The sequence below is a fragment of the Nycticebus coucang genome, chromosome 15 (genome assembly GCF_027406575.1).
Source record: "Nycticebus coucang isolate mNycCou1 chromosome 15, mNycCou1.pri, whole genome shotgun sequence".
NCBI lineage: Eukaryota > Metazoa > Chordata > Mammalia > Primates > Lorisidae > Nycticebus > Nycticebus coucang.
The window spans coordinates 82,303,731-83,457,163 of record NC_069794.1 but is presented as its reverse complement, the minus strand read 5'-3'; the positions used below and the strand labels follow the sequence as shown (position 1 = coordinate 83,457,163).

The window sequence follows — 1,153,433 nt, the reverse complement described above, 5'->3', positions numbered from 1 at the left end:
GGAAACATTCTGGTGGACTCAGATATTTTTATCACTATAATACAAAAGGTCAAAAATGGCACAAAACCTAGGGCAGTCCTGACCCATAAGAATATTAATGGGAAAGTTAAAGTCCCACATAGGCAAAAAATGCAAAGACAATATAATGTGGCTTATTAAAGATTATTCAAAGAAAAAAGATCAAAGGGGACTAGGAAAGTGGGACTCCGCAAAGATTTTGTTTCTAATTTCTTCATCAACTGGCTAATCTTTGGTCAGAAAATGAAGACATACAACTATAAAACATTAGAATGGAGGAAAGGACACTCAAGATGAATGAAAAGATTTTAGAGATCACCCAACTGACCTTAGATATGAGAATTCCTTTTCCACAGTAGCTAATACATATATAATGGTATATAACAATATAACTACATTATAGTATATATAAAATATACATTATATACATTATGTTATATAATGAATATATAACAATATAAGTACGTTATACTAAGAGGTTAGTAACAGGGGCAATTGCCACTTATGTTTGAGGGACTGGTGTGTGTGTGTGTGGGGGGGTACATGGGAACTCTGTATAATCTGCTCAATTTTTCCGTGCTTCTAAACTTCTAAAACTGTTTTTAAAATAGTCTTTTAACAATAAATAAGTAAGAACAGCAATGGGTTATAACTCCTTGAACAAAAAGGAATCCATAAATTCATGCTGATAGTAAATAAATAAATTAGCAGGACTCTTCTTTATAAAAGGAGCTAGAAAACACTCTGACATTTAAAGAATCTGAACCATAAGGCAAAGTTTGATTAGGAGTAGGATATCTGGTTGGTCTCAAAGTATCACTTCACAGATTGCTTATTAGTTTCAAGGGGAAAAATATACTGTAGAAGAGCTGGACAATATCTTGATGGGATAATAAAGGTTATTATCGCCTTACAAAGAACAGACATACGTCTTGTGCCTCTGGAGTACTCTGAGAAGACCACAATCTCATTTATGTGATGTGAGGCTGCATTATTTGAATGTAGTCACGAGGAAAACAGGCAAAGGTCATAGTGGGAATTTGTATTTGAGGAAGATTCTAAGGGGGTGGATTGCTTTGGTAAACACTCTTGGTCATAAAGTTGTTAGTTAAATAATCAAATGTATATATATTCCGGATTGTGATTTTGTTATAAATTAAAACGTTACGATGTTGGGAGTGGGGAAGGATACATAACCATAGAAAGAATTACTTACATACGAGGAGATCAGCAGTCTCCCTTGTAGAGATCCAAAAGTATAAGGGGTGGGAGAGCCAAGCACGGTGCAGAGGCGGCAGGGAAGTAAAAGGGGCCCTCAATTGAGGATTACTAGATCGGTTTGTATTTATTTCTAAGTTAACAAACACATAGCACTTAGTTTTACCGGGCGCTCGCTTGTCACCTACTGACTCTTTTAATGGGAAAGTTCAGCAATTGGTTTACATTTCTAAAATCAGAGCAGCAACATGACACTAAACACGTTTTCTCATAAACTTTTTTTTTTTTTGAGACAGTCTCAAGCTGTCGCCCTCAGTAGAGTGATATAGTGTCACAGCTCACAGCAACCTCCAACTCTTGGGCTTAAGCGATTCTCTTGCCTCAGCCTCCCAAGGAGCTGGGACTACAGGCGCCCGCCACAACGCCTGGCTATTTTTCGGTTGTAGTTGTCATTGTTGTTTGGCAGGCCTGGGCTGGATTCGAACCCCCCAGCTCCGGTGTATGTGGTTGGCGCCCTCAGCTGCAGATCTGTTTTGCAGATCTGTTCTCTGGCCATGCCGAAGTGATTCTCTCCTTCCTTAGAAGAGCATGAGCCTAAAATTATGCCTCATGAAATAGCGCAGAAGCCAGGGCAAACTATAACACCAAAGGTTGAGAACCCTCTGAAAAATCAGCTGATTCGGGGGGGAAGGGGGGGAGTAGGAAGTTCAAGTTCCACCCAAAAAGTACGACGCACCGGTATAAGGCACGCTTCCTGTGTGAAGCTCGGACTTTACCTTACAAATGCAAGCAATGAAACCTAGTCCTTATGTACCCTAATATTAATCTGAAAAAAGAAAATCAGCTTTTTTCCAAAAAGCCGGAAAATCACATGCTGCAGCTTATGCATTTATTTCGCGGCGCCTGGTTTCCATGTTCTCTTTTCCTCTGGGGGTGAACACCAGACGAGGTCGCTACTTTTTTTAAGCCTAAATTACAGTTCTGTATATCTTCCTGGTTCCGGATCCAGAAAAATCGTTCCAGCCTGCTTTTGTTGTCCAATTAGTGCATATGCCACGCTGTGGATTCTGGGAGACCAAGTCTCCGTGCAGTCAGGTTTACCGCACCCGTGTGAACAGCGGACTTCAATTCCCACAATGCATGGCGCGACCGTCATTCCTGCCGGGGTTCACTGTGAGGTGGCCGCCATCTTGCGTACGGAGTGCGGCTTGTTACCTCGATCCTGACCGCTGGGCTTTTAGTTCTTACAGATCTCCGCTTTGTGGCTTTCCTTTCACCTTCAAGGTGTCCTTTTAGAAGAAGATTTTATTGGGAGGTCGATGCAGAGCTGTGGAGTAAAGTGAGTAGACACCTCGTTTTCAGTGAGGGTGGGGGTGGTGCCGTCGTTTTTCGGTGTCTTCCGTTAGCGACTCGGGTTGTCGCCGGTTTGGCTGGACCCCTCAGATTAGCTGTTCGCTCCGTGGAAGCTGGAGTGAACTTTTGAGCCTCAGAGACCTCCAGAATTCCTAGACGGGATCCGAACTTGTTTTCGTTGCGACGAAGAGACCAGGTAATGTCGTTTTGCCCAGGCAGCTCTCTTTGGAGGTCATGTGGCACCGCGCTGAGGTGGTTTTTAGGCCGTACTGTGTGAACGGAGCCCTCCTGCCTTTCTTTGGGACTTTTCTCACATATTTCGAAGGAGGAAATGAGTAGCTGAGAGTTGGCCGAGGAGAAGGGCTGGTACTCTTCCCAGAAGTATCTTTTTTTTTTTTTTTGCCCTACCCCCGCTCCCTCCCAGTCCAAATTGAGGTGCTACACCCATTAGGGAATCGCATTTACTGTAACTACTCACAGTTCATGTGGCTGGCTCCCTAACCACTGAAGTGCAGGCACCCGTAACTGGAAGTTTTACTCTCCTTTTAAATACAGAATTGTGTGTCTATATCATCAAATATACAGATTATTGATTCAATTTTCTGAGCTTAAATTTTTTTAAGCTTTCTAAATTCAGAAATCATTTAGATTAAAGATGAAAAAAAAATTTTTTATAAGGGTACTAATTTCAGTGAGATCCCTCCCATAAATCATTGTGTTATGACAGTACTTTATTTTTTTTTCCAGTGGCATCACAGCTCACAGCAACCTCAAACTCTTGGGCTTAAGCGATTCTCTTGCCTCAGCCTCCCAAGTAGCTGGGACTACAGGCTCCCACCACAATGCCAGGCTGTTTTATTCCTTGTGGTTGTCATTGTTGTTTCAGCTGGCCCACGCTGAGTTCAAACTCACCAGCCAACCCACTGAGCTACGGGCACTGTCCTATGACAGTACTTAATAGGTGGTTTTAAAATTACCTTTTGTAGCTCAGTGGTTAGGACACAGTGGTTGGTTTGCAGGGCTAAACAACAGCTGCAACAACAACAACAAAAATAGCTGAGCATTGTGGAGGGCGTCTTTAGTTCCAGCTACTTGGGAAGCTGAGGTGAGAGAATTGCTTAAGCCCAAGAGTTTGAGGTTGCTGTGAGCTGTGACGCCACGGTACTCTACTGAGGGACAACATAACAAGACTGTCACACACACAAATTACATTTTGACTCTAATATTTTGGGAAAATGTTACATTAGATGTTTATATCACAACTGTAAATGTCTTTTTCTAGTTTTTTTTTTTTTTTTGGCTGGGGCCAGGTTTCAACCCGCCACCTCCTACATATGGGGCCAGCATCCTACTCCTTTTAGCCACAGGTGCCGCCCTTTCTAGTTTCTTATTTGTGAAGAAACTTAGATTTTTAAAATACTAGCTAATAATTATATGATTTTCTTTTACTCCTCAGATGCCTTATGATGAAATTGAAGCTAAATTCTTGGGACCTAGAGAAGAAGTAACAAGTGAACCACGCTATAAAAAATTGAAGTCAACTGCAGAGGCTTACATTTTTCCTCATCATACTAGTGCTGACTTCCACAAAAACCAAGAGAAAACTGGAAATGGTTGGGTCCCTGTGAGCATCACTGACGTCAGAGGATGTAGTTCTTTTCAGGAGGAAAAAACCAAAACTACTGATTTACTGAGACCTTTACATGATGTAGTGCCTGCTAATAGATCAGATGTTGTTGCATCCATTGATTCACAAGTTTTACAGGTTGCAGGTCCTCCATTACTGTCCACAGATGATGGGATATATAGCACAAGTAAAGCATTTATAGGACCCATTTACAAACCCCCTGAGAAAAAGAAATGTAAAGAAAGGAGGAATAAGGCAGACGACCTCACTGGTATAAATGACAAAGGAGGACAAAAAGAGAAACAGAAACTTAAGAAATCAGAGATTGACGATGAATTATTCCAGTTTTACAAAGAAATTGAAGAGCTTGAGAATGAAAAAGAGGATTTGGAAAACAATTGTAAGGAACCCGAACTTCCTCAGGAACAATTTATGCCCTATTATCAGGGCCATAATAATGATCTTTTAAAATCTGATGAAGAAAAGAAAGAGCTTAGTAATGCTCTTCAGTTACATTGTGGTTATCAACAGAGCTTGGAGGATGACCCCAGCAAATATCCCTGTAATGGACAAGTAATAACTACATTTTGTGATTTTCCTTTTACTTCCTTCAGGCCTGAATGGCAGTCAATGCATCCTTTTATAGAACCCCATGGTCCTCCTCTCCCCAGTTTGAACTATCATTTAAATATTCAAAGATTTACTGCTCCACCGAATCCACCATTAAGTATTTTCCAAGCCCAAGATGACTGTCAAATGCAAAATGGATATTTTGTAGATAGTTGTAATGTTAACTGGAATTGTTTGACTTTTGATCAGAGCAGTGAGTATACTGACTATTGTGAGACTAGCAGTAGCATTCATCCCTCTAGAAATGACTGCAGTATGCAAGGTGGATATATGAGTAATGGTTTCTGTGAAATCAGAGAAGGATATTGGAAAGATCTTTCTATGGACAAACATAATGCAACAGACAGGTTTGTGAACCAGCATTTTCAAGAGGAAAAGTTAAATAAATTGCAGAAGATACTTATTCTTTTAAGAGGCTTGCCTGGTTCTGGGAAAACAACATTGTCTCGGTAAGTAAAGGATACCAAGTGAACACTTGGTAATTCATTATTTAAAAATCATAAGTAATATGTTTTTGTGACATGTTCATGAATATGTTCAGTGACATGTTTTCATGTTTCTAGTAGAAGGTTTTTAATTTGTTATACTTTAGCATCTTACAGTGTAAATATTTTAAAAGATTTTTTCTGATAAAAAAATCTGGGAGAATCTGTATATATAGTTATGTTTTTATTTTGCTGAGGGCTTTAAAAATAGGTGCACCATGATAGCGGTGAAGCAAATGCTACTTGAGAACCATGTTGGCCTTCCCCTTTGAGTTAGCTATTCAAGAATAGTTGGACGCAGGGTTAGAAGATTTGAGTTTTAACTTGTTTATTTTACTTCGTGACCTTGGGCAAGTTTTGCTGTCTGTTGACGGAATGAATGATATCTGATTTTTCTGGAATTATTTTAAAGATCAAATGAGATAACCCAAGGAAAGGAATTTTGAATGTATTAAGCATTATGCCATGTTCATACTATTGATTGGTAGAGGGAACTCTTTTTTTTTTTTTCTTTTGGTTTTTTAAAATGTGGGGAAGATGAAGTGAGCCTGAATGGAGTTACAAGTAGTGATGTTTTACCGTATTATAAAATTTTACAAATTCCTGTTTTTGTTTACATTTTAAAACAATATATAGGGTGGTGCCTGTGGCTCAGTGGGCAGGGCGCCGGCCCCACATACCGAGGGTGGCGGGTTCAAACCTGGCCTGGCCAAACTGCAACAACAATAAAAAAATAGCCGGGTATTGTGGCGGGTGCCTGTAGTCCCAGCTACTTGGGAGGCCGAGGCAAGGGAATTGCCTAAGCTCGGGAGTTGGAGGTTGCTGTGAGCTGTGTGACACTACAGTACTCTACAGTGGGCGATAAAGTGAAACTCTGTCTCTATTAAAAAAAAAAAAACAATATACCTTTGTGCAGTTGTGGAAATAGCATAAAGAAAGCAATACAGATTGTTTGCAGTTTATTTAGGATGATTCAAGATTTATGCCAGACACCCGTAGCAAAGTGTAACCAGCCACATACCCTAAGGCTGGTGGGTTCAAATCTGGCCTGGGCCAGCTAAACAATAATGACAACTGCAATAAAAAAAATAGCCAGGCGTTGTGGTGGGTGCCTGTAAATTCGTTCGCAAAGATGAAAAGCTACTTGGGAGGCTTAGGCAAAAGAATTGCTTATGTCCAAGAGTTTGAAGTTGCTGTGAGCTATGATGCTTCTGCACTCTACCAAGGGCGACATAGTAAAACTCTATCTCAAAAACAAACAAAAAAAATTTATGCTAGACAAGGAAAAAAGAAAACTCGATATTTTTGAGGGAGGATAAAAGAAAGTCCAAGGAAGCATTTTGCAGATGTTTTATATTTACTTGTAAGATGATCTAACAATCTAAATAAAGGTTTCTTCAGAAAAGAGAAATTAGTAAGCATTTCATATTGTATACCAAATCAGTATACTGAACCCTGTAAATGCATTAGTGTACACAGTTATAATTTAATAAAAACAAAAAAAATTAAAAGAGAACTTAGAGAAAGGTTTAATTTATGTTATAGACGTTTCCAGGCAGATTATAAATTTTGATCTTTGCAAACAAATTTAAATTTTGGTCTTTTCATTTTGATTCCTTTTACATTAATGGTTCGTAAAGGAGATGAAATTTTGACTCTTTAGAAATGATAGAAGTTGGCTTGGCGCCTGTGGCTCAAGTGGCTAAGGTACCAGCCACATACACTTGAGCTGGTGGGTTCGAATCCAGCTCGGGCCTGTCAAACAACAATGATGGCTGCAACCAAAAAATAGCCGGGCATTGTGGCGGGCACCTGTAGTCCCAGCTACTTGGGAGGTGGAGGCAAGAGAATCGCTTGAGCCCAGGAGTTGGAGGTTGCTGTGAGCTGTGATGCCACCACATTCTAACCAGGGCGACAGTTTGAAGCTCTGTCTCAAAAGAAAAAAGAAATGATGGAAGTTAAGAGTGAGATCTCACAAAAATGGATATTCTTCTAGATTTAGGATATAATATCAGAGAAAATAAAAAATTGAAACTTGGGAATTGACTAAAGGGGGGGTCTGCTAGTTAGGACCACTTGACTACAGTAAGTAAGAAGAAACAAAGAAAAAAATTTGGGACAACATATTGGAAAATGTTGAAAGTAAAGGTGATTAAAGTAGTAGTAATTCAATAGAATTTCAAGAAGACATAATTGTAGTGGGAGATGATAGAGGTTATTATATATGATATGTATGTTTGAGGAATAGATATCTGATACAAGAATGGAAATGATATGTAGTACCAACAAGTATCATTTGTATCGTGATTTACAGTTTACAGAGTATTTTCATATATAAAAATGAGGTGGGTTGTACAGTAGAACCTCTGTAAAGTTGGTTCTTTACTGTAACAAACTGGTCAACAGAAGGGACTAGGCCTACTGTACTGATACAAACCTGTGGTGCTTGAGATTAGGTCAATTTAGGGAGGTGGTCAACAATGGAGGTTCTACTATATTTTCACTTTATAAAAGGAGCAGAGGCTACAGGAATAAAAGTTCAGGTTAAGTGACTGAGAAGTTAGAAAAACTGGTAGGAGATCAGGTAAAGTGACTGAGAAGTTAGAAAAACTGGTAGGAGATCAGGTTAAGTGACTGAGAAGTTAGAAACAATAGTGGGTTTTCCCTATGCCTTCACTTTAATATCTATTGGATGGCCTATACCTGACTCCTGACTTCAGGGAGCTTGGTTAAACAAAGCAGGAGTACTTCTTTAGGTAAACTTTTGTTTTTTGTTTTTTGTTTTTTTTTTTGGAGACAAGCTCTTGGTTTGTTGCCAGTGATAAGCCAGAGTGCAGTGTAGTCTTCATATTTCAGTAGAAACTTAAATTCCTAGACTGGAGTAATCCACTGCCGTAGCCTCCCGAGTGGCTGGAACTACCACCGTGTATGGCTAATTTTTGTATTTTTATTTTTTCTTCCTTTGCTGTTCTTGAACCACTCTCAAGTGATCCTCTGGCCGTGGTCTCCCAAATTGTTAGTATTACAGGCATGAGCCATTGTATGTTGTCAATATTTTTTTAATGAAGATGGGGCTGGTTATTTGAATGAAGTGGGGAAAAAAGGTTAAAAATCAGTAAATCATAGCTATCGGCTATTTGGAGCACTAAATTAAAAGACAGCAATGTTTAGTTTTGATATTTGGTAGCGAGTATAGGATGTTGGATAAAGTTTGAATTCTTTTGGTATAGTGTTCAAGTTCCTTTCTTCATTTAGTCCTTGCCCACTTCTTCATCTTCATATCTTTCTGCACTTGAACTTATATGTGTCCTCCACTGCAGCAGATAGGCTTGTTCATCATTTTCAGGGCTCTTTTTACTTAAAGGTTTTCTTAAATGCCTCTTTTTGAGGCTTTGGTTTGTCATCTCAGTCCTCAGTAGTCCTTCTGAATTTAGGTAGTGTTTGCCTTTATCGTTCTTTGTATTTAGCATAAGCTATATAAGACAGCATTATTTTTTTCATTTAGTGATAATTGACATAAGCAAATTTGGTTGTAAGTGGATGAGGCTTAGTTGTTCCCCTTTCCCCACAACTCTGCTTCCAGGTTTTTTGTGTTTGTTTTTTTTTTTTTTTAAATGTCAGCATGTGTCATTTTATTTTATTTTTTTGGTTTTGGCCAGGGCCAGGTTTGAACCCGCCACCCCTGGTATATAGGGCTGGCACCCTACTCCTTGAGCCGCAGGCACTGTCATACTTCCAAGTTTTAATGAAAGTTAAGTCTTAGACTAAATTCTAACACAAGTACAGACTTTAAATAATTATAAGTATGCAGTACAAAACAGTTCATACAACCTTTGTAGATATTATGAAGTGTCAGTTCTCTGTCCTTTTAGGAACCTGACAACACCTTTATGAAAGGTTCATTTGAGGCAAAATTCAAGAATTTCCTAGAGGTAGAATTTTGTTACCTATGTAGTTGGGATCAGGCAAACAAAATCCTTTCACCAGTGGTTGGACACTGGATAGTTTAGGGATCAAGCCTTGAGTGTCCCTTGAGTAGACAATAGATTTTACTCTTATACCTTGATCATGTAAGGAGGGGGTAGGGATTTGAAATATTTAGTTAATCCACATTTCTTGTACACTGCTGATTTCACCAATCAGAGTGTATTTTCACAAGCCATTAATTTCATTATTATATTAGCAATAAGTCTGGAGTGGATTAGAGATAAAAAAGGTAGTTGATGGCCAGGTGCAGTGGCTCATGCCTATAATCCTAGCACTCTTGGAGGCCGATGCAGGGATTGCTTGAGTTCAGGAATTCAAGACCAGCCTACACAAGAGCTAGACCCTGTCTCTACTAGAAAATAGAAAAACTAGCTGATGTGGTGGTGCGTGCCTCTAGTCCCAGCTACTCAAGAGGCTGGGGCAAGAGTATCACTTCAACCCAAGAGTTTGAGGTCGCTGTGAGCTGTGATGCTAGGGCACTCTAGGCTGAAGTTAACAGAGTAAGACTCTGTTTCAGAATGTATGTGTGTATTATATACATGCCTGTATATACATACACACATGAAAAAAATAAAAATAGAAAAAATTAGCTGGACATGGGAGGCTGAGGCAGGATGTCTTGAACCTGGAAGTTTGAGGTTGCAGAGAGCTATACTGACAGCATAGCTCTCTAGTCTGGGTGACAGAGCCAGACTCTGTCTCAAAAAATAAAAATAAAAAAAACAGTTGAAGAACTTGTACTAACCTTTTATAGCCACTTTTGGAGAGTAGCCTTTGTGCTAAGCTAGCAAGACCCTGGGATATAATTTCTTGATCAGGGTAGCATAATTCATCTATGTGATTTCACACTGTCTGTGCTAAAGTATTTCAAGTTAAGTTACAGTCATTCTTGTAACATAAACTTTAAATCTAGTCATCTGGATTGTAAAGCAGAGACCTAAGTTTGGCAACTTTATAATTCCCAGCGGTTTGCTCAGTGCCCCTGTCATAGTAGTAATAGCTAAAAGGTTACACTTTAGGACTATCCTCAGAACAGGTAGATGTTAATTTCTCATTTTATAGATGAGGATTCAGAATGGTACAGTAAATTTATCACAGATTACATGTCTTATAAGTACTAGAACTAGAACTCTTTTGTGTGTGTGTGTGCCTGACAGTCTCATTCTATTGCCCCTGGCTACAGTGCTGTGGCGTCATCTTAGCTCACAGCAATTTCAAACTCTTGGCCTCAAGCAATTCTTTTGCTTCAGCCTGCTGAGTAGCTGTGAGTACAGGCACTTGCCATAATGCCCTGCCTTCCTATATGTAGAAACTGAATTTCACTTTGGCTCAGGCTAGACTGGAACACTTGAGCTCAAGCAGTCCACTCTCCATGGCCTCCTGGAGTGCTAGGATTACTAGTGTGAGCCACCATAGCTCAGCTCTAAAACTAAAACTTGAGAAGCTTGGGGCTACTCCCAACCTCACTATGGTTTTTAAAACTAAACTGCCTCTGCCCTGGTTAGTGCTCAAGATGTTTTTATTTACCACAAAAATAAGTAAGTGAGGTGTATTCCACATTGTATATCAAATCATCATATTGTACCCCATAAATATATACAGTTATGACCTAATAAAAATTAAGTTATAAAAAAGATGTTTTTATTGATGGCTCTGGGAGAGGCAGTTTTAATAGCTTGGTTGTAGTTTTGGTGTTTATGGGTAGGGCAACTCAATATTAAGATGTCACTTCTCCCTCTAATTGATTTATAAATTCAGTGAAAACTTTAATCAAAACCACAAAAGGATTTTTGTATGAAGTTGGATAAGCCAATTCTAAAGTTCATGTGGTATGTAAATGTAGAACAATTTAAAGGAGTGGGCCTTTAAAGAAGGAGATAAGACTTTCCCTACCAGCTGTTAAAAAGTATTTTAAAACTTGCTATAATTACTAAAGTTACTATATGTATAACTTTACAACATAATCAGCAGGTAAAAATGTTCAATAAATGGGAATAGGATATTTGACTGTCAATATGGAAAAAGGTATTTAAAACTCTATCTTACCCCAGCTCTCTCCTTCCCTCCCTAAAAAACAAAACATAACAAAACCCCTCTACCTTACATCATTCACAAAAATAACTTCTGGATAGATATAGGACTAAAAGTAAAAAAATGTAGAAAGAAATACAGAAATTTTTTGTGATTTCATGGAATGTGTAAAATAGTGGGGTCGTTCTTTCCAGCCAAGAAGTACAGAGTGAATTGGAGAAAACAGGGTTGTTTGTTTTATCTTTGTCTGTTTTTTAAAACTATTGTGGATATTTACTGTGGTAGGCTGAATAATGTCCCCCCGAAGAGGTCTATGTCTTAATCCCTAAAACCTGTGTGTATGATACCTAGCATAATAAAAGAGGCTTTGCAGATTTGATTAAGTTAAAGGTTTTGAGATGGGGTACTATCCTGTATTATCAGAGCAGGACCCATGTAAGCATCAGAGTCAGATGAATGTAAGGACTGAAAGAAGAGGTCAGAAAGAAAACAAAATGCTATACTGCTGGCTTTGAAGTTGGTAGAAAGGCCCACGAACCTAGGTGTGTAGCTAGCCTTACAGGAGTGTTCAGCCCTCTTTTTTCTGCTGAACGTTGGAAAATAAAACTTGTTTTAGGCCACACAGTAAAGACTCAAACACTAATGAAAGTGACTAAAAAAAAAGAAGAAAAAGGTCCGTGCATGTTTTTTATTATATCCGATACCACAGAGAACACTTCAGAAGCTGAAAGAGCAAGTAACACATTCTAGAGAACCTCCACATGGAACACAGGCCTGCATATATTTTGTCTGTAGTTCAGTCAAACTGATTTCATACAACTAATTTTCAGGACTATAAGATAAATTCCTGTTGTTTTCCACCAAGTTTGTGGTAATTTGCTATAGCAACCATAGACACTAATGAATGTATGACAGTTGGGGAAAGAAATTTTTTTTCCTCTCTCTACTTTTGGAGGAGGGAGATCTCAATTTAAATTCCAGAGGAAAAATACATTTCTTTATACAGGTCTCTTTATTCTTAATTCAAGGACTGTTTAGAGGGTGAAGTGCCCCAGTAAAGTAGTTTGGGGGTAGGGGTGTACAAAGATAGTATGGAGGTAAAGCTTTCAATGAAGTGTTAGTTTTTCTCAAATTTTTTTAAATCACTTTTAAATGTACATGGATATATTAAAGAAATTAGTGTGCAGTTTAACACATTAATTTCCATGTGAATTGTATTTAATTTATGCTAGTTTTGATCTCAAGGCTTTGTGAGGCATATATGACCTGTCTTGACCTCATAAAACACCCTGGCCCCAGGGAAAAATTTTTTTCATTCTAATGTGGCTATCATTGTGTTTAAAACCATGAAAATGACCTTTCTCTCTCTCTTTTTTTTCCTTCATTTTTATTTATCAATTTTTTTCTTTTTTGAGACAGTCTCACTACGTCACCCTCAGTAGAGTGCTGTGGCATTACAATTCACAGCAACCTCAAACTCTTGGGCTTAAGCGATTTCTTGCCTCAGCCTCCAGAGTAGCTAGGACTACGGGCTACAGGCACCCCCACAAGGCCTGGCTATTTTTTTGTTGTAGTTATCCTTGTTGTTTAGCTGGCCTGGGCTGGGTTCAAACCCGCCAGCTTTGATGTATGTGGCTGGCACCATAACCACTTTGCTACGGTGCCAAGCCTCTCTCTCTCTTTTTTTTTTTTTTTTGAGACAGAGTCTCACTCTGTTGCCCAGTCTAGTATGCCATGGCCTCAGTCTAGCTCACTGCAACCTTAAACTTCTGGGTTCAAGCAATCCTCTTACCTCAATCTCCCCAATAGCTGAGACTACAGGTGCCCACCACAACACTTGGCTAGTTTTTCTAGTTTTAGCAGAGATGGGGTCTGCTCTTGCTTAGGCTGGTCTCAAATTCATGAGCTCAAGTGAACCTCCTTCTTTAGCTTTCCAGAGTTCTAGGATTATAGGCTTGAGCCTTCATTCCTGAACAAAAATGAACTCTCTTATAGGCCTGTTTTGGGAAAAAAGATTCACTTATTCCTTCCTTAAATGAGAAATAACAAGCATAGAGTACATAGGTTATTTATGGTGATACAATATTACCCTAAAACTTTATAGTTTAAAGTATCATTTATTGCCTGTTTTCTGTAGGTGAGGAATCTAGATGTCATTAAGTTAGATGGATTCCACTAATCTGTCAGTGCTGTAATCAAGGTGTTGGCTAGGGGTGTTCTGGTCTCAGGGCTTGGCTTGGGGGAGGGTCTACATCTAAGGGCTCTCATGAGATTGTTGATAGGACTCAGTTCCTTGTGAACAACACTGGCCTTAGTTCCTTGCTCTGGAGGCCTCCCGCGGTCAGTACTTTTGCTAGTTGGGCCTCTCTCCATTAGTTAAGACTGCTCATTTCCAAAGTGAGATAGAAAACATGAAGGCCCAAGTCAGAGACAGAAGCCACTTTTTTTTCTTGCCGTCTCAGAAGTGACATCACCTGTGCCATATTCTATTCCTTAGAAACTAGTAACTAACTAAATTCAAGTACACTCCAGGGAAGGAAGGATAAGCTACAAGGGTATGATTACCAGAAGGCAAGGCTCATTGGTTTGAGGGTTAGGTATTTTGGGTCTCTCACCAGTGTATCTTTGTAACTGAGTTGGCCTAACTTCTGAAATTATTTTTCTTCCAAGATTTGTTTAATATCAAATTATCAGGGTTGTTCTGAGAAATAAATGAGTTCATAGATATATATAAAATGTTTGGAGCCAGACTGAGTGGCACATGCCTGTAGTCCTAGCTATTTGAGAGGCTGAGACAGGAGGATTGCTTGAGTCCAGGAGTTCATAATTAGCCTGTAAAAAACATAAGACTCCATCTATTAAAAAAAAAAGGGGGGGATTGGCATATAGTAGGTTCTCAAAAAGATAGCTTCGTTTTGAAATAATACAAATAAAGTGGTCACTGAGCCCAGTTCTGATTTTTCTTTTTCTAAATTAGATAGTAACCTACTCACAGTCTTAAATTTTGACATCCTGAGGATTCATTTTATTAACTGATTTGACCTGAGAGAGTTCTGATATAATCTGGCTATAAGAATTTTGAAAATACTAATGTTCTTAAGTAACTTACTTTTGGTTCATATGCTTAGTATGACATCAGATATTCCTAGATTCATATAGCTGTTTTTTTTTTGTTGTTGTTGTTGTTGCAGTTGCCACTGCTGTTTTAGCTTGCTGGGGTCAGGTTCGAACCCATCACCCTCGGTATGTGGGACCAGTGCTTCACCCACTGAGCCATAGGCCCCGCCCTATAGTTATTTTTTAAAGTCCCTAAAGCTTCATAGTTTGAGATAGTTCGGGGAATTTGAAAAAGATGCATGAACAGTCTGTCCTGTCAGAGAGGAAAAAGTCTTTCCAAGCTAATCTTATACACTAGTTATAATTTATGTATTTAAGAAGATATTCTTCATAGAGGTTTGTGTTTGATGTTGACCTGGTCTGATTATATATTGATAAACTGTCTCTTCCACATCATTTTTTTAATTTGAGACAATTTTAAATCATTTCTTGAATACAAAAACTATAATAGTCATGTAGTATAGCATTATTAACATGTTTTGTTTTGTTTTTTATAGATAGTCTTACTCTATTGCCCAGGCTAGATAGAGTACCATGGCGGCAGCCTTGCTTATGGCAACCTCAAACTCCTGGGTTCAGATGATCCTCCTGTCTCAGCCTCTCGAGAGCTAAAACTGAAGGCTCCTGCCACCCCCCAGCTAGTTTTTCTGTTTGTAGGAGAGACATAGTCTAGAATTCCTGAGCTCCAGGTATATTCCCACCCTGGTCTCTCAGAGTACTGGGATTATAGGCAGGAGCCACCGTGACCATTATTAACATCTTAAAAATCATCTGCTAGTAAAGTAATTGAGTGGGGAAGAAAAGGAAGCATCTGTTTAGGAAAGGTGATGTCTGAATTTCTGGTACTGTTGAATATAGTTAGGTATGTTGGATTAAGATCAAAATCTTGTTTTGGGTAATTGAGCTTTGCTTTAGAATGCATGTTCATATTCTAGGTTATCTATATAGGCAAATAAGAGGCCAAATATATTGCATGGGTATATTTTGGAAAAATCATCGCTGTTTAAAAAAGAAATCCAACTCCAATCTCCAGATGTAAACTTTCATTTGGTTTGTTTGAAGTAATTTGAACAATTTTTTAAGTGGAAATATTTATTTTAAATTGTTTTATTTTGATACATATGATTTTATTTTTGTTATAAAACATACTGTCTACTCTCCATATCTGTAGTTCCACATCTGTGGATATAACCAACCATGAAAATAATTGGACAAAAAAACAATTCCATCTATATTAAACATATATACAGCTTTTTTTTTTATCTTGTCCTTACTCCCTAAACAATACAGTTCAACTATTTACATAGCATTTACATTGTATTAGGTCTGTAAAGTATACAGGAAGATGTACATAGTTTACATGCAAACAGCCCTTTAATATATCTGAGACTTGAGCATCATTCTTTCTTTTTTTATTTTTTGAGACAGTCTCACTTTGTTGCCCAAGGCTATGGTGTCATGGCCTCAGCCTAGCTCATAGCAACCTCAAATTCATGAGTTCAAGTGATGCCTCAGCCTCCTGAATAGCTGGGACTGTAGGCACGCCCACCATAACACCTAGCTAATTTTTCTGGTTTTGGTAAAGATGGGTCTCATTCTTTTTTTTTTTTGAGGCAGAGTCTCACTATGTCATCTTCAGTAGAGTGGTGTCAAAGCTCACAGCAACCTCAAACTCTTGGGCTTAAGCGATTCTCTTGCCTCAGCCTCCCAAATAGCTGGGACTAGAGGCGCCCACCACAACACCTGGCTATTTTTTGTTGTTGTTGCTGTTGCAATTGTCATTGTCGTTTAGCTGGCCTGGGCTGGGTTCGAACCCACCAGCTCTGGTATATGTGGCTGGCACCCTAGCCACTGAGCTATAGGTGCCGAGCCAAGGGGTCTCCTTGTTTGGGTTGGTCTTGAACACCCTGTGCTCAAGTGAACCTTCCTCCTCCTGTGACCACCCATAGTGCTAGGATTACAGGCTTGAGCCACCACTCTGGGCCTTCATCATCATCTTTGGCTTTGGTATTTGAGGGTGGTCCTAGAATCAATTCCTCATGGATACCAAGGGATGCTGGTGTATGATTTTATTATAAGCTGAGGACATGTCATCTCTAATAGTTGAAATCCTCTTACTGCTTTTTTATTGAATCATCCCAGGCCAATATTCTTGTACATTTAATTCCTTCTACTATCTTCCATCCCTCCCCCATACCAAAATTATATGCTTAATGGTTAAGGAAGAGGAGGGAAACAAAATACATTGTTATTGTTGGAGCCAAATCATTACCTTCTGTGTTTTCCCTGTCTCAGCACACTCCCAATCTCTTTTATGAGTCATTGGTTAGGGGATTCAGTGATGTTTACAAGGGGAACAAGAGTTTACATTCAGTGATGTTTACAAGAGTTCCCCTTGTAAACATCACTGTTCCTTACAAATTTAAGTTGGTATCATATTTTGCTTTTTTTTTTTTTTCTGATACCATATTTTCAAAACAAAGCTTAGGCTGGACATGGTGACTCTTTCCTATAGTCCTAGTACTTTGGGAGGCCCAGATGGGAGGATTGCTTGAGATCAGGAGTTGGAGACCAGCTTGAACAAGAGTGATGTCCCATCTCTACAAAAAACAGAAAAATTAGTTGGGTGTGGTAGCACATGCCTGTAGTTCCTAGCTTCATTGGAGGCTGAGGCAGAAAGATTTCTTGAGTTCAGGAGTTTGAGGCTAGCCTGGGTGACAGAGTAAGAACCTATCTCAAGAAAAAAAAATTAAAAAGTAAGTTTTAGATGTGAGGCAGTATTTGAAAACTGAAAACTTTTTAAGGTGGTTCAGCTCTCGTGCTTTTCTGTTGGCTATCTTCTCTATATACTTGTAGGTAAGTATCAGAAATTGATTTAATAACCTTTCCTGTGTGGTTTATTCCTAATGATGCTAGATTTTATAAATGGCACTTTTATGATTTCTTTCATTAACAGAATTCTGCTTGGTCAGAGTCGTGATGGCATTGTGTTCAGCACTGATGACTATTTTCACCATCAAGATGGGTACAGGTATAATGTTAATCAACTTGGTGATGCCCATGACTGGAACCAGAACAGAGGTTTGTTTTAGGCCAAATCTCCTGGGATAGAATATTTGGCTATGAGTCAGAAGACCTAGGTTTTATTCTTGACTTAGCTTTTTACCAGTTAAATGACTTTTGTGAGCCATTTAAATAGCTTTCAGAGGCAATTTTGTTATCTGTAAGAGGTGATGATAATTATACTTGCCCTACCTGATCGGAGGTAGCTTGATCGGAGGTGTTGAAAAAGCAGAGAACTTTGTAAACTGTGAGTAGTATACCAGTACAAGGTGGCAAAATTATAGTTATGGGATATTTTGATAGGCTTTATTTTATATCTCATGAGTAAATTCAAATACTGTTATGTACCCCTAAAGTATTTCCTTGAGATTCATGCTGTTTTCCAACACTAATTGTAATGGCTATGAATATTAGAAGTTTTTCTCATTGGTGTTGCTCCACAAGAAACTTACTTAATACATTTTTTACAGGACATTGGGCTATTTCTGTTCATCATTAACAGGGTGCACATCTTAACCTGGGCTGCACATTTAAAGCACATAGGGACTTTTTAAGAAAAAAATTATGTCTGGACTTCAATCCCAGAGATTCTGGTTTAATTGATCAGAAGAGTGGCCTAAGCATTGTTTTTGTTTTGTTTTGTTTGGGGTTTTTTTGTTTTTTGAGACAGAGTCTCACTTTGTCACCCTTGGTAGAATGTCATGGCGTCACAGCTCACAGCAACCTCAGGCTCTTGGGCTTAAGTGATTCTCTTGCCTCAGCCTCCCAAGTAGCTGGGACTACAGGCTCCAGCCACAACACCTGGCTATTTTTTGGTTGCAGTTATCATTGTTGTTTAACTGGCCCGGGCCAGGTTCAAACCCACCAGCTCCTCCGTGTATATGGCTGGCACCATAATCACTGTGCTATGAGTACTGAGTCTTGAGCATTGTTTTGTTTGGTTGGTTGATTTTCTTTTTTCTTTTTTTTTCTTTTTTTGAGTGTTCTCTAGGTGGTTCTTAGGTGTAGTCAGAATTGAAACCTGTTGGTCTAGAACTCTGTAAATCTAGAAGAATTCTAGAGAATTCTCTAGAAATGTGTATACTATGTTATTTTTGAAAAGGTGAATGCATTGATAGTTAAACAAATAGCTTTTGGGTTTTTTTGGGGGGGGGGGGAGGGGTTTGAGTCAGAGCCTCAAGCTGTCTCCCTGGATAGAGTGCTGTGGCATCACAGCTTGCAGCAACCTCCAACTCCTGGGCTTAAGCAATTCTCTTGCCTCAGCCTCCCAAGTAGCTGTGACTACAGGCGCCCGCCACAACACTTGGCTATTTTTATTTATTTATTTATTTGGTTGTAGTTGTCATTGTTGTTTGGTAGGCCTGGGCTGGATTCAAACCCACTAGCTCTGGTGTATGTGGCTGGTGCCTTAGCATTGTTTTGTATTTGGTAGGCCTGGGCTGGATTCAAACCCACTACCTCTGGTGTATGTGGCTGGTGCCTTAGCATTGCACCGAGCCTATTGTGAAAAATTTTCAACCTAGATTAGAGAGAGCATAATGAATCTCATACACCAGCACCAGAATTATCAGTTATCAAGATTTTGATACATGAGTTCCTTTTTGTTTTTCTCTGTCTTTTTAATTTGCTAAGGTATTTTTAAAACAAATTCTATACATCATATGTTATACATTTCATATTAACCTTTTTACTTATTTACATTTCATTTAACTACAATGCCATTATTACACACTAAGAAAAAATCCCAGTTCCTTGGCATCATTGTAACCTAGCCTGTAATTGAATTCTCCCAATTGTCTTCAAAAGGGGAAACAAGATCCTCAAAATATGTTTTGTTTTATTTTCTGTTAATTATGTTAATCTAGTTAATTTTCCTTCTTTTAACCCTTATTAGCTTGTTTCAGACATGAGATCATTTGTCTTATAGAATGTTCTGTATCCTTTAGTGGTCTGCTTCCTGGTGGTAACAATTTAACTTGGTCCTCTTGGTCCTCCTGTATTTTCTGGAAGTGGAAATTTGCTCTAGAGGCTTGATTGTTCAACTTTTTTTTTTTTCTTGGCAGGCCCATATTCAGTTGTCTCAGTCTTAGTGAGTAGCTCCGCAGGAATGGCCTGCTCTATTATCAAGTTTCCTATTTATCCAACCATGAATTGTTTCCTACGTCAGTTATTCCATTAACAGTTGCAAAATGGTGATTTTTAGGTCTGTTATACCTTCCATGTTTAGTAGGTAAAATTCTTCTGTGATGAAGTATTACAGAATTTGCTCTCAATTAAAGCTACCAACTAAAGTTGTCCTAAAGTATATATATACAAGTATACATAAATGCTTTCTCTTTTAATTTTTAATTAGAGTAAGGAATATCAATGAGGTATGTGCTTTTTGTTTGTTTGTTTGTTTAGACAGAGTCTCATTCTGTTGCCACAGCAACCTCAAACTTTTGGACTCAAGTGATCCTCTTGCTTCAGCCTCCCATAGCTGGGACTACAGGTGCCCAGCTGAATGCCTGGCTAATTTTTCTGTTTTCTTTTTTTTTTTTAAGTGGAAATGGGGTCTCATTCTTGTTCAGGCTGGTCTTGAACTCCTGAGTACGAATGATCCTTCTGCCTTGGCCTCCCAGAGTGCTAGAATTATAGGCATGAGTCACTGTTCTTGGCCTCTTTGATGTTTTTAAAACGCCATTGGGCATTGTTACCCAAATCAAATAATGATAGTATTGTAATTCTAAAAATGTTTGGGATTATGTTTGGGCTAAAGGGAAAGAAAATTAGGTGATAAATGGAATAAATAAAAGACAGTGGACCAGAATCATTGTACCTTCGGTGGACCAGAAAGTTTGTGTAGGACATTTTTTCTCATTGCAATACTAGTGTAGAATATTTCATTGAAATGTTTATGGCATCTGATCTGAATTATGTTAATTATACTGTTGAATAGAATAATGGTGTCTGGATAAACTACTAGTTTTCTCTTCCTTTTTTTTTTTTAACATTTTATTTATTTATTTATTTTTGGCCGGGGCTGGGTTTGAACCCGCCACCTCCGGCATATGGGACCGGCACCCTACTCCTTGAGCCACAGGCGCCGCCCGTGTTTCTTTTTTTTTTCTTTTTTTTTTTTTTTTTTTTTTGAGACAGAGTTAAAAAAAACTCATCCTAGTTCATAGCAATCCCAAACCCCTGGCTTCAGGTGATCCTTCTGCCTCAGTCTCTCAAGTAGCTGAAATTACAGGCCCCAGCCACAATGCTTGGCTAATTTTTTGTATTTTTAGTAGAGACAGGCTTTCACTCTTGCTTAGACTGGTCTCAAAATCCTGAGCTCAAGGGATCTGCCTGTCTAGGCCTCCCAGAGTGCTAGCTAGAATTACAGGTGTGAGCTACGGTGCCCAAACCATTGGTTTTCTTATCAGTATAATAAAGATGGATGTTAATACCTTTAAATGCCAGGTACCATTCTGGGAAAATCTGTCTGCTCATGTTTATTATTAGAAGAATCTAAATTAATTTTAGAATACTTACAAATTGAAAACATCTCTAAGGTGTCATTCTTTCTTAAAGCATGATAGTTAATTTGTTTAAGAAAACTACTGTCATTATTTAGGTATTCAAACATTTTTACTTAGGAGCTCCATTCTTGTGGAGTATACTGGCTATAAAGAGGATGAAAAGAGGATACTCCCCTCCCCCATGCCTACAAATTAGATTTATTTGGTCATTAAGTTCCTTTTGTAGAACACAGCTCCTTGGATGTGTGAGCCTAACAGACATTTGGATAATTATTTCAGTACATTTTTTTTTTCTTTGCAGTTTTGGCCGGGGCCGGGCTTGAACCCCATAACCCCAGTATATGGGGCCAGCACCCTACTCCTTGAGCCATAGGTGCCGCCCATTTCAGTAATTTTTTTGAATGGAAGATTTGATTTCTGTGATTGGAGATAGAACAATGGGAGATGATAGCATCTTGATGCTAGGGCTAATGGATGATAATTTATTTGTGATCCAAATTCTAAATTTCTTTCAATATTCCCAAATATGTGTTCTGCCATAGTCATATTCTAACTGACCTTTAGAATTCTGTTTTAGACAGATGTATAAATGTTTTATTCTTTTGAACTTAGTGGTTTGAATTCTAAGTCCCAAGAAAATATCCTTATGTTTGCATTTTGCCTTTTAAATTTCATCAAATGTTCTTAATTTTAATCATTTTCTTGTCTTGTGTATATACACTGTTGTCATTAATACTGGCCCTCTGTGACAGTGATTCTCCTCTCATGGTAGAAAAGATGGCATTGGGATAAGGAGATGCAGTTTAGAAAAGTTCTTTTCTTCCTCATGTCCCAATTTGAGGAACATAGTCTCCACAAACTCAGTTTTCTGTGATATTTAGCTACTTGATCTATAAAGTTTTGATCATAAGTTATGATAAATCGATACTTTTTTAAATATAAGCGTTTCTCTTTTTTTTTGTAGAGACAGAGTCTCACTACTTTATGGCCCTCGGTAGAGTGCCTTGGCATCACACAGCTCACAGCAACCTCCAACTCCTGGGCTTAAGCGATTCTCCTGCCTCAGCCTCCCGAGTAGCTGGGACTACAGGCGCCCGCCACAACGCCTGGCTATTTTTTGGTTGCAGTTTGGCCGGGGCCGGGTTTGAACCCACCACCCTCGGTATATGGGGCCGGCGCCCTACCGACTGAGCCACAGGCGCCACCCAATATAAGCGTTTCTTATTTCAAAGGCATTATTTATTATTTGTACATTGTAGGAAATTAGAAAATACAGATAAACATGAAATGCAAATATTCCTACCACCTATAGATGGCTACTTTTATTATCTTAGTAAATCTTCCCAAATCTGTGTTTCCATCTAAATAAGATAATATTTAACTATTGTCATGTAACTTGCTGTTTTCATTTAATAATCTCCATCTTTCCACCTTAATAAGTTTTTACCCCTTCTCATACTCAGTCCATATTCAGAAGTAACTTGTTTCTTTATCTCCTATATTTCCTGCAAATGAATGTTAGCTACAGACCGAAGCTTTCCTGTAAATTTAATAAATGTCCCCAAAAGTCTTTTTCTGAAAACCAGCATCTATTCTGGAGAATATACCTGGAATGTGGTTATGTTTCTTTACTTCCCTGTTAACCTAGTGGAGGGTTTTGTTGTTACTGTTTTTTTAGTAGCAGTTAAAAAAGTGATTGCATAATTTTGGTTTTAAGTAGAGATGTAGTTTATTTCCCAATAATAAATGTTTAAAATTGTATTTTCTTTGTGTATTTTAACCTAATAATTCTGGGGTTTGTTTTTATTTTTTAAATTTATTTCTTATTTCAGCAAAACAAGCTATTGATCAGGGGAGATCTCCAGTTATAATAGACAACACTAATACACAAGCATGGGAAATGAAACCATACGTGGAAATGGTAAATATGAAATATGAGAGAGTTTTTATTTTTTATACTTTTCAGCTTTTTATGTTCTGAAATGTTGGCCAATTGATCTTAATTATTAAAACATTTGTCCTTGTTTTATACAGAAGTTTGTTGATTTGCTTAGTTTGTTAAAAATTATGAATGGTACTTATTAAGGAATAAGCTCATCTTACTAGTTTTGTCTGATCTTGAGAATCATAGTTGAAATTTGGTTAAGTAGTCTTACAATTTTTATAAACTATATTATTTTATAAAGTAACACTTTTTCTTGGTTGACCAAATTTGGGAGTATTGTCTAATGACATTTGTATCTGTCTGCCTTCTTTTTACTTTAAGAAGTATTCTCTGGGTTTTTGTCTTCTTCCTTTTCTTTGTGTAGGCCATAGGAAAAGGATACAGAGTAGAGTTTCATGAACCTGAAACTTGGTGGAAATTTGATCCTGAAGAATTAGAAAAGTAAGGCACTTCAATTTTTATTAAATTCTTATCTTTTCCCCCCCTTTGTGAATTCCTGCATCATTTTACAGTTTATTGAATGCTAGGTGCAAGGAACTCTGAAGGTGAAATTAGGACTTTTCCTTCTCGTTTTGGCCTAGCCAGCTCTCTAGTGCATTGTCCTTCCACCTTCTTCTCCTTCCCATTTTAGGCCCCATCAACTTTTTACCTTGTGCTTTCATCTTACTCCTTCATTTTCATCTTTGCAACTACAGGTCCATAATCCCATATCAAGATCCTTGAAATCAATGTGTTTTGAAATTTAGGTATTTTGAATTTTAGAAGGGTAATATAGTGCATATATACCAATTACTTGACATTTCTTCTAGAATTTGGGGCAGCCTGTCAATGGTCAAACATGTAAATATTTCTGCAGCATATCATGACTAGTTAGCTAAGTAGAAAGGAAAGATTCTTCCTATTCTAATGGTAATTCTGAGTAGGTTGCACTGCCAGATGAGTATAGATATAGTTAGGTTTTGCTGCCATATGAGTCAACAAAAACCTTAAATTTTCAGAGCTTATTAGACTTCAGAACTGGTGCTGAGAGATTGTGGACTTGTATTAATTTCAACTCTGCTCTCCCATTTGTGTTTACCTTTATGTTTTTCCCGACTGGCTTTTTTCTTTCCTTGCTTTCACTACCCCCCGCCTTTGGTACCAACTTTATTGAGATGTAATTTGCATATCTTACAATTCACCCATTAAAGTATAATTCATTGGTTTTCAGCATATTCAGAAGGTTGTGCAATCTCACACCCCCCTTTTTAAGGTAGCTTTTCACCTTGCACTCGGTTTGCCCTCTTCTAGCTTCAAGCTGTTATTCTGTGTATGGGGTCCAGCTAATTTTATTCTTTCCCTTTGCCTTTTCTTCCTTTGGCTACTTTCTTTCTTTCTCTTATTTGCATGCTGTAGTATGTCCATATACAGTTTGGTAAACTGATAAATTTATTAGTATTACTATCTGTATTATTTGCCAGCCTAGTTATGTGTGTGTGTATCACACCCAAGATGGAAGAGACAGTTTAAAAACTGATATTTGAGAGACTGTTGAAATTTATTACTTTCTTATTATAAGTTGACTTTACATTAAAAAGCCAGCTTAACTGATATCTGGCATACTTTGATTTTTGAAAAGAATTCAGTTATTAATTTTGACATCTTAGTGACTTAATCATATCCTGCAAATTTTCAACCTCAAATCTTTTTTTATTCTTCTATCTTTTTTGTTTTCTCTTGTATGTAAATACCAGATTTGAAAAGTAAACATTTCTCTGTGGCTTTTTCTGGGAAAAAATGAGTTAGCATTAGTACATCTAGAACTATAATGTTAAGTAAAATATGTTTCTGTATGTCTCTTATGTCTAAGTCAAGTTACAGAAAACTTTTGAGGGTAAAATAAGTTGTCAGAAGTTCTTTGAGGGTCAAGAATAAATTTTAAACCACTTTTTGTTGTCCTATAAACTTACATACAGAATAGTACATAAAATATAAATATACAACCTAACAAAGTTCTTACAAGACCAGTACACATTTAGCTATCACCCATGTCATGGGAACGTGATTAGCACCTCCGAAGCTCTTTGCCATTCCTCTTCCTAGTCACAGTTACCTTTCGTTCTCTAAAGATAACTACAGGTTTTCCTTGGTAATCATAATTACTTTCTTATTTTTTTTAGTTTTACTATGTCTTTTGCCTTAATATCATAGTTTAATTTGCCTTCTGTCAAATTTTTTATATATATAATTATATATAAAGAATATATAATTATAAAATTTGTATTCCTTTGTCTAGTTTGTTTCACTCAACATTATGTTTGTGAGAGATGTCTAAATTGTGTCTCTATAATATTGTATTAATATCTTAAAAATGTGAGACCTATCATAAAATAGCTTTTAAAAAAATAATAAATATTTTATGTGGATTTTTCTAAGTTCTAGAAGTCCACTAAATCCTTTAATTCTTAAAGTAGTATTTAATAATCTTTGATTTTTTTTAAATTATTAAATCATAGCTGTGTATATTAATGCGATCATGGGGATCTTTGATGTTTTTATTAAAAGATGGGGATATATTCTGCGGCACCTGTGGCTCACTGGGTAGGGTGCTGGCCCCATGTACCAAGGGTGGCAGGTTCGAGCCCAGCCTCTGCCAAACTGCAACAAAAAATAGCTGGGCATTGTGGTGGGCGTCTGTAGTCCCAGCTGCTTAGGAGGCTGAGGCAAGAGAATTGCCTAAGCTCAGGAGTTGGAGGTTGCTGTGAGCTGTGATGCCATGATACTCTACTGAGGGCAACAAAGTACGACTCTGTCTCTTTAAAAAAATAAGAAGAACAAAAAAGATGGGGATATAGTCAGCAGGTTCAGTGACTAGGTAGTTCTATGCGAAGAAGTTATAAATTAATTGCATTTTGCTGTGAGTTAGTGTCTTTAAACCTTCAAAAATATTGTCAAAAACTTAGAGATAGCCAATATAAGTATATATAAAATGTGGGTAAATGAAATACATACTTTAATGTTTATTTCAAAATATAATTTAGAATCTGTATACTATTCCTCTAAAATAGTTTATTCTGTAAACCTTTGCATTCTAAAGAAAAGATTTACAATCCTTTTCTTTTTTGGTAGGAGGAATAAACATGGTGTGTCTCGAAAGAAGATTGCTCAGATGTTGGATCGTTATGAATATCAAATGTCCATCTCTATTGTAATGAATTCAGTGGAACCATCACACAAAAGCACACAAAGACCTCTTCCTCCAGATGGGAGACAGAGGTGGGGTGGCTCTCTAGGCTCACATGATCAAGTTTATGTCACAAATAATCATTAAGTTGGTTATTTTCAACTAGCAACATTTGTTGTTTGCCCTTAAGAAAAATTAGTGAGCCTATCTTGAAGTTTAAATACTTTCAAATAACAAAGACCTACGTTGCCTCACAAAAGATGTTCCCAGCCAAGTTGTTTAAATTCTAAAGTGTAAATAAAAATTATATAAAATTGCATTTTAAATGTTTTTTATAATCTTTTGTTGTAATACTTTTGGTTGTTATGAAAACACCTGAGTAGAATAGTGGGTAGAAACTAGGATGATTTTCTATAATTGAATTTTAAACTAATTTTATCTATTTTGTAGATAATGTCAAACAGTTTTTTTACAGTTCATACCTAAATCTAACTTTTGATAAAACTTTAGTATTTTCCCTTCAGTATCTTAAATATATAAGAATACAGTACTAACTTATTATAGGGTACCTTAGTTGATGCCTCTGTTCATTATACAGGTAAAATTATATTTCAGCTAATTCATCTGTGTGTCAAAATTATTTTTAAGCTATAAGCAGCGTATCATGTATTTCAAACAGAATTCCCCAGCAGAGCTATACAGTAGGTATATCAATCACTTAGAGAGTTTTTTCTGTAGTATACATATTCATCATGTAATGCATACATATTCATCTTTCTTCTCAACCTGTCTCCCTACTCCATGCACTTGCAAGTTCTGGAAGAAATAAAGAGGCTCTGAGTCACTGCGTAGTTAGAAGAAGCTTCTAAGATGATTGTAATGTTTCACTTCTCTGTATTCAATTTTATGCCGTATAATTCTAATATAAAAATATTTTGGACGGTATCAGTCATAAGATTTGTCCTATGGAATATTCTATTCTTCTAGTACTAATTTTCCTGTAGTGCCAACTGCAGTTTTCTCACTGGATGGTTTGGATACTTTTCTCTATTAGATTGTGTTTCTTGCGATTAAAAAATTGAAATGGAATTCATTTCAGAAATGGAATTCGTCTTCAAACAGAGAACTTTACCTGAACTGTCCTAGAAAATCTTCCCCTTAGTATCACCACCTTTTTTGTTTTGTTTTGTTTTGTTTTGTTTTTTTAGACAGAATCTCATCCTGTGGCCCTGGGTAGAGTGCCGTGGCATTATCATACCTCACAGCAACCTCAACAAACTCCTGGGCTCAAGTGATCATCTTGCCTCCATTTTTCTATTTTTTTAGAAAAAAAATAGAGACAGAGTTAGTAGAGACAGTTTCTCCCTCTTCCTCAGGCTCGGCTCAAACTCCTGAGTTCAAGCAATCCACCTGCCTCGGCCTCCCGGAGTGTTAGGATTAAAGGTGTAAGCTACTGCGCCCAGCCTCTTTTACTTCCAGTGTTTTATGAAAAACATTTCTTTAATCTTTGCTTTCATTTACTCTTTTTTAGGAAAAAGACCTCAGCTAATTATAACACTGTTTAATCATTATGATTCTTCTTATCTTTTACATATGTATTTCACGGCCTTTAAACCTCTTAATCCAGCCTGTTGTGAATCCCATAATCTTTCGCTATTGTTTTAAAATCTTTTGCTGTTCTTTTCAACTTTAAATATGCTCTCATATCTTTATATTACTTTTTAAAGTTATGAGGCTTAAAACTAGCTTCAGTGCTCTCAACAAGGTCTTTGTTATACTGCCTTTAGTGAAATAAGAATATGATTTCATACTATTTAGTTCTCTTTACATTTGAATGAATTTACCTTACTTTATCCTGCTTAATGTGTGGATGTTTGTATATATTTGTTCATCCTAACCAAATCAGATGTAGAAATATGCTAACTCATGTTTTGTGTGTAAATGTATATTTATATATACTTATACACATTTTCATTTATGTTTTTATACTTTTATTTCACAGTAATACTTGTGGGCATTTGGCCTTGTGTTTTCAAGTATCTTATTATGTAAATAAGCACAGTTTGAAAATTATACAAAAGGATTTAATTTGGGGACAGATGAAACAACTCTTAGCTATATTGTGTGTCCTTTTCCCTCTGTCTTCATAAACGTCACTTAGGGGTAATAATAGTACTATAAATCTACAGTTCTGAATAACTTCTGATTAACCAAATTTATTTTGAGGAAGTAGAGGATTGACTTTGGGAGAAACAGATTATGAGGAAAATGTTCGTATTAAGTCTAAAATGAATTTCTAGCTTTGTTTCAGAATAATTTTCATCTAGTACTTCTGAATATTAAAAATAATTGAGAGATCATTAATCATTACCAGTTAATTTTTGAAAAGTATAGATGCTTATTGGAGCAAAGTAACATTCTGACTTTCAATTCTTTTCTAGGTAGAAACATAGTTAATAGTTTATCCAAGCATTGTAGCTAATTTAAATTTAATTTCTTTAACAATAATAGAATGGAGGAATGAATATGCAGTGAAAAATACCAAATTTACACTATTGCCTGGTGTTAAAAATCTATACAAGTGTGAAATTTACCCATTTTTCATCAAAAATTTTCTTGAGACAGCCTTTTTTGTTTTTAAGAGAGGAATCTCACTATGTTGCCCAGGCTGGACTTGAACTTATGGGATCAAGTGATCCCGTAAGTCTTAGTTCTACTTAGTCTCCTGAGTAGCTGAGACTTAAGGTGCCTGAACACCCGCCTCGCTAGATACAGTCTTAATGGAAACACACACATACTCTGCTACACTCCCTTGTAACCTAATCTCTGTTACAAAGAATACAGTGGGCATTAGTCATTGTATTTAACTAAAATGGAATACATCTTAGTACAGCTTCTAATTTGGTTCAGTAAAATTGTTTTATTAGAAGTTTTTTTATAGGTTTAATGTAAAAATTACTTTCCTTTTTGATAAATTTATAGTGTTCTATATTGTCTCAATCCTGTTACTAAAAATTCTTATATGGTAATTAAATCAAACTTTTGGTACTGGTTTTTAAATAATAATCTTTATTTTCAGTATTCGTCTTTCTAAAAGACAATATTGGCCAGGCGTGGTGGCTCATACCTGTATTCCAGCACTCTGGGAGGGCAACACTGGCAAATCACCTGAGCTCACAAGTTCTAGACCAGCCTGAGCTAGAGTGAGACCCTGCCTCTAAAAATAGCCAGGCGTTGTGACAGGCACCTGTTGTCCCAGCTACCAAGGAGGCTGAGGGAAGAGAATCATTTGAGCCTAGGAGTCTGAGGTTGCTGTGAGCTATGGTACCACAGCAGTCTACTGGGGGTGACCATGTGAGACTCTGTCTCAAAAATAAAGAGAATTTTAGCTTTTTTATATTTTTCTGTTTTAAAGTAAGACTACAAAAGATTGTGTTGTATTTTTTTGTCGTTGGAGTGATAAACTTAAGTATTTGAAGTTTGCACAGTTTGAAATCTGTATTTTTAATTAATACGGGTTCTGAAAATTTCAATTTTACATATAGACTTTTGAAAGTTTATGATTTCAAAGGTTACAAAATGTTTGTTTTGACTATACTCAACTTGTTTTTACTGCAGAGATGCCTGATTTTCTGAGACAGGTTATCTAAGTATTTATAGAGAAAATCTATCATATTTTATTTGGAAAATGTTGAAGAAATGATAGTTATGTTTTTTACTGCCTTGACAATATAGATTTTCCAGTATTTATTGAAGTTTAATATAGTGTTTTGATGTGAATGCGTTAACTTCTAAGGGCTAAAGTTGTGTTGTTGCTTTTTGGGGTTTTTATATCTATAACACCTTAGTCTGTAGATAGCAAAATATTAAGTTAGTTTTGCTACAGTAACCTTTAAGTAATTTGATGGCAAAATAAAGAGTAGGTTGAATTAATGGTTTTTAGAGTTAGGTTTTAAGGGCTAAACTTTATAAATAAAGTTTTTTTCCCCTTAAAACTATTAACTGGATCTTTGTAAATTTATTGGGTAGGAGAGATTGTATTAGGGATTAATGATATCCTATTTAATGGTGGTTTTTTCTCTTTACAAGTTAAATAAGATTGGCATACCAATTTTTACTTTATTATTTAAATTAAGTTACCATTAAAATAATTGGCTTTTGGGTGGCGCCTGTGGCTCAAGGAGTAGGGCGCCGGTCCCATATGCTGGAGGTGGAGGGTTCAAACCTAGCCCCGGCCAAAAAAAATAATAATAATAATTGGCTTTTTGTGTATGTATTTTCTTCTTACATTGTCCTTATGATGGTAAGAAGTAGTATTATGTTTATTGAAATAGATTCTGAAAAAGACATTAGTGATTGTCTTGTGCATCCTTTTTATTCCTTTACTTTGCAAAGCAGTGCTTATATTAATTGAATTTATTTAATAGAAAATGTCAAATGTTTAAAGCCTAAGAAATTTTCACTTTGTCATGGTTTGTAAATTTCAGAGCAAACTTTAAATGTAATTTTTAGAATTTAAATAAGTTTAAATTTAGATAATATTTAATAATTAAATATAATTATGATTGTCTGCATCTAAGTACTGAAAACTTATAAAGGAATGGTTACAATTTACACTCGATATCTTAATTTTTGTAATAGAATATACATGTATAAGCTATGATTTTTTTTTTTTTACTGTCTCCTATGGAAATTCTTTATATATTGTCACTGTCACATTATGCTTAGAAACAGAAAGAAGGAGCAGCACAAATAACTCTGAAAAGAAAAACTTAACAGTGATTAGTTATTTTCTTAATTCTAGAAGGTAAAGCTATAATGTGTTGGAAAGTTGGGGGGCTTTTTTGGAGACACACTCTTACTTATGTCCCAGGTAGAGTGCTGGTGCATCATAGCTCACAGCAACTTCAAACTCTTGGGCTCAAGCAGTCCTCTTGCCTCAGCCTCCTGAGTAGCTGGGACTACAGGTACCTACCACAACACCCGGCTATTTTTTTCAGTGAAGACAGGGTCTCTGTCTTGCTCAGGCTGATCTTGAACTTCTGAGCTCAAGTGATCCACCTGCCTTAGCCTCCCAAAGTACTAGGATTAGAGTGTGAGCCACTGTGTCTAGCCTATTGGAAAGTATTGACTTTTCATACATTTAATAGTAGTTTATTTTGATCATATAAGAAATAATCTTTTCCTTTCTTCCTGCCAAATTTTGCTATCTCAAAGATAACCATGACATATTCCAGGAATGATAATTATAATAATGACAAAATATCATACACTCCCAGTAAAGAATCTGTTAACTTCAGTAAGCTATCTTAGATTCCAGTAGGAAAAAAATAGATTGGTTTAGGTAGCATGGACATAGATATAGTCCCCTAATCTTAGAACTAGAGAGTGTTGGCCAGGCATAGTGGCTCACGCCTGTAATCCTAGCACTTTGGGAGGCCGAGGTGAGTGGATTACTTGAGCTCATGAGTTCGAGACTAGCCTGAGCAAGAGTGAGACCCCTGTCTCTACTAAAAATAGAAAAAAAACTGAGGCAAGAGGATCACTTGAGCCCAGGAGTTTGAGATTGCTGTAAACTATGACTCCACAGCACCCTACCCAGGGCGACAGCTTGAGACTCTGTCTCAAAAAAAAAAAAAAGAACTAGAGAGAGTCACATTAGCAAGCATTATACCTGCTTTGGTAAGTAACAAAAGTCTTCATGTAGGAGTGTTGGTTCAGTTTTTAATATTTACTTAAAAAAAAATTAAGAACTACCTTTTGTAACTTAATGGGAAGAATGAAAGATTTTGAGAGGAGCTACTGGGTTGTTTGCCTCTCAAGTTAGTAACTAAGGAAAAACAGAATGATCTGTTCATGCATGGTTAAAATTGTGTTCAAGTTCAGTAGAAATATACTTTATATTTGGATTATTTTCTTGTTTTCTAGTTTTAACTGTGCTTTCACATGGTACATGTAACATTAAAGATTTACCTGTGGGATTTGTTCTTCTTCAGCTAGTAATTATTATAATAATTGTACAACTTCCTTACTGTCTCTTCAGTTGTAATTCTGAACTCCTCAGTTGTTTGTTTTTTTGTTAGGGGGAGTTTTTTTTTTTTGGAGGCAGAGTCTCACTGTGTCACCTCTCAGTAGTAGTGTGCTGTGGCCTCAAACTCTTGGGCTTAAGTGATTCTCTTGCCTCAGCCTCACAAGTAGCTGGGACTATAGGCACCCGCCACAACGCCCACCTATTTTTTTGTTGTAATTGTCATTGTTTAGTAGGCCTGGGCTGGGTTTGAACCCACCAGCCTTGGTGTATGTGGCTGAGGCTGTAACCACTGTGCTACTTCGCCAAGCCTCTTCAGTTTTTTTTTTTTTTTTTTTTTTCATGAAAAAAATTACTTGGGAAGGAATTGTGGCTCTTCCTTTTCTGTTATACTTCTTTCATTTATCTTAGTCTTAGAAATCGTGTTTCTTTTTTTTTCATAGTCTTTTCCTATATACATGTTTTCTCTGTTTTCTTGAATTCATTTCCTGCTTAGCTATCTTCGTGTAACCTCATGACATTTTTAATGAAGATGAAGGGATGGTAACTGACAAAGTTAGAGATAATCTCTTTTTCCTTGCTTGAATTCTTTGTTCCTTGTGAACTTTAAGTTAAGCTTGTAGACCACTTGCTCTGTGGTGGATTAGGTAGAATTTGGATGTGAAAATGCTTGGAAAGATTTATAAAAATCTATCGTGTTAATCATTGGTGGGGAATCTCTAAACATGGCATAGACCTGTAACGTATGGATTTGGGTTTTTTCTTTTCTTTTTTTGAGACAGAACCTCACTCTGTCTTCCTGGGTAGAGGGCCGTGCATCTCACAGCAACCTCAAACTCTTGGGCTTAAGCAATCTTCATGCCTCAGCCTCTGGAGTAGCTGAGACTATAGGCGCTCATCATGGTGCCCGGCTAGCTTTTTCTAATTTTAGTAAAGTCTTGCTCTTGCTCAGGCTGATCTTGAGCTCTTGAGCTCAGGTGGTCTAACTGCCTTAGCCTACCAGAGTACTGGGATTATAGGCATGAGCCACTGTGCCTGGTCAAATGTATGGATTTGAGAGAAAACATTTTCTTTTGAGAATAACGTAATTATCATGATGATGGACTTAGTTGGAAAGGAGGAATTAGTAATTATCTTGTGTGTCTGAGTACTAGTTAGAAATTCACTAGTATGGAAAATTCTTTATTATGTCTTTATTGGAGATTGCCCTTAACTGAATAACTTTTGAAGGGAAGCTGATAGTTACTTTGAGTTCAACCTTTATAGGTAGTTCTTTATGTGCTTACAGTGTTCCTGCAACAAACAATAGGAATTTTATAGCAATGAGCCTTAATTTAATAATAATCATTTAAATAAGTGCTATTTATTTAATGTCTATCAGTGTTAGGCCCCAGTCTAAATGTGATTGTTACAGTCTCTAAATTTTCATAACAATTCTAAAAGATTTTGTAAAAAAGAAACAAAAATTTGAGTTAAGCAATTTGTTTGACATAATTTCTCTGGTAAGACGTGGAACTGGGATTCAAATGTAGGTCAGACATGCTTTCTTCACTGTGTCTCGTATTATCTTTAAACCTTGTAGTCATCTTTTTGAGTCTTGCTTTGTCGACCCTGGTAGAATGTAGTCATCATAGCTCGCAGCAACCTCATACTTGTGGAATTAAGCAATCCTCCTGCCTCAGACTCTGAATTACCTGGGACTACATGTGCATGCTACCATGCTCTGCTAATTTTTTCTCTTTTTGGTAGAGACGGGGTCTTGCTCTTGCTGGTCTTAAACTCTTGAATTTAATGGATCCTCCCACGTTGGCCTCCCAGAGTTCTAGGATTACCAGGCATGAGCCACCACACCCAGCCGTCTAGTTGTTTTTTTTTAAGGTGGGAAAGAAACTCTGGTGAAAAGTTGACTACATCATTATAGTACCTTTAATTTATAGGGTGATAAGGTTTATTGGCATATCAGTGTAGTTGAGTGAGGAAATCTGTAAGTGGCCATTTAGAATTCTATTTTTAAAAGTAAAGATTGAGGCTGAGTGCAGTGGCTCACACCTATAATCCTAGCACTCTGGGAGGCAAAGGCAGGAGAATCACCTGAGCTCAGGAGTTTGAGATCAGCCTGAGAAAAGTGAGACCCATCTCTACAAAAAATAGAAAAATTAGTCTGGTGTGTGGCCAGCACCTATAGTTCCAGCTATTTGGGAAGCTGAGGTAGGAGGATCATTTGAACCCAGGAGTTTTGAAGATTGAAAGAGAAGTTTATACCATTTAGTGTTTAAATGTTTTCTACAAATTTTACATTGGTGTAATTGATATTCATTTGGGGGCAACATTTTAAAAATTGAATTGTTTAATATATGCTGTTAAGCTTTAAGATTTAAAATTTTAATATTTTGTGACTTTAATTAGCTATTGAAATGTATAGTATTCAATAAATGGATTATTGAATTATGTACTTTTTTTTTTTTTTGAGACAGAGCCTCAAGCTATCACCCTGGGTAGAGTGCTGTGGCGTCACAGCTCACAACAAGCTCAAACTCTGGGGCTTAAGCGATTCTCTTGCTTCAGGCTCCTGAGTAGCTGGGACTACAGGCACCCACTACAACACCCAGCTATTTTTTGGTTGTAGTTGTCATTGATTGGCAGGTCCGGGTTGGATTTGAACCCGCTAGCTCTGGTGTATGTGGCTGGCGCCTTAGCCGCTTGAGCTATAGGCATTACCCTGTTTTTTTATTTTAATTTTCAGGCATTATGTCCTAAAATAGGTCAATACTGTTGTAAGTGGGTTTTACTTTTTTTCTATGTCCACTTATTACTTGTGTGCCTGTAATAGATGTTATGGAAATTACATCTATTTTCTGAATTCCTGAAGAGCTAAAGGCGTTTTTTCTTTGTAATAATTAGAAAGATACTTGGTTTTTATGACATTTTGAATTTTCCAAAATTAATTAAATTATATAGATTAGATTAAGTGAACAATAATGAATTTTTTCTATTGGATATTTGCTTTATTTTGTTTTACTTAAGCGGTTGAACTAGGTCTTATTTGATTTTTCTTATTCCTTAAGGATAGTTTGTGGTTTTTTCTTTATTGTTTCTGAATGTCAAACTAAAGGTGGAATTTTTGTTGGTAATAGGAAAGATTTCCTGAAAAACGAAAAGGCATTGGTTTCATGAACAGACTAAAATAGTTTTCACTTCAGGAAATTGGTAAGCAGTATATGACGATGTTGAGATTATAGGAATACAGTTCATTGTAACAATGAGCAAAGATATTATTAAAACATTTATTTAGAATTTAAATCGTAATATAGAAAATGTGATAGGCGCTATGGGCTAGACATTTTGAATTAATTAGTAAAAGCAGGGATCTTACTATCCTTGGTCACTGCTGTTCTTTGGAGCTTTATTCTTTAACAGGAAACAGTAACTGTTAAGACACAGTCTTCTCTCTAAAACAATCAACAACCTTTTGATATCAAAGAAGAGCAACTTTATTGGGCAGGTTACAATGCAGGTTGAATATACGTTATTTAAAATTCTTGAGACTTGAAAGGTTTGGATTTCAGGTTGTATTTGTTTTTGTTTTCTTAATTTTTGCAGCATACATACTGATTGAGCATCCCTAACCTGAAAATTTGAATGCTCCCCTGAGCATTTCCTTTGAGTGTCATGTCAGTGCTCAAAAAGTTTCAGATTCTGGAGCTTTTTGTATTAGGGATGATCAACCTGTACAGGTAACATGGAGAATGGAGCATGAATTAGTTGTGTTTAATACTTAACTAGGGGAGAGGATGTCCAGACCAGTAGCCCTTTAACTTGGTGTATCTGATGCTATATCAGAGCCTTTTGTTCCAGACTTTCCTTTTTCATTTATTTTAGTAATTCATATATTCATTCCTATGTTCCACATTTTAACCTCACCAGTAGTCCTTAGATTTGTGCTTTTATGATAAAGTATTAAATTCTGAAATACAGGTAAGTAGGGCAACATTGAGGCATTTGATTATCTACTTTTTAAAGTTTTAAGGTCATTTTGAGATTTTTTTTTTTTTTACAGCTTTTTGCCATAGAATAATCCCCAGACTATCTGAGAAAAATACTCTAGGTATTTTTCCTGATCTTAAAGTGGTCGAACAAAAAAATTCACAGTAATTTTTCAGAACCCTTCTAAAGAACTGTGATCCTGAGTGTAACTTAAAAAAAAAAAAAAAAAAACTGAGTGCTTGAATCTGTTTTCAGTTTGAACCTATCTTTTTTTTTTTTGCAGTTTTTGTCCGGGCCGGCACCCTACTTCTTTGAGCCACAGGCGCTGCCCCCAGTTTGAACTTATCTTTATTCATTAATAAAGAATGGTGGTACTGATACTCATGTTTACATAATTATACTTTATTTATTTGAAAAATAATATATATTGGATCATTTTACTCTTCAAGCTAAGTAATCTCAGTTTAACATTTTTTGTTTGTTTCCTTGTCTAACTTTGGACACTTTTCAAATGTCTGCAGAATGCTTTTAGTGGAAAGAACACATTATTGTTAGAGGCAGGCAGTTTACATTCTACCTACATTTGTATCTGTTCTCTTTATTAAGGGTGCAGCCCCCTCTGGTCCATACTCTGGACTACATCATCTCTTCTCAGGAAATGTTATATATTGTCAATATCCTTTCCCTCTGTAACATCCATTTTGCCTTCTTTCCTGAGTCCATCTGATCAACATTTACACTTGATACTGACCAAGTCAACTCATTTACTGTGTAATCAAATAAGATAAGCAGAGATTAATGAGTTTGACTTGTCTGAATTAATTAACTCAGACAAGCCAAACTTGTCAGAAGAGCTGTCTGTTCCCATAGTTTTTCTTCCTTATCGCTCACTAATAATATTCAACCCACTCCAGTTTTATGTAATGTCCCTACCATTCTTCTGAAATTGAATTTTAACTGAATAGTATTCCATGGTATATATACATACCACAGTTTGTTAATCCATTCCTGGGTTGGTGGGCATTTAGATTGTTCCACATCTTAGTGATTGTAGCTTGAGCTGCAGTAAACAGGAGGGCTCCCACTTGATGGGCACATTGTGCTCCCACTTGGTGGGCACATTGTAAGGGTATGTGGCACACCTCTTGGGTGCAGGACACAACTACATGAGGGACTCTACCTAAAAAACACAAACATTGTAACCTACTTTGTATCCTCACATTAAATACCTGATACTAAAAAAAAAAAAAGAAATTGAATTTTGAGGTCTCCAAAATGTTCCTCTGTATTGATGAGCATTAATCTCTACTTATCTTATTTGACTACACAGCTAGCATTTAACTTTTATCAGTTTTTTCTTAAAATCGTTTTCTTGGCTAACTTGACATTGTGGTTTTATTCATATCCCCATGGCTACTTCTCTGTATCCTTTGCTGTCTTCTTCTCTTGGGCTTTGAATTTTAGAGTTCCTTAAGGCTTTAATTCCAGAAAATCATCTTCTTTTTTTGAGACAAAGTCTCACTATGTCACCCTGAGTAGAATGCCGTGGCATCACAGCTCACAGCAACCTCTAACTCTTGGGCTTAAGCGATTCTCGTGCCTTAGCCTCCTGAGTTGCAGGGACTACAGGCACCTGCCACAATGCCCAGCTATCTTTTTGTTACAGTTGTCATCGTTGTTTGGCAGGCCTGGGTTGGGTTCCAACCCGACAGCTCCGGTGTATGTGGCCAGCGCCCTACCCACTGAGCTATAGGCTCCAAGCGAAAATCTTCTATTCTTAGTCTTAGCTTTTCCCATGTGGTATCATTTCTCATGTGAACACAGTAGTCTCCCCACTTTTATCTTTCCCACCCTATAATTTTACCCGCACAGCAACTAGAGTAGCCTATAATTAAAATTTTCAAAAAATACATAAATATCACTCCCTGCTTAAACTGTACATAATTTAATCTTTCTTTTCTTCTCTGTCTTATAACAGCCTTCATTTACTACAGTCCATCTGTACTGGGGTCTTTTTGTCTGTTCTACAGACATGCTAAGCTTGTCCTTACTTTAAATATTAGCTGTTCACTGTCCCTGTTGAGTGCTATTCTTTTCTACTCTTCCTATGCCTAGTGTTTTCTCAGCATCTAGGTCACACCTGAAGTGTTGCTACCATTGAGAGGCCTTCCCTGTCTAATACAATCTAAAGTAGCCTACCCCTGTTGAGCCGGAGGACCTTCCTTGACTAATACATTCTAAAGTAGAGGGACGGAGGGAGGGGGGTGGGGCCTTGGTGTGTGTCACACTTTATGGGGGCAGACATGATTGCAAGAGGGACTTTACCTAACAATTGCAATCAGTGTAACCTGGCTTATTGTACCCTCAATGAATCCCCAACAATAAAAAAATAAATAAATAAAAATAAAGTAGCCTACCCCTGTTACTGTATTACATTGTCCTGTTTGTTTTCATCACAGACTTGTGTTCTGAAGTTATTAATATTACTGATTTGTTGGCAGTGTGCCTGAACTTTTCTAAGAATATACGATCTGTGAGAATGTGTTTATTTTGTTCATAGCTATGTACACAAAACCTAAACCAGTGCCTTTAGTACTGTAGGAGATAATTAAATATTGGTTGAATGGTTTATTAGCAATATAGGCCTCCATATGTATTTTCTTCTTAAACCTCTCCTCTGAGCTCCAATTTATATACTTAATTATCTACCTGACATTTCCACTTTTAAACCTGAAATGTTCTTCCACTTGAACCTGTGATACCTATATCTCTCAGAGTCTTGAGGATTTCCAGGCATAGTAAATAGAGTCACCTTCCATCTCTTTCTATAAGCCAGAAACTTGGGAGTCTTCTTTGGTGTTCCTTTCCCCCTCACAATCAGTCCATCAAATGGGTTCTGTGGATTTTGCTCCTTGAGTATCTCTTGTATCTGTTTCTCCATTTTTGACTGCCATCATTCAATGGATTTTCACAAATGAGCATATCCATATAACTAAGTCCCCAGATCAAGAAACAGAACATTACCAGTACCTTAGAATTCCCTTGTGCCCTCTCTGTCAGAGTGATCTTTTTAAAGTGAAAATATATTCATGCTTAATACCTTTCAGTTGTTTGCCATTGCTCTTAGGATAAAAACCAAAAAAACAAAATGTGACATTAAAGACCCTGCATGTTGTCACTCTACCTTCTTAGCCAATCTCGTGTTTTATTACACTTTTCACTTTCTGTATTCAAGCCTTGCTGGCCACCTCTCAGTGTGCAACGCTGTTCCCTCTTCCTGAAACATTTCGAGTACACACACCCCTTCTATACTTATCCTTGAGTTGAGCTCTTCAAGGAAAATTTTTTTGGACATAGTAAGCTTGGTGAGGTCCAAAATACATCTTACATTCTTTTATGTATTTTTTCCTTATTCATTTGTATGTTGTTACTAATGTTTCTCTCTATTGTTTTTAAGCTCTATGAGCAGGGATTATACCTGTTTGTTCACCATTGCATGGTCATCAGCTGGCATGGTGGCTGGAAAAGAGTGGCATTCAGTATTCATACAGTAAGTGCTATAGTTCAGCTTGTTAGATGATTATGCCCTCCCTGCCATTCACATATTGAAGTCCGAACCTATCAAACCTAGAATGTGACTGTATTTGGAGATAAGACTGTTAAAGAGGTAATGAAGATAAAATGAAGTCATGTGGGTGGGCCATAATCCAGTATGAGTGGCGTGCCTACAAGAAGAGATTAGAACACTGATACAGAAAAGGATGACCAGGTGAAGACACTGGAGGAAGATGGCCATCTACAAGCCAAGGAGAGACGCTTTAGATGAAACCAACCCTGCTAACGCCTTGATCTTGGACTTCTAGAAGTGTGAGAAAATAAATTTCTGTTGCTTAAACCACCCAATCTGTGATACTTTGTTATGGCAACCCTAGTGAACTAATACAGATTTTGGTGCTGGAGAGCAGCATGCTGCTATGATCAATGTTTAAACAGGTGGACATGGCTTTAGAACTAGTAATGGGTAGATGTATGTAGGAAAAGCCTAGATTGCTTTGAAGAGTTTATTGGTAGAAATATGGATGTTGAAGGTGAATCTCGTTGAGGTTTAGAAGAAAAAGCTTTAGAGAAAGCCTCTGTTATCTTAGCATTCCATATATATCATCATGAACAAATATTGGTAGAATTAAGAATGTTAGAGGTATTTCTGGTAAGATCTCAAATGCAAATAAGGAATAATTATTGGAAAGCAGAGAAAAAGCAATTCCTATAATATGGCCAAGAACTTATTCAAATTGTGTTTTACTGTTTTGCCGAAAATAGATGAACTTGTAAGTTATAAACATGGATATTTAGCTGATATTCCTAAGCAAAGTATTAATAGTGTATCCTAGTTTCTTCTTGTTTCTGTAGTAAAATGCAAGAGGAGAGAGATAAATTGAAGAAGAAATTGTAAAGCCAAAAAGAACCAGAACTTGGAAGATTTGGAAAATTTTCAGTCTGTCTGTATTGCAAAAGATGAGGACACCTAGGTAAAAACATCAAGTTATTGCTGGACAACCATTTACTAAGAAGATGAAGGGTGTGTGTTTATGAATCCAGTCAGCCATCTCAGCAGAAACCATTTTAGCAAAAACTATCAAAAGCCAGAAATAGAGATGGGGTTATACCTAGCTGGGACTGAAGGGGACAGAGAAGGGACAGACAAAATTAACGAAGACTTTTAAATTTCCTAGGATTCTATAAAATGAGTTGGTAGAGCTTTCTGGTTGTGAACGTGTTATCCCTCAAGAAAAGGGAAGACTTGAAGGTGGTTCAGAGTTCAACAGGGCTGCCACTGCCACAACAGTTCTAGGGGGCCCAGGCCTGAGGGTTTGGGGGTTCGGGTAGGCTGCTTCCTGGGGCCGAGAGAGTGGGCTACCATAACTGGTGAGCTCTCAAGGTAGGGTTTCTACCTATTAGCCTGGAAGATGGAGCATGGAACCAAAGAGGACTATTTTTGAGCCTTAAAATCTAATGGAATTTGCCTTGCTAGGTTTTAGATCCTCCTTGGACCCATCACGACATTCTTCATTCTGATTTCTCCCTTTGTAATGGGAATGTTTATTCTATGCCTATCCTGCTGTTGTATTTTAGAAGCAGATAACTTGTCTAGTTTTATGGTTCACAGCTGAAGAATTTTGTCTCAGATTGAATCATCCCTAAAGTCCACCTGTACCTGATTTAAATGATATTTAGATGAGATTTTGGACTTGGAAGTTGATGCTAGGGGTGGGGTGGGGGTGCCCAGGACAGAGTGTTGTGCCCCTCCCGGTGCCATTCATGTGTAAAAGTCCTAACTCACATTACCTGAAATGTGACTGTATTTGGAGGTAGGGCCTTTAAAGAGGTGACTAAGATAAAGTGAAGTCATATGTGGGCCCTCATCCAATATGTCCTTAGAAGAAGAGGAGATTAGGACACAGACACAAAGGGAAGACTGTATGAAGACAGTGCCAAAAGATGGCCCTTCTACAAATTGAGGAGAGATGGCTTATAAGAGACCAACCCTGTTGACAACTTGAACTTGGACTTCTAGTTTCCAGAAGTGTGAGGAAATAAATATCTGTTGTTTAAGCCACCTAGTATATGGTACTTTGTCATGGGAGCCCTAGCAAATTAATACACAGCTCTTAAACTAGTTAAGTGAGAAGCACTTGTCTTTTCTTGTCCTCTACAGTTCTTTTATTTGTAAAATAAGGGCATTTGACTTAACCAATGTCTTTTTTAATCTTGCTCCTAATCAATCTTTATGTTCTTTTCCAAAACTTTCTAGAATTTTACATGTCTCTTAAAGTCCATCAGTGGATCCCAGGTTCAGAATTCTTAGACAAGATTATTTCTAAGAATGGTTTTACCTTTGTTTTTGTAGCTTACAATCTATAATTTGACTATTTCAGGTGGATAAATTGTGTGGAATTAATGATAGAATTAAATTGTATATCCTTTATACTGCTAGCTTTTGGCTGGACATGGTGACCACCTGTCATCACATTTGTAATCCCACCATTTTGGGAGTCTGAGGTGGGAGGATCGATTGAGGCTAAGGGTTCAAGATGACCTGGATAACTAGCAAGACCCCATTTCTAAAAAAAAAAAAAAAATTGAGTCTCAAGCTGTCACCCTGGGTAGAGTGCTATGGTATAACAGACAGCAACCTCATCTCTTGGGCTCAAGTGATTCTTTTGCGTCAGCCTCCCAAGTAGCTAGGACTACAGGCAACCGCCACAACGCCCGGCTATTTTAGAGATGAGGTCTCCCTGTAGCTCAGGCTGGTCTCAAACTCCTGAGCTTAGGCGATCTACCTGCCTCAGCCTCCCAGAGTGCTAGGATTATAGGAGTGAGCCACCATGCTCAGCCTCTACAAAAATTTTTTAAAATTATTCGGGCATGGTAGGGCAGGCCTAGAGTCCCAGCTTTTTAGGAGGTTCAGGCAGGAGGATCCCCTGAGCCCAGGAGTTTGAGCCTCCAGTGAACTATGATTATGTACTGTATGCTAGCCTGGCAGACAAAGTGAGACCCTGTCTTTTGAAAAAAAAATTTTTTAGGGCTGGTCCGAATGTAGTGAGTTGTCTCACTTGATGGTTCACAGTCAGTTACAGATTGAACTCCTTATTCTACTCTTTACCGTTTCTAACAACTGCACTTGATGACTAGTCAAAGAAAAAAGGAATTTTAGCTTTTAGACTTTAAGAAATTTTTTATTATGTAGACTTACATCGAACATTTATTGCACTGTTCTGTTTGCTAGTGGTGGAAATATAAGTAAATAAGCCTCCAACTCTTTTTTTTTTGAGTCAGAGTCTCACTATGTCACCCTGGGTAGAGTGCTATGGCATCATAGCTCACAGCAACCTCAAACTCTTGGGCTTAAGTGATTCTCTTACCTCTGCCTCCCAAGTAGCTGGGACTTCAGGCGCCTGCCACAGTGCCCCGTTATTTTTTGTTGCAGTTGTCATTGTTTAGCTGGCTGGAGCCGGGTTCGAACCTGCCACCCTCAGTGTATGTGGCTGGCACTTGTAACCACTGTGCTACAGGTGCCGGGCCAGCGTCCTACTCTTGAATGTGTAGCTTACTGAAGGGGAAGATGGTGGAAACCTGGTGGCTCTTGTATAGAACATAGACTAGTCTTACTTTGTGTAACTAAGATTTTTGAGTGCAAGAACTGTGTTTTCACTTTACATCCTCAGGTTTAACAGGTGTTTAGTGTTAAGTACCTATTAAACACTTGATGCATGAATAAATACCTTGAGAAATTATTTCTGCTACCTACTTTTTTTTTTAATCTTTCCTCTAGAAAAACCAAGAAAGCATATGCTACCTACGTTAAGAAGCAATGGAGAAGACTGGGCACAGTGGCTCATGCCTGTGATCCTAGTGCTCTGGGAGGCTGAGGCAGGTGGATTGCCTGATTCAGGAGTTTGAGACCAGCTTGAGCTAGAGTGAGACGGGGTCTCACTAAAAATAGCTAGCACTTTGGGAGGCTGAGGTGGTTGATTGCTTCAGCTCAGGAGTTCAAGACCAGCCTGAGCAAGTGCAAGACCCCATCTCTACTAAAAAATAGAAAAAACTAGCCGGGTATTCTGGTGAGTACCTATAGTTCCAGCTGCTCAGGAGGCTAAAGCAGGAAGATCTTTTGAGCTCAAGAGTTTCACGTTGCTGTGAGCCACAATTACGCCATGGCCCTCTACCTAGGGCAACAGACTTCAGACTCTTGTCTCAAAAAAAAAAAAAAGAAAAACCTAGAAATGCTGAGAGATCTGAAAGGATAGAGATTTTTGGTTGTTAAATTTATCAAAGACATACATGTTACTCATTAACAGATGGGTTAATCCATGGAATAGTTCAAAGCAATGTGTGATGGTGATGATACATGAGCCTTCTTTATCATGAATTATCGGCAAGATTTTATTACCTATCTTTTATGGACTATTGGTATGACCTGATCAAATTTGTATTTTTGTTTTTACTGATAAATTTGGTAGGATTAGTTTACAGAACAGTGTATTGGCCAGCCCTTATGAACACATTTCTTTAAAAGTGAAGTTTTTTAATACTGTTTTAATGTCAAGCTTAATGAAAGTTAATAAGCCTTTTTTCCTGTCTCTTTTTTTTTTTTAACAAGAGACATTTCCCCTCTTCCTTCCTACATATAAAATTCTGTGTAATGTTCATGTGACAGTGTATCATTAACCTATCTGTAGTTACGTGAACCTGTTAGGTAATTTACCTTGAGCTCCTATGAAATGATTCGTTCAAGATGGAAGTATCAATTTTAGTGAATGTCACTTTTTCATTTGTTATAGTAGCCAGAAATGTGACAGAGTTGTAAGATTTAGAAGATAGAAGGGAAGAAAGCACATATTGGAGGGTAAGAGAGGCAATTGATGATATCTTAAGATATTGTTACCACATTTGTTTATTTTTAAGAATGATAGTATTCTAAATTTTTAAAAACATGTTCTTGTCTTGACTCAGTCCCTCATTAGATTATTTTTTACTCTTAAACAGAAGAAGAAATTATTACATTTAGAAAATATACTTACATAAAAATAGTATGGCCAGGCACAATGGGTCACACTTTAATAATTCAAGCACTTTAAGAAGCTGAAATGGGAGGATCGCTTGAGGGCAGGAGTTGAAGACCAACCTGGGCAACATAGGGAGACTAGTTTAAAATTTAACCAAGTGCGGGGGCATGTGCTTGTCGTCTAGCTACTCAGGGTGAAGCAAGATTACTTCAGCCCAGGAATTCAAGGTGTAGTGAGCAATGACTGGGTCACTGCACTTCAATCTGAGTGCCAGAGTGAGACCTTGGCTCAAAAAGAAAAAATTTATTGATAGGCAGGATAAACAGCACTTAGCAGAGAAAGGAAATCAGAAAAAAGGGCAGCCCATGAGTTTTAATTAGTTAAATGGTCATTGAGACTTTCTAAGCAAGATATGGATAAGTTACTGTGGTATGAAATTGATGTGAAACTTTTAAGAAATGTGTGTTTAGTTAGAAGAATTCTCTTCTCCTGGGAAATAAGGTAGACCTGCTCAAGGCAAACAGCCTAAAGTAAGTCCCTAGAGTAAAGGTCAGGCTGGCATCATGCCCACGGCAGCCAGCAGTAAGAAGAGCTACAGTAGATCCTAATTGAAAATCTCAGAAAACACCAGTCAGCCAATATGGAATGAGGGTGTGGTAAAAGTAGGAGACAAGAAGAGTCAGGAGCCAGGAACTAAAATGGAACTGAGTAAGGTTAGGTGCTTGGAAGGATGTTACTAGGCCATCGCCATGAATGATGCTGGAATGTTTCAGGCTTTCTTCTAGCTATTAGCCGTATAGTTTGTTGGCGAGGGATGGACTGGTATTAAGGTACAAAATTGGGCTATAGGCTTTTTGTCTGCCTTCCCCGCCCTGAACAAGGGCTTTATCTTGATTGTCTTTGAACTATGTGGTGGTTTGTCTTGGGGGAGGGGGCTCAGATGGAAGGACTTAAGATTGGGAAAATTTCCACTATTTCCTATGACTTTTTATCCCAGATTGTCAGAGCTTGGACAAGGTATAGAGTAGAGATTGGAGTCCATGTATGTAGGCCAAGAATACTTTGAGGAAAATGGTAAGTATAAATTAGAATTGAGACTTGATGGGATTGACTTTTATTGGCCCAGATGAAGCTTTCTAGTATTTAGCATTTATGAGAACATGGGAAGCATGCTCTCATGCTTCTAAAATATATAGAGTAGAGTCTGGAAAACAAATTTTCCTCCTTGCTTTGCTTTGCCTAGTGTATATCAGAATGCTTCATAATTTTTTTCCCTAAGTATATTAAGTGTATTTTGACTCTTAGGTTCCTCTCAGGGGTCCTCAAACTTTTTAAACAGGGGGCCAGTTCACTGTCCCTCAGACCATTGGAGGGCCGGACTATAGTTTAAAAAAAAAAAAAAAGAACAAATTCCTATGCACACTGCACATACCTTATTTTGAAGTAAAAAAACAAAACAGGAACAAATCCAGTCACACAGCCTCATGTGGCCTGTGGAAGGACATAGTTTGAGGACCCCAGAGTTATGTAATTGAATTGCTTAGTGCAGTAGGAAAGTAACAGGTGGCAACTATAGTTACTGGAATGGAATGAGGTTTTCTTGTTGAAGGAAAATGGTTGAGAAATATGAACTGGTAGGAGAAGTAGTAGTAAAATTTTGTTGTCTGCATTGAGTATGTAGGGCAGTGCCTGTGGCTCAGGGAGTAGGGCACTGGCCCCCTGTACCAGAGGTGGTGGATTCAAACCCAGCCCCAGCCAAAAAAAAAAAGAAAAAAACTGCATTGAGTATGTAGCAGTGTAATTACTTTTCCACTGTTCTGTTAATGGATTGGTAGTCAGTGAGTAAAAAGTGGAGGGCCAGGTTCAGGGAAGGCTTCCTACAGGAGTTGATGCCTAAGTCTAGTCTAATGGTGGAATTTAGCAAGAGGGGAAAATCTGGGGAAGGGGCCTATAGGATAGCAACTGACTGATCAAAGACTCAAAGGCAGGAAACAGTAATATAATTTATTCATGCAGTAATATTTCTTGGCTGCCTGCTACGTGCCAGTCATTGTTCTAGGTAAGAGATACAGCAGTGAGCAAAATAAACAAAGCCCCTCTGCCTTCTTCTAGTCACTGTGGGGAAGCAGACCCTAAACTAGTTGACAAGTCAGTATATAATAGGTCACACGATGGCAAGTGCAGTGGGGAACAATAAAGCAGCATAAATGGGATGGGCAGGGTGGGGCTTAGGGGAATGGGTGCCACTTTTCCTGGGGTTATAACATTTGAGTAGAGGCTTGGGAGTGAGTGAATTAGCCCTGATGAGGTGGGTCTATGCTGGGTGTGGTCAAGGAATGGCAAGGAGTGCATTCGTCTGGAGCCATGTGAGCAGAGGGCAGAGGAGGAGCAGAAGGGGGGTCAAAGAAGAAGGAACCCGAAAATGTGAGACCTTGTAAATTACTGAAGGATTGTAGGTCTTTACTATGCTTAAGGTGGGAACCCAGTGGGAAGTTTTAAGCAGGGGTGGCATGATATGACTTATGTTTTAAGTTAACATTTAATTTAACTCTGGCTGTTCTCTTGAGATCACCTTTAGAAAGGCAGGGGTAGAAGCGGGAATTAGTTCAGTGGCTCTTGAAATAATCCAAGTAAGATGGTAGTGACTTAATCATAAGGCGGAGGTAGCAATAAGTGGTTAAAGCTAAAGACAGAACTTGCTGTATTTATCAAATGATGGGTATGAGAGAGAAAAATTGAGCCACAATTTACTGAAATGTAGTGTATTGTAGGAAGAGCGCATTTGGAAAGGAAAATAAAGTATTTAGTTTGAGATATGTTAAGTTTGAGATGCCTTCTCGACAGTGAAATGGAGATTTGAAATATGTAATGTGTTTAGAGTTCGAGGAAAGATTTTAGCTGGAAATACAAATTTTGATGAGGGAAAGCAGGCTTTTCATTGTTGGAACATAACATTTGGTGAATAATGAAAGTAGGTGGTAACTCTGGGCATCATTGCTTCTCAACCTTTTCCACTTAATGACACAGAAACAAAATTTGTAGAATATGCTAAAGTAGATGGGCTAAGCTACTCTTTCCAAGTCTATTGGTCCTAGGGCTTAAGAGCTCCAACTACCACAGCCTCCTTTTAGTGATCTGTCATCCATTTGCGATATTGCCAAGCACATTGGCTGGACTACTCTGCTCTAGAGAACTAGTGATTGGCCAGATTAAAAACTTGGAAATACTGGCTCAGTGCCTGTAGCTCAGCAGCTAGGGTGCCAGCCACATACACGGGAGCTGGCAGGTTCAAATACAGCCCAGGCCTGCCAAACAATAATAACAACTACGACAATAACAACAACAACAACAAAATAAAATAGCCGGGCCTTGTGGCAGGCACCTGTATTCCCAGATACTTGGGAGGCTGAAGCAAGAGAATCGTTTAAGCTGAAGAGTCCGAGGTTGCTGTGAGTGACAGCTTCAGACTCTGTCTCAAAAAAAACAAACTTGGAAATACCATGTTAATAAACTTGCAGATAATGGGAATCACCTGAGATTCCAGCGGAAGTATGACATAGTCACATTTGCTTTAGATAGACCGCTGTTCGTGGTCAAAAATTTCCAGTCCACACAATCTGATACTTGATAAAGTAGAATAAAGAAGTGAATTACTAAAAAATGTTAAAAATACCAGTCAAAAGGGCAGCGCCTGTGGCTCAGTGAGTAGGGTGCTGGCCCCATATACTGAGGGTGGTGGGTTCGAACCTGGCCCCAGCCAAACTGCAACAAAAAATAGCTGGGTGATGTGGCAGGCACCTGTAGTCCCACCTACTTGGGAGGATGAGGCAAGAGAATCGTCTAAGCCCAAGAGCTGGAGTTTGCTGTGAGGGTGACAAAGTGAGACTCTTGTCTCTCAAGAAAAAAAAAGTTAAAAAAAAATTTTTTTTTTTACTGAGGGTGACAAAGTTAGACTCTTGTTTCTTAAGAGACTCTGGTCTCTTAAAAAAAATTTTTTTTTTTTTAAGACAGGGTTTCACTTTATTGCCAGTTACAGAGTGCATTGGCATCATCTAACCATCAAACACCTGGGTTCAAGAGATCCTGCCTAAGCCTCCGGAGTAGCTGGAACTGTAGGCAAGTGCCACCACATCTCGCTAATTTTGGTATTTCTTGTAGAGACAAGAGTCTCACTATGTTGTTAAGGCTGACCTCAAGCGGTTCTTCCTCCTTGGCCTCTAACAGTGCTCGGATACAGGCATGAGCTGCCACGCCTGTCCTAAACTAAATATTTTGTTAATTCAACTGATAAAAGAAATTTCTCTCAAAGTTTTTTTAAAAACTTAATCTCCCTACTTATCTTGTGGATCAGTAGCAGATTTCATGGACTGGTATTGGGATGGACAACAGTCCACATTGATTTGTATGTACTCTTTACCCCAACCCCGCATAACCCTAGGTACCTTAACATGAGCTATCCTGTCAAGTCTTAGGCAAGGATAGTGAGAAGAAGCTGTCAGGTCAGAACCCATATTCTCAGAGTAGCTAACAGGTTTAAGATTTCTTATTTTGAACCTGTTTGTTGTTTGATTTTTTTTTTTTTTCTTTTGAGACAAGAGTCTTACTCTGTTGCCCAGGCTAGAGTACGCTGGCATCTGCCAAGCTCATGGCAACTTCAAACTCTTGAGTTCAAGAAGTCTTCCTGCCTCAGCCTCCTGAGTAGCCTGCCATGATGGCCGACTAGTTTTTTCTATTTTTAGTAGAGAGGGAGTTCTCATTCTTGGTCAGGTTGGTCTCAAACACCTGAACTCAAGCGATCCTCTCAACTTGGCCTCCCAGAGTGCTAGGATCACAGGTATGAACCACACCCAGCCTTATTTTTAACTTCATTTTTTTTTTTTTGAAACAGATTCATATTTATTATGTTGCCCTCAGTAGAGTGCCATGGCCTCATAGCTCACAGCAATATCAAACTCCTGGGCTTAAGTGATCCTTTTGCCTCCGTCTCCCAAGTAGCTGGGACTACGGGCACCCGCCACAATGCCCCGCTATTTTCTTGTTGCAGTTGTCATTGTTTAGCTGCCCCAGGCCAGGCTTGAACCCGCCAGCCTCAGTGCATGTGGCTGGTGCTCTAACCACTGTGCTACGGGTGCCTAGCCCTTATTTTTAACTCTTGAGTGAGAAATTATTACAAGATGGCTGTTGAACATGCAGTTGGAATTTGGTGGCATATGAGCTAAATGACCTACCCCGTGGCATAGTCAGCAAGTATTTGACTTTCTCAACAAGGCTAAGTCATCAAATGTGCTAAAAGGGCAGTTTAAAACCAGGGGTTACTTGGTTGCATATACCTTTTTGCAGAGGTATTATTTAAATTTAAATTGTATAATAGTTGGTTTGGTGGGCCAGACCACCAATGTTTGCCAGCTAGAACATTGCTTTTCCTGGCTGTCTCATTTTACTCCTGAGCAGGCTGCAGTTCTCACAAATAACCAAATGAAGGCAACTCTGGGGAATTAGTGGTGAGTAGTTACAGCTTTGGGGCCAAAAGGGCACTTGACATTTGCCTATTGAGGTGCCAGTGCCACTGTCATTGGTATCATATCTCTTGCTGAGTTCTAGGCCAGCTCTGACAGGGAGACATGAAAGAATAGGACTGGTTGATTGCTAGACTAGTTAGTGCTAGATCTGTGTCTGTCAAGATCCGCTTGGCAGGGGTCCTCAAACTATGGCCTGCGGGCCACATGAGGCGGTGTGATTGTATTTGTTCCCGTTTTGTTTTTTTACTTCAAAATAAGATATGTGCAGTATGCATAGGAATTTGTTCATAGTTGTTTTTTTTTTAAACTATAGTCTGGCCCTCCAGTAGTCTGAGGGACAGTGAACTGGCCTCCTGTTTAAAAAGTTTGAGGACCCCTGCTGAGTTTCCCCTGGTCTGAGTGGGGTAGGCAGGAAGTGCACAGGCTAGTCCTTGAGTGTCCCTAAAGGAAGCCAGGGGCAGTGTCTAGGAATAGAACTTTGAGGGGGTTGATTGGATGGGTACTAACCGGTCAGAATGGAGACTGGTTACTGTGCTGGAGAGGAGCCTGTGGACCCTTTTGGGTGTCAGTCGTTAACCTGTTAGTTGGTCATCTCATGGGGATGGTGAAGATGCTGGGCTGCAGGATTAGGAGGGTGCTCAGGGCACTATTTGCCGAATGGTAAAAAGAATTTAATAAACCCAGGCCACAAGAGTATTGGCTGAATATTCTTGAGTATGAAGAATCCTGTAGATTCTTGAGTATGTGGTATCCATAGCAGTTTGTATGTGCATAAGAAAGTTGAACAGTTTCTCCAGTTTTTTTCCTAATTCTTTCCTGAGATACAGAGTCCCACAGAGAATGTGAGGTGACAGTACCAAATAATAGGTGAGTGGCATCTCTCTCAGCTCTGCTAGTGACTGGAACTAGTAGGAAGTTAGAATTTATACCCTCAACCTTTCTTTCCTGAGTCCAGGGAGTAGAGTGAGGCCTTACTTATACATGTCAGTAGTTATATTTCTACATATGCTAGTTTTTAGGGACAAGTCTGAAAACTTGTGCAGAGGAAGTAGGAGCAAAGGGACTTGGTTGAGGTTCTGGCCAGACAGGTTAGTGATAAGGGTTAGATCTTGGAGACAATAGGTAGGGCAGGATGATCTTAGAGACCACAGGTAGGGCAGGATAGTTGGCTGATAAAAGGGCGGAAGGAATATTCAATCCAACATCTTTAGAAAACTTGAGAAACCAATTTCATTCATTGATTTCAAGGATAGGAATTTGGGAATCCTTAGAGGAAAGGAAAGAACAATCATAGAGGGAGAAAGATCCAGAACCATATAACAAACAGTACAGAGGATCTTTGGTGTATTTTTCAGCTACTCGTTGCTTCCCATCTGTTTAAAAGCACGGTCTTCAAACATTAAGGAGTATAGAGATGGTAGTGCCAATCTTTACATGGTTAAATTTTATGTAGAAAATTATTAGAAATTATGTAGAAAATGAGATAAATATTGTACTTGGAACCCTATGGGGGGTCCTTAGGAAACAAGAAAATAATCATTGGTAGTTATTCTAATGATATTATGAAGGAGAAAGAGAATGTTGTGGAGGCTTCAAGCAGTAAAATAAGCAGGGTGAGTTTGAGTACATTGGAGGCCCAATTGGCTAATTGTTTGGGATTGAAAAAGGTCAGAATACATTGTGTTCTAAGTATAGCAAAACAGCAACAAAGATAGTATAGTGAATAGAATACTGCAGTATCTATTCACTAACAAGAAAATAGGATCATTGTACTCATTATGCTGTCGTCTAGGATTCATATTGCATATAAAAATAATATCTTTATTGTCTCCTGTGAATACTGTGAATGTTAATGAGATGCTATTTGTGGTTACTTCAGATTCCACATACTTAACATATTATTGGTTTCTAATTGACAGTATTTAACATGCTAAAAGATGGGTTTTTAGGGGCTAAAATGGGACTCACAGGGTATCTCATTCTAACCTCATATTTTATAGCTGAGGGTGAAATAACCAGCTGCAGTCAGGGGAAGGACTAGGACTAGCATCCAGGACGCTGACTTTTCAGTCATTTCTATACCAAAAAGCTTCCCACTAAGTATTACAGTAATAGGAGCCGTAATGTTTAATACAGTAGAACCTCTGTAAGTTGACCTCCTAAGGGACTATAACGAAGTGGTCATCACACAGAGGTGGTCAACATAAGGAACTAGGCCTCCTGTACTACTGATACTTACCTGTGGTGCATGTCCAGTCTATGGAAATTAGGTCAACTTAAGGAGGTGGTCGTTGAAGGGAGGCGGTCAATTATGGAGGTTCTACTGTAGTTCATCAGTAAGTCTGAATCCTTGTGATTTTACCACTTTGGCTAGTCCAGAGAAATTCATGGAGATTCCAAGAATTTAACATATGTATTATGTGTATAACATATATATTAAAAATGGCATAAAACAAGATTACAAATAGGCTCAGTTTAATCACTTGGTTTTTGTACCCAATTCAGCAATTTATTATAATGCAAAACCTTGACAGATACCTTGCTGTAATTTTGGTATTGAGGGGTTGGGGGACTAATCTGGCTCAGCAGTACCCAGCATCATGAGTTTCTTCAGGTAGTCATAAAGAAACTAGAAGCCGTATAACATTTTGTCAACTATTTTGTTGAATGAATATGGCAATATCGGCCAATGATAAAAGTCTAAGGAAAATTGGATCATGCATCAATTTAAACCATGAATATATTGTACATAAGTATGATTTTCATTACTTTTACACAACTGAAACTCAACGCTTAATTGTTCTACATCTGCAGCACAATGATGCCCAGATAGATGGAGGAGTGAATAACTCAATCAAAGAAATCAAGCCTGAAAGACAACCAGAAAATGAGTTTGAACCATCTCTTTTAAAGAAAGGGAGGGGAAAGGAAAGAAAAGCCAAGCTCCATTGGAAGAATTACGTTGTCTGACTTCAAAGGCCATAGACTGGGACCCACCACAGATTCAGCATTTTAGAGAGTTTCTTTTTTGGAACTTAAAGGGAGACATAAAGCTACTGGTGAGATCCAGAAATATAGCCAGCCCATCAAAAAGATTACAGTTTCTGGATCACAACTCCACTGGCAATATATGTGCTAGTGCCTTCTTGAGAGGTGGTGTGTCATAAATCAACAAATGGACAACTGCAAGCGACAAAGGAAAGAAAGGCATAGGTGTACTCTGAAGCATGACTTAAAACCATGCTGTTACCTGTGACATAAGGATGAAAGAAGAAGTGGTTAGTATGATGAGCAGCTTTCACAAGTGGGAAGTGCTGTGAGCATTTCTTCTGGCAAAAAGAAACAGTCAAATATGAGTGACAGGTACACAGGACAGGCATCCCAACTGTGTAGTATGTAAGTAATCTGTTCTTGCATTGTCTTTTTGGACACACGAACTCAAATAGAAATTATATATATAATTGTCCCTTGGTATCTGAGGGGGAGTGCTTCTAGGACCCTTCCCAACACCAGAATCCACTAATGCTAAAGTTCTTTATATAAAATGGTATAGTATTTGCATATAACCTGTGCATTTCCATCCACTTGAAATCTTATTTAGATTATTAAATACATACCTAATACTATGTAAATGCTATGTAAATAGTCGATATACTATATTGTTAAAGTATATCATTATTTTTTTATTGTCGGGTTTTTTCCAAATATTTTCAATTCATAGTTGGTTGAATCCGAAGAAACAAGCTGTGGATATTGCCTGAGCTCACTGGTTTGAGACCAGCCTGAGCAAGAGTAAGACCCCATCTCTGAAAATAGCCGGGCATTATGGCAGGCACCTATAGTTCCAGCTACTGGGGAGGCTGAAGCTAGAGAATCGCTTGGGCCCGAGTTTGAGGTTGCTGTGAGCTATGTTGCCAGGGCACTCTACTGAGGGCAACAAAGTGAGACTATCTCAAAAAAAAAAAAAAGGAGCTATTTTCCAGTGAATGAATTTATTGTTGTTTATCAACAATAACTGTTGAGAGCCAACTGTATGAATAATTAAAGAATGATTTAAACAAATTAGTACAGAGGAATATAAAGCAAAAAAAAAAAAAACCTTTTTATTACCTTCTTCACATTCTACTTCTTAGACAGGGTTAACAGTTTGTTGTGCATTCTTCAAGCCCCTTTTGCGTTTGTGTGGGAAAAAAGAAATATATATACATGTATATATTAAATTTGTATATACATTTAGAACCTTGTGGTAAATGCATTTTCACACCTACAACAGATACAGGGACAGCTTACTTGCTTACTCAGTTGTCACTTATTTACAAACTTTATTTGGAAAATGACTTTAATCTCTTAAGTCTGGCTCGGCGCCTGTAGCTCAAGCGGCTAACGCACCAGCCACATACACCTGAGCTGGCGGGTTTGAATTCAGCCCGGGCCCGCCAAACAACAGTGATGAGGCTGCAACCAAAAAATAGCTGGGCATTGTGGCGGGCGCCTGTAGGCCAGCTACTTGGGAGGCAGAGGCAGGAGAATCTCTTGAGCCCAGGAATTGGAGGTTGCTGTGAGCTGTGATGCTACGGCACTCTACCCAGGGTGACAGCTTGAGGCTCTGTCTCAAAAAAAAAAAGAGAGAGAAAGAAAGTTTTCCGATTAGCTAAAGTAGACGTCACATGCTTTGCACACCCAGACCCTTATGCAATATCTTTTAAAGCCTCCACTTCTTGAGACAATTTATATTTTTTGTACAAAATTGTAATGAGGTTAGTTTAATGGTTTTTCCCCAACTGTTTTAGCAGTAGCATGTGGTGGTACTAAAAGTTTAGAAGAGTCTCAGAGAGAAGAATAAGAAATCCTAACACTCTGGGAGACTGATGTGGATAGATAGCCTGAGCATAGGAGTGGGAGCCCAGCCTGAGCAAGAGCAAAATCCTGTCTCTAAAAAAAAATAGTTGTGGCAGGCTCCTATAGTCCTAGCTCTTGTCTGAGGCAAGAGAATCACTTGAGTCCAAGAGTTTGAGGTTGCTGTGAGCTATGCTGTGTTCCTCTACTGAGAGGAACAAAGTGTCTCAAAAAAAGAAGAAGAAATTAGAAATAAGAAATGACACCCTGAAAACATTTGAGGAGACAAAACACTATAAAACACAAATAGAAGAACTAGAAAAGCTTAACTACACAGAACGATATGAAATAGAGCCAGTAAGTAACTCCAATACATTTGAAGTTATTTAAGGTATAACTCTTTGTAGCTTAGTATAGTAGTAGTAACTTATTTATAGTGACAATACATGGAAAGCAGAAATTGACATAGATATTTATTTTTAAAAATACTTAGGAGCTAGGGCCAGGCAGGCCTGGTGGTTCACACCTATAATCCTAGCACTCTGGGAGGCCGAGGCAGGTGAATTAATTGCCTGAGCTCACCGGTTTGAGACCAGCCTGAGCAAGAGTAAGACCCCATCTCTGAAAATAGCCAGGCATCGTATAGTTCCAGCTACTGGGGAGGCTGAAGCAAGAGAATCGCTTGAGCCCAAGAGTTTGAGGTTGCTGTGAGCTATGTTGCCAGGGCACTCTACCGAGGACAACAAAGTGAGACTATCTCAAAAAGGGGGGGGGGGCTATTTTCCAGTGAATGAATTTATTGTTCTGTATCAAATAGCTGAGTTGTGTATAATTTTTTAGTATTAAAAAATAAGGGAAGCCAGGCAAGGTGGCTCACACCTGTAATCTTAGCTCTGGGAGGCCAAGACTGGTGGATTGCCTGAGCTCACAGGTTCCAGACTAGTCGGAGCAAGAGAGACTCCATCTCTAAAAACAGCTGGGCATTGTGGTTGGTGCCTGTAGTCTTAGCTATTTGGAGTCTGAGGCCCAAAAGGATCAGACTTGAACCCAAGTGTTTGAGTTTGCTGTGAGCTGTGACGCCATGGCACTAAACCAAGGGTGAAAAAAGGAGATTCTGTCTCAAAAAAAAAAAAAGAAGGAGGGATGGAAAACATGCATACATTTTGTTAATTTTTGTCATTGCTTTCTATTTGCTTAAATGATAAGTTTCAAAATAAGGAAATCTGGTTTTGGAAATTTTTTGCTCTCATGTTTGAAGGGTTTAGAAATGTTGCTAAATTTATTTTATTTTATTTTTATTAAATCATAGCTGTGTACATTAATGCAATCATGGGGTACAATGTGCTGGTTTTATATACAATTTGAAATGTTTTCATCAAACTGGTTAACATAGCCTGCATGGCATTTTCTTGGTTATTGTGTTAAGACATTTATATTCTACACCTAGTAAATTTCACATGTACTCTTGTAAGATGCACCATAGGTGTGGTCCCACCAATTACCCTCCCTCCACCCATCCTGCCCCTTCCTCTCTCCACCCTCTCTCCTTTCCCCTTCTTCCTGGGCTATAATTGGGTTATAGCTTTCATAAGAAAGCTATAAATTGGTTTCATAGTAAGACTGAGTACATTGGATACTTTTTCTTCCATTCTTGAGATACTTTGCTAAGAAGAATATGTTCCAGCTCCATCCATGTAAACATGTAAGAGGAAAAGTCTCCATCTTTTTTTAAGGCTGTATAATATTCCATGGTATACATATACCACAATTTATTGATCCATTCATGGGTCAATGGGCACTTGGGCTTCTTCCATGACTTAGCAATTATGAATTGGGCTGCAGTAAACATTCTAGTACATATATCTTTGTTATAATGTAATTTTTGGTCTTCTGGGATATATACCTAGGAGAGGAATTGTAGAATCGAATGACGGGTCTATTGTGACTGTTTTTTGAATGTGTCAAAGATGTTGAGAGTTTGAAATGTGATAAATCAGGCTATCTTAATAGTGGCTGCTACTGATGTGATTTACCAAGAAGTAAATAAATTAATAATACCCTTTCATTGGCCATATGAAAGGGTGGTTGTAATATCCTTTTCAAACATAGTATATGAACAAACTTTCACTTTAATCATACTCACTTTTGGTAAGAATACAGATGCTGGGCCTAAAGACATTTGTTATATAGGAAAAGTCTTTTTTGTTTTTTTTTTTTGTGGTTTTTGGCCGAGGCTGGGTTTGAACCCACCACCTCCAACATATGGGACTAGCGCCCTATCCCTTTGAGCCACAGGCGCCGCCCGGAAAAGTTTTTTTTAATTGTCTTTATGTTTTGGGATGTTTAAAATAGCGTCTTTTGAAGTGCTAAATACACGGACGGTAGGGCTGATGTACATATGAGATCATGCACAGATACCAGCTCTCTCATTTCAGGCTTAGGACAAGAAGTAAAATTAAGCTACATGCCATTTTTCTTTTGCTATTGTTTTCAGAAAATCATTTTGTACTTAATTTATTGCTTTTCAAATTGTTAGGCCTTTTGGGGGGAGATACGAAAAGTCTTTTTTCTGAAGTAATACTTTGCAGTTTTTTTTCTGTTGTTGTTTTTTTTATGGAGTCAGAGTCTCACTTTGTTTCCGGTAGAGTGTCATGATGTCATAGCTCACAGCAATTTCCAACTCTCGGGCTTAAGGGATTCTCTTGCCTCAGCCTCCCGAGTAGCTGGGACTTCAGGTGCCCACCACAATGCCCGGCTTTTTTGTTGCAGTTGTCACTGCTGTTTTAGCTGGCCGGGGCTGGGTTTGAACGCGCCACCCTCGGTATATGGGGCTGGCGCCCCACCCACTGAGCTACAGGCGCTGCCAGTTTCCTTATTTTTGTTTTAAACTTAAGGTTTCATTTCATCTTGTATCTTTTCCTACTGATTATTGGCTTACCCACTTAGTGGCTTTGAAGTTTCTTTGGTATGACTAGTCCATCAAAAAACACTGTCAATAATTATTTCAAAGTAGTAGAATTTATTCTACATCTATAGACATCATTTCCCCCCTTGTATTTGTACTTTACTTAGTATAAAAGGAACAGAATGAGTCAGGTGATAGTAGTAATGTTGAAATCTGTGAATCTTTGTAATTCATCATGATAAATGAGGGAATAGTATTACATAGTTTTTAAGAAGCACATTTTACATTTCAGACTTCTACCACCTACCAGATGTATGAGGAAATTACTTAAATCTCTTTAATGTCTTCTATTTGTAAAAATGAGGTTGTTAGTAATGCCCATCTCATTTGAATGTTGTGTATATGTCAAATATGTATGGCAATATGATAAAGAACACTGATATGACTAATAACCAAGTAAGAAGAATCATTTGAGATTCCCAAAATAGGAAAAAAGCACTACCCTGCTCCCTTTCCCTGAAAAATCCCAGAACTGTGAATTTTTTGTATTTGAGTTATGTTCTGTTTTTTCAGATTCTGAGCCATTGACTTAAGAGTATAAGCCTCTTCAACAAGGAGGCATTAGTAGGTCTCACATGAGCCTATTGGAGAAAGTATTTTCCTGCTTACACAGGGTGAAAAAATGGGGATTTACTCTACTTACAAAGTTGAACATTACATTTCTTTCCATTTTTTGTAAGTCAAATAAACTCAGATAAAGACAACAGTTTCACTGCTCACCTGGCAATAAAGTTTTCATTCATTCAACAGCACCCAGAATGTCACAGGCACTGTCTTAGGTATTGAGGAGCATCTGGGAGTAAAAGACATCAAACTTCACAGCGGGAGAAGACAGGTAAATCTCATGGTGTACTGGAAGGTGGTTGAGTATTAACAAGAAATATAGTGCCTGGCCCAGGGTAAGCGTGTGTGTGGAGGGATGGAGGCCAGTGGTTGTAATTTTAAGTAAGAGAGTCAAGATGGATCTTACCTGAAAAGTTGACATTTGAGCACCTTAGTTGTCCTAATTTTGATTTGAAGGGAATTTTTAAGGGAAGTTTTTTTAAGTTTTAAGGGAATTATTGGAGAACATAAACCTTTTTAGCATTTATTATATGACACATAACAAAATTAATTCTATTTAGCTGTATGTTTTTCTTAGCAATAGGTATCTGTGAAGCATTATTATCAATGTATTGTGTTATTTCATAGCAGTGAAAGTGAGCTGCAATATTTTTTTTAAAAGGAGGGAATTGGCTAAATCTTGGTGATTAAGCTAGATTTATAGTAAAAGAGGGGGAACTTTTTGATAGAATTGTAGTTAATACATTAAAATAGTGAACTAGTGGGCGGCACCTGTGGCTCAGTTGGTAGGGCGCTGGCCCCATATACCGAGGGTGGCGGGTTCAAACCTGGCCCCGACTGAACTGCAACCAAAAAATAGCCGGGCGTTGTGGCGGGCGCCTGTAGTCCCAGCTACTCGGGAGGCTGAGACAAGAGAATCGCTTGAGCCCAGGAGTTGGAGGTTGCTGTGAGCTGTGTGAGGCCACGGCACTCTACCAAGGGCCATAAAATGAGACTCTATCTCTACAAAAAAAAAAAAAGTGAACTAGTTTGCCTTGTTAATCATGTCTTATATGCACCTACGGTGTGATCTTGTCATGGGGAGATAAAAAGGCTTTTCTATATTTAAAGCAATTATATTGAAGTGATGAGAATTTACTTGAGAAAATGTTAGAAGTTTTAGAAATTAACTAGTTCTATTAGGAAATTTAACTTTCAGGAAAATGGTGTTTCATTATCTAGTATGTTTTAGAGAAATATGCTGCTTTATCTCTTTCTATATTTTTTAAGGTTTGCCTAGGTGTGGGCATAATGAAACCATTACATGAGGACTGTTATTCTATTTTTCATAACTTTAAGGACTTTGCTATTATTATCACTGGCAGTAATAAACTTTAAAGCAGTACTATCTCAAAGTAAAATCTACACAGAAACAGAAAAATTCAATATACCATATTATAGTTTGAACTGGGATTACTCCTGTTCCTGACTGGTAAGTCACCAGATAATAAAGTCACCAAGTAAACTTTTTTCAAATGTGGGCTTTAAGAGTAATTGTTGAGTCCTAATAGCTACAACTGAATTTGCACACAGGCTTTTGTGTTACACAGTAAGTTCATGTTTGTTAATCAAAATTTATGTTCTATAAATCTATGATTGGACTTCTTATCCTAGAGTAGAGCTTAAATATGGAGAAAACTGGAAACACATTGGTTTGTATTTTTTCTTTGCTTTTTTAATTTATAACTGAAGAAAGTCTTAGGGGTGCATTTATTTCTCCATTACAGATGTAGTACATGTTCAGTATAGAAAATTCCGGACACATAGTCACAAAGAAATTGAGCCTGATAATTCACCACCATTAACATTTTGCATATTCCTATATTTGTAAACATACGTACATACATGTTTAAATATGTAGATATGCAAACACATGTATACCCTTTTAGAATTGTGGAATTACAACTTCAATTTGTAGTTTTAATAGCTGTATAGCACAGTGATTCAGAACATAAACTTTGGAATCAGACTTGGGTTGAAGCCTGGCTCCACACATTTATTAATTATGCGACGTGGACAAATTTCTGAGCCTCAATTTCTTTATCTGTTAGATGGGGATGATGTTAGTACATTTTCCTAGTTTGTTGTAGAATTAAATGTGATTTTATATATAACATAGCAAGTGTCTGCTCCATAGGACGTATGTGGGAAATATTAGTCATTATTATTCCTTTATATCTTAGGTTTCTTTATTTCAATATTTTGTGAGTGTTTTTATAAGCTCTGTCTTTCTTTTCTTTCTTTCTTTCTTTTTTTTTGTAGAGACAGAGTCTTACTTTGTCACCCTCAGTAGAGTGCTATGGCGTCACAGCTCACAGCAATCTCCAATTCCTGGGCTTAGGCGATTCTCTTGCCTCAGCATCCCGAGTAGCTGGGACTACAGGCACCCACCACAACGCCCAGCTATTTTTTGCTGCAGTTTGGCCAGGGCCGGGTTCAAACCCGCCACCCTCGGTATATGGGGCCGGCGCCTTACCGACTGAGCCACAGGCGCCGCCCTGTCTTTATTTTCTTGAATGATAAAGCTTACTGTATTAACTTAAATTTATCCTTAACTTTTAAAAATTTTTTTTTTTTTTTGAGACAGTCTTATTTTGTCTCCCTTAGTGAAGTGCCATGGTGCCATGGCTCACACCAACCTCAAACTCCTGGGCTCAAGTGATTCACTTGCCTCAGCCTCCCGAGTAGCTGGCACTATAGGCTCCCCCCATAATGGCAGCTATTTTTAGAGACAGGGGTCTCACTGTTGCTCAGGCTGGTCTCGAACCATGAGCTCAGGCAGTCCACCCATCTCTGCCTCCCATAGTGCTAGATTACAGGCATAGGCCACCGTGCCTGGTCTGTTGTTAATCTTTTTCATTACAACCATCCTAGTGGGTGTGAAGTGGTATCTCATTAGGGTTTTGATTTGTATTTCCTTGATGGCTAATGATGTTGACTATCTTTTTTATTATTATTTCAGGTTCATTGAGGGTACAAAGAATTAGGTTACACTCATTGCATTTGTTGCGTGCACATCCCCCAAGAAGTGTGCCACAATAACCCCCCACTCCCCACCTGCCTACCCTCTCTCAGCTCCCTTGTTCCCCTGCCCCCCACCTTGAATTGATTTGAGTTTTTCTCTTATGAGGGTATGTATGAGATTGTCTACTGGCTTCATATTAGAATTGAGTACGCTGGATTCTTCTCCATTCTTGTGATACTTTATTAAGAAGAATGTGTTATGTTGACCATATTTTAATGTACTTACTGACCATTTGTGTATTTTTTTTTTTTTTGAGACAAGAGTCTTACTTTGTTGCCCTTGGTACAGTGTCGTGGCATCATAGCTCATAGCAACCTCAAACTCTTGGGCTGAAGTGCTCCTCTTGTCTCAGCCTCTGCGTAGCTGGGACTACAGGCACCTGCCACAATGCTCAGCTATTTTTAGAGATGGCGTCTTGCTCTTGCTCAGGCTGGTCTCAATCCCATGAGCTCAGGCAATCCACTCGCCTCGGCCTCCCAGAGTACTAGGATTACAGGCGTGAGCCACCGTGCCTGGCTGCCTCAGATGCCTTTTTATTAAAGTTGTAAGAAATCTTAATTCTGGGTACAAGTTTCATGTCAGATATATTAATATAATTAGCAAATATTTTATTTAAATTTTTTAAATTTAATTTTATTAAATCATAGCTATGTACATTAATGCGATCATGGGACACCATACAATTTTTAAAAATTTTTATATCTGACCACTGACCCAGTAAAATTTGCAAATATTTTCTCCCATTTTTGGGTTTTCTTTTTACTTTCTTGATATCTCTTGAAGTACAGAAGCTTTAAATTTTGATTAAGTCTGATTTATCTATTTCTTCTTTGGTTGCTCGTGCTTTCGGTATCATATAAAAACCATTGCGTAGAGCCAGTGTTTCCTGGTCTGTCAGGAGACCTCTGGTGTCGCTGCCACTCTCACCATGGCTTGGGTCCAAACTGCACCACAACCTCTAGGGAGACGTGGGTCCTCAGAGCCACTTTAGCGTTGGACTTAGGGCTGCAGGCAGCTCTGCAGTGGCAGCAAGAGAATAGAACCTCTGGATGGACCTTTCCTGGGAAGTTTTGCTAATTTGCAGTAGCTGGACAATGTTCCTCATTAACATCTGTCAGCATAATCGTCACATAATTTCACTGTGGTGGCAGGGATTCAGCTCGGAATTATTTATAGAAAACACCTGGATCCCAGTCTTTCAACGGCTATAAGACAACAAGAAGTACCTGCTCTTGAGCCTAGTGGGCCTCTAAGAAAGATGTCCCTGCCCATCAGGATATACCACCAGGCATTCAGCTATGACGATGCTCTGAAGTACCCTACGCCCATGACTCCTCCTCCATCCCACATGGGCAGCATTCCCTGGAAGCCAGTGATTCCTCGCCAAGTTGGAAGGAGAGGCCAATGTATCCTCCTCTCCTATGACTCTGTCATCAGCCATTGACAGTACAGATAAGATCCCAGTGGTGAAGGCTAAAGCTACCCATGTCATCATGAATTCTTTGATCACGAAACAGACCCAGGAGAGCATTCAGCGTTTTGAACAACAGGCAGGGCTGAGAGATGCTGACTGCACACCCCACAAGGGCCTCACCACCGAGGAGAGCAAGTACCTTTGAGTGGCAGAAGCACTCCACAAACTAAAGCTACAGAGTAGAGAGATAACAAAAGAAAAGAAGCAGCCTGTGTCAGCCCAGTCCACCCCAAGCAGCACCCCTCATTCTTTACCCAAGCATAGGCCCAGAGGCTGGTTTACTTCTGGTTCTTCCACAGCTTTACCTGGCCCAAATCCTAGCACCATGGATTCTGGAAGTGGAGATAAGGACAGAAATCCATCAGATAAATGGAGCTTCTTTGGACCAAGATCCATCCAGAAGTACGATTCAGGAAGTTTTGCCACCCAGGCCTACCAAGGAGCCCAGAAACCCTCTGCAATGGAACTGATCCGAGCACAAGCCACTAGGATGGCTGAAGATCCAGCAACCTTCATGCCACCCAAGATTGGACATCCCAGTGATGGAAGGGATGAAACAACCCCCCCATAATAAGTCTCAAACCCCGTGACTTGAATGTGCTCACACCCACTGGCTTCTAAAGCTCTTTCTGTTCTAGGGATTCTAGAGCCCCTCTTCCCTTTTACCTTGGCTCTTACATAGGAAAGGTATATTTTTTAAAAAAATCTCTTCAACTAAGGCTACACCTGAAGACATAATTGGTTTTTGAGAAAAAGGAGTGCAGAGTTTGCCCTTGCTGTGTGGAAGAAGCCATTTTGTACTGCTTTAAAGTTAGGTTAAATCTCAGCACTTGTGCATGGGGACTTTGAGATCTATTTTTGTATTATTTACCCTAGACAAGACTGTGATCGTTGCTTACTGAGATAATGTTTGTGCTGCTCTAAAAACACAGGCTTCTTGATCCTTTTACCACTGTCAATGTGAGCAGTGACAGATCATGGCATAAAGATGCTCACTGACTGGTTCTGACAACTTTAGGCCTCTTGACTGCCAGTACTGTGTTCCAGCCTTGTCAGGTAGGTGGGCCTAACATCTGTTTGAGACCTGGGTACAGTTAAAAGCTAGACTTGGCAGGGATCTTTCTTTCCAGGCTGAAACTGGAGTCATCTTGCATTTTGGTACATCTAATAGACATTTCATGTAGTACCTTTTGGGCCAGTGCTATTGGAGGAATGTTTCTTTTTTTATGCCACAGAACAAACACTACTCTTGCATATGCTTTCTTATACTTTAATGTGAGATTAATTTCAATTTGGTTGAAAACTTTCTAAGGAAGAAAATTCAATCTACTGATTTGACAAATGGATGTTAAGATGGTAACTACAGTTAGTCTTGAGTTCATGTGAAAGTGGTATCACCTTATTTTGACTTCCTTGTTCATCATCAGGTCAGAGCCTAAAACTTTTTTGGGGGGGTGGTTAGAGATGGAAGAATTCAAAATTCTTTTTTTTTTTTTTTTTTTTTTGAGACAGAGTCTCACTTATTAACCCTTGGTAGAGTGCCGTGGTGTCACAGCTCACAGCAACCTCCAAATCCTTGGGCTTAGATTCTCTTGCCTCAGCCTCGCGAGTAGCTGGGATTACAGGTACCTGCCACAACACCTGGCTATTTTTTTGTTGCAGTTTGGCCAGGGCTGGGTTTGAACCCACCACCCGCGGTATATGGGGCCAGCACCCTACTCACTGAGCCACAGGCACCATCCAGAATTCAAAATTCTTTGTATGAAAGCATTTGTCACCAAAATGAGCCTCATACCTTTATGTAGTGTATACCTTACTGGGGAAAGGAAATAGGGAAACTGCCTTTTTATTTCTCCTCACTGTGTACATGTCCAGTCACTGTCTTGAACACTGTCTCACATTTGATTTGGATAGTATTTTATCAGTACATAAGGAACTGACCTTTCCATAGAGATGCCCTAGAGTCTCAAATTATCAGAACAATTAATTTATTTGTGTCTTTTGTCTCTTATTTTGACAATAAAAATCCTTATGACTTTAAAAAAAAGCCATTGCATAATGCAAGGTTGTGAGATTTACATCTATATATTCTAATAAGAGTTTTATGGTTTCAACTCTTATATTTAGGTTTTTTTTATTTCTTTTTTTTTTTTTTTTTTGTAGAGACAGAGTCTCACTGTACCGCCCTCGGGTAGAGTGCCGTGGCCTCACATGGCTCACAGCAACCTCTAACTCTTGGGCTTACGCGATTCTCTTGCCTCAGCCTCCCGAGCAGCTGGGACTACAGGCGCCCGCCACAACGCCCGGCTATATATTTAGGTTTTTGTTTTTTTTTTTTTGAGATGGAACCTCAAGCTGTCGCCCTGGGTAGAGCATCACAGCTCACAGCAACCTCCAACTCCTGGGTTCAAGCGATTTTCCTGCCTCCGCCTCCCAAGTAGCTGGGACTACAGGCATCTGCCACAACGCCTGGCTATTTTTTTGGTTGCAGCCATCATTGTTGTTTGGCGGGCCCGGGCTGGATTTGAACCCGCCAGCTCAGGTGTATGTGGCTGGTGCCTTAGCCGCTTGAGCCACAGGCGCCGAGCCTATATTTAGGTTTTTAATCCATTTCAAATTAAGTTTTGCATTTGGTATAACATAGGGTCCAACTCTGTTCTTTTGCATGTGCATATCCAGTTTTCCAGCATCATTTGAAAAGACTTCTTTTTTTTAATTACTTGTCAAAAATCAATTATCCATAAATATAAGGGTTTATTTCTGGACCCTGAGTTCTATTTCATTGACCTATATGCCCACCCTTATGCCAGTACCATACTGTCTTAATTCCTATAGCTTTATATGAATAGTATGTTTTGAAATAAAGAAGTATGAGTCTTCCAATTTTGTACTTTTTTAAGATTGTAATGGTTATTCTGGGTTCTTTGAATATCCATATGAATTTTAGGATTAGCCTACCAATTTCTGAAAAAAAGATAGCTCAGACTTTGATATCCTGTCAAAATGGAATCTAGTTCAGTTTAGGAAGTATTGCCATCTTAATAATACTGTATCTTCCACTTTATGAACATATTATTTATTTTCATTTATTTAGGTTTTCATTAATTTCTTTCAACAACATTTTGTAGTCTGTGAAAAATTAGCCAGGCATGGTAGTGCCTGTCTGTAGCCCTACATATTGCAGAAGCTAAGGTGAGAGGATCACTAGAGCCCAAGAGTTTGAGGTTGCAGTGAGCTATGATGCCACCACACTGTAGCTTGGGCAGTAGAGTGAGATTCTGTCTCAAAAAAACAAAAAAGAAACAGATTCTTATTGGTTTTTGTATATTGAACTTGTATCTTGAAATTTTGATGAACTAGTTTGGTTTTGTCTTTTAGTACATTGCTAACAATTTTCTATCTATAAGATCATGTTATCTGGAAATAAAGGTATTTTACTACTTTTTCTTCCAATATAGATTTTAAAATTTCCTGTGTGTCAGTGTTTTGGGTTTTTTGTTTTTTTTTTCTTTTGGGACAGAGCCTCAAGCTGTTGCCCTGGGTAGAGTGCTGTGGCATCACAGCTCACAGCAACCTCCAACTCCTGGGCTCAAGTGATTTTTCTGCCTCCGCCTCCCAAGTAGCTGGGACTATAGGCGCCCGCCACAATGCCTGGCCATTTTTTGGTTGCAGCCATCATTGTTGCTTGGCAGGCCTGGGCTAGATTCGAACCTGCCAGCTCAGGTGTATGTGGCTGGTGCCTTAGGCACTTGAACCACAGGCGCCGAGCAATGTTTTTTTGTTTTGTTTTGTTTTTGAGATAGAGTCTCACTTTGTTGCTCCAGGTTAGAGTGCTGTGGGGTTAGCCCAGCTCATAGCAACCCCAAGCTCCTGGGCTCAAGTGATCCTCCTGCCTCATCTTTCCAACTAGCTGGGACTGCAGGCATGTACCACAACACCTAGCTATTTTTTTCTGTGTGTTTTTTTTTTGAGGTCTTGCTCTTGCTCAGGCTGATGTTAAACTCTTGAGCTCAAGTAGTCCTCCTGCCTTGGCCTCCCAGGAGTGCTAGGATTACAGGTATGAGCCATGTGCCTGGCCTGGATTTTAAAAATTCTTTTTCTTGCCTAATTGCCCTGGCTAGAACCCTTAGTATAAAGTTGAGTAGGAATGGTAAGATTAAATATTCTTGTCTATTTTTCCATCCTCAGGGGTAAATATTTAGTCTTTCACCTTTGAATATGACAAATGTGAGGTTTTCATATGTATCTAATATCAGATTGAGGATTTTTCTTTCTGTTCCTAGTTTCTGTTTCCTAGGCTATATTATATGAGTTTTGAGTGTTAAACTAACCTTGCATTCCTGGAATAAATCCCACTTGGTCATTAAGCATAATTCTTTTTTTATGTTGCTAAATTTAGTCTGCTAGTATTTTGTTGTTGAGGTTTTTGTATCCACATTTATAAGAAGTAATTTGTTTGTAGCTTCTTTTTGTGATGTCTCTGGTTTGGGTATCAGAGTGATACTGGCCTCATCAAATGAATTAGGACATGTTCCATCCTCCTCTACTTTTAGAATTTATGAAGAATTAGTATTAATTCTTCTTTATATATTTCATAGAATTCATCAGTGAGGGCCTGGGCTTTTCTTTGTGGGAGGTTCTAAATATCTGTTAAAATCGAGTTTGCTTCCTTTTCTAATTGTTATTCATTTACTTTTTGTTTCCTTTTTGTGTGGGTACAAAATATATATTTTAATCTTATTTGACAGTAATAATTATGTCATACCATTTTTAAAAACAGATTAAAACAACAAATGAAGGCAGAAGGAAGAAAGGAAAGAAAAATCAATCACATTTACAATGAAATGTTTTTTGCAGTTAGCCTTATTTTAGAGCACTATATCAGTATGTCAGTTTTCTTTAACATAAAAAAATCTTATAACCATTCAGAAAACAATAATTTTATAGCTCACTCCTGTAATTCTAATACTTGATGGAGGATGGGGGTGGGGAGTGGTATTTCTTGAGACATGAGTTTAAGACCAGCCTGAGCAAGAGAAAGACTCTGTCTCTAAGAATAGAAAGATTAGCCAGGTGTGGTGGTACTATTTTATAAGTTGAAAATTCCCTGCATTTTAAGTATTCTTTGTCATTGTCATATATTTTGTTTCTTATGCTTTTTTTTTTTTTTTTTTGAGACAGAGTCTTTGTTGCCCTCAGTATAGACCCATGGCATCATAGCTCACAACAACCTCAAACTCTTGGGCTCAAGCGATTCTCTTTGCCTCATCCTCTCAAGTATCTGGGACTACAGGTGCCTGCCACACTGCCCACAATTTTTAGAGATAGGGTCTCGCTCTTGCTCAGGCTGGGCTTGAGCTCCTGAGCTCAGGCAATCCACCCGCCTCAGCCTCCCAGAGTGCTAGGATTACAGGCAAGAGAATCACTTAAGCCCAAGAGTTTGAGGTTGCTGTGAGCTGTGATGCCACAATACTGAGAGCAACATAGTGAGACTCTGTCTCAAACAAACATAAAAAGTAAGCCAATGGTGCCCATTTATTCACAGGCCAGCCACGCATATAGTTCAAAATCCTTGTTCCCTTGACACCCTGGAAGATCCATGCAGCAGCACTCTAAGAATTTTAATTATATATATTTACATGAGTACATATACACTTAAATTTTTAACTGTGGAATGCTGTAAAATTTATTACACAAAATGAAGGTAGTACGGGCTAGATTTGGGTCTATCTCCCAAGACTAGAATATGACAGGGTCACTAGCTACATTGAACTATAAAGTTACAGAGGCTGGTCCAGACTAAGGTATTTACAGATGAAGAATTTTAATAATAATCAAGGAAAGCTAAAGAAAAACCAGGAAAATTGGCTCGGAGTATAAAATTTGAGGTCAGAATTAAAGCCATGATGTTATAAGCCAAAAACAGGGGCTTGTCCCTTTTTGGATCTTGGATTACTTTCACTATCCAATGAAATAGTCCCTCTCCCAGGCGTATAGTCCCTCTCCTCATAATAGTGCTTGTAAAAATTACATACGTGTACATGCGCATACTATTTAATTGTGGAGAATTCACACGTCTGGAGTCTTGAATATCTATAAATGAACACTGGCAGTAAATTTGAGGTAGAGAGAAAGTGATTTGAGTTCAGAGACTAAGTAATGGGAATGAGTCCGAGCCCTCTTAATAAGGTGAGAGCCAGCAGGACGATGATCTCAGTCGGTGGAGTTTAGGAGCTAGGAGCCGCTGCAGGCAGACCCTGGGAAGCTATCCACGTGAGGATTTGTCAGCCATCTCTTCAATCAAAGCAGTTCTCTCCCCTTTTATCTGTTTATATATTGGGGTTCCATGTAAAATTTTGATCAGTAAATGGATTCTACTCATTCCAAAGATACTTAGATGAATTTTAAAAGCAGAACGCAATCTAAAAAGTGCCATCTTTTGTACTTTTGAGTTCTGTTAACTGTGTGATCTTGGAAAAACCATCCTTATGAGTTCTTCAGTCTGTAAAATGAAAATAATAGTACCAAGTTCTGAGTATTGAACAAGATGATGTGTATGAAATCAATTTAAAAGTTGTAAAGCATAATCTAAATGTTATTTTCATTTTCAGGTGTGACTTGAAGAAATGTAAAAATTTCCTAGTAAGGCAGCAACTCAGGTGAGATGAGAACTCCAAGTAATGCTATATTCTAGATCTAGTATTTGACTTTCAAAGATTTAAAAATATGTTTAAAAAATTCTGTTCACTACTGGAACAGACTTTTAAATATGATGCCATCCAACTACCTAGTAAGTGCTTGAATTCTCACTTGTCAAGTCCTGGTCAAGTGGACTTTTTATGTGGACTCTGATGTTACTTTCCTTCTGCCTGAATTTTGCTCTTTGCTTTAAATGAGGCTCTCTAGGTCAAACATCTGTTTTTGTTTGTTTGAAAATAAATATATTTTGCTTCTATCTGTGAACAGTATTTTCACTTAGATATGGGATACTAAGCTAACAATTATTTTCTCTGTCTCAAAAAAAAAATGAATATGCTATTATTTACAACTTTATCCCCCCCCCCGCCCCGAATACGATCTAGTCAAGGTTCACACATTGCATTTAGTTTTATTTATTTATTTATTTATTTATTTTTTTGAGACAGAGTCTCACTATGTTACCCTCCGTAGAGTGCTTTGGCATCATAGCTCACAGCAACCTTCAACTCTTGGGCTCAAGCAATTCTCTTGCCTTAGCTTCCCAAGTAGCTGGGAGTACAGACACCTACCACAAAGCCTGGCTATTTTTTTGTTGCAGTTGTCATTGTTGTTTAGCGGGCCCAGGCTGGGCTCGAACCTGCCAGCCCTGGGGTATGTGGCTGGTGCCATAACCCCTGAGCTACAGGCACCGGGCCTGCCTTTAGTTTTATTGTCTTTGGTCATTTGTTTTTTGTTTTTGTTTTTTTAATTTTGATAACATGTTCTTTTTAACCTAGTTTATTAAAGTCTGATTTCTTTTTTTTTTTTTTTTTTTTGTAGAGACAGAGTCTCACTGTACCGCCCTTGGTAGAGTGCCGTGGCGTCACACGGCTCACAGCAACCTCTAACTCTTGGGCCTACACGATTCTCTTGCCTCAGCCTCCCGAGCAGCCGGGACTACAGGCGCCCGCCACAACGCCCGGCTATTTTTTTGTTGCAGTTTGGCGGGGGCTGGGTTTGAACCCGCAACCCTCGGCATATGGGGCTGGTGCCCTACTCACTGAGCCACAGGCGCCGCCCGTAAAGTCTGATTTCAACATTTAATAATTTAAAATTATTAATGAGATATTTCACATACTTTATTATACTATCAATAACTCTTTGACATCTAGAGTGTATTTTACACTCCCAGCATGTCTCAATTCAGACTTTGAAGCACTTAATAGAATCTTCTTAACTTCTGAGTGACTGACTCTGGAAGGCCAAGGCAAGTGAATTGCTTTGAGCTCAGGAGTTCCAGACCAGCCTGAGCAAGAGCAAGACCCTGTCTCTATTAAAAATAGAAAAACTAACCAGGTGTAATGGTAGGCACTTGTAGTCCCAGCTACGGGGGAAGCTAAGGTAAGAATCGCTTGACCCCAACCAAGAGACTGAGGTTGCTATGGGCAGCAGTGAGACTCTGTCTCCATATAAAAAAAAAAAAAAGAAAGTCACATATTAATGACTACATTATTGGACAGTCCAGCTCTCAATTTTCAGGAATTGTTTCACTCTCTGAAAGGCAATGCTAGTGCAGAATGTTTTCACTTTTCATTGAAAGAGTCATAGACTCAGAGGCAGGAAACAAGCTCATCGCCCTGGCTCAGCCAGCTTCTTCTTACAGGTGGCTCTTTTCTGGAACTTGGTTTCTTCATCTGCAGAATGAAAACGTTGGAATCGGTCATCTCTGAGGCAGAGGTCCAGGCCAGGTGGCAGGTCTCTGACCGCTAGGGGGGAGCCCTTCAAGGGTTTGAGGTACCTTTGCCCTGGGCAGTGTCAGCAGGTGTTGAACATGCCTCTCCTAGAGGGTGGAGATGGCTCAGCCATTTAGACTTCCCTTGACTGTGAGGAAAGAAAAAGAACTGAAACTGTTTTTTATGCTTACCATGGCTTTATAGGTGACGAAAAATAACCAACTCAGCAAAATGAAGTGTTGCACTTTTATTAAACACTTGAGTCTGCAATACCAAATGAGTAAGAACCAAAAACAGGAATCTTCTTAACTCTTCTGAATGACTGACTCAGCATTATCCTGTGTTTTTTTAGACAGTGTTTCTTAGAACAATTTTAAATTTACATGCAGAAAAGTTGAATAGATAGTGCAGTGTTCCCATGTAACCCCCTATTGGTCTCTTTTTAAGCACCCCCTCCCCCTCCATTATATATGTGATGCTGTCCTGTTGAGACTTTGGGCCAGCTGTCTTGTAGAACAAGCACTTTCCTGCTTCCTGATGTTTTCCTCATCTAACATCTTCGTTTAGCCTGTGCATTTCTTGTAAAGTGGAAGTTAGGTCCAGAGGGTTGATTAAATTTAGATTAAACATTTTTGGCAAGGTTTGTTTGTTTGTTTTGGAGATAGAGTCTCACTCTGTCACCCAGGTTGGAGTGCTGTGGCATCATAGCTCACAGCAACCTCAAATGCTAGGTCTGAAGGGACCCTCTTGCCCCAGCCTCCCAAGTAGCTGAGTCTACAGCCGCCAGCCACAACGCCCAGCTGGTTTTTCTACTTTTAGTAGAGATGGGGGTCTCACTCTTACAAGGCTGTTCTCAAACTCCTAAGCTCAAGCAATCCTTCGCCTTGGCCTCCCAGAGTGCTAGGATTATAGGTGTGAGCCACCACACCTGGCCAAGAGTTTTTAATAGGTATTGTATTTTTATCCCTCATAAACATCCTTTTTTGAGGTTGTGCCCATCACTCCAGTATATTGAAAACACATTTGAACCCTCATTCTGTCATCTATTATCTATTCCTCATTACTTTCTCTCATTAAAAAATATGACAAAACACATCTTTACCTTTGTTCTTCATCTTACTGATGAAAATACTGAGAGAACAAAGGAGAGTATTAGTTCTTTGGCTGCCTTATCTTACAATGTGTGGGATACAGTCGCCCTCAGTATTTGTTAAATAAATTTTCACTGTTGACTTCTCTTTTTCTTGAAATTACTTCTTTCAGTTTATAAAATAGTCCTCTTTACATAGTCTCTTCCTATTTTAGTTTCTCTTTGTTTCTTTGGTTTCTTTTTGTACCACTTAACTCTTCAGTGTGTTTTTAATGTGCTGTTCTGTCCTCTCTTTTTCCCCTCTGTACTCAACCCTAAGGCTATTTCAAACATGATCTCAATCCCACTTCTTTATTGTTGTCTCCTATAACTTTTTCTTTAGCCCTTAATTCCTGCCTGCATGATGCCTGGCTAATTTTTTCTATATTTAGTAGAGCCACGTCTCACTTTTGCTCACAAAAGTGAGCCACCACACCTAGCCTCCAAAATCTCTTATTTGTTAATATTGGGGACTTTGTCAAAGAAGAAAATTAGCTAGCCTCAGGTGCAGGTCACTGCAATGCCTTGGGCTCCCAAGACTACCATGAGAACCATATGACTATGCAAATCCTGGTATCTTCTCTTCTTGGAGTCTTGGTGTAGTGAACAAATGGAACTTAAATGAAAGACCCCTTGATATTCACCCATTCCCATAGACTTTGGGTACTCCCATAAATCCCCAAAAAGCTAATCAATTATCACTGTTCTCTCCTTGAACAAAAATTCTTTTTGCTCCTAACATCAAAGAAGGAAATGGCCTGACACCCTAAGCCCAGTGTCCACATGCTTCTTGCCAAGCTTGAGAGTGATACCATCAGTCATCTTTGCCCCTATGAAAAGTGTTGGCAAAGCTTGAATTTTTCACATGTACATGGATGACTAAAGGTATATCTAGAAACATATACATGTATAGGCACAAACATAAATGTAGAAACATATACTGTACACATGTATATGTTTCTAGATATATGTAAATATATATAATATGGATATATATCTACAAATATATACAAAAATGTGAAATATTAAAACAAGGAAATGAAATCACCCTATCAGGTCTTGTTAGTGTGACTTCTTGTGAGTTGTAAGGTAATACTCCCCCTTTGTTTTGAGAGAGTTTCACTTTGTCACCCTCCGAAGAGTGCCGTGGCGCATCACAGCTCACAGCAACCTCAAACTCTTGGGCTTAAGTGATTCTCTTGCCTCAGCCTCCCAAGTAGCTGGGACTACAGGCACCCACCACAAGACCCGGCTATTTTTTGTCATTATAAATGACAATGACATATAGCTGTCATTGTTGTTTGGCAGTATGTTGTATGTGGCTGGCGCCTTAGCCACTTGAGCTACGGGTGCTGAGCCGGTTTTTATTTTTTCTGTATTTCTTGATTCTATCAAGCCATGTTAGCATCATGAAAAGAGTTGGAGGTATTGCTTCTTTTTCTTTTCTCTGGAAAAATTTGTGTAAGATTGCAATAAACAGTTTCTTGAATATTTGGTAGAATTTTTCTGAAAAGTCATCAGGATTTGGAGTTTCCTTAATTGGAAAGAAATTAACTTTTATTATTTTATTATTATAAGGCTGTTCAGACTTTCTGTTTCTTTTTGGTCAGTTTCCATAAGTTATATTTTGTGGCTATTTATATATTTCTTTTAAACTTATTGGTATAAAGTTGCTAACAGAATTATTCTTTTCAAATTTCTCTGGCTCTGTGATTATGCCACCTTTTTCTTTCCTAATACTAATTTACTTTTTTCCCCTTGATTAATCTTTTTTCTTTTCTTTTTTTTTTTTTTTTTGAGACAGACTCTCACTGTGTCACCCTCAGTAGATTGCTGTGGCATCACAGCTCACAGCAACCTCAAACTCTTGGCCTTAAGCGATTCTCTTGCCTCAGCCTCCCAAATAGCTGGGACTATAGACACCTATTCACTAATCTTTTCAAATAACTAACTTCCTGAAATGTTGATCCTGCATATAGTTTTTTTATTTTCTATTTCTTAAAAATATTTTTTGTTATTCCCTTCCTTCTACATTTTTGAGGTTTATTCTACTCTTTTCTAATTTTTTCAATTTTGAATTGAAAATTAACATTAATTTTTTGTCTCTCCTTTTTTATTGTGAATATTTGTGGCAAATATCTCTTTAAGTACCACTTTTTTTTTCTTTTTCTTGTTTTTTTTGAGACAGAGTCTTAAGCTGTCACCCTGGGTAGAGTGCCATAGCGAGATCATAGCTTACAGCAACCTCTAATTCTTGGGCTTAAGCGATCCTCTTGCCTCAGTTTTATTTTTTTTATTTTTTTTGTAGAGACAGGATCTCGCTCTGACTCAGGCTCGTTTTGAACCCATGAGTTCATGCAATCCACCCTCCTCGGCCTCCCAGAATGCTAGAATTACAGGCGTGAGCCACCACGCATGGCTTAATATTTTCATTATAATTTTTCTATTTACAAATTTTTAAATGTTTTAAAATTGTTTCTGAAAAATTTTTTATTCCTAATTTCAAATTTAACTACATTATGGCTATAGAATGTGGTCTCTATTTTAGTAATTCTTGAAAATTTGTGGAGACTAGCCTTGTTAATTTTTGTAAATATTACCTATGGGCTTGGAAGCAATGTGTTTTCTCCAGTTGTTGGATGCAGTGTTCCATATTTGTCCATTATACCAGTCATTAATTGTGCTATTTATAACTTCTATATCTTTATTTATTCATGTCATCACCTCTTTCTATCAAATATGGAGAAAAGTGTTATAATCTCTGATAAAAATTATGGATTTGTCAGTTTGTATATATATGACTACTTAGTTGGTTTTTTAGAAAAATGTTTCTCCTCCTCTAATCATTTGCAGTTCTCTTAAATAAATTCTATTTATGAAGAATTTTCCTAACTCTTTTTTCAAACTTTAGGTATACCTTGCAACATTCTCTCTTTACATTGTATCTTGGAAGTCTCCATGAAATTTATAAGATTGTTTTTGTTGTTAATACATAATAAAAATAAGAGCTACCATTTATGAAATACCCATCATTGTGCTAGGTGCTTTATCTATAATAAAAGTCATCTTTTCTAACATAATTGGGACAGGCAGCTGGTAGTTCACTGAAAAAGTTGATTGAAGAATCATTATGGAATGATAAATTACTTCAAATATTTCATTTGAGCTTAAAATACGTGCTTACATGTATTTTTTTATTCACCAGCATTTATGTATGATTCTGTTTGGTGTACTTTCCTTTCTTTTTTTTGAGACAGATCTCACTATGTTGGCCTTGGTAGAGTGCTGTGGTATCATAGCTCAAACTCTTGGGCTTAAGCGATTCTCTTGCCTCAGCCTCACAAGTAACTGGGACTACAGGGGCCCGCCACAATGCCCAACTGTTTTTTTTGTTAAAATTGTCATTGTTTCGCAGGCCTAGACTGGGTTCAAACCTGTCATCCCCATTGTATGTGGCTGGTGCCCTAACCACTGAGCTATGGGCATTGAACCTGGCGTAGTTTCTTTTTTCATGAGGTAACTGTATTTGTAATACAAGAATTTCTAGTTTCTATTGGTATAAATTGGAGCGGGAACCCAAAGATATCTCCAAAGCACTATGAGTGAAGAATCATAGGTCTTTTTTTTTTTTTTTTTTTTTTTTTTTTTTGTTTTATTTTTTTTCCACTCTCTATCTTCCTCCACTTGAGGCAGAACATGAATCTAATCATAGTAGTCCACAACAGAGTATGGTAGTATGGAATAATTAGAACCACAAGTTTCTGGCCAGGGTACCAAAAAGGGTGGAGGCAGAAAATGGAAAGTACCAGAGATTGCAGGGAGGAGGAACTCAGAAAAGCAATGCCACAAATTTGTTTATAAACCCAAGGCTTACTCTCAATTTGCACATATAATTTTTTAATATATATAGAGTCTCATTCTGTCACCCAGGGTAGAGTTCTCTGGCATCATAGTTCACAGCAACCTCAAACTCTTGGGCTCAAGTGGGCTCATCCTCCTGTCTCAGCCTCCTGAGTAGGTGGGACTACAGGTGCCTATCATAATGCCCAGCTAGTTTTTCTATTTTTAGTAGAGACAGGGTCTCACTCTTGCTCAGGATGGTCCTGAACTTCTGAGCTCAAGGAATCTACCCCAGAATCATAGGTCTTTATTATGATTTTTAACCAAATGTTGTAGTTATCCTGTCTGTACCTAATTTAATAATTATTTAGTGCTTTGTCTTTAGAGAGACAAACTACATAATTATAGTAACAATTATTACTGGTGTAAATAGATCTGGAAATGAACTCATCTGACTCCTTGTAACTATGCAGTTCTAAACACTAGAGAGCAGCCCTCCAGCATTTAGTGTGCCACTGGTATCAGAAGATATTGCACAGAGGCAATGGAGAGAATCAGTTGATCTCTTATGTCAATTACATGACATGTAATAGAGGTATGACATAGAGAGGTCATTTCAGAGCATCTATAATTAATAATCCTGACAATTCTGTAAGAAGGTCATACTATCCCCATTTTAGAGGGTAGACATGATTTCCCACCTCTGGCTTGTTACTGAGCCTGGGCTATTTCATTGCACAAAGCTGTGAGACCTTTCTTTTATAATATGCATGTGTTTTAATCTTAGATTTATATTCTCATTGCTCATGATCATGAATTAATATATACAATTCCACAGTGGGAAATACTGTTTCTCACCTCCTTATTTTTTTCATGAGGATTATTAGTTACCATACTTTTCCCCTCACTTTCTCCAGCTTTATCTGGATGTTTTCTCATCTTTCTCTTCAGGTCACAGTTCACTTGGCCAGATTAGCTTCTCCCTGAGCAAACACTCCCTTTCTGATTCTTAAGAGGTACACTCGGTCCCTACCTAGGAGCTAGATTCTGAGTTACCATCTAGCAAGCAAAATCTGATTCATCATAGATGTGTTAACATTTGTTCATTTATCTCCTCTTTTCTTTTCTAAAGCTAGCCCCTGCCTCTAACTCTACTGATTTCCTCTCCATTACTAACTTTTATATAATGATGTTTCTTTTCTTCTAATAGTGTCATTTATCCTAAATGAATCAGCACAAATGAGGTCAACTTTAATGAGCCTTATTAACACAGTTTTGATGAGCCTCCCACGGTTTATAGAAAGATGTTACTGAAGAGAAAGTTTCTGCTGATTAGCCACCTCAGATGCATACACATTCTTACTGAAGTCATCACCATCATCACCAAGTCTCTTATTTCCCAGGAACTTCTCAAATCACAGTTGTTGCTTTGTGTTTCCTTTCCAGAGGCCTGGCCCACTGTTTCTGGAGCAAGTGTGGTAGCTGTACAGAGCCTTGGTGGGACAGAACTGGTACCTGTCTCTGGCTCATTTCCTTGTGGAGTTAGTCTTTTGATTTTTGTAGCTCATAGCATTGTGTTGTATTTTCAGTTGGAATTCTAATCCTTAGGGACTCCCTTGATAAATTCTTGGCAAACTACCTTAATGTTTGTAAATTGCCTGATTTTCCAACTCTGATAGTTTATTTCTTAAGGCACCTAATTCTTTCAGGCTCCAATGTTCTCTTCTGCAGTCATGGTGGACTAATATCATTGGTAGGTTCCAATTGTTTGTTTCTCAAAGCCTTTCCCCAATTGTAATTCATTTAGAAAACAAAGGAACTCTTGAGGAATATTAGAGAAGCCCTCATTTTTTCCCCTTCTTCTTTTTTTTTTTTTTTTTGAGACAGAGTCTGACTATGTCACCCTCAGTAGACTGCTGTGGTGTTACAGCTCACAGCAACCTCAAACTCTTAGGCTAAAGCGATTCTCTTGCCTTAGCCTCCCAAGTAGCTAGGACTATAGGCATCCACCACAACACCCGGCTATTTTTTTGTTGTAGTTGTCACTGTTGTTTAGCTGGCCTGGGCCAGGTTCAAACCCACCAACCTGGGGTGTATGTGGCTGGCGCTGTAACCCCTGTGCTGTGGGCACCGAGCCATCTTTTTCCCTCTGCCTCCACTATAAGGACACATTAGTCTTTTTGTTCAGCCTCTGAGCTGAACTTTGAGACAGCTGATCTACCACTTCTCTCCCACATCTTGCATTTCAGTACTTGTATCTCAGTAAATAGCTGCTTTATTCCTTCAGTTAGTCAAACCAAAATGCTTGCACTCATACCTAATTCTTAATCTTTTCCTCATACCTCATATCCAATTTGTTTTCGAATCTTGCTTTCCTTTAAAAGAAAAATATCCAGAATGTGATCACTTCTTACTATCTTTACCCCACAATGAATGAATTAACTCTAGAAGGAGGCACTTGCACCCATCTATTAATATTTATCAAAGTGTGGACAATCTACTAGGGCCTTCCCACCGCTCATATGGAGCCTGGACATGAGGGTAGATCAGGGGCAGAGGTTCCTGCTCTAAAGTATCTCCTCTGTTGCTATTTCTTATTTGATTTCATCCAGAGAAAGAAAAAGAGGACAAGAGAAAAGTCTCAAGAACCATTAGGTTAATGATAATAGGTGTCAAAGCCTAAGCACTGCTCTTATTAAGAGGACTCAACCCTTGCCAGCCAAGCATCCCTCTGTTAATCCCTATGTGAGGGTTTAAAGATGAGAAGAGGAAGAAAAGACAGAGAAAGAAGTGTTTTATACAACTCTGTTTTGAAATTGAGAGACAGTTTTGCATAAACTGCACTTAAAAAATGTGGACCCTAGAGCCAGACCAAGTCTAAACTTGCCTCTAGCTGGGTGATACTGGGAAAATTCTTTAACTTCTCTGTATTTCAGTTGTCTTTGTGAGATGGGGTTAAAACTAGCTTTGTCCTTACTTCATATAGTTGTGAATATTAGGTGAGTTGGTATATGTAAAGCAATTAAACAATCCTAACAGTAAGTGTATGAGAAATATTATAGTTTTTAAAAGACAGTTTTCAAAGTATTGTAGGATGTGGACCTTAGTCTTTCAAATGGCATAGGGAGTTATAAACATATTGGTGGTGAGTCATATTCTAGTAATTCCATTTCCCTCTATTAAGGCTCTCTTTCATTGTATAGTAAAGAACTGTTTAGAGGACAGTGGCTACACATTAAGTGTATTCAGCTCCATACAAATCACCATGCTGGAGTGAGTCTTGAGTCTTTGGTGTATTGCCATTTAATTGAATAAATAAACCAACAACAAACTTCCTTCTTTTTCTCCTTGCTCTGCAATAGGATAGTTCACATCTGGGCAAAGGCAGGGGACTTTAGAGTGACATACTAGTCTGCAGCATGAATTTCAAAACTGACATTAACCTTGCACTTCAACTAGAGCTTTCACTGGAATCAGGTAGAACTGGCCATGAAAGAGAATTACCAACACAGATGGAATTCTTTACTTGATATCCTTTCTGTAGAGGTCCCATCACAGCTGGTTCCCCAATATTCAAGAATGTGAAAACAGGCACAGCAGCGGTTAAGTGACAAGGAACAGGGTGTTCAAGTGTCCTGTCCATTGAAAATTGCTCAGCAGCATGGGATGGAATAAACCAGGCCAGAGGCCAGGGGAAGTTTTAGTAAAGTTCTTTGTCCAATGCCCAACCAATCAACTGACCATTCTTTTTTCTCATCATCTCTGTCTTTTTTCATGTTCGTTTGCTTATTTGCTTTTCTGTTCCTCTGTTCTGGATTTTTTACTTTCAGCTATATCTGTTGTCTTTCCCCTGCTGCATTTTACTATGTCTCCATCAGTAATTTATCCAGTGTGAAATCTAGGATAACTAAAACTTTATATTTTAAATTAGAAAATTTCCTAAATACTGTTTTTCTCTTAGGATCAAATATTGTCAGGCAGTGCCTGTGGCTCACTGGGTGGGGCATTGGCCCCATATACCAAGGGTGGTGGGTTCAAACTCAGCCCCAGCCAAACTGCAACCAAAAAATAGCCGGGCGTTGTGGCGGGTGCCTATAGTCCCAGCTACTCAGGAGGCTGAGGTAAGAGAATCGCTTAAGTCCAGCAGTTGGAGGTTGCTGTGAGCTGTGTGACGTCATGACACTCTACTGAGGGTGACAAAATGAGACTCTGTCTCTACAAAAAAAACCCAAACATTGTTGTCAGTTAAGAAGAGCTGTGAGCTTGCAGTGTGCTGGATGAGAGTACTGTTGCTCACTGAGCTTTGTGAGATAGCATCCTTGGCCTCAGGGCCAAATGATAGTAACACATTGCCAGTTGTTTTGACCACCAGAACTGCCTTTACACATTTCCAAACACACAAGTAGTGGTGTAGCCTCTTGTTTAGAACAACTACTAGCTAGATAGTTATAAGCATATCACCAATTACTGGGCTCAAGTGTTCAATATTAGCCATTCTTTTTAATTTTTTAAAATCTAAGATATTAGAAAACCCAAGATATTTATTGATAGGTTTTGAATATGCAGTCATGTACCACATAACAATAATTTGATCAACAACTGACCACAAATGTAACAGCGGTCCCATAAGATTATAATCTGGCATTTTTACTGTACCTTTTCTATGTTTAAACATATTTAGATACACAAGTACTTACCATTGTATTGTAACTATCTACAGTATTCACTACAGTGACAGGTTTGTAGCCTGGGAGCAATAGGCCATACTATGTAGCCTAGGTGCGTAGTAGGATATACCATCTCGGTTTGTGTAAGTATGCTATATAATATTTGTACAACAATGAAATCATCTACTGACGCATTTCTCAGGATGTATTTCCATTGACGCGTGACTGTATATGAAGGTTTTTTTTTGTTAAGGAAAATATGGCGGGTGCCCAAAAAATGTATATAAATTTTGAGAGACGTTATCGGTGTTTTACTTTTAGAAGTTGAAGGTGCTGTGACTGGTCGGTCAAGTGTACCTAGACATGCTGAGCACATCCATTTTACCTTCAGTTCATGAACTTTGAGGGAATGATCAATTTTACTTCCAACAAGATCTCTTAAAATGTGAATACATTTTTGGCACTCTTGGTATTAGGAACTCACAAAATTATTGATTTATTAAATGATTGTGTGTATATTAGCTTTAACTTTCTCAAAGTTTACTCATTTTCAATTTGTATGATTAAAGCATCTTTTTTTTGAGATAGTCTCACTTTGTTGCCCTGGGTAGAGTGCCATGGCATCACAGCTCACAGCAACCTTAAACTCTTGGGCTCAAGCGATTCTCTTGCCTTAGCCTCCCCAGTAGCTGGGACTATAGGTGCTTGTCACAATGTCTGACTATTTTTAGAGACAGGGTCTCACTCTTACTGAGGCTGGTCTTGAACTCCTAAGCTCAGGCAGTCTACCTGTCTTCCAGAGTACTCAGATTATAGGTATGAGCCACCATGCCCAGCAAGCATCTCTTTTTAAAAGTGATTTTTTTCCTCCAAATCAAGTTTTGTTTTTTGTTTTTTTGTTTTTCTTTTTTTGAGACAGAACCTCAAGCTGTCGCCCTGCGTAGAGTACCATGGCATTACAGCTCATAGCAACCTCCAACTTCTGGGCTCAAGCGAGTCCGCTGCCTCCGCCTTCCAAATAGCTGGGACTACAGGCGCCCACCACAATGCCTGGCTATTTTTTGGTTGCAGCCGTCATTGTTGTTTGGCGGACCCAGGCTGGATTCAAACCCACCAACTCAGGTGCATGTGGCTGGCGCCTTAGCCGCTTTAGCCACAGGCGCAGAGCCCAAATCAAGTTGTTAATTCTTACTATCCTGACAGGTGCCACAATTTATACTTTAACAAAGGCACTTAAAATTAGCTAAATATCTAAGATGGGTATACATATAAAAGATATACTAATTAAGACCATTAAAAAAGTATTAGGTACCCTGCTCGGGAGGCTGAGGCAAGAGAATCGCGTAAGCCCAAGAGTTAAGAGGTTGCTGTGAGCCGTGTGACGCCACGGCACTCTACCCGAGGGCGGTACAGTGAGACTCTGTCTCTACAAAAAAAAAAAGTATTAGGTACCATAATTTGTACTTGGCCAGAACCTTTATATTCAGAAACGATTGTAGGTGGTGGCTGTAGCTCAGTGGGTAGGGCGCTGGCCATATACTCTGAGGCTGGTGGGTTTGAACCCAGCCCAGGCCAGCTAAAACAACAACTGCAAAAACAAGAAAAAATAGCCAGGCCTTGTGGCAGGTGCCTATAGTCCCAGCTACATGGGAGGCTAAGGCAAGAGAATGGCTTAAGCCCAAGAGTTGGAGGTTGCTGTGAGCTGTGACACCACGGCACTCTACCCAGGGTGACAGCTTGAGACTCTGTCTCAAAAAAAAAAAAAAAAGAGAGAGAAATGATGGTAAAATGAAAACCTTGGGCCAGGTGCAGTGCCTCATGCCTGTAATCCCAGCACTCTGGGAAGCCAAGGCAGGTGGATTGCTTGAGCAAGAGCAAGATCCTGTCTCTAAAAATAGCCAGGCATTGTGGCAGTCACCTGTAATCCCAGCTACTCAGGAGGCGGAGGCAAGAGAATCACCTGAGCCCAAGAGTTCGAGGTTGCTGTGAGCTATGATGTCACAGCATTGTACTGAGGGCAACAAAGTGGGACTTTGTCTCAAATAAATAAGCCTGTGGCTCAGAGAGTAGGGCGCCAGACCCATACGCCAACGGTGGTGGGTTCAAACCCAGCCCCAGCCAAACTGCAACAAAACAATAGTTGGGCGTCATGGCGGGCGCCTGTAGTCCCAGCTGCTGGGGAGGCTGAGGCAAGAGAATTGCGTAAGCCCAAGAGTTAGAGGTTGCTGTGAGCTGTGTGACGTCATGGCACTCTACTGAGGGCGGTAAAGTGAGACTCTGCCTCTACAAAAAAAAAAAACAAAAAAAACCCTAAGATTAAAAACTGTATACTATATACCCTGAGTGGTTTATATCTTACCAAACAAAAGCAGTCTTTCACTATTAATAGATTTAATGTCTCTGGTAGGTCGAAGAGAGATACACCTTGATATTTTGAATTAAAAAGTGATTTTTATTTTTTTAACTTTTTTTTTATTGTTAAATCATAGCTGTGTACATTAGTGCAATCGCCTGTACCCATTCTGAGATGCACCATAGATGTGGCCCCACCCATTACCCTCCCTCCACCAAAACTTCCCCCCTCCCTTCCCCTTCCTTGGCCCTTTCCCCATAGTCTTGTGCTATAGTTGGGTTATAGTCTTCATGTGAAAGCTATAATTTAGCTTCATAGTAGGGCTGAGTACATTGGATACTTTTTCTTCCATTCCTGAGATACTTTGCTAAGAAGAATATGTTCCAGCTCCATCCATGTAAACATGAAAGAGGTAAAGTCTCCATTTTTCCTTAAGGCTGCATAGTATTCCATGGTATACATGTACCACAATTTGCTAGTCCATTCGTGGGTCGATGGGCACTTGGGCTTCTTCCATGACTTAGCAATTATGAATTGGGCTGCAATAAACATTCTGGTACAGATGTCTTTGTTATATTGTGACTTTTGGTCTTCTGGGTATAAACCTAGTAAAGAAATTATAGGATCGAATGGCAGGTCTATTTTTAGGTCTCTAAGTATTCTCCAAACATCCTTCCAGAAGAAACGTATTAGTGGGCATTCTCACCAGCAGTGTAGAAGTGTGCCCTTTCCCCCACATCCACACCAACATTTCTGGTTTTGGGATTTTGTTATGTGGGCTACTCTTACTGGGGTTAGGTGATATCTCAAGAGTAGTTTTGATTTGCATTTTTCTGATGATTAAGGATGATGAGCTTTTTTTCATGTGTTTGTAGATCTTGCGTCGGTCTTCTTTAGAGAAGTTTCTCTTCAAGTCCCTTGCCCACCCTGAGATGGGGTCACGTGTTCTTTTCTTGTTAATACGTTTGAGTTCTCTGTGGATTCTGGTCATTAGACCTTTATCGGAGGTATAACCTACAAATATTTTCTCCCATTCTGAGGGCTGTCTGCTTGCTTTACTCACTATGTTCTTGGCTGTGCAGAAGCTTTTTAGTTTGATCAGGTCCCAGTAGTGTATTTTTGATACTGGTTGAATTGCCTGGGGAGTCCTCCTCATAAAATATTCACCCAGGCCGATTCCTTCAAGAGTTTTCCCTGCACTTTCTTCAAGTATTTTTATAGTTTCATGTCTTAAGTTTAAATCTTTTATCCATTGAGAGTCTATCTTAGTTAATGGTGAAAGGTGTGGGTCCAGTTTCAATCTTCTACAGGTTGCCAGCCAGTTTACCCAGCACCATTTGTTAAATAGGGAATCTTTTCCCCACTGAATGTTTTTAATTGGCTTGTCAAAGATCAAATAACGGTAAGTAGCTGGATTCATCTCTTGGTTCTCTATTCTGTTCCAGACATCTACTTCTCTGCTTTTGTGCCAGTACCAAGCTGTTTTGATCACTATGGATTTATAGTACAGTCTCAGGTCTGGTAGCATGATTCCTCCTGCTTTGTTTTTATTGCTCAGTAATGTTTTGGTTATTCAAGGTTTTTTTCTGATTCCATATAAAACAAAGTATTATTTTTTCAAGATCTTTAAAGTATGAAAATGGAGCTTTAATAGGAATTGCATTAAAATTATATATTGCTTTGGGCAGTATGGACATTTTAACAATGTTGATTCTTCCCAGCCATGAACATGGTATGTTTTTCCATCTGTTAACATCTTCGGCTATTTCTTTTCTTAGAGTTTCATAGTTCTCTTTGTAGAGATCTTTCACGTCCTTTGTTAGGTATACTCCCAAATATTTCATCTTCTTTGGCACTACTGTGAAAGGAATAGAGTCCTTGACTGTTTGTTCGGCTTGGTTATTGTTGGTATATATAAAGGCTACAGAGTTATGGGTGTTGATTTTGTAGCCTGAGACATTGCTATATTCCTTGATCACTTCTAAAAGTTTTGTAATAGAATCCCTAGTGTTTTCCAGATATACGATCATATCATCTGCTTAGAGTGAAAGTTTGATCTCTTCTGACCCTATGTGGATACCCTTGATCGCTTTTTCTTCCCTAATTGCAATGGCTAAAACTTCCATTACAATGTTAAAGAGCAATGGAGACAATGGGCAACCTTGCCTGGTTCCTGATCTAAGTGGAAATGATTTCAATTTAACTCCATTCAATACGATATTGGCTGTGGGTTTGCTGTAGATGGCCTCTATTCGTTTAAGAAATGTCCCTTCTATACCAATTTTCTTAAGTGCTCTGATCATGAAGGGATGCTGGATATTATCAAAAGCTTTTCTGCATCAATTGAAAGAATCATATGGTCTTTATTTTTAAGTTTGTTTATGTGTTGAATTACATTTATAGATTTACGTATATTGAACCAGCCTTGAGACCCTGGGATAAATCCAACTTGGTCATGGTGTATAATTTTTTTGATGTGTTGTTGGATTCTGTTTGTTAGGATCTTATTGAGTATTTTAGCATCAATATTCATTAGTGATATTGGTCTATAATTTTCTTTTCTTGTTGGGTCTTTCCCTGGTTTGGGGATCAAGGTGATGTTTGCTTCATAGAATGTGCTGGGTAATATTTTTTCTTTTTCTATATTTTGGAAGAGGTTTAGTAGTATAGGTACTAGTTCTTCTTTAAATGTTGGTAGAATTCTGACGTAAAGCCATCTGGTCCTGGGCTTTTCTTTTTAGGGAGATTTTGTAAAGTTGATGCTATTTCAGAACTTGATATAGGCCTGTTCAACATTTCCACTTCGTTCTGGCTAAGTCTTGGTAGGTGGTGTGCTTCCAGGTATTGGTCGATTTCTTTCAGATTTTCATATTTGTGAGAGTAGAGTTTCTTATAGTATTTGTTAAGGATTTTTTGAATTTCTGAGGGGGTCTGTTGTTATTTCATCATTACCATTTCTGATTGATGAAATTAGAGATTTTACTCTTTTTTTCCTGATTAGGTTGGCCAAAGGTTTATCTATTTTATTGATCTTTTCAAAAAACCAGCTTTTGGATTTATTGATCTGTTGTATAATTCTTTTGTTTTCAATTTCATTTAATTCTGCTCTGATTTTGGTTATTTCTTTTCTTCTGCTGGGTTTGGGGTTGAAGTGTTCTTCTTTCTCCAGTTGCTTGAGATGTTCCATTAAGTTATTGACTTCCTCTCTTTCCGTTTTCTTGAGGAAGGCTTGCAGTGCTATCAATTTCCCTCTTAGGACTGCCTTTGCAGTATCCCAGAAGTTCTGGTAATTCGTGTCTTGATTGTTGTTTTGTTCCAAAAATATGGTGATTTCCTTCTTAATCGTCTATAACCCATGTATCCTTCAGCATAAGGTTGTTTAGCTTCCATGTTTTTGTATGGATATGCAGGTTGCTGTTGTTATTTAGTTCAACTTTTATTCCATGATGGTCTGAGAAGATGCAAGGAATAATTTCTATTTTTTTAAATTTGCTGAGGTTAGATTTGTGGCCTAGGATGTGGTTGATTTTGGAGTATGTTCCGTGGGCTGATGAGAAGAACGTGTATTCAGTTTTTTTTGGATGAAATGTTCTGTAGATGTCTGTTAAGTCCAGATGTTGAATGGTTGAGTTTAAATCTAAAATTTTTTTGCTTAGCTTCTTTTTGGAGGATCTATCCAGGACTGCTAAAGGGGTGTTAAAATCTCCAACAACTATGGAAGTGGAGGAAATTGAGTTGCTCATGTCTGTTAGAGTTTCTCTTATAAATTGAGGTGTGTTGTGGTTGGGTGAATAAATATTAATAATTGAGATCTCATCATATTGAGTATTACCTTTAACAAATATGAAGTGTCCATCCTTATCCTTAATTATTTTGGTTGGTTTAAAGCCTATTGCATCTGCGAACAGGATTGCAAAGCCTGCTTTTTTCTGCTTTCCATTTGCCTGGAATATAGACGACCATCCCTTCACCTTGAGTCTATATCTGTCTTTTAATGTAAGATGCGATTCTTGGATGCAGCAGATATCTGGCTTGAGTTTTTGTATCCAGTCCGCCAACCTATGCCTCTTTAGAGGACAGTTTAAACCATTCACATTAATTGAGAGTATTGATAAGCCTTTCAAGAGACCGGTGGACATTTTTAATCCTAAAAAGTGATTTTTAAATACAGCACGAAGTACATGCACATTTTAGAATTTCTTGTACTAAAGAGTTTTAAATCTACACACGAAGACAATGTTATAGTTTGTTAATGCTATGCATATAATTGTAATAAATTTTTTTAATTCTTTTGTATTTCAGAGAAAGAGTTTTAAAGAAAACTGTACACAGTCTCAGCAAAACCAAACAGAAGAGAAACAGAAATCGAAACAAAAAGCAGAATACTCAGAGTAAAATTATGGAGGAAAACTCATTTAAAATCTTAAGTTATCTTACACCAGGTGATCAGGATCCATCTCAGAGTGAAGAGGAAGAGATCAGAAGAGAAGCAAAAGAGCGTCCTTTCACTGGTGGTCTACAAAATGAAGTGGGAGCTTCCGTGAATGGCCATAAAGAAAATCGATGGAAAACTGTAGATCCTGAAGACAGTTTTCCAAATGTTATTTCTAGAGTTGAGTTGGAGAGTACACCAAAGAATTACCTCCGTAAGGAAGGTGATGACTGGTTTCTAACAGTGTCATCAATGCCAAATAAATGCTCTGTTACTTGTCCAATATTGACTCAAAATCGTTCCTGTGACACAAGTGATGACTGCCCTGGCATGAAGGTAGCAAAGCATATTGGAAATAGGCATACCAGAGGATTAGGCATCCAGGACCTATTTGCTGAACCCCCTTTCTCTTTTATGAAGAAGAAAGAGGTGATAGGTAAAAGTCATCCAGATGAACCAATGCTGTGCCATCAACATGGATCCAGAACTTCAGATAAAGTTTTAATTGAGAAACAAAGACTACAAGAAACTAAAAACAGTGATTGGGCTTTTTTCACAGCCAGTTTATCTGATGAAGATTTACAGCTGGGCTCTGATAGTCAACCCTATTTTGCTGGCTGGCCTGAGGGACCTCATAAGTTTGCATGTGAACAGAGATCAAAGAAAGATAGATCATGTAAATTGGCCTGTCCTGATGGCAGGGAGCAATTGATTTCATTGATCTCCACTTCTGTAGGAACATCAGGATCAGGAAGCATTTCAGAAAGCATGATGGAGAAGCTACTGATAGAAAATGAAGATTTTTCACCTCCACCCGGAACTATAAATTCATTCATAGAAACAGAAACGTCTATCTTTAAAAGCTGCTTACCTCAACCAGATATGCCAGAGAGTGTCTTACAATCAACAAAGAATAAGAAACAGAGGCAGAAAAGCATTTTCAGCTTGGCACCAAACTTTAACTTACTGGGACAGAATCATACTAACGCAAAACAAAGGGAGGAACATGACGTGTTAATAGAAAACCATGGACTAAAAATTATTTTGGGAAATGAAAAAGATAGAATTTCAGAAATAAACAATGAAAGAGAGAATAAAAAACTTACGACCTTCCATCATCATCCATCATGGTTTTACTTTCATTTTACAGAAGTTCCCCCTCTATTTATTGGTGGGCAATTTTATTCTTATTGCCTGTCATTTAACAGACGAAGGCACGCTGCCTGTTTTTATAAAAATGCTGCTCCTTCTCTTGTGCTGCGCTGTATCTCTACCTTCTGGAAGGTGTCGTCTACAAGCAAGAAACCATGTTTGACTTTCAAACCTCAGATAAGAGTAGCTAACAAACTAGATGATGTAGGGTCTCTTTCTTCAGAAATTCTAAGTAACCAGCCTGATACTTTGTGCTCTATGAGGGCCACTTCTGATCTTCACTTTTTGAATGAAAGGTTTGATTTAAAGCTGAAGAGGTGGAAGGAACCTAAGTACTTACTGACTGAGGATAGCCAAGATTTAATAAACACTGACTCCATTTCCCTTGGGCTACCGTTATCACAAGGGTTTGCCTTTCAACTAGTAAAACTTTTTGGATCTCCAGGAGTTCCAATGGGTGAATTTTTTTTTTTTTTTCCAGAAAAAGATCTAGTGTAACAGAAGCAAGAAATTTTTGAGGTGTTGGTGTTTCTACCTGGTGTTGGTAATCTCATGTAGTTTATTGATTTCGTGGTGCTTCCCAGCAATTGAAGTGAGGCCTCATAGCAAATGGTACTTGACCTTCAAAGCCCCCACCCCTTGCCACCAATAGTCTCCTTAAAAGTCTTTGAGTATGTAGAAAAATTTAACTCTAATTTTCAAAGACACTGGGAAGAATGAAGGATGGGTCTGGCAAACTGATTATGTAACGGAGATGGGTGGCTTTTTTTTTCTTTTCTTTAAATCTTTCAACCTTTCCCATGTTTGGCACATGACTCTTTGCTTTCTCATTCACAGTTACCAAGTCTGAGGTGCACAACTAGTAAAGGAGGATGGCAAAGATTAAATGATGAAAAGATACCTGAAACAGTTGAATTTGTTTTTTAAAGGCACCTTGAGAAGGAAGTGGGAGAGATTAGGAGGGAATAGACTAGTTGACCACTTGTCTTATGTTTAATAAGATATTTGCAAATGAAAAATATCTTAAGATATTTGGAAATGAAAAATCTGCATGTGAATAAAACAAGACAAAATGTGATTTTTAAATATTCTGCATAAATTTCGTATCAATAATAAGCATATCTAAAATGCTAAATATCTTAAAGAAGATACAGAGCATATACCCCAGCCTTTTCTTATCTGTAATACGATAGCTGATACTTCCTGGTACTCTTCCTTGGAGACAGAAATTTTGACAAGAGTCTGAAGCTCTAGTTTCTGCAGTTCTCTCTTTTGCCCTTATCTGCCAGGGCTTTATATTCTATCTCAAAGCTTGTTTCCCTGAGTTTTTTTTTTTCACTTTGGCCCTAAACTTTTGATATTCCAGGTAAACTTGGTCCTAGCACTCAGACCAAGATTGCCTGAATCCCAGGGCCCAGGACTCATGGTTAATCACCCTGCTCCATGCCATCATGTTTATCATATTTATAAACTTTGTAAATAATCACATCTTAACCACTATAACTTTTTGTCTTCCTAGATTCAGGAAAGAAACATATTAATTTTTAAAAATTAAATTTGCTTTGGGGAATTTCAAATGGTAATCGAAGACATTTTAGAACAGGGATCTTAGTCCTTTTGCATATTCTAAAACTATATGCAAAACTTTTTGTGTTATATGTAGCTTATTTGGGAGTAAATCCATAGATTTTATTAACTTCTCAGATGGATCTGTGGCCCAAAATGATGAACAACCATTGCCTTAGATCACCGGAAAGCATGATGGTACGGTTGTGAAAAGACTCTAAATCCCTTACTGCCTGAACACACAATATCATGATAATCAGCAATGATCAAGTATCTGTTAATTAAACTTCACAAGGGTTTTTAAAGGAAATAGGCCTCATTCATCAGATAGCTCACCTTCTAAGTGGGGAGACAGGACTAACACAAAACAAAATTACTATACATAGAAAATCTAAATGACAAGCTTATGAATATTTTATGAGTGAGGTTAGCAGTGCTAAAAGGATTGTTGAAGAGAATATGGGGCTATGGTTTTGTCTGGGATACCTTCAATGTGGAAGTGGCTTGAAAGAAAAGCAGAGGGAAAGAATTTCCCATTTGGAAATGGCATTTGCTTACGAAGTGAAAAGAAGAACCCTATTCGGATCCTGTGACTGATTTGCTGGGCTGAAGTGTATTACCGGAATTTCCTCCTTCAGTAGGTTCTTGGTCTTGGAAATTGGAAGAATGAACTCACAGACCACAGATTAGTGGAAACATAGGATTTATTAGACAGAAAGGAATAGCGGAGTAAAAGCACCAGAGCTTCTGACAAAGGGAAAGACCCAAGTCCGAAGTCTCAAAGGACATGGGTCCTTTGCCTAGAGGTATACAGTAGTAGTCTTAAGAATTACTTTGGCCAGAACTTGGTAGGTGGAAAAACACTTTTTCAAAGTTAATGAGTAGATCAACAAATGAATGAATGCAGTCCCTCCCTCTAGGGGCAATGTTAAAAAAGAGCATATTAGGTCTTTCCAAGTTTTTGCTGCAGAGAAGGAATTAGGGTGTGTGCTCCCTATGCAAGGTGGAACCACCCAAAACCTTTCAGCCTGCTTTGTTCATGACCTTGCTAGAGCCCAGAGAGTTTGGCCTGGAAAGGGCAGCCTGTTTGTGCCTTGAGATGTGGGTCTGATTTCTTAGCTAACCTGGGCCTAGAGAATGGGGGTTGGGGGGATGGGGCCCTGTACCAAGTGGACACTTTGCGCCTTGTAAATAAGACAAAGCTCTCAAATGAATCCTAGTATTAGTAGCTCCGCAGACAGTGGGATTATATGGTAGGGCTATACATAGGCCTTCAAAAAAACCCAAACTATTCAAGGTACTAAGAACATGAATACAAGAAAAGTATTTTGTGTGCTTTGGTATGGCTAATATGCATATGTTAATATTTGGGCATTAATGTTCATGAGCATCTTAAATATTTGTGATGATTTTTCCCCAGGACACTCATGTAGAAGGAGCAATTTGCAAGAAGGCTAACTTGCTATAATGTTTCGTATGTGTCGCAGGAAAGAATGACAACCTAAATGCCTGTGACAGTACTGCTCAAAGCTAGTATATATGTGTTGATGTATATGTATTTACATTTATATGAAAATATGAACTATGATACATATAATTATTTTGAAGAGATAGGGTCTTGCTGTGTCACTCAGATTAGAGTGCACTGGCGAGGTCATATCTCACTGCAGTGTTGAATTTCTGGTCTCAATCGATCCTCCTGCCTCAGCCTCTCAAAGGTCTGAGATTATAGATATGAGGCGCTGTTCCATGCCACATACATATCATTTTGTGTATGTGTGTGTATATGCACACACACACATACGCTAAGAATTTTTATTGGGTCTGGATAATGTTTACTATTCAAGATCTGGGACAAACTCCTTTAGCCATCATGGAAATTTCTTCAAAACCAGACATTTCATGTTATAGTGGTACAGATGCTATATTTACATATCTTCACATTTAAGGTAAGAAACTATGACATTAGAGATGAAATTTTTTCCCATCTTTTTTAACAGAATCCTTGTTGCCTGATGACTACGTGGTTCCCCTTGATGGGAAGACACTGAAGATGATCTATTTGCAATGGAAAACATCAGTGGAGGTATATCTTTATAGCTTTCAAAGAAGGCCTTCTCCAGCTGGTTTCTTTAAAAATAAAATTGAAGTTTCCATCTTTATTCTCTTCACCCAAACCCTCCCCAGTCTCTGGAAACTATAGTTCTAGTCTCTACTTGGTAAGATCAACTTTTTAGATTCTACATAACAGTGAGATCGCACAATGTTTTGTCTGTGTCTGGCTTCAGTTAACGTAATTTCTTCCAGGCTTATCCATGTTGTTACAAAAGATAGGATTTAATTCTTATTTTTATGGCTGAATAGTATTCCATTATATAAGTTCTGATGTTCTATTGCACAGTATGGTGACTATAGTTAATAATATATATTTCAAAATAGCTCGAAGAGAGGATTTTAAATGTTCTGGCCACAAAGAAATACATTTGTAAGGTGATGGATATGCTGGTTACTCTGATTTTGAAAGACTTGGGGGCAGAACCCCCCCCCTCAGCCCGGAGCTCTGACCACCCCAATCAACCGTAAGAGTCGTCTCTTGATGCAAAAACGCAAGAGGATTTTTATTCCTGTATACGGGGGACTTGATTCACAACTCTTTTAGGAGCCGAGAAATCAAGTCCCCCACAGCAGTTTTTTACAAGCTTTTAAAGGCAAAAACTACAAAATGGGCGGGATAGAAGACATGCAGGGATTCTATCAAAGTAAGAGAGAATACACAAACCTGGGATTCTAAGTAGATAAGGAGAACTCTAATTCACTATTCAACTGTCTTAAGACAAGACTAACAGTCTTGTCTAACAGACTAACAATTTACTATTTACTTAATAGTAAATATTTGCTGAAGCTCCTGGGGCTATTTACTTAATAGTAAATATTTGCTGAAGCTCCTGGAACAGTTACAAAAGGTCACATTCCTAAGGTAGGGGGCGAGAAGTGGTCACATTCTCATGGTAATATTTTCTTTCAATTTGATCGTTACATAATGTACACATGTAGCAAAACATCACATTGTGTCCCATAAACATGTACAGTTGTTATAAGTAAATTAAAAACTATAGAATGGGGGCTGGGGACAGTGGCTCACACCTGTAATCCTTGCACTCTGGGAGGCCAAGGTTGGGTGGACTGCCAGGTTTGAGACCAGCCTAAGCAAGCAAGAGATCCGGTCTCTAAAAATAGCTGGGTGTTGGGGCGGCATCTGTGGCTCAGTGAGTAGGGCGCCGGCCCCATATACTGAGGGTGGCGGGTTCAAACCTGGCCCTGGCCAAACTGCAACAAAAAATAGCCGGGCATTGTGGTGGATGCCTGTAGTCCCAGCTACTGGGAGGCTGAGGCAAGAGAATCGCCTAAGCCCAAGAGTTTGAGGTTCCTGTGAGCTGTGATGTCACGGCACTCTATGGAGGGCGACTGAGTGAAACTCTGTCTCTAAAAAAAAAATAAAATAGCTGGGTGTTGTGGCAGGTGCCTGTAGTCCAGCTACTCCAGAAGCTGAGACAAGAGAATTGCTTGAGCCCAAGAGTTTGAGGCTGCTGTGAGCTGCGATGCTAGAGCACTCTACCAAGAGTCACAAGTAAGACTTTGTCTCAAAAACAAAAAACAAACAAACAAACAAACAAAAAAACTATGGAATGAAGAAAGTAAAACTGTAGAAGAGGGAAATGCTACATCCCTTCTATTAAATTAGAAAAATAATGTATGTAAATAGATAGATAATATAGACATGCTGTCTTTCAATCAGTTCCCAAGAGAGATTGCATTTAATTCCTGCGTGCAGTATTGTGTTGTGTATGCAGGACTGAGGCCCTCTATGGGTGACTGAGGAGCCCTTTAAGAGAGGTTTTTTTTTTGAGACAGAGTCTCAAGCTGTTGCCTTAGGGTACTGTGACATCATAGCTCACAGCAACCTCCAACTCTTGGGCTCAAGTGATCCTCTTGCCTCAGTTTTTCTGTTTTTAGTAGAGACAGGGGGTCTTGCTTTTTTGCTCAGGCAGGTCTTAAACTTGTAAGCTCAAGCAATCCACCCACCTCGGCCTCCCAGAGTGTTAGGATTACAGGTGTGAACCACCGCACCTGGCCTAGGAGAGGTTTTTATTCTTCATCACATCTTTTCTCCTAACTAGCCCTTAGTCTTATCCTGTTATGATAGAGTAACAGCTACAAAATATATTCATATTTACATGACTTGGAAGCATCTCATTACTGTGATCTGTTGATCTGCAGTGAATGAAAGACATGACTATTCTGAGAGCTGCTCATTTTCCAGGTGGCTGGGGGAGGAGAATGCCAATAGAAACTCTAGAAAAGCCAGTATTCTTCCTGATACGGGGGAGGCGGCTGGGCTTCTGTTCACTTTAGTTGGTAGTGACTTATATATGCCCAGAGGCAATGATAGGGTTATATTTTGAAATAAATTATGAAATCATAGTGTAGTGAAAATTTATAGGACTAATAGTTCAGGGTAGTAGGTATTTTTTAATTCTTCACATAAACACAGCTGTGAGAAAAGTAGACCCATTTTATGTGTCCATTTAGTAAAACCAAATACATTTTTCTCAACTTCTTATTCCTCCTTATTCTCCGTGGAGACCTTATTGCAACTTAGAACACACACTCCACATACATATACGGAGCAATACTTTAAATGATAAAATTAACATTTGTAGTGGTTATATGTCTTTTGCCATTTTAGGAATGTCCCCACGTGAGTAAAATGACAGTGCAAACTTAACTCCAATGCCAAATATTAATCATTATTTTATGTATTTTAATTATAATTTCTAGAAAAGACAGAAGAAGATTGGTTTAAAAAATGAGAATTCCTTGAATGGTAAGTACACTTTATTTTAGCGAAATTTTTATGATCAGAAGGAAGTAATATTGACATTAGTTGGTTGTATTAGTGCATATGAACCATGATTGAAGAGTAAAATATAAAAAATGTAGTTTGTTACCATAGCAACCTTGTATGCTATTGCACATGTGATGTTTTTATTTCCTTTAAGTGAAATACAAAAAAGCTTAGATTGTTGCTTCCAAATTTACTTTCCCACTTTATTGGTTAAAACATATTTTAGAGCATTCATTCTGTCAACACACAATTTGTGAGAAATTTCATTCCTTGGATTGGTATAAGATGAGGGCTAGGAGTATTATGGGTATAGATTATATTTAAATATTAAAAGATTCTCTATGAAAAGAGGTAAGACAAATAGAGAAACTAATATTTTATACACACACACACACATATATGTGTGTATACATATATGTGTGTGTGTGTGTTTTGTTTTGTTTTGGGTTTTGTTTTGTTTTTTTGAGACAGAGTCTCAGTATGCTGCTCTTGGTAGAGGGCCTTGTTGTCACAGCTGACAGCAACCTCCAGCTCTTGGGCTTAAGCGATTCTCTTGCCTCGGCCTCCCAAGTAGCTGGGACTGCAGGCAACTGTCACAAGGCCCTATTTTTTCTTGTCGTTGCAGTTGTCATTGTTGTTTTAGCAGGCCCAGGTCAGATTCAAACCTGCAACCCTTGGTACATGTGGCCAGCGCCATAACCACTGTGCTACAGGCACTGAGCCTTGTTTTTTTTGAGACAGAGTCTCACTTTGTTGCCCTTGGTAGAGTGCCGTAGCATCATAGCTCACGGCAACCTCAAACTGTTAGGATCAAGCAATTCTCTTGCCTCAGCCTCCCAAGTACCTGGGATTACAGGTGCCTGCCACAACGCCCAGCTATTTTTAGAGCGGAGGTCTTGCTCTGGCTTAGGCTGGTCTCAAACCTGTAAGCTCAGTCAATCTACCCGCCTTGGCCTCCCAAAGTACTAGGATTACAGGCATGAGCCACCATGCCCAGCCACTCATGTTATATTTTAAATTTGACATCAAGCTCACGTTAAAATAAACACATTGTACTTCATAAAAATGCCTAAATTATGAAATAAACACAGCTGCTATGATTTTAGTGTTACGCGTATCTGCATTTGATAAGAATTGAATGCATTGTACATTTACCATATTTTAACTCTTATTTCTAAGAGTATTCTGTGTTTCTATTTCTCAACTAGAAATACACATATACCCAATAAAGATATATTTTGCTTGTTTCAAACCTACTCTGTTGCAAGAAGAAGAAGAAACTAAAGATATGGAGTAGAGTTTAGAGATTTAGAAGAATCACTAGGAAATGTGAAATAAATGTGGCATAGAAAAATAATATATTAGGCTGCATGCAGTGGCTCACACCTGTAATCCCAGCACTCTGGGAGGCCGAGGCAGGTGGGTTGCCTGAGGTCACGGGTTTGAGACCAGCCGGAGCAAGAGTGAGACTCTATTTCTAAAAATAGCCGGGCGGGCACCTGTAGTCCCAGCTACTTGGAAGGCTGAGGCGGGAGGATCACTCTTGAGCCCAAGAGTTTGAGGTTGAAGTGAGCTATGACGCTACAGCACTCTACTGAGGGCGCAGAGTGAGACTTTATCTGAAAAAAAAAAACAAACCCACAAATATATTAATGAGTTGCCTCATGTCAGATATTGTTCTACATACTGAAGATATAGCTATGAAAAGTTACAGGGATTAAAAGTAGCCACAACATGTTGGGTGTGGACTTGGCAGAAAGAGCCTCTAGCCTGCCCTTGACTGAAGTTGTGTCACAGGGCATGGACGTTCCCCCGTGTTCCAGCCCCAATGTGCTGAGATACCAGTACAAGCAGCATGCAACAAGCGTGGATATATTCAGCTGTGGCCAATTCCAGAAGTCTTTTCTATCTGCTAAATTTGGATGTTTTGTGTCAAGGACACTATTGGGACTATAGTTTTGATTTTTATGTTGACTTTTGGCATGCATGCTGAACTGCCCTCTGTGAACCTGGTCTCATAAAGCATTCTGTCCCTAATTATTAATCTGTTCTTGTTAGGGAATTTTTTTTTTTTCGGGGGGACAGAGTTTCATGATGTCGCCCTCGGTAGAGTGACGTGGTGTCACAACTCACAGCAACCTCAAACTCTTAGGCTTAAGCGATTCTCTTGCCTCAGCCTCCCAAGTAGCTGGGACTTACAGGCGCCCTCCACAACGCCCATCTATTTTTGTTGTTGTTCTTGTCATTGTTATTTAGCAGGCCTGGGCTGAGTTCAAACCCACCAGCCCCAGCATATGTGGCCATTGCCCTAACCACTGAGCAGCAGGTGCCAAGCCACTTGTTAGGAAAGTTTATGAGTGTTGCAGCTCTACGCAGACTTTTTTTACAATTATATTGAGAAAGGACCTCCCTGTTTGGTGTTTTGCATAGTGTACTGACCAGTGGGTCTCAAGAGGTAAATAGAAATTTGGGATGAGGAAAATAGCAGGAGACTATGGGTGGCTTTGGGAAACACAAGGCCCTGTCTATTTCAAAATGCTCTCCCTGCTGGTTGCTGGGTATTTGATGGCACTCCTTTGTGGAAGTGGGGTGGAATTCTAGAAAGAGGATGGGTTCTACCCTTAAACTACTGATGACTGTGTGACCTTAAACAAATGGCCTTCTCATCTCATCCTTGCTGTTTCTTTACCTGTGAAAAATATAATACCAACCTGTCATAGGAATGTTAAATAAGGACTAAATGAAATAACTTGTACAAGGTACTTAGCATAGTGCCTGAAAAATAATAGGCTGTTAATAATGGTTAATTCCCTTACCCTAAATACCGTCTTGGTATTTAAAGAAAGTATTGAAAAGCATGGACTTTGAAATGCTCTCTGGCAAAATAGAAATTGTGTTCTATAGGAGAGGAACATATTGGCCTAGTAAACATGTTGACACATTTGCATGAATTAGTGCATTTATTAATTTTTTGTAACATAAATAGCTGAATCCTCAGGGAATAGGATGTAGAATGACTTTCAATTTGGGAACAGGAACTTTGGAATGTCAGAGGAATGGGCAATTGAATGAGGAAGGACCAGGCAGAGTGTGATCTGAGGGGAAAGGATAAAGTCCTAGATGCCAGGGGTATGGCATAGCTGGGGAAGCAAAGGTTGGGAACCTGAAAACAGACTCTGTTCATGTCACTGTTTTGTCTGGACTTGTCTGTGCTTGTGTTTGTTTGTAGTTGAGTTTTCCTGTCTTCCTGCTGCTGCTGAAGATCCTGATCATCTAGAAAAGTCAGAGTGCTGAGTGCCAACCCAAAGGATTCATTCTTTCCAGAGATCTACCCATTGGATACCAAAATTCATTTGGATAATCTGTCCAACCATTCTTGATAAGTTATCTGAATAATAAAATACTCAGCAAAAGAGGTAACAACTGGAACGTTTTATCATCTCATTTTGAAGACGTTTGCCATGATTTAATTTGTTCGCTAGAAGAAAACAAGGCATAGAAAACTTAAGTACCTTATTTTTAAAATTGCAGCAGGGTTAGAAGGGTAGGCCTTTATATCCAAGTATTGGTTTATGATCCTATTTATAGAATTCTGAAATCCAAAAAGTTCTGAAAACCAAAAGTTGTTTTTGTTTTGTTTCCAATCCTTTTATTGCAGTAAAAGATACAAATTAAAAATTACCATTTCAACCATTTTAAAGTGTATTATAAGTACACTTATAATGTGGTACCATCATCCATCTCCAGAACTCTTTTCATCTTGCAAAACTGCAATTCTGTACCTATTAAATAAATCCTCACTCTCCCTAACCCCTGGCAAACACTGTAGTTTGGCATCAAAACTAAGCTAGCAGTCAAACTTGATTGGAAAGATAATTTTACTCCTTACCCATCCCACTTGGTGTGTATTTATATATTTCACTGCAGAAACATTAATGTGTTAAATTATCAGGGGTTGCCTCTGTCCCCATTTGTAGTATAAGGTAATATGCAGTGTGTGTACTCGCACTGTATGACCTCCAACAAACACACACTTTCTGAGTTCTGAAACATATCTAACCCCCAGGAGTTCAGCGGGGATTGTGGGACCTGTAGTGTGCTAGGTTACTATTATCATTTTTTATTCTGTTTCAGTTTAGTTGTATTTAAGAAAATTAAAATATATGAAAATTGGTATTTGAAAATAGAAATAAACTGTAGGCTTGTTCCCAGAGACGGTGGTCCTCAGTATTTGTTGAACTCTGCAGGCTCCTAGAGCCTTGACAAACTAGGCTGACCTTTGGCCCAGGATGGGATGGTTTTAGGGCAGATCCAACTAGTATTAGGGTTTTAAGTACAGACAGCTGGGAAGGGAATGTGGCATCTGCCAAAGTCTTGCTGTCTTTTGGCCTTCAGCAGCAAAGCATTTATGGCTTTCCAGCAAATGTACCCAAGGACAGAATAAGAAATATCTAACAGTGGCTATGATTTAGGCAGGACCAGTTCTGGAACACTTCTATGCTGTGCTAATGCATACCAGCTGAATAGCCACATAGACTTGTACTGCGGGTCCAGAAGGCCCCTGGCTCTCTCCAGACCCTGCTTTAATGACCTTGCCCTAATTTCCAGAATGGAGCTTTAGAAAAATAGGTTTGTACTTCTCTTCCTCCCTCCTAGATTCCGTCCCCAAAGCTTATACCAAGTGTCCCTGTGCACAGTGGCAATTTAGGTGCTGTGGAAATAGAAGACACTGTCCTTGCCTTGGGGGAGAAGTCTGACCCCCAAAAGAGTGAGGAATGGAATGCTGGAGGCAGTGTGGGATAGAGTTGTCAAAATCAGACTTGCCCAGAGGACGTTTCTGTGTTGGCAGACTTCTCCAAGGTCACCAGAGTCCTGAGCATTTTTCCTGTCAATTCAGTCAAGCCAATATCCTCTTCATTATTTTTCTTCCCTTGCTCCCTTCCTCTAACCTCTTTCCATTTCCTAAAGCCTCCATGAGGCTTCTAGGGGAAGGATAAGGGAAGAGCCAAGAAGGGAGGCAGTAGGGGTAGGAAGGGCCAGGTCCTACCTCTGACTGCCTAAATTGTATATGTCCATCTGGAAGAGAGAGAGGCCTGAATCCAGCAGAAGGCAATGGAGGAACCAGGAGTCCATCATAGAGGACTAAAGCAGGCAAAGATAATTTTTTTTTTTTTGTCCTCTCAATTCACATAGCTCATTTATGAATAAGACATATTGATAAAGATGAATGATCAGTAAGATAAATAGGTAAAAATTGATAAATATGATATATATCAATATGAAAAATACGTATATAAGATAAATTTATATTTTTGAGTTAAAAATCAGGAAAAAGTTTTTGGTAGAGGAAGACAGAACATAGGATTAGAGAAAACTGGAATATTTTATTATGATATTTATGGCTACATAATAGTTTAAATTGTTCTATTATGTTAAAAGGTCTTTGGTTACATGGCTTTGGAAGCTTTGTCTTATTTTCAGATTTTCTGCCCTCTTGACATTCCTGGGCTAGAAATCTGGTGCTAATTTATTGTTAAACATTCCACATCCTGAGTTATTTGGAGCTGTAGGTGTAAAGATTAAATCCCTCGTTTCCACTAGTTCTTCTTTTGTACCTTCTTATTTTTCATATCTTGTTAAATAATAATAGTTAGAGAAACATTTGAATGTTTCTTCATTTTCCAGAAATGTTGATAAGATTAGTTTCTTCATATCCATTTAATGGTTTCTAGTGCAGCAAAGTGAGATTGTACTTACTTTGTTTATATTACTCCTTAGATGACATTGTCACTATCTTATCCAGTCTTCATTTTTATTTTTTTTTATTTATTTTTTTTTTTGTAGAGACAAAGTCTCACTGTACCGCCCTCGGGTAGAGTGCCGTGGCATCACACGGCTCACAGCAACCTCTAACTCTTGGGCTTACGCAATTCTCTTGCCTCAGCCTCCCGAGCAGCTGGGACTACAGGCGCTCGCCACAATGCCCGGCTATTTTTTCGTTGCAGTTTGGCCGGGGCTGGGTTTGAACCCGCCACCCTCGGCATATGGGGCCCGCGCCCTACTCACTGAGCCACAGGCGCTGCCCTATTTTTATTTTTTTTAATTAAGACAGAGTCTCACTTTGTCACCCTTGGTAGAGTGCCATTGCATCACAGCTCACAGCAATGTCAAACTCTTGGGTTCAAGCGATCTCTTGCCTCAGGCCCCCTAATAGCTGGGACCATAGGCACCCACCACAATACCCAGCTATTTTTTTGTTATTGTTTAGCAGGCCGCACCCAGTTCAAACCCACCAGCCCCAGAGGAGGTGGCTGGTATCCTAACCACTTAGCTAACCCTAACCATGGGCGCCCAGCCTAGTTTTCATTTTTTGTAAATCCCAAACTCAGTTCATTTACTGAGAAAGTAGTTTAGGTCCACAGTTATTAAGCACCTTCTGAATGTCAGGCATTGTGTTAGATCCTGAACTGATAAGGTTAAGAAAGACGCTATCCATTCCCTTAAATTTCCAGTCTACTGGGAAGCAATAGATAAGATACACAGTGAACTTTGTGTGTTTTAAGGAATAAATTGAGGATAATAGGCTTGCCGTCTGGTTAAACATTAATGAAAGGAAAGCAAAAGTGTTGTGGGTCACTTCCAGGCATCGGAAGCCATTTTCTTCTTGAAACTCTCCCTCCTGTGCTCCTGTACACCTCATGTTCTGTTTACCCTGCTAATCATCAGTGGTCCCTCCTCTGCTGGCTCCACTTCAGAGGCACAGTCCTGAAAGTCAGCGTCCTCAGGGCCCCCTCCTTAGCAGTCTGCTCTGTTCTCCATCTCCTCACAGGGAAGGATTTCCAGCACTCTGTCTCAGCTCAGCTGTCTCTTCTCAGCAGCATACTCCTGTTTCCCAACATTCATTAGGTAGCTCCACCTGCCACAGGCCCCTAACCTCAAAGCTTGCGTGTCTTCCTGCAGCCCTGTCTCAGGCTGCCTGGGACACCCTCTACAGAGAGAAATGGAAGTGGACAGAAATCTCATGCAGCACTGTCCAAGAGAAATATAATACAAGGCCAGCCACATATGTAATTTAAACTCTTTAGTAGCCAAATGAAAAATAAAGAAACCAGCTCGGCGCCATTTGCTCAGTGGTTAGGGCGTCAGCCACATACATGGAGGCTGGCGGGTTCCAACCCTGCCCGGGCCAGCTAAACAACGACAACTACAACAAAAAAAAAAGCCGGGCGTTGTGGCAGGCGCATGTAATCCCAGCCACTTGGGAGGATGAGGCAAGAGGATCTCTTAAGCCCAAGAGTTTGAGGTTGCTGTGAGCTGTGACGCGACAGCACTCTACCAAGGATGACATAGTGAGACTCCGTATTAAAAAAAAAGAAAGAAACCCTGTAATATTCTGAAATTAAAAAAAAAAAACAAGTGGAGTTAATTTTAATAATATTTTAATCCAATATATTATCATATAACATATATTATCATTTAACATGTAATCAATTAAACGTAGCTGGGAAAACGGAGGTGGCAGCCCCACATACCAGCCCCATCCCGCCTCAGGGTTCCTGCTGGTGCCCTGCACCCTACGAGAGGTCTCTTCTTTCTTTTCCTACTGAACTTCTGAAATTTGGTGTGTATTTTTGTGTGAATTTGGTGTGTACTAGGCACATTTCAAGTGCTCAACAGCCACATGTGACTAGTTGCTCTCATACTAGATAGCGCAGGTCTAGAATGGAAAAGGTAGTTTTTCAGGCTGGGCAAAAACATGCTTGTAAGGAGTAAGATGGGACACTTGGGGTGTAAGTGTCACTGTTTTTATGATTCATGTATATTTTCTGTTCTTTATGGTTTTCACCATATTAGAGAAGCCTTTGAAATTCCCTGGCCTCTCAGCAGCACTGAGAAGAATCGAGAATTCTCCTGGCGGGGAAGGGACATTCGAGAGAGAGCCTCACATCCTCCACCCTTCCCCTCCCACAGAGGGAAATCCCCAAGGGGAAGACGACTTCTCAGCATAGAGCCCTCCCCTAGCTGAATAGCCTCTTCCTAACGCTCATGGTGAAAGGGCTACGTTTTCTTTTAGAAAGAATTCACACCTTCACAATTCCTTTTCACAATTTTCATACCTTACCTGTCAGAAACAAAATTTATTTACATTAATTATTATAGTCAAAGCCACTGCACAGCCTGGGTTTTCCAGGATTTTGAATATTGTGTCTTTTGGTCTGGTTCAGAAAACAGGATCACTCTATCATGTTCCGGGTGCGAACTGTTGGAGAGTCACTATGGTGATCAACCAATGGGTGCTCGCTAGTTCCTGGAACTTGGAGCTAAGTCTGTGCATTTCTCTGCAGACCGTGCCCCGTAGATCCGAAAAGAGTTCTCAGGTCCCGGGTTCTTTTCAGATGGCATCAAAGCAGGCCATAAATTCATAATTCATCTGACTTTTAAGGGGTGCTTTTTCTAAGGAAGAAGAGATTTAAAGTTAAATAGAGACAACAAAGCTTTCTAAGAATGTTTTTGGCTGAGATACTGGCCCAGGGAGAGCAGTGTTAGCCCTTGGGACATCAGCCAGATGTTGCTGTTCACAAACTGGGGGAGACAGTGGCCTTTACTGTTGTTATTACAAATGCTGTTCACGTTCTTTAATCTTTAACTAAAATTATTTCATTTCAAGGTCTAGGCTGGGGTGGAGGAGGGCTGTGGTAGGAGGGCTGGCATCCAGAGCAACTACAGGGAAGTGTCCCGGAGTTCCATCGGGCCCCCTCCCTTCTCGAAGGGCGAAGGGCACCCCAGGAACCTGGAGTAGGCGCGGGGGAGTTGTGGGGGCTGCGTCACCCGCGTTTTCCCGGCTGTCAGTCTCCCAGCGCCCGCGGCTCTCCAGGTAGGGACGCCCCCTCCCAGGCAGCGCAGCTCGGGCGGGTGGGGAGGAGGGGCTGGGCTCCGAGCGCCCGCCCCTCCATCTATCACATGGCCGGAGAGTCACAAAAACAACAGCTTTGGCCAAGACCGAGACTTCAGGAAAGGGAACCCAGGGCCCTTGCAGCCAGCCCCCTCCCCATGGAGGACAGTTTTCTTGAATCCTTTGGGAGGCTGAGCCTCCAGCAGCAGCAGCAGCCGCCGCCGCCGCCGCCGCAGCAGCAGCAGCGGGCTGGGCCGCCGCCCCCGCGGGGGACACCTCCGCGCCGCTTTAGGAAACACCTCTACCTTCTGCGAGGCCTCCCGGGCTCCGGGAAAACCACACTGGCCAGGTAATGACAGCGGCCTGGGCGCCGGTGCGTGGGCCCCGGGCCACCACGCGCCCCGGCCGAGCGCGCCCCTGTCCAGAGCCGCTTCTGGGCGCCGCTCGCGCCCTCGCCGAGGGCGCCCGCCCGGCCGGCCCCAGCCCCGGCCCGGCCTCGCGGGGAGCCCGGCCGCCGCCCCGGGAGCCGTCGCTGCCCCTGGTCCCCAGGGCCGCGGGCGTGCGGAGAGGAGGGCGCTCGTCTTGTTTCCCGCTGCGCTGCCCCGGGAGCACGGACTCGGCACTGCGCCTAGCGCAAGCCCCAGATGGCACCGACCCCTTCCCCGGTCATGCTTGGCCTGGTGCCACCCGGCGAGGCAGCCTTCGCCGCCCCCAGCCCCGGGTCGGGTAGGCCCGCAGGGACTCTTCGGGAAAACCGGTGGTGACTGCAGAGAAAACCCCCGGGCCGCCGGCTAGCGCAAAGGCGGCTGCCACAGTGCGTCAACAGGCGTTTTAACTGGAGTGGATAGACTGGGGGTCCAGGGCTGGGGGCCAGGGTGGCAGTGGCCGTGGCCCGGAGCTTGCGGGCCCTCTTTGAAAATCTGGTGGATTCCGGCAGCCTGCGTTTCCTTTGGCAGCTGCGAAGACGCACAGGTGCACGAGGGAGGGGGGGCTGGCGGCGCCACCACCGACCGTCATTGACAGAGCCTCGCCACGAGCGCCCAAATTCGTTCACTTGCGAATTGCGTAAGCGGTCCTCCCACCCCCGTACCGAGTCAGCGGGAATTACGCAGGCTGCCAGCCTGCTGCCACCTTGCTAGGCCTGCCGCTCCAGCCTGAACTCCCAGCACTCCCCGCCTCGGACTTGAGGTCCCAGCCACGGTGAACTGCTTCTCCCTGTAAACCAAGCTGTTCCTCTCCTTGCCCTGGCCGCCGCCGGCCCGCCTTCCTGGCTTGACCTCCCACCTTGCTTTGCCCAGCTAGTTTTATTTACCTTTTAGGCCTGGGCAACTACACCACCCTGCCCCTCTTGGGGACTCCTTGGCTTCGTGTTCACACCAATGACTACGCTTAGTTTTGCTTCTTCTTATCTTCTTGTAAGTAGGGGCCATTTCTTATCCCGCCAAGCTCCTTGTCTGGCACACAGTAGCTGTTAAGTAGAGGAAGCGGTCCCTTGCCTTCAAAGAGCTTTCCATCGCATTGGAGACAGGAAGCCAGGGCTATAAGATAGGGCTTTGGATCTGCTGACGGATCAAGGTGGCCTGCAGTTGTGTGCCGATGTCAATGGTATTCAGTAATCTTAAGAGGAAAGGCTGAGTCATTTGGGTGTCAGGGAGCTGTGACAGCCCTGGTGAGGTACTGTCACTTTTAATTAGGATTCCTGGTGGATTTTTGGAGTAAGAGTCTTTAGCCAAAGAATATTGCTACATTTCCATGGATCACAGAGCTGGGTGATTCTGGAGTTTCCCTGGGTGCCCTTTCCTAAGCCACAAACACATTTCAATAGTCTCTCTCTGGGTCACTGGGAAGGTGGTAGACAGTGGTACCAGGGGAACCTTGGATCCAGCAGAACTTGGTTATCTGTGGTACAGTCATGGTGGGTCCATCTTTTACCAAATGGGTATTTTCTGAATGTCAAATCCTGTTTAATTTTACTTTTGCGTTGCTCATCTGTGGCCTTTCACACACTGAATGTTAAAAAAGGAAGTAAACATCTGTGGCCAGACTTTGATTCTGACTACCGGGAAGGGAAGCTGCCTCATACGAAACATCAGGGGTTTGGACTCAATTCCTCATCTGTAAAGCCAACGGGCTGCCTGGGTGGTCTTTAAGGTCCCTTCAGGCTCTAACATTCTACACTTTTAGGATTGTAATTCCTGATTGGCATTTGGCTAAGCAGAAGACAACGGATGAGAGACCAGCTTATTACAGGACATCTCTCTAGGGACGACTGCAGTGACCCTGGCCTGGGAGCCTGAAGATTGTGCCTTTAGATGTCCTTCATCACTAACTAGCTGGTGACTTTGGGCAATCTCGTAGCTTCTCTGGGCTTGATGTTCCTTAGATGTGACTACTGAGGACGATTAGATTAGAGGATTTATTGAAGATCCATCTTAATTCCCACTTGTCAGACTTAAAAATAGTATGTGCATATCAGTTAGGTGAAGAGCTCTGACCTTGGTGTCAGTTTATGGCTTCCTATTCAGGCTCCACCACTCATCAGTTTTGCTCTTCCCACAGCTCCTCTGTGCCTCCGTCACCTCTCTTACATGGGGAAGTCTGCTGTGTCTGCTGCAGAGGGTTGTTGTGAAGACTAAATGTGTGGGAGGACTGTTTAAACTCTGAAGTGTTGTATAAATTTTAAGAGGTATTAGTTACTGCATAAGCTGTTGATCAGCTGTGATAAATATTCAGTGTTCCAGGGGAGCAGCCTGGCTCTGAAGGGAAGATGGCAGCTGACTGAGCTCTCCTGTCATGCTAGGCACTGGCGGTTCTGGGAGCAGAGGAGCCTTGGCACACTTTGGAGCAGGTCGTGCATTTATATAAAAGTCTGGGAAGTAAGCAAGGAGATGGGCCCTGAGGGAATGGGGGGAGGAAGTCTCCGGTGTGTCCCTCAGGAACTGCCTTCCCCACTTTGGGGGGCGGGGTAGGGTGGGAGAGTAGAGAAGGGCAAATTGTTTAAAAGTGCACATGTATAAAAAAAAAAAACAGTAAAACTGTAAGGTTATTTATGTATTGTTGGATTCTTGGAAATTCATGTTTTCTTTATTATATGTATTTTCCAAATTTTCTATAATGAACATGTATTTCTTAGAATAATAAAACTTTTTTTCTTTAAAAATTGGAGAAAATTGCCTTTTACAGATGTGGGTTCATCTTTTTCTGCTTAACCTTTATTTCTCATTTGATTAAAGGACTAATAAAAATTTTTTTTGAAATTAGGATATGTCTTGTCTTCCAAGTCAATGGTAGATTTCTGTACTTTCCATCTGTATAGTTTCATAGTTTGAAGTGGCTAGAATGTGGGAAACATCAGTTAAAATTCTTTGACTTATTAAAAAGAAGTTTGAATTTTATTTGCTTTAAAAAAATTTAAGCACATCTAGTACTCAAAAATTAGTGTGCTCCCTCAATATGTTTTATCACCTCTATCTCATTTAGAAAACATTTTAAAAATAGGTTCTTACCATTGATGTGTAAGATCTATGTCCAGGAAGTAATTGGACAAGTGCATGAAGATAGAGGAATGTTCATCACAGTTTTTCGTATGACAAAAAATGTGAGCGACTTAACTGTACAAAAATAGAACTTTGGCTTATAAGTCATGCAGTTATTAATGGAAACAAGGATACCTAACATGCAAATATTACTCCCCCCCATTAAGTTAGAAAGCCTGTTACAAAGATACACATATATACACATCCCATTTTCTGTTCAAAGAAAGGGGTCTACATATATTCTTTTTTTTTTTTTATTGTTGGGGATTCATTGAGGGTACAATAAGCCAGGTTACACTGATTGCAATTGTTATGTAAAGTCCCTCTTGCAATCATGTCTTGTCCCCATAAAGTGTGACGCACACCAAGGCCCCACCCCCCTCCCTCCGTCCCTCTTTCTGCGGGTCTACATATATTCTAAGAAAAATATGTGAAAAGATAGATATCTATTGATAGTCGTTGACTTTAGATAGTGGGATTATGAACTTTTCCCCTCTTTTATTTTTCTGTGTATCACTTGTTTACTTTTTAAAGGTGAAAATAAAGGTAGTATTAAGTAAAACGTTTTGTTAAATGAAATGGCTAGAAAGACCCAGTTTTCACAACCAAGCTTTCATTACATAACTGTCATTTTATGCAAAGAAGTGTTTTCTTTCTCGGGGTTACTCCTCAGTTGGACATCCACTAAGAAACTCTTATCTATGGATTTTTAGTGACTTATTGTGATTCATTTTATTAGCTAGCATAGGTCACTTGGATCTTCAACACCTCAGATTGTTTTTCATTAAAATTTATCTACTATTCCGTTAATAAGTTTACTGTGACAATTTCAGCTACTGTGGTAAACAGTAAACTGGCTCTGTATGTGAAGCACTGTGGAATGTGTGTTCTACATAAACAGCAAGTATTTTTAATTATTAGTCACTAATCAACAGTAACGATGTTTATGAGTACTTAGGAGACTGATGCCACTTCCTAGGTGAGGCACATACCAAATAAGGCTAAGAGAGAGAACCTCCAGGAGATAACCAGTGGAAAGCAGCAATCTGTGCCCTGCTGTGGGTGAGTAAGGCAGCAGCTTGCGTGCTGCTGGGGTTCACGGCCAGGGGAGTGTGGTTGAGCAGAGAAGGAATAACATCACGCCAAAGGTGGGAAAGAGCTGGATGTTGTGCTTTTGGCGGCTGCGTGGTTGTGAGCGCAGTGGCTGGGTAAACCCAGGGCCAGAACATTAAAAACTAAACCGAGAATAGACAGCTTTTGTCAGAAGAAATAAGATTCCAATCCCAAGCCCCTTTGGCTCTCAGTAGAGGAGCCAGAATTATGTTTCCCCAGCTGCGCTGACGCACCTAGATCTGGACCTGTCCTTTCCTCCTACCTCAGTGAAAACCTCTGTGGACGAACCTGTGCTTTCCACTGTGTGTGTGTTAAGGTGTTGAGCAGTTTTAAGCATTTTTAAGTGTACAATTCAGTGGCATTAATTACATTCATGATGTGCTGCCACTACCACTATTTCAAAATTTTTTATTACTTCGTTCTGTGCCCATTAAGTAACAACTCCCATTTCTTCCTGCCCTTTCCCCTGGTAACCTCTGAGCTACTTTCTCTCTGCGTGTTTGCCTGCTCTCCATACTTCCTACTGTAGTTGTCCTCTTGTATCTGGCTAATTACAGTTTAGCTTATTGTTCTCAAGTTCAACCATGTCGTAGCACGTGACAGAACTTCATTGTTTTTATGGCTGAATGAAATACTCATGGGTATGCCACTAAAGTGAGCTCTCTAAATGAAATGAAGTGGCAAAAGCAGAATGTAGCCTTTCTTTTAAAAAAAAAAAAAAAAAAAAAATGGCGGGTGGCGCCTGTGGCTCAAGGAGTAGGGCGCCGGTCCCATATGCTGGAGGTGGCGGGTTCAAACCTAGCCCCGGCCAAAAACCACAAAAAAAAAAAAAAAAAAAAATGGCCTTATTTGGAAAATTAAAAGTTGCCAACCTTATGTCATTTCTTCAGAATTTTTTCAAATCTTTACATATCAATCAAAGCAAAGTGTGGGGACCTCATTCCAGTCCACATTGCATCCTTTGCAGTGTTCTGGTTTCTTTTGGCACCATTACAAATGGTTTGTATCAGGATTCCATTAGGCTCAAAGGAGGCTCACTGACAGCTGTCTTTCCTTCTTATTCATATCTGGATAACACAGAATTTTCCAACAAGGGAAATAACCTTTTCATTATTTTTTGTACTAGCCTTCCAAGGAAGTGAAAGGATGCTTTCCTAAAGTGATGCAGTGGTCAGACAGATGGGGAGGAGGGTATATTTTACAGACAAATCAACAGTGGAATGTGGGAATCAGCGAGAACAGGGGTCCAGTTAGGTTGACTTAGTAGTGAGTAGTCAGACCTCAAAGTGTACTCTTGCTCCACACTCTGCTCCACCAAGCTCCTGGCCAGTAGGCCTGAACCACAGTGCTTTTATTCATGGGGCCAGTGCTCTTATTAATAAAAGCAAGATCAAAGTAGAAAGTTTGTAGCATTGCAACTCTGTGACCATCAAAAGAGAGAATCAAAAGACAGGCGACATCTCAGATCTTTAGTCACTTAGGTCTACTTGGGAAATGACTCCTAGCTTTTCATATTTTTCATGATTTTCCTAAAGTAGGTCCTAAATCTCATGTCTCCACTGCTGAGAGTACTTGCAACCTCTTTCTGGAGCTTGGGCTGAATGAGGACTAGGATGCTTTATAAAAAAGAGGAAAAATATGCAATTCCGTATGTGTCTGTATTCACTCACTGGAGAAGTTGAGTGAGGAAAGGTTGCCCAACCATCGGAACAAATGGAAGAGCACCCCGCTGAACTGGGGCAATCAAATATTGCAGGTGTGAGTTATGATGTGAGGGGAGGAAGAAACGGATGAAGAAATAAAAGAATTGTTTTTTTCTTTTTTTTTTTTTTGTAGAGACAGAGTCTCACTTTATGGCCCTCAGTAGAGTGCCATGGCATCACACAGCAACCTCCAACTCCTGGGCTTAAGCGATTCTCTTGCCTCAGCCTCCCGAGTAGCTGGGACTACAGGCACCCACCACAACACCTAGCTATTTTTTGGTTGCAGTTCAGCTGGGGCCGGGTTTGAACCCGCCACCCTTGGTTTATGGGGCCGGTGCCTTACCGACTGAGCCACAGGCGCCGCCCTAAAAGAATATTTTCATAGGCCAAACTCAGGGTATGTTAAAAATTCCCTTAAGAGTTCATCTAGTCCAAGCTCAAGACAGTAAACTCCGAGAAGTTAAACATCTTGATTAAGGTCATAGGGATAAATTCCCCATAATCCTAATCCAGAGATTTTTCTTCAAGCCCAAAGGAAGTGTCCGTGGGGAGACACTGCCCTTGAAAGGGCAGTGAGGTTGGTTTCCATCTTTTGTGTAAAACACCTAAAGGCCCTATTCAGGGGCCTACTAATGTAGCCTGGATTTCAACTGTCAGGGTAAGGAAGCTCCATTTTATTGTTATTTGTCAATATTAATGATATGTTTCTCCTAATATAAAAAATACTACTGGGTGGTGCCCGTAGCTGAGTGGGTAGGGCACCAGCCACATACACCGAGGCTGGTGGGTTTGAATCTGGCCCAGGCCAGCTAAAACAACAATGACAACTGCAACAAAAGAAAAATAGCAGGACGTTGTGGCAGGCACCTGTGGTCCCAGCTACTTGGGAGGCTGAAGCAAGAGAATCGCTTAAGCCCAAGAGTTTGAGGTTGCTGTGAGCTGTGACGCCATAACACTCTACCCAGGGCTATAGATTGAGACTGTTTCAAAAAAACAAAACAAAATACTACTCACCAGGAAATTTATTTTCTTTATTAACATTGTCTATTGGGGGTAACGGGAGAAGAGGAGATTTAGATTTTTAAGTATTCATATTTATCCTGATTATGATGCACTGGAGAGAGATTTTGGAGTCAACTCCCAACTCCTAAGGGTATCCCAGGCCTCTTCCTCACCAGTTCACCTGAGAGGATGTCTCTAACTTAGTATAATGCCTTAGTTCCTTGGCATTTCAAGGAGCCTTTGTCTCTGTATGATGGCACCTGTCTAGAGCTGTTCAGACTAGATGAATCCACTAAGAAATTATTTTTAGCACTTCGAGTTATCTAAGATGCCTAGGTTCTCTGGAACCTAGGAAGTAATATACTAAAGAAAAGTGAGTCTAATTTCTAATTGTTCCTTCATAAGGCTCTTTGTCAGATCATGGGTATGGCTTGGGGAGAAGGCTGTCTTTTGTCAAGGTAAGAGTCTGGGAAAGGGGAAGGGAGAAATGGAGAAAGAAAAATAAGCATGTGCTCACTGGGTGCTGACCGTGTGCACTTTATAGACATTGGTTTATTGGATCTTCACAATAATCCCTGGATGTCATTTTTATTTTATAGATGAGGGCATTACGAACAGAGAATCACACATGTGACTCTGAAACCCCGGAGATTTCATAATAAGCAGAGTTGTCTTATGTCAGGGATGTTTATGGACAAACACGTCTCTGTCCACTTTTTGCAGTCAGTAGGGAGTCCTGTTGAAGTACAACTGTGTGGCGAGGGTCTCTCAGTGTTTTCTTCCCACACGTTCTGAGGGTCTGTTGAAGAAGAGGGTCTTAGAGGGCCTTTCTCTTGACCTACAGTAGGGTCTCTCACTGCTCTTTGCCTTGTACCTTGGCTTTTTTTTTCTTTCCAGCATTGGCACCACCTGACGTAACCTTATTTATTATCAGTTTCTTTTACTAGAACATAAGCTTCATGAGATATGATGTGAGTTCCATGAAATCAGGAACTGTATTTGGTCCCACTCCTAAAAGAAGGCCTGGCACGTAATAGGCCTGCACTAAACATCTGATGAGGGGGTTTGTTAATGAACAGTGATAGGAGAAGCCTCCTGAGAGATGGAAGCTTAGACGTCAGCATGGCCCTTGAGTAAAGATCACAACCAAAGAGGAGCTGATTCACATAAAGAGAAACGCAGAATGAATGGTGTGGAGAACAGATGAGAAAAAAGAAAAAGAAGGAATAGAGCCCCTCATTCCAAATCACAAGAAATGATTCCTATTTTTAACATGTGAAAATGTTTGCTGTGGCAGCTCCTTTACCTGACAGTTACACTAGGAAGGAATTTAAAAATTAGGATCAAAGATGCAGCTGCTTTCTCATTCAAGTACCAGTCAAAACAGAGCCCAAAGTGACAGTTTTCCTACACAGCTATAGTCTCTTCTGTCATCTGTCACTGATCTATGACATTTTTGGAAAAGATACTTTAAAAAGTTAGGACTGAGGTGGCTGTGCCTGGTTCCTTCCCAGTTCTGAGCATGATGAATTGACCAACCGAACACGACTGCAGGTGAAACCCGCTCTGTGGCCGGATTCTACTGAGGGGCGCTGTTCACGCGCAAGGCACTGAGGAATTTCTGATCCGTGGAGTAAGTGGGACCACATTGACCGATGAGAACAAGGGCCATCTGGGAGTCTGGCTTTGGATCTAATAAACATTCATCTACTTTGAAGGCATGTGAGGGGTAAAGGCAAGAGAGAGTAGGTGAGGAACGCTTCACTGGCGTCCCCTTACACTACTATGCCTTGGTGACACGTGAGGCTGGCAGTGATTGAGGTCTGACTCTCCAAGGGCAGGGCTCAGCCACAAAGGTCAGGCTGCATCAGACCTTGGGGGAGGCTGCCCAGGTCATCTGTAGCCTTGGCTCCTTCCCTGGTCTCAGGCTGCTGGGCCGTGGAACCGATTTCCTACCTCCCATTTTAAAGTCTTGGAGGAGAATTCCAGTGCCATGCAGAGAAAATTCAAGAAGAATCCTTCCACCTTATCTCCTTTAGGGGGTAAATTTGAAGTTTGGGTAAATTTTTCATTGTACAAAGATGAGTAAATAAAAAAGTTTACATAATTAGGGCAAGAGGGCGTCACATGGTGCAAGAATTTATTTTTGCCAAGAATTTATTGAGCATCTCCTGGGCCTTCATGGAACATTATATTCTAGCAGGGGAAAATTTTTTTCTGAAGGGAAAAAGCGATTTTAGGTGGCAACTGTTCTGTTTTCTCAGAAAACTGAAGGATTCCACTTGAGTTCAGTATCCCCCAGAACTGGCCACACATGCATAAGAGATAAGCATAATGAATGAAACTTGTTCATGACAGGGACAACTGCAGACAACCTAAATATCACTAGAGAAAAGCATAAATAAATGGGGTTTTTTTGATCAAGCATAACAGTTTAATATGGGGCCTTGCCAAGATTTTCATCCCACAGTACCACGCCATGGTCTTAATTTCTTCATCTGTAACGTGGGGGTTACTAACAGTACTAACCTCCCAGATCTCTTTGAGCATTACATGAGAAACATACAGCTGTCAGAATAGTGCTTAGCACTCATTAAGTGCTTAATGTTAGCTGTGTTTATTATTTTGCTGATAATGGAGGCGTATGTAGCAATTAAAAGGAATGCACTAAGTCTATATGTCAGCCTGAATATATCTAAAAAATGTAATGCTCCTTCATTTTTTAATTCAATAAATATTTACTGAGTGTCTACTGTGTTCCAGGCAGTGTTCTAGCCACTGAGAATCATCAGTGAACAAAACAAAGATCCTGCTCTTGAGGACCTTATGTGCCAGAGGTAGGGAAATGGATGTAAAATGTAAGGACATTGTGTGTTATGCTAAGAGGTGACAAGTGCTGTGGGAAAAAGACAGTGGAGCATAGCGAAGTGCTTGGATATGCCAGAGTTAAGGTGGGGGTTGGTTGAATTTTAAGCCAACAAAACAAAAATGACAAAATGTTAATGATTATGAGCTCCAGGTAGTGGGCATAATGTTATATTATTTCCATTGTCTTTATGCTTACATTTTTCCTTGAAAATTCCTCTTTATGACATGAAAAATAAAAGAAAATGATAAGGGGTAGCACCTGTGGCTCAAAGGAGTAGGGCAATAGCCCCATATGCCAGAGATGGCGGGTTCAAACCCAGCCCCAGCCAAAAACTGCAAAAAAATAAAAAAGAAAGAAAATGGATAAGGAGTCTGAAATATGAAGGACATAAATAAATAAGGCTAAGAAGCAGAACATTAAAAAGGAGCTAAGTGAAAAAATATATATTTAAAAGAACCTAAGGTAAATATGGAATTTTTTTTTTTTTTTTTTTTTTGAGACAGAGTCTCAAACTGTTACCCTGGGTAGAGTGCCGTGGTATCATAGTTCACAGCAACCTCCAACTCTTGGGCTCAAGCAAGCCTCTTGCCTCAGTTTTTCTATTTTTGGGAGAGAAGGTGGTCTTGCTTTTGCTCGGGCTGGTCTCAAACTCATGAGCTCAAGCAATCCTCCCACCTGGGCCTCGATTATAGGCATGAGCCACCTGGCCCAGCTAAATGTTGAAATCTTAAAGTCTCTTAGGAATAGTGAAGATCAGAATCACAATGCAAAAAATTAAACGGTTAACATAGAAGACATTTGTGAAAATAAATATAACCAGAATAAATATAACCAAAGCAACAATTACAGGTATAATAGAACATATTTTTGACTTGAAGACTTAGAAATGATAACAAATTCATTCCTAGACATATGCTGGGAAGACGGTTGCAAAAGCTGTTAATTAACTACCCTTCTTTCTTAACCGTATTTTGTTGGGGGTGACAATGTGTCACTGCAGTTTTCAAGGCTCTCTTGCCTCTTCCCTCTAAGTGGAACACAGATGTGCAGGCAGTGCTGCAGTGCTACCCGGTGTCCACTAGAAGGCCCCCTCAAGAATGGAAGGTGCCTGCTAAGAAAGATGGTAGCAGAAAGAGGGACGGAGGGAGAGGGGTGGGGCCTTGGTGTGTGTCACACTTTCTGGGGGCAAGACATGATTGCAAGAGGGACTTTACCTAATAATTGCAATCAGTGTAACCTGGCTTATTGTACCCTCAATGAATCCCCAACAATAAAAATTAAAAAAAAAAAAAAAAAAGAAAGAAAGATGGTAGAGGCTGGGTGTAGTGGCTCACACCTGTAGTCCCAGCCCTTTGGCAGGCAGAGGTGGGAGGATCCCTTGAACTCAGAAGTCTGAGACCAGCCTGAGCAAGAGCAAGACTGCATCTCTATTAAAAATAGAAAAATTAGCTGGTGGTGTGGTGGGAGCTTGTAGTCCCAGCTACTGGGAGGCTGAGGCAGGAGTTTGAGGTTGATGTGAGCTGGGCTGATGCCATGTACTGTAGCCTGGGCAACAGGGTGAGACTCTGTCTCAAAAAAAAAAAAGAAAAGAAAAGAAAGATGGTAGAGACTTTGCAGTCCATGTTGATCATGGAGTTGGGCTACCAGCCCTGAATTCTGCCTCTGGGGTTTTACACATGAGATACATATGTTGGTGTGAATGCCAATACTGCAGAGAGACAGCTTTGCAGCCTTTAGAAATAAACATGTCCTACATAAATAAATCTTAATTTTATTTAAGCCACTATTATCTGGTGTTTCTGCTTGATGCAGCTGAACCCACTTCCGACTGAAATGTATATTAGAAAAAGATGTGGAAAGAAGATTGTAACCTGGTAATTCTCATCCAGCCTAGTTGCTAGTGTGTGAAGACTCAGGTCCACAAGCGCTTACACCGTATGTAACACCTCGTGCCTCCGTCAGAGACCGGGGTGAAAATCTAGCAGCGCCACATTCAACCTGTGTAAACCCAAGCCAGTTATTTAAACTCTTAAAGTCCTAGTTTCTTTAATTATAAACCGGACAAAATATTACTCACTTCATAAAATTATCAAAAGGTTAAGGTGAGATAATATATGCCAATCTCTTTATTCAGTGCTTAGCACTCTTGGAAAAAAAGAAAATTTATTGAACAATCAACTTAGCCAATCATGAAGGGATCAAAGACAACAAGAAAGGTATGCCCTTTTATTTGCTATTGTTCAGAAAGGTCTCTCCAACAAAAATAAGACAAGAAAATTTAAAAGTATAAATGTTATAAAGCAAGGATTCTCAACTATTGAATATATCATGAAAATAAGGAAATATTGGAACAGATGATAATGAAGCACTTGCATAGCCAGCTTAGTGGAACAAAACAGTCCAATAAATGCCCAGTTATATGTGATCAGTTAGTATGTACTAAAAAGTGTTTTAAAATATAAGAAATACATGAATTAGTCAATCATTAGTTTTGGGATAACCAGGTTACTGTGTGGGAAAAAAGTTAAAATTTTAACCAATGCCATGAACCAACGTAAAATTTTTCATGGATGGAGGAAGAAAATATAATGGAAAATAGACATATTTTCATAATCCTGGGGGAGGAAAGTGTGTTCTAAATGTACAATCAAAGGCGTAAACAAAAAAATTTTTAAAAAAATTAAAAAATAAATAAAAGATGAATACATGTGATACAGATAGATAAGTTTCATTTTAGCTCTTTTCTTTTTTTTTTTTTTTGAGACAGAGTCTCACTATGTCCCCCTCGGTAGAGTGCTGTGGCGACACAGCTCACAGCAACCTCAAACTCTGGGGCTTTGGCGATTCTCTTGCCTCAGCCTCCCAAGTTGTTGGCACTACAGGTGCCCACCACAACACCCAGCTATTTTTTTGTTGTAGTTGTCATTGTTACTTAGCAGACCCAGGCTGGGTTCGAACACACCGTCTTTGGTGTATGTGGCCGGCACCGAGCCCAAAATTTGGACTTTTATATGTCAGAGATGATTATAAACAAAATTAAAAAGCATTTACTGAATGCAATTGAGGAAGTGACATTCAGTAAGAAAGCTAACACTCCCATTAAGCAGGCTTTCTTAACCAAAGGACATGAAAATGCAGTTCAGAAAAGAATATCTCTAAATGATCAACGTACATAGGAAAAATACTTACCTTGCTGGTAATCAAAGAAGCTGGGAACAAACCAAATGCCTAACCATGAAGACTGGGGAGGTAACGATGGTAAATCCATCTGAGTAAGTATGAGTATGCCATATCGTTCAAAAATTGACATGTCATAGAATATTTCATGATGTGGGAAATAATTTGCCATGAAAAAAGAGTGAAAATTTGTTATGTTCTATGTTGTGTCTGTCTTCATGTAACAAGAGATGAGCTAAAAGGCTAGGTGCAGTGGCTCATGCCTGTAATCCCAGCACTCTGGAGGCCGAGGCAGGTGGATTGACTGAGCTCAGGAGACCAGCCTGAGCAAGAGCGAGACTCCATCTCTAAGCAAATAGTTGAACTCTTTGGCGGGTGCCTGTTGTCCCAGCTACCAGGCAGGCTGAGTCAACAGAATCGGTTTGAGCCCAAGATTTTGAGGTTGCTTGAGCTATGATGCCACAGCACTCTACTGAGGGTGACAAAGTGAGACTCTGTTTCAAAAAAAAAAAAAAAGATGAGCTAAAATGAAACTATATCTATCTATATCTTGATCCTGGATCCAAAATGTTAATAATAATTATTTTTAGATGAGCAAATATGGGAACCTCCGATTTATTTATTTATTTTTGAGACAGAGTCTCACTTTGTTGCCCTGGGTAGAGTGCTGTGCCATCACAGCTCACAGCAACCTCCAACTCTTGGGCTTAAGTGATTCTCTTGCCTCAGCCTCCCGAGTAGCTGGGACTGTAGGTGCCCACCACAATGCCGGCTACTTTTAGAGACAGGGTCTTGTTCTGGCTCAGGCTGGTCTCTTAACTTGTGAGCTCAGGTGATCCACTCACCTCAGCCTCCCAGAGTACTGGGATTGATTACAGGTGTGAGCCACTGAACCAGGCTTTTAAAAATTTCTTCAATGGATATATATTTTGTTGCTAATCAGAAAGGAGAAATGATATTTTTGAAGTTTGTGTAGACAGACACATGAGCCATCTTGAAGAGGTAACTACTGGCCGATTTGGAACAATTTGAGCATAATAAGGAATACAATGGTAGAGATTAAAAAGGAGAGAAAGAAATCTCTTTTTCTTTTTTTCTGAGACAGAGCCTCAAGCTGTCACCCTGGGTAGAGTGCTGTGGCATCACAGCTCACAGCCTCCAATTCCTGGGCTTAAGCAATTCTCTTGCCTCAGCCTCCCAAGTAGCTAGGACCACAGGCGCCTGCCACAATGCCCAGCTATTTTTTGGTTGTAATTGTCAATGTTGTTTGGCAGGCCCGGGCTGGATTTGAACCCACCAGCTCTGGTGTATGTGGCTGGTACCTTAGCCACTTGAGCTACAGGCACTGAGCCCTCTTCTTCTTCTTTTTTTCTTTTTAATTGTTTTGTTTAAGATAGAGTCTCACTTTGTCACCCTGGGTAGAGTGCCAATTGCATCATAGCTCACAGCAAAGTCAAACTCTTGGGCTCAAGCTATCCTCTTGCCTCAGCCTCCCCTGTAGCTGGGACTACAGGGGCCCAAAACAATGCTTGGCTAATTTTTTTATTTTTATTTTATTTTATTATTTTATTTATTTATTTATTTTTTGAGACAGTCTCACTCTGTCACCCTGGGTACAGTACCGTGGCTTCATAGCTCACAGCAACCTCCAACTCTTGGGCTCAAGCTCAGTTTTTATATTTTTAGTAGAGACGAGGTCTTTCTCTGGTTCAGGCTGGTCTTGAACTTGTGAGCTCAGGCAATCCACCTGGTTTAGCCTCCGAGAGTGCTAGGATTCCAGGTGTGAGCCACCTTGCCCAGCTATTTTTCTATTTTAAGTAGAGAGAGGGTCTCACTCTAGATCAGGTTGGTCTCAAACTCCTGAGTTCAAGCAGTCCACCCACCTCAGCCTCTCGGAGTGCTAGGATTACAGGTGTGAGCTCCCATGCCCAGCCAAGAAATCTTTTCTTTGCAAGATGATGTCACCTAATAAATGTAGAGTAAATTACAGAATGAGAAAACCAAAATTTTCTTACTCTCAATGTAATCATTGATTCAGACAGTAGTCAGAGAAATAGATGTAAAGATCATTGAGGGAAAGGAGACCCAGTGGAGAGGTCTGGCTGACACCACATTTTAGTCAAATGATCAAACTTAGCATGATGGGACAGTCATCATGTGTAATCAGCAGTGCACAAACATCACCTTTGTACTTTCCTTCCAAAAAATGTTTAATCTAGGTTTAACCACAAGGAAATAATCAGACAAACCCAGAATGTAGAGTACTCTCAAATCAGCTAGAGAAGCAAAAGTGCATGAGGACAGCTGTAGATTTAAGGACACTAATGAGACATAATAACCAAATATACGTGTGTGTGTGTATATATTTGTGTGTGTGTATATATATATATTTGCGTGTGTATATGTGTGTGTCTTTCTCTCTCTGTCTCTCTCTCTCTACATGTATATATATATATATACTTTTTTTTTTTCCTTAAAGAGAAAGTTTAGAGCACTTCCAAAGAGAGTTGGAAGTGGGTCCCTCTCATGGAGGAGAAAAGGTGAGAGGAGAGCTCTGAAAGATTTCCAGGGAAATTAAAAAAAATTCAATTAAAAAAATATAACATTACCATTATGAAGTAATGTTGATTTTTCAGATGTGACAATGGGATTGTGGTTATGCAGAAGGTTGTTCTTATTCTTTTTTTTTGCAGTTTTTGGCCAGGGCTGGGTTTGAACTTGCCACCTTGGTTTGAACTTGCCACCTCTGGCATATGGGGCTAGCGCCCTACTCCTTTGAGCCACAGGCACCACCCAGTTGTTCTTATTCTTAAGAGATACTTGACAAAGAGTTTAGAAATAATGTATCATGATATCTGCAACTTACTTTCATGTGGGTTCCTCAAAAATATGTATCTGAGAGATATAAATAAACTGAAATGAAGCCTTTGGTGGCGAGATGAAGAGTAAGCTGTGTTCATTATGCTGTGTTTCAGCTCTTTTCTGTAGGTTTGTACATTTTCTAATTAAAAGATTGGGAGGGAAAGTTAAGATGGAAATAAAAAAGAGAGAAAACTATAGAATAAATGAGAGCAAAGGGATCTGGCAGTCAAATACAATGTGTGGATCTTGTTTGGCCTCTGATTCAAACAAACCAACTGTAAGAAAACATTTATGAGACAACCAGGGAAATGTGAGCACTAAGGAGATGCTGGTTGCATTGACTATGAAGTCTAGATGAAACAAGATTGGCCATATGATAATGGTCATGGGGACAGGAGGGTTGACTATATCATCTATTATTCTATCTACTTTTGCGTGTTTGAAATTTTTCATAATAAAAAATTTTGGATCAAGTTAAAATTGCATAGCAGTGTTGGACTTTGAGAGTGAGTGTGTTACTGGCTGAATAGATATCTAAATATCTCTTTTTGGTTACTGTTAAATAGTTACGCAAAAGAATAAGTTGTGAAATACAGATTAATAACTTAGTTTCTTTCATAGTAGTGATTTTAAGTGCATTTGAGGGGAAGGAGGTGGGAACGTGAAGGTATGTGGAAGTAATTGTCTTTCTATTTTTTCCCCTTTTCTTTCATTTTTCTTCTCTCAATTTCCCTAATGCATGAGGCTCCTGACCACCATAAGGAAAGATAGAGCTGGGCATTTTCCTCATCACTTCTGAAGCTGATGGAATGGTATTTATTGCTTCCACTTAAGTTTGAGAATCTCAAGATTGCCTACTTAATAAGTTCTTTATTTAGCTAGTAGAATTTTTATTGTCCCGCATATCCAATATGCTACTATGGCTGCCAGGGAGGGCTAATGTAACATTTAGGTGAAGATAAAATAAGATTATAAAGGAACCGGTCATTTAGGAAGATCATACAGATGCAAAAAAAAAAAAGAAAAGAAAAGAAAGAAAAACGGGAAAAAAAAGAAAGAAAAAAATCCATTGGAGTCTCGAAGGTGGAGAACACTCTTGCTTTTGTTTGGCTGTTTGTTAGGAAGACTGTTGAGCCCACAGTCAGGAGTCTTAGGAAATGAGAAGGTGGTCTCGCCCCATGGCGGTCCTGAACAACTTAAATTTTATTTTAAGATAAAATTTTGCAATCAAAAAGGGTAGTGGTTTTGTTTTGTTTTTGTTTTCTAGAAAGGAGTAGGATTCAAATAAGATACTTATGAATTGGACACTCATGCCTTAAAGTCTTTTTGAAGGAAACAATTAACATCCAATCAGTAAAATAAGCCATAAAGAGGGATTCAAGAACAGATGAGGATATGTGTGCAAAAAAAAAGTCAACTCTGAAAATGTTTAAAAAACCAAACCTATGAGTAGCAGACTAAATAGGTAAACAAAAGACCAGATTTAGAAGGGAAGTCACATCTGGGACCAAAAGAAAAAGAACATTGGAACCAGTTACCGTGATTGCTTAACTTCGTACACAGAAGATAAGAGAAATACATAATATGCTATTATTTAACCTCTGAACTTTTACTAACTCTATTAACTTTTACTATTTAGACTAAATATTGATGAAAATAATTTCAAAACTGTATAGTGTTCACAAATACAAAATATACATACCTGACAAAATACCTGAAAATGTATCTAGTGCTACCCTTAGATTTTTTTCCGCATGGTGTGTTTATAATTGTGCAGTGGCTCACACCTATAATCCCAGCACTCTGGGAGGCTGAGGCAGGCAGATTGCCTGAGCTTACGAGTTTGAGACCAGCCTGAGCTAGAGCGAGACCCCGTCTCTAAAAACTAGCCGGGTGTTGTGGCAGGCGCCTGTAGTCGCAGCTACTCTGGAGGCTGAGGCAAGAGGATCACTTGACCCAGAGAGTTTGAGGTTGCTGTGAGCTGTGACGCCACAGCACTCTACCGGGGGTGACAATGTGAGACTGTCTAAAAAAAAAAAAAAATTGTTTGCATTGGAAGTCAAAATTTAGATTTTTGATTTGGACTTTTCAGTTTATGTATCTTTAAAGGCAAATAATAAATGCTCATGTGGAAACTCTGAGCGTTTGTTCCACGGAAACCTCTTAGTTCTTCTACCTTCCTTTGTGTCACTTTCTGATCTGCAGTAGATTTAAAGTGGCTGCGTGTACTGTCAAGAAGCCAAAACTATTTTCCCACCCCTACGATGTGTGAGCGAGCAAAGTGGACTTCCAGGATAATGCGCTGGAAGCCTCGCTAGCAGCGTCCTTTTGTGCCCTGACACACTGCACCTGGGGAGGGGCCTGGGCCAGCTCCTCGAGCATGTGAGGTGCACAGATGCTGTGAGAGCCGCTCCTCTGGCTGAGTGAAGAAGGCCTGCTTGGCTGGTCTGTTCCCAAGCAGGATAGTCAGGTGGCACAGCTGGAGGGGTGACCCACACACGGATCTGTCCACTTTATCTGATCCCGTGGGATTTTGCTGACCGGCAAAATAAGTTCATTCCCTCTTCCACAGACTTCCCAGCACGTGAGAACAACCATCACCTTGTATCAAATTTACCTTCTGCTCTCTTCTTAAACATCCCACATTTCTTTGATGATCTTTGCTCCTCTGACGTGGTTTCCATGGTTTTCTGACCTTATGTTTACCTGGTCACTCTCCCGTGGACGAATTCCAGCTTCCTGAGTTTCTCTCCAAAATGTGTGGCCCTCAAAACGGAAAACAGTGTTTCAAAGACAATTTGCTTCTTTTAAAACTTAGTGCAGGGGTCCTCAAACTAAGGCCTGCGGGCCACATGTGGCCCGCCGAGGACACTGATCTGGCCCTCAGGGTGTTTTTGCCACCGCTGCCTGTCCTGCTGCAGTGTGCATGTGTGGAATGTGTGCGGCCCTCTCCGACTCCCCTCCTCTCAGTCTCCGGACTAACTGGTGCACACTTGCATCACTTGTTACCACTAGCAGTGACAAATACGAACCAGACGTTGACCATCTCATTAGCCAAAAGCAGGCCCATAGTTCCCATTGAAATACTGGTAAGTTTGTTGATTAACTTCTTCCCGTTTTGTTTTTTTAATTCAAAAAAAGATATGTGCAGTGTGCATAGGAATTTGTTCACAGTTTTGTTTTTTTTTTAAACTATAGTCTGGCCCTCCAACGGTCTGAGGGACAGTCTGGCCCCCTGTTTAAAAAGTTTAAAAACAAGGCGGCGCCTGTGGCTCAGTCGGTAAGGCGCCCGCCCCATATACCGAGGGTGGCGGGTTCAAGCCTGGCCCCGGCTTAACTGCAACCAAAAAATAGCCGGGTGTTGTGGCGGGCACCTATGGTCCCAGCTGCTTGGGAGGCTGAGGCAGGAGAATTGCTTAGGCCCAGGAGTTGGAGGTTGCTGTGAGCTGTGTGATGCCACGGCACTCTACCGAGGGCCATAAAGTGAGACTCTGTCTCTACAAAAAGAAAAAAAACAAAAAAAGTTTAAGAACACCTGCCTTAGTGTCTTGTTCTTGTTTTTCCCTAAAGTTCCGGCTCCTTAGAAGCCTCAAGTACTGGCTTCCTCCTACTTGCCATGCTCTTAACCTCTTCCCCAAGAGGCAGCAGTTTTCTCATCTCCCCAGGTTACCTCCCTAAGAACTTGCTGCTCCCTTAGTGGCGTCTTGCTACAGGGTGTGTGTCGGGGGGGTCTGGCTCCTTGGCGAGGCTGTGAATTCTTTGAAAGCAGCTACTTTATTGTGTAGCTTAACACTTCACAGAGCACTTGGCACATGTTAAGTGCTCAATAAATGTGTAATGGGTTGGATAATTAATATTCTTTGGGTATTAAAATATATTACCTTGTGGCCCACATTTTCTCACAAGGCTATCAAGAAAGGCTGTCGGATTCCTGTTTAAATCAAGATACGTTCTTTGAATTTCCCTGTTTACCACCGGAGTCCACTGAAGAAGAAAATGCATTATTTGTAATTACTTTTTCAATTATCCATCTTTGCTTCCTTCTTTATAAATGCCCATCAAGGCTTCTTAGGAAGTTTGACAGATATTTATATGTTTATTAACTGTTCTGGAATGTATATTTACTCATTTTAAAAAATTGAAGCTTTTTTTTTTTGAGACAGAGTCTTAGTTGCTTTCGGTTTGAGTGCTGTCGTGTCGTAGCTCACAGCAACTTCAAACTCCTGGGTTCAAATAATGCTCCTGCCTCAGCCTCCTGAGTAGTTGGAACTACAAGTACTGGATAGTTTTTCTATTTTTGGTAGAGATGCCGGGGTGGGGTGGGGGAGGTTTGTCTCTTGCTTAGGCTGGCCTCAAACTCCTGAGCTCAAGTGATACTCCTGACTCAGCCTCCGGGAGTACCAGGATTACAGGCCTGAGCTCCTGTGCCAGGCCCATTGTTAGTCTTATTAACAAAGTAACAGTACTTTTATTTTTTTATGCACTTATTTGTAAAGTGTCTTACAGGGTACATAGTGTTCTCCCAAGCTGTATCTCATTTGAACTTCACTGGAAGCTCCGTTTAGTAGGCAGGATTATCTGTTTTCCAGTTAGGGGAGCAGATGTTTAGGGAGATGGCGTCACACGCCTGGCTGGTGGAGGACTGAACCTGAGCCCGCCGGAGAAGCTCAGGTGCTCTCCCGTCAGTGGCTCCTGTGCTTTGTGCTCACTCTGTTCTTTCTGGATTAAGGATAATTCTTTTTTTTTTTTTTTTTGCAGTTTTTGGCCGGGGCTAGGTTTGAACCTGCCACCTCCGGTATATGGGGCCTGTGCCCTACTCACTGAGCCAGAGGTGCTGCCCTAAGGATAATTCTCAATGGAGAACAACCAACGAAAAAGAAGTTGAATAGCTTTGCTTTCTCTTTGCATTTCCTGCCCTCGTCATTCTCCATCCATTTTTTCCTCTAGCTCTTAAATATCTTCTTATTCTGAGCATGGTCCCTGTGACCATATTTTCTATTTGCCGGCTGAGTTTGTTTGGAAGTTATGGTTAAGCTGGTGGGGGCTGTGCAGGGATAAAGGAAAGAAACTCACGCTACTTGTGTTCGTTCCATGCTGACTTGGTGTTTGTCCATGTCATTAGATCTTTGTCGCGAGATGGATGACACTATTCCTCAATTTTTAGTAGATAAGCAAAGGAGGCTCAGAGATGGCCCCAGTTACTACTGAGCTTAATAGCCTCCTTTTGCCAAAAAATAGTACAAGGAAGGATTTCAAATGGAAACATTTTCTCTTTGAAGTTATTTTGTACAAAACTTAATATACTTTTTCATGTTTTGTTTTTGCTTTAAGAAGGGGTGGCTTTTTTTTTTTTTCTGTGAATTTTCATATTTAGGCCAAGAGTGGCAGTGGTTTGGGAAGCTGTGAGGGGAGCTGGTCTACCCCTTTCTTTACCCTTGTGCTTCTTCCCCATCTGGCTTAGGTCATTGTTAAAATGTTACCTGATACATACCCCCCCCCCCATCACATTTCAACTAGTTTCTCATGTGAGTCCCTTCAGATAACAGAGCACCAAGGAAATGGGACTCAGGCCAGGTAAGAGTTTAGGGGCCAAGGGAACGTTGCAGCATGAGGGCCTGGCCCCCAGGCGCAGGTCTCAGGAAGGCTGCGGTACCTCTGAGGGACTGGCCTGGGGACCCGTGACTAGGAGGAAGACAGTCACCAGCTCCCCCTCTTAGCCTCAGAGTTTTGTCTTGAGTCAGTTTTGGTCGCTGAAGAAGTCAGTGGCAGTGACCAGCACCTCTTAGGTTCAGGGACTGGCAACATAGAGCTGCCTCTCAGCCGTGTCCTACCTCCTGTTAGGGAGCGATGCCTTCGAGAAATAATAAGCATCTCCCTTTTTAAAGCGAATTTCAACAACCCATAACCTGGTGGTCTCAGAATTATAAACTGCTAAATGTTAGAGATGGAAGAAAATTGTTTCTACTGTGACTATGCATATAATTAAAAAAAAACGCTTTCATTTTTCTACTTTTCAGACAATTGCAACATGACTTTCCCAGGGCCTTGATTTTCAGCACGGATGATTTTTTCTTCAGGGAAGATGGTGCCTATGAGTTCAATCCTGACTTCCTGGAGGAAGCTCATGAATGGAACCAAAAAAGAGGTGAAAAATTCCTTTCCAAACTCCTGGGAAACCCTATTGTGTACACAGATAGTAGCTGCTGCAGAAAGACGAAGTTTTAGGGAAGGAGCTTAATCAAAAGTTCTGCCATTTCCCCCCCCAAACAGAATGCCAGACCATAACCTTCTTAGATTCCAGGAAAAAGAAAATTATTGATAATGGGTTCTGAAATAAGTGTCATTGAAGTTGTGTAATGAGGACATCCTGTAATGAACGTGAGACCATGTGGATTACCTCAGCCTTCTGACTGTTGCGTGTTGTTCACTGTTCTGTAACATTGTGTTGCAGCGAGGAAAGCAATGCGGAATGGCATATCCCCCATTATTATTGATAATACCAACCTCCACGCCTGGGAAATGAAGCCCTATGCAGTCATGGTAGGAAGAAGTATCATTCTGAATTTTCAGTTGTGGACATTTGTAAGAAAGTTGAATCATTTGTTCTTTCCTCTTTTTCTGATCTTCTGCGATTTCATATTTATTAACAGTGTGGATTCCAGGGAGCAGTAAAGGGGTTTTATTTTAGTGTTTCTTTGCTTTTCAGTTGCTAAAATTTGCTGAGATGCTAATCTCACCACAGGGCACAATTTCTAAATAGTCCTCGGTAAATGGTCTTGGGTCTGAATTCTTGATAGTTTTAATGTCTTTATTATTTTCTGTACAGAGGAGCACCCACTGAAACGTACTGAGAAATTCTGGACTAGATGACGCTACCAGTGCAGTTACAGGCTATGACAGGACAGGTCTGCCTTTGGTGAACGGGGTTTTCAGCTCTGTGGGCTGTTGCTGCCTAGTAGTAACAGGGCAACAGAATTTTTAAATTTCAAAACAGATTTAGGATTAACACTGTAACCCTGTTAGGACAGTAGAATACGGATATAAATGCACATATAACTCAGCTCTCCATCGTCGGAATAAGATGAATATAACAATGTATAAATTATTCTCTAATTTTGAAGTCTATTTGATCTTTTTTCAGACATATTTCACCACTTGTGATGTTTTCTTTCCCATCGGATATAAAAAGGAGAAAATATCCAGAACCATATAGGGGACTAGGAAGCAGACAGCTGACTGTCACACAGAATCCCTAACTGGCTAATTGTGAAGTGCCATTTCCCAAACTGGGCTCATATTTTTAGGTTTCTTTTTATATTTTGGGTCAAACAGCATAGCTACAGGTGTGCTTTTCTCTACTGATCAGTTCTACTTAACATCGAGGTTGTGGAACTTCAGTAAACATAAAAAAGAATGAGCAACAATTTTGTGGTTCATGTTTGAGAGTCCACTGTGGCAAGAAATGAACAGGAATGTGAACAGTTGAGTGAATTAAGGCGCAACTCCCAAACCATGAGTTAGGGATTAACTGGGAGTAGCTTAAGGGAAGTCATTTTCCTTTTTATTTTCTAGATATGTATAAACTTTTTTTAGCCTTCCACAGCTATTAATTAGACTTAGAATTCAGATGTTATGCTATTTGAATCCTTCCCTAATTATAAGGGCCCAGCTGAAGAACGAAGAGGAAATCTTTTTATGTAGGTCTTTGCAGTCTGTCTTTTATAACACAATAAACAGTAGTGATATGAGAAAGTTCAGATTTAGATAGAGTAGTAGTCAATTTATGAATGCGAAGAATATTTGTTTTGTTTTGAGACAGTCTCATTTTGTTGTCCTTGGTAGAGTGGAATGGCATCATAGCTCACAGCAACCTCGAACTCCTGGCTCAAGTGATTCTCTAGCCTCAGGCTCCCAAGTAGCCTGGACTAAAGGTGCCACGACGCCCAGCTATTGTTTTTGGAGACTGGGCCTTGCTCTTGCTCAGGCTAGTCTCAAACCTGTGAGCTCAGGCAATCCTCCTAGAGTGCTAGGATTACAGGCATGACCCACCCCTGGCCAGATAAAAATAGTATTTGGATATTGATATGGAATTTGCAGTTTTCTAAACTTGAGGAAATGGGGCATGGTGCCCCGAACAGAACAGTGTTGCACAGCAGGGAACACTAGTTTTTGGAGGGCAGATTGTGTGACTTATGTGGAAATCACCTTTATTCCACGAGCTCTGTCCTATGGCACTCTCACTTTCTGAAGTGAGACATGAGGAGTAGCTCAAGGCATCTGACAGAAATAAATCACGGGAATCATACAAGTGACTTGGAGGAACCCACGTCTGTTGCTCATACCTGTGTCCAGGACCTTTGAAACTAGTTGTCATCTTTTTTTAAAAAGATATCCAAAACAAAGCAACATTACAATTTTCCTACATACTAGATAAAATCAACCAAAATTTATCATTGGGAATCATAATACAATCTGAGAATGGTTAAGTACGGGAATGAACCAACTAAATTTTAAGGCATTGGATTACTGGTAAAACAAAAGGAATTTTAGAAAAGATTTGTAGTAAATGTTAAATGGCAGCATAAACATTCCCAAACATACATACTGTGTCTTCAATGTTTTATGTACTTTTGAAAAATCAGGCACTTGAAAATAACTATGAAGTTATATTCCGAGAACCTGACACTCGCTGGAAATTCAACGTTCAAGAGTTAGCAAGGTACTTCTTTGTTTTTCTAGTTCCTCATTTTGTATCCTGCTATTTTCAGGTATTTCAGAACGAACAAAAGAATCTTTTCAGGCTGGAAATGGACATGGTAGTTTTCAGGCCCAAAATGGTAATAATTGGAAATTGATAATTTTGGAATTATTAATGTGAAGACTTTGGTTTTGGGTCAGTTTTCTAATATGATGCTAAATGCTAAATCTTGCCTTGAACTTGGTCCTTTAAAAGGACGCATTTAACATTCTGCTAAAATGCTTCTTCATTAATAAACATGTAAGAGCGCTTCCTCTGCATGGGACTGCACATGTATGTCACTGGTGTTTTTGCATTTAAGCTGAATAAGGATTGTTAGATGTTGTGCGGTCAACGGTTCACTTCTGGTCTAGATGCTGCTTCTAATTTATAAAGCAATAAATGTCCAAAAACTAACTTGATTGGATGCATGGGTTCTGATATTCTCTGTGTTATTTGATAATGTTAATGACTTAACTGAGTGAGATCAGAATTTACTTGTTAGGAGTAAGGTTCATTTTACGGTTACAAGCAGAGTGTTTCCAAAGTGGGTGGGATAGGTGGGTCTATGGACGACCCCCATCAGAATCACCTGAGGTGGTGATTCCATCCTGTACCTGGAATCTCTTAAATATATCCCCAGAGGATTCTTGTGCCCACTAGAATTTAAGATTTTTTTTGTTTTTGTTTTGAGACAGTCTCATTATGTTGCTCTCAGTAGAGTGCTGTGGTGTCACAGCTCACAGCAACCTCAAACTCTTGGGCTTAACTGATTCTCTTGCCTCAGCCTCCCTAGCACAGGTGCCCGTCACAACACCCGGCTATTTTTTTGTTGCAGTTGTCATTGTTTAGCTGGCCGGGTTTGAGACCAGCCTTGCTATATGTGGCTGGTGCCGACCTAAGAATTTAAGATTGCTTTAAGGGCAGCTCCTGTGGCTCAGTGAGTAGGGCACCGGCCCCATATAGTGAGGGTGGCAGATTCGAACCCTGCCCGGGTCAAACTGCAACAAAAAAATAGCCAGGTGTTGTGGTGGGCGTCTGTAAGTCCCAGCTACTTGGGAGGCTGAGGCAAGATAATCACCTAAGCCCAAGAGCTGGAGGTATCTGTGAGCTGTGATGCCACGGCACTCTACCAAGGGTGGCAAAGTGAGACTCTGTCTCAAAAAAAAAAAAAAAAAAAAGATTGTTTTAATAAGCAGCTCTTAGAAGTACATGTTAAGGATTGATTGACATAGATGCATGTCTCATCAACAGGCAAATCTATGATTCTCTTTTATGTCTTGAAGCACATAATTAAGATTACCAGAAACAAAGCCTTTCTGAAGCTTCAGCTCCTTGCTAGCATCAGGGTGGTTTGGGTTGTGCAGGGCAGCAGGAGGAGCAGAGCCTGAAAGAGAACCCCATTGCAAGATGTGTGCTTTTGCCAGAGTTAAGTTTTGAGAACGGGGACTGCAATATCTATGCAACATGGGACTTGTAGAATACAAGTAACTCATTTTGATATCCTGCCTTAAATATTTGCATTTTTTTTTCCATGTAGAAGAAACATTCATGGAGTTCCAAGAGAAAAAATACTCCGAATGAAAGAACGGTATGAACATGATGTTACCTTTCACAGTGTTCTTCATGCAGAAAAACCAAGCAGAATGAACAGAAACCAGGACAGGAATAATGCATCACCTTCCAACAATGCAGGATACTGGAATACCTATTCAGAATTTCCAAACCGGAGGGCGCATGGCAGCTTCACAAGTGAGAGCTCCTTTAACAGAAGGGGTGGCTATCACCATGGATATTAGAGGCCTGTCTTACAGCCATCCAAAATTTTCCTAAATCAATTTTTACTTCAATTTTTGGTATTTATTTGTTGTTTAGTTGTTTTAGTCAGAGCTCTAATGCCTGTGTAAATAGTTGAACTCAAGTTTCTGAGCAGAAGTTATTATTATTCGTTATCTTCAACAAGCATTTGTTAAAGTGTTCCTATGTGCATGGTCTGATGCTGGGAATTCTGCAGATTTAATTAAACGGTTTCTTTCTCTAGGGAAAGAATTTGAAACCAAAACCTGAGAACATACCCAAGAAAATAATCAATTACATAGGTTCGTAAATGAAATGTTTATATTATATATATGCTTCAGTACCACTTTCTCAGAAATAATCTATTTTTTCAGGAAATTAATCTCCATCAGGAAAGTTGGAAAGGAGGGGGAGAAGCGGAGGGCAGGAAGTTGTTGTGCCATTGCTACTTTGTATCCACAGATGTTCAGATGTGTGACTCTAATGATGATGCCGATTTTCCTTCAGAATATGCTAGAAAGATTATCTAAGGGAACAATGTCCTTCAAAGTAGACACATTGGGAAATCATTCCTTTATTTTAATAATGTATCACTGTTAAAAATATCTGTGGGATCTTTAATAGCTATAGAGGTTATCAGGGAAAATCAGTGTCATTATTTAAAGTCATACCTTGTGTTTTAACTTCCACTTTATTCAACAGGATTGAACCTGAACAAATTTTGGCTGTTGTGCTCATTGTGTAAATAAAATAAACCTGCCTTCATAAAACACCAATTTTTAAGATGGATAATTAAGCAACTTCTAAAATTATGTCTATAAAAGCGTGCAATTAGTTGGCAGCTCAAATGTTTGGGAGTGCAAGGAATTAAGCACCTCCAGATGCAGGTCACACAGGGATATGTAAAAGCCAGGCTCATTACAAAATAAGCAGTTAATGTTTTATGTGGCATTATTTAAAACAAAGTTTTACTGTAACTCCAGAATGTCCCTTTTACACTGATAACCAAATTTATGAATCTACATTAAATCCCAACAGGTTGGAATTAGATTGATTCGGTGCGAGACCATGATGGACAGGGCCATGCAGGGCGTATGTGCTACTTCTTGTTGGCCAGCAGCTTTTTTTTAATGTTCTGTGAGGCATTCTTTTAAGTGTCCTCTATAATGGTGCTTTTATGGTTATTAAAAATTGTACACAGTATGGCATTTATATGGATTTGTCATTGCATTGTTTATGGTTTGACAATACAAGAATTATCTAAATCCCAAGGAATCTAACCATATAATCAGTTTTTCTGTACCATAAATAAGCTTATTTGCCAGTCTTCTTTGATAAATAGGAGGCATAAAGGTAAAGATAAAGCAACCTTACATTTTACTTGCTTATATAAATGTGATGTGTAAATTAGAAAGACCATTTTAATATTCCATCATTTGACACTATTGAAATCTACTGAACATCTTGATGACATTAACACTTTTAAAATTGGTATTTCTTTTTAAGTAACATTGTTTGGCTGACAAAAAATGGTAAAAGTGAACCAAGTTATCATAATTTTGCTAAATTCTATGTGTCCCATACATAATAACCTAATAAAAATTACCCACTTACTGATGCTATTTTCCAGACCCAGGTAATCCTGGGTATTTCAGCTAAAATGGTTATTGCATAACCAGCTCAATATGGATGGCTTGACTCATCTAGGTTACTAGAAGGGAGTGTCAGAGAGCCCAAAGCAGGAATTACCTTGACTCCATAGCAGTCAAAAGGGTCAGATTCAGGCCCTCCTGGTTTGGCTGGGATTTTGGTTCAGCTGGGCTAAGTGAATGACCACTATGGAGCAGTGGCTGTAGGTTATGGATCCACAGTCTTTACATAGCTCTACAGCAGCAGTTCTCAACATGTGGGTCGTGACCCACAGGAACTATGTTAAAGGGCCGTGGCATTAGGAAGGTTGAGAACCACTGCTCTAAAGAATAATTTCCTGGCCTTTTTAGTTTCCTACCTCTCTTTTCCTAGATGACACCTGGAATAGTGTGAAATAAAAATTGGTTAAATGCTGCCTAATTTACTTCTCCCATATAGAATGATCTACTTTTCCTCTCAATTCCCACAGCTCCTGATTTATGTAATTTTTTGGACATCCAACACCTAGCAAGTGTTTTATAGACACAGCAGGTTCTCATTAAATGATTCTTGAATAAATAACACAAACTGCTTTTACCATTTATCCCTTGTCATGTAATACATGTTGACTTTGTCATCAAGTCATCACTTTTGGGGGGATAATCTGCACTTGAGCTGCACACTTACTTCGTGTCACTTGGATATTTGTAATTTATAAAAAGTTGTGTGCATTAGACCTCTCTATAAAGGGTGGTCTAAATAAGAGTAAGAATGGAGGAGATAATTAGCAGTTTTTCCAAGGAGTACAAAAAGGTTATTATAAATGCTAATTCTATTCATCTGAGACTTAAAATTTCATTTCTTGTTCTACAGTGGATCACTGGGAGAATGATTAGTACAGAACACATTTTTTTTGTCTTTAATGTAAATTTTATTTTTAAATTTCCAAATATTAAAGGGTACAAATGTTTTAAGTTTCATGAATCACTTTTGTAATGCTTGAGTCCCAGCCAGGTATGGTATGTTTTTACTCCTTGCCACCTCCGGCCTCCCTCCTAGTTGATTTCCACTGAGTTTTACTTCCCTCTGTGCCAGCGGGTGTCAACCTGTGGGTCGCAACCCCTTTGTAACAATGAAAATACATGGAGGCATTAAAAAGGTTGAGAACCACTGCTCAGTGCACATGTGTGCTCACTGGTTAGTTCCAATTTAATAGTGAGTACATATGTTTGTTTTTTCCATTCTTGAGATGCTTCCCTTAGAATGGTCTCCAGTTCCATCCAGGGTGTTGTATTCTTTTATTTTATGGCTGAGTAATGGCCCATGGTATACATACACATTTTATTGATCTACTCACAGCAAACTGTTTATGAACACAACTTAAATCACATAAATAAGACTTGCAGAACACAAGTTAAAAAGAATAGCAAGGGCCATGCCCAGGGGCTCAAGCCTGTAATCTTAGCACTCTGGGAGGCCAAAGTGGGTGGACTGCTTGAGTTCAGGAATTCAAGACCAGCTTGAGGAAGAGAGAGACCCCATCTCTGCTAAAAACAAAAAAAACCAGCTGGGTGTCCTGGTGCATGCTTATAGTCCCAGCTACTTCGGAGGCTGAAGCGGGAGCATCTCTTAAGCCCAAGAGATTGAGGTTGCTGTGAGCTATGATGATGCAATAGCATTGTGCCCCTCCTCCCACTCCCCAGCATGGCCAAAAAAGGGGGCAGAATACACTATTATGTTAATGCTTTTCTAAAAAAGAATAAAATCATAGATAACAATTATGGAAGGAAAGAAGTGAATTTTTAAAAAGATTTATCTTTGGCTTTGAAGTATGTTTACAATTAGATTTGACGACACATTATATATAAATTTAAGAAATATTAAAACACCCGATTTAAGAAGGCCTCCATGCTGTTAGCTCTTAGAACTGCTATATCCCTTTTCTCTTTTAAAGTTAAGAAAGCAAAAGAAAATAACAAATCAGAGTATTGTCTTAAATTGAACTAATCTTTTGGCTTTGGGGGAGGCTTAACGGGGAGTATGTCTGGGTCTTATGACAAGTGCTAAAAATAAAGCAGGCAGAATCAGAATTTCAGAACTTCTCTGAAGTTTCAGTCTGGATGACCATTTTGTTAAAATTAACCGTATGAAATATTTTGATTTAAAGTATTTGAATTTTTAATTCAAATAATTTAATTTCAGAGATCACACTGAAATCATAAAAAGGAAGAGTTGCACTGAAGATTCTATTTTGCTTGCAGACAAGATGATTTAAAAATGTATAATCGGTCAAAAGAAAACAACACTTGTAATACCTCACTCATCCTAACTTTTGATCAGGATGAAACTAGAGCAGAAACAACACATACAGTAAGGAAAACTATTTTATAAGCAATTTATCCCTAAAAAAATCCCCTAAAATAGGAACTAAAAGAAATTACCTATGTTAGAATAACTGTACTAAGGCTTGGCGCCTGTAGCACAGTGGTTACGGCACCAGCCACATACACTGAGCCTGGCGAGTTTGAACCCAGCCGGGGCCTGCTAAACAACGACAACTGCAACAAAAAATAGCCGGGTGTTGTGGCGGGCGCCTGTAGTCCCAGCTACTTGGGAGGCTGAGGCAAGAGAATCGCTTAAGCCCAAGAGTTTGAGGTTGCTGTGAGCTGTGATGCCACAGCACTCTTCCGAGGGCCACATAGTGAGACTTGTCTCAAAAAAAAGAACAGTTGTACTAAGAAACTTCATTTCACTTAATGAATGACACAGCCTAAAAGAAGAATATTTTTATTTGTAAAATAATACTTGTGATGAAATCCAATCATGAAGATTTAAAGAAGATTTTTTCTTCATTAGTTAATAAATTTACAGTTTTAAGGGATATCACTGAAGTATGCCGATACAGAGTCAAAGACAAGACGTGTGATATACAAACACTTAGAAGTAAACTTGAAATTATTTCCTTGCTTTTTTTGTTATGCAACATAAATACCGATATGTAGTTGAAACTGTGTTTCTGTATAAACTGGAAAGGTTAAAAGTTAATTTATTGTCATTTTTGTTTTTGTCGCTTTTGCAATCTTTTAGATATGTTTTTTATTATACTTGTGTCCTGCATATTAGTCTCACAGTCTTTTGTACTGACTTGGGAATTCTTTGGTTCTTTGTTCAGGGAAGTAGTACAGTGCCTTTTCAGTCTCAGATAATCTTTTGAATCGGTGGTAGCAGTCCTAGTGGGTTCACTGATAGATACACATTGATTTTCTCCTGCTGAACTAGACAAAAGGGCTTGGGTACTTATCAATGCAAGTTCTTCATCAGCTATTAAATTACTTTCCAAAGGAGAAATTTCACTGAATTTTTTAGGTGAAGGCATCTGAGGAGAATTCAATTCTTTTTTCTTTATAGATGTTTCATGTTTGGTGCCAATACTCCGTGGTGGCTGAAATGCCTTCTGTGCCGCTGGAGAAACAAATGTACAAATGGGACTAACAGGCGGAGGTAAAGGCAGTCTACTCAAGAAATCCAAGGCTCTTCTCTTTTTGCAGCTTTTTGGATCGTCAATCTCTTTCTCCCCTTTACAACAAGACTTAGAAGTCATTCGGGCTGATACAGGAGTGGAAATAAGCTTCATTTTTGGCGTACAAAGTGATGAAGGGCTTTGATAATTTATCTCACTATTAGAAGAAGACATCTAATAAAAAAAATTAGAAGTACCCTATCATGATCGTGTATATAAGGCAAAATCAAATTAATTTTTCATTAAAATAGTTAAGTATATAAATGCTACATATATTCTTACTCCTCTAACTGCTAATAAGTTACATAATTTGAGAGATATTCATGTTATTCCCATTCCAGAAGGAAATTGTTTTGCATAAAAGGATTTAAAAATGACATAAAAAAATGAAGATAAATCACAGTGAAAGATTAAAAAAAGAAGGTAGCAATGTCACTTGTGTTTTAATCTTTTCTTTTTAATTATTAATAGGTTAAACAAAGATAAGCATTTTAAAGCCATTTTAAGAATATACCCTCTGGTTTATAATACCTACGTTTCTAACTTTGTGACCTAGACAATGCTTAATATCTCTCTGTACCACAGTCTCCTCTCTGTAAGATGAGACAATTATAGGAAGCACTCACTTAATGTCAATAAATTCTTGGAAACAGACTTTAAGTGAAATGATATATAGTAGGTTCTTGAATAATGTCATTTCCTTCAAAACTGCCTTTTTGTAACACTGATTAAAAAAAATTGGTTCCATTTTATGTAATTTCACTTAAAATCAGTTTCCAAGAACCTAAGGATAACATTAAGTGAAGACTTACTCAGCTTTTATCTCTTAGGGTTGTTATGAGGATTAAATGAGTTAATATAGATATACTCATCATTTAGTAGCTAGTTAAGAATCAGCCATTAGCCAATATCAAAGATTTTAGCTTAAATTGCATCTACTATGATTTAATGAGTTAAAACCAATATAGCTTAGAAACAGTTATAATCATATGGAACAGTTCTAGAAAAACAAAAAGGCAAAAAAGGCTTTTATTTTTTTATATATATATATATATATTTTTTTTTTTGCAGTTTTTTTTTGGCCAGGGCTGGGTTTGAACCCACCACCTCCGGCATATGGGGCTTTGAGCCACAGGCGCCGCCCAAAAAAGGCTTTTCAATCACATCTACTTGGGAGGCTAAAAATGAAAGCACCTGTTTTTAAAATTTGCCCCCGAAGACCTTTACATTCTTGCTTCAGTAAATAAGAAAAAATTTCCAATAACCTATACCCATAGGAATTGCATTAAATATCACAGTTTTTAATTAAGTGTAATTACATTTTACCATGTTTACTAGGTATACACCAGAATATGCTGTTGGCTCCATATATAATATTTATAATATTTCTCAAGTTTATATTAACTTACCAGAAACTTATTTCCTGTACCAAGGACTGTTTGAGCAGTGTGTGGCTCTGAAGTACAGTCTTTAGTTGGAGTGGACCACTTGGGATCACTTGCATTAAGCATATGGATAAGCTTGTTTTCTGCATCTTTGCAAAATATATCAATATTCTAAGAAAATAAATTTTAAAAGCTATTTTATAAATTGTAAACCCACATATTTATGTTTTCAGAAAGTTTTCTTTTAAAGCCAAAAATAATTCAGACCAAAAAAGAATGAGACACCCAAAATTTGACAGTAATTGTCAAACATGCCAGTATAAAAATGCAAAACCAACACTAGTGATATAGGGGAACGGAGTTGCTGCAGAGGGAGAGTGTGTATATGTGTATGAAAGAAAGAGAAATAGGAGATCTCCTCAGCCGTATACTTTAACCAGAAAGGTACCATTATAATACTTGATTGGGGTTGGAAGATTTGAACTCAAGTTCCAGCTTTATTTACTACCCAAAGCTAGAAAACACCTAACAGGTACAGAGTACACCTTAGGTTAGTAAAATGAGAGAATTGCCTCATTTACCTTGTCTATTCCGAGAATTAACTGAAATAATGTACAAGCTAAACTACATCAAACTGTTTAAGAAATCAAAACCGTTTAAATGCCAGGAATTTCATATGGTTTATCCTAATTTTTTTTTTTTTTTTAAGAGACAGAGCCTTATTACATTGCCCTCGGTAGAGTGCTGTAGCATCACAGCTCACAGTAACTTCAAACTCTTGGGCTTAAGCGATTCTCTTGCCTCAGCCCCCAAGTAGCTGGGACTCCAGGCGCCCGCCATAGCGCCCGGCTGTTTGTTGTTGTTGCAGTTGTCATTGTTGCTTTACCTGGCCCGGGCCAGGTTTGAACTGCCAGCCTGGTGTATGTGGCTGGCACCCCACCCACTGAGCTACGGATGCTGCCAGGTTTAATCTAATTCTTGACAGTATTTTGTAAAACTTTAAAAACAGTAATATTAGTAAACTGCCCCTGAACAGGTCTCAGAGAAAACCTGGTATATAAATAGTAGGTACCCTGGACGGGAGCCAAATAATGAATGCAACTCCCAAATAAAAACTAGGTAAGTGGCTCAGCACCCATAGCACATGTACACCGAAGGTGGCGGGTTCGAACCTGGCCTGGGCCAACCAAACAACTGCAACAAAAAAATAGCCAGGCATTGTGGCAGGCACCTGGAGTCCCAGCTACTTGGGAGGCTGAGGCAAGAGAATTGCTTAAGCCCAAGAATTTGAGAATTTGAGGTTGCTGTGAGCTGTGACACCACAGCACTCTACCGAGGCTGACATAGTGACTCTGTCTCAGAAAAACTAGGTAAGTAAGAGTATTACTCACTATACATATTGAGTCTTTAGGTAAATAAAATGCTAACAAACTTTCTTTATATAACTAGCTACTTTAATGTTTTAAAAATATAATTTACATAAAAGTTAAATAACACATACAGTAGAACCTCTGTAAGCTGACCACTCAAAGAACTTAACAAACTAGTTAACAAGTGGTCAACGTAAGGAACTAAGTCTTTTGTACATGATAGGTACATGTGTTGCACGTCCATCTATGAAAAATCAGGTCAACTTAAGGGAGTGGTCAATGTAAGAAAGGTGGTCAACAACGGAGATTCTCCTGTATTTCTAATGTTAAATTACAGTATAAGAAGTTTATTTTTCGTAGATTCTTCCTAGTTACCAATTCATAAAATCTAAAATCTTACTGGGAAGCAGCATTACATAGCAGTTAAGAGTTTAGGTTCTAGGCTTGGTGCCTGTAGCTCAGTGGGTAGGGCGCCAGGCCTGCCAAACAACGACAACTACAACCAAAAAATAGCTGGGCATTGTGGTGGGCACCTATAGTCCCAGCTACTTGGGAGGCTGAGGCAAGAGAATCACTTGAGCCCAGGAGTTTGAGGTTGCTGTGAGCTGTAACACCACAGCACTCTACTGAGGGCAACATAAGGAGACTCTGTTTCAAAAAGAAAAAAAAAAAAGAGTTCTGTATTCAGATGGCCTAAGTATGAATCCTATTTCTAGCAAGGTGGCATGTGACCTAAAGCAACCCATTTAATCTATCTGTTTCTCACTGACAAAATAGAAAAACAGTTCTCTACTTTTTAGTGATGTTGGAAAAATTAAATGAGACAGGCTTACAAGGCATAATATACAGTAAGCACTTAGTAAACATTAGCTAATATTATAATGTAATGCATATATAGATTTGAGCATAAAGTGCATAAATGATCTTGGGAAAATAATGTTAGTGCCTCCTATCTGAGGTTAATTCAAAGAGGTATAAACTGTTTAAGACACAGTTTAATATAAACTTAGTTAATCTATATATTAACTAATCACACTGCCAACTGCTACGATTCACAGATGACACGTATTTTTCTTGTTACCCATTTCCAGTTTGCCTACATGGCTTGTATCTCTGAACATCCTTCTCACAGTATATAATTATAATTTCTTTCAAATCATTCTTTTCTTCCTGGTTGCTGTCATTCCCCATCTCATGAGGTTGATAGACAATTTATAACCAAACTGTCCCTCATATACTATTTCAACTATGCAATTTGCACAAAAGCCACTTCCTTGATACTTGACTATTAAAAAGGAAAATATCAAAATGTGAGGTAATGCTAAAAAGTAATTTTACCTCAATAGTATTTTTCATTTTGTTGAATATCTCTTGAAAGTGGCTCTCTTTTGGATTGGCAGAAAACATGGAAAAGTCTCCAGCAAATAAAGTAGGAATTCCTGATTTGGATTCTGGTCGCCACAGGAGGTTACTTGCAGCAATTAACGCATGAAGTTTAATAATGTCTTCATTGAGATCTATCCAAAATTTTATTGCTAATAAATTATGACATTCATCTGACAAATAGACCAAAGGAGCAAGCCCTAGAATTAAAAAAAGAAAAAATTACTGTGTATGTGTTAGATACATTTAAAAATCCAAGGAAGCTCTAATAATGCCTATTTATTTTGGTATATTCTAATGGCAAAAAAAAAAAAAATCAAATAGACAGCTGAAGTTAGAGAAAGCTCACGATTTTCAAAATGACCGGTTGTTTATAGTGCAATAATTTTAATGCCGATATGACAACGTTTTGTTACTGAGGCTGCATGGAAACAGGTATATTCATACACTGCCGACAGAAATACAGATCCTTAAAGCCGTTCTGGAGAAAAATTTAACAATACTTACCAAAGCTACACACGCATTTACCTTTTCACCCAGCAATCCCACTTCTAGTACTCCATTCTGAAGACAGACCTCCAATAATAGTAAAATATATATGAACAAAGTTCATGAAAACACCTGTGAATGAGGTTGCTCACTGAAGCACTGTCTGTAATAAAATATTGAAGCAGCCTATATTAGCTCATTCATAGGAGAGTTCTTGGTAAACTGTGGTACCATACAGTGGTATACCATGAAGCTACACAAAAGAATGAGGAAGACCTCTATGAAATGATTTCCAGGACACAGTGTTAAGTGAAAAAGCAAGAACACACACGAAAAGGTTAGGGTATGTTCTCCTTTTCATAAGGAAGAAGGGGATATGAGAAAACACGTACGTATCTGTTCATTTAAGAGGAAAAGAAAGACAGGAGGGAAAAACCAGAAACTAAAAGGACAGAGTCTGGGTGCGGGGGGTGAGGAGGAAGTGACACTTTTCTGACTCCATCTTTTTGTACAGGTCTGTTTCTTAGAACCACAGTGATATGTCACATACTCAATAAACAAACCCACTCAGATATGAGGGAATCCAATATGGAATACAAATGTTTCCTAGCCTTGCTGAGAGGCTGTGGAAGCAATAATCCTCCGTAGTAGTGAGCACATATAGCAACCGGACCCTGGTTCTAAACACAATTCTTTACTAAAAAGGAACCAGTGTTCCTTGGAGAAATGGTTGATTCTTGAACAGAGGAAACACACAAGATGAACCTGCTGTGATGCCAAAAAGGAAGTACTAAACACACACACACACAAAAACAAAGTCTTTTTTTTTTTTTTTTTTGCAGTTTTTGGCTGGGGCTGGGTTTGAACCCGCCACCTCCGGCATATGGGGCTGGTGCCCTACTCCTTTGAGCCACAGGTGCAGCGCCCAAAACAAAGTCTTGTTGAAAGAACACAGGAATCAACCTGGAAAAGGTCCTAATGGCCAAAGCTAAAAACAATTTGAACAACAAAATAATGAAGGTATTTTAATGTAAATAATAAATGTTCTTAAGTCCATATTGGTATAAATAAGCAAATAAATACACTGGGGGGAAAGCAACAGCTTTTCCTTAAAGAATTCCAATTAATGTAAAATGAAAAAGAAATCATTAGGCAAATACTACAGTAATAAGTATTACAGACAAAATCAACTGAATGGATGCTAAAATTAATGGGTGAGAATATGAGATGAAATAGGATTTGCAGTCTCAAAGAATCTCACCTCAGATGGTATTAACTACAAAGGGAAAGGTTATATAAGAGAGAAACCTGGCAGATATCTTAATCAAGTGATCATGATTATCGTTACCATCACCATGAAATACCATCATTAATCCCTTGATACAATGTACAGAGGACACAACATCATTTCTGGAGGTAATCTTGTCAAAAATACATACCTTCCTCCTAGTAATGAGAAAAAAGACAAACCCAAACTGAGGGAAATGCTACAAAATAATTGATCATTCTACTGAAAAGTATCATGACCATGAAAAAAAGAAAAGACTAAAAAATTGTTTAAGATTGGCAGAGACTAAGAAGAAATAATGCCTGAATGAAATATGGCATCCTGGTTAGGAGACTAGAATAAAAAAGCAACAGGCTGGGCATGGTGGCTCATCCCTGTCATCTCACCACTTTAGGAAGCCAACGGCAGAGGACTGTTTGAGGGCAGGAGTTTGAGGTCAGCATGGGACAACAAAGTGAAACCACTTCTCTACAAAAAACTAAAAAATTAGCCAGGTATGATGCCAGTAGTCCCAGCTACTCAGTAAACTGAGATAGAAGGATTGCCTGAGCCTAGTTTGAGGCTGGCTGTAGTAAGCTATGATCAGTCTGGACACTGGAGTGAGACCTTGTCTTAAAAAAAAAAAAAAAAAAAAAAAAGGAAAGAAAGAAAAGTAGTGTGAAAAACTTTAAGCTCAAATAAATCTACAGTGTAGGCTATCATTATAACAACGTTAACTTCCTGATTCTAAGTGTATTAATACTATGGTCATTCAAAAAAATTTTTTTTCTTTTTCTTTTTTCGAGAGAGTCTCACTATGTTGCCCTTGGTAGAGTGCTGTGGTGTCACAGCTCACAGCTGAAACTCTTGGGTTTAAGCGATTCTCTTGCCTCAGCCTCCTGAGTAGCTGGGACTACAGGCGCTCACAACACCCAGTTATTTATTTATTTATTTATTTATTTATTGTAGAGACAGAGTCTCACTTTATGGCCCTTGGTAGAGTGCCATAGCCTCACCCAGCTCACAGCAACCTCCAACTCCTGGGCCCAAGTGATTCTCTTGCCTCAGCCTCCCGAGTAGCTGGGACTACAGTTATTTATTTATTTTTTTTGTACAGACAGAGTCTCACTTTATGGCCCTCGGTAGAGTGCCATGGCATCACACAGCTCACAGCAACCTCCAACTCCTGGGCTTAAGCGATTCTCTTGCCTCAGCCTCCCCAGTAGCTGGGACTACAGGCGCCTGCCACAACGCCCAGCTATTTTTTGGTTGCAGTTCAGCCGGGGCTGGGTTTGAACCCGCCATCCTCCATATATGGAGCCGGTGCCTTACCGACTGAGCCACAGGCGCCGCCCAACACCCAGTTATTTTTGGTTGCAGTTGTCATTTTTGTTTAATGGGCCAGGCTCAAACCCACCACCGAGCTATGGGTGCTGAGCCTCAAGCAAGATGTTAATAATAGGAGAAGCTGGGTAAAGAATATTTGGAAAGTGTATTATTTTGTAAATTTTTGAAGTTTTTGAATTAGTTCAAATGAAAAGTTATAAAGGGTCAGTGAATTAGGTATGACTGAGGCTAAGAAGGTGGGGCTGGTGTAGGCAACTGAGCATTCAAACCTATTACTGACAGTTTTTTTTTTTGTTTTGGTTACTCTGAGGATTACCTGTCCCTTGTAGACAATAGGGGTCTCAGAATGCCCACAGGACAAAAGTCCACGTGACGAGTGCTAAAACAGCCAAACCCACAAAATGCTACAAAAGCTGGAGGAAGAAAGGTCTCACCCAGAACGAAAGCATCTGCCTAGGAAGGTAACATTTGAGCTGAATAATGCCTCAAAAGAATTCATCAAGCAAGGGAGAAAAGAGAATTCTAGGGTAAGCGAAGGATATTTTTAAAAATGGGAAGCATTAAGTGCCATAGCACATCAGGAATATGAAATTGTACAGTTCAGGGCAGGCACAGTGGCTCATGTCTATAATCCCACACTTTGGGAGGCTGAGGTGGGTGGATCCCTTGAGCTCAGGAGTTGGAGACCAGCCTGAGCAAAAGCAAGACCCTGTCTTTAAAAATAGCCCAGAATTATAGTTGGCGCCTATAATCCCAGCTACTTGGGAGGCTGAGGATCACTTCAGCCCAAGAATTTGAGGTTGCTGTGAGCTATGACACCACAGCACTCTACCAAAGGTGACAGAGACTGTCTCAGAAAAAAAAAGAAACTGTATAAAGTTGAGTTGTGCAGGGTGGTGGCTTAAGGCAGGGAAGTTGGAAGCATTTTTTATGCAATATGAAGTTTAGGTTTCATTTTCCTTCTTTCTTTTTTTTTATAGTTGGGGATTCATTGAAGATACAAGAAACCAGATTACACTGATTGCATTTGTTAGGTATCGTCCCTCTTACAATTGTGCCTTGCCCCCAAAAGGATCACATACGGAGACCCCACCTAGGTTTCATTTTCTGTTTTTTTTTTTTTTTTGAGACAGAGTCTCACTTTGTTGCCCTCAGTAGAGTGCCGTGACATCACAGCTCACAGAAACCTCCAGCTGATGGACTTACACGATTCTCTTGCCTCAGCTTCCCAAGTGCTGGGACTACAGGCGCTCGCCACAATGCCCGGCTATTTCTTTGTTGCAGTTTGGCCAGGGCTGGTTTGAACCCGCCACCCTTGATATATGGGGCTGGAGCCCTACTTACTGAGCCACAGGTGCGGCCCCTAGGTTTCATTTTCTGAAGAACAGGGAGCCACCATAGATTTTAAGCTGGGAAGCGTCAAAATTAGATTTAGGTGTTAGATGACCATGACTTCTGGCTTAAGGTGGCACTTTAAAACTTCCTAATAAAATTTTCTTGGGCGGCGCCTGTGGCTCAGTCGGTAAGGCACCGGCCCCATATACCGAGGGTGGTGGGTTCAAACCTGGCCCTGGCTGAACTGCAACCAAAAAATATCTGGGCGTTGTGGCGGGCGCCTGTAGTCCCAGCTACTTGGGAGGCTGAGGCAAGAGAATCGCTGAAGCCCAGGAGTTGGAGGTTGCTGTGAGCTGTGTGATGCCACGGCACTCTACCGAGGGCCATAAAGTGAGACTCTTCTCTACAAAAAAAAAAAAAAATTCTCTCTAACACTTTCCATCAAATTAAAATAAAAGATTCACCAAAACCCTACAGAGAATATCTTGATGTAAAATTTAAAAGCTCATGATTAAGGAGACAGGTTGTAGATATTATCAAGCACAGCAAGGCTCAGAGTCTAATCCTCTTTCCAACCAAACTGGCAAAGTGACAATAATTTTGAGAATTCTATTATTCCTAAATCTAAGGAAAAGCAAACAGAATGGGTTTTACTTTCTTCTTCTGCTGAACAGAAAGAATGACAAAAAAATCACAGGAGAAAAAAAATCAGGAGACCAGGATTGGCTGATGGAAGTAAAGTTTCCAGGGTATTATAGGTTAAATCTGTCTCCTCAAAAGACATTGAAGTCCTAAGTCTTAGTACCTGTCAATGTGACCATACTTGGAAATACAGATGCTTAAGTTACATCCCAATAAAGCCATCACAAGTTAAAAATTTCGTAAGTTGAAAATACACTTAATACACCTGAGTCAATGAACATCACAGCTTAGCCCAGCCTACCTTACATGTGCTCGAACACTTACAATAGACTGTGGTTGGGCAAAGTCCTCTAATACAAGGCCTGTTTTATAATGAAAGTATTGAATATGTAATGTAATTTATTGCATGCTGTACTGAACCATGAGACAATAATTTAAGATTACTCACTTACCTGGGAAAAATCATCTAGAACCAGATATATATTCCAGGGATACAGAATGTATAATTGATAGAAATGCAAACATCCAGCCCTCATACAGCAATTAAGGGCAAAAACCAACAAATTGGTCTTGAGAAGTAGAGACCCAAGGATTATACCGGGTCTTGGCAGGCCTCCTCACCTTTTTTCTCGCACGTACCCTGCCTCACCACCATCACCTAATTTGGGACCATCAGAACTAATCCCATGTCATTCCCCACTAGAAGGGAAATCAGTCATCACTTGGTCTCCAGAAGACTTTGTATCTGGTCCTTTCTGATACACCTCCTTGGGCCCTCTGGAACTCAGTAAAACCTCTGTTCTCAACATGTCCTGCAGCTTTTCTCTCCACCGTCTGGTTGTAACTAAAGCTGGGCCCATGCTCCTGGAGGTGGGGACGGGGCACATGCCCTCTTCACTCTTCATTGCTGCTTCCCCTGCCCTAATAAAAACACTCAGCTTTGAACTGCAGGTTACCAGACTCTACCATTCGCTACTTCTCTTTGCTAAAGGCATCGACTAACCCCTGGACTTACTGACTCCCTTCCACTCCTTGAAGGTTTTAATTCATAACTATCATTCTGTCATCACTATGGCCATGTTTCTTGATTTCAGTATCCTCAAGGGTAATCCTTCCAACACCCTGGGTTCCCAAATTCTTTGTTTTCTTCTCCTTGAATGACTACATCCTCCATTTTCCATCAGTAACTTACTCCAATGAACATATACAAGACTTTATTTCTAGTAATTTTATCCCTCTAGAATCTTGATTTCAAAATATCTCATTCTTTTAACTATCACCTATGATCTTTCCAGGTCAGTCCCTCTAGAACCCTAACTCAAACAATCTTCCAGCTTCCCTGGGACCTACTTTTCTTTTTCTTTCTTTCCTTTTTTTTTTTTTTTTGGAGACAGAGTCTCATTATGTCGCCCTTGGTAGAGTGCTGTGGCATCACAGCTCACAGCAATCTCAAACTCCTGGGCTTAATTGATGCTCCCACCTCAGCCTCCCAAGTAGCTGGGACTACAGGCACCTGCCACAACACCAGACTATTTTTTGGTTGCAGCCGTCATTGTTGTTTAGCAGGCCGAGGGTGGGCTCGACCTGCCAGCCTCGGTGTATGTGGCAGGTGTCCTATCCAGTGTCCTACCCACTGAGCTAAGGTCACCGCCTACAGTCTATTTTTTATATCTGCTGTTTACTGATCTACATTCCATTAATGTCTCTTCTTTGTTCTGTGTTGTGTTTAAAGCCCAAGGTCAATTATCAAAATCTTTCTCTTACATATATCCCAAAATTCTTTGCCTTTCCTGCTTTGCATTATTCACCAGGCTAAAGTACAACCCCGTTTAAATCCCATTTTCCAGGCCAAGGAGGGTGGACTGCTTGAGCTCAGGCATTCAAGATCAGTCTGAGCAAGAGCTAGACCCCATCTCTAAAAATAAGTGGGCATTGTGACGGACGCCTATAGTCCCAGCAATTCGGGAGGCTAAGGCAAGAGGATCACTTGAGCTTGAGAATCTGAGGTTGCTGTGAGCTATGAAGCTATGAGGTAGCTTGGGCCACAAAGTGAGACTCTGTCTCAAAAATAAATATATAAATAAATAAATAAATCTCATTTCTAACTACTTAATTACCCACACCATCATAGCTGAACATGGTTAGAAAAATATCATATAAGCACAATACATTCACTTTATATTTATATTCATGAACATTAACCTCCCGTGGGTCCTGGCAGTCATGTTTTTAACTAGTCCATTCACTCTGCCAGTTTCTCATAGGATTCTTTCATGTCTTTCCTTTTTTCTCAAACCTTCAATAATTTTTCCTTCATTCTGACTCTCAACTGATGATTTTGTTCTCCATTTTGCTGAGGAAACAGAAGCGATCAGAAGAAGCCTGCTACAAGTTTCCACTTTGACATCAACTTTTATCTGTCACTCCTTTTTCCTCTGTGTCTAAGTATGAACGGTCTCTGCTGCTAAGGCCAACCTCGCCACACAGCCACTAGGTACCACCCCAGGCAGCTGTGACAGTCTCGTCTCTGGCTCCCATCTTCAACGCAATTGGGTCTTTCTCATCAACGCACAGCGTGTTCATCTGAAAAAACAAATACTCTCTTGATCCCAACTCCCCTTCCTGCTAAAACTTCATTTTTCTTTTTCTCCCTTAAACTAAACGGATTGTCTACAACCACTTTCTATAGTCCCGTCTCCGTTTCCTTTGCCCTCCTTTCATCAGTACTTCACTCCTCCTCATGCCGCTGCCCAGCCCAGGATGGAGTCTTAGTCCTCATCTCACTAGCCGTGTTATCAAATGGCATCTGACATACTTAATCACTCTCACCACTCTGTGATTCTTTTTAATCTTGGCTTTCACCATTCCTCACTCCTTTCATATTTCTCCCACCTGTTTCTTTTACTGGTTCTCTTGTATCTCCTCTTAGTCTCTGCCTGTTAACATCAAAGTGCTTGACTCAGGACTTGGATTTATTTTCTTCTCTATTCTCAGTCACAGTAACCTCATTTTGCCTCAAGGCTTTATTTATTTATTTTTTTCTTCAAGACAAAGTTTCACTATGTTGTCCTTGGTAGAGTGCCTAGTGCCATGGCATCACCGCTCACAGCAATCTGCAACTCTTGGGCTTAGGCAATTCTCTTGCCTCAGCCTCCCAAGTAGCTGGGACTATAGGCACCCGCCACAATGCTTGGCTATTTTTTGTTACAGTTCTCATTGTTGTTTTAGCTGGCCTGGGTCAGGATCAAACCCGCCACCCTCGGTGTATGTGGCTGTAACCACTGTGGTATGGGCGCCGAGCCAGCCTCATGGTTTTGAACATCATTTTTAAGTCGATGACTTACAAATTCATCTTCAAACCAGACCGTCCCCCTGAACAGACTCCCATGTATTCAGCTGTCAAGTAAACTTCTACGTCATGGTTAATAAGCATCTAAAGCTTAACTACCCCAAACTGAGCTCCCCACCTTTCCTCACATACCTGCTTTTCTTATGGTGGCAACTCCATTTTTCCTGATGCTTAGGCCACTCCACACTGTCCCTCTATCTTCAAAATACAAACAGAATCTGGCTAGATGCAGTGGTTGCCACCTGTAATTCTAGCACTTTGGAAGGTCGAGGTAGGAGGATTCCTTAAGCCCAGGAGTTCAGAGACCAGACTCAGCAAGAGTAGAGTAGAGACCCCATCTCTACTAAAAAATAGAAAAATTAGCCAGGTATTGTAGTAGGGGCCTGTAGTCCCAGCTACTCAGAAGGCTGAGCCAGGAGGATCACTTGATCAGGAGTTTGAGGTTCCTGTGAGCTAGGCTAGCACCATAGCACTCTAGCCTGGCAACAGAGTAAGACTGTCACAAACCATCTCCTCTCCCCACAAAACCAGAATCTGACTGCCTCTCACTAGTACCATTGCTTTTGTCTGTTTCATCATCTTTATTTTTGCCTAAATTCTTGTAATAGCCTCTAATTAGTGGTCCTCTACCTTTTTAGCACCATGGACCACTTTCATGGAAGAAGTTTTTCCATGGAGGGTGGTAGGGGCAGAGGCAGGGGGGTGCATTAGATCATCATAAGGAACACACAGGGTATGGGCAGAGCTCAGATGGGGATGTGAGCAGCTGTAAATATAGATAAAGCCTAGCTCACCCTGTCAGCACTTACATCCTGCTGTGCAGCCGGGGGAAATGGCTTCCCTCCCTTCTCTGTACTGTTATCCTCCTCCAGTCTATTCTCAACGCAACAGCCAGAGTGTTCTTGTGAACCTAAGTTGGACTGTGTCCCTCCTCTACTTGAAACCTTCCTGCGACTTCCCATCATTCTCATAGTAAAAGTTAAAGTCCACACAAGGACCCTTACACCACCTGGTCCTTCACTGCCTCTCCTTCTGGCTGTTACTGCTCAGTCTCTGGCCTCTGCCGATGTGTAAAGGCACCAAGCATCATCCTATGCTTGTAGCCTTTTTAACTGCCTGGAACATTCTTCCCAGATGTCCATATGCCTCAAATGTCAACGTTTAGAGAGGTCTTTCCTCACCTCTCTCTCTAAAATGACATCCTTCTTTCTTCCCCCTAACACCATCCCATCTTCCTTACTTTTTTCCCTTAGCACTAAGAAAACTGTACTACTTACTTGGTTTGTAATCTCCTTCTCCCACCATAACACACACTCCATGAGGGCAAGGATGCTTGTCTATTTTGTTCACTGCTATGTACCCAGCACTTAGAACACTACTTAGCACATAATAGTCACTCAACTGAATAACTAAATAAGTTACCTTCTCTCCATAATAACAATAAAATATGCAAAGACAGTCATCCAAATATGACCACGATGAAATAAAATAATATGGCAACAATGTGGCATATTAACATAATGAAAGATAAACCCACAAGGCATTAAAACACAACCAAACAAAACACAATTAAAAACAAGAAGAGCACAGCAAAAGACAAAGTGTAAAACAAGCAAGAAAATAAAATTCAACAAATAAAATTCTTAAATTCTTCACAACTGATTCATGCTATTAATAAAAACATTTACTGGCCGGGCACAGTGGCTCATGCTTGTAATCCCAGCACTTGGGAGAGGCCGAGGCGGGTAGATTGCCTGAGCTTATGAGTTTGAGACCAGCCTGAGCTAGAGCAAGACCGTGTCTCTAAAAAAAAAAAAAAAAAAAAAAAGAAAAGCTGGGCATTGTAGTGGCTTGAACCCAAGAGTTTGAAGTTGCTCTGAGCTAAAACGCCATGGCACTCTACCTAGGGTGACCAAGTGAGAAAAATAAATAAATAAAAATAAATAAATAATAAATAAAATCAAAGCTTGACTGTGACATGATAAATAGCTCTAGAAGATGAAAAGGAGTTTGGAGTATGAAAGAAATAAATTGAAAGGCTGGGCATAATAGCTCATGCCAGTAATTTTAGCACTCTGGGAGGCTGAGGTGGGTGGACTGCTTCAGCTCATGAGTTCAAGACCAGTCTGAGTAAAATCAAGACTTGTCTCTACTAAAAATAGAAAAATTGAGGTAAGAGGCTTGCTTCAGCCCAAGAATTGGAGGTTGCCATGAGCTATGATGCCACGGTGGCACTCTACCTCGGTCTCAAAAAAAAGAAATTGAGAACATCAATATATCATCACAATGCCTTTGATACATGATGCATTAGAAACAGCAAGAAATAAAATACCGCAGAAAATGAAATCATGGACATAAAAGACTGGATATGATGATGGTGAATAAAGATGGAAAAGACAAAGAAAAAAGCAGAGAAGGGATAAAATAAAAAACAAAAATAGTCTAACATAAAGCTCTTTGGCATTCTTAAAGTAGGGATTTCAAAAAATAAAACTCAAGATACACTCATAGACGTTATAAAATTCCCCTAAAATAAAGAAAGGACTATATCTACAGATTAAAAGACCATCCCATGTTCCAGGAGAACTGTATAGAGAACGCTTATATGAAAGACAGATTAATTTTGGACTTCAAAACATAAATCTTCAGGCATAAAAGAAAATCGCCTAAAATGGGAGAAAAAAATCAGGCCAGTCTGAGATCACTGAATGCCCAAAGAAAAGTTTCTACAAAGTTCTGAAGGAAGAGAGAGAAGTATGACCCAAGAATATTGTATCTAGCCAAGATAAAGTCTTAAAATTATGGCAGAAGGTACACATTTCAAACATGTGAGGACATCATGGAATATGGCATACTTGAATCCTTTTTGAAAAAATGGTAATTAACTTCAGACAAAAAGAGAAGGAAGGGAGAAACCACGGCACAGCAGTTGGTAAACAAGGAATTCCCTAAATATTTGAGACCCTATTCTGCACTACACACTGTTTTTTAAGAGCTGGGAATACCACAAAACCAAATCCTTGCCCTTACAGAGCTTATACTCTTCAACAGAGAGAATAAAACAGATAAATACAGATTATCAGGTACTAAAGAGTGCTATGGAGAAAAATGAAGCAGAGTAAAGAGAATAAAGAGGACTGTTATGAAGGTGGTCAGGCAAGGACTTCTTACAAAAAGGTTTCATTTAACAAGAGACCTGAAAGAGTCAAGAGAGCCAGCCATGTGGCTGTCTGGCAGAAAGTGTTTCTGGGAGAGGGGGCAGTGAGCATTTAGGCTCTGAGATTAGACAGCAAGGAATGTATTACTATGGCTGCAGTGGAATTGGAGGGCACGTGCAAGGAGATGAGGTTGAGGTGCCTGGCACACAATCTATAATCAATAAATGGAGCCCAGGTACAGTAGCTTACACTTGTAATTTCAGTACTTTAGGAGGCTGAGACAGGAGACTCACTTGAGCCAACGAATTCAAGACCAATCTAGGTAACATAGCCAGACATTACTTGTACAAAAAATTAAAAATTTAGCCAGGTGTGTGCAGTCCCAGCTACTTGGGAAGTTGAGACAGTAAGATTGCTTAAGCCCAGGAGTTGGAGGTTGCAGGGGGTTAGGACTGTACCACTGCATTCCATCCTGGATGACAGAGCAAGACTTCATTTCCTATAAATAAGTAAACAAATAAATAAATAAATGGAAGGCTTTGTGCTTAAAGTAGAAATCTAAGCTGGGCCTTGACATGGTTTTACAGATAAAATACATGGAAAGAGGAATGTGCTATGTCCTATTTAGGAATAAAATACAGATTAACTTAGCTAAGATGCTGGTAAGCAGTAAAAGCTGAAGGTGTTTGAGGTTTGAATTTCAGCTAACCGCACAGGTAGATTATATTTATTTTCCTCATAATTACTGATATGTTGCAAAAACTTTTTAGCAATTAAAAAAATTAAATAGCACAGAATGTGATGTAAATTGTTAGCTTGAAATAATGCAGAATTGCTTTTCATTAATAATCAGAGCTTGTAAAAAGAAACTTACTTTCAAATCCCTAGTTAGCAAATTTTCAGCTGGTAGCTCCAACTAATCACATGGAAGACAAATTATAAAAGGCAATGCTTTTCAAAAGAATCAATGAAATGCTACAATTAAAGACGCTGTGGGTTACCTGTTTTTTTCACAACAGAAACTACAACTCCTATTAGGTCCACCTCACAACAAGGTGGCTGAAAGTCTGGATCTAATAATCTGTTGAAGTGAAGGGGCTCCCTTGGCTGGTAAACTTGGAATAAGATTTCATCTGAAGCCTACAAAAAGCAAAACAAAACATTTAATACATGAAGAGTCTATAAGCTAATGTGTATTTGTCAAAAGTGAAATATTATTATGAAAAAAGGGAAGAAAAATTATAATTAAAGATTTGTACCGGTAGTTCCTGATACTGAGTTTTTTTTGTTGCTGCTAATTGGATGTTAGCTTTTTCAGATTTAATTTTAGATTTTGATGTTGCAAGATGATAGATTCTGTATCTCTTTCCCTCTGTTAACAGGGAATATAATTCTGTTGATGGACACCAGATACTCAATGTTACTGTTTAGAGAAGGATAAAAAAGATACAATGGGAAGAATTGATCATCATTAAAATTGTTATTTAAAAATAAATACAGATAATAAAGATCTAAGGATTATATTATCACTTTGTGGGCACTGATAGTCCATTTTGTTCCTCTGATATACACCAACTTTAAACTTTATCTAGCATTTGTAATCATTTCTAAGATTATTTTTAATTTAACAAGAGCAATAAAAACAAAACATGTACACACTGACCTGAATCTTTTTCTTTTTTTGCATAGCTTACGATACGCAACTTCCACACAGTTGTAACATCCCTTGATAAACCTTGTTCACCTTGTTCAGCAGATTTCATGGCCTTCCTGAATTCCAACTGGATCTGTGCTTGTTTCTTATCATTCAACATTTGCCTATGATTATTCAAGGCTCTTAACTGCTCTTCACTGAAATAACACTATGACCATTTAACACATTGGGATAGAAAGCGAACAAAAGACAATATTGGAATAAAAAACAAACAAAACAAAAAAGTCTCATTATTATAACTGGATCACTCTAAATGGGAATAAATACAACACAATCAAGTTCATCTTAAGGGAGTAGGTTAATGTACTCAGTTTATTACATAATATCCTCTGGTGTCTCAACCTATTTCCCTATGGCAAAAACAATCCCCTAATTTTAAAGGTACTCTAATAATCATAATTGCCACTACATACATCATATATGACTAACATTTAGATGCAGATGCTCATTATACTTGAGAAACAGATGTTATGTATGGTAAATTCATTAATCCATTTAATTTTCACAACAGTCCTATGAGGTGAGTACCATTATTGTTACATCATAGATGAGAAAACTAAGGCACAAAGAAAATAACTTCCACAGGCCACATAGGGAGAAGCTGGCTCAAGAACCTTCATTCTAAGCCCTTGTAGTACAATTTCATGAAATCACTGAAACAGGAGATACAATTTAAAACTGGCATGTACTACAAACATTTTTGTCTTTTTCTCTATACTTCTCTCCTACTCAGTTAAGCAAATTCCTGCCTGTACCTCTTGGGAATCTAAGACAGTGTTAACAAAAATAAATACATGAATAAATAAATAAAATAGGAAACAAAATCTAGACATATAACATGCTAGACTGCTACTGCCTCACACCTCATAATACTCTAATCTACACTGGGAAGAATATACAATCTCTGTACCCTGCAAAGGTCTTTCAAAAGAGGCAAATGATGTTTAAACATAATTTTTAACATTTTCCATTTACCACTGTCATTGAAAACAAATTCTAAGATGCCTATTTTAGAAATTGATGGTTATATTCCCAAGAACTATAATAACTTTACCTAAGTCAAATCTCATGGAATTATAAATCCTTAGAACTCTTAGAGATAACCTACTCTGAAGTTGTCCCTTGAGAGAAGGCGAGAATGAGGCAACAAATCACTTGTTCAGTTACAGAGTAGCAGGACCAGGTCTAAAATTTAGGCCTACAAACTTATTCAGCCTCCTTTGTTCCTCCTTATAATATTAGTAAATTCTATGAAGGAAGCCACACTGTAAGATAGAAACAAATAACTTTGTGGGAAAGCGTAATAAAGGCTTAACATACAGACTTTTGGGAAGAATACTCACAGGATTTAAAACTGGACTCACTTCTCAAAGGGAGAGTCCATGTTGCAACATTTGAGAATAGGAGGAAATTCTATTCAGAATAGCACTGCTGGCTTGGTGCCTATAGCTCAGTGGCTATACTTTCTCAAGTATAATGAGCATCTGCATCTCGCTAGCCATATGCACCAGAGCTGGCGGGTTCAAACCCACCCCAGGCCTACCAAACAACGACAACTACAACAGCAACAACAAAAATAGCTGTTGTTGCAGGTACCTGTAGTCCCAGCTACTTGGGAGGTTGAGGCAAGAGAATCGCTTAAGCTCAAGGGCTGGAGGTTGCTGTGAGCTATGACACCATGGCATTCTACCCAGGATGACATAGTGAGACTCTGTCTTAAAAAAAAAAAGACTAGCCCTGCTCACATTACTGATGAAGTACTGTTTATTTTGTAGTCCCACTCTTTAAGAAAGTTAATGCTATATTCACAAGGTTTATTAAATCAAATAAAATTAATCAATAAACAGTCCATAGTTTTAGTAAAATATTTCCTCCTTCTCCTTTCTATCTAGAAAACTAATCCTAGAATTTGCATTAAGGTGTTTATAAACTTAGTTTAGGACATAATTTATCTTAATACATGAAATAATATTCTAATAACTATAACTAACATTTATATGGAAATTTTATATATTAACCTAATTTGATCATAAAAAGATTTTATATCCACTTTATAGCCATTTTATTCCCATTTGCCTAATTAATACTGATAAATAGCAGAGCTATTTATGATTCTGAAGGCTATGCTATTTCTAACATAGTTTAATGCTTCGGAATCATTTGTGACTTAGTGCCTGAGGTCCCAGCTACTTGGGAGGCTGAGGCAAGATAATCGCTTAAGTCCAAGAGTTTGATGTTGTTGTGAGCTGTGACTCCATGGCACTCTGCCAAGGGCGACATAGAAACACTCTATCTCAGAAAAAAAGAAAGAAGCTCTAGGTAGAACCCGAGAAAGAGCTAAGAACATGGAAACTAAGCTAGTGCTTTGAAGATATTTGTTTTATCTTTAAACAAGTTTTGCCTATTTTTAAACTACATTTAATACATAAAATTCCTCCTGGAAAAAAACAAAACAAAAACCATATATACATAAATAAAAAATTTTATATATATCTATCTATATAAATAAAAAAATTCTTGACCCATTCCCATCCTCCACTTGGTAAAAACTGAAAATTACCACACTGGTTTGGAAAATCTCTGAGATCACCGAGGACCCCAGCAACGTACATGTCAACATTCTGCTTCCTGTAATGATCAGGGAGAGAATATACTTCCCACCTTAAAGGATGAAGATCAAAGTTCATTATCTGCCCTCTTCCTCTCTCACCTCAAGGTAACTTGGATCTGGTGCATTTTTCACTGCTTCATAAAGCTCTGCGCCGTCTTGCAGAGCATGGACTTGCTGTCTTGTTAGTGCACGGGATGCTGTATGTTGTTTTGTGGTGTTTTCTAGGGGGAAGAAAGGCATCACTAAATCAGCTAAACCAAAATGAAAAACAATCCTTAAATTGGAGAGGATCAAGCAAAAAATACCCAAAGAAGAACAATTAAAAAATGAACCATTTGGCTCGGCGCCTATAGCTCAGTGGCTGGAGTGCCAGCCATATACACAGGGGCTGGCGGGTTCGAACCCAGTCCAAGCCTGCTAAACAACAACGACAACTACAACAAAAAATATAGCCAGGTGTTGTGGCGGGCGCCTGTAGTCCCAGATACTTGGGAGGCTGAGGCAAGAGAATTGCTTAAACCCAAGAGTTGCTGTGAACTGTGACGTCACAGCACTCTACCGAGGGCAACATAGTGAGACTCTGTGTCAAAACAAACAAAAAACCCCGATTTATCTGCTAAGTTTTCTAAGAAAATTTAATATGGTCAAAGAAAAAGTCAGAGTTTACTGAGAGTAATTAGCATATTAAGTACAAGCATACTTGATTGATAAGCATTTCACTTTGCACAGCACCCAGTTGCATGTTTGTGGCATCCTGTGTCAAGCAAGCCTATTGCCACCCTTTCCCCAACAGGATATGCTCATTTTGTGTCCGTCACATGTTGGTAATTCTCATGAAATTTCAAACTATTTCATCCCTATGATAAAATCTGTTATGGTGATCTGTGATCAGTCATCTGTGATGTTACTGTTGTAACTGTTTTGAGGTGCCACAAGCAACGCCTATACTTGTATGAGATGGTAAACTTTAATAAATGTTTTGCGTGTTCTGACTCTTCCACCAGCTGGCCATTACCCCATGTCTTTCCCTCTCTGTGGGCATCCCTAGGCCCTGAGACACAATATTACAGTTAGGCCAATTAATAACCTTACAATGGCCTCTAAGTATTCAAGTGAAAGGAAGTGCCACACGTCTCCCCCTTTAAAATCAAGATACAAATGATTAAGTTTGGTGAGGAAAACATGTTGAAAGCTGAGACAGGGCAAATGCTGGGCCTCTTGTGCTAAGCAGTTAGCCAAATTATTAATGCAAAGGAAAAGTTCTTGAAGAAAATTAAAAGTGCTACTCCAGTGAATTAATGAATAATCAGAAAGCAAAACAGCCTTGTTACTGTTACAGAAAAAGTTTGAGTGGTCTGGATAGATCACACCAGTCACAACATTCCTTTATGCCCAACCCTAATCTAGAGTAAGGTCCTAAGTCTCTTCAATTCCATGAAGGCTGAGCAAGGCAAGAAAGCTGCAGGAGAAAAGTCTTAAGCTAGCAGAGGTTGGTTCCTGAGGCTTAAGGGAAGAAGGCATCTCTATAACATAAAAGTGCAGGTCAAGGCAGCAAGTGCTAATGGGAAGCTGCAGCAAATTATCCAGAAGATCTACCTAAGATCACTGATAAAGGCAGATTCACTAAACTACAGATAATTCAATGTAGATGAAACAGTCTCATATTGGAAGAAGATGCTATCGAGGATTTTTATAGTTAGAGAAGTCAATTCCTGGTTTCAAAGTTTCAAGGGACAAGCTGACTCTCTTGTTAGGGACTGGCAGCTGGTGACTGAAGTTGAAACAAATGCTCATTTACCATTCTAAAAATCCTAGGGCCCTTAAGAATTACGCTAAATCTGCCTATATTCTAGAAATGGAAAAATAAATCCTGGATGACAGCACATCTGTTTACAGCATGATTTACTGAATATTTTAAGAACACTGTTGAGAGCTATTGCTCAGACAAAAAAAAAAAAAAGATTTTTTTTCCAAAATACTACTGCAGCAAATGGATCATGGAGTAATTTCAATTTTTAACCTAGGATTTAAAAAATACAGCTTGTACGCCTATCGTGCCATAGACAGAGATTCCGCTCATGCATCTGGGCAAAGTAAATTAAAAATCATTCTAGATGCCATTAAGAACATTCATGATACATGGGAGGAGGTAAAAATATCAACATTAACAGGAATTTGGAAGAAGTTGACTCCAACCCTCCCAGATGACCTTAAGGGATCCAAGATGAAGTCACTGAAGATGCTGGGAAAGAGCAAGAGAACTAGAATCAGAAGTGGAGCTGAAGATAGGACTGAATTGCTGCAGTTTCATAATAAAACTTGAATGGATGAGAAGCTGATGCTCATAGATGAGCAAAGAAAGTGGTTTCTTAAGAAGAAATCTACTCTTGGAGAAGATGTTGTGAACATTGTTGAAAAACAAAGGGTTTAGAGAATTACATACAAAAATTCATAAAGCAGTGGCAGGGTTTGAGAGGACATGACTATTGTCAAAGTTCTACTTTGGGTAAAATGCTATAAAACACATCACATGCCACAGAGAAATCTTTCATAAAAGGAAGAGCAAATCCATGAAGCAATCTTCATTGTTGTCTTCATTTTAAAAATTGCCACAGGCACCTCAACCTTCAGCAACTACTATCTCCATCAGTCATGAGCTATCAACATCAAGGCAAAACCTTCCACCCACAAAAGATTACGAACTTGCTGAAGACTCAATCGTTAGCACTTTTTATTAAGTATTTTTTAATCAAGTTATGTGGTTTTTTTTGGCATAGTGCTATTGCACACTTAACAGACTGAAGTATAGTGTAAACATAACTTTAATATGCACAGGGAAACTGAACAATTTCTGTGACTTCCTGTCTTTGGACATTGGCTTTATTATAGTGGTCTGGAACCCAACTTGCAGTATCTCTGAGGTATGCCTGTAAATGAGTTCATGATTCACTCATTCACAAAAACACTATGAGCTAGTGATAATTTTAAGCAAAAAAAGTATGAGTCCAATCTTTCTGCAGATTTATATAGAATACTAAGTTAAATATTAAGTGAAAATTGGGAAATTCAGGGATATAGGAAATGCAGGAAAGCATGAGATCTTCAGCAACAAAAGTAAAGTAGAATAAACTTTTGTCCTTGAAACATTAAAAAAACTATGATTTTTCTTATTAAAATTGATGGCATAGACATAACAAGTGCTAGCTTAGGGGAAGATAATCTCGCAGTTCTCTCTCTTGTTGCTGTTCTTGCCCTAATACCAAAAAAAGGATACTCTAGACACTTTAGGACTAACGCTTAAGAGGCAATATACTTAAGGTTTCAGAAAAGTACTGTAAGTATATAAGGTTTTATTGCCTAATACAACTACGAATATGAAAACTCAGTGTGTTAAAAGAAGATGTGATAATTTGGTGTTAGTTAAATGCTTATCTGTGTATCAGGGTAATGATTTTTTTTTTTTTGTAGAGACAGAGTCTCACTTTATGGCCCTCGGTAGAGTGCCGTGGCCTCACACAGCTCACAGCAACCTCCAGCTCCTGGGCTTAAGCGATTCTCTTGCCTCAGCCTCCCGAGTAGCTGGGACTACAGGCGCCCGCCACAGCACCCAGCTATTTTTTTGTTGCAGTTTGGCTGGGGCTGGGTTTGAACCCGCCACCCTCGGCATATGGGGCCGGCGCCCTACTCAACTGAGCCACAGACGCCGCCCAAGGGTAATGATTTTTTTTTAATTAGAAAAAAATTCAGATTCACAACCAGAAAAATAATCTACTATTCAAAATAAAGACAATTCACTCAATTATAAACGTGAAATCGGAAGCCTCTGACACTTAGTTCTCATGCAAAAACAAAATATTTGTAACATACAACTCATTTTACCTTCATACTCTTCAAATTCTGCTTGAATTTTAGTAAATAAGGCTTCCAGTCTCTTTTGTTGGGCCTCTGCATATTTTGCTGCTTCCTTTTCTTCTTCTCTTTCATTGCGAAATATGTATAATCCAGATGATGTCTTCTCCATCCACTGTAATAATGTGTTACACACACACACACACAAAAGGTAAAGGAAGAACATTCTAATTAATTGTCTCAAAGGAAAGAAATATATGGTAACGTCAAGAATATACCATACCTGTATAGGATATGTTCTTTGAATAATTACATCAGCACAACCTACATTTCCTCCGTCACTGAAAAGTGACGACAAGCGCAGAGGAAAAGGTCTAGGGTCAGGAAAGAATCCAAGTTTGGTATACCAGCGTGCAGGCCGAGTACTATTAGCAGAAATCTGGACAAAGTAATGAATAAATTGATTTAGAAGTTAAATATACATTCAATTATATCTAGATTTCATAAGAGTTTTTATTCTTTTAAAGTTGTTTATGAAGATTAGAAAGAAAGTGAATATTTGAAAGAAAAACTGTATGAAAAGTGAAAATATTTTCAAAGCATAGTACTTCTTTTTTCTTTCTGAGACAGGGTCTTGCTCTGTAGCCCAGGCTGGAGAGCAGGGTACAATCATAGCTCGCTGCTGCCTCCAACACTTGGGCTCAAGCAATCCTCCTGCTTCAGCCTCCCACGTAGCTGGGACTGCACATGCATACCACCACACCTAATTTTTTTAAAAGTTTTTTTAGAGATGGGGTCTGGCTATGTTGCTCAGACTGGTCTTGAACTCCTGGGCTCAAGCAATCCTCTCATCTCAGCCTCCCCAAATAGTGGGATTATAGGGTGAGCCACCATACCTGGCCAAAATATATTTCTTAAAAGTACTGTTTATACTGCTAAGGTCTTAATACTATTTAAATATTTCTATTAGAAATAAATAAAAGGGACTTCAATTTAAACATGATGGATTAAAATAAACTTATTTACCTAGGCTTCCTCAAAAACCTACAAGACAAAGAACACTAAAGAGAATAGTAGATGATCTATCACCAAAATTTTGGAAGCTAAAGTCTGTTGGATAAGTAAATGACAAAGTAAATTCAGAATGACAATAGCTAGTAAAAATAGCAAACACACACAGAGCTCTTAATAGGTACCTGATAGGATGTTAAGACTGACATGTATTAACATTTAATCTTGGTGTGGTGGCTCACGCCTGTAATCCTAGCATTCTGGGAGGCCAAGGTGGGAGCATACCTTGAACTTAGGAATTTGAGACCAGCCTGAGCAAGAATGAGACCCTATTTCTATTAAAAGTAGAAAAACTAGTTGGGGGTCATGGCAGGCACCTGTAGTACCAACTACTAGGGAGGCTGAGGTGGAAGGTGACTGAACATAAGAGTTTGAAGTTGCTATGAGCTACGCTGAAGACACAGCATTCTAGCTTGGGCAACAGAGTAAGACTCTGTCTTAAAAACAAAAAATAAAACACATTTAATCTTCACAACCCCCAAGCCATATCCCCATTTAACTGAAGTATATGAGAAATTATATAACCTGACCAATGTTACTCAGCCACTAAACTTGTTGCAAAGATTCAATTTGAAACAAAATAACTGAAGGAAAACACTGAAATTAGAGGCAAGGGTACCTCTGAACACGGGAGAATAAGGTAGGGCTAAAAATAGGAGCAGTTGAAATTTTACACAAAGATAGTTAAGTGCCCAGATTTCTTCTCCTTTCCCTAGGTAGCTGTCCCTCTGTTACACTAAAATAAAATCCTTATGAGACTTTTTGAAGAGGCTGAATCACAAATTTCCCTTACTCTAAAAGAGGCAGCTAGAGTTGAGGTGAGATGCTATTATAAAAACAAAACCGAAATGAAAATCCTTATGCTGGAAATGAGTCTCTATTAATTTCCTTACTCTACTCAGGTCTCAGAACAGTCACTAATATTTGAGGGTCTCAAAATTAAAAGCTAAATTCCCCCTTATCACCCGATGAGCTAATAAGCCTCACCTAACACAGAGCTCATAATAAGCTCCTTGGTATCCCTCCTTTTTTTTTTTTGGTAGTTGAAATTTGAACGTATTGCTTTTTGTGATAGAGAATGTATACCATGGGAAACGATGGGGTAAGAGGAGGTTAGAAAGGACTTACAGGATGATTTGTGTCGGATAATTTGGGGAAGAGCTCAAGGAAGGGGGGCTTTGCTCTGGATTAGAGGCTGTCAGGAAGGGCCATAATCCCATGTTCTCTACTGAAGAGAAAATATTAGCCAATGGTCACCATTATGTTAAACGTCTAAACTGAAACCCAAAAGAAAAAACAGGTTCTCAAATGGAAAAAAAAAAATGCAGGAAGCAGAAAATACTAAAATAAACAGAACATTAATAGCTTTAGACAAATGAGAAGATATTGTATCTATGAAACAAGAACCGAATATGACCAAACATTTAGAGAATAATAAAAGTCTGTTGAAAATTGAAAATTAAGTGGTAAACACAAATTTACTTTAAGGATTAGAGAAAAAAATTAAGAACAATCCTACAAGTTGGAATAAAAAAAATGACAATAAAAAAGTATGAGAAACGATAAGAAAATTGGAGGACCACTCCAGGAGGCCTATCATACAAATATCAGGAGTCCCCCCACCTCATTGCACTAAATGAAAAAAATAGTAGAGAAAATAATGGAAGGGAGGAAATTATTAAAGAATGACTTAAAGAAATTTTTCTAGAACTCAATGAAGGACATGTGTTTCTACATTGAGTGATAGTGCACATCTCTTATCTAGGTCAATGATGAAAAAAAGAAAAAACAAGAAAAAAGACAGATACTACTACATTTTTACATTACTTAAAATATCAAAACAGGGGGCGTGCCTGTCGTTCAGTGGGGAGGGTGCCTGCCACATACACAGAGGCTGGCTGGTTCAAACCTGGCCAGCTAAACAATGACAACTGCAACCAAAAAGTAGCCAGGCACTGTGGCAGGCGCCTGTGGTCCCAGCTACTTGAGAGGCTGAGGCAAGAGAATTGCTTAAGCCCAAGAGTTTGAGGTTACTGTGAGCTGTGACATTACAGTACTCTACCCAGGGCGACATAATAAGACTGTCTCAAAAAACAAACAAAAAAAAATCAGTGGCACCTCTTGGCCCCATACATGGAGGGTGGCAGGTTCAAACCTGGCCCCCGGCCAAACTCAACAAAAAAATAGCCGGGCATTGTGGCTGGTGCCCGTGGTTCCAGCTACTGGGGAGGCTGAGGCAAGAAAATCACCTAAGCCCAAGAACTGAGAGTTACTGTGAGCTGTGATGCTGCGGCACTCTACCAAGGGCAATAAAGTGAGCCTGTCTCTTAAAAAAAAAAAAAAAAAAAAAAAAAATCAAAATAATGGAAATAAAACAATTTTTTTTTTTTTTTGGTAGAGACAGAGTCTCACTTTACTGCCCTTAGTAGAGTGCCATGGCGTCACACAGCTCACAGCAACCTCCAACTCCTGGGCTTAGGTGATTCTCTTGCCTCAGCCTCCTGAGTAGCTGGGACTATAGGCGCCCGCCACAACACCCGGCTATTTTTTTGTTGCAGTTTGGCCGGGGCTAAGTTTGAACCTGCCACCTTTGGTATGTGGGGTTGGCGCCCTACTCACTGAGCCACAGGCGACGCTGAAATAAAACAATCTTTAAAATGTCTTCAAAACAGGTCACATAATGAAGGACTAAGACTGAAAAATAGCAGTGAGCTTAGCAGGAACTATATTAGGCGCAAGAAGGTAAAAGGAAGTCTTAAAAACTGTGAAGGCGTTATTTTCAACCTAGAATTCTACATTCAGCCAACCTTACAACAAAACAACAAAAAGCGAAATGCTCCCTTTCTCAAGAAGCCTCTGAGAGTTGTGTGTCTTTAGAACTAGGGAGTAGTCTAGAAATATGTCACGAATCCAGGAAACAGTGCTTTTAACACAGAAAAGAGGTGAGAAGAATTTCCAGAATTAAGAGCTGTGCAGCATCTATTGAAAATAACTACTTCAGAATAGAGTAGGAGTAAGAAGAGCTGGGGGGGAGGGGGAGTTCCACATAGTGGTGGAGACTTTTGTAGCTCTGATGCAAGAATGAGTCGGTAATAAGGATATAGACAATTAAGAAAAACAACAAACAAGACAAATAGTAAACTCCCTGGGGAGCAGTAAGTTTTAAATAAAGGAAATTCAATCATAGCACATCAGGTGCTAATTAGCAAAAAGACATTCTTCTTAGCCATTTAATGTATGCACTGAAGACAGCCTTCACTAAAAATTACGCTACATTAGAATGGGGAGGATTGGGGAAGAGAAATATGTGCAATGTTGGTGTAAGAGAGCTAAATTCTCATCTTCCACAGCAGGAAGTTAACAGTTACTGTCTGCACTGAAGAGGAAAAGATGACATGGCAGGGGGAGTCAAGGAAAGGGCCAACAGGACTAAAAATGGCTGCCTGTTGGGAGCATGAAAAGGGAAGTGGGAGGCTGTGCTAGTGACTGCTTTCCTTTGGTCATATGCCTTACATTACTTGAGTTTTCCAATTATGCACATGTATTAATTTGATAAAAACAAAACAAAAAAATAACTTTGTTATTCTAAGCAATATAAAACGAAAGCCTATTAGCTTGATGAAATGTTTTTGGTAAAAAGCAATCCAATGTGGAGCTGACACCAAATAAAATATCTTTACCTTAAAAATGTTTAATTTATAAAATGATCTCTTTACAGTGATCCAGAATAACAGAAGTAAATTCTCTACAGGGTTACCTTATAAGTGAATTTGAAGATGCAGCATCATCAGTAGTTGCTGACAGCAATACTACAGACTATTAACATGGCAAAGTTCTTGTATGGAAGAAAGGTGTATTTTAGTGTTATATATTTGAGAACCGCTGAAGTCTAATTCTGTAATTACACTGGAATAGGAATCTGATCCAGTAAACAGGGTGCAGCCAAAGCTAACAATAAGAGCTACAGGTATCAAAACTGAACAGCTAGTATAAGGTCACTCTTGCTCTTTAATTGAAACTATTACTTAAACTTAAGAAACATCTCTGGCTCTCCCCAAAACAGCACAAAAAAACTTAATGATCTGAGAGTCTGCCTTTTTTTTTTGAGACACTTACTCTGTCACCCTCAGTAGGGTGCCATACTGTCATAGCTCACAGCAATTTCAAACTCCTGGACTTGAGCAATCCTCTTGTTTCAACCCCCGCCACCCCCGCCCCAGTAGCTAGGACTACAGGAGCCTGTCACAATGGCCAGCTAGTTTATTTTCTTTCTATTTTTAGTACAGATGGGGTCTCGCTCTTGCTCAGGCTGGTCTCGAACTCCTGAGCTCAAGCAGTCTATCCACTGCAGCCTCTCAGAATGCTAGAATTATAGGCGTGAGCCACCATGCCTGGTCAGATTCTGCTTCTTCTGTAAGAGTATCAGTACATTTTCAAGAAATGGAGCATCCTTAACAAAGTAAATTTAAAATTTTAAATGTAAAACCACTCTAGATTTTAACTCCATAAGTGACTGATTTTTACCAAAAGTAGACATTAATTTACCTTTAACATAAGAGACTCTGGGGCTTCAAAAGGTGTACAAGCTTCAGGAGAGCCCAGCAGTTCTGCTCCATGAATAATAATCTTCTGACCCACGCTCAGTCTGCCATTCTTTAAAAGAGCTAACAAGGGAGGGTCTAACAGGGCCTTGACAGCATACCACCCATCTGTAAGTTCAATAACGGACACTTTTTTGGTATCCCCATTATTAGTTTTACTGCTAGAAGTTTCAGATATATTTGCACTCAATGAAATTATATCTGAAACACACAGAACAAGTGTTTTTGCAGCTGTGTCATCCCTTTCCATTATCTTTTTTAAAGCTGATCTTCTGCTTCTGTCAATTTCCAAATCATATCTGCAAATGAATAGAAAAATGCATATTTTAGGAATTATGACTCTAGAATTCCATTATAAAAAAGTCACTGAATAAGTGAGAATAAAAATTAATCAAAACACAGAGAGAAAATTTAAAATTCTATAGCCAGTAATATATCAAATTTTATTATTATTAAAATATGAATTCCAAAAAGCCAAAAAACTGCAAAAATGCTTTATTAGCAATCCCTGAATAGTGGATTAAATCAGTAACTCATATGCTTCTCATATGCCAAGAGGTTAAGGAGGGGGTAGGGGAAGAGGTAAGCATGAGGTATATGTGTAATCTCTCTTAAGTGAGGGATGACAGAGAACAGCTCGGTACAGCATCAACAGTGGTGTGGGATGGCGAGTGTCACCAACAACTGGCTCATGCACCATCTTTGATGTGGAAGTCACAGACTGCACAGAAGCCTGAACTACACTGCAGTATATGACTACATAATGTTTTTGTTTTTTTCTTTTGAGAAGAGCCTCAAGCTGTCACCCTGGGTAGAGTGCTGTGGCATCACAGCCCACAGCAACCTCCTGGGCTCAAGTGTTTCTCCTGCCTCCGCCTCCCAAATAGCGGGACTATAGGCACCCGCCATAATGCCCATCTATTTTTTGGTTGCAGCCATCCTTGTTGTTTGGTGGACCAGGCTGGATTCGAACCGGCCAGCTCAGGTGTATGTGGCTGGTGCTTCAGCCGCTTGAGCCACAGGCACTGAGCCATGACTACATAATGTAATGCTTTAAACTTGCCTGTATTTTAGTTGAAGAAGCACCCTTTCTGGGCTTAGGCATCTATTAGCAAATTCCTTAGGAAAAGCAAATTCCATAGCTGCCAGCTTCCATATAATCCATCTATAGTGATTATAGACCCAAACTCTAGAAATAAGCTTTGGATCCACACCTGGGGTATCACACAGAGCCCTGAATAAAGGTAGAATAATATCATAAATAAATCATCACATAGGATGACACTGAGTTCAACAATGACACCTAGTCTCTGTACAAAAACTACGTTGTACATTCAATTAGTTTGTATGGGTTAATGTAAGATCTATAAGTAACATAATTTTAGAAAATTATTTAACATATACCAAAGTATCATACTTATAAAAACTCCACTTAACATAAAATTCAATGCAAAAACTTAAAAACACACACATACATACATACGCACACACACTCTCCCCTCTTAGAGCCTGGGAAGCTTTCCCTGGACAGTCCTATACTGTCCCCTTACCTTCTTCAGGTCATTTATTAAATGTCACTGACATGGTAAAGCCTTCCTGACTATTTTATTTAAACGCTGTACTTCTCCTCACCCAACTTTCTCTACCACCTTCCCAGCTTCATCTATCTTCACAGTACTTAACACTTTCTAACATACTATACAATTCACATGTTATTTTTAAAGCTTTTCTGTGTTTTCTATGCCCACTAGAATGTACGACTCACTAGGCAGGGATTTTTTTGTTTTGCTTTGTTATCCTTAGTACCCAGAATAGTACCTGGCACATAGTATTTGCTAAATGATCAAAAACAACTAATTATAAAAGCAACATACACACACGTATTTATTTTTGGAGAATGAGATCCTTAATTTAAAATAATTGTATTTTAGATTATTTTTCTTATTAAGGAGATTGTTTTTAGAAATGACACCTGAGAATGCCATTCTCTGGTCCTGATACTCTCCTTCATGCTGTCCCCTCTATCCCCAAATCTCTAATTCCTCCTCCTTTCTTATACTCACTCTTAGCACTAAGACAACTGAAATAAAAGAGAACTTCCACCCTCACCTCTACCCACCCACAGCATCCACATCCTTACACTTTGCCTTCTACCATTTGTGCACTAACTCCCCCCCCTTTCTACTTAAATCAAGGCCACTGACTGGGAAATATTTCCTACTCTCTATGCACAATCTCCACTAGCATAAAAATAATTTTTTTCTACCTTAAAACAAACAAGACCCTTTCGTTCTACTACCTCCAAGTAGTCCTTGTCTTTTCAGAAATTCCTGAAAGAACTATATTCTGTCTCCAACTCTTCAATCACCTTTTAATTGCTTTCTTTTTTTTTTTGCAGTTTTTGGCCAGGGCTGGGTTTGAACCTGCCTCCTCCGGCATATGGGGCCAGTGCCCTTTAATTGCTTTCTAATTGGCCTTTCACTCATTGATCTACTGAGCTATTTTTATTAAGCTTAGTAATGTCTTTTACAGTATTAAATCCAGTGCTCAATCTCAATTCTTACCTTATTTTAACCAATCAGCCGTGAATGCCATAGTTGGTCATTTTCTATTCCCTGGAATCCCATCTTCATGCAGCACCCCCCACCCCCATTCTCCTTGCATTTATTCTTTTCTAGTTGCTTTCTCAGTCTCTCCTGACTTCACATTTATATCTTAACTTTAAGTTTTATTCTCAAACTTATTTCTTTGGCTATACTTCATCTATGTGTAGACTTCTATATCCAACTCGTATCTCTACTTAGATGGATATCACATCGCCAACTTCAAATGTCCAAAACTGTACTATCAATTTCTTTTTTCCTTTTTTTGAGACAGAGTTTCACTATGCCAGCCCTTTGTAGAATGCCATGGTGTCACAGCTTACAGCAACCTCAAACTCTTAGGCTCAAGCAATTCTCTTGCCTCAGTCTCTCTAGTAGCTGGGACTACGGGCACCCACCACAACGCCTGGCTATTTTTTTGTTTGTTTAGCAGGCCTGGACTGGGTTTGAACCTACCAGCCCTGGTGTATGTGGCTGGTGCCCTAACCAGTGAGCTATGGGCGCACAGCCTGTACTATCAATTTCCCTTCCATTTTTGGTCTTCTCTTAATTCTGGTAGGGTTATTTATGTGGTAGCTGCATTCTTCCAGCCGCTAAGGACAAAATCTTCAGAGCCACTCTACTCTCCTCACTCACACTCTACTTGCAGTCCTTGAGCAAATCCTGATGGTGCCACCTTTAAAACATACCCAGATCCAACTGCTTCTCACCAACTCCATTGCCCCTGCCTGGTCCAAGCAACCATCTCTTACCCACATTACTGTAATAGCTGCTGCTGCTGCTTCTTTTTTTTTTTTTTTTTTTTTTTGAGACAGACACTTTATCACCCTTGGTAGAATGCTGTGGCATCATAGCTCACAGAAACCTCAAACTGTAGGGCTCAAATGATTCTCTTGCCTCAGCCTCTCAAGTAGCTAGGACTACTGGTGCCCACCACAATGCCCACTATTTTCAGAGACAGGGTCTCGCTCTGGCTGAGGCTGGTCTCGAACTCCTGAGTGCAAGTAATTCACCAGCCTCGGCCTCCCAGAGTACTGGGATTACAGGCGTGAGCCACCACGCCCAGTCTTAGTATAGCTTTTTAAGTGGTCTCTCTGCTTCTTACCCTCAGACCACTATCAATAAGTAGCCAGAATTTTTTTTTTTTAGATCATGTCACTCTATGTTTTAAACTTTCTGATGGTTTACTCAGAGTAAGAATTGTTACTCAAGAATAAAATCTAAGGCTCTTATGAAGGTCTCTGAGGTCTTCCCTTTCTATTCATATACTTGTACTCTTCTCCTGCCCACTACCCTCCACCTACAGTAACTTCTGTTCCTCAAACCTTTCAGGCATGGTCCCCTCTTAGAGCCTGGGAAGCTTTCCCTGAACAGTCCTATACTTGGTCCCTTTACCTTCTTCAGGTCATTTATTAAATGTCACTGACATGGTAAAGCCTTCCTGACCATTTTATTTAAACGCTGTACTTCTCCTCACCCAACTTTCTCTACCACCTTCCCAACTTCATCTATCTTCACAGTACTTAACACTTTCTAACGTACTATACAATTCACATGTTATTTTTAAAGCTTTTCTGTGTTTTCTATGCCCACTGGAATGTACGACTCATTAGCAGTGATTTTTTTGTTTTGTTATTCTTAGTACCCAGAATAGTACCTGGCACATAATAGGTAAACAATAGGTATTTCTTAAATGATCAAAAAACAACATAAGAGCAATGCTGTAACTTATGAAGCTGCCCACTGGACTACAGGATAATCATTCTTAACAACTGTACATTATGTGGTCTATGTAGTATAAAAAAATAATACAACCATTTTACCATACACTTCCTATTAGAACCTATAACAGATGTTTGTTATGTAAGACATGAGTAACAGGTAAATAATGTTTCTGTTTTCAAATACTCTAGAGGCTGGCCCAGCACCTGTAGCTCAGTGGCTAGGGCGCCAGCCACATACACGGGAGCTGGCTGGTTCGAACTCAGCCTGGGCCTGCCAAAATACTCTAGAAGCCGTGTATGTTGGCTCACGCCTATAGTCCTAGCACTCTGGGAGGCTGAGGTGAGTGGATTGCTTCAGCTCATGAGTTTGAGACCAGTCTGAGCAACAAGCGAGACCCTGTCTCTACTAAAAATAGAAAAACCCAGGCAAGAGGACCGCTTAAGCCCAAGAGTTGGAGATTGCTGTGAGCTATGATGCCATGGCCACTCTACCCAAGGTGACAGCTTGAGACTCCGTTCTCAAAAACAAACAAAAAAAACTCCATAAAAGTTTTACCACTTTCCCCAAACTGTTACTTCTGTTTAACTATTAGTGTTTATTTGTTAAACACGATATTTATATTTATTAAAATACAACAAAAAAGAATATGACATAAGTCTGTGTGTGGGGGGAGTCTGCTATATGGCCATTTAAATTTGACTTTTCTTTTTTTTTTTTTTTTTTTTGAGACAGTCTCAAGCTGTCACCATGGGTAGAGTGCCATGGTGTTGCAGCTCACAGCAACCTCAAACTCTTGGGCTTAAGTGATTCTCTTGCCTCAGACTCCCAAGTAGCTGGGACTACAGACGCCTGCCACGATGCCGGCTATTTTTTGTTACTGTTGTCACTATTGTTTAGCTAGCCCAGGCTGGGCTTGAACCTGCCAGCCTTGGTGTATGTGGCTGGCATTGTAACCCCTGTGCTATGGGCACTGAGCCAAATTCGACTTTTCTTATCAGCCTTTATTAGTAAATGTATAAGAAAAATGTCCCAATTTAAGAAAACCCTGCTTATTAAATTCCAAGAGAAACCTTATTCACTTTTAAAAAGATTTCAACAGAATGTTTACTGAGCCATAGTGTACTGATTTGATGTATTAAAAATTTAGTATCTAGCCAACGTTTTTTAGCTTAAAATATATCAAAGACACAAAAGAGAAACTTGGAGGAAGAGAGAAATGGTGGAATACATAAAGAGTTAATCTTTTTGCATACGGTACCTATAAAATTCTTCTTTCCCAGCCTTTCCATCATTGGAGGGTATCAGCCATCCACCATCGGCCAACTGTATTCCCTTTCCAGCCCATAAATACTCCTTAGCAAAATAATCCTGAATATGAAACTGAAAATACTCTGCGTTTTTGCTGTTAATTGTTATGCAATGTTTAGAAACACCATACATATACAGCTGTACAAAAACAGAAAAAAACTCATAATGAAAAGCAAATCAAAATGAACATGTTTCACAGAATAAAAACAATTATAACAAACCAAAACTAAATATACCAAAAATTTTTCATTTAAATACTAGAATATTCAATATAAAAATATTTAAATTATTTACTGAAAGCTAAAAATTTTAATGCACTATAAACGACAAATACATTTAAGAGTCTGCTGTACCCTTTTTACTCCCCCTATGTATATGCTTCTTGCTAAATCTGCCAAATCTACAGGGATAAAAATTACCAATGTTTTACTATATATCTTAAATTCAAAAATGTAGAAGGAAAATAACAGGGAAATGTTTAAGTATTTCCAGGAAAATGACCTCGGAGCTCAGATTTGTGGATGGCTCAGCCTACTTTTAAGGTACTTAACTTTTACCCCAGCATGCCTAACCCCAAATATCTTTTTCTTTGTTCAGAGTTTGACTTAGGCTCCTTGATTTGGAATTGTGACTCTTTTACTTGCTAGATACAAGCTTTAGGACTGTTACTTAACTTTTGCCATGGTTTAGTCCTCTTAATTTGCAAAATGATTGACAAAGTAATATACCTTTTTTTTGGAGTGGCTGTGAGGATTGAGTAAGATATAACCAATGCACGTAAAGTGCCTTGGACATAGAAAATCCCCAGTAGGCTGGGCATGGTAGTTCATACCTGTGAAGGACTCTCTACATAACATAGATGAAAAAAGTTGGTTCCATTTTGCAGTTATTTCACTTGAAACCAGTTTCCAAGAATCTTAATGATGACATTAATGAAGACTTGCCTAGCTTTTATCTCACAGGTTGTTATGAGGCTTAAATGAATTAATCTGTATTAAATCATATACAGACGAGGGTTAGTGACTCATACCTCTACTCCCAGCATTTCAGGAGGCTGAGGCTGGACAACTGTTTGAAGCCAGGAGCTTGAGACCAGACTGAACAACACAGTAAGACCCAATGTCTACAAAAACCAGAAAAAATAGCCAGGCCTGGTGGCATGTGCCTATACTCCCAGCTACTTGAGAGGATCACTTCAACCCATGAGTTTGAGGTTGCAGTGAGCTATGGTTGCACCACTGAACACTATAGTCCAGGTGACAGAATGAGACCCTATCTCAAAATAAAAAAGAAAGAGAAAAAGAAAAAATGCTTACTAAATGTTAGCTATTATAAATATTATTTTCACCTATTGCCTAAAATTATATCTAGATAGTAGCGGCTTAACGAGAATCCTCTTTTAAAAATGTAAATAGCTTATAATAAGTTTAAAAAAATCAGTTATTCACAATTGGATTTCAATGAGACTTCTTTCTTTTCATCTGACATACCTACTAAGAGCACTGACAGTAACAAAATGAGTAAGATTTGGAGAAGGAAGAAAAATAGTCATTTTGAAGCACAGATCACTTTGGAAGAATAAAGCAGGCCTAGAAGAAAGGGAGGCTGCCAATGCTGGCTAATTAGGAAGCATGATGATTTCATTCATTCATTCCTATGGTTTGTTCATTCTAGAAAGATTTATACATACTAGTTAATAAAATTTCACTTTTTTCTAAAAGCTATGAGCACTACAGACAGAAGAATACCTGTTTATGAGAACATGCAGCGGGAACTCGACCTCCTACTGCTGCTTTCAGAGAGATTCTAGGCAGAGAGGATGTTTTTGCAAGATATAGACTGCCTGGCTGTGGGGAGATATGATGCCTTTGTTTCTTTATAATCCGCATATCTTGTGTATCTCTGGCATTCTGAAGACTTGTAATTAAATCTGTTAAAGAACAAACAGCAAAAATAAAAGTGAATGTAAATTTAAAAAGCACACCTCTTACTTTGTAACATTTACGCATATCACTTTACTCTAATTTTACATACACAGAAAAAGGGAGCTCCTAACCCTTTTAAAACTTTATGGATGCGGCCTGGTGCCTGTAGCACAGGGGTAACCGCTGGCCCAGGCTAACAAAACAATAATAACAAAAATAGCTGGGTATTGTGGCAGGCGTCTGTAGTCCCAGCTACTTGGGAGGCTGAGGCAAGAGAATCACTTAAGCCCAAGAGTTCAAGGTTGCTGTGAGCTGTGATGCCACAGCACTCTACCAAGGGTGACATAGTAAAACTGTGTCTCAAAAAAAACTAAAACAAAAAAAACCTTTATAGATGCAAAGTTTCAACTTGTAAACTTGTATGAATAGTAGAAATAGGCTAGGCCCCCATAGCTCAGCGGCTCCAGCGCAAGCCACATAAACTGGACCTGGCGGGTTCCAACCCAGACCAGGCCTGCCAAAACAATGACAATTGCAACAAATAAATAGCCAGGTGTTATGGCGGGTGCCTGTAGTCCTAGCTACCTGGAGACTGAGGCAAGAAAATCTTCACTTGAGCCCAAAAGTTTGATGTTGCTGTGGGCTGTGACGCCATGGCACTCTACTGAGGGCAACATGATGAGACTCTGTCTCAAAAAAAAAAAAAAAAAAAAAAAGAAGAGTAGAAATATATTTATTGAGGAAGAAAAGAAAGTTCTTTCATATAATGGAACGCCAGTGAAATAACATAAGAGGATGGAGTTAGAAAATTTATTAAAAATAGCCGGGCGTTGTGGCGGGCGCCTGTAGTCCCAGCTACTCGGGAGGCTGAGGCAAGAGAATAGCTTAAGCCCAGGAGTTGGAGGTTGCTGTGAGCTGTGTGAGGCCATGGCACTCTACTGAGGGCCATAAAGTGAGACTCTGTCTCTACAAAAAAAAAAAAAAAAAAAAGAAAATTTATTAAATAACCAAACTAGCAGATGAATGTTTGATGAAGAACAAGGTATTTAGATTGTCTCAAACTATCTCCCCACAGATGACTCATTAAGCACAAAAAGAAAAAATGTCAGTGAAGAAACTTGGTAGACAGTACTTTTAACCGAGTAAGCAGAGGTAATATCTTCAAAACTGGCAAACTGACCCTGTGTGCTTCCTGATATGGTGCCTTGGAAAACATGCAACATTACTTTGGTATAATCTTGCCAAAAAACGTATACTATGAACATAATTTTTAGGAAACACCATGTAAACCCAGACTTTGGGCTATTCTGCAAAATAACTGGCCTTTAATCTTTAAAAAGGGTTATGGTAATGAAAAACAAGGAAAGGTTTAGGACCTGTTCTAAGAAGACTAAAAAATATGACAATAAATACAATCTTAGGCCTAAATTGGCTCCTGAACTTGGGAAAAATACCTAATAAAAACTAGATTATTGAGGCAATGGCTTAGGCTCTAACCTAGCACTCTGGGTGGAAAAGGCAGGTGGGATTGCTTGAGCTCAACAGTTCAAGATCAGCCTGACCAATGTACTCAATACTACTATGAAATCAATATATAGTCACATACACATGCATATGAATGGCAAAACATAACTATAGTCCAGAAAGTAGAAGGGAAGAGGAGAGAGAAGGGAAGGGAATCACACCTGTGGTGCTTATTACAGGGGTATTTGCAAAACTTGGTAAATGTAGAATATAAATGTTTTGGCACAGTAACTGAGATAACGCCGGAAAGGCTATGTTAACCACTGTGATAAAAATGTGTCAAATGGCTTATGAAGTGAGTGTATGATGCCCCATAATCATATCATTGTATACAGTTATGATTTAATAAAAAAATTAAAAAAAAAAAATAATAAAAAAAAAAAAGAGAGAAGGGAAGGGAGGGGGGATATGGGTAGAGGGAGAGCATTTGGGGGGATCTCACCTAATGTGTACAAAGTTATAATTTAATAAAAAATAATTTTAAAAAATAAAATAAAAATAAAAACAGTCTGGGATTGTGGCAGGTACCTGTAGTCCCAGCTACTTGGAGGCTAAGGCAAGAGGATTGCTTGAGCCCAAGAGTTTGAGGTTGCTATGAGCTATGACACCACGGCACTCTACTCAGGGCAACAAAGTGAGGCTGTCTCAAAAAAAAAAAAAAAAAAAAGAAAAAGAAAAAAACTAGATTATTGCATCAACTGATAAAATTTTAATATGGTCTATGGATAGTAGAAGTGCATTCAAGTTAAAATATATATATTAATTATTTCAATTTTTGATGAAAATTAGTAGTATGCTAAAAAATATATTCTGGTAACAGCTTTTCTCAAAACAAAAAAGTCCACAAATAGTCATCTCTGAAAGAAAAATGTTAGGATAATCTAATCTTTGGCTTTAGAGAATCAAGCATTAGAAAAGGTTCAGAAATTATAATAGAACCTCTACAAGCCGACCAACCAAGGGACCATAACAAACTGGTCAACATAAAGAACTAGGCTACTGTACTGACACATACATGTGGTGCATGTCCGGTCTATGAAAATCTGTAAACTTAAGGAGGTGGTCAATGTAGGGACGTGGTCAGCTATGGAAGTTCTACTTTTTTAAGTGCCATAAAAGGAGGAAACTCCCCCCCCCCCAGGACATTATTTAATAAGAGAAATATCTAACTGAAAGGCAAAAATACGTCACACAAATTGTCATACAATACCTAAAGGTTCTTCTTCACATTTTGCAAAATTTATAGTTGCTGCCTGATTAGAACTGTTTTGGTTAAGTTGGTGAATCTCACTGTTGTTATTATTTTCACTATCACCAGAGCCATGTTCATCTATGTTTTGTTTCTGTTTATTTTCTTCCACAATAGTATTGCTAGCACACTGGTTATCTCTGTGAAAATGTGATTTAGTTTTAAAAGGTGGGACAAAGATTTTGGTCGATTTGCCTGTAGAAATTGAGCGTCTCATTTCTTCACTTCTTGTAGTAGGAACTTTATAAAATGGCTGCCCCAAAACTGATAAATTGCTTGAAGAGTTTTCTGAAGTCAGGTGTTCATAAAAATGAGATTTAGACAGAAATTCTTGACCAGGTGCAGTAAAATTTGGATTCTGTATTCCTTGACGTTTTTTAGTTGTGCTACAATGGGTAGAAAATATTTAAATTTGATTATTAAGCAGTAGATATACACATCATATAAAAGTTTAGAATGTGCCTTTTTTTTTCTTTTATTGCAGACTCTCAATTGCCGCATGGCCATCCTATTCTGGCAACTGTTATTGCATCCATCAGTGTTGTCATTCCCAAACAATATCACACTTTTCAAGGCTAAGCTTTTTTCTCACATACTAATTCTTGGCCTTTGCCTTTACAACCTACTTCACATAATAAGACTCGATCAAACGTGAACCCTCCTCCCTGTGTCCCTCCTTACTCCCTCTATTTACTTCCTTTACCAGGGGAATATCTATGGCTCGTACCTTAACCTGAACTTTCTATCCCATCTGATAACTCAGTCTTCTCAGGAGCTCTCCTCTTTCAATTATTATTCCACCCTCTCCCTCCTCCCTCTTCTATCTGTTTATTCTTTTTAATGCCCCTTACATTTATCTTGAAAGCCTTGCACATTTTTTTTTTTTTTGAGACAGAGTCTCAGTTTATCACTCTCAGTAGAGTGCCATGGCATCATAACTCATAGCAACCTCAAACTCTTGGGCTCAAGTGATTCTCTGCCTCAGACTCCCAAGTAGCTGGGTCTACAGGCGCCTGCCACAATGCTTGGTTATTTTTTAGAGACACAGTCTTGCTCTTGCTCTGGCTGGTCTCAAACTCCTGAGCTCTGGCAATCCACTTGCCTCAGCCTCCCAGAGTGGTAGGATTATAAGCATGAGCCACCGTGCTCAGCCCCTTTGCATCTTTTAAACCCTTTTTTTTCTGAGTCTCATCTCTGCCTCACAATAATATTCATTGTTACCTAACCTCCATGGTCAACCTCCTTCAATAGGTAATCTATTTCCTGTCCCTTCAATAAGAAAATAAGACTAGCCATTTTCACTTTTTCAATTTTCCCTCGTGAACTCTCAAATCTCCCACTACTCTATAGAAATCGTCTCAGTAAAGTTGCTAATGACTTCCCAGATGTGTGCGTGTGTGCGTGCACGTGTATACACGCACACATCTGTGTAAGAACACACCCACACGTGCAAATTCATTCTGTTTAACCTTCCTGACAGTTACCATTTTCCTTCTTTTAAAATCTTCAACATCATTGTGCTACTATTTCTTTTGTTTCTTTTATGGGTTTTACTTCTTCCTGATCCTTAAAAATATTCATGTCTACAAAGTTTGATTTCTTCTCTAGAAACTTTCTCAGGCTGACATAAGTCATTTCCATTGCTTAAATTGTCACCCATATAGGGTGGCGCCTGTGGCTCAGTGAGTAGGGTGCTGGCCCCATATACCAAAGGCTGGCGGGTTCAAACCCAGCCCCGGCTGAACTGTAACCAAAAAATAGCCGGGCGTTGTGGCGGGTGCCTGTAGTCCCAGCTGCTTGGGAAACTGAGGCAGGAGAATCGCTGAAGCCCAAGAGCTAGAGGTTGCTGTGAGTCCTGTCACATCATGGCACTCTACTGAAGGCGGTAAAGTGAGACTGTGTCTTTACAAAAAAAAAAAAAAAATTATCGCCCATATAACAATAAAAACATCTTTTATCGGGTGGCGCCTGTGGCTCAGTGGGTAGGGCGCCAGCCCCATGTACTGAGGGTGGCGGGTTCAAGCCCAGCCCCGACCAAACTGCAACAAGAACAACAACAACAAAAATAGCTGGGTGTTGTGGCGGGCGCCTGTAGTCCCAGCTACTTAGGAGGCTGAGGCAAGAGAATCGCCTAAGCTCAGGAGTTGGAGGTTGCTGTGAGCTGTGTGACGCCATAGCACTCTGCTGAGGGTGATAAAGTGAGACTCTATCTCTATGAGAGAAAAAAAAAAATCCTTTATCCTCATGCTCAACTTTTCCTCAGGTATTGTCCCTACATTTAAACTGTATAAAACATCAGACACCTCTATCTTGCTATTTCATACATCTCAAACCCAACATGTCCAAAATTAAATCTATTGCCTTCAGTGGCTCATAGGCTCTTTTTGATAACTTGATACCTCGTTGAAAACCTCAGACTTCCCTTTGCCAGAATCTTGAACATATGGAAGTTAAAGTTACCCTAGAATTCATTTAGTTTATCCATGCATCTTGCCATCAAATATTCAATGAATTCCTACCTTTTTTTGGCTGGGGAATACAGTGCCAACCAAAAAAAAAAAAAAATCACAGCTTGTACACTCCAGTGGAAACAAACATGTCATCTGGCCTAGACACAAGTGTGCCTTGACCAGAAAGAGCAAGAGGAAGAAAGTGAAAAGCTAACACTAGACAGGGGGCCTAGTGGTCAGATCATGGAGCACCTGAAGACTATGTAAGGGCTTTTGGCTCTTACTCTGAGATGGGCGCCCACAAAATAGTTCGGAGTAAAGAAATGACATAGTGTGTTTTATGTTTAAAAGAATTCCTCTGGCTTTTTTGTTGAGAATTCACTGTGTATGGGGGGTGGGAGTTAAGTCAGAAGCAGGGAAACCAGTTCCATTCAAATAATCCTGACAGTTTATAATGATTTAATCCAAGGTGTCAGAGGTAAAGTGTTAAGAAGTGATTGAATTTTGGATATATTTTGAAAGCAGAGTTGCTAGACTTTCACTTTCGTTAGAAAATAGATTAGGGGCTCAGCGCCTGCAGCACAGTGGTTATGGTGCCAGCCACATATACCAAGGGTGGTGGGTTCGAACTGGCCTGGGCCAACTAAATAACTGCAACAAAAAAATAGCTGGGCGTTGTGGTGGGTGCCTGTAGTCCCTGCTACTTGGGAGGCTGAGGGAAGAGAATCATTTAAGCCTAAGACTTTGAGGTTGCTATGAGCTATGACGCCACGACACTCAACTGAGGCCGACATAGTGAGACTCTGTCTCAAAAAAAAAAAAAAGAAAAGAAAGAAAAAAAATAGATTAGGGTAAGGGACATATGGTTTGGAGATTTTAAAATTGAGATGCCTGTTAGTCATCCACATAAAAATGTTAGTTGGGTAGTAGGCTGAGTATGCTGTTTACAGAATAGACCTGGGGCTAAAGATCCTAATTTTGGAGCCGCCAGCAAATGGATAATATATAAAGCCATGGAGAGTGGATGTGACCACCAAAGAGGAAGGGTAGGTAGTGAAGAGAACTGGAGGTGAACCTAGAGGACTTGAATGTTTTGTGGTTAGTAGAAGAACCAGTAAAGGAGATACAACAGCTAATGGGATAGAAGGAGAAGTAAGAGATGTCCCAGAAGTCAGAGTAGAGAGGTGTTAAGACAGCAAAAGTGATTGTGTCAATGCTACTCCTAGGTTAACATGAGGATGGAGAGCTGACAAGATTTAGCAACATGGAGCTGGCTATCGGGAAGCAGAGGGACTGCAGTGTCCAAAGCTGCCTTGCACCGCTCCACTGCTTCTCTCCACGTACCCTGGTGCCACTGCTCTCCTTCCTCAGGCTGCTGCTTTTCCCTGGGTCTATGGAAGTGATGGAAGGACCTCTCAACCTGGCTCATCAACAGAGCAGACGGCAGAGCGTTAGCTATAGGAAAATACGAAGGGGCTATTTCTTGTCACAAAAAGGCTGCAGCTTATTTTTCCGAAGCCATGACACTGACACAGGTTAAGCAGGCTCAGTTATCACTGGAATTGCAAAGGGACAGCCACATGAAACAGCTTCTCCTCATTCAGGAGTGATGGAAAAAAAGGGTGAGGAAAGGTTGAAAGCTCAGCAGAACGCAGACAAGGATGTATCTACTCATCATCGGGCAGCTCATAAACCCTCTGCTGAGGACACAAGGGCCAGAGTCTCCTTCTTCCTCAGAAGTACAGCCCTTCCACAGAGACACCTGCCTGAAATTCACGGGATCTTCGACAGGAATCCAGATACACTGCTTTTTTTTTTTTTTTGGTTTTTGGCCGGGGCTGGGTTTGAACCCGCCACCTCTGGCATATGGGACCGGCGCCCTATTCCTTGAGCCACAGGCGCCGCCCTACACTGCTGTTTTTACTTGAAAAAAGAATCAGTCAACAGAGCCATGTATGAACATCTGGAAGTTAAAGTTACCCTAGAATTCATTTAGTTTATCCATGCATCTTAAACATTCAATGAATTCCTACCTTTTTTTGTTTGTTAACCCGGCACAATGGCTCACATCTATAATCCTAGCACTCTGGGAAGCCGAGTTCATGGGCTCAAATCCCCAAATCCCCAAAAGATGATAAAATAATTATAGAGAAGCAGGCAAGCAAAATCGCAGATTTAAAGAGACACGTGGAATTCCTTGTGGCTAAGAACGAAAGGCTAGGGAAAGAAAATAAACAATTAAGGGCTGAAAAGACCAGACTTCCAAAAGGTCTGAAAGAAAAGGAGTTGGAAGTAGATGCTGATTTTGTAGAAAAGTCAGAGTTATGGAGGTTGCCACCACCTTCAGAAACTGCTACAGCCTCTTCAACTTGGCAGAAGTTTACAGCAAATACCAGGAAAGCCAAGGACACTCTAATAACAAATATTCCTCCCTTGGATTTTCCATCTCTAGAACTTCCCCTTATGGATCTCTCTGACGATGTTTTGGAAGGACTTATGAATAATTAAAATGTAAGGTCACCTTTGTTAAGGTCACAGAAGAGGAAAATGTAAGGCCACAGATGAGTGAGAAGAAGAAATAATACAATGATACAGTTAATCCAGCAAAAAAAAAAAAAAAGTGGGGGGGAACCACATATAACAGTAATCCCAGAAATGCTTCATCATCTAGCATTCCATGGAAGAGGCATTGCCAGGACTTGGTAACAGCCACTGTGAAATATGTCGCATATCTGAGTCACTGACTTGAGCTAATAATTCTGACTCAGCTGATACTGAACTCTTGGAGGTTCACTTTCTCCTGATAAAAACCAAATGGCTACCTGGAATTATTTTTTCAAGCAACAATTATTTTTCTTATCTTCAGGGCTAAAATACGTAAAAGTATGCTATGTGTAATTAATCTATAATGCCATAAATGATAATGCAAAACCTACATAGTATGGTGGCCTGATGGGCTGCCTTGTATTTGAAACATGCTTTTTATTATGCATTGACTGTATGCATTTTGTCATGCACATTTTGTTTGCTTAAATAAGGTGTGTAACATACACACTTTTCTAGATGAAACTACATGTGCCGCACTTTGCACTACTCATAACATAACCTCAAGATTATCAGGAGAAATATTTAAATTTCCAATTTATGAAGAATCAAATTAGTTATGCTTTTTAAAACAAATTACCAGTTTACATAATTAATCAGTGTGCATTTTAAGTTCTCATTTGTTTACTGTGTAATGCATCATTTGAAAATAGCAAGGAAATGTCCTTTGTTTTTAATGGTGCATGAGTAGAGAAAAAAAGACTGACGTGGGTTCAGCAGCGCACTGGAAGAAATGAAGTGGAGATAATGGGCAGAGACAATTCCATTGTCTCTGGAGTTTTAAGGGGAGTAAAGCTGAGATTAGAGTGGTCAAGAAAGTCTCTTCTTAAGATGAGAGACTTATAGCAACTGCTTATGCTAATGGGAATAATCTAGTAGAGAGGAAAAAACTACAAATGCAGGAGAAAGAAGGGAAAATTGAAGCGACTGGTTTCCTTGTATAAGTGATTTACATGAGAACTAATGCACAAGAATGAATAAACCTTCAAAATTCTTTTGAAGTATAAACCCAAAATTCTTTTCACTGATCTCCTTTTTACCCTTTGGTTTTTAAATATGAAGAATACTGTGAGAATGAGGAGTTGATTTTGTAGGTTTATGTTCAAGATATCTATTTGAATCTACATGGAGATAATTTGCCAGTCTCAATCACCATCTAGCCAAACCTAACGAATTTATAACCTACTTATTTCCCTGCCCTTTATCTCCTCCGCTAGACCTTAACTTCCTTACTAATCTCCTTGTAACAGTTTGCTTTGGTCAATTTTTAAAACATAAATCTGCTGATGTTGTTCCTCCTTAGAAACTTCTCAAGGACAGCCTATCACCCTTCTAGGTTTCGACTCATCAGAAAGGATACACAGGAAGCTTCCTGTTTGGTTCTAATCTCCCTATTTCTTTTTGTTTCCTGCAGAGGTCTTTTCCCTCATCAAATCTCAATATTTAGAATGACCTCTTTAACCAAGCCTTCTTTACATTCTGATGTATTACTTTTCCCATTAAGTTTTCTGTCACATAATTCAGCTGCCAATTTTTCATTGTTTTCACATCACCCTGTTACTTCTATTTTAGAATTTACATCATGTTAAATAATTCTTGTTTCCATGCCTCATTTCTAGACTAGCAAAAATAGGAAATAATAAAAGCGTTTCTATTATTTATCTTTATAGCCATAAGCATAGTATACATTAGAGCAGATGCTTTAACAAATGTTTGTTAAGCTGGGCGCAGTGGCTCACACATATAATCCTAGCACTCTGGGAAGCCAAGCTCATGGGCTCAAGACCAGACTGAGCAAGAGCTATTTCTCTAAAAATAGCCGGATGTTGCGGCAGGCACCTGTAGTCCCAGCTCCTTGGGAGGCTGAAGCAAGAGAATCGCTTAAGGCCAAGAGTTTCAGTTGATGTGAACTGCGATGCAATGGCACTCTACCGAGGGTGACAAAGTGAGACTATTTAAAAATCAAAAAAAACAAATGTTTGTTAAATACATTAATCAGTATTTTCCCATTTCATATGTAAATTAATGTAATATACAGATAAATAACTAGGCATTTACTTATTTAATATTACAACTTGTTTTTGATAAAAAAGAAATGAAAACAAAAAGATCACCTGGCTTTCTATATTCAAAAGATATAAATTGCACACGAACTTTATAAACACCCTGCACATAAATGCAGCCTGCTAAATATAGTCCAGAAATACACTTCAATAACTTCAATAATTTTTATAAGTAGTTATCTTTTAAAAAGGTAACATTGAAACAATTTCTTTCTTTCTTTTTTTTTTTTTGTAGAGACAGAGTCTCACTGTACCGCCCTCGGGTGGAGTGCTGTGGCGTCACACAGCTCACAGCAACCTCCGACTGCTGGGCTTACGCGAGTCTCTTGCTTCAGTCTCCCGAGCAGCTGGGACTACAGGCGCGCGCCACAACGCCCGGCTATTTTTCTGTTGCAGTTTGGCCGGGGCTGGGTCCGAACCCGCCACCCTTGGCATATGGGGCCGGTGCCCTACTCACTGAGCCACAGGCGCCGCCCCACTGAAACAATTTCAATCAAATCTTTGGGCTTAAAAATTTATCAGCTAGAAAAGGTTTTGTAACTGCTTTCAACAACTTGAGATAGAAAATGTAGTTAGTTCTTTGTTAACTCCACTTTCACCTTACTACATATATTCACATGTTCCCTCTCACCTCTCCCCATCCCACCATGTTGTGTACCTGAGCCTATCAATATTCATCATTTACAGTATGGATAAGTGAACACTTTTTACAGTTAAGAGTGTTACACTGGTATGAAGTATAATAACATGTAGTATATTGTGATTGTATTTCCTTGCTTTCTCTTTAGGTAATACATTTTTTAAAAATCTGCTTAATTTTCTACATACTCATCATTTATTCACATCTAAACTCTCAGCTATATATATGTGTATATATATATATATAAAAACCTTTCATTCTATTCATAATGATTTTTTGTTTTTAAAAAAAATTTTCTTCTCTTTAAAAGGAGAAATAATAAAAGTGTTCCTATTAAGTTGTTTTCATTAGTTTTCGGTTTATTATAGTACTTTGGTTACTTTTTCTGATGTCTGGTAATTTCTGGATGTCTGTTTATATTTCAGAATGGAAGACCAAAAAGTTATTTGAAAGCCCTTGGTAAAAGACGGAACTCATTGATTGCAGGCTATACTGTAGATTGACTGGAAATTTCCAATAGTGAAAACTTGGTTGTCTACATTGTGAAAGCGAAATGGGGGTAAAAGGGCTTGACAGGAGATCCCTGACATTATGCATATATTAACTTATATCCCTGACATTATGCATATATTAACTTATATCCCTGACAGTATGCATATATTAATTTATTCCCCTTACTTCTGAGCACTTAATTCTTCCTTCAACTGTGCCTGGTATGTTCAACAAGAGGGCTCACCCCCATACTCTAGCTGGAGAGTGAGCCTTGTCTTTGGTAGAGTAGCAAGATGTAGTCGCCCAGCTTCACAGAGTGAAGGAGTGTATCTGTGTCTTAAACATACTTTTAACATTTTTTGGCTCCCTCCTCCATTAACACCCAATTGTGAAGACACGTAGAGGCACCACCTCCTGAGCTTTTGAGACTTTGCTATAAAATGGTTGGTTCTCTCCTGTCCCCACTACCAACTTTGAATTAGTTTTCTCTTGCACACTTCAAAAAATTTAATTACTGTGTTCTCTCTCATTTCTATTTTTTATGTATGTTTCTTCACTGTCACTTTGGTAAAATTTAAGAAGACAAAGAAGATGAGTATGTTTAATTCACCATCTTTACTAAGAAATTTCTTTCTTTTTTTTTTTTTTTTTTTTTTAGACACAGCCTCTAGCTGTCGCCCTGGGTCTCTAACTCCTAGGCTCAAGTGATTCTCCTGCCTCGGTCTCCCAAGTAGCTGGGACTACAGGCGCCCACCACAACACTGGCTATTTTTTGTTGCAGCCATCATTGTTGTTTGGCGGGCCCAGGCTGCATTTGAACCCACCAACTCAGGTGTATGTGGCTGGCGCCTTAGCCACTTGAGCCACAGGCGCCAAGCCTACCAAGAAGTTTCTTAATACATGAAACATTCAAGTACTGCTTTATTTTTATATTGTAGGCAAAGCCTCTCAGGGACCTCACTATTCTTTGGTTGCAAAGTGGCATATGCCTTTCTTGATTTAGGAATGGAGCTATAATTCTGGGATCTCCCTTCTCCTTACGTCCTCTATCTTTTCTTCCTCATTTATCACTTGGTTTTGGCTAGTTTCCTTAGAAAGTACATAAGAGATAATATTTATTTTAGTGCTTTGTATCTGAAAAGTGTTTACCTTCACACTTAATTCATATTTTGGTTAGTGCTAGGATTCTAGGTTAAAGTCATTTTCAGAATTTTGAAGGCCCTGCGCTGTATTATACATTGTAACTTCTAGATTCCATTGTGGATAAGGATACATGTATGACTGATGAGACTACCTGAAACCTGATTTTTACCTTCCTCTAATAAATTTAAGATTCTTTTCTGCTCTTACTATTCTAAAATTTCACAAGAATGTGTCTGACTGTGCCATTTTTATTCACGTATTCACCTAGCAGTTTCTTTTAATAGAGGAAACTCATGTCCTTCAGTACTCGTGAAACTTTAAAAATCACTTAAAAAAATTTGGTTCTTTGGCTTGGCACCTGTAGCTCAGTAGCTAGGGCACCAGCCACATACACCCGATCTGGAGGGTTAAAACACGGCTCAGGCCTGGCAAACAACAATGACAACTACAACAAAAAATAGCCAGGTGTTGTGGCAGGTACCTGTAGTCCTAGCTACTTGGGAGGTTGAGGCAAGAGAATTGTTTAAACTCAAGAGTTTGAGGTGGGTCTGAGTTGTGACGCCATGGTACTCTAACTGAGGGCGACATAAGTAAGAAAGACACTGTCTCCAAACACAAAAAAAAAAAAAAAATTCTGTTTTTCATTTTTCTTTCTTAAACTCTATATTTTCAGACACAAGACTGACTTTTTGAATTATCTTTTCATTGCTTATTTCATCTTTTTTATTTTGTTCTATATTCTGGGAGCTTTCATGATTTTTATCTGTTATTATTTAACTGAGTTAATTTATTTATGCCACCATATTTTTAATTTCTAAGAGCAATTTTTATAACTACCTGTTCTTATTTTAAGGCTGTAATATCTGTTACCTAAGCATACTAATATACATGTTTTTAAGCAATAGGGTGGAACTTATTGATGGAAAGATTGATAGAAAAACTGACAAACAAAAAAGAGGAGGAACAGAACCTCTGGCAGTAGAGGTGGTATTAATAAGTTTTTATAAAGTTTTCTTCTCCTTGCATAGTCTATTTCCTCTAAGTTCCTTTTTGCTTTGGTTTTTGTACTTGGGTGACTATCCTTCACAGGAGCTTTCTTCCAGTGACTAGGGGCCCTTGATTATCTATTTTTATTTAAAAATAAAGAACTAAATTGCTGATTGGAAGCTCTGAGCTTCACTGATGATTGGCTATGCTATTCCATTTGAGTACCACCAGGGGTCAGTATTTTTAGGTATTTTCTACTGAGCTGGTTATGTTCCCAAGAAAATCTTCCAGTCTTCTACCTCCCAGAGGGCCCAACTGCTAACATTTGGGGGCTAAGAGTGGGAAAGAGGCTAGGGAGTCTGAGTGCTTAATTCACAGATTTTTACTTAATCTTTGTTTTTAGTACTTCTCCCTCAAATGTGCCTGATGTCCCGTCCCTTCAGCCTATTCCCAATTCAGAATCTTTCTAATTCATCTTCTCCAAATAATAAATTGCTGGTTCTTAGGGAAGCAAGGAAACTGCCTATCTGCAGTGGGGAAGGGAAATATAGATGGTTAAAACAGATTTTCGACCAGTCTTCCTATATTGTACCTCGCCTTAAGAAGTACATGCTGCTGCTAATTTGAGTCTTTCTAAGGTTCTTAAGGAGAAAGTGGATAGCTTCTCTCCTTGCTCTAATGTCAGGGTTTAGCTTTTTTTTTTTTTTTTGAGACAGAGCCTCACTTTGTTACCCTTGGTTGAGGGCCGTGGCATCACAACTCACAGCAACCTCAAATTCTTGGGCTTAAGTGATTCTCTTCCCTCAGACTCCCAAGTAGTTGGGTCTACAGGTGCCTGCCACAATGACTGGCTATTTTTTGTGTAATAGTCATTGTTGTTTAGTAGGCCCAGGCTGGGTTGGAATCCGCCAGCCCCAGTGTATGTGACCGACACTCTAACCACTGAGCTACAGGTGCTGAGTTAGGTTTTAGTTTTCTGAGGCTTGCTAAGCCATTCATGTTTTTGGATTCCAAACTTTTGCTGTTTGTTTCTTCTGATCATTGTCCTTGGGAATTATACATTTAAAAAATCCTCTTAAGTAATTTTAGTAAGATTTAGGGATGGAGGAAAGATAAAAGAATATTTTTGACATTCGCTATGTTTTTGTTAGTTGATTTTGAGCAATCCTTAACTCCTCTCAACCTCACTATCTCATAAAATTGGATAAAATTTGTCTACTTTGCAAAGATGTCAGGAAACTTAAAAATGAAATAATACTAGGACCAGCAATACAAAATATTACCAAAGTACAGAATCATTTTATACTGATGCAGCATGTCCAATTTTGGTGCCATTATTTTTAGACATACTGATTTAAAAAACCAGCCTTTTCCTACACTACATATTAGTAGAATTTTAAGAAATTTAAACATATCTTACCAAAAGGGTCCACAGGTAATTGGCTCTAAATAAATGTGCTGCATAAACAATCTTCTATCTTTCATTGTACCTGAAGAAAATTATTTTATATTATATATTAATAAAAATCTAATGTTATTTTCTGTTTATTACATGTTACTGTAAATATTTACACAAAAATTTGAGTGACAGACTTTAAAATTTTCAATGCATATAAAGGATGCTCAGTAAATGATTCATAAATTGAAAACGGTTATACCAAATAACTCACAGTACAAACATACAAAAGAATTCAGTATAAATTTAATTGATGTTAAAAATCATAATTCAAAGGTTTTAGCTAATTGTCAATCAAATTAAAAACGTCTTATGAAGGTTTAGAAGCTAATCTTTACATATTACTCATTTTCAGTAAATAATTTATACCTATTAAATCTCAATAAATCCATTAGTAGGGAACTGGTTGAATTAAACTAGGATGCTTTGACAGAGCAACAAAATCAACTATGTAACCATAAAAAAAGAATGAGGATGGGCGGCACCTGTGGCTCAAAGGGGGTAGGGCGTCAGCCCCATATGCCAGAGATGGCGGGTTCAAACCCAGCCCTGGCCAAACACTGCAAAAAAAAAAAAAAAAAGAAGAGAGAATGAGGATGATCTCTGCACACTCATTAAGTAAATTCTTAAGTAAATAACAAGCAGCAAATACAGTGAAAATGGCATCTATACCATTATCTTTATAGTAAGAAAGGTAATACATATACATATATTTGCTTATTTTTATAAGAAGAAATCCTGAAACAATAAACCAAAAACTATAAACCATTACCTAGAGTTGTCAAGAGTGAGCAAGTGTTAGGAAAGGTAGTAAATAGTCTGGAGGAGATAGGAACAGAATCAAAACCTCTCTATAGTTTTGACAAATGAACTATTTTACTTATTTAAATCTAAACTTAAATAAGAAAAAGCAAATCCTAATATCAGAAACAGATGGAAATAAATGAATCTAATTGTCAAAAATGAATAAAATGAGAATTAAGGAAAACAAGTGACAATATTTGTTGCCGGTGGTAAAATTCAAGCTTTTAAATGAAAATTAGAAATTTGGGAAGTTTATATCTGGCTTGACAACTTTCTAATACTTAAACTTTCCAGATTAGATCAGTAATGACATGAAGAAAAATGACTATTAATACTGTATAAGATTATCGACTTTCGGTAGACATAACTGCATAACTCAGTGAATTAACATTTTCCAAGTGACCAACATATATTAAAATATTAAACTATCAATTTTAATTTCCAATATGGTAAACATCAATAGCTATAATCCACATAAACAAATGGTCTTTCGGACCCTGAATTTTAAGAGCATAAAGAAGTCATGAGAAAAATGTTGGAAAACCACTAATATAAGATACAGCAAATAATTTCAGCATCACAAAAATAATACTAGCAGCTATAAAACACCTAGCACACAAATCTTGATTTTTTAAATAAGTACTCAAAGATTAACCAATGTATAGTCAAAATAAAAACAAAAACACCCAAAACCCTTGAAGATGTTTCTACTTTCTTTTTTTTTAAGATACAATAAAAGGTTTTTTTATTCAAAGGTATAACTGGATAAGTAGATTTGTTTACAACCATTCTTGTGAAATACTTTTTAAAAAAATACGACCAACTTCTTTGCAAATAGCATACACATACCTCAACTATGCTGACTTAATTTTTGGTGGATAATGTACATGATTAGGCAGAAATAGGCAAGCTCACACTGGTAGATTAACTATCCAATAATCAATCAAAACTCCGTTTGTGGCCCCCCGCTACTTGATCAATTTCTGTTCCCACTTTGTCTTCTACCATCTTGTTGACTTCCTGAGCAACTCCCCTGTGACACTGTCTACCAGACCGGTCACCAGATTGACTACCTGATTGACCTGACCTGGCTGACCGGCCACTCCTCTGTCTGGAATTAGAAGATGTGTTTCCATCATAATATTCAATTTCAGGTAGTTTGGCTGGCACTGAGAGTACCCAGTCTGAATCATACCATTCTGCCTGTAACCTTTCTGACTCAGCTGTGGGAACATCAAAGCAAATACCCATATTTCCTTTTAGAAGGTACATTCTGGTAATCTGGGACACAGCATTACTACTCAGCTTTCTGTTAAGGTCTTTCCAAGCACAGCTGACATCCTGTATTTCCTCTAGGCTTTCCAAAGTTATGGTCACAAACCCCTTATCAGAGGTGATTAAAGATCGTGGTTCAAAGTCTGATGCACCAGAAATGTGGGCTAATGCTGCAGCTAATGCATCCACTGCCCCCTTCTCTTCTATCAGTCTCTGAGCTGATGGTTGGAAAAAATCAATAGCAGCATAAGAAACCGAAGCCAGAGACCTGATGGTATCCATGCTTTTAGACTTAACTAAATCCATTGTAGAAGGAATACCTACACGTTTAAAAGTAATTCCTGCTTTTTGTTCCACATATCTTGGTTGACCTCTTTTTCTTGGTTGATAAAAACATACAAATCCCTGTCTGGCCAGCTCTACCCGTGCATCCAAAGTGGTGGATAAAGGACTCAACATCCTGAGAACTTTGAATCACCAGGTCAACCTCAGGAATGTCCAAACCACAGGCAGCCACACTGGTTGCCACCAAAACTTTAAAACTACTTTCTCTGAAGCCTTTCAGCGTAATTTCTCTTTGTGATTGTGCAATGTCTCCATATAAACACTGGGCATTCTGTTTTATGTGTGGATTCATGGCCATTTCAGTTATATTCTTCGTAGTCTCACAGAAAATAATAGCCCTCCCTTCAGAACCACTTTAGACTTGAAGGACATCTCCAATAAATGCTGGCCTCTGAGACCAATGACACTTGGATGGCCAAATTTTCCACAGTAGTTGTAGCGTTTTGAGTTATTTTTCCAACAAGGTCAACTGGTTCATATCTTGATTTCATGTATTTTTTTTTGCAACTTTGTATATCTACTGTGGGCAAGTTGCAGAAAAAAGTAAAGTCTGAGGATTGTCTTCAGAATCAGTTTTGTAGGAATCATGAATAATATCTTCAACTTGCTCAGCAAAACCTAAATCTACATTTGATCCACTTCATCAAGAACAAGATGGTGCAGTTTAGAAAGATCCAATCAGCCGCTCTGCAAATGGTCTTTGATATGACCTGGGGTCTCACCCAAGATGTCAACACCATTTCGAATGTGATTAATTTGGCTTTGATATGATGTTCCACCATAAAAACATGCCACACTGAGCTTCCTAGTTATATCTTTGTAGTCTTTGGCTACTTGCTTTGCCAGTTCCCTTGTTGGAGCCAAAACAAGTACCTTTGGTGAGCGGCTTTTTTAAATTATTAATTTCTTTGGAGTCTGTCAATCAAGGGGATGGCAAAAGAGAATGTCTTTCCTATTCCTGTCCGTGCTTGAGCTATTAAATCTTTTCCTTTATATACAGGACCAAAGATCTTAACTTGAATAGGAAAGAGATGTTACCCCTCGACCTTTCAGAAGCTTTATAGTTTCTTCAGAAATAGGAAAATTTGAGAAGCCTCCTTCTTTCTGTTCAGTGTCTCCTCCAGTTTATTGTCATTTGATTTATGAGTGGAACTATCTAAGGATGATACTCGTTTTGATTTTTTTCATATTCATCAATATCTCCATTTGGTAGATTTTTTCTTCTTGACATATGAGATTTAGAGAATTCATCTGAAAGTCTATAAAATCCTTCTTCAGCGTCTCCATTTAGCTTCTCTTTCATTTTAGCGTTTTTGGGCTTGGGTGCATCCAAGTCATTCACAACACCATTTTCTCTTGTTTCTGATTTCTCATCTGAGTCATAATGGTGCCTTGATTTCCTTCTATCACTCTTTTGCCTCTCCTTCCCCTGACTCTCAGACTCCTCCAAGGGTGCTTCCAGCTCCATAATGTCCCCCCCAGAGGAGTTTCCCTGTCATTACTGACCACCACCGCTGCCACCTCCCTCCAGGCACAGTGGCCACAACCACCTACGGGCAGCGACGGCATGAAAGGAAGTGGGGGCAGGGCAGCCGCCTGGCCAGGGCCGTGCCAAGATATTTCTACTTTCAAATTGGAGATGATTTAAACATCAAGAAGAATGTTTTCTTTTTGTAAAGAAGTATATTATTTATAATGTTTTACCTATAAACTTTATACATATATTATAAAAATCCAAGAAATCAATTTTACTTAACAAATTATTCACTACCATTAACAGTAACTATTATACTAAATTGCTCCCTACTGTGAAAAACTATACTTAGAGAGGGAAAATTTTTTCCTTTTCCTTTTGAGGTAAAGCTATAGTTAAATCTCTAGTTGTTAAGAGAAAGCTCTTCTTTGTTGCAGATTAACAGCTAATAAATGGAAAAGGAATAACAATTTGAAAATCAGTTTTTCAACCTCCAAGTAAATAATTGATTCAGGCAAATATTTGTGACTTAAAGATTGCTGAATAATCTGGATATTCTCAAAGTACCAGAGTATCATCCCATAGATTAGTTGCTAATTGCAAATAGGACAATATACCATTTCAATGAAGTGATCTTGCAGTCAGCATCTTAACCAAGTCATCGCATCATTTGACATTTATGCTCCTGATATGATGACCATAAACATACACATACACAACTCTTCCATAAGGCATTCTTGCCAAAAATGCATAGCCTAATCCAATTCATGTGTTCTATCCAAATACAGAATAGAGCAAATTAAATGATAGCACATGGAGACAAATTCAAAACGTAGGACAGTCCACAAAATAACTGGGTTGGTACTTTGAAGTGTCAGTGTCACAGAAAATGAAATAAAAATCTTAAAAAAAAAGGCAAGAGGGGACTATGATAGATTAAACTGCATCAGACATTAGGAAATTTTCTTTGGTGATAATGCTCTGTGTTATACCTTTATTAAGTTGTCATTATGTCTGAAACTAACATTCAAAGGGTCCAAAAAAAATACACATATGCCTACACACACATCCACACACATAAACACATTTATATAGATATATTACCATGTGTACATAAGTCTAAATCTTAGATAAGAATCAGGAAAATAATAACAACTACTAAATAGAGATGGGGAATATGTAGACATTCATTATACCCTCTCAACTTTTCTGTGAAAACGTTCATAATAAAAAGAAGGTGTGAAAAATGGGAAACCAAAGCAGCCTGCCAGCATACTACTCCCAAGGAAAGAAGTGAAAGGCGCAAGCAGCTGCTTACATACAGATTACTCTTCTCTGAAGAGGCATTGTGAAATCACAGAGAAACAACATGGGATACTTACTGTGGATAAAAAAAAGCAATGGGGTGATAGATGCAATGAGATCAGAGAAAGCAAGAAGAACATTAGGACCAGAGAGAGTTGGAGCCTAGCACTTGCCCTGCTGGCACAGTGAAAACTGAACTGTAAGACAGTACCCACCACCCCCATAGCCCTTTGCTGGGTTGGACTGCAAAGGCACTGCACTAGATAAGTGTGGTGGGGACCAGACAGCAGCTAAAGCCATCCTGAGGTCTCCTAGCACTGTGCCAGGTCTGTACCAATCTGGGGAGGAGGCGGACTGTCTTGTAGCTTCCTTGAGCTGTACTCTGACTTGAAGCCAAGTACTTCTCTCCTATCCTATAGCACAAACAGACTCTGAACACAGTAATTGACTGGGGCGTAGTAGCCTCTGACCTGAGGGGCTTTGGACTGTTTCAGCAGGCCCAGGGTGGGGCATGGAAAACTGCAGTCTCTCCCTAGGCTGCTGGAACCTGCCTCTACCTGCCTGAATTGGCATCTGTAGGACCCCTGACCCTGTTGAACAGCCTGCCCTTACTCAGCCCCAAGTGCCTCCTGCCTGCTTGGTCCTGATCCTGCCCTCCAGGTGGGATCACCCCTGCCATCTGCAAAGCCCAGCTTTTGACTCAGAGATACTGCTCAGCAGCTCTGCTTCTGGATTCCCCCCGGTTCTGATGCTCTCATGCTAGCGTCATTACGATGGATATAATAGAACTTAAAGAAATGCCTAGTCATTCAGGGATTTTCAAAACATAGTAAAAAGTTTCAGCAACAGATTAAACCAAGAAGGAAGAATCTCGGAGCTTGAAGAAAAGGCTCTTGAGCTAACCCAATCATTTAAAGAGGCAGGGAAGAGAACAATAAAGGCAGAACAACCACTTAGAAAAGATGGAACTATTTGAAGTAAACAAACATACAAATTATAGGCAACCCTCAGGGAGAAGAAAGCACTAAAAGCACGGAAAATCTGAGGGAATTACTAAGAAAGACACCTAGTGTCACAAGAGAGCCAAATACGAGATGGTCATGCAACATCAGGAAGATTCATAGCAAACAAAACATCTCTAAGACACATAGTAATCAACATGGCCAAAGTCAAGAAAAAAACTCTACAAGCAACAACTGACCTGTAAGGAAACCCATTAAAATAACTGCAAACTTCTCAACAGAAAACTTACAAACCAGAAGGGAGTGGGATGCCGTCATCATCTTCTACACAGAACTACCAGCCTAGGATTTTTGTATCCTGCTAAATTAAGTTTCACGACAGTGCAGGCGACAGACCCAGCAGCATGGAAGAAACAGCATTATTCAGAAACCAGCAAGAATTTGGCATTTCTACTACTCTATTCTGTTCCTCCAGAATATTTATTTCATTTTTGTTACTTCTCTTTATTTCCAGTACATTATGGTACCTGACGCAGATCTGGACCCTCATCATGTCTCCAAAAATGATGCTTCAGAAAATGCTGCTGGAGTTGTCAAAAAGAACAAAGGGGAATGGGGGACGACGGCTGATTGGAGCCAATTCTCAATAGAAGCCCCAGTCTGGAGGGAGAGATAACGACCAGAAAGAACTCACCAAAGCTGCAGGAGGGGAGCCGAGCTGAGAGATGAGATAGATAATTGCTTGTCTTCCCTGCTGAGGCAAGCTTCTACTCCAAACAAACAATTTTCAGAGGTGGAGACAAGATGGCTGACCGAAGCCAGCTTTCCACAGAGGCTCCCGTCCAGAAGGAGAGTTAAAGGACAGAAATTTAGCAAGTAACCTGGTGGATTAGAGCTGCACCAAGAGACAAGGTTGAAGAACGCACATCAACCCCTCTGAGACGAGCTGCGAACCCAAGGATACAAACAAAAGGTACAAAATCCATCACCACGTGGACAGGAGTTCCCTCCCCCATGAGAACGGCTTGGAGTGCCCCACAAACAAACGAGCAAAGTTCAAAGCTCCTCCCACCACACTCCAAAGGACAGACCCTCTAAAAACTGGACCTACCTCCCCTACTAGGGTGCCATGGCATTCTCCTGCCAGGCATAAAACTGTATATAGTCTCTACCTGCAATTCTGAGCCCCCAACACACCCCTCCACTCTCACTCTGAGGTCTGCAGGCCTGTCCCCCAGGAGCCAGATTCTTGCGTGATTTCTTGAAGGGTGTGGACAGGGCCTGGACTGCAGCTGGTCAGTGCTGATTCTGAGGCACGGGAGTGAGGAGAGGACAGTCGTCTGTGTGGGAACCACGCTGGAGCGGCAGTGCCCCGAGGCGCAGAGCAGTAGCTGTTTTTGGCAACAGTAGGGCTCACCCCCCGAATATTCTGAAGCCTCACTCCATCTCCCTGGACAACCAGAGGAGGCTGGGTATCTTCTCAGATGGCAACCACCACTGAACAGATCTGGGACTGAAACACAGGCCCCGTGAGTAAAGGGTTTGTCTGAGGCGGTACTGGCCTGGATGGAACGCGGGGACTAGAAAACACATGTGTAGAGCCGGGAAAACTGCCAGGGTGAGGCTGACCCAGAGGACCGCTTTAATGAGCCTAAGATGCACCTGGCCCTCAAGGGATCATCAGCCTATAGACAAAGGAAGGCAGCAGGCTAGACCTGACAGATAAGCGTGATGTAAATACAAACCTGCAGGAGTAAAGACAGGGCCTGAGGCACAGGTTCTGGGAACTCAAAACAGCTTCTCTTCTGCAGGGGAATTTAGCAGGGACAGAAACAAATTCCCACAAAGTTGTTCTGTTCTGTCAGTAACAGGGGCGGGGCTGGAACTGAGTGAAAATGCCCCAGGCTCCATCAAGCACCCGAGGTTGTCAGGCCTCACCTCTCCCTACTGAATAGAGACAAAGAGCAGCAGCCTGGCTGAGCAGATATAGATTTCCTTGTGATTCAGACAGGTGCAAACCCCCTGAAGTATCTGCCCACTGGAGGCAACTAGGTCACAGCCCTGCAGGGCTATCAGTGACTGGGTGTGACAGAGGTGCAAGGTGGGAAAGGAGGCATCAACGTTCCCAGACTAATCTATTTGCTGAGTGGGTCCTCCTGACTTCACGGAACATTGGAGTAAGTCATATTTGAGTTGTCACAGACCCCTGCGATTCAGTTAACAGAGACCTTTTAAGCTCTCCCACCTGAGACAGGTGCTGACTGAGACAACTGATTTGGACCTTTTGAACTGAGCCAATCACCTGAGGACTATTCAGGTGGTACCCTGGGTGTGTGGCTGTAGGAAGGTTTGATTTTCCTTTTCCAATAGTTGCCTGTGGAGGGCGGGGGTGACTTAATTGCTGGTATTTCTCCACAACTGAGACTTCAAACCACAGTAACTGTTTCAATAGGGTTGAACAGAGACCAGCTAAAAACAAGACAAAACCACTTAGCCCCACCACACCAAAAAGGTCCCCAGTTTCTCAGGCCATAGCACTGTACAGGTCCCCGACAAAGCTCCAGGGAAAAACTCAAATGGTGTATAACAATCATGGGACAGAATCAGCGGAAAAACCCTGGTAAACATGAATAACCAGAATAGATCAACCCCTCCCCACAAAGAAAGATATGGCAGATGTAACTGAAGATCCCATTCATAAACAGCTGGCCGAGATGTCAGTAATCGAATTCAGAATTTATATTGCAAACGAGATGAATAAAATGGAGAAAAATTTGGAATTAGAAATTCGAAGAGCAATTCAAAAGTCAGAATTAGAAATTTGAGGAGAAATTCAAAAGTTGTCTCAACAATTTAACGAATTTAAAGACAAAACCACCAAAGATTTCGACACACTGAAGCAAGAATTTGCAGCTCTCAAAGATCTGAAAAATACAGTAGAATCCCTCAATAACAGAGTGGTGTAAGCAGAAGAAAGGATTTCTGACATTGAAGACAAAGCCTTTGAAAGCTCCCAAACCCTAAAAGAGGAAGAGAAATGGAGAGAAAAATGGATCATTCCCTCAGAGAGCTATGGGATAACTGGAAGAAGGCTAATATCTGCCTCATTGGAATCCCTGAAAGCGATGATGGGCCTCGCAAGGCACAGAGGCCCATCTCCATGAAATTACAAAAGAAAATTTTCCAGACATCCCAAGAGATTCTGAAATTCAGACAGCAGACAGTTTCAGAACCTGACCATGACTCAATCCCAATAAGACATCCCCCAGGCATACCATAATTAATGTCACTAAAGTTAATATGAAGGAGAAAATTTTGAAAGCAGCCAGACGTAAGAAATCCATTACCAATAGAGGGAAGAATATTAGAATGACTGCAGATCTCTCTGCTGAAACTTTCAAGCCAGAAGAGGGTGGTCATCGACTTTTAATCTCCTAAAACAAAATAACTTTCAAGTCTGGATCCTATATCCAGCTAAACTGAGTTTATTTATAATGGAGAAATTAAATACTTTAATGACATTCATATGTTGAAGAAATTTGCCATAACCAAACCAGCTCTTCAGGATATTCACACCTATCCTCCATAATGACCAGCCCAATCCTCTACCACAAAAGTAAACTCACTCAGAAATTTTTGATCAAACTCCAACTTCCATAATGGCGAAAGGATTAAAAATGTCCACTAGACTTTCGAGAAACTCGATACGCAAAATTTTACCAGACTTATCAATATTCTCCATTAATGTGAACAGCTTAAACTGTCCTCTAAAGAGGCACAGGTTAGCTGACTGGATACAAAAACTCAGGCCAGATATTTGTTGCATACAAGAGTCACATCTTACCTTAAAAGATAAATTAGAGACTCAGGGTGAAAGGACAGTCGTCCATATTTCAAGCAAATGGTAATCAGAAAAAAGCAGGTGTTGCAATTATATTTGCAGATACAATAGACTTTAAACCAACAAACGTAAGGAAGGGTAAAAATGGTCACTTCATATTTGTTAAGGGTAATACTCAATATGATGAGATTTCAATTATTAATATTTATGCACCCAACCAGAATGTGCCTCAATTTATACGAGAAACCTTAACAGACATGAGCAACTTGATTTCCTCCAGCTCCATAATAGTTGGAGATTTCAACACTGCTTTGGCAGTGTTAGATCAATCCTCCAATAAGAAACTGAGCAAAGAAATTTTAGATTTAAACCTAACTATCCAACTTTTGGATTTAGCAGACATCTACAGAACATTTCATCCGAACAAAACTGAATACACATACTTCTCATCAGCTCATGGAACATACTCCAAAATCGATCACATCTTCAGTCACAAGTCTAACCTCAGTAAATTTAAAAAAATAGAAATTATTCCTTGCATCTTCTCGGACCACCATGGAATAAAAGTTGAACTCAGTAACAACAGGAATCTGCATACTCATACAAAAACATGGAAGTTAAATAACCTTATGTTGAATGATACCTGGGTCAAAGATGAGATTACGTAGGAAAATGCCAAATCTCTGGAACAAAACGACAATGAAGACATGAATTATCAGAACCTCTGGGATACCGCAAAAGCAGTCTTAAGAGGGAAATTTATAGCACTGCAAGCCTTCCTCAAGAGAACGGAAAGAGACGAAGTTAACAACTTAATGGGACATCAAGCAAAGGGAAAAGGAAGAACATTCCAACCCCAAACCCAGTAGAAGAAAAGAAATAACCAAAATTAGAGCAGAATTAAATAAAATTGAAAACAAAAGAATTATACAATAGATCAATAAATCAAAAAGTTGGTCAATAAAATAGATAAACCTCTGGCTAACCTAATCAGAAAAGAAGAGTAAAATCTCTAGTTTCACCAATCAGAAACAACAAAGACGAAATAACAACAGACTCCTCAGAAATTCAAAAAATCCTTAATGAATATTACAAGATACTTTATTCTCAGAAATATGAAAATCTGAAGGAAACTGACCAATACTTGGAAGCATGTCACCTACCAAGACTCAGCCAGAATCATGCGGAAATATTGAACAGGCAAATATCAAGTTCTGAAATAGCATCAACCATACGATATCTCCCTAAAAAGAAAAGCCCGGGACTAGATGGCTTCAGGTCAGAATTCTACCAAACCTTTAAAGAGGAATTAGTACCTATATTACTCAACGTGTTTCAAAAGGTAGAAAAAGAAGGAAGACTACCCAACACGTTCTATGAAGCAACCATCACCCTGATCCCCAAACCAGGAAAAGACACAACAAGAAAAGAAAATTATAGACCAACATCACTAATGATTATAGATTCAAAAATATTCAACAAGATCCTAACAAACAGAATCCAGCAACACATCAAACAAATTATACACCATGACCAAGTCAGTTTTATCCCAAGGTCTCAAGGCTGGTTCAATATACGTAAATCTATAAGTATAATTTAGCACATAAACAAATTAAAAAAAAAAGACCGTATGATTCTCTCAATTGATGCAGAAAAAGCTTTTGATAATATCCAGCATCCCTTCATGAACAGAACACTTAAGAAAACTGGTATAGAAGGGACATTTCTTAAACTTATAGAGGCCATCTACAACAAACCACAGCCAATATTGTATTGAATAGAATTAAATTGAAATCATTTCCACTCAGACCAGGAACCAGACAAGGCTGCCCATTGTCTCCACTGCTCTTTAACATTGTAATGGAAGTTTTAGCCACCGCAATTAGGGAAGAAAAGGTGATCAAGGGTATCTATATAGGGTCAGAAGAGATCAAACTTTCGCTCTTCGCAGATGATATGATCGTATATCTGGAAAACACCAGGAATTCTACTACAAAACTCTTAGAAGTGATCAAGGAATACAGCAGCGTCTCAGGTTACAAAATCAACCATCATAAATCAGTAGCCTTTATATATACCAACAATAGTCAAGCTGAAAAAACAGTTAAGGACACTATTCTGTTCACAGTAGTGCCAAAGAAGATGAAATATTTGGGAGTTCATCTTACAAAGGACGTGAAAGATCTCTATAAAGAGAACTATGAAACTCTAAGAAAACAAATAGCTGAAAATGTTAACAAATGGAAAAACATACCATGCTCATGGCTGGGAAGAATCATCATTGTTAAAATGTCCATACTACCCATACATTGCATTATACAATGTTAATGCGATCTCTATTAAAGCTCCACTGTCATACTTTTAAGATCTTGAAAAAATAATACTTCGTTTTATATGGAATCAGAAAAAAACCTCAAATAGCCAAGACATTACTCAGAAATAAAAACAAAGCAGAAGCAATCACGCTATCTGACCTCAAACTATACTATAAATCGATAGTGATCAAAACAGCATGGTACTGGCACAAAAACAGAGATGTAGATGTCTGGAACAGAATAGAGAACCAACAGATGAGTCCAGCTACTGACCGTTATTTGATATTTGACAAGCCAATTAAAAACATTCAGTGGGGAAATGATTCCCTATTTAACAAATGGTGCTGGGTGAACTGGCTGGCAACCTGTAGAAGACTGAAACTGGACCCACACCTTTCACCATTAACTAAGATAGACTCTCACTGGATTAAAGAGTTAAAGTTAAGACAGAAACTATAAAAATACTAGAAGAGAGTACAGGGAAAACCCTTGAAGAAATCGGTCTGGGCGAGTATTTCATGAGGGGATCCCCTGGGAAACTGAAGCAGCTTTAAAAATACACTACTGGGACCTGATCAAACTAAAAAGCTTCTGCACAGCCAAGAACACAATAAATAAAGCAAGGAGACAACCCTCAGAATGGGAGGAGATATTTGTAGGTTATGTCTCTGACAAAGGTTTAATAACTAGAATCCACAGAGAACTCAAACGTATAAGCAAGAAAACAAGTGATCCCATTTCAGGCTGGGCAAGAGACTTGAAGAGAAACTTCTCCGAAGAAGACAGGCACACGGCTTACAGACATATGAAAAAATGCTCATCATCTTTAATCATCAGAGAAATGCAAATCAAAACTACCTTGAGATAACATCTAACTCCAGTAAGATTAGCCCATATTACAAAATCCCAAGACCAGAGATGTTGGTGTGGATGTGGAGAAAAGGGAACACTTCTACACTGCTGGTGAGAATGCAAATTAATACATTCCTTTTGGAAAGATGTTTGGAGAACACTTAGAGATCTAAAAATAGACCTGCCATTCAATCCTATAATTCCTCTACTAGGTATATACCCAGAAGACCAAAAATCACATTACAACAAAGATATTTGCACCAGAATGTTTATTGTAGCTCAATTCACAATTGCTAAGTCATGGAAAAAGCCCAAGTGCCCATTGATCCACGAATGGATTAATAAACTGTGGCATATGTACACCATGGAATATTATGCAGCCTTAAAGAAAGATGGAGACTTTACCTCGTTCATGTTTACGTGGATGGAGCTGGAACATATTCTTCTTAGTAAAGTATCTCAAGAATGCAAGAAAAGTATCCAATGTACTCAGCCCTACTATGAAACTAATTTGTGGCTTTCATATGAAAGCTATAACCCAGTTATAACTTAAGAACATGGAGAAGGTGGGGAGGTGGGGGGACGATGGCCGGAGGGAGGGTGATTGGTGGGATTACACCTGTGGTGCATCTTACAAGGGTATATGTTAAACTTAGTATATGTAGAATATAAATGTCTTAACGCAATAACTAAGAAAATGCCAGGAAGGCTATGTTAACCAGTGTGATGAAAATGTGTCAAACTGTTCATAAAACCAATGTATGATGTCCAGTGATTGCATTAATGTACACAACTATGATTTAATATAAAAAAAATTAAGTTTCACCTTTGATAGAGAAATTAAGTCTTTTTTCAGACAAGCAAATATTGAGGTAATTTGTTGTACGTATACGTGCCCTGCGGGAAATACTCAGATTTGCATTATACATAGATCAGCATAATAGACATCTACCAGTGCAAAATTACCCCAAAGGTAAAGTTCAGAACCCATACACCATAATAAGTCAAGAGGTAAAACAAAGCAATGATGTTCTATGGTTCTATGTGACAGGGTGAACAGAAATCCACCCCACGGCCAGGTGCGGTGGCTCACCTGTAATCCTAGCACTCTTGGAGGCTGCGGTAGGTGGATTACATGAGCTTAGGAGTTGGAGACCAGACTAAGTAAGAACGAGTCTCTGTTCCTCCTAAAAATAGAAAACCTAGCTGGGTGTGATAACACATGCCTGTAGTCTCAGCTACTTGGGAGGCTGAGGCAAGGAGCCCAGGAGTTTGTGGTTGCTGTGAGCTATGATGATGCCACAGCACTCTACCCAGGGCAACAGAATGAGACTCTGCCTCAAAAAAACAAAACAAAACAAAGCAAACAAACAAAAAAAAAAATCAAAAAGAAATCCACCACACTTACAAAGTGAATGGCTTGCATTCCTAACTTAAGAGACAGAAACTGGTTAAACAGATAAAAGAATACAAGTCAAGTATCTTCTGTCTCCAGGAAACACATCTAACCCACAAGGACTTATTCAGATTCAAGATGAAAGGATATAAAACAATATTTCATGCAAATGGAAACCTAAAGAAAGCTGTTATAGCCACTCTCATATCAGACAACATAGACTTCAGATCATAGTAAAGAAAGACAAAGATTATATAATGGCAAAAACAGCAATTCGACAAGACAACAGGAAAATCGTAAAAAGGTATGCACCTAACACAGGTGTGCCCAGATTCTTAAAGTAATCCTATTAGATCTAAACAAAATAATAATCAGGAGCAACATAACAGCCAGGTACATCCCACTGACAGAGCTATAAAGATCCTTCAAGAAGAAAACAAACAGAGGCATTGGACTTAATGGGACTCTAGAACAAATTGGCTTAAGCGATATTTAAAGAACATCCTATTCAAAAACTACTGAACAGACATTCTTTTCATCAGCACATGGAATATTCACTAAGATGGATCACATCTTAAGCTTCAAAACATGTCTCCAGAAATTAAAAAAAAACAAAACAAAACACAAAAAACAGAAATTATCTTCTCAGACCATAATGGAATAAAATTAGAAATCAATCCCAACAGAAGCAATCAATTCCATGGTCATGGAAATTAAACAACTCACTGCTGAAAGATTATTGGGTAAAGGAGGAAATTAAGATGGAAATCAAAAGATTCTTCAAACTAAATGACAAAGGGGACAAAAGTTATCAAAATCTGTGGGTTGATTCAGCAAAAGCAGTCCTAAGAGAAAAATTTATAGCCTTACATGCTTACATCAAAAAGATGGAAAGATCACAAATTAACAATCCAATGAATCGTCTCAAGGCATGAGAAAAGGAAGAGCAATCCAATCCCAAACCCAGCAGAAGAAAAGAAATAACAAAAGTCAGAGGATAACTAAATGAACAAAAGACTTATACAGAAGATTAATGAAAAAAAATTGGTTCTTTGAAAAGATAAACAAAATCAGTAGACCTTTCTCTACATTAACCAGAGATAGAAAAGGGCCCTAATAAGTTTAATCAGTAATGAAAAAGGAGATATTACAACTGATACCACAGAAATACCAACTATCATTTCTGAATACTATAAAAACCTCTAACTTGAAAATGTTGAAGAAATGGAAAAATATTAGAAGCACACAACCTCTCTAGGGTCTACCAGGAAGAAACAGAATTCCTAAACAGATACACATTGAGTAACAAATTCAAGCAACAATAAAAAGTCTTTCATTGAACATAAAAGTCTCAGACCAGATGGTTTTACAGCCAAATTTTATTAGACCTACAAAGAAAAACTAGTATCTGAGTTCCAGAGCAGACAAGCCTTGCGTGGTACAGTCCGGGCATGGACCGCAAGTGTAAGGAGAGGTCCACTGAAGATGGGAGCGATAAAGAGGACCTTGACTCCACGGAAGCCCTGGCCCGGATTCGGGACACCCCAGAAGACATTGTGCTGGAAGCACCGGCCAGTGGGCTGGCGTTTCATCCGGCCCACAACCTACTGGCTGCAGGGGACATGGATGGAGTGTTTGTCTTTTCCTACTCTTGCCAAGAGAGAGAAACCAAGGAGCTGTGGTCATCAGGTCACCATCTGAAGTCCTGCCGAGCTGTGGTCTTTTCTGAAGATGGGCAGAAACTTGTTACTGTCTCCAAGGACAAAGCCATCCATGTTCTAGATGTGGAGCAGGGCCAAATAGAAAGACGTATTTCCAAAGCTCATGGTGCCCCCATTAACAGTCTGTTGCTGGTGGATGAGAATATTTTGGCCACAGGGGACGATACAGGTTGTATCTGTCTATGGGACCAGCGGAAGGAGGGCCCCTTAATGGCTATGCAGCAGCATGAGGAATACATTGCAGACATGGCTTTGGATCCAGCCAAGAATTTGCTTTTGACAGCCAGTGGAGATGGCTGCCTTGGTGTCTTCAACATCAAGAGATGCCAGTTTGAGCTGCTCTCACAGCCTCAGTCTGGGGACCTGACCTCTGTCACCCTCATGTAATCTGGGAAGAAGGTCACCTGTGGCTCCAGTGAAGGTACCATCTACCTCTTCAAATGGAATGGCTTTCGGGCCACAAGTGATGGCTTTGCCCTGAGAGTTGAGTCCACTGACTGCATGGTTCCAGTCACTGAGAGTCTACTGTGTATTGGCTCTACCGATGGAATAATCAGGGCTGTGAACATCCTGCCAAACCAAGTGGTGGGCAGTGTGGGTCAGCATGCTGGGGAGCCTGTGGAAGAGCTGGCCCTTTCCCACTGTGGCCGCTTCCTGGCCAGTAGTGGCCATGACCAACGCCTCAAGTTTTGGGACTTGACCCAGCTGCGAACTGTGGTGGTGAATGGCTACCGTCAGCGCAAAAAAAAGGGAGGGCTGCTGTGTGCCCTGAGTAGCAAGGCTTGGAGCACTGATGACTTCTGTGTAGGACTGAGGGAAGAGGGAGAAGACACTGTGGCTTGGCAGGAAGATGAAGAGGAGAGTGAGGACACTGTGGCTTGGCAGGAAGATGAAGAGGGAGTGACTGAGGGTATGAACTGAATCTCAGGACAGGTTCTCACTGACTAAGAGTCTTGCTTGTTGGGCTGGTCCCAGAGAAGATGTGAATTTTAATACCCTTTTGTGCAGCACAAGATGATGGGCTCAGGACACTGATGTTAGGAAAGTACTTGTACTGTAGCAGTTAGTCTACCAGTGTTGGACAAACCCTATGCTTGGGCAAGACAGCACAGACACATGTGTGTACTAACCTGGTGTTTAATATAAATACAACCAGCATAGAAAAATTCAAAACTATACATGAGCCCAAACCGGAGTGCCAGTGGCAGGGACAAAGAGCAGAAGAATTTCTCACCCTTTGGCTCAGTCAGCCCCCCACACCCCCTAATTAAAAAGGACAAATTAAGAACATAAAGATTCATGCTAAAAAAAAACCAAAAAAAAAACTAGTATCTATGCTGTAGAAATTATTTCATAACATTAAGAAGGAAGGAATCCTTCCCAAATCGGTCTATGAAGCCAGTATCACCTTGATACCAAAACCAGGAAGGGACACAACAAAACAAGAAAACTACAGAGCAACATTCCTTGTGAATATAGATGCAGAAATTCTCAACAAAACTCTAGCAAACTAAATTAAGTAGCACATCAAAAAAAAAAAATAATAAAAATAACCTGCAGGGCATGGTGGCTTACCCACCATGATAGGGTAAGGTGGGTGAGGTGGGTGGATTGCCTGAGCTCACGAGTTTGAGACCAGCCTGAGCCAGAGTGAGCCCTCATCTCTAAACAGCCTGGAGTTGTGTATACACCTGTAGTCCCAGCTACTTGAAAGCTAAAGGGAGACAATCACTTAAGCCAGAGTTTGAGGTTGCTATGAGCTGTGAAGCCATGGCACTCTACCACGGGTAGCAGTGGGAGTCTGTCTCAAAAAACAAACAAACAAAAACAACAACAACAAAAAAAACACCATGATCTGGGCTTCATCCCAGGTATGCAAGGATGGTTCCACATACGTAAATTCATAAACAGAAGCAAAAACAAAGATAATATAACCATCTTTATAGATGCAAAAAAAAAGTTTTGATAAAATTCAGTGTTCTTTTATGATAAGATCCCTTAACAAAATAGGTATAGATGGAACATACCTCAAAATTATAAAAGACATATGACAATCCCACAGCCAACACTATACTCAACAGGGAAAAATTGAAAACATTCCTGCTTACATTTGGAACTAAACAAAGTTGCCCACTGTCAACACTTCATTCAACCTAGTGCTGGAAATCCTAGAGAGCCATCAGGCAGGCAGGAGAAAGGTATTCAGATAGGGAAGGGGAGGTTGAACTATCACTCTTTGCTGACGATAAAATCTTTATGCAGAAAACTTCAAAGATTCTGTCAAGAAACAGCTGGAATTCATAAATTCAGCAGAGTCTCAGGTTACAAAATCAATATGCACAAATCAGTAGCATTTCTATATACCAACAAAAGTAAAGCTAAGAATGAAATCAAAGACTCAATACCTTTCACAATAGCAACAAAGAAAATAAAATACCTAGAAATATATTTAACCAACAAGTCGAAAGATCGCTACAAAAAGAACTGTAAATAACTGGGGTAGGAAACTGCAGAGGATTAAACAAATCATGCTCACAGATTGGAAGAATAAACATTGTTAAAACATCTATACTACCTCCAGACCTGGCTCCACTCTTGGCTTCTCTTGTCCTCTTCTGCTCTTTTCCTGGTGTTCTTTTTTTCCCCTCGGTGGGATATGGGTAATAGAACAGCTGTGGGCTTTTGGGGACCTTTAACTTTTTTCTTTCATTTATAAAAACACTAAACATTCAATTCCAGAGAATCAAAAATCCCACCTTCCCACCGAACACTACTAAGGAGCATGTCTTCCGCTCCATTCCTTTTCTCTTTTTCTTTCTTGTTAACGCTTTTAAAAATAAATGAGTTTTGTATATAAATAAAGTTTTTAAAGTGTGAAAAAAATAAAATAAAAAAAATCTATACTACCCTAAGTGATTTACAGATTCAGTGCAATCCCCATATCAATGTCATTTCTCACAGATCTTAGAAGAAAAAAATTCTATACTTTGTATGGAACCAGAAAAGAGTCCAAATAGCCAAACCTTAAGCAAAAAGAACAAATCAAGAGGCATCGCATTTTTAGACTTTAAGCTATACTCCAAGGCTATAGTAAATAGAATAGCATAATACTGGCACAAAAACAGAAACGGACCAATGAATCAGATAAAAAACCATCCTCACACTGCCATCTGATCTTTGACAAAGACAAAAACATACTCTGGGGAAAAGAGTCCCAATTTAAGAAAGGGTGCTGGGAAAATTGAATAGCTACATGTAGAAGATCAAAATCAGATCTTTACCTCTCATCATTCACAAAAATTAATTCAAGATTCATAACAGATTTAAACCTAAAGCATGAAACTGTTAAGAATTCCAGAAGAAAATGTTGGAAAAACTCTTGTAGATATTGGCCTAGGCCCTGAAAAATTAACACATGGGACTTTATTAAGTTAAAAAGTTTCTGCACAGCCGAGGAAATAATCAATACAGCAAACAGACAGAATGGGAGAAAATGTTTGTATCCTATATATCATCAGATATGTAAAGGCTAATAACCAGAATCTGTGAAAATCCCAAGCAAATCAGCAAGAAAAAAATCAACCCCCTAAAAAAGCAGGAAAAGACATGAACAGAAGCTTTTCAAAAGAAGAAAAACTAATAGTCATATGAAAAAATGCTCAGAAGCTTTAATCATCAGGGAAATGCAAATCAAAACCACAGTGAGTTATCAGGTAACTCAAGTGCAAATGCCTTTTAACAAAGAGTCCCAAAACAAACAGATGCTGGCATGGATGTGGAGAGAAAGGAACACTTACACATTGTTGGTGGGATTACAACCCTTGTACACTGTTGGTAGGTGTGGAGATACCTCAAAGAACTAAAAGTAAACGTACCATTTGATCCAGGATATTTACCCAAAGGAAAAGAGTCATTTTATCAAAAAGACACTTGTACTAAAATGTTTATTGCAGCTAGGATGGTAGGGTAGAGGTGAAAGGAAATGATCAAATTCTTCATTGAAGGCAGAACCTATAGAACTTATTGATGGGTTCTGCCACCTGTGGAATCAACCCAAGTGCCCATCAGTACATGAGTGAATTAATAAAAAATGTGGTATATTTATACCATGAAATACTACTCAGCCATTAAAAAAAGGTGAACTAATGCCTGTTATGTGTATAATAACCTGGATGGAACTAGAGACCATTCTCATAAGTGAAGCATCACAAGAATGGAAAAACAAACACCACATATTCTATTAAATTGGAAATCATCAATCCAACATGCACATGCACATAGAGAAGTAAAACTCTACAGAAATCAAACAGGGGATAAGTAAAATCCCATTTAATGGATATAATGCATATTATCTACCCTGTTTCCCCGAAAATAAGACAGTGTCTTATTTTAAGGTGTGCTCCCAAAGATGCGCTAGGCCTTATTTTCAGGGGACGTCTTATCTTTCCTGTAAGTAGGTCTTATTTTCGGAGGATGTCTTATTTTCGGGGAAACAGGGTAGGTGATGGGCACACTTATTTTTTTTTTTTTTTTTTTTATTGTTGGGGATTCATTGAGGGTACAATAAGCCAGTTACACTGATTGCAATTGTTAGGTAAAGTCCCTCTTGCAATCATGTCTTGATGGGCACACTTATAACTTTGACTTGAACTATACAAAAGCAATTCATGTAGCCAAAACACGTGTGCCCCTGTAATAGTCTAAAGAAAAAAAGATCACCATGAATAAATGAAATACTTAAACAAAATAATAAAGTATGTGAGTGACCAAGTTAAAAATAAAAGTTAGAAGGAAAGAATCAATAACCGGCAAGTGGTAATGATTCCACTTGAAAAAAATTATTTGAAAAAAATAAAATGAGGTGATCAAATAAATACTGAATATTTACCGAATCAAAATAATTCCAAAAGGGGAGTTAAGATAATTTTAAGATAATGATTTTATGCAACATCAGCAGCACTGTTAGAATTAAATAAATGTTCTTCTATGTACTTCTCCCTGGACTATGTTGAAACCAATTCTTTTAAAAAGACAAGATTTGTGTACATATGTAATACTATTTAATACCATTTTTTCAATAGCTACAGTGTTGCATCTTAAGCAGATTCAAAAGATAGTTTATCAAGTAATAAATATAGTAAAAATTATCCTACAAATTACTTATATTCTCATAAAGAACAGAGATCATGGTTTTAGTTTAGTTTTTTTTTTTTTTTTTGAGACAGTCTCATATGTTACCCTTGATAGATTGCTGTAGCATCACAGCTCGCAGCAACCTCAAACTCTTGGGCTTAAGTGATTCTCTTGCCTCAGCCTCCCAAGTAGCTGGGACTACAGGCGCCTGCCAGAATGCCCGGCTATTTTTTTTGTTGCGGTTGTCATCGTTCTTTAGTTGGCCCAGGCCAGGTTCATACCCACCACCTCTGGTGCATGCGGCTAGCGCCATAACCACTGTGCTATGGGCATCAAGCCATGGTTTTAGTTTTTAACCCTGCTCAGAATTTCTGTGCATAATAAGGTTTAGTAAGCAAAGTTAGCAGAAAAACAGAATTAAGTGCAGTTTCCTGAATATTCAAATTATCCTGCTTTTGAGATAGCTTTCAAATTTCTATCATTAAATGGGAGATCAGTCAGAAAATTCCAAATCGTTTCCTCTTCTTGTGAGACTTACCCATGTTTCAGAACTAAGCCTTTACAGTTTAATGTAATTATTCCTCACTAACTGAACTCTTCCTATCCAAACTCAGAAACCAAACACGTAGTGAGCAATAGTTACATTTATTTTATTTTCAAAGATTCAATGATAAGAAGTTTGGATTTCAGCCTAAATAACATAAAAGCCAGGTAACATCATCTGACCAGGATGATGATTCTGGTTATAGTGGTGATAGCAGCCTGAAAGAAGGGCAAAGACAAAAGCTGGAGATCAGCTGGAAGCTAGGGTGGTAGGGTAGAGGTGAAAGGAAATGATCGAATTCTTCTTTGAAGGCAGAACCTATAGAACTTATTGATGGGTTCTGCCACCTGTGGCCCTCTGGATCCTTGAGTGCAGCCTTTTGACTAAATCCAAAACCTACAGAATAAATTCTTTTATGAAAAAGGGTGTAGTACAGAAAGATCAAGAACCATCTTGAAATCAGAAGGCCACAGGATCCACAGCTCTAGATGGAGTATAAGGAAACAAAAGAGTAATAAAATACATCAAGGTTTTGATGAGATCAACCAACAGAATGAGAAAGGAAAGGAAAGGCAAGAGAAAGAACAGGTTTGTCTGGGACAAGGATGGAATCATGAGTTCAGTAGCAGCTACAGTAACTCTGAGGTGCATATTAGAGATCCAAGTAGAGATGTATCAAGTAGCAAACCAATCAGTCTGGAATTCAGGGACAGGCTAAAGCTGCATATATAACTTTGGCAACTAATGAAGTTTAGGTAGAAAAGAGATCTAAAGTTTAGGGTTTTCACATGAAAGCTATAACCCAGTTACAACCTAAGAATAGGGGGAAGGGGAAAGGGAGGGGAGGGAGGGTGATTGGTGGGATTACACCAGCGGTGCATCTTACAAGGGTATATGCGAAACTTGGTAAACTTTCTGTGAAGCTAGTGAATGATGCCCCATGAATATATCAATGTACACAGCTATGATTTAATAAAAAAAAAAAAAAGAAAAGAGATCTAAAGACAGGGCGGCACCTGTGGCTCAGTCGGTAGGGCACCGGCCCCATATACCGAGGGTGGCAGGTTCAAACCCGGCCCCGGCCAAACTGCAACCAAAAAATAGCCGGGCGTTGTGGCAGGAGCCTGTAGTCCCAGCTACTCGGGAGGCTGAGGCAAGAGAATCGCTTAAGCCCAGGAGTTGCCGTGACCTGTGTGAGGCCACGGCACTCTACCGAGGGCCATAAAGTAAGACTCTGTCTCTACAAAAAAAAAGAAAGAAAAAAGAGATCTAAAGACAGAGTGCCTTGGGGCACTCCTATTTACCATGAGGAAAAAATGAGGAAGAAAAAGCTAATGAGAGGGAGAAGGAGTTGCCATCTACAAGGAGAACAAAGAGAGTGGTGGTCTGGAGAAGAGTGATCAACTATGTCAAATGTGGTTAAAACATGGAGTCAAATGAGGACTGAGAAATGCTCACTTGATTTGGCAACGTGGAGAGCACTGTAATTTAGCAAAGACTGATCTTGGTGGAATGCTGGGGGCTCAAAAGCCTATAAAATGCCAGATTTAAAATACTAGTATTTATTAAATTCTTATACCTTTTTAAAATAAAAAGGTCATTATTTTGTAATTACATTTTCCAATTACCTTGGCATCATATTAGATATTATGAAGGAAAAGTCCACTTATCAAACAAGGTAAGATATATTAAACCGCATCGTAAATTTCTTCCAATACACATATTCAAAATAACTGGGAAAAATAACTTTAAGATTATTACATATAGTTATCTATGAGAGGATACAAATAAAAAGAAAATTTTACCATCTGGAGTGCTTTTTGAAACCTTTAATGATTTTTCTTGATTTTCTACTATCCTGTCAAATTCATTTAACAAGTTTCTTTTGATTGAAGGTTCTCCTAAAGATAAATTTCCATACATGTTTTTGAAGAAAATATCAGTTTTACTTTTCAAAAGATTATTGTCCACTTTTTACAATAGTCCACTCTTAGAATATATTAATTGCCAAATTATAATAAAATATTAGTAATACATGTAGTAACACTTATTTAAAAATTCTAGAGGCTAACAGGGTAAGATTAAACCATAACTCAAGCTATGCATTTCTGTTTGTAAAACGTGACCTTTCTGGCTAGCATTTTGGGAGGCTGCGGTGAGTGAACTGCCTGAGCTCAGGGGTTAGAGACCAGGCTGAACAAGAGTGAGACCCTGTCTCTAAAAATAGCCAGGCGCCCACAGTCCCAGCTACTTGGGAGGGTGAGGCAAGAAGGATCAATTGAGCTCAAGAGTTTGAGATTGCTATGATGCCATGGCCCTCTACCAAGGGTGACAAAGTGAGATGTCTCAAAAAAAAAAAAAAAAAAGAAAAAAGAAAAAAAAAAAGAAAAGGGTGACAATTCTACTTTGAAAGAGAAAATGCATTTTTTAGTATCAATTTAATTTCTTTTTTTTTTTTAACCATTAAAAAATATCACTATTGGGCAGTGTCTTTTGCTCAAAGGAGTAGGGCGTCAGCCCCATATGCCCGAGGTGGCGGGTTCAAACCCAGCCCTGACCAGAAACTGCAAAAACAAAACAAAACAAAAAAACAAAAAACCAAAAACAACCCGCCCCCACAACGAAAACCACTATTTACTACTGTCTACGTATAAACAGATGTTACCAGATACCATAGATAAAGTACTTCTTAGTAACCCGGCACAAAATATGATTCTAGGCTTATTGGCAATAAAAAAAATTTAAATTTGTCAGCAGTAGGCATTAAACTCAAGGAGAACTTTGTTATACAGATCCTTGAATTAGAATAAAACCAAAGTTTTTAAAAAATTACCAAATTTCAAAAACATCAGTAATAGTAGTACCTGTTCTTTAAAAATTCTAGAGGCTAAGATTAAACCATAGTTACGCATTTCTGTGTCAATGCTGAGATATTTTTCTTTTTGGTGCTTTATTACAGGGAACAAATTTGTAGAATAAGTAAAAATGTCCATGCAGGGCTTTAACAATGTTAGATCATTATAAAGTGGTTTAATTGTTTAATAAGGACCGATACTGTTCAAATAACCAGAAGCTGTTAACTGATATACATATCAGAAATAAGGAAAACAAATAGTAACGCTGTTGAAAATATTTATAAACATGAATTTTTTTTTCTAGGTAGAAAGTCAAGCTATGTCATTATGCATATAAACAATGGGTTGCTATAAAGAAAGCTATTATTTTCTACAAAAGAATTATGAATATATTTAAGCGCACACACACTTCAAAATTTTACACTAAAGAATAGCAAAGAGTTTAAGTATTACAAACTTACCACTTGAACTCTACATAGTGACCTGGATAACACTTGATTAAGTACATCTGTATCAACCAAGATCACTTACTGGCAAAAGGCACCAATGGTAGAATAAATAGACAGGCTTCAGGGTCTTAATACTATGGAGGGACAGGGCACAAGTACTACTGATAACTCAAATATTCTATGAGTTTACAGGATTTTAAAAGGAGCTAAGTTATGTAAGATTATCCACTCAGAAGTTGCAGAGTTAGTTTTGGCATTTACTTTATTTAAAAATTATTTAAAATTATTTAAATATTTAAATAATTATTTAAAATTATTCCCAGAGACACTGACAGGAAAAACACATATATATCCAAGTAACCTAATACAGTCACGTAACAGCCATTACTGTGAAAGACAGACCACAAATACAATGGTGATCGCATAAGATTATGGTACAGAGTTTTTACTGTACCTTTCCTATGTTTAGATACACAAACACCATTATGCTACAATTGCCTACAGTATTCAGTACTATAACATGTTGTGCAACTTACAGAGTGTTAGGCCTAGGCCAAAGTAGAAAAATACCAGTTAATGCCTGGCAAATTTCTGGGCTGCAAGCTCTCAACAAAATGGAGTAAGTCTGGTTCACACCCAAGATACATGGGAAAGTACTCACTAACTTCTTTTTTTTTTTTTTTTTGTAGAGACAGAGTCTCACTTTATGGCCCTCGGTAGAGTGCCGTGGCCTCACACAGCTCACAGCAACCTCCAACTCCTGGGCTTAAGCGATTCTCTTGCCTCAGCCTCCCGAGTAGCTGGGACTACAGGCGCCCGCCACAACGCCCGGCTATTTTTTGTTTTGGTTGCAGTTTGGCCGGGGCCGGGTTTGAACCCGCCACCCTCGGTATGTGAGGCCGGCGCCCTACTGACCGAGCCACAGGCGCCGCCCCAGTACTCACTAACTTCTTGCTTGACCAACTCCCCTGAGAAATGGACAGGGAAGTACCACCTATCCCCTGTCTGACCTTTAAGACATACCAAGTGAAGAAAATATTAAAACAAAGAAGTATGATGTATGGCTAACTAACCACAAAATTGTGCTTCTGTGCAATGCTTGCTTGCTACCCTACCCAGATGCACCTGGACGGCCTGCAAGCTAACCAGGATGCAGACCAAGCCTTAAAAACCCAACCCCTTAAGCACTCGAGGCTGCTCTCAGAAACCCCATGTTGGGACACTGAGGCAGTCGCTGGCCGGCTCTTCAATAAAAGGACTCTGCTGTAAATTTGGCTTGTTTGGCAGTGTGGTCTTTGTGGACTCCTGGGCACAACAAGCATAGGAGCAACATGTAGCCCAGGTGTGTAGTATGCCCACCCAGGTTTGTGTAGGTACACTCTATGAGGTTGGCATAACGATAAAATCACTTAAGTGCACATTTCTCAGAACATATCCCTGTTGTTTAGCAACATATAACTGTAGTTGAACAAAGCTATTAGATATATTCTGAAAAGGCAGCTACAACATAACCAAAATAGCATTAAGATCCTGATACTACAGTATTTCCTAACAATACGGTTTTCAGAACAACTCCTAGATGAAAAATAGCCAATACGAATGCTGACTACTATGTGTATCAGGTTCAGTAGTCAGTGCTTGAGATAACAATATTTTGATCCTCATAATTACTCCATGGAGTAATTTCCCACACATGGGAGTGTCATGCATATCTTACAGATAAGGAAATTGAGGCTTAGCAAAGTAAGCAGTATAATTAAGTAGCATATGATACCAAATAAATGGTATAAAGAGACACCAACTTTTAAAGTTCATAAAAACCAGAGTCTGAACTTCTAATATATATGCAAAGTTAGTAAGCAAAATATATGCAAAACAGTTAATAAGTTAGCATTATGTAGATTTTGTTAAAATATGATGGTTCCACTTTTCCAGAGAAACTCAACCTTCACAGTAGTTTCTCAATTATAACGGTATTAATAATCTCTAAAAATGAATTAAGCATCCCTCAAAACATGACTTCTTGGTATACAGATGCGAGATACTAAGTCAAATCACAAGGCATATAAAAGCTACAAAAAAAAAAAAATACTTCCCTTACAACACTCTTATCACTAGTATACTAAGACTACTAAACATTTTAAAAATAGTGACGGGCAAACCAGTAAGTAAAAATAACCACTTACCAACTGAGACAAGGTCATCTCCTCTTCTTTTTCTAATTCGTGAATTTAACCAAACTGTTCCCTCATTTTCTTGGCATGTAAAATGAGTGTGTTCAGCATGACTTAGTGGTTCTGAATCTATCAGTTCACCATCTTCCATAAAAGCTTTGGCAATTTCCACTGCTTCTATTTCAAAGCAGTTTTCTGAATCTTTGTAATAAGTAGAAGAAACTTCTATATTTGTTTTCACAGGAATATCGGGAAAAGTTTCAGTTTTACCTATTCCCATTTTTATGTTTTTAGGTAAAGGTTGTTCTTTTCCCAAAACATGAATGTTCTCCACAAGTGATACTTTGGTTCCTAATACCAACTGTTGTTGGTCTTGCTTAAAATGTGACATATATGGAGGAACTTTAATAGAGTGATTATTCTCTGAAGAGTTACTTTCAATATTAAGGTTATTTAGTAATTTAAATTCTGTATTGTAGGCTTTTTTCATTTCTGAGTTCACAGAATATTCTGCAGTTCTCTTATCAATACAAGGAAGAGAAAGGAGTTTTGATATACCTGGTCTGGATGTAGTTGACTGCTGAAGAGTACAGTCAGTTTTGATTAAATCAAACTCCTCTAATAATCCCTTAACTTTGTGTAAGGCACTTTCTGAAACGGAAACCTGTTTTCCACTTGCTGTACTAAATCCAGAGAAAGCAGATGAATTTACCACATTACATGAAAACCCTTTTTGGGATATTAACTTTTGTGGGATATGCATCACTTTTTCTTCTCTTGTGAACTGGTCTGCATACACTTCATTACTTTTAAAGGATACTTTTGAAAAGTGTTGCTTGGCACTCTCTTCTATCTCAGAAAACACTTGTCTTGCCTGTTGTAATGAAGAATCTGATACCTGTATGGATTTTCCACTTGCTGTACTAAAAATCACAGAAGGATTTGTAGAAGAGATTAACTCAGGAAACTTTCTTGTATTACATAAACTTGAAGTTTTCAAACTAAAATCACAAGGTGATAGTGGAGAAGCTTTGTCCAATTCAAGCATACTTTGATCATGTAATATCTGCTTGTTTTGAATATCAGCAAAAATCTTATGCGAATGCATAGAACTTTCTTTATCTGTAGAGTCAGGAAGAATATCCTCTGAATCATCTAATGTCTTGAAATAATCTGCCACAATTCTTGTTTGGCAAGTGCTAGATTTACCCTTAGTGTTTGTCTGAATTACCTCACTGCAGTTGTCTGTAAATATCTCTTTTACTTTTTTAATTGTTTCTCGTGAAACGTGTACTATTTTACCACTGGCTGTGCTGAATGCAGGTGGCTCTACTTCAAAATTATTTGAATCAGATACAGACAATTTAAAGGCTGTGTTTTCATTTGTGCATAGTGAAGAGTTAGTCACAAGTTTCTGAATACAAGTATCTTTGTGTACAGTCTGTGGGTATACATTTGCTTCTTTTACAGTGGATGTTACTTCAGAAAAATTAGTATTTCTTCTATCTTCAATATTCTTCACCACTGGCTCAATACAAGAATCGGTATTATTTTTTGAGAGATATCCTGAATCATGAGAATAAAAATCAGAATGGTAGGAATAGTTAGACATGCTACTGAAACTTAAATAAGTTGTATCTTGTTTTTCAGGAAGATGATTTTTGCCATTTTCAGTTATAATACTGTCTGAACCACTTTCATGCGAAGGAATATCTACATAATTCTCAGGGTATTCCTTTACACATATAACTTTATTGGAATTTATTTCTTCTGGCTGATCACCCAATTCTCCTTCACTGAGCAATTTTTTTGCTTTAAACAGTGAAGCCTGACTCACAGAAATTTTTCTACCATGCCCTGTATAAAATGTTAAAGCTGAATTTTCAACAGCTGAATAGGAGGACTGGTTTGTGCAGCAAGTTGCAGAACTTTTTGCTGTTTCTTTTTCTACATTTTCATGTACTTTAACTTTCAAAGATACATTTGATGTATTGAGGTCTTCAGATTGTCTATAGAAATGATCACTTAAGGGCTTAGGTAGCACTGCAGTTGGATTAGAAATATGGTTTTCCATATCATCACCTAGAGAATTCATTTCTTCACATTTTGGGACAGTTGTTACTTCAACTGTCTCACATTCTAATACAAGCCCTTCTTTACATGTTCTTTCCTCCCTTTTATCCTTTTGGATCTTTGCTCCTTGACTGTTAAAACTGATTTCACTAATTTGTTCATTAAAAAGATTTCTCACTTTTTCCAAAGATTCTTTTGCAACTTTCACTTTTTTCCCACTAGCTGTATGAAAACTCAACAGGGTAGCTTGTTTGATCTTTTTGTTTCCACATTCAGGCTGTTGGTGGAGAATTGCTAATTGGTTTCGAGTACCAATTGAAATACTTTCCTTTAATATTTTGTTTTTAAATATGTCTGTTTCCTCACGACTTAAAATGTCTACTTTGTTCTTACTTAGGCCAGAAAGTAATTTAGAATTCAAGAAAAAGTTATTTAATTCTTCTTCTGTTTTAGGATCAAAGAAATTTACAACTTTATTTAATGACTCTTTGGAGACTTTGATATTTTTCCCACTTGCAGTCTGAAAAGATATATCAAAAATCTCAAAATCTTTTCTGTTTTGGTCCATTTGACTAGCATTTAATTGTTCTTTATTTGAAGTATCCACATAACATGTTTCTTCCGCTTTCACAATTTCCAAACAAGTTAAATCTGACAAACTTGCTTTCATTTGAGTGTTTCCCTCCTTCATAAACTGGCTAGGTAATTTAAAATATATGTTATGCTGATCAGTACATGGCAAGTCATTTGCATCTTTATGACTATAAACTGTATCATTTTTACTTGAGTCACTGCCATCAGATTCCCCCAAGTTACAAGTTTTTCTATTAGCAGCAACACATTTGTTATCATTTTCATCAATATTTCTCTTACAATTTTCAGTACTTTTTTCAACAAAAGTGCCAGTAGTCATTTCAATATTTTGTAATACTAGTTGGCATTTATTTTTCTCATTTAAATTTTTATTATTATGACTTTCTATCTTAAATGCTGAAACCATAGAATCGTTACATTTACCTGAAGAGAAACTTCTTTGATCTACTTCTGTAGATGTTTCCTCACTAATATTCTCAATATCACCACACAGTTTCACAGCTTTTTGCAGAGCTTCACTAGAAACACTCAGTTTTTTGCCAAGAGCAGAAGAAAAGCCTCTAAACTCCACTTCATTTTCACATGTTAAATAACCAGAAGCACTTTTGTTACAGTTGTTTTGCGACAAGCAAGTGAACTTTTGTTTAACTTCAACTGCACCTTCAAATTTCTTGCTGGTTTCTACCTGAGCCATAGATGAGGCATTAATTGTGACATTAAGATCAACATCTTTCCATTCCTCAGAAGTGGTATTTAAGAGATCCATCTGGTTTGCAGGCACATCAAATGTGTTACTCTGCATTACAAGGCTTGGTTTTCTAAACTGTGTAAATTCAAACTGACTTCCAGATTCTTCCAGTATGATAGAAAGTTCTGTAATTTCTGCCTTTTGGCTAGGTGTTAAATTATGGTTTGAATTAAAATTTTGCTTCGAAAATAACATCTCAGAAGGTATCTGATTATTTTCAGAATTAGAAACAAATGGACTATTCTGCACATACGCAGATACAGTGTTAATTGACTCTGAAACAAGCTTATGAAGTTCGCTCAGTTTCTTTTGATTACCTAACGTGAAGGCATTTACACTTTCAACACAAATTAAATTAGCAGGATACTGTTCTTCAATATCTTTGAAAAGCATTTTGCTTTTCTTAATGTTATGTTCAGAGAATTTGATTTCTTTATTTGAAGCTGTTCTGAAGCCATCTCCAAAATTGTGATTTGAAATTGGATTTAAGAGTCCTGCCTGCTTGTCCATGCAATCATTTTTGTTTGACTTTTTATCTATATCCAAGGAACTATCTGGTTTTAAGTCTTGATCTAGAGTCACTTTGAGATGCTGCTTTACACTGTTTCTGTTCTCCTCTGGAAAATCATAAACTATATCTGATGAGTTCAAATCTTTTGTAATCAACACTTGGGCTGCCTGTTTGTCACCTACGTCTGCATATACTACCACGGTAGAGTTCTTAAGAAGGGGTTCTTTCACACAACTAAGGTCTGCCTCAGGAAGTTCCTTAGTATTTCCTAAAATGGGATTATTCCTTTCATTAGTTACTTGACAGACAAAATTCTCATTGTCTTGAAAAAGTTCTTCAGAGTTTGGATCGACAGTTATTTTTGAAATTAAAGTAGTTTCTTCTAGGTCTTTTTGGATCATAGATAAATTTGTATTTTGGCTGAATTGTACCTTCACTGAAGGTGACGCTGTTATGTAATTTTCAGGGAGTAATTGCTCAATATTTTTAGAATTTTCATTTAAAAAACATACTTCTTGATTCTTTTCTGCAGGAATATTTTTGGTTAACTCAAAACCAACTTTACAATTTTTACATCTTTCTTTCTCTGACATTTTGTATAATTCTTTCTTGCAGGAAATCACAACAGATTCTGACAGAGGATCCTTGGAGGACAAAGTCAGAGTGCTGGTATTATCATGGTTATATAAAAGACTTTTCTGGGACTGAAAGTGCATACCACTACATTCGACTTCTGAATGATGTACTGCAGGGTGACATGCTGCAACCAAGACCTTTTCCTTCATGGCTGAAACATTTTCATTTTTTGAATCATTTTCATATTGTCTTTCCTGCTGGCATGACAGATAATCCATTTCAGAGGTTATAAATTGTTGCAGTTTTTCCTCCTTAATTTTTCCTTCTTTATAATCAAGATCTTGAGAGATTACAGTATTATTAGGAGAATTGCTTTTATTATGGTAACATTTCCTCAGAAGTGTCCCACAAGAGCTGGTTAAGGACAGAGCTGGTTCTTCAGAATCATTCTGTAAACAGTTCCTTTTGACAGAAGAATGCAATAAACCTAAAGATAAAAGCATAAAGTGATAAAGTTAAAAAAAAAATCACATCCACTTGTTTTCAATAAGTTAGAAAGGTAGTGTTTAAATCAAGAATTACATGAAAAACAAGGAATGTCAGACTTAAAAAAAAAAAAATCAGAGAATCTTAAATACTCTGTTTTGAAGTTATTACATTTTTAAGCTAAAAATAAATGGGACCTAAATAATTATTTGGCAATATATATCAACTCAATCCAAATCATCATCTAGTGAAGGAAGCAGTGAACTATCACAAATAAAACTAAAAGTGATTTTTTTTTTTTGAGACATGTCTTGCTCTGTTGTCCTTGTCCAAGTGAAATGGTGTCATCAAAGCTCACTGAACTTCTGGACCTCAAACTTCTGGGCTCAAAATGTCTTCCTGCCTCAGCCTCCCGAGTAGCTGGAACTGGGCTTTTTCTTTCTTTTTGTAGAAACAGGGTCTCACTCTTCTTGTTCAGGCTGGTCTCAAACTCCTGACCTCAATCCTTTCAAAGTGCTAAGATTACAGGCATGAGTCGTCGTGCTCAGCCTATTAAGTAATTTTTATTAGAAAATAAAATGGGAAAATATTCATTGCTAACATGAATATTGGAATAGTAGGGGACAAAAAAGCAAAAGTAGGAAAATAACCATTAGAAGCTCAGTGCCTGTGGCTCAACCAGCTAAGGCGCCAGCCATATACACCTGAGCTGGCGGGTTCAAATCCAGTCCAGGCCTGCCAAACAACAATGATGGCTGCAACCAAAAATATAGCCAGGCGTTGTGGTGGGCACCTGTAGTCCCAGCTACTGGAGGCAGGAGAAGCACATGAGCCCAGGAGTTAGAGGTTGCTGTGAGCTGTGATGTCACAGTGCTCTATCCAGCACAACAGCTTGAGGCTCAGTCTCGGAAAAAAAAAAAAAAATTAGAAAAGTAACCATTTCCTTTAGCTAATCCTTTCGTGTTAAAGGGAAAAAAAATTTTAAATACATGGAGGTCTATAGATGAAGGGCCCTGAAAATAACCTAATCTCAATTATAAAGGCATACAAGTTAAACTGCATTGTCCAGTTAGTTTCTTGACCTTCACTCTGCATTTTCTAACAAGTCAAAGTTCTTAATCACATTTAATAAGAGCTCACATGTATTAGATTTTATTGGCTTTAATTCTGACATACAGAGCATCATTTTTCTCTGAAAATTTAACTCAAACCTCAAACAATTCTCTACTTGAGTACCACCAACCCTCTATTCACTGAGCCATTATGTCCCACTAAAATCTTCTCTTAGGGAGATAATCAATTTTTAAACCGTATATCTCCTGATAGGTGAATTATTGCTAAAACAAAAAGCTAACTATGCATACTTTGGAGATCCAGAAACAGAGAAATAACTCTAAGCAATTTCTAAATTAAGAAAATTATGTAACAAAAAAATCATTATTTTAGAACAGGTTTAGTCAGCAACTAGTTTTTTTCTTTCATATGCTTTAGAGAAAGAACATAGTAAATAGCAACACATCTTTACAGAGTTGTACAATTTACATATAATATACTTTTAAAATTAAAGCAGGACTTAAGTAAACAAGCCCTTAATGTTTATGAATCAAAAGCTGTCTCAAGAGTGATCTATAAATATACAATGCAAATGATAGGTTTGAATGCAACAGGTTTGAGTGAAATGCCTAAACATTAACAAATATATTGTCCAAAATCAAATGGAGACTTTAACTAGAGAAAAACTGCAGAGGAATGTAATCACCATCCATAAAACTATATACACTATTTGCAAAATAAAAAAGGAGGGGGGATACCTGAATTGTCATTCGTAAAAGTAAGTGGTGCTTGAAAAACATTTGATTCAAATTGAGCTGAACAGTTACTTATTTCTGATTTTTGGTCTTTCCGTATTTTTTTTCCTTGATAAGATGTTTCATCATTTATAGCATAAACAAACTTTTTGGTTTTCTTTTTCAAAGTGGATATTAAGCCTGTATTCTTCAAAGGTACAGAAGTATGTGTGACAGTGGCTAACCTGCTTTCATTATCAATTGAACTCAGATATAAAGAATCCTCTTTCTGTGAGCAAATAGTGTATATTTCCAGGTTACTCTCAGAGGTTCCAGTTTCTTCTTTAACATTTGAATGAGCCATGCTACCCATGAAAACCGCACTGGAAGTCTCTTCAGATGATTCTCTTATCTTGAATATAGATTTATTGATATCCTGAAATAGAGAAGCTGTTGGAGGAGTTCCAGACATTGCATGCTTTACTGAAAGAATGGAGTCTTCATAAGAGTCAAGATGCTGCTGTTCATTTCCCTTATTTACCACTGTTTCCTCATTTAGTATCTTCTCTAGTTCTGGTATATTAGAAATACGTGGCAAAGAATTTTCTGAAGTAATAAAATTGGTACATTCTTTCTCTGTATCTACTAAGTTTTTTGCTGAGTTATTTTGGTCACAAGAAGAAATACATAGTGGGGATATTTTCTCCATCTGGGTTCCACTTAGACCTGAAAGGGTTAGATGAGACCATTCACTGGCACAAGACTCTACAACTTCCTTGGAGATTTTGTCACTTCCATTCCCAAAGGGCTTCTGCTTTGCTTCATTTGAATCTAACAGATCACCATCATTTGGTTTCATTTCAGAAGTAAATGAGTGTTTTTCAGCTTCTTCATATTCACCAGTTTTTGTTTCATGGAAAACTTTTTTCCTAGTATTGTCTGTTCTTACTTGCCTTAGATTTTCTGTTTTATATTTAGAAAAACATAATGAAAAACTATCTTCTTCAGAAGTATCTGCAACTGCTTCGTGTACTTCATCTTCTAGGATATTTGGCTCTGACTTTCCAAAGTATTCTTTACAGCTATTTACTTCAAATGAATTCCCTAAAATTTTTCCTAATCCTGTTAAAATTTAAAAAAGAACCACATTAATAACATTTATAATACAACCATAAAATTCTATTATTCTCATAACCTTCTCATACAGCATCTATGTTATATATTAAATAACATATTCAGCATTTAAAGTGTTATTATGAGGACTAGCTATTTTTGTGTTATCTTTCCTGAACATCTGATAAAGCCTGATTTGCCTTTTATTTACACTCCAATCGCTAATAATCTTTCTTTACCAACTTTACCCAATTAAAACTCATCTAATTGCACTATATATATCACAGAATTTAATACTCTAAGACCTATAAAACCAGATGTTCCAAACCAATTTTGCATTCCTACAACTGAGTAAAATCTAATTTCATGTATATACATATGTGTATAATACACAGAGCTATCCAATCCTACACATTTATATAAAAATATGCACTAAGAAAAATGCAATATTCTGATGCCTTAGTAGGTAAATTATGATATAGCTCAATCATTCTTATTTTCTAATTAGAAAAAAAGGACTTCCTATTTTGTTACTTGTCAATCTTACTGTTACCTGAAAATTTTGAGCAATAGGTTTTGTTTTGCATCACAATAATATATTGAATAGTATGTACATTCTTAGTATGATGTTTAAATATTATCTAAATCAAGTTTCTACTATCAATATCTCAGGATAAAACATTGCTTCAGTATTCAAGAAAGGAGAAGCAATGAGTTTTCTAAGAGAAGAGGAGCAATCTTTCAATGATGTCAATTAAAAACAGTAGTTGAACTCAACAAGACTTACCACAACTTCTAGCTTCTCTTTCATTTTTGTTTTCATGGTCTGTCACAGAAGAGATAAATCTATCATTTTCCTTCAGACTTTCATCATGGTTAGAAAAATAGCTTTTTAAAATCTGCAAAAGTTACAGTTTAAAATCACTAGTATAAAAAACTTTCAACACACACATAGTAGTCCCCCCTTCATCTGCAGTTTTACTTTCCAAGGTTTCAGTTACCTGTGATTAATCTAGGTTCAAAAATATTAAATCAAAAATTCCCAAAATAAATAATTCCTAACTTTTAAATCATATGTCGTTTGGAATAGTGTGATAAAATCTTGTAACATCTTGCTTTGTCCCACCTGGGATATGAATCAACCCTTTGTCCAGCATATCCACTCTGTATACACACACTACTGCCTTAGTAGCTATCTTTGTTATCAGATCTACTGTCACAGTATCAGGGTTTATGTTCAAATCACTCTTATTTTACTTGGTAATGGCTCCAAAATGCAAGAGTAATGATGCTGGCAATTCAAATATACCAAGGAAAAGCCATAAAGTGCTTCTTTTAAGTAAAAAGATTAAAGTTTTTAACTTAATTAAAGAAATCATATGCTAAAGTTGCTAAAGTCCGTGGTAAGAAAAGATCTCCTATCTGTGAAATTGTGAAGAAGGAAAAAGAAATTCATGCTAGTTTTGCTGCTGCACCTCAAACCACAAAAGTTATAGCCACATCGTGTGCTAAGTGTTAAGATAAAAAAGGCATTACATTTGTGAGTGGAAGGTGTAAACAGAAAGTGAGTTTTAACTGATGGCAACATGTGCACCAGAAAACACTGAGCCTAACAAGTATGACTTCAGCAAGGGATCTCCTGAAATAAACGACACTAAGCCATTGCAAGTAAGTGATGAGTACAGAGATTCAGAAATAGGTTTAAACTGAAAAATATAAAAATTACCAGAGAGGCTGCATTTGCTGATGAAGCAGTTGCCATCACATGAGTTTATCGTACAATAAGATATTTTGAGAGAAAATAAGCATGCACAGATTCATATGACTTAGTACATAGTATGTTGTTGTAATTGTTTTATATTAGTTATCATTAATTTTTTACTGTGCCTAATTCATAAATTAAACATCATAGGTATGCTGAGAAAAAAAACCATGTATATAGGGTTTGGTACTTTCTGAGGTTTCAAGCATTCCCTAGGGTTCTTGCAATGTATTTCCCATGAATATGAGGGGACTACTGTATAAAATGCAAACTTACTCCCAGAAAGACATAAGAGTATCATAGGAAGTCAAGGAAAAATCACATATAGGATCACATTTAGAGAGTCAAAAGCTTAGATAAATTATAAACTAGGGAATAAAAAATGCAAAACAAATACTTTATCAAGGAATTCCAAAATTATAAGCAATATATTATTATCAGTTTGTCATATTTACTTACAGCAGTAGTATCATTAGGAAATACAATTTCAGATGCATCTTCACTTCTGACTGTAAAATGAAAGTTAAATTTACTTGTACTATATTATAAATTAAAATAAATGCAAAAACTTACATTTTTAGTGAAATATCAAAAACCGCAAATACCATTTGATTAAACAACACATTTGAGAGGGAGGGTAGGGAGGGGGAAGAATGGGCAGAGGGAGGGTGATGGGTGGGATTACCACCTACAAGTACATCTTACAAGGGTACATGTGAAACTTAGTAAATATAGAATATATTAATATGTCTTAACACAATAACTAAGAAAATGCCAGGAAGGCTATGTTAACCAGTGTGATGAAAATGTGTCAAACTGTTTATAAAACCAATGTATGGTGCCCCATGATCTCATTAATGTACACAGCTATGATTTAATATTAATAAAAAATTTAAAAAAACACCAACACACTTGAAACAAAATGGATTGATGTTAAGTACCATAATTATAAAGGTCAATTAAAATAGTGAATAACTTACTAAGTGGTAAGAAATTATGGATTAGTGATTCTGACTTTATGACAGTACTGTCCATAATGACTTTGGAAAATCACACCAAGCTATTAAGGTCATGACTTAAGAGCTAAAGGTTAAAGCTTTTAGCATTTATTAATACAGCTTAAAAGCATACTGTATGTTAAATACTTCTTACTTTTCAAAATGGTTTTTAACCATATTATTTCATCAAAGCAACAATACAAGAAAGTTAAATTACTCCTAGCTAAGGGGAATCAAAATGGATTACTTTGTTAGAATAAAAACAAAATCCTGGCTTGGGAAAAAATTAAACTCAAGCTTTGAGTACAACCTACACTAATAAACACTTTGACTCCTTATACCCAAAGATTCATACAAGTAACAAAGTTTCACAAAACAAACTTAACCATGTGTAGGATTTTTGGAAAAAATATAGGACATCTTATTAAATTTTAATAATTTTAATTTTAGATAAACAATGAATTAATTCTGAGTCTAAGTATGTCCTATGAAATAACAAACTTAAAAATTATGTTTATCTAAAATTCAAATTTAACTAGATGCACTGTATTTTCACTTTCTAAACTTGGCAACCCTAGCTACATGTGATACATTGAAATTTTTCTATTCTTTTTATCGTATTTTTAAAAAGTCAATATGACTCACAAAATAAATTTCACAACTATTAGGGGGTCATGGATCTGCAATTTGAGAAACATGATCTCACCCAGTATCTTCAAAAAAAAGAGAACAATGTTGGTGATTATTTACTTTTTCCTCCATTATTATCCAATTTTCATGTTTTGCCCATAAATTGTGACGTTTGTTCAGATAAACTTCCAAATACTTGTTCTCAGTGCATTTAATACATTAATGACATTTCTTTAAATTTGTATGTTTATTGTTATAAGAGAAACTATGGTGAGCCTGCAGAGAGCTTACAGTCCAATGGATAAATTAAGCATTCCAGTTAATCCCACAGTGTGTAACTCAAGTGTACAATTTAAGACCTCAATTCGATACTTCTAGTAATACAGATGTGTAGAACAGACTTAAGTAGAAAGATCAAAAGCTTATTTAATGCTGCTTTAACGCCCAAAGTATCAATATGATTTGTAAAAAAATTCAGTTACATCAAATACTGGCTCTTAAATGCTTATATGTATAGGTAACTGAGCATCTGTAAAACTATTCTAGATTAATGATGAAGCAGTAAAATAAAATAATAATGCTTAACACCTACAGGATACAACTTAATGTATTTGTAATTTATCTCCATCTATACTAAATAGAATAAAATTATTCTGAATTGGTAACACACAGTATTATTTAAATATTTCTTTTTAACAGAAACATTAAAGATTACAATTTATCAATTGTAATCTACCTTTTCTTATATAATACATATTTGTTAGTATTACCTATGAGCACAGTAGAACTAAGGGTAGGTGGTGTGGCTAAAGAACTTGACCAAGACATATCAGGATCCACCTCAGCACCTAGACTTTCAGAAATATGTTTTTGTGTCTGACCCTACAAAGAAAAACAATATTTCAGAGAAATACACTGATAATTAAGAATATTTTTTCATTCAGTTTTTTCATTTATCATTACTAGATGCCAATGTGAGGCAGAACACTAGGTACAGATCTGTAAATCTCAGAGCAAAGGTACAATACCATTGTTAAATTCTCAAATATGACATCATAAAAATAACCAAGGTAGAGTATTTTACCTTCACAAACTTTGGTGTATGAAATAAACTCCCACATACCACTGGGGATAAAAGAGAGGAAAATTACTAAGTTTTATCTTTATTAACATTTCTAGTATTTTTTTTTTAACAAACCTCTGCAATTATTAGTTTATTAGTATCATCCAGGATTCAGATGTTCAGTATTCCTCCTGAAATTACATAAACAAATGCAAATGGAAAGAATCCAAGTCACAATTATGTAACAAAATAGCACTCCATCACAAAAGCATGTAAAATTACAAGAATGCTATTTTAAAATACTGACACTTTAAGAGAATGATAATCTCAAAAACCACAAAATTGGCTCAGCACCTGTAGCTCAGTGGTTAGAGCACCGGCCACGTACACCAGGACTGGCAGGTTCGAACCCAGCTGGGCCTGGTAAACAATGACAACTACAACAAAATAATAGCTGGGTGTTGTGGCGGGGGCCTACAGTCCCAGCCACTTGGGAGGCTGAGGCAAGAGAATCGCTTAAGCCCAAGAGTTTGAGGTTGCTGTGAGCTGTGACACCACAGCATTCTACTGAGGGTGAAATAGTGAGACTCTGTCTCAAAAAAAAAAAAAAACACCACAAAATTGCCAAACTGTTCCCTAAACTGCTAAGAAGATAACATGACTCTAACGAATGAGTGTGGGTTTTGTAAGGAAAAATTAAATTCAAATGAATTGAATAACTTGTATTAAGACGCAAAGTTTAAGCACCTTCTTTCCTCTTATCAATTTGATTTAAAAAGGAGCAAACCAAAGTACAAGAAAATATAACCTATTTTAAATGCGGTATTATTTTAAAGGGGGGCCCAATTACTTAAACATACTTAATGGAGAATCTGAAGTTTCCTGAGCTGTCCATATTTAGGTAAATGGGAAAAGACATTTACAGCCAGCACTTTCCTAGTCTTTGCTGGGTTTAACATCAACAAAAACTGCAATATGGCAGTCTTGTATTCTAAGCTCACACTTTTGGAATACATTCTCAGATCTTCTTTAATGTCGGGACTGCAAAATATAACTGCCATTACATGGTAATGGGAGTTTAAGAATAGAGTTCTCATGTAAAGATTAGAAAGCACTTTTCTATTAGTCCTTCAAAGACAGACTTTTCTAATAATCCCATGCTGTGAGTAGATTGCTTACTCTTCACTTTGTAAAATATAAGTGGACTAATGTGAAATTTGTCATCAACTTTGGAGTTTTAGTTATAGATGAAAACTATCTCAATTTAACTTTTATTACCCCCATCATGACATGCAGGGTACGGAAACAAAAGCTTTTTATCAGCTCATTATATGAAAAGATAATGTAATATTTCATGTGATCAATAATGAGCAAAAAGCAAAAGACTAGCTCCCTCAAGAAAAATTCAGAGCTATGAAAAGGACAAGAGAACTAATAAAAAAAAAAACGTCCAGTGCTCGCTTCAGCAGCAAATACACTAAAATTGGAACGATACAGAGAAGATTAGCATGGCCCCTGTGCAAGGATGACACGCAAATTCGTGAAGCGTTCCAAATAAATAATAAATAAAAAATGTATTTACTCGGAAGCATTCAGAATGTCAACAAAATAGGTGCAACTGTTTTTTTGCAATTACAGAGTGGTACTCAGTTAACAGAACAATTATTTCGTATAAGCTGCATCAGAGACAACTAAAGATAAAAAAACTACCATCCCCATATATATAACTAATTTGTGCTATGTGTGAACAAGAATGCGCTTTAAATTTTCATGCCAATTTACAACCCCCATACTAGGCAAGGTTAGTGGCTATTGAAAACACCACCAGGACAGGGTTACCTAAAGACACATTCTGTAGTGTGTTAACTATACAAAAAGACACCGTACAGTTTAAAAACAAATCCTACACAGCCTTAAAAAGAGTGCGTTGTGTACAGGGGGTTAAATGCTTCATAGATAAGAAAAAAACAAAAAAAAACAAAAAACTACGGGGCAGTGCCTATGGCTCAACGGAGTAGGGCGCCAGCCCCATATGCTGGAGGTGGCAGGTTCAAACCCAGCCTCAGCCAAAAACTGAAAAAAAAAAAACAAAAACAAACTACGCTAGAACCAACTTATTAATCATCATCATCTTCTTCCTCCTCCACCACCTCATCTTCCTTCCTTTACTTGCTTTTTTCAGTCTTGACACCTCCCTTTTTTGCTGTACCAGGCTTTCCTTTAGCTCGGTATGCAGCAATATCCTTTTCGTTTTTTTCCTTCAGCTTTGCAGCCTTCTTTTCATAAGGCTGCTTGTCATCCGCAGCAGTGTTATTCCACACCTCTCCCAGCTTCTTTCCAACATCACTAATGGATAGGCCAGAATGTTCTCCTTTGATTTTGGGGCAATTCTCAGAACAGAACAAAGAAAAGGCCAAAGGAGGCCTCTTGGGTGCATTGGGACCCTTGAACTTTGTTTCCCCTTTAGGAGGGATACAGGTTTTCATTTCTTTCATAATGGGCCTTGTCTGCCTTTGCCATTATCTTCAAATTTTCCTTTCTCTTTAGCAGACATGGTCTTCCAAGTCTCTGAGCTCTTCTTAGAAAACTCTCAGAGTTGACTGAAGCATCTAGGTGGTTCTTTTTGTGCTCCTCCCGACAAGTTTGCACAAAGAATGCATATGATGACATTTTGCCTCTCAGCTTCTTAAGATCTCCTTTGCCCATGTTTAGTTATTTTTCCTCAGTGAGGCAGAGTCACCCAGTACCCGTCCGGTTCTCACTTGCCTGGGCACTGTTTCTATGGAGCTCAATGTACTACAATGGCTCTGAGAGCAGAAGCCAGATGCCACATTTCTAGCATTCTAAGAATAAAAGAGCCTTGTTTAATCTTACCTGATTTTTCTCTTTGTGGTGTAACATGTGCATATTGTAGAACAGGACTAAAACAAACCAAAAAAATCCCTCAAATTATTTTAAAAATAACAATGGCAAAAACATACAAAACACTAATTTTTTAAAAAAGAATCACTTCAGTTGTTAGAATTATACTACTTTTAAATGTTTATATTACTTTTTCCAATGTAAATCTCTCTAAAGAATTAAGTAACCACGAAGCAATGTTTAACATGCTCAGAGAAAGCAATAAAGTACTCACAAATTTCAGCTGCTACAATTTGTGTATTTTAAACTTAAAAATTATGTAAAGTAAATCTACAAAAGCATCACGTTCTCTCCAAAGATTCAAAGGACACAAATAATCATCTAATTATGTGATATATATAACTATATATATGTGACACATACAAAAATTCAAGGACTTACTGCTTTCTCATCATTATTTTTGTTACTTAAAGACACAGAATATACAGAACACCAGCCAATTCAATATTACAAGAAAGACTACTTTTATGTTTTCTGATGTAAAAATTATTCTATTAAAGAACTCAATCTAAAAGATTTAAATAATACATGATTTTCCAACAGGCTCTCAGCTAAAATATTAGCATAAAAATTAAATTCATCTCATAAGACAAATATGTAGAGAAATGTTTCATCTAAATATTTTAATGTAATAGCTTCATCATACCTTTCACTAAGACAAGAACTTAGAAGTGGCCTGGTAACATCACCTGCTTGATCCATTTTAGCCTTTACTGTACGATGACTTTTATGCTTACTGCTGGCAATATTGTTTCCTGAAATAGTACATAATTCAGTGAGAATGTATAAAGTCTGGATTGATTATAAATTTTCACTCTTTGCAGCTATTTAAAAACAAAAAATCTCATCTATACTGGGAAAAAGAATGAATAGGGAAGTCAGTCTCAAAGGTTTTTCAGTTTGCTGATTCTCCCAGAAAGAGATGTCTTCCCCTTCCCAAACAACATTAAACATATAATATGCATAATAACCTTTGGGTGATCCAATTCAAGATATAACTTTAAACTCAGAGTTCATAATTTAGTAGGTGAAATTTAAAAAAAAACTGGAGGTTCGGTGCCTGTAACTCAACAGTTAGGGCACCGGTCACATGCACTGGGGCTGGAGGGTTCGAACCCCACCCAAGCCTGCTAAAAACAAACAAACAAAAAAAAAAACAGGTCTTGTGGCGGGTGCCTGTCATCCCAGCTATAAGGGAAGTTGAGGTAAGAGAATCGCTTGTGCCCAAGAGTTTGAGGTTGCTGTAAGCTCTAACACCACAGCACTCTAGTGAGGTCAACATAGTGAGACTTTGTCTCAAAAAAATAATAAAAAAATATTTTTAAAATTGTACACAAGTACAATGTGCTATGTTCTATTATTAAGTTATATGTAGTACCATGGAGGAAAAGAACAAGGGGAAAGACATTTACTGAAAGCCAATCAGTTACCAAATCTGATCATATTATTCTTCTGCCAAAAATCTTTAAAGATCTTATTTTTCAAGATAAAGATAAAACCCTTTAACAGAACTCTATAGTATCAAGCCCTTTCACAATTTGACTTAATTTTTATGATGCTATTCTATCACATTCTACTTTTTAGCCATATCCAACTATTCGCATGTCCTAAAAAGAATGCCCTTTTTAATTTCTAAGACTTTGTACAAGCTGTCTCTTTCTCTTTTTCCCTCTAGCCCTGGAGTATCTCTTTCAGGTTTCCATTTAGTAACTATTAACGCCTTTTCCAGAAAACTTAAGTGATCTCTGAGGTGAGAAACTTTATTCCTGTTTCTGGTATTAGACTTATGAGGTCCTTAAGTTAGAGATTTTGTCTTATCACTATATCCGTAGCAACTACAATAATTTCTAACATATTATAGTCACTCCACAAATACTGGCTGAATGAATAAATTAGCTATCAGTAGGGGAAGTGAGTTAGAGATAGCAGTACATATCTACATTTCTTTTTTTTTTTTTTTTCAGTATGTGGCTGGGGCTGGGTTTGAACCAGCCACCACTGGCATATGGGGCTGGCACCTTACTCTTTTGAGCCACAGGCGCCACCCAGTACATGTATTTCTATTCTTGTTGATCGTATCTACTTTCTAAGGGAATAATGCTTAGACATGGTTTCTAAAACTATAGGTGGCTCCCTCAATAACAAACCCAATTTAGGTTTTCCATATTCCTATTTTCTGTATTACAGTATGTTACATTTGACTCTCCAGGGCATAAAGTACTCAGGTGGTTCTGTGGGTTTGATGGCGACTATAAATTTGGCACCTGAGGCACATTTTACTTTCAGAAAAAATATACTTTAAAAAATAGTTGCAGGCTGGGATGGTTTGAGCTCAAGAGTTTGAAACCAGTCTGAGCAAGAGCGAGACCCCGTCTCTGAAAACACCTGGGTGTTGTGGTGGGCACCAATAGTTCCAGCTACTTGGGAGGCCGAGGCAAGAGAATCACTTGAGCCCAAAAGTTTGAGGTTGCTGTGAGACCTGACACCATGGCACCTTACTGGGGGCAAGAAAGTGAGAATCCTATCTCAAAATAAATAAATAAACAAACAAATAAATACATAAAAATAGTTGCCTTGAAAGATCCTATCATCTCTAACTTCGAGAGTCTTTGGGAAAACTTTAATTAAAGGTTATTTAAATAAAATGAAAACCAAACTAAAACTATTTGTAGAAGCATGGACAAAACGTCTCATTATATTCTCAATTCTCAAGTAACATGGAATAGACATAATCACTAATAACTCAAATGTATGTATAACTTTAAAAAAAACCAATTCAACAAAACATCCAAGCTTTTTCTCTAATGAGATTTTTAGTTAAAGATACCTATCATAAAGTAGCTAAACCACTATTTTGAAAGAAAAGGCACTTAAAAAAATAAAACGAATAATGACATACTACTATACATCTACTAGAATGGCTAAAGCTATTCTAAAAGAATACCAGGAACTTTCATTCACTGCCGGTGAGAATGCAAAATGGTACAGCTACTTTGAAAGACAGCTTGCAGTTTCTAATAAAATTTAAACGCACTCATATCATAATCCAATTATGCTCCATGGTATGAACCCAAATGAGTTGAAAACTTGTATCTACACAAAAACCTATACATGAATGTTTATAGCAGCTTTATTCATAGTCGCCAAAATTTGGAAGCAATCAAGATGTCCTTCAATAGAGGAACAGAAAAACTGTAGTACATCCATATGATGGAGTATTATTCATGTTAAAAAGAAATGAGTTATTAAGCCATGAAAAGACATGGAGGAACTTAAATGCATATTGCTAGGTGAAAAAAAACAGCCTAAAACAGCTATGTTCTGTATGATTCTAACTATATGACATTCTGGAACAGGTAATACTATTGAGAGAATAAAAAGATTAGTGGCTAATTAGGGCTCAGGAGGAGGGGAGGGTGAATAGGTGGAGCACAAGAGCTGTATAGCAAAACTATTCTGTATAATACTGTAATGATAGACACATGACATTATAATAATACATTTGTCAAAATCTTTAGGACTGTACAAAGGGTGAACCCTAATGTAAACTAAAGCCTTTAATATATCAATATTTGTTCAGCAATAAAAAGAAATCCAGCTGTAAAAAATAAAAAGTAAAAAAAAAAAGAACCAGGTGAAAATAAGTTTTTTCCAAATAAACATTTCCCAAATAATTTGAGGATTTTACAAGCAAGTTGAAGTATGGTAAAATAAAAGCATATGATTTCAGGCAATGAGAAGGGCTGCTGGAAAGCAGAAATAGCACATCTCATAGAACTTTAGAATTTAGGAAGGACTTAAAAATAATAATACATAAAAAAGTTTAAAACTGAACAAAGTTAAAAAACACAGCTTAAGTCTATCAGTCTTAGATTTCAATATTGAATTTAAGCAAACTTAAAAGCAAAAGGTCTCAACAGACTATAGTGAACAGAATTATTATGCACCATAGCCTTAAAAAAGTTAACTCCTGGGCGGCGCCTGTGGCTCAAAGGGGTAGGGCGCTGGTCCCATATGCTGGAGGTGGCAGGTTCATACCCAGCCATGGCCAAAAATCACACACACAAAATAATAATAATAATAAATAAATAAATAAAAATTTAACTCCTTTGTGGTGGGTTTGGAGTGGACTTATTATTATTAATTAATTATGATCCTTCCTTGATTATACACATACCAATTCCAGGGTATTAACCCCTGACTCTGGGTATGTCTTTCAAGATTTGGTAGATTTGGGACAAACTGCTTTTCCTAACCACACTAGACAGATGGCTGCTTGCTTTACATAGCACGCTCTTAAATTAAAAAATACCACCCAAATATATATTGTGTTTTTCTCCCTTACAAGACTGGAGTACCTAGAGGCCAAAGGGCTTTGCGTTTTCATTTCTTTCCTTAATGCTTCAAGTTGCCAGGCATAAAAATGCATCAAGTATTTGTTGAATGGATGATTTACTTTTCAGTATTTTCTTCTATATTTTCATCTGCTAAATATTCCCTAAGTGCTATCCTAGGCCTCATCATAATTAATTTTCTGACCACACGTAATGATTTTACCACTTTAAACAGGTTGAATTTTCTTTCTTTTTTTTTTGAGGCAGAGCCTCAAGTTGTCACCCTGGGTAGAGTGCCGTAGCATCAAAGCTCACAGCAACCTCCAACTTTTGGGCTCAAGCAATTCTCTTGCCTCTGCCTCCCAAGTAGCTGGGACTATAGGCACCCGCCAGAATGCCTGGCTATTTTTTTTTTTTTTTTTTTGGTTGCAGCCGTCATTGTTGTTTGGCAGGCTCGGGCTGGATCAAACCCACCAGCTCAGGTATATGTGGCTGGCGCCTTACCCGCTTGAGCCACAGGCGCCGAGCCAACAGGTTGAATTTTCTAATCTAAAAATCCAATATCTGAGATGTTCTAAAGTCTTAAGCTTTTTGAATGCCAACTCTTTTGAATGACTCTTCAAGGAATGGTCACTGGACAGGCACAGTGGCTCTTGCCTGTAATCCTAGCACTCTGAGAGGCCGATCTGGGTGGACTGCTTGAGTTCCAGGAGTTCAAGACAAGCCTGAGCAAGTGCAAGACCCCATCTCTACTAAAAATAGAAAAAAATATCCAGGCATAGTGGTGCATGCCTGTAGTCCTAGCTACTGAGGAGGCTGAGGCAAGAGGATTGCTTAAGCCCAAGAATAGTTTGTGAGCTAGAAAGTAAGACTCTGTCTCCAAAAAAAAAAAAAAGGAATGGTCACCAGAGCATTTCAATTTTGAGTTTTGGGGTTAGGAACACTCAACTGGTAAGTGTAACACAAATATTCAAAAATCTGAAAAAAATCCACAATCTGAAATAGTCTGGTCCCAATCATTTTGTAGAAAGGATATTTAACCTGTAAATAAAGTCGACTTCTGCAACTTCCTCTCCTATCTGTGTTCTTACAGTAGTTTTAGCTTTGTATTTCCAAAAGTTTGAGGGACATTTCCACCGTAACATTCCATTAACCGTCTCTGACAACAATTTGAAACTCAGCTAAATTATTTTCCATCCTTTCAACTTTTTCCTTCCCAAACCTTTTTCTCCAATTTCAATATGCTACCAATTTCTATAACTGTCACGACCATATTTTAACTCAGTCATGCTTTGTCATTTGTTCCTTTCTTTTGAATCCTCCATATCCAGATTACTAAAGGGTCCTGCAGTTATTACTTTCCATATCTGCTTTCACTACCACATGTATTACTACATATGTATGTAGTAACAGTTCGACTGCAATTTAAAATAGACAATTATTCTAAATGGCACATGAACTTTATGGACATCCTATATAATTCACGCTCTTTACTCCATCACCTGGATTACTACACATCTCCTAACCGATCTTCCTATCTTCACTCTTCCCTTTTCATAAAGATAATAAAAAACCTTTATCTCCAAAGACTGCTGCCAGATAATTAGGCTTCCTGAAGCAAAACTAATATTCATTCCATGAATACTTAACACTATATATACACCATTTGGTATGTAATAATATATAAGAGTATCTTTGGCCGGGCATGATGGCTCATGCTTGTAATCCTAGCACTCTGGGAGGCCAAGCTGGGTGGACTGCTTGAACTCAGGAATTCAAGACCAGCCTGAGCAAGAGTGACATCTTGTCTGTACTAAAAATAGAAAAACTAGCCAGGCATGAGGCAAGGGCCTGTAGTCCCAGCTACTCGGCAGAATGAGGCAAGAGGATTGCTTGAGCCCAAGAGTTTGAGGTTGCAGGGAGCTATGAGGCCAGGGCACTTTAGTCTGGGTAACAGAGTGACACTCTGTCTCAGAACAAAAAAAAAAAAAAGACAATCTTTGACCATTACCTATATTCCCTTTATATATGCATTTCCTAGTGCCATCTTTCAAAGTATGTATCATACTATAATTGCTGAACTTCTCCTTCACTAGAAGCTCAATGAAGATAGGGAATATTTCTCAAAAACAGAGATAAATCATCCAAGATCTGAAAGATGAATGAGTAAACTAGCTAAAATCAAAAGAACAAAGTAAGTGTAGGAAGAGGTAATAATACTTCTGAAAAGCCAGATCTTCAGTAGGAATGAATGATAAATAAAAGCTGGAGAGAATATGGTAAGATGATTTAATGCTAGACCAGGTCACAAAGGACCTTGTAAGCCAAAATTAAGTTCAGATTTTATCATGAGGACAAAGAGAGGTCATTAAGGTCTGATGCTGCAAGTAGCAGAATAAAATTTGCATATGCCTTCTCTGCTCAACAACCAATCAAATAAATTCCATTTCTTTAGCCTAGCATTCAATGCCCACCTTTAATCTGCTTTCCTTTTACCCTTGGTTGTCTACTGGTCCCTTTCAGACACAAAATACCCCAAACCAACTTGAATTACTTGCTGAGAAGTTATCAGTATTCCCTAAACAAATTACATATTCTTTGTCATGTTGTTCCCTCTGCCTAGAACATTATCACTCTACCACAATCTCTTATTTCTGAATCTAACCTATCCCTCAAGGTTCAATTCAAACAAATAATTACTTAACTCTCCCCAATATTATTTTCTCTTTTCAACTCTCATTGTACTTTCTTATATTTTTCTTTTGCACATATTACATTTAGCCTTACACTATACTTTACCTGTGTATTATTTAATCCCCTTACTAGAGAGCAATACTCTGAAGAAAGGGAACGTATGTTACTTACATCAAGTAGGTAATAAATATGTGAACAACTGAATGCATAATCTTACTATATAATTGCTTAGAAATAAATGTTACCCAGGCCAGGGAAACTGCTACCAAATCAACGTATTTATAGCATATTGATAAAAATATTCTTCTGTATCCTCCGTGATAGCCTGTAGAAATAGTTTAGTTTAACATGAAAAGAAGTTCTAGGTTTTTTAATATAGGACTTAATTCAGCAAATTGGGTGGCAAAATCTATCAACCAAAGGAAGAGAGGAAAAGGAACATTTATTAAGTACCTCACTTCATTATTCCAAACTTATTAGGTGTTATTTTCATCATCTCCATTTTTCGGCTGAGGAAAGTGAAGCCAAAAATATCAATTTGCTCAATGTCACACAGTTATTTAATAAAAGAGCTGATATTTTAATATACGTTTGTTTGAATCCCTAAGTTTGTGTTAGTATTCTTCCCTTAAATACCATATCACATTACTTACCCAAGTCTAATTTGCATTTATCTAATTCTTTTACAGCAGATTGGTACAGTGGCAAAGTCCGACGTTGTTCTTTGAATATTAGGGGAGTTGAAGGTTTAAATATTATGGGAGTTGAAGCCATCTGTCGATAAAAGGGTTTCCTTTGTGGTGTTTTAAATATGTGTGGTTCATAACTGCTGATTTTATATTCAGATTCTTCTGCAGGTTCAGAATTATAAGGTGTAGCTTCTGAAGAAAGTTCTTCAAACCAATTAAGGCTTATTGGTCCTAAATCTATAAGAAAAATAAAAAAATCTCACCTTAGTTTTAACCGATGACAAAAATTTATGAGCCAGTAGTTAAAAATCATAATAAGGAAAAGGATGTTTGAGATTTTGACTGTGGATTACTTTTGTTAAGGCATTATCACCTCAGCAAGATCATTAATCTTATGATCTTATGTATCTGTAGCAAGGTGTAACAATTCACAAGTTACAATACAGTCCTTACTTCTATTACCTTTTTATTTATTTTCCATCTTAATATTCACAATTCAGAATAAAAAAACATTCATAGTAAGAATGCATTTCATAGAGAAAATTCAAATAATTACGAAGACCACATTAGCCTTCACACATTAGTGTATATGGCAAATGTAAGAGTGTAAGAAACTTGCAGACTCATAAAAAAATGGTAAAAAAGATTCCCTTTTAAAGTGAAATGACAAAATTTCAATTATGATCTATGAATCTTATATAGTAGCAGTTTTCATGACTCATGAAGTTCAAAAGCTCTAGACTATTTTCATAATAACAGTACAGAATCATCTGCCTTCTTTATGATGTTGACATTTGTACCATGGTGCAAAGATAATTAAAACTGCTGGCACATTTCTATTAGTTAGGGCAGTGGCACCAAACTGTACTACTGTAGTAAGTTATTACATACCTTAACACCATGCCCTTACTAAGAAAAGCAGTAATTCAAGCTTAACTTAAGAATATCCTAACAAATAAAAGTAAATTTTATTAAAGCTCAAGACCCGAATACATCTTTTTAATATTCTGTGACAACATGAGAAATATTTATAAAGCACTTCTGCATGCTTACGTACAATAGTTGTCTAGAAAAGCACTCGTGTGATGAGCTGTGAGCAAAATTATAGCTACTGGAATGAAAAGCCATTTTTACTAAAAGAACAACTAGTAGACAAACTAAGTTAAACTTAGATAATTTGGTAGACATTTTCTCACAAATTAATGAACTTTTTACTACAAGGAAAACAACACAGTTTATTGCCAATGATAAAATGTGACCCTTCAAATTAAAATTAAAATTTCCAGTGGCTCCTAGTAGCTAACTTCTTCTCAATTCTAAAAAACCTTTCTAATAAAATCTGTGGTGAAATTAATGAACGTGATTTTTAAAAATACTGTTTAATGAAATGTGTGAATATTTGGAATATCCACATAATTCAGAACACCAATTATTTTGCCAACAATTACTGCATGATGTTACAATATGGAAAGATCTATTGATATGTCTTAGATCTCTGAAAGAGCTATACAAAGTATAAGAAAAACTAGTAATGAAAAATATCCATAAGTAACTGAAGACTATTAAAAATACATTCTTTTTTCAATTACCTAGCTATGTGGATTTTCTTCACATATTTCTACAAAAACAACATATTGCAACAGACTAAATGCAGACTGAGATGACAATCTAAAGTCAGATATTAAAGGGAACTGCAAAATAGTAAGAAAAAAAAAACCCTATTTCACTCTTCTTTTTTGTGGGATGAGTCTCACTACATTGCCCTTGGTAGAGTGCTGTGGCATCACAGCAACCTCCAACTCTTGGGCTTAAGCAATCCTCCTGCCTCAGCCTCCCAAGTAGCTGGGACTGCAGGCACCCACTACAATGCCCAGCTATTTTTTGCTGCAGCTGTCATTGTTGTTTAGCTGACCTGGGCTAGTATGGAACCTGCCACCCTGGGTGTACATAGCTGAAATAAATGGTACCCAGGCCAGGGAAATTGCTACCAAATCAAGATCACGTGCTACGGGCGCCGAGTCCACTCTTCTATTTTTTTGTTGAAAGTGTGTTGTTTTTTTTTTTCCTGCCAGCACCTACAGTTTAGTTGAAGATATTTGTATATTTTGCTGAAAACAGTAACTGCCTAAAGTCACAATAAAAATATATTATCTCTAGCAACCTTCCTAATGCCGCAACCCTTTAATACAGTTCCTGTGGGTCACCACCCACAGGTTGAGAACCACTGATCTATAGAGGCATGCAATGGGTTTATTTTTATTTTAAGTTCATTAATACGTTTAAGTTCTTAGTTTTAATTTTAATACACTAAGCTACATAAACAAGCTCTTTAGGGATATTCTTATTATTTTTAAGAGTGGAACAAGTACTAAGACCAAAATGTTCAACGACTGCCATAAAGCAACATTATCATCAATGTTTCTGATTTTTCGGTAGTACTTTAAAAACAATTCTTCCTACTGTTAACCAAGGGGCCAGACTCCACTTTATCTACTGGGGATTCTATATTCATCCTCTGGTTAACCTGTAAAAGATTATGTTCTTACCTGGATTTATGACTCCATAAGGAACAGTGTATGGTATAAATAAAACTGTGTGGTATTGTAGTCTTTCTTGGAAAACATGCATGTTTGTTTCAGAAAACATTTTCTCAATGTGATGTTTTTACCTAGTTATATAAAACTTTCCAATACCTGCTTTGTTGCATCGTGTCTTAAAAATTTCAAAGAAAGTTGGCCTCTCTTTGGATCCAACAGACATTTTTATTTACCATATCACTCAACTCTTGGGAAATAAGTTCTGCAAAAGAGAAGACCAAAATACACTTCATAGGGATACATTCCTTGTTAAGTGAATCAGAAGTAAAACTCCTTAGCGCTGGTAAGTCTGCTTAAAGTTACACGTTCTATCTCAGGCCCATCTTTTGGGATGATAACAGAAGTTTACCGGGAGGGTAGGCACATTCTATAATTGTGCTGTCCAATACAGTAGCCACTAGCCACACTGAGCACTTGAAACGTGCCTGGTGCGACTCAAAAGAATTTTAAATATTTCCTTTTAACTACTTAACTAGTCACGCGTGGCTAGTGGCTGCGCATTTATAGATGGTTCTTGCTGGAGACAAGTGCCATGTGATAATTCCCAATCAGGAAAGCCTCAGAATACAGCAATTACCTGGGGGTTCTGTGCGCGGAAGCTGTGAAACATTTTCCAAGGTAGCAGTATTCCCTTAAGTAAGTTACCGTGTTTCCAATTAAAGAAATTTCAGATCGGGACACCTGGCACAGCTAGAAGGCAATGAGGCAAATCCCGAGCGGCTGGCGGGGTCCAAAGGCCAGGACCGCAGCTGGGAAACTGAGTTCCAGGAAAAGGGGCGGGGCCCGAATCTGCTTGGCGGGAATTCGCCTACGGGACACGGACTTTTCTCTCAGGCAAGGACGGGGGTTAAAAGAGACAAAACAAGAAAGAAGCCAGCTCCGACCCAGTGCACAACAGGCGCTCCCCCGCCATCCTAGACGACCGGCACGGCAGGAGACACACCCGTTTCCACGCCGACCACCACTGACCCGTTCCAGAAGAGCAGCTCTCTTTTGCCTGGAGTAAACTGAGGGAAACCGCATCGGCACTTAAATCACCAATCCGACCCCTCGGGCTTCTCCTCGGCGGCCCTCCACATCAGGCCACCACCAAACCGCAGCGCCTGAGCAGCTGCGCCCACGCCGCCCAGTTTTAGACGCTCGCGCCAAAAGCCCGCTCTGGTCACGTGATGCTGTGACGTAACACGCAGGGTACGTACCGCCCGGAAGTCAGGCCGGCGTCCGCCCCGCTGCTACCTCTGCTTCTCAGCGTAGCGGAAGGGAATTCTTGTTAGATCCGGGGCATTTAGCCTCGGGCTGAAACAAAAGCTGGAGTTGGTGTGCGTGTTTTCTTCTTGATTCTTCAGAATGCGAGACGGCAGCTCTCCGTGTCTATTTTAAGTCCCACCTTCCTTTCTGCTCCAGCTCACGTTTGGGTTGGGTGGGTCCCCTCAGGACACGCCTTGGGACCTTTGAAAAGGTCTTGTTCTGACCTTAGAGACAGTGTTTCCTCAAGGCCTGTCCCCTAAAGTGGGCTGATCTTAAAAAAGCCTAAAATGGTGTGTGGTTGTGGACGGCTCCCTTCCTGACTGCACGATAGTGGGAAGGGCTATTTGAAGTTAGAGGCTCTTAGGACCTGGTCTTGGGAGCAGGTGTTCAAGACCTCTGAGCCAATTTCAACGCTTGGAAAACTCTGAAACCCCTCTTAACCTGCTCTTGTAGTGTTAGCTGCATCCCTCTGCAGGCTTCATTAGTCTTTTCAACATTTTTAGGGTTCCAGATGGCCATGTTGTATGACTGTCTTCCCCAAAAATTGACCTGTAAGACCTGTCCTTATCTCTGAATTCACAGGGTCTGTGACAGGCCTACCATAGGGTTAATTCGGGTTTGTTGTAAGAAAGACTTCAAATTGATTCAGGAGGCGAGGGCTGCTCATGGGCCTTGTTGCTTCTAGAAGGTGCTTGAGCACTAAACAGCCGAAACAACCTAGACTTAGAAAAAGGGTGGGCTCCATTTGTTTCCTTAGGTATCATTTCAATTGGATAATCAGTAATCTTTAGTTTAATGCAGATAGATTCCAAAGCTTTTGGAGGTCTAATTAAAAAAGAAACACAGGTCTGATCCTTGCTAATAAAACCTACCACTTACTGAACATTTTATGGATTGGGCATTCTGTTTTGTGCTTTCAAACAATATCATGCTTAATTGTACAGTAATTGTATAAGTTAGGGAAACTGACATAGTAGTTAAGTACCTGGTAACAAGGCCCAAGTTTGAATTGAAGTCATTTAACTGCATATACTTTACTGTGATTAAATCTGCATTTATCCTCTAAAGGGGGGAGGTGGAGTGTCTCACTAGGAGTAAACTAATGAGAACCCTTAGCACATCACACAACCCTCTGAAATATATTCTCTCTCACTGTATACGGCCCCCTTAGAACTTTATATTCCTTGCTCTCTTGGTGCCAGGGACTTATGAACTTTGCCATCAACTACTTTCTTCCTTACACTCTTCCCGTGTTGCTGCTCAAATAATTTACCGTTCGTATTCAATTTACTATATGCTTTACTTTTTATATATTAAATTTTTTAAAAATTAAAGTTGTATATACTTAATGTGTCCAATATATTTTGATGGACATGATTACCACCGTCAAACAGTTGACATCCATCTCTTCACAGTTACCTTTCTTTTGTGTGTGGTGAGAGAATAAATTTCTTAGCAAATTTGCAGTATAAAATACAGTATTAAGTGTAGTCATCTTGCTATATATTAGATCTCTAAACTTACTCATCCTGCATAACTAACTTTATACCCTCTGACCAGGAGCTCCCCATTTCTTCTTTCTTCCACTTCCCTGCAGCTCATAACTACTGTTATACTCACTGCTTCTATGTTATTTGACTTTTTTAGATTCCAGATATGAGATCATGTGGTATTTTTCTATCTAGCTTATTTCACTTATCATAATATCCTCCAGTTTTATCCATGTTATTGCAAATGTCAGGATCTCATTTTTAAGGCTGAATAATATTCCATTACATATATATTATATACACACACCCCCAATTTCTTTATCCATTCATTTGTCACCATACACTTAGGTTATTAACATAAGTTAACAGTTGCAAATAATGTTGTAATAAACAATGGAGTGCAGATAATCACTTCAGGATATTGAGTTCATATGCCTCTCCTCTGTATTTAATTTTTTTTTGAGTAACCTCTATACGTTGTTCTTAACAGCTGTACATTCCCATCAGCAACTAACAGGAAATAAATGAATGAATTGTGTGAAGCATATGTGTGAATGAGTCCTAAATGAAAAACAGCTTTGAAAAAAAGATTCAGGAACAGTGAATAGAAAAGGTAGGGAAAAACAATTCAGGAATCAGGTGGCAGTTAATGCTCCCTAGATGGGCAGATCCTCCCACCTTCAATTAGGGTAATGGATAACAGCAGCTCCCATTAGAATCTGAAATAAATGGAGATGCATGGAGAAATCTAAACCAACTTGATTAGGAGAAAGAAGGGGTGGATGAAGCTGGGAGGCAAAACAAGCACACAGACAAACTGCACTAGGATATTGGGCTGCGCCTGAGCACATGGTGAGCAGAACCCGGTGAGCTGATGGAGCGCTTCTTCCGTGTTCCCTGTGGGTTGTACCAGGGGTACGGGAACACGCTGCCTTTGGCCCAGCCAGGACTCTTAGGGCACAAACAGCCCGACTGGAGGCAAAATATGGGTCCCCCCACTTTTCTGGCTAGGCCAGGGCTACTGGTGCCCGCGAACGCCTCTGACTACTACGTGGACCCTTACAAGAGGGCACAGCTTAAGGCAATTCTCTCCCAGATGAACCCCAGCCTGAGCCCACGGCTTGGCAAGGCCAACACCAAGGAGGTGGGCGTGCAGGTGAGCCCGCGGGTGGACAAGTCCGTGCAGTGCTCGCTGGGGCCTCGCACCCTGCGCAGTCGCTCCCCCTGGGACGGCACCGGCCACAGGGAGCCCCTGCGGGCCTGCGGAGTCTATTCGCCCATGATCGGCTGCAGGGGCTTTGTCCGGCTGCGGGAAGATGGGGACAGCAAGGCGCATCAGGGCCCTGCAGAGGTCAGCCAGCAGCAGCTAGCGGCGCCAAAGTCAGGCGATGCCCAGCAGGAGGAGCCGGGACAGCAGGATGAGACCGGGGAGGACGGTACCCCGCGTCCTCAGGACAGGAAGAGCAGACAGGTACATGGAGACCCAGATGGCCGTCCGCTCCGGAAGCTCAACTTCCAGGTGGACTTTCTCTTTCCTAACCCCATCTCTTCTCTCTCTCGACTTGGTGCAAGAGAGGGAGTTCTGGAAAACATGTATTTTTATATTTTGTAAGGTTTTGCTAAAGTTTTGGGAAACCCTAACTAAGCTGGTGAAAATCCAAAGTCTGGTAACCCATTGCTGTTGGGAATGAGGAGACAGGGCTTCAAGTGTGTGAAACAGGAAATCAGACTTTCGTTTTGGGGAGATTGTGCTGGTAGCATTTGGAAAATGGCTTGGAAAAGTAATGAGAGATGGCAACAAGAAAAATCCCGGAGTGGTGTTTAAGAGAGGAGAAGCTAAAGTAATGCAGTAGCCTTAAGAATAGATTTGGGAGGGTACATAATTTTTTTTTTTTCTCATAAAGCCATAAGGAAGGAAAGGATCTGCCCCTCCTCCCACCCCCAAGATAATAAAAGACTTTTCTTCCCTGATTTTCAGTTTTTGGAACCAAAGTATGGCTATTTTCACTGTAAAGATTGTAAGACCAGGTGGGAGAGTGCTTTTGTGTGGTGTATTTCTGGAACTAATAAGGTAAGTAAAAGTAAGTGGTACGTGAAAGGAGAATGGGGTGGGCAAAGGTGTTAAATAGGAGAACTTATTTCCTGATAAGAGTTGATTGTGGAAACTCTTGTCTCACTCATCAATGAATGTTGGAATCTAACTGAATTGCGTTGTTTACACGAGTTTCTGACATATTTGACAAAGTGTCAGGTTACTTAGATGAACTTTTGGTCTTCTCTGCATTTGAACTTTCTGTAACCATTTTTTAGTTGGTGTATTTTCAACAGTTGGGGCCTCTGCTCTAGGAAATGTCCACTGCTTGTCCACAAGGTGGGGCAATAAGAGAAATAATTAGAGATTTACTTAGGCTCAGCCTAAGTCTTGTTTTCTCCCTCCCTAATTTGAGTTAATTTTCAACATACTAAGATTGGGAAAGACTGGTCATTGTTGTAGACGTTCATTTCAGAATGAAAACAGCAACCACAATGAGCAGCTTCTGTTTCCTTTTTCTTCGCCTGGGCACTTTATTTTGCACTGGTCTACCGGAGGCCTATTTCATTAACTTCTAAAGCATTTGAATTTTAGTCCCAGTGCTACTTGCTGTGTGTTTAGTCTGCTATGCAGCCTTGAAGAAAGATGGAGACTTTACCTCCTTCATGTTTACATGGATGGAGCTGGAACATATTCTTCTCAGTAGAGTGTCTCAAGAATGGAAGAAAAAATATCCAATGTATTCACCCCTACTATGAAACTAACTTAGGACCTTCACATGAAGCTATAACCAAGTTTCAACCTAAGAACAGGGGGAAGGGGGAAAGCGTGGGGAGGGAGGGGGGAGGTGGGTAGAGGGAGAGGGATTGAAAGGATCACACATGTGGTGCATCTTACAAATGTACATGTGAGCCTTGGCAAAAGTGGAATGTAAATATCTTGACAAAGTAACTAGGATAATGCCAGGAGGGCTATGTCAACTAATGAGATGAAAATGTGTCAAATATTCTATGAACCAAGTGTATGGTGCCCCATGGTCATATTGATGTACACAGCTATGATTTAATAAAAAAAAAAGAATAAATAAAAGGTTTGGGGAATAGAAAAAAAAAAATAAAGCACTGAAGAGTGGAAGGGCAAAGAGGCCTGCTAAGACTTGAATCAAAACTTAATTTTTGGACTAGCTATTTTCTAGACCCAGAAGGTGAACAGATTTTTAAAGTTAAAATTATTTCCCTTTTCTTGCTAGAAGAAAGACAATTTTTTTTTTAAATTAAATCATAGCTGTGTACATTAATGCGATCATGGGGCACCATACACTGGTTTTATAGACCGTTTGACATATTTTCTTTTTCTTTATATTTTTTATTAAATCATAGCTGTGTACATTAATGCGATCATGGGGCACCATACACTGGTTTTATAGACCATTTGACATATTTTCATCACACTGGTTAACATAGCCTTCCTGGCATTTTCTTAGTTATTATGTTAAGACATTTATATTCTACATTTACTAAGTTTCACATGTTAGAAGAAAGACAATTTCAAGGCACTAGTCTACACAGAACAAGACATAGAACTGTTATGGGAGAGGCTGGGGCAAGAAGATCCTTGAGCCCAGGAGTTTGAGGTTGCTATGAGATGTGATATCAGGATACTCTAACCTGGGGCAACAGAGTGAGACTCTGTCTTAAAAAAAAAAAAAAAAAAAGACATAAAACTCATTCTCAAGGAATTTATTTCATAGGAGAGATGGAGACAAAATGCAATTTGGCAATACCTGCTATGGTACCCATGGTAGGAAGTGGTAGGGAAGTAACACAGGATGAGGGTGATGGACCCTGAGGGAAGGCGAGGTTATTTTAAAGAATGCATAGGAGGAGCTCATCAAGTGAGGCAGAGAGGAAATGTGCATAGGAAATTGCGCAAAGCCTAGAAAGCATGATATTGATGGGTACAAGTAATTTAAAGTGGGGAAATACTTAAAATTGAAATGTACAAGGGCTATTAGACCAAGACAAATTGAGACTATAAAGGGTTTACCCCACACAGTAAAATGACAACTGTTTCTTCCCATAAGCATGGACTATGGTACTTTATGTATCTTATCAAGGAGTTGTCAGGACTACAGAAAAGTAAATAGTATCTCAATTTTAAAATTAGGTTTAAAGAGTAAGAAAGAATCACTGATCGCACTAGTAGAGTTTAAATCCTTGAAGGTAGAGGTTGGGTAAAAGCAAAGTACAGGTGAGGGAATGGATCATTTAGAAGCTGGGAACTTAAGAGAGGTATGTGTGTGTATAAAGCTTATTTTTAAAAACAAAAAACCCCACAAACACACAAAAACCAACCAACCAAATTTCTCTTTAGGTTTATTTCAAACAACTCTGTTGCAAATGCCAGAAGAGTTTTAACCCTTATCGAGTAGAAGCAATCCAATGTCAGGTAAGCATATAGCACGCTTGACAGTATTTAAACATGAAGCTGCTGTGATAAATGTTAGGATTTGATAGAATTGGATATTGGTATAGGTGTGTTAGATTTTCTATATATTTGAATTTTATGTTAAAGAAATCTAGTTTGCTTTCCTTGAGGACAGGGGGATTCACTATTTTACATGGTGTTTGTGTATGTGTGTGTTTCCTCAGACACCCTGTGTATGATTAGAGTGTAGTCATTTAATAGACAACTGCAATTAAGATTTTATTATGTGCTGAACTTTTGGCTAATGCTTTGCCTGAGGTATTTCCTGTGTCTAACTTTTGTGATAGTTATCTCTATTTCATAGATCAGAAACCTAAGTTCAATAAAATAACTTGTCCAAGGTTAGACTGATTAATATTAGAGCCATGATTGGATTCCATGGTGTTTGTCTTCAATGTCTATAGTCATAGACCTACATGAGATCCTTAACTTTAACCCCTAAGGTCTTTTGGGGGAGGTGGGGGGAGAGAATCTAAAACAGCTTGAAGGAAACCTGACTTTAAGCTTTTCAGAAAAGTATAGCATAGTTAATTTTTGTAACCAAGAGGGTTTTTTAAAGCCTAAATATTAAAAATATTTCTTTTTCTGTAATTAGTAGAAATAAATGATTTTATTTTTTGCAGGATATTTAAAAAACTAGTTTATATATGATTTATCCTCAGATTTTTTTAGTCTGACATTCTCACTTGTTTTGCATATGTTCATTTTAACTACCTATTAATTGGACTTAAATATTTTTTCTTACTATTTTTCTACACTCTTCTCCTTTTTCTTGTATTCACTTGAATTGACTTTTTAAAAATGTTATTCCATTTTTGCCTCTATCTTGGTAGTCATTCTTCAATGTTCTTCTGGTGGTTACCATAGAGATTACAACATGACCCGTTGACTTGTCAAAGTCTAAACAAATTATTAATCTTGCCTCTCCCTAACAATGCAGTAACTTTAGGGCACTATAATTCCGTATCACTTTTTATCACTTTACCCTATTTATTTGTTACTGTTGTATATTGTAATTTTACCTACATTTTAAACTTTATAAGGTATTTTATATAGTCAGTATTTAGTTCTAGCTATACATTTGCTCTTTTTGTTACTCTTAAATCTTTTATCTTGGGTCACTTTCTTTTGACTTGAACACACTTTAATATTTTCTATAGGACGGGTCTGTAGGTAACAGATTCTATTTGTCTATATATCTTTGGGAGATTTTTGCTGGCTATAGAACTTTAGGTTGGTAGTAGTTCTTTGTGCCTTTTAAGGGTCTTTCCTTAGTTCTATAAGTTGGCTGTTGGTCTTGTAGCATCTTTTGAAGGGATCTCTCTGCTTTTCCTAAATCAGCTTGCTTTTAAAATCTTTCTGTTTTGGTTTTCAGCAGTTTTACAATGATGTGACTAGTTATGGTTTCTTTGTATTTATCCTGCTTGGGGTTGATAATGTTTCCTGAATCTGTAGCTTGAAGATTTTCACTACTCAGAAATGAATGGTTGAAATATTATCAACCATTATTTTTTCAAATATTACTTCTCCTCCTATTCATTCTTTCAATTACTCATATCAGACCTTTTCTGCTTTTTCACTATATTTTCCATGCTTTTGTCTCTCCTAACTTTAAACTGGGCATCCCCTATTAAACCTTCTTCCATTTATTTTTCTAAAAAATTTTATTTTAAATTATGGTTACAAATAGTTGTATCTATTTCTGTTTCTCATACCAGCTCTTTTCAATCTGCTTTTAAACCCATCCATTGAGCTACACTGATTTCAGTTATTGTATTTTTCTGTTCCAGAATTTTGATTTCTTTAATAAAACACTCCTAGTTTTCTGCTGGAAGTACTAGTCTTATTTCCTTGTACATATTAAACATAAGTATTATAAAGTCTGTCAGATAATTCTTTTTCATAAAGATATTATGAGAATTAAATTAATATAGGCTGGGAGTGGTGGCTCATGCCTGTAATCCTCGCATTCTAGAAGGCTGAGGCAGATGAACTATCTGAGCTCACAAGTTCAAGACCAGCCTGAGCAAGAGGGAGATCCCATCTCTAAAAAAGAAAAATAGCCAGGCATTGTGGTGGGAACCTGTAGTCCTAGCTACTTGGGAAGTTGAGGCAAGAGAATCACTTGAGCCCAAGAATTTGAGGTTGCTGTGAGCTGTGACACCACGGCACTCTACTCAGGGCAACAAAGTGAGACTCTTGTCTAAAAGAAAAATTAATATCTATAAAGTGCTCAGAACAGCGCTAAGTACATATTAGACACCTGTGAGTATTAGCTGTTAGAATTTTCTTTTTTATTTATTTTTTTATTGTTGGGGATTCATTGAGGGTACAATAAGCCAGGTTATACTGATTGCATTTTGTAGGTAAAGTCCCTCTTGCAATAGAATTTTCTTATAAAGAGACATACATCTCAATGAGAGAGTAGAGGATATGAATACAGTATAAAGTTTGATAAGTCATAGTAAAGACTCCTGTTTGGAAAATGAAAATGCCTATTTTTATAATATAAAAAGGAAAGCTCGACTTACTGTGTATGGCTGTGGGACAGATTTAGAAAATAGAGCAGTGATTATCAATGTCAAAGACTGGCAGAGTTGAAAGGGTTGACAGAGTAAACCAGTGTCTATAGGATGTAATGTTTTATTTATTGGAAGGGGATAATGATTCAAAGGTGCTATTTCAGATCCCATTGGGCATGTCTGGAAAGAAAATTTAACTTTTTCTAGAATATACTTACCTTCTAGCTATAACCACCCCAAACATCTTCAGGCATGGCCCAGTGTGAGTGGGGGTAGTAGAGTAAAATCACCCTTGGTTGAGAGGCTCTGCTCTAGTCTTTTTAAATGTTCCCAATTAGATAATCAAATAATTTTATTCCAGCCCACTGTTTCTGACCTCATTCTGGCTACCAAGGTAAAAACCTACATGGTGAAGATACTCTACAAAACTTACCTGTAAAAACTTTTCTCTTGGCTCAGTGATATTCTCCTTCACATCTCTCGTCAGTCATCCCGAACAACTCGTGACACTTAATGGAATATGAGTAGTTCTGTAGAACTTGATCTTGGGCTTCTCACAGGACTCAGATGAGGATAAGGATATTAGGGATGGGGTAGTGGGGAGAAGTGTTTTCATTTGAGGATTACATTTGAAACGCTAATTTGATCATTTAGTGTCCAAAACTGTTCCTTGTTTTCTGAAGACCTGTTCAAAGTCTCGTTGTTCCTGTCCTCAAAAGAAAAGACACATTGATCTCAGGAGGCCTCATCGACAGGAACTGTGTGGTCGCTGCAAAGACAAGAGATTCTCCTGTGGCAATATTCACAGCTTTAAATACATCATGTGACAGGCAGCGTGGCTTGCACAGGACACCTGTGCTCTCCTTGTAACTGACTGTGCTGTCTTTCGTTTTTGTAACTTGGCTCTGACCTGGCATTGGAAAATGGACGTGACTTTTGTACTTTTTGTAGGTTGTATAACTGTTGTACAATGTGAACAGAATAAAATAAATGCAAGTGAACTAGACCATGAAGGCACATTAATCAGTGATCCCTGGGTGAAAACATCAATGTAGCATTGGAAATGGTAGATACTGTCAACAATGAAGAGGAGAAATACCCAATTGACAAACTCTTATAAGTTGGTAGCTCTTAGCACTGGGAATATAGAGGTGATGAAAGGGCAAGGTCCTTGTCCTCGAACATCCATAATGAGAGCAAATGCTGAAACAGCACTTAGTATGTGTCAGGCATTGTTGTAACCCATCACAGCAGCCATATCAAGTAGGAAATACCATGAACTATTAGTACCATACTATTTTTATAAACAAGGGGATGGAGACAGAGGTCAGAAGGTACAGCTAGGATGTGAATTCCCAGGTACACAAGGACTTGCTCTATGCTTTTAACTGCCGTTATGCATCCATATTTTTCAAATTCAGATTGTGCTAAGTGCCATGAAAGAAGCAGTAACCCTTTTAGATAGGGTGGCTGGGAAGACACAACATGGAATTGAGACCTTAGGATGAGGGGTGTTGGGAGAAGATGGTTTTGATTCAAGGGAGCAGAGCCAAGGGCCAGAGGGATGGGGGTGCACACCTGGCTACTTGGGAAATAGGAGCGTGCTGAGGCTAGTGTGGGGCATGAGGCTGAACAGGGTTTAGGTCACAAAGGGTTCTCAAGGCCACGATCAGGCATGTGACAGCAGATAAAGGGGTTTCAACAGAGCAGTGAGATCAGTGCTGTACATGAGCAAAATGATGGCCTGGACAAAGGTGGTGGCCAGTGGAGGGAGAGAGTCTATGGATTTAGGATAATTTTTGGAAACGTCCAGTGTTGGGGCCAGGCATGGTGGATCATGCCTGTAATCCTAGCACTTTGGAAGGCAGGTAGATTTCCTGAGCTCAGGAGTTTGAGACCAGTCTGAGCAAAGTGAGACCCCGTCTCTACTAAAAACAGAAAAACTAATCAGGCATTGTGGTGGGTGCCTGTGGTCCGAGCTATTTGAGAGGACTGCTTGTGCCCAAGAGTTTGAAGTTGCCATTGGCTAAGATGCTATAGCACTCTACCCTGGGTAACTGAGACTGTCAAAATAAAAAAAGGAGAAATGTATAGTGTTAGAGGTGGAGGATGGAGGAAATAAACAATGACTTTTATAAAGACAGAGTCTCACTTTATCACCCTGGGTAGAGTGCCGTGGCGTGACACAGCTCACAGTAACCTCCAATTCCTGGGCTTATGTGATTCTCTCGCCTCAGCCTCCAGAGTAGCTGGGACTACAGGCGCCCGCCACAACACCTGGCTATTTTTTTGTTGCAGTTTGGCCTGGGCCAGGTTTGAACCCGCCACCCTGGGTATATGGGGCCAGCACCCTACCTGCTGAGCTGACAGGCGCCACCCTAAACAATGACTTTTAGATTCTCTTGGATTTCTGCTTTGAGCTGTGGGAGTGGTTAGTTTTAAGAAGTATTTTATTTCTTCTCAAAAGTTATTACATTATAAAAATGAGAGGTATTCTAGTTAGGAGGCATGGTCTGAAGCTGGTTTACCTAACTTCAAATCATGGGTACAGTACTTGGGAGATGGATGACTATGCGCAAGTTATTTACTTTATCTCAGTTTACCCATCTGTAATGTGGGGATAACATGTTTCTGTTTCAACGGTAGAAGAACTAAAGGAGCTGATGCATGTTAGAATAAATAGTACTTGTGACCTTATGAAGACTCAGGACCTTTAGATACTCTCATTTTGGTGACGCCATTTAGGGATCCATATCCCTAAAACAGAGGAAGGCCTCTGTTTTCTTGTTATACTTGAGATATCCAAATGGAATCAAGGTGTCCAACTTTTTGGCTTCTCTGTGCCACACTGGAAGAAGCAGGGTTACCTTGGGCCACATGTTAAATAACAAACACTAAAGAAAGTTGACGAGCCAAAAAAAAAAAAAAAAAATGTCCATGCATAATTTTCGTGATATCTACCGTCACAGATAAGCAAAAATAGTACTCACATAATCTGCATGCAGCCCTTGGGCTGCAGGTTGGATTCCCCTGATTGTAGGCTGTTGGGTATATGCATCTGGAACTTAGGAGAGAAGTCAGGGCTAAACGGATTTGGAGATAACAGATAGTTTTTAAAGCCATGGGCCTAGATGGGGTCACCTGGGAGCAGGGTCCAGGACAGGGTCCTAAGGCATACCAGCATTTACAGCAATGATCCCTAAACTTGGATATACCAGGAGACATCTGAAGAACTTGTTAAATGAAGATTCTGATTCAATAGGTCTGGGGTCTCAGACTTGTGAATCTAAGAAGCCCCCAGATACTATCTGTATCCCAGATCCAACTTTTAGTAGCCAGAACTTACAGATCAGGCAAAAGAGGTCATCGAGGGGGATGATGTGATGAAAGTGAAGACAAGAAAGTATTTTGAGGAGGGAAGGTTGACTGAGTCAAATTCTCCTGGGAGGATGAGAAAAATGAAGACAGGCACCATCCATTTGATATGGAGGTGAGCGATGATCTTGAAAAAAGACCTATCAGTGGAATAATGGGTTTGGAGCCAGAGTACTATTGCTAGTGAATAGAAGTAATACTTTCTAGAAACTTTGCTGTTAGAAAGCAGAGAAACTAGTGATAACTACAACAGCCTTTTGGGGGTCGGGGTGGCAGGGAAGGGAGGTGCTGGGTATGTTCGCACACTAGTGGGAATCGTCTAGCAGAGAGACAGTGATGGCACAGCATGGAGAGTGGATCCCCCAGGAGAAAGCTGTGGAGAAGTCAGGAGAGGCAGGTGCAAAGCACCAGTGGAAATGATTAGCTCTCTCTCTTTTTTTTTTTTTTTTTTTTTTTTTTTGAGACAGAGTCTCACTTTGTCACCCTCTGTTGAGTGCTGTGGTGTCATAGCTTACAGCTACCTCAAACTCTTGGGCTCAAGCAATTCTTTTTCTTTTTATTAAATCACAGCTGTGTTCATTAAGGCAATCATGGGGAACCATACACTGGTTTTATAGACCATTTGACATATTTTATCACACTGGTTAACATAGCCTTCCTGGCATTTTCTTAGTTATTGTGTTATAACATTTATATTCTACATTTACTAAGTTTCACATGTACCCTTGTAAGATGCACCGTAGGTATAATCCCACCAATCACCCTCCCTCTGCCCATCCTCCCCCCTCCCTCCTCTCTCTCTCCCCCTTCCCCCATTCTTAGGTTATAACTGGGTTATAGCTTTCATATGAAAGCCATAAATTAGTTTCATAGTAGGGCTGAGTACATTGGATACTTTTTCTTCCATTCTTGTGATACTTTACTAAGAAGAATATGTTCCAGCTCCATCCATGTAAACATGAAAGAGGTAAAGTCTCCATCTTTCTTTAAGGCTGCATAATATTCCATGGTGTACATATACCACAATTTATTAATCCATTCGTGGATCGATGGGCACTTGGGCTTTTTCCATGACTTAGCAATTATGAATTGGGCTGCAATAAACATTCTGGTACAAATATCTTTGTTATAATGTGATTTTTGGTCTTCTGGGTATATACCTAGTAGAGGAATTATAAGATTGAATGGCAGGTCTATTTTTAGATCTCTAAGTATTCTCCAAACATCTTTCCAAAAGGCATGTATTAATTTGCATTCCCACCAGCAGTGTAGAAGTGTTCCCTTTTCTCCACATCCACGCCAACATGTCTGGTCTTGGGATACTGTGATATGGCCTAATCTTACTGGAGTTAGATGATATCTCAAAGTAGTTTTGATTTGCATTTCTCTGATGATTAAGGATGATGAGCATTTTTTCATATGTCTGTGGGCCGTGTGCCTGTCTTCTTCAGAGAAGTTTCTCTTCAAGTTCCTTGCCCAGCCTGCGATGGGATCACTTGTTCTTTTCTTGCTTATACGTTTGAGTTCTCTGTGGATTCTTGTTATTAAACCTTTGTCGGAGACATAACCTGCAAATATCTTCTCCCATTCTGAGGGCTGTCTGCTTGCTTTAATTTCTGTGTTCTTGGCTGTGCAGAAGCTTTTAGTTTGATCAAGTCCCAGTAGTGTATTTTTGAAGCTGCTTCAATTGCCCGGGGGGTCCTCCTCATAAAATATTCGCCCAGACCGATTTCTTCAAGAGTTTTCCCTCCACTCTCTTCTAGTATTTTTATGTTTCATGTCTTAAGTTTAAATCTTTAATCCAGTGAGAGTCTATCTTAGTTAATGGTGAAAGGTGTGGGTCCAGTTTCAGTCTTCTACAGGTTGCCAGCCAGTTCATCCAGCACCATTTGTTAAATAGGGAATCTTTTCCCCACTGAATGTTTTTAATTGGCTTGTCAAAGATCAAATAATGGTAAGTAGCTGGATTTATCTCTTGGTTCTCTATTCTGTTCCAGACATCTACCTCTCTGTTTTTGTGCCAGTACCATGCTGTTTTGATCACTATCGATTTATAGTATTGTCTGAGGTCAGGTAGCGTGGTTCCTCCTGCTTTGTTTTTATTTCTGAGTAATGTCTTGGCTATTCGAGGTTTTTTCTGATTCCATATAAAACGAAGTATTATTTTTTCAAGATATTTAAAGTATGACAGTGGAACTTTAATAGGGATTGCATTAAAGTTGTATATTGCTTTGGGTAGTATGGACATTTTAACAATGTTGATTCTTCCCAGCCATGAGCATGGTATGTTTTTCTATTTGTTAACATTTTCAGCTATTTCTTTTCTTAGAGTTTCATAGTTCTCTTTATAGAGATCTTTCACATCCTTTGTTAGATAAACTCCCAAATATTTTATCTTCTTTGGTACTACTGTGAATGGAATATAGTCCTTAACTGTTTTTTCAGCTTGACTATTGTTAGTATATATAAAGGCTATCAATTTATGAATGTTGATTTTGTAACCTGAGATGCTGCTGTATTCCTTGATCACTTCTAAGAGTTTTGTAGTAGAATCCCCAGTGTTTTCCAGATACACAATCATATCATCTGCATCAAGCAATTCTCTTGCCTCAGCCTCTCCAGTAGGTGGGACTACAGGTGCCTGCCGTAATGCCCAGCTATTTTTAGAGATGAGGTCTTGCTCTGGCTCAGGTTGGTCTCAAACCTGTGAGCTCAGGGCAATCCACCTGCCTCAGCCTCCCAAGTGAATGATTAGCTCTTAATTGGAGCAATGATGTTCCCCTTACTATAAGGGACAGAATGCCTGGACTATACAGCTAGTTAGATGAAAATGCTTTTATAGATTCAGTGGTGAAGACTAGACTGATTTGGTATCTCAATGAATTATGAAGCAAACTCATTAGCTGAGACTGGCAGGATGCTGAGGACAGGGCAACATATGAAAAAATTCTCTCATGTCTCAGGAAATTGAAATGATCAGGAAGACATAATTGTGTTAATATTAAGCATTGTCTGACAGTGTTGAGAACACGTTTTGAGATGTGGGTACATTGGAGCTTTGCTGGTGCCACTGGCAGGGTCGGTGCAGTTGCTCTCCAGTAATGCCGCCTTTGGGTGCTTCTGGTGAGGGTGTGGGAAGGGTGGATCTTAGGTTCAGCCAGGCTTGGGGTTTGACCTGCTGAGTGACACAGGGAGTAAGGCATCCCCTGAGAATGATAGCAAGGGAGGGATTCTGCTCGTCCATGGGATTTCACCATGTTCCTTAGAGGAGTGAAGTGAGTTGAGGGCCACAGACTATTATGCATGACGGGAGAAGAACTGTCAGGGGTGAGGAGTAGAGTAAAGTGGAACTGGAAGAATTTCTGAGTGGGCTGCAGGCTGAAGGCAGGATTGTGGAGCTGCTATGGATGGGATGTAACCAGGAGACTGAGTGGCTAAGGTGGAGCTGAGTGAAGATGCCTGGAGGTAACAATATTACAGAGAGGAAAAAGATTTTGTGTGGGTTGTCCCCAAACGTGTTGAAGTCCAAGAAGCTTGGGTGGAGAAGAGGCCGTGAGGTTTCAGTGACTAGGAGACAGGGAGCAGCAGGTCTTTGCCTCAGCAGTTCTCACCACAGCTGCAACTTACAATCACAGGGATGTGGGGTGGGGCATGGAACTTAAAATCATAGGAGGAGCAGAGGAGCTGCAGAAAGGCCCTCCCTTCTCGGTGTGATCTAAGAAATCTAGGGTGGGGCATGAATTACAGAGTTTTTAAAAAGCTTCCCTAAGAGTTTCAGTGCAGCCAGGGGTCGCAGCCATTGCTGTGGGTGACAGTGAAGGGGTTGAGGTGGGGGTGAGGTGGTGGGATGGGGTATATCTAGTAGAGCTGAGTGGCATGAATTTCAAAGTCTCTGGGCTTTTTGGAATAGAAATGAGGAAAGAAAGGTTGGAAATGGAAGAGTAGTGCAAGGGAGAATTTTTTTCTATCTCCTGATCTGGGGACTCTTGGAAGTTGAGACAGGTGGCTTAAGTTCTTGGACCCTTACTCTGAAGTTCAAATACAATATTGGTGCAAGAGTTTGGTGTTGAAAGCAGGGTTCTACGCTAGAGGAGTTAGTGACAGAGAAGGAAACATCGGCCAGGAAACTGATCTGTCAGTGATACAGTAAATTCTATCCACTCATTTCCTGTGGCCTCAAATAGGAAACAAAGCAACAAAAAGATCAATGACAGATTTGGGTAGAATCACTGCACAATGACTGGAGGGAGGTGCTCTTTGAGAAAAAGAGCAGTTTGCTGTGGCAAGTTTCTGCTAGGTCGAAGTGGGATGTTTTTTAAAATGCTTATTTGGGAAACTCTGTTCTAGACTTGACAGATTGGTCTTTAGAGGTGTCAACCTGAAGGAATCTGCATTTTTTTTTTTTTTTTTGAGACAGTCTTACTCTGTTGCCCTGGGTAGAGTGCTATGGCATCATAGCTCACAGCAACCTCAAACTCTTAGGTTCAAGCGATCCTCTTGCCTCAGCCTCCCAAGCTGCTGGGACTACAAGCACCTGCTACAGTGCCCACTAGTTTTTAGAGATGGGGTCTCACTCTGGCTTAGGCTGATCTTGAACCTGTGAGCTCAGGCACTCCACCCTCCTTGGCCTCCCAAGTGCTGGGATTATAGGTGTGAGCCATTGTGCCCAGCCTTAGTCTTTCTATTTAGTAGAGATGGGGTCTTGCTTTGCTCAGGCTGGTCTCGGACTCCTGAGTTCAGGCGATTCACCCACCTCGGCCTCCCAGAGTGCTGGGATTATAGGAGTGAGTCACCGCTCCTGGCCAGGAATCTGCATTTTTCACAAGCACTCTGGGGTGATTCTTAAGTTTGAGAGCCAAGAAAGCGGTGTTTCAATCTTGGCAGTGCGTAGAATCCCCTGAGAACCCTTAAACAGAACTAGAGTGTGAGCACAGCTTCAGACCAACTGAGTCAATTGGGAAGGAACCTGGGTATTGGGGGTTTAAGTTTCCTTCCTGACGTAATTTGCTGCTAAGATTTCAAATCCGTTGCCTGTGCTCTGAAGGAGAGAGAGAGAACCTTATTCCAACTGGCCAGGCTGGGCAAGTTTCTTTTTTCCCTCAGGGGCTTGATGAAATACCTAATCTTTAACCCAGATTTCTCTCAACAACAGATTGGCCTATCTACCCGATAACTCACCATCTTGCCGTGGGTGTTGTGTTCCTTCATTTATATTGCTATATGGGAATATGTGAGGCTGGGCAATTGAAGAATAGGTTTATTTGGCTCACAGTTGTGCAGGATGCCCAAGAATCATGGCATTGGCATCTGCTTCTGGTGAGGGCCGCAGGAAGCTTACATTCATGGTGGAAGGTGAGGAGGAGGGGGAGAGTGAAGGGAGTGCCAGGCTCTTTTTAACAGAATGGCACCAAGCCATTCTTGGGGGATCCACCCCCATGACCCAAACACCTCCTGCCAGGCCGTACCTCCAACATTGGGAATAAAGTTTCACATGAGATTTGGAGGGGCCAAATATCCTAACGACGTCAGATTTGTAAGGGGCATCCAAAGACTTACACCTTGATCTCCACCTCTCCAACATACACTTCCCCATCTTGGAAATGGTGACTCCATTCTTCAGTTCTTCGGCGTACACTTGGGAGTTCCTCACATTCCACGTGTGATTGGTGAGTGCTGTCAGCCCTGCCTCTGAAATAGTGCCACCACGAGCCCATTTCTAATCCCCTCCATCTCCACGGTGCTACCCACGCCACCAGCATCACGTTGCTGCAGCCTTCTCCCTGGTCTTCCTCCTCCTACCTCCGCGCACTTCTCATGTTTATGCTGCACACAGCCAGAGTGGTCCTTTAAAAATTTTTTTATTGTGGTAAAACACATAACAGGAAATGCCATTTTAAAGTACATAATTCATTGGCACTGAGTACATTCACAATGTTGTATAAGCACCACCACTGAACTTTTATTTCCAGAACGTTTTCATTATCTCAGAGTAATCTTTTTAAAACACAGGTCAAAGCATGTCGCTGCTTGGCCCTCTAAACATCCAGTGGCATCCCTTGGCTTAGCGAAGGACCAAGTCCCTCCTGTGGCCCAGGAACAGAACCTCTTCTGCTGTCCTCTCTCAACAGTCTCTTTACTCATCTGACTTGGTCAGCCTTCCCTGCTGTCCTGTCAACAAATAATTCTTCGGCTTCCCAGGATCTTTGTGCGTGGTTTTCCCTTGGCTGGAATGGCTCCCCCAGATCACCATGCTCTGCCCCAGATCACCTTCTTGGGTGCTAGCTGAGTAACAGCATTACTCTCCATCCCTGTTTTGTTCCTCATGGCACTTATCACCACCTGACAGGCAAGTACATCTTCCCTCACTGAAGGGTATGAGAGCCATGAGAACAAGGATGATACCTGTTTTGGTAACTGCAGTATCCTCTAAAACAGTGCCTAGCTCACAGCGGGTACACCATGAATATTTGCTGAATGAAGAAACTATCTCGGCTCATGGTAGGTATCAAATATTGATCCAAAGTAAATGCATTGAAAACTTTATTATTATTATTTTTTTTTTTTTGCAGTTTTTGGCCAGGGCTGGGTTTGAACCCACCACCTCCGGCATATGGGGCCAGCGCCCTACCCCTTTGAGCCACAGGCGCTGCCCCGCATTGAAAACTTTAAAAACCAGTTTTATTAAGATCTAATTCACACACCATAGGAGTTACCCTGGGACACTAATTTTTCTGTTATTAAGGAAGGTATTTGGAAGCAGGTGAAAGCTATTGAGGTAAGCAGCCTGGAGGGATTCTTTCTAGAATTCTGTCATTCACTGAAAAGATCAACATTTGTTAGGACTTGGAACCGGAAGAGCCTTTAACCTCACTCTGTCTGTGGACACTTGCATGTGTGATGCTGGCGGTTCACAACATGGTCCCAGCTGTGCTAGTACATTTGCTTAACGTCTCACCTATCGGTGGGAAGAAGACACATTCACGTGCTTCTAAACTGTACGGTGCTTTTTCTAAAACACTGTATTTGGAGACTATTAATTTTAATCATGTCTAAATAACACAGCACCTATCTAGATTGCTTTATTTTGCCAGTGGATATAAAGCATTACCGTGCTTGGGTGCTAGGAAGCATGGAGATAGGAGGAGGCACTTTATCACTGAACATCTATTAGATATTTACCTTATCCTTTAGTATCTCTACTCCTCTCTCCCCAGGGAAGGCAATTAAACCAAATGCTTCAATAACAGCTGCACAGCACAATAGCCAAGGTGGATCTAAACCCATTGCTGGAGGCCTGGTGGCTCACGTCTGTAATCCTACCACTCTGGGAGGCCCAGGCTGGTGGATCTCCTGAGCTTATGAGTTGCGAGACCAGGCTGAGCAAGAGCAAGACCCCGTCTCTAAAAAACAGCTGGGTGTTGTAGTGGGTGCCAGTAGCTACTTGGGAGGCCGAGACCAAGAGGGCAACCAAAGTGAGACTGTCTCAAAACAACAACAACAAAAACCATTGCTGGGCTCAGCTGGGCGGAGGTGCTTCCCTACACAATTTTTTCTACCTCCACTCAAGGGAGAGGAGGTGAAGAAACGGAGGAAGAGAAGAAAACCCTTCACATGAACCCATCTCTTTTTAAAAATAAAATTAAGAAGCAAGACAAACCCTACTACCTCCTGTGACCACAATTTAATATTTCGGATTCCAGTGTCCTAATTCAGCCCTAACTAATCAGATCTTTCTACCATGGATTCCAACAAAACTCTCTGAAAGTTGGCTGTTATAGTTACTCCTAGAAACCTTGATTTTATGAGGTATTGTTCAGAGAGGATGAGTTAGTTGTTTCCTTCAAATCATAGCAAATTATCTTTCAGGTAAGTTGAAAAAGTAAATCAGCAGAAGAATGTTTGCAGCAGTCCAGAAAATTATTAAGATCTATTAGTAGTTGTATCTGTGCTAACACACACAAAGAAGTCCTGGTTCACACTCCCTACTGCACAATCCTTTTAGGAAATTTCTGCTAATGATTCAGTCGTTGTACGCTAGAAAAGCAAGTTATATTTATTAGTCCAGGTAAAATACAAGTAAGAAGACAGTGTAATTTAGATTGTTGTATTGCTCTCTTTATTCCTGTTTCTCTAGTGGGATGGAGAGATAGGCATAGAGGAATTAAAACTCCTACTTTTTCCTGTTCATTAAAGACCTATTTCAAAATTTTAAGGATGACAACTTAATGATAGGTTAGGGAGATTTAGAGCTCTCACTCTTCTGATTTTTTTTCTTTGGTTCGTTACAGAAAGAACTGGTTGAAGGTCACAGTCTTTATTTGGTATCCACTTCCAGAGAGTATACTTACCTCCAGCTTCACAGGACCATGCACGGCACAGCCCCCATAGAATCCACGCGAATGGTGGCCCTTTGGGTTGTCACTGTGGCAACACACATGCAAACTTTAAATGTGTATCCAAGGCAAACACTTTCATTAGCTAGAAACTAGAAATAAAATTCATGGTCAACGTGTACTTTGTCTTTTTTTTTTTTTTTTTTTTTGTCTAAAGGAAGTTCTGAACAGAATCTCAGTCAAGATTACATCACAAAAACTTTAAATGTATTTACAGAGTGAATAAGTTACATAGATAAACTTTGAATATGTTGTCTGATGTGCAACAAGTTCACATGCATCCATTTAACACTTGACAGCATTAAGTTTAAGGGGGGGGGGACTTAAGAATGGCCCTTTACATATATATTACAAACAAATATGACATTTCTTAAGAAAGTGACAACTTGTGTTTTACCGTTATGATTCTACTTCCGGCTATCCAACTGGATATTAAAATATGCATGCGTGACAGGTGAAGAGATTTGGAATTTATATTGTGAATAATTTTTCTCTACAAAATGGCCAAGTTAATTAAAATTAACACTCATCCTTCTGTGGTATAAATATGCTCAAAAAAGCAACTTTCTAGTAAAAAGCAGCCAAGGTCCTTAAAAAGAGTCTATCTGGACCATTTTTGGTGCAAAGAGACCCAGGGCCTTCGGGAACAGTAGCCTAGCAACACAAGGAAGATACTTTATAGCAGCTCCTTTTAGATACAGTAATTGTATTCGAATTACAGTGTACATTAAATTGTAGTCCATTTACAATTCCCTTTTCATACATACAGGCTGTCAGCTTTTGACCATCTTACAATTTTCAGTGGCCAGCTTCATTCTGCCTGCCTCTCTCTATCCTCTGAAGAAAGGGAAAAGAAAAAAGAAAACGAAAAAAGGAAGACGAGGGAAAGAATGTACAAGTTTTAGAATATAAAATTTTCTTTTAGTGAAGAAAACATTGCACTTTTGCCAATCTAAAATTGTGTCTAGAAAGGAAGGTACTCTTCAGAGCAGTCAGCTTTGGTATGCAATGGAAGTCACCGCTTCAGTAGTGAGTTGCATATGCTGAATGAAATGATCACACGCCTGTGCCACACGGCGTGGCGGATGGAAGCTGTCCCAGGGCGTTCTAAGCTACCTTGGTTCTTATAGTATTGCTACAGGTTGGAAGTTCCGCCATCCTCTTTAGAAAAAGCCCTACAGGTAACAAGAGGGAGAACAGTCTGTCCAAGCCTTTTGAAGGCTGAGAAGACACTGAAGGACGTCGCCCCAGCATGGCAGCAGTGCCAGCCTGGAACCCATGGGGCCTGGGAGGCTCCTGTCAGAGACTAGTGCCAGAAACGCTGGAGTCTGGAAGGAAGGCAGTGAGGACTCGGTAACTCTGGGCCCTGCGGATCATGTCCCGGATCTCCATGTTCAGCTCCATCAGCTTGGTGCAGATCTCAGTGAGGCTCTGGTTGGACCCCACCAATGCGTAAGTACCCGTCTGTCCCAGAGTTTGGTGACGGAAATAAATATTCAGTAGTGTCTGGACTTCGTCATCAGAACTGCTTCCAAAGATGTCATTGGGCCATAGACTTCTGCAGTCAAAAAGAATAGCACAGATGAGAGGCACTGTTGGCCATAAAGTTGGGACGTTATGAGTCTTCATTAGTATAAGAATATTAGTTCATTTTTTTGAGACAGTCTCACTCTATCACCCTGGGTAGAGTGCTGTGGCACCATAGTTCACAGCAACCTCAAACTCTTGGGCTCAAGATCCTCTTGCCTCAACTTCCCAAGTAGCTGGGACTACAGGCATCCACCACGTCGCCTGGCTAGTTTTAGAGATGGGGTCTCACTCTTGCTCAGGTTGGTCTGGAATTCCTGAGCTCAAGCAGCCCACCTGCCTCCACCTTCCAGAGTGCTAGGATTGCAGGCGTGAGACACCACTAATGGCCAAGACCATTAGTTTATTTTTTTAAAAAGGCTTTGAGATAATTCTCATGCCATATAATTCACCCACTAAAGCATGCAATTGCGTGTGTTTTAGTATATTCAGAGTTGTGCAAACATCACATAAATTTAGAATGTTAGATACTGTTTTTAATGAAATGCCCAAAGTATAAAAATATCAGAATGGAATCTGATACTCTTAAACATTTATCCTAGTTGCTACAGCATCTTGGTTCCAATAAATGTGAATATAGTATCAAAACAGATGGACAACCCCCCCCAAAATATGTTTAAATGTTAATTAAAAATTATATCAAGGTATGCATTCAAAGCCTTCAGTATTCTGTCATTTTAGGGATGACAAATGACAAGAACCAACGCCAATACTCTATTGAGTCAGGGTCTCACTGTATCACCCAGGCTGGTCTTCTACTCCTGGCCTCAAGTGATTCTCCTGCCTCAGCCCCTCTAGTAGCTGGGATTACAGATGTGAGCCTGTTATCACCTTGCAGCACCAACACTTTCGATGTGTAAGTTCAGAAATCCGAGTGTTTCTGACTTGGTGCCAGTAAAGATCTGAGAAGAGACATATAAAGTATCTAAGCACGCCTCCTGTAGTGAGCTAGTCCCTGAAGGTGACAAAGTAACAACATTTTCTCTAACCACCTGTAAAAGAAATAGCAGAGTCACCTGCATTCCCTGATTTGCCGCAAAGCTTTGCCCAGTTCGTTGTTCTTCAGGCACTCCAGCATGGACTGGATGGCTGCTTCCGTGGACGTGAAGGATGGCTCAGACCACGCACCCTCTGCATAAAGAGGGTCCGCGGCGATGGCTGCTGTGGCTTCCTTCAGGTGTTTCTTTAGGTCACTCAGTTCCCTGGACATATTCAGCAGCTGTTAAAAAAAATTTTTTTTTTTAAAATACTGCGTTTAGGTAAAGAAGGAATTTTACATTCCAAAAGGAAAAAAATGGATCATATGGGTTTGATTTAAGCACAAGCTTAATTTAAATACATTGGTAAATTCAAACAGGACAGGTGACAGTGGACTCAATGATGTGTGTCAGGATTGAGGGTTGTGTGTGCATTGCATGGAGTAACTCTGAGCCAGCAGATGGGATCCTCTCCTTATATTAAAAAGTAAGACTTCATTTAAAAGGTAGAGGGAAAAGTAGAGTAGACCTGGTTGAAATGTTGATGCCGTAGTAAATACAATGGGAACACAGATGCGTTAACAGACTTTCATGCTTTAGTCTTCTCATCTGTGAGACTGAAGACATTACCTACCTCACCTCACAGAATAACCTCAAAGATTAAATGAAATAATGTATATAAAAGGCGTAGGACAGTTTTAGATAATGTGTAAGTGCTCAATAAATGTAATCCTGAGCATGAACTCTGTTTTAACAGCTAAGTTTTTCTCACTGTTCTATGCCGTGGAAAAAGACTGAAGACAATTTTGAAAAGGAGGAATATTAAAGTAAAATATTAGTATTAAGGCCACAGAGGTAAAAGATGTTTTCCCTGAAGGTTACTATACTCAAAGATCCAGAGTGTTAGAAAAGATTTAAATAAGAGAAACCCTGTATCACTTTTAAGTGCCCCAAAATGTGCTATGGAAGACAGCTGTTCTGCAATTTGATCTCAAGAGCATTTTTTTTTTTTATTTTATGAGACAGTCTCATTCTGTTGCCCTGGGTGGAGTGCCATGGCTTCAGAGCTCATAGCAACCTCAAACTCTTGGGCTGTGAGCAATCTTGCCTCAGCTTCCCGAATACCTGGGACTACAGGCATGCACCACTATGCCCTGCTAGTTTTTATTTGTTTATTTGGGGTTTTGTTTGTTTCGTTGGTTGTTTTTTTCTTGTTTCTATTTTTAGTAGAGATGGGGTCTCACTCTTGCTCAGGCAGGTCTCGAACTCCTGCGCTCAAGCAATCCTCCTGCCTCGGCCTCCCAGAGTGCTAGCATTACAGGCATTAGCCATCACACTCGGCCATCAAAAGCATTTTTAAAAGGCATAAAGTTAAAACGTTTTTTTCCTGGTGTATGGCAATTTGCTGAGTTGATGATGCCCATTTACTTTGGAAAGCTATTTACTGTTCCCCTTCATTCCTAGCTTTTGTACTCATGGTACAAACTATTAAGCAAAAGATACAAAGGACTATTTTTTCTTCACACAAATGTCTGTTAAATTCAACTACACCTACTGTAGATGAAGGTTGAAAATTTACTGAGATAATCTTTCAAAATAAGATACAAGAATATCTTGGTTTTGTATTTAATTTTAAGTTTTTAAGTCAGTTTTTCAATTATTTTAAACCTAGGTCAGTTTTTAACACTGTGTGTGTATTTAAATAGCACAGTGTCATACAGGCTTATCTCAGGGATGCTGTGGGTTTGGTCTGAGACTGCAGCAATAAAGTGAATATTCAAATGAAGTGAGTCACATGATTTTTCCAGTGTGTATAAAAGTTCTACTTATACTATATTGTAGTCTAAGTAGAATTATGTCCAAAAGGCAACGCATGTGACTTAACTAAAAAATACTTTATTGCTGGGCGGCGCCTGTGGCTCAGTGAGTAGGGCGCCAGCCCCATATGCCAAGGGTGGCGGGTTCAAACCCAGCCCCAGCCAAACTGCAATAAAAAAATAGCCGGGCGTTGTGGCGGGTGCCTGTAGTCCCAGCTACTCGGGAGGCTGAGGCAAGAGAATCGGGTAAGCCCAAGAGTTAGAGGTTGCTGTGAGCCGTGTGATGCCACGGCACTCTACCTGAGGGTGGTACAGTGAGACTCTGTATCTACAAAAAAAAAAAAAAAACTTTATTGCTAAAAATGCTAATGATCATCTATCTGAGTCCTCAGTGAGTCATAATCTTGCTGCTAGTGGAGGGAGAGCCTCGCCTTGAGGTCGACGGCTGGTGACTGGACTGGGGTGGTGGTGCCGACGGCTGGCACGGCTGTGGCAATTTCTTAAGCTGAGACAAGAATGACATTTGCCTCAAGGATTGACTCCTCCTCCTTTCACAGAAATATTTCTCTGTAGCATGTGGCGCTGTGTGGTAGCATGTCACTGACGGCAGAACTTCCTTCAGAACTGGAGTCCATCCTCTTAAACTCTGCCACTGCATTACTGTTAAGTTTATGTAAATCTCTAAATCTTTTGTTGTCATTTTAACAATGTTCACAGCATCTGCACTAGGAGTGGATTCCCCCTCAAGAAACCACTTTCTTTGCTGGGTCACAGAAGCGACTTCTCATTCATTCAGACTGTAGCAGGAGATGGCAGTAGTTCAGCCCCATCTTCAGGCTCCACTTGTAATCCTAGTTCTCTTACTACCTCCCTCACATCTTTAGAGACTTCCTCTGCTGAGAGCTTGGACCCCTCAAAGTCCCCCAAAGCCTTGCCCTTCTTCCAAACTCCCTCTCGAGGCTGTTATTTTCACCTCCTCTCATGAATCATGAATACTATTAATGGCATTTAGAATAGTGAATCCTTTCCCACACTTGATGATCCCTGGGCTGCAGAATGGTGGTTGTGTTAGCAGGTATGAAATCCCACATTAACCTCCTTGTACCTCTCCATCAGAGCTTTGGGTGTCTAGGTGTGTTGTTAATGAGCAGTAATATTTTCAAAGAAACCTTTTTTTCTGAGCATTACATCTCAGGTGGGCTTAAAATATTCAGTAAACCACACCGTAGATAGATGGGCTATCATCCAGGCTTTGATCCTTCATTTATAGAATGGTAGGTAGATTTAGCATAATTCTTAAGGTGCCTAGGAGTTTTCAAATGCTAAGTGAGCACTGACTTCAACTTCAAGTCACCAGCTTCTTGGCCCTGTAGTAGGAGAGTCCGGTTGTCCTTTTTTCTTTTGGCCTTTGAAACTTTGAAGAAAGGCATTGACTTCTCTCTTGCTAAGTCCTACAAGGCATCTTCCAGTAGAAGGTTGTTTCACCTACACTGAAACTCTGTTGTTGAGGTAGCCCCCTTCGTCCATGATCTCAGCTAGATCTTCTGTATAATTTCCTGCTGCTTCTCCATCAAGATTTTGCTTCACTTTGCACTTTTAGGGAGATGGCATCTTTTCTTAAACCCTGAGAAGAAACTTCTAGTAACTTAAGATTTTTCTTTTGCAGCTTCCTAACCTCTCTCAGCCTTCTTGGAATTAAAGTGAGTTGGGGCCTTGCCCTGGATCCGGCTTTGGCTTGGGGTGGGTTGTATCTTGATCTTCTATCCAGAACATTCAAACTTTCTCCATATCAGCAATTAGACAGTTTCTCCTTCTTACCATTCCTGTTGTTCACCAAAGTAGCACTTCTAATTTCTTCAAGAACTTTCCTTTGAATTCACAAATTGGCTGTTTGGCACAAGGGGTCGACCTTCTGGCCTCCCTCGGCTCTCAACATGCCTTCCTCACTAATCTGTCTTTTGATTTAAAGTGAGAGATATGTGACCTTTCCTTTCTCTAGAACATTTGGAGGCCATTATAGGGTTCTTAATTGGCCTACTTTCAATATTGTGTCTTGGGGACTAGGAAGGTTCAAGGAAAGGGAGAGAGACCCCAATGGCCAGCTAGTAGAGCTGTCAGAACATTTATAGATTAAGTTTATCTATAAATGGCATCATAGCTCACAGTCACCCCAGACTCCTTGAGGTATTGTGAGAACTACTAAAATGTGACTCAGAGGACATGAAGTGAGCAGATGCTTTTGGAAAAATGGCACCAAGAGGCTTGTTGGACACAAGGTTGTTACAAACCTTCACTTTGTAAAAAAACATAGTATCTGTAAAGTGTAATAAAATAAAATAACAAGAAAATGAGTTGTGTCTGTATATACAATATTTACAACTTACATATGATACTTAATACTTACCAAGACTTGCAATATTGAGAATCTCATTAGATTTAAAATAATTACACATATAATATACACATACATACACACGTATGCATGGTATCATAATTTGCCATTCTAAAGTCAATCTCCAGTTGCTTTTTTAAAATAGAAAATGACATGTGAGTTGGATTTGTGTGTCCTCTATGACAAAGATGACTCTAGGGATCCTGTTAGTTCTTGCTTAGAAGAAGAAGAAGAATAAACTTAACCTTGGTCATATGATAACAGGTAAATGTCAACTGTTCTCTCTTTTATCTGATAACTTCTAGTTCTATAGAGGAAAATTGGTTTGTGAAAAGCTCCTCACAAAAAAGTCTGATTCATGCCTCCCTTGAAATGAGCATTTGAAAATATCCTTAAAAGTTACACAGTTTCATACCCTTAAAAGTTACACAGTTTCGGGCGGCGCCTGTGGCTCGGTGAGCAGGGCGCCGGCCCCATATACCGAGGGTGGTGGGTTCAAACCCAGCCCCGGCCAAACTGCAACAAAAAAATAGCTGGGCGTTGTGGCGGGCGCCTGTGGTCCCAGCTACTCAGGAGGCTGAGGCAGGAGAATCGCCTAAGCCCAGGAGTTGGAGGTTGCTGTGAGCTGTGACGCCACGGCACACTACAGAGGGCAATAAAGTGAAACTCTGTCTCTACAAAAAAAAAAAAAAAAGTTACACAGTTTCTTTTCTTTTTTCAAAGCAAGTAGTAAATGGTAAAATGGTTGTCATTCTCTGTCTCTTGCGGCTTCCCCTTGTCTGTCCTCTCCTGAGACTGTGTGGTTCCCCAGACTTTATCCTCATGTCTCTGCTCTGGCTGGGATGGTTTCTGCTGGGACTTCTGCTTGTTCACAATCATGACCACACCTGTGTCTTTTGTCTAGACCTCTCTCCTGACCCCCAGATCCTAATATTTAACTACCTGCAAGAGGTCAGTCATTCTTAAGCCTGGTTCTGGGCCAGCAGGCAGGAAGCTTGATGTCTGGTTGTCCCTGTGCCTCAGTCTTTCCTTTTATAGGCCTGTCTCAGCTGTGGCGCCACAGTCACCGGGTTCATCTGAGCCGGAAACTGAGTGTCATCTCTGACTCTTCCCTCCCCTCATCAGCTGTATGTGTCTTCTGTCTTAACTGTGTCTCACATTCCTTCCTTCCTTCCTCCTCTCCATACCCAGCACTTCTGTCTTGGTGCAAACTCTCTTCTCCTGTCAGATTTCAGCAGCTTCATAAATGGTCTCCACGTCTCCAATCCGGCTGTAATCAAATGACAGCTGCCGTAGAGATCTAACTGAACTACTCCTGGGCGCAGTATCTCCATGATCTTGCGCCCTCCGTCTCTCCCCCGACAGGTCTTATTTCATCATTCCTTTTTGGCTTGCGTTTTTACATTCTGGCAATACTAAATTGCACGTGGTTCCTTTCTGTTTACCACCAGGCTTCTGGCCATGCAGTCTAATCAGAATGCTCCTGAGTAGCCCCTGCTTCACCTCCCCAAGACATCCTTTAGGAGTCTGCTAGGGCGACTTCCTCCTGAAACCTCTCCAGTTTCAACCTTTCTCACTTACAGAGAAATTAGGGGTTCATACTCTGTGCTCCCCTAATACTCAGTGCACACCACCTTCATTTCACTTACTACATCACAGTGGTATTTCTTCACTTGTAGAAAAGGTTTGGCTCGCTCAGCAGTGGTATGTTTAAATTATTTTACTTTCTAATTTATTATTATTATTTTTAAGACAGAGTGTCACTTTGCTGCCGTTGGTAGAGTGCCATGGCATCATAGCTCACAACCATCCCAGATTCCTAAGGTCAAGTGATTCTCCTGCCTCAGCCTCCCAAGTAGTTGGGATTACAGGTGCCTGCCACAATGCCCAGCTATTTTTAGAGATGGAGTCTTGCTTTGGTTCAGGCTGGTCTCGAACTCCTGAGCTCAGACAATCCACCCGCCTCGGCCTCCCAGAGTACTAGGATTGCAGGTGAGAGCCACCGCATCTGGCCTACTTCTATATTTAAAAGTATTAAAGCATCCTGATGCCAAGCAGGACAGGAAACTGAATGAACCAAACACACTGTAGATATTTCATTTTTATCTTGGTAAAATGGAAGTATGGCAAGTATGAAGAGCTAAATGCAAGGAAGAAAAACCACAATATGAGGTTATTCTTCAAATAATGATGCCCAGCCCCAGGGCCAGGATGGAGGGGATTCCAATGACGCATCTCGGGCATACACACAGGAGGGTGTGTGTTCTTGCTCTTACACTTGTCCTTAAATTTCGAGGCACCTCACTTTCCTGCCCTAGTCCTGACCATGCATTTAGAACTGAGAATAGAAATAAACATAAGACACATTTATTTCAGACTTGTGCTTGAGCAAAATAATTATGTGGGAATGAAGTCACTCGGGCGGTTATACATGGGATGGGTTTGGGAATGCGCGGACTCACCTCTGGCATGGAGCTAACTTCATGCACCTGGCCGATGAGCTTACAGTAGGACTGAAAAAGCAATAGCAGCTGGAAGTGTAGTTTATATAATCTCTGACACAGTTCCAATTGCTAAAGAGAGAATGTGCATGGGAAGAAATGGTTACTAAGGATCGTTCTTGCATAACCGGTAAAATTTCAGTGGAGACAAACACAGTTTCTTAAATTAAGGAAACGTAACTTGCCATTAGCATTCCAAATAAAATAGAAAAACAAAACCCAGTCAATAAATATCAGTGAGAAATCCACAGCATCATACAGAATATCATAGTCTATTATAATGGAAGATGACTAGAGAGTAGCAGCTAGAAAGGGACTGAGTGAATTACCAAATTTCCATTCTATTTGCCCATTAATACCTACAAACTATAGCTGAGTGGTTGTCTTTGTTTTTAGAGGCTATGAATTGTTTTTAAAAGCAAAGAATTCATTTTTATTAACAGTATTTTTGAAAGGGAAAACATTAAGTTGTTCTGGATGTTAAAGTTATAAATTCAGTAAACAGATCACTCTGGGACAACCTTGGCTTCCATTCGGGTGCAGACAGGCACCTTAAAGTCTGTGTAAACACAAGAGTCACACCATCCTTCACTGTACCAGTTTACTGATGAGGCTCCTACTTCATGCATAAGAAATATTTGGAACCCAAGAGATAAAAAGGGGCCAAAAATGCTTAGAGAAAAGGAGAAATTATGAAAACATTCAAAACTTTCTGTGGAAGGATATTAGAAAGTAATCATACAACACGGTCCTTGAGACCTCGTAGATACCTATGGAATGTAAAATGTTTTTATGATCTGGCTTATGTAAACACCACGAGGAGGAAAAATCATGAATAATTCCAGTGCAAATGATCATACCAGTCTTTGAACTGTGTCCTTTACACTTTGCCTATTTTATTCCAAGAATGAATTAGCTTGTAGGTAGTGGGTGAGAGTCTATGAAAGGAAAAGAATAACCTTCACTAGACAGAATTTCATGGCCAGCAGTCACCAGGGAAAGTGGGTTAAATGTGGTTAAACTAAACACTGTTCTGTTTTCCAGTGGAGCAGGATAAATAGGGCCTTTCTTTTACTAAGGATTATAAACAACTCAGGTCACAATTGAGAGCTTCTGAGGTGACTTAAAATTGTTCCTTCAAATTAGTTTAAGAATAGAAATCAAAATAATTTAGATTTTAGGAAAAACATCCTATTGATTATTATCAACAGACTTTTGACTAATTCTTAAAAGTTACTCAAATTTATGCTAAGACTATGCTGCATGAAATACCCCCCCAAATCCCCTTCCCTGCTTCTTAGGGGGAAAACAATTCTGCTTGGATTTATTGATCTCTCAATACTGGTAACCAGCCTAAGTTTAAAGAAACAGTTTCAATCACTGATGACCTCAAATGAGATATTTGGTTCTTTTAGTAAAACATTTTACAGTATGGTCATTTAAACTTTTCTTTATGGCATCCTTTTAAATACTGGTATAAAAGATAACTGCCAGAGACTTGCAAATAAATAAAAAGGTATTGTTTAAAAACAATGTTACCTTCACAATTTAGGGTGAAACCTAGCTATGAAAACTCCGACTTTCCGAAGTGCCAAATAATGGTAGTTATTACTTGAAATGTTCCGCTGACAGTATGAGAATTCATAGCAATGTAGGTTTCTACCTGGGGGGCGAAAGCAGCCCAGAATGCTATCAATAAACTACCACGTCTCAATCTACCAAATAAAATAAAATGAAATGAAAAAGGGGAAACATGCTAAGAGATACAATAGTAACGGTAAAAATAAGGTTTGTTATGGGTCCATGCCTAAATGGACAAAGAGTATGAAAGAAAGTTAACTTACTGCCAGAGATTCCATTTGCTACACAGCAAGCATGGCACAGGAAACAAAGGAAAGGAAAGAAAGTACAGGGTCAGTGTACGCATGCAACAGAAAGCACGGCCCTCTTCCAAGAGCAGAACCGTCAGCAGTATTAGCATTGCTCGCTCAAACTCCATCAATGGTTGCAAATGTTGTACCCATTCAACATGCACAGCATTCCAGTTAAAAACAAGCTCTAATGGGAAACATATCATTGAAAAAACTTAATTTTTAATCTTTCAGGCTCTCTGATTAGTTGGTTTAGATTTTGTCAGTCAAAGAGACTAGAAATCAAAACTTTTATTGCTTAAAGATTTTAGTGGTTGTGATGCACATAAGTATGTGAACATTGTAACACTGGGAGGCTGGATGACTAATTTGAAGAACTGTGGCCCCAAACAAATTACACCATTGCTTTACTCTAATTCAGGCAGAGTGTTTATTGTGTTTAGTTGCATATCTACTACACGACGATCATCCAATTGACATTGAATATAATTACTATCTAAGTGGCATTTTCTTTAGTTCAGCTGCCTTCCACATCAAGGATATTTTATAGCCCTGCTATAATTTGTAATCACAAAGGACTAAACATTATGTATAGAAGTAATTTTCTTACATTTTACTTTTATAATAATTTTTCTCCAACAGACAATTTCTTTCTTTTTTTTAGACAGAGTCTCACTATGTCGCCCTCGGTAGAGTGCCGTGGCATCACAGCTCACAGCAACCTCAAACAAATACCAGGTTGGGCTTAAGCGATTCTCTTGCCTCAGCCTCCCAAGTAGCTGAGACTACAGGTGCCTGCCACAATGCCTAGCTGTTTTTTGGTTATAGTTGTCATTGTTGTTTAGCAGGCCCAGGCTGGATTTGAACCTGCCAGCTCCGGTGTATGTGGCTGGCACCATAACCACTAAGCTACAGGTGCCGAGCCCCAACAGACAATTTCTAAAAGTAATTTAAAATTGATGGTTAGTCTAAAATAATATAAATTTGTAATATAAACTTGTAATATAAATTTTGATGTCCCCATATCATAACCATAGAATGGGTTTAAGGAAAGTTTGGGGATGTGGAAAGAGATAACCACAACTTGACAGAGTATTTTTCAATTTGACCATTCTTAATTATGGGTTAATGTAACTGGTTCTGAAGTTTCAAAATGTTTAAGGACTTACCTAACAGTTTCTAATCTTTGACCATAAAAAAACCCTAATTTTAAAGCTATCTCAAAAAATCTCTGGATTACCATCAGTTTAATATATTCTACTTTATTATAAGGTATAGTGCATAAGATCAACTGTCAAACTATTATTTATTGATATCTACAACTGTAATTAAAGGATCACCACCAACAATCCCCATCCTGTCTCCCAAGGGTCTCTTCTTCCCTCACTTATTGATAATATCTTGTGGGTCTGGCATATTGATGACTGTTGCGTTATGTTTACTGAGTGGTTTTTTGGACCTTGGCCATAAATATCTTTCAAAGTTTTAAAAGGTAAACACCTTTAAGCCTGTGCTGTAGATCGCACAGCTTGAGTATTTAGTATTTTTAAGAAAACTTTATGTCTAGAAGTTTCTACATCCAAATGTTTTTTTTTCTTTTTTTTTTCATCCAAATGTTATGTACTGAAATACAATGTCATATTAGATTGGCACACGGGGCCAGTTGAAGTGTATTTAGATGCAGAATCTGTACCGTGAAGACTTTTTGGACAACATCAAATACGACTGAAATGTTTAGTACGCGGTTTAGCAAGGAGCTGCTTCTAGCATGGAATTTATTTTTCAGAAGTGTGGAATGAAGCAATGCTAAGTGAATTTCAGGGTCTTGTGTGAAGAAAACAGCCGTCTTTTTATTGTTTTCCAAAACAAGGTTGTAATTCACGGTGGTCATTAAATCAGTTAAAGGAAAATCTCTGTTCAATACAGTGAAATGGTACAAAGGAATTTCATTGTCGATGAATCCCTCCCACTCAGCTCTCAGGGCATGAAATAATGTGTTTCTTGGGAGATGGCCAGCCCTGACAAATACCAGTTCCCGGTATCCTTCCTAAACTCTCCTTTTTAGGTAGGCTAGTTCAAGCTTCCTTGGTATTTATTATCTCAGAGTCCTTTTCTAGGCCACAGGCTGGGACCTAGTTTGCATTCAGAGTTCCAAAAAGATAGTGAAAAATTCCTTCCTAGGGGGATCATTTTATGGAAAATGTTAAAACATTTCTCCACCGTGCTCATGTTTTCCTGTTTCTAAGTTCTGAAAATAATCCCTTGAGAAGTCTTTATAAACTTACATGTGTTTCCATGACTTTAGGTTCTTTTGAACATGTGGGAATTTTTTTTTTAAGACATAGACTTTCACTGTATCACTCAGGCTGGAGTGCAGTGGCCTCATCACTACAGCCTCAAATTCTTGGGCTCAAGCAGCTGGGACTAGAGGCATGTACCACCACGTCTGGCTAATTTTTTAAATTTTATTGGAGAGATAGAATCTACTATGATATTGCCAATCTCCTAGCCTTAAGCAATATTCCTGCCTCAGCCTCCCAAAATGCTGGGATTACAGGCACAAGCCACCGTACCTAGCTGGGAATGTCAATGTTTTATATGGTCACAAGGATATTCGTCAAGTCCTATACCTGCTCTCCTGACGTGGATTGATTTATAAATTTGATTTAGAGGTATGTTTTCTCAAAATAAGAAAAAGAGATCAAAAAGTCAAGATGTTAAGAACTGATCATCAACAACTGAGGAAGGGGCAACTTAAAGTCTGAGAATAATCTACCTCACACTGATTAACAGTAGCATAGCCACACCTGGTTTCTCTGTATTCTCATACCGGTTCCTGACATAGCCAGTCAGGGAAAATCTAGGACATTTTTGACATGACAGAAGATGAATCACAGTGTACTATATTAGCTATTATTTGCATCATATTTAATCTCTGAAAGTCAAGGGTTTAAACTAAATGGGATAAAATTTAGGAAGCCTTATTGATAAGCCCTCTTAAGCAGGGAGGAACAGTATGTACCCAGCTATTGCTAAACTGCCTGGGTCTGGCACATGGATGACTATTTCTTTGATGAGTAGTTTTTTGGACCTTGGTCATAAATATCTTTCAGTGCTTAGAAAGATAAATACCTTCAAGCCTATGATACAGATTATACACCGTAAGGTATTTACATTTTTTTTTTTTTTTTAAGACAAAGGCTCACTCTGTTGCTCTGGGTAGAGTGCTATGGTGTCATAGCTCACAGCAACCTCGAATCCTGTGCTATAGTGATCCTCCTGTCTCAGCCTCCTGAGTAGCTGGGGACTGTAGGTGGGCACCACTGTACCAGTTAATTTTTCTATTTTAGTAGAGGCAGGATCTTACTCTTGCTCAGGCTGGTCTTGAACTCTTGAGCTCAAGCAATCCACTTGCCTCGTCCACCCACTGTGCTAGGATTACAGGCGTGAGCCACCATGCCTTGCCAGGTATTTACTATTATTTTTGAGGAATCTGTAAACTAACTCTGGACATTTCTTTAGCCAATATGGGAAAGAAGATTACTTATAGAAGAAAAACTGACTGTATCTGAAAGATGATGTTTAATGGATAACCACTTAACTGGAAAAAAGTCTCATCTTGTTCAGTGTATAAATTTTTCAACTTGTGTAAGAAGAGAGGTTACAGGCTTCTTGTTCATGGCTTATGTAGATAAGACAGTACAGACCTGAGAGGTTAGTGTCCAAAAAGACCCTACCTTGGAATGATGATTTGCAAGTAGTAAGATGAAATATAGTAGGGCTAAATGTAAATTATTATACTTGAGTCTAAAGAGTAGGTGTTCAGTAGTGTTCAGACATATCTTTTGAATTATTCCAGAAGACAACTTGACTAAAACTGGGAGATAGAGAAAATCACTTAATGAGGTGGAAGCACCCCAGCTTTTCAGGGGCCATCTCTGCAGAACTAGGAGGGTGAACTTGATAGGGCCAAGACTGAAGCTGGTGGCTGGAGAACCAGAAATGAGATGTCCAGAGACCCTGCACCACTAAACTACCTACTTATATCCATTCCAGAATGAATTCCACAAGAAACGGCGAGGACAATGGGAACCAACATCTTTAATTAGAAGTACTGCTTTTATTATTATTTTTTTTAAGACAAGCATGAAACAAAGCTTACTGAGGAAGAGAAAGACAGGCTTAGAGGGTAAGAAAGCTTACAAAGCAGGATTCATTCGCCATGGACAGCGAACCAGCCTCCGTTGTCAGTGCAATAGGCAAAGAGGCAGAAATGCTGGTTTTAAGTTACGAAGAGATTTCTCTCTGTGTTTGATATGTGCAGGCTGAGAAACACCACTTACCACTTTTCTACAAGAGTGAAGGTGATCTCATGAGAGACATGCAAATCTCACTCTTTGTTTTATGTTCTGTTTAGTCTGTGCTGGCCCTTATTGTAGAAGGACTAGTATTATAATGACCAAGAAGCTTAAGTTACTTACTAATCATGTCTGTCTTTTAAAAAAAAATGTCTTTCCCAAAAGATACTTCCCAAGTATTAGCAACACTTTTCTTGGAAACACGGTTCATTTTATTGTTTTGAACATATACTGGAAATCCTCCTTCAACTGTGAGTTCAGCAGACAGAGGCTTCTATATACACACAGAGGTGTTTCTCATGTATGCAAATAAAATAATGCTATTTACATCATTTTCTGAAATACACAACCCTCTGAAGCTTTCATTCCAAATTTTGGGGACTTGGGTATAGAGGAATACTTTTCTATTAGAAGAAAAACAACAGTCCAAGCACCATGATGCTTGGTGCCTGCCCCTTGCCTTCAAGGTTAAGACTCAGCGGGCAGTAGGGGTGATAGACAGTCCACATGGGGAAGTGATGGAATTAGCTCTAGAATTGAGCTCACTGCTGCCACTTAGGAAGGCAGGAACAGGGTTTCTAGAACTACTTATTTAGAGAAACTAGGAATCCTGTTTTGAGTATATGTGTGTATGTGAAAATTAAAATTTTTTAAAGTCAGGGTCAGTGAAAAAATCATGTGCAAGCTTAATAAAAAAGCATGCAAGCTGGCTCAGCGCCTGTAGCACAGTGGTTATAGCACTAGCCACATACACTGAAGTTGGCGGTTTCAAACCCAGGCCCAGCCAGCCAAACAACAATGGCAACTGCAACAAAAAATAGCCAGGTGTGGTTGTGGGTGCCTGTAGTCCCAGCTACTTGGGAGGCTGAGGCAAGAGAATCGCTTAAGCCCAGGAGTTTGAGGTTGCTGTGAGCTGTGATGCCACAGCACTCTACCGAGGGCCGACATAAAAAAAGCAAAGAAAGTGTATAAACTTTCTTCATTATTTTAATGCCTGTAACGTCAAATTCAGAATGGAAGAGAAATTGAAAAATAAATATTCAAACTCAGTGAAAGGTTATATTCTCCTCCACAAACAATTTCTCACTTAAATCACTTGTCAAGAATGACTAGAACTGACGACTGGCAAAGAGCAGACCATGCTGCGTATGGTTTGGGGATTGGGAAGATCTCATATGCCTCTCTGCACACCATCACTATCTCTGACAGACTGATACATCTAAATGTCCAAGAATTTACTTTGCTACGTTTAGTCAGGTAAATACTAATCCTTTCATAAAATGCCTACTTCTCTGAAAGAGAACACACAGGTGTAGTTTTACTTATATGTTCACTTTGCAATTTACATCGAGATACAGAGTCTGCAAGTTATAAGCTGACTCATCCTCATTCTACCTGTCCCTGGACCCAGGGTGAGAAGAAATAATTGGCAACATCAAATTATTCCAGAAGACAACTTGACTAAAACTGGGAGATGGAGAAAATCACTTGAAGGTAAGCACCTGAGGTCATTTGTTCGTGTTGCTTTGGGATGGAAGCCAAATGGTGGCGCTGCTCAGCAAAATAATATCTCTGCCAACTTTGGATATAAGATCTGGATATTTAGCTGGAGCAACACCCATCATTTCTCCTCAAGTCCAACCTTTAGCACATAAAGACTTCTTTCTCCCCAGTTAGCCCATTTCCAGCCTTGTCGAGTCATTCCCTGTGATGGGAACCGAAGCGACCTGATTTGTAAACACCCCTGAGGCCTAGCCATACTTCAAGTTCAGCAGTAATTCAGTCAAGGCTGGCAGAATTAGTGTGTGGTGTGAGCTGCATGCCCAGTGACTGTTCCAGGGTCTACTAACAAATTAAAACAATTTAATCAAGTATGCAGATGATTTAAAAAGTCACCCAGTCTTGCTTGCTTGACTTACTAGGATTGCCAACTTCTCTTGTTAGATGGCATACCATTTGCCTTCCAGACTAGCCTCAGACCCCAGAACTGTCACCTACACCGGATAGAAGCATCTTCTTCAGGACATCTGGTCATTGCCTGGGTTTACCAGTCACCATTGTGTCCATGAGGCATCTGGGAAAACTGTGAAATGCTTAGCTAATACCAACAACGGGGCCAGCGCCTGGTTGGTTTTGCAAAGATGTTGAAAAAAATCAGACTCAGAATTTGCCTTTCGGTCATTCTTTTCCTAACAAACCCCACTCTTCTCATTCCTGGGTGTTTAATATACCTTCCTAATGTATGAAGATTCCTAAACCATATTATACACTAAGACATATGCTGGAAATCATTCTCTAATGCTTTCCTAAGTGTATGTTTTGCCTCCAAAACTAAGTTAGAGAAGGTCATGAACAAATGAAGAGTATGGCCTTTAGAGTTTGACTCTCGGCTTCAGTTTTCTCATCTGCAAAATGGAAAAACTCTATTTCAAAGGATTGCTTTGAAAGGTCAAAGTAGATTAGATATGTACAGTACTTGAAAAAACTTACTTTCTTCTTTCCACTTTTGTACTCTCAAGCCTTTATTGGAATGGTAACAGAGTTGTCACAAATAAATGAACCACCAGACAAACACTATTTTCTTAATCCTTGGGTTTAGTAAAAATACAAGAGATGGGGAAAAACAAGGACTACAAAACAGAAGCAAAGAAAGATGGATGTGGATCAGGAAGAAATGAGTGAGAAGAAATAAGCAAACATAAGAGAGAAATTTTTGTTTGAGGAAGATGGAAAAGAACTGGGAACAAAAAGGAAAGCAACTAAACAAAGTAAAAAAACTTAATAGAAATAAACTACAAGCACAGTAGAAACATTTTAAAATGGGGATGTTTGAGAAATAGGAATTATTTAACTGGATTTTCTGGTCATCCTTAAGGTTAACCAGGAAGCTCTAAACAAAAACATATAGGCAGACACTAGGTCACCAATGAGATGGGTTCTGTAGGTTTGTTTTCAAGTTGAATTTGTATGTAAATTAGAACAGGTACATTTACCTATTACCTGTACCAGCTTCCATTCATAAGTGCAGTTGTACATCAGTTGGATGTTTGTAACTTGGGGACTGCCCGTAATAGATTTAATTTCAACCCTTGCTCCTAAAAATCTGCAATGTATTAATGAATTTTCTCAGTTAAGGTTTTATTATAGAGAATATAACAGAATTTGATGATTGAGGGTAAATGTTCAGATAACTAATTATTTTTATATACTATTATATAAACTGTATGTATATGAACAGGACTAAGTTTGTGCTACTTGTAAATTCTAACCTGGTAACTGTTTTCCGGACAGAATTTGTCTTAGTGGCAGAGTATAGTGGAGCCGTAAGTGCTATAAAAGCTGAAACCCAGGTAATATTTTATTTTACTTTTTCTGGGGTCTGGTAACAGCACAGGTTATTCAGTGAAAATGTGAGTCACAAATCATCAGAGGCAGCCCATCACGGATGTAGGAATGGAAGGAAATGCTGGAGTTCACTGAGATACTGAACTGCGCGTTGCTTATGAGAGATATTCAACTATGCATTGCTTATGAGAGAGACAGCATATAAAATCACTAAACACCTATTTTAAAATATATAAGTGAACTATTTATTTTATTATTGCTATTATTATTTTTTTTAGAGACAGAGCCCTCAGTAGAGTGCTGTGGCATCACAGCTCACAGCAACCTCCAACTCCTGGGCTTAGGTGATTCTCTTGCCTCAGCCTCCAGAGTAGCTGGGACTACAGGCACCTGCCACAGTGGTTGGCTATTTTTTGTTGCAGTTTGGTGGGGACTAGGTTCAAACCCGCCACCCTTGGTATATGGGGTCAGCACCCTACCCACTGAACCACAGGTGCTGCCCCCCCCAACTATTTATTTTTATATTTGCTTATGTTTCAGCCATGGTGCCTTGGGTAAGTCAAGCTTTGGTGTTTCTTCAGCTACAGAATGGGCTAATGCTACCAGTGGCCTGCTGCCCATCCAGACAGATCGAATAACTTAAGGGACATGAAGGTTCTCTGTAAACCATCAAGTGAAATATAAATGTGTGTATTCAAGGAAGGCAATGGTGCAAAAATACAAACCACACTCCAATACCCCATCTAGATATTTCTCAGCCTTGTAGTTTGCCTATTCAATCTCTGGTCCCTTTACAAAAATGCATCAAGGGGCTCACCAGGTGACTCTCAGGACCACAAACTTCATCCATAACAGTGACCAAATTGGAATTGAAACATTAGTATTCCGTTGAAAATTTTTACTCCAAACCTTTGAGCACAAACCAAATTTTATTTTGTTCTTTTTACATTAGTAAAGTACTGTTTCTAACACAGGAAGATGACTTTGGATTCTCTAGCGGGTATGAATCTAAAATGCTTCTCCAGTGGTTATGATGTAATTCCAAGTTAACACCTTCTCCACCCAGCCTGGGCAGCAGCCTCCCAACTTCCCTGATCCGCCCTTCCACTTTGATCTGTTTCCTCAGTAGACAGAGTGGGAGAGCCTTAATCTAATCGTCCAGTGGTACTACTTTTCAGTTCCTTCCCAGTGCTGTTAAATACCCAAGCCCTGCGTGATTTGGCTTCCAACTTCTCAGGTTCTTCTCAGCCTTTTTTCTATATGGCTTTCTGCACTCCCAGCCACAGGGCTCTCTTGGTTTCTTTGAAAGGCCAGGTTCTCCCTGCCTCAGGGCCTTTACACAGGCTCTCCATTCAACCCTGCTCCACTGGCCAACTCCAGGTCGTATCTTAGATCTCTGCCTTGATGACACTTCCAGGGAGGAGCCATTCCATAACCACCCTCCCCAACTGAGCCGGTGGCCTTGCTATGTACTTCCCTCTCCCTAACAGACCTTGTTGCGGTTTATGCCTGTTTGACTTTTTGATTACTATCTACTTCCCTGAAAAGATCAGAAGCTCCACAAAGGCAGAGAGCTTGTTGCTTATTATTATTAGTCTCATTCTATCACCCGGCTAGAGTACAATGGCATCAGCCTTGCTCACAGCAACCTCAAACTTCTGGGCTTAACATATCTTCCAGCCTCAGTTTCCCTAGTGGCTAGGACTACAGGTGCCTGTCACAAAGCCTGGCTAATTTTTCTGTTTTTAGTATAGAAGGGATTTTGCTCTAGTTCAAGCTGGTCTTGAACTCCTGATCTCAAGGGATCCTCCCACCTTGGTCTCCCAGAATGCTGGGATTACTGGCATGAGCCACTATGCCTGGCCTGCTGCTCATCATTATATCTTTGGGGGGGTCATAGAGATAGTAGGCCATACAGCATACTGACGAGGTATGTACTTAAAGCAATTCTAAATTAGGAAATCTGTTTTAGAGCTGAAAGGTCAAGAGAAACTCTCTTTACTGAAGGAACTAAGTGGTTCAGTGAAGAATTAATGAAATTTGGTTTTATGTTCTGAGTTACGAATGGATTTATTAGGGAATGATTAATATAGTTAGAGTATCCAGCAAAAATGTTACTTTAACCCATCCACTTTTTCCAAAAAGAAGAAAAATATCCCCAAATCCCATCAACACACAGTCATGCATGGCTTAAATGTAGTTCTGTCTTACTGTGTTGATTTATGTAAATACCCGCCATGACTCGTCCTGCCTCTCCCTTTCTCAAGTTCTACACTTCTAGGGTGGATAAAAACCAACACACAATGTCAGCACAGAAAAGATAAACCCTAAAAGGCTTTTATTACCTTTTCTTCTGAGTCCCCTGGTTGACAGGTGATGACTCCATCTCTTGATCCTCCTGCAAATGTTGCCTTACAATTTGCAAGCCACTGTCGAAAGAAAAAGATAGAGCCGTAAAGTCAGTAATGTCCCGAGAACATTTTTAACATACATTCTTTCAAGTAAAAATTAAGCTTCTGAAGACAGTAAAAGGACATTTTGCTATTATGACTTTTTGAAAAGAGTCATTTGGGGGGATTAAGTGAAATGACAGCATCTGTTTATATGGGTTCGGTGATGTCACTTCCATCACTCTAGGGTACAGTTTTTATCATACTATTTCTAATTTATGTATACATGAAAATGAACACACATACATATTCATATTTGTTGCTAGAAACCTTCCATACATTTGAGGTTAGGAGATAGGACCACACAGCTTGGTAATTCTGGTCAACACGACCTGACTTGCAGTTCACTGACTTGTCTGTTACGTTGAGATGGCTTCTGGGGGGCGAATCTTCACTAATGGCCCTGCTATTTAGAGTTTCTGCCCATCTTACACATCTGGGTAGTAACTGACACAAATGTGCAAAGGAACCTTTGAGCAGAAAACAATGAGTCTTGGAGAATTAAAATCCACACCTGACGTCAAGGGGTTGGGTTCATCAACTGGAATGAAAAAACGATTACTTTAGTGGTTTATGACTGAGAGGCTGGAAAACAATAACAGGTAAAAAGAGTCGCAGAAATAGAAGACAAAGAGAAGTGTTATGGGGAAACGTCAGAACTCTTGCCCTTGTAGGTCATGAAAGGATCACTAAGAACAGCAACAAAGCAACCAAAACCCAGGAACTTCACAATGAATGTCTTCTATATATATGGCCCTTTGCTAGGTAGTTTAACAGATACTGTTTCTATTTTTCGAGGCACTATTGTGTCACGGTAAAGAGCATGAACCTTTGAATCCTACACATCTGGGTTTCATTCTTGCACCTTCTAGCTAACAAAGGTAATAATAGTGACGCCCATGGCAGTTGTGAGCATTAAACGCTTTAGTCCAAGAGATTTAACTTTTACCAGGTTATCTGATACGTTGAAAGGACTCAGAAAATGGTAACTGCCACGACTATTACAACTCTTACATAACAATTCCATAAATTAGTTGTTATTACCACTAGCTGACAGATGATGCATCTGAGATGAGAGAAGGCAAGTAGCTTATCCAAGGTCACTAACCCTTAAGTAACTGAGCTGTGGTTTGAACCAAGTCCATCTTACCAGGAAATGTGTACTGTTTTTATAGTGCCTGACATGTCACAGGGAGTACTCAAGAGATACTACCACACGCAATTGTTCTTATTTTTTGAACCACTGAATTCTCTGGCCTTCCAATTGCGTATTTGTCAGAAAACAGGTGGTTTGCATGGATGGTTTTTACATCACTTCTGTCTGGAACATTTTGTGATCTAGATTGGGGTGTCCAACCTTTCGGCTTCTCTGGGCAACACTAGAAGGAGACGAATTGTCTCAAACCACTTATTAAATACACAAATACTAACAAAAGCTGATGAGAAAAAAAGAAAGAAAGAAAAGGTCCATGCATAATTTTCATGATATCCACCACCACAGATAAACAAAATTTCCTCGTCTAATAATCCTAATTATGCAGCAACCCATTCAGAGAATGTTTTAAAATCATCGAGCAGGTCCTAAGTTTGTGATTGCTCATATAGAAGATGTACACATCTAAGTAATGAAACATCATTTAAAAATATTTTTTATTATATAAGTTAAGTGGGCAACATAAAACTAAAGGGATATTTGGCATTGTATTTGAGAAACTAATGCATCAATATCTTGTTTGATATAAGTAGCTGCAATTCTCAGTGAGTTCTCAAGGTGCTCATCAGATATTTTGGTTCTAATTTTACTCTTAATGTGCTTCGTTCTTGAAAAGAGTTGCTTGCAAATATAGTTGCTGCCAAAAAAGTAACATTAAAAAGGCGTGATTGTCAAGTGAGAGATATTTGTCTCTGGGAAGACGAGGACCTGTAAGAGTCCAGTATAGACACGTGATCAAACTTTTCTATAAGTTGAACGTCAGATTGCAGCTCTATTCCATTTGAAAATTGGCAGGTAACATATTTATATCGACTGAAAATGGAGTTGCAAATGCACCAAAATATTTTTTTCTCAAAAATCTTGAAATCTGTTTTCAAATTCTTGTATCAAATTGAAAAGCAAATTCACAGTTCACAGGATTGTGTTTGGCCAACATGTCAAAATGCGTAGAATTGTTTGCTTTAATTTGAGTTTGCCATAATTTCATTTCATTTGGAATACTGTTATGATTTGAAACATTGTATTGATAAGTTGGTTTTTCCCTTCAAGATGCATGTTTCACTCATTTAAATGAGTGGTTAATGGCTAGAGTGCTGGCCACATGCACTGGTGATGGTGGATTCAAACCTGGCCTGGGCCTGCCAAACAACAATGACAACTATAACCAAAAAATAGCCGGGCGTTGTGGCAGGCGCCTGTAGTCCCAGCTACTTGGGAGGCTGAGGCAAGAGAATCACTTAAGCCCAAGAGTTTAAGGTTGCTGTGAGCTGTGACGCCATGGCACTCTACCAAGGGCGATATAATGAGACTCTGTCTCAAAAAAAAAAAAGTGGTTAAATGTTAATCTGTAAGCCAGTTTTCATTGTCAAGTTCTGGCAAAAATTTGGCTTTTGATACCATAAATGACTTGAAGCATTTGGCCTCAACTTATCCATCTTTTGAAAAGTAAATGATGTTGGTATAGTCACCGTCAATACTTTTAAGGAGTTCCTGGAATTGGTGAAGATTCAGTTCCTTGGTGCTTATGAAAGTCATAGTTTAATGATGATTTGCAAGAAGTTATCCATTTTTAAAGCTTTTGCATGTAAATTTTCTAGATGTACTGTGAAGTGATATTTCATCAAATGTGAGTTTTGGGTGGCAATTGCATTGTCTTCTATTAATTTTACAAGCCCTCTCTTTTATCTATCATCACTGGGGCACCATCAGTAACTATACCAGATATGTTGACAATGGACAGAGAGTATCGCTTTAACATATTTTTTACAGCTCTGCATAAATCTCTTGATTTAGTTGTGTCTTTTAATGGCACTAACGCCCTTTCTTCAGTGCCATGTTTGTCATCAGTACCTCTAACAAAAAGGCCACGTTGAGCCGTATTTATAGCATTAGTGCTGTCATCTACTGTCAAAACATAACATTTGAAATTAGCAACTTTATTCTCCAAACCCTTGGCTATAGCCTCATGAGAAAAGCTGATTTTAGAAATATCTCCCTTTTTATCAGGGCAAATTATAACTGCCATGTTTTCCATACATTTCTTAATAAACTCACCATCCAGTAAAACAGTTTTGATATTTTTGCTATTAAATATGCTACCACGTAGCTAGCTATTATAATAGAATCCCTCTGAAGTGTAACTTTTTTTTTTTTTTTTGAGACAGTCTCACTATGTCTCCCTCGGTAGAGTGCTGTGGCATCACAGCTCACAGCAACCTCAAACTCTTGGGCTTAAGCGATTCTCTTGCCTCAGCCTCACAAGTAGCTGGGACTACAGGTGCCCGCCACAACACGTGGCTATTTTTTTGTTGCAGTTGTCATTGTTGTTTAGCTGGCCTGGGTTGGGTTCGAACCCACCAGCCTTGGTGTATGTGGCCACTGTGCTACGGGCGCTGAGCCTGAATTGTAACTTTTACAACATTTTTTGTTGAGAAGACACTTTTTTCAGTTCTGCTATTTTGATCTTATGACACAATCCTTCATATGCATTGAATTTGGCAGCATGTTTCTGTACATAATCCCTTTTCAAATTATAATCTTTGAAAACTTGCAGAAAAATTCCCTACAGATTAAGCAGAATGGCATTCGGTGTGTTCCCACCTAATGGGCACAATGTAGGGGGGTATATGGCACACCTCCTGGGTGCAGGACACAATTACAACAGGGACCTTACCTAATAAATACAAACCTTGTAACCTAATCATTTGTACCCTCATATTAATCTGAAATTTAAAAAAAAGCAGAGTGCCTGACTACCCCATTTCCCTCTTATTTTAAGGTGTGCTCCCAAAGATGCGCTAGGTCTTATTTTCAGGGGACGTCTTATCTTTCCTGTAAATAGGTCTTATTTTCAGAGGATGTCTTATTTTCGGGGAAACAGGGTATTTGCCTGGGTAAAAAAGTAGTAATCTGTCTACTTTTCATTGAACAATCTTCCTTCATCAGAACTCATAAAAAGAAATTTTATGAGTTCTGATTTCTTTTTTTTTTTTTTTTTTCTTAGACTCTGTCTCACTTTATTGCCCTCAGTAGAGTGCCGTGGCATCACACAGCTCACAGCAACCTCAATTCCTGGGCTTAGGCGATTCTCTTGCCTCAGCCTCCCGAGTAGCTGGGACTACAGGCGCCTGCCACAACGCCCGGCTATTTTTTTGTTGCAGTTTGGCCAGGGCTGGGTTTGAACCCAGCACCCTCAGTATATGGGGCCGGTACACTACTCACTGAGCCACAGGTGCTGCCCAGAGTTCTAATTTCTTTTGAGACATGGTGGAAGCCATGCTGAAATTAAAAATATAATAATAGATAAGGGACTGTATTTACTTTTTTATAAAAATTAATTGATAGGAAAGTAGAAACCAAGATTTGGGCCCTTCCACATCTCGCTTGCCAAAGTGGGCAAGGCAGAGGCTGATTATAAAATGCAATCTGAGATGTGTGAGGTGCCACCAAGGTGTGGAAGTGCCTTAAAAGTCAAATACAAATCCTTAACTGACTTCTAAATTACATTAGGCACCTTAGTTGAAATATAATGGATAATTGCCGCCTCACCAAGTCACCAACAGCACATACAACCCCTGATGGTGTCAATTTGACCGTCTGTGCTTGGAAGGTAACACACTGGAAGCCATACACCACTGCAAAACTGAAGCCGCGTGTGTGTACAAAGAGTAAGAGCGTACGTGTATTTATCTTGCATGACATCGTGACACAACATTGTTGTCTGCAAAGTTCATACTCGAGAACTGCGCAAATGAGTTCCACCAAAAAGATCACAAAAAAATTCCCATGATGTTTTAAGTAAGCTTATGATTTTGCACTGGGCCGTATTCATAGCTGTGCTGGGCTGCATGCAGCTTGCAGGCCACGGGTTGGACACCCCTAACATAGATCTGTGAAGGGAAAGAAGAAGAAACAGCTAGGGACAAGAAAAACCATGAGGTTAAGAGAAAGCCCCAGGAGTGGGTTAGAAGAGGCAAGATCCACCCCAGCCAGTTCTGGGTGAGGCTAACGCTGGAAGGAAGTAACCCAATAATTTCACATCTCTGTTTCACTGATCAAGTGACATAGTAAGCAGATAATCATTTCTTCCAATTTCTTTGTTGGGGCATTCTGAGGCTCAAAAGCTGAAAAATTATTTTGTAGAGACCATTTTTAATATAATAAAAATTACATACAGTTCTACCACTATGAAATTGGAATTGTGATCCTTATCAGAGGGAAAAATGAAGTATGTTTTCTACTCTCTGAAGAAACTACCTTGGGTTAATCACAGCACCTCCCAGGGAGGCTGGGTTCATTTGATTTTAACTGAAAGCACACGCACAGAAACACAAAAGCTTACTGAGAGAGTGGCCTCTTTTCTGTTGTTGTAGGTATCCAAATATTCTTGCAGTTCTAGAACACTGAACTTGAGCTTGTCCAGAAGTCCACAAGAAAGGAGCTAAAGACAGGAAAATAATTTGTATTAAAACTACTGGAGAGAGACCAACATGAGCACATGGCTACACAGATAGGAGAAGTATATTCAGAAGTTATATAAAGGAGTAGAGTGTCACCCATTTTAATATGCTGTGAAATTTGGAATTTTCCTTCACTGTCGGCTGTAACTGCAACACCAGCTTGCTAATCCAAGCCTCCTATGAAACTGTTTTTTTCCCATATCAGTATAGGCAGACAACTCTTACCAAGTATTCTACAGATGCTCACATTAAGATATGGTATCCATTTATATGAATACTTGTGAAGACAGACCTCCAAAGGGACTTTCAAACTATTGCTTAACCTGTACCTTAAATCATCTAAGATAGAACAGTTTTTCATATTACATTCCTTACTGCAAGACAACAACGATCAGGTTCTTGGAATGACTGACCCTCTAGGCCCTAGAGTCTAGGGATTATTAGAATCAAAGCACGGGCTCATTGGATCTGAACCTGAGAAGCTATTGAGAATCTGTGACGGTTCTGTGACGTGACATGGGATGTGAAGAAAGGGAACACCACCTCTGCCCTCAGAGAGCTTATCAGTGTTGCAGGGTTATCGTCATAGTCATAAGGCCAATATTCAACTATTGGCCAGTGACTGTGTTCATTATTCTTTATACTCATCATTGCAGTTTGGGCTGGGCGAATCCAGAAGGCGGTGAGTGAGTCTCTGAGACTTGTGGTAGAAAAAATGATGAGAATTGTGCCCTGGAATTATGCGGCCAGGCTAGGCCAGCTCCAGGGGGCTAGCTGACCACACATGCACAGCTGTCCGAGCCAGCAGAGAGGGGTGTCAAGGATGCAGATGGAACACAAGGGTGGACCTTTCTCCAAATTCCCCGAGATGGCTTTGCTGCAGCGCGGGTTGGCAATGTAATTACTCTGCAGACCCAACGGCCTTTGGGAGTCACATCACAGCACAGTGCTGCCCACAACATTGAAGGCATCTTTAAAACAAACCACAACACAAGCATGCTACCATGAAGTTCTAAATACAATAAGTTGGGCAGGCTTTTAGTTGCCAGAGCAGGACTGGGATACTTACAGTTTCAGCATCCACGAAAAGTGTAGGGCATTCAGAGCAGGAGGTGAGCATCTGGGAAGAGCTGACAAATTTGGATCCAATTCCCCGGAGGTTATCACCAAGGTAACTGGCTGCATCACAAGTTAGGAAGCAGAACCTTTTCTGAATATTCTGCAAGGCAGAATAGTGAAGTAAAATTTGTAAAGGCCAAGTTTAACACAGGTATTAAAATATTTTTTGTGGGGGAGGGAAGGGAGAGCTTCTTTTTCAAAAAAATTTATTTGATTTTTTTATACTTGACAAAGAAAAATAGTATATAGTGTGTAAACATGTTTTGAAATACGTATACATTATGGAATGGCTACATTGAGCTAATAAACACGCATCTTCTCACACACCATTTATTTGTGGTGTAAACACTTAAAAATCTACTCTCAGCAATTTTCAAAAATATATTATTAATAGAAAAAACTTTTTTAATCTTTATTAAAATATCAAATGAGCATGGTTCCTATGGGACAGGGGTAGCGGAATGAATGTTTATGTTAAATCAACTAAGAAATCGTTTGGTGTGGCTGATGTTTAAATGACTTGCTTACAGCCACACAACTCGTAAGGGAATGAGTGAAGATGGGCTTGACTACAAAGTTCACTGTCCTTATGTAACTCCATAATGCCTCCTGAAAGTTATTATTCTTGGCTCGGCACCCGTAGTACAGTGGTTACGGCACTGGCCACATGCACCGAGGCTGGCAGATTCGAACCCAGCCCGGGCTGCAAAACAACAATGACAACTGCAACAAAAAAATAGCCAGTGTTGTGGCGGGTGCTACTCCCAGCTACTTGGGAGGCTGAGGCAAGAGAATTGCTTAAGCCCAAGTATTTGTGGTTGCTGTGAGCTGTGATGTCACAGCACTCTACCCAGGGCAACATAGTGAGACTCTGTCTCAAAAAAAAAAAAAAAAAAAGTTGCTCTTCTTCTCCTAATACCTGAGGAAAAAAAGTCATTATCGGGAAAAATCTGATCACTGCACCTATAGGCGTGCCAAAAGGAGGACAGTTTTGCCCCCTGAACTTCCAGCACACAATGCCTTTAACGAAAAAATGAAATATTTAACAAAAAAATAATTCTGGTCCTAACCATTGGCTCCCTCCAAAGAGATGTTATGCCTTTTGGGTTGTTAAACTGAATCCATGAAAAATATTATCTGTTTTATAAAGGGGAAGTTAGCATGTCCCCTAACAGCAGGCTTTTGTTTTTTTATAAATTACATTAGAAAAATGCCAACTACGTTGCATATTTTTTTACTGTATCTGAGAATCTTGCTAGTATACATAACACACACGTATCTCTACAGTGTTAGGTTGTTTTTTATGTGCAATTAAATAAATAACTCCAAATCAATAATGTAAAAGCTGAAAGGAACTTGAAATTCCACGTCTACCATGGCCCAGTGAGTTGAGTGGCAGAGCTGGACTAGGATTCACGCCCCCAAATAGTTTGGGATTCCTTCCAGGTTGCCTAAGCATAAGGTAAGCTCTCGGTTTATTTTTCATTCGATCTGTCAGGGAACTTCAGAGCCACATTTGGACAGGTGACATGTAGGGGACAGAAATTCAGTTGGGTCTTCTCCTGAATTCCGTATCATTTGGAGACACTGTGCGACAGATGATGATGATATCCCACCCATGAGGAACAACAAGAAAACACAGTAACTGAGATGGTTGGCAAGACACCATACTGGATCAACAGAAACCATTTTCTTGGATTTAAAACCAAATTCTTTTTGCAATTACCTGCCTCTTTCAAAATCCACCTGAACACTGGGAAGGGTGGCGTTCGTACTTTCAGGAAAATGTTGGAAAACATTAAACAGACATGGTGAGGAAATAACAAGTGGGTAGTGAAATGTATTTCATTTCCAGTGTATTTTATGGACACCCACTTTGCTTCTGGTATTACTCTCAATCACATAGTATTTGATGGGGGTTGAGAAAGTTCTTAAAGCTAAATGTAATATTAAAAAGTGAATAGGAGGTATATATTTAAAAAAAATTATTATTATTATTGCAGATAGCTCCACAGGTGATGTAACACAAGGATGAAAACGTAATTCAAACCCAACTGAGTCCCCACGGGGCTCATGCCCAGCCCCACCTGTCAGCTTGGGTTGCATTTCAGGTTTTAGTGCTTTCTTCTCTCCTTTCCACAACTGCTTTGCTCTCTGGACAGTGGTTGGTTGCAGTGAAAACCGAACTTAACTCTTCATTGGGGTGGTGAAAGGAGCATTTTAGAGTTGTCACCAGACAAAAAAGTGTCATCTCAGCTCCTCTTGGGAGAAGGGGCCGTCTGTCTACACAAAAGACACTGAATGCAACGTCTGAAGCCTTTTCACTCCTTTAGCCACAGCTTTACCATTTGGGAGTTAAGCACTGGTGGATAAGGTCTCTCTCCTGTGATCTGAGTGTCCCTCTCAGAAATGACTAGAGCGTTCTCAGGGGAGGTGGCCCAGAGCACTCATGCAGGGCTGCCCAGCTCTCCGGGGTGGGGAGGAGGGCACTGCTCCTGGGCTCTCCCCAGATGGACCAGACTCTGTGGAGGGGCCATGGCCATGAAGCACATGCCAGTGACCATGAGGAACAGCCAGTGCTGCCTGCCTGCCAGATGCACAGCCTGAGCTGTTTCTCCACATGAGCTGTCTCTGAAAAGATAAAACTCACAGATACTATTTTTACTTGTACAATGGAGGACACTGAGGCTTGGGAAATTTAAAGACTGTCCCCAAGTCAATCACTGACCAGAACTGGGATTTGAAACTCGGTAGGTTTAACTCCAAAGGCTATTCTGACCTCCCCATACTGTTTTCCACCCAGAAGCCATCATCCCATACAATGCTCTTCTCCCGCATCTCAGCTAGTGGGTTGCTGGGCACCACGGGGTGGAGGGTGAAGTTGGGGTCTCCTTTCTGCTTTCTTCATGTTACCTGCATACCTGGGAAGGTGGGAGAGGAAGTCAGACTGAGTGGTGGCTCCAGCTCTGGGCCATGTCTGACCTGCCACTTATTGGTAATGACCCTGCTGGTCTACTGGCATGTAATCAGAAGCTATACATTTAAGGTTTCCATTCATACTTCTTACATTTTCTGAGGACCTATTTTATGTTAGCAACTGTGTCAGTTGCTGGGAAATCAAGGTAAGCAAGGCACTGTTACCTGCCCTCTTCAAGGGAGACAGACATCTGAACAAGTGATTATAGTGAGACAAGCCTAACACACGGGAGTACAAGGATCCAAGGCAACAGGGTAAGGGAGAAACAACAGAAGGCGGCTTCGGTCACTGAAGTGATGCCCAAGCTGGGCTTTGACTGCAATTGAGAGTGGGAAGCAGGAACAAGGGGAGATGACTGTTTTAGGTAGAGGCATGGTGTTGCTCAGAGCAGTCAAATTAAGCCTGAATAATCCAGTAACTGTAATAAGAGAAAATGACTGCAACAGCCACACTTAAATTTATTATTAATCATTATTTAAAAATAGCTTTTAAAACAATATAAGGTACTTTTTTTCTGAATCTTTAACATTCAGTTCACCTCAAGTAGTGTCTGGTAGTTTGCTTTAAAAGTTTGCTTTAGCATTAAGCTGGCTTAATGCTAAAGTGTTGCTGGAATTCTTATCTTTCAGCAGCCAACTGTTTTCTGGTTGAAACCTCACACCTTCTCCAGTCCTAAATGAATCCCAGACATGACCTCAAAGTGTCCACTGAACTTTCTAGTCGGTTTCACTTAAAGAGTTGAGAGAGAGTCCAGCTAATAAGATGGCAAGTGAGAAACTATAGCTATCAGTACTATTGATGAATAATTCTCCACAAATGGATTATAAGAAGGGCCCCCACGCTCAAAAACAGTTTACTTTTACATTACTAAAATATTTATCTTCCTGAATTCGAAGTTATTTGAAGTACATGATTTTAATTTTGTTCAATTTTTTGCTAACTAGAATAACAGATTAATAAGTAACCTTAGAGAGGCAGTTGTTACACTGGACTGATTCTTAAGGGCTACTAAGTAGGTGGCACTTTCTCATACCATAAAAACAAATCTACAATGCACAGCAACCGTGCTACAAAGCCATTTATCTCAAAGCAGACCTGAGTTAAGGGACAGTTGACTACTAAAATGATATTTTAACATAATTTTACTTATGGGGTCTCCTAGTCTCCAAGATTTCTTAACTCACTTAAAAGGGACATTATTTTCATTTTGCACATTTTTTATTTTGAGGCAGAGTTTTACTCTGTCACCTTCAGTAGATTGCTGTGGCATCACAGATCACAGCAACCTCAAACTCTTGGGCTTAAGCAATTCTCTTACCCCATCCTCCCAAGTAGCTGGGACTACAGGCGCCTGCCACAACGCCCAGCTATTTTTTAGAGATGTGGGTCTCACTCTTGCTCAGGCTAGTCTTGAACTTGTGAGCTCAGGCAATCCACCCACCTCAGCCTCCCAAGAGCTGGCATTACTGGCATAAGCCACAGCGCCCAGGTATGTCTCAGACTCTTGAGTGGCTAGGACTAGAGGTGCCCACCACAATGCCTGGCTAATTTGTTAGTAGAGATGGGATCTCACACTTGCTTAGGCTGGTCTCAAACTCCTGAGCTCAAGCAATCCACCCACCATGGCCTCCCAGAGTGCTGGGATTACAGGTGTGAGCCACTGGGCCCAGTCTGTCATTTTGTACTTTAGAAATAATTCTTTTTCGTTTTCTTGCCTTTCCCTTCTGCCATGACTCTTCCTGCAGCTGATTACAGGCCCCCTTCCCTCAGTTGCACCAAATTACTGTCCCTATCTCATGACATAGTCAACAGAACTCAGCATCTACACAAGTTAACTAGATTCTAACTAGTCAGGCCATTCATTCATCCATTATTCGAGGCTATTCAAAATTGGAACTAGATAACTTCTTTCCTTTGTTCCCTTGTATTATCAGTGCTGTTTAATGATTTATTAAAAATAAGTTTAAAGAAAATGCTGAGGAAAAATAATTTCCATTATACGAGAACAGGAAATTGAAAGAAAGCATAAAGATGGAAATAAAAGACACTTAAAATCTCGTCACCCCTAAGAAGACACAATAAAACTCTCATATATAATTTTCATTATTTTATAAACATTTCAAGAAAAAGGAACACTACATACTGTATTTTTTAAATGATCTTTCTCTTAGTTCTAACTGTGGTAATCATGTTTCCACATCAACAAATCCTCTCCTACAACCTCATTCTCGTGGTTTCACAGCTATGTTACTCCCACCATTCCCATTTTCATAGTATCTTCTTCAACCTCAGCACCCAGCTCTGGGTGTTTCTTCATAATAAGGCATGTTCCTATCTTTTGCCGCCTCCCACCCCTTGCCAGTTACTTGATGAAATTTGGAGGGTAAAAGTTTACAGCAAGATGGATGGAGAACTAATGGGAATTCTCATGACCAACCAGCAATCAGAAGTCGCACTCCCTACACATACTTAATTCAGTACTCATTGTAAGTGTGTTATGGGGGTAACGAGCGAAATTTAAGGTGTCCGCACATGAGGCTTCCACAGAGAATGGAGTGTGCAAATGCCAGGCGTCTGCTGAGGGGCTGGAAGTCCACTGAAACCAACCTGCGCTTTGCTGGCCATGTGTGGTACTGCACCCCTCTGGAGGAGGGGATATTTATGACAATTTGCACAAAGACACTGCATAGACTGTGGGTGGGGCTGTGGTTTACACAGGAGAGGCAGCTGTTAGAGTGGCCTGATTCTTTTTTTTTAAGTTTTGGGCCGGGGCTGGGTATGAACCCACCACCTCCAGTATTTGGGGCCAAAGCCCTACTCCTTGAGCCACAGGTGCCGCCCAAGATTGGCCTGATTCTTAAGGGCTAACAAGTAGGAGGCATTTTCCCTTATCAAAAAGGAAATCTGCAATGCACAGTGATCCTGCTACACCACCAAGAATGGCCCTTTATCTCTGTTCAAAAGCAACTAAAAGGAGGAAGCAAGTATTGGCAGGTTAAGGAATTTATTGGATAGGGGCAGGAGAAGACAAAAGACAAAGAAGTCCAGGCACAAATAATGAAGAAGAAAGACAGATAAACAAAAGCCAGGATGGAGGACAGGTTTGGCAGAAGATATGCATTAGTGGGGTCACGGCTGTTTAGGACGGATGATGTCAACAAAGGCCCAAATGGCAGAAGTGAAGGAACTTCATGGTGGCCTAAATCCTTCAACTTGAACATCTTCACAATACCACCTTGAGAAGGTTGAGGAGATTAAGATTGGAAAAATGAAATTTTAAAGACAGAGAAAATTTCAGGGGTGTCTGCAGGAGAAAATAGTACAACCTCAGAACAAAACAACTCCTTCTTAAATGAGAAGCCACCATACCTTGAACAGGGAGGAGAACACGTGAAAGGTGTACACGGCGCAGGAGCCGTCTGCGTCGCACATGAGCTGGTTGATGTGGCTGCGCCAGGCCTCCTCAGCGTCGTCGCAGGCTGTGGGCTGGAAGGCGGCAAGGATGGCCGAGAAGAAGGGCGAGGGAGGCGGAGAGACTCCCCTGTCGCCTTCTCCGAAGCTGGAAGAAATGAAAACAACCATGTCAAGAAATGATGTCCTTCTCATCTTTTTACTGGGGTGCACAGATTCTAACCCTGAGTGTCGCACGATGAAGCAACCCTCTGCCCAGTCCTCCATCTGCGGTTGCTCTGGGGATTTGGCTTTTATTCAGAGGTCACTGAGATTCTTCTTCGATTCTAGGACAAAGAATTTTCATCTCCAGAATATCCATGATTCTTCCATTTCTGATCTCCTCTCTGCAGACTCCATACCTCTTTCTCAGAGGCTGTGGCCCTAGACAAAGCGAGTGTTAGTTCCTATGCTTTGGCACTTTCATTCCTCTTCATTTTTCCTTGCAAAAAATTATAATAAAAATCTGAATCTTCTAATTTTTCCTGTTGGGAGGGAGAATACTAATGGATGTATACACATAAATGCCCAGAAGACTGGGGTAGAGGGAGGAAAGGAAGGCAAAGAAGAGATTAGACAGTAAGAGAGAGATGTAGGAAGAAAGGAGAGACAAAGAATAAAACAGGAAAAGTCAAATTCTTCTCGAGGTATTAGCCTTTTCCTTTGACAGCGAGGTATTGCTCCCTGGGAGAGAAGGCCTTTGTCTACCCAGGTCAGAGCTTATACTCGGCTCTTATTGTTAACTTTCAGGAGAGTAATTTTAGGATCTTGACTTCCCCTGAAGTAACTCCGTAGCATTATTTGTGATTTATTCTAGATGCTGCATTAGTCTAACCCAGTGATTTTCAACTCGTGTGCCGCAGCACCTGGTGTGCCATGAGAGGATCTTAGGTATGCTGTGAAATTTTAAAAATCTAACTAATTAAATTATTTTCAAAAGAAGTTCAAAGCATGACAAGTATATTCTTTTCTCTTTTAACGCTTTTTTGGGGGGATGAATATATTTTAAGTGTGCCACAAAAATTTAACTATAGGTTCAAGTATGCCAAGAGATCAAAAACATTGAAAAACACCAGTGTAACCTATGGTGATAACTATTCCTCTTCACGTTTTTTTTTTTCTATTTGTATTTCTTACTAGTCTCAGAAATATCAACCCAGCTAAAAGACACCCACTTAAGAAAGAGTATTTTGGGGTAGAAAGAGCCTCTTGTTCTAGTCTTTTAACTCCAAATGGAAAGAACTTATTTCTAAGGCTTGGCAAACCTTGCTTCAAGCTTACAAGGTCTGGACCATGTCCTCAGACTCTTCTTTGGTTTTCACGTTCCTTTATGCCTTAGGCATCTTATCTTGGTTTTACAAGAGGCCCTGCAATGAAGCTGAGTGATTCTAACTCAGCTGAAGGACTCCATCAACTAGGATATCCTAGCAATGGGATAAGGGGGATGTTTAACTTTAGTGCAGATGCAATACAAATACAAAATGCCACTCGCACCACTCATTTCCCCCATGGGCCTGTTACCTTGCAAGTGTAAACTGGTCCAGTGCTCTGTTGCTTTTTTCCTCTGCCTCGGTCATGTCCAGGCTAAAGCTGTCACTGCATTCGAAAGTTGCTGGGAGTTCATTGATGGAACCAGAAAGATCATCTTCATGCCCAGTGGTGTCCTCCTCTTCCCGCGCAGCTTCCACCTGGAAAGTAAAAAGAGAAAAGAATCCCAGATGTCTAAGAATATATACAAGATAGTTTGTTCATTTGAAGAAAAAAATAAATAAAAGACTGAAATGCTGGCAGTGATAGAAATGGGGGCATTTATTTTCTAGCCATAATACAGTCAGTTTCTAGACTGGATTCAGGAATTCTTTGAAGTACTGTTATTATTTATCTTCTTTTCAGTCTTTTTCTGCAAGAGTCCCCATAGGGGCTCTCAGTCAGTTATCATATTTGACTCATGTTTGTGGGGTATAAATGCTAACCTTGGAAAAGACCCTGGGTTGAGCCTTCCCATTTTATAGATGAGGACACAATGTTCCACCTAGGACAGGGACTTGCCTAATATCAGGTTGAGAATCACAGTCAGAGCTGACACAAACAACATATTTGGATTGATTACTCCCTCCAGTGTACAACTCCAGCCCCTTGAAAGCAAGGCTCTTTGGAGTTAATTCTCCAGCACTGAACCCCTTTACCAATGGAAACTAGAGTGTACAATCATCAGTGCCTGACACAGCAGTTCCAGAGTCCTCTGCTGAGCCTGCGGGTTGCTAGACGTTTCCATGTTGGGACTCCCCTAAGGTCCATTTACACACATGCTTTACCCCTTGAAGATAACAGACAGGAGCGTCTGCTCTTACCCTGCTACAAAATGTGGAATAAGCAGTAAAACGAGAACTGGGCCAGGCAGAACTGGGACAATGAGAGGCAGGAAAGAGACTTAACAAGTAAAATGGAAAGAGGCTGGGCTTGGGCCTGGGCCGAGGGAAATCAGCGGAGGACTAATTGTTCTTTAGGAGAGGAAGGAAGGCAACTGTGTTACACATCAGAAGAGCAGAGGAAGAAAATACACCTATATGTTTCAGGGAGTCATTTTCTTAAAAACAAAACTCAAGGCAAAACAGAAGTGTATGTGAATTAGAGCTTTATCACTGGTTAACATCTGGCCGCTCACTTGGTATGTATTTAGTATTTTGAATCTAGAACTAATAGGGAAAATTAACAGGAAAGTTAAAGACATATTAAAGAAATGGGATATCTCATGTATTTGGAGGAATTTCTGGTAAATACCGAGTTTTAGAAGCTCATCTATATCTGCTTTCTCCTTCTTAAAACTATAGTGGTGCCAATGAGGCTGGCCATTGGTGACTGGTACAGGTTATAGTATACATAAGCTTACTCTATCAGGGAAAGGCAGAGTTCTGATAAAAGTTTCTTTACTTTTTCTAACATCACAGATACATCAAGCATTGCAGAAGCCCAGCTGATGTAAAAGACAGGAATAACACTTCAGAAAAGAGTGGCTATCCAACCTTCTTTGGTAGGATTAGATGATTTCTAATATTTAGGCTGTACTTTATCTGAGAAATAAATATATTTTAGCATTCAAAATGGAAAAATGGAGACAATTACTACATTAATTCTGAGAAGTATCAAATGATAATAACTTCACATATATTTTGTGATGTTTCTCCATGAAATTTAATTTCTTAATCTTAGGATTCTGGCATTTTAACCCAGACAAGTTTTTATTTTTATTTTTTTGCTAAAAAAGTACTTCGCTAATTCTAAGAATCCTAAACATAGTCCCCTTCTCATGGGTAATTTTAGAAATGATTCTTATTTAAGCTTCAGTATTTTTAGGTAATTGCAACTTGACGTTTGTCCTCAGCTTAAAGTACATAGATTTGTCTAGATTTCTGTTCTATTTTAGTAAACCATAAAAGAATACAAAATGGCCAACATTATATTTTTCCCTTAGAAATGTCAGAAGTCATACACTTTCATAAATATTTCTTCTATTTTACTTTCTCTTTCAAACTTTTACCTCCATAACCATGCTCAGGATAAAGAATGCTTTATTTTACCCCAACAACTATCCTAACCATAGATTAGTTTGGTATTTCTGCCATCGGGAAGTAAAATTTTATACTCATGGGCACAGATGTGGGCACAGCATGTGAACGGATAGCTTTATAGACAGGATATTTTCTGGGATATTTTAATTAAATAAACTTCAAATGAAATACACACTGTTAGAATTTTTAAAAAGCAAACTCTTTTCAATAAGAAGACCATGTCCATTAGTTACTTTTCTCCTCAGAGAGTCTAGCTTAGAAGAGTTTTGTGTGAATCTGGCATAGTAACTGTGATTGACACTAAAAATTCCAATAGTATGCCAAAAGGCAAGCTTTGAATCAATGTACAAATTGTATAATTGTTTCCTACATAGGAAAAAATGTCCCCAAATACATGCATCCACCCACACCTCAGCATATTGTTTTATAAAAGTCATGACAAAGAGCAGCAGTTTTCCAGTCACAGCAATCTCGACACACACCAATTTGTTTTGCCACCTATCAGCAGGGCTCAGGCAACATGTTTCCTTTCAAAAAGTCCTCAAATCAAATCTCTTTCAACCAAGAAGATGGCTGCTCAACTTCAAAACATGGGCTCTGATGCACAAACTTTAATTATTCAAAAAAAAGTGAGAAAGAAAAAAGATAAAGATAGTCCCTACACTTTTGACCCCGTAAGAATGCTCAGTAAATCAGAAGCGCTTTTTCTTTTTTAAGGAAACTACAATAATCGCCAAAATCTCTTTACCTTTGAACCCTCAGAAATCTGCAGATTATTCATGTCAGGCAAAGAAGCATCAAAGCTAGCCATTCGGGAGTTAAAGGAGTGAGGGTCAGCAGGGGTCGAGTCACAGGCTGAGCTGAGAAGTTCCATGTGATTGGTCTCCTCAGAGGGAGAGAGAGTCATGATCTGTTTAAAAAGAAAAGGAAATAAAAAATAGTATAAAGTTCCCATTCTTTAAAGCTCTAATTATTCCTTACTTTAAGAGTCCAAACCATTGTTCTCTAGTTGTTGGTTGATAGGTTTTATTTTTAACTTCTATTATTTCACTGTTACTGAAGCATATTGAAACATAGCAGGTGGTAAGCTAGTATTATGATGGCACAGACCTCTAAAACACCAGTACCTGTATTTTCAGTTACAAAACATCTGCTGTTATCTCCTGAAACTTTGGGGATCTGAGGAATTTTTTAAAAAGAGCCCACCATCATAAAAGTTATTTGGGAAAAATCTGGGCCTTCCAAGATTTGATGGCTTTCAAGGTACATCAGTATACCTGGCATTTGTTTTTATTTATAATCTACAGAGAAGAATTGGGCAGTTAAAATCCATTAGATACCACCTGACAGTTCAGATTTCAGTTTAACAGTTATGGAAAGTTTCTTTAGCTGGAACTGCAAACTACACTCCTGTATTAATTATAAAAAATAAGTCCCCGATTCCTAGAGTGGGAGAGCTGATACTTACAAGGTCTGAGTGCTCCAGGATCTGGCTGGCTGTGAGGTCCTCCTCCTCAGATGACTCATCGGAGTCCTCATGGTTCATTTTATTGAGGCTGGGAGTGCTTCCTGAAAGTTGGCGCTCCTCCAGAATCTGCATATCACACTTGTCCAGGCTGTCCAGAGAACGTCTGCGCACTCCCCAGTTGAAATTGTCCATACTCTCCCCCTGAAATCACACCATCGTCCATTTTTTATGCCCAAATCCTGCCGCACGTCCACCTTTACACATTCATTGGTCACAGCATAGAAACAGATATTGTCATCCTCAACTCTCAGACCCTTATCGACTTTGGTACCAAAACTTCTGCTTCCCTGATGCACGAAAAGTCAGAGGCAGAAATCCTTAGCACTTTTCTTTCGCATGTTGGGTAATTATTACTTTTTTACCAAGTTGGCTTTAATAAACCCTATAAATGATCTGGAATTAGAAAAATCTATAACAGACCAATAATATTAAACTTAAGAAGTGTCAGGCCTCCCTCCCACCACCAGTCTCCCTCCCTCCCTCATGGCTGGCCCTTGTTTAGTATTGTTTTCCGAGGGAGAAAAAGTAGGAGCTATGCTTGTAGTACATTCTGACATCCCCTGGGTATTAAGTAGAGAGTATGAGGTAAACATTCCAGCTTATTTCTGCCACAGTGGTTTTCACAGATAAAATGCAGAGTCAAAGACTGTCAAAAGCAGCTGGGCCAAGTCTGACGGATCATGCACTACGCAGAAGCCAGAGCAGCCATGGCTTCACTTTAGCTTTAGGTTCATCTTTAAATAATTGTCCCAACTTATGGGTGGCGCCTGTGGCTCAAGGAGTAGGGCGCCAGTCCCATATGCCGGAGGTGGCGGGTTCAAACCTAGCCCCGGCCAAAAAAAAAAAAAAAAAAATTGTCCCAACTTAGAGTTCATCTCCCGCATCCAGAATGAGCAACTCAGGACAAAGTATTGTTGCTGACTTGTACATTTTGATTTACTGAGGACTAGCTTAAGTGTTAAAGAAAACTTATAGTTGGATTCAGACTTTCTCTATAAACCATCAGATATTAAATAAGTTTATTTGACTGACATAACATTTTTTTTCTAGAAACTAGTATGGGTTTTACACTTCTCTCTGCTAAGAGTAAAGCAACAGAAATATTACCTAGTCCGCTGATAAGCAAATTTTTACCTAAACAAGTAGGTGATCTGAACAAAATCTAGCACAGAATATTTTCATTTATTGGTAATTTGAATCACTACTGATGGTCCACTGTAATAACTTTTTGATGAGTGAGCAGCATAATAAGACAAAAGATGCAAATAACTATTAAACTTGGTGAGCATTAAATTAATTAATTTTCCTCTGGTTTAAGGGTCTATTATTTCTACTTCCTAAGGAGACAAGCTTGCCATTTTCACAGATTTGTCATATAACAGAGGCTTGGGTTTTCTAAAGTCTGTTTTGGCTATTCATGGTGGAAGGCAACAGGTACAAACCCTACACAGTCTGGATATGATACAGAAATTGCTATCATTATTCATCGCTGTTCATATTTAAAATTGATCAGAGGGCTGTTTGATTATAAGGAGAAGGCAGACTCAGAATATGTTTTGGCTTCTATATTCTGTATCTGCACTTGCTGTTTTATCTGTATCTGCTGTGATAAATTACCACCAAATGTATTTTTTTTTTTTTTGGTGGAAAAAGGGGCTAACTATTGTGCTTGAATTTAAAAATATCTATTGCAGTGAGAAAATGAAAAAGAAATGTAGAAGAGACAAAAGTTCTGGGAAGAAAAGGAAAACCTAACATGTAAAGAAAGAAAAAAATAATACTATATAGAGTAAAAAAGAATGTGAAAATTACAGTGAAAAAAATACAAACATAGGTTCACAAAGCTAATTCTCTTGTACCAAACAAATGGATGGGTTGCATGAATTATCTTAGGCAACAATTCTGGAGGTCTCCCATACTGAATGTGAGACAGAAGTATAAGCCTGCAGAACGTTACAGACACCTCAGAGATGCTAAGCATCTAAGAGACTGCTGTACCAGGCCACTGAGATGGTTAATTTGGTGGCAGCTCTGGTGAAGACTTGAATCAATCAGGCATGAGAATAGGAAGAGAACAGGAAGGCAGGGAAAGCTTCCTGGCTTCTAAGTAAGCTTAGAGTAAGACCTGGCTGTCTAGAGGATGTGATTTCCACTAGAGGCAAAGGTGCTGTATTGATGTGCCCGGTGGTAGGGTTATAGTCTAGCCAAGTTAAAGCCCATGGTGACTAAAAGTCAACCAGGCAGCATGATACAGGAATAACCCTTATAAGAGAGTCCCCCTCCACCTTCCCTCTCCCCTAAATGCCAGATTTGTATTTTGTGTTACAAACAAAGTTAAAAGCCAGAACAGTGTTTTATTGCTATGCCAGATTTTCTATGTGTGAGACTACTCCAGACGGACAATCTGTATACGTCAGTTACCAGACTTATAAACCACTCAGGATTTATATTGAGATGGGGAAGGAATAATGATTGAACACTCTAGAAATGTTGGAAACACTATTCTTTGAAAAAACATTTTCATATTAGAACTCTGTCCAATGAGAACTGTTGAAGGAACTTGGGTGCACTATGGTCAAATATGTTCTCCAAAATGTAGCTACTTAGATCTAGTCTGATATACATAGATACAGCGTGATCATAAGTCAGTCTTTCCAGGAGGATCCTGTTTACTGCCCATTGTCTGGGCGTAATTATTATTAGTGTCTCCTTTTACTTGCAAAGGGCCCTGGTTTGGATGAAAACTTACATACTCTATAGAGATAACTTTTAATTCCTGGAAAACAAAATGATTGGATCAGAAGTATATAGGGTATATAATTAGATGCAGATTGTTGATTTCACTGCTAATAAGATAATTTAACATCAAAACCCATTCATTTGTACAACTTCCTAATTACAGACTGTAAGATTTCCATAAATCATATTTGAAAACTCATGCTCTCTCAAGAGATATAATCATGCAGCTTCCTAAACTAGACATGTAAAGTTTTTTTTTAAGTCTTGTGTTTCTATTTTAGAAAAAAATTTCATACTATAGCAGCCAAGAAAAATACCTCTTCTATCACACACATCTAAATGGATAAATGGAAATAGGCACGCAAATAAGCATACATGTACTAGAACGGAAGAAAAAGCAATTACGTTGTTATAAATCTGCAAAGATGCAAAACATCTACTGGCATATCTGAATTAAAAAGTAGTATCAACTTACCTGAAGTTCCTGGGTAGCAGATTGAATAGACAGAAAAACAAATAAAAGGTCTATTTAAAATGATTATATTAAAGATACTCAAGTGCGTCTGTCTTAGTTTTAACACAACAGCAACTAATAGTGCTAACAATATATACTTTTGTAGGTGTAACTTAAATAAAAAAGGTAAATATACACCAACCCCAATGGAAAAGGTCAGGCTTAAACATTAGAAGTGCCACCGCTTAGCAGTGAATGATGTAGCTGGGGTAACAAGTCATACGATTTTGGAAATAGCTATCCACTTCAGTGATAACTTTGGGTCTTCTCAACACTTTTGTTTTTTTGGAATGCCTAAATATTTTTTTGTGAGAAAACTGTTAAGTGTCATGGGAAAATGAATGAGGGTCATCAACTGGATAAAGGAAAGGTGATATCACCTGATCCTGCTCACAAAGTGAGGTGTTTGTGAACATGATCTGTTTACTGCCGATGTGCAATTAATAGCAAAGACACAACACTTTTTTCCCCTTTTTTGGAGACCGAGTCTCATGCAGTTGCTCCAGCTGGAGTGCAGTGGCAATGTCATAGCTCACAGCATCCTCAAACTCCTGGGCTCAAACAATCCTCTTGCCACAGACTCCCAAGTAGCTACAGGTATATGCCAGCCTGGGACCAGAAGAACTTCTGGATTTTTTTTCAGACTTTAGAATATTTGCATAACCATAATGAGATATCTTGGGGATGGGACCCAAGTTTAAACACAAAATTAATTTTTGTTTTGCCTACCCTTCATACGTATGTCCTGGAGATATATTTATATGGCATTTTAAACAATTTTGTGCATGAAACCAAGTTTTGACTGTGACCCACACATAAGATCAGTTGTGGAATTTTCTACTTATAGTGTCATGGTGGTGTTCAAAAGTTTTGGATTTTGGAGCTCTTAGGATCTCGAACTTTCAGATTAGGGATGCTAATTCTGTATTATTAAATCCATTTAATAGACAAAGAAGCAGAAACCAAGAGGAATTGCGTCCATGCCTAAGTTCCTATGGCTACATCAGTAGTGGAGTTGAAATTCAAACTTGGAGCTGCTAGATTCTGAATGTCCAAGCATCTTCACTCTTCCACTCTGTACATGTGTTAGAATCCCTTATTTTGATTTTATTGAAAAGCAGCAAAACATTCCCAAATGGTTTATTTTATTTGGATAAAATATACTCTCACCCCCTTAAGTTTCTTATAAAATCTTAATCCTAGAACATAAAATAATCAACCACTGTGATGTTTTAGCTGTTGGTTAGGACAATAGGGAGAAGTCAAGAAAGAAGGTCTATTATTCATTATTTCTTATCCCTAAAAAAATTAGTACAATGTTCATTTCTAAGTGATGGGCATGTCATGTTTTCCCCTTATTTTGATAGAAGTTAAATTTGTTAGTAGCTTTGACACTGTATCTGATCCCTCGCCTTACACCATTCCCGCTGGGTCACTTCACATAACATTTTTCTAGGGCTGACATGAGAAAATGATGCCTCTCTCGCTTCCTCAGTAGCCCCTCTTTGGTTTAACTTCCAGAGTGAAGCAGCCCAAGGTTGAATTCTAACTGAAAGTGAACGTTAGGTCAGAAGCCAGATAAGGGAGGTCATCTTTTGACATGAGCCGAACTCTGAGCTGGCTCAGAGACATTTTGAAAATATTCAAAACAGTTGTATTTTGCTTTACACATTTAAAACAACCTCACTGCATTTAGTGAATGCTTTTCCTATCACCAATGGTGGCTCATAGAAAACTGAGATACTTTTCTTTGGGTCTCTAACAACTCAAGGTGAAAATCAAGCTGGCACCTTAAGGAAGCCTTATGGTCAGTGCCTTTATACTCTTAAGGACTGGGTCTGCTAAATTTGTTTTCCAGGGAAGGAATCGTAGACGAACACATTGTTTATTCTGAGGATGTGATTCTCTCTTGCTGGCACAGACATCCAGGGTCATCAGTGGGTGAGAGAGGATGACCATGGAGAGCTCTTTGGCCTCAGCTGGATATAAACAGCAGCACGGACATCTTTTAGCATCATTTCCCAGTTTGAGGTTAGGTAAGGAGGTGTACATCCCTCCATTTTAATTATAGGATTGGCAGAAATCACTTGGGATATACACGTATTGTGCAGTCAGATATGAGCTGAGCAAAACCCAGGCCCCTTAACCAGGCATGTTTACCTGAGCCAATCTCACTTCAATGAATTGAGTTTTCGTCCCAAAGGCAACAGCAAAGACCACCTCTCAGCCAGAACACACAGCTCAAAGCTATTGAAATGAAGGTGACTGACAGGGTGATGCTCCTCCCTCCAATCTCTGTTTTCAAAAACTTGATTCATAGCTGAAAGCATTTTATTACTATGAGTATCATTCCAAGCCAATGAATCTGCATTTGCCCTGTTAAGACTTGAATTCAAAGAGGGACTTTACCTAACAATTGCAATCAGTGTAACCTGGCTTATTGTACCCTCAATGAATCCCCAACAATAAAAAAAAAAAAAAAAAGACTTGAATTCAGCTGCTCCAGGTACCTGGAACTTGCCACCAAAATAAAGCAGAGCAGAGAGCTCTCTTGTATTTTATCTCAAGGTTTAATGATTTCATCCAACAGCACAAAAATGCTGGATCCCTCCGGCTCTGGTCTCATATTGTAGCAGATAAGCTTTGAAGTACTTGAATTACAGCAGCTTCATGTTTGCAACAATTAAATGCTGAGCATATTTTACCCAGGTACCAGCGAACAGGCTCAGAACTAAAATGTTTTTGTGATTTTCTTTTTTTAAAGTTCACCTTTGGACTACACACACACACACACACACTCTCTCTCTCTGTCACACGCACACACACATGCACAGTCTTTGTGTGGTCATTAAAACTTAGCAATAACTTGGCAGCTTCTGCTATGGGCTCAGACAGGAAGGGTGTGTTAACTTTTCCCAAAGTTAAGCCTCTGTACTTTGAGTAAGTTGATTCAAAATAAAGTTTGCAGCTTTCCAAATTAAAGACCTTGTTACAAAAACTCATTATTTAGCAGGTAAAAAGAAACTGTTTCATTAGTTAAGGCAAAAGTTGAAGGGTCTATTTTTACAGAGACTATAACATACCTCTCCGTCCTCCAGCTCCACATCTAGGAAGTCAAAGTCTCTGAAGACTCTAAACTGCTGTTCACTGTTGGTGTCATCCATGTTCTCCTGTTCTCGGGCACCGTCCTCAGAAGACACCAAGCTCGTCTGGTGCTCAAGCAGATCCAAATCCCCACATGATGAAAAAATCACCTATGAATCAAAAGAGTCCTCTCCTGAGAGACTGTTCTTCCTTTGGTTGGTTGTGAGACAAAAAACTGCAATTGGCTCTTCACAGCACTGTATTTCCAGTACACACCTAATTCCTTAAGTGGGTATTTTTAGAATGTTCTTTTTCTTATTTATGTTGGACAGGTGCCTTCATTAAACTCGTTGCAAAGATGCAAGTCCGTGCACCAGGAAAATGTACAAGAGTCAAACTGCTGCTTCTTAATGAAGACTGGATGCTACATGCGCACGTGTGTGTGTGTGTGTGTGTGTGTGTGTGTGTAAAACTGATCATGGGTTCACAAAAGGGAACAGCCAAGAAAATGTTCCATGCTTCTGAACTGATGGAGGTTAGAAATTGTACACATTCACACACACACACCCCAAATACATAAAAATAACATTTTAAAAAGTACTATTGCTACCATGATACGTTGTTGTAGAATGAACTATGGGAGCAGATGATTTAATCCTTAGAGAGACAAAGCAGAAGCTGACAAGGAATAAGGAAGAGAAGCCAAAAAGTACAGTTACTTCTTCACTGAAAAGCAGTGGAGCCACCGTGCCCATAATTTATACTTAAATTCCTGTCCTGTTGACTTAAACAAAACATTCTTTACTTTAAAAATCTTAAGTAAGGGAATGTTTTCAAATTACCTTCTATGTTGAGGTTCTTTTCACCAAGCCATTTTAGTAGAACGTTGTAGAAATAATAAACTGCAAATGAACCTAAATGTTTTGCTATCAAGCCTCTACTGAACAGAGATTAATACTATATACAATTAATAGTATTCTTTATATAACCATTATAAAGTCTTCTTGAAAGGTAGGCAAATAGTTTAGAAGAATTTAAATACAATGAACATCTTTCAGAAGAAAAGAGTAATTGGATTGCAAGTGAATCTCTGCTTCTCTGTAGCCAGAGCGTGGACCTTGCGTCCTCATAAAATGGCTCGAAACATGCAGTTTGCAGAGCGCTTGCAAATGGGTATGAGCAATAAACAGCCTTGAAGACTAGTCAACTAGTCTGTGAAAGATGAGACACAAGAATTCTGATTTCCATAGCTAAATGCTTTTTCTTTCCTTCTTTTTTTTTTTGAGTCAGTCTCACGCTGTCGCCCTTGGTAGAGTGTCATGGCACCATCACAGCTCACAGCAACCTCAAACCCTTGGGCTTGAGCAATTCTCAGCCTCCTGAGTAGCTGGGACTATAGCCGTTAGCCACAATGCCCAGCTAGATTTTCTATTTTTAGCAGAGTCAGGGTCTTGCTCAGGCTGGTCTTGAACTCCTGAGCTCATGTAATCCACCTGCCTTGGCCTCCCAGAGTGCTAGGATTACAGGCGTGAGCCACCACGCCTGGCGAGTGCTGCTTCTCTTATTTGTAATATACTCCGGGTAAATTATGATTGTTAGCTGGAAAGGCCTCAGCACAGGGGCAGACAGTATGAATCTGAAGGAGAACATGCCGCCCACATGGTAATAAGGAATCGGCCTCGCTGGCTGTGATGTAGTGCAGAGGCAAAACACTCTTGTTTCTGTTGTGGGCTGTGTGGCTCTATCTGCTCTGTCCCCTCTGCCCTAACTCATGTCACAGAAGCAACTCCACTCCCTGATCAGTAACACTAAAAAGGAAACTTAAGTGGAGGCCCAGCTTTGCTGATGGCTGGCCGGGGTACTTTCCCAGATGATAACAGTTTGCACTTTTGCAAGTATTTACAAGCCTCTGCTATTTAACCTGCTCATGAGCTATGCTTGTAGATACACTTTGAAATTTCTAAAGTAGAGAGAATTTGTTTGCTAGTTCTTACTTTATTTTGCTATGTCTTTCTTGTAAATAATAAAGCTCCTGTGATATAGATGAAATAAATGTACTTGGTGAAATCAGCCTTTGACATTTTTATTGTTTTTGCTCTAATACACTCACACCCAAAATTTGAATTTTTCAAACTTTTAGAAAAGATTCAGAAGCTTACTTAGACTTTAATCATGCATTCATTCAAAATTCCAATGGCGATTTTTTTTTTTTTTTACTATAGTATCAGTAGAAGTTTATATGAGAAAAAAACATGATCTGTGAATAAAATAAGGAAATCACAGTAAGAAATGTGTGGGCAGAGAGTAAAATTACATCCAAAAAGAATGAGCATATATGTCATATGTGGTAGTTAGTACAGATTAGCATATATATTATAAATAAGTCTAGGCATATTTATTAAAAAAAAAGCAAGAAATGAAAAAACAATGAAAATGATTTGAGTATTCACAAACTGGAGAAAAGACAGGCAGCAAAATATTTCATGGTTTCTGAACTCAGTGAGATTAAAAACCACAGCACGGGGAGAACAACTTAGGGGTTCAATTAAGAAGAGATATCACACATTCCATTCCCAGGTGATTCCTCTGAACCATGTGACCAGAACAGACCAAACGCAAAAGAAAACCATACCAAAATAAGCTTGATACACGACAGAACTTACTGAGGGGTTTTTGCTTAATCCTACTTCTTGGCCACACAGAGAAAGGACGTGCACCAACTTCTCTTTTGTCCTCTTCTGGAAAAGAAACACAAGATAAGCTTTCACGATGGATTCCTGTGAACAAATGTGCCCTAATATTATAGCCGCTAGACACACAGGGCAGAGTGCTTAAAATGTGTTCAGTAAGAATTGAGATGAAAAAGACACAGAGACTTGATAGGGAAGAAGAAGGTAAAGTATCTCATTAATAATTGTAAAATATTGATAACATGTTGAAATAATAGCTTAGATATATTTGGTTAAGTAAAAAATGTTACTAAAATTAATTTTGCCAGGCCAAGTATGGTGGCTCACAACTATAATCCTGGGAACACTGGGAGGCCGAGGTGCGTGGACCTGGACTCCAGAGTGAGACTCTGCCTCTACTAAAAACAAAAAAATAGCCAGGCATTGTGGCAGGGTCTGAAGTGCCAGCTACTCGAGAGGCTAAGGCAAGAGGATCACCTGATAAGAGTTTGAGGTTGCTGTGAGCTATGATGCCACAGCACTCTACTCAGGGCGACAGAATTCTGTGTCTCCAAAAAAAAAAAAAAAATCTATATATATATAAAGTAATAACGTTGCCTGTTTCTTTTTTACTTTTTTTTTTTTTTTTGTAAAGACAGAGTCTCACCTTATCGCTCTCGGTAGAGTGCCGTGGCGTCACACGGCTCACAGCAACCTCCAAATCCTTGGGCTTAGGCGATTCTCTTGCCTCAGCCTCCCGAGCAGCTGGGACTACAGGCGCCCGCCACAACGCCCGGCTATTTTTGGTTGCAGTTTGGCCGGGGCTGGGTTTGAACCCGCCACCCTCGGCATATGGGGCCGGCGCCCTACTCACTGAGCCACAGGCACCGCCCTCTTTTTTACTTTTTTTAAAAAGTAGACTATTGGAAGATTTTAAAAGAGGCCACTATATGTTTCTACTGGCTAGTGGTGTTCTAAGTTATCCTGAGGAGTGTGTGTGTGTGAAAAGCAACCCTTAGGTTCTTCAGCGGATATCCATTACTTCCTCTGATAATCTTTTCTTGTACATTACAACCTTCAGTATTAGCAAGACTTTCCCTATACCTAAATTACATCTATTATGCTATAGCACAAGTCTATTTTCCTCAAATGGAGAATAGTTTTACTTTCTGCAGAATGAAATAATACAATTATTTTGTAAGCCATATCAAATCTTTCTCAACTTATTCTCCCGAAAGTTAAACGGATTCAATTCCTTGTGTTTTTCTTCATAAACCGTCTTTTCCAGCCCCTGAAGGAATGGCGATGCTTCTATAAACCATCACTTTTTAGAATGACAGATACAATAGGTGTCAGAATGATTTGTGAGTTGAGAATGAAAACAAAGAGTAAGCTGAGCCCAAAAAATGTTAATGTAGTTCAGAGATGGTCTTAAAGCAGTCTTCTGAATCTCTTTAAAACGATTTTTCTCCCCTTTTAATCTGATTTGTAACAGGGAAAGTACTAGGAGGCCAACAGCACTCTTAGATTTTACTTCTTAATGGAACTTGGTTCACTGCCTCCTTCTTTCCAAATTACAGCAGGGACAGAAAATATGGTGTCTATTCAAAATGAGAGGCAGGAGGACACTGCATGATGGCAAGAGATCTGCTAAACTATTTCCTCATGTCATAGAGGTCATTTTTACAATTCTAAGAAGGAATGACTGTGGAAGGACGTGGAATTGGACTGTACATTTTTTTTTTCTCTTTTCCAACAACTCAAATGAATACTCACTGAGAACCTGCTGTGTTCCAGCAGCCAAGATGCTGTGTGCTCCGTTCCCCTGACCCTCACCATGAAGGTGAGTCCTACTGGGCATGCAAACAAGAGTTGTTCCTGCCCAGCACCCTTTTTGCCTTCTGGTAACAGCAGTCCCTCTTTTTATCTTGGGAAAGGTTCCTCTCCCACTGAGTGGGGGTTTTGCTTCCTTCACGTGTCCTGAAAAACTTTTCTCTAGAATTGCTACAGATGTCAAAAGAGGGAAGGCCTCTGTCCTTCTGGAATCACCAAAGTCAAAGACCTTATAAATCCGGAGCTTCCAGAGGTCACTGGTACCCCCCCACCCCCCACAGAGAGAGCCTGGCTGGAAATGAAGTCAGAGTGCATGTGGGGTGGGGTGGGGGGACAGGGACGGAGACTTTGGGAGGGCACGGTGGGCACAGTGAGAAGGAGAGAGAAAGGCTAAGGATCTAGTTCTGGACATTTATGTATGAGCATCCAAGTGGGCTTGAAGCATGAGGCATGAGTTAATAAATTCCTTTTCCATGTAAGGTAATTTTTCAATCAGTTTTTGTCACAGGTCATTAAAAGACCCCTGAATAACGCAGGGGTTTTACTAGACAGTAGTTCCGACTGTATCAATACAGTGGCACAGTCACCATACAGCAAACACTGCCTGTCTGAATATGGTAGGGTGGGCTGTGATAACAACTACTGGGGACTGTGGCAGCACGCTGCCCTGGCTGTGTGTGGACACCACGAATGAAGTTCCTGCTCTGAAGACAGCAGGGTGTACAGCCCTATCGACCCTTTGGGTGTCCAAGTCGATAGAATTGGTTGTGAGAAATAAGGATGTGTTGTATGGAGGAGACAGGGGAATGGCAGAGAGGCAGGATTTCTTTAAATGCCTGCAGGGCTGCCGTGTGAAAGAGAGATCAGATTTTGTCTTTTAAGCCTTAAGAAAACCAGACCTCATGGGTAGAAGCAACAGAGAGTCAGGCTTCAACTCAACATAATGAGCTATTCCGAGAGAAAATGGATTCCCTTAAAATCCCGTTGAAGTGCTGAGACCAACAGCCACATGGGCAGTTGGGCTCAATGGGTCCCTAAACTCCCTTCCTGTGCCACAAATCTAGGATTATATACCTGAGAATACTGGGGCCTTTTCCAGCTTACAGGAACAAGGACATTGGAGTTGGAGCCGGAGGAAGTGGAGGATGCGCTCCGGGTGACAGCCATGGCTCTCGGCTTCCCATCACGCCCAGCAGAATTCTGCAGCTCATCGTACCGCCTCCCGATGATTGGCGTCTTGAGAAGAAAGAATACACATGTTCTTCTACCTCATAAATGGTTCTGTGGTGGATGGGACCACTCTCCCCCAAAACAACCAAGAATTGCTTATTTGATTAAAAATCAGATGAGAGAAGTTCAGTGTTAAAAGTAGATTCATTTTCCTCATGGGCAGGTAATAACATTTAGAAGCATTTTGCATCTTCAACTTTTTCCCACCCTCTTTAGTAGCAGAAAACAAACCCAACTGCTTATTCTTTAATATACTTTAGAAACCACTGATAAAGATTAGAAGCAAAATGCACAGTATTTCACTGTTTTAGCTTGAACAAATTTCTTAGAGCAAGAGACCAAAATTTCCTCCCTTCTTCCCAACCTTTAATCATCGATCTTTATATGCTCTCAATTTTTAAAAAAATGTATTTAAATTATTTATATCTTTTCAATTATTCAAATGAATGAGGTCAGGGTCAGGTACTTGGGCAATACTTGCGGAATTTCAATTCCTGGCTCGGTGTCTGTAGCTCAGCGGCTAGGGCGCCAGCCACATACACCGGATCTGACAGATTCAAACCCAGCCTGGGCCTGCCAAACAACAACTACAGCCAAAAAATAGCCGGGCGTTGTGGTGGGCGCCTGTAGTCCCAGCTACTTGCAAGGCTGATGCAAGAGAATTGCTTAAGCCCAAGAGTTTGAGGTTGCAGTGAGCTGTGATGCCACAGCACTCTGCCAAGGATGACATAGCGAGACTCTGTCTCAAAAAGAAAAAAAAAGAAATTTCGATTCCTGAGACCTCTGGGTAGGCAGCACTTTCCAAACTTTAGCCCCAACCAGGTTTCCTCCACAGATACCAGCTCAGGGGACTGACACCTGGGTGGTAATTCTATACCTGGCTGCTAAGGCTCATCATTCTGGAGCGGCTCAGGGGCTCCAGGTGTGAAGCTAACTGGCTACATGCTTTCTGTACGTCTCTGGAACAGAATAAACTCAAGTCTAAGAGTATAAAAAAATAGCTTTTCTATTTTTTTAGTAAGGTAAGTAAGGTAAGAAAAAAAGTAAGGTAAGAAAAAAAGTTAAACTAGTAAGGTAAGAAAAAAAGTTAAACTCGAACTAAGATCGAATTGATGTCTTAACTGTTTACAAACTAAATATACACGCAGACGCAGGAATCACAATGGCAGCAAAACATAGCTTATCCTGAATACTGAAATGATGAAAGATTAGTCAGAACTGTTGCATCAAAAACCCAACTTGATATAAGTTCTAGATATAATCAGATGTGATGATTTCTTAGCGAATATACTCATTCAGGAGTTTTGGAAATATTTATTAATGATCTATTATGCACCAGACACTGCCCCAGGCCCCGCTCATGAAGATGAACAGAATGTAGCTTCTGCTTTGGGAGTTTGTGGGTCACAGGGTTTGAGGCCTGAGAGCAAAGTTAATTTTTTTATACCTTCGACTTAAATAACTAGACCGGCTTCCCAAATGTTTGTTCATGAACCAGGGTAGATGACCACATTTAACCCTTTCTTTTCTTCTTTCTCTAGCTTAGGTCCCTGGTCCCTTTCTCCCTACCCTCTCATCCTGCTCTTTGAGACAAGAATTTAATTTTACTTGTTTACAGAGCAGTGTGGCTTCAGAAAGCAACCATGGAGGTGGATTCTGTATTCCTGCAAATGTCAGTGATTTGCTGGACTGGCTGTCATTTGGGGAGAAAGGTTGTGGATATAATGACATGATGTGATCATTGTCAGATAGAGGAAGGATGAGTGAGGGTCATGGTTTAAAATGCTTCTGATCATTCCACTTTTTTTTTTTTGTACAGACAGAGTCTCACTTTGTCACCCTCAGTAGAGTGCCGTGGCATCACAGCTCACAGCAACCTCCAATTCCTGAGTTCAGGTGATTCTCTTGCCTCAGCCTCCCAAGTAGCTGGGACTATAGGCGCCCGCCACAGTGCCCGGCTATTTTTTTGTTGCAGTTTGGCCAGGGCTGGGTTTGAACCCATCATCCTCGGCATACGGGGCCGGTGCCCTACCCACTGAGCCACAGGCACCACCCCTGATCATTCCACTTTTAACATCTTGAAAAAAAATCAGTCTTTTATATAACAGAGGCTAGTTTCTTTCTATTTTTAAAAGCTGCCAATTGAGAGCCCCAGTGAATATGACACTCGAGGTATTCTTTAAAAAGCAGAACCTAATTGAGGCCTTATAGCTCTTCATTTACTAGAAATGTGAAATAAGTCTAGTCTTCTCCAGGCAACTACTTTTGACTTTTGCCACCATAAATTTAAGCTAAAATTCACAGAAAACAATTGACCAAGCTAAGTACCTCTGAAATATCAAAGTGAAAGTCCAGTGTTTTTCCAGGCAATTCCTTAGAAGCACTAGTCCACACTCGATGTATTTCTATTTTTGAGAGGTCACTGTGCTGGTATGAAGGCAAAACGAGGCTGGCAGACCGAGAAACTACCAGCTTCAAGATATTCAAAGCTTCTCTCCAGTGAACACTCTGCAGGAAATAAAACATTCAAAGATTAAACATAATTTCATTTTTTTAAAGCTCACATATTGCTACTGAAGCTTCTTATGACCAGTCTGAATTCACTGACTTAGAACAGTGCAGGAGATTCTGTGATAAGAAAAAGGCAAATGACATAAAAAGGTAATTCGTATATAAAATGAGCTGCATTTAGTGAACAAGTAAATAAAAAAAAAAAGATCATTTTGTCCATATTCAAATAAATAAGAGTCTAAGCATACAAAGTAACCATTATTCCTAATGAGGCACCTCTTAATTTGGCAGGGAAATTCCTCAAAATCTTCCCCACCCCCAGTTTCCATCTGCCTGGTCCTCCTCCCAGTTTCCTGGTTCCCCAAGCTCTATTCGCTCCCAGGACACCCCGATATCTTCCTTCGGTTCTCTTTTTTCCTCACCTGTTGTCTTCCTGATTTCCTCACCCAGGAATCTGGAAGCCTCACCTCTTCTCTTTCCCTTCCTCCTGGCAATTCGTTCCCGCCTCTCCATTTCTGCTGGCACTGGTTCTGCTGAACACTTTCCTACCTTGCTCACACTATTTCAACGGTGCCTTAACTGGTACTGTGCTTGTACCTCTGTTTAAGTCCCTGGGATCTAGATAGAGTGATCTCTCTAGAAATCTTCAGACCAAGCCACTTCCCTGACTTAACTCCCTCAAGGGCTCCCTCCAGTGGAGGGGTAGAGTCCACACTCCTGGATCTCCGCCTGCAGGGGTCATCTGCCCCGGGTGGGTGACATGTGACAGCTGGAGTCCCTCTAACCAGGCAAGGTCTCTATCCTCTGTGACTTCATTCATTCTATTGCTTTATCCTAGAATGCCTTTCCTCTCCTGATGTGAATGGCCACATCAAATTCCTATTCTTCGTTTATTTAAGACTCTGTTTTACCATCTTTGTTTCTCTGACAATCCTAGTCAGACTAAAGTGCTTTCCCCATAGAAATCAGAAACACAGATGCACCAACTTGATAAAAATTGTTATTATTACTTTTTTGCCTAGGTTTCACTGCAAAGCACATGAAATAGAACATACTTTCTTTCCTATTAAATTCAGCACACAGGAGGTAGGTCATGGTCTGAAATTGAAATAAGCCACTATTCAAGGCAAGACATTGCATATCAGAGATGATCTCCAGGCCTAAGACACAATGGATGCCCTAATAAAACAACGAGATGGGGCATAGGGTAGTAGAAAGATGGGATTGGCCCCCATCTCCTGCGAGCAAAGTAAAGTGAAAAACGGTTCCGGAACCATCACTGCGTGTGGCACAAGTATTGGAACAGTATTGCTTGAAAAATGAAAAACTCATGCTTGGAAATAACTTTTAACAAGAAATAATTTTCTGTAAGTAATATGATTGGTGAAGTAAAAAGGAATGACCAAAATTTATACTGTGTGGCTCCGTCATTGAGTTTAAACCAGAAAGCACTTGCCCTTGAATTCTGTAATGCACTAACTACACTCCAGGAAGGAAATGGGGGGGGGGAGGGAGGCGAATAAAATTAGGAGAAAGAGGTGTTTCTGCTCTCGAGCTTGCCTTCTCCACATAAGCCCAGTGGCTCTGCACTGCCCCCACAGCCTGGGGCCCCCTTCCTCAGTCTGCAGTCCTGTTTCAAGTTAATTTACAGGCCTTCTAGAACTTGTTCTGGTCTGTTTGCCTTTTTGACATTTATTTTATTTTCATTCTTTGTCTTTTTTTTTTTTCTGGTAGTCTGGAGATGTTTCCTGGTGTTCACCAAGTGTCCTGCTGGGAAGGTTGCCTGGTACAATGAAACAAAAGCTCTGGCTTTGGAGCAAGGTGGACCTGGAGCCAAATCCCAACTCCACCCTTGACTAACTGAGGTCTTGAGGCCAGTCTCTTCATTAAAAAAAAAAAAGAAAAGAAAAAAAATTAAAGACTGCTTATTATGGAAATACTGAAATATGCACAGAAACAGAGAACTAGTGTAATGAATTCCCTTCCATTCTCCATCAACTAGTCACATCTTGTCATCTTGTTTTATTTATCCCCTCAACAGTTGCTTTTTTTTTTTTTTTTGGTTAGTGGAATATATTCAAGTACATTTATGTAAGTTCCTTAACCTTAGTTCCCTCAACTCTAAAGTGATGATTTTAACTTATAAATGACTCTTCACATTTTGAAGAGTCAAGTCTAGAACCTGGCACACTTATAAATGCCCTCTCCTTCCTCCTTCTCTGAAATTGGACACTGAAAATAAGACCCTTCCCCTGGCCTCCCAGACTGTGGCCTCACGAGGAAGAGATGCGTCCTTTGCAGGCATGGGAATGTGCCAAGCTCCTGTCCCACCTCTCTCCTCAGAGTACTGCTCAGGGTGTGGTCAGCAACCGCTCCTGACCTCCTGTGCTGTGTCAAGGAGTGAGTACACAGTCCAGCACCCAGAGAGCTTTGCTTCCCGGTGAGGCACAACCTCCTTCTTTCTGGAATGACTCACTGATTGCCCAGTGAAGCTATCCAAATACTTACTTGCACGTATTTTTCAATGGTCTTCAGAACTTCTACATTAAATTGTTTGACAGGCACTCCGGAAAGGTCCATGTAGCTGAGCAGACTGTGGATGACCTGGAGCAAAGGCTGCTGCACACTGGGGAGGCCTTTCTCCAGCAGCTGCGGGGGCAGAGCACAGCCGCAGTCAGTCACTCATACACCAGACCTTCCATGGAGGAACCCACCTCTCCCAATACCTTTATGATTGTGTAGTTTTTTAAGAGGGGAGAGAAAATCATAACTAGGAAGAAATGAAGATGTTATTAAAAGCTATTACGTGGGGAGGGATGAATACATGAATATAAAATTCACACAACAGAATATAAGGGAATAAAGCACAAAAGGGAAGTTTCAAACACCATAATTATCAAGAATTACAAATTCAAACAAAAGATACGGTCTATCTGTTGTCAAACTGGCAAAGACTAGAAATGGATAATATTCAGTGTTGATGAGGAGATGAAGAAATGGGTATTCTTCCCATCAGGGGAAATATAAATTGGATAATTTGGCAAAAACCTCATAAGAGCACTAAAGAGGTCTTTATGCTTCGAAATAGTAATTATACTTTTAAGAGTGTTTTCTAAACCAGAGACAGGTACTAAGATCTCTGTACAAGATTTCGCCATGGCATTATTCATAACAGCAAAAAACAAAACCATACTCAGAACAAGAAAGCTCTGTAAGCAGTTTAAATACTGAACACCAGGGAAATGCATATATAAGTTCAGAGTAAATTACATAATGAAATACCATGCAGTTAATGCCATGGCATTTTTTTTGCAGTTTTTGGCTGGGGCTGGGTTTGAACTTGCCACCTCCGGTAGATGGGGCTGGCGCCCTAACTCCTTTGAGCCACAGGTACTGCCCAATACAATGGCATTTTTAAAGATAAATAAAAGATATCAGATGATATTAAGTAAGAAACAAAGGATACACAATTTCTATGTGTTAATAATAGAAAATGCCAATATTGACGTCAATGGGAGTGTTATACAGAAACATCCTCGGAAAGAAATACAAATGTCTTAATAGTATTCCTATAATTTGCGGTAATTTTTCTTTTCTTTTTAAAAACTTCTCTGTACCTTTTATACTTTCTCTTATGAACATGCACTGCCTTTGTAGTCAGGAAAAAAAATCAAAAGGAAAGCAAACTAATGAGAAAATATAAATGACAGCTATCACAGTAAGTTCACTGTTCTAAATAAATAACTGACAGAAATGATTCTAAGCCTTAAAATTCCACATCGAAAGTGGTCAAAGGAAGTAACTGACTGGTTAATCCATGAAACAGTTACGTAAATCTGTGGGAAAATGTATATCTTCATTAGAAAAGAAATATATAATGAAAATAATTTGAAAGTATGAATAAAAAGCATTAAAGGTGAATATACATAATGATAAAATATTGCGGGGATATGAGAAAACAGTAATATTTATACCTTATTTTATAGTCCTGTAACTTGGGGAAGTCTTTGTGAAGACTAATAGCTCAGAAGAGTAGAACTACACAGCATATCCATGTATCCATGCAATCGGACTGGATAGTTCTACTTTGGGAAAGGTAGAGGCATTTGACATTATTTGATAAAACAGCAGCCATTGGATCGGCTGTCCCAGTACTTCTCTTGTGCTGAAGACTGTATATGTTTGCTTAGTAAATCTTGTAGGGACAGGTATGACCAGGTAATTATTAAAAGTCTCAAGGTGGCACTTATAAGAGGTCCTTTAAAATGTCAGTGATGTGGTTATAGAAAGAGCAAATGAATCCTGGGTTGTCAATTAAGCCCACATATTGCTGGTCAGGAGTGCAAGTCAAAAGCTTGCAGGATCAATTATAAATGTTGATGGATGGGACATCTACCCTCTGCTAGGTAGACAGTTTCAAGCTTGTGGACCCTTTGAGAAAATGGCTGATTTTTTTAACCTATCCGACATCTAGGTTGGTGACATTAACTAAAAGGAAAACTAGGACAGACTGTCCTCATGTCTTCTAACAGGTCCTAGAAACAGGCATGCATTTCCTGGAAGGAAAAGCCACATGAAAGTGCTAAAACAAGGTAGCTGTTTTAGCTGCTGCCAATTATTTGCTTCATAGACTTCGTGACCTTGTGCATTAACCTTGGGGACCAGAGATGCTAATGAAATATATTTCATCTCTTCCCAGCATGCTATGGAGTTCTAGCACCAAGGAACTCAGAAATCAGGGTGGGGGTTGTTACGAATGTGCTAGAAACACATTGTATGGTGACAAAAATACCACTCCTGTTTTAAAAATAAACAAAAAAGTGAAGACAAAAAGTTGATGTCAGAATGTAGGCATTCTTTGTTAAGTAGTTTGAACACAACAAGCACAGTGACTACCCAGAGTAATCACGATGCAATTGCTTCCTCTCTGCCACACACTGACAGGCATCAATGTAGAACACAGGTCTTTAAACTTTGGGGTAGGCTAGGTTTAGGTTCAAAGGTTGGCCCTGCTGTCTTAAAATGACGACAAATTACTTAACCTGGTTGAGCCTCAGATTCTTTATTATATGTATATGTATTATATGTGAAATATGTAGATATTATTATCTACATTACTGGGTTGTGAGGATTTAAATGATTTCCATTAGCATCTATAATAATATATAACGGGCACTCAGTAAAGGGAAGTTAAGAGTGTATTACCAGCTTGATATAAATATTTTACCCATGGAAGCTATGATACATTTTATCCTTAACTGAAAAGCTTACCTCTGCCAGGTAGGTGACCATATTCAAGGTAATGTCAGCATACGCTTCATGAAGGTATCGGCAAACCACATTGACCCACGTAGCACAGTCCCTTGTGTAGCTGTGCGTTTTATAAAGAGTCATAACGTGGGCAAGATTTGAAAGTTTGGGGTTCTTCTCTTCCAAACAAACCTTTTAATATAAGAAAATCAATTAGGGGCCTCTGTGCCTTTTCTTTGCTTCAACAACGGGGTCCCCTTCTCTTACCCTATAGACCTATCTTTCTCCTTGTCAATAAACTTTGTCTCATATTTGCCTTACTTTGGGCTGTCTATTCATTTTCCAACCAAGAGCACTCCAAGAAGTGAGGACGTAGGCACCCAACATTTTAGATTTACAAGAAGCAGCCGGTAGCCCCCAAAGTTGTGTACAGTTAGTTAATAAACCTTCCTTTTCTTGCTAAAAAAATAAATAAATAAATAAATATGGATATCATAACCCAAACAAGAAATAAATGTTAGCAATTTCACCGTAAGTTCTGGCAGTCTAGAAATTAGAATGATTTACTTTTTGGTAGCTACAGAAGTGCTTAGGTTGGCTAATGTAATTTTCACAAATTCTTTCCACCTGTTTTCTCAATAATGAAAGCAAATATGACAATTTCCATTAGCCACCCAAAGATGCACATTACTGGTGATATCACTCATTATTTCCAGTTTTTGAGAAAAGTATTGCCTTCTCTGGGCTTGATAATTTCTGTCTGACATTGTGCCTTCCTGACGGCTTGTACAGATCTGCCTGAAGTTTAGAACCATAACTCATACCTGAGCAATCCTTTCAGCTACATCCTTACAGAACTGATTGGGATTTTCGAAATGCTGAATCAGCTGGGGCAGAAGACACAAGACATTCAGTGGAAACCCTGGATTAGAGAAGATACAACAGAGTTAGCTGAATACAGGGTCTTTTAACTGTTAACTAGGGGAAGGAAAGTTTTAAAGATTTTATTCTGAGGTGATGCAAAAACAGTCTTTTGAAACAGTTGAAATATGATCTAATATAAAATCCAGAAAAAAGGTACCACAGTTTCACCAGTTACAAAGAAACACTGAAAGAGATTTGTAATTTTAAGATACAGTGGTTATATTGCTACGATCTGTGTGTGAATAAGGATGACTGGTCCAGATATTATCGGCACAAATTAAACTGAACCAAAGCACTAGTTTGAAATTTTTATTAAAAAACATACAGTAGAACCTCCATAGCTGACCACCTCCCTACATTGATAACCTCCTTAAGCTGATCTAATTTTCACAGACGGGACATGCACCACATGTACGCATCAGTACAGTACACCTTGTTCCTTATGGTGACCACCTCCATATGATGACTAGTTTGTTACAGTCCCTCGGGTGGTCAACTTAAAGAGGTTTTACTGTATTTTAGGAAAATTGATGTGAAAGGACATGGGCCAATCAATTTAGGTCTTAGTCATGTCATTGAGAAGACTCTTTATAATGAAGAGGAATGATTTAGTATGTCTGTGATAAACTCTGGCTTCGTGAAATGAATTCTGGGCCATATACTGTTATGTTAAAAATCTTGTTTGTTGATTGTGCTTAATGCAAAACAATAGGGAACCAAGAGAATTTTCAATAGGGGAAGAAAGGTACATAAAAATAAAAGATTTGAGAGGTAAGAAAAGAAGGGAAAGCACTTTTATAAGAGCAATTAAATAAATAAATAGTACCTGCAGTTTGATCTCAAAGGCATAAATAAATCACTGAAGTTTTACATATGAATTCTGCCCCTTTTCTGCTATTGTCTTCAAAATATCTTCTATAATATAATGAATACTTGCAGAGAATTTCAAGAAAAAAAAAATAAACTATTCCCAAAGGCCCATTTCTAAGCAGAATTGTTAAAACCAGTAAGTTCATATTAGCTCATTACACCAATGATGAGCACAGCCACCACCAAGAATTGTAAGAGAGTGAATGATGCTGGCTTTACCAATAGCTTGGGATGAATCCACCATGGGTATTTTGGACACCGGTGTCAGCAAACTGAAAAGGTGCAGGGTAAGGTCTGTGGTGGTGAGGGATGTGAAGCCTTTTAGCAGCAGCTGCTGCAACCCTGAGAAGTCGGCCCACTTGAGCTGCGCCTGGAGTTTCTCAAGTTTCTCTCGGTTCTCAGCTTTATCGAGCGGCATATGCGCCAGCAGTCTACTCAACAACCTTAAGGCCATGAGGTACTCAAACTCAAAATCAGACTCCATCAAGGCCACTGTGACCCAGAAGATGGTGGCCAGCAGGTTAGTGGGATGGTTTATGTGGGATGGGTCCGTGAGACTGTCTTTCAAGGAGGATGAGCTTCTGGTTTTTGAGGAGAGGCCTTGTTGGGTACAAGCCTGAATTCTGTCCAGGGTGGCACTTCGAGGTGGGTCAGAGGATCGGTCAACAACACCAAACTTCTTGGGCACAGAGAAGCTTCTTTGATGCCGGCTTCGTTCTGCAGTGGTGGTATTGCCACTGGCAGTTCCAGGATTCACGTTGAGTTGTCCTGTGCTCTTTCTGCTTGCTGTTAGTTTAGTGCTCGAGCTTAAATCTGGTGATGAAGAGCTGGGTATAAAAATATATAAGTTGAAAAGACTGTCAACATGCTTCAGTGAAAACCAGTCCTTTCAAGTCCTCTTGAGAAACATTAAAGGAGGGAAACCATTCTTTGGAAATACAACTCTATATTACTTTCTTTTTCCTTATCCTTAAACATACAAGCCAGGAAGCACAGACAAGAAACCCTTTACCAATAAAACAAAAACAAAACCCAATATTGACTTCCACTTATTGAAAGTGTAAAGAAATCAACAATTGGCCTTAAAGTTTGTTGATTGTTTTTGTTTGTTTGAATACGGGTAGGACTACTTATGAAATAAAATGTACCTGATAGGTGTAAACTTCAATAGTCTATTACGCGACCAATAAACAGAAGAGTTCTCTAGAAATTATGTTTTCTAGAAAGAAGTTAGTAAATATTCATGTCAAAAGACTTTTTTGGGTACTTATAAAAATTCATTAAAAATGATTTCTAAGTCTATTCATGCTGAAAAGATAAAACTTTCTTTCTTCCTTCTTTTCTTTTGGAGACAGAGTCTGACTTTGTCACCCCAGGTAGGGTGCCATGGCATCACAGCTCACAGCAACCTCAAAACTCTTGGGCTTAAGCGATTCTCTTGCCTCAGCCTCCCAAGTAGCTGGGACTACAGACACTTGCCTTAGTGGTCACCTAATTTTAGAAACAGGGTCTTGCTTTGGCTCAGGCTGATCTTGAACTCCTGAGCTCACGCCATCTACCAGCCTCGGCCTCCCAGAGTGCTAGGATTACAGATGTGAGCCACTGCACCCAGCCCCAGATAATACTTTTTATTAACATTCTTGCTAAATTAGTGCTGATTTAGATAAATCTGTAGGTTTACATCTGTAGGTATGTATGGTAAGTATGTATGATGTTAGTATTCACTCTGTAGTTACCTTTCCATAAACAATGTTTAACTCAAAAATGGAACAAGGCCCAGTGGGGTACAAGATAGTATTACTGATTTGATTTGAAGCAAGATGAGCTCAATTACACAGCAGAATATACAACTGTAAATGGTTTGAAATGGGTCATTAAGCATGGATAGGAGAACAACAAGGTGCCAAGGTAGTTAATTTCTTCTGGTAAAGTCAACATTTATTTCAACTGCTTTTATAGCAATGGTTCAGATGAGCTACAAATGCATTCATTTAAAGGATAATATTTAGTTTTAGTTTCTATTTACCAATGCAGTAAGTAGAATAACTATTACACAAAATCTGAAAAAATATTCCAAGACGTAAAAAAGAAAATTAAAAATCATTAATATTTGTATTATTTAGGGATAATATTTGGTGTCTATCTTCCTGACATTTAAAAATTCTTCTAAAACATGTGTGTGAATCTGTAGTAACTTCCTTTCTTTTTAACTTAAGAAAATATCATACATACTTTTTCAGCCCCTAAGTACATTTCGAAAATGAGATTTATTCTTTGTACTCTGCCCAAAGTCCAGAATCTCCCAAATAATCAGTACAGTATATCTGATTTTAAAATGTCATCAAGCTGATTCTCACCGGGATAACACAGTTAGGAGATCACTGTTCTTCAAGCAGTCGGACAAGTTATCCACAGCAGCCTCCAACGTAAGGAGTGCCTCCATCACATAACCCTGCCAAACAGGCAAAGACAGCATTTTGTCCTGCTTATCACCACTGTTAACTTCCTGAAGATAAATGTAATTCACGTAAACTTTATTCCAGTAATGTTAATATCATTGACATTTAGACATTCATTGCTGCTTTAATTTATGAAGTCTAAAAACAAATTTTAAGAACCACTTAGGAAATTTGGATGGCTTAGGAGTTAGCAGATAAGCATAAAGATTTTATTTCCCTAGGTCTGAGGGCTTCAACAGCTCGATTTCATTTGAAATCCAATGGGGACAGGGAGGCAAGCACTGCTCCCTGCTGAGGGGAGGAGGGCATTTCAAATACAGAATAGTGATATCCAAAAGCCAGAGACTGAGATGAGGTATAGAGAGTGCTGTGCATCTGTGGCGTTTTGGACAGCACTTCTGATGGCCAGAGGAGGAAAAGCAGGTAGAGTTTATTGGTATTTAGGCTTTTCTGAGAGGCAGAACATTTCTGATGGGAAAGAAGGGCTTGGCCTGAGAAGCAAAGCCTCTAATGCCCATGGCTTTCCATCTGCCCAGCTCCAGAATATCTGGGCTCTACCTATACGGTCTTCTGTGGCAAATACTCTCGCCATTCTGTCAGCTCTTCTCAGTCTACTGAAGGCTGACCACACAGGGAGGGGTGCTGCCCCATCCAGGTACAATGGGGATCCCTGCTCTGTGTGGGGAGACTGTATAACTGCATTCTAGGTGGGTGGCAAGAAGCCAAAATAATACAAAATAAACCCCTTACTGCCCACCAAATAAAACCACAAAACAACAAAGAAGGAGCCTCTAAGGACTTTCCAGTTGTTGGCTTACCAAAAGGAGGTAAGATCCATTATTAAATATACATAGTATTTAATTTTTAGAACAACACTTTTTGGAGTTATTTTGCAAATATAACAATCACTCCTTAAAATCTTTTTAATGAAAGGCTCAAAGAAGGTTAATTCTGATCATTGAAATAAGAAAGCTCCTCCTCCACAAGCCCAGTGGCCTCCCTCCCCTTCCATACCTGAATCTCATCTCCATGTTCTCCGATCACTTCTACCAGTCTTGAGAGAAGGTCAGATAAGGCGTGTGCTGACAGAGGTTGCTTGAGGGCCCTGAATATCTGGAAGGACCGACCTGCATAGTGCCTTGAAGAGCTTGCAAGGGCTGTCTGCAACGCAACTTCACTTAAGTGTTGCTCCAGGTGGAAACCTACGGCAAGAAGAGCCCGGGAAGAGGTCAGCCTCTCCTCTGCACACCCTGAAGCATCACAGTGACTTGTAAGTTTACAACAGGCCAACTGCACAGAGCTACCTTGCAGGGGGACTTATTTGAAAATCACCTGTTTTAAAATAAAATCAAATCGTAAATAAATCTTGGGGAGACACAATGTAGTAGAAAGAGGTAGAAGTTTCAGAACAGTGTTTTTCAACCTCTTTTATCTCATGGCACACTTGAACCTATAGTTAAACTTGCGTGGCACACTTAAAAATCATGGTGATCCAAAAAAAGATAAAAAAAGAATATACTTACTGTGCTTTGAACGTCTCTTAAAAATAATTTAATTAATGATCTTTAAATTTTCCATGGCACACCTAAGATCTTCTCATGGCACAGCAGTGTGCCACAGTACAGAGATTCACTGCTTTAGAACAAGATGGTCCTGGTTTTGAATGAGGGGCTTTTTAACTCTGGGAAACAAATTCATTCTTGGTGAGCCTGTTTCCTTATCTTTAACTTACATGTGATAACGTTTACCTCATAGAGTTGTTGGGAGAATTAAACAACTTCTGATGTGTCTAACCCAGTGTCTGACACATTAGGTATTATTATTTATTACCCTGCTATTTTTCTATATTATTCTTCTGTTCTACTTTTTTATGTAGAATACTTTCATTCCTTTTTTTACGTAAGAGAATTTGCTAGTGGCTCTACAATTCAAACACAACTAAGGACTGTGCCAAAGTCTTTGCTCTGTAAATACGCAGATATTGAAATGCAGACGCTGCAAAGAAAGCAGACATAATTTAAACTTTTGCCTGAATACTTATTCTTCTAATAGCATAAAGGTAACGTCAGCTTCAGAAAACCATCTGATCAGACGGGAATGAAAATATAAGACAAAGCTTATATTATATTAATATAATTCTGAATTCTGGGTCACTGAGCTGTACACTTGCTGTGCTTCTCTGCATGGAGAAAAACAGGCTATCAGAGTGAAAGGACTGAGTGCAAACAGTGATTTGGGCTGTCTCCATGATCCATAGGCTGTCACATGAAAGTGGAACAGAGGGGACAAATAGATTATATGAGAAACTGTTCCTGCAGAGAAAACAGAGGTGAACTTGAAAATAGACTTCAAACATATTCAGGGTGCCAATAAAGGATTAAATCCATATGGGCAGTTCATCATGTCCAAATGGATTGCCCTTCAAAATAATATATTTATTTTTCTTTCTTTTTTTATTATGGTTTTTAAAATATATTTATTTATTTTTTCATTTCAGATTAATGTGTGAGGGTAAAATTAGGTTACAATGTTTGCCTTTGTTAGGTAAAGTCCTTGTTGTAGTTGTGTGCCACACCCAGAAGGTGTGCCGTGTACTCTTACACTGTCCCCACTAGGTGGGAGCACACCCGTCCTCCTGCCTCCTCCTCCTCCCTACTCCAAAATGAATTGAATTGAGTTTTTCTCTTGTGTGGGGGTGTATTAGTTCATCCACAGGCTTCATATTAGTATTAAGTATATCGGACACCTGCTTTTCCATCCTTGCGATACTTTACTAAGAAGAATGTGTTTCAACTCCACTCCCCCAAAATATTTTATGTCTTTTTTATTATGTCACATTTTACTACTGAATCCATTTCGTATGTGAGGGTTAGGTCCCCTGGCAGTGACCAAACGCATATTTAAATCATAATGAACCTGAAGGCTAGGACTTTGCTAGTAGGACTATGGTTTCCACCTCTACAATGAATTATAATTTGGGAAAAGGAAAAGGCTTCCTTTTCTTTCCAGCCACATAGTGAATCTACACTTCTGGCCTTCCTTGCAGTTACATGTGACTGAATTCTGGCCTATAGAATGTGGGAAGCAGCACCAGACACCCCTTTCAAACGTGGTGGGTCCACTCATCCTGAGGAATCCTCCACTCACTCACTCTTTCTCCACCTGCTGGTGGATACAGGGGGTCTAGCAGAGGCCTCTGAGCTTAGGGGATGGCACAGCCACAGGCTAGAGGGACCGTGAAACACGTCATGGAAGGCCTACTGAACACCCACCTGAACTGTTATGTGATCTAGGAATAATCTTATCCTATGTCAACTCTCTGAGCTCTAAGGGTTGTTTGTTACAGCAGCTATCCCATCCTGACTAACACAAGTGAACACAAACCCGAAGAAATAGGAACACACTGTGTGTGTATAGTGAAAACAGGCTGAAAGCAGGGATGTACAAAAATCAGAATGAGTAAGAATAGCTTAATCAAGATGTGAAAAGACTTACATTTTAAGCAGCCTAAAGTATTGGCTGAGAATTCAATAAAAGGCATTCACATATTTTATCGTTTTTTATCAACTTCATATAATCAAAGGTTTGAGACAAATTAATGGTTCACATACAAATAGTAAATAATTTTGTTTTGGCTTGTGTTCAATTGTTAAGTGACTTTTGGGGTTTCAAACAAATTCCAACAGGGAAGTTCAAAACAAGAAATGGCAATTCCATTGCTAGAATGACTTCCTCATTTCAGTTGATCAGTATTTTGTGTTTCTTAGTAACATCCTCTGATAACGTAAAGAGATGTGGGTCATAGGAAGTGTTTCAAACTAGGAAATGTGCTAATTATTTCAGAAGCTAGAAAAGTGAGCTGGATTTAATATGGCCAGTCTGGTGCAAGGAAAAAGGTAGAGATGATCTTACAACATGTTGAAGAACCACATTTAAATTTCACACACGAATCAGTTCACGCCACGTTGGATCAGAAAGGAACTCAGCTGAGGCCAAACAATTAAGTATTATAAAGTATTAAACTATAGTCTAAATAGGACTCATTCACGCTGTGTTCAGAATTTTGAACAGTCATTTGTATAGGAATCGTTAGCCAACACTTTTGAAACCAAAAATATTTTATCACATATTCTTTTAAACAGTTTGAACATTTCAACCAGATGTGCAACCAGGCTATTTTTCATAGTTGAGTTGAGATTGATAAATTAATGAGATTTATGTCTCAAGACTTTCTTTAAAGGCAGCAGAACAGGGAAGTTGGGGAAATCATTTAATAGAACGTAATGAAAATATACATGGTATTAACTATCAGAAGCATCTGAAATAAGCTTTAAAATGCCCCTTCGAATATACTTATGCTGCAGTGGTAGAGCATCAGGGCCACATTACAAGGTGTGTAGTCATGTGAGTGAGTGAGCTCATAGACAAAAGCTGAAAGAGGCATTTGGGCAAACAGAATGAAGTACCTGATCTGGAATCTTTAAACACGGATACAACGTGCCGTAGAAAATTAGTGAGCTGTTCAGCACTCTTTGAATTTTGATTTTTAGGAGTGATGTCCTCATGGCACCAAAGTGGACCAAATGCCCTTAAACAAAACACAAAAAAAGTCAAAAAATAAAACTGTCATTTTTGCATTTTTAAAATCATGCACGCAGTTCTGACTCCAAAAGTACAATGTATTTTTTTTTAAATTTTGCTAATGGATCTGGGGGTATATTTCTGTTTTACAAAACCTACCAGCATACTCAAAACACATCTAGCTAATTTATAGAGGAATACTTTTTTTGTGTTTTAAATAAAATTTACTTACAAAATGAAAACTTCCCAATTTAGTGGAATAGCGCTTGGCATATTGTGTTTGTTAAATAAAGTGATATAAAATGCTAAATAAAATATAGATTTAGACACGGCCTCAGTTTTGACATTTTAGCATTTGTAGAGATAAGGTTTTGATCAGGATCACATCACTAAGTTGCCAATTATTGTAGAACCAACCTGGAGACGTTGCCTTTGTCATTTACTTGGTTTTCAGTAATAACAGCATGGAGCCAGCTAGGAGAATTTCAGAGGACAGCCCTTACCAATACATGATATCTACGGAGGAGGAGAGGTGGCAATACCTTTCCTCTGTCAAACCCTTCAGTGTCTGAAGAACCCCGGATGCACATGTCCTGTGGGAAAGGCGCCATCAGCCCCTCCCTGAGCATCCTGTACATTGAACCCTGCATTAAGCTGAAAACTACACAAAATAATCTGAATCATCACTTGTAAAAAGAAAACTCTTTTTGAATTGTTTTTCGTTAATCGATAGAAAGAAAAATCATGTGTGGGCGGCACCTGTGGCTCAGTTGGTAGGGCGCCGGCCCCATATACCGAGGGTGGCGGGTTCAAACCCGGCCCCGGCCAAACTGCAACGAAAAAATAGCCGGGCGTTGTGGCGGGTGCCTATAGTCCCAGCTACTCGGGAGGCTGAGGCAAGAGAATCGCTTAAGCCCAGGAGTTGGAGGTTGTTGTGAGCTGTGTGATGCCACAGCACTCTACCCGAGGACCATAAAGTGAGACTCTGTCTCTACAAAAAAAAAAGAAAAATCATGTGAAATATTAGATAACACATACACAGGCTAGATTTCCAGGACTTAACTCACTGAGGAAAGAGGGCACAACACCGGGTCACAGGGAAGCATACTGTCCTATGAATACCAGACCACAGGTGTTAGATACTCTGAAGCCTTACAAGCTAAACAGTTAATTAGCGAAAGCAGATGACCTGACAGAACAGGACCACTTGTAGTTTTTCTTGGTTGTGATTTAGTATTAGTTCTATTCCTCTCCTAGAATGCTTCCTATTGTTTCTGGTTTTTGCCTTCTCTTTGCAAATGGCTGTTTGGACCAGATGAGCAGACAATGGTCCCCTCTGCAGCTGCTCTGGGTCAATGAGCATGGCCAATACCCTTGGTTTCAAGAGTGATGTTCTTTGCCATCTCACAGAGCTCCCAGACCAGGTGGCTCTAACAGGTGATGAAGGTCACACTCCCTGTGGGGCATGACAGTCTCCTGCCTCCATCTGCTGCATCAATGTCATCCATGAAATCTCCCTACCCCATGATTGTCACATCAGTGGGATCTTAGGTATTTCTTCCATGTCTGGCTTTCACACAATATGTGCTAAATTGTACATATTAGCAGATGTAATTTAGAAGAGAAATAGGAATTTGTTAAAACTCCAGGATCACTTTTCCATCGGTTTGGTTTAAAGCCCTGGCATTTTTCCAGAAGGCCGACCTACAAAGGCCAGCGGGACTCCCTGCCCCTCATTACCTGGTCGTCAGAAACTCGATGAGCTTGTTGGCCTTCTCGTCTGTTTCAGCGGCTGTGTCCACATCTTCCACCTCCTGGGTCATCTGCGGGAGGTTCCCACTGCTGCCTCCCAGGCTGATGCTGGAGGAGGTGGAACTGGAACTCAGCCCAGAGTCTGGCACAGGCGATGACTGGTCCTCTCTCAGAAAGTCAAAGCCACCTGGTGAGAGAAGAAGGACAGGAGGGCTGTTCCAGGCAGGGTGCTTCTCAGCATGCTGGTCCTGAGGTGAGCACAGAGAAGTGTGCAGTTATTTCAGTTTGGTTCGATTTTGGCTATGGCTATGAAGGAACAAGACTGAGAGTTTTCCTCTGCTTTTGGAATCCGCTGCACTGCTGTGCCCACCAGTGTGTGTCTGGGATGGGAGGTCATCTGCTGCTTTCTATTCTGGTATTTTAGTCAGTGCTTGTTATAAAAGAAAGCGGTGTGTGTGTGTTGTGCATGTATGTGCATAGGCGAGGCCAAGGAACATTTCAACTTCTGACTGTGCTCAGTAAATTATTTCTGGGCATTAGATTACTTAAACCTGTGACATGATACCCCTTCTGTGGATAATAGCTACTTAATGGCTGGTGCCTAAGTTACACATAATATTTTTTGAGTAAATGTGCCCTGAAGATTTAATATTTTTATGCATATATTAATAATTTTAATGAAGTATGTTGCATGCTTTTCAAAGAAATATGGCATAAGGACAGACTATGTTTTTTCACTACGTATTATATTTGGTTGACATTCTGCATCTGGGTATGCCTCGGATTTGAAAATGTATACATGCCACCATCCCTCTCTCCCTACTTAATAGTCATAAAAAGCACCTGGTCCTGGTATGTCTGACAGTTACATTGAATTAGAAGTGAGGAGCCCTGGGTTTGAATGGCATCTCTGCCACTTACAGTGCAACCTCATAGAGTTTATATAATTCCCTCTCAGTTGCCTATTATAATAAAGTGAAGACAATAATTCACGGGTATTTAGCGTGAATTTGAAAGCAACTATAATTGAAACTGGGTACTCAATAAATACTTATAAAAAGGGGGACATTTCTCATACTCTTTCCCTGTGTGCTACAGAGTCAACCACTCTAGCTACGTATTTACTGTGTGTCTCGCCTGAGGATATTATGTGCATTTTGAGGGTTTAAATCTCCACTCTAAATCACTTCACACCACCTGAGTGACATAACAAATGCAAAACTGATGAATTCAGAGACACAAACTTAACAGACAGTAAATTTTGTCAGCCTAACTCCACATACTTAATGGAACAGACATTTATCTTTAGGATTTAGGATAGCCAAAACTTTTCAGTTTTATTAAGCATCTATGGTAAAAAGAATTGTGTCTCTAAGATGACATTGATAGGTTATTTCTAGTCATTTGTAGTTCAATTCAAAGTAAAGAGCTTCAACTGAGGTTAGTGGGCCTTAGGTCTCGTACCTAGCACTGTCTTGACTTCTAACAGACATTAACATTTTTCTTTAGAAAAGTAATACAAAATTACTTTTATATTAAAATATAAAATATACGATTATATTGTATAATCGTATATTTTATACAGCTCACGGCAACCTCAAATTCTTGGGCTCAAGTGATCTTCCTGCCTCAGCCTCCCAAGTAGCTGGGACTACAGGCTCCCGCCACAACACCTGGCTAGTTTTTGTTTTGTTTTTTTCTATTTTAGTAGAGATAGGGTCTTGCTCTTATTCAGGCAATCCACCCGCCTCGGCCTCCCAGAGTGCCAGGATCACAGGCAGGAGCTACCGTGCCCAGCCCATTTTAAGTTATTATAATGCTCTAGTCCTAAATGAAAATCACTGATTATCTCTTTGGAGAAAGTTTTCATGAACAGGCTTGACATGGCAGACTAATTTCTCTGATTCAGTCAATGCCTTCTGCTCCTATTTCTACGAAGAAATTCGTGGTTTCAAAACAGAAATGGCTTTTAACAGCTTCTCACTAATGGCGCCATCGAGGGAAAAGTCAGTCCTTCAGGGGCGGTAGAAGGTACACAGGTGACAGCCTGCCGGGACCTGCTTTCAGGCAGTGGGATGGTGGCTGGTTTTTGCATTCTCATCCTTCAGTGTTCTAGACAGATACTCTTCACCAATGGACATTTAAATTTTGGATACATCAATAGGAAAAAAATATTTAAAAAAATTTAATAATAAGGAAGGCTTTTGAGAGGCAAGTTCACATGAGGTAAAAAGGTGTGTATTCACTGAGCTGTTATTTATCCCTTGGAGAGTAGGAGGTACTAGCATGAGAGAAGTTAACTCAGGCTCCGTGGGCACCTTCGGTTCTCTTTCCACCTGTGACTGTGTCAGGCTGTCTGCCACTCCTTCCCTTGTTACCTGTGTAGAGATATTCAGGTTGGTAAGCTGGCTGAACAGTTAGCGTCTTAGCTTCACCCATTTCTCGAGTCTGCAGAAGCACAGAAGCAATGGAATGAAAATTGCTGTTGCAGGAGAGGGCGATCAAGAGGTGAAGAAGCAATTTTTTGCTGTGTTCAAAGACTTCAGGCCGGTAGTGGTCCAAACCTGGAACAAAACGGTGGAATCTCTCAGTATAAACAAACGTTAAGCTCGTTTAGATTCCGGGGATAGTAAAGATTCCAAGATACCCAGGAGGAACACGTTAAAAGAATGTTTAGTTTTCTTTGTTACTGTTTATGTTACCAACATAAAGAATTCGGGCTCAGCAAAAATAAAATGCTTTATTTCTTAAATGAAATATTCTTATAAAATGCTGATGAATGGAGTTCTCTTGACCTCTCGGTGGCATGTGACATGGTTAGCATTCCTCCCCTTCTTGAGATGTTCTCTTCCCTGGATATCCCTGTTACCGAAGGATTCTAATTTTATTCATCTGTAAATGAACTTCTCAGTCTCCCTGGTTGGTTTCCTCTCTCCATTTTTGGCTCTACAAAGGTCAGTGCTTGGCCCACTCTGTTCTGTGTTCTTTCTCTTTATGTCTCAACCAGGTCTCATGTCTTTAAATTTATCACCTCAGCTGAAGACCTTCAAAAAGGCCCAAGTTACTTCTGGTATCTTTACAGACGTGGTATTGGTGAGGTACCACTGTATTTATATCATAGAAATGGGACAATTTCAAATAACGACTGATCAACTGAAATTTTAGAGCAGATGTCACGAAAGTGTAATGAAAAAGAGAGAAGACCAAATATTTCAGAAATGAGGCAAGAAAGATTTCCACGTAAAAGGAAATCTCTATGGATTACTTCTGCATATTTTTATCCCTATTGGTTGGAATTGTTCTTAGAGCCAGCCTTACCTAGGAAGACAGCATGAAGTAATAATGGCAGATGAAGGGCCCAATCTTCTCTTACACTGTGATCAACCACCATCTCGGTCATAAAAATTACAGCAATATTGCACCTAATCAAAGAAATGATGAAATTAATGCAACTTCAGAAGAGGATGGAAGTATACTGCAAGATCATTAAATCACAATTAAACACAACTCTTAAGTCTTTTTGAAGAATTATGTAACACTCTTAATTCCAGGGAAATACAGGGTGTCCCAAAGGTCACCCGTAAAGTCACTGTAAGAAGGGAAAAGGTAGGCCCGGCGCCTGTAGCTCAAGCAGCTAAGGCACCAGCCACATACACCAGAGCTGGCGGGTTCGCATCCAGCCTGGGCCTGCCAAACAACAATGACAACTACAACCAAAAAATAGCCAGGCGTTGTTGGGGGCGCCTGTAGTCCCAGCTACTTGGGAGGCTGAGGCAAGAGAATTGCTTCAGCACAGAAGTTGGAGGTTGCTGTGAGCTGTGATGCCACAGCACTCTACCCAGGACAACAGCTTGAGCAGCTTGAGGCTCCGTCTCAAAAAAAAAAGGGAAAAGAGGAAATCATAGCTAAATGATCTTCATTTACAAAATATTCCTTATGGAATTTTAGAAAGAGGTGGCCAACACGTAGACAATATTTTGTAAATTTTTGCAAAATTTTATAATGACTATTTTGTAAATGAAGGTACATTTAGCTACAATTTTCCATTTATGCACGGTGACTTTATAGGTAACCTTTGGGACACCCTGTAGACTTTAACTTCTAATGTAGCCTAGAGCTCCATGAAACGCAAGTACATTGGTTGAGCAAATCTCATAATGGAGAGTCTAATAGTCCTGAGGAGTAAAAGTTGAGGAGTGAAGAGAAATTGAAATCAAGGTCCCTCTTTTCAGGTTGCTTACAGTTTAAAAAAGCATCACAGAATGCAATCTATATCAAGATTCTACCAAGGAGAAATTCAAAAGACCACAGGGCAGCTTTGCACATTGGTTAATATTTAGCCAAGCTCTACTAATATACCGGCAGCTGGCAGTCAAGTCAGGCACAGTCCCACTAATTTAAAAGGAATTTTCATTTGGAGGGACCTCGAATAGGTTTTCTTCTTCTTATATGTAGAAAAGTCCCATCAAAGCTACATGGTCATTTCCTTCTGCCTGTACATACTGCTCACCTGTGGAGTGGTCCCCGGGGAGTGATGGTCTCTGGGAGATAGTCAACCAGGGGGGCCCAGCATCCTCCAGTACAAGGCATTGGTAAGGGCTGGGGCTGCTTGGTCTCTGTAATAGTTAGCAACCAGCTTGTGTAGGGAGAAATTGGATCATCTATAGGGTGAGAAAGACAAGTGTGCTTTATTTTCGGGGAGAGGATATTTTTGTTTTCCCTACTTGGTATTTTTAGAAAGATTCGCAGAATGTGCACTTATAAAAATAACTTGCCAACCATTTCATTTGGTGAGTATGAATTACATGATCAAATGGGTTAGAATTACTTGTTTAGGTAATTACTTGATTAGTTGTTACTTGCTAACTGATTCATAGTTATTCGTTATAAAGCAAAGGAAAATACAGACACACACACAGAAAAACATTAAATTATGGGAATGCCCATTACTGTGAAAAAAAAACTTGCTCTTCTTCCAGTTTCCCCATCTCAGGAAAGCACAGTTCCATATATCCAGGGCACATCTTAATCATCTCTGGCTTCCCAGTCACATCCCACATCTAACTCACAATCAGGATGGTGCTGACGGTGATAGTACTGATATTAGGAGCTAGCACAGAGTGCTTACTTGATGCCAGGGATTGTTCTATGCATTTCAAATAGTAACAGCCTGATGATAACTACCTATTTTTACCACTATTTTGTAGAGAGGAAAGTGAGATTCAGTAACGTGCCATCGTCAGCACACTTGGTGAGCTCTGCCTCCAAAACATCTCCGGCATCTGACCATCTTTCCCCACGTCCATCACAATGTTCCTGGCCTACGCCACCACATTCTCTCACCTGGGCTACTACCAGAGCCCCTTACTGTCTCACTGCTTCTATCCTTGCCCCCATGCAGTCCACATGCCATGCAGTAGCCAGGGCATTGCTTTTAAATCAAAGTCAGTGATGTCTTTCTCTGCTCAACACTCCCCAGTGGCTCCCCCACAAATCCATGGGATGGCCTCTGAGGTCTTACAAGGTCCTCCCCCTGTACCTCTCCTGGCTTATCTCCTGTGACTTTCCCCTGGCTCACTCCACCCCAGTCACAGGCTTCCTTTGGGTCCATCCAGTCTCAGGGCCTTCACATCTGCTACTGCCTAGGGCTGGGACTCTCTTCCCAGACAGCTGCCTGGCTTAATCCTCCGCTTCGGTTCTCTGCCCAAATACCACTTTCACACAGCAGCTTTCCTTAACCCTGGGGCACAGAGCACTGAGTCACCAGCACTGCCTGCCCCCTGCCCAGGGTAAGTTCCAGGAGGGTGAGAACTTTCTCCATTTGGTTCACTTGGTGTGTTCCTACGACCTGCAATGGCGCCTGGCATACAGTAGAGGATTAATAAGTATTTGTTGAGTGAATGAACTCCATAACAGTATCTTTAAAGTGAGCACAACAACTGATTTCATGGAGTTATTTCTTATTATGCCATCAGTACAAGTCAGTGGCATTCAAGATAAGCAATCCCTCCCCGCCCCCCCCCCCCCACACCCAGTATGTGGCTTCAGTCAAGCAGGCTTAATTTTGGGATAAGTTGAATGGATTAGGAAGAAATATGTGTTATGCTGTCTTTAGGAAATTTCCCCCAAATATAGTTTTTCTTGGTTTTACTTCTGAAAGGTAGCAGAAGGTTGCTGACTTGATGCTGCTGGTCCTATGTAGAACGGTGGCCTTAACAGTTAGCACAGCTGGTGGGAGCGATGCTTTCCTGTTGTGACAATCGGGCTTCGAGCAAGGACAGGCACCAGACCCAAGAATACCCCACTTCTCCAGGGATGTGAGAAATTTTCAGTCAGTGAGGCCCGATTTCCCTCAGAGTGACTGTGGGCACTTTTTAATACACCAATAAATGCACGCCTGGCACCCTAGAATTCTATGCCATGAAGCTTGGCCACACAATTTTAGCCTGGAAAAAATTTAAAGCAGGTACACTAGTAACTTATCTCAGTTCTAACTCTCAGTAAATTGCCTGCAGAATGGCTTACTTTCAGCAAATTAACTATTGGAATAGCTGTCTAATAAAAGTTAGTTTCCAAATGTACCTCTAAGTAATTAGCTGCTCTTCAACAAAACTTGAAAGGGGAGTAACAAAGGGAGACTACCGAAGCATTAAAAGGAAAAAAACAACTTGCGAGATTTTGGTTAGGAAAGGATATTCTTTGTTTCAGTGATATTCTCAGATTATATCCAAACAGTAAAAATGTACCAAGGACAATGAAGGTCGTCTAAAATGCATTTTTTTTTTTTTTGGTTCTCAAATTTTGGGTCACCAAATATTTCCTTAATAACTTTTCCTGAACTAGCAACTCTTCATTTCTCTGGTACTGCTTTCTTCATCTCTACAATATGGTCCTTTCTAGAACTAATGGTCTGATGTCCTGAGATTCAACTGTTCAGAGTTTGGGTGGTTTAGTCCTCTGCTTGGACACACAAAAAGGAAGGAAAATACAAACAGCTTTATTCTACCTCTTATTGACAGTTCTAGGAAAAGTCTTCCATGGACACAGCTGAAACCTCAGGTAGAGCATGACCATTACATATGGATTGCAAACATTCCTTCCACTGGTATTTTGAACGGTGAATAATTGCCTGTCTATATATTTATAAGTAGGGCCAGGTTACCTGAAATGTGGCCTCATTATATCCACCTCACTCTTACCTGAATCTACACACTTCCATGAAAATAAAACAACTCAAAACAACAATCACAAAGGTTGGGCATGGTGGCTCATGCCTGTAATCCCAGCACTTCAGAGGCTGAGGTGAGTGGATTGCCTGAGCGTACAGGTTTGAGACTAGCCTGAGCAAGAGCAAGACCCCGTCTCTAAAAATAGCCGGGTGCCTATAGTCCCAGCTACTTGGGAGGCTGAGGCAAGACAATCACTTGTCTAAGAGTTTGCGGTTGCTATGAGCCGTGACGCCCTGGCACTCTACTGAGGGCAACAAAGAGACTGTCTCACAAACAAAACAAAACAAAACAAAAAAACAACCACTACAAAGGTCTATGCACTGACTCACAAAATGAACTTAATTCATGATCTATCACTATATTAGTAATTTCTGCCAAAATAGAAAAATATACCCCACCAGATAGTTCACTGATTTCCTTAGCACATTTAAATGTCACCGGGAACATTCTGTGGTTCCAGAATTCCTGTAACTCATGACCAGCTCATACTCCGTTATCTGCTCAGTGTCTACATCAGCTGCCTAGGACTTACAGAGAATCAATAATGTATTGGCTTTTTTGGTTTCCCAACTGCCAAAAGAAGTTCCTGTAACAAATCTATCTCCCAGGTTAGCAAGGTTTTCATTTGGCTACCGACACCATGCTGCTGAGGGATGCAACGTGAGAACTGATCCTATCCTGAGTGAACAGACTCACAAAGCTTCAAGGCTACATGCACTCCCAACATAGGCTGGACAACTGAACTGCAACGCATGTTTTCTAATGGGCCAAGGGCTTTCTAGCCTTTTCCCAACTGTCTCACCAATGAAAAATGCCAAGAATGTAAAATATGGCATTGGGTAGTAGTTTGAGTTTTTATAATATTGATTTGTCTATTGGTTGGCTTTTAATGTTTTTAAAAAATTCAGATTGGTATGAGGGTGCAAACGATCAGGTTACAACATTTATATTTCATTGGTCAGCTTTTCCAAAAACCTTTAAGATGCTAACTCTATGTTCATCTGCATTGTTGGATTAAATGGCTACTTAACATTTATAGATAGACCCTTTTTAGTAATTAGACCAAGGATAATAGAAATACTCATTTTCCATCTTCTGGCCATTTGCATTCCAAACGAAAGCCACCAGCCTGTCGATACTTACTTTTATCCTCATCATAGGATCCTCCCGAGCTATTGCTGTATCTTGACTCAAGGCGAGTGTGGGCTCTGATGACATTACTAAACCTTCAAATACAAGAACAACTGTCATGAAATATTGACATGTGTACATATGTGCTGTCACTCAGAGACAGATACCGTTACACAGAGGTTGATTTTTTTGGCTGCTACTTCCAATAATGCTTTTCTTGAAGGAATACTATAAAAATTGTACCCTAAATGTTTCTCTTTTTTAAAAAATATTTTTGTGAAGACCAGCCAGTGGTCATTCTTAAGCTCAAAGTTACAGGTTCAAACCTTGAAAAGATAAAAATCTTGAGACTAATCTTTCAATTGAACTAGAAAACGGTAACATTTGTTTTGGAAAGAAAAAGGGCATTAATACCAAATAATATGATTCCCTTATTCACATAGTCTGGCAAACAGTGGGTGGTCAATAAATGTTTATGGGGTGATTGAACAAATGAAAGCAGACAGAATTGGACATACACAAAGATAGTTTCATAACATATCTTGGACTTTACCTGGCTTTAAAGGTTCCCCTAAAATAGTCTGAGTGTGTTTAAAAGGTATGAATTGGTGTGCTGTAGGACCAAGGAGACTCTTTGTCTGGTCTCTCTTGTGGCTTATGAAGAGATAACCAAAAAAGAAAAAAAAAAAAACGGTTGATGTAGTTTCACATACATTATCTTATATGATCTTGCTCACTTGCCTTTCAGTTAAGCATTATTTTCCTTGTAATGATAACACTGAGGTTAAACCGCTTGTTGGGTGTCAACCACAGGGAGGTGGCAGTGTAGGCAACTTTCCACGCCATGCCGCCTCCCAGCATGGAACACATGGCTCTGAGGCTGAGGTTGCGCTCACTAGCTCTGGCCATTCTATTCAACATCTATTCACTTAGATGCTGGCCAAGGCCTTTACTTTCTTGGGGAACTTGTTCCCACAACTGCGAAACGGGAACGATAATAATACTTCATCTTTTATTTTTGAGAGGTTATTCTGGGGATCCAAAGTAATAATGGGAGAGTGTTTCCAAAACCACAAGACACTATCCAACTATACTAGAAAGCCTTGTCTCGGGGCCACCAAAGGCTTTCAAATCAATAGCATGAGTGTATTTATCATCATACCACCTACGTGGTAGAGGAACGGTTGGTTCAAGGGAACTGTAGGCAAAATGGCACATTCCTATTTATGTTATATAAAATGATACATGGTAGGTTTTATCTACTCAACTTGTATATAGCCAGAGAAGAGAAATGAGGTTATCTAGAAGTATCTAGAAAATTCAAGCCCAAAATAGATGTGTCTCCCTCCATTACTAAGTGAGTGTTGTGACTTAGAACAGTTTAACACTCCATATCCCTCTGGAACACTGGAAGATGCAGGGCTGTAGCCGTCCTCACCAATGTATAGAGAAAGCAAGGATTCAGGAAAAAGTAGCAGATGTGCCCCTAAGATACCCACCTTGTCCAGCTGTGTAACCTCAGAATATTGCGTCGATGATTTGGATTTGCTGAATTATAAAGCGTGATAGACTATGCTAACTCTGGCTTTATTCACTGAGATATTTGCAACAGTGTTTTTCTTCCTTCCTGATACAACCAATTTTTCCCCAGTCACTTGATACTTTGAATATTCACATCTTTGGGGCTATTACTTTGTGAATTTATAAAAATAGAGTATCTAGGACATCTGCTTAGTGGCACACAAATCAGGCCATGTACTCATCTAAATCAGACTGGTACTTAGGAAATTAGCAAAGCAACAAAACTTTGCCTTCTGAAGACATTTTAAAATCACATTTATGCTGATATGTCATTAAGCAAGGAAGAAAAGCAGGTAATGATGGAAAGCCACGTCTGGAGATGTCCATCAGGCAGAATGACCTGCGCCATTCCTGGCTACAAACCGTGATGAGTACCAGGTTTTAAATCATGCTCTAGAGGCCCCAGGAAGGGAAGAATGATAGAATGGATGGCAATTCTCTTTTCTTTTTTGAGATAGCTCTGAAGGGCTGATAGGTACAGTTGATAAGGCTGAATGAAAGGGAGGAGCAAGCCCCTTCCAGACTGTTCTCCTTGCTCCGAAGAAAATGAAACTCTAGTGCCACAGAGTATATGCTTGACAAAGAAAGAGTACAACACTGACTCTCAAGAGAAAAATCTGTTATTTACCTTTACTTTCCTGGGTTGAAAAACCTTATTTGGGGTCTGGTCTCTGTAAAGAGTTTCTCTCTAAGAGTTTCAAGGATTAAGTACATTGAAGACCCTTTTAACATCAAAGGTTCATGTCTTAAGAAACATGAAAATAGATCTGATAAGAGAAAATCTAGAAGGATAAACTGTTTCCCTAAGTTTCATCCTGCAGATTTAGCTCAAATTAATATTTAGGCAATTATATTAATAGTATATTAATAAATACTAATGTATATGAATACTATCAATTCAGATGGTATTAATCTCTACTTCTGTTTCAAACACAGATCCTCAAAATTTATATAGCTTTATTGCTTTAGCTCCCTCTGAAAAATCTTTTTGGGGCAGCACCTGTGGCTCAGTGGATAGGGTGCCGGCCCCAAATACGGAGGGTGGTGGGTTCAAACCCGGCCCTGGCCAAACTGCAACAAAAAAACAGCCGGGCATTGTGGTGGGCACCTGTAGTCCCAGCTACTCAGGAGGCTCAGGCAAGAGAATTACCTAAGCCCAGGAGCTGGGGGTTGCTGTGAGCTATGTGATGCCACGGCACTCTACTGAGGGTGATAAAGTGAGATTCTGTCTCCATAAAAAAAAAAAAAAGAAAAGAAAAAAAAAGAAAAATCCTTTTGTGGGACTATAAAGTTATAATGGTTTTTTTTTTTTAAGGGTTGATAGATTAGAAATACTTAAGCAGATTAATTCTACATATTTTAAAACAGCTACAAACTGCTATTTTAATAAAATCTACATTCATTTTGTTGTCTAATGAAAGAAACATGATCACTCTTAGAGTTTATGGGTGCTTTTTACTAGTAATTTCTGATGAATACTTTCTTTTAAAAAATACAGTGAGACTTATAAAATTTGCTATATTTCTTTTTTTTATTTTGGCTTTGGGGGCCTCAGAGATAGGTTAATAATAAGTGGAACTAGTCTGCCTCAGTTAGGACTTCTGACACAACCATCTTCCCCTGTTAGTAGTTTGGCTCTTGTTCTTACCCTTGATTTATTGATCTTTTATTATTATTATTGAGCCACATGGTTTGTTTGGCTTCTGTTGGTAGGAATGGTTATTACATATTACTAAAGCACAGTAATTTAGTTATGAAGAACATGGCATCAGGGAGGCTGCTTTGCCTGACTCCATGGTGCTTCCTGGAAACAACAATGTGTCCTGTGAGGACAGCCCCCGGGAGTTGGACAGCACAGCCGCCTGGGTGGTGTTTCTGGACAACACTGCCTCCGTAGACTCTGCCTATGAGGAATAAAAGGATCACTCAATCGCTGTCTTCTGTGATGGGCCAGTGAAGGGAGCGGGAAGCAGAGCCTGGCTGGTGTTCCGATGGCTTCCCCACCTGTGGGGCTGTGAAGTGTGTCCTAAATGCCTACGATGTGCGGCACGCTATGCTAATCACTAAGGATAGAAATATGTGTCAGAGGTATGTAGCGTCCGTTCTGTAGGAATTCAAATCTAGTGGTTGAGATGACAATGTGTGTAAGTACCTATAAACTGGCAAGCCAGGGACTAAAAGGAGGTGATAAGTAGATTGACGAGAAAGATGGGATTTTAGGCTAAGGCACAGTCTACTTTCAGAGAAAAGAAAAAAATTTAGTAGAGAAATAGTCTCGGTGGAATATAAGATCAATGGAATAGTGGCATCCATTGGGATGGAATATTCATATATGTATATTTGTGCATATACATGTGAATATGATCTATCAGTATATTTCTAGGCAGATATACTTGGTATAGAATCTGATGTGAATGAATATGAGATATACATAGATAGGTAGATAAATTGCTTCAGGCTTTCCAATGGCCAACAGAGATACAGTGACACAGCAGAAGAGCCAGAGCTAAATGAGAAAACATCTCTCAAAGATGCTTCTCTGATCTTGATATTATAGGGACAATTGTCTTCTTAAATTTAAAGCCTACAACTAAAAGTTTAAGCTTTTAGAATTCAGAATTCTGGTCCTCAAGAGGCCTTTGTAATGATTTGTTAATATATAAAAATCTATCATCTTTCTACCTCAAGTAAAATGCAGATGGGAAATCTGACTAAACAAGAAATGATCATAATGTTACACTCCATTCAGAAAGTAAAATACGTTCAGAGAAATGTGATTTTTACCATGAGGTGGTTTTACAAAAAAGAAAACACCAAATATTGATTACCAAACAAAAAAACAAAACAAAACAAAAAACATGCTAATTAACAACCTTGTCCTTTCAACAATGTGTGGAATATGAAAACCTTTATTCATTTCTCAGGAAAAAAGGCCTGTATTAGAGAACAATAAAGGACAGGGTCTATAATTCACGATCTGAATTCCCATCTGAAGGAAGTCCCTACAGACGGGCATCGCCTGAAGGCCACGCCGCTGCTCAGTGACGCAGTGAGGAATCTGGTAGGCGCCTGAATTAGAGAGCATGCCTTCAGAACTCACAGACAGAGGGCCCCACGTCAGGCAATCTTCCATTTCAGCCCCTCCTGTAATTCCAGCACACATGATGAAATCCGAGGACACTCACGAAGCATTCTGGGCTTCCTAGAGGGCATTTGGGCTAAGTGGATTAGTTTCTTTTTCTTTCCTTTCCTCTTTCCTTTCTCCTTCCTTCCTTCCTCCTTTCCTCCCTCCCTCCTTCCCTTCCTCTTTATTGCCCTTGGTAGAGTGCTGTGGCATCATAGCTCACAGCAACCTCAAACTCTTAGCCTCAAGTGATCCTCTTGTTTTCAGCCTTCCAAGTAGCTGGGACTATAGGTGCCTGCCACAGTGCCCAGCTATTAGAGATGGGGTCTTACTCTTGCTAAAGCTGGTCTCGAACCCACCAGCTCAAGCAATCCACCAGCCTCGGCCTCCCAGAGTGCTGGGATTATAGGGGTGAGCCACCACACCCGGGGTGTTAAAGATCTAATGTAAACATGCGAGGCTGATAACCTGTTCGTTTAGATAAGTACGTCATCACCCAGGGGCTACCATCCTCATAGCTACTCTTCATGCTATCCCAGGATGAACCAAGGGCTTGGATGAAAATTCCCTGCTCTTCATGTGTACACCTGATAGGAGTGTGTTGTTAAAGGCCTTACCGTTTCAAATGGCTGAGATTACAAATGACTTTTGGGGCACACACAATTTATTCAAACTAATAATAGTTTCATTATTTGATCCTTTAAAGTTTTCTCTAATTTAAATCTGTGAATGTCCCATCCTTGTTACTAATTTCTCAAGTAAAAGGGCTCCCTTATTACCTTTCAGTATAAAATGTTCAGCCAAAAGAGTTTCCAACACCGTGAGGGTCATCCTGATTTTTATTTTTTAATTTGAGTTCTTTTTCTCTCTCCTGGTGCATTTTATTTACTTATGAGAAGTTCACAGGCAGTGAGAAGGCAGGGATGTGGGCCACAGAAATATTATCATTAAAGATCTAATGTAAAGGGGATGGAGACTTCTTTAGCAGAAAAGATAGCGTTTCTGGTTAAACAAGACATGATAAAGCAAAAATAAAATAAGAGTGATAATGTTTCACAGAACTCACCTCAAGACATCAACTCCATCCCAAGGAAATTATTTAATAACCAGTTCTGAAAATTTCACGTGGCGATTCCCTCTAATTCCTGATGGTCTGTGCCCACAATTAAGGCCTGGGGTGCAGGGGATTTTGCCATTAGAACAACACACCTGTTTATCTTTCTCTCCTCTGACTTTGTGTGGGAAGAAGTGTTATCTTTAGGGATATCCAGAAGAGAGTTGGAAAGTGAGTCTGTGTTTCCAAAAACAGAGGATTTGGGGTATATGTATAATTTATGAAACCCCACAAACTCATACTGATGCCTTGGTAAAGACTACTGTTGAAAATTATAGAGAATATTATGTCAAATTTGTGCACCAACCTTTCGTCAGATTCTTTCAATACCTTGCTCTCTTCAGCATCTGGGAAATTGTCCTGGCCAGCAACCACTGTATTGCTGCTGGACGTGGTTCCTGCAGATAGTATTAGAAAAAAGCCACTTGACAAAAGATGTACATGGAGATGTCAAGCTCAAGTGATTCCAGGAAAGGATTTCTCATAAAACCCCATGTTTGAAAGATTTCTTACCTCTTCTGCACAATCTCAGACATTCTAAACAAACTTCCAAGTGCACACCACTAAAACGGGAAAATCCTAAACATTTGTTATGGTCAAACTAAATTCCTTAACTCTCTGTGAAATGAGGCTATGACATTCTTGAAACTTTTTCTTCCGGGCCATTTCAGTAATGAGGCCATTTATAGTGGTTGGCTCTGCTGTTGGCTGCATTAGTATTTCTGGGTCCAGTTATTAAACTAATGCTAGTGAGGCAAGTCCAAGTGCCCAGGGCTTCTGATTCCTGGGCTAATGCATCTCTGTAAGCGCACTGCTCTAGCAGCAGGGTGCAAGGCAAAAAGAGGGCGTCAGAGACTAGCGGAGGGGAGGAATTGGAAGGCAGACGTAATATTTGCTAAACTGAAGGGAAATGGCTTCAAGGGATTTGAGAAGGAAGGTATATATTTCATTAAACAATGTCAAGACACCAATTTATTAAGAATGATATTGTTTTTGAGGGGAATTTTGATCAACCCTGGAGAATATTAGCCCCAGGAATCCCACAGATACCAGAGGAAGGGTCGAGGAGTGAGATTCTTGAGTGACTGCAGTGTCCTGCCTAGGACTGACCTGAGGTAAAAAAGCTCGGTGGCAGAGGAGGAACAGGCCACTGATTCTTGGGCATCCTCATAAAATCATTTCCTTACTCTGGCAATGCCCTAAGTGTCCCAGTTAGCACTCCTTCAGCCATTTCTCTCTCTCTCTCTTTTTTTATTGAGACAGTCTCACTATGTCACCCTTGGTAGAGTGCTATGGTGTCCCAGCTCACAGCGACCTCAAACTCTTGGGCTTAAGTGAGTCTTTTGCCTCAGTCTCCCAAGTATCTGGGACTACAGGTGCCCACCACAATGCCTGGCTATTTTTTTAGAGATGGGATCTCGCTCTGGCTGGTGTCGAACCTGTAAGCTCAGGCAATCCACCCGCCTCAGTGTCCCAAGTGCTGGGATTATAGGCATGAGCCACCGCTTCCAGCTAAGACATCTCTTAACTGAATGTCTCTACAGGAATAAGAAAAAGTAACAAGCACACACTCATATCCTTTCAGGGATCTGTATAAAGCAAAGCCCAGGGACCCACGAGCGCATCTGCCCAGCTGCCCTTCTCCCTACCGGAGGCAGCGGCGGAGGCCTTGCTGCTGGCCGTGAGGCGGTAGAAGGGTGGATTGTCACAGTGCTGGACAATGGGGTTCACAGGCTCTGTCTGCTGTAGCTCGAAGAGAAGCTCTTCCATGGTTTGAATAGTGTTATTACGGCACAAGTATATGGCCACCTTTTTAATCTGAGAAGGGAAAATAAGGGATGTTTTCCAGAGCTTAGTCCACAAACATGCGAGGCTGATAACCTGTTCGTTTAGATACGTACGTCATCACCCAGGGGCTACCATCCTCATAGCTACTCTTCATGCTATCCCAGGATGAACCAAGGGCTTGGATGAAAATTCCCTGCTCTTCATGTGTACACCTGATAGGAGTGTGTTGTTAAAGGCCTTACCGTTTCAAATGGCTGAGATTACAAATGACTTTGGGGCACACACAATTTATTCAAACTAAAAACTTGCTATCTGAAGTCTTAGCTTCAGAAAAAAATTATTTATACACATCCTGGGGAAAAAATACTCTGCTAGTTATTTTTGTTTAAAAAGAGGAATCTAGTCCCCTGCTCTTCTCTTTTCCCCTAGAAACCAAAGACTTTTCACTGTTTCATGGTTTTATGTTTTTAAAATAACTCTGGATTAAAGCTCTGAGATATCCTAGGCCTCACAGGCCGTCAGTCCACCCTGAAGCCTGAGGGTGAGATTTATGTGGCTCAAAAGAGCAGGAAGGCATAAAACCGCTCACAAAAACAACCAGCAAAGAAATGCCAGATGAGTTCGGAGTTGTGAAAATGCCGTTGTTCTGGTGATCCCACCACCTTTAAATATCAACAGTGAACATCAGCCATGCAGGGACACATCTCTCTGCCTGCGTCTCTCCTCTACCACCTGAATTTGAAGAGAGAAACCTGGATATTCAGCGTTTCTATTTCTGTTTTAAGAGCATCGAGATGTAAACATGAAGAACTTTCATTAGTAATAATCTCATGCTTCACCGAGGGTCTCTTACATAATGAGTCTAATGTCTACAGAAGGCAGCTTTTGTGCCCATTAGAAACACAGCCACTTTCTACATTGATAGGTTTCTGTGTCCCAAGGCTCAGAGCAGGGAGCTGACAGAGGCATCACTAGCACATGTACCCTTTGTCTAGGGGCAGGAGGGAACTTTTATGTAACATTTGGACGAGCTCACGGGAGACAGAGTGACCAACATAACTAGGTGTCTCTATTTTAGGTGAAGCAAAGAGCACACGGGAGCCCCAGCAGGAACAATGACTCCCGAAGATGGGCGCGCCACTTACATAGGGCAGGAGAACGGTGTCACTGCTGACCCCGCAGAGGCTGATGAGGAACTGCAGAGTGATTCTCAGGTTGTTGCTCCATTTCTCGTTGTTGGCCAGCGCGTTCCACGCATTCTCCATCTCTGGTCCAGGAACTTCATCTCCATACTGGAGCAACGGAAATGAAAGCCGGCCCAGGAGACGCACGTGCAAAATGTAAGGGTACAAAAAGGACTGATTGAAAGCAGTTTTGAGGGTCACAGCCACCTCAAAATCGTAAGAAGGGGGAAACATGGCCATTCATCTGAAAGATGTCATCTTTCAGTAGAGAGCAATTTATAAAGTGCACATCAGCCATGCCCAATACCCATTCATGTGATATTTTTTTTATAAAATGTCAGGCTTTTCATTTTTATTATTATTTTAAAAATAATACGAAGTTTACCCTCATAACCTTTTTTTCTTTTTGTAGACAGAGTCTCACTTTGTGCCCTGGGTAGAGTGCTATGATGTCACAGCTCACAGCAACCTCAAACTCTTGGGCTCAAGCGATCCTCCTGCCTCAGCCTCCCAAGTAGACAGGCACCCACTGTCATGCTCAGCTGGTTTTTCTATTTTTAGTAGATATGGGGTTTCACTTTTGCTTAGGCTGGTCTTGAACTCCTGAGATCAAGTAATCCACCCGCCTCAGCCTCCCAGAGTGCTAGGATTACAGGCATGAGGCACTATGCCCGGCCACCATTGTTATTAAATGTGTACAGTTCAATGGCATTAAGTCTATTCACAAGGTTGTGATTTTATTTTATTTATTTATTTATTTATTTTGAGACAGAGTCTTAAGCTGTCACCCTGGGTAGAGTGCCATGACGTCACAGCTCACAGCAACCTCAAACTCTTAGGCTTAAGAGATCCTCTTGCCTCAGCCTCTCAAGTAGCTGGTACTACAGGCACCTGCCACAAAACCTGGCTATTTTTTGGTTATAGTTGTTATTGTTGTTTGGCAGGCCCAGGCTGGATTTGAACTCGCCAGCTCCGGTGTATGTGGCTGGCGCCACAGCCGCTTGAGCTACAGGCGCTGAGCCAAGGTTGTGATTTTAAATGGAAAAATGCCATTGTCCCCTGGCTTGCAGACCAGTGTTTGGTCAATCCAGGGTTTTCTCTGATGACAGAGCTGTGCTGAACGAGGCACCAAGTTTCCTCTGGGCTTACCTTGGCTGTCATGTACATCAGGTTATTCAGAACCAGTGATGTGGCTTCTGGGGAGCCCCAGCCATTCCCTTTCAGCCCGTGAGAAGCAGTTACTTCTCCTTCCCGGTCCTTCACTTCGTCCTCCGGGCTGCTGGGGCTGGACCCGGGGAGGAGGAGCCTGCTGTCCACCAGCTCGATGTTGTGCAGCCAGGGCAGCAGGTAGGCGAGCATGATCTGGCGCCCATTGGGGTGCGTCGTCGGGAACCGCTGGCTGACTTCTAAAGACAAGTGTCGCGATGAAGAGCAAGTGTTAATGCATTGAAATAAACCAAAATACAAACATCAACTTGCAGATCAAACACTGCCTTTCATTCCCACTGCCTTCCTATTTTCAAAAGGAGAACTTCCCAAAGCCACAGAAAGCATAAATCCAAGGCTTGCCCACAAGCCTCTCACTCTACGTCCGGTGCCCTTTTCAGGACAGAGGAATAGCACCGTGGGCCGGCCCAGATTCAGTGAAAGTGGAAGAAGGTGGAGTCCACCTAAGTTCAAATCCACTGCTAGGGAAGGGATATCTCAGAGCAGCGGGAAGGGCATGCTTCTCAGTGTCCTCATCTGTGTAATGGGGCTGATAGGGTAAAGATTAAAAGACATAATCGCTATGTATGCGTATGCTTAGCGCAGGGCTCACCATCCAGCAGGCTCTTAGAAATGGTGGTTAGAATTATTCTAACGATGATTATCTCTGCCTAACCCAATGCCTTACAAAGTGTATTCCATGAAACATTATTACTATTATTTTTTGAAACAGACTCTGACTCTGTTGCCCAGGCTAGAGTACCTTGCTGTCAGCCTTGCTCACAGCAATCTCAAACCCCTGGGCTCAAGTGATTCTCCTGCCTCAGCCTCCTGAGTAGCTGAGACTCCAGGTGCCTGCCACATGCCTGATTAATTTTTCTATTTATAGTAGAGATGGGGTCTCACTCTTCTTCAGGTCCGTTTCAAACTCAACTTAAGCAATCCTCTCACCTCAGCCTCCCAGAATGCTCGGATTACAGGTGTGAGCCACTACACCTGGCCAACATTTGTTGGTTTTGTTGTTGTTTAGGTAGAGGCGGGGGTCTTGCTTTTTCTTCAGGCTGGTGTTGAACTCATGAGCTCAAGCAGTCCACCTGCCTCTGCCTCCCTGACCAACATTTATTTTTAAAATGTGAGATGTAGACCTCCAAGAGGAATAAGCCCAGTTTATGGGGTCTATTTAAAAATTACTGAGCATAAAGAAAGTGCCTGCCAAGTGCTGCGCTTCCCTCTGTGAGATCTGTGAGTCACGGATCTGCGTATCTATGAGGACACAGCTCTGCGTCCAGCCCAGTCATTTCGCTAGTACGTTCTCAGACAGCATTGCTGCAGTGCCACTGCCAGCAGCATTTAATTTTACTATCTGAATAAGCTTTCCACAGATATAGAAGCACAGCTTTACGTATATGCAGTAGGCAGTGAAATAATCTCCTATTTCTCACATCTAGAGAAGAAAGAACTTTATCCTCAGGGAAATTAGAAAGCTTAGTTCATGCAGGTGCCACCACGACCTCACTTGGGGAGCTCCTGGCTGCTAAATGACAGAATCACACTGATGCCGGAATTATACCAACATGAGCTACTAAATTCCTGAAACAGCAACTTGCATTGATTTGGCCACAGGTATTTGGAGAAAACTTTGCTTGAGCTCAGGAGTTTGAGACCAGCCTGAGCCAAGAGTGAGATCTTGTTTCTACTAAAAATAGAAAAACTAGCTGAGAATCACAATGGGTGGCTGTAGTCTCAGCTACTTGGAAAGTTGAAGTAGGAGGATCGCTTTAGCCCAGGAGTTTGGAGGTTGCTATGAGCTACCATGGTGCCAGAGTGAGACTCTGTCAAAAACAAAAACACTACAGAGTTTTTTGTAGCAATGACCACCCACTAACTACTACATAATTGGCTTATCTATTATGTTAATTGCATTGGTCAGTTGGATATGATGTCTGAGAGGGTGGGGATGTCTGTCTGGGGTATTCCAAGCATCTAGGTTGCCATTAGACAGTAAATGTGTCTTTGAAAGAGAAAGAGAAAAAAAAAAAAAAAAAAAGCCACAGACACAAAAACAACCCCATATTCATTCTCCAGAAACCATTTAAATAAAATGTGAGCAATGTCAGTGGGACGCTTGATACCTTTTCTGGCTCCTATGGGAGGGACCTGAATAACTTGTCTGGCAACTTACAAGTAATCAGGTCACTGGAAATCACAGGCAATAAAAAATCTCACCACAAAATTTGTAATAGTAAAGGCAGTAAAAACAAGAGTTATATTATAACCTCCTAATTTTTCCAGGTTACTTTTTATAAAGTTATTCTTCATGAATCAAAATAGCCATTCTTGAAGAAAATGTAGGCTCAGGCAGCTTGCAATTCCTGAGCTGAGCATCTGATGTTCAGCTCACTGTTTTGTTTACCTCCTCTCTCCCAAATTAGGAGCCTCCCCCACTGGACTAGCTTGTCCCTCTCAGTTGATAAACATGCTCCAATCTCACTCATCCTTAAATACTCCTCCTCTGACTCTGAAGTCCACTGGAGCTCCAGCTTCCCTTTATTCTTTCTATCTCAGCCAGGCCACCACAATCTGGTTTCTACAGCTACCTCCCCAGGGAACTATCTACCATTGCCAACCCATCGTGAATGCCAGAGGGTCATTTTTAGGTGGCATCTTCCAGGACCTCTCTACTGCACTGGAGGCTGCGGAAGGTGCACTCTCGCCTGCTACATCCTGTTTTTCCTGAGGTTTCCATGAAATGGTATCCTGGGTGTTCTCTGCCCACTTCCTTCTGTGTCCCCTTGTTCTTCTGCAGCCCAGGATGCAAAAGTTGGCTATGCACATCATTTCTTTGGCTGTGTGCTCTCTCCATTCCTGCTCTCATCTCTGCCTGTGGCTCTGCCACCTCCTGTCCTTCTGTGAGTCTCAGGCTAGTCCAGGCCTGTCTGTACAGAGGCCAGCAAAGACCTACCCTCAATATCCCAGGCTGAGCGGCTGATCTCTGCCTCACCTGAAACCTTCCTCCCTGTATTGAGCATGTGTTCCTGTACGGGTGCAGGGTTATCACCACGGACCTCCCAGTACCACACCAGGCACTCTCTGTACGCGTTTCTGGCAGCCTTTGACTTCAGTCTCTCTCCTCCACTCTTACTAGGTCATCTTCATTCAGGCCCCGAGGATTTATCATTTACTCCTTGGACTTCTGACATTGTTTCTTTTCTTTCTTTCTTTTTCTTTCCTTTCTTTCCTTCCCTTCCTTCCTTCCTTCCCTTTCTTTCTTTCTTTTTTTTTTATTAAATCATAGCTGTGTACACTAATGTGATCATGGGATACCATACACTGGTTTTATAGACCGTTTGACATATCTGATACTGTTTCTTATCTTGTCTCCTCTTTCTAGGCTGGACGTTTTCTAATCCACCCTCCACATTGCAGCCAGTCTTTCTAAAATGCATTCTGATCTTGTCACTCTCTTTTCTTGTTTGAACCTCATCAAAGGCTTTCAGAATCCCATCCGCTTGGTTAGATGCCCTCCCTGATCACGAAGCTCTGAAGCGGGGTTCAATGAGCACATGTGGAAGGTCACTGGCCTCCAAACTCTTCAGAGTGCAACTCAAGGCCTGCCAAGGTGCGACTTCTGTCCCTCTCTCTGTCCATGGTCATTTTTAGCTTTCTACCCTCTCTGCATTGGCCTCTAGGTGATCCTCTGAATGTGTCATGCTCTTTTATCCTTCTAAGGCAATGCATATGGTATTTTCTTGTTGGTCATTTCCACCAACTACTTGTCTGTTCTGCATATTTTTACTTTTCTTTCAAACTGCAGTTCAGATATCAACTTCTCTGGGAAATCTTTCCTAATACTCCTGGCCCAATAGTTGATGACTCCCTCAGTATCTATTTCATACATTAAGCATATGTTTTAAAAATTGTACTTGCTGCTCTGTATCAAAATCACATGATTGGTCATCTTTCTCTGCTACTGGACTGTGAACTTCTGATGGGAGAGACTGTTTTACCACCTCCTGTATTCCTAGAACCCAAGCACAGTGCTTAGCACAAAGGCAGCACTCAAATCTTGGTTGAAGTGAATAAAAATAAATTTTTGTTTTTTGAGAAGAGAAGTGGTTTACTAGAATGGGTTTTCTTGGATGTCTCCACTGTTTAAGGTACTACACGAAGAGGTGACTAACTCTGCCTCAGGTGGGTGGGAAGTTCTGCACAGTAGAGGTGGAGTTTAAGTTAGATCTTAAGAATGGGTGAAGCTGGGGGAGGGAGCTGTCAGGGCCATTCCCAGCAAAGGGAACAGTAGGTACAGAAGCAAGGAGGAAATGAAATTAGAGTAGAGAATTCTTGGATGAAAAGGTAGAAAGCAAGTCTGGAAAAGGAGAATTGTTTTCCTTAGTTGAAGAGTTCCAGTTTTTTTCAGCACTGGCTTCAGAGGAAGACAGATCTAGACTTTTAATTCTGGCTTGGCTGGTCTTGAGCAAATAGTTTAACATCTCTAAGCCTTAGTTTCTCATCTATAAAATAAGGATGCTAGGGGTGGTGGTGATAATTCCACGTCAGGACTGGGCCAATTGCTTGGTATTCTTTGCCCAAGATAATCCTGAAACACCCTATGAGATAGTTTTTATTATTGCAGATGAAGAAATGGAGACTTGCCTGAGGTTAAACAGCTAAGAGAACGGCAGGGCCAGGGTCTGAACCCAGGCTGCTTGACTCCAGAGCATTTGTTGTAACCATTATACTACAACAGGGTTGTAGAGATTACATAATAAATCCAATACACGTGAAGTGCCAACACAGAGCCTGGCACCAATAAATGGAAGTCATTACTGTCAACAATTGTTTTAAGGATAATGGGTAGAGAAATTTTGATTTGAGAAGTATTGTACCTCACTGGATTTGCATAGTGAGTGCAAGTCGGATTGTGGTCAGGGAGGCAAAGGCGGGTCTGAGGAGAATCTGGACAAAGCAGTGTTGAAGATGAGAGCTCTGTGCTCCCTCCATTTCTGACCTCACCTGTGTCTGGGGCTCTAACCCTTTCTCATCTTTAAAAAATAAGTAAAAAGCTGGGCACAGTGGCTAACGCCTATAATCCTAGCACTCTGGGAGGCTGAGGTGGGCGGATTGCTTAAGCTCAGGAGTTCAAGATCTGACTGAGCAGCTGTGAGACCCTGTCTGTACTAAAAATAGAAAAACTAGCCAGGCATCCTGACAAGTGCCTTAGTCCCAGCTACTTGGGAGGCTGAGGCAAGAGGATCACTTGAGCTCAGGAGTTTGAAAGGCTGAAGCAAGAGGATCACGTGAGCTCAGGAGTTCGAGGTTCCTGTGAGTTAAGATGCCATGGCACTTTAGCTTGGGGCAGCAGCGTGAGACTCTGTCTCAAAAATTATTAAATAAATAAAACAAATTTCTTTTTATTCACTTCAAAAAGAGGACGAGTTCAAGAGACCAAAGTGCTACTACATGAGCTCAGGCAAGAAGTTAACTGACAAACGCAAGTATTTTAAAGTGGATTTTCACAAAAGATATTCATGAAGATTGATCATAAAGTGTGCCAAAAATCAAACTGTCAACAACTTTTCTATGTAGCAACATAGAATGCACAAAATACCACCACTACCAACAAACAACTCACAAAAGTTGTACACGTATGAGGGTGGCCAATTAAATTTGCAAACCCATATATATTTATATGGGTTCTACGAAGAACTTCTACGTAGTTCTCATCGTAGGAAAACGTGCTACTCAATACTGAGTATTACCATGGTCACTTTTGAGGTACTCCCCTTGGGAAGCTATGCACCAAAGCCTGCACCTAGTCCACCCTTCAAAGCAATTTTGGAACTTTATTTCTGGAATAGCCATCAGAGCTACAGTCACCAGATGGCCAGGGAAGTACTTTGAAGGTGACTATTATGATATTCAGCAAATGAGGCATATATCACTTTTTCCTAGAATGAGTTTGTGAACTTAATTGTCCGACCTCATTTGAATTATGTTATACTTCCCATATTTAGTTTCTTTGGGAAATTAATATCTTAGGGAAATTTACATATATAATATACGGAGAAGTATTAGTCTAAGTATCTTCTGCATCTGTCGTATCTATATACACGACACTATTTTACAGAAAAAATTTTTACATATTAAAGATATTTTATTATTGACCTTCATATGTAACTGGATTTAGCCCACAGCAATGCTGATCTAGAAATTCAGCATCACTAATTCTGACTCCAAAATCAAACTACAATTTGAAAAGAAAAGTTACTCATCACAGGAGAAATAACCACCTATGCCATTATTGACTACTGTGCGGTACCTGAGAAGAGAGGGAGAGTGAGCTCAGGGTACATCCTGGCCAGCTCACAGGACAGGAGGGCGAGTGACACACTGTAGAGGGGGGGCAGTGGCCCATGGGTCCCGTACAGAATACTGCCAGGTCTCTGTTCAGCAACTTTCTTTGAGTATACAAAAAGCTTTGCTTCAAGTATCTGTAAAGAGGTAGAAAAGTAAGGAATGGTATGTAGAACACGAGCTGGACATGTCAGGAGCATTTGTATTTAATAAAGATTAGAAGTAACCCAGCTACGGAATGCCTATTTTATTGTAATAGTATAGTACTAAAGGTAAAACATCAACTACTAGGTTTACAGATGAGTATATAATGGTTTTCTCACTCTTTATATCCACCAATGATATATAGAAATAAATGAAACCCTTTGATAAACAGCAATTTAGTGATCAACTGCCATTACTGTTTTCTGCACTCAAGGGTGAATGATGTTTTCTATGCCAGGAAATGATACGTGCCTGCATGAGCTGCATGGAGATTTCATAAATCTCTCTGTTGGTGTCAGAAGCCTTGAACAGAACAAGGTTTAACAATGTCACTATGTCAAAGGGATAGTTCCTAAAAAAAAAAAAAAATACAAATAAATCAACAGCAGGGTTTATAAGACAGCATGGCTGGTAATCCTGATAGATCATCACCTCTCACAATTCTAGATGCCACCCTGACCTCACTTGCAGACATTCCCACCCCCAGTCAGCCATTTGCCATTTTGTTTTTTTTTTTGGCCTTCTCCTTTTGCCATGTATCAGTAGAAGGTTAGCGTTGGGCAAATTGACATTATTATTTTTTAAAATTAAATGTTATAACCCCAGGATAAAGAAAACAAAAATCTATCTGATGCAAATAGATTTTAGTGAAAGCCAAATTACAAGTGAAAAGGACATAAGACAGTGTGCTAAACTTCTCAAAAGCTCGCTGAATTAACACTGTCATTTGATCCCCTAACTTTATTAAGTACCTGTTTTCAGGAAGAACATAAAGTACTGATGATACAAAGTTTGTGAGTCTGGTCTCTATCCTCAAGGAAGGCTTACAGTTTAGTTACAGAGACAACTGTATACAGTCTCCTCCTGATGAGTATTGTGGTAGGAATGTCCACAGAACCCACAAGAATCCTCATGAGGGATGTCAGATATGGGGTTAGGGAATGCTTTTCGGAGGAGGAAACAAGTAAAATGTTTCAAAGCACCAGGAGACATTGGCCAGGCCATAGAAAAGGTAGTGTGGGATATCCTAGGCAGAAAGAACAGCATTTTGAAAGATTATAAGAATGAAATAGCAAGACACCTTCTGTAAAAGGAATTTCCATGTAGTAGACTGAGTAAAAGAAATAAGTAGAGGAAAAGAAGGAGATGGGGCTAGGGTGGTGGGTAGGTTTGGAAGATGACCAGTCTGTGGTGTGGACTTCACCTTAAAAGTTCCAGAGAAGGACGACAGGATTTGCAGCAGGGGTGGGAGGCAGTGACAGTTGTTTCTCAAGAATCACTGGCCCCCCAACCTTGAATTTCTCAATAATTATAAGAAATAAGTTCCTTTTCTTTATAAATCACCCAACTCCAGGTAGTCTGCTACAAGGCGCAAGAAAAGGACTAAGATAATCACTCATCTAGAAAGGTACGTTCTACTACGAAGATACCCCATTTTACCAGAACTATGGTGAGCAAAGATAATGAAAATTGGTTAAATATACAAAAAAGTTGTCCATGTTTTACTTTTAATATTACTCAAATATTATTTAATGATGCTAGTGATACATGAATACCTTTTTCTTCTAAAATGATTCAAGCAACACACTTATTATTCAGTAGTTGTTGGAGGGAAAAGCTATGAAATAATACCCTCCATCTAACTCTGAAGATGGTTCACTTGCAAGGCTGGCAAGTTATTGCTGATTGTAGATGGGTGTGGAGAAGAAAATGTAGAAATATTCCATCTCCTTTCTCTCTTGCAAATGATATATTCCTACCCTGGCAGCAATCACTGTCAATATTTTGATATTTCGACTCTTTTCTAAGCATCTACACAAATATGTGTACCTAAATACCCCTCCCCCAATGCACGGGATTTTAAACATAAATGTAATTATACTACCTGCATGTATTATTTGCTGATTTTCTTTAACACTGAACTATGAAGTTCACTTCTTCATAGCTGCTGAGTATTTCACAGTATGGATTATAAATAACTGTTCTTACAGTGTATGCTGTGGTGCGCCACCTAGATTCTTCTTTCAGGATGAGGCACTTTATCCTCCATCTACAGTTGTTGGCAGCTTATATCTCTCAGTAAACTCCTGCCCTGGTAATTACCTTCAGTTAGAGAGTTCTGCTTAGGCCAAGGTCATGCCTGCTCTGCAGTAGCCCCTGTGGGACTGACCAAGGTTTCCTTTTCTCTGCCCAGTCCTACTTCCTTCATTTCTGCATAGATGATGATCCCAAGGGCACATTTTACTAGATTACCTGCACTCAAATCTCCACCTCAGAGTCTGTTTCCTGGGGTATGCAACGTTTAACATACATTGATAGACATTTAGCTTATTTTCAATTTTTCGCTATTATAGTGCCACAAACATCACATGTACAAGTATTTCTTCAGAAAAGACTCTTAGAGAGGTCATGTTGGGTCCAAGGGCACATTTAAAATTTTAGTAGATACTACTATATTGCCTTCCAAAACAGTTTGACTCCTTTGCACTCCAAAAATGATTACTTCTCTTGAACTTGTTTTAGGTGAATCCAGCATAAGTTTAGTATATCTGATGGGAAGTTCAGGAACTCCTCCCAGATGGTGGTGGTGATGATGGTGACAGTACGAATGATGATGAATGATAGATGACAAGTGATATAATGTGCTTACTTTGTGCCAGTTACCTGATTTGTCATCTAATCTTCACAACAAGCTCTAGAGAAGAAGGTAAGTATTTGCTTGAGGTCATGTAGAAGTGGTAGAGTCCAGAATATGGCTGAATCCAAGGAATTCAAGATTTTTGTTTTAAATAATTCAAGCATTTTCCTAAAGTACTCTCAGCCTCCCAGACAGCCTCTGGACAGTACATGTCATAGCCAGTGCCATCTTGAATTTCTATAAATTACAATGTCCAAAAACAGACCTTTCTGACTTGAGAAAGCAGAAAAGAAGCTCCCTTCTGTGCTCCATAGTAGCAGAGAAGCCTTACTTACATTTTCTGTCTTCTGACACAGGGATTTAACATATATATATATAAGAACACTGAAAAACATTGGGGATTTGAAGGCAGGAAAGAGGTAAACAAAGCCTCCCTCTTACACAGGCAGGGCCATGCACTTGACCATTCAACTTGTTGCTTAAGACTGAGCTATGAAATTCATGGGGAGCAATGCTGAAAGAAATAATAGATACAGAAAAGAAAAGCAACCCAGAGGAGGAAAAAATGAGAAATTTCAAAAACAGCAAAAGAGCACAAATAAAATATCTGTACTCAGATGTCTAAAATAGGCTTATAAATGGAATCTTATACCTTTCAGTATTTAATTATTCAACATAGGTAGAGGAACAGTAAAGTAAAGACAGTTGTGATTATACGGAATAGAAATCAAATGATAAAATAAACGTGGAAGGTAGATATGACTCAAAAAGTAAATAAGAAATATAATTAGAAGAGAGGAGATTTTGAAGAATTTGGGAAATTTCCACCAGCTCTGGGTTATTTAGAACTAAATGACAAAGCTCAGGATAGCTTTGAGGTATTCTGAAAAGGAACAGATCTTACTAGTCAATAGAGGGGATTATTTCACAGCTTTTCCCCTCCAACAACTAGTGAATAATTAAGTGCTTTTAGGGTGCTTCCTATGTGCTAGAATTTATACCAATTGGTTTTATTTAATCCTTGCCTAACCCTATCATCACTTTCATCCTACAAATGAGTAAGCATTTGTAGTAATTTGCTCATGAGCACATGGCTTGATTAGATGGAGACTATCTGTGAACTCACGGAAGAACCCAGGACAGTATATTTCCAGAGCCCAAATTCCCAAACTCTGTTCTCTGGAAATATTCCAGGGGGCTGACACAACCAAACAAAGCTAGTTATCACCAGTTAGGGAGTATGATTGAAATTTGTGAATTATAAGCTTCACGTGTCTTCCTTGTTAATAGATGGATAGTATTCCCTTAGAAATGGATATTTACTTTTAAAAATTCCAATCTGCTAGGATTTAAATTAGGAAAGACTTATACAAGGTTAAGGCAAAACAAGGATATGGCAACAAAACTCATGACCAAAAGTAAACTCAACAAAACTCTAATGCTTTAAAACAACTATTAAACATATTTCAACAGCATGTTGGAAGGTCAAAGTAAAAAATAATGCAATTTTTAATTATTTAATTAAATGTGAAGAGAATTCTGATGAATTAAGCTAGTGATTGGAAATGGCCTATATTTTTTTAATATACTTTTTACCTTGATTTATAAAGGTAAATGGAAAATCATTTAGTCTCTTTCTCAATTTCCTTATTTATTCCATATTAATCTCATTAGGAGTTGAAGGGAAAATGAAAAAGAACACGCACAGAAGCCCAATAATTATTTGAACTAAAGCTCACTGACTAGTAAGCAATTTATTTTTGTGCTAAATTATAGCAGTGAACTGAATTTAATAGCTTTTAATCAAGCATATTAGCATATTTTATGAAAAATTCCACAAAATTAATATTGTTAATTGTACCATCACTTTATACTTTTATATTCGTTGCTGACTTTTATACTGTGTCTGACTTTCTCTCTCCCAATATCATTGGAATCAGAGTATAGCATAGCGATATAGTTTTGACTAGAGACCAGTGAGTTCATGGTACACATGTGTGTGTTCACACACATGCACATGTACACACACACAGAGTCCTTTACTTCTGTAAAAGAAACTAAAACAAAGAATGTAGAGAGCCAATTTTTTCCTGTTGTCACTTAAGGTATATTGATGTATTTCCCATGCAAAAATGGCTAATTTCTTCTTTTAAAACTAAAGGTAGAAAATTTAAATCGGTAAAAGCATTAAAAAAAATCGATCTTTTAGGTGTTCTAGTATAAGTTATAAGTAGTTCCATAATAAATGAATCTGCTTATAAACTGTCATATTCCTCTAAAAATAAATCCAGCACAAATCACTCCTATTTGAAAAGGAGGTAATTATTTATTTTACAAGAAGGATTCTTTGCTTTAGAAAATGACTAGTGGAAGTTATCCAAGAGGTAACTTGTTTGAGAAATTTAAAAGATGATTTAGTCTGCATATGACTCTTCAGAAACACATTTCTTAAGCTAAGGTATTTACTTACGTGTTAGACACAAACTCACTGAAATCAAATGAAGCAAAAGCTAAAAACAACAGAATTGCTTTTGGAAAAGAAATGCTGTGAACATAATCACAGAGCTGAAGCATATCTGGAGGCCTGCTGGACTACGTAGGCTAGGAATTTATGGGGAAAGAGCAAATTTAAGCCAGAACCGAAACTTTAAATTCTGAACATGCTCTGTGGTGACAAATGGCAGAAGTGCTGACCACTCTCTGGACAGTTCCATGCCAGCCATGATCTTCCCTGGCATCATGCCCTTCCTTAGGAGTAGCTGAGTGTCAGCAATGTAAAAAGGCAGTATTTGTCTAAGAAACCAAAATAGTTTAGGAAGACACCCTAACGTATCTACTCGGAAGATAAAAGGTTTTATGACCCAGTATTTTTGTGACAGTATTGAAATGGAGACTATATTGCTAAATTCATAAAGCATTGACTTGTATTCCCTAAGGAAAACTACCTAGGTTTATTTGGAGAGATACTGTATGGTACTTTATGAAATGGCCGTGCAATGAAATATATTTGACTAGGATAATTCACTGAGAGAAGGGCAGCAAAGATGTAAAACTTTTATTACTGTTACTTTTTTCAATAAGGTTCAAGTCATAGATTCTAAATACATTTTTTTTTAAATCATAGGGTTGTGTGAACAAAACTTAATGTTTAGAATCTTCAAATATCTGAAAATTTAAAAAAACACTGGAGAATGATTTTTGCAACCATGTTCTTTTCTGTAACATCCTGTAGGTATGTTTTTTAGTAATGCTTACATCAAATAAAACTCACTGGAAAATCAAGACGGTTTAGGATGCTGTTATATTTATCTGCTATAACTTTTACGGAGATAAAAGTTTGTAATAAAAAGTCTAGTACTAAGATTACGGAAAATGAAAGCTTTAGGCATGAAATGTTACCTATTAATCTTTAGAAAAGAAAGATAAAAGTTTTACAAAGAAACTTGTCTTTGTAAACAGGATACTTAGATGTCTTCTAAAATACTGTTCTTATTTAGACCCTTAATAAGTTGGAATTTAAAACTAACTCACTTTAACTCCCTTAATTTAGTACAACATTTAATTAAAAAGTAAAGTTGACAGTCAATGTGAATCTTTTTTTTAAAGAAAACTTGAGCTGCATTGTCACATCTCATTCCTGACACCACCTGTCAGGGCCCAGGACCGTCCAGGTCTTGGGCCCAGCTAAACTAGGTTCCGGACGCGGACCGCTAAGTTACCTTGCTCAGGTCTCTTAGGTGCCTGAGGGCTATCTACTTTAGCTGGACAGAGGGAGAGTGTCTTAGAGAGAGTAAAGCAGTCTTCTTAGAAAGACAGATCTTAGTCTTTAGCAGAGATTGGTAATCTTCAGCAGAGAGACGCCGTGCTGGCGTTCTGCAGGCAGGAGAGGAGACAGAGTCAGAGGAAGCAGTCCATGATAGAATGTGCACGCTCCCAACTGCCTTCTCCTCCAGCCTAATATAAGGCTGATCTCGTGCCTCTTGACACCACAGGTGCAGAGACTGCCAATTCAACACTGCTCTCATCTCGCGAGCTCTCATGCTTGTTAGGAGAGCTAAATCCCTCTCCAGGCCCTTTCCACCAAGGTGTTCCATTATTGAGCTATACAGGTATTTCTTATAACTCTCTCTCCTCCTAGCCTTAGGCTATATGGGCTGCTACACTGCATTCTCTCCATTTTCCAATATACAACCTCTTTGGGGGATAGGTTATGCAATTGAAGGAATCTTCATTAGCCCTTTCATCTTAGCTGTGAAATTATTTCATTCAATAAATCATAACACTAAATAGCATCACTGAATGACTAATTTATGTAACAAGAGCAGTGGTTTTAAAAGCGTCATCTATAGAATCTGGGATATCACATTTTCTTCTGATTTTTTCCTTTCTAAAATTCTGAACATTAAAAAATTTTAGGCCACTTCCTGGGTTTGGTTTGATCTGAAGATGGGTGAAGAGCTTACAGTTCATCCTTGTCACAAACATTTCTAGACATTCCTTTAGTTCATTTAACGTATCTTCTTTGTCATTTTCAAATCCTGCTGTAACATAGCACTGTGAAGTTCCAGGGAATTAAAAAGAAGGGTGCTATAACAACAAATCATTTTCTTGACAAAATGAGAAAAATCAATAGAACTGTAAACTTCTAGACAGCCGTTTATCTGCTGAGGACTTCTGAGCCATTTTATATTCCCAAGTAATTTACGTGGTCAGATAATTCCAACACAATCGGCTCTCAAACATTGCTATTACAACTGCCACTGACCACTGCTTGCAGAAATTCATACCTGCTTCCACACACAGTTGCTATGGCTTTGAAGCATCCAGATGCAAGCTGGTAGGAACCCGTGTAGCATCGGTCAATTGCCCAGTTGAAAAGATTTATTTGATCAGGATTAAGTTCCAGTAGTAAGACAACAACTTCACAGCCAAGCTGATGAACCTGAACACAAAGAGCAAATCAGTATTATTCATATTTAATGAAAGAATCTACTTGAGAAAGACACAAGATCAAGCCTAGCCAACACGAATTGAGTAAAAGAAATTTTTGATTAATTTTTATGTCATTATTCTTTAAGAGGGTATAATGTTCAACTGAAAACCGAAGTGTACACACTAAATTTGACTCTATATAGATGTTATATAGGGTCCATTCATTCTCAATTTTTAACTCAGAAAACATGATGAAGACTTCATTCAGTATGTTTTCCTTTTGTGTTTAAAATCTTTCTGAAAAGTATGTGTATTTGGTTAAAAAACCTAATATAACCAAGAATATCCTCTATGTAAACAATGTCTTTCAAGGAAAAAATCAGAGGGAGTATGATTGTGAGGCTTAATTACTAAATATACGATGTGAAGCTTAGCTGCTGAGCTTTCAAAAAGTAATACAGCTTTAATATACTCTTCTTCACCAGAGACTTTTATATGAAAAATAATCATACTAGACAGAATTAATAAGACACTTAATCGGTAATTCCTGAAGCTACTGTCAAATACTGACAGTGAGTATGCACGTTTTTCCAGGAGAAGCCAGAATTTTCTATTCTTAGTTTTGCCAGAAGTTTTTTTCATAAATAAATGTAGAATTTCATCAAATTCTTTTTTTGCATCTGAGATGATCATATATTTCTTTTTAAGATTTTAGTAATATAACTAATATACTAATGAACTGACAGATACTTGAATATTAAACCAACCTTGAAGTCCTTGAATAAACTCAATTTCATAATGAATCATCTTTTTTACATATCACTGAATTCAGTTTTCTAGTATTTTGTTTAAAGTTTTTGCATCTATACTAATGAATGACATATTACCTTTTAATTTTCATTCTTTCTACATCATTTTCTAGTTTAATTATCAAGGTTATGTTGTTGGTCTCATAAATGTATTGGGGTGTATTTCCTCTTCATCTGTTTTCTTTTTAAGCATTTGTATTAAATCCATGCAATTTGTTCCTTAAAGTTTGGTAGACTTTATCAGTAAAGCAATCTAGTCCTAAAGTTTTGTTTCTTTAAGACTTTCAAGTTACTGATTCAATTTGTTTATTGCTTATTTGGCTATCCTACTCTTCTTTTTCTTCTTCTGTTGTGTTTTTCTAGGAATTTGTCTATTTTTTTAATTAATTTATTTTTTGTATTAAATCATAGCTGTGTACATTAGTGCAATCAAGGGGTACAATGTGCTGGTTTCATATACAATCTGAAATATTTTCATCAAACTGTTTAATATAGCCTTCATGGCATTTTCTTAGTTACTGTATGAAGACATTTGTATTCTGCATTTAGTAAGTTTTGCCTGTACCCATTCTAAGATGCACCGTAGGTGTGGCCCCAGCAGTTACCCTCCCTCCATTCCAACCTCCCCCCTCCCCTCCCCTCCCTTGGCCCTTTCCCAATATTCTTGTGCTATAGTTAGGTTAGGTTATAGCCTTCATATGAAAGCTATAAATTAGCTTCATAGTAGAGTTGAGTACATTGGATACTTTTCCTTCCATTCTTGATATACTTTGCTAAGAAGAATATATTCCAGCTCCATCCAAGTAAACATGAAAGAGGTAAAGTCTCCATCTTTCTTTAAGGCTGCATAATATTCCATGGTATACATGTACCACAATTTATTAATCCATTTGTGGGTCGAGGGGCACTTGGGCTTCTTTCATGACTTAGCAATTATAAATTGGGCTGCAATAAACATTCTGGTACAGATGTCTTTGTTATGTTGTGATTTTTGTTCTTCTGGGTATATACCTAGTAAAAGAATTATAGGATTGAATGGCAGGTCTATTTTTAGATCTCTAAGTATTCTCCAAACATCCTTCCAAAAGGAACGTATTAGTGTACATTCCCACCAGCAGTGTAGAAGTGTTCCCTTTTCTGCACATCCACACCAACATCTCTGGTTTTGGGATTTTGTTATGTGGGCTAATTTTACTGGAGTTAGGTGATATCTCAAAGTAGTTTTGATTTGCATTTCTCTGATGATTAAGGATGATGAGCATTTTTTCATGTGTCTGTAGGCCGTGCGCCTGTCTTCTTTAGAGAAGTTTCTCTTCAAGTCCTTTGTCCAGCCTGAGATGGGATCACTTGTTCTTTTCTTGCTAATACGTTTGAGTTTCTGTGGATTCTGGTTATTAAACCTTTGTCGGAGGTATAACCTGCAAATATTTTCTACCATTATCAGGGCTGTCTGTTTGCTGTACTTACTACGTTCTTGGCTGTGCAGAAGCTTTTTAGTTTGAGCAGGTCCCAGTAGTGTATATTTGATGCTGCTTCAATTGCCTGGGAGTCTTCCTCATAAAATATTCACCCAGGCTGATACCTTCAAGAGTTTTCCCTGTACTTTCTTCTAGTCTTTTTACAGTTTCATGTCTTAAGTTTAAATCTTTAATCCAGTGAGAGTCTATCTTAGTTAATGGTGAGATGTGTGGGTTCAGTTTCAGTCTTCTACAGGTCGACAGCCAGTTCACCCAGCACAAGTTGTTAAATAGGGAATCTTTTCCCCACTGAATGTTTTTAATTGGCTTGTCAAAGATCAAATAATGGTAAGTAGCTGGATTCATCTCTTGGTTCTCTATTCTGTTCCGGACATCTATCACTCTGTTTTTGTGCCAGTACCATGCTGTTTTGATCACTATCGATTTATAATATAGTCTGAGGTCTGGTAGGGTGATTCCTCCTGCTTTGTTTTTGTTTCTAAGTAATGTCTTGGCTATTCAAGTTTTTTTCTGATTCCATATAAAACAAAGCATTATTTTTTCAAGATCTTTAAAATATGACAGTGGAGCTTTAATAGGAATTGCATTAAAATTATATATTGCTTTGGGTAGACATGAACATGGTATGTTTTTCCATTTGTTAACATCCTCAGCTATTTCTTTTCTTAAAGTTTCATAGTTCTCTTTATAGAGATCTTTCACATCCTTTGTTAGGTATACTCCCAAATATTTCATCTTCTTTGGCACTACTGTGAAAGGAATAGAGTCCTTGAGTGTTTTTTTTTTTTTTTTTTTGGCTTGGCTATTGTTGGTATATATAAAGGCTACAGATTTATGAGTGTTGATTTTGTAGCCTGAGACATTGCTATATTCCTTGATCACTTCTAAAAGTTTTGTACTAGAATCCCTGGTGTTTTCCAGATATACAATCATATCGTCTGCAAAGAGTGAAAGTTTGATCTCTTCTGACCCTATGTGGATACCCTTGATCGCCTTTTCTTCCCTAATTGCAATGGCTAAAACTTCCATTACAATGTTAAAGAGCAATGGAGACAATGGGCAACCTTGCCTGGTTCCTGATCTAAGTGGAAATGATTTCAATTTAACTCCATTCAATACGATCTTGGCTGTGGGTTTTCTGTACATGGCCTCTATTAGTTTAAGAAATGTCCCTTTTATACCAATTTTCTTAAGTGTTCTTATCATGAAGGGATGCTGGATATTATCAAAAGCTTTTTCTGCATCAATTGAGAGAATCATATGGTCTTTATTTTGTAATTTGTTTATGTGCTGAATTACATTTATAGATTTACGTATATTGAACCAGCCTTGAGAACCTGGGATAAATCCCACTTGGTCATGGTGTATAATTTGTTTGATGTGTTGTTGGATTCTGTTTGTTAGGATCTTATTGAATATTTTTGCATCAATATTCATTAGTGATATTGGTCTATAATTTTCTTTTTTTGTTGGGTCTTTCTCTGGTATAGGGATCAAGGTGATGTTTGCTTCACAGAATGTGTTGGATAATATTCCTTCTTTTTCTATATTTTGGAAGAGGTTTAATAATATAGGTACTAGTTTTTCTTTAAGTTTGGTAGAATTCTGATGTGAAGCCATCTAGTCCCAGGCTTTTCTTTTTAGGGAGATTTTGTATAGTTAATGCTATTTCAGAACTTGATATAGACCTGTTCAATGTTTCCACTTCATTCTGGTTAAGTCTTGGTAGGTGGCGTGCTTCCAAGTATTGATCAATTTCCTTCAGATTTTTGTATTTCTGAGAGTAAAGTTTCTTGTAATATTCGTTAAGGATTTTTTGAATTTCTGAGGGGTCTGTTGTTATTTCGTCTTTACCATTCATCTGATTGATGAAATTAGAGATTTTACTCTTTTTCTCCTGGTTAGGTTAGCCAAAGGTTTATCTATTTTATTGACCTTTTCAAAAAACCAACTTTTGGATTTATTGATCTGTTGTATAATTCCTTTGTTTTCACTTTCATTTAATTCTGCTAATTTTGGTTATTTCTTTTCTTCTGCTGGGTTTGGGTTTGGAATGTTCTTCCTTCTCCAGTTGCTTGAGATGTCCCGTTAAGTTGTTAACTTCCTCTTTTTCCATTTTCCTGAGGAAGGCTTGCAGTGCTATATATTTCCCTCTTGGGACTGCCTTTGCAGTATCCCAGAGGTTCTGATAATTCATGTTTTCATTGTCGTTTTGTTCCAGAAAGTTGGTAATTTCCTTCTTAATCTCGTCTATGACCCATCTATCCTTCAGCACAAGGTTATTTAGCTTCCATGTTTTTGTATGAGTATACAGATTCCTGTTGTTATTGAGTTCAACTTTTACAAATTTTTTTTTTTGTTGTTGTTGTTTTTTTTTTTTTGTAGAGACAGAGTCTCACTGTACCGCCCTCGGGTAGAGTGCCGTGGCGTCACACGGCTCACAGCAACCTCTAACTCTTGGGCTTACGCGATTCTCTTGCCTCAGCCTCCTGAGCAGCTGGGACTACAGGCGCCTGCCACAACGCCCGGCTATTTTTTTGTTGCAGTTTGGCCGGGGCTGGGTTTGAACCTGCCACCCTTGACATATGGGGCCGGCGCCCTACTCACTGAGCCACAGGCGCCGCCCTGAGTTCAACTTTTATTCCATGATGGTCTGAGAAGATGCAAGGAATAATTTCTACTTTTTAAAATTTGCTGAGGTTAGACTTGAGACCTAGGATGTGATCGATTTTGGAGTATGTTCCGTGGGCTGATAAGAAGAATGTGTATTCAGTTCTGTTGGGATGAAATGTTCTGTAGATGTCTGCTAAATCCAAATGTTAGATGGTTAGGTTTAAATCCAAAATTTCTTTGTTCAGCTTCTTATTGGAGGATCTATCCAACACTGCCAAAGGAGTGTTGAAATCTCCGACTATTATGGAGCTGGAGGAAATCAAGTTTCTCATGTTTGTTAGGGTTTCTCTTATAAATTGAGGCACATTCTGGTTGGGTGCATTAAATCCAGATGTTGAATGGTTAAATTTAAATCTAAAATTTCTTTGCTTAGTTTCTTTTTGGAGGATCTATCCAACACTTCTAAAGGGGTGTTAAAGTCTCCGACTACTATGGAACTGGAGGAAATTAAGTTGCTCACGTCTGTTAGAGTTTCTCTTATAAATTGAGGCACATTAGGGTAGGTGCATAAATATTAATAATTGAAATCTCATCATATTGAGTATTATCTTTAACAAATATGAAGCGTCCAACCTTATCTTTCCTTATTTTAGTTGGTTTAAAGCCTATTGTATCTGCGAATAGGATTGCAACGCCTGCTTTTTACTGCTTTCCATTTTCCTGGAATATAGATGACCATCCCTTCACCTTGAGTCTATATTTATCTTTTAAGGTAAGATGAGATTCTTTTATGCAGCAGATATCTGGCCTGAGTTTTTGTATCCAGTCAGCCAACCTGTGCCTCTTTAGAGGACAATTTAAACCATTCACATTAATTGAGAATATTGATAAGCCTTTCAAAAGTCCGGTGGACATTTTTAATCCTTTTGTGACTGTGGAAGTTGGAATTTGATCAAAAGTTTCTGGGTGAGTTTACTTTTGTGGTGGAAGTTTATGCTGGTCTTTATGGAGGATAGGTCTGAGATTATCCTGGAGGGCTGGTTTAGTTATGGCAAATTTCTTCAACATGGGAATGTCATTAAAGTATTTAGTTTCTCCATCATAAAGGAAATTTAGTTTAGCTGGATACAGGATCCTGGGTTGAACGTTATTTTGTTTTAGGAGATTAAAAGTCAATGACCATCCTCTTCTAGCTTGAAAGTTTTCAGCAGAGAGATCTGCAGTTATTCTAATATTCTTCCCCTTGTAGGTGATGGTTTTCTTTCATCTGGCTGCTTTCAGAATTTTCTCCTTCATATTAACTTTCATGAAATTGATTATGATGTGTCTGGGGGATGTCTTATTCGGATTGAGTCGTGCTGGAGTTCTGAAACTGTCTGCTATCTGAATTTCAGAATCTCTTGGCATGTCTGGAAAGTTCTGTTTCATAATCTCATGGAGAGAAGACTCTGTGCCTTGTGAAGCTACTTCATTTTCGGGGATCCCTATAAGGTGAACATGGGTTTTCTTCGAATTATCCCAGAGCTCTCTAAGAGAATGATCTGTTTTTGCTCTCATTTCTCTTTCTTTTTGGAAGTTTGGGAGCATTCAAAAGCTTTGTCTTCAATGTCTGAAATCCTTTCTTCTACTTGCTCCATTCTGTATTCTACTGTATTTCTCAGATCTTTGAGGGATGTAACTTCTTGTGTCAATGTGTCAAAATCTGGTCATTTGGTCTTTGAATTCATTGAATTCTTGAGACATCGTTTGGATTACTGCTTGGAATTCTAATTCGATGTTATTTGCTATACAGATTTTGAATTCGGTTTCTGACATCTCATCCATTTATTTATGCATGGGATCTTGTACTGTGTCTGCCTTGTTGTTCTTTGGGGGAGTTGATCTACTCTGATTATTCATATTGCCTAGTTTTTCTGTTGATTCTGCCTCATGATTGTTTTTCCCCGTTGCCTCTGGCTAGCCTCAGAGTTCATGAGCTGTCTCTCCGAGATTAGACCCTGGCAGGATCACTATATTATTACTGGATCTTTGTAGGGAGTGACCCTGTGTAGCTCCTCTAGGACTGCCCCAGCCAGGGAGTGCTAGCTGTGGGAGCAGCTCAGGTGTGTGGCACACCCGGATCCAGCAATAGGGCGGGGGATGGTGCACACAGTTGTGTTAGAACCATGCGCCTGGTGACTTTGGCACAGAGATCCCAAGGCTCCAGCAGTCTCTGGTCAGGAGGAGGGCTCCACACATAGGCACAGAGGGCTCTGGAGGGAGGGTGCAGTTTGTGCAGTTACCAGAGTCCCTGGCTGGACGGGCAGGCCAGTGCGGAGGCAGGCAGGGTATGGGAGGGAGGATGTGGGTTGCGCAGTTCCTGGAATTCCTGGCCGGGTTGGGCGGAGGCCCGGTGGGTGCCTGGTGCAGGCGCAGGACCTTGCATTTATTGGCGGAGTCCCTGGCCAGGGTGGGCGTGGGGAGGCCCGGCAGGCACAGGGCGGGGTCCCTAGATCACATGGTTTCTGGCAGAGTCCCCTAGCAGGGGTGTCGCCAGTCACGAAGTCTCCTGTCCGGGGAGGCATGGCTCGCTGGGTTGTGCTGGTGCTGGTGGAGTCCGCTGGCAGGACCAGGCACAGCTCACTGGGTAGGGTAGGTGGCAGCAGAGTCCCCTTTCTGGGAAGGGCGCAGCTCGCTGGGTTGCGCAGGTGTCAGTGGAGTCCCCTGGCAGGTGCGGGCACGGCTCTCTGGGTTGCATGGGTGCCGACGCAGTCCCCTGTCCGGGGCTGGTGTGGCTTGCTGGGTCACGTGGGCTCCGGCAGAATCCCCTGGCAGGGGCGGGCGCTGGTGGAGTCCCGTGGCAGGGGCGGGCGCAGCTCGCTGGGTCACACAGGCATCGGCGGAGTCCTCTGGCAGTGGTGGGCGGGGGTTGCTGGGTTGCACAGGCACTGGCAGAATCCCCTGTCAGTGGTGGCATGGCTCGCTGGGTCGCGTGGGCACCGGCGGAGTCCCCTGGCAAGGGTTGGCAGGGGTTGCTGGGTTACGTGTGCGCTGGCAGAGTCCCCTGGCAGGGGCGGTGTGGCTCTCTGGGTTGCGCAGGACCGGCAGAGTCCCCTGGCAGGGGTGGGCAGGGTTCGCTGGGTCGCGCGGGCACTGGCAGAATCCCCTGGCAGGGTTGGGAGCGGCTCGCTGGGTCCGGGGGTGGTGGGTGCTGGGCGTGGCCCCCGGAGTCTCTTGCTGAGGGAGCACTTGGTCTTGCAGACAGGGAGTGGGGGGCACTGCTCAAGAACCTCCTCCCTCAGTGTCAGCAGGGGTTAGGCTTCTGGTTCATCAGGTAAGGGAGGAAGGGTGTATTGGAAGTTCAGAATGGCAGGGAAGACTTTAGTTCAGTTTTTCTGCCTATTGAGAGTGTTCAGAGTCCACCACAGGGTCCCTCTGAGGAAGTAGTCTCCATGTCCCACAGCATTCACCCACGGGGTGAGACAAGATGCCCACACTTCACCGTTCGTCTGTAGAAAACCCACAGGAGCAGACAAAGAGAAAAAGGAAAGGAGACAGAAGAACAAAGAGACCACAGCTTTCTTGGGGGAGGGGACGGACACTTTTCCTTTCAGATGAATTTTGTATCTGAAGCTTGGTTTCTTGAAGTTGCAGCTTGCCTCAGCAGAGGTGACCTGGCTGGGCTCCCAGTCTTCAGCTTTATTGGGCTGTCTTTAGACATTATCCTCCCTTTTGTATGGGAGCCTCTTTCGGAAGCTGCTTGCAGTCGGCCATCTTGCCCTTCCCCCTTTTCGAATTTGTCTATTTTATCTAGATTTTCAAATTTAGTGCCACAAAAATGTTCATATGTTCTCTTCAATTTTTATGTCTATAGCGTCTGTAGTGATGCATCCCCGTTACAGTTCTGATGTTAGGTACATGTGCCTCTCACTCTTTCTTGCTTATTGTCTCTGTCACTCTATCTTTCTCTGTTACTTGATTAGACTTGTCATAATTTATTAATTTTATTAGTCTTTTAACAAATTCAACTCTTGGCTTTGTTGAACATTACAATTTTTTTCTCTATTATTGATTTCTACTCTTATCTCTATTATTTCCTTCATTGTACTTTTTTGTGAGTTTGATATGCTATTGTTTTTGTAACTTCTTGTGATGGATGCTTAGGTCATTGATTATCAGCCATTTTTTTCTTTCTAATACATGCATGTATTTAAGGCCATACATTTCATTCTAAGCAAGGCTTTATTAATGGCCCACAAATTTAATAGGTAATATTTTCAGTATTCTTCAGTTAAAAATATTTTCCTGTTTCCATTGTTATTTATGCTTTGACTCACTGGTTACCTGGGGGTATACTTTTAAATATCTTTTTGTTATTTAATACTAGTGTAATGTTACTGTGATGAAAGAGCATAGTCTGCATCATTTCAACGAATTGAACTTTTTTGAGACTTGCTTTCTGGCACAATTTATGGTCAATTTTGGTGGATGTTACTATATTTTTTCATTCTGATGCATTGTAGTGTAACGTGAGCAACACGTAGACCTATGCTGTGTGGTTGACACATGAAGAGTTTGTGTTGTGAACATAGCTTATATGTCTCAGTGGCTCAACTGAGACAGGACACTAAAGACACTTAAAAACAACGTATTTTTGCCTAGTACTTACGCGTAAATCTTGACAAGCCAGAATGTTGTCAAGCCACTTATATAGGTAGCCATCTGGGGAAAGCCCCACATTGTCGAAGACAGGACCACAGCACAGTACTGCAGACATCGCCTAAGGAGGAAAACACAACACAGCATGAAAATACAACCCAAAATAATCTAATGGTTCTTAAAAGATTTTGTAAAACACAAAATCAGATTTATAAATGATGAAGGCCCTTTAAAAGCAGTTTTATTTCTCCAAGATTTCAAAGCATTCTTTAGTAGATTTAGTAAAAAATATCAGATTCAAATTTGGCTTTTTTTTTGTTTTTAAAGACAGAGCCTTATTCTATCGCTCATGCTAGAGTACAGGGGGAGTCTTCATAGCTTACTATAACCTGAAACTCCTGGGCTCAAGCAGTCATCCTGAATCAGCCTCCCTTGTAGCTGGGCCTACAGGCATACACCACCATGTCTGGCTTATTTTTATGGGTTTTTTTCGTACAGATGGGGTTTTTCTCTTACTCAGGTTGATCTCAACTTCTAGCCTCAAGAAATCTTTTGACCTTGGCCTCCCAAAGTGGTAGGATTACAGGCGTAAGCCATGGCATCTGGCCTTTGACTCTTTTTGTGAGTTAAAAACCATACATTTAGCTTTATGGACACATAACTTTATACCTATAAAAACTCTGTATAAGTATTCAAAATAAAGTAACCATTTCCCAATATTTAAAATAAACTTTCCTTCAATGATTTCCAGTGAATTCTGTTTATGGGATAAATATAGCTTTTCATATTTGGCTTTCTTGACAAAATATGATGAATATAATGAACTGACAAACTATGAAATATAGAAAAATAAGAAATTATGATCCTTAACAAAGGTAAAGTAAATTAAAAATATAAACTTTAGTTCCAATAAAGGCAGGGGAAGAAATCAAGAGAAAGTAAGAGAAGAGAATCTGGATCAAGTCTGTAATTGGCAGGTCCAACTGACTGCCTGGGCCATAGTTTATTATTTTTTTTATTTTTATTTTTTAAATGGATATAAAACTATTTATTGACCACTGTTCACTATTATTTACAATAAAAGTAAACAATATACAATTAGATAACATTCTGATTATTATGACTTTTTTTATGGCTTCTGCTCAACCAGTAACCCAAATACTGAAAAGTTTGAGTCTACATGTAAGGAATGAGTTGTGGTAAGGAAAAAACATGCACGTCAATAGTTTTAGATTACAGAGTTTGTTCACACATTTATGAAACTGCCAACATGGTTTAACCATCTTATTAGGTTTCTGTAAGCCAAGCATAGGAATGGATTACCACAAGAATCTTTAATGACCATTTAACTAAGTCTTATTCATTTACCTCATTAGAACACACCAGGATTTGTCTAGTTTCCTCATGTGAGTGGGTAGGTTATTGGTTATGATAAAGCTTTTCCTTTTAGAAATTTTGTAAACACAATTTTGCATTTATATGACTATACATACAGATTCTGACATGGCTGTTTTTAAATTATCCATTTAAACTGTCGAATTAAGAATCAACTATTTAATTTGAAACATTATGGCTTCAGGAAAATTTTCTATTATTAAATTGCTCAGAATGATGGTATTGCAGACACCTGGGCTTACCTGTGATTTTTGTTTTGGTGAATGTTTAAAAACAAAGAAAATAATTTACATATGAATGTCACGTATACACATACAGAAACAAATTAAAAAAAAAACAAACAAAACAACAACCCCAGAATGGTCCTTAGGCGAAGAGTTAAACACAAGTTCTTACTGAATAATGGCTATGGAAATTTCCCTTAGTATTTAGAAAAGCTGTTTTTCTAATGCAGAGGAAATAATATACCATGGTATCAAGTGTTTTTTTTTTTCTGATAAAGGAAGCAACTAGAGAAAGCTTTTATTTGTTCAAAGTAACCAGTGCTATTGATGCAAGCCCCCCCAATGACTCTCCCAGTACTACTTTCAAAATGAACATATCAAACTTGATTTATTAGAATGTAGTTATTTCTTCACACTCTCAAGACCCAGATTTTTTATATATATAAATATATATAAAAAGCAATGCAAACAATTATTGAGCTTCATCTTCTGGACAAGAATGCCAAGTTAGTCTCTCTTCATAAAAAGCAATAACAATTTGAGGACACTTCATGTTTGCTTCTTTTGCCAGCACCAAATCTGCTCATCTGAATCTTTCCACTTCATAAGAAATATTAATTCTCCGCTGCTGTCTGTGGCACCAATTATTCTTTCAGGATCAAGACCTCTGGCAAAGCCTCTTGGTTTGTCAGCAGCATCTCTTTTCTTCTTTGATTTGCTATCATCCGATTCACTGTCAGATAAAGATTTTCTTTTTGTACCATCCTTTTTCTTTACCAGCTTTTTGAGAATTAAGAAATGCTTCAATTAACTCTGGACAATCTAAATTTTCTTCAGGTTCCCAAGTATTATCAGCATCTGTAAATCCCTTCCACTTCAGGAAATACTCGTCGATCCAGAACTTTTTCCACCACAAATTCTTCAGGCTCTGCCTCTTCAACCTTTTTACTCTTTCCATTCTGCTTCTTCCCCATTTTTTGCAATGTAGTTTTATTGGAGGCCATTTTTTATTGCAGACTTGAAGAGCTATTATTCACCAGCTCCGAGCTGCTCCGGGTCGCGAGTCTGTGGCGTCTCCGGCCCTGCGCGCCTTAAGCTGGAGCCACATACCTGGGCCATAGTTTAAATTAGCTCCACTGACGGGAAGTCTGCCTGAGAGTCAGTAACTTACGATATGAACGACAGAGCAGATACACAGTTAATTTTCTAAAGGAAATTAAAGGTAAAGGAGTCCCGCTTCTGAAGATATTGAACAATTCTAGTAGGACAGAAATTTATATCTGCCAGTTTTCTAGGACAGAAGATGACTAGAAAGTGAACGAACCTCTCAGTAGATTTTGAACTTACACCCATTTTTCCTGATACCTATTTTTTCCCTTAGATTGAAAGTTAATTGACAAGGCAGCTATATAAGGGATAAATGAGGAAAAAAATATGGTTTTCATAGAGGAGAAACACTGGATAAAGTGAGAGCTTGAAAAAGTTTTGCATTTTAAAACTATGAGCCCAAATGCAATGTTTACACATTTACACACATTTTCTGTCTTTATGTGTGAATATTTTAGAATTTCTGAAGTCAGTTTAAATATTTATGTACATGTGTGCACCTGTTTTTTTGTATATATAATATTTTATTATATTATTTAGTGTTATTTATTTTAACTTTATTTTAAAAGCATGGTTGTCAGTTTAAGGAAGGAGACCAATGATCTGACAAAAGTCACTCTATGAGGGATATAATAGAGTGTCACCTACCTTTAATGCACAATACTGGTATCTTGTAATCTGATGGTTTCTGTCACTGTAACGATCCAGAGGAGTAAACATAATGCTGAAGGGTCCTGCCCACTGGCTAAACAAGATGAAAAGATGGTGCCTCAGGCTTTGCTGGGGGAAGAGAAATCTCCGATGATGAACTGGGGAGAAACACAGGAGTTAGTCCGTAAGACTGAATACAGTCTGTATCACTATCATCTATCATTCTTAAGTTTGAGGGAAGGAACAATTTCATTTCCTAACTCCTATTTTCTTTAGGTCATAAAATATGTATTTAAAAAGTGAAGTTAAATTTTCTTTTTCCGTGTGCACTCTTCCTCTCCTCACGGTGCAGTTAGCAGCACCTTGACTCAGAGTGGGGAACAGAGATGGGACCCACAGAGACTGTTTTCTAATCCACACCTAGGAAAACTACAACATTTCCCACTCAGCTGCTGCTTACATCTAAAATGCCACTGGTCTTTGGGAAGAACTCTAAAACACAGTATAGACTATTTCAAATATACACTTTAACTAAAGAGGCTGACTCATACCTTAGTGTCATCAAAGATGAGGAGGATTGGTAAGAAGGTTACTAACAGCAAAATAATGAGAAACAGAGACAGTGGTTGAGCTGAGTTCTGCCTTTTGGTAATTATGTCCCAAATTTGTAATTGGAACAATTTTTACAGCAAACTGTCCAGCTGTTTTATTTTCTATGCTTCTATTAGAATGAAAACATTTGATACGTATTTATGCTATGAAAGGTAATTGTATAAGGTAATGTTAAACTAAATGTAATATGTAGTAAGCTATATAGAAATCTATTCAATGTGTTGCTAGGGGAGAGTCAGAGAGCAGGAATATTGCTGACATTACTTGTTCACAGATTAGCACAGAGATAATGTGAAAATAATAAGCCTGTGTGACTGTTCCCTCTGAATTACTTCCTTCCTTATAAATATCACATAAGTGGGGCAGCACCCATAGCTCAGTGGGTAGGGTGCCGGCCACATATACTGAGGCTGGTGGGTTCGAACCTGGCCTGGGCCAGCTAAAATCAACAATGACAACTGCAACAAAAAAATAGCCGGGTGTTGTGGGGACACTTGTAGTCCCAGCTACTTGGGAGGCTGATGCAAGAGAATTGCTTAAGCCCAAGAGTTTGAGGTTGCTGTGAGCTGTGATGCCACAGCACTCTACTGAGGGTGATACAGTGAGACTGTCTCAAAAAAAAAAAAAATCACATAAGTTCATTTTCAGATGGGAACCAAAATAAAGAATAGAAATGACCGGCATAATGCCATATTTAATTCCTATTGTTCCCTTCCCAATTCTGGTGCATTGTAACAATCTGTTCTCAAGTGTATTCCCAAGTATCTTAAATAAATAATTACATCCAAGACCTGTATACAGGCCAGTGGGATTAAAAAGGAAAACACAATAATAAAATAAATAAACATGAAAAGTAACTTGCAGTGATGTATCATTATACCTGGAACACACTGAATCAAGTTGGCCACCATTGCACTAAAATGTGCCCGGATATCTTTAAGAATTTCAACTTCTTTGTCATTTTCTGCTTCGAGGAGCATGCGGGTCAAGTCTACGTATTCTAAGAACAAAGCTCCCAGGGCTAACGTATCACGTTCTAAAGCTCCATTTGTGCTGGAATACAGAAAGAGGTTAAACTTTTAGACGGTCAGTCTTTATGTCCAAGTGGTACATGCTTCGTGAAAAACAAGATTCACTGTCAGAAATCACACACCAAACTTGTTCCTAAACTATAGGCAGCATAAATAGAAGGAAAAAAGAAAAGGAAAAGCAAGCTTTTTTTTGACTCATCTTAGTAAATGATATCATATTTAAAAAAGAAAACAAAAGAGAGAGAAACACACACACACACAAAAGACCAGTTTGGTAAGGAGAGATCAACTCGGTAGAATTTTGACGCTACCTGTCACTTATTACACTAGCATCCGCCAAAAGTTCAAAAATTCGAAGTAGTTGTAGCCTCAACAAGTCTCGCCGTTCTCGGCGTTTCTTGTTCTGTGTAGAAAGAGGTGATATCACTTAAGAACACAGGCAAAGCAATATTTACTGTAAAAACTGTATGAAAGATAGGCCTAATTGAGTCCATTTCCATGCTCTAAGCATAAAAGACAACAGGTAGTTTTCTTTCTTCCAAATCCTTAGAGAAAATGCTTGCTATTACAGGCTGTAAGAGAAACAGATCGTAAGTGGGTCAATAAATATTTATTGGGAGGGCAGGTTGAGAACTAACCTGGTGCTCCCAGTACCTGCTGAAAGGCTCAACAATCTGAAACACATGAAAGGGACAGGGATGCTCATAATGCCCCCAGCCCTTGGTCCCAGAGGTAACACCATTCGTTTTCAAATTGCTCAATTTCTTCTATTTCTTGTGTCATAGCTACTATATGGGAAACTGATTTTTTCTTTTAGTCTTATTATTTTTATCCTAGTACATTGTAAGTTCATTCTTTTCAGAATTCACTTTGAGGAAGACAATGTTGAGGAAAATGCTTCCTATGCCAAATAAGACAAATTACATTCTTGGTCCTTCAACTCTTTTTGAATAACAAGCAAACAAACCAAACACTGAAATCATGTTGAACTCAAAGAAGAGGACAATGAGTTTTCATATACGTGACTATTTAAGTTGTTTTGCATTTGTACATTTAGGATATGAAATCCATAGAACTAAATTCTTAATACTAAAAATAATAAAAACAACAAAAGTTGAAATATTAAGTGTCATTATTAAAAAATGATTGAGTGTATTCTTTAGGGGAAACTATTTGGCTTGGTTGAAATTCACACCCTTGTCCAAGTAAATCAAGCGTCAGTGACTTAAATTTAAAATCTTACCTCTGGTCTTCGTTCCAGGGCTTCTTTCATTAATGGATGAAGTTCTTCTACCAATTCTCTATGGAGAAAAGAGGGCAGCATTTGAAATTTATTGTTATGGACGACAAACTGGTCACTAAAATCCTGTATATCCACTGAGTCCTAAATCATTTGCTTTTCTCACTTTGCTTATTCTAACATCAAAATCTCCACTGACCTCCTGATTTCCAAACTGTGGTTTGAACTGGAAACAGGTGATGGCCTATACTTCACGTTATTGGTTTTAGTTCCAGTGCTCTGCATATAACTTTGGTTCAATACATATTTATTGACTTGATTTTGATTTAATATTCTGGAAAAATCTATGGCAAAAAACCCTTTCTGAACAATGAAACAGTATTTTCCAAGTGTTTACTAAATTCAAAGCACTTTATTACAAACGATGGAACTGAAGATGAATAAAATTGAGAAATTGTACAGAAATTATCAGTCCAGTTAGAGGAAAACAAATGGGTGTAATTACTATGTAATACCTCTGGCATCTATGCTCAGGAGACTGACTTCTAGCTGATTTTATAAAGAAAGTCTTTTTGGATTTCAGAGCCAAATTTCTTTATCTGAGATATATGATAAATACCAGTATGGCAAGTACTAAAATAGTGAAGTTCTCATAGAAGTCTTTATCTTTTTTTTTAATTTTTATTTTTACATATACACGTGTTAATTAGGCTTCCATTTTTTTTTTGCCTTCACAAAATTAAAAAGACTTAAAATATAATAATGATAACAATGTTTAAGATAAGGATTAGAAACAAAAACCTTGTAAAGAATGAATGAACATGAATACATTCAGAAAAGAAATCAGACAATTGCTACATCGAAATATTAAGCAATAATAATAATGTAAAGAAAGTAACATTAACATTGTCAAATAAGAGTATGTCTACTATAGAATGCTTTGACTCTGAGATTCAGTATGGAGTCATCAGCTAATTTCTTCTTATTTTTTTTTTAAGTATCAGAAAATAGACAACTAATATTTATAAATAAAAGTAAAAGATGATTTCAAAAAACAGATCATGCTAAATCTTATAGACAATAGAAAAAGAAGAAATACATCAAAATCATTCTATTTGATCTGGGTACACCCGACATTAAAGTTGGAGAAAATACATTATAATAAAGGAAAAATTACAAACATATGTCACTTATAAATGAGGATACAATACCCTAAACAACATATTAACATGTTGAGTTAAAAATTAATATTTAAGTAATATACTTTGGTCAAAATTAAAACCAATTTATGTGAAGATTAGTCACTATTTTCTTTTTTTTTCTTCTTTTCCTCTCCCTCAGCCCCTCCCTCCTTCTCTGTCTGCTCTCCCCTTCCCCCATGCCCCACCATGTCATTAATTGTCTTCAAATCAAAACTGAGTACATAGGATTCATACTTCTCCACTCCTGTGATGCTTCACTAAGAATAATGTGTTCCACCTCCACCCAGGTTAGTACAAATGCTGAAAAATCTCCATTTTTATGGCTGAATAATATTCCATTGAGTACATATACCACAGCTTACTGATCCATTCCTGGGTTGAAGGACATTTAGGTTGTTTCCACATTTTGGCAATTGTAAATTGGGCTCTGATAAACAGCCTAGTACAGGTGTCTTTATAATAAAAGGTTTTTTTTCCTTCTGGATAAATGCCCAGTAATGGGATTGCAGGATCAAATGGGAGGTCTAGGTTGAGTTCTTTGAGGTTTCTCCATACTTCCTTCCAAAAAGGTTGTATTAGTTTGCAGTCCCACCAGCAGTGTAAAAGTGGTCCTTTCTCTCCACAACCACGCCAGCATTGGCAGTTTTGAAATTTTGTAATATAGGCCATTCTTGCTGGGGTTAGATAATATCTCAGGGTGGTTTTAATCTGCATTTCTCTAATAATTAGGATGATGAGCATTTTTTCATATGATTGCTGGCCATTTGTCTGTCATCTTTGGAGAAGATTCTATTCATCTCTCTTCCCCATTGATGTACGGGATTGTTGTTTTTTTTCTTGTGAATTAATTGAAGTTCTGTATAGATCCTGGTTATTAAGTGTTTGTCTGATTCAAAATATGCAAATATCTTTTCCCATTGGGTACGGTGTCAATTTGCTTTGGTTGTTGTCTCCTTGGATGTACAGAAGCATTTCAGTTTAATTAAATCCCATTTGTTTATTATTGCTGTTGTTGCTATTGCCATGGCAGTCTTCCTCTTAAAATCGTTCCACAGGCCAGTATTTTCCAGTATTTTTCCTATTCCTTCTTTGAGGATTTTTATTGTTTCATGCCTTAAATTTAAGTCCTTTATCCATCTTGAATCAATTTTTGTGAGTGGAGAAAGGTACGGGTCCAGCTTTTACATGTGGATATCCAATTCTCCCAGCACCATTTATTGAATAGGGAATCTTTTCCCCAGTGGACGCTCTTGTTTGGTTTATCGAAGATTAGGTGGTTGTAAGTCGTTGATTTCATTTCCTGGTTTTCTAGTTGATTCCAAATGTCTATATCTCTATTTTTGCGCCATACCATGCTGTCTTAACCACTATGGCCTTGTAATTGAGCCTAAAATCCGGTATGGTGATACTCCCGGCTTTGTTTTTATTACTAAGAACTGCCTTAACTACATGGGGTTTTTTCTGGTTCCACACAAAACACAGAATCATTTTTTGCAAGTCTTGAAGATAGGATGTTGGTATTTTAATGGGGATGGTTTTGAATCGGTAAATTGCTATGAGAAGCATAGCCATTTTAATAATGTTGATTCTTCCCAGCCATGAGCAGGGTATGTTCTTCCATCTGTTAAGGTCCTCTGCTATTTCCTTTCTTAAGGTTACATAATTTTCTTTATAGAGGTCCTTCACCTTTTTTGTTAGGTATATTCCTAAGTATTTCATTTTCTTTGGGGCTATGGTGAAGGGAGTTGAGTCCTAATTAACCTCTCATCTTGGCTGTTGTTGGCGTATACAAAAGCAACTGACTTGTGGACACTGATTTTATATCCTGAAACATTACTGTATTTTTTAATGACTTCCAAGAGTCTTGTGGTTGAGAAGTCTTTTATCTTGCATAGTAAAAATACATCTTTCTTTTCTTTCTTTCTTTTTTTTTTTTTTTTTTGAGACAGAGTCTCACTCTGTCCCCTGGGTAGCGTGCCATGGCATCATAGCTCACAGCAACTTTAAACTCTTGGCTCAAGAGATCCTCTTGCCTCAATTTTTCTATTTTTTTTTTTGTAGAGACAGAGTTTCACTTTACTGCCCTCGGTAGAGTGCCGTGGTGTCACACAGCTCACAGCAACCTCCAGCTCTTGGGCTTATGTGATTCTCTTGCCTCAGCCTCCCGAGCAGCTGGGACCACAGGTGCCCGCCACAATGCCCAGCTATTTTTTTTGTTGTTGTTGCAGTTCGGCCGGGGCTGGGTTTGAACCCACCACCCTCGGTATATGGGGCCGGCGCCCTACTCACTGAGCCACAGGTGCTGCCCCAATTTTTCTATTTTTTAGTAAAGACAGGGTCTCACTTTTGCTCAGGCTGGTCTTGAACTCCTGAGCTCAAGCAATCCCTTGCGTTGGCCTCTCAGAGTGCTAGGATTACAGGGTGAGACACTGCACCGAACCCTAAAAATATGTTCTAATCACATTAACACATACCTTATATTGCATATTCAGAGGGTGCCAAAAGTATACGTACTTTATGAAAGCAAAAACTATATTAAAATTGTAATACTCAATATATACTAATAACAAAAGATGAACACAAATCATGTTGAGCACCTCTTGTAATTGCAGAAGCCAAACGTGTCTTGAGTATTACGCAAAAAGTTCTTAGGTTCTTTGGGAAAGAGTCCTTGGGGATTTCAGGGATTCTTATTGTTATCTTCTTATCTATCCGCATGATGCTATGTCTTAACTAATTAACCAATGACTGGTAAAACACTGGTTAACTGCCACCTACTGGGGTCAGAACTCACTATTACTTTTTTTTAAGGATAAAATCTGACTCTAACCATGAAATAACCTAATAGGTCTTTCTCAATTGCCTTTAAAATGTTTTGCACATCTTTATTTTTCGAATAGGGTTACTCATAGACTGCTGCGAGTGTTCTCTTTTCTCACATGGAAAATTTCATTTAAGATTTTATTTCTCCTTTCAGATGTTTATTGCTTAGCTAACGTCATCAGAGGCAGCCCAAACTAACATTTTATGATACTTCTTTCAAAAGGCTCTGACAGCTTCAGACAGAGAGGCCATATGACTGCAGATATGAATAAAGAATACAGAAAGCCATGTATGCTGGTTCCATTAAGGCAGACATATCCTATGGAAAGATCAACTAACGGCACAGAACACTCTGGAAAATGTCTGTGTGTAAATGGCATGGCAGGCTGTTATTATTTTGGCATTGTAGCCTCCCATTGTGGACTGAGGATCGATGCTGAAATACCTTCATTTGTATTTATCTATCAAAAACAAAGCTTGCCAGCGAACTAAACTCTGAGAGGTAAAATCAAAGTTGCCACGACTAAAGGCGAAATGTGAGGTAGGTGCAAGGAATGCCTGTTACACACACACCAACCAAAGAAAGAACAAAGAGAACCACACAAAGCTTATAAACTCTCCAGGCACACGCCAACATGCAGACTCAAACTTGAGTGAAAAGGGGATCTACGAGGGGAGCCGCATATATGAATTTAGAACAACTCATTAAAACTACTGTACCTGAAAACGAGGGAATTTGTTCTTCCAAATCCTAAAACTAAGGACTCTGTGATCTCAATGCTCTCTAGTCTCATCAAAGGCACCAATTGCTTTAACAGAACGCCCACCGATGGTGTACCGATGGCCTGAAACAAGTTGATTAAAAGTGAAAAAGAGGTAACGTGGCAACCGATGGTTCCCCTCAGCAAATGGCGATTCCACATTGTAACGATTTCCAAGTACTGAACCACATCCCGAGGCACTGCCATCGTATCAGGGAAAAAAGAAAACCCCACAAATTTCATATAGCAAAACAAATGCATTTTTCACCTGGGACACAGATTCTAAACAAAATTTTGTATGAAACTCTTCTTTTTTAAACCATTTAAATCTATAAAACCATCTTCAACAAAATAATCAAGGTATGGTTGAAAGGTGAATATTTGGTGAGGAGGGAGAGAGATGTGGTGTGTAGGACACGAACCAAACCTCAAGGCATAAATAAACACAAGTCACTGTATGGTCTTAAGCACGTTTCTTAACTTATTTTTATCTTTGGTTCCCTACTTATCAGGGAAGAGCAATAAATTATTCACATAATCACTCAATGGAATTTAGAAATGTACAGGATGAAAATCTGATCCCATAATACTCCAGATGGCAGGCACAGTGCAATTTGCACTGTGAACTCTAGACAAACAAGCTAAAAAAAAACCTTACAGAATAATTCTTCTGAAGCATGTCACGTCACCTTGTTATCGTAGCTCACTGTACCATCGGGTGTGGTTGCCATTATCTCTGGAGTGGAAGCTCTTAGGTGTCCTGGGCTCATAATACTGGGTTTTGCAACTCCAAAACAAAGAATAAGGTAATTTCTCCACAAGGTAACATAGTTGTCTCCACTGCCGGCAGTGCTGGTTTTCTTGGCATTAATTGGGCTACTAGAAATATGGAGTGAAAAACAAGAGTGAAACTGAGTTCTGGATTTTAAATATCCCATATTAAATAAAGATCAGATCATAGGAAATGCTCTAATAGAGATAAACAACTGTCCATCAAGGATGTTGGTCAAAGCATATCCACATTGTCTGAGAAGTTGAGTAGGAGAAATTTAAGAAGAAATTATTCTTTCACCAAGAATAGTCTGAGATTACAGATTTAGACAATCATATTGATTATTAAGTTAAAAAAACCCTCAAGCTCTAGATAAAATCTTTTAAATATGATTTGACTTAATGTTAAGAATTCTCTGGGGGAAGTTCAGAAATCTGAGATGATCATCATACCCAATTCTTGCATAAAAGGAAAATTTAAGAGGCCAAATGGTAAGATAAGAAAAGCAGAGGAAAGCACATGGATCCCTTACTTTGGGTCCACCAGGGGCATCACTGACTGGAGCCGAGTGAAGGCGTAAGGCCAGGCGTAGCTGAGGGCTGTTGGGCAGTGTTTGGGCAAGTTCTCCTGCCGGAGGAAACTGAAGAGGCAGAGGACCCAGGGGTCTTTGACAGACTGTGCAAATATCCAGACATGGGAAGGGCTCTTCACGTCATAATGGCTATTGACCAGGACTGCGTTCCACTCCACCAGCCACTGAAGGTCCACGTTGTGGGTCAGCGGTAACGTTGCCTGCAGGTACAGAGGGGAGGTGGTGAATCAAAGGTGAACTGAAATTCTTCATCTTCACAGGCTCCGCCTGAGTGTTCTTTCTTGCAAAATGCTTTTCCTGACCACCCCTGCATGGGGCTGGCTTTGGATCTGGACACCCATCCTGCACCCACCTCATATGACCTTGGTGTGCAGTCACCAGTACTTCCTGTGCTACAGGATAAGCAGCTTAAGGGCAAAGTTTAAGGACTGGGTTCATGTTCTGGCTGGTTAAATGTCACATACCACTGCTCAGTACACAGAAGCTGTTCACAAAGTATCCGTTGAACAGACACATGGCATTAAAATAAACACATGATTTAAACTCAACCATGGATTTACCATTTTAAAATCCGGAGAAGTTATTCATCTCAAGATTCATAAATGTGTTTTTATCCCTGTAATTAGTACCTATTTAAGGTGTGATTTTCTTTATCTTTACTTAGTCTGAAATACCTTCCCTTTGATTTATAAAGATGGCTAAACACAATTCTTTTTAGAAAAACCATTCTACTGATGATTTTTGAGATAAGATACCTACTTATTCTTGCCCTCTGGTAGCAAGCCAAAATAATATATTTCAAAAGCTCTTGAAAGATAAATATTCATATTGATAAGTTCTTATATTTCATTTTATTTTAAGTCCAGGTAAATCAAAGCTCAGGGGACACCAATTTTCAAATAATCTGGCTGCCATGATGAGAGGAAATTGCCTTTATGTTTGCTAGGTGTCTAAAGTGACGCATTTTATCTGGGGGTACAAGCGTTACACCGGCAGCCTCAGTGGTTAATGGGGCACAAGGAGCAGACTGGGGCTGTAGAGCCTGAGAAATGAGGTTCCCAGACAGACGCTGCCCAAAGCCTGTGACCTGGTACAGACCATCCCAGCTCTGCCGTAATCTATGAGTTGGGAATCATGGCGCTCCTCTCACCTAATCTCTCAGGGAATTATGTGAGACAATAGCTGTAAAAACACCTGGCCCAAGGCACACACTGCTTCTCCCACTCCTATCCCCTCCTTTAAGCTTCTGTCTAAGTGTAGTATTGCTGACCTAGTTACTCCCTGCTCACGACTGTGACGCCAGGAAAGAGAATGAATGAACGTGCATGAACAAAATAGTGACATCTGTGGGCAACTCTGACATGTATATACAACAATTGAAGTTAACGATTTGATTCAGTCTGTCTCCCTAAATTAAAAAAAAAAAGAAAGAAAGAAAAAAAACACCACTCTACACTTAGAAATTCTCAAAGAAGCCGCTCTGCTTCCTCATAGGTCACTGTTAGGGTCTGCACTGTTATTATTCTGACTAGAAGCAAGAGGAGGGCTACTGAAAAGAGCAGTTCAAGCTCCGAGAAGGCCAGGGAAAGCACACAGATGTCTTTAGATGTTGTATTCATTTATAATTATCTGGCAGGCATCTGCATCAGGCATCAGTAATATGGATTCTGCAAGGAGTCCTGCCCTGCCCCCCTTCAGCTATTTCACTGAAACCATGCCAGGTCCTATTACTATACTTTTATTTTTTAAAAGTCAGATAACCAAAAGCAGTTTCAATTTCCCTTCTACTTGTTCAGGAAATTGAAAGCTGCCAATATGCTTTTTAAAAGGAAGAGTGTATTTGGGCAGCAGATAAAACTCTCCTGGATTCAGAGTCCAAACAAGGTCAAGTCTGGCTCTAACACTTTCATTCTATGGAATTGTGGACTGACCCCCTTCACGTTTCTCAGTTTTGATAACTGGGTCAAATAAGACAATACATGTGAAAGCATATTGCAGAACAGAAAGCAGCCACACAAACAGAAGTTACACAGCAAGTCTAAAGTAAAATATTAAGTCTTAAAAGTACAGTAAATAAGGCAAATTATTTGTTGTTAGGAACCTTGAGCAACTCTTCTTGAAATGCAGTTCGTAAAATATTATCTATGTTCCTAAGGCTCAAATTTTGTTTGAAATTTATCTGACTTTCTCCTAAGCTAGCATTTGAAAAACCAGTCTTATTTTTATAAGTACCTTTGGGTCACTTTATTAAGCTGACATAAAGGCCTGATTCTTCCACATACTGTGTGTGTGTGTGACTCTTTTTCGGATTGCTCCAGAGCATGTATCTAAAAGCCACCAGCAACTGGGATCAAATGTGTACTTACCGAATCCGAAACTGCTACATGAATAAAACTTTCAAGAATGGAAGAACTGAGGTGATCCATGACATCAATCATGGGCCTGTCGTCATCCTGTACAAAGGGGAGGTGATTACTTTCCATGGGAAAATGAATCCTCCCCACCGACCCCACCACCTCCATCTGGTTCATGAAGCAGAACAGCATGTGAGATGGTGATAAGGGTTTTCTCACAGAAGAGCGAGTGCCCAGATGGCGAAAGGCAGTGAGTAAAATTCCCTGTGGTTCTCAGCTCTGTCTTCCAAGTTTACTGGAAGATAATTAGAACTCCAGTTTCACATTGTACTGAAAAGACATACACCTGAATTTCCAAGACTTGCATGTGAGAGTCTAAATACTTCCCAGTAACACAGCTTGTTCACTAGAGGGTTCATGTTAATTTCAAGGAATGAAACCCCCATGAGGACATGCTATGTCATTTGAAGTCACAGGACTGCTAAATTAACTGATACATTGTTAACTCTGATGGAATTTTAGTTCTGCAGAAACTAAAGACTGACTATGTGTTCTTTGTGGTATTTAGGTGGTCTACAGCTATTTAGTAAAAGAAGCAAATTGGAAAGGTCAGAAGAGAGGGTTTCTTAGTGAAAATTCTTCTACATGAATAATATGTAAGTGAATATATACACAGTTGCTGTTATAAGAAACCTGGAAACATAAAATTACTTACTTACAAGCCTATGGGAAAGCCCAGGAATGTCTGTATTCATGCGTGAATAAGAATGGCTTAAGGAAAGTTGTGGCTTGTCAAAGAAAGCAACATATGAGAAATATCCCTAGCACAATCTGGCTGACTAGCAGTTAAGAATACGGGGTATGATAAGCAAATATATGGATATGGCTCTGACTTCTGGCTCTGTCATTTCCTAGCTATTGACTTGAGTGAAGTAAGGCATTTACTTCCCTAAACCTCAGCCTCAGTACCTGTCGATTGGGATAATAACAAACCCAAGTCTCAGGTTGTTATTAGGGTTAAATGAGATACTGTAAGGCAGCTAGGGCAGTGCCTGACACATATAGAGCATTATTATCCTTACTTTCATAATTAGAAACATAATGGAGGCTTGCTAAAACAGCACATGCCTCAGAGATTTACCAGGTGCCAGAGATGTGCCTCTGGAATGTCTCAGAAATCTACCTGAAGAATGTGAACAGAAAGGACGGTGATGAGCTTGAAAATATGGGTATTTTGTAAAAAAAAAAAAATGATTTAAAGGATGGACATGGGAAGTTGCAATTTTCTAAAGAAGCATGTGACATTAAAAGCTGTTGGTTTTTTTTCCCCTTTCATCTGCTAAGGGTTTGGCCCCCTGTGCCAGGAGGACACACACGGCAACCTCTGAACCAGGGTGCATAGCAGTTGACCAAGTGTGGGGGCTCAGCCGGAGGTGACCGTGCTTAGCAACTGGTTCCTTCTCCCATCTCAAGAGGACACCTTTCTTCTGATGCCATCCTTCTACCATCATCAATATTGAATAACTTTCAATTATCCAGACTATTTGGTACCTTGATCATTTTAAATGGGATGCTTATTTTTTTCAAGTTTATGATATCTTCTTAATTAGATGAGTGCTGGACCCTAGGAAGGCAACAATCCATAACCAAAGCTCACTTCTTATCAAAGCAACAACCCTTACAAGACCAGAAATTATCTTTTCTCAGAAAAGATGACTTATCTTGACTTATTTTGAGTAGATCCAGGATGCCGTTACATAACTACAATCCCAAAAATGAATCAAAAATGATGTATGGACACGATGTGTGACATAAAAGTGTATAAAGTAGTAATGCATTATTTGGAGTTTTTAGTGAAAATTTTAAAACAGTTGCAAGAAATGAATTGGAAAATTCAGAAGAATCATCCATACCTCAGGCTGACCCAGGGCAATAAATAAAGCTCGGATTTCCTTGAGTATTAAAACAGACAGTTTACGTGTGGCCACTTGGAAACTGCAGAGTAAAACCAGAGCAAACCCTTCTACAGCATGGAGCACGCTGCAGTGGGGACCTCGTTCCGACTGAGTTCTGTGGCTGGAGCCATTGGGAATTAGCTGTCGAGCAAAAAGAACAACATTCTATGTTAAGCAAAACATCCATGAAAGCAGAAGGATACTCTTTATATGTACATCTTTGGGATCATTTCACCTTGTAATATTAAAATGAATGACAATAGCTTAGAATCAGACAAGTCTGTGAATTCATTATTACTCATGAAATATCCTAGATCCCTTTTTGTTTTTCAGATCAGTTGTTGCCTTGGAATACCATCAGCCATCTGTTACCTCTGATGAAAAATAACTTTTCAAAGGCTGTTAATATTAATAAAAACAAAACTTTTTTCATCTCTAACCATAGGGGATTGCGCTATGTACACAATTAAAGTGACCTCAATTTGTTTTCACTTAAATTCTCCATAGACTTCTCTATAGACTATTAAATCAAATTTTCAAACATTGACTTTCTATCCAGACTTGCTTAGTTGTTTGCATGTTAGAGTATCATTTAGGTTTTGTACATTTTTGTGTTTGATTCTGAAATTTCCTAAACCACAACCAAATGAGTCTAAAGCAAAAGCAAGCCGGACAACAAGGCAGATTCTATGTTCCTTTCCTTTTTTCTTCTTTTTCTTTTTTTTTTTTGTAGAGACAGTCTCACTTTATGGCCCTCGGTAGAGTGCCATGATATCACACAGCTCACAGCAACTCCTGGGCTTAAGCGATTCTCTTGCCTCAGCCTCCCGAGTAGCTGGGACTACAGGCGCCCGCCACAACGCCCAGCTATTTTTTGGGTGCAGTTCAGCTGGGGCCGGGTTTGAACCCGCCACCCTTGGTATATGGGGCCAGCGCCCTACCTACTGAGCCACAGGCGCCGCCCAACAACAAATAACTTTTTTTTTTGCAGTTTTGGCCAGGGCTGGGTTTGAACCCGCCACCTCTGGCGTATGGGGCCAGCGCCCTACCCCTTTGAGCCACAGGTGCCGCCCTCCTTTTTTCTTCTTTAGAGGCACAGGCAATCCCTGTTTTTTTACCTATCTTCTGTGGGCATGTGGAGAACACAAAGAAGAAGCAAGGAGCTGAATGTCATCTCTGGGTTTGGCCCCTCTGGGATTCCAGCTGTTCCTCCACAGTCCCTAGATTCTCAGTTTTTACGCTCCTTTCCAGCCAGACTCCTTTCTCCATCTGTTCATGGCGAATGCCAAGTCACCAGTGCCCTGGTTCTCCTCTGAAAACTTCCTCAACACATGCTCCAAAATGTTACTGATTTTTCCTATTTAGGACCAAGGTGTGAAAGGACAAGGAAACCCCAGGAGTGCACCATCTTCTCTGTGGATACTGGACAAAGCAACCAGTACATTGCTGACTAAAGTTAACTTGTTTATATGCGGTGGCCATAAAGTTCATGTGCAATTTATTTTTTGTTTTTTATTTTTTGAGACGGAGTCTCACTTTGCTATCCTTGGTAGAGTGCCGTGGCGTCACAGCTCACAGTAACCTCAAATGCTTGGGCTTAAGCGATTCTCTTGCCTCCGCCTCCCAAGTAGCTGGGACTACAGGCGCCCACCACAATGCTCGGCTATTTTTGTTGTTGTTGTTGCAGTTGTCATTGTTTAGCAGGCCTGGGCTGGGCATGAGCCTGTCAGCCTCGGTGTACGTGGCAGGTGCCCTAGTCACTGAGCTATGGGTGCCAAGCCAAGTTTATGTACAATTTAAAATAGTGTGTAATTGCCACTATTATTGCCACCCTGTATATCCACATCCACCTCCATATCCATCTCTAGCCCTGACTCCCAGATCTATAATCGTTTGCTCTTACAAATAAATTTGAGATAATTCTCCAGAAAAAAAAAAAAATTCTATTCTGTAAACGACCTTGTTGATGTTAACAAATCTGACCCGAGAGATATTGTGCCCTGAGATGCCTGTTCACGATTTATGCCGCTGGAAGAACTAAGAACTAAGGGCTACCCTGAAGTAGGAAGATCCTTGGAAGTTGGAAGTGAGGACCACAGAGGCTCCCAGGGCTGCCATGTACTCACAGGTGAATACATAAAAGAACATCTATTGGCAGGGCGGGTGTGGGAATCACCTCTGTGTTCCTGATTTTGTTGGCTTGCTCGTAGACTTTTCCCTGCGTTTGTATGACCAGTTTCCACTGGGTGAGCAGCTGCAGCAGCAGCTTGAGGGAGGAGTCCAGGAGGGTGTGATGCATGTCGTTTACTTCTCGCAGCAGGAAGTTGGTAAAGCCAAACAGGACATCTTCTCTCCAGTCGGAGAAGTCAACAAGCAAACCCTGAAGAGAATTCTGTGCAATATGTCGCAGTTCATCATCCATATGAATAGAGAGTCTGTGGAGTGAACGAAGGACATACAATAACTTAGGAACTGTTCTTCTAGACCTACGAGGAACATACATAGCTCTGTTTCTACTTGTGTCTTACAAAATGGGTCTCTCTCACCTTTTGCTTAGTACTTGACTTAAATGACTATTTAAAAAAAAAAAACTTTTAATTTTAGATGTACTGAAGAGTTGCAAAGGTAACACAAAGAGTTTCCATATAGCTTTCACCCAGCTTATTTCTTTTCTTTTTTTTTTTTATTAAATCATAACTGTATACATTGATATGATCATGGGGCATCATACACTCGCTATCACCATTAACAGCTTATATAACCACAGTACATGTTCAAAACTAAGAACTTAATATTGGTACAACACTATTATCTAAACTACAGACTTTATGTGGAGTTCACACCAGTTTTTCTATTAATATCCTTTTCCTGTTTCAGAATGTAATCCAACGTACCTCACTGCATTTAACTGTACTGTCTATGAACACTTTTTAATACATTGCTAACTACACAGTAAATTAGTATCAAACCCCATTTTTAAGGAATTTGTATTCCAGAGAAGCTAAAGAACTCATCCAGATCCAGAAGTTCAGTCAAAATGAGCAATCAGAGTCAGACAAGTGGTCCTAAATTGATTTTGTTCCTCCGGCAATGTTTGGCAACATCTGAAGACATTTCAGCTGTACAAAATGAGGGACAGGCATCTCTTTTAGTGGGTGGAGGACAGGGATGTTGCTAAACCTTCCATAATGCACAGGACAATTTTCCATGACAAAGAACTATCTGGCCCCAGGTGTTGATAGTGCCAAGGTTAAGAAACTCCGAATTAGTCAACTAAAGAACTTCCGCATATTTGTGGTTTTTACCTAAAATATCATGATACTATATCAATGCCAACATTGGTAGGGAGCCTTGTAATTAACAAAATGCTCTTTAGATTTTTTTCATTCATTCATTTAATAAACAGATACAGTAGAATCTCCACAGTTGACCACCTCCCTACATGGACCACCTCCTTAAGCTGACCTAATTTTCATGAACCAGACATGCACCACGTGTACCTATCAGTACAGTAGGCCTCGTTCCTTATGTTGACCAGTTTGTTACAGTCCCCTGGGTGGTCAACTTTCAAAGGTTCTACTATACTTTTGAGACCCTCCTAAGAGTCAGGCGCTGTGCCCACTTTGTACAGTGTTAGGATACAGAGTTCAGAGTGGCTGGGTCACTGGGTGACGAGGAGAGGCGGGAGCAGTGCTGGAGAAGGAACAGACCACTCATTGAAGGGTCTTTGGGGTGCCCAGGGGGCAAGGGGTTCAGAGTGTGTGCTTGAATCAGAATGCCTGGATCAGTGGCTTGTCTCTGTCACTCATTAGCTATGTGACCTCAAGCTAGTTACTTAATCTCTCTAAGACTCAGATCCCTCATGGATTAAAGTGGGATACTAACTGTAACTGCATCCCTTAAACGTGTTGGGAGGTTCATTGAGATGGTCCACGCACCGTGTTTAGTACCACACTGAGCATGCAGTAAGCACTCAGTAAGTGTCAGCTATTATTAGAAGAAAGTGAACTTTATCCTGAAAGTTACAGGGGAAGAAACATAATTAGATTCACATTTGAGAAAAGAGAATCAGGCAAGAACAGGGAAGGTGCCTTGGAGAAGAAACCAGCTAAGGTCATTGCAAAGACATAAGCAACGAGTGTGAGGGCCTGATCCAAGGTAGAGAAGTATATAGTGAGGCAAGGACGGCTGGAGATCAAAGATCCAGGACTAGTTTCTACAACTCTGGAGCCTAGAGATGTTCAGTGTCACCGAAGAATGTGGATGAGCCAATAGGGGCTCCCACAAATAAAGCAGATGTTAGGTTTTATCCCCAAGAAGCAGCAGAAGAAATTATAGCCCAGAATGGTTAAGGAATTTGCTAAAAGTTACTTGGTTAATAAGGGAAAGAGGCAGGATTTAAGTTCTGGACTTCTAATCCTTAATCCTAAATATTCTCCACAAAACAAGTCTGGTTACAAGTTGTTCCAGTTATATACTTTGATGGTATTTCAAAACCTTGATGATAAAATTCCTTTCTTATTCCCTAAAACAGTGATTTTCTACTGGTGTACCACAGCACACTGGTGTGCCACAAGAGGATCTTAGGAGTGCTGCAAAAAATTTTAAAGATCATTAATCAAATTATTTTCAAAAGAAGTTCAAAGCACAGTAAGCATATTCTTTCTTTCAATCAACATAATTTAAGTGTGCCATGGAAGTTTAACTATAGATTCAAACGTGCTGTGAGATTAAAAAAAAAACAAAAACAAAGGTTGAAAAACACTGCTCTAAAGCATGAAGTATACCAATTGGTCCAAGTTTGACAATAATAAACCAGATCAAGAACTCTTAAGTTCACCGACTTACACTGAGCCAAGAGTTATAGTTCGTCTCAAAAACATGTAAAATCTGCAAAGATGCTGAGAAGGAAGATCTAAGCCGATTCTTCAGGAACATCCTACACAATTAAATCTATAGTTCTCAAGTAGGTGATAGTTGCTGAAGGAAAACATAGAGGCACTTAACCTGAGCTTCTAATCAAGGATTATCTAAGGCAGGAGTTTTCAAACTTTCTTTTTATTTAAATCAGCAGTCCATCCATTTTTTTTCCAACAAAATTTTATGCAGAGCTCTTTGATGGATAATTTTATGTGTCAATCTGGTTGGCCACGGTGTACAGATAAGTGACCAAACATTATTCTGGGTGTTTCTGGGAGGGTGTTTTTAGATGAGATTACCACTTAAATGGGCGGACTTTGAGTAGATCAGACTGCTCTCCACAATGTGAGTGGGCCTCATCTGATCAGTTGAAGGCATGACTAGAACAAAGGACCAAAAAGAAAATTTTCCAGCCTTTACATTTTGTCAGCAACCTTGGTTCTTCCTGGCTGTACAGCCCACTGCCTACAGATCCAAACGGGAAACTTGGCTCTCCCAGGCCGCCAGCCTTCTGGCCCACCATGCAGATTTTGGACTTGCCAGCCTCCATAATCACATGAGCTAATTCCTTTTCATAAATTTCTTTCTCTCTTCTATACATCCTTTTGTTTCTGTCTCTCTTTGGAAAACTCTGACAAATACATCTCCAATACATAATAAATACATAAAATCTGAGTTGCTCTGGTTAAAGCCGGGGTAAAAGGCCTGAAGCCCACCCATTTGGGGAGGAAATACCCCTTGACTCCTTAAGCAGCTTTGAGTCATTTTTGCAGTCTGTTGTTAGAAAACACTAGTTTGGGAAAAGCCTTTGCAGTCATTTCTCTAACTTATATTTATTATTCCTAGTTGCTGCATTTATTTCTGGCTATGGTCTTGAATGTCTTAGAAAACAAGCTTCCAGAGATAATAAACCACTGTTTTTAAGGCAGGTAATAGCAGAATAACCAGGAATTGCAGATGCTAACTGTTGCTAACTGATGGTAACAATAGTGGTCATTGTTATGGATTGCATTGAGTCCCCCACAGAATTTGAGTCCCCCACAGAATTTGTGTGCTGACTTTCTAAGCCCCAGCTCCTTAGAATATGACCTTATTTGATCAGTGAAGATGTAATTATTAATAGCTAGTTAGGGTGATGTCATACAGGACTGCAGTCGGCCCTTAATCTAGTGTGACAGGTGTCCTTATGAGAAGGAGACTTTTGTAGATAGAGAAGTGTACGGGGATAACACCACGCAAAAATAAAGGCAGAGATAAGGGCGGTGATTGCATAAGCCAAGGAATGCCAAAGATCACCAGCAAACCACAGGAGACTAGGCAAGAGGCTTGGACTATTCTCTCTCATACTCCTCAGAAGGAAGAGGCCCTGATGACACCTTTAGCTTGGGGCTTGCAGCCTCCACGGTTGTGAGAGGATTTCTGCTGCTTAAGTCACCCATTTTGTGGCACTTGTTACAGCAGCCCTAGTAAACAAATGCAGTTACAAAACTAGGCAGGGACCAAGAACAAAAGCCTTATCAGGGTCTATTTACATGAATGAAGCCTTTAAGTGAGGGCCGCTGGGCTTTCCAAATGAGATTAATTCTACTCTTCATTTAACGTTGCTCTCACACACAAGTTGCAGTCTAGAATCTATTTTAACTTTGAATCTACGATGCAGATTCATTTTAAGGACTCTGATAGCCCCAGAAAATGTAAGACCAGGGAGAGGAAGGGACTTCCAGAATAGAAAGCTCAGCTGATTATAAAAGCAGAATGCCTGCAGAAGACCAAGGCCCAGACTGTCAAGAAACTGAGACTAAGGAAAAATAACCCATTAAGACAAGTCTGTGGGCAGCAGGTGAGCAGGGGAGGGAGATGCTGAGAAGGCGGAGGCTCTCCTCCTCTGTGTTCGTTCCCTGAAGCGTGTGAATACACAGCTGCCTGGCAGACACAGTCACCATCTTTTTCACCCAGATCGCTCTTATTTTTACTTTTATCAGACTTTAATCAGATAATCACAGATTATCTTGTAATACACTTGAGATTTAGCACTATAAAACATAAAACCGGAAAAGAAGACTCAGAATTAAATGAGAAAGATGTCCAGCCACTCCAAGCATTCAGGATCCGCAGGGAAGCGGCCTGGAGCTGGCCCACAAACTTCCAAGTCCTATTAGGTCCCCTTGGAGACAGAAGTTCCCCCAACTCCCAGCTGGCCCAACCCCAGAGAGATACAGGACTGGAAAAGAAAGAACAGGTTTGACTGCAAAACAAACAGGCACAGAATGTGTGTGTGTGTGTGTGTGTGTGTGTGTGTAAACTGTCCTTTGGGAGAGTTTGGGGGCAGTAATGGAAAGAGAACAGAGACGCTTTAGTAGAAAGCAACTTGTGAAGGAGTTTGACTAGTTTGGGGAATGAAGGTAACATTTCCAAGAAGGTGACGTGGTTCTTAGAAGCCTAAGCTGGAGTCTCAGGCACCTGGTTACACACAAGGAAAACCACCGAGGGGTTTAACAGGCCTCCTCCGGGACACAGCAGTGAAACATGCTGAGGGAAACCAGTATTGCAACCCTGAGGGCAGCTGTCCTTCCCCAGTAGCTGGGATCCGCAGCCCAACGGGGCCTGGCGTGATTCTCATTGCTCAGGTCAGTGAGCACACGCGGCTGCGTTCTGTGCAGGCCGTGTGCACCGGGCACATGGTCCTGGGGCTCTGTCTGCTGTGATGGAGAGCAAGCAAGTGGTGGTGATCTCAAGGGCACGTGCTGCTTAGACAAGGGTGTTACTGAATAATGAAGGGCATGTCATAAAATGTGGAAAAAACAGAACTTGGATAAAGCCACCTTTTAATAGAAAGTGCTTTCATAAGGGCGAGCTGCAGATCCTGAAGGAGTCCGCTAGCTATCATAGCTTTTCATAATTTTGTTGTAAAAGGGGCACAAATGCAAAGGGGGTGATTTCAAATCCACAAACCATGTCCAGAAGAAAAGATTAACTAAAAGAAACATCCTCCTCTAAAGCATGGCAAGGTAAACAAAAGGTTGTTAGGAAGCAGTGTAGAACTTGCTCCCCAATGAGGGCAGCGGAGGAAGAAACGGTTCCACAGTGAGGCCCAGCGACTAGGATTTCCAGAAGGCAGGGGCTTGCCTATCACCACTCAAGCAGTTCGCTGGGTGTGCTGCAAATTTCTTCTTGGAGGGTATTAAAGAACAGACTCCCAGGGCGGTGCCTGTGGCTCAAGGAGTAGGGCACTGGTCCCATATGCCGGAGGTGGCAGGTTCAAACCCAGCCCTGGCCAAAAAAAAAAAAAAAAACAACAACAACAACACACACACACAAAAAGAACAGCCTCCCATCTATTCACTCTGCTTTGAACTGTGTCCCAATTAACAGAAAGAAATGTGGTTAAGGGAACTATTGAGGCAATATATACAACTGAGACAAGTTCTTTCTCAGCCCCTTGAAACAGCTAACCACCTCCCACAACACAGCTGCAAAGTGAAAGCAGAATAAATGTTTAGTGTTTTTGAGATACCAGAGAAGATTGTGGGATCTTGTATGCAATGCCTGAGAACTTCCCACAAGTTATAAGGTAACACTGCATAAAATAAGTTTCTTATTTTGCATGAAACAAATGACATGTGGCTTTAGGAATAGTCTATAAATTTGGGCAACCAGCTTTACCTTCCTGAAATCCAATATCCTTGTCTAAAAATAAGGATGAATATGTGCCCAGTTTACCTAACACAATGCATATGGCATGAATTATACAGCATGGTATATATTCTTCAAATGTGAAGAAACCTACCAAGACAACTTCTGCTAAGAACTCATGTGTGTTAGGCTCCATGCTACCATGCTAAGTGATTCATACACATGGAGCAATTCTCACAAACCTAGGAGGTAGGTTACCAGGTCAAATTTTTGAAAAGGGTGGGTATATATTAAACTGAAAATTTTTAGTACATAAGTGGTACTGGGAGAAGTGACAAAGGACAGGAGGCTGTGGACAGCTAGGGAAAAGGTCCTTCCTGTGGTCAGAGGGTAGAGCAGGAAATACCTGGGAGGGGAGTGAGAGAGAAAAGATAGCAACTGCCCCAGGAAGAAGTGAGCTCCTCCTTCTGTGCACAGAGTCCCTGGGACCCCAGGCATCCCTCAGGGCAGGCTCTGATGAGGATGGGAAGGAAGTACCTTCAGGGGTCTCACCAGGACATTGAGAAGGCCTGTGCAGCTTTCATGGAGCCCACACAGAAAGATCCCTCCCACTTGGCCGTTAGAGGGGGCTGACGTGTAGTAGCCTGGAGAAAGGGGTTTGCAAGCTTCGTCCTGTACACCATTCTCATGTTCAGCACACTAATCTGTCAGTCTGAGGCCTGGGTGTCTGTGGTATTTAGTCACTAACAGACAAGCTAGGAAGGGGGTCTGGGAGCATTATGTGGAACCCATCTTTGAAACTCCTTATAGGGAACTGAGCTGAGTGGGATGGGGAGCCTGCACGAACACTGTCTTATCTTACTAACTATGAAGAAAACCATGTTTTCAAGGAAAAAATGTGCCACGAATGTGACTGTGAAGTGTCTGAAATAAAAGGTCTCACCCTTCTCTGTCTAGACCATATATTTATTGGCTCAGGTCAGCTTACTCCAAACTCAACTGGACTACAGGTGTACAAAGTGGCTGAGGACTTCCCGTGTGGCACCTGAAACCCATGTGGATTGAATTAGGAGATGTGACTGGCTCCTTTTCTCCTAGGTTAATAGGACTCTGTGCGAGTTGCATGCTCCTTTTTTCCCCTTGAGGAGAACTGCTTCTGGCTTCCTTTGAAGCTTGAAAAAGGTCGTCCCTTCATGGGTATCCCATATCAGCCATTTTCTTGCTTTCTCCTTAAGACTTAAACTCTCAAGACATTTGTTCTGTTACCTCTTGAAAAACCAGCATCCACTGCTTCAGGGTTCGTAACAACATATATAATAATAAACAGGATGCACATAACAGCACCTGCGTTCCAACCCTGTCTGACAGGATTCCCTCCCAAGGTATCCGGCACCAGGGTCTGCAGATTCAGCAGCCCAGGAATGGGCTACTGAAGACGATTCCAGAGATAGGAGTCACCTACACAGACTTATAGCAGAACAGCATTAGTCTTTGCCAGAACACTGTCTGCCTCGAAAAACTTAGTATTTCAAAGGCCTCATGGTACGTAATCACCAATTAGACCTTTACTGAAGAAAGTGAACTTTCCTTCCACTTCAATTTAACTGATAGCCATCTTTTCCCTGCAGAGGCCTCTTCCCTCTGATGAACCGCACAGTGCCAAGGCCTCATGTCATTTAGCCCTTGCAACAGGCCCGGGAGGTAAGGCAGTCTCATTCCAATTTTACCATAATTCTGCCCAGGGAAAAAGATGGTCTGAGGGGCTAAATTGTTTGTCAAGAGCCCACAGGTGGTAAAATGGCAAAGCAGGAATCCAAGTTTCTAGATGAGTCTGTTTGTTCATTTCTTCCCATTCTGGCATCCTGCTCCTCCCTGTCTCTCAGACGCTGGGCTCTCCTCCTCTAAGGCTCACAGGGCCACGGAGAGAGCCCTTTCCACTCCACAACCTCCCTCTGGGGAAACCCGAGGGGCTGCCCCTGGCACGCTGCCCTCTCCGCTCTGGGCACGCAAACTGACGGGCTGCTCCTCGCATGTGTCCGGGTCACTCTAGCACCCGTCTTGCAGTTTCTCTTTATTCCCCAGCTCTGGCCTCATCCTGGGAGAAGCAGTGTTGGCGTAAGGGACCCTTACAGTCTTAGTCTTTTTTCCCCTGAGCCTTCTCCACCCCTCAAATCATCATGCTTGTTATTCTTTGGAAATCTACCTTTTGTTCCCCCTCCTTGGGTCTTCTCCTCACCCAGATCTGGAAACCCCTTTTAGACTGAAGGACCCAGTGATGCCATTTTGGGCCTTTTCATCATTTCAGGCTTTTGTCCTCCATTTTAAAAGCAACCCTGAAAATCCTTTGTTTCATTTCTTAGTAAACCACACCCCTCCCTATCTCCTGGGATGCGTCTCTATCTCCCGGAGTGTGTCAGCTCCCTCCCCTGCCTCACCCCCCCCCCCACCGCTCCCCCATTGTAAGATTGGCGGGACCCTATCAGCTTTGCTTCCCACACCCCTCACCCCATATCCCCCTCATAAAAACCCCACGCAGAGCGAGCACAGCGCTCTCGTTCCCAGCTGAGTCTGGGAAGGCCAACAGCCCTGGCAAGAGCCTGAATAAATGCCCTCATGTGATTTGCATGGGTATCGGGCTCTCTCATATGGTCATTGGGGATTCTGATTCTCGGGTGTAACAAGATCCAGGCTTGTTTTTTTCTTTTTCCCTCTGCTCCTGATGGATGAGCTCTCCATTCATGTTCTGGTTGCTGAGCCTCGAAAGACTGTCCTAACCATGGACTAGAAGCAAGAAGGACCCCTGGGCTGAAGGCTGCTGCTGACACAGAACAGGTTCTGGTGGCAGTGACGTTGGCAGCTACAGGGGGGGAAGGCTTTGGTCAGAGAGCACCAGTTCCTGAAATGGTGGTTTTCTGGTACAAGATCATCAGGAGACCTTCACACCCATCACCATCCTTGTGCTAGTGGCTCCAGGAGAAGGAAGAGTGGCTGGGTCCACAGGCAGATGCAGAGGAACAGGCTGGGCAGTAGGCCCTGAATGCTGCTCCTTGACGGCAAGAGGTGGTGTCCATGGAAGAGAGGCCCACGGTCACAGCAACTAGGAAGCATGGGGTTCCACCGTGACATGTAGTCATGGAGAGTAGGAGCTTGGGTGATGCATTTGGCTAGTGATGTACAGGGTGTCCTCAGAAGGTGAGAGCATGTGGGTGAACTCGGTTGTGCGTAATGCATCTTTCACTCAGCCAGTGTGAATATTTGTTATCCTTCTCCCAGCTTTCCTTTATTCTGCCACAGATTAAACCATCTAAATGGACATTTCTTTTTATTGTATTTTTCTCCTGCTTAAAACTCCATCACTCCAAATGTCTCCACAAGCATTTAAAATCAGCTGAAAACCTACTTCTCCAGTCTTTTTTTTTTTTAAACAGAGTCTCAAACTGTCCCCCTGGGTAGAGTACTGTGGCATCATAGCTCACAGCAACCTCTAACTTTTGGGCTCAAGCGATCCTCTTGCCTCAGTTTTTCTATTTTTAGTAGAGACGGGGTCTTGCTTCTGCTCAGGCTGGTCTCGAACTCGTGAGTTCAAGTAATCCACCCACCTCGGCCTCCCAGAGTGCTGGGATTAAGCATGAGCCACCACGCCCACCCATTTCTCCAGTCTTACTTCGTTCTATCTCTTTTCATCTTTGGGTTTGTAAACTCCTTTTTTTATCTTTTTCTCCAAATCAATGTTCTTCCCCATTCCATCCATCTAGGCAAATAAGTCACTTTTGATTTTTCAATTAAAAGCATATATAACTGCAAATGAGAGCTTCAGATCAAACTGAGATGAACAAGCTTGCTAAACTGTAATGAGATAGTTCACTCAAAAGAGAAATTTTAGGTTCTAGTTAGACTGCGCATTCTCTCAGTGGATGGGGAGGATGATAAACTTCAGATTTGGGGCTGCCGTCCGAAGAACTGGACTAAAATCCACTTAGGATCCTGTTACCTTCCTGGCTGGTCCCCTGAAGGCCTTTGGGCCTCCGATGAGCTTCAGATCTGAAAGCTCTTTTCCAGCTGGACCACCCATCTCTGTGTCTTCACTCACGCCACCCCCTTCACCCTCCTGAATTCAAATTCCACCTTCTCCTAGGAGTTATTTGCTGCCTCCTTTAGTCCAGGGTAATCTCTCTGCCCACTGAACTCGTGTACAGCACTTTTTGTGCCATTTACATGCACGATTACAGATTTTGGGCTGTTACTCACCTTATGCATTTATGTACTTGCTTCTAAACTGGATGTTAAAACTCCTGCCCATGAGTAAAAATAAACGATTTCTTTATTCCTGCCTGCCCCTATATGTATAATACCTAGAATAGGATCTCATTCAGTAAATATTTGCCGATTGTTATTGCTCATTTTATTTTTTCAGGAATCACGACAGGATTAAAGTCAATTTTGTTTGAATAACGTTCACTCTGGCTCTCACTCACCGAGCCAGCAAGTCAATGAGCTCCAGTTTGGACATCCCATCAGGAAGCAGCCGAGGAATTGCGGCAACACAGGTCCTGAAAAGGTCTATTTTTGGCTTTCGCTCACCCCTAGAATTTGAAGACAAAATTTAAACACAGGTCAAAAGGTTGTGAAAATTTAAAACAATTTTTGACAATATGGTGAACAAAGACTAGAAGCCATGCCTTCTGAAGCACAGGCTGGTGATGGCTTTGAATGATTTTCAAATGTTTTTGCCTTCTGCAGTTTGATCTGTTCTAATAAAACTTTAAATAATTTAAATGTAAGGCAGAGATATAAATATGAAAAGAAAAATGCTGCTATCAATAGTATTTTACCAGAGGCTTGGGTTCCATGGGGTTTGGTCTCTGTGGGCTGCATTTAAAACACTGGCATCACAGAAATGCCTTGAATGCATCAGCGTGAAGAAATGTAATCATCCTTTTAGTCAGCAGCATTTAAAAATGGGATTTTAATATGTAAAAGGAAGGGTACCTTTTACAAGTGTGACACCTGGAAGCTTCTCTCTCTGATGAGTTGTGCTTCTCTCAAGCCCTTGTCCCATCTTTAACAAATCAAATGCTCCTTACAATCGCCAAGATGTGGAAACAATCTAAGTGCCCATCAACCCAGGAATGGATTAACCAACTGTGGTATGTGTATACCCTGGAACACTATTCAGCCATAAAAAAATGGAGACTTTATATCTTTTGTATTAACCCGGATGGAGCTGGAACACATTCTTGTTAGTAAAGTATCACAATAATGGAAAAGCCAAGTATCCAATGTACTCAATACTAACATGAAGCCAGCAGATGATCTAATACATACCCACATAAAAGAAAAACTCAATTCAATCTAAGTTGGGGGGAAGGGGAAATGAGGGAGGAGGGAGAAGGTAGGGAGTAGGGGGACCGGTGTGCTCCCACTGAATGGGCCCGCTGTAAGGGTATATGGCATACCTCCTGGGTGTGGGACACAACTACAAGAGGGACTTCACCTAACAAATGCAAACACTGTAACCTAGTTGTTTGTACCCTTGTATTAATCTGAAATAAATTTAAAAAAAATTGGAAAGGGTTGAAAAAAAAAATCAAGTGCTTCCAAGATAAGTCTTTCATAGTAAGTAAAATCATGACGTGTATGTGTGTGGACCCATTTCTGACTTTTAAAATTATACTGATGGGCCTGATCCCTCTGGAGATTCCTCCTTTCTTTTTCATTACTGTCTTCAGAATATGAATGTTTAATGGTAATTAATGCCTTCCGTATTCTGTTGGAAAATGCAAAGGAGAAATGTATATTTTGTGATAAGTTATTTAAAGTTTTGGTTATTTTAATAGGTCACTATTTGACTTTTAACTTTAAAAGCTTTTTTTTTTTTGAGACAGTCTTGGTAGAGTACCATGGCATCACAGCTCACAGCAACCTCAAACTCTTGGGCTTCAGCAATTCTCTTGCCTCAGCCTCCAAAGTAGCTGGGACTACAGGCACCCGTCACAACGCCTATTTTTTGGTTGTAGTTGTCATTGTTGTTTAGCAGGCCCAGGCCGGGCTTGAACCTGTCTGCCTCAGGGTATGTGGCTGCCACCCTACTCACTGAGCTATGGGCACTGAGCCTTAACTTAAAAATCTTAATCTAAAGATCATAATAAAGCAGCCATTTTGCTTTAGGACAATACAAGCTTTTGTAAGCTTGTTAAGAATAAATACAAAACCGTTTATAGAAAAATAAAACACATGTATGTTAACTTCTAAAATACTCTGTTTTTATGGACAGTCATCAGACTAGTTTTTCTCCATTTTCACAGCCTTTTGCATGAGCTGTTTGAGGTCTCTGGAGGGGAGGTGTTGCACAGTGGTTTCTAATCAGTTGAAGTAAAGGGATGTTTTTAGATGATATTCCTGATAGCTGTACAGTATTGGAGCTCAGCCATCTCCCTAATTGTTCATCTGAAACACAGTGAGTAGTTTAAACAGTTCTGCTAGCTTGCTCACCAGATGTCTCAAACAGCTGGGATTATTTTTATATCTGTCGGAAAACGGATGACCTTGCCTGGCCTGAAGTGTAGGGCAAACTCTGCCAGACTTCCAAGATGATAAAGCGAGCCCAGATTAGAAACTAATTGCAGCATGATTTCGTCTCACTACTGCAGTCTTTGCTCTCTGGGATTTAAGGGAAGCACATGAATTCCTAAATAACACAATTAAGAAAATTTATTAACATGTTAAAATGATTATTTTTTATTTCTTCTCTCTCTCTTTTTTTTCTTTTTCTTTTGCTGGCATGAACCACAGAAGGGATGAAGAATTGAGCAACTTCAACGTTCAAGTTCCTACCCTAAGCAGGGCCTGGGAAAGCAGTGGACTGGCTTTAAATATCAACTCGGATGACTGTTTCCATTAGCGCTGTGTGGGCCTCCACCCTCTTCTAAATGCTTATATGATTCTAACATTTTTCCTTGTTTTTTTAGAAATGAGGCAATGAGATATTTTCCACTCAGGGATGTGCCTTAAAAAATGGAGCATGAAAAAAATTCCTAACCCTCCTTGGGGGTCTTAAGAAGGTTGAATAGGAAAATGCAAAAAAGAATCTTAGAAAAAGTTTGAAACATTGTTTAAAACACAAATAAAATATTGACATTTACATTTAAATACGTCTTTTTTAAAGTTTTAAATATATTATGTTCATCCTGAACCTATCTTATTAATAAGAGGTCTGTTGATTATAAATATAGGTTTCCTTAAAGTTCATCAATTTCTGTACTGTTTTTAAGGGAAGCCAAGTAAATGGCTGAAATTTCAAAAGCATTTCTCATATATTCATTGTAAGTTGAAAATGGCTTTAAGATAGTCAAGGCATATGAAATAATGAGGTTGAAGGTTTTTGAATAACCTGACGATTCGCAAGGTAAGAACTAGAGCTGTAGATAATATACTTAATGTTATTAACCTTGCTTAATCTCAATTCTGCTATTATTTTGGTTGAACAGTCTAAAGCAACACGATCTTCCTATCATTTAAATCAAATGACTGGAAAGCTGCAGAATAACATGTACTGTACAATTCCACTTCTGTAAAAAAGAAAAAAGAGGTCTAGAAAGGAATCACATTGAGCCAGAGAAGAGTTGCAGATTTCAAGTGAGGCTTTGAGGAGGTTTTCATTTTTATCCTTAGATACTATTAAATAATTCTGTATATTTGCCTTTGTTTTAATCATGAGCCTGTGATACCACCATCATAAAAATGCACACCTACAATGTGAACTTCTGTTTGTAGGTAACAATCTTCAGATTCATTTATAGGTAACGATCTTCAGATAAATTTTGGTATTTGGAGCTAGATATGCTGGGTGACAAAAGAAACTTTCCTAATTGTATTTTTGGAAGTTTGTGCCATAGCTGCCAAAGGTAACTTAATTCACAGTCCAATAACAAAGTTGAAACTTTCTTTCTTTCTTTTTTTTTTTTTTTTTTGTTGCAGTTGTCATTGTTGTTTAGCTGGCCCGGGCTGGGTTTGAACCTGCCAGCCTCGGTGTATGTGGCTGGTGCCATAACCCTTGTGCTATAGGCGCCAAGCCTCAAACTTTCTTAAAATATGGAATTATAACCTAATGCTAGTGCCTGCCAAAATTTATCAAACATAGCAAATACAAGTTCTAATTGCAAATTTAGATCTTTACATTTTGGCTAAGAGTATTTATTTCTATACTCATAACTACAAATGCTTTCTTTCTTTTTTTTTTGCAGTTTTTTTTTTTGGCCAGGGCTGGGTTTGAACCCACCACCTCCGGCATACGGGGCTGGCACCCTACTCTGTGGAGCTATTACAAATGCTTTCTTAAAATGCTTTTCTTAAATTTATGACACAGTTGCATAGAAGCTATTAAGTAGGAAATGTCATGATATTTATAAAGATATAATGTTTGTCAATTGGGGATGTCACTGTATTATGTAGGTTATGATAGAGTTTGGGAAGAAAATGTTAACTTCTGAAAAACACAGACCAGAGTGTTGCGGGCCCATTTTCTAACTTGCTAACCTAATGATACTTGGAGGTACAGCCCCAACAGATCAGTCATAGATATGACCTTATTTTTATAGCTAGTCAAATACTGCCAAAGTTGTTTATTTTACTATCCTTACTACTTTTCAGAACTCTTTTTCTAAGATGCTGAGAACAAAACACAGAGTAAGTGAGAAGACTCTCTCTGTGTTCTCTGGTTAACATTCACTGTACTCACGTGATCATGTCTTCAGGTTCTTTGTTTAACATCTGGACGTTCGTCAGCATCATACACCTTCCTACTTCTTTATCGAGGTGCCTTAAAATATTGTCCACAGCTTTTCGTACTTGAGGGTAATATAAGGACATGCCTAAAAAAAACACAAAAAACCATGCACTATAGTTATACTTTCAACTAGGTATACCGAAGGATTCCTGGTTTATTTATCCTCTCTGACACTTTTTTAGTGAGGACCCTATGAATCCAGAACTTCCTTGAGCATAAGAGCTGAGTGCCATTCAATCTCATCTGCATGGCTGCTGCACAGTGCCTTGTACTTAGTGGGTGTTCACCAAATAATCATTTAAACGCAATTAACAGGAACCCTAATACTCAATGGAAAATATTTTCAGGAAGAGTTCAAATAACAATAAAATGCAAAATTCTACTTTTTGAAAGTTTCTGGCTGGTATAAGAAAATTCACCATAAGCCAGGCATGGTGGCTCAAGCCTGTAATCCTAGTACTTTGGGAGGCCAAGGCAGGTGGATTGCTTGAGCTCAGGAGTTCAAGATTAGCCTGAGGAAGAGTGAGACCCCCACTTCTACTAAAAATAGAAAAACTAGGCTGGTGTTGTGGCAACCACCTGTGGTCCCAGCTACTTGGAAGGCTGACGCAAGAGGATTGCCTGAGCCCAAGAGTTTAAAGTCATTGTGAGCTATGACGCCACAGTCCTTTACCCAGGATAGCAGAGTAAGACTCTGTCTCAAAAAACAAACAAACAAGAAAGAAAATTCACCATCAACTATGATTATATGAATAAAGGATAATTCTCATTTTGGCTTCTGATTTTAAAAATCACACAATATTCTGTGAAAAATGTGTGGATTTTTATTTTAGCAAAATACTCAAAATAACTTCCTATCATTAATTTTAAATTGGAGGAAAAATGTGTTTAAGCTGTATTACTTTTACTGCTCTCATTAAATACTACATCAATGTACTATACTGGAAGACAAATAAATAATATAAAATACATACACATATGTAATACTAACGAAAAGTAAATAGTTTTGTATTTAAAATTCGTATTTTAATCAAATTATCAATGATTACTTCTCAAGCATTAAACCTTTTAAGCTCATTTAAATATTGCATAAGTGAAGATAAATATTTTAAAGCAAAAAGTTTCCTTATATGTTTCCCTCATGTTTTTAGAATCCAGGAACTATCTTAACAAAGTTAAGTAAATGTCTACATTTGGGTGCTTCATAAGAAATAAATTGAAAGAAACAAACATAAAAAATCATCTCTTTGGATTAAGATAGTTAAATTAAAAAGTAAAATATTATCATGTAATCTAAACCCACAATATATCCTGGCATGTTGTGGGGTTTGGCATGTTTAAAACAGAAATTAGACTAATCTTACTGAAAAAGAAAGAAGAAGATGAACTATAAAAATGAGTGAATGAATTATACACGGGATTATCTACCAAAGCACATAGATGTCTTGGAAATTTACTGAAAAATGTAGATACTCAATATGACCATAGATAAAAGTTTAACATTTACATGGCAAAATATTTACCAGGAAGTTCCAACAAGTGTAAAGGGCAGTAAAACAAAACACAGCATGAATCAATCAAAACAATTAGAGTCAGAATGTTTCACTGGCTACTTCTTTAAAGATTTTTTTTTTTTTTAAAGTGCATCTTACTAAAGATAAGCATCCATTAGTTATTTTAAGGGCTTAATAAGGATCAGTTCTTTTTTTTTATTTTATTTTATTTTTTATTTTTTTTTATTAAATCATAACTGTAGGATCAGTTCTAACATGTTTGAAACCTACCTATCATTTTGGCTTCCTCTTCAGTTAGCGTTTTACTCAAATATGTTTTCTTTACTCTCAAAGTGTTTCCCGAAGGCAGAACTGCTCCTGTAACTGGCATGGGAGGTTCCCCGTCCTTCTGTTGCAAGCTGTCAGCTATGACCAAGAACGCCCGTAAACCAATGTTCATTCTCTGTGACAGACAAGATGTTCATGACAAAAAGAAAGGACTAATTACTGTAGTGGAATTAAACCATAAGTCTTCCAGGGAAGTAAGGATTGGCTTGCATTTGGAATAGGCACAGGGTAGGCTGAACCTATGAAAATTAGGTTTCTGTCACTGTTTGTTGGTGCATCATAGGAAAACAACTGGGAAGATGTCACCAAACTTGGAGGGCATGTTAGAGATGGTCTTATACTACATTCTTTCGAGGGAATGCTGGGTATATCTCAAAGGGATAGGTGGTCATCCTCTGGAGCATTTGTAACTAAGCTAAATGGAGGTAAACAAAGGCTCCTTTGTCTCCTGGAAGGAGAGAGACAACGCATATGTTAATTGATGAATGGAGACACTCCAAATGCGAACCACAAAATGAACATCACACCTGCTCTGAATTGCAGATCTTAACTTTTCATTTACAAAAGCTAGCAAGTTTGAGAAGAAATTTCAAAAATTCAATGCCACCAAACCTATTATTGATGGGAACACATGGATGTATAAGAAGAAATGCCATTCTGGGCCAGATTGTTATCTTCCTTAAGCTCTGGCAAGTCCTGACAATGGCTCTGAAAGATGGCTCCTCCACAAGAGAGTTGTTCTCCTTAGCTTTAATTTTAAAAGGTCAGAAATTATCAAAACATTTGTACTTTGTTAGACACCCATGTGGAAACATTTACCCTGATATTTTCAAACCTCATGAAGCAATACGCTCCCAAAGTAAACTATTAAACTACTGCCTATGGAAGAGAATAATAACAAGTCCTAAGAATGATAATTTAGTTATAATTTATTGAGTCCCTAAAATGTATCCAGAACTACTCATTAACTTTCACCCTGAAAATAGCCAAGGAAGGAAGTGGTCCTATGTTCAGGTGAAGGTAGTTTCATTTTTCAGATTAGGAAACCGAGGTAAAGTGAGAAGCTATTCATCCAAATCTGATTTGCCTGATTTCCTATTTTGTGGAACCCTATTATACTTTATAACGTAGACTAATACAGACTTCTATTCGTTTTTAAACTAAAGCTTTAAAAAGATATGATATTTCAACCAGGATTTGACAAACAATTTCTCTGTCTCATTTACACCCAACTCAGTGTACCTTATGATTGAATAACCTTAAATAAGAGGCTTTCTCCATTTTCTGGAATGAGAGAGTATTAACTTAAAAAATTAACTGTATATCAAACCCAATTCATTTCCATTTTTTGGTTGTTCCTTCATGAAATTTTTTCTAGGCTTGTGTATTTTTATCAAGTCACAGCAATGTTTTGGGCAAGAAATTATGATGTCCAGTTCAGCAGATGCAAGAGCAATATAATAACTGTGGGTTAACATACAAGGTCAAGCCGTAATTATTTGCAGGTGGATTATTCAGTTTATGAATCATCTTTGCCTGTTCTCTAAGTTTTCCTTTCCTCTGGACAAAGTTAAGGAAAGAAGTAAGATGGGATATTTTAGAATACATTCTGAAGTTAATTTCAAAAATAATTTTTTTTTTTTTTTTTGTATTTTATGTAATTCTGCGTTACTTCCCCCTGTTTTCTGTTTGGCCTTAGGAAGTTACTTAACTTTTCCAGTCCAAATATCAACTTCCTTTCTGTGAAATGAAAATAGTAATACCTATAGCTCATAGGTATTAGGTGTAGGTATTATTATTTTCATTAAAGAAGAAGCCTGAAGTTTCTGCTGGCAAATATTTATTGTAAGCCAGATCTCTTATTATTTTTTTAAGAGATATAATTCGCATGTATTCAAAGTCAGTCCTTTTAGTTGTACAGTAGAGTTTTGAGAAGCATTTTCACAATCAAGATCCAAAATATTTCCATCATATCCTCAAATTCCCTCACGCCTCTTTGCAGTTAGGCTCCACCCTCAAACCGGCACCTAAGAACCTGTCTAATTTCTACCTGTGGCTTTCCTTTTTCTAGAATGTGGTACACATGGAATCAAACAGTACATAACTTTTTGTGTCTTCCTTCTTTCACTTAGCATAATGCTTTTGAGATGCTGTTGCATGCATCAGTGGTCTGTTCCTTTCCACTGATGAGTAGTAGTCCACTGTGTTGATGATTCATAGTTTGTTCAGCCATTCACCAGTTGTTGGACATGAGTTGCTTTCTTATTTTTAATGATTATGAATGAAGTTGCTGTAAGGGGGGAGGTTGGCGGAGGGAGGGTGATTGGTGGGATTACACCTGCGGTGCATCTTACAAGGGTACATGTGGAACTTAGTAAATGTGGAATGTAAATGTCTTAACACAATAACTAAGAACATGCCAGGAAGGCCATGTTAACCAGTGTGATGAAAATGTGTCAAACGGTCTATAAAACCAGTGTATGGTGCCCCATGATCTCATTAATATACACAGGTATGATTTAATAATAATAAAAAAAAGAAGTTGCTGTAAATATTTGTACAAACCTTCATGGATATGTGTTTTGCTTTCTCTTGGATAAACATCCTGGGGTGGAATTGTTGGCTCAGGTGGTGCTTTTTTCGAAAGTGGTTGTACCTTTTTGCATTCTCACTATAGTATGAGGTTGTAGTTGTTCTCTATCTTCGTTAGCACATCTTATTGTTGTTTTACCTTGTATTTTCTTTTTTTTTTTTATTGTTTGGGGTGCAGTGAGGGCACAAAGAATTAGGTTACACTGATTGTGTTAGGTAAAGTCCCTCTTGTAATTGTGTCCCAGCTCCAAGAGGTGTGCCATGCACTTTAACTCCTCCTCCCCCATCCTCTCTCCCCATTCTCCTACCCGCCACCTTGTACTAGATCTTCTACTGCCTGCATGTTAGAATTGAGCACCCTGGATTCATGTTTCTCCATTCTTGTGATGCTTTACTAAGACTAATGTATTTCAACTCCATCCAGGTTAATACAAAAGATGTAAAGTATCCATCTTTTATAATGGCTGAATAGTATTCCATGGCAGACATATACCACAGCTTGTTAATCCCTTCCTGGGTTGGTGGGCATTTAGGTTATTTCCACATTTTTGGTGTTTGTGAATTGATCTGAGGTATTAACTTGCTTTTACTTAATAAATAATAATGTTGAACTTTTTTTTTGAGAACCAGCCTCAAGCTGTTGCCCTGGGTAGAGTGCTGTGGCATCACAGCTCACAGCAACCTCCAACTCCTGGGCTTAAGTGATTCTCCTGTCTTAGCCTCCCAAGTAGCTGGGACTACAGGCGCCCGCCACAATGCCTGGCTATTTTTTGGTTGTAGTTGTCATTGTTTGGCAGGCCTGGGCTGGATTTGAACCTGCCAGCTCTGGTGTATGTGGCTGGTGCCTTAGCTGCTTGAGCTACAGGTGCTGAGCCAGATGTTGAACATTTTTCATGGGCTTATTGGCCATTGTACATGTTCTTTGGTGAAGATGCTGTTCATTTTGCCCATTTAAAAAATTGGATTTTTCTTTTTTTTAATTTGTAAAATTATTTATTTATTTATTTTAATTAAATCATGGCTGTGTACATCAATGCAATCATGGGGTACAATGTGCTATTTTTATATACAATTTGAAATGTTTCATCAAACTGGTTAACATAGCCTTCACGGGCTGCCACAACACCTGGCTATTTTTTGGTTGTAGTTGTCATTGGCAACTACAGGCCCAGGCTGGCCCAGGCTGGGTTTGAACCCAGCGAGCTCCGGTGTACGTGGCTGGCGCCCTAGCTGCTGAGCTACAGGTGCTGAGCCAAAAATAATTGGGTTATTTTCTTATTATTGAGTCATGACAGTTCTTTATAGATATGGATAGAAGTACTTTGTCAGATACATGTTTGTAAATATTTTCTCCTAGTCTATGGTTCTCCAGTTTATTAATAGTGTCTTAAATGCAGACTTTTTCATTATTGATACTGGTCAATTTATCAGCTTTTTCTTTTATAGTTTATGGTTTTTATGGCCTAGACATTTTTGCCTACTTGAAGTTCCCAAAGATTTTTCTCTTATGTTTTCTTCTGGAAGAATTAAAGCACTGGATTTTACATTTAGGTTCATGATCCACTTTGAATTAATTTTTGTTTACAGTGCAAATGAAGGGTTGAGGCTCATTATTTTGCTGGTGGATATCCAATTGTTCAGCACTCTGTATTGGAAAGACCATTTTTTATCCATTGAATTAACTTGGAACCATTGTTGAAAATCAATTAACCATATACACGTCAGTCTCTTTCTGGAGTATCTCTTCTGCTCAAATGATCTTCATATTTATCCTCTGCCATCACCACACTGCACTGATCACCATATAAATTTCTAGTAAGTCCTGAAATCAGGCCTTGCTAATCTAACTCAAGTCTTCTTTTTCAAAATTATGTTGGTTTTTCTAGTTTCTTTGGTTTTCTATAGAAATTTTAATAACACCTTGTTGATTTCTGAAGAGAGGGATTTTAATTGGGGTTATTATTGGAATCAGTTTAATGTACATAGATCAATATGAGAACAGTTAACCTCTTGATAACATTAAGGCTTTTAATCCATAGTGTTTATCTCCACTTATTTGGTTTCTCTAAACATTTTGTGTTTTCAGATAAAAACATTGCACATATTTTGTCAGCTTTATTGCTAAGTCTTTTGTTTTTCATTGCTACTATAAATTGTTCAATTTCTAATTGGGCACTACTAGAATATAGAAATATATTGATATAATAAATTTATCTTCTATCCTATAAACCTCCTAAAATCATTTATTAGATCTAGTAGGTTTTATTTAGATTCTTTGGAATTTTCTACACAGATAATTAGATTATCTCTGAATAAAGACAAGTTTATTTCATCCTTTCTAATCTATATTCCTTTTATTTCTTCTTCTTGCCTCCAGCACTGGGTTGGACCTCAAGTGTAACTTATTTTAAATTAAGGCAAAACTGAGAGAAACTGATGAGCAAGAAACTCTTCTTACAGATGAGCAAATTCTCATGATGATCAGGGTGTATATCAGATGTTATCTAGGTCTGAAGTAAAACACGACAATTAGCTGGAAACTACCTGACAGTTGAGTGATGGTGCAATATAAACTTTGTAGCAAGATAACCCCTTAGATCTCCAGGCCTTGTTGCAAAAGCTACTTCAAAAATATTTTCAAAGACCCAATATGGGTTTGATTCTTAAGAAACTGCACCTAGCAGTATATTTCACCGAGTGTGTGACATTTTCTTCATAGGCCAGTCTATCTTTATGTCTGCTTTTCAGTGGGGTTCTGAGTATTTCTGGGCTTATAATTACTGACTGATAAATAAATCCTTCCATAACCCTACAAGCTCAAGAGAAATGAAAGAAGATACTTATATATTTCCTCTTACTGGTAATGTTTTTTAAATCAAAATTCCAAGCCCTCTGTATAGAGAAGTTAATGAATTCATTATTATTAAATGAGTTTGGGAGAAGAACCAAGGATACATTTTATAAGCAGTGATAATGATAGTAGCTTTTAACGTGTCTTTTTTTAGACATGAACTCCAGTAACTCTGAGAATTAAGTGTTAAAGAGAATAGAGCCATGACTACAGAGAAATGAATAATATTTTCAGAACCACCCCAGGAAAAGAAGACTGTTGATTGTCCAGCCCTAGGCCCGTCCACTGGCTTGGCACTGGTTTTGTTCCCTCACACTGGCCTGCTGACCCTAGCTGCAGAGATTCCAAAAGCCTGTGGTATCGTCACATACCAGGCAGAAACTCCCATTTTTGGGCTTCTTGTGCTTTCCCAAGATATGTTAAAGCCTTAGTATCAAGAAGAGAACACAGGGTGTGGTGCCAAGGAGCACGGGAATGCCAGGGGTCCCTCTACTACCAAAAAGCTGCCCTGTTTTGAGCCTCTGGGCCCTGGGTCTCCTTCCTCACTAACAGAATATCAGAGAGATAGTTAAGAACTAGGTGTGTGTGTATAATATTTAATTTTTCAATTTTTCTCTTTTCCTTTTGCTCAAGTATTTGCAGTATACTTTTCCCAATATCACAAATATTCTGTAAGGTAAGCTAGAAAAGTGCTCTGCACATTTTGCTGCTGAAAAAGCTATCTGTCAAGGGAAAATGTCACATAGCTAGGAAAAGCAGCAGAGCCCACAGCAAGTGGCAAATCCAGCTCTGCAGACTTCTGGTCCAGGGTTCTTTGTAAAATTTCATAGGAATAGGGCTACAAAAAGGCAGCTTGCCAGGCATAGTTCTGTGGGCTGACAGTGATTTTCAAAGTTTGAAATTCTACGTGTTGTACATTTGCGTAGCCCGCATTGTACCACGTTGTGTCTGAAACCCACTATATCTGTGGGATCACAGAAACATGTATGTGCACGTTACAAATGTCGCTGTGTTTTAGTGTATTTATTATTACACGCATTTGTTCTTCCTTGTGTCATCATTTCCCAATACCAAACCTGCCAATCTGCATCCAATCAGGTATAAGTAAAAGCACTGACTTTTCTAAAATGAAACAACCTGACTTAGCACCAGCTTTTCTTTTTGGCAACAATTACTCTATTATACTAGAACAGAATACGGTAACACACTAACCTTTTATCTAACTATATTTCATTCTAAGTTTATCCAAAATTGTACTTCTGAAATTCCTTAATCTGACTTTGGACATGGACAGAAACAGACTTTTAGAAAAGAACATCCCCTGCCCCATTCTCCAAAATCGCAAAGCAAGATGTGGCTCTGTGAATACACAATCTGTTAAAAGTACGTAAAAGGATCATTCATACCTCTGGATTGAGGCTGAAAGCTTTTGCTGGTTTTCCCACACAAAGAAAATCAAAAATGATTTCTTTCATTGCAAAATCTAACCGTTCCTGTAGTGAAAACAAAACGAAGGCATTAACACAGAAATTCAGCATAAAATGGCTATTGTCATCGGGCGCACCAGACAGGAGGGAGGTGTGTTCTGCTCCGTTTTACGGATCTCAGGGAGCCCCGAAGGAAGACCATGCTCATCTGAACTGATGGTGAGGCTAATTCTGTTTTCATGTGATGTGTGGGGATGCCTTTTTAATATAAGTTATGTAATTAACCCCTAAAGCACAAAATGACTAATGACAAAAACCCCCCAAAATCAAAGAACCAAAATGCTTGGGGTGCTTGGTTTAAACAATCCAAACTCTTCCTACTTATACTGCAATTACTGGTAACTTCTTGAAACTTGGTTTAAAGTATATTTTTACAGATAATCACTCCAAAATGACAATGTTTTTTCTATTCTCTGACGTTAAAATCCTTGGCTCAAATGATTACAAGCAATTCCACAAGTAAGATGAATAATCTATACATAAGACATATGAAGGTTACTTAATAAAGAATATTTAAGACAGAGTCAAATAATTCAAGACTGTGGTTACTAAGATACAACAGGTTTACTACACACAACATTTTTGAACTAATCAAAGCACATTCTCAGCCACATTATAAATACACGTAGAAAAGTTACATTGATTGTTCCACGTGCAGAGCAAATAATGTTCTCTCCCTAAGAACAGATATTATGGAGGTATTTTACTGAAACAAATACAAATAGAGATACCTAACAGTCTGGGAAGTAACAAGAGAAACTTACATCTTTACATCAATATCAATTATTCCTCAACAGTACGTCATACCTATTACTTCTCTTTAACTACTCAATATTCTGAGGCATACTGGGCAAGGATTCTTCATCCCCATATTACAAACAAAGAACCTGACAAAAAAGATATGGTCTGACTTGTTTAATGCTGTAGAGCCGTATCACAGCAGAGGTTACTGCTCTGCTGGAAATTACGAGGAGGTAAACACAAAGTGTTTTAAAAAGTATAACTCTCAGGTCCCAATAGTAAATTACAAATTACAAACTATATTTAATACTCCTGGACAAGATTTTAAGTCAGTTAATACATGTAAAGTGCTTAGCAAAGAGTAAGTGCTTGGTATATTCTAACATTTCTATTCACTTCTTTTTCATAGGATGAAAGTTAGAACATTATTATTTACTCCCTCAAATTTCACTAAATTGTCTTCTTTTGATTTCCTCTAACCATCAGATCTTTTGCCTCCTTTTTACCTGAAGAATCCAGAGTAAAGAACCAGGAAAACACAGGGACAAAGACTCAAGAGATTTTTCTATACTAATTAATAGGCTTTGGGACTCACGTGAGCCACTTAAAAACTCTTGTTTCTGTTTATTCATCTGTCAGAGGCTGAAAATATTTGATGTACTCTTAGAACAATTTGTTTTGAAGAAAAAGAATAGGCTACATGTCAGGGTCAGATGTGATGGCTCACACCTGCAGTTCTAGCACTCTGGGAGGCCAAGGCGGGTGGATTGTCTGAGCTCAGGAGTTCGAGACTAGCCTGAGCAAGAGTGAGATCTCATCTCAAAAACTAGCCTTGGGTTGTGGCCAGTGCCTATAGTCTCAGCTACTTGGGAGGATGAGGCAAGAGGATCACCTGAGCCCAAGAGTTTGAGGTTGCTGAGACCGTGGCCCCATGGCACTCTACCCAGGGTGACAAAGTGAGACTCTGTCTCAAAAAAAAAAAAAAAAAAAAAAAGAAAAGACAAAGGCTATGTGTGAAAACAAGTAAAACCTTTCCGAAAAGTCTAAACATGTTAAGATGTTATTTTAAACTTTGCATCTTTTAGTTCTTCCTAAGAAGGAGACCTGCTGATTAAGAGCAATTAGAAGATTCCCACTGCCAGAAACTCCCCATTACCTGGGCAATGAACTGGATGATTTTCACAAAGATGTTCAGAGGCATATCCCTTGGCACCACACCGCGGGACCCTTTGGGGAAAAGTGTTGTGATGATGGTTATAAGTCGGCTGGAAGATAAGGGGGGAAAGAAAAAACAAGCAAGATTGGCTGAGCTCCAGTTCTTTAAGGGAGAATGGCAGACGTTTCATCTTATCTAAGTATCAGAGAGAATTCAGAAAAAGAAAACAAATCACCTCACCCCTTTCCATTAGTATAATTACTCTATGAAAACCTTTTCTGGAAAACTAAGAGCAGTGGGAAAATTGTAGCTGCTTCCTTTTCTAAACTGGCAAACACAACCTTGGAAGTGGAACTTGTTGATCCCGGTGGAGGCTGGGATTTTTGTGATGGGTGCCGAGCCAATGACTAAGGAAAGCCTGAATATATTCCTTGGGAAGTTGATCTTTTACAAACTATCAGTTTTGAATAGGTTCTAGCTGGGTTAGCATAGGCAACGATTAAAGAAGACACTCTCCACAGTGGCTGGGTGATGTGGTTACCATTAACACAAGTCAACTCCTTACCTCTGAGTAGCCGTGTTGCTTTCACATTTAATTCGAATCATGTAAACCCAAAGTAATCTGTAGAGAGATTCCAGTGCAACTCGAGCCATCTTAGGGTCTTTATTCTACAACAGAAATTAAGATGTAAGACAATAATGATATCAGGAGATGATTCTTCTCTGAATGCTTGGAAAAGGCAGGCCTGACATGGGTGACAGGGTGCCCACGAGGCACGTTGCATCATCTGGGCCTTACAGGGTATAGGTCTCTTGTTCCTCATGGGATAAATAAAACATGAGGAGGAATCCAAATGGTCAGGATGGTGGGCTAGAGTAATTCTGAGGGAAGCCATGTCATTTTCAACTTTGCCAAGGTTAGTACTCCAGACATTGTCTTCCCCCTCCAGCTCTAGGGAACCCTAATTCTGTAGCACCAACAGGATAATCAGTCTGTCATTTCCATTGTTGATTATGTCATTTTAAACACTGTCATATTTCTTTGATTTCCTAAGCCCTCCTCCTCATCCCATCTGATTACTCTCCTAATAGTAGTGTGTACTAGCTACTGTGCTACAACCTGGGTTAGGGAGGGATGTTCACAGTCCAGAACCTTCTCTAAGGAAGACAAATGAATAGCTGAAAACACATGAAAAAATGCTCCTGTCCCTAATCATCAGAGAAATGCAAATCAAAATCACCTTGAGATATCACCTAACTCCAATGAGAACAGCACACATCATAAAATCCCAAGGAATGGAAAAGCAAATATTCCAATGTTCTCCAATGAGAACAGCCACATCATAAAAATCCCAAAGCTCCAGATGCTGCTGTGGATGTGGAGAGAAGGGAACACTGAGACACTGTTAGTGAGACTGCAAACTAGTACAACCTCTTTGGAAACAATCATGAAGAATCCTCCATGAACTCAAAATAGACCTTCCATTTGATCCCACAATCCCACTACTAGGTATCTACCTAAAAGAAAAAAAAAAATCATTTTTATCATAAGGACATTTACACTAAAATGTTCATCACAGCTCAATTCACAGTTGCCAAGACGTGGAAGAAACCCAAGTGCCCATCAACATATGAATGGATTAATAAACTGTGATATATGTACACCAGGGAATACTAACCAGCCATTAAAAAGATGGAGACTTTCCATCTTTTGTATTAACCTAGTTAGAGTTGGAATTCATTCTTCTTAGTAAAGTATCACAAGAATGAAAAAGCAAATATCCAATGTATTCAATACTCATATGAAGCCAGTAGATGAACTAATATACACACACAGGAGAAAAAACTCAATTTAATTAAAACTGGGGGGAAGGAGAAGTGGGGAGAGGTAAAGAAGAAAGAAAGGGAATTGGTGCTCTCCCACCTAATGGGCACAATATAAGGATATCCCGTATGCCCCTGGGTGTGGGACACAACTACAAGAGGGACTCTACCTAACAAACGCAAACCTTGTAACCTAATGTTAATCTGAAAAAAAAAAAAACCAAGATGTTAACAACCCAGGGAGGATGGGAGATAGACAATAAACAGGCAAGTCTAAGGTGGTATGAAAAACTATAGGGACAGGAGCCAAAGAAGGGGAGGAAAGTCAGTCTACTGCAAACTTGAAATGAACTTTAAATCCATGCATGTACTCATTCATTCATTCAGCAAATATTGGAGGGACTATGCTGGGCTGCCATGGTGCATGGCCCTAGAAACTTTGAAAAGGGTAAGGAAATGGTGGGTGGGGGATATCTATAGGCAGGCACAACAGCACATGGAAGCTGGCAGCTGGTGAAGCTCATTTGAATGTTAGTGAAGGGGCCAGATGCAGTGGCTGGGGAGGCTTGAGAGGAAGGGGCCACTTGAAGGAGTTTCCATGAGGGAGCAGGCTTCTTATGACAGTGACAAGGTGCCACTGAGATCGGAGAGACCACAGAGGAAGTCTCACAGAGACAGGGAGACTAGCTACGGGCATCCGGCAGTAACAGATCGCCCAGCGAGGAGAGCGTGGGCCTCATCGTCTGTCAGATGATGTCACCTTCATTCCTCACTGCTGACTCTCACTCCATCCTTTCATCCAGTTTTGTATTATAGATTTTACCCACAAACCAGCTCTTGAACTTGACATCTTCTCCATTCCCACTTCTTTTGCTGCAGTTCAGGCTTGCAAGCACTGTCACCTGGATTGCTGCAGTCACCTCCCAACAGTCTTCCTAGTACAGTTCCCTCCCACTGTGCCATCTTATCCAATTATAATTCTTTCTACTTAGAAATCACAGATTGGGTGGTTTCCCTGATGCTGGTGGGATCAAGTCACCACTTCTTGGCAAGGCACAGCCGACCAGTCAAGAGCTGGCTCTATGCTACCTGTGCTGTCTCCCACGAGCTCCATAAACTCTAGCCAGGCCATGTTCATTCTACGTTCATGTTAGGAATGTGCTGCAATCCCCCCCCATCCACCTGTCCTTGAACCCTTCATTTCTCCGAGGTGAACCCTATTCCTTCTTTACAGTGGACAGTGGACTTGGATGTCCTCTCCTTCAAGCATCCTTCTCTGTTCCTCCCTGATGTCCTGAATCCCATCCCATTAAAACCAATTATTCCCTCCTGAGTATCCTCTACCCCGCATCCATATACCTCTAGCATAGCCCTTCAACTCTCTACAAATGGGGTCTTGTTTAAACATCAGCTGTAAACAGTGAGTTCTTTAAAAGAAAAAGACCTTATTTACCTCTGGTATCTATCAGAATTCCTGCCATTCTACAAGGGGATCAGTAAATGTTTGCTAACCAGTCTTTAAATATCAGTCTTAATCTTGTAAGTCTTTTTTACCCGTATGTTACTTCTCTTTTCCTAGTCACCTATTTATTTTGACACGATGGTTCTGTTTTTATCTTGGTGTAGACAATTTGTATACTAACTTTTATAGAATTCATAATTGTTTAGAAATTATCTGGGGAGAGTTTCCTTTAAACTGTTTATGAAATAAAGATGAACCACATAAATTCTACAGGAAAGACTACCATATTCTACAGGAAATACCATATCATTTTATTACTGAACTTTCATAATGTTCTTTAATATCCAATATGGCCTACATTCTACTATGCATTGTTCTTTAATTTTTTTAGGGTTTTCCTAGATATTCTTGCATCCTTATTCTTCCAAATAATCTTTACAAGTACATGTATAGTGCTGGGAAAAAAAAATATTGTAGCTTTTTAAAAATACATATTTATATATCAAGTTTTATTTATTTGTGTCTGTTAATATAACAGACATAATTTGTTCAATCTTTCAGTTACTTAAAGGGCCTTGAAATTAGTAAAGTTCCATTTAAAATATTTCATCATTCAAAAATTTCAGGAATGATAACTACTCTTTCCCCAATTGCTCCAAGTCAGCAAATAATTATGATGTACTTACATGGCGGTTAAAGGCAGACTCCACACACAGATTACTCAACCTTGCTCTGTAATTTACTAGTTGTGTGGTTAGTGAACCTTGGGGAAGCTCCTTAATCTCTCTGGGTCTGATTTTCCTTGTCTGTGAAATGCAGAGGATCATCCTCCCTCCCTCCTCTGAGTGTGCTGGGAATTAAATGAGTTCATGCATGTAGAGTATTTGGCATTGCACCTGCCTACAGTAGCATTATGTATGAAGTACCAGCGATCCCACAGCAAACACAGAGGGTGTAAGGCCCTACCTTTAGGGAGCTTCTGTTCTAGTGGAAATGTCTCCTTGTTTGTCAGTTTTCCTTTTTAGACTAAATATCAGTGTTTTAGGTTTGCACAGTGTATCATTTGAAATTTTCTCAAACACACTATCTCACCTTGTAAATCATGACAAGGAAGGGCAGGTATCATTTTAATTTCTCTGTGGATCTTAGTGACTCACAGTGGCATCTTCCGTTTTAACTTCAATTTCTTTTAAGAAATTTTTCCTGTCCCTCCCACTCACTTTTTTCAGTGCATCTTTCTGTGACTGACATTCTTTTACTCATTTTTTGCTCCCATAGAGGCTGAAGAGCAAAATGACTGACTTGGGTTTTAGTTTGTTTTGCCTGTAGATTACGCACTGGCAATTGGTTTCGGCGTTTTGAGATAATGGCATGATCACTGCAATTGCCTCCGAAACCAATTCCCTGGCCTTTCTTCCATGGTCTGCACAGTCAAATGATAGTCTTAAAATACAAACAGGATTGTTTGCTTCATTTAAAGTCCTTAAGTGGCTTCTACTCGCCTACTGAAAAATGTCTAAATTTCATGATGTGGTACATGAGGGGACTTTTGTGACCTCACTCTCCCCTACCATCTCCTGCCTCCGCCCGTGGTAGGTGCATCTCATACTTCGGCATCCCCCCGTAATTCTCTGAGTGCCTAGGATACCTGTAAAAACATATTGACATAGGTAGCTAAACAATTTTAGCAATCTACTGATCTTGTTATACTTTAATACCTTCTAGTTTTCTTTTCCTTTTCAGTGAAAGTCATTCAAGTAAATCTACTTTTTCTATTTCTTTGCATATCTTTTTGACATTTCTTTTTGATCTTTGAATCGATTTACTTTGATCATAATTCACACTTTTTCACTAAAGTTTAGGATAATCTCTAAAATTATCATACCAACAATTCATGGAGATTATTTTTCTATTGAACAGTCAGATAAATAAAGCATTCATGAAAAATAACACACTTGTCATCTGATCACTAATTTTTAGGCCTTGTTTATGTGCATTAGAATTTATACATTTCACTTTGAAATGTGCCCTTATTACAGATCTGAAACAAAGATAAAAGATTTCCTCTTCCTAGAACTCTGGGAGGCCGAGGCAGGAGAATCACTTGGGGGTCAGGAGCTTAAGACCAGCCTGAGCAAGAGTGAGACCATCTCTACAACTGTAACTTGGACTTTACCTAACAAATGCAAATAATGCAATCTAATCATACATACCCTTATATTATTCTGAAATTTAAAAATATATTTACTTCAAAAGAACTTAAAAAAAAAACCCTAAAACTCCCAAAATTCATTCACATACAAAAACCTAAATAAATCAACTCTAAATAAATTTTTTTAAAAAGTAGAAAAATTATCTGGGCATGGTGACACATACCTATAGTCCCAGCTACTTGGGAAGCTGATGTGGGAGGATTGCTTGAACTTAAGAGTTTGAGGTTGTAGTGACTTGTACTGATACCACTACACTCTACCCAGGTCTCAAAAAAAAATTTTTTTTTCTCAAGGTTATAGAAATGAGGTTAACAGTAAATCAGAATAACTACACCTTGAAAATTAATACAAAATAGCTAATTATATATATATTATATATAATATATATATTTTGTATTAATGTGCCCTTATTACAGATCTGAAACAAATATATATATATATATATATATATATATATATATATATATATATATATTCCCCTCCACCCCCTTGAGATAGGATTATGCTCTGTCACCCAGGGTGGAGTGCAGTGGTGCAATCAGAGCTCACTGCAGCCTTGAACTCCTGGGCTCAAGTGATCCTCCTGCCTCAGCCTCCTGAGTAACTGGAACTAAAGCTTTGTGTCTTTACATCTGGCTAATTTAATTTTTTGAAGAGACAAGGTCTCACTATGTTGCCCAGGATGGTCTTGAATACCTGGCCTCAAGCAATCCTCCTGTTTTGGCCTCCCAAAGTGCTAAAATTACAGGTCTGAGCTACCTAGTCTGACTTAACATACTATTTAAATTTTGTACTTACAGAAAGAATAGTAGTCATTTAAAAATAAATGATGCCATGTATTTTAATGCATTCAGGTAGTGATTGTGGGACTATCAAATCCTTAATATATTACTCTTTGTCTTCGCTTATAAAAAATCATTAATAAACTTACTACTATATGAAAAGTTAAAGAAAAGCACTCCTTAAACTCACTGAGATTTTTACATAGAAATATGTAAGTACTGAGGACAAGTTTTATCAACTGTATTTATAGCAACCACACTTGCTTTGAGATTTTACTGGAAATCAAAATACCTTGCCTGCAGCTCCCTTCCCTGCCCTCCCTGAATATATCATTCTCCATCCTAATATCCTATTTGATCTTCTTTATAGCAGTTATCACTATCTGAAGTTTTTTTTCCTCATGTATTTATCTATTTTCTCCACTAAATTACAAGTTCTAAAAGACTAAGGAGCATTTCTGTCTCATTCATTACTTATTCCCAGCCCTGAACCGTGCCTGGTAGATGACCTGTAAAGAATTGTTGCCCAGCTGACTGAATAAATAAATGAAAGCATTTCAGCCCTAGCACAAGTGGTGACTGAGACAAAGGAGAATCTTTTCTAATTGTGCACTTTGGTTTCAACAACTGTAAAACCAGGCTGTATCATGCATAAACTTCAGATGAAGTGCTGCTATTTGAGCAATTTTTTTAAGACTCACATAAATAACATCCATGAATGCACAGGGAGAGTGTGCCACAGGAGAATGACAATGCCATTCACCTGTGGCATTGTCATGACTTCTATGACAATGTATATATATACAAAGTCATGGCCATGTGGCTTATAATAGACCTCCAGTGAATGAAAACAATTGTTATTAATCATACAATAAATGTATCTCTTAACCTTCGAGGTTTCTTTATTGGTTTGTTTTGGTTTTTATAATTTAAGTCTCACTGATATGTTGTATTCATTTTTCTAAAAGATAAGAAATTTAAAAAATTCTCCCCATTTCATCTATTTTGAAGGATAATAAATTACTACATACCTATTATGAACATAGTAACTATTATATTTTAAAAGTACTGTTAATTAAATCATCTACTGGCTTCATATTAGTAATGAGTACATTGGATACTTGCTTTTCATTCTTGTGATACTTTACTAAGAATACATGCCCACAAAACAGAAAAACTCAATTCAAGATGGGGGGAAGGGGAAGGAAGGAGAGGTCATGGTGGGGAGGGAGGGAGATTGGTGTGCCCCCACCTAATGGGCACAATGTAAAGATGGATGGAACTCTTCCCTCGGTACGGAACACAACTATAAAAGAGACTCTACCCAACAAATGCAAACATTGTAACCTAACTGTACCCTCACATTAATCTGAAATAAAATAATAAGCAAATAAAGAAAAATAAAATAAAATTACTGTTAAATCATGTTCTCAAAGTAGATTTCCCTTAGTCAGAGTTAGGTGTGGTATGGCAGATGTGAAGGGAAGGCATCATTTTTTATAGCTCTGAATACGTTCAGATTCTGCCATGAAATATATGGAAAAAATTATTGGTCTCCAAGGACCATGAGTTCCTGCAGGATGTGAACGTCTTGGCGAGTAGGTGCTGTACATTTTTCACCACTTTACAATGGCATATTGCTAATAAATGGTTGACTAAGTTAATGAAGTATAAATATTAAAGAATTCAACTCCGTGCTTCCAAAGCAGCCTGCTTCTGAGAGACTGATGCTGAGGAGCGATCAGGGCACTGACACTTAGCTAGCGTTGTGTCGGAGAGGGTGTTTACTTTGATAGCAGGCAGCGTTTCTGCTGCTCACACACTTCTCCTGTCCTCTTGATGGCTCACCTCACCCCAACACATCAAAGGTGGCTACCAACGGTCAACTTGTGGGATTCAGACACCGGGTTTATTATGCTGAAGCACCCAGGGGAGGGCGCGGGAAGGGAGGGCAGGATGCCAAAGGTGTATGGGGGGGGGCTGGTTTAGTGGTCCCTTATGAACTGATAAGGGTGGTTCTAAATCCCATGAAATACTGAAACTATTCACAACAAAATACACTTCTGAAGCCTTACTAGCTTCCCTAGCCCCCTCAGGTGTTTCTTCCCTATTCAGGACTCAGGAGGAGGTTTGGAAAGCATTCTGCATATTAATGGCATTTTAAAATGGTCCCATTCAAATCCCTACTGGGTTTAGTTCCAAATATATGTGATACAATTTTATTCCATTTGTAACTCATCAAGGATCTTTTTATATCTTTTAGCCTGGGGGTAGTGAATTCCAACAGTTTATTACCCATAAAGTAAACTATCATTGTCTTCACTTTGCCTAAGAACTACCGCGTTCATGATTCACGGGGTCTGTGACCTGCACGAATCTCACAGGGACCTCTGCACCCCAAACTTTGACATCCCTCACCGTCTGCATCACACAATTTGAAACTTCATTACATATTCCCTGATGAAATCCTAAGCTCTTCACGGACAGGGACTCTATTCTACATCCAGTTTTCATGCAGCTGACTTGTTCCATTCTTCCTGCTGCCAGCACCTTCCCTGGCACCTCACAGCAACAAAAATCCTTGTTGAACTGAACTGAACTCTGGAGAGTGCTTCAGTCCCTCTATAAGCATTGACTCCATCTATTTCTTCTGATCTCGCTGCCTTTCTCTTTTAGAAATTCTAATGAATGCTTGACATGTTGGCATAGGGAAATCCTGATAGGATTCAGACCTGCTTCTCTGCGGGGCTGTTTGTAACCTTCTTAATCTATCTGGTGGGCTCTGACCAGGGCTGCAGGCAGGATTCTAACTTTGAAGCAATTAAGTTCCAAAGTAAGATGCTCTACCATGTTTCAAAACCAACTTTGGACAAAAACATTTTGGCCTTTTTCTCTATAGCAATAAATCATTATGCAATATATTATTTTAATTCTAATCAAAAATCAATCAGATATATTAAACATAAAATATACAGAAAACAGCATTATCAGCCTTCTCAATCATTTCCTTTTCTGTTTCAAACAAATGTAAAAGAAAAAACACACTTCAGTGGAACTAATAACTGGATTTAAAAGTAGACCAAATAACAAAAATGACGTTGGGCTGCGCATTAAGAGTTGTAGAGCAGATGGATAAATTCCCAAATGAAGGACCTGGACGCGGCCACTATATAACAGTTGATAACCTTGAAAATTATTTCACTTTTTGCAGGACCAAAAGGCTTAATTCTCTATCCACTCCTATTATATTTCATTGCCAATTTGAAGAAAATGAATGATTCTAATTTTGTATTTCACAATCAGTTTTTAGAGTCAGTTCAATCAGTGTTTAAACAGGTTTAATGTAGATTATTGTGTAATTAAGGCACATGCAAAATAATGTAATTAATCTTAACCACTTCGCCAAATTAAAGTGTCATAAAAGTAAAAAACAAAAAAGGCAATGTGTATAAGCACATAGAAGATTTTATAACTAATTATATTTTTAAAATTCTATAGCAACAAATATCCAATGCATAAAAGAAATGGAACCATATCCTTGGCTATACTCCCAGAAGCCTATAAACCGGCCTGAGAACCGCACTGTCAATTTTTAGAAAATATTGTTTTCAAGCCAACGAATACTAACTTTAAGGTTAGATAAGCAGTTGTTGAGGAAAACGTGCCACCTGTTCAGGAACAGCTGCTTCTGACTAACACAAAGCAGGCAGGTCACCAGGGGATACAGGGCCTGAGGAAAAAGAGATACGGTCACAGGATAATTAATCTTTCAACAAACCAGGTAACACCATTCTCTGCACCCACCACCTCACTGTCTCCCGCTGCAGCCATATGGGCCAGAAGAAACCGGACAATGTGTAGCACAGCCCGGTGGGCAAAAGGTGGAGTTGAACATTGTGTGAATGCTTCCTGATAATCCTGGGGGTGGAATTATCTAGAACTGTGCATAGTGTATAAGAATAAGTTCCACGTATAATAACGTGGAAATCTGATCCACTGTTTTAGTCTTTACTTTTGAATTTCAAAACAAACTCATCATCTTAGGTAACTATCTCAATCCCCAGAAACAAAAAAGGAACACACATTAATTTTGCAAATGTTATTGGCTTTTTTGCTCATAAACATCTGCTAGCTTATCTCTGTCTTAGAGGTAGGTGTATATATTTTCTTTTGCGTGCAACCTTCCTGTAATTAAGGAGGATTCCTAAAAGAAATGTTATTGCCTTGGTAAATGCCACCAAGACAAATTTAACCACAGGAGGAATTTGCTTACGACCAAATAAACAGAGGTGCTCCTGAGTTCTTCCTGCAGAACTGGGCCAGTTTCCCACAGCAACTAGCGAGGACAGAACAGCTTCTAGACAGTATCCCCAAAACATATACACAGAACCCAGATAGTATATACTTTCATGGCTCACAAAAATTGAGGTCAGTGAAGATTCAAATAAAAATGTAACTGGCTCACCTATTAATTTGAATTAGCAAGAAACAGTTGCCACAATTAGATTAAGTGCTCTATAGTTCATTAACTTGTTCGTGTTTTCAAATTAATTTTGTTTTAAATGGACTTACTTTGAACTACCACTACCACTGAGTGCAACTGTAATGCCAATCAGTAATCACATACACACAAAAAAAGCATGCAGTTAGTCATAATGACCACAGAATGCAGACAAAGGAGCAAATTTGCCACCATTACCCACAAAGCAACTCTAGAGTATCTGCTCAGTCAGTCATGGTGGGGACGCTCAGACTGTGGACACTAACATGAACCAGCCAGCAACCAGCCAGGCCAAAGCAACCTGCTTCCTCTGGACTTTCACAGTCATAGCTGGTGCTCATTCATAAACCAGAGGTTTATCTACCACAGAGGGTAAAAGGGGGTGGTAATTTAAGACTTCCCTATGTTGCTCTTCAAAGCCTTCCCAAGAATTATTTTTTGGGCCTTCAGAGAATCTCTTCTATGAGCAACTACCTATTTCCCAACTCTCTTTCCTGCCTGGTTCAATTTTGATTCTGAGTATCAGGATAGGAATTAGCCCATGCGGGCTCCTGGAGATCAAGAAGATAAATTGTTATAAACATCACTCTTCAGGTTGGAAAATATTCTCAGAAATTAAAACAAAAAATCAAGTTAAGCCAATCTTGGAAATGAACAATAGAATCCTTAGGATCACAAGGGTCATTGGACAGACACAGCCTAATGGCCTTCTACGAATGTGTCTCCGTCATGGTCAACACTAACTGTGAGCTCCAAAATTTCAAATGCTACCTCTTTTTGAAAGAGCCGTTGGTAATGCCTCCACCTGGGGAGCCTATGACCCTTGAATAGACTCCTGCCTTGGAGCTTAGTCTCTGCAGTTCTACTTGGGTTTTGGATTTTCTTGTAGTTACTAACCAAGGAGTGCTTCTTTCGAGAAGAAAGTTCCAACGTGGTGTCATACAGGCTTTCCACAAAATTTCTAAGGCAGGGAACATTTACTTCATTTTTAACAGCCTGAAATAGAGATGTATGTGAATATTATATTTAATGAAATTGCTGATTCTGTAATCCAATTTGTAGAAGATTTTAGAAATGAAAACGTAACTCACGGCAGCGACTGGAACAAGGATTTCAACAAAAAGCCCAGCCAAGGCATGCTTAATGTCTTTGTCTTTGACCTCGAGGAAATAATGTGCACATTCCTAGGACACAGAAAAAGAATTCAGAGAGGGAGAGAAGATTGAGATGAACATGTAAGGTATACGGAAACAAATTCCAGCAAAAAGCTCCTAATTCAATCACACATATCAATTCAGCATATTCCATAATCTTTTAAAAATCACTAGATTTAAACACTTATATTGAAATCTAAATGTTTGTAATGGCCTCAAGGACATTTTGCAAGGCTTTTTTTTTTTCACTCTTCTATTTCAAATAGCATACAAAGAGCTTCTCTAACCAGCAAACACACATTTATCCATTGAATTACCTATGGGTTCATTCAATCATTTACTTTTACTTCCAATAATTTTCTACTGATTACTTGCTGTGGGTGGGGAGGGGGACTGGGTCCTTGGTTAGCCCACCAACACAGATGCCCAGAAAGGTGAACGTAGGGCAAGAGGCAGAGGACATTAAACTTATTTTGGGCCCCATGCCTGACAGCCTCGGGCACAGAGCTGTTTACTTGTTCACCCTGACATTTTAGGCGTGTTTATTATTCAGATAGTTTCATAAGCAAGCCTAGAATGTTTCCATTCCAACCTCAGACAAGGAAGCTTTTGGAATAGCTCCTCAAGAAAGGATGCCATTGCCTGAGGACTATGGTCTACATAAGGGTATTCGTGGTGCCCAGGGTCTCACGCTGTACTTGGCCTGCCCAGAATTCTGCCTGATCCTTTCCCCTTCCTGGCCTTATTGGTAGTAACTTGTTGTGGTCTCTATCAGGTATTGTTGTCATTCAAGAGTCCAGGGCTACATGCATGTGATGATACATTGATGCTACATTAGCTATTACCCTTTATTTTTGGTTACCCTCGGGAAGGCAGCTAAAAACGGTTCCTAAAGTTTGGGGTTCCTTGGGTTCCTCGGCCCAAGATGGGAAATACCAGCATAGGAAATCAAGGCAGTTTTCCTATACAGAACAGGCAGCGACTGTTTCCTTTACAGTTCCCAGACGGTGGCCTTCTCCTTACTTTGCATATGTATGAAAATACTCGCATGTCTTCATTTAAGTACACAGATACATTAATTATTAATGAGTGGGACAAAAATAATAGAATTGTCCTGTCCTCACTACTGCACTTGCCTAGTCTTTTTTTTTTTTTTTTAAAGAATATTTAGCAGTTAGTTACTGAGTGCTTATCCTGTGCTCAGAATCCTAGGACTGCTCTCTAAGGTTAGTGCCATTCTTGCCACCTTGCAGATAAGATTAGCAAGGCCAGGAAGGGTGAAGTGTGACTGGCCAAGGTCACAGAGCTGGCCAATGTAGGGGCTTGAATTAAGTAAAACCCAAGAAGTTTGATACACAGCCTCTTTCTCCCTGCCTCTCTGAGTTACCAACGCCTAATTTACATACCGTGTACTCCACCCATGTAAAGTGTACAATTCACTGGCTCTTAGTGTATTCACAGCTGTATTTTCATGACCACCATCAAATTCAGAACTTTTTAATGGCCTCCCCCCAAAGCTCTGAACCCCTTAGCCATCACCTTCAACCTTCTGATCTCCCCCTCATTCCCAGCCCTAGAAACCACTCATTTACCTTCTGTCCCTAGGGACTTGCCTATTCTGGACATTTCCCATAACAGAATGTCCACATATAATAATAGAAGATGCGACCTTTTGTGTCTGGCTTCTTTCACTAAACATAATGTTTCAAAGTTCGTCCGTATTGTATGGACTTTTATGGCTGAATACTATTCCATTGTATGGACATACCACATTTTGTTTATTTGTTTATCATTTTATAGATATTTAAATTGTTTCCATTTTTAGCTACTATAAATAAGGCTGCTATGAATATCTGTGTTCAAGTTTTTGTGGAGACATATATTTTCATTTCTCCTGGGTATATGCCTAGAAGTGGAATTGCTAGGTAATGTAGTAATTTATGTAGCTATTTGAGGAACTGCCAGACTGTTTTCCAAAGTGGCTGTGGCATTTAACATTCATACCAGCAATGTGTGAGAGCTCCAATTTCTCTATATCCTCACCCATATTTGTTATCTGGCTTTGTGATTGTAGTTATCCTTGTGGGTGTAAACTGGTGTAGCCCATGTTTATAATACCTACATCTACACTTTCTAGTAAGATCATCACCAAATCTAATTCACAGCAGCATTAGAAAAATCCCCTCAGATACACAAGCTTCATACACTCTACGAGCTGCATATTCTGGTAAGTCCTCATTGGCAACAATTCTTTTGTTATATATCACGATGAACACAATAAATGTCAAATGCATACAGTTTGGTTGATTTTTTAAAATTAAAATTCCTTTTCATACTATGGGTAAAACAGCTTCCTTTATTATTTAAAGTTTTCATGCCTGTGAATGTTAATGTAGCCAACCCAATGCTATCCATTTACAAAAGTAAAAAAAAAAAAAGCTATATTTTATTTGGAAAACGATATGTACAGTGGGTGAAAAGGAAAAATATCAACAAATGAGAAACTCCAATGTACATTATACTCCAAAGATGATATGAAAGATTAAAAATAAAACTGTCTACCTGCAACTGTACTGGTCACAAGGCACTTCCTGCATTATTGAAGGTAGGATGTCTTTTCATATTGGCATGTAAATGGGTTTTCATAGTCTAGATCCATCATTGTGAGGATGGGAAGTGGTCATGTTGAAAGCCCCTGAGCTCTCCTGCCCAAGGTATTACCTGCATAAACTGAAGAGAGGCCTCGAAATCCTCCACTGGATACATTTTAATTCGAAAGAATTTCATCCCCATTATCAAGCTGATAATGCTTTGAACCACATATGGGCTCTGCTCTTTGTGCCGTAACTCTTTTAGCTCTGCCATAAATTTCTTCTTTACAGCAGGGAATCTAAGAAGAGAACATAAGTGATTTATCAAACAGTGGGCAGAAAAGGCACTGTAGGGAGGGCCTCCAGCACCCAGGAGTGACTGGGCACAGTGACAGGGGCTTCAAATCAGTTTACGTACAGTGACCGTCATTTTGCAAGGATCTGATGTTTGGGATTTGGCAAAGAATCCAATTTTCTTTTCCTTTTCCTCTCTTACTCTGTAAGATGTTTAATATCTCCTTCAGGATAGGGAGCGACCCAGGGTTATTCAGACCCTCTCAAGATGACCTATTTCTTAAGTTGAGAGTGATGAAAAGCCCTATTTCCTGGGTTTAGCCATTTCCAAAATAGCTGCAGGCCTCAAGGGCCTGAAACATCAAATTGTGAGCATATGAACAGTAACACACGAGGTCAGCAATCTCTGACAGTGACAGCATGTGATTTTTGGATTTGTATTCTAAATAATGCCAAGAAATATTCCTACACCTATTTCCAAAGTTTTCTATTGTTTCTTTTATGGTTTTAGCTTAATGATTATTGAAAAATAGATTTTTAGGCTAAAAAAATCCAGCATTAGGAAAATTAAAATTATCTATACGATAAAGGTGAATGGGCGATACTACATGTATGAGATTTTTTGATTTAGTAAATGCAAAACAAATAAACAAAAAAGACAGTCCCTAGCATCAAGGAAAGTATAGTGTTTTGAAAGTAAAAGAATACTAATTATAACCGCAATAATATTGTTATGCAGGCTTACAGCTAAGACAGAAAGTATTAGCAGATCTTCAAAATACCTAAGGGCGAAGGAATGTACACATAAAAATCGTTTAAACTACTTGAGAGATGGCTAGTTTAAAAACAAGCTCCTGCCCACTCCCTCCCCCACCAACACTCCAAAGAAAACAGTCTAAGATCTGTTGCATTTTGTTTTCTGAGACTATTAGCCTGAGGTTCCATGACAAATTAGAAGCAAGGCATGATTTGAAAGGGTAATTTGATAATACAAATTAAAGGTGAACAGAATCTGAGAAGTTTGAAAGTGCTCCTGACACCTCAAAGTAGAAATTTTAGGCCAGATAACATAGGCAGCAAACACATAGGCATTGTTTCACTGAATGGTAGTGCAGGGTGGGTGTGGTGGCTCACCCTGTAAACCTAGCACTCTGGGAGGCTGAGGTGGGAGGATCCCTTGCCAGGAGTTTGAGACCAGCCTCAGCAAAAGCAAGACACTGCCTCCACTAAAAATAGAAAAAATTAGCAGGGCATGGTAATGGACGCCTGTAGTCCCAGCTGCTCCAGGAGGGTGAGGCAGGAGGTTCACTTGAGCCCAGGAGTTTGAGGTTGCAGTGAGCTACAATGATGCCACTGCACTCCAGCTGGGGCAACAGAGCGAGACCCTGTCTAAGAAAAGGAAAGGGAACCACCCAGCTGATGGTTGGCAAGTGTGGTGTGAGGGGATTCTCAAGGGCTGGCAATTTTCTAGTTTTTGGCTTAGATGGGCAGTTTACAAAGTGTTCATTTTATAACAATTTGTTTAATTGTCTTATGCATTTTTCTTTTAGGTTTGCTACATGTATTTTTCAATAAAAAAGATTTTAGGAAGATAGTAGATCACAAAATAAAAATGGCTTTTAGAAGATTTAAGTATCTTATGAATGGATATTCTCTGATGGGTTATTAACGTAGTTAAGAATATTTCAGGGCATATTCCTGATCTGTGGTGGCATTTTGTGTTTTGCTACAAGATACCCGTTTCAAGATAGCACCCCAACTGACCCCTTTGGTATTTATTAAATGCTATTAAAATGCAGGGTAGCCACAAAGTTCGTGTGCAATTTAAATAGTTGATAGAAAATACTTGTTAATTTATAAGTAAAATCTCTTGGAGATTAATTGCAAAGTAATCTATTATTTTTTCAGATTAGGACATTCATAAAAATTAAAATGCAAACTTCATTAAGATATACAAAAATCTACTTAATGTCAGATAATATCTATTTGAGATTTTACAACCATACTCTTAAATATTTTGGAATGTAAATTCCAAACTTCGGAGTCACCATTCTTTTGTGTATTTTACAGAAAAAAAAAATTGATGGTGAAGAAGATGCTGAGAATGAGAAAGGAGGAAAAAGAAGTTTAAAAATCTAGGCATCTTATTGGTGGGACCACACCTACAGTGCATCTTACAAGGGTACATGTGAAACTTGCTAAATGTAGAATGTAAATGTCTGAACATAATAACTAAGAAAATGCCAGGAAGGCTATGTTAACCAGTGTGATGAAAATGTGTCAAACGGTCTATAAAACCAGTGTATGATGCCCCATGATTGCATTAATGTACACAGCTATGATTTAATAATAAATAAATTTATTAAATTTTTATTTAATAAATAAAAATAAAATTTTATTTAATAAATTTATTTAATAAATTTTTATTAATAAATCTAGGCATCTTCGAAGTAGTCATCACTGTTTTAATAAAATCTACCAGAGTTGGACAAAATGCTTTAACAAATTGAATTTTAACTTATTTGACTTTGAAAAAGTCAATACTATGTATGAATACCACTTACTAGCAAAAATTTTTTCTTTCATGATGGTATTTGTGCAGTATTACCACTAAACTAGTAAGATCAAAAATAGTGATCTTGCTAAAACTGAAATTTCAAAGTATATACTAGTCATAATGAGGAAAGTACTTCATAACATTACCACCAGGAACTAGATAAATAACTTAAAATTATGATCATTACATTACTCAACTTTACTTTAAAATATAATAATCGCTTTGTATCAGATAAGCATACACTGTCCAACCCTCACCCCCCTGGAATAAAGGAAGCAGTTGTTTTCTAAGACAATGATAAAATAATGGTCCTGGTGTACTTATGAGAAAGAAGTAATGAGATAACTTGTGGTATGACACGAGTGAGATTGCACCAACTATTAGTCAAGGTTAACTACACATTGACGGACTGGGAACACATCAAGGACTATATGAGTCTGTGATCACTCCAGGAGCAGACTGGCCAAAGGTTGGCAAGTGACAAGAAAGCACTGGGGCACTGTCCCAGCTGAGGCATTTCTTATACCCTATTATTGCAGAATTGGGACAAATATTGATGTCATGAAAATAAAAAAAAGCCACTGTTGGATCACCAACACCGGCTTGGGGGACTACAAATCTGACCTAAGATGGAAATTGCTACAACCTTGGAATACTGCTTAGTTATGACAACGTTCTCAACCCATTCACAAGCAGCTCAGAATCACGTGGCTATGGAAGGTCATTCGGCAGTAACCAATACCATCATGCATGATTCACAAAAACTAAGAAAAACACAAAAGCCATTTTTGGCATATTAAACTTTCCAAATAATAGAAGAAGAGAATTATGCGGGAATAATTACAAAGGAATTAAAAAGGAATATATGAAGATTTTCAGGGTTTGACAAATCAGCCAAAATACATATTCATACCTCGTTTTTTCCTAACCTATTATAGGAATGAAATAGATACACATGAATTAATTTGCCAGATAATTGTAGCTTTTCCATTCAAAATGTCAATACCTTTATTAGTCAATTGCAATGAAAATTTCCTCCAAAATGCATTATACCTTTTTTCTTAATGATTCATGAACCGCAATTATTTTAATAGGCTATAATAAAAATATAATACAGCCTCATGCAAAATGGCCCAGGTAAGTTTATTGTTGAATTCTTATGTACGCTTTGGCTGGTTTCTTTTCCTTCTGTTGCCCTCAGCTTTTGAGCTTGATATTATTTCTCAGTGGTGTCCATGAATCATTCTCTAGACATTACCTCTCTTTTCTAACACTGATGTGTTATGTGTTAGGAATAGTTAGATAAGTAGATAAATTTGATTTAAAATCAAGGTGTGTTTTTTTTTTTTTTTTTGGTGGGGGGAGGGTCTATTTCCTACATTCTTGTCTACGTTTTGGCTTTTACTAAGTGCTTGAAAAAAAATTTTGGTCTGGTTTTTTTTTTAATTTTTATAAAGTGTATATTTCAGTGCTACTACATTAGGAAATTCCAACTCTTGAACACAAAAATCTTTTTCTGAGGACCGCATTTCATAAGTCTCAGGGCATCATTGCTGCTTGAAGCAAGCCTCCTGGGGTGCATTTACATTATGTCTCTGGCTCATTTTCCTTAACTGAGGCATTCGGGATTTTGCCCAATTTGCTTCAGGGCTGGACAAAATGAAGCCGGGTAAGTAGGTGTGACATCACTTTTGGAAGAGGTATATTATTATTAATATTCTAACACTACTTTGTTCTAGCCTGCTAAGCAGTGCCATGGGGCCAGATAAATTTAGCAATGAGAATTTCCCCCCGGACTTGTTTCCATGACAGAGTCTGGGACGTTTTTAGCTCAGCTGAATTAAGTAAGGTCTATAGTAAAGGGGACATTTATTGGAATCTTCCCATTTATGGATGATATATTGTAACTACCCACTCACAGACCATAGAAAACAGAACTTTAAAAACTAATTTCTTTGAAATATTTTGAGAGAGAGGAAAGTAATTTGGTTAGCCCCTCGCTTTGGTGCCATATCCTGAAACCCATGGATCTGACCCACTAGCCATGTGAAAATGATAACTTGGTACCTGCCTTGGAAGAGCATTCTAGTTGGTGTGAGAGATGGGGCATACCTGGCAAAAAAGCCCTGGTTCCTTATCAGCTCACACCACCCATTCCTTAAGTTAGGGCCAGAAGGAGAGAGGAGGCACTCAGGTTCTATGGTAAAGGGTTCTGATGCTCACTTACTTGGCTTGTGCCAACACCCCGATGACTTCCGCATACAGGTCTGCCACGATGTGCATATTGCCAGTGTTAGGACCAAGGTACCTAAGTAAAGCATAATTAAGCAAGTGAGCAGTCCCTAGTCATTTGAAAACAGCAAATCATTGATTTAGTTGTTTTTTTTTTTTCATTGATTTAGTTTTAAGCCCCCAACTTGTTCAAACATGCTAAGGTGAGAAATCACCTTACCCTTCTTTGTATTTAAAGTGCTTGAAAGCCAAGTTAATAACATCATGTAGTAAACTGTCGATGACAGGATGAAGTGGAATCTGAAACAAAGAAGATGGCTCAGTAACAATACTTCCGATAACTATATACAACAATCAGCAGCAATCAATAAACATAATTCATATGACCCTGTATTTAGACATCATAAACAGTTCAATAAACTTAGGCAGTCAAAACTTCAGGTTTTAGAACAATAAATATTACCTAAAAGTAACAATAAGTTTATTACCTACCTGTTTCAAAACTTCTATTAATACTAAAGAAAAAATAAAATCAATGGCGAGGTCCCGTCTTTCCATCAAATAATCTCGCTGTTGTTCATCACTGTAAAATTTAAATATTCACATTAAATGGCACTGAAGTTATTGTCAGAGTGACATAATTCATCAAACAGCTAGGACTTCTCCCCAGTGAACTGCAAACTCATTTTACCATTACGAGACTGCAGGGGTAAATACACGCTAATGCTCTGCTATCAACGTGGCAAGTAGAGAAACATTAGATTTGGGCTGAGCATATTTGACTTCACTTCAAATTTAATTTTCAACCATGTTAACTTGAGTAGCTATTTGTGAGTTTATAACCTCATCTTGTGGACTTTTCCGAGGGAGCACCCAGGAATTCTATCGTCTTGTTAGCTGATAACACACTTGAGAAGGCTACCATACCAGAGGTGTACATGAAAAGGGTCTTGAGAAAGGAATTAAAGGAAATGGTAAGGAAACGAGAGGGTCACCAGCTGAAGCAGTACTGTAGGTGTGGAGAAGGGATGAGCATTGCTTTTCTTTTTTCTTTTCTCCCTCTCTGCCTTTCCTCTTATACTTTTGCCACTTAGAATTAGGGAAAGGAGGGAAGAAGAAGTGAAGAAGTGGTAGAAGAGAAGAAGAGTAAAAAGGCAGAAGGAAGAGGTCGGAGAGGCAAAGCAGTGTCATTCTGACCACAGGCTCGCTTGGAGCTGAAGAAAGAAAGACAAATGACATGACTGCTGGGCTTTTTGGCACAGAATAGTGGCTAAGAGCACCGTGACTCTGCTGTGGAATGGTACTGGCTTAAAATTATGCCTCTTCTACTTACCAGCAATCTCTCCAACTATAAAATGAGAATAACAATGGTACTTATATGACTGTTTGCGAAGGTAAAGCATGTCAAGTATTTAGTATAATCCCCCAAACATATAAGGGCTCAATATTCATATATTAAAATAAAACCAGTGAGGAAGGAAGATAGGATTTGGACTTGTCAGGAAGATAATTTCAAAATAAATCAAGACTATTTTAAATATGGAATGTTTTTCTCTTTAGTTAAGAGAGAATCAAAAGCAAGGAAAGTAATAGTTAAGATATACAAAAGAGTTTCTGGAGTGCTCTTTAACTTTGAGCAGGTCAAACAAAGACCAGTGGATGACAGAATGGGTTAAGAGGGGAAGGTGCATCTTCACCTTTCGGGGGAAATGTATCAACAGGCCAGGAACCCATTCATTCAGCATCATTTATGAACAGCCCTGCCAGGAAAGGATTGTAGTGGACAAAAGCATTTGTCTGAAGTCTTCTAAGACCCACTGGAAAGAGCTACTGATAGTTGAGGGAAGGGAAAATCTTTGCAGCTGTCTTATGAAGGAGGCATCCACAAGTCAGCCCTTATATAAGACCTGACAATTAAGTTTGTGAACTTGCCACCATGTGCTTATGCTGGTACCACTGTCCAAATAGTTCAGTAAGGTTTCATGACTTTGGTACATCAGGATCTTACAGCTGTGGTCACGTCAATGTGTGGCAGTGTTTTGATGAGTGGTGTTTATTATTGTTGATGTGTTTCTGTGTGCTGTTGTGAGAATGTGGGAACTTGAATTAGAGCAAAAAACAAATACTCATGAATTTATTGTTAAACTTGGCAAGAGTGGAAATGAAATCAGGAACTCGTTAGTCCAAGCTTATGGGGATAATGCTAATAAGAAAACAGGAGTGCATAAATGGATTAAACATTTTTCTGAGGGGAGAGAAAGCATCACTGATGAAGAGAAGACAGGGTGGCCAGCAACGAGCAGAACTGATGAAAATATTGCAAAAATCCATCAAATTGTGTGTCAAAATCGTCAGGTGACTGTGAGAAGCATAGTAGACCAAGTAAAAATGGATAGAGAAAGGTTATGAAAGTCTTAACTGAAAATCTTGGCCAACAACTCATGGCTCTTGCATCATGTTAATGCTCCACCTCACACAGCACTGTCTGGGAGGGAGTTTTTAGTCAGTAAATAAATAACTATATTGGAAGATCCTCCCTACTCACCTAATCTGGCTTCCAGTGACTTTTTTGTTTTACCCAATGATAAAGGAAATATTGAAAGGAAGACATTTTGATGACATTCAGGACATTAAGGATAATATGACAATAGCTTTGATGGCCATTTCAGAAAAAGAGTTCCAAAATTGTTTTAAAGGGTGTACTAGGCATGGGCATTGCTGCATAACTGCCCAAGGGAGTACTTTGCAGATGACTTTAGTGAAATTCAGCAGTGAGGTATGGAGTACCTTTTGTAGGAAGCGTTCGTGTACTTAACTGTCAGACCTCATATCCATAATATCACAGAATAAGGATGTAAGAGACCAGACGATTCAAGGGAAGGAGAAGTAAGAGTTAAGCTTTTAACGCTCTGTAACTGTAAGAAACACCTGTGACATAACAACCTTGGTGATAACCCCTTGGTGATAAGGGCATGGGGAAGAGATTCAGCTCTCCTTAATACGAGAGTACGAGAGCACAAGCATCAGTGCCTGGCTGTCTTCACACCTGTGGTGCAAACAGCCATGGGATCACTTCTATAAGTAGCTGCAGGAGAGGTTACTCTGGATTCATTCATTTCTCTCACGGACTCACTCACTCTAACTCTTTTCCTCCTTCTGCTTGGAGGGTGCCTACTCGGAGCCCTTCTACAAAGATTGCTAAGATTCACTCTCCTAATAAGACTGTTTTTCTCCCTCAAAGACTGTTTCTCTCTCCTACTAAGACAAATTGCCCTCCAGGACCTAAGGGAACTTGTTCCCGAGCAAGGTAGTACAGTGGTCTGCGTCCGGACAATTAGATAGGCCTGGGCCGGCGATCTGGTATCCTGGCCCGACATAAGGAAACCGGTAATTAGGAAGACCAAAGGGAGGGACAACGCCCAGAGTGGCCAGCAGTGGCTGAGAGCATGTTTGTTTTGGACGGCCAATAAGGATCTTCCAGAGTGGCAGAGGAGCCTGAGAAAGCAGCAGTCATTGGAAGAAAAAAAAAACTGGACCTAGGATTCCACTTTAGTTAGTAAGTCAATATACTTTCCCAATATTGAATTCAACTTTATTGCTGGTCTGAGGTCTAAGTGCCAGGAATCAAAAAGATTTGACAAAAAAAAAAAAAAAAAGATTTGACAGACTTTTTTTTGGTAGTCAAAATGTCGATAATTACACTAATCTAAGAAACTATAACCTAATGTATTTCTCTCACATTTGACTATTTTCAGTTGCTTATGCTGTCCCTAAAGTTCCTTTTGACTTTCTTCTGGTAACAGAAGCTCACAGCATGCTCTAGAGACCCTTGTCTTTTGGTTTTGTCCTAAGCACACATTCTCTTATTATAAACATTCCACTGGGACTAACATGCTACCAAGTCAAATTTTACTGTCCTGATTCGGTATTCAATCTCAGTAGTTATGCTGATCGCCAGAAAATAATCAGTGGAGCAATCTAAAAACTCTATCATTTTCAATCCATAAAGAGATCAATTCATGAAAAATCTAGTTTTAGTAACTAAATTCTGACAAAGCAGAGGAACAAAACTAGAATTCAATTAATTCAACTCAATAAAACTGCTCTGCTCCCCACCCCCAGGTAAGTTTTAACATCTGTTCATAAGCCAACATGTAAAAATAACAAAACTATCTCATTAACTTATTAATCATATGGCTTGAAGCATTTTCAGATATAGAATTAAAATTCAATAGGTTAAAAAATATTTAACCCATTAGCAGTGGGTGGGGTATAGAATTTCTTGTCGAGGTGAAGAAAATGTTCACTATCTAATAGAATTAGACAGTGGTGATGGTTACACCACCCAGCCAATATACTAACAAGGCTGAATTATATACTTTAAATGGGTGAATTCTGCAGTACATAAATTACCTATAAATTTAAAAATTTCTTTCTTCAACTAAAATATTATTCAATATGAAAAAGTTACTAATCTCCTCCTGCAAACAAAATGATTAAAAATGATTGACTCTTGCATAAATTCAAGCACATTATAAGATTATACATTACAAATTCGAATGAAATGTAATTTGGTAAAATTACAGGTCTTAAATTTCAAGAGAAGTCTACATTTAAAAAAAAACAGTATTTAGGACTGTCAAGAAAAGTGAGAAAGATAAACCACTCACAAAAAGAACTTAATGTCTGATTTTCTGAGTGATTAATTTTTCTTTAAAAGCATTTTGTAAAAGGAACATAATCCATGCATGTGGAGAAATCTAGCTGCTTTTACAATAATCTCTCTCTTTTTTTTTTTTTTTAAAGAAAAAGGTAAGTGTATTAAACTTTCCTATGTATTCACTGCCTTGCTACAGGTTGGTTTTCATTTGAAATTTTACATGTTTACCTAAAATACGGGAGACACACATTAATAAGAATCTTTTTTTTTTTTTGCAGTTTTGCCTGGGGCCAGGTTTGAACCCATCACCTCTGGTACATGGGGCTGGTGCCCCACTCCTTTGAGCCACAGGTGCCGCCCGAATGAGAATCTTAAGTTTGATGAGCAGCAAGTTCCATTTGTCAAGCCCACAGAGAAGGGACCACAAGTAAATAAACAGGATGCTCAGCTGGCAGGAGGAGTCAGCAGTGGTGTAAACTAACTTCTCCAATTTGCTCATGAAGAGACTGAGGTAGAGAGAGGTGGTGAGCTGCCCAAAGTCAGTGGACTAATTAGTGGCGGCACAACCCACTATAGCACAATGGGCGCTGAAGGTTACTGGAACAAGAACTAAAACATCTCGACCTGTCAGGCAAAGCCTGCAGCCAGCATTCTGCTTTGGGTGTGGACTGGACAGAAGAGGGCAGAGGAAGGAAGCTGGCAACAAGGCAACCTGTGGCCCTGACACCCTGTCCCCACAATGCTGAAATAAGTCTGTGTATGAACTTTCCACTGTGAGTGCTGGCAGTGACTTGGTGTCGCAAGTGGGTTCCCTGCAGCAGACAAGGGGCCCCTGCAGCACCTGCAAGCTACCTTCAGAAGAGTTACAAGGACCTAGATTCCCTATAACTCTTATTTTTATTAACATTTCTTTAAAAAAAAACAAAACAGCCCAAACCATAATTCTAACACAAAAGAAATGTACCTTTTTGATTTATTGCTTGTTCTTGGTCTGTATTCATGTGATTCATCCTCAATTCCGTTTTGCCTTTTATACCAGTCAAATAACGTACGCAGAATGGAAGGCAGGCAGTACTCGGAAAGGGAGCTCATTGAGCTGATGACCTACAGAGAGAGAGGCAGGAGGTTAAAAGGCTTTGGTGGCACTGCCAATTACTCAGAAACGTTTTATTTCGCAAATAACCCCAAGCACTCTTCACTACAAATTTTTCTTACTTATCACAGTTCTTTCTTTCATAACTTTTATGAGTATATTCCCCAGAGCCCACGTCGCTTAATGCTGACAGATGTTCCTCATATAATAAAAATTTTGTGGTTCAAGAATGTTAATTACTTTGACTCCCTTTCATTCTAGAAATCAAATGTTAATTGCATACAGGTTATGAAACTGCAAAGCAATTATGTTCTCACGTTTACTAACTAGAGTATCTTATACTTAAGTCCTCCAAAATACTTACATAAATATATTAATACAATTACATAAATTGTGTAGGTGAAATAAGCAAACACGTCCCCTCCAAATAACCTAAGTGGTAATAACAATGTATTTTTTGTTGTCGTTTTTTTTTTTTTTTTTTGCTAATCATTATTCATCCATTGACTTGAGGTATGCCCCAAATTAGACTCAAGATATGAATGGGCAGAAATAGCTTACACTGTATTAAAGGCAAATTTATTTCTTCTTCTTTAAACAACAAACATGCTTTTGATAGACTCATTAATCTAATTTTCTTTTTTTTAATTATTATTTTTTATTGTTGGGGATTCATAGAGTGTACAAGAAACCAGGTTACATTGATTGCAGTTGTTAGGTAAAGTCCCTCTTATAATTGTGTCCTGCCCCCAAAAGTTTATTCTAATTTTCTTATCTGGAAAGATTCCTGACCTTTTACTAATTACCACAAAAATATCAACCTTAATACATACCTTATGCCATCTGCAAATATTAACTCAAAATGTGTCAGAAGTCTAATATAAAACCTAAAGGTATAAAACGGCTGAAGAAAACATAGGAGAAAATATTTGTGATTTTTGGATTAGGCATTGCTATGACCCCAAAAGCAAAGCCCATGTCAAAATTTGATATACTGAAAGTCATCAGAATTAAATTTTGGTTTTAGAAAGATAATTGTTAACAAAGAGATAAAGGACAAGCTTCAGACTGGGAGAAAATATTTGCAGAACGCATATCTGATACCAGGCTTGTATCCAGACTATGTAAAACTACAATGAGATAGGTTTTAAGTATCTAGTTAACAAACCAAATAAGAAAATTGTGATACCCAGTACTAATGAGAAGTGACAACAAGGACATGTTCATACACTGCGACAGAAAGGTGTAATATATCTGGAAGGTAATCTGCAAATGCATACCAAGGACCTAGTAACGATCATTTTCAAGCAGGCCACTTTTAGAACTTATCTCAAATACATAATTAGAGCTGAGTAAGAAATGTTCAGGGCAGCATTATTTGAAGAAAAGGAAAAGGAAATAACCTACATATCTAACTGTATGTAAATGTTTAAAAGATGCGGAATGTACTGAAGACTATTCAACCATTACAAATCACATTTCAAAAATATTTAATAACACAATGGTCATAATAAGTAAAAAAGGAATGATGAATTATTTAATTGGTATGATCTCAGTTTGGTATAGACACTATATGAGTAAACAGAAAATAAGACCAAGAGGAAATAGAGTGCATATTTAAACCCAGGGTTTTCAGGAGAGACAAACCACTAGGAAGAGGGTCGGTGGGAGCTTCAGAAAAATGAAGGTAGGATTCTAGCTGGGTCTTCTGTCTGGCCTTTAGAAAGGACAGAACTTTGAGATGAGAACTAAGGTAAAAAAATAAGCAGAAACCTGAAGAAAGCAAGCCTATAGTAACGAAGGCACAAAATAACTGTTGATGATTATAATAATCAATGTGATGAAGGTTTTGGGTGACCTGAAAGCAGGAATATCTGCTGGGTAAGAGTTTGGTCTGCCAGCATGAAGGAACGTAATGTTGAACATTTTTCTTCTTTAGAAAATATTTTTGAGTAGGGTTATAAGCCCTCAGAAATGGGGAGGTTTAATGTAGCAGTGAGTGATGTGGAGGAGCGCGCGCGCGCACACACACACACACACACACACACTTACTTGAATTGCATGAGGTTCTTACAACGGCTTCACACATGTAGTGATCTCGGCCTAAGCCAAGAAGATGGCAGAGGAAGTGGAAATCCTTAGTTAACTTAAAATATTTCTGCAGTTAAGCAGGCCAGGCCTAACTTCCTTTTATAAAACTGGAAATGAAAGCAAAGGAGCTAAAGTGCTTCATGACAACAGGATTTTCCACCGTCACTTTTTAAAGCAGCCTGAAATTGAACATTACTTTATCCTCAGATTCGCCCTCTTCACAGTCTATTTCATGCTGTCTCTCCTATGATGATAGTTGCACATATACAAAATTAGATATTGTCTTTAATTATGGGTTACTTACCATAAGTTAAAAATAAATAGGCTATTTCATCCATTGCATTTGACCTGCCCAGTGAACCTAGTCAACGTTAATTTTTTTCATTGAAAAACAGTCTTATTATTTTAAGAAGGAGCCCTACTTTTCCTTACTCCAGTAACATCCACAGTTAAGATGACTCATTTTCCTGCTGTGGTGGTGGATATAAATAACAGAAGTAACTTTTTGGAAGAAGGATCATCATGGTGTGTCAAGGGAGTAATTTACTAATTCTTTCTAAAGTTACCCCGGCACAAGAAAGGGTATTTCCCTAAGTCACCGTCATCTAAAAATGTTTTGAATGAGGAAATGTAGGGGTTCCTTCCATAAAGGAAAAGGGGTCAAGATTCAGAGTATGACTATGGCTTAACTGTCTTAATTATTGCATGTGTAATAAAATCCCAAAGTACCTACTATTGTATTTCAGTAATTTAAAAGTATTTGTGCTACTCTGGAGGAGTCTAAGGGGGCATGATGACTAAATGTTAATGGATATCCTAGAAGGTTTCTTGGAATGGAAAAAAGATATCAGGGAAAAACAAATGAAATACAAATAAAGCCCAGTATAGAGTTTAGTTAACAATAACGTACCTATATTGGTTTCTTAATTGTGATGAATGTGCTACGGTAATGTAAGATGTTAGCAGTAGGGGAACCAGCAACTGTCTGGACTATCTTTCCAACTTTTTTGTAAATCCAAAGTTATTCTGAAATTAAAAGTTTATTAAAAAATACTTACATGGGATATTTACAAGGTCCATTATGCACTACATAATTTCTCTCTTCTTGAAAGAGGTAGAAACTACATAATATCTCTATCTATAAAAGAGATAGAAACTTATGTTTGGCTCCTAAACTATCTTGGGGTAGAACACACAATGTTCAGTTACTGCATTCAGGTGGAATCCCCATGCTCCCTACAGAATGTTTGGAGTGTTCATCAAATTTCTATAATACAGTTTTAAATTTCTTTTTCTGTCAATTAAAAAGTCTGAAATTTACTAAATGTAGAATACAGATGTCTTAACACAATAAGAAAATGCTGTAAAGGCTATGTTAACCTGTTTGATGAAAATATTTCAAATTGTATATAAAACTAGCACATGTACCCCATGATTGCATTAATGTACACAGTTATGATTTAATTAAAAAAAAAGTCACCCTGAAGCCATTCTTGGTACTAGATCTCCTGGGCACACTTTTCATGGCAAAACAGTGAGACCATCTCAGAAAGGATGAAAGGTCAGCCTGGGGTGTTTTTCCATCTTTCTGTGACTGCCCTTTCAAGCCCAGACTTTCAGGAAGGAAGGGTGGAATTTGCAAAGACCTGGCTCTCAAAGCTCAGGAAGGGAGGAAGGTCTAGCTGGCTTCTTGGTTACTCAACTCCTTCATTTACGGGAAGCAGAGCCAATGGTGAGATGAATTCTAGCTCTGTGCTGCTGCTCACAGGAGGCAGGCCCATTTACAAAGCTGTTCTTGTTGCGTTTAAATGATCATATTCTTCCACCACAGATGAGCTAGGTACTGGGGAGCATGAAGGGATGAAGTGCACAGAATTGCAGAATTATTTCATACTGATGTTTTCTATTTTGAGGGGGACAGAGAGGAATACTAAATGTACTTTGTAAATGCGTTAATGTTTACTTTGGCATTTCATGTATACATAGGCTAAAAGAGACTGTTATGCTGTAGTTAAGACATGAATTTCTCATAAGCATTTTGTTTTACTCACTAAATACAAAAAGGAAAACTTCACACATAAATTTTGAATAATTACTCAATGGAGTCATTCCATATTTTACAGTAATAAGGCTAACTTCTCATAAATGGTGCATTTAACAAATAACTTTAAAGTAACACCACTGATGGTCTGATTTCTCAAATTTCCCTGGTCAAGTAACTTTGGGGATCATGCTACTTACTGTGTAAGACCATGAAGTACTAGTATACTAAAGTAATTTTAAATACAATTTATTTCTCCTTGGTCACATATCAGATACTATTTCTAGATTATAATATTTGATGAATAATGGTACACAACGAAGATTTAAGCACAGTTTATTGTAAAACCTTAAAATTATTTAATATAAAATTCTATATATTACATACACCTTTTCTTGCCAATTAGGAAAAGATCAGTATTTGACTTTGATAAATTGATCCATTTTACAGAACACAGTGTTCCCCTGGAGAATGATTTAAGAAATTCTGACTAACATTAATATCAATCCAATGCCAGTTAATTTATTTTTTTACTCTTTAAGTGTTTACTAAAATTTATTTATTTTTAAGACAGAGTCTCACTTTGTTGCCCTTGGTAGAGTGCCATGGAGTCACAGCTCACAGCAACCTCAAACTCTTCTTTATTTTTTTTTTATTAAGTCAAATACACATAGATCATGAATACATTTATGCATATGTGGGGTACAATGTGATTTTTTTTATACAGTCTGACCTGGTTACATCAAACCAATCAACATAGCTTTTGCCTCATTTACTTGATTATTGTGTTAAGACATTTATGTTCTACACTTGACAGATTTGACTTGTACCCTTGCAATATGCCCCAGAGGTGTGGTCTCACCTTTTACCCTCCCTCTATCAAACCTCCCCCTTTCCTACTCCATTTCTCTCCTTCATCCTGGGCTATAGTTGTGATCTATCTTTCATAATAAAGTGTAAGTAAATATAAGTAGGTTTCATAGAAGTACTGAGTACACTGGATGCTTCTTCCTCCATTCTTGAGATACTTAGGAGAATATGTTCTAGGTCCCTGCATGTAAACATAAAAGAGGTAAAGGGTCTATCTTTTTTTAAGGCTGCATAGTATTCCATGCTATACATATACCACAATTTATTAATCCATTCATGGATCCATGGACACTTGGGCTTCTTCCATGACTTGGCTATTATGAATTGAGCTGCAATGAATAACCTGGTGCAAATATCTTTTTTGCAAAGTGATTTTTGGTTTTTTGGATATACTCCTAGTAGAGGAATTACAGGATCCAATAGCAGGTCAATTTTTAGATCCCTGAGTGTTCTCCAAACTTCTTTCCAAAAGGAACATATTAGCTTGCATTCCCACCAGCAGTGGAGAAGTGTTCCCTTTTCTCCATGTTCACACCAACATCTGTAGTTTTTGGATTTTCTTATGTGGGATACTCTTACTGGAGTTAGATGGTATCTCAAAGTAGTTTTGATTTGCATTTCTCTACAGTCTTGGAAAGAGTGCAGGAGAAACACTTGAAGAAATTGGCCTGGGAGAAAACTTTATGAGGAGGACCCCCAGGGCAATTGAAGCAATACCAAAAATACATTACTGGGATCTGATCAAAGTAAAAAGCTTCTGCACTGCCAAGAACACAGTTAAGTAAAGCAAGTAGACTGCCCTCAGAATGGGAGAGGATATTTGCAGGTTATGTTTCTGACAAAGGTCTGATAACCAGAATCCACAGAGAACTCAAACTTATTAATAAGAAAAGAACAAGTGATCCCATTTCACTATGGGCAAGAGACCCAAACAGAAGTTTCTCCGAAGAAGAAAGGTGCATGGTATACAGACACATGAGAAAAAGAAACCTCAAATTCTTGGGCTTAAGTGATTCTCTTGCCTCGGCCTCCCAAGTAGCTGGGACTACAGGCACTTATCACAATGCCCAGCTATTGTTTTTTTTGGAGACTACGTCTCACTCTAACTCAGGCTGAGAGCAAGAAATCCTGAGCTCAAGCAATCCACCTGCCTTGACCTCCTAGAGTGCTAGGATTACAGGAGTAAGCCACCACTCCCGGCCTTCATTTATATATTTTAAATAACCTTTCATGGAATTGTAGCATTAGAATAAAATTGTAACACTAGAATTTCATCTCCTTCCTTTTCAGGAAATTACTACTTCCCAAGGCGGTAAAATGTGATTTAAGCTCTGTGGTAGGTGTTTGGATGTATTTTACCATGTGTTTCCTGTCTTATAGATGACATTTTTAACATATTAAGAATCTAAAATGCCACCAAAAACCATAACATCTACAGAAAAACCGTAATAGAGTTTTCCTGGAATGTTTGAGCAAATTATCTGGAATTTATATGTGTGACACCAGTAAAAAATGTTAGGTCACACTGAATTGCAAATAGCTCCAAGTTAACGTTCTCAGAACTGACTGACCATTTGTATGCCATGTTTTCATAATTTCACTGGTGTATTTGGGCAATGGGGATGGATTTGGGTTCAAGCTGCAGTCTACCACTTATCAGCTGCCATGAGTATGGCCTGTCACCACTTCTCTGCATCTGTGTGCTCAGCTGTAAAATGGGACTAAGAACACTTCACTGGCATTTTATGATGACAAAATGAGATGCTGTAAAATATGGGGCACATACCAGACCTTAAAATATATATGTTGAGACATCAAATATGTGTTTCCTTCTTTCATTTCCAAATACGAAAACCGAAGCACAGACAAAAAAAAAAAAAAAAATGACAGTGGTGAGATCACAGGCTAAATTAATGGTAGAAGGAATAATAGGAAGTGATGAGAATTTTATTCAACAAAATGTCACTTTCTATGTATATTGCGGGACCAACAAAAAAGCCCCACCTATTCCTTAAGTAAGTGCAAACTCCAGGGGCCTCCATTAGAACCCTTCAGCTTAGTTTGTGTTACTAGGAGAAGTAAACTCGGTGTCTCTTGCCTGGCACCTTGCAAATGATTATGTCAGATGTTACCAAGCATTAGACCTACAAGGTAGTGAATATTTGGCTCCCTGAGTTTGCTACAGCCAACAGCTCACTCCAAAGCCAACAGGAAGGGACAGTAAGGATGGTAACTTGGAACTATTCTGAAACCAGAATTAATTAGTTGAATAAAACCAATGACTATAATGTCCAACACATCCACATGTTAGGCTCAGGAGTTTCTCAACCACTGAGAAAAGTGTAGAGCCCAAATAGAAACGAAAAATGAACACAACCGTTGGCAGAAAGTCTAAGTATCAAGCTCTTATACTTCATTCAAAGAAGGGTTCCGTAAAACACCAGCAGCTTCATAGGAGCTTGCCCTCCCCTTTCTCATCTAATTACCAGTTTATCTGTCCTCCTCCCTGCTGGTTGCTCAATCACTCATGCATTGGTGATGCTACCTCTGCCTGCTTCACTCCCAACTCTTTTCTTGATCCTTGAAATCTGATTTCTGCTCTTGCCACCCTACTGACACCTTTATCTGAAAGATGAGCAAAGACAAACTCAACAGCCAACCACTGGCCTCTTTGGCAGTCATTTCTCTTGAAGCCTTCTAAACCAACAGCACTATTTACCAGGTGCTCCTATGATGCTGCCCTGTCTTAGTTAGCGTCTCATACCTTCTCTTATGTTCTGCGTGATTCCTTATGAAATGCCAAAGCATAGTACATGAATTCACCTGTCACAGTAAGGATATGAATTCTATTTCTGATTCTGATTGTTCTAGCACAGGTTCCTTTGTGAAGCAATCATAATTTACCATGCAAAGACGAAATAACTTCCACTTACTGTATGAGGCTGTTTCAAGAGACAAAGATAGAGCAATACTCCAAATAGAAAAACAACACGCAGTGTACAATTGTGTCATTAGACACCACATACGCAAAAGTCTACAGCCAGGAGCAGAGAAAATCAACAAGAAAACATATACATGCAGCTGGAAGGTATGTGAAAAAATAAAGATTTAGTTACTACTTTATTCAGCAGCCAGAATGTCCACATCTGGGCATAAATGCATGTAGTGATTGTCACTAATAGGGAAGGGTTGCAAACTCCGTCAGGTAAGCAGCATTTTGGAGTGCTGCTTTTCTCTTTTTTAAATGGGTTAACTTGATATTTGAGCTGCATCTGATCACCACCTACCCAGGCTATGTTTTCATTAAGGAGTCTGGAATAAAATGCTGTATCCTTTATATTTAAAAAAGGACGTCTGTAAAATTTCATAATACAAGAAAATCACTTGGATCTGAGTGGTGAGCTCACCATGCCTTTCATTTGCTGTTCACTTTCTGCAGATCACACACAGGAAACCCATCACTAAGTTCAATAACTATGTGCTAGCACACTGTTTTTCTACGCAGGTGGGTAAGTGTTGCCAGTCCCTGTAACTTAGCTATGACAGCAAGTCTCTTAGCTGATGTGACTCGATTTACTATTAAAATGAACTCTACATTTTCCAAACGTCACCTATAAAGTCCCCATACATAGGGAAAATGAGAAATGGTACCTAAATGTACCTTTATGTATAAATATTTCACATTACAAAATATTCTCTACCTGTTGGCCACCTCTTTGTAAAATTTTGTAATGAATATTTTGTAAGTAAAAGTTTAGCTACAATTTCTCATTTTCCCTATGTATGGCAACTTTTTGGGGTGACTTTTCAGACACCACATACATGTCAACAAATAGTCACTGTAGCAAAAAGCTCTCAAAGCTGCTTCCAGTGAGCTCCTGTTCACCTCTAGTTCTTCCTAGTCTCACCTTCCACAATGTTCCCTTACCAGCTGCTTTAATGGGCCCATCCCTGCCCTGGAAAGCTGTCTTCCAAGGCTTCTCCCACTTTTTTGAACACCATTTTCCTGGCCATTCTTTTGTGGATCCTACCACCTGATCTAAAACTCTATCGGGTATTTTTCATTTACTCACTTTATTCTCTTCTAGCTTGACTCCCTCTTTAGTACCAATAATTCTTAGATTTGTTCTTTCAAGGTAATTTTATATATCTTTATTGTTTTTCATTCCTTTTTTTCTCCTCTGACTGTGTATTTTGAAATAGCCTATCTTCCAGCTCACTGATTCTTTCCTTTGCTGGATTCATTCTGCTATTTGAGAGCCTCTAATGACTTTTTTAGTTCAGCAAATATATTTCTCAGTTCCAATATTTTGGTTTGACTTTCTAACTTATTTTGATCTATGTTATATTTCTCTGGTAAATTTCTGAACTGGTTTTCTGTGCTATCTTGGAGATCATTAAGTTTCCTTAAAGTACTATTTTGAATTCTTGGTCAGACAGCTCATATACATTGTTGTCTTATTATGGTCAGTTACTGGATCTTGTTTTGCCCATTTGGGGAGATCATGGTTCCCTGTTTGCAGTTGTTTCTTGTGAGTATATGCTATGTCTTTGCCTTGAAGATTTAATTATTTATTATAGTCTTCTGTCTGGTTTATTTTGGATTTTATTGAATATGTTTACTTAGCAATTCTTTACAGCTAGGTCACCACCTCCTTTTGGCTTAAAGCCTACGTTTGCCTTGGCTCTAGTAAATGATGGGAACTCAGCCCTTCCCAAGTGGGGAAAGTTTCAGAGGGTGAATATCCTAGCAGTGTGGAAAAACTGGCTAGGGGTTTGTATCCAAGGACCTGTGGAACGAACCTCCTATGGTGTGGTGCTGCTGAACAGGTACTCTGGTTTGGCATCTCCCTTGGCCAAGTTATAAAGCAGAGTTTTGGGGAACGAGAATGGTAGTCCCATCCCCCCCCCTTGTCTCTACATGTCCTCAGGGATATTTATCACTTCAATTGATTTCTATAGGTTAAGGCAAGGACAAGTGCCCTCCCAGGGAACCCAGGACGATGAAGACGTTGATCTCCTTCGATCTCACTTTTTTCAGTGTAGAAACTGAAGTAAGGGGAAATTTTCCACATACTTGGTGCTGGGCAGAATAAGGTGGTATGGCTGATGTGGAGGTCCAATTCTCTTACTATCTTCTCAAAGTTTTTTCACTTCTCTGTGGCTCCAGGAAATGTATCATCTTCACATTTGAGTTCTAAGATACTTCAGGTGATAATCTTGGCACTGTATATTTGCTTTTGGTTTTCTATGAGGGGCAGTGAAACCAACTTGCTTCTCCACCTCCATTTTGAAACCAGAAGTTCTTTCTCTTTCTAATCCCTCAGCATTTGGTGAGTGACCATATAACTGAATGAGTCTCAGTTATTTCTTCTGAGATAGTTCACGCTCTGTGAAAATTCAGTATGTATAAAACTGATGTATGTATAGCCTTCTCTGCTGGAAGAGCTCCTAATCCACAGACAACAGCCCAGACTCCTCATCAAGGAGGAAGAGTGAGCTTTGTGATGGGCTCCACTCCACCTTTCGCCTTGATCCCCAGCCCCACCCCTGTGATATGCTCCTTTCACCTTCAACTTCTTTATCCATGAGGCCCCTCTGCATATCCTAACCCATCTTGTTCATCTGGATAGCAGGTGTCTTTTCAGTGTCACTCTCCTCAATTGCTTTCTGTGATACACTTATCCACCTTCCTGGCTGCATTAACTGCTTCCTTATAGGAGTTCCTAGAGCACTTGATCTTTGATAGCCTTTACATTGCAGAATTATTTATGTAATGTTAATTTATGATAATATTTATGAATTATTTACCCTTCCTTTTAGAGTTGAGAATTTCTTAAGGACAGGAACTATTATCTTATTAATTTTTGGAATTCCATTAATCCTTCCACAGATCCTAGTATGCTTCAGGCACTCATTGTTTCCTGAACTGAATGAAAATTGCTCCAAATGATGATTTAAAACTAGAGTTACCTTTTGTTTCTCTTTCACTCAACCGATATTGATTCTTCTTATATAATTGTCCTTATCATTATCCTTTCTTGTGAGTTTCACTGCATTCATTTTAGTTCAGACCCTTTTACCCTTTCCTTATCAATGTCCAGTTCCTGAAATGTTTCTAACCTTCAAGGGTTTCTCCATTGCCCCTTTCATGAACATTGTCTCCTCCAGGCTAACATCAAGTTGCCACTTTGATCCCTTTAATACTGGTTTGTATAGAATAAATCCCCAGGCATGGGCATTAAGATCATCCACAATCTGAACCCTTCCTATCTACGCAGGCTGATCTGGTTCCTAACACTCCTTGACTGCAGGAAAATTTTGTGTCTTGGTGGAAAACCACAGTGTACTCTCAAGGACTTACCTGACTCAGTCTTTGGGGGCTCTGCCCCTTTTAATGCTTATGAACTATTTAAAACTGTGTAAATGGTAGATAACCAATAACAATGCAAAGTAATTCTTCTCTATAGACACAGAAAAACTGTCTAGTGAAGGTAACATTTTCGCCCAAGTGAAAGAAGCCAGTTTTCCCTCTCATTGCACATTTATTTCAACATTCCTTATTTATATTTAAAACATGACTGTTTTATTTGGATTTTCTTCTCAATGAGTTGCAACACCCCTCGTTAATGAGTTAAATAGACTCTTTGGTATATGCTTATTTTCTATCTGTATTAGATATAATGTATGATTTTTGCTTGTTCTTTAAGATTATCCTTTGACAATACTTGCCTTCTGCCTCAAATAAACTGATGCATTTATCACTCCCCCAAAGATAACTTACAATGTCATTTTTCTGGGTAGGGCCTTTGTATAAACTATTCCTTTCTTCTTTAATTTCCTACCTTCTTCTCTCACCATCAACACCCAGCCAAAACTTACTGATTCTTTTGTTTTAAGTACCTGTTAAACTACATTCTCTTCTAGAAAGCTTTTTCTAGTGAAGCAGATGACCCTAAAGTGCCCATCTTCTGTCCTTGAAGTCTCATACTGTTTACTGTCTATATCTGACATGAGACACTTGGCATACACATGGGCCCATGTCCCAACTATTTGTGCAGTACCTTATCATCCTCTTCTGGGTCTGAAGTTCCTACAATATAGAATGCAATCCTGGGGGACCTGGGTTCCTGAGGACTACATTCTTATATCTTTGTCCCACACAGAGCTTTGGATGTGCATGTGCATGTACACACAATCAATCAATAAATGTTTGCTAAATCAAAGAACTGCATTATTAGGACAATTTTTCATTCATTTTACATGCCCTGACAATTAATTTAGCCATTTAAACAAAGTTAGTCGCAAGATACATCTTCAAAATGCTGGTGGAAATCTCCTCTACCATTATTAGTTCTTGTTACTGGTGTGACTGTCTCACTGGCAGGGACTGGAGGTTATAGCCCATGTGGCTCTGCACCACTCTTGCCTGCTCCTTGCAGGCCTCCCGGGCTCTCCAGGGCAGGGCAAAGCTTGTTCTCTGGGGCCCACACCACCTGGGCCTTCTCCATTAACTTACATCCTAGCCTGGGGTTATCATTTATCTGATTACGGTTTTATTTACTTCTCAGCAGACACTGTGTTTCATTCATGTTTATTTCCACAAGCTGGCATAATACTTGGTATGTGGCTGCCACATAGTAGGTGCCATGTAAACATGGGTAAAATTCAAGTTTATGAAACTTGTGAAAAGCAAAATTCTGGGAATGAAATGAGGTTAAATGAAGAGCTATTAAACCAATAATTAAGACTGTAAAAATATAAAAGAAAACTTAAGAAAATATGAAGATTTAGCCTCTTACTATATACACATATTTAAATTCAAACTTGAAAATTGGCAAATTCAAGGAGAATTTCACAGTGGGGAAAAAAGAGGTGTAAACTGTAAATTCTATTAGTTTTATTGGGTGTTTTAGCAAAATACCTAGTGGAGACAGGTAGTTGTTACTCAATACCCAATCTTACAGCTAGATGTGGTCATGTAAGTAAGATCTGGCTAGCTGGATATGAATAGAAATGGTATATACAGTTTTGGAGGATTTTTCTTTTCTTTTTTTATGATTTTTTTTTATTAAAGCATAGCTGTGTACATTAATGCAATCATGGGGTACAATGTGCTGGTTTTATATAGCATTTGAAATATTTTCATCAAACTGGTTAGAATAGCCTTCACTGCATTTTCTTAGTTATTATGTTAAGACATTTATATTCTACACTTAATAAATTTAACATGTACCCTTATAAAATGCACCGTAGGTGTGGTCCCACCAATTACCTTCCCTCCACCCATCCTCTCCCCTCCCCTCCTCTTTCTCCTTCTTCTTGGGCTATAGTTGAGTTATAGCTGAAAGCTATAAATTGGTTTCATTGTAGGGCTGAGTATATTGGAAACTTTTTCTTTCATTCTTGAGATACTCTGCTAAGAAGAATATGTTCCAGTTCCATCCATGTAAACATGAAAGAGGTAAAGTCTCCATCTTTTTTTAAGTCTGCATAATATTCCATGGTGTACATATACCACAATTTATTAATCCATTCAAGGGTCAATGGGCACTTTGGCTTCTTCCATGACTTAGCAATTATGAATTGGGCTGCAATAAACATTCTGGTGCAAATATCTTCATTATAAAGTGATTTTTGGTCTTCTGGATATATGCCTAGTAGAGGAATTGAAGGATCGAATGGCGGGTTTATTTTTAGATCCGTAAGTGATCTCCAAACATCTTTCCAAAAGGAACATATTAATTTGCATTCCCACCAGCAGTGCAGAAGTGTTCCCTTTTCTCCACATCCTGCCAACATCTCTGGTTTTTGGGATTTTGTGATGTGGGCTAATCTTCGAATTCAGATTTTGGATTTCAAATAAGGTTAATAGAATGGAGGTAAAGTTGGAATTAGAAATTCAAGGAGCATTTCAAAAGTTGTCTCAAGAATTCAATGAATTCAAAGACAAAATCACCAGCGATTTTGACACATTGAGACAAGAACTTGCAGCCCTCAAAGATCTGAGAAATACAGTAGAATCCCTTAGTAACAGAATGGAGCAGGCAGAAGAAAAGATTTCTGACATTGAAGACATTGAACACTCCCAAATGCTCAAAGAGGAAGAGAAGTGGAGACCAAAAATGGATCCTTCTCTTAGACAGCTCTGGGATAATTTGAAGAAAACTAATATTCACCTTATAGGAATTCCTGGAGGCAACGAGGTTGCTTCGAAAGGCCCAGATGCTCTATTGCATGAGATAATCAAGGAGAACTTCCCAGACAGGCCAAGAGATTCTGAAATTCAGATAGCAGACAGTTTCAGAACCCCAGCATGACTCAACCTGAATAAGGCATCTCCCAGACACATTATAATTAACTTTGCCAAAGTTAATATGAAGGAGAAAATTCTGCAAGCAGCCAGACGTAAGAAAACCATAACCTACAAGGGGAGGAATATTAGAATGACTGCAGATCTCTCTGCTGAAACCTTTCAAGCTAGAAGAGGGTGGTCATTGACTTTTAATCTCCTAAAACAAAATAATTTTCAACCCAGGATCCTGTATTCAGCAAAACTGTGTTTCATTTATGATGGAGAAATTAAATACTTTAATGACATTAACATGTTGAAGAAATTTGCCATAACTAAACCAGCTCTCTAGGATATTCTCAGATCTAGCCTCCATAATCACCAGCACAATCCTCTACCACCAAAGTAAACTCACTCGGAAACTTTTGATAAAATTCCAACTTCCACAGTGGTGAAAGGATTAAAAATGTCCATTGGACTTTCGAAAAACTCGATTTTTCTTTTAAATAATTCTTTTTCCATTTATTTTTCCTGCTTCCTGGAATACAGATGTAATGTCTGAGCTCCAGCAGCCATACCAGACCTTGGGAATATAAGCTTCTATATATAAGAAAGAAAAAAATACTATCTCCTGATAGTATTTCTTCAGAACTGATTTCTTCTATACTTCTTCAACATTAGTGAGAAATAAACTTTTGTCTTGTTCAGGAAGATTTTATTTCATTATTTGCAGCCAAACGTAATTATAAATGATGTAAGACCTTGGATCCTTTACCCCTTGAAAAATCCCACCTGAATTCTCATTAACCTAGTTTTCAGAACCATAACCAGGTTATGGAGTAAAAAGATCACAGCTTTTATAGTCAAAACATGTGGATTCCAGTCTTGGCTCCTTTTTTAGTCATATAATATTAGGCAACTGTTCTGAGACTCATTTTCACTACATGGAATATGGAGATGATGGTATCTTCTTCCTGGAATTGTTGGAAGAATTAAGTGATGTCAAGTGAGATATATGATAAGGGGATTGGAAGTATTACATGATTTTTTTTTACTTCCATTTATAGGAAGAGAAAAATGAATTATGGGCTGGTTAAGTGCAGGAGTAAACAGGGTTATCTAGGATTAGTACTGGGGGATAGCTCTTCATACCCTATAATTTATGTCAGTGACATTTAAGGGAAAAAAATTTATACAAATATCTTCTAAATAAGAACCAGTTGTGTGCTGTTCAAAAGATGTACTAAGACAGTGCCTATCCTATGGAAAGTACTAAATAAATGTTACTTCTACAATGACTACTATAGCTATGATTACAGCAATGGACTTTACACCACTCGAGGTGGCATCTCCAGTGTGTTCATTTCCCATAGAGAGACCTCTGTAGGAATCCAGATTAAAATCCTATTGTCTGGAATCAGAACAAGGGGCATTATATAATTTAAACATTTATACCAAAAGACTAAGGAGACCTTGATATATTCAAGGCCTTGCCAAAGGAATTGCAATTCTTATAATTTGTTGGTTGCAACAGTAGATAAACATTGCTTTAGTCTGTTTTGTGCTGCTGAGAGTTGGGTTGTTTATTAAAAAATTGCAAGTTCCCAAAGCAGCCGATGCTGGCATGAGTGCAGAGCGAAGGCAACACTCATGCACTGTTGGTGGGACTGCAAATTACTACAGCCTTTATGGAAAGAAGTATGGAGAGTCTCCAAAGAACTAAAAGTAAGCCTTGCATTTGATCCTGCAATCCCATTACTAAGTAACTCAAATGCCCTTCAACACATGAATGGATTAATAAACTGTGGTATATGTATACCATCAAATACTATTCATCCATGAAAAGGTGGAGATTTTATATCTTTGTAACAACCTGAATGGATTTGGAGAACACTCTCCTAAGCATCACAAGAATGGAAAAACAAGTATCACATATGTTCAATACTAAATGGAAATTAGTAGATTAATAATTTTATGCTCACTTGAGAGAAAAACTCCACTAAATTTAAGAAGAGGGGAGAGAGACAGAGTTCAAAAGTTCCCACCCAGAGGGATCAATGTGCAGGTATATGGCACACTTCCTGGGTGAAGGAAACAACTACAACTTGGACTTCACACTACAAATGCAAATAATGTAACCTAATTCTGTGTACCCTCATATTAATCTGAAAAAAAAAAAAAGAACAGAAATTTATTTCTTATAGTTCTAGAGGTTGGAAGTCCACACCAAATCACTAGCAGGTTCATTATCTGGTGAAGGTTCCTCTTCTTTTCCAAATGGCACTCCAGATGGCATATCCTTATAAGATGAAAGGGCAAAAAAAGATGAGAGCCCTCTGCCAAGCCCTTTGATAAAAGCATGTAGAGGCTGGGTGAGGTGGTTCATACCTGTAATCCTAGCACTTTGGGAGGCTGAAGTTGGTGGACTGCTTGATCTCAGAAATTTGAGATCAGCCTGAGCAAGAGCGAGACTCTATCTCTACTCAAAATAGAAAAACTAGCTGGTCATACATATAGTCACAGCTGAGGCAAGAAGATTACTCAAGCCCGAGAGTTTGAAGTTGCTGTGAGCTATGATGCTGCGGCCCTCTACCCAGGGTAACAGAGTGAGACTCTGTGTCAATAAATAAATAAACAAATAGTAAGGGCACCTAGTCCTATTTGTGAGGAAGCATCCCTCATGGCCTAATCATCTTTTCAGGGCCTACATCTTAATAGTATCCCATTGCCAACACCTGAGTTTGGGCAGGAACACATTGAAAACAGCATGCACTTTCAGTAGTTAGTTTGCTAACTTTTTTTCACAAATCCACAGGTGAACCAAATTTCTGTCAAGCTCCTCTAAGGCCTGGGAGTCTTGCAATATATTTAGAATAAGAAAAAACATTGTAGACCGTCTTCTATGCTGGTTCACATATGAGTTTATGATTTAACAATGAGAGGACAATCCTACGTGTTTTATTTGAAAGTTCTTAGTGACCATCTTGCTGTTGGTTCATTCCTAAAGTATCTTTAACATGTAGAGAGATGTTACAGGCCAGTGCTATTCAAGTTTTAATGTACAAATGAGTCCCACAGGGCTTGCTAAGACGCAGATGCAGTAGCTCTGGGACAAGACTAAGAGGCTGTATTTCTAATAAGATTCCAGGAGATGTGTCTGATGCAGATCTGTAGACAACACTTTGAGCTACAATGTTATAAGTAACACAGCTAATTAGGCATCAAAGTTTGGATTTAAATCCAGGTCTGTCGAATTCCAAAGACTATCTCTTTTCCACAACGTTGAAATTCAGAAAAAGAAAACGGAACAATAAATGAAAAATCATGCTTAAGACCAATTATTTGGGATAACTATTATTTGCAATGGTAAAATGTAGAAGAACTATTTTGCCAGAGAATAAAGAGGTACATTAAGCTAGAGAAAAATAACATTCTTTTTTTTTTTGAGGAAAAGACAGATAATTTAATAGGATAAAGAGACAAAGAACATATATCACAATGGAAACTAAAGAAAACAGATGACAAATATTTAGATTCTTAAAGAGAATACAAAGAGCCACAAGTTGCCACATCTCCATAATGGTGGTTCTAAACAACATGTACCATATTCCCTAAGGGTCTCTGACCACCCTAACACCTGCCAAATGCCAACAGCATCTGACAACATGACTAGAGAAGACAGCTAGATGCCGCAGAGCAATGAGGCCCATCCTCCATTTTGCCAGCATTCTAGAAAACAGCCAGCTCTGCCAGCAACAGAAAGCAAGCCCAGAGCCACACTGGACTTGGAAAGCTAATCATAATCATGAACGTGTGAGGTCTCCTCAAACAGCAGCTCATAAAATAGAAAATGGAGAATACTGTCTGTACAGTAAGGCATGATGTTTCTGGATCATACAAATCTGGACTTGTACAGCCAGAGATATTTCCACATTAAAGGCATTTTCAAAGCCCTACAGAAAGTGTACTCTCTCTGTGTTCTTCATTAGACCCTAAAAAACACCATATTAGATTGGACCATGGTACATCCAGCAGGATTTTGTATTTGACATTGGCAGCAACTGAGATTTTTGAAGAAAAACATGTTGTCCTCTTTGTCATTAACTGTAGAAGTTGAGAAAACATCACCAACACATCTCCAGCTTTCTCTGATGTCCTGGTACCTGCCATTCTTAAATGCTCCTAGGGCCTTCCTGAAGTTACTGAACTAGAATCTATATGATCCGTATTTCTTGTGTTTATTACTACTGTTTAGAGCTGGGTGTCCTTTTACTAGTCCTAACCTACTTTCAAAAGACTTTCTTTGTATTTATTCTGTCTTAAATTGTTTTGCCCATGAATTATTTTCTATGTTGGAATATATAATTCATATATAATATGAATTTCTCTGTTGAACGTACATGTTCGTGATAATTGGGGTGATTTCTCTCCCACAAGATTGTGAATTCTTGAAGATCCAAAACTTACCCTAGATTTTATGTGCCCAGTACCTATCACTGTGTCAAGCAAATAGTAGGCATTCAAAAATAATGTTGGATAAAAACAGGATAAGCTCCAGTGTAGAGATTTGATCATCATATAATAGTGTTTTTCAACCTTTTTTTTTTTTTTTTACCTCAGGGCACACTTGAATCTATAGTTAAACTTCCCTGCCACACTTAAATAATATTGATCAAAAAAAAAAAAAGTGATTAAAAAAAAGAATATCCTTACTTGTGCTTTGAACTTCTTCCTCTTTTTTTTTTGGCTGGGGCAGTTTTTGGCTGGGGCTGGGTTTGAACCCACCACCTCCAGCATATGGGGCCAGCAACCTACTCTTTTGAGTCACAGGCACCACCCTGTGCTTTGAACTTCTTTGGAAAATAATTTAATTAATAATCTTTTTCTTTTACCTTTTTTTTTTGGAGACAGAGTCTCTCTCTGTTGCCCTGGATAGAGTGCTATGGTATCATCTTAGCTTACAACAACCTCGAACTCCTGGGCTCAACCGATCCTCTTGCTTCAGCCTCCCAAGTAGGCACTCACCACAACACCTGGCTAATTTTTCTATTTTTAACACAGAGGTCTCAGTCTTGCTCAGGCTGGTCTCAAACTCTTGAGCTCATGCAATCCATCCAGCCTTGTCCTCCCAGAGTGTTAGGATTATAGGCATGAGCCACCATGCCTGGCCTTAATTAATGATCTTTAAAAATTTTTGCAGCACACCTAAGATCTTCTCATGGCACACCAGTTGAAAATCACTGACATATTATTTATTCAGATGAATCTCAAGTTTTTTAATGGAATTTCCTTTAAATATCTTTTCTTTTTTTTGTGTTACAATATTTACTCATAAATTAGAGTTCAGAGTATGCCATTATTATACAAATACAAAAATATTCATTTAAGGTTATTTGAGATTATTGTACTTAGAATTTTGATCTAAATTATCTTTTCTTATTTTCTTTAATTCTGTTATACAAAGATTTAAGAAACAGTTGATGTTCTAGTCATATTATCCAAACACTTCGTAGTTCTTTCTTATCAAATTGATAGACATTTACTGATCATCTACACATATAAACCACAACTGTGAATGCTATAGTTCTTAAGGCCACATAGCCATATGCTCTTTGAGCATCTTAGACTTGACTTTTGCTCCTTTTCAAATCAACATAAACCAGAATAAAGTTATATATCACATACTTGATCAAACTGGGGGTCTTCTCCACGTTGTAGAGATTTTGTCAATGGCTTTTCCTAGAAAGAAAAAGAATATATACAAGAATAACTGTTAGAGGCTCTTAAATATTATAAAAGTAATGCCATTATTTTTACACTTTTTCTTATTCATTTCTCCTTTTATGGAAGGGGGAGATGCCAGCTTTCAAATGAGTGGGAAATCCTCCCTTCCCTGTTCTGACCTTAATATGTAATGTTTGATAATAACCACCATGATTCTTGCTCTTCATATTAACAAATACCTCTTTGACCAAAACATTTAGAGTTGATGCTTAGGAAAACTCCAATTAAAACCACAATGAGACAGCACCTCCCACCTTATCAAAAAGACAAAAGATAATAAATGTTGGCAAGGATGTAGGAAAAAGTGAATCCTCGTACACTGTTGTTGGGAATGCAAACAGCCATTATAGGAAACAGTGTGGAGGTTCCTCAAAAATAAAGAAAGTATAACTATCATAGCAGGTATAGCATGGTGACTATAGTTAGTTCCACCACTGGATATTTATCCAAAGAAATAAGTAGGTTGATATCTTCTGCATGCCCGTGTTCATTAAAGCATTATTCATATCAATAATAACTAAAATATTGTCTGCAAACGAATAACAAAGAAAATGTGGTATATATATACATAATGAAATACTATTAGCCTTAAAAATGAATGAAATCGGAGGCGGAGAATGATGGCGGATGGGACGGATGTGTAGCCAACCTCTCCCAAGTCACCAGGTGAGAGGAAGGGGGGTCTGGACCTTCTCCCTGTGTTGATTATTGGTGTGGACAGCAGCTGGAGACATGCAACAAATTGGCAGATTGCTGTATATAAGGTGTAATTTAAAACCACGGACTCTGTTGTAGAGATTTTCCCTGCTTAGCCGCACTGGCTGGCCGGGCCCACCCTCACAGAGGACAGCATCTTACAATTCCTGGCAAAACCCAATTGATGAAAATTTATTCCTGAGCCAAGTTTAGCAACTCAAAAGGGGTCCCGCTGAGAGCCACAAGAGGCTATGCAACCCAATGGAAAACTGAAGGGAAGGGATCCTGCCCAGGAAACAGATATTTTGAATTGGTGAAATGGCGGACACCTTCCCCCAGAACAACAGGAGTGTTGTTGGACCTTCCTGGTGGAGAATATTGGTGTAGGCTGGCAGTTCAGGCTGTGTGGTGAACTGGTGGGTGGCTGGACTAAAAAGTCCAGATTTAAAAGTGAGACTCTGAGCCCCAAAAACTGAGGATAAGGTCTCTGTGCGCTGCAGCAATGGGAGCCGGCAGCAGCTAAAACCGGTGGCAGCCAGCAATTTCCCCCATAGCCGATTACAGTTGCCAGTTTACAGGAGAACGTGGGAGCACAGAGGAAAGATTCGTGAAGCGTGGACTCCTGCACCGAGTTGGGAGGTCGGATAGGAGTGCTGTCTGAAACAAAGCAGCTGAGGTTGGACAATAATTAGATAATAAACTATTACAGAAAATCCAAAATGGCGGTCGGCCAGGTAGGGTGGTTACGTGGTAACAGTGTAAACTGTGTACCAGGTATAAGCCTGGGAACCACTCACAGCGCCACCTGATGTCCAGAGAGTATATAGCATTATAAATATTTGTACAAAAGTTGATCCCTAGGTCATACATATACATGTGTATTTCTACATATTACAGGAATAATATTTTTGTGGTTGGTGCCTTTCTTTTTTTTTTTTTCTTTTCCTCATAATTTTCTTGGAGGAGCTATTGTTAATTTTTATTATTATTATATATTTTTTTATTTTTTCTATTTTTAATTTTTTCTTTCTTCTTTTTTAATGTTCTTATGAACACCACTTTTTATTCCTTTTTCCCTTCTCTCTTCCTCTTCTTCCCTTCTTATGGTATTTGAAAGTGCCTACATCAGATTTTTAGAGGATTTCTTGTTTGTTTGTTTGTTTTGTTTGTTTTCTACCTTTCTTTTTCAATTACTTTACGATTATCATTATTTTTATTGTAGTTTTTGTTGTTGTCTGTATGTCTATGAGTTTCTGATTGTTTGTGCATCTGTGGGCTTGTGTATCTGGTAGCCTTTTTATCTGTTTATTTGCTCATTTGGTCTCAATGAGTTTGGTGTTTTGCTAAATCCTCGGGTTGGCTATTTTCCCTAATTCCAACAATTGCTTTGGACCTTTTGAACTGAGCCAATCACCCGAGGACTATTCAAGTGGTGCCCTGGGTATGTGGTTGTAGGAAGGTTTGATTTTCCTTTTCCATTTGTTGCCGGTGGGGGGCAGGGTGACTTAATTGCTGGTATTTCTCCACAGCTGAGACTTCAACCCAGAGTAACTGTTTCACTAGGGTCAGACAGAGACCAACTGAAAACAAGACAGAACCACTTAGCCCCACCACACCAAACAGGTCCCCAGTTTCTCAGACCGTAGCACTGTACGGATCCTCAACAAAGCTCCAGGGGAAAAGTCAAACAGTATAAAATAATCATGGGGCGGAATCAGCAGAAAAACTCTGGTAACATGAATAACCAAAATACATCAACTCCCCCAAGGAAAGATATGGCAGATGTAACTGAAGATCCCATTCATAAACAGCTGACCGAGATGTCAGAAATTGAATTCAGAATCTGGATTCCAACAAGATTAATAGAATAGAGGAAAATTTGGAATTAGAAATTTGAAGAGCATTCAAAAGTCAGAATTAGAAATTCAAGGAGAAATTCAAAAGTTGTCTCAAGAATTTAACGAATTTAAAGACAAAACCACCAAAGATTTTGATGCACCGAAGCAAGAATTTGCAGCCCTTAAAGATCTGAAAAATACAGTAGAATCCCTCAGTTGTGTAACAGAGTGGAGCAAGCAGATGAAAGGATTTCTGACATTGAAGACACAGCTTTCAACGCTCCCAAACTCTCAAAGAGGAAGAGAAATGGAGAACAAAAACGAATCATTCTCTCAGAAAGCTCTGGGATAATTCGAAGAAGCTAATATCCCCCGTCATTGGAATCCCTGAAAGTGAGGAAGTGGTCTTGCAAGGCACTGAGGCCCTTCTCCATGAAATTATGAAAGAGAATTTTCCAGACATGCCAAGAGACTATGAAATTCAGATAGCAGACAGTTTCAGAACCCCAGCATGACTCAACCCGAATAAGACATCCCCCAGGCATATCATAATTAACTGCACTAAAGTTAATATGAAGGAGAAAATTTTGAAAGCAGCCAGATTTAAGAAATGCATTACCTACGAAGGGAAGAATATTAGAATGACTGCAGATCTCTCTGCTGAAACTTTTCAAGCCAGAAGAGGGTGGTCATCGACATTTAATCTCCTAAAGCAAAACAACTTTCAACTCCGGATCCTGTATCCAGCTAAACTGAGTTTCATTTATGATGGAGAAATTAAATGTCTTAATGACATTCATATGTTGAAGAAATTCTCCCTAACCAAACCAGCTCTTCAGGATATTCTCAGACCTATCCTCCATAATGACCAACCCAATCCTCTACCACAAAAGTAAACTCACTCAGAAACTTATGATCAAACTCCAACTTCCACAGTGGCAAAAGGATTAAAAATGTCCACTGGACTTTCGAAAAACTCGATACCCCAAATTTTACCAGACTTATCAATATTCTCCATTAATGTAAACGGCTTAAACTGTCCTCTAAAGAGGCACAGGTTAGCTGACTGGATATAAAAACTCAAGCCAGATATTTGCTGCATACTAGAGTCACATCTTACCTTAAAAGATAAATACAGACTCAGTGAAAGGATGGTCATCCACATTTCAGGCAAATGGTAATCAGAAAAAAGCAGGTATTGCAATTCTATTTGCAGACACAATAGGCTTTAAACCAACAAAACTAAGGAAGGATAAGAATGGTCACTTCCTATTTGTTAAGGGTAATACTCAATATGATGAGATTTCAATTAGTAATATCTGGCACCCAACCAGAATGCGCCTCAATTTATAAGAGAAACCCTAACAGACATGAGCAACTTGATTTCCTCCAGCTCCATAATAGTCGGAGATTTCAACACTTCTTTGGCAGTGTTGGATAGATACTTCAATAAGAAGCTGAGCAAAGAAATTTTGGATTTAAACCTAACCATCTAACATTTGGATTTAGCAGACATCTACAGAACATTTCATCCCAACAAAACTGAATACACACACTTCTCATCAGCTCACGGAAAATACTCCAAAATAGATCACATCTTAGGTCACAAGTCTAACCTCAGTAAATTTTAAAAACAGAAATTATTCCTTGCATCTTCTTAGACCACCATGGAATAAAAGTTGAACTCAGTAACAACAGGAATCTGGATACTTGTACAAAAACATGGAAGTTAAATAACCTTATGCTGAATGATAGCTGGGTTAGAGACAAGATTAAGAAAAAAATTGCCAAATTTCTGGAACAAAACGACAATGAAGACACAAATTATCAGAACCTCTGGGATACCCCAAAGGCAGTCCTAAGAGGGAAATTTATAGCACTGCAAGCCTTCCTCAAGTGTAAAAAAAAAGAGGAAGTTAACAACTTAATGAGACATCTCAGGCAACTAGAAAAGGAAGAATATTCCAACCCCAAACCCAGTAGAAGAAAAGAAATAACCAAAATTAGAGCAGAATTAAATGAAATTGAAAACAAAAGAATTATACAACAGATCAATAAATCAAAAAATTGGTTTTTTGAAAAGTTCAATAAAATAGATAAACCTCTGGCTAACGTAACCAGGAAAAAAAGAGTAAAATCTCTAATTTCATCAATCAGAAATGACAAAGATGAAATAACAACAGAGTCCTCAGAAATTAAAAAAATCCTTAATGAATATAACAAGAAACTTTATTCTCAGAAATATGAAAATATGAAGGAAATTGATGAATACTTGGAAGCACATCACCTTCCAAGACTTAGCCAGAATCAAGTGGAAATGTTGAACAGGTCAATATCAAGTTCTGAAATAGCATCAACCATATGAAATCTCCCTAAAAGCCCAGTACCAGATGGCTTCACTTCAGAATTCTACCAAACCTTTAAAGAGGAACTAGTATGTATATTACTCAACCTGTTCCAAAATGTAGAAAAAGAAGGAAGACTACCCAACACGTTCTATGAAGCAAACATCACCCTGATCCTCAAACCAGGAAAAGACCCAAGAAGAAAAGAAAATTATAGACCAATATCACTAATGAATATAGATGCAAAAATATTCAACAAGATCCTAACAAACAGAATCCAGCAACACACCAAACAAATTATACATCATGACCAAGTCGGTTTTATCCCAGGGTTTCAAGGCTGATTAACATATGTAAATCTATGTATAATTCAGCACATAAACAAATTAAAAAACAAGGACTATATGATTTTCTCAATTGATGCAGAAAAAGCTTTTGATAATATCCAGCATCCCTTCATGATCGGAACACTTAAGAAAACTGGTATAGAAGGGACATTTCTTAAACTGATAGAGGCCATCTACAGCAAACCCACAGCCAATATCGTATTGAATGGAGTTAAATTGAAATCATTTTCACTCAGACCAGGAACCAGGCAAGGATGCCCATTATCTCTACTACTCTTCAACATTGTAATGGAAATTTTCGCCATCACAATTAGGGAAGAAAAGGCGATCAAGGGTATCAATATAGGGTCAGAAGAGATCAAACTTTCACTCTTCGCAGATGATATGATTGTATATCTGGAAAACACCAGGGATTCTACTACAAAACTCTTAGAAGTGATCAAGGAATACAGCAGTGTCTCAGGTTACAAAATCAACATTCATAAATTGGTAGCCTTTATATATACCAACAATAGTCAAGCTGAAAAAACAGTTAAGACTCTTTTCCTTTCACGGTAGTGCCAAAGAAGATGAAATATTTGCTATGAAGCAAATATTATCCAACAAAGGATGTGAAAGATCTCTATAAAGAGAACTATGAAACTCTAAGAAAAGAAATACCTGAAAATGTTAACAAATGGAAAAACATACCATGCTCATGGCTGGGAAGAATCAACATTGTTAAAATGTCCATACTACCCAAAGCAATATACAATTTTAATGTAATCCCTATTAAAGCTCCACTGTCATACTTTAAATATCTTGAAAAAATAATACTTCGTTTTATATAGAATCAGAAAAAACCTCGAATAGCCAAGACATTACTCAGAAATAAAAACAAAGCAGGAGGAATCACGCTACCTGACCTCAGACAATACTATAAATCGATAGTGATCAAAACAGCATGGTACTGGCACAAAAACAGAGAAGTAGATGTCTGGAACAGAATAGAGAACCAAAAGATGAGTCCAGCTACTTACCGTTATTTGATATTTGACAAGCCAATTAAAAACATTCAGTGGGGAAAAGATTCCCTATTTAACAAATGGTGCTGGGTGAACTGGCTGGCAACCTGTAGAAGACTGAAACTGGACCCACACCTTTCACCATCAACTAAGATAGACTCTCACTGGATTAAAGATTTAAACTTAAGACATGAAACTATAAAAACACTAGACGAGAGTGCAGGGAAAACCGTTGAAGAAATTGGTCTGGGTGAGTATTTCATGAGGAGGACCCCCCGGGCAATTGAAGCAGCTTCAAAAATACACTACTGGAACTGATCAAACTAAAAAGCTTCTGCACAGCCAAGAACACAGTAAATAAAGCATGCAGACACCCCTCAGAATGGGAGAAGATATTTGCAGGTTATATCTCCGACAAAGGTTTAATAACCAGAATCCACAGAGAACTCAAACGTATAAGCAAGAAAAGAACAAGTGATCCCATCGCAGGCTGGGCAAGGGACTTGAAGAGAAACTTCTCTGAAGAAGACAGGTGCACGGCCTACAGACATATGAAAAAATGGTCATCATCTTTAATCATCAGAGAAATGCAAATCAAAACTACCTTGAGATACCATCTAACTCCAGTAAGATTAGCCCATATCACAAAATTCCAAGACCAGAGATGTTGGTGTGGATTTGGAGAAAAGGGAACACTTCTACACTGCTGGTGGGAATGCAAATTAATACATTCCTTTTGGAAAGATGTTTGGAGAACACGTAGAGATCTAAAGATAGATCTGCCATTCAATCCTATAATTCCTCTACTAGGCATATACCCAGAAGACCAAAAATCACATTATAACGAAGATGTTTGTACCAGAATGTTTATTGCAGCCCAATTCATAATTGCTAAGTCATGGAAAAAGCCCAAGTGCCCATTGATGCACGAATGGATTAATAAATTGTGGTACATGTACACCATGGAATATTATGCAGCCTTAAAAAAGATGGAGACTTTACCTCTTTTATGTTTACATGGATGGAGTTGGAACATATTCTTCTTAGTAAAGTTTCTCAAGAACGGAAGAAAAAGTATCCAATGTACTCAGCCCTACTATGAAACTAATTTATGGCTTTCATATGAAAGCTATAACTCAGTTATAACCTAAGAATATGGGGAAGGGGGAAAGGGAGGGGGAAAGTGGAGGTTGGCGGAGGGAGGGTGATTGGTGGGATTACACCTGTGGTGCATCTTACAATGGTACATGTGAAACTTACTAAACGTAGAATATAAATGTCTTAACACAATAACTAAGAAAATGCCAGGAAGGCTATGTTAACCAGGGTGATGAAAATGTGTCAAACTGTTTATAAAACCAGTGTATGGTGCCCCATGATTGCATTAATGTACACAACTATGATTTAATAATAATAAATAAATAAATAAATAAATAAACAAAAAAAGTGATGGAAATCCCGTTATTTGTGACAACATGGATGGGCCTGAAGGACATTATGTGAAGTGATATAACCCAGCACAGAAAGACAAATGTTGCATGATCTCACTTTTATGTGAAATCTAAAAAAGTTAAATTCACAGAATCAGAGAGTAGAATGCTAGTTACCAGGGAGCGGGGATTGGGAAGCGGGAATAGAAGATTTTGGTAAAAGGAAACAGTGTAAGTTAGAAAAGAAAAGTACGTTCTGGACTTCTATTGTATAGCATGGTGACTGTAGTTAACAATATTGTATTGTCCTGTTGTCTGAATGTATCCCCTCAAATTCATATGCTGAAAACTAACTCTCAAGGTGATGGTGTTATAATCACCTTTGGGAGGAGATTACATCACAGAACCGTCATGAGTGAGATGAGTACCCTTATTAATCAAGCCCTGGGAAGAGGCCCTTGTCTTCCCTTTCCAGCATGTGAAGACACAGAGAGAAGACACCATGTATGAGGAGAAGACCCTCACTGGACCCCAAATCTGCTGGTGCCTTGATCTTGGACTTTCCAGTCTCCAGAACTGTGAGCAATACATTTCTATCGTTTATGAGCCAGCTCATTTATGGTAATTTATTACAGCAGCCTGAATGGACTAACACATACTGTATACTTGAAAATTGCTAAGAAAGTATATTTTTAAACATTCTCACCACAAAAAAATCATCATGTGAGATGATGATAAATTAGTTTGATTTACTCATTATACCTATATCAAAACATGTTTTATACTACAAATATATAATTTTTGTCAGAATTTTTAAAAAGAATCTGATGGTGTTAAGTGGCTCTGTGTTTTCAATGGAAACCATATAATAAAAACCATTTAGAATTTATTTGAAAAATTTTAGTATTTATCTTGGGACTTGACAGATAATAAAAAGTTGAAAGTGACATGCTATTCTAAGTCCCTAGATTTGAAAACAAAATAAAGTCAATGTATTAGATTGGTATTGAGAGCCAGCCTACCAATCATACGTTTACTAGTTACAGCTGGTGAATTATGGGCAGGTGATTTGTCTTGCTTCACATCTAAGCCTCTGCAAAAGGTTGGTGAAAGGAGACAGTTTGTTTAAGTTACAAAAGAAAAGTATGTTCTGGACTTCTATTGTATAGCAATAAAATAGTCCAGGTAGTGACAAGGGTCTATAGTAATAACTCCCCCTGATCATTTCATCATTGGTTATATTAGGAAGCCTTAATTGACTTTCCAGCAGGACATTTTATAATCACTTACCCTTATTTGTATTTTGTTTTGCTGTTGATCCAAAATTTGGATTCAGGATTGAAACCATGCTAAAAATTATGTATCATAAAGGAATAAATTTTACTTTGGCCAGCGTAGGTGCTCTGGAAACATACTATGTCTATGTTCTTACATAGACCCTGTCATTGTGAGTCTAGTCACTTCTTCAATGTGTTTTTTTTGTGGGGTGTGTGTGACAAACATTCCCTCTCTAGTCCTAGGTAAAGTGCCTCCTGAGTAGCTAGGACTACAGGCACCTGCTATCACACCCAGCTAGTTTTTCTATTTTTAGTAGAGATGGGGTCTTACTCTTGCTCAGGTGATCCACCTGCTTTGGCCTCCCAGAGCGCTAGGATTGCAGGCTGAGCCACCACACCTGGCCCACTTCTTCAATCTTATCCTCCACTCACAAAGGTGATACGTATCCAGGACAGAAACAAGCCCCTATCCACATCCCATAGGGTCTTTGTTCTTGAAAAAATGCACCCAGAGATCTGAAGATTCACTAAGAGATTTATGAGTCAAATACTTTGTCTCATTGGCAAAATATACAGCTTCAAAATGTGTGTTCCTCTAAAATATAGAGAATACTGTGTTTTTATGGGTCAGTAAACATTTTTTTTCTTCAAAGTATACTATTTAGAACATACTCGTGGGGGAGTAGATACAAAAATATAGGTAAGAGGGTGTGCCTGTGGCTAAAAGGAGTAGGGCGCCAGCCCCATATACTGGAGGTGGTGGGTTCAAACCCGGCCCCGGCCAAAAACTGCAAAAAAGAAAAAGAAAAATATAGGTAAGAACAAAGAAGAATAATTAAGGAAGCAACACATTCAGCTGACTGTACAAGAAAAAACTCTAGCAATTAAATTGGAAAGGATTCCCTGTATATGCAAAGGTTATACGGTCATATAATGCCACCTGAAGTTCTTTGTAATATCAACCAAAATACAAATATGAAAATTAAAGATGTGAAAACAAGCGTTATCCGGTCCCACAAATATCCTTGGAACAAAGCCAGTCTTAACATTTTTATGCAATGTTCTATTGAGTCATCAATGCCTAAGGATTCCCACTGTGTCAAATGCTATCTGCTGGGTGGAACACGGAAGAGTGCGGGATTCCTGCCACAGGGAGGAGGGTCCGAGAGGGAAAAAGTAATCAACCAGTCCTTATGAATGTTACCTCTGTCCTTGTTCATTATTCAGACCTCAGCTCAATTATCACTTCCCCAGGGAAGCCATACTCTGCCCTATTCCCTCACACCACATCTGCCCTTCCCTGTTACAAGCCTGCAAATCTCCACATACTTTTCTTTTCAGGGCACTTTCCATAGCATGAAGTCACAGCACAGGGTAGACCCATGTCACTTGCACAATTATGCATTCTTAAGTGATGTGCTGAGCACCACCCCCACTAGGCAGCAAACCCCAGAAATACAGTGACCTCTAGCTGCTTCTCTCAACACCTAAAGTCACAGGGCACAGCACTGCTTGGTGCTGGCTACAGATTTGGCAAATTAATAAAGGCTCTAGGCCAGGAGTGTCCAGCTTTTTCAGATACGTGTATGAAGATTCCCATTTGTGTGTATGCATTTGTTTTGTTTTAAAAATTTTTTAATTTTTTTTACTATGACAAAATATACATAAGCATATAATCCAGCATTAAGTACATTCACAATGTTATTCAACCATTGTTATTTATGTTCTGTTCTGTTCTGTTAGTTTTTGAGATCAAGTTTCATTCTGTTGCCCTGGGTGCCCTGGCATCATAGCTCACAGCAACCTCATACTCTTGGGCTCAAGCGATCCTCTTGCCTCAGCCTCCTCAGTAGCTGGGCCTACAAGCATGGCCATAATGCCTGGCTAGTTTTCTTTCTCTTTTTTTTTTTTTTTAGTAGAGATGGCATCTTACTCCTGCTCAGGCTAGCCTTAAACTCCTGAACTCAAGGGATCCATCTGCCCTAGCCTCCCAGAGTGCTTAGATTTCAGGGATGAGCCACTGAACCCAGTCTGCTAAGACCCTCTCTCTGTCTTCATAATGCCAGGAATTTTCAAAAAGTTCTTGGCCACAAAACACACTCAGACCTCTACCATATAAGATACTAATTTCATTTTAGTATCTATTATTTAAAACCATAATGACAAAGAGCCAATACTATGGCTTCAGTGACACTTATAAATGGCTATATACCAGCGAAGCAGCAATACTTATATATACTAGAAAAATGAGAATGTATGAGAATACATACATACAGGAGATCATAAAACTCAGCCAAAAGATACTGCTCAGTAGACCTGTGGAGCTCTAGACGTTTGTAGTAAGTCCGTGGGAGCCCGTATGCAATCCCCTCTTAACATCACCTGAAAGAGGATCCTGCCACAGCGGGGCAAGGAGGGTGACCACGTCCACCCTCATTCCAAAGTTCCCATACCTGAAAGTGATTTTTTTCCCATTACAAATTGGGTGAGATGATAAACACAACAATTTATGCTTGGCATTAAACTTGGCATTTTCACAAACACATAAAGGTAATAATGTTATCGCAAGTCTCACTTTCTCTGGGAAGCAAATTTGATATAAGTTGGTGCAATACACTGAAGTCAAGTCCATTAGCCAAAAACCTGGGTTAAATGCCCCCAATAAAATAATACACTAAGTGTTCCTTCTGTATTTTCACATAATACGCTGCCTTAATCATATTCTTCGAAGACTTAGTTCAAATGTCACTCCTAAGACAGCCCCTCCCCAGTTTTCCTGGACAGAGTCACCTGCCAGTTGTCACATAGCACATTGTTTTGCACCTGTTCTTTTCAGCATTTCCACTACGTCGTAATGTATCTATCTCCTCTATACCCCAGCACATAGCTGGGAATTAGGGTTTGCTAGATGGCTTTCTAGATACATATCCACTTGGAAAGATGGCTTTGGGCACGTAGAATTAAGTTTACATTTTAACATTACCAAGATTATCTTTGCATCGGCATAGATTTTATCAGGATAAGGAGGCCTAGGAGTAGGCCTTGGGGAGACTATATCATGCTGGATAAAAAAGAAAAAGAAAAGGAAAGATGGTGTAGGGGAGGAGAGGAGGGAAGTCAAAGGGGGAAGGAAAAACTCTGAGGAAGCAAAGACAGAGGAGGAGGAGGAGGGGAGGAGGGAAGAGAGAAAGAGAAAATAAAGGAAGGATGGGGAAGAAAGGCAGGAGGAAAGGAAGAATGAAGAGAGAAAAAGAGAAGAAAGGCGAGAGGCAAGCTTGCTCCATCTGAGTACAGGGCAAAGATCAGGAAGGCTCAGCCCTGCCCAAGAAAAAAGACCTGCAGAGCTGTGGCTCTGCTGGAAGTTCCCAGTTGCATGGAATCCAAGGTCTGTACATTTGGAATATGCCGGTTCCCAAAGAGCATAAAATGAGTAGTAATGCAGAATTAACACGGAATAAACAATGGTTGTTTAACTGACAAGTTGAAACACTATGGCAAAGGGGCTCAAAATAATAGTGTCATTTGTCAAGTAAGAACAGAAAGACTTCATATACATTTAAGATTTATCTTTGTTCTGTCTTTTGGTTCAATTTTACTTATGTACTGAAGGTTCATGAATATATTCGTTTTGCAAAATAATTCTGAAAAACCACAACTTTGAGGTGATGGATCCCTAAGCCGTCTAAAGCTAGAAACCTTATATGGTGACTCGAGCTCTACCAGATGCTCCAGCTTACTGGGCGACAGTGAGCAAGAAAGGACCTAGGAAAACCCAAACACTGGGAGATTTGGCACTGAACATGAGTGGTGCTCAAAGCACAGTGAAAAGAAATGTAGGCTGGCACTGTGGCTCCCACCTGTAATCCTAGCACTCTGGGAGGCTGACATGGGTGGACTACCTGAGCACAGGAGTTTGAGACCAGCCTGAGCAAAACAAGACCCCCATCTCTACTAAAAACAGAAAAACTAGCTGGGTGTATGGCAGGTGCCTATAGTCCCAGCTACTGGGAAGGCTGAGGCAAGAGGATCACTTGACTAAAAGTTTGAGGTTGCTGTGAGCCATGACCCCATGGCACTCTGCCCAGGGCAACAGAGTGAGACTCTGTCTCAAAAAAGAAAAGAAAGAAAGAAAGAAAGAAGGAAACCTAGACAAGTCCCTTCTGATGGAAAAAGCCAGTATAAATAATCTTGATCAAACAAATAACTCAAACCTGAATCTGACCAAGCCTTTAGGTTTAAATACAGGGATCTGAAGAATCTGTTATATTATGCCACAAAGATGCAATCAGCAAAATCCAGAGTCACAAAAACTCAGCAGGAAAGAAAGATGTTTCTTCATTAAATTAAGTTTCAAGGAGGGAGACAAAGAGAGATGGAGGGGGATCCCGGTGATTTTCTACAAAGTCTATTGCAATATGTGGATCTTATTGAATCCTGATTCAAACAATTTTTTAAAAGAGAATATGATGTTCATGAGGTAATTGGCGCACTTACTAGACATTTCATAATGTTAAGGATTAGTATTATTAATAAAATTGTAGGTATAATAGTTTTGTTCAAAGAAGAATTTTTATTTCTTTAGAGATACACACTGAAATGCTCATTTAGAGATGAGATTATTAGGTTTCTATTATTTGCTTCAAATAATATTGGGGGGGTGCGAGGAGTAGACAGAGTGGTCATGAATTGATAATCTTTGAATCTGATCATGGTTCACGATACTGGTCTGTTTGCCTACATTTATGTTTGAAATGCTCCATAAAACCCCAATCAAATAAAAAGTAAAAATAGGAGGTCATGATGTATCGCTTGACAGTAAGAAGAAAAAGCTTGTAATATCTCTTTTAAAGATGGTATAAGCCATTCTCAATACTCATGTCAATAGTACCTATCCAGTGTTTTAACTGTTCCCGATGGAGGTGCAGAGGGATCCACTTTCCGTTTCTCCCCCTTAACAGATAGGATTTGGGTGGTGAACACCTCTCTTTGGTGTGAGTGAGGAGGTGCAGCTCTCAGTCTGCACTCTGGGCTTTTTCTTTGAGTTTTCTTTCCCTGAATTAAAGAGCTCACTGGATTTTCTCCTGTGATAAAGAATTCTGGGCTCAGAGCCCATAGCTCAGTGAGTAGCGTGTTGTCCACATACACCAAAGCTGGCGGGTTCCAGCCTAACCCAGTCCTGCTAAACACCAATGACAACTGCATACACCCCCCCCCACCCCCCGCCAAAAAAAATAACCAGGCATTGGCTGTAGTCCCAGCTACTTGGGAGGCTGAGGCAAGAGAATCGCTTAAGCCCAAGAGTTAGAGGTTGCTGTGAGCTGTGACATGGTATTCTACTGAGAGCAACATAGTGAGACTCTGTCTCAAAAAAAAAAAAAAGAAAAAGGATTCTGTAGGCGTTTCAGAATTTCTCTGGGGAAATAGTAAGATCCCTATTTGTGCTTCTCACACCTGGGGGTGGGTTCCAGACTTCCCCACCCTCCTCCTAACAAAGCAAAAAGACTCTAAAAGCTCTGTGTACACATCTTCCTAGAAAGGCCAGGGGAAACTATCAACTTCCACTTTAATTTTAATCAATGCCAGTGTGCACTCACTACATTTCCACTTCACAATCTTTTCACACCAGGTGCCTCTCCAATCTCGACTAGAAAAGAAAGATGGACATAAAGGATGGGCCGCAGGCAGTTATAAGTCTAGAGAGAGTCTCATGTATCACAGGATATTTTATATGAGGAATACAAGGGGCTGACAGCTGATAAATCACTTTGTGCCTAGGACGTTTTACCAGCACCCCCAAAATTCCAAGGGTGCCCCCCACATAGTGTAAGATTTCACTGATCAAGATAGATCCATATTATTACTGCCCTCCGATGCATTTCAATAAATGTGTTTAACTCAGCAGCGCTACTGGAGTTAATATAAGATTATTCAGTTGGTTAAATGTATCACCAACCTTGCCCGAGATTCTACTTTCATGTCTTTTAATTATTACAGCAGTTGGGTATAGCAGTTAAGTGCACAGGCTTTGAAATCTGAGAAGCCTGAATTTGAATCTTGGGTGCCTCACTTACAACATATGGACTTCACTTAACCTCTCTACGCTTCAGTTAACCTTTAGGCAAAGGGGGAAAATTATACTAACCTACATCACAGAACTGTAAGATGAATGCCATACAGTACTCAGCAACTGGCTGCCGCTAATTAGTGTTAAAATTCCTTTTAATATCATTAGAATTGGCATTAGAGAAGATTAAAATGTGTGCCCTCTTTCATAATGTTCAGAAGCTGAAACTCAGTTTTACATATTTTCCTGGGGCAGTGCATACCCCTGCTAACATTAATTAAAGCTTTAATTTCAGCTTCCTGGAAGCTTCCCAGTGTAACTAGAAATTTCTATTACAGAAAATAGGGAGGAAAAAACTATAAAGAGTAATTGCCCTTCTGTCTTAAAAAAAAAAAAGCCTAACATTATTACAATGGTTTTTATTCTTAATATGTAATTTAGTGGAAACCTTTTAATTTAATGGTGGGGTGGCTATAAAAACAACCAAAAAAAAAAAAAAAAAAAACATAGCAAAACAACCAACCACTGAACTTCCCAAACCTTGAAACTACAGTGTTTTTGATTAAAAGAACATGTTTATGCATAATCAGTCAAAGGCTTTGATACCAGCTGCAGTGAAATTTTATAATACAAATGTCTAGTCTGAGTAATTAACAAGAATTTCAGAACAGAATTACTGCAGTTAGACATTTTTTTTTTTTGAGACATTCTCCTTCTGTTGCCTTCAGTAGAGCGCTGTGACTGCATCATAGCTCACAGCAACCTCAAACTCTTAGGCTCAAGCGATCCTCCTGCCTCAGCCTCCCCAGTTACTGGGACCATAGGCAACAGCCACAATGCTCAGCTAGTTTTTCTATTTTTAGTAGAAATGGGATGTCACTCTTGCTCAGGCCAGTTTGCAACTCCTGAGCTCAGGCTATACACCCACCTTGGCCTCTCAGAGTGTTAGGATTACAGGCGTGAGTTCTTTCTTCTTCACCACAGTGTAGGGAGATACTGATAGGGAAAGTCCCCATTCCTGAGGTGATGGTGCCCTTCAGGGTGGAGCAGTGATTTTCTTTTATTTATTTATTTATTAAATCATAGCTGTGTACATTAGTATGATCAAGGGGCACCATACACTTCGTTCATAGACCGTTTGACACATTTTCATCACATTAGTTAACATAGCTTTCATGACATTTTCTTAGTTATTTTGCTAAGATCTTTACATTTCACATTTACTAGGATTCACATATACCCTTGTAAGATGCACCGCAGGTGTAATCCCATTAATCCCCCTCCCTCCACCTACCTCCCCCCAGGGGGGAGCAGTGATTTTCAATTGGTACACCGTGAGAGGATCTTAAGTGTGCCATGAAAAATTTTAAAGATCATTCATTAAATTATTTTTGAAAGAGGTTCAAAGCATAGTAAGTATATATATTTTTAACTCTTTTGTTGACCAAAATAATTTAAGTATGCCATGAGATAAAAAAAAGGTTGAAAAACACTGCAGTCGAGAGCTCACTACAGCATCAAGTCCAGAACCACCAGCACAGAGCAGTGGGTGGCCCTCCTTCAGTCTGAGCCAACGAATAGGGGATTAAAAATGTTTTCATGTCTGACATATTCTTCTCTTCAGATCTTATTTGTGCCAGCCTTGACTCAACTTTGGAAACAAATCTAAGGCGTGAGCCTGAGGACTCACAGTTCTGAATACTGACTGTTTTTCCCCAAACAACATCCCCAACGCGAGGGACGATCAGGGGCCCAGGGATGTGATTCATTTGGAAGACGTACTCTGGTCCTGCTGATTGTCTGAACGGATTGTTGAACTTCTGGCAGAAGACTGAGTTGCTTGATGCCTGCCTCAGTTTGTCCAGGTAAAAATGAACATCACCCTCAGGATACCCTGAGTAGGTTTCTAATAAGAGCTCATGAACAGTAATTTAAACTCTTAGAGATCTGAGGAAGAAGCATGCTTAGAAGAACTGCCAAAATCGTTTCTCCTTTGTTCTGTTTAGTGATTAAAATTATCTTAAAACGGTATATGCTTTTACCCAAAACATTGGAGAAAGAAGCCAAAAACAAGAAAATGATACAGAAAATATCTCAAACAAGTTAAAGGTATTAGCAGGTAAGATGCTGTCCATACCCCATGCTATGAAAAGTGAAGGGAGATACAAGTCTGGAAGTATACTGTGGCACATTTTTTTTGAAGTCAGATCTCTTGAGATAATCTAGTCCTATCTGAAATGGTTTTCCTCATTTCAGTGTAGCTTATTTCTTTGCCAAATTTAACAGTCCAAGTACAAATCCATTATTTGAACAGTGGAGGGGAAACTTCAATTAAATTTAGCTACAAAGTTAATCTTCATTTTAATTGAACAAAAGAGAGGTTATCATGGGCACCCTTCTTCTTTAAAAAAAAAAATACTACATCTGCTATCAAGAAATGTAAAATGCAACCTTTACGCCTTCGTTTCTGGGTCACATTCTATTTTGTTGGTGTTTTCAATTTTACTTGACTCAACACAGCTGTCTAACTGTGCAGGCTACGTTCACTCATCAGTCCTCAGCCTCTGCTCGCTCGTCAGCCAGCTCCTCACTTCACTGGTGTTCCACATCCGCTTTCTCCTGCCTTTCTCTTGGTGTCACCATGCTCCAGCCCTTTCATCTTGGTGCCTTCCTTGAGCACACTCCCGCCTCTGGCTGAGATTTCCTCTCTACCCCTCTTCTCATACCCAGTTCTCCAATGGACGGTCTACACTTCCTGTTTTCCTTTCCTCCCCCATTCTTGCATCAACTACCTGTAATCTGCCTTTTCCCTCACCCCTAAAAAGAGTCTCCCTAGAGACCCCAATAGTTTTTTATTTTTTGACAATCTCACTCTGTCACCTCAGTAGAGTGTCGTGGCGTCACAGCTCACAACAACCTCAAACTCCTGGGCTCAAGCAATTTGCTTGCCTCAGCCTCCTGAGTAGCTGGGACTACAGGTGCCCGCCACAACGCCCGGCTATTTTTAGAGACAGGGTCTCACTCTGGCTCAGGCTGGTCTCAAATCTGTAAGCTCAGGCATCCACCCCCACCTGGGCCTCCCAGAGTGCTGGGATGACAGGTGTGAGCCACCGTGCCCTGCCTGAGACTGAAAGCACGTGTAGAGAGAATAAGATGGAGTCTGTCAGGCTGGGGCAGACCTGACACAGGTCTGGTCACCTCCTGTTCTTCATTTTTACTGTTTTATAAATTTAACTCCTACCCTAATGATGCCTATCTTAATACTTTAGGAATTAACTTAATTGTAAATATTGTAATAGATTGTCACTGAGTTGTGCTGATTATTATTTAAAATAAGAGTTATTATGGTCTTTACTGTGAACCATTATGTATAAGAGGGATGGAGGGAGGGGGGTGGGGTCTTGGTGTGTGTCACACTTTATGGGGGCAAGACATGATTGCAAGAGGGACTTTACCTAACAATTGCAATCAGTGTAACCTGGCTTATTGTACCCTCAATGAATCCCCAACAATAAAAAAAAAAAAAATTTGTAATTTTGGAAAGGGAAGAACAGAACAGTCTTAAGAGAGACTACTCTCACTGTTCTCCAGAAGTTTGGTGGACCTATCCCTGTCTCTGTACATTGGCTGACAGTGACAGGCGGCTGGCCCCTCTGTCAGGTAACAAGACCCTAATTTTCTAAACAGCAAGTCTGGTGACCATTTTGCAGTATTTTTCTCTCTGGATCTTTCAGCTGCCATGAGACACTACTGGCCACTCCTTCACTTCTTTGCACTTCAATCACCCCACCTCCTATCTGCCCGCCTCCATCCTCTGTGTCCTTCTTAGGCTAGTCTTTCTCCTAAAATATTTGTATTCTCTAAAGCTGAATCATCTTGGGGAAGCCTACTAGAAGCTTCTAACCCTACCTCCCTTTAACCCATGTGATTACAAATTAGGAATTGAGTAGAAATTCCCCAAGTCGTCAAAAAATGTCACCTAAGGGAATATGATGTTTTAAGAACTTTTTAAAATTGTAATATACTAGATAATATATCTAAACAACAGCTAAAAATATCTTATAAGACATAAGTTATATTACTGTTGGCGTGACCCAGGGAAATAAAAAATTCTGGGAGTTAAAATCACCACAGTGCTACAGTAAAGATCGCTGCTGCTGAGAATTGTATTGATGACTTTCAGAAATGTCAAAAAACCAAATGTTGTGTGAAAATATAACAATATTACATCATAGTGATTGTAAAGAATGAGCCAGAACTACTTAGTATTATGCCATTATTACTGAATGTGTTTTTATTGGCATTTTCTATAAGTCTAAAACATAAAGATATAATTTCAGATGATGTTTGGTTTGTGTTAAAAAAAGATATCTTTGTAAATAGCAAAAAGAGCATATAACCAGAAAGACCTAGACAGAAAATACCTTAAGGAATAAGCTTTCCCTGGTTTTGCCTTCTCAAAAAAGGAAACTTCAATAATTTCCTCATAAGTCACCAGACATAAAAATGAAGTCCTTCCCAATGAATGAACCAAACTGGAGATTAGTAAACTGAAGTAAAAAGACCTTTGATATTTTTTATTACTTCATGATGCTTTCCCCATCATCTATTTGCTATGAGACTCAGTTGGACTTTTACCTCAGTAGTGTGTTAAATTTCATTTCATAGCTGAAAAATTCCTGTTTATGTTATTTATTTATTTACTTATTTATTTTTGAGACAGTCTTGCTCTGTCACCCTGGGTAGAATGCTGCAGTGTCACAGCTCAGAATAACCTCAAACTCTTGGGCTCAAGAGATCATCTTGCCTCAGCCTTGGAGTAGGTGGGACTACAGGCCACAACACCCAGCTAAAAAAGTCCTGTTTAGGAGTCACAAAAGAAATTTTTTTGTTGTTGTTGTTGAGACAGAGCCTCAAGCTGTCGCCCAAGTGCCGTGGCGGCACAGCTCACAGCAACCTCTAACTCCTGGGCTCAAGCGATTCTCTTGCCTCAGCCTCCCAAGGAGCTGGGACCACAGGTGCCTGGCTATTTTTTTTTTTTGGTTGTACTTGTCATTGTTGTTTGGCAGGCCCAGGCTGGATTCCAACCCACTAGCTCTGGTGTGTGTGGCTGGTGCCTTAGCCACTTGAGCTACAGGTGCTGAGTCCACAAAAGAAAATTTGAAACTATATGATTCCAAATATACTCATAATAAGAAAAACAAACTTTAAGTTGAACCATGCACAGAAAAAAAAGTGAATTCATGAACAATTTAAATATCACCTCGATTTTTCAAATCTTTCTTTTCTTTTCTTTTGAGACAGAATCTCTCTCTGTCGCCCTGGGTAGGGTACCCTGGAACCATAGCTCATAGCAACCTCAAACTCCTGGGTTCTAGCAATTTTTTTGCCTTAGCCTCCAGAGTATTTGGGACTATAGGCACCTGCTACAGTGCCCAGCTAGTTTTTCTATTTTTAGTAAAGACGCTGTCACTCTTGCTCAGGCTGGTCTTGAACCCCTGAGCTTAAGGTGATCCACCAGCCTTGGCTTCCCAGAGTGCTAGGATTGCAGGTGTGAGCCACCATGCCTGGCCTAAATAAAATCTTCCTACGATTATCTCTGGTTTTAGTCATCAATGATGTTTTGCTTCTGGGTTAGGGTGAGTTTTCAAGTTTCTGGTGAAATGTTTTGATAGATCATATAAGGGAGGTGGCAGGCTAAGCTACTTCAGTAAGAAACAGTTATTTTTAAAGTTATTTATTTATTTACAATTTGAAAATAAGCCAGTACGTTGTCAAGCGTGATATAAATATTCCCCATCTGACCAGTACTGTTTCTTAGTCTCCTTGCAGGACAGCATCGCTATGCTGTACAGGGAGCTAAATCTAGAAATTATTTTTATTTTCTTTATATTTTCCTTATTAGGTTTGTTGAAGCCACTGCAGCCTCTATTTAAAGAGGAGTTTGGCCAAAAAGACTAGCCAATTGTTCTTCTGGGAAACTGACTTGAAATCACAGGGCAGAGGGACATTCAGGCTGGTGTTTCTGCTATTTACACATTCTGAGTTAAGGGACATGTAACATTTGCTTAGTATGGGCGGACTGGAGTATATGGCAGTGCAGAAAAACCACCAACTTGCAAACCTGAGTACGATAAAATATTATAATAAAGTAGCACATTGTTGAGCTTACTGAATGGTTAGAAGGCTGTGAATATGATGAAATACCAGTTTATGAAGATCTACCATATAAACATTCAAACTTAGAGGCAGTCATTCTGTCCTTTAAGACAACTGGATTTCCCAATTCAAAAATTCCTTATACATTAAGACAGGTTCCAGATCAAAGGATCAGATAGCTTCAGATATAAGCCTGCAGTCAGGCATCTGAAAAGGTGAAACACAAGAGTATGGTTCAACGTTCAATCCCTATCTGGTCCAGAGGTGGAAAAAAGCTCTTTTGTACCCACCAGCAGAGTATATCTAGCCTTGTCTATTATCCGTCATCAGATACGGTCTAAATTCAGAAGAGGACGCTGGGGCGGATATGCACTTCACTTGCCAAAGGCCTTGCTTGCTCAGAGCCACAATCCAATTCATCAAAACTACTAGTTTGTTGGTGAGCAGTCCTTATCACAGCCCAGTGTCCTGCTTAACTTCAGGGCTAACTGAAGAGTTGTCCTGATGCCTGTTCTGTAACATCGGCACAGGAGGAGGTAGAAGCCTGAGAGATGGGGCTGAAGATCAAAAGTATGTCAACAACCATGACTGCCTGAACCTGGAACAAAATTAGCCTGCAGTGATGGTGTCAGTAGCTAATGGCTCAGGCTTTCGGTGTTTGTGCCAGCCTCTATGACTGATGCTCCTGCAGGTCTGCTCTTAAGGCATGACGTATCCCATAACAGAATCACTGATGTGTGATGCAACAGAATCTGGCATCCTGGACTTGTCAGACTTTTTACCCCAAGATGATATTTTGTGTTACTTCCAGTTTACTTTTGATCTTACTGTAAAACAGAAATTCCCTTCATTTGTTCCTTTCACGTCAACAAACCAGCTAGATCAGGTTCTGTTATTTTTAAGTCTCCATTGAGCATAACACACCACCTTCATGAATGATCACAGCTCGTCAGCTTACACCCCCTGCTCCAGACTCAGCACAGGAGTAAGGTCTAAAAGATCCTGCCTGCATCTGGTCCACCGTCCATTCTGTGAACAAAGGCTGTCAAGTCTTCAGCAATCCCCCAAATAAAAATCCCCATTATCACATCACTTTTCATCACAAAAAATATTTTTAAATTCCAGGGTGTCAGAGGATGATGAGACTCTCACTGTATCTGAGTCTCTGCTAAAGGGTGAGGTGAAAGTTAGGTGTATTGTCTTGCTTTTAAGTCAAGCAGATCTTTTCCAGATTTCAAAGTCCAAAGGGAATAAATTACTTTCTTCCTGAGTAACTCTCTGTCAAGAAAATTAGAATTTCTTCTTTTTCCCGTTGATGCTACAGCAGATCCAGATGGAATTCCTAGCCTGATCCCTGATTTAGCTCCTTGAAGGGACAATGGAAGATTAAATCAAGGTAGACCCACTAAGCCATGAATTATTAGAAGCAAGAGAAGCAAGAGTTAATAGTCCTTTTATTTCATTTGTTACATACACTAGAGCTAAAATTAGGCCTGGCTATTATTACTTTATGAATGAGAAAACAATGATGGATCATGTTTAAGTGACTTTGCCAGAAGTACAGGTTAGTGGCAAGGCTATGATAAAAAATCAAGTTTCCTGTATAACTGCCCAGTCATAGGAAGGAGGGTAGATAAGAGAGGCCAGCCTGAGAAGTGTGGTTGAAATTTTCTCAGCTTGCTTTACTTAGTTGAATACACTTTGGGCCACCTGGCCTCCCAGCAGGGCCTGGCACTATGGTGTTCCTACTTGTTCCTGAGACTCCCACTCTCAAGAACCAGAGAAATTTCTCCTTTGGGAGCCTTTGAAAAGCAAGGTAGGTGGACTCACTTTGAATCCCTCATGCTACTGCCTAGGTCTTCACAGTTCACACCTGAGTAAGCCTCAAGTATTTTGCTGAAAATACAATGAGATGACGAGAAAGGGCGTGACTTCTTTGAGTACTTCTATTTGCCTCCGTCACCTCTTAGAACACAGCACCCGGAGAGCCCAGACCAGGGCTGCTGGAAGTGGCTTTGGCTACACTTCTGTCAGTGCCAGGGCGGGAGTTCGGATCAGTCATCTGATAGTATTGATGACTGGCAAGGGCAGGCAGCCAACTGCCCCGTGCAAGCCTCCATTCTGTCAGGTGAACACAAACAGAGGAAGCCAGGCTGACTTCCAAGGAGATAAACCAGAAAACCGGGTTAGTTGATCGCAGCTCCCCAGGATGAGGAGGAGGCTGGTGACAAGGACAACTGAGTACTTTGTATGTGCTCGGGATTCTATCAGGCACCTCATACATCACCTCTAATCCACCCAACCCCTCTATGAACTAGGTATTGTTATGTCCATTTCGCAAAAGAGGAAAAAAAGGAGGTTGACTAGCTGGCCCAAGGTCACACAGCACTAAAAAGGTAGACTCTGAAGTCAAGTCCAGATGAAAAGTTTATCTCTTCTTGTCCATTCATCTACAGAAGGGATAGGAACTCTTAAATTGTGAAAAATTGGAGAAGGTCTTGTTTTTGGAAAAAGAGTTTACTGAGAAGGTAATTGCCTTTGACTACAATGACAGATGCTATATAAATGGATGGACGCGTAGATATTCTGAGGCTGTCTAGCTGCCGAGAGTCAGCTTGGCTCTCCACCTACTGCGGGGTGGAGGGGAGGACAGGTAACCATATCAATGAACAATGCGGTGTCCTTAGATGCCCCAGGCAGGAGGCTGGGCATCAAGATCACTTGCACTGAGCACTTTGTAGGTCATTCATCTTCCCAGTACAAGGACAAAACAAAATCCATTATTAACAGTTCAGAGGCTGGCAAAATGACCTTTGGAAACATACAGGTCCCACAGAGACATTCCCTTCAAGCTACTGTATTAATACCTCCTTCATATATTCACACATGCATGCATTCGAGAAATATTTACTGTCTGTCATATGTAAAGCACTCTCCTAAACGTGGGCCTACGGGATGTGTGCATGTGTACGTATGTGAGAAAAGATGCATCATTCACAGACACGGCCTCCTAGGAACTCCTCCAAGGAACCGACAGGCTAATATGGTGCTTCTTCAACTTAAAAAAATTTTCTTCTCTCTCATCATAAGAAATATATTTTACACCATGGCTTGTTATGCACACACAATTAAAAGTTTCATAAGACATTTACTCTTAAAACCTATAATATACTCTAATGCTTTGTAGTTTAGTCTATTCTAACTACTCTAATTCAATGACGGCAGAATGGGTTTTGTGAGAGAATGATACGGTGGTTCAGATAGAGCAGTGGTTCTCAACCTTCCTAATGCCACGACCCTTTAATACAGCTCCTTTTGGGGGTCACCATAACATGAGGAACTATATTAAAGGGTAGCGGCGTTAGGAAGGTTGAGAACCACTGAGATAGAGATTTACAGGTATGTAAGAGGGAGTGTCCACACAGGTATGGCTGTGTGCAGACAGCAGGGAAGAAATCAAGTAAAACCTTTTCAGATGATGAGGTATTTGAGTTAGGCCTTAAAAGAGGGGCAGGATGAGGAGCTGAGTGGCATTCCAGAGAGGGCTCAGCATGCAAAAATATGTCGCTGGAGAGAAACCTGGGTTCATAAACGGACCTAGTGGAAGTTAAGATAAGCTTTGGCCAAATCAAGGAGTGGAAAACTATGAAATGAAGAGTGTGAGCAAGAAATATAAGGGACAGGGTTGTGTTTAAAGAAATCTCACAGATGGGGATCAGAGGAGGAGGAATTGGTGACCACAGAATCCAGTCACATTACTGTCCTATAAGTAAGCAAATATAAGGGCAGAAAATTACCAAGCATTTTCCAGCAGACAAGAAAAGGATATGGCACAGAAGCCTACATCTCTGCCAAAAAATAACAAGGAAAATGAAAGTCCACTTTTTGTAAGAAATAACAATCCTAAGATTGGCTATATCTCTTTAGCTAAAGCATCCAGTGTGTCTACCTGGCTGTCAGCACCCAGCAGAATCCCTCACTCCGGGCACACAAGGAGGATTTGCTGATGATGAGAACGTATACTTTTCTTTTTCAATCTTTCTTACTTGGGGACGTTTTAGTTGCATCATAGAATGGAACAAAAATGTCTACTTCTAATTAAAAGAACGCTGTGACCTATGTGAGTTTTTCAGACCTCCCCAAGAAGAAAAGACCAACTCCACACAAGCAAATTCCAAGTTGAGGAAAGATAAAACAAGTTCAACCCCAACATTTTACTTCATAAATTCTTAAATATCAGTAAACTTTTCTTTTGAAAACATGGATGGCTCAAAAGATGTCAGGACCTAGACTTACGAGCATCTCTTTTAATTTTTATAAAGCTTCCCAGTTCCTCAGGAAAATTCACCAGGATACACAATTTCAGAGAGCCTCAGCTGGTCATTTGTGCACTTTCTTGGGCTGTGGGGCTGAAATGAATCTTCACCAGGCCTTCCCACTGCCTTCTGGAACACCCTAATATCCTCTGGAGCTGAGTGGCTTCTCTCCCTCCACCAGGTTAGGGTAGCCCAGCTGCCTCAGTACCTCTCAAGGAGCCAGAGGGTACCAAGGATCAGCTCTGTTCTGGGCAGTGGGAATCTGGAGGCTTGGCTGACTCCAGTTACAGGAGAGCCCTATGTCAGTTTTAGAAGTCAGCAATAGTATCTGTGATGATGTCTTTACATGAAGAAGAATATGCAAAGCCTGGGAATAAAGCGTGGAGGCCATTCAGACGGGGGTTCTGAGGATACCTGGCTTGAGTTAAAAATTGCCAGGACCTTGGGCAATTTTTTAACCCTTTCTGTACCAACGTTCCCCACCTGTAAATGTGATATCAATACTACCTACCTAAGGTCGTTGTGAAGATTAAAGGACATAATAAATTAAGCACAGTGCCTGGCACACAGTGAGTGAGTACACATAAATATTAGCTATTGTTAATTATAAGAGTACAAAAAACAAAAACATGAATGAATGGAAAAAAGGTATAGTACTATGAATATATTGGAATAACTTATTTATTCATTTTTTTAAGTGAGAAGATAGAGTTTGTTGACAGGGATAAAGACTGATAAGCATGATAAGCATAAGAGGGCAAATAAAGAGGGGGAACAGAACCTCTGGCAGCGGAGGGGGGAATCCAAGTAGGAAGCCCCTTATTGGAATGCTTTAAGCTGTAAAAACAAGAAACATTTCCCATAATTATAGAAATTCAATATACGAAAAGAATTTTTTTTTTTTTGCAGTTTTGGCCAGGGCCAGGCTCGAACCCACCACCCCTGGTATATGAGGCCAGCACCCTACTCCTTGAGCCACAGGTGCCGCCCATGAAAAGAATTTTATGAACAGAATGCACAACGCTAATCTCATAAAAACTTTAAAGCTCAAAGCTCATAACTTTCAGGTAAATATACTTAACAGACATTCCTGAATTTTGATTCCCATACCTTAAGTTGTGATTCCTACAAAGGTCATTTTTAACAGATCGTGTTGTATATCATCTGCTATACATTTTCAGAGACTTGTGGGCTCAATGAAATTGCACTTAATTATTTTAAGTTATGATTCTGCAAAGCAAACTTCTGCTTATCTTCTTAAGCCCAAATAACCCCGCAGAAGGCACAAAGGCGGGCTTCACAGAAACAGCTGCGTCACTCTGAATTCCTTTCCTTTTCTCTTATTGTGTGTGGCCCCTGCCAAGGTCAGAAGGCGAGTAATCTGAATCTACCACTGTCTCCCTTCCCTACTTTAAGAGATTGAGCACACTTTACAGCCCAGTTAGAGCAATTAATGTAAGGAGGAGCCAGGCCTGACTGAGGTTCCAGCAAGAGCATCTGCAAAGAAAGACAAGGACGGCCGAGGCCATCGTCTAAGGACAGACCTGAAGGTGAGTGAGTCAAAAATTTCCTGTCCTCCAACTGTCAGAAATTGAAGTGGTGTTTCTGAACGACTCACCAAAACACTTCACCTGACAATATAATACTGAGACCACATGTTCTCAAACTGAAAGTCTAGACAGCCACTTGAACAGGGATTTTTTTTCTCATTTACTTCAAAAACTGGACAAAAGATTTTCCCTAAAGTGTACATACAGGGTGGCCATAAAGTTCACATGCAATTTAAAATAGTTGACCTTATGTATTTTATGGACACCCTGTATGTAGTCTATGCATGCATATAGCAGAGGCTCTGAACACAATTTTTCTATGATTTATATGTTTTGTTAAATTATGCTTATTAGTCCTAAATGCAGCAGGCAGTGAAGCATGCTACTGAGCTGTATATGCTAAAGATTGTTTTAAAGTCCCTACATTCAATTTTTTCCCCTTAAATCAGGAAACCTATTATCTTTCAAAAAAAAGCCTTTACAAATTAAGAGAAAAGCAATCTATCCTCTGTCAGAGCAGTAAAGTCTAGTACATTTAGCATACAGGTACATTCAAGCTTTCTTTTCTTTCTTTCTTTTTTGAAGAGTCTTTCTCTGTCACCCAGGGGGCGAGGATCCCAGGCATGAGCCACCGCACCCGGCCCGCACACAGGTACATTTAAGAAGTAAGTTTCATGGCGTATACTCACCAGGGGTTCTGCCATAATGATCCGAATCTTGCGCTCAGCTTGAGTAGTGAAGTTGACAAACAGACTCTTGAGGACATATTCTCCTGGTTTGCTGTCTGGGTCCACACTGATAGGCAACATGGTTGGCGGCCCTTTCTCCCTGTGGGTGCCAGAAGCAGGTGGAACTGGAGGCTTGATGTAACCGTTACCAACTGGAGATGCTGAAAAACAGAATGGATATTCTTACTGGCTGAAAATAATGTCATAAATATTCAGATGGGCTATGTGACGCCATAAATATCGAGTCATGAATCATATGAAGAATGTCACACTTAATGTCATAACCCAACCTGATTCTTTAGAAATGGTGTCAGAAAGTAACGATTTTGATTACATTCTGTTTATTTGATGCCATATTTGATCACCTCAAAATTCTTTTGGTCACTATGTTAGATTATATTTACCTAAAGGAAGCTCATATTACAGCAGCTACATCTGATAGTATTTAGGATGTTTTTTGCTTCTTTTTTATCCTCTAGGGAAACAGCAGTCCCATTTAGAAATTGGGGAGAAGATGTACTTGGGGGAAAAGTGATTCCTTGCCCAGGTTTTTCTTCATGGTCCAGAGCTCTCAGTATTCTGTGCTTCATTTTAATGAAAAAAACTCTGGGTTCTTCCTTTCAGAAGTCTTCCAGAACAAATTTTCAGAGGCCTACCTGGCTCTTATTCCAGAAAGGGAATTATAGAGGATGGGAAAGAAAACATGAGGGCAACTTGAAAGATAAAAATCTTTTGAAAGATAAAAATCTCAGGCAGTGTCCGTTTATGCCCCTAAGATGTGGGTTTAACTTTTCACTCTTTTTTTTTTTTTTTTTGTAGAGACAGAGTTTCACTTTATCGCCCTCGGTAGAGTTCTGTGGCGTCACACAGCTCACAGAAACCTCCAACTCCTGGGCTTAGGCAATTCTCCTGCCTCAGCCTCCCGAGTAGCTGGGACTACAGGCGCCCGCCACAACGCCCGGCTATTTTTTTATTGCAGTTTGGCCGGGGCTGGGCCTGAACCCGCCACCCTCGGTACATGGGGCCGGCACCCCACTGACTGAGCCACAGGCGCCGCCCCTAACTTTTCACTCTTACTTGCCCTTTGCTTGAAGTTGCGATGCCCCTCCCCGCCCCCCTTCCTTTACAAAATGTAGGTTCCTTATTTGGACTAGATCTTGAGCAGAGGCAACTATGAAGGCTTTCAGGGAACGGCTTCCATTCAGAATGTGACAGTCAGACAACTCTGTTAATGAGATAGTTACTGGGAAAACATTTTTTAAAATTCATAAATGCAATTTCTTGTGTCTCTACTTTTTACAATACTTTGATACTTTGGCATGTTAAATTCTAGCATGCACCATCTCTTGCACCCAAGTACTCACAAGACAGTCAGTTATAAATATCCAATGAAAGAAATATAAGGTCAATGGGCCCAGAAGAGAGGCATTAGGAATGTTGAGAACAGAAGTATATAGAAAGCACATAGTAAAATGGAATTCAGTAGATCTGGGTGACTGGGTACAGAGATGAGGGGAAAAAGTCAAGAAAAAAATGGGTTTCCAGTTTGGATACTGGTTTGAATATCAAGGGAATTGTGGTCTTGTTGATAATAAAGGGAGAACAAAATTCTCCATGAAAACTGAATGTTCTTCTTATAATACAAATAAATTTCAGTCTTGTCTCACCTACTTTCTATCCCAAGCCAAATTCTGAAGAAGCCATATAAATGTTTTGTTTATTTTGTTGAATTACAAACATGTCCCCAATGTCATGTGATTTGCCCTCCTGTTTTCTTTCCCATCCTCTGTAATTCACTGAGCCTGACAGACAGTTGAGGGTCATTACATCTGATGGGTCTTTTCCATACTCAACCACCGTGAAGCTGTAAGAATATGGCCTCTCAAGTCATGCAAATGAAATAAAACATGTTGCATGTTATCGTCTTTCCTCTCCCTTCATTAACCACATCCTAGTCCAAGCCCTTGGAAAGCCATGGCTAGGTTATTATAACAGCCTCCTTGCAAACTTTATTTCATCTGCTTTATGTACCAAACTAATCTTTCTCTTGCACGGCTTTAATCATAACACTTTTCTGCTCGCAACTTTCAACACCTCTTGATCACCATTATCAAGCTCAGCACATGGCCCTTGGGCATCTTTCCTCCACCCCACGCCCAAGTTCCCTGGGTGCTCCAACTGCCCCATAGCACACCTGTCTCACTTCTACTTCCTTCTTCCTCTTCTGGGGCACCTGTCCATACTTTTCTGTCCATCTATTCCCCCTCTGTCTTCAGAGCCAATCCTGGTGTCCTCCCCATCATACCTTCCTCTCTCTACTGGGCAATCCTCAATGATTAGTTTGCATAATAAAAGTTAAACATTTAACCCAAATTGTTTGGTGTTTTGCTTTGACCTGTGCACCCCACATGACCTAAGAAAGACTAAAGTGATTACCATCTGGAGACCCGTGTTTTGCTTAGGGTTGGGTCTGTCATTGAACTGCATACTCTTCTAGCGAGATCCTCTGAAAGCTCCCAAGTAAGACCATAGCCTCCCAGGTGTAATACAGAGTTTTCTGCACCGACAATACTTAATAAATATCCTTAAGTACTAACTAAAAATGGCATCCGAATTGATTTACGTAGGTCTTAAAGTGATACACAGGGTGGAAGCTATGTGAGGAGAATCAGTATGACGAGAGTCTTTAAAGAACAGGGCACCACAGTCACAACGGAAGTGTCTTTAATTAAATGGTTCTGCATGCAGCTTCCTAAAAGGCACTATTTATTCTAAAGCGGCACATTCATAATCAAATGACGGAAATAAAGTCCTGGCCACTCCTCTGTGTGACCTCCTACTCTGTCAGTGCAGGCACTTTTGGAAATAGGACACCTCCCAAACTCCAGCTTAAAGCAGGCCATAATGTCTCAAGATATCTTCCTGATGTACCAAGAACACGATGCCACAGAACTGGAGACTGGACCATAAACCTAAAATGTCCACTTGGAGTACAACAGGATTTAATTCATTTCTAGATGACAGCAATAATTGGGTTGATGCAATTTATGCCATACTTGCAAGACAAGATCCATAATTGCATGACTCTGGGGCCCAGGAATCTTGACTATAGCAAGAGCACTTTCACGGGGTGACCTCCAACTGTCCTCCAGCAAAGATGCATTTTGAATTGACAACTGACATCCAGATACCAGAATCCTATCAGACAAACCTTCCATTTAAAAAGGCCAGCATGCCAACTCACTGCTATCTTAAGAAATATCGTTTACCCCTGGTTTAATGCCAGACATCTCTGTGAGTACAACGTATGTTTGAATAGTTCTAGTGAGCTGGAATGATCCTAGCCTGGCCAAGGCCTGTGCCAGAGAAGAAAAGGATTCAAGGGGTTGTCACCCATCACTCTGTGTTTCAAACACAGACCAGCCTGGGCAGACGGAGAAGCATGAAAGTTAAGGTGGTAACTGTCCATGAACTAGGTCCTCTCCCAAGTAAAGCTCTTCATCCTGCCATAATAAATTCATAGACAATCATAGCCTTTCGTCAGGATAATTTTCAAAAGTAAACGTCATGACATGGCGCTCTTCAGTACCTCCTCAGTTATTTGGTTACACTATGACCAGCAAATTCATGTTCTCTGATACTCCAAATTGAGTCACCATGCGCACACTAGTCTAACCCCTAGAACATTAGCATTAGAAACAAAACCACCAGAACCTCCCTCAGCACTTGCTTGCTCTTAAATTGACATAATTAAGATTATTTGTCCAGTTTTTAGGTTCACAATAGTCAGAAAACAGAAGGAGAAGGGTGTAACTTCTATGGGTAGAAACACTAGTAGCAAAAGAAGGAGAAAAGGGCCTTAGAGCTTAAAAAGGCAGTTGCCTAAATCCAAGTGGCTCACAGGCCGAGGAGCCCCTATTGCTCCATCCAGCATGTTGTCATCATTCAAAGGCACGATGATGAACCTGAATCCCACAGAAAGGTAAAAATACGGTGGAAAATAGAGCAATATAAATTTCCACTTCAAAAAGAGGAAACTAAAGAAACGTTTGCAGTAGAAAAGGGAAAAAATTGCCTGTAAGAATTTGGTCCTCAAGAATACAATCTATTTCTTCATGGGCCTAAGTTTTAAATAAAATTTATTTTTGATTGAAAAAAACAAAAACAGAACAAAACATGGATGCAGTAACGGCTACACTGAGGCCCCACACCTTTTCCAGTTTTGCAGATGCAGGCAGTGACTGAATCCGTTCCTCCCCATCTGGGGTGTCTTCCTTGCCTTTTACCCAGCCTCTCAAGCAAATCTGCCCACATTTCAGGGTCTAGCTCAATGGCCTGTCCGCTGGGGTCAGGGCCCTGCTTCCACTGGGCTCTACCTTCCAGCACCATCAGCTACCCACATCATCACCACCTTTCTCTGGAAATATGGATCCCCCACGATAAAAGGGTCCTGGCAGGTCCTTTTTTATCTTATCCCATCTAAATATTTGTCTTGAGGAAGCAAGGTTTAATTTGGTGTATTACAAACTTTTCCCATTTACATTTCCTGCATAAGATAATATTTTTTCTTTTTTAAAATTTTGTATTGCTGGGCACGGTGGCTCACACCAGCAATCCTAGCATTCTAGGAGGCTAAGGCGGGCAGATTGCTTGAGTTCAGGAGTTCAAGACTGGCCTGAGCAACAGTGAAACCCTGTCTCTACTAAAAATAGAAAAACTAGCCAGGTGTTGTAGAGGGTGTATGACTAGTTCTACTACCCAGGAAGCTGAGGTAAGAGGACTGCTTGAACCTTGGAGTTTGAGGTTGCTGTGAGCTATGATGCCACCACACTCTACCCAGGGCAACAGAGTGGGCTCCTGTCTCAAAAATAAATAATAAATAAATAAATAATTTTTTATTAATACATACTATTGTTACATATTTATGGGGCACATGTGATATTTTGTTACATGTGTAGGAAGTGCACTGCTTAAGTCAGGGATGTAGGATATCTATCACTTTGTGCATTTATCATTTCTCTGTGTTGGGAATATTTCAAGTTCTGCCTTCTAGCTATTTGTATATATGCAATGTGTTGTTGTTAACTGTAGTCACCCCACTCTGCTATTGAACCTTAGAACTCAGTCCTTGTATCTACCTGTATGTTTGTATCGATGAACTAACTTCTCTTCATTCTCATCCCCCACAAACAGATAAACCCTGTTTAATCTCTGGCAAATCATTTTACCCTCTGTCTCCATGAGATTAATTTTTTTTAGCTCCCACATATGAGTGAGGATATACAATATTGTCTTTACGTGCCTGGCTTATTTCAAGTAACATAATAACTTCCAGTTCCATCCATGTTGCTACAGAGGACAAGAGTTCACTCTTTTAAGGCCAAATAATGTTCCAGTGTGTATATATACCACATTTTCTTTATCCATTCATCTGTAGATGGACACTTAGATTATAATCATTTAAAACTCTTACGGCAATACCTGTTACATGTTAAATGCTCAATAAAACACTAGCTTTTCATGGCGCCTGCTGTTAAAATCTTAGATTACCCAAGAGAAAAATGTATTTCTGTTTTGCAATTGTACTTATTAAGTTATAATAATACTTCATACTTTTCTTACATTCAGCAGCTATTTCCATTTCTTCACTGTAAATAGTCTGTTCACATTCTTGGCCTATTATTTCTTGGATTTAATAATTTTCATATGTTTTATATGAACTCAATGTTATAAAGTTATTAAACCTTTTTCTGATGTCCCCCTCAAATCTTCTCCTCAGTTTGTGTTTATCTTCTAAGATTGCTTATGATGCTATCTCACAGAGAATTTTATTGTGGAAAAGCACACACAAAGTGTACTTCATCCATTTTAAAGAGTATAGTCCATGTAATGAATTTTTTTAGCTCCAGCTCCACCTGCCTTAATTCTTTTTTTGTCCTTCATCTTGTCTTTCTCTTTTCAAATTAACAGCTGAACTTCGCTACAACTCATTCAAACCAGGGCTCCTGGGGTGGGGTCTGAGGAGAAGTGGAGAAGAATGTTACTTTCACATATGAATCAGGTTTCTAATTATTGAATATTTTTGAAATTTGTCTTCTCTTTATATTTTCTCCTTGACATTTTAATCTTGGATTAAATATATTATACATTTTCTTCATTGCCTTCTTTTGTCTTAAATGGATTTTGTAGATGTTCTGTGATTATTTTTAATCCCAATTTTTTCCCTAACTGGGTCAAGCTGGATGATTTCAGGTGTTTTCCCTCTTTTACTGGGTGTCTATTTTTTATATCAAGCAAGGTCCATTCCTTAAATATGAGAGCTCTGTTTTACACTTTGGAGCCCATTCATTTCCTCTTTATTAGAGCTCTCTCTCACCAAAAATGATAATCTTTTGAACATGACTCTATTCCCTCCCCTCCCCCAATTTCATTGACTTAATAATCCTTAGGCTGTCTGCTCTTGGCTAGCTTAGATTTTCAGTACAATTTCTCTAAGTTACTAACATTTCCACGAATGACTCACTTCCTAATGGTACCACCAATGCTAACTCCTCCACAGCTTATACTTCACCTATATTTTTATTATGATACTAGAAAGAAAATGAGTTTCCTTATGTAGGAGTCACAGAGGCTAATAGCGGCAGTAGATGTTGCAAGAAAGCAATTGGTTTCTTGATCAGATTTTCAGAGAAGTGAAACCATCTCTCATTAGAAGCTATTGTTCATTTAACCATTATTTATTTCATAAGTGCATTGATTTCAGTCACTGTTCTAGGCATTGGGAAGACAGAGGCAAACCGGGCCCATGCTTCCTGCCCTAGAGGGGCGTACGCTAACATCATCAGCAGTGTCCATGTGCACACATGTGCGTGCGTGGGATACACTACATCAGAGCACAATTAAGTTCTCAAAAAAAGGGGGGGGGATTAAAAATCATAAGTAGCTAAGAGGAACCTGTTCTTCTGTATCTGCCCCAAAGTGTTCAGATGCTAGTTTGGAGCTGCTGCAGGGAGGAAGGGACGCCGCGTGTATTCTTGGTGTCTAAGAAAACAGGGACACATGTGGCTTGGGCAGGATCTACTTTCCAATCTGTCCTTTGGCTTGTCCCATACATATGTGTACGTCCGTTTGGGTAGACATGGGGATTTTCACCCACCTGTGAAGAGGATAAATCAAAATGCCCCATAAGCACATGGCTTCCCTGCCTTCTTCCTCAAAGTCCACTGATCCTTGGGAAAGAGAGACTTTTGCCTGCTTTTTCTCTAACTTGCCAAGACAGACAAGCACCGAGCCAGTTTTTCAAAACACTCAGTTCTTTTTCTGATGCTCCTATTACTGAAATCTGACCCCTAGCATTTGAAATAAAAAATGGTTTCCTATTTTTTCAAACATGTCTCTGAGATCATGTATGCTAGCCAACCATTCACAGTAGATACACTTACTACAAGGGTGGTCCAATTAAACAACTGCACTTCACAGAGATCTACGTCATTCTATCTTCCAACTAAGAAGTTCTCAATACCACCATTCTATCTTCCAACTAAGAAGTTCTCAATACCACATTCGTTTTGGGGGGTTCTGAAGGGAAACCCTATTAGTTTCCAAGAGCTGAGATGCTTCTTTAGGACCATGATTTTCCCCCATCCCTCTTTTCCCGTCAGACTTTGTTTACTGGCATTACAGGAACATTTCATCAAACATAACAAACCCAGAATGACGCAGCTTCTGTGAGAACATGTCACATGTGTATAGAACAATAATTAATTGTCCACTAATGCATTTATGAGGGTGCTTAAGAAATGCCATGTGAAAAGGTACTGCAAATACTCAAAATGACCAGAAATTCTGCAAGTCCTGTGAATTAGGATAAAAAGAAAAAACCCTCTTAACGTCACAGAAAGAATGATTGTCCTCTGAAGAATAGTATTGAGAAATAGAAAATGTTGGATTAAGAGAAACAAGTAGTTTGAGCAACAGAAAATGACTGCTTAACAAAGTGATGGATGATTCTTAAATAATTTTATATATTTTAAAGTATGTCAAGAAAATAGTATCAGGTGAGGAATACACCCAAATAATTTTTGCCTTGGAAGAAAAATATACCCAAAGCCATGCTTAATTGATTTCGGATGAATTAATTTTCATAAAATTTCCATAAAATTCTGATAATTCTGTAAAATATTCCTTCGATGTTAATGGATCACACACATTCCTTGCTTTCTCTTACATTATTTAGTTTTCCTGCAGTGCTCAGACAAAAGTGCTTTCAATTTTCAGGGTCCACAGGATATCTCCAGAATAATTGATACCTTTAATCCTTAAAATCATTCTAGAAGGCCAAATAATCTTCCTTTTACAGAAAAGACCAAGCAGGTTCAGAGAGGTTAAATGACTTATCCAAGGTCACCGTGGAATTAATTCAGGATCTCAACCGTGTCTGTTTGACGATCTATCTTGTGAACTTCTCATATCACCATGCCTTATTTTTTGTGTATTTACAACACTTACTATTTTATCATGGTAAGAACACTTAACATGAGATCTACTCTGTTAAAATTTTAAGTGCACAATCCATTACTGTTAACTATAGGTAAAACACTGTATAGCAGATCTCTAGAGCTCATTCATCCTGCTTAACTGGAACTTTATGCTTGTTGAGCAGCAACTCCCCATTTCCCTCTCCTCCCAGCCTCTGGCAACCACCGTTTTACTCTTGGGTTCTATCAATCTGCTTATTTTATACATGTTGTATAAGTTCACTCATGGAATATTTCTCCTTCTGTGACTGGTTTATTCCACTTAGCGTACGTCTTCAAGTTCACCTATGTTGCTGTATAGTGTAGAATTTCCTTCTTCAAGGTTGAATAATGTTCCACTGTATGTCTAAAGTCCTTTTCTTCATACGTCCATCATTTACTGATGTAGTGGAGCCAGACAAGATTCTCACAGACAAATTACCTGCCCCTGATGAAGATCAAACAAAATAAGTCCCCTTACCCACAGTTTTTACTCTGGCATGAAGTTAGTTGTAGGGTTTCAAGGAATGATGAAATAAATATAAATGTTGTGATTTGGAGAATGAAGTTTCCTATGGATTAGTTGAATGTTTTCTAGAAAGACTAATGTATCTACAGGCCAAGGTGTCCCTCACTTCAGGTTGTCCGTCCTCTTGAACTAAAATGCAACTTCTGGTCATTCGAGAGGTTGCAAGAAAGGTTGCAGAAAAAAACAATTGAGTGCTGAAGAACCATAAAAATAGATGAAATCTGATTAATGATATATACCTTGGAAAGGTCAAGACACCATCGTTTTCTACATATACTGATGCTGTAACCTTTGCCTGTTATCCCAACAAGGAGCAAGTGAGCTTGAAGGCACAGTTTCTCTGTTGACCTCCATCTGTGCCCTCTCAAAACCATTTTGTTTTTGTTCTCCCCAAGACTGAATACGTTGGAGAGAGTGAAGCAATTCAGTCAAGAGAAAGTTTGCACCAAGTATCTGCCCTATTCTCTTTTCTCTCTTCTTTCCCTTTCAGTATTTTGTCTGAGAGAAATGACAGTAACAGCTCAGTGACTTCCTTTATAAATGTCTGTCATCTGCTAAGATGTGATGACATGGACTCTCCCCTGATTTTCAAAGTAGGTACTGTCATCAGAGTCTGAAAGAACGTCTGCCAAGATCTGTGCGCAAAGGAAGATGAGGTTACATTGACATTTCAAGGTCCTTTCTCACCAAAAGGAGATTGAATAACCTGCTAGAGGCAGGATAATCCTGAATTTCAACTCCCCTTTTCTCCCCAGGAGAACTGACAAACTGCTCTCATTCCTTGCCCCTCCTTGACCCTCTTCCCATCCTTCTCTCATTGTCTTCCCCCACTTTCTCATTTTATGCAACAAAATCACATTAATTTGAACTTCACAAATTCCAATTGGCCTTGAATTTTTTAATATTAACTTTAGAAAAGACTTAACTTGCTGACTTACAAAGTGAATCACTGGTGCTCAGAATCTCTAGCACATCAGATTTACCTGGCAGGCTGGACTCCCACCCCTACCCCATTCAATGTCCAGTTGGGGGTCGGGCTGGGGAGTTTGCTGTTGGCCTGGGAGCACACTGACACCACTGATGTAAATAAACAGGAAAGCAAAACTGACAAAATTGTTTTTCCAATTCTATCTCCCCACAGCAAAACTCATACACTTTGTTAACTCCATCAAAGTGAACACTTTGTAGGCAAAATCCAATAAAAAGAAACTGGCCTGGGAGTGAAAGGTGGAAGTTCTAGCATGGCTCTCTGTGACCTTGGTGAAGGAACTTGTGCCAACTGGACTTTACTGTCTTTAACGTGCTATTCTTAAAGAGTCTAGACCTGATTATCCTTCCTAGCTCTAATGTTCTAGAACTGCATAAAAATAATGCACTGAAAATGCACAAAAACATGACTTGTTCAATTCTTCCACAATTCAAACAGCTACTAATTAATACTCACTTTCCCTTCAACTTAGATGAATTAGTGAGAGTCCACCAAATAACCCTGAACTTTCCACTTATACCTTCATTCTTCTCTGGTTCCATTTAAATTTTAAGACTGGAAAGTTCCCAAACTGCAGGTGGGCAATGAGGAACCCTGTTTTTACTTATACCTATAAATATTATGTACCAGGAGTCCACCTTTCACAAACCCTCTGCTAGGCCTAGTCCGTGTTCTGGACCATATTGTAGGCAGACACTAGGGAATGGTGGCATTTGACTTGGGTCTTCAAGGGTACACAGGATTCTAATAGGCAGGGATGAAAAGGTGCAACTTGGGCAAATGGAACAGCGCGGTAGGTACACAGAGCCATCTGTTAAGTGTCTCTCCTCCTTCCCTCTTCCTGCCATCTTCCGACCACCCATCCTTATCTTAGCATGTATGTTCAAACTCGGTCTTCACCAAGGAACTGTAGAGTCCTCAAAAGCAGGACTATGTCTTGTCTTTATTCTAAGCACTTAGCACAGTACCTAGCACAATTACTTAAATCACTGTACTTAGTTAATATTTATTGATTTGAACCCATCCAATTCCACAATACAGCATTTGTGTGCTTAAAAATATTTAAATAAGAATATATATAAAAATTAGTAACTTATTTAGTCTTACAAAAACATAAATCTCTAATTCTTGTTATTATTAGCAGTAAGGTCTTGAATGACAAGCCAATGAATGTAGGCTTTATTTGGAAGGCAAATTGGAGCCAGAGGGTTTCTAAGAAGAATGTTGATTGATGGCCTATACAGGATGGGATTTTAAGAAGGGCTCTTTTGGCTCGGCTCCTGTAGCGCAGTGGTTATGGCGCCAACCACATACACCAAGGCTGGCAGGTTCGAAACCCGTCCAGGCCAGCTAAACAACAATGACAATGGCAATGACAACAACAACAAAATAGCCGGGCTCTGTGGCAGGCGCTTGGGAGGCTGAGCCAAGAGAGTGGCTTGAGCCCAGGAGTTTGAGGTTGCTGTGAGCTGTGATGTTGCAGTACTCTACCGAAGGTGACATAATGAGACTCTGTCTCAAAACAAAAAAAAAAAAAAAAAAAGAAGGCTCTTTGAAAAGAGACCACAAATTACAAGATGACTGCACTTACCACAAGAGGACTAATGAAGGTGGAAACTGAGATGGTACCTATCAGAAAGGAAGATCCTACATGCATAAATGGATCTGAAATTCTATCACATCAGCCTTGACCCACAAGAAAACCTTCAAGATCCGTTTCCTGGTGAGATGTTCTAATGGTTAAAGTGTTGAAAAAGTATTTTCAGATTTTTGGCTATAGAAGCTTCCTCAAAATTCCCTACCTGTGGCAGGCCATTGGTCAGAGTTCTTGCATTGACACACTGAAAACTGTTGACTTACATATGTGGAAATGGCGAGGTGGTCTCCAGTCTCAGTAATAGGAGAGAAATGACTTTGGAGTGTGGTAAGGAGGGGACTGTATGCTGCCTTACGTCCCTTGGCATCAGGCTTTCAAAACATGAGCACTACTACGGAGTCACTTGAGACAACAGGATATAGGAACACATCAAATGTCACCACAGGAAGCAAAAGAGATCATCCAGAACCAGGTTCATTCTGGAAGAAAACTGTACCGATTTCTGTAAGTCTAGGGAAGAGATTAAAAATCGGTAGTATGACCACGGGAGACTTAAGAGACAAAGTAACCAAATGTGATGTGTGGACCTTATTGGAATCCTGATTTAGGCAAATCAATTGTTAAAAGACATATTTTATGACAATAAAAGAAATTTGAATATGGACTTAATATTGTGATTTCAAAAAATTATGGTCCATTTTACTGGGTATGTAAGAAAATAGTATTGTGGGTAAGTAAGAAAATATCCGTATTTCCTAGAATGCATACTGATTATAAGGGGTTTGATAAAATGATGTCTGTATTTGATTCAAAACACTTTAACAAAGAGAGAAAAAGTATAAATAAATCAAACATGACTAAATCTTAAAAACTGCAGAATCTGAGTTATGGCAATATGTTATATAATTTAATATTCTTTCTTCTTTTGTATTTGTCTGCAATATTTTGTAAAACACTTTTTAAAAACTAAGGATCACTTATAAAAAGTTACCCATATCTTATGACAGCAGCAATGAAGGCATGCTATATTAGAACCTCAATTTGAAACAAATGAATTATATAAAAAATAGAACACCATTTGTAATCCAGGTTTAAATACATAAGTTTGAGTGTTCAAGAGGATGTATGTGGGTTTTAATATGCTTCACCCTTCTGCATAACTGAGTGTTGGACCAAGTACTATCTCCAATCGTGGAGCATTTATATATATAACACACAGCAAGAATAATTGGGCTGGGATTTATATAGGCATCCTTTATTAGAGCCATGTTATAATATATTTAGGTTTTTTTGGGAAATTTTTTTTTGTTTTTTTTCAGTTTCTGGCCAGGGCTGGGCCACCTTTGGCATATGGGGCCGACACCCTACTCCTTTGAGCCACAGGCGCTGCCCTTTTTGGAAATATTTTTTCTTAAGACTGTGAGTACAAGCAGCTGATCAATTCATTAAATAACAAATTTTTTGCTGGAGGCCTAGTATGTGTAAGGCACTCTGCAAAGTTCTGTGGAGAATACAAAGATTGATTTAAAAAGATACTGTGAAATCCTTTTAAAAATTTAATACATGCAGCCACGAGGTACCACTAGGTTGAACAGCCAGAGGCTGATCAGTCAGGCTGAATGGCCAGTGGAAGAGGGCAGGGATTCAGGAGAGTGGCCATTCACTCTTTGTTCATTAGTTCACTCTATTTACTGAAGGCCCCCTCTACTCCAGGCACTGTGCTGTTGCTGAGGGAGCACGCAAGAGAGACAGGCATTCTGAAATAAACTTATTAATACACAGAAGTTCAATTGCAAAATAGGAAATGCTACAAAGGCTGCTACAAAACAGAATCCAGGGAGACCTGTCTGTGTTTGGGGGTAGGGGCAGGACTCTCTGGTCTGGAGACGCTGACGCCGACACCTAGCAGTGACTGGTGACAGAGACAGGGAAAGCTTCAAGGCAGATAAGTGGGGCATAAGAGCTGTAGGAATTATACCAGTGGGGAACAGAAGACATATGGTGGCTCCCTGGCTCTCTGACTGGGTCCGACTCGCCACTTCTCGGTCCGCCCCGGTAACAGTCTGCATGTCTTCTCTGTCAGCCTGAGCTCTGCCACGTCTGGACGTCCTATCCATGTGTTTTCCGTGTGTCTCGCCCATTACACTTAATCACCATGAGGGCAAGGAATTTGCTTTATTCTCACTTTGTAGCACAGTGGTAGGTTTAGTACCCAGCACTCCACAAATATACATTGTTTTAAGGATTAAGGAAGTGTTAGGATGTACAGATCTTGCACTGTCCCTGGCTTAGAAACCCTACAGTCAACCCAAGAGACACATCCGGACTGCTCAGGGAGCAGGACGACAGCCAAGCAGCACGCTCAGACCAAGACAGCACCAGCAGGCCTAGGAGCAGAACACCCTATCAAGGACGACAGCGTGTCATTGCAGTTGAGAACGTGACTCATGGTGTGTTGAGAACACCTGGTTAATGGAATCTTTAAAACAGAATTTGTCAAAGAGCAAGTAGTGCCCCATCACTGGATTATGAAACCAATTTAGTGACAAGTCTTACGTTGATGAAATAAAACAGAAAACAAGAGAAGAGAGCACAAGAGCAGAGCGATGGCATCCTGCACTGGGGTGGGGGGGGAGCAGGTTTCTCAGGGCTCTTGCTCCCAGTCCCCGTCTGCGTCTGCGGTTACGTCTGTGTGTTCATTCTGGGCACCACGTCGAGCTGTTTCTTACTATGGGTCACGGTCAAAAGATTCTGGGGGCTGAGGGGCCCACAGGCATTCCCGGACTGTTATCTGGGCAGTAGACTCAGGCCTGCCAGAAATGACAAACTGGCTTCATGAGCTGTTTTATTAGAACCTTAGTTAAGTCAGATATCAAGGGCAAGAGAAGAACACCAGTGGTGGTGTTGTTGAAGCTGAGTTGGTGTGTGCATTACACGAGGACCCGACAGTCAGGGACACCGAAGACTGTGCAGGCTGCACGTATGGAGACCTGCCACGGGGCAGTGCCAGCAGCGGCTGTATTTTGACAAATAAAGGTCACAGACCAAAGTTCCAACTATTCTTCTTAATGTTCCCCTTGGGTATTACATGATACAGGGAATCTAATCTTATACGTCTTTGTTAAGATAATATGCATTATACTGTAAAATGATATACCCATATAATATGCATTCTAATATAAAATATGTACACATTTATATATACAAGATAATACCCATATGTAATACAGATGTTATGCATATGCATTGTATAATGTACATATGATATATAACATATTATACATAAACCAATACACATTTCCAGCATCTATAGGCAGCAAAGAGCTCCCGGTGCAGTATATAAAACAGAAGCTCAAAGCATTAACTGAATAACCAAAACCTTTTTCAGTCTAGTTAGTGTTTGCTTTTATCAACACCAAGATATTTATTAAATTCCTGGCTGATATGGGCTTATCTATTTAGACACCAGCTCATTTAATTAAAAAGATTTTAGGTTTTATTAAACTGTTCAATAGTTATAAAATGTACAATGACTATGTAAAATTCACTTGATACAGGCCCATGAGAAGTTTAAATCTACCAGTTCACAGGACCAGATTAGTTGTTACTAATCCCTTATAAAAAGTAAAGTGTATATATTTTGAGCAAGAAAGGCAATGAATGAAAAAGTCGTCAAAATGATTATCAGACCGTGGGAGTGGTCTGTTCAAGAGAAAAACAGTCAGGGCCAGTAATGCCTCTGAGAGGTGCCACACATAAGCATTTGACCTGAGTTCTATCATGATGCAGTATTCATCCCAAATATTTATCCTAAACGATAAGTGTTATCATTTATCTTATGTACTTATTATTCATGTAAAAAAACTCTTAAGAGGAACAAAAAGTTTCCTAACATATTCTACTTTAAAAAACGACAAATGTTATGGGGTAAAATAATAACTGATAGAAATGATATGCCCAGAAACAGAATGCTACCTTATGTAAATTTCTAATAGTTTCATTAGACATACTACAGTGGGATAATTAACAAGTAATTCAATCTCCCCAATCTTTGATAAACAAAACGTTCCTCCCCTCTTAGATCAAGATGTTGTGCTTTTACCACATACAAATTAACTTTTCCTACCTTCACTGGATAAAAAGTTACCCAGTCAATATCCAAGACTCATGCAATTAACGCTGTGTCATGAATGTTTCCTCTCATTAATTTTTTTGGGACTGTTGTACAATGTTGCTTAAAAGGTAATGCTAGATTAATGAAACCACACTATGACTCTGATAAAGTAAAAGCCATGGCATGCAATCTGCACTCAGTGTTGGTTAACACATGGTGTCCTGTTTTTTAATCAATAAACAGAGAAACATTTTATTTTTTTAAGTGTTGGAGGAAGCTAAGCCAAAACCAAAGGGAAAATTGCTTTGGGCCTATTTTGCAACGCTTAAAACAAAACAAGTACGGGCATTTACATTAATATTTAGAAGAAATCAAGCATAAACCCTACCTCTGATATAATATTAAATATGATATTAACTCTTTTCCAAATACATACTAGCTATTTTTACAGATCAGCAACTTTAAAGCACAGTCATATCAAATCTTTTAGTGAAAGTTGAGCGGCTGGAAAAATTCCATTGCCTTACGGCTGCTTGTTCCATAGACTCACATACAAAAAAGACCATATCTTACCACTAAAATATGACAATCCCAAACCTAAGACCTAAAAGACCCCCTCCTGTCTTTAAACAGAGTCTTTATAAGTAAATCCCTAATGTCCCACCACTCCATCCAATAAAACCTTTAGGAGAATCCTCTCTCACATGGCATTTAATAACCCATTAGCCACTCCACACACATTTCATACCTACCAAGTCCTTTTATGAAGCTGATCACACAGGACCGTCTCCAACAAGCAGTTGTAATCTCCATGAGCCTGAACAGAAACCCAAACCAACGGTCTAGAATGGTACACTGACTATGTTCCAAAGCCAAAAAGCATAATGACGGGGTCCATGGTCCTATGGCTCATGGCCACCATAATGCCTCAGCCACCAGGTAGGGCTCCTTTTATAGTTTTGGCCCAAGGTGCTAAAGATCTACAGTAGAAGGCAAACTAAAACGGCCTTTCGTCCAGGGTAGACTGTTCATACCGATGGGACAATTTTTAGCTGCACAGTAAGACAGTGACCTAAAACTCGCAGAGTGCCCGTACGTCTATATTTATCCACGAGAACATACTATTGCTGACAGATTAGTGAAGCTGCTCAGAGCACTCCAGGAACATGAGCCCGACCCACACGGTTCATCACAAACAGTCCATGCATACCACGTCCACATGCTGCCCCACGGATCTGGCAGGGTGCTGTTGTGTTCCTGAGACAGGAGAAATGTGGGAGCAAAGATAACACAGGGTGTGTGATAGACTGCTGCTTTGGAAACCAGAGGCTCTTGGCCACTAGTACAAATAGCTTCACACAGCTTATATTCTTACAGACAAAACCAACAGCAGAGAATCCCCACTTGAAGCCAAGAGTCAGCAAGAAACCCTACACCCTTCAGGAAAACGGAACACTGAGCATCTGTTGACATAACTCGTAAAACAAGTGATTGGATTCAAATCCATCATGATATTATTTAAAAAGACACAGCCTAAACCGACTTCTGAAAAGCTCAACTTATCAAACTAAGAAGAAGCCACTATCAGAGAACCTTAAGTGCCTGACTTTCAAAAGAAAACAGATTCAGGAGAACGAAGAGATTGAGAAGGAAAATGCAAAGTTACTTAAAAACACAATAAAAGCGTGACTAATTGATCTTTCACTGGACATTATTTCTAACACAGGAATTCTAGGAAGTCAGTGAAAATCTATTTCTTCACAGCTGTGAAGAGCACAGAGAATTTTCTATTCTTGATTTACTCATAGTAATTGAAGGTCTTCTTTAGCACTATAGGTTGGAATTACAAAACAGCACGGAAAGAGAATTGAATGATAAGCTGAAACATTTCCCCGGGTGGGTGGGGGGGAATGTCCAAATTACTGAAATGAACACTTACAGTGATTCTGGTGAGCTAAACACTGGCAAAGATGTCACGCTGTGCCCCAGCATCCTACACATTTAGGGCTTAGAATGCCTTTTTAGAGTAGACGGAGGTGGATCTGTCTGGCATGTGGTTTACATTTTACTAAAAGGAATTAAAACAATTAAAAGACAACAGTGTGCCTATGCAGCACATCCATCTGTGTTTGGAGGGATAAGGGATCAGTCCTCCTCTTTCTGTTAATACAGCTCAATTGGACTCCAGACCCCACTAAAAAATTGCACTTTGTCAGCCTCAAGCCTCTAATGCTAGACCAACCTCTCAAAAGATGTTAACTGTCATTCAGTTAGCAGAACATTACTTAAATCAGCCTCATAGAGATATGGGGAAAAAAGTATTTACCATTTTTTTTCATTCTTTTTATAAATGCCAAACAACATTTAAGGGGAGTACAAGGGAAAAAAGTAGCTATCATTTATGGGGGCACTGAACTTGATTCAGACCCTATGTTAGGGACTCCAGGTATTATTTTATTATGATCTTGTAGTAATCTTATAAGGTAGGCATCATTTTCTTTTTTCTTTTTCTTTTTTGGAGACAGGATCTCACTCTGTCGCCCTGGTTAGAATGCCGTGGTATCACTGTAGCTCACAGCAACCTCAAACTCTTAGGCTCAAGCGAGATCCTCCTGCCTCAGCCTCCAAAGTAATTGGGAGCACAGGTGCCCACCATGATGCCCAGCTAGTTTTTCCATTTTTACTAGAGAAGGGGGTCTCATTTTTGCTTAGGACAGTCTTGAACTCCTGAGCTCAAGCAATCCGCCTACCTCAGCCTCCCCGAGTGCTAGAACTACAGGCTTGAGCCACTGCACCTGGCCAAGGTAGGCATTATTTTCATTTTAGAGTCAATGAAGAAGATTAAAAATGAGATTGCCCAAAGTCATTCAAATGCAAGTTTATCAGACTATATTTGTTAATTTTAGAATAATTTTAGTACTGTCCTTAATATGAATTAAGACAAACAATGGTAACCTTAGAGCATTTGTCTTAGTATACACTTAAGAGTTGTTCCCAAATAACCTATTTGTTTTTTAACCAGAAATTTTATATATCTGAAATCTGGCTGAATGCCAGGAAGTCAGTGATAATCTATTTCTTCACAGCTGTGAAGAGCACAAACAATTTTCTATTCTTGATTTACTCACAGTAATTGAAGGTCCCACAGTAATTTTGATGCCCTCCATCTCAACTGGCCCATCTCCGCTAAGAGCTGATTTTCCCTTACATTAACATAATTCTAACCATTTCCTCTCTGTTAGACCAAGATGTTGTGCTTTTACCACCTACAAATGTGAGATTAAAAGCAACAAATCATCAACAGGTGAAGATTCCTAAAGTTAACCATACTGACAGGTATTAAATACCTGCCAGCTGCCAGCTAATGGTGGCTAATGATAGAAAATTCAGTTTAAGTCATTTATTTTTTTTAAAGAGGGATCTGACAAAAGCCCAAAGTTTACTCAAAGCCCCCATGAAGACCCTATAAAATCTGAACCCTAGAAAGGCTAAAATCTGTCTTTGTAAAAAGTGATTCTCATGTTTCGCCACGTTTGGAAGCCACTGCTGCCCCTTGGGTATACTTAGTAATGAATGAATAAATAGAGGTCTAATAAATTGTCTCACCAGGCACAGGAATGCATAGAGGGGTTTGAAATAGTTGCCATCTTGAACAGAGCTATAGAGCAGGTTACTTTATATCTATAACTCAAAACGTAATGAATCAGGAAATAACCAAAAAATCTTGCAGTTTTCTTATGCTGTCCTTAATTTGTTTCTTACTTTTTAACAGCTTCAGAGGTTCCATTTCTCTGCCTCCAAATAAGTGTCGGAAAAATCTATGTACTTTCTACACAGAGACTAAGGTGAGTTCTCATCCCAACCCTAACTGGAACTTACATACAAGTCAAGCAAGCTTTTTTATCTAGGGTTTTTTTTTTTTTTGCAGTTTTTGGCCAGGGTCAGGTTTGAAACCCGCCACCTCTGGCATATGGGGCAGGCGCCCTACTCCTTTGAGCCACAGGTGCCGCCCTTTTATCTAGTTTTTAAACCCTCAGCAAATTGGATGCAAAAGATGCAAAAGCAAGATGTAAAAAAGGATCAATTGATAAAGTCTAAAAATGTACACATTTATCATAATGCGCAATTAACGACAACGAGGGCAGGCAGAGCCCTGGGTTAGAGTACACCTCCCGGAACCCCTCAACAATCCCTAAAGGGGGTTCAAATAGCTGGACAAAACAAAAAAGGGGTGTGTTCAAGATGACGCCCTCTCAGTTGTAAAAGATAAAAACTTCTGCAAGGTTTTCATATTTTCATTCCAAACACCTAAATACTTAATAAAAATTAACCTGACAGTGGGTGTCTAGTTTTGAGTGGCTTTTTCATTAGAATCTAGGCACCGTGAGAATGACGGTAAACAACTATTTGCATCTGAGAAAGGATCTTTGAAACTAAATTCTAAAGTTCTGACTTGTTCTTAAAACAGTAACCTTTTCTATGAAGTGTGTAAACTCTGATGAAATGGTTAATGCTGGGATCTCAGGGAGTTAGCTCATATTTTTTTAATCTGGTCATTAAGGAGGCAAATAGAATCCAACAATGTCTAAGGAACAGATACTCTGCATCTTAGGGAGCCATTCAGCTAAGTATCCCATATCCATTAACACTCAGTTTATGAATCACCTTTACTGGCTTTATTTAGAAGCAAATCTAAAAAAGAAATTTTTACGTGCACAGTAAGAGCACTGCGATCTGGGGGGCAATACGATAATTATTTTTTCTGTCAAGTTAAATTTTGCCTTTACAAGTGCAGCAGAGGAGCTGAGAGAAGGCACAGAAACCACACAGTCTTTGCCTCCTTCTCTACCGCCCTCTGCCCACAGTCCTGCTCTGCCCAAGGACCTTTGAGACTCAGGCCATCTCAAGTTTTTCTCCAAATTCCACCTTGAATTTGGGGTTGATGATATTTTTGAGAATTAAAAAATATGGCCCAAGAAAGGTGCCCCCTTCCAGGTCTCCCCTTCTGAAGTATCCAAAGCAGAGCATTAGGGACTCACCTGAACATAAATGAGGCAAAATATGGACTCTGTGGCAGCATGGACCTATAAGTCCATGTTCAAAGGACGGTTTCTGCTACTACCTAGCCGTGGGACCTTGGGCAAGTAACACAGCCTGACACTGAGACTATTCGTCTACAAAGATGGTGAAATCAGGTGCATACTATGAAAACACAGCAACCGTCCTGCAGCCTTTTAGAAGTAACTATACACTCTTCAGGCTAACCTGGAGAGCTTCATTCAAAGAACAGCTCATAAATCTAGCTGGCAGAATGACACGTGGGTGCTAGAAGTCATTACTAATGATTCTAATGCCTAAAAGTCTGAGACCTGACAAAACGATTAGGAATAATTCTACCTGTGCTAATCAAGTAGCTACTGGCCATGAATAGCTATTAAGCACTTGAAATTTGGCCAAGTGCAGCTGAGGAAATGAATTTTTATCCTTAATGAAATTAATTTAAATTCAAATTCAAAAACTGATACTTCATTCAGTTACTGAAAATATTTTAAGCATGTTCGGAGTGATATGCATATGTTAAGACTTACTTTTTCAAGTGCTGATTTTATTTAAATCTAAAAACAGGTCAAGTATTTTTAATAGGTTTCATTTTCAAATTTAGGTATGTTGATGGTGTAAAGTAAGGGTACCTCCTGGGTTTTGAGGAACTATTCCTCAAAAAAAGAATATAAAATGTTTTATTAATAGTTTTTAGGTTGATCACATGTCAGAATGATAATATTTTATTTCATTTTAATTTTGAGACAAAGTCTCACCTCTACAGCCCTGGGTAGAGTGCCATGGCATCACCATAGCTCACAGCAAACCTCAAACTCTTGGGCTCAACTGATCCTCCTGCCTCAGACTCCCAAGTAGCTGAGACTACAGGCGCCCATCAACTAGTTTTTCTATTTTTAGTATAGAAGGGGTCTCACTCTTGCTCAGGCAAGTGTCAAACTCCTGAACTTAAGCGATCTACCTGCCTGGGCCTCCCAGAGTGCTAGGATTATAGATGTGAGCCACTGTGCTCGGCCTGAAATGCTAATGTTTCAGATACTCTGAATTAGGAAAATAAATTATTAGAATTAATTTCAGATGCTTTTAAGCTCTTTTTAATGTGGCTACGAAGAAAACTTTGAATCATGTGTATGTCTGGCATTACATTTCCACAGGCACACTGTTTTAAACCAATTTCTGCTTTGTAAAGCCTGTACACACGAGGAACAATTTTTGCAGATAAACATGAGAAACTATTAAGAAAAAGCCACAGCGTTGTGTTTTTATGAATTAGTAACTGCATGTAGTCATATATGTAATCAATATATGATTAAAATGTTGATTTATTGGTTCAATAATATTTATTAATCCCTTCAAAAAGTTATCAGGCTGGGCAAAACTGGGAGGTGATTACCTTCAGCTCCACCCAATAGGAGAGAAAACTAAAGTAACTCATTTGAGATTGTGCACCCAGTAAACTCCAGGGAAAAGAACTAGAATACAGCTTTTCCAGGTGAGGAGTCTGTGCTCTTCCTGCTATATCAGCTTGCCTCCTAGAAGTTGAAAAACAAAAACACTATGAAAAGATGCTGATATTAAATACTTCCACACGCTACCCATAACTGTGCATATAAAGCCAAAAATGTGAAATTGATGAGGGGACAGATTTTTAACCATCTTAATCCTCCTTTAGCCCTAACTACACCATCCACGTTACAAGTGATCCCACTAGCTGCCGTGCTACTGACCTCATTCCTGCCGCTACCACGCAGACTCCCTCCTCGCCTGCTTCTTTGAGAACATCTCACACTTCTTTACAATTCACCATGGCTTCTGCTGCACCGTTGTTGTACATACTGGATTTTCGATGAATATGAGTTGCTTTGTTCCAATTTTTATTTTTTTTTAAACCATGTCTATGTGAACAGAAAAACTGTTCAAACAAACTGTATTGAAGAACTGTGACTTCCTAATACAAACCTGCATTAGCAAAACAGGCATAAGTGCAACGTTGACTTCCACCACTTCAGCGGAATCATTTCTGTATCATGTGCGCACAGGGCCATGGTCTCACGGAGTGAACGCCCACCTGAAAACTCAGGAGTCATTTGAGTGCTGGGGAAAACAAGCTCAATATTTAAGCAGAAAGTTAAACTGGCAAATGTTGGGATGTTTTTTTGTTGGGCTTCTTTTCATTCCAGTAGGTAGTTCTTCAACTCCCTTCCCTCTGCTCCTGCCAGCCATCCCACGGCTCCCTTCCTCGGCCGCTTCCTCTCCCAGCGACGCAATGTAAGCTTGACATGTCTTTTCCTTCAAGCCTGCCAACCCATCTTCTCCTTCAAAGTCCTTCTAAAAATCTCATTTGTACCACAAAGCCTCCCTTAAGCAAATAAAAGGGAAGCAGTTATTTTCCTCACCAGCTACATTCTGGGATGAAATAATCTTGAGCTCTGTAATCAGAAGCTAGAAATAATTAAATATGCATCCACCTGAAGGGAGTTGTATGGCTTCATCGCTTTTCAGTTTGAATTATTATCTCTGTTCTCAACCACACTGCTGTTAGTTTGTCTCTTTGAATTATCCTCATTAAGTTGCTTTTTCAGAATCTACTGACGTGCTGACATATCATGTTGACACATCTTCCTAAAATGCTGGATGCAGTGGAAATATAATTAAAGATTAATTTTAAGTCTCTCTTATTTAGCTATATGCATTCAGAGAATTGAGAGTGCACAAGATAGCTTATGTGTATGGTTCACAATCTATTTCACTGTCCGTTAGGCGCACTTGTGTCTTACTTTCTTAGGCGATGCCTTTACTTAAAATTGTTACCAGAGCACTCTGTGGTATTCTGAAGTAGTTGCAGTCATGACCTGGCAGCCCATAAAAGTCAGCAGCAATTTCCAAAAGCTTCCTCACATTAAGAGCTGGGAAGAGGCATTGGTACAATCTGATTCAACTGGCCAAATGGGATGGCGTTTGAACTGGCATAAAAACATGGAGAAATAAACTTTCATAAATTCACCAAAGGCTAGGAGAAACTGTCTCCTAGGGTGATGTATGCAGGTATACACAGGCTGGGAAAGCACACTGCTCTCCCTGGAGGGCAGAAAGAAAGGTGACATGACTGATAAAGCTTGTGCACCATAGTAGGACCAGAGTGTGGATAACTACAAATACAATAAAAGCAATGACAGACGTCATCTTCAACTTATTTCTTAAGAGGCGCTACCTTTGAAACCCTTCACGATGCTTTGGTTTTCTGCCAAAATTATCCCACATTTTTTGTCTGGGAGATTGTCACATGTAAAAAGTGGTTAGACAACTTACAAGAATTGATACCCCCAAACTATCCCAATGTAATCCAGCAAGGTAGCCAGCATCCATTAGATGCTTATTTGGCACTTATGTGTCTCAAGGTCATTTGGTCATTTAAAATTTATATTTCACTGAAAAACAAAACCTCTGCCAATGCATAATCTGGAAATATACACAAAATGAATGAATATAACAGGGGCTGCACACGGCAGCTGCAAAATTCCCTGCAAGAGATAACTCCACCATCACCTTTTACCCTCAACACAAATATTCTATTTAAAGAGTACATTTTCTATTCAGAATATAATTTCAAAACACTGTTCTTCAAATAATTGCTTCTCTCTCTATTTTTTAAAAAGCAGCTTGTATGAGCTACATAAGCATACATGTTTTTATCATAAATTAAACTGATGGATCCGAGGAAGATGCCAAATGCTGACAATTCCACTTCAGACAAGTGGCTTGAATCTGCTCCCTGCTCTTGAACTCCTCTGCTACTACTTGACTTTGAGTCCTTGTCATCTCTTTCCTGGGTCTTCCTCACAGTGGTTCCCCCTACCCCAGTTTTCAGTGAAGACTCCAGAATTTGCTGGGATGTGGTCATGTTGCTCCTTGGTTAAAAACCTACAGAGCTATCCTGGTACTTTCAGGACATGCCTAGACCCTTCGGCTGGTCCTTCGATGCTCTCCCTCATCAGATCCAACTTTGCCATGTGTCACTCTCCTCAGGGACCTTGGAATCTAGTTGTCACTCCCTTAACCACTCAGATGCTTTGCTACTTACCCAAAAGTGCTCCTGCTCTGCCCTCTGCCCTTTCACTTCTTCTCTGTAGCATTCTTCAAGTTCAAATGTTACAGCCTCTGTAGAACTATCCTCAGCCTCTTCCCTCCCTCTTAAAATGAGTCACTTCCTTCTCTGAGTGATTATTTAGGTCAGTATCCCTAGGTCCCAGCACAATGCCTGGCACAGGCAGAATATTTATTTAATCAGCATTTTTGTTCCCTCTGCAACTTCCTTACATCCCACTTTCATCAAAGTAGGCTATCTTTGACTGGGAAGCCCATAGCAGGCAAGAGCTAGGCCTCCTGGTCACGGAGTACCATCTACCACAGTGCTCCACATATGTAAGCATTTAATAATTGATAAGAAGGAAAGGGGAGGACTGTGATTCACTCTCAAGCACTTCCTGAAGCTTATCCAGGCATGCCCGTTTTGGGCTGCTGTTTGAGTATATGCACTTTAATCATCGTGATAAAATCTTTGGGTTCAGAATTTTTTTTTTTCTACTAAGGCATATCAGTTCCTCCAAATAAATATGAAACAGCAGCATACTTCACATGGGAAACTACCTTGATCGGTAAAGAATTAAATTAGCTCAGTAGATTTCACTGAACATGGTTTCCTTCCAATTTGGCAAAAAGTAGCTGGAAGGTTTAAAAGTAAAACTAAATTAAATCCTTGTAATGTAAATGACATTTAGGTAAATCTAGGGAAAAGTTACTATATTTATGAAGGACAACGCCTAACAGTACTGACGGATTTAAAAATAAACCAACCAACAAAATCTCTCTCTCAAAATATTTTCTCAGGTTGGCTGATCATTACACAAATAAAAAATGGTTTCACTCTAACTTCACTTAGAGTTTCGTGGACACATCTGCCTGGGGTTCCTTGATCATAATGGCATAATTTAGCTTAGTGAATCCAGTAAAACAAACAGAAAAGCAGGTGTGGGTTACAGAGGAAAAAGACTTTACAGGTGAGATTAGATGTTGAGTTCCCGCTTAAAGCAAAAGAAAGTTCTCAAAAGACAAACATTTTGTTATTGTTTGCTGGACACTAATCCACTAATGGGATAAATGCCCATAAACTTCCCATACCCACTCAAATAATTTTATGCACTCAGTCAACATTTAACATCATTAACAAGGACCAATGTGCCCCGAAATGTGCTGGACAGTATAAAAAGGAAGAGATAGTTGGCTCTTAGCCCAGGAGAGACTTAGACAAAGCACAGTTAACACAACAATGTTAACATTGCTACAACAGAAGTACGTACGTAGAAAAGGTAGGGAAGTGGATGTGGAAGATTTCACTCTGCAGGCTGCACTCACAGACAGGAGAGGAGTTTGGCCCAGGTACAGAAAGCTTGTGTTTCAGGTTTAATTCATGAGTGCTCACAGAAAATGTTGTAACTCTGGCAGATACCAAGCCTTGCTGCTACATTATCAGTCCCTATACAGAACTCGGAATAAGAAGGAAGGCATTTCACCTTGGACATTTTCAGATGGTTTATTTTCTGAAGTTCCAGAAACATACCTTCCAAACCAAATGTTCTCTCTACGGAGGGGTAAAGTTTAGATCACCACGTTGAGAAGTTGGTGAAAAAAAGACCCTGGGATTCATTGGTCCTTGGTCATATTGTCTTGGCAATGAGCAGACATGACAAAATCACTATCTCAGAGTAAATGAATGAAAAGAATGGCTACTATTTATTGAGCAATTATAGTAGTGAATATATTAAACATTTCATAATTATTAACTCAATTATGGCTCTCTGAAGAGATATACGTAGATATACATATTTACTTGTAGAGATACATACAATTATATAGATGATGCATTTAAAGGTGTATTTAAATGTATACTATATAACATACATATCACGTAGAATCTCTTTTTATTATATTAGTACTTTTATTCAGAATCAGAATTTAATTTCTTCAAGATCACAAAGCAAATATATGGTTGGGGCAAGTATATGTACAAAGTACATATCTGTAATGATTTCAAATCACATAGAAAAACTCTTGTTTGGTAAAAAGTAAATCAAACAAGACTAAATTCTTTCCATATTTTATATTACAATAAAAATTAATGAATCTAGTGTTTAAAAAAGTGGAAAAATGAAAAAAAGAGAGAGAGAAAATCAAAGTAAAACATCATGACTTCTCCACGTTGGGACAGGTCCCAGATTAAGACCCACAATTCCGTGTGGCTTTCCAGGATGGGTATTGAACTCTCCATACATGGAAACACAATGGAGAACTAGGTTTGCACAATGCGTCTTTCTTCTCTAAACCATGTGACCAGTGTTGCATCATTTTCCTCTCCAGCAGGGCTCAGTGAAGACTGTGATTCACTTCTGTTTTCAGCAAGAAAAAAAATAAAAGCAAATAACCCAAACAAGATAACTCTTGGTTGACTCCTCTGGACTTTGTTAACTTTCCACTTAAAGTGGAGGAGACGGAGGCTTGGGCTCTAGTTCTGGGCCTGTATAACTTTGGCATCCCCAGCAGCACAAGGCAAGGGTAGATCTTTTGGCACGAACTTAACACTGCTTGTAGAAAGCATTCCTACCTTCTCTGCCTTGTGTGGATCGATAGCAAGAAGCACATGAAAACACTGAGCTGAATAAATCAACTGAGTAGTCATCTTTCCGTATAAAACATAGGCCAGTCAGACACAGACTGAAATGGGGAGAGATGTCCTAGGAAAAGTATCAACAATTTATCTCTATCCTTTTCCCAGAGCCTAAAGAGCATTTTCACTCTCCTGGCCCAAGAAGTGACAGTCTCTTAGTCACTCCCTGAACAAGAGCCTTGTTTGGCAGAACAATATGATATTTAATGAGCTCATTGGGACAGTTTGATGGCTGTTGTTTTGTGTACGAGGGACACTTGAGAATTGTTGAGTGGGTTTTCCATCACTGGAGTGTGTGTTCTTCATGAGTAGTTATATCCTCTGCCTGAGCTCATTTAATATATTAACCAGAGAATTATACTTAGTTTTTGGTCTTGCTTAACTTTAGGTGAGTTTCTTCTCAATTTCTACACCATGATTTGTCCAATTGAGGCTGTTTAAATTGCACTAGCATAAAAATACAGAGTAATAGATGTCATTTCTTTCACCTTGAACTGTATTTGTAGCACTACAATGATACTCCCACCCCACCCCTGACCAAGGACTATCCCTAATACCCTGGGGATATCATCTGTATTTAGATTACAGACTATGAGTCAGGGATTGAGTCTGTGTCCACATCTCACAGAACTCCTAAAACCTACCAAAACTGATGGTTTGAATATGTATCTTCAGTGAAATTAATTCAGATGATGACTTCCTGTTCACCATATTTTAATTATTCACTGTGCTTGCACCCATCAACGCAAAAGCATTTTTCATGCAATCCCTGCCTATGTAAGCTAATGCACAATTATAGGAGTAAAGGGGAAGATCACCACGCAAAGCTGTGAGAAGGAACATACCATCCTGGAAAGGCGGTGACCCCAGGTGGCTGCAAAGGAGGACTTGTGAGGACTCCAGATGGGAGGTGAGAAAGGAAGACTGGAACCGGGCCCTGGCAGAGGGGACGGTGAAGATCCAGATGTGGGAGACATCATAGGGTGGAAACATAAGTTTTAGCAGTGATTTGGATGAACCACCGTGAAATTCGGCATTTACGACAAGGAAGCTGAGCCCAGTAGGGGGTCTTTTCTCCTCAGGCTGGTGAGAAAAAACTCCTACTTTAGAGCTGTGTATCAGTAACATAGGAAAAGAATAGGGAAAACCTGGCCATGGGGGCTAGTGGATGATATTAATCTACAAACAACGGTCACTCTTACCTATACACAACTAATACCTGGTGGGGTTGATTACTGGTCACATTTTCCCTCAATTATTGATTTATGTGGAGCTTCTTCACTTGACAATCTTGTTACAGCCAGGAACTTGGCTCATGTTCAACTTAAAATCATCTCAGGATATTAGAATTTTGTTTTATTTTTCAGCTACCTACACAAACTATGTCCAAAGGCTGGAAGCAGCAAGTTGATCAGGGTGGTAAAAGATGCATTTCTCTTCTTTTCAGAAAGAAAAACTTCCACAGAAGTTCCCCCAGCAAGTGAATCGCAGTTGCAAGCTTGCGTGGAAGGCCAAGCAAGTGAGCACCTGGCTATTTCAGGCATTCCGGTAGGAGACCAACAGTGGAGAAGGGGGTTGGGATGGCCCTTGTGGGCTTCCAACAAGAAGAGTCTCTGGATCCAGACCAGGTTAGATCTGTGCACCAATATGTACGAATGCACGCCCTTGGGTGAGTCTTACACTTATTCATTTGCCTTAGGTTTTTTCATCTACAACATGGTATTTGTTTCAACAGGATTTGATAACTCCCTATCTTTTTGAGTAGGCATCAGAGACAGAACATCAGGAAATGTCCCTTTCTCTAAAACTAGAGGCAAAGAGATACAAAATTTTTATTTGAGGTATTCTCAAAATGCTTTTCCACTGCTTTTTGACAAATACCACTGTGGTAACTTACTAGAGAGTGAATGTCAGTATAATTCTGCCTTTATCTGAGGCTCATCAATTTCACCTACTGTTACCCAGTATCTTTATCTTGCAAACAATGAGAAGCAGCATAGTTTAGTCTTCATCCTACAGAACAGGTTCTAATCCTAGTGTCATCACTTACACGTGGTCCCTTCATCTTTCCCCATGTATAAAACAGTATCATGGCCAAGATTAGAGGAAATGACTCACGCCAAGCATTTAACATAGCTCTTGACACTTTGTCAGAGCTTATAATTATCATCTACTAGTACCACCTTTCATGCAGTGTTATAATAGATGATCACTTATAAACAGTCATCTACTATGGTACAGTTTTTATTTTATGGAGTCACTATCGGTTGCCTACACTTCTTTCTTGGTAAAAGAATCTGTGTTGTTCAGGTCCACAGAAGGTGCACTTAGACCCACGCCAGGGTACAAATCATGACTTGTCTAAGCCAACTTGGCAATTCCATTCAACTTGGCCAGTGACTCGTCTAAAGGTACACAGGTGACACCATTCCCATCAGAGGGATGCAAGAGGAAGTTTCCTGGGGGATTCATCAAAAGCTTCTTGTTAGAAGAAAGCCTTGACCTGCACCTCCTTCCTTTTTGACGCATAAATGAAGCAAAGAGGTGGTCATCCGTGAACATACAACCCTAGTTAAAGACTGGACGGCCTGGGTCCTTGAGCTTCTAAACCCACCTGGAATCTCCCACATCTAGGCTGCGGGTTGGCCAAACTAATAAAAGTCTTTATTCTCTCAGTCTTTATAAGGTTATTCTTTATAGAAAAATCATCCTAAAAATGACAGAACATTTCAAATTACTAAGTGGCAACAGTGTGTTCTATGTGTTAACACTAACTGTGAACAGCTTGTTACTGAATGGTGAAACCAGAGGGATTTAGAAATGAAAGTCACTCATCTTCAGAATCCTACTTCAATCTTTTCCAATTGGTGTTTCCCCTCCTTCCCCCTACGTTTCTTTTTCTCTTATCTCTTTCTTTTCTTTTTTCTATCTCTGCCCTTCCTTAAAGTAGTTAACATTGTACAAAACATCTTTTGAATTTCAACTTCTCTACCTCTCAAAGAAAGTGGTAGTAAGGACTGATAGCTAACAAAACAGTTAACAGGAGAAAAGAAATAGAAGTTGAGAGAAAAGGAATTTGGGGATATTCACAATGCACTATACAGTAAAACTCCAGCTTCATCATTATACAATGTATCACGTAATGGAGTTCAACTTGCACCCCCTGAATCAATTAAAAAAATTTTAAACAGGAAAAAAACATAATAAAATATTCAATCTCATTCATAATTTTGATCTTTCTTAAAGTTCACTCATTTTAAATTCTTAGTTAAAAACAAAGTAGTTCAGGTTTTCAATCACCTTCAAAATCGATACCTCAATTGGCATGAACTAGGATCCAGTTTCCCATAATGATAAGCACCGGGCAGTTGTTAGTGAATGAATGCAAAATCAGCAGGCAAGACGCTACAATGTCTCTGATTTTCCCATTTTCTTGCAGCTGTGTTCAGTCAAATACAACAGAAAGGGGACAGGTTGTCTTGAGTCCTCCCCCTGCAAGAGAAACTGACAACAGGGCTGCGGCCACCACCAAAGCATGAGCACAGTGAAATACAACGTGGTGTGGCCTCAAAACCCCCTGAAGAGCTGAAATGCGCACTAGAAAAGTACAAGATTAATTTTAGGGGTGTTAACGTATACTACGAGTGATACTATATGCAATTGCAAGGCCTCATTTTTAGGGGAGATTTGTTAAAAATGTAATTTTCAGAAACTAAAAATTGAAAAGCAGACTTTAAAAAAACTTGCAATTTGTCTTATTTGTGGTCTGACTTGCAAATACTGAACTAACTGCTTACAACTGCTAAATCCATAAATGATCTATTCCCCTACGGCAACTTTTTTTTTTTTTTTTTAGTTTTTAAATTCCTTAATACTGTCATAGAACTTTCTGCCCACCTGTAGGCACTATGTTAAGGTGAATGATGGAACAAACTAAACAATGTATCAGACAGATTTTTTTAATAGCCTCTTGCATTCTTATGACCTTTTTTTTGAATTTCAACCTGGTTTTATTAAAATGTGTTATCTATCAAAACCTTAAGGGAGTGAGGCGGGCGAGGTGGCTCAAGCTTGTAACCCTAGCACTCTGGGAGGCTGAGGTGGTAGGATCACTTGAGCTCAGGAGTTCAAGACAAGTCCGAGCAAAAGCGAAAAGTGAGACCCGGTCTCTAATAAAATTAGAAAAAAATCAGCTGAAAATAGCTGTGCGTTATGGCGGGTACCCTCCAGCTATTCAAGAGGCTGAGACAGGAGTTTAAGGTCCCTTAAGCCCAGGCGTTTGAGGTTGCTGTGACTTAGGCTGACCCCGGGCACTCTAAGTGAAACTCCGTCTCATCCTCCCCCCAAAGAGTATCTTTTAGCTGTATGATCATGTGTTACAAAACCTGCAGAATGCCAGAAAATTCCATAAACACTATTATTTCACTTTGTAGAAAAAAAAATGCCCATCTTCAGACCAATACTACTTGCACTTCAGATTGGAGACAGCCTGTCCAAACTCACCGGGTTAGATATAGTCACTTTACTGTAAAAAGTACAATAGAAAGAACCTGATAGGCTTTTATTCCACTGTACTGAAAAGCATGCCAGTGCAAGAAGCTTACCAAGCTTGGAAAGCCAGGCTTAAGATCCAGTCTCTGTGTACCAGTCAAGTTCAATAATGTACAACTCTCCCTCCCTCGGTCCTAGCTGTGTAGGAGAAATAACCGACAAATATTCTGATGTTTACATAAACCTCAGATTTCGGCGGGAGGTTTCTAACCCTTTCACATTAATCAATAAGAAACAAAGCATCGAGTTTGTTCCCTTCATATAAGGAAGTCAGAGGAGGAGATGACCAAGGTCACACACAGAAAAATAACAGAAAACCAGGGAAGAAAAACCCAATCTTGTATGTGTACAGTTGAAGCATTTTATTGATTTGATTCTTACTTAATAAACCACTTTATTGATTGGCTGAATTCCTCCTGCATAAATGTAACATTCCAATGGAATTTTACTAAAGCATCGCCTTAGTTAATCTAATACCCTATCCTTTTTATGGCTGCCAAAACATATCCACCTGTTTAAGGCTAGATTTTAAAAAGTCAGGCTAGTGTTTCCAAAGCGTAGGAAAAAAAATTTTAATGTAAATTTAATTGTATATTTCCATAATTGTTGTCCATTAGCTGAGAAACTGTGAAATTTCAAAACTGTCTTCCACTGGTAAACTACTTTGCACTTGGCAATTGATTAAGAACAGCAGAAGCAGTCAGAGTTGTATATCAAATTAGAGTTGATAAAAGCACTTAATGTAGATATGAATGCATCCTTGAAAAAGATTTCAGCTCCCTTAAATTGACATGACAACAAATTCTTACAGCAGCATAAAAAGTATTAGCTGAAATGTTATGGCTTTGGCTTAAATTTCCATCTGCAGCTCATCAAATGACTAAACAGTAGAAAGGAATTAAACCAAATCAGACTCATTACAGAGTCTGATATGCTGGCAGAATATAAACTTTCACTGCTTAGCATCTGGAGTTGTGGGTGACTAACATTTAAATGCTGGTGCTTGTATGTTCTGTGAAAAAGAGGAAAGTGTAAGAATATAGGTGAGCTATCTGATCATTAAGTATAACCTACAAACATTTATAATTCATCTTCTCTCTCTCCCTCCCTTTCTCTCTGTTGATCTCTCTCTCTCTGACACACACACACCCCATTTCTCTTTAATCCCCCAAATAGTCTAACGAGTGAAAGAACCACTCAAAATGAAGGATCATTGCCTTTAAATGTTTGCAATGTGCAAATTCTGATTTAAACCTGGAAATCCTTTTCACATTTTTCTAACTTAAAGAATTCCTGCCTAAAACGCTTGCTGCTCCATATACTGATATCTGATCAAGTGTTCCAGGATAAATAGCTTACATTTCCTCTTCTCCTTTAGCCATCTGCTGGAAGGAATATTAGAAGGTGTTCTTACAGACAATCTCCTACAAACACCAGGTATCCAACTGTTCTCTGATGTCATGAAAGTATAAATCCATAAATTTAAAGTCAACACAATCTATCCGAGACATCCTTCCAGATAAAATTCTCCAAGTCCTACACTGTCTCTGAGACGTCACTGAATACACCTCTCCTGGTTTCCCTGAATACCTCTCCTCTCTGGAAGCTTCTGCATAAATATACCTGAATTCTGAATCCAACTAGGAAGGAAAGGAAGCTCTTGAGAGCCTCAATGGAGAAACCAGGTGTGACCCATTTACAAAGCTGCCACAATCTTATGCAAAGTTGATGTTCAATCAGTAGGTATCAAATAGCATTCGCCTTGCTTCTCTGACACTGTTGGGTAGCAAGGCATGTTGGAGCAATAACAAACAGAAATTAATGCTCAGGTAATAAGATTTTTAGTGTAATCCAGCATTGAAGGTCGATGTTCTTAGGGACGAGCGTACTCCCACTGCTCCTCCAACCCTGAGAGATAAAATCTTTCAGCTCAAAGACAGAGACAGCGTTCTCTTGTTCATGTAACCAACACTTCTATGATGGAGCAATATTTAAATGAATGTGATGAATGGGATCTATCAAATGAAAGAGATTAGTAAGAAAAAAATGAGGTTAAGCTGGGTACTATCTTGTTCCACAAATACCATTCATGTTTCCAGGAAGTGGTTGCTTGCTAAACCTTTTGCATTGAGGCAGAGTGCAAATAATAGGTGGTTCCCAGAAGGCATCTACATGGTGGAAAACCCTTACATGGTGGAAAATCATAAATTTTTAAATGTTAAAAATTTTTTTAAAGGTGACAAAGAGAAATGCTAAGGTACAAATAAATACAGAAAATCTTAATACATAGTTTTTTTTGGGGAAAACTTTTGGTGATAAATACCACACTATATATATTGTATTTTTAAAAGTCCTATTTAAAGGTAAAGACCATGGACTAAGATCATCATTTGTTCATTTAAGTCTAATCTGAAATCTCACAAAATATACCTACATGATGCCATATGGGTGTCTCTTAGCAAACAAACTGAACTTTGGAAGAATTAAGCCTTATCACCCTATACTAAGAGCATTTAAGTTAGTTTATTCACAATCAATCCATCTCACTCATCAAATGAAGCCATCTGCTGAGCAAACTATAAGTTACTAAATAAAATTGAAGATTTAGTACCAGCAACAATAAGTGACAAAAAGCTTATATATTGCCCTGTCCATCTATGCAGGCGTCCTCAAACTTTTTAAACAGGGGGCCAATTCACTGTCCCTCAGACCGTGGAGGGACTATAGCAGGAGGGCTGGACTATAGTTTAAAAAAACAAAAAAACTATGAACAAATTCCTAAGCACACTGCACATATCTTATTTTGAAGTAAAAAAAAAACAAAACGGGAACAAATACAATCACACCCCCTCATCTGGCCTGCGGGCAGCAGTTTGAGGACCCCTGCATGGAATAGCCTCCAACACAGTAAAATATCATTTATCATTAGCCCAAACTCATACCTGAGGCCATCTCATTCTGAATATTACATAAGCTCAAAAACACAGAACTTACTCATATAATCAAGACACAGGTAACCTATTCAGTTCCTTCAACTGTACCCAAAACTAACGAGTCATGGATATTAAAATGTTTTGGCACAGATGTCTTTTAAATAAAGAGAATATTTGCATGTTATATCAGTTGAAACATCTAAATATTGGCAACATTTTCTAATATCCTGAGCTGTTCCCAGATTATAAAATTATTCAGGTCATCGCTCCTTCTTTCTATTTCAGTTGTTACCAGTGCCTTCATCGAACAGCATGAAAAGAAGGCCAAGAAGTTGAAATTCAGTCATTTTTGTGCTACCCGTCCTGTCGATGCTTTTATGGCAGAGCAGGCCGCAGCCATCAGGTAAAATGAGACACCTGAATTATAGACAGGGTTCCATTATTCCTGGAAATACTTTCCCTGGTCTCACCGCTGAAGATAATTGGGAGTTTGCTCCTATTTTCTAAAGAGGAGAACAACACATCAGGGAAATCTCAGCAAGGCAAGCAAGCTACCATTCTAGAAGAGGCAATGATCACATGTATATCTTTCTTTACTTACAGGAGCCATTTAAATTATGTATTTTTATATACTTTTAAAATTAAGGGAAAAATCGACATACAACGCTCCTAACAGAAGAAATGTACCTGTTTACTATAATCCTATTTTGTGAGGGTGTGTAATCAAATGATCACAAAGCACAAAAATGCCTATGCAAACGTATTTATTATTAAGGTACTTAGGTCTTTCAAATAGGCGTATGCTAAGGGGATGGTGCTTTCTAGCACTGGTTTTAGAGAGAGAGAGAAAGAGAGAGAACGTAATCCAAAGGGAGGGAGGGTGGGGGGAGGCTAAGAACTGGCAGAGACATTAGCCAACAAAAATTGAAAGTACCTATAAAGAACTAAGTTCCCAACAGTGCTCTTGATCTTTCGGTCCTTTGGGGGATTAAAAAAACAATGCAATTATCAGTTGGATTCGGGGTACCAACTATCATCTTGGCTTTGAACAAATCACTTTCTCAATTCTCTTTTTTTTTCTCATCTGTAAAATATGGATAATACATAAACTCACAGGATTATTAGAAAATGTAAAAATAATAAACAGAGTGGTCACAGGGTCCTCTTTGCTTGGGAAAGTAGTCCTAGTTAACACCCAGTGTCCCAGAATAATTATTAACTTTCACTCTCAAAGTGTCCCAATTTGGATAATTTTGTGGTTGGCCTATATATAAATCACTATGCATAATATTTGATACAGAGTGACAGTCATTTAATTATTCAAGAACTGTTCATGCATTTATATGAAAAAAACAAAAACCTCTGATGTGTAATCATAAACCCAGGGGCAGACCTTTTCTATTTAGAAGAGCATGGATGTTGATCTGGGGGGTTTTGTCCTTACAGTTGTAAACTACTTAATCGGAAGTGACTCTGTGGCCTTAGAGAGGGGCATGTACCATCCAACACATCTAATGAGCTACAGACAGTGGAATAACTCTCCCACTGAGTGCCTAGAACAGTGCTGGGTACAGTGCCTAGAACAGCAGTTAAGTATGATTGCCCTTGAACTCTACCTCTCTGCTGGACTTAGGCAATTCAGTTAACCTTCTTAGTTTTCCACTTCTTTAAACTGACTTTACAAAGAAGTTAAAACTAACATTAGTGTTTTAATTTTCCTTAAAACTTTCTCAGAGGCTCCTTGAGATGCACCTACAACATAAATAGTCATCGATATTGTTCTGCAGGGAATAGCAGGTGCTTTCCATCCTCACATGTACAGGATTCTCTTTGGCGCCAGCGCCAACCCCATACTAACCAGCATTTCAGTGTTGAACATATACTGTCCATATCACCACAACTTAATTCATACAACATACTTGAAAAATGCTGGCTCTGTTTCTGCCAATTAATGCAGGTTGTTTAGAGCAACATTAAGACATTTTACACTACACATTAACCCTTCCTACTACAAAGAGATTGTTCAGTTCCCCAGAGCAGTTCATCTGTTAATGGAATTCTAAGTACCTGAAAGAGTTCATAGGCATTCACAAAGTTTCCCTCAATGGCATAGCAAGATTTGCCAAATGTTATAGGAAGGATGCACTGCCCTGGAGAGAGGGAAGAATTGAATGGATTTGGAATGTACCTTCATTTACTGGGCCCCAGGTTCACTGTACATCTTGGTGTGAACAGAAATACAAGGAAGCCCGTTAGAGCTTTGAGACTGGTGTAGGGACACACACCCAGTGTTACATAGTAATACAAAGCAAGCCCTTCTTTCCCAGGAAATAGCTTAGAACTATCCACTCTAAACTTTCTCTGTAGCCAACCAAATAGGGAAAGGTGACTTTCTATTGTTGAGAAAATTTCCAGCCCCACTCCCTGCTGCTAAAAGGTATGCACTTAGGGAAGGTAGGAATATTTCTTATACTAGCTGGGGTAAAAAAGAGGGTGGTGGGTGGCGCCTGTGGCTCAAAGGAGTAGGATGCCAGCCCCATAAGCTGGAGGTGGTGGGTTCAAACCCAGCCCTGGCCAAAAAAACTGCAAAAAATTTAAATAAATAAAAGAGGGTGGAGTTAAAAAGTAAATCTGGAAACAGAATGGCTCAAATTAAGCAACTAATTTTGACTTCTATTCATGTGGTTCCTCCTGTACAGATGTAGCAAGCATAACCTGCTCATAGAATAATCCCCTGAGAAAGAATCCCAAAGCTTAGAGAAGTAGCGTAAGTCTGATTTTAAGTGGGTTTGGAAGGGAGGGGAGCATTAGAATACACTAATATAATTTTGTCATTTATTGAACATTTACAGTCTGGTAGATATTAAGTACTTTACATATTAATACATCATTTTCTCCTATGAGGTACCCATTACATCTGCCCCCATTTAACAGATGAGGAAACTGAGACAGAGTAGTCAGTTAATTGCCCAAGGACATGCAAGAGCACAGGCTAGAGATCTGAATCAAAGCTGTCTGGCACTGCAACTGTGAATTCTATGTGAGGGCAGCCAGATTAGAAGGCTGCCATATATACAGGCATGGGCTTGGGAGCAAGTTAGCTAAACACAGAGAGATGTGTTTAAGCATGGTTGGACAGAAAAAACAACATGAAGATGGACCAGGAGCTCAAAGAAGATTCTGAGCGAAGGTCTGAACACTGAGAGGCAAGAGGGAGCCGGGGAGCAGCTCAGATTAAATGGAGAAGGCCATGTGATGGCCGTGGCCATGGCCATGAACACCATGGGACCATGGCTGCCAGCCTCACTGCACAGCCAGGGGAAGCCTGGGGAAGAGTGGTGAAGAACGACAGGACAGGTATCCAAGGGGACACGAAACCTTCTGCAATGAGGTCTACACAGGACATTTTATTTCCAGACATCAAGGCCTTTTTAATTCCTAGCTCCATTCAAATGAAAGGGCAGCCGGATGGAGTAGACGTGCCAGAAGAGACAAAAAGAACACTGAACAAAAGCCAACGTATCTCACCAGGTAGTGACTGATTTATTTAATTGGCTTGTTAATTCTTTGGAGGAGACCAAATACATATAAAATTACATTTTCCCCACAATGTGCCATACTTAAAAATAGATACTGGAAACCTTAACCTGGAAATGCTTTACAGGAATCATCTTTCCTCTCACAAACGCCTGTGAAGCAGTCAGCTGTAGTTATAGTTTGTTTTATTGCTTTTTAATTGTTGCACTTCTGTAAATAAGCACTACCATATAATTAGGAGGCTGATTCTCCATTCAGGTATGTGGGCGGGCACCCTCACCTCTCAAACCTGTGACACTAGGCATGCGCGTGCAAGGGCACAATTAGCTGCCTGCCCCTGGTGCATCCTCCCAGCCAAGGTTACTCTGAATGGGCTGAGCCCTAGGGCTTCTGTTTTCTACTTTGTCTTCTACAGACAGATTCCTTTCTCTCTTTGCTACTGAAAATATGTGAAACTTAGCAATGAGAGCTATGCTAGGCTTTAAGCAGGTTAGTGTTGTAACAAGCTTAAAGAAGATAAACATAAAGTACATTTCCTCTTCCTCTTTCAAGAAAGGACTGAAAACATTCTGACCTCCAAAGGAACACTGGCAAACCACTAACTTTAAATGAATGAATAAAGAAATTAATATACAGAGCAGTGCCTGTGTCTCAGTCACCTCTTACACCCCTTAGCCTGGCACATAGTAGATGTTCAGTAAATATTTGATGAATGAATTAGAAAAATTAAACATTGCATCATAGATACTCGCAAAGTCGAAATGAACATTTTCAAGTATTTCTTGATGTACATATGTGGGGAGATGGGACAGGAGCTTTGGAAGGATACTTGAAAATAGACAAGGGAGATTTTTAAAAGAAATCCGATTGGCCTCAGTATTGTCACAACACAATTTTCCAACTAGTGAGGCAATGACAAAAATTGATGGAAGAAAATAGTCTGGCTTTGGAATGATTGAGTGATGATTAAAAACCACATACTTATGACAAAGTCACAAGTGAGTTTTTTATTTTTGTTATTGGAAAACCGCACTATAAAGAACGCTGCACATCAAATTCTTTTCATTAATCAAAGAGTAGACAGACAAAGGAACATTCATCCCTGAGTGTAGCATATTAAACAAATAATGAATCCAAGTTAAATGATTTATGGCCATAACAAATAAAGGAATGCTGTTTGGACATCAGGATCACTCCCAAATGGCTTCCCACTTGTAGAAAGAAAACAGCTTCAGACAAGCCCCATAGAGTACACAGTGGTGCAAAATGACCAGGAAAAAATGGTTTCTAAAGATAACATTTAGAGATGCATATCCCTGAATACCTTAAGGCTGAAGGTACTTTGGTACTTCTCTCAAAGCAGTGAGAGCACAGGTTTTCCTGCCCAGGCTTTGTTTACCTAAAAGCAATCTTGTCACAGGTTGTTTGTGTAGGAGATAATTAACCACCAGCTTTGAGTATAGGTAGGTTAATTAGTATGCATATAATACAATTATCAAATTTTCTTGGAAAATTGTTTTAAAACAATTAAGAACCAACGTAATACCTGTCAGTCTTTTATCCAAAGCAAGTCCAAAGGCTGTCAGTGAAATGCAGAGGACTGTGTTTAAACTGTTCAGAAAATAAGGCATAGATCAAAACATAAACCGTGACATCACCTGAAGGCCTCATTTTAATTTGGTTTCAGATCTACAGTGGCCTAAAGGTTGTCTTTTTGAGATAGCATATGGTTAAAATCTTTATGTAGGTCAGAAATAGAATTTCAGAAGCCATCATATTCTGATATTCTAATCAATGAGTAAGGCCAAAAGCTCACTTGTCTATGTTTCAAAAAAAAAAGCATGTTATTTGAATTATAACGAACATCAGGATTTAGAAAAATTCAAATATTAAATACCATTCAGAACATTGTCTACATGGTCAAAGAAGAGATAAATACATCTGCAGATGCCTCTGTATACAAAAAAGGATGAGTCCTAGGTTTTGGACTATTAAGTACTTTTCTTAATGCAGACAATACCCTAATAAAACAATTCCAAAGTACACTGAAACCCGGCCACGCCCCTTTGATTAAATCACACTTCACAAAATATTTAGATAAAGCCTGAATAAATCAAATAAACATCGAGGCAGAAAATGCTGCCAGGAGTTTCCGATTCCTCGCTCCACCAGTCTGAAGGGCCATCTCACTTGAAAATTTAATCAAACAAAATCTACTGTAATTTCACTGCAGCCTCTGCACTTAAGGAAAGCTAGTTAAGTCTCTGACATTTTGATTTTTCACAGCAGATGGAAGCAAAAAAAAAAAAAAACTTCCTCAGCTCACAAACATATGTGTCCAGTTGAGATTTTATTTCTCAAACCTTACGCAACATCCAGCAAACAAACAAACAAAAAGGTTATTTTCCATTACTCACTATTACTCCAGGATTTCAGTAAATATTTGATACTGATTTCAAAGAAGCCTGAATCCTGCTGGCTGGCCATGTCTGCGGCATACAAAGGGGCTCCCAGGGCCGGAGCCGCCGGGGAGCAGGTACCGGGCGGAGACGCGCCTGTCACAGGCCGGCGATGCTAGGGAGGGTCAGCGGCGGAGAGGCCGGCTCTGCAGGTCCACCTCGGCGCGGGCAGCGAGTCCTCATCTAAAGGACACGGAGCAGCGGGAGAGAGATGCTCGGCCGCTCCTCCTCCGGGTCCAGGACTCGCTTCTTATTTGCTGGGCGCTGCTCTCGCTGCAGCCCTCCCAGGCGGCGGCCGCCGCTGCTTTCATTTCTGGGCTGCCATAACCAGCAAGGCCGTCCAGGTACGGTCCCGAGAGTGCCCACCTGGGCTGCGATCGGCTTTCTCGCGGCCGGCCTCCCGCACGGTGCAGGCGGCCGCGGGCCGAGCGCGGGGCCCGGAGCCCGGAGCCCGGAGCCCGGAGCGCCGCCCCAGCCCCTGCCCACCGTCTCAACCGGAGCCTCCGCCCGGGCTGGGGCAGGGATCTCCCAGCGTCTGCGGATCCTTTCTCTGCAGCGAGGCTTCCAGGGAGCAGCTTGGGTGCGCTCTGGCTGCGACTTCCCCTTGTGTCTGTCCCCGAAACACACACGACTGCAGCGCGCTGCGGTGAGCAGAGCCTTTGCGCCCCTGCGTCTGGTGGCAGCGACGTTTGTCAGCCTGGTCGCAGTCGGGAAGCTCGATTACAAGATGTTTACCTGCCTTCCCCCACCCCCAAACTTCCTTTCACAGGAATGGTTGTGCTTCCACCTACCAGAAATGCGGTCTTTTTTTAGGGGCACCTGTGCCCGAACGTGTGCTGCACCCAAAGGGGCTGTGCAAACCGCTTCGTCTGCTTGCTTTTGGAATGTCAGACTCCACGGTGGCTCTGTTTCTCGAACCTCTCATTTCTAAGAATTACCCGACCCAATAAAGCTTATTTTATTGGTATTTAAAGGATAAGAAGCAAAAGCATTAGATTCCTTGCTGTACAATGGTTTTACTTCGTGAATTCTTGATATCAGGTGTCCTGATTTGTTAGCTTTGTTTCAGGGTATCATTGGGGGACTGTTTGAGCAGGTGGGATTTGGCCAACTATCTCATAAAGCATGGGATCCTTCCCCCTCTCCAGTACATTTATGATTAATGTTTTCTAAAAGAATTAATAAACCATGTTAATAATTACGTAACATACACCCCAAATCAACACACAAATAGGACTTCCGAAATTAACAGTTCACTTGAAAAATGGAAGGGAAAGAGTACGGACATACTTTTATTTTTAAGACAAAGAATTTTACAATTTCAACACTGAATAGAACTTTTAGAGCTATGTTCTGAAATGCCCTAAGATACTTTGTCAATATAATGACCTTTTCAAACTCTTTATACTTACCCAAAAGGCAAGCCTTCAAGTACTCAGATTCCTAACTCCACTCACAGCACTTTATTCTGATGAAATATCTCATCAAAATACGGATTTCCTTTTAATTTACACACATATTAAGAGTTGATGAGCTAATTTCCTTTTATCACTTGTATTTTGAATGTATGGATTCTAGGTAAAAATAGGACCCAAAGATTTTACCTCAGAACAATTGTTACCTCTGAATACAAATTTATTTTATTTATTTATTTTTTGAGGCAGAGTCTCACTTTGTCACCCTTGGTAGAGTGCTGTGGCGTCACAGCTCACAGCAACCTCAAACTCTTGGGCTTCAGCAATTCTCTTGCCTCAGCCTCCCAAGTAGCTGGGACTACAGGTGCCCTCCACTATACCCAGCTAATTTGTTGTTGTTGTTGTTGTTGTCATTGTTGTTTGGCAGGCACTGGGCCAGCCCTGGGATATGTAGCTGGCACCCTAGCTGCTGAGCTATAGGTACCGAGCTGTGAATACAAAGTTAATACTCATGACCATTTGATCTGGTGCCTCTCCAGCCTTACAGGGTGATGAATAATCAGGGAGGCCACTCAGTGCCTTGGAATTGATGAAACAGGCTCTCAAGGCAGGAGTCCAAGTGGCACCAGCCCTTACTAACTTTGAGACCTGCAGCAAACTATAAATCTCACTAAGCTTGAGTTTCCTAATCTGCAAAGTGGGATAATAGTTGTACCCATTTCCTGTAGTTGCTGAAAAGAGTAAATGACATTAGATATGAAAAGCCCTCAGCACAGTGCACATAGTTAACACTTGATTACATTTTAGCTAAATCGATTTTTTATTATTAGGAAGCCTTAATGACACCAGGATAGAACTTTTTTTGGAAAAGTTAAATAGATTTTTGTACTATTTATGTGGTTTAGAAGGTGTATTACTTTTGAACAACAATGGTAACTGTTCAGGGGTAGCCAGTTGGAGACATTTAAAACCAACTGCAATGAGCAAACATAATATTCTGTGTTATCACTCAGACATTTAGGGCAGCACCTGTGGCTCAAAGGAGTAAAGCACCAGCCCCATATGGCGGAGGTGGCGGGTTCAAACCCAGCCCCGGCCAAAAACCACACACACACAAAAAGGGGAGAACTTAACTGGCTTTTCAAAGTCTTCTATGTTGGTATAAATATGGTAACTTGCTGAGAATGCCACTCATGGATATTTCAAATATTACATTCATAAAAATGTAAATGCTATTTAGAAAAGAATGTTTCAGTGGCATCTAGTTTTCCCTGTGAAGAGTGAATTAAGAACTAAAGGCCCAGTTTCTGTCTGTCAGAACTGACATCTTGGCCAGTGTATGCTTTTTTTTTTTTCTCATTTGAGTACCTTTAAAGAGAGCATATATTATAAAAGAATAGAAAAGGGCTTTTGTTTTGTGGAAAGGCTGCAAATCAAATATGACACCTGCTGCAAGCAAGGATAAAACATTTATCCTTTTGTCTCCTTTCTCTCTCTCTCTCAAAAAAAAAGAAAAGAAAATAACAGGCACCTGGACAGAGGTGCTTTAAAACACAACAGTAAAATCTGAATCTGTCTCTAGTTTGCTATGTGACCTCAGATGTCATTTAAGATGACCTAAAGCTATCTCATCTTTCATACCTTTAAAAACGAAGGCTCCTTCCTTAAAAATCGTAGGGGAACATACAATGAATCGTCCAGCAAGGAATTAGGCGTAGATGTTGGGCGCTGAATGAAAGGTAACAGCAATACAGGAAAAGTGGAAGAAGCCCTCAGGAAGTGACAGCAAAGAGTGGGGAAAAAGACACAAAGTAGCCTGAGAAAGTGGTGACAATTAATGACACTGACATTTGCTGAATGTTAATATCATATTAAAGTACATACTTTTATCAGAGTTAATCTTCACATCATACCTGTGAAATAAGTACTATTACTAGGCCCGTTTTACAAATTAAGGCTTAAAGAGACACAAAATAAGGTCCAAGTCATATAGCTCATAACATTTAGACCTACTAAATTTTTTAACTTGTGTCATTTATCATAACTTTGTATCTTTTTAAATCACAAGCAAGGTTACCAACTTCTTTAGGGAAAGTTCAGAAAGAGATGTGAAGACCCTCCTTACCACCAACAGAGGAGCTGCAGGTCCCCACTCTCCCAGCCTACTCATCGCCTGACTTCAGCCCAGGTGAGGAATCGTTCCCTATGGACTGAAGCCACAACCCAAAGTAATCTAGAGGAAAATGCCATTATTTTTCATATGAATTTGATTCATTGTACGGGCTGCACAGGCTGTGGTCTCTACAGGGCTGCCTGACCTAGAGTGGAGGTGAGGTAAGTGAGGATGGGAAGGGGTGGTAACAGTCTGGTTTGTGTCCAGCCTGCTGTGGGCCTGCATCACCTCTTTACAACAGGGAGCTAGTGGAGCTCAGAATAGATTTCCATCTTCACTCCAGACAAAGCGGTGCCTATTTTGTGATCAAGATACTATACAGGCTGGTGGTAGCCCTGAGTGGTCAGTGGGAATCAAGAGATCTGAATGTTTCAAGAAAAGGGTGAGCCACTGGTTACCTATGTCCCTGTGTCCCTGCTTGCTGTGTGGCCGAGTAGGAGAAGGGTGATAGATGGTGGGTAGATGGGAATTAACCTTCCCACCCCCACCTTGATTCCAATGATAACCATCTGTTCTATTTCTCCTTTCATAAGAGCTGTGTCTTAGTTTGGTATCCACCACAGCTCCTAGCACAGAGTAAGTCCTCATGCAATAAACATCTGTCTGTTGAGTGAATATATGGGTGAACAGGCTATCACGCCTGCCTAGCGTTATCGGCTGCCTGTGGGGGAAAAACATGCAACAGAAATGCCATCAGTTTGAGTTTTAATTCATACATAATTTATCCTTCTTTAGCAATTCAGGTAATTTTTTGAAGCTCAAATGTGTGGTATTCAAAAAAATGTGCAAACAAAGCTAGACAAACTGCCTGGGGGCGTGCCAACACCAAAAGCCATTACCTAACGATTTTAAAGCATCTGATTGAGTTGATTGGGTTAGGATTGGAGTCTGCCCTCTTTCCCTGTGTGGATGGGTGCACGTGGCACACACGTGTAATTACTGTCACCGAGTGCCATGTACATTCATGCCCAGAATGTGTTCAGCAGGGAGAAATGTTTCACTAGCAAGCATCCTAAACAAAGAAAAATTATTTAATGCAAGAAAAAAGTGCTTTATTAATTTTTGATCGGCACCTCCAAATGTATTACATTCCTATTATTTTATATTATATTTTAAGAACAGTTTGAATCAAATTAAGAGTCTCCTGGATCAAGATAGAAAGACAGCAACTATGATCAGTGGTGCCAGGTGAGGAAAAAAAGGTTTCTTTCTTTAAGCAGTAGAATAACAGGCCTTTTAGAGATAACAAAGTATAGTGTCAAGATAAATAAACTTTTCCTTTGACCTATTTTTGATGCAAAATTTAGGATGAACTATCCTTTTCTAAGCAAATATTAGAGAAAACATATGAAATGATGCCATACCATGTTTGTGTGGTAACCATCAAACACAATAATTGTTCCCTTAAAAATTCCAACCCACATACACACATCTTAACAAAAACAGATTCTGCAAATGTTGAAAACATTTATTCCACTAGTTCCACAGCAAATAATTCTTTTCAATGAATTCAAATACATAAATTTTTTTGAATACAACAGAACTTCATGAAAGAAGAGCTTATTGTTGCACAGATTCAGACATAAACAAGGACAATCATGTCCCTTAAAATTGTTTTCTTTTCTTTTCTTTTTTTTTTTTTTTTTGAGACAGAGTCTCACTGTATCACCCTAGGTAGAGTGCCCTGGTTGTCACAGGTCACAGCAACCTCAAACTCTTGGGCTTAAGGATTTTCTTGCCTCACCCTCCCAAGTAGCTGGGACTACAGGCACCTGCCACAACACCCAGCTATGTTTTCGTTGCAGTTGTTTAGTTGGACCAGGCCAAGTTCAAACCTGCCACCCTCGGTGTATGTGGCTGGCGCCGTAACCTCTGTGCTACGGGCGCTGAGCCTGTTTACATTTTTTTAAAAAATAGCAGAATTCATTTCTTTCTTCCCTGCTCAGTTTTCCTGCAAGGAATTTTACAAGGAACTGAGGGTCACAGCAAAAGAACTGAATATGAGTTTAGTGCAATGGGAAGCCAAAGGATTTGAGAAGGAGAAGACAATAAAAGCCACTGAGAAGTGGCAGCCGGGCGTGGGGTAGAGAAAGCCTGCAGTCCACCCCACCACTGCTGTACGCATGGACGGTGCCGTCCACGTGCCCACCGTCACCCAAAGCATTTTCGTAAGTCTAGAGTGGGGTAAGTGGATAGACATTTACTGAGTGCTTAACATTGAGGCATGGAGCTTTGAGGCTGTATTTCAAAGGACCCATTTAGACACAGCCAAACAGAGGGACACACCTGCTGGGCACCTCCCTAATACTGGCACTGAGACATCATTAGAATGAGCTGGGACAGGAGCTCAGTTAACCCGGGCCCCCACACAGATGAAAGGAAAATTGAGCCTCTCTCCCAACCCTGTCCTAGATGAGAATGGTGACTGCAGGAACAAATTGTCCATGGATATTAATTAGAAGGGAAGTGATTTTGTAGACCAGTATCATCACCTAGGATCTGTGTTGCTGGCAGTTGGCTATCATGTTGAATGGTTCATGGCCCCAGGTTCCTTGTCTATCAGCGTTTATCACACAGGTAGGCAGATGAAAACTGTTACCCAGTAAATCAACAGCAAGCAATGAACCCAGAATATTCAGTACAAAATGCCCCCAACTCCACAGTCGAGTAGGACAAGAGGGAGAGGGCCCTCGCATCCCAGAGGCCCCCACCCCTAACCACCTCTGCTGGCTGCCATCATAAGGTGGCCCTGCCAATAAGGCTGACGTTTTGTAAAGGTAAAGAAAGTCTAAGCATGTGCACACATGAAAAATATTATTAGTATCTTAGAGCTTCTAATATTCAGTTCCCAGGGTAAACCTCCATCTGAGTAGAGGTGTCTTAAAATCATCTCAAAAATGTACATAATTTAGGCATCTAATCAACCTCTCACAGTAGGACCTAAATATTTGGATATTATAAACCTAGAGCCTGAGCAAGGAGCTGCTGTGGTTCATATGCATTTTGCACACATGAAGACTTGATTTCAATTTCTTCAGAATAAAGGCATGGCACACTTAGTAATGTTGTATTTATAAACATGTATGCCAAAAGAAAATCCAGGAGGATTTCCACTACTACCACTGTTACCAGAATTTCTTTTTTCAGTAGGTCCTTGGTCTCAGGGATTAGAAGAATGAACCCATGGACCACAGATCAGTAGTACGATAGGATTTATTATACAGAAAAGAATACCAAAAAAGTACCAGAACTATGGCAGAGAGAAAGACCCAAGTCAAAAAATCTCTGCCTGGGTCCTTTGTCTAGCTAGAGGTGTATTATAGCCTTGAGAGTTACCTTTGGCCAGGAGTTGGTAGGTGGAAAAACACTCTCTCGAAGTGAATGGGCACAGTAATGAATGCATACAGTCCCTTCAGCTTGGGGTAAGGTGAATAAGTGGCATTTCCTTCATAAAATTGCCCGGGCCTAGGAAACTTACATGAAATGGCCCAGGCCTACAAACTGACACAAATTTGCCCACGCCTAAGAAATGGCGTGGGGGCGAGGCAGGGATGGTGTCTCTGCTCAGGCCTGAATGGGGGAACCTGTATCATGCAGCACCGGAAGTTGTGTGTGTGCCACGGAGGGCAGCTGCACACTGGTCGGTACTGTACTTTGAAATAAGGGGAAAGAAGAGGAGGTTGCAGCAGCAGGGCTGGCTGTGCCCTGGTCTCCCTCAACTTCCTAGGGACCGCGTGGTTTCGGCTGCACTTGCCCCGCTCCACCGCACTTGGTTCTCCAGCCCTCGCCTCCAAGGCCAGCGGCACCGACACCCCACCACCACCCAGGTGGCAACGCAGAGATGTAGAAGGCTCAGCAGGTCCTCCCAGCTAGGGCACCAACCGCCCTGTATCATCTACCACTTATGAAAGTACAAAATATTACTAAACATTTTACTATCCTGGGAGATGCCTGTGGCTCAAAGGGTTAGGGCGCTGGCCCCATATGCCAGAGGTGGTGAGTTCAAACCCAGCCCTGGCCAAAAACTGCAAAAAAAAAAAAAAAATTTACTATCCTATTTTCAAATACCACCAACCTCAGAAATTATTTATACTGAGATACAACAAATAGGTCCAATGTAACTAGCTACGATAGTAGCCACATATTAAGACGTGATTATTAAATATGAAATCTTTTCTGAAGAAGCAAAAACCTCAGCAGTTGCTTTATATATTACTATTTACCAAAAACACACAGATAGATGATTTATTTTTTTTTTTTGAGACACAGTCTTACTTTGTCACCCTGGGTAGAGTACTATGGTGTCATCATAGCTCACAGCAACCTTATCTCTTGGGCTCAGGTGATCTTTTTGTCTCAGCCTCCCAAGTAGCTGGGACTAGCAGGCACCCACCATGCACGGGAAGTTTTTCTGTTCTTAGTAAAGACGGGGTCTCACTCTTGCTCAGGCTGGTTTCAAACTCTTGAGGTCAGGCAATCCTCCTGCCTTGGCTCCCAGAGTGCTGGGATTACAAGTGTGAGCCACTGTGCCCAGCCTTGATAGGTGATTCTTGACAGAATAAAAAAAAAAAAATTATACAAATCGACACCACTTTGCCATTTAAAGGAAAACTAAGAAAATGCTGCTTCTTTGCATGAATGATAATCCAACAAACCAAACAAAAATCATTTTCATAGTAACAAAAATTACATTCCCTTTTAGGGCTAGAGTGAATATTCCCACCAATATCTCCAACTTCACATGCAAAAATAAATATTATAATTTAAGTTATAAGGGACCAATAAACGTTCCCCCAAAGGTACCATTTATTATACATAGTTATTGAAATTTATAATTTCTACATCAGTGAAGTTAGCAAAAATTCACAATTTTGATTAGTTTTGTAGGCATACTACTTAGATTTTACATTTCTTTTTCCTTCTAGGTATTAAAATTCTTTTCCTTGTAGGTATGATCACATGTTTAGTTACCTACCAACAAACTTTTAAGGACTGGACATCCGGAAACTCTTGATTCCACTTACTTTGACCCCGACTCCATGACTTTGAGCACATTATTTCTCCACTAAAGAAAGGAACACTGTTTCCCATCACCAAACTGCCTGGTCTATTAGAGCAGGCCGACCTTTGATTTTTCCATACTGTTAGGAGGAACCATGGCATGGGAAAAGCAGAACACTGGGTAACAAATTATTTTACGTCAGTCTTTGGCATACTTTATTTAACTTTTTGGCAACCTTCTCAGTTATTTTGACTAAGCTAGTGTCAAGAGGATCCATGAAAGCACACACTGGCTGACTGGCGGGGGAAGTTGACATGGGACCAAAAACTAATTAGAGCTTAGAAGGAGATAAATCAATATGAAAATGGTCAAGTCGTCTACTGTAAAATTAACAAGGAAATATCAAAGAGCTTTGTTCAGCTTAAAGGAAAACCAATAGAAACCACACAGGTTCTACAAACCAGGAATAAGTAACAGCCACAAGCCAGGTCACAATCACTGAGATTAAGGACAGTGTAACTGAGGAATTAAAGGAATGTACAGTATCACTTCATTTGGAACTTTAAAAAGAAGCGTCTGTCCTATGGAGCAGCTCAGAATTCACCTTGAAGTCTTCAAAATGACCATCTGTTTGTGGAGCTGTCTGCTACAGACCCCCAGCTCCCGCCTTCTACAAGACTGTGGTCTGAGCCTGACAATAGTGGAGCCACAGAAGCCCATTTATCACCTTCTCCACCCACAGACGTGGCTCAAGCACACAGTATTAGCAAATGTGACTGTGAAGGGGCAAGTATATTTTGGAGGATAGAGAAAGCCTTACAAGACTTGTTTTTAGAGAGAGTGGGAAATCACCACCCTGCTTTGACCAGACAGGCAGGGCTTTGTGTCGGAGGGTGGGGCTGTCAGAAACTGTCTAATGATGGAAGGCAGCAGCTCAGTGGGCTGGTGGGGAGAGCAGTTCCAACTGCAAAGCCCAGCTCAGGAGGCAGAAGTAAGGTGGGGAGTAATGATCTTTGCAGACCATCCGGGTGAGTGAGGTTACTCGGAGAAGCCCAGAGAACAGAGGTGGAGGCTCGGTATGCTGACCCTCACTGTTAGCCTTGGAGAAATCTAAGCTCACGGTCAGCTCAGCCCCACTCCACTGGGTACTGGCCCAGTGATCCAGTTACATGTTTGACCTATTTTTTTTTTTCTCATTTATAAGATACTCTTATCCTATCTGCCCTGTACATAAAGTTGTTTCATGATTTCAAAGGAGATTATGTAGATGAAAGGGCTTTGTACTCCCAGAGTGCTAGTATCAGATGCTCAGGGCTCCATCAGTTTAAGAATCACACAAACAAGAGGGTGGGTGGTCCCTTCTCAGCCCTTTACCCTTCCTGGTCCTTGTAACAGCCTGCTGGACTTTCAGTTTGAGGTTTAGGGACATGCCAGAGGCGTCCTGCTCTTTAAGTGGCCATTCACCAACTCTAGGAATGTGCTGGTGGTTTGCCTGGGTCTTGTCCAAATGCTACTCCGGCATCTCTGGATAAATACAGGATGGGTGGCAACTGTGGTGGATTACTACTCCACCCTACTTCAAGCCTTATTTTCCATCTCCTTGGCTCCCCAAGAGACTTCTCCCTTTTTCTTATCCTGTAAAGTTATTTTTAAATATTTACTCTGTCAATGAATTCTTACAGCCTTACCTTCATATATCACTTCTCACATATATAATTTAAATTTTGCGTTCATACAACAAGGGGTAGTGGAAGAGTATCGGAAAGGGTTGTGGATGTGGGCCTTCTGCTGGGCTCTAGGATACAAGACACAAGGTCCATGTCTCACTGATCGTTTCCCAGAAATCACAGGTACAATGTTTGTCCCCAAAGTTGTTGTTTGACTACTGAACAGCAGTGAATTGCAATCCTCATTCATGTTAAACACAGGCAATTAACACACATTCAAACATGATCTCAATTATCTATGTTTGAAAATATATCAGTTGTCATCCTCCGGAGTTAAATGAGCTCCTCCAAAGAAGGTGATACAATTTTCTCAGTTGCTGAAAGATCTTAACTTTTTGATAATCCTAGATAATTTTTTTTTAAAAAACAAGATTTTTTTTTAAAATGACACAGAATGGGAATGAATACATTAGATTGCATCATACACACAGTAAGGGTGAGTGCTGTTTCATGAAACTTCTGCACTCTCTCTGTGCATGTATATGTACACACACACAGGGGGATTCTGGGTTGCAATGTAAAGTGTATTTCTTATTTTGAGTCATGGCTTTAAAAGTTCATACATTGCTAGTAGGAATGCAAAATGATTTAGCTGCTATGGAAACAGATTTATGGTTCCTCAAAGAGTTAACATAAAATTGCCATATGATTCTGTAGTTCCGCCCTTAGATATAGACCCCAAAGAAATGAAAACAGGAGGGTGGCACCTGTGGCTCAAGGAGTAGGGCGCTGGTCCCATATGCTGGAGGTGGCGGGTTCAAACCCAGCCCCGGCCAAAAACCAAAAAAAAAAAAAGAAAGAAATGAAAACAGGAATTCAAACAAGTACATGTACAGGTGTGCGCACAGCATCGCTATTCACAGTAGCCGAAAGATGCAAACACCTCAATGTCCATCGCGGGATGAATGAACAAACAAAATGTGGTTGATAGGCAGGATACAATGTTGCTCAACTAAGAAACGGAATGAACTTTTGGTATATGCTGCAACACAGATGATCCTGAAAAACATCATGCTTTGTTAAAAAAAGTCAGACAGGAGGTGACGTATTTTAGCCTTCCATTTATAATAAATATCCAGAATCAGTGTGTCCATGTAGCCAGAACATGGGCTAGCTGTTGCCAGGGGCTGAAGGTAGGAGGAAATGAGGGGTATCTGAGCACCGATTAAGGCGTTAAGGGAAGACACAAAATATCCCTGAAGAGTCACTTTAAAATAGCTAATTTTATGTTGCTTCACCTTAATATATATATTGTAAGTTTGAACACCCTTGCTCCAGAAGGCTTATCACTAGAGCCCCTTCCCACTGGCGCTGACTCACTCTCGGCGCCGCTGCATCGCCACCTAGTGGTAGAGGTACCTTCCGTTTGGACTCCGTACTAAGACGTCAGGAGAGCCACTGTCACTATGCCACTGTCACATCCCAGTGACAGTGGTTAAGTCCATGCCTTAACTGGGATGTCTATTTCATGAGTGTCTAGATGGTGCACAGTGATAACCACCAGCCACCTTGAGCTTCAGGCAGGAAGGAAAAATGGTTTCCTGTCCCAGCCTTGAAATATTCCTCATAAGTCACTGAATCTTTCTGGGGTTGGTTTATCTGTCTATAAAATGGGAACAAAATTCCCTTTAGTTGGATCACTGTAAGGATTAAATAAGACAGCATAAGAAATGTACTGAACACAGGCAGATGCTCACACAGGGTGAATTCCCTTCTTATCCTTCTCCATGAGTCCTAAACAAGGTAACTCCTGCCTCCAAGAGGGCTCCCCCTTTTTCACACTGTTGTTGAGAGAAAGGAAAAGACTGTAGGAGTCTGCACAAAGCGGCAGGGATCTGGAGTAACTGTGCAAAGGAGGGGAGAGGGCACTGCAGAGAACATAGAGCAGAAACCCAGCACAATACAAAGTCAGGCGGCAAAGCAGCATCCAGGTCCCGGTGAGCGCCAGGTGTACAGCAGGGCTGGGAAGACAGGGCCAAAGAAAGGATCCAGCAGACAGTCTGTGATAGTTGTTGCCACAAATGCTGCCTGAAGGGGAGAGGCAGAAAGAGAGAGAGAGAGAGAGAGAAAGAAAGCCAAGAAGTACATAAAGCAAAATATCTGGATATTTTTGCAAGTGGTTTGTGTAAAGATTCCAACTTCCTAATGTGTTCTATACACATGGAATGGAAGGCTAACAGAATCATGAGATGTAGTTACAAACAACAACCAGGAAAGAGACACCAAAAACGAAATTGTGGGCTTTTCAAAGGACAAGGCCAAAGGGTATAAAGCAATTCAAAAAGCAAACATGAAATGAAAGAAGGTGCATGAAATTAATTTGAAATAAAATAGGGACTAAAATTATCGGAGCAAAAAGCACTTGCTCCCATGTCAAAATATTCAGGAGCTGTAGAAAATTCTATAAAGCGGTACCGTTTGGCATTGGAAAAACAGCAAGAGCAAATTCAAAATACCATTCTTCTGTCCTTCTAAGAACACTGAGGGGGTTAGTGGAGCAGGTGGTTAAGTAGGGAAGCTAGCTGCCCCAGAGGCCTTCCTTCCGATTCTGCCCCGCATTTCTGCCCTGGTCTACTCCTCAGCCTTCCCACTTACCTCCATCCGTCCTCAGGGAGGACCCTGCCTCCCACATGGCACTGGATAGAAGTGCCCCCACCTTTCTGCCACCAAAAGCACAAAGCCCCCTTTGCCCTTTTCTCCTGGCCCCATTTCACCTCCTTCTCAGGCACCTCACTCCATAGTTCTCTCCTGCTTCTTTAAAAAATTTTTCTTTTAACTCTATAATTTTGCGACAGATTACTCCCTTGCACCTTATTTTTTCTCTTTTGATGAGCTCTTTCCTGCCTTTATAGAAACACATCCAATACCTCTTTTCTTAAAAGCAAACAGTAAATGAAACAAAAACCTTCTTATCCTGCATCTTCTTCCAATTTCTACTGTATCTTCCTGAGTTCTCAATTATTGCTTAGTGTGTCAACACAGCTGCCTTTACACGCCGGCTTCAGTTCCTCTCCTGCACCCTGTCTCCCTTCAGCTCACGGAGGCTGACATCTAGGCTTCCATCCTGCTAAGGTGGCCAACAGCCTCCACCGAGCCAGCGGGCCCTCCTCAGTCCCTAACCTAAACGGCATCTCAACTGACCTGCTGGTCCACACCCTTCTTTTTGAAACTCTCTTTTCTTTGCTTCCATGACCTCATGCTTTCCTGGTGTTCCAGGTGGGGCACAGCTGGCCCCTGCCTCCCTCCACAGTCTCATCTTGTACTTTCTTTCCCTGCCATCTGGATCTCCACCTCCAGGCTGAACAGTGCTGTTCCACCAGCCTGGGGAACTTTCTCCCTTCTCCTCCCTTGGCCGAATCCTGTTTGTCTTTCCATCAGTCTAAGTATTAATTACTTCCTCAGAGAAGCCTTCCCTTGATCCCCTTATCTAAATCCAGAGCCACTACTAAAACGTTTATTGCCACAAATACTTTAACAGCACTTACCACAATTTGAAGTTTTGCATTTATTGTGTAGTTTCTAAAATGCTTTCTCCATGTTTGGACTGTCAACTTCACTAGGCAGATTTCATGGGTATTTTGGTCTCCATTTTACTCCTGTGCCCTGGGACACTGGGTGCATACAATAAACACTAGCACATGGTAGGGACTCTGTTCACATAAATACTGAATGGGCAGCTACGCAGGTCAAGGTACAATGAGCAAATCTCCCACCTAGTGGTGAGGAGTTCCTGGCTTTGCCCTGGCTGCTTCAGGCCGTTAGTGTTCTCCATGGAAAAGCTGTTAAATTTTTTTTCAGGCTCTCAGATATCTGTTTATTCTTTTTGGACTAAGGGAAGCATGATGAAGGGTAAGCTGGCAGCAGGGACCAGCAAAAGCCAAAGAAAGCAAACTGGAGAAAAACAGCCCAGATTTTCTCTGTGTTTGATTTCTCATTCCCTGACACACTCTCTAACTGTGTCGATTTGGATGGAGCTCTTTCCCTAGCAATGTGTTACACACCTGGAGACCACAGAAGCTCTACGTGTGGCAGGAGAGGCAATGCATGGGAGGTCCTTCGAAAGGGAAAGCAATCAGTAACTCTGAAGACAGAACCAAAATCTAGTGGGTCTGGGAGGGATGGATCTTAGAAGTCGCTGAGTCACATCTACCCACGATACAGATGACAACCTCTAGCCTAAGCTATAAATAAGATCTAAGGTCCTCATTGGTGGGAGAACTGGATGGACTGAAATCCAGTGCCTTTTGCATGCCCCCAAATGCCTGTTGGAGTAAAGAGCTGAGACATCAATCCCATGACTCTTGCATGTTAAAGAAGAGATTTCTCACTGGACCTATTTGACATGCTATTCAAAGCCATGTCTTCTGTCTGCTAGTGACTGCTTGCCTCAAAACCATGACATCTCTAATGAGATTCTGAAACTCTTTTTACTTGGGATAACTGGAGGTATTAAAAAGCCCCAGGACAGGGCGGCGTCTGTGGCTCAGTGGGTAAGGCGCCGGCCCCATATACCGAGGGTGGTGGGTTCAAACCCAGCCCTGGCTGAACTGCAACCAAAAAATAGCTGGGCGTTGTGGCGGGCGCTTGTAGTCCCAGCTACTTGGGAGGCTGAGGCAAGAGAATTGCTTAAGCCCAGGAGTTGGAGGTTGCTGTGAGCTGTGATGCCACAGCACTCTACAGAGGGCCATAAAGTGAGACTCTGTCTCTACAAAAAAAAAAAAAAAAAAAAAAAGCCCCAGGACAGCTGTCTAACTAGAACTGACTTACAATGTAAAAAATTTTGACCCTTATCCTTTACAACATTAAGAGCCCACTGAGTCGATGTTAATGAAGCTCGACAAATTCAGTGACATGCTGAGTTGTCTCAGCCTGACAACCCTCCCTCTTTATGGTTAGTTACTTAACTTTTTCTCCTCCTCACAGCTAACTTTTTAAAAAACTACCCACACATTTTCTAATTTACTGCCACTCTAGCTTGTTGGACACCGCCAATGTCCAAACCTCATGGAACCTTCTGGTCCTTACCTAGTTAGCTTCCTTATAGCATTTGGCATTATTAGTCACATAGTTTTGATACTTTCACTTTACTCGGGACCTGTGACATTAGTCTGCTCCGTTCTCTTCCCACCTCTGTAACTGGTGGGTCTCATGGCCTGAGGGGCTGCTTCTCTGCCCTTCTGTGCAATGCAAGAGTCCCTCAGATCCCCACATTCAGCTCCACTCCTTCTCATATGTAAATCTTGCCTGGGATGTTTCATCTAAACCTCTTATCTTCAGCCATTGCCTGACGTTTCCCAAATGACTTTTTCACTTCAGACCTCTCCGTGGAGGCCCACGCCCACATGTTGCCCCTTACTGTCCCTCTCTCTCCAGATCCTCCGCCGGTGCCTAAATGTGAGATCGCTGCTTTCCTTCTCCAGATCCTACCTTCTTCATTGCCTGAACGACACCACAACTTCCTAAGTCACTCAAGTGAGGAATCCATGAATCTCCTGCTCTCTCAAACTCTGTTGAGTCTGTGTCTTAAATGTTTCCTGCAACTCGTCTCATCTCCATTTCCACCATCATTGTCTTAATTAAAACACTTGCCATTTTTCATCTGGCTCAGTGGAATAGGCTTCTTATTGGTCTCTCAGCCCTCCATACTGCTGCCAGACGGTTCAGTCATTCTCTATTCAAGATAGAGCCCACCCTTTGGTTGCTGTCGTACAAGATCCCTTCACACTTCTCTAGCCTCATGTGAGCCTAAGCTTTAGCTCCTGGGAACTGTCTGCACGTCCCCCAAAGTCAGGCTTTCACCAACTCTTATGCCCTTCACTGTACATGCTGCTTTTGCTGCTTTTTCTTTTTTCTTAATTCTAGTTCTTACCCTCACCCGTGCTTCTGTGAAGTTCTGAATGACCCTCCCAGGCAAAGTGCAATGCTTTTCCTGTCCAGCACCATGGTGGCTTGCACCTGTAATCCTTGCACTCTGGGAAGCCGAGGTGGGTGGACCACCTGAGCTCAGGAGTTCAAGACCAGCCTGAGCAAAAGCAAGACTCAGTCTCTAAAACTAGCTGGGTGTTGTGGCAGGTGCCTGTAGTCCCAGCTACTCGGGAGCTGAGGCAAGAGAACCACTTGAACCCAAGAGTGTGAGGTTGCTGTGAGCTATGATGCCACAGCACTCTACTGGGATAGACAAAGTGAGACTCTGTTTCAAAATATTAAAAAAAGAAAAAAGTGCTCTTCCTCTGGGCTCCAGTAGCACTTGCATTTTTAGTTTACTTGTTTGCCTCCCCACTAAACTGTCAGCTCCTTGATGGCAGTGGAATTCCATGACCCTCATTTCTGAATTACTAGACCTATCATAGTGCCCGGCATGTAATAAACTCTGAAACATGCTGAATGCCAGCATGAGGTTTACTTCTGTGGGTATGATAGCACCCCTTTCAATACCTTCTGCTGTGCAGCTGCCAGGTGATTTTCTGTAGAAATCTACAGAAACGATAAAAATGAATAATCAGTTGTTTCATACAAACCAAAGGCTAAAAATCACGTGACAGTATGGAATACCTTGTTTTTATTAAAACATCCAATTCGAGAGATATAAATTCTAGAGATTAATTTCGAAATCCATTAATCACAAAATGTCCTTAAATGCCTTATGTTCAACCAGTAGAAAACAACCAGGCAGATGCAGGATATGACCCATGAAATCTTACACTCTCCAAACACGTGTCAGTAGCAAGGCTTCATGTCACTGGAACACGCTTACTTAGCTGATTGTCCACAACGGAGCAGCTCTAACCAAGAAAGACTCTGAGGCTTTCTTTAACAAAAAGGAGCTAATTAATCAATCCCCTTTCACATCTTGTGAAGGCCCACTATGTCTTTGAATTTCCCAGATGTAGAAAGTAAGGCATTCAAATAAAGATGGTTATGGTCAAACGATGCAATCAGACATCGTTCTTGCTTTTGCAAACTTTCCTCTAAGGACCCCCTGAGGTTGTGCAGGTGGCATTTCTGAGTGCCTAATCATCATGAGGCAGGTATGGTTTTATTCCTTTGCTCTGGGCGGCTGCTTTTCTAGAGCTCTGAGTCTGTGGCATCCTCCATGGTAACCGGCAGATCGGTGGACAGCTATGGCCCTGCTGGGATGCTGGACACTCGGGCTGCACACACAGGCCACGCTTGCCCTGCACAGTCACCTGCGCACACTGCAGCTGGCACAGGCTGCCTTCCGGGGCCTGACACACATAAATACTTGGAAGCATGAGAAGTGTTAGCTTTGTAACTGAAAAATTCTCAGATATAAGGTAAGGGTTTCTTCTCCTGTCACTGTAACCTCCTTACCTTGCTTTATTCTATTCAAAACATGTTTCACTCTCTGAATAACACATATTTACAATAGCCATAGTCTGTCTCCCACCCCCTCTAGGATATAAGATCTGCAAAGCAGGGGCTAAGACTGTTTTAGCCACTGCTGTAATTCTAATACCCAGAACAATGCTGGGCATGTCATAGGTGCTCAAGGATCATGCAACGAATAAATCTTGTTGCAATTTAACTTACTTTATCTCTATATATAATATAATGTGCCAAACTGGCATGTAAAATTGCAAACTAATGTCAGATAATATCTACATTAACTAGCGCTTATAACAGTACTTCTCTGCTCATGAACCTGGAGAAGGGATGGTCCATGCTAAATTAAAGGTCAGGTTTGACTGTCCCTGAAAACATTTCACTTTCTCTTCTGTTCTGCCAACATGGCCTCAGGGTGGGCAACCCTACCATGGGATGGCCAGGACTACTGTTTCTGTTAGATGATTGGTTCAATCCCCGTCCTCAGAATTTGATTAAACTCTCCTCACCCCAGCTAGGAAGAGAGTCAGTTCTGTGGACTGGCAGTTAAGAGATCTGGAGTACCTGTTACCCAAACAGTGGGTGCAAGGGCTGAGAACAAACATGGGAACTATCTGTCTGTGGGACGCCAGGCTGGAGCAGGGTGGCACGTGCCGAACTGGCCATTAAAGCCAAGGAAGCCCAAGGTAAGGAGCGAGAGAGGACACCCTAGGGCTGGTCTAGGGGACTGCTGGCCTTGCCTTTCACTGCCTCGGGTTTCTGCAGTGGGCCAGTGGAGGCAGGCCAGGTCCATTTAAGAGGAAAGGATGAACATTGCTTTTGAGCCTTGGCCCTGTAAAAAAGTGGGCTTTTTGTTTTGCAAATGGTCTTCTTGCCCATTAGGTTGAAAACAACTTCCATTTTCCCACATCACCAGTGAAACACTTTAAATGAATTTGACCTTTCAAGAATCATCAGGCAGACAACTTGAAAGTCCTTTTGTGATAAATGTGACAACAGCCAGAGGCCATTTAAGACTCAGGCTAGTGATATAGAAAAGATAGCAGTGAACAGCTTTAATCTTGTTAATATTTCTAATTAGAGTGCACTTTATATATGTTGGCTAGACCTTTAGCTATGTGTAGCTAATGGGTATTATTGCTAGTTCTATGTTCCGACCTATTAAATATTTTAATTAATGATTTGGAAGAAGCCAGAGGTGTCATACCTATCAGATTTGGGAATGAAGTGGGAGGGCTGTAACTATAACAAATGAAAGCCAGGATCTCTACTAAAAATGTTTGGGGTAGGGTAGAATAATTGGCCAGATATATTAAAAATAATATTTTCTTTCAGGATAAATGTCAAACTCTATTTTGGCCATTTTCCCTCCCCGACAAACTATCAAAATTAGGGTGCCTCTTTTATTACTTATGTGTCCATTCATTTCACAGCACATCTCACAATTTATAATTTTGTATTTTTTTTGTTTACTGGCTTATTGATGCCTTTGCTGGTTGATTTTAAACAATAAATAAGGCCGGGGCAAGTTCTACTTGGTTCCTTCTTGTATTTTCAGTGTCTGTGCCTCCACATGGCAGGTGCTCAGAACACATTTATTAAATGAATAACTGAACCAATGAATAAACTATGCAAAGGATGGAGGAAGACATGACTGAAAAAGAAGTCCTTTAAAGACTTGAGATTTCTCAGAGACTGCAAGCTCAGTGTTGGTCAACAATGCAGGGGCTATCAAAGGTAATCTAGATGTGGAGAACACAGGACAGGACCATCCTGTCTGATGCTTCCATGAAGTTGTCCTCCCACTTGCCTGGGTTCCAACTAAAGAGAGATGTGTGTTAGGGGCTGATTCCTGCCTGTATGTTGAAGCCTTAACTCTCAGTACTCAGAATGTAGTGCCATGGCATCACACAGCTCACAGCAGCCTCCAACTCTTGGGCTTAGGCGATTCCCTTGCCTCAGCCTCCCAAGTAGCTGGGACTACAGGCACCTGCCACAACATCCAGCTATTTTTTTGTTGTTGCAGTTTGGCCAGGGTCGGGTTTGAACCAGCCACCCTCAGTATATGGGGCCGGCGCCTTACACACTGAGCCACAGGTGCCGCCCTTAAATGAAATCTTTAGGGCAGACCCCTAATCCAATATTCCTGGTGTCTTCAGTAGATAAGGAGATTGGGATGGACACATACAGAGAAAAGACCACGTGAGGACCCAGGGATATAACAGCTGCCAAGGAGTGAGGTCTCAGAAGCAGCCAACCTTAGCAATATCCTGATCCTGGACTTCTAGTCTCCAGAATTGTGAACAAATAAATATCTATTGCTTAAGGGACCCGGTCTGTGGGATTAACTGATTAACCAACTAGGAGAGTTCAGTTTGAAAATGTGGTGATTTGAATGGGTGACAAAGACTTTCTTCAATCACCTAAATAATCATTATATGGAAGAAAATGTAAAGAAAAACTGTGCGACAAAAAGAGACGTCCGAAAATGGATCGAGCTCTAATTTACTTATTTACTGGAATTCATTGTTTACTGTGTGACTCCTCTGGCTGGATGTGTAAGCGCCGCATGCTCAGGCACACATTAGGTGTTCAGTAATTATGTTGAGTGGATTAATTTCCTCTGGAGATAATGAGTTTTCTGTCATGGGAGGTATTTAAGCAGAACGCTTCTGCTATGAGGAAGTTATTAAAAAGTCTCTTGCAGAGGGCACATGGTTAGACTACTTCTAGATTCTTTTTCAATGTTGAAATGTTCTTAACATTTTACTAGATTTTATTTCTACTAATGAACGATACATAGGTATTCCTCATAGATTTTAAACATTCGTTCTCAGCGAAGGATTGTAGTCAAAGTATCAGGGCCATACACTTACACTTTGCATTTCCTTAACCTGAACATATCATTCACCAATTGTACCTCCTAATACCTGATAAAAAATAACTTTTTAGTAATATTTACTATCCATTGTTTTCTGAAAGATAGCTCTAGCTCTTTTCAGGGTTTTCTTTTTTTACAGGAGATTTCTCCTCGTTCCATTTCTGTTTCTTATGTCTGTTTAATTTGGAGCATGAGCTCCAAGAGCACAAGACTGTGGAGTCTTAATAAATGTCTAATGATGAATAATTAATAATGTTAAAAATTATCATCACCTCCTCGTACTCCCAGGAGTAGTGGCAGATGGTGAATTCTGGCAGTGCCTAATTCTAGCTGTGCCTGTGGCTGCCCATAGATCTTTCAGGAAGCCAGCATTCAAAGAACAGAGTGAAACTCACAGGAATCTCATGAATTTTGCTGTTGTTTTTTCAAAGGTTCTTTTGGCACAGACTGTGGGCCAGCAGATGAGCCTGTATACTTTGTCACAGCAAGTTTAAAAAAAAAAAAAAAAAATCACCCCATGACCTTATAGTGATTTAAAAAGATAGGCCTGTCCTTGAATGCAAAAGAGTAAGGGGGACAGGGCACTCTCAGCTTCCACTCCCCTGAAGGTGAGTTCCCATTTCAAGGTCAAGATTTTAGGTTTTTCCCAAAGCTCAGAAATACTAAGTGTTACAATGTTCAGGTAATTGAAAAGCACAAACATTTTCGGTAAATACAGTTTCTGTTTCATAGTTCACTTGGGCAGATGTTTACCATTTGCCTGCTCCCACGAACTTTATTTCCAACTTGCTAGCAGGCTGCCACGTGCCAAGAGCAATACTACACCCGAGTCTACGATGGCTGTGTCTGCAACCCAGCACATGTCTAGGCTTGCAGTGCCTTTGTTGATATTCTAGCAGTGCCTCAAAATTATTTATTTTCCTGGGGAATATTGTCATGCCGAATGGAACCAAAGTCTATTAACCTTGGTCAGCAATCAGATGAAGAAACTTGGCTATGAAATAGCGATAAAAGTGAACATGTTTATCATCCCAGGAAGTACTCATCAATACTGTACTGGATAAATCCTAACCGTCAAGTTTCCCACCCAACTCCCACAGACCTGAATGTGAGCATGAAGGTTTGGGGGGAAACACATTGAAAACAAAGAGGCATTGCTATGAACAGAGTTAACCGTTTCATCTTTATCTTCTTCACTGAGCAGACACCTCTAGGTAGAGGCACTATGATACAAATGTTACTTAAGGGTCTGGGTTCTGAGCAATGTTCATTATTCTCAGTAGAATCCCAACTGTTGTATAAATCATTTTTAAAGGGGGACGTTAAAAAAAGCATTATGCTGGCACATTGTAAAGGATTGAGACAGCATTGGCATGGTAGAAACCTTACTACCTGGTCTGGATTCAGAGTATCTGTGTTCAAATCTAACCTCACCAATGAACCAAGTTGACGCCCTGAGCAAGTTCCTTAACTTCCCTGTACGTCAGCTCCTGCTCATATTGTAATAATATATATCACTTAGGACCGTAGTGAAGATGGAAAGAGATAGCACATGTGCCTAGCGTGTAATAGGCGTAATTATAATAATAGCACAATTATACTAATGATAGTGATTATTGCATGATTGCTATGTTCCAGCCACTACACTAAGCACTTTTCATGCATCATCTCACTTAATCCTCATAATAACTCTATGAACTTGGTATACTATCCCAATTTTATAGATAAAGAAACTGAAGTTTAGTGAAGCCAAGGTCATTCATAGCCAATATTTGCTTGCCTGATAAGATGTAGTTTTTATAAGCTTTAGCAGGTCCATGACTGAACCCAAACTGTACCTAACCTTAAAGGGTTGAATACCTTATTTTAATCCAATAAGAGACCTAACATCCATTAACTGCTTTCTATATGCCACACGATGGGCTATTTTACGGCTGTTATAACAATCCACAAGCCCATATTATTATGTGTGTTTATGGATGTGGTATTACCCCCATTTTAAAAAATTTTAGATTAGTATGAGGGTACAGATGATTGGATTACACGGTTTGCATCTGTAAGGTAGTCTAAGTTGTAGTTGTGTCCCTGACCCAGGAGGTGTGCCATGTACCCTCACAGGTGTACATGTGTTAGGTGAGGAACACCAACCCTTCCCTCTTTCCCTCTCCCCCCCCATTACTCCCATTGTAAAGAAGTTCATCAGACTTAAGTTATCGCGCAAGGTAGCATAGATGTAAGTGATTCGTGATTCCAACTCCAGCTTAGGTCAGCACATAGCCTTCCTTGAACTTTATGTCCTTATCTTTAGTAACATTAGTTAACTGATGATGACAATAAAGAATGATATAAAATTGATATTAATATAGATATAATAAATTATAAAATAACAAAAGATAACATTTTCTATGATCTAATGCTTGCTTAACGTGACTATTAAGCAACTAATTCAAAATCTAACCATGAACATTTCATTTTTACTGACGCAAATAAGTAAAATAAAAACAAAACCAAGCAACATCTGGAAAGAATATTAAAACACACACACACACACACACACACACACACACAAAACTAACAACAGGTCTTTCAAAGTAATTCTGGCCCAAAAAGAAATAAATCTTTCAGTGCCTTCGCTCTGTCAGCCAGCTTACCTTACTTTTTTCCTGGACAGGCAAACTCTTCCTCCTCCTTCTACGCCCATCACCCCTGGCCGCTTACCTGATGCCTGCCTTCCCCACCTAGCAGAGGTGTTAACTGCAAGCTCTAAACCTTCCTTAAGTTCTCTCTCGACCTACAATGTGGTCCACTTCACTGGTTCAAATTCTATCCTTCACTTCAGAGGGTGCCAAGTCCTACCATTCCGAAGCCTCTTGACTGTCTTGATTTCTCATCATAATCTCTTCCCAAACCCTCACTGTATTTATGGACGTGACTATACCACATGGCCCTTGGTTCTAGCTTCACTGGTTCCAGGTGGCCATCACTCCCACTAGATGACGCTGCCCTTAGGGATGGAGACTCTTCATTGATTTTCTGCATCCTGTTGTACCAAGAAGCTCTCAACAGTTTGACAGCAATGGAAGAGAATATTATTTTAAAGAAAAAAACAAAACAAAACAGAGTCTGCAATTGTGGCTAGCCATCTTTTTCCTACACATTATATTTAAGTGATATTAATAAAAAATTTATAAACAAAAATCAGCTGATCTAACTGTGCCCAGATCATTGGCTGTTTTCTAGGTTTGTGCAATCCAGTATCTAATAGCTTGATAATAATACCTTAACAATGAAGTTTGATAAAAGTGGTCTATGTTACTAATGAAAATAATATCTGTTCCTCTGAAAATAGAGCAGATGTTCATGAGTCTTTATCCCTTCAACTAATTTGTGCTTCCACCAAGCACAAATTAATTGCCTGATACTGTGTTGGACCCGCTGGATACAGTAAGATCTGGACTTGACCTTTAACAGGCTTACAATCTAGTAGCAAGTCAAATGGAGATTATTCAGTATGATGGCAGTTATAAACTAGGTTCGTATACTAATGACACTTTTGATAAAATAGAACCAGATCTTTACCAGGCATCCTCCAGTGTTCTACTATAACAGTGCTTTGAAATTTTGGAGGGGGCTTCCCTCATCCTTGCAATGAGAGAGGTGCTGCTGACATTCTGCCAGTGAGAAGCAGACCTGCTCAAAGCCCTGGAAGCAAGGAGCCCGCCTGCATAAGGAAAAACTGTCCCACAGCCCACTTGACTTTCAGAGGCTCCCTCTGACTTCCTTGTGGATGAAAAACTTGTTTATAATGATCTGCATCTGAAATCTGTTTTATATATAAAGAATATTTTCCCCCATTTAACATCTTTTAAATTGTCAAGGAATGCAATTAGTATGTAAGTTGAGGGAAAACTGCCCTGGGTTATGTTTGGAGGTTTAACAATTGATCATCCATTTGGGCTATTTTTGCCTAGCCCACACCCGCATCAGTCTGCCTGGGGCCAAGGGGCGGGGTGGGAGGCTGTGTAAGCACAGCATTTCTGTGAGGGTGCACATCCTACTTCTTCTGTGTGTCTCTCAGGTAATGGTGCTGGAGTCTGATACACAAAATTTATTTTATTTATTTATTTTTATTTTTTTGAGACAGAGTCTCGCTATGTTATCCTTGGTAGAATGCCGTGGCGTCACAGCTCACAGCAACCTCAAACTCTCGGGCTTAAGTGATTCTCTTGCCTCAGCCTCCCACGTTGCTGGGGCTACAGGTGCCCGCCACAACACCCAGGTAATTTTTTTGCTGCATTTGTCATTGTTGTTTAGCAGGCCTGGGCCGGGTTCGAACCCGGTGTATGTGGCCAGCGCCATAACCACTGAGCTATCGAAGCCAAGCCTGATGTATAAAATTTAAAGCAGTTTATCATAAATCGCTGTCCATACTTTTTTCTTTTTTCTTTTATTCTTCAGACAGGGATTTAAATATAGATTGTTTTTTATACACACACACACACATATATATGTGAGTTATACTATATTTGAATTGCACTTCAGGATAGTGAATGAGATATGATAAGATGTTATAAAAGGGGTAATTGTGTGTAATAGGTTGAACATCTTTATCTTTACTTCTAGGTTCTACAAAAAAACAAATACAAAGACAAAATACCTGAAGAAGTTATTATAGTCAAAAGAGGAGTCAGGGGCCAGGCGCAGTGGCTCACGCCTGTAATCCCAGCATTTGGGAGGACGAGGTGGGTGGATTGCCTGAGCTCACAGGTTGAAGACAAGCCTGAGCAAGAGCAAGACCCCATCTCTAAAAATAGGCAGGTACTGTGGCGGGCGCCTGGAGTCCCAGCTACTCGAGAGGCTGAGGCAAGAGGATCACTTAAGCCCAAGAGTTTGAGGTTGCTGTGAGCTATGACGTCACGTGAGCTATGACGTCACAGCACCCTCCCCAGGGTGACCAAGTGAAACTCTGTATCAAAAAAAAAGGAGTCAAGGAGGAAGAAGATAAAGTAATTTATACTAATAATACATACTTAGTGAACAACAGGAACCTGAAGAGGTGTAAAATATACTTTCCCTTCAAGACTTCTCAACATAATTGAATGTGCAAATACTATAATAGTTTCTGGGAAACTAGGAGAACCTCGACACTAAATCAACGGAACTTGGTAGAGAAGGTATACATGTTCCATCTGTCTCCCACAGGCACACCTGCTGATGGGCCACCGGGAAGATAGCTCATCTAGAGATGCAGTGCAGGCCGCAGCAAGGGGACATAGGTAGTACAAGGCAGTGACATTTAAGGGACTGATTCACGGAGAGGTGAAGAAAATAAGGGAACATCTGAAATGATTCATTTTACATCAATATCAAAATTAAAATCTTATATGTATATATACTCAGTAATAACTATAATATAGATTCATTTGGGGGCAGTTCTGCAGTCCTCTTTTCTAAGTCGTTTTACAATGAGTCTAAACAATTTGAAAGAGGAACTTTATATTTTATAAAAAGGATCTGCATGTTGGTAATTTCGAGGTACCTGATCTTAGACTTTATGATTAATATATAGGGAAATTTAAGCAGGAATTTGTTTCACAATGCAATTCACATAATTTTAATAAGGCTAAATAAGAACACACTGTCTAGGCTATAAAATCTGACAAATTAATAATGTGGACAAAATTACAGCTCAAATAGTTATTTTATTGGGAAGGAAAGGAAAATGCTGACCCATAAAAATGGTTCTTTGATGTGTCACCAGCTACAAAACTATTTTGTACACAAATTTAATCTTATTTTTGAAGTAGAGGATGTCTCTTTTTTGAATTACTAATAAAATTTGGATTTCTTCCTTAGAAAAGAAAAAAGAGAAAAAAGGGATTTGATTGAGTTTTATAAAGGTGATCTATGCCAGTTGGTTGCCACTTTTTATCTTTTTACTGCACAGATTTGTGCTGCTTCTAAGATCAAGAGCATCCTGGCCTGATGTCCACCTCTGAAGTGACACTTGCTGCTGCCTGTTTCCTCCAGAGGTCCCTCGACAAGTTTGATCTATGCAGCTAGGCCACTCTGGTCCTGGACCTTCCTTAACACTCGTGGACTTTCAGGGGACAAGATTTGATTTACTGTGTTCTCAAAGTGCTCTTGTAACTCAACTATGTAACCCACATTCTTGAATATTCTGGGAAGAAAAAAACAGCCTATAAGAGAGAGCTTTTATCATGCACAAATAAGGTAACTATTGAGGCCAGGAAGCATATTTTTCCCTGGCCTCTGCTCTTTAAAGAATTTATTCTACATGATCAAGAATTTATCTCAAAATCCTCCCATATACTAGGCTAAATAAAGATATCAGCAAAGACCTGGGACTAAAGATTCTCAATTAAAGGCTACCTTAGAGCCCAGCAAGATATATCATTGTTTTCAATGATATCCTCCCCCTTCCTCCACAGGAAACACAAAACTCAGAAAATATGTCAGGAAGCAAGATATTTTTAAGCTAGATATTTTTAAAAGAATCCCAAAGTAATTCTTTATCAGAATATAACATGGCAGTTTCAAGGAAAAATAGAATTTAGACCTCATCTATTTGTTAAAGCTGATTTATAAGCCATAACTACACTAACAGTCACATCTGGTATGAGATAATGTATTACAGTTTAATGAGCACATGGCTACACATTCTCTTGTTCAGATTCATAATATCCCTTAGGAGTTTTAAGTTGGGGAAAAATTAGACCTATTCTACTGAGTCAGGAAACTGAGGCATTGGATAATCAGTTCTGCCTTTGAAATAGTAGTAGAAAGAAAACACAGAAGTGAAAAGTCCATCTCACACAAATGAAGAGCCTCTCAGGCCCCTGGCCTGTGACATGTTCCCAGACGATGTCATAGGGACTTGGCGGTATAAGCACAGGGGAATGCACTCTTCCTGGAAAGCCCCAGAGTACCGGGGCTGGAGCTGTGGCCCAGCTGGGAGTCCCTTGTATGTTTCATCCTCGCCGTGTGACTGGGAAGGCCACCAGACCCAGCTTTCTGTAAAGTGCGGTACTCATCGAGACAGACAGCATCTATCTCAAAGGGTCATTGTGATTATAGGGTTACTGTGATTATAAAATAAACAAGTTAACAACGCCAGGGATCATTATTATTTCTTTGCAAGCACTGGAAAGCTCTCTCATCACCCAATGTATTTCTAATATGAAAACCTACTCGGGCCTATCATGGCTGAGCAGAAACAAGGCTCTCTGGGAAAAGAGTCTGATTATAAATTGGGTTAAAAAGGGATAGGTAGGGCGGTGCCTGTAGCTCAACAGAGTAGGCAGTGGCCCCATATGCTGGAGGTGGTGGGTTCAAACCCAGCCCCGGCCAAAAACTGCAAAAAAAAAAAAAGGGATAGCTATATGCAGAAATGATGGTGTATCACACAATGTTCCGGACATAGGCTGAGACTCACTGGCAAAGAGAAAGAGGTATTTGCCCAAAGAACACGTCACCACCACAGAGCAAGTTCCCGGATCCTACCCCCCTTGGATTTTTGAGGCATGCCTGCAAGTGACACTTTCTCACCCTTGATAAATTTTGATTCAGTCGCTGCATTAGCTGCTTGGGGAGACTTAAAACAAACCAACAAAAATTTGTTTTCCTATTATTTCCCCATATTCCAAAGCCCTTTTTTTTTTTTTTTTGTAGAGACAGAGTCTCACTCTATCACCCTTGGTAGAGTGCTGTTGTGTCACAGCTCACAGCAACCTCCAACTCCTGGACTTAGGCGATTCTCTTGCCTCAGCCTCCAAGTAGCTGGGACTACAGGTGCCCACGACAAGGCCTGGCTTTTTGTTGCAGTTTGGCCGGGGCCGGGTTCAAACCTGCCACCCTCGGTATATGGAGCTGGCGCCCTACCCACTGAGCCACAGGCGCCACCCCCAAAGCCCATTTTGGAGACAGCCATAAAAGATTGCAAACCTCAGCCTCTGGGATCAAGTCTTGAGATCAACTTTCTCATAAACCACAGTAATGACAAAAAACGTCACTTCATGTATAATTTACCTTGTACATTTTCCTGTAAATGCTAAAATATTGAAATATCCCACATAACATTAAGTTGTTGAAGCGTCAGTGATTTCTGGTCAGAGATTATGTGAATAAATAAAATCAACTTAGAAACTTGTGAAGTCTGTGTTTTCCATAGCACTGTGGGTTGTAAAGCTCTATGCAGTCACCAGTAAAGAATTTAGGTAATTAGGGTCTACAGCAGTGGTTCTCAACCTTCTAATGCTGAGGCCCTTTAATACAGTCCCTGTGGGTCATGACCCACAGGTTGAGAACCTCTGGTCTAGAGCTAAAAAGGCAGGTATGACCTGCATTCCCTCATGTAGGAGCTCACTGTATCACCACAGATCAAAAGGACACTTTCTAAGTCTGCATCCTACGTCTTGCAGGAGGAAGCTCTCTCTGGTAAGGGTTGTCTTTTATATTCTATCAGCACCAGCAGTAGAACTGGGCTCAAACCTGCAGGGTCCGGCCCCCTCCTGCCAGGTCCCTGACTGCTCGTGTGTTCGGCTGGGTGAGCAGCAACACTGACATTGATATAGGCCTCACAGAATTCCACTGCTGCCCCTTGGATCCTCAAAGTGGTTGTGACGTCAATGTCAGCATTTTAGGTTTTGCTTCGGCTCATACCATCCACCCCTGTCTTGAGGGTGCCAAACTGCACTGCTGAGGATGGCAGCGCACTAAAGCACTTCACTTTCCTGCCTCGCTAAAACAGTAACCCAGGCCACAGGGTTTGGGGAAGGAAGTACGAAACGTGACAAAGGCCTCTCAGGCCCTTGTCCTCCCACCCCCACTGCCTGCCTGAGCTGATGATAAAGCCTCTCCCAAAGCAAATGTGTGGCTCACACCTTTGGGACAGTCATATTCCTCGAGTTCGCTCCAGGCTTCTGACTCCCCCACGGAGAAGCAGCTGTGCATTCTGGAAACCACCACTCAGGGGAGTTGCACAGGTCTCCTAAAGAGCCAGCAGCAACAGAGGGAACAGCTCCAGCCAGGGAGCTTAACTTCTTTCAAGCTGTGTAAGTGACACCTAGTGGTGGCAATTAATAAAGCCCCCCCAAAGGAGAGGAAGGTTTGAAGTCATTGACCAGTGGTGGAGGTGAATTTCAAACTTCAGATCTGTCAGTCTGCTCTCATTCCACCTCTGTAAGACGTATCACTCTTTTTTTTTTCCCCCCTGAGACAGAGCCTCAAGTTGTTGCGCTGGGTAGAGTGCTGTGGCATCACAGCTCACAGCAACCTCCAACTCCTGGGCCCAAGCAATTCTCCTGCCTCCACCTCCCAAGTAGCTGGGACTACAGGTGCCTGCCACAATGCCAGTCTATTTTTCGGTTGCAGCCGTCATCATTGTTTCGAACCCGCCAGCTCAAGCATATGTGGCTGGCACCTTAGCCGCTTGAGCCACAGGTGCCGAGCCAAGAGATATCATTCCTAAAGGGCTTTATAGTTACAACGCATTTTCTTATACTTTATAACCTAGCGCCTAGCAATAATCCTGTAAGGTGATAGTGAGTACACAGGAAAATTTTAAAAAATCATAAAAAAAATCTTGATTCTTTTGCCTTCCCTTGACAAGAAATGACTCAGCAGGGAGAAATGGGAGAAATTATAAAATTCCTCCCCCAAAGACATCTCACCCTAGTCCCCAGACCCTTGAACATGATGAAAGATCACCCCAGGATCATGTTATATGGCAGAAATGACCTTTAAATAGGGAAATTATCTAGGTGATGGTATCTAATCACATGAGCTCTTAAAGGAGACAGGTTTCTCTGGATGGTGGCAGAAGAAGGGAACAGAGATATCCAAAGTCTCAGGAGGGTTTCAATGTGCTGTGGCCTTCTCCACATAAACTGGGGGACTGGGAAGAAGGAAGGCAGACAGCACCAGGAGATGTGCTGTGGACTGAATGCTTGTGTCCTTCTATTACTTACACTGAAATGCTAATCCCCAATGAGTTGGTATTTTGAAATGGAGTGTTTACGAGGTTATTAAGGTTAGATGAGGTCATGAGGGTGGGGTCCTGGTTGATAGATTAGTGCCCTTATAAGAAGAGACACCAGACAGTTTGTGCACACTTTCTCTGCCACGTAAGGACACAGCAGAAGGTGGCCATCTGCAGGCCAGCAGGAACACCCTCACCAGAACCCGACCATGCCGGCACCCTGATCATTAACTTCAAGCCCCCAGAACCATGAGAAAATAAATAAATGTCTGTTGTTAAAGTCACTCAGCCTGTAGTATTTTGTCAAGGCAGCTGAGCAGCCTAAGATGACAGCCAACAAGGAAATAGGGACCTCAGTCCTAAAACTGTAAGGATCTGGATTCAGCCAGCACCATGACGAAGCTGGAAAATGGAGTCTTCTCCAGAGCCTTCAGGTAAGAGCTGGCTTTGCCAAAACCTTGATTTTGGCCATGGGGGACCTTAAGCAGAGGATCAAGCATTTAACCCATGCTTGGATTCCTGACTCAAGGTAGCAGGTGGGTGTTGTTTTAAATCGCAAATTTTGTGACAATTTGTCATGCAAGACATGACATAAGAAAACTAATACAGATGTTTATCAAATTTTGAGATTATCCCAAAGTGGAAGTCCCAGAATTAGAGCTTCATCCTTTCAGTTACACGCAAACATACACACACTATCCTTTCACTTACAGACACACACACACACCCCTCATCTCATCCTGGTGCTAAATCCCACTCTGAGCTGTTTATCACATTTCCCCCCTTTCTGGTTATTACAGTGGCCACTCACCCACTTCCTGCTCACTCATTATCTTTATCTGCATTCTTATCTGGCTTCCCTTCTCCAGTCTCCCCACCCTTTTCTCTAATCCTAAGCAAGGCTGCCAAATTCAGTTTCTTAACATCGTGGTTCCTAACACTGTTTTCTGGAATGATGCTGACAGGAATGTAGTTCTCACCAGTTCAGGGTATTAAGAAAAAGCAAGTAAGGACAATGCAGTGAGTTATTTTCCCCCCATAAATCTAAATAGAGTGTGTGTGTGTGTGTGTGTGTGTGTGTGTGTGCGCCCTTCACAAACTTTTATTCTAACTTTCTCTGGTATGATGCTTTTTCTCTATGAAATGATGACTATGGATTGTAGGAGATTTCAGTCCAAATGTCCATGAATTCATTCCTGTTTGTGTGTGTCTTTGCATCGTGACTTAGTAGCTCCTTCTGTCAAGAGGAAAAAATCTTTTTATCCACCCCTTGAATCTGGGTTTGCTGGTGTTTCTTGCTTTGGCCAATGGAATATCAGCAAAGGCAAGATAAGGTCTTGATAAAGCCTTCTGCACTGGGATTTTCTCTCCTACTACTGGGAACAAGCCCTGTGTGGCCTCTTGAGATTTGAAACATATGGAGAGACATCCCAGCCATCCTAGCTGCCCAAACTGGGAGTTTCACACTTCTGAGTGGACAATTCTAAACTGTCTGGACCCAGGTGGGCAGGCCCAGACAAGAATGGCCCACAGGACCATATTTCTGTGCTGCTATAAGCCACTACATTTGGGGAGATTCCTTATACAGCAAGCTGATAGAACAATAGAAACTAGTTTGCACTAGTTTTATTTTTCTTCAATGTTCTTACTTAGAAAACTAAAAAAAGTCTTTGTTAAGTCCTTTTAATTTTCTAAACATGTAATTGGTCTAGGAAATTAACAAAAAATCTTGGAACACATGCATTAACCAACAGCTCCAAATATATCTTTGTCCTGTTCAAAAGGCTATGAAAACTGCTCCACAGAGGAACATCTATAGATTCTTCTGACTGATGAGTGATAGCAGGCTAAGGAAGGAGAGCAGGGGAGGGGCTAAGTGAATAAAGGTGTGTTGGACAGGAGTGGTTGGGGCAATAGGGTCTGAGGCAGGTGAAAGGGTCTTCTATCAAGACCATCAGGAAGCTGTCAGAAGTTAATTCAGCCAGATCTTTCTTGCCGCTTTCTGACCATTCCTATTCCTACCCACCCTGCTTTTTTAGGGTGGGAAACCCCTAATCTAATACTTAGCAGTTCTGGATACTACCAACCCAGAGGTTAGAGTCCTATTTACCTTATGGAGTGATGGTAGCTTGAACAATGTACACATGTGTGGAATCTGAAGCTATCCTCTGAGCAAACAGTGTGGTTGTCCTGTTACTTCATAGCGATTATAGAGCCGGCCAAGTGCATAGAAAGTACAATCTTTTAAAAGAACTAGTTTAACCATATTTTCATGATTTTAATTAGATCAAAATATTTTTCCTACAAGTTTTCAGTTCTACCACATTTGTACCAAATTTGAAATTGGTAGAAATGAGGAGGGATTTCTGCTTTCTGGAATATGGAGAATAGCCATATGGACTGACCTTTCTTGTGGAAACAACTCAAACATTCTGGATAAAATATTTAAAACATCTTTAATGCACTGATGCAATTAGTAGGAAAATAAATAATTTTGAGCCCTAAAACCTGAATGGATGAACTCAGAGTTACGCGCAGCTCTATAGCTGATTTTCTGTCTGGGAGCACCTATTTCCAGTACAGGAACTTTAGGTTTGATTTTTCAAGACCATATGGTGTGCAGGCAAAAAGCCTACACTAGAAATTGTACCCCCAGATGAGGAATAGTCTAATAAAAGTTCCTCTCTAGCATAAAGTTGAAATTGAAAGGGCAACACCTTCATTATAAGTGAATGAAAAATGACACCCATTCCTACCTTCACAGGGGAATGCAAAAAAGGAAAAGAAAAGGTAGAGTTTCAAATCTAGGCACTGAGCAGAGAGAAAAGGAATTATTGCTGAGAACTTGGATTTATAAATCAAACCTCATTTTAGTTCAGAGTTCAAATCCACGCTACTTAGGTAGCCCGAAATATCTCAGGTCCCAAATTTGATTTGGAATGATTCTTCTGGTTGTGCTCTTATGTAATGTTCCTGGTAGAAACAAATGCAAAATGTATCTATATGAACACATCTTTGTCCCAGGTTTGAAGAATTCCCACAAAGTTCCAAGGAAATAGTTCACAGGAAAAACAATAACTACCTAGCTAACTGGATAAATACACAAGGAAACAGGGCACCATAAGGAACAATTACTAGAAACAACAGACAGCAGAAATAGACCCCAAAAGATTCTGAATAGTGAAATTATTAGATACAGACTTCAAACTATATTTACCACGTTTAAATAAAAGATAAGTTTGAAAATATGTGCAAGAAATCAGAAATATTTTGAAAATCCAAATATATTAGAAAAAGAAATAAAATTCTAGAAATAGACATTTAATAATTGATATTATTCAACACAGCTGGAAGAAGAAAATATTAATGAGATTAACAGACAAGAAAGAAGGAAAATTCTAACATCTATTCAATTATAATTCTGAAAGAGTAGAATTGACATTTGACTTATTACTTGAGAACCCCCCAACTACGCTGCCAATTAAACTGAAGCACAGGAAATTTGTGCTGTGGGAAAAATGGAAAAAGAGAAGGACTGACCCTCAGTGTATAAATGGATACAAGATCGTTGTGACGGACTGAACAGAAATACTGCACCTTGGGGGCTCACTCATACATGGCTAGGAGTCATTTTTTGCCAGAGAGTAGTAGGTGTGGGAGTAACAAGAAAACAGGGTGAAGAGCTGAGCCTGACAGACCATCTCAGGCTTAAGGGTTAGAAGTGTAGAAATTACTCATACGTGTATCAATTCTTAAAATATGTCCTTAATCTTACCTATTAGGATAGGCACTATTAAAAAACTGGAAAATAAAAACTGCTGGGGAGGGTGTGCAGAAATTTGAACCCTTGCGCCTGAAGTAATAATGCAAAATGATGCAGCCTCTATGGAAAACAGCATGATGGTTCCTCAAAAAATTAAAAATAGAATTATTATATGTACAATCTAGTAATTCTACTTTTGGGTATATGCCCCAAAGAATCTAAAGTAGGTGCTTTAGAGAGTTATTTGTATCCCCATGTTCACGGCAACATTATACATAATAGCCAACAGGTGGAAACAACCCAAGTCTCCATTAACAGATGAATGGGTAAACAAAATGTGGTATATACCTACAATGGAATATTATTCATTCTTAAAAATAAAATAAATTCTGACACATGCTACAACATGAATAATGTCCTTGAGGACATTATGCTAAGAGAAATAAGCTGGTCACAAAAAGCAAATCCTGTATGGCTCCACCTCTATAAGGTATCTAGATTCAGCAAATTCATAGAGACAGAAAGTAGAATAGTGGTTGCCATGGACTAGAGGGTAGGGCTGAATGAGGAATTAGTGTTAAATGGGTATAGAGGTGCAGTTTTGCAAGATGAAAAGAGCTGTAGAGATTGTTTGCATAGCAATGTGTCTGTACTTACCAGTACTGAACTGTACACATAAAATAATTAAGATGATAAATTTTATGTTATCTGTATTTTACCACAGTACCACAAATTTAAAAATAATTAAGAATTGTCTTAAGAATAATAATAATAACTAATATTTAGTGAATGGTTACTGTGTGCTTGAGCTTTACCAGGCATGTTCCGATTTGAACTTCACACATGCTACAAGGAAAGTCCATCATCACATGGACATTATGGCTTCAGGACAGGGAGGCTTTGAGAGGTCAGCACTTTCTCCAGGCTATATGTCTAGTAATCGGAAGGACTAGGATTCAGATTCAGTCCTCCTGATTCCAAAGCTGGACTGTCTCAGAGAAATAGAAAATATACTGTAATTACTTTTAAGAAAAAGATACAATTGATGCTAGATTTGGAGTCAAAAGAAGTTGGGTTTGGATTCAACCAAGTCACTTACAATAAACATGGTTCTTAGTATATTACATAACCTTTCAGAATCTCAGGTTTTTCATTTGCAAATTGGCAACAGTAGTATAATCTGACTCCTATGCTTAGTTTGATAAATAAAACAATGCATATGAATGTGTAGCATGCTACACAAATTGACATCACTCTTATTATCATCTCTATAACTCTTGCATAATCCAAGATATTGGTAGATTTTTTTGTTAAAACTAGTAATATTTCAGAACAAACTCACAAGCCATCTTATGGAATTGGAAAAAGAAGAACAATCTAAGCCTAAACCCAGCAGAAGAAAAGAAATATCCAAAATTAAATCAGAGACTAATGAAATTGAAAACAAAAGAATCATTCAGAAAATTAATGAAAGAAGGAGTTGTTTTTTTGAAAAAATAAATAAAATAGATAAATCTTTGGCCAGACTAACTAGAAATAGAAAACTAAAATCTCTAGTGACCTCAATCAGAAATGATAAAGGGGAAATTACAACTGATGCCACAGAGATAACAAGAGATTATGTCTGAATATTACCAGAAACTCTATGCCCAGAAATTTGACAATGTGAAGGAAATGGATCAATATTTGGAATCACACCCTCTCCCTAGACTTAGCCAGGAAGAAATAGAGCTCCTGAACAGACCAATTTCAAGCACTGAGATCAAAGAAACAATAAAAAAGCTTCCAAAAAAAAAAAAAAATACCCTGGTCCAGATGGCTTCACACCAGAATTCTATTAAACCTTCAAGGAAGAGCTTATTCCTGTACTGCAGAAATTGTTCCAAAAAAATTGAGGAGGAAGGACTCTTCCCCCACATGTTCTACAAAGCAAACATCACCCTGATACCAAACCAGTAAAAGACCCAACTACAAAGGAGAATTTCAGACCAATTTCACTAATGAATATAGATACAAAAATTCTCAACAAATTCCTAGCCAATAGATTACAGCTTATCATCAAAAAAGTCATACTCCATGATGATAAGCAAGTCCAGCTTATCATCAAAAAAATCATACATCATGATCAAGTAGGTTTCATCCCAGGGATGCAAGGCTGGTTTAACATACCCACGTCCAAAAACAAAGACCATATGATCCTCACAATAGATGCAGAAAAAGCATTCAATAAAATCCAGCATCCTTTTCTAATTAGAACGCTGAAGAGTATAGGCATACGTGGAAGATTTCTGAAACTGATCAAAGCTATCTATGACAAACCCACAGCTAATATTTTACTGAATGGAGTAAAACTGAAAGCTTTTCCTCTTAGAACTGGAACCAGACAAGGTTGTCCTCTGTCACCATTACTATTCAATGTAGTGCTGGATGTTCTAGCCAATACAATTAGACAAGACAAGAAAATAAAGGGAATCCAAATGGGAGCAGAGGAGGTCAAAGTCTCCCTCTTTGCTGATGATATGATCTTATACTTAGAGAACCCCAAAGACTCAACCATAAGACTCCTGGAAGTCATAAAAAAATACAGTAATGTCTCAGGATATAAAATCAAGTCCATAAGTCAGTAGCCTTTGTATATACCAAGAACAATCAAGATGAGAAGCTAATTAAGGACACGACTCCCTTTACCATAGCTTTAAAGAAAATGAAATACCTAGGAATATACCTAACAAAGGAGGTGAAGGACCTCTATAAAGAAAATTATGAAATCCTAAGAAAGGAAATAGCAGAGGATATTAACAAATGGAAGAGCATACCATGCTCATGGATGGGAAGAATCAACATTGTTAAAATGTCTATACTTCCCAAAGCAATCTACCTATTCAAAGCCATTCCTATTAAAATACCAACAGAGTACTTTCGAGATTTGGAAAAAATGATTCTGCATTGTGTATGGAATTAAAAAAACCCCGTATAGTTAAGGCAGTTCTTAGTAATAAAAACAAAGCTGGGGGCATCACCATACCAGATTTTAGGCTGTATTACAAAGCCATAGTGGTCAATACAGCATAGTACTGGCACAAAAACCGAGACATATACATTTGGAATCGAATAGAAAACCAGGAAATGAAACTAACATCTTACAACCACCTAATCTTTGATAAACCAAACAAGAACATACCTTGGGGGAAAGACTCCCTATTCAATAAATGGTGCTGGGAGAACTGGACATCCATGTGTAAAAGACTGAAACTGGACCTTTCTCCACTCACAAAAATTGATTCAAGATGGATAAAGGACTGAAATTTAAGGCATGAAACAATAAAAATCCTCAAAGAAAGCATAGGAAAAACACTGGAAGATATTGGCCTGGGGAAAGACTCCACAAGAAGAATGCCATGGCAATTGCAACAATAAGCTTGATAACTAGGATATATAGAGAACTCAAATTAATTCACATGAAAAAAGCCAACAATCCCATATATCAATGGGCAAGAGACATGAATAGAACCTTCTCTAAAGAAGACAGAACATATGAAACAAACATATGAAAAATGTTCATCATCCCTAATTATTAGAGAAATGCAAATCAAAATCACCCTGAGATACCATCTTATCCTAGCGAAAATAGCCCACATTACAAAATCTCAAACCTGCAGATGCTGGTGTGGATGTGGAGAGAAGGGAACACTTTCACACTGCCTGTGGGACTGCAAACTAGTATAACCTTTTGGGAAGGAAGTATGGAGAACTCTCAAAGAACTCAAGCTAGACCTCCCATTTGATTCTGCAATCCCATTACTGGGCATCTACCCAGAAGGAAAAAAATCCTTTCATCATAAGGACACTTGCACTAGACTGTTTACCGCAGGTCAATTTACAATCGCCAAAATGTGGAAACGGCCTAAATGCCCACCAACCCAGGAATGGGTTAACAAGCTGTGGTATATGTACACCATGGAATACTATTCAGCCACAAAAAATGGGAGACTTTACAGCCTTTGTATTAACCTGGATGGAAGTGGAACACATTATTCTTTTTTTTTTATCTTTTTTTTTTTTTTTGTAGAGACAGAGTCTCTCTTTATAGCCCTCGGTAGAGTGCCGTGGCATCACACAGCTCACAGCAACCTCCAACTCCTGGGCTTAAGCGATTCTCTTGCCTCAGCCTCCCGAGTAGCTGGGACTACAGGCGCCCGCCACAAAGCCCGGCTATTTTTTTTTTTTTGGTTGCAGTTCAGCTGGGGCCGGGCTTGAACCTGCCACCCTCAGTACATGGGGCTGGCGCCCTACCGACTGAGCCACAGGCGCCGCCCGGAACACATTATTCTTAGTAAAGCATCACAAGAATGGAGAAGCATGAATCCTATGTACTCAATTTTGATATGAGTATAGTTAATGACAATTAATGACACAGTGGGGGTGGGGGAAGGGGAGAGTAGAGAGAGAAAGAAGGAGGGAGGGGTGGGGAAAGGAAGAGCAAAGAGAGGGAAAGAAGGAGGGAGGTGGGGTCTTGGTTTGTGCCATACCTTTTGGGGGGCAAGACACGATTGTAAGAGGGACTTTACCTAACAAATGCAATCAGTGTAACCTGGTTTCTTGTACACTCAATAAATCCCCAACAATAAATTAAAAAAAAAACTAGTAATATTCCAAATACTATAAAAGTAATAGAGGAGCAATTAGTACATAAAACACAACCCAATGCAGAAAACACAAGGTAAAAACTTTTAGCAGACTAATACACTTGGGTGGGAATTTTATTTGTTGTTCAAGCTAAGTCTGAGATTACAACATTCTTCCTTGTAAACTCTGGGGTCTGGTAAGACCAGCATAAATAGGCAAAGTTAAATTATAAACAGAATGCCATGGAGAAAGGGTAATTTACATTCTAGAACAGTGGTTCTCAACCTTCCTACTGCCGTGGCCCTTTAATACAGTTCCTCTGGGTTGCAACCCCCACATGTTGAGAACCGCTGTTCTAGAATGTACTTTATCTTGTCTGGTAAGTTTCCACCTCATCTTTTACCATTGTCCAGGTAACGAACCTAAAAGAAAGTATTATGCTCTTTTGATAAGCATATAAAACTTCAATATAAAAAAGAATTAAACCTTTGGAAACGAATTGAAGTCACAGCATAGAAATCATAGAATTTAAATTGAGACATACTTTATTATGCTTCAATTTTTTCAAAATAAATTATCTATTAAGCTACTCTAGTTGATGGAAGAATACTTGTATGTGACTAGGAGTACAGCATCTCCCCCTGTGATGTCTCTTTAGCAAATACAGTCACCTTTGCCCACCCAGGGTTTATCTCTTGGGAAATCAAAGTTCTGGTCTTTGTTTTTCTCATTTATTTTTGAACACAGTCCAAAGTATTGTTCTTCCCTCCTTGGGCACCTATGTTGTAAGAGAAAAAGAAATCATGTTCACAGGCCTATATCCAGACATTCTGAAGTCATGACCCATCTGCTGTTTATTGTCCTATTTTGGCCAAATCCCCTCTCCCATGACATGCTGTTTCAGATATTGTACACTTCCTAATTAGAGATGCAATGGACTGGAAAAGGGGATTTGAATGATCCCACTTCAGATTATGTAGGCTTTTTAGTCATTGTGGTCTATGAAAAAGGAGTAAGGCACCACAATGGCTGAGTAGGAATTATGTAGCAATATTCAATAGTTTAGGCAATCTGTGTCAATTGAGTTAAACACAAATAGGTCTTCAAAACATCTTTAAGTCACTTATGTTCTTGAGTCATTCTGTTTTAGTCCATTCAAGCTGCTACAACAAAATACCATACATTGGGTAGCTTATAAATAACAGAAATTTATTTCTCATAGTTCTGGAGGCTGGGAAGTCCAACCAACAAGGGACTGGCACACTCAGTATCCTGTGAGGGCCACTTTCTGGTTCTTAGATAGCTGCCTTTTGTTGTGTCCTCACATGGAAGAAAGGGTTTGGGACTTCTCTGGGGCTTCTTTTGGAAGGACACTAATCCCATTTATTAGGACTCTACCCTTATAACCTAATCATTTCCCAAACACCCCACCTCCAAGTACCATCACATAGGGGGTTAGGTTTCAACAAAAGAATGCTGCAGGGACACAAACATTTGGTCTATAACACCTTGTCAACAGAAGTAAATAAACATCCATAAAGTCAAATATATTTCACAATTGAAGGTAACCCTTCCTTTGGGGGGATCTTGTTCTCTTAGTTTTTTTCAGAGTTGCAGGGGTTTTTTGAGTCCATGGCTTCACCTTTGTACTACTTGAAACAAGCACAGGGCCTAGTGTATTTGTTGGGTAATGAACGAGTATATCAGGCCAAGAAGTGACAAAGTGATTAACAGATAAAATGCAAAATTAGATTTTTTCACTAAAAATATATATGTTATATGGTGTTGAAAGACACCATAATATATATTATGTGGTGTTGAAAGACAGATATATTTATGTGGTGTTGAAAGACACGATGCCCCCCGTTGTGAAGGGGTCCTGGGTGGTGGAATAGTAAAGAGTTAGGAAGAAGAGAGTACAATAGGTCTGCTGTCCAAAAGCTCTTCCTTCCCACACAGGGGACACATTAAAAATTGGAAAATAGTATGGAGATACCTCAAACAACTAAAAACTCCCAAATGATCCAGAAACTCCACTGCTGGGCATGTACCCCAAAGAAAGGAAATTAATATATTGAAGAAATAACTACATTACATGTTTATTGCAGCACTAAGCTCAATAGGCAAGGTGGAGAATCAACGTAATGGCCATCAACAGACAAATGGGTAAAGAAAATGTGGTACATAAATACAGCGGAATATTATTCAGCATAAAAAATGAAATTCTGTCATTAGGAGCAACATGGGTGGAACTGGAGGTCATTATGTTATGTGAAATACTCCAGGTATAAAAAGACAAAAAACTCATATTCTTACTCATATGCGGAAGCTAAAAACTCCATGGCGGTGGAGAGTAGAATGGTAGTAACCAGAGGTTGAGAAGTGGAGGGATGAAGAGAAGTTGGTTAAGAAGTACAAAAATACAATTAGATAGAAGAATTAAGTTTCAGGATTCACTAGTACAGTAACAAAATTGTAGTTAATAATTTATTGTATATTTCAAAGTAGCTAGGAGAGATTTGTAATGTTCCCAACACAAAGAAAAGATAAATGTTTGAGGTGACGGATCTGTCAATTCCCTTGATTTGATCCTTCACATTGTATAGAGGTATCAAAATATCACGTGTCCCCCAAGTTAATACAACTATTACATATCAATATACAGATGTAAAATATTAGATATTCCAAGCTAGCATTATCCCACTGCCACTAGGGAGCACACAAGGAAACAGCAATGGAACCAGACTGGCCGGAAGATGGCAACAAATGAGACTATGAGGAAAGATTTAGGGCTTCATTATAGAAATGAAATCGTTGTAGATTTTGTAGGTCTGTGGGGAGTGCAGAACCGTGAACGCTGTTTATAGGATTATAGTGTAACTATGCATTGCTTCTCAACATTTGAAGGTCCAGTAAATGCCACACTTTATTTTTTCCAATTAAGTCATAGGCAGCTCTAGTTCTTTGCTCAACATCTGTAGTCACTGGTCTTTGGTATTCCCTCTTCCCTTGGATTTGAGACCCCCAGAGGCTTTGATAGTTCTAAAAAGAGGGTTGCCAGTTTCTTGTTCCTGAGACCTCACCGCTAAGTTTCCTTTTTTTTTTTTTTTCAGTGGGGTGAAATGTGAAATTCACATACACAAAATTAACCATTTTTAAGTGAACAATTCCCCATAAGTCTTTGACCCCATCACCCCTCCTCATGCTGCTGTTGGGCGTGGACCAGCCGCTTTCTATTTGACATTGCTCCTCTGCATGGAAGTGAAATCTCACCTGCTCCAACTTCCTGCCTGGAAGAGGGAAGTGAAGTTCCCTGAGACAACTCTACCTCCTTTACCTAAAGCTGCCCTCAGTTTTTCTGTGCCTTACTCCCAAGGTCACAGCTGCAGTGCCTGCCTCTCAGGGGACCCAAGCCTGGTTCTCTCGGAGGTCCTGCCACACAGCCAGCTGGATCCAAGCACACTTGGGATTCACGTCTTCTGGAACCTGAAACTCTGTTCCCTTCCTGCCCAAGGGGATCAACAGTTAGGTTCTCCACTTATAATTTATTTTCAGCTATCATCTGTCAAATCCCAAATTTCAATCTATCTTTTCTTTGGACCGCTTATCAGAAAGAATATAAAGTGTTCAGGACTCTCCTCTCCTACCCACCCCCTCAAAAAAAAAACCCCACCTTTTTATAGTTCTTAGAAAGAACAGCCCATTGTTCTTGATAAATTACAAACTTTCCTCCTGAGTTAATCCATTCTCTTTATTCCATGGAAAGGACAGATGCCAAGACTCTGTGTCATATTAGAAATGAACAAATGCACATACATCACAGAACTCTCAATTGTTCAATTCACTAGCCAAGCCCAGTTTGCTCTACTAGTTCTATGGAAAAGTTTCAGATCATTTCTTGAGAGCATTTTGATAGGGAACACAGACACGTATTTGAATGGGATAATGGAAGCTTCATTAGAGAGAACAGTACACACTGGGTGACTGCAACTTGCCAAGAAGTAAGTGTCCAGTGTGTGCGGGTGTGTCCATTGAAAACTGACATTCTGTTAAATTCCTGGGGTAAAAAATAGAGGATACAGCACTCAGCATTTTATCTACATTCCATAAATACACAATAATAAGAGCACAGGGAAAGGCAAAAAGGAGTTTTTCCAGAATGCTATGCCAAGCACCTCTCTTTTACATTTCTGGTTAGAAGGCCAAGGGAAAACCAAGAATTTAAGTAAGGTGTTGCATTTCTTATTGGACAGATGGCATCTCACATGGTGCCTTCTAATTCACCTACAATTGGCAATCTCCCACAGGAACCACTAGCCTGAATTAAGGACCAAAAATAATTTACTCATAGGTTCACTGAAACATCTTTGAAGTGTTCCCTTTATACGGGACTATCTGGACAGTTTCGGGGAATTCTAGCTTCATTTTACCCTCATAAATTACTTGTTTAATATAATAAGTCAATCTTAGTACTGTGCCAATTAAGCATGTAGAAAAAAATCAGATGTGGAGCGTTCAAGAGGCACTTCATGCAGTGACAGAGAAAATGTTCCCTTCGGAGAGGGATGGATTAGTAAGTACCTGGCAGGGCAGGTAACTTCTGAGTCTGCCTTGGGAACGTAGCCCAGCACAGACTTGTAGGCATTCTCTGAATTCAATACTTGTTTGTTCAGGTGCTCTCTTTCACTGTGTGCACCCCATCTGGCCTTAAAGATCTTTTCTAGTTACTAAAAGAGCAACAAACCAGCCCTTTGTCTTCATTGGGTAACCTCTGAATCCTACTCTCCTCCATAGAATTCTCTATGTTTATTATCTTACAACACTTTTCCCCCCACAATGTTTGAACATTTTCCATGAGGTCAAAGATGGGGAAGGAACCCACATGGGAAAGAATCTCTTCAGTAGATCTCTTTTAAGTTTAATTTTTTAAAGAAAGTCTTTACCTTTCACTCTATAGCACATCTTTTATCTTGGTCTCAGTTTCATTTTAATAATTTGACCATCTTACATACTGATATTTCTCTTATTTTTTTTATCTCCTAAATAATTTATACATATAGCTATGTATACTACCACAAAATTCTTTTTATTTTCACTGGAGGCCAGCTACATCCAAGAGTATTCTTATATTTATGTATTGAAGCGTATGAGTTTAGCATGCTTGCTAATAATATTCATTTTTTTGTTTTTTTTTTAATTTTTTTAAGAAATTAGGTCTTTATCACCCACGTTGGCGTGTAATGGCATGGTCATAGCTTCCTGCTCACTGTAACCTTAAACTGCTGAGCTCAACCAATCCTCCCAAGTAGCTAGAACTTCAAGTGTGCATTACCACATCCAACTAAATTAAAACATTTTGGTTTTTTAGAGATAGGGTCTTACTATGTTGCCCAGGCTGGTCTTGAACTCCTGGAGTCCTGCTTAAATTTTGATATATCAATGGGAGCTTTAAAAATCTTTTTTAAAAAATCCCTTTTCTATTTTAAAAACAAAGCTTGGATATGAATGTCAGAAAGCTGAATACAAATTCCTTTTTACACTTTGTATTTCTGTTGTGATAAATTTAACCCTCGAAACAAAAGTTTCCCTTGCAGAACAGGCAGAGATTGAACATGAGGGAGTGCAAAAGAGAAAAGTACCTTTGTAACGATTATTCTTGTGCTGTATACGTGATGATTTGCAGATCGCTTCCCTCTTTTCTATTTCTACATTTATGGATTATGTTCTACATGCTGGGTACTTGGCTTTTTGCTAGGGACACATGACCTGGTTTGTGGCCTCACTGAGTCAGAGCCTGGACCTGCACTATCTGTTACAGGAGCCGCCATGTCACATGTGGCTATGGAGCTCTTAAGATGTGCTGCGTAAAACACAGATCAGATTTCAAAGACTAAGTATAGAAAAAGAATGTACACTCTGTCATTGATAATTTTGTACTGATTACATGTTAAAATATTAACATACTGGGTACATTGTGTTAAATAGAGTATTATAATTAAATCGCCTATTTCCTTTTTTTGAGACAGAGTTTCACTATGTCACCCTGGGTAGAGTACCATGCCGTCACTGCTCACGGCAACCTCAAACTCTTGGGCTTAAGCGATTCTCTTGCCTCAGCCTCCCGAGTAGGCTACAGGTGCCCACCACAACGCCCAGCTATTTTTTGGTTGTAGTTGTCATTGTTGTTTAGCTGGCCCGGGCTGGGTTTGAGCTGGCCACCCTCAGTGTACATGGCTGGCACCGTAAACACTGTGCTACGGGCACCGAGCCATAAATTGCCTATTTCCTTTTTTCTTGTGGCTATTAGAAATTTTAAATGACATTTGGGGTTCACATTTTATTTCTAACAGACAATGGTAGTCTGGGAATGAAAGGCGTATAAGGCTGTAAGAATAGTGACGGGCGGGGGGGTGCTAACAGCGGCTCTCAACCTGTGGGTTGCGACCCCTTTGTAAAAGTGAAAATACACTGTGGCCTTAGGAAGGTCGAGAACAACTGGGCTTGAAGGTCTCCCAGGAGCAGAGTGGGAGAGTCCCCATCTCAGCCTAAGTCAGACAGGGAGGGGGTGGGCAGCGAGTTGGCATTAACAGATATTCCATAGAGGGGGTGACACATGAGCTTAGTTTGGAAGAGTGCCTGGGGCAGGAGAAGGGACTGGGAAAAGGAAGGCCTTGCAGATGGGACAGCGCGTGCTATCTGCAGAGCTTGGGCACTTGGTATGTAGCAAGTATGCAATCTAAAATATGGAAGCTTTCACAGATACTGAGAGGAAGCAGAGGTTGGAGAATGAAGGGAACGGAAAGGAATTAGCTGGAGAGGAGACGGGAGAGGGGGAGAAACCAGACCATAATGTGCCAGCAGGTAGGGAGTTTGGGTTTTATCCTGTAGGTGTCAGAGAGATGAAAATTTAAAGAAGGGGAGGGTCAGATTTTCATATCGGAGGACTCGGCCTGGTGAATGATGAGTTAAAGGACACAAGATTGGAGGTAGGGAGATGAGTTTAGAGGGATTAAAAGGCTAGTATAAGTAAGAGACAGTAAAGAACACTCTGGCACTTTGAGATCAAGTTTTTATACCCCCATACCACAAATGAGCACCCCCAAAAAGCTGCAGATGTGGTCACGAAAATGCTGCCATTCATCTCGGAGAAATGACAACTAAGGGAAGTGGTAAATTCCAAAGAAAGGTGGAAAGCATGTTTTAGAAACTATGAAACTAAACATTTTATTCTTTGTTCACATTCTGGAACAAATTATAAAACAAGTAGCTTTTAAGCACTTTGAAAAGAAATTAGCATTCATTAGGAACCAATAGATATTCACTATATTAACCTCCTCTTTAGTAGAATTACCAGATTAAAAGGATCAAGGAAATGTAGCAAGGAATTTCACAAAACTCCTTTATTAAACTCTTACAGGAAAACTAAGAAAATACACCTGTTACTCAGGGGAATTCATAACCACACACGTGAGTGTCTATTATGCACCTTACACACAAAAGGCTCTCAGTAAATACTTATTTATTGAATGAATAAATGGATGATTAGCCATCACCAGTTTCCCCGGCAGTTTGTTCCCTATGCTATCTTCTAAGAGCAATGAGTTCATAGATTTATCACACATCACTCTGTAATTATTTTTTATGTGTCTGTCACTCCCACTAGAACATTTATAAAATCTTCCTGCCAGAGTCTTATTCATTTTTTGTCCCTATGGCCTAATGTTGTGCCTGAAATAAGATGGTGCTCAATTCATGTTTGTAAATTAAACAGAAAAAAATGAATAAATAGACTAGACAGACCCCAAACTGTGGAAGTTTGGGATTAAGTTACTACACTGTCTTTATAAACATGAATATGATAAAACTAACCCTCAAAAGGAAATATGGTCTTGAGCTGGATGAACATAATAAAGAATTCACTAGTCATTTTGGCAGTGGTTGGTGGTATGAAGTGACTGGTGTTACGTTTAAAAAGGAACCTTGAAAACTGAAGCCTAAGGTACTGAAAATAATGAAAAAAAAAATACTAAGAGATACTTAGGTTGAAAAGAGAAACTTAGAAGGACCAATTCACAAAGGCCTGTCACCAGGAGGAAAGACTCTGGACTTACTTTATATGGCTCAGGGCACAGACTCGGGTAATGGTACACACAGGTGAATTTGGTTACAGTATGGGGAAAAAGTTCTGACAATTAGAATTGCTCACTCGTGACGGGTTTTAAAGAAGGACGCTTCTTGTTTCTGAAAATTTCCAGAAGAGGTCAAAGAACCATTTAACAATTCAACAGATACATTGGGAGCATCCTGGATGGTATTCTTGGGTTGAAAGAAAGAACAACGGAGGCCGCCACCAGCTTCCTTCTAACACTCGGCTCCCACAGCACTATTCCTTCCAGAGCACGAGGCTGCCATTGCTCTCCATTCATACACTTCCCATGTCCATAACATTTCCATTACATGCACTCTCTACTCTATCTCAAATTGTTACTCACTTTTACTTTGACTAAGTTGTTTGGATTCAATTCATTCTATGCTGTGTTTAACTATTAATAGAAAAGTTAGCTTTCGGTGACTCTTTCATCTATTGATGTTGATTTGTGCAGATTTAAGAACAGCAGGTTCCTCCCTCCCCTATTTTAACCGTTAAACTACTTAGATAAATAGGTGTCTTCTCTTCAAAAAAAAAATATGGTATTTAATTGCCATCCTTCACCATACCGCCATCAAGATGTCTTTCTCCATTTTTCCTCTTCATGTCTAGCTGAAAACAAATTTCACATCTCCAGAATTACGCTCACCGGTTAGGGATTCCAATATAGCTCAGGAGTAGGCCATTAAGACCATTAAGTATAGATGAGTAAACCAACTCTAAACATAATTGGTTAAATGTTATATCTTTCATTTTTGTTATGTCTTTATTAGTAAGTTCATAACAGAGCACACTGGCTGCTGTGTGGTCCACGACACACTGTTGACCTCTAACAGGGCAGTGCTCACACAATGCATTCTTTTCCACTTTGCAACCCCAGTTCTACCTTGTGTAGCACTCAGAACATTGGAGGTGCTTAATATTTCTTGAATGAACCTATAAATAAATAAAATGGGCCTAGAAAGTAGGTCAATAACATGGTGGTAAGATTAAAACATCAGCAGTAGATGCGTGGTAGTTCAACTAGATGTCAAAAAGTTAATGTCAAGTTTGAACTATTATAAATATACAAAAAAATTATTCCAGAACAGTGATTTTCAAATGGTGTGCTGTGGCACACTGGTGTGCCTCGAACATTTTTAAAGGTCATTAATTGAATTATTTTTGTAAGAAGTTCAAAGCACATTTTTTAAACTCATTTTTTAGATCAACTTAAATTTAAGTGCACCTCGGAAGTTTAATTATGGCTTCAGGTGTGCCGTGAAATAAAAAATCTTGAAAAATACTGAAACAAAATGGCTTCTAGGGGAATAGAAGAGCAGGTTCCTCCCTCCCCAGCATAAATCCATGAAAGTAGCCTGTCTATGAAAAGCAAGGAGGTCAATCTGTGCCAGGCTTCCACAATATCTGGACCAGTACTAAAAGGAACAAAGTTAAATTTGGCTGTATTTAGAGAAGGATCTGCCATGGACACACTCTTCAGAGATGGACAAGAACTCACGGTCATCAAAGGAAGAGTCTCAGGTTATATATTCTACAACACTGCAGAAAACAGAAGCTTCCTAACCTTCAGATGAAGAAAACTGTGGACTGGTCTATGTCTTGCCCTATTTTGAGGCAAACCAGGATTAGGAGCCAGTTTCTGTTGCTTGGTCTAGATGCCACTTTAATTCCTTACCTGTCCTCCAACGAGAACCCTAATTACAACTCCTGCTTGATAAGGACCTTAGAAGTTCACCTTTCCCCTGGGTTCTAAGGACTAGATACACTTCTTGACCAACAGTTTCCTTAAGACTTCCAGAATCATCTTCTAGGATTATCCCCCCATGCAGTTCTTTCAACAAGCCCTTTGTTTTCCATCATAATAAATTTTCCTAAGCTTACATTCATCCCCAAAGTGATATAAAACGTATTTCTAAGTGTTTTCAAGTAGATAAATAGAACTGTCCAGTAGTATTTTTTTTTTAAATAAAAATAGTCTCAGTCATGGTTTGAAATTAAGTATAAACCTCAGTGCTAGGAGCAGGGAGTTGGCAGAGACTTTGCTGGTGGCTCTGGGCTTCTATACGGGGTAAATCCTGTATCATACAACTCTCGGGAGAAGCTTACTAGACAGTCTTGTGACTGCATCTGTGTATGGTTATGGGTAGTGAAGCCCTAGGATTGTGCTATCTCCCCTAATCTTACAACACCACATTTCATCAGGAAGAATTTTAAATTAATCAACTTTGTTCCTCATTTTGGTCAAAAGCCACTGTATACCTCAAGTTTACTGGCTGTTAAGCAAACAACATGCAGACGGCAGAAAAACATTAAGGACACCGGGAAACAGAAATATTACCTGACTCAGAGGATAGAGTCCCACACCAATGTCTCAAAGGCAAAATAACCCTGTTGGAATAGAATGTTTTCAGTGAAACTTAACTGGAATTTCTAGTTTCATCCTTCCAGCAATCAGTCAGTTTTAACTCCCTCAACCTACAAAGGAAATAAATTACTTACAATTCAAAACTTAGAACTGATCTTCAATAAGGAGTGGATAAGATGATAGAAGCATTGCCAAGAAAGAAACACAAAATGCCTCTTATTAAAGAAAAGAAGACAAACTTTTAAGGTAATTTGCTAGAACCTTTGTGTTCGCTTATTAAATGAATAGGGTACTTCATGATCATACGTGCCTTTTTTAGAACATACAGTCACTTTTGGAAAGATTTGCAAAAGAAGAAAAGAAAGGTGTTTTTATAATGAAATTGCTATAAAATATTTATGCAATATTATGCTAACATTTAGTTAATAGTATTATAAAAACTTGGGTCAAGTATTAAACACTTGTTAAATGGTGTCACAGTTCATCATAATCACCAAATCTCATAGTTCAAAGATAACTCAAGAAACAGGCTGGGGGCAGCTCACTCTGCCTCTAGATAGAGGCCATCATGTGTGCTGATAGAAAACATGGTCTTATTATTATGAATAGTCCCACTAAAATATTAAAACTGGTCTTGAAAGTACATGAGGTAATGGGTATGTTAGTTTGATTTAGCCATTCCACAATGTACGTGTATTGTACACATATATCAGAATATCATGTGCAATCCATAAATATATACAAATTTGTATTTGTCAATTAAAAAATGAGTTAATTGAAAAAAAAACCAACCCAAACAAGCTATGAAAGAATTAGCACAGGAAATGACTGGATTATAAAGTTCAAGCTTTTGTTTTCTGCAGTGTTGTAGAATATATAACATGAGTCTCTTTCTATTAAAATCACCCTGATATCCCTGAAATATAGTACACACTTTTTAATGTGTATTAGCTAGGTTTTTAAGAAAGGAAAAATTGGGCGGCGCCTGTGGCTCAGTGAGCAGGGCGCCGGCCCCAGACACTGAGGGTGGCAGGTTTGAACCCAGCCCCAGCCAAACTGCAACAACAACAACAACAACAACAAACAGCCAGGCCTGTTGTGGTAGGTGCCTATGGTCCCAGCTACTCAGGAGGCTGAGGTAAGAGAATCGCCTAAGCCCAAGAGCTGGAGTTTGCTTTGAGCTATGATGCCACAGCACTCTACCAAGGGCAACAAAGTGAGACTCTGTCTCTGAAAAAGAAAAAAAAAGAAGAAAGGAGAAATTATAGGGTTCCAGACATATCTCTGCAACTAAAAACCAGTGAGCACATTATGTGATGCTATGGCGACCCATGGAGAAGGGCTGGCAGCAATGACTGGCTTGGGGAGCTGGAGTTCCCAGGCTGACTAGAGACAGGAAATAAGGCCCTGGGCCCATGATGAGATATAGTGTTGTAGATATATAGGTATGTGGTTAAAAATACAAAAGGGCTTCAAAATATTCCTGGAAAATAGAATTAAAAGATAAAAATATAAACTTTATTTCTCAACATAAGCTCCATCACAGTCGAGATACTTCTGTAAGTGCTGATACTCTCCATTTAGACCATCCATAAAGAACTGGTTCTGGGAATTTAACCATGTAGTATTTTTACATTACCAACTAAAGAAAAATGGGTGCCCTTTAAAGATTATTTAAAATCAGGAAACAAAAGACGTCAGAAGGAGCCACATCAGAACTATAAGGAAAAAGAATAATAATATCCCATCGAACTGTCAAAAAACAGCACTTGTTTGATGAGAAGAATGAGCACATGCACTGCGGTGGTGAAGTTCCCTCCACAATTTTCTGCTCTGCTTTGACTAACTTTCTCAAAACACTCTTATAATAGACAGATATGTTATCATTCTTTGGCTTTCCATAAAGTCATCAAGCAAAATGCTTGAGGATCCCCCCAGATTGTCATCATGGCCTGTGTTCTTGACTGGTCTGTTTTTGCCTTAACTGGATCACTTCCAGCTCTTGGTAGCCATTGCTTTGATTGTGCTTTGTTTTCAAGATCATACTGGTGCAGCCTTGTTTCACCTCCTGTTCTAATTCTTCAAAGAAATGCTTCAAGATTTTGATCCCACTTGTTTAAAATTTTTGCTGAAAGCTCTGTTCCTGTCTGAAGCTGATCTGAGTGTCATAGTTTTGGCACCCATACAGTGGAAACTTTAATTTCAGTGAGAATTGTATAAACCAAACCAATTGAGATGTCTATGGTGTTGGCTATTGTTTGTGCTGTTAATTATTGGTCCTTTTCAATTAAGACATGAACAAGATGACTTATTTTCTTGCAAACTGTTGTGGAAGGTCTGCCACTGTGCACTACATATTCAACATTGCCTCATCCCACTTTAAACTGCTGATTTCTTTGGTGCATTGTCCTCATAAGCTTTCCATAAAGCACAGGCGATTTCACCATTCTTCCATCCAAGCTTCCTCATTAAATTTGATGTTTCTTCTTGCTTCAGTTTTAGCGGAATTCATGTTGTTCTGATATGGCCTTTCTCAAACTGATGTCTTACCCTTCTTAGTGCCTCAAACTAGATCCTGTTCAGACATGTCATAATAACTTAAAATGAGTTTATTTCAATTTCCATGAACTTTGGAATTCCCCTGTACAAAAACATTTCATAGGAATGAAATACACCAAAGTCAGAAGCCAATGATTGTCTCTTGAGAGAAGGAAAGGGGACGGGACGGAGATGGAAATTTAACTGTATAAGCAAGGTTTACTTTCTTAAAAATTAATAACTTTTATTTTGAGGATCAGTATATATAGGTGTCTGTTATAATATTTTTTATTCTTTTTGAATTGTTTTACAATTATCATATTTTTAATTTAAAGATAAAAGAAAAATCCATATGCATCACAAGTAAAATAAGGGGGTATATCTTAAGAGATAAAGGAAAAGGGACATTCTTGGGAGAATTCTTGGAAGAATCTAGGAAGCTGGTACATTGACCTGAGAATGAAAAGCTTGGCGATTTACCAATACCTGGAACCTGACAAGTTTTTCTAATCAATGCTCAAACTATATAAAATAGTGCTGTTTAGATAATGGAAGAGTATATGGAAGATGGGAAGGAAATGCTCTACAGGAGGCTCAACGCTGACAGCAGTCCTTGAATTTGCAATGACAATAGAATAAGGAGATATCTTTGAGCAGATCAGCATAGGGAGACTGGGAGTATTGTTGTTGTTACTGATGCTTTTTAAAAAATCCTCACCCATCATTTGCAGTATGTAACAGTATTTTACTGAGTTACACAGATACATGTTCACACACATACACACACACACACACACACACACCACCTAAATCACACACACACAAACACACAGCCTAAATGGAGTGTAATATCCCTAAAGCAAGGGATAAATTGGGATTCTAAGATTCCTTTTCAGCTGTAATTTCTGTTTTATGCCAAATTAATCTTCTAAAAAGATTTCCAGGAAGTGTTTGGAAGCCAAATAGGAGTTTCAAAATAAATTTTACATGTTCCAAAAAATGACAGGACCTACTAAAAGATAATACTTCAAAACCCCTATAGTATAAAATCTGTTTCTTATTAATGTGTTTAATAATAACCTACCCAGGGGTAAGAAAAAAAAGAAACCAATATGAAAAAATGAGACTACCCAACAAAGGGCCCTAAATGTCAACAAGTGCAAAAGGACTAATCAGATTTTGTAAGGAATTTCAGAAAACAATCAGACATGTTGGCTTTTTCCCTAATTTGTTCGTATTTTTCCTGCTACTCTTTTACTTTTGGGTAAGGTTATGTTTCCTATACACTTCCTTCCTATCTCTTACTTAAGACTCCATTGGGCCATAGTCATCTTTGGATGTCTCCCTATGAGAATACCTCTTACTAACCGCCACACACCTGAGCATTATGTAAGTTACCAGGCAGGAAAATCATCCTGCCCTCATTTTACATGAGGAAACTGAATCTATAAAAGGCTTTAATAAATCCTAAGTAAATACAAGCCCCAATATTTCTAATTCTAAAGCATATAATACTCTCTACTCTACTTACATCTTCATTTAACAAATAAATAGTCAGCACCCACTATGTGCCAAGGACTGTGCTAAGTGCTTGACGTGGGAAACACAAATAGAAATGACCCCTATTTCCCTCTAGGCAATGTAGATGTAGAATGGGCTCTGGAGCCACCTATGTCAGGAAGCACCAAGGACGCTGGTGGCGATTTTGTTTTTCTTTTTAAATTCCTGAGATGTTCAGTATAAAGTTTCCCAGGACCAAAACAAAGAACACAGGTTTTTAGTTCTGGGGCATGGCCTCTCTTCTACACAAAAGTTTCATGATGTACATGGCTCCCTTTTGACAATTTCTCTCTAACCTTCATCTGTGGATATGATGGACACTGGCTTTCTCCAGATTTGATCCTATATTATAATGTGATATAGATTATGGTTTCTTCCTCAGTCCATACTCTGGGCTATTAGATCTGGAGCATTTCCCCAAAAGCAGAACACCCAGTTAGCTAAGGACAACTCGAGGACCCCATCACAATGATTCTTTTCTCATACATAAAGCACTTTTATAAAACACAGATAGTGAATGTTTGGACCCCTGATTCCTTTACTATTAATAAGGAGTGTGGCTTTAATTTTGAAATTCCCTTTATGAAAGCTAAGGAAAAGTCACCAAAAAAACACCTCTCTATACACAAATATTTTCATCATAGTATTGTTAGAGACAAATATCGCAAAGTAGGTAATTGGCTACATATATTAACTGATGTGGAATATTATCACACATTAACTATTATGGTTATAAAATCAATGCAGGCAGGGCGCAGTGGCTCACACCTGTAATCCTAGCCCTCTGGGAGGCTGAGGTGGGTGGATTGCTTGAGAGACCAGCCTGAGCAAGAGACCCCATCTCTACTAAAAACTAGCGGGGTATGGTGGTACACACCTTTAGTCCCAGTGACTTGGAAGGCTGAGACAAGAGGATTGATAGAGTCAGGAGCTTGATGTTGCTATGAGTTATGATGATGCCACGACACTCTACCGAGGGCGACAAAGTGAGACTCAGTCTCAAATAAATAAATAAACACATAAATAAATAAATACAAAATAAAACAAAGACAAAATAGTTGCATATATGCATACACATGCAGAGGAGATAATATATTTTAAATGTGCAAAGAAATACTGAACAAAATATTTGCAGAGTTATTTTAAGAAACACGGGCAATTTTTTTCTTTTACTATAGTAGTAAAAGAAAGTTTTGCAGCTATTCTTCCAACCCTAACAATTTTGACATATTTTTATGAGTAGCAGCCACATAACTTCAAGTACAGCTTGAATATAAGGGGCCTAACAAATCTAAGGTTGAAATCTGTCTCCATAGTGCTGTCTTGGTTATTTTAACTCTTTGTGCATCCATTCTCTTGTCCGTAGAATGAGGAAAATAAAGATATCAACTTCATGGGATTGTCTGAAGAATTAGATGAGTGAAGGCCCCTAAAAAGCCAAGCACTGTGCCTAGAACATGGAAGGAAGTTGGTAGGAGTAGGCTACCATTCCAGTGTACACACATCAGTATGCCATTTGCAGACCAGGGCACAATCATTCATTCCTTTGTCCATTTATTTATTCAACACATGCTTATTGAGTCCCACCTAGGTGCCAGGCAATGTTCTAAAAGGCAAATGAGAAGGTATTTATCCTCAAGGAGCTCACAGTCCAATGGAACAGACAGGCAAGTGACTAAAATGTTATAACCAGAGTTGGCAAAGGATGTGCTTACAAAGAGATCCAACTTCGCCTGGACAGCAAGGCATCTTCCCAGAAGGGCTCACACCTAAATCCTAAGGAGACTTGGAATTAGTTAGGACAAGGAGGGCATGAGGAGGGTCAAAGTCTATTCTATCTAGTTGGGACAGCACGGAGGTGAGGAAAGGAACCTGAAGGTGGCAAGGGAGACCACAAAGGGAGAAGAAAATGGCATGCTGGTTTCTGTAGCTGCTCAGAGCTCAGTATGCCTTGAATGCAGAGATGAGCGTGGGAAGTCAGCAGCCACCTAGATGGGCGCCTGCCCCAATTACGTAAGGACTTCATGAGGCAATCTTATCACACGAGCCAGGGCTTTTAAGAGGTAAGTCTTTACTAGGCAAAATTATTATCTGTGTCTGTGCATGTCCGTGTGTCATCCCTTAGAAATGCAGCCGAATGCTGCTCTTGAGTCAAATCTCTGAATAATACAAAATCCCATGTTAAAATAGACCGAGGCATCACCCAGGGAATAATTGTGTCTTCCCGCTATCAGGAATTTGCTAAACAAAAATATCCCTGCATGCGTAAGGATGAATTATAATAAGCATTCCATCTAGGTTTCGTCATTTTTTTGGTAACAAAAAAGATGTGGTTGTTCCTTTCTCTATAGGAGGTGACATTTTGCTGACGTATGTGGCTACTTCACGAGATAAATGTGTCACAGGAAATGGATAAGGAGAAAAGAATTAGAGGCTGCTACTACTTGATATTTGTATAGCTTCTATTTTTCTTGAAAATAATTCAAAACATATAAAATAATCAAGTGTAGGACTGTGGAAAATTCCATCTCTTGGTGGTTTGGAAAAGTAAGGTATGAGTTAGAAGAAATATCCCAGGGTAAAATGCACCAACTGCTGACACCCCTCCTCAGCTGGAAGACTAGATCATCCCAACTTTGGAGCTTTTGCATTTTATAAGCAAATAGATTTTTCTCCTATCACAATGGAATATCTCAATACATAATTACTGTTTTTTAACATTTTATGCATAGATAGTAACTGTCATGTTGTTTCTTAAGGATTAGAAAAGTTGCCCTGATTGTTCTAAAGATAATATTATAAAAATAAGTTTAAAAATTGTCAGTTTTATTCTTCATGAACTATTACACTATGATTCGTTAAGTCAGATAAATGACAGTCCATATAAAATAGCAGTTGCTTAAAAACATACATTCTCTAGTATTGATAGCAATTTGAATCTTAGCCTAGGGAAACATAACTTTATAAAAAGGTCAGTGCCTTAAGGGAAAATTCTTTTTTCAATTTTCCTTTCATAATCTCTAAACATAACATTGAAACTGTCATCACAAATGCACACGTTTATTGACAAGGCTATAAATCTATCGAATTAGAGCCATTTAGAGAAGATTCTCACGCAATTTTTAAGAGGCCTCAGAGTTCATAATAAAGCATTGGCTTAAGAGCTAGGAGACAGGATTATTTTTATCACTTTGCTCCAAATTTACTGAAGAGCCTGGAGCCAACCAGTGTGCTAAAAGTGACCTTGCACACCACCCAATTTAAAGAGGATATTCTAGGAATCAGATGATAATTTTGGGATGCTTAGGACAGCTTGTTTGAGAAAGATAAATATAAATGCAAACAGTTCCTGATATAGAACCTGTCTAATGTGTATTACTACCAAAACACACGAGTTAAAAAAAACCCCAAAGATTAAAAAAATTATTTTGTGCTTTTCCTATTCTCTACTTCAAGCTAGTAGCATCACTGTCTATAAGGCCACATAATCTAGATACCCTGGTCAGAGTTAGATGCATGGGAAAGAAAGAAACCAATGCTTATTAGTTGTCTATTATCTACTAACTATCCTTTTTAATCTTTACAACCATCCGTTTTATAGGTGATGACACTGAGGTTCAGAAAAGCTAAGAAACTTATCTAAAATCACAAATAATGGAACCTACTCACTTATTCCTCAATTCCATATGTCCTCCATCTTCACACCCCCAGCCCATGCTTCCAACAGATTATTAAATCATAGAATTGCACCTCGGGATTCAAGCCCTTACCATCTCTCACCTACACTAACACGTGGTTTCTCTGGTTATAAAGTTTATTTTTTCTTGTACAAGAACATATAATTTTAAAAAACGATTTTAATTATTACATAAGTTATATATAGCACATAATAGTTATATATCTTTATAGGATAAGGGCATATAATCTTGAGTTATCTTTTTCTAAACACAAAACTGTTTACGCCATTCTCGTGTGTGCCTCTCTTCTTTCTGGGTTTATGAGTTACCTATGAACAAGGGTGACATCAGCAAGGTGGCAGACTAGAAAACTCTAGGCCCTTGTTTGCCCACAAAAGTACCAAATAAGCAATTATCAAATAGCTTTGTGTGAACTCTAGAAACAGTGAAGAAGCTGGAGCAACTGAGGGTCTAATCAAAACAAAGTCACACTTTTGAATCCTATTGTTTTGACATTTTGTCACTTTAACCCCATCCTCTCCCCAGCATCGCATGATATGCCACTCATTTCCAGCTTCCTCCCTCAGGAAAAAGGGGAAAGAGTGAGACTTTCTTGCCATGTTATGGCATATCTAGCAGCTGTGCAGGGGACTGGTTTCTGTTAAGCGTGACCAGGAACAAGGGAGGAACAGCAGCATAATGTGGCTATCAGTTGAAGGCCTCTAAAAGTTAACGGCAGGCCTGGTGGTTTGTGACAGCAGCAGGGAAATGGCACCTGTGGGCACTTGAGCACAGAAGATTATGGGCAAAGGAATACAATAGGACATGTGAGGCATTCAGAAGAAGCAGAGTGAGGCTCTCGGGGAAATTAAGACATTAGATGGGAGGTGGAGGTAGGAAGATCCTTGAGTTCAGGAGTTCAAGACCAGCCTGAGTAAGAGCAAGACCCCCCTCTACAAAACATAAAAAAATTAGTTGGGCATTGTAGTGGGTGTCTGAAGTCCTAGCCACTTAGGAAGTTCAGGTCGGAGGGTCACTTGAGCCCAGTTTGAAGTTGCTGTGAGCTAAGCTGATGCTATAGTGCTCTAGCCTGGGGCAACAAAGCGAAATTCTATTCTCCTTTCTCCCTCAAATAAAAACAATTTGTGTATAAAGGGTAATTGGAGGGAGGGAGGGGAAGCACATGACTGGGCCCAGGAAAGATATTCCCAGAAACATTCTGAGAAGACCCAGAAATGTTATGACAGGTGGATTAGTGGAAGTCTTCCCCTGCACAGAGCTAGTCGGCAAAAACCAAGAGAGAAAGCCGTTTTGTCAAATGCTCTATTTTATTTTATTTTCTTTCTTTTTTATTGAAAAAGAGTCTCATGCAGTCACCCTGGATAGGTGTTGTGGTATTGTAGTTCACAGCAACCTCAATCTCTTGGTTGCAGGTGATCCTCTTGCTTCAGCCTCATGAATAGGTGGGACGACAGAACTCCACCACAGTGCCAGGCTAGTTTTTTTTTTTTTTAGTAGAAATAGGGGTCTCCCTTTGCTTTATCTCCTGAGCTCAGGTGCTCCACCCACCTCAGCCTCCCAGAGTACTAGGACTGTAGGCATCAGCCACTGCACCTGGCCTCATCAACAGAAGATCACAAGGTATATGAAAAGTGGGAAACATGGCCTCTTTAAAGGAACAAAATAAATTTTAAGAAACAAACTCCAAAGAAACATAGCCTTGAACTCAATACTTTAAAATAGCTATCATTTTACAAATTAAAACTTTTTTTTAAAGAAATAGGGGTCCTCCTCTGTCCTCAGGCTGGTGTATAATAGTGTGATCATAGCTCACTGCAGCCTTGAACTCCTGGGCTCAAGGAAAGTGATTCTCCTGCCTTGGCTTCCTAAATAGCTGGGACCATGGGTGCCTGTCACCATGCCCAGTTATTTAAAAAAAAATTGTTTTATAGAGACGGGGTCTCATTATGTGGCTCAGGATGATCTGAAACTCCTGGCCTCAACCAATCCTCCACCTTGGCCTCCCAAAGTGCTGGGAGCCACTGTATCCAGCCCAACTGCCTCTAAATATGCTCTGTGAGCTAAAGGAGAACACAAAGAGGCAACTAAACAAAATCAGGAAAATAATCTATGAACAAAGAGCAAAAATTTATAACAGAACCAAATAGAAAGTCTAGAGCTAAAAAGAAAAAAAAAATTGAAAAATTTGCTAGAAGGATTCAATAGCAGATTTGAACATGCAGAAGAAAGAATGAACAACCTTGAGGATAGGTCATTTGAAATTAAGTCTGATTAACAAAAGAAAAACAATAATTAAGAAAAGTGAATAGAATAAAAGGAACTTAGGGAACACCATCAAATGGACTAATACATGCATTATGAGAGTTCCTGAAAGAGAACAGATAGAGATGGAGCAGAGAGGTTATTTGAAAAAATAATGGCTGAAAACTCCCCAAATTTGAGAAAGGATGTAGATATATAAATACAAGATTCTCAAAAAATTCTACACAGGCTAAGGCAAGAGGATCGTTCAAACCCAGAAGTTTAAGGTTCCTCTGAGCTATGACAACATGTTACCCTACTAAGGGTGACAAAGAGAGATTCTGTCTCAAAAATAAAAAAAATAATAATAAATAAAATAAAATAGTGTCCATGGCTTATATGCTTCTGGGTATATCCACACATTGATATATAATGTTAAGAATTTAAATATGAAAGTAACATAGGAAAAAATTATTGTAATGAGAAGCACAGTGTCTGCTGTTAGGTGTTGAAGGTTACCTAATTCTGAAGAGTTAGTGTAACTAAAGCATTCAGTACTCTTGCAGAACAACCTAACTAGGGTTCACTTTTCTGAATGATGGTTTAACTTCATAAAAGTGCAGTTACTGGCATTTCAGTTGGAAAGTTTCCAAAAATCCTTTTTGCAGGTAGAAATGATCTTGATGGTGGCCTGGGCCAAAAGACTTTTCCAGTTCACTGGAGTCACTCTTGGAAACCTTAGTTTGCATAAATAAAACTTCTAGAGACTAGGAATAAGAAAGGAAGATGAGGTGGATAAAACTAAAAGGGTTTATATGGTATTTTAATGAGGGCTACTTTGCTTTTGGCAGACAAACCTCAGCCTTTGGAAGAAGCTGTTGATGGGAACCAATTACAGATTAAATCCTTCTCTGAGCTGACTAGTGTTGCTGCAACAACAACAGATATTGTTTTGCATGAGCAGAAATGGTAACTCCAAACATAGCCAGACATAAGGAAATTGTGGCAAGAGTCCTTGGGAGAGGTCAGTAGAGAAAGTGTTCATAGATGAAGACCAAGGCACTCTCTCATTGTCAGAACACCGGAAGCACTACACTGGCCCAGTATATTTATATAAGAAACTTTCCAACTGAAATGCCAATAACTACAGTGGACCTTTATGTTTTTATCTCATTTCTTGTTCTCTGGTAAAGAGATAAGATTCCTATTTTACTGATAAAGAACTCAAGGGACAGAGTTCACACAATTAGTATTCTCTTGCTTCCTGGATCCAAAAGATGTTTTCTTTTTTATTGCTTCAAATTTTGTTGTTCTGAAAAAATTTACATAATTAAATTGTTCTTTTACAATTTACATAATTAAATATTGTATATGTATGTGTTTTGGAAGTCCTATCTGTTGCTACAACGACTCTCTCTTTCTCTTTTTTTTTTTGAGACAGAGCCTCAAGCTGTCACCCTGGGTAGAGTGCTGTTGCATCACAGCTCACAGCAACCTCTAACTCCTGGGCTCAAGCAATCCTTCTGCCTCCGCCTCCCACATAGCTGGGACTACAGGCACCTGCTACAACGCCCAGCTATTTTTTGGTTGCAGCTGTCATTGTTGTTTGGTGGCCTGGGCTGGATTTGAACCCACCAGCTCAGGTGTATGTGGCTGGTGCCTTAGCCGCTTGAGCCACAGGCGCCAAGCCAACTTTCTCTTTCTATATAATAAACATTGGATAAAATCTCCTTAAGGAACTAAATCAGGAAACAGATTAAACATTTAAGTGGTAGCACCATTTTTCTTTTTGCATTCTCTAGGAATAGTTAAAAGTCAACTAAGTAATTCCTTCTGAGTAGATAAACACAAATATGCTATCTGGAAAAAAATAATACACTAGAACTTTGGGGCTGTAACCATCTGCAATTAGCCTAGAAGATCTTTTTACAGATAAGCAAACTGACATCCAAAGAAGTGAAGCAACCTCGTTAGATGGTTTGGATGATAAAGTCTTTGGTCCTGGTGTAACTTCAACAACAGTGACTGCTTTACTAGGAGATAATATAGCTCATGCTATAAGCAATCCATCTCTAAAATGAAGAGATTTTAAAAAGAAAGTAAGACAGACTACTGTTTGATATTCATAAGTAATAATCAAGTCACCCAGAGCACATCCCAAGCCTGGAGAGGATGGCATAATGCCACCTGGGCTTAACAGAGGCACCACACCTCAAATGATTAATGTAGAAATACATATTTGATTACAAACATGGCAAGTCAGGAAGGCTAGACCTGCCAGGAATAGGTGTAGGAGGAACTGTTATTAAATATTTAAACACCGCTGATGTACAATAAGTATAATTGTGCCAAACACATAAAGTCCTTGCCCTAAGGAGTTTGCTGTCAGCTGTAAAGCTGGTTACTCCAGAGATATTTGTTATGTTGCTTCATTAGGCAAACAATCCATTCCATACATCAAAGCACTATCATTTCAATAAGTTTTCTTAGGGATAGAAAAATTTACACCTGATTTACACCAAAGTTATGTATACTTCTCACTATATATATATATATTTTTTTTTTTTTCAGAGACAGAGTCTCATTTTGTCACCCTTGGTAGAGTGCCGTGGCATCACAGCTCACAGAACCTCCAGCTCTTGGGCTTAGGCGATTCGCTTAGGTGCCCATTACAATGCCCGGCTATTTTTTCTGGTTGTTGTTGTTGTTGCAGTTTGGCCAGGGCTGGGCTTGAACCTGCCACCCTCGGTATATGGGCCCAGCGCCCTACTCACTGAGCCACAGGTGCTGCCCACTTGTCACTGTATCTTTGTTGAGTTCCTTGTCATCCTTTGGACCTCACTTGTCTATAGTGTTGCACAAGACCTAATTCTGCAGTAGCAGCACATAGGATGACACCAGCCAAAGTGAAATGCATTAGAAAGTTTTGATTTTGAAATCTGTGTTAAATAAGAAGAAAATGTCACATAATCATAGCCAATTACATATGTAGAAGCAAGATAAGCTAGGACGGAATATTGACTTGAAAACATGATGCAAGTTAATTGACACATGAAGAGCCAACTGCGCTTTACCCAGGATGCAGTCAAGGAGGGAGAGGGAAGTGGAAAAAGTGATGCTGCCTTTGGTGGAAAAAGATTTTCATTTAGTTGAAATGGTACATAGAGGATATTGTATTGAATTTCTTACATAAATCTGAGCAGGACTTAAAGTAGTTAATAATATAAGACAAAAATACTATTCAATAGGAACATATTAAAGCAAGAGTGAAATAACAAGAATCCAAATGATAAAGGATTTGGAGAGAAGAAACAAAATAAACTACTTTGACAGAAAACTAATTCTAAGGAAGACTGTTGATTCTTAGAAAATAATTTAACTCTGTACCTGTTACCGACAGCTAAGACAGAGCAGGTAGTTAAGACACACAGGTGAGCAAAGCATTTACTCATTCATTCCTAGGATTCATGATTTCTGAATTCAAAAGGCTTGGTGGCTGGGTGGGAGGTGATGACACCAACACCCAAGAATAGGGTTAAAAACCATGAGAGCTTCCTGTGCACAGACCTATGGAATGGAAGATCGAATACAACTAAATTATCTGGGCATAGGAATGTGAAGGACAGTGGGAGAGATAAGGAGACGTCTGAGCTTAGCCTTGAAATAGAACATAAGTCAGAGAGAAAAGCAAGGTGGGAAGACGGGGAGGCCTGTATGAGAGTGTGTGCTGAGAAGGTGACACGACGGCCAGACAACAGCCCATGTTTTGGTGTCTGGGGCAGTGTGCAGAGAAGGGTCAGGACAGGGGGACAAAGTTTCTTATTTGTTCATATATATATATGTATATAATTAGTATAGATATATATTTCTTGACACAATAGAACAAATATCTTTTTGGAAAGTGTACATCATGTTTTTGTAACACAAATAATTTAAAATGCATTTATATAGGGAATTTACTAATTCCTAGTATACATCATTTATACACTTAATAATAACCCTCTGATCATTTTCTGATTTTTGTATTAAATTATCTTTCAAAAGGGACATAGCTGTACTGTAAACTGGATTAACAAAAAGCTACTCCATTGAGTAACACTGTCCAAATTAATGTGAACTTAGCACAAACTGTGCTGGGTACTAAAAATATAATGTAGAACTCTGCTAACTCAAGGTGGTCTCACTCACGGATCCTTTAAGACCATCTTTTGTCATACATCACTGGCAGATTCTAAGTAAAGTTCTCTGGATTGTCCTTGAATAAGCTTTGTCCTGTATGTGTCTTAGCTAAATGGGTCACTGAGCTTGTTCATGTGATACAACCATCTTTCTAACAAGAGAAATCCTCTTAAGACAGGAGAAATATGAGTCTTAGCCCTAACTAATGAGTGTATCAAAGTTTTAACTGACAGAGCTTCCAACAGAGTGTGATCTTTGGGAAGTAAGATGGTCTGAACTGCAAGATGATGGGGGATCTTTAACCCCAATCATAGCACAGACTTCCCAGGGCTTTGTTCAGAATAGGTTTATTCTATACATAAAGAAGGGAAAACCAGGCGGCGTCTGTGGCTCAAAGGAGTAGGGCACCAGCCCCATATACCGGAGGTGGTGGGTTCAAACCCAGTCGCAGCCAAAAACTGCAAAAAAAAAAAAAAAAAAGGGAAAACCTGCTCTCTGAACTCTGAACTCCACTGTGTCCTAAAGAGGATGAGTCCTCTGAGAGAATGAGCTAAAGATCCTATCTAACAGAATCAAATCATGACTATTCATAGTATGCATTTGTAAGCCAACCCCAAACCTGATAAAACAGCATCAACATCTGAATTTTTAACAAGATTTGTAGGTGATACCCAATGACCACCACGGGCTTAAAGGATGTAATGTCAGACGGCCTTTTGGTTTAGATGAGTACTGATTGGTTTTGGATGTGAAATGAGAGGTGTGAGGAAGGGGTTGGTTGCAGGTGCTGGAAAGAGTAGAACTGCTCTATACAATAGAGGGAAGAGAAAGTGAGATTCTGGGGACACTGTGGTGGGACGGAATTTGAAAGGATACATGGGAAAAGAAATGGACAAAAGAGCCACCAAGATGGCCAGACGTTACGTTGAGACAAGCGTTGAGAAATCTGGAATGGGAGGGTGGCTGAGAGGGACCCCTGCTACTAAATCAAAGTCCTATGTACTCAATTCTGATATGAGGACAATTAATGACCTAGTACAGGGTGAGGGATGGGGGAAGAGGAGAGTAGAGAGAGGGAAGGAGGGAGGGGGTGAGGGTCACAGTGTGTGACACACCTTTTGGGTGCGGGACATAATTATAAGAGGGACTTTACTTAACAAATGCAATCAATGTAATCTGGTTCTTTGTACTCTCAATGAATCCCCAACAACAACAATAATAATAAAGTTGTTTGTGCTGAATGAATATCTAAATCCTGAATTCTCTTTGTCTTTCCAGATGTCAGGTGGAATCTGCTACACACACAGGCTTTTATGGTTGACTTTCTGTTTATAGAAATCAAGGCAAGAGGTTAAACTTCATTTCAGAATCCACACAGTACAGAATAGAAACAATACGAGAAGATAATAAAAAAGAATCCATTAATGCACAAAAAGAACAAACAAAACATTAGCAGGAGCAGGAGCTTAAGCACAAGGACACATGTCCCTGAAGTCACAAAAAATCTTCCAGTTGGTCTGGGCACAGTGGCTCACACCTATAAATCCCAGCACACTGGGAGGCCCACACAGAAGGATTGGAGGAATTCAGGACCGGCTTGGGCAACATAGTGAAACCCTGTCTCTATGCAAAAATAGAAAAATTTGCTAGGTGTGGTGGCAGATGCCCATAAACTTAGCTATTTGGCTGGGGAAAAAGGATCATTTGAGCCTAGGAGTTGGTGCCACCACACTCCAGCCTTCGCAGAAAAACAAAAACAAAAACAACTCAGGGTTGGGGTTGAGACTTTCCATAGGTATTGAATGGAAGCTTGATAAACTTTACTTAAATTTTAAAAGCAAAGTGTTCCCGACTTGGGAGCATTGGGTTTATGAAATCACATGATCTTCCTTTCCTTCCACTTTAAGCCAAAACAAAATAAAATGCTGATCTATATCTTTGAACTCCTGTACTCAGAAGAAATTAGCTTTTTATTTGTTTTTGAAATTTGCTTTGTTTTTAGATCTCCTAGAGATCTTTTCCCCAAGGCAATTATTATTCCTTACATCTCTCTTTAGAGGTATGGAACTTTCAGTTAGGTATCTTTTTAAACTGAGAGCCACATAAATTATCAGGGTGACATCCTTTTCAGGGACAAAATTAAGCCCTCCCCCAAATGAACATGGTATTCACTTTTCAATGGCAGGTGCAAGCCCACAGCTGTTCCATGACCATATTTAGGCCAAGTGCACTGTCTCCGTTTATTGCCCTTTAATCAAGAGGCTTATTAACTGATTTTTATTTTTTATTTTATTTTTTTTTTTTTTGAGACAGAATCTCACTATGTTGCCCTTGGTAGAGTGTTGTGGCATCACAGCTCAAAGCAACCTCAGACTCTTGGGCTTAAGTGATTCTCTTGCCTCAGCCTCCCAAGTAGCTGGGACTACAGGCGCCTGCTGCAATGCCCGGCTATTTTTGTTGTTGTTGTTGTTGTTGTTGTTGACATTGTTGTTTAGCTGGCCTGGGCCAGGTTTGAACCCGCCAGCCCCGGGGTATGTGGCCAGTGCCTTAACCACTGACCTATGGGCATCAAGCCCATTAACTGACTTTAAATTACGGGTTTGGCTGTGAACTGGGTGGGGAAAAAATGATACACTATTATTGTTTATTAAAATATATGGTTGTAAGGTTACTTTTGGTTGCAACTTTTTAAACATGAGATGGACTAAACTTCTTTTTGGTGAAAAGAGGACTTGAAACTGAGAAATTGTAAATTCTTACCTGGTTTCATTGTTTGCGCCCCTAACATTCACAGACCATTTTCCATATGCCTCAGTTTCCTCCTTATGATATGGGGATAGTAACAAAGCTCTGTCTATGAGGACTATGAGCATTCAGAAAGAACATATCCCTAAATGTTTTCCACACCGTGGAAGTGTCCACATACCGCCCTCGTTTTCTGGTGGATTGTATCTCTGAGAATCATGTTTCCTGTGTGTTGCCTTCAACCACAATTCCCTTTCTCTCAGTTGATGGCTGTTTTGTCAAAGAAAGACTTTTTGATCTCTTAAGGACAGACTGAAAACATAAAACCAGTTGAGGTTTCCTCTTTGCACACTAGATGAGGCTCACGGCTCAGTGTCTGCCAACTGTGGCTCATGTGCACTTCTTTTTTTTTTTTTTTGAGACACAGTCTCATTATGTCGCCCTCCGTACAGTGCTGTGGCATCACAGCTCACAGCAACCCCCAACTCTTGGGCTTCAGCAATTCTCTTGCTTCAGCCTCCCAAGTAGCTGGGACTACAGGTGCCTGCCATAAAGCCTGGCTATTTTTTGGTTGCAGTTGTCATTGTTAGTTAGCAGGCCCGGGCCGGACTCAAACTTGCTGGCTTCAGTGTATGCGGCCAGCACCCTACTCACCGAGCTATGGGCACCAAGCCTGATATGTACTTCTTAAAACTTCCAGCTCCCATCCACCCATCGGCCCTGCCCACCACAGTGTGTGGTGCACATGTGGACATGTGGGTGTTTAATGAACACAGGGGATGTATGGTCCGCTTGTCTCTGGGACCCATAGGAAGGTGTGGGTGTCAGTGTCTCCTCCCTTTTCACGCTAATAAAAATGACCCAGTGATTCTTAAACGAGGTTTCTGGGATGATCTCACAAAGGATGGTGTCATAGAACATTATGAGAACCAGTAGACCCTCGATGTAAACTGTCTGAAAGATCAGTATTTGTCTGTAAAATGATCCCATTGAGGCCAGGTCCGGTGACTCACGTCTGTAATCCCAGCATTCTGGGAGGCCCAGAGAGGTGGATTGCTTGAACTCAGGAGTTCAAGATCAGCCTGCGAAAGAGGCCCTGTCTACTAAAAATAGAAAAACTAGCCAGATGCCACGGCAGGAGCCTATACTCTCAGCTACTCAGGAGGCTGTGGCAAGAGGATCTCTTGAGCCCAAGAGTTTGAGGTTGCTGTGAGCTATGATGCCATAGCACTCTACCCAGGGTGACAGGGTGAGACTCTGTCTCAAAAAAATAATAACAATGACATTGAACTTGATGCTAAGATTTCTTTCAGATCCATAGTTTATTGATTCTTTGATTCCCCACTGTGCTTACCACCAAGTGAGTTATTTTCTCTAAGTTCCTCAGCAGCACAACCACCAACTTTTTGCAGCTTGAACTATGGATAAAAATAGTAAATCCCCAACACTCAAGAGCATATCTATACAACTAATAGAGAGGAGGGAAAATAAGAATGAAACTTTTGAGGAAATGCCAGAAGTTTTCCAAACTGCCACACAAATGTATTGTTGATTAAAACAACGATGACAACAACAAACTGAAATGGCTCATTACTGTCCAGACTTGGCAAGGTCTAAGCTTGAAGCATCCATATAACTTCTTTTAAAAAGTGGGGCGGCACCTGTGGCTCAGGTAGTAGGGCATCAGCCCCATAAGTAGAGGTGGTGGGTTCAAACCCAGCCCCGGCCAAAAACTGCAAAAAAAAAGTATGTAACTTTCCCTGCTTGCCCAATAACTAAATGAAGATATTTTGAAAGTGGAATTATCTGTCTCATCTAATCATATTCCTTAAAAGCTGAGTGGAGAAATGTTGCCACTTGGAGAAAATTCACGGCGTTTCAAATTTTATAACTCTGATTTAACGTCCTAAATTATAGCATAGTGCTATTATGCAGCATGTAAACAGATGTGATGCACCACGCCAGTCAGTAATGAGAGGCATGCAGCAGGGTGACACGCTGAGGTTGTAATCACAGACCACGGTAGATTAGGGGCTTATAAATACTAGGCTCTGGCTGGGGCACGGTCCCAGTCAGCTGATGAACGTGTATTTTGTGCACAACTTGTACATATGTACATATTAATCTATTTTCTAGTGTTTGCTAATCCCCAAACTTCCATATTTAAGCAAGGTAAAATAAATATGCTACTCTACTGCAGGTATAGCTCCTGGAAGAATGGGAGAGCAAGCAGTTTTGCACAGTTTTTCATCTCCTTCGACACATTTTATTTTCAGAGATAATGAAAGCAACATGCAATGCTGAACTTCTGTCCAAAAATCAAAATTCCATAGATTGGCAATGAATACCAACAAGCGCTAGATGCTATCGTGGTTTTAGAGAAATAAGAGGCAGGCTGCCCTAGGAAGGTCTTTGGAAGGGGAGCACACACTCCTACCGGCTTCCATTTCTCTCTCCCTTTTCCACAACACTGGCACATTCCCAGGAAACCTCCGAAGGGAGCACTTGGGCGGAGATACATAATTTGTGTTTGTTACTGTTTTTGGGGGAAGATGAAACAGAAACCTTCCTTTCTTGCCATCTCATTTCCTTTGATCTTATGTTAACTTATCATTATTTTCAATGTTCAGAAACTTTCAAAGAACCTTTTAAAGAGGGAACAATTACTTAACAAATAAGCCTGGACACTCCATTCATGCTTCCTTCCCTTTTGACCTCTAGGTGACATTCGAGGAGCGCCCCCATTTCCCACAGGCAAGCATCAACCCTTTCCTATCTGCAGGTTATTGATTATCTTGCCCTGTATCAATGAACTTTTCACAGTGAAAGCCACCTCATGTACTTGCGGCTGCAGGCGGTGCCTGTGGGTGCCACATGGTTGTGCTTTTTCCCTGTGTGTGTTTCCTGATATCTCTGCTAAGCCTTTACACGCATTTCTGAGGCCTTCTCTTTCCCTCCTTCCATATTCCCCATTGGTACAGACTTTGCATTTTCCTTTCAGGTTGTCTCTGAAAGAAATTACTCTCAGCCATTTCCCTTCATCCTGCACGTCTGTGTTTGTGCATGTGGGAGTGTCACGTGTGAAAAGCAGAAAGTGATTTACTGCCAATAAAACGGCTACTATCATTACTACAATATTAACTCAGACATGGTTAAGCATGTGATTTTCAGTCACTGACTTTCAGCTAAAGAACTGAACAGCTTGGGTACACTGGAAACAGCACAGCTCTTTCTAATTTAGCAGAAGTAAAGACAAAGTGCAAGGCCCGTAACTTAGGGATGTTTAAAAACTGCACTGCACTACATGATCTAAATGATTATGTAGTGATTTGTGGCATCCTTATTACAAGTAATTACAATTCAGCAGTATTTCCTTTAAGTTGTGCAGACTGCTATTTATTTTGGATAGATGTGATTCATTAACAAAAGACTACAGTTTACCTACCTCAGAATGATGGGGTTGTTGAGATGCACACAGTATCGTGGGTGGTATAGGTAAACTTTTCATCAATAAACATTTCTATAGTTTATATTACCATCTGTATCATTGACAGCTTTTACTTTAAGACAAAATGTTCCCCATCCTTCCAGTTTATCCTCTCCTCTCCTCTCTAACATGTATTGTTGCTATTTAAAAAGTCATGGTCCTCTCATGTTTTCACTCATATGTGGGAGCCAAAAACAACAACCAGTTTGAGCTCATGGAAGTAGAGAGTAGAATTGTATTTGAGGATGTGAAGGGTAGGAAGAAGGGGAAGGTGAGAAGAAGTTGGTTAATGGATACAAAATTGCAGCCAGATGGGAGAAGGGGGTTCTGGTGTTCTGCAGCAGTGGTCCCCAACCTTTTTGGCACCAGGGACAATTTTCATGGAAGACAATTTTTCCATGGACCAGGGTGGGGTTGGGGTAGGATGGTCTGGGAATGATTTATGCACATTACATTTCATCATACAGATCATCAGGCTTTAGATTCTCATAAGGAGCAGAGATGAAGCCTGGCTGACTGGCCCACCCCACACCTGCTGTGCAGCCTGGCTCCTAAGAGCTCATGCACTGGTACCATTCTGGGGCCCTGGGGTTGGAGACCCCAGTTCTACTGAGCTCCAGAATAAATGTGGTCAACTATAATTTATTGTATATTCTCAAAAAGCTATAAGTGAGGATTTATAAGCTCAGTGGTTAGGGCGCCAGCCACATACACTGGGGCTGGCAGGTTCAAACCCAGCCTGGGCCTGCTAAACAACAATGACGACAACAACAACAACAAAAATAGCCGGGTGTTGTGGCAGGCACCTATAGTCTCAGCTACTTGGGAGGCTGAGGCAAGAGAATCGTTTAAGCCTGAGAGTTTGATGTTGTTGTGAGCTGTGACGTCATAGCACTCTACAGAGGGCGACATAGTGAAACTCTGTCTCGAAATTAAGGGAAAAAAAAGCTATAAGTGAGGATTTTGAATGTTTGTAACACAAAGAAATGATAAACGTTTGAAGTGATAGAAATCTAATTACCCTGATTTGATCATGACACGTTGTGTCCACGTGTGGAAATATCACTCTGTGCCTCATAAATATGTACAATTATTACATATCAACTAACCTCTGTTGTGATCAGAGGTTAGCACAAAGAAAATGAGATGGGAAGTCTGGACCTCTGTAAAAGTTCTGGTTTTTACGAGAAGAGACCAGGAGGAAGTCTGTATATGATAGGGCTCAAATCTCAGGTTCTTCTGCCAAAAACACCCCAAGCTCTGCAGATGGTGGTGGCTGGGTGTATGCGCGTGTGGTAGGGGACTGGACTGCATGGGGCAGTGACAGAGGCCTGCCAGGCGTAGCTTGCTCCTACTTCCTACGTGTGAAACTTGGAATAATTTAGGCTCTTTCATGATCTTTTCCACTTTTAATAAGTCAGCTAGGGAATGGGGCAAACATCAGATGCACCTGGTGAAAATGTTCACAACGCAGTTAGAAGCCGGGGCCGAGTGTAGACTTACTAAATCACATCTGAGGGCCGGCGTTTGTGGGTTCTGACAAACATCCTCCACTAATTTAGATTTGCACAGTTGTTTGTAAACCAGTGGCCTGAGTTGGTAAGTTAATATTCCCTTAATTATGCTGGGGCTTGAAGATCTCAAAAGACTAGAACTCTTTCCTGAGTTGGGTCTTGAGGGGGGTCATTCAATTTATGACCCTTTTCTACCCAGTTGTTTTCTAGAGAGTAGAGAAGAGGGATAGATTACAAGAAGCAAACAAACCCTAAGGGGGAGGGCAATTAAAGCCCCCAGGATTTTCCTGCAGGAAAATGCTTCATTGCTAATTAGGGTTTCTGTACCAGATGACGTGGTGACAGTATTGCCATCAGCTGGTGCAACAGGGAAGCTTAAATATTGGTGCCAGAGACGCATTAACACCCACATGAATGCATTTTGCTCTTAGTAAAAAAATTAGATATAAAAGCAGAACACTGTTTGGGCAGCGCCTGTGGCTCAAAGGGGTAGGACGCCAGCCCCATATGCCGGAGGTGGCGGGTTCAAACCCAGCCCCAGCCAAAAACTGCAAAAAAAAAAAAAAAAAAAAAAGCAGAACACTGAATCAATATATTAACGAATGTTGAGTCTTTTGCATGCAATCAACATTCAATAAATAGTTTACATTTCTGTTGACTAGATACAGTCTTTCTCAAGTAACACCTTTCATTTAACCTTGGATACCTATTTTGATACTTACAATATAAAAAGAGTTTCTTGAAATTGTACTTTTTTACCCATAAAAATCAATTATTCTAAAACCCTATCTAGTATTAATTATTCATTATGATGTCTTTAGCCTTTCTTATATATCAGGGTGGGAGAGAAGTTACCTGACAGCTAAGGGAGCAGCATCAATAAATCTGATCCAAGGACAATCACCTTTGTGGTTCCTTCATTCATGTGCTTTGAACTCCAAGAACACTGACAATCAGTCATTCAGCAGAAAAGGATTAACTCCACTTAGGAGGGAAATTCAAAAATTAAAAGCATGACCGAAAAATACTCTGACCATCTTGTAATGTGAGCTTTTACATTCATGTCACTTAAAAATGTCCATTTTATCCTCATTTTGTAAATCTCTACTCTCAAATATATGTTCTTCTTATAAAGAAAGGATAAGAGTATTTAAATATTGAAGCAATGATTCTTTTTTTTTTTTTTTGCAGTTTTTGGCAGGGGCTGGGTTTGAAACTGCCACCTCTGGCATACGAGGCCGGCGCCCTACCCCTTTGAGCCTTTGAGCTACAGGCGCCGCCCGAAGCAATGATTCTTTAGGTAGCTACTTCCCCCAAATTATTTGAAAAGAAGAATGTTGGGAATGACCATTTCTTAATGTAACTGAATAACTGGATGATCATTTTCTTCCCATTTTTCAAAAGTATGTTATTTATACAGACCATTACAAGTGCTTAAAAAGTATTACTGAAGTGTATTGAATAAATATAAAATTACATAAATCGAAAAATATTTTCATGTTCTAAATATGAATATACTTAAGATACTAACTTAGGGATAGGGGAGAAAAATGTGTGGGAGCTTTTAGATCTGTAGCTGTGTGTAAGATTTAGAGCAATAAATGAAAACAAGGTACTTTTAGGCCAGACCTGTTTAAGTAACCTCTCAATATGATGATATGATAAGTCTTGAATTTAGAACTCTGTATTTTTTTCTGAAAAGGAGAAAAGCTTAAAAGTGAGCTATAAATCTAACATTTCTGTTTATGCCGGGCTCATTTTCAGATCCTATATAAAGGTAAAAACATGTCCCTTTGCTCATAAACCATACATATAAATATTACAGTATTGGCATTTTTGTTTTCCTTGAAAGTAACCAGATTACCACTAACAGCCTCATTAAGTTTGTTCTTGTTTCTTTTTGGAAAACAAAGCAAAATAAAAACTCCATCTCCCTTAATAAATGTGTCCAAAATATAAATTGCATTATTTAAGTAAACAGGCTACCTCAGTTTTGAGTGCATCAGAATGTTTGAATAAGAAATGCCATAAATATTGAATTTTAAATCAAAATGCATTGACTTTTAAGGTTTTAAGTCTAATCTCTCTTAATATATAAGTAGATTAATTTCAAGTAGTGAAATCGTTTACAACATTATACATAAGCTATTTTTAAATATCACAAGTGTAGGCCCCATTTTGGCTCACATTTGTAATTCTAGCACTCAGGGAAGCTGAGGCAGGTGGATCACCTGAGTTCAGGAGTTCAAGACCAGCCTGAGCAAGAGTGAGACCCCATCGCTACTAAAAATAGAAAAACTAGCTAGGCATTGTGGTGGGCACCAATAACCCTAGCAACTCAGGAAGCTGAGGCAAGAGGATCACTGGAGCCAGGAGTTTGAGGTTGCTGTGAGCTCTCTAGCCTGGGGCCACAAAGTAAGACTCTGTCTCATAAATGAAAAACAAATAAATAAATAACACAAGTAAACCCAATTATCTTTTAGGTTTTTGTTAAAGAAAAAAAGAAAAAGGATTGAATTTCCAAAAGCAAGTCATTTTTTTTTTTGAGACAGAGTCTCATTATGTCGCCCTCGGTAGAGTGCTGTGGTGTCACAGCTCACAGCAACCTCTAACTCTTGGGCTTAGGCGATTCTCTTGCCTCAGCCCCCCAAGTAGCTGAGAGTACAGGTGCCTGCCACAACACCCGGCTATTTCTTTGTTGCAGTTGTCAGTTTTGTTTAGCAGGCCCAGGCCGGTTACAAACCCACCTGCCTCAGGGTATGTGGCCAGCACTCTAACCACTGAGCTACAGGCACCGAGCCCAAAAGTAAGCCTTTAAACAAACAAAATAAGGCAGAGATATGTAAGTTTGTTAAACACAAAAATTGACGTTTCTAATACTGTACAATTTTCAGAGCCTCAATGACAATGCTCTTAAGTTTAATGATTCATTTAAAAAAAAATACATGATATTACATATGAGGTCAGACAAGGTCAGACAATTAAGTTCACGAATTCATCCCAGAAAAAGTGTTACCTATCTTATTACTAAATATCATAATGGTTACCAGATGGCGAAGGGGAGTACTTCAAAGGTGACCATAGTGATATTCAGTAATGAAGCATGTAGCAAATTTTTCAGTATGAGTTTGTGGATTTAATTGTCCAGTTTACAGAAGAGTCTCCATGTCATCCATTATTATGAGAATATTAAAATAAATGGGTCTTTTAGCAATGCCTCCTTATATAGAATTTACATTAGCAGAGGGTCTGATTAGCAACTCTGGATATCTTTCCAACCAAGAAAATTTGCAAGAGTTGGAGCTGCACCCACCACTCATCCATTAGAAGAAAAAGCACTAATTATGAAAAAAGAACTGAACCTGTAACAGAACACTAAAGTGTAAGAATAACATAGTCACCCTCAGTTGTGTATCATTTCATAGTCAGGCATTATCTCATCTGGGCTTAACACAGCTGGTGAAATTGACTTTTGCAACCCCATTTCACAGATGAGGAAACAGGTTCTGAGAGATCAAGCGGCTCATCCCAGGTTACATGTTTAGTAAATGGAGAATCAGAACCTGAACTCAGTTGTGATGTACATATTGACTTTGTGAAATCCTCGGGCTGAAGTTCCTTCATGAGAGGAGAGGTTCAAACTCTCTGAGGCTCCCTTGACTTTGTGCCCTGAGCGTGGCCTGCTCTCAAAGAGGCTGTTTAAAGAAGTTACGGGACTGGATAGGCAGGGAGGTGGCCAGCAGAGTGGTTGTAACCTACTTCCTCTCACTCGTCCGTCATCTTTCACCTCGCCTGACGACTTCACCAGCCCTTAAGCACCTACCATAGGCAAAACCCTGTGGTAGGTGTTGTGGGGAACACCACAGTGTAGGTGACATGGTCCCTGTCCTCACAAAGTGTAACTGCTGAGATCACTCAACCTGAGAGAACCGAGCACGTGCCAAGGAGCACTCTTCTCTTTTCTTTTTTATGAGACAGAGTCTCACTATGTTGCCCTCGGTAGAGTGCCATAACGTCACAGCTCACAGCAACCTCAAACTCTTGGGCTTAAGCGCTTCTCTTGCCTCAGCCTCCCAAGTAGCTGGGACTAGAGGTGCCCACCACCATGCCCAGCTGTTTATTTGTTGTTGTTGTAGTTGTCATTGTTGTTTTAGCAGGCGTGGGCTGGACTCGAACCTGCCAGCCTCCGTGTATGTGGCCAGCACCTTACTCACGGAGCTACAGGCACTGAGTCCCAAGGAGCACTCTTCATAGCACGTGTTTACAGAGGCCCTGCCCAAAGTCTCCAAGTCCCTTGAAGGGCCCACTGAAACATCATCAAATGCACCTGTCTGCAGGCATCTAGCATGACAGAATTCTAACAGACAACCCAACACTTAGAAAGCATGCCTAATTAGAGGGTGCCCTCCACTGCGCCTGTGGGGAAGCCTGGACCCCTGACTTCACAGTTTCCTTAGCAGTGGCATCTACTCCTGATGACCACCTTATGTTTCCAATAAAAACCTACATGCAATAAGAAAAGAGTAAAGCAGTTTTACTTTCAAAATGCTCAAAATACATTTAATCATAAAAATAACATGATTTCAAGTATGTATTATTTTTAGATTGGATATTTGACAGAACAGAAAACTTTCCTTTGGAATAAAACTTTGACTTAAAGACAAGGCAGGAGGCTGGACGACATGCTGGTGCGCCTGCCCTGTGAGTCCCTGCCAGGGTTTCCCACGCCTCTCGGCTAGGAAAGGTCCTCATCACACTTGTCCTCTGACTAAGCAACAGGGAAGTACCTGGAACCGCCTGTTTCCTCTGAGCAGATGACTCCTCACTTTTCACAACAGATGATTGTAGAATCAGTATGATATTTTAAGAACTAGCTGATTATACACACCAACTTGTTTGCTTAAGAGTGCTGAATGAACAACCCATTACCTGGGCCCCACTTTGTTCCAGTTGGAGGATAAGATGCTCATTTTAATGTGACATCCTTGTGGGTATAGTATGTGTTAGGACCACTTCTCTCTCTTCTTGATTTCTTTACCTGAGCCAGGACCCTGGCTAGGAACCCAGATGCTGGAGTTCTTCCAGAAGGAGAGACAAATCAGGCTGTCTGTTTGCTACAGAGGTACAGATTCTTAATGCCTGGACTCTCGAGACCCAAACTGTATGTTGAATCTCAGCCACAAAACTCACATTAACATTTCATGGTTGAGGCTTCTTTAAGGGAAGACAAAATGTTAGTTTTTGATGTTTTATATAAATATAGCTTTCAAGTCTGGGCACGATGGCCATAATCCTAGCAATTGTGAGGCCAAGGCAGGTGGACTGCCTGAGCTCACAGGTTGGACACCAGCCTGAGCCAGAGTGAGACCTCATCTCTAAAAGTAGCCAGGTGTTGTGGTGGGCACCTGTAGTTCCAGCTACTTGGGAGGCTGAAGCAAGAGAATCGCATAAGCCCAGGAGTTTGAGGTTGCTGTGAGCTGTGACGCCACGGAACTCTACCAAATGTGACAAAGTGAGACTCTGTCTCCAAAAAAAAAAAGAATATGAATATATATATATATATATATATATATATATATACACACACACATACACACACACAGCTTTCAAATGTATTGATTTTCTTTTTAAAGATTTACTACTTTGACCAAGGGGGTCATTCTTTCCTTTGTTCTAGAGGTATTTATTGAGTTCTACAACATGCAATGTGTCTTGGTAGGAAAATTCTCACCCTAGGTCAGAAACTGATTTTCTTCTCTCTTCTCAAGGCCTAGACTAGTTCCTGGCATCATCCTACTAGAATCCTAACATGTTTTTTAATGAATAAATAAATGACACACTTGGACAGCCATATTTACATTTTCTGCCCACCAGGAGTTCATATTGTGATTAAAAACCAGTATAAAATCTTTCCCCTTCTCAATTCCTATCTGCCAATTATCTCTTTCTTGGAGCTATAATCAGATAGGCTCTATAGCAGCGGTTCTCAACCTGTGGGTCGCGACCGACAGGAACTATATTAAAGGGATGCAGCATTAGGAAGGTTGAGAACCACTGCTCTGTAGGATTGGCACAGCTTCCCAGGAAATCAGTTAATTAAGCGCCAGACCAGACACCTACTTTGTGTAATTCTGTAATCCAAGACAACTGGGCCATTTAAGGAAGTAAATGAGATAGTCTCTGTTTTCAAAGATTTCTATACAAACAAAAAGTTAAGTGTGTAAGCAGTAGTAATGCTGAGGTGGTTGTCATAGAGGAGAACTAAAAGAGGCCAGAGGAAGAAGATTAGGTATTTACAGAAGATGGGTGGCTAAAACTGGGCTTTTAAGCCCAGGTGGAGAATGAACGACAGGGCACACATGCATGCAGGTGTGAGTGTGTGTGTGTCGGGAGACGAGGGAGAATGCCACGGGCAGAGTCTGGAAGAAAGCAAAGCATACAAGGCATGCCAAGAGTTAATTCCATGCAGTACAGTCTGGGTCAACCGAATGAACTGCATGCATGCTGTGTGCCTGCATTGTTATAGGTACTAGGGTTACAATGGCTACCAAGACTGATGCAGTCCCTGGTCACTGGCCACTGGGAGATACAGACAAGTAAACACACAGTGACAATACAGGGTGATAAGGGCTACGATAGAGAAAAGTCCAGGTGTTATGAGAAGGATGTAGAATGGACCCAACCCAGATATGGGATCAGGAACTGGAAAAAGGGATGTCAAGCTGAGCCCTACAGCCAAGGTGGAAATTAGTGAGGTGGAACTGGGCAGGTAGGGTGTACAGCACTCCCCTGGAAGTGCTCGTGTGAAGGGCCCTGGGGTCTGAGACGAGTTCGTGGGACCACAGGGCATGGAGTGGTGGGGAAGAGGCTGGGGATGGAAGCAGGGGCCAGACTTTACATGTCTTGTGCATCATTTCAAAAACTTTGGACTTTATCCTAAGAGCAGTAGTAACCGGAGAAATTTTCAACAAGAGAATAAAACAAACAGATTTGCATTTTAGATAAATAACTCTGCCGTGCGAGCTAACCCTGAAAGGAGAAATGGATGATATGAACAAAAGGGTAATATGGAGCTAGATTCCTGAAGGTTCAGCCCTAACACAAGAGCTAAATAAATATTTTGTGAATGAATGAATAAAGTGATCACCCAAACAATCATTCAGTGTAGGAACAAAAATGTGAAGCTTGAAGCAGAGGATAAAGTTGTCTATGTACACATAAGGGTCAGAGTGAAAGCTGACTGTAACGCTGGGTATCTTCAAGTCTTGCATCTCCTCGGACAAATGTTTACAGTTGATAGTGAAGTGGAGTGGGATAGAGTGGAAATAGCTTCAATGCTGGAGTTGAAAGAGTGAGGTCTGAGCTCTTGTTTTAACATTTATTAATTTTGACATGTGCCTCAGTTTCTCTGACCCTCAGGTTCCACATCTATTATGTCTACTCTTTATAAGCAACTACATAACCACATAAAATGGGAATGGTTATCGTAGTCTGTATACATTTCTGATTTCAGGTGGTGTGTATGGGTTGGTGGCCCAATGGTCTTTCTAAATCATCTACCGTAAAAAGTCGTTAGTATAACCCACATGACAGTGGAATCATGGTCTAGTTGACAGGGAATTTATAAACCAAGGAGCTAGGACTGCTCAAACTTTGAACAGGTAGCTCCTCAACTTGTTTACTGGAGACCCTGGTAGGAAGGCTGGGAGAGGGGTGAGAAGGGTCTGTTGTTCCTGCTGTCCCCAGGGGGAGCACGGAAGGCAGAAAAAAGCAGAAACAAATGACACAGTGGAAGGCCATGGGGACTTGGAGAATACACACAGGTGGTTAGGGACACTGTCTAGACTAGAACTCAGCTCCCCGAAGTTCAGTGCTCTTCTCACAACTCCACCTTGTCAAATTAAGCCAGTCACGTCTTAGAAGGCATGGCTTATGTAAGATCCAAACTAAGAGATCTTCTCACAATTTTGCGGCTGCAGCTAACGGCTAGGGACAGATGACCTTACAGAACGAGAGGGCAAAGAGGGAATCACGGCTGCAGGAGGGAGGTGTCCTCCTGATCTGGGTGTCTAGAAAGTGGACGAACCTACACAGGAGGGGCTGTGTCACTGGGGTGAATTAAAATGTACTTGAATCCAGACATGTTCAAAGAATAAAGAGAATAAAAAGCAAAAGGTATGGAACAGCTCTGGGAGAAGGTTCTGGAAGAAGTGCTAGTGAAACAACTCATTGGAAAGCACTTCTTGCCAGGCAGTTACAGGAAAACAAGGCAGGCTTGAGCTCCTGGGACCCTCAGGAGATCAAAGAGAACAGGCAGGAAGGACTGGGCTTTGTGAGACATACCTCAGACACTTAAACACTCCTCCTCCCAGCGTTTTTCCATAGCAGCTCCCTTTCCTTCCCCCCAAAACACCCACACACTGACACCCTCTGGCCAGTTCTAGACAGAACTTCCGTAGAGGAGAAGCTTCTCCTCTACGGAAGAGTTTGACATCAGGGCAACATGGCTGAACTAAAGAAATCTATTAAAACAACAGCTTCCTTAAGAAATGTAATTCCTAGTTTATGGCCTTGAGTCACATATCTCAAAATCATCTAGCTGTTTCCGAAAGCAGTATAAAGAGTCAGCTGTTAAGGAAGTCAATATAATTTTTATGAAGGAAAACGCAACTGAATTTTTTTTTTTTTTCGTTTTCTGTCTTCACAAAGGTAGCCCTCAGCAGTTGGGTCTGATCTATCCTCTAAAAAGAAGGTCCCAATCAATCGATCAATCAACCATAACAAACAGGACATTTCCACTTTTCCCTGGAAACTCCAATGCAAATAGTATTGAAACCAAGTTGGCTAAATAATTCATACTCTTCAGTGATCACTAGAGAGTTCAGTTAGGGTTCACAGTCACAAGCGTCTGGGGCAATCTCACATCTGTAACATCCGTAAACATCTGAGGCAGACATCAGAGTCTCCTATCAAGACTGAAATCCATGTGTCTCCCGAGCTCTAATACATTTCACCATCCTCACTGTTTTATTGAGCCCTGTACTACAAATGGTTTTAGGCTCTGGTGCAAGACAGGAATTTGAAGCATGCATTGGAGCATAATGGTGTTAATTTCCAGTGCACACAAACATCAACTTCACTCAACAAGCCAATAATCCTGCAAAAATAAAGAAAATACACCAGAGAGAGAAATGCAGCATGGAATTCCTCAGGATTGCAAGCAAAGCAATTCCACGGTCCTGCTGATGCCAGGGTAATAAAATAGATGCGTATTTACCAATCCTTAAAGAGGTTACAATTGAAAAAGAAAAGAAAAGAAAAGAAAGAGAGGGGGCTTTCAGTTCCAAGAATTATTCTAAGTTTTACATTCAAACATATTTATTTGGCTACTTAAAGCCCTCAAATGCAACCCAAGTTAATTTCAAATGAACATCTGATTGTAGCAAATGAAATACAGTCTGTGGGTATTTTGTTGTTTTGGTTTGATTTTGGTTTTGGTTTGGTTTTTTGTTTCAACCGGAAGACACAGATTTAAACAATCCCTACCTGGAAATATGGATGGTCTCTTCTTTGGGCGCCTCAGGTGAATGGGATCCAAGTTCTTAATGTTTCTTTGAAGTCTTCCTCTAATGTCATTTCCTATGAGTAGCTCAGGTGGCAGGCTGCTCCGTCTCGATGATTTATAATCATTTTGAGATGAATTTAGTTTGTTCTTCGTTCTGGAATATAAATTGCTGTCATCAACTGCCATTGTAGGAGACACATCAGAGACTCTGAACAAAAATCCAAAAAGCCAAACCCAGTGGCAGCCACTGCCACAGCTGCCACTGTGCCACCCGAGACTCGGATGTTCTCATGCTTTGCCCTGCACTTGTTTGGGAAGCTTAGCAAGTTGATAGGCGTGGACTTGAACAGGTGTAGAATTACTAAGTAGCCCCTCCTTTCTACAGTTAATAGCACAGGGGAGGAGAGATCAAAAAAAAAAAAAAATCATTAGGTGCAGAAGCCTGGGGAATTTGAGCAGATGTGACTCAGGGCCTGTGCTCTGGTGGATGGTAATAAAAGCAGTGCTATGGCTACTACATGAAATTTCTGCTTTATTGGTGCAATGCCATAAAGCAAACGCAACTTACTATTCAACAACGAAGGCCTACGCACACTACGAGCTTAATTTTTCTAATTATTACCCCAAATCTTAAGAGATTTTAAAAAGTGTGGAAGAAGCATTTTCACATTCCATTATACTTTTGTGCTTCAAACTACATTCATACACAGAACAAACATCCTTCTTTATTCAATTTCTTATTTGGCCGGCTGCCAGCTGGAAGTTAGCTGGAAGAGGGGGATGAGAGATGCTGGTGATGACCAGAAAGGAACCGGTTGTGGGTGTGCACCAGGCAGCAGTGCCGGGAAGCCTCTGTTGCACCTGACCCGCCCCTCCCATCCTGTGCCCCACCTGGCAGATGGCTTCTGCAGAAGTTCCCACTGTCCGGCCAGGGAGTCAGAGGTCTAGAAAACAAGTGTTAGCCATAGAAGTGACCTCCACTTACAAGTAAAAAGTGAATGTTTTTATCCTTGTTGGGATTCTGCCTGGCTTTCCACTAAAATGGCCAATGAGTTTGGTGGTCTGAGAAAAACCAGCATTTCCTCACTAAAGATTCCGACTTAACTTGTCACATATTTTCTTTTTCTCTCTTCCGGATTTTGCTTTTTTTGTGTCCTTTGTTCCCTTCCCCTTTGCTCTATTTATGTGGAAATGTTCTGTGCTCTTTTCTTTAACTGACTGTAGAGAAATCATAACTCTGTAATTTGTACTCCCTAGACATACCCCTGGGCTGTGTTCACCAGGAATTGAGCTCTCTCTCTCTCTGACACACATACACACACACACACACACACTCTCTGTGCTCTGTCGGGCTGCAGTGTGAGTCAAGAAGATAAAGAAGATGAGATCTGCCTTTTTTCTTCCAGTACCTGAGATCAGCAGATGCATTATGAAGGATTCAGGGGTTATATCAGAAATCACTGTTTACTTCTGATTTCCTAGATGCCAAGGAGGTTTTAAATTTAGGAGTTGAGTCTCTTTACCAAGTCGAGAACCCACTTCCACACTAATAGAAGTTTTATACTTTATTTTCCTTATGACTTTTCAGCAGCCCATCTCCAAACCACGAGAGATTTTTAAGAAGAAAAGCATTTTTAACCGGTATACCCAGATTAGAGTTGCCATTATAATCCAGCAATCATAGTTATATAATGGATTATTAAGTTATTTCTACTAATTCTGAGAATCACCTATTTCCCTTTCAGGACTTAGAACTACCTCATTAAATCAAAATGTACCATGAACTTCAAAACAATGAGTGTCTTTGTACAAAATCATTTTTAAAGGTCCAGTGAGACTGCTTGAATCTCACTTTATCTTAACAAAAAATCTTTTTTCCCTAGTTAAAAAAAATTAAAAGTACAGCATTTTTAGAAGTTTGACATAGTGATTTAATAGGGGAAAAATACATTTCCATAAACAAAACCTCAAAACAGTGTTTAATTCTCAAAAACACAGCAAGGTTGAGTCCTGGGGCATAAAAGATTGGATGCTTGGGGAGAATCAGGCAGTCAGAAAAGCAGAAACTCCAGCCATTCTGTGACTGCTTCTTTCCTGATTCACAGTATCACCTTGGGGCTAAACAAGAGCATACGTGAGAAAAATACAAGTCTCCAAGCAAAGGTGCTATTATCACTTATCACACAGAGTGTGCATCGGGTATGTCTGCACAGTGTGCACGCCTAATCTTGTTTTTGTCTTTAAGAGGCTGTCTGGAAGCACAGAGTTAAGTACACATGCAATCTGGAGTAGATTACAGTAATAGCTGTCATTTACTGCATACTTAAAACCAGCTATGTTCTGCGCTAAGCCTTTGGCCCACATTATCTTGCTGATTTCTCCTAATCACTCTATTTCATAGATGAACACAATGAGACAGTGAGTCAAAGATGTAGGAACTGGCGGAGAAAGATGTGATTATGACTCCAAAGCTCATATTCAAGACCACGTTTGTAACTACACTACCATAATGCATTGGTTAAACCTGTATGGTATCTAAAAGGAATTGAAAGCCTTTATTTTCCTGAAACAATTCTTGGTTTTAAGCAGATGATCCCTGCATCAGTTCTAAGATTGAGAAGTGATCTGCCTCACTTAACTTTGCCTGCCCTGAGTAACTAAGCTGTGGGCAGGTCTTTGAGTTCCATGAAATGAAAGTGGAAAAAACAGGAGAATTTAGATTTTTGCCAGAGTATGTCAGAAAGTAATTTGCTTTAATAATAAAGTATTCATGTTGAGGCTTTTCATATTAAATGCATTTTAAAGTATTACATTTTCCTGAGATTTAAATTATAATTAGGAAAAAAATCCCTCTACACTACTTTGGAGGTACCTTGAGTCCCCTTATCCTCTAATGACTAAGAAAGGGATATAGGGATTCCTGATAGGCCCAATTTAATCCATCTCCTAACTCATTTCCCCCTCATGTGGTAAGAATCCAGCTCATTTAATATACTTCCTTAACAGAGAAAGTGAGAACTTGAATTTTCTATTAAAATTCTAAGAGAAATATGAGGTGAGAAGATTGCCTGAGCTCACAGGTTCAAGAGCAGCCTGAGCCAGAGCAATTGTGGCCATTGTGGTGGGAGGAGCTACTAAAAACAGCTGGCCATTGTGGTGGGAGGAGCTACTTGGGAGGCTGAGGCAAGAGAATCGCTTAAGCCCAAGAGTTTGAGGTTGCTGTGAGCTGTGACGCCACGGCACTCTACCAAGGGCGATAAAGTAAGACTCTGTCTCAAAAAAAAAAAAATTTTAGGGAAATAGAAATAATTCTTATTGTTTCAGAAGTATTAAATCTGTGAACATAAATAAACTATCTCATAGTTCAAAATATTGAAATTGGTTGCAACATGAATAACAATCAACCCCTGAAGATTTAGCTTAGTTTGGTCTAACTGAGAATATTCATAAGGTTGTAATGTTAACTCCACCTCTCCCTCTTTATAGTAACAGCCAAAAGTAGAATTTCATTTGTTTTTCCAAACAATCAAAAGAATAATGACATTGGGTTCTGAGATAAGAGGAATATCAAAATTTATATTGATAAATTTTGAGCAATTAAGCAATTAAGCAATTATATTGAGCAATTAAGTAATTTTAAATAGATAACTGGACATTTTCTATTTAATAACCATTATGTTTTTAAGGTCTCCATTCTCTCATAACTTGTACATATTAACATCTTTTAAATTATCTTAATTTCTTATCTTGCAAGAAGTTGTGTATTTCATATTAAATGCTATCACCATCCTGTGAACATTTGATTCTTCCTAGTAGTGACACATCATCTTCTTTCTCTCAGTACGTTCAAATACTCCATGGAAAGATATTTCCTCATCATGTAGCTTTGATCTCTTTTTTAGTTTAATTTTTATTGTACATATTGTAGGTGTACGGCACTGTGTTTTTTAATTTTTATTTTTATTAAATCATAACTGTACATTGATGCATTTATGGGGTTCAGTATACTGATTTGATATACAATGTGAAATGCTTACATTGAACTGATTAACACATTTATCACAATTATAGTCTTTTCTTTTCTTTCTTTCTTTCTCTTATTTTATTTTATTTTTTTTGAGACAGAGCCTCAAGCTGTCACCCTGGGTAGAGTGCCATGGCCTCACAGATCACAGGAACCTCCAACTCCTGGGCTTAAGTGATTCTCTTGCCTCAGCCTCCCAAGTAGCTGGAACTACAGGCGCCTGCTGAACACGCAGCTATTTTTTCGTTGCAGTTGTCGTTTGGCAGGCCCGGGCCGGATTTGAACCCGCCAACTCTAGTATATGTGGCAGGCGCACAGCCTATACTCTTTTCTTAATAGTTTTAAAATGTACCATTGCATCATGCACGCTTTGATTTCCTTGTTGAGTTTTGGTAGCTTTTACATTTCATTCCCGCATGAGTTTGGGTTTTCTAGTGAGAGAGCGGCAATTGTATTGAGAACGTCAGAACTTTATAACTGTAAGCATCTTTCTCATTATCACCTTCCTAGAAATGATCCACCAAGAAGGCGTTAGGCCTGTTGGGAGTCACCAAAGTAGCTTCTGAATTTCAATCTGATCCAGCTTGTCCTGCATATCCTGCAAATATTTATTATTTATTACAGTCTTCATTCAGTTTTCAGCTGAGATGAACTATTATCCAGTCAGTGGGTTTGCCACTAGGAGAGAATAAGTGTAAAACGTCAGAGTGATAGATACCACCGAGCCAACAGCTAGACTGAGCTGTCCCTCCAAAAGGCCACCAGCCACCTCATGTCTTTGCTCAGTGTGGGTAACAAGGCCTGCAGTATTGCATATGGTGTGATTGGGTCTGAGGAAATCCTTTCGCAGTTCCTAAAAATGCAATGAAGCACTTACCTCACTGGGTCCCTACAGCAATGAATGCTAATGACCAGTTTTTCTTTTTCTCTTACAATTCTCTACTCCCTTGACTTCCACAACATTATCATCTCTCATTTTTCTTCCTGTATCTCAGGTCCTTCCTGCTCAGTTTCTTCGAGGGCTCCTTAAAAGCCTAATTTTCCTCCCTTCCTCTCTCTGGCAGGCCCATTTATTGATACTATGTGTCTGGCACCATGCTAACACCAAGATACCTACTCTAGAGAATCTCTTTATCTAAAATGAGAGTAGACCATACTAAACAAGTTATTGCAATACAGAGAAAAGTTATTGCAATACACACAGAAAGCTGCTCCGTCAACTCTTGCTGATAGGCAAGGGGATGGGAAGGGAAGGATTCTCGGAGGAAAAGCAGAGATTTCACAAGGTAGATGAGGTACCCTATGCAAAGGCACCAAGGTGTGACTTAGCATCAAATGTCCACAGAATGGCAAGTATAGCAATCCCACACCCACAACGGGCGGGGCTTTACATTATGCATAAGTACAGACTTTGGAAAAACAAGATCAGGCAATCTGAGGGAATAGGGAGCTGAAGGCAAAACAATGTGGTGGTGGGGTGTGTGTGTGTGTTTTAAATACCACCATAAATCAGACATCTGGAAGATACCTACTTAAAGAAAAAAGTATGTATTTAAAAAGAAAAAAAAAAACTGGCTTCAACTTTTAAGAACAAGTCGCTAATTCCCAACAAAATGTAAAAAGACATTTAAAAAATTCTGGCTCCAACAAGTAACCTCCTAAACCTTTATTTGTTCCAGAAACTGTGATACGGGGATTTGCTGAAGCAGACTCTAACAGTTTTTAATGTCATGCAGCCTGCACCTTTTTCAAAAGCTTCTGAACCAGTTCTTACTGGTATGAAATCTAAACTAACTTCATTTACACTTGCATTCTTCCTTGTTCAACTGTGCAAGTCTCAGCAAAATGCCAGTAACTGCCTGGCCTTTTCTCAAATTAAGGGAAGGCTTAAGGGCACATTTTTCTGGGCTTGTGTGGATCACTTTGGAGAGAAGGGACAACATAAACAAATCTCTCCATACTATTCCCAATGCATCCACATCACCTATGTGAGAAAGGGCTGATGGTTTTTCTTATTCTTCTGTTTAAGGGATTGAACTGAAATTTGCATTCATAAAGGAATTGAAGCTTTTGACATTTTTTATTTTATTTTTTTATTTACTTATTTATTTTTGAGACAGTGTCTCACTTTGTCGTCCTCAGTAGAGAGCTCACAGCAACCTCAAACTTTTGGGCTTAAGTGCTTGTCTTGCCTCAGCCTCCCAAGTAGCTGCCTGGACCTCTTTAGAGAAGAGGTCTCGCTCTTGCTCAGGCTGGTCTTCAACTCCTGAGCTCAGACAATCCACCTGCTTTGGCCTCGCAGAGTGCTAGGAATACAGGTGTGAGCCACCATGCCCAGCCCTTGTGACATTTTTTTAAATTCAAATACTAGACCAGTGTAACCTCAGAAATGGGGTTGCCAGAAGCAGGTTGGCCAGTGACTACTGTAACTGAGACGGCTGGTACATTTGCAGCTTCTCACCATCAGTCCTTCCCACCCACGGTTCCAACTTTCAGATGTACGCCATGTATGCTGATGAAATCTAAGTCCAAGCCTCACCCTGAGCTCCTCCACAGGGTTCTAGATCTCTATATTCTATTCATACTTACTTTTACCTGGTGGAAACTCAGCAGGTACAAAACTGGTCCCTCCAAACCTGCAGCTCCTGAATTTCTGAATTTTTTGATTTTACTTAAATGGCATGACCCAGTGACCCAAATCAGAACACTTGGAATTACTCTGTCCAAATCATGTCATTTTTACTCCTTAAACATCTTTTGATCTTCCCTGACCCTGTGGCACTGCCCCGGGGTACTAGTCATTATCTCCTCCCTGGGCTATTGCCTCAGGCTCCCAACAGGTCTGGCCACTGCTAGGCTTAATTCCTTCCACCTTCCACCTTTGACATGACATCTTGACCCTCATCACTTAACAAATTGGGTCTGGTCAGTCCATTTCCCTCTTAAAGATGTTGCTAAGACCTGTACAAAATAGATAATAAATAATAGCAAGTTGAGGAATGACATGTATTCACATAAATGTTAAGCAGTATTATTCTGGTGAATTAAATGGTACCTTTATAATTATAACACCATCTGTGTAAACTGCATCTGATTAGAGGGTGGTATTCCTGATAAAGATATTCCACAGAGTAAGAACAGGAAACTTTCTCGAGCTAAGAAAAGGCATTTATGAAAAACCTGCAGATGACATCATACTTGATGAAAGATGGAATGCTTTCCCTCTAAGATCAGGAATAAGGCAAGGACGTCTTCTCTCACCACCTCTATTCAACATGTACTGGAGGAGGTTTCTGGCACAGTCAGGCAAGAAAAGGGAATAAAGGACCTCCAAATTGCATGTAAAACTGTATTTGCAGATAAAATAATCATCCATGTATAAAATACATTGGAATCTACAAAAAAGAACTGTTAAGTGAGTTCAGTAAGGCTGTAGGATAAATGCATAAAAATAAATTGTATTTCTATAATAGCAATAAAAAACCAGAAATTAAAATTTTAAAAAATATCTTTTGCCTGCTTTTTAATGGGTGTGTTTTCTTCTTGCTAATTTGTTTGGGTTCTTTGTAGATTCTGGATAGTAGCCCTTTATCAAATGTACAGTTTGCAAATATTTGTCTGTAGTTTGTCTATTTTCTCTGTTGATTACTTCCTTTGCTGTGCAGAAGCTTTCTGATATAATTAACACTTACTTATTTTTCTTGTTGCTGTATTTGTCTTTGAAATAAAACAGAAAATAATGGAAAAAATAAAACACGAGAGAAAAAACAAATAAAAATTAAAAAACATAAAATATTACATATTTAGGGATAAATCTGATGAAAGATGCAGCAGATATGTACATTGAAAATTAAAATAATATTACTAAGAGGAATTAAAGAAACCTAAGTAACCTAAGCAAATAGAGAGACACGTTGATACTATGTTCATGGGTCAGAAGATTCAATATTGGTAAAATATCTTTCTAAATTCCCAAGCAGAATCCTAACAGGCCTTTTTTTGGTTGTAGAAACTGACAAACTGATATAAAAACTCATTTGGAAATGCAAGGTATCAAGAATAGCCAAAAAAACTTTGAAAAAGAAAAAAGTTGAAAGAGTAATACTACTGATCTCAAGACTTAACATAAAGCTACAATAAAGACAGTATGGTACTGGCATAAAGACAGAAGAAAAAATAGGGGAAGGAAATAGAGTCTAGAATGGCGCTATAAATAAATAGAAAACTGATTTCTGACAAAGGTCCCAAGAAAATTAAGTGTAGAAAAATTAGTGTTTTCAATAAATAATGGGAACAGTTAAATATCCATATGCAAAAATAAACTTGATCTATACCTCACAGGATATGCAAAAAAAGAAAAGGAAAAAAATAACTAAAATGGACCATAGATCTATAAAGTTTTTAGAAGAAAATGTGGGAGAAAACCTCTGATCCATAAAATGAAAATCAACAAACTGAACTTCAGACAAGGCTGCCCATTGTCTCCATTGCTTTTAACATTGTAATGGAAGTTTTAGCCACCGCAATTAGGGAAGAAAAGGCAATCAAGGGTATCCATATAGGGTCAGAAGAGATCAAACTTTTGCTCTTCGCAGATGATATGACTGTATATCTGGAAAACACTAGGGACTCTACTACAAAACTCTTAAAAGTGATCAAGGAATACAGCAGCGTCTCAGGTTACAAAATCAACATTCATAAATTGATAGCCTTTATATATACCAACAATAGTCAAGTTGAAAAAACAGTTAAGGACTCTATCCCATTCACACTAGTGCCAAAGAAGATGAAATATCTGGGAATTTATCTAACAAAGGACGTGAAAGATCTCTATAAAGAGAACTATGAAACTCTAAGAAAAGAAATAGCTGAAAACGTTAACAAATGGAAAAACATACCATGCTCATGGCTGGGAAGAATCAACATTGTTAAAATGTCCATACTACCCAAAGCAATATATAATTTCAACGCAATCCCTATTAAAGCTCCACTGTTGTACTTTAAAGATCTTGAAAAAACAATACTTCGTTTTATATGGAATCAGAAAAAGCCTCGAATAGCCAAGACATTACTCAGAAATAAAAACAAAGCAGGAGGAATTACGCTACCAGACCTTAGACTATACTACAAATCAATAGCATGATATTGGCACAAAAACAGAGAAGTAGATGTCTGGAACAGAATAGAGAACCAAGAGATGAATCCAGCTACTTAGCGTTATTTAATCTTTGACAAGCCAATTAAAAACATTCAGTGGGGAAAAGATTCCCTATTTAACAAATGGTGCTGGGTGAACTGGCTGGCAACCTGCAGAAGACTGAAACTGGACCCATACCTTTCACCATTAACTAAGATAGACTCTCACTGGATTAAAGATTTAAACTTAAGACATGAAACTATAAAAATACTAGAGGAGAATGCAGGGAAAACCCTTGAAGAAATCAGTCTGGGTGAGTATTTTATGAGGAGGACCCCCTGGGCAATTGAAGCAGCTTCAAAAATACACTACTGGGACTTGATCAAACTAAAAAGCTTCTGCACAGCCAAGAACACAGTAAGTAAAGCAAGCAAACAACCCTCAGAATGGGAGAAGATATTTGCAGGTTATGTCTCCGACAAAGGTTTAATAACCAGAATCCACAGAGAACACAAATGCATTAGCAAGAAAAGAACAAATGATCCCATCGCAGGCTGGGCAAGGGATTTGAAGAAAAACTTCTCTGAAGAAGAGAGGCACGCAGCCTTCAGGCATATGAAAAAATGGTCATCATCTTTAATCATCAGAGAAATGCAAATCAAAACTACTTTGAGATATCATCTAACTCCAGTGAGACTAGCCTATATCACAAAATCCCAAGACCAGAGATCTTGGCGTGGATGTGGAGAAAAGGGAACACTTTTGCACTGCTGGTGGGAATGCAAATTAATACATTCCTTTTGGAAAGAGATATGGAGAGCACTTAGAGATCTAAAAATAGATCTGCCATTCAATCCTGTAATCCCTCTACTGGGCATATACCCAGAAGACCAAAAATCACAGCATAACAAAGATATTTGTACCAGAATGTTTATTGCAGCCCTATTCATAATTGCTAAGTCATGGAAGAAGTTCAAGTGCCCATCGATCCACGAATGGATTAATAAATTGTGGTACATGTATACCATGGAATATTATGCAGCCTTAAAGAAAGATGGAGACTTTACCTCTTTCATGTTTACATGGATGGAGCTGGAACATATTCTTCTTCGTAAAGTATCTCAAGAATGGAAGAAAAAGTACCCAATGTACTCAGCCTTACTATGAAACTAATTTAGGGTTTTCACATGAAAGCTATAACCCAGTTACAACCTAAGAATAGGGGGAAGGGGGAAAGGGAGGGGAGAAAGGAGGGAGGTGGGTAGAGGGAAGGGAATTGGTGGGATTACACCAGCGGTGCATCTTACAAGGGTATATGTGAAACTTGGTAAATGTGGACTGTAAGTGTCTTGGCACAGTAACTGAGAGAATGCCAGGAAGGCTGTGTTAACCAGTGTGATGAAAGTGTGTCAGACGGTCTGTGAAGCTAGTGAATGATGCCCCATGATCATATCAATGTACACAGCTATGATTTAATAATAATAAAAAAATAGTATTCACATCATAGGGTTACTGTGAAGATTAAATGAACTAATATAAAAAAAAAACAAACTGAACTTTATCAAAGTTAAAATCTTCTCTTTGAAAGACACTGTGAAGAGACTATAAAGACACAGATTGCAAGAAAATATCTGCCAGGCATATATTTGGTAAAGAACTTGTATCCATTATAGATGAAGTAATATCACTATTCAATAATTAAGAGAGCAAAAAGGCTCGGCACCCGTGACACAATGGTTACAGCGCACCACATACACCAAAGTTGGCAGGTTCGAACCCAGCGGGGGCCAGCTAAGCAACAATGACAACTGCAACAAAAAAAAACAGCCGGGTGTTGTGGCAGGTGCATGTAGTCCCAGCTACTTGGGAGGCTGAGGCAGAAGAATCGCTTGAGCCCAAGAGTTAAAGGTTGCTATGAGCTGTGATGCCACAGCACTCTACTGAGGGCAACATAGTGAGACTCTGTCTCAAAAAAAAGAGAACAAGGCAGCGCCTGTAGCTCAAAGGAGCAGGCCCCATATGCCGGAGGTGGTGGGTACAAACCCAGCCCTGGACAAAAACTGCAGAAAAAAAAAGAGAACAAACAAGGAAATTAAAGAGATGGGCAAAATATGTGACCAGACACATCACCAAAATACAGAAGGCAAAAAAGTACATGAAAATGTGTTCAGCATTTCTTTAATTAGTCATTAAAGAAACACAAATTAAAACCACAGTGATATACGCTGCCTATCTATCAGAAGGGCTAAAATTAAAACTAAGTGTTTAGGAGTATGTGGATCATGCTAAGTGTTCAGGAGTATGTGGAAAAACTGGAATTTACATGTCGTGTTGGTAGGAATGGGAAATGGTAAAACCATTTTGGACAAAATTTGGTTTTTGTCAAAAATATAAACATACACATACCACACGATCTAGCCATTCCACTCTTAGATTCCTACTGAAGAGAAATGACGGCAAAGATTTATATTATGGTTATAACAGCTTTACTTATCATAGCCAAATACTGGGAACAAAATGTCCATTAACAAGTGAATGGATAAACTGTGGTATATATATACAATAGAATACTATTTAGCAATAAAAGCAATGCTACAGCATGGGTGAATCTCAAAATAATCAGACTGAGTGAAAGAAACCAGACCAAAAAGCTTGCATTTGGTATGATTCCATTTATATAAAATCTTAGAAAATGTAAACTAATCTACAGTGATAGAAACCAGATGGGTGATTGCCTGGTCATAGGGGTAGAGGGATGGGAGTTATGGGTTAGCAAGCAACTGGATGAAATGTTGAGGGGGTGGTGATGGATTTGCAGGTATATACTCATGTCATAACTAATCAAATTATATCATTTAAATATGAGCAGTTCATTATATGTCAATTATACCTAAATAAAACTTTTTTAAAAGGTAAAGCTATAATTGCCCAGTGCATTTGACCAAGAATTTGGAAATCTTCTGGGCTCCAGCTAACAAAATTCATAAGTAAAAGTGCAAATGATTCTGATTCTATCATCTGTGTCAAGAATGAACAAAAGATATACGTATGCGGAAGAGTTCTGTCTTTTTCACTTAAGACAAGGATTTTCTCATCCTGAACTGTTTTTGGGTTCTAATTCACACACTGTAAAACTTCAATGTCTGAAAGAACTCCTCCTTTGATATTCCAAGGTAACATGTTTGTTACACTGGGTAGCCCAGAGAAGGTACTTAATAAACATAAGAGAAAGAGGTAAGTAAATGAAAAAAATGAAGGCATTTTCTTTTTTTCTTTCTTTTTTTTGCAATTTTTGGCTGGGGCTGGGTTTGAACTTGCCACCTCTGGTATATGGGGCCAGTGCCGTACTCCTTTGAGCCACAGGGACACCCCCCTTCCCAAAACAAAGGCATTTTTTGACAGAAAGAGATTCCTACAAGGTACCAACAAAACGTGTGAAATCTTTTAGCCCAAGGAATTTCAAGATCAGAATAAACTTTGATTATCTCAGTCAGCTTTGTCACAGCCTTGCTAGACACCAAAGGGCTGGACAAAATAAACTAATCTGGAAATTCTCACGTTTTCTGACACTGCTTGGTCTTCAGACTCTTCTATCTTAAGTCTCCACATATACGTGAATACCCTCAACAGCTTTGAAGCTGGACCTCACCCTGCACAGACTGCCGAGGTGATACCACACACTGAACGAAACACGTCTGAAAAGTCCTAGCTATTTTAAACATCGAGGTAGCTCTATTTGGTTCAATTTCAGGTAAAGTCAGTGGAAAAACCTTTTAACTCATTGCCATTTAAATGTCAGCTTTACGTTATATGGTTAGCATTTTCAATTTACTTATGTACACAAGAGTAAAAATAAACTTTCTCAGAAACTGATATGAAGCAAACAAAAGGTCTGTAAGAATATGCATTTAAATATCATAATAAAAATTTGAATCTAACGGATAAAAAACTCTGCACCCAAATATATTGTTTTCCCAAACTTATTTAGAACACCTTTAAAAGAGGATTATGTACTAGGCCATGAAACAAATCTCAAAACATCAATTTATGTTGTCCTACTACATAAGACATCCTTGCATCACTATACAACAATATTGGAAATCAATATAAAATAATAGTAAAAAAAAAATCACCAAACCCATTCTCTCTTAATCTAATCCTGATAATAGTAATTTACTGTGCGTTTCCGCTGGTCAGGTCCTATGCTGAGCATTTCTTAGACAATACTTTATTTACCCTGATGAGTGTGGTACTAACATTTTCCAGAGGAGGAAATTCCTTCACCAGTTAAGGTAGGCCTTAATTTTCTACTTGAGTTTTCCTTGGCTCCTGTATCAGTTCAGATATCAGATCTCTCTTTGCTTCTATTTAATTTTTATAATATCTAAATAAAAAGGTGATTTATTTTATATCATAGTCTAGAAGCTAGGAAAAGCCCAAAGAGCAAAAACCAAACTTCATATAAGACATATCAGCATCTTTCCACCATCCATAAATTATTAACATAGATTTATATTATTGATTTGCAATGATTAGTTGAGAGATAGGATCTTAAGATAACTCTTGAAGCAGATTACTTTTGGCTTTTTGTACCGAATTCATACTTACCCTACTCATTTTACTAATACTAGTAGAAATTAGAATTTAAAGGAAGGCAGACATTTTCACAGCAGCCAAATCTCAAAAAAAATATGTATTTCAGGATATTTTTAGTTTTTTTTAAAATCCTCTCTTTTGATTACAAAGGAAATACATATTTGTTGCAGAATATTTGGAAAGCACAAAAAAGTAAAGGAGGCAGAAAACATTTTAGGACCTCAGCTATTAAGACAACCACGGTCAACATTTTGGCATATTTGCTTCCAGACTCTGCTTTGTCCTGCCACTCACCACCCACCCAGTTTCAACCTCTGCGCCTGTTCTCAGCCAGTGGAATGAATTCATGGATATGAATGGTGCCATGTGGCTGGGAGGAGCCACCCAAGTGAGATAAATGAGTGATGTCTGGTGTAAGGAAACAAGTGGTTGTAGATGGTGAAAACCGGGGTGACCATCTGTCCCCTTGGGCGATTGCTTCCCCAGACCCAGGGACTGTGGATCTGGAGGACTAAACATGCAAATTTGTCTCATCCTCTGATTTTTTAAAGAGAAACTTATAACCTGGATTACTCATGTTAAAATATCGTGATTTGTACATGTTGATTTTAAGTTTTTAAATACACTGTGTAGGCCAAAAAAAAAAAAAAAAAATGAAAATTGTGCACCAGTTGGGGTCCCTGGTTTCATTTCCTTCTTGGTATTCCATAGTCAGGCTTTTGTAAGACTTCTAGACTCAGTGCTTTACCCCATCGTTTTTGAACAGCCTATCTGCGAATGTCCTAGTCTCAGAAGGGCACCCAGATGAAAACTGTCTAGGTATGTCTACCAACAATCAACCTCTCTTACAGATTCGCTGTGCAAGGAAGCACGTCAAAGAACAAACCCTGCTTATCTTTGTTTATCTGGTATTTTCCAAACAGCTGAATATAGGGCTTCCTTTCCTCTTTTTTCCATGTAGCAACTATTAGAATCCTTCCACCCTGATACTTCCTAAACTTTGTTTTCTGCCTTAACACAAAAGCTGTAGCCCTAATGGCCAGGTGGGCCGCATGTCTGGCCATGGGAGGAGAAATCACAAGTTTTCTGGTGCACATTAAATTCCTGCACATTGCTCTCTCTAGGCCCCCATCTCTGCAAGGGAGGATAGGCCTTAAATGTGTACTCAACCACTGTTATGTGCTAAAGGTGTGCAGAGAAGTCATTTCATATAGTCTATATGAGGCTCAGGAGTCTGATACAAGCCAAATGAAGTGTCTTTATGATTTATAGAGATAAATAAATTAATTAACATATAAGGCTGGGCATGGTGGCTCATGCCTTTAATCCTAGCAGTCTGAGAGACTGAGACAGGTAAATAGCTTGAGCTCAGGAGTTCAAGACCAGCCTGAGCAAAAGTGAGACCCCATCTCTACTAAAAATAGAAAAACTAGCTGGGCGTTGTGGTGGGCACCTGTAGTCCTAGCTGCTTGGAAGGCCAAAGGAGGAGGATTGCTCAAGCCTCAGAGTTTCAGGTTGCTGTAAGCTATGATGCCACAGGCCATACAGTGAGACTCTGTCTCAAAAAAAAAAAAAAAAAAAATTAACATATGAACTTTTTGGCACACACCAACTATTTCAAGGGGGCAAATGAAGTCAAAACACGGTTTATATTTTTCTACAAATTGTCCTTAAAGGAAACAGAAAACAACTGAAAGTAAGTCAACAGTGTTCTCACTAAATCAGTAATTACTGTGTTAAACACAAACCTGTATTTTTCTTGTTGTTTAACAAGTTCCTCCACAAAGGATCAGCTATCACACCACCTAGATGAAACGCTACCCTATTAGGGAGGTCAGTTTTTTTCCAGCTATGATTGTTAGTGGTTTTATTTTGGTCCTTACAGAGACACAGGAGTTTGACTAGTAATTTAATAAAAATGATTTCTGTGGTTTTCCATTTTTTCCACAATAATTCCAAAATTCTGAAAATAATAGCTCTACTTGAGCTTTCATGTCTTTTGGTCAGAACTTTATTTTCTGCTTACTATTTATCTGAAGGACCAGGTTTAACTGTGGTTTTTCTAAATTCCCTTTTCTAAATTGAGAAATAACTCTTAAGAAGTTTATAGTAATAAGATATTTGAACTTTCTGAAAATTAAAGAATTTTGGAAAAGCTAGCATGGAATTCTCAATGTAGTTCAGATTTGAAATTAAAATATAATATTTACCAATTGTTACAAATGTTTATTCTTCTACCATTCCAGGAGAGGAACTGTAAGAAACCAACTTCTTTAAATCACTTAAAGTTTCTTGTATTGTTTGTGAGGTTGAAAGGTGATATACGCACACATCACACTATACAGATGTCCAAATGAACCTCTTTCCCTTAGAAAATGTCTAGGGAACATTTAACTTCACTTTAATATATCACAATGGCATTAGTAAATGTCCAGATCTAAAAAGAACTAGTATGTTGTACAGTTTTTTTTAACTTGTACAGTATGTCTATTTTATTATTTTTTTATTAAATCATAGCTGTGTACATAGATATGATCATGGGGGCATCATACACTAGCTTCATAGACCGTTTGACATATTTTCATCACAATAGTCAACATAGCCTTCCTGGCATTTTCTTAGTTATTGTGCCAAGACATTTACATTCCACATTTACTAAGTTTCACATATACCCTTGTAAGATGCACAACAGGTGTAATCCCACCAATCCCCCTCCCTCTACCCCCCTCCCTTTCCCCTTCCCCCTATTCTTAGGTTGTAACTGGGTTATAGCTTTCATGTGAAAACCCTAAATTAGTTTCATAGTAGGGCTGAGTACATTGGGTACTTTTTCTTCCATTCCTGAGATACTTTACTAAGAAGAATACTTAGTAGGGGAAAAACAAAACAGCTGGGCAAACACTCTAAACATATTGTTAGTGTGGTGATGAGGGGGATGTATGGACAGTGACTTTATCACAACAGATACCAGCCTCCTGGGGAGAATTCTCTCTTCTTTCCTCCGACCAAACAAGTTAGTCATTTGAGTCTTCTTTTCATATCCTGTAGCTGTCAAACACTCTTCCTTGACATGGATTCGAGCCTATAATTTTCTACACGCGCCACTCTTTTTTTTCTTTTCTGAGGAAGTGTGTGGCTTTTGGTTTATGTTGTTTTGTCTTCATTCCTTGCAAACACCTCTTCTGATGCATTACTTCACAAAGTACTTATTAGGCTGATTGTTAGCATACCTCCCCACACACATATATTTATATGTCAATCTATACTTATAAATCTGTATCTGTGTCTCAGCAGCTTTGAGCTTCACATAGGCATTGTTAATTGATGGAGAAAATTTAATCAACCTCTGGATTCTTGTTCTCGAGTACTGGCTGTGTGTTCTTCTAATACATACAATTCTTGTATCTATGTTACCATTTCATCCAACCACCTGAGAGACATTTCCATCTGGATACTCAGTGTCACCCAGAACTCAATGCAAAGGCCAACCAGAGAGAGGAACTTGCCACCCCAAACTTTTAGAGGAGATCTCAGGAGCTCTCTGCTACTTTTATTTTCTACAGACTCAGAGACAGAATTTACATACACTGAAATCTACCCTTTCCTACAGTTCCATGGGATTTGATAAATGCTTAGTCAAGTGACCACCACCACAACCTAAATAGTGGAAATTTGCATCATCCCCAAAGTTCCCAGGGCCCTCACCCCTCCTCGACCTGCTTCCTGTCCCCGCAGCTTTGCCTTTTCCAGAACTGTCATGTAATTGCAATCACACGGTAAACATGACCAGAACTGAAACAACGTAATGTCTAAATTGCTACCTGTCCTGCATTTTTTTGGCCACCTAAGTTTCTAATTTGGGAAATTACTCTAAATTCTCTCTTCTCACACGTACTGCTTGCCAGGTGCTGCCAATTTCACCTCCTACGTTTCATCACTTCCTCTCTTCCTGTCAACCTTGTCCTAACGCAGGTCTCCATTACTTCTCCATTATTGTATGCCTGGTTTCTTTTTTTCTTTTCTTTTTCAGACAGAGTCTCATTATTTCTCTCTCTGTAGAGTGCAATAAAATCACAGCTCACAGCAACCTCAAACTCTTGGGCTTAAGCAGTTCTCTTGTCTCAGCCTCCCAAGTAGCCGGGACTACAGGCACCCACCACAATGCCTGGCTACTTTTTGTTATTAAACAACAATTCTGTCATTGTTTAGCTGGCCCGGGCTGGGTTCAAACCCTCCAGCCTTGGTGTATGTGGCTGGGGCCGTAACCACTGTGCTACAGGTGCCGAGCCTATGCCTGGTTTCTGTAGCAGCTTTCTCTATGCCTCTAGTGCTCTGTCTTTCAAACTCCCGTAAATTTGGTGTCCACTGGTTCCACCTAAAAGGCCAATGGAGGCCGGGTGCGGTGGCTCACGCCTGTAATCCCAGCACTCTGGAAGGCTGAGGCAGGTGGATTACTTGAGCTTAGGAGTTCAAGACCAGTCTGAGTGACAGCGAGACCCTGTCTCCACTAAAAAAAATTTAGAAAAACGAGCCAAGCATAGTGGCACATACCAGTGGTCCCAGCTATTTGGGAGGCTAAGGAAAGAGCATTGCTTGAGCCTAAGAGTTTGTGGTTGCTGTGAGCTATGATGCCATAGCACTCTACCCAGGGCAGATTGAGATTCTGTCTATAAATAAATAAATAAAAATAAAAGGCCAACAGTAAGTTAATTCCTTTGCTTAAATTGTCTTAATGGCTCCCTATCGTCTACAGGTGGAAATGCAATGTTAGCTTCATTTCATTAGCTGGGTATGACCAAGCATTTACTCCATGACCTGGCACCACTTCACTTCTTTACAATCTTCTCTTATAAGTGGCTGTTCTGCAACTCAGCTGTATGTACTTAATATCCCCAAACACTCACCAGTCCCAGCTATTTCTCAGTCTATGCCTGAGTTCCTGTTGCCACTTCCTCCTGGAATCCTTCTCTAACCCTCTGCTCGGTCCTTAATTCCCTTCGCTTGCTCCCTGCACTGCAGGACACCTCTTCTGATTTCTCAGGCGCCGCTAAGAAACCATTTTGGCTCTCTGTAGCTGCCTCAGATAGCCCTCTGTGTGTACCTCACTCTGTACAACCACCTGCCACTGTCGTTGCTTACACTGTTTTATAATCATCTGCTTCTGTATCAGTCTCCTTTGCCGGCATATAACTCATTTCTTACTCATCTTTGTATGCGTAGTGCCAAGTAGACAGTAAGCATTCAGGAAATGTTTGCTGGCCTGTGGAACTGGAGGCGCATCCTCCTGAGCTGCTGGGACTGCCTTGTTGGGTGCAGTGAATTCTTGCAGGAGGCACCCAGGCTAGGATCAGGGAGAATTCTGTCTGCTGACTCCTTGCAAGTTCTACCAACAATTTGGGACTTACGAGTTATATTTTAATACCCACAAACACAAATACCTAACTAGTTGACCTTAGCAGAAGAAAGTAAGTTAGGAAAAAAAAAAAAAAAAGAAGAACAGAACCAACTGAAATAAATATTCAGGTAAAAAGCTGACATAGAAACATAAACACTTGATTCTAACCTTAGTAACAAATATCCAGGTTTTGTAAAAGAAATTGCAGGGTGCAGATTTACTTTAGCTTCCTTTTTGTCTAATTAGTAGCCAAACAATTGCTGATATGATTAGAAAGAACTTCTGAAAAGCAGCTTTATTTTCACCTGGTATATAAAACATCTTGTTAATGTTCTTGGCACTTTGTAGTGAAGGTGTTTCTGGTAGCAGGAGTTGGCCTGTGAAGTGCAAATAGCCCTGGGAACCTCACAATAGGTGGGTTCAGGTGCCTTAGAGCTATCCTAAAGATCAGATCAGAAACTCTGCAGAAAGCTCACACTGCCCGGAACTTGGTATTTGCTAAGTAAAAACAATTTCTTATTCCCTACCTTTGCAATTTCTAAAACAAATTGCATGGAAAAATTCTGGAACAAAAAACTCATGATGGGTCAGGAAATAGCTAGTTTTAAAGGTCTTACAGTGTTGTGATTTGACTTTTTAAAGACCGTTTATATAATATTTTTATATAAATAAAAATTAATGAAAGAATACACCACAAAACATACTGCAATCTCTTGGAATACAGCTGACAACACACCGCACAAAAGTACACAAGACACAATCCTAGAGCTTAAGGAATTTATCATCTACTGTAAAATGACTTTTGTCTGGCAGGTAGATGAGAGGATATAGAACCCGTGAAGTCAAAAGATCTGGGTTTGATTCCAGATACCAGCATTTATTAGCTGTGTGATCTAGGGTAAGTCAGCTAACCTTTCTGAATCTGTGTATCTTCATGTTTCAAGTAAGAATGATAACATCAGCTATGCAGAAAGTGGCTGCGGAGGAGTAAACAAAATACTTCTTGTGAACGAACTTGGATACAGAGCTTGGCCCCGAGTTGGCCTTAAGTAAGAGCCAGCTCTGAATCTTTATGAGTTGCCTTGAATTTTAGTGATTAACTTCAGGTGACAAGAGTAAAAAAAAAACTTCACGCAATGCAGAAAAACAGAAATAAAAATATATTGAGCACTATTTTCTACAAAATGTAGAAAGCCTAGAAAAGCAGAGACTTAAAAAGGGGGACGCAAAATTGTTGCCATTACAAAATATTCCTCACTTTATGTAAAGATGCTTCACGCCACGTTTTCCTGGGTTTCAGGCCCTCCTGTGTGTGTACGAATGTAGGTGTGTGTTTGTGTAAAATATATGTGTATGTATATGCAGGGATGTGAACGCATTTACACACCATCCTTTCATACGTTCATTATTTAAGAGATCATCAATATCCCAGGTTAACAATTTAACTATCACGCCAGTTAGGTAAGTAAAAAGAAAGAAAAACTCACTTTGGAATCTTTGTCTACACTACTCTTTTGTTTCCAGCCCCCATGCACCCCACTTTCTCGTTAATACGAGCCAGTGCAAGGAAAGAGGTTGGTCATGCGCAGCTGAGCTGTTTATGAACACAGCAGCTCTCACTCCATTGGTCCCTCTCTTCTGCTCCTGCTGCTAAGCCTATCAGCCCTGCTCTGAGAACTCTAATTCATGAAATTAGCCTCCCAAGGGGCTCTGGGGTGAAAAGGTAATTGGGTGGTGATGGAACAATGGCAGTGGGATGGAGGGGGCACAGTTCTCCACCGGAACCCCTAGTGGGAAGAGCAGGCCCAATATGGAGCTGGACAGCTGAAGAAATGTGCTAGTCCTTTAAGACAGATGCCCCGGACACGACCTGGATCAACAGGTTTATTTATGTGCTTTGTGTCAACACAAACTAACCTATGTTCCCGAGAAAGAAAGAACAGAGTCTGCTTCAAAAACACTTAGCTGTCTACTTTAAATCCTGGCCATTTCTGAAGGGTCTCCCAGCCTGTGGTGGTAGTTAGGTCGTATTTCCTACTAGAAATGATCTCGTACTTCATTCTCATGTCTTTTTTTTTTTTTTTTTTTGTTAAGAAGCCAAACAGAGTGGTGTAGCAGAAAAAGAGGAAAATTGTCTGATCCTTACTTTGGTTCTGCAACTAGCTAGCTATGAAACAAGACTTACAGCCTGTTTTCTTTCCAAATTTGTATGATAAGAGGTTTGAATTGCATGATTTTTTTTTTTTTTGAGACAGAGTCTCACTGTGCCACCCTCAGTAGAGTGCTGTACTGTCATAGCTCACAGCAACCTCAACCTCAAACTCTTGGGCTTAAGCAATTCTCTTGCCTCAGTCTCCGAAGTAATCTACAGGTGCCCGCCACAATGCCTGACTATTTTTTATTGCAGTTGTCATTGTTGTTTAGTTGGTCCAGACTGGGTTCGAACCCACCAGCCTAGGTGTATGTGGTTGGTGCTATAACCACTGTGCTACAGGCGCAGAGCCTGAATTGCATGATTTTGACTATTCTGCAAACATTTGGGATTCTATGAAACACAATTTTTAAATTTTTAAACCAAGATTTCTATTATTAAATTGTAGCAAATTAAGTGAATTAAATATGTGGTTTAAGATGACAGGGATCTAACAGAAATGTAAAGAAGGTGCTCTTATTATATGAAGAAAAATAAAGTAAAAAATAAAGTAAATAAAGTGGGGAAGATTTTAAAGATATAGAAACCAGAAATTAATTAATTAGAAAAATATAGAATGGATAAAGTTAAGAGTTGGCTCTTTAAAACGACAATAAAAGAGGCTGCGCTGCAACCCACAATCGGTGCCCGCCTGGACCTCTGGAAGAGCTGCGCTGTGACCCGCGACCAGCGAACGGCACCTGCCCAGACCCCATAAGAGCTGCACTGTGACCTGAGACATGCGATCAGCACCCGCCTGGACCCCGGTAAGAGCTGCGCTGCGACCCGTAACCTGCACCTGCCTGGCGCCGCAACTCGCACCCATGACCTGCACCCGCTGGGCCTTGGCACACCCTGACCAGGAACTCCAGGAGCCGCACAACCCCATGTCCTCCCTCCTGTACCCTCCCTGCCTCCACACAAGCCCGCTCGTCTGGCCAGGGACTCTGGTAGCCGCGTGCCCTCCGGAGCCCTTCCTGCCTGTGCGCGAAGCCCTTCTCTTGGCCAGAGACTACTGGAGCATTGGGCCCTCTGTGCCAAAGTCACTTGGTGCCAGGCACTCCCAGAACCATGTGCACCATCCCCCACCCTATCGCTGGATCCAGGTGTGTCACACTCTGGAGATGCTCCCACAACCAGAACACCCTGGCTGGGGCAGCCCCAGAGGTGCTACACCAGGGTCACTCCCTACAAAGATCCAGCAACAACAGAGTGATTCCCACTGGGGTCTAATCTTGGAGAGACACACCCCCAACTCTGAGGATGGCCAGAGGCAATGGTGAAAAACAATCATGAGGTGAAATCAACAGAAAAACTCTGGCAATATGAATAATCAGAGTAGATCAACTTCCCCAAGGAAGAATGGGGCAGACACAGCACAAGATCCCATGCACAAACAGCTGAGATGTCAGAAATCGAATTCAGAATCTGGGTAGCAAATAAGATCCAATTAGAATTCCAAACAGTAACCCAAAAGATGTCTCAAGAATTCAATGAATTCAAAGACCAAATGACCAAAGATTTTGACACCTTGAGACAAAATGTGTTGCAGCCCTCAAAGATCTGAGATACACAGTAGAATCCCTCAGTAACAGAATGGAGCAAGCAGAAAAAAGGATTTCTGACATTGAAGACAAAGCTTTCGAATGCTCCCAAACTCTCAAAGAGGAAGAGAAATGGAGTGCAAAAATAGATCACTCTCTCAGAGAGCTCTGGGATAATTTGAAGAAAACCAATATTCATCTTATAGGGATCCCCAAAAGCGATGAAGTGGCTTCACAAGGCACAGAGTCTCTTCTCCATATTATGAAAGACAACGTTCCAGACATGCCAAGAAATTCTAAAATTCAGATAGCAGACAGTTTCAGAACTCCAGCATGACTCAACCCAAATAAGACATCCCCCAGACACATCATAATCAATTTCACTAAAGTTAATATGAAGGAGAAAATTCTGAAAGCAGCCAGACGAAAGAAAACCATTATCTACAAGGGGAAGAATATTAGAATAACTGCAGATCTCTCTGCTGAAACCAATCAAGCTAGAAGAGGATGGTCATCGACTTTTAATCTCCTAAAACAAAATAACTTTCAACCCAGGATCCTGTACCCAGCTAAACTGAGTTTCATTTATGATGGAGAAATTAAATACTTTAATGACATTCCCATGTTGAAGAAATTTGCCATAACTAAACCAGCCCTCCAGGATATTCTCAGACCTATCCTCCATAAAGACCAGCATAATCCTTGACCACAAAAGTAAACCCACCAAGAAAATTTTGATCAAATTCCAACTTCCACAGTTGCAAAATAATTAAAAATGTCCACCGGACTCTCAAAAAGCTTATCAATATTCTCAATTAATGTGAATGGTTTAAACTGTCCTCTAAAGAGGCACAGGTTGGCTGACTGGATACAAAACCTCAAGCCAGATATCTACTGCATACAAGAATCGCATCTTACATTAAAAGACAAATATAGACTCAAGGTGAAGGGATGGTCATCTATACTCCAGGCAAATGGAAAGGAGAAAAAAAGCAGGCATTGCAATCCCATTCACAGACGCAATAGGCTTTAAACCAACTGAAATAAGGAAAGATAAGGATGGACACTTCATATTTGTTAAAGGTTATACTCAAAATGATGAAATTTCCATTATTAATATTTATGCACCCAACCAGAATGCACCTCAATTTACAAGAGAAACTCTAACAGACATGAGCAACTTGATTTCCTCCAGTTCCATAGTAAATGGAGATTTTAACGCCTCTTTAGCAGTCCTGGATAGATCCTCCAAAAAGAAGCTAAGCAAAGAAATTTTAGATTTAAAACTAACCATTTAACATCTGGACTTAATAGACATCTACAGAACATTACATCCCAACAAAACTGAATACACATTCTTCTCATCAGCCCACGGATCGTACTGCAAAATCGACCCCATCTAGGCCACAAATCTAACCTCAGCAAATTTAAAAATATAGAAATTATTCCTTGCATCTTCTCAGACCATCATGGAATAAAAGTTGAACTCAATAAAAACAGGAATCTGCATACCTATACAAAAACATGGAAGCTAAATAACCTTATGCTGAAGGATAGATGGGTTATAGATGAGATTAAGAAGGAAATCACAAATTTTTGGAACAAAACAACAATGAAGACACGAATTATCAGAACCTCTGGAATACTGCGAAGGCAGTCCTAAGAGGGAAATTTATAGCACTGCAAGCCCTCCTCAAGAAAACGGAAAGAAAGGAAGTTAATAACTTATTGGGCCATCTCAAGCAACTGGAGAAGGAAGAACATTCCAACCCAAACCTAGCACAAGAAAAGAAATAACCAAAATAACAGCAGAATTAAATGAAATTGAAAACAAAAGAATTATACAACAGATCAATAAAACCAAAAGTTGGTATTTTTAAATGATCAATAAAATAGATAAACCTTTTGCCAACCTAACCAGGAGAAAAAAGAGTAAAATTTCTAATTTCATCAATCAGAAATGGTAAAGATGAAATAATAACAGACCCCTCAGAAATTCAAAAAATCCTTAACAAACATTACAAGAAACTTTACTCTCAGAAATATGAAAATCTGAAAGAAAAAGACCAATACTTGGAAGTACGCCACCTACAAAGACTTAGACAGAACGAAGTGGAAATGTTGAACAGGCCTATATCAAGTTCTGAAATAGCATCAACTATACAAAATCTCCCTAAAAAGAAAAGCCCAGGACAGGACGGCTTCACGTCAGAATCCTACCAAACCTTTAAATAGGAACTAGTACCTATATTTCTAAACCTCTTCAAAATATAGAAAAAGAAGGAATACTACCCAACATATTCTACGAAGCAAACATCACCTTGATCCCTAAACCAGAGAAAGACCAACAAGGAAAGAAAATTATAGACCAATATCACTAATGAATATTGATGCAAAAATACTCAACAAGATCCTAACAAACAGAATCCAACAACACATCAAAAAAATTATACACCATGACCAAGTGGGATTTATCCCAGGCTCTCAAGGCTGGTTCAATATATGTAAATCTAAAAATGTAATTCAGCACATAAACAAACTAAAAAATAAAGATCATATAATTCTCTCAATTGATGCAGAAAAAGCTTTTGATAATATCCAGCATCTCTTCATGATCAGAACACTTAAGAAAATTGGTATACAAGGGACATTTCTTAAACTAATAGAGGCCATCTACAGCAAACCCACAGCCAATTTCATATTGAATGGAGTTAAATTGAAACCATTTCCACTTAGATCAGGAACCAGGCAAGGTTGCCCATTGTCTCCATTGCTCTTTAACATTGTAATGGAAGTTTTAGCCATTGCAAGTAGGGAAGAAAAGGCGATCAAGGGTATCCACATAGAGTCAGAAGAGATCAAACTTTCACTCTTTTCAGATGACATGACTGTATATCTGGAAAACACTAAGGATTCTACTACAAAACTTTTAGAAGTGATCAAGGAATACAGTAATGTCTCAGGCTACAAAATCAACACCCATAAATCTGTAGTCTTTATGTATACCAACAATAGCCAAGCCGAAAAAACAGTCAATGACTCTATTCCTTTCACAGTAGTGCCAAAGAAAATAAAATATTTGGGAGTTTATCTAACAAAGGACATGAAAGATCTCTATAAAGAGAACTATGAAACTTTAAGAAAAGAAACAGCTGAAGATGTTAACAAATGAAAAAACATACCATGCTCAAGGCTGGGAAGAATCAACATCGTTAAAATGTGTAGACTACCCAAAACAATATATAATTTTAATGCAATTCCTATTAAAGCCCCACTGTCATATTTTACAGATCTTGAATAAATAATACTTCATTTTATATGGAATCAGAAAAAACTTCGAATAGCCAAAACAGTACTCAGAAATAAAAACACAGCAGGAGGAATCCCGCTACCAGACCTGAGACTGTACTATAAATTGACAGTGATCAAAACAGCATGGTACTGGCACAAAAACAGAGATAGATGTCTGGAACAGAATAAAGAACCAAGAGACGAATCCAGCCACTTATTATTATTTGATCTTTGACAAGCCAATTAAAAACATTCAGTGGGGAAAAGATTCCCTATTTAACAAATGGTGGTGGGTGAACTGGCTGGCGATCTGTAAAAGACTGAAAGTGGACCCACACCTTTCACCATTAACTAAGATAGACTCTCACTAGCTAAAAGATTTAAACTTAAGACATGAAACTATAAAAATACTCGAAGAAAGTGCAGGGAAAACTCTTGAAGGAATCGGCCTGAGTGAATATTTTATGAGGAGGACTCCCCAGGCAATTGAAGCAGTATCAAAAATACACTACTGGGACCTGATCAAAGTAAAAAGCTTCTGCACAGCCAAGAACATAGTAAGTAAAGCAAGCAGACAGCCCTCAGAATGGGAGAAAATATTTGCAGGTTATACCTCCGATAAAGGTTTAATAACCAGAATCCACAGAGAACTTAGAAGTATTACCAAGAAAAGAACAAGTGATCCCATCTCAGGGTGGACAAAGGACTTGAAGAGAAACTTCTCTAAAGAAGAAAGACACATGATCTACAAACACATGAAAAAAAGTTCATCATCCTTAATCATCAGAGAAATGCAAATCAAAACTACTTTGAGATATCACCTAACCCCGGTAAGAGTAGCCCACATTACAAAATCCCAAAACCAGAGATGTTGGCGTGGATGCAGAGAAAAGGGCACACTTCTAAACTGCTGGTGGGAATGTACACTTATACATTCCTTTTGGAAGGATGTTTGGAAAAATATTTAGAGATCTAAAAATAGACCTGCCATTCGATCCTATAATTTCTTTACTAGGTATATACCCAGAAGACCAAAAATGACAATGTAACAAAGACATCTGTACCAGAATGTTGATTGCAGCCCAATTCATAATTGCTAAGTCATGGAAGAAGCCCAAGTGCCCATCCATCCACGAATGGACTAGCAAATTGTGGTACATGTATACCATGGAATATCATGCATCCTTAAAGAAAGATAGAGACTTTACCTCTTTCATGTTTACATGGATGGAGCTGGAACATATTCTTCTTAGCAAAGTATGTCAAGAATGGAAGAAAAATGTATCCAATGTACTCAGCCCTACTATGAAGCTAATTTATAGCTTTCATATGAAGGCTATAACCCACCTATAGCACAAGAATATGGGGAAAGGGCCAAGGGAGGGTAAAAGAGGGGGGAGGTTAGAGTGGAGGGAAGGTAATGGATAGGGCCACATCTACGGTGCATCCCAGAATGGGTACAGGCGAAACCTACTAAATCCAGAATACAAATGCCTACATACAATAACTAAGAAAATGCCATGAAGGCTATGTTGAACAGTTTGATGAGAATATTTCATTTTGTATATGAAACCAGCACATTGTACCCCTTGATTGCACTAATATACACAGCTATGATTTAACAATAAAAAAAACAAACAATAAAAGAGTAAAACTTCTGCCAATGGTAAAGATTAAGCCTGAGAGAAAGTACAAATACACTACTTTAGGAATGAAAAAGGAGGTGTAACCATAAATAAAGATGAAGAATAATATAAACACTTTGCTAGCAAATTTGAAAAAAATGCATTTTCACATTTTTTAAGGACAGAGGTCTTGCTGTATTGCTCAGGTTGGATTCTGAAGTTTTGGGCTCACGTGGTCCTCCGACCTGAGCTACCCCAGCAGCTGGAACTACAGGCATGGGTCACTATGCCTGGCTGAAAATTTTTAAGTAATAGATCTTATCGAAAGTTGCTACCTAAATAACTCAAGAAAAATGTTAGCATCCCAATACAAATAATTATGGAAAATACTGCAATGATGATTAAAAAATAAAACATAATTTCCACAAAGCCATGAGTATAAAATCATTTTATAAACAAATGTTAAGGAACAAATACTTCTTTATCACTGAAGTCATCCTGAGGAATAGAAAAGGATGGAAAGATTTCTAATTCACTTAACAAAACTCTCATATTCTTGATACAAAAAGCAGAAAAACACAGTGTCAGAAACAAACAAGCAAAGTTAAAAAACTTGTCTGATATCATATAGACACAGAAATCCTAAATAAGATGCGGATAAATCAAGTGTAAAGAGAATTCAGACCTAGTGAACAAACATTATTATTTATTTTTTTAACCTGAAAATATAAAAGATTCATAAAAATCTTTAAAACTTATTAGAGATTATATAAATTATAGTTATACAAATATACAGAGATCAATATCTATCTCACCTAGCAGCAAAAAAAAAAAAAAGAGAGACAATGTGAAGGACAAATAAATTCTATTTCCAACTATGATGAGAAATATTAAAAGTCTTAGACTGAACAAGAAATTCATGGAAACTATATAAGAAGATACTATAAAATGTTGCTGAGAGATGGAAAAATGGGCTTTAAAAATAGAGAAAATATCAGGCGGTGCCTGTGGCTTAAAGGAGTAGGGCACCGGCCCCACATGCTGGAGGTGGTGGGTTCAAACCCAGCCCCGGACAAAAACTGCAAAAAAAAAAAAAAAAAAGGAGAGAGAAAACATCTATATAAATTAGGTGGATTTCCAATAGGATTTTTTTCTGGGAACTTGATAAAATGATTCTAAAATAATCAGAGAAATCTGAATGACACTAGTTTAATCAAGGGATCAAAGTTAACATCACCCGTAGTGGCAGAAGGCAACATTCAGTTTGATATGATGTAAGGACACAACATTGCCAGGATGATATTCCTGCCAAAAACGCTGAAGATGAAGTTAATCACGAAGAGAACATTAGACAAACTCAGAATGAGGAACATTCTACAACTGACCTGCAGTCTTTTAAAATATCAAGGTCAAGACAGACAAAGAATGAAGACCTCCTGTTTCAAATAAAGTGGACTAAAGAGACTAAAGAAGTAAATATGATCCTGAATTAGACCCCCGACTTGGGTGGCTAACGGGAGGGTGGTGATGACAGGGGTGGTGATAAGACTATCCACAAAGCACATTGCAGCAATGGACAAAATTTCAATAGACTGTGGATAAGGGGATGAGGGTTTGGAGAGAGGGGAATGAGGGATTAGGGTTTGGGGAGAGGGGGATGGGGGTCACAGCTTACATGGCACACCTCTGGGAGGTGGGACACAATTACAAGAGGGACTTTACCTAACAACTGCAATCAGTATAACCTAATTCTTTGTACCCTTAATGAATCCCAAATAATAAATAAATAAATAAAAACAACTAAAGCAAAAAAAAAATTTTTTTTTCAATTTTTTTCTCATTCAGAAAATGTGCTATAGAAATAGAATAGCCTGGACCTTAGGAAATAAACATTTAAGTATTTAGGGTATATTTGCACTGCAGCTATATTTACAACTGACTCACAGCTAAAAAAAAAAAAAAAAAAAAAAAGTGGTGTGTGAGTGTGTGTGCGTGTATGTGTGCATGTTTCTGTGCAGAAAAACACGAAGGGAGGGAAAGGAAAAACAGGTGGAGACAATGTGACTGATAATGCAAATAGGGTAAAATGTAAATAACACAAATGGTGCATCTGGGAAAGGACATAGGAAGTTCTTTGTAACATTCTTCCAACTCATCCATAAGTTTGTGATTATATCAATATCAACATTTCGAATAATTACACATATGCAATATATACAAAATATGTGTACATATGTAATATATACGTAATATGAACAAATGTACAAGTAATGAGTGCTTATACTCTGAGGCATGAAAATATGCTTAATACCATAATAATTAAAACAACATGATAGCATAATCATTAAGAGTAACAAAATGGAATAGGAGGTCCAGAAAAAGTTGTAAGTACCAATAAGAATTCAGAATATGGTAAAGCTGAAACCCCAGATTCATAAGGAAAGTTAATCATGGGGTAGAGAAAGATTTCCAAAGTATGGCTAGGAGAGGAACTATAAAGATTGGTAGATTTGATCACGTACATTGAAAACTATGTACAGCATGGACGGAGTTGAAACACATTCTTCTTAGTAAAGTATCACAAGAATGGAGAAGCAAGAATTTAATGTACTCAATTCTAATATGAAGCCAGTAGATAATCTAATATACGCCCACATAAGAGAAAAGCTCAAATCAACTCAAGGTGGGAGCAGGACGAAGGACGAAGGAGGGGCATGGGTGTGTTCTCACTTAATCGGCACAATGTTAGGGTGGATGGCACACCTCTTGGGGACAGGACACAATTATAAGAGGGATTTTACCTAACAAATGCAAACACTATAACCTAATTCTTTGTACCCTCAACTATAAAACAAGAAAAAATATATATACAGCAATAAAATTACAATCAACAATGTTGAAAGACAAACATATTCACAACATAGGAAACGTTTCACAATATATATGACATAGTTATTATTCTTAAATTATAATAGTTAATGACACAGTTGTTAGTATTGTTCCTAAACAATAGTAGATGCTCAATATATAATATATTTATTTAATAAACTCCAAGAGAAAAGTAAGCTAAAGTCATGAACAAGTAATTCATCAGAAATGAATGAATAATAACCAACAAACATACAAAAATATCCTACCTTAATAATGACCAAAGAAATGCAATAAAACAGTGAGATTTTTTACTGGTTGGATTATCAAAGACACAGATACACATGTACTGGTATGGAAAGACGTTCACGAACGCCCTTCCTCTTTCCCTTGGCCAACTCATAGTTAGGTCACCTTTTCCAAAACCTCTCTGTGGTCATAGTCTCTCCTGGTATTTATCCTTCCTCTTATCACAATTTAAAATAATTATACCCGCAACTGATGTCACAGTTTAGGGTCCTCTGAAGCAAGGCCAGAGAAGAACTTGGGAGCAGAAGGTTTGTTTGGGAGGTGATCAGGAGAGACAGGAGTGAGGGATTGGGGGACAAGACAGGGAGGGGGAAGACACAAACAAAGGCTGATGGGGAGCAGGTTAAGTCGGTTGGCAGCGGGGCTCACTCCTGCTCATGTGTGCACTTCATATACGGGCTCCCGTCTCCCGTCTTCCGTTAAGTGTTAACGGGTTAAGTGTTGCTTCTGGGATGTGACTGTTTGAGCACATGAGCACATGAGGCATCGGGAAAGTTGAGGCCTGACGTGCAAAGGGGCAGTGTTCCCACAGTACGTACAGAGACTGGCCAGCTGGGGTGTGAGGCCAGGCATGCAGAGCGGTGGCTACTGATAGCTTTCAGGGATCCTGGCCCAAAGTAGTGCTTAATAAATATTTTGTAAATGAAAAACAGCTTACATAATATTATGTTTTATAAGATCCTGTTCTTTAGTTAAAAAAAAAAAAAGTATGTGTGCTACATCTGCAATAAATATAAGGACACATAAGACATGCAGTATTGGGGACGGCGCCTGTGGCTCAGTGAGTAGGGCACGGGCCCCATATACGGGAGGTGGCGGGTTCAAATCTAGTCCGGGCCAAAAACTGCAAAAAAAAAAAAAAAAAAAATACAGTATTGGGGAATTTACAAAAAGCGAATGAAATCGTGATGCCACTATTCTAGAAAGACGGCTTTATTGGCAACATCCGTCAATCAGTGCTAATAGTCGGAGAAGGTACTTTTGGGCCAGGCACTGCGCCGTGTGACTGTGTTCTCACAGCAATTCCGTGGCCACTTCTGGTCCCCCCTTTTTCATAGCTATGCTCTGTCCACAGAGATGCAAGGAGGCAGAGGCAGTGAGACGGGTTAGTTAGAAGGCAACGTGAGGCAGACGATGACCTGAGGCTGAGACAAGGACAATGCAGATACAGAGAATGGAACAGATAAGACAGAGATTTTATAATTAGAATACGCAGAACTAAATGACAGGCTTGGGAGTCCTTGGGGGGAAGCCACACTGTGAGAATGGGGGAGGTCAAAGTTATGACCTCAGGATTAGAATTTCTAGCTGGAGAGATGCATAATGATATTAAGTAAGGTAGGAGGAGGCAAAAGTTCAGGAATACAGAGATAACTTCTGTTTGCATGAAAACTTCTGTTTGACTTTGGGATACCTGAGAAACAAGACTTGCAAACATTAAGGAACGAGTCATGTGGGGTTTACTGCCCAGGAGAGAATCTGCCCTGTGGATTAGGTAGCCATCATCAGTGCACGCTGTCTAGATGATAGCTGAAACTAAAGAAAATAGAAGATTGCCCCAGAACAGGGCATCTAGAATACTAAGCTATGTTAAGGCAAACCAGAAGGGCAACTTTTCAATTAAAAGGAAAGATAGGCTCAGCGCTCGTATCACAGTGGTTATTACTGAGCCAGCCACATACATTGAGGCTGGTGGGCTCGAACCCGGTCTAGGCCAGCTTAAACAACAACATCAACAACAACAAAAAGCTGGGCATTGTGGCAGGTGCCTGTAGTTCCACCTACTTGGGAGGCTGAGGCAAGAGAATTGCTTAAGCCCAAGAGTTAGAGGTTGCTGTGAGCTGTGACACTGTGGCAGTCTACCAAGGGTGCCATAGTGAGACTCTGTCTCAAAAATAAAAAATAAATAAATAAAAGGAAAGAGAAAGAGCGGCAACTAGAATCAGAGAACTAGAGATAATATTATCTTGGGATTCAAAGAAGAGATTTTCGAGGAGGGCATTTTCAAGTAGCCAAAGAGTCAAATACTGTGTAGACTCACTGGGCATTGAGGTAACCTGGCCTTTGAACCAAGAGGGTTCCTCAAAGAATATTCCACTAAACTATAAGCCACATGAGGATAGAAAAGCATAGTGCTTGGTCTAAAGAGGTAGTCAGTGTTTAGTGAAATGCAGGAAGTAATGTGAGCTGCCTTGTAATAATGCCAGAATCTGAGCCACAAACTTATGTCAGCTGGTTGAAATAAAATCCCCCCTTTTGGTCCTTTCATTTAATAATAGCAGTGGTGAGAAACTTCTTCTCACTATTTGAAATGGTCTTTCTAATAATGTCTCCCCAGTCTTGTTTTTTTCTTCCTATTTCACTACTTTATGTTCAGAGGAAAGATGTTCTTCGTCTCAAACAGCTATGCCTCCCTGTGCCTAGTTAGTCGCAGTCTACACTGTGAAGAAAGACCAGGCCACATCACAAAGTCCCAAAACTGCAGATGCTGGCATGGATGTGGAGAGAAGGGAACACTTCCACACTGCTGGTGGGACTGCAAACTAATACAACCTTTATGGAAAGAAGTATGGAGAATCCTCAAGGAAAAAAGTTGACCTTTCGTTTGATCCTGCAATTCCATTACTAAGTATCCACCCAGATGAACAAATATCATTTTACAATAAAGAATTTGCACCAGAATGTTTATTGTAGCCCAATTCATAATTTCCAAGTCATAGAAGCAGCCCAAATGCCCAACAATCCATGAATGGATCAACAAATTGTGGTATATGTATACCATGGAATACTACTCAGCCATTAAAAAGATGGAGACTTTACATCTTTTATGTTTACCTGGATGGAGTTGGAGCATATTCTTCTTAGTAAAGTATCTCAAGAATGGGAGAAGTATCCAATGTACTCAATACTATTATGAAACAATATATAAACACTCACTCATACAAATGATAAAACACAAATACAATCTAGCAAGAGAGAGGGAAAAGCGGGGAGAGGGGAGGGAGATTGGTAGGAGGAGGGAGGGCATTTGGTGAGAAGTGCGTAATGTGTGTAATGCAAAGGTACATTTCAAAATAACTAAATTATAAATGTCTTACCACAAAAAATAAGTGAGGTGATGGTTATGCTAATCAGTTTGATTTAAGCATTCCACATTATATATCAGATCATGACACTGTACCCCATAAATGTATACAGTTATGATTTAATAAAAAAAAAAAAAAAAGATTGGGCCAGGCACAGTGGCTCACGCCTGTAATCCCAGCACTCTGAGAGGCTAAAGCAGGTAGATTGCTTGAGCTCAGAAGTTGGATACCAGCCTGAGCAAAACGAGACCCTGTCTCTACAGAAAATAGAAAAAGCCAGGCCTCATGGAGGGTGCCTATAGTCCCAGCTACTCAGGAGGCCAGGGCAAGAGGATCACTGAGCCAAGGAGTTTGAGGTTGCTGTGAGCTATGATTTCACAGCACTCTACGTAGGGTGACAGAGTGAGACTGTCGAAAGAAGGAAAGAAGGAAGGAAGGGAGGGAGGGAGGAAAAAGAAGGGAAGGGAGGAAAGATTGTTTAATTCGCTACATTTTAAGAGGATATGAGTACAAAAATATTAAAAATAATTTCACATAGAAACAAACACTATAGCTATTCTAAACTTATTCTTCCTTCTTCTAATGGGTCTGCTGTTCCTCCCAAGCAGACTGTGAAGCCTCTGGTAGTCAGTTTATTTTTTAAAATCTTCTGCCATATAAGTGGCTTAAATGTCTTGTGATTAAATGTCAAGCTTCTTTAAATTCAACTCGATGTTTTCAAAACTCTTATCAAATAATACGTGAAGTATGGATTAGATATTAAAAGACAGCTCATGTTGCCTAAGTCAAATAATCAGTAATTTAGATTTTTTAAAGAATTTTTTTTACATAGTGGTTTAACTTTTCTACTCATGTGAAGGTCATAGTAGATATCTTGCAAAAAGATCCCCAAAGCAATTTTTTCACCTATTGCCTACTATTTACAGGTGAATAAATGCATTTACCATTCAAAGAACCACTCAGAGGTGTCAATTAAGTACAAATTCATTCTCAGGAAGAAATGTATGACCACGAGAATTGGTCTGTGTGACGGGATCCTTCTTGGACACTTGCCATTTTCTCCAAGTCCATCTTGACGTATACCTGAGTTTGGAAAGTAGAGTTGACCACATTTCCGAAAACTGGAGTAGGGCTGTTCACCTTCTACAATTCAAATTCATAAAAACAATAGTTGCTGCTTACTCTGGGTTAGAAAAGCAGGAAATATATTTTTGTTATTTATTTATTTATTTTTTACAGTTTTTGGCTGGGGCCAGGTTTGAACCTGCCACCTCCAGTAAATGGGGCCGGCGCCCTACTCCTTTTGAGCCACAGGCACCACTGGAAATATATTTTTAGAAAACAAAACTATATAGTTAATGTGAAAAGCCTAGAAATGTCATGAAAGGGGAGGAATCTACATGTTTTCCCAAATGAGCTTTTACTGTTTAGAATTGTTTTTCACTTTTTCCATCTTCCAAAATTTTAATGCTATTCATCCCACGTAGAGGTTTGGCAATTCAGTTTGTAGCAAGATTCCAGTTGGCCCAATGTAGCATAGAGTGATGTGCTAAACTATTAAAAACAAACTGAAGAGGTCTTTGGAAAGAGGAACAAGGGATACAGTAGCAGGAAGGTTCATCTTTTAAAGAAAAAAGAATACATGAGGAAAATAACCCTCCTTAGCTCTAGCCTGTAATCTCAGTCATCTCTTAGTAGCTGCTGCTCTCTTCTTGGGTAAACTGCATAGTAGGCACAAACTCATCAAATGCTTTAGTGTAATGATCTGTACGATTTCTTTGAGAACTGTCTTACTTTCAAGATGGAACTGCTTTTCCACTAGGCAACCGGGGGTGGGGGGAGGCGGGGGGGAATCTCTGTATATACTTTTCACAATCTTTCTACTTTTTTGATGATGCTGTTTAGACTTGGGTTATGGCCTTCTTTCAAATATTTGGTGACAACAGTTTGCAAGGGACATAATACAAAGAATGAATGGCATTCAATTTGAATTCTAAATCCCTTTCACTTGCTGTCCAACGGTAGAAGCCACTTACTTTGCTCTTCAAACAGTAATTCCGTTCCTATCAGCTCGCATACTAGGAACAAACTAGCACATACTCAAGGACTTCCTTCTGCTCAGCAACCTGAGCAATGTCACTCCAACTCAATATGATTCAGGTCCAACGCCTACAATATTCCTTACAGCTCTATTCCAATATTAAATGGAAATGCCTGTGTGATGTCAGTCCTAAACCTTATAATTTACAGACTAGATTCTTGACCTTTAAAAAGAAAATTTCCCTAGAATAAACACATACTAAAATCAACAAGTATTTATTGAATGATTATTTTGTACAAGGAAATGTATTAATAAAAGTTCATTAAGAGGTAGGACCGGAAGACATGACATAAAGGTGTGAGCATTCAACAACAATCAAAAACTTAAATGACACTTCACAAGATGCAAGTGACAGACAGTTCAGTGTAAGTGTGGAAGAGCTATCATAAATCAATACATGATTCATTTTGAGAGGAATCACAGAGACAGTGGGTGCTATATGAGCTGAGAGTAAAACCTAATGACCATTCTGGGAAGGGCAGGAAAATATTAATGCAAAATGACTAATCAGCAATTGGATGCCAAAGAATGGATAGGATTTATATTGGCAGGGAAACGTGAAGGAAGCATTCTGGAAATGGCAATGGTGGAGGCTAAAGCTGAGCATTCTGGAAGTCGCAATGGCAGAGGTGAGAAAACCCTTCAGACCATACCAGCTGCGCACCCTCTACTCTCACTGTCTGCCTACCTGTTTCTGTTAGCGATGAAGAAAACAGTAAGTCTTTATTTAGCAAAAGACTCAATATTTTTTCATATAACTAGATATGCCAGAACTAAAATATGTTACTCCAAAATAGCAAGGTGCATAAAGTAACAAAACCACTGTCTGCCATTAAAGTTGCCTTAATTATAGCTACCAGTTGCTCCGTATAAGAAATAGGCATATTTAGAGCAATGAAAGTAGTCCAAATTCAGAGTGAGTTGGTAAATGTTGCCTATAATGTCTATTCACAAATACTATTCCTACCTCCACCTCTGCGAGACAGCATAATTTCCTGAAACCAAGAACAGGTTAGGTGTCAGCATGGTAGAAAGCCAACGATTCCTAAACTCATAGTATGTCTTGAAATTTTATGTATGTAAAAATCAGCAGAGGAACTTTTTAAAATGCAGATTCTTTTTTTCCCCCTGATACGTCTGGGGAGGGACCTGAGATTAATAATACATAGTATTTATTTTGATTATTTAATATGCCCCTCTTATATAGAGAAGCTCCAGGAGGGCAGGGATCTTTGTGTATTTCATTCATTGATGCATTCCAAGCACCTTAGAACGATGTCTGCTACATGTGAGGCACTAAGTCATCATGTGTTGAATGAGTAAATAGCCTTCCCCGCAAATCCCCACACCAAGTGGGTGGGGATGTCAATTCTGACTTCAGGGATTAGTCTTGCTAAAGGTAGGTCCAACGTTGCCAACTCTTGCTGCTAACTCTTTGAGATTGAGAAAGGTCTGCAGTGGAGGCAGAGGTGGCCAGGAGGCCAGAGGTGTGTTCCAGGTCATGTTTACAGTCACTGTCTTCCCCATGGGGCACAGCTCACCTTGGGCTCCGGCCTTCCCTTACCCAACACTAACGAGCATTAGGTTGGCTGTGGCATCAATTTCAGCCTCCTGTCCACCAGCTGTGCTGCTCCCTGGGTTGCTCAGGCCCGTATCCTTGTACCCTTCTGTCTCACCAAGCCTTCATCCAAATTCTGCTTTCTCCAAAACGCTGTGTTGTTTGGCTAAAGATCGGAATTCTCTTTTACGTTGGTGGTTGCCCTTCTAAGTTTTGGCAAAGTTGAAAGCGTTAGGCACTGACTTGGCCATCTAGCCCCCCATCACTCTGTTACCCTGTGACCTTCTAAAGACCATGAGCTTGGACCTACCACAAATGTTGCAAGGTTTTAAGCAACTGCATGAGTATCTGTAAGGCCTGTATGTTATATCTTCATAACTAAGGAGGCTGAGCTTCTTTCCATAACTAATTAAATTGTTTTCTGTATGTTTTAGGTTAATTTTCTTCTTCACCCAATTTTGTGTTAGTCTGTTCCTATATTTTATTGATTTATGGTTTTAAAAATACAGGGTGTCCAAAAGTTGTCTTATGTGTGGAAAATGGAAAATTATAGCTAAATATATTTTCATTTAAAAAATACGCATTACAAAATTTTACAAATACTAACAAAATATTTTCTACATGTTGGCCACCTCTTTTAAAAAATTTTTTTTAATTTAATTTTTTTTATTAAATCATAGCTGTGTACATTAATGTGATCACGGGGCACCATACACTGGTTTTATATACCATTTGACATATTTTCATCACAATGGTTAAGATAGCCTTCCTGGCATTTTCATAGTTATTGTGTTAAGACATTTAAATTCTACATTTAGTAAGTTTCACATGCTCTTTTTTAAAATTTTGTATGAATATTTTGTATTAGCTCACAAGTTCCCATTTTCTCTATGTATGGTGACTTTGGGGACATTCTGTATATTGTGGGCCACACACGGTGGTTCATGCCTATAATCCTACAACTCTGGGAGGCAGAGGCAAGAGGATCACTAGAGGCCAGGAGTTTGAGACCACCCTGAACAAGAGCAAGACTCTATTTCTACAAAAAATAGAAAAATTAGCTGGCATGGTGGGTCCTCACTTAAGTCCAGGTTACTTGGGAGGCTGAGGCAGGAACAAAGCTCGAGCCCAGGACTGGGGAGGTTGCAGTGAGCTACGATGGCGCCACTGCCCTCCAGCTGGGGTAACAGAGCGAAACTCTGTCTCAAAAAATATTGATGTGCTTTATATGTCTTGTCTGAGAAATCTTCCCGTAATATGAGACTTTGAAGATGTTTCCCTTATTTTTTTTCTTACCACTTAGTTTTTTAATCCATTTGGAATTTACTTTTGTACTTTTGTTTTTTTATATATGTATTTTTTTCATGTAGAAAACTAAACGTCCCAGCAACATTACTAAGTATTAATCATTTCCCCTACTTGATCTGCAGTGCCAACATCAAGTTCCATATATCAGCTTTCTGAGTATGTGTGAATATGTTGTGTTCTCTATTTGGTTTAGTCTATGTTTCCACCTCTGCACCAGTACTACTATGACTAAATTAGTGTAGCTTTAAAATAGATTTTGATATCTTACAGAGCAAGCTTCTCCAGAGAGGTCTTCAAATAGGCCTTAGGTATTTCTTTCTGGTGCTTTCTATATGAATTTTAGGATCAGCTTGTAAATTTCCACATTCTCACACACCCACGTGAAACCTACTTGGAGTTTCATTAGAATTTTATTGAGTTTTAAAATCAATTTGGTAAAAATTGACTTTGGTATTGAATTTTTCCACCTAAGAATGTGTGATCTTTCTCTCTTATTTACATCCTTTTATTGGTATGTCCCTCAGTAATATTTTCTGAAGTATATTTTTTAGTAATAATTTTCTCCATAAGGAGAAACAAGATGTTTGTGAATGATCTTACGTCTGAGAGTCTGGGGGCGCAGTTTCCCTAAGGCTTAGCTGCAGGCAATAGGTCTATGTATTTTTTCTTTTCCTTTTTCAGCTTCTTTAGGGAAGTGCAGGAATTGGGGTATCTTCTGGAGTCTGCCCAATTAATCTTTCAGGCAAGATTTGGTATTACTCTTCTCTCAGCCCATGGTCTTGTGGTTTTCCTCTGGTAAAGCTGGTGAGGGAGGCTTGCAAGGGCAGAGGAAGGGGCATCAATTATTTTTAGCAGGCCCATTATACCCAGATTTCATAATATTAGCCTCATGTTCAGACTAGAAAGTCAAAGAGATGAAATACCTTTCCCAAAGTTAAGAAGTGGTGCTCACTCAAACCCAAGCCTCCCTGACCCTGAATCCAGTACCTTAACATGATACCATGCTTTCCTTCCCCCAAACTGCTTCCCTAACCTCTGGCAATTAATTGAACCCAGGCCTCCACAGTGTGAACACAGGGATCTTCTGGCACCTGGAGGTTCCAGTGTTGATCTGGAAGCCCCGGCTAGAAACTGGGGAATCACATATTTCACCTTCAGGAGTCATTGAGTCTTTTGTGAGCTGCTCTCAAATCCATTCTCTGGCATCTCACAAGCACCTCCCACTCTGACAGCCTCCAGTGTCTCCGGCCTCCACCCCTGCCTATCATCTCATGGCAGGGTAATCCTTTTGTTACAAAAAACCCGATCTTAATCCCTGCTGTGCTCACAAACCTCCAATGCCTCCCTCTGCAGAGAGGCTGAAACTCACCTGCTTTCCTGACCTGTAAGGCCTCCGGAAAACCTCTTTAATGGCCTCACTCTCTGATTTCACTTCTGACTGTTTACTTCTCTATCCACTACAACCCCACCACCAGCCTCCTCCAGAACTTTTCCATCTTCCTAAATTGAAACTCTGTTACACACTAATTCCCCCGTTCCTTCCTCCTCCCAGCCCCAGGCAAGCACTATTCTCATCTCTGTGACTGTGACTAATTTAAGTACCTCACATGAGTGGGGTCGTGTAGTTTTTCTTTTTGTTTGTTTCTTTGCTTTGACTGGATTATTTTAGGTGGCACCATGTCCTCGAGATTCATCCATTTTGTATCATGTATCAGAATTCCCTTCTTTTTTAAGGCTGAATAATATTCCATTGTATGTATGCTGCATTTTGTTTATACATGTACTTGGCACTGGACATTTGGGTTGTTTCCATATGTTCTGTTGTTGATTGTGAATAATGCTGCTATTGTATTAAGTTTTAAAATGTGTTTCTTGTCTGTTTCTCTTCCCTTGAATGTTAAGTGTCAAAAGCACAGAGACTATTAGTATAGAACAGCATCTGCCTTCTGGTAGGAATAGGATGAGCCACGTGCAATGTCATGAGCCAAGTGTAACATCATAAGCAGAACAGTCATACTTGGTGAATGTGAAAAATTAATCCTTTGTCTCCCGATTCAATAGCTCCTCTCAGCCAGATGACTCTAGAAGGATACTATAGGATCTCCTTATCTTTAGTTTTGCAACTTTTCAACCCATTCCTCCTACTTCAGAGTGATCTTTCGAAACCATAGATATGATGATGACATTCTTCTTAAAAACATTCAGTGGCTCTCCTTTGTCCTTATATAAAAAATCAAAACTCCTTGCTGGGGCTTGCAAAGCCTTGGGTGACCTGGTCTGACTTACCTGCACGGCTTAGCTCTGGGCATCTCCACACAGGAGTCATAATCAGCTTCCTTTAGTTCCTGGAGTGTGGCGTGGTGGCTCAGGAGCTGTTACACATGTTGTTCCTTTTGCCTGCACCATCTCCTGCACTCTCTTGACCTGTTCCTGCTTCTCCCTTCGACTTTTTTTTTGGCCAGGGCCAGGTTTGAACCCACCACCTTGGGTATATGGGGCCAGAACCCTACTCCTTGAGCCACAGACACTGCCCCTCCCTTAGACTTTTATTTGAACATCACTCACAGGAAGAGACATTCGGAACGTGCAGAAAGTGAGTTAATTTAATCTACTGTGCTCACAGGAATTTCCCAGGTTTTTTGCCTTTGATCCCCTTAGATTGTAAGCTGCAAGAGGACAGGGATTATGTTTCTCTTATACACCTCTGAGTCTCTAGTGTTTATCATGGTACCTGGAACTTTCTAAGTAAAGTCTCAAAAAACACAAGCATACGGGCGGCGCCTGTGGCTCAGTGAGTAGGGCGCCGGCCCCATATACCGAGGGTGGTGGGTTCAAACCCGGCCCCGGCCAAACTGCAACCAAAAAATAGCCGGGCGTTGTGGCGGGTGCCTGTAGTCCCAGCTACTCGGGAGGCTGAGGCAAGAGAATCGCTTAAGCTTAGGAGTTGGAGGTTGCTGTGAGCTGTGTGAGGCCACAGCACTCTACCGAGGGCCATAAAGTGAGACTCTGTCTCTACAAAAAAAAAAAAAAAAAACAAACACAAGCATATCTATTATATTAACACAAAATTCAGTAATATTATGTTTTACAGATTAGAAATACTACGTATCAACCTAATGTTGTGTAGATATTCACATACAACCTGTTGGGACAAATATGACCCATCTGAGATCTTTGAAAAACATTTTTTAACCGAATTACCTAATGTCTACAAATGACAGGCCAAATGGAGCTCTGCCTTCTGTCCTTCGTGGCACTGTGAGACTCACTTCCACCAGGTGTCGCTCAAGTAGGTGGGGATCAATTAGTAATTATAATCAATGCTTCACGTAATTCATTAATTATTTTAAGCTGCTCAAGATTAATCCCACTGACATTATATCATGAAACAGGGGAAACCACAAAAAAGAATTGAAAGGAGAAAAGTAGATACAAAAAAGTTCTACAGACATTTTTTTTTTTCCCAGAGGCAGCCCGGAATTTGGAGAATTGGACCTTCTGCCAGCACACATTAGGGTGAAATAATTCAGGCCAGACTGTGTTGCCTGATCATAATGTAATAGTGGTGTTCAACTCTGTTAGCAGGTGTCAGAAGGATCCACAGAGGCAAACCTAGTTATGGTGTCCACATAAAGCAGAGGAGGGAGCCCCGACTCTGGAGACCAGCATCATATTGCTACCCCACATCTAGATTTATGTTCTTGTGGCCCACAGTGGGAAAAAAAAGAAGGAAGGGAAAGGAAATTAAAAAGGAAAAAGGGGAAAAGGAAAAGGAAAGGGAAAAGGAAAAGAAGTACAACCCTGCTATAGTTTCAGATCAACCTACTTTATAATAATTTTGCTTTATGATTTGGGGATTATACTGCTCTGTAACCCAAAATCCCTCTCTATTAATAGTAGGCATGAATTATAACTTTTTATACTAACAATAGATAAATCTGGGTTGATATTTATCAAGGTTTAGAATGTCTACCATCTCAGCTTATGATGCTCATCACTTGATGATGCTTATCTCCTCCTCAGGATAAAGACTGAACGATAGAGACTGGTTAAGTAAATTGCAGTGTTACCTGTGTGCATAGTGGAGATCTTCTCTGCCTCCTCACCCTGCAATGATGCAGTAGATCAGTGACTCAAATATGGGCATTCGGATATCTGCTATATGAAAATTCCAGAGCCATACCCTGGAAGTTCTGAATCTGTAGATCCAGACTGGGGCCTTGGAATCTGCATTTTAGCAAGCACTCCCCAGAGGGATTTTATGCAGCAAGTTTGTTGATAAAGATCATCACACAGAGACCAATATTATTAACATGAAAACGTGGAGATTACTAAACGAAAAAGCATGAGGCACAATATAGTGTTTATAGTATAATGTCATTGAAAAAATAGCTAGAGAGGGGGCGCCTGCAGGGACCCCAGGCAGCCACCACCGCTGGCCTGTTTGGTGTGTTAAGTGAAGAGTAGGACGGGGGCTGGGTGGCCAGAACCACAATCAGGGACACCTGTTCAGACCATAGGAAGCAGTATCTTGAAGAGGAATTGGACAGAGAGTCAATTCTTAGTAGAGCCAAAAGATGGAGAGTGAGAAACACAATAGGCTCCCGTCCAGAAGGAGAGTTGAAGGACAGAAATTTAGCAAGTAACCTGGTCGATTAGAGCTGCACCAAGAGAGAAGGTTGAAGAACACACATCAACCCTGCTGAGGCAAGCTGCGACCCCAAGGATACAAACAAAAGGTACAAAATCCATCACCAAGCGGACGGGAGTCCCCTCCCCCATGAGAATGGCTCGGAGTGCCCCATAAACAAATGAGCAGAGTTCCAAGGTCCTCCCACTACACTCCACAGGAGAGACCCTCTAAAAACTGGACCTACCACCCCTACTAGGGTGCCACGGCGTTCTCCTGCCGGGCATAAAACTGTATATATTCTCTATCTGCAATTCTAAGCACCCAGCACTCCCCTCCACTCTCACTCTGAGGTCTGGAGGCCTCTCCCCCAGGAGTCCAGATTCTTGGGTGATTTCTCGAGGGGTGTAGACAGGGCCTACACTGCAGCTGGTCAGTGCAGATTCTGTGGCACGGGAGTGAGGAGAGGACGGTCAGCTGGGAGAGAACCACGCTGCAGCAGCGGTGCCCCAAGGCACAGAGTAGCAGCCGTTTTTGGCAACAATAGGGCTCACCCCCGGATATTCCAAAGACACACCCCCGGTCTCCCTGGGCAACCAGAAGAGGCTGGGCATCTTCTCAGCTGGCAACCACCACGGAACAGATCTGGGACTGAAACGCTGGCCCCATGAGTAAAGGGTTTGTCTGAGGCGTTACCAGCCTGGGTGGAGTGTGGGGACTAGAAAACACATGCTCAGAGCCAGGAAATTCCCAGGGAGGGCTGACCCAGAGGACCACTTTACTGAGCCTAAGACACACCTGGCCCTCACGGGATCGTCAGCCTACAGACAAAGGAAGGCAGGAGGGTAGAACTGACACCTAACCATGCTGAGAATACAAACCTGCAGGAACAAAGACAGGGCCTGAGGTGCAGGTTCTGGGAACTCAAAACAGCTTCTTTTCTACAGGGGAATTTAGCAGGGACAGAAACAAATTCCTACAAAGTTGTTCTGTTCTGTCAGTAACATCAATCAGGGGCAGGGCTGGAACTGAGTGAACATCCCTCAGCCTCCATCAAGTGCCAGAGATTGTCAGGCCTCACCTCCCCCTGCTGGGTAGAGGCAGAGAGCAGCAGCCTGGCTGAGCAGACATAGATTTCCTTATGATTCATGCAGGTGCAAACCCCTGGAGTATCTGCTCACTGAAGGCAACTGGGTCACAGCCCTGCGGGGCTATCAGTGACTGGGTGTGACAGAGGTGCAAGGTGGGGAAGGAGGAATCAACCTTCCCAGACTAATCTATTTGCTGGGTGGGTCCTCTTGCTTCACGGAGCACCAGAGTAAGTAATATTTGAGTTCTCCCCAGACCCCTATGATCCTATTGGCAGAGACCTTTTAAACTCTCCCACTTGAGACAGGTGCTGACTGAGACAACTGATTTAGAACTTTTGAACTGAGCCAAGCGCCTGAGGACTATTCAAGTGGTGCCCTGGGTGTGTGGATGTAGGAAGGTTTGATTTTCCTTTTCCAATTGTTGCCGGTGGAGGGCGGGGGTGACTTAATTGCTGGTATTTCTCCACAGCTGAGACTTTAACCCAGAGTAACTGTTTCACTACAGTCGAACAGAGACCAGCTGAAAACAAGACAGAACCACTTAGCCCCACCACACCAAACAGGTCCCCGGTTTCTCAGGCCGTAGCACTGTACGGGTCCTTGACAAAGCTCCAGGGGAAAAGTCAAATGGTGAAAAATAATCATGGGGCAGAATCAGCGGAAAAACTCTGGTAACATGAATAACCAAAATACATCAACTCCCCCAAGGAAAGATATGGCAGATTTAACTGAAGATCCCATTCATAAACAGCTGGCCGAGATGTCAGAAATCGAATTCAGAATTTGGATTGCAAAAAAGATTTATAGAACGGAGGAAAATTTGAATTAGAAATTTGAGGAGATATTCAAAAGTTGTCTCAAGAATTTAACGAATTTAAAGACAAAAACACCAAAGATTTTAACGCACTGAAGCAAGAATTTGGAGCCCTCAAAGATCTGAAAAATACAGTAGAATCCCTCAGTAACAGAGTGGAGCAAGCAGAAGAAAGGATTTCTGACATTGAGGACAAAGCCTTTGAATGCTCCCAAACTCTAAAAGAAAAAGAGAAATGGAGAGCAAAAACAAATCATTGTCTCAGAGAGCTCTGGGATAATTCAAAGAAGGCTAATATCCGCCTCACTGGAATCCCTGAAAGTGATGAAGTGGCCTCGCAAGGCACAGAGGCCCTTCTCCATGAAATTATGAAAGAGAATTTTCCAGACATGCCAAGAGATTCTGAAATTCAGATAGCAGTTTCAGAACCCCAGCATGACTCAACCAGAATAAGATATCCCCCAGGCATATCATAATTAACTTCAATAAAGTTAATATGAAGGAGAAAATTCTGAAAGCAGCCAGACATAAGAAATCCATTACCCACAAAGGGAAGAATATTAGAATGACTGCAGATCTCTCTGCTGAAACTTTTCAAGCCAGAAGAGGGTGGTCATCGACTTTTAATCTCCTAAAGCAAAATTACTTTCAACCCCGGATCCTGTATCCAGCTAAACTGAGTTTCATTTATGATGGAGAAATTAAATACTTTAATGACATTCACATGTTGAAGAAATTTGCCATAACCAAACCAGCTCTTCAGGATATTCTCAGACCTATCCTCTATAATGACCACCCCAATCCTCTACCACAAAAGTAAACTCACTCAGAAACTTTTGATCAAACTCCAACTTCCACAGTGGCGAAAGGACTAAAAATGTCCACTGGACTTTCGAAAAACTCGATACCCCAAATTTTACCAGACTTATCAATATTCTCCATTAATGTGAACGGCTTAAACTGTCCTCTAAAGAGGCACAGGTTAGCTGACTGGATACAAAAACTCAGGCCAGATATTTGCTGCATGAAAGAGTCATATCTTACCTTAAAAGATAAATATAGACTGAGGGTGAAAGGATGGTCATCCATATTTCAGGCAAATGGTAATCAGAAAAAAGCAGGTGTTGCAATTCTATTTGCAGACACAATAGGCTTTAAAGCAACAAAAGGAAGGAAAGATAAGAATGGTCACTTCCTATTTGTTAAGGGTAATACTCAATATGATGAGATTTCAATTATTAATATCTATGCACCCAACCAGAATACACCTCAATTTACAAGAGAAACTCTAACAGACATGAGAAACTTGATTTCCTCCAGCTCCATAATAGTCAGAGATTTCAACACTCCTTTGGCAGTGTTGGATAGATCCTCCAGTAAGAAGCTGAGCAAAGAAATTTTGGATTTAAACCTAACCATCCAACATTTGCATTTAGCAGACATCTATAGAACATTTCATCCCCACAAAACTGAATACACATACTTCTCATCATCCCATGGAACACACTCCAAAATCGATCACATCTTAGGTCACAAGTCTAATCTCAGAAAATTTAAAGGAATAGAAATTATTCCTTGCATCTTCTCGGACCACCATGGAATAAAAGTTGAACTCAGTAACAACAGGAATCTGCATACTAACACAAAAACATGGAAGTTAAATAACCTTATGCTGAATGATAGCTGGGTCAGAGATGAGATTAAGAAAGAAACTGACAAATTTTTGGAACAAAACGACAATGAAGACACGAATTATCAGAACTTCTGGGATACTGCAAAGGCAGCCCTAAGAGGGAAATTTATAGCATTGCAAGCCTTCCTCAAGAGAACGGAAAAGAGGAGTTAACAACTTAATGGGACATCTCAAGCAACTGGAAAAGGAAGAACATTCCTAACCCAACCCAGTAGAAGAAAATAAATAACCAAAACTAGTGCAGAATTAAATGAAATTGAAAACAAAAGAATTATACAACAGATTGGGCGGCACCTGTGGCTCAGTCAGTAAGGCGCCGGCCCCATATACCGAGGGTGGCGGGTTCAAACCTGGCCCCGGCCAAACTGCAACCAAAAAATAGCCGGGCGTTGTGGCGGGCGCCTGTAGTCCCAGCTACTCGGGAGGCTGAGGCAAGAGAATTGCTTAAGCCCAGAAGTTGGAGGTTGCTGTGAGCTGTGTGAGGCCATGGCACTCTACCGAGGGCCATAAAGTGAGACTCTGTCTCTACAAAAAAAAAAAAAAAAAAGAATTATACAACAGATCAATAAATAAAAAAAATTGTTTTTTGAAAAGGTCAATAAAATAGATAAACCTTTGGCTAACCTAACCAGGAAATAAAGAGTAAAATCTCTAATTTCATCAATCAGAAACAAAAAAGACGAAATAACAACAGACTCCTTAGAACTTCAAAAAATCCTTAATGAATATTACAAGAAACTTTATTCTCAGAAATATGAAAACCTGAAGGAAATTGACCAGGTTTCCTAAGACTTAGCCAGAATGAAGTGGAAATGTTGAACAGGCCTATATCAAGTTCTGAAATAGCATCAACCATACAAAATTCTCCCTAAAAAAGAAAAGCCCGGGACCAGACCGCTTCACGTCAGAATTCTACCAAACCTTTAAAGAGGAACTAGTACCTATATTACTCAACCTGTTCCAAAATGTAGAAAAAGAAGGAATACTACCCAATACGTTCTATGAAGCAAACATCACCCTGATCCTAAAACCAGGGAAATACCCAACAAGAAAAGAAAATTATAGACCAATATCACTAATGAATATAGATGCAAAAATATTCAACAAGATCCTAACAAACAGAATCCAGCAACACATCAAACAAATTATACATCATGACCAAGTCGGTTTTCTCCCAGGGTCTTAAGGCTGGTTCAATATACGTAAATCTATACGTATAATTCAGCACATAAACAAATTAAAAAACAAAGACCATATGATTCTCTCAATTGATGCAGAAAAAGCTTTTGATAATATCCAGCATCGTTTCATGATCAGAACAGTTAAGAAAACTGGTATAGAAGGGACATTTCTTAAACTGATAGAGGCCATCTACAGCAAATCCACAGCCAATATCGCATTGAATGGAGTTAAATTGGAATCATTTCCACTCAGATCAGGAAACAGGCAAGGTTGCCCATTGTCTCCACTGCTCTTTAACACTGTAATGGAAGTTTTAGCCACTGTAATTAGGGAAGAAAAGGCGATCAAGGGTATCCATATAGGGTCAGAAGAGAACAAACTTTCACTCTTCACAGATGATATGATTGTATATCTGGAAAACCCCAGGGATTGTATATCTGGAAAACACTACAAAACTCTTGGAAGTGATCAAGGAATACAGCTGCATCTCAGTTTACAAAATCAACATTCATAAATGTAGCCCTTATATACACCAACAATAGTCAAACTGAAAATACAGTTAAGGACTCTATTCCATTCATAGTAGTGTCAAAGAAGATGAAATATTTGGGAGTTTATCTAACAAAGGACGTGTAAGATCTCTATAAAGAGAACTATGAAACTCTAAGAAAAGAAATACCTGAAAATGTTAACAAATGGAAAAACATACCATCCTCATGGCTGGGAAGAATCAACATTGTTAAAATGTCCATACTACCCAAAGCAATATACAATTTTAATGCAATCCCCATTAAAGCTCCACTGTCATACTTTAAAGATCTTGAAAAATAATACTTGAAAAAATAATACTTCATTTTATATGGAATCAGAAAATACCTTGAATAGGCAAGACATTACTCAGAAATAAAAACAAAGCAGGAGGAATCACACTACCAGACCTTAGACTATACTATAAATCCATAGTGATCAAAACAGCATGGTACTGGCACAAAAACAGAGAAGTAGATGTCTGGAACAGAACAGAGAACCAAGAGATGAATCCAGCTACTTAACATTATTTGATCTTTGAAAAGCCAATTAAAAACATTCAGTGGGGAAAAGATTCCCTATTTAATTAATGGTGCTGGGTGAACTGGCTGGCAACATGTAGAAGACTGAAAACGGACCCACACTTTTCACCATTAAATAAGATAGACTCTTACTGGATTAAAGATTTAAACTTAAGACATGAAACTATAAAAATACTAGAAGAGACTGCAGTGAAAACCCTTGAAGAAATCGGTCTGGGCGAGTATTTTATGAGGAGGACCCCCCGGGCTATTGAAGCAGCTTCAAAAATACACTGCAGGGACCTGATCAAACTAAAAAGCTTCTGCACAGCCAAGAACACAGTAAGTAAAGCAAGCAAACAACCCTCAGAATGGGAGAAGATATTTGCAGGTTATGTCTCCGACAAAGGTTTAATAACCAGAATCCACAGAGAACTCAAACGTATAAGCAAGAAAAGAACAAGTGATCCCATCGCAGGCTGGGCAAGGGACTTGAAGAGAAACTTCTCTGAAGAAGACAGGAGCGTGGCCTACAGACATATGAAAAAATGGTCATCATCTTTAATCATCAGAGAAATGCAAATCAAAACTACTTTGAAATATCATCTAACTCCGGTAAGATTAGCCCATATCACAAAATCCCAATACCAGAGATGTTGGTGTGGATGTGAAGAAAAGGGAATACTTCTACACTACTAGTGGGAATGCAAACTAATATATTCTTTTTGGAAAGATGTTTGGAGAACACTTAGAGATCTAAAAATAGATCTTCCATTCAATCCTATAATTCCTCTACTAGGTATATACCCAGAAGACCAAAAATCACATTATAACAAAGATATTTGTACCAGAATGTTTATTGCAGCTCAATTCATAATTGCTAAGTCATAGAAAAAGCCCAAGTGCCCATCGATCCATGAATGGATTAATAAATTGTGGTATATGTACACCATGGAATATTATGCAGCCTTAATGAAAGATGGAGACTTTACGTCTTTCATGTTGACATGGATGGAGCTGGAACATATTCTTCTTAGTAAAGTATCTCAAGAATGGAAGAAAAAGTATCCAATGTACTCAGCCCTACTATGAAACTAATTTATGGCTTTCACATGAAAGCTATAACCCAATTACAACCTAAGAATGGGGGAAGGAGGAAAAGGAGGGGAGGGATAGGGGAGGTGGGCGGAGGGAGGGTGATTGGTGGGATTACACCTGCGGTGCATCTTACAAGGGTATATGTGAAACTTGGTAAATGTAGAATGTAAATGTCTTAACACAATAACTAAGAAAATGCCAGGAAGGCTCTGTCAACCAGTGTGATGAAAATGTGTCAAACGGTCTGTAAAACCAGTGTATGGTGCCGCATGATCACACTAGCGTACACAGCTATGATTGAATAAAAAAAAAAAGAAAGAAAAGAAAATGTGTCAAACGGTCTATAAAACCAGTGTGGTGCCCCATGATCGCATTAATGTACACAGCTATGATTTAATCATAAAAAAAAAGAAAAAATAGGGCGGCGCCTGTGGCTCAGTCGGTAAGGCGCCGGCCCGATATGCCGAGGGTGGTGGGTTCAAACCCAGCCCCGGCCAAACTGCAACCAAAAAATAGCTGGGCGTTGTGGCGGGCGCCTGTAGTCCCAGCTACTCGGGAGGCTGAGGCAGGAGAATCGCTTGGCCCCAGGAGTTGGAGGTTGCTGTGAGCTGTATGAGGCCATGGCACTCTACCAAGGGCCATAAAGTGAAACTCTGTCTCTAAAAAAAAGAAAATACAGCTAGAGATGTAAGTAGATAGGCAGCAAGATAGATAAATATAGAGATGGAGAGGAAAAAAGGTTAGAGGGGCAGGTACCAAGGTGGTAATAGTAAATTGTTGCAGAATTATGGTGTTTTTCAAGTATATTTTTGCTTATATATATTTTCTAATTTTCTACAAGTATATTACTAAAAAGTAATTTTACTTGTAAAAGAAATGTTTATTGAGTTCTGAATGTGCACTGAGCATTAGGACTACAGAAATGGAATCCGGCCACAATTCCACCCTGAGAACGCTAGGCCCTGAGGGGGGACGGACAACCCAGTAAGACGTGTGGTGTTCCCCGTCTGCAGCGCTGTGGGGAGGCGGAGGAGTTGAGCCCTCACCTTCCTTAAGACTCCCCTGCTGTAGCAGGAACATTACAGCAGCACCTGCTCATCTGGCTGGAACAGGGCTGAGAAAGGCTGGAAAACACACCAGTCATAGCAGGTGTGGGGAATGTTTTACCATTTGAAAAACTGTCAGGATTTCTTTCTTCTGGTAAAAGAACCACCACTACAATAAACAAAACAAACTATAAACCCAAACCAAAAGAAAACAATAGAAAACCCCAAACCAAGCAAACCCACACTACAAAGAAATCACATGAAAACAATGGCCTTTCCAATTTTGGATGGGACCTCCCTGGAAAGACCGGGCAGAGCAGCTCGGTGCGCAGCGGCTGTGTGCTGCCGTCCCCCCTCCCTTTTTGCCCAGATGCTTTTTCTTCTGTCTCCTGTTTTCTGCCTAACTCAATACTCCCCCATTCTTCAAGCCCAGCTAGTAGTTAGCTCCACTCATCCCCCTGGCCTCCCCCAATCCTCCCATTCTATAGAATTTCCACCCTTTAAACACAGTACTTTACCTGATACACACTTGGAAAATCTCATCTGTTTGGTATGTGTTATTTATATCATGAGTTTTTTAAGTTGTCATGTGAATGTTTTATCTCCTAAAGTTGATTACCAGGTCGATGAGAGCACGGCCACTTCTGAGGGTTTTCCCTTGAAAGGCATTTCAAAAGCCACTGTCAGGCACATGCATTTTAGGCATACTATACATACTTTTCAGTAAATTATGTTGATCAAAAATACTTCAGACTTTTAAGAGAGTTAAACACTGTAAAATAAAACCTTCCTTATACATGTACTAAAATGCTTATGATTAAATGCCAGTTTAATTTTCCAACTATCCATAGTTAATTTTTTTCAGCACTACTACTTTATTAGGACACATTCATGTTTTATTTTAAATCCAACAATAGGCATATAGGGATAAAATGACCAAATTCTACATTTCTGAAAGTAAGCTTAGAAATAATTCATTTCCTCTGTATCTAGCAGAGTAGAACTACTAAACATTTTAACACACATGGCTTTCTCTTGAGAGAGGGCACAGTCATAATCTTGGAAAAATAAGAATGTGTTTTCTTTAACAAAAATAAAAGAGAAAAAAACTAAGAGAAGAACTATTGTTAGAATTTCTTTTTTTAAATTCAGCATGGGAAGAAAAGACTTGCTTTTGAGAAGACACTGATAAATAATAACAAATGTTGACTCTCATCATAAAGCTATATTGTGTAACTTCAAATAAATATGTCCAAGACATGGCATTGTATTATTTAAAAAGCTTTATTTTCTTTGTTAACGGCAGAATTAAAGGGACATAAGAGGCACATTACAACATTACTCCAGCGCCCTCTGGTGTCTATATCACAGCATGCCTTTTTTTTAGTTCATTATTGGCTGTTTCTATAGCTATTTGCAAAGGAACACTTTGGGACGCCCCTAATATGTTTGGAGGGGAATGCCTCATCAAAGAAAGCCAAATATTTGGATCTTACAACATCGTACCACCAGAATGTATTCTAATTATGTCTGTACACGCTGTTTACCTTGCTCTGGGAAGCTGGAGTAAAGGTGAGTTTAGTCAGTAAAGACGAGGGCTTGAAAAGGAAACCTCAGTAATCTTAGCCAATGCTTGTTTGTGGGAAATTTCCATGGGAAAGTCCAAGTCATCTGATGAAAGCTGAATGTTTAGTGGATACCTGCCATTATTAACCCTGCTTTATTAAACAGAAGTTGAATAAACAAGATGAGTGAAGTTTCACTGCTAGAAGGAGAGATGTTGGCACCCTTCTCTTTTGTGGATCAGAAATGCAATTATTACCCTTTAAAACATCATGTTTAGGAGTCACCTAACCTGAAATATTAAAATAAATTAACTGCAACTTGATAAACTAAAACAATGGATACAAGTATGCGAATTATAACTAGGCACAGACAAACAAACAAATCCACCCTGGAGGAAATATACCCCACGTCATACAATTTGTACTGAAGCAGTAGAATTATATGGCCATTTTTTCTTCTGTAATTTTGGCCATGATAAGAAACTACTTTTATAAAGAAGAAAAAAATTTAAGAAATAAAAATTCTAATAAGAAAATATGGTTGCCTGGGTCTTCCTGAAGATATATGGAAAGAAAATTAGGGCAAGGAGAGGAAATATTTTTGTTTCCAAATACATCTAGTTGGTTAACTTTATAAATCCAACTTTTTAACTTATGAAAACGTCCTCTACTGCCTTTTGACTCTCTAGTCCCTATCGAATCCCGAATCCCAAGTGCTAGAAGTAGCTGTCCTACCCTTTTATTGCCACAGCTGAGAAGTTGACGATTTATGAAGTCCAGTTCATCTGGTTAGCCACAGGAAGGGTGGGGCTCAAAACAGAGAAAAACTACCCAGTAGCCTCTGAAATTGTGAAATGAGAAAGGAAGACCAGGGAACTGGTTAAAGACCATGGAATACAGCTAGAGATAAAACTATTTTCAACGCTAAATCTCCAAAGGATAAATCAGAACAAGAAAGGTTTTATTCTTCTCAAAGGAAACTTTGTAATTATTGTCTTAAGAGTGTCACATGGTTGGAATGCCATAAATAGTGCTTCAATGACAAAAAAATACAAAGTTCTTTATCCCTGAATCAATGGGGTTGGCTTCAGAAATATCCTTAGGGAAGGGGTGTAGCTTAGCTCAGAGCCAGATAAACCTATGCAGATGGAGCTAATTCTGCCTGAGGAAGAATCCCGCTACTGGTCCTGCTGTACTTCCCATTTCATTTTGCATCAGTAAAAAGAAGGAAAGAATGAAAAGAGAATTGGTATATCCGCTGGGGAGGTTCTTAGTACTCCAAGAACTTTCCATTTTCTGCCAGAACTTACTTAGAGTTTGGAGTATGGTTTCACCACATGAACAAGGACCCAGCAGGGATAAGGTCACAAGGATCATGTCACCAAGCAGCATTAACTTTCCTTGCATCTAATGAGAAATTTATCAGATTTACAGTGTCATCATGTTTCTGCTTTATACAGGCCTTGTTCACAAATGCAGAAGAGTCTTCAATGAATTGAATCTATCAGCTGATGGTTAAATTTAAATTTTGTTTTTTGATCAGTCCTTAAGAAATTTAGCTAGATTAGTCAGGACCCTGCTATGAAATAAAATAGAAAATGTCATCAGTTTCCCACTTAGCAGATGTCCCTGTTGCTTACATTGGTTCATTTATTTGTTTAAAAAAAACGTGGTGGTGCCCGTAGCTCAGTGGGTAGGGGTACCTGTCACATACACGAAAGCTGGGGTTCGAATCCGGCCTGGGGCAGCTAAACAACAATGATAACTGCAACCAAAAAAATAGCCAGGCGCTGTGGCGGGCCCCTGTAGTCCCAGCTACTCAGGAGGCTGAGGCAAGAGAATCGCTTAAGCACAAGAATTTGAGGTTGCTGTGAGCTGTGATACCACAGCTCTCTACTGAGGGCAACATAGTGAGACTCTGTCTCAAAAAAAAAAAAAAAAAAAGGAAAAGAAAAAACATGGGCAGTGCCTGTGGCTCAGTGGGTAGGGGGGTTCCCAGATACGGAGGGTGGGGGGTTTCGAACCCGGCCCTGGCCGTCTAAAACAGCAGTGGCAACTGCAACAAAAATAGCTGGGCATTGTGGTGGGCACCTGTAGTCCCAGCTACTTGGAAGGCTGAGCTGACAGAATCGCTTAAGCCCAAGAGTTTGAGGTTGCTGTGAGCTGTGACGCCACAGCCGTCTACCGAGGGCTACACAGTGAGACTGTGTCTCAAAAAAAACAAAAAAGAAAGAAAACATTTTCTGAGCACTATCACCTACTATGTGCATTATTCCAAGTACTGAATTTATTGTGGTCAATAAAACCAACAAGACCACAGCCCTTATAATGCCTATAGTATAGTTATGTGTGTGCATGCATATATAAAAAGGAAAAGTTAATAGATAAATAAGAAAATGTCCAATGTAAAACCAATACATCACAGAGAATCGAAATGGAGCCACATGACAGAGACTGCTTTGGGTGTCAGGGAGGGATCTCTGAGGAGTAAATTAGGCTGAGACATAAAAGTTAAAAAGGATCCCAGCCCTGCACAGATAAGGGGTAAGATCTTCTAGCCCTGAAATGGCACATGAGAGGGCCCTGTGATAGAAACACGCTTGGTGTATCAGAGAAACAAAAAGTAAACCAGTATAGTTGGGTGTAGAAAAAAGGAAAAATGATGCAAAATGATACTGTTGCTGAAATTTCTCTCTATGCAAAGTCCTTGATCTTGCGGGTTAGAAAAATGAAACCACAGACCACAGTGATAAGTGAAAGGACAGAATTGATTGACAGAGAAAGAAATCAATAAGGGAGAGAAAGGTCAACAGAACCTCTGGTGGGGGGGGAGCAAATGGGAAGCCCCCATGGGCCTTTTGTTTAGGGTGCACATAGTGCCTGTGAGCAGGGGTCTGGGGGAATGCAAGTTTGGAGCTTGTCACAATAGGCCAGGGGCCTTACAGAAAACAGTTAGCAAATGACTGTATTAGCAAATGAATGCAGTCCTTCTAGTCCCTGTCCCCAGTGAGGCAGCAGGTGTAAGCTTTCCTCTCCAGGAGGGACTGTCCACGTGAAATACTGATCAGGCTGCTTTTCTCTGACCCTGCTTGAGTCCAGAGAATGTGGTCTGGAAAAGGCCTGTTTGCCTAGAAAATGGGGGACGGGGGGTTTCCTGTCCACCTCTGAACAAGGGAACTCTATTATCAATACTGGAGAACTAGGCAGGGTCCAGATGATGTAGGAGCTTCTATAAACCAGGTGGAGAGTCGAGATGGGATGCCCTGGGAATTGTAAATTGGGGAGGAGAGTGTGAGACAATATCGTTTATGATTTTAAAAGATCGGTGTGGCTGCCAGGTGAAGAACTGACTGAAAGGAGACAAGAATAGGAGCAGGGAAGACAAAACTGGGTGTTTTTTTAGTGTCAGAGACAAGGGTGACTGGGGGGGAGTGTGGATAACTGAAGCAGAAAGGGATAGATGGATGGGCACCTGTCTGGGAGGCAGGCTTCATAGAATGGATTGAACGTGGAGCGTGAAGGTAAGAAAATAATCAAGGATAAGCTGTAGATATTTGGGGGGGGGTGTCTGGATGTTGGATACTGCTGCTATCTGCAGAAATGGGAAAACTGGGGGAGGAAAAGGTATGTGATGGAGAATCAATCACATGAAGCCACATGAAGCCGGAGATGCCTCTGAGACCTCCAAGCAGCAGCATTTAGGACATGAAGTGAATTTTCTGGAGAGATGCCAGAGATATAGACCTGGGTTTTAATAGCACATGGGACTGAAGGAGGTGCCACCACAGAGTGTGTAGATAATGAAGAGGAGGGAGCTTGGGGCACTCAGCTTTTAGTGGTTTAGGCAAAGGAGGAAGAACCAGCAGAGAAGACAGAAAGAAGCGGCCAGTTAAAGGATGAGGACATGAGAATATGGTCTCCACAGAACACGTGAACTAAGCCCTCAGCTACCAGGAGATGTAGATAGGACTTAAGATATGAGGAGCTGGGAGCTGGGAAGTACACGGAACAGAGGGGGGAGTCTGCACAAAGGCAGAGCAACAGAAATAACAGTCAAACACCTTGAGCACCCCAAAGTGCGGCCTTTATGTGCACAATCTCCCTTTTCTAAAGTTGAAAATACTTTATTTACTGCATAGCTCATGTCTTCTCTTATTTCTATAAACAACTACCTTAAACATGCAATTAGATATTTCCAACGGTATAAGCAGATGTTGTAACAGACACTGAAAACTGGCTCCATCAACAATAGTCTTTGCTTTTCACTTTCCTATTTTTTCTTATTTTATTCAAAATCAAGGGCATTTGATACAACCCCCCCCCAAAAAAAGAGGTACAATTAAAATCAATTCTTTTTTTTTTTTTTTTACCATTTTTAGAAAATATTTTTTCCTGATAAGAAATTTAAATTCAGGAGGCGGAGCAAGATGGCGGCCGAGTAACAGCTTCCTTGCATCAGGGCACCGTGAGTCTGGGGAGATAGGACTCCAGGCATCTCTGGCTGGTGGGATCTGCCTATCATCACCCCTGTGAGGATACAGGGAGTCAGCGAGACACTTCTGGACCCCAAGAGGAGGACTAAAACAGTGGAAAAACGGCAAGTGGTCGCGTGTGTTCAATCCATCTAAACCCGCCCGCAACTTCCACAGGCACGAGAACTTAAAGAGCAAGAGGAAGTGAAAGGAAAATTAGGGCAAGGAAACAGATAAAAGAAATCACTCATGAGGAAGAATCAGCAGAAAACTCCAGGCAACATGAAGAACCAGTCCAGAACAACCCCGCCAAGGGACCATGAGGTAGCTACTGCAGATGATTCCACCTATAAAGAAATGTTAGGAATGACAGAAAGGGAATTTAGAATACACATGTTGAAAACAATGAAAGAAATGATGGAAACAATGAAGGAAACTGCTAATAAAGTACAAAATAACCAAAAGGAAATCCAAAAACATAATCAACATAATCAAATAAGAGATGAACGATATGAAGAATATAAAAAGGATATAGCAGAGCTGAAGGAACTGAAACAGTCAATTAGGGAACTTAAAGATGCAATGGAAAGTATCAGCAACCGGTTAGACCATGCAGAAGAAAGAATTTCAGAGGTAGAAGACAAAGTTTTTGAGATAACTCAGATAGTAAAAGAGGCAGAAAAGAAGAGAGAGAAAGCAGAACGTTCACTGTCAGAATTATGGGACTTTATGAAGCGTTCCAACATACGAGTTATAGGAATTCCAGAAGGGGAAAAAGAATGCCCCAGAGGAATAGAAGCCATACTAGAGAATATTATAAAAGAAAATTTCCCAAATATCACCAAAGATTCTGACACACTGCTTTCAGAGGGCTATCAGACCTCAGGTTGCCTCAACTCTACCCGAGCTTCTCCAAGACACATTGTGATGAACCTGTCCAAAGTCAAGACAAAAGAAAAGATTCTGCAAGCTGCCAGGAGTAAGCGCCAGTTGACCTACAGGGGCAAATCCATCAGAGTGACCGCAGACTTCTCTAATGAAACTTTCCAAGCAAGAAGACAATGGTCATCTACCTTTAATCTACTTAAACAGAACAATTTCCAACCCAGAATTCTGTACCCTGCTAAGCTAAGCTTCAAAACTGACAGAGAAATCAAATCATTTACGGATATACAAACATTGAGGAAATTTGCCACAACAAGACCAGCTCTACAGGAAATACTTCAACCTGTTCTGTACACTGACCACCACAATGGTTCAGCAGCAAAGTAAGAACTCAGAAATTAAAGGACAGAACCTAACCTACACACTGATGCAAAAGATAAAACTAAGCAATGGACTCTCACAAAATAAGATGAATAGAATACTACCACACTTATCAATTATCTCAATAAATGTTAATTCCCCACTGAAGAGACATAGATTGGCTGACTGGATTAAAAAACACAAGCCATCCATTTGCTGTCTGCAAGAAACACACCTGGCTTCAAAAGACAAATTAAAGCTCCGAGTAATCGGTTGGAAGACAATTTTTCACGCAAATGGAATTCAGAAGAAAAGAGGAGTTGCAATCTTATTTTCAGATACATGTGCATTTAAAGCAACTACAGTCAAAAAAGACAAAGATGGTCACTTTATATTGGTCAAGGGAAAAATACAACAAGAAGACATTTCAATTCTAAATATTTATGCACCCAATTTAAATGCTCCCAGATTCTTGAAACAGACCTTACTCAGTCTGAGCAATATGATATCTGATAATAGCATAATAACAGGGGACTTTAACACTCCTCTTACAGAGATGGACAGATCCTCTAAACAGAAATTAAACAAAGATATAAGAGATTTAAAGGACACCCTAGAACAACTGTGCTTGATAGACGCATATAGAACACTCCACCCCAAAGATAAAAAATATACATTCTTCTCATCACCCCACGGAACATTCTCCAAAATTGATCATACCCTGGGACACAAAACAAATATCAACAGAATCAAAAGAATTGAAATTTTACCTTGTATCTTCTCAGACCATAAGGCACTAAAGGTGGAACTCAACTCTAACAAAAATGCTCAACCCCACCCAAAGGCATGGAAATTAAACAATCTTCTGTTGAATAACAGATGGGTGCAGGAAGAAATAAAACAGGAAATCATTAACTTCCTTGAGCATAACAACAATGAAGACACAAGCTACCAAAACCTGTGAGACACTGCAAAAGCAGTTTTGAGAGGAAAATTCATCACTTTAGATGCCTACATTCGAAAAACAGAAAGAGAGCATATCAACAATCTCACAAGAGATCTTATGGAATTGGAAAAAGAAGAATAATCTAACCCTAAACTCGGTAGGAGAAAAGAAATCTCCAAAATCAAATCAGAGATCAATGAAATTGAAAACAAAAGAATCATTCAGAAAATTAATAAAACAAAGAGTTGTTTTTTTGAAAAAATAAATAAAATAGATAAACCATTGGCCAGACTAACTAGAAATAGAAAAGTAAAATCTCTAGTAACCTCAATCAGAAACGATAAAGGGGAAATAACAACTGATCCCACAGAGATACAAGAGATCATCTCTGAATACTACCAGAAACTCTATGCATAGGAATTTGACAATGTGAAGGAAATGGATCAATATTTGGAATCACACCCTCTCCCTAGACTCAGCCAGGAAGAAATACAGCTCCTGAACAGACCAATTTCAAGCACTGAGATCAAAGAAACAATAAAAAATCTTCCAACCAAAAAATGCCCTGGTCCAGATGGCTTCACTCCAGAATTCTATCAAACCTTCAAGGAAGAGCTTATTCCTGTACTGCAGAAATTATTCCAAAAAATTGAGGAAGAAGGAATCTTCCCCAACACATTCTATGAAGCAAACATCACCCTGATACCAAAACCAGGAAAAGACCCAAACAAAAAGGAGAATTTCAGACCAATCTCACTCATGAATATAGATGCAAAAATTCTCAACAAAATCCTAGCCAACAGATTACAGCTCATCATTAAAAAAGTCATTCATCATGATCAAGTAGGCTTCATCCCAGGGATACAAGGCTGGTTTAACATACGCAAGTCCATAAACGTTATCCACCATGTTAACAGAGGCAAAAATAAAGATCACATGATCCTCTCAATAGATGCAGAAAAAGCATTTGATAAAATCCAGCATCCTTTTCTAATTAGAACACTGAAGAGTATAGGCATAGGTGGCACATTTCTAAAACTGATTGAAGCTATCTATGACAAACCCACAGCCAATATTTTACTGAATGGACTAAAACTGAAAGCTTTTCCTCTTAGAACTGGAACCAGACAAGGTTGTCCTCTGTCACCTTTACTATTCAACATAGTGCTGGAAGTTCTCGCCAATACAATTAGGCAAGACAAGGAAATAAAGGGAATCCAAATGGGAGCAGAGGAGGTCAAACTCTCCCTCTTTGCTGACGATATGATCTTATACTTAGAGAACCCCAAAGACTCAACCACAAGACTCCTAGAAGTCATCAAAAAATACAGTAATGTTTCAGGATATAAAATCAATGTCCACAAGTCAGTAGCCTTTGTATACACCAATAACAGTCAAGATGAGAAGTTAATTAAGGACACAACTCCCTTCACCATAGTTTCAAAGAAAATGAAATACCTAGGAATATACCTAACGAAGGAGGTGAAGGACCTCTATAAAGAAAACTATGAAATCCTCAGAAAGGAAATAGCAGAGGATATTAACAAATGGAAGAACATACCATGCTCATGGATGGGAAGAATCAACATTGTTAAAATGTCTATACTTCCCAAAGCAATCTACCTATACAATGCCATTCCTATCAAAATACCAACATCATACTTTCAAGATTTGGAAAAAATTATTCTGCATTTTGTATCGACCCGGAAAAAAACCCATATAGCTAAGGCAGTTCTTAGGAATAAAAATAAAGCTGGGGGCATCAGCATACCAGATTTTAGTCTGTACTACAAAGCCATAGTGGTCAAGACAGCATGGTACTGGCACAAAAACAGAGACATAGACACTCGGAATCGAATTGAAAAACATGAAATGAAACTAACATCTTACAACCACCTAATCTTCGATAAACCAAACAAGAACATACCTTGGGGGAAAGACTCCCTATTCAATAAATGGTGTTGGGAGAACTGGATGTCTACATGTAGAAGACTGAAACTGGACCCACACCTTTTCCCACCCCAAAAATTGATTCAAGATGGATAAAGGACTTAAATTTAAGGCATGAAACAATAAAAATCCTCCAAGAAAGCATAGGAAAAACACTGGAAGATATTGGCCTGGGGAAAGACTTCATGAAGAAGACTGCCATGGCAATTGCAACAACAACAAAAATAAACAAATGGGACTTCATTAAACTGAAAAGCTTCTGTACAGCTAAGGAGACAATAACCAAAGCAAAGAGACAACCTACACAATGGGAAAGGATATTTGCATATTTTCAATCAGACAAAAGCTTGATAACTAGGATCTACAGAGAACTCAAATTAATCCACATGAAAAAAGCCAACAATCCCTTATATCATTGGGCAAGAGACATGAATAGAACTTTCTCTAAAGACCACAGACGAATGGCTAACAAACCCATGAAAAAATGTTCATCATCTCTATATATTAGAGAAATGCAAATCAAAACAACCCTGAGATATCATCTAACCCCAGTGAGAATGGCCCACATCACAAAATCTCAAAACTGCAGATGCTGGCGTGGATGTGGAAAGAAGGGAACACTTTTACACTGCTGGTGGGACTGCAAACTAGTACAACCTTTCTGGAAGGAAGTATGGAGAAACCTCAAAGCACTCAACCTAGACCTCCATTTCACCCTGCAATCCCATTACTGGGCATCTACCCAGAAGGAAAAAAATCCTTTTATCATAAGGACACTTGTACTAGACTGTTTATTGCAGCTCAATTTATAATCGCCAAAATATGGAAACAGCCTAAATGCCCACCAACCCAGGAATGGATTAACAAGCTGTGGTATATGTATACCATGGAATACTATTCAGCCATTAAAAAAAATGGAGACTGTGCATCCTTCGTATTAACCTGGATGGAAGTGGAAGACATTATTCTTAGTAAAGCATCACAAGAATGGAGAAGCATGAATCCCATGTACTCAATTTTGATATGAGGACAATTAATGACAATTAAGGTTATGGGGGGGGAGCAGAAAGAGGAACGGAGGGAGGGGGGTGGGGCCTTGGTGTGTGTCACACTTTAAGGGGGCAAGACATGATTGCAAGAGGGACTTTACCTAACAATTGCAATCAGTGTAACCTGGCTTATTGTACACTCAATGAATCCCCAACAATAAAAAAAAAAAATTGAAAAAAAAAGAAAAAATGGAGACTTTACATCCTTCGTATTAACCTGGATGGAAGTGGAAGACATTATTCTTAGTGAAGCATCACAAGAATGGAGAAGCATGAATCCCATGTACTCAATTTTGATATGAGGACAATTAATGACAATTAAGGTTATGGGGGGGAAGCAGAAAGAGGAACGGAGGGAGGGGGGTGGGGCCTTGGTGTGTGTCACACTTTAAGGGGGCAAGACATGATTGCAAGAGGGACTTTACCTAACAATTGCAATCAGTGTAACCTGGCTTATTGTACACTCAATGAATCCCCAACAATAAAAAAAAAAAATTGAAAAAAAAAGAAAAAATGGAGACTTTACATCCTTCGTATTAACCTAGATGGAAGTGGAAGACTTTATTCTTAGTAAAGCATCACAAGAATGGAGAAGCATGAATCCTATGTACTCAATTTTGATATGAGGACAATTAATGACAATTAAGGTTATTGGGAGGGGAAAGCAGAAAGAGGGACGGAGGGAGGGAGGTGGGGCCTTGGTGTGTGTCACACTTTCTGGGGGCAAGACATGATTGCAAGAGGGACTTTACCTAACAATTGCAATCAGTGTAACCTGGCTTATTGTACCCTTAATGAATCCCCAACAATAAAAAAAAAAAAAAAGAAAGAAATTTAAATCCATTCGTTCAAATAAAGTTTGGTGATTATCTCTGGGTTTCGATGATTCCAATGACAAATCATCCCCATTTTACTACAGAAAACAGGGCCAACTTTGTGCAGCCTTGCAATTGAATCTTAGTGATGGAAAAGGTATTGGTGTCCCATCTCAAAATTCTTATTCTTTCTATTTTTATTTAAACAATTGTCTTAAGAGGTTGGAAAATCTCCCCATTTCAAAGCTAAGGAAACTTCCATTTGCAGAGCCACTGAGCAGAGTTGCTGTGGTAGCTTCCTTTCTGCCTTCTGAACAGGAGGACTTACAGGCTGCCACACTTACTTCCCTCTGGGATAGCTTAGCCGTGAGTTGTGGTTGTTATTATTGCTATTGTGACGATTTAAATTTTACCACGGTAGCCACATTCCTAAGTGCCTAATCTAGTTTCCAAATAGCAATACATCGATTCTCTGTTTCCAGTGGGGAGAGAGGAGAGCAACCTTTCTACCCACTATATTCACATGGAGCTGCCAGATCTGAGTTAAAAACAATAAAGAGATGAAAATTCAGTTTGTGAAGGAGAAATGAAGTTAGTTAATAGACCTGTTCTTAGTGGAAAGGATTAAAAACCTGATACCTGGCTAAGAAATTAATCAGAAGACATTCCAATTCTTGTTTATTTGTTTTTATATTACACTTCTTTTGAAACCTTACTCTAAAAGCTGCCTTTACTTTTTACAATATATTACAATCGCATCATTCGGCAAGTAAGCGTAGGATAAAATCATCTGTATCCTGGATTTCCTCATCTGGCATTTTCTTTTCTTTTTTTTTTGTAGAGGCAGAGTCTCACTTTATGGCCCTTGGTAGAGTGCCACACACAGCTCACAGCAACCTCCAACTCCTGGGCTTAGGTGATTCTCTTGCCTCAGCCTCCCGAGTAGCTGGGACTACAGGTGTCCGCCACAACACCCGGCTATTTTTTTGTTGCAGTTTGGCCGGGGCTGGGCTTGAACCCGCCACCCTCGGTATAAGGGGCCAGCGCCCTACCCACTGAGCCACAGGCGCCGCCCCTCATCTGGCATTTTCTACCACTGCCAGAAACTTCATAGAACTGATGTTCTGGATAGTCCTTGAGGCGACAGAAGATCCCAAAAGCAAAAATGATAATACCTTACCTTTACAGAGAGCTTTACAGTTTACAAAATAGGTGCACACACATGGTTTTGTTGAACACTCAGACCCACTTAGTGAGGTGGCTCTGAGAGGATGGGGCACATACCAGAGGTCACAGAATCAGTAAGGCCTAGTGCGGGAATTCACAGCCAGACTTGCAGACTTGGGCTCGACTCCTTTTTCCACCACTGCAACTCTGTAGCATCCGGAAGATAAACTGTGCAAAAAGTTTCATGCTTGGTTTATTTCATTTCATGCTAGTTGTTTGACAAAGGGGCAATCGGGTTTGAGGCTTGGCGGTACAGCTTTCTCCTGCTCGTGTGTGACTGTGTGGGGTCCACTTCTCTTTCTGCTTCACTGTCCTCATCTGCAAAGTGAAGGGTGTGGACTAAAGACTCTCACAGCTCACAGAATTCTGAAATTGCATTAAACAGATCACAGGAATGACTAAAATATCCTATTTTCCTGCTATGCTTGTTGTACACCTTATATTTTTCCATGTGTTTGGGGGACGCAGTAATTTCACTCACACTGAGTCATGCACTCTAGTTCAGCTTTAAAGTGAGAGCTTATTAAATTATTAATTTGGATGTTCTTTGGGAAATTATAAGCATCTTTGCTTCCCACTAGACTATCAGCTTCTGAAAGACATTATTTTCTCTGTAATTCCCTATTCAGTGATCGAGTATCAATTAAGCATTTAATGTACATCTGGGAACCTAGACACAATTATAAAAACATAATTCAAATTTGATTCACAAAGAGTTTATAAAAAATAAAATTAATTTAATTCATTTACTAAAAATCACTGAAAAGCTGAATGGGAGTGATAGGCTGTAAGGACTAGGTAGTTAGAGAGCAAATTAATACACACAAGTTAGGTCTACTCACGCTTACCACTGTCACGAGGAAAATGGAAAAGAAAAAGGGCTCTCCAGTGGCAGCCTCTTTCTCAGTTTTCCTAATTATAATAGCGTGAGCAGGTGATTTTCTACCCATTTCATCTGTATGAATTTCCAGGATAATATAGGAAGTTACTCAAGGGCAAAGCTCATTTTCTTTTGTAAATAATAAACTAAAAGGATGAAACTGATTTTTCTATATAGCTTAGAATATGTGCACATATTTTGTAAACTTTTCATTCTTAGAATGAAAAGCAAGGTCAAGTGAGATTTCTACTAACCAATGCTAAGAACAGCATTTTTGAATGCTTTTAGACAGAAGGAGTCTAAAGATGCTGGTGAGGGAGGGGCACTGGTTGGGATGAGGTTCAGGGGATAGACGGACTAGTTCAATGGGCCGTTCTCTCTTGATTTGCAGTTCTGATCAAACAAACATTTCTGGAACAGCAGGCACGGGCAGACACTGGAATGGGAGAGGGTGAGGATGACGGAGATGAGACTCTGTGAGCTGAGAGCCTTTGCTTCCGGCTTCCACCAGGCTGATGCATTTGGCTGAGGCACTCCCAGTATCACAGAGGCCCTCAGGACCAGCACAAGCTGGGGACAATCTGTCAGGTGGAACAGACAGAACTTCCTTTGCACGACACTAACAGGTTCTAAAATAATGACTGTGGCTTTGTTTGTGCCATATGAAACCAAATTTTCCTAACAGCCCACTTAATAATGCCTATTTTAGGAAAAAAGTTTTTATCTACTTATGCCACTGCAAGAAACAAATTTCTCCAATATGTAATCATCCGTGAATATTTATAGCCCAGTTACTTAGTATGAGATGCTCAGAAGAAAAGCCTTTGAAAGCCACTTTGGAGTTGAGGCTTCTTTGTACCAAGCAAACAGGAAAAATATCAAGTGAGGAGCAATAATGAAATTATTACCTGATGCATCTACAGAAATCAAACTCTTTAAGAACAGACATAATAACAATTACTGTAGTTGTTAGAACTGTTTTGAGCCTGGATCTAGTTTAAAGTTAAAGGAGATTAGACGTCTATAGCCCCCGGTGGGTATATGGGACGGAACTTTATGAATCAAAGGAAAAGACCACACCCCCGCCTTGGTAAGGGAGGGTCCAGGGTTGCCCCAAGAGGCCCCTGTCACTGGAACTAAGACTCTCAGATGCTGCATTCTGATTTTATTCTTGCCCCTAAAGATAGATTTTGCTGTGTGAATGAGAAGTCATGGCTCTGGGCCCACATGTTAAGAGAAAATGTCTCTCTCCTCGGCTTCAGTTCACAAATGACCCAAAGGAAGACCTAGTTTGGTCTGATCTGAGTTGGAATCAATGACTATGACTCAGAAGAAGTAGGATATGACTGGGAGGGTAAGGCATCCCTCCCTCCCACTAGAGCCGAATGACCTGAAGACTTTGAGAGGAAGGTGACGGACAATGTGGGAAGATAAAACAGGAACTAACCACTGCAGCTATCACTTGTGAGGTTCTATGAGGGCCCTGGGGCTTATGTGTATTGTTTTGGTTAATTATTCCAACAACCATGTGATATAGGTTTTATTATACACAGTTCATAGATTACAAAAGGGTTAACTAGCTTTCCAGGTGTTATACAACTAGATAAAAGTGTGCTTGAAATTTTGGACCCAGCTGGATCTGATTGAGCCTAATTCTTTCTTTTCATAAAGTCTTGTGGGTTTAAAAAAAAGGAGGGGGGCTCTTATGTTGTCTTCATCTAGATTTAGCAAGGATAGAAAATATGTGGCATATATATGTACACTTCCAACTTCTGCACCCACGTAGACATTACTAAATGATCACAGACCCAGAATTTTCAGCATACTTCAATCATAAGAGACTGGCACACAGTTGAAACCTGAGTGTAACAAGTGTAGCTCAAACACCATCTGTATTGTCTTGTTTGTTCTGAGCAGATTCACTTTCTTTAACTACCCTGTTTTTCCGAAAATAAGACATCCTCCGAAAATAAGACCTACTTACAGGAAAGATAAGACGTCCCCTGAAAATAAGACCTAGCGCATCTTTGGGAGCACACCTTAAAATAAAACACTGTCCTATTTTTGGGGAAACAGGGTACCTACCCAAACCTAGTTACCTTTCTGCAATTTTTGAGCATTAGATTACTTAATGTTTTAGGGAGAAACAAAGGAACTATTAATACCCTTTACTTAAATGTGCAAAACTACAGGTAATGGCAATACTTTATTTTGAAAAGCATATAATGATGTGCCTTTGATGGTATTTGCTGACATTTAGAATTAAACTAATGTGCCTGAATAAAATGGAATTTTAAGAGAGACTTGGTGTATAAACTAGGTCAAGGCTGAAATTTTACTTGGTTTCTCGTATCCATTGAGCCAAAATGAGTTGTTCATTAGAGAAAATATGGAACTATGGTTAAGGCAGAGAGGTAAGAATGGAATTAAAGAAGAAAAGGAAAGGGATAAGAATACCACCCCCTAAGGAAAGGCACCCTTTCAAGCTTTAATGACATACAGGCAATTTCGTTTGAGCACAAAGTCTGAAAAACAATAACAACCACCACCACCACAACAAAAAACCACCAATAGTTTAAGGCTATTAAACCAATAAAGATTATTAAGATTTTAAAATACCACCTGAACCAAGATTAGCATTAGTTTCCTTATATGGACTTGAGTCTGATAGATATATTTACTTAACTACAAATATAAATTCTGTGTCACATGACCAGGGTTTTAAAATAGATCAGGAAAAACTGAGGAAGTAGGTAAAAATAAACGTAAAGAAATCAGGACTTGAGCCTGCTGTATACGTTTATTTAATCATAAATTCTGTGCCACATAACCAGGGTTTTAAAATAAATCAGGAAAACCCAAGGAAATAGGCAAAATAAGTGTAAGAAAATCTACTCACCTCTTCTTTTGGTCAACTTTGATCTATTTTTAATGGAAACCTATTTTGCTACCAAAATCATGTTTCTATTTGATACAGATCAATTTTTATATCCCCCAGAGTTATAATGTGAAGTTCGACAGGGAGGTGGGAAGTAAATATGAGGAATACAGTTTTTATAAGTCAAACAGAATACAGATTTTTCACAAACTCTTTCCAATACTCACATATCAGGACCACGTAAGTAACAAATACCTACCAATTCAACTCCTTTATAATTTTATCATGAATTGCTTCCCCTGAATAATACAATGTATTTGTCTCTAGAAGCCTCTAAGCTTCATTTATTTGGCAAGTATACCTCTTATTAACAAAAAAATTGCACATGCACCAGGACAGCCTTCTTGGTGCTCCATTCTTTCTTTCCCTTCTTTTTCCAGACTGCTTACATTTGCTGTGCTTTTAACACTTTGATAGAATCAGATGCACCTGCCCAAATAGGCCTGGCCTGCCCAGGAAGGGTCAGACTCATGTCCCTCCCAGGAAATAGGAATGCCGCCAATTGTGGCCCTCCCTGACCCTTTAAATCCCCATCCACTATAACCCATGGGTGGAATTCCTTTCTTGATTTCGCCCCATCTGCATCCAGGTGAAATAAGGACCACATTATTTCTACAGAATGGGGATTCCATTTTCCTTTGTTTCACACCTTGGAATAATCTTTTATCCTTGGGTCCAGAACCTTTCACTCTTCCCTTTCATCATTATTACTGTATCCTCACTCATAACTCCCTAGCTGAAATGCATACATCCTAGGTGACATGATTTTGAAAGAGAATGGAATGATCCCAAGAATTATACCAGAATCCAGATATCAAAAAAGACAGGACAAAGAAGATGTGATTATGAAGAGAGAACCAGAGAGATGGCAGCAGAAGGACCTGGACTGGCTTGAAGATGGGGAAGGGAGTCAAGGAAAGTGGGTACCCTCTAAAACTACAGTCCCAAACCCTGGGCTACAGACCAGTACCAGTCAGTGGTCTCGTAGAAACCAGGCCACACAGCAGGAAGTGAGCAGCTGGTGAACAAGTGAAGCTTCGTCTGTATTTACAGCTGCTCCCCACTGCTCACATCACCGCCTGAGCTGAGCCCCCCATCAGATCAGTGGCAACAATAGATTCTTATAGGTGCATGAACCATACTCTGTAAACTGCATATGTGAGGGATCTAGGTTGCAGGCTCCTTATAAGAATCTGATGTCTGATGATCTGAGGTAGAGATGTGATGCACCTGAATCGTCCCCAAACCACCATCTGTGGAAATAAAAACTGTCTTTCATAAAACTGATCTCTGGTGCCAAAAAGGTTGGGGAACCACTGACTAGAAGTTGGAATAAGTGAGAAAATACTTATTTTCCCCCGAGTCTCCAGAAAGGAATCCTCAATGTTAGCTCTGAGTGAGATCTGTGTTAGTTCGACTTCTGCTGTACAGAGCTGTAAGAAAATTTGTGTTCTTTTAAGCCACTGAGATTGTAGGAAATGAATATATCTTCTCTGTGATGATACCATTACCCTCCCCCTCCACACATCTCGTGTTTGGTCGTGGAAAGTTAAACACGAAATCAAATCTCACGATAACTCCATGCATTACAGAGTGGCATTAAGAACAAAGCTCTCCTAAACAAAACCCTAAAGATGGGATTGTAAAGAATCTTTATAGTATACTCATCTTCTCGCTTCTGTAGTTAATAACTATTTCTTACTCCTTTGTTAAAGGCCTCTAAGGAACTTGCTATTATTGTCCATCACAAATGTATCTCACATCCTTCATTTCACTGGTCCATTCCATCTGGTCAGCTTGGTCATGGTCCTTCCTGTCTGTCCTCCTGCACTGTCACCCATGGGTCCCTGTTCCTGAGTCACGTCCTTCCTGCTGGGGGCCTAATGTGGCCCCACACAAACACTGCTTCCTCTTCCTCCTCCCATCCCTCTCCCCTCAACTAAGACAAAGGATACAAAGGACCTAGTTAGCCCCACCCCTGAAGAAATTCACACCAAAGTACCCCAACTCACCAAAACTCTCTAGGAAAGAGGTGGAATTTGCCCACCCGATACAGCCCCACATAAAAAGGGTCTCTAATTGTCCTTCCCCCACAGCCTGGCACAGACATCATCCTTGCACTGCCTAGGTGAGTTGCAGTCCCCTTCAAGAAACCTGACCTGGATTTCTCCACTCTGGTCTCCTATCTGGGGGCCACTGTTTCCATCTGTCACTTCCTTGATGCCAACCGACCTGCCTCATTCACAGTTTAAGCCAGCACTCTCATCAGGAAGTGGTCCAACCAACCATTTGCACAGGAAGATGCCTATGCTCAAGAAACTAGTGAAATCAGGAGAGGAGCGGCACTGAGGTGAGTCGAGCCATCCTGCTGAGAAGGGCCGCCTCTGGAGCACCAGAACGCTCCTTTTCCTCTCGTCACAGTGTCTTCTGAGTTTTACAGGCCATTTGAGTTTAAAATTGGTTGCATCTGAGCCATCTCTCTGGTGCTGCAAACTCCCTGAGGAACTGAGAGGGACTTTATCTTTCTTAGAATCATTTCTGTATTGCATCACTTACAGAGCCTTCCTAGATTTGATTTCGTGTTTAAGCCTTCCATAGCCTTTAACTTATTAAAACTCTTAATAAGTTCCATCACAGTAGCCTATAAGACAATGGCGATTTTTTTTTTAAGATCGCACAGGCAGGCTGCCTGGCTTAAAATCCCAGATCTGTCGCTTATTCTCAGTGTGAACTTTGGATAAATTACTTAATCCTCCCATACTTTCATCTGCCTGTAGAAAATGACTGGACCCACCTCAAGCATTTCTTGCAGATGGGACAAACTAATATAGTAAAGCCATCATGCTTGCATTAGAATTTTCTCAAAGATCTTTCCTCAAGAGCAGGCAGGATCTTATCTCAGTGGGGACAGGGGTGGGCAAAGTGTGGGCTTTGACCCAGGTTATATGGGTTTAATGGCAACGTGTCTACTCCCTAGCTGGGTGGCCTTGGGCGAGTTAACAACTCTGGGCCCATTTTCTGTAAAATAATAGGAGCTCTTTCAATATGTAGTTTGAGCACCAAGTGGCATAACTCACATAAAGAGCTACTGGTAGTATCTGACACATGAGTAAATACTTATATACATGAGTTTTAATTAGGCTTCAACAAACTCCTGGCACGTGACCGGCACAAGTAGGATGGGATGAAGAGAGGTCAGTCTGGGGTCCCCTAGTCTGGCACAAGCACTTGCACTGTGAGGACAGTGTGAGTCACCCACAGCACCACAAGAAGCTGCGATGGGATCTGACAGAGCATCATTAATTCATTCCCAACCTTCCGGCCTCCACATTTGGCAGGTGCCCCCACCTTTCAACCCTGGGTGGCTTCACACCCCAGGCTGTGAGTTCTTCCATATGCCCTGGCAACTGAATTCCAACCTCCTCTCCACACGCGGCTCCTTCAGGCACTGTCAATTCGAGTCAGTCACCCAGCAACCCAGAAGGACCTTCTCCTTGCAGCCAGGGTGCCATCTGCTCTCTCGGCCCCTCACTCCAGAGCAGCCCTCTGCCACAGACACCTTCCCTGCTGCTCTCCACACCAGCTTGTTAGGGGAAGCCAGAAAAATGTTATTGTCCTTTAAAGGACGTGATGTGCTAAAAGCACAGTTCATGTTACTGCTCAGGGATAGGGCTGACAACCAAGTTGTATGCTAAATATAAGGCAAAAGACTAAAGACGCTAGACACCCAGAGAAAATGAGCTGACTCACCTGTGGTTTGCAGGGAGTTTATGGCAGCGCCCAGTGGGTGCTGGGCAATGGATCTGCAGAGTGAGTGATGAAGAGAGTGTCGACCATGTCAACAAAAAGGAGCCCTCCTCTGTGCAATAATGTAAAGAGGTTTATTCTGAGCCAAGTTTAAGGACCACAACCCAGAGCTACACCCAAGAAACCTTGAGCAAGTAGACTTATGGCGGTGGGGTTACAGTTTGGTTTATACATTTCAGGGAGACGGGAATTACATGTAAAGTTATAAATCAACACAAGGAAGATACACATTGGTTTGGTCTGAAAAGGTGGGATAGCTCAAAGAAGGAGGGCTTACAGGTTATAAGTGGGTTTAAAGATTCTTTAGCTGAGAATTGGCTGAAAGAGTTAGGCTTTGTTTAACTAATGCTAAAATATGGGTCTGTAAATCAGAGACAAACTACCAGACTTCTGCCCAGGCCCAAGTGGTCTGTTATGTATACTGAGGACTTGTGGTGTGTCTTGGATAGCTTGGAAAAGTCCCAAAGACGTTTCTGAGAAGGCAGGGGCAGTCTGCTGAGGCATGTCTGATCTCCTTTCTCACAGCTAGCAATTCAGTTTTAGGGGATACCTTTGCTTAAGAGGGGGGTGTCCAGTTAGCCGCTGGGGATGGGGGAGCCTTAAGATGTTCTTTTGGTTCACAGCATGTATTAAAATATTTTTTGAATGTTAAGTGCCAGTTTCCCTATTTCTGATCTTAATGCCTGAATACATTTTCATTTGTCACATACAAAATGGATTAGAAGACAGAATTCTGTACAAGGATAAACTGACAATGCATAACTTTCCACTTCCAACATCTTACCATTTTCTTTACTGTCTGATCTCAAGCTAGACTGTTGGTCTAACAACCTTCTCTCTCTCTCTTCCCCCTCTCTTCCCCTTTATTTCTCCTTCTCTCTTTCTATAACATAAAATAAATTTATAGTTTTATATCCTAATCTTGGCCTAGAGAAATTCTTTTCTCATCTTGCACAACGCACCTACTGAGTTTTCCACCTACCAAAGGGTCCTCACAAGGGGAAAGCAAGAAGGTCAGAGTCAGAGATGAAGCCCTGGCTGTGAAGGGAGAGGCCGGAGTGTATGAGGCCAGCAGCCAAGGAATGCAGGCAGCCTTGAGAAGCTGGAAAACGCAAGAGGAGAAGTCTCCCTTAGAGGGATTCCAGGAGGAACACAGCCGTGCTGATCCACTGTAGACCTCTGACCTCCAGAACTAGAAAAGCTTAAATCTGTGTTGTTTGAAGCCACTAAGTTTACGGTAATTTATTAGAGCAGCCAGAGGAGAAAACTGATACACTCAAGGGCAGAATATACAAGGCACTGTGTACTGTTTGTCCAAAGCAAAACATAAATAAAACAATAGAAGTGAAAATAATATGTAATATTAAGCAGCACCTAATCCATGTAGCATCGCAAATAAATTAAAAGCAATGATAGCTAGGTTAAGATTTAAACTTTCCAATATTCAACATTAGTTTTCAGGTAATTTTTAAAAACTATGTCTGAACAGGTATAAAATAGTGAGGTAGAAGAAATAAGACCTAATGTTTGATAGATCAATCGGGTGACCATAGTTAACATCAATCTACTGCACATTTCAAAACAGCTAGAAGATAATTCCAATGTTCCCAACATAAAGATAGATATCTAAGGTAAAGGATGTTCCAATTACTCTGGTTTGATCTTTACACATTATAAGAATGTACTTATTGTATCTAATTACCACATGTACTTGTAAAATATGCATATTTATTAGATATAGGGGTAAGAAAAAACATTAATGTATTAAAAAAAACTAAGTCTGATCTCAAGATCCAGCATTTTCTTTCTTTCTTTTTTTTTTTTTTTTTGGAGAGTCCCACTATGTTGCCTTCAGTAGAGTGCGGCGGCGTCACAGCTAACAGCAACCTCAAACTCTTGGGTTTAAGCCCAAGTAGCCCAAATAACTGGGACTACAGGTGCCTGCCACAACACCCGGCTGTTTTTTTTTTTTTTGTTGTTGTTGTTGTCATTGTTTGTTGTCATTGTTGTTTAGCAGGCCCTGGCTAGGTTCAAACCCACCAGCCTTGTTGCATACGGCCGGTGCCCTAACCACTGTGCTAAAGGTGCTGAGCCTGGATCCAGCATTTTTAATGCTACTATTTTTCCACTTCTTACGAGTTACTTCCCTTTATTTTTCTTTATTCACATCATTCTCCGTCTATTCACAAGGTCAAGTTTGTGGTCCAAAATTATCTCTTTTTCTTGTCTCTGAGCCATGCTCCGTTGGGAGAAAGCTCTGTTGTGGCTTTCAGCTCCCAGAAGTCTCATGGGGATAGTTAAGCAGCTATGAAGGCTGCTTCATGCTGAGGGCAGAGTCGCTGTTTTCACGGTGGGAAAACAGCTTTTACTCCCAGGGCTCCTCAGCGAGCCATCAGACAGTCCTGCGGACTCCTCTGGCAGGGTCCCCTTTCCTCCTAAGTCACAGAGTGGAGCCTCCACAGCCCCCAGCAGTAGAGACAAGGACCAGGGGTTGCAAGCCTCACTCTGTGGACGGCATCTGTTTGGATGTCTGCCCTCTGAATAAAGAGGTTTTTTCAGAACTGAGGGTCCTGAGGGCTAGAGATGAGGGAAAGGCTCTCCCAGCAACAAGACTGTAACTCCGCTTGTTAAACGTAATTCTAAGAGGTTGGTTATCTTCTGATTTTCTTCCAGTTAAAGTTATATGAAGGCATCCTTTCTCCACAGAACCCCACTAAAACATTGACTGAGGCAAACACAAAACCTTCTCCCTAACTTGAAGACCCTTTTCTCCTGCCTGTTCTTCAAAGCACCAAATCTTTTTCTATTTATTTATTTATTAAATCACAGCTGTGTACATTGATATGATCATGGGGCATCATTCACTAGCTTCACAGACCGTCTGACACACTTTCATCACACTGGTTAACACAGCCTTCCTGGCATTCTCTCAGTTACTGTGCCAAGACCCTTACATTCCACATTTACCAAGTTTCACATATACCCTTGTAAGATGCACCGCTGGTGTAATCCCACCAATCCCCTTCCCTCTACCCACCTCCCCCCTCCCTCCCCTCCCTTTCCCCCTTCCCCCTATTCTTAGGTTGTAAAGCACCAAATCTTTAAAAATGTTTCACTGACTGCTCCAGGTCAGAAAGATCACTCCCACTCCTGAACAACTCTAATGTTTGTTTTCTCAAGTTTGTCAACTTAAAAGCCTTAAGTAACTGGGCAAGGTGGCTCACGCCTGTAATCCGAGAATTTTGGGAGGCCTAGGTGGAAGGATTGCTTGAATCCAGGAGTTTGAGATCAGGGTGAGCAACATAGCAAAACCTCGTCTCTACAAAAAATAAAAATAAGAAATTTAGCTGGGCATGTGCCTGTAGTATCAGCCACTCAGGAGGCTGACGTGGTGATCCCTTGAGCCCAGTAGCTCAGGGTTACAGTGAGCTACAAGCAGGTCACTGCACTCCAGTAAGGGCAATAGAGTGAGAGCATGTCTCTATATAAAAATAAAATAAAATAAAAACACAATGAAACAGTAAGGAGCAATGCTACTGCAAATACAGCACTAGTAATAAAATCAAAATATGCAACTATACTGGTTTGTGCATTTTATTGGAATTTAAGGTAAAATAGCTGCTATGGCTGAGATGCCCATAGAAAGGATGTCTTCAAATACTGAAAAGATCAATACTAGTTTCCTAATCTGAATACATGCTTCAGAACAATGCAAAAATGAGAAAGAGGGCAAAGAATAAAATACATTCTATACGAATTTCTCAAACAAACTATCAAGAGACCCTAAGTATTTACCGACCCCCACAAAGATGTCCATGACAACTCAATCCCAAGTCTACCACCCCCTGAATTGTCTGACCTTTTGAACAGTTGTAGTAAAACACAGTAAGGATGATAAAGGTTAAAACTGAGTATAATATTATGTCATATGAAATGCAATTTCATATGGGGGAAAGCTTAATCAGTACAATAATAATATACATAATTCATGATGGTAAATGGCCAATTAAAATATAATGCGTTATTCATTATCTGAAAAAACACTGGGAATTAAGATTTCATAGAGAAATGCAAATTCCTATTGCATTGATTTTCTTAGAAAATCAAGGTGAATGTACCCTCATTTTCTTTGTTTCCCTGAAAACATAATTTGTGGTAACTTTGAATATTCCTTGAAATGAGCATTTGTAAATATAAATACCAGCACAATGTATCACTTCACTTAAATATCTTTGGAGGTGTTTTCATTTTCCACTCAAGCTTACAGTACTTTTTTGTATCTATTAAAGCCCTTAATTTGCTTCACTGTGATTTTTTTTTGTTTGTTTTTTTGTAGAGACAGAGTCTCACTGTACTGCCCTCGGTAGAGTGCCATGACGTCACACGGCTCAACAGCAACCTCTAACTCCGGGCTTACGCGATTCTCTTGCCTCAGCCTCCCAAGTAGCTGGGACTACAGGCGCCCGCCACAACGCCCGGCTATTTTTTGGTTGCAGTTTGGCCGGGGCTGGGTTTGAACCTGCCACCCTGGGCCGGCGCCCTACTTACTGAGCCACAGGCGCTGCCCTTCACTGTGATTTTTTAATCCACGTGTCTTTTTCCTCTTCCTCCTAAGCCAGCTCCTAGAGGATGAGTTTGCCAAGTTTCTCAAGGATGTATTTTATTCATCCTTTATGTAATTACTCACTAAATTCAAGAGTCTTATATTCTAAGCCCAATGTCCTCAGCCCTAAGCCAGTGCTTAGCTTACAATAGATGCTTAATAAAAGTTCATTGAACAAGTGGATATTTCTTACCATGAAAATCTTAAGAAGAAATGGAAAGATTTGGATAGACCAATATTGTCAAAAAATATTCAACAGGGACTTTACCTAACAAATGCAATCAGTGTAACCTGGCTTATTGTACCCTCAATGAATCCCCAACAATAAAAAATAAATAAATAAATAAAATAAAATAAAAACAAGTGTAAATGTTTCAAAACATTTTATCTAATACGATGTAATAACCCAGGGGTGTAGTGGGAAATGCCCCATAATATCATCACAAGGCACTGAAGATGTGCAGTTAGAATTCATCTCTGCTGCTCTAAAGATGTCAAATTGTGCACCGACTGTCTCACGTAGTTCAATTAAGTCTCTTTGACTTCCTTCCCCAGATCTCTCATAAACCTTACCTTGTTTTTTAAAATTTCACTAATTCCAATACCTGATTATTCAGGCTGTGAGAGCCTTACTGAGCTCACATCCTTCCCCCTGACCCCTTCCCAGGGCTGCTCAGGGCTGATCAGCAGCATTACTGATACTGGGTAACACTCATAGGCCCAGCTTCAGACATCCTAATAACGTAGGACGCGTCTAATTGTGTTGTTCTGACATCTCTATAAGAATGTACCTTTCTCACGAGAAGTCATTCGGTGTCTAATTTTCACGACTACGAAGTGAAAATCATTCAGCAGGTACCATGGGCCGGGCATGAACCCTGGGCACAGGCACTTGCTTAGTGGGAATATTAACCTTTTAATTGCAGTCTCTGTTTCTTTTCTGAGCTGATCAGACTATCTCGAGTAACCATTAGGCCTTTTATCTGAGGTGCTCAGAGTATAATTATCTCTCCTGACAAGAGAGCCCATTAATGACATTAAGTGGCCCTTTTGCTGACATCCATGAAAGAAAAAAAACTTAGAAACAGGATGAATGTCTTTATGTCCATATCACTTTTTCCCAACAGTCACAGACATAACATAATAAATGAGGCTTTACATAGGAAAACACCAGCAGCCTGACCTTGTATATAATTTTCCCCTCATGCAATGAAAAGTAACAACTGCAATATGTATAATTTTGAATTACATTTATTTGAAAAGAGAAGTAAACATCTTTTAAATTATTTCTTTCAATATTGCACAAATTGCAATTATTTTAAACATAGTGTTTAAAATAAATTCTTGCTTTTATATAGTCTTCCTCTCTCAAAAGCTAAATGACTGATAACAGCAGAAGTATGATCTCAAAATCAATACTGAAAAGCAGAAAATAATTGCTAGCTATTAGTTTCTTACCCTTCCTATAAAGTTTCAGATAAATAAGGGAAGGAGGAAAAAAAATATTTTCAGAATCAGCTGACATATAGAATAATTGAAGGCCCAAGAAACCTAATATCAATGTATCCGTTTCAGATTAGGATTTAGAAACGTGGTGCAACATTGCCAGTGAATTTTATAAGATAAAGTACAAGTGGAGCCAGGCTGGTGAATAATTGATATGTGCCTAAGATTAGAAAAGCTAATTCACAGGCTGTTCCAATGTGGTAGGCACTAGTAAGTCTCAAACCAGCAAGGAAGAGGCCTGACAACATGTCGCACAATTTTAGACCTCTGTGCTATTAATCACAGAGAACCATGTCATAGATAGTGAAAAGGCAGAACAGCCTTATATGTTAAATTCTGAGGGTTATATGATATAGTTACCTAGGCAATAAAAAGATAATAAAAAGTCAGTGACGTGGTGTTCTGGCTACAGAGCATTTCCACGTGTGCTTCTCACTGGATACTCAGCTGCTTTGTAAGATCCTGAAACAGTGTTTTTTCAACCTTCTTTTTATTTCACAGGACACTTGAACCTATAGTTAAACTTCCATGGCATACTTAAATTATGTCCATAGCTCAGTGGTTAGGGCACGGTCACATACACCGGGGCTGACAGGTTGGAACCTGGCCCCAGCCAGCTAAACAACAATGACAACTACAACAACAGAAAAATAGCCAGGCATTGTGGGGGGCGCCTGTAGTCCCAGCTACTTGGGAGGCTGAGGCAAGAGAATCACCTAAGCCCAAGAGATGGAGGTTGCTGTGAGCTATGGCGCCACTCTACGGAGGGCAACATAATGAGACTCTGTCTCAAAAAAAAAGAGAGAGAGTTAAAAGACAAGCTTATACTTCCAGTGCTTTGATCTTCTTTTGAAAATAATTTAACTAATGGTTTTTAATCTTTAAAAATTTTCCCAGCACATTAGTGTGCCATGACACTCTGGTTGGAAATCACTGCCCTAAGGAGCGGGCAGAAGTCAGGGTAGTTATCAGCCTGAAGTCACCTGGCTGGTGCAGGGCACAGGACCCAAGCCACCTTCTGCCTTCACCTCAAAATAAGACCCTCTTAAATTAATTTGCTTTGGGGATGTTTTCACGTCCATCTTCATTGTTAGATAAACAATATTTCTGATGCATTAAAAACACAAAGCCTACATCTCCCATCCCCAGCTAAACAAACGTCTGTTCAATTCCATGAGCAAAGGTACAGAAAGTGTCTTAAAACTGTACTGTCTGCCTTTTTATATTTTGTGCAGATCAGGAGGCTTGATAAGAAATCCAGGTCATGCTTGCATCTGGGCACCGTGAGTCTGGGGAGATAGGACTCCAGGCATCTCTGGCTGCTGGGATCTGCCTATCATGGAAAAATGGCCAGTGGTCGCGTGTGTTCAATGCGTCTAAACCTGCCCGCAACTTCCACAGGCACGAGAACTTAAAGAGCAAGAGGAAGTGAAAGGAAAATTAGGGCAAGGAAACAGATAAAAGAAATCACTCATGAGGAAGAATCAGCAGAAAACTCCAGGCAACATGAAGAACCAGTCCAGAACAACCCCGCCAAGGGACCATGAGGTAGCTACTGCAGAGGATTCCACCTATAAAGAAATGTTAGGAATGACAGAAAGGGAATTTAGAATACATATGTTGAAAACAATGAAGGAAATGATGGAACCAATGAAGGAAACTGCTAATAAAGTGGAAAATAACTAAAAGGAAATCCAAAAACAGAATCAAATAAGAGATGAACGATATGAAGAATACAAAAAGGATATAGCAGAGCTGAAGGAACTGAAACAGTCAATTAGGGAACTTAAAGATGCAATGGAAAGTATCAGCAACCCGTTAGACCATGCAGAAGAAAGAATTTCAGAGGTAGAAGACAAAGTTCTTGAGATAACTCAGATAGTAAAAGAGGCAGAAAAGAAGAGAGAGAAAGCAGAACGTTCACTGTCAGAATTATGGGACTTTATGAAGCGTTCCAACATACGAGTTATAGGAATTCCACAAGGGGAAGAAGAATGCCCCAGAGGAATGGAAGCCATACTAGAGAATATTATAAAAGAAAATTTCCCAAATATCACCAAAGATTCTGACACACTGCTTTCAGAGGGCTATCGGACCCCAGGTCACCTCAACTCTAACCGAGCTTCTCCAAGACACATTGTGATGAACCTGTCCAAAGTCAAGACAAAAGAAAAGATTCTGCAAGCTGCCAGGAGTAAGCGCCACTTGACCTACAGGGGCAAATCCATCAGAGTGACAGCAGACTTTTCTAATGAAACTTTCCAAGCAAGAAGACAATGGTCATCTACCTTTAATCTACTTAAACAGAACAATTTCCAGCCCAGAATTTTGTACCCTGCTAAGCTAAGCTTCAAAACTGATGGAGAAATCAAATCATTTATGGATATACAAACATTGAGGAAATTCACCACAACAAGACCAGCTCTACAGGAAATACTTCAACCTGTTCTGCACACTGACCACCACAATGGATCAGCAGCAAAGTAAGAACTCAGAAATTAAAGGACAGAACCAAACCTCCACACTGATGCAAAAGATAAAACTAAGCAATGGACTCTCACAAAATAAGATGAATAGAATACTACCACACTTATCAATTATCTCAATAAATGTTAATGGCTTGAATTCCCCACTGAAGAGACATAGATTGGCTGACTGGATTAAAAAACACAAGCCATCCATTTGCTGTCTGCAAGAAACACACCTGGCTTCAAAAGACAAATTAAAGCTCCGAGTAATCGGTTGGAAGACAATTTTTCACGCAAATGGAATTCAGAAGAAAAGAGGAGTTGCAATCTTATTTTCAGATACATGTGGATTTAAAGCAACTAAAGTCAAAAAAGACAAAGATGGTCACTTTATATTGGTCAAGGGAAAAATACAACAAGAAGACGTTTCAATTCTAAATATTTATGCACCCAATTTAAATGCTCCCAGATTCTTAAAACAGACCTTACTCAGTCTGAGCAATATGATATCTGATAATACCATCATAACAGGGGACTTTAACACTCCTCTTACAGAGCTGGACAGATCCTCTAAACAGAAATTAAACAAAGATATAAGAGATTTAAAGGAGACCCTAGAACAACTGTGCTTGATAGATGCATATAGAACACTCCACCCCAAAGATAAAGAATATACATTCTTCTCATCACCCCATGGAACATTCTCCAAAATTGATCATATCCTGGGACACAAAACAAATATCAACAGAATCAAAAGAATTGAAATTTTACCTTGTATCTTCTCAGACCATACGGCACTAAAGGTGGAACTCAACTCTAACAAAAATGCTCGACCCTACCGAAAGGCATGGGAATTAAACAATCTTCTGTTGAATAACAGATGGGTGCAGGAAGAAATAAAACAGGAAATCATTAACTTCCTTGAGCATAACAACAATGAAGACACAAACTACCAAAACCTGTGGGATACTGCAAAAGCAGTTTTGAGAGGAAAATTCATCGCTTTAGATGCCTACATTCGAAAAACAGAAAGAGAGCGCATCAACAATCTCACAAGAGATCTTATGGAATTGGAAAAAGAAGAACAATCTAAGCCTAAACTCAGTAGAAGAAAAGAAATATCCAAAATCAAATCAGAGATCAATGAAATTGAAAACAAAAGAATTATTCAGAAAATTAAGGAAACAAGGAGTTGGTTTTTTGAAAAAATAAATAAAATAGATAAACCATTGGCCAGACTAACGAGAAACAGAAAAGTAAAATCTCTAGTAACCTCAATCAGAAATGATAAAGGGGAAATAACAACTGATCCCACAGAGATACAAGAGATCATCTCTGAATACTACCAGAAACTCTATGCCCAGAAATTTGACAATGTGAAGGAAATGGATCAATATTTGGAATCACACCCTCTCCCTAGACTCAGCCAGGAAGAAATAGAGCTCCTAAACAGACCAATTTCAAGCACGGAGATCAAAGAAACAATAAAAAATCTTCCAACCAAAAAATGCCCCGGTCCAGATGGCTTCACTCCAGAATTCTATCAAACCTTCAAGGAAGAGCTTATTCCTGTACTGCACAAATTATTCCAAAAAATTGAGGAAGAAGGAATCTTCCCCAACACATTCTATGAAGCAAACATCACCCTGATACCAAAACCAGGAAACGACCCAAACAAAAAGGAGAATTTCAGACCCATCTCACTCATGAATATAGATGCAAAAATTCTCAACAAAATCCTAGCCAATACATTACAGCTTATCATCAAAAAAGTCATTCATCATGATCAAGTAGGCTTCGTCCCAGGGTTGCAAGGCTGGTTTAACATATGCAAGTCCATAAACGTTATCCACCATATTAACAGAGGTAAAAATAAAGATCACATGATCCTCTCAATAGATGCAGAAAAAGCATTTGATAAAATCCAGCATCCTTTTCTAATTAGAACACTGAAGAGTATAGGCATAGGTGGCACATTTCTAAAACTGATTGAAGCTATCTATGACAAACCCACAGCCAATATTTTACTGAATGGAGTAAAACTCAAAGCTTTTCCTCTTAGAACTGGAACCACACAAGGTTGTCCTCTGTCACCTTTACTATTCAACATAGTGCTGGAAGTTCTAGCCAATACAATTAGACAAGACAAGGAAATAAAGGAATCCAAATGGGAGCAGAGGAGGTCAAACTCTCCCTCTTTGCTGATGACATGGATGTCATACTTAGAGAACCCCAAAGACTCAACCACAAGACTCCTAGAAGTCATCAAAAAATACAGTAATGTTTCAGGATATAAAATCAATGTCCACAAGTCAGTAGCCTTTGTATATACCAAGAACAGTCAAGATGAGAAGCTAATTAAGGACACAACTCCCTTCACCATAGTTTCAAAGAAAATGAAATACCTAGGAATATACCTAACGAAGGAGGTGAAGGACCTCTATAAAGAAAACTATGAAATCCAGAAAGGAAATAGCAGAGGATATTAACAAATGGAAGAACATACCATGCTCATGGATGGGAAGAATCAACATTGTTAAAATGTCTATACTTCCCAAAGCAATCTACCTATTCAATGCCATTCCTATCAAAATACCAACATCGTACTTTCAAGATTTGGAAAAAATGATTCTGTGTTTTGTATGGAACCAGCAAAAACCCCATATAGCTAAGGCAGTTCTTAGGAATAAAAATAAAGCTGGGGGCATCAGCATACCAGATTTTAGTCTGTACTACAAAGCCATAGTGCTCAAGACAGCATGGTACTGGCACAAAAACAGAGACATAGACACTTGGAATCGAATTGAAAACCAAGAAATGAAACTAACATCCTACAACCACCTAATCTTCGATAAACCAAACAAGAACATACCTTGGGGGAAAGACTCCCTATTCAGTAAATGGTGTTGGGAGAACTGGATGTCTACATGTAAAAGACTGAAACTGGACCCACACCTTTCCCCACTCACAAAAATTGATTCAAGATGGATAAAGGACTTAAATTTAAGGCATGAAACAATAAAAATCCTCCAAGAAAGCATAGGAAAAACACTGGAAGATATTGGCCTGGGGAAAGACTTCATGAAGAAGACTGTCATGGCAATTGCAACAACAACAAAAATAAACAAATGGGACTTCATTAAACTGAAAAGCTTCTGTACAGCTAAGGAGACAATAACCAAAGCAAAGAGACAACCTACACAATGGGAAAGGATATTTGCATATTTTCAATCAGACAAAAGCTTGATAACTAGGATCTATAGAGAACTCAAATTAATCCACATGAAAAAAGCCAACAATCCCATAGACCAATGGGCAAGAGACATGAATAGAACTTTCTCTAAAGATGACAGAGGAATGGCTAACAAACACATGAAAAAGTGTTCATCATCTCTATATATTAGAGAAATGCAAATCAAAACAACCCTGAGATATCATCTAACCCCAGTGAGAATGGCCCACATCACAAAATCTCAAAACTGCAGATGCTGGCGTGGATGTGGAGAGAAGGGAACACTTTTACACTGCTGGTGGGACTGCAAACTAGTACAACCTTTCTGGAAGGAAGTATGGAGAAACCTCAAAGCACTCAAGCTAGACCTCCCATTTGATCCTGCAATCCCATTACTGGGCATCTACCCAGAAGGAAAAGAATCCTTTTATCATAAGGACACTTGTACTAGACTGTTTATTGCAGCTCAATTTACAATCGCCAAAATGTGGAAACAGCCTAAATGCCCACCAACCCAGGAATGGATTAACAAGCTGTGGTATATGTATACCATGGAATACTATCCAGCCATTAAAAAAAATGGAGACTGTACATCCTTCGTATTAACCTGGATGGAAGTGGAAGACATTATTCTTAGTAAAGCATCACAAGAATGGAGAAGCATGAATCTTATGTACTCAATTTTGATAGGAGGACAATTAATGACAATTAAGGTTATGGGGGGAGGAAAAGCAGAAAGAGGGACGGAGGGAGGGGGTGGGGCCTTGGTGTGTGTCACACTTTCTGGGGGCAAGACATGATTGCAAGAGGGACTTTACCTAACAATTGCAATCAGTGTAACCTGGCTTATTGTACCCTCAATGAATCCTCAACAATAAAAAAAAAAAAAATAAGAAATCCAGGTCATGGCTCAGTGGGTGGAGCTCAGTGGCTAGGGCACCAGCCCCACACACCGGAGTTGGTGGGTTCAAATCCAGCCCGCGTCTGCCAAACAACGATAACTACAACCAAAAAAAAAAAAAACAAAAAATAGCTGGGCACCTGTAGTCCCAGCTACTTGGGAGGCTGAGGCAAGAGAATCACTTAAGGCCAAGAGTTTGAGGTTGCTGTGAGCTGTGATGTCACAGCACTCTACCGAGGGCAACATAGTGAGACTCTGTCTCAAAAAAAAGAAAAGAAATCCAGGTCATAAGAGATTCCTCTTCGCCAGCCTCTATCTGTTGGACTATGCTGTTTGTCATACTGTCATTTGGGACATGAAACATGCTGAGTAACCAAGGACAAGCACCTGGAGGATTAGCAATGCATATCTAACCTAAAGTACAGCCACTAGCCTGAGGATTAGAAAGCTCCATAGCTTTTATGCCAAGTATCTATTAATATTTAAGCACAAAGGAAAGGGCTGGAAACCTAGCACTGTTGTGTTCCTTTTCATTTACCCTCCTTTCAACTCTAAGTTCTGTCTTAAGGAAATGAATTGCTCTACCTGATAGGGATGTTCTCTGCATGTGCAGGCACTGACCTGCAGGCTGGCACCAAAGAGAAGCCTCCTGGCCTCTCATTCATGCGTGTCACCAACAGCTGGCAGCAGGCACATGCCCGAGTGCCTGGTGAAGCCTCCTGGCCTCTCATTTATGCGTGCCACCAGCAGCTGGCAGCAGGCACATGCCCGAGTGCCTGGTGCTTTGTAGGAGTCGAACTGCTTCCTCGTGTCATAAACATTTAAAGGTTTGTTCACTGGTACCACGGAACTGCTACCGTCCACTGTGCCCCCAAATAAGGAAGTCAGTGAAAATGGCCACTCTGCAACATTCCTAAGCATTTTTAAGGCCTCTCCCAATCGCCCAGCCTCCAGTAATATGTAGGCAGAGGAATACCTGCAAAACTCACTGGGTAGCGTGACATTCCAAAGCACCAGCACGCATCAGGCACTGTTACAGGCATGTACTTTGAACAGCAGAAATACCACATTAAATTCAGCAGCATTTAAAAATAGCATATTAGGAATTATATAGGAATTAATAGGAATTATTTTTAATATGATGTTCAAGTGGGAACGTGAAATGCCATTTATCTAGTGTCTGCTTATCACTATTTCTGGTTTTCCTCTCGGTCATCTTGCAAGAATGGAAAACCACTGGCTCGAAGGAAAGAAAAATGCATCTGGAAGGTAGAAAAGGAAGCAGGATCCCATGAGCCGCAGGAGTTGTGATGGAGGAGGCGCAGCAGGGCCATGCGAGCCCCAGCTGAAGCTTTCAGCCTTGGCTTGGTTGTGGCCCCCGAGACAAGCTTTCTACCCACAGACACATACAAGTGCCTGATCTGTGTGTGTGCAGGGCTGACTCACAGAAACACAGGCTCACATAAACATACAACTGATGCAAAAGCTTCATAAAATAACACTCGGCCTTACCAAGTGTATTTTTTCTATTCTCTATTTCATACTTTTCTATTCTGTTTTATTCTACCAACTCGATTTCTATGTCATTAAAAATGATGATACCCTACTAGTTTTTTATAATCCACCTTGTAGAAAACAGTGCTCATCAGTATCTAGTTTCTACTTATTTGATAAAACCTGGATGCTAAGGGTTAGATTATGGCCTTGTTCCTTGTCTGGAAGAAAGGTTTTACACATTAAAAGTCTTTTATATATAATCATCCTCAGAATCCATAAGGAATTTGTTTTAGGACCCTTTCGGATACCCAAACCTATGACAATTCAAGTCCCTTATAAAATGGTGTAGTATTTGCATATAACTTACACATCCTTCCACATACTAAATCATCTCTAGATTACCGATAATACCCAATACAGTGGAAATGCTGTGTAAATAGTTGTTATACTGTATTGTTTAGGGAATAATGGACAGGAAAAAAATATGCACATTTCAATATAAATGAAATCATCCTTTAAAAAAGATATTTCTACTTGCAGTCGGTTGTCAATGGATGTAGAACTCATGGATATGAAGGCTGACTCTACATGAAAATATTTAAAAATATTTTTCTGCAAATATTTACAATAAGGAATTTATACCAATGATAAATAATTTTCTAAATGAAAAGAGATGAATGGAAATAAAAAGTTAACATACTTGGAAGAAAATTGTGGGACTCGGTGACTATAAGATTTCCCCCTTCTTTTATAAGCAAAGAGATAATAGTTTATCTCAAGATGAGCAGAGGAGGCGCAGTCCCTCCCACGTCTTGACATTTGGCACTTACTGTGCCCATGTGCCTTTCTCCTATATCCAGTAGCACCCACTAGTTTACTGGGAGGCAGAGACTTTTTCAAGTAAGTGATCTGAATCCTAGTCCTTTCCCCTTAAAGGGATAGGGATACGTTGAAAGAGAAAGCATACCATGACCACGTCTAGACAGAAGAGGTGCCTGAGAGAGGAATGTCCCTGAGGGGACAAGGAGACCAGGCCAGTGGAACTGCCTCTGCACCCGGGGCTTGGCTCTCAAAGGCTTATTGGTGTAGTCCATGCAATGGCTTATTTTATACCCTGTTCCAAGGCAGATAGCAGGATGATACTCTCAGACGGTGGGGATGAAATGAGATAGCCACACCCCTAGAGCCCTTGAGACAGAACGCAACACTCAGGAAGGCATCTCTGTTCTTGCCCCCTCAGGAACCACTGCAGCCTGGTCTGGAACCAACTGGCAGGACCTGGTCTGGAGACAGTGCCAGTAAACTGTCACTGGCAATCAACAGTGGCCTTATTAGGCCACTTCTATTTAGTCTTCTTCAGCAAGTGGCAAGACCATACCTCTGTCTTCAGCCATGGCAGTAATGGAGCGCCAGGCCCAGTGGGGTTGTGTGGTTCTGCCATAACCTCATCCCATAACCTCATCTCCATGGGTGTATAGTGCAAGAGCAAGAACTTTATCACTCAAGGGGCCTGACTGGGGACTTCTTCATCACCAGCATTTTCTAGCAAATATAATATGGAAGGAATCACATCATTTTCCCTTGAGGGCAGCAGTATGTGGCTCTGCACCAAGATGCAGGGACAATATTACAGATTTGCTAGAATGTTGGCTATGCTAATGGAGGGAGGCAGGGTGGGGCCAGCAGTATCTAGGCCAGCTGTGGGTTTTGCTCCCTACAGACAGCCTGGATATACAGACTGACCTCAGGACAGGCACCAGCATCTTTACTGAAGGCAACTTACTGAAATCATCAGGACGGATGCTGGTGTTTGTGCGATGACCAGATGTCCTGTTTAGGGCTGTGCTTTGAGGAGCAGGGGTGACATTGCTTGTTCCAGTGAACCTGGACACTGTAGTTTCTTTCCTTCTTTACATTTATTGGTTAATGTGTATGCATAATTGTGAACAAAACTCTGTGTTGTTCACAGAGCAGTACAGCTCAGACCACTGATTATGAAATGGTTAAAAGAGAAAAACAGAAAAATCTTGAGCAATACATCCAGAAAGATGTTTGAAGGTAGGATGTGGGAGATATTATAGAGTTGGGCTCATCCTCAAGACAGATCTCATCTTCCAAAAACTAGATCAGGATATGAACTTCAACCCCTCCTCATTTCTCACAGCCCAAGAAACAAGATTCCAGAAAAGCAGCCTTGGGAGAGACAGAGAAACGGAGACAAGACAGAAACAGGGACAGAAAAAGGGAGAAAGGAGTGGGCATTTCTTGTGTAATGAACAGCTGCAGCAGACGTCTTGCAGAAGGTTTTGAAATCCATGTGGTGTATAAACTGATGCAATACAAGAACTTCAGTTAATGACAATTAGATCCTTTAAAGTTTGAAGCAACGTGTGAGAGAGAAGCAACTCTGTAGCCTGCTGTAAAGGATCCAAGGGAGCATTAACTCCCAGAGACCCACAGCAAAGGACCAGAAAGTCTAAGCCATAGGCAAGGAGAGACCTGAGCAGATGGGGATGTTGATGACGGCCAGGGGGAGACCGGGTAAGGTGAACTAGCATGTCTGATTTGACTACAGGACGCAGGCTTTCTTGGCTAGATCTTTTCTTTTCCTTAGGAAATCAGAGCTAAAGAACCACAGGAAGTTTTACGGATTCCCAAATTCTTAGCAAGGTGCAGGTGTTCAGAGGGGGCAGAGTTGATGGGAGACACCCTGGATTCTCCTTGTCTGCAGGTGCTATACAACACACAGGGTGCTGCAGAGAACACTCCTAGGAACGAGAAAACTGACTCTATGCCTCACCTGAACAGGAAGCGTGAACCCTTTACACAGGTGACAGTAAGATGTTAAAATTAGCAAGCACAATAAACAGATGCAGATAAGGTGCTGGGAGAATTTGGAAGAAGGACAAATGATTTCTGGCTGGAGGTGGAAGCAGAAAGAATTTTGAGGCCAGAGGTTTTAGGCCCAAGAAAGGACAGTGCAAAGGCTAAAAGCCTGAGCTGTGGAGGAAGAGCTTGGATCTGGGCCTTGCCTTCTAGTCTACGGCTTTGTGGTCTCAGGCAATTCCTTACTTCTTGGAACTTTAGTTTCTGCAGTTGGTAAACATGTCCAGGGTTATAGGCGCCGATCTCCCAGTTGAAGACAGAGCCTTGCATGTGGTAAACATGCTGTATTAATGTTAGCTGCTATTACTGCTATGACTGAGGAGGCCTGTGCTGAACCCAGTCTCAGAGGCTGAGGATGATTTTGGTTTGTGGGATGGGGGCAGGGCTGTGACAGGGAAATCTCCCGACAAAGCCATTGTAGGAAAGGGTGGGTGATATCCTTCTCCCTCCTCTCTCCCCTTGACCCTCCCTGTTGAAGCAAATGTGACGCTATGTATGGTTGGAAGGAAAAATCCGAGTGTCCTTAAACGAGCCCATGGCAGGTTGCTCCTCCCGCCTGCCTGTGTGAGTGAAGGTGAGGGGGTGAGGGGTGAAGAGAAAAGGCCTGGCACACTCTACTCTTTGAGCACACGGGCAGGCCAGTCTTTAGCTGCCCTACTGTGTCTGGGCAGATCAGTCAACCAAGTCCCACAATGCAAAATGCAAACTGTAACACATACTCTACTTTATCTTTGGGCTCAAGCAGGAAATAAGTGTTTGTTTGCATGGGGGCTCCTTTAAATGAACAGGCCTATATCAAGTTCTGAAATAGCATCAACTATACAAAATCTCCCTAAAAAGATAAGCCCAGGACCAGATGGCTTTACGTCAAACCTTTAAAGAAGAACTAGTACCTATGTTACTAAACCTCTTCCAAAATATAGAAAAAGAAGGAATACTACCCAACACATTCTACAAAGCAAACATCACCTTGATCCCCAAACCAGGGAAAGACCCAACAAGAAAAGAAAATTATAGACCAATATCACTAATAAATATTGATGCAAAAATACTCAATAAGATCCTAACAAACAGAATCCAACAACACATCAAAAAAATTATACACCAGGACCAAGTGGGATTTATCCCAGGGTCTCAAGGCTGGTTCAATATACATAAATCTACAAATGTAATTCAGCACATAAATAAACTAAAAAATAAGGACCATATGATTCTCTCAATTGATGCAGAAAAAGCTTTTGAGAATATCCAGCATCCCTTCATGATCAGAACACTTAAGAAAATTGGTATAGAAGGGACATTTCTTAAACTAATAGAGGCCATCTACAGCAAACCCACAGCCAATATCGTATTAAATGAAGTTAAATTGAAATCATTTCCACTTAGATCAGGAACCAGGCAAGGTTGCCCATTGTTTCCATTGCTCTTTAACATTGTAATGGAAGTTTTAGCCATTGCAATTAGGGAAGAAAAGGTGATCAAGGGTATCCACGTAGGGTCAGAAGAGATCAAAAAAAAAAAAAAAAAAAAGAAGAGATCAAACTTTCACTCTTCGCAGATGATATGATCGTATATCTGGAAAACACTAGGGGTTCTACTACAAAACTTTTAGAAGTGATCAAGGAATACAGCAATGTCTCAGGCTACAAAATCAACACCCATAAATCTGTAGCCTTCATATATACCAACAATAACCAAGCCGAAAAACAGTCAAGGACTCTATTCCTTTCACAGTAGTGCCAAAGAAGATGAAATATTTGGGAGTATACCTAACAAAGGACATGAAAGATCTCTACAAAGAGAACTATGAAACTTTAAGAAAAGAAATAGCTGAAGATGTTAACAAATGGAAAACATACCATGCTCATGGCTGGGAAGAATCAACATTGTTAAAATGTCTATACTACCCAAAGCAATATATAATTTTAATGCAATTCCTATTAAAGCTCCATTGTCATATTTTAAAGATGTTAAAAAAATAATACTTCGTTTTATATGGAATCAGAAAAAACCTCGAATAGCCAAAACATTACTCAGAAATAAAAACACAGCAGGAGGAATCACGCTACCAGACCTGAGACTGTACTATAAATCCATAGTGATCAAAACAGCATGGTATTGGCACAAAAACAGAGAAGTAGATGTCTGGAACAGAATAGAGAACCAAGGGATGAATTCAGCTACTTACTGTTATTTGATCTTTGACAAGCCAATTAAAAACATTCAGTGGGGAAAAGATTCCCTATTTAACAAATGGTGCTGGGTGAACTGGCTGGCGATCTGTAAAAGACTGAAAGTGGACCCACACCTTTCACCATCAACTAAGATAGACTCTCACTGGATAAAAGATTTAAACTTAAGACATGAAACTATAAAAATACTTGAAGAAAGTGCAGGGAAAACTCTTGAAGGAATCGGTCTGGGTGAATATCTTATGAGGAGAACTCCCCAGGCAATTAAAGCAGTATCAAAAATACACTACTGGGACCTGATCAAAGTAAAAAGCTTCTGCACAGCCAAGAACATAGTAAGTAAAGCAAGCAGACAGTCCTCAGAATGGGAGAAAATATTTGCAAGTTATACCTCCGATAAAGGTTTAATAACCAGAATCCACAGAGAACTCAAACGTATTAGCAAGACAAGAACACGTGATCCCATCTCAGGGTGGGCAAGGAACTTGAAGAGAAACTTCTCTAAAGAAGACAGACACACGATCTACAAACACATGAAAAAAAGCTCATCATCCTTAATCATCAGAGAAATGCAAATCAAAACTACTTTGAGATATCATCTAACTCCAGTAAGAGTAGCCCACATAACAAAATCCCAAAACCAGAGATGTTGGCATGGATGTGGAGAAAAGGGCACACTTCTACGCTGCTGGTGGGAATGCCCACTAATACGTTCCTTCTGGAAGGATGTTTGGAGAATACTTAGAGACCTAAAAGTAGACCTGCCATTCGATCCTATTAATTTCTTCACTAGGTTTATACCCAGAAGACCAAAAATCACAATATAACAAAGACATCTGTACCAGAATGTTTATTGCAGCCCAATTCATAATTGCTAAGTCATGGAAGAAGCCCAAGTGCCCATCGACCCACGAATGGACTAGCAAATTGTGGTACATGTATACCATGGAATATTATGCAGCCTTAAAGAAAGATGGAGACTTTACCTCTTTAATGTTTACATGGATGGAGCTGGAACATATTCTTCTCAGCAAAGTATCTCAGGAATGGAAGAAAAAGTATCCAATGTACTCAGCCCTACTATGAAGCTAAATTATAGCTTTCAAATGAAGGCTATAACCCAAAAATAGCACTATAAGGAAAGGGCCAAGGAAGGGGAAGGGAGGGGGGAGGTTAGAGTGGAGGGAGGGTAATGGGTAGGGCCACACCTACGGTGCGTCTTCGAATGGATGCAGGTGAAATTTACTAAAGGCAGAATACAAATGTCTACATATAATAACTAAGAAAATGCCATGAAGACTACATTGAACAGTTTGATGAGAATGCTTCGGATTGTATATGAAACCAGCACATTGTACCCCTTGATTGCACTAATGTACACAGCTATGATTTAACAATAAAAAAAAAAATCACTCCCCCCACCCCCCCAAAAAAAAGAGCTGTAAGATAAAAAAAAAAAAAAAGAATTAGTAGCTCAGGCTAGGCACAGTGGCTGACACCTATAATTCTAGCACTCTGGGAGGCCAAGGAGGGTGAATAGCCTTAGCTTAGGACTTCAAGACCAGCCTGAGTAAGAGCAAGATCCTGTCTCAAAAAAAAAAGAAAAAGAGCCAGGCATTGTGGTGGACACCTGTAGTCCCAGCTACTTGGGAGGCTGAGGCAAGAGGATAACTTGAGCCCAAGAGTTTGAGGTTGCTGTGAGCTATGACACAATGGCACACAACCCCGGGGTGACTGAGTGAGACTCTGTCCCAAAAAAAGAAAAAGAAAAAGAAAAAAAGAAATTGTAGCCTAAACTCAACAAATTTGATGTAAAATATTAATAAAAAAATAATAAAAAAAATAAATGTACACGTCATGACTCTGTAATGTTGGGATCTGACCAGGGAGGGCTCACTTTCTCCCTCCAAAAAGCAACAGGCTTAGAACAAGCGAGTTCAAAAAGCAGGAGTCCCTTACATTCCAGAATCATGAGTCTTTCAGCCAAGTTACAGTTTCAAACTTTTCGAAGGTTCAACAAGGTAACTGGTCCAATGGCCGTCAACCCGCAGGGTCTGCAATGGTGAGGTTAGGACTATGTAGCTCGAATTCAGCCTACACAGATATGTTATCTGTTTCTGAAGAATGAGTGGTGTCAAGTTAAAAAAGTTAAATACACAGTTCCTTTCTTTTTCTCTGCTTTCCCCTCACAAAATGGGTTTAGTCAGGGGTGTCCAACCTTTGTTTTTCTCTTTTCAAATTCCCTACACCACAGGTAAGCAAAAAATGTCCTCACAAAATCAGCATGCAGCCCACAGGCCACAGGATGGACACCCCTGGTCTACATAATAAATAAAGCAAGTGGCAAGTGGGAGTATTTTATGGAGACTTCGAAAACTTGTGGTTTAATTCAATTCAATTCAATTCATATTTACTGGTTGTACATTATGGGTGCTTAGGCCAATGCACAGAGTTCTGCCAGGGATACAAAAGTTCCTATGATAGTCTCTGATCTTTTGTGTTTTACAATCTATTTGCAGAGACAAAAAAACTAAAAACATAAATTATTAAAGCCCAGTGATAAACAGCTCGAACTCTGGAGTCAAATGTAACTGTATGGTATTGTGCAAACCCCTTAATCTTTCTGTGCCTCAGTTTCTCGATCTACAGACAAATAAAGTTGTTTTACCTCATGAAGTTGTCACGTCATAGGGATGAACTGAGTCAACATGGTACAGAGGACAGAGCCTGGCAAGGAGCATGAGTTACTAATTATTGTTTTTCCATTACCAAGAGGATTCCGTTTTGACACCTCAGCCTGGCAGACACAGCCATTCTGCAGCCTCATCTCCATTCTTCCCCAGCAGATACATGAGTGCCCATTACATCAGACCACCACAGATGTTTTTCTTTCCTTCCCTTGAAGCAACATGGCCTTAGAGGCCGGCAGCCCTGGGTGCACATCACAGTCCTACAACCTCTGGATAACATTTTTACCATAACTAAAGTGTACTACACAAAATGTTTGTTGTCCCAAGCTCACAGAGACTTGTGTGACATTCACCTTTGTGCCCCAGAGTAGCTAAACAGGAGATCTGCTCGGGGAAGGAAGAAAGGAAGGGAGGGAGGGAGGGAGGGAGGGAGGGAAGGAAGGAAGGGAGGGAGGGAGGGAAGGAAGGAAGGAAGGGTTTTGCTAGCAGAAGGGACATTATAGAGAGGTGAAAACCGGGTGTGAGGGGACAATCTGGTTGACGTGTGTAAGGGAGTTTGACAAGAAAGCTATTGAGAATCCTGGATGCTGGATGAGGTTCAGAATTCCAAACTGGGGTCATGGAGAGTCAGAGAAGGCTTCTGAACAGGAAAAATGTACAAAGAAAACTGAAATTGCTTATAGTCCTGCCATCCAGAGATAACTGTTTCTAACATACTACTGAATGCATTTAATCCTTTTCAGGGCACACACGTCTATTTAACAATACTGGTTCTATTGTTACACATTTACACAAGGGCACATACTACAATTTGCACAATTTACACTAAACACATTTTAATAAATATTCCCATTTTAATAGTCTTTAAGCTCCATTTTTAATGGCAGCATTCACATCATTACTAATGAACCATCATGTGTATAAATAATTCTGTATTGCTGTTCCTTTGGACCATCTTCCATTTTTCACTACTGTAAATAATTCTGTGTGAACATCCTTACATGAAAATCTTTATAGGCATTTCTAATTATGTTCCAAGGACAGATTTCTATAAGTACAATTACTTATACTTTTACACATTTAAAGCTTGGCACTGTTACTAAATACATAACTTTCCAAAAGGCTCTCTCACCTTATAATTCTCCCAGCAGTATATAAATGTGTCCCTGCAACTTGGCCAGTATTGAGAGCTATTTTATTTTTTAAAAGCCCATTTAGTAAGTAGGGACTGTCTTAAGTTTTAATTTCTTTAAATACTAAAAAGAAAGACTCTTTCACATTAGCCACTTTGTAAAGAACAACCATCTCGCTAATCATGTCCCTTATACATAATTTTATTAAGATGGTAATATTTTAAAAATTGATTTGAAAGGTTTATTTATATATTAACGCTTTGTCATATTTCTTGCAAATATTGTTCTAATTTGTGTTTACATTTTATATTTTTGATATGCAGAAACTGTATGCAGTCACAATTATCAATGCAGTCAAATGTATCGATTTTTCTTTTGCAATGTTTTCATTGCTTTGATGCTTCAAAGTCTTTCCCCAAACTAACTGAGATATGGCTATCATATATAGTTTCTTTTTGATTTTTATGTTTTTATTTTTTACATTCAATTCTTTTAATCAACCTTGAAGTTATTTGATAGGACTTAATGAGAAGAAACTATTTGTCACAAGCAACTTGTAAAACATTGAGCTGAGTTCATTTTTAAAACATGAGAGTGGATAAGGTGGGCTGGGCATCTATGATTTAGGACTAGCATAGAATCTTGTTTGCTTTCTTGGTGTCAAGGTAATGTCCTCTTAACAATAAGACTTAATATAATTTGTGGCAGAAACTGAGTCTTACTTTCCTAACAAAGCAAAGCTCTAGAGGAGGGAAATATTAAACGCTTGTATCTTCATCTCTAATTATTGAAATCTGGTTATTCTGAACAAAAGATATTCACACAGCTACTGAGCCAGGAAGTTACTGAAGATGCTGTGCTGTGAGGGAGGTAAGGAGGAGGGGTGCCACCTTCTGACACTAGATATCCAATTGCACACGGATTCTCTTCCACCTCACTTTACTCTGAGAGGATGTAAGGAAGAATTTGACCCCGAGGGCATCTCAGCACACAGAGGTGATGATCAAATAAAATCACCATCATCGTAAAGATAACAAAAAAGGGAAACAAACTTGCTCAGACTTAGGTGAACTTTTATATTCAGTTGATCGTTTTAAATGAACTGGGAATGATTTTGCTGGGGCATCAGTTCAACAAGCTCTTGCATATTTGCTACATTACCCTACATTACTAAAATGTGTTGTTGTTGTTTTTTTATGCCAGTGATACATTAATTCCCCAGAATATAATAAATTTGGCCCAGCTTAATCTAGGACATATATTTTCCTCATACATATTTCATGTTGTCATCTTAACCTTACTGGCCAGTTGGTTCCAGAAGACAGGACTGGACATGCAGAGGAACTGAGGTGCTAAGGACCAAGTGACCTCACAAGATCTGGGTCTATGGGTTCCTAGCTCCAAGGCCGTCCTTTACCAAGGTGTGACCTCAGAAATACACACACACACACACACACACACACACACGCATTATAAATAGCCTGGGGGTAGTTTCAAAAGCTCCAGAGTACAACACTGTAGTCTTGTGTAAGTCATTTAACCTTATAGGTTTTCAAAAAAGCATTTTTTGAAACATAATTAAAAAGCATCTTTAATTATGGTAAAACATACATACCCATAAAATTGCCACTTTTAAACATACATTTTGGCACATTCATATTGTTGTTGAGCCACTGCCACCATCCATCCACAGAACGCTTATCATTTTGCAAAACTGAAACTCTGTACCCGTGAAACAGTAACTCCCCATTCCCTCTCTCCTTAGCCCCTGGCCACCAACATTCTAATACCCATTTCTATGAATTTGCTCTAGGAACCTAATATAAGTAGAACTACATAATACTTGACCTTTCACTGCTGGTTTATTTCACTCGGCATGTTTTTAAGATTCATCCATGTTGTACCATATATCAGAATTTTATTTTATTTTTTTTTGAGACAGAGTCTTACTAGATTGCCCTCAGTAGAGCACCATGGCATCATAGCTCACAGTGACCTCAAACTCTTGGGCTTTAAGCGATTCTCTTGCCTCGGCCTCCCAAGCAGCTGGGACTGCAGGAGCCCCACCTGGCTATTTTTTTGTTGTAGTTGTCATTGTGGTTTATCAGGCCCAGGTTAGGATCAAACCCGCCAGCCCTGGTGTAAGTGGCCAGCGCCCTAACCACTGAACTACGGGTGCTGAGCCCAGAATTTTCTTCCTTTAAGGCTAAATAATACTCCATCAAATGTACGTACCACGCTTTGTTTATGCATTCATCCGTCAGTGGATGCTTGGGTTACTTCCACTCTGGCTTCCTGTGAATAATGTTTCTATAAAGACGGGTGCACAACTATCTCTTTGTGTCCTCGCTTTCACTTCTTTTGGGCATATACCCAGAAGTGGAAATTGCTGGATCATATGATAGTTCAATTTTTAGCTTTTTGAGGAACTTCCAAACTGTTTTCCGCAGCAGCTGTGTACCATTAACATTCCCACGACAAGGGTTCCAACTTCTCCACATCCTCGCTAATGCTTCCTTCTGGGTTTTAAGTTGTCTGTTTACCTAAGTATTCAGTCTGGTGCTGAGAATGCAGTGGGGAACAAGATAGGTTCTGCCTGCCCTCTGGAAGCCTGCCTCTGACATGGAATGGGGATGGCTGTGAAGAGAGGATGGGCTGCCCGGAGCTAGAGCAACAAGGGCTTCATCCCAGAGCCTTCCCACTGTAGGTGGCAGAGGCGGCCACCGAGTAGATTCTAGCGTGAAACACATCCATAAACTTAAAAATATATTCAAACACATGTGTTTGTGAAAAAAGGATCCTTTGTTACCCTTCACCAAATCTAACACAGCATGTTGGATGAGTCTGAGATCCTTATATGGCTTAAAATTTGAAATGCTGGGAACAGAGACCATAATTAGCAACCTAAGGCCAGCCCGGTAGGATGGTTTGAAAGTTTTGAATTAGTTGCCAACACTTAAATATGGAGACATTTTCTTTCTTTTTTTCTTCTTCTTCTTCTTTTTTTTTGAGAAAGAGTCTCAGTTGCCCTGGGTATAGTGCCCATGGCGGCATAGTTCACAGCAACCTGAGATGCTTCAGCTCAGGAGATCCTATTGCCTCAGACTCCCAAGTAGCTGGGACTACAGGTGCCCACCACAATGCCTGGCTAGTTTTTTTCTATTTTTAGTTAGAGGCCTTGCTTTGCTCAGGCTGGTCTCAAACTCCTGAGCTCAGGCGATCCATAGCCGTGGCCTCCCAGAGTGTTAAGATTATAGGCATGAGCCACTGTACCTGGCCAAGAAATTTTCTACAGGAGTCTGGATTTCTGGCTTCAGAAAGTCTAGAAGCTTTAGGGCTGAGTGGGAACTGGCTGGGCAGAGAACAGCTCTGCCCACATAGAAAGTCACTGTAGGCGCAGGTGGCTGCTTTCATTCATTTTTCTTGTCTTCTTGGCCTTGTAAGAGATTGCTCTGGAGCTGTGCAGCCCAGTGTGTTAGCTGCCAGCCATGAGGCTGCTGAACACAAGAAATGTGACTAATCTAATCTGAATCGAAAGGTGCTGTATGTATAAAATACACAACAGACTGCAAAGACTCAAGTTTTTAAAGCCCAGTAGTATTTTTTATATTGATTATATGCTACAATGACAATATTTTGCATTCTCTGGATTAAAGAAAATGTATTATTAAAATAAATTTACCCATTGCTTTTTACTTGTTTTAATGTGTCTACTGGAAATTTTAAAATTACATATATGGCTCATATTATATTTCTATGGGTACTGCTGTTTTAGAGCTGCTTCTAGGATACAGTATCTGGAAATTTCTCTCCATAAGAAATGAGCATTTGAATTATGTCATTAATTTCTTCTTATAATGCATAACCACATACCCCACTTATTAAGCAAGGAAACAATCTCAAGGGGGAAACTGGTCATTTAGATAAATTGCAAGTCACATAAAATATGACTTCATAGATCTTACATCATTTTTAGACACATTTATTCCTGGCTAGTGGATATACTAAAATAATATACCTAAACATTGCTCTGAAACTTTACTACTGCTGCAAATTTAATTCCTATTTTTGGTTAAGGAGTAACCTAAAGTACTTGGTAAGTGACAATGTAAGTTTCCATATTTGTGCATGTCACTTACTGCACTTGATAATGAAACCTCAGCCATTCACGTAAATCCTCTTCACTATTCTTTTTGCTAAAAGCTTAATGAATGCTAGCATAATTAACATTTCAAAGTGGCCATGAGTCTATGATTTTATTGGATAAATTACTTTTTTAAAGTATTCTAACATAATTAAATAAGGGAATCACTATTAATTTCCAGCAAGTTTTGGGCAAAAGGCTATAAGCCAAGAACAAAGGAATCATCCTAATTGGTCTTTTGCATGTGTGTGTATGTGGCAAAGACAACCACCTAAATTGCTACTATTTTCCTAGCAAATGAGATGTATTAAAATTAAGTGAGATTCTAAGTCATAGATGTGTAAGATGAATATGAAATCTGGTAATTACACAAATTGGCACTCTTTTTTTTTTTTTTTTTTTTTTTTATCAATGTAACTGTTAGAGAAATTCCTGGGGGTGACATCCAACTTCACTGGAACACTACACCTGTCCATCTTTCTCTGTCTCCTTTTCTTCTCCCTCCTTTCTCTCTTCTGCTTACCTCTTTCTTCTCTTATTTTATGCACTCCCAAACCTCCAAATTTCTTGTAATTTGACCTGGTTTTATAAGGAATATTGTCTTTTATGACCTAAATAGCCTGATGCCATGGGTTCCAGGTCCATAAATTATTTCTTCCACATAGGACTGACATTCAAGCGGAGATGACAAAGTATGAAATCTCCAGTGTGCACATCAATGCCTCATTCCACTGTGTACGCAGCTCTCGTTGGAGTCTTTTCCATTTTGGTCCCAGAACACCAAATGGGTAAGAGGACATATGAAATGATGGCCAGCTGCCTTAGCAGAAATTTCATGCAGTATTGAAAGAGAGAACACGACCCATCAGCTTATTATAGGCTGGGGAAGTCTTTATTATTATAAAACTCCATCGTTATGCCAAGATAAAAGTGTGTGATAAAAATGGTGTGGAAGGATATACATTGTTAACACATCCCCAGACATTTAAAAAACTATTTCAACTCTTTGTCTCCTGAGATAATTTTTTCTAAAATATATAGGCTACAGTCTAGTTTTGCCAATGTAGCTTCTGTTTCTGCTTAATTGCCTAACTCCATTCACTGACATTTTATAGGGGCACTTAGAACTCAGTGTATCTCATAGACTAAAGCAAGGCATTAGAGAATCACAACTAACATAGCAGGAGTGATGAAACAGCAAGACCGCTCAGGGCAGGAACTGTGGGAGCCTTCCTCTGCGTGGTAATAAGAATAACGTGTATGGGCGGCGCCTGTGGCTCAAGGAGTAGGGCGCCGGTCCCATATGCCGGAGGTGGTGGGTTCAAACCCAGCCCCGGCCAAAAAAAAAAAATAAATAAATAAATAAAAAAGAATAACGTGTATGTCTCACTGACTAGAAGAGAAGTATTTTAGACGCCTCTAAGAACCCAAACGCCTGCTGAGTTCCAGCTTAGAAGATAGCATTACATTCTTTTTTGAACATAAGCATCAGAAGAGCCAATTATTTTCTGAAATGTGAAGCTGGAACACAAACACAAGCAAACCTTTGGTCTTTCTTTTTAAAATAATCTATGTTCACAGCTGCTTCCTCCTACCTGACACTCAGGAAAGATTCTTAGAATTTCTACCTAAAAGTCTATTTGGTTTTCATTTATGCCAGCATAAGCTCACTACGTGAGAACATCCAGGATTTAGGTTCAGCAGGTACCTCTGCTGACAATACTATCAGGAAGTGGTTATTATTAAGTCTTAACTTTATTAATCCTGACCCACGGCAACTACTAACTCTAGTCAGACATTACACGAACACACAAAGTACAGTAAAACAGCACTGATTAGACTAGCAGGAGATATGCATGGGTCTGGAAAAGTACAAATTACTAAAATACGAATAAATTGTATACACAGAGTCTCTACAAGTCCAGGAAATGTCTAGCGTCCTGTAGTGCTTGAGAGAACTGTTCTAGTGCCCACAGAAGCGGGCTTGCAAGAATCATGCTTAGCATAGTGAGCTCAAAGTGTTGCTCAGGAAACATCTGTTAAATAAAGGAATGAAAATTCCTAAGCAACTTAGAAAGAGGTTTGGTACTCAACAAAGCACAGTATCCAAGTTCACATCCTCAGTCCACTTCCTTAGACACATGACCTTGGTTAGTCACTTAAACCCCAAGTCTTGGATATCTTATTGGTAAAATACAGATAATATCATCTACTTCAGAGGCTACCTGTGAACATTAAGTTATATAACGTATAGGGGGTGCCTAGAACTTAGAGGCACTCACTCTACATGCCTAGTGCTCCTTACTGCTCATACTATTTATTTCTTTTGTTTTAAATATAGAAATTAGGGACTATGCCAAGATCTCACTTAAATAATCGTTAACTTCAAATAGTACATGAATTAATAAGATTTCAATGCATCAATAATAACAAAACAACTCAAAGGCTAATTATATCAAACACTTCATATAACTTTAAATATTCTTATATTTAAAGTCATGTTTGAAGGTAATATTTAATTTGAAGGTCATATTTACAAATAACTCACTGCATCCACACCATGTACCTTTATTCGCCTATGTATACTGTATTTTTTAATTTAGAAGAAAATCTAGATTTTCTCGGTGAATAGGTACAGATTCAGAAATAGCCATTCTAATACATTCCTATCATGGATAAATCCTGATGCACATGAATATTGAGATCTCAAAGCTCATGTCCCACTTAGACATGGTGTTTTTTCTTATGAAATACATTTCATGTCCTTGATGACCTGAAAATTTAATTCTGAACACATCAAATTTGAGCCCATGAACTCATACAGAAATCACATTTCAATGTTAGAAATGTTAGCAATGCTAACAAAGTTGGAAACGCTAATGTCAGGATAGCTGTTTGGTCCTGGAGTTTTACGATGTCTACCCCCTAACATGGCCCGAGGCCAATAATTAATTTCACATGCCAAAAACATCACTGGAAGAGCTTTCCGTGACCTTTATTTATTTTAAAGAAAAATTGTTAAAGAAAAGGCAAAAACATGTTTTAATAAATAAGCTCAGGCATTGTCTACCCTGAATTGGCTCTTACCTACATACTCCTTGAGCCCAGGGACATAGATCACTATTTACAATTTCTGTGTTATGCAAGAATGCATTTGAAAAGCAGAGAAGCACTGTGAGAATGATTTCCAGCTGTCCGAGATACATACACGTACATACCTATATGTGTTAACACTCACGGATCAACAAAACACACATGCTCTCACTCCATTCTCTGTACATATTTTTTGAAAGGGCTATCTAGTTATCTATCTACTTATGACCTATAATGTATGTATCTCATAGGCAGTCAAAGAGAGTTCTTTTGAAATAGACATTGTGTAATAAATATTGTGTATACACATGATTAGGTCTCCTTATAGGTTGAGCATTGAGTTTCAGGGTTAGCTATCACGACATCAGGATCCCAGATTCCTCTTCCACTCTGGTCCACATTCGAGGGTAATGCTAGGGCTCTTTATCTGACTTAGTTTCAAGTTTCCACTACATCTCAATTACATTTGTTACTCAATCTGCAGCCAATTAAACTACACATAAGCTAAAGGTATGGGTACATTTGGAAATATGTCCAGTCATCCCTCAATCGTGGTCATGATTTTGACACATTATACTTTGAAAACGGTCATGGCCATACGCAGACTATTTAGCATAGATAAGAGACTGCAATGTAAACAAGTTATCAAACTGAATTTGAATGCCCCTTATAATATCTCATATCGAACAATTGTTAAAATGTATTTCAGAAAACATTTACAAAAAAAAAAAAGGCTAGTGTCATACAAATGTTGCTCTAGTTTTATTAGGTGCATGACTTAGCATTTTCAAAGGAGGGTATATGTGGCATTTGTTGACATTTCACTTAAAGCCTAGATTTGAACAGCAGATCAAGAACTATGCCTTTGATTAAGTAATAAATGCAAACTATTTAAAAACAGTCAGGGTTGATGCCTAAAATAGGATTTTTCCATTTAACTGGCAACAAAAGGTCCCTGTAGACTTGCCTATACTGGCAAGGGAAAAATGAGTCTATTTCAGGGCTAAAATTTCAACTGGGCTCTTATTCTGCCAACACCCTGAATTTTCTAGTATGCCATGAAGAGCAGAACATTTTTAAACTCACTCAACAATTTATTTATAGAGTAAGAAAAGGGGAAAAGATATTATTTCTTCATTTCAATTCCAAGGATTGGATCAAAATCTGTTGGTTACTATTTAATATATCTTAAATTCTATTAATAGGAAGCAACTAGGGCTAAGTATCTCAAAACTGAACTAGAAGTCACAGGCTCACACACACACAAAATGTGCATCTATTATACTCAGCTTGGACAGATAACTAATGTTACAAAATCATTAATGCCCTGACATATATCAGAGAACACCAAGTAATTACATAAAAAGACCGTAAAGTGCAAGAAATGCCTTATAATGTTTTATGTCATCAATTAAGAATGTTCCTTTCTCAAACTAATTTTCATAAAAGCCTCTTTTGACCCACTAGCTAGTCCTGTTAACACTCATTTTTCCCCTCCCCTTCAATAGAAACCTGTGACATGTTCTGTAATAATCACCATTTTTTCTTCTGATACATTACTAAATTTTTAGATAAAAAGTTTTTCCTTTCTTTACCTTTATTTTTCTTAATTAAAGTCAGTGTCTGACTTCTTGTGAACAGTGCTAACTGCCTCTATTCTACCCTTATCCTCATCAAAGTATGGGTGGGTTTTTCTCACTGAGACTTTCCTCGAGCTTGAATCTCTCTCCTGAAGTTTTCTCAATGGCACTGCCCAAACCAGCTCACTAATCTTTCCAACTGCATCTTCAAGGCAAATCATTTATAAACTTAAACTCATTAAAAGGGTCATATTTCAGATCCCAAGGGAACCAAATGGAGCGCCAGAATCTACTCTGGTGGGCTGTTCTCTAAGGGAATCAAAACACAAAGTGAGCATAACCCAACACAAACATCCTACCTGGAACGCAGACGGAGCATCCGTTTCAAAAGCTTCTTGGGGAAGTCCAGGTTGTAGGATTTCAGTGAACACTAAAAGATGTTCTGAACCCTCCGACTTCACTTGCGAGTTTAGTGTAGACATAGCCTTAAAGACTTTGCTCCTTCTTGCTTGTGCAAATTTTTAAAAAATAAATTGGACTGCTGGTCTATTACCTGCCTTTTTTAATTGATTATATGTACTCAAATTCTATCACCCACCCTATGTTTCTAGGTCCCCAGTTCTCCCATCCAGTGCAGATCTCTTCATCCTCTCTGGAAACTTGGTCTCCGTTATCTCTGCAGCCTCCTCTCTGAGGCGGCTCATCCACAATTGAAATGTAACTTGACCAAGATTGCTGTCTACAACTTACCAGGACTCTCCCCTGAGGCTGCTCAGTCCTGTCATCTGACTCTCTCCTTTTCAGCATCTTCTTCTAACTCCACCCTCATTGATTTGCCCCTTCTGGACACATAGGCTCAATCATATTGAAGATGTATTTTCATGGAAGGTTCCACAACATTCTTTAAAAACTTGTCCTTCCTCTGGGACCTATACAAAAAAGAGGGGTCTCACTTTTCTGATTCCTTAGGGTCACATTAGAACCACCCTAGGGATACAAAGGCAGTGCAACTCCATGTTGAATTGACTTTTCCAGTCTTTGGTTGATTAATTCATGTCACTGCCTAATTAGCTTGAATGCAGATGGAGAATGCAGACTTGAACACAGACGGGACACTCGATTCTGCAGTAGAAACGAAGCAATCTGTGCCTCGTGTTTTACATTTGGTAATTTGTAAATACGACTGATGCTATCAAGTAGTATTCTACCACACGATGTTTAAGCCCTTTGGCAAAGATATTCCAAAGAAGTGACATCTCCAGAGGTAAAGAGAGGTTCCAGCACCCCAAGAGGTGGTTCCATCATGAGTAAAACAGGCAGAATATGCACAAAATTTGGACATTACACCTTTTAATAATCCTAATGTTCCTATTCTTGCTGAGATCTGGAGACAATCTGGCATTCCAGGAAAATTTAGAGAAAGGGATGGGATAATTTTGTGTGATTGTGTGTGTGTGTGTGTGTGTGTGTGTGTGTGTGTGAACCTAGGTCAGGAGTAGGCTGGCAATTTAAAAAAAGAGAAACAAGTTAATGACTAAATCATAGAAACCTGATTCTTATTTCCCGAATTGTGAATTCACTTTGAACGTGTAGTAAGAGCCGGGTTTACTTTAGATTCTTCTAGTCTTTGTATCCTTGAGGAAATCATCAAGTGTGGTAAGAATCTTAGAATTCATTACAACCCTCTTGTTTTATGATCCCGAAAGGAGAAACACTTCAGGCAACTCCCTCTCCATGGCCACCAAGCTGGGCAGGAGGAGCAACATGGTCAGAAGGTAGGCTCCCTCCACTGCCCTGTGAGTCCTCTACAGCCAAACCTGGAGCCACCTCCTTTTCTGAGTTACGACATTTCTGCCTTCTCTTTCTATTCTAGGTTTGAATCAGTGAGGCCCTCTCACAGTTGAAGCCTTAGATTTCCGGGTGGAGGGTCTTGTCTGTTTTCTTGTTAGATCTGGTACCTTTCCTGGCTCATGAAAAATGAAGGTGGATACACCCAGACGCTTGGCATGGCTTGGAAAGAGGCAATCTGATGTCTTTTAGTTTATTCTTAAAGCTCACATACACAGAGGGCTTTATAGACTAGAATTTTGTTGCAGTTGTTTTTCTCATTATCTATTTTACTTTTTGTTTCATACCACCTTCCTGAACTATTTAAACCAGCTCTTCTCTTTAATCTGCACACATCCGTAGCACCCCCATCTGGGGACATCTCCTAGTCAGCATACAATTTGATAAGAGTCTCGTCACTTCCATCACAGCTCACTCACAATATCCAGGATTGATTTAATCATCTTGTTTCTTAATCCCAAACTGGAAATAACCCCCTTATTTCTTTCACTGAAGCTAGCTCACTTCCCCTTCAACATTAACATTACTGGCCTGAGCAGAATCATTTAGAGCAGGTTAATTTCTTCTTCATCCCCCCACCCCCACCCCCGAGAGAACTGCGGAGCTTCCATCTGTACTTCTATCACCTAAAATATCCATTTCCAGGCTAGGCGCTAGCCACCTACACTGGAACTGGCGGCTTTGAATCCAGCCCAAGCCTGCCAAACAACAATGACAACTACAACCAAAAAACAGCCAGGCGTTGTGGCGGGTACCTGTAGTCCCAGCCACTTGGGAGGCTGAGGCAAGAAAATCACTTAAACACAAGAGTTTGAGGCTGCTGTGAGCTGTGATGCCATGGAACTCTATCGAGGATGACAAAGTGAGACTCTGTCTCAAAAAAAAATCCATTTCCATTTCATTCAGTCATTTACATTCTTTCTCTCTTTATTTTTTTTGAGACAGAGACGTCTCACTCTTATTTTTTTTGAGACAGAGACGTCTCACTCTTTCACCCTGGGTATACTGCCCTTGCATCAGCCTAGCTCACAGCAACCACAGCCTCCTGGGCTCAAGCAATCCCCCTGCCTCCACCTCTCGAGTAGCTGGGACTACAGTCAGGCACCTGCCACACCATCTGGCTCATTTTTCTGTCTTTAGTAGAGACAAGTTCTCACTCTTGCTCAGACTGGTCTTGAACTCCTGAGCTCAAGGGATCCTCTCCCCTTAGCCTCCCACAGTGCTCAGACTACAGGCGTGAGCCACTGCGCCTGGCCTCACGCAGCACTTCCCCTTGTGCATCACACTGACCTTCTCAGTTTAGTTTCAAGGCTTTGCATTTATTCCTCATTTATTAATCACCTCTCATTTGACTCACAGTCACACTATCCCAAAGCTGCTGTCCATATTCCTTTCCATTGTTAACAGTCTATGGTTTTATTGGGATTAAGTTTCTGCTTTGCTGGTGATGTTGGCCTTTTGGGGAGGCGTTTGCTTTTCACTAGCTTACTTCAGTGCCTCCTGCACAATTTTTACGAGATAAACAATCTCAGTTGTGTGGGGAGTAACTTCTAAGCCATCACTATAGAAACAGAAATAAAATTAACATGGGTATGTTGATGGCTGGAATATGACCTCAGCCAGAGGGGGCCTTATTGTACAGGACGGGGAGAGGTGTGGCTACGTAGGCTTCTGGATCTGCCTTCCCACTGTCCCATCTTGGCATGTAATACAGCCCCTGGGTGCCGTGTCCCACATGCAGTAGGCCCTCAGTTGATATGTGCTGCTGCTTGCTGTGGTAAGTATCTCAGAACAAATCCCTAACACCACCTCCCCACCCCAAGCAAACTGACCTCCCTCCCTTAAGCCCTCACTGAAACGTGTTTGAGACTCCACTATTATGCTTGTAATATTTGTAGGCAGGGTTTCCCTACCCAACCATGAGCAACCTGGGTGTCTGATTCCTATTTGGATGTCCATAGTTGGGGTTATCAATTGATTAGCAAATAAGACCTCCACTGCTTCCCTGAAAGGTCTCCTTTACTCTCAACTCCAGCCCTCAACATACAACTCCCATTTTGTAATATGGACTTTGTCAGTAAATACACACTGTGGCAAACAACGGGGAAATCAGTCACCCAGGGCTTACATTTTCACGGGTGCAATGTACTTTAGAGGTTTGTGCCACATACCCAGCATGATTATAGAATGTTGGGAGCATTGCCTAGTGTAGCAGTTGGCCTGGGAAGGGGCAGAAAGGAAGTCTGCAAACTAAAGCAGGAATTCTTTCTTCTACCTCCAATTGCAGGTGTCTGATTGGCCTATGGATGGCGTAGAGGGAAGCACAGCTGCTGGCGGGGTCCAGTGGTACACCCCTGAGCACCCCAGCTCTTCAACAGCCCCACTAAGGCTGGCCTCTTTAAGAAAGATGAGACTCCAGAAAGGAAGGAAAAGGTCAAAAAGTATGTTGCTCTGCTGAGGGGAAAATCCAAAATAAATGTCAACATCTGGACTTTGCTTCAATTGATCAAATAGCGCTAGAGAGGTTGCTTTTTCACTCCCCTGTCCATCTCGGCACACCCTGACCTCATCCCCAAATTCACTCTTAACTTTTCTTTTTTTTTATTAAATCATAAACACATAGATCCTGTATACATTAATGCATTTATGGGGTACAATGTGCTGATTTCATATAGAATTAGGAACATTTACCACTGGTTAATGTATACCTCATTTCATTTACTTGATTATTGTGTTGAGACATTTATACTCTGTACTTAATAGATCCGACATTGACTCTTAACTTTTCTACACCGCTTCTACTCATCTATCTAGGAATTTGACTTTCCCAGTGTACTGTTGACGTACGGCAGGCTGCCTTTTTATCCCTTGCCCAGTGTCTGATCTTCTGGGAGGTCGGGGAATGTTTGTTGAATGAACAAAGGCTGAGTAGGCACCAGGACAACAGCCAACGTGTAAAGAGAAGTTCTAGTGTGCCACGCTTTATAAATATTCACACACTAAATCCTCATAACGTGGACACTTCCCTCTTCCCTGTTTTATGAATGAGGAGGCCGAGGCATGGACAAGGTAAATAGCCGGCTCCAGCTCACACAATCCAGCCAGTCTGGCTCCATGTTCTTAACTATGCTGCCTCACTGTTTTGCTATTTTAAGTAAAAATAATAAGTCTTTAAAGAAAAATGCTCCCACCTTTAGACAAAAAACAAAGAAATACATGTTCCATGGTGGAAGGTGAAGAAATATATACAGATACTAAAAGTAACAGGGTTTTAGAGAATTTCTATGACAACACGTAGAAAAAAATATTGGTGGCACACTTGAAATAGCCCAATCTGCAGACTTCCTTTGAACCTTTTTTAAATCAGATTTTATTATTTCCTTTTATTGTCCAGACTCTAAATTTTAAAATGTAATTTATAATGTTTAAATATTTAAATTTTTTGCCTTATTATCATGGATCAGCACATACCTCAACAGTGTATACAAACATAGTTATAAATATAGCTTCGCAATTTCAGGATACTTAAACCTATAATGTAAAATATCAAATAGTTTATGCTTTAATGTCATATTTTTGAAGGCTATATAGCTAAGCACATTCGTTTATTTTGTCTGAATACAGTGACTTTAAATTAACTCATTCTTCCCCTACAGGCATTATTTCACCTATGCATAAGGAAACACACTGTCTCTTATATCACTATATCTAAACTTGGAAAAATACTATTATTTCTGTATTTCAAAAAAATTAAATAAAAGAATGGCTTTCAAACTTCTTTCACCAAGATTCATGGTAAGAAATATATATTATCATAATTTAGTATCTGCATAGGTATATACATGTTTACATGTATTTTTTTTTTGCAAAGTATCTAACCTTATAATACATGATACACTTTGATATTTTTCATTTAGTCTATTTAACTTTTTAAAAATAGCTGGCCTTGCCTCACTAAATTGATTTTCTGATTCACTGATGGGTCATTAATGGTTCATGATCTGTAGTTTTGCAAGACTGAAAATCTAGTGGGCTCCATTATTCACAAGTTCCTTTGATCCTGGAAACCCTGGGTCAATCTCTTATTGGCAGGCCACCAGTAAGAGAAGCTTACTGGTCATAAGGAGTTAATTTTTTATGTCAGCCCATAAAAAACCATGGCCTCAGGCAGCCAAAAGAGATACCACATCAGTGTGGGGTGCGCTTACCTCACTATCTAGGGATAACAGCTTCCTGATTAATAGCTTTACAAATTATTCATTAAAACTTGGCCTTGCAAAGTTAGTTGTTGGTCTAATTATTGCTGCTAGATTTCCTGTTTACACTGAACTCAATGTGTTAAGTTATTATCTTCATGGAAAAGTACTTAGATAAGGAAAAAAAGGTGAATTAAAGCAAGAAACCACATCCCTAGCATCATTTCCTTGGGTGCTTCAGTAAAGAATTCATGAACACCCCAAGAACTCAACTACAAAGCTCTTGGAAGTGCTCAAGAAATAGAGTAATGTCTCGGGATACAAAATCAATGTCCACAAATCAGTAGCCTTCATGTATGCCAATAATAGTCAAACTGAGAATCAAATTAAAGACATAATACCCTTCATAGCAGCTCCGGAGAAACGAAATACCTAGGAATATATCTAACAAAGGATGTGAAGGATCTTTGTAAAGAGAACAATGAAAGCCTGAGAAAAGAAACAGCAGAAGACATTCACAAATGGAAGAACAAATACTATGCTCATGGCTGGAAAGAATCACGTTGATAAACTGTCCATAATACCCAAAGCAGATTAATGTAATCCCCATCAAAGTACCATCATCACACTTTGAAGAACTTGAAAAAAAACTAGTACTTTGTTTCACATGGAATCAGAAAAAACCTGAATAACCAATGCAATTTTAAGAAATAAAAATGGGGCGGCACCTGTGGCTCAGTCGGTAAGGCGCCGGCCCCATATACGGAAGGTGGCAGGTTCAAACCTGGCCCTGGCTGAACTGCAACAACAAAAAAATAAATAAATAAAGAATAAGGAAAAAAAAATAAAAATGAATCTTCAGGCATCACGTTACTAGACTTTAGGTTATACTACAAGTCTATAGTGATCAAAACACTGTGGTACTGGTACAAAAACAGAGATAATAGATCTGTGGAAAAGAATAGAGAATCTAGAGATGAACCCAGCCATATATCGCCAGCTGATCTTTAGTAAACCAAAGATAAGCATGCACCACAGAAAATAATCCCTATTTAATAAATGATGCTGGGAGAGCTGGTTAGCCACATGTAGGAGGCTAAAACTGGACCTGCACTTCTCACCACTGACAAAATTAACTCTCACTGGCTAAAGATTTAAATTTACGACATGAAACAATAAAAATTCTAGATGAAAGTGTGGGAAAAACGCTTGACAAAATTGGCCTGGGAAACGACTTTATGAAGATCCCGTTGGCAATTACAACACCAAAAATAAATAAATGGGACATGATCAAGCTAAAAAGCTTCTGCACAGCTAAGGGTACCACAGCTATAGCAACAGACAGCGTTTGGAATGGGAGAAGGTATTTGCATACTATGAATCCGACAAAGGGCTAATAACTAGAATCTGCACAGAACTCAAATTAATCAACAAGAAAAGACAAAACGACCCCATGTCTATGTGGACAAGAGACTTGAACAAAAGCTTCTCTTAAGATGGCAGATGACTGGCCAACAAACACAAGAAAAAATGCTCATTATCCCTACTCATCAGAGAAATGCAAATCAAAACCACTCTGAGTTATCACCTAACTCCAGTGAGATTAGCCTATATCACAAAATCCCAAATCTGTAGACGCTGGCCTGGATGTGGAGAGAAGGGAACACTTTGGGACTAGGGGTGGGACTGCAAACTAATACAACCTCTATGGAAAGAAGTACGGTGAATTCTCAAATTCCAATCAAAAACCTTCCATTTGATCCTGCAATCCCATTACTAGATATCTACCCAGAAGAAAAAAAAATCATTTACCACAAGTACATTTGCACTATGTTTATTGCAGCTTAATTCACAATTACCAAGACTTGGAATCAACCCAAGTGCCCATCAACCCATGAATGGATTAATAGACTACGGTATACGTATACCATGGAGTACTAATCAACCATAGGATGGAGATTGTAAATGTTTTGTGTTTACCTGAATGGAGCTGAAACACACTCTTCTTGGTAAAGTACCACTAGAATAAAAAAATAATAATAAAAAAAAAGGAAAGAAAAGAGAAGTCTGGGTTTAGTGGCTCACACCCATAATCCTAGCACTCTGGGAGGCCAAGGTGGGTGGATTGCTTGAGTTCAGGAGTTCAAGATCCGCCTGAGTACCCTGTCTCTACTAAAAATATAAAAATTAGCCATGAGGGATGGTGAGGGCCTAGAGTCCCAGCTAGTTGGGAGGCTAAGGCAAGAGGATTGCTTGAACCCAGAAGTTTTAGGTTTCTATGTGCTGTGACACCACAGCACTTTACCCAGAGTGACAGAGTGAGACTCTGTCTCAAAAAAGGGGAAAAGAAAAAGAATGCAATGTACTCAATACTGATATGAAACCAATATATAAATAACTACATACTCACAAGAAAGAAAAACATAAGTATAATCTGGCATGGGGGAAGGGAGAGAAGGGAGAGAGGAGTGATTGGCGGAATCTCACCTAATGTGCACAATGTGAGGGTATTCGGCACGTCTCCAAGTGAAAGGCTCAACTACAACTTGAACTTTGTCTTAGAAATGAAAACAGTGTAACCTAAATATTCATACCCTCATATCAATCTGAAATTACAAAAAAAAGAAACCCAATGTAACTTAATCATTGATACCCTCATATTAATCTGAAATTAAAAAAAAAAAAAGAATTCATGAACACAACATTATTGCAGAGAAGACTAGGAGATGGCTGGAACACTTAAGTGACCAAAACCCAAAACCATCTAATAGTAAATGGTCCAGAAGTTTGACACAGTGCAATTAGTTCACACTGGTTTCTCCCAATCCCCACCAACACTGCAGCCCACTGGTCACTTAGGATCTTTTCAGTCAGAGTTTTTTGTTTTTTTTTTTTTTTTTTGAGACAGTCTCACCATGTTGCCCTGGGCAGAGTGCTGTGGCATCATAGCTCACAGCAACCTCAAACGCTTGGGCTTAAGCAATTCTCTTGCCTCAGCCTTCCAAGTAGCTGGGACCACAGGCGCCTGCCACAACACCCGGCTATTTTGTTGTTGTTGTCATTGTTGTTTAAGCAGGCTGTGGCTGGGTTCAAACCTGCCAGCCCGGCGTCTGTGGCTGGCGCCCTAACCACTGAGCTATGGGTGCCGAGCCAGTTAGAGATATTTTAAATGAATACTTTCTAAACTAAAGTATTCATTCCTAAACTAAGGTAGGTAGAGGTAAAACATTCCCCGCAGTGTACTGATACACATTTTTTCCTTGCATAATCCTATTTTTGCCTCTAATCATGCAGATATATATATCTGATCCAATTAAATTGGCTACTACAGGCACATTTATATTCTTAATTTTAGAGTTAAGAAAAGCTACAGTCAGCAAGAAATTTTTCTTGGAAGGATTTCTCTCCTTCTACTACTCTTGGGAGGATTATTTTGCAAAGAGGCCACCCATTTCTAAGCAGGCTATGTGGCTTCACCTAAGATGAAGTGCAGCTTCTCAGCTGACGCCAAATAGCCTTTCCTAAACCACCAGAGTGTTGAGTACACAATTTAGGTTGGTTCAGGGATTTCCACCCTAGGGTCATGTGTTGCACCCATTTAAATCATGAATTAGTACTAATAAGTACCAATCCCCAGTCTTAACGCCATATCATATATTTATATGTAACCGGCCAAGGAAGTTCTGTGCTACCCCAGAGAGGTGCAGAGCTTGATTTTCTTTGTTTCGAACACAATTAGCCCCTACTTAAGTTCATTCCTAAAAACAGGAAAACAGCTTTGCATCTTATGCAAGTGAGTACTAATTATATATGATATATCTTGTTTATTCTTTTATTGTTTCTTCCAAGTTTAGCTTCTGTCTTCCATGGCCTTGAGCTATTTAAGGGCTGGAGTTTTGTCTTGCATTTCTCTTGTATCATTTCCTACCTGCTTTTATTTATTTATTTATTTATTTTTGTAAAGACAGAGTCTCACTTTATCACCCCTGGTACATTGCCGTGGCATCACACAGCTCACAGCAACCTCCAACTCCTGGGCTCAGGCGATTCTCTTGCCTCAGCCTCCCAAGTAGCTGGGACCACAGGCGCCTGCCACAACGCCCAGCTATTTTTTGTTGCAGTTTGGCCAGGGCCGGGTTTGAACCCGCCACCCTTGGCATATGGGGCCAGCACCCTACCCACTGAGCCACAGGTGCCTCCCTTACCTGCTTTTATTTTGCCTCCCTCAGACAAGGGCACATCCCTGGCTCCTAGGCCCTAGTAAGCTGATTTCTGGGCCTACTGTGCCCAGTGGAGAAGTGAGTGGATTCTAGGATGGGAACAGTTTCTAAGAGAGTAGCCTTGAGGTCCAAGGAAACTTATACTTTTCTAGAAGTACATATCTGCATGAAAGTTGCTTCTGCTCCACTGTAAAGTCTTAGAAAACCTTGTCTGTAAGCACCAGGCCAGAGTCTGCATATGGGAAAGTATCTAACGCAAATTACTTTTGGAGATGAGAAAACTATAAGTTTTAAAAATTATTTTTAGTAAACAGGATGTTATTTTGGCGAAGTTAATTTCTAAAAACCTTAGGATTTGATGTTGATGTAAACACAAAACCAACTTTATAGCACTATAAGGCCTTCTAATCCTCATGCTTTCAGTGGCTGGAGAAATATTTTTTGGCACAGGACACTACACTAAGAAGCTTCGCTTCAGACATTCAGGGAAGAAGCATTTACTTGTCACATGGGTTCAAAATACAACGCTACTGTGAGCTCAATAATTACTGTGTAAACGCTACACGAAAACCTGTAACACAATTAACTGGTGTAACAGTGGAATATACTCCAAATGGTAAATTCTGGAAACCATTTAATTTTAATTTTCTGACACTCATATTCAAATAAATTTTCTTCATTGAGCAAGAAGACAATAAACCACACAAATATAGCCCATGTGGGGGCAGAGAAAATGAGTCTCACATTTTCCCCGGTGCCTGGATTTAAATATTATATTTCTAATTATAGAGTCATAGGCAGGACTGTTTTAGGCTGGAATGAAAAATTAGTGAGAAAAGATCATTTCCTGGATAAAACCAAGTCAGATCATTTTCTAATGTGTTATTGCTCTTTCCTTCTTTTTTTTCTATGAAGACATAAAATGTAGATGCCTTTTAGTTTAATGATACAAGTTTCTAAGTAATCAAACTAGAAATGCAGAGACATAATACATGGCCCAATGTTGACCAGCCAGGCTGGTCTAGCTGATTATAGCATCTTCCTTGGGTAAATTCTGAATCATCAGCATGCCACTTAAACATACCCCCCAAACCATGCTCTGAGGTTCCTCCCCGCTCATTGTAGATCTTAGTAAGACGTTACAATCACACGTCCTGTGTGATGGAATCGTCATCCTCATCAATGGAGCAGAAGTGGTGTTCTCTGACTGCTTTTCTCTGGCTAACAATCATGACACCGGAGTATTCACATCCTCTTTCTGACCTATTGATTATCTACTTCATCTCAATGGCTTATCTAGATTACTCAGGCTCCATCTGGACCAGCTAAATCAGCAGTTCTCAACCTGTGGGTTGCGACCCACAGGAACTGTATTAAAGGGTCGCAGCATTAGGAAGGTTGAGAACCACTGATCTAAGTGGTAGTGTGATGAGGCTCTCACTTCCCAACCCAGAGCCTTGGGGGGTTTTTTTCCATTTGGTCCCCAAAGGGAAGAAGAGATGGTCTCTCCCAGGGGAAGCTGCGGCCTGGCAAGAGGTGCACAAGGGAAGGCAGCTTCTCATACTTGTTACAGAGAGATTTTCGAACTGCTTTATTGTTGGAATCTACTAAATTTTGGTCTGTATGATGCACATTTTTTGCCCAAATTTTTGAAGGTAAAATAAGGATGTGCATTACAGGTGGGCAGTACTAATTCCATATTTATAAGTGGTTTTAATTCTCGTATTTAAAAGTGTACCTCTAGAGAGTAGTAACAGTATCCACATGCAAAACAACACCCTGGAATACAGTAAGTCATCGGTTTCGTCAAACTTATGACGAACTTGCAACAAATGCAATTCTGGCCAAAAAAGACCAATGTAGCCGGGCGCGGTGGCTCACGCCTGTAAGTGAGACCCCGACTCACGAAAAAAATGGAAAAACCCAGCCGGGCGCCGCAGCGAGCACCTATAATCCCAGCGGCTTCTGGAGGCTGAGGCAGCAGGGTGCTTGCAGCCTGAGTCTGAGGTTGCTGTGAGCTACCACGCCCACTGCCCTCTGCTCAGGGGCAAGGGTGGGACCCTGTCTCAACAACAACAACAAAAAAAGTAAAGAAATAAAAAATAAGCAACAAAATAAAATAAAAAAGCCAAAATAAAAATAAAATAAACGAAAAAAAAAGACTAATGTATTTCTCTTCATATGCTACAGGTGGGAGCTAGCAATCTACCTGCTATTTTTACCAAAAATTATTGGAAAATCCCTTAGGAAGATTTTTTTTCCCCTGAAAATTTGGGCCAAAAATGTGGGCACACGTTATACATAGCAAAATACACTATGTTGTTGTTTTCGACTTTTTCTGAATGACATTTGCTTTAAACGTATTCAGATCCAAGGCATTTTAAAGCATTCAGTTCAGAAACAACTTAAAAATAATAAAGCCAAGCCCCCCACCCCCACCCCCGTGCATGACCATCCCCAGCTGAGAGACCAAATGGCCTCAGATAGGAGCATAGCTAAATTAGTTATGCATTTCTGGCTTTATTTTCATAAAAAGCCAGCTACGCGTTCCACACAGCTTGGGCACTTCACATACTCTCTTGTTTACCCCTGACAACGACCCTGTGAAGTAAGCGTTACAATCTCTGTTTTATAAATAAGTTAACAAAGCTCTTACACGCCATGTCCTAGCCAAGCTACTGGGGTTGAGATTAGTTACCAAGCCTGGGAGCAAAGGCCTGGGATGATGTGATCTTGGTTGTACGGTGCCTGGATGAGTTCCTCCCTTTTCACTGCAATCTACCAGACCTCATCATTGCGAGGCCCAGGCTCTCCAAAAGGGTGGGCAGTTAGGAGCAGTGCCGTACTGCATGGCTCAGCTGTCTTCAAAATTGGCCCCCAAATCAAATGCTTGTGCTGGTGGCCACTATCTGCAGGGTCTGCCTCTCCTCACCCATTCTCAAATTTGGTCGAAACGAGCAGAGATTTTGCACAGTAAACCCCAGGGACACTTCACTGTGAAGCAAGAGAGGCGGCAGAAGTGCTTCCTTGATAAAAACACCAGGAAAACTGAACTTGTTAAACTCCCGATTGATGTATAACCAAACTAACTGATAGTTGTATAGGAAAACAAACATATTAATAAATTAACCTAAAAAGGAAAAGGATGATAGTAAACTATCCTGTGAATTTGATTAATAGAGAAAGCCAAGTAAATATTTCTATCCAGAATGTCTTGGGGACCTAAATTATCTGGTTTAAATATGCAGAGAAATCAGTTTTGTTGAACAACTGCCGTATCACCAAGTAGCAGGCATTCAAAGAGGAAAAAACACAAAAAGGCTATGAACAACTCTAGTCTGGAACTGAAAAAAGAAAAAATAAATAAATGCTTCTCTTTTAAACCGCTGCAATAACCAGACTTTTCTACATAACTTAAACATGTTTTTATAGAATCAAATAGCATCTAATTAGCTATTTCTAACCCCTGTCACCACAACTATATAGAGCCAGGGGTCCTCAAACTTTTTAAACAGGGGGCCAGTTCACTGTCCCTCAGACTGTTAAAGAGGGCCAGACTATAGTTTAAAAAAAAAACTATGAACAAATTCCTATGCACACTGCACATATCTTATTTTGAAGTAAAAAAAACAAAACAGGAACAAATACAATCACACCACCTCATGTGGCCTGCGGGCCACAGTTTGAAGACCCCTGATTAAGCAAACTGTGGATGTTTACTTTCTTGCACACTAACATGTACCCACTCATTAAGAAATAAAATTATAAGAGGTTTAATAAAATACAAAGCTACTGTCTTTATTCCATGAAAGAATCAGTTAATTGAAAATAAATAAATTGTTCTCAGATTGTTAAGAATAACTATGAAAGATTATTTCTGTCGATACTTACATTAAGATATATCTCTGTATATACATATAAAGCAAGTCCTCAGGTGTGTGTGGCTAGTTCCTTACACCTGGGAAACACGTAATTCTAAATGTATTTAAATCTCTCTCTACTACTGAAACTTACATTTACATGCAGAGTGATGTGAGCTCATCAAAATTCCCATTTTATTTCTTTTTAGGCTCCTACTAATACCAGTATTTTGTTACTCATATTATTGACAATCTTCAGTATACAACATAAATTAAGCCACGATTTTTGAACAAGGTATAATTAGTAGATCTGACTTCAAGTAAAGCAGTGTAAGGGACTTTGTCCAAAACTTGAAAATAGTAAGATGTATTTTAGAAATTTACCAATTTCATTATAATGAACCAGAAGTTAGCCTTTCATGCTTTCAGAAGAATTAAAACCAGTGTCATTGTCCCAAATTCAATGTTATCAATACTCTCTCACCACTTTTTTTTAAAGCGTAGCATTTTTAAAGTTCCCTAGAAAGGTGCAAAGCCACCCAGGTAACTGTAGGAAATAGCTGGTATCTTAAAGGATCCCATGGCGGGTATGAAAAGTAACCATGACAATCTGTGGAGGAAAAAGGTCTATAAAAATCAGAGAGAATAAGAAAGTACACACATCTGGGGCACCTTAGCTTAATGACAAACGGTTCCACATACATAGGTTTACAGCCCCAGAGGGCACATTACCACGTTCACACAGATGGCCCAAACCATCCAGAAAAGAGAAAATTCACTCCAGCACTCTGCTCCAGCAGACAGAGGATGTCTTCATTTTAGAAAGATTCCTAACAAAATGGGAATTTAAGTCACCTGGAAAATAACCTATCTGGACTATATTCCCCCATAATGATGGATAAATGAGGCTTTATTGTCCTTGTGAAATGATACATGATAGACAAAATATATATATAATATGTCTTTAAAGATAAAAGCGCAGACTCTTCCAAAAAACACACTAAGCTACTGCTGATACAAAGAAAAAGCTCTATTTGTAAACAACAGACTCTGTTAGGCACTTAAGCAGTGATGTTTTAGGATCAACTGCAGGATAATTAAATTAGCCTCTGCCATTCATCACTTTCCTTGGCTTCGGTTGGTCAATCCTAGGTGAAGATCTTTGTGAACCACGTTACCTTATTTAATAATGTGTTCAAGAAAAATAGAGACCACCTTGCAAAGCCTTGAAAAGGAGTAGATCCATCCACAAAAATCCAGAAACTTCATTCAAGTTCACACATAAAACTCTTGAGTAGACCTGAAAGGTCAAAAGGTTAACAGAAGGGATTTTAGCCAGCCAAATAGTGCAAAAAGCACTTAGACTCTCCCTTCTAAAACGAAGTGGAGCTTTCTCTATAATCCTGACACTGAGACCAATGTAATACTTCCCAAAATAAGAAGCTCATATTTTAATTTCTTTTTCCTCTTTGTCTATTAGGTCAATTCATCCAACTGTGTGACACAGAAGGATAATACTCACACTCTCAGACCTAACAGCATATGAAACAGGAGTTGATTATGATTTGATTTCCTTTTGATTTATATTACTGCAGGCCAGTCATTTAAAACAACAAAAAAATTTTTTTATATTAAATCATAGCTGTGTACATTAAAAAACAAAATTTTTTTTATTGTTTCAGGTTAACTGAGGGTATAAACAGTTAGGTTAAAATGTTTGCATTTGTGAGGTAAAGTCCCTCTTATAATTGTGTCCTGCCCCACAGAGGTGTGCCATCTACCCTCACATTGTGCCCAGGAAGTGGGACACACCCGTCCCCCTCTTTCCTCTCCGCTCCCCGCTCCCTCATTCCTCCACCCCCCACCTTGATTTGAGTTTTCTCTCTTAGGATGGTTAAGAATGGAGTAAGAACAATGTGTTCCACCCCAATCCAGGGTCATACAAAAGATGTAAAGTCTCCATCTTTGTACGGATGAATAGTATTCCACGGTATACGTATACCACAGCTTCTTAATCCATTCCTGGGTTGGTGGGCATTTGAGTTGTTTCCACATTTTGCAGGCCAGTCACTTTTAAAAAGGATATTCTGCTTAGTTTATTTATGTCATTTAAGCACATGCTCTTTCCAAACACCAAACGCTCTAGAGGAATTTATATCCTGAGGGGAAAACTAAATGTAATCAATTCTCCTTGCATTTATGACCCAAAGGAACATAGATTTTAAAAATTTCTGTGTTGGGCGGCGCCTGTGGCTCAGTGAGTAGGGCGCCGGCCCCATATGCCGAGGGTGGTGGGTTCAAACCCAGCCCCTGCCGAACTGCAACCAAAAAATAGCCGGGCGTTGTGGCGGGCGCCTGTAGTCCCAGCTGCTCGGGAGGCTGAGGCAAGAGAATCGCGTAAGCCCAAGAGTTAGAGGTTGCTGTGAGCCGTGTGATGCCACGGCACTCTACCCGAGGGCGGTACAGTGAGACTCTGTCTCTACAAAAAAAAAAAAAAAAAATTTCTGTGTTTATATATTGCAGAATTTTAGAATAATTGAAGTATTTTGGACCTACAGCTCTTCAGAACTACAACCAAAGTTGTAGGAATTTTATTCCCCCTGAAGCCAAAATCATAAAGACTTTTTAATAAAAGTTAGATGGTAGCTCACAGTTCAGCATCTTCTCAGAGCCTTCAGCCCATGCTGGGAGTGGCCAGTATCACCTTCCATACTGTTCAGCCTTACCAGAGCACTCTCCCTTTAATTTTTTGATTTCTTGGATTCACTGAGTGCCGAGGAAATTAAAAGGTTTGGTTTTAAAATGTTGCATCTCCCCCAGTATCTAGACACAGGGGTTAGGGGAACCACATCAAATTTCCTCCCTTCCAGGAGCAATTTGTATAAAACAAACTTATCATCAGTAAAGAAAAGACTATTTTAAAGAGGAAAATCCCTAAAACTTGTAGTTCTTAAGCACTTTGAGTCATGGATTCCTTTGAGAACTGAGTAAAGATATAGATTGTCTTCAGAAGAAAGAAAAGGAAGGAAGGACAGATGGGGGAGAGGGAAAGGAAAAAGAGAAAAGAAAAGGAAAGAAAAGAAAAGAGCACAGACACTTTGCCCATGTTTGACGATGATTTCCAGGGAGAAATCACTCATGCCTTGAATCTCAACCAGGACCCAGATACAATCAATAGTGCTGTGGCCATTTCCCTCAGGCCCTTGTTAGCTTTGAATTGCATTTCTCATTTCCTAGTCCAGGGTCCAGCTGGCAACAGTCCAGTGCTGGGTTAGTGGGCCTGGGGCTCTCTGTCGGGTGATGGATGAGAGGATGGCCCAGATTCTGGGCTCTTCCTCTCTCTGACTCCTAGTCAATGGTCTTCAGCATTCAGCCCTGGCTGAAAGCTCTGGGGGCTGTGCCAGATTTGACTGTCTCCTACCAAATGGAGGTAATTCGCATAATTTCTTTTCAACACTTCCAGTATTCCTTTCCAGGGCTAAGGACACAATTCAATAAGAAATCAAGTCCTTTGGTTTCTGCAAAAAAATGCAATTAAAAGTGCATATTATAATGTGTTTGTGCCCTATTGACATTCCTGATAAATACCTCAAATGTTTAACAAACACTGAGAAGCTGAAAACACCAAAAAGGCACTCATCCGATTTGTGCTAGCCTCTAAGTGCTGGCAAACGTCAGTGTCTGGGAAAGCTTTTAATGTTATTGATAGCTTATTCAAATAGACCGGAGCAGTCCCACAGGACCCAAATCACCACCACTGCTGAAGAACAAGGCACTTATAAAGCCAAGATGGGCAGAACACGCTCAGAAATAAGTGCTTTGCAATGCCTGAATCGGAGTGGCCCTTCTTAGCATCTCTGATGTGACCAGAGGGTAGTAACCCTTTCTTAGCCTCGAAATCCAAAGCAAAGAATGACTTCCTTTCAGGGGGTGGGGAAGGGGGACAAACAAACAAAGAGAACTCTTTTAAACAGGCAGTGCTGTAAGGACACTTACAAGAGTTGTGATGGTCACAGAGAAGGACGTGATGGTTGTAAAGGTTTTTTCAGATAAATCTGATGTTGTCACCAAGAGGACAAAACTATGAGAGGAACAGGGAAAGGCATCCATTGTACACAGGTGAAGGAGAGGGAGGGGGAAGAGAAACGGAGACATGGAAAAAAGAGTGAGTCTGGCAACCAAGACTTCAAGGTGGGGGAGGAAGAGAAGGGTGGAAAGAGGGCTAGGAGGTGAAGCAGCTGCCCCAGGCACAGCTGGTAAGTTAGTCCATGGCTCGGTGCTCCACAATAGGGAAGGCAAGAGAATAAAAATTTCAGAGACCAGGAATGGAATGAGCCACGATGATACCACTGTACCCTCATCTGGACGACAGATACCCTGTCTCCAAAAAAAAAAAAGCTGGGTATTGTGGCAGGTGCCTACAGTCCCAGCTACTTGGGAGGCTGAGGCAAGAGAATTGCTTAAGCCCAAGAGTTTGAGGTTGCTGTGAGCTGTGACGCCACAGCACTCTACCGACGGCAACATAGTAAAACTCTGTCTCAAAAAAAAAAAAAAAAAGGTATATAGGAGGCTAGAGAAAGATGACTCTGATTGATTTAAAAATGTGTATATGTACACACGCACACACACACAATTTTAAAATCAATCAGAGTCATCTTTCTCTAGCCTCCCATATATTTTCTCTACCTATATGTATATACATACTACATACATATACACATATGTATTTTTGTTTTTATTTTTGCAAAAGGTTGGGAGTAGGATGGAGGCAGACTGAGGAAAGCAGAGGTCAAAGGAGTAGAAAAACAAAAAGAGCCTTAATGAGCTGAAACATGTTTGAAGAGCTTTGGTGGACTTCTGGAAAACCCTGGCAACAAAAAAGCAAGATACGTGTTCTTGGGTAGTATGTTTGGATGGACAGCAAGAAGGAACAGTATGTGACTCTATGGGAATACAACACCTAGCTTTGCATTCCTCACACTCAGTACAGTCATGGAAATTTTGGAGGCTGACATGGGGGTTTCAGAGGTTAGTCTGCTTGTATCTTTGGCAACCAAATTTTGGCTACCTCATTGCTCATTAGGCTCTGAGTCAGGGGCTGATTAGGGGGAAATAAAAAGGGGAGAGGAGAAAACTCTCAAATCAGTTCATTTGTGAGTGGCTCCAATTGAAAGACTGATAGAGAGATTTAAACTATCATGTAGCTTGGTTATTATCCATGGGTTTCAATTATCTTTGGCATCTTGGCTCCCAAGAGAAGCGATAATTGAGAGCCAGCTGCAGAAATGGAATTATAAGAACCAGGAGGGTGTCAGCATTCCGAATGGCCGTTTTTACGGGCAGCTGGCCTTGGTTTTGAGGCCAGTTGGTAGAGCTGCGTGTCTCCTGCCATTCATCTATCAGAAGATGCAAGGCAGAAAAAAACCCATTGCGCTTTCACGTCAGAACCACCAGGATAACTCAGAGACCCCTTGTAGGTCATGAAAATAGTGGGAGGTGTATGATGACACCAATACTGACCAGACGCACGAGTCCAGATGTAAAACTCTCACTTAGTTTTCAAGCTTTGGTGTCCTGAAAACTCCATGGGGCAAGGAGTATGTCACATATAGACATGGATAAAGTCTTTAGCTTTGGGGCTCAGTAAAGCCTTTTCCAGGGTCTCAAAACACAAGAACCAAGGTCTGATCATTTCGGTCTATCTAAAAAATCTATGTGATGATTTACTATCATGGAAAGATATTTGATATAAATTGTTCTATGCAAAAAACACTGCTTACAAAACAGTATATAAGATGATTCCATTTTTGTAAATAATATACTCACATCTATATGTGAAAAAGAGAAATCTGGGAAGAAATATTCAAAAATGCAAATGATATTTATATTGAGGAGGAAGGATTATGAAAGGCTTTTATTTGCTTACCTAAGTCCTTGAATTTTATGATATTGAACACATATTGCTTGCGTAATAAAAATATATATCTAAAATACATTGACATTAAAAATGTATTTTAAAAAGTATTTTAAAATGTGTTAATCAGGTGTCATGCACCCACAGTGTTGGACCTCTGAGAATAAAAAGAGCAATTTGATAGCTGTTTTCTAGTGGCTGTCCGGGATTCCTTTAAAGAAAGGTCAGCACAGTCCAGATGTAGGCCTCGCTGGCTACGATATATTGGCAAGAATGTATAAGATCTTGCAGTCTATACTTAAACACCCTCTTTCTATTTAGTCAGTGCCTCAACAGTAAGCTAGAGGTGGCCTGTGGTTTTCTTCTTCCTGGAGAACATACATATCCAGGACTCAAAGGACAGCAAATATGGACAGTTCCCCAATCTTGGCGCCAGACTATCGAGGGGAAACGTTCTGCGTGATCTGCTTTTGGTGGATTTAACTCCACTGTTCTGCTGAGTGGGTGCAACCTCCTGCAAAGAATAGAGCTGCTCTGTGCCCGGCCCCTCCGTTCTAAAGTGCTTCTTTTTCCATTTCTGCTTCCCACTCATCTAGTCATCTCAGGTAAGGACGAAAAGACAGGTCCCGGCGGAGAAGACAGGGCTCTGCTGAGCTCAGAGAGCCAGGAAAAAAGGCACTGCAGACGTGTGATGGGGAACGGCTAGGATGGAATGGCTGTATAGAGGGCACAGTCGGGCTAAATCTGGGAGAGAAAAAAATGCTTGTGACTTTCACCAGACTGTTACATTATAGTCACTGCCAGAAGCAACAGAAGCACCAATAACACTATACCATTAGTGTGCTAGATACTTATACAAAATACCTTGCAAACTCACAACCAATCTGCCCAGTAGAAATGAAGGGCCCCATGTTACACACACGGAAGCCAAAGCAGAGAGAAGCAGAGCATTTGAATGTCCTGGGCATTTAATACAGCTCTTAAATGCTCCATCTGAGGACACTCTGGATTCTTCCGCCAGCTTCTTCACTGGCTAGCAGGGTGACTTTGGGAAAAACATTTAATTCTTTAACCTCTCTGTTCTTCAGTTTCCTAATCTGTGAAAAAGAGACAGTAACAGGGTCTACCCCATGGGGGCTATTTGGGGAGAGTAAATGATAGAAGGAGAGAAGGTAAAGTCCTCCGGGGTACCAACCACACAGCCTCCAACAGTCGCTGATTCTCTCCTCATTCTGTGGATGAGGGCACAGCAAGTCCAGATCCGCCAGAGCCAAAGATCTTCTCATTCCAAAAACATACTCAATAAAATGTAGTCCTGACTCCATACACTTGCTGGCCCCTATTAAGGTAATCGTGATGGGGAGGGGGGACAGGGAGGGGGAGTCATTCACCATTTCCATGCAATACTCATAGAGTTTTCACCTCCAGCTCTGACACAGCATAAAAAAACGCTGAAGTGAAAATTTCTTGGAATCGAGACCAAATTTCAAAACCTTCAATACTGTTTTGGATAAATGTGTTTTTAAGAGATATGACTAAGGTAGAGACAATGTGTTACTAGCATTGGTGAATGTCCAAACTGACGTCTTTTGTTGAATTTGTTTCTACCATCTGGAAAGACATCAAAGTAAAAGAAGAAAATCCTGGTAGTTAATTCTGTCTTAAATTGTATCTAAATAAAGGTCCCACAATTTACCTTCTTAGTGGTGGTTCAAAGATTGTTATTTTTGTTTAACTAATTTGACAAATGAAAAAAATCAGCAGACACAGAATTCCAACTTTCTAAATCACTTCTGATCATTGTCAGAGCATAAGCTACACCGTTACGAGGTGGCAATTAGTCTGTAAGTTTTATACTCTGGACCTATCATATGGTGATCTACCATTTATAGTTCCACTTCCTAAATGTCTGCTCATTTCCCTCAACCACCGAGGACTAGAATCTGAATACTCATGCCACATATCCCATATTCTTACCCAATTCATTGCATAGATAAGTTAGAAAACTTAGGTAACTTTTCACCAGCCATGTTCTTTCTTATTTGGTCCCCTTGTCATTTAGAATTATCTTATTACATTTCATTACTTATATACTTCTCAGTATTCTTTGTTCCAATGCATGTTTCTTTTGTTATATTCATGAATATTCAGAAAAATCTTGATTGCCTTCCTAACTTGGATAAATACATTACTTTGCTTGTTTTGTTTCATTCTTCTCCTTCCCCCAATATTTAATACTATGGCCTATCTTAAATATATTATACTATTTGGTTATGACCAAAACATATTATTCTTTTTCTTAGTGTTTTTTCTTTTTCAAACTGTTATTCTATTGGTCTAGCAACTCTTACTGAGTAATTGATCTTTTCTTCAAGGCTTATTTGTTATGTTTTAAACTAAGTTCACTAAATAATCAAAATACGGAATTTCTATACTATTCTCTTTAATCTGCCAAGTTTTCAATACAGTATCATAGAAATTTAGTAATGGTCATTTGTAATAGATATTTTAACTTGTTAAGGCAAGTTTACCTTTATGACTTCAATTTGTTTTTAAAAAAGCAGTTTTGGTGTTCTTGAATCTTCTTTCTAAATGATTTAACTAGCAGATTAGAAAGTATTTTGTGAACACTTTTATTGGCGATTAATAGAAATTAATTGCACCAGAAAAGGGTAGGAATTCCTCTGTAAACCAGCCAACCAGTTATTTTTTAATTCAACCAACATTTATTAAGCTCCTACCATTTGCAAGCACTTTGTGAGATTTTAGGGCTATAAAGACAAGCTCTTCCCACCCTACCCCCAAATGAGTGCAATTCAAATTCACAAAGGTTTAAGCTAAAACAGAATGCAAATACAGCACTTGGAACAGCTCCTTGAAGGCTGTTTCCTACCTGTACCCCACCATTATGAGGTTGTACTTACAAATATCAACGTGAAGAAGAGGCCCCAGAAAGGCAAGAACTTGTATTTCTGCAGAGTGTCTCATTTGGCTGAAAACTTCATTTTTACATGGGCCTTATTTGTGTATGGAACCAAAAGTCAAAAAGCCCCAGAAGCCAGACAGAAAAATGTCTCTTAGGTTACGAGACATGCTTCACTGATGTGCATAAAGCCAAAGACTGTCCAGACAAACATCAAACTCAGGTCAGCAACATAAGACAGACAGAAATCCTTTCACTGGCCAGTTTAGGCTAGCACTGCCACGTTAGTTAAAAGAGTTATGAGGGTAGTTTGGAAATACAATGGGGGAGCAGCTGAGCTCCAACCAGACATTCCTACAATTTCCATCCACATGGATTAGCCCCTATACCACACAAAGCAAAGGAGTATAAAGTGACAAGGTAAAAGTAGTTGTGAGCAGAGGAGAATCTAGGAGTATTCACTGTGAAGGAATTGCCTTTCTTAGATTGTTAGATGGACCCGTTTTGTGTTTTCATTACTGTTTCTTCATGTGCATGGTCAAGATTCACAGCAAAGTCATGGCACTTTAAAGGCACTATATGTATAATCATTAACCAACCACATAAAGAAAAGTCATGGGGCGGACCATAGCAAAAAGTAATTTAATTTACTTAGCAGTAAGCCCTAACACACCCACACTCCCGCCATTCATCATTACAAGTAAAATAATGTCCTGAGTCTAACCCCATCCATCCCTCTCATTGTCACCCTCCCAGAGTTAAACAGGCACATTTTAAACATGTTGCTACCATGTATTCTGTTAATTGCCTTCATGTAACTCTGGAAAAAAAAGCAGATGTGTGTAAATGTATTATTTGATCACCTGATTCAGACTAACACACAGTCCAGAAGAAAAGTATATCTCCTGGTATTTTGAGTAACTCACATTTAGGAGCCTACTCCTGAGCACAAAATTTGACACACAATATTCACTTTGCAACTTCAATTTTACTCCAAGAAACATCCCTTTTAGGAGCTGCATGTGACTTTCATGTTCCCTGATTTTTATTGACATTACAAATCCACGCTGAATAAGGAATTACCCTAGACATATAATTATCTTATAGTCTTAAGACCTTTCAACTAGGATGTATTTGCTTGTGGATTCCCTAATGCTTTTAAAAGACTTAAGTGTTTTGCCTCCTTTTCATTCTGGATGGTTCAAACTTCCACCTGAGGATGTATACTTTTTGTATAGTTTCTCATTTTTGTCTTTTCCTCAAGATAAACACTGCATGCCTGACTACAGTATCCATGAAGGATGGAGTGTTAGCATGGTTGGACCATCTAGCACCACGGCTCAGATTGATTAATGTTTACTGAGTGAGCACCAGGTGTCAGACCCTCAGCTAGGTCTTTCTGCCTATTTGGTTGAACACCCCTTGTGTACATGGGAACTAATTCATTAGCTGACCATTTAAAAACATCTTCATGCATTAACCATGAATTTTACTTTCTGCATTCTGATGTTTTTTTGACATCTTGAGGCCTTGCTGACCTGGAGGGACTGCCCTTCCCAGGGTTAGGGACGGCCTGGAGATAGTAAAGGTCTCCTGCAAGCACACCACATGCACAGCAACTTTACTGGGCTCTCAAACTCTGGGCCACCACTCCCCTCCCTAGTCACGGGAGGGCCAGGTCCCAGACAACTAGGAATAGCCCTGACAATTCAGAGGCCGCTGAAATTATTCATAGTAGCCAATCTTAAACCTGCTTATACCGCCTTGTTCATTCCTTCCCTTGGAAACTACAGTAAGGTTCTTGCCACATTTTCCCTGGCTGCCCTGGCCTTCTGCTTGACCCTTGGCTGGTGCTTCCTCATGTGGCCCCATGTGGCATGATGTGCAGGGACTCTAGTCTCTCGGGGACTGTGAGAAGAAGAAATTTCTTCCCCATTACAGTCATTTCTGTGTCTGTGTGTCTTACGATACCAGATTAAAACAAAACCTGGGTACCATTAAAGCATCCCACATAATCAGAGAGTTGGCAGCTGAGACTGTTTTGTCTTTCTTTCATCTCACCCTCTGTGTTCAGTAAACAAGTTTTTTTTTTTCTTTTGCCATTTATATTGCCTTGTTTGGCTCATGTTTTAACAATACTTAATAAAAACAATTATATGTGAGTTCCTTCAGTAGCCAACAACAAAAAATTTAATTGATAATAATTATTTTCAGCTACATGAAAGAACCAGCCCTGGGCTATCTGTCCCCCCACAGCACCCACCTCCAGGCCACATTGCTTGTTCTGTATGTGGGGACTGGCAGTCATTAGGCTCTGCCCACATCAATTCTCCCACCCTGAGCTAGCAGCCTGAGACCCACCCGTGACCTCAGTTTGTCAGATACGTGTCCAGAGGTCTCCTGTTTCATTGACTGGAAGCTGGGTGTGCTTTGCAGGTGTTCCTGCTGCAATGGGAGTCTGGGGTTAGCTGGGCGATGCTAATTCACTTCCGAGCATCGGGAAGGCGAAGCTTGTTACCTTGCCATTCCTTCTGCTGGTGTCTTCATCTAGCTTCCTGTCCTTGGTCGAAAAGTGCACTTTGCTCCAGCAGACAGATGGAGATCCATACTGCCCAGCAAAGTTTCCTTCTGTCTTTTTTTGGGGGGTAGGGGTGGGGCGGGAGGGAGGAATCTTATTTTAACAACAACAAAAAATCAAAATATAAAAGCTGTCCCTTTCTGAGATTAAAAACTGGACTTACTCTAAGGTAAGGTACTTAAGTAGCTAGGGATCCTCTTGTCCAGGTAAGGTCCTCAGCATGAGTTTGTTTCAGAGGTGCCTACTGAAGGAAAAAGCGGTTACCTGTTACTCCTGGTATGTATTAAATGTACAATAGGACAAGCATGTGAAATTGGAGGAGTTCCACTAATTAATGATTTTGGGTCGTACAATGGAACCAAGATACAATTGTTAAATATTTTTTTTAATGGACAAAGATCAACAAAAGCTACAATGGAATGCTTCTCTCCTGAGCTAGTTTTGTAATGGCATCAAATATATTAAATAGGACGCTGTAAATCCAATCAAGGACTTAATGCTGGCCATTGAGATGATAATTCTAAGAATATGTGTTCTAACCAGCAGGAGGGTAGTGAGCTACTCAATGTGTCTTTATGCCTTCCATGGGGGATATTCATTCACTATTTCTACAAATATATATCAAGCAGATTTATTAAGTGCCACAGACTGTCCTAAGTAGAGAACGACACAGAAAAAGTTCTTGCCCTCCTGCAGCTCACAATCCAACAAAATATATGACTGTATGAGTGAACGGGTGGACGAATGTACAAACCAGGTAAGCAGGTTAGAGGTCACGAAAATAAGTGAGCACAGATTAGTATATTTTGTTCATAAGTTTTTTTCACATTTTAATATCCTTAACATCAGGATGTGTCTTAATATCTACATATTAACACTGCTGACAACTTAGCCATATTTTTGGCATAAATATGTCATATTCTTGCAATGTGCATAAACTTGGTCACAGCTACTTATTTTGTTTTCACTTCTATTGTTACGGGCATTGTTAGCAACGTGAGTGTTCTGTTTAAGTTGCCATTTAAATGGTTTTCAAAAAGATTACACTCTAATTTGACACTGCAAGGAGACATTACTGTCTATGCATGAAGGCCCCAAAACAGAGCAGCAAGGCATAAATGTTATACTACTAAAGGAAACATTTGTCTTTGGCATTTCACTTGCAGAGCAAAATCTACATGCTTTACTAGACTGAAGAAAGAAAGACACAAGTTAATGAAGCTTTGTTACAATTTGTAACTGAGATTCAGGCAAATAGATTGCCCCAAGCAACACTACCAAAGGAATTGGCAGGAAGAAACACCAAAACCATGGAAGAGATGAAGGAAACTTGAAAGCAACGAGAGACTAGAGTGACCTACTCAGGCATTGCCAGGAAAGACCGTCACTAAGGTGGTATGTCATCACAAAATTGGCAGCAGTTTTCTTCTTGTACGGCATAAAAATAATGCTGTCTTAAAAACTGATGGCATTTTAGATTTGATGAAATGTAGAAATAAGGATGGATTGCTAGTTAGTGAGAAGTTCCAGAAGGAGAATAGAATGCAGAAGAGAAGTTTGTTGATTCTGGAGAGTTTTGAGTTCCTGACATATTTGCACACACACAACTTTAGATAAACTATGATTTCAATAATTCGGTATGGTTTTGCAGATCACTAGTCATTTAAAGATGTCTATTCACTCATTCCCTACAATGTGGTTGGCATTATCTTCCATTCTAATACAAGAGTGTGACGATGAACAAACCTCATATTCCACTTTCCTAACTTCAGTTAGTGCTGTTTCAATTTTTGGTAGTTTAGAAATACTAGAGTGGAGACGTAGAGGCTATACAGGATGACCATAAAGTTTGTGTGCAATTTATAACAGTATGCAATTTTAAATTGCTCATGAACTTTATGGCTGCCCTGTATTCTAAACTCAGACCTTAACATTCTACAGAGGATGGAGTAACATAATTGGAAATGAAGGTCCATCTGAATTCCCAAAGCATGCATACAGGGTTTTGAGATTTTTAGCACTGGAGTAACATGTGTAAAATGCCAACGATAAGGACATGTTTCCAGGCAGCATATGGTCACAGCTCAAAAACGCATTTATTTCTCTTTAAGCTTAGTACTGCAAATAATTTTTAAACCAGAGAGAGTTGAAAACCATACCAAGGAAGAAGACATACACACATCCCTCGGGGAATTATAAAGCAATAGCTATAGATTATAATAGACAAAATTTTTTAAGGCACAGCTTCAAAATTTACTGTGTCACAACCGTGATATCAATTTTTTAGACCATTCAGGCAAGTTAACAACTGCCCTAATGTAAAAGTGAGTATCAAATCAGGAATAAGTGTGCAGCCACATCTATCACCAAAACAACAGGTAAAAGGATTTCTATATGGTGAACATATATTTTAATAGTACTGACAATAGGCTGTTCCACATATGTGGGATTTCTCATTATGAAGAAGGCCTAATTCTATTCCTAGGACCCCACATCAATTTCCTTTCTGGTCTTCAGCAGAGAACTCAGGGATTCCCTAGACTGATACCACTTGCCCTGACACTTCATTTCAGGCGTTCCTTTTAGTAGGCTGGCCTGTGTCAGATATTTTCTGACAGTTGGTACAGGAAGACGAGTGTGCTGGCATGAACACTGCAGGGAATGTGTTTCTGCCAACTGGTAGGATCTACTTCCATGGCAGAGCTAAAATAGACTTGGAAGACTAAGCGGGTAGAGACTGCTCCTTAAGTGCCAGTGAGGGAAACTCCTGGTTACCTGTCTTCTGGGGCCAGTTCACCTGAACGGGTGAAGGGAGTTTACATATGTCAGTAAAAAATATGTGTAAGACACCTAGTAATGTGTCTAGCACATAGAACCTGCTCAATGCACATGGATATTTCATTAAATGTTTAAGTGTTTTTTACAAATATGATGTTTTCTGGCTTGGAGTAAATCATATGGACCAGAACAAATGTCTTTGGCTAAAGTGTTTTAAGGGTATTACGAACTTGTTTTACAGTATGCATGTGTCTGGATAAGAAAAGAAAAAAGTACATGCGAGAATCCACATGTGTGACCAGAAAGCTGTCAGACAGATGAGAATTAAACAGAATTTCACTTACATTTGTGGGGAATCTGCTAATCGCAAGACCATCCACATCTAAGTGTTACCACCTCTAACGTGCACTGCTTTATAATAGCTGTATTCCCACAATCTAGTATAAAACTCAACTTTTAATCATCTATTTCTCTGCATTAGAAGACATGTTGTGAAGCAAATAATCCCCAGGTAATCCATTTTGAATGGAATGTTGAAACTTTCTCCTTCCAAAGGAATAGCTGTGTTCTGTATTCCTTTTTCCCACCTCTCCTCCTAAGAGGTGGGCCGTACCTACCCACTTTAGTTTGTTCCACAGTACTCTCCCCAACATTCTGGGAAAGCCAGTTGAAAGCGTGTGGCAATAAGAAAATATTAAAGAACTGACAGAATCAATCATTGGCACTTTGGACACACTGGAGTACCAAGATCTTTAATTAAAAGGTCAGGTAGATCTAAATTTCTGAAGCTCTTACAGCCGAGGTGTCTATCGGTACAGCCCACTTTCCCGGGAAAGAACAAGGACCGTTGACTACCTGGGGCACTGTTTTCAAGCAAAAGCCACAAGGTGGGGACTGTGGATGCCGTCCCCAGAAAGCTCCCTCCCCAGGGTGGATGCCCACAGAGGAATTTTTCTCGAGGGAGGAAGATCCTGGGTCAGAAAGTGTGCCCAGAGTCAGCGAACGGGCACAGAGGGCGGCAGGGGCTGCTCGGGGACCACTGACTCTGGATGCTCGAGTCTCGGCATCAAACTTTCTCCTGGAACAAAACCTCTTTCACACCACATGGAGGCAGGAGGAGGATGGAGCCCGGAGACAGCCCTCCTCCCCCCACCCGCTTCCTCAGACGGCGCGGCCCCGCCCCACCCAGTCCCCGGCGCGGGCGCTGCGAGTCCCCGGGGCGCGCGGACGGACAGGGCTGGGTACCTTAGGAAGAGGCCGGGGCGCCGGCGCCCAGGGAGACCTGCAGCATCGCCCGGACGCCTCCACCGTCGGCGCCACCGCCGGAGGCTACTGCGCTGCGCCAAGCTTCGGAAACGCGGGCACCCGGCGCCGCCACCGACGCCGCCCGCGCCGCTCGCGCTCCCCGCGCCGCGCTCCGCTCGCTGCGCCCGGCCTCGGCTGCCCGGCGACCGCCACTGTCAAGCGGAGCCCCGCCCCCTGCGCGCCCGGCGAGCCGCGGACCCCCGGGACGCGCCGCCGCAGCCATTGGCCACGGGAGTCGTAGGCCCCGCCCCTTCCCGCCGCGCCCCGCCCACGCCGGAGGCGCGCGTTGCCGGCGCCTCTCCTGGGGCTCCGCGGGAGGGCGGGGTCCCGGGCTGGGCGAGGCCTCCCCCAGGCACCAGCGCGCTGGGCCTCCGCTCCCGGGCGCCGCGGTTTCACTCTGTGCTCTGCTGGTCCAGAGATAAAAACATGGTTAAAAAGAGAAGAAAAAGAAAACATCTTCCGGGCCCTGCGTGAGGAGGGCAGTGGTCTCGGCAGCTCTGGTGTGAAATCTACTTCTGTAGAGACATTTATTACGGAAGCCCGGGAAAGGCTGTCTAGGGTGGAGTGTGGGAATTACAGCCAAAGGTGGTTGGTTGGTTGGTTTTTGCTTTTACTTGTTTGTTTTTTTAATCTGAAGGTGTCAGGTTAAAAACACATTTTATTGACTTCATTTTAGGAAGAAACTAAACCCATTTGAAAGAACTTGTCCAAGGTTATGGAGCTACTTGGAGGTTGGTTCCATACTTAGGTGCTAAATCAACGCTGCCTCGTATTTTCTTTCTTTCCAAGTCATGCGAAGAGATGCATTCTAATATGTAAGAAATTAATTTTAAAAATCCATGGAGATAGAAAGTTCATTGGTGGTTGCTAGGGAGAGGGGTAACTGGTGGGTGATTGCTAATGGGTAGGGCTTTCTTTTTAGGGTGATGAGAATCTTCTGTATTTTGTTACAGGTGATGCACAACTGTGAACATTACAGAAACTACTGAATTGTACACTTTATTTTTTTATCATTATTATTTTTTTTTAAAGACAGAGTCTCACTTTATCGCCCTCGGTAGAGTGCTGAGGCGTCACAGCTCACAGCAACCTCCAGCTCCTGAGCTTAGGAATTCTCTTGCCTCAGCGTATCGAGTAGCTGGGACTATATGCACCTGCTACAACGCCCGGCTATTTTTTGTTTGTAGTTTTGGCCAGGACCAGGTTCGAACCCACCACCCTAGGTATATAGGGCCAATGCCCTACCCACTGAGCCACAGGCACCGCCCTGAATTGTACCTTTTAAATTGGTGAATTCTGTGGTGAATAGTATCTCAATAAAGCTTGTTAAAGTGCAATGAGAAGGATAGTGATGTGGGAAAATCCACGTAAGACATTATTTGGAATATGGCACAGTTGTGTGTTTTGTAGGCAGATACTATGATTTGCATGCTAGCACTATCCATTGAACAAACTGTCCAACTTTATCAAGTTAACTGTGACATGGGTGCAAAGATTGATAACGCAGGGTCTGCCTGCACAGAGTTCTCACTCTGTGGAAGGGTCAGTCTATAATATAATAAGGTAAGTGTTGTTACTCTGGGGAGGTAATTAACGGCCAGGTTTAGGTCACTAAGACAGAAGGAAGGACCTGGGTGCAATCATGGAGGGGCTGGAATGTGTGCAATGCCTTAGCAGTGGCTGAGGTAGCTGACTGTGGAGAGTGTGGCAGGAAGTCAAGCTGGACAGTTCCTCACAGGACAAAGAAATATGGACTAGAGCTCAGTTCAAGGGGGTCTGACTGGACTGGGTGTGGTGGCTCACACCTGTAATCCTAGAGCTCTGGGACGCTGAGGTGGGAGGATGGCTTGAGCTTAGGAGTTCAAGATGAACCAGAGCAAGAGGCAGACCCACCCATCTCTACTAAAAATGGAAAATTTAGCTGGGCATGGTGGCTGGTGGAAGCCTGTAGTCTTAGCTACTCGGGAGGCTGAAGCAAGAGGATCCATTGAGCCCAGGAGTTTGGAGTTGCAGTGAGCTATGATAACACTACTGCATTCTACCCAGAGCAGGAGTGAGACTTTGTAAGAAAAGAAGAAGAAGGCAGACTAATTAGGAAGTAAATTCTGTATGCCTTCCCATCCCTGGTGCAGTGTGTGATTTTGGTGAATGGTCTTAATCTAAACTCATTTCACCATCCTGTAAGAGAACAATAGTAATACCAACTTTGTTTCTACCTTTTTATTATTAGCATATTAGCAGTTTGTATGCATTCTCTCCTTAGTTAAAGGGGGTTGTCTTCAAGGCTTTTAGGCTTCTAAGTGATGGATATGGGATGAAACTCAATCTTATGACTCTGAATCTCTTATTCTCAACATTGTCAGTCTTTTGAGTTGTGAAGCTTCCTTAGAAATGCAAATAACTTGTGAGCTATAAAGCTCTCTAAGTAATAGCAAGTGAAACTTGTTTTTACTCAGGGAGCCTATCTGCTATTTGATTGGGAAGTAGAAATATGTGTTTTACAGGCCCGAGGAAGAAACTTAGCTACTGATCTGCACAGCAAAATCCAGGATTCCAGCATTTATAAAAAAGTGACTCTCCAATTTAAAAACCAGAATCTACACCATAAAATGTAAGCAAGTCTTCTCAAAAACATTGAAACATTCAAAATCAAAACCCTTATTCAGACCTTTACATTCCAAGGGAAAAATAGTAACAGTGCAAAAGTCCATTATAATGTCATCCTTTATGACCCGGCTTCTTCATGTTACTATTGGAACAATACAAGTTGTGACTTAATATGCTATGCCCAAAATTGTAATAAAGAACAGCATTAATATGTTCAAAACATGAAGTTGATTTTCATTTTAGTCAACAATTTTCAGCTTTTATGAAAAACAAGGTGGTATATAAATTTCAATGGTGAGATTTTAGGAATAGTTGTCTCTAACTTTACCGATGTAACTTATGAGCCGTCAATCAACAACTCTATGGATGTTTAAATATAAAGGTGTAAATCCTAAGAGCTTTGTTAAAAATTTAAAAATTTTATTTGTTGAATGAAACTGATGAGGTATGGAAAACATGTCAACATTTATGGAGAATATTTTGGACGAAGTTCTGCCTGATCTATCTATCATCAAACTATAAATGGCTGCTCTAGTAGGTCCTGTGCAATCTCTATTTGTAAATTAACTAAGTCAGACCACAGCTAGTGAACAATTTCAGCACCATTAAGTTACTGAAAATGGAATTGTTATACCACTAGGAAATATAATGGCTGGAAATTCAAATGTCAAGGTCAAAGTATAATTTGAAAGACACCAAATTTCTGGAGAAAAATCCTTTTTAATAGTATTTTCAAATTAGCTTTACAATAGTAGTGTGTAAACGACTTAAAATTGTATGCAGTCTGGGCATATCAAATATACAATGATATTTCAGTGAAATTGAAGCCCTAGTCCCAACTCTAGCACTATGAAGAAATTATACAACTCCACTTAAAATTAAGGTCTCAAAATAAATAAATAAAAACTGGAATCTCCTATTTTTATTGTCCGTGTACAATTTTCAGCATAGTGACAACACTTCTCTTTTCTCCATTTATCCTTCCATCCCTCATGGGATTATAAATACCTTTTGAAGGCAGGTACAGGTTGAGCATCCTTAATACAAAAATTCAAAATCTGTAATGCTCCAAATTTGAAGCTTTTTGAGCACTGACATAATGCCACACATGAAAAGTTCTACTCCTGGGCGGCGCCTGTGGCTCAGTGGGTAAGGCGCCGGCCCCATATACCGAGGGTGGAGGGTTCAAACCCAGCCCCGGCCAAACTGCAACCAAAAAATAGCCGGGCGTTGTGGCGGGCGCCTGTAGTCCCAGCTACTCGGGAGGCTGAGGCAAGAGAATCGCTTAAGCCCAGGAGTTGGAGGTTGCTGTGAGCTGTGTGAGGCCACGGCACTCTACCGAGGGCCATAAAGTGAGACTCTGTCTCTACAAAAAAAAAAAAGAAAAGTTCTACTCCTGACCTTACATTAGGGGGGTGACAGTCAAAACACAGGTGCACAACAGGGTATTCAGTGTCCCTAAGGGGAAAATAAAGACCCTGCAAGCCCCTTTGAGTTGTGATGTGTTTTCATCACACACCCAGATTTTCCCGGGTAAGCATACACACAGAAGGTAATGAAATGTGCTTATGTGCTTTTGCAGGCTACATGCCCCACATTTGGACAAAACCCGCATGCATTGCCCACTATTTTTTTTTTTTTTTGCTTATTCTCTGCTCTGTGGTGTACAGATATTGCTAAAAATGTCAAAAAGGCCTACAGATACCTCTACTGGTAACAATGTTAAGAAAAAGAGGAAGCATTTATGTTTATCTGTAGCACCCAAAGTCAAACTGTTAGAGAAACTGGACACCGATATAACTGTGGAATGTCTTACATAAGAGGGTGGTGTTAGCAGGACCACCATAGAGGGCCTGAAGAAACAGAAGGATACACTGTGAAAGTTCTGTGCTGAAAGTGATGAACAGGAGTTAATGAAAAGTAGAAAAAAATACAAACATCACATGTACCCAGTGCTAAATTCAAGCTAGTAGATTAACACCTACATGCTCACAACAAGAGAAAAAAAAACTCAATGAAATTCAGGAAAGGCGTATGGGTAAATTCCCAACCAACAGGGACATTGCACGGGTATATGGCACAGTACCTGTGTGTAGGACACACAGGCAGATGGGGGGAGTTTAGCCTTCAAGAAGGGGATATGGGTAAATTAATGCAAACTGTGGAAACTATTTGTACCCCCACATTAATCTGAAATTTGAAAAAAAAAAAAAAAACTAGACAGGGCATAAAGCTAAAGATGAAGATCTTGACCACGTGTTTAAAGGTTAGATGTGTTAGTGAACAGGTGCCACTTAATGGCATACTGATCCTGAAACAATCAGAGTTCTATTGTGATAAACTGAAAATTGAAGGAAACTGTAAATATTCAACAGTCTGGTTGGTTGCAGAAATTCAAGAAAAGACACAGCATTGAGTGTATAAAGATTTGTGGTGATAAATGATCTGCTGATCATGAAACAGCAGAGAAATTTATTGATGAGTTTGCTAAGGTCATCGCTGATGACAATCTGATACCACAACAAGTCTACAAGGAGGACGAAACATCTCTGTTCTGATGTTATTGCACAAGAAAGACCCTGACTGCAGCTGATGAGACAGCTCTTACGGGAATTAGGGATGCCAAGGACAGACAACTGGCTGGGAAGATCTGATGCAGCAGTCACCTGTAAGTGTAAACTTGCTACGATAGGCAAAAGCTTCCACCTTACTGTTTTTAAGGAGTGAATTTCTTACTAGTCCATTATAGCGCTTAAAAAAGACGTAGATCACCAGGGACATATTTTCTGTTTGGTCTCACAAGAGGCTTGTATTAGAGTAGGAAATTTGGACTAAATGATGACTCCAAGATTTTGTTATTCCTTTTTTTTTTTTTTATTGTTGGGGATTCATTGAGGGTACAATAAGCCATTTCCCCCCAAATGTGATTTCATTAATTTGGCTACGTGACCAGGGTATCCTTAGATCAATGAATAATAAATGTAAAAACATTTTCTTGAGCATCATACTAGCAGCAGTGAATAAAGGCGGGAGTGTGGAAGGTTTTCAGAAGGAGTGTGACATGAAAGGTGCTGTGTGTGCTGTTGCCAGGGCAAGGGACACTGTGACTAAAGACACAGCTGTGCATGCCCGGCCTGCCATTACACTCAGTGCTGGCGATGCATAAGGGGGTGACTCTGAAGGACTTCAGATGTCATGTGTGAAAAAAAGTCTGACCTTTTTACAGATGCAAGACCTTTGAATCCATCCATAAGCTGGAAGAAATAGATATTGAAGACGTTTTTAACATATATAATGAGGCTCAAGTTCTGTTCATTCATTGACCAATGCTGAGATAGCTGAAATGGTGCTGAGTCAAGGTACTTGTGATAACACTGACAGTGAAGACAACATTGTTAACACTGCAGAAAAAGTGCCCAGAGACGACATGTTGAAAATATGGGATGGGCTTATTTATTGAAGGAGGAAAGCAAGAAATCATGTCTGTTGTAACATTAAAGACAAACTTCTGAGACCAAACTGTTGTCCATCAGGCAGATGACTTCTGGAGAAATATTTTTAAAAGCCATTCATCAGAATTCATCTCTGCTCATCTCTGGAGGACCCACTTCCTGGTCTCTCAACTACTTTTCACTTAAAACAGCAACAACAACAAAAATCCAATGTTCAGTAACCTTCTAACCAAATCATGGAATTGTAGGTGGAGACTGAAAACTTGGCACTGTTTAATAGCAGTACGAGTATTCTGGTGATGCACCTTTCCTGCTTTCTTATATACCCTGATCACATTATTTTTTTCACTATAGTAATAGCTATGTCATATATTTTTTACTGCTACATACTTGTGTGTGAGCTCGGCGCCCTAGCACAGTGGTTATGGCACTGGTCATTGTGCCAGCTACATGTACCAAGGCCAGGGGGTTTGAGCCCGGCCTGGGCCAGCTAAACAACGATGACAACTGCAACAAGAAAATAGTTCCAGCTACTTGGGAGGCTGAGGCAGGAGAACCACTTAAGCCCAAGAGTTTGAGGTTGCTGTGAGCTGTGACGCCACAGCACTCTACCCAGGGCAACATAGTGAGACTCATCTAAAAAAAAAAAAAAAAAAAAGGCTCTCTGGTCCTCTCCTTTGTCAGACAGCCACTTCTTCTAGTGCAGCGCCAGCACCATCCCAGAGGCACCTCGGTGAAAGAGGTTGGAATAAACGGCTTTGGTCATATTGGGCTCCTGGTCACCAGGGCTGCTTTTAACTCTGGCAAAGTGGATATTGTCACCATCAATGACCCCTTCATTGACCTCAACTACATGGTCTACATGTTCCAGTATGATTCCACCCATGGCAAATTCCATGACACAGTCCAGGCTGAGAATGGGAAGGTTGTCATCAATGGAAATCCCATAACCATCTTCCAGGAGTGAGATCCCACCAAAATCAAATGGGGTGAGGCAGGCGCAGAGTATGTTGTGGAGTCCACTGGTGTCTTCACCACCATGGAGAAGGCTGGGGCTCACCTAAAGGGGGGTGCCAAAAGGGTCATCATCTCTGCCCCCTCTGCTGATGCCCCCATGTTTGTGATGGGTGTGAACCATGAAAAGTACGAAAACAGCCTCAGCGTTGTCAGCAATGCCTCCTGCACCACCACCTGCTTAGCCCCGTTGGCTAAGGTCATCCATGACAACTTTGGCATCATGGAGGGATTCATGACCACTGTTCATGCCATCACTGCCACCCAGAAGACTGTGGATGGCCCCTCTGGGAAGTTGTGGCGTGATGGCCGCGGGGCTCTCCAGAACATCATCCCTGCCTCAACTGGTGCAGCCAAGGCTGTGGGCCAGGTCATCCCTGAGCTGAATGGGAAGCTCACTGGCATGGCCTTCCATGTCCCCACTGCCAATGTGTCGGTCGTGGATCTCACCTGCCATCTGGAGAAGGCTGCCAAATACGATGATATCAAGAAGGTGGTGAAGCAGGCATCAGAGGGTCCCCGTAAGGGCATCCTGGGTTACACCAAGCACCAGGTCATCTCCTCTGACTTCAACGGTGACACCCATTCTTCCACCTTTGACCACCACTTTGTCAAACTCATTGCCTGTTATGATAATGAATTTGGCTACAGCAATAGAGTGGTGGATCTTGTGGTCCACATGGCCTCTAAAGCGTAAGAACCCCCAGACCACCAGCCCCAGCCAGAGCACGAGAGAAAGAGAAAGGCCCTTATCTGCGGGGGTGCCCCTGCCTACTCAGTCCCCCACCTCACTGAGAATCTCCCCTCGACACAGTTTCCACACCAGACCCCCTAAAGAATGAGAGGGGCCTAGGGAGCCTCACCTTGTCATGTAACATCAATAAAGTTCCCCGAATTCAGACAAAAATAATAATAATAAATAAATACTTATGTGCAATTTAGTGTAAAAAAAAATAATGAGTGCTTATCAGCAGCATATAGATTCAGAGCCAGGAGTTGATAGTGATGCCAAACAACCACAGATTGTTCCACAGATTGGGTGGCTAAGGTAGTGACACCTTTGCTTTCTGATGGTTCAGTGTACACAAGTTTGTTTCTTGCACGTAATTACTTAAAAATATTATATAAAATTGCCTTCAGGCTATGTGCATAAGGTGTATATGAATCACAAATGAATTTCATGTTTAGATGTTGAGTCCCATCCTCAAGATATTATATATATATATGTAAATATACCCAAATGTGAAAAGAATCCATAAAATCCCAAACATTTCTGGTCCCAGGCATTTTAGATGAGGGATACTCAGCTGTTTTGTTACTGTCCTTACTTTCCCTCCTTCCGCTTGTGTTCATAGCCCTATTCTTACCCCTCTTCACCAACTTAGGACCTTGAAGAATATTTGTTAAATGTCCATTTTATTATCAGAGGGGAATTTCTTTCCAATCCTAAACTTGAGTTTATGAAACTTGGGTATTACTTGGACCACATAGCATCTGTGCTCTAGGACGTTCAGATGTATTTGCAAGAACATTAGAGGATGACCTTAACATCATCCATACTTTGAGCTGTGAATTGAACATCTGAAATGTAGAAGTCAGTCTCAATCTACCCCCCAAATATTAATATTTTAACAGTAAATATGCTGAATACTTGAGAACAGAAAGATTTTAATATTTATTATAAAAATTTAAATTCCCAAAGAGATAATTTACTAGTGATTTTAAAAATGTTTGAAATCTTTTTTCTAAATCTTCATTTTTCTCCCTCCCCCCTCTTTTCAGTTCCTTTTTTTTTTTTCTTTCACAGGATTCTGATATCTAATTAACACCTCAGTCTTATAGTTTTCTTTTCTGTGAATTTCTGGGCAGAAGTCTAGGGAATTCAAAAGAATGGGGAGGTGCTACCATCCCCAGAGTCTAAGGCCTGGAGAAAAGCATCAGAAAGGCTGCAGCTATTCCTCTCCTAGGAGCAGGTGTTGTCCCTCCCTAAGGACTTATTATGGGTTGGAAGAAATGAGATAATGAAAATAAATAAGCTACTCTGTGAATGTTATCAAATATGATCAGCACCAGGCAGAAAGAGCTCCGAGTGAGTAAGAATTATTCACTGATAGAAGCAAAAGCACATGAACATTACAGTTTTATAAATATATTCAGGAGAAACTAATTTGAACAAAAGCACCGACCTAATTGGGCCACACATGATAGGGTGTGGGGAATAGGCCACACATTATAGGCCACACATGATAGGGGAAGTGTAAAGTGTGTTGCTGGGTTGGCTCAGCTGGCTGTCAGCTCTCAACTCTGCCCCGCTAGTCCTGGCATTGTAGTCTTTTCAAGCAGGCTTCCTCCTTTCCAAGGTCACGGGACAGAGAGTCATAGAGACAGTGGTCTACTTTCCCTTTGGATGCTCGTGAGGCCTGCTGCTAAGAGTGAAAAGCTACCCCGTTTCCCCGAAAATAAGACATGCTCCAAAAATAAGACCTACTTACAGGAAAGCTAAGATGTCCCCTGAAAATAAGACCTAGCACATCTTTGGGCGCACACCTCAAAGTAAGACACTGTCTTATTTTCGGGGAAACAGGGTAGTAACGGATAGGACTGGGGAGGAATCAAAATGCTCCCCTGCTTAGCTGTCTGCAGGCCCCGCTAGCCTGAGGTTCCTTGCCATTCTAGGACAATCGATTTACCTTATGACTGAATTCCAGGAAAGGAACCATAGCAGCAGATAAAGACCACAAAAAAATGGTAACCTGATGAAAAAGAATCATCTGTCCTGTAGTGTAAAGTATGAAAGCTAGGAAGTTAAAAAAAAAAAATACAACTGCACACACTCTCTTTAAAAAGTTAGTAGTGTGCAGCTATTCCCTGGCTGAAGCAAGAACACCTAATTCTATCTGGGATGTCTGGGAAGACATTGTGGTTGAGGTAGATTTGGAGCTGACCATGGAAGGATGACTGTGCATCAACATCTGAGAATGAAAGGGGAGGAAGGAACTTTCCCTGTGGCACAAGGAAAGTGATAGGGTGTAAAAATGTATATGAATTTCAAGAAAAGCAAGCTGACTTGATGTGGATGAAGTGTGGATGGGGAATTGAAAGATGAGCTTGAAATACAGTTGACTCTTGAACAACACAGGCTTGAACTGCATGAGTCCACTTACATGTGGATTTTTTTTCCAACCAAATGGGATGGAAAATACAGTATTCATGTGACCATAAACTTGAACGTAAGGAGGGCTGACTTTCTTATATGCAGGTTCTGCAAAGTATGCCCAGATCTTGGTGTATATTGAGGTGCTAGAACTAATCCCCCACATATACCGAGGGCTGACTGTATATTCTTCTGTTAACCTAAACGGCTTATACTATCTCTGTGTTTCTATATTTCCATGTCCCCATCAACCCCAGGAAAATAGATATATACTTAAGAGAGAAAAGAAATAGTCTTGATGTATTTTAGTAGTTACCATAGAGAATCAGAAACAATTTTTCATATTATGTGAAGAGAAAATCAAGCATGATATGTAATTATTCAGAATCAACCACTAAAAAGGCTCTTAAGCAGAATAAAGAAGAATAGTTGTCCCAGAGAAGCTACTGTTTTGACATTCATCGAGGGGACAACCAAAAATTTAGACTAAGATTATAGCCTTTGCTTAAGCTGATGTTCGCAATTCTAGTAACCTTAAATGATAATAAAATAAAAGAAAACCCAATGGATGTGTGTGTAAGGGAGAGTGATGTAAAATCATTATCCATTTTTTTTTTTTTTTTTGTAGAGACAGAGTCTCACTGTACCGCCCTCGGGTAGAGGGCCATGGCGTCACATGGCTCACAGCAACCTCTAACTCTTGGGCCTATGCGATTCTCTTGCCTCAGCCTCCCGAGCAGCTGGGACTACAGGCGCCCGCCACAACGCCCGGCTATTTTTTGGTTGCAGTTTGGCCGGGGCTGGGTTTGAACCCGCCACCCTCGGCATATGGGGCTGGCGCCCTACTCACTGAGCCACAGGCGCCGCCCCATTATCCTTTTTTTTAATAGATGACTTGAGGCTAAACTTTTCTCAAAAATGAAATTTAATTAATCCTTTTTTTTATTTCTTAAGCTTCTCTTTCTTTTTGCTTATTTAGTAGATTAGTTGAAATGGTTCTATTACTTTTTTCTTCTTCTGTCTCTTGGCCCGTACGAATTATACTTCGTGTCAGTGGGAGTGGCTGAGAAGGATGTCACCAGGGAGTTGATCTCTGAAGAATCCTAAAGAGTGCCCCAGGGAGCTGGAAAGAAAAAAGGTGAAACCTAGTTTTCTAAAGCAAAAAGGAATCATTTCTATAAAATAAGACTGATGAGTTTGACTGTGATTCTGAGTTAGGGTCTAGACCAGGTTATTCAAAGTCTGGATGTGAGTACCTAATGGAAAGAAGGACCACCAGAATCCAGCAGAGTTAGGTAAGAATAAGTCATGTCAGGTCATACAGAAATTTATTAGACTAGTGATATGCAGGAGAGAATGCTTATGGTTCCCCAACAAACACTCCCCATCTTCTTTTTATTAAAAAAATCCCTTGAGTTTTAGTTGGGTACGTGATAGCTTAGTTGGAAACCCACCACATTCTAGACCACGCTGTGGCTGGGTCTGGCCAAGAGGATGGAAGCAGGAACAATCCTGTCTTGGGATTTCTTGCCTTGACTCCTCCCCCGCCTTTCTGCAGGCTGGTGGTGGGGAGGAAACTTCAACCAAGTCATGAGAACAATACCCAGGGGATGGTGGAGCAAAAGCACAGAGGGTCCCTGAATCCCTGGATGCCGTCGGAAAGAAAACCCACCTGTCACCCTCCATCTTACTAAAGAGAAGTAAGCCCCTATTTTGTCTGAGCCACTTAATTTTTAACTCTCCATGTGATAGCAGTGTAGGTTCTACATGGTAGGAGAAACAATAAAATATGTAAACTTTAGTAAGTCATTTGCTTAGGTCTCCTATGATGTACTGCTATACAAAACGTAGAAATGTGTACAAGGCAATTATGTCATTTTGTAGCTGCAAGAATAACCTTGCTCAAATTGGCCTGATTAACCTGGAGTTGCAAACTATAGGCATTAGGTGAAATTTAGCTTTGCAGACATTTTGTTTTTAGTGCAGAGTGCTGGGGAAAAAATTTTTTTTTATCATTTGATTTTTAGGACAGTAAGTACTCTCTAACTCACTGCAGTTCGCAAGGTCTTACTCCTGCTTCTGTATATTTAAGTTCCCTGCTTGGCACCCGAAAGCCTTTGAATTAGCAACCTCACTTACTTAGGGTAGTAGGTGATGCAGCTCTTCCAAAGACCCCAAATAATACTGTGCCTTAAAGATGAAAGAGGTTTCTTTCTCTCTGACCTGAGAGTGGAAGATGGGGATTCTCAGTAAGCAAGTAGTTCCACCCCAAATGGTCACACAGGGGCTCGGGTTCCTTCCAACAAGTTGCTCCCTCATCTTCAGGTGGTTTTGTGTGATTGAGGATGGGTCACAGTGAGTCCCAGCCACTCTGCTGTCAGGGAAGGAAAAACAAACAAGCTCACGTGGAAGGAGGCATGCACTCATTTTAAATGTACGGTGTGGTGAGTGTTGATGAATGTGTACACCTGTTTGAGTACCACCCCAATCAAGATCTAAAATTTCGAGTTTAGGTTGTAAGCTTCTTTTTCTTTCTTTCCTTTTTACAGTCAAGGTCTTGCTCTGTCATCTAGGCTAGAGTATAGTGGCATGATCATAGCTCACTAAAACCTTGAATGCTCGGGCCCAAACACTCCTCCTGCCTCAACCTCCTGAGTAGCTAGGACTACAGCTGTGCCACCTTGCTTAGCTAATTTTTAATATTTTTTGAAAGATGCAGTTTTGCTATGTTGCCCAGGCTAGTATTGAACTTCTGGACTTAAGAAATCCTTCCACCTTGGCCTTCCAAAGTGCTGGGATTATAAGCAGGAGCCACTGTGACAGGCCAGCTTCTTTTTTTTTTTTAAATTACAGTACAACCTCTGTAAGTTGACCACTCAAGGAACCAATGGAGGTGGTCAACATAAGGAACTAGGGCTACTGTGCTGACACATACATGTGGTGCATGTCCCATTTATGAGAATTAGGTCAACTAAGGAGGTGGTCCATGTAGGGAGGTGGTCAACTATCGAGGTTCTGCTATAGTTTTAATGAAGTAGCTATTTTGATGAAGATATTTGTCTTTGAACTTCTGGATAGCATTAAGTCAAGAGGAATAAGAATCATGTTGGGTAACATGATAGCAAACCAAAAGCGTCTTAAGAATCCAGAGACATGAGGTAAATTTAATTTAGTAGAGTTAAGTATAAGCCTTCCACTTGAATTAAAAAATCAACCTCAAAAGGTAAAGAAAACCACACAAAAGAAACATGTAGCTTAATAAATTATAGACGGGAGCACTCTTGTAACTACCACTTGGCCATCAAATCAAGAACAGAACCTTTCTAGCCACCTGGGAAGCCCTTCTATGTCCCTGTTGCAATCACAACTCCTTCGCATCTGCCTTAAGTAACTACTGGCCGAAATTTCACAGTCATCACTTCCTCCCTTTCTTTATAGTTCTATCCCCTAAATGTTCATCCTTAGATGCCATGATTGAGTCTTACCCATTTTATAATTTGATAGGTTTCTTTTAGTGTCCAGATTTCTCTTCTATCCTTTTATTTTCTTTACAATTTTACTGTTGCAGAACTGGTGCTGTTTGAACAATGGGAATTCCCACTGTCTGAGTTTTGTTGACTGCAAAATATTCATTGTGCAGCTTAATGATTGCCTCTGTCCTTGTTATTTCCTGCAAACTGGTAGGTGGACTCAGACAGAGAGTTGCTCAGACTCAGGTTTGATTCCTCTTGCAAAGCGGTGGCAGTGTTTATTCAGCAGGAAGCATGTATTATCTGTTTGTTTCTCTTTTTTGTGGTTTCAGGCACTACTGACTAGTAGTGCCTAGATCTACTACTATAATTCGTTAAGGGTTGCAAAATAGTGATATTCAATTTTTGTCATTGCTGTTTTATTTCTTACTTGCATTACTTTTAAGATAGCATGCCTTCTTTAATGTACTATTTGATTATACAATGGTACAATTCCTATTTTAATTAAGGCAAAATGAATACTTACATTATTCCTTTATTTACCGGTTGTTTAAGATAATGGTTTTTCTAATATCTTCCAAAGGCGACCAGTTTCTTGGATAGCATTATAAAGTCATGAATGCTTAATAAGTGAAGAGTTATTGAGTCCCCACGATCACCCTCCTTTCTGACACCAAACACAATGTTTGGGGGTCTCCAAGCCTACCCTCATTTCTGATGCCAATTGCAAGTCTGCAAACCACAAGGAACTCTCTGAAATCTGTTTTACTAACAGATGTGGTGTTTTCCAGCATAATAATCTGGAAGAGCTCGCGAGTAAAATAAGCCAAGGGAAGAAGCACATGGATCAGAGTCCAAGTAAGTTCTATGTGCAGACCTTCGATTTGTTTTTTTCTTTTAATTTTTTTTTTTTTTTTTTGAGACAGAGTCTCCGTCTGTCACCCTGGGTAGAATACCATGGTGTCATAGCTCACAGCAACCTCAAATTCTGGGCTCAAGCAATCCTCTTGCCTCAGCCTCCCAACTGGCTGGGACTATAGGGGTGTATCACCACATTGACCAATTTTTCTATTTTTAGTAGAGTCGGGGTCTCACTCCCACTCAGGCTAGTCTTGAACTCCATGTCCCTTGGCCAGACTTTTGATGTGTCCTCTCTTCGTGGACACAATTCTTTAACGGAATTAGTGGCTTTCTAAGAAGAAAGCAATCTCTGGTTTCACAGATGGACTGTGGTGCTTCTGACAACCAGAGATCGTTTTCTTCTTAGAAAGCCACTAATTCCGTTAAACTAACCTCACCCCTACTGACCTCCCCAAATACGGTCATACTGAGGGTTAGGACTTCACTATATCAATTTCAGGGGGACATAAATACTCAGTTCCATAACATGGGGTATATAGATGGGCCATGGGGGAATTGTCAACTCCCTAAAAATTTAAATTTAAAAATGTATACAGATGTATTTGTATGGAAGAGTTTTTGTTCTCATAGAAATCCAAAAGTTATTATTGACCCACATTTTTAAAACCACTTTCATAATTGTGAGCTCCTTGAAAAAAAGAGAGCAGATCTTATGGCCCCTTTCAATGTGTGAATACACAAAGCAATTCATTTCTCTTTTTTAGGAGATATAAAGACAAGAAGTATAAAAGATATAAACTTTCTCTATTACTGTTTTATATGATCTTCATGGAAATGTGAGTTTGTGGAACAACTGTTGAGTATATTTATTGGGTGAAGCCAGAACCAGCTGTAGGGAATATGAAAATTGATAGGAATGGTAGTGCTGACAATAACATGCAGTGTGTAGGTGGACAAGTGGAAATCTTGTAGGCAAGTTAAGGACAAGACTTTCTGCCATCATTTTACCTTAAAAAAACTCCAATTGCCAGGCTGTCTTGGACTATATATTATGCTATATATAAAGCAATTTCTTTACTTTTCTTTCAAAAGAGGCTATTCTAGTGATAAAATAAAACGAGAGGTGCACCAACTTTAAGGATTAATACAATCCTAGGACAAGTTTGCAGCAGAGGAGAAGCATTTTTGGCAGATTTGAGCCATCTTAGCTAGGTTTGCAGATGGGCTTCTCTTCTCTAACTAGAACTTTTCTGTTTTCATTAGGTTAAAAGATAGCGTGTGCTGGAAGAACCATGTCTATACCATATCCTAAAGAACAACCGCAGCATTTTCAGCTCTAGGGAGGTTCCTGAAGCTCCTATGTTCTACACCCACGGCCCTCAGTATGATTCAGAACTAGACCTTTTTGAATTTTAAAAGCTGTCAGAAATTAATACACAGGAACATTAAAAATAGATAGACCAAACTCTGGAGCTCTGCTGATAAAAATTATACATCTGCAGTCTGGGTGGTTCATGACGAGATTGGCCCAAAACAAAGGCCTGCAGAGGTGACCGTCATCCTCCCATGAATCCTTGGTGTGCTAAGTTTCAATGGCATGCTTATCCCTTAGCAATTTACGGTTGCAAAATCAGGTTAAATTAAACTCAATAGCCACACTGAAGATGGATGGGTAAAATGCAGTGTGAGGGGTATACATACACAACAGGAGGGAGAACTATCCTGCTTGGGATCGAGGAGTTGAAAATTTGCAGTTATGTGAGTTGGGGTGGTCGTAGCACCACTGGGGAAAGCTGATTTTGGTTTCCTTCTTACACACAGCCCCTCCTCTGCTACCTGGCAGGCCCAGGGCAATCTGGCAGTGGCTTCTCAGTGCCTCGAAAGTTACTTTAAGGAGGTAGCAGCCCATGCCTGGGGCTTGCCTACAGGTATGAGACCTTGTGTATTTCTTGTGATACATGGACATTTTTTCTGTGGGCTAGGTACCCATATTTCTAAATGATGTATTTCTGTAATTGTCTTTTCAAACCACACCTACCAAGTTCTATAGTTAAAGGCTGTATTTTTTCGTTAAAGCTTCAAATTTGAGGTCATAATTAAATGACCACTAAAATATAATAAATTATAAATGGATAATTTTGAGGAGTATGGTAAAAACATACCCAAATTACAGGTTTTAAAATGCCAAAGAATCAGCAAAGTATTTATAATTTTGAAGAATTTGGAAATATTGAACAATTAATTGTTATAAATAAATACTAATGACATTTTCAATACATCTTTGCTTAGAAAAACAAATTAGTTTTAGATTCAACTATAGACTAAAGATGGCGCTGTAAAGAGCGGTGAATCAGCTGTAGCCTGATTTGTCATTTTGTCGCAAACCAGATTAATGTATTAATTAGTTTAATCATAATCTATTCATATATCAGACCAGCAATTTAAAATCTTAAAGTAATATATAATTATACACTAATATTTTTCCAAAATGGAGTCTTAATTTCTTTAAAAAGAAGAAATTACTCCTTACAATCAAATCATGCAGACAGAATTGAAAATATAGTTCTGATTTTGACAGAGCATGTATGCCTTTGATTTTTCTAGAAAATGAGCTGTGCATGCTTCTAGAATGAATAATGGTCAAGTATGCATTTAAAATCCTTTCAGGTATTGATTTTTGAATTATTTTTCAGAATCTATTATAGCTGTGCTAACAAACATAAGAGCAGACATCTCTGTAGTATTCAGCAATAGCTGGTGGATCAGCTATTACAGAAATAATGTACTTCATTTAACATCAGCAATAGATGTACTTAGACATTTGGATTTAGGATACTTGATTAAAAGGAAAAGACATGGAAATATTTCTATTTTACATGGTAGGAAATTAAACTTTTCTGTGTCAGTTATTAGAAAAGAGAAACTAAATCACAGATCAGTTTAATTTTTTTTTTTTTTTTTTGAGGTAGGGTCTCACTGCATCACCCAAGCTCCAGTGCAATGGAGCCATCATAGCTCACTGCAGCCTCAAACTCCTGGGCTCAGGTCATCCTCTTGCTTTAGCCTCTTGAGTTGCTAGAACTACAGGCATGAATCACCACATTTGGCTAATTTTCAAAATGTTTTATAGAGATAGAGTCTCACTACGTTGCCCAGGCTGATCTTGAACTCCTGGGCTCATGCAATTCTGCCACAGTGGCCTCACAAAGTGCTGGGATTACAGGCATGAATCACCTGGCCTTTTTAATAGTAGCCATTAGGTACAGTGACATAGTTGAATTTTTCTTAACGATGCTGTTTCTTGATTAGAATAAAATTAAGATTTTAAGGAAAAAAGATCATTAAAAGCCATAAAACATTATTCTTCATCTCATAAAAGTTGAATTGTTAGTTAAAACTTATTAAAAACTTGAATTACTTTTTTATTGCAGTTGATTATTAGTTTTGACAAACACATATTGAATGAAAGTTAATAGTAGAAACTCAAGTTATTGTTCTTTTTTTCTTTCTTTCTTAAGACAGGGTCTCACTCTGTTGCCCAGACAAGAGTGCAGTGGTATGATCATAGCTCATAGCAGCCTCGAACTCCTGGTCTCTAGCAATCCTTCTGCCTCAGCCTCCCAAGTAGCTGGGACTACAGGCACATACCACAACACCTGGCTAATTTTTCTATTTTTTATAAAGGTAGAGTCTTACTCTGTTGCCCAGGCTGGTTTTGAACTGCTGGCCTCAAGCAATCCACCTGTCTTGGCCTCCCAAAGTGCTGGGATTACAGGCAGGAGTCACTATACCTACTCTTATTTTTGTCTTTCTGTGTCTTGCAATTTTTTTTTTTTATTTTGAGACAGAGTCTCACTATGTTGCCCTTGATTGAGTACTGTGGTGTCACAGCTCACAGCAACCTAAAACTCTTGTGCTTAAGTGATTCACTTGCCTCAGCCTCCCAAGTAGCTGGGACTACAGGCACCCACCATAATGCCCAGCTATTTTGTTGTTGTGGTCATTGTTGCTTAGCAGGCCTGGGCCAGGTTTGAACCTGCCAGTCTTGGTGTTTGTGGCTGACACCCTAACCACTGAGCCATGGGCGCCAAACCTTGTCATTTTAATGTTGTTTTCTTTGTACAGCTAAAATTCAATGAACAAGTCTTTTAGAAATGAAGTTCATTATAACAAATTTGTCTAGATTTCAAACATATACATATATACTAATCATACAAAGCACAGCTACCTGTGTACGTTAACGACATAAAAAATACCTCTTTGAATCTTATTTATGTGTTACAGCTAAGTGGGAGGCAGGCATGAAGATTATTCTGGAAAGTTGTTAAGATCTGTCTCTTTAGTCCTTAATCCTTTCATTTTCCACTCTATTTCACTGAGTGAATGAATAAGTGTTGCTTTTAGTTATTTTGGATAGTCGGGACTTTGTGGGAACGTCAGATTGACATGGGCCTTACATTTGCTAATTTATAAGAATAAAAGTGGTGGGGGAGGAAGGCATCCTTGCTCATGGTGATTTTTATGTCACAGGTTCCTTGGGATCTGGGTTCCTTGAGATCTGGGCTCCCCACGTGCGTGTGAAGACCCAAAAAACAAGTGGCGAATCTGTGTTTGTTGAACTCCTTACTGGTGCCCTTCCACTCCCTGTTTACGGCCTCTCCTTCTGCCTTTCCTCACTCCTAGAGCCCCTCTCTCCTCCCTGCCGCCCTGTCCTCTTTGCTGGGTTTCGGCCCTTCCCCACCTGTCTAAATGGCTGGTGTACTTCTCACAAGAGACTGCTGCCTAATGTCTCTGCAGGTCAGCCTCCAACAGCATCACTCTTTCACACAGCTTTAACCTCAGGAAATGTAGAACTGAGGGAGTCAAAAAGCTGCGTGATGTTTTCTTTTAAATCAAAGTCCAAATACTGTAAATGTCTTCAAGTATTTACACTTACTACTTAACTTTTGGGGTGGTATTCAGCACTTATGCGCGCAATTGTTACCAGTCTTTTGGTGTTTTTTCTTTTGTTGTTGTTGTTTGTTTGTTTTCATTTTACTCATTTTATTTTTTGAGACAGATTCTTACTCTGTTGCCCTCCAGGCTAGAGTGCCACGGAATCACAGATCACAGCAACCTCAAATTCGTGGGCTCAAGGGATCCTCCTGCCTCAGACTGCCCAATAGCTGGGACCTCCAGGTGGCTGCCACATTGCCCAGCTAATTTTTCTATTTTTAGTAGAGGCAAGGTATCTTGCTCTTGCTCAGGCTGGTCTTGTATTCCTGAACTCAAGCAATCCACTCACTGTGGCCTCGCAGAGTGCCGGGATTACAGGAGTAGGTCACTGCACCTGGCCAAGTTACTTTTTCAGCACTGCTAGGTCACAGGCAATCATCACTGACAGACACCAAGATTCTGTCTGTTCTAAAGCTAAGCATGTAGGATTAAACCAATGGGAAGTAAAGGAACCAAAAGGCTTTTAGCCTGATAGCATCAATGTTCAAGGAAACTAGTAGGTGAGGACCTCCACTTCAGAAGATTAGGGATGGGAGGAATCTCCCCAGGGGGAAGGTGGCCTTTCTGGCCAGCTCTTTCTTTCTATAGTAGTTATCTCTGCTGCCACACCCAGCTTGCAGTCTGGCCCTCCTCAGCTGTCAAGACCGTGAGAATCACTAATAGCAAAAATGGTTCCCATGAACCATGCATCTTTAGGGGGTTATTATTAACAGGTGCATATTATATGTTGTCTGGGTGTTATTAGTAACAGGCACATGTTATACGTTATCCCCACCCAGTCTCTTCCTGTAAGACTAGTTAGCTTCTGGATTAGCTAGTTGCTCTTTAAATCCTGAGAGCATGGGAACTTGCTCCCTATTGGGGTAGGTCGTGGGTGGGGAAGGATTATACATCCTAGATTGGGGTTGTAGACGAAATAAAGGTATGGGGTCAAAGAAGACCAAGATTGGATGAGGAGTTCTCAAAGCCAAGGGAATGGGAGGAAAGAAAACATTGGGATTGGAAGAGCCTAAGGGGAGAAAAAAACAGATAAACAGGGAAGAGACGAGATACTTTGCCTTTGCATTTTTCTTTCAGTTTAGCTTAAACCTCATTCTATATTCTACCAAATTGATCCTCATCTGCTCTCGTTATCATTTATTAATATTTTTGGAATAGAATAAATTTCATTTATTTATTTAGTATTTCAAAAGATTGATTTATTTATGTATTTATTATTTCAAAAGATTCTAGGGGTACCAATGTTTTTGGTTACATGTATTGATTTTGTTATGCTTGGGTCAGGGTTGAAGGTGTGCTGTCACCCAGATCGTGTTCATTATACCTGCTAGATAGGTTTTCACCCACCCCTACGATCCCTCCTCAGCTTGATTTCCACTGAGTTTTACTTCCCTTTGTGCACAGGTGTGTTCATTGATTAGTTCCAATATAATAACGCGTTCATGTGGTGTTCTTTTTCCATACTTTAGATACTTCACTTTGGACAATGATCTCTAGTTCCATCCAAATTGTTGCAAAAGGCTTTAATGCATCTTTCCTCATGGCTGAGTAGTATTCCATGGTATACATATACCACATTTTGTTAATCTGTTCATGAATTGATGGCAACTTGGGCTGATTCCACATCTTTGAGATTATGACTTGTGCTGCAATAAACATTTGTGTGCAGGTATCTTTTTGGTAAAATGACCTCCTTTCCTTTGGGTAAATGCCCAGTAGTGAGATTCCTGGGTCAAATGGTAAGTCTACTTTTAGTTCTTGGGGAAATCTCCATACTGTTTCCGACAAAGGACGTACTAATTTGCAGTCCACCGTCCATGTGTTAAGTGTTCCTTTCTCTCAGCATCTATAGTTTTTGGACTTTTTAATAAAAGCCATTTTAGCTGGGGTAAGGTGATGTCTTCATTATGGTTTTAATTTACATTTCTCGGATTAGTGATGTTGAGCATTTTTCCATATGTTTATTGGCTATTTGTCTATCTTCTTTTGTAAAGCTTCTGTTTATTTCTTTTTTTTTTTTTTTGTAGAGACAGAGTCTCACTTTACGGCCCTCGGTAGAGTGCCGTGGCCTCACACAGCTCACAGCAACCTCCAACTCCTGGGCTTAAGCGATTCTCCTGCCTCAGCCTCCCGAGTAGCTGGGACTACAGGCGCCCACCACAACGCCCGGCTATTTTTTGGTTGCAGTTTGGCCGGGGCCAGGTTTGAACCCGCCACCCTCGGTATATGGGGCCGGCGCCTTACTGACTGAGCCACAGGCGCAGCCCGCTTCTGTTTATTTCTTTTGACCACTATTTACTGGGGTTGTTTGTCTTTTTCTTGATGATTTTCTTGAGTTCTTTGTAGATTCTAGTTATTAGCCCTTATGGGATATATAGCTTGCAAGCATTTTCTTCTCTTCTGTCTTCTGTTCTCTTCTGCCTATTTGATTTGTTGATTATTTCCTTAGCTGTGCAGAAGCTTTTTTATTTAGTCAAGTCCTACTTATTTATTTATTTATTTATTGCTTGGAGTCTTCTTCATAAATTCTTTGCCTAGGCCAATATCTAGAAAAAATTTTCCAACATTTTCTTCTAGAGTTCTTATGGTTTAATGCCTTACATGTAATGTCTTTTATCCATCGTGAATTAATTTTTGTGAGTGGTGAGAGATATAGATCCTGTTTAATGAAACATGTGGCAGGTGGCTATCCAATTTCCCCAGCATCATTTACTGAATATGGCTTCTTTACTCTAGTGTCTATTGTAGTTTGCTTTGTCAAAGACCAGTTGGCTGTATGTGGACGGTTTTATATCTGAGTTCTCTGCTCTGTTCCTTTGGTTTATGTCTCTATGTTTTGTGCTGTTTTGGTTATCTAGCCTTATAGTATAGTTTGAAATCTAGTAATGTGATGCCTTCAGATTTGTTCTTTTTGCTTAAGATTGCTTTGGCTATTTGGGCTCTTTTCTGGTTCCTGAAGCATAAAATTATTTTTTTCTAGGTCCGTGAAATGTGACATTGATTTTTTGATGGGAATTGCATTGAATCTGTAAATCACTTTGGGTAGTAAGGGCATTTTTAACCATGTTGATTCTACTGATCCATGACCATAATACATTTTTCCTTTTGTTTATGTCACCGGCAATGTCTTTCCTCGGGTGTTTTTGCATTTCTTTTTGTAGAGATCTTTCACTTCCTTGGTTAGGTATATTTTGAGGTATTTTATTTTCTTTGTAGCTATTGTGAGTGATATTGAGTCTTTGATTTGACTCTTGCCAATATACACTATATTAGTGTATAGGAAAGAATATTACTGGTTTGTGTACATCGGTGTTGTAACCCAAGACTTTGATGAATTTATTGATCAATTTCAGGAGTCACTTGATAGAGTCTTCTGGGTTTTGTAACTACCCTGTTTCCCCGAAAATAAGACAGTGTCTTATATTAAGGTGTGCTCCCAAAGATGCCGCTAGGTCTTATTTTCAGGGGACGCCTTATCTTTCCTGTGAGTAGGTCTTATTTTCGGAGGATGTCTTATTTTGGGGAAAACCGGGTATAAGACCATATTATCACCTGGAATAGAATAAATTTTAAAAGATCATTTATTCATACTTGTTGTCTTACTTTAATGGAGCAGGACCACTTTCTTCTTCTTCTTTTGAAATTCAAAGACAAAATTTATTGAAGATCTGAAAAACAATTCCTAAAAGATCAACTTTTCCAGAAAACTAGCTATACAACGCATTGCGTTTATCAGGTTAAAATGTGCATTAGACACAAATACAAAAGCCACGAAACAAGCCACCATTCTTCAACAATTTAAGCAAAGATAAAATGCCTATGGAACAAAATAGATGATTTGCAAAGGATGAGCTCTTTACTTTAAACGCCATTAAAAAAGAAAAAAGGATCACAAATGGGTGAGTGTGCTGAGTATACACTGACTTGAACCTTTGGCAGTAGGAGCCAGATCATTTTGTCATATAGCATTAACACGTATTATAAAAGTGCCTAGTGTCAAGGGACTAGAACCACCAGCATTCAAAAGCAGCTTGGTCACCTAGGCAGTAAAACCCTCTACAGCATGTCTCTCTGTTGTCCATCACTGAACACACTGGTAGCAACTTTGAAATGAAAAAAAAAAAAGTAAGAAAGAAAAAAGGAGCTATAACCCCTTTTATTTTCTCTGTTTAAAAACAAACAGAAAACAAACATCAATTCTGGTATACACTAATATTTTCAAAGTACATCTTTTGGACAAGAGAAAGACTAAGAACAAAAATGTGCTTACAGAGATCCAAACACATATGAGTGAAAGCATCTCTCACGCAGCTTTCCTGGTACTCAGCAGGAGCCACTTCGTGATAGCTGGCCCTAAATAAAGTTGCAGAATTCCTTGCCAGGTACTTTAGGAAATTATGAAGATAGTTCAGTAATAAATCAAGGCTCTTCTCATCCAAAGGTGTATAGGCCAACATTGCTCCAATTCATACAAATAATCTCAGTAGATGTGGTGCTCCACAGACTTGGGACATGGGTACGTCAGGGTGACCTGCAAGAATTTCAGCCAACTGCGGTCTCTCAAATTTGTAGAGAAGCTGAGTGCCCAACATTACATTGAAGTATTCTTTTATCACTGCCACAACTTCATTAACAGCATACTCCTTATTAACTGTGTTTCCATGAGATTTTTTATAATTTGCATAATCCTCCACATTTTTCTTAGCAGGAAGATAAAAGAACTGTTTTTTGTCTGGTAATGAAGTCCCAGTCATCAACAACATCCCATGGTTTTAGCTCTTCAGGAATCTTTAACTTCAACTCTGTTTATGAATGTTTCTTCATTTTCAACTGTAGGATCTACCTGGGCCCTTTTCTTCTGCGGACGTTCACTGGTACTGCCACCGTCTCCATTTCCAGGTGTTTTCTGCTTGTTCTTTTTTGTTTTCACTTCCACATTTTTTTGTTGTAGACCAGGTCTTCTTTCCTGGGAAAGCCCCTCTCATCCCTTCTGCATACTTCCTAATCTGGTCTTTGAAGTTCTGGCTGTTTCTGCAGATTGGTGTCCACATATTTGAGTACTCTGCTGCTTGGAAACCCGTTCATCCCAATCTTTATTGCAACCACTGTAATGTATAAAATATTTCACTTGTTTGTCCTTTATGACAACCTTTAAATTTTATTTTATTTTATTTTATTTTTGAGACAGAGCCTCAAGCTGTCACCCTGGATAGAGTGCCATGGCATCACAGCTCACAGCAATCTCCAACTCCTGGGCTCAAGTGATTCTCCTGCCTCCACCTCCCAAGTAGCTGGGACTACAGGCGCCCACCACAACATCCTGCTATGTTTTGGTTGTAGCCATCATTGTTGTTTGGCGGGCCTGTGCTGGATTCGAACCTGCCAGCTCAGGTGTATGTGGCTGGCGCTTTAGCCGCTTGAGCCACAGACTCTGAGCCAATAGTGAGTTTTTAAACAGGACATGCTTTGTCTTCATCCATTCTAGAAAAAGGCTAAATAAAAGAACATTTCCCTTAGTAAATTGTAAGTATTTTTGCAAAGGAGTACTTTTCATGAATCTAGGGAGTAACTGAAATTTTATTTGCAATTTTTAATTAATAACATTATTTTTAGTAAATTAGATGTGAAAAGCTCAAAGTCTCTGAAGGTTGCCAAAGGTATAGAGGCCCTTATAATTTTTTTTTTTTTTTTTGTAGAGACAGAGTCTCACTGTACCGCCCTCGGGTAGAGTTCCGTGGCGTCACACGGCTCACAGCAACCTCTAACTCTTGGGCTTACGCGATTCTCTTGCCTCAGCCTCCCGAGCAGCTGGGACTACAGGCGCCCGCCACAACGCCCAGCTATTTTTTTTGTTGTTGTTGCAGTTTGGCCGGGGCTGGGTTTGAACCCGCCACCCTCGGCATATGGGGCTGGCGCCCTACTGACTGAGCCACAGGCGTCGCCCCTTATAATATTTCTTAATTTTTCTTTTATTGCAATTTACCAGTAAGTGAACTGTTATATAGATTTGAGACTATTTTTCTCAGAGAGAAAGAGAGAGAGAAATCTTCCTGACTCAGCCTTCTGAGTAGCTGGGATTATGGGTGTCCGCTACCAAGCCCAGCTAATTTTTCTATTTTTTGTAGAGACAGGTCCCGCTCTTGCTCAGGCTGGTCTCAAACTCCTGGTCTCAAGCAATCCTCCTGCCTCAACCTCCCCAAATGCTAGGATTATAAGTGTTAGCCACCATACTCAGCCAGAAATTAAAAAAAAAAATTGCAGACAATTTTGACATTTCTTTTGAATTTTTTATTTTTGACATCTTTTTATGAACCTTTGAGACTTATATTCTCAGCCAAATGTGAAAATAGCCCAGAGAAATATTTTTCAAGAGTGATCTGAATGATTTAATGCCAGGAAGTATGGGTTTAAGCAATAGGCAAAGAAAAACAAAACAAACTCTAAACTCTACTAATAATAAATCATCTGAAGTCTTGCACTCTGTAGAGTGCCTTCCCACGACACATATTATCACATCATTAAGCTCTGTGAGATTGATGGGGAAGCAGTTTTCTTCTTACAGGCATTTCAGGTTCAAAGACAGTAAGAGGCTTGTTCAAGACCACTCTGCCTCTCTGTGGCTCATTTGGGACTTGACTTAGGTTTCTTGGTGCCCAGGGTGAGATTTGTGTTCCATTTCTACCCTAGGTCTGGCAACCTTATATTTTTCATGGTATATCTCAGGTATCTCCCGAAAGCAGACTGAGACAGAGTTTAGGATTCTGAGAGCATTAGGAAGTGCCTTTAGGATCAATGCCTGTGGCAGGGAAAGGAAGGAAGCAGATCAGACAGAGGAAGAAGAGCTGGGATGCAGGACAGCAGCTGAGGCCAGTGCCATTGGGAGCTCTGGACCAGAGATGGCCCATCCGAGATGTCATGCATTGGTCTTTCCAGGGCTGAAATGGCTGGGTCTACTTCAATCGCAGGATGCCAGGTGGCCTTGGAAGGGCATGACCTCGGGTGAGGTGGTTCTCTGCAGATGAGGGTGATCCCTGAAAGGGCTGGTTGACAGTTGAAGGCTGCAGACTGCACTCCCAGCGAATGGAACACGTCCATCCTTGAAGGGCCATGCAGTGGGTAGCGTATCGTCACAGCCACCCCAAAGAAGAGGTGGGGTTGTGACTTATTCTGCTTAGCTTCAAAAAGAGAAAAAAGAAAAATCTCAATTAGAAGCTTCTGAGAATGCTTACAGATCATGGCCATACAGTAACAGAAAATTCTAAGCCCACATTCCGCAGATCTCACCGCTATCGTCTCAGCTTTGTTTGCCTATATTCCAAAAGGAAAGAAGTTAAGCCTTGCACAGGTATTAAAGAAAAATCAGAAGGGAAAGTTTTTATGCTCAACATAGCTCACCGCCAAGAGCTTAGGGCCTGATTCCATCGCCCAAGAGCCGTGCTCCTCAGACCTAGCGTGCATACCAGTCAGCAGGGGATCTTGTGCAAATACAAGCCCCACGTCTATGAATCTGGGGTGTGATACAAGAGCTTGCATTTTATCAAGCTGTCAGGGGCTGCTGCTGCTGGTCTTCTGACCACACTTTGAATAGCAAAACCTCCCAAACTGCTCATCCTGACTCAGTCCTCTTTATTTTGCTTCTACTCCCCAAGCCAGGGTAAGAAATTTATTCTCTCAAAGTTGTGGAGGCTAGAAGTCTGAAGTCATCATGTTGGCAGCGCCATGCTCTTCATGCTCTGAAAGCCTGCAGGGAAGGATCCTTTCTCACTTCTCCCAGCTTCTGGTAGCCCCAGGCATTCCTTGGCTTGTGGCAACATCACTCAAAACTCTGCTTCCATCTTCACACGACTGTCTTCCCTGTGTGTCTGTGTCCAAATTTTTCTCTTCTTATACCAGTCTTTGGATTAAGGACTTAACCTAATGAACTCAACTTAACTTGATTACATCTACAATGATCTACAGGCATCAGGGGTTAAGACTTCTAGATATATCTTTTGGGGGCGGCACATTTCAGCACCTAGAATCCACCATGGTTGTAGGATACGACAAGCAATTTAAACATTTAGAAAACATTAGGAGCAAATCAATTCAATACTAAGGTGAATTTGATACTCACTTAATTTGTAAAATTCTTGAAGATAATGCTGCGAATGAAACTGGCAAACTCAAACCCTGGACAGAATGATCAGTTTCATTAGTTCCGTCAGGCTGGACACCTGCTTGTATGTAGGTCACTAGAAAACTTTTGAGACAGACTGTATTGTGGTCCATTATTTGACTTCCAAGGAACACATTTGACAGCGTTCTTTCTGTTTTACCCATCTGAATTTCAACTTGCTCTGCGTATCACTGTTGTTGGGAGGGTTTCATTTGCTTCTGTCTGTGAGGATTTTACATCTCTTGATTTTTGTGTTTCTCAAATCTTTTGTAAGGAGCCAAGTATGGTATACCAGAGCAGTTTTTCTGAGAGTCGGCCTGATAGATCCTCTGTCTGGTAGTTTTCCTGCAATAGATCCTGAGATCAGATAAAAGTGAGAGAAGTGCAGTCAGTATCTCTTCCTGGGGACTCGTGGCACACATTGGATTTTTAGGAACACAGACTTTTAAGATGATATATTTAATTTTGTTTCATTCTTTTTCTCCCCGAAACAACTTGCCTCCGGCCTTGTTTTCTCATAACACCCATTTATATCCCTACTTAAGCACTTTCAGATATGCTAATCGAGACTCTGAGAAACTGCCCACACCTCTGACTTTGGGCCTTTTTACTGTGCCTTTAGCACTGTGTTTCAGTTCCATTAGTGAGCACATCTCCTTCAACCCAAACTTCTCAGGGGCAGGGATCATTTCCCGCTTATCTTTATGTCTCTCGTGTTCAGCTCTGTGTTGGTCACATAAAAAAAAAAAAAAAATCCCTTCCTGAATGAATGAACTGATGCTTTCTGAATGAATGAACAGATTTGGAAAGAACCAAACTGCTGCACAGCAGCAGAGAAATGGTTAAATTAATTAGGATTAACACTTCAATGGGAAATTATGCATACCTATCTAGAAATATAACAATTATGAAAACTGTGTAACCCATGTACAAAATTTACAATATAACAAAAGAAAAACAGCACAATACCATTAGATGTATGCTAAATTTATAATTTAAAAAATCACACATGTGCACATTAAGGGCAAGAAATTAATAAAATAAAAAGTCATTCTATTAATATTAAGATAGGGGAATTTCAGGTGATTTTTATTCCTTTATTTTAAATGTCTTTCAATATTGCCATAATCTAGTTTGTGCAATACTGATTACCTTGGTAAAAAGAAAAGAAAACAGACCTCCAGTTTTTCCCAGCGCCACAGTTGGCTTGAGAGAGAGCCTAGTGGTCCCATAGCCCCGTGGGACCTCCAAGCTGCCAGGCCAAGCCAGTCAGCTCCCATAATTTCCAGGAAAGCTACACTTTACTTTTCAAAGCCACCTGCAGGAAAAACACCATCCCTTTTGGTAGAGGCTATTTTAAAATTGTTGATCTTTACATTGTATCTTCAATAGTTACTGACTCAAAACCTTCAATATTTACTGATTCAAATGTTCAATTTATTAATTCGAAGTTGCTTTGAGCTCATAAAATTTTGTTTCTTTTGGTATTCTTGTTAATTTATCACAAGATGTTTGTGTCCTTTAGCAGGTATTTATTTCACTATGATTACACAACTTCAATATGTGACAGCTTTCTAGGAGCTCCTGGTGGGTATAGATCAGGAGCCCATCCCGGGATGCTGTGGTTGGATGAAAACGCAGATTCCCTCCTCTCCTGTATGTGCTTTGCTAGTGGTTTAATTACATTCTGGCATTTTTGCTAGAGAAAGATTGCTTATATTTTGGTCGATGTTCTAAATTCTCCAGTGTGCTTCAATTCCAATACTTGTATCAAAATGTAGTATGCGATCATCACTCTTTTTCTTTGAATCTCCTCTCTTCTCTTACACATTTTGAAACAAATTCTGCCAAAGAAAAAACTGTTGTTTTCTCAGCCACCAGGAGTCCCTGAACTCAAGGGTCTATTCCTTGACGCGTGCTATTCTCTGAGCAGATTTTTCTCCCTCCTGTGAGTCACAATCAAGGGTGTGGCTTTACCTCCTGTGTTCAGCATCAGGTTGAAGGACATCAGACAGAGTCTTTCTTTTAAGGAAGTCTGGTTTCACTACAGATTACACAAAAGGTGCTCTATAGAGTAAATCGAAATTTGTAAAACAATCTCATCAGAATCTCAGTGTCTTCCTCAGGTAGAGTTCTTAAGGGTATGATTTCTCATCTTATAATCTGAGAAAGATTAGACACTTTCTAATGTGGCTTTACGTACAATTCCATGGGAAGGTAGAGAGTGATGGCTATTGGGAAATATATGGATATACATATGTCTGTCCCTATAAGGGAATCTTCCTGTCCTGAGTAGCATCATTTTGGCCATTTGATGTCCTTAAGTTGTTCTGGAGAATTGCGTTGTGATTTCAGGTGCTAAGGATTGACATGTTTTACTCATTTATTTATTCACTCAGTGGATAATTCTTGACTACCTACTACTACGTTTTAGGCCCTATTCTAGACACCCATTTATCCATCAGAACTTAATTCTGAAATGAACTATTTCTGAAACCTTTTGTATTTCTTTTTGCTTTATCCTTTCTTTTTTCTTTTCTTTCTTTTCTTTTTTTTATTGTTGGGGATTCATTGAGGGTACAATAAGCCAGGTTACACTGATTGCATTTGTTAGGTAAAGTCCCTCTTGCAATCATGTCTTGCCCCCAGAAGGTGTGGCACACACTAAGGCCCCACCCCATTGGTGGTTCAGTGGTAGAATTCTTGCTTTATCCTTTCTATCGTACCCTGACACTAATCTTTTCTTGACGAAGTAGGATTTGAGTCACTATGGTAGAGTGTAGGGTCACAGTGTTAAGAGTCAAGAGAACCAGATTATAGGGCAGGGTGCAGTGGCTCACACCTGTAATCTCAGCACTTTGGGAGGTTTAGGCAGGTGGATTGCTTGACCACAGGAGTTCGAGACCAGGCTGAGGAAGAGTGAAACACCATCTGTAAAAATACCTGGGCATTGTGGTGGACACCTGTAGTCCCAGCTACTTGGGAGGCTGAAGCAAGAGAATCACTTAAGCCCAAGAGTTTGAGGTTGCTGTGAGCTGTGATGCCAGGGCACTCTACCAAGGGTAACAAAGTGCGACTCTGTCTCAAAAAACAAACAAAGAACAGAACTAGAATATAGCTTCAGTTTTATGAAAAATAATTTGTGGTATGCTATGTATTTCTCTGCAGGTTATTTTATGTAAAAATTCCATGTAATCTGTAGACGGCTATACACATTTAAAGCACACATTATACACAGTCATTGTAATAGGGGGTCATTACACACACATATCTACAGTATTGACTAAAGTATATGGAGTTATTCGCCCTTATGCTGAATGAACCCAGATTTCAGGACTTTTAACATTTGTACATATTTGTGCATGGAGCAGGGTTGGGTAAATTGTGGATGGGAGGACTGGAGGAGACTCTCTGCTCTTACAAATTTACCTGGAGAGTGAATTTTCATACTATTTTCCTTCTGTTTTCAGAAAGACTTGTAGGGAGATGCTTTCTTGCATAAAATTTGGTCATGTTAAAGAAAAACCTATAATTTCAAAGTTTTCCCTTTTGTTTTGTGCAGCTAACCTGTAGAGGCTTTGGAAAGAAGTCCCTTTGTTTAGCAAAGCATTCATAGTTTGGATTTACAAAGGTAGGCTTAAACTTGGTTTAAGGCCAGGGTGAAGAACAAAACTATTCTGCAGAAAATAGTAACAGGATTTTGGAAATAGGAGACTGGCAGAGTAGGGAAAGTGTGTATGTGTGTGTTTGTGTGTGTACACCTGTGTGTGTGTGTGTAAGAAAAAACTCCAGGTGGAAACGATGTAGGCCTAAGGTGAGGTGGAAATGGCTAAAGGAACTTTTAGAATATACTTTATTTAAGTATGTCACTGAGCTGTAATCCTCCATTATTCTCAATTATCAGCACAAATCTACCATAAACAGGAGCTCTGTGTTTGTAATGATATGGGGAGTTGAGGGACAATGCTGCCTCCCCCAAACCTTCCTCTGCTGTGCTGGCGTGTTGGCGAAAGCAGCATATTGAGGGAGGCCTGGAGACCTGTGGTCCAGATAGTCAAGACTAGCGGATGCCCAGAGCTAAGCGTGAGGGGAGAAGGAAAGAGGCTCACAGCACAGGAACTGATTTATCCGATTGTAAATCCCCTAAAATGGAAAAGATTTCTGGACATTCTCTACCTAGGGTGAGGGCTTGAGCCACTTACATTTTAATTTTAAAAGATGCTACGACTAGAAACCTTTATGAACTAATATAATAGATAACAGAAAACCTTATGAACTAATATAACAGATAACAATGTACACAATGGAAAAATTAAACAGATAAATCATATTTGTCACATTTGCCTTACGTCTTTCTGTTTTTAGAACAATTGTTAAAGACGCAAATTAATAAAAAACAATTTTCTTTTCTTTCTCTTTTCCCAGGGGTAAGTCCTTTCTACTCCTTTCTTGAAATAGGAGTACTGTCATGCACCAAGTAACATTTTGGTCAACAGTAGAGGGCACATAACGTAATGCTCTCATAGGTTTACAAGGCGTTCTTTTACTTTTTTTTTTTTTTTTTTACCATTTTCATGTTTAGATACACAAATACTCATCACTGTGTTACAGTCCTCAGGACACTAACAGGATGTGCAGGTTTGTAGTGATGATTTGCAATGAGTTATACCATTTAGGTTTCTGTAAGTACACTGCACCGTGTTCGCATGATGACAAAAATTTGCCTCACTGTGCATTTCTCAGAGTCCATCCCCAGTGTTAAGTGACATGTGACTGGATATTATTCCCATGTATCGGCTATATCTGGGACATGTTGTTTTGTGTATTTTAAAATTTTATACTATGACATACATAATCTTTCATAACTTAATTTTTAATCAATATTATGTTCTTGACATTTATCTATTTTGATACATTAGATTGTTTTCACCTGTTGTATGTAAAATTGATTGAATGAGCCACAGTTTATTTATCCATTCTCCCGCGACAGTTAGGTTATTTCTGCTTTTGTGCTATTACGAACGGTGTGACATTAAGTATTTCTTAAACACTTACCCGTGCACATATGCAGGAATTCCTCTAGGAGGAACATCTACAAGTTGAATTGCTGGGTTCTCCTAGATACCCTAAAACTGTGATCCCCACTCCTGGGCTGCAGACTAGTACCTGCCTGTTAGGAACTGGGCCACACGGCAGGAGGTGAGTGGGGGCAGCAGGCGAAGCTTCATCTGGATTTAATAGCCGCTCCCCATTGCTCCCATCACTGTCTCAGCTGTCAGATCAGCACCAGCATCAGATGCTTATAGGAGTGTAAGCCTTACTGTAAACTGCACAGGTGAGGGATCTAGGCTGTGCCCGCCCTTTGAGAATCTAATCTCACCCTCACTTCAGTGGAAAAGTTGTCTTCCATGAAGTTGGTTCCTGGTGCCTAAAAAGGTTAGGGACTGCACCCTAAAACACCAGAAGCTGAGGCAAGGCTTAAGTGCTAATGCTTTACTAGGAAGGCAGTTGTCTAATGCTTTATTAGGAAGGCAGTGAGGCTGAGGAGAGCAGGAAGTGAGAGGCAGGCAGGCTGAGAAGCAAGTGGGTGGGCAGGGTACCCACTCGGCTACATGGGGTGCCTTTGGACAGGCTGTAAGGAAAAATGTTCCCAATAAAAGTCCATTGGAGGAGGACTGAAAGAAGAAATGGATCTGCTGTCTCTCATTTTTCTGCTCTTTCTTATGGACAAACTTAATTTCAGGGGAGTAAAATCACCTTGCATGTTCGGATTGCTGCATCAGCCCCTGCAGTAGCTGTTGAACATGCCAGATTCCACACCTGTCCTTGCTCCCCCACCTCTCACTCTCCAAGTAGGAAGGGAGAGGAAGAGCCAAAGACCTCTTGTCCTAGCTGGTCAGTGTCAGGGGTAGAACTTCCTAAGTTGCCATGGATTTGGCTGTGGTGAAAGCATCTGAATTGTATAGTGCAGGAGAAATTGGGAGGCACCCATGAGTATCCAGCAGGCCATGCCTGTTAGGCAAATGCTCACCCTTACTAAATAGTGCCCAAGTGTTCTCAAAGTGGTGGGGAAAATTTATACTCCCTCCCAACAGTGCAAAAGATTTTACTATACTACATCTTTGAAACTTGGTGCATTAGGACTTACTTTTAATAATCTAATGGTATAAACCAGCATTTCGTCTTTGTGTTACTTTGCATTTGTGTGATTAATGATGTTATTAAGCAGTTTTGTGTTTTTTATATTTATTGGCTATTTGGTTTTCTTCTTCTATGCATTATGTTTCAAATCTTTTGTCCTTTTAAAAAAAGTTGGCATGTTTGGGTGGCGCCTGTGGCTCAAGGAGTAGGGCACCGGTCCCATATGCCGGAGGTGGCAGGTTCAAACCCAGCCCCGGCCAAAAAAAAGCACAAAAAAAAAAAGTTGGCATGTTTACCTTATTCCTGTCAATTTATGGGTGCTCCTGTTATTTCTGAATACTATATATTTGTAATTTACTTGAGTTATAAAGACCTTTTCCCAGGCTGTAACCTGGTTTTTTTCTCTTTACATGGTGGGAGTTTTTCCAGTCATGCAGAAGTTTTATGTTAGTGTAACCAAGCAAATCAATACCTTTTTTTAGGGTATATAACACTGTATCTTAAGACACATATTCCTACTTTATTTAATAAAATTATTCTATTTTTTGTATTTATTCTATACATCTTACAGTTTTGCTTTTCATATTTAGTTTTTTAACCTAGAATTTATTCTAATGTATTACATGAGATAAAAATTTTATTTAATTTTTAATTTTTCCTATATGACTCAGAGCCATGTATTAATTAGTCTTTTCTTTTCCTATTGATTTCTCCTCCAGTATGAATGTGAAAAGTTCCAAAAGTAGAGGAAAGTTCTAAACAAAATTTGCAGTAAACCCCTGTATGTATACCACCTGGATTTTATTGTTAACATTTACTGTACTTGCTCTATCAAATATCTATTTACCATCCATCAATTCTTTCTGTTTTTCATGCATTTAAAATTAAAATTCATGCATCAGAACATTTTCTGATTTTTTAATATTACACATGTAGTATGCATGTGTAAACTATAATCCAATATGGTTTATATTTTTTTCTTTTCAGGTAAAATTTATACACAATCAAAGGTATAAATCCTAAGTCTACATTTTCTGAGTTTTGATAAATGCACACCCTTCTGTAATCCAAACTTTTATCAAGATTAGAAGGCTAGCATCAATGCAGAAAGTTTCCTCCTATCCCTTCTCAGTCAATACTCACATAATTTACTGAGAAATAAAATTGTAAAACTTCATAAAAACTATAAAAATCTTGCCTAGGTTTATTAGTCCTGTAGGGATTTTCCAAGTTCCTTTAATCTGATGTCTTTCACAAACTTTGGGAAAATTTTGGTCATTATTTGTCCAAAAGATTTTTTCCTCCATTTTCTCTCTCTCTTTTCCTTTAACAACTCCAGTTACACACATAGAAGCTCTTTTGATATTGTTCCTCTTCCTGAGGCTCTGTCCATGGTTTTCATTCTTTTTTCTATCTTTTCTTTATGCTGCATAATTTTTATCAGTCTATCTTCAAGGGTGCTAACTCTCCATTCTGCTATAGATTCACCCAGTATAATCGATTTGTATGTGTTAGGCTGAAAAGTGGCCCCCCAGAAGATATCTACGTCAAATGCCTGGAATCTGTGACTATTGCCTTATTTTGAAAAAAACAAACAAAAAAACACCAAAACACCAACACAGTCATTTCAGATACAAGTTAAGGATCTTAATCATCCAGGATTGTCTGGGTGGGCCTTAAGGACAAGCCTCTTTGTAAGAAACACACAGAGGAGATTTGCCAGACAGAATAGGAGGAGGCAATTGGATTAGGAGTGAAACACAGTCAGGAAATACCAACATTACCCAAAGCTGGCAGAGATAGTAAAGGTACTCTTTTCAAGATCTCCAGAGGGAATGTGGGCTTGCCAATACTTCAATATCAAGACTTCTGGCCTCCAGAAGTGAAAGAATAAATTTCTTTTCTTTTAGCTAGTCAGTTAGTGATAATTGTCATAACAACTACAGGAAAGTAATACACTGTACTTTTTAGTTCTAGAATGTCCATTTTTTTTTTTTTTTTGCAGTTTTTGGCTGGGGATGGGTTTGAACCTGCCACCTCCAGTATATGGGGCCGGCGCCCTACTCCTTTGAGCCACAGGTGCAACCCCTTTTGGTTTTGTTTATTTTAGTTTATAATAGCTTCTATGTCTCTATGAAGTTTTTTTATATTTTCATTCATTATCAACATAGTTTCTTTTATGTCAAGGGTAGTTATAATAGCTTCTTTAAAATGTTTGTCTGATAATTTCAACATCTGAATCACCAGAGAGTTAGTTTCCTTTGATTTTTGTTTTTTTTTCCAGAGAATGAGTCACATTTTACTTGGTCTTTAAGTGTAGAATTATTTTGGGTTGTATCCCAAACATTTGAATGTGATGTTATGGAGATTCTGTGTTCTGTTTTATTGGTTTAAAGTTATTGATTCGAAAAAGTTAGAGTCCATCTGCAAATGCTAGATTTGATAGTATCTACTCAGCTATTACTTTTTATATTGATTTTTAGTGCTGTATGTTCTATACCAAGGTCCTCTACATGTGTAGATCTGTCTTGGGCCCTCTATGCTAAGCCAATGGATTATTCATCAGGTCTTTCATTATTACCACATTGTTTTATCATTTGCATAATTCTTTATATCTAATAAAATAATTTCTCCTTAATTTTTCTCATGATTACATTTGCCACTCTTGACTCCTTGGTATTCCATATAAATTAGAGTCAGCCTTTCAAATTCGATAAAAATCTTAGTTGGAATTTTAATTGGAGTTAGATCTTTTATGGCTTCCAATGAAGTTTTAATTTCTACCATAGGGTCTTGCATACCAGTGCAATTTCTACTTTATTGTGATTTGCTGCTCTTATTAATATGTTCTCTTTTTTATTGTTGGGGATTCATTAAGGGTACAAGAAACCAGGTTACACTGATTGCATTTGTTAGGTAAGGTCCCTGTTACAATTATGACTTTAGTAATTAAATTTTCAATTTGATTTTACATATAGATCTTATGCCTTGTTAATACTAATAGTTTGTAGATTTTCTTAAACTTTTTTTATGGAGATAATTACACGGCCAATGAATAACAAAAGTTTTGTTCCTTTCTTTTACTTTCTTTTTGTGAGACAGAAACTAGAGTTGCACAGGCTAGAGTGCCTTGGCATCATAGCTCACAGCAACCTCAAATTCCTAGGCTCAAGCATTCCACCCACCTTGGGCCTCCCAGAGTGCTAGGATTACAGGCTTGAGCCAGTGTGCCCAACTTCTTTCACTTATGTTTAAATCTTCATGTGTTATTCTTCCTTCCTTATTGCGTGGTCTAGGACATTCAGCACAACTTTGTTTTTTTGTTTTTGTTTGTTTGTTTTTTTTATTGTTGGGGATTCATTGAGGATACAATAAGCCAGGTTACACTGATTGCAATTGTTAGGTAAAGTCCCTCTTACAATCATGTCTTGCCCCCATAAAGTGTGACACACACCAAGGCTCCACCCCCCTCCCTCCGTCCCTCTTTCTGCTTCCCCCCCCATAACCTTAATTGTCATTAATTGTCCTCATATCAAAATTGAGTACATAGGATTCATGCTTCTCCATTCTTGTGATGCTTTACTAAGAATAATGTCTTCCACTTCCATCCAGGTTAATACGAAGGATGTAAAGTCTCTATTTTTTTTAATAGCTGACTAGTATTCCATGTTATACATAAACCGCAGCTTGTTAATCCATTCCTGGGTTGGTGGGCATTTAGTCTGTTTCCACATTTTGGCGATTGTAAATTGAGCTGCAATAAACAGTCTAGTACAAGTGTCCTTATGATAAAAGGACTTTTTTCCTTCTGGGTAGATGCCCAGTAATGGGATTGCATGATCAAATGGGAGGTCTAGCTTGAGTGCTTTGAGGTTTCTCCATACTTCAACTTTGAATAGAGGTGATGATATCAAGCCTTCTGAACTTCTAATATATCATCAATTATACTATTTTTTAAAATATCCCCTCACCATGCCAAGAAAGCTGTTTCTATGTATACTTTGTTTATATATCCACCTTATAAATACATGCTAAATTTTATCATTTGCTTTTTCTGCAATTATGTGGATAATCATATGATTTTTTAAAATATACCATGGTGGTATATTACTTTGATACATTTTATAAAAAGAACTAATTTGGGGTATAGGATCTACTTGGTTAGATACTTTAAAATAAAATATATGGTTGATTTTGGTTTGTTGATATATTTAGAATTTTTGCATCTATGTATTTAAGTAAGATTGACTTGTAATTTTTCTTTCTTGTTCTTGTTTTATTTTGGTAATAAGAGTCTACAGGTAAAAAATATAAATTGGTAAAGTTGCTTGTGGAACTTTATATATTTTATATTTTCTAAAACAGTATATTTAAGATTGGAATCAGCCGATACTTGAAATTTGTTGAAACTTTCCTAAAAACCTCTCTGAGGCTTAAGGGTTTTGTTTGTTCTGAAATGTTTTGTGGGTAGATTTTAACCTATTGATTCATTTGTTTCATGATAGTTATATAGTAGTTATTATTAATTAAAGCTATCATGTTAACTATGTCTTCTTGAGTGTGTTTTGAAAGGTCGTGTTGTTCACACTGTTCTGTGTTGCTGAGTTCAACATATTTTCCTATTTCCATCATGATTTTATCTTTGACTCATAATTTATTTATAAGTCAAATTTCCAAAATGTATATGGGTTGTTGAGTTATTTTTGTTATTGATTTTTAATTTATATTGTGCTGGTCAGCATTATACTGTTTTTTAAATATTTAATCCATCTTTTTTTGTAGACGGCTATTTTGTAATTGTTCCATATATGCTTCAAAAAGATTCTTCCTTTAATTTGGGGATTGCATGGTTTTATACATTTCTAATAAATCAGATCTTTTAAACTGTGTTGTTCAAATTTATACCCTTCTTAAATTTTTGTTAGCTTTAGCTTCCTGCTACATAAAAAATGATAAAATCTCCCATTAGGTTGAAGATTTGTCCTTTTTCCTTATAATTCTGAAATTTTTTATTTATATGTTTTAAAGTTATAATGTTAGCCAAATACGCATTCAGAACTCTTCTGTGTTCAGGGCAAATTTATTTTATTGCTATATGGTGACTTTTTTTTCCCTTAAAATACCTTTTGCTTTAATATGTACTTTTAATTGATATTAATATTGTTTACCAGCTTTCTTTGGTTTGTATTTACCTGGAAAACATTATTAGTGATCACAGGTTTATTTGGATTGATTTTTACTTAGTATAGTCTCTTTTGCTATTTTTTTCCCTCTACTTTTCCTCCCTCCCTCCCTTTTCCCTTCACTCCCTTCTTTTGTATTTTGATTGGTCTTTTTTCTCACTTTTGGTTTGAAGTTCTACATCTTATTTCTATTATTTTAGTAGCTGCCCTTTGCATAAATTTTAATAGGCAAATATATTTTAACAAATCTAAACTTTCACAGGATTCATATTCTTTTCCAAACAATGCAACTTTTTTTTTTGAGACAGAGTCTCACTATGTTGCCCTGGGTAGAGTGTTGTGGTGTCATAGCTCACAGCAACCTCAAACTGTTGGGCTTAAGCGATTCTCTTGCCTCAGCCTCCCAAGTAGCTGGGACTACAGGCACCTGCCACAACGCCCAGCTATTTTTTTTTGTTGTTGTTGTTGTCATTGTTGTTTAGCAGGCCGGGGCTGGGTTCAAACCTGCCAGCCCTGGTGTCTGTGGCTGGCGCCCTAACCACTGAACTATGGGCGCCAAGCCCAATGCAGACATCTTTAAAGATTTAAATATGAAAATTCTTTTCTATCATAAAATCCATTTTATTCAACTTGTTAGTTCAAAGTTGTTTTCATTTCTTAGTCATCAGAAAATATATTTTTATCATTTTATATAAACAAATATTTCAACGTATATAATTCCTTTGCTTATCACTGTGTCTTGAGTACCTCATTTTCTTTTGAGCATAATTTTCTTCTTCACTAAGTATATTCTTTAGTGGTCCTTTCAGGATAGTTCAGGTAAATTTTCTCTATCTTAGGTTATATGAAAATGCTTTTCCTTCACTCTTTTGTTAAATAAGAGTTTAGCTGAATGAAGAATTCCAGGTTAGCAGCTACAATCTTCCAGTAATCTGATATTATCCTGTGCTTTCTAACTTCTGGTTTTGTTGCTGAATTCATCTGTCAGTTTCATCGTGTGTGCGTATATTTTTTTTCTCTTTCTGATTGCTTTTCTTTATCTTTGGTATTCTTCAGTTTCATTACAGCATGTTTAGGTATGAATTTAATTTTGCTTATCTTGTTTAGGACTCGTTATGATTCTAGATACGAGAATTCATTTGTTAATTCTGAAACATTCTGAGTCATTATTTCTTTGAATATTATTTCCCTTTCACTCTTTCTATGTTTTTCATCTGAGACTTCTTTGAAATATACATTTGACCTTCACGTTCTATCCTCTGTGACTTCTAAATCTCCATCATACTTTTTGTGTCTTTATCCCTTTTTCTCTATTCCACGTTTTCTTCATGTCTAACACCTAGTTTAATAACTTTCTCTTCAGCTGTATATAATATGCTTTTTAAACTATCCACTGAGTTTTCAATGTTAGTAGACACTCTTTTCATTTAAGACGTTCTTTTCCCTCTAGATTTATTAAAAGTATGATCAATAGCAGCAACGAAATGAGATTATCTTTAAGGTGTGCAATGTAATATTCTGGCATACATATGTATTATAAAATTATTACCACAATCAAAATAATTAACATATCCATCATCTCACATAGTGCCCTTCGAGTCCTCTGGATCATCTATCCATTGTGGAAAGTGAGGTATTGAAGTTTCCCATTATTATATTATTGTATTTCTGTCTATTTCACCCTTCAGTTGTGACTGTATCAGGATCTCTGCAATGTATGAAATTTATAAGATTATAACACATCTATTATTTATTTGAATAATAATGAGTTTCAGACAATGTGTTGGAATTTATAGTTGTTCACTCAAACCTTTCAGTAATTATGTAAAGTAGGTACTTCCCCCATTTTTATAAATAAATAAACTAAGAAGAAATTGTGGCATCGGGTTATTCTACTCAAATGTCATTCACTGAAGACCTCCTTTGCCATTTCTCCTTCTCTGGCAATAACTCTTCCACTTTCCTGATTTATTTTTTTTCTGTAGAACTTCTCATTCTTTAGCGCATTATAAATTTTGCTAATTTTCCTTTATTATTGTCTCTGCTTCCAAGAATGTAAGCTCTATTAAGACAGGTTTATGTGTTTACTCCTGTATTTCTATCACTCAGAATATTACCTGCAAATGGGCACTCAATAAATATTTGTGAGTAAATGAATTGTTCAAATAAGATGCGCTGTGCTTTTTCCTATATACCATTCTACTTTAAAATTTTAATTTATGAACCTGTGACAACTATTTGTCTTTAGTTCTTTAAAGTACATTAAAAAATAATTGATTTATTCTTTTAGCTTAGCAATGTTCTAAGTAGGTGAAGTTACCAAATAAATAAATTCCAATACAGAGATAGTGAGGTGGTTCTGTGTCTGCAAAAGCATGCATTTGTGAATAAATAATATTTGACTTCAGCAAGTTAAATGCTATGTGAAAACATAAGGCAATATATAAAGTGATGTATATGTACCACTGTTTTGTGGCAACTGTCAAGCAACTGCAGGCTGAGATCATAAAAATGATGTAAGCCGGCTGCTTCTCACATGCTAACATAAGTGTCCATTTTATGCCAAAACTTAAGGTGGGAGATCTAAATATGCACTAATGTGAGGAGACTAGTCTATGATCTGTAGTTACGATGATTGTGTGTTAATCGTTCCAGTTTCTACATTCCTAGATTTTGCTAGGTATAGGCCACCTGATTTTTAAGTGGTAATTACTGTTGTACTTTTGTAAGTGCCATGCCTTAGAAAAGCTTCATCGTCTGAGGTTTGCTCAGTATCTTTTCACTCAGCCCTGGAAGAAGTGGATTTTTGAACACAGGTGTCCCTTGTGTTAATTCTTCCTGCAAGGTGTTCAGTATCCCAGGGAAACTGAGAATTGAATGTTCCTCGCAATCTGTATGAATTTTTAGGTGACTGACACTTGGACCTTCAGCGTGTGGTTTTTATCCACATAATAAATAGGTCTTACCAGGAAGGGAATCACACACCTATCTGTTTGTGTGATATGATCATAAGGAAACTCACGTACAGAGAAGGGAAGATATGTAAGATCTTTGTCTAGGGTCATGTAAACTGTTGATGGCTAATCTGGAACCACAGCTCCAGCTCCCCGACTTTTAGCCCATGGTTCCCCCCGCAAATGTGTGTTAACTATTGCTAGAAAGGGTATAGCTTCCATTACAAAATCTTTACTGAGGCAAACACTCCAGCACCACAAATTCAGAAAATTGCTAAACTGGTAAACGTGTTATTGCATCCTGGGTGGGCCAGAAATAATTTCTTCTTGTATGAAAACTTGTTAGGAGCTTATAATTCAAAATAGTTATGAGTTTACTCAAAGCCTAGAGCTAAGAAGTGTCTGTGGGCTACAGACAACAGAATATTCCTATCCCTGGGTAGCAATTTTGTATCTTAGACTTGTTCCTTATTTCTTTGTTTGTAATTTGTTACTCCATGTGTGGCATGTGGAGAAATACCCAGATGAGGATTCCAGTGAAAGATACTGAGTAACAGGTTTCATCCTATTAGAAGTATTTCTGCAGGACTTTGAAGTCTTCTATTGAAAATCCTTTTTAAAGAATAGTCTAATTTTATTTCATTTTCTTGGTTCAGAAATAAACATTGTCATTATTAAATATGCGTCTTCCATCTTGAATAAATAGGATGTTAGAAAACTGACATATAAACAAATTAAGTATAAAAACAGATAAATAGAGATCTTTGTAATCATTCTCCCTTTCTTATTTACCAGGGTGAGAGAATTAAAAAATACAAATACTGTCTTTAATTAATATTGTGTTTCTTGGGTAAAGTTGTCTGAGGCAACTTTATATATGGCCATTTATGCTAAAGTGCAAAAACTAAAAGTAAATATGTGTCATATGTATTCCTGGTTAATTTTGGAAGATAGATTTCCATCAGGCCTCCTTGGAGCATTGATAAAATAATAGACCAGGCATGATAGATGATGTTTTACTATTTCTCATTTCTATCGTGTGCCTTCTCTGGATCTCTGCATTGCTCACTACCTGAGGATGTTAAAAAGCATAGCAAAGAATCACCTGGGGTGAGATAAATTCTAAAAAAAATGAAGTATGAGCAGGTATGTAGCAAATCACCAAGCATGGACTTGATCTGGCACCAGAGTCATCCTTAAGAGGTAAACGTCGGGGCGACGGGTCTGCTTTTGTGGCTTCATGATGTTACAGAGACCAGGGAAGTGGAGCTGTGGATCTGGGGTATGTGGCTAAGTGGGGAAAGGTGATAACGGCGACCTATGTCTGAGGCTCTAATATCTGTAATTTCACCTACAGCACCTGACGGTGAAGAGGCTATTTCAGCAACTGCAATGGACATAAACTATTTTGACGCAGAAAAGAAATAAGCCTTGAGAATAAAACAAAGCTAGGTAAACAAGTTTAACTGTGTCTAAGGCAGATTAAGTACGTACTGTTTGTACATTTCTCTCAGGCTCTGTAATTACTTTTTAGGGTATCTTTTCTTCTCTCTTTCAAGATGTGCTGCCAGTTACAAACAAATGCAAAGTTAGGACAGGGAGCAGGTGGGTGACTGGCCCTCATCCTCTCCTACTCAGAGATGGTACAGTCTATGGTCTCTTAAATTCTAGAGCAGTATTTCATTGATGTGGATATTGTCGTGGAAAACAGTTCGTGATTGCAGGTATGACCACATAGAAATACTGAGTTTAGAAAACAGATTTGACCTAACACAAAAGATCTCGCTGAATCTAGATAAAAGACTATTATTTACCAAAGCCATACACATTTCTAATGGTTTTCTATCCGTAGAGAAATGCAGAATAACACTGTAAATCAATAAGCTATTGGATTTCAACTTTATGCTACCTGTTGGCATGGTGCTGACCGGTGTAGATACACTGCCTCCATCTCCCCAGGCTGCTGCCGCCTCCCCGGAAGCACTTGGCCTTAGGCTTCCCCTCAGGCCCACTGCTCACCGTGGCCAAGTGGACTTTCACAAGTAACAGTTCTCAAATGCTTGGTTCATGGACCGTGGAAGAGGCTTTTCAAGTATGAGAGATATACTGAGGGGCACTAGGCTCGAGGTCTATCCCTTATATGTGCTCCTGATGTTACTGGTGAAAGACATTTTAATAAAATGTCAGTGAATCTAGAAAACAAATTCGGAAGTGATTCATCATGTTGAAGAGGTAAGTAAGATGGGGAACAGTTTGAAGCCCTAAGGAAAAGGGAAGCCTAGTGAATGGGCTAAAATATTATTCCTAGAAGTCTACTGAAAAGACTCTACTTACTTGAGAAGTATCTTACTTGATCAAAATGAAGGAACTTGTGTTGTGTATCTGTTCCACAGTGAGTAATAACAAGTAAATTACCATTATGGCTGTGACCCGTAAACTCTGAGTTTCTTTTTCTCCTGGAAACTATTGGATAAAAGGCCATGTGTGCCATTTAATACATAACAGATGATGATAAGGTGTTTTTAGTCAACTATTTGCATTTTATGTCATTAAAGGAACTGAGAATGAAATGAACAGTGACAAACTAAGTTACTGCCTCATGCTGTGGAAAAGGGGGAAGAAAAAGAAAAATGTTAGATGTATCTTGTGAACTAAAATGCTGTGTTTCCCGGCTATATTCTTTATCAGGAGAAACATACTGAACAGCCAATAAAACCTACCCACGATCTTTGTTAAGCTTAAATAATAATGGACAAATGCAAAATATAATTTTATTTACCTGATTCTTTTTTCACATATAAACTTTCAATATTAAAAAATGTCTAGGACATCACAAGCATGTGCGTTTTTCCTTTTCGAAAAAAAAAAAAAAAAAAACAACACACACAACACAAAAACCCCAAACTCACTTGCCTTTTTGTTATAAACTATGGGAACGTATCAGAGTAAGATGGTTCCAGATCAAACCATCCTTCTTGAATTCCCTTTAATATCTCTTATCTGTCTATTCTATGAAAGTAGAACTTGCCAGCAACAGGGTTACTGCTCTAGAGAAATTACACTTTAAAAAAATATTGAAGGATAGTTTTGGGCAGTAGAGGTACCCAATTTTCCTTTGTGCTGTGGGAAACCTTAAGAAAAATACCTTCTGACATTAAATAAAAGCCAAAAAGATAAATGGTACTGGACTTCCACAGTGTGCCTCTCTGGCCAGAGGTTAGACGTGGTATCCTTGAATGCAGTTTTGTCTTCAAAGTGGTTACTCTACTGGGGAGAATACAGGCGCCTGCCACAATGCCTGGTTATTTTTTTTGTTGCAGTTGTCAAGGTTGTTACTCTACTCTCTTTCTGTTCCATTTCTTCTCTGATCTGAGTGAGTGAACATTTCAGAAATCCTTCGCTGCCGATTCAGCAGGACATTGAGGGTTTAATTTGATATTGAAAAAGGGAAGGGATGTTAGATTTACGTTATTATGGCCACACTGAAGTAAGGTGTCATGAATGTTTATTTTATGGACAGTTCAGCTGGATGTAAAAGCAGCCAACCTGTGGGCATCCATGGGTGGCTTGATGATGTTGGCTGAGGAGAGATTAACAGCATCCCGCCCACTACACTTCGATTCATTTGCACATATCAGGCCTGTAGTGGGGAGGTGAAGAACCCTTTGGTGCAGTGTTCAGCTCAGGTGGTAACAGTACAGCTGCTATTAGAACGCAAGGCCAGGAGCCATTCTGCTGAGCTCTCTGGGCAGAAAGGTTTGCTGTTGGTGAGGATGAAAAAGCACTGCAGATGTCGTCTTCCAAAAGCTGTCCCTTGTTTTAGGTAGTCCATTGAAAGTCCAGTGACCCAAAGCCATTCCTAGGAAACAGGTTTCATCATACTGTCCCTGAGAGTTATTTTGTTCCACACTCCAAGTTTAAGTGAAGACGAATCGTCTGTCCACACGATGGATATAGATAAACTTTTTTTTTTAATTGTGAAAATTGATTTCCTCCGATGTTTGTACAGCAGTTGTTTCAACTTGTCCTTAAAAAAGCTGGTTGTAAGAGTGTAGAGGATGGGATTCAAAGCACTGTTTACTGGAAGAAAAAAAATCACTATCCAAGAAGTGATTGTACCTGGAGAAGAAAACACAGTGTGGGGGAGAAAACAAAAATTGAAGTTTCAAATGGACAGGAAAGGCAAACAACTCTTTGCAGTCAATGTTCTTTATGAGAGTACGTGTAAGTTTTCTGTCGCCTTATTGAAAATCTCTTTGTTGGAAGAGCACAGGACTACGGATTCAAGACCTGATCATTAACATGTGCTGAGTTGCAGTAACTAATTTGTAGGTTGTTGTGAGACCAAATAAGAGGAACTATGTGAAAATACCTGTGTAAACTATAAATTGCTATGTAATATATTTTTCTTTTTTTAAAATTTCCTTCTTTTATAAGAAATAAGAAAATGAGAAAATAATTCTTAATCAATAGAACAGCATTAAGGAAACTTTTGGTCCAAGAGTCAACCCTGAACTTGGTGTAACTGCGTCCAGGCCTGGAGGATTATGTGCCATCCTGGTGTTTCTTCCACCCTATTGCCCTAGTAAAGGTGTGAAGAGCAGACAGAAACACATCCTCCAAACTCGATGACATCCTCCTGCACACAGACTTACAAATGCTAATAATCAGGGAAAGAGGCCACAAAAAGTTCTTTTGGAGGAGAAATGTGGAATGGTGACTCCTTCCTGAGTGTATTGTTTGTTGATTAGAGTGAAATGTGTTTTTCTCCTTTAAACGCAGTCTGCTAGTGGGCGCAGTGGCTCCTGCCTGTAATCCTAGCGCTCTGGGAGGCCGAGGCCAGTGGATTGCTTGAGCTCAGTAGTCTGAGACCAGCCTGAGCAAGAGCGAGACCCCGCCTCTACTAAAGATAGAAAAATTAGCGGGGCACGGTAGCAGGCACCTATAGTCCCAACTACCCAGGAATCTGAGGCAAGGGGATCGCTTGAGCTCAGGAGTCGGAGCTGCTGTTAGCTATGATGACCACGCTCCACCCAGGGCGACAGAGTGAGCTTGACAATAGCGACAAATAAGTAAAGAAACGCAGCCTGTGGTCAGACACGCCTTGTCTGGGTGAGCACAGTTGGATAACAGGATCCTAAGACCTCGCCTGCCCTCTGCAGAAGCAGGCTGAGCACAGCCGGCTCTGCTGACCCCCCTGTTCAGCACTGAGCCCTGCGGTTCTCAAAGCCCACCTCACCATGCTGCCTCCTCCCACACCCTCACAATTGCAAAGAACTTCCAGCTCCACCGAAAAGCTGGAGGGAAAGGCCAAAGATACTTCCTGTCCCTGTCCTCTCCCCTCTCCACCCTGTCCAGCTGTAAGGCTCTTATCTGTTACCAGTTACTTTGTTCTCTCTTTCTGTTCCATTTCTTCTCTGATCTGACCTGACCTCTGCTCTTTCTTCCTTTCATCTCTCCCTTTCCTTGGCATGTATTTGCCTTCCTCTTTCTCCATCCCCTGTTTTCTCCTCCTCATTTTTTTTTTAACTGAAAAGAATAGAATAGAAAAAAAATCTGTTTTATCCTATCTAGGCTTACTAAATAGTTTTATATTATTTTTTAAATGAGGTAGTTTGAAGAGTTTATGATTAAAGAAAGACACCGTGAGTTGCCTTTTGTCTGTCGTGACCCCAAAGGGAATTGTGATCATTCATCCCACCTCATCCTCATAGAAAACAATGCCTGATAGTCTCTGCTTGTAATTAAGCAAAGACAAACAGTCTAAGTTCCACATGTCAGTTCCCCTCTGAGATTGCCCTTTCACTCTGTAATTTGAGAAAGAAGGGCTAAAACTGGCTTATCTTCTGGGTGACCCCATGTACTATCAGATGACTGTGACCAGTAGGCCCCAGAGTTCTTGGAAGGCAGGGATGGGGATTAGGTCAATGAGTGCTTATTTCCCATAACACCATGGAAGCTGTTAAGTGCAATAAAGGCTTTTCTGTTAGGTCCACCGAAGTGTTCAAGATAAATCTTGAAGTATTCAACTATAAATGTAAAGAAAGTCTGGGGCACGGCCCAGTAAGGTTTCCACACAGTATTTTTTCCTGTTTTAGTTTCCCTCATTGAGGTGTTAAGTTTATCGTAATCTGAAGTGTCTTAGCCTCTCTGAGGGTGACGGTGATTTCTGCTGCTATCAGATACTCGTGATCACCAGACAGTTGATTCTAAACCGCCCTCCTTTACGGGCTGAATCATGTTGCCTCAAATTCATGTGTTGAATCCTGCTGCCCAGTACCTCAGGATGTGACTGTGCTGATAGACAGGGCCCTTAAAGAAGTGACTAAGCTAAACTGAAGTCCCCAGGCTGGGCCCTTTCCAGTCCAACTGTTGTCCTTATGAGAAAAGGAGATTTGGACACAGGAAGAAGCCCCAGAGATGCACACAGAGGCAAGGCCAGGTGAGGACACAGTGAATTAAAGGCTATCTACATGATGATTTGAGAGGCTCCGGAAGAAACCACACCTGGTCACACTTTGCTTCAACTTCTAGCCTCCATATCTATGAGAAAATACATTTTTGTGGTACTTTGTTATAGCAGCTCTACCTACCAAATCAATATGGAAAGAGAAAAGACTCAAGGAATTAACAGATTCACAGAATATTAACACTGGAAAGAGTTTGAGAGGCCATTTAGACACAGTCTCAGTGAGGTGAGGCCCCTCCATGGGTCACTGGCTGGGTTGGGAGAGGAACTTGGGAGTCCCTCTGACCTATGCCACGTCCCTCTTCCAGCACACAAGGCTGCCTCTCCTCATATCCCAGATACACGATGGCCTAGGTTTGGGGGGGCAGATGTGTACACAGGAGTGGGGGGGCCCAGAGTGGGGGCAGATGGGTACACAGACCACCCTCCATTTTGCTACTCTTGGGCCAGTTCAGATTCATCAATTAAAAAGACATTTATTGGCGGCGCCTGTAGCTCAGTGGGTACACCAAGGCTGGTGAGTTCGAACACCAAGGTTGGTGAGTTCGAACCTGGCTCAGGCCAGCTAAAACAACAATGACAATTGAAACAACAAAAAAAATAGCTGGGCGTTGTGGCAGGCGCCTGTAGTCCCAGTTACTTGGGAGGCTGAGGCAAGAGAATCGCTTAAGCCCAAGAGTTTGAGGTTGCTGTGAGCTGTGATGCTACGGCACTCTACTGAGGGCAACAGCTTGAGACTCTGTCTCAAAATGAATGAATAAATAAATAAATGAACAAAACATTTATTAAATAACACGATATGAAAAGTACTGTGGAAAATGCAATGGTGAATAAGACATGATTCTCTCTTCCCGAAACTTACAATCTGAAGGGATCAGGGGATGCATTCAGAACTAAGGCCACGGGCAGTGCCTGTGGCTCAAAGGAGTAGGGCGCCAGCCCCATATGCCGGAGGTGGTGGGTTCAAACCCAGCCCTAGCCAAAAAAAATAAAAATAAAAATAACTAAGGCCACTATGAGAAGTTCACATGAGGCGAATAAGCAACTGATTTGGATGGAAGTGGGGTGAGGAGAAGTCAGGAGAGGCCTTGTGGTAGAGGGAGGGTTTGGGCTGAGCAGTAAAGGAGGAGATGGGGTGTTTAGTAGGCTGAGCTCTTAGAGGTTTGAAAGTATAATGCAGAGGGAGCAGAAGGTTCTACTTTCAGCAAAGACTGATGTCTTATCATAAAAGTAAAGAAAAAATTGCCCAGTCATTTGAACTGGCCTGGATTACAGAATGTACAAGGGTGGGGTGGGAGGTAAAAAAAATATTAAAATGCTAATCCCTGCATTTGGACTTTATTCTTCAAGCAGTGAAGGTTAATGGACATTTTAGTACTGTTGAATTTGAAATGTTAGCATGTAAAAATTGAGATGTCCAGGCAGGAGTAATAGATGGGAGACTGTTCATCAAGTGAACATCTGTGCCGTTAATATTTAATTCACTCTGCTTTTCAAGTACAACCAGCTCTCCCCTGAGTGATCACCCACAAATCCTTTTGACATCTGCTCTCACCACCCAGTGAAGATTCCCAAATACTCAGTCCCAATCTCCCTTCTGACTTTCACTTCTCCATCTCAGATGGCCCGTGGGACGTCTATACCTGTGGACATGAAACTGTGAATGTAGCCGATGTTTTGCAGCAAGGCCTCAGGGCCTTGTGTACAAGCCAGCAGGACGTAGGCTGTTACAGCTGTTTGTCATTTGTGTGTTTGTTGTCACTCTTTCATAAGGGCTTTTGATGAGCCAGGCACCCTGCTTGGTACCAGGGTGCCAGGATGAATAAGGTACAATTGCTGTTCTGGATCAAGTCCCCAAGTCGATTTGCAGTCAGCCAAAATAGTGAGTCAAAGATGATCCCAAATTCTGCTTCACTGAGAGTTGGGCTAACCCCTGCATGGTAGCTACTACATAGCTCTAGATCCTAGAAAGGGCTTCACGCAAAATTCTACTAAGGAAAGCTGGTTTTCTCCAGTTGAAAGTAGGGGTGTGTGTTGGGAACTTGGCCTTTTGGGGGAGACACTTCCATGGGACATCCAGCGCTCCACACAGCCCCAGGTGACATTTCATGGCCAGGCCCCTGGAATAGTTTGGTGGTTCTAATCAGCCAGGTATGTGCACATCAGAATCACAGGGGGAGCTCTGGCAAAATCCCCATCCATAGGCCTCAGCTTCTAGAGACTAAATCCAGAAACCTGGGTGGAACCTGGGCATGTATCAGATAGATTTTAATGTGAATCCTCCTGATTAAGAACCACTATCTAGCAAGGTAGAAGCAGGACATGCAGACTCCTGTTTTTTATTATTCCTGGCTGGATTGCACCACTACCCAGTTTCTATTTTAGAATATTGATAATCAAACACCAGAGGAAATAATAACGCTTTGTATTGAAGCCATAGGTATATATGGAGGGAGAATTTCTGGTGAAAGGCACCATACTAGATGGTGGCCTCCTCAAAATAAGTGCATAGGAAGGGACAGTGTACTCAAGAATGATAGAAGAGACTGACCTGGTATTTCCACCCGGAAGAGGGAAAGGATTTTAACTACAAATACAGGAATCCAGCAGATGGCATCAGAGAACACTATAAAAAAGAAACGATTTGCAATAGCCACCTCTCTTCCAAGGTGATTTCTCACTTCCGCGGTCTGCAAGGCGGTTTTTTGAATGGAACAGAACATAGTAATGTAGGAAAACACAATGATGAGAAAAGCCAGCAAGTTCACACCTGTTGGGAAAAGCGCACCTTTTAACATCTCAGGCATTCAAGTCAACAGTAAAAATATCATGGCCCAGGTTGAGTATCCCCTCTTTGATGTGCTTAAAACCAGAAGTGTTTCAGATTTCAATTTTTTTCAGATTTTGGAATATTGGCATATACATAATGAGATATCTTGGGAATGGGACTCAAGTCTAAACATAAATGAATGAGGGTGATTTTGTTTAATATTTTTAATAATTTTGTGCATGAAACAACGTTTGTATACACTGAACCATCAGAAGGCAGAGGCATCAGGTTTAGAATTTTCTACTTGTGGCCTCGTTGTAAGTGCTCAGGAAGTTCCGGATTTTGGACCATTTTGAATTTTGGATTTTCAAATTAGGAATGCTCAACCTGCACTCAGATGTTAAATATGGTGCTTCTTACACTGACAGTCTGAAGAAGCTTTACTTTTTTTTGGTATAAACCCAGTGGTATTTGGCTAAAAGGCCAAGTTCAAGGAAATAAAATAAGGGAATTAGGTTAGCCAGATTAATAATAGATTACAAACATAAAAACACTTTCTGGAGAATTACAGACCTCTAAAATTTAGATCTTGACATATCATGAAGGAAACTAGGTTTGTTAAAGTATGAAAAAAACGATTTTCATTTTTAGCTCTATGCAAATTCAAATCTTGTGGGGTTCCTAAAATCATATACATGTCTTAAAAAATAAATACGGGCGGCGTCTGTGGCTCAGTGAGTAGGGCACCGGCCCCATATGCCGAGGGTGGCCAAACTGCAACAAAAAAAGTAGCCGGGTGTTGTGGCGGGCGCCTGTAGTCCCAGATGCTCGGGAGGCTGAGGCAAGAGAATCATGTAAGCCCAAGAGCTGGAGGTTGCTGTGAGCCGTTTGACGCCACGGCACTCTACCAAGGGCAGTAAAGTGAGACTCTGTCTCTACAAAAAAAAAAATAAATAAATACAACCCCCTTTCCTCATCTTATAAATATGAATAAGATAACTTTGGAATTTATCATGAGCATTGCGTCAGAAACACTGTTCCTCATGTCTTTTTGTCTTAAATAGGAATAATGTATAGACCAAAAATGCATTTTCATTTTTCTACAGGTTTCTTATAGTAATTTAAACTACTATGCCTCAGAACCCTCTATACTCATTTTTGAAAAGAAAAGAGAAACAAGGAAAAAGTTTAAAATACAACTATCTAAATTATTTTGGGGGGACCAAATATATTTACAAGGTTCTTACTCAACATCAGTATCTGCTTTAATGCTGATTTCTTAGTCCCTTGGATTGCTTTATTTTTGCTATAACAAAAACCTTAAGAGTGATTGTCTGATTCCTCACAGGGTGCATATAATTTGCATATAATTTGAAAGTAGTTTGTATGTAAGGTGGGTGAAGTCTAGGGAAAAATCCTTTAAATTCAAGATGATCTGTGATTTTTATCCAAAACATTTTGCATTCTATGGAATCTCACTATATAGCCATAGGATTTTATAGAGCTAATTTGTCTTATTAGACCTCTGGTCAGAAAGTTTAGTTAAGCACACAATAAAATCACCCTGTTAGAAGATGCTCCTCTGGCCTAAATTCTAAAAACAGACTTACAGAAAGGATCAAAATTGTATGTTCTAATTGTACTGTAGTAATTAAGATGTTAGCGATTGGGGAAACTGGGTGATGTGTGCACAGAAACTTGTACTATTCTTGCAACTTTTCTCTAAAAATTAAAGTATTCTCAAATTGAAAATCAATTTTAAAATCGTATATTGTCATAATCTTCAAATAGAAAAAAGTTGTATTTTATTTAGAGCTCTAGGACTCCTCTCACAGGCAAATAGATGATGATGATAGTGTTTGTGTGTGAGTGTGGGTGTGTGTATTTCCATCTCTTTTTCTATCTGGAATACATATCTCAGGCACTTAACCCCCTCAGGCTGATCTCCACAGCATCACTGTGAGATCCACCACCCTGAGCATCGTTAGCCTTCACCTCACTCTGTCCCCTGGCTTTGGGCCTCTGGATGCGCCATGTCTTTTCCTGGAACACAGCCCTCCCCCCACCTCCTCTGCCTTCATTTGACTAATGCCTCCTCATCTTGGCTTCAATTTGGATTCATTTCTTCTGGGAAGGCTTCCTTGGTTTAGACCTCCTAGAACATTCTGTGCTCTTCTGTGGTGGCCTTTATCAGCCTGTCATGTAAGGGCATGTTGACTTGTCTGCCTCCCCCACTGTGGTCTGCAAGGTCTGTGAGGGCTGGGTCTGTTGTATATCCCCAGGACCCAGGATAGTGCACAGCCTAGTGTGTGTGTGTGTGTGTGTGTGTGGTGGGGGGTCTCTATTTTTAAGTGTGCCTATGCTAGAAGCAATGAAGAACTGAGCCATGAGGAAAGACAAAGAGCCATATACAATACCCTACGAGTGACATATCTGTGAACGGAGAGCTACCAAACAGGGTCGTGAGTGAGTAGTAGTATTCAAATGGTGCAAATACAATGTTTTGTTTTTCAGAACAGGAAGAGAAGGAATAGATGGTGAACAACTTGGAACAATTAAAGACTATTTCATGATGAATTTTAAGTGACTTATTTGAACTTGAACTTGGGAGGCACTGCAGGTCTCCGAGCAGAGGTGTAGACAGTCCTTTTGATACTCAGGGAGATTATAAATGAGAGGAGGAGGAGGGCCCAAGAGGTCAAAAGACGAGTAAGGACTAACATAATAACTCAGGGTTGAGGTAGGAAGGTTTTAAACCAAGACAAAAGCAGCTGGTAGACACTGGGAGGAACAGGAAACAGAGGCAAATTTTGATGAAAACCACATAATGAAAAAGAAAGGACGAGAGATCCAGTGGACTAGCTGGGTGAGGAGAGACAGGAAGGGTAGTCAAAGTGGTAATAGTGCCCTAGTTAAAGAGAACAGTCTTAATTTTAGCAGGATGGTTACATATTAGAAAATAGAAAAATAGTTTTTAATTTTAAAGAGTTAAACTGTCATTCATTTGTCTGAGATTGTAGGGTCTTCTTTAGGAATAGGAGGAATTAAAAAAACTGAAAAGGAAAGAGTTTTATTAAGCATCTTTACATTGCTGACTTTAGAACTACGTTTGACAAAGACAATAAATCTCCCTGGTTATTTCCATTCAGATATCTCCTGGTAGTGAGTTTCCAGAACTTTTAAATTATTTCTTTAACTCAAAACTAGATTGAAAAAAGAAAAAAAGATTTCAAATAACTTTGTAGGATGACAGGACTAGTCACCCAACTAGAATTCTTTCAGCTCATAGTCATACGTACAAACATGAAGTCCAAGGATCTTACGGGTAATAAAAAGGCCGTCCAGAGATCCTGAAAGTATGTCTTTGTTTTCCACACTAAATCTCTATAATAAAATTTTTTAATAAAAACTTCAAAAAGTACAATAGCAAGAACTTTCATTTGAACCGGGCAAATCCAACTTTGCTGCAATTTACGGTATTTCTATCGAAATTATGTTTTTCCAGGAAACGAAAGATATCATTTACCTAGGAAAATTCCAAGAGAATACCCTTTGCCTCCAATATCTTCTGTTTGGTCATAATAGAGTGGGAAGCATACTCCATTTTTCCCATAAAAGTTTCCAAAATAATCCTCATTCCAAAATGGAATTATAGCTATTAAAAATCCTGCCATCCAGATGCAAATGAGGATGAGGGAGGTCTGCCATTTCCCAGGCCGAATGTTACTGAAGGGGAAGACAATGACCAAGAACTTCTCCAAGGTCAAGTAGGTCAGCAAGAGGACGGAGACCTCGGCAGACAGCATGGCCAGGAACCCCAGGAGGCGGCATTGCAGACTCTCCATCCACAGCAAGGCGTACTTCTGATACTGGCCTCGGTATTTTATGTCGAAAAAGCCAACGAAGAACAAATAAACTCCCATGAGGCAGTCAGCACCTGTGGAACAATCAATGAGGGGTATGTTGATAGTTTCCAGCATCTTCCATGTCAGCTTCAGGTTTCTGACTAAGTCTATTTCTAGCATTTTAGTTTTCTGATTGGGTCTGTTTCCTCCATCCATCCTGTGTTAAACGAACTAACGTAAACACCTACTAGACTACCAATGGCTTCAAAATCTATACTATTTCCATAGTTCCACGCTGTGTCTTTGTTTTATGGTTTAAAAAAGTGGGAAGGGGAATTTTCCAGAGGTAGCTGGGATGGGGTGGGGAGAGGGCTGTTTTTTAAAATAGTAAACATGCTATTTACGTAATTAATAAAGGTTATTATCTGGGCTTGAGAAGCATAGGTGTAATTGTGATTGAAATCAACAAGCTTAGCTTTATAACCCACAGAACTTTCTCCATAATTAATCACTTTACGCATCAGCTCCTGCTACCCCATTTCTAAGATATAACCCCCAAGAATAGTTCTGGTAAAGTCCTAAAATAGAACCACAAGGGCCAACAGGTTTATGTTCAGAAGAGAAAATTTGCCCAGTATGTATAATTCATATCAAATGCCATTTGTTGAAAGCCAGCATAGAACACAGCTCACTCATGGAAGATATCCTAAATCTGTTTTCATAGGAAACATACTTACAACAAAGGATTTTGATGGACATAGCGTGAGTTGTATTTTCAGCTTTAATGAAAGATCTCATGCCAATGACAAAAAGATTTCCAAAGCAGGTAATGAAAGCTATAACCCAGACAAATATTCTGAGGATATTGTTAGCCAAGAGGTCCTCAAATGAAGAAATGCCGTCAGTCAAGGGCATACATACTCGGACGTGGGGAGCATAGGAGCAGTATCGAAAGTTTTTGAAATAACTAAAGTCAAAGGGAAAAGAAGAGTCATTTCATAGCAATGATACAGAACCTGCAGTTGCAATCCTCTCGGGGCTGCAACTCTATGCTAGGTACAGTTGAGGGGCTTCCCTGGCTTCATTTATTCTGGTTTAGTAGTGTTTACATAATGGGAAAGTGTTTTGTTACATATTAGGCAGTGTCCTTTTAAAGAAGGGGACAAAGAAATTCAGTGGCTTGGCTGAGGAGGGTAGGGGAGGACATGAAAGTTTGAAATGTCAGAGATTGTATTTTTTTTTTCATGTCACATTAGATTATTCTGCAAGGTATTATAAAAAGTAGATTATCATTGTTCAATTGATCTCTCAAACACATTCAGGGACTTGGGTTGGCATGTAGAGAGCCTCCTGTAGCTCAGCTGAGACGTTTCTGCCTTGTCCTGAGTTCTAAGTCCTGAAGTTTGCTCACTTCAACTCTCTCTTTCTCCTTGGCCTGGGAAGGAAGGGAAGGTCTCTGAGACCAGGAAAAGTTAGTCTCACTGGGGCTGGGGAAGTGGAGCAGCCGCCTTAAACACGCATTTTTTTCTTTTTTTTTTTTTTATTGTTGGGGATTCATTGAGGGTACAATACGCATTTTTTGTCTTATCAGGGTCTGGAAAGACTTAAACAATTTCAGAGGGAAATATAGGTTTGTTTGTGGTCAATGTAGTTATGATCTGGGCATGGGGAATCCTGAAATATTGGAATCGGCAAGGTCATTTATCTTATTGTTATCCCATAAACCCGTGTGTTTGGAATTTTCTTTCAAAAAACTCATTCTATTTTTATTCTTTTATTACCTCTTTCAGTTCATTTCTCTGTTCTTTCCTCTCGGTCCAATCCATTTTTTTCTGTCATCTTCCAATTCAGTTTTTAGACCAAAACGTTAAACAAAGCTTTACTTTGCCACCACATCAAGGCCTTGTATGATGGAGACTCGGCTGCTCGAGTCGCCTCACCTCCTGCCTTGAACCCTTACCCTACCCGGACACTCTGGCCTTCTAATCCTCAGACAGCCAGACTCCAGCCTTTGTCAGAACCTCGCCTTTGTTTTCCCCTCTGCCGGGAAGGTTCTTCTCCTAGTGTTGCCGGGGCTGCTCCCTCTCTCCATTCAGATCTGTTCACATGTCTGTCACCTCACTCTGACTTCCATTTAAGCCACCTTCGTCCTCCTTCCATCCTCATCTCGCTGACCTTATCTCTCCGGCACTTACTCATTTACTCTCTGGTTCTTAAAGCTAAATGGAAGCTCCTTGGCACAGACACTCTGGCTCTTGTTCCTCACTGTGTCTCCAGCATCTACAACAGCGCCTGGCACATGCAGGGATTCAACAAATACTTCCTGGATCATTAAGTGCTGAGTGTGTCAGGTAGAGAAATAGGAGGCAAGCCCCACCCTCAATTAGCTGGCAGTCGGCTTCCTAATAACCTAGCATCCAATGAAAGGAACTTGACCTCTAACTCTCTTACTTTCTTCTCCTTCCCTGGAGTCCCTGGTACACACAAGACGTTTGACCTCTTGGTTCCTTAAGGATTCTATTACATCCTCTGTCTTCAGATAGAGCCACCAAGGGTCTCTCAGTGGTTCAACCTCCCTCCCACTGGCCTGTGGGATGGAAGGGACAGGGGGGATGAGGTGCAGGTGTTCCAATAAGTGAAGGGCAAGGAGAGTGCAAGAAGGATATGTAGGTCACTCATGAGGAAAGTAACTAAGCTGATGTGTTTCTGTTCATTGTTGGGCATTTCCTGACCTTGACCTGATGTCTACATTTAAAAGAGCACCTTTTCCATCAGGTTCTGAAAAGGTTGAGTTTCTCTATGCTAAGAAGACCTCACATTCTTCCTGGAACAAGGAGATGATAGGCTTATTAAATATTTAGCTAATGGTGCCTCAGAAAAAGAAATGAACAAAATCACGCAGCTATGCATCCAATCCTGTCTTTTAGTAATCACACCTGCTGCACAGACATAAGCGAAATGTTCTCCCAAAAGAGCACCTTCATTCAACCTCATTCACCTGTTGGACCAAACTTGTAACCTCACATTGAAGCCTCCCTATTTTTGTGGATGACAATGGTTAATCTTTCGAAATCATGAATACAGAGATTACACAGTTGATAAAGAAATGATCATGTTATAAACACATATATTAACACAACTTACATAAGTGCACTTTAGCCAAATATATTAAAGTGACTTATCAAAAACTATTATAAAGATTAGTTACCTCTTTGTAGTGCACTTAGTAACAGTAACAACACCTGGAATTTATATAGCACCTTTCTTCCTAAGGGCTCAAATCTTAGAGAAGCCGACTGCTCATTCATGTGAAGTGAATTATGTTTCCAGGTCGCCTGAGTACCACTTAGCCAGGGACTTCATCTTGTGTAATGTGTGGCATTCTGGTACCCTGATCTCTTATTGGACCTCAATTGGATAAACATCGTGTTTCCAGGGAGAAGGGTCATTCATATCGGCACATCATAATATTGAACTCTATTTGAACAGGGACCAAAGGTGACAAAATTAAAAAGCTCTCAATAAAAACTTTTGTTGCATATAAACACATTGCAGTGATACATTAGACAGTTTACATGAGAACATTTGAAACATTTCACCATGTTTCCTACTCCATTCTTTATACATACATACATGTGAGAAAGATTCTTCATGGGCTGAAACATTTGTGTGTTTATATATGGAATCTCTATCCTTTCCAGGTCTCTGGAAAATAGGGACAATGGGTTTAATGTTTTTTAAGAAAAAATATTTTAATAATTGCATTCTTGTCACATCTGAAATATAACAATTCCTGAATCACATGTTCTCAATTCAAAATAGGATAAAAAATTTCCAGTACAGTATCTTAGAAAATTGCCATTTTAATTTTTTTCACCCGTGAGTTGGAGCTGATTTTTTTTTTTTTTTTTAATTGTGAGACATACACTCACTTGGTTGTCCTCAGTAGAGTGCCTGTGGGATGACAGCTCACAATTAAAAAGCAATCTCAAGTTCCTGGGCTCAAGTGATTCTCTTGTCTTAGCCTCTCAAGTAGCTGGGACTATAGGCACCCCCAACAATGCCCGGCTATTTTTAGAGACAGGGTCTTGCTCTTGCTCAGGCTGGTCTCAAACTCCTGAGCTCAAGTGATCCACCTGCCTCGGCCTCCCAGAGTGCTGGGATTACAGATGTGAGCCACTGCGCCCAGCCGGTTGGAGCTGATTTTTGCCACTTCACATGCAGAATTACACTCTACTAGAACAGGTTCATTCATTTCTTTCATTTCAAAAAGGCAGTGATGATTTGTGTGATCACGAAATTGGCTCTGTTGTTTGATTTTCAAAACAATGCCAGGATAGTTAAAGGGTTTTGTTCAGGAGATGATATTGCTAATCTGAAAGCATCCTGAAATGAGTTTGGTGAGAACCTGGATTGATTATATACTATTTATTTTTTTAGACAGGGTCTTCTCTGTTGCCCAGGTTAGAGTGCAGTGGCATCATCAGAGCTCACTGCAACTTTAAACTCCTGAGTTCATGCATTCTTCTTGCCTCAGCATCCCAAGTAACTGAGTTAATGGAGCAAGCCATTAACTTTGGCTAAGTTTTGTGGACACAGGGTCTTGCTAGTGCCCAAGCTGGTATTGAACTCCTGGCCTCATGAGATCTTTCTGCTACCTTGGCTTCCCAAAGCGATAGGATTACACGAGTAAGCCACTCCTCCCAGTACAGAATTTAAATTTAAATCAGACTTTCTGTCTGATGTGCTTATAGGATGGGAAACCATGGAGGTAGCAAGAGGAGCTGTAATTCAGGACAATCAGACAGCGGTGGAAAGCATAATTTTTTTTTTTGTTTCCTCCAGGCCTCATAAAATGGCCTCAGAGGGCTCAAATCATCACTTCCATACTCTTAGTTTACCCGGAAGCTTTATAAATGTGGATATTTTGAAGTGTGAATTAAGAGCTTCTATGTTCTCAGGGCAACAGATGGAGAGGGGACAATCTAAAAAGACAGAAGCCTTTTGCTTTCAATTTTCATTTTTAAAAATGTCTTATTCTCACTTGGTTTCTCTTTGGCTAATAGGAATCAGAGTTTATCAACATGGTTATGAGTTTTCCTTTTGTCAATAAGTCTTACCAGTCACTATGAAAGTTCTGAGATACACAAAAATCAAGAAATGTGAAAGCCACAGCTATGGAGATGAATGCAACCCTCCCAGCAACACTGATAAGCCGAGCAAGTTGAAATCTGAACAGGTGAATCAGAAAGGACGCAGTTGACTGTGTTTCCTGGACGTGAAATGATGGACCATAACAGTCTCCAAACTTTCATAGTGACCCACGTAGTCTATTGCTGAATTGTCACATGGCCTCTCTGGCAGGAAGCTCTCAGTCCTTTTTTAAGGTTTTCCCCTCTTTTTTCTTTTATGCTCTAGCTCTATCCTAGACTCATCACAGCTTTAGCTTTATGTAGATTGTGTGTTTGTCTGACCAATCCTCTACAGAGTCCTAAAGAACAGAGGCCACTCTCTCCTGACCATGTTAAGTTGGTAGCCATAAAGGTTTGTGAAATAAATGTATAAATAAATCTTATGTGGAAAGAAGCAAAGACAGAAAAGTATGGAGTACATAGTTACTACTTTGACTTTCAGGGATTATTGTGGGGCCTTGATATTCTGGCTTTCAGAGATGTGTGCTATGGTGAGTGAAAGGAAGAGTCATGTCCACATCCTGAAGTCTGTTCTTCTATTTAAAAATGATAGGTTATTTATATTTTGAGGTTTTTAATATTCTAGTTTCCTGGGAGCAAGGACTAAGCCTTTTTTACCAGTGGATGTCCACTCGTATCTGTTGCAAGAGAGCACCTAAATCTTGCATTAATTTCCTATTGAAAATAAAAATGATACTAAGAATTGGCCTTTGGAATTAAATGAAGAAATGCTTCAGGTTTGTGCTGAAGCACAAATAATATGTGCTCTGTATTGCAAACAAACACACTTTAGCCAGCAATAGCTAAACATGGGAAAGGAAACATGAGGTTCAAAGGATAAGTGGTCGAATTCTTGACACCACTGAAACATAATGGTGTTGAAATATTAAAACACTATGCAACATCAATTGTCCAAATGTTCATAGTTGTGGGATAATTTTTTCTACACTTCATGAAAACTGAAAAGCATGGGTAGCGCCTGTGGCTGTAGGGCGCCGGCCCCATTTGCTGGAGGTGGTGGGTTCAAGCCCAGCCCCGGCCCAAAACTGCAAAAAACCCCAAAAAACAAAAAACCCTGAAAAGCATATACTGTAGACAGATATCAAATAGGTTCTATAAGAAAGGGGAAAGGAAAAAGCAGGCAAGTGTTACATAATTTGTTTTTACCAACCTTTTAGTCACAAAACTATTGAAAAATGTAATTCTTTGCGAAAACTGTAGGATGAGATTTTGCCATATGAATCCAGTTTTCGAGAAGGAGCTATGGCCTCTTCCAACATAGAAATGGGCTTTGCATGTTGAATGGTAGAGAATGAGACTTGTTTGTCAATTCAGCACGTACTTGATGGTAACAATGACATTCGTAACAGTCTGAGAAAGCAAGCTCTGCGTGTGAAATACTCACTTAAAAATAAATGCGTCTCTAAGCAAAGTACTTCCACTAATAGTATAATCAGCATAATTATAATAGTTCACTTACAGAGACTGAAGTTGTTTAAGACTTTCAAACTGGTTCTTGTGGAGATACAAAAGAGGATTGGACGACAGGTTCCTTTTTTTTTTTTTTTAACCATTAGAAGGAAGGGGGGAAAAAGCAGGAGGGTGTTATTAGTTTGAAAGCTCAAGATGTTACCATTTAAATCTGATTATGGCGAGTAATCTGATTATGGTGAGAACTTACAGTTTTTGTAGAAGCTTCAGGTCTTTAAAAAGGTGGGGTGGTAGCTCCGTTATCATATTGCTAGACAGATCCCTGTTGGTGACAGTAAAAATCCAAAGCAATTATTTTGGAAATAAATGACATATTTACTACTCCTCACAATTATCATCATCCCATTTGACGTAACAGAAAATGTGAATATAATTTAACCAACCTGGTAACTTGTTACGCAACAAGGCCATCTGTCAGCCAAATGGGTATGCTTTCCGTCACTTACAGACATGAGACTTTGTGCTCATCCAATTCCTGTCTGGAATTTCCTCTCTCCCCTCTCCAATGCATTTTCAACCTGGCTTTAGTATCTACATTGACTAATTTCCTCTGTTTTAGGTACTCTTTGTACCACCTCAACCGTTCATACTTCTGTGATTCCAGCTTGCTTCATTCATATTATGATCTCTTGTTTAATCCAACTAAGCCTTTTGAGGTCAACTCTTATGTCTTGTATTTATTTTGCACTTCAACTAAGATCGTGTTGGCCACGTAGTATCTGCCCAGACACTCTTGAACAAGCAAGTTCACACATTTTTAATATACCCTTATATAGGGATGTTTTTGCAGAAGACATTGAGAGTTGAACACAGTCTTGTTTGTCCTGGGTTGCTCCCTAAACCACTAGAGAGAAATAATCTCTGCATTTAAGAGGCTATGGAAAACTTATCTACTCCCAAACACACACATATATAAAATTGCCCAAAGAAAATAGTAGAGAAACTAGTGGTAAGCCAAATCCATGTTAAGCCCACTGTCCGACTTGCATGTGCTTTGGACCTTAGGATAATGCTGGTTTTCTTAATTGTTTTGCTAATATCCAATAGTCTACAGGATTTTGATTGCTACTAGTGGAAAAGCAGTCTCACTAGTCACGTAAATTTATAATCTTAGAAAAAGCAATCATATTTTCCTAGTAGACAATGCTACTTACAGTTCTCCTAAATTTTTTAATGAAGAAAATGTCTTCTCTGGAACAAAATCAATTTGATTTCTAGGCAGAAACCTGTAAGACATGGTGAGAATCAGCACGTGGGTTCGCGTCTGCTGTAGCAACCAATTCTCCTTGGGAGGTGCCACTGATCTGGCATAATTTAATAACCCTGCTTTGAAGTCTCCAAGGCGTCTTTCAGTGTAGAACCTAAGATAGGAGTTTCTCAGCAAGGACAACCCCACGTTCTATCCAGGAAATGAGCCATTTGAGGTGCTGGGTGTGGTCTGGGAAGCTGCATTTTTTGGTTTGGATTCTGATTATTTTAGAACACGTCTCTTTCTAATTTTCCTTTTTGGTTCTTTTTTCCAATCACCCATCCGATCGACAAACATTGTAGAGTGCTCACTACATGTGGAAAACTATAATTAAAACAAAACCGAAACACTTGTATTGAAGTTTCCCAGGATCAATGTCCCGATTGATCCATCTGCCTTCCTTCACCCCCACCCCCCCAAATATCATAATCAGCAGCCACAATCACCAGTCAGAATATATTAGGTTTTTTTAGTTTTAGCACAAATTTATATATATTTTTCTTTAGAGAGCAAGACATCCAGTGATAAAAGTGACTGGCAATAATAGCTAATTGTTGTATAGCTGAACACTTTCCACATATGTTATGTTATTTCATTGGCAACTGTGGGGTTAGAAAACTGAACTGCCAGGAACCATTTCGGCTGAGAAGATCACAGAACTAATGACTGCCCTTAAAACAGGGAGGGGGGCTGGCATCCTGATGGTGGGCAACTTAAGGTCACCCCCAACAACAAAAATCAATACATCAACGTGGGCATTTCTAGTATTGCAGTTTCAGACCAGCGCAGTAAACAAAACACTACGTAAGTTTTTTTGTCAATGTTTTTTAATTTCCAAATCTCTTGGGTTTCCACTCATTTCCTTGCATACTTACAGCACTGTGAGGGAATCGCATGACAGAAAGGTGGAATTCGTAAGATGTTTTATCCGATTGCCTTCTAAATCCCTGAAAGTCATGGAAGAAAACTATTTTTAATATTTTTGTACAAATAGTATGTTTAGACGCAGGGGCAAGAGACCTGCAGAGTCAAGGCCACACGCGGACTTCCGGATCCCCAAGTGTGGCCCCTCGACTGAATCCAAACTTCACAGATTTCGTCAAAAGGCCAAATTCAAGGATCTGGAAGGCCACATGTGATTCTAAACTTTAGACATACTTTTTGTTTTTGTTGAGTCAGAATTTCACTATGTCGCCCTTGATAGAGTACTGTGGCGTCACAGCTCACAGCAACCTCAAACTCTTGGGCTTAGGTGATTCTCTTGCCTCAGCCTCCCAAGTAGCTGGGACTACAGGCACTCACCACAATGCCCTGGATATTTTTTTTTTTTTTGTAGTTGTCATTGTTGTTTAGCAGTCCCGGGACAGGTTCAAACCCACCAGCTCCTGTGTATATGGCTGGAGCCCTAACTGCTGAGCTATGGGTACCAAGCCAAGAGATATTTTTTTCTTGATACAATAGTTCTGAACTGTGACCTCACATATTGCAAGTGGGTGCCTTTTCTGTGCTGAACAGGCCACTATTCGTTACATATTGCCCAGCTCCATCATAAACTCCCGTCTACCAGGCTTTGACAGTGTCAGTGTGGTCTGTGCACATCACACAGCCTTCCTGCAGGGTCGATGTCATCGCCCCCACTTTTCATAAAAGAAATCTGAGGCTCTTGGAGATTTGTTTCTGGCCACACAGCTTGTAAGTGGTAGAATTGCCCTAACACAGATCTGTTAGAATCTAAAGCCTTGAAACTTAACTCCTGTGTCCATGGATTTATCAGTCATTATATTCTCACATTCTCCCCAGCATCAGGTAGATATTTGTGTCTCTATTTTTGCTGTAAGAGAAACTCAGGCCAAAGTTATCCTGCACGTACTGAACACCAGAGTCAGGATAGGAAATCTGTGTGATGCCAAAACACAGGTTCTTTCTACAGAAGCCCCAAGAACTCTAATGCCGAGTGTGCTCGGATTGTCAGAGAACAGGGATACGGCTTAGTGCCACATGGAATTTGCTAGAAATGTAGATTCTTGCCTCAGACCTAGTGAATCAGAAACTCTAGTACTGAGTCCAGCTGTCTGTGTGTAAGCAAGTCCTACTGCTGTCAATGAGGCAGGCTGATGGTGGAGAAGCGTGGGTGGGGACAGCGCATCCTGCCAGGTGATTCCCTAGGAGAAGGGCACCACACCTGCTTGAGTAATGCCCTGTGGAACACTATGACATTCTCGCTTTGAGTAGTGCAGGGCAACAAGAAAAATCAACTTTTCTGCCAAGTCTCCTAACTTTTCTTTACCGTCATCTTCCTACAATCTTCCCCCACTATTTTTCTGCTCCTGAATTTTTCTTGCAGTCATGCTAAAATTGTCAACCCCTTTGTCGTTTCCCTTTAAATCCTATTTTAAAGGCATCTTGGAAATTCTTATGGGAGCCCTGTCTGTATTTTTTTCACTCAATATAGTGTGATTAAAAATAATAAACGCTGTACTTTTCTTAAGTCCAAATACAGTTAAGTAGAATGGAAAAAAAACCACATTTTTTTTTTCTTTTCCTGGCACATAGTAGAACTTCAATCATATTTTAAAAAAAAACATTTTTTTCATGTTTTCACAAGTATGACACTTTGGAGTTATGAGAGTAATGGTTGAACTTGATAGCAAGTGGGGGAGAGGGAGAAGCCTTTCCAGGGTGGGTTTTCTCCTGCCTTCAAGCTGGAGCAATTTGGGCCTGACTCCTCAGCTTTTTATCCTCTGCATTTAAAGGCCCTTTTTCATTTGTGATCAGGCCCTCTTGCTAACTGCATTTTCAGTGGGTGTCTGTTTTCCCCACTAGTGTTTGTGGGAACCTACAGTGAAAATGAGAATCTCAGGAGCCAGGGGCTCTGACGCCATTTCCTCATCTCCTCCTGGTTGTTTGTGCACATTTTGGGGAGGGAGAGAAGGTGGGGACCCTGATACCATTCTGCTATCTTTCCTGTTCATTTCCACTGTGGACATATATACAGTTGTTTAGTTTCTAAGTACCTTCTTTTCACCTGTTAATGAGTTTCAGTCTATGGTTTTCAGCTCATTATTTCCATTTTTAATAGCGGCACACTCATGTGGGACTTCTATTGCTTTAAAAGCTCTTAATAACAGACAGATATATAAATAAATACATAAAAATAAAATTCAGTAAATAAACACATCACCCTCTAATAGTGCTATAAGAAGAAATTTTGAGGTTATTTCAGAGAGAATCAAAAGCCAAGATACTACACTTTTATCATCTTATGGCTATAGAGTTGTCTGATTTGATCATGGAAAGAATTCTGAGGGTGATACAATCAGGATTGTCATGGGGCAGAAATCCAATGGCCAACCCTGGTTGCTGCAGGAGGCCCTGAAGGTGCATGTAATGAAGTAGTGTGGGTAGTGGTGGTGAAGTCAAGATGTAACCTAAATGAATGTTTTAAACAGGTGTTGGTTATAAGCTAACAAGGAGTAGAAATGGTTTAGTACATGCAGCTAGCAAAAGTTCATTAAGCACCCATCACATGCTGGTCCTTGTCCTCGTAATGTTAGAGTAGCAAATCCTTTGACAGGTTTCTGCCCTCACAAAACTTACAGAACAATATGTGAGAGACAAGCAAGCAACCCAACGATTACATGATGCAACCCAATGATTACATGATGCAACCCAACGATTACATGATGCAATCCAACGATTACATAATGCAACCCAATGATAATATGATGCAACCCAACGATTACATGATGCAACCCAACGATTACATGATGCAATCCAACGATTACATGATGCAACCCAATTATTACATGATGCAACCCAACGATTACATGATGCAATCCAATGATTACATGATGCAACCCAATGATTACATGATGCAACCCAATGATTACACGATGCAACCCAATGATTACATGATGCAACCCAATGATTACATGATGTAAGCCAATTATAATATGAGGCAACCCAACAATTACATGATGCAACCCAACGATTACATGATGCAATCCAATGATAATATGATGCAACCCAACGATTACATGTTGCAACTCAACGATTACATGATGCAACCCAATGATTACGTGATGCAACCCAATGATTACATGATGCTGTTATCCTGATATAGGTGTGAGGTGTAGAAATCTGGTGCAGGGTGGATGTAAGGGGAGGACAAAGGCAGCTGCTGAAACTGGCTGGTGTGTCAGGAATAGCTTTCTGAAGGTGACGTTTAGATTGATTTTTGAAGGAAATGAAGTTAGCCAAGAGAAGCTAAGGGAGATAGACTTTTTGAGTTCAAGAAACAGTATATTTTAGGGAACTGATTGTAGGAACACTAATTTTATGCATCTAGAAGAAAGAGGTGTGCAGAGGAGGAGCAGGGAAAGAGACTAGAGGGGTCCTTGAGGAGAAAGACTGAACTTTACTTTCACACCTTTGGGAACTCTGAAAGGATTTTTAAACTGGGGAAATATGATCAGATTTTGGTTTTGGAGGTAAGTTCTAGATGGACTTTTAAGGTAATCTTGAATTAACTTTGGGGCTAGTCTCCCTGACCTGCGCAAATAACAAATTAAATCCTAAACGAATACTCACATCCAGTTGAGTTGAGGCATTTGCGTACACATCTGCTTGGGAAGGGCTTCTAAATAGTTGTTAACCATAGACCTTTACATAAAGAAAATATTATTAGAAACAAAAATGATGTGCCACTTTAAAGACAGTATTTTTATTATTCTACAATTTGATAATTTGTATGCTAAAATCAATCTATCAGGTGAAGAATTTGTACATAACTTCTCCTTCAAAATGCTCTTTAAATATATGTATGGCCAGTATTAGGGAACAGATGTTGTCAAAGAAACCGAATATATCCTGGTAATAAATGTTATATAGTTTAATTTTATGAGATGAAACAAAAGTACATTTTGAGTAATAATTTTTAAGTTTATGGCAATTTCCCTTGTAAACTTCACATATGTAACCATTTCCAGTGCCATACATCAAAAGTTAGTTTCTTCCTATGGGAGTCATTAATCATTTATAACATTAAAGGACCTCTTTGGAAACTGCATTGAATCTAAGAAGTGATGGGAATAATTTAGGGAAAGAAAATAACTCATGAGCATGTTAAACTGCATGATTAATTTATGATTCTGTGGTTCCTTTTGACAAATTGAAAAATAATGATGCTATATGATCAACTATAAAGGAACATAATAATCCCCTATTGATAAATCATTCCAGTGTATTAATAGACAGTGAAAATATGATTACGAGAATAGCTCTCTTGGTAGGACAAAGATTTTGGAATTTTCGTGACTCTTGCTGGGCAAAGGCACATTTTCCTTTGCTGAAGATGGAGGTGGAGCTGACCTCCTGGGATGTTCTAATAAATATAAATGTAGTTAGGATATAAAAATGAATACTAACTTTGGTCAACCACTGCAAATAAAAACATGCCTTCAGGACTAAAGGAAATTAAAGGGGGTTAAAAAAACCAACTAGTGGGCTTAAAATATACATTATAGCTGTTCCATGGCTGAGCCATGGCAAAGAAATAGTGATAGTAACTGTGGCTGGAAATACAGGAGAGGTTTCAACTAATAACAACTTTAGTAGACTTGATTTCTTTTAAAGCTCTTTTTGTAAGCTAGTGTTAGATATAGCTGGAATTTATAGACCAATGTATTGAAAGGTTGATGAATACTTACAGGAAAAACAAGGAATTTAAGCCAGTAAATAACCGCTGTGAAATTCTGGTGATCGGATTGTCATCTAGAATTCTGACAAAACACATCAAAGAACATCCCTCAAATAGAGATATTTGTCAAATAAAACCAGGAAAAAGAATAAAAGGCTCCTGATAACCCTTCTTCCCCACAACACCTACTCCTTTCTGTCCTTCCACATGTGGCTCAGGTGTCTCTTCCCTGAGAGTGTTTCCTTCCTCCTGTAGTTGGAGCAACTCTTACCCTCAAATTCCTACAAATCTCATCCCAGCACTTATTGAATTGGGTCCTCATTGTTTACTTTCTCCTTCCACATCTATCTCCCCCTGGATGGGTCCCTGGATCCAGCACCACAAGTGGCACATAACTGAATGTGGGCTCCACAAATGCTCTGACCTACTGATTAACTGAATAAAGAATGAATGAAAATAAAATTGTTAAGAAATCATAGGTGGCTCTTTGGTCTCACAGTGCTTGCATGATGTATTCAGTAAGGTCTGTACAAATGAATGAATTGCTGCCAAAACATTCATAAGGAGCTTTGTAGGTCAAACACTGAGAATATCCATATAATCCAAGCCATTGTTTTTCACTGTGTTTTGGTAGAAGAAATTAGACTGAGGGGAAATAGGTCTTCTTTCTTGTTATTATTTGCTATGTGATATAATCTTTATAACGTTCTCTACAAAGGAATTTTAATAATTTAGAGATGAGAAAATAGAGGCCCAGGAAGATTAAGCATGGGGCCAGGCACACACAAGGGGCTGGAGGAAACTGAAACCTTGGATTTTTTCAGTAGACCAGGCCAACTCGCAGAAAATGAGCAAGAACACAGAGAAACTTTTAACTGCCTTTGCTTATTTTTCCAATGAAAGCACAGACATCTGATGCGAGACTCCTTGGAATGGAGCTGGTGGCTCAGCTTGGGAAGTGGTGAAATACCATGAGCTACCATGTTTCTTGCATTGTTTTCTGATGCTCTAGAAATCAGAACAAATTCTTAAGTTGCTCACTCTGTAGGTCAGTGGTTTTTAATGGTTTTTAATGGAGCACAGTTTTTCCTCCCAGGGAACATTTGGTAATGTCTGGAGACATTCTCAGTTGTAACAACTCTTCAGGTGGACCACTGGCTTCTAGTGAGTAGAGGTCACGGTTGGCACCAAATGTCCTACCATGCACTGGACAGACCCTTTCCCGACACCTCCCTCGAGCCAAGAATTCTGTTAGCCAAAATGTCAATGTGCTGAGATTGAGGAAACCTGCTCTGGGTGAACACTGGATGGATGGGTTAGCAAGCTCATGCTGGGCTCACAAGGCCACCTGGAAAAACACGGCCAGCTTCCTTTCATGCAACTACCACTAGACATGACACTATGCATGTCATTGTCTGAATTGCTTTGGTAAAGTCCTGCAGAGTATGTGCAATCAGATAATTAAGTATAATAAACAAGACACATCAATAAAAGAAAACTATATGAGCGCTGTTGTGCACCATTAAGACTATGATCCTTTATGGGGGAATTAAAAACTAGAATACTTACAGCCATCTTAGCTGATGTAAGTCTTTGAACACTCCAGGTCTGAGAGTCGTAATGCAGTTGTGGTTGAGATATCTACAAACAGCATGGGTGAGTCAATTAGGTAAGCTCAATGCTCCGTTTTCATCATATATAATTAGAATATGAACCACCTGATGATTATAAAGTATGGACATTGAAGGCACTCTGCTGGATGAACACAAAAATCAAGGGGTGGCCAGGAGCACAGATAGCCCCAAGTCCAGTGTGCATAACAGCAGGGCCAGGGTAAGGGAAGGGCTGAAAATGATGTTCTGGGAAATTACATTTCATATATATCAGAGCATAAAAGTATAACAACTGACTATGTGGAATAATTTTTGCTTTTGTCCTTTTTGGTTACATCCTGAGTAGACTCAAAAAGGCTAATTTTATTGCCTTATATTGTGGCAGTGACCCAAGCTGGAGAAGACAGGGTTAAGGAGAGCCTTTCCATTGTCTTCTTGCAAAAGTAGGACTCTTTTGTCCTACTTTCAGGATACTGAAGAGTATCACTCTTTCAGTCTGATGACTAATATAAGTACCTTGTGATAACCTATTCCTCCCTTTTCCCTATAACTAAGTCAGCCCTTGAAAAAGTATCGTTCTTCCCTTTTAGTCTTAACTTAAAATTATGCCCATGAGATAATAATAAAGAGGCTACTCACAACATTTGCAGATTATATAATCCAAAAAATGCTTCCCTGGATATGTGTCTAATGCAATTATGCTGAAGAAATCTGGTAGGAATAAGAAGAGTCAGGTGATTATGGTTTATGAACTTTAGTAGGGTGTTGAAGGTGCTCTCCACTCTCCTAACCTGAAGACAATTGTGAAATTGGCTTATAAAGTACAGGATACTATTCTCATGCTGGAGGATAGAAATGCAGTTGGTTGGAGACAGCTATGAATTAGGCAACGGATGCCGCCCTCATGGTACCCATGCACTGCATCTCAGTGTGGTGTGTTTGGGGGAGGAGCTGGTTCTGCTCATGCAAACTGGAACCATGGCAGCTGTTTTATTCTGACCAGCAGGAGCTGCCGGCCAGGTGAGACCAGCCAGCCTCTCACTACTGAGCTTCCTTTCTCTTTCAGAGTTGTACCTTTAACTCCTCATGTCTTTTCATTCTATTCCACAAAGGAGGGGTCAAGGTTTATTCTTTTCTATTTCAAGTTGCAAAGCGAGAGGCACAAGGGGAATTGGTGACATGTTCAAGGTTCCCAAGACCATGAATAGTTGAACTGGAGTGCGTAGGCCAACTTCCACCTACAGGAGCATTATTCACTTAACATCCACAGCAAATTACAATATAGTGTTGATTCAATAATAGCCCTGGCAGGACTATATAAGTAAAGAATTTCCATTTCCTGTCTTCATTATACAACAAGAGGCTAGCCCTGAATGCCTACTTTCTAAAGGCTGTCAGGGCATGCAATATCTACACTGATCGTAACTAATTACTACATAGTCTCATTGTCTTTTGAATGGTTTCCATTTTTTAATTTTGATTTGAAGTAATTCCTAAATATTACACAGTTCTTCTTCTTCTTCTTCTTCTTCCTCTTCCTCTCCTCGTCCTCCTCCTCTTCCTCTTCTTCTTCTTCTTTTTTTTTTTTTTTGAAGCAGTGTCATACTCTGCATCCCAGGCTAGAGTACAGTGGTGTGATCATAGCTCAATGGAACCTCAAACTCCTGGGCTTGAGTGATGCCCCTGCCTCAATCTCCCAAGTAGCTGGAACTACAGACATGCACCAACACACTTGGGTAATTTTTGAAATCTTCGATAGAGATAGGGTTTCACTATTTTGCTTACACTGATCTAGAACTCCTAACTCCAAGCAGTCCTCTTGCCTTAGCCTCCCAAAGTGCTGGGATTCCAGGTGTGAGCCACCACACCCAGCCACAACAGGGTATTAATTGCAAAATTATTGGTTGAACACATGCTCATTCTGTACCTGGCAGTAATTTTGAATTTTGTTATACTATATTTTTCCCTAATAGAGCTTCCCCACTTCTGCCTTTTGGGGTCATGAAGCATTACAGGAGTACCAGTGCAGTGAATCCTTAAAACATCAAGGTAGTCAGGGAAAGCCAATATTGCCTTCTGGTCATCAGCAAACCTAATGTTTCACCCCAAGTTCTATACAAATATTCTCCGTGTACCACCAGGTGGAAAGGGTTGGTACTGCATGTCACATGCCTTACACTGTAGTGAGACACAAAACAGCCGTCTTAATCCTACAAAGTAAACTTGAAACCTAGTGTGACCTTGGGCCATCCTAACCCCCAACCCCTGTACCATGTCTGTGGCAAGATGTGTCACAGTGTATCATAAATTCTGCTTTTGGTTTAAGGTTCTGCTATGAATAGGATGAACACACATAGATTGATATCTGTGTTAGTATTTTCAGAGCCCTTGGATGGATGTAATAAAAGTTAAGATGGTGAATTACATTACAGCAGCAAATGAAAATAGAACAAGAACATAACACTCTAATGTGGGTGTATTGAAATTCCTCTTAAATATAAAATTCACTACTTAACTAGTCTGATTTTCATTTTATTCAAGATGATTAATTCAAGACAGCAATACACATTTTAACTACATGTCGTCACATCTGAAAGAGACAGGTGCAGGTGCAAATTGTAACTATGACTGTATTGTAAGTCAAAGGAAAGAAAGAGTAAAACCAACAATCTGTACAACTCATTGGACATTTACCATCTATTTACCTTCACTGACATTAATTAAGACTCAAACTCCTTGAATAATAAAGAGTCTCTAGTCTTCTGTTTAATTGGCTGGCTTCTACCTCATAGAGAACTTGGGTTTCAAGTCCCATGTTTTAAACTTAAGTGGCTGAACTTAAACTCCATCCTCTAGTATTTGCTGTTTTCTTTGCAGAATAGTAGGTTGGAGAATGTGAGGGGAAATTTGAAAACATGACAGTTTGGCAAGTGGTAACCTCTTTTTAGAGCTAAGATATGAAGCCCATTTAATATAGTTTATGCTGAATGGCTTTCTAAGAATAACTTACTAGTTCATGAATTCCTGCTGTTTCAGCTGTCAGGATTTTGAAAGCAGAAACGCCAGGAATTTATGTACCTGAAACTAAAGCAAATAAATGCTTTAATGACATGCATGTTTATAGGCTATTTTAAAATGTGACATTTTGTATTCAAGAGCCAGGCAGACACCTTGAATCACATTTTCTTGCTAATGATCACATTTAACAAGAACCAGAATAGAAAGGAATTCCTGATTTATATAAGGTTTATGTTACAACCAGGAGGACTGCTGTTGGTTCCCATGGTAGCAGTGATAAAGTATTATAGTCAATCCCATAAACTGTATTTATTTCTCTGAAAGGTCATCTGAAATTACCTCCCCCCACCTCAAATTTAGAAAGGCCTGACATTTTAAAAGAGTATTGATATAAATAAACTGATCAATAGTAAAAGTATTCAGGGCAATTGAACAACATTTATTTGTCTGACAATTAAAATTTAATTTTGATTTAAGAATTTATTTTTCTGGATGCCTAAACAACTCCACTGTGAATATTTAGAGAATTCCAGACCAGAGACTTACTTGATATCAAATTGGATGACTTCATGGCATACACCCCAATACAATTGAAAGATGCAGATTCTCTTTATCAGCTCAATAGATCTAAAACACATATTTGTGAGTGTATTTTCTCTGTTCAAACAGAATAAAATCCAGATGCCTTAGCTGGCATTCAATGTCCACACAATCATGATGTGATGGCCTTGGCAGCATATTCTCCATCATCTCTTGTGAGAATCTTTTTCTTTAGGCAAATTGCACACTTGCTCCCTTCTCCACAAACTTTGAGTGTCTCTGCTCATGTTTTTTTCTCCCCACTGGAGAGAAAAAATACATTTCTCCCCAATGTATCAGTCCTACCACCCGTTCATTTAACAAATACTCATTGATGCTCACTGGGCCCTTACTATATGTGCTATAGCCTATGCTACAATGTACTAGGAGAGAACCCCAGGGGATATCCAACTTAGAAGAAGGGTATGATGTTCAGTATTTCCTTCAATTTAAGGATGAAAGTGAGGGTCATTAAAATGGAATTATAGCTGACCTAAGTCAAGTCAATAGTTGACTATTGACCTAAGTCAATTCAGACAATAAAGAATACTGTAGTCAATAAAAGTATATTTCTATATATATATAAAAGCCTGAAAATTTTAAGAAAAAGTCTCAGCTTCCTCTTGGGACCTGCTGTATAATGTTGTGGGATAATACAGGGTGTCCCTAAAGTTCGTAGCCACGCTGTAAAAAAGAAGAAACAACTTATTTCTAAAGTCCTAGTTTGTTTTCCTGTCTTCTCAGTAAAAGAGATGGTCTCAGGACTGAAGTGAACAAAAAGCCAACAGGGAAAGGGCTAGGAAGGCCCGAGATGATACAATGTGTTCCATGAAAGCTCTCTTTATGGACAATTTCTCCCAGGAACTGAGACATGCCAAAAAATGAGAATATCAAACCATGATCAATAGTTGAGAAATCTGCAAAAAAGATGAGCAGCCAGAAAGTTAAAGCTAGGGACGGAGACAAGATGGCTGACTGAAGCCAGCTTTCCACAGAGGCTCCTGTCCAGGAGGAGAGTTAAAAGACAGAAATTTAGCAAGTAACCTGGTGGATTAGAGCTGCACCAAGAGACAAGGTTGACGAACGCACATCAACCCCGCTGAGGTGAGCTGCAACCCCAAGGATACAAACAAAAGGTACAAAATCCATTACCAAGCGGACGGGAGTCCCCTCCCCCATAAGAATGGCTTGGAGTGCCCCACAAATAAACGAGCGGAGTTCAAAGGTCCTCCCACTACACTCCATGGGAGAGACTCTCTATAAATTGGACCTGCCTCTCCTACTAGGGTGCTACAGTGTTCTCCTGCCAGGCATAAAACTGTATAAAACTGTATATATTCTCTATCTGCAATTCTGAGCTCCCAGCACTCCCCTCCACTCTCACTCTGAGGTCTAGAGGCCCGTCCCCCAGGAGTCCAGATTCTTGGGTGATTTCTCGAGGGGTGTGGACAGGGGCTAAACTGCAGCTGGTCAGTGCTGACTCTGTGGCACGTGAGTGAGGAGAGGATGGTCGGCTGAGAGGGTACCACACTGGAGCGGCGATGCCCCGAGGCACACAGCAGCAGCCGTCTTTTGGCAACAATAGGGCTCACTGATGGATATTCCGAAGCCACACCTGCTGTCTGCCTGGGCAACCAGAGGAGGCCAGGCATCTACTCAGGTGGCAACCACCACGGAACAGATCTGGGATGGAAACACAGGCCCCGTGAGTAAAGGGTTTGCCTGAGTCAGTACCGGCCTGGGTAGAGCATGGGGACTAGAAACGCACATGCAGAGCCAGGAAGTTCCCAGGGAGGGGCTTACCCAGAGGACCGCTTTACTGAGCCTAAGACGCACCCGGCCCTCAGGGGATCATCAGCCTATAGACAAAGGAAGACAGGAGGCTAGAACTGACAGCTAACCGAACACAAATCTGCAGGGCCTGAGGCGCAAGCTCTGGGAACTCAAAACAGCTTCTCTTCTGCAGGGGAATTTAGCAGGGACAGAAACAAATTCCTGCAAAGTTGTTCTGTTCTGTTCTGTCAGTAACAGCAATCGGGGCGGGGCTGGAACTAAGTGAACACCCCCAAGACTCCATCAAGCACCCAAGGTTGTCAGGCCTCACCTCCCCCTGCTAGATAGAGGCAAAGTGCAGCAGCCTGGCTGAGCAGAAATAGGTTTCCTTGTGATTCAGGCAGGTGCAAACCCCTGAAGTATCTGTTCACTACAGGCAACTGGGGCACAGCCCTGCGGGGCTATCAGTGACTGGGTGTGACAGAGGTGCAAGGTAGGAAGGAGGCATCAACCTTCCCAGACTGATCTATTTGCTGTCAAATAGATCAGTCAGGGTGGCTCCTGACTCCATGGAGCACCGGAGCAATATCTGAGTAGTCACCAGATATCTACTTCATATCTGAGTAGTCACCAGACACCTGTGATCCAGTTGCCAGAGACCTTTTAAACTCTCCTACCTGAGACAGGTGCTGACTGAGACAATTGATTTGGACCTTTTGAACTGAGCCAATCACCTGAGGACTATTCAAGTGGTGCCCTGGGTGTGTGGTTGTAGGAAGGTTTGATTTTCCTTTTTCAATTGTTGCCTGTGGGGGGTGGGGTGACATAATTGCTGGTATTTCTCCACAGCTGAGACTTCAATCCAGAGTAACGGTTTCATTCGGGTCAAACAGAAACCAGCTGAAAAAAGACAGAACCACTAAGCCCCACCACACCAAACAGGGCCCCAGTTTCTCAGGCCATAGCGTGGTAAGGGTCCTCAACAAAACTCCAGGGGAAAAATCGAACGGTGTAGAAGAATCATGGGGTGGAATCAGTGGAAAAACTCTGGTAACATGAATAACTGGAATAGATCAACCCCCCCCTAAAGGAAAGATATGGCAGATGTAACTGAAGATCCCATTCAAAAACAGCTAGCTGAGATGTCAGAAATTGAATTCAGAATTTGGATTGCAAACAAGATTAATGGAGGAAAATTTGGAATTAGAAATTCAAAGAGCAATTCAAAAGTCAGAATTAGAAATTCGAAGAGAAATTCAAAAGTTGTCTCAAGAGTTTAATGAATTTAAAGACAAAACCACCAAAGATTTTGACGCACTGAAGCAAGAATTTGCAGCCCTCAAAGATCTGAAAAATATAATAGAATCCCTCAGTAACAGAGTGGAGCAAGCAGAAGAAAGGATTTCTGACATTGAAGACAAAGCCTTTGAACGCTCCCAAACTCTCAAAGAGGAAGAGAAATGGAGAGCAAAAATGGATCATTCTCTGAGACAGCTCTGGGATAATGAGAAGAAGGCTAATATCTGCCTCATTGGAATCCCTGAAAGTGATGAAGTGGCCTCGCAAGGCACAGAGGCCCTTCTCCATGAAATTATGAAAGAGAATTTTCCAGACATGCCAAGAGATTCTGAAATTCAGATAGCAGAACCCCAGCATGACTCAATCTGAATAAGACATCCCCCAGGCATATCATAACTAACTTCACTAAAGTTAATATGAAGGAGAAAATTCTGAAAGCAGCCAGATGGAAGAAATCCATTATCTACAAAGGGAAGAATATTAGAAAGACTGCAGATCTCTCTGCTGAAACTTTTCAAGCCAGAAGAGGGTGGTCATCGACTTTTAATCTCCTAAAGCAAAATAACTTTCAACCCTGGGTCCTGTATCCAGCTAAACTGAGTTTCATTTATGATGGAGAAATTAAATACTTTAATGACATTCATATGTTGAAGAAATTTGCCATAACCAAACCAGCTCTTCAGGTTATTCTCAGACCTATCCTCCATAATGACCAGCCTAATCCTATACCACAAAAGTAAACTCGCTCAGAAACTTTTGATCAAACTCCAACTTCCACAGTGGTGAAAGGATTAAAAATGTCCACTGGACTTTTAAAAAACTTGATACCCAAAATTTTATCAGATTTATCAATATTGTCCATTAATGTGAATGGCTTAAACTGTCCTCTAAAGAGGCACAGGTTAGCTGACTGGATACAAAAACTTAGGCCAGATATTTGCTGCACACAAGAGTCACATCTGACCTTAAAAGATAAATATAGACTGAGGGTGAAAGGATGGTCGTCCATATTTCAGGCAAATGGCAATCAGAAAAAAGCAGGTGTTGCAATTCTATTTGAAGATACAATTGGCTTTAAACCAAAAAAAGTAAGGAAAGATAAGAATGGTGACTTTATATTTGTTAAGGGTAATACTCAATATGATGACATTTCAATTATTAATATCTATGCATCCAACCAGAATGCACCTCAATTTATAACAGAAACTCTAACAGACATGAGCAACTTGATTTCCTCCAGCTCCATAATAGTCAGAGATTTCAACACTCCTTTGGCAGTGTTGGATTGATCATCCAATAAGAAGCTGAGCAAGGAAATTTTGGATTTAAACCTAACCATCCAACATTTGGATTTAGCGGACATCTACAGAACATTTCATCCCAACAAAACTGAATACACCTACTTCTCAAAAGCCCACGGAACATACTCCAAAATCGATCACATCTTAGGTCACAAGTCTAACCTCAGTAAATTTAAAGGAATAGAAATTATTCCTTGCAGCTTCTCGGACCACCAAAGTTGAACTCAGTAACAACAGGAATCTGCATACTCATACAAAAACATGGAAGTTAAATAACCTTATGCTGAATGATAGCTGGGTCAGAGATGCGATTAAGAAAGAAACTGCCAAATTTTTGGAACAAAACGACAATGAAGACATGAATTATCAGAACCTCTGGGATACCGCAAAGGCAGTCCTAAGAGGGAAATTTATAGCACTGCAAGCCTTCGTCAAGAGAACGGAATGAGAGGAAGTTAACAACTTAATGGTACATCTCAAGCAACTGGAAATGGAAGAACATTCCAACCCCAAACCCAGTAGAAGAAAAGAAATAACAAAAATTAGAGCAGAATTAAATGAAATTGAAAACAAAAGAATTATACCACAGATCAATAAATCAAAAAGTTGGTTTTTTGAAAAGGTCAATAACATAGATAAACCTTTGGCTAACCTAACCAGGAAAAAAAGAGTAAAATCTCTAATCTCATCAATCAGAAACAACAAAGACAAAATAACAACAGTCTCCCCAGAAATTGAAAAAAGTCCTTAATGAATACTTCAAGAAACTTTATTCCCAGAAATATGAAAATCTGAAGGAAATTGACCAATACTTGGAAGCACATCACCTTCCAAGACTTAGCCAACATTTCAAGTGGAAATGTTGAACAGGCCCATATCAAGTTCTGAAATAGCATCAACCATACAAAATCTCCCTTAAAAGAAAAGCCTGGGACCAGATGGCTTCACATCAGAATTCTACCAAACTTTTAAAGAGGAAGTAGTACCTATATTACTCAACCTGTTCCAAAATGTAGAAAAAGAAGGAAGACTACCCAACACGTTCTATGAAGCAAACATCACCCTGATCCCCAAAACAGGAAAAGACCCAACAAAAAAGGGAAATTATAGACCAATATCACTAATGAATATACATGCAAAAATATTCAGCAAAATCCTAACAGACAGAATCCAGCAACACATCAAACAAATTATACATCATGACCAAGTCGGTTTTATCCCACAGTCTCAAGGCTGATTCAAAATACATCAATCTATAAGTATAATTCAGCTCATAAACAAATTAAAAACCAAAGATCACATGATTCTCTCAATTGATGCAGAAAAAGCTTTTGATATTATCTAGCATCCCTTCATGATCAGAACACTTAAGAAAACTGGTATAGAAGAGACATTTCTTAAACTGATAGAGGCCATCTACAGCAAACCCACAGCCAATATCATATTGAATGGAGTTAAATTGAAATCATTTCCACTCAGATCAGGAACCAGACAAGGCTGCCCCTTGTCTCCACTGCTCAACATTGTAACGGAAGTTTCAGCCACCGCAATTAGGGAAGAAAAGGTGATCAAGGGTATCCATATAGGGTCAGAAGAGATCAAACTTTCGCTCTTCACAGATGATATGATTGTATTTCTGGAAAACACCAGGAATTCTACTACAAAACTCTTAGAAGTGATCAAGGAATACAGCAGCGTTTCAGGTTACAAAATCAACATTCATAGATCGGTAGCCTTTGTATATACCAACAATAGTCAAGCTGAAAAAATAGTTAAGGACTCTATTCCATTCACAGTAGTGCCAAAGAAGATGAAATATTTGGGAGTTTATCTAACAAAGGACGTGAAAGATCTCCATACAGAGAACTATGAAACTCTAAGAAAAGAAATAGCTGAAAATGTTAACAAATGGAAAAACATCCCACGCTCATGGCTGGGAAGAATCAACATTGTTAAAAGTCCATACTACCCAAAGCAATATACAATTTTAATGTAATCCTTATTAAAGCTCCACTGTCATACTTTAAAGATATTGAAAAAATAATACTTTGTTTTATATGCAATCAGAAAAAAACCTCGAATAGCAAGACATTACTCAGAAATAAAAACAAAGCAGGAGGAATCATGCTATCAGACCTCAGACTATAGTCTAAATTGATAGTGATCAAAACAGCATGGTATTGGCACAAAAACAGAGAAGTAGATGTCTGGAACAGAATAGAGAACCAAGAGATGAATCCAGCTACTTACCATTATTTGATCTTTGACAAGCCAATTAAAAATATTCAGTGGGGAAAAGATTCCCTGTTTAACAAATGGTGCTGGGTGAACTGGCTGGCAACCTGTAGAAGACTGAAAACTGGACCCACACCTTTCACCATTAACTAAGATAGACTCTCACTGGACTAAAGATTTAAACTTAAGACACAAAACTATAAAAATACTAGAAGAGAGTGCAGGTAAAACCCTTGAAGAAATCAGTCTGGCAAGTATTTTTTGAGGAGGATCCTCTGGGCAATTGAAGCAGCTTCAAAAATACACTACTGGGACCTGATCAAACTAAAAAGCTTCAGCACAGCCAAGAACACAGTAAGTAAAGCAAGCAGACAGCCCTCAGAATGGGAGAAGATATTTGCAGGTTATGTTTCTGAGAAAGGTTTAATAACCCGAATCCACAGAGAACTCAAACGTATAAGCAAGAAAAGAACAAGTGATCCCATTGCAGGCTAAGCAAGGAACTTGAAGAGAAACTTCTCTGAAGAAGACAGGTGCACGGCCTACAGACATATGAAAAAATGGTCATCATCTTTAATCATCAGAGAAATGCAAATCAAAACTACTTTGAGATATCATCTAACTCCAGTAAGATTAGCCCATATCACAAAATCCCAAGACCAGAGATGTTGGCATGGATGTGGAGAAAAGGGAACACTTCTACACTTCTGGTGGGAATGCAAATTAATACATTCCTTTTGGAAAGATGTTTGGAGAATACTTAGAGAACTAAAAATAGATCTGCCATTTAATCCTATAATTCCTCTACTAGGTATATACCCAGAAGACCAAAAATCACATTATAACAAAGATATTTGTACCAGATGTTTATTGCAGCCCAATTCGTAATTGCTAATTCATAGAAAAAGCCCAAGTGCCCATTGATCCCCTAATGGATTAATAAATTGTGGTATATGTATGCCATGGAATATTATGCAGCCTTAAATAATGATGGAGACTTTACCTCTTTCATGTTTACATGGATAGCGCTGGAACATATTCTTCTTAGTAAAGTATCTCAAGAATGGAAGAAAAAGTATCCAATGTACTCAGCCCTACTATGAAACTAATTTACGGCTTTCACATGAAATCTATAACCCAGTTATAACCTAAGAATAGGGGGAAGGGAGAAAGGGAGGGGCGGGAGTTGGGAGTTGGGAGGTGGGTGGAGGGAGGGTGATTGGTGGGATTACACCTGCGGTGCATCTTACAAGGGTACATGTGAAACTTAGTAAATGTAGAATGTAAATGTCTTAACACAATAACTAAGAAAATGCCAGGAAGGCTATGTTAACCAGTGTGATGAAAATGTGTCAGTCTATAAAAGCAGTATTTGGTTCCCCATAATCGCACTAATGCACACAGCTATGATTTAATAATAATAATAATAAAAAAAACCCAGAAAGTTAAAGCTGGTCAACAGCTTGAGTTTTCAAAGCAGTGAAGAAGTAGGTTTCGCAGGCTATAGCTCAGTGAGCTCAATGCTGGCCTTGGGAAGGTCATAGAGGTCTTAGGACCCTGCTTTGTGAACACTTCAAAGAGAAAGTGAAGGACGGTTCACAAAAAAATGGGACAAGCCAAGCCAGCTTCATCTCTTCTTTGAGAGACGGGCCAAGCAAAGCTGTGTGAAAGGTATTGTCGTGTCTATCAGGCCTCGAGCAAATGGTTTTATGATATTTTTTTACAGACAGAAAGAAAATGATACACATACTTCTCTGAAAGATAATGATGAGAGAATACGGACAGGCAATTTGGTGCTGTCCTCTTTTGAATTTTACTCCATGACTTGGGTGGAGATGGTTCATCTTATTTGCAAATGACAGAAATCTCGGAGGAATTGTGAAAAGAGGATACAAAAAGATGTTCACGTTCTGATAAGCAAAGCTGAATCTAACAGGACGAAATGGACTAGGAGTACATTGAAGGACCCACAAGTACCTCTCAAGGGCCAAGTGCACTAGGGCTGAACACACATCACTAAGTGGGTCATACACAGGGCACAGTGTTAGGAATTGTCAGAGCAGCAGCACTAAGACTGAAGTATGAAGCGCTCCCCAAAAGAGCAGCGTAACATTAAGACACATGCAGTTCAGAAGAAAAAGGATGCTTATTCCACCTGGTTGCCCCAATCACATCGCAGTGATACAATTATTTTTATTTTAGATAATACAACTGAAGGCACACACAGTTGAACATATGCCGATTAGTATGACCAGAATGTTGAACAGATTTGAAACCATGTCGTCTAGGGAAGAATTTAAAGGACAAATAGTTCTTGAAGAAGAGATTGTGGTAAGGTGGCAGGTAGTGGCATCTAACTTTATTACGTATCTGTAGACTTACACAGAAGACAGATTAGATGTGTTCTGATTCATCTCATGGGGTAAATCCTATGCTATATAGCTTTAGAGATACTTTGAGCAGTAGTAATACAGGCAAAATTTATCAGCACATTGCTTGGAATTCCATTTCCCCAGCACCTCCCAAACCCCTTTCTGAATTCTTCTTCTCCATAGCCCTCATTGCCATCTAACACATTAGATTTTATTTTAAATTCGTTTGACTGTCTTTCTCCATTGGAAATTAAGCTCCACAAGGAAAGAGCTTTTTATATGTGCTGTTTACTTTCATAGCCTTGATTTCTGGCATTGTGTGGTTATCTGTAAATATTTGTTGAAAGAATGAATGAACATGTGGGTTTGCCAGCTTCCGCCAGCTCCTGCTGTCTGCTGTTAAGAATTCTAGTTGACGCCCATCTGGTTTCTCCATTCCCCTAACACATTCTGTGTTAGGTTTGGTTTTTTCCCTGATTATTTGAGCTGTTGTATGCATAACTGGGAAACAAAAGGTGAGATTAGATGGTCAGGAATAACAAGAAGTGGGGCCAGGGAAGATTTTTCTGGGAGTTTTGGGAAGAGTGGCAGGAGGATCTGAGAAGTGTGAATAAAGGGCACGGGCAGGAAAGGAGATTTTAGGAAGGATTGCTGAGCTTATGAGCTGTGTTAAGATATTTCAGCAGTGCTTGTAAAGAACTTGAGTTATTTTCAAATGAAAGTTTAATTACTGGGTGATTTCCTTGATGGTAACAATATTCTGAGACTGAACCATGTGGAGAAGCTTCCAAGGGAGCACAGTCAGAAGATTTGGGTTGGAAGCCAAGCTCTAACTTTAAATAGCCAACTAAACTGATGTAGCCTTGCCAATGCCTCAGAGCGACTGGGCCCTCTCTTCCCTAAGAGTGGGTTTCTTTCTTTCTTTCTTTCTTTCTTCCTTCCTTCCTTCCTTCCTTCTTTCCTTCCTTCCTTCCTTCCTCACTCTCTCTCTCTCTCTTTCTTTCTTTTCTCTCTCTCTCTTTCTTTCTTTTTGAGACAGAGTATCACTATGTCACCCTTGATAGAGTGCCATGGCATCACAGCTCAGAGCAATCTCAAACTCTTGGCTTAAGCGATTCTCTTGCCTCAGTCTCCCAAGTAGCTGGAACTACAGGTGCCCGCCACAATGCCCAGCTGTTTTTTGTTGTAGTTGTCATTGTTCTTTTAGCAGGCCCAGGCCAGTTTTGAACCCACCAGCCCTGATGTACGTGGCCGTCACCCTAACCACTGAACTACGTGTACTGAGCTGGGTTTCATCCTTCTTGAAAGGGAGCTAATGGTGCCTGTCCCATCATGCAGACATTTTTTTTGAGACAAAAATCTCAAGCTGTTGCCCTGAGTAGAGTGCTGTGGCAGCATAGTTCACAGCAACCTCCAACTCTTGGGTTCAAGTAATCCTTCTTGCCTCAGTTTTTCTATTTTTAGTAGAGATGAAGTCTTGCTTTTTGCTCAGGCTGGTCTTGAACCTTTCAGCTCAAGCAATCCACCCACCTTTGCCTCCCAGAGTGCTAGAATAATAGACATAAACTACTGAGCCAGGTCCCACATCACAGACTTTTAGGATCAAAGTCCAAGTGAAAATTCCAAGTATTAGAATTCTTTGTGAACTTTAAACATGTATCTATGAATGCAAGGCTTGTGTTTTATCCTCCATTGCTGTATCTTGCATATAACAGACACTTAGTGAATGTTTATTAATGTGAGTTTCATAACCTCTTCTCTACGTGTCCCTAGAAAGCATCAAACAGCAGGTTACGTGGGGAGAACCCTCACTGGGTGACATTCAGGTGCCTAAATTTTCTCAGAGTAGAATTAAACATTTACTTGGAGGAGTTGCTGGCTGATCTTGACAATAAAGGTTATTCTCCATCCTTTTTCCTTAGGAAAATTTGGGACCTGAGCTATCAAATCCCATATTCTTCCCTTTGGTGGGCTAGCAGGCGCTGTGAGAAGGGAGCATTGGCTTAGAACAAAGCTGTACATCAGTAGACCAGGAAAGAACTTGGCATGAGAAATCTAAATCTCTCCCACTTGGTCTTTTTGGTAACCCTTCTGCTCCCCCGAAGTTGGCTTTTCCCAAATTAGGGGCCAAAGGCTATTAAAGAGAATTGTACATGAGGCAGGATGGTATGTGTTTATAGCAGTTAAATGCTAGAACAATTTATTTCCATGTCTGAGTTACTCATTATGGTTAAGCAAACATGGTCTTGGACACCAGAAGACTCGGGTTCTAAATCTGGCTCTTCCACCAACTAGTTGTAAATCTGTGATAACAATCACAGACTTTAGTTCCCTTGGCTATAATAAGATCTAATTAAAAATTCTTAGACGTCTATGACTTTGTATAAAAGAATAAGTAAGAATCTTTCCCCTTTCTTTCTGCCAGTGCTATTTTACTTTTCCTCCCTTGAGCATTATTTGGGCACTGCCAAGGACAATATTGATTCACAGAATGAACTTGTTGTGATTTGAAGCATTTCCAGGAAGACTGGAAGCAATGTAGTTAGGGTTTTCTCTCTAGAGGAGTCTGGACGCCCAGAGGTAATGGGTAGCCAGTTACTCCAGTGTGACAGTGACAAGAAGACCACATTCTCTAGGCTGGAGCAGCAGGTCTGACTGCAGCCAGGATTTATAGAGGCGATAATCAAATCTGTATTCGCACAAGATCCTACCCAGAGGGCTTCCGTCAGTGACTTCCTGTGGTGTTTGAGGGAATCTGTACATAAATTCATGAACTTAGAAATCATGATAGTGTTTCACACCAAATGTGTTTGTTCGGTATCAGTAAAAATGCAGATCATTTTTATCCCTGGATTTTTCACAAATTTCACATTTCTAGAAAGTTTCTCCTGTATGCTGGATGTTGAAGGATAAAACAATGAGATGATGGTACTGCCAGGGGGCTTTCCAGCATTATCTCGCTGGTTTTGTTATCTAATAATCGTCTTAACTGGTGTAGCCTCTCCAGTGCCCCAGAATGACTGGGCCCAGAGGGACTGACAGACATTAACCCAACTTACAGAAGGTTGATGTATGAACCTGACCATTTTCAATTTATTAATCTGAATAGGAGGTATTCTGTTCCACTGGTGAGAGCCCTCCTAGTCCCTATTCAATGCAAGTTTTCAAATGCTTTGGTATGAAGAAGTTGTTAAGTTAAATTTATCATCATAAGGTTACTTGGTAAGTAGGGAATCAAAGCAAAGGGATACAGACAGCACTGGAAGAAAGTTTGAGAATGTTGCTGAGGTTGTTGATCCTCCTGGCCTCCATTCCTGGCCTCCAACATAGATCATCTCTAGGGAGATATATTTCCCAGATTCTGGTTTTCTGTCAGATAATGCTGGAAGCATACAGACCCCTTCTTTCTCCGCAACACTATTTCTTATCTGTTGCCCGTGACTTATTTACTGACATTTTCTTTCTTCAAGTATGCTAAAGTCACTGATTATCCTGATAACTGTACTTTTACTCTTAATACCTTGGGAGACAGTCTTTATCCTATCATTATGTGTTTTAAAGGATCTGATTGTTCTGCTTATGTTATCACTCCTTTTCCAAGTTAAAAAGTACAGCTAGTGCTACTGAGTCATTTCCAAATAATCTTGAGGAAAAGCATACAACTATGTATTTTCCCACTGAGATATTTTTATCTCAACTCCAAGTTAACACTCTGAAAAGGTTTAAACAAAAGCAGTCCAGCTAGTTTAAATTATGAGGTGAAAAGTTAATGTACTTTTAAATGCTTTATTTTCTAATATTAATTACATTTAGAAACATAAATGTAATGATAAAGATAACAAATTTGATATTTCATTGCATAATTAGATCAAAAAATTCTTAAACTGAACATTGTCAAAGATTTCCCCATAAATAATACACTATTAATGGCTACTTACATCTTTTTAAGTTTTGAGTATTTGATGAAAACTTTATCTGGAAGACTGTGGATTTTGTTTTTCTTAAGAGACCTAAAATAACATGTAAAGTGAACTTCATTATGGATTTTTATGGGCAACCAAACTCTTCTCTAGAGCTACATGCTTGGGAGGAGAATATTTGATGATGTTCCATGGTAGTTAACACACACTTGAATATGGCAATAACTAAAAACTTTTCATGGGAGAATGAAAAATTTATAAAGCAAAATTAAAGTAGTTTGCAAATATTTGACAAGTGTAGCCAATTAGTATAAGAGACAAGAAAGTCCATGGTGATTTAACTTTTTCTTTTACTCTCTGGTTAAATTAATAAAACACAACAAATGAAGCCAAAAAACAGCCGAAGATCCTAACCAGCTCGTTCATGTTCAATGACATGACTACAAATGCTTGAGGCTCTTGTTAATAAAAACTTTATGCAAAGTATCGAAAAGTTTGCTTGCTATGGCCCAGTTAGCCTCATGGATCTTTTATACCTTTAGAGTCTTGGATAAATTACTCACATTAAAAATGAGGTAGAATAATCAAGGTGTTCTTTTTTTGTTTTAACATTTCAGCACAGGCTCTTTAGTGACAATACATAAACCAGAAAGTAACTGAAAATAAAAACTTTAGACCACAGACATTGCGAGCTAGCTGGTCACTGTTTCACTGAGCTAATGTAACAAAGAGCATTTAAAACATACCCCCCTCCCCCACTGGATGGGAAGCATGCAGAATTCTGTTATAAATAAAATAATTTCTATTATTTTGTTAATATACAAGCAACACTATCAGGTTTTCATGTGACTTTAGGGACAAATGCTATCAAGAATGGAGTTCAACTCACAGTAATGTCACATTGCTGGACATCGTGGGCACAGACTTTAAGTCAGCGTTCACACATTCCAATTCAGTCCCTGTGCACTCACAGTGTTGTGGGTACTGGTTTAGAACTAGGGGGACAAAAAGAATAAGATTTTGTTTAAAAAACGCATTTTTAAAATTAGGACTTTGTCTAAAATAACTGACATTGTTCTCTTTTCATTGAATGTATAAAATTGACATCTGTTAAAGATATTTATTAAGCCCATTTGAAAGACAATTAATAATAATAATAATAATCTTGTGATCAAATATAGACTAATGTGGTGTCTAGTTTCTGGTAGTCGTCTTAGAGGTATTTAACAGGGGATTGGAAAGGAATGTGAAATAGCATAAAATCATACAGTGAAGCAAAATTACTTCTCCTCAGTGAAAAACATAAGGTGATTAAGTAAATCTTAATGGACAGGACCCAGTCAACTAAATTCAGTTCAATTCAATTCAATTCAATTCCATGGCACAGAGTAAGTTGCTCAATAAATGCTTGTTGATTCAAATCAGATTCAGTGTTGCCCCCTGTCAGACCTCTCTGAGCTCCGTGAGAAGAGTGGAAGGCAGTTTCTGCCCCAGCTGCTATCAAACCTTATTAAAACCCAGGTAGTTGGGCGGCGCCTGTGGCTCAAAGGGGTAGAAGGCTGGTCCCATATGCTGGAGGTGGCAGGTTCAAACCCAGCACCGGCCAAAAAAAAACTGTGCAAAAACCCAGGTAGTCACGTAGCCTCTCATTTTGGTTCTTTGTTTTCCATTACTGTGAAGTTGTAGAAAAGTTATAAAGCTGAGAAAACCAAAGATCTATCTGTATGAAGCATTCAGAAAAAGAAAAAGGCTTTGGAAATCTCTCTGAAGAAATTTACATAATTAAGATAATGGCAAATAAAAGAATGAGAAATCTATGGAGAAACCAGGCTGAGTTAACCCCCGGGTCAATCGCTGTGTGTGTGAGTGTGTGTGCAAAGAGGAGAGAAAGAGAGAGAGACAGCACACACAAATCTTTCTGGGATATTTGTTCTGGTGGAGCTAAGAAATTGAGAGTTGTTTTCAAATTCACGTTTTTTATTTTGACATAATTGTAAGTTCTTGGCACTTGCCCTACTTCTTTTATATCACTTTAATTCAGATGTTATTTTAAAAATGAAATTCAGTAAATTTTAATAGTAAAGCCAACAAACATTTATTGAGTACCAATTTCACGCAAAAGATGCTCTTATGACATAAAGTTTTGGAGTATATTTTATGTTGTCTATATGTATAAGTTAATCAGTGAACTCCCTAAAAATAACCTTCGTATGCTCACTTTGATGTTCATTGACATAACCATCATCGAAATAGCAGTTATGTTGTTAGATTAAAAGCCTGTTGTTGGAAACTTACTACCAATGAAAGAATTTCATGTAGTCAAGCTGGGCGTGTTGCTGAAAGCAGAAACATGGGCATAACTATTCACCCACCCTCACCCCCAAGTCATCACACCCTCGAGTTCTGTGGATTCTTCTGAAGTGCCTCCTGTGTCTCTCTCTACGCCACGCTTCCCAGTGGCATTGCAGTGAATATAGCAATCAGTTATCTCTTTCATCATTCTTTCTCCTCCATCTGAGCTTGATGGATCATTTGGGCTGATTGTTCTCGGTCGTGGGAGGCTACCCTGGACATTGTAGTATGTTTGCAGCATCCCTAGCCTCTGCTCTCTAGATGCCAGCAGCAATCCGACTCCCTCCATCTGGGCAACCAAAAATGTCTCCAGGCACAGTCAAATGGTCTTGGGGGTCAGGGTTGTCTTTGCTGAGACCTGGCGCTCTAATCCAGTCTTTTCAGTACTGATGGAAGAACCTTCCTCATACACATTTCTAATCATGTGCTTTTCCCTCTTTATCAACAAAATGAAATAAAAACCCAAACCAAACCAAACAAGCAAAGAAGCCCACACCTTTGTTGATTGCACCTTGTGTAGTGGGCAGTGACCTCCACAATGGGGTATGTGGTTCAGGAAGAAAATACTTGAACTTCTGGTGATGTTGATGTTTAATCATCCTTTTTAATTTCTAATTACCATAATATACTTGTGTATAACAAACTAGATGATAAGTGGTAATTATTAACTGGTATTAACTGGCATGCAATACTGCCAGTGCGGTTTTAATATAATAACACATACATTCAATTAACATATGGGCATTTATATAAACATATTAACATATGTATACAATTGCACGTTCACCTACATAATTCTCTCTCTATATACAAAACACAATTACACATGAACACGATTCTATCTACAGGATACAGGACACCCTCCAAAGTGTATACCCAAAACCCTTCCTAGGCTGGCCCCAGCCCTCTCTTTTGGCTCTGCCCCGCGCCCCTGCACACGGAGACGCTGTGAGAGGCACTGGGCAGCCTGCTTTGCACCGTCCTACACCAGCGCTTTGCAGACCTGGCTCCCTGCCATCCTGTCACCCCCCTATCCCTCCCTCCATCCACAGACTTCAGAGTCCACCTCAAATGCCATCCCCTCTGGGGAGCTACCTGATCCCTGGTGGAGTCAGAACTCACGTTGCATCTCTCTGCAAACAGGGACCTGTCTATCCTAACAGTGTGAGGTGTTTGTGGGTTGAAGCCTTGTCTGAGTCATCATCAAGCTCTCGGTGCCTGAGAAGGGCTGGAAAGTGTGGGGCTCAGTATCTTTCTTGGAAAAAGTAATTAAAGGGACCAAAACCTTTTCCATTTGTCACAATTATTCAGTATTCGTATTCTTGTGATTATAGACGAAAATACAACCATAACATGAATAGAGATGGTTGTTTTCTTCTATCTTTTCAGTCCCACAGGCTGACAGCACACTGGTTAGCCAGCGAAAACGCATTGAACTGATATTGAAATTCCAAAGGGAACTTATCACACTACCCATATAAATCCATGCACTACCAGTCATGTTTTTTGCAAAGCTGACACTGGTCCTTGAGCCAATTTCACTTACAGCATTCCTGTGTTAATGCCACATCGTTAGCATTTCCATGGACTGTGCCAAATATGGTCGCCCATCCACTAGTGTCACCTGTGAAGCAATGATTGACATGTGTCCGTCATTCTAGAAAGCAAACGCCATATTACAAAGTGAAATTTGATAATAAAAGTAAATTAAAAATTAGTTTAATGATTGATAGTTTAAATACATAAATAGTAAGGGAGAAAAGGTAGGCAGGCATCTGTGGGGTTTCTCTCTCTTTTACAGAGAAATATCTCAAAATGTATGTATCAAAATATATGATGCGGGGGGTGGTGCCTGTGGCTCAGAGGCATAGGGTGCCAGTCCCATATGCCGGAGGTGGCGGGTTTAAACCCAGCTCTGGCCACAAAAAAAAAAAAAAAATATATATATATATATATATGATGCAAATATGTAATTACTTCATATAAATATAAATGTCTTAAAAATTACTTATTTCTAATACTGACATTTTAAATGTTTGACCTTAATTTTGAAGACCTCAGAAGAAAATACGTATAATCCAAATTTTACGTTTGTCTTGTGTATACCCCTACATAAATATATGTTGATACATACTTGAATAGATATATTGAGTTCTAATAAAAGTTATGTTACCTGATCATTTTTAATGAAGCAAAAAATGAAGTTCTTTTTAATAAAGGCTTTTGATTCTTGTTGAGAAACAACATTTCCTCAATCTGTCATATGTTAGCATCAATTTGACATATATAAATATGATTTATTTGTCAAATTTTCTTATCTATTTTGTGATAAATTATATTTTTTAAAAAGGAGGCCTGATTTTGAAGTAGTGTCACTTTAACACATGCTATTAAATTATAAAATATGCATTATAACATATGATACTGAAGTTCACCTGAAGAGATAAGTAAATTTAAATAATTGCTCACAAGCGTCTTTGATTCCTGACATCTTTAACTGATATCTGTTTCTTATTAATATCCTCAATGATTTTACTGCTATCCCCCCTCACATGCATTATTTAATTTGGGTTCAGAACATCCTTGTGAGGTACTTAAACACTCATGGTCTCTGATTCTCCTGTAGCAAAGACAAAAACCAGTGAATTTAAGTAACTTGGCCATTGGGGTCCAGAGAGCCACCCCCTAAACTGAACATGGATTTCCTGCCTCCAAAGACAGGTTCAGGGAAAGGATAAGGCGGTCTACTAGTGCAGTTGTGCAGAGATGCACCCTGGGTGCTGGGGCAGCACACAGAAACCACACCCGTTCTGGACCAGTGACTGATACAGGCTCAGGGTGAATTGCGTTCTGAAGGATGAGTAGGAGTGATCTATGGGACGTATGGGAAAAGGCTGTTTCTGTCAGAAAGAAGTGTGCCTCAGTACTGGGCAGCAGGACAGTGGATTCTAGAGAGAGATGCTTGGTATTGCTGAAGTTTGTTGCCCCACTATGATCACTTTGATGCATAGCTGGGCAGTGCCAAAGAGAGGTACCTCTGCCTGGCAGACGACCCATGGGATTCTTTCAGATTCAGGTCTGGGTTCTGAATCACATCATGTTTTTCATTCAGCCTTAGGGCCTTTGCACTGGCTATTTCCTTTGCTTGAAATTCTGTTCCTCCAGAATGCTTGGTGCTTCCTTTCTTTTTTCTCTATTTAGTACTTAACCCAAATATTATTATCTTAAAAAGTTTTCTCTGGTTACATCCTTAAAATATCCCTCCCTCTAAGTTACATTCTATCTCCTATCCTGCTTTATTTTCTCGAGGATACTTTCCACTCTCTGAGACCAATTCAGTTGAGTACAGGTTTATTATTTTCTTAGTTCACAATCTTGTGCAGTTCACAATCTTGTCTACCTCAAGCCCACTGTGTCCCAGTGATTTGAAACTCCCAGCCCAAAGTGGCACTCGGTATTGGTCTGCTCATCAACTAATTCTCAAGGCGGGCCCATTAATACTTTATGGCTATTCTTGTAGCAGAACTAAATTAACAGCCATAAGGAAGCCCCTTAAAATTAAAATGAGTGCCCAAGTGGATTTTAAAATATAATTTCAATTTTAATAAAATATAATATTTTATAAATACTGAATCTCTGATTCTAGCAATGTGCATATATGAATATTCATGTCATTATCTCAAATAAACTGAGAGTAATTATGTTCATTACAAAAAGAGCCCCTATAGAACACCAAGTCAGGACTCCAAGTTCATTCCATAAGGTCATTAACCAACTGGCCCCCAGGTTTTAGGAGGTCATGAAGCCGGGAGGCAGCATGGTGCAAACACAGTGGGGCACTCACCACAGTTCTCCTCGTCGGCCCCGTTCCCACAGTCGTCCTCACCGTCGCAGTGAAAAGCTCGGGGTAAGCACTTGGTGAGATTCCCACAGGGAAAATATCCTTTTTGGCACAAAGGAATGATCATACTACCTTCAGTCAGTGCAAAATCTATGTGAAAGAAGGGAGGAAAACCACACATAAGAGAAACAAAGCTTTAACATAGCCAAGACCTATCCACGTTATCCTATTTAATTGTCTGGTGTTTGCCTGGTGTTATGCTTAGCATACAATTTGTTTTGAGCAATATTTTTAATGATAACATTTCGAACAACTATGATCTCCCCTAACACCAGCTACACCAAGAATGGAATCAAGGTTCATTTTGAATTCGCTTCAGCAAGGTAACAGTAAACAAAACCAAATGTGTTGTTCTGTTTTTTGTAGGAAGTCAAAGGAGTTATCCACCCTTGGAAACAGGAAGGTGAAACCAAAAGCTAATAGGATCCAATAGAAAAGTTTATTTACTTATTAATTTTTTACAAGACAGCTTTGAGGTAACATAATAAAAATGCATGTGCAGAAGGAAACTTTAAGTGTGAGAGAGAAACCCAGACCCACATTAGAACCAGGGGAGATAATTCTGAGCAGTAGTATTCAACACTCATTGGGTTTATGGCGCGCCAGGCACTTTGATATTGGTTATCTCAGTTAATCCTTTGACCAGCTCTGGTTTGAGCCATTTATCCTTCATGTGTCAGAGTTAGGGAAGTTAAATATCTCGCCTGTGGTGGTTCATTTGAAAGTGACACAGGCTGGGTTTGAATCATCCCTCTGACTCTATCCTCATTGTGCTGTGAGGATATCTATCAGATCAGGAACCTGAATTTCAAGGATCCTAAGTCCTCAATGCGGATCAATTAGAGGTAATCTTCTTACCCAGGGTAGGTAAGAAAAGCCCAATGAGGCTTGAAAACTGCTGGGTTGAATGGGAGTAAAGAAAGCAAACATAATTAACATTTACAAAAGTGCTATATCTATGGGTGGCCTGACCAAAACAATTCCAGAAATTTATATGTAAGAGACATTCTTTCAATTTTGAGAGAGTACTTTCTAGAAAAGAAAGAGATACGGTTGTAAATTTGGCAAGTAAAGTTATGGAAATTATGTATTTCTTAAAAAAGAATTGAGGTTGAAATATCACAGAAAGATGGAGTGTATAAACACAGCAACAGCTATGTTTTATCATGATTTATTGAAGGGAGCAAGGGATAGTGGCAAAATATTCCTAACTACATCACTGAAGGTTGGCATGACCACCAGGAATTTCCTTGGGTCCATGAAATGGATGATTTATTTTTTAACATAACAGAAGGACAGACAACAAACTTCCATGGAGTATCATCCACCTTGCGCTGAGTATTTCCTAGTTACTTTATTTAATATCAATGCCAACTATGTACAGCTGGTATTATCACCTCCAAATAAAGATGAGGAAATGACTTCTACTCCGGGTTTGGTGGAAATGTCCTTGTAAGGTCTGGGCCCTCAAGTAAATGCTGCCTTGTAGAAAGATGTCTCTCCTCAAACCCCCCAGGAGACTCTCCTAACACAGGTGAGATCTGCTAGCCCATCATTTAGCAAATGATGCCATTTGTTAAAGGGCAAAAGTTTGTTTGGGCACTAAAGCTAAGGCTCAATGACAAGTGCATGTTGCGTTTTTAGTGACATCATCAGAGAGGATAAGTGGATAATTCCAGCTTTGGCAGTTGAGTCACTGTGACTGTGGATGCCTGGGCAGCGTGCAGGCAGAGCGTCCAGCCGGCTCGGGGCAGCCTGGGCGGGAGGTGCCAGCTCCTGACCCTGTCGCTTCACGCATTCCCCATCTTCTTTGGAGGAGGAAGCCCTGGGCCGTGGCTTTGGGTGTTTTTTATCCACGGCTTTTTTGTCCTTATGAAAGCGAAAGTTATTTTCTCTGCTCTAGCTGCCGTGGCGGAGGAAAGATTTCCCATCAGTAGCGAGGCCTAAGACCAGTCGGGCGTGACTATTTTAGGAAGATCCCTGTGCAGCCGCCTGCTGCCAGGGCTGGCGTGCAAAGTCTGTTCACCCAGCAGAGGCTGAGTCATAGATTTTAATACCTCGTAACTTCTCACTTGTGAAGATTTCTATGGAAGGCAAATTGGTGCATCTTAAAATGGGTACTGGCGAAACTTACTAAATGCAGAATACTAATGTCTACATACAATAACTAAGAAAATGCCATGAAGGCTACGTTGAACGGTTTGATGAGAATATTTCAGATTGTGTATGAAACCAGCACATTGTGCCCCTGGATTGCACTGATGTACACAGCTATGATTTAACAATAAAAAAAAAAATTAAAAAACCCCCAAACCAAAACCACAAAAAACAAAAACAAAAAAAAAAACTAGCAGTCCTCCTGTATTTGGAACATGAACGGGTGAGTCAATACATCCTTGTGGTGTGGCTCTGAATTTTTTCTGAGACAGTAACTCACAATTAGAAATACATTTTGTATCATAATACAGCATAAACCCGGAGACACCCACACTCCCACATCGACCCCCCACGGGCCCCCCACACCCTACACATACAACCACCATGTCCACGTACTCCGGCACATACACACCCAGGCGTACTCCAGCAGGCACACCCATGGGTACTCCGGCACGCACACACCAGCGTGTACACCGGCAGGCGTACACCGCACGTACTCCAGCACATACCTACTCTGCTGCATGCACACCCACACATACTCATACACCACCACCCCCACATTCGCCCACTCACCCCACACATACCCACGTCTATATCCACACAGTGAAAATGAAACTTCTTGAAATATTGCTTGTCTTTTACCATGTAGGATGCACTCTGATCATCGCTATTCTGTCTCATTCACCTGAAAAGGGACCACAAGCCACTAACTTGCTATCCTGATGCCTTAATGGATGTGACCCACTATTTGAAAACATTTGTTGGTGATAAAGCACTCCAGAGACCATCAGACCTGGAGTAGCATTCTCTCTGCCACTCACTAGCTGTGTGACTCCCAGCAAGCTACTCGACCTGTTAAAACTCTGTTTCTTTGTATTTAAAATAGAATTAATGACAGTGTCTGCCTCACGCGTAGGTTTTGGAGACGAGACAAGCAAACACTTGTGAAGGGCTGGGAGCCCCGGCTCACTGTGAGCCTGGGTTAATGTCGGCGTGTAGGAAAGTAGAACTTTAAGAAGGAAGCTCTGTGTAAAACGGAAGCTTGCTGTGTCTTAGCATTTCAGGAGTTTTTAATGTGACTTCTATGAAAGGCATAAAAGGAACTATCATCTAAACTTCCTCTACCGCATATTATTCTACTTTCCTTGGTTCTTAATTTGATGTTAATGGCAACTGGGTATGGTTGGTATTATTAACTTCAAATAAAGCTGAGGACATGACTTCTACTCTGGTTTTTGGGAAAATGTTCTTGTGAGGTCTGGGCCTTCCAAGTTAGAGCTGCCTCGTAGGATGGTTTTTATTTTTCAGCAGCTTCAGATCTCTTTTGGAAGCTGACAGAGGGTTGTAAATGACAAACAAGCAAAGAAAATGTCCTTGCAACCTCTAAACAATTATATTTCTTTAATGTTTAGAAGACATTGAAGGGGGACCTGTGTAGGGCAGACAAGAATGAGGGACAGGAAAACGGCTGCTGGTGAGACGGAACACCAGGAGGGCCACAGCCTCACGTCTTGTACAATCAACATGCCACAGTCCCTGAGAGGGGGAAATGGACCCTTACATGGTAAACTTTACAACAACGTATACATGGGTGAGAGGTCATCTGAAAACTAGTGGCACCCTGGAAATAAGTCAACTGGAAAATGTGCCTTCCTCTACCACATATGTTGGGAGCAAGTGTGGTGACTGGTACAATAGCCAAAGTAAGAATCCTTGCTTTGATGGGTACAAGATAGAATCCTTACTTGGCATATAGAAAGAGCCAATCAGGAAAAGAGAACATGTGGGAGGCTATATAAGCCCCTAGACAGAGGAGTTATGTATGGTGGAAACCCCTTTGGAACCCCTTCCGTTGTAGTGGAAGCTTTCCCATCTGCTTTTCTTTGACCTATAATAAAATCTTTCGCTTTTGTTTACTTACGATCTGTGAATTCATTCTTTGATTCCCGAGACCAAGGATCTGGTGAGAAAAGTCTGCTATTAACCTGATTAAGCATTTTGTTGAAGGGAATTTTGCAACTGAAAGCTGAGGCTGTGGGAGTAAGATCTTTTAAAGGTGGTATCTTGTGCTTCCTTCTGGGAATTTTTTTTTTTTTTTTTGAGACAGAATCTTAACTTTGTCACCCATGGTAGAGTGCCATGGTGTCATAGCTCACAGCAACCTCAAACTCTTGGGCAATTCTCTTACCTCAGCCTCTCAAGTAGCCGGGACTACAGGTGCCTGACACAATGCTCAGCTATTTTTAGAGATGGGGGTCTCGCTCTTGCTCAGGCTGGTTTTGAACCTATGAGCTCAGGCCATCCACCACCTCGGCCTCCCAGGATTCCCTAGGATTCCAGGCGTAAGACACTGCAGCTGGCCTTCCTTCTGGGATTTTTCATGAAGCTAACCATAAATTCTTGGAGGGTTGGACCCAACCAAATGCCCATCTAACGGGTGTGGACTCTTCACTTAAAGGCAGAAGCAGAGAGTCAACTGCCACAAATAAGGAGGATCCAGATCATTTCCTGCTCCCTAGAAAAATAATTGAGTTGTACCTACCAGGTATGGGCCAAAAAAGAGTAAGGGAAGTACTGACCATGTGTGAACAGAATCTGCCAATTGCATTTCTCACAATTGTTCATTTTCCACCCCAGGTAAATGTCTTCCAGAAGATGTATCAAAATATAACTTTTATGTGGAGGGAAACTAAATAAGTAAAATATATTCCCTACGCTTTGCTCTCTGTGCCTTAAGTCCTTATTGTCTAACTTAGTGTCTCCTTTGGTGTTCAATAATTTTTTAAATGAATAAATTAATGAGTCATTTAGGAATTGAAAAAAGGAATAGAAGGAAGAGTCCTTTTCAAAATTTAAGCTTCCCAAAGGGGCAGGCTCATGTCGTTGCTCTGATGACAAAATACCGTTTGGTTTTCCACGCACTTCATTTATCATTCTGCTCTGTCATTATAAAATTAAAAAAAATAATTAAGACTCCCTGCTATATAGGCACATCCCGAAAAAGAATCCCTAGCTGTATGTAGATAGCACAGAGTCTGCTGTCTGTCCTCCCTGCCATCTGTGGAAGTGGAGACAGTTTTTATGGAAACTTGGGGATAGTAACACTGGAGGGTGCCTTCATGGCGGCAATGCTGATGGCTTCTGCAGCAGTTTCCGTGGGACTCCTGCCAAGCACGCAGCTGAGGGTGGAACATACGGGAGGGAATTGCTCAGTAATAGTCCTTCCGCTGTCTTCTGGTCAATATTCTGGACATGTCTATGAAAGGGGATTTTAAAATGACTTTTGTTAGCCTATTGAAGCCAATTGGACTGCTGCCCAAAGATATTTCTTGCTTCCTTCCAACACTTACCCTGGGTTATTGGGAAACAACAGGTGAGAACGATCTTTACATTCCTCAGTCTAAGAATTTGATAGAGTTCCTCTTTGCTTTCTCTGGTTCTCTGCCAATGCTAGTCTTACACGAAGCTGAGAAAAAAAAGTCTGTGTCCCCTTAATCTGGTGTTCTGGCTGAGACCTCCTACACTGACGCCAGAGATGAGACTCTGTGGGTCTCATGGGGGAGGACTGGGACTGACCAAGGAGGCCACTTCCCAGGGTGCACCACTCCTGGGGGGTCCAACTCAATTCAGATGACATGTCACGGAGGAAGGCCGTGGTGCTGCTGACTAGAAATCTCCAAGGAAGCCTGTACCATTGACCCTGAAGAGCCAGCTAACTGCAGCACCAGAAGAAACATTCATTTGACCTGCAGGAAATGTAAACTATGCACCAGGCTTTGATGTCAGTCAACAAGACAGACAAACGCCCATTCCTGCCTGGCCTTCAGATGCTGGGATCTTTGAGGGGGCAGCAACACCATTCTGGGCAGCTCCCATGAGGGCAAAGATGACTCCGGCTCCATTTCCAGGTCCACCCAAGTGGAAGCCCCCCTACTTCTGGGAAGAGCTTGAGTGTCACTGAAAGCACACCTGTGTGAGGTAGACATTTTATTATTTGATGGAAACAAGGAAAATATTTCTAAAAAGACTTTTATATGAAGGCAGATGGAGATAAGTTGGCCTCTTGGTTGTGTATGTGTGTTTTTTTTAAAACTTGTAAATCTTAACATTTTGCTGCTACTGTTTCGGCCTCCCTGCCCTGACAGTATTGCTGGGCCATAACACTCAGTATGCACAGGATTCTGATCTGGTTTCATTCACACATTCACTCCCATCATCTTCCCATTTTGGAGGTTCCTGCCTTAGCTGAATTTCTCTGAACCCCTATTTTCTGTTATGTTTTTCTGGATCAAACCCACCACTTATGCTGGTGAAAGCTCCTTGGAACTCTATATGTAGATTTTTTGCAGAAAATTTCTCCCTCTTCTGATGATTGACAGATGTGGGGACGTGATGCCTAAGCTTGTGGAACAGAGTGTAGTAAGCACAATACGTTTTATTTTAAATTGGTTAAAAAAAGAAAAAAGAGAGAGAATTTCAAATTGCCAACCTCATTCATTCTCAGCAGGATGGATTTTAGTCCCACATCCCCCTTGCTTGGGTGACTTTTCTATGGGTCACAAACTGAGTTCTATGGCCCTTGATGCATTATAAGAGATTGAAGGAAACAAGGAAGACGTCTCTGAAAAAGTATTTCTTCTGCTGAAGAGTAAACTGCCTAAACTTTTAAAGATGCATTCTTTTAGGTTAAAATCTTACGTTTTAGGCTCGGTGCCCATAGCACAGTGGTTACAGCACCAGCCACATACACAGAGGCTGTCAGGTTCGAACCCGGCCTGGGCCAGCTAAACAATAATGACAACTGCAATTAAAAAATAGCTGGGAATTGTAGTGGCCACCTGTCGTCCCAGCTACGTGGGAGGCTGAGGCAAGAGAATCGCTTAAGCCCAAGAGTTTGAGGTTGCTGTGAGCTGTGATGTCACAGCACTCTACTGAGGGTGACATAATGAGACACTGTCTCAAAAAAAAATCTTATCTTTTAGTATATAAATATCCATCTTATTCTGCATGGTTAGAGAGACTACCTTCTTCCTAAAACCTGCCTGAGGATGGTGAACTCAGAGTGTGGACAAAAGGTGGGTGGGTGAAGGGAAGAAGATTGTGGAAGGGTGACTGTGGAGCAGACAGACTAGGTAAACCCTAATGGAACTTGGCCCAGAAAACCTGGAATGGAGAGAAAGTGATACCTTTATTTATTCTTTATTTATTGGCTTTTCTCTTCTAATCCCTGTCTGATCCATTGACTGCTCTGCCTCCAGGAACTCTCACTATTCCTGAGGTTTTCCAAGACTCCCCTGACCCTATGCACACAAGCAGAGGCTCACAGATTTGTGCAGACTCACAGCTGCTTGTCAACACAGCTTCACTCTCCTTGTTTTGCTCTTCTTTCCAAAGGAGGTGGGGCAGGAGTTGTCAGAGAACCCCCCCCACCCCACCCCCACACACACATTCACACTCACTGGTTCCAGAGACCCTCATGGGTCTTGGGAGTCTGGAAGCTTGTCCGGGAGCCTGCATGGCCTGGATTTCCCTAACCCAATCTCTGTAGAGTGATTGGGGTAGGACTTGGGATGTATGGGAGGGCAGCTTGGCTCTAGAAGGTTCAGGAGCCTCATCCCAGTCTTGAGGCAGATAATTATAAACATTTAGAGCTGAGTAAAATCCTAGAAGAAGCTGGTTGGAATTGGTCCACTTCAGACTTTCTTTCACCATGGTTGAGGCCCAATCCCAGACGGGCCCAATCTGAGCTCATGCCAAACGGAGGCTCCTTCCAACAGACCCTACACAGGTCCCCTCCAGCCATGGTGTAGGGAGCCAGAGTAGAAAATGTTACCCTGAAGACAAAGCTTCCATCGACTTAAACTTTTTTTTCAACTTAAATTTTTTTTAATTAAAAAATTATTTTATTTCATTTTATTTTGTGAGTCAGTCTCTCTCTGTCACCCAGGCTAGAGTATAGTGGCATAGTCATAGCTCACTGCAACCTCAAACTCCTGGGCTCCAGCAATCCTCCTTCCTTAGCCTCCCAAGTAACTAGGACTACAAATGCACACTAATTTTTTGTAGAGACAGGGTGTGTTACCCAGGCTGGTCTTGAACTCCTGGCTTCAAGCAATCTCCTGCCTTAGTCTCTCAAAGTGCTGGGATTACACCCAGACTCAATTTACAAATTTACCTATGTCCAAAACTGCCACATGTGTCAGGCAGGACAAACCTTGCACAAGTGTGGGGCACTGTTCATAGACGCTGCTCATGCAGAGCCTAATGGAGACTGCACAGTCCTATACCAAGGCCTCAGACGCTTCTTTAAGGATGGACAAAGGATGAAGGTGTTCCTTCTCGTCCACGGAAAAGCCTTCCATCTATGTCCTGTACTCCACTTGACCTCATTTTCTCAGACTCATTTTTCATTAATAATTTCTTTTCTTTCCTATATTGGCAACATCTCTTTCTCTCTTCTGTATTTGTTAACAGTAATCTTATTCAATCAGCTCTCCTAACAAAACAATCAAATAAACCCATCTGCCAAGCTGAGTCCCTAGGTAACTAACCACGCATCTCTCAGAAGTACCATAGAGTCGATGCCCTTTCATTCTGAAACCCAGAGCTTCCAGTCTTGGCCTTGCTTCTGCAGTGAAATTCTTCTCACCAGAATCATGAGCACCCTTTTGGTTACTAAATCTAACGTGTATTTTTTGGTCCTTTTCCTACATGGTTTCCTGCAGCATTTGGCTCATTTGAGCGTGTTCACCGGGTTGGAAGGTTTCTTCCTACGTCTTTGTGCTGTCTCACCGCCCTCGTTTACTTCCTCCTCATTTCCTAACAGTTTCTTTCTCCCTCTTCATGTCAATCCCCCGAATGTCACTGAGAGGGATTTCTCTGTTTTGCATTTCTTAGACCAATAAAAGGAATCTAGGAATTTAGAAGGATCTGCAAAAACTTGCTAATATTTTAGTTTGTCAAATAAGGATATGTTTAAAATTCTCCCCTAAATTGCCATTTACTTTAATATTGATTTATAAAAAACATAGTGAAGCATTAGAGAGAACATATCGACAGGAAGAAAAGACAATCCTTTCAAAGGAATACATGTAGCTTTATGAAAAACTCGCTAGCTGATGTATGCGCTTGGTCTGCTGAGACTTTTCTTCCTGACAGCACTGGTCTGGAACAGTGTTTGGAACCATGTGTGAGAAAATGGGATCTGGCAGTGGAACCAGAATTCTTCAGGGAGGCGAGCCCTCTGCTCTCTGACTCGGAAATATTTCTTCCCAGTTTTGCCACTTGTCTTTAACTTTGCTCAGGAGAGGCTCCAGAGATGAAATGGAGCCTTATGGCTCAGATCCTGACTTTAAAATAATTATACACCCATGTACAATACAGACAAGAGCTATCTGGAAAGTATCCAGCCATTCATAATAAATACTATTTTCATAGTACATGGCTGGATACTTTCTGGACAGCCCTTGCACGTTTAAAGAAACTTGACTTATATCCCCCAAATGGATGAAAATAAAAAAAACTATGCAAAATAAAAATAGAAGGCAACTCATTTGATTTAACTAAGGGTATCTATAAAAACACACAGCATATAATATACTCAATAGTGAGTTTTTGGAGGCTTTCCCTTTGGCATCAGCCACGGGACAATGACGTCCACTGTTACTGTATCTATTCAATATTATACTGAAGGATTTAGCCAATGCAGTTCATCAAGGAAAGTAAATCAATGGTATAAATACTGGGAGAGAAGAAATAAAACGGTAATTATTCATCACTGGTATGACTATGACCATAAAAATATCCAAAATAATAAATTATTAGTGTTAATGAGTTTAGCAAGGCTTCTGCAAAGTTAGTTGTAGTTTTGTATATCAGCCACAAACAATTAGAAAGTGAGATGCTTGGAAACACACCATTTGCTGTACCATCTACAGTGCTATATATTCAGGCATAAACCTAGCAAAAAATGTACACAATATTTATGTAAAAAGGATGGAGGCTTTAAATCTTTTGCATTAAACTGGATGGAAGTGGAACACTTCCATCTTCTTAGTAAAGCATCACAAGAATGGAGAAGCAAGAATCCTATATACTCAATTCTGATATGAGGACAACTGATGACCTACTACACGGAGGAGGATGGGGGAAGGGTAAGGAAGGGATGGGGAAGGAGGGTTGAGGGGGTCACGGGTGTGACACGCCTCTTGGGGATGGGACACAATTACAGGAAGGACTTTACCTAACAAATGCAATCAGTGTAACCTGGTTCTTTGTACCCTCAATGAATCCCCAACAATTAAAAAAAAAAAGTATATACTATTATTGAGAGACAAAAAAGACCTAAATAAATGAAAGACTAAATATTTTAAAGATGTTAATTCTTCCCCCAAATTGATCTAGACTAAAGCAATCTCAATTAGAATCCTAGGGGTTATGGAGAAGTGGATTCTCACAGCAACCCGAAATGCAAAAGGACATGAAGAGCCAGGGCAGCCTGAGGAGGAAGACAAGGTGAGGGGACCTGTTACCTGTGCAGCAAGACTCCCTATATTGGCACGAGAATTCAAGCAGCGTGTTACTGGTGCAAAGACGAATAGAATAGAATATAAAGTTTGGGAAAAGACAGACCCATGACAGAGTAGTGTGGGGAGGTGATAGTCGATTCCAGGTGGATACGAAAGATGAAAAAATAGGGTGTCTGAAGAATAATGTAAGAGAAAATCTTTGTGACCATGGCATAGAGATCTTCAGAAGAATATAAAAAAGAAAAACCAAACAAAAGCACTAAACATGAAAGAAAAGATATCTAAATTAGAATATATTAAAATCTAGAACTTCTGTTTTTTAGAAAAGGTAAACACTAAGAGAGTGTAGAGGCAAGCTGCAGAGGAGGAGATATTTGCAAAGGGCCTGTAATTAGAACACACACAGACATCCTACAAATCAATAGGGAAAAGATGACAAGTAGAAAAATGGGCAAGAGACTTGAACAGGTCCTGAATGAAAGAGTACATGCAAACGGCTAAAAACATCTGAAAAGGTATTACATCTCATTTATAATCAGGGAAATACAAATTAAAACCATAACAAGATGCCATTACAGATTACTAGAATGGGTATAATTTAAAAATTAAAAAAAAACAAACCCAATATTATACCATTTGGTGAAGACGTGAAGCTATCCACTGGTGGGAATGCTAATTGGAGCAGCTGCTTTGCAAAGCCGGTTGTGGTCCTCTACTCAACCTGAAGCTTTGCAAACCCTATGAGTCAGCAGTTTTACTTCTAGGTACAAGCCCATTGAAACACATGGACATATGGCTCCAAGAGACTCATACCAGAAGGTTCACAGAGGCATTATTCACAGTAGCCCCAGACTGGAGACAATGCAAAATGTCCTTGAAAATTAAAATGGTTAAAGTTGTATTCATGTTCCTCAAGGAAAAGATATAGTCTTGAAGATGAAAAACTAATGCCTGCAAAGTGATTTCAGATCAGGTACAACCAGCGGATAGTTCTCCATTACTTTTTACAATTAGCTTGTATTTAGTTAGGAAAACATTTCTGGCATTCCTGATTTTAAAATAATCAGATACTGAAATTTTAACATATGCTTTTCTGAATCTTTTCCTCCTTTCCCACTTCCTCTTTGATATTCAACTCAGAAGTCATTTCTGTGAAAACCTTACTGACACCTTCCAAGACCACAGTAGAATACAAAATTTCTCTAATCCGACCCCAACCATCTTGCATATTACTGTATTGTAGCATTTATGGCTCTTTAATAATTATAGATTTTTTCTTTTTTTTCCCACAGTTCATTGTATCCCATCTAATGGAAATAAATTTATTTTATAAATTTTGATTTTCCCAGTGGCTAGAAAAGTTCTCAGTTCTTAGCATGCAGCAGATGCCTCAAAAATTGTTGTCTAAATTTAATTAAAATTTTCAGGAATAGCAATGTTGATTGTATAAGTGAGCCGAAAGTCCATGTCAGAAGCTTAGGCCACACTTGGACATATACCTGTTGACCATGACGTCAATGTGTGCTAAGTGCATGTAGAAGCTTTATACTCATTTTCCTTTTTTTCATTTGTCTCACATCAGTACATCAGGTTTGTTTTTTTTTTTTTTTTTAATATTGACATTTTTGCTTGAAGCCAGCTACTATGGAAGAGGAGAGGTGGCTAGGCCTCTCCTAATTTTCCAGGGAACTCTATGTAGGTTTGGGTAGCATGACTCACATTAGTATGACAACCAGGTCATAGCATGGCACATTTCATAATACTTTATTCTTTAAAAAACTTATAATTCACATGCATAATGGGCAAAAATAACATAGCATTTGTGAAGCCCTCTTCTCTTAGGAAGGGTAACTTATTTTTCCAAGTAGATTATTTTAGCTTTACTTATTACAGTAAGAGCAGCAATTTAAAATGGGAAACAAGAAATAGCCATGAAGGAAATGGCTTCAAATAAGGGAACAGGGTTTTCCAGTAGCATTCAGCATAGATTAGTATCTTTTTCCTGCCTATAAGGAAGTTTACATAAAGACCATCATCTCACCCTCAGATAGAATTTGAGGCATTAAAGGAATATTTTTTTGCAGTGGCCCTCAAGGCAGAATGGATAAGAATCTATAACTTTTAAATTTCTTATATATCATAAATTACCATAAAAGGAAATTAGGAGTAGAGATATCCACAGTAATAAATATACAGTTTTTAGCAGATGTGGTTGAAATAGAATGTCCTAGGCAAAGCATGACTCAGAGAGAGACAGAGAGACAGGCAATGATCAGTACAATGTCCACTGGCTGATGGATAATGACAAATGGACAATGAAAGCTGTGTAATAAATGACTGAATCAGAAGAGATTCTTCCCTGGCTGTTTGTGTTATGGGTTTATTAATTTACCCTAAAGGCAGGAGTGGTAATTAACATTAAGACTGATCTATAGGTAAATTTGCACAATAATAATAGTTTGGGAATTATACTATCCATAAAGTATCTGTATACTGATTATTAAACAATGTAGGTTTGGCAAGTTCTTTGCCAAATACTTAATTTTCTCCTATAGCCCCCAAATTTAAAACACCTTTTCTTTTTTTTTTTTTTTTGTAGAGACAGAGTCTCACTGTACCGCCCTTGGTAGAGTGCTGTGGCATCACACGGCTCACAGCAACCTCTAATTCTTGGGCTTACGCGATTCTCTTGCCTCAGCCTCCCAAGCAGCTGTGACTACAGGCGCCCACCACAACGCCTGGCTATTTTTTTGTTGCAGTTTGTCCAGGGCTGGGTTTGAACCCGCCACCCTCGGCATATGGGGCCGGCGCCCTACTCACTGAGCCACAGGTGCCGCCCTAAAACACCTTTTCAAGTAGAATTAATGTGTTAAAAAATCCAGATGAACTCACCTAGCAGTCCGGGTACACATAAAGAATATAACAACAACAAAAATGCCTCTGTGTATTTTGATATGCTAACTACAATACCAGTTTTTCCAGAGGTGTGATCTCTGGAGTGCCTAAGGTCATCAAATCACCTGGGGGCTTCCTAATGGCAGAGTCCCCGCCTTAGACCTAAGGAATCTTCAGGGGCTAAATTTCTGGGACCTGTTTCTTTAATGTCATTACAAATGGTTCTTAGAATCTTGATAATTGTAGATAAAGTGAGAGGTTATTTGCCAAAGGCCAAACTCCAGTAAGAATCTGGGCTGTGCCCTGAACATGGGTCTGCTGACCCCAAATCACACATGGTTATTCTGCTGCCTCTCCTATCCTCAGCTCTTACCGTCTGGTTACCACTTTATTTTCTGAGTCAACATCTCTGAAGGATATGCCCACCCACCTCTAATCTCTGAGAAAGCGCCGTCTGAAGGGAAAAGCCACCTTCTTTACTGAACTTCTGGATCAGGATCATCTACTGTGAGCAAATCCTCAGTATCCTCTTCCCGCATATTCTCTTCCACAGACAAAGAAAAAATTGATACTACATTTTTTTTTCATGAAAACATTTAGGATGTAGGAGAGAAAAGTCTCCATAGAACATGACTAGAGAAGTAAAAGACTGTTTTGACAGGAGCTCAAGTCACTGGGTCTGCAGGGAGCTGGATAGAAGGAGAATTAGAGTTGGGTTTGGTGCAGCCCCATGGGAAGGGGCTGGGATCTGCGTGAAGCAGAGCACTGGGACCAAGCCCCTGACAGTGGATGCGGGATGGACCAGCTTGGGGTTAGTATGGATCAGTATCACTTTAGCAGAGACACATTGGAGATACACGATGCCAAATTTATAACTTCTTTAATTTTAGAAAGTTAATACAATGCATAATGCTACAAATTATATAACATTTCCAACTAGGTCTGGGGCAAAATCCTTCTAGCCAATTCCGACCAGATTCTGTAGACAAAAGTGATCAACTTCTCAGTTTTTCAGAGCTTTCTGAATTTCAGAATTGTAGACAAATCACTGTGGACCTAGAAAAAGGGAGCAGCCAGTATTGAAATGTTAAGGTACAATACTGTTTGGTTGTGTTGGGCACGTGTTACAGCAATCTGAGCAATGGATTTGTGACCTGGGCCAGGAGATGACAGGGACGGAAACAAATAAGAGGAAGGGGGTGAGGGTCCAAAAAGGGGAGACAAGGAAGATTCGGCAAATGCCTGGAGGAAAAGTGCAGCAAAGAAAGGAGGTGATTGGAGGTGAGGCGTGCTTGAGGGAAGGCAAATTGAAGGATTGTATATTCTAGAGGGGACCAAAAAAGAGATAGGAATGATCAGGATGGAGAAGATGGGGGAATCAGAGCCTGGGCTGTAGCAAAACAAAGGCAGCGCTGGAGAAGGTGACAGCTCAGAGGGGAAGATTTCCAAGGCAGGGAAACCATGCAGAGGAAGAAGGGAATGGGAAGGTGAGATGGAGATAAACATGGAGGGGGGAGAAAATACCAGGACAGCCAAGGGGGGGAGGAGCTGGGGGAGAGGAGGAGAAAGACATGAACAGACAGAGAGGAAGGGGGCCAAGGCGGAAGAACAGAGCGGAAGGAGAAGGCTGGAATTGCACCACACACCTTGAATGTATTTTAAAGGTTTGTTCTCACTTGTTATTAAGCGAATTTTTCAATTGCAATTCTTACATGGTTTTAAAACATTCAAAAGTCTGTTTACCACGAGTTCCAAATTAATTGTTTTATTTTGGGGTTGGGGACACTTTCCTGGTAGCAACATTGAAGCTTCAGCACAAACCGTTTTTTAAGTACAGGCTGAATACATACACGTACAGGGGTGAGAAATTGATGCAAGATGAATAAAGCGTACGAGACAAGACTTTTAAAAAAAAGATAAGTATGCCTCTAATTCTACAATTGTTTCTCACGTAAAACAGGAACATTCATTTTTCTTGATGAACATTAATTTGTGTATTTACCAAATAAGTAAATCAAACCATTTTGGTTTCTCAACTATTACAGATACATACTCCTAGAAGCTCTGTGCAACTATCTTTGTGTAACTATTTATACAAAATCAGTCTTTGCGAATTGAATTTTATTTTGGGTTTCTATTTTCCAGGATTAAAGTGGGTCATTTCTCCATATCAACTTAGTGGAGAGCAGCACCCCAATTTCATCCTAAAATTCAAGTGGTGGTCAATTTTGTCACTTCAAGTAAGAGGCCTTAAAACTATTTTATTACATCTGGTCACATTTTTCCGCAGTAAGATGAATACATGAGTAAACATCTGTTGTCTGATGTATTTACTTGGTGAAGATAAAGAATCTCTCAAAGTTTTAACCCCTGGGGTCGGATCTTATCCCCTCTCCCTCAGAGCAGGCTCCGTTCAGCCCTCGAGCAGGCGAGCCCTTAGCATGACCGGCCTGAAATGTAATTGATTTTCACAGCTGCCTGCAGCAGGGACGTACAGGTGTGAAATTAAAATGCAGTTGGAAAACCTTTTCTCAAATGGCAGTCAAGTTAAGCTAACACCCTTACAAAAGGACCGTCGAAGTCGTGCCTTGAACTTGGCCGTTAGGGGGCAGTCAAGTACTGCTCACCTCGAAACGCCGCTCAGGCACGGCTTCTAACGACCGCACTTTTTGGAAGTTAAACTAATTATTAAAATAAGTAACAACTGGTAGCTCTCAAGTAGCATCCTCAACACTTCGTGCTTTTAATTTCATGTTTAAGCCCATATTAATATACGTAGTCAATAAATTAATGATAAAATGTATGTAAAAATAGTAAGACATGTTACCTGTGGTTGTGTATTAGAGTTTGCAGCTTAATACAGACCTTAGGCACTCCAGGGTGATAATAGCCAGAAGAGACAAGGCAATCTTATAATTTCTAACTTTTCATTTGCTGTATTTGGCCTAAGAATCTATCACAAATAATTACTTAAATTTAAAAAGCTATCTTTACCCTTACGTTATTCTAAATGACCTTTGTTTAGTTACTATAAAGAGCCTTACTATTTTAACTGTCTATAATTTTATTGTGAAAAAGAAAGTTTTTAAATTATATGACAAATGCTTATTATTTTTATAGATAGGAGTCAAATATTAATGTATTGATCAATGTCTTTGAAAATAAATTATTTCAAACTTGAAGATTTAAATTAGCAGCCAAAAGTAATGTAAAATTAGAGAGTAAAAATGGGGACGAATAATGAGCTGATAAACATTTAGTAGGTTAGTACCAAAGATTTTAAATAGGCATTTACTTAGAAATAAAAATCAAACAAAAATTATCTCTTTGGAATTTCTTTTCTTTTTAGTTTAAAGGATGCCACTACAAATGGTAAATCATAAAACTTTTTTAAAGTAATGGATGTTTTCAAATTTTAGAATAGGTTTAAGAAAAATCAATGAAACGCATTTTCATGAGTAAAAGCACTGATACAGTGAAATTGGTTAATTATAGTTACAGTCCTGTACATTAAAGAATTTTTTTAAGGGCACAAATGACCTCTATGACACATCTTAATTTCAAGAACCTACTTTGTAACTATTCTTAAAAATCTTATAAAACTGAACATTCCAAATATAAATGGACATGAACTTCTGAGGTAAGACCCTAAATGAGGGACATGGACTGCTTCCCACCACTGTATTGCAGGCAAGGTGAGTTCACAAAGAGTTTCCCTGGCTTTTCACGTAAAAGAGATGAAAATACAAAATAAAAATTATGCTGTGTGTATGAGGGTAACATTTTAAAATAATTTGAAATGTCTTAGTATCATTTTAAATTCAAAATGAAATTTGACAGTTTAAAAATCTTTATCTTTTATTTGTTAGCAGTTTTAAAATAAAAATGTGACTGACTTGAAAATGAACAGTTTGCCTGAAATTAGGATTTCCACAAATTAAAAACAAAAAGAAAATTACCTAAGGGGATGTACTTTTGTAGATTTTTTATAACTTTATTGTAGACAGATTTACTGTTAGGGAGAAATACTGTTTTTTAAATTAGTGTGTGACTTTGGAAATCTCAGTCTAACTGTATTTAACAATGAAGCATAGTTACTAACAATTATATAAATATTATGGACATATTTCAACAGAATGAAATTTCACAAAACACAATTGTAATTTATTCATTTGTCATACCACTTTTTTTACTTGTCATAACTCTTAAATAGTAAAAGACTTCATTGTAATTGATATAGTCAACAGTATTTTTAAAACGTATCTTATCTGCAGCCTTAATAACAAAGAAAGACATGTTTCCACGAAATTTTTGTTGCCTCTAAAAATCAAGAGGCTGTATGGGACCTTAGCAATTAATATAATGACAAGGACAAGGCACATTCGATCTGCTTTTCAAACAGTGCAATGAATCTACTACAAACACGGTGGAACGAAACAGAAATTTTGTATTCTTTGGGAATTGCAATTTTAAAGCAAGAAAGCAGCAGCCTTACCTTTGACATCTATCAGAACGAGGAAGTGAAGTAGAAGGAACATTGCAATCAATCTGAGGCTGAAGAGATGCTTAATACCAGGAAAATAACAACAGGTTTGCAGCGTGGCGTTATTAGATGCGTCCTCCTCGTACCTCAGAAGGAGTTCTGATCTAGTAACTTCGGTGCCTCCCATGTGTCTGAGCATGCTCACAGCTGGACCTTCACTGGCACGAGGGGAGACGGACTCTTGTCACCATGCAGCCTGCCTTTTTTGTTCTTTCTTTTCTGTCTCATTTTATGTTATATCTGCAGTTGTGGTCCTCACCATTAATTCATTCCTGTAAGACGACCATTGGTAGAGAAGAAACATTTTCTAATCACTTAAAATGTGTTATCCTCAAAGCACATAACCAATCTGCTCTTCTTTAAATCCAGACATATATATTTACATAGAAGTTCCTAAATATAAAGAGGTATAGATTTACACGGAGCAGGCTAGGAAATGCTTCACATGTTGCATATTTTCATGCAATAAGCAAAAGACAAAAAGCTACTTACGGACAGATGCACGAACAACACCCGCCTCTGCTCGAATCCACTGAAATGTTTTCAAATGAGACCTAGAAAGATAACCATGAAAATATATGGCCTTGTGTTAAATAATTATTTATTGCGGAGTATTTACACACTATTTTGAACTTCACCCTCATAACCATATTATTTGTCTTGAAGTGGATAATTTTATTCTTGGTTTCAGTTCTGTGCTGCATGTCTATTAGAAACTGTTCATTATAATTTAGTTCTTACTAGCCTGGAAGCAGCTTCCTAAATAGTATGGTTAATACACAAAGTCTAGAAAGGGTCTTTTGGTTCTAGGATTCTGTGGGTCCGAGTATAAACATAAAGACTTTTCCAAAAAGACATTGTAGAATTTCCTCGTCTGAGTATATATTTTACTAACTGGTAACTGTGTAGAAAACAGTTTGTAGCCCAGATTTGGACAGAGGATTTTGTACCTGAAAGATACCAATTCTGTTATACGTTCTTATTAACTGTGTTTGAACAACACTGTTTGAAAAACTATCTTGCGATCGTCATCCCAAATCATAAAAGATGCAGGTGTTGTGGTTCTTTCTTTGATTCCAACTTTGATGGAATAAGGATTCAAACGGAATTTGAAATAAAAATATTTTATTTATCACATGATTTAGTTCTGTCCTCTTTTCAGAAGTGAGTTAAATTCCCTTAGACACCTTCCAGATACATTTAGATGTTTTCTCATCTGATCTTTCAAACCAAAAGCAACAAAGAAAATAAAGTGAATGACGAAAAAATAATACTTCAAGATCCTTTCTAACATTTTCAAGCATCTTTTCTTCCTTAACTAATCTCCAGGTCTTTTTAGATAAAAATCGCCCCTTTATTCACTTAAAAAATTCAGAAATAATTAGTTTTGCTTATATTTTGTGTTCTGCTGCCAAGATGATGGATGCTAGTTTCTGTTACTGAAATGCTGAACATGAATTTTTAGGTGCAGTTAATTACCATGAATTGTCCATCACAGCTCATGCAGTTTAAATATATTTTTCATGAAAATGCAGTTTTTGGAGAGAGAAGAAATGTCAAGATTTTAAAGAACTCAGCTTAGACTTCATGAATATTAAGCCTTAGCAATAGATTTAAATTGCTAAAAACCTGACCCATTATCCCTCCCTGTTTGGTTTTTCAATGTTAATCTTTGAAATATTAACACAAAAGTTCAGAACTCAATAATTATAAATAATGGTTAAGAAGATCTTTGACTCGTTGAATTTTAAAGGTGGAAAGTGCAAGTATTGAAATTCCATTTCAGTTAATATGTTTTAACTTTCATTTTGGCTGAAATGTACACAGGGATATATTGTATATGTTTAAATAAGGGTGAATGAATTTACTCTCTTCTTAGAGACACGGTTGGTCAGGAGGCTCCAGAGATGTCTTACGCAGAGCTGAAATGGCAGACTTATGCAAACAGATCCATCCCTGGATGTGAACTCAAAATTGCACACATGATTTTATTGATCTTTGCCTCAATGAACTCACTTCTTTATTTCAATCTTCTGTGGGTAGCACCCATACTTTTGGCAATAATACTGTAAAACCTCATATAACTATGTATGTTGTGTGACTACATAACACAATTCAATATAATTCTGGCTAATTCAAAGGTGGTTATTACTAAAAGTACTAATGAACTAGTTTTTGTGTGTGCAGGGAAGGAGCAGGCATTCTAATAGTTTCTACTGTAATCTTCACGTGCATCTTAGAAGCCATTGTCAAATACAAAGTGTTTAAATCAAGAACATAATTTATTTTAATATGGCCAGAAAACCCTGATTTTCAGACATTTTCAGAATTGTGTGATGGTTTTTATATAGCTATAATTTGCTATCTTGCCAAATTCACATTTTCAATCAAGATATTTACTAAATACCAGCTATAATTAATGATAATAGAGCCTTGTAAATACCTCTCACTTCCACAGATAGTCATTTATTCACAAAACCTGATTCATTAGCAGTTTAATCTCACTTTCTGTTTTGTAGAAAAAGGACCTTCAATGAATGGGATGGTCAATGAATAAATTTTATTAATAGATAAGATTTTTCTTCAAAAAGGTAAATTGTAGAATAACAATATTGGAATTTCAAGCTCATGATAGCAGACCAACAATGGCAGTGTTCACTTGAATAGTCTCTTTATCATAAATCAGGTAGTAAAACCTTAGCAATTCGGCCATACTAAGTTATGTGATTATAAGTATTTATGATTATAATTCTAGGTTAGCCTTTACATATGAGTTTGTAGCATTAAGTCATCACTCAATAAGATTGATATTTTGAGTAACCCTTTTAGCAGTAGTAAGAGATTTATTTGTACCCTGTAGGCTAGGCAGAACAAACTGAACTGAATCCCATGATCATATCAGCATAGTATGTCCATCAATTTAACAAACAAGTCCTGGCATCGGATCCATTCTGATCAAGAAAGTAGAAGTTAATCCATTCCTGGGTTGGTGGACATTTAGGCTGTTTCCACATTTTAGCGATTGTAAATTGAGCTGCAATAAACAGTCTAGTACAAGTGTCCTTATGATAAAAGGATTTTTTTCCTTCTGGGTAGATGCCCAGTAATGGGATTGCAGGATAAAATGGGAGGTCTAGCTTGAGTGCTTTGAGGTTTTTCCATACTTCCTTCCAGAAAGGTTGTACAAGCTGTGGTATATGTATACCATGGAATACTATTCAGCTATTTAAAAAAATGGAGACTTTACATCCTTTGTATTAACCTGGATGGAAGTGGAAGACATTATTCTTAGTAAAGCATCACAAGAATGGAGAAGCATGAATCCTATGTACTCAATTTTGATATGAGGACAATTAATGACAATTAAGGTCATGGCAGGGAAGGAAAAGCAGAGAGAGGGAAGGAGGGAGAGGGGTGGGGCCTTGGTGTGTGCCACACCTTCTGGGAGCAAGACATGATTGCAAGAGGGACTTTACCTAACAAATGCAATCAGTGTAACCTGGCTTATTGTACCCTCAATGAATCCCCAACAATAAAAAAAAAAAAAAAGTAGAAGTTAAGTGTTCTAATTCTGATGTACTATTTTTAAAATAGTTTAAGTCATGCTCCATTATTCTGGGAATTTCAACTCTTGGCAAGTTCAGCTATTAGGAGCATAGTCACAAACTCCGAGTAAAAACTACCATGGGGACATGCACTGCTGACGGCACAGTTGAATAGACTCTGAAAGGACTTCTTGCTTGAGAATAATATAATAGCTCCTGCATAGTTTTTGCTGCATTTCTGGAGTCTTCAAAATGGGAAGCATCAGTCTAAAGGAAAAACACAAGACAAAGCAAAAACCAAATACTGAAAGTGCAATGGAGCATAGTAAACAAATAAATGTAAAAGGCAAGTTTGCCTTGCAAACAAATGCAGATATCAGCACTGCACCTTTCACGCCAAGCCTCAAGTCGGTGGCAAAGTCTGAGAGCTGAGCCTGAGCCTCCTAAGAAGAGCAAATTGAAGATTAGGAAAGGCGGTGCTCCTTAGCACCACTGCAAAAGAAATATAAACCCTGTAAATGAAATATCCTCAATTTAGACCCCTGGATTTTACCCAGGTTAACATCAACCAACGCTTAGCTCATTATCAAAGCTCAGCCAACCACACATGGGTGAAAGTCAAAAGAAACAAAAGCAATAGATTTAGAACCCCAAGCGCTTCAAATGTTGAAATTATAAGTTATGAAAGACAAAATACGTAAAGAAACACTGAAAACATGAGAATGAGTAAGAAATTAGAAACCATCAAAAAAAAATAAGAAACCATCAATAAGAAATCAAAAATTTTCAGAAATGAACAATATATTTTTAGAACTTAAAAACTCAATGAGTAGGCTAAATAGCTGTCAAGACATAGTTGAGAAAGTAAATTGCAAATTAGAATAAAGGGGAGAAGAAATTACCCAGAAGTATAGATTAAAAAAAAAAAAAAAAAGAGATTGGAAGAAAAGCGTGAAAAGTTTCAATAGATAATTATTAGAGTCCCTATAGCAGAGACTAGTGAGAATGAAGAGGAGAAAATATCTGAGGAGATAATGACTGATAATTTTCTAGAACTAATAAAATACAAGAATTTTTAGATATTTTTCTGCCTAGTAGAACAACTTCTACTAGGCAGAAAAAATAAAAATAAATCCAGATCGGAGGCGGAGCAAGATGGCAGCCGATAACAGCTTCCTTGCATCTGGGCACCGTGAGTCTGGGGAGATAGGACTCCAGGCATCTCTGGCTGGTGGGATCTGCCTATCATCACCCCTGAGAGGATACAGGGAGTCAGCGAGAGACTTCTGGACCCCAAGAGGAGGACTAAAACAGTGTAAAACTGGCAAGTGGTCGCATGTGTTCAATCCATCTAAACCCGCCCGCAACTTCCACAGGCATGAGAACTTAAAGAGCAAGAGGAAGTGAAAGGAAAATTAGGGCAAGGAAACAGATAAAAGAAATCACCCATGAGGAAGAATCAGCAGAAAACTCCAGGCAACATGAAGAACCACTCCAGAACAACCCTGCCAAGGGACCATGAGGTAGCTACTGCAGAGGATTCCACCTATACAGAAATGTTAGGAATGACAGAAAGGGAATTTAGAATACACATGTTGAAAAGAATGAAAGAAATGATGGAAACAATGAAGGAAATTGCTAATAAAGTGGAAAATAACCAAAAGGAAATCCAAAAACAGAATCAAATCAGAGATGAACGATATGAAGAATATAAAAAGGATATAGCAGAGCTGAAGGAAATGAAACAGTCAATCAGGGAACTTAAAGATGCAATGGAAAGTATCAGCAACAGGTTAAACCATGCAGAAGAAAGAATTTCAGAGGTAGAAGACAAAGTTTTTGAGATAACTCAGATAGTAAAAGAGGCAGAAAAGAAGAGAGAGAAAGCAGAACGTTCCCTGTCAGAATTATGGGACTTTATGAAGCTTTCCAACATACGAGTTATAGGAATTCCAGAAGGGGAAGAAGAATGCCCCAGAGGAATGGAAGCTATACTAGAGAATATTATAAAAGAAAATTTCCCAAATATCACCAAAGATTCTGACACACTGCTTTCAGAGGGCTATTGGACCCCAGGTCGCCTCAACTCTAAGCGAGCTTCTCCAAGACACATTGTGATGAACCTGTCCAAAGTCAAGACAAAAGAAAAGATTCTGCAACCTGCCAGGAGTAAGTGCCAGTTGACCTACAGGGGCAAATCCATCAGAGTGACCACAGACTTCTCTAATGAAACTTTCCAAGCAAGAAGACAATGGTCCTCTACCTTTAATCTACTTACACAGAACAATTTCCAGCCCAGAATTCTGTACCCCGCTAAGCTAAGCTTCAAAATTGATGGAGAAATCAAATCATTTACGGACATACAAACATTGAGGAAATTCGCCACAACAAGACCAGCTCTACAGGAAATACTTCAACCTGTTCTGCACACTGACCACCACAATGGATCAGCAGCAAAGTAAGAACTCAGAAATTAAAGGACAGAACCAAACCTCCACACTGATGCAAAAGATAAAACTAAGCAATGGACTCTCACCAAATAAGACGAATAGAATACTACCACACTTATCAATTATCTCAATAAATGTTAATGGCTTGAATTCCCCACTGAAGAGACATAGATTGGTTGACTGGATTAAAAAACACAAGCCATCCATTTGCTGTCTGCAAGAAACACACCTGGCTTCAAAAGACAAATTAAAGCTCTGAGTCAAGGGTTGGAAGACAATTTTTCAGGCAAATGGAATTCAGAAGAAAAGAGGAGTTGCAATCTTATTTTCAGATACATGTGGATTTAAAGCAACTAAAGTCAAAAAAGACAAAGATGGTCACTTTATATTGGTCAAGGGAAAAATACAACAAGAAGACATTTCAATTCTAAATATCTATGCACCCAATTTAAATGCTCCCAGATTCTTGAAACAGACCTTACTCAGTCTGAGCAATATGATATCTGATAATACCATACTAACAGGGGACCTTAACACTCCTCTTACAGAGCTGGACAGATCCTCTAAACAGAAATTAAACAAGGATATAAGAGACTTAAATGAGACCCTAGAACAACTGTGCTTGATAGACGCATATAGAACACTCCATCCCAAAGATAAAGAATATACATTCTTCTCATCACCCCATGGAACATTCTCCAAAATTGATCATATCCTGGGACACAAAACAAATATCAACAGAATCAAAAGAATTGAAATTTTACCTTGTATCTTCTCAGACCATAAGGCACTAAAGGTGGAACTCAACTCTAACAAAAATGCTCGACCCCACCCAAAGGCACGGAAACTAAACAATCTTCTGTTGAATAACAGATGGGTGAAGGAAGAAATAAAACAGGAAATCATTAACTTCCTTGAGCATAACAACAATGAAGACACAAGCTACCAAAACCTGTGGGATACTGCAAAAGCAGTTTTGAGAGGAAAATTCATCGCTTGAGATGCCTACATTCGAAAAACAGAAAGACAGCACATCAACAATCTCACAAGAGATCTTATGGAATTGGAAAAAGAAGAACAATCTAAGCCTAAACTCAGTAGAAGAAAAGAAATCTCCAAAATCAAATCAGAGATCAATGAAATTGAAAACAAAAGAATCATTCAGAAAATAAATGAAACAAGGAGTTGGTTTTTTGAAAAAATAAATAACATAGATAAACCATTGGCCAGACTAACGAGGAATAGAAAAGTAAAATCTCTAGTAACCTCAATCAGAAATGATAAAGGGGAAATAATAACTGATCCCACAGAGATACAAGAGATCATTTCTGAATACCACCAGAAACTCTATGCCCAGAAATTTGACAATGTGAAAGAAATGGATCAATATTTGGAATCACATCCTCTCCCTAGACTCAGCCAGGAAGAAATAGAGCTCCTGAACAGACCAATTTCAAGCACTGAGATCAAAGAAACAATAAAAAATCTTCCAACCAAAAAATGCCCTGGTCCAGATGGCTTCACTCCAGAATTCTATCAAACCTTCAAGGAAGAGCTTATTCCTGTACTGCAGAAATTATTCCAAAAAATTGAGGAAGAAGGAATCTTCCCCAACACATTCTATGAAGCAAACATCACCCTGATACCAAAACCAGGAAAAGACCCAAACAAAAAGGAGAATTTCAGACCAATCTCACTCATGAACATAGACGCAAAAATTCTCAACAAAATCCTAGCCAATAGATTACAGCTTATCATCAAAAAAGTCATTCATCATGATCAAGTAGGCTTCATCCCAGGGATGCAAGGCTGGTTTAACATACGCAAGTCTATAAATGTTATCCACCATATTAACAGAGGCAAAAATAAAGATCACATGATCCTCTCAATAGATGCAGAAAAAGGATTTGATAAAATCCAGCATCCTTTTCTAATTAGAACACTGGAGAGTATAGGCATAGGTGGCACATTTCTAAAACTGATTGAAGCTATCTATGACAAACCCATAGCCAATATTTTTCTGAATGGAGTAAAACTGAATGCTTTTCCTCTTAGAACTGGAACCAGACAAGGTTGTCCTCTGTCACCTTTACTATTCAACGTAGTGCTGGAAGTTCTAGCCAATACAATTAGGCAAGACAAGGAAATAAAGGGAATCCAAATGGGAGCAGAGGAGGTCAAACTCTCCCTCTTTGCTGACGACATGATCTTATACTTAGAGAACCCCAAAGACTCAACCACAAGACTCCTAGAAGTCATAAAAAAATACAGTAATGTTTCAGGATATAAAATCAATGTCCACAAGTCAGTAGCCTTTGTGTACACCAATAACAGTCAAGATGAGAAGCTAATTAAGGACACAACTCCCTTCACCGTAGTCTCAAAGAAAATGAAATACCTAGGAATATACCTAACGAAGGAGGTGAAGGACCTCTATAAAGAAAACTATGAAATCCTCAGAAAGGAAATAGCAGAGGATATTAGCAAATGGAAGAACATACCATGTTCATGGATGGGAAGAATCAACATTGTTAAAATGTCTATACTTCCCAAAGCAATCTACCTATTCAATGCCATTCCTATCAAAATACCAACATCGTACTTTCAAGATTTGGAAAAAATGATTCTGCGTTTTGTATGGAACTGGAAAAAACCCCGTATAGCTAAGGCAGTTCTCTGTAACAAAAATAAAACTGGGGGCATCAGCATAGCAGATTTTAGTCTGTACTACAAAGCCATAGTGGTCAAGACAGCATGGTACTGGCACAAAAACAGAGACATAGACACTTGGAATCGAATTGAAAACCAAGAAATGAAACTAACATTTTACAACCACCTAATCTTTGATAAACCAAACAAGAACATACCTTGAGGGAAAGACTCCCTATTCAATAAATGGTGTTGGGAGAACTGGATGTCTACATGTAAAAGACTGAAACTGGACCCACACCTTTCCCCACTCACAAAAATTGATTCAAGATGGATAAAGGACTTAAACTTAAGGCATGAAACAATAAAAATCCTTAAAGAAAGCATAGGCAAAGCACTGGAAGATATTGGCCTGGGGAAAGACTTCATGAAGAAGACTGCCATGGCAATTGCAACAGCAACAAAAATAAACAAATGGGACTTCATTAAACTGAAAAGCTTCTGTACAGCTAAGGAGACAATAACCAAAGCAAAGAGACAACCTACACAATGGGAAAGGATATTTACATATTTTGAATCAGACAAAAGCTTGATAACTAGGATCTATAGAGAACTCAAATTAATCCACATGAAAAAAGCCAACAATCCCTTACATCAATGGGCAAGAGACATGAATAGAACTTTCTCTAAAGACGACAGACGAATGGCTAACAAACACATGAAAAAATGTTTATCATCTCTATATATTAGAGAAATGCAAATCAAAACAACCCTGAGATATCATCTAACCCCAGTGAGAATGGCCCACATCACAAAATCTCAAAACTGCAGATGCTGGCGTGGATGTGGAGAGAAGGGAACACTTTTACACTGCTGGTGGGACTGCAAACTAGTACAACCTTTCTGGAAGGAAGTATGGAGAAACCTCAAAGCACTTAAGCTAGACCTCCCATTCGATCCTGCAATCTCATTACTGGGCATCTACCCAGAAGGAAAGAAATCCTTTTATCATAAGGACACTTGTACTAGACTGTTGATTGCAGCTCAATTTACAATCGCCAAAATGTGGAAACAGCCTAAATGCCCACCAACCCAGGAATGGATTAACAAGCTGTGGTATATGTATACCATGGAATACTATTCAGCCATTAAAAAAAATGGAGACTTACATCCTTCGTATTAACCTGGATGGACGTGGAAGACATTATTCTTAGTAAAGCATCAAAAGAATGGAGAAGCATGAATCCTATGTACTCAATTTTGATATGAGGACAATTAATGACAATTATGGTTATGGGGGGGAAACAGAAAGAGGGAAGGAGGGAGGGGGGTGGGGCCTTGGTGTGTGTCACACTTTATGGGGGCAAGTCATGATTGCAAGAGAGACGTTACCTAACAATTTCAATCAGTGTAACCTGGCTTATTGTACCCTCAATGAATCCCCAACAATAAAAAAAAAAAATAAATCCAGATCTGGACATTTTGTTTTGAAATTGCATAATATGAAAGATGCAGAGAAGGCTTGGAAAAAAAAAAAAAAAAAGAAAGGAAAGACAGATTGCCTGCAAAGGGAAAATTAGAATGCTAGCAGACTTGTCAACAACAGCAATGGAAGCCAAAATAAGAGCAGGGATACTCAAAGTGCTGAGAGACGACAACTGACAACTGAAAATTGTGTACCTAGCAAATCGTTTTTCAAAGGGGAAAATAAAGTCAGGTACAAGATACACTAAAAAGTTAAGTGAGAACCAAGATGAACGATGCAGACAAGGAGTTTGATGGCATTTCAAGAAAGGGAACAATCTGTCTGAATTGTGAAAGTCATTGGGTGAAGCTCGAGCTCTGTCCACCAGGACCGATGGATTTAGAGATTAAGAGGTAGTGTCAGCTAATAATCTCCAGTGATTATTAAGAAACATCCACGGTGCTCGGCACCCCCAGCACAGCGGTTACGGCGCCAGCCACATACAGCGAGGCTGGTGGGTTCGAACCCAGCCCGGACCAGCTAAACAACAATGACAACTGCAACAAAAAATAACTGGGCGTTGTGGCAGGCACCTGTGGTCCCAGCTACTTGGGAGGCTGAGGCAAGAGAATCACTTAAGCCCAAGAGTTTGAGGTTGCTGTGAGCTGTGACGCCACAGCACTCTACCGAGGGCAACATAGGGGGACTCTGTCTGAAAAAAGAAAAAGAAAAAGAAAAAGAAAAAGAAACATCCATGTAAGCCTGTAGGGACACGGAAGTAAAGCAGATTCTTGCACCTATGTGAAACTGAGAAAATCCTGCCCACACATACATGGCTAGACCCAAAACAGGGTAGATACTCAAAAAATTGTATCACACAAATTATGCTACAATAGATTAGTGTTCCCAGTTATTGCACTCCCTGTAAGAGGATGACACACCCCTTCATTTTTCAGAGCGACTCGGCAGGACTCCTCAGTAGGTACTGTATACTTCTCTGTCCCATCGAGTTTTGCCTTGGCCATGAGACTTGTTTCCTACCCACTGAATGTGACTAGATGTGATATACGCCACTTTCCAGCGCAGGCCTTAAGTGCGCTCTTGTGGTACATGGAAAACAGTCCAGCCAGGCCCAGAAGAGATACGGAAACCACACACTCACAGACCAGGCGCTCATCTTTACTGTTGTCAAAGCCATTAAGACTTTGACCTTATTGTTGCTGTTGTGATTCCCACAGCAAAACCTAACTCAGACAGATAGACCTGGAAATCATCAGTCTAATCCTTGATTTTACAAGGCAAAAACTGAGGTGATTGGCCTACAGACATATGTTATGAATATTAAATAAATTAATACATAAATTCAATTTTTCTTTATGGAGCTTTTCTTTTGGGGGAATGTGTTCTATATTATATACTCTTCCCAAGTTTCTTAGAGTGAATTATTCAAAGATTACTTTTAGAGCTGGCATTCCTGTTGTTCTTCACAAAGTGATTCTCGAACATCAGCTAAGTTCTTTTGTTTTCTGAAATTCTGAGTAATATAATTGAACTTTAATCCATACTTAAATAATAGGTGCTATTTTCTGGGGCATATGGTATGTAAGTGCCTTAATTTTAAAGCTTCAGGTATCATAATAGATTAGAATTTTATTGGGTAGCTGTTTTAATCTTCAAGTGTGTGTACTGAATTTATCCAGAATGAACGAACCTTTATTTATGGGTAATAATCTTTGATTTAGAGTGAAAAGTCACAAATCTTTTTTTTTTGACAGAGACTCACTTTGTTACCTTTGGTAGAGTTCTGTGGTGTCATAGCTCACAGCAACCTCAAACTCTTGGGCTCAAGCCATTCTCTTGCCTCAGCTTCCGGAGTAGCTACAGGCGCCCGCCACAACACCTGGCTATTTAAGAGTTGGGAACCGGGAAGAGATGTGAGATTATATTGGAGGTAGAATTGGTAGGATAATGACATGGGAGGAAGAGAGAGAGAAGCTCAGGAGATTCTTCAGTTCTCTGGGTTGAGCCAGTGGATGACAGACCTAGGAAGAGGAGGGTCTGATCGGGAATGATGTTGAGTATTTCCATGTGCTGAGTCTAAGAGGCCTGGGGGAGATGCAGAGAGCAAAGCTCAGGCAGCAGGTGAAAATCAAAGGCAGGAGGCAGGAAGGAGGCAGGCTGGGGAAACAAGGAATTTCACTTAGAAAGATAGTTGCCTAACATAGTTTAAGAATAAAGGGACTGAAAAGTTAAAGAAGAATAGAATCTAAATTTTAAAATCACTTAGTTGTTATATGGCAGGAGATATTCATTAGGAGCCTTATTTAAGAGTTATTGAGATTCTAATGCATTCAAGGTACTAGGGCTACATACAACTAACATGGGATTACTATCTAATGAGCATTTAGAATGTGACCAGCATACATAGGCTTCCTTTGGCGAAACACAGTGAAAAGCTGAGAAAAGGGCCAGCCGTGATGGCTCACACCTGTAATGCTAAGCACTCTGGGAGGCTGAGGCCAGAGGATCACCTGAGCAAGGCTACAATGGCATGTGAAAAGGGAAGAAAGTGCAGATTGCTATGTGTATAAATATATAGCTATATATCTATATACTATATCTATATATATATATATATATAGAGAGAGAGAGAGAGAGAGAGAGAGATATTAAAAAAAATTGTGGGCCAGGCACAGTGGCTCACACCTGTAATCCTAGCACTCTGGGAGGCTGAGGCAGGTGGAATGATTGAGCTCAGAAGTTCGAGACCAACCTGAACAAGAGCAAGATCCCATCTCTTAAATAGCCAGGTGTTGTGGCAGGCACCTGTAGTCCCAGCTACTCTGGAAGCTGAGGCAAGAGAATGGCTTGAGCCCAAGAGTTTGAGATTGCAGTGAGCTATGACACCACAGAACTCTACCAAAGGTTACAAAGTGAGTCTCTGTCTCAAAACAAACAAAAAAAGATTTCTTTTCACTCTAAATCAAAGATTATTACTCATAAATAAAGGTTCATTCATTCAGGATAAATTCAATACATACACTTGAAGATTTAAACAGCTACGCAATAAAGTTCTAACCTAATGATACCCGAAGCTTTAAAATGAAGGCACTTAGATGCCATGATACATATGCCCCAGAAAATAGGACCTGTTATGCAAGTATGGATTGAAGTTCAATTATATTACTCAGAATTTCAGAAAAACAAAAGAACTTAGCTGATGTTCGAGAATCACTTTGTGAAGAATGACAGGAATGCCAGCTCTAAAAGTAACCTTTGAATAATTCACTCTAAGAAACTTGGGAAGAGTATATAACATAGAACACATTCCCCTGGAAGAAAAGCTCCCTAAAGTAAAATTGAATTTATGTATTAATTTATTTAATATTCATAACATATGCCTGTAGGCCAATCACTTCAGTTTTTGCCTTGTAAAATCAAGGATTAGACTGATGATTTCCAGATCTATCTGTGATGAGAGAGGGAGAGAGAAAGAAAGAAATATATATGAATATTTTCCTCCTGGAATTCCCCTTATTGCTTCCTGAGCAACAGCGAGACCCTGTCTCTAGTAAAAATAGAAAAAATTAGCCAGGTGTGGTGGCCGGTGCCTGTAGTTTCAGTTATTCAAGAGGCCGAGGCGGGAAGATCCCTTGAGCCCAGAAGTATAAGATTGCTTACAGGAAGTTATATAAACAATCATGTGCCAAAAATGAACTAGATCCTTCAATATAAATGCTATGAATTTCAGAATGGGTATTCAAAGGATGCAAAGCTAACAAATGAATGGGGAAAACATTAAACTCTGTGAAAATATTGACATGTCTTTGTATTTTCATGGGATATTTGGTTGTTAATTTCAATAAAACTGATGAGGCCAAGTAACTAGACTTTTTCAAGCAGCCGGCCAAGGAAAGGCTGAACTCTCTATTGCTTCACAGAGCTGTGTCAGAGGCAGGTGCTTACGCAGATGGTTTCTCTAAGCCTGTATTTGAGGAGTCCCCTGAGGTCTGGTAAGGACCCAGAGATCACCAAGAGATTCAGCAAGGCAGCTGAGTGAGGCTGGGGTACTGGTGCCAGTAGTGGCCTGAAGGTTATATAGATATGTCTGCAGCACATCTGGTTGCCTCGAATCTGGTTGCCACTGTAGCCTGCAGACACCGCCTCCTGTTCCAAATCTCTCCATGTTTGTTTGACTACATTTAACATATCTTGTTCACATTACATTGCATTTATTACTTACATACATGCATGTCCCATAACAGAATGACTTAGAGTGGGAGAGGAAGGGGACCCGCCATCATAGACACGAGCCTAACCACATGTATTTGATATTCGGAAACATTTCATTGTTTCGGCTTATTTTTCTAAACTGTTCTATTTTATGCATTCACATCTTAAGTGTTGGCATTGATTTTTCATGGTCATTGCCAGACTTTGTGTAAGACTGTGGAAGTAATAAGGGGAATTCCAGGTGGAAAAATATACATATATTTATAGTAGAATATTTTTTTCTTCTCTGTTCAGGAAACATTGGAGAGTGAGAATTTTTTCTCTCCCAAGAGCATGCTAATAATAATTACGGTTTTCATTCATCTCATGCTTAGTAGTATTATTCTTCTATTTGAAGTGATTAATAGCCAGTTACTTGCCAGGCACAGTGGCTCATGCCTATAGTCCCAGCACATGGGAGGCCGAGGTGGGTGGATTTCCAGAGCTCACAGGGTTGAGACAGGCCTGAGCCAGAGTGAGACCTCATCTCTAAAAATAGCTGGGCGTTGTGGTGGGCGCCTGTCATCCCAGCTACTTCGAAGGCTGAGACAAGAGGATTGCTTAAGCCTGAGAGTTTGAGGTTGCTGTGAGCTGTGAGGCCACAACACTCTGCCCAGGGTGACAAAGCAAGACTCCGTCTCAAAAACAAAAAGCCAGTTACTTAGGAAGTCATACAGCCTTATCAACAACCATATCAGGCAGGATCGTATGCAGATATTGTTAACAGAACAACAATCCATGGCTCAGCAGTAAATATCAGTTTTCCCAGGAATGTCTTGGCCCTGTTTATTGAGGAAGGTCGAAGCCTACATCATCAAAAATTACTGTTACATTTATGTGACCTGGGTGCTTAAGAAGTATTTCCTTTCTTTTTTTTTTTCTTTTTTTTTTTTTTATTGTTGGGGATTCATTGAGGGTACAATAAGCCAGTTACACTGATTGCAATTGTTAGGTAAAGTCCCTCTTGCAATCATGTCTTGCCCCCATAAAGTGTGACACACACTAAGGCCCCACCCTCCTCCCTCCATCCCTCTTTCTGCTTCCCCCCCCCATAAACTTAATTGTCATTAATTGTCCTCATATCAAGATTGAGTACATAGGATTCATGCTTCTCCATTTTTGTGATGCTTCACTAAGAATAATGTCTTCCACTTCCATCCAGGTTAATACGAAGGATGTAAAGTCTCCATTTTTTTTAATAGCTGAATAGTATTCCATGGTATACATATACCACAGCTTGTTAATCCATTCCTGGGTTGGTGGGCATTTAGGCTGTTTCCACATTTTGGCAATGGTAAATTGAGCTGCCATAAACAGTCTAGTACAAGTGTCCTTATGATAAAAGGATTTTTTTCCTTCTGGGTAGATGCCCAGTAATGGGATTGCAGTATCGAATGGGAGGTCTAGGTTGAGTGCTTTGAGGTTTCTCCATACGTCCTTCCAGAAAGGTTGTACTAGTTTGCAGTCCCACCAGCAGTGTAAAAGTGTTCCCTTCTCTCCACATCCACGCCAGCATCTGCAGTTTTGAGATTTTGTGATGTGGGCCATTCTCACTGGGGTTAGATGATATCTCAGGGTTGTTTTGATTTGCATTTCTCTAATATATAGAGATGATGAACATTTTTTCATATGTTTGTTAGCCATTCGTCTGTCATCTTTAGAGAAAGTTCTATTCATGTCTCTTGCCCATTGATATAAGGGATTGTTGGCTTTTTTCATGTGGATTAATTTGAGTTCTCTATAGATCCTGGTTATCAAGCTTTTGTCTGATTGAAAATATGCAAATATCCTTTCCCATTGTGTAGGTTGTCTCTTTGCTTTGGTTATTGTGTCCTTAGCTGTACAGAAGCTTTTCAGTTTAATGAAGTCCCATTTGTTTATTTTTGATGTTGTTGCAATTGCCATGGCAGTCTTCTTCATGAAGTCTTCCCCCAGGCCAATATCTTCCAGTGTTTTGCCTATGCTTTCTTGGAGGATTTTTATTGTTTCATGCCTTAAATTTAAGTCCTTTATCCATCTTGAATCAATTTTTGTGAGTGGGGAAAGGTGTGGGTCCAGTTTCAGTCTTTTACATGTAGACATCCAGTTCTCCCAACACCATTTATTGAATAGGGAGTCTTTCCCCCAAGGTAAGTTCTTGTTTGGTTTATCAAAGATTAGGTGGTTGTAAGATGTTAGTTTCATTTCTTGGTGTTCAATTCGATTCCAAGTGTCTATGTCTCTGTTTTTGTGCCAGTACCATGCTGTCTTGACCACTATGGCTTTGTAGTACAGACTAAAATCTGTTATGCTGACGCCCCCAGCTTTATTTTTGTTACTAAGAACTGCCTTAGCTATACGGGTTTTTTTCCGGTTCCATACAAAACGCAGAATCATTTTTTCCAAATCTTGAAAGTACGATGTAGGTACTTTGATAGGAATGGCATTGAATAGGTAGATAGCTTTGGGAAGTATAGACATTTTAACAATGTTGATTCTTCCCATCCATGAGCATGGTATGTTCTTCCATTTGTTAATATCCTCTGCTATTTCCTTTCTGAGGATTTCATAGTTTTCTTTATAAAGGTCCTTCACCTCCTTCGTTAGGTATATTCCTAGGTATTTCATTTTCTTTGAAACTATGGTGAAGGGAGTTGTGTCCTTAATTAGCTTCTCATCTTGACTGTTATTGGTGTATACAAAGGCTACTGACTTGTGGACATTGATAGAAGTATTTCCTTTCTAAGACACTTTACTCTAGCAGACTTTTCTGTCATGTCCTTATTCTTATGTTGTTCAGTTTTACCTTGGGTTATTTGCCATTGAAATGTTTCGAAAACAAATCTCTTGAGGAAAATATATTAAGGATTGCTTGAAATCAGAATGTTTGTAACTATTACCATGTGTGGTAATAGATGAAACCACTGGTCCATAGAGCAGATGTATATAGGAATACTCCTCAAAAACCGAAACAGTAAATGCAAGTCTGGTTTCTAATAAAACAGAGAATTTTGATCTATAAGACTTTCCTAGGATAAACCTTCTGGATCCTAGATGAGGTTGTGATTTGAACTGAATACTTTGTAAAGCAGTAGCTTTCTAGAAGAGAATTTTAACTGGTAGCTCAGTGGTTAGGGTGCAGCATTCAATGTAAACAAAAATGTTATATGCAATAATGGAGATATATACATTGCTTATATAAAACAAAAATCATCAGTGTTATGTATATATTAGAATAAATTTTAGCTCTTACATTTAATTAAGTCTATAATTAATTTTGAGTTACTTTTTTGTTTATGGTATTTCTTGCACGTGGCTCTCCACTCCCTCCAGAAACAGCTATTGAAAAGATTATCATTTCCCTGTTAACAAGAATTATCCTGAAAACTCCAATAAAAATGAGTTGACTACATATTCGTGGGTCTGTTTCTGGACTTTCTATTCTGTTCTATTGACTTACAGTGTATCCTTTTGCCAATACCACACTGTCTTGATTACTGTAGTTTTGTAGTAAGTCTTCAAGTCAAATTCTTCAACTTTGCTCTTTTTCAGAGCTGGTTGGACTATTCTAATTGGTTTGCATTTCCACAGAGAGAAGCCTGTCAGTTTCTACATTTGCTGAAATTATAACTTGGGTGTGTAGAATCTACAAATAAATGTGGGGAAAATTTATGTTAATAATATAATGTCTTCTGATTCATAAACATGATATCCATGGCTATTTATTTAGGTTTTCTTTGATTTCTTTCAGCAATGTTTTATAGTTAGCAGGGTACAGAGCTTATACATATTTGGCTAAAATTATTCTTAAGCCCTTCATCCTGTTACAGTAAGTTATATTTTTTAAATAAAATTTTATTTCCAATTTTTGTTTCTGGCATGCATACGGAAATACCATTGCTTTTGGGTATTGTCTTCATATACAGAAAATTTGCTAAGTGTACTTCCTAATTCTCGTAGCTTTTTTGTTGTTGTTAGGGTGTGGTGAGGATTAAACCAGGTCATGCCGGTAAAGCCCTTAGCCGCTTTTACTGTAACCACTCTCTTATTTTATTTATTTATTTATTTTTATTAAATCATAGCTGTGTACATTAATGCAATTATGGGGTACAATGTGCTGGTTTTATATACAATTTGACATACTTACATAAAACTGGTTAACATAGTCTCCACCTCATTTTCTTAGTTATTGTGTTAAGACATTTGTATTGTGTACTTAGCAGATTTAACATGTACCCTTGTAAAATGCACCATAGGTGTGGACCCACCTTCTCGGAGCTTTTTTGTTGACTACTCAGAACTTTCTCTTTGGATCATCAGTCAGTGAAGACAGTGATACTCTCTTTTCCACTCTGTACACCTTTTGTATGTTTTTCTCAACTTATTGCAGACGCTAAGACCATCAGTACAACACTGAATAGAGAGCTGGGAGTAGACATCCTTGCCTGTTCCTGATCTTAAGGGGAAGCATTTAGTCTTTAACTATTAAGTATGATGTCCATTTGTTTGTAGATGCCTTTGGACGTTTCCTTAGCAAACTTAGAATAGAAGGAAACTTCTACTTCTTCTTATTTTTTACATCATGAGTGGGTGTTAAATTTTGTCACCTGTCTTTTATGTATCTGTTTTAATTATCTCATGCTTTGGTCTCACCAGCTAAATTTTTTTCATAGACTATCTTGGTTTTTCCCTCAAAGCTGGCAGTTTGTTTTAAATTTTAAATATTGGTGCTTTAAAGATGATATTTCACTGTCCTCTTTCTTTTATTGTTTTCAGCGAGAAGTCTTTGGTCATTTGTATCTTTGTACAGGTATTTAATCCCTCAAATTCTTTTTCTTTTCTTTTTTTTTTTTTTTGAGGCAGAGTCTCATATTGTTGCCCTCAGTAGAATGCTGTGGCGTCACAGCTCACAGCAACCTCAAACTCTTGGACTCAGCAATTATTTTGCCTCAGCCTCCCAAGCTGGGACTACAAGCGCCCACCACAACACCCGGCTATTTTTTTGTTGTAGTTGTCATTGTCGTTAGCAGGCCTGGGCTGGATTCGAACCTGCCAGCTCTGGTGTATGTGGGTGGCACCCTAACCACTGAGCTATAGGCACTGAGCCCTCAAGTTCTTTTCCCTCACCATTGGTTTTAAGCAATTTGATGATAATGTGCAGTTTTAAAAAATGTATTTTATACCTGGAATTTTAAGTATAAAATTCCTTAGATCAGTGGCTGTATAGTTCTTATTAAATTTGTAAAATTACAGCATTTTTTCCTTCACATGTATTGACTTCAGGAGTTCTAAAACTTGTAGGTAGAAAGAAAAAGTGAGAACAGCACAATCAAAATTCCAAAGGGCAGGAGACATTTAGAAGACTGGCTGCAAGACTGGAGAATGGGCGCACTTTAGGTTTACGGAGAAGGAACTGAATATGTTAGATGGTAGATACCGAAGAGGACTTTGTTGCATCAAGCCTTTGGATCTGACGCACTAGATGGCAAGAGGCCATTTGTGGCCCTTGAGTAAGAGAAGAACCGGAAGCCAGGGAAACTGCATTTCAGTAAGATTGATCAGGCAGAGGGACAGAAGATGGAGGACAGTAAGGAGAAAGATACCAGAGGGCGGGAGACCAACGTGCAAAAGTTAAAATCACTTCCGTATCTCACACCAAACACAAGAATCAACTCCAAATGGAGTAGAGATCTAAAAGTAAAAGGTGAAACCATACAAGTACAGTCCTCCCCCAGTGTCCACAGGGCATTGCTTCTAGGACCTCCCCACCCCCCTCACCCCCAACGCTGTGGACAACATGATCCACAGATGCTCAAGTCCTTTGTATAAAATAGCATAGCATAGGGCGGTGCCTGTGGCTCAAAGGAGTAGGGGGCCAGCCCCATATGCTGGAGGTGGCGGGTTCAAACCCAGCCCCGGCCAAAAACTGCAAAAAAAAAAAAAATAAATAAAATAAAAAAATAGCATAGCATTTGTATAAACATGCCCACACTCTCCTGTGTGCAGTTACGCATCTCTTAACAAATGGGGACACTTCCTGAGAACTGCTTTGTTAACTGGTTCTGTGTGAGCATCACAGAGTGTTCTGACTCAGACCCAGAGAGCAGAACCCAGGCGGCCTGGTACGGCCTGTTGCTCCCAGGCTGCTCCCTGTACAGCATGTGACTGTGCTGAACACATAGGTGGTTGTGACACCATGGTAAGTATTTGTGTGTTTACACATAGAAAAGGAACAGTAAAAACACAATATTACGATCTTATGGGACCACTGTCTTTGTTGTTAACTGAGATATTGTTATGCACGAGCGTACTTTAAATAACCTCTGGATTCCTTATAATACTGAATACAATGTAAGTGCTATATAAACAGTCATGGTAGGGCATCACTTCCTAATTTGTGTTATTTTTATTGTTGCATTATTTTTTTTATTTTTATTTTTACTTATTTATTTATTTTTTATTTCAGGTTAATGTGAGGGTACAAACCATTAAGTTACAATATCTGCATTTGTTAGGTAGAGTCCCTGTTGTAGCTGTGTCCCACACTTGAGTGGGTTTTGATCTATGGTTGGTTGTATCCTCAGAGGCTATCCCCTTAGATATAAATAGCCAGCTGTACTAGAAGAAAATACGGATGAATTTCTCTTTAGCCTTTGTGTAGGGAAAGACTTTCTTAACTATGGTTCAAACTTCAGAGATAATCAAAGCAAAATTTAATGAGTTTCAAACCGAAAGTGACTAAATTAGCTGGGTGGATTAGTTATCTGTTCTTGCAAAAATTACCACAGACTAGCAGCACAGGACAGCACCCATTTATTATCTTACAGTTCCTGTGGGTCAGAAGTGGAGGCACTCTTAGACTGGGTCCTCTCTCAAGGTCTCGCAAGGCTCTAATATAAGTACTGTATTTTTATCTGGTGACTTGACTGGGGAAGAACGTTCTTCCAGGCTCACTCGGGTTGTTGGCAGAATTGATTTCCTTGCAGGAGTGAGGATCTTGGCCTCTTCCTGCTCCTGCCTCCAGCTTCCAGAGACTGCCTTCAGCTCCCAGGGCCCGCTCTCGGTTTCCAGGGGCTGCCCCCCACTGTCTCTTCACCAAGCCAGCAGATGAAAAATCTCTACATTATATTTGCTAGTAGACAGTGTCTTATAGAAGGCAACATAAGCATTTGGGTGACTCCCTGTCATCTTTGCTGTATTCTGTTGATTAGAAGAAAGTCACTGGTCCCACCTCTACTCAGAAAGGACTTCACAAGGCATGAACGTGACGAGGCAGGGCTCACGTCCTAAACTCTGCACAATGAAATGGGCTATTTTGGAGCTCTTTTTCTGGAATGGCCACCAGAGCTGTGAACTCATCCTGGGATGAACTCACATCCTCATTCACTCAGGATGTGAACTCATCCTGGGAAAAGTGCTTTGCAGGGTGGAGTCGCCTCTGGTGCCAGTGCACAGCTTCCCGAGGGGAGTTCTTTGAAGGTGAATGTAGTGATATTCAGCAGTGAGCTATGTGGCACTTTTTCTAGGATGAGATCATAAACTTAACTGTCCAACCTTGTATGTTTTCTGGCATCAAGTGAAGATGGAACTTGACCACAAAATGAAACCTATTTTACAAGGAAAATGAGTGACATTTTTTTCCTACCTCAGTTGTTGTGACCATTACATACAGGCACTCCCTGAGGTACAAACATCTGACTTAGGAATAACTCACACTTACGAATGGAGGCTATTACAGATAATAGGTAAATGTACCTGTTCCAACTTACATACAAATTCAACTTAAGAACAAACCCACAGAACCTATCTCATTCATAGCCGGGGACAGCCTGTGCATACCTAGTACAGCTGCTTCCTCTTGGGGACCCTCACCATGCCGTTAGTTTATTTCCTGCTGGAACACTGAATAACGTGCAGGTTATCTGCCAAATTTCTTGAGCCTCAGTTTTGTTTATTTACTGTGGTTCTTCTAGAATGAAGAGGGACCGTTCTGTGGTTCTGAAGCAGAATTTACATGTTTTATTAGAAATAGGGGATGGCAAACTGCAATGGCAGAGTACACTGCTGGCCCCTCACGTGTCTGCGTTCATCTCTCAATCCATGTACTTTCTTCCTTCCCCTCTCTGATGACTAACCCTTTGTATCAGTTAGATTTTGGTTTTCCTGATGAAGCTCCCAAGCAACAGTGTCAAAGAAAATTATATCATTTTTTCACATAAAACAATTGAGGAAGGATAGCTGTCTGAGGCTGTCCTGTTAGCTCCAGTATGTCAACGAAGATTCGTGTTACAGAAATAAAAAGAGAGAGCCTTTCATTCTAGGTGGCCGTGGCCATGTGCCTAATTCAAAGGCAGAGCTGAGTGACTAAGAAGAAATGAGATAAGGGTGTTGTGATGGTCAACTTGAAATGCTCTTCATTCGCTTTCAGGCCTTGGGAAATCCTTTTGGGGATGCTTTTGTGATTTTTTGAGTTGTTTTAGCACTCTATTCAATAACAAAGACTGGGTATGCTTCATTATTTCATCCTGAATTCTTAACATAGCCTTTGTCAGAAAAAGATGAATACGATATGGAATCAGGTGAATAGAACCACTGCCTCCACTTCCTCTCCAGCTCTCTTGTGTTGCTGGAAATTACAGTCCCTGAAGTTAGAATGAATGTTTCTAAGGAAGGAAGGGGTTACTGTGTTAATGAATTCACCTTGTTTTCTTGCAAGAGGGACTTGGTGATCTAGGGGGCTGACAGCTGTGAAAGAGGGGCTGCACATGAGATGGCGTTGTCTTCCTAGTTCACTCCCACCCTTTCACGTGCGGTCCAACTGCACTCTGGTTGCTGAAATTCTTCCCATGGATGTTGACCCATATTTCTAGCACTCAGAGCTCTTGCAGCTTTGTGCCTCATTCTTGTTTTTATGAGTATTTTTTTTTTTTGGCCGGGGCTGGGTTTGAACCCGCCACCTCCGGCATATGGGACCGGCGCCCTACCCGCTGAGCCAAAGGCGCCGCCCGTTTTTATGAGTATTTTAAAGAGAAGATTGCAGGAGGCAAGTCAGGACTCACTGACTGGGTTTCTGTTTTATTACTGAGATCTTACATGAAGGAATTTCAGTGGGAATTGCTTTGTCCAAAAATATTTCCAAAGCCCCAAATTATTAATGTATAACAGAATATTGAAATAATTGCCTTCTTGACAACAGCATCTGTAAATTTCTTTCCATTGATTTTCATTATAAACCAAAAATGTCTTTCTTTGAAAACCGTTTAGCCCTAAGACATCAGGAAAAACATGTTCTATGAAACAGTAAAGCCTTCAAAACAATTTATATAAAGAAAAAATTTTGCAGTTTCAGTTAAATAATTTCAAAAAATGCAAATAGGATCTGGGAAATTTATGCTTAATTCTTTTTCATCATTTTAATTTAAAGGTCTAAATGATAAATAAATTTACTGAACAAAGTTGCTAAATAAGAAAATTATAGCTTTATAAAACCTTTCCTCTAACCTTCTAAGCAAAGATATATTTCATATTTCTTGCTTTGCTTTTTTTCCAGACCCGTTTTCTGGCCCTTTCTGGAAAGCACTGGTATCAGAGAACTACTAAGAGACGGGGAGAGAGGGAAAGGAAGGGAGGGAGGAAGACAGTTCTAGTTCTTAAAGGATTAAGAGAGAAAAACAATGTTAACAATCCAGAAAATCCTGGTGATTGAATAAATCAGAAAGTCTTATATGTCACAATAAACACGGAGGATCTGATGCCTTTTCAGAGTCTGTCTTTAGCTAGGAATAATATTGAACTAGTTCTGCAATTTAAAAACTCTTTGCTCACTAATTTTAATGAATTGAGTCTTTGCTAAAATTTATAACAGGCACCTATTATATATTTCATCTGTAATTGAGCACTTTTCATTTAATGAACCTTTTAGAAATATAAATAGGTTGGCAAGCCATACAAAAGTAATCCTTGATTACCTTCATTTATTTTCCAGTACATAAAACTTAGAACTCAGGACGTGACTACATACTGCAGAATATTTGCTGGATCAATGTCTCAAATTTCTTTGCGTTGGGCAAACCTTCAGCCCATAGGTGAAATTTGGCCCTCAGCCCTAGTTCTTCTGACTCTTGAGAATATTCCCTATATGAGTGTGGTCCTGGCAAGAGCTTCTGCAGGCCCCGCTATGATTTTATTGCTTATTAAATTTTAGGAAACATTTGTGAGGGTTTAATGAAGTGTCATGGAGAACCGCGAACTGCAGATTTTAGCTCAATAAAATGTTGAAGGGTAGAGGGCTTAGTCTACCAGATCGTCCAGGTGATAACACCTTACACATCATGCCTAAGGGAACCCAGGTTAACCCAGACCTCCTCTAGTTCAGAAACCACTGGGCTGTTCCTTTCCATCCCTCCCTTCCTCCTCCTCCTCCTTTTTCTTCTTTTTAGCACTGTGTTGGGCACAGAGGAAACCCATAACCAACGTTTGCTGGTTAATCTCCTAATCTCTTTTTCTTTTCATGGACATTCTGTGTGTTTCTCTTCACTCCCCGTTTCCTTTCTTCTCATTCCCTTTCTCCCTCCCTGTTTCTCTCATGGAAATGAATACCAGATAAGACTCAAATAGTTTTGGTTTTATAAAAGAACTAAAAATTCTCTCCTAGAAGGAATCTTAGGCTTCACGTCATCTATGAGTACCTTGATAAATTTAACATTTTATAGCTCTCAGAGAAAAAAAGAGAAGCTTATTTGATTACCTTGACTTATGTCTGTCTTTACAATTATAAGCCCTTCATAGAAAAAAAACTTTTCATTCTTTATAATTTCTTGAAGAGCTAAATATCATTAGTATCAAAGTTCCTAAAAGATTTTAACATAGCAGCATTGAAGTAAGCAAAACTCTCACTTTGTTTTTCTCCACTCTTCCTTGCCTTGAAAGAGTTTAAGGACTAAGCATATTTAGTCCTTTTTGTTTTTAACTCTCAAAAAGAGAGAGACATTCTAAGAAAATACTATCCTGATCCCAAGCACAACCGTATTATATAAATCAAGAACAGATACTTAATTACTATTAGAAAAATGTATTATCTTAGAATATTCCTTCTTTGAGGTGTTTTCACTGGAGGTCACATCCTACTTGAGATGGCATGTTTTCACAACAGAGAGCACTGGGATTCCCTTGGGATTATCATTGCAAATGGTGTATAAAGTTGGTGAAAAAGCAGAGGCAGCAAGGCCTAGAAGGCCAGTTTTTGAAATATGTCCCCGTGTATGTAACTCATAAAGAAATCAGGGTAAAATAATACGACATCAAAATGGGCAGGTTGCAGAGGGCAATCTGAGGGTCCCTGACTTCTAAAGGGCTGGGAGGAGCTCTGCAAGCCCTCTGAAGCTGCTCTCTTTCTCCAAATGCCAGAAACAAAGCTGGACTCCACTTCCTCCCTGAGGAGAGATTGGTGATCCGTACAGAAGAGGCATGGCTGAGAAATGAGAGCCGGCGCCGGGAAGACCACTCACTGGAGAACAAACCTGGGGGCAGAATGTTCCATGCAGGCGTTCATGTGGGTCTAGGTGACAGCAAATGTAGAACAGACGCAACTAGAGCTGGACGAGAATACAGCAGATGAGTAACGTGGAAGTGCTCCGAGTTGGCTCACCAATGTGTTACAGACTTGGAAATGGAGAAGTAGCCATTCCAGCTGCCCAGACCAGCACGTCATAGAACAAGAGGGTGGCAGCCAGTTGTAAAGGAAGAAAGAAGCCTGAGTGGGAACAGGAGAGGCGTCTTCCTGAGCCAGGGCCTGAGTGACCATCAGAGGGGACATCTGGAAACTTTTTAGACTCCTACCCTGCTCTCTCATTTCAGTTTCTGGTCTCACAGGGGTAAAGAGGCTCTGGCGGGAAAGCTTGAGAAACCCGGACTGATGTGGTCAGCTCAGGGAACATTACCCCCAGGGACACCAGAATTTCTTCTTCAGTAGGTCCTCAGTCTAGGGGATTTGAGAAATGAATCCATGGACCATAGACCAGTGGGAAGACAGAATTTATTTTACAGAAAAGAATACAGAAAAAAAGCACCAAAGCTCCTGGCAGAGGGAAGGGCTTAAGTCAGAAAATTTCCTCTCTGCCTGGGTTCTCTACATGGGTGTTATGTAACAAATGAATATACTCCCTTCCCTAGGGGCAAGATGAATTAATGCATTACTGAATGGATACACTCCCTTCTCTAGGGGCAAGATGAATTAATGCATTAATGAACGGACAAAATTCATTCATGAAATTGTCCGGGCCTAGGAAACTTACATAAAATTGACCAGGCCTGGAAATTCTGGCTTCCTTGCTCAGCCATGAGTGCAAGGGGAGGGAGACAGAGGCTGAGTGGAGACACCACTGCCCTCCCTGAGTTGGCAACCTGGACCCTTCTGCCCTCCTCCCCCCCGCCCCCAAAACCAGCTGGTTCCCAAGCCTGCTGCCACCCACCAACACTCCCAGCACAGAGACTGCCGCTTCCCTCAGCTCAGGCTGTGCTGACTGGACCCACACACCCAGTATCACCAGGGCTAGTTTTTCACAGGCAGAATGGCCCATCTGTGTTTTACTAAACAAAATGCAGTTTTCTCTCTGAGTGATTCCCACAATAACTCTTAAACCTTCCTCGCCCCACCCTCAACTCCCAATCCATCTAGCTATATTTCCTTTTCTGTGTATTTTCTGCTTAGGTTCTTTGCTCCTTTATCTACTGATGTCTTAACGTTGCTCTTATTGGTTAATGCTCTCATTTTCCTCATTTAAAGATTCCCGGATTAAGAAAAAAGTCATGATTAGCAGATGTTCTCTCCACAATAAAGTACTATTTCATAGTTCCTGGGGAAAATTACTTTCTTCTAGAAGAATCAATAAATCTTTCAAACATTATTACATATATGGCTTCAAGCTACAAAGCAGAATTCAAATCTGATTTTATATGTCAGAAGAAATTTCCCGTAATTGTGTTTATTTATCTCTGGTTTATTGTGGCAATCAACATTGTATCTTTACTCACATAAAATACCATGATAGTTAACATCTGAACTCTACTAGACAAAACAAAACCTTTGCTTTAATTATTAGGCATGTATTTCTTCATTTAACTTTGAGTCTTATTCTGAATAATTTGACAATCATCTAGTTCTAGATACTTAAGTTACTAAACTCATACACTCAGCAGTGTCTTTAAGGAGGTTACTTTATCTTGCTGGTTATTATGTCTCAGATGCAAAGAGGTAGATTTTTAGAATATATACAATTTAAGGTTGTATGCTCTATGTTTTCTGTAAAAGTATGAGCAGCCACATAGCTAGGTCCAGGGTCCTTAAACTACGGCCCACAGGCCACATGAAGTGGTGTGATTGTATTTGTTCCCGTTTTGTTTTTTTACTTCAAAATAAGATATGTGCTGTGTGCATAGGAATTTGTTCATAGGTTTTTTTGTTTTTTGTTTTTTTAAACTATAGTCCGGCCTTCCAACAGTCTGAGGGACAGTGAACTGGCCCCCTGTTTAAAAAGTTTGAGGACCCCTGGATAAACTAATAATAAATGCCCAACTTTTCATCATCATTTCTCCAGGCCTCCCCACAATGTATGCAAAGGTGATCATTTGAGAAAAAGTATGTGGTGGTTGAGTTTGGGTGATGACTGGATTAAGGGATCTCAGAAAGCTGGTACAGCATTATGTATTCCCAGCGCTTCAATGAGCATGGAGCCCATCCCTGTTCTACTGAAAGGGAACAGGAGGTTTGGTGTTAGAGTGACCAGGTGGCTTCAGGTGTGTCTGTGACGGCATTTCTGGAGGAGACTGGGGTAAGAGTTGATGGAGTAAGAGAAGAAAAATCTGTTCTGAATGTGGACAGGCGCCATCCATACGGCTGGGCATCTGAAGGAACAGAAAGGTGGACGAAGGGAAATTCTCACCACCTCTCCTCTGGAGCTGGAACACTGTTTCTCTCCTGCCTTGGGACATCAGAACTCCAAGTTCTCTTTCCTTTAGACTCCACAACTCGCACCAGCTGCCCTGAGGGCTCTCGGGCCTTCAGCCTTACTCTATTGCACTGTGTCCTTCTTTGGTTCTGAGGCCCTTGGATTGGATGGAGCCACGTCACTAGTTTTCCTGGTACTCTGGGTTGCCTCTAGCCTATTATGGGACTTCTCAGCCTCTATGACTAAGTGAGTCAATTCCCTTAATAAATCCCTTTTCATCTGTCTCACTCTTGGGTTACTACTCTAAAGAAGCAAGAAACTTAGTGATTCTGCATGTGATACCTTTGAACACTTTTTGGAAAATGTACCTAATATTGTTGGACAAAATGATGACAGAACAGAATGAGCTCAGGAATTTTAATTCCTGGCCCCAGCTTCACATACATAACCTAAAAGCTTCTAGTGCTGGGAAGGAGAGTCTTCTCTCCTATAACTACAGGGCTGAAATTGCTGAAAATCAGACACAAGTCCTTGTCATGTAATTGGTTGAATTTACAACACAAGGTGACCTCTCAACCTCGCAGGGTATCTACTATTAAAGTAATAGCTTTGGCTGGGACAGAATGGGGTTCTGCAAGATGGGAAAGGGACATGTGGGAAGATTCTGATGACGCTGAGAACATTGAGCTCCTCAATATGCATCCAGTAGAGACCATTTGAGGAAAGGAGAAATGCTTTATAGAGAAAAAAGAACAAAGAAAAAAGATTCAAGCATGCAGCAAAGAGGCAGATTGTAAAGAATTGATGAAAAATCAAAATAAATATAAATATTTAGATATATTTTATAGATAAAAATAAGTCAAAATAAAGGTTGTCATGTCAAGAAGTTGAAGATAAAGTTAGAGATATCCTATGTCATTAAATTCCTGTGATGAACATTGGGTTTCTAAAGAGTACACTGATAGCCTATCGTGGGCCTCTACTGAGAATAAGCAGACTACACATGTGTTAAATCACATAAGAAGCCCTAACTCTGTCTCCACATGGGGCTTCATGAATTCCAGCCCAAGTCTGGGGAAGCTGTCTCACCCTGACATGCATGTCTGGGCAGAAGTCACGCTGCCTTGGTGCTCTGTGTGCGGCTCTCTGGCAGAGAGCCTGCCAAAATATAGCACATTTCTTACTTATCAAACCTTTCAACTCTTTGTGTAGGGGAGAAAAAGTACTACCTTTCTCTCCTTCATCACAATGTTCATGGCTGAGGCCTTATAATAAAAGACAGACTCACTAGAGAAAAGAGTAGAAATATATTTAGTGTGTGTTAAGTGACACAGGAGCCTTCGGAAATAAAGACCCAAAGAAACAGTGAAACCTGTGTATTTTGATGGAAAGTTTGGTGAAGTCTTATGCTAAGTTTGATAATAAGGTTTACAGTTATGGAGAAGTGTGACTGGACAAAGGGGTATCATCTGATAGAAATCAACAAAGATGCGGGGGGACTTAGCAAAGCCTGTGAATTCATATTCTTCTTGGCGTCTCTGAATCTTTAAGGATAAGGTCATTCCTTTCCTCAGGTAAGGGAAGGTACCTCTGAAATTAAGGGCATGTGATCTGCTTCAGAGGAAAAGATAGGGGATGGTGAGAATGACCCTCCACCTTCTGCTGTTATCTCAAATGCCAAGGTGCCATATTTAGGAAAAAGATCCTAAGTCCCATTACTTGTTTCCACTGATTCATATGGAAATAATTCATAAAAACTGAGTGGACCTTACAATGTGTCTGAAGTACCTTTGAGGTGCTGGAAAGAGAGCAACAAATATTAAGGACACAGATGGTATTTTCAGGTTTTCTTTCATTTTGGAGGCTAATACACTGAAAGGGAAAAGAAGATGAATTTGATAGAAGAACTAAAAACTTGTTTACATGGAAACAGGTTTGGTTTTCTAGATTATGGCTAAAACTTTCAAAACGATGGATTTTTAATGAGGGACAGAATACTTCCTGTGAAGACCAAGAAAAAAGACATTTTTCTTTCTCTTATTCAAATTTTCAAAGTTAATTATCTGTTTAAAAATTCTCTTTTATCAGGTGGTGCCTGTGGCTCAAAGGAGTAGGGTGCCGGCCCCATATGCCGGAGGTGGTGGGTTCAAACCCAGCCCTGGCCAAAAACTGCAAAAAAAAAAAAAATTATCTTTTATCAATATGGGTGTAATGAATAAAAATGCTTTTCTAAGCCTTGCTTTCTAGACCTGACCAGAACTTGGCTCCTCTAATTGAGTCCCTATCATGGTTCCTTCCTAAGGTCTACTTCTTATGGCTCTGAGGAGGATGAGTGGAATAATGGGAAGCTTTACAGAGCTGTGATGAAAGGAGGCCTGTCTCAGGAGTCTGACGGTAGGGGTTCAAATTCTTTCACTTCCTAATGACAAGAATTTGCATTTATTCAACCTCTCTACACCTCAAATTCTTCATCTGCAAAATTAGGATAATAGTACTTGGCTTTAAAAAATATTGACTCCAGGCTTGGGGCCCATAGCACAGTGGTCATGGTGCTAGCCACATACATGGAGGGTGGCAGGTTCGAACCAGGCCCGGGCCAGCTAAACAACTGCAACAAAAAAATAACCAGGCGTTGTGGTGGGCGCCTATAGTCCCAGCTACTTGGGAGGCTGAGGCAAGAGAATCACTTAAACTCAAGAGTTGGAGGTTGCTGTGAGCTGTGCTCCACGGCACTCTACTGAGGGGGACATGGTAAAACTCTGTTTCAAAAAAAAAAAAAAAAAATTGACTCCATACCCAGAATAAGATGAGTTCAAATTCCTTCTCAATACATAAGAGCTTCTTTATAGTTTTGCTGCAAACTAGTCACTCCACGCTCCAACAACTTCCCAAGGCACTTTATTTTCTAATCCTACCAAGCATCTCGCCTCTTCACGGCAAGACAGGTCCCTGAGTAACTGGAATCCACTGGACAAAGCAACTCTTAACTGACATCTTTCCCCCATTTCTTCCTGCCTGCTGAATTCCTTCTTATCCTTATCCTCTCAAAAATCCCCAGTCCTTCTCTGACTTCTCTGCTTCCTAGGAAAGCATAAGCCCTTCTTTGAGCTCACAATGAGCTCTAAATTTCCAACTCTCTAGCAGCTATCACTCTGTTTTGTATCTTTTGTGATATAACATGTAATAAGTATCTTAAGGGAAAATCATGTTTAATTTTCCTTTGTATACCTTGTCGGTAATAGTAACTGGTACACAATAGCCTATCACTTAGGTTGAGTAAATTGAATTCTTTCAAATGTGTTTTTAATACATTTAAAAATATTGAACTTAATTCCACAAGTACCCAATAATCTTACATAAAAACCTTATATAAGAGTTTATACAGCCAGGTGTGGTGGCCTATACCTGTAATCCAAGCACTTGGGAGGCTGAGATGGGTGGATTTCCTGAGCTCATGAGTTCGAGACCAGTCTGAGCCAGAGCCAGACCCTGTCTCTAAAAAATAGCAGAGCAGGGTGGTGCCTGTGGCTCAGGGAGTGGGGTGCCAGCCCCATATATTGGAGGTGGCAGGTTCAAACCTGGCCCTGGCCAAGAACTGAAAAAAAAAAAAAAATAGTCGAGCATTGTGGTGGGTACCTGTAGTCCCAGCTACTTGGGAGGCTAAGGCAAAAGAATTGCTTGAGCCCAAGAGTTTGAGGTTGCTGTAAGCTGTGATGCCAGAGCACTCTACAGAAGGCAACAAAGTGAGACTCTGTCTCAAAACAAACAAACAAACAAACAAACAAGAGTTTATACAGTAGCTCAAATTGATAATGAATAAAGAGGCTGAATCTTCTCACTATCCCATTAATGTTCAATTCTGTAACTTGAGGCTGACTAAGTCTAATTGAGCCCATTAAAGAAGAAACATAAATAGCCATTAAGTATACTTTTAAAAGTTTATATGAATTAAAAAGCAAAGAATTTAAAATACGTGTATAAAAAAGGACATAAAAATGAAATAAGTAAAACATTTTTAAAAAGATACACGGTGGAGATGACGATGTTACAAAACACAAACTGCAGGAGGAGCAGGGGTCCACATTCCTATAAAACAAACGGTAAAATGCACCAGAAGTCTTAAAAACCTCCGCATCCTCCCTGAGTTGTCAGCATCTAAGAGTGTCTCACAGGGAAATAAATAGAAATGTAGACCAGATTTTGGGCACACAGAGTTCAGCCTAGCATAGGTTATAATAATAAATGTTGGAAACAAAACATTCAGCAACACAGGATGAATTAAGCAAATTATAGACTATCCATAAAAAAACCCAGTCAGGTAGCCACTTAAAACTATGGATCCCAAGAGTGTTTGAATGTGTTAAGAAATGTTGAGGATTTAAAGCATATCATCACTTTGAGAACAAAGTTGATGACAGGGAAGCTGTCATCACATTACAGGACTTTTTATTGGATGACAGATCACGGATGCCTTTTTCCCCCTTCATTGTTATGTTTTTCTGCCTAAGTTTTCTAACAAACATGTTTTATAAAGTAATTGTGCTTATCAGAGCACTTGCGATCGCAGCCTGAAGTGATTTCTTCTGTAGGTGGCTCCCTTAGCATCTTGTCTTTCAGAGTATCTCTCAGGCGAGGTCTCCCTGACTTTTAAGCTGAACTTGTAAGGATCAGAAAGAGTTAGGTAGGCAAGAAAGGGAAAGGAGATTCCAGGCAGAGGAAGTAAATGGTAAAGGCTCAGGGGCTGGAACCCCTCAACGAGAGATGGGTCTGCTGGAACTACAGAGGAAGACGTGGGATATGGGTCTGAAACAGACAAGAAGGGCCCAGAGAGACGGGCACTGAGGTCCCCTCTGTGGATGACGTAAACCTGTTCCTCATGAGGAGTCAGTGGATTTTAAGCAGAGAAGTGGCGTGATTAGCTTTGTCCCAATCAGCTGCATCACTGGCGGTGCCTGTTCGTGCTGGACACACAGCAGGTGTTCAGTAACTGCTCTGAGCAAGTAAGTGAAAACGAGAGGGATGAGGCTAGAGGCGGGGAGGCAGTACCAGGGCCGTAGTAGCTACCTGCACATCGGGTGATGGCGGCCTGAGCAAAGAGAACAGCTGCTGTATTGAGGTAACGAGATGGGTTAGGAGGAAATTCAGGACTTCTGATTTCCAGTCCAGCATGTAAAAAGCCATTTTTATATTTGAACAAACAAACAAAAATTTCTGAGCAAACAGAAAATGAACAGATGTTCTTAGATCCGTCAGAGAACTACAGTCTTGGCCAAACCAATGTCCTAACACCAAACAGATAGACAGGCATATGCAGAGAATTGTCAGCTGTCACAGCAGAAGCCCAAGAGCAAAGCCTACAGGAGCCAGTGGTGGGGTAGGAAAACACAAACTTTAATTTACATGCTGCTAGAGACGAGTCAGAGTGGACAAGACCGAGAGTTAAAAACTCCAGGAGGACCTAGTATTAGCACAGCCCCCACACTTTTATGCCTTTCACCCTCAGGAACCCTACCTTGTCCTTTGAAGATCAGAGAAAAATCCTTTTGTGCTTCTGGCAGGAGAAGGAGGAGGTAGCCGTCTTTAAAACATACCCAGAGCATTCTGTTCTTTTTTTTTTTTTGGCTGGGGCTGGGTTTGAACCCACCACCTCCGGCATATGGGACTGGCGCCCTACTCCTTGAGCCACAGGCACCGCCCGAGCATTCTGTTCTTAATTATATTTGCCCCCCGAGAGAAATTATGCAAGAAGAGAGTGAGGTAAAATATATAGTTTGAAAGAAAAGAATCCCCAACCCCAAATTCTGCACCCAGTGAAATTATCCTTCAAGGTGAAGAAGAAGGAAATTTTGGAGCCTGATGAAGTTGAGGAGGATTTGGTTATGGGACGACGTGGTAAGTAAGCAGGAAAGTTTTATGATAATTTTCTCTCTGCTTAACCTACTGAGTATGTTAACCACAGGGAGAAGGGACTTATGGTGGAGGTTTTGGACATGCTGAATCGAAGGTGCTTGAAGACATCCACAGAGAAGAGAGCAGGGTTTGAGCCGGAGCTATAGGTGTGTGCATCATAGGTATTGGTGTCAGTGGGTTTGGTTTCATCACCCAGGGAGAGTAGATTAATTGAAAAGGAAGGAACAGAGGGTAGAATCCTGAGGAGTAACAACATTTGAGAGTCTATCAGTTAAGGCTGCATTTGGTTGAAATGGAAAACTTGAATTGTGCCTTAAACAAATAGGATTTTATTCTTCTCACGTAGCAAAAAGTCTTGACTGGGATATTGAGTTGGTGCAGAAATCTCTTTAACTTGTGTTTTGCTTTAGCTTCTAGTAATAGGTTTCTGGGGTGATCACCGCCATCATGTATGCGTTCTAGCAGGAGGAAGGGGATAGGAGAAAATATCAGGAAAGCAACGTTTTGCAGGGAACCTCACAGCCTTCTGCACAAGCCTCTCTGGTAAGAACCTTCTTCACTTGAACTTTACCTTAGAATTGAAAACAATGTAACCTAAAAATTTGTACCCTCATATTCATCTAAAATAAAAAAAAGAACCTTCTCAATGGCCTGGCCTAGCTGGAAAATAGCAAGGGAGAAGGATGTCCGGAAGGAGGGTCGATTAGCTAATCAGTAGTGTCTGCTACAGGTGGTTAAGCAAGAAAAAAAGAGGATCTGGAGGAAAATATTGAGAAAATAGGTAAACCAGACATGAGAGGGGTTGTCTAGATAACAAAGAAGGAAAACGTTTCAAACATCCTAAGTGTAGATCTTTAAAAAAATGAAATAATGGATGTGAATTAGCTTGATTTAAGCATCTCTTTATATACATATATGCACATATGTCAAAACACAACATACACTACAAATATGTATAATTTTTACTTATCAATTATACCTTACTAAAGCTGGCCCAGAAAGAGTCATGAAATCTTAATCCCATCAAATGTGTCATAGAATTCCAGAGAAATCAGAACAGACACCCAGTAATAAAGAGGCCAGGAGAGACGAGGCAGTGGGGCAACAGGGACATAGGAGGGCTACTCTTGGTTCTTGCTTTTGCCTTATTTGTTATTTACAAATGCACATATGTAACATATACAGAAGAACCTCTGTAAGTTGACCACCCAAGGGAGTGTAACAAAATGGTGGACATATAGAGGTGTCAACATGAGGCCTACTGTACTGATACGTAGTGAATGTTGGGTCTATGAAAATTAGGTCCACTTAAGGAGGTGATCCATGTAGGGAGGTGGTCAACTATGGAGTTTCTAGTGTGCATGTATATATGGTCACCAGATGGCCAAGGGGGGTGCTTTGAAGGTGACTGTAGTGATATTCAGCGAGGCCAACAGCTCTGATGGCCATTCCAGAAAAAGAGTTATAAAATTTCTTTGAAGCATGTCCTAGGAGCTGGCATCTGTGCTAGCTTTTCGGGGGAGTACTTTGAAAGTGACCACAGTGATATTTAGCAATAACGTATGTCACACTTTTTCTAGGATGAGTTTGCAAATTTAATTGTCCAACCTCATACATATGTCATGAAACATAGCGACCACCCACCACCAACTGGAGAACAGAACAGGACCAATATCATTTCATCTACCTGATGCTGAGGACCACTCTTTCAACAAAGTTTGATTCTAAAGGACGGAATAAGGTAAGTGACGCAGGCCAGAGGAGGAAGAAGCCATTTTAGGAGAAACATACCTGGCAGCATTGCAATGCTGGTGCTATAGTTTGAATGTGTTGCCCAGTTTTATGTATTGGAAACTTAATCCCCAAATTTGTATGTTCACTGGAGGTGGGCCCCTTACGATCCTTTACAATGTAATTAGGATTAGAGAGGTTATCAGGCTGGGCCCCATTGTGGGACTGGCAGCTTTATAAGAAGAGGAAGCCAGGCCTGAGCTGACATGGACACGTGTGCTCCCCTGCCATGTGGTACCCTCTACCACGTTATGAAGCAGCAAGAAGGCCCTGGCTGGGCATCAGCACCAGGCTCTTGGACTTCCCAATCTCCAGAACTGTAAGTAATACATTTCTTTTCTTTATAGATTATGCAACAGCAGGAAATAGACTAAGACAGCCCATCTATCGGATCTAGGATTAAAAAAAAAAAAAAAGAAAAAGAAAAAGAAAAAGAAACAAGGCCTCTGGCTAGTTTTGCCGACTGTGTGTTTCTGAAGGAGGAGCAGTTAGCACTTCTTTTTCTCCTCTGGGGCAAATCAGGAAGTACCTGGGTAACACTGGGGAGAGGGATTTAGGCCAAGGCCCCCTTATTGTTTGGAGCAGTACACAGGTGAAACATCATTCCTGAGAGGCTGTAGGAGAGGCTCACAGTGCTCAGCCTGGGACAAGCTGCACAGTGGTAAGGACTTAAGCCAAATAGCTGCTTCGAGTCTCCCCCACAGGAAATCACTGTCCTCCAGTTTTCCTGAATGTAGCAGATAAGGAAATGTCACCCCTGTATAAACAAGAATTGTATTAGGAACAAAGATTATCAAAAACAGAAACCAGGCAGGTCCTGACAATGTTTCCCCATGTTTGTCTCCGCTTCATGGCTCTCGTGACCACGATATGTTCCCCCCTCTGTTCTCTGGACTGAACGTAGGAAAACATACTGTTCTTTTAAGCTTTTCTCCCTAACCAGGAATAACGTCATTTAAATTACACGATGGCAAAAACTACAAAAAATACACAAAATGAAAACACAATAATACCTCTCAAATTAACAGGGTAAAATAGAGAAATATTTAATTTCCGAATATAAATTGTACGGAACGTCGGAAGCACCAACTTTAGGCTGCATGGGAATAATCTGGGTTTCTCCTACACTCTGCCAGCTCTGTCCTTGCCTAATAACAAATGTTTATGTAGCATTTATTATGTGCCAGAAGTGGGCTAATTGCTTCAAATGGATTATCTTCTCATTTGGTTTCCATACCATGTTCATGAGGTGACTGTTAATAATAGTACCCTAAAGGTTTCAGTGGATGAAGTCTCTAAGGCTTAGAGAGGTTGAATGAATAACTTGCCTGAGTTTATAAGATGAGTCACTGGCAGGGATGGGATGGGGCAGGGGGGACACCGTACTCAAGTAGGCCAGGCTACCTTGGATGTGTCTGCGTCTCAGTTGCCAAAGATCTGCTCTGTAGCTTCTCAGATGGTGCTTCACTCTCACCATAAGGTCTCTATTCTTAGAGACCAGCCTATCCCCTCCTCCGATTGATGAACTGTAGGCTTTAACTTTATATCTCTCTTGTGAACTAAAATCTCCAGCATTAAACTCAATTCTCTGGCTGAGGTCTGGCCTGTGCCTAGGAAGGGGTGGGAGTGTCTATTACTTTCCTTGAGGTGAACGTAAATACATACATTTCATGTTATAATGCAGGACTACTTTTGTATATTTCCTTCTTTCTTTTTTTAACTTGGTCAGTTTCTAGAGTCTTTATTATGTTGCGCTGTTTTGTCTCCCGTACAACATCGCACTGTATTAGTTAACCCAGTGTTTTTAGTTTCGCTTGTTTTTTGAACAGAGATTCAAAAGTATTTCCCCTAAAATCCTGACTTGCTATTCCTTTTTAAAATGATGTATTTATGTTTTTTACTTCAGATTAATATGAGGGTATAAATGATTAGGTTACACTGCTTGCCTGTCTAAGGTAAAGTTCAGGTTGTTGTTGAGCCCCTTCACCCAGGATAAAATTTAGCAAGAATAGATATAACATTCTTCACTTGGATTTAAAGACAAATCTGTGATGGAAGTACCGGACAGAGAATGCTGAATTAACAGAAATAACTAGACATTTGTGTTTTTCCCTTGTGTGGGCACAATTTTCCAGTTATTTCTGTTCATTCAACATTCTCCATCCTGTACTTATATCACAGATTGGTCTTAAAACCTACGTGAAGAATTATATATTTATTCTTGGTAAAATTTGTCTTGTTTCAGCCCATTGTTACATCTTTACCAACATCTTTTTATCCAACACATTAATTTTTGCCTACAACTTTCTTCCATCTGTGAATCTGATAAACTGGGTTTGTGTTTCCTTTTTTTTTTTTTTTCCAGTTTTTGGCCAAGGCTGGGTTTGAACCCACCACCTCTGGCATATGGGGCTGGCGCCCTACCCCTTTGAGCCACAGGTGCCTCCCTGGGCTTGTGTTTCTTTATGAACTCATTCATAAAAAAAAATCAAAGAGACAGACCCAAGAACAGAGTTTTGTAGCCTTTCAAATCATTTTTTTTTTTTTTTTTTTTGCTACAGACCCTTGGAATAATGCTGGAATTATTTTAATTTAATCACATGGGAATACACCTAATAATAGTATCATGCCTCAATATTAAAAAATATGCTAATGAATATTTTAAAGACACTGTTGTCAAGCAGCCCAGTTTTATTGCAGATATAATGTTCTCAATTAACAAACTCAGGAAAACAAAAAATACAGTTGTACTTTCATGAAATATATTCTCTATCTTTCTCTACCATAGCACCGAATAACAATATTATTAATCTGGCTCAGCACCTGTAGCTCAAGTGGCTAAGTCACCAGCCACATACACCAGAGCTGGTGGGTTGGAATCCAACCCAGGCCTGCCAAACAATGACAACTGCAACCAAAAGATAGCTGGGTGTTGTGGAAGGTGCCTGTAGGAGGCTGAGGCAAGAGAGTCACTTAAGCCTTGGAGTTTGAGGTTGCTGTGAGCTGTGATGCCACAGCACTCTACCCAGGGTGACAGTTTGAGGCTCTGTCTCAAAAAACAAAAAACAAACAAACAAACAAAAAAAAGATATTATTAATCTATTAATCTAGATGAGTCCAGGTAAAGAAAGCCAATCCTATGTCTATCTGATAGCCTCTATTTCTCTTGGTAACATACAAGTTCTGACAATTAAGCTTGTGAACTTGTCACTGTGTGGCAGCACTGTACAAACAATTGGGTAAGGTTTCATAACCTTGGTATATCAGTGTTTCATGTCAACACGTGGCAGTGTCTTGCTGAGTGGCATTCATTATTATTGTTGCATGTTTTGTGAGCCATCACAAGAATGTTGGAACTTAGAGTAATGAACAAACATTAAATTTCTTGTTAAACTTGGCAAGAGTGGATGTGAATTCAGGGACATGTTAGTCTAAGTTTATGGAGTTAATGCCATGAAGAAAACGGCAGTGTACAAATGTATTAAATGTTTTTCTGAAGGGAGAGAAAATGTCACTGATGAAGGGAGCTCAGGGTGGCCAGTAATAAACAGAACTGATGAAAACATTACAAACATTTGTTGAATTGTGCATCAAAATCATCAGCTGACTATGAAAAACATCACAAACCAAGTAAACATTGACAAAGAAAGGGGAGAATCTTAACTGAAAAACTTGGCACGAGAAAGGTGTGCCTTTTGCATCACAACAACACACCAGCACACCTAACACTGTCTGTGAGGGAGTTTTTAGCCAGTAAACAAAAAACTGTGTGGGAACACACTGCCTACTCACCTGATCTGGCCCCCAATGACTTTTTTCTTTACCCAAAGATAAAGGAAATACTGAAAGGAAGGCATTTTGATGACATTCAAGACATCAAGGGTAATACAACCACAGCTCTGATAACCATTCCAGAAAAAGAGTTCCGAAACTGCTTTGAAGGTTGGACTAGACACTGGTATCAGTGCACAGCTTCCCAAGGGGACTACTTCGAAGGTGACCATAGTGATTTCAGCAATGAAGTATGTAGCACTTTTTCTAGGATGAGCTCATGAGCTTAATTGCCAGACCTCTCATAAATCAATGTCACAGGTGAGAGCAAAGACGGCAGAGACAGGTGTGAGTGCGCTTGGTGAACAGAGTTGATCAGAGAGAAGGTAGGACATTGTCATTTTGGAGAGAAGATGAGTAAATGTATCCGAGGATTGCATGTATTTAAGTATTCAAAGATTGCCAGATTGTGTGTATTCATGAATGTAAAGAGAAGTGAGTCTGCTTAATGGTGTATTTGCCCTGGTGTTGTGCAGGTGGGAAGCAGGTATCTTGTGAGGCTTCAGCAGGGTTTTGGCTTTGCAAAGCCGATGAAGGGAGGGAGAGAGGAAAGAGCGAAGAGGCTGCGTCTACGATCATGGTCCATGGTATCTATGATGTGTTAGAGTGGCACAAGGGTACCAGGAGAAGGTTGGGAGTAGAAATCAGTCCAGTCTTGGTATGTCCTAAGATTTCTAGAGTGGCACTACAGGGGAAGAAAAGGATGTGAAGAGACAGGGTTTTTTAAGATTCCAGTTGTGCTGCTGAGGTGTGGGGCAGGGACCGGTCATGAGAAGCAAAGAGCCTGAGGCTTTGAGATACCCAATGCTGAAACAATTTTCTGTGTGGATACTGAGGTTGTTGAGAATGAGGGCAGGAGGGGAGGGGGATGAAAGGGTCTCAAGTGGGGGTGGGGGTGGGTAGAGAGGAAGAGGGAGCTCAGCTGATAAAGTTATCTGTAAATGAGAGGGAGCGGGAAGGGAGGGACCAGAGATGACAAGAACAAAGAGGGGTGGAGAGGGGCCGAGTCTGAGGCTGGAACCTCATATGATCCCCAGGGGTTAGCAACAACTGGGTGATGGAGGCCAACAACGGGGGACAGAATGTTCATCTGGGTGCTCTTCTGTTTGCTCCTTTGTTGGGTACTGCCGTATGGTGTGGGGTGGGCTACAAACACAGAGCTAAAAGTGAAACAAAGCAAAACTCACCCTTTTCTACTTTCTGAGGAGCACCCTGTGTTAATTATGTTACAATATGCTTAACATACTCCCTCTGGCAATGTCCAACATTTGGAGAACAAAGAAATTAAGAAACTCTAAAGCTGGTAGCAGATAATCAGTGAGAAACACTAATAGCTCAACTGTTTCTTTGAAAGTTGAAGGAGTTTCATCCCAGGCAGATTAACCAGGTTTTGCCTGAAGACTATTAAAAAAAAAATTCAACAACAAAGCCAACAAACAAAGAAAACCACCTAAACTACTAATAGAAGCAGAGCTGTAATTGGATTCACTATTGAAACATAAAATTTTGATAAAATGGAAATTCTCGGTGAAATTATTCCAGATCGTTTGTTTTAACACAACTGAATGATATTCTTAAGGTTTTAAGTTTGCTTTTTTCCCCCATAATGTCTTAGAATGATGAACGCAGTTTGATGTCTGATTACATAAAATGAAATGTACAGCAAACACATAAAAGAAACGTGTAAGATAATGCTACATTTTATAATGTATTTTGAATAAGTTTTTCCACTAATTAATTGAAAATGGAGAAAATAGAATTACATAACACAGAACTGGTTAAATCCAGGAGTAATGTAATAACATACATAATCTCTCTTCTGTCATCTATAAATGGCACATCTTTTCTATCACGTGTTTAAATGCCAGCCACCAGCCAACCCAAACCCACCTCATTTATGAAATCTACTGGGGCTTCCCCTGGTCTCCTGATCTTTTTCTCTTCTGACATCCTGCAACATTTTCATTCAACAAAATATCATCAATCATCTGTTATGTACCAAGTACTGTGTCAAGCATTGGAGTAATAGGGTAAGAATAAGACTTATTAAAAAAGAAATAGTAAAAGCAGCAATAAAAATGACTAGTTCTTTTTTTTTTTTTTTAATTTTTTTTATTAAATCATAACTGTATACAATGATATGATTATGGGGCATCATACACTCACTTCATAAACCATTTGACACATTTTTATCACAGTGGTTAACATAGCCTTTCCGGCGTTATCTCAGTTACTGTGCCAAAACATTTACATTCTACATTTACCAAGTTTCGCAAATACCCCTGTAATATGCACCACAGGTGTGATCCCACCGATTCCCCTCCCTCTACCCACCCCACCCCCTTTCCCACTTCCCCCTATTGTTAAGTTGTAGCTGGGTTATAGCTTTCATGTGAGAGTCACAAATTAGTTTCATAGTAGGGCTGTGTACATTGGGTATTTTTTCTTCCATTCTTGGGATACTTTACTAAGAAGAATATGTTCCAGCTCCATCCATGTAAACATGAAAGAGGTAAAGTCTCCATCTTTCTTTAAGGCTGCATAGTATTCCATGGTATACGTATACCACAATTTATTAATCCATTCGTGGATCGATGGACACTTGGGCTTTTTCCATGACTTAGCTATTATGAATTGGGCTGCAATAAACATTCTGGTACAAATATCTTTGTTATGTTGTGATTTTTGGTCTTCTGGGTATATGCCCAGCAGAGGAATTACAGGATTGAATGGCAGATCTATTTTTAGATCTCTGAGTGTTCTCCATATATCTTTCCAAAAGGAATGTATTAATTTGCATTCCCACCAGCAGTGCAGAAGTGTTCCCTTTTCTCCGCATCCACGCCAGCATCTCTGGTCTTGAGATTTTGTGATATAGGCTAGTCTCATTGGAGTTAGATGATATCTCAAAGTAGTTTTGATTTGCATTTCTCTGATGATTAAAGATGATGAGCATTTTTTCATATGTCTGAAGGCCTTGCGCCTGTCTTCTTCAGAGAAGTTTCTCTTCAAATCCCTTGCCCAGCCTGCGATGGGATCCCTTGTTTTTTTCTTGCTGATGCGTTTGAGTTCTCTGTGGATTCTGGTTATTAAACCTTTGTCAGAGTTATACCCTGCAAATATCTTCTCCCATTCTGAGGGCTGTCTGCTTGCTCTGCTTACTGTGTTCTTAGCTGTGCAGAAGCTTTTTAGTTTGATCAAGTCCCAGTAGTGTATTTTTGAAGCTGCTTCAATTGCCCGGGGGGTTCTCCTCATGAAATACTCACCCAGACCAATTTCTTCAAGGGTTTTCCCTGCATTCTCCTCTAGTATTTTTATAGTTTCATGTCTTAAGTTTAAATCTTTGATCCAGTGAGAGTCTATCTTAGTTAATGGTGAAAGGTGTGGGTCCAATTTCAGTCTTCTGCAGGTTGCCAGCCAGTTCACCCAGCACCATTTGTTAAATAGGGTATCTTTTCCCCACTGAATGTTTTTAATTGGCTTGTCAAAAATCAAATAGCGGTAAGTAGCTGGATTCATCTCTTGGTTCTCTATTCTGTTCCAGATATCTACTTCTCTGTTTTTGTGCCAATACCATGCTGTTTTGATCACTATCGATTTGTAGTAAAGTCTGAGGTCTGGTAGTGTGATTCCTCCTGTTTTGTTTTTATTTCTGAGTAATGTCTTGGCTATTCGAGGTTTTTTCTGATTCCATATAAAACGAAGTAATGTTTTTTCAAGATCTTTAAAATATGACAGTGGAGCTTTAATAGGGAGTGCGTTGAAATTATATATTGCTTTGGGTAGTATGGACATTTTGATAATGTTGATTCTTCCTAGCCATGAGCATGGTATGTTTTTCCATTTGTTAACATTTTCAGCTATTTCTTTTCTTAGAGTTTCATAGTTCTCTTTATAGAGATCTTTCACGTCTTTTGTTAGGTAAATTCCCAAATATTTCATCTTCTTTGGCACTACTGTGAATGGGATAGAGTCCTTAACTGCTTTTTCAATTTGACTGTTGTTGGTGTATATAAAGGCTACCGATTTATGAATGTTGATTTTGTAACCTGAGACGCTGCTGTATTCCTTGATCACTTCTAGGAGTTTTGTAGTAGAGTCCCTAGTGTTTTCCAGATACACAATCATATCATCTGCGAAGAGCGAGAGTTTGATCTCTTCTGACCCTATGTGGATACCCTTGATCGCCTTTTCTTCCCTAATTGCGGTGGCTAAAACTTCCATTACAATGTTGAAAAGCAATGGAGACAATGGGCAGCCTTGTCTGGTTCCTGATCTGAGTGGAAATGATTCCAATTTAACTCCATTCAATATGATATTGGCTGTGGGTTTGCTGTAGATAGCCTCTATCAGTTTAAGAAAAGTCCCTTCTAGACCAATTTTCTTGAGTGTTCTGATCATGAAGGGATACTGGATATTATCAAAAGCTTTTTCTGCATCAATTGAGAGAATCATATGGTCTTTGTTTTTTAATTTATTTATGTGCTGAATTACATTTATAGATTTACGTATATTGAACCAGCCTTGAGACCCTGGGATAAAACCAACTTGGTCATGATGTATAATTTGTTTGATGTGTTGTTGGATTCTGTTTGTTAGGATCTTGTTGAATATTTTTGCATCTATATTCATTAGTGATATTGGTCTATAATTTTCTTTTCTTGTTGGGTCTTTTCCTGGTTTGGGGATCAGGGTGATGTTTGCTTCATAGAACGTGTTGGGTAGTCTTCCTTCTTTTTCTACATTTTGGAACAGGTTGAGTAATATAGGTACTAATTCCTCTTTAAAGGTTTGGTAGAATTCTGACGTGAAACCATCTGGTCCCGGGCTTTTCTTTTTAGGGAGGTTTTGTATAGTTGATGCTATTTCTGAACTTGATATGGGTCTGTTCAACATTTCCACTTGATTCTGGTTAAGTCTTGGAAGGTGGCGTGCTTCCAAGTATTGGTCTATTTCCTTCAGATTTTCATATTTCTGAGAATAAAGTTTCTTGTAATATTCATTAAGGATTTTTTGGATTTCTGATGAGTCTGTGGTTATTTCATCTTTGTTGTTTCTGATTGATGATGTTAGAGATTTTATTCTTTTTTTCCTGATTAGGTTGGCCAGAGGTTTATCTATTTTATTGACCTTTTCAAAAAACCAGCTTTTTGATTTATTGATCTGTTGTATTATTCTTTTGTTTTCAATTTCATTTAATTCTGCTCTAATTTTGGTTATTTCTTTTCTTCTACTGGGTTTGGGGTTGGAATGTTCTTCCTTTTGCAGTTGCGTGAGATGTCCCATTAAGTTGTTAACTTCCTCTCTTTCCGTTCTCTTGAGGAAGCCTTGCAGTGCTATAAATTTCCCTCTTAGAACTGCCTTTGCAGTGTCCCAGAGGTTCTGATAGTTTGTGTCTTCATTGTCATTTTGTTCCAAAAAATTGGTGATTTCTTTCTTAATCTCATCTCTGACCCAGCTATCATTCAGCATAAGGTTATTTAACTTCCATGTTTTTGTATGGGTATGCAGATTCCTGTTGTTACTCAATTCAAGTTTTATTCCATGATGGTCCGAGAAGATGCATGGAATAATTTCTATTCCTTTAAATTTACTGAGGTTAGACTTGTGACCTAAAATGTGATCAATTTTGGAGTAAGTTCCGTGGGCTGATGAGAAGAATGTGTATTCAGTTTTGTTGGGATGAAATGTTCTGTAGATGTCTGCTAAATCTAAATATTGGATGGTTAGGTTTAAATCTAAGATTTCTTTGCTCAGCTTCTTTCTGGAGGATCGATCCAACACTGCCAAGGGAGTGTTGAAATCTCCAACGATTATGGAGCTGGAGGAAATCAAGTTACTCATGTCTGTTAGAGTTTCTCTTATAAATTGAGGTGCATTCTGGTTGGGTGCATAGATATTAATAATTGAGATCTCGTCATATTGAGTATTACCCTTAACAAATATGAAGTGACCATTCTTGTCCTTCCTTACTTTTGATGGTTTAAAGCCTACTGTATCTGCAAATAAAATTGCAACACCTGCTTTTTTCTGATTACCATTTGCCTGAAATATGGATGACCATCCTTTCACCCTGAGTCTGTATTTGTCTTTTAAGTTGAGATGTGACTCTTGTATGCAACAAATATCTGGCTTGAGTTTTTGTATCCAGTCAGCTAACCTATGCCTCTTTAGAGGACAGTTTAAGCCATTCACATTGATGGAGAGTATTGATAAGTCTGGTGGAATTTTGGGTATCGAGTTTTTCAAAGGTCCAGTGGACATTTTTAATCCTTTCGCCAGTGTGGAAGTTGGAGTTTGATCCGAAGATTCTGAGTGAGTTTACTTTTGTGGTATAGGATTGGGTTGGTCATTGTGGAGGATAGGTCTGAGAACATCCTGAAGAGCTGGTTTACTTATGGCAAATTTTTTCAACATATGAATGTCATTGAAGTATTTAATTTCTCCATCATAGATGAAACTCAGTTTAGCTGGATACAAGATCCTGGGTTGAAAGTTTTTTTGCTTTAGGAGATTAAAAGTTGATGACCAGCCTCTTCTTGCTTGAAAAGTTTCAGCAGAGAGATCTGCAGTTATTCTAATATTCTTACCTTTGTACGTTATAGTTTTCTTTCGCCGGGCTGCTTTGAGAATCTTCTCTTTCATGTTAACTTTAGTGAAGCTAATTATGATATGTCTGGGAGATGGCTTATTGGGGTTGAATCGTGCTGGGGTTCTGAAGCTGTCTGCTATCTGAATTTCAGATTCTCTAGGCATGTCTGGAAAATTTTCTTTCATAATTTCATGTAGAAGGGCCTCTGTGTCTTTGGCAGCTACTTCATCAGTCTCCGAAATTCCTATAACTCTTATGTTGTTTTTTTTCGAATTATCTGAGAGCTCTCTGAGTGAGTGATCCGTTTTTGCTCTCCATTTCTCTTCCTCTTTGAGAGATTGGGAGCGTTCGAAGACTTTATCTTCAATGTCAGAAATCCTTTCTTCTGCTTGCTCCATTCTGTTACTGAGGGATTCTACTGTATTTTTCATATCTTTGAGGGCTGTAAGTTCTTGTTTCAGTGTGTCTAAGTCTTTGGTGGTTTTGTCTTTAAATTCGTTAAATTCTTGAGACAATTTTTGAATTTCTCCTTGAATTCCTAATTCCATTTTATTAATCTTGTCTGCAAACCAAATTCTGAATTCGACTTCTGACATCTCAGCCAGTTGTTTATGAATGGGATCTTCAATCACATCTGCCGTATCTTTTCTTGGGGGGGTTGATCTATTCTGGTTATTCATGTTACCAGAGTTTTTCTGCTGATTCCGCCCCATGGTTTACTCCCTTTGGTTTTTCCCCTCGGGTTTTATCGAGGGCCCGTACAGTGTTGTGGCCTGAGAAACTGGGGCCCTGTCTGGTGTGGTGGAGCAAAGTGGTTCTGTCTTGTTTTCAGCTGGTTTCTGTTCGATCCTATTGCAACTTCTACTCTGGCTTGAAGTCTCAGCTGTGTGGAAAAATCAGCAATTAAGTCACCCCGCCTGCCCACCTCTGGCCCCAGTTGGAAAAGGAGAATCAAACCTTCCTACAATCGCACACCCAGGGCACCGCCTGAAGAGTCCTCAGTCTATTAGCCCAGTTCAAAAGGTCCGAATCAACTGTCTCAATCGGCACTTGTCTCGGGTGGAAGGGTTCAAGAGGTCTCTGGGAACTGGATCACAGGGGCCTGGTGACTCCTCTGACACGGCTCACCCCAGTGCGGCGTGGAGTCAGGAGGAGCCACCCAGCAAACAGAGCAGTCTGGGAAGGTTGACGTCTCCTTCCCCACTTTGCCCCTCCGTCGGACCCAGTCACTGGTATCTCTGCAGATGGCTAACCCAGTTGCCTGCAGTGAACAGACACTCCAGGGGTTTGCACCTGCCTGAATCGCAAGGAAGTCTGCCAGGCCCCCGCAGACTGCCGCTATCTAGCAGGAGGAGATGGGGCCTGACATCTTTGAGTGTTCGATGCAGGTGATGGGAAGGAGGTGTTCACTCAGGCTTAGCCCCGTCCCTGATGCATGTTGCTAACAGAACAGAACAGAACAGACAACTTTGTGAGGTTCTGTCTCTGTTCTTGTCGTCGCCTACAGGAGACGGGCTGTTTTGAGTTCAAACGTCTTTGCTGCTGGAGAATTGCGTCTGAACACCTCTCTGGGTCGGCCCCGCCCTGGAGGCTTCCGGGTTTGTGAGCCGTGTCACCGGTGGCCTCCTCTGGTTGCCCAGGGAGACAGGGGGTGTGGCCTCAGAATATCCAGAAGTGAGCGTTCTGCCGTTAAAGAAAAAACGGCTGTTGATCTACCTCCAGGGAACTGCTGCTCTGGTGTGGGCACTCAGGCGACCCTTTTCTCCTCTGTCCCCCGCCCCAGAGTCAGCACTGAGCGGCCGCAGTTTGTGCTGGGTCCACACCCCTTAAGAGATCCCCCAAGAATCAGAACTCTTGGGGGATGTGCCCCCAGACCCCGATTGGGAGTGGGGCGGGGGGAAGCTAGAGTTTCATTCAGTTTCACGCAATACTACGGTCCGGGGAGGGCTCCTGCACTGCACCGCAGGGAAGTGCCGCCAAGGCTTGATTTCCCCTCAGCAGAGTGCCCTCTCCTCGCTCACGTGTCCCAGAGTCAGCGCTGACCTGACGCAGCTCAGGCACTGTGCACTCCCCTCGAGAAATCACCCAAGGAGCCGAACTCCTGGGGGATAGGCCCTCAGACCCCGAGTGAGAGTAGGGGTTCTCAGCTCTCAGCGGGTAGGCCAGAGTCTGATTCAGTCTTGGGCCCCGTATGCCTGGGGAGGGTTGCTGCACTGCACCGCAGGGAAGTGCCGCGAGGCGTGACTCCCCCTCAGCCCGGTGCCCTCTCCTCACTCGGCGCGCCTCAGAGTCAATGCTGACCAGTCGCAACTCGGGGACTGTCCACTCCCCTTGAGAAATCACCCAAGGATCCGAACTCCTGGGGGATAGGCCCTCAGACCCCGAGTGAGGGTAGGGGCTCTCAGCTCTCAGCGGGGAGGCCAGAGTCTGATTCAGTCTTGGGCCCCGTATGCCTGGGGAGGGTTGCTGCACTGCACCGCAGGGAAGTGCCGCGAGGCGTGACTCCCCCTCAGCCCGGTGCCCTCTCCTCACTCGGCGCGCCTCAGAGTCAATGCTGACCATTCGCAACTCGGGGACTGTCCACTCCCCTTGAGAAATCACCCAAGGATCCGAACTCCTGGGGGATAGGCCCTCAGACCCCGAGTGAGAGTAGGGGCTCTCAGCTCTCAGCGGGGAGGCCAGAGTCTGATTCAGTCTTGGGCCCCGTATGCCCGGGGAGGGTTGCTGCACTGCACCGCAGGGAAGTGCCGCGAGGCGTGACTCCCCCTCAGCCCGGTGCCCTCTCCTCACTCGGCGCGCCTCAGAGTCAATGCTGACCAGTCGCACTCAAGGGGACTGTCCACTCCCCTTGAGAAATCACCCAAGGATCCGAAGTCCTGGGGGACAGGCCTCCAGACCTCAGTGGGCAGGAGGGGAGCGCCGGGGATTCAGGGTTGCCGGCAGAGGATTCCCAAAGTTTTATTCAGCCCTATGTCCGGCAGGAGAACGCCACGGCACCCCAGTAGGGGAGGTAGGTCCAGTTTTTAGAAGGTCTCTCCCGTGGAGAGACCGTGGAAATTAAAGGGCTCTAATTTCTGCCCGCTTGTTCAATTTCTGCCCGCTTGTTCAATTATGGGGCTCTAGAGCCGGTCTCATGGGGGAGGGGGACTCCCGTCCGCTTGGTGGTGGATTTTGTACCTTTTGTTTGCGTCCTTGTGATCACAACTTGCCTCAGCGGTGTTGATGTGCGTTCTTCAGCCTTCTCTCTTGGTGAGGCTCAAGTCCACCAGGATACTTACTAAATTCCTGTCCCTTAACTCTCCTTCTGGACGGGAGCCTTTGTTGAAAGCTGGCTTCAGTCCGCCATCTTGTCTCCCCCTCCAATGACTAGTTCTTATTTGCTAAAAATTATTATTTATTTTATTTATTTATTTTTTTTTTGTAGAGACAGAGTCTCACTTTATAGCCCTCGGTAGAGTGCTGTGGCATCACACGGCTCACAGCAACCTCCAACTCCTGGACTTCAGCGATTCTCTTGCCTCAGCCTCCCGAGCAGCTGGGACTACAGGCGCCCGCCACAACGCCCGGCTATTTTTTGGTTGCAGTTAAGCCGGGGCCGGGTTTGAACCCGCCACCCTCGGTATATGGGGCCGGCACCTTACCGACTGAACCACAGGCACCGCCCATTTGCTAAAAATTATTAAGTGCTTTGCATTTTCTAACTCTTTTTCCTCCCTCCCTCTCTCCGTTCCTTCCTCCCTTCCTTCCTTCCTTTCTTTTTCTTCCTTTCTTCTTTCTCTTTTTCTCTTTCTTTTCCTTTCTTTCTTTCCCACCCTCCCTCCTTCTTCCCTCCTTCCCTTCCTCCCTCCCTCCCTTCTTTCCTTCAATGGAGTTTTGGTCTGTCACGCAGGCCAGAGTGCAGTGGCATCATCACAGCTCACAATTACCTCAAATTCCTGAGCTCAAGCTATTTTCCAGCCTCAGCCTCCCGAGTAGCTAAGACTGCAGATATGGGCAATCACTCCCGGTTAGTAACTGTTAGATTTCTCACAACAACATTAGGAGGGGAACACCATTATTATTTCCCTTCTAGAGATGAGAAAGCAGAGACACAGAAAACAGGTTAAATCACTTACTAAATACCACAGGGCCTAGTAAGTGGTAGAGTTGGATTCAAAACCTTCTATCCTCAATTCTAAAGCTCTTAACCACCTAAGTTATTCAACTGCCTTGTGTTTCAATTTTTTCTTCTCCGAAACAAACAAACAACTCCTAATATTGTACATTTGTTCCTTTTAATTTATAGTGTTATGAGATTCAGATAAGGAAATAGATTTGGACATATTTTAAAAATTAAAACTATTGGAGTAAGGCAAAATATTATTTACTATAATAGCGTCTATGAGTTGTTTTATATGGACTAACTCAGTCAATTTTTAAAACAACTTTGTGATAGCTCTTAAGATCACTCTTATTTTTTATGATTGTGAAATTGACATACAGAAAGTTCACACCCCTGTTAAGGATTCCAATCCAGAAATTCTGACTCCAAAAGTCATAACATTCTGCTGCCATATTTCTGAACTTCTTTTTGTGGACAGTGCAACAGGCTGGGCTGGGCTGGGTGTCCATGCTGGCAGACGTGGGCACTGCTGAAGTTAGGATGAACTGCACCAAGGAAGAGGCTGTTCCTTCCCTGGCCTCAGAGTCAGTCTGGGCCCCGAGGCCATTGTGGTGAGCTCTGCACATGGCGTTGAGTACCTCCCCATTCCCTTCTAGCAAAATGACTGGATGGCAGAGGTCCGCCCGCCAGGTAGCTTCCACTGAGTAAGCTACTGTCTCTCACAAGGTGTCCATAGCTACAAGCAGCATCCCTTTAACTAAAAGCACATCCCACCTTTTTCTTGGGAAATGCTTAGTGCATATGGCTCCTGTAATTCCCGTTTACCTCAGTGCAAACATTTCTTGGGAATGCAGTCTAATGCCTCCAGAAAAATTCTTTTCCATTATCTATGCCTTGGAGAAAAGCCTTTCTTTAAATTGAACTACGTGGCTGGGCATGGTGGTTTATGCTTATAATCCTAGCACTCTGGGAGGCAGAGGCTGGTGAATCACCTGAGCTCTGGAATTAAAGACCAGCTTGAGCAAGAGGGAGACCCCTTCTCTACCAAAAAAGAAAAGAAAGAAAGAGAAAAAGAAAAACTAGCCAGGGAGAGAGAGAGAGAAAGAGAAAGGAAGAGAGGAGGGAGGGAGGGAGGGAAAACTAGCCAGGCATTGTGGTAGGTACCTGTAGTCCCAGCTACTTGGGAAGCTGAGATAAGACATCACTTGAGCCCAGTAGTTTGAGGTTGCTGTGAGCTATGACACCAAGGGACTCTACCCAGGGTGACAGAATGAGACTTTGAACAAAAAAAGGGAAAAAATATTTAACAACATGTGTAACTTGCTTAAATCGAATGTTTTTGCACTGGTTCAAGATGTGCTCTCTCCTTCTCTTAATAAATCTGGGTTTGGTTTAGTAGCCACACACCAGGCTGCTCTGGCCAAAAATCTCCTTCTCTGATTACTCACTTGGGGAGCTTAGGGGGTGGGGAAGGGGTTACTTACCAGTGTGGCAGCAGACCACCCTCCTTCACAATGCGTTACATTCCTGTAGTGCAGAATCAAATTGCCATTAGCAAGTTTAATGTTCTGAACGTGGCAATAAGACTGGTTTAATTTTGCTGGCACATCATTTTCCTAAATTATTTGATATCAGGACTCTTTGTAAGAATAGAGTATCTGTTAACTCACTGCAGAGCTAGTGTTATATGGGAACACATTTTGGGAAATTTTGGCAAGCAGATGTATAATTGAAATTATAATCAGGTGCTAACCGAACAGACCATCTTCTTTAGGTTCAAACCTCTAGAAAAATAAGATTAAAACTACCTCCCAATAGATTCCATTAACTTTGTTTTAAATAGTTTATACAGGGGGGAAAACATTGCAGAGAGCACTCGATGCAAATTCTGAATTATTAAAATGTAAAATCTTGGTGGTTCAAGAGAGGAAGATATTCTATTAATACAAACTGTACTTTTTATATGATAATTCATTTAGTCACTCCTCAGGCTCTATAAAAATGAAGAGATCTTAGAAATCATCTGGATCAACTGATTTCAGAAAGGAGAAATCCAAGGCCCAGAGCAATGAAAGATTGTGCCCCTGTTCACACAGCCGGTTGGCAAGAGGGAGTGAGAGTCCAGGATTCTGTAGTTTTAATTCCATAGTTCCATTCTCATTTAACAGTTTGATTACAACTGAAAACTTGAGCATAAAGGACAAATTTTCTAAACCACATAGAAATATATGTGATTTATGTTCTGAATTTCAGCAGGTATAATGGAACTTGCATTTTTGCTCCACTCTCTTTCTTATGTTACTTATCTTGAAAGTTGCATATGAGAGGTTCTTTCTAGATATCTCAAAATATCTTTAAAACACTACGAGCAAGAAAATTCAGACATTAATGGCAGAAATACCATTCCTGTATGAACCAAAGTTTATCCTCCATGAAGATATTAACAAAGACCACTGATGACATTTGAAGCCCACTCAGTCTCTGTTTCATATAAATATGAAAAATATTCTTTGAGGAGGTGACTCACAGGTTTGATTACATTGAATATCTGCTAATCAAATTGTATTTCAACAAAAATGCTGACATACAATATAAAAATTCATTGCCCTAAACATGGCCTATAAAATCTGAAATAAAACTTTACCTCACTTTTGATTACACAACTCTTTTACTTTCTTTATTTTGATACAAGTGAAAAGAACATTAAATTTTTTCTTATTTATTAAGTACTAAATATATTAAACTACCATTTTCTTTGATTATTCATCACATTAAAAATCTTTCTATACAAGTATTTCATAGGAAATACAACAAAAGACACCAATAAACAAATGGAAATCACCGGTGTTTATCAGCAGGGCATGAAGAGAGCCTTTCTAAGTATTGAGTTGTGTTTTTTACTGTAAAAGTGAAATAGTACCTACTCTATCAACTTCTTCATTAAGACAATTTGGAAGGAGTTCATATGTAAATTGTTATCAAAAGAAAGGGCTTCCTTCAGTTTACATAAACTCAAAGAAATCAGAACAAATTTCCTGTTTTCCATATAGCGGAAATAATTTAAAGTAGGAATTTCCTAAAGTGAAATAATTTCCTTAGATATTTGAGAATTTTTGTGCACTGATCTAAGATTTTGTAATTAATTTTTAAGTCATTCTTCTGTCTACCAATGTAATATTTTTTACTGGAAAATGATTCCCAAGAATTTTCAGAATTAAATTAGTTTCTCTAATTAACTGAGAACCTCTAGAAAAACTGCCTTAAATTTCTGGAAGTCTGTTTCCACTTCCAACTTCTGCTTGGGTATAGTGGGGCCTGAGTGGGTGGGATGTCTCACTCTTTCTGTCCTGAGCGTTCTTTGGAATGTGACACATCTTTGTCTTTTATTCTGTGGTTTCATAGCTACAGATAAGTCCCACTAACTCTCCCATCATGTTTATATTTGCAATTATGTTGATTGGCTGGTTGTGTTAGGGGCAGAGAAGCAGGCCACTGCCTGAATCATTCATGTATTTTTAAAATTCAAATTATCAAGATTGAGTATGACCTAGGTATTCTTCATAGGCATCAGAGATGTGATATAAGATATAAGACGCTCTAGGAGATAATAGTATAATGGGGCAGATATATATGTAATTATCAACTAGCATGCTAACCGTCATGTTGAGAGCACATGCACAGCTGGCCTGGTCGGTTTGGGTCCTGAGTGACCTTTATCTCCCGTCCCCCATTCTTACTGTTTTGTAAATTTGGCTTCCACCCCGAGGGATGCCTATCTTGGGTAGTTGAGGTAGATTGATGTGGTAGGTTAACTTTTAAATTGGAATGTTGTAATAGGTCATTGAGTCATGCTAATTATTATTTGGAATAGGGGTTGGTGTGGTCTTTGCTTTGAACGTTCACGTATAAAAATGTGATTTTGGAAATGACAGAACAGAACAGTCTTAGGGAGACTACTCTCTCTATTCTCCAGAGTCTCTGACTTCTGACAAAATTTGGTGGACCGATGCCCATCTCTGCATATTTGCTGATGGTGACAGATAGCTGGACCCTCTGCATCTGGTAACAACATTATGGATCATGTTAAATACTTTAGGAGAATGTGGGAAAGGTACCTAACCCAAGTTTAAGGTTGGGCAAGGACAAATGACAAGCAAGAATAACACAGGTGATGAGGGAGGGGCAGGAGTATTTTAATACTAGCCACAATATAAGCCAAGGCCAAGGTGTGTGTCCCTCAGGCCCAGCTTGGCTGGGTTTCAAATGTGCACAAGAGCAGCAGGAGACAAGCCCAGGAGCTGAGCGGGGTGCGTGCTCAGGAACCTTATAGATCTGGCTTTGTGAACAGGCAAAGAGAAATCCATAAAGGATTTAGGCCAGGAACAACACGTCACAGTGATATTTTAGAAAGTGAACCGGCAGCAATGTCGTGGACACATTCTGAGGAGTCCAGGATTTAGGCAGATGCTATGGGGTGGATGTGGTTTGTCCCTTCCAAAACTCATGTTAAAATCTGGTCTATAATGTGATGGTGTTGAGAAGTGGTAGGACCTTTAATATGTGTTTGGGTCATGGAGGCCTCTGCCCTTGAGAAGGGAGTAACACCATCCTTGCAGAAGTGAGGCAGTTATTATATGAGGGGCTTAGTTACCGTGAGACCAGGTCCTTATCAAAGCGAACTTGGCTTCCTTAGCTTTCTCTTGCTTCCTCTGGCGACGTGGTACCTTCTACCTTGTTATGAAGCAGCATAAGGCCCTCACCAGATGTTGGCTCTATGGTCTAGGACTTCTCAGCCTCCAGAACTACAAGCCAGAATAAACTTCTGTCGTTTGTAAGTTACCCAGTCTGCGATATTCTGTTACAGAAATAGAAAAGACACTAAGACAGCAGGCAAGTCAGTTAAGGGACAGTTACACTGATCCCAGAAACAAAGGACAGTGTGTTGAACCAAATGGCATTGCCACATCAGTGAGGCCCATGACCTTGTCATCGCATGATAATTAAACCCTGGAGACATAGTGAGAGCAGGAAGCGAGAATGAAGCTACTTGTATTATTTCCACGAAACTTGGAAATGATGTTTGCATAAAACCGGGCATTTACTTGTCTGATACTTTCTCTATCTTGTTCTCAGACAGAAATCTCAAAAACACAAGACGGAGAGCCTTGTGGGCTTTACATGAAAGCCCAATTTAAAAGTTCTGACTTAAGGCTTAGAAAACTAACTGAGGCCAGTTCTGTGACACACAGCAGCATAGGAGAATCTGGAGAGTGTTAGCCTCAACACCAAGCTCTGAGGCCAATTCTTAATCCCATTAAACCCCTTAAATCAATAAAAAGAGATAGTTGCTTTCTGAAATGGAAAGCTTCTGAACTCAAAAGTGCATCGTCCAGGTACCAAGTGTTTGCCTTGGCTCTGGATCCCGTCCCTTAAGACCACTAGGTGACACTGTGCAACATGGTCATTGCATTCAGCTATTGTCTCTCACAGGCTGGAAAATGAACCCAGCTTCATATCCACCCACATCAAATTACTTTTATAAGGAAAGATACTAGCTTCTCAATCACTTCCCCCAATTCAGTTATTTTCCACTTAGTGGAATAATAGCTAGATTTTTAAAAAGGTGTATGATAAAGGATGATTTTTTTAAGGGAAAATTGAATCAGTCTTAGAATATAGGTACTTAAAAATTAAGTGTTTTTGTTAGACTGGAAATTTGTTTAGCAGGTTTCTTTAGCAGAGGAACACCCAAAAGCAATAATACCCGTCCCATCGCCAACAAGAAAAGAACAAAGAAAACAAAAATATCAAACAGTTTTTTCTACTAACACTGTCTTTTAACTTTGCACATTGGGTTTGCTACATTTTCTTTGTTTTTTCCTGGTCGTAGAAGACACAGTCTTCTCATGGGAGGAAAATGATTTTCCTTTCACCACTAGGACCCTTTCTTTTGCTTAAAAAGTTCTACTCTTTCAAATAGTCAGGTATTTACCCGTTTCTTTATTTATTCATTTTATACATACCCTCAAGACTTTTTAGTTGCATTGGTGTTTTGATGAAGATATTTTATATTTTAATAGAAAATAGGTATTTCTGTGTTTTCTCTCTTGAAAGAAACATATAGCTTATAACGTCTTTATAAGGCTTGTTTTTCATGCTGTCTTGTCTTTCTGGATATCTGATGAAGCAAACACATTTCTATTATTTAATTTGTCTCATTACATACATACCTGTAGGCACATTTTCATTTTCAATGACGTCAGCAGCCTGAACTTCTGTTTTCATCAGGGTAATGGTTACTTGCTACCACCTCTTGTTAAGCGCCCACTGAACTCAGATTTTTATTTTTACTGTAAAATGTACATCCTTCCTCTGATTTAGCATTAAACCAGCCAGGTATCCTTAGGTTATTTTCCCTTGCAATTTCTCCTTTAGATAAGATTGCATTCCTTGCCTTATTATAATAATTAAGGGATTTTGTTTTATGGGACAATAGAACTAGAGGGTTATTTCCCCCACCTCATCTTGCTCTGGCTATTAAAAAATAGAGCTATGAATCCATACCCCAAACCCAGCTTCATATGAACCACATACAAAAGACTGGAACACTGGGGTTGGTCTTCATCTCCACTACACTCGGGGGTTCCACATGGGCATCACACACCTGTCAGTGGACTGTGGAGTTGGCGTGGATTCCTCTGCTGCTCCACCCAGGGCGTCCTTCTTCGTGTCAGTAACCGTCACAGCAATCTCCATTCAACCCACCTTGCAAAGGGAATCTAGTTACAGAATAGTTCGCTTCCAGCTGGGTTTCTTGGATTCTTTTTTTTTTTTTAATTTAATTTTTATTAAATCATAACTACACACATTTATGGGGTACAATGTGATGATCTGATATACAATGTGGAATGCTTAAATCAAACTGATTACCATAACCTCACTTACTTATTTTTTGTGGTAAGACATTTATAATATACTCTTAGTTGTTTTGAAATGTGCTCTTGCATTGTGCACATTAGGTGAGATCCCACCAAATACCCTCCCTTCACCCATCCTCCCTCCAGCCCTCCACTCTCCCTCCTCTCCCCTCCTTCTTTCCAGACTAAATTTGTATTTTATCATTCGTATGAATGTGTAAGAGATTATATATTGGTTTCATAATAGTATTGAGTACATTGGATACTTTTTCTCCCCTTCTTGAGATACTTTACTAACAATAATATGTTCCAGCACCATGTGTTTAGTCTCTATCTTTTTTTATGTCTGCATAGTATTCCATGGTATACATATACTAAAATTTGTTAATCTGTTCATGGGTTGATGGGCATTTGGGTTGCTTCTACAACTTGGAAATTATGAATTGGGCTGCAATAAATACTCTGGTGCAAATGTCTTTGTGATAAAATGATTTTTGTTCATCTGGGTAGATGTCTAGTAATGGAATTGCAGGATTGAATGGTAGATCAACTTTTAGTTCCTTGAGAATTCTCCATACTTCTTTCCAAAAAGGCATATTAGTTTGCAGTCTCACCAGCAGTGTAGAAGTGTTCCCTTCTTTCCACATCCATGCCAACATCCATAGTTTTGGGATTTTGTGATGTGGGCTAATCTTACTGGAGTTAGGTGATATCTCAAAGTGGTTTTGATTTGCATTTCTCTGATGAGTAAAGATGATGAGCATTTTTTCATGTGTTTGTAGGCCATGCACCTGTCTTCATCAGAAAAGTTTCTCTTCAAGTCTCTTGCCCATATAGAAATGGGGTTGTTTGTTCTTTTCTCTTGATTAGTTTGAGTTCTCTGTGGATTCTAGTTATCAGACCTTTGTCAGAAGCATAACCTGCAAAAATCTTCTCCCATTCTGAAGGTTGTCTGTGCTCTTGGCTGTGCAAAAGCTTTTTATTTTGATCACATCCTAGTAATGTATTTTTGGTGTTGCTTCAATTGCCCAGGGAGTCCTCCTCATGAAATGTTCTCTCAGGCCGATTTCTTCAAGTGTTTTCCCTGCACTCTCTTCTAGTATTTTTATAGTTTCATATCTGGAGTTTAAATCTTTTATCCAGTGAGAATCAATTTTTGTTAATGGTGAAAGGTGGGGGTTCAGTTTCAGTCTTCTACAGGTCACCAGCCAGTTTACCCAGCACCATTTGTTAAATAGGGAGTCTTTCTCCCCACTGAATGTTTTTGATTGGCTTATCAAAGATCAAATGATGATAAGCAGCTGAGTTCATCTCTTGGTTCTCTATTCTGTTCCATACATCTACCTCTCTGTTTTTGTGCCAGTACCATGCTGTTTTGATCACTATGGATTTATAGTGTAACCTGAAGTCTAATAATGTGATGCCTCCCAATTTGTTTTTATTTCTAAGTAATGTATTGGCTATTTGAGTTTTTTTCTGAGTCCATATAAAACAAAAGTACCATTTTTTTCAAGTTCTTTAAAGTATGATGTTGGTGCTTTGATAGGAATTGTATTAAATCTGTAGATTGCTTTGGGTAGTATGGACATTTTAACAATGTTGATTCTTCCCAGCCATGAGCATGGTATGTTTTTCCATTTGTTAACATATTCAGCTATTTATTTTCTCAGGGTTCCATAGTTCTCATCCTTTGTTAGATAACTTCCCAGATATTTCATCTTCTTTGGTGCTACTGTAAAAGGAATAGAGTTCTTGACTATATTTAAAGCTTGATCATTGTTGGTATGTATAAAAGCTTCTTATCTGTAAGTATTGATTTTGTATCCTCTACACTGCTATATTCCTTGATCACTTCTAAGAGCTTTGTAGTTGAGTCCATGGTGTATTCCAGGAGTAAGATCATGTCATCCCTGAAGAGTGAGAGTTTGACCTCCTCTGAATACCCTTGATCCCCATTTGACCTCCATTTGAATACTCTTGATCCTCTTCTCTTACCTGATTGCTATGACTGGGACTTCCAATACTATGTTGAATAGCAGTGGTAACAATGGGCATCCTTGTGTAGTTCCATATCTGAGTGAAAATGTTTTTAATTTTACTCCTTTCAATATGATATTGGCTGTGGGTTTTCTGCAGATGACCTCTATCATTTTAAGAAATGTTCCATCTAAGCCTATTTTGTTAAGTGTTCTGATCATGAAAGGATGCTGGATATTACCAAAGGCTTTTTCTGCATCAATTGATAGACTCATATGGTTTTTAAAATTTTATTTATGTGGTATATTATATTTATAGATTTGCATATGTAGAACCAACCTTGTAACCATGGGATAAAACCAACTTGATCGTGGTGCATAATTTTTTGGATGTGTCATTGAATTCTGTTTCTAGGATCTTATTGAATATTTTTACATCAATATTCATTAATGATATTGGTCTACAGTTTTCTTTCTTTGTTGGGTCCTTTCCTGGTTTGGGGATCAAGGTGATATTTGCTTTGTAGAATGTGTTGGGGAGGATTTCTTCATTTTCTATATTTTGGAAAAGGTTGTGTAATGTAGGTACCGGTTCCTCTTAGAAGATTTGGTAGATTTCTGATGTGAAGCCATATGGTTCTGGACTTTTCTTTTTGGGAGATTTTGTACAGATGATGCTATTTCAGTGCTTGGTATAGGTGTATTCAAAATTTCTAATTCTTTCTGGTCAAGTCTAGGAAGGTGGTGTGCTTCCAGGTATTCATCCATTTCTTCTGGATTTTCATATTTCTGAGAAGAGCTTTTCGTTGTAATCATTAAGGAGTTTTTGAATTTCTGTGGCATCTGTTGCTATTTCCTCTTAATTGTTTCTGATTGACATTATTAGAGATTTTACTTTCTGTATCTGGTGAGGCCAGCCACAGGTTTATCAATTTTATTAATTTTTTCAAAGATCCAACTTTTTGTTTCATTGACTTTCTGAATGATTGTTTTGTTTTCAATTTCACATAATTCTGCTCTAATTTTGGTTATTTCTTTTTTTCTGCTTGGTTTGAGGTTGGATTGTTCTTCCTTTTCCAGTTGCTTCAAATGACCCATTAGGTTGTTGATTTTCTCTCTTTCTGTTTTCTCGATGAAAGCTTCTAATGCTATAAATTTCCCTCTTAGGAATGCTTTTGCTGAATTCTACAGATTTTGATAATTTGTGTGTTCATTATCATTTTGTTCCAAAAATTTGATGCTTTCTTTCTTAATGTCATCTTTGACCCAGGTATCATTCAGCCTAAAGTTATTTAGTTTCCATGACTTTGTTTGAGTATGAAGATTTCTGTTGCTGTTGAGTTCAACTTTTATTCCATGACGGTCTGAGAAGATAAAAGGAATAATTTCTATTATTTTAAATTTGCTGAGGTTAGACTTGTGTCCTAAGATATGATCAAATTTGGAGGATGATTGTGGGCTGATGAGAAGAATGTGTATTTAGTTTTGTTAGGATGAAATATTTTGTAGATGTCTGTTAAGTCCATTTGTTCTAGGTCAAGTTTAAGTTCATTATTTCTTTGTTTAGTTTATTCTTGGAGGATCTATCCAGAACTGACAAAGGGGTGTTAAAATCTCCAACTATTATTATAGTGTAGGACGATATCAAGTTGTTCATATCTGTTAGAGTTTGCTTTATAAATTGAGGAGCATTCTGGTAGGGTACATGAATGTTAATTATCAAAATCTCTTCATGTTAGGTGTTTCCCTTGACAAATATGTAGTGTCCATTCTTGTCTTTCCTTATCTTTGTTGGTTCAAATCCTATTGTATATGCAAATAAGATTTCAACCTCTGCTTTTTACTGATTTCTATTTGCCTGTTTTATAGATGTCCATCCCTTTACCCTGTATCTGTTTTTTTTTTTATCCTTTGAAGTAAGATGTGTCTCTTGTAGGCAAGAGATACCTGACCTGAGTTTTTGTATCCAGTCAGCCAACCTGTTCTTCTTTAGAGGAGAATTTAAACCATTCACCTTAATTGTGAATTGATAGGTATGGTAGTGTTTTGGCTGTCATGTTTTTCAAAGGTCTGGTACTTATTTTTAATCTTTTCACCACTGTGGAAGTTAGGTTTTATTTATTTACTAGATAAATAAATACTTTATAATGATTTATCTAATAAATAGATTATTTATTTATTAGATAAATTCTAAGTGAGTTTACTTTGGTACTAGACCACTGTGCTGGTCAGTATGGAAAATGGATCTGAGTATTTCCTGGAGAGCTGGTTTAGTTATGGCAAATTTCCTCACCATGTGTGTGTCAGTAAAGTATTTGATTTTTCCATCACAAATGAAACTCAGTTTACATGAATACAGGATCCTGGCATGAAAATTGTTCTGTTTTAGAAATTGAAGGTCGATGACCATCCTCTTCTGGCTTGAAAAATTTCCACTGAAAGATCTGCAGTCATTCTAATATTTCTTCCTTTGTAGGTAATGCTTTTCTTAAGTCTGGTTGCTTGCAGGATTTTCTGCTACATATTAACATTGGCAAAGGTAATTACAATGTGTCTAAGAGATGGTTTATTTGGATTGAGTTTTGCTAGGGTTCTGAAACTGTCTACTATCTGAATTTCTACATCTCTTGCAATGCTTATGAAATTCTCCTCCATAATATCTTGCAGTGGAGCATCTGTGCCTTTAGGACCATCCTCTTCTTCAGGAATTCCTATAAGTCAGATGATTGATCTTTTAGAATGGTTCCACAACTCTCTCAGAGAATGTTTTGTTCTTGTTTTCTATTTTTCTACCTCTTTGGATGCTTGGGATTGTTAAAAAGCCTCGTCTTCAATTTCTGGGGTCCTTTCTTTTGCCTGTTCAACTCTGTTAGTGAAGGATTCTAGTGTATTTCAAAGCTCCTTGAATAACTTTTTCACTTCCTTGAGCTCTACTATCTTTTTTTCTCATTATGTCCATATCCTTGGTAATTTTATCTTTGAATTCATTAATTTCTTGAGACAACTTTTGAACTATTCTTTGGATTTCTATTTGCATCTTTTTCTCCATTCTATTCATCTTATTTGCCATCCGTATTCCGAATTCTATTTCTGACATTTCAGCCATTTGTCTATGAATGGTATCTTCTGTTATATCTCCTTTGTTAGTCCTTGGTGGAGTTGATCTACTCTGATTATTCTTCCACTGGTTCTGCCCCATGAGTATTTTATGCAATTTGACAATGAAAATTGTTAGGGTGAGATTGAATTGGGGGCCCCAGGAAGTGGAGTTAACTAGCCCTTTACCAATGAGCTGGGGCTTGTGATTTTCCCCCTATAGCCTTAGAAAGGTCCCTTTACGAACTACAACCAGAGACTCTGAGGACCTCCTTGGTGAGACAGCACAAGTTGGCTCCATCTTGAAGTCATCCAGCCTTTACCTAATTCTAATGAGTCATGGTATTAGGCTAAAATCTCAGCTGGGGAGAGATAAAAGCAACTGTGGTGTCCTGTTCCCCACCAGCAACAGCTGGAGCAGGAGAATTGGTCCTTTCCTGCTACAAAACAATTGCCACTCAACTTTAGAGGGTCCCTGGGTAGAAAGCCCAGGTTGAGAATTCTTTTATTTTTTTTTTTAATTTTTTTTTTTTATTGGGGAGTCATTGAGGGTACAAAAAAACCAGGTTACATAGATTCCATTTGTTAGGTAAAGTCCCTCTTATAATTGTGTCCTGCCCTCAAAAGGTGTGTCACACACCATGACCCCTCAGCCCCCTTCCTCCTTCCCTCTCTCTGGTCTCCCCTTCCCACTTCAGGTTGAGAGAGCTAATCAGATTGTCCTGGGCAATATAATCACTGCTCAACAGGGAGAGTTCAAAGGGTCTCCAGTGGCTTGATAGTGGAAATCCACAAGTAGTTCCATCCTGCAAACCCAAGGGGATGGAGCCTGAACCCCTCTGGTGAGCCACCGAGTCAGAAAAGATGGCACACCAAAGTCAGAACAAGGGTGTCAGCGCTTCTGACTGCTGAGCATTGTTGCAGTGCATCTGTCTGTCCTGTGTGTCCCTTTCTTCCCATGCCCCCCAGATTCATTTGAGTCTCTGTTTCCACCCTCTGCTGTCCAGTGGCCCATACAATGCCCAGGCCTCTCAGGAAATTGCCAAACATTCTGGGCTCTGCAGGGGGCAGAACTTCAGACCCCTAGGTGAGGGGGGAAGGGTGGACTGGGAGTTTAGAAGTGTGGGGAAAATATTTGTTCAATTTTACATCAGGAAGGTTGATTTCTAGGCTCACAAGTGGGACCTACTTGGAGAAGGAGGCCCAGTGTTTAGTGGTACTCTCCCCTGGGGTATAATGAGACGTCTTTTGTTCCCAGCTCACTTTCAGAGAGTCCACAGGGAGTCTCCTGCTTGGGGAAGGGGTCTCTTATCGTCTTGACAATGGGCTTTGTACCTGGAATTTGTTTTCTTGGATCCTCTTTCTTGGAGTCACAGCTTGCCTCAGCAGAGATGATGTGCACTTACTTATCTTCTTTCTTAGCTCAGCTCCCCACTTTCAGCTTCTCTGAGTTCAGTATCTTTCCCTCTGGACAGGAGCCTCTGGTGAAAGCTGCCTCTAGTTGGCCATCTTCCTTCAACTTTCCCTGTTTCCTAGGTTCTTGGTATTCTCTTTTTTTCCCAAGTCTCCTGCCCCAAAGAGAGCTCCATGCTCTTAACATTGGCTTTTCTGTATTTCCCAAAGACTTATGCACATTAACTCATTTGATCTTAAGTATAACCAGATAAAACATTTCTATATTTGAGAAACTTGCAAACAAACAAAAGGAATTAAAATACCTCAGTTATAATTTTAATATTTATTATATTTTCAAATAATATTTTAGATCTACTGGGTTAAAGTAGATTATTAAAATTAATTTCCCCTCTTTTGCTTTCATTTTTTAAATGTGGCTAATAGAAAATTTAAAATTTCGTACATAATACTTTCTTATTGGGCAGTGCTAATCAAGACCATTTGCACCTAGCTATATAATCACAATTTACATTTTCATCTTTCTTCATTTAAAGATGATAAATTCTTCTTAAGAAAGTAAGATAAGACAATGTACCTATATCACATCTCTTTCAGACTTAAATATAGACAAGATGGAAGATTTGAAAGATGCTAAAAGGTTAATTTAATTTAAAATATCTCCACAAACAATCTGCATGGATTTTCTACTTTAGAGTCATTCCTCTGGAATAATGCATCCAAGAGCTGTCATTAAAATGAAAGTGTCTTTGCTATGAGTCATTATAGCGTAATAGTAAAAATCACTTAGTTAAATACCCTTCATCAGTCATCCAACCTGGAATTCTGGATAAGCTAACTAATAGTGTCTGTGAGCAAGTGGGGCTTGCTGTCAGATTCTCTAGTTAGTAAAAACCACAGCTAGTTCTTTGATGTCAGGTGGGATTCTTGCAGGGCTCCATGTTAAAGAAGGGCTGCTGGCTGAGGTCCTTGGTTGAGTGGAGTCTCTGGCTGGCTTCTGAAGCCAGGAAATGCCCTTTACATGGATCCATGAGCTTCTCTGTTTGAGCTGAATTGCAGGCTGTGCTCTCTTCCTGAGTGGTGTCAACTGTTGGGCTCTGCAATTGGTTGGGAAGGCAGGCTGGGCTCCACAAATGTTCCAGCTCATGTGGGTCCCCAGATTGTGCATTCTGGCTGGCTGAGACCACTGGCTGCATTCTGTGTCTAGGCAAGTTTTCAGACTAAGCTCCACAAACAGATCCTTAAGCTGTACTCTGCAGCTGGACAGGGTCACTGGCTGGGTTGTCCATCCTGGTGAGGCTTCCAGCTTTACTTTGTGGTTGGTAGAGGTCACTAGCAACCCCCTAGGTTGGGTTGGGCCACAGTTTGTGATCTATGATTAGGAGGGCCAGGTAGCTGTGCACCAGTGTTGGATGAGGTTTTTGGCCAGGTTCTCTGGTTGGGCAGTGCCAGAAGCTATGCTTTGAAATAAAATTGGATTATCCTCATGCCTTCATGCCTAGATGGTGCCTTAGGCATGGGTCTCCAGAATTATACTAGACTTCTGGCTAGGGAACCAAGCCAGACAGAACTGCCAACTGGGCTTCCTGGCTGGACAGAACCACTGGATCAACTCCATAGGTGAGTGAAGTCACTGGCATGTCTCCCTGGTCAGGCACTGATGCTGGCAGGAACATGGTGCCATCCCCAGGATCTGTGCATTAGTCATTGGGATCCATGCCCTATTCTTTTGTTTTTAGTTGACTCCAGGTTATTTAGCCCTGTAGTTTCTCTCAGAATTCTCCATGAGGTGAGAAAGAAATTGACTTCTTATAAAGTGCCCTTGAATGCTGGGGAAGTTTGAAGTCTGTCTTGGACTCTGCTTTCACACCGATGAAATCATAAGCCCAGGGTAACTCTATCATCGTGGTACTGTTCCAGCCTGTAGGAAAAGTAGGATGCTCAAGGTTAAACCACTCCTCTTACCCTTCTAAGGCATCTTTTATACGTTTTTTGGTTCAAGGGGGGTGTCTCAGCCACTTTAACCAAGGTGTCCTTGTCTGTGCATGGTTGACAGTTGGACTAAAGCTGGGGACTTCCTATTTTACTACCATGTTACTGACATTATTCTCCTTTTGTTAATAGAAATGAAATAAAAAATTTTTTAAAAAATACATGTGAAGCCTGTACTGAAAATTGATCAATAAAAATGCTTAGAGATAGTGTGGTATCTATTTACACAACTTTTGTTATTAAAGTTATCTTTGTTTATGTGTTACTTTTGTAATTAATTCAGATATTGGGGAGATATTTCTTTATTAAAAAAGTTTATTTATTAAACTTTCATTATAGAGTAGTTTTAGGTTTATAGAATTATTTCCACGATAATGCAATGAGTGTTCATACCCTACACCAAATTTCTCTTAATAATAATATCTTCTGTTACTGTGGTATATTTGTCACATTTAATTAATCAGTGTTGATACATAATTATTAACTAAAGTTCATAATTTATTCAGATTTACTCAATGTTTTTCTAATTTCATTTTTCTGTTTCAGGATTTCATCTTCAATATCATATTTATTTATTTGCTGTGTCTCCTTTGGCACCTTTGGTTGTGATAATTTCTTACACTCTCTTTGTTTTTGATAGCCTGGACAATTTTGAGAATCTCTAACCAGGTATTTTGAAGACAGTACTCAATTGGCATTTTTCATATTTTTTTCACGATTAGAAATGTGTTCATGTGTTTGGGGAAAGTGACTTCAGTAAAATGTCAGAGTGGGAACAATCATTTTTACTCTTCCACACAGAAAACCAACTAACAACTATCTAGTGGTAATATTATCACCTGATATCACAAAACACAAAACTGAGGCCACAATGATCACTCCATTCAGTGAAGATCTTTTTACAAAATGCATTTAAAACACATTTAGATTCTGTTTTCATGTTCTAAATTCTCCCCTCTAATTTTCTATGTGAATTTTAAAAAATTTGCATGTATTAAGGTTTGCTTTTTGTTTTTTAAAAATATTTGGGGCTTGACAAATGCTTAATGTTTTGTATTCACTATTACAGTATAACAAAGAACTACTAGGAAAACATTTCCTGTGCTTCACTTATTCATCCTTCCATACTGATGGAAACCCCTGTAAATTATTAATCTGTTTGCCATCTGTAGTTTTTCCCTTTCCAGAACATTATATGATTGAAATCATAAAGTATATAGATTTATTAGACTACCTTCCTTGGATGGCACCTGTGGCTCAGTCGGTAAGGCGCCGGCCCCATATATCGAGGGTGGCAGGTTCAAACCCGGCCCTGGCCAAACTGCAACCAAAAAATAGCCGGGCGTTGTGGCAGGCACCTGTAGTCCCAACTACTTGGGAGGCTGAGGCAAGAGAATCGCTTAAGCCCAGGAGTTGGAGGTTGCTGTGAGCTGTGTGAGGCCACGGCACTCTACCAAGGGCCATAAAGTGAGACTCTGTCTCTACAAAAAAAAATTAATAAATAAATAGACTACCTTCCTTAACACAAATATATGTGTTTAATATTTAGCCTTTTTGTGGCTTGATAGAAAATTTATTATTGCTGACTAGTATTCCACCATTTCATTTATTCATTTGACAGTTGCAGAATATAGTGCTTGCTTTCAGTTTTTGGCAATCCTGAATAAAGTTGTTATCAACTGTCATGTACAGGTTTCTGTTTGGGTTTAAGTTTTCATTTCAGTTGGATAAATACCTAGAAGTGTAATTACTGGATCATATGATAATATTATGTTTAGCTTTATAAGAAACTGTCAAATTGTCTTACATTTTGCATTGTCCCCAGCAATTTATGAGAGTTCCTGTTGCTCCATGTTCTTGCCAAAAGTTGGTATTTGCAGGTTATTTGTTTTTTTTTTTTGTTTGTTTGTTTTTTTGCTTTTAGTTACTCTAGTAGGTGTATAATTGATTTCATTGTTGTTTTAATTTATAATACAGTTCTCTAATGGCAATTACCCTGAGCCTCTTTCCATATATTTACTTACCACCTGTATGTTCTCTTTAGTAAAATATTTGTTTAGATATTTTGCCAACTTTTAAACTGATGATGTAGTTTGTAGATATAAATCCTTTCTCAGATAAGTTTTTGAAAATATTTAATTTTTTAAAATATTTTTCCAAGTTTATGTTTTGTATTTTAATTCTCTCAACAGTTTCTTTCACAGAGCAGAAGATTTTAATTTTAATAAGCCAATGTGTCCTTTTTTTCCCTTTTGTTGGTCATGCAATTAGTGTTGTACTTAAAACCTTCCCCAATTTCCAGCCCAGAATTCTGTATCCTGCTATGGTTAAGCTTTAAAATTGATGGAGAAATCAAATCTTTTCTGATATTCAAAGATTGAGGAAATCTGCCACAATAAGACTAGCTCTACAGGGAATACTTCAATCTGTTCTACAAACTGATCATCAACATGGACTACCAGCAAAATAAGCACCCAGAAATTAAAGGACAGAACATAGCTTCCACAATGATGCAAAAGACAAAACTAAGCAATAGACTTTCACAAAATAAGATGAATAGAATGCTACCACACTTATCAATTATCTCAACAAATGTTAATGGCTAGAATTCCCCACTGAAGAGGTATAGATTGGCTGATTGGATTAAAAAACACAAGCCATCCATTTGCTGTCTTGAGGAAACACACATAGCCTCAAAAGACAAATTAACACTCAGAGTTAAGGGTTGGAAGACAATTTTTCAGGCAAACAATTCAGAAGCAAAGAGGGGTTGCAATCTTATTTTCAGATACATGTGGTTTTAAAGCAACTAAAGTAAAAAAAAGACAAAGATGGTCCTTTCATATTGGTCAAGGGAAAAATACAAAAAGAAGACTTATTTTCCCCCTTTTTATTGCAGTTGTCATTGCTGTTTTAGTTGGTTGGGGCCAGGTTCAAATTGACCACCCTCAGTATATGGGACCAGCACCCTACCCACTGAGCCACAGGAGCCACCCAAAAAGACATTTCAATTCTAAATATTTATGCACCCAACTTAAATGCTCCCAGATTTTTGCAATAGACATTAATTAATCAGAGAGATATGCTATCCTATAACAACATAATAACAGGGGATTTAACACTCCACTTACAGAGCTGGACAGAAATTAAACAAAGATTTAAGGGACTTCAATGAGACCCTAGAACAACTGTGCTTGATAGATGTATATAGAACACTCCATTCCAAAGCTAAAGACTATACGTTGTTCTCATTGGCCCAGGGAACATTCTCCAAAATTGATTGTCTCCTAGGACACAAAACAAACCTCAACAGAATCAAAATAATTGAAATTTTACATTGTATCTTCTCAGACCACAAGGCACTAAAGGTGGAACTCAACTCCAACAAAAATGTTCAACCTCATACATAGGCATGGAAATTAAACAACCTTATGCTGAATGATAGTTGGGTGTGGGAAGAAATAAAAGAAGAAATCATTAACTTCCTTGAGCATAACAACAATGAAGACACAAGCTACCAAAACCTGTGGGATACAGCAAAAGCAGTCCTGAGAGGAAAATTTATTGCTTCAGATGCCTACATCCAAAAACCAGAAAGACAGTGCATCAACCTCACAAGCCATCTTATGGAATTGGAAAAAGAAGAACAATCTAAGCCTAAACCCAGCAGAAGAAAAGAAATATCCAAAATTAAATCAGAGATTAATGAAATTAAAAACAAAACAATCATTCAGAAAATTAATGAAACAAGGAGTTGGTTTTTTGAAAAAATAAATAAAATAGATAAACCATTGGCCAGACTAATGAGAAATAGAAAAGTAAAATCTCTAGTAACCTCAATCAGAAATGATAAAGGGGAAATAACAACTGATCCCACAGAGATACAAGAAATTATCTGTGAATACTACCAGAAACTGTATGCCCAGAAATTTGACAATGTGAAGGAAATGAATCAATATTTGGAATCACACCCTTTCCCTAGACTTACCCAGGAAGAAATAGATTTCTTTAACAGAACAATTTCAAGCACTGAGATCAAAGAAACAATAAAAAATCTTCCCCGCCGCCCCCCCCAAAAAATGCCCTGGTTCAGATGGCTTCACACCAGAATTCTATCAAACCTTCAAAGAAGAGTTTATTCCCATACTGCAGAAATTATTCCAAAAAATTAAGGAGGAAGGAATCTTCCCTAATGTGTTCTTTGAAGCAAACATTACCTTGATACAAAAACCAGGAAAAGACCCAACAAAAAAGGAGAACCTCAGACCAGTTTCACTAATGAATATAGATGCAAAAATTCTCAATAAAATCCTAGCCAATAGATTATAGCTTATCATCAAAAAAGTCAGACATCGTGATCAAGTAGGTTTCATCCCAGGGATGCAAGGCTGGTTTAACAGATGCAAGTCCATAAATGTTATTCAACATATCAACAGAAACAAAAACAAAGACCATATGATGCTTTCAATAGATGCAGAAAAAGCATTTTATAAAATCCAGCATCCTTTTCTAATTAGAACACTGAAGAGTATAGGCACAGCTGGCACATTTCTTAAATTGATCAAAGCTATCTGTGACAAACCCACAGCTAGTATTTTACTGAATGGAGTAAAACTGAAAGCTTTTCCAATTAGAACTGGAACCAGACAAGTTTGTCCTCTGTCGCCATTAGTATTCAACATAGTGCTGGAAGTTCTAGCCAATACAATTAGGCAAGACAAGGAAATAAAGGGCAACCAAATGGGAGCAGAGGAGGTAAAACTTTCCAACTTTGCTGACAATATGATGCTGCACTTAGAGAACCCCAAAGACTCAACCATAAGACTCTTGGAAGTCATCAAAAAATACAGTAATGTCTCAGTATATAAAATCAATGTTCACAAGTCAGTAGCCTTTGTATATGCCAATAACAGCCAAGATGAGAGGCTAATTAAGGGCACAACTCCCTTCACCATAGCTTCAAAGAAAATGAAATACCTAGGAGTATACCTAACAAAAGAGGTGAAGGACCTTTATAAAGAAAATTATAAAACCCTAAGAAAGGAAATAGCAGAGGATATTAACAAATGGAAGAACATACCATGCTCATGGCTGGGAAGAATCAACATTGTCAAAATGTCTATACTTCCCAAAGCAATCTAGTGATTCAATTTCATCCCTATTAAAATACCAACATCGTACTTTCAAGACTTGGAAAAAGTGACTCTTCATTTTGTATGTAACCAGAAAAAAAAAACCTATATAGCTAAGGCAGTTCTTAGTAATAAAAACAAAGCCAGAGGCATCAGCATACCAAATTTTAGGCTGTACTACAAGGCCATAGTGGTCAAGACAGCATGGTACTGGCACAAAAATAGAGACAGACATTTGGAATAGAATAGAAAACCAGGAAATGAAACTAACATCTTACAATCACCTAATCTGCGATAAACCAAACAAGAACATACAATGGGGAAAAGACTCCCTGTTCAATAAATAGTGCTGGGAGAACTGGATAGCCACATATAAAAGACTGAAACTGGACCCGCACCTTTCTCCACCCACAAAAATTGATTCAAGATGGATAAAGGACTTAAATTTAAGGCATAAAACAATAAAAAATCCTCAAAGAAAGCATAGGAAAAACCCTGGAAGATATCAGCCTGGGGAAAGACATTATGAAGACTTCCCTGACAATTGCAACAACAACAAAATAAACAAATGGGACTTAATTAAACTGAAAAGCTGTACAGCCAAGGAGACAACCAAAGCAAATAGGCAACCTACACAATGAGAAAGGATATTTGCGTATTTTGAATCAGACTAAAGCTTGATAACTAGGATCTATGGAGAACTCAAATTAATTCACATGAAAAAAAGCCAACAATTCCACATATCAATGGGCAAAAGACATGAATAGAACCTTCTCTAAAGAAGACAGGCGAATGGTTAACAAACATGAAAAAATGCTCATGATCCCTAATTATTAGAGAAATGCAAATCAAAACCACCCTGAGATATCATCTAACCCCAGAGAGAATGGCCCCCATCACAAAAATCTCAAAATTGCAGATACTGGCGTGGATGTGGAGAGAAGGGAACACTTTTACACTACTGGTGGGACTGCAAACTAATATAACCTTTTTGGAAGGAATTATGGAGAACCCTCAAAGAACTCAAGCTAGACCTCCCATTTGATCCTGCAATCCCATTACTAGGCATCTACCCAGAAGGAAAAAAATCCTTTTATCATAAGGACACTTGGCACTAGACTGTAAATCGCAGCTCAATTTACAATCATTAAAATGTGGAAACAGCCTAAATGACCACCAACCCAGAAATGGATTAACAAGCTTTGGTATATATGTGTCATGGAATACTAGTCAGCCATTAAAAAAGAGACTTTACATCCTTTGTATTAACCTGGATGGAAGTGGAACGCATTATTCTTAGTAAAGCATCACAAGAATGGAGAAGCATGAATCCTATGTCTTCGATTTTGATATGAGGACAATTAATGACAGTTAATGACACGGTGGGGAGTGGGGAGAGGGGAGAGCAGAGAGAGAGAGAAGGAGGGAGGGGGTGGGGAGAGGAAGAGCAGAGAGAGGGAAGGAGGGAGGGGGTGGGGCCTTGGTGTGTGCCACACTTTTGGGGGGCAAGACACAATTGCAAGAGGGACTTTGCCTAACAAATGCAATCAGTGTCACCCGGTTTCTTGTACCCTCAATGAATCCCCAACAATAACAATAATAAAAAAAATGAGAAAGAGGCAAAAAAAAAAAAAATCCAAAAACCTCCTTCCCAAACCCAATCCCAGGGGTACGTAGATTTTTCTCATTTTTTCTATTTTCTTCAATAAGTTTTATAGTTTTGATTTTACATCTAGGTCTATCACCCATTTGGGACTCATCTTTTTGTAAGGCATATGATTTATGCTTATGTTACTTCATTTATTTTTTTGCATATTGACATCCAAGTGTTCCAGCGTAATTTGTTGAAAGGACTTTCCTTTCTCTTTTGGATAGTCTTCTCAAAGTTCATCTCAATCCTTTGTCAGAGAATGTTGACTGTATTTGTGTGAGTTTATTTCTGATCATTCTGTTCTGTTACATTCACCCATATATCCATGTGTCTGCTCTCTCACCAATACCAGTGTTTTGATTACCATTGCCTAAAAGTTAAGTCTTAAGACTGCATAGTGTATGTTTTCAAACTTTGCTCTTCTTCAGTATTGTTTTTGTTGCTTTAGAGCTTTTGCCTTTGTATATAAATGTGAGAATCAGTTTATAAATATCTTTAAAAAGGAGGTTTCTGTGATTTTAGTTGGGATTGCACAGAATCTAAAGATCAAGGTGGAAAGAATATTAACAATAATGGATCTTTGAATACTTGAACATAAAATTTCCCTCCATTTATTTAGATGTAACTTGATTTTGGTAAATCAGTATTTTGCAATTGTGCAAAATTATGCATAGAGATCTCATGCCTACTCTGTTAGAATTGTACCAAATATTTCATTATGGGGATTTAATTATAAGTGTTTGTTTTTGATTTTAAATTCCACTTGTTCCTTGGCTGTATGTAGGAAAGTAGTTGACATGTATTCTGTGGCCTCACCATACATTCGTCACTTGGTATCTGTGGCAGAATGGTTTCAGGATCCCCTGCAGATACCGAAACCCATGGAAGCTGTCTTTATATAAAGTGACATAAAGAGACATATACCTGCTCACATCCTCTTGTATACTCTAAATCACCTCTAGATTACTTGTTTAATATTTAATACAATGTAAAAGCGATGTAAAAAGTTGTTACACTACAGTGTTTAGGGAACATGACAAGGAAAAATCTTTTGTTCATGTTCAGTACAGACACAGCCATCTGGTATTTTTTAGATTTTCAATCTGCAGTTGGTTGAATCCACAGATGCAGAGCCCACAGATATGAAGAGCCAACTGTACTTGCGTATTAGAATTTTTCAAAAATGTCTTTGGAATTTTATAGATAGGCAATACAGTCATTTGTAACTACAGACAGTTTTATTTCTTCCTTTCCAATTTGTATACAGAATGTATATCTCTTTATTGTCTTAGTTTTCTAGCTAGGTTTTTTAGTACAAGGCTAAATAACAGAGGGTTCCCCAAAGTGTATACACATCACATTTTAAGAAAAGAAAATTCGATATCAAAATGGTAATACTCAGTACATACCCAATAATGTGTGTTATCTTGCATATTGTATCTTATATCTCTTATAATTGCAGAAGTCAAACATGACTTGAATATTACAATTTTGATACCATTTTTTCCTTGATACATTTCCAAGTATATACATTTTGGGGCACCCTCCGTAGAAACAGTGATAAAGGCCATTCTTGCCCTGTTCCCAGTCTTAGGGAAAAGTATTTAGTTTCTTGTCATTAAGTATGAAAGTTGAAGGCTTTTATAGACATTCTTTATCCCAAATGGAGCTGAATGCCCCTTTTTAGACAATTTGTGCCTTTTTTCTCTCTCTGACAATACCTTTGCATTGATTAGAACCAGATTTTGTATAAATAATAATGTCTCTATAGAAGAGGGTCACAGAGAGGGCTTCGTAATGTACATTGCATTTTTCTAGCTGTAGTCCTGGTTTGGAACTTCCCGGGAAAGGTATTCACTACTAATCCTTGGCAATTGAATCTTACTGGATTTCCGAATAGCTAGTCTATCTGAGAAAAAAAAAATCACTCCCATGGAGGATAAGAAAACATGAAGAGTGGGGTGTGCATCTAACTTACTAAGTCATAAAAATATTTGATCAGAAAATGTGAAAATACTGTGAAGGGAAAACATAAAGAAGTGGTAAGAAATGCTTAAATTCTCTGTCTGGAGTGAAATTGTGTTGTCAATTTATAACTCGAAGACTGAGGGAAGGATCATTCTGCAAAGTAATTTTTTTTCTTTTTTACTTTGGCATTTCCTTCTTGGCACAAAGCACAAGACCTTGCCATTTTATTCCTCTTATGAACAAATGTTTCTTAACTCTTATGCTGGGTGGAATAATGTCTTTCCTTCCTAAATTCATGTCCACCAGAACTTTAAACTGTGAATAGTCTTTGCAGATGAAATTAAAGTGGATCTAGAGTGCTTTTTAAATCCAAGATGAGTGGTGTTCTTATAAGAGGAAGGAAATCTGGACACAGTTTCTGGAGAAGGCCAGTGAAGATGGATGTAGATGTTGGACTCTTGCATTTTCAAGCCAAGGAATGTCAAGGTTTGCCAGCAACCACCAGAAGCTGGAAGAGGCAAGGAAATCTACTTCCGGAGAACCTTCAGAGAAAGCATAGCCCTGCCAACTTGAGTTAGGACTGCTGGCCTGCAGGACTGGAACAGAGTAAGTTTCTGCTGTTTTCAGCCACCCACCTAGTGGTATTTTGTTATGGCAGTGCTAGGAAACTATACGGCCCCTGATATATACATTACATAGTGCAGTGCTCAAAGCATAAGAAATTTTAGAAGAATAATTGTTTTGTATGACTTTGGCCATATCTCCAGAATGCCAACATATTCAGATGAAAAGGAAAACTCATTTGGTTTAGGGATTGTTTAAAAACTAGCCAAGATAGGGACTATTGCTTCAATAGGAAAAGATTGATTGACATTTTCACTTTTCATCAGGCTCCAGAGGAAATGATTCAGCAAGTTTGCTGAGTCTTCCATGACATCCAACTCTGTTCTTGTTGGACCAAGCACCATGTTTTTCTGATAGTTGGTTGACTGAAAAGAGTGTTTCTGAAACTTCTCTGAATGATAAAAATTACCTGAGCTACCAATGAATGGAATTTCCAGGGAATCTAAATGTTAAACTGGTACCCATTAAGTAGCAGTAGCAAATTTTAATCAATTAATTTAAATATCCTAGGTTCATATAACCCAGAGATTTCCCAGAAAACACAAAATCTATTTAGATGCATTTTATTTAATTTATTCTTGTATCTGACAAGCATTTATTGAGCACTTACTATAGACAGGCCTGAGTAGAATATTGAGTCTACTACATGCTAGATTCATGGTGTAGAGCAACTTATTTAACCCTGTTGGATGTCTGATTTGTTATGTATAAAAGTGTGATAATGTGGAACATTATATAAATGGCAAGGTACTGTAATGAGAAAATTGGATGTGTGCACAGGTAGTTGCAAGAGCAAGCTTGACAATGCTAACAGAAAAATAAGAAATACCAGAGATGTAAACTAGGAATTCAGTGTATTTTTTTGTTCTTACTGAATGAAAAATATACTTTAAGCAAATTGCTCTCCAAATGCTCTTTGTTCAGAAATAGAAGGTCTAGGGCTTTTTCCATAGAGAGCATTTCCTATCAGCAAGATCAATGAAAGGCTGAACCAGCTACATTGATAAATGCACAGTCTCTAGGAGATAATAAGTTTCTTTCGTACCTAAAAAAGAAATAATGTGAAGTTATTAAAAATGTGGAAACAAATTTCAAAAATAGTTTCTATTTGCAGAAATAATACGGTAGAGAAAAAAATGAGCAAAAAGACAAGAAGGGAAACACACCAGATCAATTCCTTGAAATCAAATGTACATTTCTCTTATAGACCAAGGAAAAGAGCTAGAATGTCTCATTTTTGTCATCAAATGATGTATAGTGTGGGAAAGCTGTGACTACAGTACAGTAAAGATGTTAACAATTTAAATAAAACAATAATTGTACATCTATTTCTCTTTCTCCCTCTGCTGGATATTGCTGAGATTCATTCCAGATCTGGTTCATGTAACGCTTGACTTCTCTAATGCTAGAAATCAGGAGATGCCCACCTCCTATTTTGTAATAGACATTTACCCCCGCACCCCATTTATCTGGCATATGAACCTCTCTCTTCTTATGTTTGAAAATTTTCTACCTTTTAAGACTTGATGGCAAGAAGATTAACTTACTCATATGGAAGCTGAACACTCCAGCTGTGCACTTTTTGCCTTTCTAGTCTGAGCACGGGCACATGAGCTAGTACTGATTCACCAATCAGAAGCAGCAGCCTTAGATCTTGAATCAGGTGCTAGACAGATGAAGAGGCAGGGGCCAGAGAGAATTTGTTCTGGGGACAGGAAGTGGCAGCAGCCACAGCAACATTGGATTTCTAGGTGCTGGGGGCAGTGGGACAGCTGTGGCGTCTCTTGTCCATTGCTGCAGCCAATGGAGATCAGACTCATGTTCTCACTGAACAGTCTCTTCTTAGAAGAAGGGAAGAAGGGGAAAGGGTGATGTTGATTGCTCCTACTTTTCCTTGCTTGCACCCATTTTCTAAGCCTGGTTCTCTAGTTGGCTGAAAACTCTTCATTATCTGTTTAACAACTTTTTTCCTTCCTCTTCCCCTTTTCTTTCCAGAATCAGGAGACAGAAACTTAACAGATACAAAAATGGTTGTAGGCAGCAGACTTCAAAGAAATCAGGCAATCTGAAATTGATTGTCTGATCTGGTGGGGAACTGATTAGAATATTACCAGAGTTCATAAGGAATAAAGAGTTGATGACAGGGCTTTTGGACACTACTGTAGAAGAGTGTGAAGGGCCTGAAGAAGTCTCCCCTACATAGATAGCATGCATAGGGGAGCATATTTGGCTTTTTCCAGTTGGTCCTAAATTAAGAGCAGGAGCAAGAATTAGGGGAGCCATCAGTCTGAGTACATGGACTGGTTGCTGTAGATGGTGGATCAAAGTTCTATTTTTATTCCCAAATATTCAGCTATTTGGGGGTTAAAACCAGGGACTTTATGTGACTGTGCTAAAAACAAACAAAAAACTGAACAACAATATGCAGTGATAATAATAAACCCTCTTAACTGTTGTAGTCATTAGGCTAAGACAAATAAAACCTAAAAATTTTACATACTGCAAAATTATAAATTTATTACCAGGTCACTTATGTAAAAGTAAAAAGCATTGATGGAGGAGTGAGGACCCATGAACTAGAACAGAATGTAAAGGAGGGAGTCTTAGATACCTCAACCTCTGATTATCCTCCCTTGTCAGCCAAAATATGGGCCCTCATTTATTGATGAGGCAACTACCCTTTTTGAAGAATAATGATACCCTGAAAGGCAAAGCAAACATGTGTTGTGCTTCTTTTACCTCCATTATCAATAACTACAGGTATATATCAACATGGTATAGAGAATCTATTACAAAATTTAACCCAGGAGAAGAAGTCTTATATAACTATACGTTTTGGTAAAGCATGAGGAATATGTTTTAAACATATTTGGAGATGTCAGACTTAGGAGAAAAGAATGTAATTTTAGATTTGATTCATCATGCTAACTTAAGCTTCTTGCTGGCCTTGGTGGTGCCTTAATGATCTAAAAGTTGATAGGACTGATGAGGTGGGCAGCTCACAAACCACAAATGGGATCTGTGCACTTCCAAAACCAGCTGAGCAGGTGGACAGAGAGGCCAACTGGAATCACCAGGATGGTCATAGCTATTTAGCTAATTCCCAAACCCAAGTCATTTCAAAGACCCAGAATATCAAAGAGAAGACCAGGTATCACTGAGAAATAACTGTGTACTGAAATCACATGTACATATTAATACAGGGGCTCTCATTCTGACACCCTCCAAATTGACCTGCGCTCCTTCATCAACTCAATTCTTACAACCTCACAGGGAATTCTCAATAACCAGCTAACTGGAAGAAAAATTAGCCTTAATTTTTGAAGACTTCACATGATATATGAACTCCAGAAAATGATTTCTGTAGCAGTAAGCCCAACTAGGGTGATACCACAGCACAGTAAAAAATAAAAATCCTCCCAGTCGATAATATGCCAAAGCATTTTGCCTAAAAGGAGAGTTTACTTAAGGATCTACCACAAAGCACTGATTATTTGTAATAGTTCTTTGAGGAAATTGGAACATGGAATGGATCAGAAGCCAGGTGACAAGGATGCTTGGAGAAGAGTTACACAGATGGAGTGTTTAAAAAGGATAAAGTGTAAGAGGTCGTGTTCCATTGTTCCATATGGTTCTCTTCCTAAAACTCTCAAGTCTGGAAGATGCTCTTAATGAGGAAGGCAAAGCGGCTTCAAAGTACATTTCCTAATCTCTCTAGTGCTTTCGCAATAGATCCCTGAACAAAGGGGATGTGATGGTGGGAACGGAAGTTTTACATGGGCTCAGCATTTTCCCTTTGATTTAAAGAATATTTCCACCAGGCAACACAGTAGTAACTCCGTGGACTTAGAAGCTGAGGCTGCCATCTCATTGTTTTAGGCTCTTCTCACCAATGGACAAATGGGCAACAAAAAAGAGATGTATGGGGTTTTGGTGTTAGTTGTAGTGATTGTTCCTTACTGTCAAGAGGGAATAGAGTTGTTATTTTTAATGGAACAGATGGAAGGTTGAATGGAAGTCCAGAGAATGCCCTATGTTACCTCCTGTTCTATTAAGTTAAGTAGTAAAAATTAGTGGGTTTCTGAAAACAACCCAATCTATGTAGAATGCCTGGGGCTCAGAGATTTTACATGATGAGGTCACTGTGCATAGTGATGAATCCCAAGTAGCTGAGGTTTTGGCCAAACACAATGGAGAAAATGGAACTGCTAAAATAGAGGAATGAAGTCACAGTAAACAAATATGGCCTTGCGGTCAGAGCAGAAATGAGGACTGTTGCATCTACATAATTTTTTTCTTGCTGAAGCACTTACATATTCATATATCTGAATTTCTTATCTTCTTATTTCTACTTTTTTTTACACTACTATTTTATAAAAGCAGTGTTGGTGATTTTAACTTTAGTCTGTTGGTTATAAAATATCAAGATGGTAACATGGCAGAATTAGTAGGAAAATGGACATCACCCAGAGTTCTAGGACTTGGAGCTAAATTTATTAGCCAATTGTATGTTAAGTTGTCTTATTTTGGAGAAGAGGGGAGGCACATTTGGGTGGTAGGGAAGACAGTTGACTTGATTGAAATCAAAGCATCTCTTGCTTCCTTTGTTTTTGCCACAACACAATCCACATATGATGTTGGATGTCCAAAGAGAGTGCTACCCATGGATATTTAGTGATCATCGTTTTTGGATGCCTGCTGTCCCTTCCCCCATTTGGGAAATGCCCAGACATACCTATTACTGGCAGGCAGAACCTTCTTCCTTCTACATATGCTAAAGTATCAAGTACTTTATGTCCCTGACTCTCTTCCTTCTAGGAAGAGTGTGTGTATCTTAGGCACCTCTAATCAGAAACACCTCCCTAGACTGCAAATTGGGAGCTTGTGATTCAATAAGGAAGAGCTACAGGGAGTCCTTTGTGAGGGAGGGGTGGGCAGCACAGCAGTGAGAGAAGCATGGTGGGTCCATCCAGGGTCCATGGTGGAGCCGCAGCAGTGTCAGCAGGGGCATCCGGTTTGGTGATAGTGACTGGAGTGTCCTTACCGTATTCATCTCTTGCAAGAGATTAGCTGTGGGCTGGCCACTAGTTAGTATCACTTTATCCATTTGCTAAGTTCTTCAGTCCTTCAGGGACTCTCATTCCTGTTTTGCCCCAGTGCAGGTTTTACCACGATCCCTGACTGACACAGCCCCCTCATTCACCCACAGGCTCTGTTCTCATTTCTCCCTTTCTGTCTTTTACCATTTCATTATAAATTAACCCCTGACAGTAATGACCTAAACTCATATTTACTTCACTGCCTTAAGGACTCCGACTAAAAGACACTAACGCTGACATGGCATTGGGTGGATGCGGGTCTGTGTTAGGCCAGCACATACAACAGTGATAACAGCAGGGACAAAACCTTGCTGCCGACCCCTGCAGTAGAAACTTTCTCATCAATAGATCCACAACCTCATGTGATGAATCCCTGCTCCATGCGATGAACTCATATAGCTCAAATCAAACTAATATTTCAATAAGCTCTCATCTTTTTCCATAATTATAAAGTCAGAACATCAAAGGAAGTGATTTTCAGAAAGGGCAGAAGTAATTTTATTATCTCTTAGAAGAACTATGTGGAATGAGAGGTAGATGAGCTGGGTGTTCTGGAGCAGCTACAGCTTTGTGACCAATTAAGAGATGATTTTGGAGTTATGTGTATTGAGCAAGGCTTGGCTTGGTTACGTGTGTGACTCCTGTTCTACCTGAACTGTTCAAGATAAATCAGAGTTTTCTGACGTCATGATTCAGCTTTGTGTGGGAGAGAAGATGGAAGACAGAGCATGTGCCAATCCATAAACTGAGAGTTCAAAGTCAAAGGCCCAGGTTCCATTCCCATCCAGCCGGGACAAATCCCCTCACCTTGCTAGGACTTTTTTTTTTTTTTTAAAGCAATGTAGCTTCTGTACCTTTCAGAAGTTCCAATCTCTTAGAGTCTTGATTGATAATTCAATAAAAGAACTGGAATTACCCTTCTTTCACAGTGATGTGACAAAGACTGAGAAAACACCTGGGTTCAAAACCCACACGTAACTCTCAACATGAGATACTTCTCACAATTACCTTTGTCTAGTCTCCAAAGTCAATGTAATCTGAAGTGTTTGGTTCCATTCATTGCATTCTTCATTTGTATGCATGATATTCTTTAAAAGGCCAATATTGCCAATGTTCTCGTTACCAGGGATATCTAGAGCCCGGGAGTTCTGACCTCAATTTAAGGACCTATATCTTGGTTTAGACTAGAGCCAGGCCCATGTTGGGAAAGCAGCTGTTTTTACGTGTTCATTTTTTTTCACACAACAAGCTTAAAATATTGAGGAAAATCACTATATTTTTAAACTCATATAAAATTTCTTCCCTTCTCAGATATTTCCATACATTTATCTTAAAATGGGGAGTGTGTACTTAATTCCCCTGTCTAGTTCTGTTACTCACTGACGCATTTATAATCCCTGAGAGCCTCGTCTTCACTTACTTTTAATTTTTTTTAAAAGTTACTTACTTAGAGTTACATAGTAGTAACTCTATTCACTGGAATAGTTAACCTGGAATTTAGATCTATTATATGTTCTTCAGTAATTCCTTGCATTTTAAAAAGGCAATGATTGTTTAAAAAAACTACTCAACAATTTTTTACAATAAATACATTCATACAACCACATTACAGAAATCAAATGATACATAACCACAAAGAATAAGAAGGGAAATTTTCTCTTTCCTTCTCACTATTCCCATTACCTTCCAGAGAAATGATTACTTGTAACAGTTCAGCGTGTATGAAGGCAGACCACTTTCAGGTACTGACGTACTGTATGTACGTATACAAATGCATATGTTTCATTTTTATGTTGATTTTGTAGAGAGAAACCAGATAGTGTATATATACCTTTTTATAATTTGCATTTCCACTTCATGATATACTTTGTAAAGCTTTTCAAGTAACTATGCAAATCTACCACATAACTTTCAGATAAATAGATAATATTCCATTACAACTATTCAATGAGTCACATAACAATTATATTTGTGGATATTTGTGTTGTTTCCAGTGTTCAAGCTCCTGTGAAAATGCTTCCAGAGATTGTATTTGTTTGTGCTTCCTTAGGAACATAAATATTTATCTCAGAGACAAGGAAATGAATAAGTCGGTTGCAAAATGTACTTATTACAAAAGACTAGAGTTTTGGGGGCAGGATATTAACTTTAGAAGTAGATATTCAAAACATCTCTGGGAGTCAGGGTGTAGAGGCCAGACTCCCTCCTGGCTTCATTGGAGAATTACTCTGATGGTCGAAGTTCCCTTCAAATCCTGATCAGAAGTGTTTAAAGGCCAAACTCAGCTCTAGCTCTCTAAGGGAACTCTCTGTGGCATCAATCCCACCACCAAAAGTAGTTGTATGGTAATTGACTAGATTGTATGTACCTCCAAATTCAGGGAGTTGGGATAGCTCTGTGTCTACTGTTCTTAGCAATTTCTGTTTCTGGAATGCCCCATCGATTGAACCGTAGAGACAGAGTGACTTCGAGTGCATTTGACCAGGAGTTTCATTCCTCTTGTTGGAGGTGAGAACGATTAGTAACATCTGATTTCGAACCCCAGCTGCATTGTCACTTTGGTCATCAATATATGGACATAAAGCAGTCAAGTACAAACGTGCTGGTTAGGGAGGAAGTGTGGTTTAGAGAGTAGGGCACAAACTCTGTGCTAGACGGGTCTGGGTCTGCCTCTGAGAACTCCTTCTGTTAGCTGAGAAACTCTAAGCAGATTATTCACTTTTGCCCTAGGTGATCTGTGTAATGGAAATACCATTAGCTAAGGACAACACAAGACCTGAAGAATGCCTATCATATACTAAATTGTCTTGAGAAGAGGAATATCCAAAATAAGCAAAAGTGAAATACATCAACTACTTAGGTTGTTGTCTGGAGTAAGATGGTGTATCCATATGATTTAGCTGATATCAGGCAAGGCACGTCATGTTTCTAAATCTGTTTCTTCATCTGTAAAAGGCTTCAATGATCTTAGACTTTCCATTATAGATAAGTAAAGGTAGGACTTCCTTAGGACACCTCTACCCATCCTTTTTTTTATTTTATCATCTCAACTTGAGTTATATTTTCAATAATATTGAGGATTTTGTTTATAATATTTACCTAATGTGCTTTGAATCATAATATTTCCCTCTTAGGTGCATTTAAATATTTAAAAACTGTATGTTAAATTTTAATAATGTTTAATTTGATTCTTTCCAATCAGAATATCTCTTCCTGCAAATATCTGTTGCACTATCCTGACCACTGACTCAGAAATGATTTTACTTGTGTATTAATAAAAATGAGTCACTAACAGACTCCTGGCAATTTATAATGGAGCAAGGATACTGGAGAAGGGAAGGAAGGTTTGTGTCTTTCCTGGAGCTGTGTTAAAAAGCTTCGTCTGGGGAGACTTTCATGGTCTCGATCCAAAGCAAGATTCAAGTGAAACTTTCTTGTGAGGGAAGAACACTGACACCGGGGATCTCTCTGAGCCATCATGTGGAGGTTTAGCTTCTGTATCAAACCCAACATTACAATGATGCCTTATATGCTGATGTTCATAGTACAGTCTCAAGGTATTCACAGATGCTGTCAATTCATTCCTCATCAATCTAATCCACTCCCTTAGCGCTCATCTAGTTTGTCACCCAGCAAGTGTCAGGGCTGCTGGAAGCTAGTAATGGTAGTATCACTACCTACCAGAGTGGTATTTACCACTATCTTTTTAATTTTTATTTTATTTTATTTTTTCATTAAATCATAGCTGTGTACAATAATGCAATCATGAGGTACAATGTGCTGGTTCCAGCCATATACAGTCTGAAATATTTTCACTGAACTGGTTAACATAGCCTTCATGGCATTTTCTTAATTATTGTGTTCAAACCCTAATACTCTACATGTAGTCTTATCAGAACACAAAGTTAAGTCTTCCCTGTTGTTGCAGAGAGCCTGGAGGTGGAGCTTATCTCTAAATCTTCAGATGAAATATTTGGGAATTTATCTAACAAAGAACGTGAAAGATCCTCCTCATGGGTGGCGCCTGTGGCTCAGTGAGTAGGGCGCTGGCCCCATATGCCGAGGGTGGCGGGTTCAAACCCAGCCCCGGCCAAACTGCAATAAAAAAATACCCTGGCATTGTGGCGGGTGCCTGTGGTCCCAGCTAATCGGGAGGCTGAGGCAGGAGAATCGCCTAAGCCCAGGAGTTGGAGCTTGCTGTGAGCCGTGTGACGCCACGGCACTCTATCGGAGGGCAATAAAGTGAAACTCTGTCTCTACAAAAAAAAATATTTGCCCGGATTGATTTCTACAAGAGTTTTCCCTTCACTTTCTTCTAGTATTTTTATGGTTTCATGTCTTAAGTTTAAATCTTTAATCCAGTGAGAGTCTATCTTAATGGTGAAAGGTGTGGGTCCAGTTTCAGTCTTCTACAGGTTCCCAGCCAGTTCACCCAGCACCATTTGTTAAATAGGGAATATTTTCCCCACTGAATGTTTTTATTGGCTTATCAAAGATCAAATAACAGTAAGTAGCTGGATTCATCTCTTGGTTCTCTATTCTGTTCCAGACATCTACTTCTCTGTTTTTTTGTGCCAGTACCATGCTGTTTTGATCACTGTCAATTTATAGTATAGTCTGAGGTCTGATAGCGTGATTCCTCCTGCTTTGTTTTTATTTCTGAGTAATGTCTTGGCTATTTGAGTTCTTTTCTGATTCCATATAAAATGAAGTATTATTTTTCAAGATCTTTAAAGTATGACAGTGGAGCTTTAATAGGGATTGCATTAAAATTGTATATTGCTTTGGGTAGTATGGACATTTTAACAATGTTGATTCTTCCAAGCCATGAGCATGGTATGTTTTTCCATTTGTTAACATTTTCAGCTATTTCTTTTCTTAGAGTTTCATAGTTGTCTTTATAGAGATCTTTCACGTTCTTTGTTAGATAAATTCCCAAATATTTCATCTTCTTTGGCACTACTGTGAATGGAATAGAGTCCTTAACTGTTTTTTCAGCTTTACTATTGTTGGTATATGAACCAATTTATGAATGTTGATTTTGTAACCTGAGACAATGCTGTATTCCTTGATCACATCTAAGAGTTTTGTAGTAGAATCCCTGGTATTTTCTTGGTATACTATCATATCATCTGCGAAGAGTGAAAGTTTGATCTCTTCTGACCCTATGTGGATACCCTTGATCGCCTTTTCTTCCCTAATTGTGGTGGCTAAAACTTCCATTACAATGTTAAAGAGCAATGGAGACAATGGGCAGCTTTGTCTGGTTCCTGATCTGGGTGGAAATGATTTCAATTTACTCCATTCAATACAATATTGGCTGTGGGTTTGCTGTAGATGGCCTCTATCGGTTTAAGAAATGTCCCTTCTATACCAATTTTCTTAAGTGTTCTGATCATGAAGGGATGCTGGATATTATCAAAAGCTTTTTCTGCATCAATTGAGAGAATCATATGGTCTTTGTTTTTTAATTTGTTTATGTGCTGAATTATACTTATAGATTTACGTATATTGAACCAGCCTTGAGACCCTTGGATAAAACCAACTTGGTCATAATGTATAATTTGCACCTGTCTCAGGTGGGAGAGTTTAAAAGGTCTCTGGCAACTAGATTGCAGGGGTCTGCTGACAACTCAACTCTAATATGACTTGCTCCGGTGCTCTGTGAGGTCAGGAGGACCCACCAAACAAATAGATTAGTCTGTGAAGGTTGATGCCTCCTTCCCCACCTTGCACCTCTGTCACACCCAGTCACTGATAACTCCACAGGGCTGTGACACAGTTGCCTCCGATGAGAAGATACTCCAGGGGTTTGCACCTGCCTGAATCACAAGGAGATCTATGTCTCCTCAGCCGGGCCACTGCTATCTGCCACTATCCGGCAGGGAGACGTGAGGCCTGACAACTCTGGGTGCTTAATGGAGGCTGGGGCTGTTCACTCAGTTCCAGCCCCACCCCTGACTGATGTTACTGACAGAACAGAACTACTTTGTGAAATTTGTTACTATCCCAGCCAAATTCCCCTGCAGAAGAGAAGCTGTTTTGAGTTCCCAGAACCTGCGCCTCAGGCCCTGTCTTTGCAGCTGCCTGGTAGTTTGTATTTGCACCACGGTTAACTATCAGTTCTAGCCTCCTGCCCTCCTTTGTCTAGACTGATGATCCCCTGGGGGTTGGGTGCATCTTAGGCTCAGTAAAGCAGTCCTTTGGATCAGCCCCACCCTGTGAATCTGCCGGCACTGCACGTGCGTTTTCTAGTCCCCACGCTCCACCCAGGCCAGTACAGCCTCAGGCAAACCCTTTACTCACGGGGCCTGAGTTTCCATCCCAGGTCTTTTCTGCCAGTGGCTGCCACCAGAGAAGATGCCTGGCCTCCTCTGGTTGCACAGAGAGACAGGGAGTGTGACTCCAGAACATTCAGGGGTGAGCCTTATTGTTGCCAAAAATGGCTGCTGTTCTGTGCCTTGGAGCACCACTGCTCCGGTGTGGTTCCCTCTCAGCTGACTGTCCTCTCCTCACTCCCATGCCACAGAATTAGCACTGGCTATTAGCAGTCCATGCCCTGTCCGCACCTCTCAAGATAATACCTAAGAATCTGGACTCCTGGGGGCAGGCTTCCAGACCTCAGACTGAGAGTGGAGGAGAATGCTGGGAGCTCAGAATTGCAGGAAGAGAATATACACAGTTTTATACAGTTTTATGCATGGCAGGAGAGCACCATGGCACCCTTGTAGGGGTAGGGGAAGTAGGTCCAGTTTTTAGAGGGTCTCTCCTGTGGGATATAATGGGAGGACTTTTGAACTCTGCTTGTTTGTTTATGGGGTACTCCAAGCCATTCTCATGGGGGAGGGGACTCTCATCTGCTTGGCGATGGATTATGTATCTTTTGTTTGTATCCTTGGGGTTGAAGCTCGCCTCAGCAGGGTTGATGTGCCTTCTTCAGCCTTCTCTCTTGGCGCAGGTCTAATCCGCCAGGTTACTTGCTAAATTTCTATCCTTTAATTCTCCTTCTGGACGGGAGCCTCTGTAGAAAGCTGGCTTCAGTCTGCCATCTTGTCTCTGTCCCCTCTTTTTTTCTTACATTGTTATTTTTGAAATCATGTTTTTGTTTTGCTTTGTTTTTATTTTTATTGATACATAGTAATCATATATATATTTGTGGCATTTTGATACATGCATACAATGTATCATGACCAAGTCAGGGTCATTGGGATAGCCATCTGATCAGGATCCCCCACTCTTAAAAATTGGGGTGAAATTTATATAACATAAAATGAACTATGTTTAAAATGAACAAATCAGTGGTATTTAGTACAGTCATAGGATTGTGCAAGTACCACCTTGTCCCAAAACATTTTTTATCACCCCAATCTAAAATCTGATACCTTTTAAGTAGCTTTTTCTGTCCCCTAAGCTTCTGGCAATCACTGATCTGCTTTCTGTCTTTATGAATTTGCATATTCTGAGTTTTTCACAGACATGGGAATTATATGCAGTGACTTTTTGTGCCTGACTTCTTTTACTTAGCATAATTTTTTTGACTTTCACTCACATGGTAGCATGTATCAGGACTTCACTTCCTCCTATGGCTAAATAGTATTCATATATATATATATATATATATATACACACCACAATTTGTTTATCCATTCATCTGTTTGGATATTTGTGCTGTTTCCACTTATGCTTACTGTAAATAAGGCTATTATGAACATTTGTATACAAGTATTTTTCTGAGTGCCTGTTTTCATTTCTTTGAGGTATGTGGCTTTTCATAGGAGGTGCATCATTTTACATTCCCACTAGCAATCTGTGAGGGTTCTAATTTCCCAACATCCTCCCTAATACTTGTTTTATTTTTCTTGATATTATAGCCATTCCAAATGATGATTCAATATAGCTGATGGAGCAGAAGACACCAGAAATTTCTCACCTAAACAGCATTGCACTAGTAGAATCCATCTGGTTCCATTTGGGAACTCTGGGGTCTATTGAAAGTTTCAACTTACAGGGGTAAAGCTTGCCCAGTAAACTGAAGTTAATTTTGGTCAATTTCAACAGTGACAATGCATCCCCACTCCCAAGCCCTGTGGCAGGAAGCTATAAACAGCTTCAAGGGAAAAATTGCATGCAACTTGGGGGAAGCAGAGTGGACAAAAAGGATACTGCCCTCAAATACTAAGGATTTGTATTCTGATCACTGATTGTTACCTCATAATGAAGGTGCAAACATGGGAGTGGACAGTCATTATTGCATTCCCACCCATCTTTATTATTGCATATCCTTCCTCTTCAACTAAACAGCTTCCAGGAGATTTAAAGGGCAGTGTGTTCCCACCCACTTTCGATTTTTCCTTTTAAGAACCAGGCATTTAAAGACTAAAACATGATAAAGCAACCATATGTATAAGGGGAGTTAGAAAGTCACTGCACATTTCCAGGGAAAGGCACAGGATCAGAAATGACCTGAAAGATCTTAAGTTTTAACCTCAAGGTGATCCCCAACACAGACAATTCATAATACTTCAGAAACAAAACAAACAAAAAAACAAACCCCATGGAAGCAGGAAAATCTGATTTACAGACTTACTTCATTATTAAATGCAAATGTCCAATTCTTAACAAAAAAAGCAGAAGACATATAAAAAAGCAGGAATGTAAGGCACATTCAAAGGGAAAAATTAAGAAATAGAAACAATCCTGAAGAAAGACCAGATAACAGATCTAGAAGTCAAAGATTTTTTTAACATATAAATGTGTTTATTAGGTTTCCACTTTTTGCCTTCACAAAATTAAAAAGGCTTAAATTTTAACAACAATAACAATGTTTAAGATAAGGACTAGAAACAAAAACCTCGTTAAGAACAAACAAAGATAAATACATTCAGAAAAGAAATCAGGGGATTGCTGCATCGAAATATTAAACAATAATAATAATGCAAAGAAAGTAGCATTCACATTGTCAAATAAGAGTATGTCTATTATAGAATGCTTTGACTCTGAGGTTCAGTATGGAGTCATCAGTTAACTTCTTCTCATTATATATTTTTTCCAAAGTCTCAAAAAATAATCAACTAATATTTATAAATAAAAGCAAAAGATAATTTCAAAAAACAGATAATGCCAAATCTTATAGACAATAGAAAAAATAAATACTTTAAAATTATTCTACTTAATCTGGATACACCTGCTATTAAAATCAGAGAAAATATATTATTAAAAAGGGGAAATTACCGACATATTTTATGTATAAATGAGGATACAATATTCCAAACAACATATTACCAGGTTGAATTAAAAATTAATGTTGAAGCAATGCACCTTGGTCAAAATTAAATCCAATTCATGTGAGAATTAATCACTATTTTCTCTATTTGAAAATATAAAGAAAAGAAAATACAAGACTTTTAAAGAAACTATCTTACAGGCATTTAAAAAAACTAAAGGAAGACACATAGAAAGTAAAGAAGACAATGCATTACAAAATGAATCAATGAAAAGAGAAAAACTAAAAAGAAACCAAAGCAATTCTGGGGCTGAAAACACAATAATTTGAAAAATTCACTAGAAAGACTCAAAGGGAGATTTCTACAAGCAGAAGAAGGAATAAGAGAACTTGAAGATAGTAAAAGTGAAATAATCACTTTTTTTTTTTTTGAGGAACAGAAAGAAAAAATATTAAGGAAAAATGAATAAAGCCTAAGCAATCCATGGGGCACCCATAAACATTATGGGAGTCCCAGAAGGAGAAAATAGAGAGGAAGGGGAACAGAGGTTGTTTGAAGAAAGAATAATGGAAAGTCCTCACAATTGATTTATATACAAGAAGCTCAGTGAATCCTAAGTAGGAAAACTCAAAGAGATTCTACCAAAATCTTTTAAAATCAAACTGTTGAAAGACTAAGAATCTTAAAAGCAGTGAGAGAGTATCAACTTGCAACACACTCAAGATTGCAACACACTCAATTCTCAAGATTTTCAGAAGATTTCTCATCAGTAATTTTGGAGGCCAGAAGGCTAGGGGCTGATAAAGTGCTAAAAGAAAAATAACTACTAACTACAAGTACTATAACTGACAAAACTATCCAATGAGGAAGAAATTAATACAGTACTGGATTAATGAAAGCTCATGGAGCTCATTACTATTAGACTTCCCTGTAAAGAACTCCAAAGAGAATCCTGTAGATGAAAATAAAAGCAACCAGACAGTACCTTAAAGCTACTATTATTGTAAAGTCAGTTATTAACATTGATTTTTCTTTTCTACATGATTTAAGAGACTAATGCATTTAAAAAAAAACAACTATTAGTGTAAATTATTGTAACTGTTTTGTAACTACAAATTTTGTTTTCTACATAAAATTTAACACATGAAATGCACAAAAAGAACAGAAATATTCTATGATGTTGGACACACAACATACAATGAGTAATCATGTGACATCAATAACTGAAAAGGGATGGAGTTGAAACAATGCAGGGGCAGAATTTTTGTATGTTTTTGAAGTTAAGTTGGTATAAATTCAAGTTAGAACATTATAATTTCCATAATAACCACACACACACACAAAAATAGCTATAAGGGTGGCACCTATGGCTTAAAGGAGTAGGGCGCCGGCCCATATGTGGGAGGTGGTGGGTTCAAACCTAGCCTCAGCCAAAAACTGCAAAAAAAAAAAGCTATAGAATGCTGGTGTTCCACCCCGGGGGCAGGGTCCATTAAGACCTGTGGGTATGGTGGCAACCAACTGAAGAAATATAAAGTTAGTAACGAGGAGAGACAAAAAGATAAGACACACAGAATAGACTTTTCAAAGGCGGGAGCACAGGGAACACTGTCTGCTCATGGGGTTCTGATAGTGGCCCTAAGTGTCAGTTCCACTCAGCTTTTATTGAGGTTATTTGCTCATTATCACAGAGGGTAAGCTGAGGAAGGGAACAAAGACACCAGCAGTTTCTCTGAGTGAGTCAGCTCTTATTGTTTATAATAATTAACTTTAAGGGTCTGAGCAGTCTTGAGAATCCAGAACCTTGTGTTGGAACAGCCTCCTATCTGTGGTCATACACACAGATTCCCAGGGGGGTGTTAATACGCACTAGTTCACTGTGGAGTAAAATGCCACTGGCGTCAATCTCCTCTGAAGAATTGGTGGCAGAGAGGAATTTTCCTCTCATCACCACCACAGAGGATCTTCCTCTGCAATAAGGGATATAAGCCCTCTTACCCATATTTCAGGGCTTGAGCTGTTCTTGATCTCTTCTCCAGCCATAATACAAATCTCCACAATGGGTATTTGCTTTGACTGTTAACTAGGCAGGAAGCGGCCCGGTTAATGTTTCTTGCTAGGCCTTGCACACAGCTTCCTCTGTAGCCATTATTCCTTCAAAGTGCTTACAGAGCCAGCAGGGGAGTTAGTAAGCTATATCCTCAACAGGCCAGGCTTCTAGGAAAAGCAGGAAACTTTCTCATATAAGAAATTTAGCAGCACTGGTTTAAAGGTAAACTAGCTGACTTTCCTTTGTTCTGCCTCACTTAGCTTACTTTTTTACTTTCCACTTTTTCTAGGGGTGTTTGCCCTTGCCAAAAAATGGCGTCTTCGGTCCCCATTCTGCCTCCAATAGAATATAGAAAGGGAAATGAGAAGAGAATTAAAATGTTTCACAACGGAAAGTTAACTAAAACATAAAAGAAGGCAGCAGTGCAAGAAATAAGGAGTGAAAACTGTAAGGCTAACAGAAAACAAATAACAAAATGACAGATGTGCCTCCTTATCAGTAATTACTTTAAAGGTAAATGAATTAAATTTTCTAATTATAAGATAAAAATTGGCAAAATGGATAAATAAAATCATCTAACTATGTGCTGTCTATAAGAGACTTACTTTTAGATCCAAAGACACAAGTAGGTTGAGAGTGAAAGGATGAAAAATAATAGGCTAATAGTAATAAAAAAGGTAGCAGGATTAGTGATACTAAATTGGATAAAATAGACTTTACATTAAAAACATATAAGAGACAAAGAAGGACACTGTGTATTAACAAATGTTTCCATATGTCAAGAAGATATAACAATCATAAATATTTATACAACTAATAGATGGTTAAAATATATGAAGCCAAAATTGACAGAATTAAAGGTCAAAAATGGAATACTCCTGATTCATTCTTTGAGGGCTGAATTATCCTGATACCAAAGCCAGTAAAAGACACTAAAAGAAAACAACACTATAGACCAGAATCTCTTCTGAGCATTGATGCAAAAATCCTCAAAAACAAAATCAAAACCTCTAGCAAACCAAACTCATATTAAAAAATTTTTCCGTTATGACCCAGTGGGATTTATCTCATGAATGCAGATAGTTAACATTCAAAAATAGCCCCAGGCAGCATGGGTCAGGCCTGTGATTCTAGTATTTTGGGAAGCTGAGGCAGGAGGATCACTTGAGGCTGAGAGTTTGAGATCAGCATGAGCCCCATAGCAAGAACCTATCTCTACAGAAAATACAAAAATTAGCTGGGCCTGGTGGTGCATGCCTGTAGTTCAGTTACTCTGAAGACTAAGACAAAAGGATCACTTGAGCTCAGGAATTTGAGACTACAGGGAGCTATAATTGGGCTGCTGCACTCTATCCCAAGTGACAGAGGAAGATCCTGTCTCAAAATAAAAAATAATTTAACAAACATATAGAATGTAGCACTACATTAAACCAATGAGCACTACATTAAACCAATGAGGGAAAAAGCACACAGTCATTTCAACTGATGCAGAAAAAGCATTTGACAAAATTCATGATTAAAAAAAAAACGGTCAACAAACTAGGAATAGAAATAAATTTTAACACAATAAAAGCTAAATGTGATAAACCCCACTACAAACAACATACTCAATGGTGAAAAACTGAAAAATTTCCCTTTAATATCAGGAACAAGGCAAGGATGTTTGCTTTCATTGTTTTTATTCAACATAGTACTGGAAGTTCTAGCCAGAGCAACTAGGCAAGAAAAAAATAAGTAAATAAAAGGCACCCAAATTGGAAAGGAATAGTAAAGTTATTTTTGTTCACAGAAGGAATGATTTTTTATGTAAAATCCTTAAAGATGCCAAAAAAGAATCATTAGAACTGATAAATAAATTCTGCAAAAACAGCAGGATAAAAGTCAACATAAGACAATGCATTGCATCTCTCTTTCTGTCCTCCTCCTCCTCCTCCTTTTCTTCTTCTCCCTCCCTCTTCTTCTTTGAAACAGAGTCTCACTCTGTCACGCTGGGTAGAGTGCTATGGCATCATCATAGCTCACAGGAACCTCAAACTCTTAGCCTAAAGCAATCTGCTTGCCCCAGTCTCTTGAATAGCTGAGGCTGTAGTCATCCACTAAATGCCTGTCTAGTTTTTTTATAACAGTATCACATAAAGACAGATATACTGACTAAGGAGTATAGGGTAGAGAGTCCAGACTAAGGCGTATAGGGTAGAGAGTTCAGACATAAACCTTATATATATGGTCAAATGATGTTCTGCAAGGATATCAAAACCATTAAATGGGGAAAATTGTTTTCTTTTCAACAAACGGTGCTGGGAAAACTGGATATCTACGTGCAAAAGAACAAAGCTTGGATGTTGCCCTACACAACATAAAAAGTTTAGCTGAAAATGAATCAAATATCCAAATGTAAAAAATAAAACTATGTAACTTTTAAAATGGAACTCATAGAATGGTGGTTACCAGGACATGGAGGTTGGGGGTATGAACTGGTGAAATGTTGGTCAAAGGATACACATTTTCAGTTTTCAAAGCATCATGTTGTATGCCCATGAATATATAAAATTTGTATTTGTCAATTAAAAAGAATCTTAGAAGAAAGCACAGGGCAAATGCTTCCCACCATTGGGTTTGGCAATGATAGTTTGGCTATAACATCACAATCACAGTCAAGAAAAGAAAATACAAACAGATTTGACTTCATAAAGATTAAAAACTTACATGTAATCAGAAGGCATTATCAATAATGTAAAAAGTCAATCTACTGAAAAGGAAAAAATATTTTCAAATCATATTTTTGATAAGAGATTAAAATTTGGAATTTAAAGAGAACTCCTACACCTTCTCAGCATAAAAACTATCAACCAAATTAAAAAATGAACAAAATTCTTCAATAGATATTTATCCAAAGAATGTATATAAATAGCCAATAAACATACAAAAAGGTGCTCAATATCACTAATCATTAGGGAAGCACAAATCAAAACTATAGTGAGATATCATCTCACATCCATTAGGATGGTGGCTACCAAAGTGGGGAAAAAACAGAAAATAACAAGTGCTGGTAAGGATGTGAAGAAAATTGGAATGCTTCTGTACTGTTTGCAGAATGTAAAATGGTGTGGCCACTTTGAAAAATAGTCTGGTGGTTCCTTAAAAAATTAGAAATATAATTGCCACACAATCTAGCAATTCCATTTCTAGGTAATTACATACCCAAAGGAGTTGATTGAAAGTAGAGTCTCAGAGACATATTTGTATAAACATATACCCATGTTTATAGTAGTATTATTCACAATAGCTAAAAGATAGAAGCAACTCGTGTCCATTGATAAATGAAGGGATACATAAAATGTGGTATAATCTGCAATGGAATATTACTCAACTTTAAAAAAGGAAATTTTCGTACATGCTACAAACATAGATGAACTACAAGTATATTACACGTTAAGTGAAATAAGCCAGTCACAAAAAGACAAATACAATATGATTCCACGTACTTGAGATACCTAGAGTAGTCAAATTCACAGAAACATAGGCTAGAATACTAGTTGCCTCTCTAATGAATAGAGAGTTTTAGTTTTGGAAGATGTTAAGAGTTCTGGAGATGGATGGTGATGATGGTTGCAAAATAATATGAATAGTGCTTAATATATGGTCATTCAATATGAAACCAAGTTTAGTTTATATTATCTCAAACAAGAAGCAGTATAATTAATCAAAGTATGTGCCTAACTACCAACACAGTGTTGCCATCTTGAAAGCGACTTCTTGATTAAGCGCCATTGTTTGTATGACATGTGGTCCAGTATTGTCTCGCAAGAGGATTGGCTTGTTTCTATTGGTCAATCTCAGCTGCTTACTTGCGAGCATCCTCTTTATTTTGTCCACTTGGGTTGCAGTAATTGATTGCAGCTTTCATGAAGCTGCAGTGGGTAATATCCCTGGATTACCAAATAGACACCATTAGCCTTTTAATGATTATTTGGTTTTTGACTGCATTTCAGCATTTCATCTTTATCCAACAATTGTGCTGAACATTTGTGGTTGTCAAAAAGAATATTTTTTCATCACACATAATAATTGAGTACAAAGATGGTTTTATTTCATGACAACAAAAAAGGGCAAGCTTTGAGATAATTCCTCTTTTGATGATCATTTAATTCATGTGAAATTCCTTTAGCCATCCTCTTTACTTTGCTAATTTGTTTCAAATGGTCCTATATTGTTGGAATAGTATCATCTAACCTTGCTCCTCATTCACACATAGGTTGAAATGGATTCACTTCCATTATAGCTTTCAGCTCATTATTATCCATCTTCATCTCAGATTGCCCACATGGTTCAATTTCAAGTTTAAAATCAACAGAATAGGGTGGCACCGGTGGCTCACTGAGTAGGGCACTGGCCCTATGTGCTGAGGGTGGTGGGTTCGAACCTGGCCCCAGCCAAACTGCAAAAAAAAAAAGCCAGGTGTTGTTGTGGGCACCTGTAATCCCAGCTACTTGGGAGGCTGAGGCAAGAGAATCACCTAAACCCAAGAGCTGAAGGTTGCTTGCTGTGAGCTGTGACACCACACCCCTCTACCGAGGGCAACAAAGTGAGACTTTGTCTCTAAACAAACAAACAAACACCAGAATAGAACTTCTCAAGCTACAGACATCCTGTCTATTCATTAGTCACATCCTTCCCAAACACTTTGTTGGTGTATCGCTTTGTCTGCTCTTCATTCGTTCCAGGTCAGAACTCATATTCACAAATAACACAAATTTTTGACTTATCCATGGTTTCACAAGCATTGCTTTAAAAAAAAAAACTTCGAAATATAATCACAAGCCAAAATGTGCATGTGAAAGAATGAGGATGTACCTTCATAATAAAAATGAAACAAGAAGTGTCAAAGTGAAGTGTCAGAGATAACAACTGTCAAACTTAGGACTTAAGGAAATTGGACACTTCATACTTGATAAGCTAAATACAGTTGAATGGTATATTTAACATAGTTAAGTGGTAAATTTTATGTTGTATTTTACCATAATAAAAGATAAGAAAAATTTACATGTCTTCTTTCTTTCAGTGATTATGTTTTTGGTTTCATGTCTGAGAATCCATTGCTAAATTCAAGATCATGAAGATTTACTCCTATGCCTTTTTCTAATATTTTTATAGTTTCAGCTCTTTTTAAAATTTCAAATTAATGTGAGGGTATAAACAATTAGGTAACAATGTTTGCATTTGCTAGGTAGAGTCCCTGTTAATAGTTGTGCCCCACACCCCACAGGTGTGCCTACGCCCTTATATTGTGCCCATTAAGTGGAAACATACCACTCCCCCTCCCTCTTCCAAACTACCCTCTCACTTATTCCCCCTACCCCCAACTTGAATGGAATTGAGTTTTCCTCTTATGTGGGCATGAATTAGATCATCTAAGAGCTTCATATTAGTATTGAGTATAGCTTTAGCTCTTATATTTAGGTATCAACACATTTTGAGTTAACTTTTGTGTGTAGTGTGAGGTAGGAGTTCAAACTTTTTCTTTTGGCATGTGGATGTCCCAGCACTATTTACTGACCAAATCACTATTAAAAATATTTTTGCACTCTTTTTATACTCCTGCATTGAAATTTACAGAGGTAATTTTTCAGAGTGTATATTTTCATTAATGCCAATCTAATGACCTAATTGTATGAGAACCAAAGGTACTTTCTAATCAGATAGCATATATTTCAATATATAAATACTCAGGCACCACCAAACTGGAAGATAAAGTGCTCATATGCTTGTGTCTAAACATAGAATGACTGCAGACAAGAACTCAAAATTGCCATTAGTGTATTATTTTCCGAAACAAACAACCCTTGATTAGAAAAACAAAGAACAATCTTTCCTTGATTTATACTGCAGTTAAATTCAATGAATTATAACCCCATGCAAAAAAAAAAAAAAAAAAAAAAACTACACTGTTTCCATGTAAAACAGAGTTAGCTTAAGTATCTAAAGACTATGAAAAAGCTTTTCACTTCCACTAGTGTCCATCTTGGTGACTACACATCTGAGAGTGGTGTGAAATGTAGTACAATTGATAACTCATCATTGTTCCTCTTGTAGCATCTCTGGTGAATTTTACTAAATATTTGTGATATTCACCATCCCATCACTCACAAAAACAAAAACATACCCACTCATTTTCATACACCGTCATGATGTGTTGGCTGACATGGTGTTGCCAAGATTCTCTACTCTAAAATCATTACTTTTCCATTTGTCATTAATAAATATTTGAGGGATTCATAGAGGGCAAGATGGCGGCTGAGTAACAGCTTCCCTGCATCTGGGCACTGTGAGTCTGGGAGATAAGACTCCAGGCATCTCTGGCTGGTGGGATCTGCCTATAATCATCCCTTTGAGGATACAGGGAGTCAGCGAGAGACTTCTGGACCACAAGAGAAGGACAAAAACAGTGGAAAATAGGCAAGCGGTCGTGTGTGTTTGATCGGTCTAATCCTGCCAGCAGCTGCACGGGAACTTAAAGAGCAAGAGGAAGTGAAAGGAAAATTAGGGCAAGGAAACAGATAAAAGAAATCACTCATGAGGAAGAATCAGCAGAAAACTCCTGGCAACATAAACAACCAGTTCAGAGCAACCCCTCCAAAGGACCATGAGGTAGCTACTGCAGAGGATTCCACCTATAAAGAAATGTTAGGAATGACAGAAAGGGAATTTAGCATACATATGATGAAAACAATGAAGGAAATGATGGAAACAATGAAGGAAACTGCTAATAAAGTGGAAACTAACCAAAAGGAAATCCAAAAACAGAATCAAATAAGAGATGAATGATACGAAGAATATAGAAAGGATGTAGGGGAGCTGAAGGAACTGAAGCAGTCAATTAGGGAACTTAAAGATGCAATGGAAAGTATCAGCAACAGGTTAGACCATGCAGAAGAAAGAATTTCAGAAGTAGGGGACAAAGTTCTTGAGATAACTCAGATAGTAAAAGAGGCAGAAAAGAGAGAGAAAGCAGAATGTTCGCTGTCAGAATTATAGGACTTTATGAAGTATTCCAACATACGAGTTATAGGAATCCCAGAAGGGGAAGAAGAATGCCCCAGAGGAATGGAAGCCCTACTAGAGAATATTATAAATGAAAATTTCCCAAATATCACCAAAGATTCTGACACACTGCTTTCAGAGGGATATCAGATCTCAGGTCACCTCAACTCTAACCGAGCTTCTCCAAGACACATTGTGATAAACCTGTCCAAAGTCAGGACAAAAGAAAAGATTCTACAGGCTGCCAAAAGTAAGTGCCAGTTGACCTACAGGGTCAAATCCATCAGAGTGACTTCAGACCTCTCTAATGAAACTTTCCAAGCAAGAAGACAATGGTCATCTACCTTTAATCTACTTAAACAGAAGAATTAACAGCCCAGAATTCTGTATCCTGCTAAGCTAAGCTTTAAAATTGATGGAGAAATCAAATCATTTACGGATATACAAACATTGAGGAAATTCACCACAACAAGACCAGCTCTGCAGGAAATACTTCAACCTGTTCTACATACTGACTATCACAAGGGATCAGCAGCAAAGTAAGAACTCAGACATTAAAGGACAGAACCTAACCTCCACACTGATGTAAAAGATAAAACTAAGCAATGGATTCTTACAAAATAAGATGAATAGAATACTACCACACTTATCAATTATCTCAATAAATGTTAATGCCTTGAATTCCCCACTGAAGAGACATAGATTGGCTGACTGGATTAAAAAACACAAGCCATCCATTTGCTGTCTGCAAGAAACACACCTGGCTTCAAAAGACAAATTAAAACTCCAAGTCAAGGGTTGGAAGACAAATTTTCAGGCAAATGGAATTCAGAAGAAAAGAGGAGTTGCAATCTTATTTTCAGATACATGTGAATTTAAAGCAACTAAAGTCAAAAAAGACAAAGATGGTCACTTTATATTGGTCAAGGGAAAAATACAATAAGAAGAGGTTCAATTCTAAATATTTATGCACCCAATTTAAATGCTCCCAGATTCTTGAAACAGACCTTACTCAGTCTGACCAATATGATATCCAATAATACCATAATAACAGGGGACTTTAACACTCCTCTTACAGAGCTGGACAGATCCTCTAAACAGAAATTAAACAAAGATACAAGAGATTTAAATGAGACCCTAGAACAACTGTGCTTGATAGATGCATATATAACACTCCATCCCAAAGATAAAGAATATATATTCTTCTCATCAACCCATGGAACATTTGGCAAAATTGATCATATCCTGGGACACAAAACAAATATCAACAGAATAAAAAGAATTGAAATTTTACCTTATATCTTCTAAGACCATAAGGCACTAAAGGTGGAACTCAACTCTCACACAAAGGCATGGAAATTGATCTTCTGTTGGATAACAGATGGGTGCAGAAAGAAATAAAAAAGGAAATCATTAACTTCCTTGAGCATAACAACAATGAAGACACAAGCTACCAAAACCTGTGGGATACTGCAAAAGCAGTTTTGAGAGGAAAATTTATTGCTTTCGATGCCTTCATTCGAAAAACAGAAAGAGAGTGCATCAACAAATTCACAAGTGATCTTATGGAGTTGGAAAAAGAAGAACAATCTAAGCCTAAACTGAGAAGAAAAGAAATATCCAAAATGAAATCAGAGATCAATATTTAAATTGAAAACAAAAGAATCATTCAGAAAATTAATAAAACAAGGAGTTGGTTTTTTGAAAAAATAAATAGATAAACCATTGACCAGACTAATGAGAAATAGAAAAGTAAAATCTCTAGTAACCTCAATCAGAAATGATAAAGGGGAAATAACAACGGATCCCACAGAGATACAAGAGATCATCTCTGAATACTACCAGAAACTCTATGCCAAGAAATTTGACAATGTGAAGGAAATGGATCAATATTTGGAATCACACCCTCTCCCTAGACTTAGCCAGGAAGTAATAGAGCTGATAAGAACAATTTCGAGCACTGAGATTAAGGAAACAATAAAAAATCTTCCAACCAAAAAATGTCCTGGTCCAGATGGTTTCAAACCAGAATTCTATCAAACCTTCAAGGAAGAGCTTATTCCTGCACTGCAGAAATTATTCCAAAAAATTAAGGAAGAAGGAATCTTCCCCCAACACATTCTATGAAGCAAACATCACCCTGATACCAAAACCAGGAAAAGACCCAAACAAAAAGGAGAATTTCAGACCAATCTCACTCATGAATATAGATGCAAAGTTCTCAAAAAAATCCTAGCTGATAGATTACAGCTTATCATCAAAAAAGTCATACATCATGATCAAGTAGATTTCATCCCAGGGATTCAAGGCTGGTTTAACACACGTAAGTCTATAAACGTTATCCACCATATTAACAGAGGCAAAAATAAAGATCATATGATCCTTCCAATAGATGAAGAAAAAGCATTTGATAAAATCCAGCATCCTTTTCTAATTAGAACACTGAAGAGTATAGACATAGGTGGCACATTTCTAAAACTGATTGAAGCTATCTATGAAAAACCCACAGCTAATATTTTACTGAATATTTTTCAGTAAAACTGAAAGCTTTCCTCTTAGAACTGGAACCAGACAAGGTTTTCCTCTGTCACCTTTAGTATTCAACATCATGCTAGAAGTTCTAGCCAATACAATTAGACAAGACAAGGAAATAAAGGGAATCCAAATGGGAGCAGAGGAGGTCAAACTCTCCCTCTTTGCTGACGACATGATCTTATACTTAGAGAATCCGAAAGACTCAACCACAAGACTCCTAGAAGTCATCAAAAAATACAGTAATGTCTCAGGATATAAAATCAATGTCCACAAGTCAGTAGCCTTTGTATACGCCAATAACAGTGAAGATGAGAAGCTAATTAAGGACACAACTCCCTTCACCATAGTTTCAAAGAAAATGAAATACCTAGGAATATACCTAATGAAGAAGGTGAAGGACCTCTATAAAGAAAATTATAAAACCCTAAGAAAGGAAATCGCAGAGGATATTAACAAATGGAAGAACATACCATGCTCATGGATGGGAAGAATCAACATTGTTAAAATGTCTATACTTCCCAAAGCAATCTAATTATTCTATGCCATTCCTATTAAAATACCAATATTGTACTTTCAAGATTTGGAAAAAATGATTCTGCGTTTTGTATGGAACCAGAAAAAACCCTGTATAGCTAAGGCAGTTCTTAGTAATAAAAATAAAGCTGGGTCATCAGCATACTAGATTTTAGGCTGTTCTACAAAGCCATAGTGGTCAAGAAAGCATGGTACTGGAACAAAAAATAGAGACATAGATACTTGGAATCAAATAGAAAACCAAGAAATGAACTAACATCTCACAACTACCTAATCTTCGATAAATCAAACAAGAACATACCTTGGGGGAAAGACTCCCTATTCAATAAATGGTGTTGGGAGAACTGGATATCCACATGTAAAAGACTGAAACTGGACCCACACCTTTCCCCACTCACAAAAATTGATTCAAGATGGAAAAAGGACATAAATTTAAGGCATGAAACAATAAAAATTCTCAAAGACAGTGTAGGAAAAACACTGGAAGATATTGGCCTGGGGAAAGACTTCATGAAGAAGACTGCCATGGCAATTGCAACAACAACAATAATAAACAAATGGGACTTCATTAAACTGAAAAACTTCTGTACAGATAAGGAGACAATAACCAAAGCAAATAGACAACCTACACAATGGAAAAGGATATTTGCATATTTTGAATCAGACAAAAGCTTGATAACTAGGATCTATAGAGAATTCAAATTAATCCACATGAAAAAAGCCAACAATCCCATATATCAATGGGCAAGAGACATGAATAGAAACTTCTCTAAAGATGACAGACGAATGGCTAACAAACATATGAAAAAATGTTCATCATCCCTATCTATTAGAGAAATGCAAATCAAAACCATCCTGAGATACCATCTAACCCCAGCAAGAATGGCCCACATCACAAAATCTCAAAACTGCAGATGCTGGCATGGATGTGGAAAGAAGGGAACACTTTTACACTGCTGGTGGGACTGCAAACTAGTACAACCTTTCTGGAAGGAAGTATGGAGAAACCTCAAAGCAATCAAGCTAGACCTCCCATTTGATCTTGCAATCCCATTACTGGGCATCTACCCAGAAGGAAAAAAATCCTTTTATCATAAGGACACTTGTACTAGACTGTTTATTGCAGCACAATTTACAATCGCCAAAATGTGGAAACAGCCTAAATGCCCACCAACCCAGGAATGGATTAACAAGCTGTGGTATATGTATACCATGGAATAACATTCAGCTATTAAAAAAATGGAGACTTTACATCCTTCGTATTAACCTGGATGGAAGTGGAAGACATTCTTCTTAGTAAGGCATCATAAGAATGGAGAAACATGAATCCTATGTACTCAATTTTGATATGAGGACAATTAACGACAATTAAGGTCATGGTGGGGGGTGGGAAGGAAAAGCAGAGAGAGGGAAGGAAGGAAGCATGTGGGGCCTTGGTGACACCTTCTGGGGGGCAAGACATAATTGCAAGAGGGACTTTAACTAACAAATGCAATCAGTGTAACCTGGCTTAGTGTACCCTCAATGAATCCCCAACAATAAAATAAATAAATAAAGAAATATTTGAGGGGTAATACACTAACACTATGCAAATATTGTTTCTTGTTAAACTTTGGCCACTAAATTCAGTACCCATTAGCATATCTTGCCTGTAGTAATTATTTCTGTAGTGTTCTAATGATGATTTTTCTAGATCCATCATTCTTTATACACTTAGTTGCTGGAATGCATCTTAAAGGAAGAGTTGTCTTTTCCCTCTTCTACTCAATTTGTATTTATATTCATTTGATTCATGGACATTCATGTTCTTGTTTGGGTTTTAATCAGTACTACTATTATTTATTTTATTGCTCGACTTGTTCCAGAGGCACAGAGAGCTCTTTCATGCTGGCTGCTCTGTTCCTTTGACATGACACACCCCAATTATCTTTTCTTGGTACATTCTTATTTTCTGGAACCACAAGATTATCCAGGTTTATTTTGTATCTTCCCTCTGTCAGCACTGGAATCAATCACTTCTCCATGGCACCCTAGTTCCTTTTGTTGAAGTATCATATTTAGAAACCAAGAGCTGGGCACTACTTGTACAGTGTGCTACCAGAATGTCACTGCTTTTTTACTGTCTCTGCAGACATGGCTTTGGAATGAACATATGAGTACTAAACCACGTGTATACATAAGTCTACATCCATCCATCCATAATTTACTAAAACATGTGTTTACATTGATACCTTCACAGAGTTTGTAACTTTTTTCTCTGATAGTGAGAAATCTGACTCTCATGATCCACAATAGACTTAATTATTTGTTTAACCTTAGATACATGTAATTTAATAATTGCTCACTCATACCTAAAAGAGGACACTTAAATTAACTCCTATTCTTAGAGTTTGTTAAAGTTTATGAAATAACTATAGATCACAGCACTGAAGGGAGTGGATAATTTTTCCTATTTTATAGATAACCAAGGGTCAAAAGGTTAAGTAACTTTTCTAAGATTAGAAATAGAGGCCTGATTCCAAAACTTGTGTTCTTTCCTATAAACTAAATAGGAAATATAAATAGTAAAGCCCCAGTGTATAAAACTAATAAAATTAGAACTGCCCTCACTGAGGCAGGGGAAGATGCCTTCCCGAGGATGGTGCTGGACCCACTGAGAAATCCCATACTCCTGAGAAGGGACACTAAGAAAGGGGCCCTAAGTCTGGAGGGCCCACAAGAATGTGAGTATGAAGTAACCTAGGTAACCAACAACCAGTAGAAAGAGACAATAATCAATGACCAGTAGAAAAGGCCAATAATGCCTGGAGGTGCAGAGAGGCCAATGAAAGAGTTGCAACCAATTTCAAATGGCGAGAAAGAGGATATTTACACCTCTGCACAGCCTCTGTCTCCATCTCTCTCACCTCTGCTCCTTCACGAGAGGGACCCACTTCCAGCTCTCTTTGGAAGTGCACTAAACTTTCTCTTTGTTCTTCCTGAATAAAATTCTCTTTGTTACCTGACACTGGTGCAGGTTACCTTTGCTCTCTCTTCACGATGCCTGTGCGGCTCCAGTTTTATTTTCTGTTTCCATTCATTTTTGCTTTCAATTACCTCTTGGCCTCAGCTGAACCTTCTAGATCAGCTGAATAATCAAACCAGGTCAACTAGGTTAAGGGAACCAGGATCCCCAACCTCCAACAGTGTCTATGTTGTTCTACTTCTGATACAACTCATTTTCTTAGAATAACTCTTAAGTCCAGGCAATAGTAACCCATGATTACAAAAATGAAGTGAAATTAACAAAATAACAAAATGACAGTGGCTTTAACCCCCAACCCCCAATTACCAACCAAGTAAAAATTTAGAACGACCCTGCTAAAAATGCCATCTCTAATTACTCTCAAGGCTAGGTTCCAACTCTTTCTCTTTGACCTATTGACATCTGGGGCTGGAAGCTCTGTCTGGGCCCAAGGTCTCACAAAATCCCTCTTGAGCAATATCACATTGTGTCTGCCCTTCTCTGTTCACCCATTACCTGGAATTTCCCCAAGTCTCATGAAAGTTTTTTAGTCCTTATCACTTTACTCATAAAATTTCAAACCCAGGGGAACTGGCTATTTTGGGGTAGACAACAGATTTTCTTACTCAAATTAAGCACCCCAGTGTCCTTCTATTTACAAAAGCAAAGCTCCTATACCAATGCAAACAATACTGATAGAGGGTGGGAGGTGAAGGGGAGAGAAATGTGGCTTAGACAGCAGCCTTAAAATTATTATGGAAATACCTAGGGGATCAAAGCCAGTCCAGAGGAAGAGACGTTGAAGAAATCCACAAGATCTTCAGCTACCATATGTGTGCTTGCCCGAAATTAATCCTTCCTCAACAACTCTGTGGTGAGACGCACCTCCTCTCCCTTCTTCCTTTCACAATTGCCCTACTTCAAGCTTATGCATACCTTTCACCTGACCGAATCTTAATACAATGCATTAATTTCACTGAGGTGTATAAAAATCTTAAGGCTTCCAAACAATAGGATAATTGAAAACATTGATTTTTTTTGTCTTGGGAAAATAAATGATTCTACTGGCTAAGTAATGAATCATTTTGCAAAGCCCGTAGGTTTACAATTCTTTGCTTTCAACAAAATTGAAAGAGAACCTAATAAAATTATCAACTGATACATCATGAACTAATTTTAAAAACATCGTATTATGGAAATTATCAAGTATACACAAAGGTAGTGAGAAGTGTATAATGAATTCCTATACTACTATCATTCGGCTTCAAAAATAATCGATTCTTTCACTTTTGCAAAAATATTTGATACTAGAGCTGTATGAATTTTGGCATATATTTAGAAAGAATTCAAAGAACTGTCATTACTATTTTTTAAAAAAATTCTCTCCCATTTTTTCATTTTTATAACAGTATTTCTTGGTGTTTACATCTATAAAAAATGAGAAATACAAGTGATGCTAAATTATTTCTTATTTCAGTATTATAACAATACATGGAGACAAGACATGAATTAATTAAAAATAGAAGGGCCCAGCAATCTAATTAAATGTGGATTCAGAATAAAGTTTTACTTTTTATGGTTAATAATAGTTTGTCAAGTTAGTAATGTATTTATGTTCTGTAATCAGAGATTTACTTGTGGTTGCCATAAGCAAGTAGTATTTTTTCTTTCTTTCTTTCTTTTTTTTTAAATATGGAACGCTTCACGAATTTGCATGTCATCCTTGCGCAGGGGCCCTGCTAATCTTCTCTGTATCGTTCCAATTTTAGTATATGTGCTGCCGAAGCAAGCATGGTATTTTTTCTTTATTAAGAGATAGGGTCTTACTCTGTTGCCCAGGGTGATCTTCCCACCTCAGCCTCCCAAATAGCTGGGGGTACCGGTGTGACCACCATGCCATGCTAAGTTTTTTATCTTTTTGTAGAGATGGGGATCTCTCTTTGTTGCCCAGGTGGTCTCAACCTCCTGCCCTCAAGTGATCCTCAGCCTCCCTGAGCACTGGGATAAGAAGTGTGAGGCACTGTGTCAGGGTCATGTACTCTTTAAATCACAACTTTTAAAAATGTTATCTTTATACTATCTTTTCCTGCAGAGAAGTTTGATGAGGCAATTATTAAAATGTTTTTAGTCATAAATTATATTTCATTAAAAAGTATGTAGAAAAAATGGAATGAAAACATGAGATCAAATAGCAAAGAGAGCAATACGAAATTTCTGTTAAATATTGCTGATGTATTTTTTTAAATTGAACATAATGACATCAAATGGCTATGACAGTTTATATACATGTAACAGAGGACTATGACAGGGATGTAACTGCTTTAGTTTAAAACATCAATTTTTTTTTCTTTTTGAGAGTCTCACTCTAGAGTGCTGTAGCATCACAGCTCACAGCAATCTCAAACTCTTGGGCTTAAGCGAGTCTCTTATTTCAGCCTCCCAAGTAGCTGGGACTACAGGTGCCTGCCACAATGCCCAGCTTTTTTTTTTATTGTTGTCATTGTTGTTTAGCAGACCATGGCTGGGTTTGAACCCATCAGCCCCCATGCATATAGCCTGCGCTCTAACCACTAAGCTATGAGTGCCAAGCCTTAAAACATCAATTTTTAAAAAATACTAGGAATTACACTCTTTGCAGTTCAGGAAAAGTTTAGATATCAATTACTAAATATTTAGGGGCATATAGTAGTTTCACAAAATTCTTATAAACTTTTTCAAATCACTGGGTGATAATGGCATTGTCCTGCCACCAACTCAGTCATCTGGAAGGCCATATTGGGGGTGGGGTGATATTTTTATTGTGGGTTGGAGCTTAGAGGATAAGCCCAGGTCAGCATCACTAGTGGTGCAATCTGCCACCCTCTGTGAGCAACCTACAAGCAATCAGGATCAAGAAAGGGGGAAAAAGCTGTGGGGCACATCACTGCTCCTATTGTAACCATACCCAACAATCGCTGGACACTCGCCTGTGCATGACAGCTGTGCTAGGAAGAATTACTTATTTGCCTACACCTTTTTCCTTTCTCCCATGAAAGAAAATCTGGCTTCTAGAAATAGATGTGGAGTTAAAGAACATTCCGGGGAGGAAAGTTGAGGACTAATCACAAATTTGTTGCTTCAACAGTGTTATAAGTCCATTCCCTGCACGACTGCCCCTGTTTTTCACACAGTCAAAAATGTTTCCTGAGCTCCTGAACCATGAGTACCTCTGAGCTGGCCTGAGCACTCACAAATCCCCCAGCAAGCCTCCTGCTGCTGACCTTCGCAAAATCACAAGCCCTTCTAGCAGCCCTGAGACTGGGAACCCTCAGAAGACTGGAGTTTTATGCAGAGTTTGTACGTGTGATTGAGCGCTTGAGAAAAGCCCTACTTGTTGAGCTCCATCAAGGTCAAGTTGCCCAGCTCGGTGAGCACCTCCTGCTGTCTCCCAAAGCTGTCACTGGACACTCACTCGTCTCACTCGTCCTTGACCATGGTCTGTCTGGGTCTCTTCTGCTTTTGGAATGTTGTCTGAAGCTTGATGATCAAGCTTCCTCATTTCCTTTATGATCCTTCGTCTTTTCCAACTTCTCTACATCCGTCCATCCCAGAGGGAGCAACCTTTGTTTCTGTCTTTGTTTCAGGTTAATTGACAACTACAGAGGCACTTCCATGGACAAACCAAGGTTAAAAGACCCCAAGTTCTCCCTACCCCCAAACCCCATGAGGTAGATCTTATTCAAAGTGAAATTAGGGATAATGGCAACCAGCTCCTTCTTGGCCAAAAACTCTAGCTGGGCCGGGTGGTGGTGCACACTGTCACCTGGGACTGACAATCTTCTCAGCTCCTCAGGCCACTCAGCATGCCAGAGAAGCCATGGACACTGCTTTCTCACCTTTATTTTTGAGACAGAATCTCACTCTGTTGCCCTAGGTAGGTAGAGTGCCGTGGTGTCATAGTTTACAGTAACCTCAAACTCCTGGGTACAAGCCATCTTCCTGTCTCATCCTCCTGAGTAGCTGGGACTATAGGTGGCCACCACAACACCTGATAAAGTTTTCTATTTTTAGTAGAGATGAGATCTGCTCTTGCTCAGGCTGGTCTTGAACTCTTGGGCTCAATGGATCCTCCCCCCTCTGTCTCCCAGAGTGCTGGGATTACAGATGTGGGCCACCCTTTCTGGCTAAAATGTCATTTTAACTTAAGGAGAAAATAAAAATTTTGTGTTATGAAAAAGAATGATCTCTTATTGTTTTACTATCACAAGTCTTATGGATAGCATATATACTATGTGGTTAGTAGCCATATTTAACTCCCCACGAAACCATCAGAAAATCTGCCTTACATATGCTGGTAAATGTATTGCAGTGGGGGGGAAGAACCCTTACATTCCAGTGTCTCAGAGGATGGAAGTCAGGAGAGCATACTTACAGGATGAAGGTTGCAGCTCCTGTGATTTAGGGTGAGTCATTCATAGTGGGAAACTAATTGGGACTGGGCAGAGTTTAAGAAGTGAATCCTGGTAAGTTAGCCATTATTTGTAAGTGGGCTGCTAGCCCAGGACCAACTGGATCGTACGATTTTCTTGACACAGCATCACATTCATTATTATTTCACACTTGCATCTTTCAAGGCAAGAATTTTTGGAACAAAGAGTTAAATCCTACTGACACAGGTGGTCCCAGCTGTCAGTTCTGTTTGTTACGTAGATAAAGCTATGTAGATAAAAGAAAGTTCATTTGTCAAGAGAATATTCAGATGTGTGTAAAGCAAGGTGAGGGGCCTGGACGTTTATAAGAAAAACTGAGAAGTATGTTTGGTAAGAGAGGTCAAGTATCATTACAGGTTCTGAGTTTAGTAAGGATGAAAAAGATGGAGATGTTACTTGTTAAAAGGGTATGATATTTGGTGTAACACAGGCCACAGTGATATACAGGCAGAACTAAGAATTCTCTCCCAAAATAAGCTTGTCTTTAAAATACTAACTTCAGGAGGAAGGAAAGAGGATAGGACTCACGTTGGAGCACTGAAGCATGGGTCAGATTTGGAGGCAAAAGGGAAAAGGAGGGCGCAGGGGTGGAGCATGTTCAGGAGGTCAAGGTGCAAAGTCCTGGCCTCATCACACCTCCCAGTCTGGTCTGGGCTGGCAGCACAGCATCACCGCCAGGAACTGATCAGACTGCCAGGCCGACTGCTTCATGGTTAGGGAGGGAAATCTAGGAGTTACGTTTGCTTGACAAAGCCTCACTGGTCATGCTTTGGTTTTCAATTTACCACCTATTTTCCCATGATGTGCTTCAAGTTGAAACTTCCAGGTTCCAATTACAGGCGATTTTAACTTAAAATACTGTGCCCCTTCAAATCTTTTCACCCTTTTTACAGCATGTTAAATTAACTGGTTTACATGTGGGGAAATCTCATTTTAAAGCTTAATTGACACAGAGGCAAAATCATTGCTCAAATAGACAAATAGCCATTAGCCGGTACCTTCCCTTATGACTAAGACTCTGAATAAATTAGCGAAGGAAAGCTGGGAGGAAGGGAAAACTGGGTTTTTTCTTAGGGGGGTTTTGTGACTCCCCATTTTCTTCCTCTAGGCCAGTGGTTCTTCAGTGTGGTCCCTTGACCAGAAACACCAACGCCACCTGGGTACTTACTAGAGACGAATTCTCAAGGCCCACACAGATCCACTGAGTCAGAAGCTGAGGGTGGGGGGCCCAAGGAGTCTGTACTTAGACAGCCTCCCAGGTAGTTTCATTGCATGAAAATTTGAGAACCACCACCCTGTGCTATCGTCCAGTTTGATTGGACACTTCCCTCTCTTAAGTTCTTCTTCTGCCCAGCTGGCCCCCAAGGACTGCAAATAAGGATCATAGTCAATCAGAGTGGACCGCCTGGGAAGTCAACCTCTTTAACAGGGTTATACATTTTGCATTTGGCTCAGCCCCATTGGAGGCAGAGACCTGACAACTCTAGGAGTTCTTACCAGTGTTTTTCCTCATTTTTTTGGCTTTGCTTTGCTTTTTGAGACAAAGTCTCACTCTGTCACCCTGGGTAGAGTGCTATGGTGTCAGCCTGGCTCACAGCAATCTCAAACTCCCAGGTTCAAGTGATCCTCCTGCCTCAGCCTCCCGAGTAGCTAAGATTGCAGGCAGCTGCTACAATGCCCGGCTAGTTTTTCTATTTTTAGTGGATACAGGTCTTGCTCTTGCTCAGGCTGGTCTTGAACTTCTGAACTCAAGTTATCCTCCCGTCTCTGCCTCCCAGAGTGCTAGGATTATAGGTGTGAGCCACTGTGCCAGCCTCTCATTTCTGATTGTTCTTTTATTCAGCCAAAATAACATTTAAGTCTGTCCCAGAGGCACATTAACTTCAAGTACTCTCGTTTGCACATTACCTGTTTTAGAGGGCTCTTACCTAATATACATTTTTTGCCTTTACCAAGACATTTCCTAAGGCTGAAAAACTGCTGGCAGAGCCTCCATCATGGCTTCCATGCAGGAAGATCCATGAGTTATATCCAGAAGGGAAGTCAGAGGCAATGATCTATTGTGATAGCCTATGCATTGATTCTTTCAAGGAGTGTTTCTGAGTGTGTAATATATGCACGGTATTGTGGAGGATGCAACACACAAATAAAGCTAACTCTTTATTTGAAAGACTTGCAGGCTTTATTCTAGACTGAAAAATGATGTGTACTTTGTATGGTACAGACAATGAAGGATGTTGCATTGCAAGTGTTTTGTGTGTACTGGCTCAGTTAAGGTAAGGTTCTTTACCATCTTTACTTTAGAAACCGAGAAGATGAGACCAGGGAGGTTAAGTAACTTGAGAAAGCTGAGACCTCTAGAAAGCTGAACAATTAAGATTTGAACCCAGAAAGTTTGGCTCCCAGTATTCACCCTTAATCTCTAAACAACACCAGCTCTCAGGATTTTAATGACAGATAAACAGTGGTGCATCATTATAGTGATAAAGATAAATTGTGGGAATTCAGGGAAGGGGTGATTACTTGCCAGATTTAACAAACAAAAATACAAGATACCCAATTAAATTTGAATTATGTTCAATTGCCTATGCACATGTGCACTAAAATAAAAGAAGAATATTGCTTGGGACACACTGATACTAAAAATTGTTTGTTGTTCATCTGAAATAAATCACACGTTTCCAAGTTAGATACCATTTTCTTTAATTATACTTCCCTGATGTGGTTCTCTCTTTGTTTTGCAAAATTTGCTTATAAACTTCCTAGTGATTCCAGTCTGTGTTCCATTTACATTGTAACATAGCTTGTCCAGTGTTCACATAACACTTCATTCTTTTGTCCATCAAATGTTCTTTACTGAGAAAACATTGTCAACATTTGCATTATGAGCTGATATCCTTAACAAGTCCTAGCAAAAAGTTAACAACTTTGAGAACTGCTCTTCCAATCTGGCTTGTTAAAATCGTACAAACCAGGGCGGCGCCTGTGGCTCAGTGAGCAGGGCACGGGCCCCATATGCCGAGGGTGGCGGATTCAAACCCAGCCCCGGCCAAAGTGCAACAAAAAAAAGCCGGGCGTTGTGGTGGGCACCTGTAGTCCCAGCTACTTGGGAGGCTGAGGCAGGAGAATCGCCTAAGCCCAGGAATTGGAGGTTGCTGTGAGCTGTGTGATGCCACGGCACTCTACCGAGGGCAATAAAGTGAAACTCTGTCTCTACAAAAAAAAAAAAAAAAAAATCATACAAACCAGATTCATGACACACCCTGACTGTTGATTCTGAGGATTATGTTGCTTCTTCTGATCAACTATCTTTTAAATGTTGTCCACAGACCCCAAAAGAACATTGTTGTTAATTTTTATTCTCTCCTTTTTTTTTTTTTTACCACTACATATGATGATTCCTTTTCTATTTAAAAACAACAAACCAATTTTCTTCCACCCAGTTACTCACTTTGAAGGCTTTTACTAAAATATTTAAAACAATAATAGACTAGCTATTGGCAGGCTAGCTATTCAACAAACTGGTTTTTTGGATATGTAGACTCTATGTCTCCTCTTCCTTGCTACTGGGGAGTGACAGGGTTCTAGACCATGAGAGATGAACAGAAGTGGCATGAACCATGCCTAGGCAGGGATCATAAAAATCTTTCTAGCAACTCCCAGGCCCTTTCAGCTTCAACCTCATTGATACAAACAAGCAAAGCAAGTTAAGAGGTCATGTGCTGAGGATGACCATAGCAAAAGAAAAGAATAATCCTGGGTCCCTAAATCGATGCTTGGAGAACAACGTTTCTGTTTGGGATTTCCCATGTTAGGGCCATAATACATTTTGAGATTTGTTTATTACAGTAGTTAATGTAAACTTAACTCATATGATTCCTAAAAAAGAATAAAATAAAGGCAACATCATTCTTATCTCTTAGAAGAAAATCATATAAATCATACAATACAAAAGCATACATGTACAAAAACCCCATATGAAATTGTGTGAATCTGATGGATATGAGCCAATATTGTACACGTACTTCGCTTCTTCATTTCGTATCACTTCCTTTTGTTGTGTTTCTGAGTAAGGCCTATCCCAAAAAACCTGATAGAGAAGCAACTACCTGTGCAGTCTCATATAAAGGTGGACATATTTCTTAGCCTGAGCCTTGAAAAGCAAATGTTATATTTACTCCCATAACATTTAAAAATACTGTTAGCTGAAGTTTTAACACAGTCCTCTTTTTTACTGGTCACACGGTATACATAATAGCTTCAATATATACAGTTTATCTTTTTTTTTTTAATGAAGCCAAACATGGTTCCAAAGGCTTTCCTTGAAGAACTTCTAATTCTTCAACAAAACTTTTCTTCTTGGGGTAATCATAAAAATACAAAGATAAAGTTAACAGGAGGGAAATGGAAAATCAAGATATTCACATGCAGAGGTGAGCAAGGTCTGATAAACATTCTACATTTCTGAGATGCTTTGCGTATGAACAGTATTCATTTATGAACACATAGTTTTATCTTATTTCAGTGGCTCTGACTTGGGTATTTTAACTTCTTTTATTTTTCCTTATTTTTTCCCCCTTTTTAAAAATTTAAATCATAGCTGTGTACAATAATGCAATTATTGAGGTACAATGTGCTGGTTCCATATACAGTCTGAAATATTTTCACCGAACTGGTTAACATAGCCTTCATGGCATTTTCTTAATTATTGTGTTCAAACCCTTATACTCTACATTTAGTAAACTTCACCTGCACCCTTCTAAGATGCATCCTAGGTATGGACTCACCAATCACCCCCCCCCACCCTACCTCCCCTCTCCCCTCCCTTGCCCTCTTCCCCATATTCTTGTATTGAGATTGGGTTGTAGCCTTAATATGAAAGCTATAAATTAGTTCATATTAGGGCTGAGTACATTGGGTACTTTCTCTTCCAGTCTTTGGATACCTTGCTAAGAAGAATATTTTCCAGTTCCATCCATGTAAACATGAAGGAGGTATAGTTTACATCTTTTTTTACAGCTGCTTAATATTCCATGGTGTACAAATACCACAATTTATTAATCCATTCATGAGTCGATGGGTACTTGGGTTTTTTCCATAACTTAGCAATTATGAATTGGGCTTCAATAAACATTCTGGTACAAATATATTTGTTATAGTGCAATTTTTGGTCTTCTAGATATATACCTAGTAGAGGAATTATAGGATCAAATGGCAGATCTATTTTTAGATCTCTAAGTATTCTCCAAACAACTTTCCAAATGGACTGTATTAATTTGCATTCCCACCAGCAGTGCAGAGTGTTCCCTTTTCTCCACATCTGTGCCAACATCTCTGGTTTTGGGATTTTTACCGAACTGGTTAACATAGCCTTCATGGCATTTTCTTAATTATTGTGTTCAAACCCTTATACTCTACATTTAGTAAACTTCACCTGCACCCTTCCAAGATGCACCCTAGGTGGACTCACACAAATATGGGCTAATATTACTAGAGTCAGATGATATCCCAAAGTAGTTTTGATTTGCATTTCTCTGATGGTTAAAGGATGATGAGCATTTTCTCATGTGTCTGTAGGCTGTGTGCCTGTCTTCTTCAGAGAAGTTTCTCTTCAAGTCCCTTGCCCAGCCTGAGATGGGATCACTTACTCTTTTCTTGCTAAATACATTTGAGTTCACTGTGGATTCTTTTGGTTAAACCTTTGTCAGAGACATATCCTGCAAATGTCTTCTCCCATTCTGAGGGCTGTCTGCTTGTTCTACTTGGCTGTGCAGAAATTTTTTAGTTTGATCCAGTCCCAGTAGTGTATTTTTGATGCAGCTTCAATTGCCCGGGGGGGTTCCTCCTCAAAAAATATTCACCCAGGCCGATTCCTTCAAGAGTTTTCCCTGTGCTTTCTTCTAGTATTTTTATAGTTTCATGTCTTAAGCTTAAATCTTGAATCCACTGAGAGTCTATCTTAGTTAAAGGTGAAAGGTGTGGATCTAATTTCAGTCTTCTACAGGTTGCCAGCCAGTTCACCCAGCACCATTTGTTAAATAGGGAATCTTTTCCCCATTGAATGTTTTTAATTGGCTTGTCAAAGATCAAATAACGGTAAGTAGCTGGGTTCATTTCTTGGTTCTCTATTCTGTTCCATACATCTACCTCTCTGTTTTTGTGCCAGTACCATGCTGTTTTGATCACTATTGATTTATAGTATAGTCTGAGATCTGTAGTGTAATTCCTCCTGCTTTGTTTTTATTTCTGAGTAATGTCTTGGCTATTCGAGGTTTTTTCTGATTCCATATAAAATGATGTATTATTTTTTTGAGATCTTTAAAGTATGACAATAGAGCTTTAATAGGGATTGCATTAAAATTGTATATTGCTTTGGGTAGTATGGACATTTTGACAACGTTGATTTTTTTCAGCCATGAGCATGGGATGTTTTTCCATTTGTTAACATCTTCAGGCATTTATTTTCTTAGAGTTTCATAGTTCTCTTTATAGAGATCTTTCATGTTCTTTGTCAGATAAACTCCCAAATATTTCATCTTCTTTGGTGCTACTGTAAATGGAACAGCATCCTTGATTGTTTTTTCACCTTGGCTATTGTTGGTGTATATAAAGGCTACAGATTTATGGGTGTTGATTTTGTATCCTGAGACGCTGCTGTATTCCTTGATCACTTCTAAGAGTTTTGTAGCAGAATCCCTGATGTTTTCCAAATGTACAATCATATCATCTGTGAAGAGTGGAAAGTTTGATTTCCTCTGACTCTATATAGATACCCTTGATTGCCTTTTCTTCTCTAATTGCGATGGCTAAAACTTCCATTACAATGTTAAAGAGCAATGGAGACAATGGGCAACCTTGCCTGGTTCCTGATCTGAGTGGAAATGGTTTCGATTTAACTCCATTCAATACGATATTGGCTGTAGGTTTGTTGCAGATGGTGTCTATTAGTTTAAGAAATGTCCCTTCTATACCCATTTTCTTAAGTGTTCTGATCATGAAGGGATGCTAGATATTATCAAAAGACTTTGCTGCATCAATTGAAAGAATCATATGGTCTTTGTTTTTTAATTTATTTATGTGCTGAATTATATTTATAGATTTACATATATTGAATCAGCCTTGAGACCCTGGGTTAAAACTGACTTGGTTGTGGTGTATAATTTGTTTGATGTGTTGCTGGATTCTGTTTGTTAGGATTTTGTTGAATGTTTTTGCATCAATATTCATTAGTGATATTGGTCTATAATTTTCTTTTCTTGTTGGGTCTTTTCCTGGTTTGGGGATCAAGGTGATGTTTGCTTCGTAGAATGTGTGGGGTAGTATTCCTTCTTTTTTTATATTTTGGAAAAGTTTGACTAATATAGGTACTAGTTCCTCTATAAAAGTTTGGTAGAATTCTGATGTGAAGCCATCTGCACCAGGGTTCTGCTTTTTAGGGAGATTTTGTATAGTTTATGTTATTTCAGAACTTGATATAGGGAGGTTCAACATTTCCACCTCATTCTGGCTAAGTATTGGGAGATGGTGTGCTTCCAACTATTCATCGATTTCCTTCAGGTTTTTTTATTTTTGAAAATAAAGTTACTTGTAGTATTCAATAAGGATTTTTTGAATTTCTGAGGAGTCTGTTGTTATTTCGTCTTTACCATTTCTGATTGATGAAATTAGAGATTTTATTCTTTCTTTCCTGGTTAGGTAGCCAAAGATTTATATATTTTATTGATCTTTTCAAAAAACCAACTTTTTGATTTATTGATCTGTTGTATAATTCTTTTGTTTTCAATTTCATTTAATTCTCCTCTAATTTTGATTATTTCCTTTCTTCTGTTGGGTTTTGGATTGGAATGTTCTTCCTTTTCTAATTGCTTGAGATGTCCCATTAAGTTGTAACTTCCTCTCTTTCCTTTTTCTTGAGGAAGGCTTGCAGTGCTATAAATTTCCCTCTTAGGACTGCCTTTGTGGTATCCCAGAGGTTCTGACAATTCGTGTCTTCATTGTAATTTTGTTCCAAAATTTGTTTATTTCCTTCTTAATCTCATCTATGGTCCAGGTATTGTTCAGCATGAGGTTATTCAGTTTCCATGTTTTTGTATGAGTACTCAGGTTCTTGCTGTTACTGAGTTCCACTTTTATTCCATGATGGTCTGAGAAGATGCAAGGAATAATTTCTATCCTTTTAAAATTGCTGAGGTTAGATTTGTGACCTAAGATGTGATCAATTTTTGGAGTATGTTCCATGAGCTGATGAGAAGAATGTGTATTCAGTTTTGTTAGGATAAAATGTTCTGTAAATATCTGTTAAATCCAATTGTTGGATGATTAAGTTTAAATCTAAAATTTCTTTGCTTAGCTTCTTTTTGGAGGATCTATCCAACACCACTAAAGGGGTGTTAAAATCTATGACTACTATGGACCTAGAGGAAATCATGTTGCTCAGGTCCATTAGAGTTTCTCTTATAGATTGAGGTGCATTTTGGTTGGGTGCATAAATATTAACAATTGAAATCTCATCATATTGAGTCTTGCCCTTAGCAAATGTAGTGACCCTCCTTATCTTTCCTTACTTTTGTTGATTTAAAGCCTATCATATCTGCAAATAAAATTTCAACATGTAGTTTTTTCTGTTTTCCATTTGCCTGGAATATAGATGACCATCTCTTCACCCTAAGTCTATATTTATCTTTTAAGGTAAGATGAGATTCTTGTATGCAGCAGATAGGTGGTCTGAGTTTTTATATCCAGTCAGCCAGCCTGTGCCTCTTTAGAAGACAATTTAATCCGTTCACATTAATTGAGAATATTGATAGGCCTGGTATAATTTTGGGTATCGAGTTTTTCGAAAGACCAGTGGACACTTTTAATCCTTTCGCCACTGTGGAATTTGGAATTTGATGAAAAGTTTCAGAGTGAGTTTACTTTTGTGGTGGAGAGTTGTGCTGGCCATTATGGAGAATAGGTCTGAGGATATCCTGAACAGCTGTTTAGTTATGGCAAATTTCTTCAACATATGAATGTCATTAAAGTATTTAATTTCTCCATCATAAATGAAACTCAGTTTAGCTGGGTACAGGATCCAGAGTTGAAAATTATTTTGTTTTATGAGATTAAAAGTCAGTGATCACCCTCTTCTGGCTTGAAAGGTTTCAGCAGAGAGATCAGCAGTCATTCTAATATGCTTCCCCTTGTAAGTTATGTTTTTTTTTATGTCTGGCTGCTTTCAGGATTTTCTCCTTCATATTAACTTTAGTAAAGTTAATTATGATATGCCTGGGGGATGTCTTATTCGGGTTGAGTCATGCTGGGGTTCTGAAACTATCTGCTATCTGGATTTCAGGATCTCTTGGCATGTCTGGAAAGTTCTCTTTCATAATCTCATGAAGAAGGGCCTCTGTGCCGTGTGAAGCTACTTTATCACCTTCAGGAATCCCTATCAGGCGAATATTAGTTTTCTTTGAGTTATCCCAGAGCTCTCTGAGTGTTTTTTCTCTCCATTTCTCTTCCTCTTTGAACATTTGGGATCGTTCAAAAGCTTTGTCTTTGATGTCAGAAATCCTTTCTTCTGCCTGTTCCATTCTGTTACTGAGGGATTCTACTGTATTTCTCATATCATGTAAGGCTGCAACTTCTTTTCTCAATGCTTCTAAATCTTTGGTGATTTTGTCTTTGAATTCATTGAATTCTTGAGGCATCTTCTGAATTAATTGTACAATTTCTACCTCCATCATTACTTCCATTCTGTTGATCTTGTTTGCAATCCAGACTCTAAATTCAATTTCAGACATCTCAGCTATCTCTTTGTGAATGGGATCCTCTGGATTGGCTGTTTTGTCTTTCTTTGGGGGAGTTGAAGTGTTCTGTTTATTCATGTTGTCAGAGTTTTTCCATTGATTCTGCCCCATGATTGTTTTTCAGTGTTTAGCTAGATGAGCAGGTAAGGTGAAATTGGACTGGAAACTTCTACGGTTGTGGTTGCCCAGCCCTTCACCTAGGAATTTGGACTGGTGGCTGCAGCTTTTCCTGTACAATTTTGCAAAGAACCGGTACAGTACTACAGTCTGTGACTCTTGGCCTGCTTGGTGTAGTGGGGGTAGGTGGCTCTGTCTTGTATTCAGCTAATCTCTGTCCAATCCTAGTGAATCAGTAACTCTAGGTTGCAGTCTCAGCTTTGGTGAAATATAAGCAACTAGGACATCCCTTCCCCCACCTGTAATATCTGGAAGAGGACAATCAAACCTTCCCACTACAGTAAAACTAGGGTCCCACCTTGGAGGAACCTCGGGTAATTTGTCCAGTTCAGTTGTCCCAGACAGCCCCCACTCTTTAGCTGGAGAGATCAAGAGGACTCCAGCAACTAGATGTTAGGGGTCTATTCGCAGCTCAAGTGTGATTCGAGTGCCTCTGGTGCTCTGAGGGGTCAGAGAGGCCTGTCAAGAGGAGGTTTAGAGCCAGGGGGTTGATGCCTCTTACCCCACCTTGGTCGTCCTTCACCACTGGACTTTGGTCACTCCAGTCTCTAGTATTTCCACTGGCAGTCTCTGTTAACCCAATCTCTGTGGCCCTGTTCTGCCCAATAAGCAAATGTGCCAGAGCTATGTGCCTGCCAGAGTCAAAGTGAGGTCATTGCCTCCTCCACATGGTTACCACAGTCTACCAGCATGCAGCAGGGGAAGCTGAGGTCTGCCTGCCTCAGGTGCTCAATGGCAGGTGAAGAAAGCTCCACCTGAGCTGAGTCCAAACCTGAGTCTATCCAGACAGCAAAAGAATTTCTCCCTCAGCTACTGCACCTTTGTTGCTACTGTTCTGGAGCTCTGGAATCTCTAGAGGGTGAGGTCTGGTTCCTTCTGGCAGGCCACAGAGTTGGGGAGATGACTTGCCAAAGTTAGACCACAGCAGGATCACTCTACTAATGCTGAAGTTGGGTGGGAGGTGCCTCCTCTTGGGTTTGTGCACCTCAGCGGTTTCTGAGCCTCCACCCGCAGTGCAGGAACCCAAGCCTCTGTCTGCTGCTGAGATACTCTTTTTCAGCCAGGTCAGTCACCTTTCCCTCTATGTCCTTCTGTGCAGTTACTGGATTCACAGGTATAGCACAGCTGTACTGCCACTGTCTATGCAATGACCAATTCTAGCCAAGAAATGCAGACATTCTGGATTCTGTAGGAGTTGGACTTCTAGACTGCCAGGTGGGGGTTGGGTGTGTGTGTGTGTGGGTAGACTAAAGGATCAAGGTGGCAAGGAAAATATTTGTTCAAATTTTCTGCCAGACAAGGGAATTCCTAGACTCACAGCAGAGGCTCTCTTGAGAAGGAGTCCCAACTTCCAGAAATTCCCTTCGGTGGGGTGAGGAAGGAGAGCTTCAGTTTATTGTTCACCAGTAGAGATCCCACAGTAAGAAAACAACTCTTTTAGGAGAGGGGACAGCCACACAAACTCTTTGGGATGAGATCTGTACCTGAAAGTAGTTTCTCTGGAGTGGAAACTTGCCTCAGCAGGGAAGATGAGCAATTATCTATCTCATCTCTTAGTTCGGCGCCCCTCCTTCACCTTGTTGGGTTCTTTCTGGTCGTTATCTCTCCCTCTGGACTGGAGCTTCAATTGAGAGCTGGCTCCAATCAGCCATCATCCCCCCCGCCCCTTGTTCTTGTTGAATGTGAAAATTGGAGTTAGGGACAATAGCCAACCCGAGGATTTAGCAAAACATCAAACACATTGAGAACAAATGAGCAAATAAACAGATAAAAAGGCTACCAGACACACAAGCTCACAGATGCACAAACAATCAGAAACACAAAGACATACAGACAACAAAAAACTACAATAAAAATAATGATAATCGTAAAATAATTGAAAAAAAGGGAAAAAACAAACAACAAACAAACAAACAAAAAAAGAAAACTCTAAAAATCTGATGTAAGCACTCTCAGAAACCATAAGAAGGGAAGAAGAGGAAGAGAGAACTGAAAAAAAAAGTGGTGTTCCTAAAAAAGTTAAAAAAGAAGAAAGAAAAAATTAAAAATAGAAAAAAAATTAAAAAATTAAAAAATTAACAATAGCTTCTCCAAGAAAGTGATGAGAAAAAAAAATGAGAAAAAAAGGCACCAACCACAAAAATATTATTCTTGTATCTATATATAGAAATATATTCTTGTATATATATATGTATTTTATGACATAGAGGTCAACTTTTGTAGGAATATATTTATAATGCAATATACTTTCTGGACACCAAGTGGCACTGTGAGTGATCCCCAGGCTTATACCTGATTCACAGTTTACATTGTTACCATGGTAACCACCCTACCTGGCCGATTGCCATTTTGGAGTTTCTATAAAAGTCTATTTCTTAATTATTGTCCAACCTCGGCTGCTCTGTTCCAGACAGCACTCCTATCCGACCTCCCAACTCCCAACTTGAAGTTGGGAGTCCACGCTTCAGAAATCTTTCCACTCTGCTCTCACGTTGTCCTGCAAACTGGCAATGGGAATTGGCTGTGGGGGAGGGGCTGGCTGCCATGGCTCTCTCTGCTGCGGCCTCCTGCAGCTGCAGTGCACGGAGACCTTTCCCTCAGTTTTTGTGGCTCACAGTCTCCCTTTTGAATATGGACTTTTGAGTCCAGCCACCCACCAGTTTGCTCCACAGCCTGAACTGCCAGTCCACACCAATATTCCCCACCAGGAATGGTCCAGTCTATTTAATCACTCCTGTTGTTCTGGGAGAAGGTGTCTGCCATTTCAGACAATTCAAAATGTCTGTTTCCCGGGCAGGATCTCTTCCCTTCAATTTTCCATCGGGCTGCTTAGCCCCTTGTGGCTCTGAGCGGCACCTCTTTCTGGTCGCCAAACTCTGCTGAGGAATAAATTTTCACCAATTGGGTTTTGCCAGGAACTGTGAACTGCTGTCTTCCGTGAGGGAGGGCCGGCTGCTGGCCAGCACGGCCAGTCAGGGAAAAGCTCTATAACAGATTCCGTGGTTTTAAATTACACCTCATATACAGCAATCTGCCAATTCACTGCACGTATCCAGTTGTCTGTCCACACCAATAATCCATGCAGGGAAAAGATCCAGAGCCCCCTACCTCTTACCTGATGACTTGAGAGAGGTGGGCTACACATCTGTCCCATCCACTATCATCGGTATTTTAACTTCTTAAGATAACATTTATCTCAAATCAATATTTTCCTCAACTTTGATGGTTTCCTGAGAGATGGGCTATAGCCCATAGAAATCAGATTACTTTTACATTTCTTGGACAAAGATGTGATCATGTAGCTTTTCAAACCATGTCGTAAATGGAGCGTGATTTTGGGAATGAATTGTCATAAGAATTGATGTCATAGATTAAAATTAGCTGAAATAAAAAAAGACCTTTCTGAAATATGACTGGCCTATCCTGGGATAAAATAATTGCTAGGAACACAGAGATACTGTTTTATCAAAAAGCAAGATATATTATCTAGTCAGGGATGTCCAACCTTTTTTTTTTTTTTCTGCCACATCAGAAAAGTAAGAGTTGTCCTAGGCCACATAATAAATACAAAAACACTACTGAAAGATGATTAGCAAAAAAAGATGTGGGCATACTTTTCATGATATCTGATACCACAGATAAGCAAAATAAGTCCTCTCAAAGTCAGCATTCATCCCACTGGCTGTGGTTGTGCACCCCTGATCTAGAAGATTGGCTAGTTTTGACTATTATGTGATAGCTCTGAGAATTACATAGAACACAAAATTTTAAGTCACTGGTTTTCCCATCCACCTTCTCTAGTCAGAGCCTAGTGCAAAGTATTGGAATCTTGGATTACTGCAACAATCACTAGTTGATGTCCCTCCCAATTTTTTCCACTCAGTTCATCACCATGCCACCAAAGTGAGAGTCATCTCCCAGCGTAAACCCATTCAGTGGACTAATGTGGCATAGGATAAATTCCAAAAATCTTAATGTGATTTTCAAGAAACGACATCTGGCCTTGCCTATTCTGACCTTTATCAGTTGTAGAGTGAGGAATCTTAATTTCTTGAGCTAAAAACATTTCAAGGTTCTTATTTATTATTCTCTTGCCAAATATCTTTTCATGGGCCTTGTTGATTTCTTTCTTTGTTTAATTTTATTGAATAGGTAGTACATGTATAACTATAAAATTCAAAAGTTTTGTAATGGTGTATAAGAAAAATAACTCTATCTTCCACCCTGTTAGTCTTCTGCCCAGTTACTCACCTTGAAGGCAATAATTACAATTCGTTTCTTTTATCCTTCAAGCTATAGTCCAATCATAAAAGAAATGTTTTGTTCTACCTCACAAATGGTAACATAAAAGGTACACTATTCTTTGTCTTGCTTTTACTTCACTTGTCTATATTTGATTTATCTGTCTACAGACGAATGCATGCATTCAACGTCAGTTCATATAGATCTGTTCATTTTAATTGACTATGGATTACCCCATTGTATGGAATAAAAAAATAAAAACACTATTGCCTTAGTTTAGATCCTCTGGAAAGTAGAGGATGGTGCACAAATTTAGTGCTAGCATTTTTACTTGAGAGACACAAACACAGGGCAGTGTGTGGGAAGAGGAAAGTGGACAAGGAAAAGTGTGATTTCTGCTTCACAACTAGCCACAAACAGACACAGCAGAATGCTTGCAGTCCACTTGACACAGGAGATGTCTCCAGAAGGATTCCAAGAAGGAAGCACAAGCCAATGTAATCTACAATGGAGGAAAGGGGGGCCATGTTATCTGCCCATCTCCACTCTGCCACCTATTTTCCATTAGTCAAGCTTCACCCTCAGCTTATCTTTGCACTTCCAAGTGGTGTCCTTTGACCCCTCAGCAGCCACTCAAGAGGCCAGGTGGATGCCTCATCATGATATTTTATCCAAATCCAAAATTGGTGGGATGACCCACTGTGGTGGAGAAAGTAAAGAGAATCAAAAAAGGAACATAAGATTAACACTTCAAAATACATATTGTGTAAAAGATTTATGAAAAATTTAGTGTGATTGGAGAGGATGGGGTAAAGAGGATATGTCAAAACTCATTAATGCTGCCTACCAGTGAATATCACTTAGATTTGTTTTCCAATTAACAATGCAGCAGTGACTATTTTTCTTTACATGCTGTCTTGTAAGTGTGATTATATTGGTAGGATTCCTCTGAGAGCACAACCATTGTATAGAAGGGAAGGTGCATTTAAAATTTTTGCCAAATGTGTATGTGTTTATCTGATTTTCTTCTGCTCCAGGTTTAATGAGATTTTCGAATCTGTGCCTTATTATCGTCCATCAGTAAAATTCTTAATCATTATGCCTTTAAATATTGCTTCTTCCCCCAGTCTCTCTCTTCTCTATTTTTTGGACTTTCACTCATCTGTTAAACTTTTCTGCCGTGTCTCATATACCTTTTCATTTTCTGTCCTTTTGTGTGGATTTGTTCCAGTAAACAATGCCTCTCTTCTGATGTGTCTGGTTTGCACTTCAGCCAACCTGGTGGCTTTTTAAACTTAAACATGCCATTGATTCTTCATTTAGAAGAATTTCTCCGTTCTCAGGAGAGGATGTCTAACTTTCCTCTATTTTCCTGAATATATTAATCAAAGCTTTAAAAAAAAAAATCATGTCGGATAGCTTCAATGTCTTAATTACTTTTCAGTCTATTTTATTGTCTGTTTCCCTGTTTTGGTTTGTTTTTCGCTCTTTTATTTCTGTCTCTTGGTATGCGTGATAGTTTTTTTTTTTTAATTGAATATAAAGAATTTAGGAGACATAACCTGCAAATATCTTCTCCCATTCTGAGGGTTGTTTGCTTGCTTTACTTATTGTGTTCTTGGCTGTGCAGAAGCTTTTTAGTTTGATCAGGTCCCAGTAGTGTATTTTTGAAGCTGCTTCAATTGCCCGGGGAGTCCTCCTCATAAAATACTTGCTCAGACCGATTTCTTCAAGGGTTTCCCCTGCACTCTCTTCTAGTATTTTTTATAGTTTCATGTCATTAATGTACACAGCTATGATTTAATAATAAAAATAAATAAATAAATAAAAAAGAATTTCAATTATATATGGAGAATGATCAGGATAATTTGAGGCTTTGGGTGGTGTTATATTCTTCCAAGGAACCTACTTTTGCTTCAAGCAGGCAATTAGAGCTGTGGCATACCTTTCTATTGAGCTGATGTGAAGGTATGGCTCTCAGTTTATGAGAAATTGACTTTTTTGATTTGCCCTTTTTCTGAATAATAGCCTGTCTGTAGTCCTAAAAGTCTGAGGTTTTTCCTAGAGCTCCTCATCTTAGTGGGCTCTGAGCTCTAACTTTTGCCTTCTGGAGACTGTCAGCTTCAGAGCCTTTTTCAGCTTTCCAGGTTCTTAGCAATTGCTTTCTTCTTCATTTCTTAGCCTCTGAAAGATACAGTCAGAGATCATAGTTACCTTAATAGGTCTCTCTTTTCTCTCTGGAATCCTGGTCTCTTGAGACTTGGCAACAATGGTTATCCTAAACATAAATTTTATTTTATTGAATTTTATTTTTTTATTGTTGGGGATTCATTGAGTGTACAGAGAACCAGGCTACACTGAGTGCATTTGTTATCAACACACATTTTAATCCCCTCAGCAGCATACAATAAATAGCTACAAGTTCCGCTCTGTTCCCCAGCTGCCAAGCTGCTTTCTGCTGAGCTTCTCAGCATTTGACCTTCCTGACTGTTACAAATTGGCAATGTCCTTGCCAGAAAAATTGTTGAAGACTATTGTGTAGTTCTCAAAGTGTTTCCATTTGTTCCTGTATCTTGGTCTATTGGGTGGGGGACAGGAATATATTCACTTGACCCTTGAAAAATATGGGTTTGAATAGTGTGGGTCCACATGTATGTAGATGTTTTTCTGCCTCTGCCACTCCTGAGACAGCAAGACCAACTTCTGCTATTGCTTCTCCTTCCCTGCTCACTCAACCTCAACATGTAGGTGATGAAGATGAAGACCTTATGAGGATTCACTTGCGCTTATTGAGTAGTAAATATATTTTTCTCTTCCTTATGATTTTTTTTTTAAATTAAATCATAGCTGTGCACATTAATGCAATCATGGTGTACAAAGTTCTGGTTTTAAATACAATATGAAATGCTTTCATCAAATTGGTCAACATAGCCTCCATGGCATTTTCTTAGTTATTGTGTTAAGACATTTATATTGTATACCTAGTAAATTTCACATGTACCCTTGTAAGATGCACCATAGGTGTGGTCCCACCAATTACTCTCCCTCCACCCATCTTTCCCCCTCCACTTTCCCCTTCTTCTTCGGCTATAATTGGGTCATAGCTTTCATAAGAAAGGTATAAATTGGTTTCATAATAAGACTGAATTTTTGGATATTGTTTCTTCCATTCGTGAGATACAATTTATTGATCCATTCACGGGTCAGTGGGCACTTGGGCTTTTTCCATGACTTAGCAATTATGAATTGGGCTGCAATAAACATTCTGGTACATATATCTTCATTATAATGTGATTTTTGGTCTTCTGGATATATACCTAGTAGAGGAATTGTTGGATTGAATGGAAGGTCTATTTTTAGATCTCTAAGTGTTCTCCAAAAGTACCGTATTAGTTTGCATTCCCAGCAGCAATGTAGAAGTGTTCCCTTTTCTCCACATCAACACCAACATTTATGGTTTGGGGATTTTGTGATGTGGGCTAATCTTACTGGAGTTAGATGATATCTCAATGTAGTTTTGATTTGCATTTCTCTGATGATTAAGAATGATGAGCATTTTTTCATGTGTCTGTAGGCCATGCACCTATCTTCCTCAGAGAAGTTTCTCTTCAAGTCCCTTGCCCACCCTGAGATGGGATCACTTGTTCTTGTCTTGCTAGTATGTTTGAGTTCTCTGTGGATTCTGGTTATTAAACTTTTGTGGGAAACATAACCTGCAAATATCTTCTCCCATTCTGAGGGCTGTATGCTTGCTTTACTTACTATGTTCTTAGCTGTGCAGAAGCCTTTTTAGTTTGATCAGGTCACAGTAGTGTATTTTTGCTATTGCTTCAATTGCCTGGGAGGGTCCTCCTCATGAAATATTCACCCAGACAGATTTCTTCAAGAGTTTTCCCTGTGCTTTCTTCTAGTATTTTTATAGTTTCATGTCTTAAGTTTAAATCTTGAATCCAGTGAGAGTCTATCTTAGTTAATGGTGAAAGGTGTGGGTCTAATTTCAGTCTTCTACAGGTTGCCAGCCAGTGCACCCAGCACCATTTGTTAAATAGGGAATCTTTTCCCCACTGAATGTTTTTAATTGGCTTGTCAAAGATCAAATAACAGTAATTAGCTGGGTTCATCTTTTGGTTCTCTATTCTGTTCCATACATCTATCTCTCTGTTTTTGTGCCAGTACCATGCTGTTCTGATCTCTATCGATTTGTAGTATAGTCTGATTTCTGGTAGCGTAATTCCTCCTGCTTTGTTTTTATTACTGAGTAATGTCTTGGCTGTTTGAGGTTTTTTATGATTCCATATAAAACGAAGTATTGTTTTTTCAAGATCTTTAAAGTATGACAGTAGAACTTTAATAGGGATTGCATTAAAATTGTATATTGCTTTGGGTAGTATGGACATTTTAACAATATTGATTCTTCCCAGCCATGAGCATGGTATGTTTTTCCATTTGTTAACATCTTCAACTATTTCTTTTCTTAGAGTATCATAGTTCTCTTTATAGAGATCTTTCACATCCTTTGTTAGGTAAACTCCCAAATATTTCATCTTCTTTGGTACTACTGTGAATAGAATAGAGTCCTTGACTGTTTTTTCAGCTTGACTATTGTTGGTATATATAAAGGCTACAGATTTATGAGTGTTGATTTTGTAACCTGAGATGCTGCTGTATTCCTTGATCATTTCTAAGAGTTTTGTAGTAGAATCCCTGGTGTTTTCCAGATATACAATCATCATCTGTGAAGAGTGAAAGTTTGATCTCTTCTGACCCTATATGGATACCCTTAGGCCTTTTCTTGCCTAATTGCAATGGCTAAGACTTCCATTACAATGTTAAAGAGCAGTGGAGACAGTGGGCAACCTTGCCTGGTTCCTGATCTGAGTGGAAATGATTTCAATTTAACTCCATTCAATAGGATATTGGCTGTGGGTTTGCTGCGGATAGCCTCTATCAGTTTAAGAAATGTCCCTTCTATACCAATTTTCTTCAGTGTTCTGATCATGAATGGATGCTGGATATTATCAAAAGCTTTTTCTGCATCAATTGAGAGAATCATATGGTCTTTGTTTTTTAATTGGTTTATGTGCTGAATTATACTTATAGATTTACGTATATTGAACCAGCCTTGAGACCCTGGGATAAAACCCACTTGGTCATGGTGTATAATTTTTTTTGATGTATTGCTGGATTCTGTTTGTTAGGATCATGTTGAATATTTTTGCATCAATATTCTTTAGTGATATTGTTCTATAATTTTATTTTTTTGTTGGGTCTTTGCCTGGTTTGAGGATCAAGGTGATGTTTGCTTCATAGAACATGTTAGGTAGTATTCCTTCTTTTTCTATATTTTGGAAAAGGTTGAGTAATATAGGTACTAGTTCTTCTTTAAAGGTTTGGTAGAATTCTGACGTGAAGCCATCTGGTCCCAGGCTTTTCTTTTTAGGGAGATTTTGTATAGTTGATGCTATTTCAGAACTTGATATATGCCTGTTCAACATTTCCACTTGATTCTGGCCAAGTCTTGGAAGGTGGTGTGCTTCCAAGTATTGGTCAATTTCCTTCAGATTTTCATATTTCTGAGAATAAAGTTTCTTGTAATATTCATTAAGGATTTTTTGAATTTCTGAGGGATATGTTATTTCATCATTACCATTTCTGATTGATGAAATTAGAGATTTTACTCTTTTTTTCCTGCTTAGATTATCCAAAGGTTTATCTATTTTATTGTCCTTTTCAAAAAAACCAACTTTTTGATTTATTGATCTGTTGTATAATACTTTCATTTTCTTTTTCTTTTTTCAAGTTTTTTTTTTTTTTATTGTTGGGGATTCATTGAGGGTACAATAAGCTAGGTTACACTGATTGCAATTGTTAGGTAAAGTCCCTCTTGCAATCATGTCTTGCCCCCATAAAGTGTGACACACACCAAGGCCCTACCCCCCTCCCTCCGTCCCTCTTTCTGCTTTTCCTCCCCCTTTCATTTTCAATTTCATTTAATTCTACTCTAATTTTGGTATTTCTTTTCTTCTGCTGGGTTTGGGAGTGGAATGTTCTTCCTTTTCCAGTTGTTTGAGATGTCCCATTAAGTTTTTAACTTCCTCTCTTTCCGTTCTCTTGAGGAAGCCTTGCTTTACTATAAATTTCCCTCTTAGGACTGCCTTTGTGGTATCCCAGAGGTTCTGATAATTTGTGTCTTCATTATCATTTTGTTCCAAAAATTTGGTAATTTCCTTCTTAATTTCGTCTCTGACCCAGCTATCATTCAGCAAAAGGTTATTTAGCTTACATGTTTTTGTATGATTATGCAGATTCCTGTTGTTACTGAGTTCAATTTTTATTCCATGATGTTCTGAGAAGATGCAAGGAATAATTTCTATCCTTTTAAATTTGCTGAGGTTAGACTTGTGACCTAAGATGTGATCAATTTTGGAGTATGTTCCATGGGCTGATGAGAAGAATGTGTATTCAGTTTTTTTAGAATGAAATGTTCTGTAGATTCTGTTAAATCCAATTGTTGAAAGGTTAAATTTAAATCTCAAATTTCTTTGCTTAGCTTCTTATTGGAGGATCTATGGAACACTGCCAAAGGAGTGTTAAAATCTCTGACAATTATGGTGCTGGAGGAAGTCAAGTTGCTGATGTCCTTTAGAGTCTGTCTTATAAATTGAGGTGCATTCTGGCTGGGTGCATAAATGTTAATAATTGAAATTTCATCATATTGAGTATTACCCTCAACAAATATGAATTGACCATTTTTATCTTTCCTTACTTTTGTTGGTTTAAAGCCTATTGTATCTGTGAATAAAATTGCACACCTGCTTTTTTCTGATTTCCATTTGCCTGAAATATAGATGACCACCGCTTCACCCTGAGTCCATATTTATGTTTTAAGGTAAGATGAGATTCTTGTATGGTGCAGACATCTGGCCTGAGTTTTTGTATCCAGTCAGCCAACCTATGCCTCTTTAGAGGTCAATTTAAATCATTCACATTCATTGAGATTATTAATAAACCTGATAGCATTTTGGGTATCAAGTTTTTTGAAAGTCGAGTGGACATTTTTAATCCTTTCACCACTGTGGAAGTTGGAGTTTGATCAAAAGTTTCTGTGAGTTTACTTTTGTGGTGGAGGATTGCGCTGGTCATTATGGAGGATAGATCTGAGAATGTCCTGAAAACTGGTTTAGTTATGGCAAATTTCTTCAACATGTGAATGTCATTAAAATTATGTGATTTCTCTATCATAAATGAAACTCAGTTTAGCTGGATACAAGATTCTAGGTTGAAAGTTATTTTGTTTTAAGGGATTAAAAGTTGATGACCACCCTCTTCTAGCTCGAAAGTTTTCAGCAGAGAAATCTGCAGTCATTCTAATATTCTTTCCTTGTAGGTTATGGTTTTCTTACGTCTGGCTGCTTTCAGAATTTTCTCTTCATATTAACTTTAGTGAAGTTAATTATGATGTGTCTGGGGGTTGTCTTATTCGTGTTGAGTCATGCTGGGGTTCTGAAACTGTTTGCTATCTGTATTTCAGAATCTCTTGGCATGTATGGAAAGTTCTTCTTTATAATTTCATGACAAAGGGCCTCTGTGCTTTGTGAAGCAACTTCGTCACCTCCAGGGATTCCTATACAGTGAATATTAGTTTTCTTCAAATTATCCCAAAGCTCTCTGAGAGAATGATCCATTTTTGCTCTCCATTTCTCTTCCTCTTTGAGCACTTGGGAGCATTCAAAAGCTTTGTCCTCAATGTCAGAAATCCTTTCTTCTGCTTGCTTCATTCTGTTACTGAGGGATTCTACTGTATTTCTCATATCCTTGAGGATTGCAAATTCTTGTCTCAGTGTGTCAAAATCTTCGGTGATTTTGTCTTTGAATTCATTGAATTCTTGAGTTGCTCAAGAATTCTTGAATTTTTAAGTTGCTCCTTGAATTTCTAATTCCAACGTTACCTCCATTCTGTTAATCTTATTTGCAATCCAAACTCTGAATTTAATTTCTGACATCTCAGCCATTTCTCTATGAACTGGATTTTAGTTCCTTGGGGAGTTGATCTACTCAGGTTATTCATGTTACTTGAGTTTTTACACTGATTCCGTCCCATGATTATTTCTACTGTTTGGCTAGATGAGCATATAAGGTAAAGTTGGGTTGAGGGGGCTCCTGGAGTAGTGATTAACCAGCCCTTTACCCAAGAGCTGTGACTGTGTCTGTACCTTTTCCCTTAGAGCTTTGCAAAGGACCCATACAGTGCTTTGGCCTGAGGCCCTGGGGACCTGCTTGGTGTGGTGGGGCTAAGTGGCTCTGTCTTATTTTCAGCTGGTGTCTGTCCTACCCTAGTGAATTAGTTACTCTGGGTTGAAGTGTCAGTTGTGGAAAAATACCAGCAATTAAGTCACCCTAACCCCCACGGGCAACAACTGGGAAAGGAAAATCAAACCTTCCCACAACCACACACCCAGGGTACCACTTTGGATAGTCCTTGGGTGATTGGTGTAGTCCAAGAGATCCAAATCAGTTGTCCCAGTCAGCACCCCATCTCAAGGGAAGGAGTTCAAAAGGTCTCTGGCAACTAGATAGCAGGGATTTGCTTGCAGCTCAGGTATGACTCATTCTGGTGTTCCATGGAGTCAGAAGGACCCCCAGAAAATGAATTAGTCTCGGAAGGTTGATGCCTCCTTCCCCACCTTGCACGTCTGTCATACCTAGTCACTGGTAACCCCACAGGGCTATGACTCAGTTACCACCAATGAACAGATGCTCTGATGCTCTGGGTGGTTGAGCCTGCCTGAGTCACAAGGAGGTCTTATGTCTTCTTGGCCAGACCTCCACACTCTGCCACCATCCAGCAGGGGAAGCTGAGGCCTGACAACCTCAGGTGGTTAATGGAAGCTGGGGCAGTTCACTCAGTTCCAGCCCCACACCTGATTGATGTTGCTGACACTTATATTTGTGCAGAATTTGTGATTCTGTCCTGGCTATATTCCCCTGAGGACCAACTGCTGTTTCACAGAAACTGCAACTCAGCCCCAGTCTGCTGCTGTCCAGAGCTGGTGTTTCTGTTTCCCCCTTCATGTCTGTGTTGGGGCGGGTGTGGTTAGAGCTTACACTCAGCTTTCAGTTTCCCACTGCCTTTTTCTCAGCTATGATCTCAGCTAGGGTCAGGTGTTTCTTAGGCTCACTAAGCAGTCCTGGGGCAGCCATGTCCTGGGAGTATGCCGTCTCTGCACAGGTGTCTTCAATTCTCTGGTCCCGCCACGCTCTGCCAAGGCTGGTACTGCCTCAGACATACCCTTTGCTCATGGGGCCTGTGTTACCATCCCAGATCTATTCCACCAGTGTCTGCCACAGGAGAAGATGCCTGGCTTTCTCTGGTTGCCCAGAGAGACAGGGGGTGTCCTTCCAAAATATCCCCAGGGGCGTGAGCCCTATTGTTCCCTCTGCTGCCACTGCTGCTCTGTGCCGGGGGGTACCGCCTCTCCCTTTCCCCATACAGTTCCTTCAGTCCACCAATTTATCCTTACCCCTGTGCTGCAGAATCAGCACAAACCTGTAACAGCCCACGCCCTGTCCACACCTCTCAAGAAAATGCCCAAGAATCTGGACTCCATGGGGGATAGGCTTCTAGACCTCAGGATGAGAGTGGAGGGGAGTGCTAGGAGTTCAGAATTGCAGGTAGAGAATATATACAGTTTTATACAGTTTTATGCCTGGCAGGAGAGCACCATGGCACCCTTGTAGAGGAAGGAGGTCTGGTTTTTAGAGGGTCTCTCCCGTGGGATAAAATGGGAGGACATTTAAACTCTGCTCACTTGTTTGTAGAAAGTATACTGCAAGCTGTTCTCAAGGGGGAGGGAACTCCGATCCACTTAGTGATGGATTTTGTACCTTTAGTTTGTATCCTTGGGGTTGCAGCTCACCTCAGCAGGATTGATGTGCATTCTTCAACCTTCTCTCTTGGCTCAGCTTCAAAGCATCAGCTTATTTGCTAAACTTCTGTACTTTAACTCTCCTTCTGGATGGGTGCCTCTGTGGAAAGCTGGCTCCAGTCGGCCACCTTGCCTCCGCCTCTTTATTTATTTATTTCCTTATGATTTTATTAATCACATTTGCTTTTCTTTAGCTTACTTTATTGTAAGAATACAGTATATAATACATAGAACATATAAAATACATGTTCATTGACAGTTTTGTTATTCAAAAGTAGGCTATTAGTTGTTACACATGGGTAGAGCCAAAAATTACATGCACATTTTTTTTTTTTTTTTTGCAGTTTTTGGCTGGGGCTGGGTTTGAACCTGCCACCTCTGGTATACAGGGCTGGCACCCTACTCCTTGAGCTACAGGTGCCGCCCCCAACCTGAACATTTTTGATTGTGCACAGTGCTGGCAAACATAACCCTCACATTGTTTTAGGATCAAGTATGTATATATATGTGTGTGTGTGTGTGTGTGTGTGTGTGTGTGTGTGTGTGTGTGTAGACTTCTATATATACAAAGAATACTAGACTATACATAGAAAACAATTATAGAATGTATATATAACTAGGAAACTATACAACATAAAACTAGAATGCATCTGTTTATTTACTTACGTTGGTCTCCCAGTTTTTCTAGTTTTTCTCAGTGGGAATGTAGTGTGATAAAAAATGCTCCATTGTGAATAAGCATTAGTGAAAATCAAAACTTAAGTCTTGACATGTTTCCTAAATTAAGAGTGAAATTAATATTTCGAGGATATCCTAGAATTATACATGCATGATTTCAGTGCAGCCAACTTCTAACTGGAGTACTACTATGTTAAACATCATGTCCTGCATTGTAAGAGGACTAATAAAAAGGAAATGGAAAATAAAAATAAAAGACATTGTATTACTGGGAAATCAGTATAAATAGGAAATGTTCTAGAAGTGTATGAAGAAATTTATAGATCATGCTGACAATTTTAAAGTCTATAAAGAAAAACTGTTAACATTCTCATCCAAGAAACAGATGTATGAAATAAAGATTGAGTATATATATATATATATATTTCATATATAAATGTGTATATATATGACGAAATGGATGTGTAAGCTCCCTTTAAAAAGAAAAGCTGGCAGTATTGCCATTTTAAAAATGTGACCTTCTGCCCTTATAAATTGAACAGAAATTAAGGTCTAGAAGTCTACATATATTCCTGTCTCTGTGGTTTAGGGTTAATATCAGACTAAAAACTTACTTCAATAATTAAATTTTATATCTGTAAAATTAAAGGAGATTTAATCTATTTTTGAGGTTTCAGCATGCCCTCCACCAGATAAAAATATAAACCACTTCAGTATTCACTTGGCCTATGTTTTTCAAATGCCCAATACGTGCCAGGTTCTGTTAAGGTGCTTTGGATAAATTAGTGACGACAATCTTCATCCTTTGGGCAGTACTTATTGTGGGAGGAGAAAGGCAATAAATTAGCTGATAGAACAGAGTACTGCAGACTGAAAGAGAAATTAGCGTTCAGGGATTTGTGAGGAGGCTCTCAAGGATCATTTGAAGTGGGACACAACAGCCTACCCTGTGGCTGAAGCTGGAAATGTCCTTCAGAGTGTCCCAAGCTAGGTGGGGGGACGGGCTTGTGTATGGCCACATGGACCAGTTACTGCACACCTCCCCCAAAGCTGCATGGCCTTGGTGGAGGCAGATTTCTCCAGTGGACTCAATGCCTGAAGAGCCCAACAGCTGACAACTGTCCCTGAGCCACACTCCCAGCAATGGGGAAGAGCTTTTCAGTGTTGAGCACACATCCAGTTTGTTAAAAGGTGATACATATGTACAACGGGAAAATGAAAAAGTGAAGTCAGGTATGGAGAACCATGATGTTGGTGGGGGCAGGGTGGGGTTGCTACTTATATAGGGTAGTCAAGGGGAGGCTTCCATGAGGTGAGATTTGAACAAATGGTGATGGAGGTCAGAGAGTTAGGTATGAGACTGACTAAGGCAGAGGGAACAGTAAGTGCAGAGCTCCTAAATTACAGTGACGGGTATGCTGGTGTGTGCAAAAAACAGCAAGGAGGTTAGTGTGGGTAGAGCAGTAAGAGGAGGGGGTAGATGGGTAGAAGATGAGAGCAGGGAGGAGATGTTGGGCTGGTTTGTGTCAGCGCTTGTAGATATTTAAAGACTAAGTTTTACCAAAAAGTGCAGTGGGGAGCCACTGCATGGCCAAGCAGAAGACTGAAATGGTCTATGTTTTCAAACGGCAAACTCCAGCTGCTATGCTGAGAATAAGCTCTAGGTCAGGTGTCCAACCCTTTGGCTTCTCTGGGCCACATTGGATGAAGAAAAGTTGTTGTGGGCCACACATTAAACACACAAACGCTAACGAAAGCTGATGAACAAAAAAAGGGTTCGTGCATAATTTTGTGATGTCTACCATGAAGGATAAGCAAAAAATTTCTCCCATAATGATCTTAATGGTGCCCAGCCCGTTCAGAGAGTCTTTTCAAATCGTCAAGCAGGTCCCAAGTTTGCGATCACTAATATAGAAAATATACATATCTAAGTAATAAAAAGTCTTTGGAGGACTTTTGATGTATTTTTACTATAAAAATAAAATAAAAGTGGGCAACATAAAGCTAGTGGGATATTTGACACTGTATTTGAGAAACTAATGCATCAATACCTGGTTCGTTAAGTAGCTGCAATTCTCCGTCAGTTCTCAGGGTGATCCTCTGATATTTTGGCTCAAATTTTACTCTGAAATTTGAGTAAATTCTTGAAAATAGTTGCTTGCAAAAGTAGGCGCTGCCAAAAAGCTATAACATGAATAAGGCATGATTGTGAAGCAAGGGATAATTGTCTCTGAGAAGACAGGATCTATAAAAGTCTGGTAGAGACACAATCAAAAAAATTTTTAAGTTGAACGTCAGATTGCAGCTCTATGCATTGCTTTTCAAAATCGGCAGGTAACATATTTATATCAAGTAAAAATAGAGTTATAAATGTACCAAAATATTGATTATGTTCTCAGAAATCTTGAAGTCTCTTTTCAAATTCTTGTACCAAATCAAAAAGCAAGGCTGCACATTTTTCACTGTTCACAGGATTGTGTTTAGCCAATGTGTTGAAATGCATAAAATTGTTTGCGTAATCTGACCTTGCTATCATTTCAGTTTTATTTGGAATGCTGTTATGGTTTGAAACATTGCATCGATTAGTTGGTATTCACCTTGGAGACACATGTTTCACTCATTTAAATGAGTGGTTAAAGCCAGTAAAAATTCTAAATCTGTAAGCCATTTTTCAATGTCAAGTTTTGGCACAAATTTGGTTTTTGATACCATAAAATGACTTGACGACATGTTGCTCATCATAAAATCTCTTCAACATTGGCTTCAACTTAGCCATCTTACTCTCAAAAAGCAAATGATGTCATCGTAATTAGCATCAATGCTTTAAAGAAATTTATAGAATTGGCAATGATTCCCTCTCTTGGCACTTAAATTTCAGTCTTGATGATGATTTGCGTGATTTTATTCATTTTTAAAGCCTTTACAATGTTTTTGTATCAGCATATGTAATGATTTATTTTTATTCTGTCTAAATAACTGCATAATATTTAAAGTAAGAATGAGCTACTGATTCTCTATTAGTGGGCATAGATCTGTTTCCAATCCTCAGGTACTATGAATAATACTACAGTGACTAACCAGGCATGTATATAACTTAACACTCATGTACTGTGCATCTACAGAACAAATTCGGCATCTCTGGAGTTGAACTGCTGGGTATAAGGATATAGACAAAGGAAGTTTTGATAGTGTTACCAAGTTGTCCTCTATTGGGCTGGGGGTGGGGGGATGTACCAATATTCACAGTTTAGGAAAGTACTTATTATCCCTCTGTCCTACAAGTGGAAACATACATATTTCTGGTTGGTTCAAGATAAGTGTGCTCTGGTTCTTAAAGCATAGAGGAGAAAGGTGGTGGATGTTTTCTTAGACATCTTCCTGTACAATTGAGCTCATGGTGGTCATTAAGATATAGATTTTCCTTCTTTGGCTTGTTTAATGTTTTTTTTTTTTTACCTGAATTCCATCTTGTCTGCTATTAAAATTATAACCTCTCCTTTTTGATTGATTATGTCCTTGCATTTGCCTGATTCTTCCTGATTTATCTTTAATTTCAACCTCTCTGAACCATATCTCCTGTATTTTAAGCTCATTTATATTTGCTGCCATTATAGTTTTATTATGTCTTGGTTCTGCCAGTGAATTTTATGTTATGTTTTCTTTATTAGAGTTTAAGAGGCTTTCACTATGTGGAGTCCATTTCCTTTATTTCATGTCTCAATGTTGAATGTTGAGAAACGTTTTTTCATCATATAATGTGCCCTTTAGGTATGTGTGTATATACTTACTTATCTTTTATTTGAAGAATTTTTCTTGACACAAAGTCTCACAACGAAGTTCAAGGACTTGATATAATGCTCTTAAGTTGGCAGCACTGTATAAACAACTAGATAAGATTTCATAACCTTAGCATATCAGAGTCTCACAGTTGTGTTCATCTTGATGTGTGGCAATATCTTGTTGAATGGTGTTCATTATTGTTGTTGCATGTTTTTGTGTGTTGTCTTGAGAATTTCAGAGCTTGAATTAGAATAATGAACAAACATTCTTGCTAAACTTATTAAAATTTCTTGTTAAACTAGGCAAAAGTGGAAATGAAATCAGGGACATATTATTGATGGTGAAAATGCCATGAAGAAAACAGCAGTGTACAAATGGATTAAATGTCTTTCTGAGGGGAGAGAAAGCATCACTAATGAAGAGAGGTCAGGGTGGCCAATAAGAAGCAGAACTGACAAAAACATTGTAAAAATTTGCTGAATTGGCGGCGCCTGTGGCTCAGTCGGTAAGGCGCCGGCCCCATATACCAAGGGTGGTGGGTTCAAACCCAGCCCCGGCTGAACTGCAACCAAAAAATAGCTGAGCATTGTGGCGGGCACCTGTAGTCCCAGCTACTCGGGAGGCTGAGGCAAGAGAATCGCTTAAGCCCAGGAGTTGGAGGTTGCTGTGAGCTGTGTGATGCCATGGCACTCTACAGAGGGCCATAAAGTGAGACTCTGTCTCTGCAAAACAAAACAAAACAACAAAAAAAACCCCTTTGTTTTAGGTGCCTCAAAGAGTAGGGTGCTGGTCCCAATATGCCGGAGGTGGAGGGTTCAAACCCAGCCCCGGCCAAAAACCACAAAAAAAAAAAAAAAAATTTGCTGAATTGTGCATCAAAACCATCAGCTGACTATGAGTAGAATAGCAGACCAAATAAACATTCATTGAGAGAGAAACAATTAGGAAAATATTAACTGAGAATCTTGGCATGAGATTGGCATGGCAATCTTGGCATGGCTCTTGCATCATGATAACACACTAGCTCACACGGCACTGTCTGTGAGGGAGTTGTTAGTAAACAAATAACTACATTGGAGCACTTTCTCTACTCTCCTGATTTGGCCCCCAATTACTTTTTTCTTTAACCTCCCCAATATAAAGGAAATGTTAAGAGGAAGACATTTTTGATGACATTTGGGACATCAAGGGTTATACAATGACAGCTCAGATGATCATTTCAGAAAAAGAGTTCCAAAATTGCTTTGAAGTGTGGACTAGGTATATGCATTAGTGCATAGCTTTCCAAGGTGACTACTTCGAAGGTGACTTGAGCAATGAGGTATCTAGTGCGCATATATACCCCGAATTGTTTCTTTGATTCTTCCTAAGGGATTTCAATTATGTATAAATTTGATCATCTTTGTCTTCTCTGGCTATCATTTTGTGTGAATATGTTTATGTAATTTTTTATCTCTTTATTTCTATTTTACATTATTTACTTTTTATATATACTCTGTGTTACTTATTGTGCCTTTTTCCAGTATGACTTCTCTCTTGTATCATTCAGATTCCATCTTATTTCTGTGATATTTTCTTGCCTATTCCCATTTCTTGCCTAAATTTTGCTACTTTAATTTTATCTACTATTACCTTTCTCTCTCTCCTTTATATTTCTATATTTCTGCATTTCTTCATTATAGTGAGTACCTTACTAAGGTGACCTTTCTTCATTACAGTGAGTACCTTATTAAATTCTCCTTTTAAATATGTAGTAAAATACAGCATTGGTCATAATTTTTATTTGCTAGCTGGCAAAATTTTTTGATGACTATTCTTTGTCCTAAATTTTCTGGTTCTTCTCACATTTTTAATTTTTGACTCAATATTTTAACTTTTTCTTATAACTTACTCAAATACATTTTTCTTGGGCTAGATTTTGCTGATTATTGGTATGTATGTGTGTGTGTGTGTCCAGGGGTAACATGGCCTTTCAGGAAGCTTCATAGCCTAAATACTTTCTCCTTCTCTATCTTTTCCTTTCCCGAGCCCACATGCACCTAGAGAGATATCTTTAAGCTTTTTTTCTTATCACTGTTCTTACTCCTCATTGATCCAAATGATCTATACAAATTTCCACATCAAGGTGAGATCTCTTACCTTCAGGAAGTATATTTTTCTTTTCTCCAAAATGTGTAGCCATCCTTGTGGTCTTCTATAAGCTTCTACTTGGCTTCACTAACTCTAAGCTTATTTTGGCATCTTACATTTATTTTGAAGTGTGTAGATAAAAACTGTATCCCAGTTTTACTGAAAACAAAGTTTATGTTCTTTCCCCCCTTTCTCCTTGTTGGCTTTCATATAACTTCCAGAAGGAGAAGGAAAAAGACATTGACTTGCCCAGCCATGTTCATACTGGAAATTTCTCTCCCTCCACCCATATTTATTTTAATTATCTAGACCCTATCCTCACATAAGGGAACCATTGGCATGCATAGCATCTCTGAGATCCTTGATCACTGCTCCTAACCTCTCTTTATTTAATCAATCAACTTCAACAAACACAAATACTATGTGCTAAGTACCATAACAATGAGGTGTCCTTTACTTGTGTATGATAACCCAAGTACACGAACCATACTTCCATGAAGAATCTGAACTTAATGAATTTTAGCTAAATAGAAAAGTGAATGAAGGAACTTTATCAAATGTTAAGTGTACAATGAAAAGAAAAAAGCTACAGGCAAGAAAAACTCTCAGCCATACTTAAAATTAATTATATAGTTCTCATTCAATTTGCTATATTCCCCCCACATAATTTTTGTTAATAGATTATGTTTTCTTTCTTTTTTTTTTTTCTTTCTTTTTTATTGATGACTCATTGAGGGTACAATAAGCCAGGTTACACTGATTGCAATTGTTAGGTAAAGTCCCTCTTGCAATCATGTCTTGCCCACATAAAGTGTGACACACACCAAGGCCCCACCCTCCGCCCTCCTTCCCTCTTTCTGTTCCCCCCCCATAACCATAATTGTCATTAATTGTCCTCATATCAAAATTGAGTACATAGGATTCATTGCTTCTCCATTCTTGTGATGCTTTACTAAGAATAATGTCTTCCACGTCCATCCAGGTTAATACGAAGGATGTAAAGTCTCCATTTTTCTTTATGGCTGAATAGTATTCCATGGTATACATATACCACAGCTTGTTAATCCATTCCTGGGTTGGTGGGCATTTAGGCTGTTTCCACATTTTGGCGATTGTAAATTGAGCTGCAATCAACAGTCTAGTACAAGTGTCCTTATGATAAAAGGATTTTTTTCCTTCTGGGTAGATGCCCAGTAATGGGATTGCAGGATCAAATGGGAGGTCTAGCTTGAGTGCTTTGAGGTTTCTCCATACTTCCTTCCAGAAAGGTTGTATTAGTTTGCAGTCCCACCAGCAGTGTGAAAGTGTTCCCTTCTCTCCACATCCACGCCAGCATCTGCAGTTTTGAGATTTTGTGATGTGGGCCATTCTCACTGGGGTTAGATGATATCTCAGGGTTGTTTTGATTTGCATTTCTCTAATATATAGAGATGATGAACATTTCTTCATGTGTTTGTTAACGATTCGTCTGTCGTCTTTAGAGAAAGTTCTATTCATGTCTCTTGCCCATTGATATAAGGGATTGTTGGCTTTTTTCATGTGGATTAATTTGAGTTCTCTATAGATCCTAGTTATCAAGCTTTTGTCTGATTGAAAATATGCAAATATCCTTTCCCATTGTGTAGGTTGTCTCTTTGCTTTGGTTATTGTCTCCTCAGCTGTACAGAAGCTTTTCAGTTTAATGAAGTCCCATTTGTTTATTTTTGTTGTTGTTGCAATTGCCATGGCAGTCTTCTTCATGAAGTCTTTCCCCAGGCCAATATCTTCCAGTGTTTTTCCTATGCTTTCTTGGAGGATTTTTATTGTTTCATGCCTTAAGTTTAAGTCCTTTATCCATCTTGAATCAACTTTTGTGAGTGGGGAAAGGTGTGGGTCCAGTTTCAGTCTTTTACATGTAGACATCCAGTTCTCCCAACACCATTTATTGAATAGGGAGTTTTTCCCCCAAGGTATGTTCTTGTTGGGTTTATCAAAGATTAGGTGGTTGTAAAATGTTAGTTTCATTTCTTGGTTTTCAATTTGATTCCAAGTGTCTATGTCTCTGTTTTTGTGCCAGTATCATGCTGTCTTGAGCACTATGGCTTTATAGTACAGACTAAAATCTGGTATGCTGATGCCCCCAGCTTTATTTTTGTTACAGAGAACTGCCTTAGCTATACAGGGTTTTCTCTGGTTCCATACAAAACGCAGAATCATTTTTTCCAAATCTTGAAAGTACGATGTTGGTATTTTGATAGGAATGTCATTGAATAGGTAGATTGCTTTGGGAAGTATAGACATTTTAACAATGTTGATTCTTCCCATCCATGAGCATGGTATGTTCTTCCATTTGTTAATATCCTCTGCATTTCCTTTCTGAGGATTTCATAGTTTTCTTTATAAAGGTCCTTCACCTCCTTTGTTAGGTATATTCCTAGGTATTTCATTTTCTTTGAAACTGTGGTGAAGGGAGTTGTGTCCTTAATTAGCTTCTCATCTTGACTGTTATTGGTGTACACAAAGGCTACTGACTTGTGGACATTGATTTTATATCCTGAAACATTACCGTATTTTTTTGATGACTTCTAGGAGTCTTGTGGTTGAGTCTTTGGGGTTCTCTAAGTATAAGATCATGTCGTCAGCAAAGAGGGAGAGTTTGACCTCCTCTGCTCCCATTTGGATTCCCTTTATTTCCTTGTCTTGCCTAATTGTATTGTCTAGAACTTCCAGCACTACGTTGAATAGTAAAGGTGACAGAGGACAATCTTGTCTGGTTCCAGTTATAAGGGGAAAAGCTTTGAGTTTTACTCCATTCAGTAAAATATTGGCTGTGGGTTTGTCATAGATAGCTTCAATCAGTTTTAGAAATGTGCCACCTATGCCTATACTCTTCAGTGTTCTAATTAGAAAAGGATGCTGGATTTTATCAAATGCTTTTTCTGCATCTATTGAGAGGATCATGTGATCTTTATTTTTGCCTCTGTTAATATGGTGGATAACGTTTATGGACTTGTGTATATTAAACTAGCCTTGCATCCCTGGGATGAAGCCTACTTGATCATGATGAATGACTTTTTTGATGATAAGCTGTAATCTATTGGCTAGGATTTTGTTGAAAATTTTTGCATCTATATTCATGAGTGAGATTGGTCTGAAATTCTCCCTTTTGTTTGGGTCTTTTCTTGGTTTTGGTATCAGGGTGGTGTTTGCTTCATAGAATGTGTTGGGGAAGATTCCTTCTTCCTCAATTTTTTGGAATAATTTCTGCAGTATAGGAATAAGCTCTTCCTTGAAGGTTTGATAGAATTCTGGAGTGAAGCCATCTGGACCAGGGCATTTTTTGGTTGGAAGATTTTTTATTGTTTCTTTGATCTCAGTGCTTGAAATTGGTCTGTTTAGGAGCTCTATTTCTTCCTGGCTGAGTCTAGGGAGAGGGTGTGATTCCAAATATTGATCTATTTCTTTCACATTGACAAATTTCTGGGCATAGAGTTTCTGGTAGTATTCAGAGATGATCTCTTGTATCTCTGTGGGATCAGTTGTTATTTCCCCTTTATCATTTCTGATTGAGGTTACTGGAGATTTTACTTTTCTATTCCTGTTAGTCTGGCCAATGGTTTATCTATTTTATTTATTTTTTCAAAAAACCAAGTCCTTGTTTCATTAATTTTCTGAATGATTCTTTTGTTTTCAATTTCATTGATCTCTGATTTGATTTTGGATATTTCTTTTCTTCTACTGAGTTTAGGCTTAGATTGTTCTTCTTTTTCTAATTCCATAAGATCTCTTGTGAGATTGTTGATGTGCTCTCTTTCTGTTTTTTGAATGTAGGCATCTAAAGTGATGAATTTTCCTCTCAAAACTGCTTTTGCAGTATCCCACAGGTTTTGGTAGCTTGTGTCTTCATTGTTGTTCTGCTCAAGGAAGTTAATGATTTCCTGTTTTATTTCTTCCTTCACCCATCTGTTATTCAACAGAAGATTGTTTAATTTCCATGTCTTTGTGTGGGGTCGAGCATTTTTGTTACAGTTGAGTTTCACCTTTAGTGCCTTATGGTCTGAGAAGATACAAGGTAAAATTTCAATTCTTTTGATTCTGTTGATATTTGTTTTGTGTCCCAGGATATGATCAATTTTGGAGAATGTTCCGTGGGGTGATGAGAAGAATGTGTATTCTTTATCTTTGGGATGGAGTGTTCTATATGCGTCTATCAAGCACAGTTGTTCTAGGGTCTCATTTAAATCTCTTATATCCTTGTTTAATTTCTGTTTAGAGGATCCATCCAGCTCTGTAAGAGGAGTGTTAAGGTCCCCTGTTATTATGGTATTATCAGATATCATATTGCTCAGACTGAGTAAGGTCTGTTTCAAGAATCTGGGAGCATTTAAATTGGGTGCATAAATATTTAGAATTGAAATGTCTTCTTGTTGTATTTTTCCCTTGACCAATATAAAGTGACCGTCTTTGTCTTTTTTGACTTTAGTTGCTTTAAATCCACATGTATCTGAAAATAAGATTGCAACTCCTCTTTTCTTCTGAATTCCATTTGCCTGAAAAATTGTCTTCCAACCCTTGACTCAGAGCTTTAATTTGTCTTTTGAAGCCAGGTGTGTTTCTTGCAGACAGCAAATGGATGGCTTGTGTTTTTTAATCCAGTCAATCAATCTATATCTCTTCAGTGGGGAATTCAAGCCATTAACATTTATTGAGATAATTGATAAGTGTGGTAGTATTCTATTCATCTTATTTTGTGAGAGTCCATTGCTTAGTTTCATCTTTTGCATCAGTGTGGAGGTTAGGTTCTGTCCTTTAATTTCTGAGTTCTTACTTTGCTGCTGATCCATTGTGGTGGTCAGTGTGCAGAACAGGTTGAAGTATTTCCTGTAGAGCTGGTCTTGTTGTGGTGAATTTCCACAATGTTTGTATATCCGTAAATGATTTGATTTCTCCGTCAATTTTGAAGCTTAGCTTAGCAGGGTACAAGATTCTGGGCTAGAAATTGTTCTGTTTAAGTAGATTAAAGGTAGATGACCATTGTCTTCTTGCCTGGAAAGTTTCATTAGAGAAGTCTGCGGTCACTCTGATGGATTTGCCCCTGTAGGTCAACTGGCACTTACTCCTGGCAGCTTGCAGAATCTTTTCTTTTGTCTTGACTTTGGACAGGTTCATCACAATGTACCTTGGAGTAGCTCGCTTAGAGTTGAGGCGACCTGGGGTCCGATAGCCCTCTGAAAGCAGTGTGTCAGAATCTTTGGTGATATTTGGGAAATTTTCTTTTATAATATTCTCTGGTATGGCTTCCATTCCTCTGGGGCATTCTTCTTCCCCTTCTGGAATTCCTATAACTCGTATGTTGGAACGCTTCATAAAGTCCCATAATTCTGACAGGGAATGTTCTGCTTTCTCTCTCTTCTTTTCTGCCTCTTTTACTATCTGAGTTATCTCAAAAACTTTGTCTTCTACCTCTGAAATTCTTTCTTCTGCATGGTCTAACCGATTGCTGATACTTTCCATTGCATCTTTAAGTTCCCTAATTGAGTGTTTCAGTTTCTTCAGCTCTGCTATATCCTTTTTATATTCTTCATATCGTTCATCTGTTATTTGATTCTGTTTTTGAATTTCCTTTTGGTTATTTTCCACTTTATTAGCAGTTTCCTTCATTGTTTCCATCATTTCTTTCATTGTTTTCAACATGTGTATTCTAAATTCCCTTTCTGTCATTCCTAACATTTCTTTATAGGTGGAATTATCTGCAGTAGCTACCTCATGGTCACTTGGCGGGGTTGTTCTGGACTGGTTCTTCATGTTGCCTGGAGTTTTCTGCTGATTCTTCCTCATGAGTGATTTCTTTTATCTGTTTCCTTGCCCTAATTTTCCTTTCACTTCCTCTTGCTCTTTAAGTTCTCGTGCTTGTTGACTGAGGGTTACAGGACCAGAAGGGTGAGAAGGTTGAAGAGCAAAAAAGGGATGAAAGAAAGGAGGACCAACTGATAAGAAAAAAGAAGAAAAATAGAGAAAGGAGAGGGGGTGGGTTAAAGGAATATTGACAAAAAGAAGAGAGGCACAGAAAGAGGGAGACAGAGCAATATAGGTGTACTGTAGGGTACTTTGATACAACCTTAAAAAAAAAACCACCTTCTGGGGGTGCCCAGTTTGGTGGTTCCCTTGAGGTCAGCAGCTCTTTGCTAACCTGATCAGACACAGTACCCCACCTCCACCAAGTAGAGAGGAAAGACAAAAATGCTATAAATCAAACCAAAACAAGCAAACAGAAAACTTTATGGGATACAATTGGGTGGAAAACCAAATAATAGCGGTAGAAACACTAACAAAAATGAAGTTCTAATTATTGAAATAGGCAGCAATGGGAAATTATAATTAAACTAGCAAAATTGAGAAAGAAAAAGGATCTGTCTGGAAAAGGTTGAACTTAAAAAACAATACAACAATCTACAACATCAAAATAAACAAGAAAAACAACCAAACCAAAAAAAAACCACAACCAAAAACAAAGCAGCATATATATGTTATTGAATATTGTCTGGGCATCACGTGGTCTTCTGGGGTATGAGATGTTAATCACAGTTCTGATACGACTGGAGGCTGCTAGTTTCTCAAACCCCAGCAGGTAGACACCCTAAATCTCTCTTCAGCCCACTTAAAAGGCTCTTTGAACTTGTTCACTTGCTGAGCAGAAGCTTTCCCAGGGAAGTGCTTGTCACTGGAATCACTGCTGAAGTGGCTATCCACTTACCCTGTGTGCCAAAACTGGTCTCCCTCTGCTCCCGAGGGTTAGGGCTGCAAGGTGGCTCAGACCCCGCCCTTAGGCTACTTGGCCACTGGGTTACCAGTTCCCACCCAATTCTAGGTCTGTGACCCTGAGGGCGGAGCTTGCCGGGGCAGATCGCTTACAATGGCTGCCTGTGACCCAGAGCCAAACACTTTTAACTCCGTCTGGCTCAGCGGCTCAGACTGGGGCCCTAGACAAAGGCCAAAGTTCTCTGCACTCCCGCTCAGGCTCTCCCCAAGGCAGTTCAGCTGAGTGCCAAGTCCAAAGACACCAAAACAGTTCACAGGTAAGGCCTTTCTGGTTTGCAGTCTCGCTGCTACTGAACTTACAGTTGCGGGCGGGTTTAGACGGATTGAACACACGTGACCACTTGCCAGTTTTCCACTGTTTTAGTCCTCCTCTTGGGGTCCAGAAGTCTCCCGCTGACTCCCTGTGTCCTCTCAGGGGTGATGATAGGCAGATCCCACCAGCCAGAGATGCCTGGAGTCCTATCTCTCCAGACTCATGGTGCCCAGATGCAAGGAAGCTGTTACTCGGCTGCCATCTTGCTCCGCCTCCTCAATAGATTATGTTTTCAATTCTCCTCCTAAACTACAGTAGGGAGGATTAAACTCATGCCTGTTTCTATACTTCTAAGAATACTGGAACAAGGATTGTTTTTGCCTTCTCTACTCTTTTTTGGTTTTGGTCATAATTATCTATTCAGGTATCCAGAGAAAAAGGATTTCTCTCATGGAAGAAACAAAGATCAATTCTAATGGATTAAAAATAACACATTTGTTACTGTATTGTTGGTTTTAAGGCAGATAATCTTAATGCATATTAATACATTAATAGAGAAAAATCAATTAGAGCATAACAACATTCAGTAAAATTCACTAATCTTCATAAGGTCTTCGCAAACTTGCAATATAAAGGACTTTTAAAATATGAAGATATATTTTCAAACATTAGCACTAACATTATTGCTACTGCTGAAGTCTTAGAAGCTTTTTCATTTATAATTAAGAACATATCAAGGATGCTCATTGTTTTCTTATCTATACTGAATTGGTGGCCTCAATCAGTTCATTAAAATAAGAAAAAGAAATTAAAGTTGTAAAGATTGGAAAGGAAGAGCAAAATTTTTGTTATTCATAGAGATTATGATTATCTACTCTTCATAGAAAATCTATAGTGATTTGCAAATAAATTATATTTAATAAGAGGTTTAAACCAGCATGCAAAAATTATATTTTTATAAAGCAGAGAGATAGCTAGAAAATATCATTTTTAAACAAATATAACTTATTACAGCCAAAATAAATTTAAAAATTCATTCTAATATAAATCTCATGAAAAATGTGCAGAACCATTGGGCAGATATTTATAGAACTCTATTAAGAGGTAGTAAAAAGATTTAAATAATTTAAGAAATATATTCATTGAAGGATGATTCAATACCATGAAAATGTCAGTTTTTGTTTAAATAGACCTGTATATTCAAAATGACTCCAATAAAAATCTCAAAGTTTTTTGAAGAACTGTAAAAGCTGATTATAATATATGTGTAAGAAGGCAAAGGGACAATGATAGAGAAGACATTCTCAAGTAATAAGATAAGGGAATTTGCCCTACTGGAATTAAGATTTGTTACGAAGAAATAGTGATCATGACATTATAGTATCAATGAAGAGAATAATGGAGCAGAGGAGGGGAGTTGGAAGCAGACCCATGCAGACACAGAAAAGATCTGTCAGTAACAGAGAATCTGTAGATAACAGGCAAAGTAATAGGGAATATGTGGGGGAAGGAAGGGCCACTCACAAGTGTTCAGAAACCCTTGATTATTCCTGTGGAAAAAAGGTAACATTGGAGCCATACTCACACACAGTGCAAAAATTTCAATTAAATTAAAAATATAAGCTTGAAGGCAAATAATGTATACATTTAAAAGAAAGTATTACAGGATATTCTTACTTTTGGTGGGTGTGAAAACTGGTACATCCCTCCCCCCACCCCTTACCCTATAGAGGACAACTTGGTAAGGAAACTTTTTACGGGGGAAACTTTTCTTACAAAAGACCAAAAATATAAGCATATCTAACATGAAGCCAAGGACTGAAGTATTTAACTACATAGTAATTAAGAACGACTTTTAATAAAAGAGCAATAGAATGACATTAGCAATACAGATGAGTAGAGGTGCCTGTTCCTCCACCCACAGACAGATGAAACAATGAATAAAATAACTATGTTTTGATGAAAAAAAATAAAAAACAGTACTGGAGTATATGAAAAGGATCAAAGATGTCCTTTAGACATGAAGGAGAAATATATTCTTTCCCTCACAAGCAAATTTAGAACATTCCAAGACTGTTATGATGCTCTGTAAATCATTCATATCTCTGCTATAAAGGTCAATCATCAACACAGTAAAAAATAATTACATCTAAGAGGTTAAGAAATATATAATGCAAAAAAATATAAATTGACATCAAAAATATAAATTTTATGTGGGGGATAAGAGTCTGGAGGTTTTGTATGCTACTAAAGTTAAGTTGTTATCAGCATGAAAAAGTCTTTGTGTAAGCCTCATAGAAATCACAAAGCCAAAAAACTATAGCAGGTACACAAACAATAAAGAAAGAAATCCAAATAGCACTAAAAAATTACCAAATCCAAAAGATAAATAGTAAGAGAGGAAAAAAGGAACCAAAGATCTACAAAACAACAGGAAAACAATTTAAAAATGGAAAGATAAGTCCTTATTCATCAATAATTACTTTGAATATAAAATTAAAAACCTTAAATTCTCCAATCAAAATATATATAGTGGTTGAATGAATAAAAAATAAGATCCAACTACATGCTGTCTACAAGAGACCCATTTTACCCATTAGGACACACAATGGCTGAAAGTAAAGGGATAAAAGAAGATACTCTGTACAAATGGTGACCAAAAGAAAACAGAAGTGGCTATCCTTGTGTCAGACAAAACAGTTGTCAAGTCAAAAATTGTCATGAGATCTAAAAATGTTATTATTTAAGGGTAAAGGGCGCAAATCATCAAGAAGACATAACAATTATAAATATATATACCCAACATTGAATATATGAACACCTAAATATATAAAGTAAATATTAATATAAAAGGAGAAATAGACAGCACAATAATAGCAGGTGACTTTGATATTCCACTTTCATCAATGGAAAGATAAATCAGTCATAAAATGAAAAAGGAAATACTGGTATTGAACAGCATTTAAGATAAAATGGTCCTAGCAGATACATATGGACCATTCCACCCAACGAAAACAGAATACACCTTCTTCTCTAATGCAAATGGACCATTCTTCAGGATATACCATATAGTAGGTTCCAAGACAAGTCTTAGTAATTTTTTAAGAATCAAAATCATATTAAGTACTATTTCTGGTGACAGTGGTATGAAACTGGAAATCAATAACAGCAGGAACTTTGAAAAGTATAAAAACACATGCTCCTGAGCTACCACTTGGTCAATAAATTAAGGGGAAAATTAAGAGAGACAAATAAAAATGGAAACACACCATACCAAAACCAATAGGATACAATATGAAGAGTACTCAGAGGGAGGTTAATAGCAATAAATGCCCACATTGATAAAGAAGAAGGATTTCAATTCAAATACACAACCGAATGTTGCACCTAAATAACTAGAAATAAAACTAAACTCAAAATTAATGAAACAAAAGAAATAATAAAAATCAGAGCAGAAATAAAATAGAAACAAAAAATATAAAAGAACAATAAAAAACAATACTGAGTTGTTTTTTTTTTAAACAGACAAAATTAACAAAACTTTAATTAACAAAACTTTATAGCTGGACCATAAAGAAAAAAGAGAGAAGACTCAATAAAATCTGAAATGAAAAACGTAGACATTACAACTGACATGACAGAAATACAAAGGATCATAAGAGACTATCATAAAAAATTACACACCAACAAATTGAATAACCTAGAAGAAATGAATAAACTCCTCGACACATGCACTCTACCAAGATTTATTCATGAAGAAGTAGAAAATCTGAACAAACAAATAACAAGTAGTAAGATTAAATCAGTAATAATCCCATTAGAGAAATTCCAGGACCAATGACTTTAAAACTGAATTCTACTAAACATTTAAAGAAGAAATGATACTAATTCTTCTCAAACTATTCCAGAAATTTGAAGGGGAGGGAATTCTTTTAATCTAATTCTATGAGGCCAGCATTACCCTGATACCAAAAACAGACGAGTATGCAACAATAACAACAAAAATATTTCAGGCCAATATCCCCGAACATAGATGCAAAAGTCCTCAACAAAATATTATCAAACTAAATTCAATAGCACATTAAAAAATACATTCACCATGATCAAGTGGGATTTATTCAAGAATGAAAGAATGGTTCAACATATGCAAATCAACAAACACGATTTGTCACATTGACAGAACAAAGAAAAAAATATGATCATTTCAATAGATGCAGAAAAAGCATTTGACAAAATTCAACATTCCTACATGATAAAAATTCTCAAAAAATTAGGTATGTAGGGTAAGTACGTCAACATAATAAAAGCCATATATGACAAACCATGGCCAACATCATAGTAAAGAGGGAAAACGTGAAAGTTTTTTTCTACAAAATTAAGAACAAAAATGCCCATTTTCACCATTTCTATTCAGCAGAGTACTCAAAGTCCTAGTCAGAGCAATTATGAAAAGAAAGAAATAAAAAATATCTATGCAAGAAAGAAGGAAGTCCAAACTTTGTTTGCAGAGGGTATGATCTTATGCATAGAAAACCCTAAAGACCCTACCAAAAAATAAAATAAAAGTCAGAACTAATAAACAGATTTAATAAAGTGGCAGGATACGAAATCAATATACAAAAATTAGTAGCATTTCTTTACGTTAATAGTGAACGAGATGAAAAAGAAATTAAGAAAAATATTCCATTTACAATAGCTGCAAAATAACAGAGGGGATGAAAGATCTCTACACTGAAAACTATGCAACACCTATGAAAGAAATTTAAGAGGAGGACACAAGTGAAAGAAGGATACCCAATTTCATGGATTGGAAGAATTAATATTGTTAAAATGCTCACACTACTCAAAGCAATCTACAAATTCAATGCAATTTCTAGCATTATATCGATGATATTGTTTATAGAAATAGAAAAAAACAATGCTAAAATTTGTATGGAACCACATAAGACTCTCCAATAGCCACAGAAATCTTCAACAAAAGGAAAAGAGTCAGAGGCGTCACACTAGCTGACTTTAAAATATACCTCAAAGCCGTGGTAACCAAAACATACAAATACCAAAGGAATAGAATAGAGAGCCCTGAAATAAACCCCCACCTCTACGGCTAACTGATTTTGGATAAAGATGCTAAGAACACCCATTGGGGGCAGAACAGTCTTTTCAGTAAGTGGTGCTAGAAAAACTGGTTAACTATATGCAGAAGAATGAAACTAGACCACTATCTCTCACTATACACACAAATCAGCTCAAAATGGATTAAGGATTTAAATGTAAGATCCAAAACTTCGAAACCACTAAGAAAACACAGGGAAAATGCTTCATGACATTGATCTAGGCAAGGATTTTTTGAGTAAGACCTCAAAAGCAGAGATAACAAAAGCAAAAATAGATTAAAAGAATTACATCAAACTAAGAAACTTCTGAAAAGCAAAGGAAACAATTAACAGAGTAAAGAGGCAATGTACAGAATGGGAGACAATATTTGCCAAACTATGCATCTGACAGGTGGTTCATATTCAGAATACACAAGAAACTCAAACAACTTAACAGCAAAAAATCAAACCAAAGCAAATAATATGAACTTTAAAATGGGCAAAAGAATTGAATGTAAATTGCTGAAGAGAAGACATAACAAAGGCCAACAGGCATGTGCAAATTCCCAGCATCACCAGTCTTCAGGGGAATGCAAATCAAAACCACAGTGATGTATCACCTCATCCCAGTTAGAATGGCTTTTAGCAATAAGACAAAAGAAAACAGGTGTTGATGCAGATGTGGAGAAAAGAAAAGCTTTATATGATATTTGTGGGCATATAAATTAGGTCAACCATTTATAGAAAACAGTATGGAGGTTCCTGAAAAAAATTAAAAAAAGAAAACTACCATACAATCCAGCAATCTCACTACTGGGTATATACCCAAAGAAAATGAGATCAGTATGTCAAAGAGATATCTGCACTCTCATGTTTAGTGTAGCACTATTCACAATAGTCAGTGTATAGAATCAACCTAAGTGTTCGTCAACAGATGAGCAGATAAGCCAAACATGGTACATGAGATATACACAATGGAATACCATTCAGCCATAAGAAAGAATGAAAACCTATCATTTGCAATAGCATGGATGAAGCACTTAACATTATGTTAAGGGAAATAAGGCAGACACGACAAGACAAATAACATACCATCTCACTCATATGTGTAATCTAAAATGTTCATCGCATAGCAGTAAAGAATAGAATGGTGACTATCAGGGGTTGGTGGAAGAGGTCAGGGTTGGTCAGTAGTTAAAAAGGTACAGTTAGAAGGAATAAGCTATGGTGTTCTATTGCACAGTGACTATGTTTAACAATATTGTATTGTGTACTTCGAATCAAATAGAAGAGAGGATTTTGAATGTTCTTACCACAAAGAAATGAAAAGTATTTGAAGAATTAGATTTGCTAATTACCATGATTTGATCATTATACAATGTATGCAAATTTTAAACTATAAATAGTTTCTCATAAAAGTGTCAACTTATTATGTGTTAATAAAAAATAAAATAATACTTAAAAATAAGAATGATACCATAAATAAAATTAAAAATAAAACCCAAAAACTAGAAAAATATTTGTGGCACACCTAATACAAGTAATCATGCCTAGAACCTAAGAAATTTTATAAATCATTATTTTATTTTGTTTTTTGTTTTTTGGGTTTTTTTTTTGCAGTTTTTGGCCATGTCTGGGTTTGAACCCACCACCTCGGGTATATGGGGCTGGTGCCCTACTCTTTTGAGCCACAGGTACCACCCAAATCAATAGGTTTTAACATGTAAAAGAAGGTTTACTAGTAGCAACCCAAATGTCCTCAACAGAAGGTAGATAAATTAGGTGTATTCATATAATGGAATACTGAACAATAGTGAAAAGGATTAAATCACATATAACATTGATAAATCTCAGAAACAAGTCTCAATGAAATTTGTAGATTTTTGGTAGTACATTATCAATTATAAAATCTCAAAACATAAAAGTATAAATAAGGTCTTGGTATGTAAGTATGCACATCTAAAACACATATGTATACATACATACATATAGAATACAATTATAATAAAAGGAAATGGAATGATAACTATAAAAGTAGTGGGAAGAGGCACCCAGCAGTTTTCAATGATATTGGTATTGTTCCACATATAAACTGAGTTGTTCCTGTTTGAATAGTTTCTGAGTTGTTCAGACGTGAAAAGATGTGCCTCTAAGAATTCTTTAAATATTGTCTTTCATAATACATTGAAAAAAATTACATGTAGGTATGCATTCTGCTTTCTCAGGCATTTGTCCTATTTAAAAGATTTCTAAGACCCCTTCATCTTCCTCTTTCAGTTTGTCACAATTCCTCTTAAATAAACCATTATTCTCTAAAAAAAGAAATAATATAATCAGAACTGAATACAGTAATCATTTCCAGAAAGGATTCTATCCTAGTTGTTCTTACAAAAGTGAATAAAGGCTTTTGCTCTCCATTCTCCTGGACTGAAGGGTTGCTATAAAGTTATTTCTGCCCCCACTATTATTAGAGTTATTGTAGAGTTGAGATTTCTAGACGGTTGTTCGGGCAGACAGGAGAAAGAATGGGAAGGCAGCTCACAAAAGATCACGTGCACTTACGAGGTGTATGAAGGAAGAACAGGCATTTGCCAAGAAACCCGCCAAAGCCCCTTGATGTCACATGTTGACTACAGGCGGCACTTGGCTCTTGGTCCTTTCTTTGTGTGGCAGTGGTGTAGCCCCCTTTATTTGCTTTCAATTCCAGTCTCCTTGCAAAACCAAAGCCCAGGATTCTGTACGAGTCCTTTTTAGATTTCTTTGCATCTGGTTACCCATTAAAAGTATAAATAATCTTCTGGAAATATCTTATAATGTATTTTTAACACATTAACCGCTGTGTAAGTTGTATTTAACTTATGTTTGAGTATGTTGAGGCCCTTTGAGCCCAGGGCCTCGTGAGGCATCTATAACTCACATGTCTCTTCACTTTGGGTACTTGAGAGCTATGTGGGCCCCAAGGAAAAAATTTTTTTTCTAGTGTGGCAGTCGGTGTGTTTTAATGAGTGTGTGTGGGGTGGTGGTGGTGGTATTTTCCAGACCTTTCTATAAAGGTTTGAGGTGGCTGAAGCATCATGTATTTCATTCACAGTTGATCAGACTGGAAACAAAATGAATTCCTCTCCCATGATGTGTTTCAGAGTGTGAGTGAGATGTCCAGCATGGAGGGTGTAACGTAAAACCATGCTGCTCCAGCTGCGTGGTAAAGGAGATTGAGTTTGGGGGATCCAGGAATATAGAATCGTTTAGCAGTATATGCCTCTCAAATGTCAAGGAATTCCAAAAGTTTCTGAGGCAGAAAATCATCTAAGTATAAAGTCTGTGTTTCTCAAGTGTGGTACTGCCTGGGTGTATCAGAACTGCCTGCAGTGTGGGGTTAGTGTGCAGATTCCCTACTTACTCAGCAGCTCACTGGGATAAAGTCCTGAAAGGTGCATTTTTAGCAAGTTTTCCAGGCAATTTTGAGCATACCCCTTCAAAGTGTTTTAAATGTCCCTAGCCATGAAGAGTCAGCGTAACTGCTAGCCCAGCCATGAAGAGTCAGCGTAACTGCTAGCCCAGCAGTCTCCCTAAACAGAGCACTAAACATGAGAGAAAAGCCTTCCCAGCATTTACTAAAATATACCGAGTGACCTAGTATAAATGTAGTCACCACAGATTCTACAGTTCCCAAGAATTGGCCCTCTTGATCCCAAAACCTACTGTTACTTCTTAGGCCACGAGTTCTGAACATTTTCTTTATTGTGTTTTTAAACTGCCTGATAGCAGCTGTCCCACATCTGTCCTGAAAGCCAGGGTTCTGTCCCTACATCTTGTCTTTCTGACAGTTACATATAAAGTCAAAGACTCAAGCAGTCAGACTTTGGTGCAAATACTGAGATGGACTGTCTCTACCCCCACCCGTTTGGTTCGGGGGTGCTCTCACTTAGTTTTATTACTCTGGTTCTCAACTCTTTCTATCTCCAGACTTGGAACTCATCCCTATTCTTGGCAGTCAGATACCTCCTTGTGTCACTTGTTGCCAGGAGAGAAATCCTTGTTCCTATCTCAAGCCTATGGGAATCAACTCCAATATGGTGAAGAATGGTGAGCCTATCTCTGCTACCCCCTCAACAAGAGGGACCAGAGGCTCAATTTGGAACATGTTGCGCCTTTTCACTGCTGCAAGTGTCCCCCTTTTATTGGCTCAACTTTGGTCCAGGGCAGCTGACCTCAAGTGTGCTGTCTCCTGTGACATCAATTGAATGGCCATAATGTGAGGCAGGGCAATTGTGTCTGAACTATGGTGTGAATGGTGCTTTGTCCACTGTTGCTGACAATGACAAGAGCCTTGTAGTCCACAAAAAACTGTATATCTGGTGGTTGATAACCTGCTTAGCCCTGTATTATATCCACATTGAGCTCCAGTCCCCAGCCAGGGGGTATGTGCTGCCCCATGAACGTGCCCAAATCACATCCATCCTGACCACCAGGGAATCAGAAATACAGCCAAAGACTCAACAGATTAATTTTAAAAAATATTCATTGAGTGCTACCAAGCATTATTTACAGCACTGGTAATATACTATTGACAGGAACAATGCCCCAGTCTTGCGCTGTTTATATTCTGAAGGAGAGAGACAAATGAACAGTTTAAAAAATATGAAAGATATCAGAGATGATAAGTACTAAGAAGAAAAATAAAAAGAGGTTAAGGGGGTGTGTTAACTTGGTTAGCCCTCAAACCACCTGAGACAACCACGTAAGTTTAGGTAGTTTGTCTTGGGTAAATCCCAAGACTCAGGATGGGAACTGAGAAGAAAACAGAGGAGGAAAAGCCCATCTTAGGGGGCATTACTGCTGTGGGGGGCTGGCCCTCAGTCCCCATGGGATCTTCTCAGGGCCTTTATTACATGTGCCTTAGAAACACCGACACGAGTCACAGAAGACGTCAGTTTTATCCAGAGCTCCTGTTTTCCATGGGTCAAGAGTTTTCTCAGGTTGGTTCCAGGTTTGAGCATGTTCCAGGATGGCCGAGTGAGCTCCTACAGGCAGCAAAAGGAGAGAAATCCAGAGACAGAAAGCCAGAGATACTCAGTGTACTGGGTAGGTCTTGCCTGGATACACTGGCAAGTGTATTGGCCATGGCAATGGCTGCAGAAAAAGGTCAGCTGAAAGGATATAAAATGAGGCAAGGACCGGGATGAGATGGAGGAATTTTTCTGGCCAAGAAAATCTGTAGACTGCCAGCTGTGTGCCACATGCCTTATACCAGTGGCAATGCAATGCTTGCTGCCACTAGAGAAAATTCATTAGAAGAGCAGTCAGGGCAGCTTGATGCTTATCTCAAGAAAGGTTAGAATAGTGATTTTCAGACTAGGCTTCTCTAAAGCATGTCTGGGTGCTGCTGAAATGGTATGGGGTGGAAGACATGGTCTGATAGGGGAAAAGGAGCCAGCAGGTGGGAGTCTGAGTCCTCTCATCCACTTCAACCAGGAAAAAAAGCTCTGCTTTCATCCATTTTACATATTGAGCTTCCTTGTAATAATTTTGGGCTGAAATGAATTTGGAAACCACAAGATCACATCAATCAATTCTGCTGGAAGAACCAGGGAGGTCTCAGAGCTGGCATGAGTGTCCCTTCTCATCTCTGGCTATTAAGCTAAGCTGATATTCAGTGCACCATGAAGGGAAGCCTGAGCCTGTGCTCAGGACAACAATGTGAGTCACTCTCCTCCCTCCCTAATCCCATCTGATCTCAATCTGTCTGCTTTCTCTGAGTCTTATTCTCTTGGCTCATTCATTCATTCATTCATTCAGAACAAATATTTCTTAAGCATATATTATGTGCCATTATTGTGCTCGTGTGCTCCACACCTGAGATAAGACTAAGATATCACAGGTCTTTCATTCAATGATTTCAAGTCTAATTGCAGATGTGGACATTTTTTTGAAAGATAGACAATTACTATACAATGCTAAGCAAAGAATAAACAAGCCATCTGAGAACATGGAGAAAAGTCTTCTAGTCTAACCTATCTGATTAAGAGATGTGGTCTCAGAGGAAGTGAGACACGTAATAAATTCTGGAGAATATGCAGGAGTTACTCAAGCTCTAAACTCTTGTCTCAACCTTTGGAGCTTGGTTTCCCTCTGAAATCTGGCTTAACCTGACCTTGACATTATTCTAGATCAGTGGTTCTCAACCTTCCTAATGCCACAACCCTTTAATACAGTTAAAAGGGGTTGTGACCCACAGGTTGAGAACTGCTATAGATGTGACTTTTGTCAAGTCATTCTTTTCAGAGCAATGACTTTTCCATCTGTCTCTGATGTAGGAGTGAGGATAAGCCTGTTTATATGTGTTACCTTGGAATGATGGGAGAGTGGAGTAAGTAACATGCATCGAGCAGGCACAATGTGCCAAGCCCTGTGACCAGTGTTGGATACATAAGTGACGTATTTATTCCATGTCTTTAAATAGGCTATAGTCTAGTAAGGGGAGAGGTAAAAAAGGACCCAGTTGCAGCTAAGTGCTATAAGAGAGGTAAATGGGATGTTAAGGGATCCTGGGGCGGTGCATGCAGGCTGGTCCCAAGGGGAAAGAGGAATTGGCATGGTGAGGTGGAAGTGGGAAGGATAGTTCAAGAGAAGCTGGGCCTTGGTAGAGTGTTAGTGCTGGACTAATAGGCTGAACTGGAGAGGTAAGTAAAGGTCAGACTATAATTATCTTCATGTTCCATGTTATATTAGACTTTATCTTAAAGACCACGGGGAGCCATTGATGGGAGCTCAGCGAGGGCTTTCAACCAGGATCTCAGTTCTCCTCCACACAAGTGTCTCCGTGAGGTTACTTGGCCTTCCTAACAGCATGGTGGTTAGATTTCAAAAAAGGAATGTTTCAGAAGTACAATCCCCAGTGTGAAGTACTTATCAGATCTCCAAGTTTATCATATTCTCTACTGTCCTATTGGCTAACATTTGATGCATGGACAAGCCCAGAGGGGCATATAGAATATGAATATCAGGAAACATGGTTCAGTGGGGGTCAGAGTCTACCACAGAGACAGAGAGAAGATAGACAGTGCAATGATAAATCTTATGGGTCAACTTGACCAAGCCATGAAGTGCCCAGATATTTGGTTAAACATTATTCTACGTGCATCTTTTTAGAGTGTTTCTGGATGACAGTAACATTTTAAATAGTAGATGAGGAAAGAAAATTGCCTTTCCCGACATGGGTGGGTCTCATGCAATTCACTGAAGACTTCAATAGAACAAGTCTGAATAAAGGAGAATTTGCTCTCTGCCTTTCTTAAGGCTGGGACATCAATCTTCTCCTGCTTTTGGACTTGGGCTCAAACTGGAACTTGTGCGATAAATGGCTTTCCTGTTTTTCAGGCCTTCAGATTCAGACTATATTATCATCTTTTCTGGGTCTCCAGCTTCCCAACTACAGATAATGGGACTTCTCAGCTTCCATAATCATAAGAGCCAATTCCTTAAAATAAACCGTAATATACTACAACAGAGCCTCCATCGTTGACCACTGCCCTACATTGACCACTTCCTTAAGTTGACTTAATTTTCATAGATTGGATACACATCACACGTCCATGTCAGGACAGTAGGCCTAGTTCCTTATGTTGGCCGCCTCTGTATGTTGACGAGTTCGTTACAGTCCCTTGTATTTTTTTTTAATCTGTTTACACTCCCATATGAGGTACCTCTACATCCTATTTGTTTTGTTTCTGTGGAGAGCCCAGACTTATCTAGATAGACAATGCCTCTTCTCATGCTGAACTGACTGCTCCAGAGTGCTCTTCAGAACTTTCACTGCTGATATTCATCTGCCTTTTTCCTCAAACGGGAGCAAGAGGAAGTGACTGTGAGCTTATATTGCCTAAAAGATTTTCACCCTACAAAAATATCACTAAAGTGGAGACCCTCTATCCTTTCTTTCCTCAAAGTATTTGGCTTAAATTTATTACTGAGTGATTTTATAGTAAATGAATGTGACTACTTAGCAGTTGGTAACATTTTTTAAAAGATGCTCTTGGTTGAAAACGTATAAATACTACTTTGTGGCTTGTGTCCCAGGGCATAATTAATATGTAATCTAAAATATTGGAATGAATTCAGCCTTGGAAAAGGAAAGCAGGAATACACCAGAAAGAAGGAATACAGCTAAGGAGTGAGCTAACCTGCTTCTAAATGCCTTTGAACATGGCTGCCTTAGCATAATGGAAATGACTTGTGGTTGTGTAATTGGTTTCTATGATTCCTCACAAATGTGGTTCTCTTGGGGAAATCAAATGCTTTGAGAAGATGTTATTAATAATTCTTGTATGTTGCAAGAATATTTTTAAAATAGCTTCCTTTTATACTCAAAGATAATGCACAAAACTAATTCTTCCTTTACCTAGCTCCTGGTCCATGCCTGGTTTCCAATTTGTAAAAGGGGTATAATCATAGAAACCCCCTAGTAGATTTGTTGTGAGGATGAAATGAGATAATAATATGTAGGAAGGTACACAAAACTGCACCTGGCACTCACAAGTCCTCAATAAATGTAAGCTGCAGTTCTCAGATGCTGTGGGAATACTTTGCAGGGAGAATACATTATTCATTCCCAGAGCTATTTAGCCCTTAAAAATAGCTATTCCATAAGTAATATGGTTAAACTAAAACAGTTTTGAGCAGAGTTAGCACTGATTAAGGGTTTGATTCTGCTCAGCTCATGTGAGTCCTTCAGGAATTGAATTAATCCTGTATAAAAAGAGGATGTTGAGCCCAGGGTTCCCTTGGTCCCTTGACCCACCAAGGCAGCCTGTTTGAAACCAGCCATCCTGAGTCACCAGCAGCCCCCACTCTTCTGTTCCTTTTCTATTATCTGTGACAGAAGTTCTCCCTGATACTACTTCTTAATATTGAGTTTTATCTGAAAGTCCTAACATCTCTGAGGACTCATGCCTGGTGGTATGTAGCACTGTGGGTGTAATTGAACAGCGAGGGCCCTCTTTCTCTTGCATGTATCATATTTTTCCACCTTGATTTGATTTCCCTTTATTCTCTCTAAATATATTTCATTGCCTTTTCTTTGTTGGGTATTCCTTTCTGTCTAAGACTGGATTTCCTTTCACAAACTTAAGTAGAGTCACTCTTGGTACCATTTCACCTTCTCCAGGAGGAAGGACCCTTGGCCTTGGCAGTACATGAACTGACGAACACCACCAATTCTTATACACCCTGGTTTCCTCAGTTTAACAACCTGTGACCCTTCTGTGGAGAGTTAGATATTAGATAAGATACTGTCACACATTACTGGCCACATATAGCACTTAGAAGACTCAGTATAGAATTTCCCTCTCACGAAAGTTGTTCACCTTTTATGGTACCCAAGAGCAAGCCATTTCTTGTTCACAGGAGTTTGAAACAGCAAAGCCTATCTATTGTTAATTCAAATAAATGTGAGGCCGTTGGTCTGCAGCTGTCTCCCTACTTTGAATTTCTATGTAAGGAACTACACCTTATATTACTACATAAATGAAACAAGATCTAATTCAGGAGTATATGTTTTACAGGTAGCTAGGTCTCAGTTAATCATAAGCAGCTGAGCTTCAGTCAATCACAGGCTGCCAACTGATCATACGCTATCATGTCCAGATGAAGCAAACTTCTAGCTGATCAATCAAGCCAATTCTGTGCTTTACCTCTGCTTTCTGTTTATAATTATCCCCTGCCCACATTGCACGGTGGAGCCTTCTGAACCCCTCCTTTTGAGTGCTGCCTGATGAGTAAATCATTCTTTACTTAAACTCCTAAACTGGTCTAAAGTTTTTTTTTTTTTTTTTTAACACTGTTGAAGTAAATTATACTCAACTCTCAAAATTTGGTTGGTCCTATTTCCAGGATTTGACTTGGTGACGTGATCAAGAAAGACATTTATATTTTTGAATATATAACAAGGTGCCGTGACTCCACGGTGCAGAGAAAAAATTTCCCCGATGTCTGATTTACAGTAGAGGTAGAGAGAGTCACAGCCACTCTTTGTCACTAGTGGTGGGTTTAAGTCAAGCGAGTGTCACCACAGACTAACATGTGAGAGTTGATACCTAATTTCCCAATAAGAAACTCTTGATTTAAGTTGTCTAAGATTTTTTTTTTTTAGAGGAAACGATAAAACCTTTATGTATTACTAGTTCAAGAAACTAGCTTTAGCTTATTTTAGTTTTGCAAATGAGAAAAAATAGCTTTAATGCATGAACAACTCTAATCAAATTGTTTAAAAATTTCTGAGTCCAGTTTGGGGTCTTGCTCTTGAGACAGTCATTATGATGCCTAAAAAAAATGATTTTTTTTTCTTTGCAGTTTTTGGCCAGGGCTGGGTTTGAACCTGCCACCTCTGGCATATGGGGCCGGCACCCTACTCCTCTGAGCCACAGGCACCACCCATGATGATTATTTTTAAGTATGTGTTTAAGAACCTACCTTTAGGGATTTTTTTTCTTTTTTTTTTATTGTTAAATCATAGCTGTGTACATTAGTGCAATCGCCTGTACCCATTCTAAGATGCACCATATAGTTCCCTTTTAGATTGAGAACTGAAATTTTTATTTCAATATTGTCTTAGTCTATACAGACTGCTATAACAAAGTATCATGGGCTGGATGGCTTACTAATAACTTATTTCTCACAGGTCTGAAGGCTACAAATCCACTATTAGCGTGCAGGCATGGTCAGATTCTTCTAAGGGGCTTTTTGGGTTGCAGAGTGCTGGCTTCTTATATCCTCACATGGTGACTAGGGTAAGAAAGTTCTCTGGAGGTGTCTTTAAATTAAATACATATGAGAATACTAATTTCAGGTATGAGGCCTCTGCCCCCATGATCTAACTTTCCCCCCAAAGCCCTCCTAATATATACCATCACATTGGCTGTTAGGATTTCAGCATATGAAGTTTGGGGGAAGATAAACATTCAATTCATTGCAAGTACCTAAATGTATCTTAAACGTATAGTTTTTTGTAATAATATAATATAGGATTAAAATAACAGGATTCATTGGAAAATCACCAAGTATACATTTTTGACACGTATAAAAGAAGAAAATATTATGAAGAATGCAAAATCCACGTTTCTAATCTTGTCCTGCAAGATTTCTTACACTTTACCTTTGGTAATATAAAAAGCACAATCAGAACATCACAACATCCATCTGCTAAAATTAGAAGGCACTTATTAGGCTGTCCAACAAACCTGTAGCAGACATATGGTTGTATTCATTGAAAACTCGTGACCAAACCTCAGTTTTTAAATATACATTAAACATGAAAACTAGTTCCTCAGCTTCTTTGTAAATTTTTCTTTCTGCTCATGTATAAGTGATTTCCCCAGTTGCATTCTGACTGTATCCTTGAATGATCCACAAAGCTCTTCTGAGCTCCTGCCCCTGAGGTGCTATTATCCTCACCATCTGCTTTTTTTTTTTTCTGCAAAGCTTTTTGAAGCTCAGCTTCTTGGAACAAGAGAGTAACAAAGATGAAAATGATTGCCATCGATCACTTTTAGATAAAGCTGAATGTCTTCCAGCCACGCTGAATTGATTTTTCTTTTTCCCCTTGAGAAAGTAACAGAAAGGGGCTAGAAACCATGCAGGGGACTGAATCAATACAAAAGTGAGGAATATTTTGTGAAGGTAATCATGTGCAGAGAAGCAGAGAGTTCACAGAACTAGTTAATAGAGGTAAGTTGCTTACTCAGCTTTATTAATATCCCACTAGGCAGACCATAGAGCCTCAGGTTTTTCACTTAAATATATGTCCTTGTTCCCTTATGTAGAGAATTCAACTGTAATCTGTTGCATCCTTTGTACGTTTCAGACACTGTAGGGCCTCTCCTAATGACACTCGGAAGGACTGTTGTATGTATATCATCATAGTGCTGAGGGGGCTGGGCTCCAAAGCCAGGTAAGATGGTAACAATTATGAGACCAATGAAATGATGTTTTTTGAATACCATTACTTATGTCACTGAGAGCTAAAGATATGTCACCTGCACTTTCACTCCTTTTTGCCCTCCCAAAGGCAAGTGGTTGCTATGTCTTCCTTAGTGGGTCTTAAAAAATTTTTTTAATTGTATAAAACATACCAAATATGCCGTTTTAACCATCTGGAAGTATAGAGCCCAGTGTAATTCAGTGAGTTGTGCGATCATCACCACTATCTGTTTCCAGAACTTATCACCCCAAATGGAAACTATATCCATTTAGCAATAACTTTCCCTCCCTACCATGCCACACACGCTTCAGCTCCTGGTAACCTCTACTGTATTTTCTGTTTCTGTAATTTTGTCTGTTATAGAATTTCAAGTGCGCAGAATTAAATAATAGTTGTGCATTTATGTCTGATTTATTTCACTTAATATGATCTTTTCAAAGTCCATCCATGTTGCTATATGTGTCATGGGTTTTTATAGGAATATAGGCTGGGTAATATTCCTTTTTTAAATTTTTTCGTTTATTTTTAGGCTGGGTAACATTCCATTGTATGTATACTTGATCCACATTATTCAGAGAATTCATATTTGTGAATCTGCCTACTTGCTAAAATTTATTCATCACCCTAAAGTCAATACTCATGAGGTGTTTGCAGTCCTTTGTGGACATGTGCAGGGTGGCAACTTTTTCTTTCTTTTTTTTTTTTTTGAGACACAGTCTCACTCTGTCACCCAGGGTAGAGTGCTGTGGTGTCAAAGCTCATGGTAACTTCAAACTCTTGGACTCAAATGATTCCCCAGCCTCAGCCTTCCGTCACAATGCCTGGCTAATTTTCCTTCCTCTCCCTCCCCTTCTCCGCTCTCCCTCCCCCTTCTTTTTCTTCTTTATTTTATAGAGATAGGGTCTCTCTCTTGCTCAGGCTTGTCCTGGACTCCTGAGCTCAAGCAGCCCACGGCCTCTCAAGGGTGCTAGGATTACAGGTGTCAGCCATCACATCCAGCCTAGAGTGGCAACATATGTCAATCACCTACCGTTCATGTTCGCAGCTGAGGTCAAAGCAATGCTATCATTATTTCCTCTCTCATACTGTAAACAAATGTCATTTCTGTGGTCTTTTTAGCAACACATTTTTGTGCTTTTTTGGTGGTTTCACTTTTCAAATGGCCCCTAAGCATAGTGCTGAACTGCTATCTCTGGTTTCTAAGAGCACGAAGGTTGTGATTTGTCTCCTGGAGAAAATGCATGTGTTATAGAAGCTTAATTCAGGCTGGAGTGCTGTTGTATGTGAACTCAACATTGAGGAATCAACAATATATATTAAAGTGCCTTTAAACAGAAACACACATAAATCACTGCTTATTTGATGAAAATATTGTAAGTAGAAGCTCACAGGAACCCAATCCTATATTTCCCTAGTAACAATGAGTTAGCATTCACTGATTCAGTCTTTTGCATGAAAAAATCAGTCTACATCAGTCAGGTAGAACCTAATGACCAGGTATGATGAGAATCAACTATATATGTAGTTGTCCCTCGGTGCCCATGGATAATTGGTTCCAGGACCTCTTGCGGATAACAAAATCCACAGACGCTCAAGATTCTGATATAAAGTGGCATAGTACGTGCATACAACATGGACACGTCCTCTGGTATACTTTAAATCATTCGCAGATCACTCATAATACCTAATACAATGTAAGTGCTATGTCAGTAGCTGTCATACCGTATTGTTTAGGGAATAATGACAAGAACAGAGTCTGTACACGTTTGATACAGACACAGTTTTTTATTTCTGAATATTTCTAACCCGAGGTTATCTGAACCCACAGATACAGAGGGCCAAGTGTAATACATTTTGTTTATCCATTAATCTGTTGATGGAAGCTGGGTTGTTTCTGCCTTTTGGCTATTGTGAATAATGCTGTTATGAATGTTGGTGTACACATAATCTGTTTGAGTCTCTGTTTTCAATTCTTCGTGGCATGTGTTTAGGGGTAAGAGTAGTGAGTCATGTGAAAATTCTATATTTAATTTTTTCAAAGAACCACCAAACTGATTCTCCACAGTAGCTGCATTCTATATCCCTGGCAGCAATATGCAAGGCTACCAATTTCTCCACCTTCTTGTCAACACTTGTTTCTGGGTGTCTTTTTTTTTTTTTTTTTTTAATTATAGTGGCTATGAAGTCCTATTGCACTGTGGTTTTGATTTGCATTTCCCTCATGATTAATGATATTGAACTTCTCTGCATGTGCTTTTTGATAATTTATATATCTTCTTTGGAGAAATGGCCATTCCAATTCTCTGCCTATATTTTGGTTGGGTTGTTTTTCCTATCTTGTTGAGTTGTAGACATTCTTTATATATTCTGGATCATAGAACCTTAGTAGATGTACAACTTGCAAATATTTTCTTTCATTCTGTAGGTTGCCTTTTTACCCTCTTATAGTGTTCTTTGATTCACAAAAGTTTTATCTTTAATCCAGAATCTCCCCCACTTCTTGCCTCTCTTCTTGCTGCCCTCCACAGCAATCCATTCTCCACCCAGTTGTTACAATAGTTTTAAAAGACAAACCAGATTAAATCTTTCAGTGTTTGTCCATGGCAATCATGAGAAAACTCAAAAGGCCAACTACAAGGTTGAGATCCTTCCCCTACAACCCTCAGAAGGAACCAACTTTGTTGACAGCTTGATTTAGGACTTCCAGACTCCAGAATTGTGTGATAGGAAAGTTCTGTTGTTAAGCCACTCAACCTGGGGTACTCTGCCACAACCATTCTAAAAAACTATTAGAGCTCCTAAATTTGGATTTATTCACATTTTCAATCTGGATGTAGAAGAGGAAACTTATTATTTTGTTATGTTCAATTATTATGTTTGATCTGCTTTGAGGGATCCAAAATCAAAACCCATCTTAGATGTTTTTACATTTCTTATTTTGTGTTTTGAATCCACTTGAATGTAACCAATAATATCTCTTTCCATGAAATTTCTGGTATTTTTCTACTAGGGAGGTTTTGGGGAATCAGCATTGCTTTGGTTAGCATTTAAAATGGATTTTGACAATGAGAAAAATATAACTCAGGGCCAAAGCAAATTTCACAGGAAGAGCAGAATCCCCGTAAGGCAGCAAGACTCCCTTTGGACTGGGTGGGAACTTGTCTTTTTGGTGGGCAGAACATTTTGACTCAGCTGTACTCTGGGAGCTACCACCTTTTTGATCACTTGGTTTTGCTGTTTTTCTTTGCTGTTTTTCCAGAGTCCAAGTGCCATGATTCATGCTTGTGTGTTACAGGTCTGTAAGAAAGAACTCTTTGTTCTTTAGAAAAAGACACAGATACATCATGAAAAAAAGTGAATTAATATAATGCTCCTGTTTGAACATTTGACCCAAGTGACATATTGATCCCAATTTCCCTTGGTCATGACACTCCCTAAGGAAGTGGGGCCACTTACTGGTGAGCAGCAATTTGGTGACTAAGTCAGTTGCCACATGTAACTACAAATGGTAGATAAGCCAGGAAGAATTTGGTAATATTTCTCTTTAACTGGAGCAAAAACCCTTTCCCAGAGTTTTTAACTAAGACCAGACCCCAGGTCAGGTCAGGGTCAAATCTCAGAGATTATGGCCCTTCCAATAGTTAAATTATGTGAAAGAATTCAGCAGCAGGTATGGGGGCATGAGTCAGAAAGAAGTGTTGGGCAGAACTAGACAGATGTTTTAAACTGTCTGCCTCCTTCTCAAGGTTGCCCTGACCCCCCAGATTCCATGAGCAAAAGTTGAAATGAAAGAATCCTCTCTTGGAGCAAGTGGAAGCAGCATGTATAGTGGAAATAAATGAGAACTGGGGTCAAACAGACCTGCGTCCAAGTCCTGGCTCATCTGCTCTTAATTGTGTCCCCTTAAGAAGATTCATTAACCAACGTGATCTTTGCCTCCTGCATCTGTAGCATGTGAATCATAATGTATTGTATCTGCCTCAGAGAGTTTTTGTTAAATGTGGTCGTGTTTGTAAAGCCCCTAATGTGCCTGACACATAATAAGAATAAAAAGAGTAGAACTGCCACTGTGTTGGGAAACTGTGAAACACAGCTATACCTGGTCATTGTAAGGAGACCACTAGCCATACACAAGCCAAGAAGATCTCAAAAAACTTACATGAAAGACCCACTAATAGTTTGGCCTTTGCAATAGCCTTAGGTCATAGGATTGAGTCTTGACATGAAATCCCAGATTGGAAAATCTTTGGAACACCTCTTGTGTCCCTAAACCACTTTTCCATTGTCCTGAGGCCCCCAGACTTGGGATATAATCAGAAGATGATTATATGTCCAGAAGATGGATGTCTAAAGACCTCAACTGTTTCATACCAGCACAAAATGTATTGTTATTAGACTCTTGGATTTCATTCCAGAAATGTATCCTTCTTTGGCTCAAATGTCTCTCGGAGCCAATATCATCATCCTGTCACTGGTATTACACACACCAACTTGGCATCTCCTTGAGTTTGAGTCCTCAGTGCATGAAAATAAGTTTGTTCTCTACTGGGGAAAATAAGAAAGTTTAATAATTTTAACATTTTAAAAGACAAACCTGCCTGCCTACAGTAAGTAACTTCGAAAAAGCAGCTATTTTCCTTTAAGAATATGTTATTTAAGGGGCGGCACCTGTGGCTCAAGGAGTAGGGTGCTGGCCCCATATACGAGGGGTGGCAGGTTCAAGCCTGGCCTGGGCCAAAACTGCAAAAAAAAAAAAAAAAGAATATGTTATTTAGGGAACAAAACTGACATCTGGCCCCTCCAACCTGAAAGGAGAAAAAGATCTCCTAAAAGCCTATGATGATTGGTGCAATTTCAAACACTCTTCCTCATTGAGCCTAATGAAATTGAAATTGCACACCCTTCAAATCATGGCTAATTTGGGTTATCTGGCTTGGTGAAAACACAAAGTAGGAACCAGAATCCAAATCAATGTGGCTTATAAATAAAGAGGCAAAATTCCACTCATTCATGTGATCACTGTGCAGTTCCAAAGTAATGCCTTAAGAGAGGACAAGCAAACATGGCACCTCTGTCACACGGGCATGTGTTCCAGTGTTCTATTACAGGATTTGGGCCTAGAATTCAGGATATCCTGTCTTAATACACCCCTCATTGCAATAAGGAAAGATGATCCAGCTCAAGCTTACCACATCATAGTTTTGACAATTGTGAACTATCAGCACCTTAAAAAGCACATTTGCCCACTCCAAACAGCCTTGCATGACCAAATGATTTAAGAAGATTTTTTAAGCTTTCGTTTTCTTGGGCTAAGAAATCCTGAAGACAATCATAAGAATAATGATTTGCTGTAAATTATATTCCCCTGAACTCTAACGAATACATTGATAAATAGCAGCATCAAGGAAGGTTCTCGTCCAAGGACAAGGAGCCTTATCTAACATTTCAATCAGAGATTTATGTGAAGAAACATGGCTTCTCAAAACTGCAAACAATGCAAGGCTTACATTAGGGGAATACAATGGGTGACAGAACTAGATCTTCCGAAATCTCCATGGGGGCCACAGTGGCTCACGCCTGTAATCCTAGCACCCTGGGATGCGGATTTAGGTATATTACTTGAGTTCAGGAGTTCAAGACCAGCCTGAGGAAGAGCAAGAGCCTAGAGTCTCTACTAAAAACAGAAAAAAATAGCTGGGCATTGTGGTGGGTGCTTGTAGTCCTAGCTACTTGAGGGGCTGAGGCAGGAGGATCTCTTGAGCTCAAGGGCTTAAGGTTGCTGTGAACTATGGTGCCATAGCACTCTACCCAGGGTGAAAGAGTGAGGCTGTGTCTCAAAAAAAGAAAGAAAGGAAGGAAGGAAGGAAGGAAGGGGCCAAATTTAACCAGATAAAATTTAATAGGTTCAGCCATATAAGGCTTACACTTGAAAAATATCAGAACCACACAAGCAGCAACTTAGGCGAAAAGGCATGCAGTTTATCAAAGCAAAGTTTCACATGATTGAAAAATTTGACGTACCTGCTGGAAAAGTAATGAAGTGATAGAAGCGTGTCATCCAGAGTGAAGGAGAAAATGCCTGCTCAGACCCACACCTGTGCCCGGTGCTTAGTTCTGGACATCAGGCTTAGAGAGAAGACTAGAGAGAGGGACTGGAGCATACTCAGACGAAGGAAATGCAAAGCTTTGGCACATAAAAAGAGATCGACAAACTGGGGCATGCGTGGCCTGTGAAGATGACGACTTGGCCCACATCAGCTGCCTTCAGATGTCATGAGGGAAAAGAACAAAACTAATCCTGCTGGGCATGATATAATATGGTAAGATGAAAACAGGTGATGAAAGCTATAGGGACATAGATTTTAGTATAATTTAAAACTTTGCAATAGCCAAATATATTTCCTATAATTTTCACAGCTAATAAAACTGACAACGATTCACTTCAGAAACACTTAAGCTTGGTAAGTGCCTCTAATGTGCTTTGTGGAGGTTTAGCCGGTAGCAGTAATAAACCCAAAGTAACAGAAACGCAAACTACACGTGGCTTTGTATGTCCTTCACCTACAAACCACGCCAAGAAAAAAATGTTTTTTTAGAGGTGGTAGGTCAGGTAGGGCCTTCCGTGTTACTATTTGCCCATCTTTAGTGAGCTGCCTCAGGGGCTAAAATGGTTGTTCTGTCTTCAGTTATTATGTCTGCATTCTAAGTGGAAGGAAGGAGGGAAAAGAATGGGGCCTCATCACTTCCCTTTCCATGAGACTTTCCAGAAGTTCAGCACAGCCCTTCGGCTTACATCTCAGTTGCTGGAACTGAGCCTAACTTGAGAAAAGTCTGGGAAAGGTAGATTTTATATGTGAACAGTGTGCTAGGATGAAAAGTGGTCCCTACTAAAGGAAGAAGGGGTGGGTGTTACAAAGAACTGCATCTCTGCCAGTCTTTGTCCTTTCGCCTCGTTATGATTCCCCTGCAGTGCTCTGACCTGATCACAAGAGGTTCACTTTCTTGATCCTTCTGTATTCTGGCCTATCAGTTCCCACGTCTTCTCTTCTTTCTCTTAGCAGCTCACGCAATCCAGAGTATCATCTGTCCTGGTTACTTTTTCATGGGCATCCTCAATCCCCTTCACCACCACCCTTCACTGCACTCAGTGGTCAGGCTCTAACTCTGGTTCTACCATATGCCTTCCCCACTTTCACATATGAGCACTCCAGTGTTCTGGAGGTTATAATAAAACTGTAGGGATTGATGCCATAACAGTCCTTGGATTCCCCTATCAGTCAGCTCCTTGGCTCTGCCCACAAATGCTTTTTATTCTTTTTTTTCTTCTTCATCTTTTTTTTTTTTTTTTAGGGGAAAGCGTGAACGCAGTCCCCCACTACCACAAATTATGCAGTCGAGTTTCCCACATTTGGGGAAATCACAGGGGTCAGCACATCCGGAGTGCAATGGATAAGCCTCACCCTGGGAAAACCACCCTTGTGATCATGGTATCTCCCCTGCCCACAAATGCTTTTTATTACATCATGGTTATCTCTCTAGCCCAAGTCTCTCCATGGCTGGTCTGAACCTTAATCCTTTCTCTGAAAGGTATGGGTCTCCTCACTCAGGAGGAGTGCCTCCTAAAGCTTCCAAAGGGGAAAAAACCAAAATTGGGGCCATCAACAGTTGCTATAGGTGGTGTTTACTGAGGATTTGTTAAGACCAAATCCTATAGGTGTTAAATGCTTTAAGTGGGTTGTTCCATATAAACCTTGCAACTCAATAAGGAGTTATTGATACTCCCAAAGACAACCTCATATTCCTAGGATAAACATGTCTTGATCATGATGTGTTGTCTTTTTAATGTATTATCAAATTCTATTTGCCAACATTTTGTTTAGATTTTTTGCATCGATGTTCAGGAGGAATGTTGGCAAATAAATATTAATAGAAAAATTATAAAATAGCCCATCATACTCCATAGTTTCTTTTTTAGTTTTTAAATGTTTTTATATCACCTTTATTCATTCATGGCAGTTTCTTTTTAAAAGTGGAAATTTTATTGGCCATTTTGCTAATAAAATTATTTCTTAGTCATTTGGAAAATATGTATTTAATGTGTTTTAAAGCTTTCTGCAAAAAGGATCCTGCCTTCTGGATCCTCTACCAGCATGGTGGCAGAATCCTCAAAGCTGGAAGTCATCTGCAGCTACCCTTCCCTGGCTGGGGTATTCCCATTTTAAGAGCTAGATGGACCTAAATTGTGGAGGCAGTGACCTCCTTCCAGCATTCCAATGAGCTCAGCAGTCAGAGGTCCCTGGAGTGTACCAACAAGCTGTTAATCCGGGTATGAAATCTTTTGCCTCATAAAACAAACATCCAGCAGTAAAAGTATTTCTAGCATTTGCTTCACATTTAACTCTCAAACCTGAACTTTAAGAACAAAGCTATCCATTTTGAATCAGAAAAACAAAAAGAATCAAAACCTGATACGAACTCAAAGTAATTGAGTGTTTTTTCAGAAGGTTTAAAAATATTCTTATATCATCAAAAAGGTCACTAAAGCATAAGTACCTAGTTTCCTTCTTGAGGCTCAAACACCAAATAAAATCAATAAATACAGTTTACAATTCAGAATGATAGAGTTCATTGTTAATTTGGCATAAATATAACTTTGTAAATTCCCCATCCTGCCATATTTTAGCGCACTGGTAGTTGTTTGTGCATATTTACAGTTACTTGGCTACAGAATTTTGCCCAAATAGAATAAGTGGCTAAAATAATTAGATTGCCTAAATTGTGGTCTAATTCATAACAAAATACTGATGATGAGGGATTTGAAATTCATAAGGTCTATATATACTGGTCTTTCTATAATCCAGTCAATTGAAATTATATAAACTGGAATGTAAAATTCCTCTAAATATAATTATAAACAACAAATGCAATATGAGGGGTATAAACCTTAACAGCAATTCATGTGAAAAATAAAAATAACTTCTCTTTTTTCTTACTTTTTATTGAATATAACCTGAAAATCCCACAAAGGGAAAAACAAACAAAAAAGTGATGCCATCTAAGCACAGTGCTCAGAGCAGGGAAATTATCCATATTTCACGCTGATTCCAGAAGATAAACAGGGACTCTATCAAGCTAGAGTATACCCAGGGAAAGTCCCAGAAGAGGCAGGCTTCCAAATCTTCCCTTAGGATAAGCTACGCTCTTGAGGGGCATTGCATTTAGGGTTTTCCTTTATTGTTCTGGGCAATGCAAACATTTTCACAAGTGATAGCACTATGAATACAACTGAGGAGGAACATCTTCATTTTTTTTTTTAATAGTATGCTTATTTTTCTGATGTATTTCTGGAGCAAGAGTGGAAGGTCATAAGCCACAGAGTTGTCAGGCACCATCATACACAGGGGCTCACACGTAAGACTAGGGACTCTGGACTGATTGTGGTGTGATAGCGTGTTAGTCCGGTATAGGAGAACAGAAACCTCTTCGGTTTCTGTTGAAGGAAAAAGCGACTGTGTTCAGTGAATTTGATGTTCATAAAACTTTTGGAAGGACTGGAGAAGCAGGGTGTCAGACAGACCTCCAGGAATGACTTCCACAGAAAGTGCCCCTCAAGGGTGCACCAGGGAAAGAAGGCGGGGGATCAGGGTACACTGCCCTTCATCTGGAGCACAGCTTCCTTCAGGGACCAGGAAGCTGCTCCTTCTGCAACTGCTTATCTATTTCCACTAAGCTGGTTCCTGGACACTAGGATGCTGCTGCAGAGAGCAAAATCAAAACAAGAAACAGCCTATACTGTTCACCCTGGGGCCACCGCAGCAGCATTTAAGGCATCCGCTGGACAGCCGGGGTCATTTCTGCCTTCATCTTAATTGGCAGAGTCTAATGTGTGTCCAGAACGTAATTGCAAGGTAGGTTTAAGCTCTGCATATTGGAGAGGTTTATAATCAATGCTGAGTGTTGATCTGCAATTCCAAGTAAGAGTCCACAGTGAGAGCAGAGCAGTGACAGGATTTGACATACCTTTTCCACAGCACACGGGGGTTACAGTGGGGAAAGGACAGCAAGAGAGAGGGTAGGAGGGGATGCTGGAAGCCCAGCTGGAGACCACAGAAATAGGTCAAATGAGAAAGGATGGGGAGCCTGGGGATGACGAATTTTTCTTCTTGCTGAGTTCTTAGTCTCATAAATCAAAGAATGAATTCACAGAACACAGACAAGCAACAGTGATAGAGTGTAGTTCATTAGAGGACAGAAAAGCTTCTTATACAATGGAAGGGAACCCGAAGAGGTTGCTGCTGCAGCGCCTTTGGGGGAGCTTTTATGCCTGTTGTGCCCACTCACACTTTGCTAGCAAACACTGTTGGGTCTTTCCCACCTAGCTAGCTTTCATTGCTTGGTTTCTTTAAACCGTAACTGAGTGGCCTCTGTTGATTGGCCCTCTCTTTGGGCCAGCGCGCCTCTCCCACCCAATCCCCGAGGGGCAGTCCCTCCCCCAGCATGCCCTGCCTAGCAACAGCCAGTGACCAATGGCTGCACAGGTCGCTCTAGCCGACTCCCTCCCCATTCTTCTCCGCCCAGTTTCCCAGTCCCAGGGTAAAGCCTTCTGGCTTCTATCAGTGGTAGATATAGGCGAAGGTGAGAAGACTGGGAAGATTTGGGGTAACTGAAGGTAAAGTCTAAAGCATCTGCGGCTAGAGTGAATATGGATTATAAGAAAAAAAAGAGATAAGCCTGAAACCAAAAGTTTTGTCCTAAGTAGTTCAATATCCCTCACTGAGGTGAGGACTTTGGTGGGAAAATCAGATTTAGTTGAGGAAAACAGAAGCTACAAATGGAGATGTCGCATAGGTTAGGGAGAGAGAGGTGGCTAACATCCTCACCACATGGCATTTAATGTCATGAGACCAGATGACATTCAACTATGTAGGCTACATTGAGGGGCAAACGTACAAGCGGAGTCCTGGGACACTCCACTGTTGAGCTGACAAGTTGAACAGGAGCAAAGGAGAGTGACAAAGGTTGAATAATAAAATAGGGGAATTGACACAGAGGAGTGTTCCAGAAGAAAAAGAGAGTCAAAAAGGAGAAGCCGTCGCTTGTATCAAACACTGCTAGTGGCCGCATCACGTAAGCAGTGGGAATTGATCAGCAGATTTGACAACGTAGAGGTCACAGATCTAGAATGGTGGGGAGCAGGGGATCCTAACTGAAGTTCAGGAAACAAAGCAAGTATAGACAATTGTCCTTCAAGACAATTTACGGTAAAGGAGAGGAGAGAAATGATTTAAGAGCTGGATGTTTGGATTAAGAGATTTTTTTCTTTCAAATTTGGGAATAATAAAGTAGGTGTGCTTCCTCGTGAGAATGATCCAGCAGTTGGGGAGAACTTTAGGCTGGTGCACAGGTTTTGGAAACTGCTTTTTCTGCTTCACGATGTCAGCATTTTTTTTCACATTAATTTAATTGTTATGGATGGGCTTAATGGCTACATTACACTCCACGGTGTAAATGCAGTGATTTTAGAAGGCTTTTCCTTATGTTATAGATTTGAGTTATTCAGCCTTTTATTTGCTGCTACAAATATGGAAGCATGTCTTTGTATTTGTTTACCTTTATTTTATTGCATTATTTTATTTCCAACCAAGGATTTAAATACTTTAAAGTCTCATACATTGAAATATTTGCTTTCCAAAAATCACGTTCCATGTTTTCAATTTGAAATTTAAACATGTTTATTTCAAAGAAAATCTCAAATGACTTTTTTCTTTTTTTTTTTTGCAGTTTTTGGGTGGGGCTGGATTTGAACCCACTACCTCTGGCATATGGGACCGGCGCCCTACTCCTTGAGCCACAGGCACCACCCCTTAGATGACTTTTTTAGACCCCACTTTTAGCTCACTGTCATGCTGATGGGTTGGCAGATTATTGGAGGTTCAGAAGAATGCTGGACGTAGCTCTCTCTCACTTTAACAGGATTGTTTAGAAGCAGTTGCCAAAGTTTCACTGGTGGTGTACTTTTTCTTGATATGTATATTATTTTATGTAATTCTTCAATGAAAGAGCAGAGTTACACTGAAAAGAAAGCATAAAGCATATTTGTTTAAATGAGGGCTTTTATCTAAAACTTTCAGTTGCTATCTATGGAACTGATTAATGTTTTTTATCTTTTTAACGCAGGATATTTTCAGCAGTCATTGTTTTTGCTTCAAAATGGGGATGAAAATTGGAGTCTTTTTCTAGTTACTTCAAAATGGAAAGGAAGTGAATAAGTATTTAGTAAGCGGTTTGACAATTAAGTTCACAAACTCATCCCAGAAAAAGCACTGCACAGCTCGCTGCTGAATATCACTATGGTCACCATCAAAGTACTCTCCTTGGGAAGCTATGCTCCAATGCCAGCTCCTAATACACCCTTGAAAGCAATTTTGGAACTCCTTTTCTGGAAGAGACATCAGAGCTTTTGTCATATTATCCTTGATGTCCTGATGTCACTAAAATGTTTTACTTTCAATATTTCCTTTATCTTTGGGTAAAGAAAAAGTAAGTGGGGGTCAGATCAGGTGAAGAGGGGGGGTGTTCCAATATAGTTATTTGTTTACTGTTTAAAAACCACGCAGGTTGGCGCCTGTGGCTCAGAGGGGTAGGGCCCTGGCCCCCATATGCCGGAGGTGGTGGGTTCAAACCCAGCCCTGGCCAAAAACTGCAAAAATAATAAAATAAAATAAAATAATAAAATAAAATAAAATAAAATAAAAACAAACCCTCACAGACAGTGCCCTGTGAGCTGGTGCATTGTTGTGATGCAAGAGCCATGCCTTTCCCATGCCAAAATTTCTGGTTAAGATTTTCTTGTTTCTGTGTGGATGTTTACTTGGGCTGCTATGGTTTTCACAGTCAGATGATGATTTTGACTCACAATTCAAGGAATTTTTGCAAAGTTTTTGTCATATTTTTATTTATTTATTTTTTTATTAAATCATAGCTGTGTACATTAGTATGATCATGGGGCACCATACACTTGGTTCCTAGACCGTTTGACACATTTTCATCACACTAGTTAGCATAGCTTTCCTGGCATTTTCTTAGTTATTTTGCTAAGACCTTTACATTCCACATTTACTAAGATTCACAATTCTGCTTGTTACTGGCAACCCTGACCCATCTTCATTCTTCTGAGGGGAGACCCTTTCTCTCTCCTCAACAAAACATTTATGGCATTATTCCCATAAATTTGAACTACCATGTCCCTGATTTCACTTCCACTCTTGCCCAGTTTAATAAAAAAATGTAATGTTTGTTCATTGCCATAATTCAAGCTCCGACATTCTTGTAGCAGCACACAAAAACACACAGCAGCAATAATGAACACCACTCAGCAAGACACTGCCCCACATTGACATGAAGTCAGCTCTGAGATGGTGATACACCAAGGTCATGAAACTTACCCAGTAGTTTGTATAGTGGTGCCAACGTAAGTGCACAGTGGCAAGTTCACAAACCTAATTGTTAGACCGCATATATAATTGTTTGGGTGAGAATAAAGGAAATGAATTATAAATATCATAAAATAAATTATATATTAATAAAATATAAATGATAATATTAAAAATAAGTAAAATTATAAGTATTATGAATTATAATTTATTATAAGTGATTTTAAAATTGTACACACATTTCATTAAAATATAAATATTTATGTAAGTCATAAATATCTGAATCAGGTAGAATCTAATATTCTGCAGCTGAAAAAGTTATTTCTGAATTTGTGTGTTAAAATTAAAGAGAGGGAAAGATCTACTTCTCAGCTGTTTCCCTGGTTTACCTCCAAAACATACAATTACCTATAATCTCACATTTTTGGAAGCCATAATTCCTGTGAAATTATAAATGGTCACAATCGCAAAAGAACCATGTTGGTGTTTTACTGATTTTGATACACTAAAATAGATATAATTTGTAGTTTTCTTTAAGTTTCTAAACATTATTTGCACAGTATAAGTGGTCTTAAAGATTAAAGGTGTTTTTGTTTCTGATAATGAAACACAGTTAGAGCATTTTACAATCATTAGAGATTCTGTATAAAAGTCCTAAAGAAAAATTGCTTGACAATAATGTAAAGCTTTTTAAAAACAAGGTTCCTTTCTGTGTAAGTACTGATTTCTTATTTGTACTTCCAGAATGTAAAAAATAGCTCTGAAAATTAAAAATCTTTTTATAATTCATTTGGCCACTAAACTTGATCTGACCTGAATTTATTTGACCTAACTGCCATGAGGCTATAATTAGTCTTTATCTATCCCACGTTATGTAAATACTCATACATTTCTGTGCAGTGATATTAATGTATTTAAGTACTGGTGCTGCCTTAGAACACTGCTAAAACATTCTGAATACTGAAGCACCTATGACTACTGCATTGCAGAAGAGGAATTATGAATTTACATACTTTTCATTTTCAAGTCTAATATATTGCTCTTTAACTTTCCTTTTCTGAAAATAATTGGTGGAATTTTCAGGACACCTTGATATTAGAGTTCTGGAATGTAGTCAAACTTTAAATTAGAATTAACTAATACTCCAGATACAAATACTCTAGAGGGCCAAAATAAAGGGGGGGTAAAAAACAAAAAATAGAATTAACTAGTACTATATTCCTATTTTTTTCCTCTATTGAAATTCATTATACCCAATAAAATAGCAAAAGGATTTTAATTATTAATATGGTACATGTATACCATGGAATATTATGCAGCCTTAAAGAAAGATGTAGACTTTACCTCTTTCATGTTTACATGGATGGAGCTGGAACATATTCTTCTTAGCAAAGTATCTCAGGAAAGGAAGAAAAAGTATCCAATGTACTCAGCCCTACTATGAAGCTAAATTATAGCTTTCACATGAAGGCTATAACCCAACTATAGCACAAGACTATGAGGAAAGGGCCAAGGAAGGGGAAGGAGTGGGGAGGGAGGTTGGGGTAGAGGGAGGGTAATGGGTGGGGCCACATCTACAGTGCATCTTAGAATGGGTACAGGCGAAACTTACTAAATGCAGAATACAAATGTCTACATACAATAACTAAGAAAATGCCGTGAAGGCTACGTTGAACAGGTTGATGAGAATATTTCAGATTGTATATGAAACCAGCACATTGTACCCCTTGATTGCACAAATGTACACAGCTATGATTTAACAATAAAAAAAAAAAGAAATAGATCTGGTGGAAGCATTGTATGTATTTCCATTCCTCTCTTTTCATTCCCAGGTCCCTCTCAACACATAAATACTTTTATATTTTTGATGTATAATTTTCTGATGTACAATTGACACTGAACTTATTGATAAAAGCAAGTGTGCTTTTGTGTTCAGATTGCTCCTGGTTGAGATCGTGGATATAGGTAAAGATAGAATAGACCCAGTCTTCAAGAAATAGTATTTCTTGAAGGGCAATAGTATTTCCCTTAGCAGATTTTTTGAAAACTTAGTTTAAGCACATAATAAAGGTAGAAAAATGACTGAGTTTTGACTTGTTTTTGGTGTTTTGTGGTTCGTTTACCAATTTACTTTTAAAAGAAGGTATGAAAAAATTGATTTCTTCAACTCAAAATAAGGAGATGCCTTAATAAATATGCAAACAATTTACTTGGTAATAATTGACATAAGATGTAGAGACAACTAGAGAATTTCCCAGAAATCAGATTAACCAAAAACCTGCCCTGGTAAACCACTGGTAGAATATCTTCCTACCATGACTTGAACATTTGCCCTCAAACAGGTCTTCTGACTCTGACTGACATAGATTGGGTATAGGGTAATTCCGATCTTGTTCTGTTGCATTATTCTGTGTTCATAGAGAGTTGAAATCATGTGTTTATCTAGTTAGGTAACAGAGGTAGAGAAACACTTCAATTTTTGAAAAGAAAACTGTAGCCCCTCATACAGAAAGGGCTATAAAGGACCCAGTGCCTCAGGAGCCATCGAGTTCAGACAAGTTGAAGTCCCAACCATGTGACAAGTGTACATGAAAGAGCTGGCAAAGGAAAGTGACTAAAAACTGTTACCGCCAGTCACTGAAATGAAGACAGTTGCACCTGTAATAACACCTGTAAACTATTTTTTATCTCTTCCGTTCCCCTAATGCATATAGGATGTGTTGTGATGGTGAACGTTACAGGCTTAGTCCAGAAGCTCCAGAATATCAAAAAACTTCTTAAAAAAATGGACTTGGCCCAGAATTCCTAAATTTGGACCTGGATGCAAAACAAGAGATGATTGGGTTGTTTTCTTTGGGGGCAGCAGTTCTCAACCTGTCGGTCATGACCCACAGGAACTGTCTTAAAGGGCCGTGGCATTAGAAAGGTTGAGAACCACTGTTTTGGGGAATGGCATAAGCTGTAATATATTTGGTTACACCAAAAGAGAGTGTGTTTCAATTTGAAAGTTTAAGTACATTAAAAGATTGTAAGTATTAGAAAGATTAGTGGACATTTGTCATTCCTGGTGCCTATCACCTTCATTCTATCGGCCTAATGCACAAGTTCAAACTCAAAACTCCAATGCCCTTTGCCAGTGGAATGTGAACATTGGGGCCAGGTCCCGACGTCCATTGCCTCATGCAGTATTCCTTCTGGAAGTGAGAAACAGGGTCTGCGAGGGCTCCTGTTTTGTTGAAGCAGGTAGGTGACAGTGGAGCTACTGGCTTTGAGCAGGATAGCTTGAGGGTGGGAGGTGTAGTAAGAAGTACAGGATATAGGATTACATGCACCCAGGCCTGCCAGCTTCTCAGAGTTCAGTAAATGATGCCGTTGAAATACTAGGAGCAGCGCAGCATCTGGTAGGGTCACCTAATTCTGGATGTATCTAAGCATAGAGGCAGAGGTCCTGGACTGCGTGGCTTTGGTGAATTTTCCTTACTTCTTTTTTATTTTCTTTGCTCTTTGATTTGTAGGAGAGCTGTCCCCCTTCCCTGTCCCCTGTGATTCTAGAAGACTATCATAAAGGGCATTATCACAGACTGAGTAATTCATAAAGAACAGAAATTTATTTCTCACACCTCTGGAGGCTGAGAAGCCCAAGATCAGAGCACAGCAGGTCCAGTGGTCTGATGAGGGCTGCCTCCTCACGAAGGGAGCAACTCTGAGTCCTGATGTGTCAGGGGCGAGCAAGTGACAGACGAACACACACATGCAGCCTCTTTCATAAAGACACTGAAAAGGCCCTTGCAGGGTTAACGAGGATGACTAGCCAGGCAGTGGGAGCATCTGCCCTCACTTCCCTGCTGCTGCCTGACCAGTGGTCACATAACATGCTGACCACCTGCTGTCAGGAGTGGGGACCAGACATCAGGTCCCTGTGTTTCCTGATTCTAGGTTCTCAGAACTAAGGAATGGCTACTGGTGTGAGCTGATGGAGTTAATGAGCAGAGCAAGCAGTGCCAGCGGGCGAAGTGACAAAGTTTACTAAAGAATAGTACATTCCATAGAATGAGGGGGCCAGCCCAGTGAGTGGAGGAGACCAGAGTTTAACAAAATTTAATCTTATACTAAGTAAGGGGTGGACTATTCATGATTTTTTTTGGAAAGGGGTGAAGAATTCCCAGGATTGGGAATCCTCTCCTTTTCTATCCTCATACGGCAATTTCTAGTGGTTGCCATAGTATTTGTAAACTGTCTTGGCTGACGGGTGTGATTTTTACTATGTTAATGAAGGTAGTTCATTTAGGGTCACAATTAACTTAACTCCACACAATTACCTCAAATGTGAGCATCCTCCAACAGACTACCTGTTGAGGCCTTGCTCATCTCTCGCCTTTGTGGTTTCTCTACCTCATTTTGGCTGATCAGTCCTTGAAGACTCCCTCTTATAAACCAAACATCTGGTTGGTCCTTGGGGACCTCTTGACATATTATCTGTTCCTCCTTAGAAGCCCTCCTCTGGTCAGTTTGCTTTTTCTACTAGACAAAGCATCTCCTAGCGCAGCAATTCTTAACCTGTGGGTGGCAACCCCTTTGGACCTTGAACGACCCTTTCACAGGGGTCGCCTAAATACATCCTGCATATCAAATATTTACATTATGATTCATAACAGTAGCAAAATTACAGTTATGAAGTAGCAATGAAAATAATTTTATGGTTGGGGGTCAACACAACATGAGGAACTGTATTAAAGGGTCACACGGCATTAGGAAGGTTGAGAATGACTGTCCTAGTGCCATCTGTTTCTCAGTGGACACCCACCTTTAGACGAAGCATCTGTACCCCTTCCTAATCCCTACCTAACAGGACCTCTGAGCTAGATTCACAAGTCCCGTGCACTCATAAATTGCTTTCAGGTGTTTTTCAGATCCTGAATTTCATCAGGTTAGCTGATGAAAGTGGTCTGCAGACATCCCCCCCAAAGATGAACCGATTCAGCACAGAATGTGGATTTTCCTCTTCCTTCATGACTTCGCTTCTTGACCTATCAGTAATCCCCACACTTCAGCCCTGCACTCATCCACACCCCTTAAAAACTGTGTCCCATATAACCTGGCTTATTGTACCCTCAATGAATCCCCAACAATAAAAAAAAAACAAAAAACAAAAAACTGTGTCCCAAAACCTCTCAGGCAGGTGGATGTGAGGTTTTCTCTCCTTGTTTGGGCCTTATTATTAAAATCTTTCTCTGATGCATCCTGGAAATCTTGGTGTATTGACACACTGAGCTTTGGACAAACAAATCTATTATAATTGCAACACTAATTCCATTTATGAGGGCAGAGCCCTCACGCCCTAATCCTCTCTTAAAGATCCCACCTCTTAATACTATCACATTAGCATCATCTGAATTTTGGAAGTACCACACTGAAATCATAGCATCCTGCCTCTGCCTCCCCCAATTTGTGTCCTCCTCATATATAAAATGAAATATACACATTATACCCCAACAGCCCCTGAAATTCTTAACTCATTCTAGCTTCAACTTTAAAATCTAATCTAAATAAGAGATGGCTGAGATGCAAAGCACAATTAATTCATCCTGAGGCAAATTCCTCTCCAGCTGTGAGCCTGTGAATCAAACAAGTTATACCCTTCCAAAGAACAATGGTGGCATTAGTAGATACCAAGGGACCTCAGAGATTCTCCTAATGACAAAGTGGGTGCTTTGCCTTGGGGCTTCCTGGAGCAACTGCCCCACCTGGGAAGGACAAGAGCACTCTTAGTGCTGCCCCACTTTAATCCTATCCCAAGTATCTGTCACATCTGGGGGAACCATGGACCAGGGCCAGGCAGCTCAGGCATGATAGGATTTGGAAAGTGACTTCGAGGTAATTATCATGTCCATCAAAATGATTCCATGGTAATGTCTGAACCATGTGGAGGGTCCCACCCAGCCAGTATAAAACAGAACCCCAGACCATGACCAGAGCTTTTCCCTTATTGAGACAATAGGGGACATATTCATTGTCTATGGCAAATATATCTTGCTCTATCTTTCTCTTCCTTAATCAACTTTGTATTATGCTTGCCCTGCTTTGGTGGATCTGGTCATTCTTCGGCTATGAGCACACCAAGAACTGAGAACACAGACAACTGCCTGGACCCCAACATTGGGACAGGTATAGGATAGACATTGCCATTCAAAGGGGAGCAACAGGAAAGAAGAAAGGAGTAACAGATTACATCTACGTCTAAAACACAACAGGGACAACAACATTACTTCTTAAGATTTGAGAATAATCCTTTGACTCTATGTACTGGCTTCTAGAAACACTGAGATGGGGGTGGGACTCAAAAGCCCTGGACAGCCCTGCCCCCATGACTTTGTGGGGTGCACCCACACAGTGCCCTCACAGTGAAGTCCATGTAGTGAGAATGAGATGGATTCCTTCAGGCCAGGGCCGAGATGACACAGATGGCCTGGTGATTTAGGTGCTAGGACCATCGCTTCGTGTCTTCCATTCGTGTTTCTTAAATTTAGCTTCGACCTAAAAATGTATATTTTGAGTTTAGAGTGATTGATTTAGATTAACTTTTGAATTGGAAATGTTTTAATAGGTCATGGATTATGCTGATTATATTGTTCATCGTTGCTTAAGATGAGGGTTTAAATGGCTTTTGCTTTGAACTTTTATGTATAAAACTATAGTTTTGGGAAAGGAAGGACAGATAGTCTTGGTAAGTCTACTCTCACTGTTCTCCAGAATTGCTGGCCTTCTGATAATAAAGCTTATTGCACCTAATCCCCATCTCTACATTTGGCTGAGAGTGACAGGTGGCTGGACCCTCTTCATCTGGTAACAACAGACTGGAGTGAGGTGACTGCTGCAAACACAGGCTGGCACTGTGTGCTGGTAATTCTTCAGTGATTGGGTCTTGGGGGACAGTTCCACTAAGTATTTCACAAGTGGGGGCTCTCTGCAGTCCCTCACCCCATGGCAGTTCTATGCCTGAGCCCCAGGCTGTCTGAGACATCCTTTAAAATCTAGCTGGAGGAAGCCGCACCTCTCCAGCTCTGTTGTTCTGCAAGCCTGCAAACTGAGCTCCATGTGGACACAGTCAAGGTTCTCATCTGTACCTTCTGGAGTGGAGCCCAGGTGACACCTGGGTCCACTTCAGTCATAGCTGGGGAAGCCAAGGAGCAGAAAGCAGGGGACTCAGACTTGAGGTAGCCCTTAGCAGCAAGCCCCCAGCTCTCCTGGGCACCTGGGGTCCCTCCCATTGAATTGTTCTTCCCTCAAGGCCCTGGCACTACAGGTCTGTGAAAGCAGGGGCAGCCACAAAGAGCCCCAAAGTGCCTTCAGAGTCATTCACCACTATCCTGTCCTTTCCTTTCCTTTCCTTTTTTTTTTTTTTTTGTTTGTTTTGAGATTCTCCTGCCCCAGACTACAGTGCCATGTTGTCACCTTAGCTCACAGCAACCTCAAACTATCTTAAAGAATAGCACCTGGCTTCTTCTAGCCATAATAATTTCCTTATCAAGTGATCTCTGGACCTCACCCTCAGTTTTCTCTCCTAAACCTACTTCCTTATTCTTTGCATAACCAGGCTGGGAATGTTCCAAATCTTTATATTCTGCTCCCCTTTTAATTATAGGTTTCATCTTTAAATATTTCTCTCTTCTCGCATTTTACTGTAAACAATCAAGAGAAACCACTGAGCACAATCAATACTCTGATGCTTAGAGATTTTCTTCTGCCAGACACCCTAGTTTATCACTTTCAAGGTTCTGCTTTTCATAAAATCCTAGGACGTAGACACAATTCAGCCAAGCTCTTTGCCACTTTGCAACAAGGATGGCTTTTCCTCCAGTTCCCAAAACCTTGTTCCTCATTTCCATCTGGGAATTCATCAGAACAGTCTGCACTGTCCACATTTCTACCAACATTCTGTTCACAGCCCCTTAGATAATCTCCAAGAAGCTCTCCCCACAGCTCTCCTCTCCGAGCCCTCTCCAGAGTTGTCCTTAATGCTTTGTTCGCAGTGACACAGGCTTTTTCCAGCACTGACTTGAGAGCTGTTCCAGCTTCTACCCACCACCCAGTTCCAAAGATGCTTCCACATTTTTAGTTTAGTTGCATTTATATATATATATATATAGTAGCCCCCAACTTCTCTGGTACCAGTTTATGTCTGAATTCATTTGTGCTGCTATAACAATACCACAGACGGGGGCATTTATAAAGAAAAAGAAATTTAGGAAGTCCAAGAACTGGACACTGAACTGGCAGGTTCAGTGTCTAGTGAGAGCTGTACTTCCGAGGGGAGGAATGCTGTGTCCTTATGTGGCCGAGTGCAAGAGCAAGACAGAGAGATGCTTCCGGAAGCTTCTTTGTGAAGGGCCTTAAAGTCACATACCAGTGGGGGTGGTGGTCAAGGATGGTTTGTTTTCCCATGTCCCTGCTACTCTCCACCCCACTGGTTTGCAGGTGTTTAATCCCATTCACCAGGCGGGAGCTTTCATAAACTAATCACCTCTTGCAGACCCTGCTCTCCATACAGTGGCAATGGCAACAGCTGAATCTTTCAACCGTAGCAGGCTCCTGTCTCCCTTATAGTGAGGTCAATGTGGCCACAGCACTGAGAGTGGCACAGCGGTTTCCCCCAGGGGTGGACATCATCCCTTCCAATGGGGCTAATTCTGGGTTGATTCACATGCCAGGGGTAAGCAGGGGAAGGAGGTCTCTCTTTGTCTGAGCTAATCACCCTATAGGATGGCTGAGCTGCAGTGACCATCTTACTACACAGAGAGCCTGGCCTGGGCTTACATGAAGGCAAAGGTTAGTAGAAATGGGGGAGGAGATGGGAGGGAGAAAGAGAAAAATCCGATGGCATCTTGTGAACACACTGAGCAAGCTGCAGCTTAATCCTGAAGTTACCAGACGGACTTTCCAGTGATGTGAGCCAACAAATTCCAATTTTGATTTTAGCTATTTTGGACTTGGTTTCTGCCTGAAAGAACAAACATAGTGTTTCTAAAATCTTGAGGTAGTGAGATTTTCAGACTATTGTCCCCTTTTCTTGGGCACCAAACCACATCCAGACCCATGTCATGCTCTATGTACGTACTTCATTGTTTTTATAGAAATTCTGAAAATAGTTTTTAGGAACTATGTAATTAGGCAAGGAAGAGTAAAGAAAGACTGCCTGTGTGGGTCAAAAAGAAAAGATTGCTGTGTAACGTGTGGGAATCTTCAACAGAAATAAATCTTGTGATGGTTGATTTTTCCAAGGCTGATTTCTCCTTTTCTCTGTAATCATGCGTTTCCTACCCTTGTCACCAGAAGGACAGCCAGGCGGGTCCCCTCTCTCAGTGTCTATCTATAGCACTACTGCAAGGTTCTTTAAATTTATGAATTAATAAAACTGAGTAAGAATAATTAAACCTACAGGATGGAATAAGAAAGTCTATATAGATAGTAGTTTGAAAAATTAATTTAAAAGTAAAAAATGCAGACTTGTTGAAAAGAATAACTTTGGCTTTCACCAGATTTGGTTCCTCTTCTGCTAGTCCATTTCTGAGCTCTTTACCCTTCATTATTTGCACTCCTATTAAAAGATGACCTAATTTTAATTAATCTTCACAAAAACTTCTTATAGAGAAAGAGAAAGAGAGACTTTAGGAGGCTAAAAAACTAGCCCAAGTTTCCACAATTATAAGCATGAAGCCAGGACAAGGCAATCTCATACTAAAACCTATTTTCTTCCTATTATCTTGAGCTGCCTCTAAAATGTTTGTTACTAATGTGATAATTACATAATGAAAAATCTTTCTAATGGGAAGATGTAGAGAAAAATATTTTAGGGAGACATACAGAGATAGACTGGAGCTGGCACACACTGCCTCATGAGAGCCAATTGTTTACATCTCCTCCCAACTCTGTGTTCAGTGATGTCACATTGGTAGCTGGAAATCAGACATACTAGGAGTATTTACACCATGGAAATTGGCCAATGCTATGAATCAGGGCTTTTATTTGGAAATTCAGTTGCCAAACCTTTCACAGTCTGCCACTGCCTGCAATGAATAAACACAATAGCACATTTTTGTTTTCCAAGAATTAGTGCATATATAAAAAACAATAAATATTACATGTGCAATGATACTGACATATGATTTGTCTTTACTATTTGTTTCAAAAGAATTCATTTCCACTCAACCAGATAATTTGAAGTTAAGGAATCAGAGATGTACATAGAATTCTTGTTTAAACAACTAGGATAATCTAAGAGACTAACATTAAACAAGTATTCCTTTTCAAGATAAATTTTAACAAGAAAGACAAATTTCAGAAAGAGGCATTCTGAGACACTGAATGTGTTTTCTAAACTGGTAATTAAGTGAGGATGCCAGTGTTGAATAACGAATTCATCTTAGTTTCAGTCCTCACCAGGAACTAAAGAGGTGGTGGTGACGGAAACCTAAACTGTGGCAGCTGTAAGTCCCAACATTCTAGTCTCTTATTAGCACATGCCATCTTTTCCCTTGGAAAACATCGTCACTTTCTCCCTAACCTCCCAATCGGTGCACCAAGCAACAGTGAAGACAGGTCATTAAGATGCTTCAAGGTAATTGACATCACAGTGACAAGAAGGTCATATTTTTCTGGGGGAAAAAAATGTCAGTTGGGAAGACTTTGGTGGGAAATGAACAATTAGGTTGACAGATATCTCATCACTGACAACAACTTAATAGAAGAAGCCCCCAGTACCTCTACTTTTTAAAAGAAGCTGAAACACGTTAATTGGTTCTGGAAGCCAGTGACAGTCTGGGATTTCAGAGTTCAAAGCTTAGATTTAGATTTCATTCAGATTTAGAGCTCAAATCTGGTCCAAATATAAAATTTTTCTCTAACATGGCAACAAAATATGGAAAGGGAACTATAAAAGTAATTTAATATTAAAATACAATCCAACGATTCTGGAAGCCTATATTATCAACTTTGGGTAAGATTTTGAGTAACTAATAGTTTACCAGAGGAGGAAATAAATATGTATACATGGACAAATAGATACCACTGTGGTACATAATGAGGGGTAAAAAAACAAGAGATATATTTTTTATAAGTGATCACAAAAAGAGAAATCACTTCTGAGCTGTGAAGGAAGATTTGAAGGATCAAATGGGATAGACTTCACTCTAGGATACCCTGTTTGGAATGGCTAGAAACTAATAACAAAGTGCAAACACTTTAGAGAATAAATTAGAGATGTGAAAGAAATATTGAACCATAGCCTGTCTTTATCGAAGTTTTCTGAGAATGAGTTAGGGGAATTGAATTCACCAATTCTGGGATCCAGGAACACATGGGCTACATGAGCTCTGGAAATGAGGGCTGAGCTGTCACCAGTGGGGCCAATAGAAAGGGTACTGGCCTGGGAGTGGAGACAACCATGCCCTCATCTGCTTGTGTCAGCAGCTTCTTGTAACCTCAGTTGTTTTTGTGATTTGTACGACCAGCCAGTTAGAGTAAAGAAGCCCAAGGATCTCTTCCTGCTCTTCAATTTTGTAATAATGCCTGGAACCACAGGGCCATCTGCTCTGTCACTTCCCAACCTCATTAGCTATTTTGTCCTTTTGATCATGGTTCATGTTATATGATCCTCAGACAGCCAGCCATGGAGTGTTGCATGCCATGCCATTTTTGCTACTAATTCCAGAAATTGAGGGTAGATGGCATCGTTCTTAAGGTTAACATTCAGGTGGTTCTCGGCCTTGATTGCTCATTAGAATCTGCAGGGGAGCTTTAAAAGTACAGCTGTCTCACCCTCAGTTTTTCTGATTTAGTTACTCTCATGTGCAGCCTGAGGTAGAGACCTGTTAAAAGCCCCCCAGGTGATTCTAGTGTGCAGCCAGTGCTGAGAACTACTGCGTTAAGGGCATTTTCAGATCCTTGTTAACAGCTCTAATTTTATAAATCACATCCTGCTGTCTGGCAAGACTAAATGCAGTTTCCTAATTTGCATTTGTGATTCTAAAGAAGCACAGGTCAATTCTTTGTGGCTGATGAGAAGTTTCTCTGTTAAGCTTATTATCTGTCTTTCTCAATCCTATCCTCAAACAATTACCTCCAAACCCCCAGTGGGACTATAAGGATGGGCATTAGGTTGTTCCTTTTTTTCTAAGCTGATTCTGGACCACCTGCATCTGGATCACCAGCAAAACTGCTGACTATTTACTATATATGGGAGAAGCCCAGGAATCTATTCATAAATTTATATTGAATGCTTTTTATAATAATGTAGAATCTAAAAATATAATGATGAAACCCCATAGGAAAGCCACTATATATAACTTACCTAATAATATCTAGTGTTAAGTATTTTAATAAATATGAGAGGCTAGTATTTAAACAACAGCTTCATAAGTAACTGAAGATTGCTAGTGCAATTTTTAAATTCTGTCATTCAATAAACTGCCTAGGAAAATCATGGGAAATAAAAATCTAAAAATTGGCTATTGCAAAATAAAAAGCATATGGTATGCAATTGCAGAAACTTGGCACACTTGCCCAAAGTAAATGTTTTCTAAATATATTCATTCCATGCCACACCAAGCCACACTGACTCCATGGCAAAAGTGCCTTTGACCACATGGCCAAGTTAAAACACCATTTTGGGGGGAATAAAATTATTTTTTGTTTACAATGTACTTTCTTGTCTTTTAAAAGAAAAATGCTATTTATGTGCCTTCAATCACATGGCCACGTTAAATACTTTAGCCTTTGGGATAAAACCATTATGGCCAGGATCACAGAGAAGTTAGAAGAGGATACTGAATCCCACCCAGGGTCTTCTAATGCTGTTTGACTCTTTGCTGTAATTAGAGAGGTTACTGTTGAAGTAACCACTAAACTACTAAATCATTCTGTTTGGGACAGTTACTAAGGGTTTAACAACTACTAAATCATTCTCTGTTCGGGAGAGATTTAAGTTATCCCAGCCACCCACCCCATGTGTCTGAGAGGGTCCCAAAATGAAAGGCAGCCAAAAATAGACCAAATGCAAATCATTTAGGGTTTCTATTATCACAACAAAGATACCGTCAAACATGTGTCTCAAAACAACAAGAAACATGTGTCTCTTGATTTTGGGGGCATATCTGAGTCTGCAGATTCTTCTGATCCATGTGACATGAATGGGTAACTTTGTGGTAATTAGCTGGTCTAGTCTGAAGGGTCCAACTGGTCTCTTCTCATGCCTAGCACCTTGTCAGGGGCCTGGAAGACCCTTTCTGTCCCATGAAGTCGCAGTCTTATATGGGTGGCTGAACTTCCTAAATGGCAGGTCAAGGCTCCAAGAGACCGAGGCAGACACTGCTGGTCCTCCTAAACACTCTGTTCAGAATGGTTGTTGCTTCTGCCATACTCCATTGATAAAGGTAGTGACAGGCCAGCCCTGATTCAAAGGGTGGAGAGGCATATCCCATTTTTCCATGGGAAGAATGTCAAGAATATTTAATATGCCAGAGCCTTCCTTCTGGCCACAAATCATTTGTATTTTTCCCATAAGACCCATTATATCACTGGCTTGGAGTCCAGGATCACATTTTCTAAGTCAGATCCCCACCTGAAACTCTTAGGTTCTGGTGACCCTAGCTCTTCCTCTGAGTTTCCACAGCTGTCAGCATGGTACCAGTTCTGATAGTTATTAATTTTTAAGTGATGTCAGCATGCTTTTTTTTTGCCTTTCAATCTCTTAATAGTTCTGTAGCCAATACCCTCTGTTAAATCCCCTTTGTATGATGTAATATGATTTGTTTTTCTGACCAGACCCTGAAGGATACAAATACTAAACAAAAGTACTTACTTTCTATGTATCTTGTCTTTCAAAAACAAATTATGATTTGAGAAGGTTCCTTCAGTCTATGTTCTTGAGCTCATTTAGTTGCCGTGTTTAATATACTCTTGCCCCAAGAAATCTTAGCTGCTTTCAGCATCCAGTAGACATAGGCATTTGAAGAAGTCATCTTGATCTGAGGAGCACTTGCTGTAAGTCTTACTGTATTTCCAGTCTGAAAAAAATCTTAAAACTAGGATAAGTTTAAGAAGGCTCTACCCCAAGATCTGTGCCCAAGCCCCAAGGGGTCTGTATTTATTATTCCACTTGGAGCAGCTCCCTAGAGGCTATTTCAGATTCTCCTTTGGGTTTCATGTTGTCCTTGGAAGCTCCTGTGTAGGTGTTATTTCTGACTCATTTCTTATTTCTATCATAGAAGAATGTTGGAAAGAGGAGTCCATGGCTAAGTTCAGGTATGGAGTCTGAAATGTAAGTGCTAACCCTAGGGCTGGTCTAAACCATCTACTCCAGATGCTCACAGACTAAAGTCTCACATTGTACCTTTTTTTTTTTTATTAAATCATAGCTGTGTACATTGATATAATCATGGGGCATCATTCACTAGCTTCACAGACCGTTTACCAAGTTTCACATATACCCTTGTAAGATGCACCGCTGGTGTAATCCTACTAATCCCCTTCCCTCTACCCACCTCCCCCCTCCTTCCCCTCCCTTTCCCCCTTCCCCTATTCTTAGGTTGTAACTGGGTTATAGCTTTCATGTGAAAACCCTAAATTAGTTTCATAGTAGGGCTGAGTACATTGGGTACTTTTTCTTCCATTCTTGAGATACTTTACTAAGAAGAATATGTTCCAGCTCCATCCATGTAAACATGAAAGAGGTAAAGTCTCCATCTTTCTTTAAGGCTGCATAATATTCCATGGTGTACATATACCACAATTTATTAATCCATTTGTGGATCGATGGGCACTTGGGCTTCTTCTATGCTAAGTCACATTGTACTTTGGTCTGCGTCTTTCAATTGATGGAAAGATCCCAGAAGTCTGTGATCTACGACCTCTGTTCTAGAAATAGATTTGGGACTCTGAGATTTGAGCTCAGGGGTTTTTACTAGTAACTATTCTTGAAAACAACCCTGACAAGGGAACACAGGAAGAAGCCTTGAGTGGCAGAATTTGACCCGCAATGCAGTTTCTGCAGCAGCTCCAGCTAATCCAAAATCAAGGCAAGTTTGGCCACTGGACACTCTTCAGTCTTTCAGTGTCAGCAACCCCTAGGACCAGGAAGTAACCTTGGGTGAGGCAGCTGCCTTCAGCCAAGGAGAATTCCTATGGTAAGGCGGCTGGATCTGACTGCACGCCTGAGCACCCACTCCGATATGAACTGCTTCAGATAATGAGTTCAGTGCATTTGGAAATAGCTCTTCCAGGACTCTGGTAGCCTTTCCTCCTGGAGGAATTTCCAAGAGCTTTGCTGGGATTAACTCTCTGCCACAGTTGACCGTCATCACCACCCTCCTCTGATGCCATTCCAGATCCTTCTCTCCTGTGGCTTACACCTCTGCTGGTGTAGGGAACTCACTCGGTGGAGTGGCCCAGATATTTAGTCCTCACACTGGTGACCCAGTAACCTCATCCCAGTGTCTAAGCCTCTAGCTATTTAGCCCTTTTAAGGGCATGGTTATTGTCCTTATTTATTTACCATCAATGCTGGGTGAGGTAGGCTACGCTGGAGGAACACCTATGTGCCAAAGATATTTTCTGTGCCACCTCTGTGCAACAAGACTTTTTCTCCTTCCAATAATCCAATTACCTGCCTTTTGTCTCCTTCTTTTCTTGCTGACCTCTTAGCACAAGAAGCCTAAATTTCTAAGTGGTAGCCATGATTAAAGTTTCATAGGCCTTTTTCTGTGCCCCTTGCTGAAAGCATCCCCACCTCTGAGAACTAGAACCTCTAGAGCTGTGGAAACTAAGGTGTGGGATGAGAAGAACAAGTTCCCAGGTGGGCCACTGGGTGATGGAAACAGAACTACCTGGACTTCCATGCTTTGGATCCCAGACCGCTATGTTGACCTACTGGGGACACAGTACCATATGTTGTCACTGACTCAGAGTGTATGCTCAGTCCTGGAGGATGTCATCGACACAGGAATATTTTTCCAGGTTGGCTTTTCAGCTGCACTTTTAAAAAAGCTTCTGTTGCACTGTCATGCTGGCAGCCTCCAAATAGAAGTGTGTGTGAAGATTAGTAAATTCTATGGTCACATGCCCATTGCTCCAACTCACTCAACTGCATCTCGTTTCTACATTACAATACATTATTCCTGGACACACTGGACCTCCTGACTCAGTGGGTCTGTCAGAACCCTGCTCATGATGGGTAGGTCTGGTACATGGTCACTTGAATACGCAGGCCAGGTACTTTGTCTCTATCAGGTCCCAGGTACATGCCAAAATCTGTATTTCCATTGGTGTAGAGTCCTCCACTGCAGATATCTCCAGAATCGTAGTCTATGTTGTGATTCTCCCATCTTTGTCCTGCCTACATTCCTCTTATTCCTGCCTAATTGTATGTCCTGAGTGACAAACTGCTTGTACCACAGCCTGGACTTGATGCAGAATTTCTCCTTCCTTTGTGCCACTCAGAGCTGGTGGCCATGTGGGTTGCTCACTAAATGGTTTGGGGCAGTATTCCCAAGAACATCTGCACAGCAGCTATAGCTAAGGTTTAGTTAAGTTTGCGGTGATCAACTAGACGAGTCCTCTAGGATATATCAGACTTTCATAGAGGCCAGTATGGTGAATTAAATACAGATATGAAGGAAACCACCACCCCTCATCCTTTCTATCTTCAAGGGTGACACAAATTTCTGCCATTTCCCCTATGACTTATTTTCTTGGTGGAGGGAGGGATCTTTCCAGAGGCTTCCAGTTGGCCTTTTCAACTACTATATAATTACAGCTTTTACCCAAGGGATAAATGAACTCTGTGTATGTCCATTTCAACTGGACGTTGGAAGACTAGGAAAATGATCACAGGGCACACAGTCCCACTGTGAGCCACATCTGGATAAGACTCCATTTACTATCCATACTGCACGTGCCTTACTTGGAAGAGGGAGCTCTTGCTGACGCTGGGTCTTGTATCAACATCCACCCAGTCCCTGTCTGTTCAATAGTTTTCCAATTGTCTAGGCATTGCTCCTCCCACAGTGAATGATTACCTAACCTAAGACCTTTGGGGGAAGGATTGGGGGAATGGTCACTTGTTGTGGTGTTGCTGTTTCCTTCCTTTGGGGACCTCACTTCTTCCCAGGTCTGAAAAAAGGATAAGGAAGAATGACTTTTTTTTTTTTTTTTTTTTTGTAGAGACAGAGTCTCACTTTATGGCCCTCGATAGAGTGCCGTGGCCTCACACAGCTCACAGCAACCTCCAACTCCTGGGCCTAAGTGATTCTCTTGCCTCAGCCTCCCGAGTAGCTGGGACTACAGGCGCCAGCCACAATGCCTGGCTATTTGGTTGCAGTTTGGCCGGGGCCGGGTTTGAACCCGCCACCCTCGGTATATAGGGCCGGCGCCCTACCGACTGAGCCACAGGCGCCGCCCCAGGAAGAATGACTTTTTATTTAGAGAAGCTGCACTCTACCTTCTAATTGTCCATCCTGGATTTCTTTGGTTAGAGCAGCATGTTGTTGACTGGGTACCTATTTTGCCCCCAGGGATGCTGTATTATTTGAGTCATGTCCAAAACTCTCTATTCCAGATGCCACTCTGATTTTGCCCCTTACTATAACTGTGGCCACCTTGCTTCTGATGCAAAAGCATCACCTTGTCTCTGTTATTTCAAGATCCTTTCTGTGGACCAGTCTGTTAGAATATAGAATTTTAGACCCCAAACCAGATCTCCTGAATCAAAATCTGGATTTTAACAATATCTTCAAGTGATTTGTATGCATTGTAAGTGATTTGTATGAGACTGCTTCGAATCTGATCCGCTAGTTTTCAACTCCAGCCTTATGAACCAAATGTTATTGTTCTTCTGGTCTAAAGCTATGATTTTAAAACTAGGCTTTCTCCTGACATTAACTCTTAACTGTTATTATCATTAATAAAACTGGAGAAATGTAGGTGGCGCCCATAGCTCAGTGTGTAGGGCACTGGTGGGTTCGAGCCTGGCCCGGGCCAGCTAAAGAACAATGACCACTGCAAAACCCAAAACCAATAGTCAGGACATTGTGGTGGGTGCCTGTAGTCTCAGCTACTTGGGAGGCTGAGGCAAGAGAATCGCTTAAGCCTAAGAGTTTGAGGTTGCTGTAAGCTGTGATGCCATAGCACTCTACCCAGGGCAACAGCTTGAAACTGTCTCAAAAAAAAAAAAAAACTGGAGAAATGTATCAGCAAAATCCATAATGTGTTTAACATAATCATACAAATATATATAAAACCCTTTACCTTGATTATAGTGATCATTAAATAAAAATATTTTTGTATTTCCACAAATACATTTAGTTTTTAAACACTTTCATTTGATATCAAGAAAAAAGCCAACACTTACTTTCACTGCTAAGATCAAGAATGTAAACAAAAATACCATTTTAATTGGAAAACCCAGATGAAATGGATAAATTTCTGGATATATACAACCTACCAAGATTGAATCATGAAGAAAGAGAAAACCTAAACAGACCAAAAATGAATGACAAGATCGAAGTAGTAATGAAAAGTCTCCCATCACAAAGAAAAGTCCAGGACCTGATAGCTTCACTGCTAAATTCTACTAAGCATTTAAAGAAGAACTAATACCAATTCTACTCAAACTCTCAAAAGACTGAAGGAGAGGAAATACTTCCAAACTCATTCTTCTTTGTTACCCCCAAACCAGACAAAGACATAACAAAAGAAAACTACGAAGACATAACAATAGAAAAGATATAACAATATCACTGCTGAATATAGATGCAAAGATCCTTATCAAAATGTTAGCAAACCAAATTCAACACACCAAAAATGTCATTTACCATGACCAAATGGGATTTATCCCAGAGATAAAGGATTGTTCTACATATTCAAATCAATAGATATGATATATCACATCAACAGAATCAAGGACAAAAAGAATATGATCATTTCAATGAATGCTAAAAAGCATTTGATAAAATTCAACATCCTGTAATGATAAAATTTCTCAACAGAGTATAGAAGAAGCACCTCAATTTGATTAAGACCATATGTAACAGACCCAAAGTTAACATACCAAACAGGGGAAATTTGAAAGCCTTTCCACTAAGTTCTGGAATAAGGGAAGAATCCCTGCTTTCACCACTTCTATTAAACATAACGTTGGAAGTCACAGCCAGAGAAATTAGGCAACAGAAAGACAGAAAGGGCATCCAAATTGGAAAGGAAGAAGTCAATTTGTCCCTGTTTGCAGATGACATGACCTTATTATTTTGAAAAACCTCCACCAAAAAGTCTGAGAACAGATAAATTAATTCAGTAAAGTTGCAGGACACAAAATCAACATATAAAAATCATTAGTATGTATATATGCTAACAATGGTCAGTCTGAAAGAGAAATCAAGGAATCAACCACATTTACAATAGTTTCCAAAAATAAAAATAAAAAAAGTAAAATACGTAGGAATCAATCTAACCAAAGAAGTGAAAGCACTCTGTATGGAAAACTATGAAACACTGATGAAAGAAATTAAAGAGGACACACAAAAATAGAAAGCTATCCCATGCTTATTGTTGAAAGAACTAATATTGTTAAAATGTTTATGTTCCTGAAGCAATATGCAAACTCAATGCACTTTTTTCCAAAATACCAATGACATTCTTCACAGAAATAGAAAAAACAATCCTAAAGTTAGTATGAAATCGCAAAAGACCCTGAACAGCTAACGCAATCCTGAGCAAAAAGAAAAAAGCTAGAGGCATCGCACTACCTCTAGCTTATACTACAAAGCTAAAATAACCAAAACAACAAGGTATTGGCATTTTAAAACAGACACATAGGCTAAGAGAATAAAGAACCCAGAAATAAATCCATGCCATTAAACCAACTCGTTTTCAACAAAGGTCCCAAGAACATGCACTGGGGAAAGCAGAGCCTCTTTAATAAATAGAGCTTGGAAAACTGGATCTCTCTGTGTATTGAAGAATATGTCGAAGGATAAAACTAGATCCCCATCTTTCATCATATATATAAAAAACAACTCAAAATAGATTAAAGACTTACATTTAAGGCCAGAAACTATAGAACTACCAAAAGGAAACATTAGGAAAATGCTATAAGACATGTCTGGGCAAAGACTTTTACTGCTTCAAAAGCACAGGCAAAAAAAGAAAAATAGTCAGATGGGATTACGTTAAGCCAAAAAGCTTCGGCACAGCACAGGAAACACTCAACAGAGTGAAGAGACAGCCTAGAGAATGGGAAAAAATATTTGTAAACTATCTGACAAGGGATTAATAATCAGAATATGTCGGGAATTCAAGCAACTCAATATTCTAAAAATCCAATTTAAAAATGGGCAAAAGACATGAATAGACGTTTCTCTAAGGAATATATAAAAATGGTCAACAGTTAGCTGAAAAAAAATTCAACACCATTACTATAGAGGATATGCATTTCAAAACCATAATGAGCTATCATCTTACCTCAATTAGAATAGATATTACTAAAAAGATAAAAAAAAAATTACAAATGCTGGCCAAGATGCAGAGAAAGGGCAACACTTATACACTGTTGATATAAATGTAAAGTAGTACAGCCACTACGGAAAACAGTATGGATATTCCTAAAACAAAAACAAAAACTAGAACTACCATACGATCCAGCAATCTGATTGATGGACATATATCCGAAAGGAAGGAAATCAGTGTATTGAAGTAACTGCACTCCAATATTTATTGTAGCCCTTGTCAAAATACCAAAGGTATGGAATCAACCTTGTGTCCATCAACAGATGGCTGAATGAAGAAAATGCGGTATATACACAATTGGATATTAAGTAGCCACAAAAAAGAATAAAATCCTGTGATTTGAAGCAACATGTATGAAATTAAAAGTCATTATGATAAGTGAAATTAAGCCAGACGCAGAAAAACAAATATCTCATGTTCTCACTCATATGTGGGAGCTTTGAAAGTTAATCTCATGGAGGTGGAGTATAGCCTGGTGGTAATCAGAGATAGGAAGGGAAAAGGGCAGAAATGGATAAAGAGAAGTTGGTTAGAGAGGCACACACATCTAGCTAGATAGAGGAAATCAGTTCTAGTATTCAATAATGCAGTAGGGAAATTAGAATTAATGATAACCTATTGTGCATTTCAAAGTAACTAGAAGACAGAAATAATGTTCCTAACACAAAGAAAAGATAAATGTTTGAGGTGATGGATATTCCAATTACCCTGATGTGATCATTACACATTGTAAACAGGTATTGAAATATCACATGCACCCACAAAATAGATCCAGTATTATATGTCAATAAAAATCATTTAAGTATTTGTTAACAGACAGAATCTGCTGTGGCTGTTACTTGCTTTTTGCTGAAACTTTATCATGCACACGCATATGGTTTGCTGATCAACAGCCACATAAGATATTGGCACCAGGGAAGAAAGCTTGGCCCAGTAACAGTGGGAGTTGATGAAATTGGCCAGGCTACAAAGACTGCCTCTGAGGGTTAAGTCAAGAAATCCTACACATGATGTCAGGGGGCATGGCAACCTTTTAGAGCATTTTTTGGCCATATTTATAAAACTTTGGAATGCGTGCACAGTTTGACCCAGAATTTCCATTTGTATCATCAGAGTTGCGTTGGGCTGCATGCCATGAAAACCTGATTAGACAATCAAAAAGAGCTTTATTTTTGTCATAAAGAAGGAATTTGGTATAAAGCATCCATCTGTTCTTAGTGTGTGACTTTCATCGTCATAATTACAAAGTATGTGTCTCCCCACCTGGCAAATTCCAGAGTGATGGGGAAAAGGCAAAGAGCAAAGGGCATGTCCAGCTGAACCACCGGCTGCCCCAGAGGAGAACATCTGTCACACCTCCTTACATCTCACCACTTCTATCCCCTCGGTCACTCCATTACCTGTCACCCTGCCATAGTTTGGATACAGATTGTTTGTCTCCTTTAAACCTCAGGTTGAAATTTGATTCCCAATGTGGGAGGATTTGGGTCATAAGGGCAGATCCCTCGTCAATAAATTAATGCCCTTCCTGAGGGGCAGGTGAGTTTGTAGGCATTCCACAAGAGCTGCCCAACATCTCTCCCCACACCCCGCTTTCTCTCTCACCATGTCATCTCTGTAAGTACTGGCTCTTCTTTGCCTTCTGCCATGAGCAGAAGCAGCCTGAGACCCTCACCAGATGCAGATGCCAGCGCCAGGCTTCTTGTACAGCCTGTACAACCATGTGCAAAATAAACTTCTCTTTATAAACGATCCAGCCTCATGGACTCCTTTCTCACAACGCTACTCAGAGGGCAAGTACACTCCAAGGGCAAATGAGTCCAGGAAGAAGCCGAGCATTGAAAGCAGGGCACCTTGCTACACTGCACAAAAATGAGCTTTAGTTATCAAGGAAGAAGGGCAGAGTGGACATTGAGCAGGAAGCCAGATGTAGCTGCCACATCACCTACAGACTCTATCCTTCAGGTTTATTCCCGGAAGTACATAATGATGTGTGCAACAAAATTCACAGCAGCAAAAATCTAGGAATAATCCACTGACCATTAATTTAAGACTAGTTAAGCAACTTATTAATTTATAATTTGAAAAATTATGCAGAAGTTAAAAGGAATGATGTTTACCTATGAGGAAAAGTGTTCAAAATGCTAGGTGGAAAAAACTAGACTATATAGAAAAAGATACACACACATATTTCAAGGGATCCCATTTGAATAAAGAAGAGAATGGAGGGAAAGAGACTTAGATACAGGTTAGTGCATACATGTGTATATGTGTGTATATATTATAAATTCCTGGAATAATACACAACTAACTATACATAAAACTTATCTCTGGGTTTATAGATAGAAAATGAGGCAGGTGCAGGCTTTTACATGCTTTGATTCTGGGATACAACTTTTTATCATGAACATGTATTATTTTTGAAACAAATTAATAAGGTATTAGCAGGATATAAGAAAAAAAGAAAATCTCTTTGAAGTAGTTTAAAAAGTACACTTACCACTCCACTTTCCCTTGACTATCAAATTATTGCTTTTGCTTTGATCATTGCGGTGAAAGTTTTACTGAGGGCACCTGTAATTTTATTGGCTCATTCAAGGTACTATCTTGAGCTTATTGGTCTCAGCCCTCAATTCAACACGCGGCTTCACACCTTGCCCTGGCTCTGGGACTCCTCGCAACTTCAGAGACTTTGCCTTTATTTTTGTAGGCGATGGAGACAGTCACTGAAAAAAGAGTTTTTATGAGGCGCTGCCACACAGTTCCAATGGTGACAATTCTCTGGCAATGGAGTTTTAGGGGAGCTCCAAACCCATTCTTGGCACTCATGTGGCTTGCTAAGTTAACAGTTTTCCCCACTAACAATGCAGGGGTGCCCCCAATAAAGGGCAGAAATCCCCTGAACTCACCAAGTGGGTTCTTGGCTTTCCACAGGAATGATTCAACTAGCCAGCTAGCTGCGGGAGGGTTTGTTGAGATAGAGACAGACAATGGATCCTACTCCACAGACAGAGGAGGGTCCTCTCCTGAGCAGAAGAGGGACCCTTATGGAACAATGGTAATGTTTTTAAATGTTCAAAAACCCTGTCAGGAAATGGCTGCACGTGACCAGCAGTGTCATGAGGTCGGGCCACAAGGTTAGTCATAACTGCCGTCACAGAAAGGCAACCAGAGTTTGTGAGGCATCCAGCCTGGTAATTCATCCATCCTCGGGAGTCCTGGGCCTGGTGACTTGTGAGTGACTTCCTTGTCAGGGTGGTTAGGGTCCGCACTCAGGCTCTCTCAAACTTCCCTTCCTGCCTCACCCCCTGTATTACTATAACACCGTATCTATAAGGCTGTCGGTTTTCCAGGCTACTGTAAATCTGGGAAGAAGTTGATAGGAATAGGGCAAGTTAAAACCATAAAGCTCTCTACTCTTACCAAGATGCAACTGTTTATCTTGAATACAAGCTCCAGAGATTTTTGCAAGTCTTTGGTTAATTTCTAGAGGTCCTAAAAAGTTGGTTTTGACAATTTTTGTCAGTGTTCTTACTGCTTTTATGGAGGACCACATTTTTTGAGGGACTTACTCTGCCATTCCAGAAGTCAGCCTGCATCAGCTAGTGGTGCAGAATAAGAAACATACCTTGAAAAGTTACATCTGATTACTGCTTCAAGTATCCCAGGGCTGTTTGCTTTAAATTATTTCTGTTATTTAGTAAATACCTTTTGAAAATGTCAGGCTTCTCCATTGTATTATGGAAAATCAAGGAAAGGGTTTTTCTTGAAGGGTAGACTAGGGTAGATAGAAAATTAGAAAAATTAAATCTGTTGAATCTCAGAGACATGTGCATTTTAGGAACTAAAATGAGCAAAGCCCAAGGGAAAGGTGAAACTCAGGGTGGGTAGCATTGTGTCACCTGCATGGTGCTCCCTACCACTTAAATCTTAGGAAGGAGCATTGCCCAAAAATTAGATTTAGAGGTTTGTTTTTTGGTTTTTTTTTTTTTGAGACAGTCTCACTATGTGGCCCTTGGTAGAGTGCCATGGTATCACACCTCACAGCAACCTCAAACTCTTGGGTTTAAGCGATTGTCTTGCCTCAACCTCCCAAGTAGCTAGGACTACAGGCGCCTGCCACAATGCCTGGCTATTTTTTTGTTGCAGTTGTCATTGTTGTTTAGCAAGCTCAAGCTGGCTTCCAACCTGCCAGCTTCCATGCACATGGCCGGATTTATAACCACTGTGCTACGTGCAATGAGCCTAGATTTAGAGTTTTATTTGAGAAAAGGGGCCAGTAAAGAAAAGAAAAACAAAGCTGTGTTTTAAGAAACATGCTGATAATCTAAATATTTCAGGCTAAAATTCTTCAGAGTTTCCGCCCTGAATTATCTAGACTTACTATCACAAATCAATTGGGTGTCAATCTATCCCACAACAGTGGGATCATGCAAATTGATTCAGACTTTCAACACAATTAATAATTCTAGTAGTAAAATCAGACTTTGGTTTCATGTTGCTAGTCTTATAATCCTCCAATTTAACAGAATCCAAGAAGTAATGCATTATAGTAATAAAGCAAAAAGAAATATAAGAAATAAATTTAAAAGTTCAAAACCTAAATTGGACTCATTAATTTTTTAAAATGTGTTGAATGCCTGAATATATAGACCCTGTGGTGGGTACAAGAAACAGTAGAATGGGTGAGAGAGAAACAAGGGGAGAAATAATTTAATCCTATTTGAGTTATCTCCCAAAAGGAGAAAAATGAGCTGAATATTTCATCAGGGAAATTATGAATTAGAATTTTAAAAAATATACTAATGTCAAATAAAGTGATCTGGGCTTATTTTCACATTAGATTGCAATATTATGTTTTGGTATTGGAGATATCAAAGCACCCTGAGTATTTTAAATTACCTTTTTTGAAATATGGCTTCTTTTGGACCAAGCCCAGGCCAGAAAAATGGAAAATTTGCATTTTAATATATCCTAGCCATTTGATACATTTGTGCAAACATGGTGATGATATGCAGATTTAAGTTTTATTAAAAAGAAGAGAAAGCAACAGTATTCATAATCGGCTCACTAACCTTATTTCCCACAACGCCTTAGGGCCATGGTAAGAATTGCATGATGCTACTTCCCTCTGATCGTTCCTTCTGAAAGTAAAACAACCCGTTCAATACCCTCTGTCACTACTGCTCCCTGCTAATCAAGCTGTCTACTGTTCTTGTTTTTTTGTCACAGCTGATACCTCCTTCCAGTCAGTAGAGGTGCCCATATCATATTTGAGAGGTTCTGGTATTAACAGACCGAGATTGGGAGATTCTCTCTTGATCTGGCCAATGAGTACAAATTTTTATAGAGTAAATAGTCTTTAAAATTGGGAGAAAGAGAGTGATTCCTCCTCTTGAGGCTGCCTTTACTCAGCCATCAGAGGAAAACTTTCAAGAGTTTCCATCATCATTTATCCTGTGCTTATACCGTCCTTTACCTGGTCCTGCTCATCTCCCAGCCTCTTCATGTTGGAGGGGGCAAGTTTAGTCCTTACATCTCTTTGTTGTCTTCTAGCTTCATCTGGTCACAAGATAATTCCCTCTGGCCCTATGGGTTTAGATACTGTAATATGCTAAAGACTCCCAATTCACATCTCCAGTCCAGACCTCTCCCTGAACTTCACATTCATATATCTGACTAATTATTTGACATCTCCAATTGGATATCTAATAACTATCTCAAACTTACATTCAAAATTTATTGTTCCTCTTCCTCCCCCACAACATCTATCGGCTCCTCCAGCAGACTTTGCTTTCTTAAGAAATATTAACTCCATCCTTCCAGTTGCTCAGACCCTCAGAGCCACCTTTGGCTCTCTCTCTCCCCTCCCCTCCTACATCCACTCCATCAGCACATCCTGTTGGTTTAGCCTTCAGACTATACCCAGAATAAGATAGTTTCCAGTGGACTCTATTGCTGTCATACAGGTCAAAGCCAGTGTCCTACAGAACGAATAACCCCATTTCTATGTGGACAAAAGACTTGAATAGAAACTTCTCTGATGAAGACAGGCGCATGGCCTACAAACACATGAAAAAATGCTCAGCATCCTTAATAATCAAAGCAATTCAAATCAAAACACTTTGAGAAATGCAAATCAAAACCATGAGTAGCCCACATCACAAAATCCCAAAACTACAGATGTTGGCATGGATGAGGAGAGAAGGGAACACTTCTACACTGCTGGTGGGAATGCAAGCCAATATGACCTTTGTGGAAAGAAGTTTGGAGAACACTCAAGGTACTAAAAGTAGACCTACCATTCGATCCTGTAATTCCTCTAGTAGGGATATACCAGATGATCAAAAATTATTTTACAACAAAGACATTTGCACCAGAATGTTTATTGTAGCCCAATTCATAATAGCCGAGACATGGAAATAGCCCTAGTGACCATTGAACCATGAATGGATTAACAAATTATGGTATATGTACAACATGGAATACTATGCAGCCATAAAAATGATAAAGACTTCACATCTTTTATGTCTAGCTGGATGGAGCTAGAACATATTCTTCTTAGTAAAGTATCTTAAGAATGGGAAAAAAAGTATCCAATGTACTCAATACTACTATGAAATCAATATATACCTCAGAGCCTTGGCACTTGCTGCTGCTTCTGCCTGCAATGTCTGTCTCTCTGTAGTCCATTTGTCTGGCTCTCATCTTACTCAGGCCTTTGCTCAACTGCCATCATCTCGGCAAGGGCCTCCCTGAAAACCCTCTTCAAAATTGCAAACCATCCCCCCAAAACAGCTTACACTCTTTCCATCCTCTTATTCTGCTTTAATTTTTCCCATAGTACTCTCGAACATTTGGCCTGTAGTTAAGTTTTCTTATGTTGAATTCCAAGCTCTTAGAATTGTTACAGGCACATCATGAGTATCTGATAAAATATTAGTTGAATGAGCATCACTGTATCACCTGGGAGAAGAATAACTGTGTCTTCTTCCAACAAGAGTGTGAAACAGTGGGAAACGATAGGATAAGAATCACCTTCAGAAGAGGAAACAGACTCCCACATGAGTAAAGTGTCTCTACTTAGGCCTAAAAGACTAAAATTAAGCATGATATTGGAAATAGGAATGGCAATATACATGAGAAGACACGCTGTGAGTGGAAATTACAGAATCAATCTCCAGCCAATTCAGGGTCCTCAAATCTATGGATGTTAGCGTAATTAATCTCAAAGTGAATGGAGAACAGCTACTGAGTTGTTTAAAGATACAAATATTTTAATGAGAAGATATTTAGAATAGAGGGATCTGAAAAATAAAATTATTGTTGTAAATAAAACACAATGAATGTATTCAGCAACAAATTGTCAGAAGAATGTAACCAGAATTTAGTTAAAAGAGATAAGCTAGAAAAGATGAAAGAGAAGTTAAGAGAAAAGGAGAGCTGAAGAAGAAAGTCTGACATAGGAATGATTAGTGTCTCCAGAGTATAAAAAAATGGAGAAAATTTTGGAAAGAAAATATTTTAACATACAACAACTGAGAATTGTGCAAATATAAAAGGCAACACCACATGAATCCAGGGAGACGCAGGGAGCATGGTATATCTCAAGCAGGATACCAAAAAAGTCCATGCTTACACTCATGGCAAAGGAACTACAAAATACCAAGGCAAAGAGAAGGTCTTGGGTGCCCATAGCTCAGTGGTTCAAACCCAGGCCGGGCCTGCTAAATAAACAAACAACAACAACAAAAATAGCCAGGCATTGTGGCAGATGCCTGTAGTCCCAGCTACTTGGGAGGCTGAGGCAAGAGAATTACTTGAGCCCAAGAGTTTAGGTTGCTGTGAGCTATGACACCACAGCACTCTACTGAGGGTGACAAAGTGAAACTTGGTCTCAATTTAAAAAAAAAAAAATCCCTTAGATCGATTAGGGTGAAATATGAGCAGATTTCTTAACAGCAAAAATGCAAGCTAAAATATAATGGAAGAATATGTGAACTAAAATAGTCTTAAGCCCTCCAACTGGCTGGCTGGATCCCCTCTTAGCCAAGGAAACTCCAGAAATGCTCTGAGTTCCCCATCAGATCTGCCTTCCTTCTCCAAGATACCTCTTTGGAACTCATTAACAGACCCAAGGCTCTGCAAGACAAAGTTACATCACACCTGTACTCCGCAGGGGACTTGAGTTTTGGTACATGTCTGGTGGATTGTCTCTGATTAACAGACATCCTCATTTTAAGTTAAAATATTCCAAACCGTTAGACAAAACTTCCTTTCTTTAACATGATGACATCGAAAAGTCCCTCCCAGTGCTAGGAACCACTTGAAGTCCAAGTGGGTCGTTGGCTTCAACACAAGAAAGAATTCAGGAGCCACCCAACAGTATAAAGTGAAAGTGAGATTTATTCAGAAACTATAGGAAGTTTGCTTCCCAGACAGCAGAGGTGGGTACTCCCTGCTTCCCATCGCCTTTCTAGTTCAGCAATGGGCTAAACCAGGGAAACAATACCCAGGGAAGGGCAGTGTTCCTCTACCCTAACCAGCAGGAACACACCCTGCCTCCATCCTGTTTTGGCCAGGGCAATTTGAAACTTTGTCTTGAGACTTCCTAACTCAGGTACTGCTGCAGTAATACCCAAAGAAATGATCAAGTCATCACCTGCAGCATCGCCACCATCCCCAATGCATGAGCACCTGCCAGTTCCCTGTCTCACAATTCAAATCAAAGAATCCTTGAACCCACCTATGCCCTGTAAGCCCCCACTTTGAGATGTACCACTTTTTTAGGCCAAACCAATGTACGTTTGTCATATATTGACTTTGGGTTTTACAAGTAATTTCTGTATCCACACATACATAAAATCAAACTGTAACCCAGCTACCGAGGACACATTTTCTCAGGACCTGCCAGTCACACACACCTGGGACAGATAAACCTCTTTAAATTATTTTATAGGGTTTGGGTCTTTTCCTGTTAACAATTACAAAGTGTATAAAGAAAATAATCCAACCTAGAATCCACCATTCTACAAGCTTTTTTTCAGGAATAAAAGTAACATACATTATTTATAAATTTGGAAAATGGGAGAGTCTGCTACCCAGAGACTTCAAAAAAACTTTAAAATTATTTCCTTCAAAAAGAAGCAAAAGGATTCTAGAAGGACAGTCTGGAATGAAAGAATGGTAGACAATAAAATGGTAGGTATTCAGGTAAACCCTAACAAGTATTATCTGTATAAAATTACAATGCTGGCTAAGAAAACATTCAAAATCAGCTCAGAATTCTAATGTCTCCCAAATTGTGCCCCCACTGGGATCCTGCTCCCGTCACAAGACCATGGTAGCTGTTCCCTACCCACCCTGCTCAGACTCACCTTAGTATCTACCCAAAGTCTCCGGGGGATTCCAGTGCAAATATCTGACATTCTTTATCTGTGGAATCCACGTCTTCCAGGAGCCCGCCCCACACACTCTGGCTCCTTTAGCAGCACTGGTTTCGGTGGCTCCGTCTGCCCTGATGCTATGACTTTCTATTTGGGATCCACTGTGCTGCGCTGCAGTTTGGAAAGTGCCCTGGCCAAAAAGCTAGGATGAGCGTGGAGCTCACCTTGTGCATTTCTTTTATTTCAAAGACCATAACTTTGGGTTGCCTATTGCCCATTGCCCCAAATTGGTTGTTTTGTATATTTTGTACAGGTTTATAGTTGTATAGCCAAAGAATAAGTTACTTGTTAACTCCTTCATTGCCAGGTACTAGGTCCCTAATTCCTTATTTATTTTTTTTATTGTTGGGGAATCATTGAGGGTACAAAGAACCAGGTTACATTGCTTGCATTTGTTAGGTAAAGTCCCTCTTAAAACTGTGTCCTGACTATGACTCCCCACCCCCTCCCTCCTTCCCTCTCTGTGCTCTCTCTCATCCCCCTCACCCCACCATGTACTAGCACCAATTGTCCTCATATAAGAATAGAGTACATTGGATTCTTGCTTCTCCATTCTTGTGATGCCTTACTAAGAAGAATGTGTTTCAAGTCTATCCAGGTTAATACAAAAGATGTAAAGTCACCATTTTTTTTAGTGGCTGAATAATATTCCATGGTATACATACATACACCATAACTCATTAAACCATTCCTGGATTGGTGGGCATTTAGGTTGTTTCCACATTTTGGTGATTGTAAACGGAGCTGCAATAAACAGTCTAGTGAAAATGTCCTTATTATAAAATTATTATTATTTTCTTCTGGGTAGATGCCCAGTAATGGGATTGCAGGATCAAATGGGAGGTATAGCTTGAGTTCTTTGAGGGTACTCCATACTGCCTTCCAAAAAGGTTGTATTAGTTTGCAGTCCCACCATCAGTGTGAAAGTGTCCCCTTCTCTCCACATCCACACCAGCATCTGCAGCTTTGAGACTTCGTGATGTGGGCCATTCTCACTGGGGTTAGGTGATATCTTGGGGTGGTTTTGATTTGCATTTCTTCGATAATTAGTGATGAGCATTTTCATATGTTTGTTAACCATCTGTCTACATCAGAGAAGGTTCTATTCATGTCTCTTGCCCATGTGATACAAGGGATTGTTGGCTCTTTTCTTGTTGCTTGATTTGAGTTCTCTATAGATGAAGCTTTTGTCCTATTGATACTTTATTTTTTAATTTACTTCTTTTCTTTTTTTTTCAATACAAGGTGCAAGTAGACTAACTCATTAACTTTTTAGATTACGGTCTTCCTTTATAACTATAAATGATAACTGCTAGCATATAAGGCTACCAATTTCCTGCAAAGCACTATTTTCATTGCATTCCCACAAACTTTAATATTTAATACTTTTGGTGCAATTCTATTCCCAGTATTTTCCTTTTTCTTTACTCACTGTGGTTTCTTTTAAAATGTATGACTTATTTAGAATTATATTTTCTTGCTGAGAGACCGAGGCAGATGGAATGCTTCAGCTCAGGAGTTTGAGAACAACATGAGCAAGAATGAGACCCCATCTCTAAAAAAAAATAGCCAGGTGTTGTGGAGCCCAAGAGTTGGAGGATGCTGTGAGCTGTGATGCTATGGTACTCTACCAAGGACAACATAGTGAGACTCTGTATCAAAAAAAAAAAAAAAAAGATTGTAATTTCTTAATGAAAGACATGTCCATGAATCTTCACAGCCATTTTATTTATTAAAGCTCCAAACTGGAAACAACATTAATGATCATGAGATCCACAAAGTTCTGATACATGTAACAACATGGTTGAAACTTAAAAACATTTTGTGAAAAAGATGCCATGCATGAAAGAGAACAATGTGAAGTCATTTAGTAAGAAAATCTGAAAAAGTCAACAATAACCTACTTACAGCATTAGAAACCAGAATAATAGCCACCTCTGTGGGGTATTGGGGAACTGGAAGGATTGACTGAGAAGGGACAGATTGATGGGTATAAAACTCAGTGAAAACAGAAAAACAGAACTGTCGCATTTTCATTCATGTGACTTAATTTCTGACTCCATCCCAGGCCTTCCTAATGTTTCCTTCCTTTGGGGTTCCGCCATGGCACCGGGTGTTAAAGTAGCACGACGGTGGGGAGAGGGGATGTCCTAGTCAAGGGTCTCAGCCTACTGACATTGCTCCTGACAGCACCATCCTCCTGCTGCTTCCACACCCTCTCAGATGCCAGGGCCCATCTCCCCGGACATGCCATTGAGCATCCCCTCCAAAGTCGAGCCATCGTACTAGAGAAGCTGCTGACAAACAGAGTCCAGGGCTCCACTCTGCGGACCCTCAGATGTCTCTACCTCTCTCCTCCTTAGCTCCAGGGGACTCCATCGGGCTTGGGGGCGGGGGCCCTGCATCATTTCTACTCCTCCGAACTATTTCTTCTCTTACATGCATGAATCCTTTCTTCCTTTTGGGCTTAGGCTTTGAGAAAAGAAGCCAAGAGAAAACATGTCTGCCAGGCAATCTTGCTTTTCCTATCCTGCCCTACCTGAATGGAGTTATAAGCTCGGAGTCATCTCTGGAAATTGAGAGAAGGACAAACAGAAAATAAAGAACAAAACCTCCACATGGTAAGGCCTCAGCTGCTATCTTGCTTGTATTACTTCACTGTTCTCTGACTCTCTGGTTTGTGGAAAATTAGGCTCCATTTAGATTTCAGTTCATAGGCCACTCACTCTTTTACTTGTGCTCATGATCACCCCCCCTTTAAAATGGTCCCAGGAGGTGTCTTCAGCATTTCTGCTCATCTTAAGTGTTGTCCGGACTCTGAGAAGTTCAGAGGTATAATGGGCTCATTGCTAAATCGTTTGGTGCCTTTGGCAACTGGAACCTCCTGCTGTCAAATACGGGATTCCCAGCTTTTATATTGCTTGGCCCAGGACTATGGAGACCTGCACTCTGCTTCTGGGGTCAGCCTGCTCTGCAGCACACACAAATTACTTCCTGGCCAGAAAAGGTCCACACCTTGACCAAGGTATTTCAGTTTTCCTTTGGAAATGAGTAAGGATTTCTGCTCAGCTAATAGCTGAAGTGGGTAAAGGACAGACAAAAAGGGTCAAGGGAAAATATCCTTTGGCAATAGCTAATACGACGTTCTGCAATGGATAGTGAAATTAAAAATATGCAATTGTGAGCAAATTTGATTCAGAATTTCTTCTTTCCTTGACATTCCTGAGGGTTGCCTGTGACCTTTCTCCCATCCCATAATTCAAATCACTGCTTCATCAAAACAAACAACAAAAAAGGTAGAATTTCTATGCAGATGAGGATAACAGAGCACAGTAGCCTTTTAATCTTGTGGAGTGTAATAAGTGCCCAGGATTGAAGAGATTTGTTTAAGAACAAGGAGGACAGATGGAAATATCTCAGTTAAGACCAACTAGTTAGAAGCAGAACAAATTTGCTGAGTTTCTGATTGTGTCGACCTTTTGGTGAAGGTTTTGTGTTCAATTTCCTCTGAGGCTAGGGAGCTTCAGGCATTTGTTTTTTATTTATCCATGGACAAGCCCTGTAGCCATTCTGGGAGAAAGCTCCCAATCCCTGTCTTTTTGCTCTGTGTTCTATTTTTCCAGCCCCTATCCTGTGGGTCGTTAAAGTCACCCATTGCCAACTAATTGCCTCGTGTTGCCAAGAGTCTCCTAACCTGCACCAGTGGGGAGAGGAGATTGCTCTACAATGAAATTATCTTCTCTACCTCTCTTGAGGAAGTTTCTAGGGAACCGCACATTCTGTGGTTGATGCTACAGAGAGAAGAAAAGAAAAAAACCTCATTAGAGTGTCAGCTATACAGACTGAGCAAGGCTGAGAAGCCATACCTAAAACTTAGACCAACATCAGAGAAAATGTGACACCAGGGCAGACTGAGGTCTTCATGAAGACATAAAAATGCAGAGTCTGGAGGAAAAGATTGACATGTTTGACTTCACTGGAGAAACTATTATATGACAAAGATATAAAGAAGTTTGAAAGCTAAACCTCCAGATTGGGAATATACTTTCACAATGATCCTAAGCCACAAAGAATACATAACTTGGGTCAGTTAAAAAGATGAACAAGTCAAAGAAATATAAGAAAAGAAGACAAGCAGACAACTCACAAAGGAAATACTAACAGCCAGTACACACAAATGGATCTACAGCCTTACTTGTAATCAGAGAACTGCAAACAGGGAGGCGCTTGTGGCTCAAAGGAGTAGGGTGCCAGCCCCATATACCCGAGATGGCGGGTTCAAACCCAGCCCCAGCCAAAAACTGCAAAAAGAAAAGAAATGCAAACGTATCTCACTCTATCTAGACTGGCAGGATTTAAAGTATGTGACTTTACCAGGTATGGATAGAGAAATGGAAATCTTCACCACACTAGTAGGTGTGTAAATATGTACAACCATGACACAATACATTCTGGCATCATCAAGTAAAGTAAAAAATACCCTACAAGCCACGTGACCCGGAAACTCCATTTCCAGTTACTCCAAAAGAATCTCCCAACATTTGTAGAGAGGGAAACATATTCCAGTACATTTCTGCAGCATCTTTTGCAACAGAAAAGGCTTACGTAGCCTAAATATCTGTTAATAAGGGAATGTATCAACATGGCTGGGAAGTATTTTACAATGTGATATACATATGGCAATGAAGTGAATTAATTTGAGCTAAGTGTATTAATACAGATACATTGAAAACTAACACAGGCTGGCATGACGCAGAATGATTTGGATAGTATGGTGTAATTTATATTAATTTTTAAAAGAGGAAAATAATACAATACTATTATATATGACATAATATACTCTACGTGTAGTATGCATATATAGATAGCACCAAAAGGGTATACATGTTTTAAAAAAGGAGGAAACTGCATTAAATTTGTAATATTTATGTTTGACTTCTGCAATTATCTTTTGTAATTGGTATATATGGAATATTACATTTTTAATACAGTTTTTCCTCTCTTAAAATTTGTATACATTTTTTGGCACCCTCTGTATATATGAAAGATACAGACCACTTTCAGAATACCTGTAATGCCTGCAGAGGAAAAAAATAGGAGAAGAAGAAGGAAGAGAAGGAGGAAATTGGTGCCTTTTTTTTTTTAAGTGCTTCTTATTTGCTAATTACTGGTCTTAATATGTTCAATGTATTATCTCATTTTATTCCTTCTCCTAATAACCCCACAATACAGGTACTACTAGTATCATCTTCACTTCATAGACAAAGACATGAGATTTCAACTGCATCTAGTGTAAAATACTTCTTTGTGAAAAAGAGCTGAAGTACATTTGAGCAATATTGACATTCATCATATGCAGAATGGGGGCCAGCATACGTACTACATTTTGAGAGGTGTCCAGTGACAAAGAGGCAGGCAAGTAAGACAAATTGGACTTTTGGCACATTCGAGGATCTCAGAATACCAGAAAGATAAATTACTCTTTCCGGAGACTCACTTTTCTAAAATGTTGATAAACCACTGAAGTTAATTAACATCTTTGCTTGTTCCACCTTGGCAGTGATCAGTATGCTCACTGGATACCAATAGTCAGATAAGCAATTACCTTCTTAGTCAACCACTGAACACACTTTACCCATCTCTCAAGGAAAATTATTACTTTTTAAGCTGATTTCTCAGTTAAACCTCAGGATTTACATAGAAAATAGTGTTTCTTATCTGATAATAATTAATTTGCAATTTGCAGTTTATATGACTTTATGTATGCTCCATGCACTAGGTCAATCAAAACAGACCGTCATTAAGTTAAAGATCATCTGTACAGGTAAGGTACTCTTTCCCTTGTCACTGCATATATTCATAGTTGATAATGTGTGACTCTAGAAAACAAGAGTGCTACAGGTTAAGTATAGCGATGAAATGTGGAAAATGACTGAACAGAGTATATGGAGCCATGATGGGTGAGGACCCAGTCATGCCCGGCAGGAAAGTGGTGGCCAAATATTACTTCAGACATTTTTCAGAAAGAAGTATTTTACATTAAATGTAGTTGAAATCTCATGCCTTTGTCTAGAAAATGAAGATGATACTCTTAGTACCTGTATTATCAGGTTATTGTGAGAAGGATTAAAATGAGATAATACATTGAACACATTAAGAACAGTGACTAGCAAATAAGAAACACTCAAAATAATGGTGCCAACTTTCTCCTTCTCCTCCTTCTTCTTCTCCTGATTTGAAGGATCAGAGAAAGTGCTATCTACCATTTGCTATAGTTTGGATATTGGATATTTGACTCCCCTAAACCTCATGTTGAACTTTGACCTCCATTGTGAGTGGTGGGCCCTAATGGGAGATGTTTGGGTCATGGGGGAAGATCCCTCATGAGTGGCTCTGTGCCATCTTTGACGTAGTAAGTTCATCCTCACTCTATTCCTTCCCCCAAGTGGTGGCTGTTAAAAAAGTCCTGGTACCCACCTTTGTCTCTCTCTTATTTCCTCTCTGGTCTGTGACCTCTGCACACACCAACTCCCATCCCCTTCCCCCATGAGGGGAAGCAGCCTGAGTCCCACACAAATGCAGATGCTGGGTCCCTGCTTCTGCCTGCAAAACCTCGAGCCAAGTAAAGCTCTTTTCTTCATAAATGACCCAGCCTTGTGTACTTCTTCAGAGTGACACAAATGGACTAAGACAGCATTCTTCAGAGGATTCACTTGCCCTGCGTTTTCCTAACATTTCCCCTAACACTTTAGCTTTGGCTGGAAGAGTCTAAGTGTCAAGAATCGGCAGGTGACAGTTTGGTCAAACATTTGGTCACCCACTTTCCTGCCTGGCATGACTGGGTCCTCACCTGTCGCACTCTTGTTCTCAAGAATCATACGTTACCATTAATATATGCAGCTAAACGTGAAAGAATACCTTACCTATAAAAACGATCCTTAACTTATTTTAGTTCATCTTAACGACTTTCCACTTAAAGATAGTGCGAAGGTGATATGCATTCAATAGAAATTATACTTTGGGTACCTATACAACCATCTGATTTTAATTTTCAGTATGGTATTCGGTAAGTTACATTAAATATTCAACAAATTCTTACAAAATGGGCTTTGTGTTAGATGATTTTTGCCCAACTATAGGCTTATATAAGTGTTCTAAGCATGTTTAAGGTAGCTAGGAAAATCTATGATGTTCAATAGGTATTAAACACTTTTTGACTTATTATATTTTCAAATTACAATAGGTCTACCAGGATGTAACCCTCCTATAAGTGGAAAGGCATCTGCAGAAATTAGGTAGGTGGGAGACGCAGGCACTTTCTACCTCTCTCTCCATCACTATTAGTGTGCAGAATTGTGACCTCATATTTGTTACGTCATTGATATTAAAAAGTTGCTGCATTTTCAGCAAGGTGGAAAAAAGAGTGTATGTGAGGAGAAACAATGCCAGCTGGGTATTTTTCCTCTAAATGAAATATAAATACTGCCCTAGAAACATCAGTTGATTATGGCACAAAATTATTTAGTCAGAACTATGTCATTTGATTACCTTTGGTTGTAAAGAAGCTGGAAAAATACAAAATTGGATTTTCCCACTGGCCTTACACTAGTCATCATCCATTCTCTCTTGATGGAACACACTATCTCCCTGATCAAAGCAGAGTTATGTTGTCACAGAAGAAAAGGGGACAGATACTGGGAAGGCAAGTGACCGCACAGTTTCATCCATCTGATCTTCTGGGGAGAATATATTTTATCATTCAAAATGGAATGTAGATGTTCCCTGACTTAGTCTCACTGGACTATGGAATGAGTTTTATAGGAAGGGTGGTGTTGGATAAGTTTGCTATTCTCTGGCTCTTGAATGTGTATCTGAAAATGAAGCCCACTAAAAGTGCCTGTAGAGCTGATTTAGAAGAAATACTGTTCAGGCTGTTCATGGTTTTTGCTGTATATGGGTGTGGCAGAAAATTAACAAGGAAATTAAGAAAAAAAAAGAATCTCAATAGTATTATGGACTATGAAGAGAGTAAAGCAAGGTAATGTGGTTGAGTCTGACCTGGAAGGGCAGCAAGGATTGATGCTGCTCTGGAGTATTTCAGGTAGTACAGGCAGGGAAGACTTCCCTGGGGAGGTGAATAATGACGTAAGACATGAATTGTGAGAAAGTACCAGGCACAAAATAGCTGGAGTGTGAACACTGCAGGCAGAGATAGTAAGTGCAAGACCTTACGTTAACAGTAAACTTGGCTGGAGCAGAGTGAGAAAAGAGGAGAGTCATACTAGATAGAGATGGGGGTGTAAAAATTGATAAGAGCAAGGAATATACAGTCTAACAGACAAACTAAGAATTTGAAGTTTAAGTGCAATGAGAAACAACATAGTAACATAATCTTTGCTTTATAATATATAAGCCATGATAAAATATTCTTGCAATAAATCAGATATATTGTACCAGTTAACCCAGGTTATATATATATATAAGATACAATATATAAGCCATGATAAAATATTCTTGCAATAAATCAGATATATTGTACCAGTTAACCCAGGTCTCCTTATGTACCCAAGCAAATGTAAATTGGTTTCATTATTACTCAAGAAGAAAACTCTTTTTTTTTTTTTTAGCAAAATAACTAAGAAAATGCCACAAAAGCTATGTTAACTAGTGTGATGAAAATGTGTCAAACGGTCTATGAACCAAGTGTATAGTGCCCCATGATCATACTAATGTACACAGCTATGATTTAATAAAAAAATAAATAAATAAAAATAAAGTACATATCTATTTGGTTTGATTTTTTTTTTTTAATTGTTGGCGATTCATTGAGGGTACAAGAAACCAGGTTACACTGATTGCATTTGTTATGTAAAGTCCCTCTTACAAGAAAAAATCTCTTTAGAGAAAAATATTCATCATCGCTACTATCTATAAAAAATAAAAATGTTGAACAAAGACTTTTTTTAAACATTGGCTTAAAGTATTGATAAGTTATTACCCGGTTTGAGACATTGTTAATATGTCTTCATGCAGTAACTAGGTTTAAATGACCTTGTAAGAAGTATTTTTTCAAAAACAAATGGAAGATTGGACTTCCAGTTTCCAGCCTGTTATGTGTCTTCAAAGTCACAACTTCAGTCCTCATAACAAGAAAAAGGTTGAACAAACTAAAAATGAATAACTCTTCTTAGATTTACCAGGAACCTGAGGTCACAGGACAAATCACTCCCTCAAAATTAATGAAATAGATAGGCTGAGAGAATCACAACTTACTAGAGCAGAAGCCTGAGATTAGAAAACATCACCAAAACCAATGCCAGAGTGAGAAAATTGAACCCGTAATTGATGAATTGCTAGATGATTAGTATGCACAGATTAAAAGTTAAAAACCCCACGGGGCCCAGTATCAGGAAGTCACATACTTTGCTGAGTTTTACTTCCAGGAGTCCTACCAGGTTCTAATAGTGAAGATTTGAGAAAAATTCCCTTGTGCTTCTGGCAGAAGGAGGGAAAAACAGCCACTTGGAAATATACCCAGAGCATTCTGTTCTTAACAAGGCCTTCCCTTAACAAAAATAAAGAATGCCTTTGATAATCCCATCAGCAGGCTGGACATGGCCAAGCAAAGAATCAGTGAGTTTGAAGAAATGTCGATGGAAACTTCCAAAACCAAAATGTGAAGAGAAAAACACAGTAAAATATATAGAACAGAATATTCAAATAAATTCACTATTTATTCAAAGATAAATACAAGAGGTTTAATGTGTGTAATGATAAATACCAGAAGAAAAGAGAAAGAATCAGAGGAAATGTTTGAAGTAAGAATGGCTGACATTTTCCAAAATTAGTAACAAACATGAAACCACAGATGTGGAATCTCAAAGAACATCAAGCAGTATAAGTACAAAATAATCTACAGATAGATAGATTCAAGCTGTAGATAACCAAAGAAATGAAAAAGAAGAAAGATAACCTTGAAAGAATTCAAAGGGAAAAAAATTCTTACCTGTAGAGAAGTAAGAAACATCAGACTTCTCTTTAGAAAACATGTAAGCAAGAAGAAAGTGAAGTGAGATATTTTAAGTGTTGAAAGGAAAAAATCAACCTAGAATTCTATATCCTGAAAAATTATTCTTCAAAAGTAAAGGAGAACAAAAGACTTCCTCGGACAGGCAAAATTTGAGAGAATTTCCTGTAAACTTGTCTTGCAAAAATGCTAGAAGTTCTAGAGAGTCAAGGAAAATTGTTTGCCAGAAACTTGGATATAAAGAAAAGAAGAGCATTAGAGAAGATTTAAGGTAATGTAAAACTTCTATTTTTATTATTCTCGGGCAGCGCCTGTGGCTCAAGGAGTAGGGCGCTAGTCCCATATGCCGGAGGTGGCAGGTTCCAAACCCAGCCCCGGCCAAGAAAACCAAAAAAAAAAAAAAAAAAAAAAAAAAAAAGCCTATTTTTATTATTCTCAACTGATCTAGTAATGGAGAGAAAATGGAAGCTTATAAAATGCCAAATTAACACCAGAGTAGACAGAAAAAAAGTGAAATACAAAAAACAAAGTAGACAAAAGAAAAAGAAAAGAAAACCTGAGGATAATGAATAGCAAACTGTAACAAATTTAGTAGATTTAAATTCAACTGCATTAACAATTGATTTAAATATCAGAGGTCTAAGTATACCAGTTAAAAAACAGAGACTATCAGATGGATACAAAAGCAAGGTCAACTATATATTGTTTATAAGAAATCTACTTTATATAAAAAAAGATTAAAAATAAAGGAATGGAGAAAGATATATCAACAATAATCAAAATAAAGCTGAAGTAGATAAACTTTCAGTTTAGAAAAAGCAGACATTGGAACAAGTAAAATTATCAAAAATAAATATGGGAATTACATAATTATAAAGGGGTCAGTTCTCCAAGAACATTTAATCATCTTTAATGAATATGCACCCAACAAAAGAGTGTCAAAATACATAAGTCAAAAAATGATAAAACTGCAAGTATAAATAGACAAATCAACTTTTAGAGTTGGAAACCAACACACTTTATCAGAAATGGACAGATCTGGCAGGCAGAAAATCAGTAAGGACACAGTTGAACACAATAGCTCCATCAGTCAACTGGATCTAATTGACGTTTACAGAACACGTCATCCAATAACAACAGAATACACATTCTTTTCAAACTTATGTGAAACATTTATCTAAGCTAGAGCCCATTCTGGGCCATAAAACACACCTTAACAAATTTATAAGAATATAAATCATATAAAGTATGCTTAGGATCACAACAGAACTATTCTACAAATCAATAACAGAAAGGTACAATGGAAAATTTCTGTATATTTGGAGATTAAAACAACTTATGAACAACACATAGATCAAAGAAGTCTCAAGAGAAATTTAAAAATCTTTTGAGCTAAATAAAAATAAAAATATAACTTATCCAAATTTGTGGGATGCAGAGAAAGGAGTGTGCCTCAGAGAGAAATTTATAGCACTCAGTGTATACTTTAGAAAAGAAGAAAGATATAAAATCAGTAACCTAAATTTCTACTTTAGGAAACTAGAAAAAGAAGGGCAAATTAAATCCAAAGTAAATAGAAAAAATAAAAATAAAAATAAAAATTGGAGCAGAAATCATGAAATAAAAATTAATAGAAAAAATCAGCAAAACCAAAATCTGGTTCTTTGAAAAGATCAATACCACTGAAATAAAATTTGAAATTCACAATGCAATACTATTTAAATTAGCATCAAAGAAAAAAGATATACTTAGGTATAATTCTAACAACATCTGTATAAAGAAAACACAACAGGGCAGCGCCTGTGGCTCAAGGAGTAGGGCGCCGGTCCCATATGCCGGAGGTGGCGGGTTCAAACCCAGCCCCGGCCAAAAACCACAAAAAAAGAAAAAAAAACACAACAAAGCTCTGATAAAGTAAAACAAAGAAGATCTAAGTAATTGGAGAGATACACTCTGTACATGGATAGGAAGACTTGACATTGGCAAGATCTAAATTTTACCAAACCTGATCTATAGACTCAATACAATCTCAATCAAAAATTCAGCAAGTTATTTAATGAAAATTGTCTACCTGACCTCAAGATTTGCCATAAAGCTACAGTTATGAAAATAGTGGGATACTGGTGAAAGAATAGACAAATAGATCAAATAGTGAAACAAAATAGAAGGTCCAGAAATAGACCTACACCTGGAGGCTAAAGCAAGTCCACCTTGGATGCTAGTCCACCATGTTGACTTCTAATTAATCTCAGTTCTGGGAATCACATAAATCCTATCCTTAGGCAAATTCTCTATGCTGGGTTTGAGGTGTAACAGTGTGAGATCTATCATTTCTTGGCCACCTGGAACATACCCTCTCTTCCTAAGTCCCTATTAAAAGTTTCTTTCTGGGAAACTTAATTTGTCAGACTCTTTCTTCAGTCTTTCAACTCCCTTGGCTTTGGGGAGTAGGTTTGCATATACCTGCTCACTGCAGGACATTTGCGTACACTTGTTCACTGTAGAACATTTGCATACACCTGGTCACTGCAGAACATTTGGTGAGCAATCCAGGAGTTGGACGGGGGAAAGGGAATGAAACGTCTTCCCTAAGAAATGGGGAAACATCTCTCAGGGGAAATCCCAGGAAGTGCCATTTCTCTGAGTTGTATGGCTTACCTTTTAGATGCTTCTGAACACAAGTGGGTTTAGAGCAATCGGTAACTGAGAGCCATCTATCACACTGCAGTAAGGAAGGGCAGCAAGTGGTCACTACAGACATGGCCACCTCTGTGGGCTGCCTGGTTAGTAAGGGAAGCCCAGCTTGCAGCAGAAGCAAAAGTGAAATGCAATTGCAATTAGAAAAAGGAGATTTTCTTGAAGATCTCTACAGTCTGGGCATTTGTCCTGTGGGTTTGTCTCATATTAACAGACCCTTAACTTAACTCAGCTTTCCTTTTCACTGACTCCTGGCCTTTTAAACTAAGCCTAACTCTTCAGCCAATTGTCAACTAAAGAATCTTTAAACATACCTATAACCTGCAAGCCCCCGCTTTGACATTTTCATAGAGTATTAATAAAAAATAATAAGATTTTTTTGTTTACTTTTTGATTAAACTGCCATTGTTTAGAGAAGGAAGGGGAGAGTTGTTGACCTGTCCCCGCAGAATGAAAATCTTTAGATGGTTATTATAAAATGGATTGAATAAAAAGTAAATTGATGGTGTTAAAACAAAGTTCTTAATACAACTTTACTGAACATTGAGTGGACCAAAGGGAGCTCCTGCTGGTCCCCCAGAGCTAAAGGGCCCAGACCACTTTGCTGTATTTACTCCAGATTGGAGAAATTTTTAAAAAATCAGAAGACAAAGACCGCAGTTGAGAATGCTGGCCAAAAATTGCCTGGGGCAATAGATAGATTAATCAAGATAAAGAATTGCAAAAGGGCCCAGGTCTTTAGGTTCAATCCCTCCTGGGAAGCCAAAACATTTTCTATAAGAGAGGGTAAAATCATTTGAGGGTGGAGAAGAGAAGTTACTGGAACTAGAAGATAAAAATGTCAGGGTTAATAGGATTATGAAAGTTTTAAGCAGGTTTTATGTAGAATAATTGTGCTTCTTTTACCTACATGTTTTATGGGAATTGACATTGAATCTGACTTAAGAATGTTTCCTCTGCCAAGTACTTTTAAAAAGAAGGCATGTAAATTCACCTTTTGAGCAATATTGAGCAATAATTGGATAGGGTGAATGGAACCCAGTAAGACGGCCCGTGTTCACAGAGTGTCCAGTAGAAGCCGGAGCACTGGTCGTAGGGACCAAGGCTCCGATTGTGGGACTTCCTTTTCAGAGTGTCTGCTGGAGTTTATGGCAAACACCTCTGAGCACCTCCCAGTGATGACTACTGGGACTTTGCACTAGGAATTTCCACCTGAGGGGCATTTACTACCTTGATATGAGATGTTAACTAAAGCTACCCCCGTAAGATTGAAGGGTGTAAAGTGATCTTGACACCTGAAATGCCCTTCCTGTCTGTGGTGATGTCAGAGAAAGACTCTAATGGTGATAGCAGGGCCAAGAAGAATTCTATAACAGCACGGAAATGGTGTATATAGGATCATGCCACCTACAAAGGGAAAGGAAAAGACACTCATGAGCAGGGAGCAGCTTTTCCCTTAGGACTGGCTCTGGAACTGTGTGATGAGCTGCTGGATTCTAGAAAGCTTGATAAACCGTTCTCACCTAGCTGCCAAAGAGCTTCTTGGTTTGTGGGTGGTGGTGCTAAGGTGAACAGACAGAAGACTCGAGAAAACCATTTTTCTTTTGAACTATTTATAGCTTACAGCAATGGGGTAAATCAATCACAAAGTATACTTTTGTGAGCAAAATGTAACTTTCTCTCTACCTGATTTCTGCAAAATTTGGAAAGTACTCGAGTATTCTTACTTTCTGGCAATACAGTTATTTGTGTTAGTTCAGTAACAATCTGTTTCTCTTTGTAACAGGACACAATTGGAGACATTAGTTATTTTACCAAGGCTTTGTCTGGAATAGCATACTTTTAGATAAAACCAGACATCTTTTAGGAATCGAGGTTGACCTTGTAGAGCCAATAAAAAGCCCATTGGAAAAACTGACCGGAAACCTTGTCTGCGTGGATCCTTTACAAGGTTCCTGACCTATGGCAAGAAAAGGATGTAACTTTCTGATAGGTTCAAGAACTCAAGTTAAGAACTTAAGGTACCGAGAACCTTGAGAAAAGAAGAATTCCCCCAATTCATACATGTACGATAGACAATTTAATGGAAAATTTTTGACGTAGCTAACCTAGAGATTTTTAAAACTCTAATTTGATATTTTCTACAAAAACAAAGTTTTAGCAAAGCCAACTTTAAAAAAAGCCTTCGTGGACCTCCTGTGGTTTGCTCATGCCTGTAATCCTAGCTCTTCAGGAGTGTAAGAGAGAAACAGCTTCAGCTTTGGAACCCCCTTTGAGCTGTAAAAGTTACTTAATGACCTAACTAGTTATCAGACAGTCACATCTCACCCATCCTCCCCTGGCTCTGGTGCCTAAAAGCCATCACAACCCTGAGCTGAAGGTAAACCAGGTGGCTGGCTTGGCACCCATAGCACAGTGGTTACGGCACCAGCCACATGCACCGAGGCTGGCCGATTCGAGCCTGGCCCGGGTCAGCTAAACAACAATGACAACTGCAACAGGAAAATAGCTGGGTGTTATAGCGGGCACCTGTAGTCCCAGCTACTTGGGAGGCTGAGGCAAGAGAATTGCTTAAGCCCAAGAGTTTGAGGTTGCTGTGAGCTGTGACACCACAGCACTCTACCGCGGGCAACGTAGTGAGACTCTGTCTCTCTCTCTCTTTTTTTAATTAAATCATAACTTTGTAGATTGATGCATTTATGTGGTTCACGGTTTGACATACAACATTGAACTAAGTAGCACATCCAAAAACAAACAAAAAAAAAAGAAAAACAACCAGGCTGCTTAGGAATGATGCAATACACACACACACACACACACACACCCCAGAGGTTCTCCTCTGTATACTCCTCCCACTTGGCAGTAGAATTAAGAGTTCTAGATTTTCTCCAGGTATCTCCCTTATTCCTGGTCTCCTTAGTTTTAAGTCATAAAAGTCAGTTAATGTTCCCCATTTGCTTCTTTGATGTAACTTTTATAGTTAAAAATTTTTATGTTAGTTATGCTTGTAATGATATATACTATTCCTCAGATAATTTTATAGTGGTTATGAGTCCCTTTTGGTTAAAATTTCTGCAAATGTAGTCTTTGGTAAAATAAATATGAACACTATTGGCTTAAAGCTTTGAATTTATTCAGTGCAATCTCTAGAAGCTGTAACTCTCTAAATTGATATGAATACAAAAATAATTTAAGCCCTCTTTTTTGAGAGACAATCTATAAAAATACAAAATCAGAAATATGACTGTCCCTTGCAAGAGAGAATCATATTTTAGTGTAAAGAACTAGTGAGAATTTGCCTTAGATTTGTGTTTCAGGGAGTGCTGTATTGTAAATCCTTCTACGTGTTGATTACAAAACTGAATTTAGAGCCTCGTGAACTCGACAAAGAGCTCTGGTGAGCCTACCAATCAGTTGAGGAAACTGTCTGCAAGGTATTTGACTGTCTGTCTATTGTAAGGCCCAACTTTCTTTCCAAGTAACCACAGACATGAAGACCCATAATGTGATGGCAAACAGCTTTATGATAAAACCATGGCTGAAAGTATAAACCTTCATATTTGTGTGGACATCGTTTGGAGAAAAGTTACATATAATTGCAAAAAGTGAAAAATATGGGAGATAGAGCTAGTAATTTGTATTTATTGCTAATCACTCCAGACACAACTGATCTTAGAATATACTATTAAATTTTTTTTTCCTCTCTATAACCTGGATCTTTTGTTCTTCATCTACTATTTTAAAAAGTGTAATTTCTGAGATTTGCAATAGCAGTTTCTGTTTTCTCCCTGTTGCCGTGGAGTTTAACACAACTAAGTGAGCCAAAAATGCTTTTGACAGCTTGAGAGCTTAAAACACAGCTTAGAACATTGTTCATTCTTTGGCACCACTACCGGCCATTTAACAAGCACAAATTGAGAATAAGAGGCTTTAAAAGTGATGATAATATGGTAAGTAAGAAAGTACTACAGGAGAAATGGTGTGGAAAGGAAGATCTGAGGCCTTAAATCCTACCAGCTCTTTCTCCCCAAACTGGCCCTTATTCCAAAATCTGTTTCTGCCACTAACACAATCAATCTCATCAGATACGTGGGGGAAATTTGGTGCCATTCTCAAACCTTTTCTCCATATCTAGATTTTAGGATCTTCATCTAATTCTCTGTAGATTCCAATAAAGACATTCCTGTAGATTCCAATAAAGACGTTCCTGAAGATTCTATAGAATCAGTGTCCATTAGGCCTATTGGGAATCAAGCTTACAAGGTCTGCCAATTAAATGGGCAAACTCTCCACTGAGTGCTTACATTGGCAGCACTGTATAAAAAACTTGATAAGGTTTCGTGACCTTGGTGTATCAGTGTCTCACGGTTGTGTTTGTTTCCGTGTGACAGTGTCTTGCTGAGTGGTGTTCATTGTTGTTGTTGCATGTTTTTGCATGTTGTTGTGAGAATGTTGGAGCTTGATTTAGAGCAATGAACAAACATTAAATTTTCTTGTTAAATTTAGCAAAAGAAGAAGTGAAATTGAAGATACGTTAGTCCAAGTTTATGGGGATAATGCCATGAAGAAAATGGCAGTGTACAAATGGATTAAATGTTTTTCTGAAAGGAGAAAAAGCATCTCTGCTGAAGAGAGGTCAAGGTGGCCAGTAACAAGCAGAACTGATGAAAACATTATAAAAATTTGCTGAATTGTGTGTTAAAATTGTTAGCTGACTGTGAGAAACCAAGTAAACGTTGACATAGAAACAGGAAAGCCTTAACTGAAAATCTTGGCCAACAACTCATGGCTCTTGAATCACAACAATGCACCAGCTCACAGAGGACTGTCTCTGAGGGAGTTTTTAGCCAGTAAACAAATAACTATATTAGAACACCTGCACTACTCACCTGTTCTGGCTCTCAATGCCTTTTTTCTTTATCTGAAGATAAAAGAAATATTGAAAGGAAGACATTTTGATGACATTCAGGATGTCAAGGGTAATATGACCACAACTCTGATGTCCCATGTCAGAAAAAGAGTTCCAAAACTGCTTTGAAGGGTAACCAGGTGATGGCATTGGTACATAGCTTTTCAAGATGAGTATTTTCAAAGTGACTGTGGTGATATTAAGCAATGAGGTAGGTAGCACTTAATTGTCAGACCCCTTGAAGATTGGATCCCAGTATAAAGGGGAATGGGTATATAGCATTTATCCTTGGAGATAAGGACCAACTGAGAGGTCAAAGAAGAGCTATCCTTTGAACAGAACTACCTGCAGAGGACCTGAGCTTTCCATAATAAAAAGCTGAACTAAACTAAATAAAAGGTAGAATGAAAAGAAGAGTATAAGATTCTCTGAGAACAGTAAGCCCAACTGATGGCATCACTGGTGTGACTTCACAGCATGCTGATAGCTCTCCTATTACTGCCTTTTCCTTTTCTGCTTACCCTGGGTTGGCTCAGTCTACTGTACTGGCTGCTTAGAATTTGCTTCTCTCCATGACTTCATACGGAGAGATTTCAATCCATTTATGTCTTTACATCTGGGCAGAAGATTATGTGCTGCCTTTACCATGCCCTATTCCTGCCAGCATCTCTTGCCTGGGTACCTATTCCTCAATCCCTGCTCATATTTGGGGCCACTCCTACTTCTAGTCAATCACCAAGCTACACATCTTACCTTCCTGGTCAGAAGAGGAACTCAGGAACTGAAAAAGTATGCATTATTTTGCCTCTATAGTTTTTTTTCTGTGCATCATTTCTTTTCATCTTTCTAATCTAATTTCTTAATGGAAATGATTTTTTTTTTTTTTTTGCAGTTTTTGACCGGGGCTGGGTTTGAACCCACCCCCTCCGGCATATGGGGCCAGTGACCTACTCCTTTGAGCCACAGGCGCTGCCCACTAATCTAATTTCTTATCACTTTATATCAAGACAAATTTCTCCTGACCATTCTTTCTATACTTTTAATTTTTCCCTTTCCAGTCTGTCTTAAATAACATAGCTGTTTATCTTCCTGACTTATTATCCTGTACACCTTCACTCTCCTCTGAATCATTCCATGAGTTTATATTAATTACTAGACATATCTGACCTTTCATCAGGGAATCCAGTTCCCCTACAATCTGGCTCATGTCTTCTGTATGTGGACAGGAACCCTACGTTCCATAAAACTGGCCTGGTCATTTTAACCAGGAAAGAATTTATCCGAGTTATCCCCAATCTACTCACATGGACAGATTAAATGAATACCAAGAACTGTGGAGGGTTTTAAGTTTTACCCTGCCTGCAAGCTAACAAGTCAACTGCTTCAGTTTTATGGATGCCGTAGAAGACACAAGAACCCAGGGTCAGAGACAAAGGACTTTATTACCCACAGCTACAGTAGTAACTATAGTATAAGCATTTTCTTGCACCAGTTTTGTCAAGCCTCAATTATTTTTATTTTTATTATTTATTTATTTATTATTTTTTTTTTTGTAGTTTTTGGCTGGGGCCAGGTTTGCACCTGCCACCTCCAGTATATGGGGGCGTCGCCCTACTCCTTTGAGCCACTGTCACCGCCCTCAAGCCCCAATTTTAACAAGACAATACAAAGAGGGCCAGGGAAAATCAGCATATACTGTTGGTTGCATTATGCAAGAGGAACTCCGAGATTAAGGAACATAAGCCTTTTATACTACATAATAAGTAGTAATCATGCCAGCTGATTACTCCTGAAAGATACATTATCTCTACATTTCAAAGCAGTTCTCTGTACAAATATTCCTAATAAGATAGTCCAGAGAAAAGCAGTCAGTACCTCTGTTTGTAAGATATATACAGAATTACAAGAGACCCATGGATGGATAATTAACTTCCAACAATGAGCCTTCTTAATGCATAATCCTTGAAAAAAGAGAAAGGTTGATTTATTGGTAATGTGCACAAAGAAGATTGTAATGGGCTCTTGAGTCAAACATCACCAGTTTACTTACAGTGCTTAGCCTAGTGCCTTGTCAGCAGTAAATGTTCAATATAAGTTAACTATTATTTTGGTTGCTGTTATTATGTAACAGAAATAACTAACAAATCTCCTAATGTCCTATCCTTGGTCCCAGGAGAAGAGGTCAGCAATTGTCCCAGGAGAGACATGATTGGTGACTGTTAGGGGCTGAATTATGTATCCCCCAAATTCACATGTTGAAGCCCCAGTACTTAAGAATGTGATTGTATTAGGAGACAGGAGGTAGTTAAGTGAAAATGAGTCCTTTCAGATGGATCCTTACACAGTGTAACTGTTACCCTTAGAAGAAAAGCAGATTAGGACACAGAAGGGTACTGACAAAAGACCATGAGAGACACGAGGAGAAGATGGCTCAGAACAAACAGACCCTACCGTCAACTCCATCTTAGACTTTTAGCCTGGGGAACTGGGAGAAAATAAATTTCTGCTGTCCTCAATCATTTTGGCACCAGGGACCAGTTTCATGGAAGACAACTTTTCCATGGACTTAGTGGATGGGCATCAGATTCCCCAAAGGAGCGTGTAACCTAGATCCCTCACTGCACAGTTTACAGTAGGGTTCGCGCTTCTCCTGCCACTGCCGATGTGATGGGAGGAGGAGCTCGCGTGGTGGGCTATGCAAGCCTCGCGGAGAGGCTGTAAATATAGATGAAGCTCATGGCTGGCCTGATGCTCACCTCCTGTGGTGCAGCCTGGTTCCTAACAATACAGGTCTATGGCTGGGGATTTGGAGACTGCAGGTTTGAGCCACCCAGTCTATGGTACTTGGTTATGGCCATCCGATCAAATACGTGTAATGAGGAATGAAATATGAATGAACATTCTGAGTCCTCGCTTTGGCAAATTCTCAGCCCTGACCAAATAGTTCATTCCAGGGAAAACCAGTGTCAAGTGTGGTCTCAACAAGCAAGGCTGGGCCGGGCCCTGTGCTCACACCTGTAATCCTCCCACTCTGGGAGGCACAGGTGGATCTCCTGAGCTCAGGAGTTGGAGACCAGCCTGAGCAAGAGCGAGACCCCATCTCTACTGAAAATAGAAAAACTAGCCAGTCATTGTGGCAGGCGCCTGTAGTCCCAGCTACTCTGGAGGCTGAGGCAAGAGGAATAGCTTGAGCCCAAGAATTTGAGGTTGCTGTCAGCTATAACAGCACGATACTCAACCCGAGGGTGACTAAATGAGACTCTGACTCATAAAAAACAAAAGTAAAAACAACCAAGACCGTGTACCTTGTCGACCTGCCCTGGGCCAGGACTGGGTGATGTCACACTTCCTACCCAGCCTTGCAGGCAGCCATTGACTTCAAAGGCAGAGCCCTGCTCCTCACTGGCCTCTTTCTCTTAGGGTGTTACAATAGAGCCAGGGGCTTTCCTGACTATTCTAGATTCTCAGGGAGACAAATTTTGGCAACTAAGAGCTAAAGCATACTCACAAATAAGTCACAATAACAAGTACAAGGTTATTACCTGCAATTCATAAACAAATACAATATTCATTCTCTTCTTCAAGTCTAGATAATTAAAAATTATAATTATTTTTAAAAATCCTTTGACAGCTAGCCAGAGTTTTAACACACATAGTAGTGTGCTGCATAACAATGTTTTGATCAATGACAGACTACAGTTAGGGACTACACATACGATGGTGGTCCAATAAGTTATACTGTTTTTTACTGCCGTTTTCTATGTTTAGATGCATGTTACAACTGTCTGAAATATTCAGTGTGGTGACACGCTGTACAGTTTTGTAGCCTGGGAACAATGAGCTGTATAGCCCAGGTGTGTAGTGGCCTGTACATGTAGATTTGTGTAAGAACACTTGATGATGTTTTCACAAAGACAAAATCCCCCAACAATGCATTTCTCAGAATGAATCCCTTTTCTTTTCTTTTTTTTTTTTTTTTTTTGGTTTTTGGCCAGGGCTGGGTTTGAACCTGCCACCTCTGGCATATGGGACCGGCACCCTACTCCTTGAGCCACAGGTGCCACCCATGAATCCCTTTTCTTAAGCGAAGCCTGACCATTTCTTGGCCTGCCTGGCTCAGAATGCCCTTATTGCCACCCAGCAGGGTTCATCTGTCTGCAGCCCAAGAGGAAGCCGGCATCCAGAGACAGCAGGGTTTCCAGCAGAAAGAGTTTATTCCACATAGCACTAAGTGTGGAGATGGGAGAAATTTCTGGACTCCACTTCCCCAAGGATCGAGGGGACACTTTGGTAGGCAGAGGGTTAGGCAATCAGTCTCTGCTCATCGGCTGGTTTGGGGGAAGAACAGTCAGTTCTTTGGTATGGGCCACTGCCTGGGTGGGTTAGCCAATCCACTGGAATGCAGTTCCTTTGGGTGGGGGGTGGTTCAAGATCAGTTGAGTCAGTTCTTTGGTCTGGGAGGGTCAGTCAGCCCACTGAATTCTGGAACTGGATGATATCTCAAAAACTAATTCTAATTTCTGAACAGGTGATGTTTTCTATGAAGTAAAGAATCTCTGTAACTGCCAGCTGTGCCCTCTAGGATAGCAATTATAGAGAAACAAACAAGTGTACATCGACCCTTATTGAGCAAATGAGGGGATAGTGGCTAATCATCATCATCATTTTAGGCCCTTGCTCTAGTCCTCACCTTGTACCCCTTCATCTGTAAGGGCAGTGTCACCCTTCAATTCTTTTCTTTACTCAAGCCTTTCCATCCAATCTATGCCTTTCCACAGTCCTTAGAGGTTACTTTTTTACTAAACATTGGTATCATTATTGTCTTTGCATTCATAGAGCATGCATTCTTATGCAAGTTATTTTGTGGACATCTCTGTCAAGAAAGCTTTTCAATTTTAGAATAGATTGCAGAACCGATTATACAGGTTTTTTTTTAAATGACAGACTTGATTTGTGGAGCCTTTGTAAGTTCACAGGAAATTTTAGCAGAAAGTACAAAAAGTGGCTGTATACTCCTCTCCAACCCAACACTTTCCCCAATTTCTAGTACCTTGCATTAGTGTGACACATTGGTTACAATGGATGAACCACTATTGATACATTATTATTAACTAGAGCCAGTAGTTTATATTAGGGTTCATTCTTTGTATTGTTCAATTCTATGGTTTTGGTAAACGTGTAATATCACGTAGCCACCATGATAGCATCACACATATAGTTTTATTTCCCTAGAAATCCCCTGTCATCCACCCATTCATCCCATCCCCTCTCCTGAATCTTTGGAAACCAGTGATATTTTCACTCTCTGTACAACTTTGCCTTTTCCAGAATGTCATGTGGTTGGAATCACACAGTATGCGGCCTTTCAATCTGGCTTCTTTCACACAGCAATACACACTGAAGGTTCCTTCATGTCTTTCTGTGACTTGAGAGCCTGACCTCATTATATGTTTAGCACAGGATGCTGCTCAGAGCTAGTCCCTGGTAAATATTGAGTTAAGGTTCATGGAAATTCCCATGAAGCAAAGTGTCATGGAGGAAGGGGCATGTGAGCTGATCTCTGAAAGATGAGCAGAATTACTATGAGAAAGCTAAAGCCTTCCAGCTGTGGGCATGAACAAAGTGACATTAGCCCAGCACGGAGGTAGAGTTCCTGCACCTCCACGCTTCCTGTGTTTTGTCCGTACTTCCCTCCACTTACTGTCATTGTTACCGCCCTGCTCATTCACTGAGCATCTGTCTTAAAGCCTTTCTCTCCACTGCAGCCAGGATTTGTCATTTTCCGGGTGTTCTCAGCATCCAAATATTGACCCAAGTAATATCTTGTTAATGTTTCTTTGTTTTTTAATTTTTAATGAACACAAGAATAAAATATATCTTAGACAAGTTTAATAAGGCACCTGAAATTCAGGTAGTAAGTGGCAGAATTGGTACCTAAACTCAGATCTTTCTGTCCCTTATGCACTGCAGTGGTATTTTATGTCCCAAGGGTTAATGTCAACTCAGAGCCAGTGATGACCTGGCGGTGGCCCCAGTATGTGCTTTGAGCCAGTCACCAGCATATGATGCTGTTTCTCCCATAGCCACAAAACATGAATCCTGGATCTGAGTAGTGCAACTGGCATGGCTTATCTGTAGACTTCATAGCACCCTCAAGGAATTTTTCTTTCTATCCCTGTAAGTGAAGAAGAAGGATTTCTACCAAGTGACATAACAAAGATCCTAGTAGACTGGAACTGAGGCTGTCACTAGGCCATCAGGGCTCCTCGTGCTCCTGAACCCACAGACAGAGAGGAGATGGCCTTCCTGACTCTGGTGAATCAGACTACTGCTGTATAACTGTACCAGGGAAGACCGAGTCTGAAGTCTAGGTGATTCTGTGGATTGCAGGGAGGCTAATTCCTGAAAGCTGTCTGGAAACGGTGGGGGCAGTTGGGCGGTTACAGGAAAGGGAGAGCCAGAGTCTGTCTCCCTGTCCCCATCTGTCTCTAGTGACATCTCCAGCAGCATCTGTGCCCATCTGTGACTCCAGTTCTCACTGACAGGACTGCCAGGGTCTCAGCTTCTGCCAGTGATCTTGAACTCTGGGCTCTTGTCACACCACCTCCTCTCTTTGTCCTTCTGCCCCAGGGGTGATGGTGACTTCCTGCTGTTGCTAATCTCTGGAAGGCACCACCATCCTGTGGTTTGGCTTTTCAACAGTTCTGTTACCAATACATTAAATTCTATGTATTAAATTCTCCTTGTTTTAAATACCTAAGGTGGTTTCTCTGTTTCTTGTCTGACCTTCACTGATATAGACTCCTCTCTCTTATTAATATGTAATTGCTCTGGAAAATAGTACCTTCTCTAGGGAATAGTGTTACCATCTAAATAACAAAGATTTCCAAATCCATACCTTCAATCCTAGCGTCTCTTTTGACAATTGGGATTTACCAATGTCACTTAGATGTTCTCATGGTAAGTATAGGCTGGGTTATGCTAAGGAAACAAATGATCCCAAGTCACACTGCCTTATGATAAAAATAGGCTTATTTCCTATTGACACTACATCTTTGCCACACATCAGCTGAGGCCCTGTATCATTTTTCTTTTGAGACCCTGCCTAGAAAGCAAAACACGTGGCTCTTAAGCCACATGCCCAGAAGATCTACATGGCCTCTCCTGCTTTCATCAGGTGGAGAAGGGCTCCAGAGGGGGAGAATCTACAATACTTGGTTTATGCAGTTAGCAAACATCAAAATGCTGCATGTCCAGACAGAACTTCACCATCCTAACCCCCGTCATGTTCCTTCCCCTGTGCTCCTATTCATGGGCTGTCACCCTCATCCACAGTGACCTAAGATAGAAACCTGACCCCATCCTTCCCTCAATTTTCCTCAATGCCTTTTTCCAACAAATCCCTACGTTCCATTGAGTCCCTCTCCTAAGTGTTTCTCAAACACATTCTCATTTAAATCCAGATAACCATCATCTCCAAAATGCCTCCAACCTTGTCTGCCTTCTGCTGATTCTCTATAGAATAGACAATGTAGAATCAAGAAGGATCCTCTTTAAATTTTGTCTGACCTTAGTTTGGGGGCAGTAAATTACATCAGTGTTTGTCCTGAGGCAGAAAAGGGAAGTAATCCTGTAGGCAAACCTGCATGAAGGATTGTTAACACAGTGTTGAAATTGCTCTTCCAGGAATGATGGGGAAGAAGAGGTTGGGGGATGTTTACGTTCCTGTGGCCATGAAAACACTAATTTAGGAGCACCGCTGGCAGCCAAGTTCTAAAGATTACAGATATATGGCATTTTCTCCTGATGATCACTTTCTGAAGCATCTCCCTATGTTTACTACTATTTAAGAAGATGATAAACAGACTTCCTAAGGTATATAGCTATTTGGCTGATAGGGTTGAATAGTCTGATCATTTATGCTGTTAACATTTGTTACACAAGATTATATTTTTTCTAATTCAGTTATAAGAAGACAGGAACTAATTTCTCCTATAATTAATTTCAACCTATAGTGCAGAATGAATTCCTTGTTTAGTTAAAGCATTTCTGACTACTCAATCTGTCTCTGTCTATATATAGATAACGGTATTAGAGATATTATGGCTGGTTTGGGCAGCTCTAAACCTGCCAAAATATGAAGTTTAATATTTTCCATATCTGAGAGAAATTTCTAAGGCATAGGACCATAATCATATCACTCATGCTTTAAGCCCTTCAATAATTCTTCCTTACTCTTAGTGTAGAGTCAACCCTTCTGAACCTGGTTTAGGAAGCTTTGCATATTTTGACTTCGGTTACTTTTCCAGAATTATCTCAACCAGTCTATTTCAGTTACATTAGGATTTTCTCTTTTCTTTCCTTTCAGATCTTCGGATATATTGGTCCCTTGCCTTGAATAACTTTTCTTACTCCCTCTCTACCTTTGTACTCTTCCCAACCAAAGTTTTGGGTCTATCTCTCTATCTCTGGCTTATGCCTCACATTTTGACATAGCTGTGTGTTCTATATGATCCGTTCCTTGGCCTCCTGGCCTGGGTAAAGTTCATTTTCCTCTGTTCACCCAGGGCACCATATACTTCCCTTGACAAATACTGGTTGCACTATGTCCCCATTTATCTTTCGGCATCACCCCCTAGACTATAAGAATGATAAGAAGGACAGAGGCCATTATAGTCTTAATAAATAAAATGGTAATAATAGCTAGCATTTCTAAGGACTACCATGCCTCAGATTATACTAAATGTCTTATCTGGTGAATCTTATTTAGTTCTCATAAAGTCTGCACTTATTGGCAATAGAATCTGAGGCTAGTTATCTTAAATACGAAAGAAAAACTGCATGGTGTGGGAGGGTGCATCTGTATAATAATTCACAGAATCAAAGGAAAAGCTCAACAACTAGTCTGTAGGATAAAGAGGAATCAAGGAAGTCGTGGGAATCTAGAATAATATCTTTAAGGCACTGCCCTCTGTGTGACTCACAGGTCTAACACTTCCCATTTAAAAACATCCTAAAACTTCATGGAAGACGGAGGAATGATTCTACAAAGGAAAACTGGTAAGGAGAAGGCTAGGCAAAATACTAATTATAAAAATGTTGTAAGGTATTCTTATTTGCTGATGACAAAAATGATCCTTTGAGAAAGCAAGTGATCTGTTCTGCAGGCAATCAGCAGAGATAGGACTTTAATTGAGCTCCAATATTCATGCTTGTAACCAAAATGCTATCATGGCCGCTTACTCTCCCTTCAACTCTCAGAGACTAGTAACGTGTCAGCATAAAGTAGGCACTCCATGAATTTTCTTTGGATGATTGAATGAAAACATGAGAAAAAAAATGAGAGAAGATAATAACAAGTGGTTGAAAGTGGCTGAAGCTTAGGCTATGCGGAGATTTGTGCAGAAACATGAGGGTGGAGTTGTAGAGTCACCCTACACTTCTCTTCTGATTTTATTTTCCTACATAGGCTGTTCTACTCTCTGTTTTACCACCCTGCTCCACAAAAATCTTGCAGTCATATATTTGTACCTGTCCTCCAGCCAATAATGCCTCTCCTTTTCCCTGTGGCTCATTTACATCCTTTCTGATTGAAACCTCCCTAAATGGTTTCTATCCTGATAGATCTTTCTCTTCCATGAACTCAAAGAAAGTTTCATCTTTACAACATTAATTATATTGATAATATTAACTCATACAACTTGCTCATTGCTGAGGCTCTAATTCATATTAAACAATGCATCTCCCCAACAAGCTTAGCGTCAGCTACACAAGGACAGATAAAGGGTATCCCTACTCAATCTCAGAGGTCCCAAAGAGTAAAAAGACAAATCAAAGGTGCTCCATGAGTAATTACTTTTTTATTAATCATTGAAGTTGAAAGAGCTGAGAAAATTTCCCCAAAGTATGGGTCCCTGAGATAAAGAATATTCTGAATTGAGGGCCATACAAAGTCAAAAAACATCGGAGGAGGCCTTCCCTCCATCTCACTAAACTGAACAGGCTGATCACAGAATCAAAGGGGACAATTGACTCTCCTTCCTCCTCCTATTATCTCAAAATATTTCAGGAATTAGGATGGGGAGTGTAGATGGACCAGGCCCAAATCATTTGGGTCCTAAACAGCTGTTTCCCAGGTTAATCTACAAGTCAGTCCATTTCTCCCCCATCCATTCATCCTTCTTAGCAACCTCCCTAGCAAACATTTAGTTTGCCCTATGCTCCTCAGTTTTCTCTCTCTGCTCCAAAAGGCCTATATAAAGATATCTGAACTCTTTGGAAAACTGGTTCATCATGCTAGCGATTTCTCTCTGTGCACACAATAAATATATCCTTTCTCTTACTAATGTGCCTTAATTGTGAGTTAATCTTTCAGCAAACTTTTGGGAGGGAAGGGCAGGTTTCCCCTCACCTCTACAAGGTATTGGTTCAAAAATCAATAACCTTTATCTGGAAATGGTTAAAATGAGCTCCCTGGCTGTTGAACAGTGAGAAAATGATTTAAAGATTGTAAATTCAGGATGTGGTCCAGCCACTGATTCACTGACCTGACGCTGGACATATTCACGCAGTGCTTGAATTCTACCTTGCATTCTGTGCTGGGAACAGGGTGGGAGAAACAGAAGTCATGCATAGTACTGAGAATTCATAACACAAATTCTTAGAAAGACAACTAAAAAATCAGAACGAGCCATTGCCCTTGGAGCATTGGCCTAATTTACTAAGAATAAGGAAGGTGCTTAATCTGGTCATTTCTTCTATGCTAAACTGTGTGAAAACCATGTGATGCTTTTAAAATTAATCTCTCTAATTCAATTTGTGTTGAGCAGAGTCCAAAATCTTATTTCTTTTTCAGTGACATCCTCACTTTCTTTTAAAGGATTATTTTTCTTACTGCAAGTGAAGCTTAAGTTATTTTTTATGTGTCAGATGTTTTTGCTGGAGGATTTCTTTTTTTTAATTTTCTCAGCAATACTATTTAGGCTTTGACATTCTTCTTCCAAATATGTTACATGTTGTTTTCAGTAAGTACAGGGAGAGACAGCAGACATTAAGAGTAAGAAGATACATACAGAGAAAAATTGAAGTGTCTCAAATTTCTTTTCTTGAGAACAGATATCCTGGAACTGACAAAAGTGAAGTGAAAACTCACAGAGGGAATCAAGAAAGATAGAAAAATGCAAACACAAAAACACACACATTTTACCCTTACTAACCAAAATTAGCGTAATAAGCTCTCTTTCTATCTTAAAAATCATTTGTAGATTTGGGTTCAGTGGCTCATGTCTGTAATCCTGAGAGGCTGAGGTGAATGGATTGCTTGAGCTTAGGAGTTCAAGACCAGTGTGAGCAAAAGTGAGACCCTGTCTCTACTAAAAATAGAAAACAAACAAAAAACTAGCTGAGCATTGTGGCTCAGGCCTTTAGTCTCAGTTATTTAGGGGAATGAGGCAAGAGGGTAAGCTTGAGCCCTGGAGATTGAGGTTGCTGTGAGCTATGATGCCACAGCAATCTAGCCTGAGCAACAGAGTGAGACTCTATCTCAAAAAAAAAAAAAAAAATCATTTGCAGGACAGTAAATGAGTAGACGTTACTGTTAGTGGATGAAGAGGGTCCAGCTGTCCATCACTGTCAGCCATTACAAAGAGACGGGAATAGGTCGACCAAACTTTGTCAGAAGGCCAGGATTCTGGAGAATAGTGAGAGTAGCTCTCCAAGATGGTTCTAATCTTCCCTTTTCTAACATGACAGTTTTATACACTTGAGTTCAAAGTGAAGACCATGTTAACCTTTATCTTAAACAATAATCAGCCGAACCCACACTCCATAGTAAACAATAATTAGTATAACTCACAACCCAAAATAACATTCCAATTCAAAAGTTAATCTCCTAAATCAGTCTACCTAACTACTCAAGATAGGCATCTTTAGGGTGGGAGCTAAATTTATAAAACAGTAAGAATGGGAGACAGGCGGGACCTCAACAGACCAGACCATCTGTGTCATGTGTGCCCAGCCCGACAGACTCTATCTTATACTCACTATATGTGGTTTCATTACGGGGCAGCTGACCCAAGGCAGTAATTATAATTAAAAACCATCATCTATTTCTTTCTTTGCCTAGTCAATGGTTGTTTAAATAAAGTTTCAGCTGTTGTTAAGATTAGAATTTCCTAGGATAGCAGGATGAACGGTTTCAAGATCTAAAGACACTAAAGTATAGCCCCAGCTGAAATTGCTAATGTGAAGACAATACTGAACACTGTATTGTGCAAAATTTGACTTTGAGAAGACTGCCCATAACTGTGAAGCATCAAACCCTTTTGAAGGATTGAAAGCATCTTTCTATATTAAATCCCAGAGGAAAAATCCTCCAGAGCACACAGGTTTTCTCTTTTTAAGAGACACTGGCGACGAAACTTTGAAGGTTTGTGGACCCTGTGGGTTTAACTGTCTATTTTTGAGTTTCTATTCCCATTTTCTTCTTTCTGTATTTTAAAAGTAAAGGTTCCTGCTGTGAGATGTTATAAAAAAAATCTGCAATTTCCACTTTTGATTAGTTTTCATATTCTCGAAGCCACAAGCCTAACACAGGGTGGATGGAAAGGCCTTTCAATTCCCTGTTTCATGTAAAAAGTAAGGAAAAAAAAGACTTAAGGGTAGCCTGGCCAGGCACCTGAGGAGGCCGAAAAGAAATGAGGAGTTGCCCACAAAAGCTCCAATAGCTCCTTTGTTACTAATTCTACAGGACAAAATGAAATAGAGAGCACAGGACACAGTGATTTCAGGGAATTACTTATTGCCTGGGCAAGAGAGACAGAGATGATAAGAAAGCTGAGGGCCTAAAGACAGAACATTAAGACTTTTTTATAAGACATTGCAAAACTTCTATTACAAAGACCAGAGCCAAAGCAATCTGGTAAATTTTATGAATTTTACATCAGTATGCCAACTGCATTTGTGAAGATGGAAATATGTAATATTCCCTGATATGAAATTATCAGACTAATACATCATCATGTGGATATATTGAGTCTACAAAGCGTTTTGCTATAAATTTGGAGCAATTGGTGCCAAAAAATATACCCTAGGAATTTCATATAATAATTCCAAGAAGTTTAAATCTACGATACATAGCTTTTCAGAGAGCAAATTCTCAGAATCATTCTTGTGTCTATTGTCACAATCATCTCCAAAGAATTTTGGTGTTGTTTTAGATATGCAAAATAATAGGGCAAAATCCTTCAGTGGCTTCTCTGAGCAGGTTTATAAATATAGGTTCTGGGGATGAGAGTGCTGTTGGAATTTCTCTCTAAACCAAGTCCTTGGTCTTGGGGTTTGGGGAATGAAGCCACAGACCATACAGATAAGTGGTAGAGTTTCTTGACAGGGAAAAGATTGACAAGCATGATGCACAAAAGAGGGTGAACAGAAGAAGGGGAACAGAACCTCCAGCAGCAGAGGGGGGGATCCAAATGAGAAGCCCTCCAAGTCTTCAGTCTAGGAGGTTTAAATGCTGCTTATCCTATCCTGCAGGAAGCCTTGTAGAATATGTCACAATTGGCCAGAGGTCTGTGGGCAAAAAATCATCCTAACTCATCCTAAAATCAGGGTAGAAATGGCACCCCTACAGGTTCTGCCTCCCTGCTTTCAGTTTCTGTGCTCCCTACTCAAGGAGGGAGGACCTGTCAGGCTGCTTTGTTCATGGCCCTGCTAGAGCCCAGAGGGTATGGTCTGGTTTGTTTGTGCCTAGAGATGGGGGTCTGATTTCTGAGCTCACCTAGGCATAGCCCTGACTGGGGGAACCCTGTATCAAGAGGAGCCCTGTGGAATCTACCCACTATCCTAACAGTGAACTCCTTAGGCCGTGTTTCCTGGTGCAGCTCCTCCTCTAGGGTGGAATAGGTGGCCTCATCAACTAGCTATGAACCTTGGATGAGTTAATTATCCCCCATAGCCCCAGTTTTTTCAGCTATAAAATTAAGATAATAATAGCTACACTGGATGTTAAGAGGGTCAAGTGAGTTAATGGAGGTTAAAGTATGATCTACCCAACACTGGGTGTAAAATAATTTGAGGAATAAAAATGAAATCTTAAGCCTCCCAACTGCATGGACCCACTCTCAGCCAAGGGGACCCAATGCTGGCCAGAGAAACCCTAAAAACTGAAATCTGGCCATCACAGGAGGGGAGGCCAAACTTGCCTTGTTGTCTGCTCCTCTCATTAATGGCAATTAGACTTTCTTCCCTAAAGGCTCAATAGAAACCAGCCTTTTGGAAAGACTTGCTCCCCTGCTGATTTTTCAACCATCCACCTAATGTTACTTTGCCCTTTCTGTGGTCTCAGCACAACTGACCATCATTCTTTCCTAAAAAAGGCCACCCACAACAGAGTGGTTCTGGTCCATCTGTGGAAGATGCACAGGGAGGGTTTTCTTGTCCTCTCTTTTACCCTGGGACCTCAGTAGCAGACGGTTTCACCCTCATGTCCTGTTAACACTGCCATTCTTTGAAGATGGGTCTCCGGCAACCTCCTGAAGCTCAATTGTGCATGCACAGGGTTCTCCTTTACACAAATATTAATGACTCTCCCTCTAGCTTATGAAAATATATGTTCAGCCACTCGACTCTGCATAAATTCCGGTTCTCTTTACCATTTCCTAGAGGTGCTTGCTCTCAGTTCCTGGCCCAGGGCTATGCTTTCCAACCTCCAAAATGTTCAGCCTGTATGCTGCAACCCTTTATAAGAAATAAAGCTCTCCTTTCCAAATTTATGAACCTTGTCATTCTTCAGCTGACAGATTAAAGGTTAAAGACTCTGAATTGCTGCCGCAAGGAATGATGTGCATATTAAATAGGGAAAATGATGTATTTGTGCTTTGCCCCAGCGGCAGATCCATCCTAGCACAGATTGAAAATGAAAATCATTCCACCCACCAAAAGAAACATAAAGAAAAAAGCCCACTAACTGGGGTGATGTGGACAGAACACAAAAGGAAAAAAGCAGCGGAACCAATCAGATAGAAGGAAAAGTCTGTATAGCTAATCCAATGCCAAGTGGCAGGACTTTTGCACCTTGTGTTATATGAAGCAAACCTCATTACAGATGATCTTGATAATGAGCCAGCATTTCAAGTTTTTCATGTCAATGAAATTAGCTGAGCTTGTTGCAGGAAAACAAGGCCCAATGGAGAGAAAGAAACACCCTAACATCTGTGTTTAAAAGGGGAAGGGCTTTATTTCAGCAGCAGAGCCACAGTGGATTAAAGTCCAAAAATGGCCGAGCTCCCCAACCATCTCTGTCCTTTCCTTTTTATCTCCAGCCAAGGGTTCCTTGAACATGGGTACCCTTCCCATTGGTCAGTTTGAATCAAGCTGGAGAAGGCAGGCACAGGTTTTTATAGAAGCCCAGGCTTTTACAGAAGCAGAAGCAAGTGTTAGCTTCAAGGTCCCAGGAAGTTATGTTTCTATAAATTCCTAAGAGCTGAGTCACCACAGGGAGGACATTGCAGAAGTGTAGTTGGGGTTCCTGTGAGAAGACTTTGCTCCTTTCAGACCTTACTTTTCCCGGGTATCCCTTCTCAAGCTAAGACAGGCAAGGAGGGGGGAAAAACCTCTTTGGCCTCTAAAACACAGAGATGTTTCATGTAACAAAGAAGTGTTGAATACATACATAGCTCAGCTCAAAACTAAGAAATGAGCAGGAAACGCCAAGTCACTGTAACAAGTGAATACTGAGGCCAAGGGTCTATCACAGATGGGGCCTGACACATGAGGAAGTCGAGTGGGAGGGAGTTCTGGCCCCAGCACATGTGCCCAAAGACAGCAGTCCCAAAGGGACTTTCCAGTGGAAAAGTCATGGGAAATTTGCCCTCCCCTAAGGAATATGGGCAAAAAAGAATCCCTCATGAGAAATCTGAACTGTTATTTTGTACTGTGCACATGCATGATGTCTGACTTCATGACACTTGCCTGGCAGAGAGATACTAAATGGGAATTTAACAGAAAAATGGTCTCGCCCGGTGGAAACCCACTGTGCTCCAGACATGGGCAAATACAGCACCACTGTGTAAGATGAAAGCAGCCACCAGCACACTGCAGATTTCCTCAGAAGACACCCAAAGAACAGGGGGCTCACAGTGAAAACATAATAACAATAATAACTGTAAAAGTGACACGAGAAAACAAGACAATCAGGAAAAGAGACATTTTTGGAAAATGTGCCTTCTGAAGAACTGAAAATAATAGAACTGTCTCAAAGAGACTTTAAAATATGTCTAAAATGTTTAAAGAAAGAAAGACATAGCATAAAATATTGACAGTGTGGGGAAAAAAGAGCAAACCTTTAAAAGAACAAAAAAGATATTCCTGAAATCAAATATAAGGCCACTGAATTTTTTTTTTAAGCACAAAAATTGAGATTTAGGTAGAATGAGAAATAGTAAAATTGGTAACGTTTCAAAATAGGAAAAGATATTTGCAGGGTATCAATCTGACAAAGGGTTGATAACTAGAATCTGCAGAAAACTCAAATTAATCAACAAAAAAAGAGAAAACAATTCCATCTACCACTAGGCAAGAGATAGGAACAGAACCTTCTCTGCTGAAGACAGATGAATGGCTAACAAACATATGAAAAAGTGTTCATCATTCCTGATTGTCAGACAAATGCAAATCAAAACCACCCTAAGATATTATCACCTAACCCCAGTGAGAACAGCCCACATCACAAAGTCTCAGCTGCAGGCGCCGGCAGGGATGTGGAGAGAAGGGAACACTTTCACGATATTGGTGGGACTACAAAACTTTTTGGAAGAAATTGTGGAGAATCCTCAAAGATCTCAAACTAGACCTCCTATTTGATCCTGCAATCCCATTACTAGGCATCCACCCAGAAGAAAAAAATCCTTTTATCATAAGGACATTTGCATGAGACTGTTTATCGCAGCTCAATTTACAATTGCCAAAATGTGGAAACAACTTAAATGCCCACCAACCTAGGAATGGATTAACAAGCTGTGGTATATGTGCATTATGGAATACTATTCAGCCATTAAAAAAGATAGAGACTTAACATCTTTGGTATTAACCTGGACGGAGTTGGAACATATTTTTCTTAGTAAAGTATCACAAGAATGAAGAAGCAAGAATCTGATGTACTCAGTACTAATATGAAGCCAGTAGACAATCTATTACCCACCCACATAAGAGAAAAACACAAATCAATTCAAAGTGGGGGACTGGGGAATGAGGGAGTGGGGAGAGGAAATGAGGGAGGGGGATGGAGGTGTTGCCACTTAATGGGCTGAATGTTAGGGTGGATGGCACAGCTCTTAGGAGCGGGACACAATTATAAGAGGGACTTTACTTAACAAATGCAAATATTGTAAACTAATTCTTTGTACCCTCAATAAAAAAAAATTAGTAACATTAAGGGCTGAATTATATTCACTCAAGATTCATATATTGAAGTCCTAAACCCCAGTACTTTTAGAAGGTAACTGTATTTCGAGATAAGAGATGGGGCCTCACTGTGGTGCCCAGGTTTAAGTATAGGGGCATGATCACAGTTTACTGTAAACCCAAACTCTTGAGTTCAGGTCATCCTCCTGTCTCAGCCTCCCAAGTAGCTAAAACTACAGGTACATACCACCAGGCCCAGCTAATTTTTTTTTTTTTAAGATGTAATCTTGTTATGTTGCTCCTACTGGTCTTGAACTCCTAACCTCGAGCAATCCTTCCACCTCAGCCTTCCAAAGAGCAGGGGTTACGGGCATGGACCAGGAAAGTAGAGTCATTAAAGAGGTGATTAACTTAAAGCCAGGCCATTAGTGTGGACCCTGTGCAGTATAACTTGCATCCTTAGAAGAAGAGGAAATTTGGGCTGGGCACAATGGTTCATGCCTGTAATCCTAGCGTTCTGGAAGGCCAAGGCAGGTGGATTGCTTGCGCTCAGGAGTTTGAGACCAGCCTGAGCAAGAGTGAGACTTTGTCTCTACTAAAAATAGAAAAAACTACCTGGGTGTTGTGGCGAGTACCTATAGTACCAGCTACTTGGGAGGGTGAGGCAAGTGGATCACTTAAGTTTGAGAGTTGAAGGTTGCTGTGAGCTAGGCTGATGCCATAGCACTCTACCCAGGGTGAAAGAGTTATACTCTGTCTCAAAATAAAATAAAATAAAATGGGCGGCACCTGTGGCTCAGTGAGTAGGGCGCCAGCCCCATATGCTGAGGGTGGCGGGTTCAAACCCAGCCCTGGCCAAACTGCAACCAAAAAATAGCCGGGCGTTGTGGCGGGCGCCTGTAGTCCCAGCTGCTCGGGAGGCTGAGGCAAGAGAATCGCATAAGCCCAAGAGTTAGAGGTTGCTGTGAGCCGTGTGATGCCACGGCACTCTACCCGAGGGTGGTACAGTGAGACTCTGTCTCAAAATAAATAAATAAATAAATAAATAAAAAATAAAATAAAATAAAATAAAATAAGAAAAGTGGAAATTTGAATAAAAGGAGGAGCCAAGGATGCATCCACACAGAGAAATGGCCATGTGAGGACACAGCAAAAAGGCAGCCATCTGCACACTAAGAGACAGGTGTCAGGAGAAATCAAACCTGCCCACACTTTGATTTTGGACTCCAGAACTGTGAGCAATAAATTTCTGTTGTTTAAACTACCTTGTCTGTGGTGTCTTGCTATGATAATCCTGGTAGACTAATATGGGTAGAAAAGCATAAAATGGAGCACAGAGTGTAAAATGAAAGCAAAATGAAGAGACATAGAGGATAAAAAGGAAAAGATATAATGTATGACTTGTAAGAGTTTCACAAGAGGGCGGCGCCTGTGGCTCAAGGAGTAGGGCGCCGGTCGCATATGCCAGAGGTGGTGGGTTCAAACCCAGCCCTGGCCAAAAACCAAAAACCAAAAAAAAAAAGAAAAAAAGAGTTTCACAAGAAATGAATGCAGAGAATTGGGAAAGCAACACTTGAAATGAAAATTGCTGAATTTTTTCCAGAATTGAAGAAAGACAGGACTCTTATTTTAAAAGTAGCACATTAAACAGGTTATATAAAATCAGTACTTAAGAATTAGACTACAGGGGCGGTGCCTATGGCTCAAAGGAGTAGGGTGCCGGCCCCATATACCTGAGGTGGTAGATTTAAACCTGGCCCTGGCCAAAAACTGCTAAAAAAAAAAAAAAAAAAAAAAAGAATTAGACTACAAAACACAAAAGACAGGCGGTCGAGTAACAGCTTCCCTGCAACTGGGAACAGCGAGTCTGGGGAGACAAGACTCCAGGCATCTCTGGCGGGTGGGATCTGCCTATAACCATCCCTTTGAGGATACAGGGAGCCAGCAAGGGACTTCTGGACCCCAAGAGGAGGACAAAAACAGTGGAAAACTGGCAAGTGGTTGCGTGTGTTCGATAGACCTAATCACACCAGCAACTGTAAGTACAAGCAGCAATGAGACTGCAAACCAGAAAGGCCTTACCTGTGAACTGTTTCAGTGTTCTTGGACTTGTCACTCAGTTGAACTGCCTTGGGGAGAGCTTGAGCAGGAGTGTGGAGAACTTTGGGCATTGTCTGGGGCCCCAGACTGAGCCACTGAGCTGGGCGCAGGGAGCTGCGCCCAAGAACTGCCCCGGCATGCTCTGCCCTCAGGGTCTCAGAGCAAGGATTGGGCGGGTCAAAGTAACCTACTGACTGAGCAGCCTAAAGGCGGGGACTGAGCTGCCTTACAGCCTTAATCCTTAGGGGCAGAGTGAGACGGATTTGGCACACTGGAGCCTTGGGCTCTTGCCCTGGGTAGAGTGCCATGACGTCACAGCTCAAACTCCTGGGCTTGGTGCTGCCCAGACCTCCATAAGAGCTGTGCAGTGACCCCCGACCGGTAACCCGCACTCACCAGGCCTCCACATTCCCTGACCAGGAACTGCAGGAGCCACGCGACCCTGCATCCTACCTCCTGTGTCCTCCAAGCTTCCACACTAGCCCGTTCATCTGGACAGGGACTCTGGTAGCTGCATGCCCTTTGGAGCCCTCCCTGCCTCTGAGCAGAGCTCCTCTCCTGGCCAGAGACTGCTGGAGCCTTGGGCTCTCTGTGCCAAAGTCACTGGGCGCCTAGCACTCCCAGAACCATGCACACCTCCCCCAGTCCTGTTGCTGGATCCGGGTGTGTCACAAACCAGAGCTGCTTCCACAACCAGAACTCCCTAGCTAGAGCAGCCCCAGAGGAGCTACACAGGGTCACTCCCTACAAAGATCCAGCAACAATAGAGTGATCCCGCTGGCGTCTAATCTTGGAGAGACACCTCCCCAACTCTGAGGACAGCCAGAGGCAATGGTGAAAAACAATCATGAGGCGAAATCAACAGAAAAACTCTGGCAATATGAATAGTCAGAGTAGATCAACTCCCCCAAGGATCAATGGGGCAGAAACAGCACAAGACCCCATGCACAAAAAAATAGCTGAGATGTCAGAAATTGAATTCAGGATCTGGACAGCAAATAAGATCGAATTAGAATTCCAAAAGATATCTCAAGAATTCAATGGATTCAAAGACCAAATGAGCAAAGATTTCGACACATTGAGACAAGAAGTTGCATCCCTCAAAGATCTGAGAAACACAGTAGAATCCCTCAGTAACAGAATGGAGCAAGCAGAAGAAAGGATTTCTGACATTGAAGACAAAGCTTTTGAACGCTCCTAAACCCTCAAAGAAGAAGAGAAAAGGAGAGCAAAAACTGACCACTCTCTCAGAGAGCTCTCGGATAATTTGAAGAAAACCAATATTCATCTTATAGGGATCCCCGAAAGTGATGAAGTGGCTTCACAAGGCACAGAATCTCTTCTCCATGAGATTATGAAGGAGAACTTTCCAGACATGCCAAGAGATTCCGAAATTCAGATAGCAGACAGTTTCAGAACTCCAGCACGAATCAACCCAAATAAGACATCCCCCAGACACATCATAATCAATTTCACTAAAGTTAATATGAAGGAGAAAATTCTGAAAGCTGCCAGATGAAAGAAAACCATTACCTACAAGGGGAAGAATGTCAGAATAACTGCAGATCTCTCTGCTGAAACCTTTCAAGCTAGAAGAGGATGGTCATCGACTTTTAATCTCCTAAAACAAAATAACTTTCAACCCAGAATCCTGTACCCAGCTAAACTGAGCTTCATTTATGATGGAGAAATTAAATGTGAATTATGTGAATGTCACATTTCTTCAAAATGTGAATGACATTCACATGTTGAAGAAATTTGCCACAACTAAACCAGCTCTCCAGGACATTCTTAGACCTATCCTCCATAAAGAGCAGCATAATTCTCCACCACAAAAGTAAACCCACCCAAAATATTTTTGATCAAATTCCAACTTCCACAGTCGCAAAAGGATTAAAAATGTCCACCAGTCTCTCAAAAGGCTTATCAATACTCTCAATTAATGTGAATGGTTTAAATTGTCTTCTAAAGAGGTCACTGCACAGCTCTTATGGAGGTCTGGGCAGCGCCAAGAGGCATAGGTCAGCGGACTGGATACAAAAACTCAAGCCAGATATCTGCTGCATCCAAGAATCACATCTTACATTAATAGACAGATATAGACTCAAGGTGAAGGGATGGTCATCTATATTCCAGGCAAATGGAAAACAGAAAAAAGCAGGAGTTGCAATCCTGTTTGCAGACGCAATAGGCTTTAAACCAACCAAGATAGAATTAAGGATAAGGATGGACACTTCATATTTGTTAAAGGTAATACTCAATATGATGAGATCTCAATTATTAATATTTAATGCACCCAACCACAACACATCTCAATTTATAAAAGAAAATCTAACAGACATGAGCAACTCGATTTCCTCCACTTCCATAGTAGTTGGAGATTTTAACACCCCTTTAGCAGTCCTGGATAGATCCTCCACAAAGAAGCTAAGCAAAGAAATTTTAGATTTAAACTCAACCATTCAACATCTGGACTTAACAGATATCTACAGAACATTTCGTCCCCCCAAAAACTGATTACACATTCTTCTCATCAGCCCATGGAACATACTCCAAAATCGACCACATCCTAGGCCACAAATCTAACCTCAGCAAATTTAAAAAAACAGAAATTATTCCTTGCATCTTCTCAGATCATCATGGAATAAAAGTTGAACTAAATAACAACAGGAACCTGCATACTCACACAAAAACATGGAAGCTAAACAACCTTATGCTGAAGGATACATGGGTTATAGATGAGATTAAGAAGGAAATCACCATATTTTTGGAACAAAACAACAATCAAGACACGAATTACCAGAACCTCTGGGATAGTGCAAAGGCAGTCCTAAGAGGGAAATTTATAGCACTGCAAGCCTTCCTCAAGAAAATGGAAAGAGAGGAAGTCAATAACTTAATGAAACATCTCAAGCAACTGGAGAAAGAAGAACACTTCAACCCCAAATGCAGCAGAAGAAAAGAAATAACCAAAATCAGAGCAGAATTAAATGAAATTGAAAACAAAAGAATTATACAACAGATCAATAAATCCAAAAGCTGGTTTTTTAAAAAGATCAATAAAATAGATAAACCTTTAGCCAACCTAACCAGGAAAAAAAGAGTAAAATTTCTAATTTCGTCAATCAGAAATGGTAATGATGAAATAACAACAGACCCCTCAGAAATTCAAAAAATCCTTAACGAATACTACAAGAAACTCTACTCTCACAAATATGATAATCTAAAAGAAATTGACCAATACTTGGAAGCACGCCACCTACCAAGACTTAGCCAGAACGAAGTGGAAATGTTGAACAGGCCTATATCAACTTCTGAAATAGTATCAACTATACAAAATCTCCCTAAAAAGAAAAGCCCAGGACCAGATGGCTTTACGTCAGAATTCTACCAAACATTTAAAGAAGAACTAGTACCTATACTACTAAACCTCTTCCAAAATATAGAAAAAGAAGGAATATTACCCAGCACATTCTACGAAGCAAACATCACCTTGATCCCCAAACCAGGGAAAGACCCAACGAGAAAAGAAAATTATAGACCAATATCACTAATGAATATAGATGCTAAAATACTCAATAAGATCCTAACAAACAGAATCCAACAACACATCAAAAAAATTATACACCATGACCAAGTCGGATTTATCCCAGGGTCTCAAGGCTGGTTCAATGTACGTAAATCTATAAATGTAATTCAACACATAAACAAACTTAAAAATAAAGACCATATGATTCTTTCAATTGATGCAGAAAAAGCTTTTGATAATATCCAGCATCCCTTCATGATCAGAGCACTTAAGAAAATTGGTATAGAAGGGTCATTTCTTTAACTAATAGAGGCCATCTACAGCAAACCCACAGCCAATAGCGTATTGAATGGAGTTAAATTGAAATCATTTCCACTTAGATCAGGAACCAGGCAAGGTTGCCCATTGTCTCCATTGCTCTTTAACATTGAAAGGAAGTTTTAGTCATTGCAATTAGGGAAGAAAAGGCGATCAAGGGTATCCACATAGGGTCAGAAGAGATCAAACTTTCACTGTTCGCAGATGATATGATCGTATATCTGGAAAACACTAGGGATTCTACTACAAAACTTTTAGAAGTGATCAAGGAATATAGCAATGTCTCAGGCTACAAAATCAACACTCATAAATCTGTAGCCTTTATATATACCAACAATAACCAAGCCAAACAAACAGTCAAGGACTCTCTATTCCTTTCACAGTAGTGCCAAAGAAGATGAAATAGTTGGGAGTATACCTAACAAAGGACATGAAAGATCTCTACAGAGAACTATGAAACTCTAAGAAAAGAAATAGCTGAAGATGTTAACAGATGGAAAAACATACCATGCTCATGGCTGGGAAGAATCAACATTGTTAAAATGTCCATACTGCCCAAAGCAATATATAATTTTAATGCAATTCCTATTAAAGCTCCATTGTCATACTTTAAAGATCTTGAAAAAATAAGACTTCATTTTATATGGAATCAGAAAAAACCTCGAATAGCCAAAACATTACTGAACAATAAAAACAAAGCAGGAGGAATCACACTACCAGACCTGAGACTGTACTATAAATCCATAGTGATCAAAACAGCATGGTACTGGCACAAAAGCAGAGAAGTAGATGTCTGGAACAGAATAGAGAACCAAGAGATGGATCCAGCTACTTACCGTTATTTGATCTTTGACAAGCCAATTAAAAACATTCAGTGGGGAAAAGATTCCCTATTTCACAAATGGTGCTGGGTAAACTGGCTGGCAACCTGTAGAAGATTGAAACTGGACACACACCTTTCACCATTAACTAAGATAGACTCTCACTGGATAAAAGATTTAAACTTAAGACATGAAACTATAAAAATACTTGAAGAAAGTGCAGGGAAAACTCTTGAAGGAATCGGCCTGGGTGAATATTTTATGAGGAGGACTCCCCAGGCAATTGAAGCAGTATCAAAAATACACTACTGGGACCTGATGAAAGTAAAAAGCTTCTGCACAGCCAAGAACATAGTGAGTAAAGCAAGCATACAGCCCTCAGAATGGGAGAAAATATTTGCAGGTTATACCTCTGATAAAGGTCTAATAACCAGAATCCACAGAGAACTCAAACGTATTAACAAGAAAAAAACACGTGACCCCATCTCAGGGTGGGCAAGGGACTTGAAGAGAAACTTCTCTAAAGAAGACCGACGCAAGATCTACAAACACATGAAAAAAAGCTCATCATCCTTAATCATCAGAGAAATGCAAATCAAGACTACTTTGAGATATCACCTAACCCCAGTAAGAGTAGCCCACATAACAAAATCCCAAAACCAGAAATGTTGGTGTGTATGTGGAGGAAAGGGCACACTTCTACACTGCTGGTGGGAATGCCCACTAATATGTTCCTTCTGGAAGGATGTTTGGAGAACACTTAGAGACCTAAAAATAGACCTGCCATTCAATCCTATAATTCCTTTACTAGGTTTATACCCAGAAGACCAAAAGTCACAATATAACAAAGACATCTGTACCAGAATGTTTATTGCAGCCCAATTCATAATTGCTAAGTCATGGAAGAAGCCCAAGTGCCCATCGACCCACGAATGGACTAGCAAATTGTGGTACATACCATGGAATACTATGCAGCCTTAAAGAAAGATGGAGACTTTACCTCTTCCATGTTTACATGGATGGAGCTGGAACATATTCTTCTTAGCAAAGTATCTCAGGAATGGAAGATAAAATATCCAATGTACTCAGCCCTACTGTGAAGCTAAATTATAGCTTTCACATGAAGACTATAACCCAACTATAGCACAAGACTATGGGGAAAGGGCCAAGGAAGGGGAAGGGAGGGGGTTTTTGGTGGAAGGAGGGTAATGGGTGGGGCCACATCTATGGTGCATCTTAGAATGGGTATAGGCAATTGCACTAATGTACACAGCTATGATTTAACAATAAAAGAAAAGAAAAAAAAAGCACAAAAGACAAAATCTCTGATGCTGCTTCAGAGATAAAAGGCAGATCCCCCTCCAAGAAATGACAATTACAATTTCAAATAACAGATTTCTTCAGACAGAAGTAGTTATTATAATACTGAAATAATATTTTCAAACACTGAGAAAAAAATGAATATCACCCTAAAATTGTATAAAGCTCCTACTTATTATTTGACAGTAAAGACCAAGTAAAGATACTCTGAAACACAAAAATATTGAGAGACTTTACTACTCACAGACACTCACTGAAAATACTTCCTGCATATCTAGGATAATAATATAAAAGCCCAAAGATATAAAGAAAAAATACTTAACTAAAAAATGATAAACATACTGGTAATTCAAATTAAGTACTGATATAAATGCTAATAATTTCTTATGATAATAACTACTTTTGAAGGTTAAATCAGGTACATGTGAAATACTAGACAATAACCACTGGAAGATGAAGACAGGGATATTGGAGTTAAAATACGCTGAGGTTCAGGAAGGGCATTAATATTCTGGCTTAGACATTTCAAAAATGTGTGTTAAATTTTAGTGCTAATTACTGACATAATGAAAATAAAATATATTATTTCCAAATGAGTGATGAACACAATAGAATAGAGATAAAATAATCTAGCTGTAGACAAGGAAAGGGTGGGCAAATAACAAAATATGGTAGACAGAATTCATAAAATAACAACACAGTCCTTGACTAATACATTAGTCAGCACAGGTGAAACTGGAAAACAAAATGATGAGTGAAAAAAATGATAGACTAATATATAAAGTCTCATAATAGCAATCTCTATTTACAAAGTTAATGTACTGTTACACAAAACAATATCATACTTAACATGCGCGTGTGTGCACACGACAGGAAGATTATGTACCAAAGTCGCTATGGAGGTTGGCTCTCTGGAAAGAGAGTGAAATATTACAAGCTTGATGAACAAAGATGACAATTTAATCAGCAGTCCCTGTTTTTGTGAAAACAAAACAAAAACCAACCAAGCAACAAAACGCTTGGAATCAGAAGGAAATAAAGGAGGAAGGAAGAGAGGGAGGGAGGAGAAGGAAGAAGAGAGGGATGAAGAAAAAAGAAGGGGTGTGTGTGTATTTCCCATTTATTTCTTTCTTTATAAAAATGAGACCATATTGTACATAGTTTTCAGTAAACTGTTTTTTTAAGCAACAATATATTATGACCATCTTTCTATGTTATTTATATACTTCCACGACTGACTTTTATATTTATTTAAGTAGGTGCACATCAAAAGGTATAAAAGAATAGACAGTAAAAGAGTGCCTCTCCCTCATCTAATCCCCTATTACTTTATAGTTTTAACTAGAAGCAGCCACCGTTACCAGTTTTTTGTGATTCTTTGAGTTTCCCACTACCCTTCCACAAATACTCTGAGTAAGAAAAAGAAGCTTATTAAAACAAGCCCTGAAGCTAAATATTCATACTCTTGGTGGATCAGTTCATGGCAAGAAAGTCCCATGAGAGAGAATGGACATGGAACCAGTCATAGTCCCTTACCACAATGATTACCAATTAGCATTTTTTTCTTACAAATTGAAAACTGTTTTCCTATTTGAAATATATAGTGTCCTTGATAGTCTATTTTGTGCAAGCATAGAAAAGAAAGTCACTGCTCTATGTAAACTTCAACTGTATTTAAAAAGTCATTGCCCTTCCTTCAAATAATAGCAAGGGCCTCATAAAAGCCTAGATAGCAGGGGCCAGGAAGAAAGTGCTGCATGAGGAACATCAGTAGGACCAGGACAGTTAAGAGACAGTCAAGTCTAAATCAAGCTTCTGTATCAGAATGGGACTTTTCTTTTAGCTAGTCTTGATGTAATGTCTCGCCAGCAATTTAAAAAGAAAGACTTGGCACCAGGTGCCTGATAAACACCTGGCAAAATATCTACACATTAACACAGTGATAAGGAATGATCTCATAGAATGCCAAGGTTGCTTTGTCTAAATAAATGGGGATAAATAGGGACAAAGTGCTCTTAAAAAGTTTGCATTTGCTTTTGCTTTTTATTAAAAGAGCCAAAACTTTTGGTTTTAATTAAAAGAGCCAAAACTTATTGGACAATTAAGGTCAGTTAATTGACAAACAACAAACTTTAGCACTTCGGGCACATGAGCTGAGGTTTGGCTGCTTCTGCTGCCTCTGTGGAGATCTGGGATGGTTCCTCCACTTGTAGGGCTAATCTAGATCAGATAATTCAGTCTATGGTCTCCACTAGCTAGCTAAGTGGTCACTCACCCATGACTGTGGGCTACCAGCAGTGCAAGGATTCCAGCTGAGAGCCTGCTATGTTAAGAAGGAAGGCATTGAACTCTGCAGGGTCTATTTCAGAGAGCGTGCATGCTAGCAACTAGACTATGCATCCCACAGTGCATGCAGCAAATACACATGAGTGGAGATAGCTAGGTAAGGACTGAGGGAGCCAGAAGATGAGTGAGGCTTTGGAACAGGTTGAGGCTAAGTCACCCTCACAGTATGGTATGATGGGGCCACCTCCTCTACCATCTTAAGAAGGCAGAAGCAGTTTAGTTCAATTATCAATAGAGAGAAGACCATTGTCTTTCACCCTCTCCTTTCTGCTCCAGCATCAAGGGATTAAAAGCAGAAAAGGAAGAGAGGAAGAGAAGGGTGGGAGAGGGCACATGGTAGCTCCACCTCGGTTCCAAGAACACCCAAGTTCCAAGTCTACCCTGCACTAGAGGCAGGAGAAGAGCTTGACTTAAACATGGAGGGGTAGGCAATGGAATTCTGGGGGGCCTGGGCAAAAATGAAAATGCTGTCCCCCCTGCTTAAAATTGTTAAGAATTTCCAGACAGTGACACACCCACGAAGCCCACCCTGAGAACAGGAGGATCAAGTTTCAACAAAACTAAATCATGAAAACTAGAATGAGACTATTTTAACAATCATGAGTTGCTGAAATGTGATTGAATTTGAAGAGATGCCCCCAAGGCAGTGTTATCAGTGGGAAAGGGTGTTTCACAGAATGCAATTGGTATTGATTGCTGCAGGGAAGAATCATATTTGATCCTATGTCAAAACTGCTCTTTACCACTTTCATTCTTTGGAGCACAGCCTTTTAATAGACACAAGAACACGACAGTTTGTTAGGAAGAGAGAGAGGCTGACACACAACTTTTAGGAGGAGGGAGACACGCGTTCCAGGTTTTTCCACAATTCCATCATAAGAAATCTAAGTTACCCCCACTTTAGACATGAATGGGAGGCTATAAGCACTTGAGAAGATTTGCCCAATGTCTCAGAGCTAGTGAGAGGAAGTGGAATTCCAATCCAGGTCCACCAGCTCCAGTCCTGAGTTGGTTCTGCCACAGCCAGCTGCCCGGGGTCTCCACTGCACATGACTTTGTTCAGTATCACTACTCAGAGGTTAACTGCAGAGTCTAACTTCATGGTTCTCATCCCATAGTGTGACCGATTCTGCCTCCATGAATCCTTTGATTGGGTTCATGAAATCCACGAAAAAGTTACTCTGTCCACACATCTACCCAGCAACCCCCGCACCCCCCCAACGCCCATGTATCTAGGTTTCCATATACAGGCTTAGTAGATTCAACCCAGGTATTGCAGTGGAGATTCTGGGGACCACAGGAGGGACGGCAGGTCAGTTATACCGCTTTGAGAATGCCAGTTTAAGTAGACTCATTTGTAGTTCAATATACCAAAAATTATAAACTTTTTAGAAAGTCAAATCCCACGTCAATGCCTAGCTTAGTAGAGATCCAGAGTGGAGTTTGCATAAACACAGTTGGGTTTGTTGATTTCTTATTTCAAGCATGCAACAGACAGTGATTTTTATTCAGAGGTGGAAATCAAAGAGAGAAAACTCCCTGGTATTTTTGTTTGGCACTTTCCTAAGACTATATACCTTCTCCACTCCATGATGTTGTACAAGGCAAATAAGATTCCTTGAAGATTCTGTGAAGATGCCTTGGTGAAGATATGTAACCTAGCGGCTGGGCAGAAGAGGAAGTACTGTTTAACGAAAAAGAGTATCATCTTTCAAGTCTGCTCCATGTGGGCTTAGATCCCTTTTACCCCCTGGCCAGCTAAGTGATCTTGGGTAAGCTTCCACTTAAACTTTCCAAGCCTCAGTTTTCTCATCTATAAAATGGGGATAAAATATATATCCCACGGGGATGTCGTTAAGATTAAACAAGATAAATTCCTCTTCTAGATATACTAGAGACAGCTTAAAGACCTCACAAAACAAAATACCCTCAAATTCTGGACAAAATAGGAAAACATCTGTTAAAATGTAAAGTGGGGAAAAGGCCAGAGGCAGAAACATAAAAGGGAGGCTGGACACCAGATTGTTAAGCTAGGGCTGAAACCCAGTCATCCTCATGGGGACGGACCCTAGTGACCCACAAGGGTATGTGTGGCCAGTTGTGTAGAAATGGGAAACAGCATTCAGGCAGTGAGGGGTGGGATGTGGGACTAAGAGCTCCAGGCTGGTCCACTTGAGGGCCTAGAACTGAATTAAGTGGTAGACTAGATAAAATCTGCCTTAGAGCAAGGAGAGAGGACCAAAAGAATGGCTTGTGTCTGCCCAAGCTCTTCACACAGACCTCTCACCTCCTCCCTCCATCTCTTCTCTTTCTTTTGTTCTACTTTCCTTCCCAGCAGTTGTCACTGTGTTTCATTCTCTGTGAGCATGGGGACCCTTCTCCCACTAAATCCCTACACCTGGAACTCAGTGGGCTCGTAGGAAAGATTTGTTGGGTGGATCAATGAACTTTTAGCTTATGAAGTGAAATCCAGTATCCAAGTCAAGTTATTAAATAAACATGGTAGAAATTGCTCTAGGACAAGAAGTTTAGTATCAATCTTAAGATAGAAAATGCAGCAAGTTTTAACAAAATGAACTTAAAATATCCACAAACGTGGCAGAGGGATTGACTACAACAGTTTGACCTCCTCTGTCTGTTACCTCTGTGATTGACAACAGACAATTCACATTAGACAAGACCCCGGGGCACAGGTGAGGAGGCAGGTCAGGAAAATCCCCATCTGAGCAGTCACTCAGCTCAGCTCCAAACTCATCTTCTTTTTGCTTTTTTTTTTGTTTGCATTTTCTAATTATTATCATTATTATTATTTTTTGTTCCAGATCAATACAAGGGTACAAATGTTTAGGGTACATTGTTTTCATTTCTAAGGTAAAGTTCAAGTTGTAGTTGAGCCCTTCACCCGGGTGGGGGGTGGGGAGTGGTAAACACTCTCACATTGTGCACATTAGGTGAAATCCAGACAATCACTCTTCCTCCTTGCCTGTCCCCCAGACTGTACTTGTGTTTTTTCTTTTCTCTTGTCTTTCTTTTTAATTTATTTATTTATTGAGACAGAGCCTCAAGCTATCACCCTGGGTAGAATGCTGTGGCATCACAGCTCATAGCAACCTCCAACTCCTGGGCTCAAGCGATTCTCCTGCCTCCACCTCCCAAGTAGCTGGGACTACAGGCACCCACCACAAAGCCCAGCTATTTTTTGGTTGCAGCCCTCATTGTTGTTTGGCGGGCCCAGGCTGGATTTGAACCCACCAGCTCAGGTGTATGTGGCTGGCGCCTTAGCTGCTTGAGCCACAAGTGCCGAGCTTTCTTTTTTTTTAAATTGAGACAGAGTCTAACTTTGTGGCCCTCTGTAGAGTACTGTGACATCATAGCTCATAGCAACCTCCAACTCTTGGGGTGAAGTGATTCTCTTGTCTCAGCCTTCCAAGTAACTGGGACTACAGGCACTCACTGCAATACCTGGCTATTTTTGTTGTTGTTGCTTTGTTTGTTTAGCAGTTTGGTGGAGGACAGCCTTTGTCAGGTGGCAGATAAGTATTGCTCCATTGTGCTGTGGCTTCTTGGAGAACCTCATTTGAGAACCACTGCTCAATGTACACTTCCTGTTTCTCCAGCTCTCTTTGAAGGTGCTGCTGGGTGTCAGCCCAAGAGTGGCCCCATCTCTTATGGGTTTGAACCCACCAGCCCTGGTGCATGTAGCTGGCACCCTAACCCCTGAGCCATGGGTGCCAAGCCCTTGTGTTTTTAATTTTGTGAGGGCTTATCGTTTATATACTGGTTTCATATTAGTATTGAATACATTGGATACCTTTCCCCCCATTCTTGTGACATTTTACTAAGAAGAATGTGTTTCAACTCCAGGTAAACACAAAAGACATAAAGTCTCCAACTTTTGTTATTGCTAAATAGTACTCCATGGTATACCATAGTTTGTTAATCCATTCTTGGGTTGATGGGCACCTGGTTGATTGCACATAGTGGCAATTGTGAATTAAGCTGTGATAAACTTTCTAGTGTAAATATCCTTGTGGTAAAACGAATTTGAATTTTTTTTCTGAGTAGATACCTAGTAATGGGATTGGGGGATCAAATGCAATGTCAATTTTAGTTCTTTGAGAATTCTCCATACTTCTTTCCATACAGGTTATATTAGTTTGCAATCCCACCAGTGTAAACTCATCTTCTTTTTACCAGAACTAATGTTCCGGCAGAAGTTCTGCAGGCCTTAGGCCTGACTAATGCCATATGAGAAATAGGTAACTGAAACATTTCTTCCAAACTGATATGCATTTCATGTATTTTCCAAATTTTGAATATCTAGCTCGCTTCCCCATAACAGTTGAGGAGTTGGTACATTCCCCTCTCTAATCTCTTAGATAGTTATACTCACTCCTGCTTTATCCAGTGATTCCTGTTCAGTAAGCAAGTGGGCGATTTGTTGGCAAAGGTCTGGTTTGTCAATCACTATGCCCACCCCACACCTGTGCCTGGACACACTCCTCTTATCTGGAAATGGCTGGTTTGGGTAGGGGCGTGATGAGAGATGGGGCCACCCTTGCGCTGACACCCAGCAGCACCTTCAAAGACAGCTGGTGAAATGGGAAGTGTACCTTGACCAGTGGTTCTCAAGTGAGGTTCTCCAAGAAGAGATGGGGTGATACTTATACAGCACGATGGGGTGATACTTATCAGCCACCTAACAAAGACTGTCCTCCACCAAACTTTAGACAGACTCTTCTGAGTCCACTTTTCAATTAGACTTCATTCTTGGGCTCTGTTCTTGGCTGGTAGAGCCCTGTTTTAGAAAGAATCCTTCTTGGTCAGTTTAGTGACATGGACCCCACCCTTGTGATCTGATCAAATTCCTCACCCCCACCTTTAATGCCTAAATCCCCAGCCTGTGTTGAATAAGAGGCTTGGTGCCTCTTCTCTTAGTAACTTTCCACCCACTCACCTCCTCACCCTGCTCTTTGCCTGTAAATCCCCAGCTATCTCTGCTGTACTTGGAGTTGAGCTCCATTTTATTGAAGTCCCTTTCCACTATTTCATTAGTACTGAATAAAATCTGTCTGCATTATCTTAGCTAATGTCCGTCTCTGTTTCTCTTTGATATGCCTTAGTCATTGGTGAATAAAAACTCCATCTTAGGAGACATGTTATGTGTTCTTACAGACCATGTCACAAAGCGAGCTCTAACCCCTATTAGGATAGCCCATCCCCTTGTGTACATTTTTTAAAATACCAGTTGCAATCAAAAGACTAAAAATAAAAAATTGATGTAAATCTCACCTAATGCTTAGAAGGCCTTATACAAATAAATCCCTTCATTGCTCTTAGGAAAGGCAGTGATGGCCCTCTAATTTCTAAACCCAGTGGCTCATGTTCCACTTTAGGCAATATCAGGTCTCACCACCACTATCATCAAATGCCTGAGTTGTTTCTCCAGTAATTTTCATATGATTCTTTGTGAGCACCAAATCCTATTTTGAAATACATTCGTGTGACACACTTATGTCTCAGGGAACCTGATTACTATAATAGCACAGACTGTATAAAAGGAAACTGGCTAGAGTTCCTCAAATGATAAAAATTTAATTTGAAAAAGCTAAGAGGAAGAAAGAGAAAAAAATTCTTTATAAGGATTCTAAAGGAGGCTCATCAGCTCAAATGCAAGTGACATTTGACTTTCTGGAAAAGGAAATGCATCAGGCTGGATTATAATTCAATTTCCATACTTCATGTACTCTAATTTTCCCCCTGTAATAGTTACATAAATTTTAAAGAACAAAAAGGAAAGCAATTTTCCCCTTTCTAAATCAAAGATAAATGCCAGCGTGCTTTGGAATTAATTTCAAAGCATGGAGTAAATTTTGCCAGTAGGTACTTCTGCATTTGCATCAGGTATTTCATTAGAATGTATTTTTAATTTGGGTGAAACCAAAGTGCTTTTGCTTTCTGAAGGTTAGGGAAGAATTTGTACCATCCTCTGGTGAGCTGTCTAGAAAGTGTTTCTGATAGATTTGGTTCAAGTCTGCCGTTCTTGAGAAGAACTCAGAGCTAGGGAAGAAAGCTGCGCTCCTGGTGTGCCAGAAGAGGTGTTTCTGGTTGTGAATCAGTGAATGAGCAAGGTACAGAGAGGCACTGCTAGGAAATCTTTCTGGGGGTTGAGCAGCCGAAAAGCACTTGCTAATTGGAAGAGGTGCTTCCTCTGAGCCTCCTTGCTCTAGCCTGGCCAAGTGCCCACAGGCTGTATGCCTGAGGCACAGAAAAATTCAGGACACCTCCCACCCCCACTCAACTCACACCCGCCAACTCTATCATCTATGCCCATTGCTCAAAGCTACCACAGTGGCCCCTGATGGCACTTACTCAGTGTTGTACCCCATCACCTGGCAGAGTGCTGCCTCATGAGAGATGGGCGAGAAGTGATTAATAAGTAGACAGTTAAACCATTTGCAGTAGGAGCTTTGAGTTCTGAGCTCCAGACCCCTCCACATCTCAGGATCTCATTTCTTGTGCCAGGAAGCAAAATGTGATAAATTAATTCCAGTTAATATTCTAGCTAGCTAATTTGTTACTCCTTGCAGATACCATAAGGTCTTCAGTTCAAACCTCCCAGGTATTTTCATAGGTCAGCATGAGGAATATTTCAGCTCTGGAGGGTCTGTGTGTGCATGTCAGAAGACCCCATGGAAGAAGCCCTTCTGGGGAACAGCAGCTGCCAAAAGTTCTTTTTGGCAGAGAGGAATTCAAGATGTCTTAGCTACTCCTGATGCAAATGCAGAATACTGCCTAGAAGGGGAAACTTTTTACCACGGTCTTGGGTTCTAAAAACAACAGCTGCAGAAACGAATATACAAATACCATCCTGAAATAAGCACGAGATAGGAAGAACTTATCGAGCAGCAGGTCCTGTGCTTTGCAGCCCGCGGTTGGCAGTGCTATCTGATAGAGAAAAAGCCTTCGAAAAGAAGGAAACGTCTCATTTCCTCTCTGTTTTCTGTTGCCCTGGCGTTGCTCCCTCTTTCTCTTTTATGAAACAGCATCTCAATACTTTCTGCACTCAGGCTCTCGAGTAGCTGTCAAGGAGACTACTCACTCTGATGTTCAACTTCTAAAAATCACACTTGACGGAAATCGTTGCAGCATATTTAATGTGGCAGGATGATGGGTAAACGAGGGCAGGATGCCATCCCCTTTGCTGTGTGTGTACGTGTGTATCTAAACACCCAGAAGCTGTCTTAGCAAAAGACATCTCGAACATGAGATGTGGCCAGTTCAATTTGTGCTGCAGCTGAAAGACATGTCATGGTCACATCGATAAATTACATGCCGAGAGCAAAGCGACACACACAGAAATTAAACACCCTGCCAAAGCAAAGCTTTTGATAATGGTACAGATGGTCCAGTGAGGCATATTTCACACCTTTTTAACTAAGTGTTATAAGTACAGATTCACCCCAATGAGTTGACTGTTTATCATCTGGTTCATCTGGTAGCAAGGAAGTCAGAGATCAATGCAAGTCGACTCAAATTCACTAACTAAAATGGGCTATCATCAGATTTTCCTACTAAACAGTAATGCTAATTAGCACACCGCTCTCTTTTATCACAATGTATTTGAACAATATTTGCCATTCTAATTTGCATGCATGTGCTGACAAATGCTGATTGAGCAGTGAAGACTGAACTTGCAGAAAATAGGAAAGAAATGAGAGTCAGTTTACCAAGATATTCCTTCCTTGTATAGTTTTTAAAACTAAGAAAAAAGCACTGCATAGGGAACAAATTCAAGCAATGACCTTGCTAGAGATCATTGCAGAACTTACTTTAAAAACCCTTTAAATTTCTTAAGACTCACAAGACAACTGCAATGATATTATGTATTTGTCTCTATCAGGAAAGAGCAATGATTTGCTAATACAAGTGTCCTACGTACAGTTGTGTTTTTAACAGTATTTATTGCTTAACATAGGAAACACCACAAGCCTTTTGGCAGAGGATATAAGGTGAGAAATAATTAAAAATTCAGCTCAAGTGTCTTGGAAAACCAGAAAAACAACCCTGTAAAATATTAAAATTTTTAATTTAAAAAAATTAGAAAACTGAAAATAAGGACATATAGAGGGGCAAAATATGATTTAAAAAATTTATTAAAATATGAATATTTCTAGGAAGCAATAATAAAAAAAATCTAAACAAAATGATAGATGAAAAAAGAAAACCAATCCAGAGATGACAAAGACAATAAATGAATATTCTGCAGTTAAATTTTCCAAGCCACAGGCAAGAGTGTAGGTGCATATTAAATAAAGAGAATAAAACACAAACTAATCTGTTACACCAGTCGGGCTAGTAGCCCTGATGTAAAGCAGTTCTAGAATTCTCTCCAAGGGGCAGAATCTCTGAATATGGTAAATAAACAAAGGTCTCCATGTTTCTATATCCTCTGCAAAAGTAGAAGTTGCAAAATACTTTCTGGTATCCTCTAATGTTTTATACTTTAAAAAACACTTGATATTAAAAATAAAAAGAACATACTGGGAGGTAAGTATTATTCTCACCATCCTGCTTGCAGTCATGGAAACTCAAGATCAAACAAAAGAGGTCAATTTCCCAAAGACACTCTGCTTTGGTAACACACCATGTTCCTTCCCTGACTTGCTTCACTGTCGGTTGGAGAACACTTTTAAAAACCTCAGCTGTGAGGACTTTTTAAAAAATAAAGTGTGTTAATAGTCTATAAATTAGGCAGATGATTTAAGCCTGAAGCAAGAGGAAAAGTTATTTCCAGAGAGAAACTGTTTCATACAATTTGCAGTGACAGGCTTTAAAAAAAAGGAGGGGAGGATAATTTCTCAGAAAAGCACTAATTAAGCTGGATTGATAAGGGGCAGTGAAGCAACATCAAGCCCCAAACCCTTTAGGAAATTCTTAGAGTCCTTGTGCCAAACCATGACATCAAGCATCAACATTTAATGTTCTAGGAGATAGGGGAGGGCTGACCACAGAAACCCTACCTTGCTGATTTTTTTTAACCACCCATTGATCTGGAATGGTAAAACAACAGCCTTTTCAGGGTGCTGGGCTTCCTGAGCACAGACAGGCTTATCACCTGTGACCTTTTGAAAAAACACTCAGCAAGTAGGAAGAACAGTGCTACATTGCCACTGCAGTGGTGAGCAGAAAACAGGAGGCCGTATCATTGACAAGGCCAGTGAAACAAGAGAGCCTTCAAAGACATGCATAAAACAGTAACAAGAATCCCAGTCCAGACTGGGAAATGCTGGCAGAGCGGGAGAACAAAGAAGCATCAATCATCAGTGTCCATGACCGACTCAGTTGAAGCCAAAGGGGAAAGCAATGGTCTCTCTTCACCTTTCCTTTCTGGTGGGAGGAGGGGTTGTTGCAGAAAATGATTGAGAAGACACTACAGGACTAAAGGGTTTCCAGAGGGTATAGTCCATGTGTAAGTTCACATAACGTGGTGACACGAAGCTAAAGCAGATAAGCAAAAGCTTCCCCAAGTACGGATTAATTGGAATAATGTGTGGGGAAAAATTTATGTCTAAATTGAAATTTCCCTTTGATAAAATTATCAGGATGTTGGAGAGGAAAATTGTACTGACTGTTAAAAACGACAGAGTTTAGTTAGTTTAGGCCGTTCAGAAAATGAATTAGCTCTAAACTTCACAGGTCAAGGAAGACTTTATTTCATGTCAACTGAGATGTTAGTGAGAATAATGAATGTGATAGAAGCCGTAGCTGAGACTGAGCCACGACTAGAATGTTAACAGGATTGAAGTAAGGGCAAGCAACACAATTCCTATAAAGGAATGCAACCAAAATATTTTCTGTTTTCCTCTTAATACATCCAACTTTCCCCCTACTTTGATACTTCATGCTGGTGTGTTTGGTAGCCAGTCATGTAATTAATTCCTTATCATGGCCCAATGTTTCCATTTGTTACTTCAACTATCAATAACAAGATTTACGATTATGCTTCCCTCTTCATTTAACCACCAGCTTCCTTAGATCCCACAGATCCAATTCCTTCTGAATCTTTCAGTTGTTGGTATATTTCCACTTGGGTAAAATCGCTAACTCATTCCTCAAAGCTAGTTCCTATGACAGAGGATGAGTCAGGAAATAGCCGTTCCTCCCACTGGATGGTTAATTTTGCTAATGGATTTAGTTTATTCACATTCAGATTTTTGAAACTCATGAAAAAAATAAAACCAAAAGCAAATATCTAAGTTTAACAATCCAAGTGGTGGTTTCATTAACATTTTATGTAAATAGAACAAATCTTAAATATTGATTCAAGTAGAAAACCTGGATAAGCCAATAAATATGAAGAGATTCAAGAAAATTATCAGAAAAAGTATGACCAAAAGGCACTGCTCAGAGGATTTCATGGTCTTTAAGCTCTCAAGGGACAGATGATTCTATTTAAATTTTCACTTAATATAGGAAGAACAAAACAGATGGTTTTATAAAAGAAGGGTAATCTTTATTTTAATAAAAGGTATATGTCAATTTCATGTATTAATTTGCAGACACAAAATTCAAAATACATGACCAGAAAATAAAATCAGAGAGTATATTAAAATAATGATCTGCCATCATCAAGAAGACTTTATCTAGCAATACAAGGATAGATTAATATTAGGAAGACTAAAGAAATAAATTTGATCTTTGTAGATCAAATTAGAAGGAAAGAAAAAAGAATCATGTCATAGATGTTGAAAGGCCCTCAATATGTGACCATTACTGATATAAATGAATTCTTTTAAATCTAATTTTGGAAGTATGCCAGCTATTTATTGCTGCATAACAAATTACCCCCCAATTAAAAGTTTAAGAGAAGAAGCATTTATTATATCATAAAATTTTTTTGGCCATTCAGGAATGGCTTAGCTGAGTGATTTTGGCTCATAACCTTTTATGAGGTTGCAACTAAGATAATCAACCAGAATTGCAGTCATCTGAAGCCTATCTATAGGCCAGGGCAGAGGATCTGCTTCCAGGCTGGTGTACTCACATGCCTAGCAAGTTACAGCTGGCTGTTGGCAGGAGGCCCCAGTTCTTCACCATTAAAAGACTGCTTGAGCATTCTCACAATATGGCAGCTGGCTTCCCCCAGAATGAGTAATCAGGGAAAACAACCAGGTGGAAATCACAATGTCTTTTGTGAACCAGCCCTAGAAGTTATATAACTTCATGTTTTGAATATGGTTATACACATGAGTCTTATTTAGTATGTGAAGAGACTACACAAAGGTGTGACAACCAGAAGGCAATAATCATTACAAGCATCTTGGAAGCGGGTTATCCCAGGGTAGTTCCTCTTATGATAATGTAAATAGCATCTATCTTAAGCCATACTTAAAAGAACTAAAATGAAGATACTGGAATAAGTGCTAATAAAATTGAGAATAAAATCAACATGTTCTGGAAGTTTTAGTTAATGCAAGACACAAAACAGAAATAAGAGTAAGTTTATTGCAAAAAAGGCTTTCAATAATTTGCAAATCATATACATATATAAAATTTATTTATACCAACATGAAACAGTTAGAAAAGTCCATTCACTAAGCAGCCAGGTCTGTCCTAAGCAATCACAAACGTACACTGTACTGAGAGTGTTAAGAACCTAACAATAGCAGAGATTCTCCTTGTTCTTTGATGGGCAGATACCATAATGGAAACATAACTGTTTCCAAAATTCAAGTTTAAGCCTTTTAAAAATTGCTGATGAAAATATTTTTTAAGTAATGATAAATTAACAAATAGATAAAATAGCTAAGTTTATTTTGAAAAAGAGGAGGAAGTCTAAGGGAGGCATCTTGCCAGATTCTAAAATATACTTTAGAAACAGTTACCAAGCTTGATACGGATGCAAAAATAAAGAAATAAATCAATGTCACAAAATAATTAGTCCAGGAATAACCCAGCATATATGAATTTAAAATAACTTAAATCTCTAAACAGTTTATTATATATATATATATATGAATTCCAAATAACATCATAAATTGGAAAGGAGACAAAGCTGGTTAAAAATATGATACTGGATTTATTGGTTAGAGATATGAATAAAATTGTGCTGAAATGGAGTACCGTCAGTATTAAGAAAAGAATGTATTTATTCTGGAAGTTTGATAAGACCAAATTTCAAAAGATACAAAACCCCCACTTTCAAATCTTCTCAAATTCTGACCCATTCTTTCAAATGTATAGAAAGGGAATATGCCTGAGGTCAGGTTTTCTCTGCCATTTCCAAAGCTTCTCCTAACGAGGTAATTTCAATTTTCCTTGAGATTTCAGAAAATCTCACTTTCCATTTGGATGGGGCCTAATCCCAGGAAATATGGCAATTTATTTTAATCTTATCAGTTTCCCTTACCAAGACTGAGAAATCTAGTTCAGCCTTTCAAATTTAAACTTCCACAAAGTTTAAATTTACTCTCCAATCAAAGAAACCTTTCCCTTGTTTTATCTCTATCCCACCAGAAGGGTGGGTGCTTGGAGGCACTAAATGTCAGGCTCATTTTGTTTTCTGCTTGTTTCTTTTAATATATTGAAGTATCTACTGCCAAAAGACTCAGAATGGATAGATAGATTAAATGCTAGGTACATGGATGGAAGATAGATAAATAGATAGATAGATAGATAGATAGATAGATAGATAGATAGATAGATTGATAGATAGATCATGGTACTTGTTAATAGTCTCAAAAACAAGACTCACTGGGAAGAAGGAATTAACTGCCTAGGGCTTTAACTTTCTGTACAAAAAGTAATTATTCTCACCCTATGCCAGAGAAAATGATTATAGAACATTTGAAAATAAACACCTTTTTATGTGAACCAAGAACAGAAACATTCAGTAACAAGTTGATGGATTGATTTGACTTGAATGAGTTTTTCTAGTTTGTGGCTTAGTAATGCTGAGTGAAAATCATTGTGTTTTTTTCAACTGCCTGTGTATTCAAATCTTATTTTCACCCCAGAACCCAGACCTTGGCTTTCTTTCATTCTCTAAGTCTCCTTTCTATCTTCATTTTGTATCAGAATCACCTAGTTTCTCCCAAGATAGAGTTCCGGGCTCACAATATAAGTTGATAGGCTTCCTCAAGAGATTCTAGCATGAACCAAGGTTGAAATCACCATTCTAAATCACACTGTATTCCAATTCTCCCTGGATTTTCTTTTTCTCCCATTCAATACACCAGTATCTCTCTGCTATAGAATACTAGAATTCAATAGCTACGGGCTTATAAAGAGTGTTTGTTTTCTTTCATATTTGTTGTTGGAATGTACATCTCCTGTATTATTTTCAGTGATAGAATGCTCACATTCAGAAAATTTTTGCATTTCTTCCTAAGTGAATTATTCTCCCAGTCTCTACACTTTCTGTCAAGCCCAATACACCAATAGCTGATACCCAGCACTGACTAAATTCTTTACCTATATTGAGTCAATCCTTAAAACATTCTAGAGTTAAGTACCATCATTAGCATCATCATCCTCATTCTCAAGTGAGGAACTTGGGCCACAAAGAAGTTAATTCACCCAAGGTCACACAGCAGAGCCTTATCTGAGCCTACGTTTCCCAGCTCTTATCTGCCATGTTATTCTGCCTCTCTTTCTTCAAGCATTTTCATAGCACAAAATACAGCAAAGTAAATAGCTTCACTAGTGAAGATAGAATTAAAAGGCTCCCTTCTTCTTGAGTTGTGAGCACACTATACCATGGCTTGTTTTTCTTTTGTCCACAGGGAGGCAAATCAGTTAAGATTAAAATTATACAGATAGAGAAAGAATATGTAACCGTCAATCACTTGGGGCTTTTGGAAAAGATTAAAGGTCTCACAAATTCTAATAGTCCTGCACCGCGGCTAGAGGTAGATTTAGCATTGAAGATTTTTTTTTTTTATTAAATCCTATCTGTGTACATTGATATGATCATGGGGCATCATACACTCGCTTCATAGACCATTTGACACATTTTCATCACAGTGGTTAACATAGCCTTCCTGGTATTATCTCAGTTACTGTGCCAAGACATTTACATTCTACATTTACCAAGTAATAGACACGTTCACGTGCCATTGTTTCCAACCATTGTCTTTTTCAAAGTATGAAGTTGTTCCACCCATGCATTATAATTTCTTCTGTCTGTAGAAAGAAAAGAGAAAAGGGGATGAAACAGTGACCAAAAAACCAAGAATATACAAAAATCTGCATTTACCTCTTCTCTCAATAAGCATTTATTCAGTACTTACTAACTACTGGGCATTGTGTTAGGTCTTCTGGGAGTACAATACATAGGAAACACTCCATCAGTGATGTTGTGAGATCCTGATTTCATGCAACAACTCAAAATCCACAGACACTACGTCTCATTGTCTCGTACAGTATGGAAGGTGCTCATCCCTGACTCAGCTCAGCCCTCTGAGCTGCTTGGTTTCATAGACAATAAGGCAGGATAGAACACCCACCTAATGAAGAACTAAGTAAGCCTGATGATAGAGACATTGTTGGCATTGAAGGTGGATGAAACAAGAATTCGTGACAATCTTTTAGACAGAACCAAAACTATCCCCATCAACTTTTAAATTAAATTGGTGTCTAGAGATAAATTACCCCTTCTCCATTCTCTTCATTAGAAATGAAAGAGAAAGTCTACTAGTAATTAGTGGCAATTGCTTAGGCTAAGCTATGTATTTGAGTGCAATTATATTTATTAACTTATCTATATTCCACAAGTACACCTATGGAAAACCCTGTCAGTTTATTTTATTCATCAGACATTGGTACTTGAGTGGCAGGCTTGATAGTTAAATAGAAAAACCTAGCATCCTGAGGCTTAGCTTTGCTATATAAGTCTATAAGTAATATCTTCATAAAGCTTTTCTATCATTTATGGAGTGGTTAAATATTTGTTCTATGAGACTTTGGTGCTCTGGATACACTTTCAAATATTTTCCTTTTTCTCGCCTTTGCCTCAGTACTATCTGCATTTATAAAACAATTTCATATCAATACATGGTATAATTAAAGCCCTTTTTCTTATGAATGAGTAGCTGCTATGTTTCCTAATCCACCTCTAATTAAGGACTAAAACTATAGCTTGAATTATAAGATCATCAAATGAAAAATAACCTTTTAGTAACTTAGCATGTGCAAAATAATGAGCAAATGTTTTATACTTTTAAAAACTGACCCTAGAAACCCACTTAAATCAACACAGGAAAAGCTTTCCTGAATTTCTGATTAATGCTGCACTTATCTCAGGAGACAAAGATACTAGTGATTAATAAAACAGACAGCAAAATCATATTTTTTTAACATTCTGGCATCTTAGCATTTTCAAGTCCTAAAATCCATCTGAGGATTAACGATGAAGAAGGTCTGTGAGGCAGTTTTAGCTTACACATTTTGCAGGATAAAGTTAAAGTGAGGGACTAATCTCCGAAATGGGAAAAAAGAGGTGAAAACAGATCATAAATTCACTGAAGCCCATGTATATAGTTTGCAGAATGGTTCAACATCTGAGATCTTTTTGTCACCAGCCTGAATTTATTGGGGTTTCACAGTTGAAGTATAAATTGTGTCACATCATTTAGACAATACCAGTGATGTACTTTGTATTCATTCATCAAACTTTAACTATCATTGCAAATCCACAAGAGCTGTCACCGGCCCTGCCAGCCCAGAGCCATTTTGCAGCAGGGTCCCTGACATTGCACGCAGTGTGTGTCCTTGTCCTGTACGTTCTGTGACCACAGAAGCCACAAAGAAAAAATAGCAATGGATTTTAATCTTCACTTCTCCTATTGAAGGTCTATAATGCATGCGTCTTCTAGAAAATAGATTGGCCAGCTCCAGCTTATAAAAATGTATGAGCAGGAAATTTGCCCAAAATAGGAAGTAAATTTCTTTAGAGGGGCTTCTATTATAAAGTTAAATGAAGAATTCACTGAAATAGAAAAAAAGATTAAAATACGTGTGGAGTATAGCATAGTAGCGATAGCCAGATCTCTGTTATATGGTGTGTTTTCATCTGGGGAAGGCTTTAAAAAATACAATGCTAAATAGAATTGGGCTATAAATGTGCAAAATCTTTAGTGCTCCCCAAACTACACTATGATCCCACAATCTTAACCAGTCACATGTCATTTGTGCCTGAGTTTGGGACATTCTTTCCTTCCTAGAGTTAAAGTCCCTCACTTTAACTCTATCCTGCACTCTTCCGTCCACTTTCTCATTTATGTGGTCATCGTACAGCCTGCTGCCAGGTGAGTATTTCTAAAATGGCATTTATTAAATACACAGTGGTTCTCCATTCCTTGTCCTAGACCCTCCCCCTCCTGGTCTTCTAAAGTTCTCGTTGTCTTCTCTGCTCCATAAGTGTCTCAGGACTTCTCCCCAGGAAGAAATACCTGGGACAATGCGTTTGACTTGCAGCATACGGAGCGCTCCTCACGCCACATTAAATTCCTGCACCTGTGTCTGCGCCTGCGCAGTTTCTTCCCAAACCTGGAGGAAACACGTCACTTCCGGCCTCCTCTCCCCAGCTCTCCCTCGCTTCCAGCTCAGCTTCTCTCCTGGAGAGGTTTGTTCCTCAGCTGTTCTTTTCTCTCTTTGAATTCCTGCTGCCTTTACAGCACTAGCCCAGGCACCCAATCCTTTCAAGGCTGTACGTGGCTTGTGTGTTACCTTCTTCTTTTTTTTTTTGCAATTTTTGGCTGGGGCTGGGTTTGAACCCGCCACCTCCGGCATATGGGGCCAGCGCTCTACTCCGTTGAGCTACAGGCGCCGCCCGTGTTACCTCCTGTAGAGTGAGAACTGTGTCTGACATATCTTTGTGTCACTCACAGCACACGTATATTGCTGAGAACAGAGAACAGGTAAAACCCTTGTGACTATAGCCCATAGCCAATACGTCATGACTTTTAGTCTACAAACCTGTTACTTGGGAGACTTCATGTTCCCTAAAGGATTAAATCATTTCTAATCAATTCTGTATGCACTGTATTCTGCAAACGCCTCTCTATAAAATAAAGACAGCTTGAATTTGGAAAGATGGACCAGGTGCCACCAGATGGATGTTCCCCAAACCTTCCAGCCTTAGGGAATCACCTTTCCCTTCAACATTTACGCTAAAATAGCTCAGAGCACATCCCACAAATGATGGCAAACAGCACCACAATCAAAGTTTCTGGAGATTCTAAAGGAGAGTTTGTTTCTCTAAGTCATACCTTATTCTTATTTCTTGCCTCTGTAGAAGTTTCCACTTCATTTGTGTTTCTCCTCTTATAACTGAGTTTTACTTCCTAGCTTACACTACCCTAAGTAAGCATTGTCTCCCCTTCTTGATTCTCACAAATAGTTAAGTACCTGCTTGCATGAGACAGTTTTATGTAGAGATATTTTATTTACAATTTTCTATAGAGATGGCAAGAAAGTAACATCACAAAGCATGGGAGATAATTTGAAATTCAGTCTCAGCCTTAGAGATCCCTAAGCCATTCTCGAAATTCCTATCATTCTCGCCTTGGGTTTTTTTTCCCCTCAGACTCACTTTCCCTTCCATCTAGACTTTCCCCTTCTATCCCTGACTTCCATCAGCTAGCTGTCCTTCTTTTTTCTCTTCACATAGACTGCTTCATAGACCGATCTTGGTCCCTTAAAATCCCAGTCCCCGTCCCCCACTCTTTGATGTGAGTTCTTAGCCCATCCAGACCCCTCCCACAGTAAGAAACATCAGGGTGTTTAATGATGTCCTCACTTCAGGATAAATTCTGCCAGTGCTGAAAAAGAATTGTTTTATCTTAATACATAAATAATTTACCAATCTTTTATAATTTAAAGGGGAAAATTAATATATATGTTGTATCATTTTGCTGATGCTTTCTTGGTGCCTGGAGCTAGTGAGCAATTACTTACTTGCAGAATTGGATTAGATTGTTGAGCCAAAATTTCACTTATATAAATGTTCTGCATTTTCCCTTATGCTTGAATTTTCCCAAAAATTAACACAGGGATTTTCTTCAACTTTCAAATGCGCTGATTAATGAAAATTTAACTTTCAAGTATTCTCGACTCCTCAGAGTTCTACACTCCTATGTGGCAGTGTAGGGAGAACTGGCCCAGGCCCCTGATGCACACACCCGCCCCCTCCAATGTTGCGCTCTCTCTGCCCACTCTCAGCTCAGTTGAGAAGGGTAAGGGGACTTGCACACATGCCTGGGGACAACCCAGTCCCAATCTCCAGATATCATCCACATCCCATACAGACAGCCACTCCATGGTTGTCTGGGTCTACAAAGCACACAGAGGTAATATCTGCTTCTAGTTAACAGTGCATGGAGAAAGCTCGCACATGCTTTGAATGAGAATTTGGGCTATTTGGATGGGATATTTTGAGGTGCTGCATTACTAATGTGTAGAAAGGGGTCATGTCTTCTTGACCCTGAGCTCTCTTTACCCTACAGGGTGGAGCATAGCCTGAGGATGGCTAGAACAGGTGGGGTAGGCCCAGGGCCAGAGCCCCTCTTGCCTAATTTAATAGCATTATTGATATGAGTCATGCCTACCATTCAGAAAAACCAAGTTGATTCAAAGGAACTGAGCAGCAATGTGGAAGGCAGAGGTCCCAGGTAAGTCACCTGGGAGATACTTAGCTTGAGGCTGACTGTCTCTGCCATTTGCCTCCCACTGGCTATGCTCAGCTGGACTCCAGTTAACCTTTAATCTGGACGAGTCTCACAGCTTTTAGAACCCATCAGTCATTCTTTATCCCCCCCCAAACCGTCTCTTGCATGATCCTCACTTCCCTCCATGGAAGTGAAGTGATATTCAATGACAAGAAGTCACCGGTAGGAGTCGAGTGAAACAACAGTCCAAAACAATATGTACACCAAGTTGACACCCAAGAGTGATCTCTGGGACACATATGCTTTTTCTGGAGAGTCTCTGAAATTACTGGGAGAAGAACGTCTCTCTACAAGGGGGGCTCTCCCTGCCATCATGCAGGAAGGAGGCTCAGGAAGTGTCCATTTGGCATTGAAAGGAGGATCCCTTCAAGCATCTGGGGATGACAAGACCAATTGTTGGAACAGTAAGAACATTCATACACTGCTGGTGAGGTTATAAATTGGTCCAGCTATTTTGAATAGCAGCTTTGTATTATTTAATAAAATGGAACATCTAGATGCTCCGTAGTCCACTGATTCCACTCCTGATGTACGTCCCGCAGTAATGAGCACACACCTGCACCAAGAACATGTACAGGAGTCTCATAGCAGCATGACTAGCAAGTGTGTCAAGTGGGAAATGACCTGGATATCCTAATAGAGATTGGATAAATAAATCTTACATAATCATCAACAAAATGCTACATTGTAGTAAAAATGAATTACTGCAATATGCAACATGGATACATTTCACAAATATATTATCGAGTGAAAGAAATCAGACACAAAATAGCATATATTGTAAATTCAATTTGTATAAAGTTCCAAAACAAGCAAAACTAAACATATATACGTGTGTGTGTCAGGATAAGGATTGCCTTTTAACAGAGGGGAAAGCAAGAGTTAAAAATAATTTGGGAATATAAGCTCATGCAAAATAATATTATTTTATTCATATTCTCAGTTTTGATCATGAATTGAGCCCACTCTCCCTCATATCTCTTCTGTAGTAACAGAAAGGAGGTTGTTCAAAGGAGCAAAGAATGAATCTTACTTTGCTACTCAAATGAGGGTCATATGTTGGCAATGGAAACAAAAATAAACACAGCAATCTATGGTGGCTTCTAAAAGTTGAAATCAAACATAATCAGGAAAATTTGGTGAAACCAAATCGCAAATAAAGCTATCTGCTTTCCCCCGGTTCCTTTCTTTTCAGGGTGTTGATCATCTTTCCCGGTGGGTTTGATTTTACTATGAAAATTTTCAAAACATGAAACTAGATCTCTGGGAAACAGAGAACAAGGAACAAAAACAGGAGGCCCAGGCTTCTGCCTCCCATACTTGCCTGCCAGTAACATGTAATTTTCCTAAAGAAAAACTAACAACTTCAACTTTGATTTGAACCTAATTAAAAGCCCTTCTGAAGGTTAGGATGGATTTCTTCTCTTCTCTGTGTAGGGATTCACCAGAAAACAGGACTTTTAGTAAGTTTCGCCTCTACCCATTCTAAGATGCACGTAGGTGTGGCCCCACCTATTACCCTCCCTTCACCAGAAACTTACTAAATGCAGAATACAAATGCCTACACACAGTAACTAAGAAAATGCCATGAAGGCTATGTTGAACAGTTTGATGAGAATATTTCAGATTGTATATGAAACCCGCACATTGTAACCCTTGATTGCACCAATGTACACAGCTATGATTTAACAATAAAAATAAATTAAAGAAAAAAAAAAAGAAAACAGGGCTTTTGAGAAAGAAACTGCTAAGAGGTGAAAATCAAAGGCTGCTGGCCCATAAGGGCTGGAAGAAATTTGAAAGGCAGGAAACTGAAGCCGGAAATTCTGTTGTCATGGCCAATTGAAGCCTTCAGAGAATGTCAGAGAAAAGGAGGTGACAGAATTTTAAATTTTCACAGGGAGCCATACTCTGTTGAATTGTGTTCCCCATCTGTATCTTTGCCTGTAGATGAGAAAGTCCTTTCCTAAACATAGAAATGAAATGGAAAGGAATGGAATAGAAAGGAGATAGAAATGGAAAGAGAAATCAGTTTTAAGATATTCTATGGTTTGGAATCATTTTAGTTTTTGACTGCGAATTTGCTGATAAATTGGTAGGCAGATAAATGGAAGCAGTTAAGCATTCCAGAGTAGGATGTATTTGGGTTCTGAGTTTTAAGCTCTACCGTTTAGTTGTGTGATCTTGATTATTTAATATTTCTCCTTAGAAATGGGTTCTTCATTTGTAAGATCAGCATAATATTGATAACCTACTTCTGAGGGTCATTAGGATAATTAAACTATGCAAATCGCGTAAGGTACTCTGAGCAGATGCTGGCACATGGTAAATATTCAGAATATATTAGCTGTTTGCTAGAACTTGCATCTATACCAGATATCATTATCCTTAAAAACAAAAATTGCCAAAGCATCAGTTTAAGCAGATAGCACTGAAATTACTTTGCAGTCAATCTGTTCCTAATACAAGTATTTGCTCAACGAAAGGAATGGTCTCCTTTAAGAAGCACCCAGCTAGGAAGTAGCTTTGAAATTTCCAGAGACAGAGGTTACAACATACAGAGTTTATATCAATAAATCTTTTTTAATATTACTTTTCTATTTCTCAGGAAAGAGAAGAAAACTAAGATGAGTGGGTGGCGAGGTGTCAGAAAGAGCGGTAGAGTTAGCAAAAGTGTACAGACCAGAAAAACCTTGTGCTGACTCATCTGAAATAGATTACTAAGAAAGTAACACGGTTGCCCCTATTGAGATGTTTGGGAGACCTCAACACCATTGGGAGGAAGACAAACAATAGGCTCAATGGGAAAGGAATAGAGGAAAAATGGGAATGGCTCCCCTTATACCAGATACACACAACACACTTGTACTTAGAGGGTGAACCAGTAATAAGATGGGGCAGGGGGAAAGAAGAGGGTAGAGTTAATAAGAATTTTAAAAAGAAGGACTATGTTCAGTGAAAAACAAGGACCACAGTAGGTGCCGTGGCTCACACCTGTAATCCTAGCCCTCTGGGAGGCCAAGTCAACCTGAGCAAGAGCAAGACCCCACCTCTACTAAAAATAGAAAACCTAGCCAGGCATTGTGGTGGTATTTGTAGTCTCAGCTGCTTGGGAGGCTGAGGCAAAAGAATCACTTAAGCCCAAGAGTTTGAAGTTGCTGTGAGGTGTGATACCCCAGCACTCTACCCAGGGGGACAGAGTGAGACTCTGTTGCAAAAAAACAAACAAACAAAACAGAAATCACTCCAACTGCCATATACAGTTAATGAGTGTTGCCAAGTTGTTATTTAACCATTAATTAAAAAAATGTTTGAGAAGAGAAAATATGAGCTAAATGGCAGCCAATTGTAAGTGGAAGATGGAATGTGTTTGTTTTTGCCAAGGTCATGATGCCTAGTTGGATGCGTGAGATGATTATGATACAGATACTCTGGTACAGGAGTTAAAAGGAAGCCCCAGGTCTGAACTAGGACTCTATTTAATTCGCTCAGAGAAGCATTCTTTACAGCAGCTGTTCTCAAAAGTGTGGCACCTGGACAAGCATTGTCAGCATCCCAGGGAAACTTGATAGAAATACAGAATCTCAGGCCCCATCCCAAACCTACTGAATCAGAAGCTCTAGGAGTGGGACCCACTAATCCTTGTGTGAGCACATCTTCCATGGGATGCTCACTTAAGTTTGAGAATCGTGAGTATAGGTGACTCATTAGCAGCAAAGTGTGGTTGTAATATCGTGAGTGCTTGAGAAGAGCATTTGAGTGCGTGGGCTCTAAACCTGCCTTGGGTTGTTGTGAGTAAATCTGGACAAGGTCCTCAAACTTTTAAACCTCACTTTCTTCATTTTTAAAATGGGGATGATAACCTTGCGGGGTTCTTGTGACGAGAAAATAATGCATGTTAAATGTGCTGACAGCAAGTGATTAACAGATGTTTGCTATTAACTTTCATCGATGAACAAAAAGAATACAGACTGCTAATAATATAACTTTCTCACAGCCAGACAATAGCCATTGAACTAGAGCTTTATTTGGAGAGACAGCTTTGATGGGAGATTATTTTTTAACTGGGACATTTAGCACACTTACATTTAAGGTAGCTATGATATTTAGGAGCTTCTATCTTCCTTTGTGCATACTACTTATTTATTGTTTATTTTTCTTTTATTCTTATTTTTGTTTGATTAATTTATTCCACTTACATATTTCCCCCCTACTAGATTTGGAATTTTATGTATTTCTGTTTGTTTACTGACTGCCCTGAAAATTACAATATACCTGTTTAGCTTATTGATGTCTAAAGTTAGTTGCTGAACCTACACTTTGTCCACAAAATATGAAGACTTTATCTCCAATTATCTCTTTCAATCGGCTGTAGGTTGTTTTCAGTTATTCAATGCCCCCTTTTTATCGGGCCCAGGCATAAAGGACCCTTCCTAGTGAAAATTATCAGAGGGGAGGAATTTGCATCCTCCGAAGAGAAGAAACGCTGTATCCTCACAGGGAAGTTGAGGACATGAAGAGTAAACTCACTTTGCCAGGTCCTTTGAGAAGAGCACCTGATCCTTTTCCTGAGAACAGAGGAGATAGTACTCTTTAATACTTCCCAATTCCCGGAATTTCATATATTCCTGGACTTTCTGTTTCTTTTCACTGGGCTGTCCATTCAAGCACCAGTACCACACTCTTAAATACTGGGTAATTACAATATTTATAATATGTTTTATATCCAGTAGACAGCCTTCTTAATTACTTTTCATATGAACTTTAGAATCATCTTCGCTGGCTCCAGAAAAACACTTGCTACTACCTTTGGATATTTTAATTTAAGAATACTTGGAATATTTCGGTAAGAAATCTTCTTCCTTTCTCTTTCATGACTTTCTATAAATGTTTTCTTTCCATAACTTATTTCCCCACATGACATTTTCTTCCTCAACCATAATTTGTTAGATTCTGTGCCCCACTATTAAATATTTTGCTTTTCCATTTAGATCACTCTAAAGAGAGCACTCACTTTGCAGGCATAGCTTTGCAGCCCTGGGCCTGTTTCTCTGTTCAATAAGAAAATATGTTTATTTTTGTTTCAAATTCAGTTTATTTTTTAAAACTATGTTCACTTTTACCATTAAATTATGAAAGAGTTTCCTATTTTAAAGCCTAACCTATGTCTGATAAATTTGGAATCTTAGAAACATATTTGTTATTCAAATAGGTATTAGTCAATTGAGAAATAACATTTTGAAGGCAGAGGCTGTGTCTTGGTCACTGTTTTCTATCTAAAGTCTGGCGTAGTACCTGGAAATTCCATAAATATTTGAGGAATTGGATTGAATACTAATTATTCTACAAAGAAAATGAATTCATATGAACAATAAACATCAACAGAGATAAAGAAGAGAAACCATTTCAAAAAAGTGAAATGGTTTCACTTTATGGTGAAATGTTGCCAACAAGGTGGAATTTGATCTTCTGCTTTAAAGAATGAGTTAAAATTATAAAGGCAAAGATGAAGGGGAAGATAATTTTACTTAGTTGTGGTGTTAATAGAGGTATAGGTGCAGAAAAGCACTAGACATTTTGAAAACATTAATAGCCAAAAATAGTAGGCATGAAAATAAAGCTGCAAATTCATGTTGTATTTAATCATATGTACAATGAGGATCTAGTGTAGGCTTTTAGTATATGCTTTTTGAATGTGTGAACACCATAGGAACTTTATTCCTTGTGTGATTAGAAATACTTTATTCTAAAACATTTGGCAGTTCATTTGGGACCAGCTTTTATTTCATTACTTTGCTAGTATTTTTTTTAAAAGCAAGTGTAGTTTTTTAGTCTTATTGGATCTTATCATGGGTGATGTCCTATGGCGACAGAATAAACAAAAAACATAATGTTACAACATTTAAAAAGCCCACCCTCATGAATATGCAGATATAAACATATTAAATGCTGAGAATATCTGTTCAATGTCATGTCCTAAAGATGATATATTATTAGAGAAGTAAAACCTTTTAAATTCCTTGAAAATTTACCAACTTCTCTAATTAGAACAACATTGATCTTTTCTTCTGACTTCCTGGGTCCAAACTACATCTCTGTACCTCATTATCCATATATACTTGACTAAGTTATTTAAACTGTTTAAGTAACAGTTTATTCATCTAAGAAAATGGCATTAGTAACTGTATTAGTTTTATATTGTTTCATAACAAATGAACAAAAATTATTAGCTTAAAACAACATACTTGTTATCTCACAGATTTGTAGATCATAAGTCTGGAAACAGCTTAGCTGGGTACTCATGGTTTCAAGAGGCTGCAGTCAGGGTGTAGCCCAGAGCTACAGTTTCATCTGAGGCCCAACATTTGTAGAACTAAGGACTGTCTATCACAAGATCACTCCCAGTTCTTTACCTACAATAGGCAGCTAACAATGACATAGCTTGCTTCTTCAACTCCAGGAAGAGGGTGAGAGAAAAATCCATCATGTGGGCACTAAATCTTATGTGACATAATCACTTACATAAAATCACACATACCTCATCAACTTGTCAAAATTCATTGATTAGAAGTAAGACACAGACCCCCCTCATACTTCAAGGGAAAGGAACACACAAGGCATGGATGGTGGGGGCCACTTGCAAGAGCCTATCTGCCACATCAGTGATAGCTCCTGGGCTCTTAGGGATAGCAAATATTAATAGCTCAACCTCTCTGAATGTATGCTAAGCTGGTTTCTTACATCCACAAGACATAATAGTTAGGAATGTTGAGAGTAAAGTATCATCATTGTTAATGATAATCTTTAAGACTTTACTCTCCAACCAAAGGGTTTCCTAATATTCCTAATATCCTAATATTCCTTCACCCCTGTTCCCATAAATACATTCTCCCAGAAGCAGAACTAGGTATGAGTATGGCAGCATGGCAGTCACTGACCATTGAAAGTAGAAAGAGAAAGAAAAGATGGATTTTTTTGTGGGTAGGCCATGTTAAAGACAACAAATAGGGAGCCAGCATTTTGTTCTTTCAGCACATAGGGATTACTAATGAAAGCCTAAAGTTAACAGGATTTGTGACTATTCCCTGAGGAGCAAGAGCAGTCATTCTTCAATATACCTCTTCTAACACCTTCATGAATTTTCTTCTTCCAATACCAGTCGTTGCTCTTTTGTATATCTTTCTGGGACCACTTGCAGGCAGTTTCTTCTGAATTGGGTCAACTCCAAGGCCATTATGTAACCTAGACTAAAAATACATTCATTTTTTGTAGGGAGAATGGGGACTGCAGACAGAAAAAGAGGAAAAATAAAAAATAGGATGAATGAGTCAGAACAAAGAAAAGTCAGCTAGTTTACATTTAAGCTAGCCATTGCTATCAAGCTTCCTGCCTTTTCTGAAATTTTAGCCTGTTGGGGATGCAGCTTACAAACACTCCTGCTGGGTCTGTGAGCACTCTAAGGAAAAATGTCCATAGAAGAGACTGTGGCAAAGACCTAGAAACATTGGTCCATTCAATGACCCATACATTGAATGGGTCATTCCTGCCTAGTAAACAGGCAAAGAAGATACCCATTGTGGAGATTTGCATTTGCCCAGGGAGAGATCAAGGGAGTAGCTCGAACTTTGACATATGGGCAAAAGAGTTTATCACAGAGAAAGATCCTCTGTGGTGGTGATGGGAGGAAAATTCCTCCCTCCCACTGATTCCTCAGAGGAGATTAGCCCACTGAATTTTATTCCATAAGAAACCAGTGGAGTTTAACACCTCCCTTGAAATCTGTATGTATGATCTCAAGTGGAAGGCTCTCCCAATACAAGGCTCAGATTTCAGATTCCTCAAGGCTATGCAAACCCTTAAAATTAATTGTAATAGGAGCTGATATGCTCACTCAGAGAAACTGCTGACATCTTCGTTTCCTCCCTTATCTTACCCTCTGGGCAAATAGACTTCAATAAAAGCAGAGAGGAGCAAACACTTGTAAAAGCAGAGTGGAGCAAACACTCCATTGCCAGAATCCCACAAATGGGCAATGGACCTCTGAGTTCCCATTAATTCTATTCTGTGTCTTATGGTCTTTCTCTTTGCTGTTGTTTCAAATTTTATATTTCTTCAGTCAATCATGGCCAGTTCCACATGCTGCCCCTAGGGCAGGACCCCGACAATTTTTGTTTTCCAACTTGAATTTTGACAAGGTATATTATGAGCTCAAATGACAGAATAAAGATACTACAGTAGTACAATGCCTGGCTAGGTTTTCTATTTTTAGGAGAGGTGGGGTCTTGCTCTTGCTCAGGTTGGTTTGGCCTCCCAGAGTGCTAGGATTATAGGTGTGAGCCGCGGCACCTACTGCCATCCTTGTTTTTCACTGAACATAGTTTGTACAAACAAACAAAACAGGGCACACTTATAACTTTACTCAGATTGTACAAAAGCAATTCATGTCACCAAAACATTTGTACTTCTGTAATATTCTGAAAAACAAAAAGAGTGAAACATACAAAAGATATAATGGGAGAATTGCTTTTAAGAGAAATGTCAGAAGAAGCCAGAAAAGGGGAGGAAAGACATTGTTCCCTAGATCTGAAGCCTTCCCAGTTTAAGGAGCAATTTGCTTCCCCATTGTTCAAAGCTTATTATTTTATTTATTTATTTATTATTATTTTCCATGGTCTTCCCCCCAAATTAGTTAGCTATCAATTATTGTCCCTTTGAAAAACCATGGTTTAACTCTCAATTTTTCTAATTATACACACACAAACACCCACTCCACTACACACGCTACATACACATCCATACACTAGAATAAGACAGATTAGATTCCAGGACTTAAGAAATGGATTCACTTTTGTAGAATCTGAAGAACTGTAAGGGAGAGAAAAACAGCCCAGGGGCTAGTCTGGTAAGAAAAAATTAGACCACTGAGTGACTATGATGTTTCAAGACAAAAACAAAGCCACTGTGTAATCATGTAACCTAGTGAGCCTTTCACCAACTGTTATATTTTGTTGATAGTAGTGGGTTGTGTTAACTTTGTGTATGGTTGAATTCGTTTTGTTAAAATTTTGTAATGTTAGGAGGACTCGCTTTTTTTATATACTTTGTTTTTGTACATATTGAGTCAAAGTGGTACACATAAGTGTGCCCTCTACTCAGACAGTGTTCACTGCACCCAATAGGTATGAATTTACCCCTCCCCTCAGCTTGATTTTTACTAAGATTTCCTTCCCTAGGTGCACTTAAGTGTTGATTGATTAGCTCCAATTTGGTGTTGAGTACATGTGTTTGGTGTTTGTTTCTCCATTCCTATGAGGTTTCACCTAAAAGAATAGTTTTGCTAGCTGGTGTTGTGAAGGGTGCTGTAGTCTCAGCTACTTGAGAGGCAGAGGCAAGAGAATCTCTTGAGCCCAGGATTTTGAGGTTTTTGTGAGCTATGACACCATGGCACTCTACCAACGGTGACAAAGTGAGGCTCTGTCTCATTAAAAAAATAATAATAAAATAAAATAAAATAAAAAGAATAGTTTCCAGTTCCCTCTAGGCTGTTCAAAAAGTTACCAGATCACCATTTTTTATGGCTCAGTAGCACTCGACACCACTTGTCACCCATCCATTTACAAATTGGTAGGTACTGGGGTTGCCTCCGCATTCCAGTGATCATTAATTGTGCTGCTATAAACATTCGTGTGCAGGTGTCTTTTTCCTAAAATGGCCTTTTTCTAAAATGAGAACAGATTTACAATCTGTTGGTAACCCGAAAGGTTTATTAAACCTCGCAGCGGTGCTAAACCTGTGGGTCAAGACCCACAGGAACTGTATTAAAAGGCTGCAGCATTAGGAAGGTTGAGAACCACTGTGAGCAGCCCGTAGGCAACTCAGGATGAGTACTTTTTCTTTATAATGTGCATGCTAGAAAATTTTAAAAGTAGTGTGACTCGTTCTTGATTTCTTTCTAACAACTCTGGTCTCAATATTCCAATTCAATGACAGAACTCTCATTTGGGATGAAAAGCGCGACTTGACTACATGCTGTGCACAAGAGTATAACTTTAAATGTGAAGACATAGGATAATGAGAAAAATTTGTTATAGTATTAGACATGTTTTAATCTCACATGTGAAAACCAAAATTATGTGTACTATTTTACCCTTTCTTGATTTCTTTAGATCCTTTTTATAGTTTTAGGTTTTTGAGATACAAGGTAACTTCAAAACAAACATTACACTAAGGGCTGACAGATCTATTACAACACCTTAAAAGACAGGAAAGTTTGTAGTGAACAATGTTTATTTTCTGGTATCTTCCAAATTCCCTATTAATGACTTCATGGGAATGATACTGAGGATGTCTCTCATTTCCTGAACTCTCTTACTGCCAGCTTTCCCGCACTCCTGTTCTCATGCAGTTTTGTTAACTAATTACAAATGAAAAATCCATTGAAAATGATTTGTTCTGCAAAATTCCAATTCAGTTAAAAGGCTGTACTCCATAATCTAGCAGGCACATGTGGCCCCAAGGCCATAGATTCCCTACCCCTGGAAGGTATTACTTAAATTAGGTGACTTATATTTTACTAGGTGACTCTAGGGATGTTGGAGAAAAGAAAAACATTTCAGCATCAAGGGAATAAATAAAATCTGTAGTGATGGATGTACAGGCCCCTGAGTGGCCCATGAAGGGGCCTCCCATGCTATTCAAATATGACCATATAATGTGGGGCAGCTGATGAACGAGTTAATGTCATGTTCATTTCAGGGACAAATGCATGCTAGCTAGTAAAAAAAACACTATTTTACTAGATTCTGTTCTCTGGACTGGCCACAACACATCTGCAGCATCTTTTTAAGGGACACTGACAAGCAGAAGTATGTCCAAAGGAAGGTCATCGGGAGAGTGATGAGCCAGGAAACCATTTCAATCAAAGAATACTGAAATAGTTGGGAATATTTAGCCTTTAAAAGTCTCAGGAGGAAAGTAATACTCCTGGTATACTCATGGAGAATCACACAGAAATGAGAACAGATTGTAAATCTGTTGTTTCAGAGAAGGCCAAGGAGAATAAGACATTGGAGAGACAGTTTAGAGGTGTCCATCGAAGAATGATGAGATGAAACAAGAGAGGCTCACCAGAAGCATTCAAGTCGAGGTGACTGAGAGGTAATGATAATGAAGGAATGATCCCGTGCCTGGGAGGAAATACTTAATTAGATGTCCTCTGAGATTTCTTCCAACGGTTATAATACATGTACCATAAGTTCAATGCTTGTATGTTAATCTTTCCCCTAGAAGCAGCCACATTTCAATGAAAAAAAACATTTTTTGACATTTATACAAAACCATTATATACTATTTTTTTTAATTTCTAAATGTCACATAACACAGGCATGTGCCACTTAATGAAAGAGGTACGTTCTGAGAAATGCATCCTTAGCCAATTTCATCCTTATGGGACCATCATAGAGTGTGCTTACACAAACCTAGATGGTGCAACCTACTACACACCTAGGTTATATGTTGTAGCCTGTTGCTTTTCTGCTCCAAACCTGTATAGCATGTTACTCTACTGAATGCTGTAGGCAATTGTAGGCATGGATCTAAAGATATTTACACAGAAATGGTGAAGTTAAAGTACAGCATTATAATCTTATGGGACCACTGTTGACTAAAATGTCATTATGTGGCACAGGAGGTATACAGATTGTATTTATCCTATTTGTGCTTTAATACACACTCACCCTCCCAGCAGAGTAAAAAAAAGATCCTGTAACAAGAAAAGAGACTTGTAGTCCATGCTTTTGTTGAGGTATGATCTTCAGGTTATCCAAATAGTGTTATACCAACATTTTAAAATAGAAACAACATTTGTAATTCTATTTAATCTCTTTTACAAGGTTTCTTTTTTTTTTTTGTAGAGACAGCGTCTCACTTTATGGCCCTTGGTAGAGGGCCGTGGCATCACACAGCTCACAGCAACCTCCAACTCCTGGGCTTAAGCGATTCTCTTGCCTTAGCCTCCCAAGTAGCTGGGACTATAGGCGCCCGCCACAACGCCCGGCTATTTTTTTGGTTGCAGTTTGGCCGGGGCTGGGCTTGAACCCGCCACCCTCGGTATATGGGGCCGGCGCCTTACCGACTGAGCCACAGGCACCGCCCTTTACAAGGTTTCTTATTCTTCTATAAGCTAGCATACACAGACGATTGTAATGCCAACTTCACTTCTGCTCAGGAACACAGTGAACAGTAGACAGATGCCAAAATAATAGAAATTAAGGTCACAGAAAATTTTGACAACTTGTACCTGGAAATATGCTCAGTATCATGCCTATAAACAAACTGTTATACACCTAGGTATCAGATAAAGTAGACAAAATGAGGTTGAATTGTTGATTATTGATTCGACATTAATGAAGAAAATGCTGGTCATCACCATAAACAGTGGCTTCCCTCAGTAATTCTATCAACCATGTGTATTTGACTGAATAGCTTTGTGACTTGTCTCTGAGTTTTTATACAATGATGTTCCATATAAAAATGTTTCCTTGACATGTGTAGACCTTGAGGTACAAGTTTCCAAGGAAACCCAAGTGTTTAAATAAATAATTTTCATGTTGTTTAAATATAGATCTTCCAAGTATGAAGCAAGTTATTACATTTTAAATTGTTTGCATTGTTCCTATACCTGGAAGAATAAAGGAGCTTTGCCTGATCTGGATGGAAAAACCTTGTATTGAAATAATATGCAAGTATAGAGTTCTGATTTCATAATGACATTATGATCTCATTTTGTCTGTGTGAATACATATTTACTAGTAATCTGCCAATTTCACAGTCTTCACAAGCTGTTACTATTAATAAGACTTGGCTTCTCGTCTGTGGGCTGAGTCGTATTTTTTCAACTGAGAGATAGACTATGATTATATTAAAAAAAATCTGTGAATACATACGGTTTATGACAAAGTGCTGCTACTCAGAATTTATTTTTCTTTTCTTCCATGTTAATCAGTTTAAACTGAGCCCAGGGCCACCTAGCTGGAGACTATGTTTCTCCAATTCCCTTAAGTGATTCGCTCAAGAGACTAAATTCTACAGGGCTGGCATCTCACTGATGAATTATTTAAGCAGAAAGTTTTTTCAAGCTTGACAATAGAGTATAGAGAGTATACAGAACTCTGAAAACAGGACATTTCTGTGACTTTCTCTTGCTTGATAGATCCAGAGTATGTGTTCAATGTCTTTGAAACTTGTGTTGCATGATTATATGCTCAGTTTTCCTAGACAATATTTTACTTTAGTTTTGTTTTTGCAGTTTTTGGCTGGGGCTGGGTTTGAACCCGCCACCTCCGGCATATGGGACCAGCGCCCTACCCCTTTGAGCCACAGGCACTGCCTTAGACAATATTTTAGACTGCATAATATGAGTGAAAGTGATACATGCTTCTTCTGTGTCACTCACTTTAAAAAACAAAACAAAACATTTGTCCTCCTTGCCACCAGTTTCCATGGGCTAACACAGGAACAAGGCAGTGACTCAACTCTCCCCCAGGGGGTGATTAAGCCATAATATGGAAGCGAAGACCTGGTCTCTGTGTGACCATGTAGAACACAGTCACCCCAAATAGCAAGGGTCTCTGAAGAGCACTGGGGTTCCATATTTGCCAATCCTTTATTTTTTCCAACAATAGAGTAGGCAGGGTCTTCACCTCTACAAGATGGCTAGTGACTATTAACAGAAGATGTAGAAAGAGTTCTTTTGTTTGGTAAAGTATCATTTAACCTTCAGGTTGCCACTGAAATCAGAGCTACTTTCAGTGTTTTTTAACTGGTATGCCATGAGAGGATCTTAGGTGTGCTGCAAAAAATTTTAAAGACCATTAATTAAATTATTTCCTAAAGAAATTCAAAGCACAGTAAGTATATTCTTTTTACTTTTTACTCATTTTTTCTTTTTTGATCAACGTAATTTAAGTTGCCATGGAAGTTTAACTATAGGTTGAAGTGTGCTATGAGATTTTTAAAAAATGATTGAAAAACACTGGTTTAGAATGGTAAGGTGCAGTCATTCTTTAGACTAGTTGTAGAACCCAAAGTCTTGAAAATAGAGGGGTTTCTGAATCTATTTGACCACAGATATATTCTCCTAGAAGCTACAGCAACTTATTTCAGTGCTGTAAGGGGAATGTGGTTCACCCATGAGGGAAGAGCATTTCTTCACCGACACAGTTTAAAATTGCTAATGCATTGTGATAATGAGAAGCAAACTGACCTTAAATCAGTTTTATTTTTGTTTTTAAATGCTTCATAGTCAATTAGCTCCTTACTGCCTGTACCAGGGGGTTTCACTTCCAACGGCCCACCCATGCTGTGCTACTGACTTATCCGATTAGATTTTGCACAACTATTTCTTCAGAATAGTTCAAACCTTTGAAAAGATGATATTCAACTTTCAGTGGCATTGGATAAAACAAATTAAATGAAAGTAGTAATACCAAGCAAATACATTATTCTCTGAAAATACCATTAGCAGACACTGCCAGGTACATGTCAATATCTCCTTATCCATTTACCATTCACACGCATGTCAACCCAACTTTGAATTGCCCTTTATTCTCTCAAGCCCAGGGGTGAGAGTTACTTCCTGCAGTTACTATTATTGCATTACTTTTTTAGTCATCTAACACTGATTTAGACAACTCCGTATATTAAGTTATTTTTGTTAAACTAACAGGTCCCATTTCTGTTTTCCTGAGCAGACCCTTATTGATAACAGCATCAAAACTGTGAACCAAAAATTTTAAGACATTCAAAAGACAGACTTTCACTTAATGATTAAAAGAATTTGGGAAAGAAATTATCTCCCATAAATGCATATTTAAAAAATTTTTGTCATTCAAAATCTAATAATGAAAATAATATTGAACCCAGAAATCAGAATCCCTGAACAGAAGATTCCATTTTATTAGTTGAGCTCCAAAGTCCTCATGGGGAGACAATGATTTATACCTCTTCACAGAATCAAGATGCTCACCTGAGATAATAGATGTTAAATTGATTTGTAAACTATAATTCATTTTGACATAAAAGTTATTAATTTATTTATTAATAATTATACCTCTGAGAATTAAGAATACAAACCTTATATTTTAAAGATAATTTTGCCAGATGTGGTGGCTCACGCCTGTAATTCTTACACCCTGGGAGGCCAAGGCAGATGGATTGCTTGAGCCCAGGAGTCTGAGACCAGCCTGAGAAAGAATGAGATCCTGTTTATTAAAAAATAGCCAGGTGTTGTGGTGGGCACCTATAGTCCCAGCTACTTGGGAGGCAGAGGCAAGAGGATTGCTTGAGCCCAGAAGTTTAAAGTTGCAGTGAGCTATGGTGCCTGGGCACTCTACCAGGGTGACAAAGTGAGACCCTGTCTTAAAAATAAATACAATAAAGGTAATTTTATTTAAGTTTTATATTAACTTTATTTAAATAATTGAATTTTTGTAGGCTCTTTAGTCCTAACAAAGAACCTATTTCCTTATATCATCATTTTCTTTTTTATAGATGATTTGGTCAACTCACCATTGATAACATATTTGCTTCTGTATGTTTACTAGCAGTCAGTGGGATAGTGGCCTTGAGACACTGTAATATAGCAAATCAATTCTGACTAAACATTTAACTAGACAATAAAAGGATGTGAAATAATATTTTTGACTCTGATTTTTTTCTTGTCAATGATATTTTGGTGATTTTTATACCATTTTAAAGCAGTTTTTGTCAGGTTGTTAAATCCTATAGCTAACCACTTAAATGTCCTCCATTCCTAAAAATAAAGACTTTCATGAGTCATACCTGTGACTGCAGAAGAAAATTGCATCCTGAGATAGAAAATAAAAAAAATAACCAGTGGGCATCACATGGATGCTTTGTCAACTCAAACCTGCTTCAATGATGCCTCATTATTTCTCCCCCCATCACCAGCTAAGATATTGCTATTTCTGCTTTCCAAGCCTTCAATACCAAATTCAGAACCATTCCTGTCTCTATCATTTCGGGGAAATGTAGCTGCAGTCAGCGCCAAACTCAATTGCTTCTCACTTTTTAACATCTGTCTCATCCATTTCTCCTCCCTTCCTTTTCATTTTCACTGCTCAGCCCCTGCCCTGGCCTGGACCTTGTGAAAATAAGTATAATAATTCAAAAATAAATGATGTTGGAACTTCAAATTACTGTGGGCTTTAGAGGAATGTGATTATGAAACCCATGTCAAGTGGAGGCAGCTGTAAAAATGACAAACACAAGCTGACAAATAGTTAACACAGGGGATTCCCAATGTTAACAATCTTCCCAGTGCCAAGGCATATCCACAATTAGGACCATATGAAAGAAAATTGAATTGCCCTAAACCAAAGGAGAAAAATTCCCCAGGTTCCCTAGTCCTGCTCAACTCTGACTTCTGCACCCACAGCACCACAAAACAAATGCCCTACCACAGGGCCAGAAGGTTCATCAACTTCTCTAAGTGGGCAGAATCCAAGGTTCTCAGTGTACATACCAGAGAACTCACCAAAAGGGCGAATGCATCACAACTCTTTCCAAATCCATTTCCTTTTCTTCAGTGAAGTTCAGGTTGTGAAGAGTTGCATCTAATCCAGGGAGGGTGAGACAAGAGTTCCCCAAAGCTAAATGGGCTCTAGCAGCTGCCAGAATGGTCCCTCCATCTCTCACCCTGAAAGATGGTCCTACTGGTGAAGACTCATAGCTTGACCCAAGGCTGCTGCCTGCCTCTTTAAGACACAGTAGCAGTTGTGAGATGGCATTCCACGGGGCACCAATGGGCCCACCCAGGGACACCAAGTTTGTTACTGAAAGTCCAGTATTTGTCCCTAAAGATGAATGAAGGAGGAGGACAAGTGATTTGAGGGACAAGTGAGTTGAGGGAAAGTGATTTGAGGGAAAGGATAGAGAAGTTTATTAATTTGCCAGCAAATGAGGAGGATGGCAAACTGTCATCTTAATGAACCATTGTCCTTCCCTTTAAGCAGAAATACAGGGCTTTTAAAGGGTGGCTTCAGCATTAGGCTATTCCTATCTAACCATAGCAGGTGGTTTTGGTCAACCTAATTATCCCCAACAAAGACAATTTTGTGACCTATGTCTGGGTAATTCTGTTGATCCAATTTCTACGGTTCACAATACTAGAAACTAAATAATAAAGAACAGTGTTCTGCTCCTTTGAATACTGGCCATGGGCAGGAACAAAGGTTTTAATTCCTCAGAAAGGTGAGGGATTTTAAAAAGACAATTTGTAAACATTTTGCCCCTTTTCACGCCTCTACTTCTGTTACATCTATGCTTTGTTAAGCTATAGGGTGTGGTCATAGTGACCAGTATGGCATTATTAGGTTAATTTATAGCTACTATCGCAATAGCAAGCAGCTTCAAGAGATACAGGCATGGCTTAAGTGGGAGAGAGGACACAACTGTGTTCTTATTTTAATATCTCTCTGTCTAGGTCTGATCATTAGGACTGAGTTTCCTCAGATCAAAGTTCTTTTCTCAGCTCAGACTCACTGAGTTATTGAATGAAAAGTGAGTCTTGAGAAATAAAAATAAAGTCTCAGTTCTTCCAACCATGTGACCATATCCCCTCTTGGCCAAGAAGATCCCAGAGAAACCTTAAAACTGAGTTCCCAGCCATGACAGGGTGGGAGGTCAGACATACCTTGTTATAACACCCCCATCACTAACTGCCATTAGGCTTTCTTCCTTAAGGGCTAAACAGAACCAGCCTTTGGAAAAACTTGTTCCACTGCTGATTCAAGCAGAGACTATGCATAGAGGGGTCTTTGTATTCTCTGCTTCACCTTTTGATATTGGAGGGCAGATAACTCCACCCTTTGATTACACTACCACTGCCATTTTTTAACGTGTTATCCATAAAGAAGCATACGCCTCAATTGTGCATGCACGTGTTTCTCCTTTCAGCATAAATTTCTGATTTGCCCTTCCTTGAAGTGCCTGTTTTTCCAGCTTCTGGCTGGAGGCTACATTTCTTAGCCTGTCCAAATGGCTGCCTTCAGCCTGCAACCTTTATGAAAAATAAAGCTGTCCTTTCCATATTTATGAACCTTGTGATCCTTTACTTGACAGCCTTCGCATTGCATGGAGAGTGTGCTACCACACCAACAGTAAATGATAAATATTGTACGTGGTACATGGTAAATACTTTTCCCATTATCCATGGGTATAAATGAAGAAGGGGAAAAGTAAATTAAAGGAAGGATGATACTGAGGGAAATATTGCTGAAAAAAGAAAAACTAGGGTTGTAATTTAAAGAAGGTAATAATTTGGTGAAAGTAGAAAGAATATTTTCAAGCAGGTTAGAGACTAATGCAACCATTAGGATGTTACAATAAGAAAGTATGTATGAGAATTGCAGAGAAGTGATGCACCAGATCTGAGTTGAGAAGTTATGGTTCATAAATCAACTAAACCAGAAATGTTGTAGTATCATGAAATACATACCGTATTTGGTCTTCCTCCTGTTTCCTGGAATACATCTCAAAAAACTCTAGGAATATCTGGATCGATATGTCTTTTGGATGCTAATGAGATGGCTGTAGGCTGGGATCCCTTACATAGTCTCAGGTTGGGGACTGGTCACGAGAAATACCCAGGCCATTAGAGGGCTGGGACCTCCAGCGCCACTTCCCAACCTCCAGGGAGGGGAGAAGAGCTAAAGTTTAAGTTCATGAACAGTGCCCTCTGATGTAGTTAATCATGTTTATATGATGAAGCCTCCAGAAAAACCCCAAATGGCCTGGATTTACGGAACTTCCAGACAGATGAACATGTGAAAGGTGTGGAGGTTGGCATGCCCAGAGAGGGGGTGGAAACTTCAAGCCTCTTTTCACATACTTTGCCCTATGCATCTCTTCATCTGCATCCTTTGTAATGTCCTTTAAAATAAATGGGTAAATGTAAGTAAAGTGGTTCTCTGAGTTCTTCAAGCCGCTCTAGCAAATTAATCAAATCCCAAGAGGATACTGATTATGAGAATTTCCAGTGTATACTCAGTCACGAGTATAGATGACAATCTATTACTTGAGATCTGATGTTTTGGGATGTGATGCTATCTTCAAGGAGACCATGTCAAAATTGAATTGAGTAGAGGATACTTACCCTGCAATGTCCACTGCAGAATTGATTGATTGATGGTGTTCAGTGCAGAATTGACTGGTTGCTGGTCAAGAAAGAAAGAAATCCCTGCACACTTTGGTGACCAGAAGTCAAGTGTTCTGTATTGACTGTGTGAGAGTAGGAAAAACAATTTGGATTTCCTATCCTTTTATATATAAACTCAGCCTTTAAAAACAAATAAGGACAAATTTAAAACCACTGTATAGGTCAACTGGGAATTTTCCTACACTCAGACTAAGTTTGAGTTAAGTGGTATGTATATGACATTCAATCACTTGAAAATATTTTTCTTTACCCTGGTTTTAGAAATTAAAAAAGCTCATATGGGAAACTGGGAAAGAGAGTAAGGAGGAAAAAACCCAAAGTAATAATAATTCCATAATTAAGAGATAACTATATTTAGTGTTCTGTGGTACAATCTTCCCAGAGCCTATATGCATGTGTGTATCATATTTCCTTTATCTCAGAAGATTTTGATTCTAAGATTAATAATATTTTTACTATTCACATATTTTTATTTTAATAAGTGAGAAGTTTTTTTTTGTTTTTTTTTTTGTAGAGACAGAGTCTCACTGTTACCACCCTTGGGTAGAGTGCCGTGGCGTCACACGGCTCACAGCAACCTCTAACTCTTGGGCTTACGCGATTCTCTTGCCTCAGCCTCCCGAGCAGCTGGGACTACAGGCGCCCGCCACAACGCCCGGCTATTTTTTGGTTGCAGTTTGGCCGGGGCTGGGTTTGAACCCGCCACCCTCAGCATATGGGGCCAGCGCCCTACTCACTGAGCCACAGGCGCCGCCCAATAAGTGAGAAGTTTTAAAAATATTACACAATAATGCATTTATTTAAGCCTTCTATTTTCTTTAGTCTGAATACTGGTATAAATCACTTTGAGCCATTAACATCTACCACCAGCAGTGGAGTGGCATGATGCTTTTTGTAATCTATACCTGTGAAAATTACTTCTTCATTTCATATACAACACACAGTATTATTTTGAGATACACTGAAAAATATTAGAATTTTTTTGCATTTCCAATTTGGTTAAATTTAGTTCAAGTTTTTTCTTATCTAGAGTACATAGTGTTTCTCTTGGTTGTCAGCTGGAACTTCTGACAAATACATTTGGGGGCTGAATAAAAGTCTTTCACCCTGCTGGAATTGCTCATGCCACCTCTCTTAGCTTTGAGAATTCTAACACACAGATCAATTTCTACAGCATTGAATGTCATTGCCTCGTATGTGACCAATCACATGACAATCTTCTGCAAACAAAATCATTTCTATTTGACAGATGCACCCATAAACAATAATTTATGATTCAAATTTATATTACAATACAATTGCTTACACGATTCCAATGTAAATAACTCAGGTAACAATCAGAAACATACCTAAATTCTGATTATTTTCTACAATTAACATTATACACTACTGATATAAAACAGATCCATTGGACAGAGAGAAATCCAGAAACGTACCTCGTTCTATAATCTAAATGCTTCATTATTTTATCTTGAATGTTTTTAATTATCTGTAAGATTATATATGCTTTTTATTGGTTAGCTATTTACATTTTCCTCCCATGAATCATCCTTCAAATGTCCCCTGTTCATTTTCCCTTACTCTTTTCGTTTTGGAATATGTAAGCATTCCTACATATTAGGAAAGTAGCCTTTGCTTATCACGTTTTAGGTAATTTTCCTAATATCTCCTTTGACTTTTAGGCTTTTGTTTGTGTACAAAATACTCAATACAAAATACTTACCTATGTCTAAGAAATCAAATAAATCAATTTTTATTAGAATTTTTTCATTGATTATATACTTAAGAAGTTCTTTATGCATTATGAAATCAGATTAAAAAAACTTTTTTTGAGACAGGGTCTCACTACATCACCCAGGGCATCACAGCTCATAGCAACCTCAAACTCATGGGCTTATGCGATTCTCTTGCCTCAGCCTCTCAAGTAGCTGGGACTACAGGTCCCCACTACAACAGCCAGCTATTTTTTGTTGCACTTGTCATTGTTGTTCAGCTGGCCCGGGCTGAGATCGAATCCACCACACTAGGTATATGTGGCCAGTGCCGTAATCACTGTGCTATGGGCACCGAGCCAGAGAGTAAAATTTTTAAAATATATTTTGTTTTTAAAATGTATTCGTTTCAAAAATGTATTTTTGTTTATAGTTTTATATTATATGTCTCTTTGATCTATTTGGAATTTAATGTGTTTTATATAAACCTCTAGTTTTACTTGAAGAAAATAATTTATACAATTCATTCATCTTCCCCTCAGTTATTTATCATACTTTGCTTGTTATTGTTGTAGGTTATGGATTTTGGGTATTTTTCTGGATTTCCCTCTGTCCAATAGCTCTATCTTACATCAGTAGTGCATAATGTTAATTGCCATACAATGTCAGTTTGGATTGTGTTCAACTGCAATAAAAACACCCCCAATATAAAGAAGGCATTTTTTTTTTTTTCACTTAATAAAAGTCAAGGGATGGGTAGCCTCGGGCTGACTCAGCTGCTCAAGATGACA

General features: G+C 39.5%; 6 protein-coding genes, 1 long non-coding RNA gene, 4 other non-coding genes and 6 pseudogenes across 36 annotated transcripts; 10 read left to right on the top strand and 7 right to left on the bottom strand.

The window, feature by feature from the left end:
• The first annotated feature begins 2,386 nt into the window (after positions 1-2,386).
• On the top strand, positions 2,387-99,029 carry N4BP2L2 (NEDD4 binding protein 2 like 2). Of its 6 annotated transcripts, XM_053563395.1 has the most exons (11): positions 2,387-2,575; positions 4,046-5,295; positions 17,423-17,547; positions 22,868-22,956; positions 23,345-23,421; positions 26,089-26,235; positions 69,756-69,803; positions 87,847-89,585; positions 92,695-92,780; positions 95,534-95,579; positions 98,830-99,029. In XM_053563395.1, exons 2-11 carry the CDS (start codon positions 4,046-4,048, stop codon positions 98,892-98,894), a joined length of 3,672 nt encoding a protein of 1,223 aa, XP_053419370.1. In that variant the 5' UTR covers positions 2,387-2,575; the 3' UTR covers positions 98,895-99,029. The 6 variants fall into 6 exon arrangements, 4 of the variants coding, with proteins under 4 accessions (XP_053419370.1, XP_053419371.1, XP_053419372.1 ...); XM_053563396.1 differs by lacking the exon at positions 69,756-69,803; XR_008374582.1 differs by lacking the exons at positions 95,534-95,579; positions 98,830-99,029 and having other exon boundaries at positions 87,847-89,740.
• LOC128566547 (putative monooxygenase p33MONOX) lies at positions 62,530-63,765 on the top strand (annotated as a pseudogene).
• Positions 99,030-104,489: 5,460 nt separating the features above from the next.
• N4BP2L1 (NEDD4 binding protein 2 like 1) lies at positions 104,490-136,460 on the top strand. 12 transcript variants are annotated; one of them, XM_053563172.1, is made up of 7 exons: positions 104,490-104,842; positions 126,773-126,900; positions 127,207-127,295; positions 129,398-129,592; positions 131,033-131,083; positions 131,534-131,591; positions 136,327-136,425. In XM_053563172.1, exons 1-7 carry the CDS (start codon positions 104,562-104,564, stop codon positions 136,362-136,364), a joined length of 840 nt encoding a protein of 279 aa, XP_053419147.1. In that variant the 5' UTR covers positions 104,490-104,561; the 3' UTR covers positions 136,365-136,425. The 12 variants fall into 12 exon arrangements, 11 of the variants coding, with proteins under 11 accessions (XP_053419147.1, XP_053419151.1, XP_053419156.1 ...); XM_053563176.1 differs by lacking the exon at positions 136,327-136,425 and adding an exon at positions 135,121-136,040; XM_053563181.1 differs by having other exon boundaries at positions 104,493-104,842; positions 129,524-129,592.
• LOC128567100 (small nucleolar RNA SNORA16B/SNORA16A family) lies at positions 113,183-113,318 on the top strand. The gene has a single exon (XR_008374766.1). It is a non-coding gene; the product is annotated as a small nucleolar RNA SNORA16B/SNORA16A family (small nucleolar RNA).
• On the bottom strand, positions 135,958-241,363 carry BRCA2 (BRCA2 DNA repair associated). Of its 4 annotated transcripts, none has more exons than XM_053563168.1 (26): positions 241,297-241,363; positions 238,568-238,840; positions 231,533-231,641; positions 230,839-230,885; positions 227,986-228,026; positions 227,672-227,783; positions 225,733-225,782; positions 224,299-224,410; positions 222,423-223,520; positions 215,636-220,612; positions 211,951-212,046; positions 188,143-188,212; positions 176,305-176,729; positions 173,394-173,575; positions 171,596-171,783; positions 167,073-167,243; positions 165,954-166,308; positions 160,621-160,776; positions 160,368-160,512; positions 156,588-156,709; positions 153,827-154,025; positions 153,423-153,586; positions 153,165-153,303; positions 140,532-140,776; positions 137,848-137,994; positions 135,958-136,612 (listed from the first exon to the last, which is right to left on the bottom strand). In XM_053563168.1, the coding sequence occupies exons 1-26, from the start codon at positions 241,361-241,363 to the stop codon at positions 135,971-135,973; spliced, it is 10,332 nt and encodes a 3,443-aa protein (XP_053419143.1). In that variant the 3' UTR covers positions 135,958-135,970. The 4 variants fall into 4 exon arrangements, with proteins under 4 accessions (XP_053419143.1, XP_053419144.1, XP_053419145.1 ...); XM_053563169.1 differs by having other exon boundaries at positions 153,423-153,535; XM_053563170.1 differs by lacking the exon at positions 211,951-212,046.
• Positions 180,187-181,301, top strand: LOC128566362 (nuclear receptor-binding factor 2-like; annotated as a pseudogene).
• On the bottom strand, positions 189,922-192,101 carry LOC128566359 (ATP-dependent RNA helicase DDX50-like; annotated as a pseudogene).
• Positions 204,199-205,389, top strand: LOC128566969 (WD repeat-containing protein 55-like; annotated as a pseudogene). Its single transcript, XR_008374678.1, has one exon. The product of XR_008374678.1 is annotated as a WD repeat-containing protein 55-like (transcript).
• LOC128567046 (U6 spliceosomal RNA) lies at positions 229,422-229,524 on the top strand. Its single transcript, XR_008374721.1, has one exon. It is a non-coding gene; the product is annotated as a U6 spliceosomal RNA (small nuclear RNA).
• Positions 241,364-244,812: 3,449 nt separating the features above from the next.
• Positions 244,813-251,906, top strand: ZAR1L (zygote arrest 1 like). The gene is made up of 4 exons (XM_053563487.1): positions 244,813-245,457; positions 245,917-246,009; positions 248,344-248,418; positions 251,663-251,906. The coding sequence occupies exons 1-4, from the start codon at positions 244,813-244,815 to the stop codon at positions 251,804-251,806; spliced, it is 957 nt and encodes a 318-aa protein (XP_053419462.1). The 3' UTR covers positions 251,807-251,906.
• A 10,940-nt stretch (positions 251,907-262,846) lies between these two features.
• FRY (FRY microtubule binding protein) lies at positions 262,847-748,913 on the bottom strand. 5 transcript variants are annotated; one of them, XM_053563486.1, is made up of 63 exons: positions 748,716-748,913; positions 614,680-614,852; positions 492,682-492,881; positions 464,868-464,921; positions 444,760-444,899; positions 439,628-439,718; positions 439,356-439,435; positions 439,131-439,211; positions 434,183-434,351; positions 431,399-431,491; positions 431,205-431,303; positions 429,435-429,536; positions 420,091-420,194; positions 419,526-419,634; positions 417,548-417,634; positions 410,642-410,813; positions 408,810-408,942; positions 404,548-404,655; positions 393,696-393,954; positions 391,478-391,660; positions 389,577-389,663; positions 387,151-387,410; positions 386,536-386,725; positions 385,806-385,930; positions 381,064-381,121; positions 380,132-380,223; positions 379,670-379,842; positions 378,175-378,335; positions 374,811-374,921; positions 365,118-365,272; positions 357,945-358,044; positions 357,454-357,625; positions 351,078-351,334; positions 349,890-350,036; positions 348,606-348,774; positions 347,264-347,354; positions 341,150-341,232; positions 337,288-337,438; positions 336,096-336,199; positions 335,156-335,341; positions 332,766-332,964; positions 330,911-331,032; positions 327,459-327,646; positions 326,343-326,437; positions 324,205-324,812; positions 323,016-323,113; positions 322,213-322,383; positions 319,450-319,590; positions 316,759-316,938; positions 314,275-314,436; positions 311,362-311,436; positions 308,698-308,868; positions 302,302-302,502; positions 301,582-301,743; positions 298,786-298,952; positions 297,184-297,373; positions 290,788-290,937; positions 289,601-289,699; positions 283,941-284,024; positions 273,866-273,883; positions 271,983-272,093; positions 265,351-265,553; positions 262,847-264,305 (listed from the first exon to the last, which is right to left on the bottom strand). In XM_053563486.1, the coding sequence occupies exons 3-63, from the start codon at positions 492,799-492,801 to the stop codon at positions 264,047-264,049; spliced, it is 8,910 nt and encodes a 2,969-aa protein (XP_053419461.1). In that variant the 5' UTR covers positions 492,802-492,881; positions 614,680-614,852; positions 748,716-748,913; the 3' UTR covers positions 262,847-264,046. The 5 variants fall into 5 exon arrangements, with proteins under 5 accessions (XP_053419461.1, XP_053419456.1, XP_053419457.1 ...); XM_053563481.1 differs by lacking the exons at positions 614,680-614,852; positions 748,716-748,913 and adding an exon at positions 533,682-534,094; XM_053563482.1 differs by lacking the exons at positions 614,680-614,852; positions 748,716-748,913 and adding an exon at positions 509,217-509,465.
• Positions 487,826-491,986, top strand: LOC128566594 (uncharacterized). The gene is made up of 3 exons (XR_008374595.1): positions 487,826-487,942; positions 491,352-491,509; positions 491,859-491,986. It is a non-coding gene; the product is annotated as an uncharacterized LOC128566594 (long non-coding RNA).
• A 5,812-nt stretch (positions 748,914-754,725) lies between the features above and the next one.
• Positions 754,726-756,545, top strand: LOC128566504 (glyceraldehyde-3-phosphate dehydrogenase-like; annotated as a pseudogene). Its single transcript, XR_008374572.1, has 2 exons — positions 754,726-754,741; positions 755,536-756,545. The product of XR_008374572.1 is annotated as a glyceraldehyde-3-phosphate dehydrogenase-like (transcript).
• Positions 756,546-772,521: 15,976 nt separating this feature from the next.
• LOC128566503 (mortality factor 4-like protein 1) lies at positions 772,522-773,465 on the bottom strand (annotated as a pseudogene).
• Positions 773,466-794,167: 20,702 nt separating this feature from the next.
• RXFP2 (relaxin family peptide receptor 2) lies at positions 794,168-860,070 on the bottom strand. The gene is made up of 18 exons (XM_053563707.1): positions 859,914-860,070; positions 841,782-841,928; positions 839,484-839,561; positions 836,475-836,580; positions 835,604-835,675; positions 819,728-819,799; positions 819,045-819,116; positions 817,486-817,557; positions 816,368-816,439; positions 812,653-812,724; positions 811,683-811,754; positions 810,719-810,790; positions 810,518-810,589; positions 807,479-807,550; positions 804,583-804,812; positions 803,527-803,937; positions 799,782-800,000; positions 794,168-794,880 (listed from the first exon to the last, which is right to left on the bottom strand). Exons 1-18 carry the CDS (start codon positions 859,954-859,956, stop codon positions 794,621-794,623), a joined length of 2,214 nt encoding a protein of 737 aa, XP_053419682.1. The 5' UTR covers positions 859,957-860,070; the 3' UTR covers positions 794,168-794,620.
• A 106,365-nt stretch (positions 860,071-966,435) lies between these two features.
• LOC128567040 (U6 spliceosomal RNA) lies at positions 966,436-966,542 on the bottom strand. The gene has a single exon (XR_008374715.1). It is a non-coding gene; the product is annotated as a U6 spliceosomal RNA (small nuclear RNA).
• A 64,865-nt stretch (positions 966,543-1,031,407) lies between these two features.
• LOC128567142 (U1 spliceosomal RNA) lies at positions 1,031,408-1,031,571 on the bottom strand. Its single transcript, XR_008374795.1, has one exon. It is a non-coding gene; the product is annotated as a U1 spliceosomal RNA (small nuclear RNA).
• Between the last annotated feature and the right edge of the window lie 121,862 nt (positions 1,031,572-1,153,433).

What these genes read in the sequence shown, in the direction of transcription:
- N4BP2L2 (XM_053563395.1), top strand. Translation starts at nt 4,046, where the DNA reads ATGCCTTATGATGAAATTGAAGCTAAATTCTTGGGACCTAGAGAAGAA. An exon ending in GATCCTGAAGAATTAGAAAA is followed by an intron (nt 23,422 to 26,088) that starts GTAAGGCACTTC and finishes CTTTTTTGGTAG; the next exon opens with GAGGAATAAACATGGTGTGT. An exon ending in CCTCCAGATGGGAGACAGAG is followed by an intron (nt 26,236 to 69,755) that starts GTGGGGTGGCTC and finishes TTTCATTTTCAG; the next exon opens with GTGTGACTTGAAGAAATGTA.
- N4BP2L1 (XM_053563172.1), top strand. Translation starts at nt 104,562, where the DNA reads ATGGCCGGAGAGTCACAAAAACAACAGCTTTGGCCAAGACCGAGACTT. An exon ending in GGGAAAACCACACTGGCCAG is followed by an intron (nt 104,843 to 126,772) that starts GTAATGACAGCG and finishes TCTACTTTTCAG; the next exon opens with ACAATTGCAACATGACTTTC. An exon ending in GAAAATAATCAATTACATAG is followed by an intron (nt 131,592 to 136,326) that starts GTTCGTAAATGA and finishes TTTTCTTTATAG; the next exon opens with ATGTTTCATGTTTGGTGCCA.
- BRCA2 (XM_053563168.1), bottom strand. Translation starts at nt 241,363, where the DNA reads ATGTCTGTTGGATCCAAAGAGAGGCCAACTTTCTTTGAAATTTTTAAG. An exon ending in ATACACCAAAGTTTGTGAAG is followed by an intron (nt 227,784 to 227,985) that starts GTAAAATACTCT and finishes TTTTCTTTGTAG; the next exon opens with GGTCAGACACAAAAACATAT. An exon ending in TAGTTCTACTGTGCTCATAG is followed by an intron (nt 225,783 to 227,671) that starts GTAATACTAACA and finishes TTCATTTTACAG; the next exon opens with TCAGAAGTGAAGATGCATCT.
- ZAR1L (XM_053563487.1), top strand. Translation starts at nt 244,813, where the DNA reads ATGGAGCGCTTCTTCCGTGTTCCCTGTGGGTTGTACCAGGGGTACGGG. An exon ending in GTATTTCTGGAACTAATAAG is followed by an intron (nt 246,010 to 248,343) that starts GTAAGTAAAAGT and finishes ATTTCTCTTTAG; the next exon opens with GTTTATTTCAAACAACTCTG. An exon ending in TAGAAGCAATCCAATGTCAG is followed by an intron (nt 248,419 to 251,662) that starts GTAAGCATATAG and finishes TGTTTTCTGAAG; the next exon opens with ACCTGTTCAAAGTCTCGTTG.
- FRY (XM_053563481.1), bottom strand. Translation starts at nt 533,751, where the DNA reads ATGGCCAGCCAGCAGGATTCAGGCTTCTTTGAAATCAGTATCAAATAT. An exon ending in GGATTCATCCCAAGCTATTG is followed by an intron (nt 323,114 to 324,204) that starts GTAAAGCCAGCA and finishes TCTCTAATCCAG; the next exon opens with GGTTTCCACTGAATGTCTTG. An exon ending in AGATTTCTGAGGGTTCAAAG is followed by an intron (nt 298,953 to 301,581) that starts GTAAAGAGATTT and finishes TTTACTTTCCAG; the next exon opens with GTGGAAGCTGCGCGGGAAGA.
- RXFP2 (XM_053563707.1), bottom strand. Translation starts at nt 859,956, where the DNA reads ATGTTCCTTCTACTTCACTTCCTCGTTCTGATAGATGTCAAAG. An exon ending in TTATATAATCTGCAAATGTT is followed by an intron (nt 819,117 to 819,727) that starts GTGAGTAGCCTC and finishes TGCTGTTTGTAG; the next exon opens with ATATCTCAACCACAACTGCA. An exon ending in CTTCCGGGTGGAAATACCAG is followed by an intron (nt 794,881 to 799,781) that starts GTCAGTCTCTTC and finishes TTTCTTCTCCAG; the next exon opens with GTACAATCACTTCTTGGATA.